At 41.0% G+C, this 978,684-nt stretch overlaps 4 protein-coding genes, 2 long non-coding RNA genes and 1 other non-coding gene across 14 annotated transcripts; 3 read left to right on the top strand and 4 right to left on the bottom strand.

The window, feature by feature from the left end:
• Positions 1-744: 744 nt before the first annotated feature.
• FEZF2 (FEZ family zinc finger 2) lies at positions 745-10,307 on the top strand. 3 transcript variants are annotated; one of them, XM_012462848.3, is made up of 7 exons: positions 745-859; positions 5,482-5,693; positions 6,570-6,703; positions 7,055-7,973; positions 8,324-8,458; positions 8,652-8,784; positions 9,664-10,307. In XM_012462848.3, the coding sequence occupies exons 4-7, from the start codon at positions 7,113-7,115 to the stop codon at positions 9,921-9,923; spliced, it is 1,389 nt and encodes a 462-aa protein (XP_012318271.1). In that variant the 5' UTR covers positions 745-859; positions 5,482-5,693; positions 6,570-6,703; positions 7,055-7,112; the 3' UTR covers positions 9,924-10,307. The 3 variants fall into 3 exon arrangements, with proteins under 3 accessions (XP_012318271.1, XP_012318270.1, XP_012318269.1); XM_012462847.2 differs by lacking the exon at positions 745-859 and adding an exon at positions 4,159-4,274; XM_012462846.2 differs by lacking the exons at positions 745-859; positions 5,482-5,693 and having other exon boundaries at positions 6,432-6,703.
• Positions 10,308-45,082: 34,775 nt separating this feature from the next.
• CEP15 (centrosomal protein 15) lies at positions 45,083-59,758 on the bottom strand. 3 transcript variants are annotated; one of them, XM_012462842.2, is made up of 6 exons: positions 59,680-59,758; positions 58,918-59,023; positions 58,211-58,275; positions 56,671-56,794; positions 47,280-47,354; positions 45,083-45,464 (listed from the first exon to the last, which is right to left on the bottom strand). In XM_012462842.2, the coding sequence occupies exons 3-6, from the start codon at positions 58,261-58,263 to the stop codon at positions 45,336-45,338; spliced, it is 381 nt and encodes a 126-aa protein (XP_012318265.1). In that variant the 5' UTR covers positions 58,264-58,275; positions 58,918-59,023; positions 59,680-59,758; the 3' UTR covers positions 45,083-45,335. The 3 variants fall into 3 exon arrangements, with proteins under 3 accessions (XP_012318265.1, XP_012318267.1, XP_012318266.1); XM_012462844.3 differs by having other exon boundaries at positions 59,659-59,694; XM_012462843.3 differs by lacking the exon at positions 59,680-59,758 and adding an exon at positions 59,314-59,581.
• A 57-nt stretch (positions 59,759-59,815) lies between these two features.
• Positions 59,816-102,886, top strand: LOC135270841 (uncharacterized). 3 transcript variants are annotated; one of them, XR_010339000.1, is made up of 6 exons: positions 59,816-59,882; positions 79,638-79,716; positions 98,829-98,955; positions 99,697-99,818; positions 101,467-101,602; positions 102,292-102,886. It is a non-coding gene; the product is annotated as an uncharacterized LOC135270841 (long non-coding RNA). The 3 variants fall into 3 exon arrangements; XR_010338999.1 differs by having other exon boundaries at positions 101,319-101,602; XR_010339001.1 differs by lacking the exon at positions 99,697-99,818.
• On the bottom strand, positions 76,823-841,962 carry PTPRG (protein tyrosine phosphatase receptor type G). Of its 2 annotated transcripts, XM_064367285.1 has the most exons (30): positions 841,735-841,962; positions 642,847-642,951; positions 393,063-393,242; positions 378,707-378,855; positions 297,745-297,840; positions 245,092-245,158; positions 219,745-219,902; positions 208,670-208,862; positions 185,491-185,675; positions 181,673-181,781; positions 175,186-175,235; positions 172,807-173,584; positions 156,360-156,492; positions 144,460-144,546; positions 131,635-131,726; positions 119,948-120,039; positions 112,129-112,225; positions 107,763-107,845; positions 107,437-107,571; positions 106,111-106,245; positions 103,721-103,893; positions 102,202-102,337; positions 101,449-101,595; positions 99,143-99,236; positions 98,064-98,140; positions 97,431-97,559; positions 93,426-93,572; positions 92,261-92,403; positions 82,116-82,251; positions 76,823-81,574 (listed from the first exon to the last, which is right to left on the bottom strand). In XM_064367285.1, exons 1-30 carry the CDS (start codon positions 841,817-841,819, stop codon positions 81,428-81,430), a joined length of 4,338 nt encoding a protein of 1,445 aa, XP_064223355.1. In that variant the 5' UTR covers positions 841,820-841,962; the 3' UTR covers positions 76,823-81,427. The 2 variants fall into 2 exon arrangements, with proteins under 2 accessions (XP_064223355.1, XP_064223354.1); XM_064367284.1 differs by lacking the exon at positions 144,460-144,546 and having other exon boundaries at positions 841,735-841,908.
• LOC105724329 (uncharacterized) lies at positions 109,513-114,358 on the top strand. The gene is made up of 3 exons (XR_001109009.2): positions 109,513-111,096; positions 111,402-111,477; positions 113,892-114,358. It is a non-coding gene; the product is annotated as an uncharacterized LOC105724329 (long non-coding RNA).
• LOC110568611 (large ribosomal subunit protein eL39-like) lies at positions 241,117-242,336 on the bottom strand. The gene is made up of 2 exons (XM_064367323.1): positions 242,328-242,336; positions 241,117-241,783 (listed from the first exon to the last, which is right to left on the bottom strand). Exons 1-2 carry the CDS (start codon positions 242,334-242,336, stop codon positions 241,574-241,576), a joined length of 219 nt encoding a protein of 72 aa, XP_064223393.1. The 3' UTR covers positions 241,117-241,573.
• On the bottom strand, positions 652,574-652,680 carry LOC135270899 (U6 spliceosomal RNA). The gene has a single exon (XR_010339053.1). It is a non-coding gene; the product is annotated as a U6 spliceosomal RNA (small nuclear RNA).
• Positions 841,963-978,684: the final 136,722 nt, after the last annotated feature.

Below are 978,684 nucleotides of genomic sequence, written 5' to 3'. Positions count from 1 at the left end.
GTTAAGGACTGACTAGGGTGGGTATCAAACTTAGTGCTGTGGCATATAATAGGCCCTCAATAATAAGTAATAGTCTACTAATTGGTACCTAGCTTCATCCCCAAAGAGGGAGAGTCTGTATGTGCCTTGAAGGCAGCGATGGAAGCAGAAAGAAAAGATTGATTCCTTTTTGATTGATGGAGGCACTCTTTGCAGTATTTTTAGAGTTCTCATTTTGTCTTCACCTAGGTCAGACTATAAACGCCCGGGGTGGAGCATCGGGGATCTTTACCCAGGTAAAGAAAAGATGGGATTCTGCTGAGAGCTCCAGAGATGTGGGCAACAGAGAACTTTTCCGTTTGCCGTACACACGGGAAGTTCTTATCAAAGCCAAACAAAACAAACAAACAAAACAGAGCCGAGAAATTCGCTTGCAAAGCGATCACAACGCTTCAGGTTATTCAATGCACCATCCAACTCAGACCTACATTGCCTGGCAAACTTACAGAAGTTTGGGGAAATCTGAAATCGGTTTCCCTCAACCCTGTATCCCTTCCGGTCCCTTTTCCCTGCCGGCTTAACTCCTGCTCTCAGCACTTAACGCTAATACCTTTGGGCAGGCTCCACCGCGGAGTTTAACCAGCTGCCAAGTTAAATAACGCGGCGGATCCTAAGCCGTCTTCCCAGGGAGTCGGAAACCGACATCTCTCAACTACGCAGGGCCAGTCAGTCACCAGAATGCCTTTTAATTTTAAATATACATACACATACACGTATGTGTGTGTTATAGCATATATAAAAATATATCATCATCGTTCTCTATAAACGATTATTTCATTTGGGTTGCACACCAAAATCGCGAGGCAAGTGGAAAACTCAGGTAGGCGAGACGACTTCCTTCCCTCACTGCGCCTTACAAAATGACACGTCTGCTGGCAAATTGCTGCACGCGGGTATTGGATCAGATTCCTAATTAAATAGCATTTCTAGCGATGGGTTGTCGATAGTATACAAGTATATATATACATATAAACAACATGTGTATATATGATATGCATATATATGTTTGTGAATATACATGCATCCAGGGCAGAGAGGAGAGCACCAAGCTTGCACGGATAGAGTGCAGATCTGCTCTTTTAGGAGAGTTCTTCTGGTCTAGAAGGGCGTACGCTGCCCAGATTTCCGAAGACTCAGCGAATGTCCTCTGATGTGATTGCCGCCGAGGGAGTTGGGAGGATCCTGGAAATCATGATAGGTTTGCACCACCGCCCCTCCCCCTCCGCCTCCGCCCAGGGCTGCAAAGCCAGTTGCCCCAGGCTAATAGGCACCTTTCCTGCTCCAGGGTGAAAACTAGTCTGTGGTGCATTGAGATTTGCAAACCAGTCCCTGAATGCCAGGGGCGCTGCAAAACAGCCGCCGGGTGCAGTGGGCCGGGCGCTCGGCCACCCTGGCTGCGATCATCGCAGCCTCCCAGAGGATGCGGGCAGATGCAGACGGCTCTGGCCCATCTGTCCCTAAAGGCCTGGGACTGTGCTCGCGTGCTCCACGAGGGTACCCGAAATCTGGGAGCTCTCCGGCGCGCCCGGCCTCGGGTATCTGGGGCTCTTTGTCTCCCGACAGCACTAATCCTGAGAACAACGGGCACCGAAGGCGGAGGCCCCTGTGCTTTGGACAAGCCCGCCACGGGCAAGCCAGTTCGAATGTTTTCAATAAAATGCTTCCTGGGGAAAAAAGAGAGGATAGCAAAAGAATTTCTCTTCAGAAGTTAATCTATTTTCAGCAGCGGTTAAGCGCGGCACCAAGTAAATCAGATTCTAAATGTTCCTTTGGAAAGAAGGAAGAAAAGCAGAAAGGAAGGGAGGAAGGAAGGCGGGCAGGACGGAAGAATGAGGGAGGCAGGCAATAGGGAAGGACATTCCTTAAACCATAAAGTTTGTTTGTTTTAGCGTTGGTTTTTATTTTCTGAAAAAAAAAAAAAAAAAAAGTCAGGAAGGAGCGGGGTGCCCAGTGCGTGTTTCCCCAAACTCGGGAGCCGTGAGCAAGCCTGTTCCCTCCAAGCTGCTCAGCTCCCTGGGGAGATGGCATACACAGGGCGATGTGTTATGTATTGCAACCAGATGAGAAAATAATCACAGTTTAAAAAATAATAGTGCCCCTTGTCATCCAGAACCAAGATATGCATGCCACCGCGGCTGAAATTAGAAAACCTTTATGGATGCTTGCCTTTTTCTTCTGTGGTGCAAATGCGTGAGCTTTTTGCGCAAGAAAGGGATATTCTTCTGAGGTTGACTACACCGCGAGAAGGCATCTGCTAAGTTATTTGTCCTAAAGTGAGGGCGATTTCTGACATTTTTAAAAAAAATGTTTTTTAAAGCAAAAGTCATCATTACAGTGTTTCGGGCTAATGACCGTAAAATGGCCACAGGGAAGGGGCAGGAGGAGAGGCTCTGCTCTATCCGCGCCAGTCATATTTAATATGCTTCCCATAAGAGAAGCTCCTGTAAAATCAATAGACAACCGCCAGCTGTGCTTAAATCTGCGATTTCAATTAATACACTGCGCTCTAGTCCTTGACGTTGGGCCCGGATTCCCAATCAGTGGTGTGCCGGTCTCTTGGCCAGGGCGCAGCGTCGCACCGCCGCGGATCCCAGAGGTCGCCGCCCGGGTCAGGACCGCAGAGCCGCGGACGCGCCGGGTCTCTGCGCCTTGCTCTTCGGCGTGGGAAGGACACAGGCCGCCGAGGGGCTTCAGGCCTAACTCTGATTCTGTGTTTCCCTGCCGCCGCCGGGAGGTTGAGGCCCGAGCTAGGGCCAGATGGCAAAGAAGCCAAAGTGTCCGGCTCTAGGCTGAGGCGCTCCGAATGAAATAGGCCTGGGGCTGAGGCTTCGGGCTGGGGAAGGTGCGAACGTGGATTCGGGCCCAGGGGGCCGTGCGTGATGAGCTGCAGCCCACCCCGTGGAGCGCAGCGGACGGCCAAGGGCCTAGGCGCCCGGGGATTACCCCAGCGCATCCCAGGACTCCTGCCCTGGAGCAGAGCACGTGCTGCGGCCTAGCAGGCCTTGCTTGGGCCGCCACCGCGGGCCTCCCGGTCAGGCGGCCTGCTGGGTCCTCCTCTTGACCCGAAGGCACCAACAATCCCAACGTGGAGCTTGTGTACCAGTTTGGGTTGGGAAAGAGACTGGGACTTCCAGAATGTCACCATAGCCTCAGCCCACTTCTACTGGAAAATCATGCTTTGAGGGACAGACTTCTTGGGGAGGGAGGGAGGGAGGGATAAGATCACTTTATTTTCCGTAAATGAATCCACAACCCTGAAACATCTGCTTAGCCCTGGAGCCCGTGTTCCTCTTCATGTCGAGTTATTTTGGATTTTCCTTTACTGAAAATGTGTAGATAGAAAAAAGTCACCCCAATCCCACAGAACCCTTCCATCAACTCCCTAAAATTGTGAGATTTTTATTTCTATAGTTGTCCCTCTTTACAAAAAAAAAAAAAAAAAAAAATGGCAGTTCAGCCTCAAAGCAAACAAAAAAAAGATGCTGCATATAAGAATGAATTTGGAGGATTTGGGGACAGCGAATGGAAATCTCAGCACTCCCTCCACCATTCACTGCATTTCCCCAGTCCTCTATTATTCTGCCTGAAATCATCTCGTTTACAGAAAATATTTGTTTGCACTATTAGTTGGTACTGGAGTTAATTACTCAATGTGTTAACGTGAAGTAATATGTATAAAAGTAGGATCAGTGTTTATTGTGTGGGTGAGCTGTTGAGCGGTGCTTGAATAAACTGCAATTAGGGTTAGATAGAGATTAATTAACATGTGAGTGGCAAGGTGTAAAATAGTTTCCAACCCTCCACTTCAATATAATCTGCAGGCGAGGGAAGGAGAAGTTTGTGGAAGCTAATTAAATACTTTCATAAAAGCCAGTGTATTCACCCAACATTTGGAAAGAGAGGCACATTAGGGGCAACTTGTTTTTACCCAAATGTTTTCTTTCTGTGGAGGTAGCACTCCTTTGTAATGGCGGAGAGAGAGAGATGGCTTATGCAGCCACAGAAAAGCGATAGAAATGGCAAGGCAGGTTCATGGGAAGCCCTTGGAAGCCTTTCAGCCTGATGGAGCTTTCAAACCAGCAGATCTTTCGAGCTGCTGCGGAGAGCAACAATTACTCAATTTGGAAAAAGGGCTGGGGTGCAGTACTGGTGGCAAACGGGATCCACAGGAGAGTCGGGATAGAAATTCAGGTTTTGAGATGCTGCAGGTGTATTGATATTGTTTCAATGTTGGGGTGAGTTGGTTTGTTTCATGTTTGGTGGGAGGAGGGAGTAATCTGTGCTCTTGTGTTCACATTGACACAGGGATGGGGGTACCCTGGGTATGCAATTCTGTCTCTCTGTGTGGGGTATATGGAAATGTTCTCCAGAAGAGCAAGCCTCTCGGCTTAGAAATTTGGAAGTTTGGGGAGGCGGTGGGAGGGTGATATTAAGGGAACAGACTTATGATTATGGAATTTGGGGGCAGTTTCAGAGTTTGGCAAGGTGAGAGCATTAGCCTATTGCAGTCCACCCCCAGGCCACTTTCCTTCAGGGACCTCTCTCTGTTCCCGCTCTTTTCTTTCCAAGTACAAGTTTCCTTTTCCTTACCTGCTATGTCCAAATCCTGTCTAAAATTGAACCTCAAAGGAGCTGCAACTGGATGGGTGAGTAGAAGGAAAGAGAAGTTCTGAAGGGAAAAAGGGAGTGATTTGCCTGAAGTTAAAACTAGAGCTTTTCTCTCCCGTCCCTTGACGTTCTGCAGGGATGTTTCCCAGTACCCCGGAGGGGCCTAGGAGGGGATTCTCAGCCCCCTCAAGACTTGTTCCTGGGTGAAGAAACAGGGTTTACCTCTACCACTACTTTCTCTGGCTTCACTTGATCGTGTGTGTCTTTGGAGATGGAATTCACTATCAAACCCTGTTTGCTCATATTATACCCACCGTAATCCTCTTAAACTGTGGTTGCGGCTACAAAGCTCGTGGTCTTGCAAAAGCTGGCTGGCAAGATATAATTGTCCCGCGAACAAAACCGGCCAAAAGTTTTCAAAAAAACCCTGCACCCCTCCTCCCTCTTTCCTAAACCTAATTCTCTCGCTCGCTCGCTCTCTTGCTAGCCATCCTCCACCCCCCCCCCCATAAGAACCCTCAGCCTCGACCACTTTTGTTGTCGCCAAGAGCACCCGGCCTGTTGAAAGTGCTGGAGCGTCTTTGAGCAGTTTGTTGTGATACGCAGGTGGAATGGTCTGCAAACAGATGAATTCAGCCCCTCCAAACCAAGCGCGGAGCGCTTTGCTTTTGTGCGCCAGGCACAAAACGCTGAATTCCTCCGAACTTACTTGGGGCCTGTCTAGAAAAGGGTCTTTTCTTCCCTCTGCTTGTACCTCTGGCCACACTAAGTCTCTGCCCGCCCCCCTTCAGGCCCCCTCCCTCTCCTCTCTGATAATCCTTCTCTTTATTTTAGAAAAACACAAAACCCGGTTCCACGCGGTGCTTTAGTGGCTAAAAGTGAAAGAGCTGCCTTGGCAGAATTCAGCTCTATGAATCACTTCGGAAAATTGGTTCGACTGAATGGCCTTAGGAGGAAAAACGTTTTAATAGGATCCAGGGGAGGTTCTGCTGTTTCAATCTGCTCCTTAAACAGGTGGAGATTGGACCTTCTCAATTATACAAACAGTAAGTACCCATCAGCTGGGAGAGCTGCCCTCCGAATCCTCCCCGCACGCAGCCCTAAACCAGAAGCAGAGCCCGGCTTTGCCTCAGAAACCTGTTCATAAATCAACAATTCTGATCTATTAGGATCTCCAAAAGTCTTCCAGCTCTCAGTTTAGTCTCCCCTAGCCTCAGACCCAGAGCCGGTCAGAAAGCTGGGGGCGCACCCGCGCGGCCCCGAGGCCCCCGAGATCCCGGCGCGCGGCCTGGCTCTACGTGACGCTTCGGGGTCGTCCTTAGGCGGCAGGAGCTCTCTTCCGACCTCCGACGCCAGCCAAGGCGAGCTCATTGCTTTTGCATAAATTAATATTTCCCCATTAACAAGTTCCCCCCTCCAAACGCGGCGCCCGCGTCCATGCGCCACATCCTAATGAGGTAATTATCATTTGCGCGTGTTCGGGGCTGGCGCAGGTTCCGTGGGTAAATGGCAGTTTATTAGCACGATGCCCAGCTCGGCTGCGGAGGGCTAAGGGATACTTCAGCTACTAGACTGACACCCTGGGGCCCTTTGGGCGCCGCGTCCGGGACCCTCCGCCCTCCCCGCGTCCCCCAAACCTGCAGGCCTCCAAAGTTGTGAATCACGCACGGAACTCTGCCTAGGTTTGGGTCCCCCCCCTTTTTCCTTCCACCGGCAAAACCATCACGATTCCTCCCCCTCCCCCTCCTGTCTCTTCCCTCTTTCCCGATTCGCAAACCGCTCGCACTTTCCCGAGGGGAGAGCGGGCGCCAGTTGCCTCCTTTTAAAGTTTGAGGGGCGGTGGTGGCGGCGGCCGGCAGGCGCGGGGGAACACAGGGGCCGCTACGGGAGCCGCGCCGCCGCCCATGTCATTCCACTTCAAGTGACTTCATGTGATGTCAGCTGAATGTAAAAGACAGTGATCTCACGCGGAGGGGAAGATGTTTGCCATCAAAATGTGACAGAAGAGACACTCTGCATGGCTCGGAACGCATCTCCTTGGTGGTGGGGGAAAGAGGTAAATGCGAGGTGGCTCTCCGGTCTTCTTTAACTTTGCCCCTTCACTGTCCAGCTCCCAGCACGCGTGGCAGAGGCCCGGGTCCAGGGAAGGGCTCAGGGGGGTTAATTTGAGACTCTTTTCTCACCCCCTCCTCCTTTTCTTTTGTAAACCCTCCCCCTTCTTCCCCCTTTCAAAGTCCCAGGGCAGAGGCTGGTGGGTTCCTTTGCGCGCCGGGTTAATGGGCGGTAATTTGGTACCCTTGGGTGCACTTTGTTTTGCCCCTGTTCATTTGAATGCAAATGGGTGACCCGGGCCCGAGTAGGTGCTTATTAAATTGCAGTTTTCCCCCCTGCCTTTTCCGGAATGCAGACTTAGAGGAGAGAGGCTGCGCCCTGGCCCAGCCTGGCTCGGCTCGGCTCCGCGCGCCATGGCAAGCTCGGCTTCCCTGGAGACCATGGTGCCCCCGGCCTGCCCGCGCGCCGGAGCGTCGCCGGCCACTTCCAAGACACTGGCCTTCTCCATCGAGCGCATCATGGCCAAGACGTCGGAGCCCCGCGCGCCCTTTGAGCCCCGGCCTGGAGCGCTAGAGGCGGATGGCAGCCAGGGCAAGAAACTGCTCAACCTCTGCTCGCCGCTCCCTTGTATGATCCCCCTCCAGCCCCTAGGCTACGAGGTCCCGTCAAAGACACTGCTCAGTTACTCGGAGCTCTGGAAAAGCAGCCTCCGGGCGGGCGGCGGCGGCGGCGGAGGAGGCGGCGGTGGCGGTGGCGGCGGCGGCGGCGGGGGGGCCCCAGTGTGCGGCGCCAGCGGCTTGTGCAAAACCAACTGTGGCGTGTGCTGCAAGGCCGAGCTGGGCCTGGCGCCGTCTGCGCTGCCCGCGGGCAGGGTCATCAAGCCGCAGGTCATCAACCAGGCCGTGGGGCTGCCGGCCAGCGGCTCGCTCTACTACTTCAACTACCTGGACTCGACCGCGTACCCGCCGTCTGAGCTCCTCAGCGGCCACCTCTTCCCTTCTGGCCTCCTCAATGCGCAGGCCCCCGCCGCCCTGGCTGCTCACCCCAAGCTCTTTCTGCTGGAGAACGCCAAGCTGGCCGGCCTGGCTGCGGACAAGTTCCCCCATCCGGCTCCCTATCCCCATAAAGAGCGCTTGCCGGCGCCGCTGGAGCAGGTACTGAAGGAGAACTCAGCCCTGACTGCCGAACGCGGAGGTGTCAAGGGCCACAGCAAGCTGCCAGGGGGCTCCGCAGATGGCAAGCCCAAAAACTTCACCTGCGAGGTGTGCGGCAAGGTGAGGCCCAGGGTTCGGGGAGCCGGGAGGGGCGACCGGCGGCGGCGGCTTCCCTGGGGCAGCATGGAACCCCCCTTCTTCCAGCTGAGGAGCTTCCCAGCAGTTGACTACCCAAATTGGGAGCCTAGTTGGGCCTCAGTTTCCTATTCTGTAAAATGGGGATGCCCTTGTCAGCGGCCACACAGTATTGGGGTAAGCAGCAGTTTGGGAAGCACTTTACAAACTGGAAAAGGCTCTGGTTTCTGAAGGGGATGTTGACTGGGGAAGGTAGGCTGTGCTCCCCCCTCCCCAGGGCTGATTGAACGCCCTCGGACAGACGCACCACAAGGCGCCCCCATGTCTTTCTATAGGTGTTTAATGCTCACTATAACCTCACCCGCCACATGCCGGTCCACACTGGAGCCAGACCGTTCGTGTGCAAAGTCTGCGGCAAAGGCTTTCGCCAGGCCAGCACGCTCTGCAGGCACAAAATTATTCACACCCAGGTACGTGGCCCCCGGGGTCGGGCCCAGCACGCGCGCAACCCCCAGAATCTTAATAACATTGGGGATAGAATGTCCAAAGATTATCCCTTACCCTCTAGGGTTGAGTTGGGGGGGGCGCCCCTTCCAGGTGTTCCCGAGGTGGCCTCTCCGGGCCAGGGTCTTGGCCTTACTGTGCGCGCCCCCCTCTCCGCAGGAAAAGCCGCATAAATGCAACCAGTGCGGCAAAGCGTTCAACCGCAGCTCCACGCTCAACACGCATATCCGCATCCACGCGGGCTACAAGCCCTTCGTCTGCGAATTTTGCGGCAAAGGCTTTCACCAAAAAGGTAACGTGCCGGGCAAGGCCTTCTCCTCATCTCACGTCGGGACTCGGGTCGCGGCTGGCTGGCGGGAAGGCAAAGAGGGATCTGGAGAGAGGAGGCAAAAGCTGCAGGCGCGGGCGAAGCATTTCTTTAGAATCGGGTTGTGCCTGGTGTAGGGGAAAGCTCTCCTAGCGGGGTTAGTAGACCATGCTGTATGCAAGCTGGGTGCACAGAAAGACTCCGAATTCGGGAGGTGGGAGGGAAGTAAGGAGACAGGGAAAGGATGTAGGAAAAAAAAAAGAGGATATTGCCCTATAGAAAAAGGTTCCTTTTGTATCCGGGACTCCCCTTTCAAATGAAAAATACTGGAGGCAGAATCACTCTCCCGGGAACAATTTAAGACTGGGGGAAACCGGTATGATCCTTGGCCCCCGACTGGGATTTTCCAAGGCACTTTTGGATCTCCAGGTGGTAGTTGGGGCACGAGAAAGAAGTAACTTTAAAAATGAGAAGGCAAAAAAAAAAAAAAAAAGGAGGGACCAAGCCCGGGTTCGTGCGAATTTCTTCTAGCGAGGCATCAGCCGGGAGAAGGACTCGGTGCGTCTCTGGGCTGCGCAAAAGTTTCCCGGCCGGCGGAGCGCGGCGGGAGGGACGCTGCACCGGCCTCTGTGGTGGGCAGGGCAGGAGTGCAGAGCGGCTCCGCGGGACTCAGCCTCGGTCTTGTCGGGAGAGCACCCGGCTTGACACTTACCAAGTTTGACAACTTCTTCACTCGAAGAGGTCGCGCCCGCCTAGCCAAGCGTCGCCTTTTTTGAGCAGGCACCTGGGCTGCCCTGGGATGCCCGCCTCTTCCTCCCCACCATTCTCCATACCTCCACTTTTTTTGTTTTTGATCTGTTGTAGGGAACTACAAGAACCACAAACTGACCCACAGCGGCGAGAAGCAGTACAAATGTACCATCTGCAACAAGGCCTTCCACCAGGTCTACAACCTGACCTTCCATATGCACACCCACAATGACAAGAAGCCTTTCACGTGCGCCACTTGCGGCAAAGGGTTTTGCAGAAACTTTGACTTAAAGAAACATGTGCGCAAACTCCACGACAGCGTGGGCCCTGCTGCCCCCTCTGCAAAGGACCTGACTAGGACAGTGCAGAGCTGAGAGCTACTGCTTTGCCCTTCCTTCCCTCCCTGTACCACCCGAAAACAGATCACACATATAAACTTATTTCTAAAATTAAAAAAAAAAAAAAAACTATAGCAGAGAGGCTAAAATCTATTTATCAAAACCAGCATATTTTTGGAAAGCTAAACGTTTCCTCGATGACTGGCAGCAAACTCGTGGCCCCCACCTTTGTATATTCGGGAAACTTATTTAAATCCAGGCCTCCGCTTATCCTGGGGCAGCCAGTTTTAACCCCATCCTGTCACCGTGAGCGCCCCAGAAGATCGCGGCGCCCCTAGCCATCTTTATACAGCCATGTAAATCCTCCTGTACAAGCGAACACGGAATATATACATATATAACTCAATAAACAGAATTATTAGTGCGCGTTTTTTTCCCCCTCTACCCTCGCGGCGAGGTCAGCTCAGCAACCCCAAAGAACGAGAAGGACTTAGGTGTTTATAGCATTTTCTTCCTAAATGCAGTAACTTTGGGGAGCTGGGGCCAGGGTTGAGGCTAAACCGGTGTTCTTGCTACGCTTGTGTGCTAAGGCCCCCAGGAACGAGGGCGAACAGGCCTACGGCGGCCTACAGGAGGTGCCAAGTTTTTATTTGGTGACTGTTCAGACGCTTGGGATTCTGGGTGTTGCCTTATTTGGGTAAGCAAATTCAAATAAAAGGGTTAAAAGCGACTGGGTGTTGGGGAGCAGCTTTTGGGATTGTCCTTGAGCAAAGCGCCACGCCCTCGAGGGTAAGTGGTCGATTCACTACCCCACCAGAGCCCTTCCGGGCACGTCCCCTTCTCCGGGAGACCTAAGGAGGGCAATCACTGCTCCCAATCTCCCTTGGCGGCGAGAACTGGAGGCTAAGGGTCCCCAGCCCAGCCAGAGCCTCGGGGTCCACTGGCCTGCGCCCTTGGTCTGGGGCTGGCCTCCGGGTGCCGTGAGCCCTGCCGCGGGAGGGCGCGCCCGGGCTCCCCGAGCTCGCTGCCGCCGCCGCCGCCGCCTTCTGGGTCCTGATTACCGCTCCGTTAGTCCATTTCCTGAATAGCTGTCTCTGCCGCCGAGCACGCTGATGAAATGATCTCACGCTTGCTTTCTAAGTAATGACCCAAATTAAGAGAGAAAACAGAGACCCTTCAAACAGCATTACATTAATCATCTAATCATTCCCAGGAGGGGGCCGGCCGCCGCCGCCCCGTTTGATCCGAATCTGGATAATCAAGAGCTCGGATTACTGGCGCGTCGCGCCGGGGCTCCCCCCCCACACACTTTTAATATCTGCGCGGCGATTCAGCCCACGTCTTTTGGAACAATGTTCCCCAGCGCCAGGAGGAAGTGCGGCTCGGGGCCCGGGAGTGCGCTTCCACGCAACCTCCCCATCGAGGGGGCGATTGTGGCTGGGAGCTGACTCCACGCGGATTTCCAGTGCGGGTGGATACTATTTGAAGGGAAAGATGCTTAATGCAAAGGGCACTCCCTCACTCCCGCAAGTAACTCAGGAAGTGACTGGAGTGCCGGTTAGCCCAACACCTGGTATACAGTAGGCGCTTAGTACTGAGAGTGCCAGTGGTTTCCACAAGCGAAAACCCTGTCACTTCCCGAGGGCTTGCTCCATGCTAGGAACTCAACATACATCCTCTCGAACGGTAACTACAGCCCGCAAGCTGGGCATGATTATTCCCACTCTACGGACGGAGAAATAGAGGCAGAGACGAACTATATGACATGCCTGAGGGCACCAGGCTTGGTAGAGCAGGGATCCGAACTCCGGGCTTTTAGGGGACCTACGCTTCAGTGGAGGAAGAATCTCCGGGTTGAAGTCCGGAGAAAGATACACTGGGGCAGGGTGGAGGTTCGGTCACGGTCAGCCAACGGTTCTGTCCCCTCCCGCCGCCCAATTCGCAGACCCATTGCGCGGGGAAGGAGAATTGTCGATTTTGTTTGCACAGAGGACGGCGACAGCTTCCTCAGGCTGTCGCGGGGGTATTTTTAGTACCTCCGATTCAGAAATAGGAACGCGTACATTAGAATTCCATTTCCTGAAAGGAGAGCGTCCTCGTTTTTTTGTATTCCTCCCCTCCTCCCCTCAAGTCTAGGAAGACGCAGCCAGGGGAGGGGGGAAGAGGAAGCGAGGGGGAATTTAAATGTTAGCTCGTTCTGGCTGCAGTTCGCTGAGGGGAGATTGGGACCCAGAGGAATATGCAGATTTAACTCTGAAATCTCGGTGGATGCCACAAACCCCAGGAAACCCCAGGATGGGCGAGGAGGACTTGGCGGCTAAGGAGATGAAAATATCGCCTTGCTTTTCCCAGACATCTATCCCCAGGGAGATTGCAGGCCGGTTTAAGGAGTCAGCATCCTTTCTTTGACCTCAGATAGTATAATAGTGTTTTATTAGTGCCTCCCCCCATTATGTCTGGGAGATGTTGGGTGCTCTATGACAGTGCCCTGTGACAGCTATCTCAACCAAAATCTTTTCCTTCCTCTGGAGAGGAGCCTTTGCAAATGTGGTTCTTGAAGACCAAACAATGACCCGGGCAAGCCCACCTTTTTCTTAAATAGCTCCAAAACTTTGGGTGAGGGACAGATACCACAAAATTTAATGCAAAGTCATCCTCTTTTAGAAGTTATGGGAAAAGTTGGCCTGAAAACAAAGTCAAGTTCTCTTTAAGAGGGAAAGATAAATAAAAGAGGGAATGCCAGACCAGACCACCACCACCACCTCCCAGGGAAGGAACTTCCTAACCATCAAGTGAGAGAACATTCTTTGAGAAAGTCTGTAATAAGTTTTCATGGAGAGAGACTCAAAGGGTCCTCCATCTCATAAAACTGGAGAAATTTGCTTCCAGGCTTACAATTCTGAAGAGGGGTGGGGGCGTGCTTGCTTGCAAACTAGGCAGCAAATAATATAAAACTCATGCGTAGAGGTGGAGGCATTTCTCTCATGGACTGCTCATCTCTGCAGTGGCAGGGAAGGAACATTAGCTGTAGCTCAGGGGTAAAACTTGGTAGTTTCTTGCACACTTCAACATCCTTGAGGTTGTTTCCTCATAATTTGATTGTTACTTAACCTTCTCACCAGCGTCTGTCAATTCGTCTCACCTGAGAAGGTGTTATTTCACATCTGGCTGTAATTGTAGATAAACAGAGTTCTCTGTATCTATGGGGCTTGGTTCTACTTTCCACAAGTTTGAAGTCACTCCCAGGTTTAAGATGTCAGCTTCCTTCAGGTGTGGGATTGAGGAAAGGATTCCTTCACCTGAAAAGTAGTTCGAGAAGAGGAACCTTCTGCCTGAATTACAAAACACCTTTCGCAGCCAGCACATGTTCTAAAGCCAACACTAAGCCCTTTCAGTAACCATCTTAGCTGTTCATCCTTCTTAGTTATTCACCGTGCATCGGAATTGATGGGTGAAAGGCTCTGTTTTCTGATTTTCCCCCTCTTAATATTAAACTGTTTACATGACTTGTAGTTTACAATATTAATAAATGACTTCAACAAGGTAGTCATCAACTGCATATTAATATTCTAACCTTGATTAAATTGAAGAGGCCGCCCTTAAAAAATATTTTTAAAAAATCAAATTGCGGGGGAGGGGAATCCTGTCACAGACACAAAAAAGACTCCAATTATCTTTTCCCCTACAAGATGTTTGTTCTGTCCATGACTGCTCACACTTCAGCAATCTTGCCAGCAAGACTCAAAAAGAAAAAAAAAAAAAAAAAAACCTTCTTCCAAAGCCACAGCCTTGTACATAACAGATTGTACAGTCCTATTGCCTTAGGCGGGTTAGAGGTTCCTCTCTGCAAAGAGTGACACAGAAAAGTTGCCAACATCCCAGACACATTTTGGGGGGCACTGTGCTCGTTCTTGCCTTAGCCGCAGAAGTGATCTAGATGGTCCCCATTTTGGTGTTTGGCTCACAAGCGAGTAGGGGGCTGCTTGAGCCAGGCCCAAGAGTTACAGCAGTAAGGCATCCAGGTGTGCTGGTGGTGAGTGGGCCAGGGTAGGGAAAGAGGTGATAAGAGGGAGGGCGGGGAGGGGGGCTGCCAAAGAGAGGACAGGAGTCTTGAGAAAATGCTGGGAAATAAACAACCTCAAGGCAGCTGCGTTGCCCTTTTCCCTGCACTTCCCTCTCAAACGTCTGAGCAACCAGTTTGCTCCTAGAAACATGTTAATTGCCAACGGAGCTCATTAAGGCATGCACATGCAAAACACAGCAAGAAAGATTAAATGGACAAAAGCGCAATAATGAACTGTCAACAATCGGGCCCATCTACGCGACCAGGATCACTCAAGAATGAGGCATTTAGAGGCAACAAAGGATTGTCTGGGACAGGAAGAAAAGACGACCTAGACTTTTGTTTAGTCAACACAATTGATTACAAATGAGAGATTAACAGGATAGCTTCAGATTTTTTTTAAAAGAGGCAGAAAAGAAAAGTCCAATTAAGTCCACCGAATGTTAACTACATTGCGTTCCATGCCTAGCCCCAAAGAAATTCTCATTAAACCATCCCTGGCGATCCCTTTTGGAAAGTAATTTGTCTCCCTGATGGAGCAGAGAAAGAGAATCGTGTAAAAGAAAGCGTTAGTTCTTGGCACAATGAGCTTAGGAGACACACTAGAAAGAGCCAAAGGGGGAGTTAATGAGCATCTGACAAACTGCTTGGATTCAGGCCTAGAGAACAGCGATGAAAAGATGAAATTGGCCAACAACTATTCTTTATATCAAACATAAAAAGGCCAATCTGAAATGGGGCTGCTCAAAACTGGTTGAAAGTACATAGCCCAAGAAAAGGGAACCACGGCCAGGCCCCTTGGTGGACAGTGGACAGATAGTGTGAAGAACTCAACAGGCCAAGAGTTAGGAAATAAGCAGAAGGGTGGACTGAGTCTCCCAGGCAGAGCAAACTCCAGCCACCGGCCCCAGGCCTTTGGAGGTGCTGATTTGAAGCTCTTGTTGCCCATCCCCCACCCTCTGGATGTTTCTTTCATGAGTGAAAAATGAATGTATCAGGCTAGCATTCGAGGGTTCCCCAAAAGTTCTGATAATTTGGTAATTAGCTGCTGGCAATCAGCAAGCCACCCCCCTCTCTTTTAGACCCGTAGGCCTCCCAAGGGCACCATATGTTACCAGATCACATTCAGTTTTTCTACCCTCCTTTGTCCTAGTGACCATTCAAAACCCTCACCCTTAGGTGATTGCCTTCCTATTTCTGCATGGAGCAGAGATGGCAAGGAAATGAAGACGTGGATCCTGCCTCAGCTTTGTGGAATAGGTCATAAAGCATTTAAATTATTTCTTATAGTTGCTCCTCTGGCTTTAAGAAACTACCTCATTTTAATGTTTCCTTTTTTGAACAAAGTAGGTCAACAGTATATGTCTATATGAGACACATATTACATTTTAATTAAACATAAGCGTCCAGGCATCCCAACAGCAGAAGTGTTAAAGAGGTTCTTTTACACTCAGTGTTCAGCAGAGCCAGGTAAACAGAATCTAGAGGTGTGACAGGGTTTTTAAGTTTAGTCCATCAGTTAAGCAACTCAGAACAAATTCTGTGGTTTCTTACTGCCTTGTTGATTCCATCATTGAGGTGGATGGGTGCCATCTCAGATACTAGAGTGCAGCATTTAAATCTTGATTCTAGGTTTTGTATTCTTACTCTCAAATCCTTGGTAACAGCTATCACATTTCTGAGGGCTTGGCTTGCACTTCCAGGCTTTGCTCATGCTTCATGGTAAAAAATATATTAGTGTCTGGAAGTTAGGAAGGAGGAAGAAGAAGTATACCAAATTCAAAATAAAAACAGTTATCTAAGATTAGAGACTAGCTCTCGTTTTCGAAGCACAGAAGTGTTACAGAATCAAGAAGGTGTGTTTCAGGAAAGGGAGGTGAAAATGAGACTTTTCTACTGCAGAGAGACCAGAATCTGATTCAGTTAATTCTTCACCAAGGCATCCTGTTAAAGCTACATGGCCCAACATGACTGTCATTGTTTCTCTCCTTTCTTCAGTGCTTTTCAGTCCTAGGTCTTATTTGGAGTTATTTTGCCTCAAAAAGTTTCAGTGATGTCTCCAGAGTTTCCAAGTGTCCTCACTTTGCCACAGAAGTGGCTTAATTGCCTAAGGAAGGATGGTATGTTACCTCTAAGAAGAAAGCAGTGAGTAGTTATGAGCCTGGGGTCTGGCATACAAGCAACTGAGTCCAGATCTTTTCTCAGCCACTTCCCAGGAAACAACTTTTATCTCTGTGTCTTCATCTGCAAAATGGAAATATTAAAGGTACCTGTCTCTCAGGGTTGTAGTGAGGCTTAAATGAGTTAACACATACAATTAGAACTGTAGAACAACACCTGGCATGTATAGAGTAAGCATTTCAGAGGCTATTACTAGAAAAACTCAAGTATTACAATTTTTATACAACACTTTATAAAGAAACTACCAGGGTTATCTTGTTGACTCCTCATTCCATTTTTTTTTTTTTTTGGCTGTGGCGGGGGGCGGGGGGAGGGGGGTGGATAGTGTCTTGCTCTGTCATCCAGGCTGGAATGTGGTGCTTGATCACAACTCACTACAGCCAAGGGATCCTCCCACCTCAGCTAAGTAGCTGGTAACACAGGCATGTGCCGGCATGCACCACCATGCACCACCATGCTCAGCTAATTTTTAAAATTTTTGTAGACAGCGTCTTGCTACATTGCCCAGGCTGGCCTCGAACTCCTGGGTTCAAGCAATCCTCCCTCCTCAGCCTCCCAAAGTGTTGAGATTACAGGTGTGAGCCACTGCACCCGTCTTATTATATATTTATGAGGTAGTTTTCTTAGCCCTATTTTAAAAGGGAGCAAACTGAGTTGCTGAAAGGGTATGATTCCCTTTAGTTGACATAACTGACACACAATAAAGCTGGGACTTACACTCAGATGATCGTCTGATAGTGGTCCCACAGTTCCAACAGAAACGTACGTAATAAGAATCACATAAAGATTTTACTAAAAATGGAGTTTTCTGGACCCCAATTTCATGAGATGCCAAGTCAACAGATCTGGTTTATGGCCCAGGAATCTGCATTTGACCTGATGCAGGTGGTTTTCCAAACTATACTTTGAAAAACACTGATCTGACGTCTGTGTTCATTCCACTTCACTGTGGTGCTGCCTTTGAAAGAAAGATGTAAGATGAAATACCATCAGCTCTTCTTAAATTAATGCATTTGACATTCGCTCAACAAATACGGCTCAAACTTCTCTTATGCGTCAGGCACTTTATTGGGTGCTGGAGGCCTCTTCTCTGGAGAGGTTTATAGTTTAGATGGGGAGAAAAACACATACAACAAAAATCCCCATACAGTGAGTGGTTAAGAAGATGAAATTGGGCATTCAATCTAGTCTGGGTTGGTGTGGTAGTGGACATCTGTTATTTTTGCCTGCTAATCATGATTCTCCCGTCTGGTAACAACACCCACTATTTCCTTTGGAAAAATCACCCCTCCCCCACTATCAGTCCATATGGTTAAGGTGAAAGCTATTCCAGCCCTCCACGTGGGCATGTGACCCAGGCCTGGCCAATCAGAGCACAGCACCTTCCTGGTCACGGTGAATGGCTCAGAACTGGGCACCTGATCCAAATGGGGCCAATGAGAGTGCTACACAGGACTTTTGCCAGGGCGGAAGTTTTTCTTCTGGGTTGATACATAGGTTATAGTTAGATGTTAAGTCTGGGGATCTGGTGTGCTACAATGTTAGGAAAGACCTTCCTGTGCTGAGACTGTTAAGAGAGTGAGACGAGTTGAGACTTGGCCCTTGACCTCATTGGATCCTGGTGTTACTGAAGACAAATTACACGTGGACCTAGGTATTTGCTTAAACAGAGTCTCTGCTCTAACTCCAAGATTCCTGACTGATACTGGGCAGAAGACGGGAAGTCTAAAACGCTTCTCTTGAGGAAGTGATGCTTACGTTGAGACTTCAAAGAGCAGCAGGTGTTCGCTATGGAGGGAAGGAGGAAAAGATATCTCTGACAACCTAAGTGAAAGCACAGAGGCAAAAAAAAAAAAAAATGGGAAGTTGATGGCACTAGATGTGGTTTGACATGGCTGGATTTAGTATTAACAGATCTGACTTTGAAATCTTGTATTGCTTCTGAGCCGCTATGGGACACTGGGCTAGAGGTTTGCCTTCTTTAAGCCTCAAGTCCCTCATCTGCAATATGAGGACAATAATCTGCTGCACAGGGCTGTTATGATGACCTAGTGCAACGGGACCAGTCGAACACCTGATGCATTGCTGGCATTTAGGTAAGTGACTACAACTGTTATTTCTGGAAGGTGAGGGACCTTACGAGGGAGTGACTGGTTGGCATTCTAAATTTCCTAAATAATCCAATGGAGTGGACTTCTGGAGCTAGAGATGTGTTAGGGCACAGAGAACAGTTGCCGAGGCCTGCCTTTTTCTGAGTAAAGCAGCAGGATATAGACGAAACGACTTGGGCTTTGGAGTCACATAACCCAGCTGATTTCAACACTTACCAGCTGCGTGACCAAAGGTGATTCCTCTTAACATTCTGAGACCCGACCCAGTTGTCTCATCTTGGAAATCTTTAATATTAATAGGGTAGTTGTTAGAAAAATTTTTTCCAGATATTTCATTTTGTTTTAGATTTGGGTGGTACATGTGCTTGTTACATGGGTATATGGGATACTGGTGGAAACTGGGCTTCTAGTATACACATTACCCAAATAGTGAAGGTTGTACCTGACAGGCAATTTTTTATTCTTACTCCTCTCCCATCCTCCCACATTTTGAAGTCTCCAGTGCCTTGTTAGAAGGATTTAAATGGCATAAAATGTGTAAAATACCTGGTACATAGATGTTGAATAAATTATAGCTATTTACTCTTATGATTAATTACTGCTGCTAATGTTATTACCACTCTAATCTTGGGATACTTGGTTGGCAGAGCAATTAGGACTACAGTGTTCTTTAGCAAATAAAATGCTCTAAGCACTATAAGGTCAGGGACTGTGTCTGCTCTGTTGGCTATGTTCTGTCCAATGCTTGGCATATAGTAGGTACACTAAATTTAAGAGTTGAACATCAGCTTCCACTTCTCCCCGTGAGTGGGAAGGTTACCCAACCCAGTCTTATGAACAGTCATGTTGCACTCCATTCTGTAGCACTTTAGTCATAAAACAAATCTTTATTGAAGGCTTTGTCTGTGCTGGGCATTGTGGTAGAAACATAACTGTGAAGAAGACAGACTTTGACCATGTGAATCTCACATCCTAATGGTGGGAGACACATGATAAACATGCCAAGTAACATGAAGTAATTTCAGATGATGCTAAACGCCAGGAAGGAAATAAAAGAGGGTGGCCAGCTAGGAGATATCTGGGAGATGGCTACTTTAAATAGGTGGCACGTACCAGTTTTGGTGCAATTTAAGTTCCTGATGCACCCAGGAACTAAGAGAAGCATCAATACAACTCCAGTTGGCCCCTCAAATGAATCCACTTGGATTTAATAAAAATGCTTCCCTTCCCCCAGAGCTCCAAATTGCCCATTGATTGATCCAGCTCAAATCTGCTTTAGGACTCAGAAAAGGATTTTTTCAAGATATGCCACAGAAAACAAAGAACATTCCTGGCCAGTGGGTGGAGTAGGCCATTGACCCACATACCGTTTTCCCACTGAATGGAATGGTAATTGATCAAAGTAAAAAAATTTATAGAAAGAGATACTGCTGCCATGTTTTTAAACCGTGCATTTCCCAGCCAAGTCTCCAGATGGAATCACCGAAGCAACACATCCTTGACTTAAATGTGACTGTTTAACAGTTATATTGGGTAGGCCATATTTTTCCACAAGGAGGTGGTTGCTTGTCTTAGGAACTTGAGACTCTTAACAGACTTTTGGGTGAGAGCTTTCCAGGATACCACTCTTTCTCTCACACTTCCTGAAGTCACAGAAGTCGGAGACCTAGCTGTAGTGTCAGAAGGGAACGACAGAGCTAACTGTTACACAAGCTCATAGAATGATGAGGTTTGTAGGGCGTCTTAGTGCCAATGACTGTCACTAATGACCAATTCCTAAACACAAGGATGATTTATTGTTTGTTTTTGCCTGAGCAGCATCCACTTTTCCTTCTTCTGGTTATCAGCAGTCTAAATTGCTTTGGAAAGGTGCCCTTTTCCACTGAACACAGACCACTGGAACTGTGAAGCAATCCTTCTTTCCCTCTATGCCATGTTTACTGGCCAAGGAACAGACTTGGGACCCAAGCTAGGTCATACAGATGCTTTCTCTAGAATTTGACCCTTGAGCAAAGGGATAAGACTGTAAATAACTGATGTTCATTTATTCCAAAAAGACTGTGAATCAATTTATTTTAAGAAGTCTGTGGACCTGTTACTTTCACATCCTGAGTTGTTGTAATTTTTGCTTTTCCAAATCTGTCATTACAACCTTTATTTTGTTCTATTAGCTGCCCAATAGCATTCCAGTGAATTCCTTTTGCGCATAAATTGGACAGTGTTGTCCTCTATGGCTTGCCACTGAAGATGCAAATGAATATAGTCATTTTCCTTCCATGACCCGCCTTCTCTTTCTGGTCCTGGAACCAGGACATCTCACAGTCAAGATTGGATTTCCCTTTCCGTGATTTTTATTGTCTACCTGAATCCCTCCTTATACTCCTGAGGGTCTTTCAAGGAGAATGGCTTACACATTCAGTGCTCTGCTTTGCTTCTTGAAAAAAAAGTTTGGAGGAAGAAAACACTATTCACACCCCATATTTATATTCAGAATAAAAATGTCTTCAGGGTAAGGTGGGCTGAGACTGGGTCAAACAGCTTAGAGAAGAGAGAAGTTAAAAATACAGCACAACAATAATGGGAGTTAGGATTGTTTTGGTTAGAAAGAGCTCTTAGGACATAACCTGGTTATTCCCCCACTACCCCTCCAGCACTCCCACGATATAGAAACAAGTTGCTAAATGTAGTCTACTAAAAAAAGAGTACATCTTAACCCAGACTTTAGAAAGATAGTTGCCTGAGGCCAAGCAGTGAGATGGGAGGAAGGCTAGCTTCTAGAATCTGAGCTTAGAAGTCTGTGCTTTGTTTACTGAACAGAGATCCTAAAACCTTGTACATTTGGGGAAGAAGTTTTCTATATCTATCCTTTGTTCCTTTCTGAAAATGAACACATATTTCAATAGGATTTTCTATATATTCAACAAGATTTCATGTATTCAAATAAGGATCCCATATATTCAATAAAGTTTTTAGTATAAATAGAAAACAAGGTTACAAACAGGAGAAAAATACAGTAGCTACAAAGATTACTGAGAGAGAAGACTATCTCAACAGACACTGAATTTCCTAATGCCTAAGACAGAAAAGGACATGACAATGAATTATATTGTACTGTTAACCTTTAAGAGACATCAGAAAACAAAACAGCTTCTTTGATCAGATTTTCTTTCAAGTTACCTCTTCAACCTTAAATATGGTGAAGTATGTGTTCATAAGCTCTCATATAGGCTTGTAAGTCTTAACCTACACGAGCAAGTTCTTAGAGGTTAGCACCAGTTGTGTTGCCGAATAACACCTAGAAAGTGCCAGCCAACTTCAGTCACGACCTAGAGTTTGTGGAAAAAGAAATGAAGGAAATCAAAGCTCTCTGATTATTGTGACTGATACATAAAAATGCATGACTTTTAGTAAACTTGCCCTCTTGGCCAAAATTTTCTCTCATATAAATTTCTCATATCTTATACATGTATGATCAAATTTGCAAAGCTTCTCTGGGGATGAAGGCAGAGCATAGCTGGATGTTCCGCCTAAGCCAGCGTAAACATGGGATTTAAGCTGTAGGTCTAGGATTCATTTGAAGAAGACACACAAGATCTCTACAGTTTTCTCTCAAATCTATAAAATTGACATAAGACAACTGACTATCTACTGCAAACGAATATTGTGTTGTAAGAGAATGTACTGATGTTTGCAATTGCATCCCTCAAGGGGTGCTTTGTAGAACTCACAAATGGCTGCTCTAAGCTTAAAGTACTCAACACATCACTTCTGGTCAGATCATGGGAAATCAATAGCTTTGGAAGTAAGTGTTATATATTCTGTCCTCTGGGAAAATAAATGCCAAAGTGTGTGCTAGAGAAAAGAGATTTGGGAGTTTTCAGTTTTCCCTAGGAGCTGTTTAATGGGGGCTGATTTCCTCCTTAGTTTGTTTCCCACCTCTAGTGTTTTGAGGTGAGCCCAAGGAGTGAGCATCCTTCTCCCTCTTCTACCTCAGTTTTCCTGTGGCTGGCTCCCTCTCTTCCTCTGAGTGTAGCATTTTCCTGAAAAGGAGGGAGTTAAATAATACCCCTTGTAGTAACACTTGGATTAGTTTATCTTACAGAGAGGATTTACTTTAGAAAGAGCCTTTGTCTCCTCTTACTTCGTATCGTTTTCTTAGATTTCTTTCCTTCTTCTTCCATCCTTCTCTTTACTCATTCCACATTTCTTTCATCCTTTTCCTTCACAGTACTTATCACAAGTCATATATTTCCTTATACCTTTGTTTGCTTCCCAAGTACGTTGGAAGTACCACAGGGCAGGGTCTTGTCGTCAGCCGTGTATGTCCAATGCCAAGCGCATGCCTGGCACCTTGTAGGCACTTAAAAATCTAGGCTGGAGGTACAAATAAAGTGATGTGTTGAAAATGATTTGCAAGGTTCAGATGGTGGCTGTCACTGGCTCTGTGCTTTCACTCAAGCTGGGGAGTAAAAAATCAACAGAACTCATATTCTATCATAACTCATTTATTTGGCACTTACAATACATGAGGAGTTTTATGAACGTTATTTTTAATTCTCCCACACCTGCAAGGCACATATCATTTCACATGGGGGAAAACAGAGGCTCTCAAAGTGTCAGTTTAGCCACAGCTATTACTGGCTGAGTAGGCATTTGAAGGCAAGTCTGATCCTCCCATGATGTCATCTCATAATGTCGTCTTTCCTTCTGGACATGGCCAGATTCTGTACATCCACAACATAGAGTTCAACACTTCCAAACATTGAAAGTTCCCTTCCAAATGCCCCATGCCAGCTGTTTTTCTTCAAAACGTACAGGTTTTTCTTTTCTTTTTTTTAATCTATAGCTCTCTTATGAGGTCTGACATTTTGTCGACTTTGGGTCATCAGTTTCATATTCAGGTCCCTTTCCTGTCCTGGTGGAGCCCCAGCCTCATCCTGTCTTCCTCTCTCCCGCATGTTCTGGACACCAGCTGTATGGGTTTCTTTCTCTCCTTATAACAAGGCACATCCTTTTGTTTCCTGGGGCCTTGAACATGCAGTTCCCTCTCTTTGTTAAACTTCTCTCCAACTTTATATTTAGCTGGAGCTGGCTCCTCTGCATCTCTTAAGACTCACCTCAAATGTCACCTCCTCAGGGAAGTTTTCTTCGATGCCCCTACACAAAGTAAACTTCCCTGTACCTTCCTCTCACCCCATCTCTCACTATTCAAGTGCCTGACTTTTTGTTTTTGTTTTCTGTAGCCTTATCACAAGTAGAAATTCTTTTGTGTGTGTTGTTTTACTTGGTTTTCTTTCTTTTCCCACTAGGATATAAGGTCAATGAGGACTGGGACTGTGTCTGTCATGATCATTAATAGATTCTTAGTACCTAAGTATGTGGCTCAGTACAGCACTTAAGTTGATCTTTGTGAAAAATATTGGATCATGTCACTCTTCCATTCAAAACCCTGCAATGCTTTACCATTTACCACTCAGAGTAAAAGGCTTACTGTGACTTGCAAGGCCCTCACCCCCTTCCCTTCAAATGAATGTCTCGGAGCTCACCTACCTTCTTCCTCTTCTCCCTTCCAGCTACACTGGCTTCCTTATGTTCCTCTCACGTGCCAAGCACATTCCTGCCTCAGGACCTTTGCATTTGCTGTGCCTTCTTTGGAACCCTTTTCCCCATGGGTCATCCTTCTCTTCCTTCATCTCTTTGCTCAGATCTTGCCCTTTGAGATCTTGGCAGGATTTCTTCTACCAATCTACCCCTCTACAGATCTGTTTGAAATATGAAATCTTCCCTGATGGCACCTTCTTTCTCTCTCTCTCCCTTCCCACACACATACTCCCTGTCCCCCTTCCATGCTTTATTGATGATCTTTCTCTAGCTACTAGAGTGTAAGCTTCATGAAGGCAGGGATCTTTATGTATTCTCTTCACTTCTGCATTCCTTAGATCCCAGAATAGTACCCAGCACACAGTTGTGTTCAGTAAATATTGCAAGAATGACGGTCTTGTCCCTTCTGATCTGCCCCATTGCTTTTCATAGCCTCCAAAGTCCCAGCAAGTCTTAATAACATTTCAAAAAAAAAAAAAAGCTTGACAATAGATATTAAATATGGTACTCATTTTGTTTTATTTCATTTTATTTTATTTTGAGATGGAGTCTTGCTCTGTTGCCCAGGCTGGAGTATAATGGTGCAATCTCTGCTCACTGCAGCCTCCACTTCCTGGGTTCAAGTGATTCTCCTCTCTCAGCCTCTCAAGTAACTGGGATTACAGGTGCACACCACCACACCTGGCTAATTTTTTGTATTTTTAGTAGAGATGGAGTTTCACCATGTTGGGAAGGCTGGTCTCCAACTCCTGATCAAGCGATATACTCACCTCAACCTCCCTGAGTGCTGGGATTATAGGTGTGAGCCACTGTGCCTGGCCTAAATACGGTCCTTTCGAAGAGTATACTAGACACACCTCATTAAATTGGTAAACTGAAGAAGATCTTCAGCAAACACCTGTAGGACTTTCAGAAAAATCCAAGCCTGAAATAATCTTGTAAAAGCTTTAGCTTTTTGCTTTCTGTTGTCATTGATGAGTCTAGCCGATCATCAGTTAAACAAAATAATGGCTTCTCTTGCCATCTTTTTTTCTCCCTTCTTGGCTGACATCTCTTATGCTTTCCCCTCTGCAGACCCACAGTTTCTTTTTGTTATAGATCATCCCTAGGCTAAAGAGATGGCTTCTGAAGGCAAGGCAATTCTAGCAATCCTTCAGTTGATATAAACTTTTGGATTCGCTCCACCCTTACAAGGGAAAACAAAAAGCAATCAGAAAGATTTGGAGATATTTTTAAAATCTCCCTTCAAATTCTTCTAAAATTCAAATGTTCTATTAAGAATAGTGATGAGTATAAAATGAATTTAGGAAGGACTTTTCCAATGTTATTCATTCTAATCCAAAAGCTGCATTTCAAGGGTTATTGAAATGGTGTGGCTTTTAATGACTTCTGATCATGAGGAATGGGATGGTGTGAGCTTATGTGCCAGCTGAGCTCTGTGGTTCCACCATATTAGGCAGCATTGTCTGAGTGTTTCATCTTACTTGTTTTAAGAAGAAGCCCTTTTAATGTCTACAACTTTTTCTTTTTGTAGAGCACTCAGGATCCTTTCCTCCACCCGTTGCATTCTTCCTATGTGCTCTGCCAACACCTTCAGCTTCTCTCCACCGGAGCACTTACCAGCCTCTGCTGCACTTGTCTGTTTCCTCTTCACGGCCCACCCTCATCTATGAGCTTCTTGAGCAGGGATAATGGGGGTTCAAAAAAAATTCATGGTAAAACAATGAATGAATATATTTTTTTCCTTCTTTTTCTTTCATGAATGATTTGGGTTGCTAACTTTATTTGACCTAAATGTGTGGCATGCCCTAACTACTCTTCTTAGATAAATGATGACCATAGAATGTCTCATTTCAACTTTTTAGGATATTTTTAGATAAAATACAAACAGAATCTGTACTTATCTAATTGCCCTGATTTTTTTTTCTTTTTTGAAACAATATGTTAGCACAATTTAAATGCTTCTGAAGGAGTTCTGATAAAGAATTTCTTCTTTGTTTTATAAAGTATGAAAAGTTACATTTTTTTAAGGATTAAAGATTTAAAAGGCATGAGTTTCTGTGAAAACCCATCTTTTGTTAGTCACAAATGCCCCAAAAGCCAAATAATTTCTAAATCCTGCTCCAGAATTTGCTTCTGTTCAGTACTTAGACTGATCAATTTTCAGAAATTGTAGGAGAAAAAAATAAATTCTGCCTCCAAATGATGTTTATAATCTCATATCTAAATTAAAACATGTCGATTCCACAGCAATAGTCACTATGGAAATAGAAACATATAGGCCTCGATTCTAAATCAAGAGAGTGTTTAGCTGGGTGGTATATATTTTCCATCATGTTTTTAAAAAATCTGTTACAGTGTATGCATTTTCAAAGGTCTGGATTTGATAAGCTTTTAAGAAAATACATGTATGGGTCAGATTAGAATTAAATGTACTGTGTATGGTTTCAAATGTGGTTTATAATGTCCTGCCACATTAATGAAAATTCTATTGAATTATTAAACTTACTTTGTGGGATTTTTAAAAATAAAGCAAAAGCGTATTTGAAATAAATCCATGGAAGCCTCCATAGCAGGCAGATATGCCTAAACATTATCTCCTTTCAAATTCTTCTAAAATTCAAATGTTCTATTAAGAATACTGACAAGTATAGAATGGATTTTTAAAGAGTTTAAATAGAATTGCCACTCCATCTCAATTTACACCTAATTATCAAGCTTAATTTAGTTTTAGAAACTGTTTAAAAATATATTTGCTAGTTTTAAAAATTGTCAGCTTAAAAAAACCCAAAGGTAATAATAGAAATAATTTATTCTTAAGTTATATTATGCAAAAAAAGACTTTAAACTTATTTAGAAGTTTTAGAAGTTAAAAAAGGCTTTTCCTCCCTATTCAGATGAATAAACAACATATCTTTATCCTTTCAAACTTTTTTTTCCTGGCAATTAGTTAACAAATATTCCTTCAACCAATATCTGTGTGCCTACTATGTACCAGGCAATGTTCTAAAATCGAATGTCACTTCCCAAATCATATAAAACAAACATATGCTGTGATCATTTTGCTTTAAATATCATAAGCCAAGCATATAACTCTTTTACATAAAATATATAATTATTCTCATTTTAAAATTACATAGTTCCTTTCTTTCAAGGAGCTCAAGATGTTTCTAGAGTCAAAACACATTATCTTCACATTACCCCCCTGGAAATGGAAACCAAGCCCTACCTACCTTTTCTTCCACTAGGCATGCTTTTCTGAAAATTAGAAATGGAAAGGAGTAATTATACAGTCCTTAGTGAAGACAGAGTGATACAGCAATTCTGCTAGTTCATTGCCCAGTAATTGCTCTTTAGTTGCAGAATGAGAGTGGCCTAGTCGCTCCTTTACCATAAAAAGATCTGTTGTCAATATTCAATTTTCTTTTTACCCTCTCTCTCCAGGCATTAGAGCAGCCTCTCTCTCTGCTGATACTTATGTTCAGAAATTGCCTGCTTATACATACTGTGCAGTATCATGAAATGAAATATGTAGCTCAACCCATCTTGTGTATGTGTTCAGAACTTGAGCCATTTGGACGTCCTTTTGAGAGTATAGCTTGTCTCATAATTGGCTAAGATCTTTCTCAGTAGGAGCTAACATCTTATAGTCATGCCTTCAAACCCATTGAGGATAATGATGGGTGAAATTCAGATGCATGAGGCTCCCCTCTCCCTTGTTCTAATAGGGTTAACTTAGTCATCATTCTACCTGTCTATCTTTTTTTGCTCTTCCTATTCACTTCATTTGCCAAAGTACCCCTAAACTTTTCAGAGACCTGTACTGTGAGAATCTTTCCTCGACACTTTATCAACTCGTACAGTTATTTGTTTGCTTTTGAGATGAAGTCTCCTTCTGTTGACCAGGAATGCAGTGGTGCAATCTGAACTCATTGCAACCTCTGCCTCTCGGGTTCAAGCTATTTTCCTGCCTCAGCCTCCCAAAAGTTGCTGGGACTACAGGCACGCACCACCACACCCAGCTAATTTTTGTATTTTTAATAGAGACAGGGTTTCACCATGTTGGCCAGGCTGATCTCGAACTCCTGATCTCAAGTGATCTGCCCACCTTGGCCTCCCAAAGTGCTGGGATTACAGGAGGGAGCCACTGTGCCTGGCTATTTTTTTTGTTTGTTTTTGAATTGACGTGACCAGCTGTTTGGGAGTTACACAGATCTACTCTCTGTTTAATATCACAAATTGCTTAACAAATAATGGATTTGAAGTTTTGCCTGAAATCCTACAAATAGAATGTGTCATTTAGAACTCTAAGCTGCAAGTAACATGCAAGTGGCTTAACAATAAGGAAACTGATCATTTCATGTACAAGAAACCCAGAAGTAGGGGCCTCAAGTCTGTTTCTGTGTTAATTAATTCTTTTAGACTGCCCATCTTCTGTGTGAGGTTTTCCTTGAAGCTGATAGAAAGATACTGCAGGAGTTCTGGCCTCATGTGCAGCTTTGAAATGTACAGATGAACAAAGTGTGCTGTCTCTTTGGAGCAAAAGAATCTTGTCCAGAAACCCTCTTTGCCAACTTACTCTCCTGTCTCATTGGCCAGAATTTTATCACATGTTTAGTCCTAAATCAATCAATGGCAAGGAGAAGGAGATTAGCATGACTGGTTTAGATCAGTTGGTGTGTAGCCCCTGGAACCATCAATTGGGATGAAGCAGCTTCCCTGGCACACTAAATGTCTTGGAAAAAGATGTTATGTGAATAAAATTTAATTGTAGTTAAGTAAGAAGAAGGTAAGTAGTATGGATGTTAGATAGCAAGCCAATGGTTTCTGCTACATAGGGTTTTGGGAAAGAGGGCGACAAAGATATTCCCACAATCAAAGTGACATTTTAGAACCAATGGACACTTTTCCCCCATTAGCAAAAGTAAGGTAGAAAGTGATATATTTATTTTTTGAACTAGAGGCTTCTTTTTAAAATCTAAATCTCAGCACAATAAAAACACTGGGTATAGATAGATTGATTTAATGTTGGAAATTCCCACTTAGTGTAAAAATAGAATTTGCCTTTTAAAAAATTTTGGGTTATACAGTTAACTTGCTTTGTAAATTAGCAACTATAAGTAACAACAGAAATAAAGCATGTAACAACCTTTGTGTCCAAAGTTCAAAATATTATCAATGGGAAGAATTAATTAGCTGAAGTCATCTACATACACTTTGTAATTTGTTTTCCTCTAAATTTAATTTGACATTTAGATTAAACTCAGATTTTGAAAAAAATGTCTTTGATGCTGCTTGGCATATCTTTGTACTACATTATGTGTTGCTGCAGAATTTACAAGATCAACATTTAGATGTCACCAGAGAGACATACATCCTTGTACTGTGATAGACATTATCAGGCACTCCCAAAGTAGCAGCAGCTATTTACATTGAACTTAAATAGACAACTATGGAAATGTCAAGAAGCATTACATTTTTGGAAGTTGGAAACAGAATTAGGCTTTCTGTTTTGAATTTGCATTCAAGTGACCAAAAAGTGTCTTTTGTGTTACAGTGATTTTGTATGAGCAGAGCAGAGACAGAGGTAGCTAGCATCTCAAACCGTGCATCACAAGGCTTTAGTGCATCAAGAAATCAACCTGGGCTAATTAGTAGCATTTTTTTCTTTCTATTATTTAGTAAAAAAAGAATCAGAAAATATCAGAGGGCATTGTACATAGAGTAGGTTCATTTCATTTGAAGTTAATTTTATTTATTTTTATTTTTTGAGATGAAATTTTGCTTTTGTCACCCAGACTGGAGTGCAATGGCGTGATCTCAGCTAACTGCAACCTCCACCTCATGGGTTCAAGCAATTCTCCTGCCTTAGCCTCCCAAGTAGCTGGGATTACAGGCATGCGCCACCACCCCTGGCTAATTTTGTGTTTTTTAGCAGAGTCAGGTTTTCACCATGTTGGCCAGGCTGGTCACGAGCTCCTGACCTCAGGTGAGTCACCTGCCTTGGCCTCCCAAAGTGCTGGGATTACAGGCGTGAGACACCATGCCTGGCCATGAACTTAATTTTTTTTTTTTTTTGAGACAGGGTCTCATTCCATCACCCAGGTTGGAGTGAGTGCAGTAGCATGTTCACAGCTCAATTTTAGTAGAGCTCACTGCAAGCTCCACCTCCTGGGTTCAAGCAATTCTCCACCTCAGCCTCCCAAGTAGCTGGGATTACGAGCATGCCCTACCACACCCGGCTAATTTTTTGTATTTTTAGTAGAGTTGGCGTTTCCCTGTGTTGGCCAGGCTGGACTTGTACTCCTGGCTTCAAATGATCTGCCCACCTTAGCCTCCCAAAGTGCTGAGATTACAGGCATGACCACTTCACCCAGCTGGATGTAATTTTATATTATAAAAATTTCAAGCATATATAGAATTAGAGAGAATAGTTTAATGAACTCCCACATAACCCATCACCCAGATCAAATAATTAAGTTTTTTCTGCATTAGCTTCTTCACATTGGCTTGTTTTTCTCTTTTATGAAATATATTTTAAAGGGAACCCCAGGTATTACTTCATTTCTCCCGAGATTTTGTACGTATCTTTTAAAAGTTAAAAAAAAAAAATCACAGTGTAATTATTATGATCATTAGTGAAAATAATAGGCCAGGTGTGGGGTGGCTCACACCTGTAATCCCAGCACTTTGGGAGGTCAAAGTAGGAGGATTACTTGAGGCCAGGAGTCTGAGGCCACCATCTCTACAAAATAGTGAGACCCCATCTCTACAAAATTTTTTTTTTAATTCACCAGGCATGGTGGCACATGCCTGGAGTCCCAGCTCTCAGAAGGCCAAGGCAGGAGGATTGCATGAGCCCAGGAGTTTAAGATTGCAGTGAGCCATGATCCTCCACTGTACTCCGGCCTGGGCAACAGGGCAAGACCCCATTTTAAAAAATTAATAATTATTATTTGATTTAATGGAACATCTAATCTGTAATCCCATTTCCCCAATTGACTCTTCTTAAAAATCTTTTTACAGGTTTTTTTGTTTTTGTTTTTTTGAGAGATGGAGTCTTGCTCTGTCGCCCATGCTGGAGTGCAGTGGGGCACTCTGGGCTCGCTGCAACATCCACCTCCCAGGTTCAAGTGATTCTCCCACCTCAGCCTCCTGAGTAGCTGGGATTACAGGTGCATACCACCACACCTGGTTAATTTTTGTATTTTTAGTAGAGATGGGGTTTCACCATGTTGGCCAGGCTGGTCACAAAATCCTGAGCTCAGGTGATCTGCCTGCCTCGGCCTCCCAAATTGCTGGGATTACAAGGTGCTGGGATTACAGGTGTGAGCTACCACACTCAGTCCAGTTGTTTCATTTGAAAAACAAAACTTGTTTTATTTATGTATCTTTCTATATGTCTGTTTGTGGCAAGTCACAGTTGAAATAGATTTCTTAATGTGGGTTGCAATAAAAAACATTTTAGGAAATCATTGCTGAAGGCACTGACAAATTTTGGTTCAGGAATCAGGAACAAACTTTTCCTCTTGTAGATACACAGCTTCTAATGATGTCAAAAAAGATACAATAAGGTATAAATTTCAGGAATCAACTGCTTGTTTCTTTTATGTGGAGCCAAAGAAAAGCTTTGACTTTCTTTTTTTTAACATCAGAATTTCCTTATGATGTGAATACACAGCTATTCATTCTTGGTGGCTACTAATTTGACTATTTGTGGTACTTTATTAAGTAACTAGAGACTAGGTACTTTACTAGAGAAGGTGAAGTCTCAATTTTAAGAATGTCAACTTCAAACAGATAATGGATTTAGAGCCTTGTCTGCCACTAAAATAGCATTATGTGGGGCAAAATGTCAAGGTCAAGTGCTTAGGTATATGCTTAATTATACTCTTTCCATCTTCCTCCAGGTCAACAAATTAGGGAACGTTAGAGACCAGCAAGAAATTTTAAAACTTTTTTTAGAAACTTTTTTTTTTTTTTGAGATGGAGTCTCAGTCTTTTGCCAGGCTGTAGTGTGGTGGTGCAATCTCGGCTTACTGCAAACTTCGCATCCTGGGTTCAAGTGATTCTTCTGCCTCAGCCTCCCTAGCAGCTGGGACTACAGGCACACACCACCATGCCCAGCTAATTTTGTATTTTTAGTGGAGGTGGGGTTTCACCATGTTGGCCAGGATGGTCTTGGTCTCTTGACCTAGTGATCTGCCCACCTCGGCCTCCCAAAGTGCTGGGATTACAGGTGTGAGCCACCTCACCCAGCCCCATTTCTTGCTTTAAACCTCACTCGCCCCTTCCCCAGCAAAACCTTCCCTGACCTCCCTAAGTCATATTCCCCCATTATGTGCTTCAACCATCATGGGTCACTCCTTTATAAAACTTATTGGTGCTGCATTTTTACATTTCTGTGTTGCAGTAGTTCAACTAATATCCATTTTTCTGCTTAGATTGTAAGCTCCATGAGAGTGGAGATTGTCTTTTCTTATCGTCCAGCCTCAGCACGTAACACAGCTGAAGTCAACAAATATTTAATGAATTAATGAGGTGCTGACTAGTGGACTGAATGCTGTCACTTGTAAACCAGTTAAATATGCAAGCTGACAATATCTTTTTCTTTTTTCTTTTTTTTTAAACAAAGTCTCGCTCTGTCACCCAGGCTGGAGTACAGTGGTGCAGTCTTGGCTCCCTGCAACCTCTGCCTCCTGGGTTCCAGCGATTCTCCTGCCTCAGCCTCCCGAATAGCTGGGACTACAGGCGTATGCCACCACACCCAGCTAATTTCTGTATTTTTTAGTAGAGACAGGGTTTTATCATGTTGAGGCTGGTCTCTAACTCCTGACCTCAAGTGACTTGCCTTTCTCAGCCTCCCAAGGTGCTGGGATTACAGGAGTGAGTGAGCCACCATGCCTAGCCTGACAATATCTTTAATTAATTAATTAATTGATTGATTAATTATTTTGAGATGGAGTCTTGCTCTGTCACCCATGCTGGAATACAGTGGCATAATCTCTGGTCACTGCAACCCCTACCTCTCCGGCTCAAGCAATTTTCCTGCCTCAGCCTCCTGAGTAGCTGGGATTATGGGCTCCCACCACCACGCCCAGCTAATTTTTGTATTTTTAGTAGAGACAGGGTTTCACCATGTTGGCCAGGCTGGTTTTGAGCTTCTGACCTCAAATGATCTGCTCGCCTCAGCCTCCCAAAGTGCTGGGATTATAGACATGAGCCACCGCACCAAGCAACAATATCTTTATAATTAACCATCATTGTCTTTCCATTTAATTTTTTTAATCTCAAGCTTCCAAAGAAGTAGGTCATGGGTGATTTATTTCATACCATAGTCAGTTCGTTGTTTTTTATGATGTTTAAAATAATATGGCTTTAGCGGGCAACTTTTCTAAATTGTGAAAGGGGCTGATAGATAATGATTGTTTTGCAAGGCTACAAGAGAACTCAATGGTTTAAGACGTCTTTTAGGCCAGGTGCAGTGGTTCACACCCATAATCCCAGCACTTTGAGAGGCTTGAGGCAGACAGACCACTTGAGGCACCAGGATTTTGGGACCAACCTGGCCAACATGGTGAGACCTTATCTCTACTAAAAATACCAAAAAGTAGCTAGACATGGTGGCATGTGTCTGTTGTCCTAGCTACTTGGGAGGCTGAGGCACAGAGAATTGCTTGAATGTGGGAGGCAGAGGTTACAGTGAGCTGAGATTGTACCACTGCATTCCAGCCTGGGTGACAGATCGAGACTCTGTCTCAAAAAAAAAAACAAAAGAACATATTTTTAAACATGGGTAAAGTAAACCCTAGTTACTGAGAAATTTCTCATCATTCTCAAGCTATGACTTATACTAGAGACATGGATGAATGTTGTGGAATCATTGGATAAAGTCCATGAGCCTTATCCTGGCATACAAGGCCGTCCACAATCTGGTTCAGACAGCCTCTCAATTTCTGCCACTCCTTACTTCAATTTTTATGCTGCAACAATATGACCTATTTGTTCTTCACATATGCTAAACTATTTCATGGTTTCTTGCTGTTAGCTTTATTCTGAAGACCAACCCTATTCCAATTTTCTGTTAATTTCCTTATACTAAAAAAAAAACACACACACACACATATATTCATGTATTACCTGTGAAAGAGTAAAGTGTTACAGAGAAAGGTGAGGCTCCTATGATAATCCACTTCCTTTTGTACTCTAACATAAGAATAGATTATCTCCTTATAAGACACATGGTCATACTGTGCATATATATTTTTAATAGAAATAATATATTGAATCATTCTGCAAATTGCCTGTTTTACTTAAAAGTGTGTCTTGGAGAGACATATGTCTTGGAAATATGGAGGTTCATATTACCATGTGTAGATGTACTTCGTGCCTTTTAGCTATTACATGGTGTTCCATTGTATGGCTAGATAATGGGTTTTTACATTTTTAAAGTTTATTTTTAGTTCTTTATACATTCAGAGAAACTTCTTTACTAATGAGCTATAGAAATGACCCCTTTGACTCAATAAGGCCAGATTTTTAAAAAGAAAGAAATGATCAGAGAAAGTATATTCTTGACAGTGGGGACTTTATTCACTTCTGTACGGAGGATATTCAAATTGTTTCCAATTTTTTAAATTAGAAATTCAAATTCAAATGCTTACTGAAGCATTCTTGTATATGCATCATTGTCCAACTGTGTTAATGTTTCTCTAGGATATAAATGAAAATATTGGGTCACTGGGGGTGCATTTTCAGGTTTTGTAGATACTGCAAAATTGCCCTTCAAAGTGGCTATACCTATTTAAACTCCTACCAGCATCATATGAAAGGACATTTTCTTCTACCTTTAGCACACTTAATACTATCAAACTTTGTTAATTTTTCCAATGTGATGGGTGAGAAATGGTATCTTGGGCAAATTCGCATTTCTCCATTTGTATTTGAGATTTAGCACATTTTCTTGCCTTTATTGGCTGTTGTCATTCCTTTTCTATGAATTCTCTGCTTCTGGCCACCCTCTCTGACTGCTTCTTGTTTAGGCTATGGCTACTCTGGCTGCTCTGCTCTCACTGTTTCTGGCTCCTTGATGTTTCTCTTCTTGTTTTTAAACAGGATTATATAGGTATTTACTTCTTTTTCTTTTAATTTATTCAAAATGTATTCATTGAGTGCCTTCTAGGTGCCAGACAGTGTGATGGGGCTGATGATATGGCGGTGACAAGACAGTTTCTGTCATCATGGAGCTTACATTTCAGTGGCAGACATACATAACATATTAATAAATGGGTATATGATACAATGTCATTGTATCATTGTTTCATTCTTGCATTGCTATAAAGAATTACCTGAGACTGTGTAATTTATAAAGAAAAGAGGTTTAATTGGCTCAGAGTTTCACAGACTGTACAGGAAGCATGGCTGGGGAGGCCCCAAGACACTTACAATCATGGTGGACGGCAAAGGGGAAGCAGGCAGGTCTTACATGTCCAAAGAAGGAGAAATAAAGTGCAGGGGAAGGTGCTACACACTTCTAAACAACCAGATCTTGTGAGAACTCACTCAGTATCATAAGAACAGCAATAGGGAAGTCTGCCCCCATTATCCAATCACCAGGAGTCTGTCCCCATAATCCAATCACCTCCCACTAGGCCTCTCCTTCAACTTTGGGGATTACAATTTGACATGAGGTTTGGGCAGGGACACAAATCCAAACCATATCCATCATGAAGATAAAGCAGGTCAGATGTTTCACTCCCAGATGATACAAAGTTATGGGACATGTGGAGATGGTATCTTATATTACAGAGGGTGTTCAGGGATGGTCTCTACCAAGAGGTGAGATTTTGAGCAGAGGAGACCTGAAAGAAATGACAGAGAGAAGAACCTTCCAAGCAGATGCATTAGCAAGTGCAGAAGCACGGAGGTAGGGGTGAGGGATGGGCAGAAACTGTGGTTGGAGCTCAGAGGTCAGGGGTAGAATGGTAGGAAAGAATGTTGCAAACATGGTCAGGATCCAGGCCATGTAGGATTTTCTAGGCCATGATAAACACTGTGTTTTATTTCAAGGATAATGGGACGCCTTGGAGGTTTGTGGGCAGGGCATTGTCACTTAGATGACTCTGGGTGAAAAGAAGGACAAGTGTGGAGAAGGTTCCAGTGGATACTGCAGTCATCAGGCAAGGGTGTCCAGGATATTGGGGATCATGGTGGTGAGGACATATTTGGATATAGTCAGATTTGGGACATATTTTGAAGGTGGCACCAGCACGATTTGCTGATGGATCATAAGCATGGTGGGATGGGAAAAAGGATGGGCTGAGGAGGATCCCAAGCTTTTTTTCTGAGCTGCTGGAGGGGTAATGACAGCATCTGCAAAGAGGGAGAAGACTGTGAGAAGAGTAGGTTTGAGGGGAGAAATCTAGAACTGTTTTGGACTTGTTAAATCTAAGATGCTTATTAGATACCCAGATGTCAAGTGTTGATTCAACTCAAAGGAAAAATCAGATCCGAAAATATTTACTTGAGAGTTGTCCCCTTAGCAGGTATATTTAAAACTATGGATGTGTTAATATCATGGAGGGAATTGCTAGAAAGGGAAAGAGGGTCAAAGACTGAGCTGTGAGGTATTCCAAGATTTAGGAGACAGGGAATAGGGAAAGGAGCCAGTAGACTGAGTAGTTGTTGGTGCTGGGGAATACAAATAAAGAAGCATTTCAAGAAGGAGGGAGTGCTGGGTGAGGTGGCTCATACCTGTAATCCCAATACTTTGGGAGGCTAAGGCAGGAGGACTGCTTGAGCCCAGGAGCTCCAGACCAGCCTAGGCAATATAGGGAGACCCCATCTCTACAAAAAATAAAAAATTAGCCAGGTGTGGTGGTGCACAACTGTGGTCCCAGCTACTTGGGAGGCTGAGGCAGTAGGATCACTTGAGCCCACAAATTTGAGACTGCAGTGAGCTATGACTGCACTACTATACTCCAGCCTGGGCAACAGAGAGAGACTGCCTTAAAAAAAAAAAAGTGTGATAAATTGTGTCAAATGCTGCCAAGGGATTGAGAAAGATGCGTGATCTTAGGACAAACATTGGATTTAGTAAGATCGAAAGTACTAAAGACCTCAAACTAGAGTAGTGTCAATGGAGAGAGCTGGGGAGAAAATCAGAAGTGAGAAAGTGGACATGTCCCTCATGTATAAGTGTTGCAGAGGGGGAGATGTTAGTATTGCTTGCCTGCTATGTTGATACTGGAAGTCTCCAGTTAGTATTGCTTACCTGCCATTTTGATACTGGAAGGCTAGTTCGTGTCGCACAGGTTTCTCCTCTTTTCATTTCCAGCTCCCTTACCTCCCCACTGCACTCCTCTCCATTCCCCAGGCTGTGTTAGAAGCCCTTCCTTGGTCTTTCTATAACACTCTACTTTTTCTGTGTATCCAGCTGACTCCCCAGAAACAAAAAGATGTGAGGTACGCATATTGTTTATCTCCATTTATAATTTCTAGTCCACGCTGGATCTAAACAATAAATATTTGTTCAGTTGAACTTCACTTCCTGTTCAATTTGAAAAGGGGGAATGTGGTAAAAGGAAGCTTTTTTCTAGTTACAGGAGTTTCTGAATTTGACAAACATGTAAATCAATAAAGAAAAGGTCTGTTAGATGAGGAAGCAATCGCCTAATTGCAAAAACAGCACCATTTCTCAGGTTATTGGTGTTGCTAATAGCAGCATGTCAGGGCACTTTAAGGACCTGGTGTATCTGTAAGTTAACAAAAAAAAGGTAATTTTAATTGAAGGTTAATGCACACAAAGGTCTTTGCTCAGAGTCTTCAACTAGTTAGTGTCAATGATATTAATTCCATTTTGGACTCTCAGCCTGTTAAGTTTATGAAGTTAAAATACATGCTTTGTGAAACCAGTGTTTTCTTTCAACCTAATTTTAACTGGTAATTGCTTCTCTATGGTTCCTCTGGAGAACCTGTCAGTGTGGTAGTGGGAATAGAGGAGAAGGAAAAACTAAGAATGCTGAGATCCCAGGTATAAGAGGCGAATCCCTAGTGTGACTTTGACAGTCACTTAATGTCATACTGCTTCCATTTCACCATCTATAATTTGATGATTAATAGTATTCAACTATAACGTACTTTTCCTATAAAAGATGCCTTGTTATCACCAAGTATTAACATTACTTCCAGTGTTTATCAAGGTCCTCCAAGGAGAGACAAACCTTTGATTTCAGTATCCAACTTCTTTTTATCTTGTACCATACAAAAACCGAAGCCAAATTATTTTCTCTGGCTTGCAGCCTCATGCTGTTTCATCTTTAATAAATGTTCTCATCAAATGTACTTTAATTAAGAGTCTGGTCAAAATGCAAATCCTGGTTTTAATATTCATCCAAAATAGTTTTTGAGCATCTAATATCTCCTAGGCTTTCCACTTGGACTTGGGATTCTAAAAATGAGCACACATTCAAATATAACTCTGAGAACAAAATGATATTCTGATTTTTAAAACATATTAACAGTATTAGACACAAGATCTTGCCCTGTTGACCATGGTGGTCTTGAACTCCTGGGCTCAAGTGATCCTCCTGCTTTGGCTTCCCAAAGTGCTGGGATTACAAGTATAAGCCACCATGCCCAGGCTACTCTGGCATTATAAACTTTTATTTACTTCATTCTTCTTTTGCATTCTGTTTGAAGCATACAAATATTAATTAAATAACAAGTTTCTCCCCAAATTTTGCAATTATGGGCTTCTAGTCAAATAAAATGTTGCATTTAAAAAAATGCTTATAAAGATACTGACTCAGACTTGGTGCGCACATGCCTGTAATCGCAGCACTTTGGGAGGCTGAGGCAGGTGGATTGCCTGAGGCCAGGAGTTTGAGACCAGACTGGCCAACATGGTGAAACCCCATCTCTACTAAAAATACAAAATTAGCCAGGTGTGGTGGCAGACGCCTGTAGTCCCAGTTACTTGGGAGGCTGTGGCAAGAGAATCGCTTGAACCTGGGAGGTGGAGTTGCACTGAGCTGAGATTGTGCCATTGCATTCCAGCCTGTGCAACAGGGTGAGACTCGATCTCATTCCAGCCTGTGCAACAGGGTGAGACTCCATCTCAAACAAAACAAAACAAAAAACAGAGAAAGAAGCAAAAAAGATATTGACTCAGAGAATTGCAAGGGCTTTTAGGAATTGTCTAGTTTAATGTTGTTCAATAAACTATAAGTTACATACGTAAGACTGAATTTTCTCCTAGCTACTTTATAAGAAGTAAAAAGAAACAGGTAAAATTAATTTTAATAATATATTTGTTTACTTCTGTGTTAGTTCTTATGCTGCTCATAAAAACACCCCCAAGACTGGGTAATTTACAAAGGAAGGAGGTTTAATTGACTCACAGTTGGGAGGCCTAAGGGAACTTAGAATCATGATGAAAGGGAAAGCAAACACATCCTTCTTCCCATGGCGGCAGGGAGAAGAAGAATGAGAAACAAGTGAAGGAGGAAGCCCCTTATAAAACCATCGGATCTTGTGAGAACTTACTATCACCAGAATGGCATGGGGGAAACCATTCCCATGATTCAGTTACCTCCCACTGAGTCCCTCCCACAACACATGGGGATTATGGGAACTACAATTCAAGATAAGATTTGGGTGGGGACACAGCCAAACCATATCACTGTCTTTGAAATCCAGTGTGTATTTTGCACTTATAGCATACCTCCATTTGGGATGCTAAAGTTTCATTGAAAATAGTTGATCTCTTGATATTTTATGCAATTTTAAGTTGAAAAAGTAGATTCATACACCCAAGTTATTCCAAGCATACTTAAAATGTTTCCAATAATTGAAATTAAGTAAAATTTAAGTTTCTCAGTTGCGCTGGCTTCATTTTAAGTGCTTAATAGCCACCTGTGGGTAGTGGCTGCCATACTGGACATTTCCACCATTGCAGAAAATTCTGTTGAACAACTGAGGTCCAATTCAATTCATCAAAGAAACTGAGCAGTAGCTAGTGGCAGAACCAAGACTAGAAGCTTGTTTGCAAGGTGTTTTATAGACAACACACACACACACACACACACACACACACACACCCCAACCCAAAACTCAGAACACCAACCTTTCAAAAGGCAGACATTCAACTGAATTTGAAAACGTGGAGGACAATGTTTATAAAGGTTTTCTAGAAAGAATTAACTTTGCTTATATGTATGCTTATATATGATCACAAATAAGATTTAAATCAAATAGCTTAGAATATGGAAGTGTTCAGGTTATGTTTAGTGAGGGACTTCTTTATCATGGTAAAATACAAATAATATAAAAAATTTTAATCATTTTTAAGCATGTAGTTCAGTGGCATTAAGGATATTTACACTGCTGTACAATCATTACCACCATCCATCTCTGGATATTTTGCATGTTCCCAAACTGAAACTCTATGCCCATTAAATGCTAACTCCCTATTCTTCCTTCCCCCCAGCCTCTGGCAACTACCACTCTATGAATTCGATTAGTCTAGTGAAATTATACATTTGTCCTTTGTCTGGCTTATTTCACTTAGCATATGTCTTCAAAGTTCATCCATGTTGTAGCATGTGTCAGAATTCTCTTCCTCTATAAAGCTGAATAATATCCCACCATATATATAGGTACCACATTTATCCATTCATCCATCAGTGGACATTTGGGTTGTTTTCACATTTTGGCTACTGTGAATAATGCTGCTATGAACATTTATGTATAAATATCTGTTGAAGTAGTGAGAATTTTTTTTTCATCCTTTATCATAAACCTATTCATTAAGCTTGCACAATTTACAAATAAGTAGCAGTGGAAATGCTGCTTCACTGGAAAACCCCAACTCAAGATCCCTGAATAGAAGAGACTCTCAGTTCTATCGTATTACTGTTAAATTACAAAGTCTGCTTTATTTTCTTGTACTAAGACATTTTAGATGTTCATACTGTATTAGCCCTTCTTGCCATCTGATACACCACATATTACATTTCTGTTGTTTACATCTGCCTTTAGCCCCCTCTACCAGAATGTAAATTCTGAGGACATAGATTTTTTTTTGTCTTCATTGCTGTATTCTTGGTGCTTAGAACTGTGCCTGCTACAAAGAAAATAGTCAATAAGATCTGTGAATGAATGAATGAATGAATGAATGAATGGTGTCCAAGTGTTATCTACCTCTGTGTTTATTGGGTATCATTTTAAAGGGCTCTAGATTTGTCTTCTTTTGAACATCTTAGTATTGGTTTTTCTAGGCTATAGCATTCTACTCCAAGAAAATATTTATAAGTTCTATAGACCTTAAAAATGTCTGGAACAAGGTATGAAAAATAATTAAGTGGTATTGGGAGATGAAAGAAGATAGAGATGTTCTAGACAAAATACATGAAAGGAATTTTGTCTCCCTCTGATTTAACTGCATTGGTCCCCAAGTGGTATTGTATAAAACATCAGAAAAATTTCTGCTTTGATAACCTAGATTTAGGGAGAAATGACAAAAAATCCTTTGACTTTTACAGTGGAGGTTGAATGACCAGTTACCATAAAAAAGAAACTAAGTCATCACTTTCTAAAGTAAGAGCATTTCATTGTTTCCTCTCAGTGCGACTATTTACTGGTTTTTACTGTAGTCAATCTAGATATGACTGTGTGGACCATAGTCTCTTTGAGATGTGAATGTGAGTTTTAAAAACAGCAAGAACTTTAAAACCTACTATAACCTAGGAGACCTGGTCCCTTTTCTTTGTAAGCAGGGAAACTTGACTCTGTGAGGTAAAATGATGTCCGGAAGCATTTTGAGCCTCTGGTTTTGTTGCAGTCATTTTCCTTTTCTTGGATTTTGGTAAGGATGTAATCTCAGATCCAGTTAGAAAGGGAGATCACAATACCAGGTGTCAAATCCACAAATCAATCCTCTTCTTAATTGCCAAAGTTTGACACATCTCTGTGTTTGTCCCAGAAAACTCTAAATGCCCTTTTATTAACAACGGGGAATTAAATTTCCCATACAGACAAATTAACTTCTAAATTATAAGAGAAACAAACAAAAACACACACAGGATGGGATGGGAGTGGGAGGGTCTCTTGTTCCAACTTGAAGGTTTCTCACAGTAATCTCTTCTCTTTCTCCTACATATTTTTTTCCAAAGACTTTCCTGCTTGAACCCATCAACTTGTTATTACCTTCTGTGAAGAATAGGTTTTGGTCAGCAACTCTTTAAAAAATATATCTCTTTATACTAATTACAGGGGAAGAGGTTAAAAAAAAATAGGTGACTATTGAAATGTGTAGAGTGTTTTAAACCATGTAGCTATTAACTTTATATTTGGGCAGTGCGTGAAAAGGAGGTGGGGAACTCCTTAGTGGGATTGAAAACTTTATTGTGTTTTAAATAAAAGACTAACTTAAAAGAAAAAGATGTGAATTGGCTTAGAGTAAAAAAGATAATACACTAATGAAAGGAGAGGGAAGACTATATTTTGTAGCTAAGCCAAATTTATGGCCTTGTGCATTAGGTTTTTACACACTAAAAACCTACTTCCCAGTGGGTTTAAAGCTTAATATCTTCCTCTTGAATAGGTGATAGCACCCCTTGGTTTCTGTCTCTGTTTCTCTCTCTTACACACACATGCACACACTGTGTGTCTCCAATTATCTCAGAAGTGACAAAATAATCTCTAAATTTAATTTTGATTCAAAATAAATACGCACATATATTCACTTAATTTTTTTATAGAAAAAGGGGGATGGTGCAAAATAGCAAAAATTGTAAACAAAGTTAATCTTCATCTAAACCTTAAGCTGACAATTTCAAACACCTTGCGCATAATGCAGAAAAAACCTGTCCGTTTGACTTGACTTTCATTCACACTGCTCCCTACGCATGAGAAAGACCAGATGTCTGGTTTCCAGAGTATTAGCCTTTTTCCTTAGTACTTAAATTTTATTTTTTTCAAGTTTAAAGAAAAACTGCAGCTCCTTCTGATCTTTAGCATTTTATAGTTTAATAATTTCATATAAGCAGAAGTGTTTCAGCAGAAAATGAGCTTTAAATACTGATGCATTTTCAACAGTCGACGAACAGCTTTGGAAAAAAATTATTTGACTTTCATTTTGAAAACTCCATTTTTCTAAAAAAAAAAAACAACATAAATTCATAGTTTTCATGGAGAATAGTGGTGTAGTACAATGGGGCATATGGAAAGAACACTGAATTTGGAGGGAAAGGTATGAGTAGATGACATTTCCTTTTCCTTGTCTGATTCCTACTAATTGTAGAAAAAATATACATTATATATGGTGTTCCTCCCTTCTTAACAGAAAACAATATTTGGAAATTCCTGTATAAAGCTAATTTGCCATGAGGAATATAAAACCCATTAATGGGATATCCAGGTCCCTACGGGAATTTTTTTTTTTTTAAACAGACACCATGTGGTGCAATCTGTTATAGTTTACAAGGTGGGGGTGGGGAGGGGAGCTCTGCAGGGGCCAGGAATAAAGTCATCTCTGGGAGTTTTTGAGGTACTAACAAAAATGGGAAAAAGGGTACAGCAGAGGCCTTGGAAATACCTTCCCTTCTGCCCTCAATCGTAACCCAGGGTGTACTGCATTTATGCTTTTCAAAAATTATTTTGCAAGTTACTCAATTTGGGGGAGAAAAAACCTGAACCTTTTCTGAGATGGTTAGATTGCCATTTGTTTTGTATTTTAATCTAACCTACTGGTGATTTAATTTACAGATCTCAAAGGAAGTGTACACTCAAATATTTGAGGATGTTAACGTATCAACCACTGTGTAATTTTGGAATGTGCCTACCGCTTGACACAATATTTTACCATCTAACAAATGTTTAGCCTTTTTTTCACTTGACTAAAGAGAAATAAGTTTCACATTGCTTCATTCACCTTCTTATGTGCATATGCTGGGAAAGATTGGATGTTAAAAAAAAAAAAAAACTTCCTCATGTTCCTTTCTACTACATCTAAATCTGTTTACCAATTCAAAGCTGCTAAAAAAACCTGCATTCTCCTGCTAAATCAACTGGATGGCTAGAAACCAAACTGTAATGTAACAGAAAAAAATTATCAATTTATTTTCATGACAGAACATTCTTGAGAAGGTATAAAATTGTTCTGGTTGCTATGCCAGTTTTCTTTTTTCTTCCTTCCTCTGTCTTCTTTTTTCAAAGGCTTTCAGCTTTTAAGCCGATACTTTTTATAGTTATATAACAGTTCTAATATTTTGTGACATTTTGTATTGTGACACTATAGATGAAATTGTCATCGGACTGACACCCTGTGCTGTTTATTCCTTAATTACAACTGTTAACACTGTAGAGAAGTGTGCTAATCTGCCAGCACATATTATGAAAACAACATTATTGTTACCCACACCAACACCCACTCAACAGGATATTTCCAAGATGGTAAAGGAACTTATCCGCACAATGGACGTTTCAATATAGTTGTTGTTGCTGTGTATTTAGCTTTTCCTATTGTCTTCTTTTAAAAACATACACCAATTTGCAACTGAAAACATTTCACTGTCATATAGCATAGGCTAAGCAGAGGCTGCCTCTATAGTTAGAAAGTTATAATTTTTTTTTGTGTGTGTGTGCTCAAGCAGTGGTGGACTGAGTTATCTCAAAGTTGTTTAGGGTTGTGACCCAAAGCTTTCTGACTGAAGTTTTTTTTTCAGGAATAATGAAACTAGAAGAGAGGGGAAGGGGAAGTTTAAAGATGAAAAGACGAGAGTAGGGTTGTTTGCATTCACAATGTTGGCAGTCCTTACATATCCAAGAAGTCAAAAATCCAGTAAGCATACCTAGCTCTAAAATGTATCCTTTTTCAAAACCATGTCTGAGCCTTTCTCAAACTGGCTACTTACTGACTTGCTTTATAGTTCAGTTCTTTCTGTCTCCAGAACTTTTAGAGGTTTGGTTATCTGTGAGGCACAAAATCCTATGAGTTTATTTTCTCATAAGTTATTTTTCTAAAGCAGTTTAGGTGTCATTGTCTTTTCATTTGTTAAAAGAAACAATAATAGTAAAAAAAAAAAATCGTGTTGATCCTATACCTTGTCCCCAAAATAAAATAACAAAAAAGTAAGGATTCTAAAAAACTTAAAACCAGAACCAAGGTACTTGCTTAGAGGAGAAACATTGGAAATTATTTTTTTAAACCACACACACACAACGCTGACAATAATTAATAAAGAGTCCACTTTTTAATATTAGTGTTTAACACATCTATTGGTTTGGTAGAAAGCAAATTCGGGACCTTGAAAGAGTAATAGGTGATAACATGAGGCTTGCCAGTAAATTCTTGTATCTTCACTGTCACTTAGGAGATAATGGAGAATATGAACATATTTAATTCCTAAAGTTCCTGCAATTACCTACATATTCCATAACACCTAGCTTTATTAAACAGGCTTTTCGAAATACCATGGGAAGAAGTTATCGCTATGCCTCATTTTGAATGGTATTTTCTGCTTCATTTTGATTTTCAACAGCAAAAGGATATGGTGCTTTTCCTAAAAGAAACCGTTCCCATTTGGGAATATATTCTTCTACTGATGCCCAGTAACGAGTCTGGAAAAAAAAATCCAAAAGTAAAAAAGCATATCAAGCAATTGAACTTGGCTCTTCATAATAGTCTAAATGTTTATTCACTTAAATGTGTGTGTGCGTGTATACACACACACACACACATATACGTAGAATGCATTTCCTCTACAGAATATTTTATGTTAATTTTAGAAAAAAATCTGGCTACTTACTAGTGTTAATTTTCAAATTTCTCAGTAAAACCAGAGCCTGGCAGAATTACAGGTTTTAGAATTTTATTGTGATTTTACACGCCCTCTTGTGGCCAACTTCATGATTATTGCCAATAATATCATTTACAGTGATATGATCATTAAATATTTTTGTTTAATATTCCAAATCCCATACCAAATGATTACCCCATACTGAAATTATCACAATGAAATTATTAAACATAAATCATGCTTCAGAATTAACATCAAAAGATTTGACCTGAGATGAGATCAGGAACTGAAATATAACTAGTATGTTATATATAGGAACCTGATACATTGGCCTCTAAATTGTGTAGGAAACATATATACACTATAATTTTTCCCCATTTTTATGATGACAAAATGTCAATATAATTTTACCATTTTTAGTACAAATAGCTTGGAAGTTGAGATGCTATATTATTGGTCTGAGTATAGAAGTCTATAGGCTTTAGAAGCTCATATAACATTGCTGTGTTGTGTCTAGCTTTGGTTTCATGGGTGACTGCCCTAAGGAGGTCAAAGAGAACTAAACAGCCCAAAGCTCTGTGTCATAGGAGGGCAAATGATATTAAATCATCACTATCAATATCATTTTTGGAAATTCAGCCAATGAGTTAGCACTAGAAACACAAAAATATTCACTCCAAGCATTAAATAGAGCAGTTCTGAAAGTCGAAAATGGTGAGGGATTCTCTATGTCTATATATCTACGGGGTCTGAGAAACAGCCTGACATACTTAAAATAAAGGTCATCCTGCTGTGCAAGACTAGTTAAGAAAAATATCCTCTAAGGCCCGTGATGGGGAGTTTCCCTGACATTCGCAGATGGAGTAACTCCTATTGTGTGGGTCCTGTATATGCCAGAGTAAGGTACTGGAGAATCGAACAAAGAAAAAGATATGTCCAAGGCACAACTTTGTACCAGAGTTTTTCATATCCTTGATTGCTGTCTTGTTTTTTCACCCTAGATGACACAGAAAATTGAGGGGAAAATTCTCAGCCTTTAATTTTGAGTCTATTCATCTCCATTGGGCAGAAAGCAAAAGTGTAAAGGTCATTAAAAATACAAAATGAAACTATTCTATATGTAGTAAATTCCCATTCATCACAAACGTATTCATAAACCAAATATAGTTTATTTTTTGCTAACCATCTTCCCAATCTGTTCTTGAACTGAACAAAATAAAACAGACAAAAGCCATACTATAGTGTATGATAATATGCATTTAATTAGCTCTGGTTAAATTCTTACTTCTAACATCAGCAAGCAGCAAAAGCATTTGAGTTAGGCATGTTGTCGTCTTATGATTTAGTGCATATTGTCTGTTAAGGTTTAACGGAATAGTTGTTTCTAAATGACAAGGTGAAAAGATCCCTATCTTTATGAAATTTGCAATTGCTAAACGTTTTTAAATCAAGATACTTTTCAGCTATCTACTATATACAAAGCATAGTACTGTGGATATAAAAAGATTAAACAGGCAATTTTCTTTAATTTATTGAATAAATATATCTGGACAATACATATAACCATTGTTTAACTTATAGTGCACTATTGATAGATAGAGTCTCTCTTTTTACATTTGTTCCTTAAGATGCTCACCTCAAGAGAAACCACCTCAGGTCGCGGAATTGGGTGAATCCTGGTCTGTAGTGACTTTTCTGCTGCTTCTATATCCTGTAACAGACATCAGCATTTTATATTAAAGTGTATTTACATAAAACAAATGGCACCTGTACTAGCAATATCTGTATCCCAAATCTCTCACCTCAACTCTTCTCTGGATATAGTTTAAATGGATGAAGGCATACCATGGCAGGGGAACTGATCATTGTTCAATTCATCCATTTCAGATAAAGAATACAGCGTTTCTTATTTTGAAATAGAGGTGGGGGAGGTAGTACTTCTAGGTTCTGCCTTTTCACTTTTGAATAGCTAGTAAATGTCAGTAATTCATACAAAAAGAGCTTCTTATAATACTGCTCATCAGAGCATTAATTTAGCTCTAACATCACCAAAAAACAGCCAGAAGGATAAAATAATAAAATGTTCAGATACACAGTCAGATACTCAGACCCACCCTATGCTAATCTTAAAAGTGAAGAGTTCTAGTCTCTTCAGATGATGTAAATAGCATATCAATAGCACACATTTCATTTGTTTCAATATTCAATTTTAAAATTTGTATGTATGCAAGTATCCCATATATTTAATGGAAGCTCAATGAGGTACCTCAGTACTTAGTGACAAGAGCCTTTTCATTATACTATCTAGATTTTTTTTAGGACTAGATTTCTAAGCTAATTTCAATGGCAAGTTTTATTGCTAGCTAGTATATCATTCAGCTGATAGCATTCAAGAACCAAACTTTAATGAGTAGTTTAACTTGTAGATATGTATATTTTCTCTTATAGTTGTAAAAACACCAAGGTTGAACTGAGTTCATACCTTGGTAAAGATTCTTATCTCGATACATACATCAAGTGAATGCTCAGAAATGCAGGACTCTGCAAATTTTTAGTGAAACATTTGAGCATTGCTTAATAAACACTCCCAAAATCAGCACCTATGTTGTCTTGTGCCTACTTATGTCTGTCAAGTTCACAGTGGCCTTGGTCAAAGGCCATGTAAATTTTGTCTCTCTTTTGAGCTTAGTGAGTTGATAGAAAAGAGAAAGTTCTCTGATTCCAGTACAAGCATTGGAGCAATCTAAGTAGAGGGCTGTTGGACAGACGGAGAGAGATGGAAAAGGGCGTGGGAGTGGGGTGTGAAGAAGCCAATGCTGAACAGGAGAAAAGAGATAGCAGATGGTAGCGGCGGGAGCAAGGAATGGGTGTGAAATGTAAAAGGGAAAAACAGGAAATTCCCTAAAGGGACTCCCCAAAGTTGCACAACCATTAGTGCACCTGCTGTCTAGAGGAAGGTGATTTGAAGGAAAAAAGCCATCAATTTAGGGATAAAAGCTGATTTTTAGCATGTCTATCCCATACCAGAAGTTTATAGCTAAGAAACATGCTAAAGAGCTTTTGATGCTGATGCTATGACAGATACTGAAGCCTAATAATGTTTCTGTGATTACATTGAGATTTTATAAGGTCCTGGAAAAAATGTTTTTTACCTTTATAAATCAAATACACGCAAATAAAATAATCACAGGTTTAATTACGGTCATTATTCTAAGAAAAGTTATAAGATTATTGTTAGTGGTAGATCTTGGTGCTACCAGCATTATAGACAATATTTTAAACATTTTTCTTGAAGACCAGAAAATAAGGATACTTAATATCTCTCTTATAGGAGAGCAGATTTGTAAAAGGAAAAGCAGATACAAGTAGAAGAGATGTGGCCTGGTAAAGCAGGCCTATTGTTAGACACTTGACTGTTATCTCTGCAGCATTCTAACTACAAATTATCAGCCCTCTAAAACACTTCCTTCTTAGCTTAAGAGAACTTGCTTTCTTAGATAATATGCTTACCTCTGATTCCTACTTTTCTTCCTCTTTAGCTGGCTTATTTTTCTCTCCTTGTTCCTAAGTGTGAGCTTTCTTAAGATCTGTGGCAGCTGTTCTTGTATTTTTACCTTATCTCTCTCAAGACTGTGTCCCATCTAGCTTCAACTAACTTTTACTGTAGAGGCATGGCTAACCTTTCTTCCTAGACCTTATTTCTCAACCAAATGAAACTGAGCTCATCTTATTCTTACTGCATATAATAAACAATAGTGGGAATTCTCTTCACTCAGATACCTGCACTCTATACTCTATCTCTTCTTTTACCTGCCATTTAAATTTTCAAAGGTCTATAAATTGTTCTTTCAGGATATCTCTCCTATCCTTTCCATTTCATTCCCAATGCTATGGGTTATTATTACACTTATTCATTCAACAAATACTTGAGAAGTACTTACTCTATGAGGCATGACTACAGTATGTCTTGTTTTACTTCCATCCATACCTAAGAGGGGATCAATTCATTTTTCTAAAGAACTACTTTGAATATGTCTTTCCCTAGACTTAAAAAATCATCAGTACCCACTATATAGAGGATGAAGTGTGAATTCCTTAGCCTGACTGAAAAAAAAAAAAAATTTGCAATTTGATCCTAGCCTTCTGTAGCAAGTGATACCCTAATACTTCCATATAACAACCTTCCCTTTCATTATATACTACCAGCAGGTAAGGACTGTGTCCCATACAACCTTTATGCATCTGAGTATCTAACAAAGTGCAGGACATGTACTAGGCATTAAATATTCATTAAATGAATAAATCAGATGTCAGAGTTTCCTAATTATAAACCAAAGCTTTTTTTAAAAAAGGTACCCAAAGCAGACAGAGGGAAAAGGAAAAGGGGGGTGAAAAGGGAGGCAAGACTTACTTGACTATACATTGTTTCTTTGTCTTATAGACTTGCCACTAGAACATTTAGAGTTTTATACAGTTATAGGACAAATAAAAAAGCAATTCCCCCCAAATGGGAAACCAAATGTGACAAATCTAATTATTATGTAGTTGGTGGTAAAACCACACAGAAAAGAGCTACATCAAGTATTCTCAGAACACAGTATTGACTGGACACCCCTAGTGGGATATACCCTGGGGACAAAAAGAAATTGTAAAAGTTATCTTACTGAAAACCATTCTCAGTAATCATATTATTGGTGATAGCCATGTCTATACATAGGGTAATTCTTTGGAAACAGATTTTTGGTTTTAGAAAAATAAGGTAGAGGCATAAGATCAGTGATTTTAAGTTAAATCTGCAATTGTGTAATTGAATTGGAGATACTGATATGAGTTCTTGATATATTTTATCTTTAAAAAAACCCAAAGACCAAAAACCAAAAACCAAGCTGCAATAAACATTCCTAGTGCCCAGATTGAGGGCTCTAAATATATTTTCTGCCAAAAGGAACCAGGGCTTCTTGGAGCAATGGCCAATTCCAGGTCTGGGCAGCAAAGGGACACAATGAACCTGAAATAACTCATCACATCATAAAGAAAGGAAATTATCAAAGACTGTTAGGATCATGTCAAAGACATTCAGGAGTTAACTTGCAAAGGCTTCCACATAGTTAAAAATGGGACACATTGGGCATAAATAAGACTAAAAACTGCAAGAGATCGAAACACTTCAAATCCCAGAAAAATTAAAAACAAAATACCATCTCATTCGTCACCATTAGAAGATGCCAGAGAACCAAACTATGATTTTGAAAGCTATAGAGAAAGTGTCCAGCAGTCATCACACCGTTTCCTACATGAACTGTACTTCAGTGTAACCAAATAAGTGATGAGGGGAAGATTCTCTTCATATAAACAATTAGCAATTGAAAGACAGGGAATAAAAGAATTTGAATATTCTTTCTGTAACCTCTAATGAATATATCTAGGCAATGATCATCAATGACTACCAACATTCCAAAATGAGAGACAGCCAGGGATTATGGGAGTGTTCTTCCCCCAAACAATGAACCTGAATCTGATCCAGCCTCTAGAACATCACTGCTCATATGATAGTCATTAGCCTCATGTGGCTACTGAACACTTAAAATGTGGCAAGTCCAAATTAAGATGTGCTGTAAGTGCAAAACATATACTGAATTTGGAAGGCTTAGTAAGAAAAAAGAATATAGGATATTTAATTACAAATTTTTGGTAGAAACATTTGAAATAATATTTTATATATGCCTCATTCCATAAAATGTTATTAAAATTAAGTTCATCTGACTTTGTTAAAAGTGGTTACTAGAAAACTTTAATTACATATGGTGCTCACATTATATTTCTGTTGGACAGCACAGCTCTAGATCAATTTATAGGAATTACAGAGAATACAGGAACATGAAAAATGATACCTCAGAGATGTAATCAGCAATATCCAAACTGGAAAATGCATAGGACAAATGACCTAATTCCTTTAACACATAAATTAAAAGTGGATGAAAAGGTCAGGGGTAGTACTTTTAAAGACTTATCAATCAATTCCAATGTTAGATTTTATTTGGATTTCGATCCAAACAAATGTAAACATGCCTACAGATTTCTCAGAGAAATGTGAACTCTGATTTAATATTTGAGGAATTACTGGTAATTTCTTATTGATAACAGTATTGTGATTTTGCTTAAAACAGTAAAATAATCCTTATCATTTAGTGATATATGCTGATAAAAATACAAATATATACAGATATAGCTATAGGTCAAACAATATAATTTCTGCAGAATACCTTCAAAATAATCTGAATGGTGGAGAAGGGGATAAGGTATACAGATGAAGCAAGATTGACCATGTTTTGATAATTATTGAATCTGGGTAATAAGCACATGTAAGTAAATTCTTCCATTTCTTCTTCTATATAGGCTTGAAACTCTTCATAACAACTAAAAAACAAGTTTCCAGTGTGGATGATGGAATAAATGTTACTCTATGGCAGAAGTGAGAAAGCTATATTTAAATGAGTCAATTCATGATTAGGAAAGGGTAAAACATGAGCACAGAAAGTCAAGTGCTTAGGTCTCTTTCTCTCTCCACCCCTATACACGCCACTTCTCCAAAACTAGAAATCTAATACCTCACTATAAATATACACAGTGAACCCAGCTATGGCCAGGCTGGTTCTAATCTTTTTATCTGCTGGAGGGACAGTTTCTAGGATAGGAAAAGTAAGATACTAAAGCACGAGATACAGGGTCATTGGTACAAGAACATGTAAGCATTTATTAAATGTATTCTTCAAGGAATTAGAGGTGTGAAATGTAAGAAGGAAAGAGGAGAGATGGGGTCCTGTAAGTCACCAGCCATCCTGGGTGGCAGTTTGTTGAAGTCCCTGTTTAACTGCCAAGTGCCCCATGAAGTCTTCCAGAGCGTTCTTCAGTGGAAGCACTCACTGTATCTCTAACTAGCTGTTGCTAGTGTTTGTCCCCCCAGAGTGTTTGTCCAGCTTACTCGAGAGATGATGTTTACTTACAAAATTGCCTTCCTAGATAAAACTAAATTTTATGGTATGTATGTGAAGAGAGATGTCAGCTTACATTGTGGCAGTATTTATAGAAACACAATTCTCTCTTTCTCTTCCAAATCTATACAATTCTGTTTATGTTCTTAAAAGGCAGATAAAGTCCATTTTACTAATATTAATGGAAAAATCACCCATCCCGTGTTTTCAAAGTTCACTATCTTTTATGATAGTTACTGACTGAAGCCTATTCTTCACTACCTACATTCATATCTATTCATTTACTAATATGTTCAAATATTTGATGGAATTGGTCTCTTCCTCACTGCTCCTTTTTAAAATACATTCTTTGATATTTTATATTCCTGCTATTTTTCCAAAGGAATTTACAGAAATTTTATTGAGTTCAAGGCAAATTCTGTTGGAACTTTTTTGAATCTAAAAATAATTTTGTGACAGCTGTTTTTAAATTTTATTCTTAACTTTTACAAAGACTCAATTCAGAGGCTATGTGTAACAGCTAACTTTAAAAAAACAGTAGTCTCCTGGCCAGGCATGGTGGATCATACCTGTAATCCCAGCACTTTGGGACGCTGAGGTGGGTGGATCATGAGGTCAGGAGTTCAAGACCAGCCTGGCCAAGTTGGTGAAACCCTATCTCTACTAAAAATACAAAAATTAGCCAGGTGTGGTGGCAGGTGCCTGTAATTTCAGATACTGGAGAGGCTGAGGCAGATAATGGCTTGAACCTGGGAGGGAGAGGTTGCAGTGAGCAAGATCACGACGGAATGAGACTCTGTCTCAAAAAAACAAACAAACAAAACAAAACCACACAAAAAGAAAACAACAATAGTTTCCCTAGTCAGGATTAAGGCATATGTTTCCTTGGTAAGTTTTCTTTTAAATATTCCATTTTAGTGTAATAACTGTCTTTACACCTATCATGCAAACCCCTTGTTAAGATCATTCCCAAGTATTTTAGAATTTTGTTGCTAATGTGAATGTGATTTCTTATATTTTCCAGTTGTATACATAAATATTCTTGCTTTTTGTACCTTTTATCCATCAATTTTACTTAACTCATAATATATTGTACTACTTTTAGAATAATTTAGAATAAATTTGGTTAAAGTATATAACCGTATCATTTCAAAATGCTAGTGTTACACTTTCCTTTTCAAAAGTAAAAGCTCATTCCTTTTTCAATGTTTATTATATTGGTCAGAAGATCTAAATAAGGTCAAACAATGGATGTTAATAGAGGTCATCCATATTTTGTACTCTCATTATAGAAATGCCTTCACGTTTATTGGAAACATTTTAAAGTGTAGGCTGTACTTCTGAAGTACCTATCCTAGATATAACTTAATTTGTCCTGAACAAGTAGTAACAGGAGTAATTGCCCTATGGCTTCTTCATCTTTAAATCAAGGAATTAGCCCAGATCAGTGGTTTCTACAGTTCCTTAAAGCCACAGCTGGGCAGTCAAGGAAAAACTGAACAGGTGAGGCTTTGGCCCAAAGCAGGTCCATTTCTATCTATTTTAACATCTTTGAAAGAAGTTTTAATGCTAAAAAAAAATTTAGATGAGAATTGAATCTAATATACATACTTTTTAAAAGTGTCTCCCAACTCAAAATTCTGCAATTGAGTCTTATTTATTTATTTATTTATGTTTTCTGCAGATACATTTCCACACTGTCACTCAGGCTGCAAATACATTGACTGCAGTGCATGATCACAGCTCACGGTAACCTTGAACTCTTGGGCTCAAGGGATCCTCCTGCTACAGCCTCCCAAGCAGCTGGGACTACAGGCATGCACCACCATGTCAAGCTAATGTTTAACTTTTTTTCTGAGACAGGGTCTCGCTGTGTTGGTCAGGCTGGTCCTGAACTCCTGGGCTCAAGAGATCCTCCTGCCTTGGCGTCCCCAAGTGTAATCCAAACATTACAAGCATGAGCCACTGTGTCTGGCTAAATCTCATTTATTTTACTTTCACAATGACTTCTATGGTAGAGCCACTAAAATTCTTTCCGAAGTTTAAAAACATATGAGGGAAAGTAAGATTGTAAAAATAATGACTCAAAGAATGCAAAAAAAAGAAAGAAAAGACAGCATCTCTAGCAGCAAGCACTGTGTTTGTGATATAATAGGGGCTCAATATATGTTTATTAAAGTACTGAAAGAAAATATACAAAAATGTATTCAATTTTAGATCAGTGGGATGATATGGAAGGTAGGCTATTTCATCTTCTTTACTCTTTAAATGTTTTTTTACAGTGGGACTATATTACTTTGATAATCAGGGAGAAATACCATACCAAATTGAAGTTTTTCATAACTATGAAGCCAGGTTCATTATCTTCCTTATATATGTATGACTATGATTTCTTAGCTATCCTCCTGAACTCTATTCTCTCCATTTTTTAGGTATTTAAGAAAGATTCACTTGCATCTAAATAGCAAATGACTCTTTCTTAAATACCCACTCATTTATTTCTTATATAAGTCTGTATTTTTCTTTTGCTTAGTCATTTTCAGTGTTGAATTATGTCTATATGTCAAGTCTCAGCTTCTTTGGTCCCATAACACATATCCAACCTTGTTCCCTGTGAATTTCCAAGCTAGTTGTCATACTCCCAGGATCATTAACAGGGTCATTCAGTCTTCTGGTTTTGGCTCTTTTGTAAGAATCCAACAGTATTCCTAGCCTTCTGCCTATTCAAATACAGGCTAAGCTTAGCTTCTTCTCTGAGACCTTTTTGAATATTCTAGCTCTCAAAGATGTTTTTACTGTTATTTCTGTAGTCCTGACTCTATTCCATGTAATTTAATGTTTGATCACACAAAGTCTCTATGTTCTTGATATCAAGAACTCTTGATTTATACTTATTTTGTTGTCCCTACTTTCTGCCCAGAACTAGCTCAACAGTAAGGACCCTCTAAGCATTCATCAAATACTTGCTCATTAAAAGGAAAATGCTTCAAAACCAAGTATCACATCACGTGCTGCAGGTAGGTAGCAATTAAGCCTTCTAATTTAGTTTTTCTAACTTTTCAGAGCAAATTCCAGATTATCCTATATATTTCCATTTAAAAATAAATATTGCTAACACCATTGGGCAAGTAAGACATATGGCAATATAGAATGCTTTGGTAGCACTATGGCTGTGACTTAAATTACTGTGGATCAAACTGCCAGAAGCTGAGAAGATAACTGAATTTTCCTCTTCCTTTATCCTCTAGTGAGGACAGAAGATAACTATATCATGCCTATCGATGAAAATATTTAACAATAAAAAACTGAAAACACTGCTTTATAACTTAAATAATATAGTCTTACTACCAAATGTTTTAGTCATAGGCTCTCTTGGAAGCTTGAATGGAAGCAAACTTTAGGGTTTTAATTATGGATGAAGCCATACAATTCTGGAAGCAAAGTATAGCAAGCAGCCAAAAATGTTACACATATGATTCTACTCCAAATGGGCACATTGGCCAAATGGTGAGGCCCTGCACAATCATACACTTTGACCACTCCTCCATATCCATCAAGAGGGAGGTGGGAAATCTGTTATCATAGATATGAATTTTATGTGTCTGCCTAGTCAGGCAAAATCAAATTGTTCTTGTTTTTATGACGTTTGATAGTTCTGACTTGGCTTTCAATACGTTAGGTATTTTATGGCCTTTCAGGATTTCCTTTCAAATAAAAGAAGATGAAAGATGGAAAGGGTACATCTTCTATTTCTTAGTTTTTGCAAAAGGGAGACCTTACAATTCCTTCTGTAGTCATTGATTTTTCTAGTCGATTGAAAACATTTAGCTAAAGCAAAGTTCAATTTTTTTAATTAAAAAAATGAGGATACATATGCTACTTATCTAACTCACATGGGTTTTTTTAAAAAAGATGCTGCTTTAGTAATTCTACTTATTACTTAGAACCAACAAATTATATAAATATTATAAAATTTACCTAAAAGATTTTTGACAAGGTGGGATAAATCTCTATATTCAAGTCATGGAAACTTACCTTTAAAAGACTAAGATTCCTTTTAAAAGCCGTCTCAACTGTTTGGAGCTGAGATGCCTTTTCTGTGTGTTGATCGCCCAATTTATTCTCCATTTGTTGAAGTAACATTAATCTTTGTGATACTCTAGAAAAAGAAATGAAGATCACATGGAGTTAAAAAATTAAAAGCAAACATTTTACTGCTTGACCAATATAAAAAGTTCATTTCTTAATTGCACCTCACTTCAAATCTAACCCATTTTAAAAGTCAATTAGTATGTCAACTAATAAGACAGTGAAAAATCTGAGGTAGTTCAATAAGTCTTAAGTCGATCTGGTTAAAATCATTTTTATTTTCATTAACATATTCTTTATATATGCCATAAGTACATGCTTCTGTTTTTTTAGCCTCTCTGGTCTTTTGAAATTATTTTAGAATGTTGAAGATATGTTTTAATTTTTGGTGAAAATGCAAACTGTAATACATATCCTTTTGTACACATAGTTATATATACCTCCCGACACACATACATTGATATAACTTGCTATATGAAACCTTCTGCTTAACACTTCAGTACCCCTGAATCTCATGTTACACATTTAGAATTGTGCTAAACTTCCATATGTTTGAAGAAGCAATAAAAATATTTTTTCCCTCTTTTTCCAAGAGAAAGATGATGGTTTGATATATGAGTGAGAGGCTGTGTGTATATATGCATACTCACAACAAGGTAAAACAGTAATTGAAGAAAGATATAAAAAAATTACAAGTAAATATCTTCAAACTACTTTGTTATATATAATATACTTTGAAAGTTTCTTGCTGGTCAAATGTTTATTTTATACATTTTGGTTCTTTTTAAATGATTAATAAGACAATATGTAAGATGATTAAAAAATACATAAGTTGGTATACATAACAGTCAAACTGTTTCCAAAATAGTTGCGGAGGTTCTCAAAAGACACTATGTTTCACCAGGCTATTTTAAAGGTAGTACTAAAATCCCAGGTCTGTGAATAGTCAGTTTTTTGGTAAGGAAAGTATCTTAGGAGACAAGAAAAGAAGGTCTGGTACTTAATTAAAGAAAAGGAAAACCTGAGAGCTCACAGAAACAGGAGGAAAAGAGTGAATAATATCAAATGAAGAGCAGGACTGGCTATACAATTTGCAGGGTCCAGTCTAAAATGATTCAAGACAATGTCATGAGAGCATTAAACCAAATGCAGGACCTGTGACTGTATATAAGTCATAATACCAACGAAGCCAGCCCGGGGTGAGAGGTTTAGAGAAGTCCATTAAATACCAATGTGGAGTCTAGAAAGGGTGGGAGGAGGAGCAAATTTATCTAGATATTAGTTACAAAGAGAAAAATACATAGAACATACCTTTTAATCTTGCTTATTCATAAGAGACAATGAAATTCCCTAACACTAAAACCTCTTAAGTGTCAGAAAATGAAAATGACAAGCTTTAAAACTTTTAAGTCATCTGTGTATACAATATTTCACTAACAAAGCCAGTCCAATTTCTATATCCGAATCATCCTTTTAAAAAACTTACATTTCTTCATGTCTTTTAGAAAGGCGAATTTCTTGAGCAAACAAGGAAGTCATCTTTAATAAAAGCTGTTATAAAGAATAAAAACATTTAAAGTTACTTCTACCACATGTCTTCAGCTTTGCAACATTTGATTATTTTAGTACCTTAATCCATTGGTTCTCTCAGAAGAGAAAGTAAAACTTAAGATGTAATAATGTATAGAATGAAAGAATGGAATTAAACACATTTTTATTCAGCATGCAGTTTTCCATATGCCAGCTACATCTAAGAACACCACGAATTAGGTAAATTCAACATATTTCATATTGTCTCTTCTTTTCTTTCTAGACTCTAACCTTAATCAGAATTAAAAACAAACAAGCAGCTGGTACTAAGACTAGTAAACGTTTTATTGCATCAACAGAAAAAAATCCACTCTGTAAAATTCAACACAGGAACACCATCCCTTATGCATGTGCAAACACACATAGACAGAAAGGCAGGCAAACAAGTATGAGAACCAACTGGAAATTCAAGGTCTTTCCTTTATTGGAAGAGTGCCCAGTTCTACCATCTCTCTTCTAAATGGGAAAGTACTTCTCATTTGTAACTGTGAGGAAAAGCACAACTAGATACCTTCCCCTTACCCTGGCTGCTCAGCACTCTTTACTTGCGGAGTGTAGGAAAGCCCATTTTCATGGTACATTTAACACCACAAGCAAGCTCACCTTGGCTAACTGGACCGATACATACAGAGGTCTAGTGAAATGCGCTGAAGGCCTCCAACCTGCAGGCAAATCATCTGGCTGGGCTTAAAGGCTGAAGGTGCTTGCCCTAAGGGAGAAAAAAGGAATAAAATTCCTTCCTGAAACGAAGCTTTCCTAAATTTTATGAAATTAAACATCTATGCACTCTATAATGATTGTCTAAAGATTGACACACCGCCTAAGTGCCCAACGCTGCTAGAAAGCCCATGCCTATTGAGTGTAGGGCGCTGAGCCCGGCCAGGGAAAACGGAAACACAGCCCTGCCCTCATCAAGTTTTCTCCTCTAGGCGTGGCAGCCTTTCCTTCAGCACTGCGGACAGCAATCGCTCACAGGCCCGCCCTCCAGGGTCTAATTACAGATATTTTCCGCTAACATCACCGCAGGCCAATCCTCGTCGCCTTCCTCTCGGTTTCCTTTTGCAACGAGGCCGCAGCGCCAAGGGAATTCCGGAAAGTCGGTTCATGGTAACTTTTCTGTGAGGCCCGCCATCAGCACTTTAGACAAAACCCAAGTCAAATTCTCCCCTTGGAACCGAAGATCCGCACCTTCTTAGAGTCATCTGCCCTCCAGCCGCCCCAACTCCCGCTTATACCCGAAGGACTGAGGAACCTTCCTCATCAGCCTGGCTCTTTACGTTAACAACATCCTCCCCAGCGGCCCTGCAGGCCCGTGCGCGGCCGTCGGGCAGTCAGGGCACCCACCCGCGGTCCGACTCCACTCACCGAGCCCGCCTCTGAGCCCTTCCGGGAAGGCACCAGCTACTGCGCCGACGCCGGGGCCTCAGCGCAAGCCTGGGCGTGGTCACGCTACCATATTGGCGCACGCGCGGCGCGGTGACGTCACCGTATCTTTATAAAGGGCCGCCGAAAGTTTCCTAACGTGTAAGCGCGAAAGTTTTTTGAAGTGTCGCAGCAGCAACCAGAAGGTGGGCATGTGGTACGTGGCGGGCGGGACGTTGGCTTGAAAAGGCCTTTATGACGCCGAGGGAAAGGCCGTCTGGTAGTAGATCAATTTCAAGACCTTTTAAAGTTTAAACCTTTATAAAGGTTATTCTGCTGGTAAACGTTTCAGAGAGTGAAGCTGGTTTCTTTGAAGCTGGAATGTCCCAGCAGAATGTAGAAGTGCGAAAAACTTGACAGAGTAGGCCAAAGTTAGTGGAATTTGCAGTCAGTCGGTTTATTCAGTGAATGCTATGGAGCAGCTTTGAGATGCTTTGTCCTGGGCGTCTCATACTGAGCAGAGCAGCAAGAAGTCCCTGCCCGCTCATAGTTTGTAGCCTGCGTGGTGACAGTAATATTGCTCAATCACGTCTTGAGGGGTTTCTCAGTGTCAGTCGCCATATTTGTGTGGGTTATCTGATTGAGTCCCCGCAACTCCCTGTAAAATGGGTACCATTAGCTTCATTTGACAGCCAAGGAGACGAGCCTGTCTTTGTAGTATCGGTGCTGTAAAGTGCATTTCTTAAACATTTTTATTCTTTGAAATAACTGAAGTACGCGGTGGTGTCAGTCCTCTAGTTTACAGCGGAAGAAACAGGTTCAAGAGAGGTAAAGCTGTTTTCTTTATGAAGGTTACTCTGCTGGTAAAAGACAAAGAGCTAGGACTCCAACCCAAAGTGTATTTTTAATTTCTTCTCCCAGAATATCTACACAAAACTTAGCTCTTGCTTCAGGACTTCTGCACTTAATGTTTCCTTTGCTTGGAAAGCCCCTTCAGACACTTACATAGACTCAATTCCTTGTATCTTTCAATCTACTTCCTCACAGGAGCATTCCTTCAGTCCCCAACATCAGATCCCCACCTGCTGGCTCCCTATCCTCCTGCTTAATTTTTTTCCACAACACAGTAACATTATTAGGTATTCACTCATTTATTTGTTTACCAGTGCACCCACCACTAGAATTTGAACATTGTAAGAACAGATATTTTTGTCTCTGCTTTGCTGCTGTATCCTCAGCAACTGGAACTGCCTGACATGTAGGTGATCAGTAAATATTTTTGAATGAATGAATAAAATAATTCCTCCCATTCACATTTATCATAATTTCAGAGCACTCTATCTTCACTTTATAAGAACTTTGATTTTGCTCTTCCTTATTCTTACCACTTAGTAAAGATGAAAAGTAGACCCTTGAGTGGTCCTGTGTTCTAGGAATGAAATAGAGCTTTTGCACATTTACAAGAAATGCTTATTTTTTATGTACTTTTAAAATAAGTATTTTTCTTAAGTTGGTAATGGGTTGCATGAAAATAATAACTGCGAGCTCGTTGCAGCATTTGTATGTTGCTTGACAAACTGCTGACCTCCCTGCTTTGTATAAGTTTGCATAGTAACAGTTGGGACAAATCCAGCTCTTTCAACTTTGAGCCCAACGTTTTTAGGTTACCATCCGCCTTAGCTGTGAACAAAGGAATATCTTGGGAGTTTTCTTGCAGTTTTTAGAAAAGTAATCAGGATTATATCACAGACACTTGGAGGTTATCTAGATAGAGTTTGATAATTTATTTTATAGCATCCAATAAAAGTGCTTACGTTCTATTTAAAGATCTGCTGCAATAGCTGCTCTTCTCTTGATATTGCCCACAGCTGATCCTTTCTTTAAGTCACCAAGCTGGTGAGCAAGAATCTCTGGCAACAGTGTTTCTATTAATATATAGCTTCTATACTTATCAGATAAGTTTGGGTACTTTCTGGAGTGAGGTATTAATAGCCTGCCATGAAAATTATTGCAGCCTACTAAGTAACAGCTGACCCATAATGAGACAATCTGCAAAGGTGTTGTGAATTTGTTTCCTATCCCCTGGACTAGTTCTATGCACCAGCATGCTATGATTATCTCCTCAGCCTCATATAATCTTCTATAATTGCCCCCTTAGCGTCATTATTTAGAAAACATTGTATCATTTAGTCATACATTCTATAAAGATGTATGTATTAAACATCTGTAAAATGTAATCTGCCCTTAAGAGCCTAGAATCTGGCTGGGCTTTTAAGGTATACACAAAAAGCTGGAAGATGGTGGCCGAAAACATAAAGTTGGTTTTTATGGAATGCTTATTCCATACCAGGCACTTTCCATGAATTACCTTATTCTCATAAAAACCCTGTGAGCAAGGGTGCTGGAGTCTTATTATCCTCATTTTTATAGCTGAGAAAATTGAGGCTTAGAGAAATGATTTACTTAAGATCACACTGCTAATAAATGAACTCCAAGCCATTTGATGTTAGTATTCTAAGTAATTCTGTACGTTATCTTGAGATTATATCGTTAAAAAGTCTGCCGATTATGAGAATGATAGAGAAAAAAGGAGAGAGCACTATGAACTGGAATAGTGTCGACAGCATTTTGAAAGACTGAGGTGGACCTTGAAAAATGGGCAGATTTGGAAGTCTGTTTTTGTGATTGGGCTTATCAGGTGGCAGGAGAGTGTGGTGTGGAGTGTTCTGAGGGAAGCAGCTTGCATAGAAATGTGTGCATGAGAGTACATCTGGTGTGAGGCCTAGTGGAAAGGAAGCATTGGGAAGTATGTTTTCTCCTCATTTTTCTTAATTTTGAAGATTTCATTTCTGGTGCCAAATAATTTGAAAATGGAGGTTTGATAGTAATAAAGAGACAAAATTATTGGAGGAGGTAAGACTGGTGAGTAGAGAATAGAAATGAAGACAGAAAAGGAAAGCTTGAGGATGGAAAAGGAAGGACGAGCTTTAAAGAGTAAGACATTAAGAATTGCAGAATCCTTGACTATTTCAAATACTCCAAGTTATTAACAGTAAATTTTGTTATAGTTTATATAAAGGCCATCTTTATAGACCCCCTTTGAGTTTACTCTGGGTAGACAAGTACTAAAAAAATAGCTCATGACTGACATAGTTAGTTTTTCTTCCTATTTCAGGAAATCTCGGATGAAATTTGGTAAAGTGGGTCCAATTGTCTGTGTGCTTTTCTTTACTTCGAAATAAAATAATCAGAAATTTGCCTTGTTTTATAATTGTAGTCTGTTGACTTTATTATGGTAAAATAGTCTATACTCAAAATATATCTGAAATGCTTTAAATTGGCCCTTGATGGATATTGAGTAGAAAGAATTTATAAGCAGATTCTTCTTTAGAGCTTTTATTAGTGAACCAGGTATCAATTTAGGTTCAATCAGATAAAATGCTGCAATAGAGAAATCATTCTCACAGTTGATGCTTATGTTTTAGACATTCTTGGCTGAGATAACAAGGTCTTGCTGATAAAACTATGCTCAATCCTAGAGATTGCCAGTGAGACTTTGCATATGCCTTCCTTGGAAAAACAAAAACCTCAGTTGTTGTAAAATGCACTTGAGAAAATATTGGAAATTTTAAACTGAAAGCACACATGATGATTCTTAGGAAATCATTTGTTGTATTATAGTGGTAGAGGGAAAGCTTCCTTTCTCTTTGAAGGTTTGTGGAAATGACTGACAAACATTAATAAGAGAAAAAGGTATATGATATGTTTTGGCCCTGTATCCATACCCAAATCTCACCTTGAATTGTAATAATCCCCTTGTGTCAAGGGTAGGACCAAGTAGAGATATTTGAATCATGGCAGTGGTTTCCCCCATAGTGTCCTCCTGATAGTGAGTTCTCGAGAGATCTGAGGGTTTTATAAGGGGTTTCCCCCTTGGCTTGGGCACTCATTCTCTCTTCTGACACCCTGTGAAGAGATGTCCTTCCATCTTGACTGTAAGTTTCCTGAGGCCTCCCCAGCCATGCAGAACTGTGAGTCGATTAAACCTGTTTTCTTTCTAAATTACCCAGTCTTGGGTATGTCTTTATTAGCAGTGTGAGAATGGACTGATATAGCATACAAATCTACTTAATGTGCATAAACACAGGAACCATATAAAATATGAGACTCAAAGAGGGGCCAGATGGCTGAGGCTTAAATACTGAGGTGGGAGAGGGAAATGGTGTAAGGGGTGCTGTAGGCAGTTTTTAGAGAAATGATAAATGATGAGGGAAGATGAATGGGTTCGGGAGATAGAAATGTTAGCTTGTAAATGATTCTCTTTGTAATTTGAATGAGCCCAAGTAGCAGAACAAAATCCCTTCAGATGTGATTACATGCCTCAGTCTTCTTTCCTGGTAATAAAATTTCATGGAGGAGATGGAAGGCAATTATGTTATCTTTGGTGGGCCAAGTCTTAAGGCCTACCAAAAGGAATATTAGTTAAATTTCACCCTGTAATGTGGATGGGGAGAAGGGAAGACAGGAGAGATGAGAAAGTCCTTGATTCCGGGATTATAGGTGTCCTGTGGTTTACAGCTATAATCCCAGCACTTTGGGAGGCTAAAGTAGGAGGATTGCTTGAGGCCAGGAGTTCAAACCAGCCTGGGTCACAAAGCAAAACCCTGTCTCAAAAGATAAAAAACAAAAAAAGAAGAAAGTTCTTGATTCTGAGGTAACTTCTAAAGCCTATTCTGTTACGGTTCAAAGTGTTCAGCATGCCATAACACCATACATTTTGAAGCGTTGTGTTCTAAGCCCCAACAGTATACAACAGCATACATAGTAAATGTGTATGCACGTGTTCCTTAATGTTTGATTAGATTACATCCTGATAAACCTATTGTAAGTCAAAAATATCCTAAGTCAAAAATGGATTTAATACCCTATAAACCTATTGTAAAGTCAATAAGTTATAAAATTATAACTCGAACTGTTGTAAGTCAGGGACCATCTGTGCTTTTTACTTCACAAATTTCAGTAATTTAGAGCTCAAAACAAACCCTTTGTCTTAAACAGAAACTTTTTCAGCTGTATATAATTTATAGAAGTTTTTTTTTTTGGTCCTACCTTCTTGATTTTCCAGTGACTCTCAGTACATTCACTAGTCTCTCTATGACGGTTTAATCCAGGATTTTCTTGAAGCAGGCATTTTCTCGCTCATGGCCTTCAGGCTTGTTTATTATTTTTTTTCCTCTCTATTCCCCTTTGATTCTTATGATCCTGTAATAAATTTATTAGTACACAATTGAGCAAGCAATTAAGAACCTTCCTAAATGTGTACTTGAGTACTGTACTTGATAAGTATTATATTCTGCCATTCCCACCCACCTTTTTGTAATTCTCTACAATTGTGTTTATTGAAGACATTCAAGGCTCTGCACCAGCCAGTTTTTCATCATCACTGTTTGCTGTGTTCATCCACTTGAAAACTTTTATATAATTTCCTTTGAAAGAACAAGAGTTGCAGTTTTACTGGATTGCAACTTCAGGATCTGATGATGTGTAAAAATATTGTTAGAAAAGGCTGTTGTGGTTTAATGCATTTGGGATAATTTTTAAAAAACCTATACCCTTTATTTCTATGAGAACAGTAATGTTTTACGTAATTTTTGGAACACTTCATGTGAATACATTTCTTCTGTGCTAAGGCGTCAAGTCTTATTTTCGAATCTAATTTTATTTTTCTCTTCAGTATTCCTTTTTAAAATTGATTTTTAATAATGACTTTCTTAAATTGAAAGCTGAGTAATTGTACTGATGGCTTAGTCTTACAAACTCTGTGCTGAAATTGGGATTTGAATGCCACCTTTAACATAAGAATATTAAAAAGTTTAATTAGTTGAACATGCACTTGGGATTTAGCTAATATTCATAATCATATTTTTCGATGTGAAAAAAAGTACTGAATATGTTTTTGAGTCTGCTTTTCTTGGACTCTGGAAAAAAAAAATTGTAGGCCATGAAATTGACTGTAAATTAACATGAAGTTTTCAATGTATTTCCCAAAGTCCAGATGTATATTAGGTTGTTCATTGTCTTGTTTATATAGTCAAAAATAGTGTTTTAATTAGTTTAAATGTAAGTTTCAATTTTTAGTCAATTTGCAGCAGGTGGAATTGTTAACAGTAATTTGAAAAATTGGATAAACTTATCCTTTTACAGTTTTGTTGTCTGTTGAATAATTGTTTGATGTGAAATAGAGGTTAAACATGTTTGCCTGTATGCCTAAAATTTTGAAGAGGAGTATTAGAGGGGAAAAGAAATTGATTCATTTTAACTCTAGATGGCAGTTAAACACAACTAACAAAGACCAACTTTTTTGAAATATAGAGAAAAACACTAAAACATACACATACGTTCTGTTTTAGTAGCCAGTTAATTATATTCTCAAAATGATGCCTCAGATTGATATTACTAAATAAACATGTGTAAGATGTAATTACATACAAGTGAAATAAATAATGAAAGACTGTAATTGCAAGAATTTTTTTCACCTGGTACTATGGCATACACCCATGTAATGGTTTATATTGCTAGTATTTTGTCACTTTTACTAACATTTAGTTCAGTGTAGTTTCATTTTATGTACAATTATTTACCAGTATCAATTCAAACCATATACCATTGGGAAAACTATTGCACATTTAATGTTTTGAAATGTTTAAGTAGAAGCACAGCTTATTTTCATGAAGTGTGTTCCATAAAAGTAGACTCCAAAATCTGCCATAGATATTCATGCATGTACATTTGAGATGATATTTTTATTTCTTTTGCATTAAAAAATATTTTACATCTATTTAAGTCATAAATTTAGCTTATTGCTTTCTGGGATGCTAAATTATGTTTCTGTTAGTATTTATGAGGAAAAAGAAAAGCTTGTCAGATAATACTTTGCTCTCAGCTCATGGTCTTAGCTCGTAGTGTACTATCATTTCTATAGACTTGTAGAGTACAACTATTTCTTGTTTTTGAACACCATACATTGATGTGTTATCTAGCAAATAGTACAAAAGTAACTTAAAGCAGACCTAAGGAGTCTCATCTGACTTGTCAGATGGCTTAGAAAAGGAAAGGATATGATATGTTTTAAAAATGCTTTTATTACAGATTTTATATGAAATAACATAATCCTTTTGAGAGGACTTAGTTGATTTGGTTCTCATTTCCTGTATTTAGCAGTTTATGTTCTGAGTATCTGCTGAATAGTGGATTAGCTCAATAGATGGCAGCTGATGCCCTGGGTAAAGGGACTTGCTCTACACTTTAAGTCCTGTGAAGTTGCAAGAAATACTGCTTTCATGCATAAAGGTATGGAGGTGCAGGTCACCTTGCTGGAAATGAGGAACTTGTTGGACACCTCAGATCTTGGAATCAGCATTTGCCTTTCAGGTTGGTTGCACAAAAAATGTTCACTAGAATCTCCAAGTGTTCCTGTGCCTTTAGAATTGTTAGTACTTTTTGAGACAGAGTCTCGCTCTATTGCCCAGGCTGGAGTGCCATGGCATGATCTTGGCTCACTGCAACCTCCACCTCCTGGGTTCAAGTGATTCTCCTCCCTCAGCCTCCTGAGTAGCTGGGATTACAGGCACATGCCCCCATGCCTGGCTAATTTTTTTGTATTTTTAGTAGAGACAGGGTTTCACTATGTTGGTCAGGCTGGTCTTGAACTGCTGACTTTGTGATCCACCTGCCTCAGCCTCCCAAAGTGCTGGGATTACAGGCGTGAACCATAGTGCCTGGTCTTTGCCTTTAGAATTATTTACCTGGACTCCAAACTCTTCATAGCAGTATTGTTTCATAATGGGTTCTTCATAGATGTAGTGGAATATATTTAAATTGGCAAAAGGATCAATGCTTTCTTTTCTTTTTGAAGCAACATAAAAAGTCCCATGTTACTCAAAAAGTAAAGTAAAAGAATTTTTTTCATTTATTTTTAGAGAAGCTTCTAGTAGAATTTTGTAAGAATAAACAGAGTTGGTCACCTTCAAGATTGTTGCCTTGCAAGAATAAAAGGTGCTAGAGCTGCTGAATTTTGAGGTGAAGACAGAAACCTGGATTTTCATGTCAAATCATCTTACTTCTCAGTGTTAGCAATTAATTCAAATAAAAAAATACAAAGCAAAAAATTTAAAACATACCAACAGACAGTTTGAAATCTTTAATGCATAGCACTCTAATTTTTTAACTCATTTAAAAAATTACATATATTGTAAAACCGATTGCTTAAAATCTTTTAGTTACTAGATACAATCCAGTAATATTTATTTGAGGTTATACTTTATTTTTGGAGTCTTTCTAAAAGACTTCTATTTCATATCCACCATCAGTGTCTTGAATAATATCTATGGATATCTGATCCTATCCTTTACATTTTTCTTCCTAATTTCATTATCAAAGAATAACCTTAAATTAAGTTTTGGGAGTCTGTTGTTATAGGTACTGTATGCTACCTACCTTGTGTCCAAAAATCCAGGAACTAATGAAACATGATACCTTCATCATTAGTTTTCTTTATCCTATGTTTTTCCTTCTACAGTACTCTCTATGGTCTTAGTGATTTTTTAACAATGTAAATCAGAATTTGTACCTCCCCTCCTTAAACTCTATAGGGGCTTTCCATTGCCCTTATAACAAAATACATACTCCTTGGCATGGCCTTTAAGGCCCTGCTTGATCGATCCCTGCTTACCTCTCTCTCAACTCATTTCTTACTAGGTTCCCCTTTCTTCACTCTGATCTTGCTGATGTACACCAAGCTTAGTCCCATTTCAAGGATTTTTTCACCTGATGTTCCCTTTCCCTGGAATGTCTTCCACAGAGCTTTTTATGTTCTTTGCTGGTCACTTCTCAAGAGAGGCTTTCCTGCCTACCCTACCAAAAACAATCCCTTTCGCCATCATTTTCTGTCTTCTTACCTTGCTTGCTTGCTTGCTTGATTTATTTATTTATTTAACTCAGTCTTGCTCTTGTCTGCCAGGCTGGAGTGCAGTGATGCTATCTTGGCTCACTGCAACCTCCGCCTCCTGGGTTCAAGTGATTCTCCTACCTCAGCTTCCCGAGTAGCTGGGATTACAGGCACCTGCTATCACACCCAGCTATTGTTTGTATTTTTAGTAGAGACAGGGTTTCACCATGTTGGCCAGACTGGTCTTGAACTCCTGAACTCTGGTAATCCACCCACCTCGGCCTTCAAAAGTACTGGGATTACAGGTGTGAGCCACCATGTCCGGCCTATTTATTTATTTATTTAAAGTAATACTTTACCTCCGTCTGATGTGTATTTGCCTACTTGTTTGTCTTTCCTCTCACTGACATACATACATTTTGTGAAGACAGGAACCTTGTCTATCTTGCTGACTGCTGTATCCTCAATATGTAGAAGAAAGCCTAGGCCTGTTCAGCTGAACAGAAGTGTAAAATAAATGAATAAATAAAGTCTAGGTAACCACTGTGACACTGAATGGTAGAAGAAAGACCTCAACTTTGGAAAGGGCTGCAGAAGCAAAACTATGAAGATACTGTACGTATGATGCAGGTACCTCAATGCTATACATTTGACATATTTACCCACCATGTAACCCATCACACAATAGCTTTTATTCAGTTTTAGAAATTTGGCTTTCTATATGATATAATTAAAAATTGGTATATTAGCCGAGGCAGGTGAATCACGAAGGTAAGAGATCGAGACCATCCTGGTCAACATAGTGAAACCCCGTCTCTATAAAAATACAAAAATTAGCTGGTGGGGTGGTGTGCACCTGTAGTCCCAGCTACTTAAGAGGCTGAGGCAGGAGAATTGCTTGAACCCAGGAGGCGAATTCAGTTTGATTCAAGCTGAGATCGCGCCACTGCACTTCAACCTGGAGACAGAGCAAGACTTTGTCTCAAAAAAAAAAAAATTGGTATGTTAAACATCGTTTCTAGAACTGCATTCACATAAATGACTTACTAAATTCATGAAATGTGATTTTTATGTTTTTACATGTGGACTACAAGAATATGAAATGTATTAGAAAGTTATCCTTTCTGAATCAACAATATAATATCAATAATCAATAATATAATAATCAATAATCAATAATATAATATCAGGACATAGGCATAAGCAAGGACTTCATGATTAAAACACCAAAAGCATTGGCAACAAAAGCCAAAATAGACAAATGGGATCTAACTAAACTCCAGAGCTTCAGCACAGCAAAAGAAACAATCATTATAGTGAACCGGCAACCAACAGAATGGGAAAAAATTTTTGCAATCTACCCATCTGACAAAGGACTTATATCCAGAATCTACAAATAACTAAAACAGATTTACAAGAAAAAAACAAACCCATTCAAAAGTGAGTGAAGGATATGAGCAGACACTTTTCAAAAGAAGACATATATGAGGCCAATAAACATGAAAAAATGCTCATCATCACTGGTCATTAGAGAAATGCAAATCAAAACTACATTGAGGTACCATCTCACGCCAGTTAGAATGACGATCATTAAGAAATCTAGAGACAACAGATGCTGGAGAGGATGTGGAGAAATAGGAACACTTTTACATTGTTGGTGGGAGTGTAAATTAGTTCAACCATTGTGGAAGACAGTGTGGCGATTCCTCAAGGACCTAGAAATATAAATTCCATTTGACCCAGCAATCCCATTACTGGGTATATATCCAAAGGATTATAAATTCTTCTATTATAAAGACATATGCACACGTATGTTCATTACAGCACTGTTTACGATAGCAAAGACTTGGAACTAACCCAGATGCCTATTGATGATAGACTGGACAGGGAAAATGTGGCACATATACACCATGGAATACTATTCAGCCATTAAAAACGATGAGTTCGTGTCCTTTGTATGGACATGGATGAACCATCATTCTCAGCAAACTGACACAAGAACAGAAAATCAAACACCGCATGTTCTCACTCATAGGCGAGTGTTGAATGGTGAGAACACATGGACACAGGGAGGGGAGCATCACACACTGAGGTCTGTTGGTGGGGACTAGGGGAAGGACAGTGGGGGCGGGTATGGAGTTGGGGAGTGATAACATGAGGAGAAATGCCAGATATAGGTGATGGGGATGGAGGCAGCAAACTGCATTGCCATGTGTGTACCTATGCAACAATCCTGCACGTTCTTCATGTGTACCCCAGAACCTAAAGTGCAGTGTACGTGTGCACACACACACACATAAAGTTACAGGTTAACAAGTCAGAAATAGTTTCAAGGAGAAGGTCATCATCTGAGCATTGAATAGGAGTGAAGGGGAGAGCCTTTCAAGTGAGGGGTATGAGAGGTAAACATCTCAGTGTAGGAATGAAACACTATGTGAATCAATGAATAGATTGGGTTTCTCTAGAAAAGACTGTGAGTTGAAGAGAGGAGGAAATGCAAACCTGGATAAATGGTAGTAGTAAAGAGAGGAACGGTGATATCATTAAAGAACTATTGAATGCTCTAAGCAGGATTGACAAGATTAAATTAGTTGGTTTTTAAGGGAGATTAAGTGACAGAACTTTATATTTGCATTTAAAAAATGTTTTTCAAATACATCCATTAAACACATTGCCTTTTATCCCTTTTGCTATATATCTCATGTGGCTTACACATAGCCTGTATGATGCAAACTTAACAATGTACTTTGATTTCTTCAGACTCTCTGCCAAAGTGTTTTTTTTTTTTTAAGACACACTGGTTATTCTTTAATAGTGGCGTTAGTCTTGGCTTTTTGATTTGTTTTCCTGCTTGCGTAACGTGGATATGAATCTGAGTATAGGTTTCTGTCTTCATTCGAGCTGTATTAAAGCAACATAAGCATTCCTTCTGCTAATTTTAGCTCAGTACATAGGGATTGTGGTGATTGCCTAAGCTTTTCTCTAAATAAATACCTTAATGGCAACTAATTAGGTAGGCTACCATTAAATCGTATTTGTGGAACATCACCTTGAGTGCAAAAACATACCTACTCAAGTATTGACTTTCATTTGGAAAATAAAAACAGCCTATAAGAATATGGCTTTAAATAGAAAATATTTTTACCTGTTCACATAAATTATTTTAGAGGAATAACCTCCTATTCACTGGGTATAGAATTCTGAGTTGACAGAATTCAACACAAATATGCTGCTCTGTTGTCTTTTGACTTGCATGGTTTATGACAAGAAGTCCTCCATAGCTCTTATTTACTTTTGGATAACGTATTTTTTAAACTCTCTCTGGCTGCCTTCAAGGTATTTTTGTTTTTGGTATTTACAATATGAAAATAATACGCTTAGGTCTGATTTTTTTTGACGGGGTGTGGGAGGCCTGGTCGTCCTGCTTGGTGTTCTCTAATCTGCTTGGATCTGTGGTTTGATGCCACAAATACAGGAAAACCTGGGCCATAATTTCCTCAAGTATTTCTTTTGCCTCTTTATCTCTTTCTTCTCCAGTTATGCAATATGTATATCATTTGATATTATTGCACAGTGTTTGGATTCTCTACACTGTTTTCATTGTTTTCATCTCTGTATTTTATTTTGGGTTATACATATTAACCTGTTTCCATTGTAGTTTTATTTTGCATTTACTTAATGACTAAATATATTAAGCATATGTTTATGTTACTTGCCAGCTGTGTATCTTTGATGAACTATCTGTTCAGCTATTTTGCCAGTGTTAAAAAATTGGATTGTTTCTTATTATTAAATGGCAGGAAATAAAGAGAAGTCAAGGAAGACAGCTAGATTTTTAGTTTGATTACCTGAGTAGACGTTACTACTGTTAGATGATAAAAGACTATGGGAAGAACAAGTTAGGGGGAGAATTCCAGTTGTGCTTTTATGTTAAGTTTGTGATGCTGATCAGATATACAAATGGAGATGATAAATATTTAGCTGGATATAAATCTGGAGTACAGGACATAGATCAGGACAAGATAAATACTTTGGGAGTCATTGGCATATAGAAAGTACTTACTTCCATGGATTTGGTTGGAATTACCTGAGGACAGAGGCTGGAAGGAAAAAAGGGCTATTTTAACAGAAGCTTGGGCATGCCAGTGTTTAGATGTAAATCCAATAATGGAGATTTCAAGTAGCAAATATTGAGGTATGGTAAAATCCCATCAAACTCTGAGTAATTTTCACTCTGCAAAGGCAGCTAAGGGAGTTGCATTTTTCAGACCCTCGGGGGTTCTTAGCATGTCCTAACCAGTGAGATAAGAGAAACATTACAAGAAAATCTCAGAAAAGAACTGCTAACCATGTTGGAATGTTCTAACACAAAATTCAGTTCACATATTCTTAAGTAATGTGTCTTAAGCAAGAGGTGTCTTAATAACAAATATGAACGATAAATTCTAAGTTCTCATAATTATTGTCCACCTTTCCATGGAAAATGATGTTTCATATCTAATAATCTATTATAAGAGCCCATCTCATATAGCTATTTTTAAATGGTCATTTTGAAACATTGTCAGGATTCCTGAGTCTGGAAAATGTTAAATATGTTACTGTTTAAACGCCAAATGTTTTAACAAAACTAATTATAACTTATTTAATGTAGTTTTTTCTTCCTTCAGTCAATAGTGTTGACACAGGGAACAGATAACAGATATTTATATAGTGAGATACTTTCACCATATAAATACTAAAATATGAAGTACTAATTTATGGCCACTTCTTCATATTACAGTAACGAATGGTTAATGAGGTCAAGTAAGCATAGGGTAAGGGATGATGATGGTTATGGTAATGACAGTGATCTACTGAAAGTAGCGAGAGATAAAGGAGATAAAAATCGGCTGAGAAGAAAAGAATGATCGTTGTTTGTATTGGCTTATAGAGTTTGGGGGCAGAGATAGAGCACTGCTGCTAGTAAAGGAAAGAACATTCACCTTTTTCATAGTATTGTGCAATATTCTGTGCTTGGCCTTTGACATTAAAAAATATTATGAAGCCTTCTGTTGCACTTTTCTGAAATTATGGAGCTTTTTTTAGGAAAAGAAAACTTTCTTAGAAGACTTGGAGTGGCTTAAATGGTTACAAGAGAAATATTCAAGCTTTGGGGCATCATGCATAATTATCCATTCCCTTCTTCTGCCGCTCTTTTCTGGACAGTAGGATATATGTGTTGCTTTTACTACCTACTTTCATCCCCATTCACCTCTCTTGGATCTTATTTGACTTTGTTTTGATTTTTTGAGACGTAGTCTTGCTCTGTTGCCCACGCTGGAGTGCCGTGGCAGGATCTTGGCTCACTGCAATGTCCTCCTCCCCGGTTCCAAGCGTCTCCTGCCTCAGCCTCCTGAGTAGCTGGTATTACAGGCGTGTACCACCACACCTCACTAATTTTTGTGTTTTTAGTAGAGATGGAGTTTCACCATGTTGGCTAGGCTGGTCTCTAACTCCTTACCTCAAGTGGTTGGCCCACCGTGGCCTCCCAAAGTGTTGGGATTACAGGTGTGAGCCACCACGCCTGGCCTTTATTTGACTTTGTGAGCTTCCTCATTAGTGACAGAAATTTCTCAGTATTTCTGTTTAATTGGGCAAGTTTAGGTAGTTGCCTCATTATTGACAAAAGGTCTGCCAAGCAGTTAGATAAAGCAGAATTATATGATTCTTAAAATGGCTAATATTGAGTACTTACTATATCTACTATCCCAAGATCTTTGCATGCATCATCTTGTTTATTCCTCAGAGCAGTGCCATGAGGTAAACATTAGTTTCTGTATTTTACAGATGAAGAAAATGGAACTTAGGAAGGTGAAGTAACTTGCCTTGTAATACTGTACATGGCTGAACTGACTGGCACCCTTGGCTTTTTGACCCTAGTCTTCCTCCTTGAACATTTTTTACTGTATGGAAAAATGTTTTCTGAGTTCTAGTACCTAATTTAATATAAACAGAATTTTGTCAGCATAGTATGTAATAGAGAGTGTCTGTGATTACAGGTTTTACTTGTTTGCTCACATTGGTGCACAAGTCTTTTTTATTCTCTCCCTAAAAACCATCTCTACTATACTGCCAACTAAATATTTTGGAATAAATTGAAGAACTAATTTTTTTAAGACTAAATTATCATCTTTGTCTCATCTGACTTGAAATGCCTCTGCCAACAACTTTACATTCTATATAGAGTATAACTAACATGTGGTCTGTAGTAGACATGCAGGAAATGCTTATGGAATGGATCCTAACATAGTGCTAAAGATGTCTGTGGTTCAGAATGTTCTCTGAAGCTTTGCAAGGCCCACTGGATATTGCCACACAGCCTGCCTTTACGCCCTGCAAGTGCAGGGTGTGGGAAAGGGAAAGTAATTAGTTTATAGGCCAGTAACTACAAGTCAAATGATTTGAAATTACCACAAATTAGATGAAGTTAATTTCTGCTTTTCAACTTTTGAGCAACATAATTGTTATATTCAGATTAACTGTTGCTGTAATTATCCTTTTCTGCCAAACTTAACTTCATCATCACAAAAGCCGATTTTAACTTGCTAGTAACCAACTTCTGGTTACCATCTTCTAGTGCCTTTATGCGATTTTACTAACATAGGCAGAAATTTAAAGCCATCATCTTTAATCCTGTCTCTGAATCCAGGCATGGTCAGTAGTGATTTGTTTCTAAATCTTAAAGTTCCACAATTAGCTGTTTAAAAATAGAGTTTTGGACCAGTTGCTTTTTGTACTCTGGTTTCTTGTACTCCGAGCATAAATGAAGCATAAATGTACTCTGGTTTCTTGTACTCTGAGCATAAATGAAGCTTCCTCATCTAGGGTTTTGTCCTGGGCAGTAAAAGCCATCAAGTAGAAAATTGATTTTTTAAAATGCTTTTGAATAGTCATAACTGCTGCTTAATGGAATAATCTTGAGTGGACTTAGAGGCAGTGAGTAATGTGGGAACCCACTGTGTTGCATGCTGGTTGTCTAGGATTTTCATGATGCAAGACTTAGAGATACTTCTACTGCCACACTTGGTTGTTGGTTTACTAGACTGAGATGGAAGATGGTGTCAAAATTCTTACTGGATATCTCAGAGGCAACTGCTCACAGGATCCAGGCAAGTTAATTAAATGACTGATAATGGCTAGGCCTAAGGTGATAGGGAGCAATGTAGACTTTGGTGAACTGGAGAGCATATATTCCATCTAAATAGGACAACTACTGTTCATTTCTGCCTTTTTATTGCCATGGGAGAGTGTGAACCTGTTACACCAACACCCAAATTTTTTAAAGGAGCTTGAAACCTGAGTCTAAGTGCGAAAGTTTCATTTGTTAAATATTGGTAACTAATACAAATTTTAAAATTATGAGCCAAATACAATGTATCTGTGGACTGAACACAATCTACCAGCCATCATTGTGAACCTCTGGTAAATCCTATGATATAGGGTAGTAGTTTCCCCATGGGTACAGTTTGAGGAAGACTAGGGTTATATCCTAAGAGATTCATTCTTTTGTGCTAGTGTCATTCTTCCACATACTCTTCACACATTTTTTCTTAAATTCCTCATGTCTTAGTGAGAGTGAAGTATCAGCTCTTATCTCTATGGGAAGAAAAACTGGGGCCTTGGTAGGAAGAGCTGAGCACCTGATGTGGAGTCACTAAAAGTCAAGACAGAGTAGTAGACCAAAGCTGCTAAGTTTGGTACTTGTATACCTGTTTGAAAATGTCAAAATTCCTTGTTAAGTAGAAGCAATTGTACTGATCCTACACACATAGATTCTCCAGAAGTCTTGCCAGGATATATCCTTTATCCTACATAGTAAATATTAAGAGAGTTGTTACAAATCTAGTTAATATACTAGAGAAAATAGTAATTCTGTTTACAACTCAGCAGCAGAGTCATAAAGTGAATAAAGTTTGATTTCTTAGACAAGCAGATAAAACTGTCATTGTTTACTCTTTAAAGGAGAAAGAACATTGATAAATCAACTCAGCAAAGACCCTTCTTTGGTTTGCTGCCTGTTTAAAGATGACTACCAATGTTCATTTTACTAACGTGAAAACTTAGAGGGTTGGTGGGTATTCATGTGATCTGTTAAGGGAGACTGGTAACCTGATTTTATTGGATATAAACATTTTCTTAGAAATGCTCAACACTGCTGAATACATCAAAAACCATACTTTATTTTATGTATAGCAATACAATTTACATATTAAATAACACTATAATAGAATGATTTGATATAGTTTAAACAGAAGGAAAAGGGAAAATTTTCAGGTTACAAAACCCCTCCCCCGGAACAAATGAAAAAAAAAAAAAAGCACACTTTTTCCAAATGGGTCAATGCGACAAATGTATTCGGTGACTATGTCTAATTCCTATTGCACAAATGGTCAATGGAATTAAAAAGAAAACCCAACTTTCACAATCACTGCCTCAAAGAAATAACACATGTTGGATTCTTTTGGAATGCAAAGATGGTTCTTGCTACTTCAATACACAGGAAGTTGAATTCACATATCCACCACAAAAAGGAAAAAAAACTATGACGGAGTTGAAACTAGAAAAAAATTAGCTTTATATGAAAATATAAAATTCTATGATTATATACCATAGATACAAAGTTCCCAGAAGATGCTTACCCAAGCAACAAAATATTTACAGTTTTAATGATTTTTAGCTATTTCAAAATGAAGTGAAAGAAACATGAGTCAACATGAAGGCAGAATTCTTTAGAAACAATGGCTGCTTGCTAGTTTCAAATGTCCTAACAAAAAAGGAGTCACTACCCCAAATGTTGGAGAGTTGCGACATTTTATAAAATCGACTGTCTCCTTTTCTGGAGATGTTTATTTCTTAAAACTCAAGATATTTTTCTTGAAATTAATTATCCTCTGTAGAAAATGCTTCCTTTTGCAAATATTTAACAAAAATACTAAAAACAGTTTAACAGCTAAGACAAAGTAGAGGCCAAATATCATTATTACAATTCTTTCCTATTTGTAGCATGCCTTCTTTCTAGAGATATAAGTAAAGCCAGTATCGTATGTTAAATGGCAACTAAGGGAAAGCACGGAGGGTTAAGTGAAATTACAGCCGTTAAAAATAAAAAAGCAGGCATTTTCCCTTCATATAAAAATTCACTGGCACCATTTGAACATAAACTTTAGAACACAGGAGTTGAAAATGCATTTCCAGTATAACTGCTAAATTCTTAAGACAAACTACATTTTGATTATTCTTAAATTATGATGAGTTTGGGTTTTTAAAAAAATTTTTGCTTAGAATTAGTAATATGTATCTTTGGTAAACTGGTATCTATATTTTAATTTTAAATATAGTATATATGCTTTTAAGAAAAATTCATAACAAGGCAGTTGTGCTGTGTCATTATAAGATAATTAAAATTATTTACTAATTTCAGTATGTCACTCTGGGCTAAAAACTCCAACAGCCAGACGTTGAACATCATAACCTTTCTTTGACCTTGCTGGACTCTTCTACTTGAAATAGACTCTACAGCTCTAAAGGCATAAAAATTAGGAAGACCAATTAGCTAATGTTATGCTTTTTTAAAATCAGAATCTAACTTTTTTCGTATTGAAGATATCTTGGCTATAGGAAGTAAGAAAGAGTTCTCCTGATGGCAACAACGTGTCTTTTCTTTGATGTCCAGCACAGCCACTTGGTCTAATCATTGCAATTCATTTTTATATGATGTGTCCATTTTGTTTACGTAGTGCTAAATTCATATACACAGTTTATTTTGTAAAGTAGCACACATTAAATTGCAATAGCTGTTTCCTTTCCCCTGAGTGCAAGTGTTAATAACCTTGTTATGTACTTAAGCAATGTGCTTATGTCTCAAAGAAAACTCTGTCTTTGAAACTCTGCCTCTGGAAAGATGCAAGCTATGTATTTGCCAATAACATATGAATAATGATAGTGAGGATATGCTCTCTGATGCAGGGGTGAGGACCTGCTAAATATAACTGTCCTCTCTGAAGTGTGTTTGGACCACTTTGGCAAGATGGGCAAGTAGCAATTGCTTAAAATTCAGTGGGTCAGGATATGGAGACTTTGGTTCAAGCTCACTGGAGACACACAGATTGCTCACAGGGAACTTCTAAACTATTATTGTTTCTATTTACTAGCTGCTTTATCATGATTCTGAAACCACTGTAAGAGATAGCCACAGAATTGCATTGGAGGGTACGCCTTTCCATGAATTGAGTCTATAAATAGCACAGGAGGGAATACTTGCTATTTGTTTTTGAACCAATGTTTACTTTTATTAAGAAAAAATTACTGAGAAAGGGACCATGAACCCTAACTCGAAAATTACTTTTGAACGTCAAGCCCACTTTGCCATCTATTAAAAAGAGTTAACTCATATCAATACTCTGTACAACTAAAATAACCCACTAAATTGACTAAAAAAAGTCTAGCTCATTCCTTGTCTGATTCTCCTCAGCATCTGGCAAGTTGTAATGGTCCTGTGTTCAAGCTCTTTACTTGTGTTAGGTAGAGCTTTCTGTGTTACCTCTGGTGGGAGCAGAGGGGCTGTAAAGGTGTCTGTCATTTAGCACATGCAACTGAGCATTCTCTCTTGAACATCTTATCTCAAGACTAGCTTATACAGCTCTTGAAAAGCAGAGTATTCCAAGTTGTTGAATCTATGTATTGAAAAGATGAGATTAACCCTGTTAAGTTACGCAGTTCATGAAAACTCCACTGACCTGGCCTTTGCATTCAAATTCTTTAACTTAGCCCATAGCCTCTTTCTCCTTAGCCATTCTGGTCCTCAAGCACCATTCTGACAAACATTATGAACGATAACTCAAGATAAATAGAACCTCAGTGCTGATCATCATTAATGTTTAATGCCTACCCAGATGGCATGATAGCAGCCAGCGTGGCCTTTGTGTTGAAGTTAATTGACCTAAAAAAATAAACAAAACCCTATTCTTCTTAACAGGCCCAGTTCTGGTGGTGATTTCACTTTTGACAGAAGCTGTCCCTCAAAAGCAAACGTGCAATAGAAGAAACAGATCTCAGTAAGTAGCTTATTTTTCTGACAAACACTACTGAAATTTCTTATTAATGCTCCTAATTTTCTCATTATGTACTGCAGGGTGAATATGGCTCCAGAGGCTGCACCAAATAACTTCCTGGGGCTCTAATGATTATTGGTATCTTTTACTGATGTGTATCTGTTCTTGACACTAACCTACACAAAAGCATACAAAGCCATCTCCCTCTTTTAAAAATTGAAAATATGGGTATCACCTTTAATTAAATATTTTAATTTTCTCTCTCCAAATCAGATTTATCTATATGCGGGATTTAAATAGTCCCAAGACTTTTGCTAATATGGTATTTCCAATTTAATCTTAAGTAGAATAATGTATATAATTAAGAGATTTATTATAAAATATTTGGCAAAGAAGGAAAGAAAAGAATAGTAACTGTGTAGGTAGTTTTTATTAGATTGCTATACGAGTAATAGGGAATTTTTAAAGGACTAGTTTCAAAATTAAACACCTGCAAAACTTTTCATTCTTCTACCTACTGTGATGTGTGGTATTATAAACCAATAAGCATTAATGGAGAATAACTAAAGGGTCTCACAACTGAGTTGTATCTAATATTGCCATCTCACTATTGTCAAAGATAGCCCTGATTTTAGGATGTAGCTATTTTAGAGAGTCAAAATGGGGGCCGGGCGCAGTGGCTCACGCCTGTAATCCCAGCACTTTGGGAGGCCGAGGCGGGTGGATCACGATGTCAAGAGATCGTGACCATCCTGGTCAACATGGTGAAACCCCGTCTCTACTAAAAATACAAAAAATGAGCTGGGCATGGTGGCGCGTGCCTGTAATCCCTGCTACTCAGGAGGCTGAGGCAGGAGAATTGCCTGAACCCAGGAGGCGGAGGTTGTGGTGAGCCGAGATCACTCCATTGCACTCCAACCTGGGTAACAAGGGCAAAACTCCGTCTCAAAAAAAAAAAAAAGAGAGTCAAAATGGAAATAACACATATTGTCCATATAGCTACTGTGAAAGCTGTAATAGAGTTATCCTTTATTTTGACACATTTTTTAAAAAACTGTGAATATAACTTTGTAACTAATAAGGGATGTTCACATGAAGCAGTTCTTAAGCCTTCTAACTTCTTAATGGATCTCTTAACCATCAAAAATGGAACTGTTTCAAGGCCATGACATTAATAGACCTTTTTAGCTCCCAGTAGCCTGCTAGTCTGTAAAAGAAAACAATGCTATCCACTCCATTAAAATACAGAAGGCATACAGTATTGAATAGTGCCTAAAAAAATGGGAGAGGAGGACTGAAGAAGAGTACAGCATTGCCTGCTAGTAGAACGCAACTGCTTTAGCAATAATAATTATAAAATCAATATTCACTGTCATAACAAAGACCTTCACTGTATTGAACTAAAAAAAAGTAGCATGTATGTTGTCATGGAATGTCACATCAGGGTTTGCTGTTGTATAAGATTATAGGCAGTAACACTGATCATATAGTGCAAACTAGGTAAAATTGCATGTCATTGTGTGAAATGAACAGAGGTGCAAATGCTCAGTAGGATACCATTAAGACATAAAATGGCAAAAAATAAATATCAAAACTTTCATCAGTGTAAAAAAGTAACTGGGTTATTGTATAACCTAGAGTCTGGCAAAAAAGGCCTCAAAAAAGTTCTCAGTCTTCAGAAGTTTACAAATTAAGTGCCCTTTCAGGATTCCAGTCACACTAGAGACTCCATGCTCTCAGCAGGGTCTGATTCATCTGCAATTAAAACAGCACCATTTTTGTCCACTGTCATGGGACCATTTCCATTTTCTTTAGTGCTGACCAAGCTGAGCATTGCTTTATAGACGAACTGGTATTGTTCCTGAAAAACAAGAGGAAGACAGTTTGAGCCAAAGAACAGCTTAGTCATTTCATATAAGGTGGAAATACCAACTAAAATGGTAAATGTGAAAAACACACTAGAGAAACAGCAATAGTATAAATGTTAGCTAAGAAACTTAAATCATTTTAATCCATTAGAATCAAGACCTATACCTTCTTCATGTCCTTTTGATCTCTGTTAGCTTGGAACCAATCTCAATGTTGATAGTTCATCAAGATAACCAGAGAATACTGTCCTCTAAAGCAGGGCTTCTCAACCTGAGCTCTACTGACATTTTGGGCTGGATAATTGTATGGTGTTGAGGGCTGTCTTGTGCTCTGTAGTTTGCTTAGCAGCATCTCTAGCCTGTATCCTCTAGATGCCATCCATCTGCAGTTGTGACAAGCAAAAAAGTCTCCAGACATGGCCAAATGTCCCCTGGGGGCCAAAATCACCCCCAGTTGAGAACTACTGCTCTAAACTCTTAGTCTTGAGTTTCAACTGATGTAGTACAGGTTTTATACATAAGCAAACTACTTACAATGTCTGTGAATACTCCAGGCCTCATAAGATTGATCATTTTTGCAACCTGGAAAACATCCACAGCGTTTTCATTCTCCAGTTGCTGGGACAGGGTGGTAAGGGCACATAACATTCCTGCTGAAACTGCTCCATATCTGGGGGAGGGAAAAAAAAAGATGAGATTTCAGATGTACAAAAGGACCGAATATATTGAAATGAAATTACTGTCATGTATTGACAAAAAAGTCTTAGAAAGGTAGTAGACTGTTTCATCAGGCCAGGTTGGCAACTCCACTTTTCACCATAAACTGCGATGGCACATAGTTTCCACATTAGTGATGAGAAAGATGGATTAAATCAATTGTTCAAGATGATGTTGCCAGTTGGTGGCAAAAATGAGACTGGAGTTCAGATGCCCTGTGCCCATTATTTTTTGAAAAACTATTAAGTACATCATTTCTGAATTCATTATTATATAAAATTAAAATGTTACATGTTTTACATCTTTAATACAAATAAGACCAAAGTCCCCCTTGACCACCACTCCAACTTTAAAGGTAACCTCTCCAGAGGTAAAAATTGTTACACATGGTACACTACATTTCTGTTCAGCTCATTATTTCAACTGCTACATGCATACCAGATTTACCTTATTGATGGACATTTAGCTTGTGTGAATTTGTGAACTTTAGCACAGGTACTGAGTAGAAGGGCTAGGGTCACAGGTATGCCCATTTTTAGTTTTAAAGATACTGCTGTATTTCTTTTCCCAAGTAGTTGTTACCTGTTCATACTACTCCCAGAACGAGAATACTTGCCTCTCCTCATCATTTTAGACATTAAACACTTTTGCCAATCTGATGAATGGAAGACTGTATCTTACCAGAGTTTTAATGTACATTTCCTTGATTACCAGGGAGGCTGAATGTCTTTTTATGAATATTGACCATCTATATTTGCTCTTCGAAATTGCCTAATTAACACTTTTTTACTATGTTTGCCTCTTTCGAATTGATTTATATAGGAGTTATTTTTATAGTGCCTGTAGTTCTTGTGAGTTTTTTTTTCCCCCCAATCTATTTCTCTTAACATCGTTTGTGGTCATTTTGTTATACGAAAGTATAGTTTACATGTAATCAAGTTGATAAATATTTGATTTTTGGCTTCTTAAAAATCTTGTTTGAGAATGTTTTCTCTAACCTTGTATTTTAAAGATATTCTCCTACATCTTCTAATTTTACTTTTTAACATTTAATTGTTTAATTCATCTGACTCTTATTCTAGCTTTGGTGTAAGGAAGGGGTCTGATTATAGTTATTTTTCCATTGGTTAAGTAGTTGTCCCAACATTTCTTATTTTACAGTATGATCTTTTCTCATTGACATCAGATTTCTTTTTATCATATACTAAATTCTTACATGTGTGAGCCTATTTCTGAACTTAATTTTGACCCTTTATTCTGTTTGTCTATTTTTTGGTACCTCCCCACATGTATCTCAATTCCTTCAAAGTCTTGATATCTGATAAAGCAAGTTTTCTGTAATAGTCTTGGCTGTCTCTACATTTACTTCATATTGTTTTTAGTGATTCAAACATAAAATTTTCATTTTTTACTTGTATACTCATGTCCAAATAACGCTAACCTTCCACTCCACTCCATCTTGTTTCATAATAATTTTGAAACCAGATTGTTAAGGAACACAGATTATTAAGGAAGACATTTTTGTTGGGATTTTGATTAGGTTGCATTGATGGATCTGAGGAAATTGCCATCTTTTCAGTCTTGAGTTTTTCTGTTCATGAACATGATATCTTTTCTCCATTTATTCTAACCTTTTATAGCTTTTAACTTGGTTTTATAGTTTTCTTCATAGTCTTTGCCAATTTCATTTTTGGTTAATTTTTAGGTACTTTAGAGTTTTTTACTCCTATTAATGGCCTCCTTTTGTGACAAGATTTTCTGTTTAATTTCACTTCATGCATAGGAAAGTTATTGATTTTCACATGGTGAAATCCCCAGTCACACAGAAGAACCCTGCTTACATTTTAATAGTTTGTGGATTCTCCTAGGTAGTTGATCACATCTTTATCTGCCAATAATGTGAATTGTCCCTCTTTTCAACTTTTATGCTTCTTCTATCTTCTGCTTTTTTTTTTTTTAATGGTTTTTTTTTTTTTAAGTTCTGGGGTACATATGTAGATCGTGCAGGATTGTTACATAGGTATACACATGCCATGGTGGTTTGCTGCATCTATCCCCCTGTCATCTACATTAGGTATTTCTCCTAATGATATCCCTTCCCAGCCCCCTCTACTGCCTGGTATCCCTTCCCTAGCTCTCCCACCCCCCAACAGGCCCCAGTGTGTGATGATTCCCTCCCTGTGTCCATGTGTTCTCATTGTTCAATACCCACTTATGAGTGAGAATATGCGGTGTTGCATTTTCTGTTCTTCTGTCAGTTTGCTGAGAATGATGGTTTCCAGCTTCATCCATGTCCCTGCAAAGGACATGAACTCATCCTTTTTTATGGCTGCATAGTATTCCATGGTGTCTATGTGCCACATTGTCTTTATTCAGTCTATCATTCTCCTTTTACTTTGTTGGCTAGCACCTACATAGGCTTATGTACTAGCACTGAGAGCAAGTATCATGTGTCTTAAATGGCCAAGCTTCTCAGTTTTTAATATTAAATTGTTTGCTAATATTCATCTGGTAAATAACGATTATAAAGCTAAAGAGGATGCTTTCCATTTTTACTCTGCTAAGTGTTGTTTTTTTGTGGGGGGGGCAGTCATGAATGGGTGTCATTTTATTGCATGCTTTTCAGTGTCTACTGATTTTTTTTTTTTTTTAATGTCTCTAAATGTCCTGAATTTACTGATAAACTTTTGGTAATATATCAAAAGCTTAACACCAGCTCTACATTACCAGGGTCAATGTTTCAGGATATGTAATTCTTTTAATATAACATACTGGGTTTTATTAGACAGCATTTTATTGACGTTTTTGTATCAGTGTTCAAATAAGTAAGCTTGGCCTATACTTTTCCATTCTGGTGCTAAGCTTTGTTTAAATCAATGTTGCATTAAATCTTCTGTATATTGTTGTTCAAATGCAGCCTTGGTCAGGACCTAACAGATGGAAAACTCATTCTTTTATTCAGTTCTTACTGATCACTAATGTATGTTGTGCTTTATATGCCAGGTTCTCTTCTAGGTACATGTACTGACTTAATCCTCACAGTAACCCTATGGTATGGGTACTGGTATTATCTCCATTTGGGGTTGAATAAATAAGGCACATTCAGGTGAAGTAACTGGACAAGATTGCACAGTGAGACTGGAGCTTAAAATTGAGCTGATACATGTAAATGGCTCAGAACAGAGACTGGCACACGCCACATACCATGTGTTCACTAAATGTTATTTTACTATGCTTATTTCTTTTTTTTTTTTTTTTTTGAGACGGAGTTTCGCTCTTGATACCCAGGCTGGAGCGCAATGGCGCGATCTCGGCTCACCGCAATCTCCGCCTCCTGGGTTCAGGCAATTCTCCTGCCTCAGCCTCCTGAGTAGCTGGGATTACAGGCACGCGCCACCGTGCCCAGCTAATTTTTTGTATTAGTAGAGACGGGGTTTCACCATGTTGACCAAGATGGTCTCGATCTCTTGACCTCGTGATCCACCCGCCTCGGCCTCCCAAAGTGCTGGGATTACAGGCTTGAGCCACCGCGCCCGGCCTTACTATGCTTATTTCTAGGCTTAAACATTTATTAGTATAGAGTTTATAAAGTCTTAAATGCTTATTTTCTTTTAAAATATCTATTATTTTTAGCTTTTTATTATAGAAAATGTTAAACAGACACCAAAGTGTAATAATAGTACAGTAACCTTCACGTAGTCATCATTCAGTTATAATGTTCAACAGTTCATGGCCATTCTTGTTTCATTTCTGTTTTTTCCTCAATATAGTTTTAAGCAAATCTCAGGTATTTTAGTCATAATTTATTATAAAACTCTAAAAGATAAGCACTTAAAAAACATACTATCACACCTAAGCAAATTAACAACTCTTGGATTCTTTTTTTTTTTTGAGACAGTCTCACCCTGTTGCCCAGGTTGGAGTGCAATGGCATGATCTCGGTTCACTGGAACCTTTACCTCCTGGGTTCAAACGACTCTCCTCCTACCTCAGCCTCCCGCGTAGCTGGGATTGCAGGCGCCCACCACCATGCCCAGATAATTGCTGTATTTTTAGTAGTGATGGGGTTTCGCCATGTTGGCCAGGCTGGTCTCGAACTCCTGACCTTGTGATCTGCCCGCCTGGGCCTCCCAAAGTGCTGGGATTACAGGCGTGAGCCACCGTGCCAGGCCAACTGTTAAATGTTTTTAATGTAGCTACAGATAAACGGTAGACTTTTTTCCTTCATCATATTTCCAAAACTGTATCTCTTATTAGACTATTTATTGCTTAAATTTTACTATCACCTTCCAGCCCCCATTTTCATTACTATTTGCTTGTAATTCCTTGCACTTTTTGTTGATTTATCTGGTGCTTTTTCTGGCTTGAGTTGAATGCTTAGTCTGTTTAACTTTTCAAATATGTATCATTTACACAGGCTATATAGTTTTTCCTCTAAGTACAGTTTGGCTCCATTCCACCAGGTTTTGAAATGCAGTGTCTTCATCATCATTTTTAAATATTTTGCAATGTCTATTTTGGTTACATCTTCAATCCATGAATTATTTATAAGCAATCCTAGATGTAAGGATTTCAGTTTCTGGGTATAAGGATTTGGGATCTTTTTTCACTGTTGGTTTCTAATATAAGTGAGTTGTAATCAATGAATGTGGCCTTGTATCTGTTTGTTTTGGGGGAATGTATATAGATAAACCATTTGTGTTTGAAGAGAATCTAGGTCTCTCTATACAGTCTTTCTTGGGTGCAAACTTCTCTATATCACTATTAAATCAGGCTTGTTAATTGTGGCATTCAAATCTTCTCTCTGCTGCTGATCAGATGTATCCTGGTCACTCAGTCTACAAACTTAATACTTGATTCTGTTTTTAGAAAACCTCAGCTGTTATTTCTTCCTCTTTAACCTGTCTTTTATTGTCCCATGGATCACTTCTTATACATATGATAGAACTTCTGTATCTGGCTTCCATATTTTAGTTTTATTTCAGTTCTGTACTCCACTAGTATCCCATCTTTTAAGTTTTTAGTTTCATGAGTTAATATATTTTTTCATTCTTAGGCCTAATTTATTCTTGTTTCATAATAAATGTTCTTGATTCATTTCATGAAATCTTCCTTTAGACCTCTGAGCACATGTTTTAATACCCTACTATGATTGTTCCATTAACTGTGATTTATTGTGGTTTTTGGTTCTTGTTGAGCATGTTGTCTTTCCTCAGATTCTAAATTGTACTGAGCTGACCTCATTTTAGCATAGTATTAAAAAAATAATTTTACTGATTTTGTTCAGGAGGGGAAGAATTTAACATTTTTAAATCTGTTCTAGTGAAATGGTTACTCTTAAGATCTCCCCGTTTTTCTTAGCTTTTTCAAAGCTATCTGTGGCCAGATTGAAAAGTCAGATAACATGTATCTTTGTTACACAGCATGCACTCCATGTGGAATTACTCTCCCCTTTCCTGTATTTAGCCATGCTTAAATAAGCAGTTAAAGTAAAAAGTACCTATACAATATGGCTTCAATATGACAAGAATCTAGTAAGTCAAATCAATCAAATGCACAGATACTTCTTTTAAATATCTTCTGCATACCAAACGTGATGACAGAAGAAAAACAAAAAAATAAAGGCCATTCTCTTTCAGAAGTTTAGGAATTAAGTGGGATTAAAGGATGTTCATTGAGTTTCATCAATCTGCATTTAAAACGACAGGGACTTGGTGCAAAAGTGATACAAGTAATCTATAACCTAGATAAAATGAGAGTAGTATATAAATTCACTGGCTTTGATATTTTGTTTGCCACTTCCCCTAAGAGCTCCATTAAAAGTAATGGTTATTTAAGTAGTGGTGTTAAGAAGAAAAACCTGATTTTTTTCATCTTTCCCTGCCTTTACTTCAAGGACATTACAAAAGAAAGTACTTTAAGTTCCTGATGTACGGTAATGTTAGATGCTCTGTCTATATTCATTTTAAAACACACTGTGGTTGCCTGAATAGTTAGTATAGTACCTGTGGGCATTTAACCATTTTTCTCTATTTCATATATTTACTTATAATTATTGTAGCTTTTAAGACTTTTAAAAAAATCATATCCAAGATTGCAATCTTGAGTTATAACCCTGACACTGTGAAGAAATGTGGCTTCCCTTTGAAATCAGTAGGGCAGAAAGGAAAACAAAAAATTGAAGCTTGAAGAAGGGTCAGTCTTGGGGAAGAATGGCAACACGAAAGCTTTCCATAAGGCTCACAGATAAAGGAAAATACTGGACTTAGTTATGATTTGTGGGTGTCTTTGCAGCCTCTGGTATAGATACAATCTTTGCTATACTTTTTGTGTATATGGACTTTTTGTGTATATATACTCTTACAGAGTATCTCAGCAGTTTTCAGACTCTTTTATCTCAGGGCCAAATTAAAATAAAAAATCACTGAGGACCTCCAAAGAGATTATTTGGGCTGTATATGTCAATATTTACTATCTTAGAAATTAAAACTGAGAAAATATTTAGCCCTGAAAGTGATGTTATCACAAGTCATGTACCTTTGGAAAACTTTCATTTACTGTCCACTCATGACAGAATGGGTGTGAGTAAGGTAGATAGTATTTTTTTATTATTATGCTATCCAAAGGGCGATCGATAGATGTTCCTCCAGAGTGAGTAATTAAATATTTGCACAGAAAAGTCTTCTTCAGTCTATGAGTAAATGGAGTAATTTGGGTGAGGTCTGATCTACAGCTGTCTTATAAGACTTTGTGAGAACCATGCTTCTGTTCTAAACTTCTTCTGTGGGAACACAGGCTATTTTTAAAATTTGACAGTAATGATGCAGATCAGCCTCTGAGCAGAATAATCTTGAACAGATGACTATAGAATGCTGAGAATGAAGCAGTTTGCCTTTAAGCTGTGCCTGTCCTCAAATAGAAGCAGTTTACTTTTTGGTTTAATTTTATTCTTAGCTCACTTATCTAGAAATGTCATCCACTTGGGACATACCTGAGAACTCCCCTCCCCCACCCCCAAAAGTAGGTGTTAAAAAGATCTCTATGAAGATGAATAGATGTCATGGCATTTGCACACTAAAAGTTCAACTCTTTGCCTCACATACCACATGCACGCAGGACTTTTCTCTAAGCATGTTCACTCCTGCTTTTGACAAAGCTTAAAATCACTTCAAAAAGAAATATTTAAGCAGCCAAAACGACTTTGAACAATAAATGAAACAAAAAGTAAGGCTTCCTGAGGACAATTTGTATAGGGGTATGTATGCTTAATAGTTTGCAAGTCATCACAATTTAAAACACATACCCATGCATGCAAATACTTATCCAGCACCCACTCTGTCCCAGGCATCGGGTTTCACTCTATAGGAGACTGGGATGAATAAATTACCATTGCTGGCCTCAGCAAAGTGAAAGTGATAGTCATGTACACAATTATGGTGTGACATTATAAGCAGGAATGACATTTAGCTGGTATGCACTGGTAAGGACGTGATATTAATGATTTTGCTTAGCACCTCTGGGATGAGTTAGAGATTGTCTGAGAGTGACTTTTGACCTGTGTGTTGACTGAAAGGGTATGTAGTGGAGAGCATTTGCAGGGGCAAGGTGGTATGCAGGAAGCAGTACTTCAGTGGCAGATTGGGATGAGGCTGAAAATGTAAATTTACACCAGATTGTAAAATATTTTGAAAAGTCTATTGAAGGAATGGATAGCACCAATCTGACTTGGTGGCCAGTTAGATGTGGAGGTGAGGGAGACTCAAGAAGAACTCTGATATGTTTGAGGTCTGTACACCTAAGTTGATTGATTAGGGGCAGGCAGGGAAGATGAGTTTGGTTGTAGCTGTACTGAATTTGAGATGTTTGTAGGCTCTCAGGAAGTGATGTTTAGAGGTACAAAAAGTAGGTAAGATGGAAAAGGAACTGGTGTTGAGAGTATTACACTAGAGCTAGCAACTTTAACAATTTTAAAGTTGCTCTTCAGTAATGTGGAAAAATAACTTATCTCCGCAGAGAGTAGATAAATGAATTAGTGGGTAAGCTTCTACTGGTGGCTTTTACGGCAGCTCACCTATATGATATTTGCAGATCCACTGGTTTAGGATTAATTTGCTCTTTCTGTATATAAGCCTAAGAATGAGCTACATCTGATTAATTTCTGAGGTATATATTCAGCATGTGGCATAAAAATCACTGAATAAGAAAAATATACTCAAAAGTTGAATATATATAAGTGAATTGAACACTTCTGTTTAGTATTTATTTAACTGATGTTGGTTTTTCTTTTCCTCTTTCCTTACTCTAAAATATAAGATAGGTGCATTACTGATTTCAGGACAAAATATCTCCGAGTACTACCATAACGGCAAAACCAGTCATGTAACTGGGCAGTAACATTAGAATTTAATGAAAAGAGATGATAAGAGCTAGTAAAACCCAGCAGAATTCTAGAAAATGCCCTGACTTCATGTTTTAACTGCATACCACGAAGTTTCATAGTTCAGTAGCAAGTCCCCAGTTATTTTGAGGCTGGCTGTGCTATTTAAACACTGTTGGTGGTTGTCACATTTCCAGTGATCTTACTTAGTGTGCTATTTAATTAATGTTTCAACTGTAATGCTTTTCAAATCTTAATAATTTTTCATCTTACTAATTAAGAATCAGGCCAACATTTTGAAAGACTATAAAATTTTTTGGAAGCAGCTAGTACATATTACTTGAAGTAGGAGAGTACTATGCTTTGAGGTGAAGGTGCTGAGGCCTTGTGTACTTCATGTTATAGCATTAGTGCAAGGGAAAAAAGGCTTCACAATAAGCTTCACTTTCAAATTTATTAATACTTTATGCCACTTGGGTAGTTGGTAATTTAATGAAGATAATGGATACTGCTGACCAAGAGCTACCTTGGAACTAAAATAAAAATGGGCATGTATAATTGATTCCATATTGGCTAAAGGTTGGTGAGATTTGAAACGATTCAGTTATACAACTGACTTACAGGCTGATTCCAGCCATGAAGTTTGGCTCCAAATATCCATATACAATAAGATATATCTATGACCCTTTCCTTCTTATTAAAGTGCAAAGGTGCTGGGTTGGGATACCATTCTGACACTTAGAAGCTCCGAGACCTGGGGCAAGTAATTTTTCTCTTTGAGATTTGTATTCTTTATCTTTAAATCCCAAAGGACAGTACTGTAGACTTTAAAACACATCATGAACTTTAAATATTATCATTAATTCTAGTAGCTTTATCCCTACTAATCAACTAAATCATCTCTTAAAAGGTTATTTCCCTAACAAGTGTTTGAAATTCAGTGTAAGGATTTTTAAAAAGTATTTAATTAATGTAAACAGTTACTACGACATAAAACCTCTAAATGCATGCAGGTCTACTTTTGTTGGCTAAGATACAATACTTTCCCCTTTCTAGAACATATACTCTAGAAGAACCTGGAGTCTTGGAAGAGTTTGACAGATTAAAATGTAAACAGAGGCCGGGCGCGGTGGCTCAAGCCTGTAATCCCAGCACTTTGGGAGGCCGAGGCGGGTGGATCACAAGGTCAAGAGATCGTGACCATCCTGGTCAACATGGTGAAACCCCGTCTCTACTAAAAATACAAAAATTAGCTGGGCATGGTGGCGCGTGCCTGTGATCCCAGCTACTCAGGAGGCTGAGACAGGAGAATTGCCTGAACCCAGGAGGTGGAGGTTGCGGTGAGCTGAGATTGCGCCATTGCACTCCAGCCTGGATAACGGGCGAAACTCCGTCTCAAAAAAAAAAAAAAAAAAAATGTAAACAGAGCAGTAACACTCTGTGCCTATCCACATTAGAAGTAATACAGAGTTGTCACAAGCTGAGGTTGGGGATAGGTTTTAAAATTCTGGCTTCATTTTCAAAAAGACATTCAACAACAACAACAAAACTGTTTACATCTTAAAATTAAGAAACAGATACATACTCATCATGAACAATGGTGGGACCATCCCTTGTTAAGGCCTCTTCCTTGATGACATTGATAAGTTCAAAGGTACTACTTATGGGGGCATCTGGGTTAGGCCATTTGGGACACTGAAAGTGCCGAACTTCTAGAACATAGTCATCCTGTAACCAATACAACATGAGTCAAATCCCTTCCTTTATTTCACATATCTACAATCTAATGACTAAAACTTGCTCCTGAGAAAGCATGTGGTACAGGTAACTCTCAACAATGTCAAGTTAACCAAACCGCAGCTGGTCAGAAGAAAAATACCAGGGAGGGCTGCTTGCCTTAAACAAACAAAAACAAGCATGGCTGGACATAGTGGTTCACGCCTGTAATTCCAGCACTTTGGGGGGCCAAGGCAGGAGGACTGCTTGAGGCCAGGAGTTCAAGACCTGCCTGGGCAACACAGGGACACCTCTGTCTCTAAAAAATTAAAAAAAAAAAAAATTAACTAGGCATGTGGCACGTGCCTGGAGTCTTTGCTACTCAGAAGGCTGTTGTGAAAGGATTACTTGAGCCCAAGAGTTTGGGGTTACACTGAGCTTTGATCATGCCACTGTGGGTAAGACCCTGTCTCAAAACAAACAAAAAACCAAGTAGGGCATGCTAGTAAAAGAACTTCATTTGCCTTAGTCAGAAATTTCAAGTGACAATAAATTACTAAAGACCTTATAGCCTACTCTATTTTCTTATTTATAAAATTAAAGCAAAACAAGGAAGGGGTAAGGAGCTCATTATCTAAATTACTAATAGAAGAGGCCTCACCCCTTACTCATCCCATGAGAAGGCAGCAAAATATTTACTTAAAAAAACTTAGTATTATCATCTCTGCAACACATTGCAAGGCTTACATTTCTGATGGCAAAGAAAATATTGAGCTCTAGTATATTGTTTTTATAATTAGGTCAACAGACCTATTTGTATGCTTGCTGAATCAGAGGAACCGTTACATTTCATCTAGCCAGCTGGAAAAAGCAAATATTTGAAGGAAGTAAAAAGGAAAATGTACATATTTAAAATTAAGTCTTACTTAAATGCCTAAGCCTGGCTTGAGGGTGGTAAATTACTTCATTATTACTTAGAATGATGATCCAGGGCCCAGGTACGGCTATTAGTGAGGAACTGAGGTTTAGGTTACCTGTGTAGCTTCAAGGATAAAGTCATGGATGATAATTTGTTCTTCATTAGAGAGGCACAGTCTGTCTTTGCTGATAAGGGTGACGGTAAAGGCCTCACAGTTCATGGATTCTTCTCGACTTGGCCAGTACACAAACTCATCTTCTGCCTTTGGGAACCAAAAAAAAAAGCCTCTGCAGTTCTGTCATACATTTGTTTTTTATTTCTTGCATACTTATTTTGTCATTCCCCATACCTCTCAAGCCATCTTTTAAACTGAGTTGATAGAATCATGTGTTCCCATCTACTCACACCAACTTCACTGGTTATTGTATTGTACTGTAAAATATACTTTGATAGTTTCCTAGCACCTCTCATCTGTTACTGTAGCAATTATTACCCCAGTTGAGAAGTGTTCTTTAATATAACTGACATAGTAAAAAAGGAAGCAGGATCCAGGCCAATTAATTTTTTAATTTCACAATTGCTTAAGCAATCAAGACATGCTAATTATTTCCTATGGATTATGTTAATAACAAAGGGCTTTCATAAACATTATCTTATTTAATTTTTACAATATTCTAGTAAGACGAGAGACTTTTAAAAGTTTTCTTGTATATTTTTAGTATGATGATGTGGGATACATATAGATAGTAAAAAGGTAACTATAGTTAGGAGCAAAGTAACATACCCATCATCTCACTTTTGCTTTTGTGGCAGGAACAGCTAAAATGTACTCATACTGGTATGAATCCCAAATACACTGCAATTTTATTACCTGTAATCCTCATGTTAGACATGAGATCTGTAAACTTGTTCTTCCACATCTGTTGTTTTGTATCCTCTTGATTTATTTTACATCTACCCATTTCCTCCCCACCCCACAATTTCTTTACCCATTTATACATTGATGGAAACTTAGGTTTTTTTCATATCTTGGCTGTTGCTGATAATGTTGCAATGAATAGGGGAGTACAAATATCTTGATTCCATTTCCTCTGGGTATATGACCACAGGAAGGACTGCTGGGTCTTATGGTAGTTCTATTTTTAATTTATTTAGAAACCTCCAGACAGTTTTCTATCTTGGCTCTACCAATCTACATTCCCACCAAACAGTGTATGAGAGTCTCCTTTTCTTTATTAACCTTGCCAGCATTTGGTATCTTTTGATTTTTCTGAATAGCTTTCCTAATGGATGTGAGGTATTTTGATTTGCATTTCCCTGAAAATTAATGAGGTTGAGCACCTTTTCATATACCTATTGGCCAGCTTTATGTCTTTGGAGAAATATCTATTCAGGTCTTTTGCCCATTTTTAAATCAGGTATTTCATGATTCTACTATTGAGTTGTATGAGTTCTGTACAAATTTTGTATATTAACCCTGAGGAGATTACCATCTGTCTTTACAGATGAGGACATAAAGGTTTTGGGGAGGGGGAGGTTCATAAATTATCTAAAATCACACAGCTAATAAATGATAAGGGATAGAACTTTTTTGGAAGATTATGTGTGAATAAGTAGGTTGGCTGTATATACAAGACAGTCTTTAAAAGAAAAGTAAATCTGTCAATGTTATATTTCAAGAGGGGATAACACAGAAAGTCTTTCAGCCTTGAATCAGGCAAGCTTTAAATGTTCATCCATTTTAAGATTAAAAATAGATATGCAGGCTTGGTACTTGAATTCTATCCCTAAAAACTATGGATGCCTAAGAGAAAGTTAATTGTTGCATAGGTTGGAGACTGTGAGAAATATGATTATGATGTATACCCCTGTTTTCTAATTGGCTTAAATGGCAAACTGTAGTTCTCCTGTAATAGATACGTTTCTATGGGCATTCTCCTGAAGATGCCTCGCTACTATCATTGAAGTCAGAAATAATTCTGAATAATGTTCAAAACAAAGAAGGCTTTGTTTAATCTTACATTGTTGCATTAGAAATGAGCCAACAGTCCAATAAGACTTATCACCCTTTCAAGTTTCGATATAGCTTATTGCCAAGTACATTTTTATTTTTAAAGCTAAGCATAAGGGGAAACAGATTAGCAATTGGGTTTAGTCTATACAAAAGAAGTCTGTAACTGTCATGGGTTTTAATAGGTTTTGTCCAAGGACACAGATACCGGACACAGATACCAAACACGGAAGGTAATGAACAGGGCATCTAAGTGCAACAAATATGCACAGATTAAGCATAGGATTCATGAGTGGATGTGATCCCAGGTAAAGTAACCTGAGTCTTAATTTCCATATCTGAAAACTGAGAATAAAAACTACTTACCTTAAAGAAATACTATCATCATAACATGAATAGTAAATTAATGAGCTTAAAGGCTACCAAAGGGATTTGAATTATGGTAGAAGAAACGTAGAAAAATGGTTCCTCTTGAAAGTCTAAGAAAAATAAATACTACTCTTAATTTAGCAGGCACACTGGTCTCATGACTGTTTGGCTTACAAGTATATTTATAGATCAAAGATATCTGGGCATCTACATCAGTATTTTGTGTGTTAGGAACCAGTGACTTTTGGGCTCCTTACAGAATTATGACCTGGTAAAGGTAGAGCAGTAATAATACAACAAACAAAAAGGACTCAAAGATATCAATGTTTAGGAAACACTGCGCAGTGATGAAACTTTCCATCTCAGAACTGAGAGGTCAGTTGTATATGATTCCAATCTAGCCTTCCAAGGCCTCAGAAAGACACTGAGATGGCATGTTCGTATATCCTCAGTGTCTGCAGAACACGTATCCACTTATTTGGTCCAGCAGCCTCCACATACAAATGAGCTACTGGGTAGACACTTGATGGTGACTGCCCTTTGTTAAGTGACAATAACAAAATACTGATTCATCCAACAAATGAACGTTTTAACAACCCTAATTGCCTCCAATTTCCACATGCCAAACAGAATAGACCCTATTGCCAGCTAATTTGAAAATTTACACTCCAGCTTTTAGTTTAAGATTCTCAACTTTGTTGCCATTCCATCATACAGAAGCAGTCTTGGTATCCTGAAGCTGGAGCAAAATGCGACAAAGTGAAGAAGTTCCTACTGACTGGGCACACAGTCAAATGCATGTCACCAAGACTGGGGGTTCAGTCACATGCTGTTCTTCCTTGATTAAAAAACTCATTAATCTGACTATCATAAAGGCAGATCCTCACTGTTTTTCTTTTTACCTTATGGGCTCACATGTCCACATAGTAACTTTTGTAGACTCAGCTAATTCTGAAACTTAAGTATCCAGGAGATCTAAGAAGAAACATTTAAGTCTGTTTTATAAACTTGCTCACCCTTCTGTATAGAGACTGAAATAGAGGAGGACTAAGGGAGGGGAAAGTAGTAGCAGCTTAGTCTTAAAGACCTTTAAGTTGAAGCAAGATAGCCTATCCCTGCAGGAGATCTGACTTACCTATGTAAGAGGAAAAGATACATTGTCAGTAGTTTTGATACAAATTTTGGGGGTAGGACATACAGTACAATTATTAAAAGCACAGTCTCTGGCGACATATGACTCAGGTTGAAATCCTGGCTCCAGATACTTATGTGTGCTCTTGAGCAAGTTTGTTTCCTCAGTTTTCTTAGCTATTATGTGAGAAAATAATAGCACCTATGTCTTAAAATTGTTGAGGATTAAACAAGTTAATGCATGTAAACATAGTTACATACTCAGTACCTGTAAGCTACATTTATTACTTTTCAAAAGTGACATGCAGCAGGTAAGATGTTGATTTAAAGTCATATATTAATGAGGTTACTAAAAGGACATTTTCAAATCCTTCTACCACACCGCCACAGACAGTACAATTGAAAGGTGATATGAATAGCATCAGAGAATCAAGTGATGGAACTGATAGGGACAGTATTGTGAGACTATGGAAGGAATCTATAGACTTCAAGATGAGAATTTTAAATTCCCTCCCTAGCATATATGGATACTATAGCTCTAAGTATCAAAGTAATTTATGCTTGTAGCCTCATGGGCTCATTAATATATAGCAGATGTGCTTTACTTACCAAGCTCTGGTTGTCTGGCAGCATGACAATGATCTGTGCGTTATGATCCCAAATCATTCGCCAGAAATCCTTCGTAGTATGTGGCAGAGGATGCTGAGTTATAATAAATTCATTGCTCCTATAATAGCCCTTCAGTTGGGAAGACAAAAAAAGTCAGTGAATATATGAGTGTTTTATCCTAACTTTGTGGCAGTAAAATATATTCATGAAATAAGATAGCATTGTTTTGACTACACTAAAATAATTGAGAAAGGCATTCAGTACATTTGGCTAATTTTTAGATGTACTTCTGCTAGCATTGTGCAGACAATTTTCTCTCCATGTGCAGTTCACTTCTAGTTACCCCTGCTGTTTTCACTTAACAGAAATTTCAACATTTATTCAAACACTAGATGTATGAAATTAACAATAAAATTGATTCCTTAAGAAGCATTTTGCTTAATTTAAGCATTTTTGTACCCCTACTGATTAGGTTTCTTTTGCTGGAAGTTTCAAGATACAGAAATCTCTACACTTTCCATATTACACACTGAGAAATTATTTCAAAAATGAAATCAGTCACACAGGTGGTATCTGCTCTTTAACACCTTTCTGTTTAATTGACTTTATTTATAATTAACTGTTGACTCTCACCATGATATAAGAAGCATTAATGTAATCTGTTCCTTTCATTCCAGGCAATGGTGCAAGACCCACTCGAGCACGCTCAGCTATCATATGGAAAAAAACAAAAACACCACATTTGCCTTATTATACACACAGAACCAACAGCTCTTTCTGAGATTTTTGCTTGATGAATAACATATTCTCCTGGCTTCCCTTTCTAAGACTTATCTATATTTTTAAACAAGCTAAAGTGTTATCAGCTGAGGCAGAATGTAAAATGAAATTTTGCTGCATATACACGGAAGGACACAGGCATTGTAGGAATACAGTTTTACTGTGGGAGAGATTTTTTACAGCAGATCAATAACAGAATACTCTGTATGGACACAACAGAGGGTTTCAGATAACTTTTGACTCTAGTTTCTTATTCCTACAATTATACCAACATATACTTTGCCCCCAACCCCTTCTCCATGTCTTTCTGTTCATGATGGGCTTAGAAAAGAGTAGTCTTTTTCATTAGAGATAAATCTCCCAATCATCACCTATATGTGTACATCTACAGCACACAGACAGTATCATCTGCTATGTCCTGAGTTATTTACACAAAGGTCACCACCAATCAACAGCACTTTGATCTCCACAGCCACAGTAACTGAAAAATATAGTTCCAGTTGTAAGATTAATCCAAGATTCTAAGTTTTAAAGGAATGTTAATGCCACAGCTATAACAGCTTTATTATTGTTTTATGTTATAATATGTTAGAAGTAACCCAATTCTTGCATTCCAAGGTGAAATGAAGCTATATTCTACATCAGATAGATGGAGCAACTTGCTGACTCTGACAGCCACCTCTCCCAGTTTCATCAAACTTCCTTAGTTGAATGAGCATAACATTTTCCCTTTCGGCAGTACCAGGTAAGAGGCTGGTGTAAAGTCATGTATTAATGAGGTTACTAAAGGGACATTTTCAAAACCTTCTACCACACAGCCACGTACAGTACAATTGAAGGGTGCTATCAATACCATCATAGTAGTTGCCTCTGTACTTAATACATACAATCCAGTTTAAAACGTCACTAAGTGATTTTAAGGTCTTACTTACATGGCACAACTGAAGAGTTTCTGTTCTTTTCTTTGTTACACTCTTTCTGAGCACTAAAACATTCCACATATTTTGCATTGCATTGTGTGACCAGCTGAAAAAGAAAAAGCATTTTAGTCTTCATTCAGAGATAAAACTAACAGCATCTGCTTGACACTTTGGCAAAAATCCCAATCATCAGATTACTGATAAACGTTTAAGACCATTTTTGTGCCACAAAGAACCTTTGAAGACACAGGGTCTTCCTTGCTTGCCCAGGCTGGAGTGCAGTGGCATGATTATAGCTCACTGTAAGTGTGTTCCTCCCACCTCAGCCTCCTGAGTAGCTAGGACCACAGGCGTGCTGTCACCACAACCAGCTAATTTTTAAAACTGTTTATAGAATTGGGGTCTTCCTATGTTGCCCAGGCTGCTCTGGGATTACAGGGGCTGGGATTACAAGAGCTAGGATTACAGGTGTAATCTACTACACCCAGCCCCAAAAAACACTCGGGCTTCCCTAGGGGTACTTCTCTCAGTAACTTTGATTGTATCTTTTTTATTTCTACTATCAGGCCCTAAACAGGTACCGTGTGTAATAGATGATATTTATAGAACTATGTGGATTTTTCTGTTATGGTGATGTCATTGCTGTTATGAATTTTTTCTGTGATTCCTCATTGCACAAAAGACCCAAGTAAGTCTACATTAAAAAAGATGGTTTAATGTTATTTATTATGAGCTAATCATGTTTCTTGAAGATAAAGGAATACTTAATTAGTTCTCGGTACATTTCTGTTGAACTAAACTAACATTGTTCTGAGGCTGTTATAAGTAACCGGCCTAGTAGTTTGGTTATTATTCCTGTTAATGTATATTGGGTGAACCATTTTGTCAATCCTATTTTGGGGGGGTCTGGCGTCGATATTAATGGAATATATGAGATCAGTGTTCTTCTCCAGATGCTTTAGTAAAACTCATGGTCCCTGGATATAATTTTCATCTTCAAGTTTCTGATTCTTGTTTTTTTCTTCATCTTGAGCTCTAAAATGGTTATACTGCCTGTGTCACATTTCTTCCATTAATTTTTAAAGTATGTATAGACAAATATTACAGAAATGAAAAAGGTAGAATTTAAGAAATGTTGGTACTTAATATTTTGTAAGAACTCATGTTAAACATTTAAAATGATACAATGTGTCCTCATTATTAATTACCTCATAGTTTTTATGGTAGTTAGAATTTTAAATGACCTAAAAATTTAAAATGACTTTTATGATTGAACTCAGTGAAACTAAACTATTTTTCATTTCATATCACTTGGTATAATTTGCTTGGCAGTCTCACTTCTTCAGCTGAGATTCAAATCACAGTTTCAGAGTCAATGGAAAGTTTTACCATGAAAACTAATACTGTAGAGTCATCTCATTCTTTGAATCTTGAAACAAAGGGAGAAACTATTTACATATAGAACAATGTACAAAATAGAATTTAAAAGACAAAGATAAACAGGAAAGCACTTGGTAACTGGAGAGACAGGCAGTATTTGCAAGTTAGAAGCAATTTTGATGTATTACCAGATGACAGACTCTTAATTATTTTAATAGTACTTATAATCTCTCTTTTTCACCTTCACTTTAGTCAAGTCCACATAAACCTTAACTGCTTTTTTTTTTTTTTTTGAGACGGAATCTCAGCTCTGTTGCCCAGGCTGGAGTACGGTGGCGTGATCTCGGCTCACTGCAACCTTCTCCTCCTGGGTTCAAGCAATTCTGCCTCAGCCTCCCAAGTAACTGGGACTACAGTCCTGCCACCACGCCTGGCTAGTTTTTTTTTGTATTTTTAGTAGAGACGGGGTTTCACTGTGATAGCCAGGATGGTCTCCATTTCCTGACCTCATGATCTGCCCACTTCGGCCTCCCAAAGTGCTGGGATTACAGGCATGAGCCACTGCGCCCAGCCAAGTAATCATTCTTAATAATTAAGGTAAGATAGATTAGTTCAGAAAAAATATAGGATATTTTTTGGACTGAACGAGTGACTTTAAAGTACTACGTCATTATGGTGAGGGGCTGATGTTTATATTCAGATAAAGTCATAAATTGCTCAGAAAAAAATACAACACTGTACTATCTACTTGAATACCAACGATTCATGCATAGGTCAAAACCGTATTTTCTTTTTCATTACCTTTCAGGCATACAAGAAGTAGAAATCGATTTCACTGCAGACATGTAGACATTAGTGCAAAGAAGACATAACCTCCAAACTCAAAGCATTTAAACACTTTTGTGCTTTTTGCCAAAAAAACTTATTTAAAGCAGTACCTTGAATTGCTTTTCCAGTCGTGTCTTTCCTCCTACTCCTGGTATAAGGATGCTGTTAACATAGCTGTGCAGCTGATTTGAAGATACTTCAGTCTCCTTTCCAAGAATGGCTTCCAACAAGGCATCATGGATGAAAATGTACTGCTCCTAAGAGGTACAATATATGGTAGTCAGTCACTCAGGGAGTGTTAAGGGTTAGCCACTCTTTCATGAAGTCTACCTTAGTTTAATTCTGCCCCTGAGAGGGACCTCCCAGTGAATTCCTTCAGGCACTTACAGCTAGGTGATTTGTTCCAATACACAACTTGTTTATCAATCCTAACTTATTTTAGGGTAGAGACTGTGTTAAGTTTAGTTCCATATTCTATACTGTGCCTGGATCACAGTATTCCATACTGTGCGATAAGCAATCAAGAAATTGTGTTCAATGATGGGTTTTAGAACCATCCTCTCCTATGTGTTTCTCAAGCCAGACAACATGTTTAACTCCCCCTACCATCTAACACAGCTCTTCAAACAACTGTATCTGCTTCATAAGTGCTGGTGTAGTTATTTGGGAATCCAAATGTTAAGATCCATACAGAAATGTAAAACTGTGATCCACAAAATAGTATCACAGTCAGAATATCTACTACTACAAACTTGTAAATTCCCGCAAGCCCTAAAAGAATGAATCTGTCTCTTCACTATCGTTTACCTTTCAGTTAAAGCGTGTGCCACAATCTCATGAGGACCCTGGCAACTGCTCCTTACCTCAGTCTGGACGAGGTAGTTACGCTGTGTCCTGATATGCTTCAGGAATCCCAGGACATTAACTGTGCTTTTGTCTTTTATCTGTTGCAGCATGCTGTCTATTACAATATAGGTGCCTGTCCTGCCCACACCAGCACTGTAAGAAATGAAGACACTCAACTGATGCTTTTATCATACTGTTAACTTTGATTCAAAAAATTATAATCTAAACCCCATTTATTTTATTATTATTTTTTGAGACAGAGTCTCACTCTGTTGCCCAGGCTGGAGTGCAGTGGCGCAATCTTGTTTCGCTGCAACCTCTGCCTCCCAGTTCAAGCAATTCTCATGCCTCAGTCTCCCGAATAGCTGAAATTACAGGTGTGCAACTTTACACGCAGCTAATTTTTGTATTTTTAGTAAAGACAAGGTTTCACCATGTTGGCCAGGCTGGTCTCGAACTCCTGACCTCAGATGATCTGCCCACTTTGGCCTCCCAAAGTGCTGGGATTACAGGCATGAGCCACTGCGCCCAGCCTAAACCCCAGTTAGATAACCTAGTAAAGTTGACGTAGGTTATTCACTTAGCATTGCAACATAAATCACGGAACAGGCCACATTTATTTGAGTACCAAAGTGGCGAGGTGGGGCGGGGTGGTGGGGAAAAGAGGCAAGAATGCATTTGCAAATCAAACAATAAAAGCATTTTTAAACAACCAACTAAAGTCATTTAGTGTATTTGACAGAAAACAAGCTTTATACAAGCATTTCCCAGTGCTTTTGAAAAGGTATTTTATATGGAACTTATAAACTAAAAATTTTAAAATGAAATCTTTTCATATATATGATAAATATTATTTAGAAGAACCTTTCAGAAAAGCCATTTACAAAAACACAATCTCTAGTGTGGAAAGTTCTTAACTTGTGTTTAATACCAGATTTTTATTTATTAGGATAAGCCTACAATTTTCCTATAAACAATGGGGATTTTTTTCTTTTTGAGTCAGGGTCTTGCTCTATCACTCAGACTAGAGTGCAGTGGTGCAAACACAGCTCACTGCAGCCTTGACCTACTGGGCTCAAGGGATTCTTCTGTCTCAGGCTCCCATGTAGCTGGGACCACAGGCATGTGCCACCATGCCAGCTAATTTTTTTTTTTTTTAATTTTTTTGTATTAAAGAGGTCTCACTTTGTTGCCCAGGCTGGTCTCAAACTCCTGGGCTCAAGCAGTCCTCCCACCTCAGCTTCCCAAAGTGCTGGGATTATAGCTGTTGGCCTCCACGCCTGGCTGATATTATTAATAAGATAATTTTATAAACTAGAGATTGATCTAATTTTTTAAAAACCACAGAAGCAGCAGATGAGTTCTTAATGTTACAGGAATAGAGCCTCTTTAAAACTATTGTAAGTCTTACCCATCCCAGTTTCTAGTGGAAGATTCAGCTTCTAAGTTAAAGCAGTAGTAGTCATTGTGGTCCAAGATCATTGAGTCCTAAGTCCCCTGCCCCACCTACTTCACATACTGAATCCCAGGCCCTACCTGCAGTGCACCAACACAGGGCCCATTTCTGGCATCCGAGCTGCTGAGGATCTCCTCACGAAAGTCAGTACTGGAAGAGCATATTCGGGAACTCCCATGTCAGGCCACTGTGTATAGTGATACTGGATCACTACCCTTTCATTCTGACGACCCTTGGGATTTCCCTTCTGACCCTGTGAGAAAGGTGGAAAAATATGTCTTTAAGGTGAGGGGTGGACATTCTGGAAAAAAGTAATGTAAGGCTGTCAGGACACATGACCACTGATCTCATTCACCCTAATCACTTTTCCCAGGCTAGGTTATTTCCTCTTGTAGCCAACTTTCATGCCATTAAATGGAGACATTACCAGGCTGTATATGAAGTATCACTATCACTTAGAAGAGAAGACTAAGACTGTACTAAGAACGAACATTTAGTATTTAGTATTAGTTTTTTTGGATTTGGAACTATCCAAAGCACTTGTAATTTTCTTGCAAGTCCTCCATTTCCTGATTTTCTGCCCCAAGCCCAGATCTTAGTACTTTTCTTTCATTTCTCTGTGGGCTATGAGTCCCATTCCCTCTCCACTGTCCAGGCTGGACCTCCAGGAGCCAGAGTGCTGGTTGCTGCTATAAACTGTCCAGGAAGTGATGGGAAGATTCTAAGTGTCAAATACTTCTGTCTTTAGAGTCAGAGGCAATGTCTCATTTATCTGTCACTTTCATAAATGACTTTTTCAGAGTAGTTTTCCTTTAAGTGACTGAACTTTTTATATAAATTTTAAGTACTTTAGATGAAAAATTTCCCCCAAATAGATGACATGCTATATGTTTTGTTACTATCAATACCTCAATAATTTCTAAAGTTTTTTGGATGACTCAGGGTCATTAATCAACATTGAAGTTTGAAGGGTGTCTGGTCCTGTGCTATTATACATAGGCCCATGATAGCTTTAATTCTGTTAACTCTCATTTTTCTACTTTTTCCCGTATGTAAAACACCTAAAGTTCCTACTTCTTCCTCTGACTTAAGCTGTTTCTAAAACAAGAGCAGGTGGGCCCTGTTTAAATACCTGAAAGATTCCCATTAGTTGGGATTTTTAAGTTTTATGCTGGTTATTGATTATCTTGAGCCAGCCAGCAGGTCTATTTTATAACTAACAGAGAACACAGATGTTGTGCAACACTACTAATATTCATGCTATTTCTTTCATTTTGGGAAATAAACATACATAGAAGGGACTGTTAACCTGGGATCACAGATGGGCTTTGGAGCCCCTGAATTTTATATAAAAATGTGAGTAAATGTGAATGCAAACGGGGCAAGGAGGGTACAGTTTTATCACATTTTCCAAAATGTCCAAGACACCGAGAAAATAAAATTATCCCATTGCTGCAAACAACTGCCATACCCAAGTTCTGTGAAGAACTACATTTTTTAATAAGCATCTATTTACAGTTCTTAATACAGTAATTCCTCCTTATCTGTAGTTTCACATTCTCGAGGTCAACCACAGTCCAAAAATATTACAGTATTTTAAGAGAAAGAGTATACATTCATTTAACTTATTACAGAATATTATTGTTCTATTTCAGTATTATTAATCTCTTACTGTGCCTAATTTATAAATTTTATCATAGGTATGGATGTACAGGAAAAGACACTGTACAGAAAAGACATTGTATAAACAGGCTTCAGTACTTATCTGAGGTTTCAGGCATCACTGGGGGTCTTGAAACATACCTTACACAATTAAGGGGGGATTGTTGTACTCCTGTGATGATTAATCTAGGATTGTTGTTGTGACAGTGGATTTTGAAAAAGAAACTGAAATAACCTGAAAACAATATTTCCACAAGTGTGATGCTCAGTGTATTTAGTAGTTCTGTAGAAAAGGGTTTTATTTTTAACACCAGTGCTTTGGTCACTTAAGTTCACTGTAAATTTCTAAAATGGCAGGGGGATATACATTATGTAGCATTCATTTTCTATTCTTAGTGAACAGCAGAATCTGACTTTTGCAAGAATCTTACAGCACAAGTATTCCTTGGAACACACTTTGGGAAACAATGCTTTAAAACCGTCAGAAAACTGAAATTAAAAAGCTAAATCAAACAGATGCTGCCATATTTGCTGAGTATTACCAAAATCTAAGAGGATGATTTTTTAAAAAATGAAGCCTGTTCACATAGAGATTAAAGAGCTCAATCAGGCCAGTTAAATTCTATTATATGCTTTGCCAGTACCTTTCACAGCATACACTGATGTCAATCAAAACAGTTGTGAAAAATGTTTTTAAAATACTTTTTAAAAACCAAGTTGGTTATGAGATTTGGCTTTGGTTGTACAGTAAGTTTCATACAAGTATAAAAAGGAGATGCACTGGCAGCCTACCCGATTCCTTCCGTACCTTTTTCATTTTTGTGTTTCTGACTGAGAAACGACGAACAGTATAGCAGGCATGTACTTTTGTGCTCTTCAGTGTGACAATAATGTTTCCATACTCCTCACTATTCTCTGTTGGCCAATACTGATCACATTTTCGCTGCAAAAAGAAAAAAGTTGTAAAGTATAACTGCAATCTATGCCACCATTCTGTTGATAATGTAATTTTAAACGACAATGTTAAAACACAGGTAAGAATGCCATTTGGTTGACCGAAAAAGGAATACATGAGTTTAACTGCTTTAAGGCAGGTATGACCTCTGATGAGGTTGATGGCTTGGGAAAAGTTTGTGTAAGACCATGTGAGAAATGGGCCTAGTAATTATGACCACCTTTCAGTATATATGCATTTTAAAAAGGGACTAAGAAAGAAACCTCTGTGTCTGACCTGTAAGAAATGTGGGTAGCCTTTGTTATAAAGGGAGCTTAAGTATCATTTGAAAGCTGGGCTGAATTTATGGAAGGTCTCTTCTGACTGTGAGAATCTTCTTGTTATAACTTGGATCACCAAAAGTAAAACAGGGACTCCACAACATGAAGCAGTGGTGATTTTGAGCAGGGAACCTGAAGTGTAGTGTCTCTTATTTTTATTTTTTGTGTTTTTAATTTTTAGTTTTAGTTTTGGGGTACATGTGCAAGACGTGCAGGGTTGTTACATAGGTAATGTGTGCCATAGTTGTTTGCTGTACCTATCAACCCAGTGTGGCAATTCCCTGAAGTACAACTTTTATTCCAGCCTACATTAGCATCATCTAGTGTAAACTTATAATCCAACAAATTCTACAGCATTAGTTTCTTTAAAAGGTCCTCTTAATGATGGTCAAACTGTTCAAGCAATTTTTGCTTCCCCCAGTCTTAACTAGTAGTAGCTCCTTGACTACACTATGCTTCTTTCAACTTCCCTGTTTACTATTCTGTCTGTCCCCTGTACTTAGAATGCCCTTTTCTTCTCTTCTTAGCCTGCATAACTCCTCTAATCATTGCTCAAGTCTCATCTCAAGTATTAGCTCCTTTAAAAAAATTTTTGTACAGAGGAATGTACAGAGGATACACTGATTCATTTTGCAGCATTACATTAATACCCTGTTCATCTCTTTCATCACATTTAATCATTCTTATAATGCCTTAGCTCTCTTTCCTACTGGAACATAAGCAAGGTAAGAGCAGAGAGAACACTTTCCATTTCTGTAACTCTTTATACCTTGTCAAGTTACTACCTTACAGCAGGTACTCCATAAATATTTTTTGAATGAAGGTGCTTTATTAAGATAGTGAGTCAAGGAGCTCTTACTCTTCCTTTTTCCACGAGGTTTGTAATCATCACAATGATTCCAGTGTTTTGTTCCCAAATCATTCTCCAGAAATCTTCAAATGTAGACTTCAAAGGTCCTTGGGTGGCAATGTAAGCTTTCGCTTTGTTGTAACCCTTCAAAATGACACAGCACAAATTGAGATGAAAGCACTATCACAGAAGACCAGTAAATAATTCAGATACTTTCCATATTGAATAGGCTTTGTTTTTAGTAAAAGCTCTGTACAGTATTAAAATACATTGAACAGTTTCTTCTGCATTCTTCAATTTCCAGAAACAGGTTTATAGTAACATTTCTAACTTACATCAACATAGTTTGCATTAATGTAGTCGCTGTGCTTGGAGTCTTTTCCTGGTAAAGGTCTTAACTTCACCCTACTGTGATCATCTATAGAAGATAAGAAAAAAAGCAAAAATATAATTCAGAAACTAACAGCATTCTGAAGCACAACATAAGGCAATCAGGTAGCCCAAGAAAACTTTTGGTAGAACAACCAAATAGAGCATTCAAAACCATCCCCCAAATATAGACCCATTTCTACATCTCCTGCTCTCAGGATGCAAATTCATTTAAAACGATTACAAATTGCAGTCCTCCAAAATGTCCTCATTCTATATTTTAAAGCCAAGTTCAAAGGTATTTGCTTGTTGTGTAATTTGAAGTTCAAAGGGCTTTGATTATGCCCTATGCCCCAGTTCCCTCCGCATTAATACAAATATAAAAGGGTGACTGATGATAATATCAAGTCCAAAACATCTATTAATATTTCAGGCAGTTCCATTGCTAATTCACTTGGATTCCCTGCTACCCCAACAGAACCTAAGTAATTGAGGAAACCAGAGCTTTTCTCAAGAGTAATGTCATTATAGGAATGTGAAGTTAATGTTCAGATTTTAGGATCCACTTAACCTCAGTTTATGAACAAAAGTGGGGAAAAGTGATACATGATGTGTATCCAGTTGCCCAAAAGAGTGAGCCTGCTTCTTTAGGATAGCAAAATAAGTAAAAGGAAGCTGAGGTCATAATTTTATTTTCCCTAGGTAGAAACAGAATAGGCAAAACCCAATTTATGTTTCTGTCTATAGTCATTGTCATAAAACGATAGTTCAAAAAGAAGTTCAATGAGTGGATCAGCACAGGCATTTCCTCAGAATATACCAAGCAGTTTTTGAGAGCCCTCTACATTCTTGGAGCTGTGAACTGCTTCTGTTGTTCTGACAAACTTTCAGTTTAGGGTTGACATGAAACAGGTGTTGCTTGATATAAACAGGCCCCAAAGGAAAAATTTATTCTAAGGCATCTGCATCCAAACTGTTATGCCTTAGTATCCATTAGACCGTATAGTGTTAGTTCTTAGACTGACAAATAAGACATTAATAGACCAACATGGGAGGTGATTTGGTGACATCCACATATACCTTGAAAGTTGTGACAAATCTGTGAGAGATTTTTCGTACAACATGTTTCTGGCACATTCACAGTCTCATTTTACTTGTGTCTGTGATATTTCTATGCTATTCTTCGGTATAAAAAGCATTAATATAGGTATATATGAAGGCAGTCAATGTGCTCAGAATCTAAAACAGAACACCAAAACCTAACTCCCTGAATGTTTGAAAATAAAACCACATCTAATTTGAAATTGTGAAAATAAAATCACAAATGAAGTTGTGAAAGTGCAACCCACATTTAACCGGAGAGATGGTTTTCTAGTAAAACACCATGACCTCTGGGCACATCACAAAGAAGTTGCTTTGATTTTTCTCCTCCTTCTCTGCCACAATGCTTTTAGCAAGGCAGTAAGGCCATTAGAAATAAAGGATGCTGTGGTGGAGAGAATGGGGTGTGTGTGTGTGTGTGTGTCAGATGTGTATATATCCTTTCTTGATTTCTCTGGTTAGAAAGGAGGCATATCCAGATAGACAAATCCTCATAGTCACAGCAGTGGTGAACCTTGATTGAGCTGGCCATCAAATACTGCCAAAGTCAATCCAAAGACTGGGGAGAGGTTTGACTTTCCTCGTTGTTCTCCCCCTGCCTTTTTTAACCTCAGAAAAGTAGAACAAACAATCCTATTCAAAAGTAACTTGGAGTTTTTGTAACACTTTATTTAGAAGTAAACTATCTCTGTTTATATTGGACATCTTGAATATAGAAGTTCAAGGAATCCACAAAAAATAACTACTAGCAAAGATGGGTTCAGCAAAGTTTTAGGATTCAACCTACAATTGTATTTATATACACTAGCAATGAGCAATCCAAAACTAAAACTAAGCAAACAATTTCATTTACATTAGCATCAAATAGAATAAAATACTTAGGAATAAATTTAATAAAAGAAGCACAATAGTACAATTCAGACTATAAATAATTGAAAGAATAGCCAAAACAATCTTGAAGAACTCACATTAAGAAAGTGAAAAGACAATGCACACAATGAGCAAATATTTGCAAACTACATGTTCAATAAATTATCTGTATGCAGAATATATAAAGAACTCTTACAACTCAACAAAAGACAAAAGTAATCTAGTTAAAAAATGGTAAAGGATCTGATTAGACACTTCTCCAAACAAGATACACAAATGGCCAATAAGCATGAAAAGATGCTCAACATCACTAATAATTAGGGAGATGCTAAAATCAAAACTATAATTGGATACCACTTCATGCCTGTTAGGATGGCTATTATTTTTTTAAAAAAATAAGAGTTGGTGAGGGTGTGGAAACACGGGACCCTTTATATATTGTTGGTGGGAACGTAAAATGAATAGCCACTTTGGAAAAGATTTTGATAACTCCTCAAAATTTTAAACATAGAATTACCATATAATCTAGCAATTCTACTCCTAGGTATATACCCAAGAGAACTGAAAATATATGTCTACATAAAGACTTGTACATGAATGTTCATAGCAGTATTCATACTAGCAGAAAAATGGGGAAAAAAAACAACTGTCCGTCAACTGGAAACAAAATGCTGTATATCCATATATTAGAGTATTATCCAGCTGTAAAAAGGAATTAAGTACTATATATGGTACAACATGGATGAATCTTGAAATCATTATGCTAAATGAAAGAAGCAGACACAAAAGGTCACACATAGTATGAATCTGTTTATATGCAATGTCCAGAATATGCAAACCCACAGAGACAAAGTAGATACAGGGTTTCTAAGTGCTGGAGAGGAGGAATTGGGAGTGCCTGCTAACGGGTTTCTTGCTGAGGTGCAAAAAATGTTCTAAAATTAGCTGTGGTGATGATTGTACAACTCTGTGAATATACTAAAAGCCACTGAGTTGTATATTTTAAATAGGTACTTTTTTTTTTTTTTTTTGGAGATGTCTTGCTCTGTTGCCTAGGCTGGAGTGGAGTGGCGCAATCTTGGCTCACAGCAACCTCCACCTCCCGGGTTCAAGTGATTCTTATGCCTTAGCCTCCGGAGTAGCTGGGACTACAGGTGCCACCATGCCCCATTCACTTCTGTATTTTTTATAGAGACAGTGTTTCATCATGTCGGCCAGACTGGTCTCGAACTCCTGGCCTCAAGTTATCTGCCTGCCTCGGCCTCCCACAGTGCTGGGATTACAGACATGAGCCACTGTGCCCGGCCTTAGATGGGTAAATTTCATATGGTATGTGAATATTTCACGAAAACTTTAAGAAAACATTATATATTAGTGTTCAAATTTTAAGTGGTCCAATTTAAATGCACTATTAAATGTAATTCTGTGTAATGTAGTCCCTACCATGGTATATGTTAACTATAAATATCTATGCCCCTACCCTTAGTATCAAAGCATATATTAAATGTCAGTGGCCCAAGCCCCACATATCTATGAAATGTGGTCTTCTAGCCATAAAAGTAGCTTGTGCTCCTACAGTATTCCTTGAGGCTCTGTATGAAGAATGTCCATTTGTTTGCGTCCCTAACCTACAGAATATTCCTGACCGTGGTAATGTGATAGATAGGGCTGAGCACATGGACCAGAAGGCCTGGAGACTCATCATTTAAGGTACGGACCAATTATTTAGTCTTTCAAAGAATGCTCGGGAGGCTGAGGCAAGAGAATCGCTCGAACCCAGGAGGTGGAGGTTACTTTGAGCCAAGATCACGCCATTGCACTCCAGCCTGGGCAACAAGAATGAAACTCCGTCTCAAAAAAAATAAATAAATAAATGAAGAAGGAAATAATGCTTTGAAATTCAGCTTGCTTCATTCAATTCCCAATATTTTCATTTGTATTTAAAAGATTTGGCCCCTTACTATCACACTGGTCTTTTAAGTGGAAAAAAAAAAAAAGAAAAGAAAAGAAAAAAGATTTGGGCCTTACAGGTTAAAAACCATTGTCAAGATAGCCAAATGACATTCAAATTTTGGCTCCCGACATTTGATATGACATCACTTCATGTGAAAATAGTGAAGCTCAGAACATTTTCTTTCAGTCACCTTATTAAGCTCTCTGAGCTCTGACAGCCTAATGAAAGACTAAGGGGGAAGAAAATGTCCCTACTTCTACACTGTTGAAGATGGGCTAATGAGAGGTTAGCTTGCAAGTATCATTCTTTCTTGGCATCCTGCTTCTGATTGCTTGGTTTTCAGCTTATACTCAGCATGAAAATTTAATTTCCTCACAGTTGAAGATAGTCTAAAGTTTATTACTCACATGCTAAAATGTTGATGTATCTGTTTTTGTGCTTGTTTTCTGGATGATTGGAATGTTCTGCAGTGATGTTCATATCAGCAGTACAGCGCTGGACTTCCTAGTGAAGAAAACAGCAGGATTTTAGACACAGTTTAGAAACAAAGGAACACCATATACATTCAAAGGCATAAAATATTTACTCACTCCCTAGCCACAGCCACCATTACCTCCCCAATCTCAACTTCAGATATAATTATATATTTATAACAAGTTTATGAAGAATGTGACGGTATAAAGATTTCATTCTTTAATATTTCATCAATCATCTACTGTATTCTAGATTTTGACCTAGTCACTGGGATGTAAAACATTATCTCTTTTTGAATACATCACAGTCTATGGGTGAGAAAAGTATTCAAAAAGATAGTCAAACATGATGAATAGAGAAGAGGCCTGAAAAAGCTGTGATGGGAGCACAGAAGAACAGAGGAAGGCTTTAGACAGGTGAAAAAATGTACCTAGTCTTAAAGGAAGAAAGGGAATTTCTAAGAAGTATAATCTCTACGATGATTTGCAATATGCTTAGAGGCCTGATAGGCTCATTTATAATTGTGAGGCTACAAATTGACTCTGAAGATTCAGTGCTGAAATAACCCTAATAATAGGCCAACTAATGGTCATATCTCATATATACAGTCTTGACAAATTATTTATGAACTCAAATATTTTAAAAGTTATACTTCTTTGGAAAAAATAGCAGTAGCAGAAACAACGCTCTTACACCACCTTGGCAGTGGATATAAACATTATCCATTAACCTAGCACAATGTTGCTAAAAAGCCAAATTTTACTATACTATATGCTTCAAACCCAAGAAAGTACTGGAGCTAACTAATAAGGGAAGTCATTAGTGGTGCACAGCTGCTACAAAAAGCCTGAGCAAAGTAACACAAAATTATCAGGAGAAATGTTTTACACAGAACAAATGTAGCAGAGTTTAGGAGCATGCAGACTTTTTTTTCCACAAAGGAGTTGCATAGCAATTAGGGATGTTTTCCATAGTATTTCTATTAAACATAATGAAAACAATGAACTGCTTGTCTTTTATATTCACAAAGTACTTCCCAGTGAGAAGTACACTTCTTCTAAGGAGGAAGTCACTATACTCAAAGAATTTAAGGTATAAAAGCAAAGAATTTCTGTCTGTTCAAAGAAATAGTATTCTATGACTCTCTAATTGTTGGGCACTGTATATTGAAGTTTCCATAATTATAGTCCTTCCCAGCTGTCCATTAAAAAAAAAGCCCCCACAGGCATTAACTGAATCCACCCTTTTAGGGAAAGTATGTTTCATGATAGTTTTTACCCATTCCTTACGCTTAGTAAATTTAATAAACTCCAATATTTTCTGTTCTAACATAGTTTATAACCGATGCTTTGGAAAACACTGGTTTAAGGAGCATCAAGGCTGCCCTTTGGCTGTTCTCTAAAATGAGATAATAAAGTGTGGTCACAAATCATTCTACATAAGAACATGAGCGATGCTAGCCAAACTTAGCATATTGGGACCTGCCTTTTGAAACTGCCTTAAAAGACCTAAGACATGCTCTTTTGAATAGTTTCAGACAACTTTTGAAAATGGATTTGAAACAAGTTATTCTTTTGTTTTCAGGTTTCAAAGGTCCCGGTTGAGTTGTTCAGATATCTGATGCTGAGAGATTGTAGCTTTTACTACCTTAGTGTGAGATTTACCTTTTTTTTTTTTTTTTTTTCCTGTTGTACAGATTTGACCACCCTAGCTATGGACTGAAGTTGGAGCCTCTTTTCTAATATAATGCAATTGACCAAGACTGCTTGGGAGCAGCTGTCAGCATTGTTTAAAGCTGTCATTCAATATGGCCAATCAAACTCTTTGTTATCTAAAACCCCTTGTCTGATCTGTTGCCTCTATTTCACTTTTCCAATTATATGAATGACAGAAACAAAAAGCAGTAATAAATATTGTCAAATCTGATTTTATTAGAACCCATAGGGTTTGGCCTTCTGATTTTGTTTTGTAGATAGTAATGTCATCTGTAATTCCTTGCAGTACTGCTTGGCTCATTTAGATGCTGATAATATCATCAGATCCTGGAGTGGCTTTCTGTATCAGAACTGCCATTTCAAAGTTAACATGATTTTAACAGGTGTTAAAAGCTCTTTAAAGAGACACCGGCCCATGGACTATGCATTGTAAAGTTACCTATTCAGAACTCTGATAAATTCAGAACTCTGTTTAAGCTTGTTTATCTTCTACTCTCTATATAACAAAGCTAGAATTCTCAAAAAGAACAGTCTGAATCTTAACAGGCACATAAGCAAAGGAGAAGGCCAATAGAAGACAGGTTTAAAATAAAGCAAAAAATCAAAAACTGAACAACCCCTAAAATGTGATACCCCCAGAATTCTAGGTAAGTGACATAGGCTAAATCACTCCCTACCTAGAGTCATTGATGCAAGAGGTTATCTAAAGAGCACTTAAAAACTTGTCCTACTATACTGTGGCTCAATTAAAGAAAAAAATAAATAAATGCAACAGAACATCTAGAAATCTTTCAGATTGCTCAGTTCCACAAAGGAAGCTGAGAATAAATTACCTGGATCTGGTTACCAAGTATTAGACCAAGTAGGGGTAACATTCTCAGTGCCTGAGTTCAGGCAGCCTACAGTTGTGTTAAGGAGACTGTTCTACAGAAGACCGATGGGTTTAGGTCATGGTAGTGACCCAGTGCATGTACAGTGTCAGACACAGAACTGGCCTTTGACGGGTGCTGGTTACACTGCATCTTCTGGCCTCTACTCTCCTCTGCTCAGGGTATAAATTGCTGCCAGACTGATTTTCTTCAAATGTTGTACTGACTGTTACTCCCTTCCTCAGAAACATCTGGAGAGATTCCACATTTCTTTAGCCAGGCTTTCAAGGTCCCATCTTATCTTCCACTCTCTTCCCAATCCCAGACAGTATTAACTCCATACCCTTCAAAAACACCATTGGATTTTCTGCTCTTTGCTTTATTGCCATTTACCTTGGTAAGAATGACTGTTCTCTTCCTCTGTCCAAATCCATGTATCTTTATCTAAAATAACTGTTTGCTCCCCGCCCCCCCAGAAAACTAACCCATATTTGGAAAGTATAAGCATTATTATCCTGCAGCTGGTCTGTAACATAATTATTTTTCATGTTTAATTAGGGAAATCTGGCTACCTCCCTTTTATCTCCTCTTCACAAAAACCTCAAACAACTGTGATTTATCTCATAACCATTTAAAAATGTTTTTCTTAAGATGTTTAAGACCAAAAACTGGCATTTGTGTCCAAAAGGCTCAGGAAACAAACTCTACAGCAAGCTTGTCCAACCCATGGCCCACAGGCCACATGCGGTCTAGGATGGCTTTGAATGTAGCCCAACACAAATTCGTAAACTTTCTTAAAACATTATGAGATTTTTTGGCAACTTTTTTTAAAGATCATCAGCTACTGTTACTGTATTTTATGTGTGGCCCAAGACAATTATTCTCCCAGTGTGGCCCAGGGAGGCCAAAGATTGGACAACCCTGCCTACAGGATCATTTTCTGCCCTCTTGCAGGCAGCAGTCAGTGCAGCATTACATCTCTGACCAGAGACTTCTCTATTATATGTCATTAGCAGCCTTGGATGTCTCCCTTCATTATCTAAAATGACTGTGGCCACTGGTCCCTCAGAGCATGGGCTCAGGTGGACAAAGCTTTGTTCTTTTGATTTAAGATGAACAACTGCCCCAAATTTAGCACAGCTGGTTAACTGCAATAAAGGCATTCCCCCAAAGGATCTTGTCAAGGGGCTGTGGACCTCTGGCCTCATCCTGTACTCTGCTTTTAGACTTCTGATTCTCCCAGTGCCTGCCTGTTAATTCTTCTGACTCATGGAGCTTTGGAGTTCCTTCCTTTTGAAAGAGTATACTAGCACTGCTTCTTTGGAAGGCTTCTGCATTATGATTGCGGGGGCCGAGGAAGAGGCTCTCAATCTTTTAATACTACTCTGGGAAACGACTCCCTGGAAAGACAGTGAGGTTGAAGTTAGCTCAGGTAGCCAAGGGAATGGTGTCATCCAACGCTATCACAAGAAAAGGATTGATGTTATTTCTAGTGACTGCAAATACTGTATGATGTCGCTTTTCAGAGTCTCTAGAATTTATCTGACAAGGACAAAAAGCTGGCTTTCAGCAACACTTCTAGACAAAAACTCAAAATTACCTACCAGGGAATTGTTTTTCTCATTTGCCAAGCAGCAAAGTTCTGAAACTATGAGAGTTATTCAACATTTTGTGCTTCCGAGATGTTTAACCATAATGGGAGAGAATTTTTGCTGAAATCTCCAAAGAAAATACACAGGTGCCTTTGTCCTTTGCACTTCGTCGGAACTTTATGCCTGTACAATAGCACTTATTTTGCCTTGTCCCGTTTCTGTTTTGGTTGTGTACACCCTGGCCTCCCCCAACACGAGATTGAACTCTTTGAGGGCAAGGACTGTAATTCATTTTTGTATCTTATATTATGTCCAGAAAATGGCAGATCCTCAGTAACTGTTAGATGGGTTGTTTTAGTGCCTCTTAATGGCCAGTTGTTAACTTTTAAGTTGTATTTCTCTACAATTTTAAGATCAATACCTTGACTAATGTTAGGTCTACATGTTGGATAAGATGCTGACCTAAAATTAGTCAAAACATTAATATTAGTCTTATAAGTATATTAATCTTTTAAGTCACATTCTCAGCTATCTGAGAAGGCTAGAGACCATAAAGATAATGTAATGGTCACCTATTACTCCTAGTGGCGGGGGCGGGGGGGGGTCCTAATTTGACTGCTCTCTCCACCTTTTTGTATTGTCAAGGCACAGCGGCATGATTATTTCTAGTCACTTGCAAGCTTGCTTATTTCTCCTTCTGACCTTGGCTCATTACAGGACATTACTCTGGCTTTTTGGTGTGTTTTTCCTGAGGCAGGGTCTTGCTGTGTCGCTCAGGCTGGAGTGCAGTGATGCAATCATAGCTCACTGCAGCCTCAATCTCCTGGGCTCAAGGGATCTTCCTGCCTCAGCCTCTGAATAGCTAAGCAGACTACAGCTGTAGTGTCACCACACCTGGGTAATTAATGTATTCTTTTATTTTAGGAGATATTCAAACTTGAGCTAGCTGTGAATGCTGTTTTATCTATCTATCTACTGGGAAGAATTATTCTGAAATTAGAGAATCAGTAAATTTTCAAAAGCACTTCTGAAAGTAGGCTGGTTGGGAACTCCTGGTATCAAGCCATCCTCCCGCCTTGGTCTCCCAAAGTGTTGGGATTACAGGTCTGAGCCACTCTGCCTGGCCCAGGGCACTACTTTAAAGAGTCTGGATGGTGTCAAGGTGAACCATGTGTGTTCAAGTCAGATAGGAACTTAAACCTTAATGCTTAAACCTTACTGCTGCCATTTCAAAATGTAGCCACCCACAGCCTCAGTTTTCTCATGGGTAGTTTCATCATCAGTAAAATGAGGACAATAAGATAGCACCTACCTCAGGAAATAGTGGAATGATCCACGCACAGTGCTAACTAGTAAATGCTGGCCATCATTATTCCATGTAAATAGGTCTGGAAATCTGAGACTGAGATTACCTTAACTCTCTTACCATAATAAAAGTTTGTTTTTAATTACACAAAATCTTTTTCTATCCCTTCTTACAAAGCCTGTTACTATCTGTTCATAAAATAGCTGTAATAGCTTCTTACGTTGCCTATTACCAGTTTTCCCTTTCAGCAGTTACCCAAAAGGAATACTACTCTTTTAAAATACTTCAAATTTTCACTTAATTATAAAGTGACAATAATATTGGTGAGCTTTTCTATTTTCTTATTCTCCCCTTTATGTTGCTGCTTTGCTGTTCTTTTTAGAAGGATATCCTTCCTATTCTGAATAGCTCTGATTTTAAACCTTTCAAACCTGAAAAGATTGTGAAATGACAACAGTCATTTCACCCTCCTGTCTGCCCTCCCCATTCCACTCCCATAAGTATCAGCTAATACTACTTAAGCTATAAAGTTCAACGTAGGTGATTAAAGCTTTTAGCTGCAGTATATTTTTTTAGGATGGAAATAGGGTACAGATGCCCAGGATTTGTTAATGGGCATGATTTTGATGCAGCAAAGCCCATTTTAAGTCAGATCAAGTTTACAGAGGTGTAGTTGATTATTTTGAATAATTAAATGGTGTCAAAACCAGCTGTGAGGAATAGCACTGGGGTCTCAAATCATAAATAATTGAGAAACCGGAGTTGCATTTGATCATCCTGATCAAATTCTGCTCTCTAGAGGATAAATGTTTGTCCTGAATATCATCAACATTGTTAAATGCCTCAATATTCTTGTTCAGTCATCCAGCCAACAGTCAATTGAACTAAATCACTTTAACACCACACACATTAGCTGTCCTCATGAATACAAAATGTTTGACTTAAACCATGTTCTTTGTAGTTGAATAGGCACCTTTTTTAGTAAGCATCTAATAGCAATAAATACTTGACATGCTTTTGTTGGTTCCATAAAACATATGACTTCATAGAATAAATCAGAGGTTCTTTCGACCACCTTTGCTTTCGTTCTGCTCAAAACAACAAAAACTAACAAAAAACTAAGAGAAAGACTTAAAACAAGTCATCGATATAATTGCCTTTATGATAGCCTTTGGGGATTCCAAATGTGCATAGATGGGCTTTTTGTCCTGTTTGTATTTCTCATTGTTCATTGAAGGTAACTGCACCTTACAGCTGTATGACTCCTAGATGATCTTAAAGTGCTTACCTTCCATTACTTCATTTTGCCCCTAACCAATTTTGTTGAAAGAGGTGGGTAGGTTAGCAGCATCGTCATCATCATCATTTCTATTTTAAAGTAGAAATGAGACAGAAAAAGGAACTGACTTACCCATAAAGCTAGAAGACAGCTGAGCTGCCATGAAAACTTGGCCTCCTCGACACAACTCTTGCTGCCAGAGATGTGCCTTAGTTAAGCGCCTCAGTGAAGAAAAGGGCAGTCTGTTTAATAGCTCCTCATTGACACCCTGTCACTGCTGAACTGGCACGGAACCCAGAGTTGGCAGGGTGGTGCATGCCTCTCTCTACCTTGTTTCCTACACACCAGTTCTTAAAATCAGAAGGCTGTCTTAACCCAAGTCTTCTCTCCAAGGATTAATAATCATGAAAACAACAACAGTCAACCTTTGCATGGTTCTTAACAATAAACTTGGCGTGTTTAAAAATGTTAATCATTTATTTTCTCCAACAACTTTACAACATAGGTGACATTGGTGCCATTTTTTAAAATGGGAAAACTGGGGACCCTAAATGAGGTGATTGGCCCGAGGATTATGAGGCTCACTACTGATGAAGCTAGCATCATTTTTCAGACACTAAACCTGCTATCTTCACTACACCATGTGCACTGCAGAAAAGACACAGAATTAGGGAGCTTTGTATTATGATTGCTGTTCCCAGTTAGATGAAACAAGAACCTGAAAAACAATCCCTACCAGTTTGCTTCTTTTCTATCACTAAGTCTGTTCTTTTATAGAACTACAGGTTCAAGACAGGTACAATCAACTCCCCTTTCACCTAAATTTTATTGGGAAAAGAATGCCTATTAAAATTATAGATGAAAAGAAAAACTCCCCTTTCCACAGTTAATTGTTTTGTTATGCTTGGAATGAATTCAGTTCAAGTTTCCAAAAATCTGCATAAAGTACAAGTTAGGTTTCTGGAAGTTAACTTCCAGCTTTGAAACATACCTCAAAATCCTCAGAGAACCCATGCTGGTTATTAGAATAGAGCTCACCGATGTGTTTGACAAACTGTTTGACAGGAATGGCTTCCATGTCATCTGGGGGAATACAATAATATTCAGAGTTATAAAGAATACTTCCATAAAACAAATCACACTGATAAAGCATACGTAAGATAAATACTTGATTTTGGCAAAGAGCAAAATAATATCACCCAAAATAGATGTCCTGAAGAAAAGTTTCAGGATTTATTTTACATTAGGATCTCATTATGACTTTAATGCCTACAAGCTAGGTTAAATACAGTTTTTAAAAAAAGGTACATAGAGAATTCCCTTTACTTTTTATATGCAAGGCAATTTACATAGTTAAATTACCAGAGCATACTCTTAACTAAAAGTGTGAATTTATCCAGGGTACCCATTTGCCAAGAAATTTTATCACACACACCGGGGATTTTGTTTTTGTTTTTGCTTTTAAATTGCTGTTCAATGGAGTCCAGCTTGAATTTCGAGCAATTAAGTTCTATTTCCAATCTTTTAAATCTTAAGCAATCCTTTATACACAATTATAGATAGATGCCATTGTACCAGCTGGCTCTGGGTACAATGCCATCTATCTTTAAGTGTTCAAAATTTTAGCTCAAGACAGCTGTGTCTACATGATGCCAAATAATCAGTTTGACTGAATTAACTGGATTTTTTTGGTGTTGACAGACTAGGTATAGATTCAGGAAGACTCCACATTCCAATTTATTTCTTGTTGTCACTTCAAAAGGCGACTTTCAGTTCATAAGCCCAAAGTATGTTTTAAGCCTATTTATCCTGATACTTGAGTACTGCTGTAAAATAGCCATACCCAACTAACTGGAGCGCCCCAACCTCCTTCTTCCCTTCTCCCTCGACCCTCCCCCACAAATATTTCCTTTTAAAAATACTCTGCTGAATTTGAGATAAACAACAGACATGACATTTACTTTATTCAGAGTGAAAGATCTTTGGCAAACGCACAAACATCTAAACTGCCACAGATGCTTTTCTTAGCAAAGGGTATGAAGATCTGTATGTGTAAATGAGGTCCTACTTTGGCAAGAATTTTATAGATCCAGGCCTGACAATCTGATTTCTCTTCATCTGGTGACAGTTAACATTGACTATGTCATTCCTTCTCTTCTTTCTTTCGAGAGAGCAAAGCTCTAGGGTGGCTTTTTGCATCTATTGACATTTTCAAACTTGAATCATTCTTAAGTGGAAAATAGCATCTCTTATACTTTGTTTTAGGAAGGTGACTTGTATGTTCATAATCCAAGTTGCTTAGCATAGAAATGTTACTTATCAAATAGGTGGTGCTCTGTAAGCACAAATTCTTTCTGTGTGAACAATTAAAGTCCTAATCATTTTAATAGGCAACCTTATGAAAAAAATTGCCAAGTTATTTACAAATATTTCAGAATTGAAGATGTTCATGAATATGCAATCATTCTGCATGCCCAAGAAATCTATAGCTCTCATGATGTAACCAGCATTAACAGAGTAAGCGGAGCCAAAATGTTTCTCCAGAATATTTAGCAGAATGCACAGTTCAAGAAAAATTTCCAAAATTATCTGATCACTTCACTTAAAATGTTTAGAAGTAAGCAAATTCTGCAGTCATGATCAGTGGCAATGAAAATGATCTCAAGTTGAGAAAAGGGTTACTATGTACAAAGCTAGAGAGTCTCTAAAGGATTAGCCCAAGAATAAACTCACATTCAAACAAGGGGTAAAATGGGTGAGATGGGACACAACCTTACCACAGACTCTCTCTAGTATATAGACCACAGCACTTTCATTACTTAGAAATGACACATACAACACTGTTTTCAAGGGTAGTGTGACATATTTAGTAGAGTAATAGGTTGAAGGCAACATTTATACGACAATGATAGTTTAGAATTTCAGATTCCCAAGAACTTAAAGTGTTTAGCATAGTAAGTGATTAAGATTAAGAACATGGAATGTAGATCAAAATAAGAAAAAACACGTCAGCTTTAGAGCTGTTTTACTCTGTAAGGTAAAAACCACAGCATTTTAATGGCCATAGCCCCCCTCAAATCATTGAAAGAAATGCCTTCAGGTTAATGGCTTATTGTTTTTTTCTGCAAAGTGCTCACCTGTAATATCCAAGCTAATGTCACACACACATGCCCAGAAATCAGTATGACTGCTACCACTATGGCTAGAAGCAGCAAAAATCCAGTAGAGCTCAGTATGATAATCATATATGACTCACGAGTCTCTCCAATTTGCATCTTTATCCAAGGAAGCCTAAGCACACCCTCTGGGTTTCCAGGCACCACCAATAACGTCACAAAGTACCAGACAGGCAGATACACATACAGATGCATGCTGTACTGACCACTGTCAGCTATCCAGATAATACAGCATTTGCTCTGGCAGTCAAGATAAATAGCTGAGAAGTCATAAATCTTTTTTCTTTATATTGAGATGAAATATAAGGCTATGACTAATTATTCTAATCATTGTCTTCTCATAATTTTTCTATTACATTCTCTCAACATGAGCCAGATGATTATAAAATCAATTTAGTAAAAGGCCAAGCAATTAGGACAGCATCAGAGGCCTGATCTACTCAGTTTTTATCTGAAAAGGCCCTGTGTGTTTTAAGAAGACATTCATCCAAAACATGTTATCTCCACCTAAATGTCTGAGTTTCCTTAATGATTGCAGAGAATATTAGCAGCACTAACTAGGGCAGGCATTTTCTGGGTAATTTACATGTATTCACATGTACTCCAAGAAATGGGTACTCTTTTCATATCCATCTTACAGCTGAAAAAAGTTTAGAATGGCAGAAAAAGCTGGCTGCAGACCCTAGATAAAAAGTGCTATGACTCAGAATGGGAAACCCCTGGATGAAGCCTTTTCTCACCACCCTAGTTCTCAGCCAGATATTAGGGAGATAGTCTCTGCTCAAGGACATTTGTGTTGGTGAAGAGATGAACACAAGGGAGAACAAGAGCAGTGTAAGCATGTGGTAAAGACTACAAGTGCCATTAAATGGATGGGTTTGATGACTCAGGTAAGAATAAATATCACTGATGTGGTGGTGGTGGTGGTGGGAGAAGCATAAATGAAAAAAGGGGCTGGAATCAAAGTGAAGATGTTTTCACTGACTACAGATTAAATGGGAGATTATTATGGTATAACAAAAGCAAGATAATGATAAAGTTGGTAGAGTGAGAGGAAAACCACCATTTATTAAGCCCTTACTGGTTACCAGGCACTATGCTAAAAGTTTTTCACACATTTATCTCTGTAAAAACCAGATGAAGGGAACATGGCTATTCTCAAAGTACACATAAGGAAACTGAGGCAACTTGTCCAAAAAGACACAGTTAAGTGGCAGAGCTGAGCTTTGAACCCAGGTCGGTTGAACCCAAAGACTATATTCCTGTGTACTTTGATATACTATTTATCTTCATTCTCAAAGCACTGTAATTTCAAGGAATAACAAGAAATTAAACTTTTAAATTCTTAGTATCTTGGTTAATCTGGTAAGTTTCACTTGGTAATTTTGTGCTAATTTTTTTTTCTTTTGAGACATGGTCTCACTCTGTCACCCAGGCTGGTTGGAGTGCAGTGGCTCAATCGTAGCTCACTGCAGCCTCAAATTCCTGAACTCAAGCAATCCTCCCAACCCAGCCTCCTAAGTAGCTAGGTATAGTTCCATGCTACTATGCCTGGCTACTTTAAAGAGATGGGGTCTCTCTATGTTGCCCAGGCTGGTCTTGAACTCCTAGCCTCAAGAAATCCTTCCACCTCAGCCTCCCAAGTAGCTGGGACTACAGGCCCATGACACCACACCTGGCTTATATTTTTTTGTAGAGATGGGGTTTTGTCATGTTGCCCAGGCTAGTCTCAAACTCTTGGGCTTGAGCAATTCTCCTCCTTCTACCTCCTAAAGCACTGAGATTATAGGCATGAGCCACTGTACTCAGCCACTGTTTGTACTTACAAAATTTTCAGATACCAAAGGTTTAAACTAGGCAAAAGTGGGACCACTACCATTATCACTAAATCACCCAATTATAAAATGACTGACAAAGAGAATCAGTACCTGAAGAGGTGGGCTTATTGTTATTATATATTATGTACCCTTAAGTTCCCAGATTTTAGCTTTTTGTGGTTAGAATTAAACTATGTACATAACTGGCCTTTTACTTTGTTTAATCCACAACAAAACCTCCTTATGTACCACTTTTGATGAAGTTTGAAATTAGGTTTGTAGGTACCAAAAGCAGAGCTTCAGAAGAGGGTGAACTGATGACAGCAACTTCTACTAAGAAGAAAACACCAAAGCTGAGATAATACTGATCTCACATGCAACACTGTAGGAAATAAAGAACAAGGCATTTGAACATAAAGCTGTTTCCAGTATCTACAGTTATGTATCTGCTGTACTTGTATCTTCAGAACTGTTAGAGGGAAATCGCCAATACATTAGGCCTCTAACCTACTCATATATGCTAAATTTGCTTTCTCTTAATCTTAAGGAATAACTGACAAATAAAAGGAACTGTTAGCTTTCTTGCCCATAGTTTTTTATTTGATATTAGAAAGGGAAAATAAGCAGCCAAAGCTATCCCTGAACATACACCACAGGGAAGAGCTGCACAGAGGGCCCAGTCTGAATACACTGCTCCTGGTAAGGCCATTAGCTTATAACTCAGTAAAACTGAGTATCTGTGCTTCTTATCAGCCACCAGTGATGAGATGCTTCCTGTGTATCAGGAAACCAGAGGCAGTCGTATGAGTGGAAAAGCCAGAGCCAGACTGCATGACTCCACTCCTCTGATTCCCTTTCCTCATCTGTAAAATGGGAATAACAGTACCTAAGTCATAGAGTGTTATGAAAAGTACACAAGATAACACAAGTACTTATAAGAGTGCCTGGCATTTAGTAAACATTTCATATCTATGATATTGTTAGGTGCTACTTGCTTTACATGCACAACTTTATGTTCTAGGGGCTGTGATTACTCTGATTGTCTAGGTGAGGAAGCTGGCTAAAAGAGACCAAGGAGGTTGCCCAAGGCTACTGTCATTATCAAGTATTAGGCCCAGGCTGACTCCAAAGCCTGGGTTCCTCCTTATTAGATGAACTCCCTAGAGCTTACATTTAAAAGAAACCTTTTTTTTTAATTGTACTTTTAAGTTCTGGGGTACATATGCAGATCTTGCAGGATTTTGTTACATAGGTATACACATGCCATGGTGGTTTGCCATCTCCATCCCCCCCTCACCTACATTAGATATTTCTCCCAATGTTATCCCTCCCCAATCTCCCCACCCCCTGCTATCCCTCTTCTAGTCCCCCATCCCCCAACAGACCCCAGTGTGTGATGTTCCCTTCCCTCTTCCTATGTGTTCTCATTGTTCAACACCCACTTATGAGTGAGAACATGTGGTGTTTGGTTTTCTGTTCTTGTGTCAGTTTGCTGAGAATGATGGTTTCCAGCTTCATCCATGTCCCTGCAAAGGACATGAACGCATCCTTTTTTATGGCTGCATAGTATTCCATGGTGTATCTGTGCCACATTTTCTTTATCCAGTCTATCTTTGATGGGCATTTGGGTTGGTTCCAAGTCTTTGCTATAATAAACAGTGCCGAAATGAACATACATGTGCATGTGTCTCTATAACAGATTGATTTATAATCCTTTGGGTATATACCCAGAAATGGGATTGCTAGGTCAAATGGTATTTCTATTTCTAGATCCTTGAGGAATCACCACACTGTCTTCCAAAATGGTTGAATTGATTTGGTTTTGAGGGTAAGCTTCAGTTACCTGGAAAATTCACACTGGTAGACTGGTCACCTTGATGATGCCAGGTAGATGAAGTGTTATGGTATTTACTTTCCTGCCAAGATGCTTACCTGCTGTGGTTGATTGGTTTAAGGTCTATTTAATAAAATATCCCTTCTTGCTTACTCTGGAAGTGTGTGGGTATGTATATAAATACCATTAAGATTCCAGAGGTCTTTAAGTCACCCACTCTATGAACAATCCCTGTAAAGTTCATTTAACCCTTAGCAGATCTCTCAACCCTGTCCCAAATTCCAACCAAATCTCCATGGGCAGAGAAAACATACAGGGCCCTAGCATAGTACTTGGCTCAAATCAGTGCAGCTCAGACCTTATCCCCAACTCCCCTACTTCCCTCCACCCTGCTCCAACAACTGGCCTGTTACCAGGTACTGTTAACCACACCTCTAGCGGATAGACCACATTTTCAGGAATTCAGTCCCCTGCCCCTCCTGTCTGCCCTCGCAGTCTCTCAGAGGCCAAGTTCAGGTCTCTCACGGTGTTTGGTAATACCTTTGTGTCAACTTGGGAAGATAAAGCAAATATGAAATAAAAGGACATTATCAAGATTTCCTGAGTTAGGACACAACAAATAGATTTTTGTCTAAATCACACTCTTAGGATGCATGGAGTATTGTGGAGGTTGGAACATTTTATTTCCTGCCATAAAAAGAAATCTCTTTTCATTTATGACACAATGAAGTCAATAAAGAAAGGGCTTCATTATAGTCAAAAGACCAATGAATCTCCTTTGGAGATAATCTCTGTATAAATAAAATATGCCAACAAGGTTGGTTTAATCCCAAGGGTTTTAAACTGCATGTTTAAAACCCCTTTATATTCTGGCACCCTGCTGAAGCCAGTGACCTTCAAATTATTAAGATGTATTTTAACTGCTGGAAAGGCATGAATCATTTCTGAATTTCTAAGCTACTGGTTAGCAGCAACATTTTGTTTTGTAACGCTCTTATTAGAAAGTTAGATTTTCTAATTTCCAGAGAAAAGCATTTGTAAGGACATTTGTGTCTGATAGTGCACATATTTAGGAACGCCCTTTCAATACTCTCTATAACAGGTTAATTTCATGAGCTAAGTTCTGATTTTTAGAAGTTTATATATAATGAAAGTCTAAAAGAATTACAACGTAGTGAATGCTTCATTAATAACTGAAATATCATTCAAGTTTGTTTTTTCAAAAGCATATTCTTGAGTCACTAGACTTTTAAAAGTACTTGTCCATGTTAAGAATATTATGGATCTTAAAGAGATTTGTGACCAGTATTTTAGAAGATGGAAAGCATATGAGCGGATTGACAGCTGGGTTACTGCCTTCAATGATGCTTTATCCTCACACTGAAACAATGGGAAACCAGTAACCAGGGAACATTTTCTTTTGAAAAACCCATAGTGAAATATATTGAGTCAAAGCCCCTTTCATTCTCCTGCAGAAGTCACAGTTTAACTTCTCTCTCCTGCTCCTGCTTTTCCCATATGTCATGCATGGAACAGGCACTAACAATTCAAAATTTATCTGATAAAAGAATTGATACTACCTTTATAGTGACTGGAATCCTGGAAGCCAACCTCAAAAGCACTTCTTTCAAGCTGGATAAATACTCTTGCATTATGAGTTTTTTTTCCTAACGTGGCTAACTAGCCTCAGTCACCATATATATTCACAGTCTCTGTCTAGCATTTCTACATTTTGCATAAGTGTTAGGTGAGACCAGGAGAAAAAAGAGTCTTCATTCTTGAAAGCTGTCTTTGCTATACTAAACCAGAAGAACACATTGAAGATCCTAAATTCCTGTTAGAATTAGTAAAACTGATCATTTAAAATTCTTCAAAAACTCCTATAAACTGCTATCTCAAAGGGATGAGTATCACAGGGTTGGCAAAGCTTTCCTTAATCATTTGCCTATTTTATAATAGTTTCTAAAAGTCAGTATAACTTACTGATTCCATGTATGCTTTGGGATTTAAAGATACAAGCTATTTATGAATTTTGACCACAGCAGAATCATCCAAAGTTGCGAAGTCAGTGTCTAAATTTGTTCAACATGGCTGTGACTTGTTTTCTAAATCATTTAAATCACATAGACCTGTTTTTGTGCAGGGAATGGATACCTTCCTGAGTTGAGTCTTTCTCTCAGGAAGGAAGAAAATAAAAATAAGTAGAGAACAGAGATGAGAGGGGAGATTTTTTAATATGGGGAAAATGTCAACCCAAGAATTATGCCCTCCAGGAGGATGAAAGAGAATTTAATGGAAAAGCAAATGGTCAGTGTTAGTGAGAGAAGTTAACGATCAAGAAGTCAGCAAAAACTAAAGAGAATATTCACATGTATTTGAAGATGCCTTGATTTAATGAAGCAATACCCAAATGAAGACTCTAAGTCCTGAGATATCAAAACTGTCACAGTCGTATGCCAAGAGGTGGCAGAGCCATTTCTAAGCATCTGTGCTTTGAAGTCACACAGAGAATTCCAGTGTTAGTGCCACTGTTTAGCTCTGTAACCTTGCGCAAATTAAATACATGTCTCCAAACCTCAGTTTCTTCATCCAGAAAATGGGAGTGTCAACTGTACCTGTCTCTATAGGACTGTAGTGAAAATAAACATAATATACTTTGTTGGTACATGCTCAATAATTACTAGATAATGATTTTTTAAGAGGTTAACTCTAAAATAAGTTCTAGGAACACAGTAGATTGTGTATTCTACAGTGATGACGCTGGAGCTCTGTTTTCACAACAGCTTGGTACTTGAATTCTCAACTTTACCCTGTTGCACATATTTTTAGCCAGTATAATGATTCAGTTTACTGATTATATCCATTGTCTAGAGAGTGAAGAGCCCAAGTGGTAAAATAATTTGATAAATCTGGCACTCAGTACTCTTGTTATTTAGGTTTTGAGCAAGGATAAAATATAACTGATATTGAATGGGTAGAATAAATACTTCATAGGAGCTCTATAAATCTCATATCATTTTTAGAAAGAAGAACAATTAGGTAATTTCTAAGAAAAATCATTTAAAATGATTCCATGGAGGTCTCCATTAAAGAAAAGTTGTGGTAAAAGCTTTAGTAAAGTGAAAATAACTCACAAGTTTGTTAAAAATTGTTTTTCTTATATGAGACACAGGTGTACTCCTGTAACTAGAAGAAATCCTAAATAATAGAACAATGAATTGTTTAACGTGCTTTGTGAATTACAATATTTTCCAAAGGTAACCATTAAATAGTACTGTGGGGTTTTATTTACCAAAAATACAAGACTGTGATCAAGCTGCAAGTTTTTAAGAAAAGGTCATTCAGGGTAACTCAGTTAAGGGTGAAGTAAGTTCGTTTGTTTAGGCATGCTCCTAGGAAGGCTATGTTAGCGATGAAGACCTGAGAAAGCAGATTAGCCTCACCTGTCGTTCCACTAGGTAAGCCCTGTAACATCACACTGCCTTACATTTACAATAATTCATTTTTATAAATGTGTTACAGCTTGTTGAGAATGCCTCGCCTATGCCAAGTGAGGCATACAACTGAATACATGGGCTTCTCAGTCAGTGGAAAATGTGAAGGAATCATCTTTTGATATAGTTATATTGCTAGTGAGTGAGTATGAATTAGAAGAAACTCATATTTAAAAGGAAAAAAGAAACATTTAAAGAAATGCCTCTGGGTTTTGAGTATTTACCTTCTTAATTAAATAGGTAACTGGAAATGAAGCAGAAAACATTCAAAAGCAATTTCTGGTGTAAGACACCTACTCAAAGGTGTGGCAAGACATATTCAGAGGATCCTAGTGAATTAAAAGTTCTAAAACCTACATCAAATAAGAGTGATGCAAGGTAGGGCACACCCAGTGGATGTAGTTCAGTGTTCCGGAAACACAATTTTAACATGAGAGTCATGCAAATGCTCTCTCTCCATGACTTCATGATCTGGGAAGGCAAGTTACAACAGCTTACACTTCTGGCTTAATGTATGGTTTCCAAAGTGCTTTTACACATATCATCTACTGGGGTCTTAACAGTTACCTCAAAAGGCTAGGAGAATAGGCATCCTATTTACTTTACAGATTCTGGAAACTAAGGCTCAGAGAGGTTAAGGCACTGACCAAAGATTTCAGGGTGGACCTAGGTATTCTGATTCCTAATCCAGTGGTAAAAGAAAATAGAAAAGGGAAGGCAGCCCAGTAAGTATTTCACCATTTAACTCTTTAAACATGGATTTCGATTACACAGCTACCAAACAACCGAGTCTGTCAGACAATCAGGTCAGAGGGGAGAAAAGCTGCCAGGAGTTTTCCAGTGGTCAACGCACACTGTAGGTAATGCAAGAGGAAAATGTATATGCACACTACAGTACAAATCCAGTAGATTCAGTGAAACTTCTTATTTCATGGTGACGAAGACTGATGATTCCTGTCTGCTTTCTCTACTCTCAAAGGAAAAGTAGTTTCCTTCAGCAAGGATAAAGGGGTAAGGTTAGTGGAGAACATACAGTGACACAAAATTTACACCATCTGTATGGGAATTAATTTAGCAGCCATAAAATGATCCAACAGGAACTGAATCAGAGACTTTATGTTAATCTTCTTGTTTCTGTGTGACAAGTTTTCGTGAGAAAAGCTGACTGGAATGTACAAAACATGGACAATCCCAGTAATACCTAATGACTTCGCAATATACTAACACATAACGGAGCGGTTAAGTCCACATAACCACACCTAGTGACAATCTGCAAACAACAAAGAATGACTGTACCTCTGAGTGTCACAGCCAAGACCTTTCAGGAACTTTAAAGAAATTTTTATAACATTCATTCATTTAAGTACTTAAAGAATACCTACTATGTGCCAGGAATTATTTTAGCACTGAGCATATAGCCACTTGCCCTTATAAAGCTCTCATTGTAGTGGGAAGAGAGCAAACCAAAAGTAAAATATATAGCACATTAGTTGGTGGAAAGCATTGTGGGAATAGGGCACATCAGCAGGATGAGGGAGCTTCAGGTGTGGGGAGGGGTGGCATTATAATCAAAGTGATGTTTCTGTGGGCAAAATAGTAATATCAAGAGGATAGATGTATCTAAAATATCTGAAGATATGTATTTGGAAGCACATAATGAAATCTGGACATAGAAAGTTAAAATCTGGCAAACAAGAAGGGGTGCCAAATAAAAATGGTGGGTGAGATCGTCAAATCCCACATCCGATTACACCTAACCCGCTGCTGAACTTCTAAGTGTCTATGGCATTTGCTAGGATTCACTACAGTGTACATTCCACCAGTCCCTACCCCAATACTAACCAAGCATTTTATCTTTTTACCAAAGGACAAGTGAAATAATCCACCAGACCAGTAATGTATCCCTAATATTGCCACACAACCATCCTAAGAACCAAACCTTTCAACATTAAGATACATGATTTTCAGAGGAAAGAATCTTAGAAAAATATCACCTTTAAAAAAATGTGTCACAAGTTGTGATTTTAAAATGTAAGCACAAATTGCCCATGCAAATGAAATTTAACCCCAATAGATACTAAGAATGTTTTTTACGGTTTTCCCTTTTTTCTAGTGTACTTCCCTTCCCTCCGTATGACTGCATATTACATTACCTCAGTTATTTGTTCCTCTCAAGAGTTTTATTACTTTGCAGATATGTAAAGGAGAATTCATTAAATTACTCTTAGTTAAGGATATCTTAGACGGGGCAAGCTTTAAAAGGGTATAAAATAATATTTTGTTGTTTTATCACATAAAACTGAGAATAAAAGAGAAAAACAATTAGTTCGTTGGAAATAAGAGAGTGTCTTACTTACCTGGAATAGGAATAATAGGAATACTTTCATTAGGGACCACTCGAGGTGAATTGCTGTCTTCCACATAGAAATGAGCAGTCTGAAAACATTTTCTGTGTAGAAAGGAGAAAAACATGTCAACAATAGAATACACTTTGTCTGAGTTCCTCATCTTTTAATTCTTCTTTTACAGATCTTCCCAGCTTAAAGATCACACAGCACTGAGGGCAAACTCATGTAAAAGTAACAAGATACAAGGACAACATTCAGCCTATTGGAGGGGCCTCAAATTGCTAAAGAATATCCTTTTTTTTTTTTATCATCACCACATCCAATCTGATAGTTGAAAGGGAAAGGCTTAGTATTTAACTACTCAAATATGTGAAACCGTGGTAGAGAGTAAACCTGCCACATAGACTGCTAGGATTCTCACCATAATATTTCTAAATTTGATATGTTGCAGAGAGATAATCTGCTATTCTAAACCCACAGTACCAAGTTCAAAACCACACCTTGTATCCCCTTCCAACACTGACATCAAACAGCCCAAGTACATAATAGCACCACATTGTTCATGGTTAGCAAAGGCCCCCAAAGCCTCAGACAGCTCTTTAAAGAGGTCAGAGAGCTTCAGGAAGGCAAGCACTCAGACTCAGAGGCCCTTGTCAGACAACATCTGAGACAAGGTCTTGAAGCCCTTAAGTGTCATCTGCTTGTTTTTTTACCTGTATTTCACGCAAAGCAGAGAGCATACACTGGTCATGATAGGACAGGCAGTGAAGAGAAAAGCCATCAGCAGCTCACTCAGCCTCTGCCTCCGATGCTGGCTAGCCCTCAGCTTTCCTGCATCCACGTCACTGCTCATTGCGGCCCTAATGAGCTGCCGGAAGCACAGGCTGAATATTTAATGAAGCTGCTCAGCGTGAATGGCTATTGTGACCAGAGAAGGGTCCCTGTTCATTTGGCGGAGGGGCTTTACAATAGCTGGCCCTACTGCTGGGTCTTTTAGCCAAGCAGGCGGCATCCTTCTGGTGCTGTGTCACTGGGATCTGTCCTCCTCCTCTGGCGTCTCACACCAAACAACATTTACACACATTACAGCTTTGCTTTTTCTGGGGGCCATATTCCGACTACCAGAGTAAGTCCACTTTTCTTCACAGTTGTCTTTGCTCATCTAATCAAAAATATCCTGGAATGATTCCATTGGGTGTACCCTGTTTCTATGAGGCCAAAGGAGGGGTTATGGTTGGGAAGGTTAGAGAAAAATCAAGAAACTATAAAAAACATCTCTGTGGGAGTGAAAACACCTCAGAGTTACAGAGATGTTTCCATCTCAGCTTTTATATAGGCTATAACCACATGCAATCAGAAATGATCACGTCATAGTATGAAGTGCTGTTCTTTAAGCAGTGCCTATTTTCAGATGGAAAGTAGCTCTAACTAGTTGTCCACTTGGATAGTGCTCTAGAATCAGTCTAGACTGCTGCTCCATACCATTAGAAGATTTTGAACATCAATTACTGTAGCTCTTGGCACATGCCTTCCAGGACTACTCTTACAGAGGACTGAAGGAAAAAATGAGTGGGTTTTTTTTTTCCTATGAATTGCTAAATTCAGCATTTGTAATATAAATAATAAAACAAGTTTTCATCACTCTTCACTTAGCTGCCTTTACCTAAATTTGTGAAGAACATGAGTTAGACTTAAGCTACAGAGATATGAAATGCACATAATATAGGGCTCTGGTGCTAACCAAATCTTCTGAATCTAAAACAATGGAAATCTATGTGAAAAAACATTTTGATGTTTGAGATAACTTCCTTCTCTCTCCAAATTAGTTATTAAGTTTTCTACTCTTAGATTCCTTCCTCTCCTCACCCACCTTCCCCAATTTGCACAAATTTCCAGAATGTAACATTAAAGTTAAAACATAGGTTATGGACTTCACAAATGAATTAAAGCCTAAACCACCCAGTATCATAGCTAAGGAAAATCTGCTTTTGTTGAGTTAGAGGACAGCTATTCAATTACTTAATAGCCCAAAGAAGTACTCTAAGTCACTGAGATGAATGGGATGCAATTTACTGGGTTAGCCTTTAACAAAATGAAAAAAACAAATGAATGCAAGAAATAACTTCGATTTTAAGACTATAATTATTATGGCTATTAGACTTCTAAAATATAAAGCTATTAAACAGAATTGTTACTGACCAAGTTACTGTTAAAGTGACTTGGAAAGGATATATATACTATATTGCAGATTTTTTTTTTTTTTTCCTACAAGACAGGCAGACAGTTCAGCCGGTCTCTCAGTTACATGTGGAACTACAGGCTCCACATTATCTTTGAAAAAAGCAGTGTGTACTGAAGCAAATCACACTCTAGTGCCCCATGTGCTGCTGTTTATAATGGATTTTCCCTGGAGCAAAATAACTCTGATTGCCAGAGAAAAGCACACGACTGGGGATAAGGATCAGGAACTCTGGAGACAAAGCTCTGCATCTGTACCTTGCTGCGCGTCACGCACTTGCCTCCCACACAAATACATGGGTGGGCAACTAACTACAGAACTTTGCGGGGAGTGTCTTCCTGTACAATAAAGATTTCAATGGATTCAGCAAATGTTTATTCAGCACCCAATGCACAGCATCAAGTATGCAGACAATGCATTCTCTGCTGCTGTCTGCCATCCATACAACTACTTCTGTAAGCCTCGCTAAACACTGGAGTAATCGATAAATTATATAAGCAACAGATGATCTTTGCAGAAAAATTAGGAAATACTAATGAACAAAAAGAAAAAAATTAAAATCACCTAAAATCTTTCTCCCAGTGATGATCACTATTAATATCTTCGGTCTATCCCTTTATACTTTTCCTCATTTATTGACTATTCCTTGATCATCTGCAGTGAGGGGCTGGGAGCACAATGATAGACAAGACACATAAGGCACCTGTCCTCCTAGTACTTATGTCTTCATAGGGAAAATCCACAACAAGCAAACAAATAGCTTCAAATAGTTGAAAGCAATGAAGAAAATAAGACAGTGATGTGGTGATAACTGAAAAGTAGGCTGAAGGAAGAGACTTCACTGAGGAGGTCGCATTTGCGCTGAGGCCTGATTAAGGAGGAGTAACCCTGTGAGGTTCTGGAGGAAGACCATTTTGGGCAGGTCAAGCAGCCAGTCGAAGAACCTTAGAGCATAGGGAGCTTGGCGCATTTTAGGAACTGGAAGGAAGCCAGAGATAAGGGAAAGGCTGTGGAAAGCAAGGTTGGAGAGGTGGGCCAGAGCCAGACCATGCAGGGTCCAGCAGACCACAAAGAACCTTCATCGGTGTCTAAGAGCAGGGGAAAGCCAGTCAAGGGCTTTAATCCATGGAGAGGCACCATCTGATTTGCTTCTTTCAAAAAGCTCATTTTGGCTACTACATGGTGGAAGGATTAGAGGGCAGCAGGAATGGAACAAGATCAATCTGTGGCCTATTATTATAATCTCACCCAAATATAGACAGATGAGCTGTTTTCCTTTTTTTTGTTTTTTTTTATAGGCAGGGGGTGTATTTTATTTTGAGTCTCACTCTGTAGCTCAGGCTGGAGTGCAGTGGCGCGATCTTGGCTCACTGCAGCCTCCGCCTCCCGGGTTTAAGTGATTCTCACAACTCTGGTGCCTCAGCTTCCCGAGTAGCAGGGACTACATGGGGTGGGGGGTTTATTTTTAAAAAATGAAATGAGATCATTCTATATGTATCTCTCCTTGATAACAAATATAGACTGGCATCCTCTTTATTAATGTTTGCTTAATCTTCCATTTCATGGAGGCATTACAATGTTGGTATTTAACTTATTCATTTAATAACTATCTATTGGGGGGTCTACTCTGGGTCAGGGACTGATGAAGGTGGTGAGGCTGTTGTCAAGTTTTCATGATCCTTAACAGTATTAAGATCCCTTTGCATGTACAAATTCTACATTGTGTTTAATACCTAAGAAAAGCAGCTTCATTATCACATGACATTGTATTTTAACTTTCTCATTTCAGGGAACTCCCATGAGAAATTACGCTTCTTGACATTCAGAGATATTCAGGAATAAAAAAGCGAAAGCAAGGACTTTGGAGAAAAGGAAAGGAAAACACAAGTTTTAATACCTCTAAACTTCTGAACTGTGATCTGCTTAAGGAGGCAGTATTGTCTCTAATTTTGAGCTCAGGGGAATGGAGATAGAATTTCTCAAAGTGCTTAAGTGTGTCACTGAGCGTGCTACTTCGATTTTCTACCTAAGTCTAATTCTCTTTCAGCTAACTTACCCTTACAGACCTTGCCTGAATGAATCAGATTTCTAGGATCACGAAGCGCCATTGTCTAAAATTATAATTTCTTTACAGTGAACATTTGTATATGTAAAGAGGGAAACCAATAAAATAGATGTTTGTAATGAAAAAATATATTTACAAATTTAACTACAAAATATAATCCAATGATTCCCTACCATTTATTTCATGTTTCCACCTCTGCCTTTTTTCCTTTTCTTTTTTTTTTTTTGAGATAGAGTCTTCCTCTGTCGCCAAGCTAGAGTGCAGTGGCGTGACCTCAGCTCACTGCAACCTCCACCACCCAGCTTCAAGTGATTCTCCTGCCTCAGCCTCCTGAGTAGCTGGGACTACAGGCATGTGCCACCAAGCCCAGCCAATTTTTGTATTTTCAGTAGAGATAGGGTTTTACCATGCTGGCCAGACTGGTCTCAAACTCCTGACCTCAAGATCTGCCTGCCTTGGCCCCAAAAGTGCTGGGATTACAGGTGTGAGCCACTGCACCTGGCCGCCCTTTCTTTTTACTTCCTATCCCCTTCCCCACCTCTGGGCACTGTCTGTCCCCTTTAAGAAACTCAGGCCGGGTAATATTATTTTCACTGACCCTGACAGGCCTAGTAGTGACCCGAATTAATTGTCTTCTACTTCCCCTTATTGTACATTTGCAGCACATATCTTTCTGACACTTAAGTTCTCTGATTTAGGTATGCCTTAATTTTGGAGGGCCCTGAACAGTCAGTCAGTCTCTCAGTCTCTCTCTTATCAGTAAACTGTCAGTCAAATGGTGGTTATTAACAAGCGCTGCATAGCTCTTTGGCTTAGGGAGCTTTTAGAACACCCAGGCAGGGTAAGCCCCATTCCTGGTGATTCTAACAGAGCAGGTGCAGGGTGGGGCACAGCTCTCTGTATTGTGAAGACTCCCTCTGAGGATTCTGGTATGCACTGTGCCCAATTATGAACCACTGTGAGAAAGGGAAAATGGTTCCTGAGAGTCCACCCTTGTGGACTGCTATACTTGTATGGTAGGAAAATTAATTTCAGTTTCTACGAAGGTATTGAAGTATTTACTTCAATATTATTAATAAAAATGATGTTCTGACATCCTGAATTCCAAATTTCCTGCCACTTGAACGAACTGGAAAATCACTGTCTTAGATGGCTTTCTAAAGCCCACCCATCCACAAGGTACCCAAGATAGAGGGACTTACGTGAAATATTCACTGAATGCTCCCAGAAGAGTCCAAGATAGCTCAGTTTGCACGAGGTATTTCCTCAATTCAAACTCAGTGGGTGTGTAAGACAGAATGAAAGTGAAACAGGATAGGTGAATCTGTTGGTGCCTAACTTGGTCCTATTTCTCATATGCCTCTCACAGAGTAAGCATTTTGCCACACCAAAGGAGAGTCCCTGTTCAAAGAATGCGTTTTTCTTATAGCATAGCCCTAAATGCTACCCAAGTGCTTCTGGTGCTTGACCAAAGATGACTAACATATTAGATCTATGTACATTTCTATAGAAAGTTCTAAGTAGCAGAGTGGAAGCCAGCTTCCTATCATTACTCTCCAATCATTCATCCCTTTTTAGAAAACCAAACATGGGCCCATATATCTTTAAAAGATTTCTAAAAGAGGTCTGATTGCAAGTCCAGAAGGTAATGTGTGATATCCTCCCAGTAGCTGATCAAATCTGTATGAATTCTGGTTAGCAACTTTCTGGGTCTTAAGCCCACAGCCCACACTTGTGGTTCAGATCTGTGGACTGTCTGAAGGCCTGATGGTAGGTGTGTGCAAGTATGCATGGCTTCTTAAAAGCCCACATGGGACACATAAAGCTTATGATTAGGAATATTTTCTCTTGGATTGAAATTTCTAAAAATAACCTGCCGTTCACTCAAATAAGGGAGATATTTTAAGGATAAGGACCTTTTTAAAAATAAAGTCTACTCTTGGGAAAGCAAAGCACACACACGTGCAGAGTACATCTTTTAGTTAGGATGTGGAACACATCGGCCAGTATCAGCTGTCAACGTCAAGTCCCTGAGCTCCCCGCTGAAAAATACACACTGCCAGCACATGACAGGCTCCAGTATGTTTAATTGGCCTTCTTGACTAATGAAACACACACACACCCAGCTGCTCTGACAGTCTTTTATAAGTATTAATAAAATTCCAGTTATAGAGACTTACTATCCAAACAAAAATGTAGCAAAATAACCAAAACAAACAACCCTCTAGACGTCTGACCCCCCATTTCCACCCAGGAATTTGATACATTCTTAAGGAAGAACACCCAGAATGACCAAATTTTTTCTGTGGCTTCTGTTTTTCTGGGTACTCGTTTAGATAACCTCTGATACAAGCTAACAATTTTCTTCTATCTCTTTCTGCCCCTCTGACAAGAACCTGGAAATAATTGAGTGACCAATATCTTTCAGAAGCAAAGTGCTGAACTTGAGTGCAGAAAGACTGAACATTAGCAATGTCTGGCATTCCACTCAATGCTGCTGTATTTAAAACACACACACACACACACACACACACACCCACCCCTTAAAAGGCAGATATCCAAACCTGCTTACAGGAAGGAAGGGTTTCGGGGGTCTAAACCCACTTTTACAGGCTTGGGATCTCACACCGTTCTCATCCAGGGTCCTCGGCTTACTACAACACCGCCCTCAACAACATGATGACTGCTGGGCGTGGGCAGGGTGGAGGACCACAACATGGCCTCCAGACTCGTCTGACAACCCCGAGTCAGGAACTAACCTAATGTTGATATAGAGGAATTAGAAACCAAGTCACTGTCTTCAAATTAAACTCAATGGTTCTATAACCTCATCAGGGTGACAAAGAATTTATTAGCAGTGTGTAGCTCAAAATTCTAATTGCAGACCAGAGCGGGCAGTTAGCTGAGCTGCTGCTGAATATTAATTATGTAATCTTAACTGATTTACACACTGCCCTCATTTAAATTTTCAGTGGCATTCCCACTAATAATCCCATTTATTTTCATGCTGTCAAGAAGAGAAATCACATTAATATTGACTTTTGTAAATGGATCTGTTGTAGTAAACCCTGCATGAATAACCGCCACTTGCAAATAGAAAGCTGAAAATGTTCACATGCCTTCAAGGGAGATGATTGAGAGCTATCTTTAAAAGGCATGGATTAAAAACAAAAGCAAACAACAAAAAAACTAAAAAAATAAAAAATAAAAGGCATGGATTGATTTATTAGGGCAAAATGTTTCAAGAAATTGAAGTGACAAATACAACAATAAAAGAAAAAGGCGGTAGGCGTTGTTGGGCTTTTCCTCAAAGAGGAGTGTCTGAAATAACTCTGGGATTCCACTTGGAAAGGAGCCCAATGTAAGTTCTAAGTTGAGATTTTTCATATACAACAACTCACTTGCTGTTAAGTTTCCTTTACGGCATGTTAAGTGATTCAGTTTATAAAACTCAGTTTACACTTGTAGTAGCTTTTCCGCAAGGGATCTTCTAAAAAGAAAAACTCAAACCAAAATATATTTCTGGTGGCCATATTTTCCAAATCATAAAAGGGGGCGTGAAATTTGACAAATGTCAATGTGCTTTTGGGGATAATCAAATGGCAAGTTTCACATGAGGGCTATGGAAGTCCCAGGCCATATGGTTGTCATACCTTAGATAAGCAGGGCTTATCAGATATGAGGAGAGAGAAGGGGAATAAGGGAAGAGAAAAGAGAACAAAACCTTCCAAGAGACGGATGGGGTGTGAAAGAGGAAACATACTAAAATGAGGAGAGAATGTTTCAAAAATATTTTGGATTTCACATGAATAGGAGAGATGGCCTAGTCAACTTTTGGTACAGTTAGAAGTGACAAAAATCTGATTCTCATAGTGAGAATTTTATTGGATAATTCAAATTGCCTGCAATTAACATCTTTAGGAAAGTGGGAGAAAAATGATCACATTATAGGCACAAAAGTGGTCTCAAAACTATATTCTCTTGCTAGGCATTAGGTCTGCCAAGAAATCCTTGCGATACCTAGGCCTGACTAAAGTACTGGTAATACTTTCCAGGAGATAAGAGAGGAAAGGTCTCTTCATAAACCACATTTTGACAAGACTGTGACAGTTCTTATATTATAGCTGGCTTTCAGAAAGTGAGCCCCAGACAGTACTTCCCGAGGCTTCCAGCTATTACCTAGAAAAGAAGGCTTGAAGTCAGGGGCTTTAAGGCGGCTGTATTACCCTTCAGACCCTAGACTGGAATGTTCTAAACATCTGGACTGAGGCTTGAGGGACTCTCCACATCATTTGCCACAGTTTTAAGGCACTGACACAATCCCCCACCGATATGGGAAGGTTAATGGTGATGTGATAGTCCAGTTCATTTTGGGGAGGAGGTAAGAAATGAAATTCACATTTTATTTACTGCACATATTTTTCAGTATTTATAATCTAAAATGTCTGGGTAAAAGCCTTTTGGCAACTCTTTATTTTGTTAATATACTGATTGACTGTATTTTGCTGTGAGTGATATTTTAAGGATCTAAGAAGGTATTATATGCATCTTCACTAAGCCCCAGATTGCGGAATTTTTTAAAAAATGCTTGAGACCATCTGGGGAAAAAAAGTTGATTCAGACATCACACTATTACCCAGGTTAAATTCCAACTGAATTTACTATTAAAATTTGAAACCATAAAAGTAATTTTAAAAAGAATAATCTCAAAATGGGGAGACTTTTAAAAGAAAACTCAAAATCTAGAAAATGAAGCAGAAAATACAGATTAAATCTGATTATATAAACATCAAAGAAGAACAATAAATACAGTTAAAGAGTAAACTACAAATTGGGAAAAAATATTTGCAACCCATATTGCTACCAAGGGATACCTCTCTCATTAGAAAAACACCAATAACTCAAAGAAAAAATAAGCAAGAGATATAAACAGTTTACAGAAAAACAAATGGTTCAATCCCGCTTATAATAAGAGACAACACATTAAAACCACACCGAGATACCCCTTCTTTTTCACCTATGATGTTAGTAAAAAGGCCAAAGTTCGACAACACACTGTGCTGGGTTGGCTGTAGGGAAATAGGCATGCTCATGTACTTCCAGGAGAAACCCACCTTGGTACCCCATCATGGAGGGCAGTCTGGCACCATACATACACAATACCGTGTACCCTGTGATATAGCTAATAAATTTTCCTCTGAAAACTTTCCTACAGACATGCTTATCCCACTTGCAAAATGACACATAAACTTATTCATCACACAACTGTTTGTCATAACAAAAGATAGAGAACAATCAAAAAGCCACAGGGCACTGGTTAACTAACTAAATCATGAAACTTCTATACAAAGGAATATCATGGTTCCGTGTAAACAAATGAGGAAATTATACAGGCATAGGGAAAACTTGTGTTATGTGAGAATAGCAAGGCACATGATTGCGTATGCAGTATCTCACTGTGTACAAGGGGATAAAAGGATATTCATTATTTGCTTATATATTATATACACCTAACAATTCTGGAAGAATAGACAACAAACTAGCAATAAGGGCTACCTATTTGTGAGGAGGAAGGGAGCAGGGTGGGTGAGTGATGGGATGATAATTTAGGGGTGCATATAATTTTAAACTTTTTGATTTTGAATCATGTCAAGTATTACCTACTCAAAACTTAAATCAGCTTTATTGAAAAATTAAATACTTGGGTCTGATTTTCAATGTTTTTTTTCCTTTCCTTTCTGGGAGGATAGTCACCTCTCACAGGCGTTGTCCTGCTTTTAGCAATTCTCTGTGCAGCGCACCTTACTTAGCGCCTCCCCGTCCTTCCTGCTGTGGGAGACGGAAACACAGGGGCAGAAGAGTAATGCCACGTGAAGTTAATGTGAGGGACTCTCTAACAGCTCTTGTAGCTGTTTGGAGGGTTGCAATTTAGGCATCACTAGGGGCTCTTCTCCTGATTCCTGGCCACATTTTGGGTGGAGATACAGCCAGGAGATAAAAAGAGAGCAGACTGAAAAAGGCAAAGGTGAGAGAAAGAGAGCCTGCCGAGTGCTTGCATTCCAGCCTCCTGCAGACGCCTGGCAGAGGTAGGGGCACCCTATCTTTCAAAGCCTTTTCATAGAGCAGCAGCAGGATGGACCACAGGTCAGGAAAGGAGGCAGCAAAAGTGCCTGGGGAGAGAGCATGGGGAAGGAGAGGGGACAGCGGGCTAGTGGAGAATGAGGAATTTTACAGTGTGACAGGGTGGCCAGCATAAGGAAGAGCACAGACATGGAGCCCCTTGAGGACAGGATCTGTATCTGGCTCATACCGTTTTCATGGAGTAGTTAGCACAGCACATGAAGCCCTGAGAAGGGGCACCGCTCAGGACCCATGCCGCTGCAGTGGAGTCCCAAGGCAGCCACTTAGGCAGAGTGGCCTAGCCAAGTGACAACTTCTCAGAGACTGAATTTCCACATCTTCTCAATGGGTTAATATATTTCACACACTAAGCATTTTACATATATTACCCCCATTTAATCTTCACAACAACCTCATGAAAAGGAGCTATCATTAGACTCACTTTCTAGATAAGGAAACAGAGGTCCTATGGGCCCTTCCTAGTCGTAGGGCCAGAAGTGGCAGAGCTGTGGTTAGAACCCACATCTCCCTAAGCCAAAGTCTGTCTTTTAAGCTACTACACTATTTTAAAAGTAAATGATATGATTTACAATCAGAGGGATTCTATAAATACTTGTAGTTTCACAAGATGGTTCCCAACTCCTAGACCTAGATGAAACTGATTGTGCTTCCCTCACTGAGCAGCAGAGAAGATACCAGAGGGACTGAGGCATCTCTCTTATGATCCAAAATATGTCTACAATGGGACCACTGACATGTGGGGGTCCAGATACATAAAAGAAATAGTCTGGCAGGCTACAGCATCACTTCTGGGGAGAACTTAAAATGGGATGTACGGCCGGGCGCGGTGGCTCACGTCTGTAATCCCAGCACTTTGGGAGGCCGAGGAGGGTGGATCACGAGGTCAAGAGATCGAGACCATCCTGGTCAACATGGTGAAACCCCGTCTCTACTAAAAATACAAAAAATTAGCTGGGCATGGTGGCGCGTGCCTGTAATCCCAGCTACTCAGGAGGCTGAGGCAGGAGAATTGCCTTAACCCAGGAGGCAGAGGTTGTGGTGAGCCGAGATCGCGCCATTGCACTCCAGCCTGGGTAACAAGAGTGAAACTCCGTCTCAAAAAAAAAAAAGGGATGTGCATTTATCTTTATGATATTCATAAGGTGCTGCTGGCTCTTTGAACATGTTATAATAAAAAACACAACATTTATTTATAACGGACTAGGCATGACACTTAGGCATTTAAGTGATGTCCAAAGTCTTCCCCTTGTAAGATTAATCTTTGAATCCAAAACTATACAGAGAAGTTCCTATTTCAGTTTCTAAGAGTTTTGAAAATATATTAGAAAGTGAAGACATTAATAAGCAAAAAGAGATCACAGAATAATTTAGTTACCGGTGTTAGCAGTTACTGCTTTCCCTACAAGGCCAAAATTGCACCATACCGTATAAAAGAAAATAGATCATGTACCTTCTCATTAATCTGTCATAATCCTAAACTATACCTTCTCAGATTTCATAGGTTTATCTGATCATAATAATTGGATATCAAAAATTTTGTCTTAGTACTCTGATTTACCCACAACCAATAGAGATGAATCATTCCATATAAAAATTCTAACATAAATCCTATAAATTGGTTCATTGAAAGTAAAAAGGGACTGCTCGTGACATAATATGGATTAGTGAATGAGTCTAATTGGCATTTTAATATTAAAAGATATTAATATTAAATTGAGTTTGCCTAAGACAGGCCTTACAGAAATATTATCAAGAGATTCAAGTGTGGTGATTAAGACTGTACAGTCATGAGTTTCAAACATTTACTATAAATGTTTCTAGGACAATAATTTTTCCAAGTATTCAAACTATCCAGAATTCATATGTGTATCCTTTTACAAAAAACATTTCACCATTCTTAGGGAAAAACACATAGTACATCCAGGTGTGCTCACTTCTCTCCCCTCTTCCTAGTCTTCATCCCTAACTTATCTACAAATTTAGGTTTCTAAGAGGTATTTTTCACATAAGGCCAAACGCATGCATTATATGTTTATTTCTAAAGCTCAAAAACATGCAAATATCTGAAAGTTTGGAAAGAAAGTGGATGCAATACACATACAGACACACATAGAGCACCCCCAGTACATACAAACCCAGAAACAAATAACACCCCAAAACTGCAAAATAAAGCAAAGCAAGCACACACAGGACATACTTTAACTGGTACCAGCTACGCACAAGCTGAATTGATATTTGCAAGTCTTACTTTTGGGAATTCAGGTAAAACAGGTGAGCTTCAGCACTGTGCCATCTACAAGACTTTCATCCCCATGGCAACAAAACAAAAAGTTGGCAAGCCAGTCCCGGCCATCAAGACGCCCCCCACTTAAGCTTGACCGCCCCTCACCTGCTCCCCTTCTCTCCTCTCTCCCCAGAAGAAGGCACTTCATGGAAACGTCTGGGAAAGCCCTTGGACTTTATTTTGTTACACCCTCTAAATGGACAAAAAACAAAAGAGAACAGGTGTAGAATACAGTATTTTCAATTGGCCACCAAGAGTTCCACACAAATGCCCTCCCCTCCCCTCTAACACAGACAGACCCCGTCATCAGGCCTCATTAATGACATTTTCAAAAGAGGATGCTTATGCACAAAGGTGTCTGGACTTTCTGAAGAGCTTTTATGCTGAGGTAAGAAATACCCAGTGGGAACTTTACTCTTGTAAGTCATCTTTTCATATTCGCAGTCTCTGTTACCCTGGTGTTAATGGAAGGTTGGGATATCACAAACACAGCGATGACCCTTGTCATTCATATACCCACTCTTCCACCTTTGATACACTGCCCTGGCAAATAGAATGGTTTAAAACATCATTGGAGTAAACAGAACTTGGGGATCATTTGGTCCTCCCTTCTGCCACAAATGTCTCTGAATCTGGTGCCATTAGACAAATCTGGGGTTTTGTCTTCTACCCCATGCCTTCCTCTCATCTCAGAACAAACATTTTCCTAATTCACAATACAGATTGGAGAATAAACAGGAGAGGCACCTAAGGGAGATGGGAACAGCAGTTGGCAAGTTATTACTATATATTAAGTCCTATATTTAGTTTCCCGTAAAACTTAAATAACTGTAGCATCTGAGACTTGGCTACAGAATTTGAAAGATGCACTTCTGTCACACAAGAACACTTGAAGTATTTATTTAATTATATTTAGTCTCCTAAACCAGCTGGGCTATAGGATTTCACACTGAAATGATTCCTATTCTTTCCAAGCTCTGTTGATAAAATAGCAATGACAAACTCAGCTATATGGAAGTTCTCTTTTTTGGAAGCTCTGTTGAATCCCACACCGAATTCTGAAGCCAGGTATGTAATTCCAAAGGAGTAAACATTTGGTTAACTATTGAGTCCACTGGTGGTTTTTTACTTCTAGGAATGAACATTCTCTAATTCTTGAGTGTCAGGTTTTCTTCACCCTTAATTCAAGCTTTCAAGTATTGTGTTAATTATTAGACTCCATGTTGGGTAAAAGTGCTTGGCACAGGAACCTAAACTTTGAGAAGTCAAACTTGGAAGGTGATTAAACAGGGGGGCAGGGACTGCTGTAACACAGAAATTCTTGTCTCCCTCTATCGAGTGTGTTCTGGAACTACAACAACTGTCCTACAAACATCATGGATATACTCAGTGTGGCTACGAACATTAATCTGAAGAAACCATGAGTGTGTTGGAATGTTTTTACAAATTCTCATAAAAACTTGAAATTTGCAGCTTCCTAAAATATTTAGACTTTTTCTCAACCCTTAGCCCTACTCTGAATTCTGCCAGATTCACTCTTTCAGGAATTTTGGAGCGGAGCCGGCTATCTCCGCAGCTTTTCCTCACACACAATCACAGGCGCTTAAAACTACCACCCGTAAACTGACAACACTTTTGCTGAGAAGCAAATGCCACACAATCAATACCTAATATCTTGAATAATTGAGATATTTGAGGCTACCTGAGCAAACCAGCAGAACAGACATAATCAACCCTGGGGGGAGAAGACAGTTAATTCTGAGAAATCCAGAGAAAGATGGTTGTTACCTAGAATAGACTGAACATACAAGGAGTTTCCCTTTCCTGAAAAATGAGCTCAGTTTAAAAACTTACCCACCCACCGCTTCCCTAACAGAATCAGTCCAGCTTTTTAAGTATCATGGAGCATGTTTAACTGGCAACCTTTAGCAGTGAATCTCTTTCCGCTTTTGTCTAATGACTATGTGTTAGCTTGTTCCAAGAGCTTCCACTGGCATCTCAGGGCCAACTCGACAGCAGGGGGGCGGTTACTATAACAACTGACAGCTCTCGTGAATTCTGAAAGGCCCCTGAGTAGCCATTTGGGAAACAGTTATTGAGCAAAAAGTTGCCTGGGACCGGCAGCTTTAGCTGCCATGTGAACCAGACCTCCAACCACAATCACATGGAGAAAGAAAAAAAAGAGGTGACCACCTCCAGGAACAGCTGGGGACCTCAAAAGACTCCCTGCCCCCATCCCTTTTAGCATCTCAGAGCAAGATAGTTTAACACCACGGTGTCATCATAAACTCAAACCTTCTGAGGCAAGCCATATTTTGGCATCACAAAATGTGCCTGAGCTCTCCCCAATGGCTTGACACATTGTCAAGCTTTGAAAAGCTGAATTGTAAAAATCATTCCTAATGATTAAAAAAAAGTCTTGAAATATGGCCACAGATATGGGTTCCAAAAAGAAAAGAATGGCAGACTCACCAGTTTTAAAAGAAAAAAATGATGCCAGAATACCTGTGGTCCAGTAAATGGTCTGTTGGTAGAAAAGATAAAGGTGATCACACAAACCCATGAAAAATAATGACTTAGAAGCTCAGAGTTTTCCAGATTAGAGAAAGTTTTAAATACACCTACCTTTTAGATTCTGTCTCCCTCAGCATTAAAAAGACACTCAGCAACTAGGACAGACCCAGTGCCTTTGCACATGTAGAATCTTCCAGAAAAGAATCTGATTGTACTCCTAACAGTGGACTTTTCTTTGCATGAAGGAAGGGCAGTTTGGCAGAGTTTGCCCTAAGAAACAATGAATGCGCCATGATCTAGTGTTTCTGGGTCATCTCCTACACAGCGACCTCTGCTTGGACCACTTCTCCTTTTTCTTTGTTTTGTAAAAAATACAGCCCAAACATTCTCTCCTCCAAGAAATTCTTATTGGCTCCCGTTTCTTCTCACCTAACCCTGGCTGTGGTCAGAGTCCCTCCCAGGACATGCTATTTTCCTTGATCACTGTTGCAACCCAGGGGAATGCAAATTCAACCACCCACAGTGGCCAAACAGGCAAGGAACAGCGGGAGGGGCAGAGACTGGCAAACTGGCAAGGGAGTGCCTCTCAACAATGGGCCACCATGGCTCCATCCAGCCACCAACGACACAAGGGAATCTGACAACAATGTTGCTAAATTTTCCAGTTTATCACAAGAAGCCAGACAACTGAGGTTTTTCCTCAAATCTATTTTCTAAATAATTGAAGATTTAAAAAACATATCAGCTAAATAAAACTGATCTGGAGACCACCAGTTTTCAACCTCTATTTGGGATAACCTTGGTTTACCTGCTCCTTTCTTCCTCTAAGGTCTGAGCCCCTTAAATGCAGGACCTCTGTCCCCTCAACGGCTCTCCAGTGCCTGGAACTAACCAGATAATTAATAAATGTTGAATGAACTAACAGAGGAGTCAAGAGGCCAGCCATAAAGGGTCTTAGGTCAACAAAATACCCAAAACCCTAAATCTGATAAATTCCAAAACTCACAAGCTGTTTGATCCTGGACAAGTCATTCCCCCTTCTGGAAACTCTTTGCTCTCTTGGGACAAGGATGATGCAGGCCCTGATGTGCCTAGCCTACCACGCATGGCTGCTGGAGGATTCAATAACATAAGGTGTTCTCTGTATTAATTCAGCCATTATTGCTGGTTATTAACAGGGGTGTTTTCCCTTTCCTATATCTTCACAGTCACCTGCACGGGAGAAATCATTCTTATGACACCCGTCTCCTTTGTGACTTTGCTGGGGTGAAAAGGGGACAAACACCTATACCAAAATCCAGTCATCGTCAAGTAGACTCGGAAGCGTCGGCCGCTAGAGCAGATGGGTGAAGAGCATGTGCCTGGGCTCACAGCAGCTCTGGTGTCATTGTTGCTACCGCGGCAATACAGGAGGGATCTGCGTTCCAGTGAGGCACATGTGGTCAGTCATCCCTCAAGCAAGAGAGGGGTGTTACCACATGCCACCCTCGACTCTCGCATGCATCTGTTTGTTTGCCTGAGCCTCCATTATGCCAACACGAATCCCCCCACACATTTGCGGTTTGCATCCCTTCATATTTATTACACTCTGTCTCCCACTGAACATCCAGGGAAGAAAAAAAATTGCAATGTCAACAAAACTCACTTGTTTTCATGAACAGCATTCTTAATGAGGTGGCACCAACACATGGCAAAATTTCTGAAACTCTAAAGATGGGACTTCGAATAAAAGAGAGACCTTTTCCTATTTGCATACATGGCTAAATTGGTGTTGACTGATTTACCACAGAATTTACAGATGGCTCGGTCATGTGCTGAAGTGAATCTACCAGATCAGAGTGTGAAATCCTTCTCATACCAAATTTTAACAAACCTGGGTCAGATGTTACAATTCCCACTTAGAGAGTTTCCAGTTTTCTGTTCCAGAATCTGCCGTTAGCTCAGCCCTATCTGAATTTGAGAAGTAAAACTGCTCTATACTTTTGGAAAGCCTTTTTCCAGGCTAGAGTTATGGTCAATAAGATATTACATTTAGTATCAAGAAAACTAGCACTGATCAGCTGGGACTAAGACAGACCAAATAGGTTAAATTATTCAACATCAAAATCCTCTCAAATAATGGAGATGTAACTGAGTGAATGCCACGAGTCAGCTTCCAGAACATCTGAAACTATCACTGGTTTTTTAAGTTTTCTTCCACGTGATTTTGGCAAATCCAAAACAAAGGATGATTTATATCTGGCCTTACTACCGCCACGTCCAGCAGCGGAGACATCCCCTTTTCCTGGAGTTCGTTTTTGACACACACTATAAAAGTAGGCTGCGGAGGGAAGTATATGCCTCCAGGCACACTCCTCCTCTGGACAAGACAACGTACTGGTTAAGACAGTGGACTATGAAATCAAATTGGCTGGGTTCAAATCCACAGTCCACCAAAAATTAACACTGTGACTTGGGCATGTCACATGATCTTACTAAGCTTCAGTTTTCTGATCTGCAAAATGAACATAATATTAATTATTTCCTAGGATTTGCATACTAATTAGGTGGGGGTGTAATCTGCTGAGTACATGTCTAGTATGATATAGTCATAAAAGGTTCTTTGCTTGGCCGGGCGCAGGGGCTCATGCCTGTAATCCCAGCACTTTGGGAGGCCAAGGCAGGTGGATCACCTGAGGTTAGGAGTTTGAGACCAGCCTGGTCAACATGGCGAAACTCTGTTTCTACTAAAAATACAAAAATTAGCCAGGCATGGTGGTGGACGCCTATAATCCCAGTTATGCAGGAGGCTGAGGCAGGAGAATTGCTTGAACCCAGGAGGTGGAGGTTGCAGTGAGTCCAGATCGCACCACGGCACTACAGCCTAGGCAACAAAAGTGAAGCTCCATCTCAAAAAAAAAAGATTCTTTGCTTAAGAACCTTTAGATATACAAAGCCTTTTCAGATGTACAAAGCCATTTCAGGGGTGAGACATTACTCATCAGAGCAATAAGAACTACCTTCTAAGCAACGTCCCTCAGGATTACAGAAAAAAAAAATTTTTTAATATCTTTGTAATACAATTCTAAGCAGACAGAAATGCCTTGCTCATAGTAGCTATGCTATTCTACGGCACAACTAATAAACAAGCTGCACCCCCTAGCACGCTGATTGGACACTGGGCACACAGATTCTCTCCCACCATTAACCTCAAATTATGTAAACCAAAAAGAAACCTTCCAAAAATTTTCCTCTTCTGAGTGGCAGCAGCTGGGCTGCTCCAAGTCTTTTCAGGAACGTCAGCACATTAGTGCCATATAAACAGCTTCTCTTGTCCAAGATGCGGAGCTCCTGGAATGAATTTTTGACTGTTGCAATTCAAAAGGTGTGTTTTACTACCGTCTTAAGTAATAAGGCCAAAACGGCACACTTCGAAAACTTTCGAATTGATTTCTTTTCCCTTATTTCCCGTAGCTCTGAACCACTACATGGTTGATATGGACTGCAATATTTACAAGGCACACAATAGGGTGCCATTAAAGCTGTAACTATTAGTTGATTTTATTTTTAGTATCTGCCTCACAACCCTGCCCCTTGTCCAAAATCACTTTGCATACATTTCTTCCTAGTTCGATAGCAACGTCTGTGTTATTACAGAGTCTAGTTCCTACAGCTCTTCAAGGCAGACCTTTGCAAGGGCCATTCAGCCTACCTGTACATCCTACCTGAAACATCTCAGTTAAAGCATTTTAGAATAAATGTCTAAAGATCCATGTTGCTGCCTATAAAAACACTGCTCAAATAGTCCCCGATGAGACTGATATCTGAGGTCTCTAGACATACAGGTATCCGAAGTTTCTACTCAATAGTTTTTAGTTTTGGCCAAATTTCAAATAGACTAATGATTGGTCTCCAAAGTTCTTCCTTTCAGGAAACATATACATAACTCAATGATGCCAGTGGGTCTAAATGTTTAATAATACTATGGCAGTGCTTAACAAATACCCACGTGCTCCACCTACATCATCTGTGTTCTTGGGGCTGTTTGACCATCTGTAGCCACTGGTGAATGAAGGAGTGAAGGGTTCCACTTCTAGGCCAAGCAGTTGAGAGCTCGGTGCCTTCCTGACTTCTCTTTCCCTGCTACAGCAATTTGGGAGATACGTGCTCCAGAAAGAGAAACCACTAGTGGAAGAGGGCTGCCCAACCCTATCAGACCTCACCTGGGTGAGAAGTAAACCTCTGTGTGCTATGAAGCCACTGGGGTGCTAGGGTATGTCTGCTGCAGCAGCAATGAAGCTTTCTCTAATACAGCCGACTGGGAATTAATAAGGCTGGCCACTGGGTTTCAGAGTTGTTTCCTGGGGTTGGGGAAGGGAATTGGGTCATGTCTTTAACCCAGTTACTTAGGAATGTCCTCCTCTGGAATTGCCTTTAAGGCCTATCAGGAGCATCACCCAAACCAATTTCATTAACTTGATAGTCACCCCTTTCCTTTTTTGTCCCAAAGTGGTTCTGCTCAGTTGGTTAACCTACATTTATGCTATATTTAGCTCCAAACAGATGACTTTTATCTATTTCTAGGATAAATACTTTGCACAACTGAGATTCTTCAAAAGAATGAACTCTATAAAGAAATTCCAAAAGTTCTTTTCAAGCATGTTGTATGCAATGGACATATTGCAAACTGTGTACAGCGATACAATGTGATGACATTTAAAGGACAAAATTCATTTAGATCTGTGCATTTGATTTTATTAAAAAACAACTTCATTTGAGGCGTACCAGGACCCAGAGTTGTATTTTCCATTTTTCCCTAAAGTCAGATCTGGTATAACACAACTAATGCCTGCATATTCACCAGGAGTCAGGCATCAGGACAAGCATTTTCCATCGCTTGCACTGGATCCTCACGTGAACTTGTGGCCCATTTTTTAACTATATTTTGCAGATGAGGAAACTGAAGTTGGTGAAGAAGTCTCTGTCTAAGGCAGCGTTTCTCAACCTGTTTTTCACTCGCAGCTCCTCTAAGGTGGCCCTTTGAGACTTTTTCCCCCTAACTGCCCAGTCCCAATTTTAGTACCATGAATGCACAGTGCTATTAATGCATATGTATATCTGTGCTTTATACACAAAATGTTTATAAAAATCTCCCCAAAACAAATTCACACCTTGAGAGATGACAGCACTGCTGGTGGGAAACATGTCCCACAGCTGCACAGATAGACTGTGCTGCACTGTGGCTCCAAATCCAAGCTGTGTGACTACAGGCCCATGTTACAGTGTCTGGACACAGTAGTGTTTCTTTTTGATCTTGCCCTCCTGCAGTTTGGCTCCTTCAATGCCTTTCCATCATCCTCAGGGTAAGGCACATCTCCCTTCGGTGAGGCCCTCATGATCTGCTCCAACACTGAGCCACATGTATCTGATTGCAGTAGGCCAGGCTTTTTCTCCCAAGCCTCATTCTTCCAAACCCTCTTCACCTGGCTTACAGCTGCTTGGGCTTCAAGGCCCAGCTTGGACATCGGGTCCTCCAGGGAGCTTTCCCTGACCCCCAACCCCTATCCCAGGCTGGGCTGAAGCCCTTCCTATATGCTGTTATAGCAACTTGGATTTACATTTCTCCAAATACTCCCCATACTCTATTATATTTACTCATCTGCCTCTTCCAATGGACTGTGAGGGCCACGAGACCTTGTCTCTAAATCTCTAGGCCCACCAGGATGCATGGCAGGAACTCTGTAAGCATCGTATAAATAATAGGAAGCTGAAAAGGGCTCCAGTGCACATGCAACAGAAAGAGCTTTATAATTTTTTAAGTAACAGTATTTGGCTGAACTTCCTACTCACTTTTTTAGGCCTTGATGGTCCTTTGGGAAACCATCCCTTGTTTGGCTTCAGTCCAAGGTTCTGATGACAATGGCACTGATCCTCCTTCTGGGCTCCAGAGTTAAATAAAAGGCCTAGGCCTGACAAGACTGTTCTATTCTTTTGGCCACCAGATGACTCCAGGGATGGACAAATGACATAAGTCAGTAATAAGAGATACCATGTTGAGACTTAAGTGGAACTATTAGAGGAGAAAGATTCCCTTTCCACTGGGGTGGAGGCCTGTAAGTCTAACATGGCCAGAGGCTGCTCTGTGGAAAGAGGCAGAGGGCCTGCCTGAGCGAGAAGACCACACAGAGAGAAGATCCCAGGGACTGAGGGCAAGACAAACACAGACAGACCAAACCAGCCAAGTCCTGATGCTCCATCCTACAACTCCTGCCAAGCCCAGTGCTCCTGAACTTCTCAATTCCATGAATCAAACTTTTTTTTCCCCCTTAAGCTTAAGGCATTTTGAAATGGATTTTTGTCAACTGCGACAGAAAAGGCTTCTGACCAACACAGTGGGCGATGATATTGCCAACTATTTGGCCCACGGCAGGCATACAACAAATGTGAGTTCTCTTTCTCTTCCTTGGTCAAAGAATGTGGGTCAAAAAGAAAGGACAGTGATAGCACCTACCATACAAATCTGTTGTGTGAGATGGTGCCACCCAAGGTTTGTCACAGTGCCTGGCACTCAAAAAGGACTCAGTGAACATTAGCACTAACACCATTGTACAGCAGGAGACTTGGAAGAGACACACTTCAGAGACCTTGAGTTTAGTTTTCCACTGTCATGAACCTATTAAATTGTAGTTACCAACAACCCAGAGTGAACACTCTCAAATATCAGAACAATAACCGCAAAGGGCCAGTTCTTGGTTGTGGTAGAAAATGCTGCCACAGTGAGCAGGTGTGAACCTCCCGGTGCCAGGCCTGCCACCTGAGGAAATGAGCCAGAAGGTTGTGATCTGCCTGAATGCTCTACTTATGTCAAGTCTGTTTGCCAATCCGTCCAGTCTTACAGAGCCTCAAAGGCAGAAGAGAAGTGCTATTGTTCTAGCTAAGTAGCTGCACTGTCAAAGGGGAACACACGTCTCCTCTGTATTTACCAATTTTCTATGTCAGTTCCCCAATGCTTCCTTCTTTCACATTAATAATAATTTTTAAAAAGTTGGACTGAAAAAAGTTCCTTGTCCCCTCTAGGCTGTATGCTTAGCCAACTCATTCCTCTTACCATAATTTAATTTTACTTTCCTTGCTCTGTAAGAATTTGCTTCACATTCATTTTTTGTGCTACTGGGATTAGGAATTTGGTAGAAGCTCAAGTCCAGCCTCTGTTGGATGAAGTTTAAAGCTCTGGTTACTTTAAACAAAGCTTTTGAAGAAATACACATATATAATAAACATCGTAAAAATATTTCAGACAGGAAATATTAAGATATTGTTCAGTTCCTATTTTCCATTTGGACTGAGTTTTTCAGAAGTATAAACACTTGTCATTTTCTAAAGGGAAAATACATTTGAATGGAAGGATTTTAAAGCTGTTTACTATGTGACGTAGCCCTTCCCCAGAAGGAACGTGCAGTGAATACTCCTGTTTTGGCCGGCCTGGTATTGACGCTTGTTCGGCCCCATGCTCCATGGTCTTTCCTGGTCACAGCGATCCAATTAGGGGTGGGTAGAGGATCCAAGGTGGGCCAGTCACAAACAGTCTGGAGGGTTTTGCTAGAATTGCTGGGTACAAGGTGTTTCCTTATGCTGTGGCAGCTGTGGGACCTCTCTGCTCCCCTGCGGTGACGGTCTGAGACTAAAACCCCACAGCGCTGAGCAGAGCCAAGAGATAGGCATACTGACCTTTGTTAACCTCAGCTGATTAGTTAAACTCACACTAGATGGCCTCCAATTTACCAAGAGGCTTCAAACATATTTGCAAAACACTTTTTCCTGGAGAAGGGAAGACATGGAGGTGAGTCTAACGTTCCTATGCTCATCCCAAAATACAACACACTTCATAATCTAGCTGGTCTGCAGCACTAAAGTACTTATGGGTACCTTCAGATGCCTGGGGAAACCTGAGATGACTTCCTTCCTTATTCTCTTGTTGCAGCCAATTAGGAACAGACCCAAGGACACACAACCAAGCTGCCAGCAGATTCTATTGCTCCCACCTTCAAATAGATCTATACGCAGTGAATGATCACCACCTGCACTGCTACCTGCATCTGAGCCACAATCATGTCCTCCTTGAACTAGTCCAGTGGTCTCCCCAGTGGTCTCCGATTCTGCCACTGCTCCTCTTCAGTCTGTATTTAACACAGCAGCCGAGTAATCTTGAAGTCAAATTACAACATTCTTCTGTACCACATCCTACTCATCTTCGAGTGAAAGGCAATACGTTAACAATGGCCCATAAGGCTGTGCACGACCCGTTTCTGATACCTGCTTCTGTCACCATAACCCTGTACTCACGTCTCAGCCACACTGACCTCTGGCTGTTCCTGGTACACACCAGGCATGTCCCTGCCTCAGGGCCTTTGCACGTGCTATTTCCTCTACTTGGAACTTGCCAGAGATAGAGCCCATTTGGTTCCCTCCTCCTTTAGGTCCTTGCTCAGGTATCATCTTGCTGACCACTCAGAACATTCCCCTAGTACCCCACGGGCCCCTCTCCTTTCCAGATTTAGTTTTCTCCATTATCCACTTACTAACATCTTAGAAATCACATGTTTTAGTTACTTGCTTCGTTTATTGGCTGCCTCCTCCACTAAAATGTAAGCTCCATGAAAGCAAGGACTCTTATCTGTTTTGCTCACTTTTTCAGAAATCACTTGTGTCTAGAAGACTGGCACACGGTATGGGCTCAAATTTAATTGAGTGACTGCAAAGAAGGGAGGGAGGGATGAAGATATGACACCCGTTTCTCACTGGTGAAGCCTGTTGGATAAAAGGCAGAAGCCTCCTACGTTAGTCTGAGAGGTGAAGGCACCCAGGCCAACCAAGTGGGCCTAATGGAGTTGCTCAGCTGAACTCGCTGAGACGCTCCAGCTGAGAAAACACAACTTCTAAACAGCCTGCAACCTGGCCTCCCACGAGAGGAGGTGAGAACCAGGATAGCTTCTGCCATTTTAATCTTCCATGTAGTAAATATCACATAAAGTGCTAAATGTTTTCCTATCATTCAATTTAATTTTCAGCAAAAGACCATGGAAAAAAATTCTAAGGTAAAGAGGAGTTATTATGTGGCTACGACAAAGTAAAGCATCATTTCAGAAAAACTGCAAATGCTACGACTTATTAACTCATTTTCCTGGTTCTGAAATTAACATTCAAAATGGTCATGGGATTTGGATTTAGCAAGTAGCAGAGCTGGGATCTGAACTTGGATCTCCCTGATTCTCAAACAGAAGCCTCTTTGGTACTAAATCCCAGAAGCCTACCATAAGTGCCTTGATCTCAAAAGTGGCTCTGGCCCTGCCATCGTCTAACAGAGATACGAGGGTCTCCCAGGTGGCAAGACAAGAAACACTCAAGCTGTCTCACCTTCCTGAATGCAGAGGCCATGGGATTCCCCACCCACGAGCGAAACCCTGGCCAGCATCTGGCCCCCATATCTACTCTGTAGGTGCTGCCTGGCTTACCTCCAGTAAACGAGCACAGCAATGAGAAGGATGAGGCACACGAAGGTCAAGGCTGATACCACAATCAGAGGGATGATCCACTCCATCCTCCCTGGAGCAGGGCGGCTTATCATTCCAGAGGTGTTTTTTTCCGCTGCCAAGAGAAATCATCCCAGTTAGAGGACAGAAGTTAGTGAAGGTGCGAGCCAGAATATGATGCAGAGTTCTGTTCCAGTTTTGTGTGGTTTCTGGAGAACTGGGGCACTTGCCCTGGGCTGCCCCATAACAGGAGGGGCAATCTGCAGTCCTTACCGTTTCCTGCCCTGACCCAACAGACACACAGGGCCTCTTCTGCGGACTGCATTCTGTAATTGGCAGCGATATGGATTTAAAGATAAGAGTTTGAGGTGTTTTTAAAGACAGCCGTACAGAAGACACAGACATTCCTGCCTTAACTCCAAGAACATGACTGACCCAGAAGGGCCTTTGAATGCGCGGAGGACATGTGCTCAAGTCTCTGAAAGAAACAAGGATGGGATGGCTGTCCAAGAGCCTCTCAGGTTCTCTAGTGCAAGGGCAGGAAGGCTAGCATGGTGGATTTCACTAGGATAACTAGGAGAACTGGCTGTGACTACCACGGCCATCTGTTCTTTGCTGCTCAGCATCCGTTACCCCTTCCTGTAGTAACAACTACATCCCAATTCTGCTTTGGGAAACCACCTTTCCCTAACAGATACAGTCATGGTGGGGCTTCCTGCTGTGGCCAGTGAAGTAGCACTGACGCCAGGAAAATGGCGTCTCGCCCTGGAATCTCAACCACGGACTCAGCAACAGCGTATCCCAGCAGGAGCACCTGGGTGCTTCTGTCTGCGGGCTCCCACCACACAGATCCCCAGAGACCCTGTTTTTCCTAAAATCTGCTTCTCCAGTTTTTTCTTTGATCCTATCACCTACCCCAGAGCCTTCCAAAAGCTCCTATCTTCTTTCCTAAAGACAGGAAGCCATACCTCACCCTCTTCCCAGAGCACATATGTAACTAGCAGCCACAATCTAGAGGTCAGCAGGGAAAGCTTGCCAAATAGTTCAGGATTTTCTCTGGTCAGCCAATACCTGTTAACAAGGCAGCTCCTTCCTCCACCTCTCCAGGCCCCGAATATCTTCAGAAGTCCCCAAGAGCCTCAGCAGAAGATCCTATCTTCCCTTCCACTGTAGGAAGATGCCTGGAACGTGCCAGGTGGCCCAAATGAAGCTCGCGTGGGGTGCTGGGGCTGGGAAGAGCACAGGTGCACAGAGGCAGGCAGCGAAAAAGCAAAGTTTGTCTGCGACCACAGGGAGAAGCCCCTTGAAAAATCGAACACTGGCTGCAGGCTGACTCGAGCCCAGCAAGGATTCCTCCTGCACTGCAAAAATGAGGCCAGTGTTCACCCAGCCCTGAGCGTCCCTCTGCAGGATGGACTAAATGCGGAGCTAATCAGGCTGAGTTTCCAGGTGAGAGAAGGTAGGCTGAGTAGGGAAGAAAGAATTGGCTGTGGGAGCAGATTTTTAAAGAGGCAAGACTCTCGAATTGGGAAGAAGTGTGTTATGATGCGTTTCAGTGAATTTCCTCTAATGCATTTTATGTTGATCACTTCCTTTATTTCAGGCACAGGCTTGTGTCGCAGGTGGGACCTGATGTATCCCCTGATCACAGGTAAGAAGCCAGAGTCAAGTAGGTGAAGCACATTCTGATTAAAAACTACCATCAGGCAGGGCGTGGTGGCTCATGCTTGTAATCCCAGCACTTCGGGAGGTAGAGGAGGGTGGATCACGAGGTCAGGAGTTCAAGACCAGCCTGGCCAAGATGGTGAAACCCTGTCTCTACTAAAAATACAAAAAAATTAGCCAGGTGTGGTGGTGGGCGCCTGTAATCCCAGCTACTTGGGAGGCTGAGGCGGAGACGTGCTTAAACCTGAAAGGCAGAGGTTGCAGAGAGCCGAGATTGCACCACTGCACTCCAGCCTAGGTGACAGAACAGGGCTCTGTCTCAAAAAAGAAAAAAAAACCACCAAAGAGCACTTTGCTGTTTACACAGTGCCTTCCTAGCTATGCCAGGCCATTTTCTTAACCTCCTGCTCCATTTTTTTATTAGGACAGATTCTTACCAAGCCCCCACTGTGCACAGGCCTGGTACAAGAGGATGGGGACACAGCAGTACATCAGACAGGAGCACTGCTGTGCCATGGAGAGGAGTTTTTTAAAGGAGGCGAGGTGGGCGCATGAACAAGTAACTAGAATACAATGAATGTGGCACCAGGGGAAGCACAGGGGGCCATCGGGGAATAGCTCTCCAAGCCCAGGTCTCCATGAGCTCCCCAATGAAGGCAAGTGTTGAAGGATGAAGGGGAGTTAGCCAGGCGGACACTGGGAGAAGAAGGGTGTTTGGGTCGGAGACCATCAAATCAGTGGGAGTACAAGAATGAGAGGGAGGAGAACTAAGATGGAGAATTGGAAGGCAAATGCTGCCAGGGCCTTGTAGGCTGAAATAAGGATACGGATTTTAGTTCTAAGGGCAGAAGAAACTACTGCAGGGTTTTAAGCCAAAGCAGACATGGATCAGACATGCCTTCTCTCCATCAACATAATGCTTTTGTTGCAAAGTTCTGGTGGCTGGCCAGAGGAACCAGAGTTGCAAATAAGAATAATTTCGTGGGGCCCCAGAAGGGGGCAGCCCAGCCAGGGGTGGAGGTGGGGATCTTAAAGACCTGGAAGTCCTGTTAATGGAAAAAATATTTGGAGGGTTGACGCTATAGGCCACATGTTCAATTAAAATCAATATCCACTCTGGGAAGCCCTTGGGTACAGGAGGGACTCTCAGTGTCTTATTTCTCTCCTCGCTCCTTACACATTACATAGAATGCAAACTCCATGTCCTATTCATCCCAAACCACAGAAAACTCTTGGTCAACACAGTCCCTCACACTTACTCCTAAACAATCACCAGCAATACCACCTCTGTGTAATTTCTATCATTCTTTTCTTCTTTTTTGAAACAGAGTCTCACCCTGCCACTGAGGCTGGAGTGCGTGATCTCAGCTCCGCCTTCCAGGCTCAAGCAATCCTCCTACCTTAGCCCTCCAAGTACCTGGGATTACAGGCATGTGCAACCATGCCAGGCTAATTTTCCTATTTTTAGTAGACATGGGATTTTACCATGTTGCCCAGGCTGGTCTCGAACTCCTGACCTCAAGTGATCCTCCTGCCTCGGCCTCCCAAAGTGCTGGGATTACAGGCATAAGCCACCATGCCCAGCATATTTCAGCCATTCTAAAACCAGTAAAAAGTGATCACTCCTGAATTTCTAGGCCTTGGGAAGGGGTTAGGAGTGACCATCTGGTTGTGTGGATCAGTGGCACATTATATCGTCCCTGATGCTACATGGGGCATCTCTGTGTTGATGACAATGTCTGTCCACCTCTCTTCCTCCACGGGGTGAGTGTTCAGTTTTCATCAGATTCTCAGAGAAGTCCAGGCCCCAGAAAAAGTATGAACCACCAGCATGGAGAGAGAATGAAGGTCCAGAGGACAAGGCTCTTGAGGTCACAGCCGACCAAGGTCAGAGCTGCGCTCAAACTTGATTTCCACGATGGAGTGAGTAATCTCTCCCTCTAACATTTCCTGAAAGTGTGTGATTATTGGCGCACGGTGTGGCGGAGGGGTTCCCGTATGGGGCTGGAGGGGTTCCCATATGGGGCTGGAGCCTATCTGAAATCCCACTGTGGATGGTCCCCAAATGGCAGTTTCTGTGGAGTAGCTCTGAGGTTGGCAATAACTTGTAGTGTGACTGAGAGACCTACAGAAGTTTTTCTGGTAAGTTTCACTTTGACCTTGACTAATGGCAGGCACTTTCACTGGCTTCTGTCTTTTACATAAAAGCCAAGCAAAAGTAAGAGTGTGACTGAATTTCCATGTGGGGCGTGATAATGTTGATTTCATTTTCAAATTCACAGAACTGCTTCGTCTTCCTGGTGCCAGGAGCCTGGAACTGGATTCCATCTCCAGGTGACCAAGTGAAATCTGCTCCTGTCACCTTCCTAAGCAGCCCCTCATGATACCCCTGAGTGGGGAAAGCAGGGCCCTTCAGGAGCAGGGCCTTCCACCACCCCCGCCCCAGCATCATCTCCTGCTGTTCCCCTTCACTGTTCCAGCCACACTCACCCAATCAGTGACCATGCTGGGCCACAGTCCCGCCTCTCTGTCTTTGCCCCTCCCATTCCTACTGCAGGGAGTGCCTTTCCTTTCCTGATGCCAGAATTGATTTTACTGATCTTTCAATCCTGGTTCAAATGCTGCCTTCTCTGTGAGGCTTCCCGAAGCCCCCAATTTGTACTATCTCTTAAGGGCAGAGTAAAGATTATAGGTTCAAATCCTGGCTCTGCCATTTTCTGTGTGACCTTTAATCCAGTTTGGGCTTGGAGTTCATCTATAAAATGGGATAAAAAGAGCCTGCTTCATTGAACTGTGGGGGAATTCAATGTAAGAAGGCCTAGAAGGGTGCCTCGTATCAAGCAAATGCGAAGTACCACCACCACCACCATCATCAGCTTGTGTTATCTTATTGCATACATCACACTCAATTATAATTACTCTTTTGTTACTCCAGTCCCCAAAGGCAGGGCTGATTTCTATCTCTCTATGAAAGAACAGTAACAAAGCTCTACCTCCTACTAGCTATGCAACTCTGGGCTACTGACCCTAACCTCTCTGTGCCTCAATCTCCTCCTCTGTAAATGGAAATTATATTGCATACAGCATTGTGGTGGTATGAAGATTAAATGAGCTAATGCAGACAAAACTCTTAGAATGTTGCCTGGCACCTGGTTAATGTTAACTATTGTGATTATTGTCATCATTATACACCCCAACTTCGGCAACACCATTATCCGCCACCATCCTAGCAGGGGCATCATTACTTCTCATTAGCACCACTCTCTTCCTCATCAGCACCCTCACACAGCAGCAGGAGAAGGTGAGTGCTCATTGAGTGTTTGCTGAATCTGACTTCTCTCTGTAACATCTGCGTGTGTAAGTGGCAGTCATACAGAACTTTAGATGCGATGGGCATTAGCACAAGGGGCTGCCTGTGATGTGATTATGGTAAAGAGCTATGTAGGGCTGTTGGGCCCCACAGGGTCGTGGGGGAGTCCCTTATACCGTGCTGAGGTGCAGGATCCGAGAAGTAAAGAGACAGGATGCTGAAGAACTGGTGAAGAGCATGTGGACTCGGGGGGCCACGCCACCTGTGAGTGGAGATCAGTGAGCGCCCCAAATGCCCACAAACATCTGTATTTATTAGGTACGAGCAGGGGACAGGGTCATGAGTGAGGTCATCATCTATAGGCTTAGTAATAGGGCATACATGATCACGTGAGTCACAAGTGAGGGGGCTATCCCATTATGTCACCTGGGCAGAGAGGTGGGCCATGTGCAGTAGGAGGCCGTGACATGCACAGTAGTACAGGGTCACGTACAGAAAAGGGGTCCACCCCCATTAGGTCACCGAGGCAAGGAGGTGGGCTGCGTGCAACAGTTATTGTGCACAACACTTCTTATCTGGGGGCTGAAGACTTCAAAGGATTTCTAATAGAAGGATACTGTAAGCCAATGCAGTGGGAGCTGACAGACTTGTGCTCTTCTATTAAGATATTTATGGGAGGATGATTTGAACTATCACAGAAGCCAGAAAAGACTGACGGGGTGTACAGCCGCTGTGACTGGTCACACCAGAGGGGTTCTTCTCCCTCGGTTATTTCCAGGATCTCAGGCCCGAGGCCTACTTTCCACAGGAACTGGATGCAAGGTACTACAACTGCTTTATCAGGAGGAGATAAAAAGCCTGCCATACAGCGTATGCCCTTTCAGGCAGTGATGCCACCACCTGGGTCTTTGGTTCTTGTCCTGGTCTGGCTGTTTTCTCATGTACTGCTTCTGTTCTGCGACTGCTCTAGGCATTCCTCCTATTACAAACTACTATATGGTTATATAGAAGGATTCTACAAATCAGCACTAAATGTGTCAGTACAGCTCCAACTATAATACTTATATGATTATACAGAAAGATTATATAGAACTAAGTATGCTAGATATAAGTATTAAGTATGATTACATAAGCTGGATATATGTAAGCTGTAAGTTATATTTCAGGTACTAATTCTATAAGCTAATATATGATTATATATAAAGGATTATATAAAGGAAATAGCTGAGTAATTACACTATGAACTAAGATATTCTTCAGGCACTAATTGTGCCTGGGATCTGGACAGTTCTCTTTCCTTGGTGCCCATGGAGGGTGTTACCCACAAGCTAGAATCTCAAAGTTGGCCCTGAGACTAGGCTGTACCATACTTCTTTTTTCCCCATTTTTTTGGTAGAGACACTTTCCTGGTATGTTGCCCAGGCTGGTCTCGAACTTCTGGGCTCAAGGGATCCTCCTGCCTCTGCCTCCGCTCAAAGTGCTGGGATTATAGATGTGAGCCACTGTTTCTGGCCCCCATACTTCTTGCTGTGTCCTGCAGAAGAAATACCCGTCCTGCTGCCTGACTCAATTTGTGGCCCTAATAAAACAGAAAACTGCTAGGACTACTAAGAACACACAAAATGCGACACTGAGTATACACCCATCTCATTATATGCCCTCAGACAGCGGCAATCCACGAGGCCAACCTTCCCCACGCCTAGGCCTCCAGAGACCAGAACATGATGGAGGCAGTTCTACACTCCAGACTAAGGCAGACCTGAGTACAAATTCTGACTTAGTTCCTTCCAGCTGTGTGGCTTTGGGTAAATGACTGCCCATCTCTGAGTGTCTGTTCACTCCTGTATCAAAGGGAGAAAAATGATGATACTCACCTCTCAGGGGAGTGCTGAGGATGAAAGAAGATGGTCTATGTAAAGACAGACTGTGTAAGTTATGGCTACATAACTTAGAGGACCAGATGCAAAATGAAATCCTGGGGCCCATTCAAAAGTTATTCAACAGTTTCAAGAAGGTGACAGTAGCGTATGAGAGAGTATGAAGGCAAGCATAGGCCCTTCCGAGCAGAGGGTCTATGTGAGTGCACAGGCCGCCTGCTCATGAAGCCGCTCCAGATCAGTAAGGCACCAAGCACAGTGCCTGACACAGAGGAGGTGCCCGAGAAATGTTCATTCTTTTCTTTCCTTCAATGGAGCCAAGCAACAATGCTGACAGTGTAATAACACTGACACTCATCTGCCAGGAGCAACACACTGTTACTCAGCGCTTTGCTGGTAACTAGCTGCCCCCTAAAGGGTCCAGTGGAACGGAGCTGCCCAGTGACTAGGGGTTGCTTCCCTTCATGATGCCCAAAGTGTGATACCAAGTTAAGTACAGGACCTCTGGGCTCACAGAACGCCTCCTCACCTCCATCTCGGTTGCATCCACGTGATGGTTTTCCCAGCAGCACTAGTCCTTCGATTCCTGCCTGACGTGGGTTATGAACTGGCAACCCTGGTTTGACACCCCTTCCCAGTAATTATTTTTTAATTGTGAAATAGCTGCCAACATTTAAAAAGCAAAAGAGTTCAGATAAAAATCGGCAATGGAAGCTTCCAGTGGAAAACGTTCAAAGTTGGGAACAAAAGCCTGAATTCCCACATGGCAAACGTCATTTGGAACCAAGAGGCACATTCCCTTCAGACAGGGTGTGTCTCACTGGTTTGCCACAGTCATCACTACTCCCTAATATCACGCACCAGACCAGCTTTCCTCACCCCTCAACTCCCATTGCCAGCTCACTCTGGCCAGCCTAGTTTCAGTCTGCAAGATGGCACTCTGACCCAATGAGTCTGCAGAACAATATTAACTCAGGTCTTTTAAAAAGGCCTCAAGATCAGAAGTAAAAATCATGGTTTAATAAACTCACCACCATCCTGATACCACTAACCTGGCTCAAGAGAAGAGGCTCTTTCTGTACAAAGCAGCTTTCTCCAGTTGCATTTATTTTTGAAGAGATTTTATTTTTAGGCCAATTAGAAACTAACCATGCTGTTGCTCTGCCCATATAACATGGTCCGTTCTCCTCAGTGTATTTGGATCTGTGTGCAGAAGATGACAATGAGGAGAGGAGTATCAACTGATACCCAGTACTTCCCCAGCGGATGTGATGTGCAGGTGAACAGCTCCTCAGAGGGTGATGTGAGGCCAGCTAGTGTCCAGACTCAAAGAATGAGCCTGCTCCCGAAAGGTCTTCCCCATGAAACTTGGAGCAAAATGCTAATAAACCCTCTCTGAGCATATGCAGGAGGAAGGTAAGGTTAACAACCTCCCCACAGCCTTTCTTTCTCTCCGTCTTTATTTCAGCACCCAGCAGAATCTGAGTAAAGTGCCTCCATTCTGCTTTTTAAAAAAATTTAAAAAAAAAGAAAAGAAAAACAGTTTTCAGTGGCATATGTCATCACTGAATTAATGCTGTTTGCCTTTTACTGGCTTGGCTCTCATCCCAGTAGAAGCAAATAAAAACGGAGTACAATGTACTATAAATGCTACCGGCAGCAATACATCAGATGGACCCATCTGAAATGCCTCCTACCCTCCAGTAAGGGCTCAACTTCTGCTACAGGACAAGAACCCCTCTGGTGTCAAGAACAAAACTAGCTTGGATCCAAGAGACCTCTATCAGGAGTAGGGAAGAGCAAGATTCTTTAATTTGCAAGAAAGATAAAGAGAAGGACGATCTGCACACTCATAAATTTAAAGCCTGTTTCCATCGTGGGGAATTTCACCATATTTGTTCTGAGCCATACCACTCATTAAAAACCTCCCACATCTGTGAATTAAGGTGGCTGCTTAAAAAAAAAATGGTGGTAAAAAACACATAACACAAAATTTACCATCTTAACCATTTCTAAGTGTCCCATTCAGTGAGGTTTAGTATATTCACACTGTTGTGCACCTGATGTGCAACTGATCTCCAGAACTTTTTCATCTTGCAAACCAGGAACTCTATATCCATTAAACAACCCCCCACTTCCCCTTTGATCAGCCTCTGGCAACCACTATTCTACTTTGTTTCTTTGAGTTTCATAATACTAGGTATCTTATATAGGTGGAATCATGTATTATTTGTCTTTTTGGGACTGGATCATTGCACTTACCATAATGTCCTCAGGGTTCATCCACGTTGTAGCATGTGACAGGATTTCATTCCTTTTAAAGGCTGAACAGTTATTTCATTGTGTGTACTCTGTGCCACATTTTGTTTAGCCATTCACCCACTGACGAACGCTTGGTTGCTTCCAGCTCGTGGCTACTGTCAATGATGCTGCCATGAACATGGGTCTACAAATATCTCTGAGATCTTGCTTTCAATCCTTTGGCTATACAGTTAACCCATGAACGACACAGGCGTTAGGGGTGCTGATCCCTGAATAATCACAAGTTCATGTATAACTTCTGAGTCTCCAAAAACTTTCCTACTAATAGCCTACTGTTGACCAGAAGCCTCACCAATAACACAGTCAATTAACACATATTTGTATATTATTTGTATTATATGCTGTATTCTTACAATAAAGTAAGCTAGAAAAAAGAAAATGTTATAAAGAAAATCGTAAGGAAGAGAAAAGATTTCTATTTACTATTCATTAAGCAGAAGTAGGTCATCATAAAGGTCTTCATTCTCATCATCTTCCCTTTGAGAAGGCTGATGAGGGGACAATGAGGAGGGGTTGGTCTTTCTCTCTCAGGGGTGGCAGAGATGGAAGAAAACTCACGTATAAGTGGATACACGCAGCTCAAGAGTGTTGTTCAAGGGTCAACTGTATACCCAGAAATAGAACTAAATCATATAATTTTTAATTTTTTGAGAAATTGCCATACTATTTTCCACAGTGGCTGTACCATTTTACGTTTCCACTAGCAGTGCACAACGGGTTCCCATCTTTCCATGTTTCTGCCAACACTTATTTTCTATATTTTTGATAGAAGCCATTCTAAAGGGTGTGAAATGATAAGGTGGCTGCTGTTTTCACAGGGCCACAAAATTGGCCTTTTATTTTTTCTGGAGCTTTGACGTTACCTAAACCACTGCTGCAGAGAAATGATCGTTCATCAGTTACAAATATATATGTTCTCCTGCAACAGGACACTGGCTCTGTGTTAACACGTGTGGGCAGGATTAGAGCATCATTCATTTCCATTTATATCACTGCCAAGAGTTCCTGTGAATAAGTGCTCTCTTATCATTTTGTGCAGAACTTAATTCACCAGACTCAAACAATCAAAATGATGGTCTGTCATCTCTATTTCAATTAGGTGGTGGGAAAGTAGGGGACATTTGATAAATCTTAATTGAATTCCAAGCCCCCAAAAGATGGCAAGGCCTAACCTACCAGACTGCCACCACTGACAGTTGGTTGCAACATTATATGGTTCTGAAATCAGTCAGGGACAGAAGCTGTATACCAATCCCACACCAAATATGCCACCTGCTGCAACCTGAATTCTTGACTCCAGCCTTTCTGGAAGAAAACTAATTGTTCTTGGTGGGGTCTAGTCTTCCATACCATGAGATTTACCATGTGTCTTAATTCAAAGATCATTCACTGGGCAATAGAAATTCCAAGGAGCCACATAGTTTCTGAAAAGAAACTAAACCGGTACTGGCAGCTGAATAACCCCTTTGGCCTACCCTGAGCTTGTTCCCCATGGACAGGCCGAGAAGATGACAGCCCAGGGCAGGGGTGGGCAGAATTATAAAGAAAATATTTCTCTAGAAGGAAACCGGACCAGCAAAACTAGCCCTGGCTGAAAACTACGTCTGATAGTCTGTGCACGTGCCCGATGTAACTAATTTTAAATAAAGCATGCTGCAGTGCTCCCAATCCCTAGACAGCTGGGTATTCATGATTTCTGCCCCATCTGCATGAACCTGCACTGTTACTTATTTTTGTCTTTAAATTACTTACTACTCTATTTGTCCTCAAGTAAACTTCTTCGAAAAGGAAACTTTACATGAATGCTGTAAATCAGGGGTTCTCAGCCTTGGCATTAATGACAATTTTCACCCGATGGTTCCTTGCTGTGGAGCTGTCCTGTGCCCCGTATGACGTTTAGCAACAGCCCTCTACCCATGAGACACCAGTAGCACCCCAGTGCCAGTTATGACAACTAAAAATGTCTCCAGATGCTCCCAAACATTCCTAGGGAGAAGGACAGAATTGCCTCTGGTTGAGAACCGCTGTCACAAATGGAAAGTTGGTCTCTTTTTAAAAGCACACATTAAAATACTCACTTAATCATTAATACTTTATCGGAAATCATCTGGTATTGCGTGTTCTGGGAACCAGCACCAAAGCCAGCACCACGTGGGGAGGATCCCCCTGGACTATAGACTCAGAGCTCACGTTTGGGCTTTGTCTTGCCACGTGCTGTGTGGCTGTGGGCACGTTCCTTCCTCTGAGCCTTGCTTTCCTCACCCGCATGACGGCAACAATGGCAGCATGACATTCACGGGAGTACCACAGGATCAGTGACATACACAGCTGGCCTTCTGCACAGGCAGAGCTAGCACAGAGCACATGTTCGCTGATGATGTTGGTATTATTTCTGTAATTAAAGGTTTTCAAGTTGGGTTTCTTGGTGCTTGAGAGTTCCAAAGAGGCACCCCAGGGGTTGCCCAAAGGAGCAGAGGGGCTGGGGCTTTGTACCCTCCACTTTGGCTCAAAGCGGAACAGCAGCCCAGAGCCTCTATCCAACTCTGTCCATTCTCAGCTCATGGGCCATGCAAATGCAGGCCAGGGGATGGATGTGGCCTGCTGGCTGTGGTATGCTGACCCCTGAAGTGGACTGTCCCCGTAGCACGTGACTCAGGGCTGAACCAGAAGAGGCAGTTAGTAAACCTTCAGCAATGAGTGTTCACGTACTGGAGTTCTGAGCAAGATTCAATCTGAAAAAAAAGAGTCCCTAGTTTAAGGAAACAAAAGTGGAAAATCCCAGCACCAAATGATGGGTTTGTAGATCATGCCCACTCTGAAATGTCTTCCTAGGGTCTGCTGTACTGCACGCTGCCCCAAGAACATTTCCTTGCATCAACTGGCTTCTGGGTTCAGGCCACGGCTCCTGAGGGTGAGACCATATGCTGGATTTCCATGTAGCAGACACCCAGATGAGGGCTTTGCACTAAAGAAACGCTAGAAAAAGCCTGGTGAGCGGAAGTGAGTGCACGTTGGCCTTCAAGCCTCCTGAAAGGCTTCTAGGGCAGTTGCCACTCTAGCAATCAACACTACAGCAGAGGCTGAGCCCCAGCACTTCCTACCTGGCCCAACCATGGGTTTAGTTTGGCATACATTTTTAAAAAGGAAAAATTGTGTTAAAAATTTGAGCTCACTTAAAAGTTGGGGGGGTCCTGCACAAAAACTTGCATTTCTGGCTCACTACGCATTCTCACTGGCAGTAATGTGCTGGAGCTGAGATGGCTCTCTGTAGAAAGGACATGTGCTCTTTCATTTGCTGCAGTCCTTACCACTCCCTAATGTCTAACGCCTGGTCCTTTTGTTTTTTCTCATTAGTGTTAACTGGTTTCTGTAGGTGTCTTAAGTTTGCCACTTCTACAGGAGGATTCCCTTCTCCTTCCCTGGGAGATAATATATTAAAGCCACTACTCACAGTACTTAAAAAGATGTTATGAAACACCAAAGGAATTTCGACAAGCCTTTTGGAGATACTCATAAAAATATAACAGTGTGTAACTTTACACATTATCACTCTTCTCAGAGATCAGATATTGATTAAAGTAATTTTTTGTACTTAATAGGAAGAAAAAATAAATGTGGAACATATTTAAAGCAAAGGTACACACAAAGTCCTTAAAATACATCACCACAAACATTAAAATGATGGTGATTTCATTAAAAAATAAATGCCACCCTGGAGAAGGCAGACAGGGCAAAGGATGGAGTGAATGGAAGTGAAGCAAGACCTTCAGGATCACTCACTGATGCGGGGTTTGCTCGCTTTACCTTCAGGCCGCTCATCCTTTGCTAATCAACAGGCACAGGCATCTTTCTGCGTAAACCGGGGGTTGGCAAATGACAAGACTGTGGACCATATCAGGCCCACTGCCTGTTTCTGCAAACAAAGTTTTAATTGAAATCCTATCACATCCACGCAACTGTGTATTGTCCATGGCGGCTTTTCTGCTACAAGGCAGAACTGAGTAGCTGCAACAGAGAGACCTGTGGCCTGCAGAACTGAAAAATATGTACTATCTGGCCCTTTGCTGAAAAACTTTGCTTATCTCTGGCTTAAACAATCATAACCACCGTTTTTGAATTTGAATTGCCTGAAATTCTGAAGAAAGTGTCTTTTTAGCTTTCAGAAGAAGTGGACCTTCCCACTGAGCTGAAGGTGATAAGGGAAAAGCTAGGATTTACCAGTTGAGTTTCAGGAGGAAGTCTTTTTTTTTTTTTTTTTTTAAATGGAGACAGAGGCTTGTTCCATCATCCAGGCTGGAGTGCAGTGGCATGACCTTGGCTCACTGCAGCCTCTGCCTTCCAGGCTCAAGTGATCCCCACCTCAGCCTCCTGAATGGCTGGGACTACAGGCATGAGCCATTATGCCATGCTAATCGTTACGTTTTTTCTAGAGATGGGGTTTCGCCATGTTGCCCAGGCTGGTCTTGAACTTTTGGATTTCAGTGAGCCACTCTCCTTGGCCTCCCAAAGTGCTGGGATTACAGGAGTGAGCCACTGCACCCGGCCATCTGGAAGGTCATTTTTAATGGCAGCTACTTGGGGACCAGTAGCTTTAATGTCCACAGACAATAGCAAAGGAAAGGGCTGTGAGGGGCCTTCTCACAGTCGCCATCATTGTGTGGCATCTGGGAAGCTGACAGCTCCTATCTGTCAATGACAGTAAGGGGTCTCCACAGCCACGCCACCTTCGGCATTAAGGATGATCATTAGTTCCACTTTACAAATGAGTACTTGGGGCCAAGACTTACCCGAGGACCCCGAGTGAGTAAGGGACAGAGACGACTGGGTTGATGTGACTCCCAAAGCCACTCTGCCAAGATTGTAGATGCTCTCAGATTTCTGTAGGGTGGAAGCTGAAGACCCACACACCTCATACCTGGAGTGGGGAGCCCCCAAGTTTACCATCCATTTCTTATCCCCATTCTCTGGAATCTGGAACCTGATTCCAATGGCAATAACTCATTTCCACTTCCCCAGGGAGTTCCAGTCCCTACCTCTCTCCTATCTCTCAACCTGTGAATACTCCCAGCCTAAGCTCTCTGCAGCCATATTTTTTCAGGAATGTGGTCAAACAAATGTTTAAGAGGAGCAGACTTAGAACGCTACTCTGCCAGAGCCCGCAGTCCAGAGGCTGAACACTCAAGCTTGAAAACCAATTCCAAGTCCACCTCCTGTCTTTGGAGAAAGCACACTGACCCACATCACCAGGACCACTGCCTCCTAACTGGGCTTCTTTCATCCATTCTTGCCTTCCCTATATAATGTCCACGCAGAGGCCTGAGTGCTTTTTCAAAAAATTAATCAAGTAACTCTCCAGCCGAAATCTACCACTGGTTTCTCATTTCTAGTAGAACGAAATCTTCAGTGTGGCCAACCAGCACCTTTCCAGAGCACCTCCATCCATCTCTAAATCCATTCGCTCCTCTGCCCCTCACTCTCTCTGGTTTACCACATTGGCCTTCTGATAGCTCCTCAACTGATTGAAATTAATCCCCACTGTAGGATCTCCGGACCTGCTGTTCCTGCAGCCCAGAATGCCCTTCCCTGGATCTTTCCATGGCTACTTCCTTCTCACCACTTGGATCTCTGCTCAGAGGTCATCCTTGACCACTCAGGGCTATGCTGTCCTTCTGCTCCTCGACTCTAGCAATGAAGGCTACTTAAAGGTTATGTATTTGTTTACTGGCATAGTCTCAAGCTCTCCTTCTAGAACGCAAACCCAAAAGAAGAGAAGTCTGTCTTGACCTATGTTCTACTCCCAAAGCCTAGTCTGGTGCCTCTTCTAGAGTCGGCATTCCATACATGTTTCTTCAGTATCTTCAAATGCAAGAAATTCAACTTTTTCAAAGTAATTCCTAGAGGGAACATCACTGTTCATAAAGAAATAGCTTCCCAAATGGCCCCATATTTCCTTCACTCAATTCCACCAAAGGCTACTCTGCACCTTTCCCCCAAAGCAAAGCAGAACTGAGCAATACCCACAGGAGACCCCCACTTCAAAAAATTAGTTCATACCAGCTTTAAGAGGAAAGTAATTCAAAACATGAAAATTTATTCTAAGTTGTATCTTAACATACGAGATCTCAGCTTTAGATGAATTTTAATGTTTACAAGTGCAAAAGCAAATAAATATTTACCAGTTGCTTTTTTTTTTTGCACTTTTATAACTCCACAACAGCTTAGACGCAAAAAAAATTGTTGCTAAACATCTTGTAGTCTGGCAAAATGAAGACTTTCTTATTAAGAAAAGCCCTCACAACAATAACAACTCTTCATGCTTATGGCTCCCTTGCAGAAACTATCGGGATGGTTCATTAAGATTGGAGCATGTGACAGAGCAACAAAATTGCCACCAGCAGGGGTGAGATGAGGATCTCATGCCCTGGCCTCACTGTCTATACACTGGCTCATTCCCACAGCAATGGGAGCTCTGGGAGAGAGGGCCGTATTTCTTGGGCAAGGACCATGGGCTAATACCAGCTCTCCCCAAGCTGAAGCTTTTCATTCTGCAGCTTTCCACGAACGTGTCACTTCTCCAGAGTGGCCTTTCTTAGTTGAGGTGGGTCCCTATGCTCTCCATAATTCTCTTGGACAATATCCTGTTTATTTCCTCTATTACCATTTCACAATCGGAAACTTCAGCTGGCTAGTTTTCCGGCTTGCCAGTTAACCATCTAGCTTGCTGGCTTTCTAACATTCCTGCTACCTAACTTCCGGGCATACGCTCCAGCTAGCTGCTCTGTCATCTCTCTGCCTTCCCCTTTACACTTTCTAGGCAGGGACCAGGCTCCCCTGGGACAGCACCCTGCCCAGTGCCTGGCACAGCACCCTGCCCAGTGCCTGGCACCAAACTAGCCATTTGTAGATACATGATATAATGAACATGGAATGAAATCTTAATAAATAAATTCTTAAAATCTCTAGCTTTTTAATTCATTTATATCAGTGCCTGGTTGAAGTCTTTGGAGTTATTCTGAGGCAAGAAAACAAATACCAAAGAGACTTAATCCAGCCTAAGACAGTAGGCTTTTGGAGTAAAACAAGGACACACACACACACACACATTGACACACGTGCACCTTCTCCATGATGGACACACATAAGTCTAAGAATATTAAGTACTTTCTGAAGCTTCACCTCCTACTCCCAATTTTTTGAAAAAAGGTATGACTGTTCACAGCAGCGGGTACCCTCAGAGAAGACCAGTGCCACTTACCTGGATTAACAGTGATAAATCTGCTATCTTCAGAAAATCGGTCCCCGCGGGACACAGGCTTTTTAGATGGCATCTCTGGCCTCTTGGGATCACTCCCTGCATACTGCTCCTCTGTGGCGGTGGGGGGCACTTGGGTGGAGGTGACCGCATCAGGGTCCAGGCCTGGGCCAGCATCCCTCCTTCCGCCCGTCTGGTCTGTGGAGACAGCAGTGCGGTCCTGCTCATGCCCAGGTATAGTCTGATGCCCCCGCTCGGCAGTCCTGTTAGGAGACGAGGGTGCGGGGCTGGGCTCCGTCTGGTTCCGCTCCTCGGCAGCGCGGGTCACCCCGCTCTTCTCCTTCTTTTCAGAGTCCTTCTCTCCATCCTCCTCGTGCTCCCGCTCTCCGTCCTCACTCTCGCTTTTCTCATCCTTCTCTCCTTCCTCCGTGCCCTCGCTGTCCTTGGTTGGTGACGAATCACCATCTGGCCCTGGAGAAGCCAAGGCCTCTGTGGCGGCGAGGACTGGCCTAGCTGCCTGCTTGCTGGCCGAGGCGGCTGTCGGGAGGCGCGTGGGCCACACGGTGCTGGGGAAGGAGGAGATGCCACCACCGCCGAACCCCAGGCCGGCAAGGAGTGTGCTGGTGACCACTGAGGCCACTGTGGCCTGGCTGCCACTGGAGGAGGGGCCCATCCCGGTCGCCATGGAAACAAATGAGAAGGGGATGCCAGAGGATGTCCAGGTAGAAGACCCCGAGCTGATGGGGGCCATGTCGGCTGAAGAGGCAGGAGATGCTGTGGGCTGGGAAGGGTCACCCGGCAAGGGTTGAAAAGAGGCAGAAGAAGAAAAAGCAGAGAAGCATCAGTAATTAAGGTTGGGAATGAGGCTCTGCTTGTCACCCTCTGAGGATTTCACTCCTCTAAGCTATGGAGTTTTCCAATATATGGCGTAAAGTTGACATTAGGTGGTCCACGGGTGACCAACTTTTATTTTAATGGTTTTATAATAATTGTGAACATGTTAAAAAGTATAACTAGTGAATCCAACTCAGCTTTACACCGATAATACCCAAGATGAGGCCGAGTGCCAAAAAACGTTAGTAATGTTAAGGCTGACTTAAACAACAAAGAAGTCATGAATTGGAAACATCAGATGATCATCTGTTCTTGATGTGATGAGAGGCAGAAGACCTTTGGTTTTATGTATATCACTGGTACTTGAGGAGATACTCTGCTCTGGGTTTAAAAAGATACTGGGTGATCCAGTCCAACCCCACTGTCTTCCAGTGAGGAAGTGGGTAGACCAGGAGGGAAAGCAGCCTGCCCAGGTGTGCAGTGATGGGGTCAGAGGCCATGCTCTGCACTGCATGCTCTGGGCACTGGTTTACATTTCTGCATCTCCATCACGGGCACTGCAGAGTCAGTGTACCTGTCAGTCTCTAGGTTTAGCCATGGGAAAATCTGAGCCCATACAGATGACAACAACATCAAGAATAACAAGAACCCCGATTATCAAGTGCCAGCTGTCCTAGGGCTCCCCATGCTCGAGGCAGGCATGATCATCACCCCATTTTGCAGGTGAGGAAACTGAGGCACAGAGATGTTAAAGAGCTTACACAAGGTGCATGGCCTAGAAGGGACAAATGCGGGGCTGCCTGGGTCCAAGACTCGGCTCGTTCTTACCACCATACTAAACTGGGGCTCAAATTTGGGGGTTTTACTCATATAAGGTATCTTAGGAAAACAAGAGGTACTGCTCTGAGCTATTAGTCTAATTTTAGCTTGCTCTCTGGGTGATGCTGGACACATGACTTTAACTCACTGAGCCTCGGTTTCCTCATCTTCAAAATGGGAATAATAGTAACACTGACTTTGTGGGCTGCCTGGAGAAGTAAATAAAATAATCTGTGCCTGAAACCCTGGAAAAGCTTAGTGAATTTTAGGCTATTATTATCACCACCACTGTGATTAGTATTTTAATTATTCATTATACCAACCAGGACTAGGGAAAACTAAGGTATTAAATCAGGTTCCAGAAATTTTCAGATCCATATAACTTTAGGCAAGTGACAATCTGAATTTGAGCATATGTCAAATGAACGGGTTGGAACAGATTTAACCCCTTTGTGGTCCTACATTGTACGCTCCCACAAATCATAAATAAGTAAAAATATGAAGAATTTTTACCCTTACAAAATTATACAATATGACCCTCTAACACTGTTGCACAACTTGTGTTCATAAGGTACTGAATTATAAAAAGTGAATAATGTAATTTTCTTCTCTACCGCAACCTCTTTACATTGAGCAGTTTAATAACATTATACTGCCACCTCGTGGTAACAGTTTTAAATGCATGCAAATTAACAGCCACCACAAAGCAATTTATCATTCTCTACTTACCACTCCTGTTTTCACTATTCTGGTCCCTTGGAATATTCGAGTGGTATTAGCTGAGAAACAAAGAGATTACATTTAAGCAATTTTGAAAAAAAATGAGAAAAAAAGAGATTACACAAAGCATTTTTTTGTGGCTCCAACAAGACATTCCTTATGAACACAAATCTGAATTACAGATAATTTTCACGTGTCAAAATATTATTCTGTAGATGTTTTTCCAGCCATTTAAAAATGTAAAACGCCTCTTGGCTTGTGAGTCATATGAAAACATGCAGAGAGCTAGATTTGGTCTGTGGGCAGTAGCATGCTGACCCCTGTCTTAAGCTATTAGTTAAAAAACTGTTTTTCAATTTTTATTGTTTTCTGTTTCATTGAGGTAAAAACTTACAGTAAAACCAGTAAGATTTAGGGGTATAGTTAAATGAATCTTGCATATGTAAACACCTGTGTAACCACTCCCCATGGTAAGATAAAGACATGCCCCAGTGCTTTGCGGGAGAAAAGGTGTGCCTGTCCCCTCATCTATCAATATCCACCTCCACCCCCAAAGCTAACCACTCTTTGGGCCTCTGTCAGTTTTACCTGTATTTGAACTTCATTTAAATGGAATCATATTACACCATTGTTCCTCCTCTATTATCTTTTTGGTCATGATTTCTTATCCTTTCTGTGATTCTAATTACACGTCCTTAACTTTTTGTTTACCTTAAATTGGTACTTTCACCACTTCTTAAAAATGTAGCTGTACAATAATTTAACTCTATTTGCCCACCTTACCTTTTGTGTGCTGTTATAGTATTATTCCTACCTATATTTTAAAATCCTGTGAGATACTGCCAATTGTTCTAAATGGTCCAGTGATTTTATATTAACCATACATTACCCTTTCTGGTGTTCATTTCTTCCTGTAGCTCTGTTTCCTATGTGTTATGATTACACAATATAACTTAGAAAACATTTTTTAAGATTATGGTAAAATACATGACACAATTTATCATCTTAAATATTAAAAAACTTACCATCTTAACCATTTTTTTTTTTGAGACAGAGTTTCGCTCTGTCGCCAGGCTGGAGTGCAGTGGTGCGATCTTGGCTCACTGCAACCTCCGCCTCCTGGGTTCAAGCAATTCTCCTGCCTCTCAGCCTCCCAAGTAGCTGGGACTACAGGCATGTGTCACCATGCCCAGCTAATTTTTATATATTTTTTAGTAGAGATGGGGTTTCACCATGAGACCAGGATAGTCTCCATCTCTTGACCTCATGATCTGCCCACCTCAGCCTCCCAAAGTGCTGGGATTACAGGCATGAGCCACCGCGCCCAGCCCGTCTTAACCATTTTTAAGTGTATGGTTCAGTAGCGTTAAGGTTGTTCACACTGTTGTATTGCTTCTATCCATCTCCAGAACTTTGTCATCCTGCAAAACTGAAACTCTATATGCATTCAAGAACCGATTTCTTCCCTCCCCCAACCCTGGCAACCACCACGGTACTTTCTCTTTGAATTTCACTGCTCTGGATACTTAATATAAGTGGAATCATACCCAGCTGTCCTTTTGCATCTCACTTATTTTGATTAGAGTAATGTCCTCAAGCTTCATCCACCTTGCAGCATGTGTCAGAATTGCCTTCCTTTTTGAGGCTGAATAATATTCCATTGTGAGTATACAGCACACTTTGTTTATTGCTTCATCGGTCAGTGGACACTTGGGTTGCTTTCACCTTTTGGCTATTGCAAATAATGCTAAACAGTATGACTTTTTAAAAACCCCATGAAACTTCCTGGTTCTTTCAAAAAAACAATAGTGCTACAAAAATGAAAAGCTGCCTCCTATATACAATGAGAGAGTAGCAAAAATGCTAATTACCAAAATAATAACACTTGTACCTGCTGTGATTTTTATCAAAACCAGAAATGGCAAGTGACCCACATATATTTCTGTTTGGCTTACAAGCTTTTATTAAAAAAAACAAAAACAAAAACAAAACCAGAATTTGCCACCAATATTGTAAATGGTAGCTTTATCTAAAACTCCCAGTCTCTTGCTTATCTGAAAACACAGTATTGGCAAAACTGGGTTCACCTTCCATGAAAACTCACAATATTGGCAAAACTGGGCTCACCTTCCAGCAGGGCATCATTCAGCTGGGGCTGTCTGTCACCCCCCTTTAGGTGGCCACATGGTCCCCAATTTCCCGCTGACAGCACTCCCCTCATTTGTATATGCCTCCTGCCTGGCCCCATGGGCACTGGAGTTTGCAACCTTGACCTCATGATACATCCATTTTGCACAGCTGGAAAGTCAAATGTGTGTAGAGACAAATGTGAGAAACAGACCCATCTAAATAAAACAACCCTTTAGGTCCTAGATCAAATAAGGCAGCAAAGAAAGCAAGTAACTGGGGTCTCACCCAGCCTAAATATAGTCTCCCATGATCACTGAGCTGCCCGAAGATCAATACTTCACACTTCAGACAGGTGTGCATGCCTCCCCTAGTTAAGACAGAAAAAAAGGTTCCCAGGAGGAACTACTTAACCTGCCCTTTAAAAGGGGCTCTAATTAAGGCCAAAAAACGGAACAGCCACTCCATCAGCATGTGGCTTTCCACTGGTCCTGAACAATCTCCACTGGGGTCAATATCCACGGGGGTCAGTGATAGCCCTGGTGACTAGAAGCTTCTACAGAACCTTTCAGATCAGGAGAGTTTAACCTAGGGTCCTTGCCTAATGGGATTTTTCTAAGCCTTCACTGCAATGGTGTCCTTTTTTCCACTATGCATGTCGGCAACCAATCCCAACTGCATTAGCAGGACCTGCAGCGTTGTCTCTGATTGAAATCTTAGGTATTTTCATACTGCCTTAGAGTTGTTGTAGCTATTCTGGAATATCATTGATGTTCATCACTACTCAGAAATCACGGGAGCTAACACCAGCCACTTGTCATTGAATACCTTAATTTTAAAAAGCACATATATTATTACATCCCAAATGTGTTTAAAATATTTTGACAGCTGTATTAAATGTAATTGGTTCTTTTCCTATGTATTTTACTTATTTATCTGAAGCCATTCTGAGAGAGGATCCATGGGTTTTGCCAGGGACAGGTCTGTGGCTCAAAGAAGGAGCTTAGCAACTCCCATTTTCTATGACTGTTGTGAATTGCAAAAAGGCTTTGAATACCTAATCAGTATTTTCACCCTTTTGTGGAAGACTGTGGGTATTTGATAATTTTTACCCTTTGGGGTGGGCCATTGCTATGTGTTAGTGACTGGGTTTTGCAATAAGAAAACCCAACTCAGCTTATTAGTAGAGGTTTTATGAAGTCACCTGCACCCAAGCCATCATTTCCCCGTCTGTAAAATAACCCCTACTACACCAGTTGCCGTAAAGTGAGATTCAGAAGAAATAACTTACGTAAAAATGCTGTGTCACTGTGAGCCATTCTGCAAATATTGCTTGCTATTAATATTGTTATATTTTCCACAGTAATGTAAACATATTTGTTATAATATTACGTAGAACCTAAATAGTGTTATAAATTTATTATGGAGAAACCGAATTATTCTGAAAAAGGAGCTATCTTTTTTCTTGCCCTTTTAAAACTTTTTTTTTTTTTTTGAGACAGGTTCTTGCTCTGTCACCCAGGCTCATATGCAGTGGTGCAATCATAGCTCACTGCAGCCTTGACCTCCTAGGCTCCACTGATCCTCCTGCCTCAGCCTCTTGAGTGGCTAGGCCTACAGGCATATGCCACTGTACCTGGCCTTTTTTTTTTTTTTTTTTTTTTTTAGTTTTTGTAGAGACTGGGGTCTCCCTCTGTTGCCCAGGCTTGTCTTGTACTGCTGACCACAAACAATCTTCCTGCTTCAGCTTCTCAAAGTGCTGGGATTACAGGTACGAGCCACTGCACCTGGTCTAAAATGTAAGCCTTAACAGTTGATTAATTTTGCACATTGGCCTTTACTGCTTATCAACTCCTCCCTGGCTCATTGGAAAAAGGTCAGCTTTAAGATTTAATGTTTTATATTCCCTGCTTGGATGTTGTAAGGGAAGATGCTCAACCCACTGTGGGGAGGTATAAAGAAAGGATCTTGCCCCCATCAACACAGAGTTTAAACACCAATACAGTAATGAGTAAACTCACGTCCACCTCTGAGCAAAGCAAGTCTGTAGATGGGGAGACACTGGCCGTTTTCAGCAAGTCATCATGATCAGACATTTAAAATATTCCATGCTATGAACTGATTAGCTGACAGAGCCTTTTTGAATTACATTATATTATAAACATTTAATTTTTCAAAGTCCATGCAGAAGCCAGGGAGCTCTGGGGCCTATTAATCAGGTAAGGCAGTTGTGCAGATTCTAGGCTCTTGGACAGAGCACATGGGAGGCCTAATCATGATTTATGTGTCCAAAGTTCCAGGGACCCCGCCTCAGCAAGCTCCCAGTCTGGCTTCCTTCATTCTCCCTCGGCTGGCACAGAACTGGCCTTGGCCTGCAGTCCTTCCTCAACACAGGGAAAGAAACCAATACACTCAGGGTAAAGGTGGACACAGGGAGCGTGATTTATTTATGAAAAAAACACAGCTGTGCTCATTTCCATTAGTTTAAATGGAAGGATGAGATCAACGTGAACATTAGCAAAAAATATTTAAATACTAAATGCAAAATCTGCAAGTCAGGAATTGGAGGAAATCTATGCTGGAAGGCTTCTTATCCTAGGTTTATTATTTATTATTTTCATATGCTAATGCTAAGTGGGGGATTTATACATAGTGCCGGTAACTGGCACTATGTGAATGACTTAACATGTATTATTATTATTTTTTTTGCTTTTTGAGATGAAGTCCCACTCTTGTTCCCCAGGCTGGAGTGCAATGGCGCCATATCAGATCACTACAACCTTTGCCTCCCAGATTCAAGCCATACTCCTGCCTCAGCCTCCCAAGGAGCTGGGATTACAGGCGCGTGCCACCACACCTGCCTAATATTTGTATTTTTAGTAGAGGCCGGGTTTCACCATATTGGCCAGGCTGGTCTCAAACTCCTGACCTCAGGTGATCTGCCCGCCTCAGTCTCCCAAAGTACCAGGATTACAGGTGTCAGCCACCGAGCTCGGCCTACCCATGTCATTCTACAAAGACCCTGTGAGGTAGGTACTATGGATATTGCTACTTTTTGGATTGGGAAACTCCAGGTTCAAGCAGTTAAGAAACATTCTCAGAGTTGCGCAGCTTCTAAGAGGCAGCCAGGACTCAGACCAGAGGTCCTCACTCCAGAATACTTTACGGTGCATGCCAGTTCCCAGGGCCATCTTGTGAAAGCTCAGATTCCTGGATCATGCCCCATGACCCCAGGTGAGATTCGGATGCAGTTGGTCTGAGAGAGGCCCCTGAATGTGTACTTCTCAAATGAGGCTTCTAGGACATCTGCTGCTGCTGCTGGTCCACAACTCACACACCTTACTGGGTCTCTGAAGTCGTACGCAAAATTCTGGCACTTTGTAGGGAAAATGTCCAAACCTTTATCAGATCCATAACTCAAAAAGGGTTAACCTCTGGCCTGGTTACCCCAGTGTGGGTTTCTTATTTTACAGATAAGTTTTCCCTTAGGGAAACCTGAGGACTTGAGAAGTTAAGGACATGATCAAAGAGAACCTCAGGCTGGCAAAGCAGAGTCCAGCACCCTGGTCCCTACTTCCATGCTGGTCTTAGTGCCTATCATAAAACCAAATCAGCAAACTATAGTCCATGGCTACGGCCCATGGCTGCGTAAATAATACTGGAACCAGGACCAGGATTAGGTTAGGGCAAGTAAGACAGAGTGTATCCTGTCTCTACTTAAAATCAGATATTTTATTCATGAGATTTTTTACATTAATTTTACTTTAAAAAAAAATCCCATTAAAATGTTATGTCTCTTGATCACTGAATTTTTTGGTGCTCCTTAAAATTTTGAGCAAAAGCAAATGTCCTGCTTGCTTCACCCTCGTTCTGACCCTAGACCTTTCTGCTAGTCCCTAAGTCATCAGGACCACATATCTAGATCCCAGGAATCTCAAGGACCCTGCATGCAGGGGGTTGTTTGTGTGGTTTGCAAGTCGGAAAGGTGAGGTGTGGCTGTTTTGAGCTGCAGTTTTTGAGAGAACAGTTGACTCAATCACGTTAGAAAGACAGAGAGGATATCTGACCATCCAGCTTGGAGGTGATTTTGTGATCTGACGCGGCGCTAGACAATGACTGACAGAGAGGCCTGAGTACTTGGTTCCCGATAGTTGGAAAATAAAAAGCGATCAAAAAATGCCTTGTTTTTTCTCCCCTCTTCTGACTAATAAAACCTCCAACCTAAAAGACAGATGTAAATTACTAGGGCTTTCTGCATAGGCTTGAAAACCCTACACCGACTCTTTGGCCAGGCTTGTTGTATTCTGCCCAAGCACCGGGAGCGAGTCTCAGCGGCGCTCCAGGCCACAGGATGGGAAGCCAGCCTCACCTTGAAACAGCATCGTCTGGCTGAAGTCGCTGCGCATGTCATCCCGACACACGGCCTGGACTCGGAACAGGTAAAGGCTATCGGGTGAGACGTGGCTAATGGTGGCTTTCTGTAGGAAAAGAAGGAAAAGGCAGTGAGTTAGATTTGAAGGTCAGGGCACACTTTGCATTCTAAAGCCGAACGTGGGTGCCCCAGCAAAGCCTGACAGCCGTGATGCTTCCCTGCTGACCGAAGGTTCACTTTGGAAGGAAGGATTGTTCAAACCTAGCCTGGGAATCTTTTTATGAACTTCCCTGTTTCAGCACTAAAATGTGCAGGACACAGGAAAGAATAACATTATTCTTTTTTTTTTTTCTTTGAGACAGAGTCTTGCTGTCACCAGGCTGAAGTGCAGTGACTCGATCTCAGCTCACTGCAACTTCCGCCTCCCAGGTTCAAGCAATTAGCCTGACTCAACCTCCCAAGTAGGTGGAATTACAGGTGCCCACCACCAAGCCCAGCTTTTTTTTTGTTTTTTCTGATACGGAGACTTGCTCCATCGCTCAGGCTAGAGTGCAGTGGCGTGATTTCAGCTCACTGCAACCTCTGCTCCCAGTTCAAGCAATTCTCCCATCTCAGCCTCCAGAGGAGCTGGGACTATAGGCGCCTGCCACCATGCCTAGCTAATTTTTGTATTTTTAGTAGAGACGGGGTTTCACCTTGTTGGCCAGGCTGGTCTCGAACTCCTGACCTGAGGTGATCCACCCACCCTGGCCTCCCAAAGTGTTGGGATTATAGGCGTGAGCCACCATGCCCGGCCAACGTTATTCTTGATGATGGCTTAGAATGTGTCTTCAGCCCTCTTCATACTCACAAGGCTTGGACTTGTGTTGTAATTCCTGTACCATAAAGTATAAATATTTATCCTAGACAGCCTCTTGAAATATCAGTGTCCTGAATCTCCAGAGCCATGCAGCTTAGAACATCAAGAACACAAAAATCTCGGCAGGTCAGTTTCTTTCTTTCCTTCCCCTCTCTCCCTCCCTCTCTCTCTCTTTCTTTTGAGACAGTCTCACTCTATCCCCCAGGCTGGAGTGCAGTGGCATGATCTCGCTGCAACCTCCCCCTTCAGGTTCAAGTGATTCTCCTGCCTCAGCCTCCTGAGCAGCTGGGATTACAGGCACCTGCCACCATGCCCAGCTAATTTTTGTATTTTTAGTAGAGAGGGATTTCACCATGTTGGCCAGGCTGGTCTCGAACTCCTGACCTCAGGTGATCTGCCCGCCTCAGCCTCCCAAAGTGTTGAGATTACAGGCATGAGTCACCGTGCCCGGCCAGGTCTGTTTCTTTACAGTTTAAAGGCCTCACTGTCTTTTGATTACGCAGAGTATGGGGCATGGTGCAAGGAAGAACACCAGGCTAGAGGGCAGAGGGCATGGCCTCCTCATACCACTCATGAGCTGTGTTCTCAGCCAGTTATTTCAGCCTCTGCTATCTTCTGTAAAATGGGAGAGGAAGAGGTACTTCACAGGTTCTTGTGAGAATTATATAACATAGGCCCGGCAAACCTTGCTCAGAGGTAGACCACACCAAGCAACAGAAAGAATGCCACTTGGCTAACGTAGGGGTGTCGGCAAACTGTGGCCCACTGTCTGCTTTTATAAATAAAGTTTTATTGGCACACAGCCATGGCCATTCGTTTATGTAGGTCTATGGCTCCCTCCACTCTATGATGGCAGGTCGAATAGTTATGCCAGAGACTGCATGACCTGTAAAGCCTAAGATATTTACTATCTGGCCCTGTCCAGAAAACGTTTGCCAACCCCTGGTCAAACATCAGCCAAATTCAGGTCCCTCTTCCTTGCAGTTTCATTCCCACAGCCTTTAAAAATGAGAAAATGGAAACTACCTAAAAAGTAGGCAGCACTTGCTTCCTGAAGAAACAAACAACAAAAGCAACTGATTTTCAAAGACTTCCTAATGGATGAGTTGTCTTATCATCAAAGCATGTATTCTGGGCCAAGTATAGAAGCAGCTCTGTGCGCTTAACCACCGAGTGGGAGTGGGTTTTCCCGACACAGCTATTGAAAACCTCTGAACTGGTATTAAAATGTTATTGTGGCCACACCTGCTGCTGTTGCCTTGAAAGCAGCTTCCTGGTGAGAGGGGTAGGCTAGGGCCGTGTTATTTAACTTTGAGCCTCATTTACCTCGTTTGGAAAAGGTGGGCAGTTACACCTGCCCACAGGTTTGTGCTGAAGATGTGGAAGCGGGGACGCCCACTGAAAGATGCTGCTCAAATGATATATATGACTTTCGGGTTTCTGGGCCACAATAACCATGAGTTAGAGAATAGCTTTGTTGTCACTAAGTCAGCACTCTTCACTGGTTGAGGAATTAGAAAAATTAATTTCGTGTGTCCCGAAAGAAAATAACCACTCCTAGAAATTCATATAAGAAAGAAGTTGCTGTCAATGCATGTTTTTCTCTACATCTCTCTCTTTCTCTGAAACTAATTTATGCTTCATTCTCTAAACCTCTGACCCCATCTTCTGTTCAGAGTCAAATCTTCACTGCATCTATGCAGGGATGTATTAGAATTCACTCCAAGCCGGTATCTATTCATCTTTGCATGTTTAATTATTTTCCACTTAGAACAAGAAACTGCTTAAGCGCCTAGATGGTTTCTGCTGATTAATGCAAGCCATCTACTTCAGAAAGAGAAAAATCCCTTATGGACTTCCAGTTGTGACAAGAGAAAGGTTAAAATACATCATAACCTTGGGTGCCTTTCAATAGATTCCTCTCTGATTTCACGAAGCTCATCATTCCCTAATGTGACCCAGATAACAATGTCTAGTGGGGAAATTGAAAATATAAATGGAAATGAAGTAAAAGAATCTTCATCTAAAGAAATACGAAAAGTATTATTCTATAACTGATGGAATGGGCCCGGAGGACTCCGTACTGGGAGAAAAAAAAGCGATGTCATTAAGAATCGCACGTGGTGCTACTGCATTTTTCATCTGAATATACAATTACAGCTTTCATTATTCCAGAGCCGTCCTTTGATTAACAATAAACGCAAGGCTTTCAAACCCAAATGTGTCACTTTGAGTTTTTCGGCAAAGACTTAAAGACAGTAGTTGCGGAGAGTTTGCTTTTATGGGGAAGTAGACGGCTTCTGCAAACATCTGTTCTGGAGGGCCTTATTGGGTGTTGCACACTGAACATGTACGTCAATTTTAAGAGGAGACATTGAATTAGATATGTGCAGCTCAAAGTGAGGTCAGATAGTACAGTATTTGAGTATCTGAGAAAAGAGATAAAATATTACACAGCCGCAGGGGTTCGGGAGGTATTGGAAATGTGTAAGGCAGAACAAATGTGACAAAGTGGCAGAGACTGTGGACAGTGGTAGTGGTGACATGAGCAGCAGTAGCTTTCGTAGGGGAAGAGGAGGAGAAGGATTATAATAAATAATAGTTAATATTTATATAGTTATATAGGACCTGTTGAATATTTGCACAGCTCATTTAGTATTTATGATAATCCCATCAGATGAAAAGGGCCTAACTGAGGCTTTCTGTTTGTTAATAATGAAAGAAAAAGCAGTCAGTTTTAAAGGACCCAATCTAAAGAAATGAACTGGCTCTCTGAGTTGTGTAGCTGTTACATGGAAGGTCAGGATGGTACCCAGGCAGGCTCTGTCTACTGTCCTCCCTGGCACTCTCGAGCAGCCCGGCAAGGGCAGTGCCCACATTTACCAGACAGGCAGAGAGGGGCAGCAGGCATCCCTCTCTGCAGTATGTACCCTGAATCAGAGCGTGGGGTTCATACCAAGTCTTTGTCGCTGTCCTTTGTAAACGTCTTCTCCTTCTCGTCCTCATTCTTGGTCCAGCTGTAGGAGATCATGTAGTTCATGATGGGTGGGTGGTAGATGGTCTCTGGCTGGCTCCAGGACACCTGCAGTGCCGTCTGGTTCAGAGGCTGCACCTTCATGTGGATGGGTGGAGAGCTGCAAACTGAAGATACACAGGGCTCAGCTCGGGGAGCTGTCAGCACAATGCACCATTCAATCCGTGCCCCCCTAAGGGCTGAACCTCAAAAAGTTGAAAGAGTAATACAGGAGACACCCATACTCCCTTCCCGTGGGTCCTTTAATCATTTACCACATTGTTCTCCACCCCCCCATCTCCACAAACACACACACACACACACACACACACACACACATACACACGGCTGTTTTTCTGCTAGGCCGGTGAAAGCACTTTGCGGAATTCTGACACTTCTCCCGTAGATACTCTGTCCTGCACCTCCCAAGATTGAGGACACACCCTCCTATGGAACCGTAACATCAGCTTCATATCAAAGAAACAAGGCATGAATTCAATACTATTATCTCACATATAGTCCATATTCAAATTTCCCCAGCTGTCTCCAAAAGATCCTCTATCGCCGTGCCCCCCTGACTTCAGCCTCATGGTCCCCCGCCTTTTTTTCATGATGGACATTTTGAAGAAGCCAGGCAGTTGGACTGGTGGATTGCCCTAACTGAAATTGTAGACGGAATCACATTATCAACAGGTCTGAGCATAAATAAATTTAAAATGAGACCTTAAATAATTTTAAAGCAAAGTCACATAACACAAGGATGACTTTCTCTGAACAGCAGAACCCCATGTAATTATCCTGATGTGGGGTGTAAGGAAAAGTCAGGCTAATTCATCTTCTTATTCCTTGGGGCTGAGAGGTTTAAGGGACACGGTGGATCTAAAGCTATTTACAGACAAACCTATGAAAGTGCTGAGACCTTGACAGAACTAAATGAGTTATACAAATGATCAACAGGTCCGATCCTGTCATCTGTAAATGTAAATGTGTGCTTTCTCAGGGGTGGCCAGGCCGCTGTGGCCATGCTCCCTGCCTTCATGGAGCTGATGGTCCAGAGCAGGGGTTCTCACCCTCAGCACCCATGACCTCTTGAGCCAGACACTGCCTCACTCTTGGGGGCTGTCCTGTGCACTGTGTAGCAGCATCCCTGGCTTCCACTCCCTAGATGCCAGTAGAGCCCCCGCCCCGTCCTTGACTTGTGACAACAAAAAAATGTCTCCAGGTATTAGCAAAGGTTGCTTGGAGGGCCAATCACCTTCGGCTGAGAACCCCTACTCTAACAGGGGAGATGTAAACTCACCAAAATCCCCCGCACAGAGCCAAAACTGGAAGGAAGGTTCATGTCACTGAGAGCTGAGAGCTTATGGAGATGAAGCGGGTGGGAGCTGTAAAGGGACCTTCGGGAAGGCCTGAGGAGCTGGAACAAGGCACGGAGAAGACAGGCAGGCAGGGGGCAGGTGTAGCTGCAGTGAGAGGCCTTGGGGCCAGATTCAAACTCTGGCCTTTCTCCATGAGCCCTGGGAGGCCCCTGGAAAGAACTGAGCCCGAGAATGACCAATCAGGTTGGTACTTTACAAAGATCCCCTGAGCTTCGGCTGAGTGTAGAAGGCCCCAGACAAGCCAAGTGTGGAGGAGGGGGCCTGTGAGGAGGGGCTGCGATGGTCAATTGCTGGAAGACCAGGGAGGGAGGGCAGGTTCACAGTTAGGAGGGTAGACACAGAGGCCTGGCGATGTGCCAGGTAAGAAGGGCCGGGGAGAGGGAGAGGCAGTGAGGAGGACCTTCTGGTTTGGGTGCAGGAACCGGGTGAGAAGTAGGTGGGCGTGCTGGCAGAGACAGGCCAGGGGACCGTGGCTCGGTTCTGAGGGGCTGGCATCTTCTAAAGCCCACCCACATGCCCTGCAGCCTGCCAGGAGCCAGACTCCCATATTTCCTACCCAAGAGCCCCAAACCCAAGGCAGCCCTGGGGAACAGGATGGCTTTCCTGCCAGAGAAGCACAGCCCAGCTTTGAGGACCTGGCTGGCAGAGAAGAGTAGGTTGGTTTTGACAGGGAGGCCACCTTTAGCTCTTCAACTGCATTCAGTTGGTGAGGTTCACTTTGTACAACACAGACAGGAAGGAAGGGATAAATTAAAGAGGCATTCCCACCGCCCCGCAGAACCCCTGGGAGGCATCATGCTGCTGGTCACGCAAATGCCACCAGAGCGGGGACATCAAACCAAGAATCTGAAGGGAGGCTTCCAGAGACACAAGGGTGGAATGACAGAGTGCGGGCACTAGGTGGCGCCAACCTACTGTTTTTAAACACCCCGACTTCTAAGTGGCTTCACAGTTTCTCAAGACAGAACATGGAGGAGGCGGGGAGGAAATAGCTACACCCCCAGCTTTCCAAATACTAATAACGAACTGAGGAGATGTACATATTGGGAAGCTTCTATATCTCATAATGATGACCATGTCAGATTTCCTAACTTCTCTATCTTTTCTCACCTCCCACCATGTTCTTATTTATCTTCCTTATTCTGAAACCATTCATTCCCTTGCTCCAAATAGCAATGAATGCTGTATGGGGAAGCATCCCTCTCTAGCAGTTACATCATGCCCCCATAAATAATTCTGTCACCCACATACAGATGCAACCATTCTTCTTATTTTTTGAAATTAAAATAGCTGGGTTTTACTGTGTGCATTAAGATGATGCATGTTAATATTTTTTATAAAGTAACCCAAGTAATACAAAAAAGTAAATTAAAAAAAAAGTTAAAAGAAAAAAAAAATCACCCCAAATCTCAGTGTCCAGAGATAACAACTGTGAACATTCCGGGGTTCCAACATGCAGTTATTTCTTTATATACATGTGAAAGTTCATATACACAATTTGATGGAAATGGAATAGGATGTGGATGGCACTGGAATGTTCTGTTTTGTTTTGAGGTGGGCTCTCACTGTCACCCAGGCTGGAGTACAGTGGCTGGATCACAGCTCGCTGCAGCTTCAACCTCCTGAGCTCAAGTGATCCCCCCACCTCAGCCTCCTAAGCAGCTAGGACTACAGGTGTATACCACCACACTTGGCTAATTTTTAATTTTTTAAAACAGAGACAGGGTCTCACTATGCTACCTATGGGCTCAAGTGATCGTCCCTCTTCAGATGTGAGCCACCGTGCCTGGCCCCAGAATTTTTTGTTGTTGTGTTTTACTCAACACTCATGGATGTATTTCCTCGTCAGTAAGTAGAGCTTATTTTGAATGATGGTACAGAACCCCAGTGTATTAAAAAAATACTGAGTTAAGTTCTCAAAGGAGGTAGATCTGGCCTCACTCTAAGGGAATCACCTGCCAGGAAGGGAATTCTCTAACTTAAGGGACTACAAAGATGTAGGCTTGTCCCTGATTACACATCAGAGGAGGAGCATGAGGCCAGGACTCTGCAGGCTGAGGAGCTACAGGAAGAGCAGTCTGATCAGAAATGTCTCTTCTGCATTCTACCCACCATCCTAGGTAACGGCTTTTTCTAGGTATACTAAGCCAGATTTGGAGGACGCATTTGCAGAGTACTAGGAGGGCCTAGAATAGAGGTTGGCAAACTTTTTCCTGTAAAGGGCCGGATAGTAAATATTGTCGGTTTTGCAGGTCACGTGGTCCCTCATACACTACTGATTCTGCCTTTGAAGCACAAAGCAGCACAGGTAACGTGTAAACATGAATGAGTGTGGCTGTTCCCCAACAAAGCTTGATGGACACAAGTGCAATTTCATAGGATTTTCATGTGTTGAAAAATATTCTTTTGATTTTTTTTCCCAACTGTTTAAAAATACAGAAACTATTCTTAGCTCATGGCTACACAAAAGGTGGTGGGGGGTAAGTTTACGCCCGTGGAACAGTGCTGATCCCATACCGAGACATTAAAGAGAGGCCAAGCCCTTATTTGAAACACAATTATCAACTGCATTGTACTCCTGGCACTGAATTCTGCCCCTCTGCGCAGGCTGACAGGCCTGCTCCTGCTTAGATTCTTCCCAGCACTTACTCATCCACGGAGTTGTATTATTGACTTCATTGACGATCTGTAATTATCTATCTCCCCCACTAGATGGAAGCTCCACGAGGCTGGTGCCTTTTCTGTCTGGTCTGGTTCATTACCCTCGCGTCTAAGACAGTGCCTGGCATGTAGTGGGCTCTCAATCAATATTTGCTGAATGAACAGAAAGTTGGTTGTACATAGAATAAAATCCTTAGTCTTTCCCCTGGTCCACAGGTCCTGTGTAACATGATCCCCTTCCACATGTCAACCTCATGGCTTGCCATCTTCTTCCTCACGGACTCATCTCTGGCCAGCCCCCACCCCAGACCCCTTAAAGATCTGGCTTCAAGGCTGGACGAGGTGGCTCACGCCTGTAATTCTAACATTTTGGGAGGCCATGGTGGGTAGGTGGCTTCAGGCCAGGAGTTTGAGAGCAACCTGGGCAACATGTCAAAATCCCAGTTCTACAAAAAATGCAAAAATTAGCCGGGTGTGGTGGCACACACCTGTAGTCCCAGCTACTCAGGAGGCTGAGGTGGGAGGATCACTTTAAATGATCCTCCCAGGAAGTGGAGGTTACGATGAGCTTTGATCATGCCACTGTGCTCCAGCCTGGGTGACTAAGACCCTATCTCAAAAAGAAAAGAGAAGAAAAAAAATCCAGCTTCAAAACCCTGCTTCCCCTCAGGCCGAAGGGCCACCCGTGTTCTCCTGAACTCTCACTGCTTCCCGCCTCACAGTGCCCATCACACTGTGCCCTCACCAGCTGCCTGCCTCTGTGTCCCTCTGACTGAGCTGCAAGCATCTCCTGGGCAGGGACCAAGCTCCTTATCACTGGTAACCTTGGCAGGGGCTCGCATTTCTCTGACGGAATGGGGGATGCTATTTTGAGTGTCCTCCACTGAGGGGGAGTCCACATACAAAATCAGTGCCACACAATTCATTCCTGGGGTCACTGCTAGGAGCCTGAAATTTGTTGAGACTCTTGTCTCTGGTCTTTACCTCATGCCCTCTGCTAATAAGAAAAGCAGTCAGTCTACAGAGGGAGCAAAAACCCCAGATGCTTGGCGGCTAGGGGAAAGATAGTACCAGACACCCGTCAGAGAACTCACACAAGTGAGCAGGCAGACACCGCTGTGCCTGGTGCTGCCAAAGCTCTGCTTGCTCTTTCAGTGATGGAAACCCTTCTTTCAAACAAAACCTCCCTCAAAAGTCCAGATAGGAAACAGGCAAAAGCAGCAAAATAGAATTTTCTAGATCAGTCTGGAAGAGCTGGTATAACAGAAAGTGTGGGCTTTGGAGCCAGACTCGTACAAACCCTGTGTGCTCATCTGTAAAATGGGTGACTAGTGTCCAGCGATTACCTTCCTGACAAGGTTGCGGTAAGGATTACTAGGGAACGCTGTGGATAAACCCAAAGTTGTGGGCTGCAGGCCCAGTGGCGCATACGTGGACACACTACATGGCCCACACATGTTTAAAAACGATGTATTTTATATATAAATCTGGGTTTTAAAATTACTCCTGCATCCACGTATGGCAGTGGTGAGCTGGAGCAGGAGAGCAATCATTTTCTTTAGACGAGAGTGTGTACTCGGTTTTTTTTTTTTTTTTGAGACGGAGTTTCGCTCTTGTTACCCAGGCTGGAGTGCAATGGCGTGATCTCGGCTCACTGCAACCTCCGCCTCCTGGGTTCAGGCAATTCTCCTGCCTCAACCTCCTGAGTAGCTGGGATTACAGGCACGCGCCATCATGCCCAGCTAATTTTTTGTATTTTTAGTAGAGATGGGGTTTCACCTTGTTGACCAGGATGGTCTCGATCTCTTGACCTCGTGATCCACCCGCCTCGGCCTCCCAAAGTTTTTTTTTTTGCCACAGCCCCCACCACTCCCCATTGCCTCTGCTCAGCCCACTTCCCTGGCAGCTCTCTGACCCCAAGGCCAGGTGAGTTTTCTACTGGTCTAAAATGAACACCAGGAGCACTTTTGAGGGCACACCATAGGCGCCCAATACTTGTACTTTTCTATCTCTTCTCAATGGTCCTTGCAAACTGCACATAACAAAGGGAGTCTGACAGACTTCTTGATATGTCCTTTTGCACAAAAGTGAAGGCTTTTAACCATGTGGGAGGTGCCACACCCTGATCTCTAAACAAATATCCCCTGTGAGGTGTTCCTGACATCATCCTGACCCTTCTCAGGGGCCTGATTATATTCCCACTGGGGTCTGATGGCCTCTCACCGGCATCTAGGTGCTGCTTCTCGCCAGCTCTGAGAATTTCTGCCTTCACTCTGAACCACCTTTAATTATGATCCCAGACTTCGTTAAATAGTGCAGAGGCCTGCAGCAGAACACCCAAGGTCCTCCGATCCTAAATCAACGTCGGGGATATTTTCTCAGTGGTTCCGCAAGTAAATAGTAGGTTCCCTTCCCCCACCCCATCCTCTTCATTTGAGGCTTTAGATAAACTAATGTGGTATGTATGCTCTGTCCGAAAGTCAATGGAATTTCCAAGTGCCTTTAACTATCTGGAGTTAAAGGCTCCTCCAGGGGCCTTCTCCTAGCACCTGCCCCCTCAGAGTTTCACACCCAAGGCAACTGGCCAAATATTGATCAGGAGTCAAAGAGACAGCACTGCTCAAACAAAGCAGTCCGGTGCAGATTCACTATTTCACAGTGCTTGTCAACACAGATGAAACTGCCGCTTCCTGGGTGGGAGGTGTTTGCGACATCATATGCTACACAGGGGTGGTGTCAGAGGGAACAGCTTAAGCCAGCGGAGGACCACGGGGGAGATGCTTCTTCCTCGGGGACTGCCTGGCCCTGGCGGGGAGAAAGAGCAGGAGGCATCGCCTCTTAAAAGCAGGAGGGAAACAGTCAGGTGGAACAGAGCCCAAGCCTTGCCCGAGACTCCTTAAACGCCTGTCATTTCTTTATCATCTTCAAATATGGAATCCTTTAGGGGGAATTTCCAAAGAAATGGCCTCAGGGAGTGATTCTCTTTTTGAAGGGCTGTATCAAAGATGTCTAGGTAAACACAGAATCCTCCTCAGCAGCCCTTGTAGGACTTCAAACCTGGAATCCTGGGGCTTGGGGTGTTGCCTCCCCCATCCCTGCCCAAGTGCTCAAGATGGGCAAACCACACAGAGAAAGGCACTGGGAACGATCGAATCAAAGCAGGACCCCAGCTCCAGTGTAATTTGCATTTCCATCTGAGTCATTCCTAGCTAGAGCTGCAGCTCCCATGCACAGGCTCTGGGCCTGCCTCTGTGCATTCCTCTTGGATCATCCCCGGCACGCAATGCATAACCGAATCCGAGAGCCGGGCTCCATTCTCCCTATGAAACATGAGCACACTGGGCTCCAGAGAGACCAAGTTAATGGGATGGGCCAAGGAAACAGAGCGGGAGGAGGATGGAGAACCGAAACCAAATTGGCCCGAGTCTGAACCCGAGTGGCCGGGTACTCCATGGAGCAGTCATGTGTGTTCTTGCCCCATACGCTTCCCAGAACTGTTTTCCTACCTTCAAGATACTAGCAAAGATGTTAGGAGCATTACTGCAAGAGCTTAAAAGGTGAAAGCCATCCCAGCAGGTAAAAGGCTTCCTTCCTGTTCCCTTCTCCCTCATCCTTCCCCACCCTCACTCCCTTCTCTCTTCTCAATGACAAATGAGAATGTAGGGTTTCTTGACAATTTCCAGAGCTGGACGCAGCGCAATTGCCATTATTCTCCCATCAGAAATGCATAGGAAGCTCACGGTCCTTCAAGTCGTCACAGGATGCTGGAAATATACAGATTGCTGCTAGGGTTTCCACCCACCAAGGCCTTTATTCTGTACCACTCTTCTTTTTTTAAAATTGAGACAGAGTCTCGCTCTGTTGCCCAGGCTGGAGTGCAGGGGCATGATCTTGGCTCACTGTAACCTCTGCCTCCCGGATTCAAGCAATTCTCATGCCTCAGCCTCCCGAGTAGCTGGGATTACAGGCACCCACCACTACACCTGGCTAATTTTAGTATCTTTAGTAGAGTCGGGGTTTTGCCACGTTGGCCAGGCTGGTCTCAAACTCCTGACCTCAAGTGATCCACCCAACTCAGACTCCCAAAGTGCTGGGATTACAGGTGTGAGCCCCGTGCCTGGCCTATTCTGTGCCATTCTGTACTGACATATTAATAGTAACGAGTCCTATCTGATGAGCCCAGATCTGGGCTGTTAGTACATTTCACAGAGCATGTCATCAAATCGTCGCAGTAATTCTGTGGGGCTGCTGGCTCTATCATTACCCTTGTTTTAGAGACCTAGATCTAAGAGGGTCATTGATTCACTTACTTACTCTAGGGTCAGACTGCTTTGGTTATAGACAAACCAGCTGTGTGGTCTTGGATAAAGCCTGGGTAAAAGCTTCTGGGATAAATGCATGAAATGTACAAATGCACACGGACTGAGATATAGCAAATGCACGGTAAGAAACAGTTACGTTACATATTTGTTCAGCACCTGCCATATGTCAGGGCCTTGATCAGGAACTAGGGATAAAGATGAACACACGTTGTCATGGTCCTGACCCCCTGGAGATGACGGTCCAGTGGGAGAACACACATCAACGACGTAATCTCCCTAAAACAGAGGTTTTAACTTGAGGCTCCTTAGGAGATCTGGATAGAATCCACAGAAGTCTGTGAACTTAGATTGCAAAAAAGTCCACTTTTATTTTCACTAATCTCTAACTAAAATGTAACATTTCCTTACATTTCGAATGTTGGCAAGCATTACGGGACTTGTGTGATAGAAATCACAAAGCTATTCCTGTTAGATTACAGTGATTACCAATACAGGTAACTCCTGAACAACACAGGTTCGAACTGCATGAGTCCATTTGCAAGTGGATTTCCACAGCTGAGACAGGGCAACAACTCCTCCTCTGCCTACTCAACACGAAGATGACAAGGATGAAGACCTTCATGATGATCCACTCCCACTTAATGGTAAATACATTTTCTCTTCCTTATAATATTCTTAATAACATTTTTTCTTTTCTCTGGCTTACTTTATTGTGAGAATATAGTACGTCATACATATCACAGACAAAATGTGTGTCACTCGACTGTCTATGTTACTGGTAAGGCTTTAGTATTAACTTTTTGGAGAGTGGAAAGTTGTATCTGGATATTTGATTGTGCAGACACCCTGACCCCCATGTTGTTCAGGGCTCAGTCGTATTTCAAAGTGTCCTTTATGTTCATCATTATTTAAACATTATAATGGTTATTAGATCTGCTGCCAGATCTTGTCATTTAATGCCCTCATCAAGAAGCAGATAAATTAGTACATCACAATTTTAAAGATATTTTGAAAATATCAGAGAATAACTGGCTTCCTCCGTAATCTATTAGATTTTATTTTAAGCATCTAAAACCATCAATATGAGGAGAGACTAAAGGGGTCTTTGGCACCAAAATGGTTAAATCCATCCAGCACTAAGGAATATGTAATTGCATGCTTTTAAGGAAAACGTTATAGTAGTTCTGTAGAAAGGTTTAATAAGGAACCCTGACCTAAACCTGGGAGCTGCTGAGCACAGTCTGAACTGAAATCTGAAGAATGAGTGGGTGTTTATAGAGGAAAGAGGAAAAAAGCAGGTTTGGGTGTGTCAGACAGAAAAAAGACAGTGTGTACAAAGGCCCTGTGATGGGAAAACTGGGAAGGAAACTAGTGTGGCCGGGGAGCAGGGAATGAGGAAGAGAGCGGTCCAAGACCAGGTCTCAAAGCTAGGAAGAGGTAGAACTGGGGTTCATCCCGGGGTGGATCTGGCTGCTGAGGCCAGAATTTGCTGGCTAGCCAGCCACCTTCTTCTGAGGAGGGACCCCGGTGCAGAGTTGTCCTAAGTATGAGGACAACTGCTTTTAAGCTTTAAATCCATGGTGTCTTCACTGATGCCACCTGTTACCCACGAACTTCTCTTTTACACGATACAATGACATCTCCTCCCTTTCCATGAACAAGCCCTGAATTACAATTCAGTTTCTCAGCAAACAAATGAGTATTAGATGCTCTGTTGCAATTACCATGGAAAAAAGCAAATTCAAAAACTGTTTCTTATCCTGTTGGCTGTCCCTGCTGTGCATGTAACAGAGCTACATGCTCAGAAAACAGTAATAGGCAGTATCTGGGAACGCAGAGGCAGAAATTCAATTCTCCAGTTCAAGCACTGGTTTCGACTTTCCCACATTATGCTACCCTTGACCTCTCCTACCTCCTTGGATTCTTTTTTCTACATGATATCCCTCTTCCTGAGAGCTAAAAGCCATGGGAGGTGTCCACGTCCTGCGCCGGAAAGAGCATTGTTCAGCTCAGTGCTAAGGGAGGTGACAAAGTTCAAGATGATGCATATTCCCAGCCTCAGTTGATAACAGCTGCCTGCATCTTGGACGCTGGGTGGAAGGCTGGATTCCACGTACCCTGGGGCCCTTCCCTCCCTTTCAACTTTATGATGCTGTGATTTCCTGCTAAGAGAGCAAAGTAGACCTATCCCACTTTAATTGAGCACACCATCCCTCCCACGTGGTGCTTCTGAACTTCCCCCTTCTCCCATGTCTTGCCCTAGTGAAGGGCTCCAACTGAGAGTCTGAATCAGATACCCAGCTGCAGAGCTCAGGTGGGTAAACGCCCAGTGTCCTTGCTTCATAGCGATGTTTTTCTCCTGTTTCCCACTGTGGAGATAATGTTGTAGTCCCCTTTACTCTGAAGAAACGGCTGGGTCACCTAAAACACAGCTCTAAACCTGCCCTTAGCAATGCAAGACTGGTGTGTAAACACCATCCAAGAGCTAAGATCCCATGAGCTGTCTTTATCAGTGATCCCAACAGTCATGTCAAGAAATCAACCAGTGACCCACACAGATGGCTCTAGCCAGGATTTTATATAAAGAATTGATTCTAGGTTATTATGATGCAATTAGTTAAGGTGCCCTCATTTGTTTTCCATCTGGGCCTTAAAATATTTTTTCTAGGAAACAGGTAATTTGCTCGGCTTGGTACCTACTATGCTTAAAAGTAGTGTCCTGGCTCATGCATGGCATTCACCTGTTAACTCTGAATCTCTGCTACTTCTGTGGCCACTTGCTACTCTTACTTGTTCTCCATTCTGGCTGAGTGTGGGTGAGGTGGTAGGATGAACTCCAATGTTTGGATTCTAGCCTCGTTTACATCCCCAGACGTGGCATCTGAACCAACGGATCATTTGGTAAGGATGGCCCTATCTTGTATGGTTTCAGGGTCTCCCATACCTGGGTACTGCCCTCAGGCCAAGACTTGGTCAAGGGGACTCAAGAGGAAAACAGGGAGCCTGTCAGTTGCATGGAGAGACCAGACCATGAGCAGGCACCGCCCGATAGTGAGCCCAAGTGGAATCATAGATTCAGCACATGGCAGGGACCGAGCCACCGGAGTCTCTTAGCTGCCCCTGGCGAATGGGTCCCTATGCTTTACAGCTGGTGGGTGCCAACAAGTTTTAAACAGTCAGCACACACCTCACCGAGAAGGCCCCTCTCTTCTGAGAAGGCTTTCTTGGTGCCAGCCTGGAAGCAAAGGAATGCATAGCTCTGCGCATTTGATAATACCTGATAACATTTAGTCTCAGACATATAGGCAGCGCCTTCTCAGCACAGGCAGAGATTTGAAATGTGACAGCCAAGATAACTCATTTCGGTCTAAGCCAGTGCTTTGGAATCACAATACCAGTCAAGAGAGCTGGCCAGGAGTGAGGCCGGCAACCATAACAACCACTGGCTGTGCTGAGAAGGAATAAGAAAAGCCTGACTCAAGAGGATGCCACACGGGGCTCCCACTTCTGTGTCTTAACAGCTGATCTTTGATTTTCAGGCTGCAGGGCCAGGGAGGTAGAGACCATTTCTTATGTCCTAAGAAAGTAAAGATTCTGTGCATACTCCTGGACAGGTACCTGAAAAAAAACCGCTTCAACCAACCCATGTTTGTTTGAGGAATAATGAGTGGGGTGAATGGGGAAGATACATGGTTTGTCTCCCAGCTAGATACCTCCTGTGGCTCCAAGTAGAGGCACACCAACGTCATGTTTCATAGGCTGTGAATGCTGGTTAGTGAGAAAGGCGAAGTGTGCTGCTCTGGAAGGAAGGAAGCTGTTGACCTTTATTAATTTTCAGATTGTTGTTCACAAGCACCATGGTGCCGACACAAATAAACTCAACGTCAGAGAAGATTTTTCTAGTGCACAAAGAAAAGCAGAAGCCAGAGGAGGGTTGCTAAGTCAGCCTTGAAGATCCAACTTTGCCTACCTGCCTGGAGATGGAGAGGATTAAGTACTTAGGTAATATTTATAAAGTGTGGAAACGACAGATGGCCCCTGGAGTCTGCTCCCAATATCAGCTCAATCACTCCCAAGCCATAATGGCCAATTCTGCCCGGGAGTATCCTGACACTTTAAGCAGACAGAAAAGCCCTCGCTCCATGTTTTGTTGAAATGTATGCTTTCATCCATTTGGTCAGAGTAAAAGGTGGCTTCCCCAATCCCAGGAGCCTCTCTGATTTCAGGAAGTAGCACTGACATGAAATCCCACTTCAGATGCCTGGAAATGCTCCCCAGTAGGAGTACTCAGCCTGGGCTACATCCTACATGTCCCAACTGTGCCAACTCTTTTGGTAAGAATTTTTTATTCCTGGCCACCTAGTACATATAATCCATCCATGCATTCCCTTCATCCTCCCATCCATCCATGGATCCATGCATTTATCCACGCAGCCATCTATCCTCCCATCCATCCATGGATCCACATGTGCATCCATCCATCCATCCATCCATCTGTCCGTCCATCTGTCTGTCCAACCAACTGACCGACCAACCATCCATCCATCCACCCATCCATCCATTCATCTATTCTTCCTCCCATCCATTTTGGATCCATGCATCCATCCCTCCTCTTATCCACTCATGGATCCACATTTTCATCCATCCATCCATCCAACCATCCATCCATCTGTTTGTCCAACCAACCGACCGACCAACCATCCATCCATCCACCCATCCATCCATCCATCCATTCTTCCTCCCATCCATTTTTGATCCATGCATCTATCCCTCCTCTTATCCATTCATGGATCCACATTTTCATCCATCCATCCATCCATCCATCCATCCACCCACCCACCCACTCAATCTAATATTTACTGAGGAGTCAATAGTGATCATAGCGCCCTCTCTCCAATAAAAATAGAGAAAAGGAAAACAGTCTCACCCCTCATGGAGCTTATGGGGTAGTGGGAGAGGTAGCTACTAGGGGAAAAAATCACATATCACATAATTGGATGTAAAAATCCAACTGTGCTAAGTACTATAAGGGAGAGGTACTGGTACCTTGAAAAACAAGTGTCTGGGTCAAGGCAGTGAGGAAACTTCCTGGGGGAAGGGACTCTTGAGCTGAGTTATGAAGGTTGAGGAGGGGTCAGTTAGGTTCATAGGTGGCACAAAGGCCTTCCAGGTAGAGAGAACAGCCTGCTGGGACTGCAGAATGGCTGATGGACTGAAGTGTAGGATGCCAAGGGAAGGAAAACACAAGATGAGGCTGAGGAGGAGGACAGGACGTGATGTGTGGGTGACCTTAAGGATTATACATTTCATTAGAAAGGTTTCAACAAGTTCAAACATCCCGGCTTCACACTTCTAACAGGAAGAGGGCATGGCACCCTTATGCTGAAATACATTCTCCAATGATCATGTCACATATAACAGGTTATCTTGGGCATACAAAGAAGCTACTGCTGACCGACAGGTAAGAAGACACAGTTATTTGCAGAGTAATTTCCATGTCCAAGATCCCACACTATAAGTCTCATTTAAAAGGCCACTGGCTGAGGAAGAGACTGTGTGATTATTATCTCTATGTTATTATTATTTTTTGATACAGGGTTTTACTGTGTCACCCAGGCTGGAGTGCAGTGGGCATGATCATGGCTAACTGCAGCCTCAACCTCCTGGGCTCAAGTGATCTTCCTGCCTCAGCCTCTTGAGTAGTCTAGGGACTACATGTGTGTGCCTCCCTGCCCAGCTAATGTAAAAATAATTTATTTTTGATAGAGATGGGGTCTCACTGTTGCCCAAGCTGGGCAGGAACTGCTAGTCTCAAGTGATCACCCTGCCTTGGCCTCCCAAAGCGTTGGGATTACAGGCATCAGCCACTGGGCTCTGCCTTATTATCTCTGTTTTAGAGGCAAAGAAATAGAAGCTTAGATAGTAACTTGATCAAGGTCACAAAGGAGTGAATGGTTCCTAGGATTTGAGTCTAGGTTTGCATGAATCCCAAGTCTGTATTCTAACACTGCCTTATCCTGTCTTATTATTTATTCATTCATTCACTTAGCATTGACTGTGCACCTACTATGTACCAGGTACTGTGTTAGGCCCTCCTGATCCAAGGACACACAAGATCTTCTGCCTAAATGGTCCCACGGTGCAGATCAAGTGGGTGCAGGACTCCCAGGACTGACCCTGTGACCAGGGCCTCAGTACCCTATGTCCTGAGCACCCAAGATAACCTGACAAAATAGATAAAAGCCAAGCAGATAAAGACTGAGCCCAGTGATTACTTTTAGGAAGGTAAGAGCACCCGATTCCCACAAGTATGTTTAGTTTTAAAGCTCCTTCATTCAGGGAAGGAGTAATAGACTGTGTTACTCGTCATCTGAGGACATCCAAAACACAGAGGCCACCACTTGTGGATTCTTGTGGAAGATGGTGGTCCCTCGGACGATGGAAACGATACTGCATTTGGACATAAGAGGATCTTGGTTTGCATCTGAGCTCTACCGCTTCCTGGCTGAGGGGCTTTGAATGATTTCCCTACCCTCTCTGAACGTTAGACCCTTCACTTGTTAAAGAGAAACAATAAAAACTCCATTTCTCTCCTTGCCCACCCCATCCATCCCTCCATCCAAACTGTTAGTAAATTCCCAAAGCCCTCCTCCAAAGTCCATCCCTAACTGATCACTTCTATCTTTACTATGATCAACCTCATCGAACCTGTGCCATTTCTATCAGTCTCCTGCAGGTCCTGTAGATGCCAATGCAAGTCCTCTGCAAGCGTTCTCCACACAGCAGCCAGAGTGATGGGTTTATAGACTGTTCTGATTACTCCAGAGTGCTGCTTAAAACCCTCCAGAGGCTTCCCATTGCTGTAAGATCTTAACTCCTAACAAGCTTAACTCTTCCCCAAGAGAAGTCTCTGCCAGAGTTTCTCTTACCTACTTCTGTGGCCACTTTTCTCTGATCTTGCTTCCCCTTTGTTTACCTCACTCTAGGCTGGATCCCATGCCTCAGGGCCCTTGCAAATGACCTTCTTCTCCAGATCTCTGCAGGCTGGCTCCCCATCCTCACCTGCCTTATCCCAAGAAGGGCTCCTCCCCATTACCTCACCTCACTCCGCTGCTCTTAGCACAGGACTTGATTTGATTCCCTTTGGAACAACATTGAAGTATATCATTAGCTGATTTGTGTATTTCTCCTTTCTAGAATGTAAACTCCATGATCAAGGACCATCCTTTGTTCACCTTTATTTCTAGTGCCTAGAACTTGTTTGTAGTAGATGCTCAATAAATATTCAATAAATGAAAAGCGAATCCTGGCAGAGGTTGTTTTGAGGATTAAATAAAACATCCATGAATAGAAAATGCTAGCAGGGCATCTGGCACACAAAAACCTCTTCCTAGACTTTCTCTTTTATTCTTAAGAGATGTAGGTTCACTATGTTGCCCAGGCTGGCCTCAAACTCCAGGGCGCAAGCGATCCTCTTGCCTCTACCTCCCAAGAAGCTGGAACTACTGGTAGGTGCCACAGTACCCGGCTCTCTTGCTAACCTTTCTAACCACAAGTATTACAGGTACAACTCCTAGAGTCAATAAGCTTTTCAAAGCTATACAAAACTGTCTGACACGTGAAAAAAAATTTACTAGCTAAAACAATTGAAACAAAATATTTAATGTTACAATAAAAGTCTATATAATATCAACATTACATCAACCAATCAAATGCAACTTAATCCTCCGCTAGGATTTGCTTTTCATTCATTGACTATTTATATTTACATAAACTTACAGTGATCATGAAATGTCTGAGCATTTAAAAGCAATGTAGCAGGACCTTCAAAAGTTTGAGAGTCTAGAATGTTCCAAGGGTCTTGAAACAGATCTTTTTTTTTTTGTCTTCTTTCTTAAACACAAAAGGCTAAAAAAGAATGACATATCAAAGTTATTTTTGAAAGAAGGGGGTTAAAAACGCATTTCCGGGGGTTGCATGAAAAATGTGTTTTTCTTAGCACTTTCCTATGCTGAAAGTTTCTGCCGGTAACAAGGTAACTTTTTGGAAGTTTCTGGGAGGGCGGCTGCCTAAAAAGGCATTAAGTGTTCATCTCAGAGCTTCTTTAAATAAGATAAGTAATTCAAGCTCATTAATCTGGTGAGTAGAAATGATTAAAATGAAAATAGAACAACATTAATATTTTCTCCCCAAATAGCAGAAAACCATGATTTCAATGTCAAACTCCTTTTTAAAGCAATCATGGATTTACTTCTTTGTTTGCTAATTTGAATAGAAAATGTGACCCTCTTTCTCAATGTACCGATTTTTAAATATGCTAGTTACTCAGTCATTCTTGCACAGTGGCATATGTCCTTTAAAACTGCTTTTAACCAAAACAGGAAGCAATGTTTAGCATTCAAAACATCGCTAAAAAAGAGATCCCTCCATCAGCAGAGGCAAAAAAACATTCACCAAAAAAAAAACCACATGACATTGGCTTAGGAGCCCAGAGGGTACACAGGCAGCCCGGTGTCCTCTCCATTTCCTTGGCTTTTATCACATTATACAGTGTCATTTTAATTAAGCCATCAAATCAAATTATCAGATCAAGTAGTTTTGATTCCACTGTGGTTTGAACAGGTTTGGTTAAATTAATAAACCATATGTTTCATGTTGTTGGAAGGAAAGTTATTTTTCTCTGTTCACTGTTCCAAAAGTCTTCACAATAGAGAGTATTCAGCACTTAATCACCGAATGCTCTTCCCTGTGCCCGGGATGTGTTGCAGAATAACTGAAATGACAGCCCATTAAATCCTAAAGTCTATCCAAGTTATTTACCGACAAAGGGCAGAGTAGCAAATCGGATGTCCCTTGAACAATCCACTAAGCCTAAATATTGTTTCCATTTACTGGAACTAAAGCTTTATATTTTTTATGGATGACATCCATATATAAGTCTTTCTTCGGCAACAATAAAATATTAAGATGACTTTTCCCCTATTCCTTTCTTGTCTTAATGGGGGCCTTGCCTCTTGTGCTTGGCACTGAAAGGCTGGATTCTATATTCTTTATTCCAGGAGGTCCAATCATCCTGACAAAATACAGGTGCATCAACACAGGCCCCCACCACTGGCTGCTCAAGTTCACAATCACAGCCAGGGCAACAGCGGAGGCAGGGAGCTATATTCGGTCAGTTGAGGCTCTGGTTACCCCTCTGATGTGAAAGGTGTCTGGGTGTTAAAATGAATTGGTAAGTGGGTAGTCCCCCTGTTAATAAATCTCTAGTTGGTCCTAGGGTCTTTCAGTGGAATGGAAACACAGATCCAACAAATTCAAAGTCATGGCCACTACCACCTTGAAGACAGAAAATATTTTTCTTACAACAAGCCCATGATTTCCCCGTTTAGGTTTCTCCAACTTAGTTTAAGCTATTCCCTAGAGTACAGTCCCAAGGCCAAATCTAGACTGCCACCTTTTTTTGTAAATGAAGTTTTACTGCAAGACATTTTCTACATTCATTTACATATCATCTGCAGCTGCCTTCCTGCTATACTGGTAGAATTGAGTACAACTGGCACTTGTAACCATGGGTTCTGCATGCATGGATTCAACCAACCACAGATCAAAAATATTTGAAAGGAAAAGAAAAGCCAATAAAAAACAGCAATATAAGAATAAAAAATAGTACAAATAAAAACCAGTAGAGTAAAACCACTATTTACATGGCATTTACATTGTATTAATATTATAAGTACTCTAGAAATGTTTTAAAGTATACTGGCTGATGTGTTTAGGTTATATGCAAATAAAACACCTTTTTATTTAAGGGACTTGAGCATCCAAGGATATTAGTATCCTTAGGGGTCCTGGAACCCATGTCCCACAAATACCCAGGATGCAACAGAGACCATGTGGCCCACAAAGCCAAAAACATTTACTATCTGGTCCTTAACCAATAAAGTTATATGACTCCTGCCTTTTGTAATTAATTTATTTTTCCCTCTTCTCTGACAACAGCCTGATAAATGCATAAAACAAACTCACTTTCCTGGGCATTGAAAGCTTCCAGTAATGATCAGATAGAGCATACCAACCAGGCAGGCTTTGCTCTTTTTGAATTTCCTGAAGATCACAGGATACCACTCCTTCTCTTTTTAAAACTTTTTTTTGCAGAAGAGTAGAGGAAGGAAAAGGACTTGTTCCTTGCTTTGGCTCTTGCCTGCTTACATCTCTAAGGTCAATAATCTAAGCCCTCCAGGCTGTCTGATGATGTGTCAGCATCTTTTGGCCTATAGTGCTGCTGAATTACCTGAGTCTTCTTAGGGAAAAAAAGGAAGAACATTCGGTCATGTGGGCTATGGTTCCATGACATGTACATTTAAAAACAAACAGGGAGATCATCAGTCATTAGGGACATGGAAATCAGAACTATGAAGAGAAACAACCTCATCGTATTCACTAGGTTGGTGAAAATAAAAGAGACGCACAGTAACAGCTGTTGGTGAGGATATGGAGAAACTGAAACCCTTACACACTGTTGATGTGAATGCAAACTGGTGCCACCACTTTGGAAAATAGGTAGTTCCTCAGAACTGTGAACAGAAAGTTACCATATGACGCAGCAATGCTACTCCTAGGTTCACATCTAAAAGACTTGAAAACAAACATTTACACAAAAACTTGGACATGGATATTCATAGAAGCATTATTCATAACAGCCAACAGGTGGAAAAACTCAATGTCCATTAATTGATAAATGGATAAACAAAATATGGCACCTCCACATATTATGTACTATATTACTTGGCCATAAAATAGAATTAAATTTGATGAACTTGAATCAATACAGATGAACCTTGAAAGTATTATGTAAGTGAAAGAAGCCTGAGACAAAAGTCATATATTATATGATCCATTTATATAAAATGTCCAGAATAACAAATCCATAGAGACAAAAAGTACATTAGTGGTGGCCTAGCTCTGGAGGGAGGGAAGGAGGGACCTGGCAGAAGAAGGGAATGATTGGTGATGAAAATGTTCTAGAAATAGATGGTAGTGATGGTTGCATGATTTTGTGACTACAGTAAAAACCACTGATGGGGCCGGGTGCGGCGGCTCAAGCCTGTAGTCCCAGCACTTTGGGAGACCGAATTGGGAGACCGAATTGGGTAGATCATGAGCTCAGAGGTTCGAGACCAGTCTGGCCAACATGGCAAAACCCCGTCTCTACTAAAAATACAAAAATTAGCTGGGCGTGGTGGCGGGTGTCTCCAATCCCAGCTACTCAGGAGGCTGAGGCAAGAGAATCGCTTGAACCCGGGAGGCGGAGACTGCAGTGAGCTGAGATCGTACCACTGCACTGCAGCCTGGGTGACAAGAGCAAGACTTTGTCTCAAAAACAAAACAAAACAAAACAAACAAACCATTGATGTGTACACTTTAAAAGAATGAATTTCACGGTATGTAAATTAAATCTCAATAAAGCTGTTATTCAAAAAAATAGAGACACTATTCAGCAATAAAAAAAATGACCTAGTGACACATGCCAAACATGGATAAATGTTAAAATCATTAACACCAAGTGAAAGACAAAACCAGACCTGAGGTTGCCTGGGGTTGAGGGCAGGAGAAATAATTGACTGCAAATGGGCAGGAAGGAACTTTCTGTGGTGATGAAAATGTTCTAAAACCAGACTGCAGTGATGGCTGCACAAGTATAAATTTACTAAAAATTATCAAATTATACTTTTACCATAGCTGTATATTATGGTCTGTAAATTAAGCCTTTAAAAAATTCTGTAAAAATAGGAAAATTTCCTAAACTGCTGGCAGAAGTAAAAAGTGGTACATACAATCACTGTGGGAAGCCATTTGGCAGTCACTAACCAAACCTGAAAATATGTTTACTCGGATGCAGCCATTTTACTCCTGGGTGTATACCCAATAGAGATATACCCATGTATTCATGGCAGGTTCAAGAATTTTCATAATCTCTAAAACTTGAAAATATTCTACATATTCATGTATACTAAAATGGATAAATATATTCAGGTATAATCACGCCACGGAATTTAGCAACACGAAAGAACCAACTACTACAGGCAGCAGAGAGAGGATGGTTAAAATCTCTGCAGAGCAAAAGAAGCAAGACACTAAACAGGACATACTGAATGATGCTATCTCTATGAAACTTATTAAACAGGCAAAGTGCATTTTTCAAGTGGTTACCCTCGGGAACAAAGAGTGACTAGGAAGGGGGATGAAGAAAACATTTTAATATTCCCATGTCTTAAAGAGTCAGCAATGAGCGCCATGATAATTGAAACAAACCTAGTAGAATGAAGAATGAATTTGCCAGATTTAAGGATGGTTCCGTGGTTGTGGTCAGATTCAGAGAAGGCCTGTTCAGTGGAAGATCTTGCCCACTTTGACAATGTAACACAATGGAGACCATTATCTTCCCTAGCTTTCTTGGATAATAAAGGCCATGCGTTTTCACTGTACAGCTGATATATCATATGCTTGGCCCATTTTTCAGGAAAGAGCTTTGTATCTGTCACCATCTCAGCAATTCTGAGCTACCAGATCTTGCTATCACTTGTGATATGAATTCCTCAACCCCGCAATCCACGTAACTCTACATATAACTCTCACAAAATCCCCAGGAGACCTGCTTTCCTCAGGCGAGTTCTCTTGGGAGAAAGCTTTCGAGTTGGGTTATTTTCTTTACATTTTTTAGGTTAAAAAAAAAAATTAGCTCATGTGACGTTTTCCATGGCAGCCCAACCTAAGATATTTCACAGGTTTGGGAGCTTCTTAATTCTCCCATTGTTCCCAGAGAATGATGCCCTTGACAAACTATTGTCCCCAAATTACTTGAATCTTAAGCATTTCTCAAGGGAACCTGGCCTGACTCTTTTCTCTTCACTAACCTCAAACAAAATCACACAGACAGGAAGGAAATGATCACATTCTTAAACTCCCTCTCCTCTTCTTTTAGCTCCTTTTCAGAAACGTGAGCCTAGAAAATGGGTTCATTCTTGTCATCAATCAAAGTGCATGTCACTGCAGTTACTTGTGGAACAGAATCTCATTCCCCCTGTTCCTACAAAGTCCATATGCCAATAAACTGGTCCCTTTTGTTGGGGGTGAGGACATTCTTGAAAGAAAACCTCCCCATATAAAGTATCTAACAATAGCCCAGCCTACTTCCAGTGTTGATAACTGACACAAGCTCTCCCTTTATTACACAAGCTCATAATTTTGAATAAGGAGAGCACTGGGTTGGGAAACATCCCTTTTCACACCAAAAGAAAATTTCTTCTTTTTCCTTCCTCCCTTCCAAGTAATAGGGCTTTGATAAGCCTTGCTCCCCTCAGCATTTCCGGAGCTCTGCATCACAATTATGACAAATCCCAGAGCCTGAGAGGAGGGTGAGGGTAGAACCAGACATTCTAGTTTCCTGGGAGAGAAATTAGTATTCATTTCACATGAGAAAGTAGAAATGGAAAAGACTGAGATGCCTGAAAATGATAAACTTATGTTTATCAGATACAAGAACCAAACTGTTAAATAATAGGTTTAAAAAAAAAAAGTTATTTTCAGTAGGGGATGAGGCTGGAGTGGGAGTTTTTGCCTGGGGTGGATGGTAGTAAGACTGTAATATACTGCATATTGGGACCAATTCAAAGGTCCTGGTGATATGGACAGAAACAGGGATATACTGGGTAGAAGAGGGTGGTTCCCCGGCAAAGGCCCCACCCTCAAGCCTGGAAACCCTTGGTCCTAAGTGAAAACAGACATTCCTGTTTTCGTGCCCCAAAGTTGCCTTTTGGCCCTCCATGCCCCGCTATCCTGCATCCATATAAACCCCAGACCCCAGGCTCCAGAAGCAGACAAGGGGAATGAACAGAAGAGCAGAAGAACAGCAGAACGGCATAGCAGGGAGAAGAGAAGCAGCATCTGAATATCAAGAGGAGTTTGACTAGGGACAATCAGAGAGGAGATCGGCCACTGAATGGGCAAACTCCATCATCTTCCCACTCTATACCCCTTCCAACTCCCCATACAACCTACTGAGAGCCACCTCCACCACTCAGTAAAACCCCTACATTCATCCTTCAAGTCCATGTGCGACCTGATTCTTCCTGGATGCCAGACAAGGACCTAGATACCAAGAGGTCATTGAGCTAGTTAACACTTAAGCTGTCCACAGACAACAGCAAGGCTGAAAGAGCCCACTGTAACACACGCCCACCTGGGCTTCGGGAGTCACAGACATACAACCCTAGTGCCAGAGCCCCAAGGCACTCGCCCTGGCTCCTGCGCCTGCCCATCTCTGTGCTCCCCCTCCCATAAGGTATTTGAGCAGGGAATGGTGATTGAACAGACCGAGCCACACTCCTGTTGCAGGTCCTTGGAAGGGAGAGTCAGGGAACTCTCCGGTTTCAATGATGTCTGAGCTCAGAGGTAAACTCCTGATCAACAGGGAAACATGTAAAAAGTAAGACACTTTTCAGAAAGCTTTCTCTAGACATTGCTAGTAAGTTTTGAAGTTACAAGGCAGAAGCAGACAAAATGACCTATTATTGGCCAAAAGGACAATTTCTATCATATCTGTTTAACAGAAATTATTCCCACAAATGCTACTATTTTTCAGGCAGACAAGTTCCCTTTAGCAGAGAAGCGTATACATTTAACACCAAGTTCCAATTCCTAGTTGGCTTTGAATTTCTTTTAATTTAAAGTAATTTATGATAAGGAATCTTCCTCATATACCTTTAGAGGCTTCTGTCCCCAGTGGGTTTTCCAAGAAGTCTGTCATGTCGTGGTTCCAGGCATCACGGACGGCGGACTTGGACACCACCCTGTCATGCAGACCCTGCTGAGGTCGAAAGTTATTTCTCAGATACTCCACCGACTTGACATGGTCTTGCTGCTCCGTGGTGAAGATGGAATAAAAAGCCTCAAGCTGAACAGAGAACGAGAGAGGGGAGGGAAAAAAAAAACACATCAATTAGAAAAGCTATTTGGTCCAAAGCGGGTGGGGGTGATAAGAGCAGGACATGGTAGAAATTGCCCGATGCTGGGGCTGCTAAACCCAGCAGGACCCGAGGCTGCCTGCTGGAAACACTGCCAACAGGCTCATCTGGCTATGGTTTCTGTCCTGCCAACTAACCAGGAAAACAGTTCATTTGAGGGCTGCACCGCGCTCTGAGTTTGTGTCTCCCGTGAGAGTCCCAGTCTTTCTTCAGTGCCCTGCTGGAAAGGCCTTTAGCATTCTAGGAAGAAACACGGGGTCAGGGTGATACTGGTACATCCCAGAGCAAGACTACCTGGGTATGAATTCTAGCTCCCTTGCCTACCCACTCTGTGATCTGAACACCCTACTTACCCCTGAGCCACCATTTTTCCTCAATAAAATGGTGATAATCATAACACTATTTACCCAAAAGGATTTGTATCAACATTAAGTGCTGACAAAATATTTAATCCAAGCACAGTGCTTAGAGCAGTTCCTAGCATATCATAAGAGCTTCATAAATATTAGGGATTTAATTCTTGGCATCTTCTGACATATTAGCGATCAAGTTTGGCAAAGTCACCACGTCGCTACATGTGTGTCTCACAAGTCAAACTGCCTAAGTTCAACATTTACCGGACGGGGAATCAGAGACAAACGATTCAAGTTTTCTGTAACTCAAGTTTCCACAACTGCAAAACATGAGTATTAAAATTTATGTCAATTGCTTAGTACACAGTCCTCAATTAAGGTTAGCTACTATCATTACTGTTAATATTATTAAGAAACATCTCATACAAGACTGCTGATCTAACTTTTACGGAAAGTAAAGGAAAAAAATCAGGGTGTCCAAATCATATTTGTATTATCAAAAGGGATTCTTGGGCCAGGTGTGGTGACTCACACATATAATCACAACACTTTGGGAGGCTGAGGCGGAAGATTGCTTGAACCCAGGAGTTCGAGACAAGCCCAGACAACACAGTGAGACCCTGACTCTACAAAAAATATAAAAATTAGCTGGGCGTGATGGTGTATGTCTGTATTCACAGCTTCTTGGGAGGCTGAGATGAGACTGTTGCTTGAGGCTGGGAGTTACAGGCTGCAGTGAGCTATGATTGCACCACTGCACTTCAGCCTGGGTGACAGAGTGAGACCCTGTCTCAAAAACAGAATAAAACAAAAAAGGGATTTTTTTTTTGTGGCCCTCAACATTGTGATCATTAAGAAAGGTAATTCTGGCCAGGACTGGTAGCTCATTCCTGAAATCCCAGCCCTTTGGGCGGCCAAGGTGGGCAGATAACTTGAGGTCAGGAGTTCGACACCAGCCTGGCCAACATGGTAAAACCCTGTCTCTACCAAAAATACAAAAATTATCTAGGCATGATGATGCACACCTGTAATTCCAGCTACTTGGGAGGCTGAGGCATAAGAATTGCTTGAACTTAGGAGGTGGAGGCTGCAGTGAGCAGAGATTGCGCCACTGCACTCCAGCCTAGGAGATAGAATGACACTCTGTCTCATAAAAACAATAATAACATTTTTTTAAAAATAAAAAAGGTAATTCTATTACATATGAGGAGTGGAACAGCAACTGAGTGACAGAGACTTGTTCTCAATGGGCCACAAAGCTATTCTTGTCACCAAAAAAAAAAAAAAAATGAACTGTAATTTGAAATATGCAGCCACCGAAAATACTAATAGGAGAAGAAAATAGAATGAAGAGAAAAGCTGAATGAACTGTTTCTGGCCCATCTGGATCCTCTGGTGCCAAGTAAGAATGCTTTCTGCAGGAGAAATGGTGGAATGGTGCTAGAAAGATGCTTTCTATGCATTGAGTGACTGTCTAAACTTTGGGGAACCAGAAGGCAGTTAACACCTAAATAAAAAAGGAAAATCACTATCTGGGTTTCTGCAAATTCTAGGTGGTCATCCTGAAGCCTGGAACTAACCTCCACTGTTTCCCAAACAGCCTCAGAGAATGACACAGAAAAAGACCTGCTTCTAAACAGCGTGCCCTCTCTCTGCATGAGAAGGCGATGAATCGAGGTGATGTTAGCCATGCAAAATCATTTAAGTATACGGATTCATGTATCATTCCACCTCCCCTCCAATTCCATGGCTTATGTAAAATGATAATAAACCATGGAACTTTTTCTGCCTTTTACACAGAACCAGGATAGATTTGCAAGCAGCCTAAAAGCCAAAGCAGCCTGTTTCTCGTGTTACTTCAACTCTCCGAGTTGCTTTACTTCCCTTAACTCATAGGGTCTTTAGGCTGAATCTGCCTGCCTTTCCGTTCTTTCTGTTGTACCTTCTTTATGTACAGCAAAGAGGGAAAAGCAAGTCATAACAGAAAAAGTAGGAAAATTGGCCGGATTACTTTGTCCAACTGTAAGCCACTCAAATGAAGACAACTACAGATGTTGAAAAATACCTCCACGTGCTGACATGAACTCACTTGATAGAACTACCAAAGTCAGAACTCAGTACATCAAATGGGAGAGCAGATTTCTGATTTTCTCAGAGAAAATAGCTTCTTTTTTTTTTTTTTTTTTGAGACGGAGTCTCGCTCTTGTTACCCAGTCTGGAGTGCAATGGCGCGATCTCGGCTCACCGCAACCTCCGCCTCCTGGGTTCAAGCAATTCTCCTGCCTCAGCCTCCTGAGTAGCAGGGATTACAGGCACGCGCCACCATGCCCAGCTAATTTTTTGTATTTTTAGTAGAGACGGGGTTTCACCATGTTGACCAGGATGGTCTCGATCTCTTGACCTCGTGATCCACCCGCCTCGGCGAAAATAGCTTCTTAAAATTATAAGAGAAGTATTAACAAAGACCCTCTGGAGACAGCCCAGAAAAAGACCAATCAAAATGATTAAAAAGATGGAAAATAAATTCTGTGAGGAAAGGTTAAAGGATGTGGAATTGTTTAGCCTGAAGAAAAGGCAGGTAAGGAGTAATTTGATTAAAGCCCCTCATATGTGGAAGATGCTGACTAGCTCTTCTCCATGTCCAGAGAAGACCAAACAAAGGAATTTGGCTTAAATTAAAGCCGTAGAGATGTGAGTTGAATAGACAGGAAGCATTCCTTAACTTTCAGGATGATTTTTTAAAGAAACGGATTGGGCTGCCATACATTGTGAATTAGACCGGAAATTTTCTGGAAGAGACAGCCATCTGTCCCGAAATAGTTTAAACTCTGAGATGCCAGAAAAGAATGGCCTGGAAAACTGTCTCGGCAGTACGACTCTGAAGTTTGTTTATTCTCTAGAATGCTTGCTTCTTTCACCGCCAGCATTAAATTCTCCTAAAAAGTTTATTTCTGAAGCCTCAGGAAAGAAAAAGTCACATAACTGTAAAAAAGAGGCAGGTTCTGAATTTAACACAAAAATGCTTTCACTTAAATTGCTCTTACAGCTTAATGACATGCTATGGCTTAAAAGCATGGCAGCTTCCTTGTTATTAACTCAACTTGCCCCAAGATTTTGAAGAAAGGATGTGATGGTTCTGAGAGTGAACTGATGACCTGAATGATATTATATTGTCAACCGGATCACGGCTGCGCTTGACAGTCACACAAAACAGGGAAAGGAGGACAAGCTTAGCACACTCATCAAATGTCCTTCTGTGTGTTGGTGGCATTCACTAAAACCCTGTCATCTTTCTAAGTTAAATGAAAATCACCAGTGGCCTGTCTCTATGGTAAGTGGCATGCCTGGCCAGTGAGTTAAAAAACTCCATGAGCCTTGGATTGGTGAGAGGAGTCTACATTTCTCACTTCGGCAGGCCAGCAGTGATGAAATCTACTGATACATCATTATACAGCAACTTCAGTCTGTCCCTAGACCCCAACCCTTGCCTTGGACCTCCACTTCATTTGATTCCAAAAGGTGCTATAAGACCACCATGAGAAAGTGTCCCCTAGAGTTGTGTGACATGGAAGTAATGCTGGAGCCGCAGAACAAACCATGCAGACCAAGTTGTGTCTTTCTGGGCCTTTGATCAGTTCATATGTTTGGTGCTTAATCTGTTCTACTTTTCTAGGTCTGGTTAACAGCTAAACAGTCATTCCTGTTTAGCTGTTAAATATGTATCAGATCATGTCACGCCTCTGTTCAATACTTTTCAACAGCCTCCCAGCCTCAATGATGGGGCCCTTATGATCTGGACTGTGCCTAATTTTACAAATTCAAAACCCTTACCCCTGCTACCTGGGTTCAAAATCCTGTTTTTAAACCCGACTTGCTAAATGTGTGACCCTGGCCAAATTATTTAATCTTTCTGTACCTCAGTGTCTTTACTTGTACAATGGAGGTAACTGCATTACCTACTTCCTGTGTTTTTTGTACTATTCAATGTGTTGTTACATATAGAGTATTTGGAATAATTCCTGGCACACAGCAGCTGCTCGGTAAGTACTATCACTACTGCCATTATTATTTTATGAGGAATGTGGTAACTACAATTGTACTCTAAGCTTACAACAACTGTAAAATGCTGTTAGCAACTTTCCCCTCCTTATCCCCCTTATATTTATCCAACCTATTCTGTGCCAGGTACTTCTTTAAGTACTTTACAGACATTATTTTGGTTTCTAACTTCTTTAGCTTAAAGTAATAACATTTAAGTAGCATTACAAGAACACTCTTATTATATCATGAACACTAGCAGCTAATATTTACCGAGTGCTTATTACATGCAAGCATTGTGCTGAGAGTGGTATGTGCTTTCACTTAATTTGCAGAAATCCCATGAGGCTGGTGGTATTATGATGAATAGCGGTGTTAATCTTAGTGTTATTGACTAGTAAGAAAACTGGGGTTAGACATTGAGTCACGTGCTCAAGATCACTGATATGGTTTGGATCTGCGTCCACCCAAATCTCATGTGGAATTATAATCCTCAATGCTGGAGGAGGGGCCTGGTGGGAGGTGACTGGATCATGGGGGTGGATTTCCCCCTTGCTGTTCCCGTGACAGTGAGTGAGTTCTCATGAGATCTGGCTGTTTAATGTGTAGCACCTCCCCTTTCTCTTTCTTCTTCCTTCTCTAGCCGTGTAAGGCATGCCTGGTTCCCCTTTGCCATGATTGTAAGTTTCCTGAGGCTTTCCTAGTCATGCTTCCTGTACAGCCAATTAAACCTCTTTTCTAATAAATTACCCAGTCTCAGGTAGTTCTTTATAGCAATGTGAACATGAACTAAAGCAGGCACAGGAACCAAGAGGTGAAGTGAGGCTTAGAACAGCAGGTCTGAGCGACTCTTATTTTGTACGCTTTCAGCTACTTCATGCCACAGGCATAAGAGGCCTTAGCATTATTCACTGAAACAGTCACACCGCATGGAGAAATGGATGCGGTGACAGTAGAAGTCTTGAAACAATTCGCTTTAGCTAACCCCAAGGCCATTCCACACAGGGCATCCTGCATCAGCAACATAAATCTATCTATCTGCACTCTTCGGCACTCTAAATAGGAACTGCCAATGGCCAACACAGCAAGAACTGAGAGGCATGAACAAGATAGCAGGCCCAAGGAGAAAATGCTGTCCACCTCCCGAAGCCCTTACTTTTCTTCGCCTGATCCTTTGCCACGGCAGGGTAATAAACACACTTGGATTTATCTTGACTTTAATACAACTAATGAAGTCTTTATCATTTAGTAAAAATAAATGAAAGTTTTTATTTCTATGATATTAAATTGACTCTTAAACTTTTGAAGTGAATGTGTAAAACATTTCTTTCCTTTATCCCTGCTTGGGGATTTGTAATTGCAGTTTAACTGGTGCCGTTTCAAGAACAATTTTAACCTTGAATCGCAAATGTGTTGGCTGGAAGTGTATATAAATCATTTCAACTTAGTTTTTATTATAAAAGTATTATAGAGAATAATTAGTTTTTAATCTGTCAGTTCGAATCAAAGGCAAGTCGAAATCTATTCATGCCATTCATGTATAGCAAGAGCTCCTGTCCACAAGATTTGGGCAGGGCACCATTGTGGATGAAAGGGAGAAATGAGGGAAAACCAAAAGTAATATAAGTATGAGCCATTAAAAGGCTGGTATGCACAATACTGTAAGAGATGGGCATACAATGGCAATTAAACAAAACCAGAGTCCATTATTAGCACTGTAAGAAACCCAAGGATACAAACTAGGAACTGGAAAATCTCACCTAAGATCATGGAGATCATTTTAGCGTCACCATACAAATGAGGGATGACAGGACAGGTCCTGTTTGTTGCCTCATTATTAAGCAAGACAATGATAATGGAATATTAAGTTCCCAGTAGGCTGGAGCATCCAAAATTTTACTTACTGAACCACAGCTGCAAATATAAAATCTAAGGACAGCTAGCTAAATGCAGGGCCATGTCCCTCCTGTGGTTATAGTCCATTCTGCATGAAGGTGATTATAGAAAGGGCTTTATAGAAAGAAAAGGACTTAACCATAATTAACAAAGAAAGCTTTCTCTTTTGGATTAATGATGGCATCTGCACCCCACCATTTAAAAACCTTCTTTATTCACATGCACTGCACGTCATGTGTTGAAAGAGAAACGTTCTGAATTAAGTGACTCACCAGTTGTCATGGCCTTGAGATAAACCTTACAGCTGCGATAGCCAGTAGCCACATATGGCTGTTCCATTAGAAATATAGCTAGCACTACATTTGCAGTGATAATATTTTGGATACGCTGGATTCAATAAACTATAGTATTAAAATGAATTTCACTAGTTTCTCTTCATATTTATTAACGTGATTACTAGAACGTTTTAAATGATGAGGCTTATTTTACTTCAACCAGAGAGTCCTGCTTTAGAGACCTGGTGATCATTTAATACCTGCAACAACAAACAAGAACCACGCCTGGTATCTCCCAAGCACTTCCTGTGACGCCAGGCAGTAGTCTAAGCATTTTACGCATATTCCATCATTTAATCTTTACTGTGACTCCATGAGGTGGGTATTATCATCATCATGTTACAGATGAGAAAACCGAGGCACCAAACAGTACTTGAGTCATTTGACCAAAGAATGAAGCCATAAGTGAAACCCAGGCAGTTTGCCTTCAAAGCACATGGGCTTAACTTCAAAGAGCTGCTCTACTCTTCCTGACAGATACCTTTGGTTAAAAAGAGTCATGCAACTAAACCGTTTCTGTCCACTCCAGCTTACTGTCAGAAAAAAAAAAAAAATCAAACATCTAAAGGTAAACAAAGTAGATGCAGTCAGACTTATTTATTGCCTTTTGATAGCACCCCCTACAAGCACTTAAGTAAAATTCATGCTGGGAAGATCGTAAGTAGTGCCTTATTTTAACCTTCAAGATGCTAACAGTCCTGGAAAGGAAGGGTTAGGTTAGTTGCCTATTGGCAAAGAACATCATCTGAGAAGCACTATTCTAGAATAAAACAAATCCTAGTTCACTGGACTGAAAAATAGTTGTCTTCTATGACTGATCATGAACACGCTGCAGGCAACCATCTCCATGTTTTCTGCTCCTCTGACATCCCACACAAGGGCCGGGAGTGCTGCTATTTTGTTTGGGTGACATGGTCAAGGCAGGATTTTGGCTTGAGATTTTCAGAAGATGTTTAGAGGGGCCATTTAAGCCATGCTGACTACGTGGGGAATCACAAGCCAATGTGGGGTTCCATTAGCAATGCTGTATTTTAATCTAGATTATCACACAAGCTAGAGGTACAAGTGCACTGGCTGGTAGGGCTGATCTGAATGTCCAGCTAAACTCACAAAAGGGAACAAGAGAGGCAAGATTAGTGGTTGTCCATATGTACTCTGAAAGGCTTCAAAGAAATCCACATCAGACAAGTCAACACTTTGTGCTAATCATTACATTTTATGGTGAACATGCTCGAATTTTCATTGAGTGCAGGCACCCATGTTGGATGAGAGGGAAGAAAAGAGAGAATAATACAGAAGTAGAGGAATGAAGGACTAGGAATGTTTTTCTCTGTCAGAGGCAGACATGGAATTCCTGACTACTTGGCTTTTCCGAACTGGCTGTTCGCCTTTCTGAAATGAACATTCTGTGCTAACTTCTGAAAGAATGTTGGCAGAGTCAGGATGGGAAGGTCTGAAGCGATAATACTTGGATGGTGAATGCTTTCCTTTCCAAGGGCTGACACAGCTGTGACCTCCACAAAGTCAGCCAGCAAGGATCCAGTTTGGCCACATGAATATGAGCTGTTTTCCTCCCTTGGGAGACAGAGAGGGACACATGAAGCAGTGTCTGATAAAAGTAAAGTATTATCTTAAAATGGTTTGTAGCAAAGAACCTGGAAAGCAAATATGATTAATTTCTTTTCTATTTCCCCGAAACACAATACCTACAGAGAAGTTATATATTGGAGGGCAAATAAACATCTTCCATTATTTCTTCTCTTTGAGCGTATGGGTGGCAGAGAGGGGAATAGTGAATAGATATTAAAAAAAAACACTTTCTCAGAAACCCAGTTACAAAAATGGTGCTCAAAATGCTTCTAAAAGGCAAACACTTGGCAAAACATCCAAGCCCCAAACTCTGTTTTTTGCTTCAAATCTGGAGCTATAATGAAACCCAGCATATGTTAATGGTCCTTATTTCTCTCCAGCTAATCAACTTCAACTCTCTGCCTCTCCTTACATGGCATTCTACATAAAAAGTAGCCAAATCAGTATTTCTTAACTTCATTATCTCAAACCGTTTTTTTTCTCTTTCTCTTTTTTTTTTTTTTTTTTGAGACAGAGTCTCATTCTGTCATCCACATTGAAATGCAGTGGCGTGATCACAGTTCACTGCAGCTTTGACCTCCTAGACTTAAGTGATCCTTCCCTCTCAGCCTCTCATGTAGCTGAGACCACCAGATACGTGCCACCATGCCTTGATAATTAAAAAAAATTTTTTTTTGTAGAGATGGGGGTCTTGCCATGTTGCCCAAGCTGGTCTCGAACTTCTGGGCTCAACGGTTCTTCCCACTTCATCCTAACAAAGTGCTGGGATTACAGGCCTGAGCCACTGAGCCCAGCCACAAACCTTTCAATCTTTCAAGACAAAAGTATTTATTAATTAACAAAAAAAGATCTTGAAAAAAAATCCCTTTCCCCAACCCTGCATATATAAATATTTGCGTTGTAGTTTTATTTTATTTTTTTTTAAATGAAACAATGTTGGCATCACTGTTAGGAAGAAAACTCATTTCTTATTTCATTATCTCCCTAAGGCTGGCAGATCCTGTTCTGAAACCAAATCACCAGTCCTTTCTTTATTGTCAGGGTCAGATTAAAAGGAAAAAAAAAACCTCAAAGTAAAATGATTGCCAAAACAGCAGTGAGGCCAAATAAAATTGTTCAGCTTGGCCTTACATGACCTAACTTGGTTAGAGGGGTAGTGTCTCTACTGCCGCTACTTCTTCTAGGGAACCTGCCCCATTTACCCACTGAGAGGTAACACTGGATGTTGCAGGATGCTATCCGGCATCTCTGATGACTCACTCAGAGATAGACATGTGACCCAAAGCCAGCAAAGTAGTTGGTTGGCTAACGTCTATTCAGACCTACCTACTGGAATACTTGACATAAGACCCAGAAGCTCAACTGGTACCAGAACAATCAGACTGGGAGAAGTGGTCATTTCTATGAATGACATCGTAAGTACCTTCCAATTTGGACAGTCCTGATTAATGATTCAAATCCACTGTCTTATAAATGCTACCTATTGTTTCTGGCTCTATTTTCTGGAATAATGCAAAAGGAATTTTACTCTTTTTGTAATTCAATCCATGCTGAATTTTGTTCAACTAACACATCCCTTCTAAGAATCATCCCCAAGAATCCATTCAAACCTCACGAGGTGATTTAAAGACCTCGCATTCCCCAGATGGTTCTCCTTTCTGTGACACTGCCTCAATCCCATCTCCAATTCACCAGTTCCTACCCACAGTTAACTGCTCAGCCTAAATCAAGACGTCCCATGAAATGTGCTCAGGCCACACTCACAAGGAAGCAGTACAGTTTAGTGGTCGGGAACATGGGTTTTGGAATCAGGCAAACCCAGGCTTAGTTTTTGGCTGCATCATTCATTAACCATGAATCTTTGGGTATGTTACCCAATCTCTCCATCCCACGATGTTCTATGTGAATACCCATCTCTCAATGTTGCATTGCCACTGATTAAGTTGATATATGGAAAGTGCTGAGTAAAGTGCGTAGCACACAGAAAGGACTCAATCAATAACGTGTATTATTTCCTTCCTCTGTGTCCACAAATCTCTTTCTTTTCTGAACTGTGGGTAGGCTTAGTGGTCAGAGCATGATCTTTGGAATCAGATCATGGCATGGCTATCAGTTTTATGACCATGGGCAAGTTACCTTCTGTGTGGCTTGATCTCCTCTATAAAATAGGGGTATGAACAGCACCTACCTCATAAGACCGTAACATGGGGGTACAAATAGCATCTAACTCATGAGAGTATCATTCATGAAGATGAAATGGGTCAACATCTATAAAGAGCCTAGAAGAGTTTCTGGCACAAAAGGTCATCATCATCAAGGATAGCTATTATCGCCTCCTCAAGATTGAATACTTAAACAACACTCAGATTTCATGCCTGCAATTCTCCTTAGTGACTTAATTTCATTTGCAGCTAAGAAATCATGTTCTATAGTTCACAGTTCTTAGGTTCAAAAACATGTTTGTTGGAAAGACTGCAGGAATCAATGACATGCGTAGGATCTAGAACAAATTCCTTACTGGTATATTCTAGTCATGCTGGATCATTATGTCAAGACAAAACAAGGAAACACAGAGGCCCCACTTGAGGCAAAATAGCTACCTGATGGTAAGAGATGGGGACGGGTCTCCGGAAGACTATCCACTCCACTATTTCGCTACACGGCGGGGTGGTCAAAGAACCTGTGTACCGATAATAGCTGCCCAGGGATGCAGGCAGGAGGTCCCGGAGGACGAAAGGATCCAGAAAGGTCTCCTTCTCTGTTTGGGGAGAAAAGGAAAAGAAAAGCACAATGATAAGTCATGCCATTCCGCGCCGCAGACACAGTCAACACCCTCGGCATGCTGGTGCCACATCACAAGCCTTATGTTTGTTTATATCCTGAGAAGCACTAGCATTTGGTGGTGGGAGAGCCTCAGTAAACAAAGCAGCATTTCCCAGGGTGTGCTCTGAGGACACCAGTACCACAGTATATATCAATAAAAAGCAGGTTCTACCATGAACACGGTTGGGGCACATTACAGTCCCTCCCCCTTCCCCCAGGAAATAGACAAAATACTCTAGGATAGCAAAATCTCTGAGAAGTCTTGCAGAAAAGAAGTGAGCCTGACGTTCTTTAACCCACCCCTTCCCAACCTTGTTTCATCATAGAACCCTTCTCTAAGGTCTATGAACAGATAATCAGTGGAATGAATTTTGGGACACAATGAGAGAATCATTATGAAAAGAAAACTGTAAGTCACCAGTAACATGCAATTCCAAAGCTGGCTAGATTTCATTATGGTTTCACTCAAGTCCTCTCCAAATCAATGTGAAGCCCAACCAAGGGGCAACTATAACCTGAAAAAGCATGGCCCCAGGAACCAGCATTCTTTTTACAAAAATGGAGGTGTCTTCCCTTAAAGAGAAGGAATGACATTTAAGTTCAGACCCAACAATGATAACGTGATTCATCTATAAGGAAATCAAGGCATGGAATGGGTTAGTGTCTACTCAAGGTCACACAGCTCCTAAGAAGCAAAGCCAGGATGTGAATCCACGTGTCTCGACACCAGAGACTACACACAGTTCTGACTCAGCTAAAGACAGCACTGAGGTTAGCCAGGTGAAAATGGAAGGGTGGGGGCAAAAAAGGTGAAGAAAAACATTGTAAGCAGTAGAAACAGCATGAACCAAGACCCTGGAACAGAAAGGAATAGTGCCGCAGAGAAGATGAGGGAACTGTCTGATAATTCTCCCAAGCAGGCCCAGTAGACTATCTAGCTTCTTTCATGAGTCAGAGAAGGTTGTAGTCTCTCCATGTATCTCCAGAGATCTAGACTTGAATGTGTATCTGGGATTCTCTCCTCTTCGCTGTTAGAGATGTAACAAGACTACTGAAGTCCTGCTCATGGGGTGCCTTAGCTCTTCATGGCTTCCACCATGAGCCCCGGGACAGGGTTCCAGGTGACTTCATAGACACACATGTGCCTACAGGAATGCAGTTCCTAAGCCTCCTCCCTCCTCCTTCTTCTTCTCATTTTCACGCAGAACAACTAGTACAGGCATTTGGGCAACTGTGTATTCCCAGACTCAAGAAGTCTGTGTAACTAGGGGATAATGCAAAAACCCCAACAGAAATCAACTATATTATAGTTGAAATTGCAATTTTCTTTTGGAAAAGATTAGTTGAAGAAGACTTAACGTTGATTTAGCTTTACCTATATGCCAGGCACTATTCTGAGTATTTACATGTTGCAAACACTTAAACAGAACTTACTGTATGCGCCAGGCCCTGTTCTAAGAGCTTTAAAAGATTAATTTATTTAATGCTTAAAATAAGTCCATGAAGTTAGTCCTATTATTATCCCCAGTTTACAGAGCTGGGATATAAAAACAGGTAGCTCGGTTTAGAATCCAGGCTTTTATTCTTCGCATCACTATGCTCTCTTAGTTCACAGCTCAGTGAAGTATGTGCTTTCTAATATTCATTTTATAGGCGTGGAAATCAAGGCACAGAGAGGTTAAACAACCAAGCTCAAGGTCACTAGTGAACAGTGAAGTAACAGTTACTCGTGAGGCTCAGAAACCTTGGCTGATTGGCAGAGAGGTGTGCAATTCATCTTTTTCTAAAAGAAAAATTTAGTATTAACCAATAAACGCAAAAGTCTTCAAATCATAGGGTTCCATAATCAAAATTACAAAAACGATTTCTGTTGTACAAAAGGCTAGAAATAACGGAATTGCCCCTCCGCCCACTGGCAAGTCTGGGCTTTCATTTAAACCTGGTTACCAGCAGCCTAATGACAGGGGATATCTCTGCAAGCATGCTTGGCGGGGACTGGTTTGGCTGGGAGAAGAAAATATTTTGGCCTTTGCTTGCTGCCTCTGAGCTTCCTGGGCTGTGCAAATAGTCAACACAAAGCCCCAGGCGATCCGGGGGGGCTTCGCACCACCGACGGCAAAACTGCTACCTTCATGTCTCCCCCATGTTGTAGGTGAACTTGGGGTTACACCACAGCACATCAACCTGCCTTAGGATCAAGGCTTCCAGGCCAAATGGCTTTTGAATCAGAAGAGTTTTCCTCTCGGGGCCCAATCCACTATTAAAGTTGCAGTTAAGCATGCTGTATGCTGACAGGAAGTAACAAGACAACCCCAGCAAAACCCCAGCAAGCAAGCCCTCATCTCCACATACTCTAGGAAGAGGCCGCGGCTTTAAAGAGCATAAAATGATAAAGCAAAAGCACCTGCCCCACCCGCAGGAGATTACATTTCAAAGGGGAACGCTGATTGGGCAGGGTCAGGGATCTCATGTAAGTTCTCAGATGGGCTCACGGATTGAGCAGACATCATGGAAACTGCGTGTGACCCCTGCTGCAAACTCAGAAGGACCTCCCTGTTCTTGACCAACATCAGGGCTTCAGAGGCAAGTTCTGGCTTTCACTGATTAGCATACGCAGTCAGATCTGTGGCAAGGTGGGTAGACCAGGTACAAGGGACGGAGGCAGAGGACCTGGCTTCACTGCTAATTCATTCCACCATGATCGCTGCCACCAAATCTTAGGACTCTGTGATCTGGAAGGGGCTTTGTTCAGTGGCTTATTTCAGTGCCTTTGAGGGCCAAAGAATGGTCTCTTCAAATAAAATCTTACCCAAGAGCCTGGCAACTCAAATAGCTAAGTCAGTCCAGTGGCTGAAGCTAAGCAGGGGACCCAGGGACACTTTGAAAACCATCGATTTAGTCCAATTCTTTAACTTTAGGGCTGGGTAAATAGAAGACCAGGGTGAAGTAACAGACCCAAGGTCAAAAACACTTAAAGAATACAGAGACTCACATGGGATTCTTTCTTCAGGGAATCTGGAATAGTATTCCTGAACAGCAGGGAACACCCTTCAGTGCTGAAAACTGAGACCCACTGCCCTCATCAGCACCCCCAGCACTTCTGCATTCCTTCAAGGTTTGCTGAGGAGAGCAGATTTTCAGCCTGCTCAGGTTCAAATCCCAACTCCGCTATCTGTGAGCTGTGTGAGCTTAGGCAAGTTATGAAACCTTCCCAGGCTATAGTAGTGAAGATTATAAATAAGGCAATGCATGAAAGGGGACCAGAAAGAGCTCAGTACACAGTAAACATCGCATACGTGATAGACATTATTCTTACTCTAATCGTTATTACTATTATTACTCCTCTAAGCTACCAGTGTTTTGTCATGTACTTTCTTTAATGTTTTGTGCATGTCTTTTGTTTTTTTAACTGGATTACTGCTTGTGTCCTTAAAGGCATACCATGTTAGATATATTGTCCATCAGCATGAGCAGTCTAGGTTACAGCTTTCTTTGCCAAAATTCTAGCAAAAACTGAGCTTTAAACTAACTGACATTTGATGGCTGTGTGATCTTAGGCAAAGGCCTTAACCTCTCTGAGCTACTTCCATCATCTGTAAAATGGGAATAATGAGAATATTTGCTCTCAGGGTTGCTGTGACACTTAAGCAAGTTAACAGACATAAGGGGCTTGGTACAGTTCCTGGCCCATTGTAAGCACAGATTTATCAAGGCAAGCATGTGGCTGGGCACAAGCCCAGCTGAGGTACAGCCTGGCTCATTCTGGGTTTTAAGCTAGGAATGAGCAACCGTTTTCCATAAAGTACCAGATAGTACAGATTTTAGGTTTTGCAGGCCAAGAGGTGAATCTGAAGACTTTATGTAGGTACTTAAATAACAAGTACACTTCTACAACCTTATTAACTGAATTTGAAATGCTATTAATAACTGAGAACAATTTTCAAAATATATGCCTACTTAATGAGAATAATGTGATTCTTTTTTGGGGGAATAACATTTCACTTAATTAGGTATTGAATGTAAAAACCATGCTTAGCTCAGGGGCCACACAAAAATAGACAGTGGAATGAATTTGGCCTTTGGTCACATCTTGCCTGCCCCTATTTAATTTAATTTAATTTTTTTTTTTTTTTTAGACAGAGTCTTGCTCTGTTGCCCAGCTGGAGTGTAGTGGCGAAATCTCTGCCCACTGCAACCTCTGCCTCCTGGGCTCCAGCAATTCTCCTGCCTCAGCCTCCCAAGTAGCTGGGATTACAGATGCACGCCACCATGCCCGGCTAATTTTTTGTATTTTTAGTAGAGATGGGGTTCCACCATGCTGGCCAAGCTGGTCTCAAACTCCTGACCTCGTGATCCGCCCGCCTCAGCCTCCCAAAGTGCTGGGATTATAGGCGTGAACCACCACACCCGGCCTGCCTGCTCCTATATTAACACAAGTGTTGGGAGTGGCAGGTGGAAAAGGAATCCCAAGTATTGGGAGGTCACCTTGATTGCCACAGCAAGACTTGCACGGTGGGGGGAATTAAGCTGTATGTTCAGGTGCCCCCATTATTAACTGACAACGCATTACAGAATTCACATGAACAATACATTTTAAAATTAACTCTTGACTTGTTTCTTCCCCCATCTCAGTTCAAACTGAGCATCAGTTTGCAGTGATCTTTCTGAAAACTTCATTGCCTGCTCAGTACCACAGACAGTGCTCTGCTGATAATGGGATGCTCACAATGCTTAATTACAGATTAGAAACAATTTTAGAAATGGTAGCCCTTTATTTCTAGTACTACCCATGAGGCCTGCTTAGGTCAGAGGGGCTCAACTGGCCAGACTCAAGACTGGTCGTTCCTAAGCACAGCCACTGGGAAGAAGAAATAAAGCACTTTTCAGTTGAAAACTTAAACTCTTCCATTTATAAAATCTTTTTGTTTTCTTTTTGTAAATTAGAAATAGAGTCTCACTCTGTTGACCAGGCTGGAGTGCGGTGGCCCTGCAGCCTGGAACTCCTGGGCTCAAGCAATCTTCCCCACTTAGCTTCATGAGTAGCTAGAATCTACAGGCATGTACCACCATGCCTGAGTAATTAAAAAAAAAAATTAGTAGACATAAGGTCTTCCTGTGTTGCCCAAGCGGGTCTCAAACTTCTGGCCTCAAGCGATCCTCCTGCCTCAGCCTCCCAAAGTGCTGAAATGACAGCTGTGAGCCCCGTATGCCTGGCTAATAAAATCTTAATAAATGTAGATACTATAAAATGGGGAGAAGTGCTAGAGCTAGGTCTCCTGGATATGAATCCTAACTAGTCTACTTGAAGGTTTGACCTGGAAAGAGTTATTTCACCTCTGTGTAACTGTTTTCTCATCTGTAAAATGGGATAATAACACTGACATTATGAGAAGGTTCTGAGTATGAATTAAATGAGTTAACATCAGGTAAGGGCTTAAGAGAGTGCTCGCCACAGTAAGCATGCATAAGTGCTTGTTAAATAAATCTTGCTACAAAAGGGCAGTGTGACTCCATGCCCATCCTGATCAGTGCATTCTGCCTTCAACTTTCATCATAATTAGTCATTTGAATTCAAAACATTCCTGTCCCAGCCACTTACTGGTTGAGAAAAATATTCGAAACACTATTTATACCACCATTCATTCCATTATATCATAATAAGCAGGTACTGTGCATTACTAGATAAAAGAATTGAGAAGAAATGAATCTTGTCTTCCACTTTCAAGGATCCCGGGTGCTGTATGCAGACAATATTATATTTTAATAATTAATTGTTCATCAAAGAAAAAGATGACGAACAGGGATGCTAAATTCAAAGTTATTCAAATTGCAAAGATGAATAATGTATGACTTTTATATTAAATACACACTGTATTAAGTAGCCTACATTTCACCCAACTCTTTCTTTCATTTTTAAGCATTTTGAATGACAATATGAATAATCAGTTAGGGGAGGTTTATTTGGAAAAAGAAATACCTTATTTGAATGCAAACGGTTTATATCTGAAGATGATTAAATTTTTCCTATCAATTAGGAAATTTTGTATGAGGGCTTTAAAGTCATGGTCAACCATTAAACCCAGCGCAGCCCAGTTATCCTTGCAGTTTCCTTTCAACATTAAATTATATCTGGCTGGTTCTGTTCAATTTCTTATTTCTGATAGCAGTGCCAGGAGGCAATTTTTAATTAAAGAAAATTTGAAAGATTCAAACATGCATAATTGGATTAAAAATGTGATCATTAAAACATTAGATGATAATCAGCTGACTGATTGCATTTCTCAGTGTGTTAATAACCTAGTATTTTCAATGCTTTGGTTATATAGGAAAAAAAGAAAGCTCTTTATAAAATATGATGAACAATCAATGTATAGAAGAGACCTGTGCAGTGGTCAGGAATTTCGGAAGTACGCTGAACACCCACTCACACACACACACACCAATAGACAATTTTTATATCAGAAGATTGTAAGGTATTGGACAGGATGTGGTAATTTCTAGGGAAGAAAACCTGAAGCATTACCCAAACAAAGGACCAATTAATTTTAGGAAAATGTATGAATGCCCAAGCTTCTGTTTTTAGCCCAATGATTATTTGGTTTCTTTAGGGTTTCCACAACTTTTTTTTTAGAGGAAAAGCAATGAATTTTTCCTTAAATGCCTATGATCAATGGGGCAGGACTAGCCTCTGCTTGGCGTTCTACAAGGAGGAAAGGAAGGAGTGGATAGTGGACAGAATTGGGCATTAAGTCATTATAAATGAAAGATGATTTATGACAGTGCCACTTAAACTTCAATGTGCATGCAAATCATCTGGGAAGCTTGTTAAAATGCAGATTCTGATCCAGTAGGTCTGGGGTGAGAGCTGACATTCTGCATCTTTTTTTGAGACGAAGTCTTGCTCTTATCCGCTAGGCTGGAGTGCAATGGCACGATCTCAGCTCACTGCAACCTCCACCTACTAGGTTCAAGCCATTCTTCTACCTCAGCCTCCCAAGGAGCAAGGATTACAGGTGCCCACTACGCTCGGCTAATTTTTGTATTTTTAGTGGAGATGGGGTTTCACCATGTTGGCCAGGCTGGTCTCAAACTCCTCACCTCAGATGGTCCACCTGCCTTAACCTCCCAAAGTGCTGGGATTACAGGTGTGAGCCACCATGCCCAGCTGAGATTCTGCATTTTTAATAAAACAGATGCTGCTGGTCTCAGGACCACACCTGACTAGTCAGTTTCTACAAGGACTGTATCAAAGGGTTCCTACCTCCTGTGCAGCCTCATTCACTTCTACTTTCTGATTTTTCGGTATAGCCCCACTGGCCTCCTTGCTGTTCCACGAACACACTGCCCCAGGGTCTTTGCACTGGCTCTTCACTCCGTCCAGAACATTTGTTCATTACTCCATTCATGGCTGGTTCCAGACCAAATGTTCTGCAGCTGCTAGTAACTTAGTCATTTGGAATCGCCATTTCTCAACGAGGTCCACCCTGACCACTATTTTGCAAATAGCAATTTCAAGGGCAGGATCACTGAGAAGGAAACATTTGATTAAAAGCCTGAAGGCAGTGAGGAAGTGAACCACGTGGCTACATGGGGAGAAGAACATTCCAGAAGGCAGAAAAGCCAGTGCAAAGGGACTCTGTCTGGTTTACAGGGAAATGGGTGGAGTGAAGTGAGCAGGAGGGAAAACAGAAGGAAAAGATCAACAGTCCAAAACTTCCCAGGTTTGAGGGGGGAAAATCAGCTGTTGGGTAAGTAGAACTGGTAATTCCACTAAGAACTGTGAAGAGGTGACACAACTGAGTAAAACATTAGACATGGAGTCAGGAGCTCTGGGTTAAGCTACTGAACGTAGTGTGTAACCTGGGAGCAATCTTAGGTGTGACAGTGGGTGACAGGAGGGCTTGTCAAACACAGGGGCGAGAAATGGCAAGTTGGAAGGAAAGAAAGAGCCTGAGGGTGAGAATCCAGAAGGCACCAGGGAGGTGAGAAAGTATTAGATCAGAACTAAGATGGACGGGCACAGTGGCTCACGCCTATATTCTCAGCACACTGGGAGGCCAAGGTGGGTGGGTCACCTGAGGTTAGGAGTTTGAGACCAGCCTGACCAACATGGCAAAACCCCATCTAAAGATACAACAATTAGCCAGGCATGGTGGTGCGCACCTGTAGTCCCAGCTAGATGGGAGGCTGAGGCAGGAGAATTGCTTGAAACCGGAAGGCAGAGGTTGCAGTGAGCTGACATAGCACCTGGGCAACAGAGTGAGACCCTGCACCCCCCACCCCCTGCAAAAAAGATCATATCAGAGGCCTCTCCAGGAGCCCAGAAGAAGTTAATTTTATCATCCAAATACAAGCAAAAATACTTGCTCTCTGTAGCAGGGTGCTGATTATCAAAGCATGTCATCTTTCTGTCATCAATAAGGAAGATGAAATGGGAATGACAGGGCGTAGGAATGGGGCTGTCCTGTTTGCAAAGTAGGGCCATCCACAAGGCTTCATAGTAAATGATTTTAAGGAACAGACACAAGACTCAAGTTATGACTGGGTGAAGGGGAAATCACTCGAGAGCCACAGAGAACTGTAGAGTTCAACGAGGTCTCAAAGACATTAGTTTTTCATCTTACACATGAGAGGAAAACAAGGTTTAGAAAGAAAGAGACTGGACCACAGTCACACTGTGACATGGGAAGCGCAGCTGGCTCTCCTCATGCCCATCTTTCTACCACCCTCATTCTGGATCCCTGGGCTCTGGGGTCCTCATCTGCAGGATCAGGTGAGGAAATCACACTGAAGACTAGACAACTCTTTTAGCTTTTTGTTTTTATTTTTTGTGGAGACAAAGTCTCGCTCTGTCCCCAGGCTGGAATGCAGTGGCATGACCTCAGCTCACTGCCACCACCGCCTTCTGGGTTCAAGTGATTCTCCTGCCTCAGCCTCCTGAGTAGTTGGGACTACAGGCATGCCACCATGCCTGACTAATGTTTTGTATTTTTAGTAGAGACAGGGTTTCGCCATGTTGCCCAGGCTGGTCTCAATCTGCCTGTCTCAACCTCCCAAGCTGCTAGGATTATAGGCGTGGGCCCCCAAGCGCAGCCTCTTTTAGCTTTTTAAATGTAAATCAAACCCTGACACTGCCCAGCTTAAAACCTTCCAGTGGCCTCTTGCTTCATTTAGAATAAAATCCAAGCTGTTTACTGTGGCCATGAGGCCCTATGTGACCTGTCCACCTCTGCGGCCTGTCTTTTCCTCTCTCTCCTTCCCTGACCTGCCTTCTGACCTTGCTGTTCCATCTGCCTGGAATGCTTTCTCCACACCACCCTCCATAGAGATGATTCCTTTTCACCCTTCAGGTCTGAGTTCAAATGTCACCGCCTTAGCCCCCCATTCCAGTAGGTTTCCTCTGTCATTAACTATCTGTATCACACCTTCATCTCCTTTCCAGCATTCGTTTACTTACGGTCTCCCCCAACTGCCTGATTATTCCACAAGAGCAAAGACCTTGCCTGCACCTCTATCCAGCAGCTAAAACACTTCCCCAGAACACGGTAGGTTCCTAATAATTCTGTGAAAAGAGAATGAAGAAACAAACAAGCACAGTAGCAGTTGGTATATTTTAAATAACCCGTAAGTCCTAGTAACGTTTTCCTCATCTCTAAGTCATCATCAACCATAAGATGCATCATTATTCCAATACCACTAATAAAGGAAATATGTTGCTAATTAAACAATGATTTGATATGAACTCAAAGACGCATTCCAATTTTAGAGCTGTTAAAATATGAAGACATGAGAGTTGCAGAATTGATTAACTAAGATACTGACATTATTCAGCAGGACTCACAGCAAAGGGCCCCGTCAGCTTTCTGAGTCTAGCAGAAGTCTGGTCCAGGGATTGTTGTTTTACATGACCACAGTAAAGGATGCGCATAGGGCCAGAAAGCGGTGGCATTGACTCTCTTCTGTTTACACTGACTGAGTTCTCTAGCCTCAGTTTACCCTTCATTGACCTGCACCCCAAGACTGCATTCCACACTGTGGGATGTGCTTCCGTTCACCTCCCTTTCCTAGTTCACACTTATGGTTCAGAAATCAGGTGCCAGGCCCTGCTGTGGTCTTTCTCTAAGTGAAGCTTTAAAACCCTGTGAAGTAGCAATCAACAGCCTAGTGAGGGCTGAGAACTTACCCAAGGTCATGGGTTGTACAGACCTGGGTCTCAGTCTATGTACTTGCTTAATATGGTCTCTTTGCCAGGCTGTAGGCTCTGTTACAGCAAGACCATGCCTCCTGACCTTATCCCCAGCACCCAGCACATTACTTTATAAAGTAGGTCCTTTATACATGGCTAAAAGAAATTGACCAAACGAAACTAAGTCACTACATATCTCTAAGTCAAAAGTGGGCAAACTATGGCACATGAGTCAAATCTGGTCTAGTGCCTATTTTTATAAATGAAGTTATGTTGGTACACAGCCTTGCTCATTTGTCTATGCATGGCCTATGGCTGCTTTCAGGCCACCACCGCAGAGCTGAGCAGTTGCAACAGAGAATATATGGCTGGTAAAACTTAAAATATTTGTTATCACTCCCCTTACTGAGAAATTTTGCCAAGCTCTACACTCTTCTATAAGGGCAGGGTATTTTTTAAAAATAGCAATAGGCAATACATGTGAGCACGAATAGGGCCAACTCCATGCAGTGGTGGAGGTGCGGAATTTACTTTTGCCTGTGAAATACCCAACAGCAGGCAGAGGAATAAATGCAGGCCTCATGGCCTTCCCTACAGGCGCAGTCCAGAGAAATTCCCAGAGGCCCACACTATGACATGAATAACTAGTGCTGTGGGGTCTGAACCAGGTGGCCTGGGAGGGAGACAGCCCACCTTATTAATCAGACCCTGTATTCAAGCGCCCGGAGAAGAGCAATCCAAGGTCATGAAACAGCCACCCCACATGGTTCAAAGACATCTAGCATCCTCCAACTTTATTAGTGGTTTCAGTTGACCAAGGGTGGTATTTTGATTTAAGGGTTGGTATTTAAATGAAACATATATTGACATTAATATTTCCAAAGAGAAATCACATAAAGATTGCAGTCTTGTCAACAATTAAGGAAATGAACATGACATTTAAATTATACAGAGTCATACAGTGACAAAAACCCAATATTATCACTGAACAGTTTCATCGATTGCCTTTCTCCCCTACAGGGTTCTGGTGGCCATAACTGACATGATGTGTACATTCGTTTAGTTTCCTTTTGATGCTCAGTCAATGACCTAATTCACAAAGGAAAACCAAGATATACAAGAGTTAAGTGCTTTTGACAATAATCACAAAGTTAGTCAATGCTGGGACTCAGAAGCTGGCCCAGCAGAGCAGTAAGGAAATGTGATTCAGAGCCCAATACAACTGGGTTCGAATCACTGTTCCACTGCATGGCTGGGATACATTGACTAATCTCTCTAAAACCTCACTTTACCTATTTATAAAATGGGATTAAGAATTCTTACCTCACTGTGTTGCTGCTGGGATTCAATAAGATTGTATTTACAGAACATCTAGGTAGGGTTAGGTACACAGACAGAGGTTAACAGTTGCAGAAGCAAAGAGGCTGCTGCCTCTTCCTTTCACCCACTTCCTGGTTTTTTGTCCACTACTCTTTCCTCCGATCTCAAAAGAAACTGGCTACCCAAATCATCTTCGTCACCATCATCATCGTCACCATCTTATTTTACTTTTGTATAGCCCAACTAGGCTGAGCAACATGCGTTCTATTTTACTAGCCGGGTAGTGATGGTGGCAGAACCCAGAACTTTGCAGTCATTTCCTGTCATCACTTGGTTTCCACTTCAAGTCCACAAGTAACAACAATAACAATGACAATGGGCTGGCTGGGGGGTGGTGGCAGTGGTGACAGCTATCAGTGAGTGCTTACCATATACCAGGCACAGTTATGTACAGTGGATTCTCAGACTAAACCTGCAAGATTGGTATTAGTATTACCTCACGATGCAGTTGAGAAAACTTAGCCACAAAGAGGTGAAGCGATTTGCACAGGTTGGAGGACTAGTCAATGGCAGAATTGGATTTCAAACCCACTATGCGATAGTGTCTGTCTCTCCTACACCAAGGTGGCATACATAGAGCACACGAGCAGGGTAAGAAAATCACCCATGGTAGTCCCAAGTGCTTTCGCAGGCACTTTTGCAGTAGGCAAACGGAAGTATCTTTTTAAACGCTCTCTTTGCTCTTCACATCCCACTGAAACAAGCAGGAAAAGAGCATTTCTCTGGATTCCCATAATCATGTTCAAATGATAAAATACTGACAAACAAGGCAGGCTGAATGAGAACGGGCCTCAAATTCAAACCAAACCTAAAACGAATCACTTTTGAAGTCTTTTTACGTCGCAACAGTATTGTTAACAATACTGCTAGTGATAAAATAGAAGTTGCTCAGCATCCCATTTCCTGGCTAAGAAAAGAAGTGGAAATAGCTCACATCTATGGTGGTGGTTTTGATGCAATGAAATCCAGGAAACGGTGGAAATGGCTTAAGTGTGCCTGTTTCTAGAAGATTTTGAGATCAAACGTGTTCAGATAAGCATCAGCCCTTCCTGGATCCTTAATAGACATGAGCCAATTAGCCAAGATCAGGGTGCTGCATATTTATAGCACATTTCAGGAAAGTTCCATGTAATTAAATGCTGGAAACACAAACTTCAAACGGGAAACTTTGTCGCATGTTAAGATGTTCAAAATTATCAGTGAGCTACAGATAATATAGCATTGGTTTTCCTGTTCAAAAGAGAGAAAATAATTTGAAGGATTTCTTACTTTAAGTTAAACATTAAAACAGAACCCTCATTAATTCAGTTGAAACGTGATGATCTAGGCAAAATGAAAACTGGAATCTATCTCTGTAAAGTCTAGCACATGGTAAGTAAGGACCTGAGTGGGTATTTACATTGTCCCAACATAAACAAATTACTGGGTAAAGGCAACACTATTAGTAGAGCGACTACAATAGCTACGGTTTTAGATGAGGTAGGACTGACAAACTTTTTTTTTTGTTTTTTGAGACAGAGCCTCGCCCTGTCACCCAGGATGAAGTGCAGTGGCACGATCTCAGCTCACTGCAACCTCCGCCTCCCGGGTTCAAGCGATTCTCCTGCCTCAGCCTCCTGAGTAGCTGAGATTACAGGTGCCTGCCACCACACCCGGCTAATTTTTGTATTTTTAGTAGATACAGGGTTTCACCATGTTGGTCAAGCTGGTCTCGAACTCCGGAACTATGATCAGCCCACCTCGGCCTCCCAAAGTGCTGGGATTACAGGCCTAGGCCAACAAATCTTTTCTTTAAAGGGCCAGAGGTTAAATACAGAAGGCGGAGCAGGGCAGTGTCTCTGTCCAGACTACTCAAGTCTGCCATTGTTGTGCAAAAGGGGCCATAAATGAGATGTAAACAAATGAGTGCGGCTGTGTTCCAGTGAAACTGTATTTACAAAAATCAAGCAGTGGGCTGGATGTGGTCCATGGATTACAGTTTGCTGACCACTGATTTAGAACACACACCAGGCACGCTTTCTTCTCCGTGTTTTCCCTGTCTTAATGCACTTAGCGATAATACTCAAGAGATAGGCACTTTCGTTATCCTCATTTTACAAGGCAGAAACTCAGGGACACAGAGGTTCAGTAATTTGTACTGGGGTCACACAGCTCCCAAATTGCGGAGCCAGAATTGAAACACAGGCCAGCCTGAACTCTGTGAAGTATTGCTCTAGAAACCTTGTTCAGTTGTGTTTCTAAGAGTTCAACTTCAAGTGAAAAATAACAAAGTTCCATTTCTTTAGAAGTATTCCATAATGCAGACTTTTTATAAAGCTCATTCCAAAGGTCCAACATGAGATTACTCTGCACACAAGTAACATTCGTCTTTTTTCAGCACCAAGAAAGTCAAGGGCAAAAATTTAAAAAATTTAAAAAAAGATTCTTCATGAGACTAAAATTTTTCCAAGGACCAGGGAACTTGTTCATTTTGCCGTCAGCACTGTATGATTCAGGGAGCGTGCAGCTCACATGCACAAAACAGCCAAGAACCCTCACAGCAACTCAGCTCTGCTCCATTTTCTTGCTGCTGGATTATAATGACGTTTCTGCCTCAGGATTCATTTTTCCCAAAATTCCCGTTCTAGAATTTGTACTCTTCTTCCAAAGTCCACGAAAGAAATTTTCAGAAACTTCAGCCATTTGGCCTCAGATGGTTTATTTCAAGATCTTAGACCACAGGGATAGTCACAGTGGTATCAGAGTAACAGTCCTGTTCAATATGTCTTTACTTGGTTTTTCAATAAAACCCGTATGATGAGTTTCAATCAAGATGGAAAAAGGTAGGTGGGTGGGCACCCTGGCAGGGATCTGAGAGGGAGAGGACCTGGGAGTCACGAGAGCCAGTGTGAAGTCAGGAAGACCTTGATTAGACTCTGGGCTGGGTCAGTTCTCATGATGTGACCCCAGGGCAAGTCGCCCAGTCTCTGACTGCTTTGCTCACCTTTCTGTATGATAGGGACCCTGGTGGTTGTATCTCAGAGGGTTTCTGGAGTATGTAGTGATGCCTGCGGGGCTAATTAGACAGAGCAAGCATGCCCGGCACAGCAGCAGTGAGGCGCCCTTTGTGTTTAAACTTGTCACTTGACACCCCATTCCCTTTGTTTCTGATTTCCTTTTTTCTAATCTCCACAAGGAGATATTTGCTTTCCGAGTCACCCCTTAATGATACAATTCCAAGGCAGGCACAGTTCTTTCACTGGCCTGCAATCAATTTGTGAAGAGAACAAGCAGCCTGTCAGAGGTAGTTATGGGAAACAGTTTTTTAAAAAGTGCTGTCACTCCCCTTTGCTTGTTGTGTGGCCACTTGGAACTTGATGTGTCCCAGAGGAAAGCAATGTCTGAATCTCTGACTTTCTGATGTTAATCCTTGTCTTCTTTGATTGTGAAATATAACACCCATGCAGAAAGGTGTGCAGAATCAACGGACTGTTAAAAAATGATTCTGAAGTAAGCTGTGGTGTGTGGGTGTGTGACTAACACTCAGAACAGGAGACGACCTTGCCTCCCCTTATCCGGCCAGCCCCATGTCACTTTCTTATCCACCCCGAAGAAGTCACCACCATCCTCATTTTGAAATAATCACTTTGCTTTAAGTCTTACCACCTACATATGCACTCCTAAGCAATATAGGTTAGGTTTTCTTATTTTTTGAACTTTATCTCTGGGAATGCACAATGTTTTCTTCAGAATCTTGCTTCCCTTGCTTAAACTTTACCAGTCTTGGATGTACTCATATTGTTGAGTGGGTCATTCCTTTCCATCATGGTGAAATGTTCTCTTCTATGACTATATCATGTTTTCTTTATCCAGCCTGCTAATGATGGGCACCTCAGGCATTTCTAGGTTTGCATAATTAGAAAAAAAACCACCACAAACATTCTAGTCCATGTCTTTCTTTCTTTCTCTCTCTCTCCTCTCTCTCTTTCTTTCTTTCTTTTTTTTTGAGACAGAGTCTTGCTCTGTCACCCAGGCTGGAGTGCAGTGATGCAATCTCGACTCACTGCAGCCTTGACTTCCCGGGTTCAAGTGATTCTCATGCCTCAGCCTCCCAAGTAGCTAGGATTATAGGTGCGCACCCCCACAGACAGCTAATTTTTTTTTTTTTTTTTTTTTTTAAACTAGATACAGGGTTTTGCCTTGTTAGCCAGGCTGGTCTCAAACTCCTGACCTGAAACGATCCGCTCACCTCAGCCTCCCACAGTGTTGGGATTATAGGCATGAGCCACTGGGGCCAGTCACATGTATTCTTTTTTTTAAGACAGGGTCTTGCTCTGTCACACAGACTGGAGTGCAGTGGCACAATCTGGGCTCACTGAGCCTCTGCTTCCTAGGCTCAAGCAATCCTCCCACCTCAGCCCCCAGAGTAACTGGGACTACAGGCAGGTGCCACCATGCCTGACTAATTTTATTTACTTTCTGTAGAGACAGGGTTTCGCCATGTTTCCAAGGCTGGTCTCAAATTCCTAGGCTCAAGAGATCTGCCTGCCTTGGCCTCCCAAAGTGCTGGGATCACAGGTGTGAGCCACTGCACCTGGCCTAAACATCGCTTGGTACACATATATGAGATTCTCTAAGGGACATACATAGAAACGGGATAGATTCATTTTACTAGATACTGCCAAACTATTTTCTAAAGAGTGATCATATTAGTTAACCTCTTACCAGCAACATGAGAGTTCCTGTATTCATATCCTTGTCAACACTTGAAACTGTCAGGATCTTTAATATTTGACTATTTGGTATATGCTGTTAATTTTTTTAAGCTTTGTGGATGTAATATCTTTGGGAAATTAAAGTGTAATATATATGGGCTATTCTTTAATCTTCAAGCAGTCGAATGCACAATTCTAAGGAGACAGCATGGCAAATTTTCACATTACACCTGTGCAATCATCCTCTGGATCAAGATATATTAATATTTTTAACAACCAAGAAAATTTCCTCAGGTTCCTTTTCATTTAACATATTCCTCCACCCCACTATTCTTTTTTTTTTTTTTTTTTTTTTTGAGACCGAGTCTCACTCTGTTGCCCAAGCTAGAGTACAGTGATGCAATATTGGCTCATTACAACCTCTGCCTTCTGGGTTCAAGTGATTCTCCTGCCTCAGCCTCCTGAGTAGCTAGGACTACAGGTACATGCCACCATCCCCAGCTAATTTATTTTTAGTAGAGATGGGGTTTCACCATGTTGGTTAGGCTAGTCTTGAACTCCTGACCTCAAATGATCTGTCTGGCTCCCAAAGTGCTGGGATTACAGGCATGAGGCACCACGCCCAGCCCCTCCACCCCACTATTCTGAATTTCATCACCATGGATTCATTGTGTGGATAGACCTGTTCTCACACTTTACATATACGGAATCATGCACCATGCACTATTTTGTTTTTGTGTAAATCCATAGTTCATTATTTTTAAGTGCTGCATAATATTCCATCGTATCAATATTCTACAACTTCTACATATATCTGTGTTCCCACTGATGGACATTGAGGCTCTTTCCAGTTTGTGGCTATTATGAGTAAGGCTCATATGCAAAAGTCTTTTGTCGATATTTCTGGTGGGGATATACCTAAGTGTGGCATTTCTGGCTTAGAGGGTGGGGTGCATGTGTAATGCCAGCAGGAACAGCCACAGTTTTCTGAAGGGGCTGAGCCAAATGCATCCCCAGCAGGGGAAGACTGCAGGCAGCAGCCATACCCTGGGGCTGGTTTACTCTTAAATAGTGAATGTGTGGCTGGTGATGCACCGCAATGGTGTAAGATGAAGCCTGAAAACTATTCTAGAAGGAATTCAGAGGACTGGTCTGGAGATGCTGCTACATTACTCTTTACCGTAGAAACCTCAGTCCCAGCAGGTAGAATATGGAAGGATGAACAGATGCGGAGTTTCTCAGATAGCTTTCGCCGCTCTCTGGAAATGCTTGGCAGGGCAGTCAATGCATATTTGCAAATTCACTGTATTTCTTCCCTTTTTGCTACAGGCTTGTGTGACTATAACTGTTCTAGGACTTTGTCCATACATTTGGTGAGGAGATAACGAGTGTTCCAGGACAGGGACAAAAAGGTCGGGGAGACCACAAAGGTGAGCCCAGGGAACAAACCAGTCACATGGGAAAGCTGTTCTTCAAGGGAAGTTTTCATCTCGTCATAGCCACAACTGCCAGTGCCGTGTTTTGACAAGAAAAGCCTGCAACAGTCTCATTTTGTGACATTAACCGAAGTGAGTGAGTGTCCTTTCACTGATAGCTTCCTTGGAAGAACCAGGGAAGGGAAGACAGAGACAGAGACAGAGACAGAGACAGAGACAGAGAGAGAGAGAGAGAGAGAGAGCAGCCATCTAAGCCATCTAGCTCTGACCAGCAGAAGATTTCATTGTGTCTGTGGCAATTTAGTTTTTTTTTTTTTTTTTTTTTGGTTGGGGGGAAGTCTCCCTCTGTTGCCCAGGCTGGAGTACAGTGGTGCAGCTCACTGCAGCCTTCATCTCCCGGGTTCAAAGGATTCTCCTGCCTCGACCTCCTGAGTAGCTGGGAATACAGGCGCCTACCACCATGCCTGGCTAATTTTTGTAGTTTTAGTAGACACATGGTGTCAACATGTTGGCCAGGCTGGTCTGGAACTCCTGATCTCAGGTGATCCACCCACCTCAGCCTCCCAAAATACTGGGATTACAGGTGTGAGCCACTGTACCCAGCTGTCTGTGGCAATTTCTGACCATCTCCCTCATATTTCCTCTGAAAGAAAAAGAAGCCTCCTGCACCTCACTAAGATGGTACATTCACCAAGAGAGGAAAGTGACAGTGAGGAAGGGGTGGGAAAAGGGGACAAACAAACAAGGCTAAGATACCAAGCAATCACCACAGGCAAGTTTCCTATCAGGACTACAGAAGTGGTCTGTTTTAGACAATTGACACGAGAGGATGGTGTTTGGAGGCCTTTTGACCATATACGCGTGTGCACACAAACAGCCTGCTGGGTTTTCCTGAGGGGAGTATTATAAAAAGGAAGAGAAACTGTGTATTCCAACAACATGAAATAAAAAAACAAATACCTTTTAACTGACAGAGGACTTAACACACATAACACTAGATACCAGCCAAAAGCACGATTTTGAGACAGAGTTTTGCTCTTGTTGCCCAGGCTGGAGTGTAGTGGCGCGATCTCAGCTCACTGCAACCTCCACCTCCTGAGTTCAAGCTATTCTCCTGCCTCAGCCTCCCAAGTAGCTGGTATTACAGGTGTACAACCATGTCTGGCTAATTTTTGTATTTTTAGTAGAGATGGGGTTTCACTATGTTGGCCAGGCTGGTCTTGAACTCCTGACCTCAGTTGATCCACCTGCCTCGGCCTCCTAAAGTGCTGAGATTATAGGCGTGAGCCACCGTGCCTGACCCACACACATCTCTTAACATGGACCAGTCAGGTAAAACTGTTGGGCAAATAGGTTGGTGCAAAACGAACTGCAGTTTTTGCATTGTTGAAATTTGCAACAATGATATTGGAATACATTCTTCAATAAATACGGTTATGTTATACATCATTTTAATGCCCATTTCTCTCTTTGTTTTTTTGCTAATGACCTAGTACTTGCTGTTTATTTTATATTTATTTTAGACTATGGAAATGATATTAGACAAAAAGCAAATTTGAGCAATTTTCTTATTCGAGTTCAAAATGGGTCATAAAGCAGAGTGAGATAATTCACTTAATTAACAATGCATTTGGCCCGGGAACTGCTAATGAATGTACCGTGCAGTAGTGGTTCACGAAGTTTTGCAAAAGAGACGAGAGCCTTGAAAATGAGAAGCATAAAGTTGAAAACAATCAATTGAGAGCAATCATGGAAGCTGGTGCTCTTACAACTATACAATAAGTTGCCAAAGAACTCAACATCAACCATTCTACAGTAGTTCAGCATTTGAAGCAAATTGTAACAGTAAGAAAACTCAGTAAGTGGGTGCCTCATGAGTTGCACAAAATTTTTAAAAAATTGTTGTTTTGGGCCGGGCGCGGTGGCTCACGCCTGTAATCCCAGCACTTTAGGAGGCCGAGGTGGGCGGATCACGAGGTCAAGAAATCAAGACCACCCTGGCCAACATGGTGAAACCCTGTCTCTACTAAAATACAAAAAAAAAAAAAAAAAAAGCTGGGCATGGTGGTGCATGCCTGTAGTCTCAGCTACTTGGGAGACTGAGGCAGGAGAATTGCTTGAACCCAGGAGGCAGAAGTTGCAGTGAGCCGAGATCGCACCACTGCACTCCAGCCTGGTGCCTGGCAACAGAGCAAAACTCTGTCTCAAAAAAAAAAAAAAATTAAAAAAAATTGTTGTTTTGAAGTGTTGTCTTCTCTTATTCCACGCCACATCAATGAATCACTTCTCAATCAGACTGTGACTAAGAGTGGATTTTATATGACAACTGGTGATGACCAGCTCAGCGCTTGGACTGAGAAGCTCCAAAGCACTTCCCAAAGCCAAACTTGCGCCAAAAAAACATCATGGTCACTGTTTGGTGGTCTGCTGCTGGTCTGATCCACTACCGCTCTCTGAATCCCAGTGAAACCATTACGACTGAATAGTATGCTTAGCACATTGATGAGATGCACCAAAAACTGCAACACCTGCAGCCAGCATTGGTCAACAGAAAGGTCCCAAAAGTCTTCTCCACCACCACACCTGACCACACGTTGCACAACGTAAGGCTTCAAAACTTGAACGAATTGGGCTGTAAAGTTTTGCCTCATCCGCTATCTTCACCTGACCTCTTGCCTCTCACTTAGTGAGAATGACCTCTCACTTAGAAGGAAACACTACATTTTTACACCAATTCACAAACAGAATTTTTTTTAAAAATGAATTTTAAACACATCAGAACTAGGCCAACTTCTTAGGAATCAGTATTCTTATTAGAAATGGCCACTTGCAACTGCTGGTTCTTATATACAGAAAGTGCTGCTAATGACTGGGCCAATACAGTGAATGGGATTAACAATTTCCCCCCATCTTTCTTGTCCAGTGGATGTTGATAATTGCGCAAATAAAAAAACATAATTAGATATATTTTAGTGCTTCCATACATCACTCCATGAGTAGATAGATGGGATAGATGGGACTAGAATCAACGGCAAATCACCTCACTCCATTCTATTTATATTTCCTCATTGCTCTTGAGTTTGTAAAAACTGCAATTTGCCTAGAAAAATGAACACATAAGATACAACACTTTATGTGGTCAAGAGGTTTCTAGGGTGTCTCTCCCTAGAAAAGCATTAGAGAAGCAATGTTAGCGTATTAGTCTGTTTTCATGCTGCTGATAAAGACGTATCAGAGACTGGGCAGTTTCTAAAAGAAAAAGGTTTAATGGACTCACGGTTCTATGTGACTGGGGAGGCCTCACAATCATGGTGGAAGGTAAAGGGCATGTTTTACATGGCGGCAGACAAGAGAAGAAAGCTTGTGCAGGGAAACTCCCCCTTTTAAAACTATCAGATCTTGTGAGACATATTTACTATCACAAGAACAGCACATGAAATACCTGCCCCCATAATTCAATTACCTCTCACTGGGTCCGTCCCACAGCACATGGGAATTCAAGATGAGATTTAGGTGAGGACATAGAGAAACCATATCAGTCACCATTCTCCAAGCCTCAAAGATACCACATCCTCTGTTACCAACACACACCTTCACCTATACTGGTCCTGCTTGCATCCCTATTCTGCCTGGACAATCTCTATGCACTCTTTAGGTCTTAATGTTCACTTTGTCTAAGAGATCTCCAATCACCAAAGTTTGAGTTAAGTCTGCTGCTTCCCACGTTTTTTTTAAATGAAAGGTCTCACGTATTTATTACTGAACCAGCCAACAACGCCTTCATAACAGATCCAGAGAGGAAACTCTGTTCAAAATTCTCCAGAGAGCAGTGACATTTTCAGTTTGATTTGGTAACATCATTGTGGACTTCAGACAGCATAAATATGTGTGCCATCTCATGTGTAATTTCTTAAAGACCCAGCTTTGTTCTTCTCCAATGTCTCCTTTTGGAGTTGAATCTGATTTTATAACCAGTTTTCATCTGAATCCACTGGGGAATGGGACGATTTTGCTTTTGTTTCTTGGCCAGGAACTGCTTAATCCTGAAAGTCTTGTAAGAAGACAGGGTGAGAAATGGAGTAAAGCACACACCACGATGGCGAAGAAAGAAGAGAGAGCGCTTCCCACATCATTTTAATGTCATTACTTACTTAATTGTACAACGCTCCCAAGCATATGCAAATGTGGTAAGGGTAGGTCCACGTCTCAATGCCCAGCTTCATGATGTACTGAGATTAGGCATTCAGTAACTATGGAAAGAATGAGCCAGGACTGCTCTTAAGAATCTCTGAGCACTATGGGAGTGTGATTAGAAAGATGCCTCTGGAAGGAATATGTGAAGCTCTGTGGCAGTCTTAAGCATGCTCCCCTGAGATCCCCCTTCCAGAGACAAGCTGCTGTGAGGAGCTTGTTGAGGTGACAGCCTGCAGCAGCTGCAACTCCAGGATCTGCCCAGTGTCTAGAATCAGGCTACGCTTGCTGGTAGGCTCCAGTCAACGACAACACATAGTGGGGAACAAGAGCTGGGCCATTCCTCCCAACATAGGACTCCTTTCAGGGGCAGTCTTTGTTCTGGGGCTCTCTGATAGCTTGGCAGGGACTTCCTTGGAGTTGCCTTCAGCCAATCCTCCTGGCTTACCACTCTCCTTTCAGAGGTGTCAGACCTGCACCATGCGTGGCCCAAACGTTCTCCCCACCAATCCCTGGTCTTTCTCCATTTGATTCTTCCAAGGCAGTCCCTCCCTGCCAAAAATCTCTCTTGCATGTCAAATTCTACCCTGGTGTCTGCTTAACTGAGGACCCTAATGACCAACTGCTAAATACCGTTGGCTGATATGATCAGTTTACTCCTTCACATTTCTGCTGAAGGAACATATAAGATGCTTCTTGTTTAAAAAAAATTAATGAGAAATTAAGATTCTAATATGACTCCCAGAGCTGAAGAAATAAAAGCCATTTCTGAGCTGCAACAGAAATCCATATTGATTTTTCTCTTTACACGTCTCTATCATCGTTCCCAAGCCAGACTGTGAAGGACATGATTATTTATGTTCCTTCAAATTAATAGATCATTCATATCCCTTACAGGACTTTCAACTGAAATGCTTCTAGCGCCAATAAAAGTTTTTTTTTTTTTTTTTTTTGAGATAGGGCCTCACTCTGTCACTCAAGCCAGAGTGCAGTGGCATGATCACAGCTCACTACAGTCTCAACCTCCTGGGCTCAGGTGACCCTCCAACCTCAGTTTCATGAGTAGCTGGGACTACAGGCATGTACCTCATGCCTGGCTCATTTTCATTTTTTTTTTTTTTTTGGTAGAGAGGGTTTTGCCATGTTGCCCAGGCTGGTCTTGAACACCCAAGCTCAAGTGATCCACTCACCTCAGTCTTCCAAAGTGCTGGAATTACAGGCATGAGCCACTGTACTTTGCCTCCAACAAAGGTGGTTTTTTTTTTCTTTTTTTTAAAAACTATTTTCCTTTCTCTTCCCAATCAAAGCAAAACCCACATGGACTTTAGTTCCTCCTTCCCTTCATCTCATTTTATGTTTTGAAATTTGCACTTATTTACTTGTATGCTTACGTGATTCAGTCATTTGGCTGAGATTTACTGAGCACCTACTATTTGCCGGATGTAGTGTGCCACACCAACATGGTTTTCTACCCTCAGGAAGCTGATACCCAAGTAGCTGATAAATGACCAAATACACAAATGCAGTTATTTCAGATACATTCAAGTGCTTTGAAGAAAGAAACCTGGGATGGTGTAACAGAGATTGATGGGAGTGGGGTGGGAGGAATATTTTGATAGGATACTTACAGAACAACTTTCTAAGGACGCAAGATATGAGCTGAGACCTGAAGGCATAAGAGGGAGACACCCTTGGCACAAGCAAAGGAAGAACCCTCCCGACAGAGGAAACAGCAAATGCACAAGCTGGGAGGGACTGCATACCAGCAGGCCGGCGGGAGAGGAAGGCAGCATTTCACTTCCCGTCTCAGTCCATGAGAGCTGGCCTGTGTCTTTCTTAATCAGTGTTCCAAATCTGGGTTTGCACGGTGTGGGCATGCAATATATGTCTGCTGAATAAATAAGTGAACTTCCTTTGTAGGTCAGTGTAGTTTGCAAGTCTCGTCTGACTTCCCGGTTAGAGAGTAGGCTTGAAACCACAGCCTGGGCATCTTTGCAGCCCTCCCAGAGCCAGATACAGTTTTTTCATATGTAACGGCCTCTGCTGTGGTCTGAAGGTTCGTGTCCCCTAACCAAATTCCTATGTTGAAATCCTAATCCCCAAGTTTATGACATGAGGTGGTGTCTTTGGGACATAAGAGCCCTCAAGAATGGAATGAGTGCCCTTCCAGAAACTGAGAATTGGGAAGAAGCAATGGAAATATTTTAAAATGAAAACCTCTATGTGGCATTTTCAGTAACCCTATTTTTCTACTTTCAGTAGGTTTATAATTGTTACCTGCTGCGTGACTGTCCAATTTTGCGAACGGAACAATTAATGCAAAATCCTACTTGCTCTAACTGGCCCCTGACAACTGGTTTTCATTTCACTCAAAGAGAGGTGGAAGGGAAGTGGAAGATGTTTGTTAAACTCTACAGAGTTGGGTGATGTCTAAAGACAATCCTCCCCAAAAGGTGTGAAGATGTTTTATCACAGCTGCGGAGATGAAGGGGAGATTTATTATGGTTACTAATGCTATTTCTGTCAATGTCTCTGGAATTCTAATTAGATTATTAAAACTTTGCAAATCATTACATCTAGACTGCACACATCACTGCGACAAGGGTACTTTTGAAATTAGAGGATCTTGATGTCACAGGTAATGATGCAGTGCTGATAATAAAGTTGCAGGGAAATTCTTTCAATAAAAACCAGTTGGGAAAGACAGAACCCATTTATCTTACTTTCTCTCCTGGTTTTATGCCTGAGGATAAGAGGTCTGCAGCACAGAACAGCAGTCTGGCCTTTTCCATTCTAGTAGCTGCATGACGCTTGCTCACATGCCGCAAAGTTTAATAACTTGTCTGGCTACTTAAAATGCTTCCCCAGATCTGAGACGCAAACCCAACATTTACAGGTGAAAAGACAACTGAAAGGAGAATATTTTTAGGAGAGATATGAAACAAATGGCAAGTTCAACACATACGAATAGTACATCTTAGTGTGTTCTGATTTATAGCACAGGCATTCAAACTGGTACCTGAAGAGAAACAAATTGCTTACTGTTAACCCAGACCCATTTGCAGGTAATAAATGGGCCTGCTCTTTACCCATCAAATAATGGCTCTAATGCCCTTCAACATCAGGGGATGAGGAATGGGTGTCACCCTCTGTCCTCTGCAAGATAACCTGATTTCTTTAGGTAGAGACCTGAGCCCTTCACATCCCAGCAAAAGGAAGTGTATGTGGCATACTTACCGTGATGTACGACGCCCTTCAACCCATGGATAATAGGATCCAGTGCAGAATTGTCCCTCGGACTGACCTACATGTAAAGGAAACATGATTGGTTAAATCTATTCTGACATCAGGCACAACAGTCTCAGTTTAATCTTCTAAAGAGAAGGGGAAGAATAGATGTTATCTAGCAAGCTGCTTAGGTCTCACATACACCGTGGCTCTCACCAAATGCAGGAGATTTATGACATCATAAAATCAAGTGAGGAAGTCTAAATCAAAAGAAAGAAACTTCTCAGAATACATTATAACAGGACAGAAATACTATAGTCCTAGGAAATCTTAAAAAGCAACTGCAAGATTTTCTCCTTGCCTTGTTTTATTAAAAGTAGGCCCAATCGGCTAAAAAGTCATTGAAAGTCCTAAGAGAGCAATCTGTCATTGACTGAATATTTCAATACCTTCTGGTGATTGTGTTTTTCCTTTCTTTATAGAAAATGACTCTGTTTCCCACCAGCCTATTCTCCTCTGTAAGGATCTCAGTCCCCTGCGAAAAATCACATATTCTAGGGGGCATTTCTAACAGCTATGCAAAGCAAAAGAGGAGGGGAGAGAAGCTTGAAGAGACAGTGTTTCCCACCTTCATTTCCTCCTGGGGTTTTTAATCCCCGTAAAAGCGGAGCCTCTTTCAGTCTTCCTCCCACCTCTTCTTTCCCTTAACTTTCTGATACTACTCAGCAGAACTCCTCATGCTTGCCCATTGTAGAAGATTAACATTCCAGCAGCGTATTACAATTCTGGCATTCAAGTACTTTCTTTTACACATATAGAGATACTTACAAATGAAATGAAATGACATCTTGAATTTGTTTCAAAATAATCCAAGAGTGAACAGCAGGGGGAGTGAGTGGGGTACACACTGATTCAAGCCACAGGATCAGCTTGAATCAATCATTTATGACCTTGGGTGATGGGTATAGGATGGGTCATTAAACAATTTTCTTTACTTTTATGTATATTTAAATTTTTCCAAAATAAAGAGTTTTTTCAAAAATCTAATATCTATGGCCAGCACAGCTCCTGCTTCCCCCCACATTCCCCATGGATAGTATTTATATCTAATCCACTCGTCACATAATGAAGTTGAGATATTGATGAACCTTTCGCTGTGTAGCACGATCCAATTTGATGCTTTCAAGTTAATTCAGAAGAATCAAGAGCCACCCCTGACTGAAAATTTTCCACATTCCTTTCTACTCTTACAAATTTTCCCTGTTGGACTGCTGTTCCTAGTGTGTCCTCTCTGAATATAACCCACACTCCATACATTTCCATCTCTCCTAAGCCTCAGCATCTCCAGGTGAGAGCAGTGGTTCTCAAATGGGGGAGATATTGCCCCACTGAGGGGACATGTGACCATGTTTGGAGACATTTTTGGTTGTCACATAGCAGTGGGAGAAGGATGAAAAGAGAAGGGGCTACTGACATCGAGATAGAGGCCAGGGCTGCTGCTAAACGTTCTGTAATGCTCAGAATAGCTCTCTGCAACATCTTATCTGGCCTAAGATGTCCATGGCGCAGAGCTTGAGGGTGAGAAGCCCTCGTTAGATGCTCTATGAGTTAACAGTGATTACGACTTAATGTCTAGAGCCTAAATTCAGAATACAAGTGCTATTAAAAACAGGATTATGTTTATAGACTAATAAAATGATGTGGAATTTGCTACTACATTGCAAACACTAGAGAAACCGAAAAAAAAAAAAAAAAGGAATGAAAAATCAGTGACTAGGAATCCAGTGTATCAGATCATAAAGGTAGAATCCTGGGAGTCGGCATAAGTGTGCCTGCAAATTACCTGAGAAGAAGCTCAAGCCAGGGCCTGAAGCATGAAACATTCTTGAAAGGTAACCATGCACAGAATACACCAAATCAAAACTGCATCTGAAGAAACATCGTATTTGTACCATAGCAAGTAACTGATCAAAATTTTAAAACCCGGTCAAAAATGGAATCATAGCTCAGGAATGCAAGGAAGAGAACCTAACCAGTAAATGGCCAACTTTCAAGAGCCCAGAATAGAAGAATAAAATAAGGATCCCAGAGAATGTTTCCACATCAAATTGAAACTATAGACAAAAAGATGGTCCCAGGCTGGTGGAGATGCCAGCTTACCTACCTGTAGTTACTCTAGTATCCGTGAGGAATGACAAAATGGTCACACATTCCTTCTATCCCTGTTACATGCACCTTTACAACTTGACTTTGCCCTCCTCCATGAAAAGTGTGTATCAATTACTCTATTCTTTGAAACTGGTTTGTCCAAGTGTCTTGCTTTAGCTAATGAAAAATTAGTGAATATGATACAGACACAAGTTCATAAAATATTTGGATTCTTTGGAATCCAAAGATCAAGTGAAGAATCCCAAGTTAGCTTATTAAAGGATGAGAGATTGCAAGGAGTAGACATAGGTAGTCCTAGCTAACATTCTTCTAGAATCACCATCCTGCCAACTACCAGACAGGTGAGTGAGTCCATTTGAGACCATCCAGCCTCAGCGGAACCATCTGCAGTCTAAAGAGATGAGCTGAACTGGCCATACCCAAAAGAACTGATCAACCAACCTACTGACCCATAACATGAATTGTTTTAACTGAGTGGAATCATTTGGTACAGAGCAAAATTTAGTCATTAGAGTTTCTATGACTGTATGCAAATATAAAGAATGGGAAACAGGCTATGATATCAATATTTTTTTAAACCAATATACCTTGCTATGGTTTGTCTTAAAGGTTTTCTAGTAAAATTCCACATTACAAGACACAGCATTTGCTGGCCACCTGATCAACTCATGTGCTCCTCCAAAACAGTGTTATCCCTTCTGTACCATGGCAACATTTCCCAGATACTCTGATTTGGATCCTGAATTAGAGGGAATATTTTGTAGTCAGGGGGACCACTATGGTTTGAATACATTCCCCACATTTCACGTGTTGGGAACCGAATTCCCAATCAACAGTGTGGAGAAGTGGGCCTTTTAAGAGGTGACTAGGTCATGAGGGCTCTGGTTCTGCTCTCATGAATAGATTATCATCATTATTGCCAGGGGAATTTGTTATAAAAGTGAGTTTGGCCCCCCTGCAGCCCCTCTTGCTCTCTCACATTTCCTCTCTTGTTCATGTGATATGCTCTGCCATGGTTATGATGCAGCAAGAAGGCCTTGCCAGATGTCAGGGCCATTCTCTTGGACTTCCCCACCTCCAGAATCATTAGCCAAATAAATTTCTGTCCATTATAAATTAACCAGTGTGGTGGTATTCTGTGACAGCAGCACAAAGACGACGAGGACAGGAACTTTTTAAATGCATTTAGTCTTATCTGATAATATGAAGGCTCAAATAAAGTGTTTCTAACCTTCCATGACTGACACACACTGATAACATTTGTAGGCTATGCAAAAGGAAAACAACCAGTCAGCCTAGTCCAGGTTCAATTTTTGGTCACTTCTGATTACAGCTTCTCTGTGTCTGATACTCAGACCTCACACCTCATCTGAGCTCAAGAACCTGACCCCAGATTCTAAACCACTGCATAAATGAAAAGCCTTCTACAACATCCATTCAGCTCTCATAGCCTTCATCGGTGGTTAATATGGTGGGGGTTGAGAAGATGAATGAGGAGAAAAGGAGAGAAAATGAAGATAATTGGCTGGTCAGAGTAACTTACTAATAATACTGAGCTCATTCTCTGGTCTATGTCTTGGTTTCAAAACTCAGGGTGGGGAATCCAAAGAGCACGCTTTAATAAGTGGATTTGTTCCAGTAAGGCATAACCCTAACTGAAATGATCCGTTTCACTCACTGTTTCAATCAATTTGCCACTTAAAGAAAGTTCACAGGCATAAGCTAAGCAATTCTGGCAGCTTTTAAATATGACAACAGTGAAGAGGGCTGTATTAGCGATCTGTGTTTACATTTTATTCTCCATCTAGGATGGAGGAGGCCAATGGATGGGGAAAATACGCAATTCTGAGTCAGGTATGGATGCTTTGAGCTTCAGTGTCCTTGTCTGTGAAATGGGGATACAGTCTCATAATGTTGTTATGAGGATCAAACGTTTAACGCTTAGAGGATAATGCTGAGTACAAATGCCACATCCAATAAAGGACTAATAACACTGGGCAACAAGTTGACCTAAACACTCAAATTCAAACGAATGACAAACAAATGCAATTTATCCCTGAGTTTATCAACGTGCTTGGTTCTGAAAGTAATACCTCCCTGAGTTCAAATTTTGAAAGATCCAAATTTATGTTTTATTTGACACCCACTCAATTTTATAATATGCTTTCCTTTTAAAGCCACATGAGGAGTGTTCCCAGCTCTTGAAATTTGCTTCCTTCCACTTTAAGATCAAAGGAGTTACGCAGTAATACTGAGAAGGCAGCAATTGCACAAATGAGCTTAAAATGGACTAGAAGAAACAGACACCCCCTTTCCCTGCAGAGTTTGTGCTCTCATTGCAAAACTTAGCTCCTGGCACTTCCACTTCAGAGCAGCTTTCGTGGCATTAGTCATCTTCAAAAGGATGGCACGCAAACTCGACAGAGGGCTCTGAATTAAAGCTTTTCAGTGTCTTTAGATATAACCAAAGTGTATAGAGACACTGACAATACAGAAAACCATGAAATGTAGGTTTGGACTAAAGGCCAGATTCATATAAATGCTCATGAAATCTAAACTTCGTAACATGTTATTTTCAATTAATAGCCCACCATAAAGATCCAGGCAATTATCAAGTTAGTAGCCAAGCTATCAACAATCTCTAGAGATGTATTTATCTGGAGGCTCTACAGGAGGGCCTGCGTTGATTCTTGCTTGAAGTGAAATGAAAAGGCAGCAGAGAGACCCCATCAGACGGCATGCGCCTGCGTTCAGATATGTGCTGCCATTTACTTCTCCTGTCCCCCATGCCATTTGGCCCTTCACGTGGATCCTAATAATTTTCAATCTATCAAGTCCTGGCCATCTGCTAAATAGGATGGCCAAGACAACCTACTTGCCTTGAATCCGAAACCACCAGCTGCTCCTTTAGTCCCATAAACGACACATCCAACCAATAACCTCTTGTAGGAAAAAAGGATTTATGCATGCTGATGTGAATGGTTGCACTGTTCACCATGGCTGCAGAGGAAGTGACAAACAGCAGGACCAGAGACTCCGCAGGGCCTTCCTGAATTGCAGAGATGAGGACTCACCCACCCCAGCAGTTAGCAGGTAACTGTGTATTCAGAAGCTAACTTGCTGTATTAGGACAAGGGCAAGCACTTCTCAGGAGGTCTGATTTCACATCTGAATCTCCTTTCCTTCTGTGGCTCTTCCCTAAAGAGCCATGTGGCAAGGATGCTGTAGCTTCGTTGATTCCGACTTCAACATCCTAGTGACCACTAGCCAGATTTTGGTTCACATGGCTGTCACAAAGCAATTATAACTTGGCTATGTTGCATCCCTGCACTTTAGTTAGCCCTTACCCAGAAAAAGATTGCTGTCCGGCTTCCTTTATTAACAAGTTAAACACTTGGCAATAATTTAGGGAATGTGGCTATGTTCAAGAAGACAATTTCAGCATGAAACCACTAACCACTGAGCTATATTGAAAACACCTTTCTTCTCCTGACTTTTCAGTCTTCACAAATATTACTTTCCTTCTTGTATAGCCAATGGTCTTAGTTTCTGATACAGAAATGTATTTTTTCCCTTTTGACATTCCGACGTCATTTTCTAGTGTCTCCTAACTATCACTGCTGCAATGGGATATTACAAAAAGCAGAATCAGAGGTGTTGGCACACGTGGCATTCCAAACTACCATGAAATAAAGTCGGAGAGGAACACAGAGACACAATTCAGAGTGACGCATGGCAAGGGAAAAAGGCACGCTGCAAACCTCTAGGACTTTTCATGAAATTCGGCTAGAGATGAGGGACCAAGTGTGGATTCCTGGTCTAGAGAATTGCTTTAAATGCAACTATTAAATTCCAGGATCATACATTAAGCCTAATCTAACAGATGTGCAAAATGTCACCGAGGCTTCTCGCGGGAGAAGTGCCCCTGTCCGAGGTGAAAGGTATGGCCCTGTATCATCATCTATTTTCCAGTATTTGACAGGGACAGACTCCTGGGACTGGTTTCCATTGGCAGATGAGAAAACTGCTAATTCCTCAGCCATGGGAAGGGATTAATATGAAAAGGAAACACAATTATAAATGCTAATAGGATTCACCCTCCCCCCTTCAAATGCAGCTTGAGCACTGACACGGCTTACTTACTGTTAATTCATAATATTAATGGAAACCAGTTAATTCACAGGTTATTCATCTCCAGAGAATTGAGATTCGTGGTCAGAGAAGGCAGCTCGAGGAAATGAATTTTGTGCTTTTGATCTACTTAAACTGACCATTCTCTGGCCCCCCTGCCCCTGTCTCCCCAACCCACCAGAGTATTTACCATCTCATTGTCAGACTTAGCTTGGAGGAGTGCTTTACTGGAAAAACCAATTCCTGCAGGGCAACAGCAAGGCTGGTAGAAAATCCGTGTAAAATGGCAGATCTTGCCAGGAGCAGTCTCACAGATTGTCAGTATAGGCGATTTCTCATTTTCATGAGGATCAAACTGTCCTGGGCTGGGCATACAATTCAATTTCCTCTGGCTTTGGATTCACCCAACATGCCATTTCAAAGCCAGAGCAGAAGAGAGGAAGGAAGTGGGATGGCTGGGGCGCCTGGCAAATGGTACTCCCATAGGGGCCACAGGGTGATTTCGGTCCTTCTGTCTTTTTAATGCATTGTGTTTCAGAGCCAAGAAGGTGTTGGGAAAGCCTTTATAGCATTTCAAGCTGGAGTCCCAGAACCTGTCTATCCCACCCCCGCCAATCTTCTGAAAGTGCAGGCTGCTCCTGAACTGGAGAGAAGCAAAAGAGAAATTTCAACCTCGCAAAGCATGACCTAGAGTCTTAAGTTACAATGCAAACTATTTCACACAGACATTGTTATGACCTTTGAATGAAAAAAAAAAAAGTATGAGATCTGGGGAAGCCTGGGGCAAGAGAAGCTTATTTCAGGTTCAGTGACTTTCCTGCAAGTTTCTCCCTATTCTGTGTGGCAGTGCTCGACAACTTTGACTTTCCCTTGTTAATAATCTCGCCATGCACTAAAAAGCTCCACTATCAAAAGCTTACTGGAGAAGGCAGAGCCGACTATTTTCACATGTAGCAAGTGACTTCAATCAAAACACACTAGATGTGAACTTTCACCCTTGTTTTTTTTATTCTCTGGAAGCAAAAAGCTTCTCAGGGCACTCTGTTTACAAAAGACTCGAAATCCAGAAAACAGTGAATGGGGATGGCTTTAAATCCCCATCATGTATGCAGCATGAAAAATATAAAAGACAAGGCACATTGGATCAAAGAGGTTGCCAGGTTGAGCCTTCTGTTGAAAAAACATCCCTCCAAAGGAGTAGCTAAGATTATCATTTTGCATTATGAGGAATGGGGGGAAGACCATGTAAATATCATGTAGGTACCATATGTAAAATGTTAAAATGACCTAAATGACCTTAAATACCCTTTTATAGTTATATAAAAAGGTGATGGGGGAAAATGCTATGGGCCCTCAGCCCAAATGACAAGCACCAGCTCCTTAAGCTCATTGATTCAACCAGTATGTACTGAGTGTCTACTGCAGGCTGTGATGGGCTCACTCTAAGATGATCCTCCAAAGACCCCTGACCCCAGGCATTCAGGTCCTTATGTCATCACCTTCCCTGGCGGGTGGGCTAGATCTAGTGGCTTAGTTTTATTCATTAGAATAAGGCAAAAGCAACATTACAAAAGATTCTGGCCACACACAGTGGCTCATGCCTGTAATCCCAGCACTTTAGGAGGCTGAGGTGGGAGGATCATTTAAGGACAGGAGTTTGAGACCAGCCTGGGCAACATAACATCCCTAGAAAAATATTTTAAAAATTATCCAGTGTTTGGTGGTACACCCACGTAGTCCCAGCTACTCAAGAGGCTGAGGTTGGAGGATAGTTTGAGCCCAGGAGTTAGTGGTTACAGTGAGCTATGATAATGCCACAAGGAACTAACCATGGCCTTTGGCCAACAGCTATGGAGATGCTAAGCTCCTCAGTCAAATAGCCCTTGAGGAACTGGGTTCTGCCAAGAATCTAAGTAAAATTAGAAGTGAATCATTCCCCAGTTGAACTTTCAGATGAGACCATAGTCCCAGTTGACATCTTGATTGTGGCCTTGTGAGAAACCTTGAATCTGAGGATACACAGAAACTGTGAGATGATAAATGTGTATTGTCTTAAGTTGCTGAGTTTGTAGTAATTTGTTGCAAGCAGTAGACAACCATATGCCAAGAACTGGGTAGTGGAATAGAATATGTCATTGAACAAATCACAGGGCTCTGTCCTCATAGAGCTGATCGTCTAGTTCTAGCTCCTAGAGAGGGATTTGGGGTCCCTGGCTTCTGTAAGGAACCCACACATCACCATTTTCCTTATACTGCTCCATCAGCTATCAAAAGGCAGTTCCCTCCTTCTAGATGAGTTATTGCCCCTCATGGACCTCAGCTGCTGTGTCACATCACCGTTTCTGGAGTTTGAAAAGAAGCAATTTGTTTAGAATCCAAGTTCCAACCAAGAAAACTTGGCAAAAAGAATGAGCAAACCCCAAAGGGAGCAAATAAACATCGCTAATCAATTCTGGGATATAGAATTTTCAGTAGCTTTTATGTTTAAACAAACATAAAAAACCAATTAATAGAAGCACTGAACCTAAGTGAAAGGTGCCCCCGAACAAGGTGCAGGGCGTAACGTAGCGGTATGGGCAGCTATTGTTTCACATCCACCGCAATCAAGTTAAGTACAAACTAATTACATACCCCAACACTTTTTTTTAAGGGGGGTATTTTTACTCTGTGCTTCCTTTGCAGCACTGAATGATGACTCCCCTAATGTAGTCTCTGAAGACTGATTAAGTATCAGTTCACTCGCCTAAGCAAGACCTCACAGGCCATCCTCTACTCCAAACCACGGGCTCATGCAAGGAGTTTGCTGCCTGATACTCTAAGAGAATCTTAAGCTCCTTGTCATCCCCTATGAAATAAACCTGCTAACTCATCCAAACATTGTACTTCATTCACAGACAAACCAGTGAAAATTGCTATTAGGGGGCTACTGTTAAAGCTGCCAGAGCATCTGATTTAAAGGCCTCAGTTAAGCTATGTTTTTTCAGGGTGGGGGGTTGCAGATAGCTTATTTAAGTGGACAAACATCTTAAAATCCACAAATTAGGGAAATTCCTTTCTAGTAAGTGGCAGTATAAACAAAATCCAGCCCCATCGCAAGGAGGACATAGATTAATGCTAACTGAAGAGTTCAGCTTTATATTTAAAATGCACCTGAGTTCAACAGAGGATAAAATTAAATTGCAATGAGGAAAGACAAAATCTTTCCCAGCAGGCCTTGATTGATAGAACGTGCCATTTGTAGCAGAACAAAATGGAAAACCAGAAAGTTTGTTCCCTACAATCACTGCCTCACTGGGCCAACTCTCTCTCCTCTGAGAAAATAATATGATTTCTTCATAGAGCATGTAGTCTACTTATTTAAGCAACTGTGCTCAGGATCTTTCAATTCTTCCAGCAGTTCAGTTGGAAAAAAAGGGTCCCAGTAGGGAAGAGGGAGGTGTAGGTAACATTTAGCCAGGAAGAGGCTGATCTTGTGAAAACTGCCGTTGACAGTAACCTGGGAATAAGTAACTCCATAGAAAACGCCCAGATGGATCTCCTGTAGGTGAACACAATGAGCTCATTTTAAACTGCAAGTTGGGTACATAAGACTAGTGCAGTAGTTAAGTGCAGGGCTTCTGAAATCAGGATGCTATACCCTGATTCAAAACCAAGCATTTCTGCTTAGCAGCTGTTTAGTCATTGGGAAGTGAATTACAATCTACTTGTGCCTCGATTTACTCATATGTAATGTTGAGATCACCCCCCCAAAAAAACCTCATAGTGTTGTTAAGAGGATTAAATGAGTATTTAGCACAGTTCCTGATACATCCAAGATCCTTAAAAACTGTAACTATAAGCCATTCTTTTCCCCAAAGAGACAGGCATGCCCTGTTGATACAGAACCAGGAATACACAAAGTTCCAAACATACTCCTACTTCTGGTTACAGACAGACCAGTCATTTTGGGGTCCTGAAATAAATTCAGTCAATCATAATCCTCTACCCCATCCCAATCTTTTATCTTCTAATCTTTCTTTGGGGAGAGAGTCTGGCTCTATCACCCAGGCTGGAGTGCAGTGGTACGATCTCGGCTCACTACAACCTCTGCCTCTGGGTTCAAGCGATTTTCCTGCCTCAGCCTCCCCAGTAGCTGGGATTACAGGCGTGCGCCATCATGCCCAGCTAATTTTTGTATTTTTAGTAGAGACAGGGTTTCACCATGTTGGCCAAGCTGGTCTCAAACACCTAATCTCAAGTGATCCACCTGCCTTGGCCTCTCAAAGCACTGCGATTACAGGCGTCAGCCACTGCACCTGGCCTTGAATCTTTTAATATAATTTTAACATTTTTCCACCCAGCAGGCTAAATCCCCAAACCTAGGAATTATCTTGATTCCACCCCTTTCTTGACCAACTCACTCCCTTTCTTGCTTCCCAGAAAGTCTGAAAGATTCTACCTTCTAAACACATCTTGAATCTGACCACCGCCTCTCTGCAGTTCCTCTGGCCTAACCATATCCTAGATCAACACCATCTTGAACCCAAAACACTCCCAGCAGCCTGATCTAACTGGTTTCCCTGCTTTCTCTGCTGTACCCTCCAATCCTTTCTCTGCCTAATAGACCAGTAGGTATTTTACCCTGGCTGCCCACTGGAATCATCTTTAATCAGCTTTAAATAAACAAACAAACAAAAGAAAACAAAAAAAAACTAGAAACAAAAGTAGACAACAACAAGGACAAAACACTATTCTGATTGACCTGAGGGCATGGCCTGGGCATCTGGATGCTGAAAAGCTCCCTGGATGATTCTGATGTGCAGGCAGGGATGAGAACCACTGAGTCAGAATGAGCTTTTAAAAATAAATCTAATCATAACCCATGCCAGTGTAAAAGCTCTCCCAGATCTGGGCCCAGCCGAGCTCTGGATTCTTCCAGGATTTCCATGGTTCCCTACAGGACCCCTGGGCCTCCCTCCTCTTCTTAAAATACGCTGAGCATTTCACTGTTGCCAGGCCTTTGCCCCCACTGTTCCCACTGACAAGGCTGCTCATCGCTCAGCCCTTTGCAGGGCAGGTACTCAGTCATCCGAGCTCAGCTCAATGTGGCTCCTACAGGAAGCCTTCCCTGGCCCATTCCAGATGTTTGCTAACTTAGTACTCTGGTTAGTTTCTTCCTGGCACTAGTCTCAGTGTGTCAATTCCTGAAGCTCAGGGTGCAGCCTAGCTGGTTGGCTCAGCTGAAGAAATCCAGGCTGGAGAGTCCTCAAAGTGTAAGCAGGTCAGAAATCCTCACGCCCCCTGGGTATCACAGGGATACTACCTGTAACACATCCTCTCTCCCAGCACTTCCTGTGCTCCACTGTAATTACCTGTGTAGACATCTGCTCCCTTGAATGGACTGAAGCTCCCTGAGGGCAGGGCTTGCACTTTATTTAGTTTGTTTGATATTCCCAGCTCCATTTAGTGCCAACACAGAGCTGGTGCTGACAAGATGCCTGCTTCCTAGAGGAATAGCAGGTAGCTATTAAAGAGGTGAAGCAGGAGAAAGACGTCAAGGGGACGAAGCTAAAAGAAGACTTTAATGAGGGTATCTACAGAGTTCAAAGACTTCTGGGATTTATGCCCAAAAAAATGTGATATACGTCTTAGCTGTGTGACCTGAGGTAAGTGACTTTAATCACTCTAGGCCAGTAGACAATGGCACACACCTCCTGGGTGGCTCTGCAGGGGAAAAATGAAAAGATGCATGTGACACAGGCATTATTTTTCACTGTATACAGACCAGGGGATTATCATACTGTGATGGGATGTGTTTTTATTTTCTTTTAATCTGTGACTGAAAAGTGGTATGGAATTAGGAGGGAAAGGCAAAAGCAAAAAAGATAAAACTTTAAAAATAATAGTCATCATTATTAATGAGGACTGCTAAAGCACGTTTCTAGGCTTTTTCCTTTTTCTAGATCAGAATTTGCTCCTATCACTTCTCGGCCTTTTGGCTAAGATCAAGTGCAGGATTTTCTCCTAACTGGTTAAACACAAGGTCTTCCAAATCAGGTTGCCTTGGTTCTAATTACACTTCTATCACGGACGAGGTGTGACAAGGGCCAGCAAACTATGACCACCAAGGCTAATCCCACCCACAGACTGCTTCTGTAAATAAAGTTTTATTGGAACACAGCCAGGTCTACTCATTTACATATTATTGGTGGCTGTTTTTGTGCTACAAAACCAGAATCGAGCAGTTGGAACAGAGATCTCATGGCCTGCAAAGTCAAAAATATTGCAATCTGGCCCTTTATAGAGAAAGTTTGCCAATTCCAGTTTCACACAAACAAATTACTTAACTGTCCTAAGCCTCAGATTCCTCAGTCTGGAAAATGGAGATATTAACAAGACTTCCCTCTTAGGGCTGAGAGAGGCCAATGAGATAATCCACATAAAATACTTCACACAATGCCAGGCACACGGGAAGAATTCAATGATGAAATTACTGAACAGCAAACATTACTGTTAAAATTATCAGTGCTAAACTCCATCCATCCACCTATTAATTCATTCACCCACTAACTCATGCATTCAACAAATATTTACTAAGCACCTAATAAGGGCCAACAATTATACTAGGATGCATTATACTGCAAATATATCTATTAGACAAACAAAAAGCACAGACAAAAGAAAATGAAAATTTCCTGCCAATCAGGTGCTCAAACCCTGTGAATTATGTAACTGTGGTATCAGTAGACACAGTATTAATACTATGTCAACCAGACTATGAGTTTTGTTTTGTTTGAAGATATACTGCAATAAGAAATCCAGTGCCTCTTCCGCAGTAAGCCTTAAAAATATCTTTGTGGAATGACTGAGAGATTGATAGTTGTTACCAATCAGTGAGGCTTCTAATGATTGTGAAGGCACTGTACAAGTTTTATGGTATGGTAAATGAACCATACCTGTGAACATCACATGAAAATCTTCAAAAATCTAGAAACAGCTTTTCACAAGTGTTGTGTTAATCAGATCCTGGTATCCCTGTAAATGTAATCAAAAGACTAAGCATGCTCTGAGAAATGTGAGTTAATTTAGAATGTTAAATATGCAAAGTTCAACACTTATATAGGGCACAGTGTAATAATTCTGTTGGTAGAGCAACACACAGAATTAAAGCAGTTTGTGAGCTAACTGGAAAAAGTCCCCTTTAAATTCTCAAACTTTATTCTTACAATTTCAGATGAAACCTTTTTAAAATGTATTGTATGCTTCATTGACTCCTTAAACATAATTTAAGACTCTGTAAATGACTAAAGATGGTCCTTTTGAATAATAATTGGGTGACCAGGTTCTAATAAAGCGTAAGTCTCAGGGTAATATTCCCATGCAAGTGTCATAGAAAGTAAAGAGACACAGAACCCTGCAGAGCTCTCTAGTGAATGGAGGATGTGTGTTTTAGTACATGGATATGTTGACATATAAATTGGTGCCTGTGAACCTTTAAAATTATATTTAAATTATTGTCTGTGCATTAGCTTCTCAAGACTGTTAGGTAACTGACCCTCTTGTAAGCTGGGTGACTTACAAGAAGTCTCATTAGGAAAGAACTCTACAATGCAGAGGTCCTTCGTTTAAAGTGGTCTTCCCATTAGACATTGAGGTCTCAATGAAATGTGTGTTGTGATTTGCTTGTTATCTTATTTTTTCACTGAGGTATAACATAAACCAGTAAGCTACACAAATGTTAAGTATATAGTTAGATGAATTTTCACATCTGAATACACCCATGCAACCTCAGCCAAATGAAGACAAAAAATTTCCAGAACTCTAGAAGGCTTCCATAAGACCCTGCAGCTGACGGCCCCATATTCCATACGTATGAATGGAAACATACACCAGAATCTTGTCTCACCTTCTTTCACTCATCATTGTATCTGTGAGATTCACCCATGTTTGTCCAAGGAGTAGCAGTCATTTTTATTGCTGTAGAGAATACCATTATGTGAAATTATCACAATTGATTTATCCAATGATTTGCTGTGTTCATGGTAAATTATTTCTCTTTCTGTTGCATAAAGCATCACCAACTTGATGCAGTTTATGGAAAGGAGATTTTTAGCCAATAAAGCACATCAGAGTGGGGTGCAACATTTCAGGAAAAGAGGCAGCACAGCAATCATGCTGAATTTTAACTTTTTCCAAAGTGTACCAAAAGGCCTACCTGCTGATGGATTCTCACTCTGTCCTATGACAACGGGAGTCAGCAGAACCTCATAGGCAAGTGCAAGGAGTTTAAGAGTTGGGCAGACAGTCTCAGGCTAGCTGGCTGACTCTGAGCAAGTAACTGAACCTTCTTGAGACTCAATTCCCCCAACTCTGAAATCAAGACAACACTGACAGTAACCTCTTCCAGCTGTCATGAGAGTTGCTACAATAATCCATGTATCAAATACCCCAAAATACTGGTTATTATTGTAATGGAAAAAGTTGCTTTCAATACACTGAAACTTTGACTGGCAAATTAAAAACATCATAGTAAACTTATTTTTTGAATAACCCTCTGCAATTGTATTCTTTTCCACTATGAGAATGTGCCTTGGGGCCAGGAGTGATGGCTGACACCTGTAATCCTAGCATTTTGGGAGGCCAAGGCAGGTGGATCCCTTGAGCCCAGGAGTTCAAGACCTGCCTGGGCAAAATGGCAAACCTCTGTCTCTGCAAGAAATACAAACGTTAGTGCCACTGTACTCCAGCCTGGGTGACAGGGTGAGACCCTGTCTCAAAAAAAAAAAAAAAAAAAGTGCTTTGTATCAATATGGTGCCTGGTGCAGTTACACTCTAGAATCTAAGTTGAAATTCTGAGATAATAAAAAGAAACTGATGACTTCAAGCAGATATATAAGTGACATATTAATTCTCTTTGGGTTTGGGTTTGGGTTTGGCTGTGAGTAAAGAGCAAACATGAGTTTGTCTTTCCTCCATTATCAATCACTTTTCATAGAGCAGTCACCTACCTGCTTATATTTCCAGCCCCTTGAAAACCTCCTGGTACATGCTACCAAACAAAATTTTAGTTGAGAGTCTGCACCCAAGATTCTTTAAATCACCCAAGGGAAAGGGATTTTTTCATGTGTGATTTCTAGTCATCTGCATTAATGTTGAGCAGATAAACCAATAGGAAGGTTATCTATGAATTTTAGATGCTCTGTACACCACCTTCCATGAAACCTGAGGGAGATTAAAATTCTGTCTGGTTGGTAGTCAGGTCAGTCGGGTATGGATCAAGAGGTAGGAAGGTAAGAGATGAGAAAAATGTGATGATGCCCTGAAAATCTCTATTTCTCTGATGCCCTGAAAATCTATAAGCTTTAACTGTGCCTCTGTACAATTGAAACATTCAGTTGAATCCCAGTTTAGCAAAACTATGTCAATAAATACTAGTCCAAGAATGTAAATTATCATATTTTTTGAGGCTTTAAAAAACAGTTATTAATATTTTTATGGCTGGGCGTGGTGGCTCATGCCTATAATCCCAGCGCATTGTGAGGCTGAGATGGGAGGACTGCTTGAGGCCAAGAGTTCAAGATCAGCCTGGGCAACATAGTGAGACCCTGTCTCTACAAAAAAATTACAAATTCGTAGAGCAAGGTGGCATGTACCTGTGGTTCTAGCTGCTCAGGAAGCTGAGATGGGAGGATTGCCTCAGCTCAGGAGTTTGAGGCTGCAATGACTTATGATTGCACCAATGGACTCCAGCCTCAGAGACAGAGCAAGATCCTGTCTCAAATAAATAAATGAACACATTTAAAAAATTATCTTAGTATGTTTAGAGGTTAACATTCCTCATTCCTCCTCTTACTGATTCTGTTACAGAACTCAAACTACTGAAGTATATGCAGTGCTGTGGCTACTACATGTAGGAAAGAGGGAGAATGAGATGTCACAACAGTACAAGAAACTTGTGAGTTAAAATAATGACTCCCAAACATACAAAAAATGAACTGCGTTAATGAACATATGGTCAGATGATTATTGGTGTACTTGGTTAAGGGGGTTAAATGAACCACAGCCTTTCAAAATTAAAACTGAGTATACCTGTTGACCTAGGAAATCTTCTTTTTTCTTTTTTTGAAACAAAGTCTCACTCTGTCGTCCAGGCTGGAGTGCAGTGGTGGGATCTCCGCTCACCGCAACCTCCTCCTCCCAAGTTCAAGTGATTCTCCTGCCTCAGCCTCCCAGGTAGCTGGGATTACAGGCACACACCACCACGTCCAGCTAATTTTTGTATTTTTAGTAGAGATGGGGTTTTTACCATGTTGGCCAGGCTTGTCTCGAACTCCTGACCTAAGGTAATCTGCTCACCTCTGCCTCCCAAAGTGCTGAGATTATGGGCGTAAGGCACTGCGCCCGGTCGGAAATCCACTTCTAAGACTTAAAAATAATAATGTGGATAAGTGGATATGGGCATAACCATAAGAATATAACGTCAGTGTTGTTCATCAGAGGATGAAAATCTGAAGCTACTCTAATAAGTCCATGAATAGCTACCTAGTTAAATTATGGCATCACCATTTATTGCCACACTGTGAAGTAGTTAAAAAGAATAAGGAAAATCTCTAACTACTAACATCAAGACACGATTATTACATATTACTAGGATCAAAACCACTTTATAGTAGTTTCATTGTGTTTAGGTAACATATTTTTAAGTGTTTTTAAAACTTCTGACAGCAGGAAGGCAAACCTTAGTGGTAAGAGTAGGATCCCCTTTTCCTTAACAGACCCTCGTGTTGCTTGACATTTGTACGAGTGTGATTATTTTTAGAATCAGAAAAAGTGATCTGCATTTTGAAAACACATTGTATTCAAACGTTGATATGCTGCATATGTCAATTTTGATATATTTATATATAATTTTGCATATCTGTATAAATATCAAATTTGGTATGTGTATTTTATGATTTGGATCTGTACATATATCAAATTTGGCATGTTTGTATCAGCTATATAAATGATTAAATGATAAATAAATATTTATATATGTCTGTATCACAGCAAACATTTCAGCAAAGAGCAACCCAGGGTGAGTGGCAGGAACTAGGGTCGTGTTGACCGGTTTTCAGCTGGCTGCTGTGTTTCTGACACAGTGTCAGATGCTGTCAAACCAGAGCTGGACTCCTCTGTGGCGGGTAATAGGGACAGGCCATATTTCCACACAGTTAATCTTTAATCTGCTTTTCCTCCCATGAGGAGCTGGATGAGGTCAGGAGATGCCAATATGGAATTTCTCAGGGAACTTCTGGGAGCCTGGCCTCATCCTGATCTGGGTAAGGAGCACAAGAAGATGTTGCACTAAACATAAGAAGCTGGTTTCCCAAATAGGTCCAAGGTTAAATCAACTCTCAGACACAAATCATTATTTTTTCCCCCAAGAACTGTGATGTATCTGATTCTCTGTAATTAATAGGACCTGAGGTGACATGGTCTGCTCTGAAAGGTGAAAGAGACCTAAAGACATATACCCCAAAGTGACTCCAAAGAAACAGTCACAGAAGAAGAGTCAAGCATGGACATCTGACACCCAATTGAAGAAGTCACCTCAGGTATGAGTTGCTGTTTTTCTTTCCCATTCCATCAGGACCACTACTCACAGACATGAACGCACATACACATCTTAGGGACATGGTCATATCTCCAGGTGTTACCCTAATATCAGTAGTGATCTCTTTCATTTCACCAACAGAACTTCTGAAACCGCAGCACAAATGACTGCAGTCACTGCCTCTAATGCCCAGGTAGGACTCGCAAAGGTCTACCTTCAATGCTAGAAGCAATCTGTTCCTCAAATCATAATAACAGTTAGTATCTACTAGGAGCTTCTAAGGAACCATTCACTATACTGATGCTTTTCATTCATTATTTCTCTTTACCTACAGCAACTCTAAGAGTCAGAGCAAATAATCATTCTCATATAACAGCTCTGCCAATTAAGGCTTTAAGAAAACAAATGTTTGCCTAAATGCATAGCTAGAAAGTGATAGTGACTGGCAGGGTGGGGTGGCTAACGCCTGTAATCCCAGCACTTTGGGACGCTGAGGGCAGTGGATTGCTTGAGGTCAGGAGTTCGAGACCAGCCTAGCCAACATAGTAGAACACTGTCTCTACTTAAAAATACAAAAATTAGCTGGGCGTGGTGGTGTGCACCTGTGATCCCAGGTACTCGGGAGGCTGAGGCAGGAGAATCACTTGAACTCAGGAGGCAGAGGTTGCAGTCAGTGAGCCAAGATCATTACTACTGCACTCTAGCCTGGGCAACAGAGTGAAACTCCATCTTAAAAAAAAGAAAAAAGAAAAAAGAAAAACAAAAGAAAGTGGTAGTGACTGGGCTTAAGCCTGGGGCCGTGGTGTTTCTGGTATAACCCAAGCCACTGCCTACTCATCATAATTCCTATACCTCATATGCACGGTTTCCTTTTAGGCCTCATGATCATTTATCTAATCCTTCAAATCCTTAAGAATGGCAGGAAACACCAAAACACATTTTTTTTTAATTCCTACTCATTCACACAGACACACACGTAGATGAGGGCTCTGAAGACAGACATGAATAAACAACATCCTCAATTTGCGTAGGGAAAACCATGTTTCTGTGGGATAACTGACATTTAAAAGAAAAAGGGATCCTGAGTGAGAATGATATTTCAGGAATAGTGTGTTAGAAAATGGGCCAGGCGTGGTGGCTCATGCCTGCAATTCCAGCACTTTGGGAGGCCAAGGCCAGAGGATCACTGAGGCCAGGAGTTTAAGATCAGCCTGGACAATATAGTGAGACCCTGTCTCTACTAAAAATTAGAAAATGAGTCAAGCATGGTGACCCATGCCTGTAGTCTCAGCTACTTGGAGGCTAAGATGGAAGAATTCCTTGAGCCTGGGAGGTTCCAGGCTGTAGTGAGCTATGATGGTGATACCGCACTCCAGCCTGGGTGACAAAGAAAGACCTTGTCTCTAAAAAGAAAAGAAAAGAAAATGGTAGGTTCCTTTTACTTCAGTACTTATCAGAGAGCCTTTATTTTTATTTTTTTTTTTTTTTTGAGACGGAGTTTCGCTCTTGTTACCCAGGCTGGAGTGCAATGGCGCGATCTTGGCTCACCGCAACCTCCGCCTCCTGGGTTCAAGCAGTTCTCCTGCCTCAGCCTCCTGAGTAGCTGGGATTACAGGCACGCACCACCATGCCCAGCTAATTTTTTGTATTTTTTTTAGTAGAGACGGGGTTTCACTGTCTCTAAGAGGAAGCTATGCTAGACTAGACAGCACTTTCCAGGACTTGAGGGAAGTTGAGCATCTCCAGTGCTCCTCATAGGATGTTCTGGGAAAGGCTGGCCTGGCAGATTCCAGAGTACCACCCTCAGCAGCAGCTTCCGAGCTCCACAGGCACTGCCTCTCGATTTGCCTTAACTTCTCTACAAGAACCGCACAGAGAAGGGGACACAGTTCCACTCTAGGAACTCACTAGAACAATTCTGGAATAATAACATCTGAAATATTATTCCATATAGTGTACATGTAGGAAGAGAAACCACAATCCCTGCATCTGGCCAAGAATCTTGGCTGTGTAAAGGTTCCAAAGCTAGAATCACTTCCCACAGAGCCCTACAATCTCCAAACCAATGACATTCCACAAGCTCTTCTGCTTCATCCCACACAGCTCGCTTCCAGTAATTCATACAGCAAAAGAGATGCCTCCTAAAGCCCCAAAGCATGCATATTCAGACACCATTTCAAAGATCTAGTATCAGAAACTATTTATTTTCACTGATTACAGAGAAGCTACCAACTTACAGCCCTCGCAATTTCTACCAGCAAGTATTGTGTATGCAGAGAAAATGGAAAACAATTGAAAAGACAAATGAACACACATGCTCTTAGAAATGTGAACGGATTGCACAGAACAGAATACTGGTGTTCTGCAACATTACTTAGCCTAGAAATATGAAGCAATACAAATGCTAATGGGACCGTATGCTTCCTGCAAACTCTATTGCATTGCTGCTTAACTTTTCACACACACAGGTCCCATCTCTCTGACAAACTTGCAAGGTAGAGCATGAGTATCATTCCTTTTTTTTTTTTTTTTTTTTAAAGCATCTACTCCAATGCCAAGCCTGCAAACGTTACTGAATAAATCTCTGCTGAGTGGATAAATGCCTTCATATTACAGAAGCATAAGAGGATGCTTACTTATTTTATACTCAATACAGTCATGCTGAAGAAAATATTCAGCACCTGATTACGGAATGTCTGATGTAATCAGACTGAAATCAAATCAGTTATTGAGCATGCTGAACAAAATAGCTGTTGGTCACAAGTTGGTAGTTTGGTGGCAATTCGTTTTTAGGTGGCTTCTCCCTTAGCCCATTTCTTTCAATTAGGGTCCTGTCAGGGAACAGAAAACATGTCAGTAATTTGAGCAGGGAACATTTAATATACAAAGAATTGCTAACAAGTAAAAGGTAGTTACCTGTCAAAAAGGGGGAGGGAGGTCTCTAAGGAGTAAAGGAAAAGCTACTGTAAAAAAGAAAGAAAAAAAAGCTATCATTTCTATAATAGAGAGAGAGAGACAGTGAACAAGAAAGAAACTAAGAACTCAGAAGAGGACCCTACCGACAAGGCTGACACTTAGACCTTGAGAGGACACGAATGTCACAGGAACATGGAACTTGTGGCAAAAACTACTGCCAGAGGGTGTGCTGGTGATGGCTTATAGGAATGGCTCACTAGGTGATGAAGAAACTCTGGAGAGAGAGCTGACCAGAGCATACCCAGAAGAGTGGCTCCTTGGGTGTGGAAAAATTTATCAGAAAGCATAGGTCAGAAGGAGCAGCCCAGAAAGACACCTGCTGGAGGGTGTGGGCCGCAGGTGTTTAAAGAGCTGCTGAGATGAGTGGCACTGGCTGGGCCTCCCGCTTGCTGATCAGCTGCCTATAGAGCCCTTAAGCAGCACAGAGAGCAGGAGGGGAAACCCCACCTCCGACTTTCCCTCTGCAGCGTCCCCGGCATTTCCTATAGACACCGCCCACTGCTGTGCCAGCTATAAAAGGAGGAATGTTTCCAGGGTTCTGGACCAGGATCGCAAAGCTAGGCAAGAAAAGATAAATTTGTAACCAAGAGGTAATAAAGGACAAACTGGCATACATTTCATTAGAGAGTCTGAGTGAGAGGGCAGAGATTTCCATGGATTTATCATCAGCAGATACTAAACGTTCTATAAGGCATTGATTAAAAGCTTTCCTCTCCATAAAAGAAGAATGGGAATTTAGGAAGTAGTTAGTACAATGGCTAGCACAAGTAGGTGCTCAATAAATACGTAATGAATGAATGGATGAATAAAAAAATATGAGTTTTTACTGTTTTATCTTTGACCATGACTCTGGTTAGTTTTCCAGTTTGAGAAAAGAATATCAGCATTCAGACTCCAAAATATGTATTTGGTACATTTTCTCTGTTATAAGATCAATTAAGAAACTTTCACTATAATATGTACCATATATTATTCAAAACTCAATTGACATGGAAACCAAATCTCCAGAAGAGGTCTTAATCCATTCTATACACTGGTATTTATAGCTGAAATAAACAAGTCTTCAAGTTAGCAGGTTATTGCCTGGGACTTAGAAACATTTATTTGAGTTATAAAAAGCTACCTTCTTTGTATTATCTGTTATAGCACTATTTCATGTGCATTTATTATGCTGTAGTCATATCAATGTGTCTTTAACAGCCCAGAAGCTTCCTTTTAATGAAAACTTGGGGACACCCAAATCTCAAATTAGGAGGTGACTAATCATATTACAGAAGTATGCTTCATGGTATGAGTGATTTACCATATAGATCACTGGAACAGTTGGCTCCCATGATGTAACTATGAATCTGATTCTATTGACAAGATTTGGATGGAAACATAATTCTTAGCAGGCATGCCAACTATAAAAAGTGAGATATAACCAACCATATGACTGTCATTTCTATTTCTATAATTGCTTCACAATTCTCTTTAACTGGAACACCTCTAACTTACAGGTGAGAGAGATCCGGGTTCAAAATAGGAAATCAAGTTCTTAATGCTGAGAGTAGCCTGACGCTGATATTGCCAGTGAAGGTAATCCAGAAAAGGCAGTTATCATTTTCCTCTTCAGTAAGGTTCCTGTATTAATACCAATCATTATATTCTTCCTATGGAAACCATATGATTCCTTAGAAAGGAGACTGGATATGTTATATAACCAAAGCTAGTGCTACAGAAACAGATACAATTAAAATACTCTTAGGTATGTGACTTCCGTCAGAGGAAGCCAGGCCAGATGAAACATACCAGTGTCTGTTTCTGTTCCTAGAGAAGTATACAGTTTCATCAAATATACCAAGAGGCCTTGGTGAAACCCCCTCTCTACAAAAAACACAAAAGTTAGCAAGGCGTGGGGGCACACACCTATAGTCTCAGCTACTGGGGAGGCTGGGGTGGGAGGACTGCTAGAGTCTAGGGGAGGTCAAGGCTGCGGTGAACCGTGATTGCACCACTGGACACCAGCCTGGCCAACAGAGTGAGATCCTGCCTCAAAAAAAGAAAAAAAAAGGTCTTTAAAAGTTTGCAGGGGACCAAAAAAATCAGGACTAGGACTCTAAAACAATTATCTATTAATGCATCAGAACAGACAACATTTAGCTGTTGGATATCTGACAGAGATCCCCGACTCTGATCCCACTTTCCTGAATTATGACTTTCAGCAATGCCCTGCTTAGTGTATGGTGTCTGCTGAGATGTTCCACTAATGTGCTACCCAACTGTGATGTTAGAGTCCAGTAACATAAAGAAAAATCACTCACCATGAATTGGTGACGCCCTCCCTGACCTTCTCTAGGTTCTGCCTCTGTTTCCATGATGGCAAAACTATAGATTTAGAAAATCTGCCCATAACCTTCTTTTCAGTTTTGCTATAGATAATATAGTTTTATCTGGGAAGTACACATAAACAGATTAGTAAGGTTACCATGAAAATAAAACTTAGTAACTTCATTTTAGATGGTGACTATAAAGATCAGTTACTGTGATACAGTCTTTATATTTATAAGAAAATTAGAAACAATCCCTAAATGTGTTAATGTTTCTACAAAAATAATTCAACCAGACATCCTTAAAGCATAGATTGCATCTGTCACATTCATGGTTGTTCCCTGGGGACATAGTAAAACGTTCATTAAACATTTATTAAGTGAATGATTTAATGACATTGAGAAAATACCAAGAGATCCAAGTTGATGGATGAATGTGGGCAACAGGTTACTGGATAACTGACTAGCTCCTGATTCCCAAATTACACATCAAAGGCTCCATGTTATCTCTAAAAATGGTAGAATCTGTGATTTGTAGAACCTCCACTGCCCAAACTGAATAATACCAAATTCACCTATATTGTGGCACTACTATATGTTCCCTTAAGCTAATTTCTTACGCACTTGGAGGCAACTCCATCAGCCTCTCCTCCAGAAAGTCTTCAGGAAACCTTCTATTCTTAAACGCCTGTCTAGGCAAGTAAACTAATGCTTATGTGAAGAAAAGTAAAAATGAAAATGAGGTTGCCTATGCTGTGTCTATGCCAGGAGATCTTCACTCTCCTGTTGACACTATGGCTTTCCAGTTGTTGATTTTAGCTGTCTGTATTAGAAATTCATTTGCAGCAACATAATTAATACCAATCTTGAATTTTCTCAAGTTTTATGTGCTAGAAAAGAAATCATGTCGAAGTCTAACAAAACTATGGCAGTAATTAACTCAAATCACACACCAGAACATTAATATAGCTATTTGGCTACTGCTGCTAATACAGACACCCTGGAAATACAATGAATTTTCCCACTGACAATGACTCAAACATGTTATTTGTCTTTGTGTAGCACCATCCATAAATATCTGTGAACGATTGTTTCATTCCCCCAACATCACGCTATAGCAATGAAGTTCCCAGATTCATGAATAACAAATACAGCAATTCGCCATTCCAAAATGACCACATTTCTTTAACTGAGGTGTTTCTCCCCTGAACTATATTGCTTAAGTAATGATGACTTCTTTATTGTATTATTAACTGCAAGAAATGAGGAAAAATAAATAGGCAAACTAAAAATAAAAATGTATCCTATTACCTAGATATAAACAATGTTATTGTTTTGATTACTAGACTTCTAGTCTTTTTTCAATGCAATAGTCCTAGAACAATGCAATAATCCCAGCATAATGCAAGGTTTAAAAAATCTGCAAAGCTCTGAAGTTTTTACATATAACGTATGACCTTGCAGATCATCAATTCCAGCTTTTGTTCCCACTCATAGAAATGTACATGGGAAGACCTTTTCTCAATGAAATGTGTAAGTGAATTCCGTTCCTCATCAAAAGCAGGCCTAATGAAGAAGCAGAGAGTTAAGCTCAAGTCCAGTAATTAAAAATGTTCGTAATTGGCATAAAACACAAATATTAGTCTATATTTCTCCATTGGGCACTGAAATTGCTATGAAATAGCCTATTAGTGCCTATTGCATACAAGGTACTTCATCATGATTTACTGAGTGCATGACTGAATGAACAAATAAATAAAGCTAAGATAATTATCCAGAGAAAGACAATCTCCAGATAACAAGGCAAAGGGCTGAAACCCCTTTACGTCAGACTTCTCAGTATTAGGTAGAATTGTACTGACTTTCAGTGATTAAATAAGTATTCTGGAATTTCTAAAGCTGTAGGATTTCATGCCCAAATCTCCTATTTGGCTGACAAAACAAAGCAAAAGAAGACGATACCCACAAATCATGGAAGGCGTACCGGATGGAAGGCCAGCAGGGCTATATGCAATCATTTCACCATGACCCTGTGCCTGAGTCCATGAGTTGTATAAAACAGTGTCCTTCTGCCATTGGCAATTAAAACAAAACAAAACAAAAAATCTCTACAAGGTTCCAAATCGGTATTGCCATAAAATGCATTTTGTGTTTTGGCAGGAGGTAAAGAAGTAGAGCTCCCTCCCATGTAGCAGCAAGCTTAGGCTCCATAAAGTAACAAAAACATACCTGACACTCTAGACCCTGAGCTAACAACGCTGGTGAATCAGAGAGATGGCACAGTGTTGACTGCGCTTTTATTTCATTTATAATTTTATTGCAACAGGATTCTGCACCTGATGGTGAGAATAGCAAGTGAGAGGTTGAAATGATGAGCAATTCTTGGTAAAATGCAGGTTGCTTTAAGGTTTGGGTCTACCCGCAAAATTATATCAAAACTCTATAAGCTGTTGAGACCACAATACAACTCCTCAGCTGGTGGGGTTTCTAGGCTTCCCACTTCCTCTGCCTCATCTCTGGATGCTGCCTCAGCCTGTGTGCCTAGATTCTCTAGTGACAGGTGTCATCAAAATGCAGACACAGATATTCTGCCACCTGGCCTGGGCTGGCCGCTTTTATTCACCATCTGTCCCAAAATGACATCAGAATGAAAAGAGGATCTATCTGTAAGAGAAGGCATCATCGGCTTGAAATTTCTTCATGGGAATCAAGGAGATGGACCAAGCTAGAAGGTAATTATGTATTCCTTTCTAGGGCTGGCCTCTCTAGGCACACCACAGATTATGGAAACAGGAAAAAGGTTTGAAAACCATGACACCGAAATCCCAGGCACTTGAGATGGATAATTCTTATTTTGCTCTTACTGTATTCTTTTAGAAGAATTCTAGTTAGACATGTAGGAAAAGAAGGCAATATCCTGCTTAACACTGAAACTGATGGGGAACTAGTGAGAGTTGAGAGCATTTCATTAAGACCTTCAGTATTTCATTAAGACCTTCATTTAAGGGACTTGTTCCCAGAACAATGCAAAAGACAGGCTTCCGCAGGCCACCAGTCCAAGCATGCCACAGAAAGATCAGTCTTGAGGTTGAATGATCCAATAGCTGGAAACCCAAAATGAAAGACACTTGATGAGGAACAGCTGAGGGTTAGGAAAAAAATGTCTCTTTAAAAAAAGTGATTTGATAGGTCTAAAAATCTTCCTTTATAGAAAGAAAACAAGAAAAGCAAAGATGCCATCAAAGACGGCCTGGTAGCATACAACAAAAAGACTTGTGATTTAACTCCTGATTTTTAGTACCAAAGGGGGAAAAAATGACACTAAGTAATCTAGAGGAACAAGCTAAGAAATGCCTTTTCAAAACTTCTTAACAATACTATGTCTTCAATTTAGACGACAGCATGAATGCAAGAGAAATTACTGGTAGGTGCCCTGTAATATGAGCAACTTTTATATTTCAGCACAATACACTTCTTTTTCCTAACCAATGCTCCTGATATGGGGAACAAAGCTTACAAGTCAGAAGAACAATTATTCCTGTGTTGCAGCCACTGACCTCTCAGACCTCTACAGGGGTCACCACTAGAGTAGTCATGATTTATTCTGTAGGAAAAACAAAACAAAACAGATTTCCTAGCAACCAGTGTTATAGAAATTCCCACTCAAAATGGACACCATTCTATTCATTTTCATTTTTCAAAGGTGTCCAGGCTGTCACAGCGGCTCACACCTGCAATCCCAGCACTTTGAGGCGGGCACATCACGAGGTCAGGAGTTTGAGGCCAGCCTGGCCAATATGATGAAACCCCGTCTCTACTAAAAATACAAAAATTAGCTGGGCGTGGTGGTGCATGCTTCTAGTCCCAGCTACTCGGGAGGCTGAGGCACAAGAATTGCTTGAACCCAGGAGGCAGAGATTGCAGCAGGCCGAGATCACGCCACTGTACTCCAGCCTGGGTGGCAGAGTGAGACTCGGTTTCAAAAAAAAGAAAAAGAAAAAAAAAGGAACGGTGTCCAAACACTTATTTTAAGTATCCACACTGCACTAAGTTCTAGACCAGGCACTAAGGATGTAAAACACAAGGGGTTTTACAAGGTAAAATACAAGGCCCCCTCAGAAAGCTTACATGTGAGAAAACAGAGTGAGCCTCTATCCTGCTACAAAAGAATTACTAAAGAATATGATGATAATAATAGGGGAAGATATGAGCAAATACATTTTAAATAGGAAAGAAGAAATGCCGATCAAAGTAGGGGAAAAAAGTCCATTCTCACAGATAACTTGAGAAAAGTCCGGGCGCAGTGGCTCACCTCTGTAATCCCAGCACTTTGGGAAGCCAAGGCGGGCGGATTACAAGGTCAAGAGATCAAGACCATCCTGGCCAACACGGTGAAACCCCGTCTCTACTAAATATACAAAAATTAGCTGGGCGTGGTGGCGCGCGCCTGTAGTCCCAGCTACTCGGGAGGCTGAGGCAGGAGAATTGCTTGAACCTGGGAGGCAGAGGTTGAAGTGAGCCAAGATTGTGCCACTACACTCCAGCCTGGCACCTGGTGAAAAAGTGAGACTCTGCCTCAAAAAAAAAAAAGAAGAAGAAGAAGAAAGAAAAAAAAAGAAAAAGAAAAAAGAGATACCATTTTTTTGGCTTGTATCAGGAGAGATTCTGATATAATAATGCCTGCTGTTTATTTGTGTACACCAAAATGGGCAGAGTTACATACTTGATGGAGTGCAAATTGGTACAATGGTTTTGGAAAACTTTGGAAATAAGTATCAAGATTTTTTAAATAGTTCAATATTTTGGGTTTTTGTGGTTCCATTCCCAGGAAGTGGTTCACAGGAGAAGAAATCAATCAGTAGGGTTAGGTTTGAGGCAAACTAAAACATCTGGATTTTTATTCACAGGCCACTGCAGGTCACTGCCAAGTTCTACATGAGGATAACGATGAAAGAAAAGTGCTCGTAGTTAGCATCAAGGGAGCATGCAGGATGGCCTGGAAGGCTGGGAGTCTGCAGTCAAAGTGAACATTTCAGATACTTTTATACTATAAAAGTATAGGGGTAAGAAGTGAAGTGTTGGCCGGGCACGGTGGCTCACGCCTATAATCCCAGTACTTTGGGAGGCCGAGGCGGGTGGATCACGAGGTCAAGAGATCGAGACCATCCTGGTCAACATGGTGAAACCCCGTCTATACTAATACAAAAAAAAATTAGCTGGGCATGGTGGCGCATGCCTGTAATCCCAGCTACTCAGGAGGCTGAGGCAGGAGAATTGCCTGAACCCAGGAGGCGGAGGTTGCGGTGAGCCGAGATCGCGCCATTGCACTCCAGCCTGGGTAACAAGAGCGAAACTCCGTCTCAAAAAAAAAAAAAAAAAAAAAAAGAAGTGAAGTGTTTATGAAGGGCTTAAAGCTCAAAAGCCATAATTACACATATCAAAACTGATTAATAATATTATTGTGGGTCAGGCTCAGTGGCTCACACTTGTAATCCCAGTACTTTGGGAGGCTGAGGCGGGCAAATCACGAGGTCAGAAGTTCGAGACCAATCTGGCCAACATAGTGAAACCGTGTCTCAACTAAAAATAAAAAAAATTAGTTGGGTGTGGTGGTGTGCACCTGTAATCCCAGCTACTCAGGAGGCTGAGACAAGAGAATTACTTGAACCCAGGAAGCGAAGGTTGCAGTAAGCAGAGATGGTACCATGGCACTCCAGCCCGGGAACCAGTGTGAGACTCCATCTCATAAATAAATTAATAAATAAATAATATTATTGTAAAGTTAGTGAAGTTGAAACAGTTATTCTTTGGCATGGTATAGGTCCTGTATGCACATTATGTGATGGTCTGTTGAAGTTTTCCACAGCTCAATTGTTTGTTTTGGTTTTTACAGACTAACGTTCTATGTTACTTTCCTTAAAATTACCCTATCAAACTAAATTTGCTGCAACTCATGATGCAATAGAATTTCTGAGATAGTAAAGTGACTGCTTTATTTTTTTAATGATAACTGTTCAACATAAACAAAAGTAGAAAGAATAAGTCTAATGAACTCCTATGTACCCATCACTCAGTTTCATGACCAGTTGTCTTCAATCTACATCCTCACACTCCTCCAATTATGCTAAAGCAAATCCTCAATCTTCTTTTTTTTTTGGACAGAGTCTTGCTCTGTCACTAGGCTGGAATGCAGTGGTGCGATCTCAGCTCACTGCAACCTCCACCTCCTAGGTTCAGTCGATTCTCCTGCCTCAGCCTCCTGAGTAGCTGGGACTACAGGTGTGCACTTCCATGCCCACCTAATTTTTGTATTTTTAGTAGAGACGGGGTTTCAGCACACTGGCCAGGATAGTCTCGATCTCTTGACCTTGTGACCTGCCTGCCTCGGCCTCCCAAAGTGCTGGGATTAAAGACGTGAGCCGCTGTGCCCGACTAATCATTTTTAAGTAACAAATATTTTCAGACATATTTCTAGAAGAAAGAGATTCTTCAGATGTCTTTTAACACACTCCTTGAGCTTTTGGCCTGAGCATGGATGCTACTTTATCATTGCAAATTATACCTTATAGAATATTAAATATAAAAGAAGATTTATCAGAGAGGTAGAAAAAGAACAAAAGAGCCTGGTTCTGCTTCTCACCAGCTAAAGACTAAAACAAAACAAAACAAGAAGCTGTACATGAAACAGCCCATAAACAACCCATCTGTCCACAGCTCAGCGGACACAGTGCACCATTTAAAAATGCTTCCTGTTATTTACTCCATAAAGTCTTTACTAGTATTTATTCCATGCCTAAAATGCCAAAGCATTTAGCCAAACAACTAAAAAATTATGATAGAAACTGAGAGACCCAGAATTCGAATCATACATTCCTGTGTGCCTCTTTTTTTTTTTTTGGCTTATGATTGGAAAGCAGAAAAACACCCAGGCAAATCTGGCATGTGTCCAGATGCACTCTTTAACTGAAGGTAGGCCAAATCCATGGTGAAGAAAGCCCATTCTCTGTGGTCGGACTGCACAGAAACTGAAAGATGTGGAATGACAGCGTAGGGGTGGGTTTTCACTAGGCAATGAGGAAATTCCAGGAAGTGTAAAGATGGTTCCTGTTTATTTACATAAAATTGCCTTATGATGTAATAACTAAAGTGCCTGATGATCTTTATAAGATACAGAAAAGACTAGAACAGGAATAAGTCACCCAAATGCCCACCACTCAGGTCACCAGTGCTGGGAATTGGGTCACAGACCCTTCCAAATTTTTCATACACACAAACATATTTTGTGTCATGATTTGTGGACCTTATTTGGGCAAAACAGCAGTCGTGGCTGAGTTCAGGTGTTCAAATTCCTGCTCCTCCACTTATTAGGTATGTGACCTACTAGCTAGATTTCAGTTTCCTCACCTAAAAATGACATTATTAAAAGATTTATCACTTAAGTACTATGACTACCTACCTCAAAGAGACTTGACATGTACATTAAATGTTTTGATGAGTGCCTTGTAATAAGAGCCATATACGTGTTTGTTATTCTTAATTGTAGTGTTTGCTTACAGTGTTGACATTTTATCAATAACAGTATTAATTAACAACACGGCTCATGTAATTAAAAGTCTCTATAAAACATAATTTTTCTTTTTTTTATCCATCTACCTTTCTGTGTAAGGACATAAAGCATAATTTTTAATGGGTATATAATTCCAACTTTGGGATGGACCTAATTTATTTAATAATTTCCAAAATGTTGGGCATTTGTGTTTTTTTCCCCAACAATTTTCACTATCGTAATAGTGGAATCAACACTTTCGTGCCCACAACTTTTCTAATATTTGAATTATTTTCTTAGGATTAATTTTCAGGCCTAAAATACCATTTTGAAAGACCAGGAAGTAGTGATGGTTAGTAAGGAATCAAAAAATGAGATAGGGCTTGCTTATAATGAAATTAGCAGTGAAGCAGAAATAAATTGTTATAAGAATCTTCAACCACGGGACCTCCGAATTTTAGTGCTTTTTACTCGGGTTCTCAAATTCAGGCAATTCTTCCTTATACCATCAAATCCCAGACAAACTGGGACAAAAAGCCCAGTTTTAGCATCAATGGTGAAAATTCTTAAACATGGGAATTTCAAGAGCAAATAAGAAATGCAGCTATATGTGTAGGCAGGTGGGCATCAGGGACACGTCCTGTTTCAAACTCTGCATTCTAAATTATAACAAAAATGCATCATCTCACAATGTGCGTGTCTAGTGACACTAAGGTATGCCTTTTGTTTCTAAGACATCGTGCACATCACACTCCTATCTCTGGAGTCAGAACCTATTCTGTGGCCACAACTCTTCAAGTTTATGGATTCCATTCAGTTCTACCATCTGCTAATAAGGAACTAAGAATATGAAAGGTTGGAAGATAGCAGACTCTGCTATCTTTCTGAGAGAAAATATAAACATACTTAGCATGTCTTCTAGAATATTCACAGAACCTGTCCACTCATAAAACTTAAATAAAGGCCAACTACACAGAAAAAACAGGTTTCCTGGAAGGCAGTAAAGAATACAGGAATAAAAGCTACAGTGTCTGGGTGTTACTTCCAGCTACACGACCCTGGGCAAGTTACTTAAGCTCTGATCTTTTCTCCCAAGTTTATTAATTTTTTTTAATGGCCAGAAAAAAATCTGAAGCCAAGGTGGAGCGTGGGATACAATTCACGATGCCTTACTTGCCTACAATTATCCCCCGGTATCCACAGGAGATTGGTTCCAGGAACCCCACAGATACCTAAATCTACAGATGTTCAAGTCCCTTATATAAAATGGTGTAGAATTTCCATATAGCCTATGCTCGTCTTCTTGCTTACTTTAACTCATCTCTAGATGACTTGTAATACCTAATACAATGTAAATGATATGCAAACAGTTGTATTATTTTTTCATTTGTATGATTTCTTACTGTTCTATTTTTTAAAATTTCTTCAAATATTTTCATTTCCTGGGTTGAATTTATAAATCTAGAACCCACGGATATGGAGGGCTTGTACTTGTCTTAAGGATCAAATAATATAATATAGGTAAGGGCACTTGATAAATTGTCAAGCCCTATAGAAGAATAAATTAATATTAAACCATTTTTTTCTAATTCTTTTATCAGTCATGCAATCATTCAAAAGCTTAGTTTAGTATCCATAATGAAGATAACCTCAAATTAGAAACATTAAATCTCGGTGATAGCAGCTATTCAAACATGGGAAAGCATGATGGCAATAGTTATTAGTCTAAGATACTTTTCGCTTTAATAACTGAAGTTAATTTCTTAGCATTATATTGTGCATTTAAAAACATTTCACTAAAAGTGCTTTTGAGAATCTCAGATGCCTCCTCTTCTAAAAAGTGCTTCACGAGACAATACTTGGCCATGCTTGTCATCCCACTAAAATATTCCTAGAAACAAATAATATATTTTGTGTACCTTATAAAATAATAGAAAAGAGAAAGGGGACTGAAGAAGAAAATCAACACCACGTCTCTTTACTAAAAATGCACACTGCTCCATTTTATAGGTATGCTAGATATAGACGGTACAAAAGACTGAGTGAAGTTTATTTCATATACAGGATATCATCTAGAAATTTGGTTTTTGAACAAATTCCTATTATGCTATGGCATTTTCTAACTGGGGGAAGGGTGAATGAGGAGTCCTCTCCTGCCCCCCAAAATATGCCCCCACCACCAATCATATTCATATACCTGTCACATGAGCATGTTGAAAATGCACCATTACTTATGAGTGTTAGTTTATTTTACATGAAAATGTCAGACCACAGTCCTTTAGAGAACACTCAGTGCTGTTGTGGGGGTTATTTAGGTTTTCATTTGCTGGAACGGCCACAGGTCTGGAGTAATATCGCCTTTGGCAGAACATCCTGAACTGCATTTAATAGGAGTTATATTCTCACTTCGCAGCTGGAAGATTACATGAGCAAGATCCGAAGGAACTGAAAAGGCTGTCCTTTACCAAGCCTATCTTATACCGTTAGGTTTTACAGCCAATATCTTCTTTATGATACTAAGTAGAACAAGGTACTCGGTTCCAAAGAGACTGAGTTTGCCCTTTGCTTAAGCTCGTGATAACAGTAATGGCTGGCTGGGGGCGTCTTTGTGTTTCTGACAGCGGGTTACTAATGTTGTCAACTTAAGCCTGATCAGCCCATAATTTCACTTTTAAGATGGGCAGCGTTTTGCTTCGTGTTTCTAAGATGGGCTAGTAAACTGTGTACATTTAAAAATCCTTCTGTACCACAAATGAAATATAAATGGAAGGTCTTTGGAACTGGAAATTGTAATCCAGTATAAAATGTGATTGGCATTAAAGCCCAATGCAGCTAGGGACCATCCACCTAATTTGTTCTTTTATTTGGATAATTATACTCAGGTTTCAGCCTGGTCATCAATCTGTCCTGAAACTCTGAGAGTAGAGAGATAATACCATGCTATATGAATGCCGACTGTCATTTTTATATATTAGACATCTATGGACTATTTGCGGAATTACACTAATGAAATCCCCCAAGAAGTTCAATCTATGGGTTTATAGGTTTTACAATATGGCTTCAAAATGAACATTTACAATGGAAAGCGGTCAGTTGTATTTGCAGAGATAACACATGGCAAAACATACACACGAGCTGATCGTCGTAATCATGCCCTTGTCCAGCTCTCCAGACAGAACCAGAAGAAAGCAGAAAGCCTATTCATTACACTCACATAACACACATAAAACAAGAAATAAAGACAACAGGAGAAAATACCAAATGAGAAAAGCAGCAAAAAGTGAGCTCAGAAAAATTGCCAGTATTCAAACAACAATAAGAATGTTTCTATAAACCTGATTGTGAGCAGCATTTCTAAAGCCCCTTCTGACCTGCTTTCATCCTCCAGAGTGCTATTTTCATTAGTCACCAAGCTGTTTCAAATGCATGCTCCCAGAGCCTGAAACTAATTTCCTTCCTCCTACATAAGAACATAAAATCCTTACAATCTTGGTAATAGAAAGATATCATTTTTCCCGAGCCCCAGCTACCACCATCTCTCCTCTTTTTGACAAAGGGGTGCCCATGCGTCCTCCCCTGCTTCTCTCCAGCTCAGCTCCCTCAGTCGTGCTCCTCATGTGCTCAAAATGCCAACCAAGTTAGTCCCCTTGCTCTGCCAGTTTTTCATTGGCTTCCCAAGAAACATCCAGAGCTGATGGCCTTCAGGGCTCTTTGTGGTCTAATGAAGCCTATGCTCTAGCTCGAGCTCTGGGGAGGCTTTCTCTCTGGTCCTTGAGCATTACTCATGCTATTCCTAGCAGCTGAGAATCTCCTCTGCTCAGCCTATAATTCCCACCCAAGTTAATGTCAGCTGAATCCGGTCTTCTCCCAGAGAGCCCTTCTTGACCCCCAAACCTGGGACTGATCCTCATCACATGCTCTCAAAGAAATCAATGTCCCTTTCTTTCACTAGACGTCACACATGTTGAATCATATATCCACTGGCACATTTACATGATAAACATCTATTCCCGCAACAGACTGTGATGTCCACCAAGACCAAGACTACACAGGCATGTTCTAATCAGGGCAGGCTCGGTGCCTAGCAGAGCGCCTGGCATACAGTTGGCTACAAGAAATATCTGATAAATGAATACTGAAGGAGCCCAGATTATACTACATATGTGTAAGCTAGACGGGCCGAGACAGTAATACTGTACTTTTACTGAGAATGCAGGATGGTGCATGATCTCCTATACTGGCGTAATGTCTAACTGCTGTCATTTGTATCCCAGGGAACCTCCTAAGTCCCCAGCAAGCCTGCATCCACACCAAGTCACAAAACTCTCCTTGTAGACATCCTTCCTTTGCCTCACTGAAAGCCACACAGGGGATATGGCTTTGACATTCTCTGTAAGTGATAGCATCACTACCTAAAAGGGTTCCCTCTGACACCAAGAATGTCTGCTTAACAACTGGTGATGGTACACCGTGCTCTCGCTTCACTTTATGATCCAAGAATTTTTAAATGAAGCTTTTATAACAAGGATGTAATGGAAGGCATGGTACTTTGCTGGGTATATCCGGGCTGATTTTACATGTTTGCCCGACAGAAAACCCCAAGTGACATTTCATCATTTATAAAGCCAGAGAGGAGATTATGATGTTGGTGCTCTGGAAGATAAAGGCACAGAAGGTAGATTACCATTCTGCACAGCACAGTCGGCCTGTGGATACAACTGCTCCTTTGCGGCAGGTCGCAGCCTTCCTGATGTGGGAATGTCTGCAAGTGCCTCTTGGCAGAACACAGCCAGGCATGAGCAGAACTGCTTCTGGGCTTCCAAAAAGTTCCAGCAGCAGCTGAGGGGTCCATCAGCCTCCCGAGCCTCCCCAGTCTCATAAGACAAGCATCTTTCCTGGCCCAGTGCAGAAATAAATTCTCAGCACGGGCCCTGGATAGCCTCAGTGGGGATGCTGGACTGAAAGAGACCTGGCTCTGATACTGAGCAATTCAGCAGGTGCTGCCAGTGCCTGGAACATCCTAGCACAGAATATCCAACATCTTTTACTGAAGCAATGGGACCAGGGGAGCTGCATGGCAGTAACTGTCAAAACCCAATTTGTACGAGCTCAAAGTGAGATTCCATAGGTAGTCAACTAAATGTTTGGAGGCAGATAGTGGGAAACACAAAGCTCTCACAACCACAGCACCGTCCGAATTTCAGGACAGAGCAATCTGCAGGAGAAGTGGTTCCAAAGTATAAGATCCCCACTGAAAAAAGACTTTTCCTCAAAGTCCTAATTGCCTTAGGTCCTAAATACTGTCACCAGCGCACCTGCACCAAGGGATGATCAGAAACATACCGGAGTGGCTGACCCTACACTAGACCCACGCTCCTTGGAACAAAAAGGGGGATAGGGAGTTTATAGGAGGGTAGGAGGCAGCCTAATGTTGAGGTTGAGAAGATACAAAGAGCCTCCAGAGTAAGAAAGACAGGCTTTCAAATCCTATCATTTTCTAGTTGAGTGGCTTTGGGCAAATCATTGAATATCTCTGTTCCTTGGTTTCATCTGTCAATTGGGAATAGATGTTCCTACTTTACAGGTCTGAGGTATCAAAGCAGATAATGGATGTGAGAACTGGCACACAAAAACAAAGTTTTCTTCCTGAGTATTAGCGGTAATAGGAGAAGCAGGAGGAAAAGGAAGAGAGAAGGTAAGGACTTGCCCTTCCTCTCTCACCAGAAGTGGGAATTTGCAGCAAAACTAATTTATTCCAAAGTGCTTGGGAAAAAGCTGTCTCTCTTCCCTCCAACTCTCTACCCCCAGGTACCTCTCTCCAACGTAAGGATAGGTCCCTCTCAGGAAAAGCAAGGCAGGGCCACTCACAGGAAAAGCAAGCTCAGCCCTTTTCTCTGGAGCTATCTTCCCAGGCACCAGCCAGAGGGGATGATCTTACTTCCAGCCTCCAGTATATGGAGGTCCAGGGGCCAATCCTGCTGCTAATCCCTTACACCTAAATTGATGGGCCAGGCAGGCCTTGTTCCATGTGCTCATCTCCAAGGGAGGGAGCGTGAAGACACATACTGTCCTCTGGTGTCAGTCATATCCTCCAGTCCACGTCATCATGAGCAAATCTCATAACCTGGGTTTCTTTTGGCTCCAACGAGGTGGGACAAATGGTCATGCTCCCCTCTACCTGTGAGCTTACTTACTACTTTTTATAATAAACCAAGGTGGGGAAACCAACAGACAAGGGCACTTCTGATCACCTGGCTTCCTGTCGTTCACTATGAAATGAGAAGAGAATTCAAGGTGGTCTGCTGTGACTCTGAGAAGTGGAGGGCAGGAGGATCATGAATTTCAGGAGTTAAGAACATGCTCTTTAAGAAAACTAGAGTCCCCAGAGTACGGCCTAAATGAATCATCAACTGCCTAAGCAGTGGGCTGGCGCGACAGGATCCAGGGTGGAAGGCAATTAAGGGGACCCAAGCAAGCGCTGATGAGCTCTGCTAGTTCTCAACCTGTGTGCACTATTTAGAATCACGCAAGCAGCTATTAAAAATACTGATGCTCGGCCGGGTGCAGTGGCTCACACTTGTAATCCCAGCACTTTGAGAGGCCAAGGCGGGTAGATCACGAGTTCAGGAGTTCGAGATCAGCCTGGCCAACACAGTGAAACCCTGTCTCTACTAAAAATACAAAAATTAGCTGGGCATGGTGCCACGCGCCTGTAGTCACAGCTACTCGGGTGGCTGAAACAGGAGAATCGCTTGAACCCGGGAGGCGGAGGTTGTAGTGAGCTGAGGTCATGCCACTGGGCTCCAGCCTGGGAGACACAGCGAGACTCTGTCTCAAAAAAAAAAAAAAAAAATACTGATGCTCAGGCCATCTCCTGGACCAATTTCATCTAAATCCCAGGGGTGGAACCCGAGCATCGGCATTATTTAAAGCTTGCTCAGTGGTTCCAGTGTGAAGCCATGATTGAGGAAAAGTGTTCTATACTTTCTCAGCCCACTGGGTTTGGAGAGGAAGAAACAAAAAATTACAACACATCACAAACTTGTTAGATGAGAATGCCTTTCCTCTCTCACACATGCAGGTTAACGACTCTTCCCTCTCCACAACTGTTGTACATGGTAACTCGTGTTTATCACTACACACAGGACGGGCAGATGCTGTTGTTTAAATTAGAATGAGAGCTGATATTTACTGGGGACTTACTACGTACCCATCACATGTCAATTTCACCTGTATTAACTAATACAAACCTCACTATGACCTTCCAAGGTAGGTCTCTTATTATTACTGGTCCTATTTTCCAAATGGGGAAACTGAGGCACAGAAAGGTTAAGCGGACTTGACTGAATTTTACTCCTGTTAATGGGCAGAACTGAGATTTAATTGCGCAATCTGCATTTAGAGGCCATTTTCTTCATCAAGCTGACTCTCAAGTAATCTGTCTTATTTTCATTCATTCTCTCTCTGTGATAGGCATTGAGGATATTAACCCCAAACAAGCGAAGGTCCTTGTCTTTTTCTTTTTTTCTTTTTTTTTTTGACGGAGTCTTGCTCTGTTGCTCAGGCTGGAGTGCAGTGGCACAATCTCGGCTCACCGAAACCTCTGCCTCCCAGGTTCAAGCGATTCTCCTGCCTCAGCCTCCTGAGTAGCTGGGATTACAGGCGCCTGCCACCGCACCCAGCTAAATTTTGTATGTTTAGTAGAGATGGGGTTTCACCATGTTGGCCAGGCTGGTCACAAATTCCTGACCTCAGGTGATCTACCTGCCTCAGTCTCCCAAAGTGCTGGGATTACAGGCATGAGCCACTGTGCCCGGCCGGTCCTTGTCTTAAGGAGTCTTAAGGTCCTTGTCTTTACTGGAGGCTGGAAGTTTACTCTCAGAGAGAGAGAGAGAGAGAGAGAGAGAGAGAGAGAGAGAGAGAGAGAGAGAAGAGTGTGGGTGTATGTGTGTGTGTGTGTGTGTGGAGAGAGAGAATGTGTGTGTCTGTGTCTGTGTGTACATGTAGGAGGTGACGTCCCTAATGTTAGGGACCATGTTTTATTCAATTCTCTAACACCAGCTGAACCACCATATATGGGACAGCATAGTGATTCCACAACATTGCAAAGGAAATGAACAAAGAAGGCAAAGAAAGGATACAAGAGAGAAGGTGTGGTGTATGGGGTGATTTCATCCCTTTAGACCAGGGGAACTCAAGAGTCAAAACTGCCCCATACAGAAGAGAATGACATCTCCTACTCAACTCCCACCTCCCCTCTACTGCAAACACCAGGACTAATGAAATAAATTGCCAGAACAGGAAATAATTCACATGCCCTACAATTTTAAATCTCCAACGATCACATCCTTAGTGCTGGCACTGTCTCTAACCAAGTAGATACTAATAAGGAAGTTCATAGGAAAGGATACATCTCCAGCACAGATAGGGCCACATAAAGGATCCCCGTTTTACGACTTTGGCCCTGGAGAGGAACTCACTACTAGGAATTAAGCAGTTCCTTGGGGCCCACAGGAAAATCTTATCAGGCCCTTTCACCTTCTAATGGCCTCACCACCATCTGGAGGCATCTGGGTCCATATCAATGTGTTACTTGTCTCTCTTTCAGCTGACTTGGCTCCTCCAATTAAATATCTATTTATGTCACTCTTTTAAGTAGTAAGAGAGACATGCAGATGCTCCTTGAGGAAATTTGAATTTGGTTACCTCCTCCTGAATTACTGAGTTATAGCACCAATAACAACCACTTAAGACTTTGTCTCACAGCCAACTGCAATCAGATCTGAAGCACCCTCGATCAAAACACAAGCAGGCTAGGAAGATGTGTATATCTGACATATCGAAGCAATATGTTTCAGTGTGTATGCCCTGGGACAGACTTCAGGGTAGGGGGAAGTAATGGTTCAAAGTATTTCCTTTTATTTTGGCATTTCAAACCTTGTCACTGCTAATTATCATCATGAACAAAATTATTACTTAAACTATTTTTATCATCAAAATGTCTTTAGGGTCAAAGACCTCTCCACAGTACTTTCATTGACATTATCTCATTTGAAGTTCACAGCAAATCAATCAGATATTGGTATTTCCATTTTATGGACAAAGGGACTGAAGTGGACAGGGATTAAACAGATTTGTCCAAAGGCACAAGACAGTAAATGACAAGTTTGAATTTATACATAGACGCCACACTCCAAAACCTTAGACATTGACTTCAGAATCAAAGGGACTCTTAGCATCTGGGGAAAGTTCTAGAATCAGAATGTCCTTCTCAGAGGGCTGTTATGAGCATGAAATGGGAAAATGCACATAGAATGCTTGGCAGAATTATCAGAGGAGCTGACACATGAACAGAGTCCATAAATATCACCTATTGTTATTTTTACTACTGTTAATATTCAAAGAGAATCAGACACTGAAAGTCTCTTTTGAGAGGACTTTGGATTTTATCTGTCTGACCTGTTTTAGTGGGATGAGGACATTTTTCACCTATAAAATTCAAAATAGAGAGAAACCACAAAACTTTGGTCTGACAGCCATAAAAAGGCAGCAGGGGAGTAGTCTGAGCTACTAAGTTCAGATATGACGCTAAACATTCATCTCTTTTCCTAAAAGATTTAGAATTGGCTTTGTGTTAGTTAGCTGCTTGCATTGCTAAAGCATCTGGCACTAAACACTATAAGCGGTTCGGTTTTTTAAAAAAAACTAGAGCTGGTGTCTGGCAGCCACCTTTGAAGAGTGCCTAAAAATAGAAGTAATTCACTGAAACCTCATTAGAATGGTGTTCAGGGATGCTGAGCTACCAGGGAATACGTTGCAGTGTTGAGTAAGACCTCAGCAATATGGATGGAGAAGTCCCTGGAAGTGAATGATCAGAGTCAGAAGTGAGTATTGTTTCAGATACAGAACATTTTATTTTATTCTATGTAGGGCAAACCAATTACCGGTAGTGTAATTTTAGAAGTATCTCTCACCAAATCCATTTGCGTGAACACGTAAGGTCCTCTGTTATAACCAAAGGGCTATATTAAATGAATAACACATAAAATGGTTGACAATGCCCAGCTGATATCTGGAGTAAGCAACTCCTCCCATTGCAATTTTATTTATAGTCCTGATATGTCTAATTAACTGCCTTCTTAAAAATGCATAAGTAATTCTTGGCTTACATCAACTTCGGACAAATCCAAATTCTAAATAAGCAAGACCTAAATTAGTTAGCTCTCTTATTTCATTTTTATAAGCTATCTAGGAATTTGCACATACACAAATATCATCTAACTTAATACACACTCAGAGAACAAAATGAGCCTAAGAAAAATAGAATCTGCTGTACCAGTGAGTCCGGGTGAGTCAATGCATAGGTATGCTCAAAGCTCCCAACAGACCCCAAACGGGGATTTGATGCTAAAAATTTTCTCAGCAGACACCTGTACAATCATAATAAAGAGATTATATGAGCACCAACTACTGTGCCTTTTACTCTATCACATTGAGATTCTGACCTATGGCAAGTTAAAAGGCAGGAAGGATAAAATATTTCTATCATGGACATTCTTGCAATAGACTGTTTCCTAATCCTTTGCAAACCACTGGAGCTGCATTTTTGAAAAATATCACAATTTGCAAAACAGTGTTACCGAGATCAAGATGTTAACAGAAAAAGAGGAACATGGGAAAAATCATGAAAAGTCTCACATGGATAAATAAAATTAAGTTTCTTCCAAGTTTGCTATCACATCACGTAAAAATGATTGAATGTATTTCCATAAAATCAGAAAGATCTGTGCAGACTGGTCTGTCTTAAAATATAATCTATGTGATGTACATGACATCTGCTTTGGGAATGTGGGTCACAAGGACACTGAAGAGACAGGCAGGCATTCCCCAGAAAAGACAAAGAACAAAAGTTCTGGGCTTCAGATGGGTTCAGACACATGATACAGGTTAAGATGCTGTAGACAGAGAAAACAAACAGCAGCTTCAGTGTAAACCCTGAACAACAAAATCAAAAGATAATCAAAAGGTTCTTCTCAAACTGGCATAGGTTAGTAGCATCTGGATGCATACAGCTAAAAAAAAACAGGATAATAATTCTAGCCCTCAATGCCTAGATGGCCAGATAGCAAAATGATTTCACAAGAGACAATAATAACCCTCTAAAATAAGCCAGCATTAATCATTTTAAAATCCTGCCCTGGGCTGGACGCGGAGGCTCATGCCTATAATCCCAGCACTCTGGGAGGCCCAGGCGGGTAGATCACCTGAGGTCAGGAGTTTGAGACCAGCCTGGCTAACATGGTGAAACCCCGTTTCTACTAAAAAAAAAAAATACGAAAAAATAGCCGGGTCTGGTGGCACATGCCTGTAATCCCAGCTACTCAGGAGGCTGAGGCAGGAGAATTGCTTGAACCCAGGAGGTGGAGGTTGCAGTGAGCCAAGATCGTGCCATTGCACTCCAGCTCGGGCAACAAGAGCGAAACTCTGTCTAAAAAAAAAAAAAAAAATGCTGCCCTGGGAAAATCCTTCTACAGTGCTAAGGAAACTGTGTAGTACTGTGATTTGCAGAAGCAGGTTCTCCTACAATCTCAGCAAGGGAGTTTCATTGATCTTCTTATGAGTTTTTTAAACTAGCTCTCACTAATTTCAAGTTCAAAAGCATTTGTACATGCTCTTACCTTCTTACCTCTGTTTACCTTTCTACATCTAAGTCAATGTTCTATTAAATTGGTGCTTGTTTTGAAAATTACTGCAGTGTCTGAAAACAAATACCCATGTGGGTGCTTTAATTTAAAGGGGAAGAGGTGAGCCTAGGGTATGTAGGAATAGGGCAGATTTGAATATTTTGGCACGCAAGTTTTGCATCTTATGTTGGAATCCCAGTAGTCCAAGTCTTGGTTAGCCAGGGACTACTGGAGTTCTTAGGGCTGGGATATTAGTTATACTTATGGCTTTCAGCCTGCAGAAAACAACCGAAACAGCCCTAACTGACCCCCTCTACTGAAATGAAGATATTCTGGTGTCTTCAGTCACTTAGTTAGTTGATGACCATAAAGCTGAGTTTCTTGACCTCAGCCAACACCGACATTTTGGGCTGCCAAACGTTGGCTGTGATGGACTCTCCCGTACATTGCAGGATGTTCAGCAGCATCCCTGGGCACTATCCGTGAGATGCCAGTCATGCCTCTGGCCTGACACACCTAAAGTGTTTCCAGACATGGACACATTGCCTGTGGGGCAAAATCCCCCATTCCCTCCCTCCCCGCATCAGAACCACTGCCATTAAAAAATTAATACATTCAATTCAAAGTTCAAATCTTTACCCCAGTCACTCATACTATGCTTACATAACCACACCATTCATTCTATACTCTTTATAGCCTTTTTATAAAAAGGAGGACACTAAAGAAAAAAGCTGTCATCAAATCTATAAAACAATTACAGATACAGAGCCTAAGAGAATTCATGATCAAAGGTTTAAACTATGGACAAAAAGAAGAATAATATAATTTTAAGTTACAAGAAAATACCTCTTCAGTTATCAGCAAAACTGAGAGGCCTGAAAGCAATTACATACATCTGACAATAACTGGGACCAATAATATACACTTCTCCCTCTATCCTGTTCAACAGAAAACCCAACTTCTCCTATTCAGTTCTTCACTGAGAGCCTAGACCCTGGAGACTTATTGGTCTGTGTAATTTTGAGTAATTTATAGTGAAAAAAGCTCCATGTCTCAGCTTCCACATCTATAAAATGGAGGTAATAATACCTTGAGGGGCCCCAGTGAAGATTAAGTAAGATATTGTACAGTAGTTGCCATTAGGGTTTTACATGAGTTAAATTCCCAGCAAATGTTAACTTTTATTAGTAGTGTTTGTATTCGATTTAGAAACATCTTGTCAACTAATTTATCTGGGGAAGGAGAGAGAGGTAAGGAGGCTTGTGAATATAATGTGTGTTAATTCGGGAGCTCTCACATCAAGTCTAATCAGCTAAAGCATCCTACTAGGTCATATTCCAGGAAGACCAAATTCAAGAAAAAACAAAGCTTCCGGATTGGGAGTCACACAGCTCAAATTCTTGACCTGACAGACTGCAAAGAGCTAGGGGACCATGGTCAGTCACTTAACCTTTCAGAGGGCCAGGCCTGTCACCTGTCATTTTAGGGAGGTTACTACAGAGTGCCTAAGATCTCCTCTGAGTTTATGAAAATCAGACTCTGTGACTTTTATCAAAACTAACAGCCAAAACAATTTTAAACTATCATTCGATGATGTACAAAAGCAAAGTACTTGGTAACGTCCTTGAAGTGCAATGATTTAATTAAAATAGATTTTCACATGGTCACATTCAAAGAACTCAAAGTCTCTTAATTATGTAATGCTTCGCCAATAATTAAATAGTCCTCTGTAATGTCCACTAAAAGGAAATTTGAATTAAAGGCCATTTGCAGACAAGAGATGTGCTGAAAACACCTGATAGGCTATAAATTCAATGTTGTACATCCGCGAATCTATTCCAAAATTGCAACTGAACATTAAGAATGACTCTGGCTTTCACTTAATGGTAAGTTCTATGAAATCAATTAGCTGTTAAAATAGTTTAATTGGAACATACGTATTTTAATTTTTGTGTGTATATTTTAAAAAGTCTTCTTAACCCAAAACATTCTGAAATCACATATCTAGGTAATGTAGTGAAAAAATTGAACTTATATCTGGATAAAACCAAGGATGTGGAAAATGTCAAAAGGATGATATTTAAACAGCGGCAACTAGAAAGGAATAAATTAGGAATTATATTAGTTTACTGCAATTATCCTGTAAAGCAGTCTAAGAAGGAAGTTTTAAATAATCCACAACCATTCTCTAACACAAACTCATATTTTCTCAGACCCAAAAATAGTTATTTTTTTTTTTTGGGTCGGAGGTGGGAGTGGGAGTTTGGCAGATGGATAAAATTTACTAATTTATCCCTTCTCTCTCTCTCTCTCTCCCCCCTCCCAGAGTTATAGGCCCTTGTTTTACACTGCCATCAGAACCATGAAAAGAAAAAAAATTAAAACTATCTGTAACATGATAGAAAATTTATTCTTCATCAAAAAAAAACGAAAGACTCTTTGGGGATAGTTAAACAGAATTAAAAGATCAATTTAGGTCACCATGAATAAAAGGAATGAATTATACTTTAATAGTGGTATTCTTCTTAGTACTAGAATAGAAGAAAAATGGAGAAAGAGGAGACCAATTCTAAAATTTACAACTAGGAACTTCATACTCTCAAAATGAAATATTTATCATTTTAAAAATATACACAAGATATAATTCTTTTATTATTCTCTTAAGATTGTATCTGCCTGACTTGACCTGTCCTCCCCTATCTCCCAATGATAAAATGAAGCTACTTTTGAAAAACGAATTGTAAGGCCCTTCTGAAAACTTACTGTCCCTCAATTACTTTGAGGGCAAGATACAATTCTGAGGATATCTCATGATTTCCATAGAGCATGGCACAGAGAAGTTGCTTAATAAATATTGCAGAGTGAACAAATGAGTTAGCGAATAAATGCAAGAATGAATAAATAAGCAAGAAAATCTTACATTCTGTTTGCACAGAAAATCTAAAGGAGAAAGGGGAAAAAGAGGCAGAAAAACATAGATATGTAAAGAATAGCAAGAGCAAGGAAAAGTAAACAGATGCACTGAAACACACAGAAACTAGCTCATCAACTATCACAGACAGAGCCTAGTTTAAAAAAAATGCAAGAGGCAGACACAACCAGAAAGAAAATCAGCAAAATAATCCAAAAAACCCTTGTCACTCATCACCTACTGAGATAAAACCATTTTGGTGGGAAACCTTATAAAAGATACACCCAGATACTCTTTATAGTAAAACACTCCTTTAAGGCCTCTGAATGCACTACAGAATGGAGTGTTAACATGTTAGACCCAATCGAGCTCCAGGTAAGAGAGTTACCATCTGCAATGAATCATCACACAGTCTTCATATTCAATGTTTTTGACCATCTCAAGAATCTTACACTTCTGATATAAACAACATTTTTTGGGGTGAAGCTTACGCAGCCATTAGATATATGCTTTTCAAAACCCAAATAATTAATGATGTGATAAAACACAGAGGTTTCCTTTGGCTCAACCTACTTAGTATATATTTCCTGAACAATAACTGAGGTCAAGGCACTGCTGTGAGGGCTAGGGAAAGGTAGGTGGGTGGGATACAAAAAGAAGAGGAACAAGACACAGACTTCAAAGAGTTTATACTCTAGTAGTCTCAGGTGCTACACCCCCGAGTGCCTATTTTTCATAATTCGTAGTTGATAAGCAATCAGGCTCTACCTTTCCAATCTAGACAATGGAGCCTAAATGTGTTTCCATGAATTCAGTTAAGTATTTACACAATCAAGCCACAGTGTTAGCTGTGTGCAAGAGACATAATGATGAATAAGGACTCTCAGGCCTCAGTGATCTCACAGTATTAAGGCAGAAGAAAGCAAGTAAAATAACAGCTTTAATACAAGACAGAATGCTACGAGTCACAGGGGGTCAAAGGAAGGACAGATCCTATCTGCCTATGGTAGGGAAGGAGGGGGAAGGTGAAATGCAGGGAGGTGGAGAAAAAGGTTTCCTCGCCAGCCCTGGATGGATGAGTCATCAAGAACTCCTCCTGCCTTCTCAATGTCTATAAATAATCCCAGGTGCTGCATTTCATTTAATTACTAAGCCTCTCCAGATGGAGAAAAATAATTAAGCAGTCTGTAACACCGACATGATATAAAGAATGGGTTAGCAACTTGCAAAACATTTGAGTTCTGAAGTTTCTTTTCAACTAAGAAAGAAGGGCAGAAATGAAAAGAGGGCAAATGACTCTACAGACCTGAGGGAAAAACCAAAGGACTGCAGTCATATTCCGGGTAGAATTTAAATAAAAACGAAGAAATACTGGTACAAAGGAAGGCAGCTCAACTGTCCCAGTAGAAGCAGAACATTAAATGAGGAAACCACAATAGAGTTGGTGAAAATAGCTTGTCAATAAGAAACACTTTAAGAATGATGAATAAATCAAATGCAATTCACTTATTTCTCAAATGTATTAAGAAATATACCTATTGACTAGATCTCTGGATACAAGCATGAAAATAATTTTGTATCTTTGTTTCTGATGCAATGATCCAGAACTGACCACACAGCCAAAAAGGAAGCTGGAAACAATGTCACATGAGAAACATTTCTAAACATGGACAATCTTGAAGAATCATGCATTTATAATTCCAAAGTTCAATGGAACTAATGAAATATAAATGAAATTTCAAGCATTTATATGACAATGGCAACTGGGTAATGAAATGAATGAGATGGTCCCCTCAAGATAACAAATTCAATAAAAATGTACTTCATGAAAAAACACAATCCAAGCTAAAGAACAGGGATACCAAACTTCTATGAGCATCTGACTGAAATCCATTATGAAGGTTGCATGGTTAAAAGACACTTTGGTCCTGATGGGAAAGTAGATGAAAGCATTTAATGGTGAAGAAATAGATGGAAGCCAAGGCAGAAACATCAGAACCCAATTCTGAGGGTGATGATAAGAGATTCTTGGACTGAAAAGAATAGCATTAATTAAAGATAAGGTCATTCTGAGTATTGGGCACTCTCCTATCGACTTAAAAAGAAACCAATGAAATTGTTCTGTGAATTATAGTTTTTTAATTTTTGTTTTTTTAAATGATACTTTAAGTTCTGGGGTACATGTGCAGAACACACAGGTTTGTTACATAGGTATACACATGCCATGGTGGTTTGTTTCATCCATCACCCATCATCTACATTAGGTATTTCTCCTAATGCTATCCTTCCTCTGTCCCCCACCTCCCAGACAGGCCCCGGTGTGTGATGCTCCCCTCCCTCTAGCCATGTGTTCTCATTGTTCAACACCCACTTATGAGTGAGAATATGTGGTGTTTGGTTTTCTGTTCTTGTGTCAGTTTGCTGAGAATGATGGTTTCCAGCTTTATCCATGTCCCTACAAAGGACATGAACTCATCTTTTTTATGGCTGCATCGTATTGCATGGTATCTATGTGCCACATTTTCTGTATCCAGTCTATCACTGATGGGCATTTGGGTTGGTTCCAAGTCTTTGCTATTGTGAACAGTGCCACAATAAACACACATGTGCATGTGTCTTTATAACAGAATGATTTATAATCCTTTGGGTATATACCCAGTAATGAGATTGCTGGGTCAAATGGTATTACTATTTCTAGATCCTTAAGGAATCACCACACTGTCTCCCACAATGGTTGAACTAATTTATACTCCCACGAACAGTGTAAAAGCATTCCTATTTCTCCACATCTTCTCCAGCATCTGTTGTCTCCTGATTTTTTAATGATCGCTGTTCTAACTGGTGTGAGACATTTATGCAGCCAACAAACGTGAAAAAAAAAAAGCCATCATCACTGGTTGTTAGAGAATTACAGTTTATTAAAAGCAAGATATTCTTCTACACATTGCCTGATCATTCCACTGATTCCATTTCATGTAAACAAATGGGTTTTAATATTTATTTGTTTCACCAGATAACCCACATAGGGTGTTATCAGAATAATACAATATTCTGAAACAGCATTTTAGGTTGGTCCAAAAGTAATTGTAGTTTTTGCCTTTAAAACTAATGGCAAAAACCGCAATTACTATCACACCAACCAAAAAACTTTTCATATTTTATATTTTTACAGGCATTCAAATTAGGTTAACAAGAGAGAACAGGAGAAGTTATACTTTAACGAATGGAAAGTAATTATTTTAGTTTTTGTACTTACATAAATTAAACAAGTATTTATTCTCTTGAGTGGTTTAACAACAAATTCCTACAACCCCTAACTTCACTCTTACCTATGCCTCTGTACTTTCCATAGGAAAAAAGCCCAAAGGTGATCCTTCCTTCAGACACATTACTACCATGAGTTGGAAAACTGTAATAAATATTCCACTTACCAGTGGCTACAAAGGGAGTGCACCTTCCAGAGCTGTGTGGGCCGAGATGCCGCTGCCCTGATTCACTGTCTTCCACACATGGAGGTGGTGCTTCCTTCACTTGTGCTCAAGGGCGGACCTGGCTCACCATCTTTCAGCACTGAGACTGACCCTCAACTCTGTCTGTTACCAAAACATATCAGCTGCCATTCAGAGTTACTGAGGTCCAGGCCAGGCATCATGATCTGACGATCACATTGACGTGAACACATGAATAAGCTCGCTTGACGATTTTTGTTGCAATGGGAATGCACACTCCCTCCAAAGTAGCCACTAGGCAGATCTCGATTACTGTGACATCATCAAGACATTTTCTTTAAAACCTTTCATATTTAACCAAAGGAAAGAATCATAAACACAGTGTAGGTTCAACAAATCATTCCTCTGAGCCACAAGAGGGCAAAGTACCAGTAACCTCTAGTCTAGGCCAAGGTATGGGTTCATTTCTGCCTATTTTGTGCTTTCTGGGGGGCAACATTACGAACTTCCTCATATCCAAGCACAGAAAAGGCAGAGAGAAAACCAAAATTACCAGGAATAATAGGCACACGTTGAGAACAAAAAATGAAGCAGAGATAGTGAAAAATTGAAGCAGTAAAAAAATTATTCCAGTGTATGCAGTAAATCAGCATCTGGACTACTGGTATTTCTGCAGAACTTGGCCTTGCCTAGGCCTGGGCTTTTGGGTCATTCTCTTTGTGTCACTCTGGATAATGAATATATGTTTTTATAAGCATCGAGTCAGAGTATAGTCTTTTTTACAAGTAGAGGAGTTCAACTCTTCTTAGTCATTATTTGTGGGACCATGACAATGCGGTTGTAGTGCACAGGAAAAGATTGTGTTTATGACGTTTAACATAGCAACTAGTACCATTCCTGGCACAGAACAGATGTCGAATACATAGATGACAAACCCTTCTTCAATACCAAAATGTAAGATGCCAGGTTTGAATTTGGAAATATATACTGAGATTCCTCTATTTTGAGAAGAAATATCAAACTCTCAAATTTATCATTCTTATAGAAAGATTCAAAACGCAAAAATATCAAAAAATGAGAACTAGAATGCCAAATTTGAATAACAAAATTTTTTTCTTTGCAATGGACAACATAGTGAGAATTCAACTGTACAAAAGGCATGTGTGCTTACAAGCAAGACAAAGGCGTGGGCACAGCAGCTGACACCTGTAATCCCAGCACTTCAGAAGGCTGAGGCAAGATCACTTGAGCCCAGGAGTTCTAGAACAGGCTGGGCAACAAAGCAAGACATTGTCTCTACAAAAAAAAAATAAGAAAATTAGCCAGGCGTGGTGGCCTGCACCTGTAGTCCCAGCTACTCGGGAGGCTGTGGCAGGAGGATCTCCTTGAGCCCAGGAGTTGGAGGCCACAGCAAGCCATAATTGCACCACTACACTTCAGCCTGATCAACTGGGAGACTTGTCTCTAAATAAATAAGTAAGACAAAGGAAGCAGCTTAATACAGCTGCTATCTACATAAAATTATGTTCTATTTTTTTTTTTTATCATCTGACCTCTAATTTGTGTCTATAGGATAGCAAGCCAAATTGAGAAAAGGACCTAACAAATGAAATGCACATTAAATGTCTTTGTATGCCAACTAGTAGTCGTGTCCTCGAAATACTTTAAATATTCAAAACCTCGATTTCACAGTGTGGTATTTTGTTGATTTGCACACCCATGTGTCTTGCCTGCCTAAAATTCTAATTGGTCTTATATTTAACAAAGTTTATGGAGCTGAAAAAAACAGAGTGTTTGGGTAGAGCATGCTGTAAACTAGTCCTTCCAGTACTCATGAAAACATTTTTAAAATTTTTTAAGTTTTGTTTTAAGAAAGGGGCCCTATGAAGTAGAATCTTGTAGGACTGGGCATAGGTGGGCGTGAGACAGAAGAAAGTGAGAGTGGATCTAATGGCAGGGCCACAGGAGCGGAGGTCCAGCTGCATGAAAAGCTGCATTCCAAGGGAGCAATGACAGAGAAGCAGGTGTTTGCCAGCACATGGGAATTGTTTAAGAGCAGTTTGTGTGGTCCCAGTGCTGCCAAAGGCAAACCCATCACAGTTCAGGAACAGAACAAAAGGGGTCTAAACAGAACTCAAGTCATCTGCCAATAGGTCAGTGTCCAGAACATACTTCTGTTCATGAAAAGACAGTATGTATGCCACGGGGGTCTCCATCCCACAGAAACAGATGGAGGGCTACAAATGCATATTATTTGGCATTTTCCAAGTGTCCACTACGTTCCAGGAGCCATACTAGGGACTCCTTTAATCACTACAATCTACATGATGTATTAGTTGTTCTCTCTGCTTCACAGATAAGGATACCGGGGTTGAAAAGTTTAAATAACTACGTTACCATTATGCAGTAGAAATCACGGAATTCAAAAGCAAATATCTTGACTCCAGTGAACAAGCTCTTAAAACACTACACTCTATTGTGTTCATGAAAAGTAATCAGGAAAAAGAGATGTGTTGGAGAACAATGCGCAAATTAAGCCAATACACAGCATAAACAGATGACTTCCAAAATATCTGACCGTGGCTCACAGTAAGCAATACACATTATATCATGACCCAGTACACACCCAGTATGCGTTACTGTGCATAAACAAGTTCTACAAATACATTTATCCTTACTATGTGATATTTTCTGACTTCTTTCCTATTCTGTATTATTCTATGTCATTGTTTCTAAAATGCTGATCAGAACTTATTGAAAAATTCCATAGCTCAACAGTAAGACAGAACCCACTGTTAGAAAACCAGTGCCATAAGCAACACTGACAACCACTGTTCTTATTCTAGGTAGAATATCAAGCTTTTCAAATTTTCATATCTAATCTCTCACTTGAGCCTTTATCTCCCTTGAGAAAAGGGAGAAAGGTAGTTAAAAGGGATAGAATTGTCACTCACATGTCACCCATTGAGAAGGGTAGTGAAATTAACATACTCCAAACAAGAATGGCTCCACCTCAATGACAAAGAAACTTGCTCAAAAAGGCAGATGTTAAAGACATGTGTTGGAGACGGCTCTTACATCTAACATTCTTAGTTGTCAAAAAGCCACCATTTTCCACAGAGACTCACTGGTGAAATGAATACCTTTATGTAGTCGCTAGGTCAACTTTAAGATTGAAAGACAAATCACAGATGCCTACTACTCAGACTACCTTTCACACAAAAAAACACCAAGGTCTCCTACAGGCAAGTTGGTCAACACACTTACTGATCAACACTACTTTGATTTGACTTTTTAAAAAACCTGAACAGCATTATTTATCAAAATATGCAACATTTGGATTCTAGGGGCAGAATCAACACTGAGTTATGAGCATTCATCAACATAATCAGATTAAAAGAGAGGAAGGAAGGATAAGAGTTTATAAACGTACTAACGCAGAGATAGTCGCACCAGAAACTTTAGTTACCATGGGGATTTCTGAGAGGCAAAGAAAGGGGGTCTCTTAAGAAAAGTGACTGATGCTATTTATTAACCTACTTGCAAGTAATGTCAAATTTTAAAGTTGCTCAAAAAAAACACCTTTTTTTATATCAGTCTCTTAATATGCTGAAGGAACCTGTTCAAATGCTTTAGCGGCGAAGTAACTTAGATGATAAATGTGTTCTTCAATCTGTGCACCAGTCAAGTAACAATAAAATCAGAATAATTCATGCAAAAATTTTCATTATGTTTCTAAACATACTTATTTACATTTTAAATCACACATTAGACAATATGAAATATCTTTCATTTGGACAGGTGTGAACTAGAAAACAGATGCATTCATTAAACATGGAACAATTTGGCAAATTACAAAAAAAATACTCAAAGAATTCTTTGGTTGAAGTACTTCAGCCACTGTTAACTTACTTGAAAAAATACGGCCATGGCTCCAATTATTCTGTTCTCAGAAATTGCGGTTTGAAAGCTGTCAAAGTCATCTGGATTGTAAAAGAAAATCTGCATCTGTAAGAACAATTAAACAATGTATTAGGAAAATTTTCAAACATAAACAAAAGTTGAGAGAATAGCACAATAAATGTACATTCTCCAGTTACTAAGATTTTGCCAAATTTATTCACCTATCCATATTTTTCCTTTGCTAACTTTCTCTTTTTTTTTTTTTTTAAGACAAAGTCTTGCTCTGTCACCCAGGCTGGAGTGCAGTAGTGCGATCTCAGCTTACTACAACCTCTGCCTCCCAGGTTCAAGCAATTCTCCTGCCTCAGTCACCCGAATAACTGGGATTGCAGGCACACACCATCATGCCTGGCTAATTTTTGTATTTTTGTAGACATGGGGTATCACCATGTTGGCCAGGCTGGTCTTGAACTCCTGACCTAAGATGATCCACCCACCTTGGCCTCCAAAAGTGCTGGGATTATAGGTATGAGCCACTGCACCCAGCCCTTTGCTAACATATTTTAGAACAAACCTAGACATCATGTCATTTTACCCTTAGATACTTGAGAATGTATCCCATCTTTTCACATAACTACAATGCATTCATGTCACCCAAATTAAGTAAAAGTAATGCTTTCTTATTTTCTAATACGCAGGTCATGGTGAAATTTCCCTATTAAGAAGCAAAATTTTAATGGCTCTAACCACCTTTTATAAAAAGCTAACCCACACGTTATTTTGCTTAATTCTCTTATCAACCTATGCAAAAAAATTAAGGCAGAAAATACTATATTCAGTTATAGATGAGGAAATAGTGCTTCAGAAATTTGATGTTAATTTGCCAAATATTACACATCAGAGAGAATCCAAAATCCAGGTGCTTTCATCCCGATCTTAACCTTAAATACTTCCTCTTACATTTGGTTAGCATTATGTTTTCTTTTTTGTTTCTGTTTTTTTTTTTGGAAACAAACAAACAAAAAAACTCACTCTCACTCTGTGGCCCAGGCTGGAATGCAGTGGCTGCCATCACGGCTCACTGCAGCCTCCATCTCCTAGGGTCAATAGATCCTCCCACCTCAGCCTCCTGAGTAGCTGGGACTACAGGTGTATGCCACAACGCCCAGCTAATTTTTGTATTTTCTGTAAGGATGGGGTTTTGCCTTGTTGTCCAGTCTGGTTTCAAACTCTTGGCCTCAAGTGGTCTGTGTCTCTCAGCCTCCCAAAGCGCTGGAATCACATGTGTGAGTCACTGTGCCTAACTAGAATTTCTTATTCAAGAAGCAGAACACAGGAAAGTCAACTCAGAATCATTATACAACTTTAATGCTTACACACACCTTGACATTTAAAAAGATGCAGAGAGTAGCTGGGCACGGTGGCTCATGCCTATAATCCCAGCACTTTGGGAGGCAGGCAGATCACCTGAGGTGAGAGTTTGAGACCAGCCTGACCAACACGGAGAAACCCCATCTCTATTAAAAATACAGAATTAGCCTGGCATGGTGGTGCATGCCTGTAATCCCAGCTACTCAGGAGTCTGAGGCAGGAAAATCACTTGCATCTAGGAGGAAGAGGCTACAGTGAGCAGAGATCATGCCATTGCACTCCAGCCTGGGCAACAAGAATCAAACTCTGTCTCAAAAAAAAAAAAAAAAAAGATGCAGAGAACAAAAATGAACCAAAGGGTATCCCCAAAAGCTTCCATATTGATAAAAAGAATAGACTTGGGTTCCTATTCCAGCCTCCTCATTTACTTAAAAGCATCAGCTTCCTTAGGTGTAAAGTCAAGTATTTCCACTTAGTGGGGTAACTGTGAGGCTCAAATAAGTTAATGTAATATATACCACATAGCACCATGGTCAGACCTCATCAACGCTCAACAAATTGCCATCATCATCATCATATATACACTTTTTTTTCTCTGAGACAGGTTCTCATTTTGTCACCCAAGCTGTAGTGCAGTGGCATGATCATGGCTCACTGCAGCCTTGACCTCCGGGGCTCACACGATCCTCTCACCATGGCCTCCTAAGTAGCTGGATCTACGAGTATACGCTACCACGTCAGGCTCATTTTTGTATTTTTTTAGAAACAGGGTCTCACTATGTTGCCTAGGCTGGTCTGGAACTCGTGAGCTCCAGCAATCCGCCCACCTTGGCCCCCCCAACCTGCTGAGATTCCAGGCATGAGCCACTGTGCCTGGCCATCATCATCATCATATTTTAAGATTAACATTTGGCAAACATCTTAAAATTCCTAGTGTGTAATTTCACTGAATCTTCTAGAATGATGCTACTCCTTACAGAAAATTGTATCTTCTATATAATTAGTTCTTTCATGACCTCTATTTCCCCACTTTTCCAAAAGGCACCATGCTATTTTCTGTAACAAACTGAACAACCACAACCCACATAGATTTGGAGATTTGACATTGAGCAATGAAGTCCCAGCAGGCAAAGCTAAGTCAGAATGACAAACTGAAGTATAGGTCAAAGGAAAACAGAGTTCTGATGACTGAATTAACTCAAATGCTAAGAATACGATGGCATTTCTTTTCTGCAGAGTAAAAACAGATAGCCCAGATCAGGACACTTCCTAGAAAAAATTCAGATACCTAAGTACATGGAGAAGGATGGGTAATTTCTTTTGGAGAATTTTCTTTCTTCAAGATAATTCATTTTCTTAAGACTGTGAATTTGCACCCATTCTGGCAGTTTCTTACAAATATGTTACCTTATGGTTTGGACAGCTTTAGACATCATGAATTTTTAGAGAAAAATCCATTGAATAAGGGGCAGATTAGAATGGTTTAATATTAGGTGAATTGCTTTGGGTACAATACTACTAACCCAAGAAAGAAACTTCACACAGGTGTATTCAGAAAATTACACTTCACTTTCCTTTTAAAACCCAGGTCCTCAAATTAAGTAGGTTCACCGAAGGCTTTCTTATACTTCAACCCAAATGCAGGGACAGCATTGTTTAATGCATCACCCGAATAGTGTGTGATACAAAATACTTTAAGACCTCTTCAAGGGCACTTTCATTTACAAGCGGGGAAAAATGCATTTTTAGAAAATGTGTTTGAGTCATGGCTCCACCCATCTGGATAATAAAATGTCTCATAAAAAGGACAGTAGCACAGGTCTAAAATTATCAAATTTTCTTACTATTTTTCTCACGTTGTAGTCTACTGAATTATGGTAATGTTTGAAGCGCTCTAAAATATAAGAACAAATAAGTAGATGGGGTTTTGCTGAGGGAATTGGACTTGAGTGAACTGAAACGTATTTTGTTGGCGGTGGTGATGTCCAAGTTTGGACAGAGACTGGAAACTATTTTCCAAAAACATCTTTGACGAGTGTTTGGGGTAGCTACCATCAATTTCACCTTCAAAATAAGCCATGCCCAGAGCCCTCCCTTCAACAGTCTGGGCTCTAGATTCCAGAGTCTTCCCTTCAACAGTCTGGGCTCCAGATTCCAGAGTCCTCCCTTCAACATTCCCCAAAGTGTGTTCTTTCAAATGTGAATCTAAGTGATGCTTACTCTAAAGCAATCCTATGAAGAAACATGGCGTACATAAGCTGAAGAAAAGATCTGGGGCCAGGCGCGGTGCCTCATGTGTGTAACCTCAGCACTATGGGAGGTCCAAGAGGGAGGACTGCTTAAGCCCAGGAGTTTGAGGCCAGCCTGGGCAACACAGTGAGACCCCATCTCTACAAAAAATAAAAAAGCAGCCAGGGGTGGTGACTGTAGTCCCAGCTATTCAGGAGGCTGAGGTGAGAGGACTGCTTGAGCCCAAGAGACTGAGGCTGATGGTTCCACTGCGCTCCAGCCTGAGCGACAGAGCAAGACCCTGTTTCAAAAAAAATAAAATAAAATAAAACAGGGATCTATTAACTATTCCCTGTCTCCCTTACCCAGTACCACCAATTATTTATACTATACCTAATTTGCCCTCTCTTTCTGCATAGACGTGCGTGCACACACACAGACACACACACACGCACACACACACACAAATACTTTTTTTCCTCAATCATTTGGGAGCAAATGGGAGATAATAGGCCCCTTTACCACTAAGTACTTAAGTGTGTAATTTCTAAGAATAAGGACATTCTCTTACATAATCACAGAATAATTATTAGAATTAGCAAACTTCACATTAAAACAGTACTATTATCTAATTCACAGACTATTTTCAAGTTTTGGCAAGTGCCCAAATCAAGTCCATTACAGATCATTTTCTGGTTCTCAGTCTAGAATCTAAGCTAGGATCAAACTTTGTATTTGGTTGTCTCTTTACACATGTCTTTTTACACTGACCTCTTCTACCCGCTTCTTCAATTGGAACAGTTATTCAGCCTTTGTCTTTCTTTACTCTGACAATTTGAAGTGTATAGGGCAGAAATTTCATAGAATTGAGGTCTGTCAGCAGGGTGTGGCGGCTCACGCCTGTCATCCCAGCACTCTAGGGGGCCAAAGCAGGTGGATCACTTGATGTCAGGAGTTTGAGACCCACCTGGCCAACACAGTGAAACCCTGTCTCTATTACAAATAGAAAAATTTGCTGGTTGCGGTGGCATGTGTCTGTAATCCCAGCTACTGGAGAGGCTGAGGCAGGAGAATTGCTTGAACCTGGGAGGCAGAGATTGTAGTGAGCCGAGATCGTGCCACTGCACTCTAGCTTGGGCCACAGAGCAAGGCTCCATCTCAAAAAAAAAAAAAAAAAATACTGAGGTCTGTCTCATGTTTTCTCATGACTAGATTCAGGTGATGCATTTTAGGCAGGTTACTACAGCAGTAATATTATATCTTCTCAGTGCGTTATATCAGCAAACACATTATGTGGTTTATCCTGCTATCGGAGGTATTTATCTTGATCATGTGGCTCAGGTGGTAACTATTGGGCTTCTCAACTATAAAGTTATTAATTTTCCTTTCATAATTAAAAAGTACTTTGCAGAGAGATACTTTGAGATGACACAGAAATCCTGCTCCTCATTTAATGTTGACTCACTAGTTTAGTATCCTTGGGTGACTTTGTAACTCCACCATTCCTTCTATATTCATTAATGGCATTCTGGAGTAAGGAATGGCTTTCCCTGGGCTGCAGTTTATTCATTTATTCATTCATTTATTTAAACCCATATGGACTTGTTTATTTATTTTTTTATTTTTTTTGAGACAGAGTTTTGCTCGTTACCCAGGCTGGAGTGCAATGGCGCGATCTCGGCTCACCGCAACCTCCGCCTCCCGGGTTCAGGCAATTCTCCTGCCTCAGCCACCTGTGTAGCTGTGATTACAGGCATGCACCACCATGCCCAGCTAATTTTTTGTATTTTTAGTTGAGACGGGGTTTCACCATGTTGACCAGGATGGTCTCGATCTCTTGACCTCGTGATCCACCCGCCTCGGCCTCCCAAAGTGCTGGGATTACAGGCGTGAGTCACCGTGGACTTGTTTATTTTTGTTTCTGTTTATTCAATCCATTATCAGATTCCATTACTAACATTATGTATTTTGATGCTCAGACTGTCCAAGATTTGCGCAGTAGGAAACCCCTTCAAAAGAATTTCTCTGTCACTCTGCCATATTCCCATCATATTTTATTTTTTAGCACCTCCTATTTTTGGGCTTATCCTGTATTTTCCCTGCCCTGGCCCTAGAATTGGCCACTTGAGTCCTGGTTCAAAGATTATTCAAAGACCTAGAAACTTTAACTCAATATTTTCCAAACATAGTTGAAATAGAATACTTCGGGCTTGATCCTTAAAGAAAACCATATAGCTTAAAGGTCGAAGAGTCTATTCCAAGCAGACCCCTCTTTTGCAAGGGAAGGAAAGCTGAATCAACCCTGTATAAATAGATGTTCCTTCATCATGTTGAGTTCCATAAAATAGAAGATATACCTCCTCAAGTACAGAAAGAAACTCTGTGAAGCTCAACTAAAAAGCCACTGACAGACTGCATGCACCAGGGCACAATCATGGGACCAGTTCTGCCAGAGTTTTCAAAGTCATGAGTGAGAGTCATTGGCCCAAATGGATTATTCAACTCTACCTTGTGGAATGGCTTCACTGCAAAACCCTCCAGGTGTTTTTCTAGCCAGATCAAGGTGATGGATAACCTGGAGTATCATATAGCATAACTTGACGTTTGGAAAATGGAATTTTACAAGGACAAAACAAATCACATTAAAAGAATCATCATCAACCAGGAAGCATGTCCTAAAATACAGATATGGCAAATGCCTGCATAAATCCCAATACTATCAAGTGATGGGAGGGAGGTGAAAAGGACACTGTGAGTACAGGGTTGACAGCAGTCAATGAGCCACTGTTGCAGAGTCCTAGTGTGATACATACAAAGTCACAACAAAATGCCCACTTGGTTTCCTTGTTCTCCTGCCTTGTGCAACTTTCCCTTACATTTAAACTAACTCCAGTTGCAATTTGACTTTACAAATGTGTCTATGTCTGGTTTCCAATATGTATCAGCGTCCATGTTAAGCTGAATGAAGAGAAAGCAACAAATCTGAAAACGTTAGCCTTTGATACTATTATTGTTTTTCAAATATTAATTTTTAATCATAGCAAAACATGTTTTTTAAACCTTTAGCGAGTGCCTACTGTATGCCAGGTACTGTACTATGATTCATTGACATTCAGTGAGGTATGTACCAGTATGATTCTCATTTTATAGGCAAGGAAACCAAGGATTTACAAAACTCATAATTTCAAACTTACAAAGCTCTCAAGGAAGGAAAGTGGGGTTGGGGCAGAAAAACTGTCTTCCTAGTCTCAGAGTTGAAGGTCTTAATCACTGTGCTTCTTTCCAGTTGGCAGGAGTATTGCTTAATGCCTATTCTCCGTAAGTCACCATGAAAGACGAAGATACAGTGTGTACTTAGGAAGACTAAAATATCATTAATGAGACAAGGTTAACTTTATTTTTCAGTACCAAAGTTGAGTGACTGCATCAGAAATGAAAAGCACGAGGCAATGAACGGCTCAAGGTCAAGTGAGGCATCTATTAAACAAATACTACATCTATAAAGGCAATGGGCAGGAGGGGGCATTTTCCAGAAGGTGAACTTTTTATTGTGTAATTTTTATTTTCTCTTATATTTTTATTTATTCATTTATTTTTGAGATGGAATCTCACTCTGTCACCAGGCTGGAGTGCAATGACGCGATCTTGGCTCATTGCAACCTCCGCCTCCCGGGTTCAAGCAATTCTCCTGCTTCACCTTCCAGAGTAGCTGGGACTACAAGTGCACACCACCATGCCTAGCTAATTTTTGTATTTTTAGTAGAGACCGGGTTTCGCTATGTTGGCCAGGCTGGTCTCAAACTCCTGACCTTGTGATCTCCCTGCCTTGGCCTCCCAAAGTGCTGGGATTACAGGTGTGAGCCACTGCATCTGACCCTTTACTGTCTAATTTATAGTTGTGTGCCTAAGTCAGCTCTCACGTTGCTGTGATCATGGAAGCAAAAGGAAATGATCCCAACATGAGAGTAGAAAATCCAACAGTAACTTCTATGCAGATTTAGAAAGCTCTACGTTTTATTTCCTCTCAAAAAGCTATTTCTCCCACAAGCCCCCGACACATGGCCCAAGAAGAAAATCATGATGGAGTAGTAAGTAAGGAAATAGCACGCAGATAGCTCAGGGGGAAGGCAATCTCCTGAAAGACTCAGCAGACATTTTCAGGATACCACTAGGGAGTTTTATTAAAGTGGAAGAACACACAGGCAAAAGCTACAGAAAAGAACAGATGGAGATGAGACGTAAACAGGACGAGATAAAGAGGGTAACCAAAAAGGCAACAGCAGAATTAAAAATCACATAGGAGACAGCAGACAACAGAACTGATGAGGTGGATATGTATTTTTCTAATCAAGCTTGGCATTAACCTGCCAGTCGGGATCCTGGTGGTGGACAAGAAACAGTTGCCTAAGAATAAAGAAGTGACGTGAAGGCAAGGTAAATATCCAAACACAGTGAATCTGCCAGCTCTGCCTTTGTGATGATTGCATAGGATGATGTCAGAGTTAAGGTTTTTGTAAAGTAAGTTCTTAATCTAACTTGATTTTTAAATTATTTTGTAACAGCTAGTATTAAGTAAACCAGACGCACACACTCAACACACTACCCTCTACTTCTGCCATTGCCTGTAGACAGAAAGACATATGCAGGCAGGACCTAAGTCTGCCCAGCGCAAGGCTGTGTCCCTAGCACGGTGCTACTCATTGTAAATACTAGTCATTTATTTGTGGAATGAATAAAATGAGTGGGAGCTCTAGGTGGCATGAGGCAAGGACATCCAAGTGATAAAGCCACAAATACTAACAAAGTCTGTGCCATCTCTTGGAATAAATAACAAAATCAATGGCAAGGAGGGCTCCAGATACTGACAGAATGAAGGAATTTAAAGTGCTGGAGTAAATGCTCAGAAAAGTGCAGATACAAGCCAAAATCCCTGTGAAATGGCCAGGTGACTCCAGGTACGGTTCTGCTAAATGCAGATTATATTACTTTCTCTGTAATCTACAAGAAAGTCAAACCATTGTCTAAGTAATTCTGGCCAATCCAGGGGATGGCCTCATCCCCTAGAGAATGTAGTCCCTGTTACAACTCCAGCGAAATAAGATCTATTCATTTAAATTATGGAGAAAAATGATAAAGAGACATTATATGTATTACATTAAAGTATATAACACAAACACTCTGGGTATTTTGTTTAATCCTAATGAACAAAGTTTTTATTCTTACTTTTTAAAAGGATCATTACTATTTTTTGTGAAAGTATTTTTTATATATGATGAACATTTAAATCAGTAGACCTCAGAAGTAAAGTGGGTGGGTCTCATGCAATCAGCTGAAGACCTGATGTCTTTTTAAGAGGAATTTTGCCTGTAGATGGGAACACAGATTGAGCTCAAGTTTCCAGCCTTTAGACTCAAGACAGCAGTATCAACTCAGCTAGAGTAACTTAGCTAAAATTAATTAATAACAGGCCAGAGTTACTGTGTGTGTGTGTGTCTGTGTGTGTGTGTGTGTGTGCGTGTGAGAGAGAGAGAGAGAGAGAGAGATCCTATGGGTGCTCTTTCTCTAGAGAACCCTGACTAATATACTCCCCAAAATCATTACTGGTTTTAAGCAAACATGTATAGGTATGTGTGTCTGTGTATCACATTACAAAACCATTCTGCAACTCAGTTACTTTTTGGGCTTCTTTGAGCTCTGACCTCTATCATCTTCTCTCACCTCTTGGTAACAGGATTCTCCCCTGGAGAATGTAGCTCGTTACAACCCAGTTCACACTCTTACAGCATACAGAAAAATATCCATAAAGTTGACAGTATTAGCTGAAGATCTAAGAGTATTTGCTATAGAATAAGACCTGATTTGTATATTGAAGAGTCTGGAGATCTCTAAGGCCCAGTGTCCCCTTCTGTGAAATAGAGGTAATACTCACACCTCATGGGGCTGTTGTAATACATTTTCACTAAGCGCTTGCTTCGGAAAAGTAAAAATGAATGAAATCGCTCTCATTTTTCTATTACAATATGTCCTTATTACTTTCTTTATGACAGAAGGGATATGTAAAGTAAGGTTCAAATAAACCATTTCCACAGGCCAGCCACCATCCCGACGAATCATGCCACAGGGTGTGGCAAAGAAACTAGTGTGTGGACTTCATTGGAAGAATATTTTTAGAAGAACCAAGCTCTGAAGAATAGTAAGTACTGGGTATCTTTGCAGGCAAGGTGGCACTTAAATAAACATTCTGAAACATTTCCTTTATACAATATCATTAATCACAGAGTATACTAATCCTTAATTATTTCCTGTTTCATTTGCCCTGTAACATGGAATTATCTTCAACTACTTTACAGCAGGAATCCCCAGATCTGCAGAAGAACTCGGGTGCCAGGATGTTTTTGGGATCTCTTTTAAAAGTCTCTGTGTGTAACTTGTTTATTCCATTATACGTCTATTTATTAGCTGATTTTCAGGATTTCTGGTTCAGTGATGCATCTGATACTAATCAGATGCATCTTATACTAATCAGATAAGTATTAAATGTTTGCACTTTTCCCTTGATAGGGAAGAGTCCAGGCTCTTGGTTGCAGGAGTAAGTTGAGTTTTTCAGGGATTTACTATGCTTGATTTATGAGTTATTTCTTACAGGTCAGCCTAAGTTTGAGCACAAATGAAGTAAGCTGAGTTTGGCTATAGCTTATCCAGAAACTTTCGCCGTGTACTCAGGAAGGAAGGCAGTGATCTCTAGCTCTCTTATTTAATAGTTATGTGACCTGATTGAAGTCAGTTACCCCCTCGCTGAGCCTTAACATCTCCAGGAGTACACTGAATTAAAAATATGTCACTGGGTTACACAGAAGATTAAATAAAATAACTCAAGTAAAGCACCTTCCACCGTGTCTGGCACACTCAGAACCACTGATTTATTTACATGTCTAAAGATTCATTAAACGGGGCAAATAAGAAAGAAAAAACAACAACATATAAATTAGTGAAAGGGGTATTTGCAATATCCCTGAATTGGAACCTACCTCAATAGTAATCAATAATGGAATGGATAGACCAATTGTGACACAATCATACAATGAATTACCTAGAGGAATGCACTACAACCACAGGTAACAATATAGACAAATCTCACAAACAAAGCAGAACCAGGTAAAGCAGATTTAAAACACACACACACACACACACACCCTGCGTGATTCCATTGGAATGAAGTAAGAAAACAGGAACAACTAAAGCAGTTACGAGCCAGCACAGTGGCTACCCCAAGTGGCACCTGGACAAGGACATCAGCAGGTACAGGTACGTTATCTTGTAGATGTGGGCACTGGTTACAAGGGTATGAAAATTCAGCAGCTGTACAGTTATTATTTGTGATTTGTCTCCTTTACATATGGTGCTTCAACAACGAATAAATAGAAATAGTAAAATACCTGTGTTTTTGAAACCAAGAGGAATAAAAGTTATAACCTCACATAGTAACAGGGCTGAGAGGCAGGAAGATTGCTGGAGCCGAGGAGTTTGAGACCCGCCTGGGAAACATAGCGAGACCCCCATCTCAAAAATAACCATTAGCTGGGCATGACGTCAAACACCAGTAGTTACAGCTACTCGCGAGGCTGAGGCAGGAGGATCGCTTGAGCTCAGGAGTTCAAGGCTGCAGTGAGCTATGATTGCATCACTGCACTCCCACCTGGGTGACCCAGTGAGATTCTGCTTTGATTAAAAACAGACAAACAAACCGAAACAGAGCAGGGCCGAGTTTACTGCCCTGCTTTGCACCCACTCCGCTTGATATAAGCTACTTGAAATCTGACAGTAGGATCAGACTGAACTTACCTACTTGACAGAGCAAGTTTCAATGACTGGCCTTGAATATACAGAATCCCTCCAGCCTAGGACCCAATAACTATTACAAGAGCCAAGCACTGCCCCTGCCCACCCTTTCCCCTGAGGCAGCTGCTGCAAGAGAAGTCAAGAGGCAGCCTCAAGCATAAAGCTCTCAGGAGCGTTGCTTAAATGTACCTGATTCTGAACGCTTTACATCAATTAATTCCTTAAATCCTTACTACTACTTTCTAGGGGCAACACTCTTATTTTTCCTGTTTTATACAAAAGAAAATTAAGGCTGAGATAGTAGGTCTTGTGCTAAGAAGTAGTAGCACTGGGACTCAAATCTAGGCATTTACTTGTAGAGCCCACGTAATTAAAACTGTTCTATCATACAACATCCTGATCAGAATTCCCATTAGCAATGAGCACTACCTGTTAGTTCTCTCTAGGGTCCTAGTACAAAGCTTCCAGAGCTGTGTTTTAACCTGGGGTGATTTTGTACCCCAATGGAAATGTGGCCATTTCTAGAGACATTTTTGGTTGTCACTCCTTGAGGGGATGATAGCCATCTAGCGCAAAGGTCCCCACTCCCTCGTCTGTATGTACAGCTGCTCCCCACAGACCACATTACTGCCTGAGCGCCGCCTCCTGTCAGATCAGTGGCGCCATTGGTCGATTCCCATAGGACCGTGAACCCTAATATAAACTGTGCATGCAAGGAATCTAAGGGCGCTCCTTATGAGAACCTAATACCTGACGACCTGTCACTGTCTCCCATCACTCCCAGATGGGACCATCTAGATGCAGGAAAACAAGCTCAGAGCTCCATGATTCTACATTATGGTGAGTAGTATAATTATTTCATCATATATTACAATGCAATAATAATAGAAATAAAGCACACAATAAATATAATGCAACTGAATCATCCTGAAATCATCGCCACCCCCGACATGGTCTGTGGAAAAGCTGTCCCTGGTGCCAAAAAGGTTGGGGACCGCCTACCTAGCAGGTAGAGGCCAGGGGTGCTCCTAAACACCCCAAAATGCACAGAACAGTGCCCCACATCATGGGAGTTTTTCTGCGCCAACTCGGGCTCTGGAGGTTGACAGAAGAAAAAAAGAAAAGAATTATCTGCCCAAAACGTCCATAGTGCTGAGATGCAGAAACCTTGCCCTACACCCACTGACAACATGAAACACGATCAGTGGATATGGTAAAGCGCTTTGTTTATCTTTCCCTTTCCCACTACTACTGAACTTTCAGGGGGAGGATCAAGTCTGCTTGGAGGGGGCTTGAAACTGGGAGAGCACTTTTATTTATTTTTTGAGACGGAGTCTCACTCTGTTGTCAGGGTGGAGTACAGTGGCGTGATCTCAGCTCACTGCAGCCTCCACCTCCCGGGTTCAAGCGATTCTTTTGCCTCAGCCTCCCGAGTAGCTAAGACTACAGGCATGCGCCACCATGCCCAGTTAATGTTTGTATTTTTAGTAGAGACAGGGTTTCACCATGTTGGCCAAGATGGTCTCGATCTCCTAACCTCGTGATCTGCCCACCTCGGCCTCCCACAGTTCTGGGATTACAGGCGTGAGCCACTGCACCCAGCCGGGAGACCATTTTTGTCCCTTCAACTACTCTTGAGGTGACTGTATTTCAAAATGGGAGATAAAATATAGTCACTTCAACTACTCTTGAGGTGACTGTAATGGCTATCTTTTCTAATGAAACAGCGTTTCCTTGCTTGCATGGCTATTTTATACACAAAGCTGGTTCTGAAAAGCACTGGAGCTTACTGCCTTGGACACAGTGGAGGGGGAGGGGGCGCTAGGTGCATCTGGAACTCATTTGTATTTCAAAAACAGGAAAATCACTACCACAGTGTTTGTGCTCTTTGTAATATGAAACTTTTTAGAAATTGCTTTGTACTTGGGAGTAACAGCCACATGATTCACCATGAAATGAAGTCTGGAAAATCATTTTGGATAAATGGACCTATAAATTCAATAGAATTTCCATGACAACATAGACTGCAACACTCAGCCACAAATAAAAGGTTATAAATCATTCAAAACCAAGTAGGAATCAGCAATATATCTCCCATTTTGAAATACAAGAAACCTGAAATCTAGTTTATTTGTTACTTACTCAACTAAAGTTCCCATTAGAGTTCTTTCCTCACTTCTGATATTATTGTATTCTCTACCTCGTCATAGGTTTTGGGCGAAATGATGATGTCATGACTTTGCAATTAAGCCAAACAAAATTAACACAGATATAGAGTTGGTTGTATTCCCTCCCCTTCTCCCAGCCAGAGACCTCCAAGAAAGCTTGTCTCAAAGACAAGTTACGCTCTTTTATCTGGAAAACTGAATTTTGCGCTATACAACTGAATGTTGCCACATCATGGTTCTCCGTGAGAAAAAGGCTGATGCCAAACATTTCTGAGAAGACACATGTAAGGCAACTGGAGGCTTCCAAAGCTTTCTGAGTTCTATAAATCCAAACCACACCCTTTAGTGTCCTTGGGAGAACCTCCACAGTGAAGTATTTTTAAGGTTAGCTGGGTCCACTGGTCTAGAACATCTGTACTTTAAAACAGCTATCTGTTCCTGAGGTCATCTTATCATTTCTGGTGGAGATTCCCATACAAGAGGCTCTTCTGAATATTGTATCATGACCTCTCCCACTGGGAGGGTCCTTACAGAGCTAAGCACATAGTAAGCACTCATTAAATGACTGTGGAATAAATGAATGAGTTACTCCTTACACAGGAGAAAATGTGTTGCATTGCTCCACTGGGAATTTTTTTCTTATTATTCAGTCTCCCTTGAAATAACCAACAGCTTTGGGCAGACGACTGGTTAAGGGGGAAAAACAAATTTATGGAGTTATGAATCTGGCTTCTAGCAGAGCTGCAAGCCCTCAGGAAAGACTGCCGAAGGTGGTACATGTATTCACTGAACAGTGTCCATCACTTTTCAACAGTTCATTGATCAGACAGACTTTTACGGTTCCATCTACAACCATGTGCTGAAAGACCCATTTTCAGCCCTGTTCTCATGTGGTACACAACCATGGTCTTCACTGGAATCTTCGAGGGTTCCACAAGCCAGAAAGGTTAAAAATCACTACCTCTAAAAAATATGTAAACATGCCTCAATGAGCAAAAAATCCCTTCTCTAAGACATATATCTAGAAGCAGATCAAACCAAACCATCCCTGAAAAGACTACACACATTTTTTTACTCTAATCAATAACACAGGAGAATATCAATTTTCCTATACCATTACTAACTGGATTCATGGATCCTTCTTATTTTTTACCATTGGATGGATACTTCTGTTCTCATTTAAAAATTTCCAAACAAATGCAAAAATTAGCTGGGTGTGGTGGCACGCACCTGTAGTCCCAGCTACTCAGGAGGCTGAAGTAGAAGAACTGCTTGAACCTGGGAGGCAGAGGTTGCAGTGAGCCGAGATTATGCCACTATACTCCAGCCTGATGACAGAGTAAGACTCCGTCTCAAAAAAGAAAAATCCAAACAACCAATAAGAACCTTTACTTATTTTTTTCTAATGATTTTCTGTTTTATTATTTAAGGAGCTCTTTATTCAGATTATTAATACTTTGTCACAAGTGCTGCAGATACAAAGACAGATATATAAGTATTTTTGCCCCACCATTGATGGTATCAGGCGAAGAAAAACCTTGATATGCATAATAAATAGGAGAATGGTAAAAGAACCTATGGAGGGAGAAGGAAGACACTAGGCACTAATTTGGGAGACTGAGGCAGGAGGAATGCTTGGGGCCAGGAGTTCAAGACTAGCCTTGGAAGTTCTCAGATACATAGTCAGAGAAGAAAATCAAGTTGCAAAATAAAAACACTGAGATCACATTTGACTTTAAAAACGTCATACAACTCAGTACTGTATGTGTCTTGTGTGTATATGCACAAATATATAGAACTAAGGCAAAGGAAGGCTCACCTCTGGAAAAATAACACAAACTAATAGCTGTTTTCTCTGGGGACAAGACTTGGATTGATTTGGGGTTAAGAAACGTGGTTTATCATAACTGTTTAAAACACTTGCTGGGTCTTAAAATATGGCTCATCTGGAAAAGAGTCTCCCTTGAAATGGGTAGAAAAAGAAAAATCAAAAAAGAAAATAACAAAACCCAAACCCTACCACTGCTCTAAGAAGAAGAGGGTAAATCTAACTAAATCCATTTAGGGACCCAACTCAGAAAACCAGCCTCATAAGCAAAGTACTCTAAAGGAATGCATCCATCAGCCCCTAGCAACAGACAGCTCCACATCAGGCAGGGTCTAATCTTCCTTTATTCCTGATCTCACTGTCACACAATTCACTCTTCATGTATTTTGGACTACAGGGAAATGCACAACTAAGCAAGTTTACTAACACTCCAAAGGAAACAAAGAAATAAAAGATTGAGGCTGGGTGTGGTGGCTCTCACCCAGAATCCCAGCATTTTGGGAGGATGAGGCAGGAGGATTGCTCGAGGTCTGTAGTTTAAGACCAGCCTGGGCAACACAGCGATACTTTTTATAGTTCTCTATAAAAAATATAAATAGATAAAAAAATTAGAGGTATCATTTCAGATTTATGCAGAATTTAATTTACTTAACACAGCTGCTCTACTAATAATAATACATGTATTTATTTAGTCTAATAATTTCCCACCTACCTAGCCACAAAATTAGAGTGCACATTATAATTTTACTTTACTTTATATAAACACAAATTATTAATATTAATTCTCCCAGACCAGATCTTTGGTCAGAAGAACATGAGAGAATCAGAGAGCAAAACAAGGCTGCCCAAAGCTTGGCAAAACACCAGCCTTCGTGATATACTGGTTAAAACCCAACAGAGATGATTTAGAGAGAGGCATTTTAGGAAGTGGTTAAAGGCTTTAGTGGTAAAAATAACGGAGGGCTGCCACCATTGTAGCTGTGATCATAATTTAAAATCTTTGGGTTAATGATCTTTCTCTCCATCAATATCTGGAAAATGTGGGTTTCAGAATCTCATAATCAGAGAAAACATATGATGGAATAGAAAAGATAATAATTAGAAAATAGAAGTTCAAGTTCAAGCTCTGCCTTGTCTGGTGCTAAGTTCAGGGGTAAATCATTTAATTATTCTGGGTTCCCATTTCAAAATACGCAAAATTGAGATGACACTTTTAAACAAAGTTTGATGACTGACTATAACCTTCCATAAGTCTGAGGTTAGTATTTAACACCACAAGGCAAATAAGAATGTCATAAAACTGCTGGGGGTGGCGGCTCATGCCTGTAATCCTAGCACTTTGGAAGGCTGAGGCGGGTGAATGGCTTGAGTTCAGGAGTTCAAGACCAGCCTGAGCAACATGGTGGAAACTTATCTCTACAAAAATTAACTATGCATGGGGGCATATGCCTGTGGTCCATGTTACTTGGGAGGCTGAAGTAGAGGGATCACTTGAGCCCAGCAGGAGGTCAGGCTGCAGTGAACCATGATCCTACACCAGCCTAGGTAACACAATGAGATCCTGCTTTAAAAAAAAAAAAAAAAGAATGCCATAAAATCTATGAGATGAGATCAACATTATCTTCTTCTTCATTATTAGTATAGTTATAATTTCTATAAAAATTATTTTCAAAAAATACATCTCTGTTGAATTGGTTACTTGATACTCAATTCATCTACTTTTGACTCAGATGAAGTCCCTTGTTAATTACATTTTCCCATTTTCTTACACCATTTCATGTGCTTCCCACCCAACATTTTATTATGAAAAATTATTAAACATAAGAGTAAAGTTGAAAGAATTTTGCTGTGAATACCTGTATACAACCCACCTAGATATCTCCCTTAACATTTAAATGTACTTGCTTTATCAAACAACAGTTCATCCCACTATCCATTCATTTAATCTCATACTAAATTTTAAGGGAAAATGCTATCAGCACTCTCCAATAGCCAGCCATTGTAAAAGCAGTAACCCTGGCATCAAGAGAAAGCCAGGAGGTTGGGTGCAGTTGCTCATGCCTATAATCCTAACACTTTGGGAGGCTGAGGTGGGCAGATCACCTGAGGTCATGAGTTCCAGACCAGCTTGGCTAAAAGGGTGAAACCTGGTCTCTATTAAAAATATAAAAATTAACTGGGTGTGGTGGCATGTGCCTGTAATCCCAGCTATCCAGGAGGCTGAGGCAGGAGAACTGCTGGAACTGAGATGGTGCCACTACACTCCAGCCTGGGCAACAGAGTGAGACTCCATCTGAAAAAAAAAACAAAAAGAAGAAAGAAAGAAAGAAAGAGAGAGAGAGAAAGAAAGAGGAAAGCAAGCAAGCCAGCCAGCCAGCCAAGCAATGTTTTTTAGGCTTTGAGTCCAAGCCAGGAGATAGCCTGCTGGTTTGCAAAGGGGTTAATAACTCTATTAATGGCAGCATCTTGAGACTCTGATAGATAAATCTCAGCAGGCAACTGTTAGTAATTTGGAATAAAAATAGATTTTAAAGGAAGGGATAAAAATATCAAAACCATGACTTTATGAAGCCAAAAGTCCACAGGAGATGGTGTCACCCAATAATCATGTTACAGAGTGGCTCCATTCATGACCTATCTTGTTAGTGGATATAGAAAACATCCAGAGAGACTATACATGAAGTACAATCATGCTCAAACACTTGTTTCTCTTATTTGTCTTGAATTTATAATAGGTAACAGTGAACACACTCAGAAGTCTGCCCAGGAAGTCTGGTTTGTAATTCCCAAATTTGAGATTTCAGCCACCAGAGAGAGTTATGTCCATTAAAATCTCCAGGAAAAAAGCTTCATTTCAAAGAACGTATTGTTAAATCAAAGGATGGTAAAACTAGCTACCTTAGTTGGGATTTGAGCAGTGTCACAAATGTTAGTTACAAGGGAGATTCAAGTTCAAGAAGCATTATTTATAAAGGCAGAAGGATGCAGACATGTTCATTGACGATTCAGGAGAATAACAAGATCAATTAGGGAGCATCCATACTAAGAAATATTATGCAGGTACTAAAAAGAACTATGTTGATTCTGTATCTGATATGCAAGGAAGCCAATGATAGGGCGGAGCTCTGTGTACATAATCATCCCATATTTCAGATAAAGGAGAAAGTAGAAAAACACATATAAAGAGGGAAAAACATAAACAATCTATAAGATATTTAACTTTGGTTACCTCTGATAACTGAAAATGCAGGCAAGAATAGAGATAAAACAATGACTTCAATTTCTACTCCCTATCCTCAGTACTGTTTAAACATTTATCAAGAAGAAGAATTTCTTTTGTAAATATTTGAAACAACAAGTACAAGACAACAACAACAAACAAAGACTAAAACAAGAACCAAACAGCACAGGATGACAAGATTTCTTTTCAAACTTTACTAAATACTGACACACAGACAAAACAGTGCATAGCTGTAAGTACAGTTCTGAGTGATCTCAGTGATGTCTCAGGGTAAGCGCACCCATGTAACTGGCATCCCAATGAGTAAGCAGAATGCTTCTTCTCCAGAAGCCCTATGCAACTTCATCTGGTCACCACCATCCAACCAAGAGTAACCATCTACTGACTTTCTATTTACCTATTACTGCTTGCAGGAAGTATAACAGTAGCCATCAAATTATGGTCCCTGATCTGCAGTTTCCTGTTTAGGCTACAGCCACTAAGGGTGCAACTCATTCTCATCAGCAGGAAGGTTTTGTTGTGGTTAAGACAGGGTCTCACTCTGTCACCCAGGCTGGAGTGTGGTGGTGTGACGATGGCTCACTGCAACCTCGACCTCCTGGGCTCAAACGATCCTCCAGCCTGGGGAGTAGCTGGGGCTATAGGCTTGTGCCATCATGCCCAGCTTGTATTTGTTGTAGAGATGGTATGTATTAATCCGTTCTCATGCTGCTAATAAAGATATATCCAAGACTGGTCATTTATAAAGGAAAGAGGTTTAATTGACTCACAGTTCAGCATGACTGGGGAAGCCTCAGGAAACTTACAATTACGGTGGAAGGGGAAGCAAACACGTCCTTCTTCACATGGCAGCAGCAAGGAGAAGTGCCAAGCAAAAGTACAAAAAGCCCCTTATGAAACCAGCAGATACACGTGAGAACTCACTCACTATCATGAGAACAGCAGCATAGGGGTAACTGCCCCCATGATTCAACTACCTCCTACCAGGTCCCTCCTACCACATGTGGGGATTATGACAACTACAATTCAAGATGAGATTTGAGTGGGAATATAGCCAAATCATTATGATGGGGTTTCACCATGTTGCCCAGGCTGGTCTTGAACTCCTGGGCTCCTGCAATCTGCCCACCTCGGCCTCCCAAAGTGCTGGGATTTCAGGCATGAGCCACTGCACCCAGCCAACTCCTGGATTTCAATAGCAGAGATCTGTTCTCTTGACCAGATGGTTTTTAAGCTCATTCTAAACATGAGATTCTATAATGCTTTAAAACAAATATCTTTCATAACAGGCCTCAGTCCACATTTCTTACAAGGTAAGATCAAAAGCTGAGTTCTCATTCCTGACCTGTTTTATGGACAATGGGGGTTTGGGGTAATGAGATCAGAGTTTTCAGAGGGCAAGTTTTAGAGCTCTTTTCAAGTTGACTAATAGTAGGGGAAGGGAATGGAGTTCCAAGGAACCAGAATTTGATAAAGTCCAAGTCTAAGAATCATCTATAATTTTGTGAGTTCCACTTATGAAGGAGTCCCCAGGGACATGGGCTTTATGAAGATTAGGAAATTTTATCTTCATGATAATTCTGCATAGCGGGTATGACTGTCTTCACCATTTTAAAGATTGGGAAAGGGAATTTTAGATAGGTTAAGAAATTGCTTCCACAACAGCTGGTGAGCAGTTAGGGATGCAGTGACTCTGCAATCTGTGGTGCTCCACCAGACCAGACACTGGAAGATCATTTACTTCTGCCTACCAAGAGCAGAGTTCGGTGGTGGAGTCCCCATCTCCTTATGGTGTGACAATCGCTTATAAGCAAAGGGCAAGACACAGCAGATATCGTAATGAAGTTTAGGGAAGAAAAGAGCCCCTCCCTTGGGATTAGAGCTCAACTTCGGTGGGTTCAGATTACTGGGGCTCTGTTTTCTTTCTTGCTGGACCTAGTCTGACTCAACAACTGCCTTGGTCAGAATTTAAGCCTAGTCCTATCTGCCAGATGCTCATATCAACATTGAATTCAATCTTGTCCCTACTGCCTACTTGGGTCATGCTAACAACAGCACCTACACATAGACTACTTCCCGGGACAGACCCATGGCCGACATACTCAGGACATAAACTTCCCAGTCCCATTAATGCAGAGCAAGAACGAAGGAGGGCAGGATCCATAGGCAACATTATGTAGACACCAACAAAAAGGTCTGTATGGCGTGTGAGGGGGATGATAACCTTCAGCATAAAAGACCTGATACACTTAAAAGAACATCCAGCTGGGCCCAGTGGCTCACGCCTGCAATCCCAACACTTTCGGAGGCTGAGGTGGAAAGATTACTTGAGGTTCGGAGTTATCCAGACAAGGCTGGTCAACATAGCAAGACCCAGTCTCTAAAAATAAAAATAAAAAAAAGTTTGGCTGGGCGCAGTGGTTCACACCTGTAATCTCAGCACTTTGGGAGGTTGAGGCAGGCAGATCACAAGGTCAGGAGTTTGAGACCAGCCTGGCCGATATGGTAAAACCCTGTCTCTACTAAAAATATAAAAATTAGCTGGGCGTGGTGGCTCCTGCCTGTAATCCCAGCTACTTGGGAGGCTGAGGCAGGAGAATCGCTTGAACCCAGCAGGCAGAGGTTGCAGTGAGCCGAGATAGTGCCATTGCACTCCAGCCTGGACAACAAGAGCAAAAAAACTGTCTCAAAAAAAAAAAGTTTAATAAAAAATAAATAAATGAACATTCAATTGTCATCACATTGCCAACTTTCCTTCCCACCGTAGGGTAACTTATGCTCCCTTACAAGATTATTAAAGCAAGGTTAGGAATGAGGTTGTATTAGACACCACACAATCAAGATAGCTTATGAGAAGAACTTGGGCTAGGTACACACAATTTTCTATCTGGCTTTCCGAATTGTACAGTGAAACGCAATGAGGCTGGATCCATGGGGAACTGCATGCCATGGGAAACACATCCATACATGCATTGCTGTGTTTTCAAAGAGGTCTCTGGTAGGGGTTATGGTTTTATTCAAAGCATTGTATTCCATCTATAGTGCCAAGTCCTCGTCTAAGGGTTGGAGTGCTGAGCTTTATTATTTCTTGAAATGCCTACACCTCAAGTATTTTTAACATGGTAGCTCAATAATTCTACCTACCAATTCCTCCATACGATCATCTATTTGCACTTCATGGAAATACCCTGCTTTGGTCCCCAGTCTAGGTGCACAGAGTGGTGTAGAACTTAAAGCTCTGAGTTTTCTGAGTCTTAAACAGCACATTAGGACCCATTTGGAGTTCTTGGGCATTACCTTTCTGGAATGTTAACAGCACAGCAGGTGGATTTTTTTTCCTATTTTTTTCTTTCTTTTTAAGCATTCTACTGGACTCCCAGACATCAGTGCTGTAGCTCTCAGAGCTGCAAACCTGTCCAGGGCACAGCTTTGGCAGAGTTATTTTTGTTAGCTGGCATTCTTTGTAGAAAAGCTCAGAGTTCATTTTTCAGTTTTCTGAGCTGTGACCAGTGTACACAACCACATTACTGGTCTGGGGCCAAGAGAAAATGCACCGACTGATGTGTGGATATGATAACACCACTGTCTAACATGCAGATACCTTGACATGTCTCAGGAAATGGCATCCTTTGGGAGTCTCACAACGCAGCCTACAGAAAAGCACTTCTTTTGAGAAAATAAAAAATAAAGAGATAATTCTCCATCTTCATGGACAACAGAAAACAGTGTAAACTGGAGGATGAAGGATGGATGTGGGTAAGCCTTAAGTCAGAATTTCCAGACAATGTTTCAATGGTTGGCTGAGATTGGCTGTGGCTTCTCACCATAAACACCAGGGTTAAAAATCCACAGGTGTAGCCAGAGTTAACAATCCCTGCCTTTCCTTCTCAGGTGAGGCCCATTAAAACTCTTGATCTCAATTGCAAATATCTCCCAAAATAGTAAGTCAAAACACTGACTTTCAGCCTGCCATCAGAGTCATTTGCCTTTCTCTGGAAACACGGATAATCCTTGTTGTTTAGATGAAAGATCTTTACTTTCATCTCATGTCTATTCCAAAGCCACTATCTTGCTTTGTAAAAGTCAGGTTATGCAGACAGCATGCATAATGCGCTTTCGGTCTTCAACTCTCCACTCCATCTGTGGACGCCTTCTCATGTCCATGAATGACACAGTGCCTCAAGGGAAGTTCAACAGGAATGGTTTGTTTTCTTCACATTTTGCCAGCAACCACCTTAAATAGACACAAAGTCTAGGCAAAGCACAGCAAGTGCCAGGCTGGCACAGTTTAGCCACATGCCATTCTTCTCTTTCTAAACCAGATCTTACCCCAGGGGACATTTGGTAATGTCTGGGAATAATTTTAGTTGTCACAACTGTGTCAGGGGTGTGACTGGCATCTACTACATCTTAGATATTTTAGGCTAAGGATACTATTTTACATCCTACAATGCACATGATGACATAACAAAGGCTTACTAAGCCCAAAATGCTGAGGTTCAGATATAATGTTTTGTATTTAGACCAGGGGTGTCCAATCTTGCGGCTTCCCTAGGCCACGATGGAATAAGAATTGTCTTAGGCCACCATAAAATACACTAACACTTATGATGTGCTAAAAAAAAAAAAAATCACAAAAAAATCTCATAATGTATTAAGAAAGTTTACAAATTTGTGTTTGGCCACATTCAAAGCCATCATGGGCTGCATGTGGTCTGTGGGCCGCACGTTGGACAGGCTTGATTTAGACTAAATAGAAGACCACTCTTATGCCCTTTGTATACAGAACAAGGCACAAAACACTATCTCAGTGGATAGCAAACACCTACAATTCCATGACAACTGGACTAAAATTTTCTACCAGGACATATTCGAAGTCAATCCTGTCTGGATGAGATGTTTGTGTCCTGATATTTGCCCACTCACTGCTGCTGAATTTTAAAATGTACAATATTCTTGGATATGAATGCATTTCCCTAATGCATAATGGCACAGTTGTTAGAGTCTTGGGCTACAGAGTCATACGTACTTGGATTTGAATTCTCTCTACTGCTTACTAGCTGAGTGAGCTTGGGCAACGTTATGGTTTGAATTGCATCTTCCCAAAAGATTTTGAAATCCTTATCCTCTGTATACCTATGACTGTCACCTTATTCGGAAAATTTGGAAATAGGGTCTTTGCAGATGATCAAACTAAGATGAGGTCATTAGAATGATACCCAATCCAATATGACTACGTTCTTTAAAAATGAGGAACTGTGGACGCAGAGACAGACAAGGAGACTGCTACAGGAAGATGAAGGCAAGTGATGCACTTACAAGCCAAGGAATGTCAAAGATTGCCTGCAAACCACCAGAAGCTAAGAGCAAAAGCACAAGAGATTCTTTCCCACAGCCCTCAGAAGGAACCATCCCTCCTGACACCTTGATCGCAGACTTGTAGCCTCCAGCACCGTAAGACAACAAATACCTGCCGTTCTAAGCCACCCAGCTTGTGACAGTTTGTCAAGGCAGCCTTAGAAAATGAACACAGGGAACTTCATCTATGTCTAGGTTTTCTATATCTGAAAAACAGGATTAGATATAACAAGCACCTAGTTATTGAGGTTGCTATGGAAAGAAATTGTGATGAAATGAAGTCGAGTGACTAGTACCTGTTAAAAGCTCAACAAACAGTAGCTGTTCTCTCATTAGCATGCTCAGCCTCTACGATTTAAGCCTTATTAGCTATATTTCCATGATGTCTTTACCTTTTTTTCTGACACATTTTGCAATTTTAATCCAAAATGTAGAAAACTAAGTATAGTATCATCTTTAAAATGAGTATAATGGTATAATAATAGTCCTATATTAATTACTGCTTTAAATTTTGCAATGCAGTGAAAGCGTGGACTCAATTCCACTGATACTTGAAACATAATTGGGCCTTAATTACAATATTAACCACAACGGCAATTTATGATGTGAGTGTATCAATTCAGAACAACCAAAAGCAGGAAAGCTTGAGATGTAATTCTACCTGAAAAACTCCTACTCATCATCTTTCAAGGTCCAAATGAAGTGCTACCTGCTACATGAATTATTTCCTGATTCCAATGAGCGATCACTCCCCTGACCCATTTCCCCATGGAACCCCAAAAGCAGTGTCTACTTTTTGCTCCCAATAAAGCCTATGATTCCATCTTTACACCTCATCCATAAACTTATTCAGTAAAACACATGCCTCGCATGTAAGCACCGTATAGTGTGAAACCACCTTTGCCCTGTCACATGCTACCACATGCTTGATACATGAACAATGCAGTTCTTTTAAGACTGCAAAATGTAGCTCAAAAAAGGTACAAAAAACAAAGATTTCCATTTCTGCTTCCATTTCTGAATACCTGGAAGAATTCAAACGTCCCAAAGAGACACATGATTAGGCAGCTGCCTCAACCTCTATTGCTAACTTGCCTCGTGTTCCTTACAGTCCGCTGTGGCAACCAGGTGAAGCCAGGTAACACCCAGAAGAACCACTGAACTTCCTATTTCCCTCTCTATCAAATTACCTGGCCCACATTTCGATCCCTGGAGGCTCCATCCACTGTTAGCTAACAGCAAGCTATTCAAATCAACTGATCCTTCCAAATGGGATTTATAGACACTAAAACAACCAGTTATTCCAAACAGGAGGCATACACATTAAAGACCAACTGGAGAGCAGACCAAATAGAAGGATAAAACCATTATTCAAAATAGTAGCTAACAAATAATGAACACCTTGTATATTACTTAAGGCCTACCAGGAGATTCTGAAGGTAGACGGGCCTTTTCCTCCTGTTGGAGCTACCAGAAATTTAGAATTGTCCTTTAAGAGTCCCAAGAATAACTCTGAGTCTAACAATAAGGACTACAATAGCAGCAGCAATCACTGTTGGTCACAAATAAACAAAAAGGGACAGAAGAAGCCTGAAGTCAGCATAGTCACAGATGTGCAGCGACTGGTTAAGACTGAGAAGATTCACTTGGGAGCCTTTCACAGTGATGGACATGTTCCATATCTTGAACCAGACAGTGGTTACAAGGGTGTATACACAGGTACAATCCATCACGCAGGACCCTTAATATTTGAACATTTCATTGTATATAGGCTATACCTCAAGAGAAAGTTTAAAAAATTTAGCACTGTATGAACAGCTGGGCTTGGCAGAGCTAGCAAGTCAAATTATCCAACCACCAGTTTGAGCCTTGCAACTCTAAAAGCTCTCATGGGGAGGGAAAATCTATATTTTAGTTTACATTTAGATGAGGAAAAAATCCCAGAACAGAGGCCATTCCCTGAAGAACCTGCCAAGGTCCCGCAATACAACTTACTGAATATTTTTTATCCCCAACACCACAGGTGTGAAGCAGATGTCATGCTTATCTTTCTTACAGCAAACAAATTCATGCCTTCAGAAAATTAAGCACCAGCTAGAGAAGTAAGTTTCAAATATATTTAAAGCAAGGCTGGGCACGGTGGCTCATGTCTGTAATCCCAGCACTTTGGGAGGCTGAGGCGGGTGGATTATCTGAGGTCAGGAGTTCAAGACCAGCCTGGCCAACATGATGAAACTCCGTCTCTACTAAAAATACAAAAATTAGCCAGAAGTGATGGCGGATGCCTGTAATCCCAGCTACTTGAGAGGCTGAGGCAAGAGAATCGCCTGAGCCCAGGAGGCAGAGATTGCAGTGAGCTGAGATCATGCCACTGCACTCCAGCCTATAAGACAGAATGAGACTCCATCTCAAAAAAAAAAAAAAAAAAAGCAAGGCAGTGAAGTTCAAAATACAGATAATCGCTTACAAATTACTGATTTCCTTTGGAGAGCAAATTACATTTATAATTATGATTTATAAATTACATTTATAAATATGAATACAGTCTATACTAAACCATGAAAAATGACACTCAAATATCTGTCAAGAGTTTGATGTATCCTTACGAAAAAAAAAAATCAAAGCCAGAGGAATGCACATGAACACATTCCTTTTGTCAAATACTACTGAAACTGGAAAAGCAAATGGATTTAAAAGACACCATGATCTAAGAAATGTTTTAAAAATTAATGTGTGGTGTGGGCTGTGCTTCCTGGCTACTCTGGGTATCTGTCCTTTCTATCAACAAAGTGATATGCAAATACATTTGACAAACAGAAAGAAGGCAATTATCAAAATGTAAATAAATACAGATAAGGTATTTTCCTTATGGTTAAAATCTAACACTACATTTATTTTTTCTTATCTTTTGTCTTTTAAAAGTCAGTTTATTTTCTCTTCTTATGTTTTGTCTTTTTAAAGTCAAGTCACAAGGAAATGAAAGGCTAACCAAATGTACCAGAATGTGAGCAAGAGCTCCAAGGACTGGCCATTTCTTTTCTTTTGTTTTTCTTTCTTTTTAGGGAGAGGATCTCCCTGTCACCCAGGTTAGAGTGCAGTGGTAAAATCACAGCTCACTGTAGTCTGGAACTTCTGGGCTCAGGTGATCTTTCTGCCTTAGCCTCCTGACTAGCTGGGACCACAGGCATGTGCCACCATGCCTGGCTACATTTTAAATTTTTTTGTAGAGATGCGATCTCAGCTATCTTGCCCAGGCTGGTTTCGAGCTCCTGGCCTCTACTGATCCTCCTGCCTTGGCCTCCCAAAGCGTTGGGATTACAGGCATCAGCCACCATGCCTGGTCCCTTTTTTGACAGAGCAGTGATCACTGCATTTTTTAGGTCATGTATTACACAATGGACACAACTTCTGTGTAGGTGCCTAAGTTCCCACTATTTTGTTTACTGATAAATTAATTATACACCTGGATTACTGTACTAACAAAATATATTCATTCTAAAAAAAATCACAAAAGAAGAAATGAAAAATTGATATGATGAAAATGAAAGAAACATTATTTTTAAATATCATGCTAATCTTTAACATTTAGATATAATTCACAAAATATATTGCAGATGAGGCTTATGGTTAATGATAGAAGTCATATATAAAAGCATATATCAAATTGTCTTGATAATTTATAATTTCCATGCCCAGCTCCATGTCAGATCTGATTAGATCCTTTTTTTACTCAGAAGATGGCTGACAGAGAACATGTTGATTAAGCCATTTGTCTATTCTGCGAGAGGTGGTTTAGTTACAAAGGTATATTAACACACAGTTTCACTTACAATAGGCATACATAAAATGCAATTGACTGCAATATGTTGAAAGCAATTGAATTCTCATGTACACTGGTATTCCCATTCTTTCCATTGGATACCTGCCAAATAAGACCTGTAACCACCTGGCACACAGACCACATGAAGGCAACATATATATCAAATATTAATAAAGCTGTCTTTTAATTGACAAAACATAAAACTAGTATTCTAATACCTTCCTCTGAGCCACCATGATTCAATGTTGTATATCCCACTTTGGAGAACAATTTTATCAAGTAGCAGAATTCACCTGGGTAGCTTAAAAAAAATGTAGATTACTAGGAACAAGATTAGAAATTTGAATAGGTCTTGAGGGGGGTCCTGGCACCTGAATTTAACATAATTATTCCAAACAGGTACTTTCTGCCTCCTAAGCTTTGAGAAACTCCAACTACGACAGAAATAAGCTGCAAATGGCTTTTCCAAAGACATTTATACATGTTCAAAGCACTCTTTTATTGCACAGTAGCTCCTCAACCTTGCTGTACAACGGAGTCACACTGGGAGGCTTGTTGAAAGAGCCGATTTCTGGGTTCCCATGCCAGGAATTCTGATCCAGTGGGTCCAGGGTAGCTGCGCCAAATGATGCTCCCAGCAGCTGGCTTTGAAATTAGTACCCAGAGCAATCCAAATTGAAATCAATTTGACAGTGAGACTTTTACTACTTTCTATATTTTGCTCATGGATGACACTCAATAGATATTTGTTGGATTAATGGTCCCAATAGGAAGAATGGCAGCCCGATGAGGTAGAATGGCAAACCTGGAGGTATGCCTAGTTATGCCCCAAAATGTCTTTCTGTACTCTGTAAGAGACACCTGTTGACTTGATCCCCACCTAGTAACCAAGTTCTGATTTTCTTTGGATAACAATTCCTTCCCCTCCCTTAGAAGAAAACTTCCTGTAGAGCCTTGGAGTACATGGATGGAATGAGATCCATTTAGACAAAGTCAGAGTATTAACAGAGAACATTCCTGGAAATATTTAGAGAGGTATTCTCTTTTCCACTGAATTTGAACCTAGGGGGATGTAAGATGAAGCTGTTTTATGTAACCCCAAGAAGACAGCTTGCTTGGGAATGAAGGAAATCCAGGAAAACAGAGGTCCACTAGATAGACTCCTGATACCCTGTCTTTAGGGCCAGAAACCAACGATACTCCTAGACTTCTCAATTATGAAAGTCATTAAATTCTCGCATTTTTCTTCAGCTAGATTGGGATAGATTAGTTTACAACCAGAACAATACAATGAACAAAACTACCAGGACCTTGATATCCCTGTTTCTCAACTTCCTTATTTAAAAAACATGGCCCCTTGGCCATCTCTCAAGCCTCTTTCAAATTGAGACAGTCAAGTGTCACTTAACAACAGGGATATGTTCTGAGAAGTGCACCGTTAGGTGATTTCATTGTTGCTGAATACATCAGAGTGTACTTACATAAACCTGAATGCTATAGCCTGCTATACACCTAGGCTAAGTGCCTACTGCTTCTAGTGAATCTGTAAAACTTTATGACTATATCGAATACTGTAGGCAGCTATAACATGATGGTATTTCTGTATTTAAGCATATCTAAACAGAACAGGTACAGTAAAAATACAGCAATATAATCTGAAATCACTGTCATATATGTGATCCACTGTTGACCAAAACATTGTTATGTGGTACATAATTGTACTTCTATTATCCTTCACACCAGTCAAGAGTCTCTGTATCCTATTTTGTTCCATATAATAGATTTTGAGTCTTCTATTTTACCAATTGCACCTCTTTTAACAATTTCTCTACTTAGAGACACTATCCTTTCTCTGATACTGCTAACAGTACTCAACAAGCTTAATTTTCCAATTCACTGGTAGCTTTCAGAACTTCCTTGGCATCACTTTAATCCCACATTCAATTATTTCTAATATTTCTCCAATTTAACACCACTTTTTGATGTTTTTCAAGGTCTAGCAAAAACAACAAAGTATGAGAAAGTCTATAGAAAGTCACATGGAAGTTACCTTCTAACACCGCTTTATTTCAATCAAGTAGTTTCAGTGTCCTTCAGAATGCAGCGCAACAGCTCCATAAAATCTTCCTTCCCTACTCTCAATTCCCTTTGTCCTACACCATGCAGTCTGAGTACTGCAGAACTCATAAGATATTATACATGTAAGTTTCCCCAGAAATGTTCCCATCAACATATTATGGTATTTGAACCTATGCAAGGTTAATATCCCAGCATCTTTTGCAACTTATCTAGCCATTCCACTCCAGTTGATGATTGTAATAGGTGCAAGACAATGAAAATCCTACCCAGCACTTGGAAAGTTACTGAGTAAAAGATGCATTTGATTACGTGAAACAGCGAGCATCATTCAAGCCAATTTGCATTATAGTCACAATTCAATTTAAATATTTCAAATTGGACAGACATTTTTAACAGAGTGAGATTTTCAAAATTACTTCTGAATAACCCTTCTCTACCCAGTATACCAAATGGCTAAACATTGCATTAATTTATTAGAAAATGGAGATTCCTACAAACTAAAACCCATTTTCACAGTGAAAAGTGGCATGCATAATCGGCGGTACAACGTCAAAACAGAGGACATGCTGCTCACATTACACCGATCTCAAGTGGACAGGAAATAGCTTGAGTACTGAGCCAGCCAAAGGATACAAAAGAGGGATGATGAGAGATGCTTTTCCCTGGCTTCTGTTTTCTCGTTTCTTTTTCTTTTTTTTTTTTTTTAACTTTTTAGGATCTTCACCTTCTTACTCTGTTTCAAGGTTATCAACTTCAAAATTGTGTCAAAGTCATTTCTTCTGTATTATATTTCCTTGTTCAGTTCACAAAATATTCAGTTATATATTGTATCCCTTTTGAAAAGGCCAGACAGAGAAACAGGCAGCAGTCTACTTGTTCAAGCTTATCTCAAACTCCCTTCACTCAGCACCTTTAATTAAATGAAAGTTATGTGCCTTTACTGGACCAATTTTTGAATTATACATATTCTCCAGCTTTGTTCCTCACAGGAGGGGAAAAAGAACACATTCACCTTTACAGAGCAAATAAAATGTGATGACACAGCAATTATGTAATGCAAGAAACCTGTATGATTCTAGATGGAGAATAAAAGACCACAAGCATTTTCTGAAGATAGTAACAGTCTGCTAATAGCACCCTTTACTCCAGTCTCAGTATACAAGTGTTCACGGGCACTCCCAGGCACCGAAAGAAACTGGGTGATATTAAGTTTACATAAAAAAGGTTGCCCTTCCTGTGGATAACGCTACAATGTTTTCCTACATCCTGACTTTACAAGAGGTAAAGGTATTACACATAGAGATTGCAGTTTTCCATTGCACAGACAGAAGGATTTACTTTCTATCCATTTTGTCTACACTTAGAGGTCACAAAATACCTATCTTGGGAGAAATAAGAATATACTCTAAACTGTTTTGTTTTTCTTTCACCCCAAAGACTCAACAGCAAATAGGAGGAAAGCTGTAAACTGCCAAGCAAGCAGGTTACAATACCCATTACCCACATGGACCTGTTTTTAGCTTGTGTAGACACTGCCTCATGTGGATGTATTTTCTCTAATTCTAGGAAAGAGCAACATTCATTGCCTCCTTGTTTTCCTTTTTTTTTTTTTGAAGTGGGCCTTTTATCATCAGCACATAATTCATCCTCTTTTCTCCATAAAACAGCATTATTATGTTAACATGTTATATTAAATATGAAACACTCAGAGGTAGCTTGCAGAGGTAATTGTCTGACTTTCAGCAGGTTTCTAAGAAAAGCAAGTTTAGCTTCCCAATATGAAATATTGTAATTAATGGAGTGCCAGGTTACTAATGCAGATTTAAAAAATATGAGTGAAATTAGCTATGCATCCCACTGTTTTAACTGCAGACCGGAGCTGAACAACTGTGCTGGCTTTTTTGCAATCCTGGAAATATAAACCTGAAATCTATTTTTAAAAGGCTGGGGGAGGGAATGGTAAGGAAAGGAAGAGAAAAGCTTATTGCATTTATGAACTCAAAGGCCCCTGCTGGAATGAAGGGGTCCTACCATCCTGAGGCATGTGCTATCTCTGAGGAACTCAGCATTGACATCCAGCATTAAATGAGAGAGGAAAATGTATATTACATCAGGCGACAGCTGAATGGTTAGAGAACTCTTATATAAAACTTGAACTTCATACAAGGCTGGAACCGTTAGCAAGGCATTCAAGGATACTATTTAAATAACAGGAAGCTAGGTCTGGGTGCAGTGGCTCACGGCTGTAATCCTAGTACTTTGGGAGGCCAAGGCAGTCGGGTCACCTGAGGTTAGGAGTTCAAGACCAGCCTGGCCAATGTGGCAAAACTCCATCTCTACTAAAAATACAAAAAATTAGCCAGGCATGGGAGCTCACGCTTGTAGTCTCAGCTACTCAGGAGGCTGAAGCACGAGAATTGCTTGAACCCAGGCGGCGGAGGTTGCAGCAAACTGAGATCATGCCACTGCACTCCAGCCTGGGCGACAGAACAAGGCTCCATCTCAATAAAATAAAATAAAAGGAAGCTGGGCATGTGAACCAAGGAATCCGAATAATCCCTGCATTCTAGAAGGTACTTTCAAATACAGCACAGGGCAAGAATATAGAAGTAAACGGGGTTACGTCACACATCATGTTTTAACCAGGAAGACTATGATTGAAATCTGAAATGAAGTGTTTGGGGTTCTAATTCTGGGTTCCACTTACTACTCTACACTAATATCCATGGGCAAATTACCCTCTCTAAGCCCCACTTATATCATCCATAATATGGGATGGTAATATTACCTACTTAGCACATTTGAGAGAACGGCATAATGTTCATAATTAGCTCAGCACACAATCTTGCATTCTGTAAGTGCCGCATAAATGGTAGTAGTTGTTACTAGCATACTTTTCTCCATGCATACCGCAGTTCTAAAATATCTTTCCACATACGGAAAAGTCAAAACAATCCAGATAAATACCAAGCATTTACCTTTCAACTTAAGGATCTCTTCCCAAAGGCTTTTTCAATACAAAAATCTTTGTTTGGAACTAGTTCAGATAGTAGGTGATACATGAATTCGGAAAGTTTGATTTAAAAAAAATCAACATCTACTGGTAAGAGACAGAAAGTCCCCCAGACTAAATGCAGGAAAGAAAGACTTTGACTTAAAATGAAGGTAGCGAATAGGTTTGATCTAGAATGCCAATGCTAATCGGTGGTGGCTGCTTGGCTCCCTTCTTTGAGAAGGATTAAGAAGCCCTATCAGACTTGGGAAAACATTCTATGATCAGTCAGTGAGGTCTGGCATAGGCTCAGAAAGTATATAAATAAGGTACTTGTTATTCCTCCATTATATACTGCTGTTATCCCGTCTAAAAAAAGAAAAGGTCAATGAAAGGTGGACAGTCACACAAAAGGGAGAAAAGCAGAAGAAATCCTGGAGGGTCCACCCCCACACACATAACTTCAAAGCATGGATGGACAGAATGGATGAGAGAACACAAGGATACGCTTTGGGGGAGATGAACTGGTATCTTCAATCAAATCATCAGTATCATGCCATTTCAGTGTTAATCCAATTTCCTTCTTGCCTAACAGGTTATGATTGGCCTTCTGTGGAAGACGTAGAGTACGGAGAGGGTAAGGTAACTAGAGCATCCCAAAGTTGGACAGTCACGGTCCTCACATAACAACCAAGAGAAGAATGCTGCTTTATGCGACCACCTTAAGGGGGAAAGAGGGACAGAGCACATCTCGGAGAGGTCAATTACCTCCTATTGATGAATCTAGACCATGGTGCCCCAGCTGGAGCACTGTCCCTGAGACATCCTGGTTGAATGGTCATTGGGTCCTGTCTGGCCCTATTACTTTGCCTCATCTTTGCCCATCCAAAGATAACTAGTCTCATTTCAAATATGGTGTTTATGAATTAATGCAAAACTTGCATTAGAAAAGGTAAAGCTAGAGTGCTGTTTCCCATGGCATCCCATGAGAATTAGTGGGAAGGAGACACTCAGAACCTTGAGTTCAGGTCGTGACCTGTTAGGAGAAGACCTAAAGCGTTTTGTTCAAGGTAATGACTGGCAGCGGTGACTGTTACCGTTCTACGCATATTAAACTATTTTAACAAATTACTAAGGGTGTTTGACGGGTACAGAGAACAGCAGCTTTAAGGGCAACACAATCTACTTCCCTGTACTATTTATAAGCTTCTGATTTGCAGAGATTTAAATCTAAGAGCTGGACAAAATGAGGTTTGACTCTACATAATTCACGTCTGTTAAAGAATTAAAAGGGAAAAAAAATTTAAATCGAGGAGAAGACTGCACTGGTTTCCTTCTCTGTTTCTTGGCTAAGGGCGGTACAGCTTTGTAGCCTCCAAGTGGGTAAATTTAAATTTCCTTCAGATAAATGTTTTCCCAAATGAGAAAATGCTATTTTTAATGAAACCAAATAGCCTTAATTGGTTGTGATGGGAAGTAAACTCAGAGATAAACACTGCATAAATAATTCAAGGCTTTCCATCTGGGGAAACTTCTTCCTGAATTGGAGAGTGAATATTCAACCTAAGATAGTGTTTGCATCATCTGAAAAGCAACAATTGACATCTAAGCTACCTTCCAACTGCAAAGCTGAGACAAGGTAGCATTCTGAGACAACTACTGCGAGTTTTATGAAATGGTTTACCTCACCCCACAGCAACAACCCCTCCCCATTCTTACAATGAATGCAAATTAAAACACTCATCCGGTCACACTCTTCTGTTCTCTCCTCTACCACAATGCTGTTTAATTTAAAATAATAACTATGCTCAGGCTTGATTAAATGGATGGGTAAGGAATGCTCCCAAGTTTCCAGGACATACATAATAAAATCCATCTAGTATTAAGGGCTATAATAAACATACAGGACAAAGTAAATAAGAATACAGAAGGGTAATTAATTCCAATGGGTGAAAAGGGAAGGCTTAATGGAAGAGCTGGCATTTGGGCTGAGCAATGACATATCTGAGATTAGAAGGATATTAATAATAATGACAATATGGCTGCACAATATATGTTATTGATTATTTTTATTTTTATTAATAGCCACACTAAGATTTCAGGAGTAGTTATTGAGTGTATTAAATGCTTTAAATACAATAGCTTATTTAATCTTACAATAATCTCATGAGGTAAGCATTCCTATAAAAGCCATTTATTTTAATTGCAATGAAATCTGGCTCTTTCGCCCAGGCTGGAGTGCAGTGGTGCGATCTGGACTCACTGTAACCTCCGACTCCAAGTGATTCTCCTGCCTCAGCCTCCCAAGTAGCTGGGACTACAGGAGTGCACCAGGACACCCAGCTAATTTTTGTATTTTTAGTAGAGACGGAGTTTCACCATATTGGTCATGTTGGTCTCGAACTTCTGACCTTATGATCCACCCACCTTGGCCTCCAAAGTGCTGGTATTACAGGCGTAAGCCACCGTGCGAAGTCAAAAGCCATTTTCAAGATGGATAAACTGAGAAGACAGAGGTTAAGGGGTTTGCTGAGTACTGCTCAGCTAGTAAAGGGCAAGGCTGAGAAGCTGAACCCTTAATCAGATTCCCGCACTCCTGCCTCTGGCCAATGCCAAGGCTTTGAGATGTAGCAGTACAGAGGAAAGGTTCTGAAGGGAAAGGAAGGAGAAGAGAAGTTAAGAGACAGTGCTCATGGCTCCTAAGAGGGTGCTGACGTCATTATCATTGGGAGCAAAAATTATCCTCCAAATACCTTACTCAGAAAACTGAAAATTTTCACCACAATCTTTCATGTTGCTTCCAGCTCCCTGTACATGCTAACAATTTGTACTAGGCCACTATGATATTGATAAGCTGCCCTGTTTTCTTTTCTTTGTTTTTTTGAGACCGAGTCTCGCTCTGTCACCCAGGCTGGAGTGCAGTGGCATGATCATGGCTCACTGCAACCTCTGCCTCCTGGGTTCAAGCGATTCTCCTACCTTAGCCTCCTGACTAGCTGGGATTGCCGGCGTGCGCCACCACACCCGGCTAATTTTTGTATTTATGGTAGAGACGGGGTTTCACCATGTTGGTGAGGCTGGTCTCAAACTCCTGACCTCGTAATCTGCCTGCCTCGGCCTCCCAAAGTGTTGGGATTATAGGCGTGAGACACTGCACCTGGCCAAGCTGCTCTGTTTTCTAATGGCTTCTGATGAAGATTTCAAAACTTTCTTCCACCGACAACTTTGTTTCTTCATTCATGTATTTTCTTCCTGATTGACTAGATTATATCACCCCTTAGATAAGGGTTGAGTTTTCTACTGTTTGAAAACCCGAGTTTATCCTTTAACAATCATAAACCTGGCAGAACTAAAAATAAACAAACAAAAAACAAAAACTCACGATCAAAGTTTGTTCTTTTATACCTAAAACCAAGATGACCTAACTTTGAAGTAGATGATCTACTTCCCTGAATTGCCAAATATTCAACAGAGAGCCAAAAAGTGCCTTTTGAAACAGAGGATATTTTATCTGCCCTTTTAAAATAAAAACATTTCCGGCCGGGCGCGGTGGCTCAAGTCTGTAATCCCAGCACTTTGGGAGGCCGAGGCAGGTGGATCACAAGGTCAAGAGATTGAGACCATCCTCGTCAACATGGTGAAACCCCGTCTCTACTTAAAAATACAAAAAATTAGCTGGGCATGGTGGCACGTGCCTGTAATCCCAGCTACTCAGGAGGCTGAGGCAGGAGAATTGCCTGAACCCGGGAGGCAGAGGTTGCGGTGAGCCGAGATCGCGCCATTGCACTCCAGCCTGGGTAACAAGAGCGAAACTCCAAGGGTTCTATACCAATGCATAAGGGTAAAAAACATTCTAATTGCATTATCCCAAGGCAGATATAAAAACTCTTTAATAAAATAAACATGACCACATTAAAATCATTCTGAAATAGGCAGAAAAGTCATTTGGTGATAATTGAATGTTGATTTAAAAAGTCTTGATGTGTGCAGCTGGAGAGAGAAAATAGGATATGAAAATAAACAATATTACGTTTTGGAGAACAAAGCACTACAGGTGTATCTACAGAGTTGATTCTACAAGATAAATATAGAAACCTAATGGAAAAACATATTGGGCTTCTTTGTATTTGTTGAGATAATTTTATATGATCAAATTAAACAGCACAGGAAAATGAGTTTTGCCATTCTTATGCCTTCTGTTAAACAAAAATTTCAAACTGATGAACTTACCCTAACCTAGCCCAATAATCTTGACACATGTCAATAATAAAGAAAAATTGTACCCTAAAGGGTATCTTCCAGTTGGAAATTTATTTTTACCATGTGTGCTTAATTGTACGTAAGTAAAAGATTTGACTCTTTTTAATATGTAGGTCAAAGGATAAAGGTCACAACTCTAATTCCTATCCTGTGCTCCTTGATGTGTTTCTGGGACACAAACACCACATGAATTCAATGAATTCATTCAAGCAGGCAATAAATCTTTACTGAACACCTAAATGCTGAGCACACAGGGATTTGTAGGGCCTAAAGAGTTAGCATCTCAAAGTCTCACGAGAAAGACAACCAAGAAAGCAAGCACTCACGGCACAGAATTATAGAAGCTATGAAACGAGAAGCTGCTACAAGATCACCTAGTGGAAGAAGTGGAGTGGAAGTTGGAGGAGACCCTGAAGCCTTCTAGGATGAAGCAGCTAAGCTGAGACCCAAAGGAAAAGAAACAATAACAAATGGTCATGCAGGGTGGGGGCACGGGGCGGCGGGCAGGGGAACAAAGCTTCAGGTAAAAGAACATTCATGCTTAAAAATTAATGATACAGAAAGAAAGGGTGAGACCTGGAATCAGATCTGAGTAATATCTGAAATAAGACTGCGAGAAGATCAGAAAATCTAAATGCAAAAAGGGTTTCGGCATAACAAAGACACGTTGGAGTAATCCCTGGTCTTTAGGCCCAGCACGGTGACTGACGCCTGTAATTGCAGCACTTTGGGAGGCCAAGGCGGACGGGTCACGAGGTCAAGAGATCGAGAGCATCCTGACCAACATGGTGAAACCCCATCTCTACTAAAAATACAAAAAAATTAGCCAGTCATGGTGGCGCATGCCTATAGTCCTGGCTACTCAGGAGGCTGAGGCAGAAGAATTGCCTGATACCAGAAAATGGAAGTTGCAGTGAGCTGGGATCGTGCCACTGCACTCCAGCCTGGCGACAGAGCGAGACTCTGTCTCAAAAAAGAAAAGAAATCCCTAGTCTTTAAAATATGGACAGTGGGACACCCAGGGACTTGCTCCAAAGGCACATACATGGTCACTTTTAGATCCTACCACTGAAGCCCAGGTTTATTCCATACCTGTTCCTGGGTGTGGCTTTATGACAAGCCAGGACAAGGCTGGAAATACTACTGTTCACCTCTCTGACTCCATAACTGGTGTGGAAGCTCCAGGTTATACTTGTGCATCTCTGAGCTTGCCCCAAATCCTAGAGCTCCAGAAGTAACTGGCATGCCAGCAGTGCAAGATTTTCTGTGACCCTTTGAGAGGCAACATGCAGAACAGCTAACAGGTGAGGCAAGTCTGGGTTCTGACCTCATTTCACCATTCCCTGGGTATGATCCTGGGTAAACTAAAGCCTGGGGGTTTAATGGATGCCTAAACATCCATTAAACAGGGATGATTATGATGCAGAATGAAGAGGCAATGAGGGTTAAATGAGATAAAGCAAGCACAGCACTCGGCACTGTGTCAGTCACATGGTCATAGTCAACACAAGGAAGCCACCAGCATTACAGTCACTATCATCACCACAACCACCACCACCATCAAAATCCTTATGAGCACCATCATCACTATCACTGTCAGCTCCATCACCACCATCGCAATGATCATTACCACCGTCATATCTGGGTATATGACATCTAATAGAAGATTCTGCAGGTGAAAATGAGAAGTTCCTTTTAGTCACCACTTCAATCCATATAATCTCCCACAATGTCAGAAGTAGAAGGGGACAGGGGTCGGGGAGAGGCCAAAAGGTGATTTCTAAGCACAGTGGGTGAAATCTAAATATTCAGAGGTAGGAGTGGCAGGTTGTATGTGAAGGTAGAGGTTTTGCAGAATTTCCTCATATTACAAAAAAGGAGAAATTCAAGGACATGCTCAATCCTTTGTTAATTTCAGACTAAATGTCTTGTCCTGTGTGTTTCTAGAATTCCTGGATGGCATCATCTCAACCTTTTGACAACATTCTGCTCACCCATGGAAAAAGAGGCCAGTATTCTTTAAGTACTACGAGGGAAGAAACAACGTTCTGTCTCCTGGATTTATCAAATTTGGCATCTGAAGAGGCTTCTAAGCCTTCAAGTCAATCCTTCTCTGAAGCATGGCTGCAAAGAATTTACTCTGCTAGTCAGTTACACACACACAAAATAGAGTAACTGTAAATGTTCAATAAACACTTAATATATTAAGCGCTAAGAATAGAAAACTTCAGTTATGTATCAACTCCTTTAACTCTCACAATCATCACCAGCATCAGGTGTGACTACCCACCTTTTACAGAGGAAGAGACTGAGACACTGAACGGTGAACTCTTGACTCAGACTCACAAAGAAAAGTGGGCAGAGCCAGGACTAAAAGGTTGGTCTGTTCAACGGCATCCCAGGGGCTGGACCTCTATGTCTGCCTCCCGCATTGCCTCCAGTGCTTAGCCTTAGTCACCCAAACATGGCAAAACTGCTGAAACTCCTCTACACATGCAGAGCCCACACCCAGGCTCAAAACAGAAATCAAAGTGTGTTCCCAGCTAGTGCCGACGTCCCTGATCAGGCTCTGGCAAGCTCCTACACTTCCGTGCTCTACTTTCCACTTAAAACCTGGACTCAGAAGAAGCACGTGTAACTCAGATGGAATTTTCTGTACTGTCTTAGAGAGCTTCAGTGGAACACAACATTACATGTCTTCATCATTATCCTCAGCACATTTCCCATAGGAGCTCAATGCCAGATAAGTACATTTCAAATGTGCCTTTGTTTCTGGCATCTTACAAGACGTTAAAACTGATATTTGGGTGGAAATTGTCTCCAATTTGTGAAACTTGGAATGTACTTTGGTATGTGAAATATAAATATACTTAGAAAATGAAAATGCTTTCTTCTTAGGTTCATTAGGAGGAGTCTTTCAAAATTTAGAGGCAACCCTCATGTTATATTTTATACACAGATGCACCAGACAGCTATAAAAGCAACTTTTTAAATATTAAAGACTTAGAGCTGGTTGTCGGCAGGAAAAGTAACTACCTATAAAAAATACTTAACACTGAAAACCATCAGAAACTAACAATTTCTTATTAAATCTATTTAATGTCAAGAGTCTCTCACTGAGTGGGATAAGTTTTTTAAATATTTAACACATAGAGTCACTTGGAGGCTGAGAAGATATTTTTTATTAAACATACTTAATGATTAGCACTGCTCTAAGGCTGGGGGGCGGAAAAGGCAAGTGCTGTAACTGTTACAAAGCAAAGGCGCCAAGTGTTTACAGCTGTGCTGGCAGCGGACAGGAATCTTTATAAAGCATATTTAAGGCTCACCAGCTGCAGGAGTCGCTACGTTGCTAATCACCCCAAATGCATTCTTAAATCAAATTTAAAACATGGCCACATTTGTTTAAATGATATATCTATGAAATTAACTTCTAGGGATGGCAAACAAGTAGTTCTGTACATAGACTCTCTTCATAGCTACCAAAAATTAAGACCTGAAGTTCAAATTTTTGTACAAGCCCATGATTGGCCTTGAGAGAAGGAAAATGTGGGATAAACACCCATCGCAGTATTTGGAAAACATATTATGCTTTAGTGTAGTAATTACTCATCTTGTTTTCAGTTTTATTAGAAAAAAAAGAATTTTTTTCCCCTTGTTGCATAAAAACACTTAATTCTTTTTTTTTTTTTTTTTTTTTTTTGAGACAGAGTCTTGCTCTGTCACCAGGCTGGAGTGCAGGGGCTCAATTTCGGCTCACTGCAACCTCTGCCTCCTGGGTTCAAGCAATTCTTCTACCTCAGCCTCCCGAGTAGCTGGGACCACAGGCGCATGCCACCACGCCTGGCTAATTTTTTTGTATTTTTAGTAGAGACGGGGTTCACCGTGTTGGCCAGGATGGTCTCAATCTCTTGACCTCGTGATCCACCCGCCTCGGCCTCCCAAATTGCTGGGATTATAGGCATGAGCCACCGCGCCTGGCCTGAAAACACTTAATTCTTACCAGAGACGATAAGGAACTTCCCAGAAATTTCTTAATAGCTTAAAAAAAAATTTTAACTTAAGTTGTATAAACTTACACTCTTTAGTGTTGTTAGAAGAGTAGACATACAACACTTCTTTTAAAAAAAAAATATATATATATATCTTGGCTAGGTGTGGTGGCTCACGCCTGTAATCCTAACACTTTGGGAGGCCAAGGCAGGAGGATCACTTAAGGTCAGGAGTTCAAGAACAGCCTCGCCAACATAGTGAAACCTCATCTCTACTAAAAGTACAAAAACTAGTCAGGCATGGTGGCACGTGCCTATAGTCCTGGCTACTTGGGAAGCTGAAGCAAGATAAGTGCTTGAATCTGGGAGGCAGAGGTTGCAGTGAACCAAGATCACGCCACTGCACTCCAGCCTGGGTGACAGAGCAAGACTCACTTTCAAAAAAAGAAAAAAAAAAAATCTCTCTCCAATCAGGAAAAATAACAAATGAGTACTAGCCTTAACACCTGGGTATGAAATAATCTGTGCAACCAACTACCATGATACAAGTTTAGCTATATAATAAACCTGCACATGTGCCCCTGAAGTTAAAATAAATTTAAAAATAGAAGAAGTTGAAAAAAGAAATCTATCTATATATTTATCTCCATACATGTACATAGGCTCATTTGGGTGGGGTGTAACAACTGTGGTCATTAAGAAACAAAGCATGGCTGGGTATAGTGGCTCACACCTGCAATCCCAGCACTTTGGAAGGCCAAGTCAGGAAGATTGCTTGAGCACAGGAGTTCAAGATCGGCCTGGGCAACATGGCAAAACTCTCTCTCTACAAAAAATACAAAAATTAGCCGAGTGTGGTGGCATGTGCCTGTGGTCCCATCTACTGGAGAGGCTGAGGTAGGAGGATCACTTGAGCCCCAGAGGCTGAAGCTGCAGTGAGCCAAGACTGTGCCACTGCACTCTAGTCTGGGTGACAAAGCAAGATCCTGTCTCAAAAAAAAAAAAAAAAGTGTAACTATTCATTAGATAAACAGCAATAGCGCTTAATAGAATGCTCTGCAAAGACCACACCACGAGCTACAAACTCTCATTTTACTATGATTTTCCAACTTTGAAGGTGGGTACCAACTTAAGGTACATGTGGAGGCACTGTGGGAACAAAAAGAATAAAAATCACTTTCCTGATAAAAATTACACATCTTGGGATCAATCATCCCATTTAATTTCCAAAACAAACCCCAGACCAAACTAGTTTTATCCCACTTATTAGGTCAGGAAATAGGCTAAGAAAGGTTAAGTAACTTATCCAAATAATAGGGCTGGGACATGAACAAGCTCTGGCCTATTTGACTCGACATTCCTTCTGGATCGCCTTCCAACATATCAAGGTTCAGTGTTAAGGACTGAATGTTTGTCCACCCCTACCCTCCTGAAATGCGTATACTGAAGCCCTACTTCTCAGTGTGATGACATTTGAAAATGAGACCTTTGGGAGGTAATTAGGGTGAGATGAGGTCATGACAGTGGGGCCCTCATGACGGAATTAGCATCTTTATAGGAAAAGACAGCAAAGAACTTGCTCTCTCCCCAGGAATGCAAGAAGAGGTAAGGCCTAATGAAACCTTGCCTGCATTTTGACCTTGGCCTTTCCAGCCTTCAGAACTGAGAAATTAATTTGTTATGTAAGCCATCTAGTCTGCAGTATGTTGTCATGGCAGTAGGAGCAGATTAATACACTCAGCCACAGCCAAGCAGTTCCTAGATGGATTCAAAATTTGACTATAGATGAAGACTTTGATTTTGGCACACAAGAACGGGTCTATGTAACCAGAACATTTGAACCAGAGGTTCTCAAATGGAGATGATTTTGCCCCCCAGAGGATATTTGCTAATGCCTGCAGACATTCCAATTGTCCCAATTTATGGGGGTTGCTACCTGCTACTGGTATCTGTTGGGTAGAGGCCATGGATGCTGCTAAACATAGCAAAGAACGTTTCTTACAATGCAAAGAACACATGGGCAGGGAGAGGCAGATTAAAGGTAAGAAATGAGGACTGGAGATATGAATTGAGCCAGTCAGGAAGTATGACATCAAGAGTCAAATTCCACCAACCTGGTGATCTGGAATCATGTCAACAAAAATGACTTGTTTCTATATGAGCAAATGTATCCTTATATGACCTATGGGGCCAGAATGGCTGGACTGCCACTCTAACCCTCGCATTTAACTAGCTGTGTTTGCTGGGCTTCAGTAATTTAACCACTCCTAGCTCCAGGTTCCACATCTGTAAACTAGAGATAAAATAAGTACTCTTCTGATAAGGTCACTGGGAGATTAGACAATGCAGCCAAAGATGATTATCATTAAATAATTACTATTACTGGCTTTGGTACATTAGGGAACAGTGTGTGTGTGTGTGTGGTGGGGAAGTGGTGGCAATGGAGCATTAGCTGAGTGCAGAGCTATGCATAGATGTGTCATCCCACAGCCACAACAAAGAGGAATGGAGTGTGCCCCGGAGGCCCCGATGATTTGCTCATGGCCATTTAATCAGAGGATGGTACAAATTACCTAGCATTTGTCTTGTGGCTTGTTTCGAAGCACATTACCTTAGCTATGGCATTTCTTGCTGTTTATTTACAGTGTTTCCTTTTGGACCAAAATCTCAGTAAAATTGCTCTAGGGACATTTTTATCTTTTTCCTTCCCAAGGAGCTGCATATGTAAGTGTCCCATTAGAACTGATTCAGGTCAGTGAATCACACTGAACACCAATAAAAGTGAGGCAAAAGCATGCCTAAAGCCAGCACCCTTGACTTGTTTAACTCTTGAGTGGATTTCATGACAAACCGTGAACATCACACACACACACGTCACATTCCGCATTCTCTTGATCCAATTCTCATTAGAGTGAGGAGTGGCAGGAGAGTTGACCACTGCTCTCAAATAATGCCAGGGCTTGGACAGAAGGAAAGAGGATTCAGAAGCTGGGAAGAAAAAGAGGAAGGCATTTTCAGTTTGCAATAACCCAGGACTTCTTATTCTCCAATACGGATTTCCTTTTTATCACATCGTCTGGAACTCCTTGCGGAGTTCTGAGATATTCCAAATCAGACTCACCTCCTTCAAGGCTTTCCTTAAAAGTCACCTTCTTAATAAGGCCTATTAAGCTATAACCCGCAACCCCCAACAAATCTCTGGCCCAGCTGGTTTCCCTTAACCTACACTGTATTTTTCCAAAGTACTTCTCACCTTCTAACATGTGCAATTATTTATAATGTTTTTGCATCTGTCTACCCCTTGCTAGAAGAGAAGCTCCACAGTGGCAGAATTTTGGTCACTGACACATTCCAAGTGCATAGAGCACTGTCTGGCACATATAAAGCACTTGGTAATAGGTTGAATACATCCCTGAAGTAATGTGACATCAATTCTTCACCCATAAAACCTACAGTTAAAAGTTAACAGTGCTCCCACCAACTTCTGGTCATAGGCCCACAGCCATGTAAGGCTTAGGTACTATCCAGCACCCGGGAGAACAGCTACTCTCAGCAAGGACTGCATTTAAAACAAGGAAATTGTACAATGGATGCACTCACCAACTTTCCACCTAGAAGCTACGGCTCCTCCATTAGAGAATGATAAATGTCACTGTCATAATCAGAAATTTTCCATGGTTTCCAAGGTGCTCGCTTTTATGCTGAAAGCCAAAGCGTTAATAAAGCAATTGAAGGGGTAGGATTATACGTCTATGAACGTCAGTGGCAAGGTTCCACATATGTCACTTTGCAATAATAAAGGACTTCAGAGACAGTGCTAGGGACTGGGCTGAGCAGGACTACTTGTATTTCTGAAATAGGAGATAGTGAAGACAGGACCAAAAGCAAATAAACGAGAAAAAGGAAGGCAAATTCAATTAATCATGTCGCCTGCTGACACTTTAAAGCATTATTGTTACAACTACTCTGAAATGTCCTGGAAGATTATTCACACCTTCTCACCCCACCCCACCCCATCCATTTTTCAGGGCAAGAAAGTTGAACTGCAACCTTTCTGATTGGTTTTTATGCTTGGCAGTGCTATTCTCATTTACAGGTGATGCTGAGGTTTTTGAAATACCAGCTCTGCCCAATGACCATGAATTCATGTTACTTTCTTCTACCTCTGGCTTTTACTTGGGGAAGACAAAATAGTCTCCAAATTCAGAGTCTGAAAACATACCATTTTCAAGTCCCAAGCAGATCCTTGGTGTTCAGATTTTAACGTTAATTTACCGGAGGGTTTTGCCATTCCCTCGTCTAGCAGAGCTAACTCACTCAGAGGCTTGGGGGCCTGCCTCAGCGAAGCCCCCAGTATAGGACTCCTGTCCCACCTCGGAACGTTTAATATTCTTATCCATCACCTGAATCAATACAGTGCAGTCCTGCTCCCAAAGAAGACGTCATGGACCGGGATGGCCACATAGACTAAGTTAATTTAAAAGTAATAGAGTGAGGTTGCTCCCATTACATTTATCGAACCAGCACCTCCAGCAGCTGGCTGCGGGGGTGGCCAAGTCTACTGTGGAGAAACATACGGGTTATTTATTTGTTCATCATTCATCCTTGTCCATTGCCAGCATGGACATTTTAAAATTTCTTTTGAGTGGGGAGATGCTGACTTCGTACTGTTGTAATGCCTTTTCCCTCAATCACCCGACTATACAAGTCACCTCAGAACAGAGAAATGTATGCCAACTGTTAAGAATTTTAATGGACATCCAGCTCTAAGTGTAACTGACGAACTACGAAGACCACAAGAGAGAAGAGTTTGAACGACATTCTACCAACAGACTCACACATGGCTCTGAGCAGCTAGCTGCCTTTCCTAAAGGCCCCACAATCAGGCCTCACGTAAGATCTGAAGTGTATCAACACCACTCATTGGACTTACTAGCTGAGAAATCCAAGGCTGGTAGCCTCATCCCTTTGTACTGCAGTTTCCTGATATGATGTGTATGAAGATAATACCAACACCACACGTTTCCTGTGATAATTAAAATACAGTTGACCCTTGAATAACATGGGTTTGAACTGCCAGGGTCGAAACTGTGTGTGTGTGTGTGTGTGTGTGTGTGTGTGTGTGTGTGTGGTTTTTTTTTTTTTTTTTCCTAAGAAATGCAGATTGAAGATGGCTAATCACTAGCAGCTCAGGCTTGTAGCTCCCAGTGAAAGCACGGAGAACGAGAGGACGCCACACTTTCAGACGAATATTTGTTGCTCACGGACCAAGAGATTCCCAGAGGAGGAGCCCCACGGGTCGCCAGGGCGACTCTTGTGGCTGGCGTGGCGGTTTTGCTGGCGCCTCAGCACGGCAGTTCTTGGTGCAGAGTCTGGAGATTCCCGGGCAGAAAAGCACCATCAATCTTAGCACCACTGTTTTGGCTGGCGCAGTGGATTGCTCAGATTTCGGCGCTGGGAATCAACAAGTTGGACATCCGCTCAGAGACCTAGTTAGAAAGTCGCAATTACAAAGACGACAGACGGATAAATATATAATGAAGGGAAGAAACCAGCCTAAAAAGGCAGAGAATACTCAAAATCAGAATGCCTCTCCCTCTACAGGGGATCGCAATTCCTCATCAGTAATGGAACAAGGCTTAATGGAGAACAAGTGTGTTCCAATAACAGAAGCAGGTTTCAAAAGGTGGGTGATAAGAAACTTCTGTGAATTAAAAGAACTTGTTCTAACCCAATGCAAAGAAACTAAGAACCTTGAAAAAAGGTTTGACGAAATGTTAACGAGAATAGACAATTTAGAGAGGAATATAAAAGAACTGATGGAGCTGAAAAACACAACACGAGAACTTCGCGAAGTATGCACAAGTTTAAACAGTCGAATTGATCAAGCAGAAGAAAGGATATCAGAAGTCGAGGACCAGCTCAGTGAAATGAAACGAGAAGACAAGATTGGAGAAAAAAGGATAAAAAGGAATGAGCAAAGTCTCCAGGAAATATGGGACTATGTGAAAAGACCTAATTTACATTTGATAGGTGTACCTAAATGTGACGAAGAGAATGAATCCAAGTTGGAAAATACTCTTCAGGATATCATTCAGGAAAACTTTCCCAACCTAGCAAGGCAGGGTAATATTCAACTCCAGGTAATACAGAGAACACCACAAAGATACTCTTCAAGAAGACCAACCCCAAGGCATATAATCGCCATATTTATTAGGGTTGAAATGAAGGAGAAAATACTAAGGGCAGCCAGAGAGAAAGGTCAGGTGACCCATAAAGGGAAACCTATCAGACTTACAGCAGATCTCTCAGCAGAAACCCTACAAGCCAGAAAAGAGTGGGGACCAATATTTAACATCCCTAAAGAAAAGAACTTTCAACCCAGAATTTCCTATCCAGCCAAACTAAGCTTTATAATTGAAGGAAAAATTAAATCTTTTGCGAACAAACAAGTACTTAGAGACTTCACGACTACCAGGCCTGCTTTACAAGAGCTTCTGAAAGAAGCACTATACATATAAAGGAAAACCAATATCAGCTTTTCCAAAAATATATCAAAAAGCAAAGAGCATTAACACAATGAAAAATTTACACCAACTAATGGGCAAAACAGCCAGCTAGCATCAAATGCCAGTATTAAACCTATATATTCTAATTGGATAAAAAGCCAAAACCCATCGGTATGCTGCATCCAGACCTATCTCACATGCAACGATACACAAAGACTCAAAACAAAGAGAAGGAGGAAGATTTACCAACCAAACAGAGAGTAAAAATAAACAAATAAATAAAAAGCAGGAGATGCAATTCTCGCCTCTGATAAAGTAGACTTTAAAGCAACAAAGAGCAAAAGAGGCAAAGAAGGACATTACATAATGGCAAAAGGATCAATGTAACAAGAAGAGCTAACGATTCTATAGATCAACGAGACAGAAAATTAACAAGGACATCCAGGACTTGAACTCAGACCCGGAACAAGTAAACTTAATAAACATTTATAGAACTCTCCACTTCAAATACACAAAACATACATTACCACCTCACACCTATTCCAAAAGTGACTACATAATTGGAAGTAAATCACTCCTCAGTAATCGCATAGCATTTCATAGGTTTGAATGAAATATTGGTTGGCTGCTTGTTTGTTATTTTCTTCCCTTATTCCTTCCTGTCTACATCAAGTATAATTATTGGTATAAAAGAGGTTTTCAATACCCATTACTAAACTGCATTCTAGCCTGGGCAAGAAAGCAATACTCCCATTCTCTCTCTCTCTTTCTCTTCCTTTTTCTTTCTCTTCTTCATTCTTTTTTTTTCTTTCTTTCAAAAAAAAGAAATGCAAATAGAAAATACAGTATATTGGCCGGGCGCGGTGGCTCACACCTGTAATCTCAGCACTTCGTGAGGCCGAGGCGGGTGGATCACGAGGTCAAGAGATCGAGACCATCCCAGTCAACATGGTGAAACCCCGTCTCTACTAAAAATGCAAAAAATTAGCTGGGCATGGTGGTGCATGCCTGTAATCCCAGCTACTCAGGAGGCTGAGGCAGGAGAATTGCCTGAACCCAGGAGGCAGAGGTTGCGGTGAGCCGAGATCGCGCCATTGCACTCCAGCCTGGGTAACAAGAGTGAAACTCCGTCTCAAAAAAAAAAAAAAAAAAAAGAAAATACAGTATATTGAGGATACAAACCCATGTACATGGAGGACTGATTTTTTGTATACTTGGGTTCCACAGGGCTGACTGTGAACTTGAGTATGTGAGCATTTTGGTGTATGTGGGGGTTGCAGAACCAATCCCCTGTATTAGCTTGTATTATCATTTTCTCCATAAGAATCATTAGTCAGCTGGGCACGGTGGCTCGCGCCTGTAATCCCAGCAATTTGGAAGGCTGAGGTGGGAGGATTACCTGAGGTCAGGAGGTCGAGACCAGCCTGGCCAACATGGCGAAACTTTGTCTCTACTAAAAAATACAAAAATTAACTGGCCATGGTGGCGGGTGCCTGTAATCCCAGCTACTGGGGAGGCTGAGGCAGGAGAATCACTTGAACCCTGGAGGCACAGGTTACAGTGAGCTGAGATCACACCACTGCACTCCAGCCCAGGCGACAGAGTGAGACTTTATCTCAAAAAAGAAGAATCATTAGTCAAAAATGAGGGTTGCTAGAAATCTCAAAAGAGTAGTCAAGGTAGATGTTACTAAATTCTCTCCCTCTGGCTGGGCACAGTGGCTCATGCCTGTAATCCCAGCACTTTGGGAGGCTGAGGTGGGCAGATCACAAGGACAAAAGATCAAGACCATCCTGGCCAACATGGTGAAACCCTGTCTCTACTAAAAAATACAAAATACAGGTGGCGTGCACCTGTAGTCCCAGCTACTTGAGAGGCTGAGGCAGGAGAATTGCCTGAACCCAGGACGCGGAGGCTGCAGTGAGCCAAGATCGTGTCACTGCACTCCAGCCTGGCGCCTGGTGACAGAATAAGACTCTGTCTCCAAAAATAAAAATAAAAAATAAAAAATAAATAAATTCTCTCCCTCCTTAATCTGCATCTACTCCAAAAAGTACAGGGAAACCAGGTATGGTGGCTCATGCCTGTCATTACAACACTCTGGGAGGCTGAGGCAGGAGGATTGCTTGAGTCTAAGAATTCATCTCTGAGAAAAAAAAAAAAAGGGTGGCATGGTACATGTGCACCTGTGGTCCTAGCTGCTTGAGAGGTTGAGGTGGAGGATCACTTGAGCCCAGGAAGTTGGGGCTGCAGTGAGCTGTGATGGCACTACTACTGCACTCCAGCCTGGGCAACAAAGTGAAGGAAAAAAAAGAGTACAGAGCAGTTGAGAGTAGATACCAGAGATACCAAATCTCAGCAAGGAAGTAAAAGAAGGCTTCCTCCGAAAGTGACATTTGAACTGAAGCTTTAAATAAGAAGAGTTTGGAAAGACTCTTTGTAGAGGTAGGACAAAGCAGGAAAGTAGATTCATAGGTCCTGAGGTGGGAAGAGGCAAGGCCTTTGGAAAAAGGTCATTAAAGGTGGAGCAGGGTGAAAAAGGGAAAGAGTATTTCCAGATGCAACTGGGCTGGGAGGCAGGAGCCGGGTCACGCACATATAATACTTTTATAGGGCATCTACACCAGCATGTCACAGGCAAATTGAACATCCAATGTGAGATTAAAACAAGATGAACTCATTGTGTCTCTATCTTAGAACTAGGTCGGTCATTCAACCATTTCAATATTATCTTGCGGGCGCGAATTTATAGATAAGCCTGTTCAAATTCTGCCATCTGATTCCCCTTAGCGTTAATAGTTCTGCCTGACAAAACCATCTGCACCGGCCTAACACTCCACTCTTAAAGTCTCTTTCACATGAAGTGGTGTCATGATTTTTCACTGATCTGAAATTAAAATTTCCAGCCATAAAAAATATATTTAGATCCAAGGCTACATGTCACTCCTGAAATCTTGTCATTTAAATCATGTTAGGCGTTGAATGAGATATAGGTGAAATTTAACTTTCACTGCATTTTAGTCTTGATCATGGCAAATTTATAACTCAGGAGTAAATCCTGCTGTCAAGGAAAATGTCTTCACTAAATCAGATTTGTTGCTTCCCTCCTTCCTTCAATACTTTTGTAAAAAAAACGGGAATGCTCTTCAACAAAATCCAGTTGTTTTGTCTCTTCCTAGCCACAAAGACTCCATTGGAGTTGCCAGTTTAGCCACTGGAAACTCCAGAATTTCCTATAATAGTATATTTGGTATTCAATTTGCTCAGCAAATGGTATGTTGGATATTTTTACTCAAATCCATATTGACTAAATCTAAAGCAATTTGCTTGGGGAAAAGGTCACTAAAAAGCTTTCTTGTAGCTGAATTCCATTTCGGTCCCTGTCCCCACATGACTTTCTGGGAATATGTGGCACTACTGACTAATTCTATATTTCTAAAAGCAAATGTGTCCACTGGCTTCTGTGAACATGGGTTTTCTTTGTACTTCTGTGGCTAGTTCAACTCTGTGTTCTCCACAGCCCCACCCACCTTCCCTGAGATGTCTTCTGAAGGCTGGTGTAACTCACAGCTCAGTGGAACCATAACACACCCAATCCATCTGTCCCAGGTGTTCTCATTAGCCCTAAGGCATTAATGACTCTCAAATTTTTATCTCCAATTCTAACTTGTGTTCTGAGTGGCAGACCCATCCAACCAATTGGTTTCTTAGACATTTGCAAATGAATATATCTGCGTATATCTAAAACAGAATTCATCCTCTTCCTCCTATACCTGCCACTTCCACTGTCTCAATGGAGCACCACCTTTGACCTAGGTGCACAAACCAAAACCCTTGAAATAATGTCTCTGTCTTCTCTCCAGAACTAACACCAAGGACTGTCAACCTCATTTGCCAAACATCCCTTAGATCAGTCTAAACCTGGCCCCTGCCTCCAATCATATCTAGATCAGTAACCACCATCACTTAGTTGTATTACTTTAAGAGCCTCCCAAGGTGACTTTACACTGCAGACATCCTCATTCCATCCCACCATCCATTCCCCATTCCCAGTCATCTACCAGGAGCAGGTAGCTCACTATGCTACTTCCTTCTTCAGAATGATTTGAAGAATTCTCCTTTAGCTTAGCGTAAACACCGCATGTTCTCACTCATAGGCCGGTGTTGAACAATGAGAACACATGGACACAGGGAGGGGAGCATCACACACGGGGGGTCTTTTGGGGGGGAACTAGGGGAGGGACAATGGGGGGTGGGGAGTTGGGGAGGGATAACACGGGGAGAAATGCCAGATACAGGTGATGGGGAGGAAGGCAGCAAACCACATTGCCATGTATGTACCTATGCAACAATCCTGCATGTTCTTCACATGTACCCCAGAATCTAAAGTGCAATAAAACATACATTTTTCAAAAAAATCCAAACTCATTACTGTCATATCTCCTGTCTACCTCTCCATATCATGCTAATCTTACTTTTAATCTGTCCATAGCCATCCCAGGCTTCTTCAAATGTGCCATTCTCTTCCTAAACACTAAGCCTTGACTTAGTTTTCCCTGGACACACCTTTCACCAGATTACCCCATCCAACTCTTCTACATTCTTTCTGTTTCAGAGAATATGTCACTCCTCTATGGAAGTAATCCCAACGCTTTTTAGGCTAGGTAAACTACTCATCTCATTTTCCTCCCATGTAGCCTGCAGATCTTCTGTTGTACTACAATTGTAATTAAGGTATTAGTTCTATCTCATTCATCTAGCACATGGGCTGGTATATAGTTAGTGCTAAATACCTATCTGTTGATTAGGATTTGCTCAACCTCCCTTCAATACTTTTATTTAAAAAATTGAAATCCTTTTCAATAAAATCCAGTTGTTTCATCTTTTCCCAGCTATAAACGCTCTATGGGAGTTGCCAGTTTACCCACTGGAAATTTCAGAATTTCTTACAATAGTGCAACTGGTTTACACCAACAAATGGTATCTTGGATATTTTTATTTAAATCCATATTGACCAAACTAAAGCATCTACTTTAGATTTACCCAGGCAGTGGGGGTCAAAGTTCCTGCCCAATTCCAGAGGGAAATGAGCCTTCATCCCAAATGGATTAAATGACAATTTCTTGTCCCGTTCAGTTTTTTGAACAAGTAATTCCATTACAAAGACTCACATCATATCCTCACACTTGTGTGCAACTCAGCTTTCCTCATGGCATACTGTTTGCTGTTCATTAACTGTTCATGAGTGCATCCCGCCTCCCAAACTGGAGTTTGTGATTTATGAATCTCCCACCACTCCAAGATCCATGCCTCCTCCCGTGCTCACTTGCAGGTCAACTGACTGATCAACGATGACATCTCCAGTAAAAGTGTGATTCCCTTTACCCATAATCGTGAAACATACCCAAGCTGACCAATATCCATTTAACCACAACTCTACAATAAATCCTTAGGCTGAAACTTTCCATTTATAGAAATGTTCCATCCATTAAAAAATACTAATTAGTCTTATGTACATATTTTTCTTCCTCCCTACCTCTAAAAGTTCCTTAAAGCAATATTTCAGTTAGACCGTTTATATAAGCAATGAATTCATGAGGAATCTGGCAGGTGGATTTTAGGATGCCTGATAAATATCAGTTTGAAAAACTAATTAAGCTTTGGGTGAGTTGTGGAGTAATGTGTCAACATGGCCTTAGTTCCAAAAATGCAGAAAGTAACTTAAGTTAAAAAAAAAAAAGAGGGAAAATTTTTCCATCATTTTAGAACTGTGTGTACATGTAAAACACCTATCTGCATAAAGTTAAACCTGTATTTGGTTATACATGATTTCACTAAAAGCCTCATGCAATTTAAAACTTGAGTAACTCAGGATATACAAATGATAGAGGCAAATTGTAAACAATATATTTATTCATCAAACCCGTATCCTTTAACAGAATGTAAAGACAATCATGAAAGCAATTTATAAAGTCATTCAACCACAGCCAGAAAATGCAAGTTGGAAAATCAGATTGGACAATGTCTTGTGACAGGTGGAAGGTGGTCAGGCAATATGAAATGCACTATGTTGTTTTAGGAATATTATCCTTGCATGTTATTCATAATGTACATTTTATCATCTCCTATAATATAAAGTTTAAAATAAATGCAAGGTCTTACGAAGGAAGACCTGATTTTACTGAAGGCAGTTGTGTTCATGTGTGTGAATATTTTCCCTTCATCCTCCCTCCCTTCAGCATAATCAGAATGGGAAATGTCTGGCTGAAATAAGAGAGATTTGAAGGTCACCCATGTTGTAGTCAATTTGCCTTGGGTTTTAATTTATGTGTTTTTAAAATGTGGACAGCATCCAGATGGTAAGTTTTCCAATGGAGATGGATAAATTAATAAATAAATAAACCAAGCATCCTTTCAGAGGACATGCTGATATTCTGACTTGTTCATAAATAATATCTACTGTTTTAGCAGATTTTAAGGGCGTGCTAGGAATGTGAATTGTAAGCAGATACCTCTGGTCACCTTTTGATAATGAGCCCATCTTTTAATAACAGACACCTTTCTCTTCTGTTCTGGGAGGGCCATTTACAGCTTGTGAAAGTGAGAAATGTACTTGTGAGAATGAAGTCAGCAGTGTCTCCAAATGAACTCTACCTCAGACCTGTGTTAGTCCTCCTGGGTTCAGATACTAAACCATGTCCAGATGATACACAGAGAATTTTTTCAAGACCTTGAGATTTGAGGCTACCCTAGATGTGTCTGGCCCTTCAGGAGTCAGAATAAACAAGTTCTTAGTGTGTGAAAGGGAAGACCTTCTAGGGAGTCTGCTAACTGTCCCATTCCCTGGAAACAGAGGATCACAGGTATAGGCCCATGTCTTCCATGTGTGTTCTGCATTCCCTGGCCACAGCCAATTGGACCGGACCAGGTACGGACCACCTAACCCAAGATGGACCAATGAGGTTGTCTTTCCTGGGTCTTTGGCATTAGGCCAAAGGACTCTCAGTGGGTACCAACCCATAGTCTGCAAACTCAGAAAAGCGTTAGGAACCAGATTACATGACACTGAGAGAAGCTGTTTATAGCAGAAGAAGGAGGAAATGTCCAAGACACAAACAGAAATTAAAGATGCAATAAAAGACTTGTCTCCTTTCTAACCCCTGTCAAGCCACATTTGTACCACTGAGTTTCATGAGACACTCCTATATTTTAAAAATAAACAATCTTGCTTAGGATTGTCTTGGCTATGTGGGCTAATGGTTGGTTGGAGTGTAAATTGGTTCAACCATTGTGGAAGACAGTGTGGCGATTCCTCAGGGATCTAGAACTAGAAATACCATTTGACCCAGCAATCCTGTTACTGGGTATATATCCAAAGGATTATAAATCATTCTATTATAAAGACACATGCACACGTATGTTTACTGCAACACTGTTCACAATAGCAAAGACTTGGAACCAACCCCAATGCCCCTCAGTGATAGACTGGATACAGAAAATGTGGCACATAGATACCATGTAATACTATGCAGCCATAAAAAAGATGAGTTCCTGTTCTTTGCAGGGACATGGATAAAGCTGAAAACCATCATTCTCAGCAAACTGACACAAGCACAGAAAACCAAATACCGCATGTTCTCACTCATAAGTGGGTATTGAACAATAAGAACACATGGACACAGGGAGGGGAACATCACATACCAGGGCCTGTTGCAGGGGGTTGGGGGCTAAGGGAGACATAGCAGGGAGTCGGGGGATAGGGGAGGGATAGCATCAGGAGAAATACCTAATGTAGATGATGGAGTGATGGATGCAGCAAACCATCATGATACATGTATACCTATGTAACAAACCTGCACGTTCCGCACACTTAAATACCACAGAACTTAAAGTATAATAATAAAAAATAATAAAATAAACAATATTTTCATGTTTAAGCTGACTTGAGTGTGTTTCTGTTATGTGCAACCCAGGAATGCTAACAAAGCCATGGTTATACAACAGTGTTCTTCCAAATTGTGACCCGAATTCCTTGATGGCCAAGATGCAACATAACATAATACGGTGGTGAGGCTTGACTATGAATGAAAAGGTTTGTGCATATTCGGGAATGCAATCATAATACCTCGGCATTCCTGTTCCTCATATGAACTAAACAATTTTCTTCTGACTGAATTAACAACGGAATTTAATGAAACCACGCATTTTATAATGTGTTTGGTCATGCATTTCAGTTTTGTTTGGAATCAGAATCACTCCTCTCCTAGAATATGACAGATTCAACTCTTAAAAATGTATAGGCAGTAATTAGTGTATCATTGCCAGAAACATAAGAATACTTTCCTAAGTAATGTAGATGTCACTACAAAAAGATCATTTTGAAGAACTCTTTATGATTAAAAATGCATACCTTTCAAAAGTATATTAAAAGGGCATCTTTAAAAGTGGCTCTCCTTTTTACCGAAGACTTTTTTCCTCCGCTTTAGAACAAAGAACATGCAGATTCTGACTTCCAGTAAACCACTGTCTTATCCTTTCAGTAATTAATGGATGCTTTGATACCAGGGAATCCTAAAGAACATTTTTCAAGCCTTAAATGCAGGCTGGGCTGATTCACACATAGCACATCTAAAAAGATCTGCGGAATAAATAATCACCAGTTGCAAACACTTGCCCAGAGCAGTTGGGCACCGACCAGATTTCCAACAAGTGATGTGATTTTTTATTATAACAAGGAAAATTACTTACTGAAACACAAGAAACTGCCTGTCTTCCTGACCCCCGGCCTTGTCCTATAGGCGAACGCACACATTTCCTGGGTGATCATTTAGCAAATCCTTTTAAAAAAAAAAATGTGCTCTGGGGCACATTTTTGATGGATTTTAAAATCTGTGCTCACAAAGGAAGTTTATTTCATTGGCTAGGCTTCTGACTAGGTTAAAATTTGATTAAGTTAGCCTACAGGTAAATGTTTGTCAGCTGCTTGGCTTAAAATATGAGTCTGCAACTCAAAAATATTTGGAAAAATTAGATTTTGCAGGGTGGAGAGGCTTTTTCAGGTAAGCAACAAATTACTTTTAAGCAGACACTTGCTTTCAGCCAGGATCTTGAACACTGAAGACGCTGGCGGCTCAATGGGGTACGTGAGGAGCTGATTTATGCTGACGCAGCCTCTACATTTTTCAGGGGATGGTAGGGTGGCAGGAAGAATGTGACAGAAATGAAGCTGCCAGTCACCTTCTATGACCAGGATCAGAATAGAGTAGAGGGACTGGAGGTCAGTTTAAGGAACACAGCTCTGGAGACATGGCACAGGGTGGGCAAAGACTTCCTTGCCCTTGTAATGTTCCTCCGAGCTAGATCAGCCTGGAAGGTAAGTCTTCCCCACACTATCGATTAGTGCTTTTTAAATCATTTGCAGAAAAACCATTTTAGATGAATATTAAGCTTCATCCCCAGTTTGTTCTATTAAATAACCACGGAGAAGGGGGATCTATGGTTAAAAAAAAGGTGGGGGGGATAATTTAAACAGAGAATACCTATACTGACTCTAAATGATTCCTGTAAGTCTTGCTCTGACTCAGTAGTAGTAACAACAGGAAGAACAGACAATAATAATAATTGCTACTACTGATTTGCCCATATGTCTGGCATCTTGCCAAGTACAATCAACACAGTATTTGTTTTGTTTTATACAATAATCTAAGCCGGGTTTTCTATTTGTTGAGACAGAGTCCCCCTCCATCACCAGGTCGTAGTGCAGTGGCGTGATCTCGGCTCACTGCAACCTCCACCTCCCAGGTTTAAGCAATTCTCCTGCCTCAGCCTCCCAAGTAGCTGGGACTACAGGCACGTGCCACCACACCCAGCTAATTTTTGTATTTTTAGTAGAGACAGGGTTTCACCATGTTGGCCAGGATGGTCTTGATCTCTTTACCTCGTGATCCGCCCGCCTCGGCCTCCGAAAGTGCTGGGATTATGGGCGTGAGCCACTGCATCCGGCCTATACCTATTTTTAAGATGAGAAAACTGAGGCTTGCATAAATAAAGTTACATGTGTAGATCATGCAGGCAGCAGTAAAGGGCCAGGCGTTCAAACCCAGAAACGTAGGTCTGGGTTCAAATCTCACGCTCTAACTCACTGTGTTATTCTTTGTGCCTCTCAGGTGATCATAAGGGAGGTGCCCATGGTAGCCATAGTACTTTACTGAGATACAGAACAGTCAAGATACATGGAACATAAAGGCTTGTCTAGGAAGTAAAAAACAAGAACAAGTAGTTAATATAAAACACACTTGGACGTCAAAAACATTGCATTTTCAATCTTTAAGCATGAAGTTTCTAAGACCTCTGTAACCAAGAAAGACTAAGGCTAATCAAAGGCCAACATTTAATACAGTCATCATCAAAGCCTTGTATGTGATAAAAGCTGCTTCAGCCTAAGAAATCAATTCCATTATGGCTATTTATGCAGTGACGCTAGTAAATCTATGAGAAATAAACTGGCCTCACTTACACCATTGATTACCCAGGCTTAAGACAGATGGCATTGCATACTTTAATGCATGGGTTGCAAAATCATTTTTCTCTTTAATAACATACCCTTTATTGAAAAAGAAATCATTTAAGCATCATGACAATAAAGCGTTGCAATTTCCATTAACCTTTTCAAAAACTTGTGATTAGAAATTTATCAGTAAAATACGGGAAAGAATATAAAAATGGTTTTGCCTTCTAAAAGCCAATACTTAAGAAAGCCACTGCTAGAGAATTTCTTTTCTAACTCTAATAAAAATTAGTTAGGTCATCACTGAAGACAATACAGAGCCTACTTCAACAATTTTTTCAAACTAGATAATTTTTTATTCTGCCTTTATGTGAAAACATTTATAATTTTTACATTAGTTCATAAGAGAATTGTTCTGAAATTTGGCAATTTTTAAGGCTAGGTAGATACTTGAGGGAAAAACCACTTGAAAAATCGAGGTCACATGAAAAGACTTAAAAAGGAAAAAGATTACTTCATAATGGTTACATTTTACAGCTGTCAATAAAACAAAACCTTAGAACCCTTTTGAGATCTTAAGCAATTCAAGAAATAATAAATGAAAATTTGGTTACTGTTAAAAGAAGAAAGGTAGTCATCAAAAGAACTGAAAAAAATGGTTTTTCCACTGTATTGAATTGAAAATTCCAAGCAAATAATTGGAGATGAAGGAACACAAACATTAAGGGTTCTCAGAATCCTTCCCAGTCCTTTTGCCAAGGTCGCAAAACTGATTTCTCAAGACATCAAAGCAAAATGTAAAACAAAATTCCCCATAGTAACATTAACACATCTGCATCAAAAATATGTGTTGCTATATATATACACGCATTCAGTTTTTTTTTTTTAACAATTAGTTCATTTCTTAAGCAATGAGGTGGGCAGTGACAGCTAAGACACCACATATTAAAAATTTTTAGTGTTTCATCCTACTCCCTGTTACAGTGTCTAACTCTGACTTCACTGCCCACATATGAAAACTGGTCCAGCTCCCAGCCTATTATATAAAGATCTCCCTTCTAACTGGGGTCACAAGCATGACTTTCATACTCCTGGAACAAAACTTTTATGCTAACAAACAAGAAATTGCTAGGGTTAAGTCAACACAACAGAGGCATCGACCTGCTTTGAAAGACAGATTATTATTGAAAATGTGGTAAACAATTCCTGATTATCTGATACTAATACATTGGAAAATCTCATGTCGAAATTCACAAAACAAAGCCCTATTAATGTCCCTAAACCCAAATGCTATGAAGTCAAGCATAAGCATTTATCAGATCTACTGAGTTCAAGTTAATTCATTAATTAATCAATCCTCATCTATCAGATAACACATTAGGGGCTGGAGAAGGAAAACTTGCATCTGATAATTTTTACTTTCTTTAAAAGCCCACTTGGTAGAAAGGGTAACAAATGAAGAAATGGTCAAAAAGATTCTATGGAGAAGGGAATAAACTGAAAGTTTACCCATAGTCAGTGAAACTCAGATCAACCCTGACTTGACTTCCGTTCCATCTCTGCTTAAATACAGGAAGTATAGGCTACCTAAGCTTGATGGAGTAGGAAATTACAATCACTTAATCACAGGAACAATGCCAAATATTCTTTTGACACTGGCATTAAAAAGCATATGCTCTATTCCTTTTCTAACAAAAATCTCACAAAGTAGTGACCTTTCATAATCACTATTTCCAAAATAATTACATCATGGAAAAGTGGGGAGACAGTGGTTCTGTAACGGTATCTTGATAAAAGGAGAAATTCATTCCTTTCTATTACCAGGTTGGGTTAAATCAAACCACTGAATTAACACAAAAAGGACTTGAAAGTGAGTGTCTAGAAAACAGTTGGCAATGTATATGTTAATTACCTTGATTTAGCCATTCCACAATGTATACATATATACATATGTACATACATATATCAAAACATCATGTACACCATAAACATAGTTGTCAGTTTAAAAAAAAACATTTAAAATTTAAAAAGAAAACAAAGAAAAGTACACTAAACAGACACTCTCAAAACAGGCTTATTTCACTTGTCTTTCCAATAATGACAGACAGCTAGAACGCCTTTCTTGTTTTTGAACCTCTTCTTGTCTAAGAAAACAATTAGGATATGTCCTAAGATAAGCTTTTCATTGAGGATTCAAGTATTCCCCAACAATAACGTGGATAGTGACACCATTATTGAAGGATTACTGCACAATATCTCATATTCTTATGAGTATTTCTGAAAAACTTTACATTCACTCAGGGTTCACTATGTTCCAAAACACTGCCACAACTAGTGTCTTCTTTAACACTGATCACAAAACAGTAGAGTAGGTTTTAATCTCTTCTCATTGAAGATTTGGTTTTGCCAGAGTTAGCCTTGGAATCTCAGAACAGTTTCCCTAAGCTTCCGTATCTGTAATAAAGGCAGATGTTGGATACATCTAAATTTAGCCATTTTTGGTAACTGTGCATTAAAAAGACTTTTGTTTATTTGTTTGTCTAGGAGTAAACAAGGATGATGGCTAGAGGGGAAAGGAATGCATACTCAAAAATATACTTGGAGGAGTGCATAGCAGTAAGAAAGGTTCTAAACCAGATGGAGCACTTGAAACTTCAGAATAAAAATGACTGGAGAAATCCCAGCAAGAAGGTAGAAAGAGAAGTGAAAAAAAACAGGGTCTTCGGCTGAAATCTGCAAACATACACAGTGAGATATACATTCATAGTAATAGTGCTAATGAAGAGTTGAGGTAAATTTCACCTTAAGTCTGTTTTTGATTAATTCCATCGTTGACCAAGGAAAAGTTCTAGTTTCCTGATGTTTTCATTAGTATCATGTGGGAGAGAACCACAATATCTGTCCATTAACATGTTTATATCTGAGGCTGATTCAAGGATGTGTTTAAATATAACACAGAAGTGTAATTTACTCATAATATGCATTGTTAGCATTCTTATTGTTTTTTTCTGTTTCATTACATTATTTAGAACAAGTAACTTAAATCATAACATATACAGCTACAAAGGTAAGCTGCAACCTTTTGAGGTTAAATTTAATTAATTAGTGAAGTATTTTCTTAATTTTGTTTTGAATGTATTAATTATATTGCTTTAATAAACATGCAATAAGACAACTGAAGAACAAATTTTAAAATAAGAACAGATAAGAAAAATAAAAGGCTTCCGATGAACAATATATCACCAAGAAATCAATTACTCATTTTTATCAGTAAAATAATAGCTTTTATTTTTGTAGAAATAATAGTTTTACAGAAAAGCCACTTATAGCTTATATATAAATACCTTTGAAATGCAAGTGCCAGAAGGTTTGTTATCTTAAGCTGTTGCTAGGTAAATTTCAGACCCAAAAGGTATATAATTCCAGTTCTTAACAAATCGATTTGCTAATCCACCTGAGACTCTATCAATCCTGGAGCCAATCTTTCTACCTATCACCAAAAACCAGGGTTCCATCCCCATTCATAAGAACATTAGACATGTCAAATAAATTGAAAGCCCTATTCAAATCCCAGTTCCCTGCCAGTTCTGATCTCTACCTCCATCGTTCACACCATAATCTACTTAAATTGGAAAAAGCCTGTTGGGTAAGACTTGTTGAACTTTCCACCCTCTCCTGAGCCAAGAGAAGGTGACAAGCATTATGTCTGCCAGTCAGTTATGCCAAAACAGAATGCCCATCGATACGGGTATTGTTCTGCCAAGTCCCAGCACCGGAACTAGAGTTAACTAAAAGATCAGACACTTTATGATCTAGTTCTTACAAAGCTCGGCTGGAAGACTCCTCACATGTTGAAATTAGTTAAGACAAAGAATAGTGGATTCATTGTTTTATTCCACAATGTAAATAGGTCACCTATAACATACACAGTACTACACTCAGCACTGAGGTTACAGAAATTAATGAGCCAGCAATGGTACCTGCCCACAGGATGCTGGCAGAATTGTCAGGTACAGCAGCCTTGGCTGTGAGTTTTCAGACCTCCAGAAATTCACGAGGCCAGTAACAAAGTTATGAATAAAATTTAATGTAAATTGTGTGTGTGTGTGTGTGTGTGTGTGTGTGTGTATTCTCACATGGAAAGTAAAAGACAAATCAGTTCTATAGAAAAAAAAACTCTGTTCCTCTCTCTCCAGATACTTTCTTTTTGAGGGAGGAGGGAGAAAGGAAATCAGAAAACAATACAAAGTCTAAACAAAATACTAAATAAAAAAAAAAAATGAAAAGACCTATATGGCCAAAATTTTACACATAAATTCAAGAAGTGTATTAGCCCTATATTAAGAACGCATATATTGCATCCTGGTGAGGGAAAGTAACGATTATTACAGACAGTTACAGAACTGACATATAAAGCTACATCCCACAATATCAAAGGGATTCACTTTTAGCATAGCAACCCAAACATCTCAATTCATGAAGGTAAAGGTGGACACAGCGCACCATAACACAAAGAACTTCCACTTTGAGATGAAACATTCTGGATTCAAAATCCTAACCGATCGCTAATTCTAGCCCATGGGTACATCATGAAGGCTGAGTCAATGTATTATATTTTAACAAAAATGGTGTGGCATGCACATAAACATATAGTTTTGGCTTTTTCAAACAAGTTATTAGCTTCTTTTGAAAATGTCAGATGTTCTGACTAATGTTGGCTTACGTTCTCAAACGTCAACAAGTCAAATAGCATGTTAGATATCTCCTACCTTTCATCTGCATGTCATATACACCTGGCTCCTAAAAAACCTAAAAAACCTAAATTTATCCCAGATATATGATCTATGTAGCTGTGATGTTTATAAGACAGACCAACAGAAAGAGCCAAAAGGTCCAACAATGTATTGCCTCCACACCATGGAGAAAAGCAAAAATTTATCAATCACCTACTATATGACACTAAACTAGATGTTTCTAAGTATTACAATTTAATTACCACAAAAACTCTTACCAGGTAGATATTAGTATTAAATGTCATTTTACTGATGAGAGAATTTAATTCCCACAAGAACTCTTATCAGGTAGATATTAGTATTAAATGTCATTTTACTGATGAGAGAACAAGTTAAACAGATGAGCAGAGTCACACTCACACAGTGGCACTGATGAAATATGAACTCCAGCGATCTGGCTCAAGGACCTCAGCTATGTAGCATTAAAAAACAGAGATGAGGACGAGTTTCATGGCTCACACATATAATCCCAGCACTTTGGGAGGCCAAGGAAGGAGTGCTTGAGCCCAGGAGCTGAAGACCACGGGGCAATATAGGGAGACCCTGTATCTTTAAAAAAAAAAAAACAGCTATGCATGGTAGTCCCAGCTACTTAGGAGGCTGAGGTGGGAGGACTGCTTGAGCCCAGGAGTTCGAGGCTGCAGTGAGCTATGATGTGCCACTGTATTCCAGCCTGGGAGAAAGAACAAGACCCTGTCTCAAAACATACAAAAACAAACAAACAAACAAACAAAAAACAGAGATAAGCCCCTGCTAAGCACTTGCTGCTGGCCTGGGCACTGCCCTCTTAGCCATAGGTATAGCTAGCTACTTACTGACAACGGAAGACTCCCATTATCTACTAAGTGGAATTGAGTTTATAAAACCATACTGGCATTTTTAAAGAGTGCTACTTGTTGCACACATACTTTCATTAACTCAAACATTGTGTGAATTATTTTGTAATGAACATATATTCCTTTGATAATCAAAAGACCATAAATAATTTGAATTTTGAGAAAAAATATTTTTATATCCTGCCTCTATACTTCTTCTAGCTTACAAAAATAAGGTCTTAGAAATGACATTCAATGCAACTCATTGTTCTGGTATTTTTTTTTTCTTGAATTTAAAGTAAAATGTTTTAATTGGGAAAAATCTGTAGAATGCAGCAGAGTACAAGTAAGAAAATTAGATTTAATTTTTGAAGGACTAAGAGATATTACAAAATGTAGAAAATATTCACAACATGCGAAGTGCTGAAGCAGGCTATGAACATACTCACTTTGATACTGACTATGCTTTTATCTCCCCCTACCCTCTGCCAAATACTGGAAGGAAATGAGTCAAAATGACAACAGATCACTCTGTGATCAACAGAAAATGGTACCTGAACTCAGACTACTACACTCCTAAAATTATTTCTATCAAGAGAGTGTCAGAAACTCCACTGAGATTTCTATAAGGATGACCTCTCTTCCCTCAGTTTCATCTGAAAAATAGAGATAGAGGTGATTGCCGGCTGTTTTTGTGAAAAAATGTTTTTAATAAGCGATGATTAAATGTCACGATGCATGCAAGTGCTCTAAGTATACACAAGAAGTACTTTTCAGAAAGTTAACTATCATTATTATCCTAAGAGTTTTTCTTTGTTTTTAATTTTTTTCAGTTGGCAAATAAAAACTGTACACATTCATGGCATACAACATGATGTTTTAAAATACACTGTAGAATGACTGAATCAAGCTAATTAACACATCCATCACCTCCCATACTTACCATCTTTGTGTGTGTGTGGCAGAAATATTTTAAAACCTACTCCCTTAGCAATTTTCAATTATACAATACATTGTCATTCAGGATAATCACCCTGTTATACAATATCTCCTGAACTTATTCCTCCTCCAAGGATTTTTTTAAACATTTTTTTGAATCTTTTTGAGATGGGGTCTCACTCTGTCACCCAGACTGGAGTGCAGTGGCACATTCTCAGCTCACTGCAACCTCCACCCCCTGACCTCAATTGATCTTCCCTTCTCAGCCCTCCAAGTAGCTGAGATCACAGATGTGTGCCACCACACCCAATTAAGTCTTTGCATTTTTGGTAGAGATGGGGTTTCCCCATGTTGCCCAGGCTGGTCTCAAACTCCTGAGCTCAAGCAATCCACCTGCCTTGGCCTCACAAAGTGCTGGGATTACAATTACCCAGACCAAGGAATTGTTTTTGATAGAAGCATGAGGAACATCTCTTATTGCTCAACATTTGATTCAGGAGGTCTGCAGAAAGACTTCAGGAATTTGATTTTGGAAAATATACCCTGAATCATGTGAAACAGATGAGCACCTGGCTAGCACCTGCTATTAGCCTGGGTGCTCTACCCCAAGCTGTAACCAGTTTCTTCAATAAGGTCAGTTTCTATGGGTCCTGGTTCCATTCTGGGACCCCAAAGACCAAGTTGATTTCTTCTTCTAAGAGCAACCCTTCAAAAACGTCAAAACCCACTGTCCATTCCAATCATTTCCTCTAGAACTGGGGCAGGCTCACTTACTGTCTGTGATAAATCCAGTGTGCCTTCTATACCTAATGCCTCCTCTCCCAATCCATACATGAATCCATACCGTATCTGTGGGTGGGCCCTCCTGCTTCCCCGGGATATGGCTCATGTAGGCCCACCCACACATTGTCCTATCAGAGTTGACCTCCTACGAATCTCATTCCAAGGAATGCCTTGAGCTTTGTAATGCTACTCTTGGGGCATTACCTAATGAGTTTTATTAACGTATTGAAGGTAGTTTAAGTGCTTACATTTTGCTCTTTCCTTAGACTACCATTTGAAGAGGAGGTAATACCTTAAATCAAATAATGGAATTTCAGGCATTTTTGAGACTAACTTGGAGACTTTGAATCATTCAAAAGATTGAGATTGGCCAACTGGAAAGAGAGGGGTGTCACCCCTGAAGTTTATAAATCATCTGTTACTTGACTCCAGTTCCTGCTGATACCATGGGATTCTAGTAAATTTTGGAGGGGAAATGGTGAGGCTGAGCGCAATGGAGAGGCATCATATCCACATTAAAGATGCACGACATTTTATGTGAACATGGAAAAGCAAACTGTTGGCTGAGGGTTTTTGTTTTTCTTTTCGTTTACCAGTAATAAGGAATGAACAAAAATGTCTCAAATTTGGCTTCAGAAAATGTAAAAGTGCCCACTCAATTGTGATGTACATTCAGGTTAACATTCACTCTGTTGCTCTCTCAGGTTCTAGGAAGTCAAGGAGCTTGCTTGTCTTGTTCACTATGAAATTCCCAAATGTGCAGCATATTGCCTGGTTCTCAATGAATACAAAGCCAGGCAGTGTTCTGAGATGGTATGAGGATTGGACCAAGGAAAGGAATCTGGCAACTTCATAACCTCTGGTGTGTGGGCACTGGAGAAGCTTCTAGTGAAGGAACTTGCAGAGAAATGCAGCATACAATTTTCATTGCTTCTGTGTTGGCTTATGAATGAAACTGATAATCTCAATCTAAAATTCCCAAAGGCACGCCTTTTAACTCTGCTACAGTAATTGCTCATGTACGTATTAACAGCTCTCAAAAACGTGGACCTCATTGACTAATTGAAACAATCTGTCTTGATATGCAGATGTGATGGTTGTTAATATAAGAGCTATACTCTGGAAGAATAGACCTTAAAAAGATCATTTTCTGAGCTGAACGATTAACCCTTAGCCTCACAACATGAGGCAAGAGGATGAATGTGTTTATTTGGAAGCAACTAATTTACTGGGGTCTTTCACATTCTTAATACAAGACGTAGTTTCGGGGTAGAATTTGCTTTCTTAAAGGTTCTTTTTATGAATGAATTAAAAGTTTTCATTCTCAGGAATTAGATTTTCTTACCCTTTAATCCAGCAGGCCCACGATATAAGGATACAATACAAGAATGTTGGTTTCCTAATGGCTAATACTGCTTACACTGTTAATGGGACTATGTTCATTAGCAGCCAAGATTCAGTAGCAGACAGACAGACAGACAGACAGATCACCTCCTCTGAAAGCTCACATGCAGTGTATGAGGGTGAGGAAGGGAGAGGGAGTTAATAAAAGAATAAATATATCAATAAGTAAATACTTCCAAAAAGTGGTAAGTGCAATGAAGAAAATAAAACTGCGTAATAGAAAAGAAAGTGACTTACTTTGGAAGGGGAGACAGCATGAAATGGTATGACGGCTTAGGAAAGGAGTGAGGGATAATCAGGGAGAAGAACAAAGCCAGTGAAAAGAGGGTGGAGAGAAGTATGGAGGTGGGGGTGGGGGCGAATGAGGGAGAGCAGAAGCCCGATCAACCAGGGCCCTGTAGGCCAAGGTAAGACCTCTGGACTTACTCAGCATGTGACTGGAAACCACTGGAATATACTAAGTGAGGGAAAACGGAATGCAATTCAGGTGTTTAAAAGAAAGCTTTGGTAACTGGATAAAGAATAGATTATGAAGGGCAAGAGAGACCTTTTTAAGAATCTATAACAATGACTGAAGTAAGAAATGGTGTTGACTTGAACCAGGGTAGAGTAGTGAAAAAGAAACAAAACAGATGGATTGAGGATCTGCCGCTTCATGTGACAAGAAGAATACCGGGTTCATATTAATAGTTAACATAAAAAAGCTCTAAGAATGCCAAGTCCTGCTCAAAGCACTCTATGTCTGTTAACTCAGATTCACTCTACGAGGAGGGGTTTGTGTTATTAATAATGTGATTAATGATCACTTCTGTATGTTACATTCTTCTTTACTATATAACATATTATGCAGTGAAAATTGATCTCTAACAGTTATTACACAAAATTTGAATACTGGATAGTCAAAGTTTTAAAAGACTTTTGAAAAACTAAATGAAATGTTTTAAAATATTACAGACTGGTCGGTTATCCATGATTTTCTCTCCTCAAATTATTCTTTTTTAAAGCCAAGAAGTAATGTTAGATGAGATAACATCACCATCATATTCCCTCGACAAACATGTTCTGACTTTAAAACAACTGGAATCAGACGTTTTTCTCAAAACACTCATTTGTGGGCCACCTAACCATTATCTCCCCTGAAATGTTATGATTGTCTTCTAGCCTGGCTCTTACCATCCACGGGTCTTCACCACTCTCAACTGTAGCCAGAGGGATCCTTCTAAAACATAAGCTAGATAGACTGGTGTGGTGGTGTGTGCCTGTAGTTCCAGCTATTGAGGAGGCTGGGGTAGAACAATCGCATTAGCCCAGGAGTTCGAGGCCAGCCTGGGCAACAGAGCAAAACCTTGTGTTGTAAAAAAAAAAAAAAAAAAAAAAATTTAGGGGCCGGGCGCAGTGGCTCAAGCCTGTAATCTAAGCACTTTGGGAGGCTGAAGTGGGCAGATCATAAGGTCCGGACTTCAAGACCAGCCTGGCCAAATCGTGAAACCTCGTCTTTATTACAAATACAAAAAAATCAGCTGAGCATGAGTGCCTGTAATCCCAGCTCTTCAGGAGGCTGAGGCAGGAGAATCGCTTGAACCAGGGAGGCGGAGGTTGCAGTGGGCGGAGATCACACCACTGTACTCCAGCCTGGGCTACAGCGCGAGACTCTGTCTCAAAAAAAAAATTAATGTTTAAAATAAAATGTTAAAAAATGTAAGTTATGAGACTGAGAAGGTTCCCTGCTGACAACATTCTAACAATTTCCCATCTTGCCTGCAGTAAAAGCCACAGAGCTTCCCACGGTCTCCAGGGCCTCACACCATCACACTGCCCATCCGACCGCACCTCCTAAAACTCTGCACCTTTCTCCCACTGCTCCAGCAGCTCTGGGTTCCTGCCTCTGCCTCAAACAGGCCAGGCAGGCTCCTGCCTCGGGGCATCAGTGCCTGCTGAAGAAAAAGCCCCTTGAGGCCAGGACACTCTGTCCTCCACAGTGAAGGCACTATTAATCAACCAAATGAATAAACCCTGTGGATCATCTGGAATTGTCTCTAGAGAAGCCAGTACGGAAGTAATTCAAATACTGTACATACTGTATCATCACGGCTGAGAGTAAAGCTCTCCACTCAACTATTTGGGGTTTCTCTACTGGAATGTGTCTCAGGACTATGTCAGCCCATTATCAAGCTATGAGAGGAAGACATGTTATGCAGCATTTCCTAAGTCACTTTATTTTTATTCTTTGAGATGGAGTCTCACTCTGTTGCCCAGGTTGGAGTGCAGTGGCGTGATCTCGGCTCACTGCAACCTCCACCTCCCGGGTTCAAGCAATTCTCTGCCTCAGCCTCCCGGGTAGCTAGGATTACAGGCTCCCACCACCATGCCCTGCTAATTTTTTTGTATTTTTAGTAGAGATGAGGTTTCATCATCTTGGCCAGGCTGGTCTTGAGCTCCTAACCTCGTGATCCACCTGCCTTGGCCTCCCAAAGTGCTGGAATTACAGGTGTGAGCCACTGTGCCCAGCCTGCTAAATCACTTTTTATGCAGAGCATTTAGATATGAATCCAGAAAATATACTGGGGGCATCGTTTTCGATGGGTGCTGACTACATATGCTTAGGTATTTCAGTACCCAGTCACGCCCTCCCAATAAATGACACAAAGAATGATGATGAAAGACAGATACAGGAAGTCAGAGACAAAGACAAATTCAAATAAGCAAACATAAAGGCAGACTAAGAAATAGCAAAGGACCGTGGGTGAGGTTTCTCTTATTCCAAGTCTTCTCTAATCAGGGAATGGTGAACACAGAGGCATAAACTCAGAAAATTCCCTGAAATACTGAATTTTAGAAACCAACAGAGTGAAGGTTTTAATAGGGAGATTCAGGAGTTGAAGTTCTATCTGTATGATAGTAGCTGGGATTTAGAAGTTATTTTACTGTTAACTCAAATATCTTCCACATATTAACTCGAATTTTAAAGTACCCTGTCTTGTTAAGACATCCTCAAATACTCAAGAGATGAAATTTATATTTTTAAATAAGACAGGGTTTTGGTGAATTTGCCCAGCTGGTCTCTGTCCATCACAGTAAATGTATCCAGAGCAGTACGTGTGTTCAATACAGCGTCAGGCCAAACAATTCGGACTGAGAAGCTTTTGAAACTTTCTTCCCATTCCATTAAAGGGGAGTGCAATGAAATTCTATGCCAGGGATTTAAAGAGAAGAGAAGAAATAGACTTTCTTTCAAACTTGACTCCTTTCTATTCCTTATAAATCTTTCTGACTGTCCCTTCTGAGTGACGGTGGCACTAAAGAAGTTGCTAAAGGCTTTAGATTTAAGATGGCTTGAAACCTTCCCGCTCAAATTTTGACAGGACAAGAAAAAAAGGCAGTTGGTGGTGTTGCTGATACACAGGTCCATAAATCCTCTTGACCTGAACTTACAATACATCTGATCTGGCTGCCTGAAGTCTCTACCTTCAATGCACAAAGGTCTCCCCAGCCAGCTTTATTTGAGTTCCTGAGCTTGGAAGTGGATTCTGAGAAGAATAGTGTTCAAAGCTCCAGGAACAAATGTTGCAAAAAGAATAAGAGGAAAAAACTTAAAGCTTATAAAGAAAAAAGAAAACCTGTACAGCATCTTAAGTGAAGCCTTTTCAACACGGAAGTCAGACCCCAATATAAAACTGAACTGCTATTTGTATATTTTAAAAACAAATTTTATTTTAAGACATACAACATTATGAGATACATCTAGATAGTAAAATAATTACTATAGTGAAACATATTAATATATCCCTCACTTCCCATAGCTACCCATGCCCTACTGCAAGAGCAGAGATAATCTACTAATTTAGCAAAAATCCTGAATATAATACATTCTTATTAACTACAGTCCCGCTGCTGTACATTAGCTCTTCAGACTTGTTCACTGTACATACCTGCTACTTTCTATCCTTTCACCTTTTTTTCTGTCATTGTTGGAAGAGAAGAAGTCAAAATTACCACAAATTCAACACAAAAATTCCTCCTAAAGAATTTGTTAGTCTCTCATAGAGTTTATTACTGAAATTCCATTATTGTGGTCTGGAATCAAAAAGCTTGCAAGTTTTAGTATGATAGTAACTATAAAATACAAACTGGATTTCAAGGACTTAGTATAAAAACAGAATGTACCTGGGAACGGGAGGCAAGCAGATCATGTGGTCAGGAGTTCAAGACCAGCCTGACAAACATAGTGAAACCCCGTCTCTACTAAAAACACAAAAATTAGCTGGGCATAGTGGCATGCACCTGTAATCCCAGCTACTCAGGAGGCTGAGGCAGGATTGATTGAACCTGGGGGACGGCGGTTGCAGTGAGCCAAGATCATGCCACTGCACTCCAGCCTAGACGACAGAGTGAGACTCCATCTCAAAAAAAAAAAAAAAGAGAGAGAATGCACTATGTCTCAGTGATACTTTTTATATCGATTTTATGTTAAAACAATATTTTGGAATGTATTACGGGAAATGTAGATTATTAAAATCAATTAAAATTGAATTCCTTTTATAAGAAATATTATTGTATAATATAAATTGTACTATAATATGAAAATATTTGTTAAAATCAAATAAAATTATCTCTTCCTTTTTACCTCTTTTAATGGTGCTTCTGAAAATTTTAAATGACAATGTATGGTTCACATTATATTTTTATCAGACAGTATTGCTCTCAGTGATTAAAAATACACTGAAGTGGTGAATCCAGATAAAAAGTAGACTATTTTACAAAGCTAGCTCTAGGCATAGAGCTGACTACATCTTCTGTTCCCTTCTTATCTCTGTGTATATTTTACCACAGGTTCAGCCATTCTGAACATTTGAAGGCCTTTCATATTTTTTTCTTCCCTATGATACAGACTGAGCATCCCAAATCTTAAATATCCAAAATCTTAAATGCTCCAAAATCTGGTACTTTTTGAGCTCTGATATGATGCCACAAGTGGAAAAATCCACACCTGACCTTATGTGACGAGTTGCAATGAAAATGTACTCACAACTTTGTTTCATGCACAAAAGTATTTTAAAATTATATAAAATTACCTTCAGGCTATATATTTAAGGGGCATAAGAAACATAAATGAATTTTGTGTTTAGACTTGAATCCTATCCCTAAGAAATCATGTTATATATAAGTAAATATTCCAAAATAAAAAAATTAAACATTTGTGGTCCCAAACATTTCAGATGGGGAACACTCAACCAGTACAATAAGCAACAGTTAAGATTCTAAAACAATTTTTTCTATGTACTGCATCAGTGGTTCTCCAAACAACCTAACGCAATGACAAGAAAAACAGCAAAATTCCTTATCTAATAAAAAGAATTACAGTTAAGGTGTTGGAGACATCGGAGCCGAGATTCTGAGTACTAATAGTAAATCTCGGCCAAGACACTCACCATTGCAGAAGCTCAGTCTGTCCATCTTTAAGATGGGTATGGGAAGAGTCCCTCTCTCATAAGACTGACATGAAGAAACATCTAGAAAGTGCCTGACATTTCTATTAAATTGCACCTACAATATCATCGCCATTAACACTATCAACACCAGTATCAGTGACTTCAACCACAATCACCACTACTCTAAGCCTTCTATCTGGTTGTGAGGGCCACCACGGTCACTAAGTTTCTACACTGAGAATATCTCCAATTTAACAAGGTTTTCTTTTCAGAGCGTGCCATCTTCTTAACTGTAACTCTCAGTATGATTCGATCAGCTATCAGCACACCACATGTTGGTGACACACCATCAAACAGCTCTGAGCCAAGTTCATGTCTAAGGATAACTGTGATGAGGACGGCAAGACATCACGGAGCTTTACCAAGCCAGGGACCAAAGCTGTTTTATCTCACAAAACATGCACGCTTGCTTTGCACAATCAGGCATTAACTTCTCCACTGAGTATTCTCTAAGTACTAGGACCTCCTCAAATGTTCCTCTTAATTAACATAGGACATACACATAAAAGATCAGCCAGATGGAAATTAAACATTTCACTAGCAAAGGATGTAACATTCTGCTCTAAAATTGAATCTTTATTTCAATAAAGTCATTAACTAAATTTCAATCAATTCCTTTCCCATTTGATGGAAGTCACTACAGAGCAAAACATAATTGGCTCCACCACAGAACAGCAAACACCAGATAACCATGGGATGATCTCTCTAACACGTCCATGCTCCATGAAGAGGTAGGACAGAGAAAACAGGCATTGTCTTAAGCTTCATTGACAAAGGACTGTGTGAAAAAATCAACTTTTCAGAGAACCTATGAAAGGAATTAGCCAGCTTACTTTAGGCAGACAGTAAGGGAAGGGTCCCCATAGAACCTCCGATCCGCCCCATGTGTTTACACGAGATGTTTTGTGCAGTTAAGGGAACTTGTACAGGAAGCTTGACTAAATATGCCCGTAGTGGAAAATTCCATTCCTTAACACATGCGCAGTAACGGAAATAAATGAATATGAAGCAGCTCAGTCTAAGGGCCCGCATGTGCACTGGGAGGATGGGGTGAAGCCACCAGGAAATTGAGCCATATACAAATAAGGAACCCAGCCTCATCAGTTTTTTTAGATAGCAGCCCTGGTATTCAACTGGGAAGGGGGTAACTGGAAACTTTTTTTCAGGACCCTTCTCGCTTTCCTTTCACTTAATAAATTCTACTGCACTCACTCTCTGGTGTCCAGGCGCCTAATTTTTCCTGGTCATGAGACAAGAACCTGGACCTCTCTGAGCTAAAGGAGCAAAAAAATCCTGCATCACCTGTAATAATTCAAGGAACTGATATAAAGTACACAACACAGGGGGAAAACTATCATACTGAAAACTTTTTTTTAATAGAAAATATCTCAGACCCTCTCTGATGCCACTTCTCTCTAATGATAAAGCAATATAGTATCAAGTTCATAAAGATGCTAAAAATTGTATGCTGAACAAGCCAAGATGTCTTTATAATTTTCTTTTTAATTTTATTTTATTAGAGATAGAGTCTCATTATGTGGCTCAGGCTGGCCTTGAACTTTTGGGCTCATGAGATGCTGCTGAGTAGCCAGCACTACTAGCGTGGGCAACACAGCAAAACTTCATCTCAAAAACAAAATAGAAAAGAAAAAAGAGACCAAAACAATTTATTGAATAGGACCCCATTTCTTAAAAGGAATATGGACTAAAAGTTGAGGAGGAAATTATAAACCTAAATTTCCAAAACAGTGATATTATGAACTTACACACAAAAAAAGAAGAGAGGGACAGAGGTCACACAAGTTTGGGGAAACATCATGTTAAAGGTAAACAGATTCTTCGGTGAAGGACTCTTCAAAGTCCTTAATATGCCAATGTACAAGTAAATCTTCAAGAAGGTATTTCATCCATCCATCTAAACTTATTTCCAGGCCAGGCATCGTGGCTCATGCCTGAAATCCCAGACTTTGGCAAGCTAAGGAGGGAGGATCGCTTGAGATCAGGAGTTCAAGACCAGCATGGGCAACATAGCAAGACCTTGTCTCTACAAAAAATAAAAACATTACCTGGGCATGGTGGTGTATGCTTGTAGCCCCAGCTACATAGGAAGCTAAGGCAAGAGAATCACTTGCACCCAGGAGACTGAGGCTGCAGTGAGCTGTGATCACACCACTGCCCTCCAGCCTGGGTGACAGAGTAAGACCTTGTCATTCATACACACATGCAAACATATATACATACATTTATTCCAGCAGTGAGGGAGGGATTATTTAAGGGGTGCTACCCAACCTGACATGTAGTCTAGGCTTTAGAATATCATGCTGCTGAAGGTCAGGATCCATGTGGGCCTTAAACCCTAGATGGGCTGGTCCACATCTGAGTAAGGCAGGAACCTGAGTGCCTGCATCAGTGTGGAGAGGGTTATGCTGTGCAAGGCCTTTGTGTGTGTGACATAACTGGATGTGCTTAACAGAGAGAAGGAACACATTATCTCACCTGAGCCAAAACCTAGGGGGCATTACAAGACAACTGTCTAATCAGAATGTGACAGACATATTCCAGGGAAGAGCCCTGATCCACTTCATAAAATGGATGGCAAATCATTAGTTTGGCTCTCGGGAGGAAGGCAGGATTTGAGCAGACAGGAGAGAGTGCAGTAGTAGGTCAAGGTAACACACCTAAAGACATGGATATTGAAGACAATTGCAGGCCCAAACAGAAGGTTCAAATGAGGATCAATCACAGAACAAGGTCAGCCTAAAACTAGCAAGTTCTGCCTGGACAGTCTAGAACTTTGCCTAAGAGTGCTGTACAATATGAAGACAAGGAAGTGGGAAGGGAGGGGAGTACCAGGACACTTCCACCTTACAGGGAGACAAATAATTTTACCTGCTTATGTCTTGGTTGTCACTACCCAGTAGTGCTCTTTAGACATAAGCCATTGAGGTCACTCAACAGACACAAAACCCACACAATGGCTCTGGATACTTTTTCAAGACCAAAAAGTGTTTTGTTGCTGCTATTTAAGAATTTGATACAAAAATTAATTTGGAGGTAACAGCAGGTATGAAGAAATATGAAGCTATGTAGAGTACCGATATTTCCACTTAGCATGACTGTTCACTTGCTTGCTATAGAAATATTAATGAATTTAAGGGTGTAGCTCCAGACCTTATTGGTTGCCTTCTGAAATATACACGGCACATGGGCTATAACAGGGCCAGTACTAGTCCGTGATCTGTTAAAAACGTGGCTGAGCAGCAGTAGGTGAGTGGTGGGCAAGGTTACCACCTAAGCTTCGCCTCCTGTCAGATCAACGACATTAGATTCTCACAGGAGCACAAACCCTATTGTGAACTGCACATGTGAGGGATCTAGGCTGCACGCTCCTTTTGACAATCTAATTAACGCCTGATGATCTGAGGTAGAACAGTTTCATTCCCAACCCCCGCCCACGGAAAAATTGTCTTCCACGAAACCAGTCCCTGGTGTCAAAAAGGTTGGGGACCGCTGGGTTACAATATCTTTCTAAGAAAGATTCTGAATTCTAAAACATCTGGCCTCAGGAGTTTTAGACAAGGGATTGCAGACCTGTACCAATGCGTACATGGTATGTACTAGGAAAATGCCTTTGCTTCTATTCATTCACTAAGATGCTCTAAACAGAGCTGAAATAAACCAGCTGTGAGTTTCACCAGAAGGGGCACATACAATCAATTTGGATCATTTAAGCTTATTGAAGACTTCAACTCATAAAGCACCACTAAGTCTGAATCAACAACTCCCGTGATCTTTTATTGTCATAAATAAGATTTTAATTACCTCAAACAACAAGCATGCAATGAACTCCCACTTTAATGGAGCTCTCAAAGGTTTTATCTGGAGGTTTCGCTTTGTATTAGCTACAACATTGGTTATTAGTGGAAATACAGCACGATTCAATTTCTATTAGTGTTATATGAACCTTTATTTAAGTTACCAACTATGGAACAGGAATGAGTGTGGAATATGAAAAACGTTTAAGATATAATAGAAGGTGTCACAGACCAACTGTGGCTGGACAGACAACAGAACGCTGAGTTGCCAAAGAAGAACCCGAACAGGTCATCCTGTTTCAATGACTGGAATATTCTGAGGTTTTTGACTTTAAGGATACTTAATCACATCTGCAAAGTCTGTTGTGCCACATAAAGTAACATATTTACAGCAGACATTTGGAAAAAGAGACACTATCTGGCCTACCAAAATCTTTACTGGCCTCTTTTAAACTTAACAAATACCTGCTGCCTCAGGGCTTTTGCATATCCTTATTCAACCAGGAAGCTCCAATTCATCTTTTCCATCTAATAAATATTGATGTCTTCATAGAAATCTTCCACCCCCTATCAAAATGTCCCTCCACTTTAGAGACCATACCACAAATGCAATTACACAGATATTTACATGACCAATGTTCAATTTCTGGGTCACCACTAGAGTGTAAATACCTTGAAGGCAGAAACTGTGACTTTCTGACTTACCTTTGTGAACCAGCACACATACCACAGAAGATACTCAAGAAAAATATGCTGCTAGGCAAGGAATAAAGCTGAGTAACAGGAGGTGAGGGCATCTGAGGATCCAAATTGGGTTTGGTCTCAAAGGCACGGCATTGTAATCTGACTTCAACTTTCTTTTCTAACTTTAACTGAGCTGTAAAGAACACTGGCAAGTGAAGAGCTTTCACCTTGTTTTGCTATTTTGTTTGTACAAGGACTTTTTTTTTTGTTAACTATCAGACTGGATTTTTTTTAAATCCAAGACTGAGTCCAGGATTCCAACTAGGAAAATTCAGACAGCTTTAATTTCTGGATGCCTACAAAGTTGTCTTAGATGACCTCAAAGAATTCCTGGGAAGCAACAAAACCTACAAAGTTGAGTTTGCTGCCATTTACCCTCAGGGAGCAGATCCAGCTGCTTGTGGGGCATATGTTTAAAATTCAGCCTGCAGAGCCGCAGCACACGGAGGAGCTGTTAAAATCCCCAAGGTCGTGACTGCATCTCAAGTAGAGACTAAAGAAACCAGGAACAGCAATGCTGCTACACATAAGGTAAGGTACATTTACTCTCTAAAAACCAGAGGATGGAACGACTTCCCAAGAAACAAGGCCTCCTTATTCAAATGTATTTTAAATGATGCTACTTAGATCAAGAAATGTTCCGTTCCACTAAACACACTGTTTTCTCCACTCCAGAATCTCACCACAGTGACACTAGTAACATTTTGGGGATAGATGATTCCTTTTAGTAGGGGCTGGACTTTACATTGGGATGTGTGGCAGTGTTCCTGGCCTCTACCAACTAGAAAGTAGTAGCATACCATTTCCAACAACGGCAACTACCAGAAACGTCTTCAGACATTGCCCCACAGGGTGCAGGGAGAGACACGGTCCCTGGGTGAGAACCACAGCTATATGCTACCAATCTAAGCATAATCTTCAACAACGATCCTTCGGAAGCCCCCACACATACTGCATGCAAGACAAATAATTAATGTCCCCAGTGCTGATAAATTACTCCATGATAAATTAAATTTCCTTACTTTCATTCTAGTTTTTTGGAAAACAATGTAGTTACATGAAAAGAAATAAACCAAGCGTAAGATGCTCAAACAGTATAAAAATTGCAGGGAGAGGTGGGTATTAATGAACAGCTCAAATACAGCAACTTAACATTAAATATCACAAACACACTTTGGGCAAAAGCAAGCAACTTCTCTTGTGCGTATTTTAAAGTTAAATTTAATGCAGTTACTTAATCTCTGAAATTCAAGTTCCTCCAAATATACCGTTAATTTATCACATTTTTAGAAAACAAGCTATGAGTCAGACGGACTTCAATGAGGAACCCAACTGATAGAGGCAGCCTTACCATCTGATATTACTTAAAAGAAAAATATCCAAACAACCTGGTCAAACAAAAAATCTGGGCATGGTGGCTGCCATTTATAATTAGCTTCAGAATTCAGTGGCTCTCTCTGAGAAATGTAAAACTGAAATATTCACCAAAAGTCATAGGTTTCAAAAGAATATTAATCTCTGGCCAGGCACGGTGGCTCACACCTGTAATCCCAGCACTTTGGGAGGCTGAGGAGGGTGGATCACTTGAGGTCAGGAATTCAAGACCAGCCTGGCCAACGTGGTGAAACCCTGTGTCTACTAAAAATACAAAAATTAGCCGGGCGCAGTGGCACGCGCCTATAATCCCAGCTACTCCGGAGGATGAGGCAGGAGATTTGCCTGAACCCAGGAGGCAGAGGTTGCAGTGAGCCAAGATTGTGGACCACTACATTCCAGCCTGGGCAACACAGTGAAGACTCCGTCTCAAAAAGGAAAAAGGATATTAAGTCTTCGATACATGTTTCCCAGAATCAAATTTAAAGAGGAAACTGGCCATTTTTGGCATGAGGAAATATAATTACACAGAGGCAAGTTTCCCAATTTCTATCTAGCTCTAGAGGTCTTCTTTTCCAAGGCAGCCATCTGATTAAGTTTGTAAGCTTTCAGGACAGGTCCTTTGTCCAAAACAACATTAAGTGAACAAACAGGACCCCAATTCTAAGGCAAGGAGGCTTCACAGCAAAGCTGGCTGGACACAAAGCTACCCCTTCAACTCACATTGCCAGTGGGAACCTGTCAGCAAGACCAGAAGGAAAACCCCACACTTAAGGACATGATGCAATTTTGCTTCTAGGAATCAAGTTTTCCAAGTGCAAATAAAGCTAAGACTTCTAAGATACGATTCATTCCATTTAAAAGGTGGAAGAGAAGCCATTAAGTAGAAACCTAACTCACAAAACATATCATTATTGTGACTAGGACAGGAAGTCCCACAGATAGAGGAGTCCTAACGCAGGAAGAATCCTGGTACTGAGAATTTGTCAGCTAAGCAAGAAAAAACATGAAGCATTTTCTCAGAATAGTCATCACTGGTTTCTCCAGGAATACTGGATAAGAAACAAATCTACAAGGCCATATAATCATCTATAGAAAAAGAAACATTACTGATTTTCTTATTGTGTAGGGATTCTTCATCAGAGCTTCAAAGATACTTACAGGGTTCAAAAATGGGCCTGAGGAGCTAGGGAGAATGATGAGACCCTATCAGTTACATGTAAATCTATGTGTAGATATATACATGTGTCTTTTTTGTGAAGGGGATCTCAAGAATTCATCAGATTATCAAAGCAGGACAAGACTTGGTAGAAGTTATGAAATACTAACAGTTGCAAACTTTCCTTGGCCGCGTGGCTCCCTTGATTAACACACGTTACCAGTGCAAAGTCACCCCATGTTTAGGACAGCCACAGGCTGGAACTGTTATTGAAACACCAGGGGTTCAGTCGAGGTCCAGTCTGCTCGCTGCACAGAAAGCCAATCACTGAGGTGACAAGTATTGCCAAGGAAGAAGGCTTCAATTGGGTGCTGCAGCTGAGAGAGGAGATGGGAGCTCAGCCTCAAGTCCATCTCCCTGACTGACTAAACCACAGATTTTTACATAGTAGAGAAGAAATGTAACAATGTATAAGAAAACAAGAACTAAGGAGGGGCAGGGAGGCATCTGGTGCAATGATCTGGTGAGCTTCAGTCATTTGATACTTTTTAAAGAGGCCTGAAAGTCCTCTATGAGGAAGAAACTCAAATAAAACAAATACAAGTTTTAAGCTTTAACAGCAGAAGGGTCAATTTCTATGTTTATCCAAAACAACTGTCTATCAGATTATTGGGCAGGTTTCAGAAGCACATCCAATTTGTTCTTCCACACACTTACCACATGGGGGACCTATCAAGAAACAAACATGTTCATCACAACAAAAGAATATTCACACAACAGTCACGATTAAAGGAAATACATAAGGTTGGCATTGAAAGAGATGTACTGTCCTTAATCAACATTAATAAAAAAGTTGGAGATGTGCTCCTCACTTCACCCTGGCTCTAAGCAGATACACTTCAGCATCTGACCCAGGGCATCCCAGCAGGATGGATGAGTGAAAAGACTGACACAGCAGAAGCAAAATGTCACCATCAATCCTCACAAAATTAACAGTGACTCATACCACCACTGCCTCTTTTCCAACAGCTAGTGAGAGCAAAAAAACCTTACAACTTTGCTACCAAGAGAAGGTTTTGAGACTCCTCTTCATGTCGCCAACTTTTCTATTTTTAAGGGTGAAAATGAAGTCAACCCAGTTTCTTATAAAGTGTCATCTTTCAAAAACAGGAATGGACAGTGAAAAGAAACTGTGTCAAACGAAACACATGATGAACATCATCAACCAGTAGTGAGTCTACTCAAACCATGATGCCTGTGGCTTCTGTGTTTCTCCGGTTAAACAAAGGTGAGTAACGAGGATGGATACCCACCTGCCGTACTATGGATAAAGGGTTTCCAGAGAGACGAAGTTAGGTACTGTACAGGTTTGATTTGCAAAACGACCGAAGGTAAGGACATAGCATCTGATTAACATAAAGACCGAAGCACGGCTACATGTTGGGATCTTGACTTTCTCTCACCTCAACGGGATACCTCCTGCCATTGATGCTGTGTTCAGAGCCCGCTGAGCCATTGCTGTGGCCCCAGTGAAATTCCACCTTCTCGGCTTTGAATCTGCCAGGCAAACCAGCTCCACTGACAAAATAGTCGTCTTTCAGAAGGATGGCGACTGTGTGAAACAGGTGAGAAGAGAGGAAAACAGAGTGAGTTTCAAAACCAAACGGAGTTTTTCTGTTGCTTCTAATGAAGTTCATGATTACCACGATGTGAATTATGTCCTCATGTACCTGTGAAAAAACACGATGAACACACCCACCTAAATAAATTAGTTCATTCTAGCTGCAGAATGCTCTCAGAGCACCAGTTGGCCCTAAATCATGACACTTCCCAGGGAATGATCTCAGAATTACTTATCCATTTAACAGATTTAAAAAAAAATGGAGACAATGACAGAGTAAGTCGCTCTGAATCAGCGTCTCCTAAATCTGCTTGATGGTCAAAATCATCTAGAGAGCAAGATCTTTCTTTTTAAGCAATGATCCATGGGGCTACCCCAAGATTCAAGGTCTGGAACAAGACAGGAAATATATATGATCAGCCAGATGAAATAGGTATGTTTCTTTGGTCAGAAAATGTAGCCAAGATATCAGGAAATAAAAATTTGTAGGTGGGAATATTAAGGCAACAGTAAGTGGGAAGAGAGCTGGAAGTCTGTATTTGATAACAGTACCCAGGAAAGTATAATACAAAATCTACTCTTGAAGTCACTCAAATACTGACAGATAACTAGTTTTCTCTACTGTTTATTTTAGTTCCAAGCACAAAATAATTTCCCTTAACCCATCCAAAAGAACACATAAGAACATCCACAACATAGGGAATCTCAATTAAATTCCAACTCTAAATTTCAAAAATATACTGTTCTTTTTTGAAATACAGGAAGGAAAATTGAGAATAACTTGGATTTACACTGACAAAAAAATATTTCTCCAAAAGGAATATAATGTCTAAATGCATAAAAAACAAATTCAGGGGGCCAGGCGCGGTGGCTCACGCCTGTAATCCCAGCACTTTGGGAGGTCGAGGCGGGTGGATCACAAGGTCAACAGATCGAGACCATCCTGGTTAACATGGTGAAACCCCGTCTCTACTAAAAATACAAAAAATTAGCTGGGCATGGTGGCGCGTGCCTGTAATCCCAGTTACTCAGGAGGCTGAGGCAGGAGAATTGCCTGAACCCAGGAGGTGGAGGTTGCTGTGGGCCAAGATCGCGCCATTGCACTCCAGCCTGGGTAACAAGCGAAACTCCGTCTCAAAAAAAAAAAAAAAAAAAAATTCAGGGCCGAGGCAGGCGGATCACGAGTTCAAGAAATCGAGACCATCCTGGCCAACATGATGAAACCCTGTCTCTACTAAAAAATACAAAAATTAGCTGGGCTTGGTGGCGTATGCCTGTAGTCCCAGCTACTAGGGAGGCTGAAGCAGAAGAATTGTTTGAACCCAGGAGGCGGAGTTTGCAGTGAGCGGAGATTGCGCCACTGTACTCCAGCCGGGCGCTTGGCGACAGAGCAAGACTGTCTCAAAAAAAAAAAAAAAAATTCAAGTGATATATTCCCTTTTTTTTTGGTTCTCTAAAAGTGGATTCATTCATTCATTCATTCATTCATTCAATGAATACTTATTGGCTGCTAAATACATGTAACATGCCAAACAATATACTGAATGGTTTGTGATCAAAAGCCAAGCTTGTGTAAGCCATGGGAAAGTGCTCATCCTCATTGCATCCTCTTCCTAAAGAGATCCTAGTTAGAGCTTTAGAGAGAAATCCTGCATGAAAATTAGGTCTCCATAAAAGATAGGGACTAAGCTAATGACCCATTTCTAGAATATTGCAATTAGTTTCAGTACTTCTCGAAATAAAGGAAGCACTAAAAGCAAGTGAAGGAACCCTCCTCATACAGTTCCCTTTTTGTTGCATTCAAAAGGCAGTTTTTCCCCAAATTCTGAAAAAATATACAAGGAATGCTTAATTCATACAACAGCAAATTAAAGGATAAAATAAGGTAAAAGCAAGTGTTTCTTGTGCCAATTAAACATGCTGCAGCATTGTGCCACCCTTACCCTGTGTTGGGCATGTTTTAGAACAGGGGTCATAAACTTTTTCTAAAGGGCCAGTTGGTAAATATTTCAGGCTTTGCAGGCCAATTGGTCTCTAGTGCAACTACTCAATCTTGTCTTTACAGCACAGAAGCAGCCAAAGATAACACTTAAATGAATGGGTGAGGCTATGTTCCAATAAACCTTTATTTAAACACACTGATACTTAAATTTGACAAAATTTTCAATGTGTCATGAAATATTACCTCCTTTTGATTTTAAAAAATCATTTTAAAATGTAAAAATGAGGGACGTATCATTTTGTGACCCCTAAAATATAATATCTTAGAAGAGAATATCTAAAATCTTATATAAAATACATCTACATATACAGATATTATAAAATATCTTCTAAAATATTATATATACCAACCACACACCTTTAGCTCTGATGTCAAAACATCTAGGCATTAGCTCAGTAGTGTTTCAGACACTGTTAATGATTCTTCTCGACCAGTTACAAGCTCCATACATAACATTTTGAATCCAAAGGATGAAGGCAAAACATCTTTATTGCATCTGTTATAATACACCCAGGGAATCAGCAACATCTTATAAATATTTGATTTTACCTAAATCATTTATATCTCTGTCAGGGGTCATTTTACTTGTTTTATATGAATAATTAAAAGCATAATTAGGGAACTGTACAATCTGAAACATTAATCTCATTTTTCATTTTACAGTATTTCTCACCAGAGCACACAGCATGTTACATGCCCACCCACCCCTTTCAAAAATGTCTTATATTTGTGTTTCCACCTGAAACTGGAATGAGTGAACTTTCCCTGCTAGCATGTCTTCTGATGACCAGTGATAACAATGAACTGTTTTGAAACAGAATGTACTGAAGGTAGTCACTGCAGAGCACAGCGTGTCATGCATATGAGCTCAAGACATGTTGGGATCCCATTCTGTCACTTAACAGTGGTGTGACCTCAGGCAGGTTACCCAACTTCTCTGTGCCTCAGTTTCCACCACTGTTCAAATGGTGATAATTACTGCAGTGCCTATCCGGCTGGGCTATTTTAACACTTGGAGAAAAATCACACTGGGAAAGCAGATGACCCAGGGACAGGAAACCAGCAAGCACATATTTAGTGGCAGTTATTTTCCAACTCATCTCCAGAATCAACGCTGGAGTACCTGGGCAGCACGGAAGCGTGGCCACACAGGTGTAACTCTCCGTTTTCAGAGAAAGTTATATTTTAAAGCAATATCCTCTTTCCCACACAATAACAAATGTCATTAGGCAGGGACAAAAGCAAGAGCAGGGGTGGCCCAAATACTATTTGAGAGGAGATCTTTTATTTATTTAGTTTTGAGATGAGGATTCCCTCTGTTGGTTCTGAAAAGCAGGGAAGTGAGAGGGCTTCTCAAGAAAATGTTCAAAACCTGAAGCAATATGGAAACATTTGCATGCCAAAAGGGATTTGATACTGGTCTCCTTTTTCTCTGGATGCTTCTCTCTCTGGATGTCTTTTCCACACGATTTCTTCTTTTCTGTTACCTAGGTCTGCACCTTGATTTCTACATTCTGAGTTCTCTGTAATCTGGCATGGCACCCAAGTCTGCCCTGGGTAAGAAAACACGGGCAAAAACAGCAATAAGATACCATTTGGAGTCTATCAAATTGGTAAGGGTTGTTTTTTTTTTTTTTTTTTTTTTTTTTTTGGCAGGGGGAGGATAGAGTCTCGCTCTGTTGTCCAGGCTGGAGTGTACTGGTGTGATCGCTGCTCACTGAAACCTCAGCCTCCCCAGTTCAAGTGATTCTCCTGCCTCAGACTCCCAAGTAGCTGGGATTATAGGCATAAGCCACCATGTCTAGCTAATTTTTATATTTTCAGTAGAGACAGCGTTTCACCATGTTGGCCAGGATGGTCTCAAACTCTTGACCTCCAGTGATTCGACCACTTCCACCTCCCCAAGTGCTGGGATCACACAGGGGTGAGTCCCACGCCCAGCGGGGAGATCTTAAGTATTGAGTAGCTGCTTTTAGTTCACTAAAACACAGAATAAAAACGATACTGCCTTTTCTGAATTATTTCTACCTTTTCGATCATATTGAAGGAAAGAAAATCATAGTTGGGTGTTAATATAACCTGCACATTTCCCTGGTACTCATTCATTTCCCCCTTTTACTCAAGAGTAAGCATAACGATAAAATTTAATAACATGGGCAAGGTTGATTTATTTTTGTAGACTATGAACATATTTCTAACAGTAAGTCTCTCCCAGTCAAACAGAACTGGTTTTTCCAATTATAGTTTTGATAAAGAGTTTTCTTTTAAAATCAATTCATTTAATTAAAATGAAAAAAGTAAATTAGAGGAAAAATAGTACTACAAAAATAATAATACAAATAAAGTTGAATTTAAAAATTATAACAGCAGCAGGAAAAGTTGAATCTGGATAAGGTCCAAATTGCAAGGTGCCAAGCTAACAGCTAAAGACTGGAGAACAACGAATGGTGTTACAGACTGGAGGTTTGTGTCTCCGGAAACTCACAAATTGAAACCCCAATCTCCCGTGTAATAGTATGACGAGTCAGGGCCTTTTGGAGGTAGATTAGGTCATGAGGATGGAGCCCTCATGAATGAGATTAGTGCACTTAAAAAAGAGATCTCCAGGCTTGGCGCAGTGACTCACACTTGTAATCCCAAACATGATCCGGAAGGCCAAGGGGGGCAGATCGCCTGGGGTCAGAAGTTTGAGACCAGCCTGGCCAAGATGGTGAAACCCCATCTCTACTAAAAATATAAAAAATTAGCTGGGTATGATGGCGGCCACCTGTAATCCTAGCTACTCGTGAGGCAGAGGCAGGAAAATCACTTGAGCCAGGGAGGCAGAGGTTGCGGTGACCAAGATCATGCCACTGCACCCCAGCCTAAGTGACAGAACAAGATTCTATCTTAAAAAAAAAAAAACAAGGCCGGGCGCGGTGGCTCAAGCCTGTAATCCCAGCACTTTGGGAGGCCGAGGCGGGTGGATCACGAGGTCAAGAGATCGAGACCATCCTGGTCAACATGGTGAAATCCCGTCTCTACTAAAAATACAAAAAATTAGCTGGGCACGGTGGTGCGTGCCTGTAATCCCAGCTACTCGGGAGGCTGAGGCAGGAGACTTGCCTGAGCCCAGGAGGTGGAGGTTGCGGTGAGCCGAGATCGCGCCATTGCACTCCAGCCCGGGTAACAAGAGCGAAACTCCGTCTCCAAAAAAAAAAAAAAACAAAAAAAAACAAACAAAGAGGCCCCAGCCAGCTGCCTCTCCTTCTACCATGGAAATACACAGTAAGAAGGTATCATCTGTGAGTCAGAAAGCAGGTCCTCACCAGACACTGAATCTGCTGATGCCTTAATCTTGGACTTCTAGCCTCCAGAACTCTGAGAGATGTTTATTGTTGAGGCCACCCAGTTTATATTATTTGGTTACAGCAGCCTAAACTAACTAAGACAGCTGGGCTAAGAGAGAAAGACGGGAAAGGTCTATGTGGTTAATGAACTTTCTAAAACTATCCTGATAGTGGCTAATGTAGATTGGGATTAAATCAAAGCAGAATGATGGAGAGTGTAGAAGAAGCTGGAAGCTTCAAATTCAGGGTTTCTTAACCTAGAGTCCAAAAGTCCATAGCCTTGGCTACCTATGAGCTCTGGAGGTCTATGCCTTCCTGATACAAGAAGTAAAATTCTGAGTGCGGTGCACACACGGAGCTTAGGAGTTGGACTCTGCAGCCAGTAAGTCCAAACTTGAATCCTAGCTCTGCCACTGTCCACTGATGAGAAAGTTAATGAGCCTCTTGGTGCCTTCGTTCCTATTCTGTAAAACTGGAATAAGATAGAAGCTACTTCACGGGTTAAGAGGTTCACAAGGGCTGATATACGAAGAATACTCAGAGCAGCAATTCATACACATCATAGACTAGCATTGCTGTTATGCAACCGTTAGAAAGGTTATTAACCTAGAGAAGAATCCACAGCTTTCACCAGATTCTCCCAATGTCTGAGGCTCCGCATGATGTAAAGACATTCCAGGCTGTGCAAAGGGCCAGGGCAAAGTGCGGGTCAGGTAACAGCTTAAATAAGGAATTCGTTTTCTCCTGAACTGGAAGGGTTGACCAACTACCTGGCATTCATAGCATTCTTTGCAGGACATCCACCAACTGTTTATAAATTAAATCTAACATGTGTGTAAAACACAGGCAAAAGCAAATGTTCACACTACAATCTAAGTAAACAGCAGCAGGTGCTAAAAAAGTGAAGAAAAAAAATGGATGAGAGGAAAACTAGCTGCTTACTATCACATCCTCCTACCCTCGTGCACACTGCCAAGACTGTAAGGTAGAAAAAAAAAGCCTACCACCTAATGGTGAGATCCCCAGACCACTTTCCACAATACCTGTGACATCAGAGGGATGCCTTGGGGCTCCGGGTAAAAAGGAAACGCTCTTGTCTGAAAGTCAGAATGCATTGGCTCTAGTTCCAGCCTTCCACGAATTTCCCTGTAGACACTGACATTTATATTTTTCAAATACTCAACAAATATTTACTGAGTAATCACTGGTGGAAAAAGGCGGGTAAATCAGATACAACTGTTGTCCTTATGGAACTTACGGCTGATGGAAAATACAGGTCCCAAGAACTAACAGACAACAGAAGCAAATCTGAAAGTGGGACAAGAAATACCATCTGAGCATCCAACCCCAGAGGAGAGAAGGGGAGAGCGTCAAGGTCTGAGCTGAGAGTCAAAGGAGCTACCCCGGGGGCATGCCGACAAGATGGGAGAACATCAAGAAAGAATTAGCTCAGGCAGTGGCCCCCTGGTAGTGGTAATGAGTAAGAGAAAGCCAAGGTGACAGGTACTTAGAGAGCAGGATGGGATGCTGAGGGCATGAGGCAGGGACAGTGAGCCGTCTGTGTTTGTCCCAAGAGAAATGGGAAGTCTTTGATACTGAGAGAGAGAACAAGAAAGAAAGAGGGAGAGACAGACAGGCAAGATCAGATTCGGGAACTAAGTCGATTACTCTGGCTATGCTGTGGAGAAGGCCTGGGAGGAAAGCAATGCTGGTCAGTACAAATAAGTGAGGAGCTGACAGCAGTAATCCAGTGAAGAGTCACGGGACGCGCTGAGTCGGAGCAACCTCGGATATCCAGGAGATGATAAACCTCAGCATTATCCTGGATCTCGTTAACTCACCACTAAACTGAGTGAGATGAACAAGGTGGATTAGTTAACACTTTAACCATAGAAGATATGAAAGCCAGGCTCGGTGACTCACAACTATAATCCCAGCATTTTGGGAGGCTCAGGTGGATGGATCACAAGGTTAGGAGTTCAAGACCAGCCTGGTCAAGATGGTGAAACCCCGTCTCTACTAAAAATACAAAAATTAGCTGGGCATGGTGGTGGGCACCTGTAATTCCAGCTACTTGGGAGACTGAGGGAGAGATTGCTTGAACTAGCGAGGCAGAGACTGCAGTGAGTCGAGATCATGCCACTGTACTCTAGCCTGGCTGATAGAGACTCCATCTCAAAAAAAAAAAAAAAAAAAGACATGAAAGATGGAGGGGGGGTTTAGCAGAGAACGTTGTACCCTAAAAAAGAAAAGCGTTTTCAGAAATGACCTGTAACATTAAGGGTAATTGGTTAATTAGGCTTCTGTATACACAAAAACTAGTTCCTACCACCTGAACTTGGGGACTGAGGCTGTGGGGTAACAGAAAGAAAACTGAGCTTACCAGACAGGAAACACAGCTTGCAGAGTACCTAGCCAAAGACAGACCCAGTGAAATAGCTCCAAGCTCAATTCCAAGGTTCAGGTAAAGCTGGATACTAATAGAATAAAAGAACCCAAGAAAGTGGACCTTTGAAACACGAAAATTTATGAACTAGAGCAAAAGCACACTTAGCATTCCCCAAAGAAAGAAGAGATTTTTAAAATTAAACTTAAATTTTCTTTTTTTGGGCAATCTTAAACTAACCAGAGATGCCCCAGGGTACTACAAAGACACTGTTTATATTAGGCACACCCAATATAAGCAATGCCCAGGACCCAGATATTTCCAAACATCTGTCTACTTGGCTGATGTTCTGCTCTTAATCAGAAGTGCAGCAGCCTCTTTGTAAGTGAAATGACCAATGCATTAGTGACACAAACAAAACTCAGAGTAAAAAAGCAACTGTTACCAAGGAACGATGACTCCACAATGGTCTACCATCATCGTCCCATATTTACACGTATCAAGGATCATTACATTGAAGAGGCTATGGAAGTGTTATAATAAAAATAAAAGTAATGATTGGTACCAGGTGAGTTTGAGACTCTCTCAAAAATACACTTGGGGAATCATTCACGTACTTCACTTATCCAGACCCTCCTCATCCAACATTATCAGGGATAAGAGAGGTTTTATTGAAAGAAGAACACACTTAGGTTACTGTTGTCAATATCAAGATATACTCCATAGATACGATAAATAAAAACATTTTTTAAACTTCTCTTCTGTGGCTAGCTCTAAAGAAGGAAGAAAGACAGGAAGAAGGAAGAGAAGGGGGCCGATGCTAGGAGCAGGGAGTGAAAACAGGCACAATCAGACAGAGACACAGAGACATGCCCCCAAGGAAGCAAAGGCAAGGGGAAGACACAGAGGAAACGTGGGAGAGAATGAAACCACAGAAAAGGTAAAAGCTCATGGAGAGATCCCTAGAGAAAAACATACCTAGTCCAGCAGAATACAAAGAAGAGAAAAAACAGAAAGTCCAAACTGTCAGAAATATATGAAGATGGCCAGCCGTGGTGGCTCACGCCTGTAATCCAAGCACTTTGGGAGGTTGAGGTGGGTGGATCACAAGATCAGGAGTTTAAGACCAGCCTGGCCAAGATGGTGAAACCCTGTCTCTACTAAAAATACAAAAATTAGCCTGGCGCAGTGGTGGGTGCCTGTAATCCTAGCTACTCAGGAGGCCGAGGCAGAGAATTGCTTGAACCTGGGAGGTGGAGGTTTCAGTGAGCTGAGATTGCGCCACTGCACTCCAGCAACAGAGTGAGACTCTCTCAAAAAAAAAAAAAAGAAAAGAAAGAAATATATGAAGACACACACCACACACACACTCATACCCACACACCCAAATCCTCCCCTCCAACACAAACACACTTTTCCTAGAAACTTCCTAACCAATCTCTCAATTACTAAAGGGATGCATGTTAACTTGAGCAACCATGCCTCTGTGGGATCACATCTTGCATGGGGGCTAGGCACAAAAGTCCATCAGTTTTGAAGGGAAATCAGACATCATGAAGATTGTTACTGAAAACCTTGTAATGGGCTAGGCACAGTGGCTCAAGCCTGTCATCCCAGCACTCTGGGAGGCCAAGGTGGGGGCAGATTGCTTGGGGCTGGGAAATCGAGACCAGCCTGGCCGACATGGAAAAACCCCGTTTCTACTAAAAATATAAAAATTAGCACGGTGTGGTGGCATGCACCTGTAATTCCAACTACTTGGGAGGCTGGGGCATAAGAATCGCTTGACCCTGGGAGACAGAGGTTGCAGTGAACCAAGATGGTGCCACTGCACTCCACCCTGGGCAATATAGCAAGACTCTGTCTCAAAAAAAAAAAAGACCCTGTAAGGTGCCCGTCTAAACTGGTAGCCTGGTACTGATTCTCAGCAAGGCTTACACATCCTTGTCTCCACAGACCTTAGAAGAGAACAGAGACTCTTCAGGGCTGCACAGAGGCAGCGGTTAGCTTGACCGGGGTTCTACAATGAACAATAGGGCAAAGAGTATCTTTCAACACTCACTTCACCTTGGGGAGGAGGTGGTTACCCATGGCCCATGTCTGAGCAGAGCAGCAGAACCACATCCTCCTCCAACACTTAGCTTGGGTCACAAGCTCAGTTAGGGAAATCGCTTGTGGAAATGACCAAGGCTGTTAAGATTTTATTTTTCTCTTTTTACCAGCCTGCAATCTGTTTGTTCATAACTTAACTTGCTGAAAAGTTCTAAAAGCCAGGTAAAATAAAGTCAATACAACAGTGTCCTAATACTTATCTCAGTTTTATGGGCTCAGTAACATACTACAAAATGACTCTTGACCTCCCCGTCTATACATAATTTCCCTGTCATTGATTCTTGTGTCATTAGAATAACCATTTCTGGAATCCATCTGTGTCAGATGGCATATGCAGACAAATAGGAAAGACTGTAGACAAAGAAAAAAATATAATACACCAACAATGTGGGAAGATGAAAGTAACATGCCTTGTGGTAAACACATTTATTATTTGCCCTCAGTGTGGGATGTAAGAAAAAATAGTTTAAAAAAGAAAAAAAAACCCTCCCAACAGTTAAAATTCACAGGAGGCCATGTCTTATTAACATACATCAGAAACACCGTCTAAGTCTTAAATTCTGATCATTTTGCTGGAAGCTAATGCTAGGAACAGTAAGATTGTCTTGAAATGTTCGTGATGAATGCATTATCTTTTCATTCTACAAAAATGAAAGAAAGGGAAATAACTTCAGATGAAATCAAATGGGAACTGGCACCATAGATAGTTACCGCTCCTCAGGAAGAAATAGAGAGATGCTATCTGTCTTGTGAAGATATTTTAGACAGCTTTCGAGAAGTGGGCTAGGTACAACCAGGTTGCTCTATTGATTATTCTGGATTGGATATATAGCACTTTCAGGGGGTTAAGACAGATCTGAACATTTAAGCTGTTTTATGGGAGAGTTACTGTCTGTATGTAATAGGCCACTTTAAATATTAACTTTATTCATATTTTAAGATACAAAAGACAAGAGTCTATTTTACAGAGAAGTAACTTGTAAATTTCCATCAGAAAAAATAAATACTCCCTCTTTAATTTATTTTCTGGAACTTTGTACTTTTATAGAAGAAAAATGTGTTGCTTAAAAATTAATGATTTACGAATGTTTATCTAGGTATGCAAGATAGATACAAAATGAATGACAACAACAAAGACAGACCCTGTGGCTTATGATACATGAATTTTTTAAAAATTAAACTTTTAATTTTTCTCAGAATAGCAGATTCACATGCAGTTATAAGAAATAATGCAGAGATACCATGACCCCTTTAACACATTTCTCTTCATTGTACCATCTTTCAAAACTATGGTACAGTGATAGGTGCTTTTTTTAAAAAAAGAATTATGCAGGTTTCATATCAATATTATTCCATATGTAAATTATCAACGCCACCCTAACTTAGCCTGTACTAATACGTACTGTTCAGTTGCATTTATATGATCTAGACAAATAGAGCAAATGAATACTAATTTCTCCAAAATGCTAAAACATTTATGAACTCATGTGGCATGTTAAGACCTACAGAATAGCTGAGCATAGTGGCTCAAGCCTGTAATCCTAGCTTTTGGGAGGCTGAGGCAGGCGGATCACTTGAAGCCGGGAGTTCGAGACCAGTCTGGCCAAAGTAGCAAGACCCTGTCTCTACTAAAAATACAAAAATTAGCTGGGCATGGAGGTGGGTGTCTGTAAACCCAGTTACTGAGGTGGATGAGGCACAAGAACTACTTGAACCCAGGAGGCGGAGGTTGCAGTGAGCCGAGATCACACCACTGAACTCCAGCCAGGGGAAGAGAATTTGATCCTGTCTCAAAAAAAAAAAAAGACCTATAGAATGAAGGAAATTTCTATTAGTGCTTAAAACAAAACAAAACAGGTAGATTTCTACACCCAAGTTTCTAAACCACCATAAGTTAAAACTCAAAAGATTTTTTTAAAATGGCATGTTCTTTGTTTCAAATTGCGTATAACTGGTTGTCACTTTTTAAAAACCCTTCCTACAGAATCATAGTAGAGTATTTATGAGATATTGGCCTATCTAATATTATGCTGTAAATTTTATAGTAATAAGTATTATGAGAGTAACAAAGATTTATTTCTGCTTCTCAAAACACTGTGCTTCTCAAATCTGAGACCGATGGGTTCGTATTTGGAGAGCTTTGCTCTAAAATCAAGTGCATACACTCAGAGATAGGCAACAAGTCGTAGATAACTCTAGGAAGTCAGCAGAGTGACACAGATTGATAATCAGCTTCTGGAAGACCAAGGTCATGAATCAACTTGCATTGAGTGAACCCTACATACGTCTAAAACCTGTCATTGGTGATACCAAGCTGAAAGCTGTCACTGAAACGTGTTATCTTTGCGGAAGGCTGTCAAGCGATGCAAGTCAAGTAGAAAACCATATCAGAGAGCCCAGTGATTGTCTCTGACAGCCTTCCAGAATGTGGCATTGAGGCACACTCAGTTCCAATCTCTGATTGAACCCAGTGTAGCAAAGCTCTCGTCCACTAGATTTAGATGGTCTGAAGAAAATAATCTCATTGCAGTTATCCTAAAAACACCATATTTAAAGCATAAAGTAGAACAACTGATAGGTGAATTCTGAATTTTAACAATAAGCACACTATCTGTGCTGAGGTCATAGAGAGGTGAGGATGAAAAGGCACGTACAGGTCAGGTATGGTGACTCATGCCTGTAATCCCAATACTTTGGGAGGCCAAGGTGGGCAGATCACCTGAGGTAAGGAGTTTGAGACAAGTCAGTTCAACGTGGCGAAACCCCATCTCTACTAAAAGTACAAAAACTAGCCAGGGGTGGTGGTGTATGCCTGTAATCCCAGCTACTCAGGAGGCTGAGGCAGGAGAATCACTTAAACCCAGGAGGCGGAGGTTGTAGTGAGCTGAGATCGCGCCACTTCATTCCAGCCTGGGCGATAGAGTGAGACTCCATCTCAAAAAATAAATAAATAAATAAATAACATTACTGGATGAACAGTTTTTCCTGAGCAGCTACTCATATAGATGAATCAAGGAACAGGAGAGAATACTATAACACAAGAAGCAGAATTGTTTCTGAGGACATTATAAAAGAGAGCCCAAAGCCAGGAATCACTGCCCTAAGTGAGTGGGAAGCAAGTCTACGGACAGGCCAGGCAAACTCAAAGCAATCGGCCATGAATAATCTCAGACAAACGCTGGTTTGGAGAAAGAAAGAAAAAAAAATGATCCCTAAAGCTGCCCATTTAGCCAGTTAGGTTAAAAAAGAAAAAAAAAAAGGCAATGTTGTTACCTACAACATAAATAGGACCAAAGGGCTGAGAGTGAAGTCATTTTAGCCCAGCATGAGGGCTCTGGCCGCCAAAGATCCTGAAAGGGATTGCTAACAGTGGTTTGCAGTGACATCCTTAGTTATGAAGGGTTCACTTTAAAAAGAGAAACAGAAAAAAAAAACTTGTTTTAATGAGCCAAATTATAAGTAGTTAAGTAATAAGAGTGAAAAATATCTTTAGGCATCAACAGAACCCCAGGTAGCACTAAGCAGAGATTTAATATAACATCCCAGAGCTTATTTTCAGATCGTAGAGTGGGGCACAGCAAGGCATTCTCTGGTACTTACAAGGACAACCTATAAACTGATATTTGCACGACAGTAATTGACAGGGAGGCAGCTCTTCACATTAGCAATGGTAAAAAGATGACGCTGCATATTCACAAATCCCAAAATGACAAGTAGAGGAAATGGAATAATCGAATCGCTGGTCTGATACACAAAGGGATGAGACAGTTCATCTGTACTCGGAAGTAATAAAAAATACTAATAAAGCAAAATCTCAAGGAAGATAAGAATTCTGCCTATTTGCATATTTGGCACAATGTTACCTGGTAGAACCTTCTGCAAATGATAAAACATCCTCTGTCTGGGCTGCCCAATAGGATAGTCATTAGTCAAATGTGGCTGATAAGCACTTGAAATGTACCTCATACAACTGAGGAACCGAATGTTAATATTATTTAATTTTTAATTAAAACTTAAATGGAAATAGCCACATGTGGCGAGTGGCCACCATATTGGGTAGCTTTCTGACAGTACTTCTATGTACCTTACGTCTATTAACTCATTTAATTACTACAACCCTAGGTCTAGATGTATAATATTTTATTATCTACAGTTAGTATTTTTTAAAAAAATGAAGCCACAGAGTGATTAGCCACAGAGTGCTTTACCCAGTCACATAACTTGTTCTCAAACTAAGGACTGATTGATTAAGCTCCCTACACAGCAATGTGCACTATTTAACGAGCAAGTCATGGTTTAAGGTAAACACCAGAGACATCCAAGAATATTTCATGTTGCTCTGAGCACAAGTAAAGAAGCCATTGTCTACCTGTTTTCCCTGTGTTTTTCATCCAGGTTTTGTTAGAAGACTCACTGTCGAAGCCATCAAGTTGTAGTTCCTGGTATTCTTCCCCAACACGTGCATGCTGGTCTAAAATGTCAATAGGAGACTGGTGACGACCCCTACAGCTGACACTAGACGTGACCCAGTGCTCAGGACCATAGGCACCTGTTGAAAGAAAACAACTCTTCAATCCTCATGGTTCAAAGGTCAGGGATGAAATGAATAAATCTTAGGAAGTTGAGCACTACATCTCTCAACATGTCCCCAGTCCAAAGAGCTGAACGTACTGAAAACTACGAATCAAAGCCATTTGCTTGATGTGGCAAGATTTCAGAAAAGATATGTTACTTAAGTTAGTTTTGCTTCTTGATTTACAATCAAACATTTACTAACTTTATCTTCAATCAGATTAAGAGAGTTGTGTAGAAGGACTGTCAGGGTTGTTCATATTTCTGACAAATTTTAAATGTTTCCTAAAATAAGCAGACAATTTATTCACAAAAAGGCACCTTCGTCAAGTTAGCATGTTTTGCTATTGTGAGCAGGATCCTAAATACAACTTTCTTCTTAGCCCATAAAAGTTTGTAAACATGAAAAAGGAAAAAAAAATTAAAAGCAACACAAAACTAGATGAGAAGCATTACACATGACGGAGGCAATAAAGGCAGATTTATCCTTTGGCTAATTGTGAAGGATTTTTCAGTTTGGCCCTCATTTGTACACTGGAGTGTTAAGGCACTCACCTCTCTTTTTCAATCTTTCCCTTTCCTAGGAAACGCAGGTATAAAGTTACCTTCAGATTGGGCTCTGCACTCATATAAATAAAGACTCTGGAGGGACATATGCCTCAGAAATAAAGAAAGCACAACCATAGAGCATAATTCTAATAGGTACCAATCAGACATAAACACAGAAAACACACTGCATTTGCCTCCCTGCCCTATTTGGAAATGAAATATTATGGGAGCAGTTTCTATTATGTTAACTACAAGCTCTTGGACTTTTCTGCAACCTACTTTTAACCTTGTGGACACAACAAAGTGGGAGTAGCCTGCTGAAGCAACTTTTGCTGGAAAGATTAAGATTTAATCCTTTATTGAGAATTAGGTAAGAATAAACTTTACCACAGGGCGCGGGTGGCTCACGCCTGTGATTCCAGCACTTTAGGAGGCCGAGGCAGGCGGATCACAAGGTCAGGAGATCGAGACCGTCCTGGCCAACATGGTGAAACCCCGTCTCTACTAAAAATACAAAAATTAGCTGTGCGGGGTGGCGCACACCCATAGTCCCAGTTACTCCAGAGGCTGAGGCAGGAGAATCGCTTAAACCCGAGAAGCAGAGGTTGCAGAGAGACAAGATGGTGCCAGTGCACTCCAGCCTGGTAACACAGCGAGACTCCGTCTCAAAAAAAAAAATTTTTTTAAATGATGCATATTTTTGCTATCTGGAAAATACCTCAGCCTCACTCCAATGCTTGGGTCATTCTCCCAAATCCTCATCCCAGAGAGTAAGATAAAAACAGACTATCCAAATGAATACATTCATTAACTGGCAAAGGTCTAGCAACCTTGGGGCACTTTTAAGTCATGCTACTATCTGGAAAAAGTTAATATCACCATTTTCTTCACTGCACGATTCCAACTAAATTGTCAAGGCTTTTCACTCATGTATTTTTTTACCTCTTTGTCAAATTCCCTATGACTGTGATGAGTCACAAAGGGACAGTATGCATTTGTCATATATTTAGCCAAATTTTATTTTGGCCAAAATTTATTCTCATCTTGCATCTATATATTTGAAGAAAAAAAAGGAGGGAAAGGAGACATGAGGAATGACTCCAATCATCCTATTGTTTAAATTTTCTTCCAGACGCTAAAAGAATCCATTGAAAAACCAAATAAAGTGATTGCTAGCTGGGCGCAATGGCTCACGCCTGTAATCCCAGCACTTTGGGAGGCTGAGGTGGCCGGATCATGAGGTCAGGGGTTCGAGACCAGCCTGACCAACATGGTGAAACCCAGTCTCTAATTAAAAATACAAAATTTAGCCGGGCGTGGTGGTACACACCTGTAATCTCAGCTACCTGGGAGGCTAAGGCAGGAGAATTGCTTGAACCCAGGAGGCGGAGGTTGCGGTGAGTCCATGACACGTCATTGCACTCCAGCCTGAGTGACAGAGCGAGACCCTGTCTCAAAAAAATAATAAGCAAATAAATAAATAAATAAAGTGATTGTTTATTTATTAAATGGCTGACCAAGATACGAATTTTACTTAGCCACAATTGAGCTTGTAAATCCAAATTATGGGTATCTAATGTTTTAATATCATATGTGTATGTATGCAAAATGCCTTCCAGAAACTTACAGTACAGTAAAATTACACTCAAAAGCGAAAAATGATATGGGACACAGTAAAATAAATCCAAATACATCTGACTCAAATAATAGATGTGAGCCGTCATTTGTAAAAACACAAATACCTGATAATTATCCTTCTACTACTAACAATTTAAAAAATACTCTGCAATGTCAGAAAAGTACATGCCATTGATCTCATTTCTCATAACCTTCTAGACATGGGTGAAATACAATTTATCACTCTATAAAAATATAATCAGGGTTCATACCAGTGGGATTCATTTATTCACTGGTAACACTCTGAAGATTTGAGCCGACTACATGCTTGCTTTCACACTTCCACCCAATATACATTCAAGTGCAATTTTAATTGAAGCTGATCTTCCACTTCAGATTTCAAATTAATTCTTTTTTGGAGTGCTTGATGCTCCAGACACCCTTGCTTTGCAAAAACCCCTATGCCATTAGCAGAGGAAATAGAACACTTTTTCCAAGCTTGCAGGTATTGATTACCTATTCTCACATCGAAGCACCATTGCCATTCCACACTGTATAAATCTCTTTGGTGTTAAGACACTTTATAGAAGACTGAGCATTATACCATTAATCATTTCCAGTTCCATAAGACTCATGGTATTGAATGCTTTGTTTTTCACAACTCTGAATAAATGCTTTTAAGTAAAAAAAAAAAAAAAGATACTAAAGACTTCGGTTAACTTAAACCTAGTTGGGAAGATATGAACACTTAACAAGAACATTCCTCTCTCAGACATGATATTACCCATCTGAAATAAGAATGAGAAGTCACTTGCACTTTAGTTTCCTCTTACTGACTCTTTCTTAGAAGTTACAAGACATCTATATTTTGGCAGTAAGACCATTTTGAATGGCTCACCAACTCCGACACGTCAATCTAGTACACGAGTCTGTGTTCTCGAAAGGGAAGAGGTAAGGGCAGATGTAGAAACCACAGGGCAGTTTGAGCTGCCAAAAGTAATTTCCTGTTCACCTGCTAAAAGCCTTAAAGAAATGAGATTTTGATTGAGACATACTGCCAACCTCTAAGTACCTAGGGAATCTAATAGTGTTTCTCATTCAACATGTGATGACAAATGTATTCTTTTTAATGAATTAAATGAACACATCTGAAATCCATGGCTAAAAGTTTGATCTCGGAGTAAACGTCCCTTTGTGAGGGAAACACAGGGGTTCTTGGTTCTTTGGACCCTATTATCACTATTGTATAATTTACTATTTATACCTAAATGTCTGTCTTCCCCACTAGGGGTAAACTCTGAGAACTGGTTCCTTCTACATCTTGTACAACTTCATTCCAATTCCTATCACCGAGGCCCACATAAAGTAAGCCCTTAAAACATATTTTTAGATACAAATAAATGAATTGAAAGAAAAGATTAAAGAGGGACAGAGTTCCACCTTCTAATGACACCACTGTATGTTCTCTCTGCATTCTTTTAGTTTTAATTTATACATCTATTTACTGACTTCTTACTAAGTTTTTCTCACTCCGTTGGTCTCCAGAGCCAGGATGTCAACTTCAGGAGTAAATACTCCTTTTCTCTCTTCACTAATATATTAAATTGGTTTGAAGTGCGACAAGGTAAAATAAGCTGTAAATATGCAATATACATGAAAGAATCCATATGCAAATTTAAGAAGCCCGGTGAAGGTGACTATGGGCTTTTTAAGAAAGGGTGCAGTAGAACTCTTGCTTTCAACGCCTTCTGTTAAGCAATATTATTTTTAAACCGCTCTTATTTTTTCTATGCTTTAAGAGACCTCTGTAATCAAAGAAGGTCAATCAAACAGGAAATTTAGTCTTAATGATCAATCCATCAGTGTATCAATTTAAATACAGAATCAACACTTGCTCAGTCCTAGACACAGTGCTGAGAAACGGATGTTAAGGAGCAGGGCTGCTCCAGTTCCCTTGGACAATTTAAACTGCCTGTGGCTCACAGGCTCCTCCTCTGTACAATGAGGTGCCCAGATACCAAAAAATGGCTGTAAGGATTATATTAGATAATCAATGTGCTTAGAGCATTATCAAACACTAAAAGTGCAACAAGTGCTGCCCACAATGATTACTGCCTTTGTTACTGGCTTGCAAATGTACAGCAGACTGTCAAAAAACTCACTAGGCAATGGATGGAATTGAAAGAAGACATATAGCCCACCCAATGGCTAAGGCAGGTGGGTGCAGGCATTTAATGGCATGCAAAGGGAGAGGAGGGGCCCCACCTATCCAGGAGAGAACTTACAGGGGAGGTGACACTTAAGTGAAGTCACTTCCTGCAGTGCCGAGAAGTTTACTGGCCTGTGGTCATCTTACTCAGGCATTTCCCACTTGAGCAGAGGCCAAGAGTCAAAATTAGAGTTTGCCCCTCTGAGAAATAGAGCTTAATTCCATCTTTGGCTAGATTTAGTGAGTAACTACCCAATGGACAGGTCTGGCAAACATCACCTTAATCAAGTGACGAAAGTTAACATCCCTAGTTGAGACCACGTGGCTACCTTGGACACCTGACAGGAAGTGTTAAGAAGGGCACATCACCTCTATGGTATTCTTTCCAAAAACTCACAACCCTGATATAAGCATGGGGAATACATCAGACAAACACAAATTGGGAAACATTCTACATAATTAACAAACACTCCTCAAAAGTGTCAAGGTCATGAGAAAGACTAAAACACTGTCAGAAACCAGAGAAGATGAAGGAGACACAGGCAATAAATACAACGTAGTGTTCTGGATTGAATGGTGGAATAAAAAAACAAAAATGAATGGAAAAACTCATGAGCTCTGAGTAAAGTCTGGAGTTCAGTTAATAGTAAATACGCAAATGTTGGGTTCCTAGTAGGTCTTTGTCAAAATGTCATTCTTTTGTGGTTACTCTGCCAACAAAATGAAGAAATTACGGAGGAAACTGCATAGAAGCCAAGTAAAATCTAAGTTGTGTTAAATGGGTTAAATTTTACTATCCAGGTTTTACCAGATTCACTACTATGCACTTAGGCCGTATCTATGGCTTGACAGATGAGGGAGACGGGCATTGATTTATGGGAAATGCTGGGATGATTGTCACATCTTTTTTGGATAAAGGGAGCCTGCACACACATAAGGCAAAGAAAAAGAGAGACTAGGGTAAAGAAAAAAATCAAGTTCATGGGTGATATTATCTAAGCTTATATAAAAACAATATATGAAGTTGGAGACATTGCTTTTAAAGCTATCATTTAAAAAAGCATCATTAGCTTAATGCATAGCTCATTTGTGCATTAAAATCGCCCACTTCTACCTCTTTGGTGTGCTATTCACAAGTCACTGCATTTTTCTTATTTTGAGATGTTACAATTCAGTAGACTCGCATCAGGAAGACATATTTCTACAGTAGAAAGGATAAATCACACAACTGGTGATTAATTCCAACTGGCCTGTTTAAGGCAGACAGAATTCCTCATGTGAAAATAATGGCAAATACTGTAAATCTGGGCTTGAGTCTGAGACCTCACTTCATGCTCAGTTTCTTTAAGGCAGATTTAGCTCGAAAGACTTGGTCAACATGTATAAATTTTAAATCAATACTAGTCAATTCTATTCAAACAAATATCAAATAAAAATCTGAGAGAAGCACCTTAATTTTGCCCTATCACCACCCCCAGTGATCCTACTTGAAAAGTCCAAATAAGGACAAATAAAACTACTCAGCAACAAGAATTTTCTACAATTTAAGCCAACTGTTTCACTTCAGTATAGTTCTCTGTTAATAACTGACCTAAGATAAAAGTTGTATGAGCACAGAAATCATACTTTTGTCTAAAAGCAAGGAATTTCACATACCTGTCTATGATTCATGTTCAAATAGTGGTTTCTTTAAATACATAAGAGGTACTTTGCTGAAAATAAGCATGTACCTTGAATTTATTTTACCACAATAGATCCAAATAATGGTTTCTATTCACTAATGAAAAGCCATTAAAAATAATGAATTCTGTCTAAATCTAATTAAAAACAAAACTAATATACATGTTATATGCTGTTTCTAGTCAAATATGCTTATTAATACCTCCCTCAATAAACTTATATTAAAAATATTACCTGAATCCAGGCTTATTACTCTGCATCTTGTCTACTTTTAACCAACTGCAACAATCCAAAACTATGTGTATTCATTTTTTACCTACTATCATAAATAATGCATTTTATCCCAAATCTAATACACATATTTAAATTATTCCATGTTTTAATTAAAATCTTTATGGGATTCAGCTTACAATTCTTTTGCATTCTCCAGTAGTGGTAGCTTAATTACTTCTTGTGCATTTTTTGTGTGTACACAAAAAAATGGAAAAAGGCATGCATATTGCTGCTTGCCACTATTTTAACTTTATTCATATTCAATTATAAAGCTGTTCAACTCTGTTGATAGAAATATTCTAAATTTTAAGCCAGTTAAGAAAATGTTAAGTTACTTTTCAGATAATCAAATATGCTTACACAATTTTTAGTTTTAAATTTTAGGTGTAAAAACTTCAGTACTCCATTTCATATCAATGGTGTACTTTAAGGAAACTATCAACAACTAACCATAATACAAGACATAATATCAGACAGTAACACCAGAAATAGAAACTACTTCATTTTTTAATACCATTATCTGTCTAAGTTCCCACAGTGTCTATTTCAGGACTGACAATAAAACTATTTTCAGGTAAAATTTCATTCAGTACCAATTCCTAAACTGGAGGTCCCAGATTCTAATCCTGATGGCAAAAGTTTCCCTGGAGCCTATTTAACTGTTCTGGAAAAGAAGTATTAAAAAGAGTAAAGATGGCAATAATGGCTACCGTTTAGTTCTGAGCCACAGACCTCCAGGCTGAGTGAAGGCTCAAAAGGAGTTTACTGATGAGTGATGCCTACATGGGTGTGTAATATGACATTATTACAGTACAAATCATGAACATGCACGCCATCCATACACTGCAGGATTCTGAAGGTCCTTCAAAGACAAAGTCTTTGACCTATGCATGTTTAGGTATATCTGGGATTTAAAAGTTGTATCTTTCAAGTTGAATCTACCCCACATCCAAACATTCAATAAAAATTTCTACCAATAATTAGTATCATTTATTCACTCAAAACCTAACTAATCTGACTTAAAGTTGCACCACTTTATTTCTGCTTCTTGTAGATACAACACGGAATTGGTTTCAACAAGCATCTGAGATACTAACAAAGTTATTGCAATTCTTACTGTCCAATGCCAAACATCCTAAGTGTTTATAAAATGGAGATGAGTTGGTTCCAGATCTGAAGTTTTCAACCTTAAAGTTAGGTACGCCTTCAAATAGTCAACATTTTGACAAAAACTGTTATTTAAGAATCCTGACTTTACATTGAGACATAAGAAAACAATCATCCAAGGACTAAAAAGGTCACACAAACAAAGTGCAAAGAGCACTGGGCAAGGTGACTGGCAACTTGAGTTCTAGTTCAAGGATAACAAGTAAGCTTGACCTTGCATGTTGGCCCCAAATAACTCACAAATTATATGACTAGTTATTCATAAAGACAAGATTAATGAGCAACATCTTTAAAGGAGGACCGTCATGACACATATTTGCTCTTTCCATTCCACTTTCATCTCTGGAGAGTGAACCTGAATGTAGCAATGGTGATGTTTTATAAAAATTCAATGTTGTTACATGTAAATTACAGGGTTACGTTAGATCACCTCTAAAGTTCCTAAGAGTTCTAAATTCAATCAGAGCACTTCCTGTGATACCTGGAAGACTCAAATAGACACAAAATATTTGTTGATAGTCCAGCCAACCTCCAAACCCCACCAAGTACCTTACAAAAAGTAACCATGAGGATGTGATAAGGATTTAATAAATGATTTACACCAACAGCATGCCCAACAGTACTTGGCACACAACAAGTACTCACTAAACACCATTATCTATACTTTCCTTTGGGAACCCACATCCAAATACTAACATCTAAACGACATGACCCTGCCCCAGCTTCAGAAATGGCACCTAACTAGTGCATGGCAATTAGTGGAATCCCATCCTCCTTTAAAAGAGATTAAATCAGGAAAGGGTGTTAACCCAGGTGTAAGCCAATTAGTGCCTGGAAGATTTCTGAGGTCAGAGGGTGTTATGGTTTGGCTGTGTCCCCACCCAAATTTCATCTTGAATTGTAGTTCCCATAATCCCCATGTGTCGCAGAAGCGACCAGGTAGAGAAAAGTGAATCATGGAGGCAGTTTCTCCCACCCTATTCTAATGATAGTGAGTACTCACAAGATCTAATGGTTTTATAAGGGGCTTCCTCCTTCACTGGGCATCCATTCTCTCTTCTGCCGCCCTGTGAAGAGGTGCCTTCTGCCATGATTGTAAGTTTCCTGAGGCCTCCCCAGCCAGGTGGAACTATTAGTCAATTAAACTGCTTTTCTTTATAAAATACCCAGTCGCAGATATTTCTTCATAGCAGCATGAGAACGGACTAATACAGAGGGATTGATTTAGGTTGGTACTATTCACAAGGCAAGGCCCAAAATTTTGTTCAGAGCTTGGAGGGAGAAGGGGCCCTCCTCCCTTGAATGTGAATGAAGAAGGAAGGGAGCAGAATGACCTGCAATCAGGAGGGAAGCAGCTGAAGGCCAAAGCCGAAAAGTAAAAAGACTGTAACAAAAGAAAGGGGGAAAAATAGGGAGAGCTGATCACACCATGTCTGAAATTCAAATTTTACCTCTAGACTTTTCAGTTTTAAAAGCCTTTGTATTTTAACCCCTCCGAGTAGGCTTTCTGCTATTTGGAACTAACAAATATAGGATATAATCAAAATGTTGGTTTAAAAAGACCAAGATTTAAATTACTCAATGTTTTCAACATTCGTCACTAAGACGAAAATGTCAAATTATAAAGATAAAAATCAGGAATGTATGCTGGATAGAATATATAAAAATAACATCCCCCAATTCCCTCCTCCTTCTCTCTCTTTCTTCCTATCTTCTTTCCCTATAACAGAAGGATGAACTTGGGTAAGGTTTTAAAGATCTCATATAGACAAAAGAAGAAGAAACAAGCTCTGAAATGCCGTGCTGTAAATTTTTACTCTGTTAACACAGCGGTCTTGGGATAAGAATCCATGAAGCACTTAACAGGAATAGTTGCCTCTTGCTGAAGTTTTCTGCCTCAGAGACATGCTACCGCTCAAGTTATCCTGTGGGAAAGACTTGCTGAGGTGAGCACGCATTGTTCTGAAAAGTCATAGATGCAACCCAGAGAGCAAAACAAAACTGACATTTTAGGTCTGGTTTAAACATGGCCAGGATTTCCTGTCTAGGTATGGAAGGGGTTTTTCACACAATTACTCTCATATCAGTATCATAATCCACAAGGTTTTGTTTAATATTAATGTAAGATGCTTAAGCTCATGAAAATTTTCAATTCCAAGTAGGAAAAGGGAAAAATTCCCAGAGATGGAATTTGGGGGTTTGATGTTTAAAAGGGCTAAGAGTCTGTATACCAACCCACTGACATAAGGGCTGAGAGGAAAAGAACGAGAAATTAAAAACACTTTTACAAGGCGCTCAGTCAACAGTGCAGGGGCCTGGTGTGGATGGGATGTGGGACTAGGAAACACTTCAGAGGTTGCAGACAGGATGACTAACTCACTTCCTGTGACAACCATAAAAGGAGGAATGTTTGCTCCAAAATATATTAACTATTAAATGCTATCTGGGGAAATGTCTAGACATAAAGCTGACATTTATGAGGTAAAGTCAAAACAACATGATGAATTCTGTGTCCCAGTCACACTGTAAATAGTGGATTTGAACTTGTACTTCTATTTCTATAAATTCATAGTGTAAGTAACTTCCAGTAAATGGGACCTAGGAAAAAAATTAGAGGGATTTTAGCAGAAATAACAGTCATATCACCTAACTGTCTAAAATAGCACCCCCAGCCCCTCTCTATTTTGTTAGCTTTGTTAATTTCTCTTCCTAGCACCTTTGTTAATTTCTCTTCCTAGTACTTTTGTTAATTTCTCTTCCTAGTACAAGGTCCATGAGAAAATAAGCTTCATGACATCAGAGACTTATCTATTTTCAATACATATCTGTTCAATAGGGATAGGACTAGGGTAAGGCAAACAAAGCACTCACAAAAACTCAGTAATCAAAATAAATAATATTTCAATAGTGTTGTAAAATTTTAAATGAGTTCCAAAAAATCTATCATGAGCAGACAAAGAAAGATATTATCATCAGTGCTATACAAAGACTATTGGACTCTGAGCCAAAAGGGAAAATCAATAATCAACCATATTGCATCAAAATCTAATTTATCTTGATAACTGAGTTTTTAAACATCCAAGTCCTATCTCTGCCCTCAAATGACTGAGTAACAACAAAAATGCATCATCCATTTGGAGAATATTCACTATATTCATTGTAATGAAAACTTTCTATATTTTACCTTCTTTGATCCTTTCAATAACCCGCGTCAAATATGCCCTAGCTTCCCCATTTTACAGATAATGAAAGTGAGGCTCAGAAGCTAGTAAATTTGCCCTCATGTAGTATATGGAAGATCAGTCAATTCCAGATCTATGGGATAAAACAGGGGTTTGCAAACTATGGCCTGTGAGTCAAATCCAGCCCACAACCCGTTTTTAGAAACAGTTTTAGTGGAACTTGGCCATGTCCCTTCATTCACATATTGTCTAAAGAGCAGATTTGAGTAGTTTAAAAGAGACAGCAAAGTCTAAAATATTTATCATCTGCCCTTACAGAAACTGTTTGTTGACCTTGGCTCTAAATCACAAAATATTGCTTCTCTGGCAGAAATACAGCATATAGGTAATATGTACATCTGCATACCTTATGTCCCAGAAATTTTAATACATGTTTACAAGAAAGCATATGAAATTTCAGCCATGTTTATAATATGAAAGAATTAGCAATAATGCAAATATCCATTACTAGAAACTTGCTAAGCAAACTTATTTTATTATGTAATACTATGCAATACTCCAAAAGCAGATGACCTTACTCTAGGACAAATCTCAAATGAATCCAAGATTTAAATATTTAAAATAAATACATAAAAGTATAAAAAGCAGTTGTGGCAAAAATTAGTAGAGTAGGGAAAGCATTTCTTCATATGTCAGAAAAGACTGATAAAATCAAATACAAAAAAGAATAGTTAATGTTCTGCATTGGAGAAACCACGGTCAGAAACATGAAAAGACAAATGACCAGCAAAACACATTTGCAATCAGTACTGCAAGAGGAAAAGTTCTCTAGTACGCAAAGAGATTCTAGAAATCAATAAACTCTAAATGTCAGCCGGGCGCGATGGCTCACACTTTTAATTGCAGCACTTTGGGAGGCCAAGGCTGACGGATAACCTGACGTCAGAAGTTTGAGAACAGCCTGGTCAGCACCACACAACCCCATCTCTTCTAAAAATACAAAAATTAGTTGGGTGTGGTGGCAGGTGCCTATAATTCTAGCTACTCAGGAGCATAAGGCATAAGAATCACCAGGAGGCCAAGGCGGCAAGTGAGCCTAGATCCTATCTCTGCACTCCAGCCTGGGTGACAGAGCGAGACTCTTTCTCAAAAGAAAAGAAAAGAAAAGAAAAAAATATATACCCCAAATCTCATATAAAAATGGGTAAAGGATATAAAAAGTTAAAGAGAAAAAAAAAAAAAGGAAATACAAATGGCTCCTGAACATAGGAAAAGTTGCTTCTCCTCAAAAATAATGAGAAACATAAATTAAAACTATATAGGTGAGATTTTCACCTACTAAATTTGCAAACATTCAAGACTTTTGATTACACACAGTTAGCAAGAATGTATTCAAATCAGCACTTTGTTTTATCACTACTGAGAGAGTGACATAATTCTTATGGAAAAAAATTTGGCAATCACTATTAAAATTATAAATGTGCACTGCTTTGAAGCTAGCATTAATCCTATGGATATACTTCGCATTTTTACAAGGTAAAACTTAGTCATAACAGCACTACTGGTAGTATCCGACATTGGAAACAAAATAAACATCCATCACTCAAGGGCTAGTTAACTAAATAATTATGACAAATCAATACAATGAAATAGTCTGGAATTCACGGCGGGGGGGGGGGGGGTGGAGGGGCGGAAGAAACCTCTTTACACTCAAATGAAAAGACCTCCAAGTTACATTTTTGTAATTGAAAAACCCAACATGCATTATGTTATACCATTTGTGTTTCTAATATGAGAAAATAAGTGGCCATAGAGATTCATTTTTACATGCACACAGTAGCTCTGCAAACATATTTAAGACATTATAACACTAACAGAGGAAAAGGAAATAGAGAAGAGCTATTTTTTACTACTTATTATTTTATACTCTTTGAACACTGAATCATATAAATATCTCACAGTTTAAAAGTTAAATTTAAAAAAAACCAGAAATTTCAAATGGAGGTAGAAGTATCTGATGCCATTTTGTGAAAAAAAGCTAGTTGTAGAACTATTATTACAGAAATACATCACATCATGTAAAGAAAAAATAAATACAAATCACAATCAGCAATGGCATATACACAAAGATTACGAGGAAACTTCCTATCCCATTAATGATGATAAACTCTGGAAAGGGAGTCAAAACATACATGCATCATAATCCAGGGAGATATTTATTTGGAAAATACATGTAATACTTCTATAATTAACCAAAAAAGTATTACAAAATGCAGACACACAAACTCATCAGACCTTGCTCAATGAACTCTAAAACCCCTGAGGTCTTATCACATCATAGCATGCATTCTACGGAGGTGGTACTGCCCCCAGTGGGGTGGTCTTGCCCCCAATAGGGTGAAAGTTTGTTCTTGAAGTGGGGTGGGGACAGAAATATCTTACTCTTTTTACCTTTAAGACACCAATATATGTACAGAACATAATCAGATATACAATCTATCTGTGCTATTAAAATTGCATGGACTAGGGAGTGATTAAAGGGAAAATGTCTGAAAAGACTCCTGGGGGATGGGCAACAATAAACAAGGTTAAGAAAGAATGCATTAAGGAATTATGTGGGAGAAAAAGACCCTGCAAGCCAGGCATAGTGGCTCACGCTTGTAATCCCCAGTACTTTGGGAGGCCGAGGCGGGTGTATCACCTGGGGTCAGGATTCAAGAATAGCCTGGCCAGCAGGCTGAAACCCCATATAAACAAAAATACAAAAGTTAGCCAGGCATGATGGTGGGTGCCTGTAATCCCAGTTACTCGGGAGGCTGAGGCAGGGAGAACCATTTGAACCCAGGAGGCAATGAGCTGAGATCAGGCCATTGCACTCCTGCCTGGGTGAGGGAGAGAGACTCCCTCTCAAAAAAATTTTTTTTTTTTAAAAGACCCTATAGTCTTTTTCATGTGAAGTTTTATCAGATCCATATTAAAACAAATACTTTATTTGAAACTAAAAATGAGAAAATGTATTATAAAAAAGGAAATCAATATTGTATTTTATGTTAACCACATATGAGAACCCTGTAAGTTACTAATATACCCATTAGTACCAGTGAACGATTAAGCTCATGCTGTAATTTAGACCCAAGTCTATACAACTGTTCCATTACTCCACACTACCTGTTGCTTCTCTACGGCATTACATTTAAATTTCCCCCATCAGTTTGACCTCCTGGGAACTACGGAGATCCTGACTGCTATCCAGTTTCTGACCTACGCCTTCTGGCAACATTCACAAATTTAATAAATCCATCCCCTTTGTCAAGTTGTTTGATAAAAATGCTCAAAAGGCCAGAGCTAAAGATAGAACTCTCCATCATTACAGTAGTGCATTATCTAGAATTCCCTAGGAAGGGTTTTTCAATCTATTACGAATCCTCATTTCTCCATGTCAACTCTGAGAATATCAAGAGATATTCTGTCAAGGATCTTACTGAAATGCATCCATGTCAGTTGCAATTGAAAATCTTTTCCAGCACACTCCAGGGTTCCCTAACCATGGGCAACAAGGGACCTCCCCTGTGGAAGATTAGAACATAGTTCTTCAAGGGCAGGATATAGAACTTCACCTTTGTAACCCAACACGTGACAGCGGGGACATTTGGTAAATAAAATTGCATGAAACAATGAGGGCATACAAGAATACATTAAAAAGAACAAATCAAGGAAAACATAAAAATGACCAGCTTTCTTGTTTTTCACTGTGTCTAAATTTGTAATCGACATAAAATGTTTGATGAAAATCTTTGCAGACCACAGGAATCATTAATTGTAGGGACAAAACAGATCATTGATGGAGAAGAAACACATGAACTGTGAATGTTACAGACGGGATATATTTATATTGACAGCAAACCAAGTGGCCACCATAAAAAAGGTATCCTTCAGAAAAATATCTAGAATTCTATTAAGTGAAACACAGTTCTGTTTTAGGACTTCTATGGTGAGATGTGGCAGCTCACTGACAATGGTCACGGATGATGAAGACAGCGTTTCCCAAGTGCTAAACCAAAAACTAGTGCTGGGACTTTTGCAGTGAAGAACTTCATTAAAAATAAAACATATTTCTGAGCCCCCATATAGCATCTCCAAGAGTGAGGTCAAGGAAACTGCTTTGAGAATGATGAAAATAGCTAAGAACAGTATTACGGGCTGACAGAGATTACTAGTTGTTACCAGAGATTTGCGCTAAGTGCTTTCCAAGAATCATCTCAAATGTAATTTGAGCTTTCCAAGAGTCATCTCAAACATAATTCTCAAATTGACCACAGGTCATAAACTTCACTATTATCCCCATTTTATAGATGAGGCATGTGAGGGCCAGAGGTTAAGTAAACTGTCCAAGATCACTCCCCTAGTAAACGGCTTTTAACCCTTCACAGCAATTCTTTATTAACAGTTAACATTTATAGCCCACTGACAATGGACCAACGTCCACAGATCACCTTATTTGCTTCTGACAATATCAGCCTCATTTTATGAATGAAGAAACTGCAGCAAAGAAAGTTTATGCTATTGGTATTTAGACCACATCATTAAGCAAGTAGTGAAAGCAAGATTCAAACTCAGACAGATGGCTCCAGAGACTCCCATTAAACTTCTTGCTATAGCAATATTTAAATAGTTGGTACTGCTGGGCGGTTAGGATGTTAGGCAAATCTGAAAAACAATTTCAACTCAGACTTCAGGTCTGTGTCCAAGAGCTGAGTTCAGCTGCTCCACAAAGGACAGGATCTCTCAGCTAAGGACAGGTACTGGTGAGAGCAGACTACCAGTATTGGGATCTCTGACCTTGTCTCTTGATAATCTGCAAAAAAATAGTTATCATTATCAATGTATTAACAAAAATACTAACATTTCCAATAGAACCGTAGGTGGGGCACAAAGCTAGAGGAAATGAAGTAAATAAGCAATTGTTTTTGTTGTCTAAAGACAGTCACTAAAAGATTCCATAAATGACATACTATTTTTTTTTTTTTTTTTTGAGAAAGAACTGTCACCAGACTGGAGTGCAGTGGTGTGACCTTGACTCACTGCAACCTCCACCTCCTGGGTTCAAGCGATTCCCCTGCCTCAGCCTCCCGAATAGCTGGGACTACAGGTGCATGCCACCATGCCTGGCTAATTTTTTTTATTTTAGTAGAGACGGGGTTTCACCATGTTGGCCAGGGTGGTCTCGATCTCCTGACCTCGTGATCCATCCACCTCAGCGTCACAAAGTGTTGGGATTACAGGAGTGAGCCACTGTCCCCAACCAAATAGTAGGTCTTATTATTATTATTTTAAGTCAGAGTCTTGCTTTCTTGCCCAGGCTGGAGTGCAGTGATGTGATCTTGGTTCACTGCAACCTCTGCCTCCCAGGCTTAAGTGATTCTTCTGGCTCCGCCTCCCGAGTAGCTGGGGTTACAGGCGTCTGCCACCACGTCCTGCTGATTTTTGTTATTTTTGGTAGAGATGGGGTTTCACCATGTTGGCCAGTCTCGAACTCCTGACCTCAAGTGATCCACCCACCTCGGCCTCCCAAAGTGCTAGAATTACAGGTGGCAATACATATATATATATATGTACATATTTTAAGACCGAGTCTTGCTCTGTCGCCCAGGCTGGAGTGCAACGGCACCATCTTGGCTCACTGCAATCTCTGCCTCCTGGGTTCAAGCAATTCTCCCACCTCAGCTTCCCAAGTAGCTGGGATTACAGGCACTTGCCATCATGCCCGGCTGATATTTGTGTTTCTGTCGAGACAGGGTTTTACCATGTTGGCCAGACTGATCTTGAACTCCTGACCTCAGGTGATCAACCCACCTCAGCCTCCCAAAGACATGCTAAATTTGAGAAGATTAATGACATAAACATTGCAAGATTAAGGTGGAAATAAAAACTGGTAAAAAGGTTCCATGTACAACTAATTAAAATCACGGGCCTTTGTGTACTAAGAGAGTCTGCCCTATTTAAAGTATCAGAAGATTAAAAAATAGGGCTGGGCACAGTAGCTCATGCCTGTAATCCCAGAACTTTGGGAGTCTGAGGAGGGCAGATCACGAGGTCAGAAATTCAAGACCACCCTGACCAACATGGTGAAACCCTGTCTCTACTAAAAACACAAAAATTAGCTGGGTGTGGTAGCCTATGCCTGTAATCCCAGCTACTGGGGAGGCTGAGGCAGGAGAATCGCTTGAACCTGGAAGGTGGAGGTTGCAGTGAGCCAAAATCGCACCATTGCACTCCAGCCTGAGCAACAAGAGCGAAACTTTGTCTCAAAAAAAAAAAAAAAATAGTTTAAAACAATACCAACCCACTCTAAAGAAGACAGTCATGAGGTATCAGAGTAACTGGGGTAAACACTTGTTTGCTGGAAATGAAGTTATGTGGTGTTGGTTTCTTAGTTCTTCAGCTACATGTTTCATGTGTAAGTATCACTAATATGAAAACAAAAATCCCTAACAGTGTTCTATGTACATTATCAAGAAGGCAAAGCATGATTTGATAGTTTTGTGGGGGGCTCCTATATGTCTAAGAGCTATTTTTGTTTTTGTTTTTAAACGAGAAGAAACAAATCATTTTCTTTTGTTGTTGTGTTTTGTTTTTTGTTTCTGAGATGGAGTCTTGCTCTGTCACCCAGGCTGGAGAGTAGTGGCATGATCTCAGCTCACTGCAACCTTTGCCTCCCGGGTTCAAGCAATCCTCCCTGTCGCAGCCTCCTGAGTAGCTAGGATTATAGGCAGCTGCCACCACGCCTGGCTAATTCTCATATTTTTAGTAGAGATGGGGTTATACCATGTTGGCCAGGCTGTTCTCAAACTCCTGACATCAGGTGATCCACTCACCTTGGCCTCACAAAGTGCCATAATTACAGATGTGAGCCACCGCACCCAGCCCCAAATCATTTTCTTAGACACAATGCAGAGTCCTATTTGGCAAGACACATAAAAAATAGGATTAATAGGAAATTGAAGTTAAGATCTACACCTTGCCAGTAAGCAGGAGACAGCACATACATTTTTCCTTTTAGATTCTAGAACCAAACTCTGAATGATGCAAGCATATGTCAATTCCCATCCACCACTGTGATGAACTTAGCTGCAATATTTTAATTCAGGAGCTCCCATTCCAGAGAAAATGCTTAGTGATTTCCAAAACAGTTGGATCCTGGTTGTGAAAAACAAGTGCTCTAATTAGCAATTTAGAAGTCCTTTCCTTGCAGATAAAACTGCTAATGCAGACAAAGCTTCAATATAAAATAACCATTTTCAGAAGATGCTGGACAAAGAGGATGAAGCACGCTGTAATCAGTTTTCATTCTCTTTGTATCCTCAGTTCTCAACTGCAGGACTACTTTTTAAGGGGACATTTAGACCTTTCGAGTGTCTAGGCAGGGAGGCTTGTTTTCATTTATTAGCATTAAATTTTCTCCCTAACTCCCTCCCAGATAGCACAGCAAATTCTTGGTTGTATATTCACAAAAATCCCAGGCCAGGCACAGAAATTCATGTCTGTAAGTGCAACACTTGGCTGAGGTGGGAGGATCACTTGAGCTCAAAAGTTTGAGACCAGCCTGAGTGATACAACAGGACCCTGTCTCTGAAAAGAAGAAATTAGCTGGGCATGGTGGCACATGCCTGTGGTCCCAGCTACTCAGGAGACTAAGGTGGGAGGATCACCTGAGCCTGGGAGATTAAGGGTGCAGTAAGCCATGATCCTGTGACTGTACCCCAGCCTGGGCAACAGAGTGAAACCCTGTCTCAAAAAAACAAAACAAAAGAACAACCATAAAAAGTAAGAAAGAAAGAAAAAGATCCAGAAGCTACTCCTTCTTGCCCTTTGTAACTACTAACACTGTCTCTGGGGCCCATGCCACCATCACCCCTCTTAGAAATGACTGCAATTGTCTGCCACCCTGACTCCCTGATCCACCCTCCCTTCCCCTTCAGTCTATTATCACCACAGCAGCCAGGGATCCTGTTAAAATCTAAGTCACATCATGTCATTCACCTGTATAAAACCCCCCAACAGCACCCTACATCATTCAGAGTAAAAGCCAAAGACCTAAAAAACTCATCTACAATGCCCTACACATCTGGCCTCTGCCCCCAATTTACTTCCCCGATCACAGCTTCTACTTCTCCCCCCCATGGATCCCTCTACAGAAGCCAAACAGGCCACCTTGCTGTCCCTTGAACATGACCAGCATTTTTCTGCTGTCCTCAGCTCACCTAGAGTAACAGGCAATGCAGTCACCTTCTCGAGGTCCTCACTGTCACTTTTTTTTTTTTTGAGACAGAGTTTCGCTCTTGTTACCCAGGCTGGAGTGCAATGGCGCAAATCTCGGCTCACCGCAACCTCCGCCTCCTGGGTTCAGGCAATTCACTGTCACTTTTTCAATAAGACCTACTCTGCCACACAAATTTAAACCCCCTTCCACTGTGCTCTCTTCCTCTTTTTGATTTTCTCCTTTGTAGCGCTCATCTTCTAATAAACAGTCCACAGTTGTTTTGTATAACGTCTCTTGTTCACTCACTGCCCCAAGGGAAATTCTAAAAGGACAGGGATGGGTGCATTATATTCTGACACCATCTAAAATCCTGAGTAATAAATCCTGAGTAATAAACTCAGGATTTTAGATGGTGTCAGGAATAAATGGCAGGTATAAGTTTCCATGTATAAACTCAATTGGTTCCAATTCCTTTATTGGGTGATTCTTTCCCAGCCTCTAACCTACCATTGCAGATGTACCAAGTTCAAAGACAAGAATTAAATATGACTTTAAGATGCAGATCCAGATCCTAGAATATTTTTGAGCATTTAAATAAATTATTCACTTTAAAAAATCACACTTAAGGCATCACTACTAACCTACCTTTACTATTAATTATTCCAAACAATTCCTTCTAATCCCAAAGGGTTTCTCCCCCTTGCATATTTATGGATAATGTGTTGCACATTAACAACTAAAATTTCAAAGCAAAACACGTATCAAGTATTTGTCCTTTCAAGTATTACTTATAATTTGCAGATGAAGCTATTAAATTAGCTTCTAAAACTAGCAAACATTGACACCAAATTTGAAAATAAGGCAACTGTGTTTTCTTCAGGCTTCATTAGATGTTCCCCTGTTTTCTGCATTTCTTTGACAGGGATTTTTCTAAACAAAGAAGAAAGGAAAATTCCTTAAGTATGGTCTTTATCCTGACACTAAAACACAGACAGAAGTCAGAATATGACCAAAAAAAAAAAAAAAAATTAGAAGCCACCTTTGCTTCTCCTCACAAGTTTCTTAATGCCTCCAAAAACCTACCCAGGTACCCTACTCTGGGTAAATAACATTAACTTGAGTTGACATTGGAAACACAATCAGAAGATATATCTCACATGGTTCAAAAAGTGGCATTTCATTACCTTGCTTAAGAATATTTATGACTGATGTCAGATGAACAATTATTTGTGCTAAAAAGGAGTGATAGGAATCTATCTATGACTGAAGATTGATCTGCCTCACACTTTAACTCAAAATTATCTCAAAATCATTTTGAAATGTAGTATTAATCTAAGAAACAACCTCACTGCTTTCATATTAAATTGCACTTCCATAGAAATTAATCCATTCCAGTGTGACTGGGAAAGGACATGGGTGTGTACCATCTACCCAATGCAGCTTTCCAAGGTGAAAATCATTATCCCTGTATCTCTCCTGTTTTATCCTAGTCTTGAGGAATGCCGCACCAGGTGACTCGCTCCCCAGGTTGGACATATGCAGCTGACGGATGCCAAATGTTTTAGTCCCAATGACCAGATATGCACACCAGGGTCCATGCAAGATGCAGGGAATGAAGGTGACAGAATCTGCAGGTTATTTGTGGAAAAAAACTTTCTAAAAGGTGCCAGTTGCAACTCCCAGACATACCTCACCTCCTCACTTTACTCCTGGATCACCATCTACTAACCATCTCGGCCCTGAAGAAGACTTCATCTTCTCCATCTTCTTTAATACTTTTTGCTGAGAAGGATAATGTGCGCCACACAATTCTGTACTGGACTACTGTGTACCCAAAAGGTTTTATTATTTCATGTCTTTAATTAAAATTCCCCAAGAAGAAAAATTAATTCTTTCACAAATTATTTGTTATACTACTTCTATTATACATTCATTGATGCAAATATTCACTCAGGGGTCCCTCTCCCTCAGACCGTATATTTACTGAGCTCTGCATCCAGGGTACATTGGAACATGGTTGAGGGACAAGGTTCTCTGCCCCAGTGGAGAGCACACTGTCATGTGCACACCTCTTGCCACTCTTGCTGTCACCATTGCTACCTATCATTAATGAACCACTCATTGAGCCATGCAGTTGGCCTGTAGTGTTTCATTTTACTCTTCACCCCACCCTGTGTTAAATATAGTACTACTTTCCCATCATAAGGATGTGTAAACTGATGTATGAAGGAGTTAAATCACATGGAATACAAATTCTGGTGAATCTGAGACTCAAGTCTGTGCTCTTAGTTTTAATCACACATGACATCATCTTTTCAGTAAAATGTACAGAGTACAGACAACACCATGTCTCAAAGAACTTACAGGTTTAAATAAAGGTGAGCTGTGAGAATAATTCCCTACAAACGTTCTTTAAAGTTGACCAATTGCATTAGCATAGATTTTCTTTGCATAATCCCATGAAGTATCACCATCGATACTGGTGGTATCATCATGAGCATCCTCGTACGCCATTCCCTCCCCTCCTCCATCTCCCATTTAACAGATGAAGAAAGTAAAGTTGAGAGGGCTTACATGAATAGCCCAAAGTCAACCCCCAAATGGTAGCATCTTGATTTTACCTGAAATTTTAGTTTGAAATCTATATCAAATAAATCTACAGAAAGCTACCAGGATACAGGCCAGGATACAACAGCAGAAGCACCCTCAGATAATGCCAAAGGCACTAAAATTCACCACAAATATTTTGGGTGAGAATTCTCACAATATATAATAAAGCTTTATCAATTCTCACACTTAAACCCAATGAATCTATATGTGGGAATCTAAGAACCAAAGAAAATCCAACTCAGCAAAGGAACAGTTATGCACAGATGGGCTTCGTATCCATATTCTTTTTTTCTTTTTTTTAAGATAGAGTCTTGCTCTGTCACCAGGCTAGAGTGCAGTGGAGTGATCTCGGCTCATTGCAACCTCTGCCTCCCGGGTTCAAGTGATTCTCCTACCTCAGCCTCCCGAGTAGCTGGGATTACAGGTGTGCGCCACCACATCCAGCTAATTTTTGTATTTTTAGTAGAGATGGGGTTTCACTATGTTGGCCAGGATGATCTCGATCTCCTGACATCGTGATCTGCCCGCCTCGGCCTCCAAATGTGCTGGGCTAACAGGTGTGAGCCACAGTGCCCAGCTCCTACATCCACAGTTTGTTTTTTTTTTAACTTTTTTTTTTTTTTGAGACGGAGTTTCGTTCTTGTTACCCAGGCTGGAGTGCAATGGCACGATCTCGGCTCACCGCAACCTCCGCCTCCTGGGTTCAGGCAATTCTCCTGCCTCAGCCTCCTGAGTAGCTGGGATTACAGGCACGTGCCACCATGCCCAGCTAATTTTTTGTATTTTTAGTAGAGATGGGGTTTCACCATGTTGACCAGGATGGTCTCGCCTACATCCACATTCTTAATGTCAAAAAGAGATGAAGAAACTGCCTGTCCCAACAATGCAAGTCTATACTCACTGATGGACTATGGCATAGCTCTGAAGTAGAAGCCCTTCAGTAAGTGAAAGGATTATGAAAAAAGCAAAAAAAGCAGAATATGAAATCATACATCATGATTGTATAAACCACCACACCACAGACCCTTGACAAAATAAAAATCTTTACATTTAATAGTCCACACCGTTGTATTAGCCAAACTTAGTACTTGTTTATGGCCAAAATGACATCATCCATTTAGCTTAATGTCGGAAGCATTATTTCATGGAAGAGTAACACATCGTTGTAAGGAATTTCTCCTCTTCTTACTCCACTTCCAATAAGACGTGCTTGATAAATTTTAACATCCATATTTCCCTCATTTTTCTCCCCATGGAAGACCAAAATTTTGTATCTAAACTTACTCATATACTATTATTAAAAATACATATTGTACATGTTCACTAGAGAAAATCTAAAAGTCATTTGTGTATACACAAATACATAGGTATTCACAAATACACACACCAACTTTTGTTTTTTTATATATATACATATATATATCTTTAAAAAATCCATTCATTTTGACCCAGAAATTCCATTTAAAATGTTTTACTACGACAATATGAAGACAGACATAGCTATCTTAACCAACGAGGAAAGCCTTTGTTCAAATGAGCCAAATTTATAATCAGTGTTCAGTGGCAGTTACATGCACTAAATTTGGAAGAATGTCACTCATTTCTAATCAGAACACCATGATTATAAATTATTATGCCATTAGCCCTTTTCTGCTTTTAACTATATACCTTTCCTTCTCAGTAAGGGAATGAATTTAGACATCTAAAATGCAGCTAATATAAGTCTTAGGGTTTTGATGCATTACTAACATTTGAAATGAGGCGTGAGACCATTCCTATGGTGGGTTAATATTTCTTACTACTTCTGACAAGTAGAATGGAGATTAGGGAGTTGAAAAAGCTGAGATGAATTGAAGGTCTTGCTGATGAAACGAATAATAATAAAATGTTTCTAATGGAGGTTTTGAACATTCGACTCTGTCTAGTTTGTTAAAAAGCCTTTATAGTTCAACGCAAGAGATCAAATTACAGACAATCATAAGCCCCCACTGACAGAACCATCTCCCCACCAGGAATGTGGAGAAAGGTGAAGGCCTGTGATAACTGCAACAGGCCCCATGTGTGATCTCAGAATGGTCCAGGTCAGGCCTAGACTTTGCATCCCATTTTCAACTTTGAGCAGAAGTGTCACTTATTCAAGGAAGTTTTCCTTGAGACCACCATTCCAGATCAGTTTACTTTGTCACACGCTTCAGAAAACCAGGTGGGACCACCGACCCGAGTTTCACTGACCCACTTGAGAGAAACTGAGTCTACGTTGTTTGTGACAAGTCCTACTTCCCACCAGCCCAACTTTAAGTTTTATGGCAGAAATGGCTAGGAGAGAACTCTGGCCACAGACCTCCCCAAAGTGGCCTTAAGAAACATACAAGCTAAGCAAAAACAAAGTGCTTGCTATGCTAGTGTTGCTTCAAGACAAATCCCACTAAATCCACTTCTACCAACCCTGTAGTGGCAGAATCTTACATAGAAAATTCTAGAGCCACCTGTCCATTTGGCTTCCCATTGTTCCCACAGAGTGTAGCAAAACGTGTTGGCATATATAAACACCCAGTGAATCATTCTTGAATAAGGAAAGTGAGAAAAAAATAACATGAATAAATGAATGAGAACTAAGTCAGTGGGTCCTAGTCATCTTAACACGTTTTGCATGTCATTGATGAGAAATTATAAATGCTGAATCCGTATCATAAAATTCCACCTGGGCCACCAGAAGGCAACCTCACAACAGCACACCCCAGCATAAAACAATGGTTTAGTTTACAGCCCATCAACATTCCATTTGAACCAAAATTCTATCAGGACAGAGCCCACTTGACATATCCCATTCCCCACTCATGTCACTCACAGCAACAGCTCAGGTGTCTCAAGTAATGTCTCACCTCCGTATTGCTAGTGGTCACCTGTTTCAGTGTTGCCTGCTGTGCACAGAAGTAATTAACTTATAACGCTCCACTGGCTCTGACACATTCCATGGCATCAAGAATTTCATCAGCAGGTAGTTAAGCATGCAAGGTGATTCCTTAGTTAAACTCGATAACCAAATATCACATGTAAATGTCAGTCAATATGGAAGACCTTGTTGACATGCAAGTTGCATGTCAGGTACAGATGTATAGTAGCTATGGTTAAAATTTCCTTCCTTTGAAATCCGTTCATTTGATTTCTGTGGAAATACAGATGGAGCTAGACTAGACTTGTTTTTGCCATTAAAGAGAAGTTTGCTTTGAGAGTCCTGAAAACAAAACTGTACGGGTCAGATCTGACCAGATGACAAGTTCAATAAAGAAAGAAGTCATGCATTGCATAGTGATAAAGACCATGAATTCTAGAACCAGACCACAGAATCCCACTTTTGACACCTGGTATGTAAGCAGTCCTGGGCAAGTTACCCAAACTCTCCATCTGTTTCCTTGTTTGCAAAATAAGAATAACTGCAGTGCCTAACTCCCTAACTCTTAGAACTACATGAGAAGAAGTGCTTAAATAGTGTCTTGCAAATTGTGAGTGTGTTACATGTTATGTATTAGCCATTATTATTACCCAATGCTGAACACACAGTTGGATCAGCTGTAGAAGAATGAATGAATGAGGATACCTAAAGCTATTTTTGCAGGTGCTTTAGAAGAACACTCTTGAACAACTCGGCTAATTAAAATAAGTCCACCCTAAAGGCTTTAGTTTAACATTGTAGTTATCCCAGATTCTTTTTTTTTAAGACGGGGTTTCGCTCTTGTTGCCCAAGCTGGAGTGCAATGGCACGATCTTGGCTTATTGCAACCTCCGTTTCCCAGGTTCAAGTAATTCTCCTGCCTCAGCCTCCCAAGTAGCTGGGATTACAGGTAAGCACCACCAAGTCTGGATAATTTTTTGTATTTTTAGTAGAAATGAGGTTTCACCATGTTAGCTAGGCTGGTCTCGAACTCCTGACCTCAGATGATCCTCCCGCCTTGGCCTCCCGAAGTGCTGGGATTACAGGCATGGGCCACTGTGCCCAGCCCAGATTCTTCACTAACTACAAAATTATTTCATTTTGATTGGATTTTTTTTTTTTTTTTTTTAAGGAAAAGGCTGAACAATTCAAAAAAACACGAATCTAGACTGCATTTCCTTCTAAAATTCTAGGTCAATGAGACAGTATGCAATCAAATGACAATAGTGTTGGATGGAACTACCCAGCGACTCATCAAAAAGGCTATAAAAAAGCAGAGAGAACAAAGCCTGAAGCTCAGGCTGAGCCACGCGTGTAAAACCATGACACAAGGATGGACAAAGGAACTATAATAAAGAGAGGAAAAAAGTGGCGAGGGTAATAAAGACAAGAGGAGATTCACATGAACGGAGAATTACTGGCTTTATAGGTGCCTGGAGAAAGGCAGAACAGGTCATATCACTTTCCCTTCTACTGAAGGGCAGTTCAGCGATTTGGAATTCAACTATGTTTGATAGAGAGTTTTGATCTCGAACTAACATTTTGCTCTGGCAGCAGCAATGGAGGTGGGTCATTAACTCATAACCCCATAATAAATCAATGCATGTGACAATGCTGCCCAGGAGTGGACATTGCTGAGGGAACCATCGGAGAAATTCCCCCAATACACAAAAAAAGATCTCCTTTCCCGTGACGGCTCCCACCTCACTCACAATTTATACCTCAGTGAAGATGACTGATTAATTTTATCCTCTCCAAGTCATGGTTTATGTTATAAAGCCATCCTGCCAATATCTTTGGGAAAGTCTCCAAACCACTTTAGTGATTACAGATTCAAATTGTCCCCTCTTTCCCATCAAGGTAGTTCTATGTTTCCGAAAATATAAGATATTAACCATTGTGCTCTATACCTTCTGAAGCAAATTCCACATGATACTATTCTACTTACACTAGTAAGATTTGTTTTCCAGCTACCCATGTGTTCCCTGCATATATTAAATGAGCAGCTGCTGCTGAGATACTGCATAGAATGCTATCTGCAAAAACACTGTTAAATTACACTCACTTAAACATAACACCTGTACACTGAAACCACGTTTAGAATACAGATACCAATTTCTACCAAATTCCAAATATACCCTTGCCTTCTGAGGTCTATTTTCTTTTTATATTGCACATATTGTCACAAGCATTCCCTTAGTATTTCCATTGTTTAGGGTAAGATTGAATTTTCTCCCAAGGGACAAGCTCAGATCAAGCTTTCAACTTGTCACGAAAATGTTTATTTAGGTAAAACAAACAAAAAAACGGTCCTCTACAAAGTATATTCTACAGCTCAAGTTATCCAATTACACAAGTTATAACAACTATTAATAATTTTGTCATTTATATTTGATACAATAGAGGCCTACAAAAATAAAATACTGGCCTAAAATTCTAATGTGGATTAATAAGTATTTCATTTGGTATCTTATAAGTATTTAACTGGGTAGTCTCATAATGAATTAACCATAAATATTTTCTACCATTTCCAATTATAAAAGCATAAAATTACATTGAACTCATTAAATGCATATTACTTCAGATGCATTTTTCTATATATGGCATCTTTTTCTAGCCTTATCTTTTACTACAGTTCATGGTTTGTTACAAATCCAGGTGTTTGACATGTAATCTGTAAACTCTTATGAAATAGTAATTTTTACCCTTTTTAGGGGTCATAGATGACTTTGAAAATCTGATGCATATTATGACAGATACATATAAAATGGTATTTAAAACTTTCAGGGAGTATGTTTAATAACACCTTAAAAGCTTCTGCTGGTTAAGAACTCCTACTTTAAAAGTGCAGAACAGCATATATAGTATACTACCTTTTCTTAAGAAAAGGCAGAAATTATGAACAGATATAATTTAATTATATTTCCATAAAGAAACCTTGGAAGGATAAATGAAAACTAATAAATATGGTTACCTGTGAGGGGACAGGGTGGAGACAGAATATGCAATTCACCAACATGGTGGGAATAAGACTTCTCTGCATATACCTTTCAACATCCTTTTGACTTTCAAACTCTGTATGTGTAATGTCTACTTTAAAACATTAAATTACAAAAACTAAATGATAAATTACAAAAACTAAATGAAAGCATTCAATTACAAAAACTAAATGACTAAACAAACAAAGAAATAAACATAACACTTGTTTATTTTCTTTCCCTCTCCATTTCCAAAGTGGAATATGAGTGCCATAAAAACAGATTTTTTCTAAACAGCTCTCTCTGGCGTCCCAGCTTTTAGAACAGTGCCTGGCACATAATGAGCATTCAAAAGATGCTGACTGTAAATGTGGCTCATGTCTGAGGTATTATAAATAAATGCATATATAATTCATATAGGACAAAATATATAGCTTATTGATTACTCAATAAATACATTCCCATTTTTGACTATACTTCCCAAAGTGTGTGTTTGTTCTTCAGAAAAGCTTCATAAATTTGACTGTGGACACAAAAAACAGAGTCTTCAGACCACAAGGTCAGGAGTTCAAGACCAGCCTGACCATTTTAGTGAAACCCAGTCTCTACTAAAAATACAAAAATTAGCCGGGCGTGGTGGCAAGCACCTGTAATCCCAGCTACTCAGGAGGCTGAGGCAGGAGCATTGCTTGAACCCCAGAGGCGAACGTTGCAGTGAGCTGGGACCGCGCCATTGCACTCCAGCCTGGCAACAGAGATTCCGTCTCAAAAAAATGAAAAAAAAAAATGAGACTTAAAAGCTAAGGAACAGTTTCCTATACATGTCACACTGAACTCTCCCCATTTCACTTTGCCATAGGTTATATAATTCCCATTTCACAGATGAGGAAAGTCGTGCTCAAGAGGTTAAACATGTTCCCTCAAGAACTACAGGAACAAAGGAAAGATTTTGCAACTAGGTGCACCTGACTTATAATACCACCATTTCTGGTGTTAAGAAAAATTGATATCCTTATACCTTAAGCAATAAAATTAACACATTCCTTTTAGACAGTCTATTATCCTGATCTTGTCTTGAGAGTCAACACAGCTGTCAACAGTCTTCCACAAGGTTAAACACACTCTTAGAGACACATCCCTCTCACCATGTATTTCTTAGGCTTAGAGGAGCTTAAGGGACTTAAGTAAGCTTAAGGTGTCAGATACATTGAGGCAGAAGAGAAATCAACACACTTACAACCCGACCCTAAAATCCTTAGCAGTCCCCAGACCAAAGAAAAAAAAGCTTCATGGCATTAGGGAGGCAATTTAACTCAATGTAAGGAGCTGAGTATAAGACAGCAAAGAAGGGCAGAGACTGAGGAGGACAGAAGGCAGAGCTCTGTCTGAAATAATGCTTCTCAAACTCCAGGCACACGGGCATCACCTGGACGGGCTGATGAAGACAGTGGCACCCATCCCAGAGTTTCTCATGTGGAAGCCTTGAGATGGGCTGTAGAAATGTGCTTTCCGTGCAAGTCCCCTGGGTCGATGCTGATACTGTTAGTCCAAGGGACCACACTTTGAGAACAACAGGTCTAAAGAAAGCAGCTTCCTCTCAGCTCTACTCTCTTGTTGAGACTCAGCAACGTAGATCCACCGGGACCTTAAGATTTTTCCAGCATGGCTGGATTTTCCCAGTCTGCTTTTATTTTTTAAACACTCTGAAGATGAAACAAAGAAGACTTCAAGACAAGGAACATCCGATCTTTGAAGAATGACGTTTCTGAACTTTCTTATTTAGGGGACCAAACAGAGCATCAAGCCACGATTGCCCTAAGAAAACAGATACAAATCTGACCTGAGCAGAAAAATGAAGTGAAATGGTTTATTTTTCCTTATTTAATTAAGCCCGAATTTTAAGACGCCATTGTGTCCTGCAAGCAAATGTTTATCCCCACTGCTGAGAAAAACTGCACACACGCCTGTCCCTAATACTTCAACCCTAAAGGTATTATTTAGAAACAATATGAAAAGCTAAATTCAAACCAATGAATAATAAATGAATCCATGTTTCTGGAAACTTACGCTGCCCAAGATAGTGTCTGTGGGTATTGGTCCCACCCTTTCCCCTTCCTGGCCCCTCCTTCCAGGTAACCTCAGTGTCACTTCTAAAGGGCCTCCTGGAGACACGGAGAATGGAGACGATGATGATGGGAATGGCGTTGATGCCAGTTGTTGTTGTTTTTTTAAACATTTTACTGCCTGTTTGGCTTTGTGCAAAGAACTTGTATCATCGTAACGAAGGCTTACTAGATCACTGCTCAGACAACAGATTGTTATCCCTATTTTACAAATGAAGAAACGCAGGCGAATGGATTGACTAGCTGGCCGAAGTTAATACAGCTGATCATTGAAGGGTGAAGATTTGAGCCCAGTCTCTATTATGCAAGCTTTTACACATACCATTCCTTGCCCTGAATTTTAGGAAATTCAGAAGCTGAGCTACCCGAATACAGGGAACAGTGGTCAGAACACAGGGATGCAAGATACCCCCTCAAGACTCATTATAAAGCTGTAAACTTAATAACAAAAGCAACCGGCCTATAACCATCTTGCCTTCTGATCCAGAAGCAAGGGGGACAAAACTGCCTAACTTGCTCATCAAAAAATCCCACCCTTGTCATATCTGGATGATTAGACCTGCACTTAGGAAGGAAAAACAATGACTCTAGTCGGTTGTCAAGCACAGTATATTAAATTTCTTGTTCCCGAGACAGATCCCATTGATCAGTTTTACTTAGACTCAGTCTCCAGAGTAGACTTCATAACTTAGGTTTATGACTTGATCAAATGATGCAGAAAAACAACCCCAAAAGCTAAATGATTATATTATGCACATTGCAGGGCAGCTGACTACACAAACAGGGAATTTATCACCCTGATACAGATGGCCTAACAAAGGGTTCCGTTTCAGTCATTTAAGAAGAAGACGCCTTGTCACCCCTCCGGGAGATGCATGACAGCCAGAGAGTTGCACGTTAAAGAGACATTTACGGGGCTACTACTGGAAACCAAGCGTCAAGATCCAAGGTGAACAAGACAGAACAGCCTTCAGGGGTTTGCATTCCAGTGGGGGAGAAAGGCATGAAGCAAGTAACCCAGCACAAACTTGAGTAAATGCAGCTTGTGAAAAAGAACGTAATTGAATGTGAAATAAAAACATCAAGGAGACCCTACAAAATACAGCAACTCCTGAGAAGCTGACCCATAAGCTAAGCCCTGATGGATATATAAAGAAGAGGGGAGGGGCATTCCAAGCACATGGAACAGCATGAACAAAAGCTGCAGAGAAGAAGACAGTGATAAGAACAGCACAGAACGTGAGGGAGCAGGACGGGAATCTGCCCAAGCAGATGTGAAATGAATGGAATGTACCATCCTCTTAAAGGGCGAAGAAGAACAAAGTGACATCGGGCTTTAGTGGTCCAGGAGGGTTTCTCACACCAGCAGGGACACTGATCAAGCATTAGGGCGTAGGGGGTGTATCTCAGAGGAGAAAACACAAGTTTTGTGAACATAAGAAATTTTGAAAAGAACACCACAACCAATATGGCTACTATTTTCCTCCATCCAAATCAGTCATTGTCCAGCACCTTTGAGTGGCACAATTGCACTGCAGATACCAATCACTTGCTTCCAACAATCTTTTCTGCTCCTCCAAACCCATCCCTTAGTGTTAGGGATCAAGCCACTCAGCAGGATTCAGCATTACTGCTTGAGCTCCGCCTGCTTGTTAAGTCAGCGGTGGCATTAGATTCCCATAGGAGCACGAACCCTATTGTGAACTGTTCATGCAAGGGATCTAGGTGGCGCATTCCTTATGAGGCTCTAGTGCCTGATGACATAAGCTGGAACTGTTTCATCCTGAAACCATCCTCCCAAACCCCAAGGAAAAACTGTCTTCCAAGAAAACCAGTTCCTGATGCCAAAAAAGGTTGGGGACCGCTGCCTTAGGAGCCCGTCTGCTTGAGGACAGGGTAGTCTCCAAATTAGGTGAGGCTTTCTTAGATGTCTTCCTTTCTTCAGGGCCTTGGCTAAGCTAAAACAGGTGGATTCTTGACCCAGAGAAGGCTGCAATATTCTCTCTGCAGGGAATTTAAAATTGGAACACATAACTAGTTATATGGAGGCCTTGGATTTGCAGAGTGGAGGGAGCAGCATTCCTGATAAGTCATTATTTAATGAACGAAAACAAAAAGTAGGCTGGGCACAGTGGCTCACGCTTGTAATCCCAGCACTTTGGGAAGCCAAAGAAGGTGGAGGTCAGGAGTTCCAGACCAGCCTGGCCAACACAGTGAAACCCTGTCTCTACTAAAAATAGAAAAATTAGCTGGCGGGTACCTGTAATCCCAGCTACTCAGGAGGCGGAGGCAGGAGAATTGCTTGAACTCAGGAGGCAGAGGCTGCAGTGAGCTGAGATCGCACCACTGCACTCCAGCCTGGGAGACAGAGCTAGATTCCATGGAGAATGGAAAGGGAGGGAAGGGCAAGGGAGAACAAAAAGCTTGACAATCAGACTGACAGACACTGATACCACGGTATAGCAGTACCATCGATCCAAGAGACAGAAAGATAGTGACTGGGGCAGTGGAGTGGGGCTCCTAGGACTTTCCCAGAAATGGCCCCTTTCCCCACTGAGTCCTGGCTAAATGTACTGGCTAGCCTTGAGAGTGAGAGACATCCTCGTATTCTCCAAAGAACCTCCGCCTTTGCCTAAAGTCAATTGGTGTGGATTTCCATTCTTGCCACTAAAGGATCCTTGAATGACACAATACGAGTGCTTTCAGAGGGCATTAGGCTAGAAAAATGTGACCATCTCCAATTCAACAGGCAATTAATTACAAAGTGTATATGCTGTGTTCAGCAGGAGAAAGCAAAGATGGATAAGATTCAATTCCTACCTTTGAAGACTCTGTCATTCAGCAGGAAATATGATGATAAAGAGAACTTATGCAAGGCAGAGTCATGAAACAGAACAACAAAAGAGAAAACCTGTGACTATGGAAGCATACAAAAGAGGACAATTAATTTAAACTACGAGAATCAGGGATGGCTTCACAGGAGAGGCAGCATCAAAAACCCTTGACCTTCACATGTGTCTTCAAATTATAGGCAGCATTACTAGGTTGCTATGATTTTACCTGACTCAAGAAAATTCCAGCCAGGCATTGTGGCTCAGGCCTACAATCCCAGCACTTTGGGAGGCGGAAGCAGGAGGATAACTTGATGTCAGGAGTTCGAGACCAGCCTGGCCTGGCCAACAAGGCGAAACTTCATCTCTACTAAAAAATACAAAAATATTAGCCCAGCCTGGTGGCATGCAGCTATAGTCCCAGCTACTTAGGAGACTGAGGCAGAAGAATTGCTTGAACTTGGGAGGCAGAGGTTGCACTGAGCTGAGAGGGCACCACTGCACTCTAGCCTGGGCAACAGAGTGAGATTCTGTCTCAAAAAAAAGAAAAGAAAAGAAAATTCCTTGAATATTTGTAACCAACCCCCAAAAAGGCAGAAATTTTAAAAAAATAATAATAAAGTCTAACATGGCTTGCTTGGGAGAATAGAAAGGATAACTAACAGACCAGAAAAATACATAAACCTCATTAAGGCAAATGCTCCAAGCCAGGTAACAAAAGGAAAATTTTACAAGAGTCACAGGTTATTAAGTGGATACAGACATCTGCTTTCAGATTAAGAAAGAGGTGGTTAAACCACCTAAGTGTCATTGTTTCAGACCAAAAGCCCCTCTCTGAGGCTTTCAAGTGGAGGGATTCAATAGTGCAAAACTGGATGCTGCAACGCAATTAAAATGGAATCGCATGAACATAGAGGCTCTTCACAAATTGCCTGTAAGACATAGGATGAAACTCTTTTACCAGTTACTCCAGGACTCTGTGGAATGCATTTCCTCCACTCTCTCCTGCAGAAGCTGCTGAATGACACCAGCACTAAGACAGGAGAGGAAGGCATCCCCTTGGAAGCCATTTAATGGTCACCTAACTGCTACCATGGTTGGGAAAGAGCTGGCAATTACAACAGCAGAAGACTTCTGTTTAGTGATTACATGTTTGCATGCTCTCCATAAAAATGCTGCATCCAAGTCAATAAACTTGTGGAGTACATTATACAGCACAGTGCATCATTCACCTAGAACCGCACAGGCAAAGAAGTGGAGCAGATGGCAAGTGAGAAAGAAATATTGATCACCATGAATAATTTTTACTAAAAAGCATATAAAAACTGGATTTTAAAATCTTTCAAAATAATTTATTCACTGTGGTCTCACTGTTTTACATTTCTGTTTATAAATATTTACAATGCACTACCTTCATCAAATAATTATTATTCAGTGTTCACAGTAAAGAGAAAGGCATCGGAGACTGACTGTTTGTGTGTACGCCTCTCCTAATCTGTGTGACAATATTTTAATTTAGCATTAATTCTAAACTCTTCTCAGTTAAACATACACGGCTTTATTTGCTCTCTGTCTCAGGTGATATTTATAGACAAGCAGCATGCATCACGGTACCAGTTTTTATTTGTAGTGATTTAGTGATACAAGGGGGAGACTTCAAGTTAATATTAATGTGGAATACTAACATGTTTTCAACCTAACTTCCTATGCACCCTAATCAAGTCAATGGAATAAAACAGGCAAAGCACAGAGATGGGCATGATTCAAAGCAATTTCATTAAATAATGTTTTGGCTGGGTATGGTGGCTCACGCCTGTAATCCCAGCACTTTGGGAGGCCAAGGCGGGTGGATCACGAGGTCAGGAGATCAAGACCATCCTGACCAATATGGTGAAACCCCATCTCAAAAAAAAAAATGTTTGTTTTTTTTTTTTGAGACGGAGTTTCACTCTCGTTACCCAGGCTGGAGTGCAATGGCGCGATCTCGGCTCACCGCAACCTCCGCCTCCTGGGTTCAGGCAATTCTCCTGCCTCAGCCTCCTGAGTAGCTGGGATTACAGGCACGCGCCACCATGCCCAGCTAATTTTTTTGTATTAGTAGAGACGGGGTTTCACCATGTTGACCAGGATGGTCTCGATCTCTTGACCTCGTGATCCACCCGCCTCGGCCTCCCAAAGTGCTGGGATTACAGGCTTGAGCCACCGCGCCCGGCCAAAAAAATGTTTTAAAGGAGTAAGAAACACACTGTGTTGCTATTCCAAGATAAAGAGGAAAATAGCTAAAGACCACTCCCTGCATGTCAGATGAATGTCACTACACCCTGCAATGACTCTGAAAATAAAGGCATGTAACTGTACTTGATCATTGTGGGCAGGAAAAATCTCAATATACGCATATGGGAAGTCTTAGCATAATCTTTCATTTTAATGTATCAGTAACAGCCCTACTTGGGCTGCTTCATTTTCCTCATTTCCTTTCAATTTGCCTACAAGTCATCTCTAGATATGGTGACTGGCTTATCTACTGAGTTAAATGTTGAGCTGGTTTTTTAGAATACAGATTAGTAAATGATTGATTAGTGTTCCTGGATCTCTTTAACCAAACTAGAACTTACTAGATCCACACAAAATATTTTTTCAATGAGTAGTGAGGCTGAGGGGCAAGAATAGTAAGTCTGGGAAGAAGGCTGTGAAATGATTCTGCTGCAGACAGCTGGAATATTAGTGTCTCCAACTGTCTCTTCTTCCCTGCAGAATAAATGTATGAATATGTAATGAGTGTGTGTGTGTGTGTGTGTGTGTGTGAGAGAGAGAGAGAGAGACAGAGAGAGAGAGAGAGCGCTGTGTTATGGTGACATACACATGCTACATAAATAATTAATGGAATCAAAGTTAAAAATTTCTCATGGTCCTCTCTGGAGGAGAATCACGTATCTGTTGGAGATAAAGACATACAACTAAAAGACAGAAAAGTCCCCTTTTCTCACATATATATTTCCTTAGTCCGCACGCTCTTTCATTTTCAGGTTAAACTAAGGGGTTAATATTTGTTTCTTTCTCCAGAAATAATGAACTTGGCAATTCTATCTCTGAAATTGAAATTCTGTTCTCTAATGAGCATAACATATCATGTTGTTACGCTCCTATTTTAGAAGTAAAGAAAAAAATAAGAATTCTATTGACACTCCACAGTGACATGAAACAAAGTATTTTTATTTTATTTCAAATAATATTAAAATCACCTGTTGTTAAAGGAAAACTTTCTCAAGTATATTGGTATACACATACAGATGTCTGTGTGCCTACGAAAGCTATTATTTCAGTGGAATTGAAACATAATATAAATCTTTAACTCCCCAGAGTAACACAGTATGATAATCACCAAGAACATTCCCTTGCCAGTAAATTTAAGACAAGGGTATTTTTAATAACGGCTAACTGTGGGGAATTTGACATTCAGTTATATCGGCACAGCCAGCTTTCTAGCCAGATACCTATATTGCTAAGGATCCAAGCTTACATACAAATAGATTTAAGCCATAGTTGCACTTTTATGCAATTTTATTTCTGGAGTCTAATTCACATACATTTATGTAGATGCTCATACATTTTTGCTATGTCCAAAATGAGACAGCATAGCATTGCAGGTTACAAATATTATTTTAAAATTAAAAACAATTTGAATATTACCATTGCCATTAGCTAATGGTTTTTGTTTTCCTGTGGGACAGTAAAGCATTAAAAATCAATTTATATAACATTTACTTCTCATAGGAGAAAAAAAGGGCCATTAACATTTTCCAGTTAAAAACATCTAACATGCTATTGGGTCACAAATAATCAAGACTTGGGCTCGTAGATGAAGGTCTGAAAAAGACTGAAGCAGAACAAAAATAAAGTTCCAGGCTATGACGTACCGTACACAGATCCAAAGCAGTCAGTAATTCTTTTTCATCATGTTTTCAGCCTAAACCATAGTTTATATATTCAAGAACTTAGGTGGGGGTTAATGTTAGATTAATTGCTGTGAGATGCCATTATGTATGGCCATTAAATTGAAATAATACTACGATGATAACAAATTATCACAAGTTGATTCCATCGGATGATTATTAGGAAAGTTTCCTCTCTTCCTCAGGACATGTTGGTGCTGTTCAGTCAAACTCAGATGCATGCAATCACTTTTACCTAAACTGATTTCTCTTCAAGCTTGTCCTTTCCCGTCTGATTTGTTAGGTTCTCCACTCCACATCTCGTTGAGATGTTCTCCTCTGTACATCCTGATCTTTCTACTTCATGCTGCAGAATTCCCATAATATCGCCACAAAACATTTCCAGTGGCCCACTGCTATAACTTAACTCAAGAAAAAATAGTGGATACAGTTTGGGATTTTGTAAGGGATAAAGGGTGGTATCTTACGAGTGTCAGTATCTGAAAAATCTTCATCTTAAATTCTCCCCCAGGCTTTGCTTGAGTCTAGCCTCCCCTCTTCAATCTTGCCTGCTCACACTGTCCCATTTTTCAGGGCTAGAATAAACATCTCTCCACCAATCTCTGCAGGTCTCTATTGCTTATTTCATTAAATAGAAAGGCTCTACAAGCCAGCCCCTATACAGATCATCAAAGTGATGGGAGAAGATGGTATTGATAGCTTTCTCCAGCCCTATGAGTCTTAGATCCTGTGTTTCAACAGCATTGCCTACCCAGCCTTCTCAAATATTACACTCACCTGTAAGCAAACATACACAAGTTTACCACTAATACACTTCCTGGCACATCACCACTAATATCACTAATACATTTCCCAGCACACCACCTCGGGTTACAAAAAATGACCCTCAAACAAGAAGTTTAACAGGGAACCAAGCATATATTCAAACCTGAGTAACGAACCAGTATATTTGGTAGGGGCAGGAAGTTGAGCAGGGAATGGATTTAGGTGCTAAAGTCAGCAAGAAACGTGAAACCAAGCAGGGCATCATCAAAATTACTTTCAAAAAATCCTCTAGGAAAACAAACTGGAAGACCAATGAGTCTGTCCTCTCCCCAGATTTCCAATCCAACACTCTTCATCCGAGGGAGTACTACGTATTAGCAGCTGGTTTGCAACTTAGTCTTATGTAGGCAGGAGATCTATCCTTAAACTCAGAATCATGTGACAAAGTCACTATATGAACAGGTCGCAGCATCTGAGAGAGCAGATTGTATCACTCCCTTGGATTTTCTCTGGGGCTTTTGCGCTTTATAGTAGCAGAACTTCTTACTCTACGTACATGGAAGCGTTTTTGTTTCCTGCCCTTGGCCCTCACTGAGTGTAGTTTACTATGATGAGCTGAAAGAATGTAAGATGCATCTCCATCACCCTTCTATGTTGGAGGAGAAAATGCAGGAGTGAACCTTGGGGCCAGAAATTATGTTAATTAGGCAAGTAGCAGCAAAGGAGCCCAGTCTGTGGGAAGAGGCCTCACTCCCCAAAGAACCACCACAACAGTCACATTTATTACACTGCTTAATTGCCATTGCAATATCCAATCATACTAGGGAGCCCTTAGGTAACCTTTAGAAGTGCTCACATTCCTACCGAGGCCCTTATACCAGGAGGCCTGCCTAGGTTGTTAATTACCAAGGGACAAAGTCAATAACGGCGAAGTTGACCTGCAATTCCTTTTTTCTAACCATTCCTCTTGCCTGCGTGCCTGTGTCGGTATCTAGTTTCTCTCTTTTTGCTCTTTTCAAGCAATCCTTCATTGTCAGTAGCAGAGCAAGGGTGGCTGGGAGAAGAGCAAGGCTCTGACTTAGCTGGGGGCGAGAGAAGCTTCCTGAAGGAAGTTATTAAAGCTAAGCCTCTGAAACAGGAGCTAGAATTTAACCAGGTGAAGCAGATTGGGAGGAGGGAAAGGCTTTGTGAATAGAGACAGCAGTAGGTGTAGGGGAAATGGTGGGCTTGAGTGCAGCAGGGGAAGAAGAAAGGGTGAGAAATTAAGAATAGCCATTGCTAGATCCCAGAATGTATCCTGAGACCTACAGGAAGCCACAGAAATGGTCCCAGAACAGTTACGGACACAAAGGTGATACAGTCATATTCCCAGATTTAAAGGTTCCTCCAGATTTTCTGTGCAGACAACAGTAGGGTCACAGAGAGTAAAGTTGAAGAGATGTTCTACGTCTTCCACAGTCATCTAGGCAAGAGATTATGATTGAGTGTTGGCAGTGAGGAGGGGAGAAAATATAAATTCAGGAGATGCTGACAGGAGCTGGCTAATGATTAATTGCAGATGGAGCAAGGGAAACATCCCATGTTTGAGGCTAGGGCAAATGGACTTATGTTTCTGCCATTCATGGGGACAGAAAGGACTGAATGAAGAACAGGTTTGAAGGTGAGGAAGCAGAAGTGGGGAGAGATACTGAGCTTGGTTTTAAGGTGTCCTGAAAACCCCAGTGTCAAGGAGGAAGTAGGCTATATGGGCTTTAATCTCAAAAGGGAGATTTCAGCCAGAAATATCAATTTGAGCATGCTCTTGGAAGAGATGGTAATTTTAGCCATTATGAGGTTGCCTGGGGAGCCGGTGTACACAGTGAGAAGAGAAGGGGCCTGCAGATCGATCCTTAAAGGAATCCCAACAGTTAATGAATTTAATGAAGGACAGCGGTTCAACTCCTTTATCATTCAAAGCTTTGATGTGCATAAAATAAGGGCTTGTCACTCCCAGATCGCAAACCTGTAAAGAGTTCCCTAACACTGCTTAAAGCAAAATCACCCACAAGAAGTTCAAAATCCTGGCTTACAGGCCAGGCACCAAAGTGGTCCTGAAGGTCAGTGGTGGCTCCCGGCGCCCCAGGCTTGCTAAACATGCCCTGCCTCCACATAGGAGGTCTGAGGAAGACTGGGATTCTGATTCTATCATTTTTAAAATTTGGGTTTGAGTTACTTGTCAATACCAGTCAGAAAAGAGTGCTTCACAGAATCAAATAAACAGCTCCAACAGCAACAAAGCACAGCCTCTCTGTACTTTGTAAAACAGCAGTAGTTAACCATTGCCAAGAAGAAATCCTTGCACATTCCCCAAAAAACACTTTGTGTAGACTGTCTGGAACACACTGAAACAGACACTGGAAATACACAGGAAATTAGCGGAGTCCTCTGCCCTCAGGGAGACTAGAGAGGGCAGATTGGGAGGCATCCTCCCACAAAATAATCCAGAACTAAATGTAAAGAATTCTCACAACCATACAAAGAAGAATGCTTCTTTAAAAGGCTGCCTGAACTATCTGCAATATTGAGTCAAAGAGTATCTTTCTAAACAGAGCACCACAGTATAGTCTACCATAGGTCAAAGAAACACACATTTCAAGCAAATTTTGAAAGGATGAGATTATTACAAAACCAAAAACATTAAAAGCTACAGTTCAAGAAGTTAGCCAGGTCCAATTAGGACGTCACACTTCCTAAATAGTTTCAGCAGAAAACGCTGGACAGGCTGGAATAGAAGTGATTGCCACTTCCAATTCTGTAACTAGGAAAAAGAGTTCAACTTTTTTGAACTCTTTTTTCAAAAGGGGAGGGGAGATTACTTTTCTAGTACAAAAGACCAGAACGGAACCATTCCTAAAATCTATAGAGTTATGCATTATCACTGCTAACAATTTTTTAATGACTTACTATGTGTAAGAGTATGGGGGCAATTTATAGCTTCTTGTACTACTTAGGAAAATGATTTTTTAGCCCGTTCCATGTTCCTGCAATGAAAATTCCACAGAGCCAGTGGGCTGAAAGGGAGAGATGGCATGTCTTGGAGACAGCGGGGTTGAAATACTTGTCCACATGACAGGTAAGATGGAGTCTTGCTCTGTTGCCCAGACTGGGGTGCAGTGGCATGCTCTCGGCTCACTGCAACCTCTGCCTCCCAGGTTCAAGCAACTCTCCTGCCTCAGCATCCCAAATAGCTGGGATGACAGGTGCGCACCACCACACCCAGCCAATTTTTGTATTTTTAGGTAGAAACCAGGTATTACCATGTTGGTCAGGCTGATCTCGAACCCCTGACCTCGTGATCTGCCTGCCTCAGCCTCCCAAAGTGCTGGGATTACAGGCATGAGCCACTGCGCCAGGCTATGAAGCAAGACTTCTTAGGTGAACAAAGAGTTTTTTATCCAGTTATCAGAGGTGCAAGAAAGTAAATGTAATCTGCCTCTAACCCAACTGTACAGGAAGAATCTATAGCCAATGCTTTAAAATATTTATATTAATAAAAACCATTTAAGGTACAGTTGCTGCTCCTAAGTTCTTCTGGGGCTTCTGTCTGTAACAAATACCAAGACCAATTACCCCCTCACACCTACCATTTATAGTTTTCTTTTTTTTTTTTTTTTCAACTCTTGTCACCCAGGCTGAAGTGCAATGGCATGGTCTCAGCTCACTGCAACCTCCACCTTTTGGGTTCAAGTGATTCTCCTGCCTCAGCCTCCTGAGTAGCTGGGATTACAGGCATGTGCCACCATGCCCAGCTAATTTTTGTATTTTTAGTAGAGATGGGGTTTCGCCATGTTAGCCAGGCTGGTCTCAAACTCCTGACCTCGTGATCCGCCTTCCTTGGCCTTCCAAAGTGCCAGAATTGCAGGCATAAGCCACTGCACCCAGCCTACAGTTTTCTTTCAGAATTTACTTCATTGAACACCTACTATGTCTAAAATCATGGGGGCAAAAAATCTAAGATACAACTTCTGCAAGACTGGAACTCCCAGAAGCTCTCAGTCAAGCATTTAGAAAAAGACAGTTTGGAAGCATAGCTGTCATAACAGAGGCATAAGCAAAATTGCACGGACACGAGAGGAAGTAAGTAAAATGGCGGAAAGTCAGATGGGAGAGAGCTGGGGAAAAAGAACATCAGGAAAGACAAAAGAGTTTAGCAGAGGCCTGGAAACTACCTCCAAGAGTAGACTTGGAAAGGACCTTATAATCCACACAAAATATTTTAAGACTTTATGTTACTAGCAACACAAGGCCATTCAGGGATTTTTCTGGAGGAGGGGTCTTGATCACCTTTGCAATGTTTACTAGATGATCTGAAGTACTGAAGGCAGTGATTAAAAACCAAAGGCTTGGCTGGGTGTGGTGGCTCACGCCTGTAATCTCAGCACCTTGGGAGGCTGAGGTGGGCGGATCACAAGGTCAAGAGGCCAACCTGGCCAACATGGTGAAACCCCATCTTTACAAAAAATACAAAAATTAGTTGGGCATGGTGGCGGGTGCCAGTAATTCCAGCTACTCGAAAGGCTGGGGCAGGAGAATCGCTTGAACTAGGAAGCAGAGGTTGCAATGAGCCGAGATTCGGCCACAGCACTCCAGTCTGGCAACAGAGTGAGATTCCTTCTCAAAAAATAAAAAAGAAAAAAAGAAAAGAAAAAAAAAGGCTTTATAAACAAAATAGAAAAACCTAAAGGCATAGGAAGGGAAAAAAATGTCCTAGGTTTCAGCACCTGAGCTAGCATTTGATAGCCATGGAAACTTCATTCCTTAACCCCTCTCTGTTATAAATTCCTCCCATGTGAAATTAGGACAATACCGTTTTTCAGGCAGGGTGAGTTGCATAAAAAGTAAAATATACTAGACCCTCATTGAAGCATGTGGCACAAAGTAAATGCCACTCAAATCCTCGCCACAATTATGGTTTCTCCACCAGCAATCCTCAGCCCCTGATTCTCCTCTACATACTTAATTTGTGTTGCTTCTTTCCTTAATCAGACAGCCTGTATCAGAGCCTCTACTTCATACTGTACCCCTCGAAACATAAATGGCTATATTTTTATTTCATTCTCATTATGCTACCATCAACAAGAAAAACTGCATTATTTTTATTTTTCCATCTGTTCATTTAAATCCATTTTCCTTCAGTTATAAATACCCCATCACACCTGGTTTTTTTTTGTTTGATTGGTTGGTTGGTTGATTTGAGTTTTTTAAGCCGTCAGGTCATACTCTACTAACCCCTTGGGGGAAAAATCAGGCCATTTGAGACCTTTTGAGCATCTCCACTGAAAGTCAATGCCAGACCAGCTGAGCATTCCCACTAAAAGCCATCACAAGCTAAAGTCCCGTGGCTTTTTTTTTTTTATTTGGCTTATCTTTTTTGCTAAGTGTCTTCTCTCTTCCTTAGAGTGTTAGCAGGTTGAGCTCTATTACCGAAAGTGAAGAAGAAATGCCTTTCTCTTTCCCTGACAGCTATATTCCCAATGTGACAAAGATAATCATAGACATTAACAGTGGTAACAAGCTATTAGATCATCAACTCAGTGCTTCTTCCAGGGCAGGCAAAGCATCTAAAATAACACAGTATCATGACTACATTCTCAAAGGTAAATAACTAACTCTCACTCCCAATTAACAAAAAGGCTCTTTACACACCTACGCTAAATCCCTCTGTGCTTGATACAATACTCCAGGTACTCAAAGTTAGACTCCACTTTGCAGCTATTCAAACCTCTCTCCATCCCTCCCCTCCTTTACTCTAATACACCCAATCTGCTGTTCCCTTGATTACTTTTCCTGCTCCAGAATCCGTCAACCCCTCTGCCTTTTATTGTAGTTATAGCAACCAATCACTGCCTCTCTGGAGGACATAACCCACCTTTGACCACCCCCGACAAAACTAGCGTGAAAAATGTTGTAAGCTTCATGCAGAAAGGAATTTAAGGTGTTTTGTGCATGACTGAACTCCCAGCACCTAGAACAATGCCTGGCCATAGTAGGTGCTCAATAATTCTTGGTAGGAAGGATGAGGGAGTGAATGACTGAATGAATGAACAGCCTGCAGTTTCTTTCTTGACTTCCTATGGGACAGGTGTTTTCTTGGCTGGCCAGCATCAGTTCTTCTGAAGACACACTCAGATTTCCTTTTAGGAAACTATTCCCTCGATCCATAATCAGTCTTTCTGAAAGGCAAGCAAGGTCTGGTCAGGACCTCCTCTGAAAAAGGAGGCAGGCAGACATCCAGAGCTGGCAATTAGACAAGTTTATCCCTCTGGATGCAGTGACTGGTCCAAGGATAAGACTTTTGCAGGAAATTTTAGGGAAAGAAGCTTGTTCCATTGACATTGCAACTATAAGATGATTTCAGCCCTGGAATGCCAGGGGCCACCACGAAGAAAGGGACTGCCTAGAAAGGAAGCCAACCCAGGCAGAAGCACACAGAGGCAGGAAGCTGAAGGCCAGAACCAGCCCCAGACTTTTCAGTTACTTCAGTCAATCAATTCCAATTGTTTGCTTCCACCCTGCTTGTCCTGGCTTTTCTGTTACACGTGCCTGAATAAATCCTAAAGGATACAAGTCACCTTCATCTGGGCAACCTCCAAAGCTTCAGATTTCCCATATATCACTGACATTCCTTTACTGAGTACTCTGTGCACTTTATCTCAATTTATCATTCCCATATTGCCCTGGCACCGGTCAGAACCATTGCTGCTAAAATGAATCCTTCCTTGTGTCACGTATTTTTTAAGTATGTAGAATTCCTCAGGTGTAAATCAAGCACCATCCTTTACAATGTAACTGGTTTCATAAATCATTGTGAATTTTTAAACAAGTCTTTTATGTACTTTGAACAGATGCTCATTACACAGGCCAACCACAAAACTGACCTTTACTCCACTTAGTTTATCTTCTTCTGCAGGCCCACAAATTAGCATGGGATCAAAAGCCCAAATGCCCACATGATTAAGCTGGATTAATTATCATTGCTAATAAAAACACTGTCACCCTGGTCGGTCCACTTTGGTGATTGTTAAAGGAATCATGGGCCTTTTTCTACAAAGGAATAAATCTCTGCTGGAAACCTCTGAAACTCTTCCTTACTTAACCCCAAACATACATCCCCCAAGAAGAGATTTTAGCGAACACCCTTCCTTTTAATAAGCGCTGTCATTTCTCATCATACCATGTCTAAATTTGTTGAAATGTTTTCACTCATTTTCAATAAAATTATTTAAACAGTTCTAGAAGAGGGAAGATGCCGCAAGGAGCTCTAACATAAGAACAAGCTTATGTTCTACAAATTTAGTGTGCTTAAAAAGGTCTCCGAGAGTTGAAAGTAAACAGATGTCTTCAAATTTCTGCAACAGAAGAGAGCAGTGCCAAAATAGCACACTGATGCAGTCAGCGACACTAATTACTGAGCACAGGTATTTTTGGCCTCTCATTTACAAAATCAAGACGGAGCTAAACCCACTGGAATGGAATATCATACCTGAACTCGGTTCACCTGTAGATAAGCATCCCATATAAATTAAACCATGCGCAACACAATTTATGTGGTACAGACGGCACTTCTGAAGGTGGGAGAGTTCACTATCAAACAGGCCCACAGAAAAATGCAGCGCTGTGGGGTTTGATGCTCTTCCTTCAATCTTCTTAATTAGAACCTAACTCTTTATGAAGTCATTTCTAAATTAAATCTTTCTCTGCTCCCTAAATTAAATCCTTCTCCGTTCCCAGTTCCAAATCTCACAGGCATGGCAGGAATTAACATTTTTATTTATTACTTTAAAAAATGTATTTTGTTTCTCAGCTCCTGCCAATTGTAGAGCTGCTGTCAGAGCACAGACTTGATCACACATTTGATAGACAGAAAATTTAAAAATTATCCAGTGTGATTTTATTACTAGGGAAGGTGGAGTTGACTTTGGGATTGTATGAGGAAGACACAAAATATTAATCTCCAACTGCATGTTAATAATATTGCTGCCAAGTTTTTAACTATATGCTGTTGAAATAATTAGTAACTGTATCAACAAGTCAAGTATTGTAACAATTTGTAGTCTGATACAAAGAGATAATGCTAAAAAAATGAATGAATCAATGAATGAATGAATCAATCAAGAAAGTTGGCTGAGCAGAGGAAAGCTCATTTCACCAGTGATGTTTAATGAGCATTTAGCTTGAGCAAGCTACTTCACATCTCTGTGCTTCATTTTTCTCACCCATGGGACAGAAATAGCAATCCTATCTGCTGCCATTCCTCCTCTCACGGTCACTGTCAGTATTCATTTTATATTCAGAGTTTTCAGGGCAGTGCCTAGGTATGCAATGTATTCTATAAATGGTAGCCATTGTTGATCTTATGAATTTAGCAAAATTAAATAAGAAGAGATGACACATTTAGGTTTGCAGCCTACCATTATACTCTCCTAGAAAAGTTGGTAGATGCATCCTTTCTGGTTCAGATTTCACTCAATCTTCCAGCTTCATCTCCATTTAAGTATTTCCTTTTTTTTTTTTTTTTTTTTTTTTTGAGACGGAGGTTTGCTTTTGTTGCCCAGGCTGGAGTGCAGTGTTGCAGTCTCGGCTCACTGCAACCTCTGCCTCCCAGGTTCAAGCAATTCTGCTGTTTCAGCCTCTCAAGTAGCTAGGATTACAGATGCCCACCACCATGCCTGGCTAATACTGTATTTTTAGTAGAGATGGGGTTTCACCATGTTGGCCAGGCTGGTCTCGAACTCCTGACCTCAGGTGATCCACCTGCTTCGCCCTCCCAAAGTACTGGGATTACAGGTGTGAGGCACAGCACCCAGCCTCAAGTTTTTCCTTTTAAGGACTTTTATTATCAGTAGGATCAGATGTTTGTCAAAAGCATACAAAATTTCCTACTAGATTAGGAAGTTCCTGGTATTTTGCTTACAATTTGTTGGCCAAGACTCTATACCTTATAACACGTACTGATATTCTGTGCAACGGTCACTAATCACCTCTGCCCCGGTGCTGTCCACTGCTGATACATTTCACAGAAGAGCAGGGTGGAGAAAAGCAGCAGAAACACACCCACTAGGCAGAGGCCTTCATGACACACACAACTTGCACAGAATTCTGTTCTTTCTCAGCAGAGCCACTGTGAGCTGTAGGACGGACAGCAGGGAGGACCTTACAAAACACCTCTCTGCCATGGGGAATTTCAGTCCAGGTGCAGGTGGGAGGAAGCCAGCCGGCCAGTGATCTCATCCTATCAGGTTCCCAAAAGATTTTGATTCAGTAACTAAAATCATACAGATAAATGCTATACCCTAACAGCAATTTCTTTAAAAAGAACAAGAGCCAGTTTATTGCCAGTGATAGTACATTCCAGCGGGAAAGACTACATTAAAACTGAGAAGAAATTTTGTTTTCAAGATTATACTTTGGCAAAGCAGAGGCCGACAACTATCCTAGCCATTCCCTAATGAATCCAACAATCTCGAACTTACAAACAGATCGATTATCATGTAGCACGAGGCTAGGTCTGGCCCTGTGAAAAGGGGAGTTTCAGGCTGTGATAAAGTCACAGAGCTCTTCAAACTGAGAGGGACTTAAATTCACCTTCATCTAATCCCCAGACTTCCACTGCTGCCAGCTGACTGTGAGCTCTGAGAAGGCGCTAGCTCTGAGAAATGAGCAAGATGACTGAAGCATGGTGTCCACCTGCTGTACAACGCAACAGGCCAAGACGAATCCCTCTACCAATCCTAAGAACAAAAGGGCAACTGTTGTAAGATGCACCCCGACCACAGGGACATTGATATGTGAAAACTATACATCCAACAGCTCAGTAGCTCTCAGCCAGGGGTGGTTTTGCACACCAATGAACATTTGGGCAATGTTTAGAAAGGCTTGGTTGCCACAAAGAGGAGGTGTCACAGCAGTATCTACTGGGTAGAGACCCAGGATGCTGTGGAACCCCCTGAAAACGCACAGGACCGCCCCCACAACAACAACAAAATTAGCTCAAAATGTCAACGGTGTTGAGGCTGAGAAACCTTGATGTAACTGATGAAATGTGGTTCTTCGTTTGCTGCTGGAACCAAGGCATATAGCAGCTGCTCAATAAATATTAAATGAGAAAAAAAAATTAAATTACTTGTAGTGTAAGTGAACTAAAGGAAGGATAAGGAGATAACCAAGATTTGAAACTGCAACCTAAGCTATGGGTTCTCTGTTTTCTCTATTCTTCAGAGTAGGGAGGGGGACATCCTCTATCCCATTAGTTAAGCAGCAGTTACCCAATCCTCTGGCGGCATAGGCCCTGCCATTTCATTCATGCTTTGTTCAAAGAGACCGACATTAAGTGACTCATGTAAGAAATTTCGAGGTAACTCATGAAGAGAATGATAATATTTTAGGGCGTGATGATAATGACAGCAAATCAATGACATGATGAAAGCTCCCCTGTATTAAGAACTTTTATATTACCATGTGTTCTTCAGTATTGCACAGGCAATGTAAGCCTGCAAGGTAAAAAATTAATATTATTATTATTATTATTATTTGAGACAGAGTCTCACTCTGTTGCACAGGCTAGAGTGCAGTGGCGCGATCTCGGCTCACTGCAACTTCTGACTCCTGGGTTCAAGTGATTCTCCTGCCTCAGCCTCTCGAGTAGCTGGGATTATAGGTATGTGCCACCATGCCTGGCTACATTTTGTATTTTTAGTAGAGATGAAGTTTTGCCATGTTGGCCAGGCTGGTCTTGAATCCCTGACCTCAGGTGATCTGCCCACTTTAGCCTCACAAAGTGCTAGGACTATAGGCATGAGCCACCATGCCAAGCCTATTACATGTATTTTTGTTAGTATTTTTAGAAAACAGGTTCACAACAACGGATATGGCAAAATTCCCAAGCTAGGATGTGGTTAGACCAAGAACTCCAAAACTCCAACCCCTAATGCAATTCTCTTCCTACTATAAGAATCTGTATCTGTTTTTCACATAAGGATTTTCTGTATCTGGTATCTGAACATCAGGAAAAAAAAGTTGTCATGAAAACACAAAGACTTACACACAATTCACTTGAACTCTAGAATGACCAACAAGCATACCTGGTGTATTCAATGTTGCAAAGCAAAGTCCCCATTCTGCACCTGGCATGTAGATCTGCACCCAGATGTGAGACAAATCTGTATACACTGGCTTCCCTATTCTAGGGAGAATACTACCTTTCTTCCCACTGGCAAACAACACTTAGAAAGCCTGAGACGTCTATTTCAAACAGATTTCACTAGTTGCTTCCTATCATAATATATGTTTGGGAAGGAAGTTTGCTCTGAGTCATATAAAAATTACATTTTCTATTCTCTGGGTCATTAAGAAAAAAACATGTAATAGAGAAGCAGTACTTTTGAGATTTGGAGCAAAATTTCTATGTTACAGTAAATATAAATGTAACAGAATTGTCCAGGTCAGAGTTTAAGACTTCTTAGATCTTCTGGTTAAGAGCTGTGTAATAGCTGTGTTCACAAACCTCTCTGAGTCTCAGTTTCTTCATCTCTTAAAAAAACTGAGTTCAGCCGGGCACGGTGGCTCACGCCTGTAATCCCAGCACTTTGGGAGGCTGAGGAGGGTGGATCACGAGGTCAAGAGATCGAGACCATCCTGGTCAACATGGTGAAACCCCGTCTCTACTAAAAATACATAAAATTAGCTGGGCATGATGGCACGTGCCTGTAGTCCCAGCTACTCGGGAGGCTGAGGCAGGAGAATTGCCTGAACCCAGGAGGCAGAAGTTGCGGTGAGCCAAGATCGCGCCATTGCACTCCAGCCTGGGTAACAAGAGCAAAACTCCATCTCAAAAAAGAAAAAAAAAAGAAAAAAAAAAAACTGAATTCATGGTCATCAACATTATTTATTGCAAATAATGACTGGGATAATTAAATAAGGTATTCAAATGTGCCTAACATAGTCCTCATTACGAAGTGAACAATAAATATTTGTTGAGCCTAAATCTGACTCAATAATACAGACAAAATGACAGAAAGGGCCATGCAGTACACTCACATGAGTGAATGGAGTCAAGGAAAACACTGATTGCTCTTGGTCTAATTTTTGTTTTCTCTTATTTAATAGGTATATGAAGAAAATAGGTATTTCACTTCCTCTTAACTCTGCTGTTTGGAAAATGACAGCACATGCGTGGTGACAAGTGGAAATTGCCTCTGAGTTAGAAGGTAGTAAAGAGGGCTGGGGACCATGGCTACTGGGATAACAACCAGGTAAAGGGAACAGCCCCAACATGGCTATGGCCAATTTCTGTTCATGATACAAAGCATTCTTTTTTTTGAGACAGAATCTTGCTCTGTTGTCGGTGCTGGAGTGCAGTGGCGTGATCTCTGCTCACTGCAACCTCCGCCTCCAGGGTTCAAATGACTCTCCTGCCTCAGCCTCCTGAGTAGCTGGGATTGCAGGCATGCTCCACCATGCCCAGCTAATTTTACATTTTTAGCAGAGACGGGGTTTCTCCATGTTGGTCAGGCTGGTCTCAAACTCCTGACCTCAGGTAATCCGCTGCCTCAGCCTCCCAAAGTGCTGGGATTATAGGCATGAGCCACTGCACCTGGCCCGTCTGAACCATTTTTAAGTGTATGGTTCAGTAGTGTTAAGGTATCTATTTCATCACTGAAATCACATGGTGGCTCATGCCTGTAATCCCAGCACTTTCGGATGCTGAGGCAGGAGGATCGCTTGAGCCGAGGAGTTGAAGACGAGTCTGGACAGCAAAGTGAGACCCTATCCCTACAAAAAATTGAAAGGTTACCTAGGCATGGTGATGTACATTATAGGCACCCGCCACCATGCCTGGCTAATTTTCTGTATTTTTAGTGGAGACGGGGTTTCACCATGTTGACCAGGCTGGTCGCCAACTCCTGATCTCATGATCAGCCCACCTTGGCCTCCCAAAGTGCTGGGATTACAGGCATGAGCCACTGCACCCAGCCAGCATTCTGACTTTCTAAAGAAAAAAAAAAAACTGTTTTTACATGCTGGTTAGCACATCAAATATTTCTTAAGAAACAAAGCATAAGCCAATAGAGTGTGAGTCAAACTTTTTAAGAATGATATACAACCAAGATAGCCAATTTAAAAACTGTTTTTAAAGACAAAAAAAGGGGGATTAGAGGGAGACTACTGGTCAAACGTAAATGGTTAGTTCAGCACAAAGTCGTATTTTATGGCATTTGTAAATCACCGACATCTTAACTGATCATCTGGCTTTCTGAGATTACCCCTGATAGAGAATCATAATGATGAGAGTCATATAATACAGGCACTAGGCGAAGCCCTTTATATGAATGAAGCATGTTGGATCACGAATGGTTCCTGCATTATTATGACAAGTATGCCAATTTTCATACTCATGAATGATTATCAACTTGGATCCATACAAGTTTGTGAGATAGCACTATTCTTTCCATTTAATACAGAAAGAAGAGTGCACAGAACTGTAATTAATTTGCCTACGAAGAGCCAATACGTAATGGCTGCTGTTGAGATCAGAATGTCAATCTGTCTGACCCCAAGTACAGAAGTCCTTGCACCAGACCACATCGGGTTGACCACTATATAAGAAGTGTCTATTGAATCCATAGAAGTCAGTAAAAACCAGAATAAAATCCCCTTTAATTCTACCAGGAGAATAAAACTAGATCATCACGAGACACAGAGAACACATGCCAAATCAGATGCAAAAACAACTAGGGCAGAAAGGAGCAACTGGTGAAGCTGAAAAACAGTCTTGGCACTTCCTTCAGAGTATCCTCACTGCTAGGAGACTAAATGTTCTGAAGACCAGCATTTCTCAAGTTTCATTCATTCGTGCATGGCCTTCGCCATCAGTGCAATATCACCTATCTACTGACGAATTACTTACTCAGTATTTTCCTAGGAAACATTATTTTTCATTTCAAGTTGAAGGTGCAGAAAAATAAGTAATGCAAAGGGACAGCGGGGGGTGAGGAGGGATAATGAGGGGAGAAATACCAGATATAGGTGATGCGGGGGGGATGAAGGCAGCGAACCACGTTGCCATGTATGTACCTATGCAACAATCCTGCATGATCTGCACATGTACCCCAGAACCTAAAGTACAAATAAATAAATAAATAAATAAAAATTTACAGGAAAAAAAAAAGTCAGTGGCTGAGTGCAGTGGCTCATGCCTGTAATCCCAGCACTTTGGGAGGCTGAGGCAGGAGGATCACTTGAGGTCAGGAGTTCGAGACCAGCCTGGCCAACATGGTGAAACCCCATCTCTGCTAAAAATACAAAAAATAGCCAGGTGTGGTGGTGGGTGCCTGCAATCCCAGCTACTCAGCTAAGGCAGCAGAATAGCTTGAATCTGGGAGGCAGAGGTTGCGCCACTGCACTCTAGCCTGGGTGACAGAGCAAGACTCTGTCTCAAAAAAAAAAAAACAAACCAAAAACAAATCAGTGAGGAAGTCAAGACATGGATCCCACCAAGGCTTCTTCCCATTCAATTCAGAAGCTATCTACAATGTTATTCTCTGTCTCCATCAAACACAGCAGACACTGCAAAGGCACTGTGAGCAGGGCACCCCATGGAGCTGCACATGCCGTCCTAGCTGCAGAAACTCCATCTCTTCATGAAAGGGTGAAACAGAGTTTCCTATTTAGCTTTGCAAAATAGTTGATTACTTCTTAAATAATAAAATCAAACATTTTATTGGACCCTTTGGATGAATGCAGGAGAATAAAGTTAACTATAACCCTCAAACCATTTCATATACTATTATTGAAAACTAGAAGCCCATCATTTCAGAAATAGAGTATGGATTATCTTCTCCCAAAATGTGGCACCTTACTTCTTTTACATGGCTAAACCTCAAACAACCTTGTAAAATCTTCAGCAGTTTCTCTGTATTTGCCTGGCATTTTCCTAGGACGATAGATTTAGCAATCTATCTTCACACTGTGATTTTATTAAAAGCATTGGCTTTTTCTTTATTTTCCATCACTTACGACTTTTTATGAGCCCTGTGCATATTTACTCAGTTTTGCTATGTAAGCATCCTCTTTCTAAGCTTATGGGAGGCAAGGAGCTTGTTTGAGGTCTGCTTAGAGGCACTTCATGTCAAATTATTCCACTGAGCTTTGCAATCCTCATGTGGGTAAATATAGAGCTGCTTTCTATCAGAAAACAGTGTTTTATTTTTAAATGCTTCCTTAATTTGTGCAAAAACTGCTCCTAAACACACTGCAAGTGTGACTGCCAGTTTGAACAGGATCCAAACAACTGTCAAAAATGGTGAGTGTGGACATCACGCCTGTACCCAGTTCTGGTTATTCCAGTTGCTGCAGTCATTTAAACCTATTATCATGGAAATGACACATTTATGCTGAACTGCAGGGGGTGATCCCAAGCCAATATGATTGATGTCTGAATCTACTTTTCCATTCATAAAGCTCAGTTTGTACATTAATTATTATGGGAATTAATGGCCACTTACAAAATATTTCACCCCCAAAGCAAAAATCTGGAAACCAATTACACCTGGATATTGAATGGTGAAAATGTTAAGCAATGCTATTACTTCTCATTCCAGAAGATCTACTCGTTAATTTCTCCTAGAAAAAGAGACAAGTATAATTTTCATTTTCCATTTAGACTCAGTTTATAACATAGTATAAGCATTAGACTCTGTTAAAATATAGAGCAACGGCAAATAATTCAATTGACCACACCTTAAATGAGAAAAAAAGAAAAGAAAAGAAAAACAGGTACAGCTTTCATTAGCAGACACTTCTGAAAGGTTATTAGGAGAAATAACTAATATAAGTGCAATACTTAGACATTTCAAACACGGGGATATTCATCATAGAGTGCTGAACACTAAATCAATTTCCCTTCTCAACTGGCATTTACAGATTCCTTAAGAACACCTAAAATTGAATTTGATTCATAATAAATTTCAATTTACATCAAACTTCAGGGAAATATATGAGGCATAACAAAAAGTCTTTACCCAGATCAGAAAGTTTCTAATTTGCAGGATAAGATGGTACAAATGCTTTCTTAAAACCCATTTTCAAATTTTATGATCACACAAAAAAGTTTTGCTTTTTTTTTTTTTTTGAGACGGAGTTTCTCTCTTTTTGCCCAGACTGGAGTACAATGGCATGATCTCAGCTCACCATAACCACCGCCTCCCAGGTGCAAGCAATTCTCCTGCCTCAGCCTCCTGAGTAGCTAGGATTACAGGCATGCACCACCACACGTGGCTAATTTTTTGTTATTTTTAGTAGAGACGGGGTTTCTCCACGTTGGTCAGGCAGGTCTCGAACTCCCAACCTCAGGTGATCTGCCCACCTCGGCCTCCTAAAGTGCTGAGATTACAGGTATGAGCCACCGTGCCCAGCCTATAAAAAAGTTTAGACACCCGTATCATGTGGTTAACTAACCAAATATAAAAAAATGTTTTAAAGTAAAATATAAAACAAAAAGGAAAAAGAGAAAAGGTTGATAAGCTACCCAGGGAAAAAAAAATACATATTGAAGCTTTGATAAAATGACTCATTCAGATTTAGTTAACTACAGAGAAAAGAAATTTAAATGCAAAGGAAGAGCATTTTTTAAACCTTTACTAAGATAAGCTAGATAACGTCAAATGAGGTCTTAGAACAGTGGGAAACCCTAAGTCCAGACAGAAGGAAAAGGCAGTATTATAGTTTTAAATTCCAATAAAAGCACTCATGGTGAAATTCTATTCTAAGACAATTCACTGAAGGAAAAAAAAAAACCCAAGATCAAATGCAGGATTGTTTTTCCTTTTCATTTACAGCTTAAAAGCTTCTTGGCAGCACCAGTGATCTGTCAGAAAGGGTGAAAAATTGTGCTTAATAGATAATTTTAAGACTTTACTCAAAAGATGTTAATAAATATACTGGAGCTGGGAGGTGGAAGTGGCGCAGCAGTTCCATGAGCACAGTGTTCTCCTTTTGCCGTCACCTGTTATAAATCTGAAACTGTGATCACTCTGACTGCATGTTTCTTGCCTCTAAAATAAGCAAGAAGCTGTGAAAATGTTTCCAAGTTTCCAGGCCTCAAAGAACAGGAGAGAGAACTTACAAAGTATGATGGCTTCAGCTGCCTTCATCGGAGGCGAGTTGGTTTTACGTTGTTTTTAAACATTTGTTCTGAATAATGAAAATATGATCAGCCTTAAATTGTCAATGAGGGGTATTTCAAATGGCTTCTAAGACTCGGGATCTGATAATATCTAGAGACAGCCTCGACCAGAAACTGGGTTTAGTTTACGAGAGAACAGCAACTCCATGTCTGGGCTGTGAAATAGCAGGACGAACCTTGCACAAGCTACCACGGGATTCAAAAGGACACTTCTGAATATACCGCAACAGCAGCGAAACCAGGGTCAAAACGAAACATCCAGCAGGTCTCACATTCAAAGGCAGGCCAGGGATGCCAAATCTGGTGGGCACATTCAAGCACTTTACTTGACTAGGCTGATGCTCCAGAAAGCAATCTCTCACACAGGTGAGGTCTCCTTCAAGGCTTGCATCTTTCAAGGAAAGATTTTAGCAACTGAATATCCCCAGTAATTTCCTCTGATGCTACACCTCATCTAATGACACGGCGACAGTGCACTATATTTAGAGAAGACGGTTTCCATTTTAGTTCACAGCATTCCCAAGGGATGTCTCTAAAGAAAACCTCCTCTGCCTGGTCATTTGATTTGCCAGATACCCGTGAGGATTAAAAGCATTTCTTTTGGCCGGGTGCGATGGCTCACGTCTGTAATCCCAGCATTTTGGGAGGCTGAGGTGTGCGGATCACGAGGTCAAGAGATCAAGACCATCCTGGCCAACATGGTGAAACTCCATCTCTACTAAAAAATACAAAAATTAGCTGGGTGTGGTGGCATGCGCCTGTAGTCCCAGCTACTCAGGAGGCTGAGGCAGGAGAATTGCTTGAACCCAGTAGGAGATTGCAGTGATCTGAGGTTGCGCCACTGCGCTCCAGCCTGGGGCCTGGTGACAGAGCAAGACTCTGTCTCAAAAAAAAAAAAAGCATTTATTTTGTGTACATCACTTGTCTGAACTTCTTCAAGGATCAAGTTTTGCTTCTAAGGCAAACATCCTCTCCCCTCATATGGCTTTTATAAGGAGATGTTTTCGCAGTGGTTGTTTTTGATAAAGTAAAATCACAGAAGGTATTCCTCCTCCATTATCACTTCTGGTAATTCTCTTCAGGTGTCAGCTATAAATAACACACCATTTCCACATCCAGAACTTAAGGATCTGAGATGCCATAACCTAAAGCCCTCACGGTGTTAGGAAGAATTCAAACATGATGATCTCCTTTCATAGCAGACATGTTAAGGAAAAGTAAAAAGGCAGAACTGGAGCTACAGAGCTAGAGTGAAAATTAGCCCATCCCAACACACAGCTCTTGTTCCACCAGCAGACTGAGCACAGCTCTGTTTTGACTGGTAGGGGTGAGTGGGAGGTAGAACGTGACTACTTTCTGGCTTTCATTTATTTGATGCACAGTAAATTATGATAACGCTCATGGTCCCACCTGGTCAAAGCCGAGTTTCAAAGTCACAAATAAACATAGTAGAGCTTAATGATCGCTCAAGATTATGAGTTCTGGATTCAAGTCACCTGGTATTGAATCTCACCTCTGAAAAGAATTCACGGGCAAGTTCCTCACTTAAAGAGGAGAGAACTAGTACCTACCTCACAGGGTTACTGTCTCAGTCCATCTGTGCTGCTGTAACAAAATTTTGAAACTGAGTAACTGATAAAGAACAGAAGTCTATTTCTCATGGTTCTGGAAGATAGGAAGTCCAAAGTCAAGGTACCAGGCAGGACCGATGTCTGGTGAGAGCTGTTCTCTGCCAGTACTGCATTCTCCAGAGAAGAGGAACACTGTTTCCTCAGGTGGCAGAGGAAAGAGAAGGGCAAGACAGCACTTCATTCAACTTTAATCCCTTTTATAAGGGTGGTAATACCATTCATGAGGGCAAAGCCCTCATGGCCTAATCGCCACCCACGGCCACATCTCTTAATACTTTTGCATTGGGGATTAAGTTTCAACACACATTTTGAAGGGAACGCCATCATTTAAACCACAGCAGTTATAAAATAAAATTTGCTATATGAAGTGCTCAGAACATCGCCCTGGACAGACAGGATTAGGTGAGGTTGGCAAATATTAATATAATTCTAAGATATACACACTTTATATGTATGGTGACTTCTTGGATTTGGGACATCTTGCAAATATATAGAAATTACAACATAAAAAAAGGTTTCCGAGAATAAGATTAAAAAAAGAGATCAGCAGCAAATTCAGTGGTCAAAATAAAACCCTACATGGGCACTAGTAAACTAAGAGTGGCACAAAAATGTACCAATGACCAGCTGCCCTTATGCCTACACTACTTTGGGTGGCATCTGGAGAAGGATCAGGAAAGTTCATTGCTTTTCCCTGCCATGAAGTTTATTTAATGTGTATTTTTGGTGGGGTAGGGTGTGTGAGTGGGTATGTGTGCACGTGCATATTTTTGCCACGTTCTGGGCCACACAGAAAGAAGCTGTAGCCAAGAGTGTGGAAGACAGGATGTCCATCAAAAGTACACGGAGCAGGATGCATTCTGTCCATCTGTTACTTGCAAAACTGAGAAGCTGTGCTCCATTATGTAGATCACACTTTTAAAGAAGAAATGAGCAAACTGGAATGTGTTTGGAGGTGAGAGACAAGGATGGGGGAAGGACCTCAGCTTATGAAAATGCACAACAGTTAAAGGGAATGTGGGTGCAGGGCCTGGTGTAGGGAGAGGCAGAGAGGGGGCTGCACGTGGCAGCTCTCTTCAGAGCCAGGAAAGGCACATGCGTGGGAAGGAGAGGAGGACGTCTGTAAACCCCTGGAATGGAAAGAAGAGCTGTGAAAAGGAGGTGTAAGGGATTTGTTGGGAACTCCACACTCAGGAAGTTCCAAAGATGAGATGAACTCCATTTCATTCATTCATTTAAGCAATACAATCCATGCATCGTGATGTGCCAGCCACTGATTTAAGCAGCAGGGGCATGATAAACAATAGGACAAACGGGCTCCCAATGGTCAGAAGATTATGTCAACTTTACTTCAACAAAATAAGCAATAGAACCTCCAGGTTTTACCTGGGCTAATGGCCACCCAAGTTTAAGACTACATGTCCCAGCTTCCCTTGCAGCTAGGTATGTACATGTGAATAAATTCTGACCAATAGGACAAGAGTGGGAACAGCATACATTCTTAAAAGGGAATGACACATACTCTATACTTTGTGCCTTCCAGCTGGCTAGAGTGCAGATATGATGGCAGAAACTGGGGTCCCCAACTGTGATCATGAGACAGGTGGTGGACAGCAGAGTAACAAGAGAGGAATACTCAGGATCGGCTCAACATAGTCACCAGATCAGCCCCAAATTGCTGGAGGGCAACCTATTAGATGAGAACAAAATTCAGCATACTGTTTAAGTCACCGTTGGACTTGGACTATTATTACAGCAGAAAAACAGGATTCCAAATGCACATGCCTAGAAAAGCCATTTGGATTTGTGAACAGCAGAGTTAATATTAGCAAATCCAAGTTTTAGAGAAAATGCAAGGAATTAATCCACTCTGCACATTACTTAAGCATCCACCTCCTGGGGCATTCTGACATACATCAGAATATGCAGTGTCAGTGATTCCAATTCATACATTTTAAAATATATACACATATCTCTATATATGCATATATAAAACTTAATGTGATGAGAGTTACACTTAAGACTGGCACCTTTCCTTTGTTCTTGTTAGAATCCACATCCCCACGCCACTGAAAGTCTACATACCCTGTAGAACAAGCTAAATGTCCCCACAGAGCGAGGAAATTGTAACTGCATCTTTAAGCCCATAAAATATTCAGGCATGAAAACACAGGTGCAGGAGTGAAAGCCTGAGCCTGCGTGGCCCACATGTGGCTCACTTGCAGAGAGGAAATTTGCTTTCCCTGGGTTTGATGGCACAGATATCTAATGGGGTGAATTTCTGCAGTGGAGACTATTTTCAAACTAGTTGATCTACTGATTATGTGTTTGATATAAATGCCAAAGAAAGAAAAAAATGGTATCACTGAGGAGAATGCGGAAATCTGTTTGATTATCTCATCTTTCCCTATGGCTACTGGTGAGATACAGTGTCTACAAAACACTCTAGAAAGTGGAGAGAAACCATGGGACTGAAGAGCAGTGGAAGAGGCGTGTCAGCGGCCACGGTCAATGTGAGTTATGCTCTAATGGTCTTAGGTGTATCCTCTACGAAAGGTCACTACTACCAAGGAAAGCATGGAGGAGTGACATGGTAATAATCAATTAATCAATTAGTGAAAATTGTTATTAACAGTCAACATTTCCATTATCACTTATACTTACCAGACACTAAAAGCAAAGTGTGCTTGGTAGGGAATCTTATTTTATCCCCTGAGCTGTGAACTCTCATCATGGCTATTTTATAGATGAGGAAACTGAGGCTTACAGTGATTTGTTCATTCGTTCACAACATATTGAATGACTGCCCATCAGGTACCCAGTAGAGTTAATAGTTGAGAGCAAGAAAGAACAAAAAAGATCTCTGCTGTCACAGATCAGCACTCTCACTGCTGAGGGCACAAAATCATATCTCAGCATCGTTTTGATTCACCACCGGGTTTTTAGGATTTGTTGTTACTACTTTTTAACCTTAAGTTAAAGAGAGAATGTACCTTTCCACGTAGACCCAGGCTCCGCCATTTCCTACTGTCTTTTACCTCTTTGTTTTGCATATTTATAATTTCTGACCAACTCCAGCAAACATTTGCTTTGGGGACCCTAATCATAGGATCACAGCAGAGGCTGTGCTCAGATTTGCTTGTCTGACCACAAATTCTCAGCCATATGGGTTTCCTTATTGGCAGTCCCTCTCCAGACGGCCAATTTAACCATTTTGGATTTTTTAGCTAAAAGTGAAGCAGAAGTGGGGGGTTTCATTCGTTTATTCTAGCCCTAGTCTTGGTCCAGATTAGTCTTCTCAAGGCTCTGCGGCACTGCGCGCCTCCCATGAATTACTGAGACGAGGAGAACACAGAACGCTCCGCCTGAAAAACCCGCAGGGGAAAGCCAATCAAGACCAAAGGAACCGTGAGAGAACCGTGAGAGAAACTGAATTGTTTCTGACCAAGATTTTAGTGGTGGTGGTTACAAGTTTTGAGTTAAAAGACACGGGTTCAAAACCCACCTTTGGCCCTTACTGTGCAATTGTGCCAAGTCTCGTGACTTTTCTGGGCTTCCATTCCCTCAGCTGTAAAGTGAGAATATAACGCACTACAATGCTGGCTTGAAGTCAGGCTGTGATGATATAAATGAAAGCAAAACAGTGCCTTGCACACGTGAGAATTCAGCAAATGACAGTATTAGATGTTTTTATATTTCACCCTTTTAAAGGCTGGTGCCAAAGGTACTTGATCAGCTCATGTGGGGAAGCTTATATTTAAGTATTCATAGTCTCCTACATCTTCCTCCTGGCTAAGACGCCTGAGGCTGCCAGAAATAATCACACTATTTGTGATCCTATGTTTATGCAACAGAAATGAAATGGAATTTTATGGTCTGTTGTGTTCAACACCGATGCCCACATTGGGATAATTCCATGCAGTGCTGCGTTACAAGAATGTATGTAATATCCAATCCAAAGATGCAACTCTCAGGTCACAAAGCTTTATCAAACCATCGGCTTAAGAAAGGACCTAGCTGGCGGTCCCACACGTGCAGACCCGATCTGACACACCCTTAGCAGTAGATATATAATTGACCTGGAGAGTAAATCTAAGGTTATTCATTTTTAAAAAGCAAACAGATTTTGGCAGGGGAAAATATTGTTAGCAAAAGACATACTTTACATAGTAAAAAATAAATAAATAAAAAATGAAAATAATGATGAGTGTTATATTTAGGAATACAATAAATGTTGATGGTTCATGAGAAAGGAAGACAATATAGAAAAGCAATGTTTCAACCAGAAGCTTAAAAAAACTTTAGGACCAAAAGTGTGGCTTTGGAGCTAAGAACAGAAACACCATTTTGTTATTAAATATGAGTTTGTTATAACATCCACCTAACAAATAACATGGATCACACAATGAAAAATGACAATATGGTCACCATCCTTGAACAAATCTGGCATTTTATTTTTTTAGGGGAATGGAGGTGGTTGGATATTCTTTCTTTGAAGTCACCAAAAAGTAAACAACATTGACTCATTTGTTAGTTTGATCATGTTAGAGCATCAACTTATATTAGTAAAGTCAAGGTCAGAGGAGGGTGGGAAGGCAGCTGTAAGAGGACACAGGGCTTGACATGCAAGAGCAATACCCAGTTGGGCCGGGGACACACAGTGCGCCACCAGAAGATCCAGTGAGGTTAGCTTAGCTCTGGAGGCAGCACAGGTAACAAGGCTACGACTTAGTAAGGAAAGAATAAAAAAAGACTGTGGACACACCATCACCACACATGAAATGGAAGAGCAGTGTGTCATTACTCTATTTATCAAATATCATATTTCTATTTATCAAATATCATCAAGCAGGATTCCTGAAAAACAGCAGCAAAGTAACTTGAAGTTAGTGACAACGAGTAATAAACCTTTAAGCAGAAATGTTGAGGGTGAAAATGAGCTCAACATCGCTAAACCCTTCCAGAGCCTTCCAGGCACAGGGAGCACAGAACAAGAATGCAAATCAGAACAGAGCAAAGTGGCCCAGCAGCTGAGTGCTGCAAAAGCATCATGAGCAAAAGCAAGCAGAGAAGATCCAGTTGGGGAGGCTGGAGGAGCCACAACACACAGTCCACGGGCAGGAAAGTGCTTTGGGCCCTTCTAAGCAATGAATAATGGGCTACACCGCCTTCTTTTACTTGTTCTCCTTCATGGTGGTTCAACAGCATTATTACCTATATTATGTCTCTAACTATAATTGTAATTTTGGAACACCCATAGAAAATCCACAATGATGGTTGACTCCAGAAAAGAAGAACTACTGTATATCCAGAGCTTTAAGGTCTTGTGCTTTCATACTCTTTTTCAGTTTTCCATCCTTTCCTCCTTGGAATTTATCTTTCATTGGCAGATGAAGATAACAGTTGTTCACAGTAAGTCAAAAGTAAAGGCAATGCGTAAGATGCATGTCTACATCCCAAAGGGAATGGAAGTGAGCGTCTGTGTGCTGGGAGCCCCTCATCACCCTGCTGAGAAGACAGGGGGAGACAAAACTCTGACCTCCAGGAAATCACTGACATTTTCCACGTGGAATCGTAGGGATAAGCTCTTTGCTGTCCCTGGGTCAAGAGATCTTTTAAAGTCACCCTTGAAAGTATGAAGCCATGCAAAATACAAAAAATAATTTATATAAACACAAATCTTCTATATTCAAATCTTCCTAAAAAGACGCATAGCTGTTACAGGCAAGATGGCTGTCACCATCAAATTTTATATGTACAGCTGTATTTATAGATATAGTGTAGGTAGCTCCATCTTTATCTTTCTCTATAAATACTTATACTGGCAATTGTCAACCAGATCTTAGAAAATTTAAAAGCAATTTATAGGAGTAAAAAAAACAAATACCACATTCTCTGTTATTCTATCATTAAGTATGTCAATATCCAAGTACCCAGGGCAAGAAAGAGCATTACTAAGAACTTTAATTAAAACAAGGTATTTCATTACTGACAATTCAATGTCCTTTATTTAGTCTAAACTGTTATCCACGACTCTGTATGCATACGGTACAAATGAAATAAAGGAAGAAAATAAAAATCTTAATCAACTGCGCATGTGAAAACCTTCACGCAGCCCAAGGTCAAAAGGATGTCATGTTGCAAAGAACCCACTGCTTGCTCTTGCTCCTGAATCAGTGCAGTCCATAGGGCTAGAGCAGCAGATATCTACATTGACTCTGAAGTGTGAGGCTGATACAATGTCTCATAAACAACCTATGCTTCCTTTTTCAAGTGCATTCCATTAATCTCAAGGCAAACCTAAAATGAGTTTAACAACTTAATTCACTTTTTTGGGGAGTAATCCACAACGAAAAACTCACATCCAAAGAACAGTTTGGTGCCAACGCATGGGCTTTTCTCAAAGGAAGCACACAATAAAAAGCATATGGAACCGGAATGGGCTAATCATTTTACAACTAAATGTTGACTTTCAGTCCAGAAAAGGAACTTTAGGGCTAAATATGGGGTCGCTTGAAAATCACTGGATTAAAAGAGAATGCCACTTAAAAAATGCTCGATCTGGTAAAAAGCAATTTTTTTATTTTTTTTTTTCAAATTTAAACATGATTCTTCAGTAGCCAAAAATTGTATAATGTGAAATAGCACCTCGGTATTCATTCCCAGAGAGAGAACAACCTCTAGGAAAAATGTGGCTCAGAAGTCGCACATCTGTTATTTTAAAAAAGAAGGCTTTCTGCATGTGTTAAATGGCTGATACATTTTTGACATGTTTTTGGTGATGTTAAATGTCACTTTAACTACCAAAACCTCAGGGCTGGGTATTTATTAAAGCATTTGGTTTTGGTTATGTCACTCCAGGGTTTCTTATTTGGGGCCGAAGACTTCTTTGCTATGGGGGTTGTCCTTGGGCACTGTAGGATGTTCAGTGGCATCCCTGGCCTCTACCCGTTAGACTGCCAATAGTAACATCCTTCCCGCTGGGAGAGCCACACATATCTCCTTCCACTGCCAAATGTCCCCAGGAGTAGGGAAGAGAAAAATCATCTTTGGCTGAGAACCACTGTATGACTCCAATCCATTGTTTCATAGTGAAATATTTTATTACATCTATAGACTGTCACAATACATCTGATATCTTTCTAAAAATATATATCAAGCCTGAAAAGAGATAAGACATTTTCATCTTCCTTATCTCCAGCACCTCTAGAAAATAGATTTAAACTTTTAAAATAGAAGTAAAAACTAAAATGAAAAAAAAAAAAATCAAACCAGTGTCTTTGTCTTCTTAGCAGCATAGTATCACAGTATAAAAGCTTTTGTTTTAGGGAGAATCCCAAATAGCATCCTATAATTTAAACGCTCATAAATTTCAGCAACATGTTCCAGAAAATACTGGCCCCATCCATGAAAGATGAATACATACCCTCCTCATGCAGTCTGACAATTGCTATGATTTGTTCTTTCAGTAAATTTAAGCAATTGCGTTTTTCAAATAGAAAGTAGGGAATTTAAAAAAATGGAACTCAGGCAAAATAAATTTGGTTTGGAAAATGTGATAGGGTTTCATTCCAATTCACTTAAGGTAGAAAACTGTCAAATTCTAAGGTCTGGGTGGTAAACCAATATGGGGTCGCATTATGCTGCGGGAGAGACTAGGCATGCTGTATTTCACACTTACAAGGTTTCCTGGGCACGTTCCCAACTCATAAGAAGGAGAACGAAACAAGGTATCAGCAACCAGAGGGAGCTCGAAGGCCACTGAACTCTCGGCTTCATCCTCCCTCTGACAGAAGATGTGACTGTGTGTGAGTCTCCTAATCTCTGGCCTCATATCCCTTACAGCAGAAGACAAATAGTTTATCTTCTACCTGGACTTCACAAAAAACTCTCATTCAGATTCAGATAGGTGACCGATGCATGAAAAACACCTGAGTTACAGATGGCTTTCTTGCCTGCCCCATCCCTCTGTGAACACAAGTACACTTCACCTGGAGAGGGGAAAAAGATCCACCTTTACCAATCAAACAATTATGAAATCTTTACAGAGGAAATGTACCTCCAGCTTCTATTAAACATCAAATGACTGTTGCAAGGAGAAGATAATCCGATTTAGAAAGCATAGAAATGACACAACTTTCAAGGAGGCCTGAATTCTATACAGCAGTAAGATCCTATAGTGAGCTTTTAACCCTTGCAGACAAACCACACCAAATATAGCTCCAGGGTTATTCGGTCCTGGTTCTGCTTAAAAGGCATCATTTTGCAGACTCATATGGTTAGCAGCAAACCACAGCCCAAATGAAATCATGCACTTCTCAAACCTCGGCCAGCAAGGCCGCATAAATGAGATAGAAGGCTTCTGGCCCACACTCATGGCCAAGTTCATCCTGTTTCCATAGTACAGGATATAACAATTCTCAAAACAGCCAAGTGGGAGACCTGCCCAACTGGCAGGGACCGTCCCCAATAGGCCTCGCTCCACAGTTAACTCAAAACAGCACACCAGTTAATGAAATTCAAGGGACATTTGAGAGCACCGCCTTTGAATGTCACACAAGACCGCAAGCACAGAGCTGTTGTCCAAAACCTGAAGATACACCATGAGACCAACCACATTTCCAGTTAGCTAGGTATTTACTTCCCAGGGAAGCCCTCAGTGTTTTGGGGAGAATATATAGCCGGGAGAAAAAAAGTTCTTTATGCTTTGTAAGCTAACGTGCCTACCGATGGAAAAGATCAAATGAACAGAACAAAAATAGAAGCGGATTCTGAAATGGAATTTGGTTGCTTAATTCTGGAGTTTCCTGTATTCAGAAATAGAATCCAGACACTTGACAGTCATGTGTACTCAGGCAGTTGCATGCACATCATGAACGACGGCAAATCATTTTCAAACTACAGACAAGAAATACCCTGTCACCTTCATGCACTACGATACATGTGGAAAAGGACAACATGGGCAGATTTTTGTTTTCTGGCCCCTCAACTGTTTTTTGTTGTTGTTGTGTTGTGTTGTGTTTTCACATAGTGCTTCAACCTCCTAACACTATGAATACTGCTAGAACTTGCTGGAGGCAAAACTGAGTAAGGAGCGTCTTCTAAATAATGGTGGTCCACTCTGAAGACTAAACACCATAAACTGTACTAAGATGTGGATTAAATCTGAGATATCATTACAAACTGGAATTATAATGGCATTATGTGAATGGGAGTCAAGGCTGGGCTACTATATTAGTCTGTTCTCACACCAATATAAAAAAAAAAGTACCCTATGATGTTGGGAAGGGGAAGGGGGAGGGGAAAGGGAAGGGGGAGGGGAAGGGGAAAGGGGAGGGGGAGGGGGAGGAGGGGGGGAGGGGGAAGGGGAAGGGGGAAGGGGAAGGGGGAAGGGGGAAGGGGAAGGGAGAAGGGGGAAGGGGGAAGGGGAAGGGGGAAGGGGGAAGGGGAAGGGGGAAGGGGAAGGGGAAGGGGAAGGGGAAGAGGGAAGGGGGAAGGGGAAGGGGAAGGGGAAGAGGAAAGGGAAAGGGAAGGGGAAGGGGAAGGGGAAAGGGAAGGGCGGGAGGGAGACAGACTGCGACTGGGTAATTTATAAAGAAAAGAGGTTTAATTGGCTCATAGTTCTGCAGGCTGTACAGGAAGCATGGTGTTGCCGAAGGCCTCAGGAAACTTACAATCATAGAGGAAGGTGAAGGGGAGACACACACATCACATGGCCAGAGTAGGAGCAAGAGAGAGAAGGGGGAGGCACTATCCATTTTTAGACCACTGGATCTCATTATCATGAGAACAGCACCAAGGGGATGGTGCTAAACCATTCGGGAAAAGCCGCCCCCAGGATCCAATCACCTCTCACCAGGCCCCACCTCCAACACTGGGTACTACAACTGAACATGAGATCTGCGTGGAGACACAGATCCAAACCATATCGGCCACCAATCACTAAAGCTACTCATTCTCCAAGTCGAACCATGGATTTCCTTAAAACAGCCCTCCATTACCTCTCCAAACCAGCATGTCTCAAATGATTTGGACATCCCAGCCTCCAGAACTGTGAGAAATAAATTTGTTGGTTAAGCCACCCAGTTCGTAGCATTCTGTTACAGCAGCTCAAGCTGACTGAACACAGAATCGTAAATAAATAGTCAGTACACAAACGAACATGGCTTCCTTCAGTAAAAGACACTTACTGTGTCTGTTTATGACCTGCGGATATTGTTAAAATGCAGATTCTATTCTGATGTAGTAGTTCTGGGAAGGGTCTGAGGTTCTGCAGTTCTAACAAGCTGGCAGGTGCTGCTGGTGCTGCTGGTCAAAAGTCCAGGCTGGGAGTAGCCAGGAGCTCGAGTTCCTATGGAAACTCTGCTGGTTACCTCACCAACAGGGATTTTGTTGGAACAGTAATATATTCATCTCAAGGGATAAGTCATCATCGGGTCAAGTCAGTTCTACAAATCCTAATCCCCTCTGGTGAACACTGGTGTATGGGTTGGCAGGTGCTGCAACTTTTACATATATATATATATATATATATATTTTTTTTTTTTTTTTTTTTTTTTTTTTTTGAGACAGAGTCTCACTCTACCATCCAGGAGTGCAGTGGCACAATCTCAGCTCACTGCAACCTCCACCTCCCAGGTTCAAGTGATATTCTTCTGCCTCAGCCTCCAGATTATCTGGAATTAGAGGCATGCACTACCATGCCCAGCTAATTTTTGTATTTTTAGTATAGAGATGGGGTTTCACCATGTTGGCCAGGCTGGTCTTGAACTCCTGATCTCAGGTGATCTGCACACCTCGGCCTCCCAAAGTGCTGGGATTACAGGTGTGAGCCACCACGCCCAGCCCTGAACAATGATTTATAAAGAGAAGTTGGCTGAGCTTCCTATGATGAAGAGGATGTTTTCTCTCTTCCTTCAGCTCCTGCATTGGACTCTGCCACGTGAGTCTGGGCTCCATGAGGCTAGCGGAACCATTTTGGATCCACAAGGTGACAAGGATGAGGACAAAGGAACACACACAGAGGACAATAGAGAAAAAGCAACAAGATGATGGGTCAGCAGATTGTAGCCCATGGGCCAAATCCAGACTGCCATCTGTTTTTCTAAGTTTTACTGAAGGAAGCCATGTTCGTTTGTGTACTGACTATTTATTTACGATTCTGTGTTCAGTCAGCTTGAGCTGCTGTAACAGAATGCTACGAACTGGGTGGCTTAACCAACAAATTTATTTCTCGCAGTTCTGGAGGCTGGGATGTCCAAATCAAGGGACCAGTGTGTTCTGTGGGGTTCTGACAAAGATTTCAATATAACCTTCCTGACTTGCAAATATCATCTTTCTTCTGATTCTTCCTACAAGGGCAATAATCCTGTTTATGACAGCTCTATGCTTACTTCCCAAAGGCCCCACCTCCAAATACCATCACACCAGGGATCAAGGCTTCAACAAATGAATTTCAGAGCAGCACACACATTCAGTCCACAACAGTTGCTGTTGTACAATGACAAAGACAAGTAGTCGCAACAGAGACCATATGACCCTCAAAGCCTAAAACATGTGCTATCTGGCCCTTTTCAGAAAAACTCTGCTGACCCCCGGACTAGAGGATTAAATCACCTACCCAAATACTTCATCCTGTCTTCCATTTCACTGTCATAGTATTTTCAGCAGGAGAAATTATTTCTTCCAGAGTTGTCGTGTTCATTACTACACGTGTGTGCCTAGCGCAGTGCCAGGCACATGGGAGATGCTGAATAATTTGTACCAATTATAATTAAGCTCATACTTTTTAATCAAGATGCTTCGAAGTTTCCGTTTCCTTCTCTGGCTCTTCAATACAAGGTATTTATTTAGAACATGCTAAAAATGACAGCGCTTAATATAACCTCCTGTTAATAACAATAGCCTGGATTTCTTCCACCACAAAGTCCATTTCCTTCCTCCTTGGTTGGTGGTAGGCGGGACGGAATCCAGTTTCCAAATGAGGACTTGCCATATCCAGAAGCAGCTGACCCTGTGACCTGCACGTGCAGGTCAGGATCCGCATGGCCACAGGACCATTCTGGCAGGCAGAAGGACAGGCAGGCCGCCTGACTGCCAGCCAACCGGAGCCACGGCATAGAGAGAACACGCTACAGTGGTTCACCTTTGAGGAAAGGAAAGTGAGCCCAAGAGGAAACATAAATTTTGAGTAGCGGAAAAAAAAGAAAATCCAGTAGGAGATCCAATGATGGGAAGAGCCCCAGCTTTCTATAGCATAAGAACTAACAAAGGATATCTTAAACCTCTAAAAATGTCTATAAAATTGTCTTATTGAAAATAGTATAATGGAAGTGGATGTTTCTCTTAGTTATTCTCAAAGATGAATAGTTTCCTTGATAAATTAATAGTTAATACATCCCCTTTAGTATATTTTGTAGCATAACAGCATAGTGATTAAAAAAAAAAAAAAGAAAAAAAACAAGGCTGGCCACAGTGGCTCACGCTTATAGTCCCAGCGTTTCGGGAGGCTGAGGTGGGCCTCCCAAAAGGCTTGAGCCCAACAGTTCGAGACCAGCCTGTGCAACATGGTGAGACTCCGTCTCTAAAAAAAAAAAAAAAAAAAATACAAAAAATTAGCTGGACGTGGTGGTGCATACTTGTAGCAAGATGTTACTGCTATTTCCAAAATGGAAGGGAAACTCTGTTCTCTCTTCCCATACTCTTTCCTTCTTATCTCATGCCCTCCCTCCTGCCCCTCTCCTTCTTTCTCCACCCCGACCTCCTATTATTTATCTGTCCCTGAAAAGATATGACAAGTAACATATAAGCTGGCCAATTAACAATCTATTGCAGGCTGCCTCTGCGTATTTCTCCTCAAGGAATCATGAATAAGAAACAGACACTTTCAACAGGAGTGTCGGCTTTTGGGAAAACCCTGGCGATTTCACTCAGCAAGTAAAGATATGCATAGGAACAGCAAATGTGATGTATGGTTATGTCAATTCTTAGCACTTTTCTAAAGCCATCACTTATGTTCACACAGCACAGGGTCTCCACCTACACACGTACATGCAAAATAATGATTAATTTTGTGAAGTTTGGGGAAGACACAAATAGTTCATGGGCTCAAATTGTAGAAAAGTCAGAGCTGATATATCACAGAATTAATTAACTTAATACATTTTAATCGGTACCTACTAAGATCTAGGCAGTGGGAAAACAACAGGATATAAAGAGTTAAATTCTACTGGGGAGTGTGAGACAACAAAGATACAATAGCTAGTGAGGATAATTTTATGAAGAAAATTCAAGGCATGGGGGGCAGAAGGGAATAGAGCAGCATAAAAATAATATTTTAAAGAGGTTAATTTGGGCGTGGTACAATGGCTCAAGCCTGTAACCCCGACACTTTGGGAGGCCGAGGCAGGCAGATCATCTGAGTCCAGGAGCTTGAGACTAGCCTTGGCAACATGGCAAAACTCTGTCTCTACCAGAAATACAAAAATTAGCCAGGTGTGGTGGCGTATACCTGTAGTCCCAGCTATTCAGGAGGCTGAGGCAGGAGGATCACTTGAGCCCAAAAAGTCGAGGCTGCAGTGAGCCATGATCGCACCAATGTACTCCAGCCTGGGCCACAGAGTGAGACCCTGTCTCAAAAGATAAAAGACCTGAACTGAGGGAAGGAGCAAGTTATACGACAGCTGAGGGTCAGGGAGAGCATGCTCCAGACAAGAAACAGTTAAGTGCAGGCTTCTGAGTCTGTACCAAAGAAGGGTTCCCCTTAGGTCCTGCAGCAGTAACAAACGTGCACATGCACACACACACACAACACATTCCTACACAAGTGTATGCACCTCTATGCTCCTTTGGCTCCCTGAGCATCTCTGCTACTACTGCCAGCTTTCTTGTCCCATCTCCCCATCCAGACTGCACATCTTTTGAAAGCAAGAAGCCTGCATCCCAAGCATTTGGCACAAACATTCATGAAATGTGTATTAAATGACTGAACAATCTTTCTATGTGAACGTGCAGGAAAGAGATCCAGGGGAAGAATGCTTTCCAGAATTATTTGTGAATTGTATTTGACCCACAAATCAAGTCCCTTAAGGTGACTGTAGTACCTTTTGGCTGAGAAATAGCATGCTGCTGGGGAAAAGGAATCCTAAGGGCAGCTCACATTCCCTTAAAAGCATGTGGCTCACAAGCAGGATACCCCTGCAGAAGGAAACTCAACAATCTGCAAAATGTTGGCTAATTGGGTAAAATTTACATTTCTAGAAGAGCTTCCTTTATACTAAATCTAGGGTGATGCTTAATACATTATAGACAGATCTAGATGCTTAATTTATTATGTTAAACAAACAGAGGCTGTAGAATCTCAAGTGACAGGTACCAATGTTAAGATATGGTTTAATTAAGCTCAATATGCGTAAACTCTGCTTTTTACTTAACATGAAGAGGTTACAGAAAAAAACAATTTCCTAACCTGTAAGTACAGAATTCAGTAGAGGCTAAGTAACCTTTTCCAAAATGCAGTGTTTCAGATTTTGGATTTTTAAAATTTTTGGAATATTTTCAAATAATAATGAGATATCTTAGAAATCTTGAGTCTAAATGTTAGACCAAGTCTAAACATAACATTCACTTAAGCTTCATATACCTTATATATGCACATTGTGTCAAGGTAATTTTAAACAATATTTTTGCTAAGTTTGTGCCTGAAACAAAGTCGAAACTGTGTTTAGACTGCGACTCATCACATGAAGTCACATGTGGATTTGCTACTGTAATGTCATGCTGACCCTCAAAAAGCCATGAATTCTGGAGTGTTTTGCTGGAGCTCCAATTCCCAGATGAGGGATGCTCAACCTGTAATATCACTTATCAAGGGCTAAAAATCCATCTCATTACCTACTAGATTTTAGCATGCTACATTCCATCTTAGCTTTCTGTCAGCATCTTACTCTGATATGTTCCTATTCCCTCATCATTTTGTTTTCAACAGTTAGCTCTTCATTAGAATTTACCTTTACCAGTATCTTAAAGATCAAATTAAAATAAAAGAAAATAAGACTTTCCTAAAGCTAAATAGTAATCTGTCCAATCTTTTTCCCTAAGTTATTCGAAGGAAGGAAGGAAGGAAGGAAGGAAGGAAGGAAGGAAGGAAGGAAGGAAGGAAGGAAGGAAGGAAATGGATGGAAGACAGAGAAGACAGGAGAAAAGAAATAAATTGTTAATTTTATTATAACAAGGGCCTCACAGTTTGCTGAGACACAAAGTACCTATTATAAGTCCAAGATTTTTGGTATCCAATGAAAGATAGCTTACTACTGAATAGGAGACACGAAAGAAAAACATCATATTTCACCCAATCAAAGATAATATCAATTCAAAATTCACCTTTATTAAATATCCCATCAAAAATTTTTTAACTATTTCCAATTCTTTAATGAACAGTACATCAATGTTTAAAAATTACATACATTGGCTGGGTGTGGTGTCTCACATCTATAATCCCAGTACTTTGGGAGGCCGAGGAAGTCAGATCACCTGAGGTCGGGAGTTTGAGACCAGCCTGACCAACAGGGAGAAATTCCATCTCTACTAAAAATACAAACGTAGCTGGGCGTGGTGGCACATGCCTGTAGTCCCAGCTACTTGGGAGGCTGAGGCAGGAGAATCGCTTGAACCCAGGAGGCAGAGGTTGCGGTTAGCCGAGATGGCACCATTGCACTCCAGCCTGGGCAACAAGAGCGAAACTCCGTCTCAAAAAAAAAAAAAAAAAAATTACATACATTTAAACAATGCTAAAATATGAAAATATATGCATTTCAGGGGGCATAAATTTTGCTGTGGACCTAAAATTGCTCTAAAAAAAAAAATAAAGTCTTGGCCAGGTGCTGTGGCTCCTATCTGTAATCCCAGCATTTTGGGAGGCCAAGGCGGGCAGACCACAAAGTCAGGAGATTGAGACCATCCTGGCCAACATGGTGAAACCCCATCTCTACTAAAAACACAAAAATGAGCTGGGTGTGGTGGTACATGCCTGCAATCCTAGCTACTCGGGATGCTGAGGCAGGAGAATCATTTGAACCTGAGAGGCAGAGGTTGCAGTGAGTCAAGACTACACCACTGCACTCCAGCCTGGCAACAGAGAAAGAACCTGCCTCAAAAAAAAAAGTCTTTAAAAAAAATCTACTTCTAAATGTCGAATTACAACTATCCTAACACTCAGCAGAAGCTCAACCATGTACAAACTATAACATTTTGAGAGAAGCCTGGGACTAAGGAACATTTCCAGACATGGCCTCCAGGAGGAACAGAGGTGGAAAGACTCTGGACTGTGTTGAGGTTGGAGACAGGGACATGGCTGGTCATGCAGTTAAGCAGGGAAGTGTTTTGGGTCTTTGACAAGTGAGGGAGGGTTTGTTCCGGAACTGAGATGTGGGGACGAGCGCAGGCATGCGTGATCTCCCTATGGAAAAAACGGCTCATCCAGGGATCATCTTCCTCTTCCACAATGGTATCTCACATTTTCCACAAGCACTTCTGTAGCTGGTTATGGGTAAGAATCAAAAAAATTTCCTAACTAGTGCCTGGGATCCTGGGTACCATCATATAATGATTTTCTTCTTCTCCTGGTAATCAATAGGATTGGAAGACAGCAGCTCCTAGTGACCGCTTTTAGGTAAACCCTGCCCACGACTGGACTGTTCGCCTTTCATAAAGACAGGCTTCACAGCTGCAGAGGTAGGGGTGAGAGAAAGCACATGTAACAGCCTTTTAAGCAATTTCTGAAGCTCTTTTATTTAAAAACCCTATGGCTAGGTACAACAGTAGATTAGTAGGTCCACAGATAAATAAATCAAAAGAAAAACTCTTTCCTTAGAAGAGGTACATGAAACAGATAACCTTCCCCATGACTAGATGTAGCCATGATTCCCTAGGGAGCTGAATAGGACAGCTCAGGACCATTCCCATTTGTCCATCTTCACTCCCCAAAGGGAGCAGTTACCCCTACTGGCTTATGACAGTAGGCCAGTTTTGCTGTGAGCAAATCCCTCTTCCAATTCATGCTCGTCATTAAGTAGGAAACTCCATCCTGGAGGGAGGACAAAGCTGTTTAGACCCTGGAATTTCACCTATGGCATAAAGATGCACACATCGCGATGACCACATGGATATTGTCTGCATTTTAATTTGCTTTCTATTTTTGCATAATAAACAGACTCACCATTTGACCATTCTTTAGATATATTGCTATTTCTGCTACATCCTTACTTTGCAGAGACCCAAAACACTCTCCTACTGAACCACGCATGACCAGTCACATCTGAATCTCCAACTTCAACACAGCACCCAAAGTGAAGCAGGAGATGAGCCAGTACCTGATGGCTAGACTCCATGTAAAAAGCAGAGCTCCTTGGCAGTTCAAAACTGATGCTTACAAAGGACTCTAGTTCAGGTCTCTGACTTGAAATGCAGGAATCACAAGAATTACAAGCCTCAGTGCCCTGACCTTTGGGAACATTTCAGGCACAGGAAACCAAGTGCAAAACCACTTCCCCTCCTACAGTGTGGGAAGGGACTACAGAGATTGCCTAGTCCCATTGTCACAACCACGGAATTCTCCTCAAGAAGCCTTTAATAGCATTTACACAAAGATAAGGGAGTATTTACAGAACCACACTTTCCCACCAGGAAATGAGGTAGCCTTTTGACTCACAGTGTAAAATAAATCAATGAAGATAAGTTGGCTGGCAATATAAAGTGCATGTCAGACAGAAGCCAAGGAGAGGTAGAGAGAAATGGATTAAATCCCTGCCACATTCAGTGGGTGGCAAGGGCATGTCCCATTCCCACTCCCCAATCCATCTGTGGTATCTAATTCAAATACAGCCCTTTCAAAACCTTAAAGGGGTAAAGGAAGCTATTCTTGCCACCTTCCTTGTCCATGTGATTTCTGAGCTTAAAGTTACAATAAATATATGACATTTATGGGTTTCACTAAATAAAAGGAGCTTTTTCATACTATTTCCTGTCCTCAGTACTATTCGTACAGGGGAATATTATTCTTATTTTTAGATGTGGCGCCAAAAGAATAATTGGTATCTCAAACACCCAGCAGTATTTTCAGAGTTCCACAGCGCATCATAGGATAATTAAATACACACACACACACACACACACACTCTCAACGTATGCATGTATACTCTGTGTGTGTGTACACACATACATATTTCCCATTCAATAACTGATTTCCTTTCTTATTTATAAGCCGGATGAGTATAAATATATCTGTGTTAGGAACAACTTGTACTTAATTCTCATTTCTTTCTGAGTTAGTCCCCTGAGAATGCCTCACTTTCACATTGACATCCAAATTTCCATCATTCTGTCCTGGTCTCAGTCCACGGATTTTTTTGATTAGTGTTGTTCCTTGGAAATTCTCTCCGCCATCCTGCCTTTGCCCCACATTTTCCTTCTCATCTCATTTATCACTGACCAAGTTATAGGGGGAAAAAATTCAAGAGTTCTTTAAACTGCTTCTTACTTCTAACTTCTGTTTTACTGATCTCTAAGCTACGTGATTCATTAGTTGCAGGATGCTGCCTCGTCCTTTATCAATGCCTGCTTGGATTCTTCTTCTGTTTTTTTTTTTGTTTTTTTGTTTTGTTTTGTTTTTGAGATGGAGTTTCACTCTTGTTGCCCAGGCTAGAGTGCAGTGGCACAATCTCGGCTCACTGCAACCTCTACCTCCTGGGTTCAAGCGATTCTCCTGCCTCAGCCTCCCGAGTAGCTGGGATTACAGGCGTCCGCCACCACACCTGGCTAATGTTTTGTATTTTTAGTAGTGAAGGGGTTTCAACATGTTGGCCAAACGGGTCTCAAACTCCTGACCTCAGGTGATCCACCCGCCTCAGCCTCCCAAAGTGCTGGGATTACAGGCGAGAGCCACTGTGCCCTGCCTTTGCTTGGATTCTTCTGACAAAGAAACTTAATTCAATGTCCCTTGTTAGCAGGACATGTAACCAAGATTTTAAGACGTGTTTGTGCAGCTCTAAGGACCCTCCGAACACTGACAGATTAAAATAAAGCCTGTGTGAGAGCTATGTTACTGAACTTCATACATGCTTCACACTAAGGTAGGGCATGATTTTAGCAACATGCAAAGAACCTACAAGACGAATGTGAGTTAGACGTGGAGGAACTGCCAGGCAACGTGTTATGTTCACCGCTTAAACACTCCATTTCATTCCAAGGTACCAAAACGATAATAGACTTTATTCTAATTGGATTGTCTGCAATGAGCCAATTTAAGTGCTAAATGCTGCGAATTATTCAGCCTGACATAGCAATGCACTGATGTGAGCCACTGCAGGGCAGGAGGTTTGTGGAATATGTGAGTTCCCGAAACATAATGAGGAGTGTCGCGTCTAACTTGGCAGACCTCCACTGCACAGATTCATATTGTCTCAACAGCTGCAGGGGACCCAAAAAGCATTGGCTGCCACCTTGACCCAAAACACATCTGCCATCAGCCAGCAGAGCCGATTCTGTAGTATTCCAGCCCCGGCATTGCTGGGATGAAGACACTTCAGAAGAAAACAGCTCAGAGTGCAAGGAAAAATTATCCACAAGAATGGGCATCATTCAGCATCAATTTCGCCTCATTATTTTGACATTTTCAGAATGTTATAATGTTTAAACTTACAAAGGCACTGGGTAGGATTTTATAAAGAGTGATTAAAAGCTTGAGATCTGTAAAGGAAACGGAGCCACCACATAACAGCTTGCTTGCCCCATGGCAAATTATTTTAAGATTCCTATACCTCAGTGTCTTCATTTTAAAAATGGACATCATAATAGTTCCTGTATGCTACGTAACTGTTATGAGGATAAAATAGATTTTGAGCATGTATGAAGCCTAACACATATTAGCAATTAAAAATATATAGCTGTTAAAAGATAAATATAATAACAATATTCTATACTTAGAAGAATTTTTCTAGAACAGATATAAAGAGCTAACAACTGAATAAGCATCTATGCACCTCCATTTTCAATCTAAAATCTCATGTTAGAGCACACATAGAAAGGTGCCTAATTTTGACATTGAGGTTTTTATTCTCAGCACAGTTTTGTCACAGCTTAACCTCTAGAAATCATTTATTTTAAAACACACAAGGTGGGGAGTAGGAGGTTAAAACAGTATCTTTGGTGCCATCTAACACTAAAATTAGAATTTTCAAAATCAATTTATAACTATGATAATCTCATTACTAAAATAATTTTCACCACCACCCCATGTCTGAATAAAACTATGTTTTCATTAAATAGTATAGCTCTATACACACAGAGCCAAAAATAAGTCTGGAATCCTGTGAAAAACTCAGTTTACAAATGCCAACAAAGAAAAACTGGCAGCCAACTTTTAATGGCTCAAGAGGAGACTGTTTCCTCAGCTTCCTGACTAAAGTTTAAATTAAAATGTCTTACACGGCAAATGTAATTGACTGCATTTGGGCTAAGGGATTTAAGTGCTGTAATATTCATATCTAATTTAACAGCATTCTGTACACTTTAATGCATAAGAATTAACAGCAGTTGAATAGTTTACTTGACTACTTTTCTCTCATCTGTGCTAAGTGACATAGACCCAGGCATATTAATTCAGGAAAGGGGTACAATTATTTGTGCTGTTCAGCTAAGAGTTACAAAATGCAACTTGAGCGGTCTTAAATTCATTGTCACTATTTGGGATTTCCTGTAGTATTCGGCTTCAGGTATTTGACTTTAAATCAAGTGATAAGATGATGCTTTGCAAACACCAATATTACCCTATATGACTTCATGTTCTTGCTGAAATATTAATTTCCACTTATGTAGAGCATAAGAAACATAATCAGACACTTCCTGGACTTCTCAAAAAAAATAAAAATAAAAAGAAAGAAAGAAAGAAAAAATATGTTCTTAAAGGCCTCATTCAGCAAAGGCTCAAACTGTAGCTTCTGAAAAAGGATTTACAAACTTTATTGTGCTGAACTCTAGAAACAGGCCAAGAAATAATAAGATGATAACAAACGAGATGTATTTCATGACTCTAATTACAGAACAATGCCCTCCTCTAACTTGATGCTGTCTCTTGCTAAAAAGAGTAAGGAAACATGAGCCGCTCCACATTAATCAGGATTTCAGCTTAACTCCCCTGCCGCCACTGCCATATTGAAGTCAACAGAAAAGAAGTAAGAGACAGGTCCTGAAATATTCAGAAAACACAGAACAGGAAAATAGGGGGAGAAACACTGCCCTGCTTCCAAACACGCAAAGGAAAGGAAATGGAGAACTGACAGAGCTAATTATCTTAAGGTAATTTTCCAAATCATGCCCACTTAATTTTTTTTTTTTTTTTTTTTTTTTTTTTGAGATGGAGTCTTGCTCTGTCACCCAGGCTGGAATGCAGTGGCGCAATCTCAGCTCACTGCAACCTCTCCCTCCCGGGTTCAAGTGATTCTCCTGCCTCAGCCTCCCAAGTAGCTGGGATTACAGGCGCATACACCACGCCTGGCTAATTTTTTATATTTGTAGTAGAGACAGGGTTTCACCATGTTAGCCAGGATGGTTTTGCTCTCCTGATCTCGTGATCCGCCCACCTCGGCCTCCCAATGTGTTGGGATTACAGGCGTGAGCCACCACAACAGGCCAAGCACTGAGGTTACAGAAATTAACGACACAGCAATGGCCAATTTTATTTTTTGAGACAGAGTCTTGCTTGCTCTGTCACCCAGGCTGGAGTGCAGTGGCACAATCTCGGCTCACTGCAACCTCAGCCTCCCAGGTTCAACCAATTCTTCTGCCTCAGACTTCTGGGTAGCTGGGATTATAGGCGCCTGCCACCACACCAGGCTAATTGTTTTTAGTAGAGGTGGGGTTTCACCATGTTGGTCAGGCTGGTCTGGAACTCCTGACCTCATAATCCGCCCACCTTGGCCTCCCAAAGTGCTGGGATTACAGGCGTGAGCCACCACACCTAGCCCACTTAATTATTATGTATGTAATACATGTGCTTTAAAAAGACTCAAATAATATGGTAACATTTGGAGAAAAATAAAATGCATGCCATATAAACCCCACGTATTCCTCCCTGCCTATGCCCATCCTCCTCATCAAAGGAGAGTTAACAACAATTTATTTGTTTTGTGTATATCTTTCCCAACCTGTTTCTATATGTTAAAATTACTTACATATTGAGGTAATTATACCTCAATAGGTGTCAACATTATAATTCCTTGGTAATAAGCTAGAAAGAAGATCGAATTAATGAAACCAAGAAGGTACTTGACTCCAAAGGGGGAAAACTAGCATCATTTCAGAACAGCATGTTTATTCATAAAGGCCAAGACCATTCTGACTAATTTATGAAGAATATTTTCAGATGCTTAAACTTGGAAAGTGAAAACAAGGAGATGGGCAAGTATCTGCCTCCTACACTGCTGTATTCATAGCAGGAAGAGACGTAGTCAGTGATGACTCCCAGATGGCAAGGAGCTACCAAGTATTGTCGGGAGTCACATTTCTCTAGATATGAGCAGGGAGCAAAAATTCAAAGTCCTAGGGGGAAAACAGATTTGAATTGGGTCTTAAAGTAGAAGACCCAGTTCCACGAATATTAATCAACTTTATACTTTATTCCAGCACCCCACACGGAATCACAAAAAGAAATGGTTAATTACTTAACCCTTTCCAACACAGAAAATGTAGGTCAAATAAGTCAAAAAGCCAGAGATCAGTGGAATCTTTAACGCTAACCTAATCATGATGTCAATTCTAGGACCACTGAACTGTGGATGAGAAGAAAAGTAACTCCATGAACCAAGGTTTCCACTCAGATGGGACATAAACCAGAGCCTTTGGTTTATGAAGGCTCTGTTCATAAACTGTGAAATATACTCAATTATGCTGGAAAAGGGGGTAGGTTTTCCTTTTGTTATAACACAGACACAAAATAGGATTCTTAAGCAAATTTGGACTAATCTTGAGAGCTGAGCTCTTCTCTAAGACCACGCATCTCCACATCTCCGTTTACACAGCTTTAAAAACCCAGACATTCACACTAGTGAGAAGAGAGCAGCATACAGAACTAAAAGCTGGGGAGTTTTCCCTTAGAGATTAGTCACATAATCAAGTATGTTTATTTCAGGTATAACAAACGAGGTAGTGCTCATCCAGCCAAGGGTGCTGACTTAGTAAGGAATATGCTTTCAATGAAATAAAAGGCACAGACTACTGGATATCCCTTTGTGATATAAAGTGACATAAAGACATAAAGAAACTCACATGGAAATATAAGATCTAGAAAACTCTGAGCAACCACTTAAGTCACACACCTTTATGAGGGCTACCAGCTCGTAGAGTGCATTTGTATGAATTAGAAAAAGGTGTCCCTCAAGAGTTGAAAAACTACCTGTTGGGGACAACGTTCACTATTTAGGTGATGGGTTCAATAGAAGCCCAAACTCCAACACTATGCAATATACCCATATAACATACCTGCACGTGTATCCCCGAATCTAAAGTTTAAATAAAAAGAAAAGAAAAAGATGTCCCTTGCTGTGATATGCAGCCACCACTGGTCTGCTTGGCCGGTGCTCTCACACAGTGAGCAGCCTGCCCAGCTGTCCACTGCAGTCCTTCACATGCGTATGTTCATGTTATTTGCAGCCTGAGAAAAACCAGGAAAGTAAAAAGAAATTGAAAAAAAAAAAAAAAACACAAAAAACTAAACAATGGTGCAAAAAATAAATAAAACCTAAACATCAGTGACTTGTTTCCAGAGTCTGTTACCTCCCAGTAAACTAAAATACCCCTATCAAACCACTCTTAAAATGATTCTAGGCTCTGCATAATTCAAATGCCTTAGAAGAAACTCCCAAGTGCATGGAGAACAAAGAAATGCCAACCTCCCCCGAATCTTGGTGATGGACAAGAATAAGGGGAATTAAATATCAAATTATGCAGATTATTCAAGAATATCAAACAAAAAGGCAAAAGATCAAAAAACAGCTATGAAACTTTTAGAAAAGATCGTCGGTCTTCTGAGCACAAAGATCAATCATGATGACCAATTCCAAAGGATTTTTTTTTCTTTACTTTTTCCTCTTTTTAACATTAAAGGGTAATTAAGTCATACATGAGTGAAGCTTTGCAGTTTGACTTCAGTAAGCAAAGCCTAATTCTAAATGATGCTGAGACGCTACAGAATGCAAATCCATAAGTAACTTTAAAATTTAAAAGGGAACCAACAAAACGCATTCTTCTGCGAATTCCTCCTACCTTCTCAGTGGGCTATTTCTCAACCAACTAAAGAGAAGTGTTACTGTTTTGTTTGTTAACTGTTTTGGTCTTTGTAGTGGTAAGGGGCTGTGACTACATTCCCATGGAAATTATATATAAAGAAGGGTATTTCTAAAGCTGACTCTAAACTGTTGTGTATTTTCTAAGAGTACGAAAGAATACTCTTAGAAGTAAATCCTATGAGGCTACAAAAATACTTCAAAAGATAGAAGGCAGCTAGATGAGATCCTGACGACTTGTTCCTTATACCACTCACAAACAGAAAAGATATGATCACATTAGGAGGACCTCAAAGGATGCACACTGACAATTTAAATAGAAGAAATTGGGGGCGTAAATCATCCTGGTGAAAAATACACAGATTTACCAGGAGTAAAAGAAATGCAAATTGAAGCAACTTTAAAGTTACACTTCAGAGCTATTAAACTGCAATGAAATTATAAAACTCAACTTTGGTAGAGCTCTAGCTAAACAGGTACACACTGCTAGCATTGAAACCAACTTCAATCTTTCGAAACGATCTAGCAGCCTTTAATAAGAGCTGTTCAAATGCAGTAATTTCAAAGAAATAACTCAGGGAAGAAAGAAATCAATTTATACCAAGAAATATTACATTTCATTATAAAATAATGAAATTGAAAAACACTTAATGCTTCAAAATGGAGATACAATTATACAAACCATGACACAGCAGCATGTACATGTAATGATATTTAAGGTAATGACATTTAAGGTAATGACATGCACAATACATCCCCTACTAAAAATACCCTTATAGATAATATTAATAGAAAGATATGTATTTAATTATATTTATTCAACAACAAGAAAAATGCAATTAAATATATTTTCATAGCAAATGTGAAAAGCAGAATCACAAGTGGTCCAAAATGGACAAATAGGTTCAAATGTTTAGTAAAAATAAAACAGAAAGCCAAAGTGATGGAATTAGCATGTAATGTACCTACACTTTTATCCCAGTCTCAACAAATATTCATTGTTCTTCTATGTCTCTGGTACTTGGCTAGATACTTAGGATACAGTAAGGAGAAATAAAGGCACAGATACTGACTTCATGATCATGAAGTTCACAAGGGAAATGCCTCTGCCCCCTTCCCCTCTTTGTCTTGAAGCCAAAAATGTATTAAATATCAGTTCATAAGTATGGAAAGAGTTTCAAAGAAGGAAATAGAGATTGTCATGGGAGAGGGGAGCACAGAGAGACCTAACCTAGTATGAAGGTCAAGGGGAGCTTCCTCAAGATGCTATGAGAAATGTTATCCAGGTGACAGAGGATGGAGAGAGGACAGCAAAAGGAGCAGAGGGAACAAGATGTGTTGGGCCCAGAGAAGGTGCTGGAAAAATAAGGTAGAGGTCTTCTTTGGCCAGAACATAAAGAAGGGGGCACAACTGAAGTCATGAATTAAATTATGGGAGATGGGGCTGAGACCCAGCAAAGATTCAGGCCTTCCACTTAAGTGTCATGGGAAGCCCCTGACAGTTTTAATCAAAGCACGGTCCCCCTGGGGCTTGCTCAGGTTTCCTCCTGGCTGCACTGCAGGGAGGCTGTAGGTTCTATGGGGAAAGCAGGTAGGAATCAACAGCACAGGGAAAAGCACAGCTAGCTTTGGGTTGCTAAAAGACAAAAAGTGACTCAGGAGTAACCTCAGGAGGTATCTCACAGACACAAAGCCTGCACCAGGTACAAGGATCTTCACTCTCAATTACAGTTAAGAAAACAGAGTCACTACCAGCATGGATATGAAAGGAACAGGAATAGATTGGAATAGGCAGTATCCAGGAGAGGAAAATCCAGTAGTTAAAGGTATAAAATGATGCTCAACATCACCAAGAATAAGAAAAAGACAAGGTAAAACAGTGAGTCACTATTTCATACCCACTGCGTTGGACCACATTGGCATATGAGGCAATGCAAATCACTGGTAAGCTCATGTGACTCTTTATGTTCCAACTATGGTGGTGCAGAACAAAGTAGAGTCATCCTAGGAAGTGATGGAGCACATTTTGGTGACATTCAGCAAACAAATTCACTAAATTTGCAACATTCATCAGGACGACCAAGGTGTCTCCCTGTGGGTAATGGGTAAGAATGGGAGGGATGAATACATGAAACAAGACACAGCGATCAAAAGCAATGAAGATACATGTAAGGCATGTGAACAGACTTTGAAGATAGCATCGACTTAAAATGCATGATAACATAATGAGATGTATCATACAAAAATAAATAAATTAAAAACACTACTAACCAGAATCTATGGGGAAAAACAAGTGGAATATGAGTGAAGGAGAAAAATGACGAAGTAAAGCAAAACAAACCACAAGGAGCCCTTCCCAAACCGAGGAGGAGGTATGCCATGAAGAGTACGGTAACTGAACTCTCTGAACCTGAAGTCCAAATTTTAAAAAAATGTTTAAATGATTTTGGAACAGACTTTAATATTTATCAGCCATAAAAATCTTACTTGGTATATTATTGTATACAAATACCATGGCAGCAATATTAGCAATTCTATGTCTCTAACAAACCTCATACATCGTAGTTCCTATATTATTACTTTGCTACCCTTCACGTTTAAACACTATAGTCCCAAAGATTTTAAAACCTGAGTTGAGGTCAGATGCCATGGCTCATACTTGTCATCCCGGCATTTTGGGAGGATGAGGCAAGAGAATTGTTTGAGCCCAGGAGTTCAAGTCCAGCCTGGGAAACAGTGAGACTGTATCGCTACTAGAATTTTTTTAAATTAGTTGGGTGTGGTGGTGCCCCTGTGTTCCTGGGTAACTGTGGGGGCTGAGGTGGGACGATTGCTTGGATCCAGGAAGTTGAGACTGCAGTGAGCCATGATGGCTCCATTGTACTCCAACCTGGGCAACAGAGTGAGACCCTATCTCAAAAAACAAATACATAAAAATTAAAAAATTTAACCTATGTTGACACGGACTCACATTAGCTAGCTGGAAAGGGTACATCTATCCTGAGAAAACTGCTCCTTTATCATCCAAGAAACACTTAGGTAACTTGTACCATTTGCCTGACCTCTTACAGCAGAAAATCTAAAATTCTCAGTGGCTGGTCTTTGACTTTTCTGCTGAAGAATCGCCACTGAGCGTGTGGGCTCCAATGTGCTTAAGAAGTTATTTCAAAATTGGCCAAGGAATGAAACCAAGAATAGCCTTGCAATTAAAAGCACCCCATTATCAAAAAGGGTTGAAAACTCCATTTCATTCCTACTCTCCGCAAACACAAAAAATCCTTTTTAGTGTTTCTAAGAAAAGATAGCACTATTTAGATAGTGGAAGGGCAAGTCAGTGAAAGGATCAGTAGGAAATCTCACTTGGAATAGGGGGCGATATTTCAGACCCCTCTGTCATATCTCAGCTTCCACGTTAAGGCCCAACAAAATAACGAACCGGAGACTCTTATGTGTAGGGCTAAGCCCTAAAATGATTTACACCTGCAATCACTGCAACATAATTGATGTTCTTTCTTTTAATGTCAGTATTATTCATTTTTATGTAGATTGGTGGTAACTTCTACCTCACCAACAGATTCTCATTATGTCTCCTTAAGCACATAAAATCAAATTAATTCATGTTTGCTTTCTTTCTATCTGCCCTTAATTCCTGCAGAGGAGAAACACAGAAGCAAAAGGTTCCAGGGTTTATTGCTGCACTGAGTCACTAAATTACACAGGATTGAACCGTTGATCCTAAATTACTCAAACTCTAACTATGTCCTCCAAATCTTATATGTGGAACTATGGTCAAATGCAGCCAATGATCTCCCAACACATATTTCACAACTAGATTTCCATTTCTAAAATACTGATTTTTTTTTAAGAGAGGGGATCTTGTTCTGTCACCCAGGCTGGAGCAGTGGCACAATCATAACTCACTATAACCTTGAACTGTTGGGCTCCAGCCATCCTCTTGCCTCAGCCTCCAGAGTAGCTTGGACTACAGGCACACAACACTACACCTAGCTAAATTTTTTACTTTCTGCAGAGATGGGGGTCGTGCTATGTTGCCCAGGCTGACCTCAAACTCCTGGTGTCAAGTGATTTTCCCATCATGCCCTCCAAAGCACTGGGATTAATAGGCACCAGCCACCACATCCAGCCCTAAAATACTGACTTTAAAAGTTGCTTCAGACCTGTACCTTGGTCTCTGCTCAGCAGTTAGAAAAGAAATTGGCCCTTTAGCTTTACCATAATTGAGAAAGACGTCCCACTGACAGTCCGATTTCAGATAAGATCAAAGCAACCAATAATTCTCCCAGGCCAATCAGGATTATCTGTGTCCCCTTAATTACAGGAACTTTTATCTGCATTTTGCTTATAGTTCTACCCAGTGCTGGAATAATCTTCCTTACTAGACTTATATATTCCCAGAAGAAAGGATATTCTGCACTCCCCTTCAGCACAGGGTTTTGCTCATAAAAGGACCTTCAATAAAAACACACTCTCATTCAAGGATGACAAAGAGATTTCATTGTAAGTACCAATTTGACATGACTGATGGAGGCAGCTTACAGAGCAATGCTGCGAAGAATCATGAGGGCACATCTGGACTCTGCTGGGAAGACTGCCTGATCGATTAGTGATGTCTTCCTTGATCACTGGGGCAAGGGAGAGAGACCATGTGCCTTCGGATCCAGAAAAGAAGCTTCCCAATTGTTGGTTTTACAATTAGCCTGAGATGTGAGAGTCACCCTTGGGCTTTTCTTAGCCAGAGTATAAACCAGGCACATGGTAAGAACCAGGCCAGTAGTTATTATATTCTATAATAAATACTCAATATGAAATACCATTTATGTAAAAAAAAAAAAAAAAAAGAGGGGGGTAGGGGAAAAGAGTGAATAAGTAGCACGCGGTGACAGAATACGTTACCCCAAATAACAACTTCTTGGAAAAATGCTTTATAATTTCAAACACCATGTGTTTGAACTTGTCCAACTCAAAAGTGCAATAACTTCAGTTATTGGTTTAACTAATTCTGTTTTCAATGAAAAAAATAAAAATATCACTCTTTCCCAAAAAGAAAACCGGAACACTTCTTTTTATAAATGTTGTAGCCAGGAGCAACAGTAGTCAGACAGGGTTTTAAAAACTGAATTCAGATATGTTAGATTTCTACAATATGAACACAATTCTATCTATCCATCTACTTACCTACCTACCTACCTACAGGGTCTCACTCTGTCTCCCAGCTAGAACGCAGTGGCGTTGACTGTGACACGCTGCAGTCTTGACCTCCCAGGCCCAAGTGATCCTCCTACCTCAACCTCTAGAGGAGCTGGGACTACAGGCCTGTGCCACCATCCTTGGTTAGGATTTTATTTTTAACTTTTTATCTTGTAGGAATCGGGTCTCCCTATGTTGCCCAGGCTGGTCTTGAACTCCGAGGCTAAAGCAATCCTCCCACCTTGACCTCTAAAAGTGCTGAGATTACAGGTGTGAGCCACCACACCAAGTTCCCATAATTTTTAAATCCCAGGTCTTAAAATGTTTTCTTCAAATATGACCTCACTTTCTCCACAGCAAAAAAAGAGGAAGCACTCAACTTTAATAATGTCACATGTACTTTTAGAGCTAAACGAAGTAAAACTCACTGTATTTATGTCTCTCTGAAATAAAATGCACTAATGAAAAATTAATACTTATATGATTCTTTCATAAGAGAATATTTTCTGCAAAGTACAAGAAATGTTATTCCTGGAGACATAATAACGTGTAAAATTAGTATTAAAATATTGAATGGTCTATTTCATCCAGAGAAGAAGTCTTTGGGAAGTTAAATGGACACAGATAAAGGGTGAAGAAGCTTTGCACCTTGCTTTTATTTTTGATTCAGTTGAAAGTTTTCTAATAACACCTCTCAGCTGTCCCTGTTCACCCTACCATAGAAAGAATGAAAATCAACAAAGTTGGGCAGATATCTAAACCTGCCTGGTTTGATTTCAGAAGTTCTCTCTTGATTTTGTAGATCTTTCACTGAAGTACAGACCAAAACACAGAATGCTCTGGAGATGCTTTTAAGATACTCCTGGGGATTGAATATGCATTACATATCTAACAAAGAAATGGACAAAGGCCAGGTGCAGTGGCTCATGCCTGTGGCTCATGCCTGTAATCCCAGCACTTTGAGAGGCCGAGGCGGGTGGATCACGAGGTCAGGAGTTCAAGACTAGCCTAGCCGAGATAGTGAAACCCCATCTCTACTAAAAAATACAAAAATCAGCTGGGTATGGTGGCACACACCCGTAATCCCAGCTACTCAGGAGGCTGACGTAGAGAATTACTTGAACGGAGCAGGTGGAAGTTGCAGTAAGCTAAGGTAACACCATTGCACCCCAGCCTGGGTGACAGAGAGAGACTCCATATCAAAAAAAAAAAAAAAAAGAAAAAGAAAAGAAAAAAAAAAGAAAGAAATGGATGAACAAGCAAGTATGCTAACTGTTACAAGACCACCTTTATTTTGAGAAAATGAAAAATTCAATACAGCACATGAAGTTTGGAAAGACAAAGAATCCTGAAGACTGGATAAACAGGGTCAAAAGACAGAAGGGGAAGTGATCCATTAAAAAATGGCCCCACCACTAGATATGGTCTCAGACAGCAGATACGAATGTGACTCCTGAATAGGGCATGACAAGACCATTCAGAGGATAAAAGAATCTCGGGGGTCGTGGGTTCACCACGTACTTGGAATCACAGTCAAGCTTCCTATGTCTCTAACCTCAGTTTACCAACTGAAGTATAAAAGTCCTGCCCAGCCCTTATGTGATAACATAACGTGTGAGAGTATTATAAGCTACATCCATCACAGCAGCCAGACTATCAGAATAGCTTTCTGATTACCACATCTGATTTTCAAATATCTATAGTGTGGCAATCTTTTGAGGAGGGAGAATGAAACCTTTTCCTTCAAAAAGCAGCTCCTTTGAGGTCTTCTAGGGGCTGGGGAATAAAGTCCTTCCTTCATCAAAGTGCAGGAAAAGACAGACAGCAGGAACCAAATGGACAATTTTCTACCCATTTACAACATTACTTTTCAGCATCAAAAAAAAAAAAAGTCTTTCTGATTAAAATCAAAGATCACTTTATACTTTGGTAATATTTAACAATTTTCTTTACTAGGATGAAAACCCAGGGTAAGAACGCTGGGCTGATTTTTGTCAACTGGAAAAAAATATATATGTGAAATTTAAATACCAGCTATACACCTATGCAATGCCTTGCATGGCTTTACAGACTGGATTTACACCTTTTTTAAGCCACCTAGGGGACAGAGTTTTAGAAAGACTACATTAAATTCTGAGTAACAACTTATATGTAGTGAAAAACCCAGCTGTATGCTTGGGGATTAGGTAAGAGTTAGAAAGCTGACCACAAAACTAGGCAGATATGAGCCACCGGCCTGTGGGCATCTGCCAGGAAGGTTTTAAATCCTGTAAATCGGCAGTCTATAGGCATGATACAAACAGCGAAATACTGTACCACCGTCACCCTCAAAGAGTCCCGGGAAGCAGACTTGATCAGCACTGCCCACATTTGCTTGGGCCTATGGGGAGATGGTTAGTCAAATGACATAAAAACAGCACTGGAAACCACTGATCCTGCTTTAGAGACAGAAAACAGGATGTTTGCACTTCTTTCTCTTGGCACAAAATTTTTTCAGACTTTCACAGTCTCTTGAGTCCTGAGAAAAAAAAAAACGCAGCTCCTTCTGGATGGAGACTTACAATCACAGCAGGGCCCAGTTTCAAGTGGTGGGTACTGGCAAGTCTGAGGGAGATGAAGGGCCCTGCAGCTGCACTTGGGTGTTAAAAATGAGGAAGGACAGGATGAGGTTATGCCAGAGCGGAGGCACAGAGCAGCACAGGCTGGATCAGTCCCGGGGATGGAAAAAAATACCCAAAGCTCATCAGATTCTCTCAGCCCCAGAAGGAGAAGCTGAACACCCAGATGTGAAAGAGACTATTTACAGAAGCATCTCTTCCTGCCAATACCTGAATGACATCCATCTTTCTGGCTGACAAGTTTAAGTCAGTCCAGAAATGTGAGAAGACAGAACAGACATATACAAAAAGGAAAAGGGGGTGGGAAGAGCCATCCGTGCTTAATTACACATTTCCTGTTAATAAAATATAAAAATAATTGAGTAAGTATAGACCACTATATGACCTGACTGTAAGGTCATGGACTTAATTTGTTTAATATACAGACTATACGTTTATATAATTCAGTGTGATGTGCTGGTTTGCATTAATAAAAATATGTATGTTTGGCCTGCAATAATTGTTTTTTTTTCTTCTTCTTCTTCTTTTTTTTTTTAAAAAAAAGACAGGGTTTCACCATGTTGGTCAGGCTGGTCTTGAACTCCCGATCTCAAGTGATCCACCACCTTGGCCTCCAAAGGGCTTGGATTACAGGAGTGAGCCACCACGCCTGGCCTTGCAATTATTGTTGAGTTTCCTCAAGAAGCCGGTAACAGTCAGGGCCGGGCGGGCACAGTGGCTCACACCTGTAATCCCAGCACTTTGGGAGGCCAAAGCAGGTGGATCACCTGAAGTCAGGAGTTCAAGACTAGCCTGGCCAACAGGGTGAAACCCCATCTCTACTAAAAATATAAAAATTTGACTGGCGTCGTGGTAGGCGCCTGTAATCCCAGCTACTTGGGAGGCTGAGATATAAGAATCGCTTGAACCTGGGAGGTGGAGATTGCAGTGAGCTGAGATTGTGTCACTGCACTCCAGCCTGAGCAATAGAACAAGATGCCATCTCCAAAAAAAAAATTAAAAAAGAAACCAATAGCCACATGACTACAGCATAAGTACTGCATTCAGTGAGTACCATCGGAGGAACAGAGGTAAAGCAGTGCCATGCGTAAAGTCTAAGGTGGTAAAGTACACTCAGATCAAAGGACGAGGAAAGGCATCGCAAAAGAAGTAGCTCATAGGATCTGCTGGGGAATCTGCATGTTCACAGCGGGGGACACAAAATACCAGATGGAGAGAACAGCACGGGCCAGGTAAAGGGAGAAGGCACAGAGCATGGTTTGTTTGAGGCAAGGTATGCCACAGCTTAGGCAGAGTATAAGGTACACAAAAAACTCTGGAAGGCAATGAGACTGGAAGGAGTTTGGCAGGGCTTACATGTGTCTATGCTACTGGCACACACATTCAACCCCGAAGACAAAGCCAAGTAAAGCAGCTCCTGGAAGGAGAGCTGAAAGGAGAGCTGAGTTGGGGGCAAGTCTCCTGGTTACGGACATGGCAGGTCCCTAAGTCCACATTATCTCCATGATATCGAACATAAGCACCAGAGCTAGGATCCATGTCCTACATTTTTCGCTGATATATGCCAGATACACAAAACAATGATGAATACATATTATGTGTTTAAGAAAGATTTACCAGGTAACAAGCAGTTACCAACACTACCAGGAGAGAGGGCTGAGGCAAGATAGTTAATGATTACTGAGTGCTCACTATGTGTTAAGACACTGCTGATATTTTACAGGTACTATCTAATGTGGTCCTTAGAAATTTATGATGTAATAGCTTTTATATTTTATGACTTACATCTTTTATCTCTGTAATCAGGACAGATCCTATTATTGATGGTATCTTAGCGATACAGCACAGTTTAATTGGTAGAGTTTTCTTATTTAGTGGTACATAAAACATAGCAGATCTTACATTCAATGGTGTCTTCATTTTGATGAATCTTAATATATAGGTGATGGAAACTAAGGCTCAATGAATTACATTTGTTCCCTTGGGCCGAGATGCATCTGTCTACCAAGCACCTGCTTCTCCCTCCAATGCTATATCATCAGCCCTGAGGTATTAAGAACCATACAATGGAAAGCAGCTCTCAGCATGTTGTCCCACCTAATTCTTCCCTCACAAGCAGGCAGAAAGACGATCTTGGAACACCCTAAAATTCATGCCCAACCCTTTCAGTTCCAATCAGCCTGGAAACAGAAGAACGTGGCACCTCTCCAGGTCCCCAGAGCAGGCTAACAGTCTGCATATGGTACACCCCATGGTGAGAAGGACCGTTCATCCTGGGTGATAACCAACAATTCAGTGTATACCTAACATTTTATTTCATTTTCTCCACGCCAAGCTGGTAGGACAATAGAGTACCTTCTCATCCAATATGCTCTTTATTACCGTGTTTCATTGCAAGACAAAAACCTTGATCAAGGAAATATGGGGGAAGAGGCATAAAAACAGGCAAGCATAATTATCAGGTAATAGCATTTTAAAACAGCATTTTTATTAAAGAGATTTCTTCTTTTACTGTTTTAAAGGTCCAGATATCTAGCAGTGATATCAATGTTACAAAGTAAAGGAAAAAGAAAAGGCATTCTACAAACCATGGAGCCTGAATTTATCTAAAATCAGATGGTTCAGACCCCAGGAGCAGGTGGTCACCCTAGGAGAGCAGTTGGCAAATTGGCTTATCTCAGAAGCAGTGTGAAAAGGCTCTAAAGCTTGCCGGATTCAAGAATCTGGGATGCTATTAACACTGAGCCCAGTCTTAATAGACAGTGTAAAACCAGAACACTTCTCTGTGGGTTGAGGGAACCGCAGTTGAAATTGGGGAGCATATATATTTTCCACATATCCTATAAATTCACCTTTGGATTTATAGTTTCCCAGGGAGCTGAAACACTACATCCAAGGTTGTTCTTATCTACCTCATCTCAGTGTATACCACCCAGAGGGAACAAGTGGTAACACTTTCTTACTATCAGCAGTCAATAGAAACATTCATTAAGAGTTGAAAGCCATCCATTAACTTTCGTGTATCACAGAACTCAAAAATGGAGGCAGCTCTTTGCTTACCAACCCAGCCTTCACACTCCTTGTTTGTAAGAAGATTCTGAAAGGATGCACAAAGCATTACTACTCTGTATCGTTTTATCTGTATGAAAAACTACAGATATATACCGATATGGCAGCAAAATAGAACTTAAGAGAAAACCCGGCAAAACAGAAGTCACAAGTTTATTGGGAGCTGAGCATAAAAATATTTAAATGCAGACGACTATGACATCTGAAATCCACATTAGTCCATATGGTTCGCCATCTATTCCTACAAGGGCACCACTGCCTTTATCAGCAGATGAAGTGCACTCAGCTATGTTGAACACTTAGTATGTTCCAGGCACTGAACTAAGAAGTTTCTATGCTTGCTTCCACTGACCTTCACAGCATTGTTAAGAAATTATTACTGTTAGCATCCCCAGATTAAAGATGTGGTAATGGAGGCTTGGTGAGGTTAGATCCCTTGCCTAAAGCCACAACAGGACCAGGAATTTTACCTGGCCAGTGCCACTCCAGAACTATTATATACTTACACCTACAATTTTTTTTTAAAACTACAGCACACATATAGAGTGACAAGTGCCTAAAATAATGTGTTCTGAATTCACATGGACTCTTTCCTCTAACTTGTCTGATATTTGTTAACACCTCAACCATCCTGCCACCAAGTTTGGAGGTGGAAAATGACCTTATAATCCATAAAACCCAAATCCAGCTCATGGACCTGGGCATTAATGGGCCTCCAATTATCTTAGCTTTGGAGACAGGGTGATTAGGGGGTTGTATTGCAGCAGATTTGAAGAGGAGGTGTTTTGGGTGCTCCTGCAGGGATGGATGAATGACAGGAGAACACACCTTGCCTCAGAGGACGGGGACTTACAGAGTCTTCGCCAACTCTGCAGGTGTGCCTCCATTTACAGACTTCTAACAGATCCACAGATGTGTCTATGACAGGAGGAGCAGGCCTTTAATTGAGAGATTGGGAGTGGGGGGAGGAATAACAGCACAGCAGCAATGGTAGAAGTCATTTATTTTTCTAATTAAATTCTCAAATTCGTGGGAGTAGCCTATTAAAAACACAAAAGAAAACAAACCGGAAAACGTGGATGTGAGAGGTTAGCGTCAGCATTATTTTTTAACGATGATACAGATAAAAGAAGACATTAACAACCTTGTGTTGTTTCCTTATTGCCTCTAACTTTGGGTATTTAAAAAAAAAAAAAAACCCACTATTTCTAGCCACCATACCATGTCATTTGATACTTGTAATTTGAGCTGATGCACTCAACAAGACTATTTGTGTTTAAAACTGTGTTAGAAAATTACATTTTTTAAAAAACAGACATTTATAGAGCAATTTCTATTTGCAAAGTGCTTTGCAGTCATTTTTTAAAGTAATTCTTAACAACCATGTAAAGTAGGTCAGAGTTATTATCGCTTATGCCTCCTCTTTCAGAAGGCTGAGTCAAGGAAGGTAGAAAAAGGTTAAGTGATTTTGCCGGGGCTACACACAAAGTTGGTAGCAGAAACGAAGATGCCACTAGCTGCTAAATCCCACGACATCCCAATGGATCCCACTGACACATTGGCCCCGTTTCAGAATTTCCTAGGATCTCTGTTTCAAATTATATACGGATGTCTGTCACCCTGCCCCCAAATCTACTGAATTAGAATCCACAAACAGGTTCTGAAAATCCAGTAGCAGGATTCCCCGATGTATCTCTGGGGAAGTGTAGTTTCGGACCTGTTACTGGTTAGTTTTCTGGAAGATACTAGTTCACCGTTTTTTCCATAGGCAGCACTACAACAGACAGCAATGTTCAAGCAAGACTGAAATGACACCAAAGCAGAAACTGACAGCTCTCTCTCTTGAAAGGGCCTTTTAAATGGCCATATGAAACCACTTTCAATTCACAAGTTTTCACCATGTTCACTCTCAAACACAACTGTTTGAGGCATTTTGGCCTTTTTCCTGAAAAGATTTCCCTTAGGTTCCTTTTACCTAAAAATATTAGCAATTCTGTCTCAGCATCCATTCCAAAACCACCTCTTATTTTTGATTCTTCTTCCCTGTCAGAATTATTCACCCAGTCCACATGTAACTAACACACCATTTTCAGAACTAACCACCATTTATGGAGAACACACAAGGAACCTAGGCACTGGGCAGAGTAGCTGACTTGTATTATTTCATTTAATCCACCCAGAGAGATGTGCGTATTTCACAAATTTAAAAAATTTACAGCCTGAGTAACAGTGTGAGACTACGTCTCTACAAAAAATAAAGTAAAAGTTAGCCAGGCATGGTGGAATGTGCCTATAGTCCCAGCGACTTGGGAGGCTCAGCTGGGAGAATCGCTTGAGCCTAAGAAGTCAAGGCTGCAGTGAGCCATGATGGTACCACCACACTCCAGCCTGGGCGACAAAGCAAAACCCTGTCTCCAAACAAACAGACGAATTAATAACAAGGGTTTGAGCAAGTTGTCCAGGGACACAATATTACTTATTCCCAGAACCAAGGTTCAAGTCAGATTAATCTTACCCCAGAGTCAACAGAATCATTTTGTTTCTTTTTGAATTCCTCTTTTGGCTCTTTGTTCTTATTTATTCACTTCAATAGCAAGTAGACTATCAAAAGAAGATTCTTTCCATTTAAAGACCTTTGTCTTAGTCAATAAGAAAAGAGAGGGGCCGGGCGCAGTGGCTCACGCCTGTAATCCCAGCACTTTGGAAGGCCAAGGCGTGCGGATCATGAGGGCAAGAGATCGAGACCATCCTGGCCATCATGGTGAAACCCCGTCTCTACTAAAAAAACACAAAAATTAGCTGGGTGTGGTGGCACATGCCTGTAGTCCCAGCTACTCGGGAGGCTGAGGCAGGAGAATTGCTTGAACCCAGGAGGCGGAGGTTGCAGTGAGCCGAGATCGCGCCACTGTACTCCAGCTAGGCACCTGGAGACAGAGCAAGACTCTGCCTCAAAAAAAAGAAAAGAAACTCCATTCCAAAATCATACAATGAAAAGAGGTAATGCCTGAGGAAAACAATGCAATGTAACCTATCATGCCTATTTCAACCACCAAGCCAGAAAAGCTAGGTTTAAATATGAGCTCAGATGATTCTGATATATCATCTAACAGAACCTGCTTCAACTTTCCTTGCCTGAATTGTCTATAAAGCATAACCTCTAGAGATACAATAAAAGAAACAACGATAAAGGCAGAACAAGAGGAAAGCAAAGAAAAAAGCAGCAGCATAATGGCAAACAGTGAGGCCAGAGCACCTCTGTGCAATGTTTAAAAAGATGCATACAGCCAGGCGTGGTAGCTCACACCTGTAATCCCAGCACTTTGGAAGGCTAAGCAGGAAGGATTTATTGAGCCCCAGAGTTCGAGACCAGCCTGGGCAATATAGTGAGACCTTGCCTCTATTTTAAAACAATGTAGACCATATAATCCTCCATATTAACAAGGGAAATAAAAAATATCATTATGATCATATCAATTGACACAGAAAAAGCATTTGACAAAATCCAACATTCATTCTTTTTTTTTTTTTTTGAGATGGAGTTTCGCTCTCCTTGCCCAGGCTGGAGTGCAATGGCGCGATCTCAGCTTACCACAACCTCCGCCTCCTGGGTTCAAGCAATTCTCCTGCTTCAGCCTCCCGAGTAGCTGGGACTACAGGCTGTGCCACCATGCCCAGTTAATTTTTGTATTTTTAGTAGAGACGGGGTTACACCATGTTGACTAGGATGGTCTTGATCTCTTGCTCGTCATCCACCTGCCTCGGCCTCCCAAGGTGCTGGGATTATAGGCGTGAGCCACCGCGCCTGGCCCCAACATTCATTCTTGACAAAAACTCTCAGCAACTTAGAAACAGAGAGGAATTACCTAAGAATCATAAGGCACACCTACAGAAGGATTTGTAGCATAAGTATAGCTAGCATAATTATCGATGAAAGACCAAATGTGTTCTTTCTAAGACTGGGAACAAGGCAAGAATGTGTGCCATCACCACTCTTATTCAACACAGCACTGAAAGTTCTAGCCACTAAAATAAGGCAGGAAAAGAAGTAAAGGCATACAGAAGGAAAAAAGAAGAAATAAAACTATCTCTGTTTGCAGATGACATGCTTGTCTATATGGAAAATTCCAAGAAATCCATTAAAAAAAACCTCCTAAAACTAGTGAGTTCAGTAGGGTTACAGAATAAAAGATCAACCTCAAAAATCAATCACATTTCTATACACTAAAAAAGGAACAAACGGAATAAAAATATCATTTATAACTGTACTCTAGAGAAAATATGTACGTATAAACAAAACATGTACAGTATCTATGTGCTAAAAATTACAATGTGATGTCAAAAGAAATCAAAGACCTAAATAAATGGAGAGATACACTGTGTTCCCAGACTGTATGACTCAAAGTAATAAAAATGCCAGTTCTCCCCAAACTGTTCTATGCCATTAATGTAATTCCTATTAAAATCCCAGGAAAGTTTTTGTAGACATTAACAAGATTATAAAACATATAGAATAGCACAGGCTCTAGAATGGCTACAAAAATCTTGACAGAAGAATCAAGAGAAAAGAATCTACCCAATACTGACTTACTATATAGCTATCGTAATCAAGACAGTGTGATACTGGTGGAGAGACAGGCATATAAATCAATGGAACAGAAGCAAGAACCTAGAAATAGACTCACACAAATATACCCATTTTTAAAATTTTTAAATAATGGAAGAACACCCTTTTCAACAGATGGTGATGAAGTAACTAGAAAACCTTAGGCAAAATAAGAGAACATCAGCCTAAACCTTACACCTCATATAAAAATTAACTCTAAATGGATTATCTATTTAAATTTCAATTGTAAAACTATAAAACTTTGAGAAAAACATATGAGAGACTCTTTGGGATGTAGGGCTAAGCAAAGAGTCCTTAGATGTGAACTCTCAGAGCATGATCCATAAAAGGAAAATTTCATACATTGAGCCTAATAAAAACTAAAATCTTTTCCCCTGAGAAAGCTCATACAGACAATATCACAGAGGATAAACACAAGTTACAGACTGGGAAAAATACTTGCACACCACAAATCCAACAAAGGACTAGTATTAAGAATATATAAAGCACTCTCAAATTGTAATAGTAAGAAGGAAAAAAATACAATCAGAAAAGAGAATTGGCAGAAGACATGAATAGTTCACCAAAGAGGATATACAGATGGCAAATAAGCACGTGAAAAGTTGTTCAACATAATTACCCATCAGGTAAATGCAGATTCAAACTACAATGGGATGTCACTACATTGATGAGCCAAAAGGCAAAGGTAAAAGAAGCAAAAATTGGTATCAATATCAAATGGTAATATCAAAAATTGGCAATGCTGCAGAGATAGGTTGCTGCAGGAATGTAAAATCGTACAGCCGCTCCAAAAACCATTTGCCAATTTCACACATAACTACCAGACAACCCAGCAACTGCACTCTTGGATATTAATCCCAGAGAAATAGAAATGTAGGTTCATAGAAAAAGGTCCTGTTCCCAGGAGCTTTACCTGTAATAGCCAAAAACTGGAATCAGTCCAGATATCCTTCAACGAGTAAAAAGTTAAACTATGGTACATCTACACCTTGGAATACTACTCATCACACAACATGGATGAATTTCCAGGAATTATTCTGAGTGAAAGAAAACCAATCTCCAAAGATGATATAGTGTATGATTCCATTTACATATAATTTTTGAAGTGACAAAAGCTTTACAAACGGAGACAGATTAAAGGTTTCTAGGAGTTAGAAATGGGAGGAGGAGGAGGTGGGTGTGGTTATAAAAGGGAAACATGAGGGATGCTTATGGTGCTAGAACTGTTCAGTATCTTGACTGGAATAGTGAATACATGAACCTACGCAAGTGATAAAATTATATAGAATTTATACACACGTGCACGCACCTACATAACACACATAATAAGTATAAATTAAAATCGGGAAATCTGAAAAAGATCAGTGGACTGTGTCCATATCAGTATCCTGTGATACACCCTAGTTTCACCTGAATGCTACCGTTGAGAAAACTAGGCAAAGTATATAAGCAATCTCTCTGTATTATTTTTCACAACTGTATGTGAATCTATAATCTCAATAAAAATTTAAATTGAAAAAGTGCAGGTTGATAACCAGAAAACAGAAATTCAATGGTGAGAATCCTGAAATATAAATGGCATCACTTTCAAATTTTTAAAGAAAATCAACTCTTATCTGCAGCAACAGAAGACATCACATCACTAAAAGGAAACTTCATTTTTTAATCATCGTGTCAGCCCCCACTCACAATAAGACTTTGTCTTAAACTGCTACCAAGAAGCCCAACAAACATATTTCGAAACACATAACTTGACTTTCTAAAATAAAATTCCAATGCCATCTTGGCGATATTTTCAAAGTCAAAAGGTGGCCTCCTCTGTCTTAAGACATGTGGATAATTGCTCCTCAGTTTATAAGGTCAAAATCCTGTACATTTATATGCATGGCATGCGATTTTACAAGCTGGGAAACCTGCAGCAAATCATTAGCTAAACTGTAAACTTAATCACTAGCAAGATAGATAGGCCAGCAGATCTAAGAAAAAAGGACGAGGAGAAACGCATTTTAATAACCATGAAGGTACTCTATGCTGTTGCTAAGCAGGAAGCTTATATGAAAGCGTGTGAGGTTCAGCTCCTTGTGGCTACTTCCCCTTAAAGTATGGTTCAAGAACCACCCTGCATCAATCACTTTCCAGATCCCTTGGCTCCTACCCAGACCAACTAAGTCTGAGTAATGCTTGCAAAAAACCACTATGACAAGTTATCAAGTGACTCATACACACGGGTTTCAGTCAATTATAAACTTACCTGTTTATAATTTAGTGCTATCTTCTTCGCTAGAAGAGTGATGCTCATCAGAGGTCCGTTCTGCCCCTAGGGGGCATTTAGCAATGTTCATCTGGAGACATTGTGGTTGTCACAGCTATGCGGGTAGAGGGCCCAGGGATACTGCTAACCATTCCACAATGCACAGGATAGCCCCCTACTACAAAGACTTGTAAGGCTCCAAATGTCAATACTGCTGAGGTTGAAACTCTGGACAGAGAGGGATACTTGCATTGGGTTTAACACGAGGATCACTAACACACAATTAAAATATATATATATGAGATCAAGGTTAATAACTTAAACCTACTAAGTGGATCTGATCTCCAAGGGCAAAGGTAACTGTTACTTCCTTGATCTTCTCAAATCTGATTCATCCCAACGAAAAAGGTTTCCTTTGTGACCATGTTTTCAGAGCCTCAATTCTGGAGTCAGAAAGCCCAAGTTGAAATCCCAGTTTTGACACTTAGTATCTGGGTGACATTAAGTTAGGCAATTACCTTTAGTAAGTCTCTATTATCTCTAAAAGGGGATTGATGACCTTTCCTAACCCTAAAAGCTGTTAGAAAAATGAAAATAAGAGATGACTGTCAAACACCACAGCATGGAGATCCCAAAAATAAATGTTTTGTTATTACTAATGAACTCTTTGCCATTCTTACTCCAGTCTTTTTATTTCTCAGCTGCCAACAAACTATCTTTTTCAGATTAAATTTGGTTACTCTTTTTTTTGAGACAGAGTCTCGCTCTGTCGCCAAGCTGGAGTGCAATGGCGCCATCTTGGCTCACTGCAACCTCCGCCTACTGGGTTCACGTGATTCTCCTGCCTCAGTCTCCCGAGTAGCTGGGACTACAGGTACACACCACCATGCCCAGCTAACTTTTGTATTTTTTAGTAGAGACAGGTTTCACCATGTTGGCCAGGATGGTCTCAATCTCTTGACCTTGTGATCCGCCCGCCTTGGCCTCCCAAAGTTCTGGGATTACAGGCGCAAGCCACTGTGCTCGGCCTGGTTACTCTTTTAAATAGTTTCCACTCCTCCAGTATCAGATAAAAGCTAACCATTTCTTTTTTTTTTTCTTTTTTGAGACGGAGTCTTGCTCTGCCATCCGGGCTGGAGTGTAGTGGCACGATGTTAGCTCACTGCGACCTCCACCTTCCAGGTTCAAGCAATTCTTTTGCCTCAATCTCCCGAGTAGCTAGGATTACAGGTGCACACAACTACGCCCAGCTGAGTTTTTTATTTTTAGCTGGCCAGGCTAGTCTTGAACTCCTGACCTCAACTGATCCGCCCATCTCAGCCTCTCACAGTGCTGGGATTACAGCCGTGGCCATTTCTCATTAGCCTGCAAACTTAGTGCCAGCTGGTTTCTCTGCAAATAACCGCCCCCCCGCCCCCCACCAGCTTCTCTATCAGTCCCAAATACTCTCGTGTAACAGTTAACTTTAACAAAGTTAAACCACCACTTCTATTATCCCAGCAGTAAATGACCTGACCAACACTAAAGAAATGTTTGAAAGACACATCCTTTAAGAGCTGTTTGCATAAACAAAATGTTTTTCTTAAAAGTCCCCTAACCATACCAGCTAGATGCCCCAGCTCAAGAATCTAAATCCAATCAACAAATATTTATTATATACCACTGAAGTCCTGATGATAAAATGGTGAAGACATAGACATAGCTCCTGTCCTTAATAAAGTCATGGTTTAGAAGAAAATGTTTCTACCTAAAGACTCCAAAACGCACCTTGTTAGATGAAGGAAAACCTGTCAGTTCTCAAGCGGATTTTTGAATGAACCATCAAAACTGCAGAGGCAGCTAAGCCATAGTGGTTAAGAATATAGACACTTATGCTAGATTATGGGCTCTTCTACCTACAATCAATAATCACTCACTCCAGTTCTACTTTGCCCAAAATGCTAAAAAGAGATATTAACGTTGACCACTTTATGGGGTTCTTATGAGAATTAAGTTATTTGAACAATACCTGGTGCTCATTTAATAGTGGCTATTCCTATACTTATCAGCAAAGGGATTTCACCAACCTGCATCCTGCAGTTGATAACTCTTCAACAAGTCTACCAGGACACCTTTCAGCAGCTTGCAGACACACTCGCTTTCCCAAAATATGCTACCTCCTAAAACACTGATAAGTTCCTAAATATTCTGTACTCAGAGCACTCCAATTAGAACTTCCTCCACTATCACACATGGCTCCCAGCAGCACTCATCTGCACCTCATCAGCAGTCGACGATAATGACGTGCCACCTATCAAGATAACAGTCTAAATGTAAGAACATCCGTTACATCCCTGCATTAGAAACTGGGAATGAAGGTTTTGAATCAAGTTTGATTCTTATGCTGTATTACATCTACTCTTTAGTTATTAACCAGCCTAAACCCTTAAGATGGTCTTATTAAAAACTGAACAAAGTGAGCCCCAATTTTTATCTCAGTCATTAATACACGTACATATCAATAATCAATTAGAGGGACCCAAGTGCCTTTTTTTTTTTTTGAGATGGAGTTTCGCTCTTGTTGCCAGGCTAGAGTATAGTGGCGCAATCTCGGCTCACTGCAACCTCCACCTCCTGGGTTCAAGTGATTCTCCTGTCTCAGCCTCCCAAGTAGCTGGGATTACAGGTATGAGCCACCATGCCCGGCTGATTTTGTATTTTTAGTAGAGACACGGTTTCTCCATGTTGGTCAGGCTGGTCTCGAACTCCCGACCTCAGGTGATCCGCCCGCCTCGGCCTCCCAAAGTGAGGGGATTACAGGCCTGAGCCACCTCACCTGGCCTAGGTGCCTATTTCAGCACTGAAAACACATGCTGGCTCATGCCTGTAATTCCAGCACTTTGGGAGGCCGAGGCGGGAGGATCACTTGAGCCAAGGAGTTCAAGATGAACCTGGGCAAGAAAGTGAGACCCTAACCCTAAAAAATATCAAAAGGTTAGCTGGGCATGGTGGTATACACCTCTGCTCCCAGCTATACAGGACACTGAAACAGGAAAATCACTTAAGCTCAGGACACTGAGGCTACAGTGAGCCATGATCGCACTACTGTGCTCCAGCCTGGGCAACAGAGCAAGTCTCTGTCTCAAAAGAAAAAAAGAAGAAAAAAAAAAAAATCACATGGTATGGGCTGGAAACCTGGTTTCTACTACTTCAACTAGTTGAATGGATTGGACAGTGTTCTATGACACCTCTCTCTGATACATGCTGTCCCATCTGTAAAATGGAGATAACAATATTAACTGCTTCACAGAGGCATAATGAAGATTGAATGAAAACTTTCTTTAAAATACTCCAGTGCCTCGCACGCTATCAGCAGTTAGTAAATTTGCACTATTTTCAAAAAGGCAGCTATAAAATTATTCTAAAGATTAGCTAAATGTATTTACACTGAAAATGAGTATCAGTTTCTATTAATTTACTGAAGAAAAAAAATGGTGAAATCACATAAAAACTATTCACAAAACACTAATTTCCATAAGGAACAACACATAAGTGGTGAACATCTTATACAGACTATCTTCATTAAAGTTAAGAAACTGAGTCTCCCCATGATAGAGGATCAAAATATTTCAGGAAGTGCTTTGTGTATAATGGCTTACAAAACACTTTGCCTCTCTTTAAATTAAAATGCCTTTTCTAGTCTAGAAGTAGCCTCTGATGATCTCCACTGCCCTTAGTAACCTTATGCGCTTTCCAGAGGGTTACCATCTGCAAGAATATTCTTGATCTTAAAGTTCATTCTTTGAATTCTGTCTTCATTAACCATCATTAGGTGATTGTCAGGTTCATTCACCAAAAAATGGCTATGAATAAAATAAGTCTTTTAAATTATGTTTCCATGAACAGACTAAAATTACATGGTTTGCACATAGCAAATCTCCACATCGTCTTCCAGGGGATTCAGAAAATTGGTCTTTCGAGGGATACAGCAAAGCCAGCTGGGATCAAATGCAGGGTGGGATGGAGCAAGAGAAAGGTCACTGAGAGTAAGTTTAACAATTTTTAAACATAGACCTCTGAAAAAAAAGTTGCTATTCGTAAAAACATAAAATTTTCAAGAATCAAATGTAATATTAAACTCATCAAAGTTGGCAAAAGTACTTACTAATTAAAAAACAAAGCCATCTTTTCATACGGATGTAAAGTAACAATTAAAACACTATTTGTAGAATGCTTCGCATTCTCTCACACTTATATAAGCAATGTCTCCTTTCAAAAACTGAATCGCAGATGGAAAGGACTCGTGCTCTCAAAGGACAAGAAGATGATTTTCAAAACTGAGGGCTGGTGTAGGGCTCAGCTTGGGTTTAGACCTTTTTTAAAAGTCAATTTTTATACTGAAAACTCTTTCTCAAATGCAGCAGTTGGAGGTGGAAATAATTTCAAATCACTTCATGTTTAGAAAAAAAATGGATAGAAGGTAGTAAAATGGCTGTTAAAAATATTAACATCAATATAAAAATAGCTGCTTCAAGGAATGTTTGTTATTTTGTTGTTGGCAAAGCTTCAGGCATGTTTGCTCAAAGACTATAGAGTTATTAAGTTAGGACCTGAAAGGAAAATTGACAAAACCTGACCCTGAAAATCAAAAACCACGCCCCCTCCACCACGCCCCCTCCGCCCCACCCCGAGCCCATAAATACTTCTACTGCCCATTGCTTTGCACAGTAAAATGCTATGCCTGGTTAATCAAACAGACTAAGTCATTCACAGAAAAGGGAGACAAGGAGAATCAAAGAATGAATGACAACATCCTTTGCTAAATTGTTCCCTTAGTTAAATCTGGTCATTCGGTTAACCTAAAATACCAAGCTATGGATGATTTTTTCATCTAATAAATACCTTAAGGATAATAATTGAATTTCAAATCTGACCTTCATACTGCAAAATGAATCACACTCTGTTACTAAAAAGAATGCAACAGCTGTCCCCATATACCCTGCAGAAAAGCTTAAGTGGGAAAAACTTAAAATATCTTCGTACAAAAAGTATGAGAATAGTTATGTGCAAAAATCTCATGATTTGGCGGCCCCTTAACAGAATACTTGCTAAAATAATTCCATGTGTTTCAGAGAGAATCACCCCGCATCATCCGTTTCTCTGACATTCTTGTTTGCAGGTATAGTCTGTATTATAAATCGGTGTTGTTAATTAAATCTAGATTATGAATATTCACCTTCTGCAGAACTGACAAGGGAAATAAGCTAAATATTAAAATAACAAGAAGAAAATACACACTAAATCATATCTGCAGTTTATTACGGAAATAGTTGAAGAAGGCATGATTGATGTCTGGGGTAGAGCGTGATGCCATCCCTCCTTAAAAACCATCTACCTATAGGAAGATTCCATTTTAAGACAATATAAATTAGCTTTAAGTAGACTATAACGTTCAAACCAGCTAACAACTCAAGCATGCAAACCAGAAGTAATAACAGCTTTTCATATGGGTAACATAAAAATACTGACAGAGAGAACATGGCAACACTTTAACGGTTAAGTTTTCACATCACAGAGTATATAAACCTGTCATTATCATGTTAAAATTTAACTTTCCTAATCAAATTAGACATGCACAAGTTAGAGTCATGGATATATAACACAAGGATCAGCCTGAAGAGAGCTCACTCGCCGAATCTGGGACAATCAATTTGAACAGCAAAATAACAATAGTAATAGATTATAACCCACTGAGTAAGGCAAGAATACACGAGCCCTAATGATGAAAGTCAACGAATAAATAAATAAATAATTGGGAGGAAATAAAGTGCTTCCTTCCAGTAGAATGACAACAAAGGTAAAGAAATAAATATATAGAAATCATAGAGTTAGAAAACCACTACTTGGCAACCATCACAGTAATAGCAACAATTATCAAAGGATGTTCAAGTTAATGTTTAAAGGTTTGAGGAAAAATAGGATATTCACATGGATTCAAAATATCATCTTACAAATCATTTTAACTTGGGAAAATACACCTTTACAGTTGAGAAATTTTACAAACTGGCATCCACTGCCTCCTGATATGCACTGAGAGAAACACGACATCACCTATAATGATTTCTGCATGACCCAAATCAAATCACAAAGACGTATCAGGGAAACCTAATTTGAGGGACATTCTGCAAAATAACTGCCATATACTCTTCAAAATGTCAATTTCGTAAGATCCAAAGTCAGACTCAGGAACGGTTCCAGATTAAGCGAGACTAAAAGGATATGACCACAAAATGCAATGTATGATCCTGGCTTGGGGAGAAACCTCCTATAAAGGACATCATGGGAACACAGGGGCAAAGGCTAGGATTGAAACTTAGTATAAGGATTGAAAGAATAAAATCCTACCAACACTGAACTTTCCAATTTAGATAATTACACTTTTGTTATGTAAGAAAATACTCTTTTTCCTAGAATAGAAAGAGAAAAATAAAAGTAAAGGGCCATAATATGTCTAAAACTTCACTAATAAATACACACACACACACACACAGAGAGACACATATACATACACAGAGAGAGAAAAATTGAAAAATTATAGGCGTGGTGGCTCACACCTATAATCCCAGCACTTTGGGAGGCTGGGGCAGGCAGATCACAATTCAGGAATTCGAGACCAGCCTGACCAAAATAGTGAAACCCCATCTTTACTAAAAATACAAAAATTAGGTAGTCGTGGTAGCACACGCCTGAAATCCCGGCTACTCAGGAGGTTGAGGCAGGAGAATTGTTTGAACCTGGGAGGTGGAGATTGCAGTGAGCAGAGATGGTGCCATTGTACTCCAGCCTGGGTGACAGAGCAACACCCTGTCTAAAAAACAAAAAAATTAGTTAATCTAGACCAAAAGTATACAGATGGTTTTTGTGCTATTCTTTCAACTTTTCTCTAAGTCTGAAATTATAAAATGATTCAGAGGTACTCTAAAACCTCTTCACAGTGTAGAGAAAGGCATGAATAATTCACCATCACATAATATCTGTTTTAGTGCCTTCCCTATCTTTGACTTTTTCAGCTGATTTTTTTTGTTGTTTCTTGTTTTTTGTTTTGTTTTGTTTTTTAACTTCATCTTACTTTAATCCATTTGGGTATTCTCCAGAACTCTCTGATTGAATGTATAATGTTGTGCCTATGAAAAATTAGATTTTAAGTAATGTTCCTCTAATATCTTTGCATTTCCAGGAATGTGATCTCAGCAATATAGATGGGTGGTGTATTAATTTTTGTTTAAGAGTAAAGAATATATGCAAAGATTACTCTGAGGTCTTCATTTTTGCCCTAAATAAATATGGATGACTTAACCATCAACCTTTTTTTTTTTAAACTTACTGAAAGCCATCATCCATAATCAAGTCTGGTAATACATGGCATAGAATTTGTAAAACAACAGTAGTCAAACCACATAATGTGATTACTGTCCAAAACTACCACACAGCAATCAGAAGGTTAAACAGCGGCCAGCAGCTCACATAAAAAGTTCCCGGAATTTCATGAATCAGTAAAGGAACTTCCTTTCTGGTGTGTGTGTGTGTGTGTGTGTGTGTATTTGGTTTGTGTGTCTGTATTTGGTTTTTTTGTTTTGTGTGTGTGTATTTGGTTTTGTGTGTGTGTGTGAGTGTGTGTATTTGGTTTGTTTTGTGTGTGTGTGTATTTGGTTTTGTGTGTATGTGTATTTGGTTTGTTTTTTGTTTTGTGTGTGTGTGTATTTGGTTTTGTGTGTGTGAGTGTGTGTGTATTTGGTTTGTTTTTTGTTTTGTGTGTGTGTGTATTTGGTTTGTTTTTTGTTTTGTGTGTGTGTGTGTATTTGGTTTTGTGTGTGTGTGTATTTGGTTTTGTGTGTGTGTGTGTATTTGGTTTCTTTTTTGTTTTGTGTGTGTGTGTATTTGGTTTGTTTTTTGTTTTGTGTGTGTGTATTTGTTTTTTTGGTTTTTTGTGTGTGTGTGTATTTGGTTTTTTGGTTTTTTTTTTGTGTGTGTATTTGGTTTGTTTTTTGTTTTGTGTGTGTGTGTTTATTTGGTTTGTTTTTTGTTTTGTTTCCTAGCCTAAAGAAATCTGAATACACTTCAAGATGAGACATGTTTGTAAACAGTGCACTGGGAAATCTCTAAGTGAGAAAATCTTCAAAGTTCTGCTGGACTCTTTACACTTAGCATGCAAAGTTTTTCACTATGTCTAGAGTTCTGGTTAAAACTGGCTTAATGGCTCTTTGTTAGGGCACAGAAATGATTGCCAGGGGTACAGAAATCACAACAGAGCATTGTCCTGTAAATTTTTTTTTCAACTTTCCTTCTTCTCCTCGCCAAAGGTTGAAATTGTCTTATTAGGCTGAAATGAATGTTCAATGATGGCATTAAAAATAAAACAAGAGGCTATGGTTATTTATACTTTCAAAATAGTTTTCAGAGAAAATGCTTAAGTAGAAAACAATCAGAAAAATAAGAGGTATTTCCTCTTATTAGTGGCACACACAAGATGCTTTGCTGGTTTGCTCGATTGTCCATGAACACTGTGCACTGTTTGACTTTGTCCCTAATCAAAGCTTCACTTAAAAAAAAAAAGCCCAGTCCTCTTCTGATCAATTCTCCAACAGCAGAAAAATTTCAGGATACACAGAGTCTATGAAGCAAGCATGTAATCAATTGTTTACACCCAATTAAGCACAAAATAAAACGCTTCTGTTTGAAAGAAGATTATCTATAAAACATGAATTTGAAAAGAAACAGAAAATGGAAAGGCTAGTTAGGGTAGTTCAAAATAGTTTGGGAGCCATGACAAGCTAGGAAGTATATACCCAGCAACATGCCTCGCGTCAAACAGCCCTACCTGTCAACTCCCCATCTTCCTGATTCAAGCTTTCTACCTTTTCACCTTTGACTTCTGCAGATCCTAACAGCAATGGAGGTGGCAAGGGGAAGGGCAGGGGAGGCATACAGGACAAGTTGCAGACCATCCAACATCAGACATCAATATGCTTGAACATTATCCTACTGACTCCTCGTCACTGATTGCTGCTAACGATTTCCTCATGATCTCAAACCAAAATATTCAATAAAACAGAAATACTCTCTACATAAAAAGGCATATACAAGTATAGATAAGTAAATGACGTACTAGGTAGTCATTGAGACTTGAAAACTCAATGCAAAGATTTCTTTTTTGTGTGTCTCCTCAAGTAGCCATAAAAAGTAATGGTTTTATCCTCCATCTCCTGTAAGAGGAAGGTTATAATTTCTCCATCTGAATCCACTTACCCACTTTTCTTCCTCAGAGGGAAGATGGTTCTTCTGATTTGAAATGGGAAGAAACGATCTAGCAGGAATAGTGAAGTTATCTTCCAAGTTCTCTAAATTGTGGGATAACTTTTCCACGATAGGTTCTCCTCTCTCTTTCTCCAAGTAGTACATGACATGTCACTGTAGGCTGGGGCTCAAGTTGTCCTGGGTCAGTGTTGAAGGTTTCCCTCTCTTCCTGTGTGTGCATGTGTTTTCCATCGACCTGTGGTCCACTCTGAAGGCACCGTAAGTGTGAGAAAATGACTATCAATGTAGTTGGCTCAGTAAGAATCTACCCTACATTCCCCAGCTCTGTATAAATTGACTCAGCAAAAAAAGTGGTGAAAAGATGTGGTGACACAGGCCTATAGTCCCAGCTATTCAGGCTAAAGTGGAACATCAGTTGAGTCCAGGAGTTCAAGGCCCTAGGAAGCTATGAGAGTGCCACTGCACTGCAGTCTGGGTGACAGAGCAACACCCTGTGAAAAGAAAGAAAAGGGGAGGGGAGGGGAAGGGAGGGAGAATGAGAAAAAGAAAGGCAAAAAAGGAAGGAAGGAACGAAGGAAGGAAGAAGGAAAGAGGGGGGAAGGAAGGAGGGAGGGAGGAAGGAAGGAGGGAGGGAGGGAGAAAGGAAGGAAGGAAAGAGAGAGAAAGAAGGGAGGGAGAGAGAAGAAAAAAGGGAAGGGGAGGGGAGGGGAGGGAAGGGAAGGGAAGGGAAGGGAAGGGAAGGGAAGGGAAGGGAAAAAAAGAAAATAAAAAACAAAAGGAAAAGGAAAGGAAAGGAAAGTTAAGTTCTATAAATGCTCCACTGTATTGGTGGATCTAAATTGTGTTGTCCAACATAGCATTACCACTGATAAAATGGATAGTTTGATTTTTAACACCCGGCCTTTACTGCAATTGGTGTAGACATATTGGGGTTACATGTGAGAGGATAACAACGAGCAAGATAGCAAGGCTGCACACACAGGAGTCCTCATGTGAATTAGTGCGCATATTTACATACAGAAAAAGAAATTTAAAAAATCAACACCAACAGTGGCTAGCTCTTGGTGGCAGGAGTATGGATTATCATTTTTGCCTCTTTAATCTTTAGCATATTTTCCAAATATTTTACAGTAGTAAAAAAGAAATCCACACAGGTGGCTTTTTGAAACAAACAGCAGAAAAGAGATCTGCAGCCAGCATTCAGAATACATTTTGCCCAGTATCCGCTGCTGAGCAAACTGTCACAGTTTACCCTGTTATACGATCTATGAAATTTACAAATTGAGTGAAAAGACAGCAAAAACCTCACCTCTACACCTCATCTACTTGTATTTTCATAAGAGAGCATGATTTTCAAATGGGCAGAGTGAAATAAATGACATTTTACTACAGCCGACAATGAAAGCAAACACCGCATGTCAAGATTATTTATCGAAAGCACACGCAGGACAGATCTGTAAGCGGCTCTGGGCAGAAGGACAGGTACTGTGATTAAACCTGAAGCATCCCACTTTCCTTAGCTTTAACCATGTTTTTCCCCAGGGGTTTTCTTTTGCTAGGGGCATTTTAAATCTGTCAGGAATCAAATTCGAAGATGACTCCCCTTAGAGTTTAGTAGTAGTGGCAAGCGGAAAACCTGAACCATGATGTAGCCTTGCGTAGATACCCCTGGTTTTTCAAATCAAAGAGACGAGATGATTGAAAGATAAATAAACTTCATGCTTTTAAAGAGAGTTTCAACTTTTCCAAAGAAAGAAAGGTAAAATACGATTCCAGTTACGTGGACATTCTCCACTTTTCTAGACACATCAAACCTTTGCCAGCCCTGAAGTCTCTGTGTTAACTGTTCCTCCACCGGGGACAAAATCCTACCACAGCAAGCAAAAAACTTGCATCTTTCCACCTTTCTTGATTCACATTAAGTGCAATCTTGAAAAGAACTCCACAGTCTTACTTCCAGGCAGATCAACTCTATCAAAACTTTCCTCCATATGACTTGACACAATTCCCAACCATTTAATGCATTTGTTTGTTTATATAACTTTTGCTATCTTCCCCACCAGACTCAATTCCCTGAGCGTTGACCCATGATATGCTCAGATAACCTTATAACCTTAATATTCATTTCACCTTGCTGGTATACCAATGTGCCTTCATATTCAATGAATGACACTAACTTTAACCCAATTACTAAATCAGTATTCTGCCACCTACAGCATTTGATTGCGGTAACATAATTATCAATTTAGTAACCATACAGATAGGTTTCAAAAGGGGGATAAAGAAACAGCACAGGAGAAAAAATGTAAAACTCCCAAATCAGTTCAGCAGAGTCAAGAAGAAGGCGGTGACTGTAAATGTCCTAAGTACGTTATGGATTTTCCATTATCTTCTGCCATTTTAATCACCAAAAGCTCGTAAGCAAAGACAACAGGCATACATCTAAGAATGCCGTACACCTGTAATCCAACACAGGATTGCTTGAGGCCAGGAGTTCAAGACCAGCATGAGCCACATGATAAGACCCTGTCTCTACAAAAAAACAAAACCAAAAATTAGCCAGGTATGCTGGCACATACCTGTAGTCTCAACTACTTGGGAGGCTGAGGTGGGAGGATTGCTTAAACCTGGGAGGTAGAGGCTACATACACTGAGCTGTGATTGTGCCACGGCCTGGATGACAGAGAAAGATCTGGCCCCACCCTGCCCTGCCTTTCAAAAAAAAAAGAGAGAATATGACAAGGTAACTATTTCAACTCATAAAAGGTATCTCAAACTTTATGACACGTATTTTTATATTAATCTCATTTCTGGCCCTGTTTTATAACCTAACACGCAGGACCTATTTTTTTGTCCCCATGGAATTCTTAATGACTCTTACATATTCCTGTAAGCTATTTTGATTTCTTTTCTGGAATGAGAAGAGTTTTGAATTACTAAATGAGGACTCTTATTTTACAGGTATTTTTAAAGGACATCCTAGCAGGAGAAGTTATTTTGCCTGGAACGATCCAGGAAAGATTTCCAGAGGATGGGACTTTTGCACTGGTAGGCCCCAGGGAGGAGGCTAGAGCTCCCCAGATGGAGAAGCACAGGGAAGGGCACACAGAAACAAGGACCATCAGGAGCCTCACCAGTACACAGGTGACAAAGGGCCTCATTTATTAATAAGACCATAAGTAGAGGAGTGGTTTGGTCAGAAGACAGTGCATGGTGTTCAGCAAATGATTTTTTCATCATTATTTTATGCTTCTCCAAGGTTATATCACCTTTGCAATGATAATCAAAGTTAAAAGAAAAAAGTCCTCAAGGACAGACAACCTGAAGGCCCAGGCTTGAACACCCTGCGTGTGTGAACCGCCACAGTACTGAGCTGTTGGTGACCACCTGTGGGTGTTACCAGCTGTAATGAGAAGTTCCAAACACAGGCATTGAGGGCTGCAAAGTGAGCTCTGTGGGCTAAGGAGAAGAGTGGCACTGGGGTAACCATCAAGCATCCACTAGAATCCCCTATCCAAGATGGAAGAGGCCTGAGATGGCAGCAGAGGAAATGGAAAATGAAGGCTGAATACCGAAGGAGATTTTAGAGGAAGAACAGAAGAGACTGGGACACCCATCTAATCAGCAAACACCTCCTGTAGGTCTAGTCTTTTTAGAAGCACGCATGATACAGAAACAAACAAAAACATGTACTCTGGAGTACTCAATCCAGTGGGAAGGACATACAGGTGAACAAGCAGTGGCAACACAGTCACAGGGCTTCTGGCAGAAGTAAACCCAGAGTGCTTCGATTTCAGAGAGGAATACTCTGATTTAAGAGGCCAACTAGCATGATGTGAAGGTATTTAGATATGTAATTCTAAGACATCGCTTTTGACATTCATGAAAGTATGCAGGACTTTTGTAGAAAAACACAAATAAGTGAGATGGCACACGGCTTAAATAAAAGCCCTTAGTCCCTCATGCTAACTGCCACCAGGACAAGCTTATGACAAATCATCCTCTCCAAGATCAATGACTCATCTATCAGATTTAATTAAGAGCAACTCCACAGTAAATGCTTTCACGTAATTTCAAAATATGTCAGCTCAGAACAGTATAGTTTCCGGGACAATTCTGGCTTCCCAAATACAGAGTACAAATCTATTTAACAAATCTAGCCTTTTAGAAAGCAATTCCAGCCAAGCAAGTCCCTATTCAGAGGAAACAACTTCCCAACTAGTCCCTGGAATTGTGTACACAACACACGCAGATGACCAACCCGCCATTTATAAGTTACCCAAATGCTGTCTAACTATATTTCAAAATGCCCAGTGATTTTTCCATTCAGAAAGTTGTTCCCAGCTTTTGTTCTCAGAAAATGAAGGATCTGACATATGCTTTCTTAAAACTTAAAAAGGGGGTACACTGTCAGTTCTAATGGCATTAACTAGGGGTCCATCAAATGTAGAACTCCCTTCCCACAAACTCTCACCCCCAGCAGGGGACTCCATGAGGAAAAGCAGTAGCTCTGTTATACACGCGTGTAGTTATATACACGACGACTGGAACTGAAAGAGTTGGGCAGGTTGTCAGGGGGACCAGAAAACCAACAGGGCTGAGGTTGAGAAACACTATTATGGAGGAATACAGGTCACCAAAGTATATCAGAGTCTGTGATTTTCCAACTGTGACCCATGGTTCTGAAGAGCTCATCAGGCGCCATCTAAGAAAATGAAAAAAAGCCAAGAGGATAGGTATCTGGGCTAAGATTCTTTCTTCATTTCTATATACAGGAGGGAGAAGAGAGGAAGGATGCTGTGTAAATGTATTTGAGGAAAGTGTTCTGTACCTAAAATAAATCTAGTCAACTCCATAGAAGCTTCTATCACTTTTACAGTATTACTAACTTGCTCTGGACAACCCAAACGGCTAGAAAAACCTCCTTGTAAAATGATGAGGACAGGGCCACAGATGATAAAAGAATTCCAAGAAGGTAACAAATGAGTGGAATGACGATCAACAGGGCCTGTGACAAAAATTAAAATGAAAAACAATAAAAGACAGAATAGCATGGTCTCTCTAAAAGATCAGTAGAAACTCACTCATTGGAAACCTCCTGGGATAAAGAGACCCAAATCTCTATCACTCCAACCCCATTACTGGCCACCACTCTGAATGCTAATCCAGGTTACCATGTCCATAGGACAAATATTTACAACCAAATCAATCAAGTCTCCTCTTCTCCTGTATCCCAAGATTTCTGGCTAAACATCCAATCACCTTCTCATTCTTTTTAGCTCTTCTTTGCATGAAATGGCTTCACACCTCATTACCTAGCCATAGGTCTGTTTCTTTTTTTATTTTCTTTTTTTTAGGCAGGGTCTTGCTCTGTCTCCCAGGCTGAAGTGCAGTGGTACAACACAGCTGACTGCAGCTTCGACTTTATCAAGCAATCCTCCTTCCTCAGCGCCCCCAACAAGAAGCTGGAACCACAGGCGTACACCACCACACCCAATAAATTTTTGTATTTTTTGTAGAGATGGGGCTTCACCATGTTGCCCAGGTTCGTCTGATACTCCAGAGCTCAAGCGATCCACTTGCCTTGGCCTCCCAAAGTGCTGGGATTACTGGCAAGAGCCATTGCGCACAGCTGGTCCATTGCTACAGGTATTTCAAAATCTAGAAAAGGTAGTGGTGAGGAGATAGTCTAAAAATGTTACATTGGTCAATTTCTTAATGTGTCAGCCTCTAGCAATGAGACACTAAGTTTCTTATTAACTGTTATTTCCCCAGAATATAAATGATGCCTGGTATTTGATAAGCACTCAATACATATGTGATGAATAAATGAATTAAAAAAACCCTGCTAGTTTGCCAGTACTGACAACTGTATTAATAGAGCCAAAAACTGGTGGTGCTGTTTCAGGCCACGATGCAGTAAAGCTGCATAGAAAAGGACCTGTCAAAGGAACCGTCACTAGGTCATTTTTGAAGTGAGTATTTCATGTGAAAAACCACAGGCTATAGTGGAGGTAGTCCTTGGTCCAGTTCATCCTCAGTTATAAAATGGATTTTGATTTGTTTCATTATAATGTAAAGGCTTATAAAAAGCACCATATTAAGATTGTATATACAGACTGAGCTGAGTTATGATAAGAAATATCTATACACCCAGATAGTAGAAGAATATATACCCTAAAATACATTAGAAAAGCAATAATGTCCATGCTCACTCTTCTGTGCAACACTGCACTGGAGGTTCTAGTTACAGCAATTAGGCAAGAAAAATAAAAGGCATACAGATTGCAGAGGAAGAATTGAAAAACCACCTCTACTCACAGAAGACAGGCTCTTGTATAAAGAAAATTCTTTAAAATCCACAGAACAACTATTAGACCCAACAAACTGGTTCACCAAAGTTTCAGAACACAGAATCACCACACAGTCACGTGCTGTATAATAATGCTTTGGTCAATAACAAACTGTATAGACAACACTGTAGCATAAGATTATGATTTTTTTTTTAAGTGGAGTTTCACTCTTGTCACCCAGGCTGGAATACGTTTGTGCAATCATGGCTCACTGCAACCTCTGCCTCCCAGGTTCAAGCGATTCTCCTGCCACAGCCTCCCGAGTAGCTGGAATGACAGGCGCCCACTACCATGCCTAGCTAATTTTGTGTTTTTAGTAGAGATGGGTTTTCACCATGTTGGCCAGCCCGGTCTCAAACTCCTGAGCTCAGGTGATTCGCCCACCTTGGCCTCCCAAAGTGCTGGGATTACAGGCATGAGCCACTGCGTGTACCTTTTCTATGTTTAGCTGTGTCTAAATAGACAAATACCAGTGCCTTACAACTGCCTACGGTATTCAGTATAGTAACTTGCTGTAAAAGTTTACAGTTTATAGCCTGGGAGCAACAGGAGATATCATCTAGCCCAGGTATGTAGTAGGCTGTACCATCTGGGTTTGTATAAGTTTACTCTGATATATAAAACGAGGAAATCACCTAACAATGCATTTCTCAGAACATATCTCTGTCATTAAATAACACGATTGAATAAAATTCAGTTGTTTCACTGTGTACTATCAATGAGCGATCCAAAAATAAGATTAAGAAAACAATTTGGCCAGGTGTGGTGGCTCATGCCTGTAATCTCAGCCCTTTGGGAGGCTGAGGCAGGCAGATTACAAGGTCAAGAGATCAAGCCCATCCTGGCCAACAGGGTGAAACCCCATCTCTACTAAAAATACAAAAATTAGCTGGGCATTGTGGTGCATACCTGTAGTGCTATTTGGGAGGCTAAAGCAGGAGAATTGCTTGAACCCATGAGGCGGAGGTTACAGTGAGCTGAGGTCAAGCCACTGCACTCCAGCCTGGTGAAAAAGTGAGACTCCATCTAAAAAAAAAAGAAAAAAGAAAAAAGTAAACAATTCCATTTTTAAAAAATCAAAAAGAATAAAATATTCAGAAATAAATTTAGCCCCCAAAATACAAGAATTATACACTGAAAACTACAGAAAACCATGGAAATAAAAGAAGATCTAAACAAATGGGAAAAGACTCCCATGTTCATATATCAGAAGATATAAAATTGCTCTAATATTGCAGTCTAAGCTCATCATAAGGACGCAGAGAAAAACACAGTCTAGAAGCATAGCAAGAAATCTGTCCCTCTAGGTTTTCGTTGCCTTAGTAATCAACACTCAAGGTGTCTGATCACCATGTAAAGTGAATAGCATTATAGTCCTACAGCTCACACTGCCCAGGGACTTTTGTGAGTTTTTACAACTTTGGTTCATTACTTATCCAAAAAGGAAGTGGGGTTAATGTCACAGGATTTGTTCCTGGTGAATTTATATTGGTTCTTAATAATCACTACTTTTCAGTTTTTTTATAGTCTTCATTAGATTTCCTTCCTGTTAATATATTAAGACCAAGAAATTCTAGTATGCATAGGTTAGTGAAATAAGATGCATTACTAGTTAAACCACAACACTTGATGCATGTAACAAACTATCAAACCATTTTAAAATAGTCTGTACTCTTACTCTGAATATATAGGACGGTCCCATTGTGTTTTATACCCCTGGGGGCCAGGCGCAGTGGCTTATGCCCGTAATCCCAAGCACTTTGGGAGGCTGAGGAGGTAGGACTGCTTGAGCCCAGGAGTTCAAGACCAGCCGAGGCAACATAGGGAGACCTTAGCTCTACTAAAAATAAAAAAATAAAATAAGATTAGCCAGGCATGGTACACACGCCTGTAGTTCAGCTACTTGGGAGACAGAAGCAGGAGGATGGTTTGAGCCTGGGAGGTTGAGGCTACAGTGAGCCCTGATCATGCCACTGTACTCCAGCCTGGGTGACACAGCAATAACCTACCTGTCTTAATGAAAAACAAAAACAAGCCAAAAAAACACCTGGGGAGATGTCAAGTCACAATCAAAACAGAAAGCAAACTAAAAACAACAACGAAAAAAACCCTGCTGTTCGCATTTGTATTGTTTATCCTGACTCGGAAATCAATAATCAAACAGAACCCAAAGCAAGAGATAAAAGAATTAAATCCTCCCAGCTCACATTTCCTATCGTTACTGTGTGGGGAAGGCACTGCAGGGCAAATGGACCTATCACTCAGAAGGCTTGTCAAGTCTTCCGAAATTAATTTCTTTCCATGTGACATAGCCAATTCCCCAATATTCAAAAAAGGCTCCATCAATAAAACAGAAAATGTTAAGTGTTTCAGTGAGTTTGGGTGATAAATGTCAGAATATGAACAATTCTGATACCCCTAACACTTCTAGTGAAAATAATCGCATACAAAAAGCCCCAAATTTAACAACAGAGATCTCAGGAAGTACTTCTCATTAATGAGCCTTGGCAGCATTTCAAATTAAACACTATTGTGCAAGGACCTAATTATGTTAAGATTAAACTCAAAGAATGATAGGGACATTTACTGTACTCTGAGTAATTATGCTGGCCTTCTATATTCTGAAATACAATTGTTCTTCCTAATTCTGAAAGGTCGCTAACCCAATATATTCCACAAAACACACAGCTTGTTCAGAGTTTAAATACTTTGGAAGCAAAGAGAAGACTTTTTTCTTTTACCAACTAGCATTCATTTTATACTTTCTCCTTTTTACCATCACCATTTTCATTCTTGCAGTCTCACTGCATCATAAGTTTCTGTTTGCAAACATGTTAACATCCCATGAGCACGTTTCGGATGTGTAAGTAAGCAGTTTCTACTTTTTCCACCAAGGCATACACAAAAACTATTGAGATTTATTCTGTTTAGTATGTTTGCATTAACCACTCAATTATGATAAATGTCTGTGAATTGGTTGGTCAGTTGTTTCCCCCCTCCTTTCTGGTCTAATGATAAACTACACAACAACCACATGTGGGCACCTTCGTGGCTTCTCTGTGGTTTACTTATTAACCCCCTGCTGGTAACCTAAGCATTTGCACCAGAGTTTAAAAACCCTAAATTAACTTCTGAGGGCCAGGCCAGGCCAACATTCCCAAACATCTCCCCACTGCTGGAGAACATCCACGTTCTTTTTGTTTGTTTGGTTGGTTTTTTTTTTGAGACAGAGTCTTGCTTCGTTGCCAGGTGCCAGGCTGGAGTGCAGTGGTATGATCTCGGCTCACTGCAACCTCTGCCTCCTGGGTTCAAGCGATTCTCCTGCCTCGGCCTCCGGAGTAGCTGGGACTACAGGCTCTTGCCACCACGGCCGGCTAATTTTTTGTATTTTTGGTAGAGACAGGGTTTCACCATGTTAGCCAGGATGGTCTCGATCTCCTGCCCTCATGATCCACCCGCCTCGGCCTCCTAAAGTGCTAGGATTACAGGCGTGAGCCACCACGCCTGGCCTCCGTACTTAATAAATCTCCAAATGCTAAAGCATGCTTCTGTGTTCCCTGCATAACCAAAGGAGTCCAAAATATGTCAATAAAAGCCAGAAACTGCAGAGTTTAAAATATAATTTTTCTTCTCTGCAAATCAAAATGTAAAATATTCTTATACACTTTAGAAACAAAAGAATTAAAAAAGAATGCAAAGACCACACAAGGCAAAGACCTCAAATCCCCCTAACACAAAAATGTAAGCCTGAATTACAAGTGGCATTTCTTAATGTCAAAAAAAAAAGGGCAAAGTACAAGAACGTTCAATGCTTCATGACCTCACTCTTACAGACTACTGATGTTAAGTAAATACATTATAACAAATTCAAAAAATGTGATATTTTAGGCAGCTGAACGATACCAGGTAGAATTATGTATACTGAAAAAAATATGAATTACTATTAAGTGGTAGTAGGGGAAGAGGAGGAAGCCAGTTATATTAGTAGAAGGGCTTATGCCTTATACAACATGATCCCAATGGGTTATATATGTGTTACATATAACAGTCTCCTTTGTGAAATAAAAACCCTGGAAACTTTTACACCCAACTTAACATTGGGAGGTGGTCCAGTGATAATGTGAGGGGGAGTCAAGATAGAAATTGAGCAGGATAATCTCATTTCTACTTTATGTTATTTAAATTTTCACAATGTCTATTACTTGAGTTCTTAAAAATGCCAGGTACTAATAACCTTTAAAAAGCTTACGAAAACCTTTAAAAAGTATCCTCTCAATTTTAAAGATGAATTTATCATTAACTATTTAGAACCAACACGTTTCTGATTTTGTACCTCATAAAACTAACACACTTGTGACTATTTATGTGAGATGCTATTTAAATTGCTATCTGGATGAGGAGGTAAAAGAAATGGTTTAACTTCGTTTTGTTATGCATACTAATTATTACTTTTTTAAAAAATAAGTTTGTATTGAGCAAAGTTTAGATTTATAGAGAAGTTGCTAAAACAGTACAAACAATTTCCACATATCCCTCACCCAGCTTCCCCATATGCTGACTGCGGCCCACACCGCAGTACAATGATCAAAACCAGGAATTAGACATTGGTATGACACCATGAACTGAACAAAACATCTTATTTGAATCGGACTAGCTTTTTCCCTTAATGTCCTTTTTCAGTTCCACCATCTTATCCAGAATCCCACATTACATTTAGCTGTTATTTCTCCTTAGCCCTTCCCAATCTATAAGAAGTTCTTCAGTCTCCTGGAATCGTGACAACAGAGTCCAGATCACTTACTGGAGAATATCCCTCAATCTGGAGGTACATGACGTCATCCCAGGACTGGAGCGCAGGTATGCATTTTTGTTAAGAATACCACGGAAGTCATGTTATGTCCCTTCTAATTAGTATTTTTAATTTTAAACCACTTCTTTCATTGACTGACATGGGGCTATTAAACAAACACTCAAATCTTGAAGGCTTTATTTGTAATGTGTGGTTTTTTTTGGTAAGAAATACTGCCTTTAGTCAATCATAATTAACATTTTCAAAAGTAGAGACTGGATTTCAGTTATAAAGTTTCCCCAATGGGGAAACCAGTGAGGCCCAGTTGGGTCCTTCACCTTGGGTTCTTATCAAAGTGGGTCAAAAATGAAATGGAATTCAGTCTATACCTCATCTTAATTCCGGGCAGAAGGTGCGAGTAAAAAGAATATATATCCAACCGCCTCTGCAAGCTTTGTTCTCCAGTTACATCTCTGTGAGAAATGATGGCACTCTTAAAAGAAAGAACAGAAAGACCTTGGCAAAGGCATGAAGTGGCCTATAAAGTGTGCGTCGTATGTGTGTGTGTGTGTGTGTGTGTGTGTGCATGTGTGTGTAGAGCTGAGGCATGACTCCAAGCAGACAGCCCTCCATCTGATAGATGTCTGAATCGTCAGCAGCCCAAGTCCCAAAATATAAATACAGAGCAAACATCTCTTTCAAGCCACTAGGTACTCTTCATTTTGAAACACTTCCCAGTTTCCCTTATGTATAAAGATGGCACTTAACTGATTAATCGAGTAGCCTGTATAATTAACATTAAAAACATTATGATTCCTTTAAAAGAGGATCCTCTCTCTCTCAAAACGTTTTGCCTTGCAGATGGAATCAAGTGTTTAGAACACCATCCCCAGGCAGCACCAGGGCCCTCCTGAAACAGCTCCTTGAATGGTATCAACAGGAAATACCTCCTCAAGTGTTGGTTGAGGAACCAGAATGTGGTCTAAAAGAAGGCTGCTGCCGCTCTTAACACTCTCGATATTCTAAGCAGGTCTGTGCTTTGACAGACAACTTCTACAAACCGAAAAGAGAAGAAGAAACTGAGAAGAGGGATCAAAAGCTAGAGCAAAAGATTTCCTGAGATCTGTATCCACTCTGAATCTCCTTTCTTTAGATAAGAGCTCCTGGCAGAGGAAAGAGAAGAGGGGGAATTTCTAAAGAAAACAACTTTCTCTGCCTGCTCTTTCCATATAACTGATGGAGTCCTCTAATATGTGCGACTTAACAGGTTTGAGTCTCTTCTTCCCTGCTTTGTCTCCAGCTCTACATGAGACAAATTCTGTGATGTCAGATTTACTCAACACTGGAGCAATGCCACGGTGAAGAAGTCTGGGGACTTCAGCTACGGGTATGGACGTACATCTCTCTGATTACACTTAAGGCATGGCTTCTCAACCTCAGCTCTGTTTTTTGGGGACTGAGTCATTCTTTGTAGAGGACTGTCTTGTGCTTTATGTTTAAAACATCCCTGGACTCCTCCCACTAAATGTTAACAGCGCAGTCCCTCTGTCCCAAAGTCTAACAATCAAAATTGCCTTCAAACATTGCCAAATGTCTCTGGGGAGAAGGAGACCCATTCCTCGTTAGGAATCAACGACTGTCCTAGACCAAGTTCTACAAATTTAAAGTGGTTGATTATCTGTATTTATATGCAGGGAAAAAAAAAAAGAAGAAGAAGGGAGAAAAGAAAACTGAATGGTGGGCATTTCAGTGAAAAGAAAGACATTTACCTTTCTGCTTTAAAATGTACCCCATCCCCATGGAAGTCACAAATTTGAAATTATCCTGGTGCCTTTAAATACCCAATTTACCAGCTCCAGTGAAAAGACATTTGCATTGGCTAGATAAATTGTGGGGAGGAACGTTCTTGGTGAGACATGGTCAAGCTTGAGAGCATGAGCTTCCCAAAGGAGGTTGAAGGAATCCAGCAAATGCTTTTAGGATTTGCTCAAATCCTAAAGTCTCAAGTCTCCCACCCCAAAGTCTCAAGACACAAAAGAGAAAGAAAACAGGGGCAGCATCTGAGAATGATACTGTCTGGGGAGGGCTCAACCTGCAAAGACAAGGTGGGGATCGAGGACATGGTGCAGGCTCACTGGGATGCACTCTGGATTCTTGTGGCCCCGAGAGTCTGATTTGAGCAGCTGTTATCACGGTCCTGTAACGAACTGCATTTTACAGTTCCCTCTTCCATATCGAACTATAACAATACAAAACAGCTAACATTTATTCTGTGTCAAACACTGTCCAGTACTGGAATCAACAGGAATAATCCACTTCAATCCTCACTACTCTACTGAACAATTTTACAGGGGAAGCAACAGGGCAGGAGGAGGTTGAGTCTCTTGTTTCCTATCTCAGAACCAGTAAGAATGACAGCTGGGACATAAACCCAGAAAGGCAGCCTCAGCGCCCTGAAGCATCATTCGATTTTTCTTAGAGAGCTAATGGTAAAAAAATAAATAAATAGATAGATAGATAGACAGATAAAAAGCAAAGAATACAGTGGGAAAAAACTACCCCTTCCCCCAATTACCCAGTTCCATACATTACCAGTTTATTTTCCTAAAAAAGACAACATTGTATAACATAAAAATGAATGAATGCCAAATGCAACCCATAACCCATCCGATAGTATTTTTCTTCTTTTCTACCAGCTATCTAAAAGTAGGATATGCTGCAAATGCCCAGAAACAATAGAACCAATAGCCATATAGTCACTACTAGATTTAAAATAAGATTTTGTATTTTACTATTTCTGTATCAGATATGTTTTAATATTTAAGAATCAAAATCTTGTAAGTAAAGCTAAAAATGTATCCACATTGATCTGCTGGTCCTATTCATTCATTTTAGCAGTTGCAAGGTCTCCCAAGGTATAAATAAACAATATCAAATCCACCTATTGTCTGGTGAATGCCTCTGAGATTGTAGCCCGTTTTCCCCTTACAAACTACTGTTACTAATATTCTTGTACATGTCACCCGGGTTACATGTATCAAAATTTCTCTAAGTCACAAATGAAATTACCTGATTCTAATGCATAGAAATATTCAACTTTACTGAATATATATAGCTCCCCCAAATGGCTGTACCAATTTACTCAAAAGAAAGAAAAAGAAATCACATTTTTTAATATCTCTAATTCATTCTTTCACTCTGATGGGCCTGACCCACAGTCAACTCTTTAGATTTTTTTCTAGATGGATCTCCAAGGTAGAATGTAATTTCAAGGAGAGCATCTTCCTATCCAAATGTAGTGGTTTTACACGGCTGGGTACTTTACTTGTATGTCCATGACTTTGGATTCTTCTGGGAATATATGGACTGAACTTGCAAAAGATTCATATCCAAACTGGCCCAAAGATTGCTCACCTTTCCAGAAGAGCACATTAGCGCAGCTCACTAAGGCAGATGGCTTCAAAAGTGCCCTAAGAAAAACCTCTGGGGAGAGAGAACTGAAACCCTTTCCATGTACATGATAATAGACCGCACAAATTGTCATGAAAATAAAATAATTGTGGTTAAACCTCTGGGGAGAGAGAACTGAAACCTTTTCCATATACATGACAATACACTGCACAAATAGCTTTGAAAAAAATAATAACCGTGGTTAATATTAAGTGAGCACTTACTCAGGGCCAGGAACAAGCACTACTTATATCATTTTACTGCATCAGCAAACCATTCTCAGTCATGATTCCCATTTTACAGATAAGGAAATTGAGGTTCAGACAAAATAAGTAACTTGTCGAAGATCACAAGCTATTGAGCCTAAGAGCCAAACACTAGACCCAATTCATTCTGAATCCGGAACCGTCATTCTTTACCTTTTTCATTTTTGAAGAGGCTGGGTCTCACTATGTTGCCCAGACTGGAGTGAAGTGACCATTCACAGATGTGATCACTGCGCACTACAGTCTCGAACTCGTGTTCAAGCAATCCCCTGCCCCAGCCTCCTGAGTTGTTAGAACTACAGGTGCCCAACGCTGCACCCGGCCAGAACTAACATTTTTATTGTCTTTCAAACACTAGCTGTAGTAGAGAGGCCATCCTTTAGTGCAAGTGCACATTACTTTCAACAAGAAATATATTTACTTGGCCCAATCCTTTCCATAATGAGACATTTTGAAAAGTGTTTCCCTTACTGAGATTTCAACAGTCAGTGGAATATATGAGAAGAGCTCTGTTATCCTAGAAGCAAGCACTGCTGCACTGGTTGAACAGAACAGAGCAAGCAGGTATTTCAGCTGTGGAGAGCTTTGGCTCCGAGCTTGACTTCTGAAACGTTCGAGAACACTCAGCTCTAAAACCCAGATCTCTGGATCCTTAATGCCTATGGCCTTTAAAGTTAAATAGTCTTACTGAGAAATGCCGAGAGAGAGCGAGAGAGAGAGAGAGAGAGAGAGAGAGCAATTTATCTCCTTCAAAGGGGAAGGCAAGTAGGCGATGTTGCTTGGAAGCTGCAGTTCCAAAAGGCCTTGGTGATTTCCAGGCCCTGCTTCCCTGACTACCAAAGCTACAACCCCCAAATCAATGGGAAGTGAAACCCAAGCTGAATTCTAAAATATAAAACTAATGATAAACAAATCTTCACATCGACAAAACTTTCTTCTTTTCTACTACCAATTCTTTTCTTCTTTTTCTACTACCGATTCTGTCAAACTACATCAACCATGATCCTTTAGGGCCCAGAGGATGAATTTTTTTTCTATTAGAATCAAGTACTCAAGGAGAGTCAGTAGGTTTATGCTTTCTAATAGTAGAAGGGGCCAGGTGGCTCATGCCTGTAATCCAAGCATGTTGAGAAGCCAAGGTGGGAGGGCTGCTTGAGCCCAGGAGTTCCAGACCAGCCTGGGCAATGGGACAAGACCCCATCTCTAAAAAAAATATTTTTTTGTAATTAGCCTGGTATGTTGGTGTGTACCTGTGGTCCCATCTGCTTGGGAGGCTGAGGCAGGAGGATGAACTGAGCCCAGGAGGTTGAGGCTGTAGTGAGCTGTGACTGTGGCACTGCACTCCAGCCCTAGGTGACAGAGCAAGACCCTGCCTCAAAAAACTAAATTAAATTAAATTGGAATGTAGGGAAAATGGAATACCAAATGGGACCTTCAAGAGATTTCAGTGATTGTCCCTTCATTCTAGAAACAAGAAACTGAAGCACAGAAAGACTGACAGTCTAAAGAAACAATTCTCATCAGTTTTACCTGAAACCCCCGATTAGAATATTCATCTGTAAGTAACTGACTCTATCCAACTGCTGATTTCTAAGCAGCGATTTTTAAAAATTTCCTAGTCAGTCATTAATAGAGCTTTTAGTAAATGACCTCATTTATTCCATAGAAAGAAACCTAGTATGATGCAGTTATTATTACATTGTTTCTGTCTATTTTATCCAACATTTCAACAGAACTTTACCATTTATACAGACAGCACTTTCACAGATTTTATATTATCATTTGATGCTCAAAACTGGGAGCTAAGAATTACTTTTCCTACTTGAGGCCGGGTGCTGTGGCTCATGCTTGTAATCCTAGCACTTGGGAGGTCGAAATGGATGAAGGCCAGGAGTTTGAGACCAGCCTGGCCATCATGGTGAAAAACCTCGTCTCTACTAAAAATAGGGAAATAAATTAGCTGGATATGGTAGAGGACACCTATAGTCCCAGCTACTCGGGAGGCTGAGGCAAAAGAACCGCTTGAACCCAGGAGGTGGAGGCTGTTGAACCGAGATCGCACCACTGCACTCCAGCCTGGGCAACAGGATGAGACTCCTCCAAAGAAAAAAAAAATATTTTTCCTAGTTGACAATGGAAATATTAGCATCAGCAACTATGTTATATACCAAAACTATGTTTATATACTTCCCAACAGAAAAGCTAGGAAATAGAACATTTTATGCAATAGCATCTATGTATCCTTTTGTCCTAGGATCACAGAAACAATAATATCAGGCATGTCATACTGCTATGCTTGTGTCCCCCCAAAATTCTTAATTTCAAACTTAAGCCCAAGGTGATGGTATTGGGAGGTGAAACCTTTGCCAACTGAAAGCTCAATATGCAGGCGGAGGGGGAGGCGGAGAAGGGTGATGGGGTCATGGTGGCATGACGTATATAGGAGGAGAGTAGAATCATAAGAAGGAGCCTTAAGGTGATGTACTCAAGAATGACACCAGGACCAGGTGCAGGGGCTCATACTTGTGGTCCCAACACTTTGGGAGACTTAGGCGGGTGGATCGCTTAAGCCTAGGAAAAAACACAAAAATTAGCCAGGCATGGTGTCATGCACCTGTGGTCCCAGATACTCGGGAGGCTGAGGTGGAAAGATCAGTTAAGCCCAGGAGGTCAAGGCTGCAGTGAGCCATGAAGACATCACTGCACTCCAGCTTGGGTGACAGAATAAAACTCTGTCAGATAAACAGGGGAGGGGAGGGGAAAAGAGGGGAAAGGAAGACAGGGTGGGTTAAAGAATGACATCCAGGTCTTCCGGGCATAGCACAGACAACTCTGGGGTGTTTACATGGTAAACACATTTAAGAAGCCACTGGAGTCATCTTGAAACATGTTCAACCACCTGCCTGAAAAGCAATATTCATTCTGGGTCATGACATTTTTTTAATCATGTAGCCAAAATAATGAAACGTGACTTTATTTCTCACAAAGATCTGCCCACAGTTTGCAGGCAAGATGGTCTTTCATTTTGTGCTTCTGACAAAAGACAGCCACACCCAAGGATTTGTACCAAGATGCTCTTGAGCCAAAATAGAAATTAAATTCTGAATTACATGGAAATGCTTCAGAGAAGTTGGCAATCTCTATGGAGAGGGAACAGAGTGCTGCTGCCTGTCTGAATCCAGTCCCTTCAGGTCAGCCTCATTGATGGAAACACAACTGACAGTAAAGCTGGGCCAATACCAGATCCCTCAGAGCCAAAATAAAATCAGCAGGAGGTAAGGCTATGGGGCCTGGAGTGAAATGCCATCCTCCTAATGCTCCTCCTAAGGAGGAGGAAGGTATGGAGAAGAACAGACTCACTCACAAAAAAAAAAAAAGTTCTTAGAAGTGACCAGTCCAAAGACCAGAAAATCTCACAACTCTACCAAAATCTTAAGTTTAAAAAAAAAGAAGAAACCTTTCTGAACAAGTTATCAAATCAGATCTTGTTATAACTATGCACATTGAATTAAACATGAGGTTATTCTGGATACAAAGGCCGATGCCCAAAGGAGTTCCAAATAACATGAGAACTAGACAGCCTGGCCTTAGAAACCTTGAGAACTGTAAGAAACAGCATTTGACCGCAACCCTGGACAGTTTGCTTTATTTGAGCTGACTCAAACAAAAAACTGTCCCATTACACAGAATTTTCTGTAACAAATTAGCCTCAGGGTGATTCTGTAAGCCGAGTGTGTTCACTTTGCCCAAAAAAACCTTCAACATCAAATTGACACAAGGAAAATTTAAAAGGAAGAAGAAAAGAGATGAGAAGGGGGAAGGTGAACAAGGAAAGGCAGAGCGTTGAATGCCCAGGCCTAAGGCAGGCTGGACACAGTGCATTAGGCAGCAGAGAGGCCAGGGAGCTGAGGGCAGAGGGTAAGAAAACGAACCCAATGAGATAAACAGGGGCAAGATGATATGACATCTTTCTTCTAGCACTCAGGGATTTCGGAATCAATTCTGAGAGAGGCAAGAAATTGTGAGAAGGTTGTAAGCAGAGATGTGACATAAAAGATACCTGAATCTCTAATCTTGGGGTTTTTCCTCTGTAAGATAACATCTAACAGAGTCCACCGCATAGAGTTGTGAGGATGACAAGAGATCCCTAACACTGTAAATTCTCAATCCAGAGCCTTGCACAAAACTGGATACATGGTTAAGGAAGAAATGCGGGAAGGGGCTTATGTAAAATAGGGGACCACAGGTATCAGACTGAACCAATCCTACTTGTTGAACTGTATCTACTGGATGGCCAAGGTTGCAGGGACCACCACCAGCTTCTCATGCCCTGAGTGCCCTAGAGAAAGGTACGCAGACCAAGGTCTCAGACTCCCTGTGGAAGAGAGACCACTGCACCCAAGCTTTACAAATGCGTCTCGGGGCCCCACGCACCACATGCAACTCTAGGCTGCCTTCACCTTATAAAGGTGAAGGTTGTCTCTGCAAACTCAATTCTGAGTTCCTTAAAGGAAGTCCTATGTCCTCTATCTCTGGAATTGCATTATCAACTGGATGCAAGATAGATACTCAGAGTAAGAGAGGGAGAGAGGGCTGCAGAGATGCAAAAGAGGTACAGGGTGAAGAGCTTGGACTGTCAAGTGACAGGAACCTTGCCCTGAGATTCCATTTTTGCCACTCACTAAAATGTGTGACTTTGGGTACTTCATTTTACCTCTCTGGGCCCCAACTCCCCCATTTTTTTTTTTTTTTTTTTTTTTTTGAGACGGAGTTTCGCTCTTGTTACCCAGGCTGGAGTGCAATGGCGCGATCTCGGCTCACCGCAACCTCTGCCTCCTGGGTTCAGGCAATTCTCCTGCCTCAGCCTCCTGAGTAGCTGGGATTATAGGCACGCGCCACCATGCCCAGCTAATTTTTTGTATTTTTAGTAGAGACGGGGTTTCACCATGTTGACCAGGATGGTCTCGATCTCTTGACCTCGTGATCCACCCGCCTCGGCCTCCCAAAGTGCTGGGATTACAGGCTTGAGCCACCGCGCCCGGCCTAACTCCCCCATTTTTAATATGAGTCATGAAAGGACCTAAGTTAATCAATGTGAAGGGCTTAATGCATGCCTTAAAAAAAGCAATGAATTAATAAAGTTATTATTATTGTTAAATAAAAAGGGGGGAAAGAAGAGAGAGGAAAAGACTCACCTTGGAATGATCAGCTTCAGCTATGCATGCACAGCCTCTTACACTCACCAGTTACCCAGCGGGTACCTCCTTCCCTTGGCTTTTTGCTTCTATCAATTACCCATTTAACCATTCTCTCTTCAGGCAACCAAGTCAGCTCAACAGGGGCTGCTGGTATGGCTCCACATGCAATTGCTCCTTGGCCATGGAGGAGGGCCGCAGGTTCTGGGAGGCAGGGGGTATGAGGCCATGCCAGGCACCCGGTGGGCCCACCATCAATGCCTGCTGTTGCTGAATCATAGCGACAAGAAAACCCTGTTCAGCTCCAGAAGGAACTTCTGGGGCCAGGAGGCCATCTGGTACTGATCCCTTTCCAATCTCAGGCAATCTGACGAAGAGCTACTTCTGGCTAGAAGGCTGATATTCTCCCCAGCCAAAGAGAAGCCTTCAAACTCCTGTCAAACCCTTCCCTGAACCCAGGCTCTAGCACTCCTGTGGTCTCTCTTCCATTGCAAACACAAGACTTTGTTAGGATAAAAGAGCAACCAGTTTCAAAGCCAGGAAAGCTCTGTATAAGTATAATTTTTACCCAAAGGAGCTATTCTGACCTCCCTCCCTCCAAATCCTAGCCAGGTGTTCTAGAATGGGGATTTGTTCTTGCTTTCTCCTTCTGATTCTCAGCCACAGCCTCAACCCCAACCCAGCCTGGGCAGTAGTGTCAGAGCTTTCAGTTCCTGAGGAGCACCATCTCTGGCTCTTCTATAAGGCTGGAGTTAGAGAAAATGATCATGATTACGTGCAAATAGAAGCATGTGTTACTGTGGGTGAAATACAATCATGTGCATCAGGATGGGGAAAAGGGAAGTACAGGTGTTTAATAAGCAGCATAATAAAATACAAATTATATTTGTGCAAGTAGCTGGAGACAGCATCCCTAAAGAGTGAACAGATCAAAGTCAGCCCATTCCTGGATGCAGGAAGACCAGCACGGCATGATTTATCCACACTACATATTAGCAGGCACAGAGGAGTTCCCTGGTTCAATTATAAAACTGTCCCACAGGAGGCAGGGCACGGTGGCTCATGCCTGTAATCCTAGCATGTCGGGAGTCCGAGGCAGGAGGATCACGAGGTCAAGAAATTGAGATCATCCTGGCCAACATGGTGAAACCTCATCTTTATTAAAAAAAATACAAAAATTAGCTGGGCGTGGTGATGCATGCCTGTAGTCCCAGCTACTCGGGATGCTGAGGCAGGAGAATTGCTTGAACTTGGGAGGCGGAGGTTGCAGTGAGCCGAGATCGCACCACTGCACTCCAGCCTGGTGCCTGGCGACAGAGCAAGACTCTGTCTCAAAAAAAAAAAAAAAAAAACTGTCCCACAGGAGCCTTCCCAGTATCCTCATGCTGGCCCTTCAAAGGAGTTAAAGATTCTATCTATGAACAAGCCAGAGCCCCTCTGACAAAGGAAGCCTATCTCAGCACTGACTTACCGATGCAGGCTCGTGGCAACTGCCTATAGGATGATAATTAGATGTCAGTGCCTTTTGAGCAACTGCTGAATCTCAGCATTTTCTAGAAGAGTACAGATGCAGCCAGCAGAAAATAAAGAGCAGCACAACACCGCAGGCCTTCTGGGGCTGCTCTGGCTCTGTGGCCATCAGAGGAAATATGTTTTCTTTATTTATATGTTCTTTTTTTTTTGAGACAGTTTCACTCTTGTTACCCAGGCTGGAGTGCAATGGCATGATCTCAGCTCACCACAACCTCCGCCTCCCAGGTTCAAGTGATTCTCCTGCCTCCCGAGTAGCTGGGATTATAGGCATGTGCCACCACGTCCGGCTAATTTTGTATTTTTAGTAGAGACAAGGTTTCTCCATGTTGGTCAGACTGGTCTCAGACGCCCGACCTCAGGTAACCCGCCCACCTCGGCCTCCCAAAGTGCTGGGATTACAGGCGTAAGCCAACGTGCCCAGCCTGGAAATACGTTTTCTAGAGCAGTGGGCTAGGAAACCTGATGATGTGTATAAGGACAAGAAGGAGAACTTAGCCAATGAGAAGGCAAAGGGGCTCTGTCATGCTCCACCCTGTCAGCGGGTGGGGAGACCAAGGCCAAGAATTATTTTATTATGACCAGGTATGGGACCGTCCATATGAGGGTAGTACCCCTAACTCCACCTATTCCCTAGTTTAGGATGATAGGGAATGATGCACAGTCAGTACAAACTTGGGTACTAGGTCAAGGTTACCAGAATTCAAATCTTAGCTTCACCATTTACAAGACATGCTTTGGACTCAGAACTCTAATATCCAGTTTCCTCAGCTAGAACAAGTAAATAATAATAATACGTTCCTTGAGGGATTTTTGTAGAATTAAATGAGATGCGCAAACAAGGCTTCACGTGTAGCTCTCTAACTGGTAGCTGCTATTATTATTGCTGTTGCTGTCACTATCATCATGGGGGTTTGGCATGCATGGCTATAGTTGAGAGCAAGCAGTGACTGACAGCATTCTAATTTGCCTGGTATGTCCCACAAATATCCAAGGCATTTCTCTCCTGGCTACACATACCTAAAGCGGCTCTCCAGTTTGCCTTTGGCCAAAAACGCCATCCTCCCCATTCATCAGCAAAAATGACTTCCAGTCTCCAGAAACCCAAACACAGCCAAATGCTTGAACACACAGCTTAGGAAGGGGCAAAACATAAAATGGTCTCAGAGCAGGTGGGCAAGGGAGTGAATGACTAAATGTGACCCCATGACAGTAGCATGCTGGCATGGCAAGCCTTTCTAAGACACTGAAATATCATGGCTGAGCTTCCCTGGGACCATTTAAATTAGCAGTGTGGAGAGAAACACTGTAGAGCAATCTGAGAATGAGAGAACTGATCCCACACATTACGAGGAGGTGGAACCCCTGGTCTTCCATGCCCTCTTCTCAGTGTATTCCTACATGGTGGTCTCTTCTCAATTTCCAAAGCACAGATGTTGAAGTGAAAACCTTAAAACACCTGGGTTATTGGAACGCTACGGGTGGTTGGTGAACCGGATTTAAAGACAGCCATAGCAGCCAGAGAATTATAGCTACAAGGTAAAACATTAAGAGCTGAAACAAATTCAGTTCACCTTGCAAAGCTGAACTTGCTCGTTTATTAAAGAGAGATCAAGTGACAAGCAAATGACTCTGGTTTCCTAATCCCCCTGGGATTTGCCGTAATTCGCCAGGAATCCTTGAATACTCAGTTTCGTTACTTTGCTTGCAATTGGAGAGAATCAGAAGCCTGGGAACCTCCACACCCAGCCATCGGGGGACAGAGGAAGCACTTGTCCATCTGTCATACATGGGCATCTTTAGAGATCAATGCCACAAGACAAAGTCTTGACATTTCCGTGAGATATTAGGACAGTTGTGTCTCCTGGGGTACAAACAGAAACCCTGGGTAAAGAAGGGGTAAAATGATAGAAAAGGTTCTACTTACACAGCAGGGAGAATTCTTATTACCCCAGGTGACATTTATTGAGAATTAGCCATGACAGTTTCAAAGAGAGGATTCTGAAGGGATTGTTTGATTGTGTCATCCTAATAACCCAGGAGGTAGGTATTTTTACTTTCCCCATTGTACGAATGTGAAGAACTATGGATTCAGAAGTTAAGTGACTTGCCTAAAATTCCCTAACTTAGGACAAGATAAGACCCAGGGCTGGCACTCAAAGCTACCTGGCTCCAGCACCATTTTCCTCAACCAGCATGAACCTAACCTTAGGTAACTTGTTCAGAATTGATGTTGTTAAAAGAGTTCTATTAAATACATAAGGCAACACTGAGGTTCATACTAGGTCATTCCCTAAACCTGCTGAACTGTCTCTTTTCTACGGAAAGCGGGAGAAGGTTGAACTGTACATTCAAAGGTGGCCTTTCCTTTGACCAGCTTAAATGGTGTGTTCAGAATGCTATGACAACCTGGAAAACACACTGAAGTCGTCCAAGGCTTGCAAAGAGCACCAGGGAGCAGAGCCCTGCCTTAGGAACTCTGAGTCCTACTGCCCAAGGTAACACAGGGGCTCCTGAGGCCCACACTGAAAATCTGGAATAATTGCGTTGCATAGTGAATAAGCAGAAAAGGCAAGGGAAAATGAAGGCATCCTTGATCCATTACAAATTCCTGTCCTGTCGACACTTGACATCTGAGAGAAGGCCAGGAATTAAGTCTAGGCTACCGGGATCTACAGCTAAGCACACATTCTAATTGACTTGCTCCCAAAGTTTAAGCAATTAAATTTCCACCAGGTTTTTCCCCTATCTAATATTATAAAAACGCTCAAACATACAACAAAGTTAAAGTAATTTTAGAGCAAATGCCTATATACCTACCCACCATCTAAATGCTCTCACAAACATCTCCAGGGAAGGCATACGGTAAGGCAGATGACACTGATCCTCCTCAAAGAAGAGGAGTGAAGAAAGGAGATTCCACTGTTCAAGTCCATGACAATTCACTGCAGAAAGAGCAGGAAGCCCAAGCACTGGCAGCCCAGTGAGACACTGAGCTGATTCCTTTCACTGGACAGGCAGTTCCTGGGTCTGCACATCCTTGTGCAGTGCATTCAAAGCAACTACACTATATAATCAATCTCTCTTCAGAAAAAGGTGCCAGGTCTTAAAGTTTGCCCTCATAGATTTTATTGACTGTTAAAACTAGATGAGAGTTTAGGAGTCATCTAGTGAAATCTGATCATTCGCTTTTATACTTGAGGCAACTGAGACCCCACAAAGTTAAACGTCATGCCCAAGGTCACACAGTAGGAGGGACTTGGAACCTTCCAATAATATTGAGTCTTTGCAGTTATACTAAGTGGGCTGAGATCAGACAGACACTAAGAAAACAGGAGGAAACTCCCCGAAATAGATTTTTACAAGCAGGTCTAGAAAACAAAGTCCAGATGAGTGAAAGGTGACTGCATGCAGCAAACACAGCTACTCTTTAAGTCTGAGTAGGCTGGGAGCAGTGACTCACACCTGTAATCCCAGCACTTTGGGAGGCCGAGGGAGCGGATTACCTGAGGTCAGGAGTTTGAGACCAGCCAGACCAACATGGAGAACCCATCTCTACTAAAAATACAAAACGAGCCAGGCATGGTGGCGCATGCCTGCAATCCCAACAATTCGAGAGGCTGAGGCAGGAGAATCACTTGAACCCGGGAGGCGGAGGTTGCAGTGAGCAGAGATCGCGTCATTGCACTCCAGCCTGGGCAACAAGAGAGAAACTCTGTCTCAAATAAATAAGTCTGAGTAAGACAATTAAAAAAGCCAATCCTAAAAGATTACTTACTATATGATTCCATTTATATAACATCTTGAAATGACAGTTTCAGAAATGCAGGATAAATTAGTGGTTGCCCAGGTTGGGGACAGAGATGGGGACGTGGAGGGGGCGCGGCTGTGGCAACACTGCCTGTGGTGCTGAAACTCTTCAGGATCTTGACTGTGGTGATGAATACATGAAACTGCACTAGGGATAAAACTGTGCAGAACTTAATACACACAAATGCACACCCTGGGAAAAGTATCTACATTAGCAATAATCTTTTTTTTTTTTTAATAGAGATGGGGTATCACCATGTCAGCCAGGCTGGTCTCGAACTCCTGACCTCAGGTGATCCACCCATCTTTGCCTCCCAAAGTGCTGAGATTACAGGCGTGAGCCACCGCACCCGGTCAGCAATAATCTTTAATATTAGTTACGGTTCCTTGGCCAAAGGAGGCCACTATACTACGTGACAACTTCAAAAAGTTTCAATACAGGTGATACGAGAGCGATCCCCTACCTTTTTGGCACCAGGACCTGATTTTATGGAAGACACTTTTTTTTAATAGGCATTAGTGTCTCATAAGGAACAAGCAACCCAGATCCCTCACATGAGCAGTTCACAATAGGGTTCACGCTCCTATCAGAATCTACCACCACCACTGATCTGACAGGAGGCCGAGGTCAGGCTGTAATGTGAGTGATGGGGAGCAGTTGTAAATACAGATGAAGCTTCTCTCTCCCCTGCTGCTCACCTCCTGCTGTGCAGCCCAGTTCCTAACAGGCCGGGAACCAGTTACAGTCTGTTGCCCACGAGCTGGGGACCGATGTATTACATGATGATACAACTTTGAAAGCACAGAAATATTTATCCCTTTCACCTCTGCTTGTGTCATATCTTAATTCTACCCCTATAAGGTTCTTTCAATCTAATTTCGCAACTCATAATGCATCTCTAAAACAGCAGCAGTATGTTGTACGTTCCTACCATCGGGATGCATGGCAGAAAATTTAACTAGTGCAATAAAACCCATGGGCACGCATTAAGTGCCCTACTGTAGCAGTGACTGCTGAGGAATGCCCCATGCCACTTGAAGAAACTGCATTGATTGAGTATGCCAACACATGTCCTCCTTCTCCCATCTCTGACTAATTAACACCACTCTAGGCCTTCCTATCGGGGTTGTGAAAACTACTGTGACTGATCTCGGCTCACCTAGAGCTGAAAATTACTTTGCCAATAGCAGAGAACAATACTTTCTGCATAAACAACAACAAAGACAAGCCTCTTAGGTGGCCCCTGCTTCATTTTCTTTTATGTGAAGCGCTTCTCCAGAGCTTTGAAGACAAAGGACAGGACTCTACTAACAGGGAACTATGGCAAGACGGTAAAAGGAAGCCAGCATTTTCTGCCCTCTAGGACTTCGTCCTACAATGCTATCTTTGATCAATGCCTTCATGAGATTTTGTTTTTGGCCCCCAGCTTGACAAAAGCTTTGAGGAGCAGTAACTGTGCCAATTTTTTTTTTTTAAACTAAAAGAAAGCTACTCAGTGGAGACTCTGGAGAACAACAATCATAGCAAACGACCTCCCTTTACATCTGTGTGACTAAAACTATCATAACACAGGCTCAACTTCCTAAAGGATCTTCTTAAAATAACATTCTATATTTTAAAAACTTGGCAATAAAAAGAAACCAATGATTGATATCTTCAACAATTTGGATGATTGTCCAGAAAACCAGACAATTTAAAAAGCCAATCCTAAAAGGTTACTTACTATATGATTCCATTTATATAACATCTTGAAATGACAGTTTTAGAAATGCAGGATAAATCAGTGGTTGCCTGGGTTGGGGACAGAGATGGTGACGTGGAGGGGGCGTGGCTGTGGCAACACTGCCTGTGGTGCTGAAACTATTCAGGATCTTGACTGTGGTGATGAATACATGAATCTACACCAGGGATAAAATTGTGCAGAACTTAACACACAAATGCACACCCTGGGAAAAGTATACACGGGACCTCTCTATTATTTTATACAACTGTCTGTGAAACAATGGTTATCTGAAAAGCTTTAGTTTTTAAAAAATGGGCCAGACATGGTGGCTCACGCCTGTAATCCCAGCACTTTGGGAGGCTGAGGTGGGCGCATCACTTGAGGTCAGGAGTTTGAGATCAGCTGACCAACCTGGTCAACCTGGCGAAACCCTTTCTCTACTAAAAATAAAAAAAAAATTAGCCAGACGTGGTTATGTGTACCTGTAATTCCACCTACTTGGGAGGCTGAGGCAGGAAAATCATTTGAACACAGGAGGTGGAGGTTGTAGTGAGCTGAGATAGAGCCACGGCACTCCAGTCTGGGTGACAAAGCAAGACCTCGTCTAAAAGAAAAAAACCAAAATCGGCTATCCTTCTATGCCTGGGGAGAAAACTCATACATTTTTTTTCATCAAACGATGGCTTTCAAGGGCTGGGAAGGAATCACGTAAGGGTCTGTGATAGGTGAAAGGACAAAATCAACTCTCAATAAGACAGAATATCATGACTAGGAGACATATGAAAATTCAGGACAAGGATACCCTTCTCAGTGCAGCACTCTTACTATCAACTGTTTCAATTTCATATCCTACCCTGAGGAATTACTTTTCACTCTGAAATGTACATAGAGTATTTCCTCTTCCATGTCTCAACATCTTTAGTAATAGGACTAAGTAATCACACGTGATTTTACAGATCGGTGTCCAAATAGGAACCCCCCCCCCAGTGTTTCCTAGAGTTTACCAAATTATAAAGTAAATGTAATTAATAAATGATACAGTCCACTGATCCAAATCGAGGATGTCACAAGAGCAGTTGCTTATGAAAGAATAATAAAACACTGGTTTACTGAGCATCTATGTGCCACAATTATATTAGGTGCTAGAAATACACAATAGGTGGGGGAGTTTATGTTGCAGTGCAGAAGAAAAACAAGAAAGGAGACAATAATTACCACACAGTTTAAATCTTGTAGGCAGCAGTATTTTATTACTTAAAATCAGGCCAACAAAAAGGTAATTTTGGTAGAGTCTCTGCTAAGACTTGGGTTCAGGTCATAAGTTCTCCAGCAGTTCAATATGGGAAACATTGGCTTGGCTTTCCATAATTCAAGTTCCTTGCTCATATAGAACAAACAACGACAACAAAACTATGGACTATCAAACCAAGATCTCAAATAAGAAATTCTCCTTGTGTCAATTGTCCTGGGGCTTTCATAGAGTTTTGCTTAAACAAATTTTTCCAAAGCTAAAGGAAGGAACAAGAGAGGGACAGAGGCATGGGGGAAGAAAGAGGAGTTCATGATGGCTCTGATTTTCCCTTGTGATGATATTCCATGATTTTAGATAAAGGGTAATTCAAAATCAGACCTGGGTTTGAATCTCAGCTCTGTGACTTAGTAACACTGTGACATGAACTATTTAATAATCCTCCTTGGGATATAATGTCCTAATTCCCATAAATCATTGTATGGATTAAGGAAAGAAAATGTCCTAAGGTCTTTGATATCTAGCTATAATAGATTTGTAATAAATGAACAATACTATTCTCATTTAAAGAACTCCAGCATTAATAAAAGCTTTAAAACATTAGTATGTAGTTAAAACATACATATTTTGAAAAGGAGTGACAAATCATTCCTTTTCAGAGTCTCCACTAGATTAACCTTTATTTTCCTTAAAGTCAAAAAAATCAACACCTAAACAAGTCAGAGACACAACCATAAAAATAAAAATATTCACCCAGCAACTTTTTGTCTCTATCTCCTGATTCTTGTATCATGCTCTGCATATTTAAAACATTGGAAGTGATAATTACTGAAACAGGAAGAAAGAGCATTTATTTTTAAATTGATGGGTAGAGAGTTTATTAAAAGGAGTTTGTAATAAACTAGTCTCTGATGCCAGCTCTGAGCACCATGGTTATAATCTTTAAATTTCAATTTATAGTCTTCTCCAAATACACACTAAGGTATCATAATTAAAAGTTTAAGAGATTTTACAAGAAAAGAAGGCATTGAGCTGCCCTATTTTCAGCTCCCCTCAATTGGTATCTCATATCCTGTTTTCAACAGAAGTCATATATTATAATAGTGTGCTTCTTAAGTACAAATTCTAAAGTACTAATAGAGTAAACATTCATTTACTTGTTTTAAAAAATACACACAGAACACCTAACATTCCAGAAAAGCTAGAACACATCTTTTTCTATAATGCACTGAAAAAACAATTGACATCAAAGGTAATCTGGTTTAATCCCACAATTATATGACATCTCTATTATAAACACCATATTGACTACAGGTTTGTTTTGAAAAGCAAATGGCAAATTTGTGCTCATTTTAAAAAACAAAATGGGCTTTAGAAAGACTGTTAAAGCAGAATATGCTTTTTTAAGAGGAATAAGATAAAGCAGCTGGGAACACCGTTAATCAAAAACGACTGAAATGCATTCACTTATAAAACTGTCTCCATCTACTTTCTGAACTAGGCTTCTGGTAGTAGTGTGCCACCTATTGTTCTGAAATGAACTTCTGTATTTTGGTTTTCTATTCGGTACTATAGAGAAGAAAAGCTTCCCACTGTCTTACTAAAGGTTTTGTTTTCCTTCATGCTTTTCTGTCACTATTCCAACACCCACAATACAAATCCGCCATAGAGAAAATTACCTTTTAAAAAACTTATTACAACCCATTGACAACATGTATCAGTTTAACCCAGCAGTTCTCATGGGGTAGGGTGGGAGGATTCTGCCCCGGGGGCAATGTCTGGAGAAATTTCCTATTGTCAAATTAAAGACCTGGTGTGAAGCGGGAGGTGTCAGTGGCTTCCAATGGACACAGGCAGGGGTGTTGCTAAATATCAGAGGAGATCCCCCCACAACAAAGAATTATCTACTCCCAATGTCCGTAATGCTGAGACTGTCATAGCCCAATTTCACCCAACTTACATCATTTCTTCCAAAGGAGAAAAAAAACCATATTTGACTGCAGAAAAGAAATGAACAAGCCAACAACACACACCCAACATTCAACATCAGCATACAAATAAAGCAGGGATAAAACATTAGAAACTATGTTAGTCCCTGCAGGATTAGTAATTAAAGCCATTGTTGGTTAGCTAGTCTCAAAGCTTTGTGATACATAGGCTCTCAAACCTGACTTTGTGATTGATCCCCAGGCTTATCTTTTAAACCCTTGAAATAAAATAATTACCTAGTCACATTCAAGAATCATCACTGTCAACATGCTGTGCTGGGGCAAAGGTAACCCATGGCACATGTACCACCACTTAGTTATCATTCTAGTCTGCTCCCTGGCCCATCCCATTCATAGCAGACATCACTAATCAATCAAAGTCTCAGATTTATTCACACATGGTTCTGTAGAGAGCCACTACCAGCTGTTGAATGTGGCTGTGGGAGCTGCTGTGCATCTGTCATCTATGACGGGCTGTGCACAAGAGCTGGGTTCAAGTCTTGTCTTGGCCACTGGAGGGCTGTATGAACTTGAGCAAGTCACTGAAACTCTCTTGTATTTTCTTCAGTTGTATAAGGATTTTTTAATTCTAATTTTAAACAAGATTTTGCAATATGAGATTTCTGGAGTAATAAGGCCTTGGTACCTCAACTATAAAACTGCCAAATACTAAATGAGGCTATGTGGAGAGAGGAAAAAATACAAAAGACATAAACACACAGAGGAATGTGAGAATAGGATGAGAAATAATCAGAAAAAGAAATGACCAACATAAAGCGTATTTTTTTTCCTTAAAAATAAAGAAAATGTAGAGAAAATGCAGTGGAAGACTTGAAAGACATCAGTTTGAGTGACAGCTGTCAATACATCATATACCAGTACTGTTTCTATGACTTAAATGATTTACCCTCTGAGGTTCAGTGCCCCAACAGACAAAAGGGGCTGTTTCTACCTGTCCAGTCCTCCTCATAGGACTTTCTATGCATTCATTACTAATTCTTCAAAGGGAGTCCAAGAGCAGCATAATGAGTACTTTATGGAATATCCACTTTATGAAATATTTACATAGCTACAGAGTGAATAAGTTTGAGCTGTTTGTAATGACCTGGAGACATGTGAACAAAACCTGTTCAGAAAAAGCTAGTTGCAGAGGTATGGGTATACTAGAGTTCCATATTTAGAAACAATCCAGAAAGTGAATCAAAGATAAGGGAATACATCCGTACCCATGCAATGAGGGAAAAAGGTATGGAAGGATATATTCCAAAATGTTTTGGTACCAAGGCTGGAGTAGTAAATAGGAACTGATAAAAAGAATGAAATCGTGGTGCACACTCTGGGCTTCGATTCCATATAACTGTTTCTTTCGGCTTGTTCTTATGCTATCGCTTAAAAGATAAATTTTATCATTTCTAAACTACCTTGTAAAATTACTGGTGTTAGAAAGTAGATGAGTGGTTGCCAGGGGTGGTGGGGGAATGGGAAGTAGGGAGTGACTGCTGAATGGGTACGAGGCTTCCACTTGGGGTGCCGAAAACGTTCTGGAACTAGATAATGGGGATGCGTGCATCACACCGGGAATGTAGTCAGTGCCACTGAGGTGGACACTTTCGTGAAAATGGTAAATTCTATGTTCTGTGTATTTTACAATTTAAAATACCCTTAGTCTTCATACTCTTCGTAAGTGCAAGCAACTGAGGTCATCATGCTTGACTGTCACCAGCATTTCAACCCATCAATATTGGGATAATAAGGAAAACATGATGAAAGGAAGGGAAAGCTCTCCTGGGAATAGGAAGAAGTAAAATTTAAGTTATGTGATCAGAGGGATGTAGCAATATCTGTTTCTTTCTAACTCAAGGGAAACCCACTCCCCCATTGCTCAACACCTTGGCATCCACCGGCCGTGGCTCCGTACATTTCCGTGGTTTAATAGCCACCTCCAAGATCCCAGAGCCCTGAAGCAAGACAACATTCAAACCACCTGAAGCTTGCACCTCAGCAGGCCTCCTAATGCGAGGGCTGAAGCACCAGTAAGCCAAGAGCATGGAAGTACTGAGAAATAAAAGTAAGAAATTACTATAATTACATCAGTGCTTTGTTTGAAGAAAAAAAAAAAAGGTCTACCCTATCGTATTATTTTATACCCCTAAGCAAAACATCACAGGACTATAAAGTCTAACATGAACTTTTTAAAGCTATTTTAGAAGTCTTTCTTGAAACCGAGTTTTGAAGTTTTACAAGGAAGACCAAAATACAGGAAGTAAAATTCTATAAGACTCCAAGGAACCACAGAATTCCAGAACACACTTTGAAAACCATCAGACCTGGGCAAGAATCCTGCTGTTTCAGAAGGGGTGTGAGAACATCTTTCTCTACACCATGAAAGCGTAGGAAAGATTAATGACAAAACACTGAAGGTACAATGTGTCATGAGATGACTACAAAACCCATGGTTCTCAGAGACCTTCTTAGGGAAAAATTCCTAGAGGAAAAGGAAGGGCAGCTAAACCAGGACAAGAGGCAGTTATGAAAGCTTTCTATACTATTACTTTTACCTTCCAGGTGGCTCACATCTTAAGATCAACAGCTGCAGTCCCAGAGAGCTTAGTGACACTTTAGGGACCTAAGCATAGGGCTGGGCACACAGGCAAGGGAAAGCCTTGTTGTCAAACAAGAGAACCCCACAGTAATTGCATTCACCTTCTGATGCGGTGAAAAGAAGAAGAAATTAAATCACAGCCATCTCCAAAAATACTCCATCCCACTATAAACCAGCAGCATGCCATCTTTACTAGAAAGATGAATGCAAATGTGCGATTCAGGCAGCGAAGAAAAAAATGCTAAAACATATGGAATTTGGAATCTTAAATTCAAAAGTGTAATACGCAGTTTCATTAATAAGCCAGAAATAGAAACGAACCTTCTCTATCATACTGTCAGTGTTATCCTTCTCTCCAACCCTCATATTATAGATTTTTAGGTTATGTGGACCTTCAAACACCTAGTTTCGATCTCAGGTAAGTACTGCCCACTCACACAAGACTGCTCATGTTACAGGAAAAGACCTTTCTGCGTCTCGTCTATGTCCAGTCCACTAGCATAGTGCTTGATAAGCCTGCAGGTTGACAATGCTGCATGTATATGACAGTGCGCCCGTACAGTTTCCCTAATAGGGCACGTTTAAAAAAGCGTGTGTGCATACATCCATGAATAGGTATGTGTACACACTGAATATGTATGTGTACACAGGCACAGACCTTAAGAGAACAAAATATCAATGCTACAAAATGGGGTACATAGTTGCAGGAAGAAGAAATAAACAGAGTAGACAGAGGAATTAACTTCTTGCCAGGTACTTTACCTGTCTTCCCTTATTAATTTCTCACATCCTATAGATGAGAAGAGGCGAAATCAGATCTATTTTATAGATAAGAAACTGAGGCTCAATGTTTTTATAATTATGGTTAAAAAAAAACAAACAAACTCAGGGCACTGGGTTTTAAGTGAAACCATCCCACCTCAAAGTGGCCTAAACAAAACAGAACTAAAGGCCAAGGAGGTTATTTGAAAATTGTCTCACGTAACTATGCAGGGGGTACAGTTTTGTGCATGTGGGGTACTGCTAAATTCTAGCAGCACAGGGCTGCTGTTCTCTCATGAGATCTCATCCTCTCTCCTGCTGTCAACTCAGTCCTGCATTCCAGTGCTGGCTGCACTCTCAAACAGGCCTTCCTCTTTCGAATGGCCACCAGTTCCTCCTAGCTTATGTTCTGATAAGCACAGAAACCTCAGCACAGATAGGTCTTTGATGTGGTCATTTGAAGTAAAGAAAGGAGACTTTGATCAGACGGGCCATGGCCACGTGTTCATCTCTGATCCAATCAAAGCAATCTTAGCAACCTAAGTGACCAGACCTGGGTCACACGTCCATTCCCAGAGCCCGGAGAAGGAACACAGCTCACCCCAGAACACATCGACTTGGAGGAGAAAACGAAGGAGTCACAGTGAATTCCCAAAAAGGAACCCTTTTTTATTTTTATTTTTGAGATGGAGTCTTGCTCTGTCACCCAGGCTGGAGTGCAGTGGTGTAATCTCCGCTCACTGCAACCTCCGCCTCCTGGGTTTAAGTGATTCTCCTGCCTCAGCCTCCTGAGTAGCTGGGATTAGAGGCATGTACCACCATGCCTGGCTAATTTTTGTATTTGTTTTAGTAGAGATGGGGTTTCACCATGTTGGTCAGGCTGGTCTTGAACTCTTGACCTCGTGATCCTCCTGCCTCGGCCTTCCAAAGTGCTGTGTGTAATTACAGGCGTGAGCCACTGAGCCCGGCCTATGTAAAGACTGTCCTGGCATTCAGCATCTTAGTTGTTACATGCTGTGTAAGCAAATCCCCCAAAACTCACTAAGTTAGAACATCAATAAACATTTATTATCTGTCACCATCTTTATAGGTCAGGAATGTAGCAATGCCTTAGCTGTGCAGTTCTGGATCAAGGTTTCTAAATGATATTGCAGTCAAGACGTCAGCTGGGTCAGCAGTTACCTGAGGCTTAACTTAGACTGGAGGATCCATTTCCTAAGTGGATCAATCACATGGCCAGCAAAATGGAGCCCGCTGTTCTTCCCCAGTGTTCTAACGATACTGGAGTGAGCTTGTTCCCAATGAAACAATAGTAGGAGCAAGGCAGAAGCCGCAATTCCTTTACGGCCTGGTTTAAGAAGTCACACACTGTCACCTCTGCCATCATCAACCCATCACACAAACCAGCTCTCTTTGTTTAACAAGACAAGAAAAGGGTGTGAATACCTGGAAGTGGGGATTATGGGGGCCATTCTGAACCTGGCGCACAACTCTTCTAAAATTTCTATTTTCTCAAAGGCCCCTTTCCTGCTTTAATGTTTTCTATTTAAAACTTAACACCACACAACACTTTACTCTGTCTATTTCCCACAACAGAATGTAAGCTCCACAAGGACAAGCATGTTTGTATGTTTTCGTCACTATCCTATTCCCTGCATGTCACACAGCGGCTGTTACAAAGAAATCATTCAATCAATGGAATTTAGATGAACAGATGCAAAGAGGAAGGGAAATGCATGTTGCGTAGGCAGTAGCAATCGATGTCTACTTGACTCATAAAGTTGAGGTCTTTGAGAAGTCCACCTTCTGGGACCTTTGCAAGTCCATGCATGTGTGTCCATATGCTTTACTGAGAGAACATTTCTAAAATAGGCTCCCAGAACCAAGAACTAATCAGGCAATTTTCATAAGGCAAACTGTTGCACCGTGCTTTCACACATGGGCGTCAAAGTTCAGGATCTTCACAGTCAACCTGAACTTGACAAAGACATAGGCACGGTGATACAAAGAGTACAAAGTAACCTGGAAATACAGTCTCCAATTCTGTCTTGATTCTGCCTCTAAACCAAAGACTCATCAATTCACCTCTCTGGGACTCAGCTTCGATGTTCATAAGCAACATAGTATTTATCAGTAAGACCTTGCCAAATTATAACATCAGTGAAGCTGGATGCTAACAGTGTATGTCCATGGTTTTTAAAACACTGTTCAGGTAAGAAACAGAATTACGCAAGTAGGTCTGTCTAAACATATATCTGTGTCTTAATGTAAAATTCCATTTTTGTATTGTGATCCCAAGTACTGGACCCACCTTATAATCACTGTGTAACATGCTTGAAATATAATTGTCATGATAGATTCTCCAGAAAGGTCAAAATAATCCTTATTACAACTTTATAACTGACCATAAAAAGAGACTCAGACCTCATCCTTCTCGGTAAAGCACAGCAAACAAGCAACAAATGCCTTCTTTTCAAAGATCATGTTTAGTGAAGGACAGAGGCAAAGAGAGAGAAAACTAATATCAGCTAGTACTGTATTCAAACACCTTAAAAAGAAATTAACAAAAACAGGTTTGTTAAACTCTCTAAAATCTAGTTCCAACAGAATGCGAAATATTGTACCATCAACCAAAAATACAGCCCCAAATGTGTCAATATTGTATTAGTTATCTATTGCTGCATAAGTTAAAATGACTATTTAACCTGAAAACTACTTTCTGAACCACCCCTTCTGATCTTTCACCTCCAAAATTATGCTACTGAAGGCAAAGAGAAGAAACTGATTGTAGTAGCTGTACTAGAATCTCAGTCAGAATATGTCTCTCTCATCATCAATAAGTAACAACAAACCCATAAAGAATAGTCTAATATTATAATTCCAAGACTCTTAATGACAACTCTCAGCCATTTAAAAATTTAAATGTGCTTTAAATGCTAAGTGTACTTCACCCTAATCTAATTCTATAAAAATAGACACCTAATTCAAACAACCCTTTCCTCCACCATGCAAATAAATATTAGATGTAAAAAGCACATTTGGAAATTGTGATGTACATTTATACAGATAAAGCATGCCATGAGATTTATTGGTCTATTTATTTGATGGCATCAGGTAATCTTCTGGCCATCGAGCATCTGTATTTCTAAAAGCAGCTGGGTTTTCTTTTGTGTTAACAAGTTTTCCCAACTAGATCCTCTCTTGAGGAGGCATTCAAGCCAGGTATTCACCCTCCTATAAAATAGACCCATCTTACAATGAAGAAACTTTAAAACACATCTAGGTAAAAAGTTCCATTTAGATTCTTCTCTGAATCTAATCCTTTCTGAGCTGGGGTTTTCAGCTCTGCTAGAGATTCACCAACACCCCTTTCTCCAGCAAAGTCCATCTTTGCTTAAACTTAGATACAGCAGCCTTCAGTTGTTTGCAGTACTGACACAGCACAGGTCACTTTGTATCATTTGTGGACTCAGTCTTAGTACCATACAGTGGTAGTTCAATTGCCAAGGGCAGTCAGCGATCAGTGAACAGAGGAGTGAAAAGAGGGAGAGTTAGTGTTCACATTCTGAGAATCCTACCTAACCTGACACCTATCGACAGTGCTGGAGCCTCTCAGAAACCTAGTCACAGGTGCCCACGCGAGCTTCCTCTTGCCAGATACATCACAGGAAAGCAAAATTGAGATGTGCCTTTAAATATATCCTATTTCATACAAAGGCATGTTTTGCTTTGCAAAAAGGATCTCTAAGATTTGCTTAAAGATGGTGCTCTCATTTTTGCAATGTCTGTTAAAATTTTAAATAGGTCTACCATAAACTGTAGCATATGTGTACAAGGATGCATGAAGACAGATGTTAGTAAAGTACCATCTTAATATCAATAAAATATAAACAATCTAAACATCTAGTAATGGAGAAGCAAATAAATAACTATAAAATACCCATAATATGAAAATACTGTGCAACAGTTTAAAACAGGAAGTATATACAAATTAAAGTAGATTAACATATACAAGGTACAGATGGGACACAGTCTTATTTTTTTGAGATGGAGTTTCGCTCTTGTTGCCCAGGCTGCAGTGCAATGGCACAATCTTGGCTCACCGCAACCTATGCCTCCCAGTTTCAAGTGATTCTCCTGCCTCAGCCTCCTGAGGAGCTGGGATTATAGGCATGCACTACCATGCCCGGCTCATTCTGTATTTTTAGTAGAGACAGGGTTTTTCCATGTTGGTCAGGCTGGTCTCGAACTCCTGGCCTCAGGTGATCCACCCACCTTGGCCTCCCAAAGTGCTGGGATTACAGGTGTGAGTCACTGCGCCTGGCCAACACAGTCATTTTTTAAAAGTATAAAGTTCATATAGACACACATACATACAAAAACACATATATCATACCTTCTATGTTTAAAAATAAAATACCAAGGGCCTGGGTGTGGTGGCTCATGCCTGTAATTGCAGTATTTTGAGAGGCCAAGGTGGGTGATCATGAGGTCAGAAGTTAATGACTACCCTGGCCAACATGGGAAAATCCCATCTCTACTAAAAAATACAAAAATTAGCCAGGTCTGGTGGCGGGTGCCTGTAATCCCAGCTACTAGGGAGGTTGAGGCAGGAGAATTGCTTGAACCTGGGAGGTGGGGGTTGCAGTGAGCCGAGATCACACCACTGCACTCCAGCCTGGGCGACAGAGTGAGATTCTAACTAAAAAATAAATAGACAAATAAATAACAAGGATACGAAGTATTTCCCAAGAAAATACAAACACACATACACATTAAAAGCAAACTAATAATATATGCACAAAAAATAATAATATATATGTACAAAATATATATGCACAAATAATATATGCACAAAATATATATGCACAAAATATATATGCACAAATAATATATGCACAAAAAATAATAATATATGCACAAAACCAGCGCTAGGTTTTATTTGAGATGAAGGAGAGAAGGGTCTGGGGTTCGAAAACAAGTAAGGAAATGAGGTTTGTATGAAACATTTCAACTTTTTCCCCAGAGAAAATAACTATGTATTGCTTACAATAATTAATAATTAATAATCAATCATAAAAAGAGAGTAGCCTTAAAAAGTTCAACTCTGCTTAAGTCAAGTCAGCTATCAGGACTTTGCAGAAACAGACCTGAAATAAAAGGAATTTCAGCAGTTATGGAACAATGACTCCTGGCAAAGTCTGGGGTTAAGCAGTTAAGCACCCCAGTCCTTGTAGACCTGCTATGGGTATACGCAGGATTTGCTCTATGTGTAGTTGTGGCTACTCCTCTGTAGCAAAGAAAAGAACAAATACAATGTCTCAGTGCATTTCTCTTTTGATTACTGTGTTAGCTTTTCTCACATTGCATCATCACCTTATTTCATTAAGGTCATCACATTCTCTCACTAATTAACCGTTAGCAGCACCTGGGCGTCAGTCAGCCAGAGTAAATCTCATTCTCATAATTTTGGGTGCAAGACTGTTTTATTTCAAATCCATTATTCAGGGAGCTTTCAAATACTCTGAATCCGATAGAACGCTTTTTCATCACCTACACATATCTTTTCACTGCACTTCCAGTTTATAAAAATAAAACCCTGTAAAAATTTTCCATGAAATTTCCCATGCTGCAGGTTCCCATAATCTATTCAGGTAAGAAATGCAAAAAACAAACCATCCACCATCATGTCGATTTGAAAGCATTAATTGTGGCCATGGTTTTATGAAGAGTGTTATCTATTTCCATCCTGTACAAATTTAGGAGAAACTGTGGTTTCCTGTTCCAGGGTGTTGTCCAAAAATGACTCCACAGAAGTCTGCAAAAATAATCCTTGACGTTTTGTTTCAAGAGGAATACTTGGAGAGTTTCCCACTGAGAGAGGAAATGGGCTTGTCCCAACTGCAAAAGGCCCAGTGTACTCCAAAGACTGCAAGAACAAACACAATTTAGATTTAAACAATGCTTAATGAAGTCATTATTTCACAGACACTCTGGGAGCGAACCTTTGCTCTGATATCAAACTGTTCTCCAGCCAGGTGGCCTGACTTTCCCGAACCTCAGTTTCCTCAATTGCAAGGTAGAGATGAACTGAATTACCTGCCTCTTTATCAGATTTATTGTAAGAAATAAAACAAATGCTTTGTGCTTGGCAGAGTGCCTGACACATAGTAGGAGCATAGTACGGTGTATTTACTTGTGTATGCTGTGTCTTCTCCTTTAATAAAGCATTAGATTGAGCATAAAGATGACTCAAGATGTAATATACTGAGCAATTTAAGGAAGAGCAATTCTTAATGTTCCATGTTCATTATAGGAATGACTTGGTTTAACAAAATGCATAATGAATAAAAACAGTCTGAAATAATTCTAATATGAAAAGATAAAATACATTTGCAAGACCTGATGAGTTGCTATAAAAGATATATTGAGATATTCTAAAGTATAACCCCACTTTTAAAAGAACAGCCTTAACTTGGAAAAGATAAAAAATGCAAATGTTCCTTCAGCATTTCCCTTTAATTCTGACTCACTGAATGTGAAGTTTGCCAACAGAGGATTTCAGGGCCAAGATGGGCTGTTCAGAGGTCAGGCACACAAAGTCCTTTCCCTTGACCAAAGACCACACAGAGCTTGCCTAGGGCAAAGGCTGCAGCAGGGCTGTGACTTCAGCTCCACTCAGCAGTCCCGGGAGAGAGTGCAATCATGCAAGGAGGTTTTCGCCTCTACCCCAAGCCTAAGAGGCTTTTCACTGACAGTCCCGTGGCATGAGCCACTCCAGGACACGCACTTCAGCCAAAGCAAAGGATGCAGGAGAATTGCCTACGTCCTCAGCCACAGATCAAAACCAGGAAAGGCTCCAGGATCCCTAGCACTCATCAACTAGAGTAACAAACCCTTCATCTGCATAAGTATTTACAGCTCATGGCAAGGGACGAGGAGTCTCTGCAAACACTTTCATAAAGTCTGAGGAAGAAGACACGAGGAAAAGCAAGCTGGATCCAAAGGGAAGCTCTATAAATAGAATGAAATTATGTAAGAGTTTAACGGTGGAAGCAGATTCAGAAATTCACCCGTGACAGGAGAGAAGGCTGTGTTAAGCCTGTGTCTCCACCTCTTCCAGAACAGGAAGTCCTTGTGAATATCTGGACATGCTGATCAGCCCAATTTTAAGGCAGAGATTTTTTTCAAAGATCATTTATTTGTTTTGCTCTGGATTTCCAGACAAAGAACATGCTTCATACAACACATACAAACCTCTTCTATCTTCTTGGCTTGAGTTTTTGGAGCAATGAGCAACCTGGAATCCCCAAAGGAGTGAGGTCTATTAGAATTTTCTACAGTGATAGCCATGTTCAGTGTCCTCACTGTCCAAGATGGTAGCTACATTCACTCCCGAGCCCTCAAAAGTACAGTCAGAGAGACCGAGTGTAGGAGCGTCCTGGGGTGCCAATAACAACAGGCCACAAACTGGGTGGCTGAAACAACAGACGGTTGTTGTCTCATTGCTCTGGAGGGCAGAAGTCCAAGATCAAGGTGTCAGCAGCAGCAGACCCTTCTGAGAGCCATGAGGGGAAGCTCTACTCCATGCCTCTCTTGATGTTTCCCATGGGTTGATGGTAATCTTTGGGTTTCTTGGCTGGTAGATGCCTTGCCCTGATCCATGCCTTAACATTCATGTGGTGTTCCCATGTGTGCTTGTATCCCCATCCAAATTACCTATTTAAATAAGGATACCAGTTATACTGGATTAGGGGCCCCTCTTACTCCAGTATGGCCTCATCTTAATTCATTATATCTACAGCAACCCTATTTCTAAAAAGGTCACTTCCTAGTAGTACTAGGGGTTAGGACTTCAACATATGATGGGGGCAAGGAGGAACAATTCCGCTCAAAACACCGAAGAACTGAATTTTTAATTTTATTTTTTCATTCTGTTTGAATCTGAACAGCCACATGTGGCTAGTGGTTACCGTACTGGATAGCACAGTCCAAAAATATTGTCCCCCTCTCTCTCCCTTTTCTTTGTTTTTGTTTTGAGATAGGGTCTAACTCTGATACCCAGACTGGAACGCAGTAGCACCATCTCAGCTCACTGCACTCAAGCAATCCGTGGGCCTCCTGGACTCAAGTAATCCTCCGATCTCAGCCTCCTAAGTAGCTGGAACTATAGGCACGTGCCACCATACATGGCTAATTTTTCCATTTTTAGTAGAGATGGGGTTTTGCTATGTTACCCAGGTTGGTCATGAACTCTTAGGTTCAAGTGATTTACCCACCCCAACCTCCCTAAGTGCTGGGATTATAAGCCTGAGCTGCCATGCTCAATCAAAATATTGTCTCCCTTTCACTGTGCTTTCACCAAGAGCTTGCTGTGTTCTAGGCACTGTGGCAAGCTCTACGCATAGAAGGCATTGGTGCCACCAGTTACCCAAGGAGGAAGCACAAGTTCAGAGAGGGTAAATAACTGTACTTTATTCAAGGTCAGTGAGCCTCTAAGCAAGAGCCAGAGTCAGGATGAGAATCCAGATAGGTGTTTTCTTGACACCAAAGCCTGTTCCTTGAGCTGCCCCAGAGGCCGTTTCCTTTACAATTAAACTAAGAAACCACCCTGGGACCTGCAACTGTCACATGGATGACTACATTCCTAGCTGCCTCTTATATGAAGACAATTCATCACTCAGATATTAATTGCTATTGTACGAATTAATTACTTGCTATTGTGACTTTGAGCCTTAACAATGTAACAATAATTATATCTTTTAAATTACAGGTACAAATAATAAAATACAGCAAATCAAATATTTAGAGCTTTTTTTTTTTTTTTTTTTTTTGAGACGGAGTTTCGCTCTTGTTACCCAGGCTGGAGTGCAATGGCGCGATCTCGGCTCACCGCAACCTCCGCCTCCTGGGTTCAGGCAATTCTCCTGCCTCAGCCTCCTGAGTAGCTGGGATTACAGGTATGCACCACCATGCCCAGCTAATTTTTTTGTGTTTTTAGTAGAGACGGGGTTTCACCATGTTGACCAGGATGGTCTCGATCTCTTGACCTTGTGATCCACCCGCCTCGGCCTCCCAAAGTGCTGGGATTATAGGCATGAGCCACCGTGCCCGGCTATTTAGAGCATTTATCAGAGAAGAGACACTGAAGTGAGTGCTTTAATCGTCTTCAATCTTCACAATAATTACTATTATTATCCCTATTTAATGGATGAGCAAGCTGAGGCTTTCAAAGTTTAAGCACTGTGCTCCAGGTCACGAAGCAAATGAATGTTACATCTGGAACCCAAATTCACATCTCGAACTGGGACCCTCCCTCAGTTTTCTGCACCCACTAAAAAACCTTTCGACAGTTCATTCACCAAGCACCTATCAGGTATTTGGCAGGTACCTCTTTAATCACTAATACTTTAAAAACACAAAAGAAGAATATGAAACAACCTCTACTCACAAAATGCTAGGATTTTAAAACTTCATCCCTGAACTTCCCTGACATTTGATTTCATACAACTTATTAATATATATGCTTATGGACCAAAAATAATGGAAAATACATTATATGATATGAAGTACTTCACGGTCTCCGAAGCAGTTCACCTTGCAAAGCAGTCACCCCATGTAACAAAGAACCAAGAAAGCTTTCTTTCCTCATCTTCCACAATACACACCTTTACACAGAGAATGCTCCTTGAAGACATTTGTGGTGAGAGAGGTTTTAGCTCGAGTAATAGCTTTGTATGAGAGTTTAAGGATGAAGTATGCAATTTTAAAAACAGCATCATGGGTTTTCAAGGGGAAAATTGAAATGTTATTTCAAGTCCCGGGATAATAAGATCAATAGATAACTTCCCAGTGGAGACATTTGCCTTTGGCTGCCTGAAGCAACAGTCTCTGCTGTTTGCCTCAAGAGGCCACCCCGTGGTTTAATCGTCCTCACTGTTAGGTTATTTGTCCTCATCTATAACCTAAAATGCTTTCTGTTAAATTTCAACATGGTAACCACAAGCTGCTCTCCCAAATCATCACCTCCCTCAGTTTTCTGTACCCATTAAAAACCTTGACAGTTCATTCACCAAGCATGTACCAGGTACCTGGCAGGTGCCTTTTAAATCACTAATACTTTAAAAACACAGAAGAAGAACATGAAACAACCTGCACTCATAAAATGCTTAAGACAAGTTGCTGGGGAAAGTGTGACAAACCCAAAAGAAAAGGAGTGACAAAATGAATTAATCAACCTTCCCTTCATTGATAAACAACCATGTAAGAAAGAAATGATTAGCACGTATGTGCCAAGCACTGTAATAAGATTAGGAACAACAAATAAGGCAGATATAGCCTTGCCCTAGTTTATATAGTTAAGAAACCTTTCAACTATTGCCAACTATTTGATGTAAACATCCCTATTGCCATCCAACCATTCAACATCCCTTTAAAGTCTGATGAAATTGTTCTAGACACTAGGGTTCCCAGATTTAGCAAATAATATATAGAAGCTGGCCAGGTGTGGTGGTTCCTGACTGTAATCCCAGTACTTTGAAAGACCAAGGTGGGAGGACTACTTGAGGCCAGGAGTTCAAGACCACCCTTTTCCAATATAGCAAGATACCAGCTCCACCAAAAAAAAAAAGCCAGGTGTGGCAGTGTACACCTGTAGTCCCAGCAACTTGGGAGGCTGAATTGGGAGGACTGCTTGAGCCCAGGAGTTCAAGAATGCAGTAAGCTATGACCACAGTACTGCACTCCAGCCTGAGTGACAGAGCGAGACTCTGACTCTTAAAAACAGTAATAACAACAACAACAGAAACAGATGCCCACTTAAATCTGAACTTCTGATATAGGACAAATAACTTTTAGGATAAGTATGTCACAAACACTGAACAGGACATACTTATCCTAAAAAATTATTTGTCATTTATCTCAAATTCAGATCACATTCAAATTTAACTGGCATCCTGTGTTTTATCCAGCAAGTCTAACATGCCATTTGACCAGTAATGTCAACCTGCAAAACAAATATAAAAATAGATCTTTTTTTGGCTGGGCCCGGTGGTTCACAACTGCTATCCTAGCACTTTGGGAGGCCAAGGTGGTGGATCAGCTGAGGTCAGGAGTTTGAGAACAGTTTGGCCAACATGGCAAAATCCCATCTCTACTAAAAAAAAATACAAATATTAGTCAGGTATGGTGGCTCATGCCTATAATCTCAGCTACCTGGGAGGCTGAAGCAGGAGAATTACCTGAACCCAGGTTGCAGTGAGCCGAGATCATGCCACTGCACTCCAGCCTGGGAGACAAAGCAAGACACCATCTCAAAAAATAAAAATAAAAATAAAATTGTGCCAGAGCTCTGAGAGTTAAAAATTTCAGGCAAATTACCCATAAAAATCCTGATGATGGAAGGGTGGAACAAGAGAACCAGGGCACCACACACTTTCATGACAGTCACTGTAGATGGTATGCCCAGGGGTGGTTGTAACACAGCAACCCTGATAAGTCAACAAGAAACGGAAGCCTTAACTAAATTTTTCTTTATGGAACTGCAATTTCTAGTTTTATTTAATAAACACAGTTACAAGAACCAATGCAGCAGTGAAGAGGACAAGAGATAAAAGAGCCTCTGAGTATGTAACACACCCTATACCACATTTAGTTCAAAACAGTCAAGGTTAGCAACCTGCCCCTTCAAACATCTCGCAATTCTACGTGTATCCATCACTCAGCAGCAATAACATTTCTTATTGTTTCTAAAGGGAATGCCATACACATGGAAAAGCTGTAAATTCACTGCAACACATACATGCAAACTACACGCAAACACACTTATATGCTCTCTCGCCAGTCTGTTGAGCAGCAATCCTTGGCTCAAGTCTTCAAACTGCACCTTGGAAAGTACCAGAAATGTCCCCTTAAGAAGACTGTCCAGATTTACCTTCACTACATGTCCCCCCCAACCCCTACCCCTCGCTTGTATTCCAGGGCAAAGAGGAAAGATATTAGACAGAAAAGATATTGAAGGTCCATATTAAATCAACCCAACTTACATTTAGTATGTGCAGGACACATTTAAATTATGCTATAACAGAGATTTCTACTGCTACAACAAAACGTGCTTCCTTTTCTTCTGGAAGACAAAGATAAAGTGAATTTCTCAAACTCTCTTAGGGCAGTCTACGTGTGGGGAAAAAAAAAAAGCCAATGGAATATGGCAGAGTAATATGTACTACTTCTAGGCCTGACCCACAAAGTGTTCCCAAGTTGGATGCAGACAGCAGAGCTGTAAGACGGAAGGAGCCTGGGTCCCTGAATGACAACCTGGAGGGGAGACTAGTGACTCACCATACCTGCATTACTAACTTTGCATAAGTTAAAAGAAAACTTTTATTCTGTTGAACCACTGAGATTTGAGAGCCTATTACAGCCATCATCATTATTAATATATGCCCAAGCCACTGCAAATCAAATGGAAATCCAAATTATATTTCATGAAATGTCTGGTATCTCTCTTACAATTCTGTTGTTCCAGTCTGATTTACACTACTTCCTACTTTATAGAAAAATTTTCTTATCTCCCAGTTTCATATTGATTCATTCTGCAAAGAAAATCCAGTTTTGCTGCATGTCAATTTAAATTTTGATAAGCCACAATCCCACCAATATTTGAAAATAGCCAAGTTAATCTATAGTCCATGTGAAGCAAGAATCATCAGGAAAAACCTGAAAAAACAAAAATAAACATCAAGGGTTTATATTTTAAGAAAAAGCATATGCTAAAGTTAGTATTTAAAACAGTGTAGTACTGCCAATATAAATTATTAAATAATATTATATACACACACACACACACACACTATATCACAGAAACAGACCTATGTACAAATTAAAAAATAAGAGAGATATAAATGAATACAGTATAACATAGTATTTATCTTCAGGGAGTATTCTGAGACAATTCAAGGTGGGCAAAATGAAACATTGATCAAAAAGTTTTGGTGAAGAAGAAGTTAAGGTGATGACTAGGGTTGTATGTCAGATATTTTAATAACATTGGCAGTTCCTAGATTCTATAGTCTTTCTAAAATCTAAGAGGTTTACCCCTGAGGCAATTTTCTTCTCTTTTTTACTACCATGCGAAAAATGTTTATTCTATCGCAGGTTTCCATTGACTAGAAAAATTTCCTTCTTTACAACTCTGAAATCTTAGCACAAATCATTTTCTAACAGAGCTAAAGTAAAACACATTATTAGCTGATGCAAATATCAGCAGAAAATCTCTAAAAAAACAAACATCTCTTAAAAAAAACAAAACAAAAACAAAAAAAAAACTCTCCAAGTTACCAGTTCCATGCACTTAAAATGCTGCAAATTTCAGGCGAAGTAAAATAACATTATAGTTTATGTTCATGTCATCAATAGCTTGAAAAATTCATGTTTTACAACTCTTAAACACCTTTCCAAACTCTTCTTTTAGGTGTAACTTCAAATAGCAAGGTAGGAAGTCTGAGTACTTCTCATTTGCATTTTAAGTCAACTTAATGTATAAATTATGTAAAATAAAATCCATTTATTTTAGGTATACAATTTGGTTGCTTCATAATATAATCATATTAACTAGGATCAAAATCAAGATATAGAACATTTCCATCACCCCCACTGTGTTTCTTCATGTCATGAAACTGTAGTCAATTTCTCCATGTCTAATCCTTGGTGCCTAGAGACAACCCATCAGATTTTCATCATCATAATTTTATCGTCTATTTATCTTGTATCTTGAATTTTGTATGAACAGAATCATATAGTTCATCATCCTTTATGTCTGGCTTGTGTTACTCAACATAACGTCTTTGGGACTCATCCACAACGTTGTGTATATCGGTAGTAGGGTCCTTTCTATTGCTGGGTTGGATTTCCCTGCTGGATGTAGCACAATTTTTTTTTTTTTTAAGGCAGAGTCTTGCTCTGTCACCCAGGCTGGAGTGCAGTGGCGCAACCTCATCTCACTGCAACCTCTGCCTCCCGGGTTCAAGCGAGTCTCTCGCCTCAGCCTCCTGAGGAGCTGGGACTACAGGCGTGCACCACCATGCCCAGCTGATTTTTTGTGTTTTTAGTATAGAGACGGGGTTTCACCATGTTAGCCAGGATTGTCTCCATCTCCTGACCTCGTGATCCGCTCGCCTCTGCTTTTCAAAGTGCTGGGATTACAGGCATGAGCCACCACACCTGGCCCTTACGGATGTACCACAAATTATCTGCTTACAAGTTAATGGATACTTGGGTTATTTCCAGTTTTTGCCAGTTATGAACACTCAACATACAAGTGTTTTGTGGACTTCATGGTTTTGATTACTGCATCACAGTAAGCCTTCATGTGACACAGTTTGAGCCCTCCAACTCTGATCTCTTTCAAATGTGTTTCTGGCTAGCCTAGGCCTTTTGTATTTGCGATACATTTTTTTAACAATGTCGTCAATTTCCATAAGAAGTCTTGATGGTGTTTTGATGAGTTCTCCTAGAATCTAGGTATCACATTCTAGTGCTTCTTTGCCCCCAGCACCTCAAAGTAGCTTCTGAAAGGATGACATTACCTAAGTCAATATCTCACTGAGCTGGTGAGGAGGACGCAGCATACTCATCCCACACTAAGTTCCCTTCACCACGGAGACTAGGTGAGAGGTCCAGACCTGGTCCTTGCACATTCCCTCATCGACCTGTATTTACAAGTCTTTCTGTGCTCAAGCAGATTTACTATTCCACAGTAGTACTCTCTTCTTCTCTTACTTTTAGTTTATTTCACTTAGTAAATGGCCGGTGGACAGAAGCACATGATTGTTCTTTTGTGGTGCCATTTCCTAACCATGAACACATTTCTTAAGGGCAGAAGGGTGAGGTGGAGGTGGGGGGTGGATGAGGACTAAGTTTAATCACATCTTGTTTGACCTGACAGTATAAAGGATTCAATAAAAAGGTTTGAAAAGAGTCCACCTTGTACCTCCAGTTAGTTCAATGCCCCATTAGTCTGGATAATGACTTTATACCTACAGGACAAAGAAATTTTTTTCCCTTTCTTTTAAAAGAAAGAAGAAACCTCACAAAACTAAGATCACTGTAAAAAGAGCAACCTGCTCTTAATTTCTCCACCTAGAGAGTGCACCTGGCCTCCTCGCTTAAACTCAGGGCTTTTCGGCAAACACATGACCTGGGAGAACAAATATTAAATAGAAAGGATCTTCCTTGCTCACTATAATATGATTGTGTCAAGTATCTACAAAACATCTCTTTGACTTTTTTGGCTTAAACATCTGTAACAGTCACAATATGTAAGCTGATGCCTTTTTATTGTTAAGGTTGGTAAGACAACCAGAGGATGGAAAAAGGCATTATTAAGATAGCTACCTATCGGCCAAGTGTGGTGGCTCGCATCTATAATCCCAGCACTTTGGGAGGCGGAGGCCAGTGGATCACTTGAGGTCAGGAGTTCAAGACCAGTCTAGCCAACAGGGTGAAACCCTGTCTCTACTAAAAATACAAGAATTAGCTAGGCGTAGTGGCAAGCACTTACAGTCCCAGGTACTCAGGAGGCTGAGGCAGAAGAATCGCTTGAAACCAGGAGGTGGAGGTTGCAGTGAGCTGAGATCGTGCCACTGCACTCTAGCCAGGGTGACAGAGGGAGACCTCATCTCAAAAACAAAACAAAACAAAAAAACTCTCTCTGAAATTATCTATATCCTGTATATTTGTTTACTTGCATTTTGTTTGTCTCCAAACTCCAAAAGTAAAATACATTCTCTGCCCCATGTACCCACACACGGAGTACCCGGTCAATGATTCTTTGATGAATGAAAGAATATTTAGTCCTAGAGCTTAAATTAGCATGAACAAAGCAAGAAATCATTACACAATTCACACTGACACCATTTGTAATAAAACCCAAATCGTCCTCATTACATACTTACAAAGTGCTTATTAAATCACTTTGTTTAATAGATGAAAGCTTAATTTTTTTGTCCTAAAACAATAAGATGCATTTGCCCAAATCATAATTCAACATATAAAACATTATACTTCTTGAATTATATGGGTTTACAACCCTAATATTTTAAATTAAAGATTTAATAACTAAAGAATACAGATCAAAATGGGCCCGGGATATTCAGACAGAAAACTAGCAAAAAATGTTCTTAAGAATGTTAACGATACTTTTAAAAAACTAAAAGCAACCTAAGTGACTAAAGCAAAATCACATCAATTAAGTCACAATCACATAAAGTAATATGATTTAGACATTATAAGCGCCTGAACCCTAATACTACCAGGAAATGTTTGCGATATAACATCAAGGGGAAAATGCAGGCACACATCTAAATATATATGTGCATATAAACTAGAAGCATATACATAAATATATGTGTGTTGTATTCCCTAAATTCTAAGACTCCATGAATTCTGAACTATGCAGTCATTTTAATAGCAGCTTTTTTGGAGGAAAAAGAAATAGTACCACATAAAATGCACACAACTCTAAAATGCATTGGGATTACAAAATAAATACCAAATGCATTGAGGGGTGTGAGCTTTATAATGACAAAAATGCTGTATAGGTAGGTGGAAGGGGTAAGAGTTGAGGGGTGGGGGAAGCAGGTAGAGTACAGAAAGAAAATTCATGAAATGTCAAAAGCAATTCTTTTTCCCTAATGTAATTAATTGCTATTTTATTTCTCTGTTTATTTTCCAACTTCTCTATATGAAACATGTGTTACCTCTATAACCTTAAAAGAGACTTAATCGAAAATGTATTAAAGGCTTTTTTTTTTTCAAATAAAAAAGTACCGTTGTTGTACAGGTCTACTTTAAAGCAATTCCTGTCTTTTCAGTTCAAGTCCCAACTCTGTCAAGCTCAGTTTAAAATGTTTTAGGCTGTGCTTCTTGGAGCTGGTCCTTCCTAGAAATTCCAACCTCCTAGTAGCTGAAGAATATTTACTATTTTACTTAAGTTTGTTTTTGCATCTATCTTCCTTGTTGATCTGGGGCTTCCAGGAGCAGCTGGACTTTTTTTTTTTTTTTTAGAGACAGAGTCTTGCTCTGTTGCCAGGCGCCAGGTTGGAGTGCAGTGGCGCAATCTCAGCTCACTGCAATCTCCGCCTCCCAGTTTCAAGCAATTCTCCTGCCTCAGCCTCCCGAGTAGTTGGGACCACAGGTGCATACTACCACATCCAGCTAATTTTTGTGTTTTTTAGTAGAGACAGAGTTTCACCATGGTCTCGATCTCTTGACCTCATGATCCGTCCACCTCGCCTCCCAAAGTGCTGGGATTACAGGCGTGAGCCACCATGCCCAGCCCAGCTGGACATATTTTTAAAGACAGAACACTATCATAGAACAGTCTCTTGTGTCTACTACTTTCTATGCATCTAAAGTAAGATTCATTCTACAGAGGCCAAACTCTAATCTACCTAACAGTAAATATTTTTCAGGTGTAATCAACTTAAGAGCTAGTTAAATATATTTAACACATTAAATAAGCTTTTCCAGCCTCCGATAAAAGTAATTTTCTGTGAAATTTCTTTCCTCAGTGATGTTGCTTTCTTTAAAGCCCATAATTGAAAGGTTATCTATTATCTTAAAGGATATAGGCCTTGTTGGTTTTAGACTTGCTTACAATATTAAATTTTTTCTGGTAGGAACACATAAATCAGAAACCTGCAAACTCCTCTCAATCCTTATTGAATTCATAAAGCTTTGGTTTTGCAGACATCTTAATTAATATGTGCTAACTTCACACTATTGTTCACTTAAAGACTAGCCTATTAAGCATGAAAAGCTTGGATTTTATATAGCTCCTTTTAAAATGCAAACTCTCAGAATTCTGGAAACAAAGACACTAATAACATGCTATCAATTTTATTTACAGAAACATAAGACAAGAACTAATTCCAAATGACAGTTTTAGCAGGAGAAAGCGAATGAAGAAGAAAAAGCTCAGGGAGAGTGGTAAGAATACCCAGTTTCTCCCTTTTTGACCAGTCATTTGATATGGAATATTACAGTGTTATTGGAATAAAACTTAGTCAACTATTTTTAAAAAGTTATTCTGGCATTTGGTTCAAAAGGTCCAAATACAAGTAGATTTAAGCCATCACTTGTTTAACAGATCGTTTTTATTTAAGGGATTCCCAGCCATAAACTGTTAAGAGTTTTAAAGGAAAAGCCTGATTTTGACCATAGGGCCAGAATATCTGATTGTAGGCACTCTGTTCACTCACGCACATGAAAAACTCGAAGGTATGATGAAAATTTAAGGAGGTTAAATTTGGCAATCTTATTTTGAAAGTAAATCCAAAAGGTACCTTTCAAAGGGAAAAAAAGTACATATACCTGTCTAGTTTTGGTGGCCTAAGTCTCCAGTCAGCCCCAACTTTTAGGATGAATTATTTGAAACAAAAAACAATGATTCACCTGATTTCAGGTAGATGACCCTACAGCACAACCTTCCCCATTTAACTATTTTTTACATACTGAGTTTAGGACAATAATTCTGAGTGCCTTCATCATTTGTCCTAGAAACCCGCTTTTAGGCCCAGTTCCCTCCCAACCGCCATCAGAAATCTCAGGACAGTCATTTAACCATCCTGGTGTTATGAACTGAATTGTCCTCCGCTGTAACATTCAAGTGTTGAAGTCCTCGTGAGGCTGTATTTGGAGACAGGGTTTTTAAAGGAGTAAATAAGGTTAAATGCGGGCAAAAGTGTGGGGGCCTGATCCATTGAGGCTGATGGCCCTTTAAGAGGAAGAAAAAAGACAAAGAAGGCCTTGTGAAAATACACTGAGGAGGTGGCTATCTCCAAACCAAGGGGAGAGGCCTCAGAAGAAAAACTTGCAATACATTGATCTCGGACTTACAGAGGCTGCACTGTGAGAAAGTAAATTTCTGTTAAGTCACCAGTTTGTGGTGTTATAGCTGCCCTAGTGGACTAACACATCTGGTTTCAATATCTTCACCTATTTTCGATAATCCCTCAAAATTGATCACTGAAAGCACCCACAAGTGAAAAATACAGTACACGTGTACCTATACAGACATTCCTCATCCCCTTCCTTCACAAACACAAAATTCCAGGCTAAATCCTTGCTATTATTCAATCAATGCCACTGATACACGCTTGTCTATGACGTACTATTCAGGCTGCACCTTGTATTCAGCCTTCAACAGTCTAGTACACCCTGCATCCCGAACACTCAGTAAGACAGGGGCAAATAGGAGCCCTGCTTGTGAGTCAACTTCCAGTTACTCTATCACACATTTCAGGAGATATTACTGGGTAACTGTCCAAAGGTCAAGAACTAAAGATAAAAAACCTGGATTCAGCCTGGGTGTGGTGACTCACACCTGTAATCCCAGCACTTTGGGAGGCCAAGGCAGGCAGATCAGGAGGTGAAGAGTTCGAGACCCGCCTGGCCAACATGGTGAAACTCCATCTCTACTAAGAATAGAAAAATTAGCTGGGTGTGGTGATGCATGCCTGTAATCCCAGGTAGAATTGCTTCAGTCTGGGAGGTGGAGGTTGCAGTGAGTCAAGATCATGCCACTGCACTCCAGCCTGGGTGACAGAGGAAGACTCCTTCTCAAAAAAATAAATAAATAAATAAATAAATAAATAAGTAGCAACAACATGATCCCATTGAATAGGAAATTGAAAAGGAAATGAGGAGGAGGCTGGAGCAGGGGAAAGTAACAGTAGAGTCAGGAAGGGCTGACCAGAGGCTGATGGAATAACCTAAGCCCTTTTCTCCCAGAAGAATATTGAGGTAGAGCACAGTAATGACCAAAGGAAGGCAGCCTGCCTCACCTGCAATGAGACACCTGGAAACTACCAAATTTGACAGCATAATTCTGAATACATATATATAAATAATCCTTCAATGAACCTGACACTTAAGATGCTGAATCTTAGGTATATTTGGACTTTATTTCTGTATCTAGCTGAATTTAAGATAACACAGCCAAAAGGATTATAAATACGAAACACAACCAAAGTCATAATTGTAATACACCCACAAAGGTAAGCTTTCATTGGCTTGGGTGGGATATCCAGCTGAAATATAATTCAATTGTCTAATTTCTGAGCCCTGGATTCCCAACATGTTCAACTTAGAAAACTTTCAGGATGAGAAAAAATTAGCAGCCCACATCAGAACCAAAACTGTCATTTTTTAAGAAAAAGAATCCCACTAGGCTGGTCTTGATCTCCTGGGCTCAAGCGATCCTCCCACCTCAGCCTCCTGAGTAGCTGGGACTACAGGTACATGCCACTGTAACTGACTAGAAGCACATTTTTAAATCAATTAAGCTCAATAGCAAAGATCTGCACACAAACTGCCCCCCTTGCCAGGATAGTATCTTTGAGAAAGAAATAATCTTAAGGCCATAAAATAATTTTTATGAAAAAAATTTGACAATATAAATATTTCAGATAATTCTGAGACCAATTTTTAATCAAAGCTCTCCATCTAACAATTGTAACCACAAGAGATTTTTTGCGAAGAAATGACTCAAGGGTGGCAACATGTCAAAAAAACAAAAAGATGCTATAACAATTTCCTTCCAAGGCAAATGTGTTTTTGACAAATAACATAAAAGAAAGAATATATGACGAATCTGTTATGTTTACTTCCAAAGAAAAGTATCTTCTGAAATTCTAAAGCTGACCTCCATTTTATTAATCATTTTAAGCTACTGTGCTGTGACTAATTGAAGCAATAAAGTAGATGAGAAATAAAGAAAACCCATAGCCCTGTGGATAAGAATACCTAACATTTACACAGAGCCTTTCTTTCAAAGATGAGCTTCCACAGAAAATACTTCAACACTGAAGGAATGAGGAAAGCAAGAGAAGGGGCAAGGAATAAAGGATTCACCAGGACACCTGTACAACCACTTACTACATCCTCGCAGGGACTCTCGTTTAGGTCTAGAATCACAAACACCACCCCCAAGCGAAAGATATGAAATAAACTAGATTAAACCAGTAAAAGCCTAAAAGTCCTTGAGATTTCTTCTGCATGTTTTCAAGCAGATTTGCTATATCCAGCACAGGCACACTGAATTCTGATAGATGTAGCAAACTGCCCTGCAAAATTGGGGGCATTATAGTAAAAGTCCTGTAGTATATTTAGGGTCATATGTAAGATTCAATTTAAAACTTTCAATCAAGAGACTCTATCTGCACCTCAGGCTAAGTCTACTCCACCCTTCAAATAAAAAGAAAGAGGAATGCCCAAAGATCAATGAGTGGATAAAGAAATTATGAGAGATTACACACACACACACACACACACACACACACACACACACACACAATGGAATACTACTCAGCCATAAAAAGGAATGAACTAATGGCATTTGCAGCAACCTGGGTGGGAGTGGAGACTATTATTCTGAGTGATGTAACTCAGGTATGGAAAAGCAAACATCATATGTTTTCACTCATAAGTGGGAGCCAAGCTATGAGGATGCAAAGACGTAAGAATGATACAATGGATTTGGGGACTCGGGGAAACCGTGGGAAGGGGATGAGAGATAAAAGACTACAAATTGTGTTCACTGTATACGGCTCAGGTGATGGGTGGACCAAAATCTCACACATCACCATTAAAGAACTTACTCATGTAGCCAAACACTACCTGTTCCCCAAAAACCTACGGAAATACAAACAATTTTTTGTTTGTATTTGTTTGTACTGAAATACAACCTACTGAAATAAACAATTTTTTTAAAAAAGAAGTAAAAAAAAATCAAAGCAGCAAATTCTGCATCTCCGTTTTCTCAGCTATAAAAAGAAGATAACGATACCTATCCTAGAAGACCACTGGGGGAAGAGGGTGAGATAAAGACCTGATACCCTGAAGTCAGTACACACAGCAGTTAACAGAGCTAGTTCCAAAGCCAGAAAGCCTGGGTTCAAGTCCAGGCCAGTTTCTTCCCAGCTGCGTGATCCTGGCCCAAATGCTTACCCCTCTCCATGCTCTAAAATTCTCCTCTGAAGATGACCACAGTACCTATCTCATAGGGTTATAAGAATTAAATGAGTTAGTCCAGGGAAGGGGTTTTGAGCACATAATAATGTTTTTAAAAAGAGGTAGTTATTATTTTAGGCAGCAAATTCAATATTCCAACTCTATTTCCACATCCAGTAATTTTGAAAGTGGAGCTTCTATCCCCATGTCACAACCAAAAGCACAGCTGTGGGGAGAATGTGCCCATTACAGCTAAATGGAAATGTGAATTCATTTGCATGGAATTGTGCATGCAAAGCTCCCCCTTCTTGTTAGGCTGAACAACATGATTGCACTTATTTTGGCAGATATAATTTTTTGATTGACTCTTTCTGGGATATTTATAAGATACAAATGTATAAATCAATGTATAAATGAAATCTGTAATCTAGAAACATTTTTTAAATATTACATTATTTTTAGAAGAACAAGCCATCTAGAATAGTTACAGAAAATTAAGATGTTGTTTATTCTCCTTTAAGTAATTTTTGAAACTTCTCATCTGAAGTGATTAGAAAACTTTCACTATCCCATCAATATCTATCATATGTGTGTGTATATCTGTATACACAGTTTGAACCAGCAATTCTTATGAAAAACTGTCTCCTTTTTTCAATGGAGAAAAAGGCTCAAAAATATCATTCCCCATAAAAGAAAACTCAAAAAGGCCCCCAAATTTGGTATACCTTTGTCTCTATTTCCATGGTCCTTGGCATTTTCCTGACTCATCCTTTCCTGAAATTCCTAAGTCATTATCAACGTGAGAAACAGTTGTAGATAGAGTAAGTGAATTAACAAAATACAAAGATAGCAGATGGACGCTGTCCTCCACAGAATGAATGAATGGTGGCTTGAATCTGCTTTCACTTTAAGCTGGGTTGAACATCAAGCAAGGGAAGCAATATGAGGTTAAAAAAAAAAAAAAAAAAAAAACAGGTGCCACCTGCCATTTTTAAAATGGAAAAAAAAAGGTCCTTTCTGTGTGTGGTATATTTATAATAAGCAAAAATTATCCCAATGATTTTATGCAAGTCAAATGAAAAAATTATTCACTTAACTGCTTCCTTTCTTAACTGCGTATTCCTTCTCTTCACCATAAGTGGGTATTACGCACCCACTAGAGTTGTGGGACAGATGTTAACACACCTATTTCCGTATTTCAGTGAAAAATTCTGCAACAGCAGCTAGGAGTATCCCGGGTTATTCCTGAATAATCCCCCCATGAAAATAGGATAGATACTCATATGGCCTCACATCAGTGAGATTAAACAGATGGATCACTAAAAGAATATATTTTGCTGCTAAATGTCCATCACTGACCCGATATTCCTCAAAAACTTGAGAACATCAGACCATACAAGTTAAGGTTTCAAACGTTGAACCAGGATGTTTGTTATTTAAACATTCTCATTAGGTCTTTAAAAAAAAGGAAGGAATCTACCATGTAAAAACAAAGCACAAATTTCACTTTAGCTCCACAATTTATGATGCATTTACACCTCCTAATAAAGAGAACCATCACCCATTTTAAATAAGTCTATTATGAGAATATTGTGGGCAAATCTGTCAAGAATCATCAAACCTGAAGAAGACCCTAAAGTTTGTTTTCTATTTAAAATATACCTATAGAGAGACAGACAGAAAGATTGATAGACTTCTGGGTTTTATGGCTGAAATACAAACAACTCAACTAAACATTATCAACCTAAAAGATGGTAGTATTCTTCCATGACAACAGAGGAAGACAGTTCACACCGTATGATTCCAAAGCATAGCAGTCTTGAAATTCACACAGTGAAGTTTCCAAAAATATGGCAATTCTGATTTGCTACATAGGTTTTCAGAACTGGCAGTATTCCCAGGGTTATGCCAGATGACATCACAGCATTTCTCAGAGCTGGCTTTTAAATGCATTTTTAAGTGAATAAATTTGACCAGCGTTTGATATAAATCTAACTTTTAAAGACAACTACCATGTGTAACAAAGATGCTGTCTTCACACTGCAGTATTTAAATCACCACATGCAAAGGTTTCTCTTCTTCTTTTCTGGGAGCTATATACCATGCGGAGGATACAAGAACCTCATGGCATTATAAAAACTAAAATGAAGTGGTCTTCTTTAGTTCCACACTAAACCAACAGCCCCAACCAGATCACAAGCAAGACAACCTCTTTCTCCAAAATACACAGGCGCTCTGTCTCTTTTCATTCCAAATTCAGGACCATTTCATACCAGCTAAATTCATCTACAGAGTGATTTTCTGGACTGTATGCCTCTCACTTGAAGGATGATAGAAATTTTCAATGAAAAAAACAAAAAGGAAGCTGGGTCACACAAGAACAAAACAAACAAAAAACCTGCAAGAGTCATCGACGTTGGACATATAATTTTCCTGCGGATTAATACACTCTTCCTGACAACCTGTCATGTGATTTGATCCAAACTGTAGTAGCATCAAAACTGAGAGAGAGAGGCAGCAGGAAGGATCGGACAGTATTTGCTTTTGGAGTAGTTAACCCATGCAGGCTTTCTCAGGGACTGATCCTTTAAGCCCGAGTACGTCCCTGGTGGTGTCGTTTAAGGCAGTGATCGGGCTAAGTGAGGCATGATAAATGGCCCCCAGCCTGCGCCCGCCTCGAAAGAGGCCTGTTTGGCCCTGGCCGTGGAAACAGAAAGGTCATTCATTACCCAATGTGAACAAACAGAGTGCACCTTTGTGATAAATAACGGTCATTATTGAACTACAACACTCTCTGGGAATTCCTCAACACTTCCTTGACATTAATGTACTATTTGTGGAGGGCTCAGCGAGGCTCTCTCAGTATTATTTAGTGTTTTGTGTTTTATGTGGGACACCACAGAGACATTTACTTCGCCTTTGTTGGGATGCATAAGTCGGAACAAATACTAAGTATCTTCCTTCATACCCCACGCCAAGTATGTTCCTTCTCTCTCACTCCTATGCACATACTCGGACACACACAGGAATGCTCACGCGCACACACACACAGCGTGCTGAGGATATCTATCTCTAGAACACAATCAGATGCTGGCAAGACCTACACTTAAAATACTGGAGACACTGTCCAGTCTAGGCTTTGACCTCCTCTGAGTAGAAAGTCACATAGGTAAATATCTTATACCCGTGACCAAGAGAAAAAAAAGGAAATACAGAAGTTATTGGCCCAAATAAACAGATCCCTCAGGGAAATGAAAATCACACCTCACCTCTTTTCAAATAATCCCTGTCACTGTGCCTTCACACAAGCTGCTGTCACTGCAGGAAAGGCTTGTCACCGTGTCCCCTGGAGGTCTTCACCAAGCCAATTCCCATTGGCTCAAGCCAACACCATCCTATGCGAAGCCTTTCCAATGTATCCCTCCCCAACCATGTGTAGTCACCCCTCCTCTGGGTTCACACAGCACTTCCTTGAAAGGCCAGATGAAACACATGTCAGTTAAAAGTCCATGTATTGCATTCACTTTCTTTCTTTTTTTAAGATGGTGTCTCGCTCTGTTGCCCAGGCTGGAGTGCAGTGGTGTGATCTTGGCTCACTGCAACCTCCGTCTCCTGGGTTCAAGTGATTCTCCTGCCTCAGCCTCCCAAGTAGCTAGGACTACAGGTGTGCACCACCAAGGCCAGCTAATTTTTTTTGTATTTTTAGTAGAGATGGAGTTTCACTCCGTTAGCCAGGATGGTCTCAATCTCCTGACCTTGTGATCCACCCGCCTTGGCCTCCCAAAGTGCTGGGATTACAAGCATGAGCCACTGCGTGCATTCACTACCTATGTGGTGTTAAGCATGGGCCAGGCACTGTGCAAATGAAAGGCTGTGTGCAAAACAGACCTTGTCTACTTCATTCTAGGCTAGAGGCATCTTCTCCGTAAAGTAGTTAGAATTTAGATTTTCTCACTTGTATATTCCCAGATGTTACTACTATGCCTGTTATGTTACAGTTGCACAACATGTGTTGCTATGTGAAAGAATACACACATTTATGGACAGATATTAAACATCTTCTATACTGTGTCACCCAGGTTTGACTGCATATGGGAAAATAACTTACTGCTTTGCTAGCCTAGGAATTTAAACCTTTAAAATGTGAGTGACAATTATTGTATCTCATAGAAATGCGTAGAATATAGAAACCATGTAATGTACGTTGATAGACTGATAAAAAAGGGCGTGTAGAAGACTGAAATCACATGCCAGAGAAATATAGCAATGACTCAGTACTACTAGCAAAACAAAAACTAATTACTGTGCATTGAATTGAAGTCAATAATGCAAAACTGACTTGATCTAAGAATCAGCAGTTAAGGAAAAAGATTTTAATATAAGAAATTACCTAAAATTTCCAAATAAATACAGTAAAATTAAGTGTCTCTCTTTAGGTAGTATATATGAGCTAATGCACTATTTTATTATCTCTTGTTATAGACATTTTTAAGGTACTATATAATAAGCAAATATAACACCTTATGTATTTAGATCTCTAAAGTAGCTGTGTCAGGATAGGGTCACTAGTGATGACCTATATCTTAGACTAGAAAAACTTGTATTTTATCTACTTGATATTAAAATATATATCATGCTGTTTCTCATGTAGGTATATATATATACCCTTCCAGCCAGATAAATAAAAAAATATAGATAGCTACATGGGTAGATAAGAGAAATATGACTACAGCCACGGGCATTTCCATGGACTGAAGGACAGATCAGGGATGTCACAGGATATCATGAGGTCACAAGAAGAACTTTCAGTGGTAGAGAGAACTGAGGAAGATTTCTGACCTTGGATCCATGAGTGAGGCTGGGACACCAGATTCTGTTCACCTTCTAACTTTCCTATAGCATGATGGGGTGTGATTAGGAACAAGGTATACAAAGGTGGGAACTGAGATTGAAACCCTTCTCTGAAAGTGCATTCAATTATATGAAAGACTAAAAATAAAAGACTTATATTTACCCCAACTTCTCTGGGTAAACTACATTATGGTGCAAACCAAACAGTCCTCCAAAATAGAATCTCAAAACAACAAGGTATTTTCTTGCTGATGCTGTAAATATACCACTTAGGGGACTAGGCTCAACATCTCCCTTACTGGGGTACCCAGGTTGAGACGGCAGCTCCACCTTCACGCTTCCCTGACTGTAGAGGATAGAAAAACACAGCAAAGCATGGCCTTACTCTGAAAGATTCCACTTAAAGGTAACAAACGTCTATATCCTCATTCACATCTATATTCTCATTCCAGTTGCCTGATCGAGTTTGAGGGTCATGCTCAACTTAGAAGAGGCAGGATATGTAAGGTTACCATATGTCTGGAGATGGAGAGCTAAAAATATTTCTAGAAGCAGAGTAATTACTACTTCAATCACCAAGTGATTTCAAGACAGGTTAGGTTTTGCTACCACATAACCAAAAAAAAAAAAAGCTTTCCAGTTTTAGAACGTTTTATATTTGGCTATCATATCTAATGAACTCTAGACCTATGATACGTCGCAGATGAGAAACAGAAGAGTCAAGCATCTTTGCTTACAAAAGGGCTATAAAGGGAGGTGTAAAAAGCAAGTGGTAGAGGAGGAAGCAAGTATTTTACCTCACTGTAAAAAAAAATCATTCTTAGCTTCAGGCTGCCACTAACACAAATATCAAACATCTGGCCATTCTTACATTTTTAACAAATTGGCAGTCACCAAAAGTAGGGAAGAGGGGAAATAGTACAAACATTAGGTTTATAAGTTCTGGAAGATGTGGAAGAAGGGACTGGGTGACTCCAAGATTAATGTAAACCATTTTTGTGGGGTTGGGGGGTCAGGTGAAAGGACAAATGCATTTCCCAATGATTCTCCAGTAACCTTGATTAATCAACAATAACCTCCATGTCATTATCTTGTCAGTTCCACTTAGCATCACTGCAGGTTGGTCCCCTGATGCCTCCACAGTTTGAAAGTATCTCTATTGATATTCACTATATGCTACCCACCATAGGGGAAAGAGTCCCTTTGACAGAAGAAGGGATAAACAATGTTAGCAAATACAAACTAAATCTCCATGAGAGAAACAAATCAGGAGGCTTCTCCCTATTCTGTCCCATGTAAAACTACACAACCAAATTAAAAAAATTTTTTTTTACTTATTTAATCCTCCTAAAATGATAGAATAGCTGGTAATGATAATGGCAGTTAAGAATATTTAAGTACTGAGGCTGGGCGTGGTGGCTCACGCCCATAATCTCAGCACTTTGGGAGGCCGAGGCGGGCGGATCATGAGGTCAAGAGTTCGAGACCATCCTGGCCAACATGGTGAAACCCCGTTTCTATTAAAAATACAAAAAATTAGCCAGACGTGGTGGCACAAGCCTGTAATCCCAGCTACTTGGGAGGCTGAGACAGGAGAATCGCTTGAACCCAGAAGGCGGAGGTTGCGGTGAGCCGAGAATGCACCATTGCACTCCAGCCTGGGCAACAAGAGCGAAACTCTGTCTCAAAAAAAAAAAAAGAATATTTAAGTACTTTCTATGTGGAATGCAGAGTGCTAAGTAATTCATATGCATAATTTCCATGAATCTTAAAAAATAGTTACTATTATCATCATTTTTTAACAAGATCAGCTGGGCGTGGTGGCTCACGCCTGTAATCTCAGCACTTTGGGAGACTGAGGCAGGAAAATTACTCGAGTCTAAAAGTTCAAAATCAGCCTGGACAACATGGCAAAACCCTACTTCTACTAAAAAAAAAAAAGAAAAAGAAAAAGTAGCTGGATGTGATAGTGCACAGCTAGCTCTAGTCTTAGCTACTGAGGAGACTGAGGAGGGAGAATGGCATGAGCCCAGGAGTTTGAGGCTGTAGTGAGCTGTGATCGTACCATTATACTCCAGCCTGGGTAACACAGCGAGATCCTGTCTCAAACAAAAAAACAAAAAAAAACACCAAGATAATGGAATAAGCAGTGGTAGAACTGAGACCATATCTTGGTCTTATTCTAAATTTGTGAAATATATTTAACTACCATGCAATAATGTCTCCTGTTTCATACCTAGAATCTAGTAACTAACTGTTAGTTCAGCTTTTAAAACCTACAATATGCATTGTAAAATCACCAAAACAATAGGTATAAAACTCTTATACGTCCACTTTTCCCTCTCTGTATTATGTTCTGGTCTTTACAATTTCTATGGATCATAACCACAACCAACTTCAAGTACCTATTTGCATTTTTCTGTAATTTTTCTATTTAATCTGTGTTCAGGATGACCAGTCTTACACTTGAAGTATTTAACTAACTGATTTTTAAAATAAAACATGGGGGAATGGTAAGCCCAGTAGGTTTCCCTTAATTAGTAATCCCTAAAAGTTTTGAGAAACATGAATGCACAGAATTAGACTGAATTCTGACCAGTAACCCGAAAATTTTCTTCAGCCTTTGGGACTCCAGGAGTACATTTACTGATGCATTGCCAATATTCTTACCCTTTTCACAAATCATCCCTAGAGCAGACGGAAGTCAGGGTTAAAAGACAATCCTTTACCTCTACTCTGGAAGGTCGCCTTTTGCTTCCCATTCTGCACTGCCCATATCTGACGGCAGCTTCAAGACCATACCTAGTTAAATTAACTGAATGTCCAGGAACACATCTCCACAAGGGTTCTCTGTCCTAAGTGGGTTGTTAAAATCTAAGGAAGCCAATTGGACTTTGTATGACTTATCAACATGACCAGCAAATAGCTGAAGGATTAGAGTTTATGTCATGCACAATTTTCATGACTGTGGGGAAATCACAATTATTTTTTTAAGATGAGGTCTTGCTATGTTGCCCAGACTGGAGTATAATGGCAAGGTCACAACTCACTGCAGCCTTGACTTCCTGGGCTCAACTGATCCTCCCGCCTCAGCCTTTTGAGTAGCTAGGACCACAGGCATGTGCCACCACACCTAGCTAATTTTTGTTTGCCCAGGCTGGTCTCAAACTCCTGGGCTTGGGCAATCCTGCTTTAGCTTCTGAAAGTGCTGGGATTACAGGCATGAGCCACCACAATTGCTGAGAAATCAAAGTTTTACTTAAGGATTCCATTGACATTGAAAATCCTCAAAGCAGAATTAACTTGTGGCTATGGTTTTCTCTGCTGCAAGGGGAGGCCTCTTAGATGTAAAGTTTCGTTTTCTTCCATCCACCTACCCTACTTCAGCAACCTGGTGGAAGAAGACTGTGTGGGGTTTGTGGGGGAAGGCTGCTTACACTCTTACCAAGCGCCTAAGGAAGTAAACAAATAAAAATTTAACCTGGCTTCTCAGACAAAAATTAACATACTCATCTACAAATATGACAAGTAATTTCTGCAGGAAAGCCTAGAAAATATTTTAAACTAACTCAATAGGAATAATATAGTCTAGTTTGGAAAATGGTTCAAAATCTCTGACTCAAATCTCATAACTGTCAACTCATTTTTCATCATTTTTATAACACTGATATTTATCATCAACGCATTTGCTGGACAGACATATCCAAGAACGAAGGCATTTCTGCATTGTCCTACATTATCAATTTCTACTTGCATTATAAATCCATGTGAACTTAAACTCAATGAAGAACAAGTTTTATTTTCTTTCATCTTAATAGCTAGTCTACAACATAAAAAATATATGAATTATCACAATAATCTTTAAGTTTTTCATCACTTCTGTTACATTAACATCTATTCTAAAAGCATAAATTTCTTATACTAAAAATGCATAACACATTTAAGTTCTACTTGCTCCTCTGTAATGAGCAGTATGATTCTACTAATTAATAACCCCTGTGCAGCCGGGCACGGTGACTCACGCCTATAATCCCAGCACTGAGAGGCCAAGGCAGTGGATCATGAGGTCAGGAGATCGACACCATCCTGGCTAACATGGTGAAACCCTGTCTCTCCTAAAAATACAAAAATTAGCCTGGCGTGGTGGCATGCACCTGTAGTCTCAGTTACTCAGAAAGCTGAAGCAGGAGAATTACTTGAACCCGGAAGGTCGAGGTTGCAGTGAGCCGAGATCATGCCACTGCACTCCAGCCTGGCAACAGAGTGAGACTCCATCTCAAAAAATAAAAGTAAAAAATAACCACTGTGCAACTGGCTCGTCAATTTCAACTCCATCAATCTCCCAATGTAACCAAACTTCTGAGTGCAAAGTACACATGATGGGATGGAGTGGATGGTAAAAATATATTCAGCGCAGGGTAATCAAAGGCCTCAAGAACTCCTAATTAAGAAAGGCAGCACGATGAATAGCAAAGGGATGTTGGCCCCCCAGTCAGAGCAGAGAACGAACACTCACTTGTTCCTCTCTTTCCCTGAAAATACACACAGGGAGGTGTTCTCAAGTCACCATTGGCCATGTAATGGATCAGTCTCAAAACAAATATTGCCTTTCCTGTCTCTCCTTTTTTGGGGAAGATATGAGAACTGTTAGAGAAGAAATTCTCCGACTGTGTGTGGCTGGAAGAATAAAACATTTAACTAAAAGGGTAAAGGTTGGTACACCAAGGACCAGAAACTATTTTTGCACCAAAAATACCCCATTAATGGCCATGTAAAAATAGCTTCGCCATTGGAAAATTCCTCTTTGCTTAAATTGGAAAGAAAATCTCTAGGCTATGAGAATTTTCACAAATATAACACTCTAAAGGATGCAGCTCCTTTCCTTCAATTGCTTGATTTATTTTTCTTGTCCATTTGCTTTTTCCATACAGGAAGGAACCCTCTGAGGACAGAAAGGATTTTTTTTTCTTTCCTTTTCTACAGAAGGTCGCTGTTCTACATTCATTACCAGAGCTGGCTGTGAAAGCTTCCATTAGTGAATTACTGCAAATAAAGTTCAGGGACAACATTAACATGTTAGTCCTCATTAAAGAAAAAGTTAAATCTAAAGTCAGAGACAAGAAAGAAATTCTCAAAACATCAAGCCAACATTCCCAACAGGACAGAATTATTTTCAGGCTGGCTTTTACCTTTTCCAATTGCAGCATGAAACCCAAGGGCTACCTACTATGTATTTGGAGATGTGGGTGGAAAGAGAAATGCTGAACAATAAAAAAACAAACACAGAAGTCCAAGAAACAGAACTGAAGAGGCAAGAATGTCGCCACAGAGGAGCATTACCAAAAACAAACTCACTGAGCAAACTCCTAATACTTCCAGGTCAGAAAAGAGAGATTCTCCACTTGGCTGTGCCAGTGACTGAAACTAATTGCTTAGGCAAGTTACTTAGCCTGTCTGTGGTACAGTTACTTAATCCCTGAAGATGAAGGAGGAAGATAGATTATGATGCATTTGAGAGGCAGTTAAATTACTGGGTCATGCTTCTGCACTGACTTGGCAGAGGCTGCCCAGTGCTCATTACATCATATTCTAACAGCTCTGTTTACTCATCTGTAAAATGGAGAAAATCATTGTGACTACCTTTACAGGCACTTACAATACTGGTAAGGCGCTTAGCATGCTTCTAAGTGAATGTTCTCAATCGTTATCATATTCAGTATTGTCATCACTAATACTGCTATTTGTATACTCACCTCACGACCCCTCAGCCTCTACTGTTTATCTCTCTTTAACCTTCATATTTCCCCTCTTCCTTTGCCTCTATCTTCTATGCTTAGGGTCATCCAAGCCTTCCCTCATTAGCTTTGTAACTCATAGCACATTACTTATCATTTAAGCCTCAGTTCTCTGGCATTCAAAATGAAAGAAATACTATTTCCCATAAAGGATTAAGAAATGTAAAAACTGTAAAACTGATTTTCTGTCAACTTGAGAAGAGCAGACAAATGAGAAATGAATCATAATGATGAATATGATTTTGTGCTGTTGTTTAAATCAATTATTACTGAAAAAGTTAAACTTGCAAAGCTCAAGAACTAGCCATCAACAGGGAAAATCTATGCTGAGGAGAATACGGCAAAATGTAGACAGAGTCCATAAGAAACACAGCATTTAAAAATTCTGGATAAGGAAAGGAATATTTGAAATGCTTCATGTAATGAAAAAAAAAAAATAAGCCCATAAATGTTCACAGTGAATCAAAAAAACACCATGCCCAATAAAGGTGTTAGAGGTAAGAAGTAATCAAGTTCTCCAGCATGACGAAGGAACCCTAGGAAGTCTCACTCACATACAATTTCCCACTGAGGTAACAGAGGAAGTGCAAAACAGGAACCCCTGAAGATGAACGCTATCGCTATCTGTTACTTGAACAATCCTCAGCAGCCAGGAGCCTCTATCTATCGAACAGCAAAACCTGCTTTTTCCATTTTAAAGACCACAGTGATTCAACATCAATAAATTACTGTTTCATCCCTACAGCTGCAAGAAAAAAAAAAAAGGACAGAGGAACAAGAAATTAAAAAGGGGAGTGTTTTCTACATGATGGGTGTTTTTGTGTGTCAACTTGACCGGGCCTTGGGATGCCCAGATATATGATTAAACATTATCTCTCAGTGGGTCTGTGAGGGTGTTTAGCAACTGATTCAACTGACTGTTTAAAGCAGATGGCCTACCTCAAGGTGGGTGGGCACCCATTCAAGGCACCCTGAAAGCCTAAATAGAACAAAAAGGGAGAGGAAGGGAAAACCCCTTTTCTCTGCCTGAGTGTTTAAGCTTAAGCACAGACATCAGTTTCTTTAGGCCTCCGAGACAGATAGGAATTTACACCACTAGCTCTCCAGGGTCTCTAGCTTGCAGATGGCAGACTATGGGACTTCTCAGCCTCCACAGTCACACCAATTCCTTATAATAAATGTCTTTTAAAAATATATGTCCTTTTGGTTCTATTTCTCTGAAGAACCCCAACTTATATATCTACTTAAATTTCAAATGAGTGATTCAGCATCCTATGTTTGCTTACTGATGACTCAAACCCTTTTTATTCAATGTATTCTTTGTTGTTATTAATAAAAACCAAAATAACACCTGCAAAACATGAATGATCAATTCCTAAAGATCCAATATTCACATACATTTTCCCAACTAGTTATAATGTTTTCCATTTTACAATTTGTTTGTTTCAATCAGGATCCAAATAAGGTCCACACACATTAAGATAAATCAAGGTACTCCCCTTTTATCTCCATTTGCCCCTTTTTGTGCTAAATATATTTTGTACCCTCTGTTGTATAAAGATTCCCATGTTATGGATTTTGTCAGTTTTGCTGATTGCATCCCCATGGTGTCAGTTAACATGTTACTCGGTTTAATTTCTATAAATCGATAGATCCAGAAACTTAATCAAACTAAAGTTCTATATTTTGTTGATAGAACTACTCCACAGGTAGGACTGTATAGTTCTTTAGTTTTTTTTTTTTTTTGAGACGGAGTCTTGCTCTATTGCCAGGCTGAAGTGCAGTCGCACAATCTGGGCTCACTACAACCTCCACCTTCCAGGTTCAAGCAATTCCCCTGCCTCAGCCTCCCTAGTAGCTGGAACTACAAACACGGGCCACCACTCCCAGCTAATTTTTGTATTTTTAGTAGAGACGGGGTTTCACCATGTCGGCCAGGATGCTCTCAATCTCCTGACCTTTGGCCTCCCAAAGTGCTGGGATTACAGGCATGAGCCGCCTCGCCCAGCCTACTGTATACTTCTATAGAGAATTATATAAAGTCTAGATGTCTCCCTGTTTGTGATGCTAGAGGCTGATGATAATTATTGCCTAGACACAAATGTATTCAGGGTTGCAAAACTGTGTCACCTCTCGTGCTATCTTCCCTAAATTCACTGGAAACTCCAATTATGATTATCTGAAACACTAAATGGTATCCTTAGTAGATAAGAGAAACAGCCTTTAGCAATCATTTGGTTACCAGCCTCTACTTATATCATCAGTGCTTCCTCAAGCTTTGAGGTTGCGCGAAGCTTGTTCTCCACTAGTTCCTTCAAAAAGAGCTCATGGGAATTATATTGTTTGATTTCTGGCACATTCATAATCATTTAATATTCATAGTTGAAGATCAGTTTGGAGAGTAAAATTCATGGTTCACATTTTCTATCTTTGAGTATCTTAAATATGACACTCCATTGTCTTTTTGGCATATAACACTACTGTCAAAAAAAAGGTTTCACAAGAATCCAATTTTCCTTTCCTTACAGTGACAGAGTCTTTTGGCTGGGATACTCAAAGGATTTTTGTTTTTCCTTTTCATGAATGAATCATACTTTCTCTGTATTATTTCTCTCAGATGATTTGAGAAGATTTTCTAAAGAACATGGTGGCCCTTTAAATGTAGTATTAAGGACCCCTATTTCAATACGTTTTTCTTGTGATTTTTAATATATATAATATATATTTTTCTCTTTACTTTCAATTTCTTCTTACAGCACTCCTATGACACATATTTTAGTTCTCCTTTAGGCAGCCTCTATATAACTTTTTCTTTTCTCCTTTATTCTTTAAGACAGGGTCTTGCTGTATTGCCCAGGCTGGGGTACAGTGCATGAACATGACTCACCTCAAACTCCCAGGTTAAAGTGATCCTCCCACTTCAGCCTCTCAGAGTGCTGGGGTTACAAGCATGAGCCACCACGCCCATCCTATGCAACTTTTTCATTTCATTATACATTTTATATGACTTTTTCGTCATTTTTTTTGATTATTAAAATGTTCCATCTCCTCCTCTACTTTTTGTGAAATATTAGCAATTGTATTTACCTGCTTTTGCATTCTTTCTATTTTCTGAAACATAGTTTTATTTCTACTTCTTTCCCAAATCCCGCCATCTTTTTTTTTTTTTTAAATCTGGCATTTCTGAGTTTCTCTAAAACCAATGTATAAGGCTCTTTTATGCCATCTATCACATTCTTATATTTTAGTCTCATTTAAAAATATCAGGTATATAGTTTTCAACTCTTTTATGAGAGCTACTCCATATTGTCTTTTTTGGAATAACTTTATATGGAGTTCAAGTGTAATCCTTTTCTTTTGCTCATTTTTTAATGTAAAATAAATATTCCCAAACATCATGGGGTTGGGGTGGGGGGTACAGTGGAGCTGTTCTAGTTGTAAACACGTAGATCTTCTACTGTTATTATTTTCACAAAGTGATTCCAAGCACTATGACCTTCTGCTTTTACAGACCTGTCTTCTCAACTTCCACACTGTTATCTGAACCTTGTGTTTACTTGGCCCTGACTGCCCCATCTTGTTCAACATGACTTCTACCTCCAGCAGTTCCTCCTCTTTCAAGTCTTACCTTAGAAGGGAGATTCGGGTTATTGGTTTGGAAGATGATGGAGCTCCGAAATCACCAAATCTTGCTCCACTGTGGTCTCCTTGCCCTCATTCAGAAACTAGGTGTCCTATGGAAGCATGCCTACCCTTCAGTGCACATCCTAAGTCGGCCCACAGCACTTTCCCATGAGCATCTGCAATATGCAGCTGATCTTCAGGTCCTCTGTCGTCTCCTTGTGGGGCCAATGCCATGCAGGTCTCACAGCTGTTGGTGGTTTGTCCCATTCACACATGTTCTGAGACTGATGCAGATACCTACCCTAGTTTCATTACAGATATTGTTTGTGAGTTTATAGTTTAGCTTTCCTAGCTGCTTTAGGTTTTTTATGGAAGAATCTGGGATTTTGAAACTGTCATAATTGGTGTTTTCTTCTCAGAATTCAGTGACAACTCAAACGATAATGATTCTAAAGAAATCTAAAAATAATCAACTATTTTATTTTTTCTTAGAAATATTAAAAGGTACTTTAAATTACCAACTCCCCAAAAATAAAAAAAGCACTCCCCCTACCAGTGTTTTCTATGAAATTGTTCAGGCCAGGCACAGTGGCTCACACCTGTAATCCCAGCACTTTGGAAGGCTGAGGTAGGTGGATCACCTGAGGTTGGGAGTTCAAGACCAGCCTGACCAACATGGAGAAACTCCGTCTCTACTAAAAGTACAAATTAGTGGCTCGTGCCTGTAATACCAGCTACTTGGCATCTGAGGCAAGAGAATCACTTGAACCCGGGCCAAGATCACGCCATTGCACTCCAGCCTGGGCAACGAGAGTGAAACACTGTCTCAAAAAAGAAGAAAAGAAAAGAAAAAGAAATTGTTCAACCATTTTTTCAAAAAAGAAATTCAGTGATTTAAAAGGTTTAGCACTTACTTTTGATGTAGATTACCAATAGCTCTCTATAAATATATCACAAAATATATATACAAAAAAAGAGAAGTGATTACTGAAACTCTCAGGTACTATGAACAAGCTTCATAGCATTACATTTCATTTCATTTTACCAGTAAATTATCTCTACTAAAAAGCTGCATGTCAATACAAATTTCCAGCTGAAACTTTTCTAATCAGCACAGTGAGACATCACTTTTATCTCACCAAGGTCTTCAAATCTGGTCACTTCTCTATTATCTCCCTCATGATCATCCTCAACCAAACTTTCATCATATCTCATCAAGATCACTGCAAAAAACAGCCATCCACGTCCCTCCTCAGTCCATTTTCAAAAACTGCATAAACAGTTTGAATACATGTAAGCCATGGAGATTTTTCTGTGGGAGATGTCCAAGGAATTCTTGGCCCTTGAAACCTTAAGAAACAGTAGAGCTACAACCATTCTGATAGCTGGATGGGATAGAGTTAACATTCCAACATTTTTTCTGTTTTTTTTGTTTGTTTGTTTTTTTCTTTATGAGACAAAGTCACCCAAGCTGGAATGCAGTGGTGTGATTTTGGCTCACTGCAACCTCGGCCTCCAGGGTTCAAGCAAGTCTCCTGCCTCAGCCTCCAGAGTACCTGGGATTACAGGTGCACACCACCACGCCCGACAAATATTTTGTACTTTTAGTAGAGATGGAGTTTTGCTACATTGACCAGGCTGGTCTCAAACTCCTGACCTTAAATGATCTGTCTGCTTCGTCCTCCCAAAGTGCTGGGATTACAGGCATGAGCCTCCACGCCTGACTTTTTTCTGGGTGTTTGAAATTCTGTTCAAGAATGCCAAGACACAAAACAACATGTCACAATTCCTACTTTGAGTGGAGTTGCCATGCTATCTGAATTTCATCCCTTGGATCTCAATTTTCTCACCAGGTAAATGTAGGAGCTTGACTAGATGATAACAGAAGTCATGTTATAGATTTCTTAACAAATTATTCAACAGCAGGCAGGGAACACCTTCACTTGCAGTACTATTTTCAAGGGTTAAAGATGGCTGGTAACCAGTGATTTTAGGAAATAAAATAGCCTAAAATGAAATAAAAATGAAAATAATCAGAAGTCCCTTCTAGAATTTCCAAACACTGGTTATGTTTCTAGGGCAAATCAGGAACCTGCCCTGCTTTATTCATTCCTATATCCCCAGTGCCTGCAACAGTGCGCAGCACGTAACAGGAGCTTTATAAATATTTATTGGATAGATGTGTGGGCTTCCCTTAACCTAATAAACAGCCGCTGTATCTTTCATCTTGTTTGGTAAGAGACCATAGAGCAATGAGGTTCTCAATAAGCACTCGCAATAAAAAAAAAAAATGGATAAACTACTTTCGCACAGTAAAACAATGAAACCCCCTCATCTGGGTCCCTACAATCTTGCCAATACATAACCTCGTATTCTCTGATTAGATCAAATGAGAGATGACACTGAGATTTGGTTATTCCCATTATAATGTATTCCATCTCAAGACTGCATTGGAAATAGAGTTAAAGCCAATCAAGACAGTAAAATGAAACAATGAGATTTCTTTTTTTTTTTTTTTTTTTTTTTTGAGACAGAGTCTCACTCTGCCGCCCAGTCTGGAGTGCAGTGGTATGATCTCGGCTCAATGCAACCTCCACCTCCCAGGTTCAGGCGATTCTCCTGCCTCAGCCTCCCAAGTAGCTGGGATTACAGGCACACACTACCATACCTGGCTAATTTTTTTGTATTTTAGCAGAGACGGGGTTTCGCCATGTTGCCCAGGCTAGTCTCAAACTCCTGGGCTCAAGAGATCCACCCACCTTGCCCTCCCAAAGTGCTGAGATTACAGGCGTGAACCACTGTGCCCAGCCAGATTTCTTTCAATAATAAACAAAACTAAACATGACAAAGCAGCCACCATTAAAGACCCAATTAGCAGGCCGGTCACAAAAAACACCTGAGTCTGAGGCAGCCCTGCAGAGAGAAAGCGTAGTAGATAGGAAGCTTAGGCAGATGTGAATTTAAATCCTGTCTCTACCACTGGCCACTCTAAGCCTCGGCATCTTTATTTATGAAATAGCAATAAAAACTGCTAGCTTCCTGATAGAGTTGCTGCCAGAGGTAAATGAGATCAGGTATGCAAATCACTTAACAATATGCTTGGCACAAAGCAGTCATGCAATGACATTTATTTCCCTGAGCCCCTCCCAGTCATCCTAGATGAATACAAAGAAGAAAAAAGTGAGATGAAGATAGAAAGCAAGAGCAATATCCTATCAGGGCACACAAGTTTTTACATAGATTATTTCTCCTTTTGCTTATGCATGAAATAAAGCAGCAGCACCCCAGGTAGCTACTACTGACTTTTTAGAATTTTAATCAGCTTCCCATGTAACTCACAGTTTCCTGAGGTCTGAGAAAACCTTAAGAGCAGATCTTAAAGAATAAACAAACAAAAAACAAGCAGAACACATATGGGGATACTAGAGAGAAGATGAACTACAGTAAGTCAGATATCAACAAAGCAAGTTATCACTAGACATAAGTCTGCAGGTGGATTTCAGATTTACTCTCTGTTAAAAAACTAGCAAAGTCTGACCTTGCATCTGTTCTTGCATACAAGAAGTGGAATACTCCAGTGGTTACGAATTATGAGCTCTTTAGCAAGATGGTATAAGAGCAAGAGGGTCTGGTTCAAATCCTGCTCACCCGCTTATTAGGGATATGAGTTTAGAAAAGTGCCTTAGCTTTTTCTCCTCCAATATCTTCACTGTAAAAATAGTATCTCACTGGGCGCGGTGCCTCACACCCGTCATCCCAACATTTTGGGAGGCTCAGGCGGGCAGACTGCCTGAGGTCAGGAGTTCGAGACCAGCCTAGTTAACATGGAGAAACCCCATCTCTACTAAAAATACAAAAATTAGTTGGGCCTCGTGGCACACGTCTATAGGCCCAACTACTTGGGAGGCTGAGGCAGGAGAATCGCTTGAACCCGGGAAACGGAGGTTGCAGTGAGTCGAGATTGCACCACTGCACTGCAGCCTGGGTGGCAGAGCGGGATGTCTCAAAAAAAAAAAACAAACTGTATCTCATAAGATGTCTGTAAGAATTAATGTAAAATGTGAAAAGCACATGTTATAACACTACACAAATGTTTGGAACATAAACAAACCACTTTGAGACCTTGCTTCTCTTGTCACATGAGAATATTAACAGCCCCTTCATAGGCTTGTTAGAATAAATCAAACAAGATGTTCCATGGAAGAGCCAAGAATATAGTATGCATTCAATAAATTATTCTGACTACAACTACAACTACTGCTATTAAATGCATCTAGAACTCTTCAAGGCTGAAAAATAAGCCAGTACAAACACCCCCCCGACACACACACAAAGATTTTCTTTTCTTTTCTTTTCTTTTTCGAGAGGGAGTCTCGCTCTGTCACCAGGCTGGAGTGCAATGGCACTATCTCAGCTCACTGCAACCTCTACCTCCCAGGTCCAAGTGATTCTTGGGCCTCAGCCTCCCAACTAGCTGGGATTATAGGCACACACCACCACACCCAACTAATTTTTGTATTTTTTAAGTAGTGATGGGATTTTACCATGTTAGCCAGGATGTTCTCGAACTTCTGACCTCAGGTGATCTACCTACCTCGGCCTCCCAAAGTGCTGGGATTACAAGTGTGAGTCACTGTGCCCAGCCATATACACAGATTTTCATTTTTAAATACCTTACTCTTTCTACAGCCTCAGACCCCATGCTCTACCTTTCAGCTGAGCCCCACATAACCTCATGCTAGAGAGAATCTGTATTATGTTCTTCCTCACTCACCTGTTCCAGTATTTCAATACGCTAGTCTTTTCAAACAAAAATTGGTAGGAAACAGTTTCAGGTGATCTACACAAGTATTCATTTCAGGTAACAAAACTGTTTAGAGGATTTAACATTTTAAATGTCTCCATAAAGCGAGGGGGCATTAAAGACCCTAAAGGCAGTTATGCACATTTAGATGAACCCAGCATCCTAAACCAGTAGGTGTACATTAAATATTCATCAAACCAGCAAAACAGTTGTTCACAGCATTTTTCTCTGCCTCAGTCCCCTCCACCACTTCCCACACTCTTAACTGCATCAGAGAATTATCTCAGAGCTGGACCAACATGGGCAGGGATATGAAGGGTAAACATCTGAGGAGCCCTTGTGGCATACATTCTTCCTACAGAGTCAGAGCCATCTGCTGGTCTTGTGGCCCCTTAAGAGTTTCTACTGTGGAAAGCAGTAATGAGGAGTTATCTGGAAGGCTAGATATGATGAATCTGACTTTAAGTTGGTGAGCAAAGGAGTACATTTCTGTTTCAAATAATCTTCAACCTCTATTACAAAAAGGAACAAATGGAGGGAGTATGTGGGAACTTAGGAAGTTTAATGACAAACCTCAGCTTAAATTGGTGGGTTTCCATTGTACCATGAAAACGTACATATCCGTTTTGAACAATCTTCAAAGTGTGAAAGATTATTATGTGCAAAAGAAAAATTGATCTCACCGTGAAAAGTAGGTAGAAAATAAGTATTTGTTGAATGGCTCACTGATGGATTGACAAAATGAATGAATGAACGAATGAATGAATGTCAGAACCACTGCTAAATTACTCTCAAGATAGCAAATCTAAAAATCATGGTTTTGACACACACACACACACACACACACACACACACACACACACACAAATCAAATGTAGGTACCAGGAAGAAGCTGCCAGAAAACCTGTTATCTGCAGCAAGGATACACTATATTGGGGTACAAGCAGCTCTTCATCCTGTGAAACCACATATTAATTTATATCCCAGCAATTCTACCTCCTGAAAAACTAAGGCTTAACTCCTGGCACTCCCCGCTATGTCCTCAAGCACATTCTGAAATAATGTAGGCCTTTGAAGACAGGCCTACTAATAAATTAAATTATTTCTGTTATGCCACAACTAATGGAGAGAAAGCGCAGAGCTCAAGATGAACAATAATCTAAACCGTTAGATCTGATTTGTAACCTAATGATATTCTGGTACTGGCAGAGGAACAAAACAAAACGAGCTGTAATAACAGGCAAGGTGTGCTGTCAGCACTCTTGAGGGAATTTTTATATTTTAAGCCTGTGGGAATTTGGAAGAGGTCCACGGTACTATTTTTTCCCTTATCTGACTGACATGGCTGATTACACCTTTAATTTAAGTCTAATAATGTATATTGCCTATGTTAATCAGGATATAAAAGCTAAAGTTGTGTTTTATGAAAAAGCAGATCACTTTACAGTACTGAACTCAGGCATGACTGAATGGACACTTCACTGAAATTCAGCTTTGGTCAAATGGAGGGCAAGTTACATGGCCCCAGACGCGACTGATTCATTTCCCCCATCACCGTCCATTCTGGCTCTTCTTGGTTTTCTGGCCAAAGAGCAGATATATTAGTCAAATTGCCTGCTGTATTGATGAGATTTCTACTCCAAAAATACAGTGGGACCAAAAGGAACGGGAAAAAAAGAATTCTGGTAGTGGACAACAATAGGTATTTATTTCTTGCTCACTAGTGTTTGGGTACACTGGGTGACTGGCCACTCAGTGTACAACAAGTTGGGTCCAGAAAGTTCTACCTATGAATCTAGGACATGCCCTTCTCATGGTACCTAGCAGAACAGAGAGGCCAAATAAAGTCATGCAAGCACATTCAAGCACTCTATTCATGGGCCTTCCATGACATTCCACTGATCGAAGAGAATCACAAAACCCAGCCCAAAGTTCAGCTGAAATTGAGCTGTCCACAGTAGGCCCAATGGGGAGGCATAGCACAGCCACAAACTAAAGGGGCTGCTGGGCTATGACAGGCAGAAAGTGCCACATCTGAACAATCATCAGGTCTACCTCACCTGGGCTGCTGCGTTCACCCTAACCTGCCCTCCTGGTGACAGCTTTGCACTCGCCACCCCCGGTAGGAAAAGGAGAACCCTCACTGGCAGGCAAGGTAGCCAATCAAATACTCATTGTGACATCATATGATGTCACCTTGACGGTGGGACACTGAAAGTAAAAGCCCGCAAAAGCAAATTCAGCTAACCTCATGACAACCTTCCTTGAGGACTGGATTCTCCATTTGTCCTGAATTACTTACAATAAATGCCTATTCGTTCTAATTAGTTTCTTTGGATCTCCATTACTTCTCTGTCAAAGGCCATAGTAGGGACAACCAAACAACACAGATAGAGTTGAGAAGAGAAATCTGTTCAAAAGAGGTAGGAGTTAGGTGGCCAGGAGTAGGAGTGGGAGCCAGACCTGGGAACTTGTCTTCCAGCTGGGTTTGCATCATAAACACATTGCTGCCTTCCTGAGGTCATATGCCTATGGAGCAGACAAAGAGGTTTAAATCACGCTAAATAAGGAATCCCTTGGCACTGCCACTGCTGATACAGGGCACCTAAAAGAAATGATCCCTTTAGGCTTGTTATCTGGTTCTTGTCCATTCCTCTCCAATCTTTCCTTACCTCAGATTCTTAGGGCTTTACCGTCATCTTCCAAGTCAATGATTCCCTGATCAATACTCTCAGCCCTGCACTCTAATCTGAATTACTCCTGCCTATGCATCACTTCTTCCTGGATATCCTACCTGTACCCTAAACCCATTTTTGGTCTAGAACTGAATTTGCCAGCTTTCATACAAACCTTTCCCCCTTCCTCTATTCTGTGTACCAGTGATATTGTTATTTTCTTCTGCACTCCCTATAGAGTACACTTTGGCCTCCAACATGCTATTATGCTCCCAGTTGTAGATATCACTGGCTGCCTGGCCACAGGCCAAGAGCCATTTGTGCTGGGCAGGCACAGCCCACTTCCAGCTACAGAGGATCAACAGGCTAAACACTTTCGCAGCCTCCCTTTGCAGCTATAAGGTGGGTATGGCCGCAATTCCAAGCACACACTTGAGGCGAAGTATACAATGGGGCTTCTGGGAAAGCTCCGCCTCCCTCATAGAGAGGTTGGGGGGAAAGTCTTCTTCTGCTGCTGAATTACCTTGAAATCAAGACAACACAGAGCTTCAATAGCTGTGCACCTGCTCAAAAAGCTTCCGTGGCTCTAAACTGTCAAGTAGATAAAATCTAAACTCCTTAGTTCAGGATTCAAATGCTTTCATTATCTGGTTCCACATTTATGTTTCAAGTTTATGTCTTTCTATTTCCCCTCATATGAATACAGAATAACCATATTATTTTCTTTACAAGCTTACAATGTGCCAGATAATGTGCTAGATACGTGACATATAGTATTCACTGTCTGCACTGGCCCCTATGTGGTCAGTGTTATCATACTTATTTTATAGAAATTAACAGGACCAGAACTCAAATGCAAGTTTCTCTCTAAAAAGCTCCATGCTTTTCAACCCTTATTTCTTGGGTATCTTCTGTGTGCCAGACACCAGTACACCCTACCACTTCCTCTTCCAGTTGGATTTTCTATCTGTCCCATTCCTTTAGATCACTCCTTCTGGGATCAGCTCAGAAAACTATTTTATGGGCAATATCTCCCTTCAAAATGTAGCAAAAATCCATCAGTAATCACATTTTTCTCTGAAAAACAATTGCATCTTTTTTTTCTTCTTCTTCTAATTCTTCCTACTTCTAGTATGGTAATATAATTATATCTTACTCCGAATTTGAGGATGCGAGCTCTTGACAGAGGCAAAGTCTGCTGCTTATTCATTTTGTAACTTTCCCCCACTGACCTCCCCCACCATGATAATAATAAGAGACAATAGTTACTGGGCCTTCACTATGTGGAAGGCGGTGAACTGACATTTTACGTATTCTTTTACTTATGGTAACTCTATGGATTCTATTCCCTCATTTTACAGGAAAAGAAAAAAAAATGTAGCAAAGTTAAGTCATCTGTTCAAGGTCACAAGCCTACTAGATAGCAACAACAGATTCAAATCCAACAAGTCCAGTAGAAATAATTTTTTAAAAATTTTAATGGTATATTACACCTCAGTTTTCATCAATGAAGATACGAAAGGTCTAAACTTTAAAGCACTTGGATCAAAAGGCTCCATTAGGAGTGGACCCGTTTTCACTGCCAGGATTTGAACAACGGGGATGGGTTTAAGAATAACCTTCACTGAGCTTCTCTGGCCAAATTCTATGTGGGAGGGCAGGAAAGGGAGGAGTTTAATTCAGTATTATCTAGGCCAGGGGATCGGTGCCCAATCAACGTATGTGCCAAAGATTTTAGACCTAAGTTGAAATCTTTGTGCATTTTTGCGAAAAGAATGGTCTGTCCTACATAATTAAATCTGCCTTTAGATCCAATATATTATGGAATTTGAATGGCTTACACTCAAAGAAACGGATCCTGAACTGGACCAAAAGCCCACCTACATATGATTTATCTGGGGTGGATTAAAAAAATGTATAGATTTCACAGTTATGGAATGGGGTGGGTGTCACTTACAAAGCTCACCAGGGGTTTTGATGAGCTGCGAGATTTGAGAGCCACTGGAGTCCAGTTCACTCCACATCTTAACAGCTAACCCCTTTGTAACTGTAAATTTTGTCTTGTTAAAAATAACTAAACAAAATATCAGAGCGTTTTTTCCTCGTTTCTGACTTTAGTTTCCAATAACTGCAATTTCAAAAAGCTCCACATTATGATTCCTAGGTCTCCTTAATATTTGGTTACATACACAAAAGGCCCGATCCTAAAGAATCCACTCTCTGGATTTCAGCAGTGCCTATTGAGTTTTGTTTGTATAACAGTATCAGGACCCTGCCTGGATAGGATTACACAGAGTCAGGGAGAACAAGAATATTCTGAGGAAAGCAGCTTGCCCTTCAACAATCTGATAAACAGGCGTTAACAGAAGCACCACAAATACTGGATGCCCCAGTCTTCAAGCCTTTGTTGAACCATATGTCAGAGTGCTCCTAGCTCTGCGCAAGATCAAAAATGCGGTCGCCCAGATAAAGTCACTCTGAGCTTCTTTGTAGGAACAAGAGGGAAAGAAAGGACACAGTTCAGCATCTGAAAGGGTAAAAAAATCATCCCAACACAATTCAATAATACATATTTATGCACACACACATACCTATATGTACACATTTATGATCCTGTTATCAAGATGGAATTTACACACACGTACATATGTGTTTGAGGTTTACACATATGTATATAGGTATATATATGTTATTTCCTAGCAGTCTTAGATTATTCCAACAACTTAAATCATTATCGGCTAAAAAATCAAGAAAAACATAAAATTCAGCTAACTTGCACTGATCAAGACCTGTGTCACAGAACTGATCACAATGTTAAAATACACATCAGCTTCTACGTGATGAAAGAAGAATCAAGAGGGAGTAAAAGAACAACGCACAGCTCTCAGGGTCAAATCTAAGTTCTGACAATGTCACTGGCATACCATACGCTCTGGCCCAGAGACAGACTGGATGTAAACTTGAGTAATGACAAGTAACTTTAATTAAACTCTCCAACTGCTTATAAGTCTGACGAACTTCAAAATGTACTTGCTCACCAAGTTAGGGTCTCTCAGAGTGGTAATCCTTTCTTATTAATCTTTGACAAACTATTAAATTTCCCATTTTTCCCCTGACCAATGGTAGCATGCCCTCTCTCCTTGTGATTTACAAGTCGTCTCAGAAATTAGAAAATGATGTACAGCTAGTGCAATTCATTTTAATTGGAATTTGAATGGCTTCTCTTTCCCTTTTTCGAAATACAATATCCTGAATTGTCCTCTCTGTCCATGTGATAAATAACTTGGGTGCAGAAAATGAAGAATATTTAAATGGCAAGATAAAAGACATGATTCTGTATTCTCTGTTTATGAAAGGGCTGCTCTTTGAAGTGATGAAAGCTGTGGTCCTGCTGTGTTTCCACCTGCAAAACTCCTATAAAATCTAATAGAACTTGGAGGGGTACACAAGCCACAGAGTATGAAACCTAATTTCCATCCCAATTCATTTGATTTCCTAAAATTACATCAACAGCAAAATCAGATAGAGGGTAGATACTGGTTTTATGAGGCTTCTAATAGACAAAACTCTATTTCAGTATTTAAAGAATAATTACCACTCCGTAATTCAGCCACGGGCCTATCGGAGCCTATTTCTGTCATCTCCCTTCATTTGCCAACAGGCATAACCAACACAACCTGCTAACTACCCTATCACATTTTTTAGATAATTTAAGAAGAAGAAAATGATATTCATTAAGATGCAACATAAATCCAGAAGTACAAAAATCAAAGAAAATCCACAAATCATAAACCAAAAGGACTTAATCATTAAATTCAATTTTCCACTCACTGCATCTAAAATGAGCCACAGAGCAGACAGGGCATGTGTATTTAGAACCTGGATAAGGATGATGATGAAATGAAGTCTTTATTAACCCATCCATTACAACTCCCCTTTGAATCATTCCAGGGAGGCTTTACCTACATGCATTTGTGCTAACACATCTACAGATTCTGTAACTTTAGAAACTCAACTTTGTTTCTCGCCAACACTATTATTTCCCACAAAGTTCATTCTAAAATCATTCCAGCAAGTAGGCTTGCTATAATTGGATTCTCCCTCTCCCCCTTCCTCCACTCTAAAAGACCAAAATGATAACACTGAGTTCAGGCTAAAAATGATATGCAAGTTCTAGAAGAGAACTAGGCACACAAAACTATATTTAGTATATTCGATGCTTGTTGATTCAACAAAAACTAGCTACAAAGGGCCTGCTCCAGAATGTTAGCAATCATCCCACCAAATTATGTCACCATATACTAAAATCTGAAAAGAGATTTGTGCTGTATTTTTCTTAAATGGCAAAGAGAGAATATGATTGACAGCTTAATAGAAAACACAGCCCACAACATAAAAACAAAAGGTCATGTCATATTTTGCAAACTTCAAGATTTGTAAATCCATCTCCCTACCCCACTTCACTAACATCTACCCTTCTCAAGAAATCACATAAAACTAGAAAGCACGAGTTTTGCTCCAGGTAAGAATAACTCAAGGGATATCCCCCTTCTGTCCTTCCAATCACACAGTAAATACAGCACAAGACTTAATTGCAGTTTATACCATCATACGTCCCAGTGGGGTGGCTCATCTGGGAGCTGAATCGGTGACGCCCTTTAACTTAGACTCCATGACCTTCTGGGTTGTGTTAATTACCCTAACCCAGAAAACAGTCCTCAGAGGGAAATGTCATCAGTGGATAACTTGTGCCACGGGGCCACTTTGATTTTTTTTTTCCTGTCTTTCTCATTTTCGGGAAAAGTAGTCCTGGGATTTCTTTTAAAAGGTAATTTATTATGAATATACTTCATGGCTTTTGCTTTGGCAGCATATTTCTTTTTTTGAAAGAAAAAATAAGGAGAAAAAAACATACAGGCCAGAGTTTGAGCCTAGAAAGCATCCCTTAGAGGAGATTTTCTTAACCTTGGCACTATTAACAATTCAGGACAGATCATTCTTTGTTGTGAGGTCAGTCCAGTGCATTGCAGAATGGTTAGCTGCATCCTTGGCCTCTACCCACTAGATTCTGGTAGCTCTAAGTCCTGTTGTAACAACCAAAAACGTCTCCAGACACTTCCAAATGCCCCTTCTGGAGTAAAATCGCCTCAGTGGAGAACCACCACTTTAGGGAGGGGGAAATAAGAGGAAAAAAAGTTCCCTTAGAACAATGAAGGTCAGCCCTGGCAAGGTCGGAGGAGAAGTGGTACAGATCTGCCCTGCTTCTGTGTTTCAGGCGCCTGTGTCCCCATCACCAGTGAAGCTGGGAGCCGCCATAAACAGGAAGCACATCAACAGATCTTTATCTTAAAGGATCTGTCAAACTCTTTGTAATGTGCTATCATAAAACTAAAACTCAAAAGGGGAAAATGCCTGTGTCTGCAAAGAGGGGAAGAGAGTTGGCATGTATACATCGGAAAGGGGGAAAATCCTATGCTTCAAAACTGCTGCACTGGCAAATGCCTGATGCTGTGAGACCTATTTTTAAAAGGGGACATGGGCACAAAGAAACAGAAAAGTCAAAGTATGTTTAACAACATCTTTTTTATCTTTTTGACATGTCAATGAAGTTTTGTTTCTTTTTTTTTTTTTTGGAGAAAGAGACAGGAAAAGAAAAAGTCAGTAAATCCTGCAGTAAAAATAAAGAATGAGCATAGGAGGGAGTAAAGTTAACCATCAGCACTTTTATGCTATCCTTAAACAAAAAGACACTGATGAGACAGATCTGTTTTAACCCTTTCACAGAAGAGGTTGCCGAATACAGTCTACCACAAGGCACCACTGAAATAAAGAAGGTTCCAGTTCTATTTGGGGATATAAAAGCAAATCAATCCTGACAGCTTGAAAGCTAAGACCTGAGATTACATCCCTTTACCAAGAAATTGGTTACTCAGGTGGCAGAGCTCACATCCCAGTAAGAAGGATACAATCTAGTTCCGACTATTAACCCCAGATTGCCCCTCCAAGTCAACATCTTTCTAGTAAGAGAATAAAGATCCTTCTGGGCAGTCGCATCTTCATCCGTCAATCTTAAACAACAATGGAGACCTGAGATTAGTCCTGACTTGGCTCAGGGTAATTAACACTAAGCTGTTCCCCTGCTTTTGTGTGGAATATGCTAGAAAACCAATAGAGAGGACGGCAGATGTTTACTTAGAGAAAGCCCAAGGCCATTTAAGTGACCAAAAGCTTTTTCCCAGGAGCCCTGGAAATTGTTATTTTTCTTTACTTTGAACCTGCATTCCACTGCTTCTCCATGAATGAATGTGGTCTTGTTTGCTCTAAGCATTTTCCAGAATATCCCTCTGAACCATAAATCAACTCGAAGGGAAAGGTAGTGATTAATACAACAAATGGATCTTGCCATGGTTAATTTTTCATATCTGACAACTATGTCCTAGAGGAAGTATAAAAGACCCTGGCGTTGCAACTTTTAACTATCCAAATGCTTGGTGATTATTCTAACAGACCCAGAAGACCCATGACAAATAGGTATTTTTCAATCTCTTGAGGAAGAAATTACTTTCAAGCACCTGAAAGCTAGTATATGGTGGTGTGTTACCCAGTGAGAGAGCCCAGCCAACCAACAGACGTTCACATCTCAACACTGTTTGATTGTAAAAGAGCAACATTCAGGAAGCAACAACAACAAAAAATCCTTTGGGGGGAAAAATAACTCATCAAGGATGCAACAGAACATGAACATAAGTTGAAACAGTATCGTAGGTTGCAGCGTGCTTAGTGGAATGTTTGAGGCATACCTTCTTCGCACCATGCTGTCCAATACAATGGCTACTAGGCACACGTGGCCAATTAAGCAACTGAAATGTTCCTTGGTAAGAACTGGGATGGGCTTACACAGTGCAATACACATCAGATTTCAAAGACTTCACAGGAAAAAGAGAATGTAAAATATTTAATGAGTAATTTTTTTATTGATTGCAGGTTGAAATGATACTATTGTGGAGATAATGGGTTGAATAAAATAAACTATTAAATTTAATGTCACCTTTCTCTTTTTACTTTTCTAGTATGACCACTAGAAATTTTTAAACTACATGTGTAACTGGCATTGATGGCTCACAGATTTCTATTCACAGCAAATTTTCTGTAAGTGCCTGACAGGAAATATTTTAGGCTCTGGCTCTGTCTATGGTGCTAAAGCAGCCATGGATAATACGTAAACAAATGAATGTGGCTATGTTCCACTATCAGTTCATCAGACAGCTGAATTTGGCCTGTGTGCCCTAGTTTGCCTAACCATGGTAGAGAACATTAACAGTTCCCTGTAAAGAGGAAGATGAACCTACCAGGTGCCTGCGATCCGGATTTGGCCAGCAAATGTGTTTTTGCATCCAGCGTGGGTTTTGCACAAATCTGAACTTGAATTACCTTTAGACTGGGCATGGGTATTGCAGGTCCTCACAGTCCCCATGACTCCCGAAATCTAACTGGGCTTCTTCTCATAATGGCTGTGTGCATGGGCATTTCTGCTGCAGAGCTGGTGTCCTACAGAGAGGCTCTCCAGAGAGACGGTCAGAAAGTCAGAAAATGTGCCTTTCTACCCGGGACTAATAAATGATCCAAACCAAATCAATTTTGAGAATGAAAGAATGGACATGATTAACAATTACACCTGGGTAACAGGCTCCAATGAGAATGCATATAGTTATCCTACTGATAAAGCAAGCTAGGCCTGCAGTAAGAAAACTGGCCAACTTTCTCTAAGAAACCAACACAAACCACTAAGTGTTTCACAACACTTCCCCTGTAACACATCGTATTAATGTTAAACCAGCCTTTCCTCTAACATATCTAAGAGGAATAGACTCCTTTAATATCTATATACTGAACACTGTGCGGCCAGTATTCATTTCATCTTCTCTTTGGTCAGCTTCACAAGCTCTATTTTGCCATCTCTGGAAAATAATGCTGGTTTTCCTCTCGGTGGCCACATCTTCCCTATTCAAATCATGGACTGATGATTTTTAAAAGTTCCACCCAAGCTGGCAATCAGTATTCCAGGGCTAACTCTCCTACTCCTCCTGCTTTTGTATATTACTAATGAGTTCCATTTTTTAAATTGATTTGAGGTCCTACACAGACTGTAGGATAGGATGCAGTACATATCTTGGTCCTAAGATAACCAGCTGCACAAATAATGGAGTTAATTAGGATTTGACAGACATGACCTGAAACACTGAGCCTCTTTTTTTTTTGTTTGACATGGAGTCTTGCTCTGTCACCCAGGCTGGTGTGCAATGATGTAATCTCGGCTCACTGCAACCGCCATATCCTGGGTTCAAGCAATTTTCCTGCCTCAGCCTCCTGAGTAGCTGGGGCTACAGGCACATGCCACCACAGCCAGCTAATTTTGTGTGTTGTATTTTTAGTAGAGCCGGGTTTTCACCATGTTAGCCAGGCTGGTCTCAAACTCCTGGCATCAGGTGATCTGCCCACCTCTGTCTCCCAAAGTTCTGGGATTACGGGAGTGAGCCACTACACCCAGCCCACTGGGCCTTCTGAGAAAATTCTTCTTCCCAAGAATCCCCGCTGTGGACAGTGAAGACCCCACCATAATGCAAAGCCAGAATTAGGATAATGCTAGCAATATGATGGCAAAGCCCAGAGAGAAACAGTCCCTGACAGTCTTGGGAAGCGGAACCCAGCCCTCACTGAGGTCAACACAAACATTACTTTTTCATCATTATACAAGCCGATGTGAGTTTCTGTTGTTGCACTTGACACAGGTTATTGGTGTAGACATCACTCTCATCTCATCCTCCCTTTCTCCCTCTCAAGCCCCCTTCTGTGTATGTATGTGTAAAAAAATTATATAGTCTCACTTACATGGGGGGCTGAAGTGGGAAGATTACTTGAGCCCTAAAGGTCGAGGCTGCAGTGAGCCACGTTCACACCACTGTACTCCAGCCTGGGTGAGAGAGCAAGACTCCATCTCAAAAAAAAGAAAAAATTACGCACACACACAAGCGCAGGCATCTCCCCCACTTCCCACCAGTGATCTGTACCTGGAGAGCACCTGACAGCGTGTGTGTGTGTGTGTGTGTGTGTGTGTGTGTGTGTGTGTAGACCACTGAGGGGTAATCATAAAAATATGTGTGCTTTTGAAGCTAAATTAAGCAGTCAGAAGCCATTTCCCACCTAACAAGCACTCCCCTGAGCTGCCAGTGCATCTGTTTTGCAGAAGCAGCTGGTGACACACTTTTTACCTCACCAGGAAGTCACTTCCCAGAGGGAAGCTAAAGCAGGCGGTGCCTGGGCAGGGGCTTCACCAGGGAGCACTGCAAAGCTTCAGCGGATTTCTGCTTCCTTCTACCTTTCTTCTTCCTTAAAGGTACTGTGCAGAGTTCTGGCCAGGCGTGGTGCTCCTGCCTGTAATCCCAGAAATTTAAGAGGCCAAGGCGGGTGGATCACTTAGGTCAAGAGTTTGATACTAGTCTGGCCAACATGGCAAAACCCTGTCTCTACTAAAAGTATGAAACTTAGCCGGGCATGGTGGTGGGTGCCTGTAATCTCAGCTACTCAAGAGGCTGAGGATGGAAAATCGCTTGAACTCGGGAGGCAGAGGCTGTAGTGAGCCAAGATTGCACCACTGCACTCCAGCCTGAGCGAGACTCCATCTTAAAACAAAAAAGAGAGAGAGAGAAAGAGAAAAAAAAATAGGTACTGTGCAGAGTTCTGTCCCCAACACAGATCACCCTTCTTTCTCCACTCTCATTATCTCAGGAAACATGACTTTCTTCACCCAGCTTGAAAGATTAATCCTGAGAAATCAGACTAGGGATTGAGTCAACCTCATAGGAAAGTCTCTGGCGTGCAGGTACCTCGGACATCAAGAACTAGCACCAACTTCTAACCCAGCCAAGGCACCGAGAAGCATCCCTGGGAAACTCCCCAAGTTCATGTACCTACTAAGCTTCAAGTAAAAACTCCTTATTCTCAACTAGTGCTTAGGGTATTTTTGACCCACAGAATTTTTTTTTTTTTTTTGGTCTTTATTTTTGAAATTGGAGCTGCAGTAACATGTCACTTGTCTTCAACTCTTATGAAAAACCTACCACCTTCTAGAAAACTGGCTCTAGGAAAAAACACACCAAATCAGCTTAAAACCAGTACTACATCTGTCATCATCCTACCCTCCCGCCCCACAAGTTGATGTACATAATCTCAACAATATTTATTTATTTATTTATTTATTTATTTATTTATTTATTTATTTTTTGAGATGGAGTTTCGCTCTTGTTACCCAGGCTGGAGTGCAATGGCATGATCTCGGCTCACCGCAACCTCCGTCTCCTGGGTTCAGGCAATTCTCCTGCCTCAGCCTCCTGAGTAGCTGAGATTACAGGCATGCGCCACCATGCCCAGCTAATTTTTTGTATTAGTAGAGACGGGGTTTCACCATGCTGACCAGGATGGTCTCGATCTCTTGACCTTGTGATCCACCCGCCTCGGCCTCCCAAAGTGCTGGAATTACAGGCTTGAGCCACTGCACCCGGCCAACAATATTTATTAAGCAATTAGAATTTTCCAGGCACTGTCTAAGCATTGTACCACAGAGTCATTCATTCATTCATTCATTCATTCAGAGATGGAGTCTCACTCTGTTGCCCAGGCTGGAGTGCAATGACACAATCTAGGCTCATCGCAACCTCCATCTCCCGGGTTCAAGCGATTCTCTTGCCTCAGCCTCCCAAGTAGCTGGGACTACAGGCCCGTGCCACCATGCCTGGCTAATTTTTGTATTTTTCGTAGAGACAGGGTTTCACTATGTTGGCCAGGCTGGTATCGAACTCCTGATCTTGTGATCTGCCTGCCCCAGCCTCCCTAAGTGCTGTGATTACAAGGGTGAGCCACCATGCCTGGCCAAGTCTTTAATTTATTCTTCACTATACTTCCATTGTTAGACCCATATTATAAATGCAAAAACTGAGGCAAAGAGGGTTTAACTTAATTTCCCAGTACACAGCTAGAAAGTCAGCAGGGTTGGAATTCATACCCGCCTCAGTGGGTATAGTGTCCATACTCTTAACTATGATAGTACAGCATCTCCCAAATTGAGTATTCAACTTCTTAAACAATAAATACACTTACTGTTCTGGGGAAATGTTATGTCCACACTCTCAAGGGGGTAGTGTATAACTCCCAACTCCTGAAGTGTGAGCTGCACATAGTGACTTTCTTATAGAGTACTGTATGGTGGGGGGGCAAATTTACAGTGGAGAAATCTAACACTAACTCAGTCCAGGAGATGAAGGTCATATATTGTATTGAAAGCAAGTACACTTGACAAGATGTGATCAAAATGACACTTTACCTCTGCTAACTTCTACCCCATAAGCCTAGTCTAATTGTAAGGAAAGCAGTAAGTAAACCCAAATTGAAGGACATTCTATGAAATATCTGACCAGTACTCAACTTTGTCAAGGTCATCAAGAACAAGGAAAGTCTGAAAAACTGTCGCAGCCCAGCAGAACCTAAGGAGACATGATGACTAAATGCAATGTGGCATCCTGTATGGGACCCTGGAAAAGAAAGGACATTAGGTAAAACTAAGGCTATTTGAATAAGTAAGAACTTTAGTAAAAGTATATCAGTTTGGTTCTTTACTGGTGATAAATGTACCAAGCTAATGTAAATGGTTAACAATAGAAAAAAACTAGATTTGGGGCATATAGGAACTCTCTATTTTCACAATAGTATTTCATAATACTATTGGAAAGACAGTTTATTCCTCTAAGAGGTAATTCATGCAATTATCATAATAGTGTCTCATAATGCTATTATGAAAATAGTAGAGTTCTGTAAACCAAAAAGTATTTTAAAATAATTTTTTTTTCACTGTTTATGTCCCTAATAGTTGGAGAGAAGGTGAAAAAGACCAAGAAACTCTCAAGGCTTCTGGTTCCAGTAATGATGAGAACTCTGCTCAGTAACAGAAAGCTGGCTCTGTACCACACAGCTCTCTCCGTGAACAGGAGTCCAAAGACTCACCATGCCGGCCGGGCACGGTGGCTCACGCCTAAATCCCACCACTTTGGAAGGCTGAGGCGGTGATCATGAGGTCAAGAGATCGAGACCATCCTGGCCAACATGGTGAAACCTCCTCTATACTAAAAATACAAAAATCAGCTGGGAGGAATGGCATGTGCCTGTAGTTCTAGCTGCTTGGGAGGCTGAGGCAGGAGAATCACTTGAACCCGGAAGGCAGAGGTTGCAGCGAGCCAAGATCGCACCACTGTACTCCAGCATGGCAACAGAGCAAGACTCCATCTAAAAAAAAAAAAAAGAAACTCACCATGGCTCTGGTCTGTTCCACTGACTGCTTCCTTCTTGCTGCTCATCCACAAAAGCAGACCATTTCATTCACTAGTCAAGCCCTTGTCTCCAACTCCTGAATTATCAGATTGGCTGTTTTTGAGTCAACTACTACCAAAACATGCCACAGATGAAAAGACAAGGCCTTCACTAAGGGTCCCTTCCAAAGGTAAAAGTGAAAAGATTCAAAATAATTCAAAGGGTTTAAAAAAAAAAAAAAAAACAGCAGCAGCAACAACAGCAATTTGAATGCCTGTTGAGGGTGGTAAAGAACAGGCTCTTTAAAATGCAAAGTGACTGTGAAAAATGTTTTATTTCTTTCTGGGAAACGTCTTGGATATTAAGTCTCAGAGGAAGTGTAGTGAGTTGGCAAGTGATTTTGATGAGCATTACACTGATAAACTAATTTCATGCCGATACTACTGTCCATACCCTAAAAGCCCTTCTTAACCTAACAAAAGAATTAACGAGGCTGGGTGCAGTGGCCCACACTTGTAATTCCAGCACTTCCAGAGGCCGAGGCAGGTGGATCACCTGAGTTTGGGAGTTCGAGACCAGCCTGATCAACATGAAGAAATCCTGTCCCTACTAAAAATACAAAATTAGCCAGGTGTGGTGGTGCATGCCTGTAATCTCAGCTATTCAGGAGGCTGAGGCAGGAGAATCGCGTGAACCCAGGAGGTAGAGGTTGTGGTGAGCCGAGATCATGCCACTGCACTCCAGCCTGGGCAACAAGAGCAAAACTCCATCTCAAAAAAAAAAAACAAAAATAAAAAAGAATTAACTAGTTGTAATTTACTGTCACATATGGTATTTAGTGAGAACCTATATGGTGGTGAAGCACGTATGGGGGAAGTGATCCTAACATGTCGAGCTGTCATTTTAGCATTTATAGCTACAGTTGTATCTGTTTTCTTTCCACAATTATCTGAAGTATTTCTTTCCTATATCACAGCTAATAAACTCTTTAAAAGCTCCCCATGATACTGGGGAGGGTTAATCTTTGTGGAAAGACAGTTTATTCCCATAAGAAATAATTTATGCAATTGTCTGTATTAAAATGCAGACAAGTATTTTAAGAATGAAGAAAAAATTATTCAACCATAACAGTCTCAACAGTATTACTATATGCTTGGATTCAGCAGATAGACTCAAATATTTTTCTGCCTTCTTTAATCTTATGCTGGGAAGAAAGGTTCATTGACCTGGTTTTTCAAAAATTTCATCCTCCTCCTTCTTTATTTCATTTTTTTCTCTCTCTTCTACTCTTTTCGTCCCTCCTTCGTCTTTCCTTCTTTTTGACATTAAAAATTAGAGTTGAGGATCAGGTAACCCAAGAGAGAAAATGGAGGGCATTGCCAAGCCTCCTCCACACCACACCGCGAGCTGTCAGCACTAAATGACTCTAGCACCAGCATACAGACTCAGGACCTCGCTCTCCAACTCTATTAAACACGGAGCTCTAATGAGCCACTGGTAATCAATGGCTCTAGATGGCAAACCTAGTTCCGTATCTGAAAAACCAAAAACTCTGATTTACAAAGAAAGACAGGGGAAGGGGGCGGGGATGACACCAAGCTAGTGACAACACCAGAACCGAAATAAACCCATCCTCCCTATCCTCAGGTCTGTGTCTTTCCTTCCACAGAAAGGAGGCTTCCTTTCACATAGTGATGTTTATATCAACATTTCTTCTTTGTTATTAAGGAAAAAGATTACTAACATTTAGTATAAACCTAAGACCAAGGTGCCTCCCATAATTACCTTATTTCATGAAGTCAGACACCACTGATTTTAAGACTCAGCCCAATCTCAGTGATGTTCAAATATGGCAGGGGGAGCCCCACAATTTTCAAATATTACTAAATAAAAAGTATATTCTGATTTCAGAGATGTTAAGAAGAAGAAATTTCTGTATCAATGAGATCTGTTAAAAGGTTTAATCCTTAAGGGAAGCTATAACACAGTAAGCACCATCTCTGAAGTTTACAGATGGCGGAAACCTGGTTCAAAGGGCTCATGATGGACATCTCAGATCCTGGGAGGAATCTGAACATTCTTGTGCTCCCTGGCCTCTAACAACCTCACAGAACTGGGAGCTATTCGACCGTTTCCTACAGTCCCTCACTTGATTTCTTATTTCCAAATACATAGAGCTGAATCCAACAACTAACCCTTCACCTGGGAGAAAAGAGATGAACACAATGGTTTCATAAAAACACATGGAGTAAGCTGCTAACTGACATTCAGCCTCTAAAGATTTTGGGGTATTTAGTATGTGCCGCCACCAGGCCTTGGTTAAGCCAGAACAGATAGTGAAGAGCGAAACAAAAAATCCTTGCCTTGTGTCTGGTAAGACAGAAAAACAATAAAGTTAACAGCAACAATATAAACATATAAGGCAATCGACCTCTGGAGAGGCCACGCTTAAGTATCAACACGAAATCTATGACCTGAAAAGACAGAAGGATTCATCCACAAAAAGAAACAGAGAATCCTGCACACAGGGGCAAAGGTAGGGGCAGCAAATGCAAAGGGGAAATCCCCACCCCACCTTGCTATCTTATGACCCTTGCCACAATGGTCAACTTGCACAGAGCGCCATGCAGACTTTTGTCCTTCCTAGGCAGCCGCTGTCTCAAGGAACCAAGTTCTGCCCACTCCGGCTCTGGAGCTGGTAGCTATCAGCTCTCCTGGCTCCTGAGTCCTCTTCAATCACCCCAGGAGTCACCGTCGTTATTTATTACATTCCTCTTGGTTTTGAGTCATGTAAGAGGAAAACATATCAATAATCTTTGCTGCAGGCCAAGTTTCTATAATCTCCTTTTCTATCTCTGCAGCCAAGATTAAGGGGGATGCTCGGAAAACCTAAGGAGTTATCTGAGTGTGGACTATTGGATTAACAACACCTACCATCAGCCTCGAGGGTCATCTGTCTCTTTAATCTTGCTCAATAGATAACATTTGGGAAAAGCTCCCTTGTCTCCTAGAGACATCATTTTCAGTTATAAGCTATGAGGATGTCCCCTCTGGTCATCAAATTTAATAGGATGATTATTAAAGGGAATTTGCTAATATTAATGCCCACTTTCAACTTGAGGGCCTGAGCTACAAATTTCTCCCTGTTTTGGCTGGTGGGGAACTGGCCAAGGACAAAATCTGAATCAAGTTAAGGAGACATCTGCTGCTGTTCAAGTATTGAATACATCGTGTAAGGCAAAGGTAGAGATGCATTATCTACCCAAAGATATGATTACACTCAAAGCCATGTGAACTTTTACTATGCAGAGGCCACTTCGTAATGGGGGTGGGGCAGCACAGTATATACAAGGTTCTACAATACCATAGTAATCAACAGCCTTAAAAATCATAAAAAGCCAGTATATACTAAGCACTTATGCCAATCAGGCATCTGTATTTTGTCATTTAAACTCTCAACACTGTGAAGGTAGATACTATTCCAGCTTATCTTTTTTTTTTTTTTTTTTTGAGACAGAGTCTCACTCTGTCGCCAGGTGCCCGGCTGGAGTGCAGTGGCAAAATCTTGGTTCACTTCAACCTCCACCTCCTGGGTTCAAGCCTCTCCGGTTCAAGCAATTCTCCCGCCTCAGCCTCCCAAGTAGCTGGGATTACAGGCACCCGCCATCATGCCCGGCTAATTTTTGTATTTTCAGTAGAAAGGGGGTTTCGCCGTGTTGGTCAGGCTGGTCTTGAACTCCTGACCTCAGATGATCTGCCTGCCTTGGCCTCCCAAGGTGCTGGGATTACAGGTGTGAGCCATCATGCCCAGCCTATTCCTGCCTACTTGTTACAGATTTAAAAAGTAAGATTTAGTGAGGGGATTACTTAACCTTCACAGTCTGTGCTCTTAAGCCCTATACCACAAGGAAGAAAGGCAACACAGTGGTCAAGTCCATGAGCGAAAGGACTCAGATCACCATGGCTGAAATCCCAGCCCTACTACTTATTAGTTATATGATCCTACAAAAGCTATTTATTCAAAGCCTCAGCTCCCTCATCTGTAAAATGGGATAATAAAAGGGATTAACAGATAAGGCTGGCAGGAGGATTAAACGAGACACCTGGCACCATGTCAGGAATATATCAAGCATGCAATGAATGTTGGTCATTGATACTGCTGCTCCTGCGGCTCCTACTAGTAAGAGTGAGGTTACTTTCCTAGTTGACTTTACACCCCCAACAACTTCCTATTCATTTATTTTAACCATTCATATTACAACCAAGTAAGTCCAAATACCATCATTAATATAATATGAACGAGAAGTTACAGAGTACAGAACACACCCAATTCCTTTCTCACTCTCAGGTAGGAGACTGACTCTACCCACAGGTAAGTTCCCACAGTTGAAAACCAATTCAGGGAATAAAAACACCAGCTTTTAAACAAAAATCTTCATAATAAGCTGATGAATGTACTCAGTGTTCAGAGTACACAACCTGTAGATTATGGTTAAAATGCATAAGGGTATGTTCCATGTTTTAAAGATGTTTGCATATTCAGCTTGTAAGCAGCAATCTGCTCTGGTGTAAGCAAAGCATGCTATCACTGACGTCTTATATTTCAATTTTCTTTACACCAAAACAACAAAATATTTAAACAGTTAACATCTGCTCAAAGACCTAAGAGATGAAAGACTTCGGAAGGCATGGGCGGTATGTTGACTATGGGAAAAGTCAAATTACACAGGGGCCAGATTTTTGAAAGCCTGACCTATTGTGTCAGAAAAGGAGAGTCAAATGCCAGAAAATATATGGAGGGAAGACTGAAACCATAAACAATCTGAGAATATTTAAATGAACAGATGGCAACAGAAAAATAAAGACAAGAAGAATTTGTAAAATAATAGTCATTCTAACACATCCTTCAGAAAGAAAGATACCATCCCCCCCGACACAAGTCCATAATAATTATACAAACTCCATTCTGATTTTTTTCTGTTGAAGTAAAATGGAGATGGGGGTGGGTAACAGGGAAAGTAACGGGAAAGAGAGAATTTAGATAAAAGCATTCGTCCAAAATGGTCTTCTGTGCTCAAGTCAAGGCAATTGGGCAAATGAAACGGAAAAGTGAGCCCTTCTCCAATGCTAAGCAGATACGCCAAAATCTGTGACATTAGTTTCCAGGGATGTCACTTCCTCTACAGCAAAATCACTTTGCTCCAACAAGGTATTTGGGGGAAACAACGGCAACATGCCGTGGAAAAACTTCAGGCTGGTTCTAATCGAATAATGAAAAAGATGTTTATTTCAGTGTGGCAGGGAGCAACAGGGAACAGATGATTCTCACAGTGTCTTTTTCACAATCTAGCCAAACCAGAAATTAATTTTGGTCCTTTTAGTTCAAAGGAAGCTGGCAAGGGGTGGAGGCAGTGGCCAGAAAAAAACAAGCAGACAGCATCCAGCAAGATGTACTGGACTGGACTCTGTCAATGTGCAGGTTAAGGCCTTGGCTGGTAAGAATAGCTTGTTGTTGTTGTTGTTGTTATTATTATTATTATTATTATTATTGTAATCAATAGCTTTTTGTACCCCTTTTCCCAGTTACTGCTTGAGTATTTTTTGATAGAAAAGAATATAAATGTAAGTCAAATAAATAAAATAAGGGAAAAAAGGAATTGACCCAAATACTTAAAAAGTTGAAGGTCCAAGCCTCCAGGTACAGCTGGTTCGGGTATTATCATAGCTCTGGTTCTCTTTCTACTGTCCAGGCCAACAAGTTGCCTTCGCAAAGCCAAAACTGCAGCTTATTCTTCTTTGGATGAGAAACACATCCAAAAGAGAATAAATTCTGTTTGGGAGAGGACTGGTCATTAGCCTTGCTTGAGACACATAACCAGTCTTGAAACCACCACCGTGGCTAGGTACACCACAAGGCTGGGTGACATATCAATTCAAGTGAAAGAGACTGGGCTAGGTAAGTGGTCCATTCCCATTCTGGTCACAGTGACAGACAGCTATACTACAACTGTGAGAAGTAGGGGCCCATAGAGACCCATGGGCTGGGCCATTGAAGAGACAAATCCTGACATGCATCCAATATTCACCATCATCTACTGAACTTTGGAGACTTTTCCTCCACTTGTTTATATTTCCTATCTTATTTTTCTTGTGCCACTCTCAAAGTCTTTCTGTTTAAGAATGATAGCTTTCTACTGATTTAGTTTTCTGAATGCCAAGCTATGGGCTGGAAGAAGAAAAAAATATTTGAGGGCCAGGCGTGGTGGCTCACGTCTGTAATTCCAGCACTTTGGGAGGGTGAGGGATCACGAGGTCAAGAGATCAAGACCATCCTGGCCACCATGGCGAAACCCGTCTCTACTAAAATACAAAAAATTCGCCAGGCATGGTGGCACATGTTTTCAGTCCCAGCTACTGGGGAGGCTGAGGCAGGGGACTCGCTTGAACCCGGGAGGCAGAGGTTTCAGTGAGCCAAGATTACACCGTGCACTCCAGCCTGGCGAGCAAAAAACTCCATCTCAACAAAAAGAATATAAAAATATATTTTTAAAAACCCACAAAAAAAGTTCCCGAATTCATTGGTGGAATGAGCCAAGAACGGAGAAGAACATGGCATGATCCAACGTGAGCCCACTAAGTGTAGGCTCAACGGAGAAGTAAAACCATTTAGGAGGCCAAGGAGGCAGAACTGCTTGAGCCCCTGAGTTTGATACCAGCCTGGACAACACAGTGAGTCCTTATTGCTACAAAAAAAACTTTAAAATATTAGCTGGGTGTGGTGGCACATACCTGTAGTCCCAGCTACTCCTGTTGCAGAGGCGGGTGGTGGATGGGTGCCTGCGGGGCTGAGGTGGGAGGATCACTTAAGCCCAGGAGGTCAAGGCTGCAGTGAGTTGTGATGACACCACTGCCCTCAGCCTGGGTGAATACTAAGACCTGGTCCCTCCCCGGCCTCCAACTCTCCACCTCACAGAAGAAGTAAAGCCATAAAGTCATGTGACTGCCAGAGTCCCCTTTGGTGACACTATACCAACTTTAAGACTACAGATCGGGCCAGGTGCGGTGGCTCACGCCTGTAATCCCAGCACTTCGGGAGGCCGAGGCGGGTGGATCACGAGGTCAAGAGATCGAGACCATCCTGGTCAACATGGTGAAACCCCATCTCTACTAAAAACACACAAAAAATTAGCTGGGCATAGAGGCGTGTGCCTGTAATCCCAGCTACTCAGGAGGCTGAGGCAGGAGAATTGCCTGAACCCAGGAGGCGGAGGTTGCGGTGAGCCGAGATCGCGCCATTGCACTCCAGTCTGGGTAACAAGAGCGAAACTCCTTCTCAAAAAAAAAAAAAAAGACTACAGATCTCTCATCTTCTGTGCTCCCCGCAAAAATTCCGTACTCTGAGTTCACAGCAACCCAAGCAAAATGGGGAGCTCTAACAAGTGAGGCATTCCAGTGTCTAGAACTAAAGATCCTACTTATTATTCAGGAAGACACATTCAGTAGGTACTTTTCTGCCTTCCTTTTCTCTTAAAACTCTGAGAATCATTAACGAAATCGAAAAAGTGAGATAAAAATCAATTCATTAATAAATAATACCTCTGAAAGCAAGAGAGGATCTTACATAACATCCCAGCTAGCACGGCCACTTTTAGTTTATAGAAGTCACTGAATAAATATTATAAATTTATTAGAAACAGGCCACGCATGGTGGCTCATGCCTGTAATCTCAGCACTTTGGGAGGCCAAGGTGGGTGTATCACCTGAGGTCAGGAGTTCAAGACCAGCCTGGCCAACACAGTGAAACCCTTTCTTTACTGAAAATACAAACATTAGCCAGGCATGGTGGCACATGTCTATAATTCCAGCTACTCGGGAGGCTGAGGCAGGAGAATCACTTGAATCCAGGAGGCAGAGGTTGCAGTGAGCTGAGATTGTGCCACTGCACTCTAGCCTGGGCGACACAGCAAGACTCCATCTCAAAAAATAATAATAAGTAAATAAATGTATTAGAAATATAGCAGTCCTACACATCTGAAACAGTTACAGATATGTACCCAACTCTTGCCTCAAACAGGTTATCTACCTAAAAGAATCATTTTGGTTCCTAAAGTCACTTGGTAAGTTTGACTCAAAGGCTGGAACAACACGCATCAAGAACTTATCTTTGCAACAAAAAATAATTTCCCAGACTGTAGGAGCAAGCCTAAATTACAAACTAAGAAACAACACATTGCAAATACCTGAGATAAATGCTGGCTTTGTTTTTCCAGCCCACTGAGAAAAGACAGTTTGTTGCTTCCCAAAACTATTCTTAAAGCTTCAGATCTAATAGTTTAGGATCAATTATATATAAATATATGTGCAGAAGTCAAGTCAAATAATAAAAATTACATCATACTTCTTCCCTGTTTCATGAATAATTTACCAACACAGTAACCATCGATTAGACTATTGTTTTAAACTGTTAACCAACATCTTTATCTTAACCACAGTAAAAGGTAAAAGGAGGTGCTGACTGATAACTCATTTTAACGACGAATATCCTTGCTAACACACAACAGATCAAAAACTCGGATTTTATATATACTTTGTCTTATTGATATTCAAAAACGTATCAACAAATCAATCCTTGCACCTACGTATGTCAGAGATGAATGACTTATACAGACATTTTTTTCCTACATAAAATAATTAAATCACAATGTGAATAATTGAATTTCAGGAAACAAATTACCCAAAAAAAAAAAAAAAACACAGAAGCCAGAGAATTTCGGAGATGAAAGGGATTCTGAGACTGAGAGGTTCTCCTGTAATGCTTTAGTGAAACTGTGAAACCAAAGGCAAAGTAAGTAGCTATAAAGTTTTGCTCTATATCTTCCTTATGTGTATACGTAGGGAAATACACATCTATATCCTTATACACAAACTTAGCCAAGAAGCAAAACACATCAGCAGCAACTCCGTTTTTCACGGATATTGTTCTTTTTTTTTTTGTTTTTGAGATGGAGTTTCGCTCTTGCTGCCAGGCTGAAGTGCAGTGGCGTGATCTCAGCTCACTGCAACCTCCACCTAATGGGTTCAAGCTATTCTCCTGCCTCAGTCTCTTGAGTAGCTGGGATTACAGGTGCCCGCCACCAGGCCCAGGTAATTCTTGTATTTTTAGTAGAGACAGGGTTTCGCCATGTTGGCTAGGCTGGTCTTGAACTCCTGACCTCGTGATCCACCCGCCTCCGCCTCCCAAAGTGCTAGGATTACAGGAATAAGCCACCACACCCGACCTTCCGTGGTTCTTTCTCTAACACCAAAAGCTCTAATAAACTCACTATTGATGTTTTCAGTAAAATAGTACATGGTCTGAGCTTTGTCATGAACTTTGATTTTAATCCAAACCACTGGACTAAAACATTCCTGTTCAATTCCAAGTTTGCAACAAACAGGTGCCCAAGATAGGGATAAAGACAAAATGGCGTTCCCGAAGTACCCTGCGCTTAAGGAAGGGACAGAATGGAGAAGAGAAGGCGACAACCCAAATGGTTTACCAACCCAGCAAGTCCAGCAATATAAGGGGACAAAGATTTTCTAAATTAACAGAAAAACCATCTAGCCTCAGGGTTCCTCCAGTACAAGAGTGAGATGGGGAGAGGGCAGCCACCCTCTGAACTCCACTGCCCACGACAGACACAGCTAAGTGATCACACCAGTTTACCCCACTGCGCTAGGTACAGCCTGTGAACTCCACCACGCAGGGAGAAACCATCCACTGGAATAAGCACATCAGCTGAAGCCCATGGCCATGCTGACCCTGATGGTGCCAGGAAACAGCCACTGAAAAGTAAGCATTAAATCACGTGATGTACAAGATCTCAACCAGGACAGGATATGCCGGTTGTGAATATTCACTCCATGCACAAAATTTACTGTCCCCAGATTAGAGGACTAGGTTTGAAAGCATTATCTTTATCTCACCTCACTTAGAACAGAAGCCTCAAATAACAATCAACTGGTGAAACAAAGTACCTCCAGCTTACTAAGTTATCATTATCTGTGAGTAAACTTCCATTACCATATACAAACACTTAGGGTTTCAGAACTCTTCATCCCTTTCACACAAAATACTTACTTAAATAGAGACACACTGATCTTCAGATATGTCAGGTCATGGAAAGAAAAGACTATCCATATAAAGTACTGAATGCAAAGCACTGAAGGACCCCATGAAGGAGGACTACGTTATTATTTCTGTCCTCCTCATTGTTCCAGTAACACTTTAATGCTGCACTACTGTAGCAATTATAACACTATATTTATAGTCATGCATTTGTGTGTTGGTCTATTCAACTAGTATAAATTTCTGTAAGGGCAAACAGTATGTCTTAATCATCTTTGTATTTTAAGAAACTAGAGGCTGGAAGCAGTAGCTCATACCTGTAATCTTAGCACTTTGAGAGGCTGAGGCTGGAGGATCGCTTGAGACCAGGACCAAAAGTTTGAGACCAGCCTGGGCAACATAGGAAGACCCTGTCTCTAAAAAAAAAATTTTTTTTTAATGAGCTGGGCATTGTGGCACACACCCATGTTCCCGCTACTAAGGAGGCTGAGGTGGGAGGATCACTTGAGTCCGAGAGGTCAAATGTACAGTAAGCTGAGATCCTGCCACTGCACTCCAGTGTGGGTGACAGAGACAGAGAGAGAGAGAGAGAGAGAGAGAGAGAGAGAGAGAGAGAGAGAGAGAGAGAGAGAGAGAGAGGCACGCAACAAACGAGACATACCAGTGCTCAATAAAGTTCATTACCATGCTCAATAATGTTCATTACCAGTGCTCAATAAAGTTCATTAAATGTAAGAAAAAAAAATTAAGACACAGCACCTAAACATGAGAAAAGATATGCAAAATAACAGAGAACAGCAACAATGACTAAGTCCCAAAGTGAGAATTTGTCAGCCAGAGTAGGGAGCAAGTCTTGGCAAGAGGAGCCTTCATCTAGAAAAGGGTTCAGCAAACTAGGGCCAAATCCAGCCCTCTGTCTGTTATTTCTAAATAAAGTTTTATTGGTACTCAAAACTGACAAATTGTTTAGGTATTGTCTATGGCTGCTTTGATGTGGCAGAGCTGAACAGCTACAGCAAAAACTGTATGACTCATGAAGCCAAAAATATTAACCATGTGTCTCTTTATAGAACAAAAATATTTGCAACCTCTGGTCTAGAATAAACTGTAGCTAGAACTCCTGCGATCTGTGAACTTGCACTGAAAAGGAAATAATCTTTATTTTCAACAGTCTCAAACTGGTTACTGAATTCAGCATTTAGTATTTCCTTCAATTTACCAATGTATGAAAACCTACAGTACTATTAGCAGTACTTGAAAATTTGTCATCACGAGAAATAAGTCACATTACAGTTGCTGCAGGTAACTCAAAATGTCACAGGCACTCATGACAACTTTAATATTATGATAATTGTTATACCTGCTACTAGATCTTATAACGTGTTAATAAAATGTTCATGCATTGCCAATCACAAATTTTAATATTTTGATAACTAACTCAATAAAATTAGTTCCCTCTGTAACCCTGTGTACTCTGGTTGAGAAGCGAAACATATTTATTACATATCGAATAGTCCTAGGCACCGGACCGTCTTCCAAATACCCAGGAATGAAAAGCGCATCTCTGCTTTGGTACTTAGAAGATGCCACGCTGCATATATTTGTGCTGAAAACAAGTCTCAACCATGGGAGTAAACTACCATTTAACTGGGAAAAGGAAAGAAGTTGGCCATGTGTCCTTTGAGGACAGGAAGACACAAGCAGCAGGGGGCTGTCAAACTGGGAGCTCCTGTTTGTCAAGCTGGGAGAGCTCTGAATACTGCTACAAAGCCTTTCTTTTCCCCAGAGAAACTCACAAATTTGTCTGGGACAGCGGGAGCCATCTTCTAGAAAAAAGGACACCAGTGGAGACAATATCCTTGAGGGAATAAATGGCCTCATTTCAAGACTTTTAGCAGGACTCCACTGGGTAACGAGGGGTATCACTAAAGCCGTCCTGGTCGCAAATGTCTACCTAAGAAGGTAATTCTTGTAATAAACGGAAACTGCTTTACAGCCCATCAAGTCAATAAATCGGCCTTTTAAGAAGTTTTTAAGAACAAATTGACTTTAACAACTCCATAGGAACCATTGTGATGTAATTGTGTCCATCATACCAAAATTAAAGGCTTCCAATAAGGAATGAACATTAAGGTCTGGGGTCAGTGATCAAGCATTTATGGGCTTCCCAGAAGGACCTAATAAAGCAGACTACCAGGCGATTCAGTAACTGTCTGTACTGTCCCGCGTTACTTAGGGGCTCTTTACTTCACAGATCGCTGAAAAATGAAACTAATGATACCACTCGGAATCTTTACCATTTCAAACGCCAGTGAGATAACCCATTCTCTAAAACTAAACAGTCAAGTTTTTCAAATAGAGGCAATGTGATGCTACCAAAGTCGTCTTAGATTCATTCAGGGAAAAGACAGGAAAGGAAGTCACAGCATACATTAAATAATTCTTGCGATGGAGTTTTTCTTGTTTTTGGATTCCTTCCAGAGTAATTATCCTTAATCATTTATAGGAAATACAAATGAACATTAAAAGGCCACCAGGAATTATTCATCATCACCGTAATTCCTTCTTTATCAGTCACTTATTCTGGGGTTGGGGTGGGGAGAAGAACAGACACATTTTTCAACTCAACAAAGTATTAATATTTGTTTCTTAGGTTAAATAACTCTTTTGTTTTGCATACAAGGACTCGGTTTTGGGGAAAGCGTAAGAGATTTTTTAGCCTATGTTATGAAGAGCTTCTGAAGAAGGATACCGGATCACTAACTAAAAATCAAAACTGTGTTTTGCTTAGAAAAACTGGCATCGAGGCATGGGAGATCATGGTGATAATTCAGAAAGAATTCAGAAGACATCTGTTTTCTCCTTGTCTTTAAGCAGCTATGGTGCATATGGTTTCTAATCCCAGTGGGACATTTCAAAGACACAATCCTAATTTTCCTCGAATGTAGCATAGTCTAAATCTACACAATTTAACCAGACAGAGAATAATCATTTAAAGATATATTAGTTTCAAAACTTGATAGACATATGTCATTTCTGGTGTCTTAAAATATCAGAAGACATTAAGTATAAAAATAGAACCACAGAGGTAAAAGTAGGTCTTTTCTCTAAAAATAATACTCCTGCCTGTTTCTGACACTATCAATGATACATACGCAGTTGGGGGTGGATTTTTTTCCTCTTTTCTAACTCTTCACTATCTTGGTTCTCCAACCACCCCTGAATTCCTACAATAGTTATGATAACCAGCCTGGCTGTTTAAAAATTTTTCTTAAGGCCCTCTAAAGATAAAGAACCCTAACTAGTGACCAACTGCTGAAATAACTCGTGAGGCTCAAGGTAAAAGTCAAACCACGGCCAAGTACTAAGTCAAGTTTATTCGGATCGCGTGCTTCCCATGCCTTGAAGTAAGCCCAAGCCACAATCTGCGTTCTTTTCCCACATTAAAAGCTAGGAACAGTCAAGGAAGAAGAATAAAATGAACTTTTTAGAAGCTAAAATAAAGTGCCCAATGGCCAATGCAGATCACCTCTTTTAATTTTTGAACAACCACCGTAACAAGTACATCTGACACTACCTCCTCTACCTAAGATTATGGGGGAAAATATGTTTGTTTTTATTTCCATAGTAAATAATGAGGAAAAGGCCAGAGGCACATATGACTTGGAAAACCTACATATGATGTTCATTTAAGGTGGCTTTTATTTATAAGTCTAATTAGTAGTTGTCGTTTCCTGTTTAGAGAGGGGACTAAAAGAAAAAGTGTGATTAGGGAGAAGGGGTGGTTATTGACAGGCCTGGGGAAGTACAGGAATCCAAGGAAAGGAACAACAGGTAGGGGAGAAGTGGCCCTACTTCCCTAAGCTGAGTGTGTATGTGTGTGTGTGTCAAAGGCATGTGTGTAAGGCAGGTTGTCCATTAGTGTATTACTATCATGACCCTACCTATACGTTCAACCCTGCTTAGGTAACTTCTTATGAGTTCTCTATTACTGTCAATGTATATCTGTATATAAAGATTTTATACTATATTCTAAGAAGATTTATCAACATGAGTACCCTCATGCTTTCAATTTGACACAGAATTTTTTTTTTTTTGAGATGGCCCAGGTTGGAGTGCAGTGGCACAATCTCGGCTCACTGCAACTTACGCCTCCTGGGTTCAGGCGACTCTCCTGCCTCAGCCTCCTGAGTAGCTTGGGACTACAGGTGTGCGCCACCATGCCCAGCTAATTTTTGTATTTTTTAGTAGGAATGGGGTTTCACCATATCGGACAGGCTGGTCTCAAACTCCTGACATCATGATCAGCCGCCTTGGCCTCCCAAAGTGCTGGGATTACAAGCGTGAGCCACCGCACCCAGCCAACATAGAATATTTTATACTTTCTATTTCATTTTCCCCCTGAATAACATCTGTTTATCAAGTGGGCACTATCATTTGAAGCCAGGTCTACACCACCAAAATAGAGCAAGACTGATGCAAAATATAAAGCGAATTTGACACCCCGAATATCTGCTTTTACCAGAAGCATGCAGCTAATGAAGATCTAAGGATTTGGGAAGGTCTTTAATTAGCCTGAATTATCTAGATAATTACATTGATTTTTGCTAAAGTCAATTCATTCTTAATTGGTGATGCTAATTATATAAATATATCTCTCTCTCCTACCATGTTCTAGATTTTTCAAACCTAACAGTTTTCGGTTTAATTTTTCTAGGTAGGCGCTGAATTGCACATTTCATATAAACAAACCCCTAATGTGGACATGACCTAAAAAAGCATGTATATCTCCTGAACTGTCCTCCCTCTAAGAGCATCATTCTAAAAACCAAACACAGCAGAGGTTAATGTGCAGAACCTATACTTAATTCACAAACGTGGCTTGGAAAAATGGTTAGCAGTTGCCTGTTAGAAGCATAGCCATGAAAATTTCTGTAGCATTTCTGCATGTAATTAGCCTCTTTTTTCCCTTAGCTATTTATAAATGCATAAATATACCTGCACTCTACGTAATGATGACAGACAGTGACAACATATTGATATACAGTGCCACTTCGTACTTGGAAATGAATATTTCATTAGCTGAGTTATCACTGCTGGGTTACGACCTTCAACTCTCTAATTTTAAATTCATCCGTTTTCAGACTATTAAGCTGTTCTTGAGCACACCACAGAAATTACAGATAGAGAGGTAAATTTTCAAGATAATTTTTAATTTCAAGAAAGGTCAAGGATATGCATACTAAATTCCTTAAAAGAATTGTAACTCATAATGAGAGCAAATGGGTCATTTTGGTTGTTAACGATATTTGCTTCTACATGTAAAAATGGAAAGGCTGAAGAAACAGATCATGATCACTGAACGAAATTATCAAGCTCCTAATTTACCAGCACTATGCATGCGACACTTAAAGAACAACTACGCAGATGATCAACTAAGTAGATCTGGCTTAAGTCTTGTGGAAGCTTAGAGTGAAACACAGATGTCAGTTTCTAACTCAGCCTCAACATCTTCAACCACAGTACATACCCCTTCCAGGAATAAACTCTATGTATGATTATTTGACTCACTCACACACACTCTCTCCCCAACCTCCTTAAGTTAAAGCTGTGTCTTTATAAAATCAAAAATATTTACATATTATGGTGTGCATTAAGAAATCAGTATCTGAAAGAAATGAAGGAAGGGAAAATCCTTAGTTGAATGACAGCTGCTTTTCCCTCAATCCAGCATCACCTAACCCCATCCCGCAACGCCACCACCACTCAGCATATAGCCTTGCCCTTCAGATCACCTCCTGGGAAAAGGATGGCAGGCAGCTATGAGTGTAGCCCCATTGACATCACCAATTATTCACCTCCTTACGCTCACCCACTACTCTTAGGTTCACAGTGTACTTTTCATCATTCCTAGCCTTCTCTATGCAGGTTCCTCTTCCTTTTCAGCTTCTTTAATATTGGTATTTCTCAGGGGATATTGCTCTATAAATTTCCTTCAGTCATCTAAGCTAATCCCAAACCTCTGCCCCCATCCCATGCTCAGGTTCAAATGGTCAATGAATGGCAAGATGGACTTTTCCAACAGTACATCCAGCTAGTGCCTCCAATTAATTCAATCATTGCACAGATCCCTGTCACGTCTCCACTTCAGAGTCCAAAACTTGGCATGAAGGATCTCCGCGATGAGGTCCCTGATATGCAACCCAAGTTCATCTGTCTCCAGTACCTGCCTTTACATTCCTTCTAGGGCTCAGGACCTGCCTGTGGCCCTTGGCATGAGCTATGCTAGTCCTGGCCTCCACCCCTTGCTCACACTTTATCTACTGCACCAAACATGCTGCTACCAGCTCCTCACTCCAACCCTAACTCAGTATCAATCTCAACCCTCAGCACACACCATCTCAACCCTCCTCACCCACAGCACATATATCACCCCAGACACACAGAAATCTTCCCTGTCCATGAAGCCATGCCCTAGGATACATTGTAGCTGGTTCTTATAGCAACCAATGCATTTCTGCATTATAGTTATCACATGATGATACTCTATGAACTGTCATCTGTATTTACTCTACCCTAAATATGATAAACACCTTTTAAGTATTTTAGTTCCCAGTAGTGCTTGGCATGAAGCAGATAATCAATAAATATACTTTTATTTTTTCTTGTGACATGGGGTCTTGCTCTGTCACCCAGGCTGGAGTGCAATGGCACAAAGCTCATTGCAGCCTCAACCTCCTGGGCTCAAGCAATCCTCCCACCACAGCCTCCCAAGGAGGAAGCATATAAGCAAATGCTACCACGTCGACCTAATTTTCATTTTTATTGGAGACAAGGTCTTGCCATGTTGAAATATATTTTAAAAAGTGAATTACAAATGGAATAATCAACCAAACTGAGCTGGGGCTGGTGGCTCACACCTGTAATCCCAGTACTTTAGGAAGGTGAGGGAAGAGGATTGCTTGAGGCAAGGAGTTCTAGACCAGCCTGGACAACATGGTGAGTCCCCATCTCTTAAAAAAAAAATTGTTTTTAATTAGCCAGGCATGGTTGTGCACACCTGTAGCCCCAATTACTTAGGAGGCTGAGGCAGGAGGCTCACTTGAGCCCAGGTGTTTGAGGCTTCAGTAAGTTATGACTGCACCACTGCACTCCAGCCTGGGCAAAAGAATAATTAAAAAATAAATCTATCTATTAAAAAAACTATCTCTATTAAAAAATTAAAAAAAAAAACAAAAATGATACTTATTCAGTCTCATGAAATTATTACCATGAAAGAAACAAAATATCCTAACCTTTAGCTTAAAATGAAGGGTTCTACAATGCCCCAGGTCAACTAGGCTAAATAGTCCTCCTCAGTTTTCTCTTTCAGCCCTTGTTTCATTAGAGCACTCTGCCTCAATTAACATCAATTACTCTTGTCCTTAAAACTTCACAGTTTCTGGCTCACCTAGCACTTTTGTTTAGCTATACACCAAAAGTCTTTGCATGCATCACACTTTTAAATCAAAGATTAGTGAAATTATATATCCAATGTCTGTCTTTTTTTTTTTTCTTTTTTTTTTTTTTGAGACAGAGTCTTGCTCTGTTGCCAGGTGCCAGGCTGGAGTGCCATGGTGCAATCTCGGCTCACTGCAACCTCCACCTCCCAGGGTCAAGCAATTCTCCTGCCTCAGTCTCCCGAGTATTTGGGACTACAGGCGCGCACCACCACGCCCAGCTAATTTTTGTATTTTTAGTAGAGACGGGGTTTTACCATGTTGGCCAGGATGGTCTCGATCTCTTGACCTCGTGATCCGCCCGCCTCAGCCTCCCAAAGTGCTGAGATTACAGGCGTGAGCCATTGCGCCCAGCCCAATGTCTGTCTTTCATATCAAGTTTTGTGAAGGCAGGGTTCATCAGCCTGGCTGATGGTTCACATTCAATTTACTGACTGATTTAACACATGACTAAATTGATGAATAAAGCATTGTCTTCATCTATTATTAAATTAGCACTGATTGGTTTGTCAAATTAGCCAAGTGTTACCTTGGAAAATAAACAAACGTCTGATATGGAGGAGATGCACTTGAGTAAGCGCATATTTAAACATGTTTAATGCAGGCCAAAGGAAGATGGAAATATAAAGTACCTTGCCCCTTGGCCTTAGAGGTCTCAAAGTCATAGTGGAGCCCTACAATGGCAGTTCTCAATATTTTAAAGTACCTACACAAAATAACAACACACCAAGTGTCTCTCCTTAGACCTGGGGATTATACCCATTCAATGAGGTTGCAATGGTCATGTCCTGCTGAGCTGAAGCTGTTTAAATCATGTTTATAAAGAAAAATGGGTGGGCATTTGAGGCAAGACAATTGCTTGAGCTCAGGAGTTCAAGGCCAGCCTGGGAAACATAGTAGTACCCTGTCTCTATAATAAATAAATAAATAAATAAAAAAGAGCCAGGCATGGTGGTGCACACCTGTGGTCCCAGCTACTCAGGAGGCTGAGGCAGGAGGATCACTTGTGACTGGAAGGCTGAGGTTACAGTGAGCTAAGGTCTCACCACTACACTCCAGCCTGCATGACAGAGTAAGACCCTATATCCAAAAAAAGGCCAAAATAAATGAGGAAAAAGTAATAAATTCTGTTAATTTAGCAATCAACATCTCATAATAATTCAACTGAAAAATCAATTGTTGGTCTACATTCAGAGCCGAATAGTATTATCATACTGATAAAAACAAAATACTTGTTTACCGAATCAAAGAATCAAGAGACAAACCTGGTTTGCCTGTGATTTTGCCTCATGCAGGAAACTCATGATAGATTCATTAAGCATTCAAATTTTTATTCAGTGGATAGGTCAGGATGTAGGAAGTGATGACACGTATCCCAAATTTACTGAGCCACACAACACAGAGTAGTCTTTATTAGTTTCAAAACATATATTAAATTATAAATAATCATCAAAGGACAGTTGTCAAATGGAAGTTATATCTTTGATCTATCATCTATTTCTAGAAAAACAGATTCTAACTGCTCATATGTCCAGTCATCTCTCGACGTTTTATCTGAAAAGCACACACAACTAAACCTATTTTATGTGAAACGCTCGGCAAATTCTTTTTCATTGGCTTTTCTACTCCTAACTTTTTAAATGCAGGTGGAAGGATGGGAATCAATACTAAATTTCCCGATAGATTCAGCCCCAAGGCATCCTTCCTCCTACAGAGGCCATCACTGAGGCTTTCCTATCCAAATCCTTTTACTATAGCCACGTGTTCACTGAATTTTTGGCAGATACTCTCAAGTCATGTGAAATTAGCTAAAATAACTAAAGAGACCCAAGTCAAACACTCTAAGAGCTACACAATTACAAAAATTCCTCCCCATTCCCTCTAGAGGCCTGTTGGAGGAGATCTCTAAGCTAATTGTGGTTTTGTTAGCAAAATCCCATTAACTTATAATATCATATCATCAAGTACATTACCCTCAAAAACAAAGAATATGGACATAGGCACACATTTTAATTTCATGGACATTTTATCTTCCTATTTAAAGCTCATTGGCAGGAGTGTCTAAGAATGAAGTTTTTCAAATGGTTAATGAACTGAAAGCAAATTCTTAGATCATGGATGCAAATTCAACTGTCTCATGGGGTGAGGCAGATCCTATAAATGACTGAGTTTACAATATTACTCATCAGTAGGGACTGACTAGGAGGAGGCACTGCTGTTATGGAGGAATGCAGGCCCCCTACTGTCCCATTGCTTGATTTTACTGTTTCAATTAAGAATGCGTGCACTGTGATTTAAGGAAGATATTCATATTGACCTTTTAAATTAAAATCCCCAATTTTTAAGTATTGGAAACGAACTCAAGGATGTTAAAAACACTGTATGAACCAATACACTATTTGTAGACTAAACACAGCCCAAATCAGAGACGAATCCAGTTTGCCTGTGATTTAGTCACAAGCAGGAAACTCACAAAGCTTCATTAAGCGTTCTTGTAATTTCTTCCTGGAGGCCTAAGTGGCTGCCTGCCCCCGACTCAAGTTTCTGGTATTTTCCAGCTTCATAAAATAATTCATCCCACAAAACAACAAAGCAAAGTCTGATTGTCATTACCCAGAGCTGCTGATTAAATGACTAATTTCAAGTAACTTGTCATCACTTGATTAAACTTTATATAGTAACGCTGACTTTGTCTTATTCAGAGAAACACATTTGGGTTTCATATGTGACTTCCACGTCCGGCAATGAAACTTTTTGGTGATTAAATTCTTCTATCAACTTTTCTTAGGTAGAGTGTCTTGGTCTGGCTTTCCAAGAAACAGGGCCCGAGACAAAGATTGCAATAGCAGTACTTTCTTTGGGAGGTGACCCAGGAAACAACAGGGGAGTGATGAACAAGAGAAGGTAATATCTAACTCTAATCAATTACAGGCTCAAAGCTGCCAGCTATGAGACATGGACTCCCCCAGACCTTCTGGACGGCCACATGCAGGTACCTGTGGCTCGAGAGCGCTTGGAGAAAGAGTTGCAAAGGCCAGCAGGTGGACATCAAGTCAGCATACAAAAACTAAAAATATAAGTGCTTGGAAAATGAGAAAATGATATAAGAAGCTAATCTTCTTGAAGCTAATCTTTCTACAGCTAAAAGGTTTGGTAGGATATCTGCCCTCTGAGGTGGAGCATGCCTAACTAAAATGCCTAAAGACCATTTACATAACTTACATCCCTGCATCTTCACTGGCTGGAGGGCTGCAAAAAAAGGCTCACCTTAGGGAGAGATTTCAGCCCTATCTGCCTAGAGACAAGTCATCTCTGATATACAGTGCCAGGCACCAAGCCTGCAGCTTCCAACACCGCCATGTGTCATTAGGAAGGCAATTAGGAGCAATCACACTCTTCCAGACAATTACTGCCTCTCACAGGGGGGCTCACTCTTAAAATTAGACCTGGAGTCAAAACCTACTTGTATAGTATTATATCTTCCACTTTTGTCTCCCCAAGGATTCATCAGATGTTTCCCCAGTTTGCTCAGCTTCAAGCACTCTCAGGAGAATGTTCAAGTCTGTGCAGCTTCTTAATGGACTTTAATCTACGGCCAAAATGAGGTATCTCAAAACAGCAACATGACTGACCATGAGAAGTGTTCAGTAACTTTGAAGGTAAAGTAAAACTTTGCAAATGTCCCTCCCTTAGAACGTGTGTGTGAGTGTGTGTGTGTGTGCAAATCCTCCTAAAATGATCATTTATCATCACCGTTAGGATTTTATTGTCTTTAATGCCTCTTACATGACTCTGCAGGATCCAACTCCTTCCTTCCTCCTCACTATTTCCCTCTCTCTCACTTTGCTCCCACCTCCAGGTCTTCAGTCAGATGCTAGAACAAGCCATGTGCTTTTCCCACCACGTGGTCCTGATACTTGCTGGTCCCTCTGCCTGGAATTCTTTCTGGACTCATCACATGACTGGGAGACCTTCCCCCTCAGCATTGTCTAAAATCAATCCTACTGCTGTTATCTGAGATCCATTCATTTCATTCAAGGCACAATAGATCAGTTCTGTCTATTGATGTGTTCACTAGTTTCTCACCTGACAGGCCCACTAAGATGGGTCTCAGGGTAGTAGCAGGGACCAAACTGAGGTAGGAGAATAGGGCCCCGGGGCAGGGTACCTAAAGCCGATGCACACTGACTTCCTAGAATGAAATCAAAAAGAAAAACCCCAATGTTCCACTCCTAAGTGACAAAAGGACCAGAAGCTACTCCCTTTGAAAAACCACTCCCATCCCCAGTTTTCTGCCTGGCAGATGGAAAATTGAAAGTATCTCTGATTCGTTGCTTTCCCCAACCAATCAGACGTTTGCATAGGAGTGCAACTTTGTAACTTCACTGCAGCTTTCTGCAACCAGTCAGGCTGATTGGGGGCCACTACTTCATTTACACGGGGTGTAACCAAGTGGCCAATGGGAAACCTCTAGGGGGCATTTGGACCCCAGAAGATTCTGTAACAGGGCCCTTGAGCCGATACTCAGGCTGCTCCCCACCCTACCACCCATGGAGTATACTTTCATTTTCAATAAATCTCAGCTTTTATTGCTTCATTCTTTCCTTGCTTTGCTGAGAGTTTTGTTCAATTCTTTGTTCAAAACACCAAGAACCTGGACAACTTGCAGTTGAGACCCAACTGCAAGAATGTTACAGAATGGGTTGAGAATGTAACAAAATGGGTTACATTCTCTGGTGGAGCCACACTGTTTGGCATGGAGCAGGATTCCAAGTATCTTGTTGAATAAATGAATGAATGAATGAATGAATGAATGACAGGTGTTCTACTAGGCACTGAAGAACCAACTATAAGCTAAATAGACTTGGTATCTGAAACTCTGGAAATTTAACAATGTCAGGGCTATAGAGTCTAATAAACAGACTTCACTCTATTTTTCATTATGTGAGACCTTCTTCAGAACAGGTGAACAGATCGGGTGATTACCCTCTGCCATGTTTCACGTTATCTAGAAACAGATCAACCACGAATGGCCTCCCCACTTAGGGCCCATAAAATATGTTTATGTCAAGTGATCCTCCTGTGTGATACCCTCGTTGACCTCTTTAAAAGTCCTCTCCCATTTCCATGGTTTTGGCTGCAAATGATCCCTGGCTTTATACCACTCTTTTCTAAAAGTCTCCGATTCCCTGCTAACCCTAACAGCATTGCATTTACTGTCCTGTGTTAACAAGTGATAGGATCCTATTGGTCTCTCTGCAGTAGTGTGACAGTTGTCTCAGCCCTGGAATTAACCAATGCTTCTTGGTATTCCCAGGGCCTAGGAAACATATTGTCACCTAATAGGTACTTAATAAAGACTGCTGAAATCAAAGAGGAAAAGATCAAGTTTGAAAGCTTATTTCTCTGCCTGTGCTGTACAGTATGGTAGCCACCAGCCACATGTGGCTATTTAAATTTGAATTTAATTTAATTCAAAATTCAGTTCCTCAGCCACACTGGCAATATTTCAAGTGCCCCATGGTCCTATGTGGCAAGGAGCTGCTCTGTTAGACAGCACAGAATAGAACATTTCCATTATTATAGAAACTTCTATTGGGCAGCACTTGTATGGATCTTTAAAAAATAAAGCCACCAAGTAAACACTTTATTATGTACTAAGAGAAATGTCATTTCTGATATTCCAGAGTCACAGAATTCAATAAAATGCTTCATATATTTATTTGAGAACTTCATATGCAGTACCAGGTTAGGCCCAGCAAAGATTCAAAGAGGAATAAGACTTGAAACTCGACCCCCACAAATTTCACAAACCAGTATGCAAAGCAAAACATGCCTAGTCAACAGTTAGCTACAATTCAGTCCAAAAACAGTAAATCAAGTTATGCAGGCATGCGATAATTAATTCAAATTAAGGGGTGGAGCAAAATAAAAAATCTGGCAACATTTAGACAAAGAGTGGTTTTTAAGCTACTCTTAAAGATACGGAGGACTTTAACAGACAACAAGCAGCACAATTACACACAATTACAGAATGTGTGCAAATTAGCATTCAGCGGGAGAACGTTCAAGAGTGACAAATGTTCTTGGTGCTGAAGTACAAGAGAGACGATGGCAAAATATAAGGCTACAGATAACTGCAAGCAGAGAGCATTAAGAACCTAGACGCTCCAGTTAAAAGGATAGAATTGCGGTTGGGTGCGGCAGCTCACATCAGTAATCCCAATTCTTTGGGAGGCCAAGGTGGGCAGATCAGGAGGTCAGGAGATCAAGACCATCTTGGCCAACATGGTGAAATCCCAACTCTACTAAAATACAAAAAGTTAGTCGGACATGGTGGCACATGCCTGTAATCCCAGATACTCGGGAGGCTGAGGCAGGAGAATTGCTTGAACCTGGAAGGCAGAGGTTGCAGTGAGCTGAGATCACACTACTGCACTCCAGCCTGGCGACAGAGCAAGACCTCATCTCAAAAAAGAAAAAAAAAAGGATAGAATTTCTTGCGTAGGAAACTGGGTGCTGCCATAGTAAGGTCTAGGATAGAAAGTACTTTCCCAGTTCACTATCGATGCACTTTCTCCTCTGAAATTTTCGGAGGCTGGGGAACTGGTCTGACCAAGGGAAAATAATTAACAACAGACACAAACGGGTTCTTACCATGAGCATATGAGCATAAAGTGACACCTGGGATTTCCAAGACTGTTTGGCACAGAAGGGGGAAAGCACCTGTGTTGATTTTAATCTATGTCATACAACTAATTTTAGTGCAGTAATAACGAGAACTTGGGGTCAAAAAAATCATCTAACCTTTTGGAGGAAGTAAGTCAAGCTCATGGGTCTCATTCTCCCAAAGAAAAAAGCTGACAAAAGAGTTTTTCTTTGGCCAGCAGTTCCATTCCCTTAGCAAATAGTATTCTTTAGGCTCCAAATCACGCTTGATGCTAATATTCTAGATAAAAACCTGGAGATGTGGAGTGGTCAGACCGACCTGACCAATGCACTGACTTATATCAGGACCTTGAATTCGTAGCCAAGACCTTAGGTGTTTGTTTTACATGGAACCGAACTATTTACATGAAGCTATTTCTAGGATCGTTCGGCATTTCCTAAGACTCAGTTTGTCTTTTAATATCAACTAAATTATCAAAAGGAAGATTTCCATCATGAGGTGAGCATTTCTCCCATAACATTATTTTAATACCATTTAAAACATCTGCCCATATTCAGAAAATAAAGCAGGCATGTTGCATTGCAAGCTTTGCTACATACAGTCTTGCAAGCTGAAAATTATTGATAGATTTTCTTTAAGGGGCCTGGCGCAGTGGCTCACGCATGTAATCCCAGCACTTTGGAAGGTCAAGGCAAGTGGATGACTTCAGGTCAGGAGTTTGAGACCAGCCTGGCAAAGATGGTGAAACCCCATCTCTACTAAAAATACAAAAATTATCAGGTGTGTGGCTAACACCTGTAATCCCAGCTACTCAGGAGACTGACGCAGGAGAATCCCTTGAACCCAGGAGGCAGAGGTTACAGTGAGCCAACATTGCGCCTCTGCACTCCATCCTCCGTGACAGAGTGAGACTCTGTCTCAAAAAAAAAAAAGAATTCTCTTTAAGGGATAAAATGTCACACACCATCTCATATGGGTTAAAATTAATTGGGTTTGGGGAGGAGGTCACCTATTGGGAATTTAGAACTATGGAAGGCATAGAAAAAGAGGTGCAACTTGGAAGTGGATAGACTGGGCATTATAAAAGAATACATTCTCCGGGCCAGGCACAGTGGCTCACGCCTGTAATCCCAGCACTTTGGGAGGCCGAGGTGGGTGGATCACGAGGTCAAGAGATCGAGACTATCCTGGTCAACATGGTAAAACCCCGTCTCCACTAAAAATACAAAAAATTAGCTGGACATGGTGGTGCGTGCCTGTAAAACCAGCTATTCAGGAGGCTGAGGCAGGAGAATTGCCTGAACCAAGGAGGCGGAGGTTGCGGTGAGCCAAGATCGCGCCATTGCACTCCAGCCTGGGTAACAAGAGCGAAACTTCGTCTCGAAAAAAAAAAAAGAAAAAAAAATACATTCTCCAATTTGGGGAAAGGTAAAACACAGTGTAATCTCTGGGTCACTCAGTCATCCATTCCCATCTTGTTTTAACTAATAACCTTTTTAGGCTGTGTTTTCTTAACAACCCAAGAAGCTGCTCAATAGACGTGATGTGGATGGGGAATGAAGCATAAACACCGATAGGCAAGCATTCTTCACTCTCCGCTGCCTGCATGCACTAATCCATGCAACATTCCTCTCATGTCGATTATATTGATGCTAATTATAAAACAATGATTTTAACTTTGAAATCTCCCAGGAGACTGTGCTGGACACATCCAGCCTTTTAAACAGAAAACAAACAGGAACAGACTTGAAATCTGCATACAACTGAAGTTGCCAGAGTCTGTGTGGCCTTGCTGTGCTCTGGTGCAACTCTGGTTAGGCCCCAACTGATCTCACTGCATTTGTAAACTCTTTGGACTCTTATGCAACAGCTCCAGTACCAACTCTTACATTTCGTATATATAATACAGCCAGATTTTCAAGTGCCAGCAAGCAAACTCCAAATGGGGTATTTATATTCATGCATTCAACTGCAAAAATGATTAGCTGAATGCATATAAATGAGTAACTTCTCCTCCCGGTCCCAGGCACACGTTCCTGGTGTGCTGGCCAGACTAGCATGAATGTCTCACACTCTGGGAACCCCTCAGTCATCAAACTCATTTGCACTTTGTACTCGAGAATTAACTTGGTTTTTGACAAAATCTTCCTTCAAGGTCATGCTTCACTGTGTTCTCTGCGGTCAACTTTGGGAAAGGATTGCAATCTCTTAGATACTCTCTAAGCCTGGAATGCATGAAGAAGTAAATGGATAGAAGGTTCTAAGTTTTTTGTTTACATGACAATTTGTTTTCTCTAAGCATACACAGCATGCTAGGCTCTTTCTTGGGATCTCAGGATACAGCAGTGAGTTTTGGAAAAGTCCTTTAACTTTATGAACCTCAATTTTCACACCTATATAATAACAGCAGTAATCATACTCTCCTCTTAGGATTGATAGGAGAAATTAAAAGACGTTATTCACCTGAAACACCTTTACACAAAAGAAGTACTCAATACATTATTATTTATCCAATAATCATGTTTAATCCCAAAAGCCTTTTATTTTGGCCACATGTATCAGTCTTCCAAATCCACAGCATCCCTGGCACTTTCTGCCATTTCATTCTATCAAATTGGAATCTTTTACTATTATCACGTTGCTATCAATGTTCTGTAGTTAGGTGTTTATCTTTGCTCTTCCTCTTCAGCTCAAGCTATGGATCACTTTCATTTCTCAAATATTCTATCTGGTAAAATTTCAACTTCTAAGTTTCTAATTAGTACTTAACTATCATTGTATGGTTTTCGTCACTTTTTTTCTGAACAATTTCCACTTGACTATATCAATTAATTCCAAAGAATCTATTGTGTATATTCAATCCCTCTGCAAACCTACCACCACCCTACACTACACACCCGCCCATAACACATATACTTTCTAAGATATGCACCTGCATGTTTTAAGTTTGGCAAACCAACATCTAATGTTTCAAATGTTATCTTGTCTTTCAAATGTTGCCTATACATGCAATTCCTTTATGGTTGATCAATTCACTTATTTTCAGTCTATATTATTATGGAGTTCTTCCATTCATTTCTCCCATTCTTTGTGATGGAGAAATAATAAAATCTGGAAATTCTCGTACTGAAGGACATGGGAAAAAGTAACAGCATATTCTTTGATCTGGCAACCCTATTTTTGACCACCTCTCCCACAAAAATAAAAGTATCAGCACACGAGGATGGATATTGCAGTGCTTTGGTGGTGCGAAAAGGCTGGATACAAAGTGAATGTCCATCATGAAAAAAATGTTTGAATAACATATGGTCTATCTACACTGCAGAACAGATGTAGTTATTTTTAAAAACATGGATTTTTATGTATTGACTCAGATGGAGATCTACTCTACATTGTGAAGAGAATGATGTCACCAAAGGCAAATGCTTAAAAAAGGAAAAGAGTGTATATACAAAGATTACAATCATTATCTCTGGAAAGCAGGCTTGGGGAAAAGGAATAGCAGGTCACATTATTCATTTTTCCATTGATTGATCAGCTCTAATAAGAAAATCAATATAAATATTTTATACTTTATAAAATATAAAAATATTAATGGTACAAAAATTAGACATTACAGAAAAGAATTAATGTGAATGAGCAGGTTGACTTTTAACACGTTTTAATAATCCTATACATCATCATGATTGGCAGCAACAAAGGCCAATTATTCCTAAATTCCTCATTCAACACTAATGTGAACGCAAGTGCTTCACAGATTCTGGTAGACAAAGCAATCTCCAAGAACACACTTTACGCCTCCCTGCTTAACTCCCTCCCTCAACTGTGTAACTTCCCAGGAAATCCGGAGTTTGTCCCTGTCAACCCCAGTGGGAACTGGCAAAGAAGGAACATGAAGATAATTCAGAGGTCATCATAATTTTTTGTTTGAGACGCAGTCTCGCTCTGTCACCCAGGCTGGAGTGCAGTGGCATGATCTCGGCTCACTGTAGCCTCCGCCTCTCGGATTCAAGCAATTCTCCTGCCTCAGCCTCCCAAGTAGCTGGAATTACAGGCACTTGCCACCATGCCTGGCTAATTTTTGTATTTTTAGTAGAGATGGGGTTTCACAGTGTTGGCCAGGCTGGTCTCGAACTCCTGACCTCAGGTGATCTGCCCATCTCGGCCTCCCAGAGTGAGACACCATGCCCGGCCTGATCATCACAATTTTCATATCTGCTCACCCATGCCTACTATGGTTCAGGAAAGAAAAAGGATGAGAGGAGATGTATTTTTAAATCGTTGCAAACAAACACAGTTCACATAGGAACACACTAAGCCAAGGTGGGAAGTAAGAGTTGCATAGTTACAATAATTATTTTTGGTTCAGATTTATATCTCATCTCTAAAATAATTTAACTGCAAAACACAAGTTACAAGGGATGCCAAACAATTCAAACAGAAAGTCTAAGCATTTGATGGTCTTAAATGTGACTGCACACATAGAAGTAACGTGTCATGGTGAGCTTGTATATTCTAAATGAAACTCAAAGAAACATTGAAATGTAAAATTAGTATGCTTTTTAACTTACATAGAAAGTTTCTTTTTCAGATGAAAGTAAAGGACAAGATAAAGCTCTCACTTTTCTGCAACCCCCCATTTCTCTCCTCATTGATGCCAGAGCAAACCTGAGCTGAACATAAGAAACTTGGCAGATTTTCTGACCTACATGCAACTCTATGGGAACTAAAAGCTTCATTATCAAAAAGTGTCAAAGATCCATCATAATGCATCTTATTTCTGTTCTGATTGTTGAAGGCATTCTTCTGTGTAAAAAAGGTAAAATTCTACTTTCTTTTCATTGAGCTCAACTCTCCTCACCTTGCGGACCACTCCAAGTACAAAAGACGAATGGAAGGAGAAATAAAGGAAGTCAAGGCAAATGGTGAGACGTAGCTGTCTTGGATGGAAATAAGAGACAGAAGAAGGGGTAACTCTACCTCTAGTGAAAGATAAAGAAGCAAGGGAGAAAAATCCCACCAGAAAGAATTAAGATGCCCAAGACACAGGGCTAGAACATAAAAAGAAAGAGCACCCTTTGTCCATGTCAAGGAAAAAATCACTCTCTGGCAGGCACAAGAAAAATAAAACGAGCTTGCTTTCTGCCCCCAAATTTAAAGAACCAACTTTTAATTGTATTAAGATATAAATCTGAAAACAACAATAAGAGCTAATAAATTAAAATCCTAGATTAAATTCTAACCCAGACAAATGCAATTCTTTCCATTTTTAAGAGTCAATCTCAAATCACAGATCATTTCAAATTCTTTATGAAGTTGCTGCCACAGAAAGTAGACAAAATCTGAATGTAAACTAGATTAAATGTGGAAACAAAGTACATGCAAGTTGAGAAAAATCATTTAAATAATTAGTCCCACCCCCACACAAATATGTGTGTGTGTGGGTATATATTAAGTTGGTGCAAAAGACTACCAACTTTTGCACCAACCTATGTAAATTCAGCAGTTTCACATATTCAAATAATTAACATTATGACCTTGTCTAATGTTTTGACTTGACCTGTGCAACAACTTTAGTCATTCACATGAGGAAATATACCATGAAGCTCTGTCAACTATCATCCTGGTAAGGTAGCCAATGTCTAAAAACGAACCCAATCATTCATCCCTAAATATTCATTCACCTTAAGCAATAAATTGCACAAATTGAAGACCAACACATACCCCATTAACTAAGCAACTCCTGGCTCTCTGTCATTTTCAATCTGACCTACAATCAACACCACGCATGCTCTCCACGGCTGATATAGCACAAATCAAAGGGAAATAAAATCCATTTCACCACATTTAACAAATGCTAAGGAACACTTAAAATCTGCCCTCTTTGCAATAAGGAAACTTCTGGAATTGCCTAAATGAACCTAGGAGGTCAAAATTCATGGCCACATTTACCATGTAATAATTCTACACTCTTCCACACTATTACTATTTATTACTATTTCTTCCATGTTCTACAGCAGAGGATTCTCAACCAAAAAGGATTCTGCCCCTGCCTCCCTAGGGGACATGTGGGAACATCTGAAAACACTTCTGATTGTGCGCTACTCTTTACAGTCAGAAAGAACAAAAGGACAGTTAAAAATTACATCACCATATTTTATTCTTTCCCCATACTCTCTGTACCCAGTTTTTTCCTCTTCCCTCTTAAAGTTTAATTTCCAAAGGTAATGTTCCTTGGTACTCTCACTGCTGAGGTCCAATCACATGTATTCTGGCTTGACTAAAATCTTCAATTCCTTGTTACTGAAAATTCAGTTCTTAGGGGTTTAGTCCTTTCACCAAACCATTTGTGGGCAGCTAAGTGTGGTGGCGTACATTTATAATCCTACCACTTTGCGAGGCCAAGGTGCAAAGATCGCTTAAGGCCAAGAGTTCAAGGCCAGCCTGGGCAATATAGTGAGACTCCATCTCTACAAAAAAGAAAAAATCAGCCAGGCGTGGTGGCACACGCTTGTAGTCTTAGCTACTCAGGAGGTTGAAGTGGAAGACTCATTTAAGCCCAGGAGTTCAAGGCTTTAGTGGGCTATGACTGGGCCAAAGGATACTGCACTCTAGCCTGAGCAACAGATGTAAATGAAAACAAAAAATAAACATTTGTGGGTGACAATTCTATTATCCCCAAATTCATGGAAAGAAAACCATCCCACACGCGCATATATCATCACCCTCTTAAATATTACACACAATTCATGTCCATAAATGTAAATGCCATTGTTTCTAGTAAACATTTTCATTTATGGTGACTTGAAAACATATTGTTGTCACATTAAACTAAATGGCGTTTTATCCCCCAAGGAATTCTTTCATCCACAAATGCTCCATTTCCAATAAATAAAGAAGCAAGGAAAACAGTTCTCATGTAAATTGACAGAGTTTTTCCTTTTACTACTTCATAGGAGGTGTGTGACTCCTCATTTGGAACTTATCTTTGCGGACTGAAATTTCCCTCCCACCACACCCCCTAACAGCAGCACAGCCCACATCAAGCTGCGGGGAAATCATTATGACAGCCAACTCAGGAGAGTCAACCTTTATCCTCCCTCACATCCCTCTCCCCTGTGCAAACAGACCCTCCGACACACACCCACTTTCCTCTTTCCCTCACTTTCTAATGGGATGTGTAAGTGCACAGTGGAGAAGTTTCCCATTCTGTTCAGAGTGGACTATTAAAGGATCTGAGAAGTCCTGCAGCAAAGCAACCTACATTACTATCTTTACTACAGCCTTTCCCAATCTTCCACGGTCACAGAAGCCTCCTGCCATAAAAAGCCTGTGAACAGCCTCCTCAACGAATGTTCCAGGCACAGATTGTCAGAAAATGCTCTCTGAGCAACCACCTGCATGTAGCTACTTGCCGGGGACTTTCTACACAGACTCAATACCGAGGCTGGCAAAGAGAGACTCCAACAGTTCTGTACTGATGACATTCTTTTTTTTTTTTTTGAGACAGAGTCTCACTTTGTCGCCAGGCGCCAGGCTGGACTGCAGTGGCGCGATCTTGTCTCACTGCAACCTCTGCTTCCCAGGTTCAAGCAATTCTCCTGCCTCAGCCTCCCGAGTAGCTGGGACTACAGGTGCGCACCACTACGCTCAGCTAATTTTTGTATTTTTTAGTAGAGACGGGGTTTCACCATGTTGGCCAGGATGGTCTCGATATCTTGACCCCGTGATCCGCCCGCCTCAGGCTCCCAAAGTGCTGGGATTACAGGCGTGAGCCACCGCGCCCGGCCTGATGACATTCTTTTTTTGCGGAGAAACTCTACTCCCAGAGGCTAACACAGAGAAACCAGTAAAATTATTTAAGTCTCTAGGTAGCTAACAGTTAAATGGCTATAAAAGTCTCTCAATGTCTGAAATTAATGCCTGCAGTAAATGCCCCTACCAAAAAAAGACATAGATCATACCTGTGGGTTACAGAGATATAAATTCACGATTAGTTGTGATAAATGGTGAGTCTAGCGGCTTTTTGATGAATTAACTCTGTCTCGATCAAATTCGAAGACCATAAACATAGATTCTAGTAACTGCATTTATGACTAGTATTTTACAGACAAAAAGCTAAAATCAATTAATATATCTCTAATTATTATATTTCCTGTCTTCCCAGTCCATAAATCTATTCTGTCCTGTAGTGAGAACTCAAAATTAAATAACAACTTTTTTTTTTTTTTGAGACAGGGTCTTGCTTTTGTCACCCAGGCTGGAGTGCACCCATGTGATTACGGTTCACTATAGCCTCAATCTCCCAGGCTGAAGCAATCCTCCTGTGTAAACCTCTAGAGTAGGTGACACTACAAGGGTGTACCACACCCAGCTAATTTTTTTTCCTTTGGTAGAAACGGAAAAAATATATTGCTTAGACTGGTCGTGAACTCCTAGGCTCAAGCAACCCCCCCACCAGGGCTCCTCAAAGTGCTGAGATTACGGGCATGAGCCACTATGCCCAGCCAAATATAAAATATTCATCTTAACTTCATCTAAAGCATTCTATAGTCCACTGAAGTGTCCTAGAACACTAAAAATGTATGTATTTTCTATCTTTTATATTATAGCTTTACCTAATTCATTAAAATAATTTAAAACATCTAAATGCCAACCAATTAATGTGAAAGAATACTTTAAACACATTTAATATCCTGTAAAACATATTCTGCAAAGGGCAGCACTCAGCTGAGGTTACCTCTAGACAAATTATTTAAATGATAATGTATACATTTTCGAGCTGTCTACATGAGGAAAATTAGAAAAACGGTACTTACTAGAAGAAAATCATCATGTATAATAAGCAAAAATAAAATAAGATTAAAAGATTATGATGGCCGGGCGCGGTGGCTCACGCCTATAATCCCAGCACTTTGGGAGGCTGAGGCGGGTGGATCACGAGGTCAAGAGATCGAGACCATACTGGTCAACACGGTGAAACCCCGTCTCTACTAAAGATACAAAAAAAATTAGCTGGGCGTGGTGGCGCACGCCTGTAGTCCCAGCTACTTGGGAGGCTGAGGCAGGAGAATTGCTTGAACCCAGGAGGCAGAGGTTGCGGTGAGCCGAGATCGCGCCATTGCACTCCAGCCTGAGTAACAAGAGCGAAACTCCCTCTCAAAAAAAAAGAAAAAAAAAAAAAAAAATGATACGCTGATCTTACCATAAAAAATTACTTAGTTAAAAAAAATGGAGTTTGGTAATTCTTCTACTTTCTTTTTTTTTTTTTTTTTTTTTTTGAGACGGAGTTTCGCTCTTGTTACCCAGACTGGAGTGCAATGGCGCGATCTCGGCTCACCGCAACCTCCACCTCCTGGGTTCAGGCAATTCTCCTGCCTCAGCCTCCTGAGTAGCTGGGACTACAGGCACGTGCCACCGTGCCCAGCTAATTTTTTGTACTTTTAGTAGAGATGGGGTTTCACCATGTTGACCAGGATGGTCTCGATCTCTTGACCTCATGATCCACCCGCCTCGGCCTCCCAAAGTGCTGGGATTACAGGCACGAGCCACCACGCCCGGCAATTCTTCTACTTTCTAAGTAACACGTTTTAATACTCAATGGCTGGGTTGAATGTGATGGCTCATGCCTGTAACCCCAGCACTTTGGTAGACTGAGGTATGCAAATCATCTGAGGTCAGGAGTTCGAGACCACCAGCCTGGCCAACATGGTAAATAGCCATCTCTACTAAAAACAAAAAAAAATTAGCTGAGTGTGGTGGCAAATGCCTGTAATCCCAGCTACTACTATAGAGGCTGAGACAGGAGAATCACTTAAACCTGAGAGACAGAGGTCGCAGTGACTAGAGATCATGACACCGCACTCTAGCCTGGGTGACAAGGTGAGACTTTGTCTCAAACCAAAAACACAAAACAAAATCAATGACTGTTTTATTAATTTACTCATTAAGAAAACATGTTAACATAATAATGGTGTTAAATAATACATGTGTGATAGCAACAAATTTTCCTTTTTATACTGACAGTTGAAATCCCAAAATCTACTCCTTTAATATATAGATGGAAATCTGGAAAATGTGATTATCAATCAGAGATGTTAGAATCAAAAGCTAAGAAAGAAAACTTAAAAGAAAAAATATCTCCAAAAATAAAGTCTCTTGTCAACAGCACTGACTGAAGAAACTCTTTTGGAATTACTCTGGCATGTGAGAAAGAACCCAGGGTAGAAAAAAAGATGCTAAAATAATGCCAACATTTCTTTGGGGAGGAAAGTGGTTCTCACATGACCTTCTCCAATTTGAGCTCCAAACTGTAGGAATGGAGGAAGCTGGAGTAACATTCACAGCTCACAATTTAAACAGATATGTCAATACTTTTGGTAAGACACTATCATTCCAATTTAAAGAAAAAGTATTTCTGAGCCACCCTGATGTATAAATAATCTTACACGTTTTGAAACTCCTTGCAGACGTACAAGAGGAATATTGAGATAAATATATTAGATGTTGGTATGTTGAACCTACAACGTCAGTGGCCATCGATGATAAAAATTGGCTTTCAATAGAGAAAAGAGAAAAAGAGCCTTTGAGCTCCCTGGGGGCGGTGACCACATGAATCTATCTTTATATTCAAATATCTACAAGAGGGTTTGGGAAGAAGTGAGTACAAACAGCCATCTGCTCTGTGGAAAATTCAGGCCACCATAACACGTGTAGATAAATATACATGCGTTTATACCCCATCACAAGGTACCTTTCGCTTAATTTATACAAAAAAGTGAGAAATCTATTCTGGAAGAAATCTGTGGCCATTATAACAACATTTATGTAACGCTTATCAAATATTAAGGTGCTGACACTGGACAAAAAGCTGGATCATCGGAGCCTGTCAATCACAATTCACAGCTCTGGTTTCCTTACCACTCCTTTTGTGAAAAGGGATCATTTAAGAAACTGCTATTCCCTGCCATCCCTGAAGTGACATGTCAAGGTTCCCAACTGGGTAACTGTCAGTTTTCTCAGGGTGCTGTAGTGGCTTGGCCAGCTGATCCTCTAGGGTCCTTCATGGTTAGCAATACTAAGATGAATATTGTTTCCTAACAGCCTCTTAAATCAAAGAGTTGACATATGGCATAGTCACAAGAGACCTCAAAAATAAAACAATAATAATAAAAGCAATCTCACCACCTCTTTACTGCAGCACAGTCAACATTCATCACCTCCATGTGACATTACGAGGTGGGCTTTTCACCATAACCAAAAGTATGATTCATTCCTTTATGATTTTATGCATAACTTTCTGAAATGGTCAACTCGCCAAGCTTTCCATTTCTACTCTTTAATCTCCAAAGAGGATTGAACACCATGACACTCACTTGATTCTCGAATACCTTAGCTACTGTGCACAACACAGCTTGCTGTGTTTGTGCCAAGGAGTACTCATTCAACTAAGGACTGGCTTAGAACCTCACAGCGGCATGGACACCAACTGGGTAAAAACGATAAATTCTGGTGAGCCTTCAGTTTAAGGTTTGTTAATCTTGGCACTATTGGCATTTTGGGCCAGATAATTCTTTATTGTGGGGGCTGTTCTGTACATTGTAGGATGTTCAAGAGCATATTGGGCTTCTACCCGCTAAATGCCAGTGGGCCACCCAACCGTCCCCAATTATGACAACCAAAAAATGTCTCCAGACTGTGTCAAATACTGCACAAAAAGGAAATAGTCCCCAGTTGAGAACTACTACTCTAGAACAACGGAAAATTTATCCTAAGCAATACAGGGCCAGAAGGTTCTAGAACGAGGCCTAATTAAAATGCGCAGAGTAGTTTTAGGTATAACATTGAACCGTTCCGAGTGCTATTCTCTTCCCTGCTTCCCGCTACCTGTAATGCCTACCTCACATATCCACAAGGTTCAGTCCCTCTATATTCAGATCTCTAATGTCACCTTATCAGAGAGGTCTTCCCAGGCTAAAATAACCCCTCCTTCCCCTACAAACCTCTCTAGGCACCACTTCCCTTCACACTTTATTTCACAGAACGATGTGATGAGATTACATGTTACTTTATATATGCTGCACATGTAATTTTATATGTTTTGTTCTCTGTTGTAGTCCGCTCTAGTGTCAAAATGAGCTTTCCCCCGGGCCTGTGCTTGATAAACACTCTTTGACTGAATGACTCGATGAATGAAGACCGATATGAGGATGCCCTCACACCTCCTCACCCCTACAGTCCACTCACTGTAAGTCCCTAATTTATTTCTCCAAAGATTCAGAACCTTGGTAAAAACAAAGCTCAAAAAATATACCCTAGGTCAACTTCTCAAGACCTCCAAAAGGAAAAGGAGGGAGGTCTACCTGAAGCTTGTAAATTGGGGCATTATGCAAGCTTTTCGGAAAGGTCTTAGACCCACGTCTTCAGTACTCAATAATATGTTATTGAGGAACCATCAGGTTCCTCCATAACGCCTTATCCTCTGCACACCACTTCCTACCAGGATAGAAATGTTCACTATCTATGCAATACAAAAGTGTAGTCATTAGCTATGTGTGGCTCCTGGCAACTTGAAATCTGGCTAGAGTGACTGAGAAACTGAATCTTAAATTTTATTTCATTTTAATTAAATTTAAATAGCAACATGTAACTAGTAGCTACAGAAGTGGACAGGGAGCTAGGAATAGCATAAAGAACTCCAAATTCATGGAGGTTTATTATTTTATTTGCAATGATGTCAGGCTTTTGAAATCAAATTTTCATTTCAAAAGTAAACACATTTCTTTCCTATAACATTTTCCTTTATGAAGTGCCATGGGGTTGCTCAGCCTTTAAAACCTGAAAATGAGCCAGGCCCCGTGGCTCATGCCTGTAATCCCAGAACTTTGAAAGGCTGACTTGGGCAGATCACCTGAGGTCCGGAGTTCAAGAGCAGCCTGGCCAACATGGTGAAATCCCATCTTTACTAAAAAAAAGTACAAAAATAAGTTCAGCATGATGGCAGGTGCCTGTAATCCCAGCTATTTGGAAGGCTGAGGCAAACGAAGCGTGTGAACCTGGGAGGTGTAGGTTGCAGTGAGCCAAGATTGAGCCACTGCACTCCAACCTGGGCAACAGAGCGAGATTCCATCTCAAAAAAAAACTGAAAAAGATGACAAGGGTAGCAGCCACACAGGCTATATTTTCTAAGACCCATTCCCTCTGCTACTTCTAGAGTAGATCCTAATCAGTCTAAGGCAGCGGTGCTGCTATTCCTGTGGCCAGTAATTGGTTTAAGCATGAGCACATGAGCCAAGTCCAACCAACAAAATATGAAGTTGATTCACCAGGGGTGGGATGCTTTGAAGAACATGTTAAATGCTCTGCAACAGAGACATAAGAAAGGGACATTTTCCCTTTCTCTTCTGAACTTTGTACTCAGTATTTGACATCTAGAATTCTGCAAGCCATGACAAGACCACAAGGAAAGTGATTCTAAGGACCAAGCCTACCCGCTAAAGATGGCAACGTCTAAACAACATGGGGTACCCCTTAAAGATGGCAGAGTACAAAGATGCTGCCCAGAGGTGTCCTGTCTCTAGGTGTGCTATGTAAGACAATAAACTCCCCAACACTTAGGCCAAGAGAGTAAGGGAGTCTTTTCTAGAGGCTAAAACAGATCCAAAAACAAATCCTTATACTCAATCATACTCCCGGAAATGCCTTCCATAGGAATTTAAGAGAAAAATCCTAATAATACTGCTAGCTGTGGTGTACTTATATGACAAGGAGAAGCAAATGTTAACTAGTTCTTTCTGGCACAGCACGTATGCAGCCCAATTGGTCTTGAGTGTTGAAACTTCCTTTCCACACCTAGTAGATGGTGAGAGAAAGATAACTCATTAGGAGGTGGTGTAATAATATAAAAGCCACAGGACCATCAAAAAGTGTCAAAATCACTCCCCAAGAGGAGTGTGTGGACCATGTACTTAACAACAGTGAGAAGAAAATACCTCCCATTATCACAGAGAGCCCCAGAAGCAGAAACACACTAAAAATGCCTTTGCCCATCTCTGCAGGTGCTAGTCACACAGCCAAGAAGAGCTTCATATTTCATGTTCCTGCTAAAATCTCTCAATGACCAATCAATACCCAGTGTACTAATGGCATGCACACCCTGCTAAAAGGAAGAACATCATCCTAACACTTGGAACTAGGGGGAAGGGTGGAACAGAGAAACACAGTTTCCAGGAAGAAAAGTGGCCAACAATAATTGGGGCAGAGCTACTAAATGATGCCTCTGAGAGCAGCAAAATTTCATGCAGCTTTAAGAAGAAGCTTGTTTTTCTCCCCCAGAAAAAGGGCTTCAACCTGGGAGAATGTGGATCAACATAAACAGGAAATCTGGATTAAGTGGCTTCTTCCCATGTCCAAGGAAACGCTCAAGATCAACTCAAGAAATAGACTGCAGAAATCAAAACTATAGTGAGACACCATGTCATGCCAGTCAAAATGACTTTTTTTTTTTTTTTTTTTTTTTTTGAGATGGACTCTCGTTCTGTTGCTCGGGCTGGAGTGCAATGGCACGATCTTGGCTCACTGCAACCTCCACCTCCTGGGTTCAAGCGATTATCCTGCCTCAGCTTCCCGAGATTCTAGGATTATAGGAGTCCACCACCACACCTGGCTAATTTTTTTCTTTTTTTTTAAGTAGTGATGGGGTTTCACCATGCTATGCTGGCCAGGCTGGTTTTGAACTCCTGACCTCAAGTGATCTGCCCACCTCAGCCTCCCAGAGACCTGGGATTACACACATGAGCCACCATGCCTGGCTAGAATGACGATTAAAAACTCAAGAAACAATGGATGCTGGAGAGGCTGTGGAGAAATAGAAACAATTTTACACTGCTGGTGGGAGTGTAAATTAGTTCAATCATTGTGGAAGACAGTGTGGGGTGATTCCTCAAAGACCTAGAACCAGAAATACCATTTGACCCAGCAATTTGATTACTAGGCATATACCCAAAGGATTATAAATCATTCTGTTATAAAGATACATGCATGCCTATGTTCACTGCAGCACTATTCACAATAGTAAAGACATAGAATCAACCTAAATGCCCATCAATGAGAGAGTAGATAAAGGAAATGTGTTACATACACACCATGGAATACTATGCAGCCATACAAAGGAATGAGATCCTTCATTCGCATCCTTTGCAGGAACATGAATGAAGCTGGAAGCCATTATCCTCAGCAAACTAATGCAGGAACAAAAAACCAAACACTGCATGTTCTCACTTATAAGTGGGAGCTGAATAAGGAGAACACACAGACACAGGGAAAAGAATAACACACACTGGGGCCTGGGGAGCAGGAAGAGGTGCGGGTGAGCATCAGGAAAACTAGCTAATGGGTGCTGGGCTTAATACCTATGTGATAGGTTGACAGGTGCAGCAAATTACCAGGCACACATTTACCTACGTAACAAACCTGCACATCCTGTACATGTACCCCTGAACTTAAAATAAAATTAAAAAACAAATGAATGGGTTGCAGAGCATAATATAAATCCCAAAAAACCTACCAAGTCAGGCCTATCGCTCTGGAATTCCTTCCATCATGATAAGCAGAAATGATACTTAAATCATTTAACAAATCAGAGATAATAACCAATCACAAGGATGGTTGAGAATGGGTGTAGAGGTCTAAGAAAGGATTTTTACAAGGTCCCAAAACAAGAGGAGTTTCCAGGGCAGCAAGAAATGGGGAACAGAGTGGGACTGGGCAAGTATGTATTTAAGGATTTTAAACAATCTGTATGGCTATACCAGAACCAGCACTTACAATGAGCCATAATTTTTGAACTAACTATTTTCCTTCATTTTAAAACCAATTCTAGGAAATTTTATACCTTTTGTCATTTTTCAAATCACAGATATAGTTTGATTATAAGGCACAAAACAAGAGGCTTTTCAATCCTGTCAAAGTTGTGATATCTCCTACAGAAAAAGACTTATTCTGTCATATTGGAAACCCAGCTGTACTACTGCTTAGAAAAAATTTTTCTTTAAACTGGCCCACTTTTTATAAAATCTCAAATATAATTTAATAGGAAATGTAACACATCAAAATAGAAAACTAGCATGGCCTGCCAGACACGAAGGGTACCAGGATATAATGAAATCCAAGAGATCAAATTCTAAGATACTCTCCCAGCGGACTGAGGCCAGTCCTATCTCTTATTGATAAAAAGAGATATGAGCAAGTGACAGAGAGATGTTAAAGACCTATTAGTACAAAACTCACTTTCTCCTTGATTTAAAAAAAAAAAAAACTTCAAGAAGAAATGACTTTATTATGTTAGAGTCAAATATTTGTATCACAGTAGAGTCATAGAGTCATTTTTCATATGACATAAAATCCTAATTACTAGTACAGTCAAGGAACATATTATTAGTATTCCTATTATGATTATTTTTTGAGACAGGGACTCACTTTGTCTCCCAGGCTGAAGTGCAGTGGCGTGATCAGGGTTCACTGCAGCCTTGACCAGGCTAAAGCGATCCTCCCACCTCAGCCTTCCGAGTAGTTGGGACTTACAGGCATAAGCTACCATGCCCAGCTAATTTTTAAATTTTTTTGTAGAGACAGGGCCTCACTATGTTGTCCAGGCTGGTCTCCACTCCTGGGCTCAAGTGATCCTTCCACCTCAGCCTCTAAAAGTGCTGAGATTACAGGTGTGAGCCACCACACCCAGTGGAAAACATTATTATATACTATAGTGACAGAATGAAAAGTGAGAATTCCTGAAGTTATTAGACAGCATTTCTCAAGAAGGCAAAATTCTATGTTATATACATACCACTAATATGTTTTTAACCTACACAAGTTCTCAGTTACATAACAGAAAATGGGCCTTGGCCAGGCGTGGTGGCTCATAATCCCAGCACTTTGGGAGGCTGAGGCAGGCGGATAACGTGGTCAGGAGTTTCAGACCAGACTGACCAACATGGTAAAACTCCATCTCTATTAAAAATACAAAAATTAGCTGGATGTGGTGGTGGATGCCTGTAATCCCAGCTACTCTGGAGGCTGAGGCAGGAGAATCACTTAAACCCACAAGGTGGAAGTTGCAGTGAGCCGAAATCGTGCCACCGCACTCCAGCCTGGGCAACGAGAGTGAAACTCCATCTCGGAGAAAAAAAAAAAATGGGCCTTAAAGTAAATGAAACATAGGACAGGTAAGTTTTAATAGCAAGAAAGACTACCAAGAAGATGACCACCCTTAATGCACTTGATCTCAAATAGGGTCATAGGCAATTACCCGCTAAGAGATAGAAGTGATGGTCATTTCAAGATTAGCCAGCAAACCACTGAAACTCACAACACCACTTTACACTCAAAGAACATGCCAGGTAGACTGACCACAACAAGATCATGTAAGACATAAGATTTGCATAGCTTCAAGATTATACTTAAGCCTGTGACTGAGTTATTTTCTTCGCTTAAATAAACAGTGGGAAAATTCAGTCTTTAAGTATATATTAGACATGTATTCCACTACATATTGGCAAATCTAAAAGTTCACAATCCAGTGAAACGGGTCCTCCTTATTTTTTTCCTTCTGCTACTGAGACCACCCCACCAAGAGAAGGCGCAACATAAGAAAGCAGAGTTCAGTTCAACTTGATAATTACAACATGAAGCCAAGCATGGTAGCTCACACCTATTATAATCCCAGCAATTTGGGAGGCTGAGATGGGTGGATCAATTGAGGTCAGGAGTTGGAGACCAACCTGGCCAACATACTGAAACCCAATCTCTACTAAAATATACAAAAATTAGCCAGACGTGGTGACACACGCCTGTAGTCCCAGCCACTCGGGAGGCTGAGGCAAGAGAATTGTTTGAACCCAGGAGGCGGAGGTTGCAGTGAACCAAGATTGTGCCACTTCACTCTAAACCTGGGCAACAGATTGACACTCTGTCTCAAATAATAATAATAATAAGATAATTTCAACATGGGAAATTTCAGCCAATAAAGTATTATAAAGCATGATATATACCAACAATATGTTATTCGCCAAACGAAATTCTACATAAGTAGCTTCACAATATCCAGAGGGAAAGATAGAAGGTTCCCCTGTTTTCTATCATCAGAAGGTGGGTTTTAGAGGGGCTTGGTGACTCACGCCTGTAATCCCAGCACTTTGAGAGGCTAAATCCGGAGTGCTGCCTGAGCCCAGGAGTTTGAGATTGGCCTGGCCAACATGGCAAAACCCCATCTCTACAAAAATTAGCCAGGTGTGGTGGCGCATGCATCTGGTCCCAGGCACTTCAGCCTGGGTAAAAGAGTGAGATCCTGTTTCAAAAAAAGAAAAGAAAAGAAAAAGAACAAAAGAAAACAAAGTGGGTGGGCTTTATGAATCAAATCAGATATAATGAAAGAGCATGTTTTGTTAGGTTAGAAAAAAAGACCAGCAGCCCTTAGGCAAATCACTGTGGTCCAATTATAATACATGTATTCCGCTAGGTGTATTTCTCCTTTGAACCTTTAAATTAATCACGTCCTTCCACCCATGCACACATCCCTCTCCCCCAAGAAGCTAGTTTCAAAGGAGAGAATATCATCCTTTCAAATTTATAACCAGGAAAAAAGATGTTTGACTTTAATCCATCACAGATAAGAAAAATATATATTTATATACAACTCTCTGCATGCCTTATGTTGACGCAATAAATGTATAGATTAATGAATATTAGGATTTATGTTATGTCAAAGTAAATATTGACCTTATCTTTGGTTGGGTCAATATTTACTGCTTTGCTCCATAAATCTTGATGTTCATTTTCAAACTAAGTCAATATCAGTTCATTAATTTCTGCATAGTTCATATCAGCATTTTATAAAATTTGAAATGCCGGTGAAAATGTTTCACCTAAAAAATTTAGATATAGCCAATTAAAGAGACAAAAAGGTTTCTGCTTTCCTTCTGGCTTCCCTTTTAGGTTTTCCTTCTCTTTCTCTCCCCCTCAAAATTGTTACAAAGAAAATTGCCTGGATTTGATATCATTTAGCCATCTATTCTAAAATGAAAAAGTCACCTAATATTAAAATATTACAGAAATGTAAGTATTAAAAGACAGTATCTCTCATTTGTCAATGATAACCACAATTAAATGTTGGGTATAGTCTCTGGATTCTTCAGCTTTATTCATTAATGGGACCGTATTACCCATATTATTTTAATAAATCTTGTAGTTCAACTTCCTGCGTTTTGGTGGATGTTCAGGTAAGCATTTCCATGTAAAGATGTATTATAATTAATTACCCAAGTCCCTATTTTAGTCAGTTAGGATGTTAAACACAATGCTACTTTGGAGACATGCACACGTGTTTCAGAAAGACAAATTCAGAGAAGCAGAGGTGCTGGATGAAAGATTAACAATAATTAATATTTTCACAGATATTGCTACAAAACCCTCCAAAAAGCCTCCATCTCCCCACTACCTTCAGAGTCATTTTCAAACCCAAACTCTCAGCATTCCATTTACCCATGTATTAAATGACCCATCATAGCAACGATTGAAATTGTTACCACTGATAATGTATCACTTGATATCAACACAGCACTGAACAATATTTCACCTTACTGCTAGACTTTTCCAAGGGTCACAAGGCCCCTAGGGAACGTATTCATGTCCTCTTATAATATATTAATACATTAGCATCTATTAACTTTACAAACACTTGTGAAACCACCTCCAGAGAGAAAATGCCAAGAAACTTTAGAACTCAGGTGGCAAGAATCAGAGTTTAAAAAAATAAGAAAAGAAAAGAACTCTAAGTAGGGAGAACAATTTCTTTCAAACAGTGGAGAGAAACTCACCAAACTAGGCCAAGTAATGAAAAATTCTCAAGGTACCTTAAGCATATGGCAACACATTTTTCTCTTTTGTACATAAAGTTCTGATTAGTGTGTGACCATATGTGTTTTTTCTTACACCATCTATTCTTGTAACCACACATCAACTATAAAAGAAAAACAGTACCTGTAGGAAGAAACAGTTTATTCTACAATTTGTTCCCTACCTTGAGGCCCTCCTATCCAAGAACATTTAGGTAGAAACAGGGAAATACAATGATTAATTACAGACAAAGGTTCTGTTCAAAGAGCATGAACTCTGAAGGGCATAAGAAATGCAGACAAAATACTATACTACATCTTAATAGGTTCTAGTCCAAATTCTTTATCTTTTTAACCAACTTACCACTGCTCATTTACTCATTTCAAATTAAATGCAACGCCGTCTTCAATCATCTTGAGGGTAGTCCTACAAAATTCATTTTGTCTTCTCCTCCTTGTACAAATGATAATGAACTCCCATGAGCTGTTTTCTCTCTCCAATCCCCAGTCATACAACCTCATCATTTTTCATCCTGCCCTCTTCCTCCCGCTGCCCAGTCCTTAACCCTACAACCAGTGGTCTTAAACATAAAACCAACTGTAGTCCAATTCCAGGTGAAGCTCTTTAATTACTCCCTATCACCCTTAGACAGAAGTTCTGTGTCACTAGTAGAGTATCATAAGGCCCTCCATAGTCTAACTTCAGTTCTCTCCATTATGCCTTTAACTTTCTCCATCCCCCTTCAAGCTCTGGAGCTTCTGAGCTGCTTCTAGTTCTCTAGTCACTGCCAGAGTCCTCCATGCTCAAGGCCTGTGTGTGTCCTGGCAAACACCTGTCCAATTTTGAATGTGGGAATCTGGCAAAAGCAATTCTATAAGCAGCGTCTCTGGCCATTCCCATTTAGAACACCATCTGGCACACAGTAGGCAATTAATAAGTGCAGTAAACAAATAAGTAATTCTACTTTAAAACTGTTAGTAGATTGATAAGGATATATAGAAAAGATACAAATTAACTGTAAAAATAAATAAATAAAGGGAAGACTGAGGAATTTAGGCAGAAATGGATCGGACTAAGCACCAAAGCAGAGAGAGCCGCCGAGCTGAGACAAAGACTCTGGCTGATCCTCCGCAGTGGTTTGGTTCCATACCAGCAGAAGGTCTCTATTAGGGCCGGGTGCAATGGCTCACGCCTGTAACTCCAGCACTTTGGGAGGCTGAGTCAGACAGATCACTTGAGCTCAGGAGTTCAAGACCAGCCTGGCTAATATGGCGAAACCCCATCTCTACTAAAAATACAAAAATTAGCCAGGCATGGTGGCAGATGCCTGTAATCCTGGTTACTTAGGAGGCAGAGGCAGGAGAATGGCTTAAACCCAGGAGAAGGAGGTTGCAGTGAGCTGAGATCTAGGTGACAGGGCAAGACTCTGCCTAAAAAAAAAAAAAAGTGTCTCTATCAGGAAGAGAATGTCTATAAGGAAATGATTCCCTTAAGAGATTTTGGAGGAGGCTTCAGGAGAGAGGCAAATAACACGACAATATTAACATTAAACTTTGAGGCCTACAGTGCCTTCCATTCTTCTAATGACAAAAGCTGACTTCTGCAGGCACATGTATTTTGCTTTATCCGGTATAGACAGTCTTAAAAATAGGCGTGAAAATGTAATTCTAGGAATTTAATTATATCTTAAGTTCACCAGGGGAGCTTGTTATTTAAAGGGATGCAAGAGTGAAACCTTTTGCAAATCACCCACTAATTTATCCGAATTTCACAGCAGGACTCCCATTAGTAAATTCCCAAGGACAGACTCTGGCTTGAGTTAATTTATCCATCTATCCACTTGCCCACCTGAAAAAACATGCACCCAATCTGCACAAAACAAGATACACTGGCACACTGCAGGAGAAACAGGGAATTATAAGCAATAATCCTTGTCCTTAAGGATTCTACATTTAGCTGGGGAAATGAGACACACGCCTACACATACATATGCATGTTATAAAACAAGATGTTTCTATGAATAGTGTAGTGAGGTGCCATATAATTAAGAGCCAAATAGGTAATACTCTACTCCAGGTTGGGGGCCAGAAGGTACATACTACAGGTGCCAATATATATTACCTTTAATCCTCAAAGCCATCCTGCCAGGTACACACACTTTTATCTCCATTTTACAGCTGAGCAAGTCGTCAAATCCCAAGATAGTCAGAAAGGACCATGGATGGCCCCTGGCCATGGCAGGAATGCCTCTTACAACAATCCTGCTTCACCTTCACCCATCCCAACGCCACACATGTCTTTTGGGGAATTTTGGTCACTGCATATTTCAATTTTGGATTCCTCTAACAATGAGAGATGGTCCCCTTGTACTGATTCTTAGAAGCTATTTCTACACAGAGGGAACATGAGATAAGACATTATTAAAAATGTGAAAACCAAACAGAATTAAGTTAAAAAAAAAAAAAAAGGCAGAGGAAGGAAAGAAACGACCACCTGTTTTTCTCCAGTCTTTGAGGTGCAAGAGAGAAAACAGCTTTATAAAAATGCCTCTGGCCAGGTGTGGTGGCTCATGCCTGTAATCCCAGCACTTTGGGAGGCTGAGGCGGGCAGATCACCTAAGTTCAGGAGTTCAAAGACCAGCATGGCCAACATGGTGAAACCCTGTCTGTACTAAAAATACACAAATTAGCTGGGAGTGATGACGCACACCTATAATCCCAGCTGCCTGAGAGGTTGAGGCGTGAGAATTGCTCGAACTCAGGAGGCAGAGAGTTGCAGTGAGCCAAGATGGTGCCACTGCAAGATGGCACCACTGCTCTCCAGCCTGGGCAACAGAGCAAGACGCTATCACCAAAAAAAAAATAAAAAGCCTCAAATTTCAACTCGAGGCCAGGCACAGTGGCTTACGCCTGTAATCCCAGCACTTTCGGAGACCGAGGCGGGAGGATCACAAGGTCAAGAGATCAAGATCATCCTGGTCAACATGATGAAACCCAGTCTCCAGTAAAAAAAAATACAAAAAATTAGCTGGGCATGGTGGCACATGCCTGTACTCCCAGCTACTTGGGAGGCTGAGGCAGGAGAATTGCTTGAACCCAGGAGGCAGAGGTTGCAGTGAGCCGAGATCACGCCATTGCACTCCAGCCTGGGTAACAAGAGTGAAACTCCATCTCAAACAAAAAAAAAAAAAAAAAAAAAAATTTCGACCCGAACTTACTCTAGATTTATTTTCCTTTCTCTTTCCTGCACTGATGACCTAGCTAGCATGTGATACTCTTTGTGCAATAATTTTAGAAGTTCTGGGCAAACTCCAAAATTCATGAGCTACCATCACCTCAAGAAACACGGAAATATACTTTAGTTGAGTAAAATTAATAGAAAAGAAATTGTTTTATTATTTCTATTGAGATACTATTAAACTGTGGCATTTTTTCCTGTATAATTCTACATGAAACATATAACTCATTCCCATTTTTGCCTACTATGTTGGTACAAGGAAAAAAAAATACAAAGATATAAAGCAATCATATTATATTGCTATTATTATGTCAACAATAATATCGTACATTTATGTTCCATTTCATACCTTCTATGAGGTTTTCATGAACTCAGATATTATGACCCTCATTTTTTACTAGCAGATGAAATTAAGACCCAGAGAGACAACCCATCTTCCAATGACCACAAGAGAACTCTAATACACATCTCCAGGTTCCTCAATAAATAGGTCTCCATGCTAAAATTACAGGTATTCATTCACAAAGGCATTGTTTGATAGGCCTATATAGGTAAAGCTTAACATTTCAAACATAAATAAGGTGTCTGTATTTTCCAAAGTGACGCAGTGAAATGGAAATAAAGTAAGCTAGTCTTAAAGAGACAAGTAAAAAATTATAATAAAGAACTACTATCATGACAATATCCTAAAAACAAGCTCATGACATCATTCTAAAAGCAAGCTATCCACAGCTGGAAAGCTCATGCCTCTCCTTAGTGACCAAAAGGGAATGCCATGAGAATAACAGGGTCAGCATTGTTTACCAGACCCACTCACACAATAGGAGCGGACACAGTCACCCCAGAACATCCCACACCCACTCATCTCCCTGATCCACTTCCTGCGGCACTGCCCTCTAAACTCATCTTTGGCCAGTAGCGGTAGCTCACACCTGTAATCCCAGCACTTTGGAAGGCCGAGGTGGACGGATCACTTGAGGTCAGGAGTTCGAGACCAGCCTGGCCAACATGGTAAAACCCCATCTCTACCAAAAATACAAAAATTAGCTGGGCGTGGTGGCACATGCCTGTAGTCCCAGCCACTCGAGAGGCTGAGATGACAGAATCTCTTGAACCCTGGAGGCAGAGGTTGCAGTAAGCTGAGATGGCACCGCTGCACTCCATCCTGCAAGGCAGAGCAAGACCTTGTCTCAAAAACAACTAACAACGACAACAAAATAAACTCATCTTTGGCCCTCCCAAGTCCTTTCCAAAAGCAGGATCACAGAAAAACTAAAATGCTATCTAGAAGACATGCTGAGGATATTTCAGCTTAAGGGAAATGCAAGGCAAAAAAAAAAAAAAGAAAGAAAAAAGCTTCCAAATTTCTGAAACAGTTCTGTATGTAAGTCAGACTAACATCTGCTAAAAACCCAGACTATATTACTGTAAGCAGGAGTTGGCAAACATTTTCTTTTCTTTTTTTTTTTTTTTTTTTGCCTTGAGACGGAGTCTTGCTCTGGTCACCCAGGCTGGAGTGCAGTGGCATAATCTCAGCTCACTGCAACCTCCACCTCCCGGGTTCAACTGATTCTCCTGTCTCAGCCTCCTAAGTAGCTAAGATTACAAGCACCTACCACCATGCCTGGCTAATTTTTGTATTTTTAGTAGAGACGGGGTTTCACCATGTTGGCCAGTCTGGTCTCGAACTCCTGCCCTCATGATCCGCCCACCTTGGCCTCCCAAAGAGCTGGGATTATAGGCATGAGCCACCATGTCTAGCCGGCAAACTTTTTTTATAAGAGGCCAGATGGCTATATTCTAGGCTTTTCACTATTACTAGATACTCAATATTCAATTTTACTATATATTCAATATTACTAGAATAGTAATATTCTAGGTCTCTGTCACAACTACTCAGTTCTGCAACTGTAGCACAAACGCAGGCATAGATGATAAGCAACGTGATGGGTGTGCTTGTGTTCCAATAGAATTTATTTTATAAAACACAGCTGCAGTTTGTAGTTTGCTGACCTCTGACTTGAGGATAGTCTGCTTAACCCTCATTCCCAAATCCCAAATAGCCACCCCTTGTGAATTATGGCTGAGAGAATCTAACTTATTCAGCGCTCAGAATTATCCAGTAATCACCCACTGTCAATTGCAACACTGTGAATTCCAAAAACAACAGTAATTGCAGCAAAAGTAATAATAACCGTCTCGAAAATAAGCAATAAGTAATATCAGCTACTTAGTTTATGCCAGAGACTACGTTAACGTTTTCACAAACATCATCTCAGTGAATTCTCATAACAACCCTACGTGGGAAGTGCTGTTAATCATTCCCATGTCACAGTTTTCCAACATCATCAGGATATTAATGAAACTTCACTTTGAACTATGATTTGTCTACATGACTTCAAAATTCATACCCTCACACACTGCATCCCTAAAGCACCCCTGGCATTATTTTAGGAGGACGTAAGACAAATCAGAGAATTCGAGGCCTGAGATTAAAATCTAGACTATTAAACCAGTTTTTCAGGAACGGCCTCCTTCATTTTGTAAATTTAGAAACATTTCCCTCATAAAAAATGAGGCGTTTTTTTTTGTCAGTCCCACTTTTCAAGCAACAATTATATCTAGAGGACTATCCCTGCAGCTAACAGTCCCACATCTCATTGGCTGTGGTTTTAAGATGCTGGTCTGATGCACCCACAGTAACAGGCCTCAACTCTTACTCTTTCCTGGCTTGTCTTACACGTTGGCCAAATGCTAAGGAATGCCTGTGATGAACTCCAAGACTTCTTGACATGAGAACCAATACTGCACCCCTTCAGTATGAGGCAACCACAGATACTGTCGAACTGTCAGGAAGAACTGTTGCAAGCATAAGAACTGTATACCATCAGTTGATACCTGTCACATCCTACTCTTCTTTTACTCTTACTTTTTCCATTATGCCTAACAAATGACTCCATTCATTCTTCCAAACCAGTCCACACCCTTCCAAGCAATTCCTCAAATGACTCTCCTATCTGATTTCTAGGGAAAAAAAATTAACTAGAACAAGGGTTCACCAACTATACAACCTGTGGACCCTATCCAACCAGCCACCTGGTTTTGCACAGCCTGTAAAGCAAGAATAGTTTATATCTCTTTTAATGAATGAAAAAAAATCAAAAGAAGAATATTTCCTGACACATGAAAATTATAAAATTCAAATTCCAGTACTCATAAATAAATTTTTATCAGAGCACAGCCAGTCTCTCCAGAACTGTCAGTGGGTATGTGTACGCTTCAATGGCAGAGTTGGGTAGCTGCAACAAAGATGATTTGGCTTTTGATGTTTACTACCTGGATCTTTTCAGAAAAAAGTGTGCCAACTCTTGAACTATCAACCCTTCTGTTACTGGAGGCAGTACCCAAATTCAGATACAATGCATTCCAGAAATACAAAATGGAGGCTTCTTAAGTCCACCAGAGTTAAAGACCTCCACAATCACTCCATCACAAAGATGGCACCACTTACGGTCATTCTTAACTATGTCACGGGAAAAGTTTAAGGACTTTCATCTCTTTGCTGCCATTTGCAATTGGACATGCTAATGGGATATAACTTCCAATTTCCTGACTAACAGCATTATTATTCTAAATTGATGAACTGTAAATAGCAGGCCACTTTGTGCCTCCTCCTGACTGATGTCAGAGCCACAGAGTACAAAATGATACATTTTCTTTGGGTTTCTTGGCAAGATGTTACATATACGTCATTCTGGCTTTCATCTCCCAATTTCCTTCATTTATCAGAAATGGTGACAAAAAGCCTCTAATTAGATAATTCTAATCACAAGGTATCTGGTGTGATGGAAGACTTCAGAATCACTATCTGTTCACTGCAAAACAAAACAGATAGGCTATTCTCCCCGCAGGGCAGGAGATTTATCAATAGACAAAAGGATGCAAAAAGCCAATAGATAAGGTGTAATTAAAGATCAGACCTATACATTTTATACTGACATAAATTTAACAGAATTTGCTGGGAGAAATTCAGGATTTAAACCCAAGCATCATTATGAAAAGAATACTTTCAGTTCTAGATGCAAAAACATTGCATAATACATAGATTTATTATTAAGACTAATACTCTGTGCCTCCAAGCTCTTTCATACAAGGAATTTGAATTATTCAGTGCCAAAGTAATTTCCAAAGTGGTCTATCTTACTCAAGCATTCCTCCTTAATTAGCTTTAATACATTTTCCATATATTTTTGAGCATCAAAAAGCTGTTTTAGAAATAACAATCCACCTCTCATATTTTGGAAGTTGTGAGAAGCCTAATCCAGAAAGGTCTGTACCTAGTTTTAGGTCTTCATTTTCATCCCCTTAAAATGTAAGAAAATTATTTCCAAAGTAATATTCAACATAGTTAGAACAATGCTCTCTCCCTTCACTAGCTCAAAGGGTAAAAGTAAAAATAAAAATGAAAAGAACTGCAGATTACCATTGAGTAGACGGCTAAAATACATTTAAATAACAAGACGTGATTTAAAAATAAAGTTGCATTTCTTGGCTTAGAGCCTAATAGAGCATTCTGATATCTGATGTTCCTAATGTTTAGCAGACATTTAGCAGCTCAAGACTAGCCATATATTTTCTGCTCTCTGAAATCACAGCCACTGAAAAGACAGAAAAGACTACGTCTTTCAGAAAATTACAAGTTTGGCACAATAACTCATTAACAGCAGAGTTCAGAAATAAATGCAAATTGAGGGGAAAACAGGTCGAGCAAACAGGTGGTAGAGATAAATTAAGGTACTTACAACCTTGAGGGAAAACAGGCTCCGATATTTCAACTTTTAGTGAACTACGAAAGGTTTGAGCAAACAGAACTCAGGCATAAAAGTGATTGAAAGTGTGCTTTCAAGTGACTTGAATGGGATGTTAACTGGCCTGTGTGATCGCCATCAGAACTGGACTTACCAGAGTAGGCCCAGTACGGGTCGCCTGAAGCCTTGCGCCTGCGGATCTGCACTGCGCTGGCGTGTCTATTCTCGTGCAGGGCTCCAACGTAGCCTTCTGTCAGCGCTGCAAGAGAGGGAGACCCGCAATGAGACAAAGGCAGCACCCCACTGGACACAGAAAGGGTGTGAAAAGAATTGGGCGACTTCATAGAATCGTAGTCCTTGGGGATGACTGACTAGAACCAGCTTACTTTACAAAAATACAAAACTATAGGAAAGTCCAGAGAAATTATTATTAGAAGTAATCATTGACGAGGAACCTTCACTTTGTGCCAAGAAATGTGGCCCACTAAGCACTTTACATACATTATCCTATTTGATCTACAAAACATCACCAAGCTATACAAACAGTGATCCCAATAACGGGGCCCTTTTATGGATAAGCAAACTGAAGCTTCAACAACTGAAAGATCTTTAACTTGATCAAGGTCATACATACAACTAACTCGTAGACTTCGGGTCCAACTGCATGTATAAGATTATGACCTATGTGTAAAGACCCTCTGGCCCCATTTGATCTTTACAGAGCCAGGGTCATTCTATCTCTTTCACAGATGGAGGAACTAAGGATCAGAGACACAAAGTAACTGGTCCCAGGTCACACAGTAGGTATGCAGTAGATGAGAAAACCACACTTAAGCATCCCTGCATCAATGCCAGGGCTTCCACCACCCAAACACAGCACAATCTGAAACCTAGGAGGCTCTTGTGATTAGTACCAGTCTTCCATATCCTTCCCACCACCAACAGTCACCTGTAGTGCCCGAAGATACGAAACAAGAAAGCTTCCAAAGCCCACAATGCCCAGAAAAGAAACTGTGATTCGTGATATTGATTTGAAATCTCAAAATTAGTTCAGCCCACCAAGCGAAAACAAAAACACTCCTCTCACCCATTACGGAGAGCTTCCATTCCCCCGCTACAGCATTCACAGCCCTCTCCTCCCAGCTACCTCATGGATGCGGATTTCTTTTGCTGGGAGCCCACACCTGAAAACACTGACGTGTAAGAAGACAAATATCACAGGTGCCCAAAATCGAAAGTGTAATGGAATTATACGCAAACAATATACCCCAGCTGAATATGACAATGTTTAAATGCATCAAAACAAAAGCAAGCGTGCTTTTAAAGAAAAAAAAAAACTAAGCCATACGTATTGAATATATGGCTTCCCAAAATTTTCAGAAAAACACAACACATTCTGTATTCCAAACTAGCCAGTGGAATAATATCACTAAGACGGCATTAGCCTTTTTAACAATGTGAGAGTCACCAAGAAAAATGAGAAACCTGTAAAGTACTTTATGCTTATACTTCAGTTAAAAGGACTAGCAGCTGGGTGCTGTGGCTCACACCTGTAATCCCAGCACTTTGGGAGGCTGAGGCGGGTGGATTACCTAAGGTCAGGAGTTCAAGGCCAGCCTGGCCAATATGGTGACACTCTATCTCTCCTAAAAATACGAAAATTAGCCGGGCGTGGTGGTGGGCGCCTATAATCCCAGCTACTCGAGAGGCTAAGGTAGGAGAATTGTTTGAACCCAGGAGGCAGAGGTTGCAGTGAGCCGAGATCACTCCATTGCACTCCAGCCCGGGCAACAACAGTGAAACTCCATCTCAAAAAAAAAAAAAGACTAGCATTAAAAGATGTAATGCAAGATAAAAGGTATTCCACAGACGTGAGCCCTTTAGAGGGAAATGAGAATCCTATAAATTCTAAACACACATCTAAAAAGTAAACCTGATGTCATTTATGTCTGCTCATTGGTCCTCAGTGAAAATTCATGTCAAAATTCTCTACTCATTTTTCAAATACAAGGAAGATTTAGGTGCCTTCTATCCAATCCATTTTACAAATAATTATTCTCCATTAATCTTTCCTCTTTCCATTAAAACAGTGAGTAAAACAGTGTCTTGACTATGTTAGTAATAAATGTGGCTTCCATTAGGGTATGTGATTGAGCCTCAATTTCCTTGACTATAAAATGGACTTAAAAATATCAGCCTCCTAGGATTGTTATAAAAACAAAACAAGTTATGGTGAGCAGAGCACCTAATTCAGCATTAGGCGTATACTGCTTCTATTTTTGTTTTTTTGAGACAGGGTCTTGGTCTGTTGCCCCGGCTGGAGAGTGCAGTAGCAAGATCATGGTTCACTGCAGACTTTACTCCCAGGCTCAAACAATCCTCCCAGCTTAGCCTCTTGAGTAGCTAGGACCATAGGCGCACGCCACCATGCTCAGCTGATTTTTTTTATTTTTGTAGAGACAGGGTCTCCCTATGTTGCCCAGGCTGCTCTCAAACTCCTGGGCTCATGCAATCCTCTCACCTGGGGTCCTTCCAAAGTGTTGGGATGGCAGGCATGAGCCACTGCACCCAACCCTAAGCCCTAGTGCTTTTTAAATGCCTGACAACATAGTGGAAATTTGCTGTAGAGGATCTATTTTGTAATAATCATATCCCCACTCCACCTAGCTGTGTGTCACGGATTGGACAGCTAACTCCTGTCACCACCATCACTGTTAGCTCTAGGGGTGGGCCTTGTTTGGTTTAAGCCAGTCAATCACTTTCAACCATTCTCCTGGCCCCAGTGACGTAGTCAGGTATAGGCACACTGGCCAATCAGAGAGATTCTTTTTTCCTGGAGGTAATAGACAAGGTGGAAGCCTCAGAGGGGTGGCTGAGGACCTACTAAGGGATCAACGGAGGACCTTAAAAATAAAACCAAGCCAGGGGGCCCAAAATTGATAAATCGATTCTGTGGACAAAATTTAAACCCTGCCAGCCTGGGAAACATGGCGAAACCCTGTCTGAACAAAAAATACAAAAATGAGGGTGTGTGGTGGCACACATCTACAGTCCTGGCTACTTGGCTGGCTGAGGTGGGACGATAGCGTGAGGCTGGGAGGCTCAAGTAAGCGGTGATTACGCCAAACTGCTCCAGCCTGGGCAACAGAGCGAGACCCTGTCTCAAAAATTAATAAATAAAGTTAAATAAAGTAACTAAAATAAAATATTTAAACCCTGGACAAAGCTGATTTGAAGCTAGCCCTCTCCGAGGGTCTGTAGTTACAGGGAACCAGTTCTACCCGCTAAAGGACATTTTTCTCTCTCTTGTACAAAAGAGATCCTCAAACGACACCCATGGTGTGTTTTAAACCATCACTTGAACTCTTGGTCATCAATTTCTCCATCCAGAAAAGGCCAATGTTATACTAGAGTTCTGACTCTTAACCCTGGGCTACTTTAAAACCAACCAACCCTATGCTTGGACTTCACCCCAGACACACATATACATCACACCGTGGTATAAGGAATTGGAGCTGAGCAGCAGGACTGCTTGTCTAAAGGTAATTCACTTAAGACAGAAGTAAAAGGTATGTCTGCTACATACGACCACTGACAAAAGGAAAGAGGGGACAGGGCCATCCCAAGGAAAGTGGGTTAATCTTGCCTTCCTCACACTACCCAAAGTATTAAGGTACAGTGTTGGTTATCCACAGCAAGGTTAGAATGGGCAGGAAAACTGGCTTCTAAAGGGCATGCTGCACGGCATATGAAGGGCTCTAAACTCCCTGGAAATAGGACACAAGCATATTCCTGAACTACTACTGTCAACCTACCACCCACAATGGAGGTCAGCACATGGTATGTGTTCATAAACAGTGAGGGAATGGCAGCCGGGCACGGTGGCTCACGCCTGTAATCCCAGCACTTTGGGCTAGGCTGAGGCACACAGATCACAAGGTCAGGAAATCAAGACCATCCTGGCCAACATGGTGAAACCTCATCGATACCAAAAATACAAAAATTAACCAGGCATGGTGGTGCATACCTGTATTCTGAGCTACTTGGGAGGCTGAGGCAGGAGAATTGCTTGAACCTGGAGGCGGAGGTTGCAGTGAGCTGAGACCGTGCCACTGCACTCCAGCCTGGCAACAGGGCAAGACTCCACCTCAAAAAAAAAAAAAAAGCAGAGAGGGAATGAACGAATGAACACATGAATGATTAAAAAGCTGATGGTTTCTGCATTCTGGAGGGTAGTGACGGTAAGAGCATGTGTGTATATCTGTGGATGTTATGTGAGTGTTTACATAAGCCATAGGCAAAACCACCACCCAGAACCTCACTGACTCTCTCTAGCCACTCCCACCTATCGGAAACAGCAAGTGCTTAATACATGAAGCAGGAAGGAAGTGGCCCCGAGTGACCAATAAGCAATTATTTAGGGAAGCAACTGTTGAGAAATGCACAGGGCAAGACTTTTAACACTGGCACCAGATTTTATTTTTTTAATAGATAAACTACTCATTAAAGGTGACTATATTTTATTCCATCTATGTCAATCACGTGTGACTTCTCCCTCTTCCCTATCTGTAAGAGCATTATCAAGTAAAGTCATGCACCACGTGATAAAATTTTGGTCAATGAAAAACTGCATCTATGACGCTGGTCCCTTAAGATTTTTTTTTTTTTTTGAGACAGAATCGCGCTCTGTCACCAGGTGCCAGGCTAGAGTGCAGTGGCGTGATCTTGGCTCACTGCAACCTCCGTCTCCCGGGTTCAAGCAATTCTCCTGCCTCAGCCTCCCAAGTAGCTGGGACTACCGGCACGCACCACCTTGTCCAGCTAATTTTTGTATTTTAATACAGACAGGGTTTCACCATATTGGCCAGGATGGTCTCGATCTCTTGACCTAGTGATCCGCCCGCCTTGGCCTCCCAAAGTGCTGGGATTACAGGCATGAGCCACAGTACCCGGCCCCATAAGATTATAATAAGATCTTTTTACTGTACCTTTTATGTGTTCCAATATGTTTAGATACACAGATACTTACCATTGTGCTACAATTACCTACAGTATCCGGGACAGTAACAACTTGTACAGAATTGTAGCCTAGCAGCATTAGGCTACACCATACATACGGCCTAGGTGTGTAGTGGGCTATTCCATCTGGGTTTGCTAAGTACACTCTATGATGTTTGCACAACAAAAGGGTCTAAGACTAATTATCATTATTACTGGCACTCCCATAATTTAAAATATGACATTTTAAGTCCCCTCCTCAAATGCATTTTAATCGATGATGAGGTGATTTTTTTAAAAAACCAACTTTTAAAACTACTATTTGAATAGCAGTCAAAAAAAATTTATATAGAGTATATTAAGCAACTTAATATTTTATTGGCAAGGAGCAGTGATTTGCAAATAGAAACAGTCTGTGGTTCCCAAGTAAAGCTACAGAGTCAGCACACCAAAATTCAATCAATTTTAATACTCTTTCTACTCTTCTAAGCTCAAACAGGCAACCAAAGGCAGCGTGGCAGTGATATGGTATGGCTATGAATCATGCTATTGATTTTCAATATCTTCTGTGCAGAAAATTAAATTATGCAAATGAATGCCTTTACGGATCCTCACCTTAATGTGAAATTACATACTCGCTTACGTCAGCAACTTAATTACACAATTAAAAACAGAGCATGCTTATGAAAATATGTAGTTTCACTCTTCAGAATAGACATTAAGTGTAAATCTGCCTATGGTTATCACGTGAATAACAAGAGGGAGGACATGGTGTTATGTAAACATACAGTCTACCAAGTGCTACAGCACCAAACCGACTACGGTTTATGGAGGGGAAGTCGTTTTTCAGTGAAAAGCTTAGGAGGACTTTTTTTGTGTGTGTGGAACAGAGCCTCGCCCTGTCCCTCAGGCCGGAGTGCAATGGCAAAATCTTGGCTCACTGCAACCTCTGCCTCCCAAATTCAAGTGATTGTCCTGCCTCAGCCTCTGGAGTAGCTAGGATTATAGGCGCCCACCATCACGCCTGGCTAATTTTTTGCATCTTTAGTAGAGACGGGGTTTCACCCTGTTGGCCAGGCTGCTCTCAAACTCCTGACCTTGTGTGATCCGCCTGCCTCAGCCTCCCAAAGTGCTGAGATTACAGGCGTGAGCCACCATGCCCAGGAGGATTTTTGGCTGTATTACAGCCCAGAGAGAAATTGGAATATCACTTACATAAGACAGGGCAGTCCAGCAGTATATGCTGTACATTGCTGCATGCTTCTCCTCAAAGAGGTCATCTCTAGTGCCATTTTAACCAACACACACACAAACACATACACACTCACACCCATGGCCTGACACACCTCGGCATCAGGAATATCAAATGTAAGTAGTCTGGATAGTGTAATAATGAAACGGGTTAAGTAAAGAAGAATACAGTGACTCTCATCATACGGGAAAATTTGAGTCTCCCACTTTTGACAAGATAAAAGTGGAGATTTCAAAACCAGTAGTATTAACTAGCCAATGATGCTTACGTCTCACTCAGCAGGAGGAATCTTAAGTCAAGTTGGTTGCTAGGCAGAGAGCTAAATGAGTGACAGGTATTTTCATCAGGGAGTTTCCACAAACTCCATCCCTTCTCAGAACTTCTACTGAGCCTACCTCATTTCCAGCCTGAAGCAAAAAAAAGATAAAAATGTTTCCAGACCCAAAGGCCTAATTTCTTCCTATAAAAATATCCTAAGAGTCACCTACTACTGAAGATATCAATGCAACTGTTTCCTATGTGCATTATTTAATTTCCCAGAGCCACCGGACATAGTTTATAAAAATAAATGTTTTTATTCTGAGAATAAAAAAGCAGATGTGTATCCCATCTGCCCTAACTGTGTGTCTTCAGGAGGATTCTGTGTAATCCTTACTCTCAGTATTTCACAGAAATATTGACTTGTGGGGAAAAAAAGACGAGCAAGCTGTGTTAACTCTTCTGTGTTAATTTGCAGGCTAAACATTTTTTATACAAAGAGCCCGGCTCCTCTTAATACCACATTAAACAGCATTCTTGACATAGATTTCTTTCTTTCTTTTTGTTTTTTTGAGACAGAGTTTCACTCTTGTTGCCCAGGCTGGAGTGCAATGGCGTGATCTTGGCTCACTGCAATCTCCACCTCCCGGGTTCAAGCCATTCTCCTGCCTCAGCCTCCCAAGTAGCTGGTGCCCACCACCACGCCCGGCTAATTTTTGTAATTTTAGTTGAAATGGAGTTTCACCATGTTGGTCAGGCTGATCTCGAAATTCTGACCTCATGATCCATCTGCCTTGGCCTCCCAAAGTGTTGGGATTACAGGCGTGAGCCAAGGAGCCCAGCCTAGATGTCTCAAGTTTTACTCTCAGATGAAAGGGTCACTGAATCTATATTGCATATGAATAAATGTTGTTACATAATATATCAACAGAGAATATTTTTTGTATAAGATTGCAAATGCATGATTGAAATTAGAGTACAAGGAATGTCTTACGTTTTTAAACAAAGGTGGTCTATTTGCATATGCATTTGTATATATGAATGTGAATCAAAATCGGAGGTGTCCACCAAGAGAGGAAGATACATGGCCACAAAGGATTCCAAAATAACCCTGGCATTCATCCACAACACTGGTTTATCTTTTTCCTTTTCTTTTTTTTTTTTTTTTCTGAGACGGACTCTCGCTCTATTGCCCAGGCTGGAGTGCAGTGGCGTGATCTCAGCTCACTGCAACCTCTGTCTCCCGGGTTCAAGCAATTTCCTGCCTGAGCCTCCCGAGTAGCTGGTACTACAGGTACATGCCACCATACCTAGCTAATTTTTGTATTTATAGTAGATACAGGGTTTCACCATCTTGGCCAGGAAGGTCTTAAACTCCTGATCTCGTGACTCACCCGCCTCAGCTTCCCAAAGTGCTGGGATTGCCTGCCACCATGCCCAGCTAATTTTGTATTTTTAGTAGAAACAGGGTTTCACCATCTTGGCCAGGCTGGTCTTGAACTCCTGACCTTGTGATCCACCCACCTCAGCCTCCTAAAGTGCTGGGATTATAGGTGTGAGCCACTGCGCCTGGTCTGGTTCATCTTACTGTATTGAACCAGCCATGCCCAGCTGACCTCTGCTATGTCATTATCTCCTACAGGGAAAAGTGATTCTGTGACAAAGGTTATGCAAAGTGAAAGCAGAGTAAGTCTGTGATGAGAACATCTCAAAGTCCCATTTACAATATGCTGCACATTCTGTAATCAAAGCAAAACAGTATAGTAACACATAAGGGTATTTCTCCTTAACTGTATGTCCAATTCTAGGTCATTCCAAAGGACTTAGAAGCCTGGGGGAATAGGTCAGTTTCCATCTAAAATTGAAAACATAAGAACAAAGAAATTCTGGTTCTCCAGTGCCAAAATGAAAATTACTTAGGGTGACGGATGGATGGCTCTCATACACGGAGTCCTAGTTCTTCTGCCAGAGTTACTGCCAAAAAATGAGCCCACTTAAAATAAGCAACAGGCACTCACATTTCCAAATCCAGAACACAGATATCCAGAATGGCACACAAGCAGTTAAGCAGGCTCTATCTATTAAAACAGCACATACAACAAACAAATTAAAGATCCCTCCAGGATGGTGAAATCTCCATCGAGCACAATTTTCTCTAAATTTTAAAGAGCTTTAAGAACACTAAATCCCACACAATAGTCTAAAATGAATAAATCCTTATCTTTTTTTGTACCTACAATGGGTGAAAGTATCAAATTACAGTTAAAAGTAATTAAATATTCTGATCAGCCGCTCATTTTCTTTGTGCCTGTATTTCATTCAATTGTAGTAGGATGTGCTCGGTGAGTGTCCCACAAAGTAGAATCAAAAAGTGTGTTCCTTTGTAACTACTGCATTGCAAATGATCCTTCTACTTGTTTGTGATACTAAGCTAACCTCAAACACAATAGATTATATTTCAGTAGATTACCTATTTTATCATATTCAAATATACTTACTGTCTCAAAGAAAAATTTTATTTTCATCATCTTACAGGAATAAAGAGACCTAATATAGAGCCATGATTTTTTTAAGTGAAATAAATTACTAAAACTCAGAGGCAATTCAAGGGAAAGAGGAATCACACAGTAATCTTGTATCCTAGAGGAAAAATGAAACAGAAAACAGTATTGTAAAAATGAGCTAAGCCAGGCAGAGAACAAAATACTGAATTCTCTATTATTTTACTCTAAAATAATGCCAGTTACAAAGGGCAGAATCTATTTAAAAAAAAAAACAACTGAGGGCTAAAAGGGACAAACCATTAGAGTCATTCCTCTGTCATTAACTCTGTCACAGTTTTAAAACTTCAGAAATTAAAAAGTACACACTTTCCAATAGATCTCACACAAGATACACTTGTAAAACTGATTTATAATGGAGTTCATTATATGTTTGTGATGAAAATCTGAAAAATACCAGGTTCACTTTTTCTCAGAGGCATCTTCCTAAAAAAAAAAATTGGGCTCACGGCTTCAAATACCAGACAGAAATAAAACGACCACTCTTTCAGACCATTTTAATACTGTTTGATTATCAGGGAATCAAGTCTCTTGAATCTATAATACCAGGAAAATGAAGATTAGTGATGGACAGTGCTGTGGTAGTATCAAATGCCACAGACCTGTACTTTCCATTTTACAGTTGTGGCATCTATTTAAATCTTTAATGTCCAACAAAAATGGCAAACAGCGGAGAGACTGCATGCTGGTGGCCACCATGATGAAAGCAGTCACCCATCTGAACTTTTGTTTCACTCACTGTAGTTGCCAATGTGGAAAACCCCAGGAGAGAACACCAATATCTGTATTTTCTTTGTCTTTTTTTTTTTTAATTTTTTATGGAACGCTTCACAAATTTGCGTATCATCCTTGCACAGGGGCCATGCTAATCTTCTCTGTATCGTTCCGATTTTAGTATATATGCTGCTGAAGCGAGCACCAATATCTGTATTTTCATACAGATAGTTTGGAATATGAGCTGGGTCATATTCCCAAATGGCAACAATATGCTATATGAATAGAAAGTAGTTCTTTAGAGAAGAGTCATGAATATCTATATATGGTTGTTGTTTTTTTTCTGGACACAGAGTCTTGCTCTGTCACCCAGGCTGGAGTGCAGTGGCATGATCTCAGCTCACTGCAACCTCCACCTCCCAAGTTCAAGCAATTCCCTGCCTCAGCCTCCCAACTACGTGGTACTATAGGTACATGCCACCATATCTGGCTAATTTTTGTATTTTTAGTAGATACAGGGTTTCACCATTTTGGCCAGGAAGGTCTTAAACTCCTGACCTCGTGACTCACCCACCTCAGCTTCCCAAAGTGCTGGGATTACAGGCATGAGCCACTGTGCCCGGCCTTCTATATGTCTTAAAGAGTTCCTAAGGCCATCAGCATTTGCACCCATGGCCTGGCCCAATCGTAAGTTATTTACTAAGTCAAGTCAATTATTGCTTATGAGGAAGGCATTATTAAAATTAATATCAATATACAGGCTCATGTCATTCTTCCAATAGTCCTGTACTTAGGTAAAATTATTCTGAAAAGGTATGTTACTTACACAAGAACACATAGGTCTGAACCAGATATTACTCTCAATCCTGTATAACTGACTCTACACTACAACTATTCTTCACAAAGTTGAATTTTAGGCATCATAAAAATATCCGTGAGTTAATATGAATAGCTACTCCACTTGCTCAAAGGTAAATAAACATCACTAAGTGAAAAATTTCTACCTGAGCCTCATAAAACTAAAAATGTAACGATTCCAAAAGAAAGAAGTTGTCTAGGTTAGTCTTTCCACCACTCCTGGCAATTGTCTAAGATAAAATCTTGTTCTCAATATTATTCACAGGAAAATGTAGAGTGATTTTTCTAAATTCCAATTACAACTATACAACCTTGGTTATTATCTATAAATAAGTTACTTTCATGCCAAGCAGAAATATGTATCAAAGTGAGCACAACCAGTAACAGATTTCTTTGTTCTTTCTCTACTCCCACTGCTTCACTGGATTAGCCTTAAAAACAACTTTTTTTTAAATAGGCGAAGCACCTGTAATCCCATCACTTTGGATGGCCAAGGCGGGAGGATCACTTGAGCCCAGGAATTTGTGATCAGACCAGGCAACAAAACAAGACCCCCATCTCTACCAAAATAATAATAATAATAATAATTAGCCAGGCGAAGTGGTTCCAGCTATTTAGGAGGCTGAGGTGGGAGAATCACTTGTGCCAAGGAGTCTGAGGTTGCCGTGAGCCGTGATGGCACCACTGAACTCCAGCCTGGGCAACAGAGCAAGAGCTTGTCTCAAAAATAAAATAAAAATGAAGAAGCAAACATGAAGTTACAATTTGAGTTAAGGAAGCAAATAAGAAAGTGACACATTGATTAATAAATTATCTTGACTCATATTTTCTTTTGTTTAAAATGTGTAACTGTGACTAACATATTTTTACCCTTGAGAAATAAGCTTCATAACATAGGCCTTGCAATAGTTAAATCATTTATACATACATACTCCATGTGAAATATTGAATGAAATAGGTACTTTTTAAATAGAAATGGACAAAGAAGCCCTATTTAAATGTTGTTGGGTACCCATTTGAAAACTTCAGCATATCCCCCACCTCTTGCAAAATGTGCCAGCAGCAAGCAGGTGATTAATAATTCCAGAACTTGGAGATGAATAAGCTTCACAGTAACAAAAATATCTACCAAGATCATCCCCAAACATGGTAGATGGTAGAAAACACCCTGAATGCACAAGTTCTAGGCCCTGTGTCTGGGGGTCAAATACAGGGGACACTCCAATCATGACACCCCTTTGCTCAAAACACCATATCACAATGGGGGTATACCTGATTCCAAAACTGTCTCCCGAGTAAACCCAGAGACCTCTGACTTGTAGGGTCAGGTTTAAGAAACCATTTGAATCCTGTCTGGTCAGCTACTCAACAGCCCATCACTGTCTGTCTATTCTATTCCCCGAGCTTTGTGCTTCTGGTCAGCAAACTACCCACTCCACCTCCAACACTCACCATCTGCTTATGCAGCTCCTAACTCCTTCTGATCAAAGATAATTTCTAGGGAGTTTGGTAAGATTTAGGCAAGTTTTCATGGTCTCTCCATGGCAGGATGCCACCATGGCATTCAATGGTGTATACTCTACACCGTTTCTGCCCTCTTGGAGCTTCCAGTCCATGAGGAGGGCAATCAATAAATACATAAAGCAAAAGTTGTATACATGGTTGAACAACATGAAAATGAAGTGAAACGAACATGATACAGCCACAGAGAATACAAGTGGGGAAAGGATGTAGTTAGAGATAGGAGGCGGGGAAAGAAACATCATTTGGAGAAAGGAAATTCTTTTTAGTTGAAGGCGTTCACAGGGAGAGATGATAAGGTTCAAAGATAGGGGAACAGCACACAGCACACACACGAGGATGCTGTGGCAGCAAAAAGGGTGGCATGAGGAGGCCTGCCTGGTAAATATTGATGAGCTGGTGTCGGGGAGAAGTGGGAGACTGAGGATTCACGAAGTCAGGATCCTTCAGGACCATAAAGGAACTTGGGAAGGCAATGAAGGACCAACGTGGCAGTCAATATGGTCTGATATATGCTTTCCTTTAAAGCAGCATTATTGAGATATAATGGATTTTAGTATAATTACAGAGTGGATAACCATTACCATAATCTAATTTTAGAACATTTTTACCAATATATGCTTTGTAAAAATGACTCTGCTGGGCAGGGAACAGATTGGAGAGAGGAGGGCAAGAGCAGAAAGCAGTGGCTCCTCTCCGGATCCCCAGGGTGAGTCAAGACGAATCATCGTTAAGTGTGTACTTGCACCTGTGCACAGGGGGCTGGGGTGGGGGTGCTCCTGGAAGCAACAGTTTGGAAAGGAAAACACATATTCAACTCATATATTTATATTCACTTGGCCAAATACCTACTGAACGTGCTTTTAGATTTCTTTTGATATTATTTTTACAAACTTCACCTTTGCCCTTCTTCATCTGACTTAGGATTGGTCACAAAATGAACTGCTTATACAGAATCAATGGGGAAAAAAAGGTATGAGAATCAAGTCAAATGCAAGCATTCACAAAGCAAATGAGGAAAAGAAAGAAGGAAAGAATACACGTTATTACTAAATTTCCCCTTAGCTATATAGTACATAAAACCACACCCTTGATATCATACAAGAAAATAAACGTCCTGCTTGTATGATACTTATAGAGGTACAGAAGCCTCTAATATGGACTTCAGAGGAACCTTATGTTGGTGATGATTAAGAAAAAAATTATCCTTGTTTTAACATGTATGTGATCATGGCCTCAACTTCAATTCTGCCTCCGAAAACAATTCTAAAAAGAACTATTCCATAAGTCGGTGTGAGCAAATCTAAGTAAAGGCTAATTAATAAATTAAATCTATGTTAAGTTGTGTCTGCACAGTGAGAAAGATTTTGTCTTTAGCACCTGTTCAGGATGGCTCTATAACCATGCATGTGTATTCAGGGACAAACAGGCTTTGGGGCTAGTAGGGAGAACAATACCAAATATAGTGCTCTCTTCCTCACTCCAAGTCTGTAGGAGCATTTCTTCCCCGTCAAATACAGCCCTCTCATCGGCTTTGTTTGATTCAATCAATGTAGGCCTGTCCCTAGCATTTCAAAAAAAAAATAATAATAACTAAAGGAATTGGAGTTAGTATCGCCCAGGCAACCACTTTAATGTTGCTAGTCAGAATATCCCAGGGCTACAGGTTCATTTTTGTTATGTCCATTTTTATTAGGTGTTAGATTTGCTTCCTTTCCAGCCAGAGTGAGGCTGGCTTTGTTCTCTTCAATTGCAGAAAGAAATCATCAGAAGAAATACCTTGCATTTTGCTTTGCTTGAAGAGGAGTTATTAACTTGAAATAACACAATACAAGTCTCAAGGAAAATAATTTAAAAGGGCTATTACAATCTTAAATAAAGTGATTTAATTAAAAAAATTCTAACCACCTAAAAATTTTCACTAGAGCACATCAAGATGGCTAACGCACTTATCTCCACGTCTGTTTAAATAGCTCTAAAAGCAATTTCTTAAAATAATTATATGGGGGAAAATGTTTTGCCTTTTTGGGAAGAAGAGCTATTTAACCAAAGTCCTTTCCTGATGAAGAAACTGCAGCTATTAAAAAAAGTGGGGCTTGTTTCCTTTCTCTTTTTTGGCTATGCTTTTTCACAAACCTTCTCTGGCTCTGACCACTTACGCTGTAAGATCCGTCTGAAGACTCAGATGGAAAAGCAGTTTCATGACTTTGGAAAGCTCACATTCAAAATTGAAAGTTTCAGTTCAATATTTTTCCCCCCTCTCAATCTCTATTTGTATACAAGAAGCTGAGTGAAATCAATTTCAAGGAGACTTTTCAACTCTGAATTTAAATCCTTTTATGACTCTGCAATACAGTCAGTCAAACTTGGGCTAGGAAGGAGAATAAAAAGATAGTTTCCTTTATTTTTTAAAATAAATACACTAATGTTGAAGAGTTTTGTGTCTTTGGGGGCTTCCCTATCAGGCAGAATTGAATGAAATAAATTGTTCCTTTGATTTGTAGGCAGCAAACAAGAAAGACGTAGCATTTGCAGTGAAATACTCTGGAACAAATTGGGACAACCAGGTGGCACAGCCAAAGAACCGCAGATCACAGAAATCCTGGGTGAATTCTGAAAAATAAACACTCCTTTAAATATTACTTACAAAGGTTTATTAAACAGATTTGCTCTTAAATATCACCTCTGCATAATCAGTCAGTGGGTATTAAGTGAAAAGGTGAGAGAAATAGATGGTATTAGGAGCGAGTGGAAACCTCGAGTGTTTCTTTCATGCCTGTCCATTCACAGTCTGGTTAATCTATTCTTTGATATTTAACATAATGGAACCAAAAACTAGAGGAGAAAAAAGTCTGCAGATTTTAGGCATTTCAGAAATCATACATGATATCTGAGGTTTATTCACAAACCAGCATTTCAGAAAAAGCAAGAAAGAGAAAAAGCACTTTGTAAAATGCATTTAGGAATTTTCTCTTTAATAGTCATGCTCTAACCGGAGAGTTCTTATTAAAATAATTTACCCAAAGTAAACAGATGTTAGCTGGGTGTGGTGGCTTGTGCCTATAATCTCAGTACTTTCGGAGGCTAAGGCAAGTGGATCGATTGAGCTTAGCCTGGGCAACATGGTAAGACCCATCTCTTCAAAAAATGCAAAAATTAGCCAGGTATGGTGATGTGTGCCTGTAATGCCAGTTACTTGGGAGGCTGAGGTGGCAGGATCACTTGAGCCTGAGACGCGGAGGTTGCAGTGACCTGAGATTAGGCCACTGCACTCCAGCCTGGGTGACAGAGCAAGACTCTGTCTCAAAAAAAAACAAAATAAAATAACAAACAAAGTGAAGAGATGATCAATCCCAGGATGAAATAGTGGAGGGAATAGGAAAATGAGACTAAAGATGTGGCAGAAGCAAAGATTTTTAATTGATGTCTTGGGAAGAAGTCAGGAATTCTTTGTAAAACTCCAACTCAATGTCAAAGAAAAAAATCCATTCCTACCATTTCTCCTGCTCTGCTTTAGTTGCTAAAATTCGCAAAGAAAATGAGTAATGGTGCGGGTGATAGCTAATACTTCCTCAGCACTTACCATGTACCAGGAGGCACGGTGCTGATCCATTCAACTGGAATATCTCATTTAATCCTCACCAGAACTTTCCAGGATACATGCTCTCATCATTCCCATTTCAAAAACCAGGCAACCTAGGCACAGAACCATTTAGGACCTTGCCAAAGTCACATTGCACATGACAGAGAAAGGAATATACACCCAGACATTCAGAGAAAGAGAAAGGAAACTCCACTGGGACCCCCTAATTAAGTGTGAGGGGCTACAACATAGAAATGAATGGGGTGGATTTAGTTTTTCCAAAAAATATGCGAAGTATAAAGACACAAATATGAACTACCAATATAGACATGTTTGAACTGATACAAAGTGACCTTTGAACTGGGTATCACCTGGACAATTCTAATTTCATAGAATCTGTCTCAAGAACACTGCTAGGTACTTAAATGCCCAACACTGTGTCCCACAAGAAACACAATATGTTTTTGACTGTCCTTTTAAGAGATTTCACACTGTAAAGCCTCTCTAGTTACACTAAAAATACTATAATAAAAGTGATCATCCCTGAAAATTATTACAAGGCTTGCAAAGAGAATTCTAACACTACAGCCTACACAGGAAGGCATTATGCTAACACCAGCTAACTGCTGCGAAAACAATTCACTTTCTTTAAAACAGAAAAAGGGAATGTTCCACGCAGGCATATGTTCACATTTTAACTGAGCAGTGGGGATAAGAAGCAGCCTTCTGAATTGCATTGTCCGATACAGTCACCCCTAGCTGATACAGGATTTCAAATGCTTAGTAAGAAACAAGAAAGCAAAATATCTCATTAACATTTTTAAAATCCTGATTACATGTCAAAATGACATTTTAGATATACTGGATTACAAAGATTATTCTAATTAATTTCATCTGTTTCTTTTTACTATTTCTGGTTGCTATTACAAAACTTAAAAATACCATGTGGGCTGGGCGTAGAGGCTCACCATTGTAATGCCAGCACTTTGGGAAGCCAAGGCAGGTGGATCCCTTGAGGTCAGGAGTTCAAGACCAGCCTGACCAACATGGTGAAACCCCCGTCTCTATTGAAAATACAAAAATTAGCCAGGCGTGCTGGTGGGTGCCTGTAATCCCAGCTACTCAGGTGGCTGAAGCAGGAGAATCGCTGAAACCTGGGAGGTGAAGGTTGCAGTGAGCCAAGATCGTACCACTGCACTATCGCCTGGGCAATATAGCCAGGCTGTCTCAAAAAAAAAAGGGGGGGGGCGGGGCTTGTGTGGTTCACGATCCATTCCTACTGGACAGTGGAGAACTAGAAAAAAAGCTGGAAAAATAAGTGGGGAAAAGAAATCTCTATCTAGAACGGCTGACACGTGTGGCTTTAAAGCCCTGCGCAGCACTGTGAAAGTAAGCTTCAGTGTCTCCTTTACGGCATAATTCCACTAACGCTCCCACTCCCAAGCCCAAAACTAGTCAAATCGTCTGTCTTTCAAACCTCTACCTATCCCATTCCCACAATTTAGGGGAACTCTACACTTCTTCTCTATTCCTTTTTTCTATTCAAGAGACTACTAACTCAATGGGGGTAGAAAGTATTTTTATGGAGCCAACTCTCATTCCTTGGTCTACTCATTGCTTTAGCAATGGAAATGTGAGGCTCATAAATCCATCAGGAAGCCTAACACCTTGGCTTGGCACTGAATAATACAGAAACAGTAGCATAGTGTTCAGCAGGTTTTCAGAGGGAACTGAGTTAAGGGGGCCCACAGCAAATACAGAAAATAGGACAATTGCATTACAGTCATTACTATTTCTGAAAAGCACAACCAGATGAATCAATGTTGTACCCTAGAAATCCAGTTCGCAATCTTTCAGTGGCTACAAACACTCTGTATGCAACGTGACTCTGGAACCCTTTTCTAAAGACTACTCTCCCTTTTTCAGTAATCTGATAAGTGAACAAAAGTAAACTTTCTAAGAAGTCTAGGCACTCCTGGGGGGTGCCCAATTCACCATGTGACCATTCATCTTAGTGTCACCTTTCTAACTTCATGCCTAACCCCTTTAAAAGAGAGTGGGCAGGGCACGGTGGCTCATGCCTGTAATCCCAGCACTTTGGGAGGCCGAGGTGGCCGGATCACAAGGGTTAAGAGTTTGAGACCAGCCTGACCAACATGGTGAAACTCTGTCTCTAATAAGAACACAAAAATTAGCCGGGCTTGGTGGTGCATGCCTGTAATCTCAGCTACTCAAGGAGGCTGAGGCAGGAGAATCGCTTGAACCTGGGAGGCACAAGTTGCAGTGAGCCGAGATCCATGCCACTGCACTCAAGCGTGGGCAACAGAGCAAGAATCTGCCTCGGAAAAGAAAAAAAAAAAAGAGAGAGTCCCTTAGGACACACAGCCCTAAATGCCAGCACTTTGGGAGGCCGAGGCAGGTGGATCACGAGGTCAAGAGATCAAGACCATCCTGGTCAACATAGTGAAACCCCATCTCTACTAAAAATACAAAAATTAGCTGGGCGTGGTGGCGCACGCCTGTAGTCCCAGCTACTTGGGAGGCTGAGGCAGGAGAATTGCTTGAACCCAGGAGGCAGAGATTGCGGTGAGCCGAGATTGTGCCATTGCACTCCAGCCTGGGTAACGAGAGTGAAACTCCGTCTCAAAAAAAAAAAGAAAAAAAAAAACGTGGATGGACGAACATACCCCTCAGATCATGATTCCAATGGACTACTGTGAGGCTTGAGAAGAATATTTTTAACAAACTCCTGTGATCAGATGCAAGTGGTCAACAAAACCACTTTCTGAGCCAGGCTAATTTACTCAAATCATTAACCATGCAACTCCACTGCTAATGGAAGACAAGAAAAATGAAAATCTTTTATAAAATAAGTTTAGATAAACATTCTTAAACAAGCTCTCTAAAATGATATATTTGCAGAAATCCTGGAGGCAAAAACGTGTTTTGCATTTCTTTCTGGTGTGGGTTTTGAAGGTCGCAGGACTCACAACAGATGTGGCCTGGTTAGAGCCATAAAGGTCTGCATGGCTAATGACAGTTAGTGCAACAGCACGACAGCTGAGGCACTGTAGCTGCAACAGTTGGTGGGCTCCAGCCCAGCAGGACAAGCCCCTGGTTCTGCCAACACAGACGGTGTATCCCTTACCAGAAAGCTGTCTAGGAGTGGCACCAGCAACTTACGTGCCCCGTGGTGGTCACAAACCCCTTCAGTCAAAGAAATCGCAGCAGACCTAAGGAAGACCTGTCTAAACATATCTCAGGTGCAAAATAAGACGCACTAGCATTTTCACGGAGCAAATGAAATAATGAACCACCACATTAAGGGCAACAATCTTGGGAGCCATGAAACTAATCAATCATTATATTATCACGTATCTAGGCATTTCCATGATAAATTCTTTTTTTAATAGCATTCATTGCTTTTTCTGATAATAAAAGCAATAAATATTCACTATAGAAGCACATTAGGCAAAGTACATTAATGAGCAGAGTACATTATATAGGCAAGAGAGTACATAAAAAGCATAAACAAGAAAATAAAAATAACCATAACCACCATTCAAATTTCAGTGTATTTCCCTCCTTTGTTCTAATAAACACTAGGCTCATGTTTTAAATGCATGGTGAATTGTTAAAAAATGAGTATGTTAAACGATTTAACTCCCCAAATAAAAGAATGTGTAAAAGTAAAGCTCATTTCCATAAAAATTAAAAGTACAGCCACTAACAGGACATGTGACTGCCCAAACCTACTCCCTTGTCTGTGAGAGCAGAGGACTGGGGAAATGATTGCTATGGTCACAGGTCTTACAAGGTCTAAATTAACTATTTACCTTTACTGTCCAGTAATCTAATTCGACCCAAAGCAAAGATGGCAAACTGATAGCCTACACTAAGAAACCCAGAAATATAGGATTTTTTAAATGTCAGTCAGTTGCCAACCTTTACAAAGAAGAAAGAAGACAGGACAATCAGACTTTACTCTTCCCTTTAAAAATGTTAATATCAAGCCATCCTGAAACATACAGCAACTAGCCCGGATGCACAGTTGTGGGCCATCTTCACTTAGTGCAAATGTTCTCCTTTTCACCACTGCCCCTACTGATGACTATTCTCCCCTCAGCTGGGATGCAAGATATCAGATGCCAGATTATCCTTGCTCCTGTATTTAATTTTGTAAGCCCCTTTAGTTACTTATAGCGTGCCTCCTGGTCCTTTTTTTTTTTTTTTGGAAACAGGGTCTCTCTCTGCCACCCAGACTGGAGTGCAATGGTGCAATCTCAGCCCACTGCAGCCTCAACCTCCCAAGCTCAGGAGATCTTCCCACCTCATACTCTCAAGTAGCCAGGAATACAGGTACATGCCACTATTATGCCCAGACTGGTCTCGAACTCCTGGGCTTAAGCAAGCCTTCCATCTTAGCTTCCCAAAGTGTTCAAAGTGTTGGGATTATAGGCATGAGCCACCATGCCTGGTCCCTGGTTCTTTTAAGCATATGGGTTTTCAAATATGTTAGAGCACCTAAGGTATAAAATAAGAAGATACAAAAATTAATATATAACTTTTAGCTAAATCATCTTAATTGAAAACTTACTGTGTGCTAGACACCATTTGTAAATCTTTTGTTTTTAACTATTTTTTTTGAGACAGGGTCTTGCTCTGTCTTCCAGGCTGGAGGGCAGTAGTGCGATCAGAGATCACTGCAGAAAGCTCAAACTCCTAGGCTCAAATGATTCTCTTACCTCAACCTCCCGAGTAGCTGGGACCACAGGCACATGTAAACACACCCAGCTAACTTTTAAAATTTTTTGTAGGGATGGGGTCTTGCTATGTTGGCCAGGCTGGTCTTGAGCTCCTAGCCTCAACTAATTCTCCTACCTTGGGCTCCCAAAATGTTGGGATTTTTTCTTTTTTTTGAGACAGAGTCTCGCTCTGTCACCCAGGCTGGAGTGCAGTGGCAGGATCTCAGCTCACTGCAACCTCCGCCTCCTGGATTCAAACAATTCTCCTGCCTCGACCTAAGGAGTAGCTGGGACTACAGGCACATGCCACCATGCCTGGCTAAGTTTTTGTATTTTTAGTAGAGACGGAGTTTCACTGTTTTAGCCAGGATGGTCTTGATCTCCTGACCTCATGACCCACCTGTCTCAACCTCCCAAAGTGCTGGGATTGCAGACATGAGCCACCACACCCAGCCCCCTCACAGTATCTTTTTAAAGTAAGCACCAGACTTGCTCAAAGTCGTACAGGTGAGTGTCAAGGCATGTCCACCTAACTCCAAGTCCAAGACAGTGAAGACAGTAAATCATTCAGACTCTGTAATTCAGTCATCTGCAATAGCCTGTTCCTGTTTGCCAGCATGCTACGCAAATTTGAGAGGCATAAACACCCTCTAAGAAGGTGAAAGAAAGACATGGAGATGGAAATCGGACTGAAAGTGGCAAATGTCAACAGAGAAGAAGAAAAACAATGAAAATACCACAAATGGTTTAGCTACCAGCTAGTAAAGTGCTTCGCCTCACAAACAGGTAGACCAGCCTTCCACACCAGCCCGAAGCAAAACTGTAAAGTAGATAAAACCCAGGCATTATCAGTAGCCAAGAAACTTCACAAACTGCTCAGAAGAAAAATTATCCAAAATTGGAAATAATGAGAAGACATCATGACCTTTCAATGTCGTGGTAGGTGAAGAATTTAACAAGCTCACCCCAAATTATTTAATTACCTAGAACATACCATTGTTTGTCTTGATATTAATATGATTAAAGGTAAGCCTTGATGACCTTACACATTAACCTGTAGATTTACGTCCAGTTTAAAGAAAAACAGGCAGCAGCTGTATTATCCTGTAGGACATTAACCAGTGCTGGATCTAACCTAGCAATCATATTCTGGCATTCCTTTGTAACTTATGAATACCCAGTGCCTCAAAATGCCCTTTAAACCAACTTGATTATTGTTTGCCTTAATAATGAGCTGCATTCAACGTGTATTCATTTGCTTTGTATAAAAGCCATGTTTTAAACTTTTTGAAAATTACGGGCCGTGCACAGTGGCTCATGTCCGTAATCCCAGCACTTTAGGAGGCTGAGGCAGGCAGATCACCTGAGGTCAGGAGCTCAAGACCAGCCTAGTCAACAGGGCGAAACCGTATTTCTACTAAAAATACCAAAAATTAGCCAGGTGTGGTGGCAGGCATCTGTAATCCTGGCTACTCAGAAGGCTGAGGCAGGAGAATCACTTGACCTACGAGGCAGAGCTTGCAGTGAGATGAGATCGCATCACCGCACTCCAGGCTGGGCAACAGAGTGAAACTCCATCTCAAAAAAAAAGAAAATTATGATTTTATGCAGCAATGACTTAAACCACTTTCCCAAACAACTTGGGTTCCAGGCCTATCCGTCTCCCCTCCTACATTCAAAACTACAGCACTCAGAAAAATGCCACAGAAAATCAAAATTAAATTCAATAGCTCAATCTTAATAAGTTAGAACAGCTTAACAAATCATAAACCCAAGGGAACTGTCAATCTAACAAAGAAGATTTCTGGGGGATGCAAAAATACAATAATAATAATCCTTAATGGCAAAACTTCAGGCATCAAAACAGGCAATTCAGGGGACATGCACTGGAGAAGATATAATTCTATCAGCAGTGTTTTTAATGGATTATAAAATGGCTTTATGGGTATCTTATATGTCCTAGGTAGGAAAGTGCCTATTTACAATTATATTTAACAATTATTTTGTGTGTTACCCATTTAATGGCAGTATATTTCCATTATACAAATTCTCAATACAAGTGGGTTTTATATTTCCCTCAAATTAGCTCAATTTCTCTAGATATACTCTAACAAGCAAATCCTATATATTTTTGACCATTAACCCATACATACATCTATTAATGCTGAAAAGGATCCCACGAAGTCGTAAATCAAAAGACCCTTTCACTTGAAAGAGATGGTAAACAAGCAGACAGCAGGATAAGCGGAAGGCCCAAAGCAAAGCCACTACACATAAACCACAGTAATGAAACTTGACTGAAGTCTGAAGATAAGAACTGCAGCTCTGTGCAGATTTATGTCACAAGGTCATAGAGTATGATGATTCACTGAAAATATTTAAACTAGAGAGGTTAGATTAAATGTATGCGGAAGGCTTGTTCTCTACCACTCATCCCAGCCAGCCATAAACGCCTGGCTCTTCTCCAACCAACACTCAACAGTGCCTATTTGATACCAGTGAGGCAAAAACCCAGCTTTGCTGATACCACATACCTAACCTAAACCCAAGTCAGATAGGACTTAAGGATCAGAGAACTCCTGCTGGGCCAGGCCTTGTTCTCTTGATCTGACTCAAAATTGGATTCCAGAATAAGAATCAAACAGATGATAAGACATTACCAATCCATTAGAACTGGCCCTCAGGATTAAATGTGCCATATGAAAAGGAAGATTTCTCCAGGAGTGCTGTGGTCATTTGCAATGAACACAGTAGCCTTTCTAAGCCAAAAAATAATAATAATAATTATAAAAAAAAAAAGAAGGTGGGGGAAGTGGTGGAGGTAGGAGGCAGGAATCAAGTCTTCAAAAGAGAGGAGGCCGGGCGCGGTGGCTCAAGCCTGTAATCCCAGCACTTTGGGAGGCCGAGGCGGGTGGATCACGAGGGCAAGAGATCGAGACCATCCTGGTCAACATGGTGAAACCCCGTCTCTACTAATACAAAAAATTAGCTGGGCACGGTGGCGCGTGCCTGTAATCCCAGCTACTCAGGAGGCTGAGGCAGGAGAATTGCCTGAACCCAGGAGGCGGAGATTGCGGTGAGCCGAGATCGCGCCATTGCGCTCCAGCCTGGGTATCAAGAGCGAAACTCCGTCTCAAAAAAAAAAAAAAAAAAAAAAAAAAAAGAGAGAGGAACAGAGTGCGTAGAATCACTCTATCCAGATTCAAGACTTGTTCTATATCTAGTGTTATCAAGACCATGTGGTACAGGCAGAGATTCAGGCATAAAGATCAATGGAACAGAACAGAGAACCCAGAAGGAGACCCACAGAGTACAGCCAACTGATTACTGACAAAGGTGCAAAGGCAATTCAATGGAGAAAGGATAGTCTTTTCAATAAATAGTGCTGAAGCAACCGGATATCCATAGGCACCAAAAAAAAAAAAAAAAAAAGTGTATCTCACACTTTGGGAGGCCGAGGTGGGTGGATCACTTGAGGTCAGGAGTTCCAGATCAGCCTGGCTAACATGGTGAAACCCTGTCTCTACTAAAATTATAAAAGTTAGCTAGAAATTGCTTGAACTCGGGAGGTGGAGGTTGTAGTGAGCCCAGATCACGCCACTGCACTCCAGCCTGGGTGATAGAGCAAGACTCTGTCTCAAAAAAAACAAAAAAACAAAGTGTATCTCAACCTAAATCTCACAACTTACACAAAAATTAACTCAAAATGGATTGTACATTTAAAATATAAAACTTATAAGTAGTAAAAAAGGAGAAGAGAAAATCTTCAGTACCTGGTGCTTGGTGAAGTTTTCAGATATGACAACAAAAGCATCGGCCAGAGGGAAGAAATTAATCAACTGGATTTCACACAAGGTAAGAAAGTTTGTGCTGTAAAGGGCCTTGGTGAGAGGATGCAAGAACAGGCTCTAGACGGATAAAAATATTTGCAAACCACATAACTGATAGGGAACTGCTATCTAGAGCGTGTGTAGAACCCTCAAAACTCAACAGTAAAAAGAAATCCAATCAGAAAGTGGGCAAAAGACACAGAGAGAGGACAGTGAAAGAGCTCATGAAAGGATATTCAGTATCATTAGCCATCAGGGAAATGCAAATTGGGCCCACACTGAGATATGATACCTATCAGAATCGCTAAAATAAAAAATAGTGGCAATACCAAAAACTACAAGAGGTGAATGCAAAAAAAAACTGGATCTCTCCTGCATTGCTGTTGGGAGCGTGGAGTGGGAAAGGTACTCGGGAAAAGAGTCTGGCAGTAAAAGAAACTAAATATACATTTACCATACACCCCAGCAGCTGTATTCTGGGGTGTTTATCCCAGGGAAGTAAAAACTTATGACCATCCAAAAACAGGTAAACACTGTTAATATTTGACTTTGTAGCAGCAGGAAATGAAAAAAACCAAAATCTCCCTCAAAAGGTGAAAGGTTAAACCAACTGCAGTGCATCCACGCCATAGACTACAATAAGGCCAAGCAAACTACTCGTGCACACAATGACTTGGATGGAGATCAGGGCACTATGAAGGTCACATACCACATACATATTCTGTAATTCTATGCATCTAGTTTTCTTTGGAAATGGAAGTCTCACTCTGTCACTCGGGCTAGAGTGCAGTGGCACGATCTCAGCTAACTGTAACCTCCACCTCCTAGGTTCAAGCCATTCCCATGCCTCAGACTCCCAAGTAGCTGGGATTACTGACGCCAACCACCACACCCAGTTAATTTTTGTATTTTTAGTAGAGATGGGTTTCACCATATTGGTCAGGCTGGTCTCAAACTCCTGACCTCAAGGAATCTGCCCGCCTCAGCCTCCCAAAGTGCTGGGATTACAGGCATGAGGCACACCGCCCAGCCCAATAGTCTCAAAATGACAAAATGAGAGAGATGTAAGACACATCAGTGGAGGCCACGATTTGGAGATAGCAGAGGGAAGGATGTGTGTGAATCTAAAGGGGCAGAATGAGGGAAATCTTTGTGGCGTGGGAATCATCCAGTATCTTGACTTCAGCAGTGATTACACAACACATGAGATAAAATGACCAAGAACTACATATATTGTGCCAGTATCAGACTCCTGGTTTTGATACTGTACTTTAATTCTGTTAGATAGCACCACTAGAGAAAATAAAAAAGAGGGGTATGTGGGACCACTCTGAACTATCTTGGCACCTTCCTGTGAATCTATAATTATTTCAAAATTAAAAGTTAATGACATTTTTAATATATATCTCTTCTAAAGATAATCTAACAACAGCCATCATTTTTACTTTCCATCCAACCCTTTTTGATAGAAACAAGGACCTCACACCATGAAAAATATATATATTTAAAAACAATGCGACCATAGGGGTTTTCCTTTTCTTGTTTCACCAAAAATGTGCACATGTATCCTATTTAAAATGGTAATACCAAGGGGGAGGGAAGGAGGAAGATGAAGGCAGATAAAACTTAGCAACTTTTCAGAAAGATATCTCCACAGATAATCAGGCCATGAAAATTTAAAGCTGTTGTGACAGTAAAAAAAAGCAAGAAAAAAAAGTTGAAAAGTCACCATGAATTTAAAGCTGTAATTTCCTGTTGATTATCCAGTAAAATACTGGGAAATAAAACAAAAGTTTATTGCCACACATTACTAGGCCTTTGAACAATGTACCAATTAAAGGATGGATTTATAAATTCTACAACAAAGACATTTCCTGAAAAAAAGGAGAGAGGAAATCAGAATAGTCCTAAATATTTGACTTAGGCTGAATACTGCATAGTTCTAATCTAGGGTGGGTCACAAAACCGACTCCTCTAAATTGATCATCGACCTCTGCCCACCCTAATAAACCTGCTCCCGAAATGATTTTTTAAGTTCCTCTTGTTTCTCTCAAATCATTCAAATTAAAACATGACTTGCAGAACTCCAACATGAGTTGGCACCTTTATACTGTTATTAAGAACAGAAAATACATTTCCATGATCAAATAACTGTGAATTAGGCATCTGTGTGCCCGAGTACACTCTATCTTAAGGAAAATTTTAAAAGCAGTTTAAAAATGTAACCAGAATAAACAGACATAACATAAAATTGACCATTACTCATTTCCTAACAAAAATTACAATTTCATTTGGAAGTTATTGTACTGAAATTAAAGGAAAACAAGACTAGAAATTTGATCCTGACTTTCATACTCTATATAGTTGCTTTGAATATAAGCCTTGCAGGGAGACTTATGCATCAACAGAGCTCCAAAAGCTCAATTCTAATTCTAGCAAGTAAGTTGGATGCCCCATCCTGTAACTGATCCCTCCCTGATCCAGACTGCTTCCTCTGCTACATCAAAATCAGTTTAGTGTCCAAATTTCCCTTCAGCTCAATTGTGAGCTTTGCTATGGTTTGACTGTACCCCTGCAAAGTTCAGGTGTTAGAAACTTGATCACCAGTGCAGTGGTATTGAGAGGTAGAGCCTAATGGGCGTATTTGGCCCACAGGGGCACTGCCTTCATGAATGGATTATGAAGGGAGGGGGTTCATTATAAAAAGACTAGTTTGGCCCCGTGTGTGTGTGTGTGTGTGTGTGTGTGTGTGTGTGTGTGTGTGTCTGTGTTGTGTGTCTTGCCTTCTGTCTTTGCCCTTCTACCTCTTGCTATGCAATGACACAGCAAGAAAGCCCTCACCAGATGTCAGCCCCTCGATCTTGGACTTCCCAGCCTCCAAAACCATAAGCCAATAAATTTCTTTGCCTTATAAATTACTCAGTCTGCAGTATTCTGTTACAGCAGCACAGCACAGATTAAAACAAGCTTAAAGGGTCCAAATTGGCCTACTTTTTCTGCTGGTCTCAATGCAACACTTCGTGTTGCTGCATCTTGTCGCATGGAAGAGAACCACTCTAAAGCCAAATCTGATCCAAAGATGACAGAGCAGAAAGTTAGAAACAACCTGAAGTTTCCAATGAAGTTTGTTGGTCACTGATTACCTGGAAATACACTACCTCTAAAGCTCCAGTACGTATACTAACTTATTTATTTTCTCATTGTTCTGAGTTGGGTCTTCCTTTTCTTGAACCAAGAGCATCCCAAGTGACACATGGATTTTGGGGATAACCTCTGTGGATTTTAAGGAAAAAAAAAAAAGTTCTCCACAAATTTCTTGATTTAGGAAAATATGCAGGACATGGTTTTCAATATGAAAAACAGGACACAAAGTTGATCCAAAAATATAATGTTCTTCTTGTTAAATTATTGCATAATACTTCATCTTATAGACAGTCAAATCCCACAGTCAGCTAATGTGACTTTGTGTGAGTTAGGAAATCCTCCTCTAAACACATCTCTGCCATCTTCCAGGATAAAGGCCCAATAACTGTATTGATCAACTGCATAGTGACTCTGTAGTGAATGGTACATCTTTGAGTTTGTAAACATCTCTACAGCTAGAGGCACCTCTAATACTAACTTCTAGGAAGCTACTGTATCCTTGAACTCATCATCAAATTTCAAATGGTTAGCAACACAATCAAAACTGATGACACTCTATTACTTGAAGTGCTAAAACACTTCAGGTTGTAATTCTAATATAGGCACCCATCTGGAACAGTAATCAATTCTCAAGTAGTACCAGAGAATGGCCAGTGACCAGAAACAGAAATGTACAATAATTCCAGCTAGGGAAGAATCAACACTGAAGGGTAAAATTTGCTTCAAATTTATTATGCTTGGTTAAATTTACAATGTAGTCGAAAAGCAAGAAGAAGTTAAATAATCCTGTAAGACAATCACCAGAGAGATGTCTGATTAAGTGCCAGCAAATAGAATAGACAATAAATCAAAATTACAAGCAAGAAGAGTAGACTTAAAGACATCACAGCTAAAATACTTAAATAATCAAGGCCATCGCAGCAGAAACAAGTGACAAAGCTAATCGTCTAAGTTATAATGGCCAGTGTCTTGCCACTGGATAATATTTCTAAAGCTTCTAACTGCATTTTCCATTGATGGGGATTAATCCATCAAGGAAGGTCAGCTTTAGAAATCCAGCTACATCAGAAATACAGGTCTCTCTTCCAGTATTATTTTAATCCACTCAATTAATGTGCACTTTGCGCCTACCATGTCCTGCACACACGGCAGTGAAAGAAACTGACCAAAGTTCTTGCCATCCAAACCTCATCTATGATGTAACAAGTCAGGATGGTAGTAGCCCTTGAAGTAGAAAGAGGGGAGCATGGGGAGGCCTTAGGGGGTATTAGTGATACTGTTTTTAGATCTGGGAGTTGGTTACACGGCTGTGTTCAGATACTGTGATTATTCATTGAGCAGTTCACTATAATGTGTACATTTTCCCACGTGCATGTTACATTTCAATACAAGCTTAAAATTCCCCTGTTGGCCATGTGTAGTGGCTCATGCCTATAATCCCAGCGCACTGGGAGGCCGAAGTGGGCGGATCACTTGAGGTCAGGAGTTTGAGACCAGCCTGGCCAACATGGTGAAACCCCATCTCTCCTAAAAATACAAAAATTAGCTGGGCGTGATGGTGCACACCTGTAATCCCAGCTACTCAGGAGGCTGAGGCGGGAGAATCGTTTGAATCCGGGAGGCAGAGGCTGTGGTGAGTCAAGATCCTGCCACTGCACTCTAGCTCCACCCTGGGGGATAGAGCAAGATTCTGTCTCAAAATAAATAAATAAATAAAAACTCCCCTGTCATCACGGTGTTTACCTCCTACGTGGGACAAAGGAGAGAGAATTAATAAACAAGATAAACTAAAACACACAGAATGACAAATGGTGCCCAGGAGAAAACAAGCAGGGAGAGGAGACAGGACAAGTCAGGACTGCGTTGTAATGTGAGTGAGAGTGGCCTTAGGAAAATGTGACATTTGAGCGAGGACTCGCAGAAGCAGTCAAGAGCAAGCCATCCGGGTCTCAGAAAAGAATGTTCCAGGATAGGGGAGAGCAGTTACAAAAAGGTGAGGCAGAAGGATGTCTGGGAAGTGTGAGGAAGAGCAGGCAGGCCAGGGCGGTTAGAGCAGAGTGAGTGAGGAGTGGAGAGAAGTGGCAGGGGTCAGACAGGTGGTGGGGACCAGATGTCCTCAGAGCTTGCCGCTCCCTGGAAGACCTCTCCCTTGAGAAAGGGGCAGCTATTCATGGAAGTAGCAAGGTGATAATTCACTTTTTCACAGCAATGCTCTGGTGGCTACTGATTCTAGATATGCAGAAATCTTTTCCGAATAATGCAGATCAAATATTGCTAGTACTATATACATGAGCGTGTTTCTGAGAAAGGCAAAGGTTCTCCATTAGAATTATTTAATTCAGTCCATTTACTGATCCAATGATTTGAGAAATGAGAGCAAGAAAATCAACACCAAAACAAGTTTTCTGTCTCCGAGTTTCTATTTTCCCCACCCTAATTCCTTTTGTAATTAAGCAAAGGTGCTGTCTTCCGGTTTTCCTTGATTTCTTCATTCTACAAGTGTTTTAGAGGCCCTGCTAGTGGGGAGGCCCTACAGGAAGCAGGTGCTGGCCCTCTAAGTCACAACAAGCCATAGTGATTGAAGGAGTTCAGAGTTCTGTTACCAGAGGTGCAGGTACATGGGAGGGGCATCTGACTCTGGGTATGGGGCATCAAGGAAGGTCTTGGGAGGAAGCAATGGCCAAGGTAAGGCCCAAAAGACAGCGTTGTGCAGGAGAGACCAGAAAAATAAAATAGCACATGGCTCAGCATGGTCAGCCAAACCAATCACAGATACTATTACCTGGATCACTCCATAATGTCAAAATTCCGACTCTTACTCAAGTCCATAGGATGCTGGTCAACTACATTGTAGATTATTCAAGTATCCTTATCTCAATGATTGATCAATGGAATGACTCCCAAGTCATAAAACCTCCAATTCTCGCGATTTTAGAACTTGAGGTCCATTTGGGCAGCAATTTGATCAGCCATATCTAGAAAGAGAGTTTCCAGTACAAATTAAAAGGAAACTGATTAACTGGTTGAATAAAACCATTTTGTACACTTCAGACAGCTAAATCAGCAAATGAGGCAAGTTCCAGGCAAAACAGGCTCGCATATTGACCTGGGAGATGTTTCGGTAGAGGAGGGTTTCTCAACCCCAGTGTTACCAACATTTGGAGAAGGACAGTTAGTTGTCATAGGGGCATGATGTGGGCAGTACTGGATGTTAAACAGCATCACTGGTCTCTACTCCACGAGATGCCATTAGCAAGCCCCGCTCCCAGAGATGACAACCCCAAATGTTTCCAGGCATTGCCAAATGTCCCCGGGTAGCAAAATCACCCCCAGTTCAGAAACTGCAACAGAGTGAAAACTTCCGAAGTTTTTGTTTTTGAAGGAATTCTGGCAAGAACAGGGAAGACAAGGCAGAATGTGCCACTCCTCCAGGCCCAGGACACTTCTGTGTCATTCAATAAAGCAGCAGAAAAGTGATGAGCAGACTCAACTTAACGGCCCTGTTTTTCCAAACCTCAAACACCCAAGGCCTCAATTCAGAGAGAAGACCTCAGAATTGATTAACGCAACTTTGAGGAGGAACAAAGAGGATGAGGGATTAAGAAAAGGAAAAAGAGAGGGTAAGGAACCGCAATAGGAAAGGCTCAGCCACCACTCAGGTTTCTTCCATCTTCTCTCTGTTCCGTCTCTGCTACTGCCAGGCCTGCTGACAAAGACACCACCAAAGGCAGCATTATAGAGGAAAACTGGCAATGCAGAGACCCAGGAGAGCCAAGAGTCACTACAACGGACACGGAGGAGGAGCACGTCCCCTGAGTATGCACCCCCCAGACACTTCAGCAAGAAAAGGCCTCCACACCAGTCATCCCCACAACTCCCAGTTAGAGGCCCAAGGCTGCAGGGGCTTGAAAAATACTGAGAACACTTGCAGTCTTCTCTTTTGATTAAAGAAATGAAGCCCAGGGCCTTTTCTTGATTACATCTTCATAGAAAACACAAGTCATCGAACAAATTGCTTCCCCCAAATTTCTACAATTCATACCCAATTGCCATTCTTCTGTCTCCATTGTAAGATCATGCAGTTCCATAGCAGGCAAAACATCACAGTGTCTCACGTCTGGAATGCTTGCTGTTTGGGAAAGCTTTTGCAAGAGGAGAAGTGGAAATCCTTCCCTAAAAATGAGGTTTGGGGATGTCTGTTGGCTTTCAGTGAGCCAGACGATAGCTTGTATCTGTACCATTCTTGATGGATTGTTGGGGACAATCCATTAAGTCAACAAAGCCATAACAGGTAAGAATTCAATGTTGATTGTTTATCCCCTTTCAACTTAAGAATCAGACTCCAAATTCACTGTGTGTGTTGCAATTCAATGACTGCTGGGAAGTCAATAGCACTGAATTCCATGCTTCTATTACAAATGGGAAAGGACTAGATGAGGGCAGGGCACCAAGCCAAAAAGGTTATCAAAATCTCACTGCAAAGCCCAATTCTATCCAGCGAAATCATCAGCCCGTCCTATGATTCTCAGGGCCACTTCAATGCGCACTGCCTTCCCAAGTCCCTGGTTTCTAACTGCTTTTAAAAAGTTACTAAGTTACAGCAGCACAGAAGACGGAACACGAGCTGCTGCCAGAGATACCGTTTTCCTGATTTTGTTTCAAAGCAACAGAGACACAGGCAAAAATTCCACCTTCTGTGCTTTCTGCTCACTCCCCTAACTAAAAACAGTGTCAGATTTGTATTAGTTTTATCAATCGTGTACTCTTTTAACCCACTAAGCCAAAAAGTGTGTTAAAGTGGAGCCACACCTTCTCAAGTATACAGTTTGAATCAACCTGGCGTTTTTCGATTTATTTCTATGGACCATTACAGCTTGCTAAAACGAAAAGTAGCTAAGAATACAAAATGAATTTTTTTTTAAAAATGTAAGCAATGTCACTGATCTAACAAATTCTTCCCTGAATCAAGTTTCCAAATCTGTCTTGGTTCTCTGAGTCACAGTTTTGGGTGTCTGTTTGTTTTTGAGACTGGAGTCTCACTCTGTCACCCAGGCTAGAGTGCAGGCATGATCTTGGCTCCCTGCAACCTCTGCCTCCCAGTCAAGCAATTCTGCTTCAGCTTCCCAAGAAGCTAGGACTATAGGTGCCTGCACCACCATGCCTGGCTAATTTTTTTATTTTTAGTACAGATGAGGTCTCACCATGTTGGCCAGGTTGGTCTCAATCTCCCGACCCCAAGTGATTCACCCACCTTGGCCTCCAAAGTGCTGGGATTATAGACGTGAGCCACCATACCCAACTGAGTCCTAGTTTTCAAAAAGCTACATGGTCAAACGGTAGCTTAGTATGTTCTAATATCTACAATAAAACACAAATCATTCTTTTTTCTTTTTTTTCCCCCCACAAATCATTCTTTTCAGTAACACCTATTAGTTCTCCTTCAAGTAAAAAAAAGTGTATGTATATCAATTTACTCATTGTGGGAAAACACAGAGTGATTTTGAGGCAGAGACCTCTCAAGTTCTGGGTTTATTGCCTTTGGCCACGAAAACTTAGGCCTTAGTTTCCTCATCTGTAAAATGGGAATAAAAGCAGTATGTACCTCAAAGGGTTAAGGTCAGGATGATGCATTGCATATCGGAAGCATAAATAAATTGTAACCATTACTATTATTGCTACTATTTTTCTTTCCTGTAGGCATTCAGAGATTAATCACAAAAGGCAGAGAAAAATGGCTTGTATGGACTATTTGACTTTTAAAACACAGCAACCTTTTACAACACGTGAATCCAAGAAACAGTTATACAAAAATTAAACAAGAACATCAATATATCTTTTGCAATAAAGACTACTAGAGTTTAAGACAAAGAAACAAGTCACCATAACTGCTATGGGGCCCATGTCCCTGGGAATTTTATTTTTATTTATTTAATTTATTATTTATATTGAGATGGAGTCTCACTCTGTTGCCCAGGCTGGAGAGCAGTGGCACGATCTCGGCTCATTTCAACCTCTGCTGCCCCCTTTCAAGCAATTATCTTGCCTCAGCCTCCCCAGTAGCTGAAATTACAGGTGCCTGCCACCACGCCCAACTAATTTTTGTAGTTTTTAGTAGAGATGGAGTTTCATCGGGGGCCGGGCGCGGTGGCTCACGCCTATAATCCCAGCACTTTAGGAGGCCGAGACGGGTGGATCACAAGGTCAAGAGATCAAGATCATCCTGGTCAACATGGTGAAACCCCGTCTCTACTAAAAATACAAAAATTAGCTGGGCGTGGTGATGCGTGCCTGTAGTCCCAGCTACTCAGGAGGCTGAGGCAGGAGAATTGCCTGAACCCAGAAGGCGGAGGTTGCGGTGAGCCGAGATCGCGCCATTGCACTCCAGCCTGGGTAACAAGAGCGAAACTCCGTCTCAAAAAAAAAAAAAAAAAAAGAGATGGAGTTTCATCATCTTGGCCAGGCTGGTCTTGAACTCCTGACTTTGTGATCCACCCGCCTCAGCCTCCCAAAATGCTGGGATTACAGGTGTGAGCCACCACACCCGGCCGGGAATTTTTATTTAAAGAGTAAGCAAGTATTTTGACCAGGTAGTTTACATACAGATTGTCTTTTAGCCGTAAAATGCTGTGAATGCAGGACACTTCATAATCCAAAGAAAAGATAATGAGAGAAAAAAGAGTACGCAATGGGGACACATATTAGACAAGTAATAAATATGCCACTTTATGAAAAGGACAATAATTTATCTATCCATGTGTTCTTGACTTAAATAATAATAATCCAAAATGCTCTAAAACAGATTGTTTCCCCATAGGGTAGACGATCTTTTGTTTTGCTTTTGCTTTGTAATAAGAAATTGATTTCTCTCTTCTACTGGAGATACATTTTGTTAAACAACAAAATTCACTGTCTTAACAAGATATTAGGACTCTACGGGTAAATTATTCATGGAAAAAAAACCATTAAATTACCACAAAATGGCACTTCAGAGGCAGAAATGTACTTCTGCAGAGTTTAAGATGAGTTAGAGGAACCTCAGAGTTGAGGCGTGATCCCCAATTCTGGGAAAAAAGCAAACAAACCATTCCCTAAAGAGTTATAAAGGAAAGGGGAGTGGCAGTGGCAGTGAGCTGAGAGTTTGGAGCCATTTCTGCGGCTCCTATGTGATTCTGGATGCCGTCACACTAGATGCATTTCATTGCTCCCAGCACCCTCACCACAGGAGACCCTCTCCATCCAGGATGTCATTATGTCCCTCTTACGTCTAGCAGAGTACCCTACACAAAGCAGTGAGTACTGACTCTGCTGATCTAATCCGGGAACTAATAAATACAGAGTTAGCACTTCGCTTCTTGGATGGTAGGGATTTAAGAACCTAAAAGAAAATAAAGGGCCATTAGTGGGAAACTAGCGTGCACTCTATTCCACATCTAATCTGGAGAGCACAGAGGCATGTGATCATCTGTCATCATCGTTGTCTTCTTTTACTTCTTTCCTGTTTTCTCTATTTTGGTTGCTGAGAATTCATCCCTCATCCTACCAGAAGCTTCATTTCTTTTTCGGAAACCTGCGCTCTCTCCACTGCAGGCAGTTAGACAGTCAACCCAGTGGGGCTCGCTCCTGCTCCAGGAACTGGTGGCTAAGAGCCCAGGGCCGCCTTCCACCCAACCCAGTAGAGTCAGGGGGCAAGACACATGATCTGGGCCTCCCCAGGTGGACAGACACCTTTCTGAGGGCCGGACACAATGGCTCACATCTGTAATCCCAGCATTTTGGGAGGCCAAGGCAGATGGATGTCTTGAGCCCAGGAGTTCGAGACCAGCCTGGGCAACATGGCTAAACCTGGTCTCTACAAAAAGAAATACAAAAATTAGCCAGCTGTGGTGGTGCACACCTGTAGTCCCAGCCACTAGGGTGGCTGAAGTGGGAGGATGGCTTGAGCCTGGGAGGTGGAGACTGCACTGAGCTATGATCATGCCACTACACTCCAGCCTGGAGAAAGACAGGGCAACCTGACTCAAAAGCAAACAAACAAAAAAAAGAATGAGCTCCTTAGGGAAAAAAGAAAAAAAAATCAAGCAGGAGCTGATTCTCTCTGTAGCAGGAGCTGTACCTATGAGCAGACCATCCCAACTTTAAGTATGCTGCCCTCTAGCCCTCGCTTCCCAGCATCTGGAATTCCTTGCCCATGTTTCTTCAGTTCGCCTGTCTATTCTGGGAGTTTCTGTAACCTTCCAAAACACTTCAATTGAGTTACTCAGATTTGATTTCTGTTTGTGAACAAACAAAAAAATCCAAAGTGACCCTTGCGAAGAAAAAGACAGTGATATATTTATCAGGATTAGACTCAGGAACCAGTAATAGAAAATATCAAAACAGGAGTAGCTAAGACAAGATACTTCCTGTAACTTGTAACACTCAGAGGTAGGGAAGTCTGGGATGGTGGCACATTTCACAGTATCAAGGATCACGTGGGGCCTCTGAACAAATGACAGAAAGGTAGCCCTCCTGGTGGAAGGACCCCTTCAGGTATAAGGTTTAGCAAATCCTTTTGTGGAAAGTAAAAGGCCCAACCTTTCTCTAAGAATACTACTTGAGAAACAGAGCCTGGATTGAATCTCAGCCCCTAACACCTTCCCTCAGTCACAGACCTTTCTGCAAATACTCTGCACAACTGAGTATCCACAGCTACCAGACAGGTTCTATCTTGTGGCTCTGCCATCTTCGGTACATAGTACCAATCTCACGGTCCTAGATGGCTGCTTAAGATCCAGTCATTGTATTCACATTCCAGCATCAGGGAGGAAGAAGAGACTAAGGACATGACACTCTACCATTGAGGAAACTTCCTAGAAGTTGCACACTTAAACCATGGCTAACTACAAGGAGGATGGAGGCTGGTCTTGATTCCTTGCAGCTATGGGTCCACCTAGAAAAACAGGGCTTCTGTTATTTAGAAATAAGAGAAGACATTCAACAGCCTCTAGTCCACTATCTAAGGTTCAATTAATATACTGGCATAAGACTAAAGATAGGCTGTGGCCTCACCCTGAGGTTTGCAGAAGTGTGGCACAGTTGACAACTCACAAAATATATTAATAGTCGTAGAGCTCCTATTTTAGAGAAGACATATTAGCCAGGATTTTGGAGATCATTCAATTCGAATCTCTCATTTGGTTATTAATGTTTCATAACATATATCATTTTGCAGATATGTAATGCTGTATTTTTAAAATACGGCATTATCATTCATTCGTAATCTAGCAATCTCTTTGTTAATTATTACAACAAATGCTTTAATGCCTTTTTAACATTTAAATCACCCGTGCAATTAGCACAATGTCTAATAACAAATGGAAATGGGCACGTAACTTTTGCAGGCCATTTAATAAGAGTGTGGATGCCTCATTGCCACATAATAGATAAGGTGACCACCTTCTACAAACCAAAAATTGGGACACGCTGCCTGCCACACACAAGAAGATGGTAACTGCTGAACGCCGAGGCCAGCATGTAAAATCTGGGACTCTATTTAACAACAAGTATTACTTTTAGAAAAATCATATTACATTTGGGGGAGGGGTAATAAAAACTGTAATAACCTGAACTTAAGGTCCATGGGAAGGGGAGGGGTTATTTAGCTGCCTCATTCTCTACTGTAATCCGCTTGCCTAACAAACAAGGTTACGATACATATAGAGGGTTAAAAATACTTGATGTTTCAAATAATCTGACAAAACTCTGATAAGACCCTAAAGCTCTGAACCCAAACACATGCATTTAGTTGAAACTAGAAAAAAAATCAACAACAACAACAACAAAACTTGGCTTATGAAAGGGGGGACTTGGGATGCCAGATAAAAACTCCTAAAGTTGGTATGATGTTACGATGCCTACAACCTACCCCTCCACGAACATCAAGACAGCTCATTCTCTGACCTTGTCGCCTCCCACTGTGTACTGAATCAATAAATGTCAATACACCATCGATTATACTGTTCTATGCAGAAGCTGCTACATATGACCTTTCATGCATGTTTTTGTAGTTTTCCTCTAGATAAAAGTATGCATAAGCAAAAGAAGATATTACTCTGAGATAGGCGTATTAGTCCATTCTCACACTGCTAGAAAGATACCACCTGAGACTGGGTAATTTATAAAGAGAGGAGGTTTAATTCACTCACAGTACCGCACAGCTGGGGAGGCCTCAGGAAACTTACAATCATGGTGGAAGGTGAAGGGAAAGCAGGCACCTTCTTCACAAGGCAGCAGGAGAAAAGACAAACTGTCACTGTTAAACCATCAGATCTCCTGAGAACTCCCTCACTATCATGAGAACAGCATGGGGAAACTACCCCCGGTGATCCAATCACCTCCCACCAGGTCCCTCCCTCCACACCTGGAAATTACATTTCAGATGAGATTTGGGTGGGGTTACGGAGCCAAATATTATCAATAGGGAACAAAGGGATGTTTAGGAACTTGGCAATTCTCTGATGTTTTCTCTTTCAAAAAAAAAAAAGTCTTCAGTCACTGTGACAAGATATTAGCATCTGTTAAATGTCTCATATATTTACAGGAAATTTTTTATAATTCAAATTCTAAAAAATAACTGATGGCAGTTAAACCAAAGGACAATTTTTTTAATAACAAGCCAGATGCAATGGCTCATGCCTTTAATCCAAACACTTTGGAAAACCGAGACAGGCAGATCACCTGAGGTCAGGAGTGCAAGACCAGCCGGGCCAACATGGCAAAACCCCATATCTACTAAAAATACAAAAATTAACTGGACATGGTGGTGGGTGCCTGTAATCCCAGCTACTCAGGAGGCTGAGGCAGGAGAATTGTTTGAACTCAGGAGGCGGAGGTTGCAGTGAGCCGAGATCACGTCATTGAATTCCAGCCTGGGTGACAAGAGCAAAATTCCATCTCAAAAAAAAAAAAAAAAAGAAAATAATAACATCACTAACTTTGTATCTGATCGGCCATATCTTTTCCAGAGTAAAACTTTTCTAATGTTTTAGAGACAGACAAATATAAATTCATGCAACAGCCATGGGGAAAGGTGAAAGCTGAGTGTTAAGAAAGTAAAGAGAAAACTTGTAAATTACTTTAAGTTCCTTACAGATTCTGGATATTAGCCCTTTGGCAAATGAATAGATTACAAAAATTTTCTCCCATTCTATAGGTTGCCTGTTCACTCTGATAGTTTCTTTTGCTGTGCAGAAGCTCTTTAAAAAGTAGGCAAAAGATATGAACAGACAGTTCTCAAAAGAAGCCAACAAACATATGAAAAAAGGCTCATCATCACTGGTCATTAGAGAAATGCAAATCAAAACCACAATGAGATACCACCTCACGCCAGTTAGAATGGCGATCATTAAAAAGTCAGGAGACAACAGATGCTGGAGAGGATGTGGTGAAACCAGAACGCTTTTATACTGTTGGTGGGAGTGTAAATTAGTTCAACCATTGTGGAAGACAGCGTGGTGATTCCTCAAGGATCTAGAACCAGAAATACCATTTGACCCAGCAATCCCATTACTGGGTATATACCCAAAAGATTATAAATCATTCTACTATAAGGACACATGCACACGTATGTTTATTGCAACACTGTTCACAATAGCAAAGACGTGAAACCAACCCAAATGCCCATCAATGATAGACTGAATAAAGAAAATGTGGCACATAAATACCATAGAATACTATGCAGCCATAAAAAAGGATGAATTCATGTCCTTTGCAGGGACATAGATGAAGCTGGAAAGCATCATTTTCAGCAAACACAGGAACAGAAAACCAAACACTGCATATTCTCACTCATAAGTGGGAGTTGAACAACGAGAGCACATGGACACAGGGAGGGGAACATCATACACCAGGGCCTGTCGGAGGGTGGGGTACTAGGGGAGGAATAGCATTAGGAGAAATATCTAATGCAGATGATGGGTTGATGGGTGCAGCAAACCACCATGGCACGTGTGTACCTATGTAACAAACCTGCACGGTCTGCACATGCATCCCAGAACTTAAAGTATAATAATAATAATGAAAGGAAGCAAAGAGAATGCTGTATAAATAAGGGTCTAAATCAGGGTCCAATCTTTTAGCTTCCCTCGGCCACACTGGAAGAAGGATTTTCCTGGGCCACACATAAAATACACTAATACTAACTGTAGCTGATAAGCTTTAAAAAATTGCAAACAAATCTCATAATGTTTTAAGAAAGTTTACGAATTTGTGTTGGGCCTCCTTCAAAGCTGTCCTGGGCTGCCTGCTGCCGCGGGCCATGGGTTGGACAAGCCTAGAATGACCTGGGGCCAACCACCAGTCAAGAGACTAACAGAAGTTTTCTCAGCCTTTGTTTACCTATTTTTAAAATGAAGCTACTATTATCTAACCTCATAGGACTATTGTATGCACTACATGAGATTCGACCTGTAAAGAAATATCAATAATTGATTGATATTTCAATCGGTTTAGGGGGACTTGCCCGGCGCACAGTGAAATATCAATAATTGAGGCTAATTATCATCATTTAAGTAAGGAAGAGGTTTAAATATAGATGTAATCACACTTAAGATTAAAACATTTAGGTAGAAGAAGGCTGAAGTTCTTCCATACTAGCTCTTTCCATTTTCAGACAGCTGTTTCCATCATATTTTAAATTTCTTCATCAACAAAACAAAAGCTTTCTGTGCTTAGTGCATGATTTTGTCATGCAACAAACCTATGGCTCAAACTCGAAGGGGCTGCCACTACTGCCAATAACTGGAGTCAAACACTCTCACAGTTCCTTGGCAAACACCCACAAGTCCTGGCTCATCCTTCTAGCTCAACGTTACTTCCAGTGTGGTCCCAGGAACGGCAGCATCAGCAGCACCTGAGAAATTGTTAGAAATGCCAATTCTTGGGCCCCAACCCAGACCTTGGGAATGAGGCCCAGCAATCTCTGTTGCATCAAGCCCTCCAGGTAATTCAGGGCCCTGCTAAAGTTGGAGAACCACTGGCTTAGCTAACTTGCACAGTGAAAATACTTCTTTTCAGTCTTAGGAGATGAAGGACTAATAGTCAAGAGGAGGAACTGCAAAATTTTTCCATACAGGGCTAGATAGTAAATATCTTAGGCTCTGCGTGCCAAGAAGTCAAGTCAAGATTAGGTAGGTATTTACGGAATCAATGTAACCATTTAAAGCTGGGCGCCGTGGTTCATGCCTGTAATCCTAACACTCTGGGAGGCCAAGGCAGGTGAATCACCTGAAGTCGGGAGTTTGAGACCAGCCTGGCCAATATGGTAAAACGCTGCCTCTACTAAAAATATAAAAATCAGCCGGGCCTGGTGGTACATGCCTGTAATCCCAGCTACACCAGAGGGTGAGGCAGGAGAATCACTTGAACCCAGGAGGTGATCACTGGAGTGAATTGAAATCACACCACTGCATTCCAGCCTGGGTGACAGAGCGAGACCCCAAAAATAAATAAATAAATTCAAAAAAACAAATGAAATAAAAAATAAATGCAACCATTTTAAAATAAGAAAACCATTCAAAGCCAATGAACCATATGGCTGAGAGTTTTGGGTCAGGCTGACATGTTACATGCGCTGACAAGCTTACACTCCTATCAGCTATATCCCCAGCTCGCAAGCTCTACCTCAGTGGCCTCATCTGCAAAACGGAGACAACAATAGCTCTGACTCAGTGGGACTGTGGGAAGGATAAAAACACGAAATGAATTTAAAGCACAAAATCCCCCAGCATAGACATGCATAGTGCAGAAATTAACATATCTGCAGCTGGTTGCATTGTTTTAACTGTAATCTTACTACCAATGTTTGCTTCCTTCTGACAGACTTAAAATCCGAACTGCCCGGATCTTGTGACATTTTAAAAATTAACCTGTTTAATTTTGGTTTAGGGCAAGTCCCCCTGAAAGGCTCTAAACCACCTTCTCAGTCAAATGAAAAGTAAGTTTCCAAAGTATTTTTCAGAAATGCAGACTGATATCTTCCATTCAGAAATAAACTTTTATGCACTGCTCAATTTAAGATTTGCAGAGAGCCCGGTTCATTAGCAAAGATCTAAGAAGTCAAAAGTTTTGGTGAGCTAATGATCCCCTAGTTGGGCTGTGAAAGGTGCCCAGTGTCCTGAGGCTCCTGAGACACTCCTGGAGGCAGGTCACTGCTTCCATCATGACTCTAAAACATCATGCTCTTCACTAGTACAGAAGACTATTCAAAGTTGCCCTGACACAGTGACTCAGTATTTTTTAATGAACTTAGATCACCTACTGGCTGGGATGTGCAGAAAGGAGGACAGTCCTTTCATACTTTGTTAGTAGGAACAGCACAAAGTGACACAACATTCTGGAGAGGCAAAGTTTCCATAAAAAATAAAACAAACCACTGGGCACAGTGGCTCACGCCTGCAATCCCAGCACTTCCCGGAGGGCCAAGGTGGGCGAATCCCTTGAGCTCAAGAGTTCAAGACCAGCCTGAGCAACATGGTGAAACTCCATCTCTACAAAAAATACAAAAATTAGGTGGTCGTGGTGGTACACACCTGTAGTCCCAGCTACTTGAGAGGCGGAGGCAGTAGACTTGCTTGAACTAGGGAGGTCACTGCTGCAGTGAACCATGTTCACACCACTGCACTCCAGCTTGGGCAACAAAGTGACACCCCATCTCAAAAATAATAATAAAATAGGCATTAAAAAATAAAAATATCGGCCGGGCGCGGTGGCTCACGTCTGTAATCCTAGCACTTTGGGAGGCCGAGGCGGGTGGATCACGAGGTCAAGAGATCGAGACCATCCTGGTCAACATGGTGAAACCCCGTCTCTACTAAAAATACAAAAAATTAGCTGGGCATGGTGGCGCATACCTGTAATCCCAGCTACTAGAGAGGCTGAGGCAGGAGAATTGCCTGAACCCAGGAGGCGGAGGTTGCGGTGAGCCGAGATCGCGCCATTGCACTCCAGCCTGGGTAACAAGAGCGAAACTCCATCTCAAATAAATAAATAAATAAATAAATAAAATATCCTTCAATACTATGATGGTAAAGTTTATGTGTCAATTTGACGGGGCCAAGATGCCCAGATATTTGGGTCAATTCATTATTCTGGGTATGTCCTGGAGGGTGTTTTGGATGAGATTAACATCTGAATTGACAGACTGAGTAAAGCACATGACCCTCCCCAATGTGGGTGGGATCACCTAATCAGCTGAAGGCCTGAACAGAACAGAAAGTCTAACTTTCCCCCCTAATAAGAGGTAATTCCTCCTGCCTGACTGCTTGAAAGCTGAAATCGCACTTGTTTCTTGCCTTTGGTCTGCAATAGAAAAAAAAAAAATCAATTCTTCCTGGGTCTTGAGCCTGCTGGCCTTGAACTAGAACTACACCATTGGCTTTCCTGGTTCTCCTGCTGGCCAACAGGCAGATCTTGGAACTTGTCACCCTCCATAATCCCATCAGCCAATTCATTATAATAAATCTTTATATATAGATTCCATTGGTTCTATTTCTCTGGAGAACACTAACTAAACTTCTGTGCATTTAATCGTAGGTAAAAACACACATGTGCATGAAGATGCACAAGCTACTTTTGTTTTTCACTTGGGCATTATTTGTAATAGAACACAACTATGAACAGCTACATACTCCATAAACTATGAAATATCCATACTATGGAAAACTACACAGCAGTTATTATAACAATAAAGACACTATCTATGGAATGACCTGTATAGACTTCTAAGAGATACTAAGTAGAAAAAAAACACAGACTAATAACATGAATATACCATTCATGTAACATGAAAATTAGGTACTTCCCCATAATGTAAATGCACAGTAAATATATAAATTCACAGCAGCTATCTCTGAGAGGAAACTGGAACTAGGAGGGGCAGGTTAAGTATGTTTCATGTATTTTTAAGTTTTTTCAAACTTCAATGTATTCATATGTTGCTTTTTAGTTAAAAATATTAATGTACTTGCACATTCAGATAAAAGTCAAAGAAATTGAGTTAATGTTTTTTCTGCATTCTCCAAAGCAAGAAATTATGACTGTTAGCTTTATACATGCTATTAAAAAAACATAGCTTTACAGATACCATCTCACTATATATGTTTCAATTATTAGTAAGAGAAATAGGTCAGGGTGTTGCTTTAAGTTACAGATGCAGCTCATACTGGGCACTTACTCAATGGGACAGCTTCCGGCTGTATTCTTTTTTTTTTGAAATGGAGTTTCGCTCGTTATCCAGGCTGGAGTGCAATGGCGCGATCTCGGCTCACCGCAACCTCCGCCTCCTGGGTTCAGGCAATTCTCCTGCCTCAGCCTCCTGAGTAGCTGGGATTACAGGCACGCACCACCATGCCCAGCTAATTTTTTGTATTAGTAGAGACGGGGTTTCACCATGTTGACCAGGATGGTCTCGATCTCTTGACCTCGTGATCCACCCGCCTCGGCCTCCCAAAGTGCTGGGATTACAGGCTTGAGCCACCACGCCCGGCCCCGGCTGTATTCTGTACATGTTCCCAGGTTCTTTTTCTTTTTTTTCTAAGGTTTTTCTGGTTTTGGTTTGCCTTTTTTTTTTTTAATGATAGCCCACAATTTTAAAAGCTCTCTTTAAGGCATTGCAAAGTGTCGAAAGATGGCAAGCATTTAGTCTTGCCTGCATCACTGAAATCACATTCCTCGCCATCAGCCATGGGGAGGACACTTGGGGGACTCGCTCTTTTTACAACATAACTGTCCCTTAGGGCACATGCAATCAAAACAATATGAAACAAGAAGCAGATGGGAGGTACAGCATCTTAGGAGGAATAGGAATGTGCTTGTGTACGGCTACAATCTTGCCAGCCACTTCAGAAAGGTCAAAAGCAAAAGATAAAAAGAGCAGAGCAGGAAGAATGGAAGATGAAGGCACTGAAGAGGGCACCTCACAGCCTCTGCCCAACCATCAGTTCTCCCCAAGAATGATGAACCCGGGCTCCCACTGTTCATGAATTCAGTCATCTAATCAGTAATAAGCATTTAATCCCTACTACGTGCAGTGAAACAAATGGAGCAGCCTATGATGACATCTTTCCCCAGTACTAGTAAAATAACCAAGAATAAGGCCCGTAACACCGGATTCATTTAACATAAATAACTCTTCTTTATTCCACGGTTATGCTCCTCCTACTCCTTTGGTGACAAAACATCCTTTCTTTTATGTGGTGATGGCAACAGTAAACAGTATGTTTTATTTTCTTTAAGCATCTCCATTGGACAAACTTAAAAGTTATTCAGCTACTTTACAGCAGGGCTTCAGTTTTATTTTAAACATTAAGATCCATGAAATCTAAAGCCTGAAATCCCTGACAAAATAGTAGCCTTGAGTAAATAATGGAGAATAAAAGCAGCATCAGAATCTACACACTCTCCCACCCTCCAACTCCCTCTCTCAACAAACAAAACCCATCAGATGATACTGCTGTTCTGCTCCCTGCTTTCCGAGTGCCTGTTCAGAACTGTGATTTCCACCTGTTCTTCACATCCAGCACAGACATCTTCACTAACTTAATTTCAAGCCTCAGGTGCCCCAAGCACCCCTCTGCAGTGGATACCTATGGGGATGCGGTCATTAATAGGTGATCAGCAAATACCTGGGGCTCAGCCACCCAAAGCCTTTCCTTCAATGTATGTGCTTTTTATCTCAGTCAGCTAAGCTCACTGTCCAGCACCTGTGCTCACACCTCCAGCAGGCCGGGGTTCTCCCAGGAGCTGCCTGGCTTTAACATGATTTAACAGGTCTGCTCTCAGCAAGGTCCCATTTGCAGGAAGCCAGGGAAGCTGAGCTACAAATGGGCAGGTAGCAGAAACTGTCAAATTGCAGGAACCAGGGGCGGGGGCCAGGCAGAAGCTACTGTTCTTCAGGAAGGTGGTGGCTATTAATCCTACCTGAATATAACTGCAGTTCATCTCAGAAAGCTTATCAATAATTCAGTAAGCAGGAGAATGGGAACAAACAGACTTTTGCTACTGGGGGCTTTGTTAGCTTTCTATTTTTGTTTTCATCAGCGGGGCACTAGGCAGGGAATTACGGCTTTCTCAGAGGAGATTTTCTTTAAGGCAACAGCCACTAGGTGTTTTTACGGTAGCATTCAGAAGAGAATTTAGTGGTTCTCAAAGTCAAGGTGGGAGAGGTGATTTTGCCCCTCCAGGGGACATCTGGCAACACCTGGAGACATTTTTCGTTGCCACATTGGAACTATCTAGTGAACAGAAGCCAAATTGACACATTTTGTATCTGTTTTTCAAAGAAGAGGGTCATCCATTAGATTACCAAGAAAAGGTGAAGAACCCTTGATGTAACCCTATGCCCCCTATTTTTCAAATGCTTAACACCCTGCAATGCACAGGAATTTTCTGGCCCAAAGTGTCCAATAGTGCCTAGCCAAGAAAGTCTACCTGGACTCGTTTAAAGCCCCAGCAATCCTAAATGGTAGGTACAGTTACTATACAGATGGACAAACTGCAGCAGAGTTTTTAGTAACTGGCTCACAAACACCTATGATTCAAACCTGGCCATCTACCTCCAGAACCCGGCCTCCCAGACAACCAATGTGTGCCTCTCGTCTCCAAAGCAATTCACCAAATCAGATCCTAACCCTGCTGTAAATCCCATGAAGGTAGAACTGGAGTATGACTTGTTGACTTCTCCACCCTCACAGCACAAGGCTGCCTCAGAGTGGCAGTCCACAAAGATAAGTTATTTAAAGTGTGATCAACAGTGTATCCAGCTCATTTTGGTTTCAGGTAGACCATGGAGTATCATTTTCATTTTAGCTATGACACTATGTATTGCTGTCCAGAACAATAAAACTGGTATAATAAAAAAACTTCTCCAAAATGCAGAGAGTTGAACTTTCATTAATATTAGAATTAGGAATATTCTTTATAATTAAGAAATCCCGAGCTACTAGGTATCAGCAAGCCCGTATGAAATGGGTTTGAAATTTACACATATTTGCATTTTTCAAAGGAGAGGGTCATCCGACAGATTACCAAGGTGACTATCGCTGATGCAGTCCTATGCCCCCCATTTTACAAATGAGCAAACGAAGGCAGGAAAAACTAAGTGGTCTTCCCAAGGCCATACAAGTCAATTAACACCAAGGGAGCATGGAAAGAGAGCATCAGTCCCCCTAGTCCTGTGGAATGCCTTAGAAATACTATTTTTGGTTTCCAATTCTCGATCACCCCACCATTAATGCCAATACTATAAAACAAACTTAAGCCAAAAGAGAAAAAGTGCCAGCCTAGTCAACACATCGACTCTCTCAACACCAATCTTGTGGAATTTGACATTATTGTAACTAACTTCTTTACAACCCTTTCAGCTCAAGAAATACTGATAAGAAGCATTCTCCTGGTGTCCTTTATCTATTTTCCAGAAAGGCATCAGTCTGAAAATGATGTGGTACCTATATAAGTGGGACAAACACAAGCTGCTAAGAAAAATCTTAAAGTGCCAGTTCACTGAACTTTCATATCGAAAAAAAAAAAAAGTCAATTCACCACCTGGGGAGAAATACAGATTTTTTAATGACAGGCAGCAGCAGAGGGTAGTGGTAAAGAGCCAAGGCTCTGCATAGAAAATCAGAGTTCAAATGCAAGTTCCATACTCACCATATGAATTACATTTAACCTTATCCCTTACGGTAGGCATCCGAGGGAATTGCGTACAAATGTGCACCAACAGGCAATTACAAGATTGCTCTTTACAACTTTATTCCTGAAAGCCTAAAACTTAGAAATCAAAAGGTCTAACAAGAGGAAAATTGGCAAACTGTTGTATGGTCGTATAATAACTAAAGAGTAAGCACCTCACAACATCATGTGTGAATCTCATAGACATTCTGTTGAGCAAAAGCAGACAGACACAAAACGGCCCATACTGTATGGCCCCATAAGTTCTGTGGGCAAATCTGTCTGTACGGTGAGTGGAATCACAATAGTGGTGACCTGGACGGGGGTGGGGGAAAATGACAGATGTCCCTGGAATGCTGGAAAGTATTCCATCTTGATGTGCAAGGCAGTCACTCAGGTGAAAGCAGTAACACACCTATAGAAACACACTGAACCACATAAGGTTTGTGCAATTTACTATGTGTATGTATGTGTGCGTGTCTATGCATGTATGTGTATGTGCATATGAATGTTTTAACTCTAATTTTTTAAATTGTTTAATGCAAAGTTTTGTAAAAATGTAACTCTCCATAAGAGAGACTTAAAGCCAGTTACTTTATTTCCTGGGCCTCAAATTCCTCTTCTCTATAATGAAGTAACAGTTCCTATTCTCAGCATGTTACGGTCAATATTAAAGAAGGTAAGGATGAGTCAAGTCTTAGTGGGATGCATCAAAGCACACAGGCTACATTCATGGCTGAGCGTGGTGGCTCACACCTGTAATCCCAGCACTCTGGGAGGCTGAGGCAGGCAGATCACTTGAGGCCAGGAGTTCAAGACCAGCCTGGCCAACGTGGCAAAACCCTGTCTCTATTAAAAATACAAAAATTAGCCAGGTGTGGTGGCGCTTGCCTGTATTCGTAGCTGCTTGGGAGGCTGAGGCAGGAGAATCACTTGAACCCGGGAGGCAGAGGTTGCAGTGAGCCAAGATCACGCCACTGAACTCCAGTCTAGGGAAGAGAGTGAGACCCTGTCTCAAAAATTAAATAAGTAAATAAAGCACATAGGCTACTTTTCTTTCCTTTCTTCCACCCTCCCCACTTTCCTTCCTTCCTTCCTTCCTTCCTTCCTTCCCTCCCTCCCTCCCTCCCTCCCTCCCTCCCTCCCTCCTTCCTTCCTCTTCCCTTTCTCTCTCTCTCTATTTCTTTTTTAGACAGGGATTGGCTCTGTCACCCAGGGTGGAATGCAGAGGCACTCAGTTCACCTCAAACTCCTGGAGGCTCAATTGATCCTCCCACCTCAGCCTCTTGAGCTCGGATGACAGTCACATGCCACCACACCTGGTTAATTTTTATATTTTTAATAGAAGTGAGGTTTCACCATGTTGCTCAAGCTGGTCTTGAACTCCTGGGCTCAAGGGATCCACCCACCCTGGCCTCCCAAAGTGCTGGGATTACGAGTGTGAGCTACTGCGCCCCGCCTTCAATTCTTTCTATCACCATCATTATCATGAAAACAACTCTTAGAAATGTTTCTGCACTCACTTCTTTTCATTAATACACTGTAGCCACTAAATATGAGATTTTTTCCTCTGTCTTTATGCAAAAAAAGTTTTCAAATATTATTATTATAATCATATGAAAGTAGAGATGCTACATAAATAAGAAAATGTGACCTGGGCCTCCTCAAACTCATTGCTACCAGAGATCTGAAAATTAAACAGCACGAGCCCGGCAGCATCCTGTGCCTTGCATCCGACGTGATATTGAGGAGTTGTCAGATACCTTGTTAGCAGTGGGTGCGAATGTGAGAAGTATCACACTGCTATTCTGCATGTTCTGACAAGACCATGAGGAAACACAGTCCCCGAAGAATCAGAGAGCCCAGCGTGCAACCTGATTAATCACCAGAGGAAAAAGCCCATATGGTGTGATGGTAGACTATTCCGTGAAAATATAAGAAGAAATATGCAGCTAGCCTTAAACAGAACAAAGGGGCAGGGCTGGGAGATTGAGGGCAACTTATTAAAGCTCCCACTACATATGTTTCCAGAAAACCAGGAGTCTTTCCCTCCTAGACTGCCTTCACTTCCTTGCTAATTGCTGGGATTCCTTATATGGCAGAGCATTTTGACCGGACAGGGACAAAGCTTACAGCTGTAGCTTTAATGATAGGGAGGCACATTTGTTTCTATCTGAGTGGTTAGGATGTTTTACATGTATTTCCTGTGGAGTATAAAAGTAACAGATGTAATAAATGGGAAAGGGATGTATACCCAGAATGAAAATGACACAGCTGAACTTGAGTGTGAAAGAAACACGGGGATTTTTCCTTCTACATTCAGAAGAGAAAATCCAAAATGTGAACATTCTGCAACACGGCTAAAATTGTTTCCTTGATGTTGTTGTTTTGAGAAGCCCTGGAGTACAACCTCCCAAGACAGTCAAGTTCACCTCACCACCTTCCAAATACATACTGCAGCCTCACTGAAGTATCACGACTGTAAGAGGTAAATTAAACAGAAATATGTTATAATGGGTAATAAAAGTAGGCAACCAGGGAATTCATTGAGCCCAATTTAGTTATAAATTTCCTTTAAAGTTAAGCTAAATATAAAGAAAAGGCAATTAGGTACAAGCTTTTAGTACTGTGCTGAATTACTTTAATATGCATTTCTATCCAGTCAGGGCTGTGAGAAATCTTACTGTTGAACATTCTCAGCTTATTTGCAGTTTTATCCCCTAATCTATTTACTTGCAAGTATCAAAGAAGAAAACAGATCTGGATGAAATAATTTTGCCTTTGTGAGAAAAATCTCACATATACAGGTTTATATGAAGATCCCATCGCGTTGTTCTAGCAATGCACGAGTTGACTTATTTCTTGGTTGAAAGGCCAAATTTTAGCAGCATATGGAAATCTGGGGGAGGAGGCAAAGAGAAGAATAAGGAGACTCTGGGTATGAAAACTCCAGAGATTTTCAGAGCTACCCATTCACTATATAAGGATCAACTCCAAGAGGGCCACACAGACCCCCTCACCCCTGCCAAGAACCCAGAATCCCATGCATCTTTGACCCAAAGTTCAAGGGCCCTCAAAACTGAAGTATGAAACATTTGTTCTTGAAAACCCTCTAGAAAAGTTATTTCAAAAGCAGCCACTTTAAGGTTGAGTCTCCTTTTGTATTTAACCTTATTTTCCTGGAGCTTTTCAAGTGTTTCGGTTTTATGCAAATCATTCTTTTAGGCTTCTTTGTCATCACAGGCATTTTCCTGTTCTGAAGCTAGCTTCTTTTGTTCCTTTTACTCCAATGAATTCAGACTATCTCCTGGCTTTTGTTTCTCCACAGTAGTAAAACTCTATTGTGATGCAGCAGCAGACAATTTAAGCTAAGGTGACAATCATTTCAGAAAATAAAGCAAACCTGCTTTCATAAACACCTACCACACGACTAAATATGCCTTCTACAGCAGGGGGAAGGGAAAGACACTGAAATGTTCACTTTTAGCTCAGAAAAAAAGATGACAAAGAAACTGAAATAATAGATAAAAGCAGCTGGCATTTACAAGGTAATACCTAACAATTTCCCTTAATGATGTCTATAGGACATAGATTCTCCAACTGTGGTCCAAAGACCCCTGTGGGTTCCCAAGATACTTTCAGGAGATGCAAGGGAGTTTTCAAGAGACAGTATGACTTGTAATATCCTAACAGATTGAATGCAAAAGCAGTTATGAGAACCCAGCTGTCTTCTGCTGAGGCAGACGTTAAAGAGATTTGCAAAAAATGTAAAGCAATGCCACTCCTTCCACTAAAATGTGTTGTTTTGGAAAATAATTTCTTTCTATAAAAATGTGTTATTTATGTTAACATGCTATGGTTTTATTAGTTGTTTTAAATAAACAGTTTTTCCATTTGTCAGTTAAAATTTTTAGAACAATAAATATCCACAGATATGATCCACATACACAAAACCTCTTTCAGGTCATATTCAGTAATTCTTAAGAGCATAAAGAAGATCTGAGATTAAAAGGTTTCAGAACCACTACTACGCTAGGATCAGCCAACTACGTCCCATGGGCCAAATCTATCCTGCCTGATTTTGTAACAGTTACATTTGTTCACATACTGTCTTCGGGCCAAAGCCAGCCTGCCTGTTTATGTAAATAAAGTTTTACTGAACACAGCCACACCCATTCCTTTACATATCGTCTATGTCTGCTTTCCCGCTACAAGGGCAGTGTTGAGTAGTTCTGACAGATAAGGTATGACCTGCAAAGCCTAAAACATTTTCGATCTGGCCTTTTACAGAAAAAGATGATGATGATGATGATGATAAGCAACATTAACTGACCATCTCTTATGAGCCAGGCACTGTGCCATGGAGAACTTAACATGGATCAAATTGTAGGGAAAAAGAAATCTCTTTCCGGCCGGGCACGGTGGCTTACGCCTGTAATCCCAGCACTTTGGGAAGCCGAGGCGGGAGGATCACGAAGTCAAGAGATAGAGACCATCCAGGCCAATACGGTGAAACTCCGTCTCTATTAAAAAATACAAAAATTAGCTGGGTGTGGTGGCACTCACGTATAGTTCCAGCTACTCGGGAGGCTGAAGCAGGAGAATTGCTTGAACCCAGGAGGCAGAGGTTGCAGTGAGCCGAAATTGTGCCACTGCACTACAGCCTGGCACCTGGTGACAGAATGAAACTCTGTCTCAAAAAAAAAAAAAAAAAAAAAAAAAACTCTTTCCTTTTCATCCTAAATTCATAGTTGAGGTCCCTATAACAAAAGGCAGATTAACAAGAGAAAAGCATAGACATTTATTTAATGTAAGTTCTATGTGACAAGGGAACCTTCATAAGGAACTGAAGACTCTAAGAAATAGGTAAACTTATGTGTTTTTATGCCTGAGTTTGATGAAGAGTGAACAGTCATGGAGAAATATGATTGGAGGATAAAAGAGTATGGTCTAATGGGAATAAACGCAAGGGAAATTAGCAAGGCCTGTTTGTTCCAATTCTTCCTGGTGTTGTAGGGGTGAAAGGAATTTTCCCTCTCCCTCTACGGGACAACAGACAGATTAACAGGAAAAAAGGCATTAACATGCATAAGTACAGGAGCCATGCAAAATGTGAGACTCAAAGAAGCGCCACATGGTTGAGGTGTAAATACCCTTTTCATAGGGGAGAGGAAAGTGGGGGGCTGTGCGCCATTTTGAAGGAGCAATAAATGATTCATTCTCATGGGGGATAAATGAGCCCAAAGGACAGAAAATAGCTTGTAAGTGATTCTTGTTTGTTTGTTTTTGAGATGGATTTTCACTCTTGTTACCCAGGCTGGAGTGCAATGGCACGATCTCGGCTCACCGCAACCTCCGCCTCCTGGGTTCAGGCAATTGTCCTGCCTCAGCCTCCCGAGTAGTAGTTGGGACTACAGGCGCGCACCACCGTGCCCAGCTAATTTTTGTATTTTTAGCAGAGACGGGGTTTCACCATGTTGACCAGGATGGTCTCGATCTCTTGACTTCGTGATCCACCTGCCTTGGCCTCCCAAAGTGCTGGGATTATAGGCGTGAGCCACCACGTCCGGCCTGCTTGTGATTCTTTGGAAACTGAATGGGACTGAATACTGGAAGGTGAGGAGGAGAACTGCACTGCTACCAAAGATTATCTTATTATGCAGATAAAGTCTTCCAGGTAATCCCTCAAACTGACTCAGAAGAAGAGCGGGAAAACATGCTGGGCATGGTGACTACTTTTAGTGTTTTCTCTTCTCCGGTGGTTCATCTTGCCTGGTTATTTAATGAGGCTCCTAAGGAGGGGGTTTTAAGACCATTGCATTTCTTTTGGAAGAAACTTTCTAAGTCATATATGGGAATTCCAGAGAGATCATGGGGGAGAAAGGGAGTACAAGAGGAAGTTCCAAAATCCTTGCTTCTGGGGCAATTTTGAAGCCCTTCCAATTTCCCTTAATCCAAAAGTACTCAGCATGCTCAAGCATGAGACTTCAGGGTATTGTTCTCTGAGCCCCAGCAGTAGCTCTGTGTCTTCAGTGATAAGGATGTCCCTTTCCTCTGGGTAGAGGGAGGCGCCTCTGGAATCAGGGTCTTAAGACCTACTTCAGTGAAGAAGAGCAGGAAAAAGCCAGAGAGTGGCCTTCCTAGGTTTTATAGTCTGCCTCAGGGGAGAGGGTGAAGGAAGGTAAAAGTGACCTTTCTGCTTCTGCTGTTTTCTCAAAATTTCAAGGTGCCATATTTTGGGATAGTAAGTCCTGAATCCCATCAAAATCAATCTTGCCAATAACTCCAGGAGAGAGACTCTGTCATCATCCCCAGTGAATAGACGAAAATTTAAAGCTCAGAAAGTTTAAAACACAGTCACAGACCATATCAGTAGAGAAGGTAATATTCAGACCCCAGTCTGACTCCAAGATCAACCATTACCAGATTAAAGCATGAAAAATAAATATGGTAAGTTTTCATAGAGCCTTCTTGCACTCTACCCTGTACCAGTCAAAGCCAGAAAAGGGATTTCTCCATTGAAGAAAGCTAGGGCTCCAGTTGCTTCCCCAGCAAAGACTAATTCTCAGATCCGGTTACCTGCTCCTCCAAGCACCAACCCACCGAAGTACCTGGCCAGTATGGATATAAAATAGTGTATTCATGTAGTCCATCAGTGAGAAAGGCTTATAAAACCAAACATGGGTTCACATTGGAAATAAGCATGTGGCTAGGTTTTTTGTTTTTTTTTTTTAAACAAAGCCTCACTCTTGTTGCCCAGGCTGGAGTGCAAAGATGCAAGCAATTCTCCTGCCTCAGCCTCCCAAGTAGCTGGGATTTTTTTGCGCCACCACGCCTAGCTAATTTTTATATTTTTAGTAGAGACAGGGATTCACCATGTTGGCCAGGCTGGTCTTGAACTCCTGACCTCAAGAGATCTGCCCGCCTTGGCCTCCTAGAGTACTGGGATTACAAGCGTTGAGACACTGTGCCTGGGCTGGCTAGAATTTTTTAATAAATTCATATTCTTCTCAATTTGCAACAACAACAAAATAGCACGATCATGCAAGCATTAGGGGGAATTTTGGGGCACTACTAGTGCATGAAAGAAACCATTTTTTGGTTTGTTCTTATAGCAACACCATCAAAGTCTTCATTTTAAGAACATGTAGTTATATCCCAATCAGCTCAACCCCATGTTGACTGTACCACAGAATGTTCTCAAAACACATCCTTAAGTCTCATCCATCCCTCTTGTCAACACTTATTAACTCATTCTAACACTTTTGAATGAGATGTATTTATTAACATTAATATATATTTAGTATATAATATACAGTAGTGTTTTAATCTCAAAATTGTATATCATATAATTAGTATCTTTGATTACAAAAACAATAAAATTAAAATGAAACAAACATACAAAGAACTTCTGAACTATACCACAACCACCTGGAAGATGTCACACTAGCTGTAGAACTCATCGTATCTTTAATGGAAATGTGGGACATTTTTAAAAACCTTGTGAATATGCAAAAATCATAAAATGACAACAAAACAAAATCAAATCAAGCCAAACTGTAAAATCTCGAATTAATGCCTAAATGCAGAGGTGTAATAAAGTGAGATCCTGCAAGAGACTGGATATCAGAGGAAGAAAGGGGGCAGAGATCCTTTAGTCAAAGAAACTTGTTATCATAGGAAGAACATTGAGATCTAAAAACTACTAAATTAAGCCTTTCATGACCCTACCCATAACCTGAGCAATGGCGGTCCACCCATTCCAATGTTCTTAAGATACCAGGAGTCTTAAGCCAATGCAGGAACTCTTATCTCTAAATTTTGAAACAATGGAGGACCTTGTAACAAAAAGCCAGAGGCCAGCCCGGTGGCTCTCGCCTGTAATCCCAACACTTCAGGAGGCCAAGGTGGGTGGGTCACCTGAGGTTAGGAGTTCAAGACCAGCCTGGCCAACATGGTGAAACCCTGTCTCTACTAAAAATACAAAAATTAGCCGGGCATGGTAGCGGGCGCCTGTAATCCCAGCTACTTGGGAGGCTGAGGCAGGAGAATCCCCTGAACCCAGGCAGTAGAGGTTGCAGCGAGCCAAGATCATGCCATTGCACCCCAGCCTGGGCAACAAGAGCAAAACACTGTCCCAAAAAAAAAAAAAAAAAAAAAAAAAAAAAAGCCAAACAGTTCAAAAGCATACACAGTGAAAAGTAGGTCTCCTCCCCAGAAGCTACTTTGGTAACTGTTCTTCCATATCCTTCCAAAGACAGTATGTGTGAGTGAATGAGAGAGAGAAAGAGAGAACAGCATGTGCCTCATGCTTCTCTCTCCCACAGTCTTAAACAGAATACCATACAAATTCTGCACACAGTCTCTTTTCACTCAGTATATAGATGGAAAATCATTCTAAATCAATACATCCAGAGTCTCCTTTCTTATACATGGCTACACAGTGCCCCACTGCACAAATAAATCACAATTTGAAATTCCCTAATTAGGGATATCTAGGATGTTTTAAGTTTCATGCTATTCCAATAGTTGCTGCAATGACTATCTTAGTACATAAACCTTGGTAGAGACATGCAGTTTTTCCATGGGATAAATTCTCAGACGTGGGATCACTGAGTCAGAAAGGATGCATATTTTTACTTTCTGTGGAAACCGACAGATTCTCAACCAGATGTATGTTCCTACTGACACAGTTGTAGTCTAGGAGTAATGGAGTATTTTTATTCATACCCTTACCAATTGTATTTTATCCAACTTTTGATCTTCACCAATCAACATGAGATAATGTTACCTCACTGTGGTTTTACTATGTAAGGGACTTTTTAAAAACCTGTTACTTAATGTCTTTAAAAGACTCCCAAGACCCTTCATGAACTGGCCTCTTGCCTGTCTATCTTATTCGAGTTTCGTAATTGCCATTTTGGTGCCCACATCTTAGCATACACTTTTCTCTCTATTCAAAATGCTATTCCCTCTCTCTAAAATGGCGTGGTGGATTCTCAAGCGTAGCTGGTTCATCTCCTACTCAACTCATGAACATCACCTACTTTTCTTTTTCTTTTTTTTTTTTTTTTTTGAGATGGAGCCTCACTTTGTCACCCAGGCTGGAATACAGTGGCACGATCTCAGCTCACTGCAATCTCTGCCTCCCAGGTTCAAGCAATTCTCCTGCCTCAGCCTCCTTAGTAGCTGGGACTACAGGTGCCCATCACCACACCGTGCTAATTTTTATATTTTTAGTAGAGACAGGGTTTCACCAAATTGGCCAGACTGGTCTTGAACTCCTGACCTTGTGATCCACCACACCCGGCCTGAATATCACCGACTTTTCAAAGCCTTGCTTCTCTTAATGCCTCTCCACACACAAGCCTGGAGTCAGATTTCATTATGCCCTCACCTTCTTCCTCCCACCCCTGAACACACACACCTTGTGTACCTTTATTCTGTAGCAGATTATACCTGCCTCTTACTGGAGTATCTGAGCACACCTTTCTAGGGCAAGAACTTAACCCTGCCTGGGTACTCCTCAGCACCAGGTCCAGACCCCTAATAGGCAGAAAATGTCTGCTGAATCTACTGGAAACTGGCTGACAGACACTATTGATAAGAACATGTATTCAATTATAACACGTTACCTACGCATTTAACCATGAGAATTCAGAATATATTAGAAAAAGGGAATATCATGCCAAGTTTACGAACACCTCATGGGTAATAAGCAGAAGCATTTGAATTTTCTCTTACATAAAATATATTGTTTCCCATCACAAAACCTAATGGGAACATAAAAATCATTTATTCTAACAAGTTTTGGACGGGTATTAAATTCATAATTTCTCATATATTAATCATTTATACATCTTGCTAAATAGCTAGACCTTAATATGATGCCTACCTTGCCATAAAACCGAGACATCTGATGTAATGAATGGGCAAATTGTACTTTTAATATTCTTCCATTGTTAATCTTTTTTTCATTTTTATTCCAAGGAATAGCAACCAATTAATAATAAAGTTCTTAGTTTCACATCATATCCAATTGCTATAAAAACAACTGTTACTGGGCCGGGTGCGGTGGCTCACGCCTGTCATCCCAGCACTCTGGGAGGCCAAGCGGGGGAGGATCATAAGGTAGGAGATCAAGACTATCCTGGCCAACACAGTGAAACCCCGTCTCTACTAAAAAATAAAAAATTAGCCGGGTGTGGTGGCACGCGCCTGTAGTCCAAAGCTACTCAGGAGGCTGAGGCAGGGGAATCGCTTGAACCTGGGAGAGGCAGAGGTTGCAGTGAGCCGAGATCACGCCACTGCATTCCAGCCTGGTGACAGAGTGAGACTCACTCTCAAAAAAAAAAAAAAAAGGAAAAAGAAAAAAAAATCTGTTACGGGCGGGCGCGGTGGCTCATGCCTGTAATCCCAGCACTTTGGGAGGCCGAGGCGGGTGGATCACGAGGTCAAGAGATGGAGACCATCCTGGTCAACATGGTGAAACCCCGTCTACACTAAAAATACAGAAAATTAGCTGGGCATGGTGGCACGTGCCTGTAATCCCAGATGCTCAGGAGGCTGAGGCAGGAGAATTGCCTGAACCCAGGAGGCGGAGGTTGCGGTGAGCCGAGATCGCGCCATTGCACTCCAGCCTGGGTAACAAGAGCGAAACTCCATCTCAAAAAAAAAAAAAAAAAAAAATCTGTTACTAACAGGGCTGAAAGACATTGAAGAAGAAAATGTACAATATACCAAAAAAAGCTTAATATCTGCTTGCACAGAAGTAGCCAACTTTTGTCATCAATTTTTCAATTCTGCTCATTTCCAAACTGTAAAACGTTGTAATGGCAGCTAATATCTACCAAACAACATGGGCCGCAACCTGTAACTTACATCATTTTTGTACACTATTGCACTTAATACATCAACTCTATGGAGTGAAATAATTTTATTATTCACATTTTATAGCTGAAAAACCCCAGCTGGAAGTTTAATGCATGCAAGGATGTATCACTACTAGGCTGTGCCATGGAGACTTGAATACTGGTTCGTCCAATTCTACTGGGTATCCAAATAACAGGAATTCTATTTATGTGCAACATAAAACTCTTCATCAAACGATTAACTAACACCACACCTATTGAAGGGCAGCTGAATCCTAAAGGAGAAAACTCTGCATAGGAGCAGAAGAAAACTCATTATGTATCATATATTACTCACTGCTTAGCACTGGAATGTACTCAAAAATTAATAAAACTAAAAAAAATATATCATGAAACATTCATTTTTCATTCTACTTACCTTATGGACCTTCTGCAACCTAAAATGCATTTATCTTCGACCTGTGTATGATGTAAACATCCCCTTTTTATCCTCCCAGCACTAAATTTTTAATGAATCGGAGGTTTAAACATAAGTCCTCTTTATTTAACATGACTGTACTGTATCTATCAGACCTCAGGAAAGCTCCATATGCTTTCTACGGTATTAAAATTTTACTGAAATATTTGATGCTACCATCTGTTCTTGGTGAGAACCAAAATGGTGGCCTCAGGGAAAGCACTGTTGCATTACTAACGTTGTTGGGATATTTTCCAGAAATTGTTTATCCATAATGTATAAATACTTCTCATTATATAAGATCAGGACAACACACAGATGTAAACAAAACGCAACGGTCACCCTTTGTCCGCTTCCACCCAGTGCTGCCTAAAGGAACACAGTTTGATTCATACCTTTTTAGTTATTTTTCTAAGCAATTACACAGACACACAAAGAGATATACATACATACTTAGGATGGTCCTGACCCTCATATATATGAAGCACAAATAGGATCACACTCCATTTTGCGTATGTTCTGCAACTTGTTTTTTTTTTTGTTTGAGACAAATGTAGGCAATATAGACAGTGCCTACACTTCAGTCATCCCCCGCTGTCTCCCAGGCTGGAGTGCAGTGGTGCGATCACAACTCACTGCAGCCTCAATCTCTTGGGCTTAGGCGATCCTCTTGTGTCAGCCTCTAGAGTAGCTGGGACTACAGGCGTGTGCCACCACACCCAGCTACTTATTTTTGTAGAGATGGGATCTCTCTATATTGCCCAGGTTGGTCTCATACTCCTGGGTTCAAGCAATCCTCTGACTTCAGCTTCCCAAAGCGCTGGGATTGCAGGCGTGAGCCACTGTGCCCAGACGGCAACTTGTTTTTAAGTCACCCAACCACATCTTAAACATTTTTCCTTATCATATATACATAGACTTACATTTGACGGTGCCTAATAGTCCACATTGATGGCGTGCCATATTTTATTTCCTCTATTGACAGATTCTGTGGTTTTATTTTGTCTATGTAGAAACATAGCAATTCACTCCCAAAATCAATCATTCTCTGAGCAGTTTCATCTGAGAGATGTAAAGAAACAGTAATGTACCTTTCAAGGAAGACAGCTCTGAGATCTAAAACTGTCTACCATTGAGTGTATCATCTATTAATTTCCTTGAAAAAAACCACTCTCTAGCAAAAGCCTGACACAAGTTCAAAAACCAAAAAGCTTTGTTTTTGGCTAAATACTTAGAAGGGCATTTCAAAGAGAAGAGGAGTCATTACCAGAAACCATCTGAGTGAATAGTTTTCTCTGAGATGTGGAATTATAAATGGCACAATGCATGATGATGGGGAAGGAAAATGGACGAATCTACCCCTTCATGGGCCTAGAGGGTAAAAAGACTGAGTGTTTTAGCGACTCAAGCTTTAACCGTTTTGGTGCATGTGTGTTTAATCTATCTTCCAGTCTTTGCAATACTTCCTCCTCTTGCATGTATCAGATGTCCAGGAGATGGAAACAAGGCAGACAGGGTCCTGAGATAGCTGTTGTATTTAACATGTGCCCATCAAGCACTAAGCAATTGCCTTTTGTCCTGGAGAAAAGCAGCAAATGAGCCACCCTGCAACCAACAGGAAGGGATCTGATGCTGTTCCTTAGGGGGTCTTTGCCATCTCACACTCTCTCCCTTCTTGGGTTTAGGGGCCTTGAAGGACCTGGAGGCCCTTGCATTTCCAAGACATGATAGTGAATAACTGCATTCCAGGCCATCAGCTGCACGCAATGAAAGCTGGTGATATTGTCACAAGTAAAGTCCATTGCCCAGTTGGGGATAATGCCAGAAGGAAGTCTGGCATGAAAGAACCCAGGGGAGGGTTGGGACAATGCCCAAAGAAAAGAAAAGAAAAAAGGAACCTGAAAAATAGCATGGGAAAAACAATGACACTTGCTAGAAAGTGCGGCCCTTGTTGATGGTCCTTCCAATGAAGCATGCTTTCATTCAGAAGCAATTGAGAGGACCACTATTTCTAACCCCACTAAAGCTATCTAGCTAGAAAATCTTCTGAATACAAACTGAGATTTCCAAAATGCTTCTATGAGGAAATAAATGGAATCTAGTTAAAACCTCAATTTCTCCGATGAACTAATTTCAATGATGGGATAACAATGCTGGAAAATGAGATAGATTTCTTCTATTTTGTCATCATTTACATACTAGTTTGTGCCCCTCCCTTTTTGGGGGAGAATTACTCACCATCAATAAATATAAAGACTAGAACTCCAAATGTTACTTCACCTGGGCTACAAAGAAATGACCCTGAGAGAAGCAGGTCTGAGGTAAGTCACACTTGCCCTCACCACTTCAGCTTCAGTGCGGACATCTCCAAGGTCCTCAGCATCCTCTAACAGAAATTACGTCTTCCCACATAAGCAGCCCGATAGCCCTCTCACTGTTTGTCAGTTTCAGCCACCCTAGCAGAGACTGATTGCCTATATATTTAGTTGAGGTGCTTGCTCGAGACTCCATTCCCTCCAAAGTGAATTTCATACATGCCACAGCGTCTACATTTTAAGTCAGACCATCATAAATATGCATTCAATTTTATTGAAAATCCTTCTGGACTTTTTGTTAAGACTCAGTAAAGAAATTTTCTTGTGTGTAAATGCGTGAATGTATACGCATAGCTTCAACCATTACAGATGATGATAGGGAAGCAGGTAATAGGAATCGCTCTCCAAAATAGGTAATTACAATAGCCAAATCACTTCTGCCTGGTGTTAGGGATCTTTGTTAAAGCAACCTCAAATATGAATTACAAAATGTTTTTCTTAGGCCAACAGTAAATACAATTTTCATTCCTAGAGCATAAAGTCCAGAGTGATGGATTATTACAGTAAAAACAGTCCTCAAATAGCAGTCAGAATGCCTGGGCTAAGTAAGGCCTGATTCGCCAGCACTGGCTCCTCAACCAGGTGCAGGGGCACTGCCAAACTTCCTCAGCCCCTGCCCTCTCTGTCAAGTTAAAGGGCATGCCAGCATGTTAGGAAATTTTCCCTGATGCATTGAGAAGAGGGGCAGGACAGTTCAAGAATATGGCAAGTCAGCCAAGGTCAAGCCGCCCTATCTAAGCTTCTGCTACTGACAAGGCTCACACAAGACAACCCAGAAAAGGGAAGCTGGGATATGGCAATGTTTACCGTTTACTAGACAATGACCCAGAAACAGGCAAACGACACAGAATTTAAAGTAGCAGCTGACAAGGGCGCCGACAATTGAATTTTGCAAACATAAGCGTTAAGTCCTTCGGTATGGAAAACACAAGCGGGTGGTGGGGATATTGGCTTCTTTCTTTGACTCTGACTTGCCTGCATCCCGCTCAGTGAGGAGCCAGATTAGCCTGCCCCAATCCACCAGAGAGCCCCAGAACACAGGAAAATACGAAGAGCCTTCCCTGCCGTGCAGCTAATCACCGACAAAGCTTGAGACCCGCTGCCACAGCTGGTGGCCTCTGAGTCTCTGGAAAGATAGAGGCGACGGAGAAAAGAGAGCCTCTGATGAGCTCCTGCTTTATCTAGCTCCGATTCCTCAAAAACTTCCAGCTGGGATGACAAATGTCAGGATACAGAGTCTAGGCTGCCCCGTGGGAAGCTGTTTCCTCGGCTAAGTCAGCATGTAGCCCTTTTTTTGACTTGAGGTCCGAAACAATTTTCCAGGGCAACATCCGGCTAAATCCTGGTCCCTGCCTAATACCCTGTAAGTAACATAAATCTGGCTGGAAACATGGATTACTCCAGGAAAGGTCTCTGTCTCTCTCTGCCGAAGAGAGACAGGACGGTTCTGGCAACACACCTTCCCTGACAACTACCTCATTAGACCCAAGGTCATAAAAGTGATGTCAGCCACACTCAGGAAGGACAAATGCCCTTAGACAAAGGGGCTGAATGAGGATGTCTCCAAATCAAGTAATTATCCAATTTTGCTAAGAAGCTTGGAAAACCGCCGGGCGCGGTGGCTCACGCCTATAATCCCAGCACTTTGGGACACCGAGGCGGGTGGATCACGAGGTCAAGAGATCGAGACCATCCTGGTCAACATGGTGAAACCCCGCCTCTACTAAAAATACAAAAAATTAGCTGGGCATGGTGGCGCGTGCCTGTAATCCCAGCTACTCAGGAGGCTGAGGCAGGACAATTGCCTGAACCCAGGAGGCGGAGGTTGCGGTGAGCCGAGATCGCGCCATTGCACTCCAGCCTGGGTAACTAAGAGCAAAACTCCGTCTCAAAAAAAAAAAAAAAAAAAAAGAAGCAGCTTGGAAAACCTGGGTACCCAATATCCCTCTTCTAGAAACACGTCTCAGCTTCCCACACCCCTATGAACATAATGGCATGTGATTAAATTGTCTTATTCTGTTAGCCTTTTTAGCAGACGTGGAAACAAAAAAAAGTCATAATCCTACCATAAAACTGTCATATTCTGAGGACTATTTAACAAATTGATTTCCCGAAAAGGAGCAGGTGAGCAGGTATTGCTGCACATTTTACACTCCACCCCCACAAATATTTCTTTAAGTGAATGCAAATTGGCATGTGAAGAATTTGTCTAATGTGTTAATAAAAAGATTTCCATGATCAACAAAGCCACAAAGTCTTACTTAAAAAATAATTCACGCCTTCCTAACTTCTCATTCTTTTTCATACTTTTGTATAAATTTTAAAACTCCTTTTTCATAATTTTATATACCTATCATAGTTCATAGTTTTGTTTTCTTTTCACTGCAGTGATTTGGTTTGAAAAGAATAAGGAATATCAAGTAGAAACTTCCAAGAAGGTCCCAAAGCCATGTTTGGCCAGATCAAACCAGGCCAGGTCCCTTAATGTACAGCCCCAAAGTCCATTTACAGCATTGACGAAGGTGGACTCCCTAGTAAGACTGCCTAGAAAAATCAATAACCAGTGTTACCTGAATAAATGCCGGCTGTTACTCTCAACAGGCCTAGCATAGCACACGTTTTCCACTGCATATCTGAGTCTGTGGGTATCCACCATGGTGGATGGCTAAGTACCAACTTGAGGTACCACTGAAGGCCCCCTAAATCAAATTCCAAATAAGCCAGATAATATGACGTTTAAGTCAAACCATTCCCAACACTTCCTCCAACACTGATGAAAATTTCCTAGGTGTTCTCCTGTCAACTGGAGACAAAAAGATCCTTCGTTTCATTTCAGGGTAGGTATCGTCTAGCTGGTAAGCTTTATCTGATCTCTTCTTCCTGCTCCCACCGGCCAATGCTTGATGCATTTTTGGTTGGTTGGTTTGGGGATTTCTTTTTTATTTTCTTTTCTTTTGAGACGGAGTCTGGCTCTGTCACCAGGTTGGAGTGCAAGCACAATCTCAGCTCACTGCAACCTCCATCACCAGGGTTCAAGCCATTCCTCTGCCTCAGCCTCCTGAGTAGCTGGGACTACAGGTGCGCGCCACCAAGCCTGGCTAATTTTTTGTGTTTTAGTAGAGACGAGGTTTCACCATGACCAGGATGGTCTCGATCTCCTGATCTCGTGATTGGCCCGCCTCAGCCTCCCAACGTGCTGGGATTACAAGTGTGAGCCACTGTGCCCGGCCCTTAGGGATTTCTTTATTAAATTTAATTTTCTGAACTGAAAATATATGTATACATTCGATAAATCAAAGTCAAATGTACAAAAACATGGACTCCTTATCTTACCTCTTCCTCATACCTCTCAAGGCAACACCAATTATTAATACCGTTATGCTAAAGATAATCCTGTCTGTGCCCCATAAAAAAAAGTAGCTTCATCTAAATATTGTCGTATACGCTGCTTTTCCCCCACTCGATTAACAAGATATCCAGGGAAATAGAGATTTAGATACATAGACAAACATATGTATCTCTTCATAGGGTGATGCTTCTCTGATTATAACAGCTGCACAGATGCCATTATGTAGCATCGCATAATTTATTAAAACAGCCCCTATTAATGAGCTGTCAGGTTATTTCCAATCCCTCCGAAATCCAAATACTGCTGCAAGGAATAACCTTGACACGAGTCATTTTGCACTGCAGCCAAGTACATCTGTAGGGCACACACCTGGGGGCAGAGTTTCCGGATCCAAGGGTATAGGCAAATCTGATTATGATGGACATGGCCCAGTCACCTTCATAGACGCTGTGCTAATTTAAAGTCCCCAGTAGTGATGTCTAAGACCACTCATTTCCCCCACAGTCTCACTAGCTACTCATGGCACAGGCCAGTTCTAACCTGAACCCCGGCATAGAGAACACTAGAAAGTATCAGAGGGCTGGTGCAGACCAAATTCTTCTTGCATTCATTCCCTAGCTCCCAGCTCTATCTGCCACATGACAGCGCAGGCATTAAGTTGACAGGCTTGGAGGGCAGAAAGAACTGAGGTCCCATCGCTGCCACTCCTGAGCTGAGTGGCCCTGGTGAACCTTAACATTTAAGTTCTGTAAAACTCAGTTTCCTTACCCATCAAGTGACCATACATGCATCTTTCTACTAAAACAAACGCAAACAAGTCCCTCTCCACACAGGATCATGGGAATGAGGTAAGAAGCACCCAGAGCTCCCCACAGCGCGCAGTCCCGGTGGATGCTTTGCAAATATTCAGATGACGGCGCTCCAACTCAAAACCCGACAAGTGGTAACTGATCTTTCCAAGCTCAAAAGAGAACACAGCAGTAAGAAATCTGACGCCATTATACACCCGGCAGTGTCCTCTCCTGTGCACCTCAGTGTGCCAGCAGTCACTTACACTGACAAAGGCCACACTCTGGGGGCACAGACTAACAGGTTACATTTTTATTACCTTTTTATTACAGTTGATGAAAAAAATGCTGTGAAGGAAATAAACTTGATGTGACAGAAATAAGGCAGAATAGGGACCTCAACAAAGATAGCAGAGGTATCTCTAGCTAGTCCTACCCGGGGCACAACCTGGAGCTCCCTTCAGCAAAGAACTTGCTACTCAGCTGCAGGGAGCCTTCAGCTTCTGTGTCAAGGCAAAGCTCTTCCCCAGCCAAGAGTTGCAGGGGGTTGGCGTACTGCTGGGTTCTGCCTGTTTCTGCCCACTATGGCAGATCTGCAGCACATTCTCAGTTTCTCCCTGTCCAATCCTGCTTCTTCCCTTTTCTTCTGCACAGACACTAACACCCAATGAATTCCTTGCACTGCTCCGTGTCTGTATCCCTGAGGTAGTCAGATCCCTATTGGGACCATCAACATTCTTTTTTTTGAGACGGAGTCTCACTCTGTCGCCAGGCTGGAGTGCAATGGTGCGATCTTGGCTCACTGCACCCTCCACCTCTTGGGCCCAAGCAATTCTCCTGCCTCAGCCTTCCAAGTAGCTGGGACAACAGGCTCGTGCCATGATGCCTGGCTGAATTTTGTATTTTTAGTAGAGACAGGGTTTCACCATATTGGTCAGGCTGGTCTTGAACTTCTGACCTCGATCCACCCACCTCGGTCTCCCAAAGTTCTGCGATTACAGGAGTGAGCCACCATGCCTAGCCCATCAAGGATACTCTTAATTTTAACCAACCCTCTTCTCCTCCCTGACCAGAACTTCCTTTTTGTATTTTTAGTAGAGACAGGGTTTCACCATATTGGTCAGGCTGGTCTTGAACTCCTGACTCTTGATCCACCCACCTCGGCCTCCCAAAGTTCTGCGATTACAGGAGTGAGCCACCATGCCTAGCCCATCAAGGATACTCTTAATTTTAACCAACCTCTTCTCCTCCCTGACCAGAACTTCCTTTCTAACCAAGCTAACATGCCCTCCACAATAGGGCACTTGGGGTCTTCCTTCTCCATCAGCATGCCTGTTGGCACATGCCAGTTGGCACATGCCAGTTTCTTTGTCTTGCATTCTTCCTGCCTCCACTGATAATTCCAAATTTTCAACATAGCAAGTCCAAACACATTGCCCAATTCTTTAAATGCACTATCTCATTTCATCCTCATAACCACCAGATGAGGGAGGTAGGCAGTCTTTTAAGAAAGAGAGAATGAGAGATGGGTAGAAGGGGGGAAAGAAAGGAGGAGAGAGGGAGGAGGAGAAACAGAGAGAAGGAAGGAGCCAAGGAGACAGAGATAAAGACTCATCTCGAGGAGAGTAGACTTGGGTTAAATAATATGTCCCAAGGTCAGTCAATGGCAGGGAAGGATTTCACACAGAGGTGTCTCTGGTGACAAATATCACAATCATCTTCACCACCCTATACTGGTTCATTTAAAACCTGGTTCCCAAACTCAACTATTCTAGGAAGCCTTTCCTAGTCAACTGTAAAACTCAGATTTCCAAGTCCCTTGGAATCTTACAGGCAAGTTTGAATCTACATTAATCCACATTTGCTAATTCTTGCTTCTGAAATTGTTCTAAGCTGTTTCACATGGTCCAGTTTTGGCTCCCAAACTAAGCTGTAAATGCCCCAGGATCAGAGGCCCCCGGTTTTATGACCTGTGTTTCCCACAACCCTGGGTAATGGACTTCCCACAGCAACAAGCACACTAGGCCTGGACGCTCCTGTCACGTGTTAAGACAGAGCCCCTCTGGGCTTGGATGTGTTCCCTTTGTTTCTCCCAGTATCACTGGAGTGTGGCAAATACTGGCTCAGAGAAAACCCACACGGAAATGACTGCATTTTTAAAAAGGGCTGTAAATGTTCCAAACCAAAAGATGCCAAGAGGAAAAACTAAATGTACGCTCACCTTGAAAGAACAGGCAACCACTCCCTAATGGGCCACATACAGGCACATAGATATGTCCCAACAGCACAGCCTGGAGAAGAGCCCGCAGCAGCATGCTGATGTGGAAAGAAGAGCAGGAATCCCACCAACACCAACACCATACACACTCCCAAACGGGAAACAGGACAAGCAGTGGCCACCTTACAACACAGAAGGCAAAACTTCTGTCTGAGCTACTCTTTTTTTTTCTCTTGAGATGGAGTCTCGCTCTGTCACCCAGGCTGGAGTGCAATGGTATGATCCCAGCTCACTGCAACCTCCACCTCCCAGGTTCAAGCAATTCTCCTGTCTCAGCCTCCCGAGTAGCTGGGACTGCAGGCACATGCCACCACGCCCAAATAGTTTTTGTATTTTTAGTAGAGACAGGGTTTTACCACATTGGTCAGGCTGATCTCAAAAACTCCTGACCTCAAGTGATCCACCCGCCTCGGTCTCCCAAAGTGCTGTGATTACAGGCAAGAGCCACCACACCCGGCCTGTCTGAGCTACTCATAAAAGTCCAGAAAACACCTCTGATCACGTATAGGAGACAACAGTGGCAAATGGAACCATGACTCTCTCATAGCTGTTAAGTCTCTAGGGAATTTCAAACTACCCATACAACTAACCACAAGACCATGTTTATGTCAGGATTGCCGGTAAGGTACCATGGAGCTGGGATGAAGTTACATTTCCAAATGTTACCAATATGTAGCAACACATTCTAATCACAGCCCCAAGATAATAATCACGTAATTTGTACTCTGTGCATAAAGGCTATTATTAAATGCCTAGCCTCGAACGGGAAGTCTCCTTTATAACTCAATTTACCAAGTTTTTAAAATGTGGTTTTATTTGCTCTGTGCCCGATGCCAAACTGTAGCCTCAAGTCTTTCACCAATGTTTTTCAAGGTTTCCAATATTCAAGGGAAGGTTAAGCCATAAGTCGAGAGAGAGCTCAAGCACGACAGAGAACTAAATATATCAGAAGGAAGAAAGGAACACTATGTCCCATGAAGAGGAAAACAATTCAAAGGGATTTCCAGTTTAGTTTGGCTACTGCATCCACGGTTTTAGAAAAGGCCACAAACTCAAAAGTACTCCTGAGACAGCCAAGTAACCCCAAGGATGAGGGAGCTGTTAAGTGCAGAGAAGGATTTGGAGGCTTGGTTAACTGCATAGTATGGGAACCACATATTTCCTAAAAGGGGAAAAAAAAACAAACACATCCTTGACTTAGAATTGAAAATGACGCTCCACAGAGAACTGCCTACTATTTCCAGGGCAATCCACAGCAACAGCTGTTACCACTGCTTCATTTACATGTAACTCATTCAGAAAACTGTCCTGACTGACTGATGCCATTCGGCTCTGCTGGCCTTACCCAGGGTTTCCAGGTTGGGACCGCTGTCAATTATCAGCCCAGCTGTCTTCAGCCATCGTGCTGATCTTTATAGCCTGACTTTCGCAATGCTGACTGCAAAGAGCAATTCAAGTTTATAGAAAATGAAAACACCCTAAAGGTTCCATAATGACTCACTTTCAGCCCAGGTGTGACATCCCTGTAATTAGTCAGCAACACACCTTGAGCTTCGTTAGGCCTGAAAACAAATCCATTTATCTACCATAGAGGAGCTATTCAAACCACGTGGAAAATTAAGTAAGGGCGAGAGAGAGAGAGAGAGAAAAAAAAAGCTTTCCACTTAAAGACAATTTAGCTAATAGATCACATATGTTCAGCTTTGTCTTCCTCTTGCCTTTCTCTGGTTTTAAATTTTATTACCCTGGGGCATTTGCACCAAACACAATCTTCTTCGTTGCTTAGGAATTAATCCACCCCTGCTGTTTATTCCTCATTTGAGTCATAATCCTCCGTTTGTGACATCACAATTAGCCACTTGTGGTGATGATTATAATGTCATGAACAAAGGATTATGACTGGGAGTTGGAAACAAAACAGCAGGGGCACTGAAAGCTGGGCAAGGAAGTTCTTTTCAAATAACCATCCCTAGGAATCAAGAATTGAAGGGTGGGAAAGAAGAACAGGATGGAGAAACTAATTGTTCTCCATCCACCTTTGGACAGAAAATCCAGCTTTGGACAGAAAGCTCTATGAGAAATGAACCAGTAGTTCTGACCTAGTGAAAAAATACAGAATGACGTCACCAGTTACATTTTTCCTTGCCAGCCCACTTTATTAATAACTTTATGTTTAATTTTACAACAAACTCCTATGTCCCTATTACCCATACCCATTACTGTCAATATTCAGCAGCATCTGCTATGTTTCTATGCACATATTTATTCCTCAACCATTTGAAAATAACTTGACAAGATCATGTCCCTTTGACCCCAAATACTGAGTGAATTTCTTAAGACAAAGACACTCTTTTATATAATCACAGTAGAATTATCAAATGTAGAGAATTTAACACTAATATGGCTTAATTTACAGTCCATGTTTTGCATTTCATCATTATTCCCAAAATTCATTTCTCATTACTAGCTCACTTTTTTTTTTTTTTTTTTTGAGTCTTGGTCTGTGGCCCAGGCTGGAGTGCAGTGGCACAATCTTGGCTCACTGCAACCTCCGCCTCCCAGGTTCAAGTGATTCTCCTGCCCCTCAGCCTCCCAGGTAGTTGGGATTACAGGTGTGCACCACCACATCTGGCTAATTTTTGTATATTCAGTAGAAACAGGGTTTCACTATGTTGGCCAGGCTGGTCTCGAACTCCTGACCTTAAGTGATCCACCACCTCTCAAAGTGCTGGGATTACAGGAGTGAGCCACTGCACCCAGCCACTAGTTCACTTTTCAATCATCAAGAAAATGAAGTCAACATCTTTTTTCAATTTTCCTCCATGGTCAACAACATTACTAATCCAAAGTTCAGGATCTTAAAAAATTTAAATCCAGAGCAAGAAAAATTTTAATGGCTACTGTTTCTTTACTGCTTCCTATGTGTCCATATCAAATCCTACACTGTAGGGTATTATCTCATCTAAACCCTACAGAAACTCCATGGGGCATGAGTCGTTATAATCTGCATTCTATAGAAGAGGAATAAAAACCACCCCAGAGAATGAAGCATATATTGGGAAATATATCAAGGTGAAACAAACAGCTGAGTCCTCTCTATATGACAATGCTTCCTCTGAAGAGCTGAATTCATGCTGGTCCTAGCAGGCAGTCTGACATGAAAAGATTACAGAGATCCAGTCAACCTTCAGGACAAACTGAAAGCAGATCAATACCCCACTGTAAATGAAGGCTGCAATTAAGAATGCAGATTGCAGGGTCAAGGCTGATTGTAATGTTTCAGCATTGGATCATTACAGAATATTCCAATACACATCCTGCCCTCTGAGCAAGTTTTATGGTTGAGTGTGCAGTGGGTAGCTTCTGTGGCATTATTAACCGCCTATTTAACAGATCCAGGAATGCCATTTATTCTAAACACAGAGTGAAGGTTTTAAAAGCAAGAAAAGAAGCTTTTCACAAGCTAAAAGCTTTTAGGATGGAATGGACCTTAAATTGCCTATTTCACAGTGACAGAAATGGCTCCAGGGACGCTTGGACATTGTTACTTTTTTTTTTTTTAAAGAACATAAAGATAGAAGATTAACTCAACCTCACTCAAAACCAAAGCTGCTCATCTAAACCAGTTTTGGAAAGGAACAAAAATTCACAAACTGAAAGCCATGACCACATTTGAAAATAATGATTTCTATACAGCTCCTGTCTCCCACATTTTACACACATCCCACAGTGCACATGGCATGTGCCATATACAGATTTCCAGCACCAAGCAAGCTACACAGTAGGCACCCAACACCAACTGGGTGCCAGTAACTATTCCATTCCCTGCTGTGCCCCTAGGCATCCCCATCCTCACCTCCCTACAACCTGCACTACACCTCATAACCAGAAACAGCGTTAGGAAAAGTTTGCTCACCAATGTACCCCCAGAGCCTGTACCAGGGGCTAGTTTTTCCATGCCCTCCTTTTTGTCCTTCTTGATCTCTTTTTTTTTTTTTTTTAAGGGCAGGATGGAGAATTTCATTCAAAAGCAGCCAAGGGTCACCCACATATTTTGCCAGGCTATCCCACCCCACGCTGGGTTTCTTTTAATAAAGCTGAATTGCCAACATGTTAACCTCAAAACATTCACCTTTCTGGATTTGGATTTTTATCCAGATTTCTTGCTTCTTTTGATCCTCAGCCCGGGCAAGGCTAGGAGCACACTCATGCGGGATGATGCTGGTGCAGGTCCAGCCACCCTGAGATGAGACCCTCTCCCATTCACACCTCCACCTACCCTGCCTCCCTCACACCAGTCATGCGATGGCGACTCCACAATTAACTGCCTAGACAGGGACTCTTTGGAGAGTGAAAGGGGGCACTGTTGATAATTACACTTGGACAAGCCAGCATTAACGGGGCAGATGGCCACCCTCTTGGGTAGCCCATTTTTGGTCTGGCTTCAATTCCCTGCATCAGGTATGTCTTTGTTCTGTTCTGGCCCAACTGCTCCGGTTTTCTCTGCTCATCAGTTTTGCTTTGGGATTGAGAGAATAGGAAGTCTTAATGTCTAATTAGTAAACTGCTTAAGGGGACAATCAAAATAGAGAAAGAGAAAATGTTCCAGTAGCAGGGCAGTTGAGGAAAAGTGGGACAAGCTGAAGGGGTAAGGTGTCAAGATTTTTACTTCTCCTTGGGATCACCCTTTACTTTCCACCACATTCCATTAAACCCTGTGAACCTCTGACCAGCTGAGGTCTTATTCACTGGAATCTTTGTTTGTTTGTTTGAGACGGATGTTTGTTTTGAGATGGATGTTTCGCTTTTGTCGTCCAGGCTGGAGTGCAATGGCGTGATCTTAACTCACCGCAACCTCTGCCTCCCAGGTTCAAGCGATTCTTGTGCCTCACCTTCCTGAGGAGCTGGGATTATAAGCGTGCACCACCACACCCAGATAAATGTTTTATATTTTTAGTAGAGACAGGGTTTCACCGTGTGGCCGTTCTCAAACTCCTGGTCTTAAGTCATCCACCCGCCTCGACCTCTCAAAGTGCTGGGATTACAGGCATGAGCCACTGCGCCTGGCCTTGATCTTACGACCATACTGTTAAGGTTCTGGCATGTACTGACCCGGGTCACTCTGTGACTTACAAGCCTGGCTCTTGGTCGGGCTGCTAAATTTCTGGTACTTTTTAATGAAAATCAACACCAGGTCCTCTGCAACTGAGCAAGCACTCAAAACCCCAGCATGCATTCTGTCTTCTTGATGTGCTGTCAAGATCTCCTTTTAGAATGAACCCAACGCAGTTGGGCTCCTTGCCAAATGTGATGGCCATTAGTTTGAAAACGTTCGAAATGCTCAAGCTTTGGAGTCATATAATCAAAATCAATTAATGTACCATTTGGGAGTTTGTATGTACAGTCATCCCTCAGGCAGCAAGCTTTCCAGACTCTCTGATTTGACTGCGGCACAATCTTGCCACGTTTCTATCTGTCTCTCAACTACAAGAGACGGGTGCCCTTTGTGAATATTCTTCCTTCTCCTAGTCAAATAAACTTAACTTAGGATGACTGTCCTTAATTTTAAAAAAAGCCATTATTCCAGAAAAGATTTCAAGGAAAAAAAAAAAAACTGTATCTAATACAGAGATCTTAATCTTAATTGGGAAGCATCCCAAAACTTAGGGATGCAAATTAAAAGAGCCAATTGGGTATTACAACGGGCATTTACTTTTGGAGAATAAAAATAAAGTTTTACGCAAACAACCAATAGAAAGAGTACAAGTGTTTGGGGTTAGAAAGAGTACAAGTGTTTGGGGTTATTTTTAATAAGCATCAAAATGGGACATGGTTATGACAGGTCTGGGAAGTAGCTTGGGTACTTTTTCTAGAAACGTGGGATGCCAAGCAGAGGAACCTGGAAGCCAGGACGGGAAATTCACACTGAGCTCTCAACCAGGGAACTTTTTACCAGGGATGAGCTCATGTCGTTTGGAATGCTCCAAGCTGGAGAAATCAAAGATGGAAAGACAGAAGGTAAAGCTACAATGGACTGCACTTCTTTCCAAATAAGAAAGGAGATACCATCAGGTCGTTCCCATCAATTTCAATCCCACCCGACCCCTCTGAATTCTTGACTCCTCTGCTGTGCAGTCAGACAACTCATAAGACTAGACAACTATGCCAGACATGGTACAACACATGTTGACTGTTTCTTCCCTGGCCAACACATGAATATCTATCCCTCCTTCATTTTTTAAAACCCATCGGTCTACCCCTTCAAGTATATGGAACAGTTTTCCCAGCTGTTGGTTTTCAAGTGTCTTTTAGAAAGATAGTCACTTCCATTCGTCCTCTGTCTTCCTTTGGCTTGAGGGAGGGCAGCCACATGCTTGCCTTTGGTTTACTTATGAGACTGGAAACAGCACGAGCTGAGCTGGATCATCCCAGCCACAGCCCCTCATTGACGGTACTGTTTGTCTAATGATGATAAAGCATCCTAATCTGCCCAACTCTGCTCCGGCACTGCACACAGCATGTTGTGTTACCAAATGTGGTGCCTGTACCTCTGGGTATCGAATTCCCCAAACAGCTTTCATAAATTTTAATTCATGAGGAAGGGCTGTACACAAACACTACCTTTTGAAACTCTAATCAGTCATTTCCCCACCCCTCCCATCCATGGACCAGCATTCATACGGACTCTTTATAACTGACTTATGGTCCCCAGGTGTGCCACATCAAGAGGGGCTGCTGATTTCCAGAAATCACTAGCTTAAGAAAAGTAGCTCCTGCCTGTAATCCCAGCTACTTGAGAGGCTGAGGTAGGAAAATTGCTTGAACTGGGACCCAGGAGGGGGAGGTTGCAGTGAGCCGAGATCACGCCCCTGCACTCCAGCCTGGGCTACATAGTGAGACTCCATCTCAAAAGAAAAGAAAAGAAATATATCAAATAAGCAAGCCACTCTACCACTCTGGAACCCTGTGCGTTTGAAGCTTGGTTTGTTCCAAATCAAAGTAGGAACAGAAAATAGAAAGTGGGCAAAATTTAGCTACTGCAGCATGGACAGGAAGGAAACTTTTAGACACAAAAGCAACCGGCAGATTTTAATCACAGGCCTAGATCTATGGCTTTTAGATGCGTACGTTATAATTAATAAGGAAATACACATCTACCAAAAATTCATCACTGATTTAATAGCGTCTTGATCCAAGCCATTGAAATCGGGGTTAAAGCATCCAAAAAATCTGTATCTGGCTGTGCAACCTTAACTAACAAGTTAGTTTCTCTCTCTAGGCCTCCTTTCCTCACTTGTAAAATGAAAAGAATAAGATAGACTGCCTCTGACGGCCTTCATAAAGATGTAGCTGTTTAAGGTAAGTGCCAGGTATAACACAGCACCAGTCTCACACTAAACACACATAAGAAGAGGTAGTGATTCTTTTTTTTTGTTTTGTTTTGAGACGGAGTCTCACTCTGTCACCCAGGCTGGAGTGCAGTGGTGCAATCTTGGCTCACTGCAACCTCCGCCTCCTGGGTTCAAGCAGTTCTTCTGCCTCAGCCTCGGGGTAGCCATACAGGCACGCACCACCATGCCCAGCTAATTTTTGTATTTTTTTTTTAAGTAGAGATGGGGTGTCACCATACTCACCAGGCTGGGCTCGAACTCCTGACCTCACGATCCGCCCACCTCGGCCTCTCAAAGTGCTGGGATTACAGGCATGAGCCACCGCGCCAGCCAGAGCTAGTGATTCTTAACATATTATTTTTACCCAGGCTAACTGGAGGTTCAGAGGACAGATAATACTCCTCACTCAGGATTCTCAGTCTAACTAGCTGTAGAAGCCAGTAAGAAAGAAATTGCTGGTCCACGTTCCAACAGTTACCCAATCTCTATCCTATCTGGCTCCAACTGTCCCTGATGAGGGGAAGGGCCTATAATAGCTCTCAGCTGAGAAACGGGAATTAGTAACTTATGGTAAATAAGCAATAGAGAGATACAGACCATGCATTAACTATCCATTTCCTGATAGAAGTTTTCAGAAGAGTCACACGCAACCCCAACATGTTAAAATATATCAAGACACCAAGACATCTGGCAGTAAAAATTACTTAATACACTAAATTGTGTGTTTGTCGTGGGTGTGAAAGCAAAATATTCACTTGAATTACAATGAAGCATTCAGAAAACGTACTAATTTCACAGACTTCAGTAACTTTCTAAAGATTTTTTTGTGATTCTTTTGTTAACTAAGGCAAAATACTAGCCAGGTCTCTTCTGTGACCGTAATTCCAGGTTCCTTGTTGGGTAGTGAAAAATAAATCAAAATTTAATCTACAAATGTCTTCTTAATGACTAAACAAATTTTCCTCTATTTGCAAGAATGGTCGAAAAACCTGAGAACAGACATATCTACCAATAGGGTTCTGGTTAAATTATTAATATGATCCATGCTACAATGGAATGACACGGGGCTCTTAAGAATGTTCACTTTGGGAGGCTGAGGCAGGTGGATCGCCTGAGGTCAGAAGTTCGAGACCAGCCTGACCAATATAGTGAAACTCCGTCTCTACTAAAAATACAAAAATTAGCCAGGTGTGGTGGCATACGCCTGTAATCCCAGCTACTCAGGAGGCAGGAGAATCCTTTGAACCTGGGAGGCAGAGGTTGCAGTGGGCTGAGATCGCGCCACTGCACACCAGCCTGGGCAATAGAGCGCAACTGTCTCAAAAAAAAATAAAAAAAAGAATGGCGTTGGTGTTGATGTGAATGTGTAGATCTGGGGAGATGTTTATGACTTACTGAACACTTAAAAAAAATGTATGAAGGAGAATTCAAAATGTATGCAAAAGCAACAGTATAATAATAAACCCTCATTACCCAGCTGCGAAAACTATCCTAAACTTAGGGTTAACCATGCTTCAGCTGAAACATTAGCCATAGACCCCACCTCTCTCTCCCCCTGGTTATTTAGAAGCCAATACCAAATACTGTATCAATCATGATATTCTATTAAATGGCAAAAAAGACATAAACCTGCCTAGGAAGCATAATCCTGTTTTTAAAAGATAGCCAAAAGTAGGCCAGGCACAGTGGCTCACGCCTGTAATCCCAGCACTTTGGGAGGCTGAGGCAGGCAGATCACAAGGTCAGGAGTTCAAGACTAGCCTGATCAACATGGTGAAATCCCATCTCTACTAAAAATACAAAAATTAGCTGAGTGTGGTGACGTGCACCTGTAATCCCAGCTACTCAGGAGGCTGAAGCAGGAGAATCACTTGAACCTGGGAGGTGGAGGTTGCAGTGAGCTGAGATCATGCCACTGCACTCCAGCCTGGGCGACAGACCAAGACTCTGTCTCAAAAAAAAAAAAAGAGAGCCAAAAGTACATACGCTAGGGGAAAAAAAGAGTATTTACCTACAAATGCTAACAGTGATACCTGTGGGTAACAAGAACATAGAACTCAGTTTCTGGATGATACATTTTTAATCAACTTTTCCTATCATGAACCATAGTTTACTTTCATTATAAAGACAAATTAAAGTTAACAGGTCCTAAAGAATAATTTAGTACTAGAAATGAAACAGTCTCAACCATGACTTCCACTAATAATACCCAAATTTACTGCTAAATCTTATTTTTCTACATTTTCCTAAACTTTACCATTCTAGCCTAACCTATCTCACATCCTTCATCCTCCAGAAAAGTTATCCAAGCCACCAATATCAATGTATCATCAAGGGGAAAAATTAGACACAGAGAGATATGTGGAAATATCATTTGTGTAAAAAATATTGCTTGCTATACATCACATGCCAGTTTTTACTAGAAAAGAAATTGTTATTCAAAAAATGTTAAGAGTTGATGCAAATTTATAGGGCAACAGCGCTGAGTGACAGACATCTGTGGTAGGGTAATGCTAGGCTGTTTCTTGCTTTGTTGATTCAACAATCAGCACTGAATGTCTCCTGTTCTAATTTATTTTAACTTCTGCTTAATTAAATGCATAAAAGAACTAATGTGTTGGATTTGGGGATTTAAAATGACTTTCACCCAGCTGTTTTTAAATGCACTAGGAAATTTCTTGAATATAATTGTTCTTTTAGAGGCAAAAAAGCAGACTGTAACCATGACACTCACACGGAGGGGAATTATCACCTAGTGACACTGGCTGACAACTTGTAAACAGTAATTCCCACCCAGAGTTTGAACGGCATTCCCGGACTTTTCCAGCTACCTCACGAGGTGATGTTAAAGTTACAAAGAGAAAAGTCAAGATAAAATTATTTTTAATTCATTTTCAACCAATTCAAACAGCTGCTCAACAAACATTTACTAAACCAAACAGAAGTCAGCAGCACATCGATCGAGTTTTTTTGGATAACTGGGGAATCTTTTCCTACCTCCTGTGTTTTTTTTTTTTTTTGAAACAGAGTCTTGCTGTGTCGCCAGGCACCAGGCTGGAGTGCAATGGCACAATCTCAGCTCACTGCAACCTCCGCCTCCCGGGTTCAAGCAATTCTCCTGCCTCAGCCTCCCTAGTAGCTGGGACTACAGGCACATGCCACCATGCCCAGCTAATTTTTGTATTTTTTAGTAGAGACAGTTAGTAGAGACAGGGTTTCACCATGTTGGCCAGGATGGTCTCGATCTCGTGATCCGTCCACCTCGGCCTCCCAAAGTGCTGGGATTTCAGGCATGAGCCACCGCACCCGGCCCTCCCATCTTTCTTTAATGGAGTATTTATAGAGTACTAATATGGCTTTTTTTTTTTTTTTTTGAGATGGAGTCTCACTCTATCACCCATGCTGGAGTGTAGTGGGGCAATCTCAGCTGACTGCAGCCTCCACCTCCCAGACTCAAGCGATCCTCCCACCTCAGCCTCCCGAGTTGCTGGGATTACAGGTGCCTGCCATCACTCCCAGGTAACCAATATGGTTTTAAACACATTTGGAAACAGTAAAATCCAAAACTGAGAGGGCATGGAGCTGGAGATCAGTATCTAGATCTTTCTACTCAAGCCAACATTAACATGTCCATCTCTGAGACATTCAATAGGCTTTTCTCATGGAAAGCCATGTTTCTTTTTCCTCCCACATCTTAGCATAAGGAATTTACATTCTTCTTACTCCAACCCTCCCAATCCGATCAACTGTTGCTCAGAGTTGGATATTTAGAAAAGGGGCTAGATGGTAAGAAATTACTTAACTGGGTACAAGGTACATGGGTGATGTACATCCTAAAAGCCCCAACTTGACCACTCCATAATCTATGCATGTACTTCATAAATTTATACAAACGGTAACAATAAACTAGCACAAACAATAATAAAAGAATTCCATATTTAAAAAGAAAACCATGTAGAAATACATTTTCTACTCAGTTTGATCCCTAATGCCAGACTGGCTCTCAGTAATAACAGCATTGAAATATACCATCTAGGGTGTGTCATCTTCATTTTGCAGACTGAGAACTACCTCAATGAGAGCCCTACTTTGTAAAGTCTCAGGCTGGTGCTTCATCCCATGGGACCATTTAGGCTCTTTGTTATTTACCAAAAATCTCTTATCTCAGAGTTTTAGAAATAACCTTCGCCAAGTGGCCCATCCGCAGAAATTTCTATTACTTTCCAGAAAGCCCAAAGACAGTGATTCGCATGCAGGGACAATTTTTGTTTTACATGCAGGGACAACTTATAACTTGTTATTTATTTATCTGTTTTATTTTTATTTTTTTAATTTTTATTTTGAGACGAAGTCTTGCTTTGTTGCCTAGGTTGGAGTGCAGGTGCCAGGATCACAGCTTACTACAGCCTCAACTTCCCAGGCTCGAGTGATACCCTGCACCTCAGTCTCCCGAGTAGCTAGGACTACGGGCACGCACCACCACACTCAGCTAATTTTTTTATATTTTGCAGAGACAGAGTTGTGCCTTGTTGCATAAGCTGGTCTCAAACTCCTGGGCCAATCAAGAATCCTCCTGCCTCTGCCTCCGAAAATGCTGGGATTGCAGGTGTGGTGTCCCTACACCTGGCCCCAACTTATAACTTTTTAAACTCCAAAACATGAGGGACCCTTAAGAAAGTTTTCTCTACAATACATTCACACAGCACCAGGAGAACTCCTAAGACCTCAAACAAAATAATTAAGCTATGGAAAAATCTTCCCCAACAGATGCCTAAGATTTTTCATTCCCCATCTCCTGGACTCCGTGACAGCTTAGAAATGGGCTCTACCGTGTTCTCAAATTGAATCATGTTTTGGGCTTAATCCAACTCAAGCATGGCCTTACCTAACCTGATCGCTCCAGTTTTACAGCGTCTCCACCTCCCACTCCCCACCCCAGGTCAGGGCAAGCCTCCGGAGAGCTGGGATTTTAATGCGCACAACACAAACAAAAAAATGCCAACGAAGGCCTCTTTTCTGCGATTCTACTGAAATATATCTCAAAGAATGAAGCAGTAATTTTCAAATGACAGCAGACTCAACCCATGACAAATTCCCCTAGGGTTGTGAAAACTTGAGCCCAGTCTAATGCCTACAGCCAGAGGCTCAGGAAAATGCAGGGGGCTATGAGAGATTTTAAACACTCTGCCGCCTCCCATAGCTGGTCCCCTTCTGGAAGGTCTCTATTTCGTGTCAGTGAGGTTAATGAGTTAGTGGGTCTGCTCTAGGTCTAGCTTTGGAGTATGACCATATGGAAAGCAGAGATAAGCAAATAAAAGATGCGGTGCTGATCAATATGGGGGCAGATATGCCATTTCGAAAACAGATTACAAGTATGCAGTTTGCTGTAACATAATCTAAACAAATATCACAAAATGGATTCTTACAAGGCAAGGTGCTCTTAAGAGTAACTCAGGTATGTCTGGAAGCTACAATGACATTTTTAAGACCCCTGGGATTTAGTTAATTTGTAGACATTCCTAGATGACACCTTGTTGGCCTGAAAGAATTAGCACATTTTCAAAAAGAACCTGATTTTTCAGGATAAGTCAACCCCCACCCGGGTCTTCCCAAGTTTTTGAACATAAGCCAGTGACTACAAACTGAGTCCCAATGCAATTCAATCAGTTCAAATTCGGCTGAAGGAAAGCTAACAGTCAGCATTTATTTGCCCCTAACACACCCCAGAGTTGGGGTTTTTACATCTTCCCACAAGGCTATGTGTGGAGCAGATATGTATCCCCGTCAAAGAGACAAGGAGACTAATGTTCAAAGGGATTGAATCAAGGTGTCCGATGTCAAACAGCCAGTGAGCCAGGACTGGGACAGAAGTCTATCTCTGCCGGACTCCAGTAAGGAAACTCAACCACCCTACCAAGCTACCTCTTTCACAAAGAGTAGTCCTACATGACTGCATGCCCTGATCACCGCCTGCATTCAAAGGCAGCACATGTCTGGTCTGTGAGCCCTTCCCTCCTACTTATCACAACATCAACGCCCAACCCATTGTCCACAGTGCCAAGATAAGCCCCATTCCTCTCTCAATCAGTGCAAAAATGTCTCAAGTACAACTGATTTTTGCAGCAATGAAAGACACATTCTAAAAAAAGTAATGTGTGTCCTACAGAACGTTAAGAAAAACCTGTGCAGCACAGCTCCAAGTAGTAAATTCCTGGCTTCAAAGGAGAAGAAAAAATCAAAACATCCATTCATTCGACAATACACTGTAGGCACTGGGGTCCAATAATACACTTAAATCAATTAACTCTCTATCTGAAATAGAACTGTAATTAACAGAGATGGTAAAGTGTAGGAAGAAATTTAAGAAAGGGTAAGAGGGATGGGAATGGATGCCCCTGCAGACACTGTGAGCCACAGGCCAGCTGTGACTGTTCTGTCATTACTAGGAGCATGTTCAATGTTCCTCTGAGCCTCTTAATACCACTACCAGCATCAAAGCACACTGCAGTATTTGGAGTCAGTCCTCTGACCTGATTCTCGGTGAAAACTCATAATGTCTCAAGCCCTAAGCCACAAAAATCATCCATCAACCCCATCGGATTGGAGGCACTGAAAAAATCTTGCCTGAAACAAACACTTCTGCTAATACTTTTGATTTTGAACTACACTAGCTTAGTCTACTCTCAAGCAGAAGTCAAAGTTTAAAATAACCAATCCTAGAGAGCAGCAGCTCGGCGTCCTTCACTCAAGGGCTTAGAAGGAAATGTCAGTAATACAAATGCAATGCACAGTGTTAGTTTTACCAGGGGACAAAACTGTAATTAGAAAGCATTTCTATATTATCTAAAGTTCAGTGTAATAAATGAGCTTTAAAAAGTAGGCCACCACTGATTTAGCAAATAGTAACTAAGTATTCTGTGAATTTGGCATGAGCAGAAAGCTCTATGTTGGAGCTCATCGTAATTTCAGATAGAGGATCTTCTGTGGTAGAGTAAATCCTCCTAAGAAATGACAGCCTTAGTGTAACATACTTTCAGCCGAAGATAATACCATCTCTTGAAAATATTTGAGAGTCACATTTGTTGTGACTCTACTCCAAGATCTCATTAAACTTCAGGAAGTGTCTACAATGTTCAGCAGAGGGTAATGTTCACAAAGTAACCTTTTAAAAAAAGCGATAAACCTACAAAACCAATTAAAGCCTTACACATTTCCTCTAATACTTTTTGTAAAATTTGCATAATTTCTGATTTAACAAAAGAAACCCAATTCTTGGTCTCCCCCCACCTAACCTTGAGTCACTCTGTTATAAGGCACCACCCACACACTGCCATTTGCTTTCTATAAAAATGGGCCTGTCAGTTTCTATTCTGAAGCTGTTGCAGAAAAGCAGCGAGAACGGAAAGTTTAAGAGTGCTATTTTCAAATTTTGCAGAGTTAAAGCCTGGCTTTCTAGAGTACTAGAGTTCACACCCTCTCCCATTTTTCACATGTTTATCTGTTCCTTTCTCCTCTCCCAAATGCCCTGATGAAGACTGGCATCCTGTAAATGATTTCACATTCATCATAACACTGGAGAATGGCACCAAATACTTGGACCTTCCATGTATAAGATGAGTTTTAACTAAATCTTATTGGAAAGTATATGGAATTAAGATTTTTAAAAATTTGTTCCTACCTTTCTGGACTATACATATGGATGAGAATGGTCTCCTGTGTGGGTGGACAGACTCTTTCTGTAAAGAGCCAGACAGTAAATATTTTATGCTTGGCAAGCCATGTGGTCTCTGTTGCAACCACTCAATTCCACTGTTGTAGCAAGAAAACGGCCATAGACAATAAGTCAACAAATAGTAGGGGCTCTATTCCAAGACGACCCTTTCTTCCTCACCCTTACACCTTGACCAATAAAACTTTATAAAAAATAGGCAGTGGGCCAGATGTTTGCCCATGGGCCGTGTTTTGCCAGTCCCTGATCTTGGATCAAGTCTTAGAATCAGCAGAATAGAGAAAGACTAGTAGCCAGATTGGCTTTTTTTTTTTAATTAAAAAAAATTTTTTTTAAAGAAACAAAATCTCACTATGTTGCCCAGGTTAGATTCAAACTCCTGGGCTCAAGAGATCCTCCCACCTCAGCCTCCTAAGTACCTCGGACTGCAGGTGTGCAGCACCACACCAGGCAAGACTGACATTTATTAACTGGTAATTCTGGGCAATCGACTTTGCTTTGCTTTAGTTTCCTTGTATACAAAAATGTAAATGGCGAGGCAGGCGTAACAGGGCCTCCCTCATAGAACTGTTCTGAGAAGAAAGTGAATTAAAATGGAAAAAGTGCTTAGAGTCGTAGCTGGAACGTATTATGTTGTACATATGCTTGCTATAAGCATCATTTTAAATCTAATTAATGTTATTATCTAGAACCAGTACCAAATACATATCTTTTTTTTCTTTCTGTTATACTACGTCAAAGATGCCAGACTCTCCAGGAAAAGTCAGAAGGAAGTTTTCTCTCCATCTCTATGTCAATACCTTTATATCTTAAAAGCAGAAAAATGTTAGAGATATATAGAGGTTAAAATGTCACATCAAATCCATAAGCTATGCGATCCAAAATTTAAATTGTTGAGGAGGCATTTAAGTTTTGAGCTTCTTCATAAGCCACTTGTGGTTTTTCTTAGGATTTGAGTTCTATTATGATTTGGGGTCATCGGAGACCGTTTCCGCTCTTGTTTCCAAGCCCATCCTAAAGCAATTAATGCTGGTTTAAGGCAACAGGAAGGAACAGATGGCTGGGCCTAAGTTTTAAAAGTACTTTTTAAATTATTAATTCAAATGAATGGGGTGGGGGTAAGAGAGGGAAGACACTACCATTATATAATTTCTTTACTAAATGTAAAAGCAATTATTAAATTGAAGTTGCCCATTCATTCCAAGTACTGTTCTACACCATTTTTGAACAAAGAAAAAAACCTGACATCAGCCATTAGCTTTTCTGAAAGAGACTTCTGTCAGTGATCAGAAACAAGTTAGTCTTGAGACATCTCTGGTATCACAAAGAGGACGAGTGTGCTACCGGCATCTAGGAGAGATGTTACTAAATACCCTACAATGAACAGGATGCTCCTCCCACATCCTGGATAATAACTTATGGATAATAACAAATAATTATCCCGCCCAAAATGTCAATAGTGCTGAGGTTCAGAAACCCTGCCTTAGGTTTTGAGAAAACCAGCACAGTAAAACCACCTGCCGGGTACTTGGTATTTATCATCTCATTTCACCTTTATCACAACCCTACAAAGGCTGGTTTTCCTTTTGTCCATTGCTAGATGCCAGAAAAGATGGCACAGAGAGGCTAGGTTGCCTGCTCCAAGTCCCATAGCCTCAAAGTAACAGCAGAGAACTGAACACAAGCTTGTCAGATTAACCACACACCCTTCCCAGAAGTGGAAATTATTTGGCAAATGAAGACTGGTAAGTTAAAGTTACAGGAATAAGATCTCCAAAGTCTGTGAGCTGCTATCAAATGAGAGTTCCCATCTCTGTCAAGCCCAGAAGTAATTCAGACAGATAGCAGAAGAGAAATCTCATCACCTTCACACCAGTAAGAAGCCTTCAGCAGCTCGGCAGAGGCACCGTTGATCTTCACCAGCCGGCATAAGAGGAACAGAGGTTTTTATTGAGCATCCGGGAGTTTATTACACTCTGCAGCTCTTTCTCCTTTATAGGATTTTCTGCCGAAACTCAATAGTCACCAGCATTCTGGAGAGGTTAACATCATTCTTTATTTACTGAATAAGATACACAGCCACCTGTTTCTAGTTCCCAGTATAATTAGCCATTTTACTTGGCCAAAAGAAAGAAAGTAAAAAGTAAGGCGTTAAGAGCTAAAATTCTAATCCTTTCCAATAGAAGTCTAATTTTATTTCATCTTCTGGACCTCTCAAATTCATATATAAAATTCCAACTAAAAGAGTTTCATATCCGTAATTCATTTTTAGAAAAAACAAGATCTTTTCTTTCTTTTTAAGAGATGGGGCATCATTCTGTTGTCCAGACTGGAGTACAGTGGCATGACCATGGCTCACTGCAACCTCAAACTCCTGGGTTCAAGCAATCCTCCCGCCTCAGCATCCCCTGTAGTTTGGACTACAGGTGCATGCCACCACACCCAGTTAATTTTCATTTCTTTTTTTTTTTTTTTTTAATACAGATAAGGTCTCACTAGGTTGCCTAGGCTGTTCTTGAACTCCAAGAATCTAATGATCTTCTCGCCTCAGCCTCCCAAAGTGCAGGAATGACAAGCATGAACCCTTGTACCTGAACCCAGCCTAGAAAAACAAAGCATTTAATATATTTATGTATGTATATATGTGTGTGTCTATGTGTGTTTATTTATTTAAAATTCACTATCTCAGCTTTGGGTTTTCAAGTCACAACTTGGCCCAGACCTGCAAGATAACTCTGAGCCTCCATAAAACATCGACATATCTCTATAAAAGAATCATTGACTCAAACAAACCTATTTGTCTGACTTTGTGCAATGGATTTAAAACCGTACTTCCAGCAAGAGGACAGTGAAAATACTGACAGGCAAGTACTGCAGAAGGCTAGCAATGTATTTCTTAGCTCCCCGTTTCTTATCTCTTCTAGGTCTCTAATTCTGAATGGTGGAAAGGCAGGGGCTTGTGTGGTTAAGATTAGCCCCTACCTACTACACAGGGTTTCCTTTCCTAAGAATGTTACCTTGGATCACAGCCCCGCAACACAAAACAGGACAGAATAAAATCCGACATAGACGTGGATCCTCTTGTGAGAATTCCTATTCAAACAGAGGTGACACTGATAGAGACACTAAAATTCATCAGAAAACTCCACCTGCTAGTGGTACAAAAAAAAAAAAACCTGAACAAAAACAGGGGATGTCCACTTCCATAAATCTCACATAACCCTTCAGACAAAAACTTCCTACTACTCAGTATCTTCCATCTTCCTACAAGGCTTTTTTTTTTTTTTTTTTTTTGAGACGGAGTTTCGCTCTTGATACCCAGGCTGGAGCGCAATGGCGCGATCTCGGCTCACCGCAATCTCCGCCTCCTGGGTTCAGGCAATTCTCCTGCCTCAGCCTCCTGAGTAGCTGGGATTACAGGCACGCGCCACCGTGCCCAGCTAATTTTTTGTATTAGTAGAGACGGGGTTTCACCATGTTGACCAGGATGGTCTCGATCTCTTGACCTCGTGATCCACCCGCCTCGGCCTCCCAAAGTGCTGGGATTACAGGCTTGAGCCACCGCGCCCGGCCCAATGCTTTTTTTTTATTTGAGACAGAGTCTCACTCTGTCATCAGGCTGGAGTGCAGAGGCGCGATCTCAGCTCACTAAAACCTCCAACTCCCTGGTTCAAGCGATTCTCCTGCCTCAGCCTCCCAGATAGCTGGGATTACAGGCACATGCCACCATGCCCAGCTAATTTTTGTATTTTTAGTAGAGATGGGGTTTCACCACGTTGGCCTCGATCTCCTGACCTCGTGATCTGCCCGACTCAGCCTCACAAAGTGCTGGGATTATAGGCGTGAGCCACCACACCTAGCCTTCTTTTGCTTTGGAGACAGGGTCTAGCTCTGTCACCCAGGCTGGAGTACCGTGGTGCAATCTCGGCTCACTGAAACCTCTGCCTCCTAGGCTCAAGCGATCTGCCCACTCCAGTCTCCCTAGTAGCACGCCACCACACCTAACATTTGTATTTTCTGTAGAGATGAGGTTTTCACCATATTGTATGGGCTGGTCTGGAAGTCCTGAGCTCAACTGACCCAGCAGCCTTGGCCTCCCATAGTGCTGGGATTTTATGTGTGAGCCACCGCACCAGGACTTTATAATGAATTTTTAAAGGCCAAAACTACTGCTCATAATTACTTACAGCACAAAGGTAGAAGTGAATTGTTTTTACAGAATATCCAGATTTATACTAGGTTACTTTACTGCCACAATCTAAGTGAAACAAAAGAATTTTGCCATGCTCTTGGACTGAGGATTTTAAGACAAGGAGTGACAGCCCATCAGACCGAGAGCTCTGGGCTCGGCCACCCCGTCAGTGAGTCCCAGAAATGTGGCTTCCCGCTGGCTAACTGTGACTCACCACTCTCATGCTACCTTCCTAAAAATGCGAGGGGCGTGACACTAGCTTGACTACAAGGAGCATGCAGAGTGGGAACTTGGCAGTAATCCACTTAACACAATCCAGATGTGAAGCCAAATCCAACAGTTCACTTTCGGAATCCATCACTCACTACTTAAGGAACTGAATTACTGAGGCTAATTCTGTCCAAACAGAAAGTACGACACGATCACAGCTTCACATTTGTTCTCTATCACAATAAGAATTAATTCTGAGGATTCTGAGAAATACATGCCCACCTACCGTAGTAAGTACTTTAAATCAGGAGTCCCCGACCCCCCGGACATAGACCACTACCAGTCCTTGGCCTGTCAGGAACCAAGCTGCACACCAGTAGGTGAGTGGTGGACAAGAGAGTATTCCTGGGCAAGAGAGTTTTACCACCTGAGCTCTGCCTCCTGTCGGACCAGTGACAGCACTAGATTCTCATAGGAGCGAAAATTCTATTGTGAACTGTGCATGCGAGGGATCTAGGTTGCCCACTCCTTATGAGACTCTAATGCCTGATGATCTGTCATTGTCTCCCATCACCCTCAGATGGGACCATTTAGCTGCCGGAAAGCAAGCTCAGGGCTCCCACTGATTCTACACTTTGGTGAATTACATAATTATTTCATTATATATTACAATGCTATTATACAATAATAGCAATAAAGTGCACAGTAAATGTAATGCGCTTGACACATCCCAAAACCATCCCCCAACACCCCTGGTCCATGGAAAAACTGTCTTTCACGAAACTGGTCCCTGATGCCAAAAAGGCTGGGGACTGCTGCTTTGAATGTACTATCTCCAAGCCTGACAATAATATTTATCCCCACGGTACAGAGCAGGATATTGAGGCTTCAAAAGATTGTATTATCTGCTCAAAATTATACAATGCTGTTCATTTATTCTTTCAACAAATATCTACTGAGAACCTTCCATGTTCTGTGACATCAGGCATTTGGGAGTAAACAATATAGACATATCCCTCCCTTCATGGAGCTTATAATCTTATAAGTGGCAAAGCCAGATTCCATACCCAAACATGAGTGGGATGCCAACGTCCTTGCTCTTTTTTAATTTTATTTTTTGCTTATTTCGAGACTGGGTTATGAGACTGGCTAATTTTTGTATTTTTGGTAGAGACAGCGTTTCGCCATGTTGCCCAGTCTGGTCTCAAACTCCTGGGCTCAAGTGATCTGCCCACCTCAGCCTTTCAAAGTGCTGGGATCACAGGTGTGAGCCACCACACCTGGCTTGCTCTTTTCAATAGTTGTGAAAATTAAATAAATGAGTCATATGGGAAGCTGCTCGACTTGAACCTTTATCAGAAGCGTATGTGTGTGCTCTGCATCTGTCCTGCACTCCCATGTTCACCTGCATTCCTGAGGACTGGCAGACATATGCACCATCACCATCAGTAAGTCCTAGTTGGGAGGCCTTTTTAAAATGCTACTGGAACAGATCTTCCTTGTTCATGCTAAGTACCAAATGTGACCCCAAAACATTCCCTTTTCCGCCCCTAGAAAGGCCTTACCCAGGTCCCCACCATCATTGGATGCCATTTCAAGGGCATGCCAAGGACAGTAATCTTCTTATGGATTCAGTGATGATTGTATGTTCCCGTGTATCTGACCCCCACCATTATCTTGCATTAGTGATCTATTACTGTGTAACAAATTATCCCACAACATAATGGCTTCTAACAACAAACATTTATCATCTCATAGATTCTGTGGGGCAGGGATGTAAGAGCAGTTTAGCTGGGCTGGTTCTGGCTGAGGTCCTCTCATGAGGTTACCCTCAAGTGTTGGCTGTGCTGCAGTCAGCTGAATATCTAATCTGGGACAGAGGATCCAATTCCAGGTTCACTCCCACGGCTATGGGTAGGAGGCCTCCATTCCTCACAATACAGGCCTCTCCATGGGGGTGCTTGAGTGTCCTCACAACATGGTAGGTGGCTTTCCCCAAAGTGAGTGATCCAAGAGTGCAAGTCTCTCTAGAGATCTCGTCTCTAAAGTCACTATCACTTCCACCTTATTATGTTTGTCAGAAATGAGACACTAAATCTAGCTCACAGTCAATGGGAGGAGAATGAAACTTCGTTTGAAAAAAGATTTTGGGGACATATTTTTAAAGACTGTTACCTTCTAACCTCTTCCAAGATAAGAAGAAATCTGGTCTTTGGGAGAACTTGGGTTAATTAACTATAAACCCAGAACCTAGAGGGTAAGTATAGTCTTGGTTTGTATTTGTTGGTGTGCTAACCAGAGCTAGTCAATAGGCTAGCTACACCGACGTGTATAATAATAAGGAAAGAAAAGAATACTTGATGAGGCATTAAGCCTGGTGCTTATTACAATTTAAATTATTAATATCTGAAAAGAAACAGTAAGGGATTGGCTGGTGGTAGTGTTTCTTGACAGGTGAGTATTTGTAAACCACAATCATTATTCTCTTAGCCACAATCACATATCAACACCAGCTAGTAGGTACTGGCATTTTTTTTTTTTTTTTTTTTTTTTTGAGACAGAGTTTTGCTCTTGTTTCCCAGGCTGGAGTGCAATGGCACAATCTCACCTCACCGCAACCTCTGCCTCCTAGGTTCAAGCGATTCTCCTGGCTCAGTCTCCCAAGTAGCTGGGATTACAAGCGTGCGCCACCACGGCTGGCTAATTTTGTATTTTTAGTAGAGATGAGGTTTCTCCATGTTGGTCAGGCTGGTCCCGAACTCTCGACCTCAGGTGATCCACCTGCCTCAGGTGTAATCCGAAAGTACTGGGATTATAGGCGTGAGCTACTGTCCCCGGCTATTGCTAGCATTTTATGTGTATAGGGCTGAGTTCGTTATGTAAGAATGCTAATATCTACACACAAATCGGTATCTCCTCTTTACTCACAACAAAGAAAAGACAAGTGATTAAGAAACAAACAAAGCTCTTTATCCAAGGTAAAAATAAAAGGAATAGGATTTATAAACAAAAATAAAATAAATTTATTCTTTAATTTCTAGTGTTTTTTGGTATTTGTAACATTGATAAAATGTCTCAACCTAGGTAGAGTCATTTACCAAAGATGCTGTAATTCTAAAAAATATTCAGTTGCATAAATGCTTTACATATTCTAAACTGCCTAGGAAGCCAGATAAATACGATACACACAGCATAAAAAAGGGCATATAGACACTAAAGGAGAAACAAGATATTCACCATAGTCAAGCTTTGCTACTCCTCCACTCGGAAATCACTTCTCGCTTAAAAATTTTAAAAAGGAAACTTTTATAAAAATAATATGATGAGTAATCTCAGCAATCTTTAAGGCCAACCATCCATTTTTTTTTTAAATGAGGGGAGCCTGGCCTAGTGGCATGTACTTCTAGTCCTAGGTACTCAGGAGGCTGAGCTGAGAGGATCGCTTGAGCCCAGGAGTTCGAGGCTGCATTGGGCTAGGATCATGCCACTGCACTCAGCCTGGACAACGGAGCAAGAATATCTCTTAAAGAAAACAAAAAAGATTTTAAAATGAGAGGAAAAAAGTGTCCAAACCTGTTTAATGTATTAAATTGTATAAGGTTTTGTTTGTTTGTTTTTTCAGACAGAGTCTCACTCTATGGCCCAGGCTGGAGAGCAACTGGCGTAATCCAGGCTCACTGCAACCTCTGCCTCCCAGGTTCAAGCGATTCTCATGCCTCAGCCTCCTGAGTAGCTGGGATTACAGGTATGCATCACCATACCCAGCTAATTTTTATATTTTTAGTAGAGACAGTGTTTTACCATGTTGGCCAGGCTGGTCTTGAACTCCTGACCTCAGGTGATCAGCCCACCTCGGCCTCCCAAAGTGCTGAGATTACAGGCATGAGCCATCACACCCAGCCAGTTTTTTTAAATATCCAAATGTCATTATCATTGTCAACATGTGGCCACTGCGTTATACTGAACCAGGTGCTGCTCTAGAAGCTTCCTCTGAAATGGCCCTTTAATCCTGATACCAACACCATGAGATATTGTCCTTGTTTTCACCAATGAGAAACTGAGGCTTAGGGAAGTTAAATGCATTTATCACTTGCTAATTATGTGAACAGAGACAAGGGGACTCAAACCCAGACAGTCCAGCCTCAGCGTCCACACTCTTGACCAGTATTCTATTCTCTTGTTCAGAGAGGGCTTTGGGTGACTTTGGGTTCAAAGTTTACCTCCTGGTTAAAAAAGAAGTTTAACAACAATGTAATACTTCTGTACTGCCTTTAGAAGTCACAACAACAAGCTGCCACCTGCATTGAACCCCCAGAACAATTCTGTCAGGCAAGTAAACATTCATCTTCTTAGCGTCTCCATAATTTCATGCTTTCTCATATAGCATGCTCAAAGTTTCCACTATATCCACATGCTCCCTGAAAAACTCAGTTTTCCTTATTTTAAAAAAATGCATTCATTTCTTCTAATTAAATAAATTTATTTTTAGAGGAAACTGTATATCACATCCAGGAAATTTATTTATTTATTTAATTTATTTATTTATTATTTTTTGAGATGGAGTTTTGCTCTTGTTGCCCAGGCTGGAGTGCAATGGCGTGATCTTAGCTTACCGCAACCTCTGCCTCCCGGGTTAAAGCAATCCTCTTGCCTCAGCCTCCCGAGTAGCTGGGATTACAGGCATGAGCCACCATGCCCGGCTAATTTTTGTATTTTTTTTAGCAGAGACGGAGTTTCTCCACGTTAGTCAGGCTGGTCTCAAACTCCCGACTTCAGGTGATCCACCCCCCTCGGCCTCCCAAAGTGCTGGGATTACAGGCATGAGCCACCACGACTGGCCTCATCCAGGAATTTTAAAACTAGTATGATTTGGTTTAGGTAAATAGGTTACCAAAAGTAATAATCAGTGTATCCTGACACTTTCCCACTGCACCCAGCCATGACTTCAGAATCCTTCTCCATGCAATGTTCTAAGCAGTCTCTACTCATTAATCATCAATGACATTCAAAATGCAATCTACTGGTATGCCACATGGAATGTGATACACTCTTCAGACAAAGAAGGAACATGACACTCAAAGGTTAACAATAAAGCGTTTATCTTCCTAAGCTTTTTTTTTTGGGAAATGAACACTCAAAATCAGGACCCAGACCCCTACCTTCTCTTCTGACTCTCTTTCCTGCTACATCCCACTGTCTGGACAAATCTGCAAAGGCTTTTTCACTTTTAAGAAGCGTACACAGCCTCATCAAACTATCTTCTTCTCCAGTGAAGCAGAATGCAGTCCGTCAAGAGCTCCCGAAAATTGAACAAGAAAATCCTCAACTGAGCAGCACTGTTTGGACTTGCACAATCAGCGCCTTTGTCGATGAAAAGAAAACATACATTGTATATGCCTATATGAAGCCCTGAGAACATCTATTCAGGCTGACAGCTTTGGAGCTACAAGAATAAAACCATCAGCACCCTGTCTGATGTTCATCAGGTCATGGCAAAAGACCCTTAAAAGCAGGGATTAGCAAAGGCTTTTGGGCTGGAGGGTCCCTAAGATGTGTCTGCTAGGTCTTGGGCACTGTCCAAAAAGGGGAACAGGGAATAGGGGCAGAGGCAGAGGAAACACAGCAGAGCTCATGCTCCTAGGTAGAAAGCTATCAGCAAAAATTTCCAAAGACGTCCTTCAAGGCAAGCCATGAGAACCAATGCGACATTCCTGATCTGAACACAGATTCAGAAGTGAGTTTCCAAGGGCATGGTGGCCAGATCTATAATGTATCCAATTTTTGCAGGCATGTACCGTTTCTACTTGAAAACGGTCTTTTTCTGGCTTTGGCCAAAAATTATGGACCTGGGAGCATTAGATCATGGCCCTGAGTGTCCAGCAAATTCATCCTTTCATTCTATAAATACTTCACCTAGTACGTGCTGGGTGCGGAGACAGAGCAGTGAACAAGACTAATCAAATCCCTGACTCACAAAGAACGTGTATCCTAGCTGGGAAAATAAACAACAAAACAAACATATCCTTATCTCAGGAATAAATGACAGAAAGAAAACAAGACTTGAAAATAAAAGTGTGATACGGATGAGGTGGGGAGAATAAAAACCAGGGAACTAAGTTAGACATTAGATTCCTATTTTAAAGATAGAAAAAGAAGCTCAAAGTGTTATCTAACTTTCTCAAGGTCACAAAAAATAGTTGAGGGCAGAGCTCGTATTTGAACCTGTAGCCACCTGGCTGTGGGACCAACCAAGCTCTCCGTCGTGACTGCACGTTGCCTCCTCTAACCTTGTATCTGAGGTCCTGAGACCTCACCTAGCCACTGTCCTAGACATCGTCTCATCAGGGACATCTGAATTCATAATGTCCAGCTGCAGTGAATCCACAGGCACTGGTGCCTGCTTGGATCAGGCCAGGACATTCCCATTCTGGCAGCTTTCGCAACCCCTGATACAAGCTGATCAAATCGCCAAATACGTGTTTGAAGAATGACCTGATTCGAGATGAACAGTGCATGCAGATTCAATCCAAACATGGAAGGTCCTTCCCATCTCATCCCATGGCCTAGAGCTCTCGGATCTCCCAAACATTTTCATGGAGTGTGTCTGTCCACAGGGTAGGCGCCCAGTGTGTAGGGAAGCACCATAACCACTGTCCACATGCACACTTGGCACCCACAGCAGCACAGCCAGGGTCACACTGCCACAGCTGCTTAGCAGCCTTCTGTTTGACAAGCAAAGTACAAAGCATCGTCCCCACTGATGCCCGCTATGGATCAATGTAAGGACAAAGAGAACCAGCTTCGGCAGCACTCAGCAGTCTTGGGAACAACACTTTTTAAGGGTGGGAACTCCAAATGCTCAATTGTAAATAACTGCTTTAAAGCCTCCTGATTCTTTCATTTATAATCAATTGATTTCAGTTTGAGCAAAGAAAGTTGGAGACTTGAGGGACTGCACGTATAGGAGACAGCAGGGCACAATGAATCCCAAGAAGACAAATCAAAGGCATCGACAGGAATTTAGCCACAAGCATGTGCCAGAGTTGAGAACACCTAGTGGGACTACAGGCGCTCACCAGCATGCCCAGCTTTAAAAAATTTAAAAAATAAGCTTATTTTTAAATTTTATTTTGTGTAGAGATGGGGGCTCTTGCTATGTTGCCCAAGCTAGTATCAAACTCCTGGCCTCAAAATGGGGCACCTTGGCATTTGGAAGAACAGCAGAACCAGGAAGGTCTCTCTGGTCGTCTCTCATCCCTTCTTCCCTGAAACTGGTTACAAAACCTAACTGACCTTCCCCGAAAGTTTGTCATAGTCAGACCCTCATTCTAGAGGTGTCCTCTCTATCCCCAGAGCATCCTCATCTCTGAAGATACAGAGACATCAAGAAGAAATTGAACAAAACAGGCCTTGTTGTGTTTCCCGACCCCCACAGTAGACAATAATACCCCTTTGTCCTCCAATCACACTTTGGCACCAATGTCCATAAAAATACAGTTTTCCCCGTTGCTTTGGGTCTTTATTTCTAAAAGCTACTGTGTCACGTAAAATTTATATTCAGGACCAGGTACGCTGGCTCACGCCTATAATCCCAGCACTTTGGGAGGCTGAGGCAGGCAGATTACCTGAGGTCAGGAATTCAAGACCAGGCTGGCCAACATGGTGAAAACCCATCTCTATTAAAAATACAAAAATTAGGGAGTGGTGGTGAGCACCTGTAATCCCAGCTATTCGGGAGACTGAGGCAGAATTGCTTGAACCCAAGAGACAGAGGTTGCAGTGAGCCGACACGGTGCCAATGCTCTCCAGCCTGGGTGATAGAGTAAGACTCCATCTCAAAAGTGAAAACTTATATTCAGTAAATGTGTTTGCTTTTCTCTTGTTAATCTGTTATGGGGGCCTCAGCCATGAACTTTTTGATGAGTAAGGGAATCTTTCCTCCCCTACACAGTTTCTAGAGTATCAGCTCTGTGCAGGCAGGGATTTGTTCACCACTTTATCCTGGGTGCCTGAAACAAGGGGGCCTGGCATATAACTGGAAGTAAATATCTGGGAAATAAGTAAAAACATTTTTTATAGTGGCACCAAATTAAAAACAAATAAAGGATGTGAGTCCAGAAAGCAAAGAACAAGAAACGAAGGAAAGTATCTTGAATCTTTGTACACTGTTGGACATGACCCAGGCAACCTGTCTTCTAAAAAGTAAAATTGACATTCCAGAATCCCAACAGACCCATCAAATGTAATCAGGTAAATACACTGTTAGAAGGCCGAACCAAGAATATACTTGGACAAGAAATTCCTAAAAGTTAGTTTTAAAAATGATGTTGCCAAAGGGGAACGATTGGCAGTGGTGCCCAGTAATTGGCACTGGTAACTCAGACTGTGTCTCTTCTTTACTGTGGAAATCTGCTCATCACAAGAGTATTCCTTTAAAATGCATTCCTAGTTAGGGCTTATTTTATGACACTGTCAGTTTTTAACTATTCACATGTAAATTGGGGGCTATAGAAGCATTTCCCTTCCAACTCTGCTAATCCCTGAAAGGCCACTTCTCTGTCACCTCACCTTCTACATCAAATGAGGGATGCTCACACACTCAGAAGTAAAGAAGCCCTTTCTTGTTTTTCTTATTTTTTTTTTTTAAGAGACTGGGTCTGACTCTGTTGCCCAGGCCGGAGTACAATGGTGCAATCATCGCTCACTTCAGCCTCAAACTTCTGAGCTCAACTGATCCTCCCTCCTCAGCCTCCTGAGAAGTAGGACTACAGGAGCTCACCACTATGCCCAGGTTATTTTTTCATTTTATTTTCTGTAGAGATATGGGGGGAGGGTCTTGCTATATTGCCCAAGTTGGTATCAAACTCCTGGCCTCAAGCAATCTTCCCACCTCAGCTTCCCACGAAGTGCTAGGATTACAGGTATGAACCACTGAGTCTGGTCTCTGACTCTTTTATGAAAGAAATTACATTTACACTTAAGAGTTAAGCATGCCAGGCACAGTTTCACAATTGGTTGGCCAAGTCAGGAGAATGGCTTGAGACCAGGAGTTCAAGACCAGCCTGGGCAACATAGGGAGATCCTGTATCTACAAAAAAAATTTAAAAATTAGCCAGGCATAGTGGTACATGCCTGTTGTCCCAGCTGCAGGGGAGGCTGAGGCAGGAGGATCACTTGAGCCCTGGAGTTTGAGGCTGTGGCGAGCCACGATTGTACCACCACATTCCAGCCTGGGTGACAAAGTCAGATCTTGTTTCTAAAAAAAATAAAAAGTAAAACAGCCAAAATGTGCATCCATCCATTAGCACAAGTAACTTGAAGATACGTATCTTCAAGAAAAACAACTGAGTATAACTGCCACTCCTTCTTGACTGAGATATGTCAATTATAATAATCATTTAGTCCATATTTCTAAATACCTACTATGTGCCAGGCACTGTTCTGGGACCATATGACACAAGAATAAATAAAACTGGTAACATTCCCTGAAGATCTTACCTCAATCTACAGGATAAATGAATATCACGAACAGGTCAACAAATAAGTAAAAAATGTTAACTCACAAATATGGTTAAATGTTGGGAAGACAATAATCAGTGATGAAATAAGGACAAAGAAGAGAGAGGAGATCATATCTATTTCCTGTCATTGAGAGGCAGTGCTGTGCCCTTGTACAACTCTGGACGACCTGGCAGGGGCCTCAGCAACTCGACTGTCTCTAGCCACCAGGATTCCTGCCCCACACCTCAATAAGCTGGTAAGAAAGTGCAGGTAAGCCTTCCTTCGTCAGCAGCATGGAAGATCAACCCATGAAGCCCCGGGCTGCATACAAGAATTCAGCATAGAATGGTACTATAGTCCAAGTGTGGTGGCTCAACTGTAATCCCACCACTTTGGGAGGCCGAGGTGGGAGTATTGCCTGAACTCAGGAGTTTCAGACCAGCGTGGACAACATGGTAAAACCTCGTCTCTACTAAAAATATAAAAAATTAGCTTAGCGTGGTGGCGCACACCTGTAGTCCCAGCTGCTGGAGAGGCTGAGGCATGAGAATTACTTGAGCCTGGGAGGTGGAGGTTGCAGTCAGCTGAGACTGCACCACTGTATCCAGCCTGGGCGATAAGTGAGACCCTGTCACACACACACAAAAGAACTTTATAAATATACATTCACCTAACATTAGAGCCTCAAAGTGGCCGGGTGCGGTGGCTCATCACTGTAATCCCAGCACTCTGGGAGGCTGAGGTGGGCGGATCACGAGGTCAGGAGATCGAGACCATCCTGGCTAACACGGTGAAACCCAGTCTCTACTAAAAATACAAAAACAGTTAATTAGCCAGGTGTGGTGGCACCCGCCTGCAGTCCCAGCTACTTGGGAGGCTGAGGCAGCAGAATCGTTTGAACCCGAGAGTTGGAGGTTGCAGTGAGCAAACATCACACCACTGCACTCCAGCCTGGGTGACAGAGTGAGATTCCGTCTCAAAAAAAAAAAAAAGAGCCTCAAAACTAACAAAATTCCACCTATGTCTCCTAAATATGCTATGAAGACTTGAGAAGGCATGTCAATTATCTAGCATATCGATGCAGGGGGGCGGGTAAGCCCCATTCTCTTGAATGACTCCCACATCCCAGACTCCATGGTAAATGCTATTCGCGTATATGATTCATTTCTCACCACAACACTGTAAGGCACAAGAGTAAACTGAGGTCCGAAGAGATTAGGTAATTTGCCAAGGTCAAAGTGCCCAGAAAGGGCATGTACCTCATGTTCCCTCTATGCCTTCAGTTGTGGCACTGGGCTTCCCCTGGAGCCATCCATGAAAAACAGGACAAGAAAGACACCTAACAGATTACATACCTTAATTAGCCTTACCTGTTCCCTTACAGTTGCCCCCACTCAACAACCCGCACACATGCTGTTTCCTAGTAGATTCTGACTCATGCTGATTTCACTAGGTAACTGGGAACAGTTTGGGCCAAGGTTAATTCTAATCTCACAGGCAAGCAGATTCTAGAGATTCCCTTTCAGAGAGGCTAGCCCCGTATACAGGAAGAGGTTGCCCTGATGAGCAAAAAAAGTTGAAAGGGTAGGGGACAACAGAAACGAGAAAATGGCAGGGCATGACAAATCCCAACGAAACAAAGACACATGCAATGATTTAGCTACACATATGCAGCTGGACTATTTAAGACCCATGAGGGCAGGGATTGACCCTGTTCACTGTTCTGTCCAAGGTACCTGAAACAGGGGTGCCTGGCACATAATCTCATGTATATAAACACGTGAGGAACTAAAAGCATTATTTAGGACAAAAGAAAAAGAAAACAAACAAAATGTCCAACATTAAAATGACAGAGAAGTAGACACCGGTCCATTTGTTGAGGATCACTATAGCAGCGGCTAAAAATGACAAGGAATAGGGGACAAATACACCGCTCATTAGGAACCATGCTGAATAAAAAAAGGGAATTTAAAGAACTGGGGAAATGTTCACAATGTAAGATGAAAAAGTAGACTGCACAACATCGATCACAGACAGGGTGTCTTGACTATCCCTGGATGTACAACACGTCTTTCTTATGCGTAGTATGTATAGGAAAAAAGTATCGGGATGTAGATGTAGTGACATCAAGTCACATTCATCTCTAAATTGTGAGATGATTTTTTTTTTTTTTTTTTTGAGATGGAGTCTCGCTCTGACGCCCAGGCTGAGTGCAACCTCTACCTCCCAGGTTCAAGTGATTCTCCTGCTTCAGTCTCCCAAGTAGCTGGGACAACCAACATGCACCACCACATCCAGCTAATTTTTCTATTTTTAGTAGAGACAAGGTTTCACCATGTTGGCCAGGATGGTCTCGATCTCTTGACCTCGTGACCTGCCCTCCTCGGCCTCCCAAAGTGCTGGGATGACAGGAGTGATCCCAGCTGAGATGGTTTTTTAAACTGTCTTTTTTTTTCTTATAAGTACTTTTACAAAAATTACTTTTCCCTTATCTTACCTGTACTTATAAAATGTTCTGCAATGAATACAAATTTGTGGTTTGGCATACTTTCTACCCCCATGATAGCTGGTGGTTGTAGTGTAAATCTCCACTCCATAGCACTCTGATAGGAAGATTCTGCAGCTGCAAAACAGGCTTCTGACCCTTCATCCAGTGACAAACAGCTGGCAGTTACATTAGAAGAATGCTTCTCTATTAGGGGAGAATCCCCCGCCTAGCGGCATCTAGTGAGCAGAGACCAGGGATATTATTGAGATACCACCACACATCCTACGATGCACAGAAGAGCCCCAGCAATGTGGAATTCTCATGCCCCAAAATACCACTAGCTCTAAGGCTGAGAATCCGTTTAGAAGTATTAGAATGAAAATCATACACTGTTATAAAGTGAGGAGCCTGAGATGTATCAAATATAAATGAGAAGAAACATTAACAATACTTAAAATATTATAACTAGAGGAACAACATTCTAGAAGGGCAGAGAAGGGGAACATTTGTTCCACTGAATATCTTTAACCCCTGCACAGTCCATGGCCCAAAGTAAGAGCTCAGCAAGTGTCCTGTCTCTCAGGGAACACAGACTGCACCATAAAGGACATTCTAATTTCAGACTCAGGCAGAGGTAGACTTGAAGATGAGCCCTGCCAATGGCTAACACACTCCGCATCTGCAGAATGAGGACTAGAGTGCTATTTATTTTATTCTTTTTTTTTTTTTTTAAGTATTTTTTGAGATGGAGTCTCTCTCTGTATAGCCCAGGCTGGAGTGCAGTGGTGCGATCTCTGCTCGCTACAACTTCAGCCTCCCAGTTCAAGTGATTCTCCTGCCTTAGCCTGCGAGTAACTGGGACTACAGGTATGAGTCACTACGCCTGGCTAAGTTTTGTATTTTTAGTAGAGATGGGGTTTCGCCAGGTTGACCAGGCTGATCTCAAACTCCTGACTTCAAGTGATCCACCTGCCTCAGCCTCCCAAAGTGCTTGGATGACAGGTGTGAGCGATCATACCTGGTTATTTATTTGATTCTTATACGACTTACACTGATCACTATATATAAAGCTCCTGACACTCTCCAAGATACATCAGAGGTGCAGTATTCAGTAGTGGCCTACAAAGTAACAGCCAGAAAACCTCCAACATAGTGCATGGAAACTGCTTGGCTTCAAGCTCAATGCCAGTGAATCCAGGTTAATTCCCACATGGACCCATCATCATCACCTAAAGAAATCTGTATCTCACGAACTAAGCCCAGTCCTCTGGCCTCATCAGGCCTGTGCAGGATAAACTACCACTAATCCAATGGCAACTGTGTGAGCATATCAATCAACGGCTGCTATCACCAGTAGTTTCTTGCGAAACTTCTAAAAACAAAAAAAGATTATTAACAATGGGACAAAATGTAAATGACTTTTTTTTAAGTAGAGATCCAAAGGAGGTAAGATTACCTCTGCTGAGACTGAAATCAACACACAAGAACTTAATCAACTAAACCCTACCAAGATACCAGATGGTCTCTTAAGTATTTTGGGATTTTTATCTTACAGCCAACACACCCATCTGGTAGTATATAGAAATTATGTTATTCCTTAAAAAAAAAGAGAGAGAGAAACCAAGTGTCCAAATACACCGTGTAATTGAGGTTGATGAATAGGGTTCTAAAAGTGTAGGCAATGAGCAAAGAAATATAAACATACACACAGATAAATGTGTAATTTATTGGAGCCATTAGAGTCAGCAGAGTCATATAAACTTTTTACTAGACAACTCCATGGAAAAAATATAGGTTCAAATTGCTGAATCATTGTTCAGATGTAAATAGGATTCCTAAAACTTTTATTGGTAGTAAAAATTAGTTTACAACATAAAGTAAACAAGAAAAGCACGCTATAAAGCGAAACAGAGGTAAAAGACCCTCAAATGCACACATTTCACCAAAAACCTCATTTGCAAATCAAGAGTTCAACAATTATAAGGGTTTGAAAATGATTACATTTAAAAATGAAAATGATCACACTAATAAATTTTAGGATAAAACTTCACTGTGTGTTTGATGAGGAAATGTTTACTTGATTAAATTTTCACACTAGTGTCAAGAAACATTTATTCTACGGAAAAAAGCACTGCTGGTTAGAAACACACAGGCTCAAACACAAAACTTCTCTCTTAGTTATCACCCTGAGATCTACGGTCTTCCTTGTGAAAACCGCAGGCACATCCAATGGTTGGATAACTATTGCATCCTAATAAAATCAGGTGCCAAATTTCCCTTCTCCTGGCCAGGGCTCAATCTCTCATGAGCTCTTTTTTGGCTGCTTCTCAACAGTTTTGTGCAGAACTTGCCACTGTGTTCTTTGAACATGAGTCTCATTCCACAAAAATCTTGTATTACACATTCCCACTGGTGTTCCTGGGTGAGTGGCCATGGTTGATTCAGGAATACCTCGCTGACATTCAACATTTTGAGGATTATGGTACATGAAGCCCCCACCCTTGACTTCCTTGATTTGGTTTTGTAACCCTTATGTATTAAAAGATCATTTCTCAGCAGCCATGTACAGCTCTGGTTTTCACAGATTCAATAGGGATCATTGCATTTGTACGGGGAGAGGGGGCGGGGAGGGGAAAGTACCAGGCATTTTAATCCCTGGTGCTTATGGGTTTTATTTTTCCTTCTGGGAAGAAAAGATGGGACAATTAAGGACAAGGAGAAATTGAGAGAAACCAGAGATTCCCCTTGTTAAGTTTAGTAGTAAAAGCCAGTGCCATGTTTATTAGGACCTTCAGGCTACCATCTGTAAAAGGTGTTCTTCACCGTCTGCCTTTGATGAGCAGATCATAGCAAACCTGTTGAAATAATGATGAGTTCAGGGACATAAAAGCAGGGTTCAAACCCCAAACCAAGGTTCTACCAATTTCAAGCCCTGACATCAGCCACATGATCTTCAGCAAACAATTAAAATTTTAAGTGTCAGTCTGTGCATCTGTACAATAGGACAACCTATTTCTAAGAGGAGCCAGTAAATTAATATAAGCGAAGTGCCTTGCACTATACTGAACACGATAAATCCTAGTTGTTATATTACTCTGATTGAGCCCTGATGTGATCTGAACCCTACATGTCTCCTCCAAAATGTAACTGTTGCCAATGTGGTAAAATTAAAAGGTGGGATGTTTATGAGGAAATTAGGCCATGAGGGCTCCTCCCTAGTTAATGAGATTAACACTCTTTTATAAAAGAGTCTTCAGATGGTGTTTGGTTCCCTCATCCTTCCACCTTCTGCATGAGAGGACACAGTATATCTGCCTTACAGAGGATGCACCAATAAGGTGCTGTCTTGGAAGCAGAGAAAAACCCTCACCAGACAGCCAAACCTTCTGACGCCAAAATCTTGGACTTCCCAGCCTCTAGAACTGGGAGAAATAAATTTCTACTGTTTATAAATTACCCAAGCCAGGCACAGTGGCTCATGCCTGTAATCCTGAGTATTTTGGGAGGCTGAAGTGGGAGGATCACTTGAGCCCAGGAGTTCAGGACCAGCCTAAGCAGTATTATGAGACTTCATCTCTTAAAAGTAAACAGAAAAAGGAAGGAGGGAGGGAAAGGAGCGAGGAAGGGAAGTAGGGAAGAAGGGAGGAGGGGGGAATGGAGGAAGGAAGGAAGGGAGGAATAAGGAATGGACATATGGAGGGAAAGAGGGAGGGAAAAATAAATTACCCAGTCTCAAGCATAGTCTTCTAACAATAAAAAACAAACTTAGACAAGCCTAAAGCTAACACTAGGTTTTTTAATCCTGGTAATAAACTCACATATGAGTGTTCTTTGACACTGCTATACTGTATGAAACGTCTGTTTGCTTCTCAACTTTTGGATTTCCTGAGAAGCTCAAGGAAAAGGCATTCTTTATTTTTCAGGTAAATAAATAATTGCTTCAACAAACATCAGAATCTTTAAATTGGAGATTCCCTCACCAGCACCCCCAACCATCATTACTTTTCTTATTTGGAGTTTGAAACATACCAGGAGCACACGAAAACATTCTCTTGGGAAACATTCAAGCAATATGCCATTATTCTTCCAATACAAGGTAATAGAACCTAATAGGAAAATGTCTGCCCCCTCTCTTTGAGTGTATTACAGATGGCAGCCAAATCAGGGTGTGTTCTGCAGCAGAAAACCTGGGAGATGCAGGTATTAGACGTTCCCTTGGTGCACCGGCCTGGGGTCACCCCCCTCAAACACCCTGAATTTAGCTGCTAACAAAAATGAAATGCCTTTGTCTCAGGACAGAGGAACTGAGGTATTTCAAGATGAGTAATTCCAGAAGGAAACCTCTCTTTTGCTGTCCAGTTTTCATTTCCCCTCAGGTGACCATGTGTACTCTGATAGGGGCAGGCTAAGTGTCTTCCACCTGGATCCTTGGTGCCTATGTGTGAAACACAGGCAGGCATTCAAGGAAGGAAAGAACAGGGTCCTGGAGGGATGCCAGGGAATCCGCAGCAGTTAGGTGCTGCTAAGTCCAGCTAAGATGCAGTTATGAGACCTTATGAATGAAACAAGGATTGCCTGGGTAACCAATGTACAACTATGCTAACAAATCTACAAATATGTTATTTTCATCTCAGAGTGTCTTCATCCCCAGGGTGGTCCCCAACACACTGCAGTAGCTTCCTTTTCTAATTTCACTGTTAGGCTTTTCTCCGGTGACAATGCATAGCACCAGTTTAATCAAACATGAACCCCCTCCTTATCATGAAGTTGCAGCATGTCTTGGGCTTCAGACATCTCAAAAGCAAAATAGAGAAATAAAACCCAAGATGGCAGAGGATTCATGGATGGGTACAAGGGAATTTCAATAGGTGGGCAAGCCATCATGAGCCTCACAGTCCACAGTTACAACCAGGATACTTTGTAAGGGGACATCTCAAGGCATCAAGGGCATCAAACATTCAGTGATGTTTCAGAAAAGCAGCACCAGCTCCAAGGTCAGAGTTTGAATTGCTAACTCTTAATGATCTGGATGAACCTGCACAATGACAGGATCATCCAGCTCATTAACTGTACACACTATGTGACTCAGTTTCCTTCTCTAGAGAAACAACAGTATTGACCCTCCTTTGGGGAGTTGTTATGAGGCTTAAATTAGGCAGTATGTGTATGGTGCTTAGTATAATATCTGGCATGTAAGAAAACTGCAATTCCTGTTTTCTTTAAAAATTAATCCAGATAATGGTGTGAAAGAGGGTAAAATGAAAGATAGGAAGAGCGTTCAAACATTGCCAATCCCAGTGGTGACGCGCCTAGTAAAGGAGAATAGTCTGGTAGTTTCCCATAAAATGAAATATGTACTTACTGTATGACCTAGAAATTATACCCTTGAGCATTTATCTCAGAGAAATGAAAACTTAGGTTCACTCAAAAACCATGTACACAAATGTTCATAAGCAGTTGTATTTGCAATAACCCCAAACTAGGAAAAGCCCAGATGTCCTTCAACAGATGAATGTATAAACAAACCGCCACATCCCTACCATGGAATACTGCTGAGCAAAAAAAGGAACAAACAATTTGGATGGATCTGGTGAGTTACACTGAGTGAAGAAAGCCAGCACCAAAAGGTTATATGCTGTATGATTTCCTTTACATAATAACACTCTAGAAATAACCATGGGTTAGTAATTGGTGTTAGGGATGTGGGGGTGGCCATCAAGGGGTAGCATATGAGATCATTGCAGTGACAGAACTGTCCTGTATCTAGATTGTGATGGTGGTCATACAAATCTACACATACAACAAAAATGCATAAAACTATACATACACATACACACCACAAACACCACTGAGTAAGTACAAATGAGTGTATGTAAAACTGTGGAAATCTGAATTAAAGTCTGTGAACTGATAATGTCAATTTATTGGTTTTGATATTACACTATAGTTATATAGAATGTATCATTGGGGGAGGCTGGGTAAAGGGTACAAAGAACTCCTCTAGGGGAAGAAGGTTTTGAATGGAAGCATTTCTGGATGTGAAATTTCAGAAGAGTTTTGGACAAAGGAGGTAGTTCAATTAAGAATTAGATGATCTGCCAGGAGTGGTGGCTCATGTCTACAATCCCAACACTTTGGTAGGTCAAGGCAGGTGTATCACTTGAGCTCAGGAGTTCAAGACCAGCCTGGACAACATGGCAAAACCTCATCTCTACCAAAAACACACAAAATTTGCCAAGCATGGTAGCGTGGTGGGACCCATGGTCCCAGTTACTTGGGAGGCTGAGGTGGGAGGATTTCTTGAGTTCAAGAGGTGGAGGTTGCAGTGAGCCAAGATTGTGCCACTGCACTCCAGCCTGGGTGACAAAGTGAGATCCCATTAAAAAAAAAAAAAAAGGCCGGGCGCGGTGGCTCAAGCCTGTAATCCCAGCACTTTGGGAGGCCGAGGCGGGTGGATCACAAGGTCAAGAGATCGAGACCATCCTGGTCAACATGGTGAAACCCCGTCTCTACTAATACAAAAAATTAGCTGGGCACGGTGGCGCGTGCCTGTAATCCCAGCTACTCAGGAGGCTGAGGCAGGAGAATTGCCTGAACCCAGGAGGCGGAGGTTGCGGTGAGCCGAGATCGCGCCATTGCACTCCAGCCTGGGTATCGAGAGCGAAACTCCGTCTAAAAAAAAAAAAAAGATCTACTGCAGAGAATAAAAATGAGCCATATTTTATCCAAAAGAGCTATTTTTTCTGAATGGAGCAGCTCTTATTTGTGTCTGTATAAAGCAGGTAAGATTTTATGGCCTCTGCCCATAGTAAGTTAGACCATGAAGTCTGGAAGTAGGAATGAATACCCTAGTGGCAAGAAAAATAAACCTGAGCTAAGAAACAGAATTTACTGAAAGTATTGGGTAGCTCAGCTCCCAGGATCACTGGTTAGGTGAGATCAGGTATTGAAAAACTACATTCAAATCAGGCAACTGCCTGTTCTTGTGCATAAAATTTTGCTGGAACATAGCCACGCTCATTTGTTCACATATTGTCTATGGCTGCTTTCACAATACCACAGCAGAGACAAATAATTCCAACAAAGATTGCACGGTCCATAGGGCCTAAAGCATCTACTTTCATGCCCTTTACAGAAAAAATTTGCCAACCACTGGGCTATATAATGGAGCTCAGGAATCAGCCCCGTTAAGGCAATGCAGCTTCTCCACCACCACTGCTATTCTTGTCAACAAGATATTATGGCAACTGCCAAAATGTCTTTTCTTCTGTCTTTGTGTTTGCAAAACTAGCAGCAGATCCAGTCTGGGACAGATGCATGTGATTGGTAGAGCCCGGGTCACATGCCCACACACTAGCTGCAAGGGAGGCTGGAAACCTGAACCTCAGGCAGACTCTGCATCCCACCAGGACTCATATTATCCTGTAAGGATAAGGTAAGGCGAAAACCCAGGAAGGGGTTTCAGACAGCAGGTAGGCAAACACATAGCATAGAAAAGGAATGTGGGATGTGGACAAAGCTATTAACCACAACCCAACTGGGAGAGCTTTTACTCTCTGCGGCGAAAGGCAAACACTGGGTTTTTTGCCAATTTGACCAGTAACAAACAGGTGTTAATCGCTGTCAATATTTGCTAAGCCTGGGCTTCTATTTGTTTACTTTCATCTTCAGTTTTCCCCTGTACCTTTTATACTATATCCTTTTATATTATATTTTTATCCCTGGGTTGGAAATGCTTAGATTTTTTAAATGTTCTTATTATGCGAGGAAAAAAAGCAACATCCAAGATCAGGAGCCTCTTCAATTGTGTGCATTTATGAAGCTAATTTTAAAAGACAAAGCCAACCAGGCAGCTCTAACGTCCTAACAACTTTCCAGCAGCAAATGGGTTATGTCGACCATAAAGCAACGCCTTCTTTCCTTGTTGGATTCGACTTTAAGACAAATGAGTATGTTGCCTGTTCAGAGCAGGAGGCAAAAAGTTCCAACAACCTAAAGTTTATAAGCAACTAGAGATAGAAAGGGGAGGGTGTAGTCTTTCAAAGATTATCTCATTAACACCTTTCTTTTAAATTTAACAGGATTCTATAAATCTTAGATACCAAGGATCACATTCCTGGTATCCTAACCTGGTATCCAGGATTTCTAACTCAATGATTTCTTCCAGTTAACAAAAGCCAAACAAGTCCTATTTGGGATAGAGATGGAACAAAAGAGACGCAGCAGGGGGTGTGTGCAAAAATAGGAGATGCGTATCTTTAGTGATGGAGCTAAGTCTGGTAAGACCCGAGTTCAAAGCCCTTCAAAACCAGGTATCTCCCAAGATATACCAAAAACCCCCTGGCCTTTAGAATCACTTCTGAATTCCCTTGAGCAGCTTTAAATTCTCCCCTGGGATTAATCTTAGTTCACTTAGCTTGCCCATCTTCCCAGAGATGAAACACTAGGATCACATACAGGCCACCCCCTCTTTGGAAAACGGTACATGGAATTTTTACTTATGGGAAGTCACGTCAGTTTCACAGTAAGTTTTCACAAGGCATAAAAAAATGAAATGAAGACTTGTGAGAAGTGATATTCAAAACCTAAAGCTCCAAAGTTAACTTCGGAACATCTGCCAAAAATGATTTTCCAAAGTTGAAAAGACAGAGGCCTGACACAGTAGGTGACACTTCTTTATCAGCTCCAAGAACTCCAGGGCACATAATTAGCACCCAATTAGTTATTAATAACTTAATATTCACACATCTGCTGAAACTCGGTAGGTGCACTGTATAATTCAAATGTGATCGTGATTGTCTCTGTTAGGGTAGGTGCTATGTACATAATGGATTTGGTTTCATAGAGCAGGAAGAAGGAAAAACTTGGAAGCCTCATCTGCTCCTTTCTACAGGGTACAAATGGTCAACTCAGAAAGAAAAGGATATCCTAGTTCATCTATAAGAATCCTATTAAATATTATATATATCATCAAATGGACCACTCAGTAAGCATTTGCTGACTGTCTTCTATATGCATTCACTGTGTTAGAGTGTGACTTTTTTTTTTTTCTTTTGAGACCGAGTCTCACTCTATCACCCAGGCTGGTGTGCAATGGCGAAATTTTGGCTCACTGCCACCTCCGCCTCCTTGGTTCAAGCATTCTCCTGTCTCAGCCTCCTGAATACCTGGAATTACAGGCGTGCGCCACCATGCCCAGGGAATTTTTCTATTTTTACTAGAGATAGGGGTTTCACCATGTTGGCCAGGCTGGTCTCAAACTCCTAACCCCAAATGATTCACCACCTCAGTCTCCCAAAGTGCTGGGATTACAGGCATAAGCCACCTCACCTGGCCTTGAGTGGATGCTTTAACGTACTTCAAATAAAGCCAAGATAGCAATAAAAATGTATAAAACCACTATTACATACCTGATGCTGTTCCAATCGTTTAAAAAATATGTATTAGTTCATTTATTATTTTATTTACTCCTCACAGACACCCTGTGAGGTAGAGCCTAGTATTATCCACAATTTTACAAGTGGGGAAACTGAGGCACCAATTAATATAATTTGCCAAAGACGACAAACCTAGGTGTGACACAGCCAGGACTCAAACCCAGTTCTGGCTATACTACACCTTTGCTTTTAAACACACAGCTAAAGTTAACGTCTTTCCATTCAGGCCTTTTAAAAACTCAGCCAGAGTGGGTTTACACAAGCTAGAAAAAGGTCCTGACTGTGTCAGTCAAGATTTGGTTGCAGTCTTACTCTCACCATGAACACTGTGATTCTAGATGAGCTATTTCATCTCTGTATCATGTTATGATTATTTTGAACTGGAGTCTCGCTCTGTCGCCAGGCTAGAGTGCAGTGGTGCAATCTCAGCTCACTGCAACCTCTGCCTCCGGGGTTGCATCATATTATTTTTTAAATGGAACTACTACTTCTGTTTTCCACAGGTACAAAAACCCCTATCTACCCAACTGGCAAACCAAACATCTCACTCCGTAATTAGTAAATTTCCCTTGTCCACAGAGATAAGAAATGGATGGACTTGGCATGTGGAATTTGGAAACACAAACCACCCAGTCCACATCAATCTTTCAGGGACCATCCAGTCTCACAACGCCAGGAAGAGAGAAAGAGAGTAACACGATACAGATATGGGAGAGTGCAGCCCACCCACTGATCACAAAATACATGTTTCTATGCGGTACCTAAACAGCCCTAGCACCCAGCCACACCCAAGCCACCCAAACCAAAGCATTTAAAACAATGGTGACAGCACTTTATAAAAAAGGTCTTTTTATCATGGAATATAAGCACTGAAAAATCATCTCTTTCCTAGTTTATTTTCAATGTTCTTTTTTTTCTTTTTTTTGGAGACAGGGTCTCCCTCTGTCACCCAGGCTGGAGTACACTGGTAAGATCTCAGCTCACTGCAACCTCTGCCTCCCAGATCCAAGTGATTCTCCTGCCTCAGTCTCCTGAGTAGCTGGGCGTGCACTGCCACACCTATTTTTTTTTTTTTTAATATTTTTAGTAGAGATGGGGTTTTGCCATTTTGGCCAGGCTGGTCTCGAACTCCTAACCTCAAGTGATCCGCCTGCCTCAGCCTCCCAAAGGGCTAGAATTACAGGCGTGAGCCACTGCGCCCAGCTATATTTTCAGTATTCTATACTTACAAGGTAAATGTCACCTTCATACAAAAAAAAAGTCAGAGCATGGGGGTAGGGCTCTTTTTTTCTTAGCTTTAAGAAAATGTTGACTATTCATTTTCATCTACAGATGCTACCCAACCACACCTAAGTCATATGCATAGCATCTTAATGTCAATCTCCAGAAGGAATACTGTTTCTTCTGAAGATGAAGGGAAGAAGAGACAGCTGTATGAACGTCTGTGAACATCTAGACAAGTTCAGGAAGCACAAAGAATACTGAAAATATGTGGCCTGGCTTCAGGAAACTTACAGTTCTGGAAGGAAAAAGCAATTCTCTCAAAAGAAAGTAACATTTCCTAAGCAAAGCACGCAAGCAAAAGCTATCCAAAATGCGGGAAGGTAAATAATGCCTCAGCGCCTCCAAGGAATTTTTTCTTTTTTTTTGTAGAGGCTCCTGCTATGTTGCTGAGGCTTGTCTCCAACTCCTGGCCTTAAACAATCCTCCTGCCTTCGCCTCCCGAAGCACTGGGATTACAAGCGTTAGCCACAGCACCCGGCCAGGAATTTATTTTAAGGAAAGAAGGATATGTGAGAGATTAAGTTAGGAGGATTTTCATCACAGCACTCATTATAATATCCAAAATAGTAAGCACCAGTTATTGTTACAATAAGGAAATAGATAAAATCAGGGTATAGGCATATGCATTAAACATTTCTATACCACTGATTCTAAAGATTTTAGAAGAGTATTTAATGGCTTAGGACAACACTCAAACAGTCCAACGGGAAACGCAGATTATAAGAGTGCACAATAGTATTCATCTTCACTTTTTAAAAATTGATGTGCATACGTACACAAATATATTAAGGTACTCAAAGTAACTCAGGATTTATTTTACTTATATTTATTACGATGAACACATGTGGCTTTTATATTAGGAAAACAATAAAAGCTTTTCTGGCAGTACCTTACCATATCTCCTTTTTCATTTTCAATTATGGAAAATGTCCAAAAACATTAAGATAAACAGAATAAAGAAGTCCTACTCCCGGGGACTGGCCACCCAGCCTCACAGATAATGAGCACACGGCCAACCCTGTTTTATGGCCACCCACATTCTTCCATATTATTTGAAACAAATCTCAAGTATATCTTTCCAACCATAAATACTTAAGATAGGTGCTTTTAAAATAAAAACACAAAGTTATTATTGCACCTACAAAAATGTAAGAACTCCTCTAATTCTGCCCCATTTCCAGTCAAGGTTCAAATCTCTGAATGCCCAGTTTTTACTAGTTAATTCATTTGAATTAGGATCTAAATAAGGTACATATGGAGATCAGTTGGTATGTCTGTCTGTCTGTCTGTCTCTCTCTCTCTCTCTTTAAACGATGGGGTCTTGCTATGTTGCCCAGGCTAGAATTGAACTTCTGTGCTCAAGTAATCTTCCCTTTTCAGCCTCCCAAGTAGCCGAGAGTACAGACTTTGGTGGATATGTCTCAGATTCTTTCATCTAAACTTTTCTATTCCATCACTTTTTCCTTTCTTGGAATTTATTTGTTAAAGAAAGCAGATTTTTGGTCAGTCTGGAACAGGATGATGGTATCCCTAACAACATTGTTTACCATGTTTTCCCGTCCTCTGTAGTTCCTATAAACTGGTACTTGGAACAGATCAGGTCTATGTGTTTTTAATAAGACTACTTCCTTGGAGGTAAAGTATTCTATGGTCAGGGTCAGACAACAGCTTATTGTTTCTGGAGGATATTACCAAATGTTGATGTCTCATGCCCAGATCCGTCAATGCATTAATGAGCTACAAAATGGCAATCCTCTATTTCCATCACTCCTTCAACTTCCTCTCATCTATGATTTGGTTACCCAGTATTAAAAGCTATTCTTAATTTTTAAAATACAGACATAGTATGATCAGAAGCCACAACCAAATGCCTCATTTCCAAGTCAAATCCAGGTTTCAAGGGGTTCCCCAAAGAGTGTAGACGGACAAACCCAAGTCGACGTCCATTCACTACAAAGGGCAGTAAGAAGAACATGTGGAGTCTGCAGAGAACTCTGGCCTCCCTTTTACTCGGCAGTGCCAGAAGCAGACCTTTTCTGGGTATTGTGGGTTCAGTCACCAGCTCATAGAACCAGATCATTCTACATTTGCTTTCCCAAAACCATCTGAGGACGCTAACAAACCCAAAGCAAGTATCTATCACCAGAACAGAAGATATCTCCAGGCTGGCCAAGAAAGGTCCTCGCAATACAGGCAGCAAAGCAGGGCAAAACGACAAACTGTACTTGAGAAACATACAATCAAGTCTGAATTCAACTGAATGACGGCTTTACAAACTGCAAGGCTGACGGCCCCAAGCAGAGAAAGGCACACACCACAGCCCAGGGTCAGTGCCCATGTCTAGTGGGCAGCTCTGTGGCTGAGAAAAATGGCCGGAGGAGCCGATTTAATAACTTGGGGTCAGCACCAGGGCTTCTGCCTTGGTCCTTTGATTTTTATAAACTAACAATCCAGGTGCGTGGGAAACACAAAAACAGCTCTGCAGGTGAGCCCTGCAGTGGCCTTTTGGGCAACTGCACCAGGTTTCTCTCTGGGGCTTCCAGATGAGGAGGCTGGCCGTGCCCTCCATATTATCAACAAGGTCTTCTCAGAAGTCATTCATTAGCTAAATGTGCACCAGCCCACAGGAAAGGCACCCAGGCCATTAAATATAAATGCAAAACAAAATTAGACCCATCCATCCTAAACCTCAGCAAGCAAGGCTTACTTCCCACTTTGTAATTTTTCTGAAAGGCACTGAAATGATAGCCCATGACCGTGCTTCTGGGTCCACTCGTCCCAAATCAACCAAAGAAATTGATTTTTTAAAATCAGATTTCATGAAGACATCTGCTGATACTCCTAAACCTGGATTAAGTTGCTATATATATAATGATGACCCATCTTTTAAACAGAACCACAAGCCCATCTATAGTAGGACAAAACACAAAAGCTGATAAGCCTTAAATGAATTGGAAACATTTACCTAAATGAGAGTTCAGAACTATAACTCCATGATTCTTCCTTAAAAACACATCAGTAGGCTGGGCGCAGTGGCTCACGCCTGTAATCCCAGCACTTTGGGAGGCTGAGGCGGGTGGATCATCTGAGGTCGGAAGTTCAGGACCAGCCTGACCAACATAGAGAAACCCCATCTCTACTAAAAATACAAAATTAGATGGGCATGGTGGCATGTCCCTGTAATCCCAGCTACTTGGGAGTCTGAGGCAGGAGAATCCCTTAAACCCGGGAGGCAGAGATTGCAGTGAGCTGAGATTGCACCACTGCACTCCAACCTGGGTGACAAGAGTGAAACTCAGTCTCAAAAAAAAAAAAAATCAGTAAAATGGGTGGCACAGAAAGAAGGCAAGGAGAAACAAACATGTGAACAAGTTTTCTCCCCCAGATTAATATAAATAATTATTGTTTAACAAACTACCCACTAATACTGCAGTCCACAGGATAACCATGTGCTGGGCTTCTTGCCCTCCTGAGGTTTCCACTTTGTTCGCCATTCGCCAAAAGAAACATCCCATAAGGGGCTTTCATCTGTTTCCATTCACTGCTGTATCCTCATAACCAAGAACAATGATTGATGGTGGGTATTCTACATATATTTCAGGGAGGGAGAGGGAGGAAATTTGGAGAGAAGAGAAGGAAGAAATGGTGGAGGGAGAGGTAGGAATTTTATTCGTTTCATTAGAACTAGGAGTATATCAGAGCTAACAGGCTACTCCAAGGAGATGATGCTCAAAGAGTCGATTCAGAGTCTTCTCTGTAAATATGCCTCTAGTTGCATGTAATCAGAAAATAACCTGCCTGGCCATCCCCTAGCTGAAAATCAAAGAATCTTCCCCTGATCTCCTCCCATCTCCACACCAAGTTCCTCAAAGGCACCTCAGACAGCAACGGGCACCATGCAATCCAACAGTTTCTCTTCTAATGGGCAAACATCTTATCACTTAAAACACTGAGGGAAGAGAAAAGAAACTGTAAAGGCTGCGGCCTTGTTTACTCCTTGTTTACTAACTTCTTTCCTTTAAGACATTTGCCTCATCTGTTAATGGATGATAAGAGTAGCTCCTTTGGAGTCGTATGAGGATTAAATATGGTAATGTGCAAAAGCACCTGGTATAGAGCCAGATCCTTGGTTTATGTTCAACAAGTTGTGTTCATGAGGAGAAAGAAGAGGAGGAGGAGGATGATCAACACATATACAATGGCGAGAAAGCCCATTTTAGTGTTGGAAATAGCCCTGGGTGTATATCCCAGGTCCTACTCTCATCTCTCCAGAGGGCGGCTTTCATTTTGGGAAAAGACTGATTGTCATCTGTTCTTTGCCCATCAACCACAGCTTCTTTTCTCCCTTAAGGATGCTATGAATTTTCATGTTCACATAAAGCACTCAACCAGGAAACCAGGCTGTCAATCATGGACAATGGGCAGGACTCTTAAGAGGATACATCAAGCAAGGAAAACATCTGGCTGGTAAGAGTTCAAAGCAGGAGGCAAAGCAGTGTAGTCTCCAGTGAAATGCAAACCCAGTTAAAGAGAAACATAGTGTCTGTAATGCTTTGAAGGGTATTCACTACTCCCACTCCATGCTTAGTACGTGCTGAGTTTTTACCAAATGAAAAACATAATGGGAAAAAGACAAGGATGCCCACTCTTACCACTCCTATTCAATATAGTACTGAAAATCCTAGCCAGAGCAATCAGGCAAGAGAAAGAAAAGGCATCCAAACAGGAAAAGAAGAAGTCAAACCATCTCTCTTCACTGATGATATGACTCTATACAGAGAAAACCCTAAAGACTCCACCACAACACTCCTGGAACTGATTAACAGTTTCAGTAAAGTTTCAAGATACAAAATTAATGTACAAAAACCAGGAGCATTTCTGTACACCAATAATGTTCAATCTGAGAGCCAAATCAAGAACACAATTCCATTTACGATAGCCACAAGAAAAAGATTAAAATACCTAGGAATACATCCAACCAAGCAGGTGAAAGATCTCTACAAGAACTACAAAACACTTCTGAAAAAATTACAGATGACACAAACAAATGGAAAAACCTCCCATGCTCATGGATTGGAAGAATCAATATCATTAAAAAGCCATACTGCCCAAAGCAATGTACAGATTCTACACTATTTTCAAACTACCAATGTCATGTTTCACAGAGCTAAAAGAAAAAAAACATATATTCTAAAATTCATATGGAACCAAAAAAGAGCCCAAATCCAAAGCAATCTCAAGCCAAAAGAACACAGCTGGATACATCACATTACCTAACTTCAAATTGTACTATAAGGCTACAGTGACCAAAACAGCATGGTATTATTACAAAAAACAACACATACACCAATTGAACAGAATAAAGAACCCAGAAATGAAGCCATACACCTACAGCCATCTGATCTTTGACAAAGTCCACAAAAATGAGCAATGGGGAAAGGATTCCCTATTCAATTAATGATACTGGGATAACTGGCTAGCCATATGCAGAGGAATGAAACTGGACCCCCTACCTTTCACCATATATAAAAATTAAGATGGATTAAAGATTTAAATGTAAGATCACAAACTCTAAGAATCCTAGAAGAAAACCTAGGAAACATCATTCATAGAAAAGAATTTATAACTAAGTCCTCAAAAATAATTGCAATGAAAACAAATATGGACGACTGGACCTAATTAAACTAAATAACTCTGCACAGCAAAAGAAAATATCAACAGAATAAACAGACAACTTTTAGAATGGGAGACAATATCTGCAAATATGCATCTGACCAAGATATAATATCCAGAATCTATGAGGAACTTAAACAACTGAACAAGTAAAAAACAACCTTACTAAAAAGTAGGCAGGGCAAGGCCGGGCACAGTGGCTCATGCCCGTAAGCCCAGCACTTTGGGAGGCCAAGGCAGGCAGATCACTTGAGGATAGGAATTCAAGACCAGCCTGCTCAACATGGTGAAATCCCTCTACCAAAAAAAAATACCAAAAAATTAGCCAAGCATGGTGGCACGTGCCTGTAGTCTCAGCTGCTTGGAAGGCTGAGGTGAGAAGATTGCTTGAACCCAGGAGGCAGAGGCTGCAGTGAGCTGAGATTGTGCCACTGCACTCCAGTTCCAGCCTGGGTGATAGACTGAGACTCTGTCTCAACAACAACAAAAAAGTGGGCAAAACACATGAACAGACACTTCCCAAAGGAAGACATACAAGCAGCCATACACATATGAAAAAATGCTCCAAAACACTAATCAACAGACAAATGCAAATGAAAACCACAAGAAGATATTATCTCACACCAGTCAGAATGGCTATTATTAAAAAGTCAAAAAACACAAAAGATGTTGGTGGAGAAAAGGAAATGCTTATATACTGTTGGTGAGAATGTAAATTACTTCAGCCACTGCAAAAGCAATTTGGAGATGTTACAAAGAACTTAAAACAGAACTACCACTCAATCCAGCAATCCCATTACTAGGTATATATCCAAAGGAAAATACATTGTTCTACCAAAAAGACTCATACACTCACATGTTCATCACAGCACTATTCACAATAGTGAAGACATGGAAACAACCTAGGTGCTCATGAGTGGTGGGTTAAAGGAAATGTGGTGCACATACACCATAGAACATTATGCAGTCATAAAAAAAATAACAAAATCATGTCCGCTGCAGTAACACAGATGCAGCTGGAGGACATTATCCTAAGCAAATTAACACAGGAACAGAATACCACACACTGTGTGTTCTCATTTATAAGTGGGAGCTAAACAATGGGTGCTCATGGACATAAAGACGGCAACATCTGACAATGGGGACTACTAGAGTAGAGAGAGAGGGACAGGGACAAGGGCTGAAAGGCTGTGGGGTACTATGCTCACTACCTAAGTGACGGGATCATTCATATCCCAAACCTCAGCATCATGCAATACATCCAGGCAAAAAATCTGCACATGTACCCCATGAGTCTAAAAGTTGAAAGTATTTCAAAAATTATTTATAATGAGGGTAATCAAAAAAAAAAGGGAGAGTAATGCAAAACAAGCCCAACATATCACCTACTTCTCTAGAAAGAAAAATGGCAATTCTTTATTTTCTAGGGCATATTCTGCTCCAGAAGCATATAGAATTCTACATTTATGCTTTTGCCAAATAGTAGCAATCTAGTGGTTTAGGTTACGGTAATGGGCTAAATAGTAACCCCTTCACTCCCCTGCAAAAAAGATAAATGTCACGCAGAATAAAACACCTAGGAACCTGTGGGTATCAACTTATAAGGTAAAAGAGTAAACACAGTTGTCCTTCTGCCAGAGACGTTTGAACCAGAGCAGTTCTATCTTGAATAGGAGCTGGGTAAAGTAAGGTTGAAACCTACTAGGCTGCATTCATAAAGACCTTGCTGATCAAACAGGCTGCAGTAAAGAAGCCAGCCAAACCCCACCAAAACCCATAGGGCAACCAGAGTATCCTCTGGTCACCCTCACCGCTACATTCCCACCAGCATCATGACAGTTTATAAACGCCATGAGTTTACAAACGCCATGGCCTATATGGTCCAAAAAGGGGAGGCATGAATAATCCACCCTTTGTTTAGCATATCATCAGGAAACAACCATAACAATGGGCAACCAGCAGCCCTCAGGTCTGCTCTATGGAGTAGACATTCTTTTATTCCTTCACTTTCCTAATAAACTTGCTTTCGCTTTACTCTATAGACTCGCCCTGAATTCTTTCTTGCCTGAGATCCAAGAACCCTTTTCTTGGGGTTTGGATCCCGACCCCTTTCCAGTAACACTTCAGTCTGAATTAATTCCAGGAACCCTACAGACACCTAAATCCCCAGATGCTCCAGCCCCTGATACAAAATGGCATAGGATTTGCATAGAAGCTATGCACATCCTCCTGTATACTTTAAATCATCTCTAGATTACTTATAATAACTAATAAAATGTAAATTGTATACTGCTTTTTTCTTTTTTTGTTGTTACACTGTATTTTTTTATTGTTTTTACTCCTGGAATATTTTCAACCCATAGCTGGCAGAATCCGTGAATGTACAACCCACAGACACGAACGGTCAACGCTATTACCTTACACAAGAAAAGACGTGATTAAGTTAAGTTGTGAGAGAAGGAGTTTATCCGAGATTATCCAGGCAAGCCCTAAATCCAATGACAAGTATCCTTATGAGAGAGTTTGGCCAAGGGACATCTGACAGGCAAAAGAGGAGGCGGCCGTGGAACCATGGAAACTGACATGGAGCCACAAGTCAAGGAATGCCAAGAGCCACCAGAAGCCGGAAGAGTCAACGAACAGATTCTGCTGTAGAGCCTTCAGAGGGCAAGGCCCTGCCAACAACATGATTCCTAGCTTCAGGTCTCCACAACTGTGCAAGAATCAATTTCCACAGTCTGAAGCTTGTCTGTTTGTGGTAATGTGTTGTGTACCCCAGAAAACAAATATAGTTACCTCACCTCACATGCAAGTCCATGTGCAGGTAACAGAGTTCAGGGTCACCTCCTCCTCCTTACGTGGTCCACGATTCACAAATTACCAGGCAGGTACCCAGTTTAGTCATAAAGTGACAAGGCAACTGTGTGCAGCTCAAGGCAGACGGGGCAAGAATGCAGGGAAGGCAGAACACAATTATCAGGTATTAAAGGAACCGTGGATTTCAGCTGCAGATATGAACACCTGGTATTTTAGATGATAAATATATATTTGAATTACACACATATATACACACACACGCAATTTTCTTAAAATTACCCTGCAATTTTGCAACCTGCTCTACTTTACAAAATCCAGGAAGGAAAGATCATGATCTGTAGTCTGATCCCAAGTGTCACAAATGTACAACCTCCCACCTCCTGGAAACCATCAGAGCCCTCATTTTCCACCTGGGGACTATCTCTGGGCAAGGGGTTCTTAAAATGGTGTTGGAAGACCACCAGAGTATTCCCAAGAGTCAACAAATCTGAAGTTTTTTTCAATTCTATAATGTAAAAACACAACATTCCTATTTATGAACAAGAAGCCAGGCAAGAACTCTTCTAACTGGCAGTCAAAAGAGACTTTCATGCTAAACCTTAGGTTTACCTTATGTTTTGTTGGGCTTGGAACGATTCACAGAGTTCTTGCAAGATGCCTTCCCCTCAGAAAGGGGGTCTACACATTACTTAAATGGAGAGCTGCTGCTCTACAGCAAAGGGCATGAAATATCTGCTTAACATAACAAAAAAATAACTACATACAAATATTAAATATCCTTCTAGCGTGTGCTCTTAAACACTAAAAAAAATCAGTGTAATTTCTATATCAGCATCTGAAGAGAATTAGCAATAAGTCTTTTTGGTTTTTGCAAGACCACTTGTGAACACTTGCAAATGATAACTTTGTACCACAATTCGGAAAATAGTGGTTGAAGAGTTAACAAATCTAAGGACAACAAACTCCTTTTAAAAAGGTTATCAAGAATTTTTTTGTAATTATGTCCTTAAAATTCCAAGACTGAGTCACAGTTCCAAGTGATAACCGGAATCCGATTATGATGCTAAGATTGCACACCGTTCTCTTAACGTGATTATTCCAGTCTGAATAAATAATAATTCACAAACATGAATGGTAAGATGGCTATCCTCATCTCTCAATGTATCCCTTGGTAGGCGAGGTTCTCAAAGGCCTGGGCTGCGTCTGTGGGCAGGAGTTTCCTCGGCAGCAGAGTTTAAATGTGACTGGTATCTCTGTTTGTGGTGCATGGCCAACAGTGATATACACACACACACACACACACACACACACACAAATCCACAGTTGGCAACACTGGTGAGGACGGACGCGGGAAGCAATGCAAGGCAGCCCGGGTTGACTCCTAAGATAAAGTTCCACAGGTGTGTGCTCCGCCATCACAAACGGCTTCACTTCCTTCTGAAACTGAAACCTGATGGGAACAGGCTCGGAAGGAACAGAAAGTGTGCTGTTGGATCTGCACAGCCAGTTTTGACACTCAGAAAGCCACAGAAAGTTCTCTGGCCTCCGTTTTCATCCTTGAAATCCAGCCCTTACCAAGGTGCCGAGCACATGATGAGTGAATTATGTGAATGGCTTCACTCAGTTCTCTCAAAAACCTTGTGAGTTAAGTCCTACTACTATCCTCATCAAGCAGATGAGAAAATTACCCAAGGTCACCTTCAAGTCACTTGCCCAAGGTCATTCGGGTAATAAGTAGCACCAGAGCCAGAATTCAAATTCCGGTCTGAGCTGTTGGATGAAATCACTAACTAACCTGACCAGAGGTACACGAGTTACATGAATAATCCCATAATGCCAGGACATCTTAGTTCTGGTAGAAACATAAGGATGTTTAGAAATGAAAACATTTCATATTAATATAAAAATGTGTTAGTCCCCCAGCTGCACACAGACCAATGGCTAAGAGAGGACTCTCTTTCCTCCACAGTAATAGCTATGCGGCAGACAGGCCACCCCACTCAGCAATCAGCATATTGATCACTGATATGGATAAGGACAGAGAATGGAGATTTAACCAACTGGCATAGTACCCAAGGTTGAAATGAACAAATCATATGATCAATCAAAGAATCAAAATTTGAAACTTCCAACAAGGTAGAACCTAATACCAACAGTATGAGATTTTACCAAGTAAAATACTACATTTGGACTAACCAAAAAATCATTATAATGCAAGAGCAGAGACAGCAGCATTTCATACAAAAAAAAAAAAAAGCATTTGAAGCAAATGTTTATACCAGCACTATTCATAATAGTCAAAAGTGGAACCTACTCAAATACCCATAAAGAAATGAGTGGATAAACAACATGTGGTATATCCATACAATGGACTTCTATTTGTCCACAAAAGGAAAGAAGCACTGATATAACAAGGCTGGGCGCAATGGCTCATGCCTGTAATCCCAGCACTTTGGGAGGCCAAGGCAGGCAGATCACTTGAGGCCAAGAGTTCAAGACCAGCCTGACCAACATGGTGAAACCTGGTCTCTATTAAAATACTCCAACAAAGAAAGTACTGATACAACAAGATAGATGAACCTTGAAAATATTTTGCCAAGTGAAAGAAAACAGACAAGGCCACCTATTAAATGAAGTGTCCGGAATAGGCAAATTTATAAAATCAGATAGTAATTAGTAGATGCTTGGTGTTAAAAGGAAATAGGTAACTGCTAATGAGTATAAGGTTTCTTTGGGGTTTCACAGAAATGTTCTAAAATAAGACTGTTCTACAACTCTGTGAATATATGCAAAATACTTTAAATGAGTAAGTTGTATACTATAGGAATTCTATCTCAATAAAGCTGTTACCAAAAGAAAAAAAAAAAAGCAACTGGAATGTTTAGTTGTCTGTGTGTTTTCAGACAGCAATATACAGTACTTTAGATGCCAGAAAAGCTAAACTGACATTCAGGATGGCTCAAAGGAAGAATTAACGCAAGAATGAAAAAGATTGTCACCATGAAGTAGTGAGCTCTCCAGTGCTAGAAGCATTCAAGCAGAGGCTATTGGTAAAGAACACTACTATTTCACAGATTCTTGGGATTTGGAAAATAAAATACACTATCAAAAAGATATAATTCTATTTAGGCCTGAGAGTTCTAAGGAACCATCTCTGAGATGCTAAAACTCTAGTATTTGTCATGGATGACATTTAAGTGACTGAGAAATGAGAAAATAAGTTAGAATATATTCAAGAGTACAAAATGTGGAAATAGGCTACTTGAAATCAAATTCATAGGCCGCCGTAGCCTTGAGGAAGCAATCACGCTAAGACTAAAGTTTCCAGTTTTGTAAAATGACATCAACAATAATAATAATAGTAATAATAATATAGGCTGGGTGCAGTGGCTCACATATGTAATTCCAGCACTTTGGGAGGCCAAAGCGGGAGGATTGCTTGAGCTCAAGCGTTTGAAACCAGCTTAGGTAACATGGTGAAACCCCATCTCTAGAAAAAAAACAAAAATTAGCCAGGTGTGGTGGCACACATCCGTAGTCCCAGCTACTCGGGAGGCTGAGATGGGAGAATGGCTTGAACCTAGGAGGTCAAGGTTGCAGTGAGCTGAGATCATGCCTCTGCACTCCAGCCTAGGTGACAGAGTGAGACTCTGCCTCTAAGAATAATAATAACAATTTACATATGTAATATATATATTAATACTTTATAGGGTAATTGGTAAAAACTAAACAACATAATGGTAAGGCCCTTCTCATAGCATTTCATTGGAACAGGATTTTTAGCAACTCCATGACAGCTTGATTTTCACCAACTCATTTTACTGGATTTCATTTTAACATTAAGAATAGAAGTCCCGGCCGGGCGCGGTGGCTCACGCCTGTAATCCCAGCACTTTGGGAGGCCGAGGTGGGTGGATCACGAGGTCAAGAAATCGAGGCCATCCTGGTCAACATGGTGAAACCCCATCTCTACAAAAAAAAAAAATTAGCTGGGCATGGTGGCGCGTGCCTGTAATCCCAGCTACTCAGGAGGCTGAGGCAGGAGAATTGCCTGAACCCAGGAGGCGGAGGTTGCGATGAGCCGAGATCGCGCCATTGCACTCCAGCCTGGGTAACAAGAGCGAAACTCGGTCTCAAAAAAAAAAAAAAAAAAAGAATAGAAGTCCCATGCAATCAAATCAGGCCTGTAATAGGGCTGTTTGACAGGCTCCATCGAGTAGAAGTTAAGTCTTTATTGCACTCAGGAAGTGTGTATGTGCATTTTACAAGGTCTCAGCTCTCCTTCGAACCTTGTCTATTACAAATACAGACTTTAGATGTATTCTCACTTTGAGATCACTTACACTGTCGACTATTTGCAGGGCAAACTAATGCAATCAAACACTAAAGTGTCAAGGAGATGAAAGAACTGCCAAGGTCTGAACTATATCAACAGCTTGAAATCAGCTCACTCAACAGTGTTGTGACAGTATTACACTGGCAAAACAAACACAGCATATCAGATATGGCATCACATTCCAGCAGTTTATTTCTCAGACTTATAGAGAAACATCCCATCATTACAGTTGTTCCCAAAGGATAAGCACAGACATTCTTTTCAGACAGTTAACTCTGCAACAAATGCTTAGTGACCTCACAGGAGAAGAGGGGAAACTTTCAAACCTCTGCTGAGTGGTGATTCAAAAAGTTTTCTCCTGCGATCTGCTTTAAAAAGAACTCTAGCCTAAAAGTTTAGGTTTCCAAAGAAAAAGCATTTGATAAAATCCAACACCACTTCATGGTTTAAAAAGAAAAACGGCAGTGTGTGGTGGCTCACACCTGTAATCCTGGCGCTTTGGGGATTGTAGTTTCAGTAAGAAATTTATGTATATAGATCATATGGTGGGTGGATCTCTTGAGGCCAGGAGTTCAAGACCAGCCTGGCCAACATGGTAAAATCCCTTCTCTACTAAAAAACAAAAATTAGCCGGATGTGGTGGCACATGCCTGTGATCCCAGCTACTTGGGAGGCTGAGGCACGAGAATCGCTTGAACCCAGGAGGCAGAGATTGCAGTGAGCTGAGATCACTGCAGTGAGACCCTGTCTCAAAAACAACAAAACAACAACAACAACAACAACAAAACACTCAACAAACTAGGAATAACAGAGAACTTCCTCAACCCGAAAAAGGGCATCTCTTAAAAACTCACAGCTAACATCATACTCAATAGTAAAAGATTATGTATTTTTCCTCCTAAGATAAGGTACATGATAAGGATGTCTGATCTCACCACGTCTATTCTGGGGGCCACCTCACTTTTACACTGAGGTTCTAGCCAGAGCAATTAGGCAAGAAAAAGAAATAAAAAGCATCCAGATTGGAAAGGAAGAAGTAAAACTATTTCTATCTGCAAATAACGTAATTTTGTATATAGAAAATCTTAAGGAATCCACAAAAAACACTATCAAAGATAATAAAGTTTACCAAGGTTGTAGGATACAAGATAAATATACAAAAATCAATCATATTTTTATACATTAACCATGAACAATCCAAAAATGAAATTAAAAGCTGTGTTTCACATCATTTTATCCCAAATAAATTCTAAATTTAGAATCTATAAGCTGGATCTATAAACTCATCCCAATGACTTTCATTTCTGGCTCTTAGAAAACTACCTGTATTGTACCCTAAGCCACTAGAGATTCACTTAATTGATTAACAAATGCTTACCAAGTGCCTCCTATATTTCAAGTGCTGGGGGAAATAGCAGAGAACAAAGAATCCCTGCCACTTTCATCAAGAAACTCACACTCTAGCTGGGAATACAAGACAACACACAAATGAACAATAAGGACAACTGACAGTGCTAAGTGCCATAACAAAAATAAAACAGAGAAGAGAGATGCAGGCTTATGGGAGGGTAGGATGTGCTATAGATACAAAGATCAGGGAAGCCTCCCTGAGGAGGTGACATTCTAACAACACACCAAATCAAGAAGAGTGGTAGGGATGACTCTTTCTATGTAACTGGAACATCACATGTAAGAACCATGGGGTGAAAATAAGTTTCATAAATTCTGGAAACAGCCAGCATACAAGGGAAGCAAGAGGACTAGTCCTGGAGGAAAGACAGAAGCCGGATCATGTGGAGTCTTGCAGGCTATAGTCCAGAATGAAAGATTTACCATACAGGTAATGGGATGCCATGGGCAGTGGGGAGGGGTAAGAAGGGGATGAAGGAAAGTGATGTAATGACTCTAGTTCTTGTGAAATAATTAGAAACGGCTCAACTTAAACACATGCTTACATTATGACTTGCTGTGTGGACCTTAGTATGTTGCCCTGCCTCTCTGGGTCATTATCTAAATTATCATAACTGCCTCCCACAGTTTCAAAATAACTAGCAGATGATGTCCTTAGAAGCTCTCTGCAAACTGAAAAGGGCTGCTGTGTCTGTGGCCATGCCACCCTGAACACGCCCAATCTTTTTGCCATGCTACTACAGGCACACACCACCATGCCCAGCTAACTTCTTTGGTATTTTTTGTACAGATAAGGTTTTGCCATGCTGCCCAGGCTGGTCTCAAACTCTTGGGCTCAAGCAATCTGCCCACCTCGGCCTCCCAAAGTGTTAGGATTACAGGTGTGAGCCATGACACCCAGCTGACTCTAGATTCTTGACCCAAATCTCACCTTTGCAAAACTGATAACTCCCTATATATGGCTCCCACTGCCTCCAACCCAGACCACAATCACACCATCTGTATCATTTTATTGCAATTCATTATTTATATTTCCCTCTTTGTCACTGGATTACAAATTCTTTGAAGGGAGGTTCCACATCTTGTTTATATCTATACCTCCAATGCCTACATCACAAAAAAAACCAAGGAGAAGCTTTTCAGATACTTGCAATTTCCCTTTTCTCTACTGATCCAGAAACAGTCTCCCAACAACTGAGTAGAATAAGCACTTTCATAGTATTTAAACTACTTTTGAAAATACAGAGCTTAAAAACTTTGGCAATATGGATTTGTACATAGCAAATCCAATTTTTAGAAAATAATATACAGCAGACCCCCTGCTTATCTGAGGGGGATACATTCTGAAACCCCTAGTGGATGCCTGAAACCATGGATGATACTGAACTCTATTTATAGTGTGGTTTTTCCATACAAATATATCCATGATAAAGTTTAACTTATAAATTAGGCACAGTAAGAGACTAACAATGATAAGACAGAATATAGCAACATACAGTAATAAAAGTTATGTGAATATACTCTTGTGCTCTCTCTCTCAAAATGTCCTATCATACTATATTCACCTAATTTTCAGAATGCAGTCAACCGCAGGTAAATGAAACCACAGAAAGCAAAACCACAAATAAGGGCGGACTACTACACTAATTTCACAAATCTGCTAGAAATTTTTACACCTGGCAAAAGGTTGCCACCGATTTTTTTTCCTTACCATACAATTTAAAGGTAGTAGTAAAAAACTAATAATGGTCAGCTCTGATTCCTCACTTCTTGTAACAATTCCCTCCTTCCAATAGTCTGAAGATTAAATTTTCATTTATCTTAAAAAATATGTTTTTTAAGTAGTTGACAATTACTACAGCACTTTGGTGTAAGTACACGAATATTTCTTCCTACCCTTGTTGTCAAAGAGACTTGAGATGATAAATATTCTGAACCATGCTAAACCGCAAACGCGTTGCAATGAATGTCAGCTCAACTGAAAATTGACTCAACTTAGGTTGAGTCAATCTTTAAAAAGATCCCCTAAAGAGCTCTACAAAAAAAAACAGAAACTTTTTTTCCCCCGATCAGAGAGGATGACAGGAGAAAACATCTTTTACTTGAGAAAAAGTCATATTAGTAGGAAAACACAAAATACTAAAGTATTAATCAGGCATGTGATAGTTTAGTGCTTAAAACACTAAGAAAACTTAAACATTTTATTTCTATGTAACTTCCATATTCATACCATAAGGTGGAATGCCAGAAAAGTGGAATTTGTTAACACTATGCAAGTTAGCTCAAGTCAGCTCCTTGAGAAGGAAGTTCATGACATCTCTAACTAAATGAATACATATCTCAAAATCTGCTCTGTCTACAACTCCATAAAAAAGACGCAGAATATGCTCTAGGAAGCAAGTTTCATTTCTCGCCCCATCATTTATTTTGAACCAATAATACAATCTATTTAAAGCACACATCCAGTCAACCGATTTCTAGCACTCTAAGGCTAAGAAACACCACTTAAATGCACATCTCAGTCATAAGGCCATGGCCAGGGTCTTTGGGCACTTTACCAAAATTTGAGTAACTTCTCCAATTCTATGGTTTATTGTCCATTACTTGAAAATGCTGCACTCCATCCACCTTCTGTTGAACAAATAATGTTTTTTTTGTATTTTTAGTAGAGACGGGGTTTCACCATGTTAGCCAGGATTGTCTCGATCTCTTGACCTTCTGATCCACCCACCTCAGCCTCCCAAATGCTGGGAGTATTTTTAGTGGAGACGGGGTTTCTCCATGTTGGTAAGGCTGGTCTTGAACTCCCGACCTCAGGTGATCCTCCCGCCTCAGCCTCCCAAAGTGCTGGGATTATAGGCGTGAGCCACCATGCCCGGCCTCTGCTGAACAAACATTTTAATGCCAGAGTTCATTTCTAGCACGGTGGCTCATCACCTTGACAGAAGGACCTTTGAAAGGCTAAGGAGCCTAAAGCTGAAGACATGTACACTTACAAGCCAGTTAACACAGAGAGCCTCTAGGAGATTCACTGGAATCTATCTTTTTTTTTTTTTTGAGATGGAGTTTTGCTCTTGTTGCCCAGGCTGGAGTGCAATGGTGCAATCTTGGCTCACCACAACCGCCGCCTCCCAGGTTCAAGCGATTCTCCTGCCTCAGCCTCCCGAGTAGCTGGGATTACAGGCATGCACCACCATGCCCGGCTAACTTTGTATTTTAAGTAGAGACGGGGTTTCGCCATGTTGGATAGGCTGGTTTCAAACTCCTGACCTCAAGTGATCCACCCGCCTCGGCCTCCCAAAGTGCTGGGATTACAGGCGTGAGCCACCGCACCCGGCTGGAATCTATCTTTTATTATTACTTCACAAACTCCACATGCCTTCAAAAGAATCTACAGTAAACTTTTACCCCTTTTATCTCCTTCTTACCTGAGACCAGAAATGCAGTATCAGTTACAAGGTTTAGGAAGAGAGTGCTTTCCTGTCAATGCCCACAATTGGCAAGGAGCTTTCTTTACAAAGATCTCTCTACTCCACCATGGAGACTTGGTCAACTTTGATGTTAAAACAAAGAAGCAGTGCAGATGAAGAGCTAACTCATTTCACAAAAATTAAACCTATCAGTGTCTGTCCTTCCTAAGACCCTCTTTTACTGAGAAAATATTTGGGGTATAAATCTAACTTATGGGTGGGGCACGGTGGCTCACGCCTATAATCTCAGCACTTTGGGAGGCTGAGGCGGGCGGATCACAAGGTCATGAGTTCAAGACCAGCCTGGCCAACGTAGTGAAACTCCATCTCCACTAAATTTAGCTGGGCGTCACGATGGGCACCTGTAATCCTAGCTACTCAGGAGGCTGAGGCAGGAGAATTGCTTGAACCCAGGAGGTGGAGGTTGCAATAAGCCGAGACTGTGCCACTGCACTCCAGCCTGGGCGACAGACAGAGACTCCATCTCAAAACATAGAAATAAATAAATCTAACTTAGAGAACCTGGAAGTTCATGCAGGTGCACTGAGAGAACTGCTTGAAGGCACAAATGCCTCTATTTCCCAAGTATCCCTCCTACCTGTCCCTAAACTTCCCAAATGAAATCAATAAAAAGCAACATCATGGTGAAAATGCACAGCAGACGTTTCATTGAAAAACAGCCCACATTACCTACCGTCTTGGAGAACATATGTGGTATGTTTGTTACAAGCTCAGCTTTAAACAGACCTGAGTGTTTACCAACAAAGATGCTTATGAGCCATGAGACCGTGATTAACTTACTCAAACTCAGTTTCCTTTCCTTCCTTGTAAAATAGGGGTGATTCTTCTCTTGCAGGATTTGGGGATGAATAAATGAGCAGTATGGCACAGGGTCAGGGCTGGATAAGTGGTAGCTGTTCACCTCCCCCCACCTTAGCCCACCTCCAAACTGCTTCAACCTAGCCACACCTTTTCCCCAAATCCAAATAAATTACCATCACCTCCGACATTACATCATTAGACGGTGACAGGACCAGGTGCAGTGGCTCATGTCTACTTACACCTGTAAGTAATACCAGCACGCTGGGAGACTGAGGCAGGTGGATTACCTGAGGTCACGAGTTCAAGACCAGCCCAACCAACATGGTGAAACCCCATCTCTACTAAAAATACAAAAAAAAAAAAAATTAGCTTGGTGTGGTGATGCATGCCCGTAGTCTTGGCTACTCTGAGGCAAGAGAAACACTTGAACCGGGAGGCAGAGGCTGCAGTGAGCCAAGACCACGCCACTACACTCCAGCCTGGATGACAAAGTGAGACTCCATCTCAAAAAAAAATTAATTAAAATTAAAAAAAATAAGTTGACAGGGCAATGTTGCTAGAAAAAGAGAAAAATAGCAAGCAAAGAGAAGGGAAAGATAAGAGGGAAAACATTTATGTTCAAGTGAAACAAAAGAGCCTTATATATATCTAATTCTTGCTTATCTTATTCCCCAGTGCCTAGTGCACAGCTAAACCCACAGCTGGAACTCCAAAATATACTTAGAGCATGAAAGAAAATACAATATGGAAATAATGGCTTAATGTTGAGACTAGGGATGTATCTGTCTGTCCTTAAATCCTGGCTTATCTCAATTATCTAAACTTAAGATCTAAGGTATGACCGAGAAACCTTGGCACTGCTCCACGTGAAACGGTGCTCTCTTCACTCAGGAATGTTTGACCAAAGGGCAGAAAGATTTTCCTTTGGCTTGGTTTACGATCAAGCTGCAAAACATTAAACCACACCTCACTTGACCTTAACAAACCCAGGACACGGGAGAATAGATTTATTCATTTCCCCCAAGTTCTCTCACTACTTGATTCTTTCATATTTTAAACTTATTTTAATAACTTTCTACTGGATTCAGCAAATAAAGAATCCTCCCATTGATAATTAAACACCTGCTAATTCCTACAAAAGCAATCTAAAATTTAAAAAAGTGAACAGTCTGATGAATAAAACATTTCCTTTATTCCACGGGGCTGAGTTCAAATGAAGGAAAATGGGTCATTAAATAAAACCTGTCAATTCTGCAAGACTTGGTTGTGCAGATAGTGACCATATTTATACTTAGATTACTTTGAGGTAAAAAGGTTATCTATTTAAATATTCATTACCCCACGAATACTTAAAAAGAAGTAGTCCTGAGAAAGCCAGCAGCCATCATAAAGAATAGAACACAGGTAAAGTCATTATTTTTTAACTTTCAATTATGAATATTTCCAACATTCAGAGATAGAAGAGTCCCCACATAACCATTCCCTTATCTTCAACAATTACAAGGCAAATTTTATTTATTTTAAGTTTTTTTACTCCAAACCACACCCTACTCCAACCGAATTATCCTAAAGCAAGTTCCAGACATCATAATTTCCCTTATAATTCAGCATCTGTCACTAAAAGATAAGGACTCCTTTAAAAAGTATAATTCCAACACTACTATTTTGTCTGTATTTTAAAAGTGACAACAATTCCATAAATCAGATAACATCTAGTACTCAAATTTCCCTACTTAAAAAAAAAATGTGTTTTTAACATTGATTTGTTCAAATTCAAAGTCCACACACTGCATGTGGGTGATAGGTCTCTCAAATCTCTTTTAATCCAAAGGTTTTTCTCTGCCTCCTGAAGCCGTTCGATACATAAATTGGATGTAACAGGATCATCTGTAGTGTAGAATTCCCCTCATTGTGGGTTTTGCTGATTGCATTCAGGTGTCCCATTTTACATCGGGCTGTATCCCCAGCATTTGATCAGAAGCTTGATCTGATTTGAGCTACTATTCCTTTTTCTAAGAATACATCCCAGGAGGCCATGTGGGCCATGGAAATGAAACTGGATGGCAAACGTAAAATACATCTAATAATCTGCCAGCCAGCCTCTCCCCCACCAGCCTTCACCCTGACATTGCTGGGAAGTTGAGCATCCGCCCTACTTTGGCACTCAGCAGCAGAATGTGTGCAGCAACAGTGAAAAGCGAGGCTCTGACTTCCCTGGCTGGGACCATGACGCTGGGAAGGTTCACGATTCTGTGGATATACACAGTGCCAACCGCAATGTCATCTTTCCATCTCATATTCGAATATTCCAATTCCTTGGTGTATGTGGGTTTTGAACGGTAATACTCTAAGTGGAAAAGCAGCATTCAAGTCACCTACCCATTCCACATTCTGCCAGTATGAAAGATGCAACCCCTAACGTTTTACATTAAATAAAAAATGGACTTCAGGCTACCAAATCCCTTTTTTAATGGCACACCAGCAGGCAAATACAGATTCTCCAGTAATAGGCAATTTCTGCTATCACTGCTAAGAGAGGGAAAAGAAACAAAGAGCAGAACACAGCCTTTCTTTTTCGCTGCTGTCAGGATGGACAATTAGAGGCTAGAATGATGCATTTTTAGTTTTAAAAAAGCTTTATGGGGAAAAAGTTGCCATAAAGTCATTCATCTAGGAAGTAATAAGAGATGCCATCAATTTTACCTTACACTGGAATCACACTCATGATTCCTATTCAGCTGTATTTCAATTATGCCTTTCATTTGAAGACAAGCCCCTACAAACACATAATGTCACCTAAAAGTGATCTCCCCGCCCCTAAAAAACACCAACACTGTTGGGACAGGAAAGTTATTTATTTAATGCATTAATGACTCTGCTTTGCTCAGGAGTTAATGGTCTCAATGCTTGAAATATTTGCAGAGAAAAAGAAAGCAACCGTAGGAACACTGGGTTTCAAATCTAAACGGAGTTGAAGAAGTTCTGCAACAGTAAAATCTTCAGCATTTTTTAATTTTTATACACGGAATGTGATTTAAGCAAGTCCCGCCTTAGTGAGCTTATGTTGGAGGCTGAAATATTTACGATTGTTCTTAGACATGTTAAATACCCCAAGGCAGCCTGTCTTGGGCACGCTGTAGTGGACACTCTATGGCCCGGTAAATTCATCAAGAGCACCAAACATCTCATGACGTGTATGACTATGACCACATCAATACACTACTCTCAAGTATGGAATAATAAACAGTAGACCCTTGTATTTCCCAGTCATGGGCTTGAAACACACCCAAGTAAATACTCAAATCCAAGAGTGTCCTAAGAGCCGATAATTACCAACCTAAAACTAACTGGAAATGTGAATGGTCCCTTTACAAGCTCTTACATTCTAGAAGTTGGGTTTAGCTGATGGGTTTAAAATATGAGATGTAAGTTTAAAATCCTTCTACAACAGGACAATTTTGAGGGGGAGGGAAACAATTTTTCATGAAGAAGTATATTTGATTTTTTTTATAGTTTCTGTAATCAGAAAAAGGGTGAGACTAAAGTTTGACTGATAATGTTACGTGTGTACTTTTTTTTTTTTTTTGAGATGGAGTCTCACTCTGTCGCCTAGGTTGGAGTGCAGTGGCGCAATCTCAGCTTACTGCAACCTCTGCCTCCCAGGTTAAAGTGATTCTCCTGCCTTGGCCTCCAAGTAGCTGGGACTATAGGCACACATCATACCATGCCCAGCTAATTTTTTTTGTAACTTCATTAGAGACAGGGTCTCACCACATTGGTCAGTCTGGTCTCAAACTCCTGACCTCAGCCTCCCAAAGTGCTGGGATTACAGGCATGAGTCTCCGCGCCTGTCCTGTATGTACTGTTATGAGTTGAATCATATCCCCCGTAAAAAAGGTATTTTGAAGTCCTGACCGCCCCCGCAAGTACCTCAGAATGTGACCTTACTTAGAGACAGCATCCTTATAGAGGTAATCAAGTTAAAATGAGTTATTAGGTTGCACCCTAATAGAATACGGCTGATGTCCTTGAAAAGAGAAAAAATGTGAACACAGAGACACATGTAGAAGGAAGATGACACAAAGTGACTTAGGGAGAAGACGGCCATCCACAAGCCAAAGAAAAGAAACTCAAGACAGATCCATCCCTTCCAGCTTCAGAAGAAATCAACCCTGCTGACACCTTGACCTCAGACTTCCATACTCCAGAACTGAGACAGTAAATGTCTGTTATCTGAGCCTCCCAGTTTGTGGTACTTTGTTACGACAATCCTAGCAAATTAATACACACCCCTATGTGTGATAGGTGATGATGGTAACAGTCAGTTAAAAAGAAAAGTAGCAGCTGCCAGTCACAGTGGGAAGTACTGTGTATGCACTATCACTGAATCCTTAGCATGACCCTAGAAGGTGCATACTATTATGCTCATTTTGCAGATGGGGAATCTGAGGTTGAGTATCAAGAACTGCATTCTGCTGCTGCTATCAGAGGCTTAAACCTCTAAGGGTTAATCTTCTTTCATATAGCAAGAAGTCTACAGGTATTAATAGAACTCAGCACCCCAAAGATGACTTTTCCCTCAAAGTCCCAAGATGGATGCTGTAGCTCAAACCACCACCTCTGTATTTTGTATCTGAAATGCAACATGTAAAAAATCAAAAAGAGCACACTTCCCACCTTCCAGTGTCCCTGGAAGCCGAAAACAACAACTTCTACTTGGAACTCACTGGCCATCCCTACTGGCATGGGAAGTTGGGAAATGTAGTTTTTTAGTTGGGTTCACTGCCATGCCTAATCATAAGGACTCAGAAGGAAGAATGAGGGGGTAGATTTTGATTCCGCTTATCTACCAGAGGCCCAGGGAAGTTAAAAGCCTGCCCCACTTCATAGCTATTAAGTGGGAGAGTCGGGATTCAAATTCGTGGGATTGTCTTAATCCCCAACCCATATTGGGGCAGGGGACCACCATGGGATACTGCACTCTCAGCAAGCCCAAAACTTTTATCAAGGGTGGATCCAAAGTGTAACGCAATTGGAGAGGGTTTTGATCTGCTCCTAAGTTCAGGGGCTGCTCTTTTGGGGCTTCAAGGTAAGCTGAGCACCTGAATGCACATGAATGCAAGGAAGCAGTGAGGCTACCAGAACTTAAGACACGTCTCCAACAACAGTGTTCCCAAACAAACACCAGAGGCTGTATTTGGTGGTTGGCAATAAAATTTGGGAACAGATTCATCCTGCCTGCCCGTCTCCTCATATGTTTTGTTTCTTCAAGTGATATTTCTAATCCTCAAACCGGTGAGGCCTTTCACAGGTAGTCCTGTATGTAGCATCTACAAACAGCAACTGAAGGTTTTGTGTCTTCTTTAATTGCTCCTTTCCAACTATAGAAGGCCTATTTATAGGCATCCACTCTACAGCATTGTCAATATTTTCTCTCTGCTAACTGAAAGAGATTTTCTTTCCCAATTTTAGATACTAACACTTAACCAAATTCTCTAGCCTGGTGTAAAGGTAAAGAAAACTAGGTGTAGCCCCAAGTTATACCTACCTCCTGAACAAGTCATTCACTCCCCAGGGCTTTGGTGAGAGTTGGGAGCCTCTTCCTGCTCCAGTGTTTGAAATTCCACTCTATGATCAAAGCCCTGCATTGGATAACCTTAAAGAAAGCAAGGCCTACTTGTAATTAACCTCAAGGTCCTTTCCCCACGACCTCTCCATGTTCTAGTCCCCCAGCTTCCGTCTGCCTTATCCATGCAGTCGTCCTCCCCAGCCATCCAGATCAGAACCTCTCCCAAGGAGGGATCTGAGTCTTGGGATCGCCATCCCTAAAAACAAAACATGACCCGTTCAAAACTGGGTGAAGGATATGAACAGATACTTTTCAAAAGAAGACATATATGAGGCCAACAAACATGAAAACATGCTCATCATCACTGGTCATTAGAGAAATGCAAGTCAAAACTACATTGAGATACCATCTCACACCAGCTAGAATGGCGATCATTAAAAAATCTGGAGACAACAGATGCTGGAGAGGATGTGGAGAAACAGGAACGCTTTTACACTGTTGGTGGGAGTGTAAATTAGCGCAACCATTGTGGAAGACAGTGTGGCGATTCCTCAAGGATATAGAAATAGAAATTCCATTTGACCCAGCAATTCCATTACTGGGTATATATCCAAAGGATTATAAATCGTTCAATTATAAGGACACATGCACATGTATGTTCACTTCAGCACTGTTTACAATAGCAAAGACTTGCAACCAATCCAAATGCCCATCGATGATAGACTGGACAGGGAAAATGTGGCACATATATACCATGGAATATTATGCAGCCATAAAAAATGATGAGTTCGTGTCCTTTGTAGGGACATGGATGAATCTGGAAACCATCATTCTCAGCAAACTGACACAAGAACAGGAAATCAAACACCACATGTTCTCACTCATAGGTGGGTGCTGAACAATGAGAACACGTGGACACAGGGAGGGGAACATCACACACTGAGGTCTGTTGGGGGGACTAGGGGAGGGACAGTGGGGGGTATGGAGTTGGGGAGGGATAACATGGGGAGAAATGCCAGATATAGGTGATGGGGGTGGAGGCAGCAAACCACATTGCCATGTATGTACCTATGCAACAATCCTGCATGTTCTTTACATGTACCCCAGAACCTAAAATGCAATAATATATATATATATAATAAAATAAAGAAAAAAATAAAAATAAGAAAACAAAACATGGTAAGACCAATTTATTCCACCACCAATTTGCCAGTAGCTCCCACTGTCCTAGTTCCTGCACCTTCCACGGTTTAGTATCTCATGACTCTTTCACCCTGAGCAAAAAATCTTATCATACCCTTCCAAATCCAAATGTTGGCTCACGTCAGTCATAATCCATTCTATTGCGTACAATCAAGGAAACCCTGTTATATCAGCTTGATGTGCCCATGAGATATTTCCCTGATATTAAGATACACAGTGGAATACCAGTCTCTCCATCAGCTCCAGGAGGTGATGCCTGAAATTCTAGAACAGGCAAAATAGGACATTATTACTTTTACTAAAAGCAGCAAAATAATACAGTCCCTTTTTTGTACTTAGGGTGCAAATGTACCTTCTTAAAGACAATTGGGGAGAAAAGAAGTGACTGTGGTATTTAACGTGATTCATTAAGAAGCAGTTACAAACGAAAAAGCCAGAATATATTTTCCTTTCCTTTTGCTTAGTAATTTACACAATTTATACATCTTTCCTACTAAGGTAAGACTATTACCGAAGGCACAAACCCAGAAAACAGATTCCAAAAGACATGAAAAGTTTTACCTTGTTCAGTTCAGGATTTGCAATTATTTGTATAATAAATCAGAAAAAAAAAATGCTTTTCATGCAAGAGGAAAGTAATTTACAAGATTCATAAGTCCCTGTTATTTAGTAAAATTAGATCTTTACCTGCAGTGTCTAAAATTCCGACAACATAATCTTTCAAATCAAAATGGGTGGCAGGTCCTAAAATACATACTGCAATCTGTCACTTAAAAATAATAGCAAAAAAAAAAATTATCATCCAAAGTGACTGACAACAGAAAACTACAGAAATGTACCAACTTCTGTTAGGCACTAATTACAAATAGCAAACTCTCCTTCCTGAAATCCTTCCAGCTCCCCCTTCTTTACCTTCTGTAATTTCAAAGCAAGTCTTCTGATTCAACCAAAAGCTAAGGTTTGAGGAACTTAAACACAAAACTGTCTTTTTACCTGACAACTAAAAATTAGTTCTTTGATTACCTGTTGAGCAAAGTGTAGGGGAGGGAGGCAAGAAAAGTCAACCACAAAAGAAAACGAAGACTTGGTTTCTACCCTCTAGAAAGTCAACTTACTGGGGAAAAGGAACGTGAACGAACACCTAAGTGAATGATGGATGCCCAGCAAATACTGTACCATCTGTCATTTTGGTATCTAAGATGCTCTCAAGTTGAGTGAAGACTTTCAAGAAATACTTTCAAGACTTCCAAGAAGGACAGGGACTGCAGAGAAAATAAAAAATAATTACCCCAAAATTAAATGGGCATTTACACAATGCCAGACCCTGTGCTGGCTACTTTCCGTGTACTCTGCTTAATTCTGCAGAGAACCAGACACATTAGCAATGATCTCTACCTCACAGATAAGAAAACAAAATCACAGGAACTTACCAGCTTGCCCACCAATCACCTAACCAGCACAGTTTGGATGAAAGGATGTATCTATTGATTCATTCATTCACTCATCCAAATACTAACTTCAAATCTCATACTGTTAACCCACAAATTCCAATTGACCTGAGAGGATAACTATATTTGGAAAATACTGTGTCCTAATCTCCCCTGGCATGAAGAAGGGAAGAAGTCTAACAGTGAAGAAGTTAAGGAAGACAGAGAGAGAAAGAGGGAGGAAGGGGAAAAAAATGAAATTGCCGAGATGCATCAGAAAGTAAACTTCTAAGGCACAGCATCCAGGTAAAACATAAGAGATGAGCTTTAGTTGACTTAATCTATTTCAAGCCTACACCCCACACCTGGGGAGAAGAACCGCTGCTGAAATGTTTAGTATTAATCCAATCTCATCTACAGCTCATACCACATCATCAGTAAAGGTTCAAGGTTAAGTCACTTATTTTAGCAAGATCACTGCAGGATGGAAGGAAGGACAGCCCAACATTCTCCAGTGCCAGCCTCGTCACCTAAGGCAGGATTCATGCCAGTCATTTCCAGCATTGAGTATCCAGGGGTGCAAAAGACAATTCAAAGGGGATGTGGGAAAAATATTTAACCTTCTATATTCAGAATAGTTTGGACCTCATGTCTTACATTTTTAAAGTTTTGTAATTTACATAAAATTTTAGTATAAGAACATAACGGATAAAATATATATATATATATGCTGGGGGCATGGGTCCAAATTTTTTTTACTGATAAGACAATGGGATCAAAAAAGATCATTGATCCACACTATACTTATTAAAAGAGTAACCATAAGGCCGGGCGCAGTGGCTCACACCTGTAATCCCAGCACTTTGGAAGGCTGAGGTGGGTGGATCACCTGAGGTTGGGAGTTCAAGACCTACCTGGCCAACATGGTGAAACCGGGTCTCTAGTAAAAATGCAAAAATTGGCTGGGCGTGGTGGCATGCACCTGTAATCTCAGCTACTCAGGAGGCTGAGGCAGGAGGACTGCTTGCACCCAGGAGGTGGAGGTTGCAGTGAGCTGAGATTGAACCACTGCGCTCCAGCCTGGGTGACAAGAGCGTAACTCCATCTCACACACACATAGACACACAAAATAAGAGTAACTGTTAACTTCAAGCATCTCAATTGACAAACCAAATGACATTACTTTGGAACTACTCCATTCATTGGTTGGAAAAAAAACCCCTCAAGTTTCATTTCAGGCTCTCCTTGAAAGTTATTTGATTCCTCGCGGATTCTGGGTGCAAATAATGGCTGACCATTACAAATCTGTGAGGCCACCTCATTACGAGTTCATATGGCAACCAAATCCCATTTTCCCTCTGCAAATTCAATTCACATCAATAGCCCTATATATCACTGGCTACTGCTGTTGGCTGCCTGATTTTGAAACATAAAATTTTTTTTGAAAGATTACTGCCAACACATAATAGGCAAACCGCAATTTCAATTCCCTACGCCTGTACTTCAAGGAGGGAGATACACAAGCTACAAAATGTAAATGAAGCCTGTTGTTATCAGCTGTTTAGAGGCCCCATGACATCTTCCTCCCTTATTCGTCCAGTCACGTAGGGCAGAAAAAAAAAATCAAAGTGCCACCATTCAAGAAAGTCCTTTTATTATTCTACTCAATACTAGTTCCCTGGTCTCTTAATTTTCTGAACTGTGTATACAAAATGCAACAAAATGAAGCAGTGACGGCTCTACACAGCCAGTCTTCATTAGGCAGAGCTCAGCGTGAAGGAGTAACACAACCGTGTGATGGTTTTTATTAAGATGCTTTCATCACCACCCGTTTCAGAATCCATCACGTACAAGAGCTAACATTTAAGGGGTGACGTTTACCCTAAAAAAAAAGCTAGACTTCTGCAGGCCAGGCGTGGTGGCTCACACCTGTAATCCCAGTTTTGGGAGGCCGAGGCGGGTGGATCACAAGGTCAAGAGATCGAGACCATCCTTAGCCAACATGGTAAAAACCCCGTCTCTACTAAAACACAAAAATTAGCTGGGCGTGGTGATGCACGCCTGTAGTCCCAGCTACTGGGGATGCTGAGGTAGGAGAATCGCTTGAACCCGGGAGGCAGAGGTTGCAGTGAGCCGAGACTGCGCCACTGCACTCCAGCCTGGCACCTGGCGAGAGAGTGAGACTGTCTCAAAAAAAAAAAAAAAAAAAAGCTAGACTTCCTAGGGGGTCAAAGCAGTCCGTTTCCCCAAAGCCCATAAACAAATCCACTGCCAGGCCTGTTGTAAACTTCTGGCTCTGTGCACAATACCATTTACCTGCTCTACCACTAATTCATAGCTCACCTTCCTTGTTGATTTCTTCCAGAAAACACCGTTTCCTATTAATTCATGTTTAATTTAATACACCCACCAGTATTATAATGGGAAGATGAAATACAGGATGTCCATGTTGAACCCAAGCCCATTTTTGCAGTGAGACAAAAGGAGGCACTACAGCTCATTGTTCAGTGCTGGGCTTCTCAAGGGCTGCGCTATTGACATTTTAAACTGGATAATTCTTTCCTGTGGTGGCTGTCCTGTGCACTATCGGACGCTCAGCAGCATCCCTGGCCTCTACCTACCAAATGCCAGTAGCATCGTCCTTCCAGTCTGGACAATCGAAATGTTTCCAGACACTGCCAAATGTCCCCCTGGAAGAGAGCAAAACTGTTAACTCTCCCTCTGTTATAAACCACTGGTCTAGTGGGTGTACATACTCATCAACAGGCAGAAATTGTATGTATATAGAATTTCATGCAGAAATTCATTACAAACCCAGACTATCATGCCCGTCCTTTTTGGAACACAGAACAAAGGTATGCTTGCCTACCAAACAGAATTAGGCTCTGTATGCTAAGGCACCTTTTTTTTTTCTTTTCAAGACAGGGTCTTACTGTTTTGCCCAGGCTTAGAACGCAGTGGCATCATCATGGTTCACTGCAGGCTTGATCTCCCAGGCTCCAGCAATCATCCCACCTCAGCCTCCCAAGTAGCTGGGACCAAAGGTGCATGCCAACGCACCAGGGTAGTTTTCAACATTTTTTTTTCTTTTTTTGTAGAGACAGGGTCTCCCTATGTTGCCCAGGCTGGGCTCAAATGATCCTCCTGCCTTGGCCTCCCAAAGTGCTGGGATTACAGGCATGAGCCACCAAGCCCAGCCTAAGGTACTAATTATGATGACTACAAGTTAAAGTACTCTTTATAATAAAAATGAATACCGTCACTTTTTACTGCATTGACTCTCATCAACAGAAAGCTTCCAGAAAGTTCAGCTTTATGAGCCAAAATTTTTTATCTGATCGACTGTTTAAAAAGCCTAAAGAAAAATTTCTTCAGAGCCAACCCCCTTTAACAGAAGATGGATGTGCTATGACATTTAGTTTCAAGGAAATAAAGAGGTGACCGTTTTTTTCCCTCAACAACCACTGCTGAACTTCTGCAAACCAATACTAAAAAAGACAATTTTTATTTAACAGTTAAAGAAACCAGCTTCCAAAAGCTCAATTGCCATCTGCAATTATAATCAGGCCCAATTTAGAATACCCCACCATGCTTTAGTCTTAATTAAAAATGGCACATCCTTGCAAGGGAATGCAATGTGAATTCACAATTCAAATGTTAGCAGGACACACATACAGGCACACACACCCCCCTCGCATGCTGGAGTCTAGGCTTGTGAGACTTAACTAATTTACCAGTTTCTTAATGGATACAACTTCAATATAAACTTTAACTTTTTATATTTTAAATTAGAAAGGCATGTTAAGACAATTTGCCAGAAATACAAATGGATTTTTTTTAAGCCTGCCATCTTCCACATAGCACATGGCTGATCCTGTATTCCAGCCACTATTATATTTACTCTGCATAAAAAGCACACGGCTGCAGTGTAATATTTTCACTGATGCAAGAACAGTTCTTCTATCACACTAAATAATAAGATTTCCCAAGTACCACTTGGCCTCTTTGTAAACTTAATAATTCCCTGCACATTTATAATTCAGCAAAATTTTTATTTTTCAATTTTTTTAAATGGTCTCCAGAATTATCAGACGTTTTCCTACAGGACATTAATGTAGATATTATCTGAAAAACACAATGCAAGCTCTCACTGGCAGTCAATGTCATTTGCCATTTAAAATATGATACAGCAAAGAAGACATAGAATGCAGGCCCTAAGAACAACACAGGCACACCTTTAAGTCACAGAACTAAAGAGACTTTTCATACCTATCCACTGTGTGGGGACTCCTTGTAAAAATCCAACTTCTTCCAAAATTCTTGAGTGTTAGATTCAGGTTCCCTTGCTAGAGCTGAGCCTCTGGCAAGGAAGACAAGAGGGGGGTTGAAAGCTGTAAACAATAAGCTTGCCTCCCTGGTAAGCCTGTAAAATTAAGTCTCTCTCAGTTGGACAATTAGTTCTATATAGCTAATCAGGAAGAAAGAAATGAAGGCCATCTGGTTCTTGGAAGTTCTGTATCTGATTAACACTAGCTTCTTCAAAGTATATTTCCTACATACAAGGAGACAAGAGAGAGCAAAAAGAAAGGAACACCCTTGTAAATGGCCTGTATACCCTGAGCAACCCACATGCAGAACAAGTGCGGCTATGTTATCCAGAAGTAACAGAAGCGCCATTAAATGCCGACACACCCTGGTTGGACAGACCTCATTTAGATCCTACCACTTATTAACGAGTTACCCTTTGGTAGAAAAGCTGACCTCTATAGTAGACTGGGTAATTGGCCCTGTCTGTAACTGGGTCCTTCCACAGGAAACTTTGCAGTTCCTCCCACACAGTGTAATTCTCTGTCCCTTGACTTGCAGCTTGACCACGTGACCTGTTTCAGTTGGTAGCTTAACTTCAAGAGTGAAATCTTTTATAACACTGCTCCTCGAATACCAAGGGCAGGGATGCAGCCAGCCTCGGACACAAACCAGGATCAGGCACACGATCCTTTTATGAAAACTCTGGCAGTCCTCTTTATCTTGTCTATCTACTTGATTCCCCTCTTACTGAGTTTTCTCTTATCTTCCGGCATCGATGGTGGAAAGTCAACTACCAGCAACAGCCTTTCTTTTCCTAGGTTCAACAGAGCAGCACCCCTGCAGCAGCACTGCCTCAATCCCAAGCTGGGTATGGAGCTGGGGTGAGGCAGAGTCCTCAGGGTTACCATGTAAAGTTGCCTACTAACACAAAGGTGTCTGGTCAATTAAGAGAATGAAATGTAGCCAACACATCCTGCTTGCCAAGCCAAGTTTTTTTTGTTTTGTTTTGTTTTTTTGAGACAGAGTCTCACTCTGTTGCCATACTGGAGGCAATGGCACAATCTCGGCTCACTACAACCTCCGCCTCCCGGGTTCAAGCAATTCTCCTGCCTCAGCCTCCTGAGTAGCTGGGATTACAGGCGCGCACCACCACACCTGGCTAATTTTTGTATTTTTAGTAGAGGTGGGGTTTCACCATGTTGGCCAGGCTGGTCTCAAACTCCTGACCTTGTGATCCACCTGTTTCAGCCTCCCAAAGTGTTGGGATTACAGGCGTGAGCCACCGCACCCGACCGCCAAGTACTTTTCTCTGGGGCTGCCCTCCACCAGGAGGAAGACATGCCTTATTTAGAAGAAGAGTACCATCCGTCCAGAAGGGGTAACCAAGTGGGACAAGGAAGGTGTCTGTACGTGATGGGAGAAACGCTTGGCGTACAAGTTGGTGTCAGAGAGAGTTGAGAAGAGTATCTACGTGGAAGAGTATCACAACACGCAGTGGGACTGACTGAGTAAACATACTCAACACAGTCGGAGCCCAGTTTCACCCTGTCACAGGATTTAAAAATCCACGAAAGAGAAAACTAAAATGAAGCATGTGGTGTCAAACTTGTGAATTTTAACACATGAAAACACAGAAATAAATACAGATGTAAATGTGTGTGTGTGTGGACATGCATATACACATTTAACTCATAGACTTATCCACTAAAAGGGTCTGGGGGCTGCAATACCCCAAGATATGCTCAGACGTTGGTTTCTGAATACCATTCTCAGTCAGGCGTGGTGGCTCGTGCCCATAATCCCAGCACTTTGGGAGGCCAAGGTGGGCTGATCACCTGAGGTCAGGAGTTCGAGACCAACCTGGCCAACATGGTGAAAGCCCATCTCTACTAAAAATAAAAAAATTAGCCGGGCATGTTGGCACATGACTGTAATTCCACCTACTTGGGAGGCTGAGGTGGGAGAGTCACTTGAACCAAAAGGTGGAGGCTGCAGTGAGCCGAGATCACACCCCTGCACTCCAGCCTGGGGAACAGAGCGAGACTCCATCTCAAAAATATAAATAAAAAATATAAATAAATACCATTCTCCTCTAAAAGAAATCAGAGCTCCTTGGCACCTCAGCTGCTTGGCCAAACCCAGAGCCGGGGCCAGCAGAGTACAAGATGAACCTGGAACTTCTTGTTCTAGACAGTGAGGAATTACTCGAATAATGGGGACATGTCAAAAGGACACAGGAACCAGCTGGCAAGGACTCCCATTATCTAAATGTGGAGAGATCTGAGCATCAAAATAATGATGGTAACAGACTATAACCCAAATAAAATAATCCATCATCCAAACTGATGAGGACTTATGGATTATTTCAAATGAAGAGTAAGTTGAAAGTTTAAGGAAAGCGGTCTCAAAGTACCTGTTCAAAACACACTTATTACAAGGGGAAAAAGAAGAATAAGTTTAAATGGGGAAGCCTGACAGATGCTGCCTTTATCAAGTGATCGAAGTTACCACCACCAGCAATGAGACAAATCAAAGTCACCTGATAGGATGCCCCGAAAGGAACAGGGCACCGCTCCAGTGGTGTTTCTGTCCCAGTGCATAACCTGAACGTAATCATGAAGAAACCTTAGACAAACCAAAACTGAGTGACAGTCTAAATAACTGGTGTGTTATCTTCAAAAGTATCGAGGTCATAGAGGCCAAGGAAATTCTGAGAAACTGTTCCAGACCTGAAAGACCCTAACAACTGACACATGATTCTAAATGGTCCCTTCTGTCATTGGCACAATCAGGGCGTATTTGAATGGGGTCTTAGGATTACAAAGTAGCATGGTGTCAAGTTAATTTCCCCACACTGATGGATATATTGTGATACAAGACTGTTCTTGTTTGTAGGAAATACACATTCAAGTGTCCAGAGGGGACTGGGTGCCAGGTTGGCAATGAATCCAAGTAGTTCAACGAGGAAAAGTTGTTTAATGCTGTTGTTACATTTTTTCCATCTTTTTAAAACTATAATGGGTGGAGTGCAAGGTGTGTTTGGAAGCCGTAGGTTCTTCCGGAAGCTAGGTGGGGAAGTGTCACTCTGAAAGAAGCGATAGTTTCTTCCGGAAGCTGGGAAGCTGAGTGTCACTCTGAAAGAAGACACTTCCGGAAGCTGGGAAGCTGAGTGTCACTCTGAAAGAAGACACTTCCGGAAGCTGGGAAGCTGAGTGTCACTCTGAAAGAAGAAATGTACAAGAGAAGGTGCTGCCACATAAAAACCTAAGGGGCTAATTTTTTAACAAAACAGTGCCACCATCTATACAGTGCTACTGAGCTTAAAGCAATGGTCTAAAATTCCTTCCATATTTTGATTTACTTATTCCTGAACACAAACCTAATAAGAATTATTAAGGTAGGCTGGGCATGGTGGCTCATATCTGTAATCCCAGCAATTTGGGAGGCTGAGGTGGGTGGACTGCTTAAATCCAGGAGTTCAAGACCAGCCTGAGCAACACAGTAAAACCCCATCTCTACAAAAAATACCAAAAAAATTAGCTGGGCATGGTGGTGTATACCTGTGGTCCCAGCTACTTGGGAGGCTGAGGTGGGAGGATCACTTGAGCCCAGGAGGTGAGGCTGCAGTGAGCCAAGATCACGCCACTGCACTCCAGCCTGGGCAAGATCCTGTCTCAAAAAAAGGGAGGGGAGGGGCATTATGAAAGTCAAATTATTATTACACTCAAAGATGAGGAAACTGAAACACAGAAAGGTTTAAGAAAGTCATCCAAGGTCATAGTGTTGGTTAGTAGCACAGCCAAGATTGGAATCTGCCAGTTTGACTCTGGAGTCTATGGTAAATTACTCTGCCATTGAGGCAATCCCAGCAACTAACAGAAGGATGGGGTGGGGGTAGGGGGCAAGATAGAGCCAGGCCTGTTGAATCATCCAGCCATGAAGGCTGGAGCTAGTGAGTGAGTGAGGAACAACAGGGGAAGAGGTGAGAGGCGGAGGCAGGCCGATGGGTGAGAGTTTGGATATTTTTCATGTGTACGAGGAAGATATTTCTAAAGGGAGGAAGATCATTTAGAGGACTACCACCATATTTTAATCCAGGGAGAACGGTAGCTCACCAAGTCAGGAGCAGTAAAGTTAGAGAACACTCATCAGGGAGATTCAAGATTTATTTGGGAGGTAAAGCCAACAGGATGTGGGGATCATTCTAGAAAACCATGCCCTAAGATCACTTATTAAGTAAAACTATGTTCACCCTCTAAATTCCTTGGATTAGTCTCCACACACAGAGGTCACAGTATATTGCTCATGGTTTTGCGTTCTGGTCACCTCACAATTCTTTCAACAAAATACAACAGCACAACAGCAATAAACCACCTCTGTACTCTTCTATTAGGAGGGTTTCAATAACCCAATAATGGATCATGGTTTTTGAGACTACACCGTCTTCAATTTCTGTAACCCTTCCCCCCCATAATAAACAATGCCCAGTTCACTCTGATTTCATAGCCATCCTTCATACAAAAAGAATCTCTCTCACACAGATTAACGCATTTGTTTTCCCTGAATCTCATCAAAGATTGTACCTGGCACTGTAATTGGGTGGGTTTTAAATAGATAATTTAACCTTGAGAGAATGTTCATTTGACTCAACACATCCTTCCAATCTAAGAAACACACAAATTCCCTTTCACCCCAGCATGTCTTTCTTTAATTGTGACAGCAGAGCTAAGAAATTCATCTTCAAAGAGCTGATTGAGCCACAAGGGAATATTAATACCTAAATATTGAAGCAATCCTGATGCTTTGCTTAAAGGAAAGCTGGCTTTGCTAGATGAAAAGCTTCCAAAATGTCTCTGGTCTATGCCTTTAAAAAAAAAAAACATGATTTTAGCATATTTTCATCTCTCTGCATTAAGTCAGAAAGTAAAAGGCAGTTTATTCCTCTTAAAAATAGAAAGCCCTTTGCTTTCTATTGCCAGCAAATGCATTTGCTAGGATGCTGCTAGGTTTTTGAGTGTCCTAGTCTAAAGGGTGTGATTTCCCTCGAATATGGAGAAATAAATGTTCTTTTGACTCTTTGACAGCCTAAGTGTAAGCCACTCTGCTGCACTATTGGTGGCTTTATAGAAACCATTTCCCATCGAAGGTGAGCACAGACAGTAAGGAATGGAGGGAGAAATCAGGACAAAGCTGATCTGTCCTTTGTCATCCTCTGGTTCACAGCAAAGCCTTCTCTACCAAATGATTACAAGCACCAAAAAAAAAAAAAAAAAAAAAAAAAAAATTAATTCCAGGAACCACAGAATTCAGGAGTAATAGGATCCCATTCCCCTGAAGCTGATATCATCAAATTCTCTCACATGATTTACAACCTGGCAATCTATCTCTTTCCATTGATTATCCTGCTATTATGGGATGTAACTGCTCTCTGCCCATTCCAAGAACTCTAAAGTGTTGCACTGAGAATACACTAATGCACCTTTAATGTAGGGAAGACAGGGGGGAAAAAAACCAGAGGAACAAAATAGGTTGGAGAATGCATAAAGCTGAAGATCCTTTCAAAAGCAGTGGAGAAGTTAACAGCTTTTCAGGGAGGCAATCAGGCAATTTGTGCCCAGCAGCTACCCGGGCTCACAGCGTTAACATTTCTAGCTGGAAATAGGCCACATGCAGTACCGCCGCGAACCACCCACACCTGAACTGGAGACACGTATGCATCTCACTCTAGGCAAGGGCCATCCAAGGAAAGTTTCTCAACTGGATGGAATTGCAGAGTCACAACAAAGGTTACAGAAAGATGCTTCACATTCCAAGATGCTCACCAGACAAGCTCTTTAAATGAGAGCCTTCTCACCTGCACAGATTGTAACAGAGCTTATCAAAACCCTTAAAGCAGGGGTTAACAAACTCTGAACTGCTGCTTCTTTTTGTATGATCTTCATGTAAAGAATGAATTTTATGCCAAACACGGTGGCTCCTGCCTGTACTCCCAGCACTCTGGGAGGTCGAGGTGGGCGGATCACAAGGTCAGGAGTTCGAGACCAGCCTGACCAACTTAGTAAAATCCCATCTATACTAAAAATAGAAATATTAGCCGGTGTGGTAGCATGTGCCTGTAGTCCCAGCTACTCAGGAGGCTGAGGCAGGAGAATCGCCTGATCTTGGGAGGCGGAGGTTGCAGTAAGCCGAGACCACACCATTGCACTCCAGCCTGGGTGATATAGCAAGACTCTGTCTCAAAAAAAAAAAAAAAAAAAAAAAAAATTATGTTTTTAAAAGGTTTTTTAAAAATCAAAAGAAGAATATTTCCTGACATGTGAAAAGGACATAAAATTCAACTTCAGAGTCTACAAGTAAAGTTTTATTGGAACACTGCCATGCCCATTCATTGATACATTGTCTGTGGCTACTTCTACACTACAACACAGTGAGTATGCCCAACTGAGACATATGACCTGCAAAGCTGAAAATGTCTACTGGGCTTTTCAAAGAAAGTATTCGCCAACCCCTGCTTTAATAGACCCACATATTTGGCGAAAACAGCTCCAAATAAACTAAAGGCCCAGTAGAAAAAATGTACTTAACTAATGAAAGAAAAATCACTCTTTCCCTTCTACATAGGCTCTCTTCTCAGAAAAGGTCTACTAGAAAAATCAGTAAATACCACAGCATACATAAAGTCCCCAAAAAAGCTTTCAAATTTTCTGAATTACCAGTCAAGATGGTAATTAACATTGAGCGGGGGGAAAAATGAAAATTAAAATGATGAGAAAGGCAATGTGCTTGTCACTTTGTACACGTTTCCATTTGATCTGCACAGCAAGGTTCTGAGGGATGGTTATCCACCTTTTTCCAGATAAGGAGACTGAGCCCAAAAAGAAGCTAAATAACAAACATCCTGATAAAGTCACAGCAGAATGGTATCTTCAGAGCTCAAGCCCACGTTTCATTGGCTCTAAGTCCCATACTTTCAGCTATTATTGAAAACTATTATTCTAATCAGGATGATTAGAATCTCTGTTCAAAAACTTGCTTTTGCCATTCAGAAAAAGAACAGACTACGTGTGGTGGCTCACGCCTATAATCCCAGCACTTTGGGAGGCCGAGGTGGGAGGATCACTTGAGGTCAGGAGTTCAGGACCAGCCTAGCCAACATGGTGAAACCCCATCTCTTATAAAAATACAAAAAATTAGCTGGGCATAGTGGCAGGTGCCTGTAATCCCATCTATTCGGGAGGCTGAGGCAGGAGAATCACCTGAACCCAGGAGGCGGAGGTTGCAATGAGCTAAGATTGCACCACTGCACTCCAGTCCTGGCGACAGAGTGAGACTCCGTCTCAAAAAAAAAAGAGCTGGATATGGTGACACACACCTGTAGTCCCAGCTACTTGGGAGGCTGAGGCACAAGAATCACTTGAACCCACGAGGCGGAGGCTGCAGTGAGCTGAGATTGCGCCTTTGTACTCCAGCCTGGGCAACATGAGACTCCATCTCAAAAAGAGGAAAAAAAAAAAGAATGAAGACTGCAATGAAAGAACAAATAATATTCAAGAGAGTGAAATGAAAATACTTACTTGTGAAAGGAATGGTCATTTAACAGAGAAATATTTGTCTTATTAAATGCTACATATGCAATAGTGTTGAGCTCTTAAGTAACATTCAGTTCCTGTTCTTACTATCACCCTGAGAACAGCCAAATCCATGTAGGCAAACATAGGATATAATCTCTTTATCCATCTGCTGTGAAGACTGCTGGCTACAGCCCAGCATCCTTGCCCCATGGAGGCTCCTTTTCCCAAGCTTTCCTCCCTGGGCAATTTTTTATATTCAGTAGTAAATCACTTGTAATCTAAGAGACAGTGACAATACATCTACCAAATGATTTGGGTCTTCCAAAATCTCTTAGCAAAGACTGATGATAGAGCCAGTAGTAGTACTGCAGATTTTATTACTGTTATTGTGACTAGGTATAGAAGTGAACACACAGCACTTATAATGTGCCAGGCACTGTTCCAAGCACATTAAATGCATTAAATTGTTAATCTTCACATCCCTACAAAGTTGTACTATAATTGCTCTCATTTTACAGATTAGGAAACTGAGGCAAAACAAGATTAAGTGATTTGTCGAAGTCTCACAGGCACTAGGTGTGGTATCAGATTTCACACTCCTTACATCACATGCCTCACTGCCTCTCCATACTAGAAATTAAAAAAAAAACATTTTAGGCCGGGAGCAGTGACTCACTGTAATCCCAGCACTTTAGGAGGCCGAGGCAGGCGGATCACAGGTCAGGAGATTGAGACCATCCTGGACAACATGGTGAAACCCCGTCTCTACTAAAGATACAAAAATAGGTCGGGCGAGGTGGCTCACGCCTGTAATGCCAGCACTTTGGGAGGCCAAGGCGAGGGATCACGAGGTCAAGAGATGGAAACCATCCTGGCCAGCATAGTGAAACCCCTTCTCTACTAAAAAATATGAAAATTAGCTGGGCGTGGTGGCGCATGCCTATAGTCCCAACTACTCGGGAGGCTGAGGCAGGAGAATTGCTTGAACCCGGGAGGCGGAGGTTGCAGTGAGCCGAGATCGCGCCACCGCACTCCAGCCTGGCGCCTGGCGACAAAGCAAGACTCTGTCTCAAAAAAAAAAAAAAAAGATACAAAAATTAGCTGGGCTTGGTGGCGCGCGCCTGTAGTCCCAGCTACTCAGAAGGCTGAGGCAGGAGAATTGCTTGAACCCAGGAGGTGAAGGTTGCAGTGAGCCGAGATCATGCCACTGCACTCCAGCCTGGTGACAGAGCAAGACGCCACCTCAAAAAAATAAAAGAATTTTAAAATGTGAAAATAAATTGTGTACAATCAAAACTTATTTGTGTAAATTGATATCAACAAGAAAACAAAATGCAATGCTATTTCTTCTTTCACTTATTTTGAGATAGGGTCTCACGCTGTTGCCCAGGCTACGGTATAGTCACTGCGACCTAGGCTTCCTAGACTCAAGCGATCCTCCCATCTCGGCCTCCGGAGGAGCTAGGTCTACAGGCGCACGCCACCACGCCCAGCTAATTTTTTTGGTATTTTGTGTAGAGAGAGGGTTTTGCCACGTTGCCCGGGCTAGTCTCGTCTCAAACTCCTGGGCTCAAGCAATCCACCCAACTCAGCCTTGCAAAGTGCAAGGACTACAGGCCTGAGCCACCACACCCAGTCTTATTTCTTATTTAAAAAAAAAAAAGAAAGAAACATTTGGAATGCTTAGAGATGGAGGGTGCTTCCAGTTGTTGGTAAACAACCCCTTTCTCTTTTCTACTCCTCTAGGAGCCTGAAACTGTGGATGATACCACGTAGAACTCAGCTTTTCCTTGAAAGGCGAAGCTCCCTTCTCAGGTTAACTCCACCAGAAAAAATCAGCAAACAGCACAACATATATAAAGTCCCCCAAAAAGCTTTCAAGGTTTCTGACTTGGTAGCCAAGATGGTGGTTAGAAATGGAGTGGGAGAAGATGAAAATTAAAATGATAAGACAGGCACTGGGCTCATCACTTCACATACATAACTTCATTCGACACGCACAGCAAGGTACAGAGGAATGGTTAGCCCCGTTTTACAGGTAAGGAGACAGAGCCCAAGGGAAGTCGAGTAACTTCCCATGCCTTGATGAAGGTATATCATCCTGAAGAAGAATCTGCATAAATGGAAAAGGTCACAGTTTAGTATCAATCCGTATCTAACCCTCTCCAGAGGGCAAAGGCTTCCACATCATGTTCAGGCTGACCCAACCTCAAACCATCGATGGCAAACACTGGTACTCCTGCCACTCTTCATGCTGAGCCCCCATGGCAGATGTAAGTGATCATCTTCCCCACTGAGGCCAGATCTCAGATGGAGTATTATCTTGGGTGATCCCCAAAGGGCCAATAGCAAGGGCTCAGCGTAAAGACCATGACATCCTTCCATCGTCTAGCCCTGAATTAGTGGCAGCTCAGTCTGGTATTAGGGAAGGCATCCTTTATTACCAACAGTTCATGAGGTCTAGAAATGGACTGAGGTCTCTCTCCTAGTCTGCTTCCCAGGCCGACTCATGCTGCCTTAAACAATGAAGCATTTATTGTTTCACATAAATGGGAGTCCAGAAGAAAGGCAGGCTTCCAGAGCCAGCTGATTCAGCAGCTCAAAGAAGTTAAACAAGAATCCAGGTGCTTCCCTTCCCTTCCCTTCCAGGTCGGCTCTCCTCAACCTTGTACCCTCAGGTTGGCAGCAGGATGGCTGCCATGTGCAGTTATGGGAGGCACATCCTGGCAGCACCCAGGCAGCAGACAGAGCACAGCTTCCCAGGCTTCAAAGAAAGATACGGCTCTCCATCGAAGGACCCAGCACACACATCCTCCCATTCCATTGGACATGTGGTGAGATTGCAGAGTTGGTCCTGAACCAATCATTAATGATGGCTGTGAACCAAACAGAGCCAACTTGGAGCTAGGGTCTGGCTTCTCCCCAGCTGCTGGGCTTCTCCCTAGTTGCTCAGCTACTCCCTCACTGCTCAGCTTCTCCCTAGCCACTCAGCTTCATGGAGGAGGACAAACCTATACAAAGCTGAGGCTCTGTGAGGAAGAAGGGAGACAGAAGAAGGAAGATAGAAATGGATGCTGACAAGGGGTCGAACAGCATCCCCAATAAGCCTTCTGCTCTGGCAAGATGCAGACCAGGGATCAAAACTGGCCGCCCACAGGACAAACTTAGCCAAGAGACAATTATTTCAGCCCTCATGCAGTAATAAAAACTGAATTCATTAACAAAATTTAAAACTTGGAATTAGGTAAAGTTTAAGATCCCTGGTTTCTCTGGGAACACTAAAATGATCTAACAACACTGGCTGAAATTGCAACAAGGCAATCCTCAGCCCAAGCCCAACGTGGCAGGGCCTGGAGAAGAGGCAAGTCACATCCAGTTCTCCACAGTCCAGCCCCTCGCTGTGGCTCTGCACCTCACTCCTTCACTGTCACTTCCTCAGCCCACATGCCATTTATTTGTTTGCAACCCCAGTTTCAGCCATCAAGAGACCCACTGAAAAAAAGTGGGCCCTCAAACTGACAAAACCCAAATGCTGGAACATCCACCTCCTGGCCTCTCCACAATTTCACTGCTAAAGAGGGGCGGGAGGGAAGAGTCAGGTTAATAATCCAATTTTTAGCCATTCTGTTATCTTTGCTCAGACCCTCCCTCTACCACTACCAAAACAAACAAACAAACATGTGAGGTTTAAAGAGTTCCTGGAACTGCCTTTCTGTGGGAAAGAAATCTCCTGTGAAATAAGAGCAGTAGTGATGAGGCTCAGCGCAGTCTCAGATTGATGTAGTATTTGATGCATCTCATAAACGTCTGGCCCCGGGCATTTCACTTTTAACGAATCCCAAAGAACATAGTTTGATCCGATTTCTGAATTCATGTGGCATTTTCTTGGGACAATATTCTAAGTATTTAAAGGATACCCATGCCAAAGAGACAGAGGATTCACACGAAAATGAAAACCTAACAGGGACTGCCCTGTACCCACAGCCTGTATTTCACAGGTGGCTGTCTGTGCCACTTCTGTATCCCTAGCTGCAGTGTCAACGATCCCCTAGAATGCACAATACCAATTCTAGACCCCTGGAATGTTAACCAAGTTTATCTGTATAGGAGGCGCTGTCACTCTAAGTTCCAAACTGGGCATGTGTTATCCTCACCTGCCCAAAGCTCTTTCTCTCACCTCTTGGCAGACTCCTCTTTCCTAGGACAATGCTTTTTCGTGAGGCTGAGGTGGGGGCTTTTACCCCACTTCAATCACATAGATGGGGACATCATCTGAGCCTGTTCAGTTATTGATCCAGCTGAATGTGGCCCAAATCTTGATCATTAAGGGTAAGGCAGCTGGGTGTGATGGCTCACACCTGTAATCCCAGCACTTTGGGAGGCCAAGACGGGTGGATCACGAGGTCAGGAGTTCAACCCAGCCTGGCCAACACGGTGAAACCCTGTCTCTACTAAAAATACAAAACTAGCCGGGCATGGTGGTACATGCCTGTAATCCCAGCTACTCGGGAGGCTGAGGCAGGAGAATCGCTTGAACCCAGGAGGCGAAGGCTGCAGTCACCTGAGATCGCGCCACTGCACTCCAGCCTAAGTGAAAGAACGAGACTCTGTCTCAAAAAATAAAAATAAAGAATGAGGCACGATATCTGGTGCTATGGCTACAGTGGCTGCCTCCAAAATCCAGGTGCTGCCAATATGATAGTAATAATAAATAGGGCCCTTAAGAGGTGATGAGGTCCTGAGGGCTCCTCCATGGTGAATAAAATTAAAGCCTTTATAAAAGAAGACCCACAGCGCCTCCAGGGAAGCTGCCCTTCTTCCTTCCCCCATGTGAGGACACGGTGTTTCTCCCCTCTGGAGGATATAGCCCTTGCCAGACCAGGGACGTCTCCAGTACCTTGATCCTGGGCCTCCCAGCCTCCAGAAATAAAAGAAGATTCTTCTTCTAAGTTACCCAGTCGCAGATATTCTGTTATAACAATATACATGGACTAACACATTGGGACTCTGGAAGAGCTTCTCTCCTTAGAAATAAGGAGCTCTGTTATAACTCCGCAGGTGCCAGGGGGTGAGGGTGGATGTGTTTTACTGACCTCACAGGAGCTGCCAGAAAAGGATAGTCAAAACCGAAACCAAAACAACCGAACACTGACACATGGTTGCAGGACATGAATCCAGCCATGCTTCAACCCAATCGCCCTTCCACTTCGGCACCAACAGGTTCTTCTATCTGCTTGAGCTTTGTGCGAGTTTCTCATCCTTGCAAGTGAAAATATTTTGATCATAGGAAACGGAGGCATCTCAGAGACTGACCCAGAAAACTGAGATTCTATGCAAAGAAACTGAAGAAGAATCTTTACACAAAGCCCGAGAATTGGTAAAGCAGAGTCCACCCCTAAAAAGCCTGCCAAGGTGTATGCACTCACTGTCCTCAAACCACGACTTGTACATGAACCACGTGGACACACCTGGCCAAGGAAGGGGAGGGAATAAGAAGAAATAACATGAGGCCGGTGCGGTGGCTCATGCCTGTAATCCCAGCACTTTGGGAGGCCAAGGCGGGCAGATCACATGAGGTCAGGAGTTCGAGACTAGCCTGACCAACATGGAGAAAGCCCATCTCTACTAAAAAAAAAAATTAGCCTGGCATGGTGGCACCTGCCTGTAATCCCAGCTACTCAGGAGGCTGAGGCAGGAGAATTGCTTGAACCCAGGAGGCAGAGGTTGCGGTGAGCCGAGATCGTGCCATTGCACTCCAGGCTGGGTGACAGAGTGAGACTCCATCTCAAAAAGAAAAAAAAAAGAAGAAACAACATGAGTCCAAGCCCAAAAGGGTGGAAGAGTGAAAAGGAAATCCCAGATGTGGCAACAGAATTCCAACATAGCCCTGTGATCATCACCTGGTCTTCTTACCAGTTTTATTGACATATAATTGACAAAGTATGTAAATTTAAGATGTACAACATTGTTTGATAAGTATATGTTGCGAGATGATGACCACAATCAAGTTGGTTAACACAGCCATCATCTCAGTTACCATGTGCAGCAAGACCATTTAAGAGCTACTCTTAGCAAATTTCAAATATACAATACAGTGTTGTGAACTAGTCACCAAGCGGTATATCAGCTTCTCAGAACTCACTCATCTTGTAACTGAAGCTTTGTGTCTTTTGACCAGCATCTCCCCAGCTCCCTCAGCCCCTAGCAACCACCCTTTGACTGTCATCTCTGAGTTTGACTTGTTCAGATTCCACATCTAAGTCAGATCCTGCAGCATTCTTTCTCTGACTTATTTCATTTAGCATAATGCCCTCATCACTCCTTGGCTACACCCCATGTAATCTCCTCCCTTTAAGTAGGGGAGGAACCTGTGAGTCACTTAGAACCATTACAAATGGCAAAAGAAGGAATGCAGCAGATGTAAATCAATGACCCCAATCGGCTGACTTTAATTTAATGAAGAGAGAATTTATCCTGAGTGGGCCTTACCTAATCAAGTGAGTCTTTTCAAAGAGACTACAACTAGCAGAGACACTGACACCCTCCTGTTGGCCTTGAAGAAGCGAAGTCCACATTGTGGAGATAGTCACGTGGCAGGCAAAGGCAGGCAGCCTTCAGGAGCAGAGGCCTCAGTCCTACAAACATGAAGCGCTACATTCTGCCAACAACCAGCAAGCCTTGGAGAGACTGAGCCTCCGATGAGCTCACAGCCCTGGCTGATAACTTACTTTCAGCCTGAGCAGAGGACCCAGCTGATTCCCAGACTCATGACCCACAGAAACTGCAAGATAATAAACATGTGTTGTTTAAGGTTGTTGAGTTTGCGGTCATTTGTTATACAGCAATAGAAAATGGACACACCAGATGGAGTGACAGGTGTCACCAACCAGGAAAATGGAAAAGACAGAGGTGGGACCTCATGCCCTTTTAAGGAAGCATGGCAATGGGAGACGCCAAAGCCTTCTAGTTCTGGCAGCTGAGCTGCAAGTCAGGCTGAGTATGGTGACTCACATGTGTAGTCCCAGGGCTTTGAGAGGCGAGGCAGGAGGACTGCTTGAGTCCAGGAGTTCAAGACCAGCCTGGGCAACATAGCAAGACCCTATCTCTACAAATACAAAACTAGAAAACTTAGCCAACCATGATGGCGTGTGCCTGTAGTCCCAGCTACTTGGGAGGCTGAGGTGGGAGGATCCCTTAAGCCCAGGAATTCAAGGCTACAGTAAGCTATGATCATACCACTGCACTCCAGTCTAGGCGACAGAGCAAGACACTGTCTCAAGAAAAAAACTGACCTGGTGCTGTGGCTCATGTGGGTAATCCCAGCACTTTGGGAGGCTGAGGTGGGCAGATCATCTGAGGTCAGGAATTCAAAACCAGCCTGGTCAACATGGCAAAACCTGTCTCTACTAAAAACATAAAAATTAGCCAGGCGTGGTGGCAGGCACCTGTAGTCTCTGCTATTCAGGGGGTTGAGGCAGAGAATTGCTTGAACTTGGGCGGCGAAGGTTGCAGTGAGTCGAGATCGTGCCACTGCACTCCAGCCTGGGTAACAGAGCAAGACTCCATCTCAAAAGAAAAAAAAGAAATAATGAAAATGAATGCTTATTTACAGAGTCACAACCTACCCCTAACACAGTCCTCAGTACATCATTAGAGTTCTCTCAGCACTTACTGAGTGAGAAAATAAACAGAAACGTGATTAAATCCTCCAGCAAAGAGAAGGACAGCGAATGGGAGACGCCAGCTTATCAGATGTTGGATTTGCTGAAGGACAGCGTGTGGCATGATCCACAAGAAAGGCCTTTGGGTCCAGAGAGACCTGGGCTACCTCAACTGTTGTCCCCTTTACCAGCTCTGTGACCCAGGCCAGTGAACAAAGCTCACTTTATTCTCCTCCAGTTCCATTTTCTCATCTACACCGACCGAATGACTTGTCAAGTTGTCATGAAGATCAAATTAGGTCATATATATCAGGGTACCCTGCCTGGTTGCTCAATCTAGGAGTTTTATTGGAAAAAAGGATCCTCCTCTCCTACTTTGCCACAATGAACCCTCCATGTGGCTGTGGCACAGCTAACCGGGTTCTAGGGTAAAAAAACTCATGGCAAGTAAGCTGATGAATGTCAGTGTTACAATACAGCGGTCACAGACTGCATTCAACTACCCAGTATGCCACTTGTTAGCTAGAACAATCATTCCAGCTTACCCTGATTCCAATTCCTAATTTGGTAAATGGAAATAACTGTACTTACGTTACAGGCTGGTTGAGAGGGTTAAAGGAGAACTGATGTGACAAAGTATAATACCCGATGCACAGGAAGCCACCAAAGTTATTAGACATATGAGCTCTTAAGTTTATTTTTATGATTTGAGCTGAGCTCCTACAGGCCAGATGTCCTAATAGGCAACTTAAAACCATGGGCGGAAGTTAAAGTTGAATTGTTACAACCTCCCGCCACCATCAAAGAACAGGTATGTTAAAGTTCTATTTTATATTTTATTTTTTTGAGACAGAGTCTCACTCTGTCACCTAGGCTGGAGTGCAGCTGTGCGATCTCTGCTCACTGCAACCACTGCCTCCCAGGTCCAAGTGATTCTCCTGCTTCAGCCTCCCGAGTAGCTGGGAATACAGGTGCCCACCACCATGCTCAGCTAATTTTTATATTTTTAGTAAAGATAGGGTTTTGCCATGTTGGCCAGGCTGGTCTCATACTCCTGTCCTCAAGCAATCCACTAACTCATCCTCCCAAAGGGCTGGGATTACAGGCATGAGCTGGGGTTATAGGCATATACTGAAAATTATATGTCAATAAAACTGTGCCCAGCCATGTTAAGGTTCTAATCCCCAGCACCTCAGAATGTGACATGATTGGGAAACAGGGTCACTGTGGATATAATTAGTTACGGTGAAGTCATCCTGGAGTAGAATGTGTCCTTAATCCAATATAACTGGTGTCCTTATAGTAAGGGGAGAGAGACTCTGATGGAGGATGACCGTGTGAACGCACAGACACAGGTAGAATGCACGTGAAGACAGAGGCAGAGACTAGAGCCTGCGTCTTCAAGCCAAGGAATGCCAAGGATTGCTAGCAAGGACCAGAAGCTAGGAAGTGGCAAGAGACAGATTCTTGCCAATACCTTGATTTTAGACCACCTGGGTTCCAGAACTGTGAGGCAATAAATTTCCTTTTTTTAACCCACCAGTTTGTAGCATTTAGTAATAGTAGTTATATTCGGCCATTATGGCATTGCTATAAAGAAATACCTGAGACTGGGTAATTTATAGAGAAAGAGGTTTAACTGGCTCACAGTTTTTCAGGCTATACAGGAAGCACGGTGCTGGCATCTGCTTAGCTTCTCGTGAAGCCTCAAGGAGCTTTCAATCATCGCAGATAAGGCAAAGCAGAAGCAAGTGGGGGTAGCTGGGGGATGCCACACAATTTTAAATGACCAGATCTCACAAGAACTCATTATGGCATAGACAGTACCAAGCTATGAGGACTCCGCCCCTATGATCCAAATACCTCCCACCAGGCCCCACCTCCAGCATTTGTGGATTACAATTCAACATGAGTTTTGGGTGGGGGCAAACATCCAAACTTTATCAGTGGCCCTAGGAAACTAAACCAGAGGATGCCCCAAGTCAGTGGTGGTTTGGTAAATACTTACCATCCAGTTCCAGGAGGGCAGAGATTTATAGTGTTTGCTGATTTCCATGGTGTAAATATTCCCACGATGACCAATTTCAAAGCAACAAAGTGAAGTAACATCACTAAATGTTAAGGAGGAAAGATGTGCAGTAGCAAACCAAATACACACACACCTCACAGATATAATCTCCAGAACACAGATAAGAGTAAAATGTAGCGAAATCATTAGGAAGTGATGAGCCTGGGTATTTATCACTTCTTAAATGTAATTGAACTGTAAGTTTACATACATCTGTGTTTTAAAAGACTGTGTATAATAGTCAGCTCTCAAAATTCCTGAAAATGTCACAATCAGTTCTCATGAGCCTGCACAAGCAGTGACCCAGGGAAGGAAGTAGACAGCAGACCAGAAGTCAAAAGCCTCCACCCTCACATCTAAACTGTGCCTGGACCTGCGAGCATGGACTGCGAAACCAAGCCCCTGTGCAGAAAAGGGGTCCTACTGACTGTCAGATGGTAACAGACAATGTCTGGTTAATTAAGCAGGTTTTACTGCAGCTAAAACCTTGAGCCTATCTTCTCCGTGATCCCATAAAGCATTTGTGGCAGTTCAGTTTTTAACCAATACAAGAGTAATTTGAAATCAATTTCCTCTCTCCTTGATGAACAATGGACTATTTAGTGTGACCCACAGAGAAAATGAGAAGCCCGTGTGTGAGGTAGCTACCTGGAGCCCCAGCTGCAACGTACCTGGACGCCTGACTGGTCCCACCATGAGGATGTTGGTCTCATTTCTCTCTGGATTGTGTACACTAAGTTAGATGTTTGAACTTCTCTTTTAATTACAAGGGGGTAGGGGCCATATTTTATCCTTCTTGTTCAATCATCACATGTAAGCTATGAACGAGACACTCTGGAAACCCAAGTGAGCAAGACAGGTACAGTCTCAACCCTACTGCCTCAGACAGCCAGGCAAAAGGCTAGAAAGTACCCACAGAAATTAAAAACAAATTAAAAAACAAAAGGAAAGAAAAAAGGCTAGGAAGGGCTGAAACAGAAACCTAAGAAGGCTTCCATTAACACAGTCACATACAGACATTTGTCCAGTTAGCCAGATGCATCTTGCATAAAAGCCACCTGCAGGCTGGGAATTCTACCACTGTTTCCTAACCACTTCATCCTGGACTTCAGCCTTGGCTGGAGGTGGACGGCAATGCTCTCCCTGGGTTGTTGTAAGGTTCAAATGAGACCATGGGAGTGAGTAGTCTGTTCCCTCTGCTCCTTAAACTTTTAACTTGATGGCTTTCACATATCTGCTCAGATATCAACTTCTTCCAGTAAGATCTATTTAAAATGAGTAGCAATCCACCCAACTCTCACCTCCACCAATTCCTGATTTCCATGATTCTTCTTTCCTTTTTACTGACACTTGTCACCTTCTATCACGTTAGTCTGTTTTCCCCCACTAAAATACAAGCTCCATAAAGGCTGATACTATTTGTTGGTTTTGTCACTTTTCCAAATACCTAAAATAAGGTATGGCACATAGGGGGTACTCAATAACTATCAGAGATGGATGGATGGAGAGAAACGAAGAACTCTTATGGAAGAGACTCATTGATCCACCTCCAACATCGTTTTTGTTTTTGTTGAACAAGTGAACAAAAGAATACATCATCAACACTGATTTGAGCCCATAAATAGCTGGGGATTACCTATAGGATATAATATTGTGATTTTCCTCTAGTTAATGAAACTCACATCAAATAGCAAAGGTCAACATGCCTGCATTCTACAGTGTCTCAATGTCTTCCAGTGTGTTCTGGATGAGTTAGCTCAACTCAGAAAGGTTGGAGGGAGGCACTGAACGGAAGCCGTTACCCTGATTCAGAAAAGTTCTTTTTATTTTGTTTTGCTTTTTGAGACAGAGTCCCCCTCTGTCACCCAGGTTGGAGTGCATTGGTGCAATCTCAGCTCACTGCAACCTCCGCCTCCAGAGTTCAAGTGATTCTCCCACCTCCACCTCCCAAGTAGCTGGGACTACAGGCATGTGCCATCACACCTGGCTAATTCTTTTTTTTTTTTTCGACAGATTCTCACACTGTCACCAGGACTGGAGTGCCGTGGCACAATCTCAGTTCACTGCAACCTCCACCTCCCAGGTTCAAGCGATTCTCCTGCCTCAGCCTCCAAAGTAGCTGTTATCACAGGCACCCGCCATCACACTAGGCTAATTTTTTGTATTTTTAGTAGTTTCATTGGGGTTTACTATGTTGGCTTTAGGGCTTTGGCTATGTTGGCCAGGCTGGTCTCAAACTCCTGACCTCAAGCAATCTGCCTGCCTTGGCCTCCCAAAGTGCTGGGATCACAGGGGTGAGCCACCACATCTGGCCAAAAAAACCTCTTCTTAAAAATCTGTTTTATACATTGAGATTTCAAGGAAGATTTTATTTGCAAAACAGATTCCACTGCTAAAGGCAAGCTTGAAAATACCCAACTTCAAGACATTTAAAAAAACAAAAACAGGCCTGGTCCAGTGGCTCAAGACTGTAATTCCATCACTTTAGGACACCGAGGCAGGAGGCCTGCTTGAGCTCAGGAGTATGAGACCAGCCTTGGCAACATCTCCTGGTTGTAAATAAACCCAACTCCACAAAAAATAAAAAATAAGCCAGGCATAGTGGCACACACCTGTGGTCCCAGCTACGTGGGAGGCTGAGGTGGGAGGATCACTTGAGTCTGAGAGATTAAGGCTGCAGTGAGCTGTCACTGTGCTGCGACACTCCAGCCTGGGTGACAGAACAAGACCCTGTCTCAAAAAAAAAAAAAGAATCAAAATCACATCATCTCAAACTTAGTTCAAAAGGCAAAGTAGAAGGTTTCATCCAGAGTCAAAATTACCCTTGACAAATCCCCTGAATCACTCAGAAAGTACAGTTCACATCTTACGTAATGATACAGTACATGTTTTGTGTAATACCAACATATGCTGCCCACTGAGCTTGACTGACATCAAAGTCTTCACGCAGGTAACTGGGGATTAGAATTATCATGCTTTTCAGTACCCAGAAATGAACAAAAGATGAGTAGGAGTGTGCCTGCTTGTCTATAAAGTTCATTCTATTACACAAACACACACAAACACACACACACACACATATATATTTTCTTCTTCTTTGAGAAAAGGTCTCACTCTGTCACCCAGGCTGGAGTACAGTGGCGCAATCGGAGTACAGTGGCACGATCTCAGCTCACTGCAACCTCTGCTTCCTGGGCTCAAGCGATTCTCCTGTCTCAACCTCTTGAGTAGCTGGAACTACAGGTGCATACCACCATGCCTGGCTAATTTTCGTATTTTTTGGTAGAGATGGGGTTTTGCCAAGTTGGCCACGCTGGTCTCAAAATTCCTGCCCTCAAGTGATCAGCCTGCCTTGGCTTCCTAAATTACTGAGATTACAAGCGTGAACCACCGTGCCCAGCCATTCTATTATATTCTATAATAAAGCCTTTACAACTTTCAGAAACATGAACGCATTTGTTTGCTGTGGTAAAGAATGCAGGATTGGCCAGGCACGGTGGTTCATGCCCATTATCCCAGCACTTTCGGAGGCCAAAGCGGACAGATCACTTGAGTCCAGGAGTTCAAGACCAGCCAGGGTAACATAGCAAAACCCTGTCTCTACACACACACACACACACACACACACACACACACACACACTAGCTGGGCATGGTGGCATGCACTTGTAGTCCCAGCTACTTGGAAGGCTAAGTTGGAAGGACCACTTGAGCCCAGGAAACGGAGATTACAGTGAGCCTAGATCATGACTCTGCACTTCAGCCTGGGAGACAGAGCTAGACCCTTCGTCAAAGAAAAAAAAAAAAAAAGCAAGATGTGTGAAAGCACCTAGAAAATAGTTTCGATGTCCAAGCACGAAGGGTCACATCTGTAATCTCAACACTTCGGGAAGCCAAGGCAGGCAGATCACTTGATGTCGGGAGTTCAAGACCAGCCTAGCCAACATGGTGAAACCCTGTCTCTACTAAAAATACAAAAAGTAGCTGGGTGTGGTAGTCCCGGCTACTTGGGAGGCTGAGGCAGCAGAATCACTTGAACCTGGAAGGTGGAGGTTGCAGTGAGCCGAGATTGCACTACTGCACTGCATCCAGCCTGGGTGACAGCGCAAGACTATCTAAGATAGATAGATAGATAGATAGACAGAGAGAGATAGAGAGATAGATAGATAGATAGATAGAGAGATAGATAGATGGTTTAATGCACAGCAGGTGCTCACTGATTCCAAATCAGTAGGTTGCTTGACTGCCGCCACTATTAACTGAGATTTTAGAGACACAAAACTAGTTATCTTCCTACCATCTGCAGATGTTGAATTGTGTCCCCACAAAGTCCTACATACTCATTCCCAGTGCCTCAGAATGTGATCTTATTTGGAAATCAGGCCACTGCAGATGTCATTAATTAGGATGAGGTCATTAGGGTGGGCCTTATTCCAATACAACTGGTATCCTTACAACAAGAGGAAGCCTGGACACGGACACACACATCCAGGGAGAACACCATGTGAACACGAAGGCCTACATCGGTGTGGCGCTTCTGCGGGCCAAAGAATGTCAAAAGACCACCAGAAGCAAGCCACCAGAAGCAAGCCACCAGAAGCTAGGGGAGAGGCACAGAGCACACTCTCCCTCACGGCCCTCAGAAGGAACCAACTCTGCCTACACTCTCAGATTTCTGCCCTCCAAAACTATGAAACAATACATTGTTGCTGTTAAAGCCACCCAGACTGTTGTATTTCTGTTGCACCTTGTTACAGGGGCCTTAGCAAATGAATATACTATCTAAGCTCACATTTTCTCCCATGGCTCCACTCAACGGCGTCACACCCAAGCTCTTGGGCACTAATGGCTTAGAGTCCTGTGACTCTAAGCGGAGTCACAACTTAACTGATGGCTGAGTTTAACAAGCGTTTCTTTCTTTCTTTCTTTTTTTTTTTGAGACAGTGTTTCGCTCTGTGGCCCAGGCTGGAGTGCAGTGGCGAGATCTCGGCTCACTGCATCCTCCACCTCCCCAGTTCAAGTGATTCGTCTGCCTCTGCTTCCTGAGTAGCTGGAACTACAGGCGCACACCACTACACCCAGCTGATTTTTTGTATTTTTAGTAGAGACAGAGCTTTCACCATGTTGGCCAGGATGGTCTTGATCTCCTGACCTTGTGATCTGCCCACCTCAGCCTCCCAAAGGGTAGGATTACAGGTGTCAGCCACCACGCCCGGCTGATGAGCATGTCTTACAGCTCTTCACTCTATTGAGTTAATAAACCCCCAAAATAAGACACAGGATGGGGACAGCACAAGATGCTCAACCTCACATCCTAGTTCACAGATAAGAAAAGGAATCTCCAGGGTAAAAGCACAGACACTAGCTGCAACTAGCTGTCTCACTGAAGCAAGAAAAGCCGTTCTTCTCAATTCTTCCACTTTGTTGGCCCACTCCTTTTCTTCCCATGGTGAATAAAAACACCCAAGGGGAAATGCGGACCCATTCATCAACATTCCCAGCCAGACAGTGAGCTGCTTAATGGCTTTATCGATTCCTTGTTTTGCTCTACATTATGTGTTACATTGGCTCAAGCAGTCCATACAAGAAGAATCAAGATGGTGTTGGCAAAAAGGCATTATTTCATTTTAAGCTTGTTACCACTGAGACCAGTCAACCCTGAACAGAAGTAGCCGAGTTTCAAAACAAGCAAGTGCAAAATTTCTATTCATTCAGTGCCAGCAGCTCCTTCCCATGGCCAGTGTCCCTCAGTTTCAAAGCCCTATCTTGGCTGGTAAAGAAAAACAAACTGTGGCAACCACCGCACACTTTAAGTGGATTTTTCATGCTAGAAAAATGTTTTGCTTTGTTTTATACTCCATGACAATAGTTCCAAAATGCTTTGAGAGGATAAATTTCTTATTAGTAAAATTACAGCTACCACAAATCACTCTATCCATTTTCACATAAATACCAATGTTTAGCAAAAATAAAGTGATTAAATGGCTCACAGAAATCTGTCAAAGAAATACAGGGTCTTCAACATCCTTGCAGATTTATCCATGTTAATGGATTAAATTAAAGATGACATAAGCCCACAACGCACAGGAAATTCAAACAAATTTATTAAGTTCAAGACAATGACCTAACACCAAATCCTACATGGTAAAAGGATTAAATTAGACCCTTCAACAAATGTACTTAGCTGCCCTAGACAATGTGGGCAGCTGGTGGTATCCTAAGCTAACAGACCGGGGAAAGTAAAACTCAATATTAAATGTTCTATACCATTTATTTCAATCACAGATCCAGTCAGGCCTTCATAACAGTAGGTTCCACATCCTTGAATTCAATCAACAGCAGATCAAAACCCAAGGATCCAGAGGGCCAACGATAAGGGACTTGGGCATCTGCAAATTTTGGCATCCACAGGGAGTCCTAGAATCAATACTCAGCAGATATGCAGGGCTGATAATACAGTATGCTCTGAATCTGTCACCCAAAGTTCACATGCTGGAAACCTGATCCCCAATTCAGCAGTGTTGGGTGGAGCATAATGGGAGGCGTCTGGGTCTCGGGAGCACTGCCCTCATGAATGGATTAATGCCATTAAGGAGGGAGTGGGCTTGTTATTGGGAGAGTAAGTTCCTTATAAAAGGACTTAGTTTGCCCCCTCCCTACCTTTGCCTTTCCACAGTGGAATGACACAACGAGAAGGCTCTCATCACATGCTAGCCCCTTCATCTTGGACTTCCCAGCCTCCAGAAGCCTGAGCTAATAAATATCTCTTCACTATAAATTACCTAGTCTCAGGTATTCTGTTATAACAGCACTATAAATTACCTAGTCTTAGGCATTCTGTTATAATGGACTAAGACATATGTTACTAAAATGTAGGTTAAATTGCATAAAAATATTTAGAAAATTATTCCCTTCTAAAAAGTAATTGTGTCTCACTAAAGAATAAGAGTAAAATAATAATAATAAACTAATAGATTCCAAACTCATATACATACAACTATTATTTTTATTCATCATCTTTTCTACTTGCCAAAGAGGAGACTTGGGTTTAAACTCACTTCTGCCACTAACTCACTGTGACTCTCAATGGGTCTCAGACTTTCTGAATCTCAGTTTCTTCATCAGGAATGAGAGAAGTGTTACACTAGATAAAAAAAACAAAAGCTCGCTTTAAAGCCTCAGATAGCAAGCGTCTTGCCCTATACTGTCTCAATTATTTGTCAAATAAAGAGGTCGTGTTATGTGTTGCATATACTGTGCTTCAACAACAACAACAACAAATCCATCAGAGTTGAAGAACGGATTCTGTGTTTTGAAAACCCACTAGTGAAATCTGTTCTCTCTCTTGCAAAAACATTCCTGTTGTTTGTATAAATGAATATGTATGTTGTCTCACACGCAGGAAAAGTAATGTGAAACTTACAGTAAAATTCTACTTCATTATGGCTAAATGTGCATATGCATTGTCTTCTTACAATGGAAATCAGGTTGAGATTAGGGGGTTCATGAATGAGGGGGTATCCACACATAAATTTCTACATTAACCTAAGCATTTCAAAGATACGCAAATTTCCAAGAATACCTTTTGTCCTAAAATATCCTTTGGCCAAAAAATTACTAAAAACTGATCTAAGAAGAATATATTTTCCATTTCTAAAACCAAATACAAACTCTGAGATTCTGCAAATTTGTTTTCAAATGAATTGTCCTTCTGCCTAAATAGATTTTTGCCTCGAACGTAGGCTGTGAATAAATCACATGAGGTGGGAGAGCTTTCTTTTCAAAAATACCATCAATTTTTCCAAGTCTTGCTAAAAAACACAGTGGTACTAACACTTTAAGTTATAGCTGCTTACTCTTTAAACACTTTGTTTACTGAGAGAAACAGACGTATAAAAAGAAAAACATATAAATTATCTAATCTATTCCCTTGAAGTGAACGTTAGATTTCTTGACTATGATATGAACCAGTTACCTAAAGCTATAAAACCAGTAAGACTCTAAGACCCCAACTCAGTTTTACATGTAAATATTAGATAGTCCCACTGAGCTTGACAGCTGGTGTGTCAAGTATACAAATGATATGCCAGCCTACCAGGAATGAATACAATGTCTTTTCAATTAGGAGAAGGGTCACGGCCTAGGGCCAAACTACTAATGTTACCAGAATGAAATTCTCTACCACATTCTCTCAGGCAGTCACAGGACATGCCTCCTTTGCCCAAGTTCTGACATCTAGTCCCTTTCTTAGAATTGCAACACTGTTGACACCCGTCTTGGAGAATATACAAACTTTGAGGACACATTCTCAGCTATAAGAAGAGACATCTTGGAGTTCCCACAGTCTTACTTCAGTTAATTTCAGTTAATTTTGAGCAGCTAAGTAACACTATATATCAGATTTTTTTCCCCTTGTGCAAAAGAAGTACAACGTTACTAAGTACTAGCACCTAGCATGGAAACAAATGGTTCACAGCAAACAGAGACAATGCAGTTACTACATTCAGAGTACAAAGAAAAAAAAAAACACATCTTGTTAGGTTTTGTCCAGGGAAGTGGGAGATTATTGCTGCTCTCATTATACAGACACATGCAGCATGTTCAGACAGAAACCAAAAAATGTAGACTGTCATCTGTGAGCTTTGACAAAATGACAAACATCTGTAAATAAACAGACTAGTTTTCTCACTTTTCATCCAGATAGGAAAACCTTTCATTTTCCCACAACAGACAAAGCATAGTTAAAAGAAAAAAAAAAATCAGTGCACTAATTGTACCAATTCCCTGTTGATTTCAGACCTTAGCTATGCTTAGACCAGGCCAATTTTATTGTAACATCGTGTTTCTTCCTGTAAACTATTTCCCCAAACACACTGTGCACATTTCTCAGTCACGCCTTATTGATAAGAGTCAGGCTTGAAAGCAGGGCTGCCAGATTATTAGTGTAGTATATAAATTACCAACATGCAAAATGTCGATGGATGTCGGCGCCACCGGTACAACCAACCCAAGATAGCTTTGAGGCTCAAGTCAAGGACATGGCACTAAGTAGGCACCTAATAACTACTTGCCAAACTGAGTAACACTCTACCTAACAAACGAAACAACTTCATTCCTGGGTGTGCTTCAGCAGAAATAACTGATTGGATGGAGGACGTGGTATGCAGAGGTGGTGTTCCTCCAACCCTCTGAAGTTGCTCTTGTCCTCTAAATAGGCAGCATTTGTAATCACTGTCTCTCTTCTGCTTGCACTCCCAATGTCTAACAGCCACAATTAAGGCCTGACCTACTTTCCTCAAGCGTATCTGTACCTCAGGCACCAAGTCAATTCACCCTTGGTCCACTCAACGGAAGAAATGCCCATGTAACTAACAACCCACAGCTGCACCCTACACAGGCAGAGATGCAGGCTCTGCATTGTAATCCACCCAGCGCCCTCCTCCCGGATGACTATTTTCATCCCCTCTTTCTGCTTAAATATATTTTGGCCCATAGCATTCTGATTAGTCTGTGCTGGGCAGAGGACAGGCTTCCAAATACTTATTCACTCAATCCAAACATTCGGGAACAGGTAGGATATTCTGTTAAGAACCGTGCCTAGTATATAGTTTAGATTCTGCTTTCAACATTGTATGTTTTTCAAAAAGTAATTTTAACAATCAATACACATTCATTAGGAGCCACAGTGAACATCCTGAGATGCATTTTACTTTTTAAACACAGCTGTCCGTCTGCTGCCTACATTGCTTTATCAAGCTCTAAGTGATTAAGGAAAAAAAGAGAATTTGTTTGCTGTGATAATACACAGATCTGTGTATCTTTCCAATTGCCTTCAAGGTTGAAAGAAATGAGGTCTTCATGAGTACCAGCTAGCTATTAATTAAATTTAGTAGCAACAAAATATTACTTTTCAAGCACTTTAAAGAACTGAGAACAGCTACAGAGCTCAGCAGAATTTTTCTGGAATTTTTTTTTTTTTTTTTTTTAGTTTTCCTGACCCCCTTTTCTAACTTCTCTCCTCATTAAAAATGCCTCAGTCTGAAAGGAAATGAAGAGAACAGGAACAAGAGCTGATGAGTAAATGCAAGTGATTATTATAAGAACCTCACTCATCTCTAACTTTTGAAACCCAGTTCATTTTGTTTAGCTAAGAAAAGGAGAACTGTATACACAGCTTGTTTTTAAGAATAGATTTTAAGCCTTTAAGCAGCAATTCCCACCCATGTAACCAGTTATTTTGACTGTGAGCAAAATCTGGACCATCTTTTTTGTTTTATCTCATTATTTTTACCTAGCTAACAAAGGAAATGCTGATTCCTGGACTTAAAGCAAACTAAAGGAACACCTAAAAGCAATTCATCATGGTGGGGCCTCTCTTGACACACACTGCTTTAGGGTTTCAATGGTGTGGGCCCTGATGGGGATGGAAGTGCCCAGCGTGTATACAGGGATATGCCATGAAGAAGAGACGGATACGGGCCAGGGTTCCCTGACTTGCTCCAGCCCTGCACCCATCTCAAATTCCAATGCGCACAGGAATTGCTTGGAGAATCTTGTGAAGAACAGTTCCTGATCCATGAGATCCCACAGTGGGGCCTTAGAGTCTGAGAGTCTACATTTCCAGTAAGCTTCCAGGGGATGGTGATGCTGCTGACCAGAGCATTACACTCTGTGTAGTAAGACACATAATATCCCAGAACACCCTAGGTCCACTCAAGACCTATATTGTGTTTACCTGGCCAGTATTCACTCTCTCTAGGGAGCCACCTTCAGGACAATCCCATGGGCCATACTTAAGTCAAAGATGGGGCTATGCCCCATGTGATGTCCAGTAAGGGTCAGCCCCCCCCACCCCCACCGGGGCTTTTGCTGGAACTTGTGGGGTAAAATGAATGCCTATTTCCTATTCAACCTGAGGAACACAAACTTGTGGGACTGCCTTTACCAGAATTCAAGGAGGTGGGCAGGTGATTTTCAGAGACAGGGTAAATATCAAGGGATCACAACCTAGACAGATCACCCCCTTTCTTTTTAAAAAAAAAAAAAAAAGAGAGAGAGAGAAAAAAAAGAAAAAAATTGGTGTTTCCTACAATGACTGCTAAGAAAATCATATGCAACTATTTTGATTAGGCGTAACTTTATATAAAAACAAAAACGGCATGTTGCAATATCCATTTACCCTGGCACAGCGTAAGCTTCAGAGAAAGGGAAAATTCAGTCATCTTTCTTTCCCCAGTGCCTCTTGCTGAGGGAAACTCCAAGCAGTCTGGGCTCATCCAACATTGTTTTCATGCTGACTGACTTACACAGCAGTTTCTAGGCCATCTTGGCTCTGAAGGCGGGAACACGTTTCAGTTATCCTTTCCAGTCTCCACAAAAAACTCAGCAACTGACACACAGCAGAGAATGACCAATCAGCACTCCACTGTGTGGGGGCACTTCACATCTGTTATCTTCTGGAACATCCCCTTCTACCCCTTTAAGGAACAATTCTCAAGGATCTTTGGGAAATCAAGTTCAGCGTAGGTTGACTAACTTAGCTGCTTATGCCTAGAAACAAGACTCGAACCAAATCTGTCTACCAGTTCCAAAGCTCTTGTCACCGTCTATCCAGTTCCAAAACCCATGTCCCCAACCCCATCCACTTTATCATGGTGCTTCAGTGAATATTTCTAAGCCAGAGAATATCATGCTTCCGCCATCAAGTTCAAAGCCTGAGGTCCACAGGATTCTCTCTGGTTTGTCTACACCTCACTGCCCTCTCCTCTTCCTACTCCTTCTCTATCTCCTTTCCATGCCACTGACCTAGGGAAGGGCAAGCCGCCGGTCCCTCTCCCCTCCTGCTGAAAGGCAATTCAGCAGTAAGGCAAGGACGTCTTATCTGTCCCTCAACCATGGAGGGAAGAATACCCACTGCAGGGCCAGTGACACAGCAGATAGGACGTCCTGGATGCATATACACTCGGCCTGCAATTATCACAGCAAGCTCATCCCTGTGCCCTCTCAACCTCCAAAAAAACAAAGAAAAAGAAATAATATCCACAAGAAGGAAAGCTAAGAGGACCAGCTAGTGGAGACTGAATATTGCCCTAGGGTATCCAGTACCACAGGAAGAGGAGGGCTAGCCAACACCCTCGTTTCTATTATCGTGTGATCCAACAGTTCCAGAGCTCTGTACTGACCTGCAACAAATACTGGCAAATGTGCACAAGGAGGTATATATAAAGACTTTTTTCTGTGAAGTGGCCTTAATGGCCATCAGCAGGAAAATGGCTAATTACATTTGCAGCATTTATTTTTTTGGGGACAGGGTCTTGCTCTGTTGCCCAGACCGCAAGGCAGGGGCATAAACATGGCTCAATGAACCCTCCACTTCCCACAAGTTCAAGCGATTCTCTCAACTCAGCCGCTCAAGTAGCTGGGATTACAGGCATGCACAACCACGCCTGGCTAATTTTTGTGTTCTTAGTAGACACGCTGTTTCACCTGGCACCTCTGCAGCATATTTTTAACAATAGAACACTATACTGGACCTAAAAAGACTATGCTAAATGTACTAGGGAGCAATAATAAAGTATTTTTTAAACTATTACCAAATGAAAAAAGCAAGCAATAGAATGATAAACACAGTACATTAGTCAGGCAAAAATAATCGATGTTTTTGTATAAATATACTTTTGTAAACCTATTCAAATCGCTTCATACTCTGGGCGGCAGGACGAGAGGAAGTAGTCAACAGCTGTAAGCCTTAGTTGAAATGCTCTAAGGAAAAAGAAACGTATTTATGTCATATACATATATATATACATACACATAGTGAAAAAATACACATATATATATGTTTTGTTTTGTTTTTTGAGTCTGTCACCCAGGCTAGAGTGCAGTGGCTCGATGATCTTGGCTCACCACAATCTCTGCCTCCTGTGTTCAAGTGATTCTCCTGCCTCAGCCTCCAGAGTAGCTGGGATTACGCACCTGGCTAATTTTTGTATTTTTATTTTTATTCTTTTTCGTGGAGACAGGGTTTCACCATGTTGGCCAGGCTGGTCTTGAACTCCTGATCTCAGGTGATCCGCCTGCCTTGGCCTCCCAAAGTGCTGGGATTACAGGCATGAGCCACTGCACCTGGCCTATTGTTTTTTAATTAAAAAAAAAAATAAGCGCCAACAATGCCTACTCTAGGAGTAGATGCTCCCATGCTCCTGGCCCATCCATCTCAATCAGAAATCGAAGATGATGCTATCCTGAGAAGACATGTGCCCAATGGTACACAGACACAAAGGTCTAGGCATTTCCAAAGAGCTGTGTCATGCTCAGTCACCACTTACCACATGCGTCTAGGAAAGCGTCAGTCTGATACCCTCTGGCTCCTAGCATCATCTCTGGCCTAACTCCTCAACTTCTCACCACCGATTCCCTAAAACTGTGGGTCTCTTGCTCTAACCAACTTGAAATGGCTGTTTTCTATAAATCTAGTCTAGTAACTGACCCTTACTACACACCCATATTCCACTTTCATTTTCCCTGCTGAGTTTAGGCATCATCCATCCATCCACCAGTCCACTGTCCACCTATCCACACATCCACTGTCCACCTATCCGCTCATCCACTGTCCACCTATCCACCTGTCCATCCATCCATCCACCAGTCCGCTGTCCACCTATCCACCCATCTACCCATCTATCCATCCACCCTATACTCTTCAAAAGCAGCTGCCGCGTACCCCATGTGCCAAGCACATAGCAATGGACAAAGCCATCCTGACACTCAGACCAATCTAGTGGCCTGAGCTACGCACACTGATCCCCGCCCTGACCCATCAGCCACCTGAATTCTGAAAGTTCGGAATGACTTTGAGCCACCAACAGCTAAAATGCAAAAGAACTGCTTTCAAATCCTAGCCCTGCTACTGGCCAGTTGTGTAATTGGAGGAAATTTTTTCTGTGAGCCTCAAAGTTTTCTCATTTCTTTGGTAGAGATAGTATCTTAGAAGCAGGTATCCAAGAAGACGCTTATATCTCATGAGTTTGTGGTAAAGATTAAATTAATAAATGCAAGGTGCTAAGTTCAGGACCTGGAACATATCATTCAACAAGTGTTAGTTTCCTTAATGAGAGGGTATTAGAGTAAGAGTTGGCAGGCTTTTTCTGTAACAGGGCATATAATAAATATTTTAGGCATGCAGGCTACATAGCACTCTTCCACTGTGGTGCTGTTTACAAAAAATGGACATGGCTATTTCAGTAAAATATGAGCATGGGTATTTCAAGAAAAGTTTACTTATGGACCTGAAATTTGAATGTCATAAATTATGTATGCTTCAAAATAATATTATTTTAATTATTTTCAACAATTAAAAATGTAGCAAAATATTCTTAGCTTGCTAGCTGTACAAAATAGGAGGTGGGCCAGATTTGGTGGTCCCTGGCTACGGTTTGCTGACCCCTGTTTTACAGGAAATCCTATAAGCTACAGAGAGATCAAGAAACCCCAACTTAGCATGCTATGAATTTTTCTTCCCTGTAGAGAGCTGACTACAACTGCTGTTTGTTGCAGAAGCCTCCAGCACTGGGCTACTTGAAGAAAACAACACATCATCAAAGCATACATATACGTGGATGTATATATGAGTATGTGTGTGTATATATATTTTTTCATGTATATGAATATGTTAATAAATACTTATCCCTCCCTAGGGCCAGGCATGGCAGCTCACACCTGTAATCCTAGCACTTTGGGAGGCCAAGGCAGGCAGACTGAGCTCAGGAGTCCGAGATCAGCCTAGACAACATGGTGAAACCTTGTCTCTACCAAAATACAAAAAAAAAAATTAGCAGGGGGTGGTGGCTCAGGCCTGTACTCACAGCTACTCCAGAGGCTGAGAGATGAGAACTGCTTGAACTCAAGAGGTGGAGGTTGCAGTGAGCCAACATCATACCACTGCACTCCAGCCTGGGCAACAGAGTGAGACTCTGTCTCAATAAATGAATAAATGAATGAATGAATAAATAATCCCTTCTAAATTTTGTATTTCTGGAATGTTTTATGATGGATATAACATCAGCGTAAGAGTACAACTGTAATTTAGGAAAATATGTAGACTAGGGGCATATGTTCAAAACTTTCTCCCTGCAGTAAGAGTACCAGTTCAAAAAGAATTACAACAAGCTCAGATGCCTCCTTTCAGGAACAGGACACGTAACTGTAATAAACAGCAAATAATAATCTGAATCTAACCACAGGAGGCATCACACAAATCCAAAGTGAGGGAGATTCTACAAAATAAGTGGCCTGTACAATTCAAGGGGCAGGGTCGTGAAAGGCAAAGTTCCAGATTTAAGAAGACTTTTTAAAGAGACAAGACAACCCAATGTAATGTGTGATCACGGATTTGGAACCTGGACCAGAAAAAAGCTAAAAAAAAAAAAAAAAAAAAAAAAAAGAAACAAAAAGAAAAAAGAAAAGAAACACTGGCCAGCTGCAGTGGCTCATGCCTGGAATCTCAACACTTTGGGAGGCCAAAGTGGGAGGATCACTTCAGCCCAGGAATTTGAGACCAGCCTGGCAACACAGCAAGACCATTTCTACATATACAAAATTTTAAAAATTTAACTGGGCATGGTGGTGCCCACCTGTAGTCCTAGCTACTCAGGAGGCTAAGGTGGGAAGACTGCTTGAACCCGGGAGGTTGAGGCTGCAGTGAGCTATGATTGTGTCACTGTACTCCAGCCTAGATGACAAAGTAAGACCCTGTCTCAAAAACAAACATAAAATTAAAAATTTAAAACTTTATTGTTTCCTATAAAAGAATAAAAGACATTAGTGGGATAATGAACTAAATTTGAAAAAGGTCTGTAATTAGACAACAGAACTGTATCCAAGTCGGTTTTCTGATGTTGATGACTGTATCATGCTTAAGCAAGAGAATGTCCCTGTTTTGAGGAAACACATCTTGAAGTATTTAAAGGTAAAGAAACATCATGTCTGCAACGTACTCTCAAAGTGCTCAGAAAAATAAAGTGTGTGTTTGAGAGAGAATGAGTCAGAGAGAGAGAGAGAGAGAGAGAGAGAGTGTGTGTGTGTGTGTGTGTGTGTGTGTAGAGAGAGAAAGACAAAACAAATGTGATCAACTTAGTATTTGGAGAACCTGAGCAGAAGGGGACACAGAAATCCTTTGTACAATTTTACAACTTTTCTAGAAATCTGAAATTATTTCAAAATCACAAATTTAAGAATGAGGAATAAATGATAGCTACAAGTTCTCTGTTAAAAGCTCTTTATATAGACAGCATGCCTGTTTGCTTTCTATGCTTCCATTTTACAAAATAATGGAGGGTGATATTTGCTATCAGTGCTACAAATAAGCTAACATCAAGACGGTGTATACTATCACCATAGGCCCTTAATTTCTGCTGTAACATACAAAGGAGTCAAAACACTGCCCCAAACCCCTTAACAGCAGCCCCTGCAATGGGCCATAGCAGACTCCTCTGTTCTTGGCATCCACCAGGTGAGTCACACCTGCCATGTGTCCTACACGTGGGCAGAGAGCTGGAAGCAGACAGATGTATCTGGGCACAGAAATACCTGGGTAACATGTGATCTACAAATGATAAGGAATAAACAGAGTAAGAACACGGCAGCCCAGTCTGTCTGATGATGCTCTATCATTTACTTCCACATCAATGTTAGTCAAAGAAGCCAAGTAGATTCTTTCCAGGAGGCAGCGCCAAGACAAATGGGACATCCAGACCAAAGGAATGTGTCAATGCCCTCCTGGTCCCACTGCCTTTCCAATCCCTCTGTTTCCAGTTTGCAGATTCTCATAACCCTACTGCTCTCATCACTGTGGCCAGTTCCTTCCCAGGAAGCCAGTCTCTCAAAAGTAGCAACTTTTCAGTAATGCTGGCCCTGCAGACAAGATAACTTTAGAGGTGGTGCAAACGCACAGAAGAACATTCAGGCTTTAGTTTCCTATCAGTGACCTGTGGAGATCCAAGGCAACACGTTCTAAAACCACCTCCAATTCCCCTGCACTGGGAAGGTGCTCACTGGTTGCCATATCATCTTCATACACCAGAGTCCAATCCCAAAACCCTTACATGAAAATGACCTGCTAATTGGGTCCCCAGTGCCTCCATCATAAATAGATACTACAACTGGCAGTGTAATTAGCAACCTTCTGCTGCCAAGACAACCACCTTTTTTTTTTTTTTAATTTCCCACGGAAGAACTTGTCCTTCCTGACCTTAAGTTTCAAATCCTAGATATTTTGGAATGGAAAAGGTCTACTCAATCAGAGGAATCTATCACCTAATGAAAGCAATTAAAGTAGCAATTAAATAAAAATCCATACTAGAAAAACAAGGCAAAAAATAAAAAGAGAAATTAAGCAGAAAGCAAACTGCATTCGTAATTTCCTTTGTCTCAACTGTCCAGAGGCTTCACTAAAAATGCACGTTATAATCCAGCAGCCCCATCAGTGTCTTTTCATTTTCCACTGTGATTACCAGCTAGATGGTTCCACAAGGCAGGTAGCAACACCTGGCACACAGTAGGTCCCCAGCAAAGGAAACAGGTTTGAGAGAAGAGAAGACTTCTTCAAGAATTTTCTGCCACTGACCAAAAAAGAACCTGGATCTTCATCATTCATCTCCCAAAAATCAAACTGCATGCTAAATAAAAGACGTTTTAATATTCCCAACATGGTTCTACTAATATGGTTTTCCTTTTTTGAGACAGGGTCTGGCTCTGCTGCCCAGGCTGGAGTGCAGTGTCACAATCCCACATCACTGCAACCTTTGCCTCCTGGGCTCAAGCCATCCTCCCACCTCAGCCTCCCAAGTACCTGGGACTATAGGTACACACAACAGGGTTTTGCCATGTTGCCCAGGCCGGTCTCCAACATCCAAGCTCAAGCAATCTGCCCACCTTGGCCTCCCAAACTGCTGGGATTTAGGTGGGAGCCACCACATCAGCCTCTAATATTGTCTTTAAAAAATCTATCAACAACCCACCCAATGGCTATAGACCAAATGGCAAGTCATAAGTTAAGACTGGGTGTTAAGGTTACAGATGACTTCCATTTTCCTCCTTGTACCTATATGAATTATTTCCCTATTTTCTTTTCTTTTCTTTTCTTTTTTTTGAGACAGGGCCTCCCTCTGTCACCCAAGCTAGAGTGCGGTGGCACAATCTTGGCTAACTGCCACCTCTGCCTCCCAGACTCAAGAGATCCTCCTGCCTCAGCCTCCCAAGTAGCTGGGACTACAGGTGCCAGACATCACACCTGGCTAATTTTTGTATTTTTAGTAGAGATGGGGTTTCACCCTGCTGGCCAGGCTGGTGTGGAACTCCTAAGCCCAAGCAATCTGCCCACCTCACCTCCCAAAGTGCTGGGATTATAGGTGTGCGCCACCACACCCAGCTGAATTCCCCTATTTTCTATAACGAACATTTGTTACACTTCAATAATCAGTGAAAAAATTATGAAAAGCGGAGAGATTAGAATGACATTCCCATTCAAACAAAGAGTAGCCTTCAGACTCCAGCACGTACCAAGTCACCTGGTGATCTTGCTGAAACACAAATTCTGATTCCATTGGTCTGGGGCAGGCCAAGATACTGCCTTTTTAATAAGATCCTGCGAGACGGCTGGACAAACTCAATGGAGCTGTGATTACTAAGGACCTATAAAACACAAAAATGATTCAGATGCCAACAATCCCAGTTTTAAAGAGAGGATGATGGTAACAAGATCTTAGATCAAAGCAGGGTAACATAAGCAAACTTGTACAAGGAAAAATTAATGCATTTTGGGCACCAGCCAGAAAACGTGAAAAAAACAACTGAACTTTACTTGAAAGTACAGTGCTCTGCTGGAAGCACTCGTCTTCATAGTTAAAAACAAATGAAATTGCTTCTTATTGATTTTAAGTTGGAACACTTGCTGTCCAATAATTCCAGAAAAGGAAACCATGAGCGAGGGACAAGATATGATAAGAGAGAAGAACTCTGGAGGTAATCAGACACTGCTGACCCCCACTCTAAGCAGTAGTTAAAACATGACACAAAGGATGAGGTGTGGACAAAATATACGCCCAGACACACAGCTCTGCGTTCATCTCATCCTCCAGGGCCTCTTACCATTATGGATTCTTTTTATTATTATTTTTAATTCTGGCTCTAAATGTTGTTCAATTAAGTTTTACTCATTTCCTTACAGATCCTTAGGATTCTAATTTACAAATAAAATCAAGAGAAGCAGTTAAGGCTAAGTGTTATCAGCATGTCTCCTCCAGAGAGGCTGTCCCTAGTACCAAAATAAAAGTCCTCGGATTCCCGAAGATTAAAAAGCTCAAAATGAATGAACTCGAAAAACCAAGCAGAGAAATGAAATCACTATTATTTTTGGCAGGCAGAGGAGAAGGTTCCCGTCCTTCTCAACACGTCTAGTTAACTATTCTTTTGTGTACTTCCAGCTGATACTGGTGACCTTCGATTGAAAATGACCCAAATCAACCCTTGGTTAACGTAGGCAGAAGAATGTATTGAAAGAATCCTGGATGTCTCAGAGACACCAATCAAGAGCCAAATAATCCAGCCTTAGAAAGGGCAAGGATGGGAGTCGCTCTGAGCTTCAGGGAGCAGAAATTGAGAAAGATGAGGGTGTCTTTTTGTCACGTGGCTCAAGCTGCCCCTAACCTGAGTTTTGTACCACCCTCAAACAAGTGTGGACAGAGCTCCTCAATCAGTAGATGATCCCATCAGGAACACGGAGAAGAGATCAATACCCAAAGAGTGGCAAAGGTGCTATTAGCAAAAAAAGTTAAAGAGATGCTAGGCAGGCAAAAATAACAGCAGTATATAATCAGGACAACAGCAATCATCACGTGCTTGTTAGGGACCAGTGCTGTTCTTACATCCTCATCTAATTCATCCATCAGCTCTATGAGACAGGGACCATTATCCCCTCTGACAGATGTACTGAGGCCTAAGGACACAAGGCTAGTCCATGACAAAGACGGAGACACTACAGTTTACAAGACCACGGTAAGGAAGCCACTGAGCCCTTCCCTGTGCTCGGTCTCCATGGACACCAAAATCAAGTCTGAATGCCTCCGCCTTGCATTCAGGGACCAGTCAATGCATCCAGCACTGGCGTCCATGCCTCTCAACATTGGCTCCCAAGCCCCTCAAATCTCTGCAAGGCCCATCTGCCAGCTGGCAGTCACTAATGGCTTTATACCATGAGGAAGCACCTAAGATTCAAGGCAGATACGGGTCCAAGTCCCAGAAACGCATGATTCAGCTCTAGGAATAAGCCCATTCACCTCTTGGTCACCACCTTACGCTCATTATTGCCTCTGTTCACGTCATTGTGTTCACTTCATTGTGTACATGAAACATCAGCCAGCATGCCTGTAGGAAGGTATCTTATCTCATTACTCTATTGCTCCTCAACACTCAGGGTCTGAATCAGTATTTCAGCATGTTATTAGCTTCAGCCTTACACAGCAACACACACTGCTTTAGGGACTCTTTGCACAGATTTTTTTAACCCCCAAAACCCCAAAGTGCTAACACATGGAGTTTCCACTAACAGTTAACCTGAAGCCATTACCTTCCTTGCAATAATGTGCAAGAGGAAACTCCCTAATAGTTGAAAATCATTAACGTCCCATTGGACATCTCAGGCATTCATTTCTCTAACTACAGTCTGGAAACAGGAAGGTCCAGGAGTCAACAGCTGCACCCAAGAGTGAGCCTGGTTGTCCTTCTCTTCACAGCATCCCACAAACACAGAATACATTGTTAAATTTAACATGAATCCCACGCTTATCAAACAAAGGCAAAGGCTCCTGGGTTCAAGTCAGGCTACTTCCTGGCTGCGCTTGCCACTTTGGATAAACTGTTCCATCTTACGCTGTGCTCATCGCTCCTAGAGAAACAGCATCAATCTCGGGTTGTGCCAGGACCAAAAAGAATGTACTGGACAGCTTTCCACTTTGGCTACACACGATTGCTACTCTTGTGATTTTTAACATTTATATATAATGGCATGTATGAATATATGATATACTTAGCATTCCCAAAACACACAAAAAAATAAAGTAAGGGCCAGGTACAGTGGCTCACCCTGTATAATCCCAGCACTTTGGGAGGCCGAAGCAGGTGGATTACTTGAGCCCAGGAGTTTGAGACCAGCCTGGGCAACATGGCAAAACCCTGTCTCTACAAAAGATACAAAAATCAGCCAAGCATGGGGGTACATGCCTGTAGTCCCAGCTATGCAGGTGGCTGAGGCATGAGAACCGCTTGAACCCGGGAAGCAGAGGTTGCAGGGAGCTGAGATCGTGCAACTGCACTCCAGCCTGGGCAAGAGAGCGAGACTCTTGTCTCACAAAAAAAGAAAAAAAGAAGCAAATGGGTTCTCTCATTTACTCAGCCCCTGCTCCCCCTTCTCACATTCTCGTGGACACATGCTCTAAAACTGATAAGCAGAAACTTAAAATCACAGAAGACAAAGAGCCCCATGGCTACGTGCACCCTGCACTCAGAAACGAATCAAATGCAGAGTCAGGGAACTAAGGTGGGGGAAAGGATGCCAAGAAACCTTTCTACTAAAACCAGGGCCTCTGCTGTGTGTGGAGAAAGACGGCTGATTTGACCTTCCTTCTCACCCCAGAGCTTTTACACTCGAGTCTGATTAGCTAGTGTCTGGAACTAATTAACAGGTGTGGCATGAAAGAAAGACAAAAACAAAGCCTGGCAACTTTCTCTCAGGGAATTAATGACTAGATTTACAACGCCTCCTCTAGGCTAGAACTAACTGGGAGCACAGTGAGCCGGGATTCATTATTTAAAGAGTATCCACCTCCAGAAAAGTTTAAAATTCATCCCTGGCTACAGGGCTGCTTTTTGGCTATAGATGGGTACAAAATATATCATTGACAAAAACACCAGAATGGACCCAGCCCAGGCTTTGAAAAGTCAGAAAGCAAGAACACATGTCTGCTATGCTCTGGAACTAACATGGCAATGAGGGAAACACAAATATTTTCTCTCCGTCAAAAGACATTACTCCCCTGTAACTACTTGGAAACCTCCGGAAACCAGTACAAATCACACAGTGCCTTGCTAACATGTCCTCTGCAGACCAAGGGTATAATTATATCCTGTTACCCAAGGTAACTTAAGAAGATCTACTGAAGGGTTTCTGCAGCCAAAAGAAAATAATAAATGTTAAGTCCTTTTACTTTATTCTTAGCCACAGGAATAAAACACACCTACCCAGTTAGGTTTATCCCCCTTACTTTTATTAACATATGTAACCCTTACTAAGTTGCAAATACATTCTAGTATTTTATCAACCATAAATCAGAACAGAGTTGACCCTTGAACGACTCAAGGGTTAGGGATACCGACTCCCCACGTAGTCAAAAATCTGAGTGTAACTTCTGTTGGTTTTCGTTGTTTTGTTTGTTTGAGATAGGGTCTGTGTTGCCTAGACTGGCTGCAAACTCCAGGGCTCCGGCCATCCTCCTGTTTCAGCCTCCCAAGTAGCCGGGATTACAGGTGCCACCGTGCCTGGCTCAGAGCACAACTTTGGACTCCCTAGAAGCTTTACTAATAGCCTACTGTTGACCAGAAGCCTGGCTGAGGCTGATAACGTAAACCATCAGTTAACACATTAACAGACTAGTATCTACATGTATTTTATGCATTTATGACATTTATTTTTTCAATATTTCTCAGCTACATGGTTCATCTGTGATTTTTTAAAAATTGTCACAAATCTCCAAAAAAATCTTTTAATACATTTATCGAAAAAAAAATACACATATAAGTGGACCCACACAGCTCAAATCAGTGTTGTTCGAGTAGCTGGGATTACAGGTGCCACTGTGCCTGCTCAGAGCACAACTCTGGACTCCCTGGAAGCTTTACTAATAGCCTACTCTACAAACAAAGACTTCGCCCTATTCCATGTATCCTACAGTGGCCAAGTGCCAAAAAATTAAGACATCAGCCTAAGTTTTCGCCTTTTGCCCTCGCTCACCTGGCCTTTTCCCTTTCCAGAACTCAGCTGTTAGTCTTTAAGCACCCAAAATTCAGTCCAATAAGAGCAATTCACAAGCTGCACACCGATGGTTATCCACCTATGAACAGAAGCATCACACTGTTAGAAGGGCCCTGGCTTTGGAGTCAGAAGCCTGGTTCCGCCACTTTCAAAGTTGTATGACACGGTGCAAGTTTCTTAACTTAGCAAAACCTCTCCTTGCACACCTGGGAAATTCAAGGATGAATTACAGATAAAGTGTGTCCAGCCCCTACCATGAGGTTATTTTATTTTACCAGCTCATGCTCACAGTAGGTGCTCAATAAACGGTTTGTGTTAGCCACATGGAAACACGTGTAGAAGTAACAGCAGAATTTCAGGGCACCCTCCCTCACCCCTGGTGAGGGAGATGTTCCTCCCTTGGGGCTTACAGTGGAAAATACTACACAAGAGTAAAACTCCCAGACCCTGTGAAGGGACAGGGAGAGAGGCAGCTGTCACTAGAGGCAGACGCAGGTGATTACAGCACTCCCTAGAAAAGGTTTGCTTTGATAACGTGGCAAATGGAAACTCGGCCAAAGTTCTGTGTGGACAGAAAGGTCTGGAGGACTAGTCTCTTTCAGAGTCACTCTGAAGTCTGGCCCTGCTGGAGAGCTAAATTAGGAAGTCCTCAGGGAACTCCTTTTGTTCCCATTCCCACGTGGGCACTCACAGGCTGCTCTCAGAAGCCCTCTCCTGAGTTTCCAAGGCAGGCTCCAGATGGGGACTGAGGATCTCCAAGGTCCCTTCAACATCCTCACTTGAAGAGTTTAACATTATTGTTTATCCCTCATAAAAGAACTTACCACAGAAACCCAGATTCTTATCACCTGCACCAAACAAAGGGTGTGTGTCCACCCTGCCAAAAATTCCCTGGGAATGAAGCATTTCCATCAGGAACCTAAAAAAGAATTCAACAGGGACGGGGTTTTCCCAGCTGTCCCTTTGCTTCCCTCCCTAGCCATTAGCCACCCCTGCCCACATCCTTGGCCTGTGGAAGCACATGGACACAACAGGACCCAAGCTAGAAGCCCTTCTGGGCAGACCTAACAGTTTTCTCATATGAGTATGTCCTATCTGTCTCTCACATTCTCCACATTTTAATTTCCAAATTAAGTAGCAGGCTGGAGAGTACAGAATATTTACTTTACTTGGAAAAGCCACTCATTTTAACATTCTGTTGGAGAAAGGAACCAAACATCCTCAAGGGGATTTTGGATGTCTCTACACTACTCAGATGCAGAGACCACCACCCAATCCAACTGGCCAAATAAATCCACAGCTATATTAAAGTATGGACCTCTGATAATACCCTGGAGTCCAGAGTCTGGATCCTAGACGAGCCTGACTATTCACAAAATACCCAGGAAAGCAAACTCAGGGTCTGGGATTATAAAGCCTCTTTCATCAGGCATGAGGTGCTGAGTGCTGCAATGGATTATATCAGTCTGTCAAGGAGCTTCTACAAGCCGTGTGCAATCTGTGAAGATCTCCAAGTTGCCTTCTACCCTTCAAATTGCTGAACAGGAGCTCAAGCGAGATGCTGTCCCTGGATTTCATAGGCAGCAGGGACCTGTCTGCAACCCACATAGGTCCCACAATGTAGCACCAACCGGAACCAGGACAGGGAGAAATCAATGCCAGGAACTCTGCTAAATGTCTACTCATGAACTGGTAAAATATGAATAACGGCTTTTATTATTATTATTATTTTGAAACAGTCTCACTCTGTCGCCAGGCTGGAGTGCAATGGCACAATCTTGGCTCACTGCAAGCTCTGCCTCCTGGGTTCAAGGGATTCTCCTGCCTCAGCCGCCCGAGTAGCTGGGACTACAGGCTCACACCACCATGCCCCAGCTTATTTTTTGTATTTTTAGTAGAGATGGGGTTTCACCATGTTGGCCAGGATGGTCTCCATCTCTTGACTTCATCATCTGCCCGCCTCAGCCTCCCAAAGTGCTGGGATTATAGGTGGCGTAAGACACTGTGCCCAGCCACAGCTTTTATTTTTAAGTGTTCCCTAGATGCCAAGGGCCGTGCCAGATGCCTTACATGGTTTACCTCATTTACTCAGGGACCGTTACCCATTTCACAGATGGGTAAACAAACAAGCAAAGCTAAATGACCCTAACTTGCTATGCTCATATCCCCATAATATCCCAGAAGCAGTATCTTCCAGAAGACAACCTTCTCCATCTTTACAAGAGTTTCTCTTAGCCCTACAGTTTGAAGGGGTAGGGAACAGAAAACAGGCAATCAATGTCACACAGGAGATTTAGCTGTAAAATGCTCTTCCGAAAGGTGACAAAAGGTTGGAAAGAGCTCTCTAGACCAGTGCCATCAGATAAAAATAGAATGTGAGCCACAAATGCAAACCACATGTGTAATTTAAAATTTTACGGTAGTCACATGAAACAGTAAAAGGAAACAGGTGACAGTAATCTCAATAGCATTTCCTACTTAACATATCTAAAATATCATTTTAACAGGCAGTCAATGAAAAGTTTTAATCGGATATTTCACATACTTTTTTCGTCTTTGAAATCTGGTGTGTAATTTACACTTAAAGCACATTTTAATTTAGACATGCCATGCTTGAAGTGTTTAATAGCCACATGTGGCTGGTGGCTACCATATTGAACAGAGCAGCTCTACAGACATTTCATAGTAACTAAGGAAAAGGCTTAACATCAAAAGGGATCGTGAAGTGAAAAAATATCCAGGACTACCTGAAGTCATCCAAGTACTTGATATGTTACCAAGCACCCAAAATTTACCTGATGTCAGCTTCACACATGAATTCCTTTCATCTTATATCCCTACTCTTCAAATTTCTCATCAAAAATAACACTGATCAGAGAACCCCTCAAATTTTGAAAAACAAGCTATCCTAAAGGTAACAATAAATTTATTCAGAGATAACACAAGATACTTTGTCAGGTATAAACAACAGAGGGGAAAGGATCCATTAAGTAACTCACTGTTTTAAAAACTGCTGTCACCAAGCCCATTCTTAACACTTACTTAAATAGCTAAAAATTCAGAAAGGTGTCACTTTGGAATACAAACAGTCCTACAAGTGCCATAATCTGATGCGAAACCTCTGGGCTTTGAAGAAAAGAAAAATAAGCAAGTAAATTTAGATCTCTAAACCTCCATTAGAGGATCTCACCAATTAGAATATGATGAAACTACCATCAAGTAACTGAATTTTCTTTTCTGAATAAACAAATGTGAGTCAAATATAAGTTCAAATCAATTTCATGGACCACGAAACCTTAAAAACTGCCCATGTAGCAGCACACCTATTTGCAACAATACAGTATCCACTTGGATACACCTCTCCTTCTTATGCTATTTTTGAAGGTTGGCTAATCGGCCTTATTATAGCACAGAGATGACACAAAAGTCCTCTCCCAGACCAACTTTTGCAAATAATCCTAAGATCTAGTTCAGGCTTCAGCAGCAAAGAGCTCTCTGATCAATAAGCAATATCTGCCACAGCTATGGAAATGGGGACCATCAGCTCAAATGCCAATCTCCAATTCCTCTGTAGAAAAACTGCAAAGTAACAAACAGGACAGGGACGGGAAGAAAACAAACCTATTCACTTTCATTGAATGTCCTAGTGGGTACAAACCTATTCACTTTCATTGAATGTACCTAGTGGGTGTCACTGGCCCCATATTAACACAAAGATACACAGCAAGGCATGTGTACCCTACTCATGCTGATAATTTCAGTAATGAGAATATCAACAGTAGCTATAAACACCTTATCCTTCAAGGTGGGGGATATAGGACAAATTAAACCTAAATAGCGATCGTTGCTAAAACCTCTGTCAATAAAAAAACAACTCTTCCTGGTAGCCATGTGAACCTTAAATTCATCTAACTCCTGCTCCGCATCCTGAAAGCCAGTTCAGATTCTGGTTCTGCCACTTTATTAGCTGTGGGATCTCTGCCGGCCCAGCTCAAGCAATCCCATGTCTTCACAGATTGCACGGCATTCGTTGAAAGCATGTTTATGCACACTTTTGTTTCATGCATCTTAAGCAGTGGCTATGAAAACTAGGTACCATTTATAAAATTCTGTGGGCACAGTCTCTCATGTCTGTAATACCAGCTCCAGCACTTTGGGAGGCTGAGGCGGGCAGATCACCCGAGCTGAGGAGTTCAAGACCAGCCTGGCCAACATAGCAAAACTTTGTCTCTACCAAAAAAACAAAAACTAGCCAGGCATGGTGGTGGGCGCCTGTAATCTCAGCTACTCGGGAAGCTGAGGCAGAAAGAATTGCTTGAACCCAGGAGGCAGAGGTTGCAGTGAGCCGAGATCATGCCACTGTATTCCAGCCTGGGTGACAAAGCAAGACCTCATCTTAAAAAAAAAAAAAAAAAAAAAAGGTTCTGTCTGCCTAATGCTTTTCTGATGCTTTGCACACACATTTCATTTAATATTCATAAGGACTCGAAAGGTTGCAATTCTCATTATCCCCATTATAAAGATAAGAAAACCAATAAAGTTAAGTAACAGGCCAAAGTCAGCAAAGGACAAAGCTGGGATTCACCCTGGTACCTGCGAAATTCTTTAAAATGCATATTTTTTAATATGCATTTCCCACTGGCCTCTTTCATCAGAATCCACCTGTCTTCAAGTCTCATTCCCTCAACCCCATTTAAAGGTTCCAAGGCATGTAAGATTTATTTTCACAAAATCCTTTGTTTATGTGGTCAGAGTGCTTACATTTCCCCTAGACTCCCCAGAAATCAGTTTTACCTCCACTCACATCATAAGGAACAGCAGAAATTTCAAGAACGAGCAACTCCCTCATTTCAGTTAAGAAACTTCACTAGCAACTGAGATTTTCTTCTAAAAACCACATCCTAAAATATGTTCAGAAAGAACGCACTGCTAGAGTTACCCACTGCTATGGTTTGAGTTTGTCTTCACCAAAACTTGTTGAAATTTGGTCCTCGACATGGTGGTGCTAGGAAGTGGAGCCTAGTGGCTGTCGTCTGAGTCGCAAGGGTGGATCCTTCATGAATGGCTTGGTGCCATTCTCCAGGTAGGGACTGAGAATTCTCATTCTGGCAAGCCCGAGTCATTTCTCCCGTAAATGGATTAGCTCCCTTGAGCATGGGTTGTTACAAAGCCAGGGCGTCACGTGGGTTTTGCCTCTTGTTTGCACGTGTCCACTTCCCTTTTCACCTTCTCGCCATGTTATGATACAGCACAAAAGCCCTCACCAGACACCTGGGCCATGCCCTTGAACGTCCCAGCCTGCAGAACTGTAAGCTAAATAAACCTCTTTTCTTTACAAACCACCCAGTCTCAGGCAACATTACAGCAACACCAAATGGACTAAGACCTCTGGCATACAAACCTCTATCCCATTAAATAATTTCCCAGCAGCTTCTGCCCGAATTGACTGAGAAAATGCGGAGCGAGTGCCTAAAACTGTCAAGAGATTTTCTGTACCCTCCACTCATAGCCTTTACGCACGTGCAAATAAGAGAAAACGACTAGTTTTAAAAGAGAAAACAACCGGTGGGAATCGGGATAAAATAGGGCAGGCACTGACAAGCAATGTGTTGGAGAAAACTTAGCTTCTGCCTACGCACACCTGGAATCACCATGATGCACCAGCCAACATCTGTCTCATCAAGGGCAGTAGATCTGATGATCAAGTAGTATTTGTCAACCAGGCATGATCAGCTCAGGCAAGGCCCTCTCCTAGACCAACCTGCACAAAGCCATTACTGGGCAACAGATCAGTATTTATTTTCCTGCTCTACTGTCAGCCGAGGCAAGCTCTGCTCTCTCTACATACCTCATTCACCGTTTCTGGAACAACCAAGCAGAAATAAGTGGGCTGCCTCGTCCTGAATCAACGCTAAGAGTCAAGGCCACTTCTGATACAACGACCACTAGATTCACAGAATTTAGCTTAAATTATTCCACAAGAAAGAAAAAAAAAAAAGGCTTACTACCACTACAACCATCAAAACATAATCCTGCTGTCCCATAGACTTTGTTCCTTAATTAGAATAGAATCTTGTTTTCAGCAACAGACACCTTCACGGCCACCAGAAGAGCTTCTCTCTTTTTAAAGATAAACTTCAGCCCTCATGACAATATATATACTTAGAATTCTCTTAAGGAAGAAATTAACCTTGGATAGCTTATCTTTTAAGAAGATGCAATATATGAATGTGAGGTATCTGGAAACTACATCAATGACATCAATGTCTTGTCAAACATCCTTTAATCATTTGAAGAGCATTATCTTCCTATTCTGTCAGCCCTCAAATATGACTATCGCTACCTAGGTATCAAAGATACAGCACAAGCAGGAATGTGGTCCTGACCCCAAAGAACACAGTCTAAAGCCAGGCACAGTGGCTCACACCTGTAATCTCAGCACTTTGGGAGGCTGAGGCAGGCAAATCACGAGGTCAAGAGATCGAGACCATCCCGGCCAACATGGTAAAACCCCATCTCTACTAAAAAATGCAAAAATTAGCTCGGCTTGGTGACATGCGCCTGTAGTCCCAGGTACTTGGGAGGCTGAGGCAGACTTGAACCCGGAAGGCAGAGGTTGAATGAGCCGAGATCGTGCCACTGCACTCCAGCCTGGCAACAGAGCAAGACTCCATCTCAAAAAAAAAGAACATAGTCTAATTTGGCTCTGAATCACATGTAGGGAAATCATACAAATGTACTACATATGACAGTGACCACTTAATGAACATGTACTGAAACAAGGGTGAAGGAAGCAATCAGCCCCTCAAACCTTCCATCTGCAATAGTCAAAAGCTAGCCACTCTATTATGTACAAAGTTCAGGCCTTCATATGTTGTTTTTGGAAAAATTAAAATGTGCATTATTTCTACCATTTATTGAAAATCCATGTGCAAAAATTAGGAAGGCAGACATACTGTTAAAAATAATTAAACAGCAAGAGATCCACTAATATGGCATCTCCAACATTAATGTACTCAGATCCTACTATGTTAGTTACTGGCTTTTCCCCTTTGTATCCCCACATCATACCCTTCATGGGCCATTTGATAACAACAAAGTGACCAAGAGAACCAGCTCTTAAATGAGTGATTTTTCAAAACACACTTTTGTTTTAGTTGAGGGAGCTAACAGAAATTCAGATCAACAAGAGAAGTCAACGCATGACTGTAAAATACCCAAGCAACAGGCAATTTGTAGAGCCAGAAAAGGACACAACCAGGAGAGCTGAGCCTCAGCTTCATAGGCGAGACTGGCGGGAAAGAAGGCATGTCATCAGCCAGCAATGCACCTGTGTGCACCAGCGCATGTGCGCATGCACACAGTGACACATGAAATAATTTCAGGCAATACAAAACCCCAAACAAGCCCAAAGAAAAAAAAAATCTGTCCCTCAGGAAAAACACCTATGCTTGGGTGACAAACACCTCCAGGGGCCAGCTGTGTATTGTAAATAACCACTATGGGCCAGGTGTGTGCCCCATCCCAAGGGGTAGCACTATTTAATTTCAGGTTAATGCTGTTGCCAAGCAAGACATAGGCCCTAGGCTGCTAGATCTTCCTAGTTTTCAAGAGTAGCCCAGATTTTCATGGGAAGCTCTCAAGAGGACCAGGACTTCCATCTGTTCCAGTCACCATTGTCTCCCAGTGCCTACGACAGTGCCTGGCATGCTCTAGGCACTCAGAATCTTGTTGACGGCATGAATGCGAAATGACTGATTTTTAATCCATTCTTAATTTTTAATTCATTTTTTTTCTTTTAAATACAGTATACCCAAACAGAACATCTGTAGAATTCCAGAAAACCCAAATGCCTGTCCTTTCTCCGTTTCTCCTTTCCAGACACAAGATCCAGAACTAGCTTCTTGTCTCATTTCAGACAAAGACAACTGTCCCCATTACTCCAATCATAAATCACATTAGTTTTAAAGGCTACGCATAACTTTGTTGGCATGAGCAAATCTTTGTATTTAAGTTCTGTCTCCAGAAAATGTAAGATTTCATGTTTAAAAAACAAACAAAAAAAATAGCTTATAGGCATTCCACTAACCAAGTTCCACTCATCACCTTGTCTGCTACTCCCTCAGGATAATCTGCAACAAGGTTAGCAAGATAATGGAAGGGTTCTCAATGCCTTAGGAAGCAAACCCTCATAGGAAAAAGTCAACAGGCGCACCTCACAAATCACACTGTGTCCCTGGTATCTGATTTGCATATTGCAAAAAGACCATAACCCTTCCAAACTGCCTAGCCTGTAAGCAACAATCTCTAAAATTTCAGAAAAAATTTTTAGAAGCCATTTAGTAAAGGGTGAGGAAAACAACCCCAAAGAAAATCAAGGGTCTTGTCCAAGATCCCACAGCTGGTTTGGCTGGCTCCCACAGCTAGTTCTAAACTCCAGAGGAAAAATGCAGAACCCGGCCATCTCTTGCCAAACACAACTCCCTCAGACCTTTTCCTGAAGTTATGATTCAGAGCCTGCAGCCCACACTTAGATGATATACATGGGATATTAAAAATACGGCATTATTACAAAGTAACCATATTCAAAGCCCCAAACAAAAGTTCTCAAATTACAAAGCAAATCAGTTTAGGTAATCTGGAAGAGGAGTAGTGTCAACAAAACTCACCACCAACAAATTCAGACTCTAACCACAGTTATTATCAGCTTATTCAGAAGCTAAAGTAATTTGCTGAAAGGTCATCTCTTCAACGTAACCAAATAAAATCCTATACTAATTGCATTACTTCCTTATTTAATTGTAGCAAGTACAGGAAGACACCTTTATTTCACCCAGTGTTTATGGCACTTGCTTGTATGGGAAAAGTAATAGGGTGAAATACATAAAGCTCAATCTTTTAATTGGCCCTTCTGTGCAATTAGGCAAAACAGTTTCCATACTGTCTTCAAAAAACAAATGGTCTGAAATTTAAAAAAAAACAAAAATCCTGAGCCATGATTAGAGGAACATTACTCACACCCCCTTACTGCCCTGGTGACCTTGGACCTACCTCTTTCAACTTTAGTTTCCTCATCCTACAGTGGGAGTAATCACAGTTTCTACTTCCATGGATGATTAAAAGCATATAAAAATGCTCAAGCTCGGGGCACAGATCACAAGTGCTTGGTAAGCGTAGGCTAATTTAACTATTGTTCCCATTTTATAGATTAAAAGGCTGGGGCCCATTTGCCCAAGATAAATGCTGTAATGAACTGAGTATTTCAGCCCGGGCCTCTGGGGTTTTGGTATGGATTCCGAATAAGAGATAAGTATATCTGGAACTCCCAGATCCCCAGCGCCACCCAACCCTACTCCTACAAGATGCTGGGTAACCACCCAAGGGTAACCACCCTTAGCTACTCACAGACAGAGCTAAGCCTCCACACTTAACTGAAGAGAAATGCTTCTGGAAAAGTGTCATTTTAAAAAATGGGTAGAACTCATTTATAAATAGTCACTGCTTTGTAAATAAATCCTTTTTGACAATTCTTAAAAAGTTCTTGAGACAACCTTAAAAAGTGAGTAATATTTCCTCACTAATCTGGACTATGCTTTTATGCTTGGTCCATTGCTTATGGCTATGTCCCCTTTCCAAATCATTCCCAATTAATGAGAAGATCTGATTTAAGGGCACTGCAGAATTCATGAGGCAGCAGTGGTATGAGAACTCAGATATCTCTTAGATGTATATTGTAAGTAGTATGAATTCCTCAAAAGTATATCCACTGCATTATACAACACCCTGCTTCACTCACTTAGAAAGATAGTATCACAGACCCAAAAATAAGAACCAGTTGTCCTATTTTCTTACATGGAAGTGTTACATATTCCATGAACTATGCTTTCATTTTTTTCTTTTATAGTTGCTAGAATTCAGCAGCCAACTGTGTCACTTTGCTACTCCCCAAAAATAGCTAAACTGAGTAGTTTAAAATCACATTTTGTTGTTTGGCCAGAAAAATATCATGCCGATTTCAGTCTGGAAAAAAAAAAAAAAGATTAGAGGGCACGAGGTGTGCATGAGTGTGTGGTTCTCTCTCATATGCTCTGTAGCTCTGAATCCATGAAAATATGGAGACAGGATATGAATGTATTCAAGCGTTAAACAAGTGCAAAATACAAGCAAACACCCAACTACCGTTTGCCTCCCATCAGTGGAGCCAAATTGAAATCCAGTAATGAGAGTAACCTATTTCCCTCCATTACCACACCGTCCATAAGGCCTGAGAATAGAAATTAACATCTCAGGGTTCAGGACCAAGCGACTCTTTCTACACAGGGATTTGGAAGATTCATGAGGTATATTTCAAGCCTGGAGAAAGCATTTTTCCCACTTTAAACTGAGAAAGCAGAGACCTCCTTTGCAACGCGGGCAAGGCGGTATCTCAGATTTCGTCAGGGCTTTCTCATTTCTTTAAACCTCAAAATGTAACCTGTTAGTAATCTTACGTAGGATGTCCTCATGCTCATCCCTACTCCTCCTCACCTTAAACAGCAAAGACAGGTACAAAAACCCATCATACATGTTTACAGAATTTTTAAAAAATCTGTCTATACATACAGTTGTCCTTTTCAGTTCCACTTTCCTCCCTCTTTCCATACACTCCCATCCAAACCTCTTAAATGCACATAAAATAAAAACAGTGGGGGCCGGGCACGGTGGCTCATGCCTGTAATCCCAGCACTCTGGGAGGCCGAGGTGGGTGGATCACAAGGTCAAGAGATCGAGACCATCCCTAGCCAACATGGTGAAACTCCGTCTATACTAAAAATATAAAAATTAGGTGGGCATGCTGGTGCATGCCTGTAGTCCTGACTACTCGGGAGGCTGAGGCAGGAGAATTGCTTGAACCTGGGAGGTGGAGGCTGCAGTGAGTCGAGATTGAGCCACTGCACCCTAGCCTGGTGACAGAGTGAGACTCCATCTCAAAAAAAAAAAAAGAAAAAGAAAATAAATAAATAAATAAATAAAAATATGGGCCACGAGCAATGGCTCAGGCCTGTAATCCTAGCACTTTGGGAAGCTGAGGTAGGAGGATCACCTGAGGTAAGGAGTTTAAGACCAGCCTGGGCAACATAGGGAGAGACCCTGTCTCTATAAACATAAAAAATTTTTGATTAAAACAAATGGTTATTGAGCATGTACTACTTACCATGCACAGTACTAAGTCCTTATACGCATTCTCATTCAAGCCTCACGAAGACCTTAGGCTTCTATCACCACCCCATTTCAGAGGAAAAAAAAGATAATGAGGCACAGAGAGGGTAAGTTTTCTAAGGTAGCACAGCTATCAATGGCAAAGATAGGAAAGAGGCCATATTCTTACCTACTTTGCTATATTCTGTATAACTCTCAATAGCTACCTAGTTTAGAAAACAAATGAAAGTATTAACAAGTTCCAGACTCCTAAAGGATTTCTTCCTGCCACCTGCTGACAAAACAGTATGGCGACTCTCATCAACTAGCTGACAGACATCAAAGTTCTCATTCAATGTGTAAGTTACCTCCCGCCCCACCCATGCCAAGTACAAGTGAAACACTACCCAATCCAGTTTGGGAGGCTTCCAAAAGAGACACCAGGCACATATAAAACTTCATCAGCTGTCATTCCTCTTCCTAGCCCTAGAAGGTCTTAAAAAAAAAAAAATTTTTTTTTAAGTGGTCCTGAGTACCTGGGACTACGAGCGCCTGCCACCACGCCCAGCTAATTTTTGTATTTTTAGTAGAGATAGGGTTTCAGCTTGTTGGCCAGGATGGTCTCGATCTCTTGACCTCGTGATCCACCTGCCTCGGCTTCCCAAAGTGATGGGAAACTGTAAGCCATTACAGATGTAAGCCACCATGCCCAGCCAAAAAATAAATAAATAAATAAATAGTTGTATTAAGGGCTGCAATCATAAAAACCTTGGGCCTGCACAGACCCAGTAAGCCATCTCACACAGAATATATTTTTCTGTCAAAACACCAAATATCTTGCTACAAATGATACCAGGTGAAATGGTCCCTCCAATTATAGCTGTCCCCATAGGAGGGGACAATCACTCAAGAAGCCCTCTAGCTACTTAAAGAAATCTTGCACCGCTATTACCTAACAATCCTTTTCTTACTGAGTAACCATGAATTTATTTGTTATACATCTCAATCATCACAGACTTTACTGAAAGTGAAATTTACCTGTATTACCTTAAGACATTTTTTAAAGAGACATTAACAATCCTGTGTTCTTGGAAATTTGCAACAGGCAAATTGTAGGGAAAAATAAGGGAAAGTAAATACAGGTTTCTGGAATATACTTATCCGTTTTAATGATTTTTATTGCTTACAACTCCACATAAACACAATACCAGAAATACGTTAAAGCAAAGTCCGTAACAAATAACTCTTTTTACACAAGTACAGTTGACTTTTTAAGTGCGCAGAACATTGCCATAGACCTGGATATAGTTCATTTCCAAGCAACAGGGTTGCTCCAATTTCTCAGACTGGCAAATGGAGGTAATTTTTTTTTTAAGAACAGGGTCTCACTCTGACACCCAGGCTGGAGTGCAGTGGCATCATCACAGCTCACTGCAGCCCCAAACTCCTGTCCTCCACTTCTGGAGTAGCTGGAACTGCAGGCGCACACCACCATGTGCAGCTAATTTTTTTAATTTTTGTAGAGATGGGGGTCTCACCAGGTTGCCGATGGCTGCTCTCAAACTACTAGGCTTAAGCAATCTGCCCACCTTGGTTACCTTAAGTGCTGAGATGATAGGCATGAGCCACCATGCCCAGCCCACATTTGATCTTTTAATCTTTTTTTTTTTGAGACAGGGTCTCCTCACTGTGTCACCCAGGCTGGAGCGCAGTGGCATGAGCACAGCTCACCACAGCCTCAATCTTGTGGGCTCAAGCAATCCTCCCATCTTAGCCACCCGAGTAGTGGGGCCTAAGGAGTGCACCCAGCTAATTTTTGTTCTATTTATAGAGGCAGGGTCTCCCTATGTTGCCCTGGCTGGTCTCGAACTCCTGGGCTCAAGCGACCCTCCCGCCTCCCAAAGCACTGGGATTACAGGAGCCACAGTGCCCAGTCTTATCTTTTAATCATTTGCACAGGCAACCTCATTCTGGGACAAAGTCAGTGACTATTGCCAAATTCCACAGGAAGCCCTCACAGCTGGCCAGGAGCAGGCTCTTCTCAGCCCCTCCTAAGCCACACCCTCTGCCTCATCAGTGGCTACTTTACCTAGATCAAGCTTAGGTGGAGTTAAAGGTGGGGAGCAGGGTACTCCCTGGCTTCCATCATATTGTTGGACACAGCCCTTTTATTCTCTAAACAGGATACAGTCAAAAACAGTTTCAATGACCGCCACCCAATATCTAACAGAGGTCAATTTCAAACCAAAGCAAACCAAGGCCTTATTTCAGGGCATCAAGTGGGAACTTCGGATGCCCTAAATTTTTCCCCTAAGCTCTGGGTTATGGAATGTGACCACATGAAATGTAACCCAGGATGACTGTTAATTACAAATGTTTAAATCTCTTAATTGAGAATGTACACACACTGTCATCTTTATCCTGCCTAGAAATGGCATTTCACTGTCCCACATGCTGAATGGAAATCCAGATTTTAAAAGAACAAACAGCGTTTCCCTGTAAAAAGTGAAGCGCTAAAGCAACAGCCCAGTAGCAATGCTTCATTTGCCTTCTTCACCCACGTAAGGCTAATTTAAGTACCCAGACTGTCTCTTTGGTTAAGAAGTTTCCAGGGGCTGGACACAGTGGCTCACGCCTGCAATCCCAGCACTTTGGGAGGCTGAGACAGGTGGATCACCTGAGGTCATGAGTTTAAGACCAGCCTGGCCAACATGGCAAAACCCCATCTCTACAAAAATACCAAAATTAGCCAGGCATGGTGACACGTGCCTGTAGACCCAGCTACTCAGGATGCTCTGAGGCAGGAGACTCCGTCTCAAAAAAAAGAAAAGAATTATCCAGGAAAAGGTAGGGAGGCAAGGGGGTAGAAGAGGCTCCTGAATTACTCTAGGCCATTTTAAATGATCTATTGTGAATGCAAAGAAAGTTACTTGCAATTGGCATTCAGGTATACAACTGATTTCTACTCTGTTAACTGAGAGCTTTTTAGAATAGAAAGGCAAATCTGAAAGGGCTTGTTTGCTTTGCTGCATTGAATCATCAGCATTCCCTGGATTGTTTCATGTAAACAACAACATAATCTTTTATTCGGTGAAAACAGGTCCATAATTAAGGGGAGAAGCTCACAGCTTTACTATGGGATACTCACTTTTCCCACAGAAGCCAACCTTTCCTATGACCTCTCTTCTTCCAGTAACAGCAACAACTTCCTCTATTTCCAAAAGGCCCTGTTTATGCCTATCTTTATTAGTGTTCTAAGTCCATCAACCCTCGAATGTGAACACTGTGTTAGAAGGAAACATCAAAGATTTTTATTCGATAACTGTGTCAAAGGGACCCAGTTTAGAGACTGAATAAAGATTCTTCATTTTCAAACATGATACATGAGAGAGAGGGGGGAAAAGCCTGTACGATCTTGCATCCTGTAAAGAGAAAGATTGCTGACTTCCAAATACTACTTCTGCCTTTTCCAAAAAAGGCCGTAAGGGATGCCCATCAGGACTAAAGCCCGCACATGCAAATAAAAGAAAAGACCGCTTAGAGGGAGATTCATGATTCTCCCGACATCAATCATGGAGCCTCCAATGCTGACACATCCAAGGCACACAGCTGAGCTTATCCATCTCAAGTGTTTCCAATGGCATCATTCTGGATGTAAGGTAATTACAATACAAAACATATCAAAACCAAAGAGTTTCACTCTGAGGGCCAGAAGACAAAAATCAATTAAAAAAAAAAAAATCTGCTGAATAGCCTGAGAATGTAAAACAGATAAAAGGTTAACCCTCTCAAGTAACATAATTTATATTGCATCAGAGGCAATTAAATTCCCAGTGATTAGATATATACATATCAGAGTCTGAATGAACTATGTATAAGATTTGCTTTACAATAAGGTGTTGGGAAGGAAGAGATGAGGGAAGATTCAGTTGCGAGTTTTGAAGTTGGGTGGGGGATCCATTATATTTTGCTATTTTTGTAAATGTTTCTATAGTACGTTTTAAACATGTCTAAGAACTTAATATGCCTAGTAACATGTTGGGTAACATTCTTGGCTTTGCACTTGGAAAGCATCACTTGAGACATTATTAACCCTGAATGGATCCCAAACCTGCCACACTGCTGTTGAAAAACTAAAAGCCACTGTTTGCGATCCACTGGGGAAAAGCCCATGCCAGGGCTGTGATTCCAACGCCCTGCCCCAACTCAAGCTACCCCGTATCCGGAACAGGAGCTGAGAACTCAATGCAACTGAAAATGCAACTGAAGAGTTAGGCTATTCTGAGAGGAAACAAAAATACTAAGTAACAAGGGATTTTGGCTAAGACCTCACAAAGAGGACCCTACTCCAAAACAGAAGCATTTTTATCCCTCGTGTCAAACAGGTAAGAGCTTCTGAGGTTATGGCAGGCAAGAAGTGGGCGTCCCAAGGCGAACTCCAGCCCCTACCGGGTTTCGGGAAGGCCAGGAGCAGCATCCTCAGGCCTAGGCCACCTCCTCGCGCCAAGGCGCGTCTGCAGCCCCCAGTCTCGGAACCTGGGCACACGCGCCCCATTCCCGCGGCGTGGAGGTGGCCAAGGCCGACCAGTGTGGAGGTGGCAGGAGCCCCACCAGTGGCTCGGGGGCGCCCCCTGAGGTCCAGCAGCGTCGCGGCAACCTCAGAAAACGGAAAGCCAGCGTCTCCCAGAGCTCTGATATTTTAACTTTGCCTTGCTCCAAAGGCTGCTGCACCCTCTCCGGCTGCAGTTTTCCAAACCAAACCGCCTTCTTCCCTGCGCCTCCCACCACTGCCCTTTCCCTTTCCGACACCCCTCGGCTCCCGGACCAGAAAAGGGGCTATTTACCTCGCAGCGTGGGCGCGAAAAGAAAATGAGAAGACGAAAATGGTCCAAGCCCCACGAAGGCAGGCTCCCTGGCAAGTCCAATTTTGGATCTCAAGCTTCCTCAAACACCAGGGAAAAGAAAATCACGGTCAGCCCACTGACTGCATCCCCGAGCACAAAAAGGACATAAGTGGAACTGGAAATTCCTCTAATTTAAAAGGCTGCCCTCCACGGCCTCCCACTGCACCCATCAAAGCATGGCCCTCACAAAGCTCGACCCCTGTGTGCACCTGAGCCTGCTCAGCTGGCAAGTCCGTGGCATAGCAGAGAAGACTAGAAGGGGGAAATGATTAACCCAAATACTGAGCCGTGGTCTTTAACTGAATGAAGGCAGCTGTTTCTAAGGGGAGATGTCCCCATGGCCCGCACAACCGTAGAGGCAGGATCCAGTGGGCAAACCCCAGGCCCCAGGGTGAGTGTAGACGCACGTCCTCGCTCGGGCTCTCAGCTGGGCTTCTGGGCTGTGACAGGAGCTCCGTGCCGCTCCGCTGGCAGGAGGATGCGCAGAGAGAAAATGGGGTGCAGAAGACAAGACGTTGCTTTCTTTGCCTTTCTGCCCCTCGAGGCCACCCCGAATGTACAAAGCGGGCATTCGCTGCTAGTCCCCCAAGAGGGATCCTCGAGGGCGGCAAGGGTGCCCGCGCCCTGATCCGGGGCGCACGATGGGACTGGGGGACCCGCTGCACCAAAAAAGGGCGCTCCAACCGCCCGGAGACTGGCGGCTGTAACCCAGACAGAGCGGAAACCTCGGGGCACTTTCCTCTCTTTCTTGATTCAGATAACCTCTACCTCCGGGTATCCAGGAGCTGGTGGATAAGAGGGCAGAAAAACCGGGAATTCTCCGTCCTTGGGGGAGCAAGGGATGAAAAGCGAATCGCCCCCTTTCTTCCAGCCCTTCCCCGGGCTAGAGCAGGACTTGGCCTCCACCCCCAAGGAAGGAGCAGGACAGCTACGAGGGAGCTCCAGGCTGCAGCCCGGGGGTCCTGCAAGAGAGGAGAAGGAGGCAGCTGGCCTCTGCCCTCCCCAGGGGAGAGAGGAGGGGGGCCTGCCAGCTGAGGGCTGGAAGTGGAGGGTCGCCGAGCCATACACCGTTACGGCGGTGATTTATTCTAGTTTTCAATGGCCAATATTGTTCCCGTCTTAACCTGGCCAGAAAGGAGAGGATCTGGGTCTGCTAGCCGCCAACAGCCTGCAAAAGGGCAAAGATGAAGGTAGGCAGGGCGCGCGAGACAGGAAAAAATCCGCCCCGGCGCGAACAGCACCCCGGCCACCGACCCGCCCGCCTCCACGCGCGCCAGCGCCCGGACCCCGGCAATCCATTCGAGCAGAGCAGCGGAGGGAAGGGACCAAGGGCCGGGGCTGGAGATGACACGGGATCTCTCCCAAACCGCCTGTGCCCTGCCCTCTCACTGCGCCCAAAGAGGATGCCTCAAGCCGGCACAGAAGGGCTGCCCGCGCCCCAGCCCCAATCGCCCCAATAAAGAGGGAGGGCACCCCCGACCCCAGAACGCAGGCTGCTCCCCACATTCTCAGTCCTCCGCAGCCAGCCTCCGACTTCCATTCCCAGAAACCTAGCCCTCCCAAAGGGCTGGAGAACAGCACCCCCCCAAGCTCTTTCAATACCCGCCGGAGCGAGGGGGTCACCCGGGCCCCCCAAACCCACAGAAGCATCCTTTCCATGGCCTCAGTCTCGCTAACCGCCCCACAACTCGAGTTCTCCCGATCGGCGGCGAATCAGCAAAGCGAGTCCCCCTTTCTCCCGATTCCAGTTCCCCAGGCCCCCCAAACCGAAGCAGAAGCAGACCCCCGCGTCCTTCAGTCCCTCCCTGGCCGGCCCCTGCCTCCACCTTCCTCGACCACCAGCCTCCCCAAACATCGCCCAAGCCCGCAGAGCACATCCTCCCCTCCTCCCCAGGCACCGGGCCCCCCTCCACCCCCTCCAGGGTCTCCCGGACGGGCGCCGGAGCTCCGCGCCCAGTCGACAACTCCGCATCCCCAACGCGCGCCGGTCGGGGCCGCGTCCCCTCGGCGGCCGGCACTCACCGGGGAAGCACACGACATAATGGAGCACGGAACTGGTGATTTTCAGGAACAAAATCCACCAACACGGTTCCAGTAACCTCCGCATGTCCGAAAACGCACATCGAAAAGAGGAAACCAGGGGGATAAACTTGTTGAATAAGTTCTTGCCTCCGTGAGAGCCTCCGCTAAGCCGGGGCGCTTCCCCGGCTAGCCAGCTCCACGGGCGACCCGCGCGCAGCGGCCCGAGTCCCCTTGGAATCCGGGAAGCCGCCGAGCGCCCCCCGGAAAATCTCAAAAAGTGACCGGGAACGCGGAGCCACGCTGGGGACGATCCTCTCGGCGGAGAAGGGCCGCTTTCCGTTCAAAAGGAGCAAGCCGAGCGGGCAGGGCGCGGAGTCGGCGGCTGGCGGCGATGCCCCGGGCCCAGGGCAGGAAGGGACCGCGGGCGGCGGCGGCGGTGAGCAGCCGAGGATCCCCAACTTGAGTCGGCAGCGCAGCACAGCCCGAGAGCCGGCGGGCGGCGGCGGGGCTGAGCACGGCGCGGCGTCTCCGGGCTTCAGGCAGGCAGCTCTTTCCAGGGCCCCGGGAAGGAAGGAGGCATGTTTGCGAGAGGGGAAGGGGAGGGGAGAGGCGGGGGGAGCGGAGAGCCCCCCAAAATAGAAACGGCCGGAGGAAACGGAGGAAAACACAAAGGATCTCAGAGGGGTGCTGGGGCGAGGGCGCCTTCAGTCCATGCTCCTGAAAGTTGTGGCTCCGGCGCAGGCTGGGGAGGAACGAGGAGCGCGGGGCTGGAAACTGGCCATGCCTCCATACAGGAAGTAACATGTGAGCATGGATCCTGGCAGAGACTTTAAAGCCGGCGAGCGAACGAGCGAGCAAGCAGGGGGCGCGCGGTGGCGGCGGGGGCGCGCAGCCCGGGCCAGCTGGCGGCGGGCGCGCGCGCGCTCCGCGGTCTTAAAGCAGCCGCGCTCGGCTCCCGCCTTCCACCGGTTTCTCGGCTCAGCTCTCTCCGCGCGGAACCAGGGGCTCTACTGGGACACTTTGGGGGCTGCGGGCGACTGTAGCCCGTGCTCGAAGAGAGGAGGGAGGCTGCCTTCTGGGGCTGGCGTATCTTTTGCCAGATTCCCGTTGTTCGAGCTCTTAAAGACGCCGCACGGTGCTCGATTTGGCGAGATCCCCCGTCCGCGTAGTTCGCGGATCCTGAACTTGAGGGGCCCCTGGCCCGGGCGCGGGGAAAGCGGGAGGGCGGCTAGCTGCCTTTTTAAAGCGATGAGGTTGCCTGTTCGGCTTCACCGCCCTGGCAGTGCTGCGGTGGAGCTCACCGTCCGCGGCCCCTGTTCGCGCCCCCAACCCCGCGCATTCCCTCGCCGGGAAACAAAGCCGAGCGGCCTTTGCACTCCTGCTACGTTGAGATTTAATTTTTTTTTCCTTTTCGGGCTTTCATTGGCCCAGTCCACAGCTGGGGAGAGGGGGGAAGGGGAGAAATACTGATCCCAGGCTTGCGAAATCCAGCCCTTCCGAGCCCCACATCCCCTTTCCCGGCGCCACGATGGATCAGTAGCGGAGTTTCCCCAACTCGCAGCTTCTCTGGAGAAGGTTCCCGCACCCCGGCTTGGCGGCGGGGAGGACGCAGGAAGTGCGCCTCTTACCCCCTGCAGGGTGAAAGCAGCGCCGCGGGGCAGGACTGATTTCCTGGCAGCTACCCGGGGAGCGGCTGCTTCTTTACCAGTCGGGGAGAGGCGTCCGGGGGAAATGGGAGGACTGGGCTTATCTGTAATGAGTTTTGTCCCTTGGCTCTCGGTAAGAAGATCGTTATCGGTTAGACTTCTAAGCGCCCTATTTTCCCTTCTTAAATGCTGGAGCTAAAAGTGGGGGAGGCGGGCTTTTGATTAAATGTGTAACTGAGCCAAGGTAATTAGCCGTTTGAAATTTTTTGCCTAATTTTTCTGCCTGAGTTTAAAAGCGATCTTGACGTGTTTTTTGTTTGTTTTTGAGTCGGAGTCTCGCTCTATCGCCCAGGCTGGAGTGCAGTGGCGCGATCTCAGCTCAATGCAACCTCCGCCTCTCAGGTTCCCCTGATTCTCCTGCCTCAGCCTCCCAGGTAGCTGGGACTACAGGAGCCCGCCACCACGCCCGATAATTTTTTTTTTTTTAAAGTAGAGACAGAGGTTTCACCATATTGGCCAGGCTGGTCTCGAACTCCTGCTTGTAATCCACCCGCTTTGACCTCCCAAAGTGCTGAGATTACAGGCTTCAGCCACTGCGCCCGGCTCTTCACGTGTTTTAAACGTGTCCCTGCTGTTTCATCCCAACACGGCAGGGTCCTCCACCCACTCAAACATCACAACCGGATGATAGGTTTTCAAATAATATACAGATGGTCGGAGATCCTCCCGCAAGATGTGATTAGGGAAGCAGTTTCACACCCACACCGCCAAAAGAAAAACCTTTGAAAAGTTACGTTTGGGATTACAAACTAATAAAAGCCAGGAAGTTCCCGGGGAGGGCCCAAGGTCTATATTTAGCAGAACGGGGGTGAACACCCTCCCCCAGGGTGGGGAATGAGACGAGTTTGTTTGCTTTGGAATTTGGCCCTTCCTGGTTTTGTTGGAATCCTGATTTCTTTATAAAAGATTGCGAGGGCCATTTTTCTTGTAAGTGTTGTATTGAGGGATATTCGCTCCTCAGGGGGAGACAGGTTAGAATTCAGCATGCCTAACTACCTTCTTAATGTCAGTGATAAAATGGGAAAAACTCATGGAACACTTATGTCAACATCCTCAGGTGAGTTTCCTCCTCTGTGAAATGGACAGTAAAAGCTGTCCTTTGTGGAATGCTTAACTGTCTACCAGGCACTGTGCTGAATTCATGCCACAAACCGTTTGCTCATTCAAAAAATGTATTGAGCACCTACTGTTTGAGGGACACACTGGGAACAAAAAGGGCAAGCCCTCAGTCATTATGGGAGCATACCTTCCTGAATCCATGCTCTGCTCTCTCATGGAGTCCTTACAATACTGCCAGCTGTGAGAATTATTTACCCCATTTAATAGACAAGGAAACATGCTCACCAGAGTACAATGATGGATCCTCAGCTAGTGGGCAGCAGAGCTGAGATTCTGAACCCAGGCTGGTTTGCTTTCACAGCTGTGAAAAGGCAACAGATTAATGGCTTGAGAAGGCACCAAAATGTGGAATGTAAAGAAACAGCTTCAGGGTCCGGGAAAATCTCACATGGGTTTGAACAGTGAATTACCACTATCCTAGGAGGCCTCATGCTGAAATTTAACATCAAATTCGGTATTGACTGGTGACTGTCCTAGGACCCCAGGCTGAAGTTTAGCCCCAGACTATTCCTGGAAGCACAACCCAGGCCCCACCAGTTCCTATGAAAGATAAAATTTTGCAAACATACCTCACAGATGCCTCTTCATATATTCTGCAACCAATTACAGAGCAACTCATACACAATAGACACTGTTTCAAGTGGTAGCCACACAATCATGACCTAGCCCTGCCATGCTCCTACCTGGCAATTACAATTCTAACCCAGGTGATATGGGGGATTGGGGACTGTATGATACAGTGAGCAAGTTGGTGTGAAAAGCCCTGAGAATGCCAAAGGAGGGACAGCCTCACTACCCTGATGGAAGATAAAAAGGCTACAAAGAGAAGATGCTGACATTAGTAACAAATGACCCTCAAATTTAGCAGCTTAAAATAATACACACAGCCAGGCGTGGTGGTACACACGTGTAATCCCAGCACTTTGGGAGGCTGAGGCAGGCAGATCACCTGAGGTCAGAAGTTTGAGACCAGCCTGGGCAACATGGTGAAACCCTGTCTCTACTAAAAATACAAAACTTAGCCAGGTGTGGTGGTGCGTGCCTGTAATCCCAGTTACTAGGGAGGCTGAGACAGGAGAATCATTTGAACCCAGGAGGTGGAGGTTGTAGTGAGCCAAGATTGCGCCACTGCACTCCAGCCTGGGCAACAAAGAGCAAAACTCCATCTCAAAAAAATAAATAATAAAATAATACATACTTATTTCCTGTCACTTTTAATGATGAGAAGCTGGGGCACAGCATGGCAGGGTCCTCTGCTTAAGGTCACATCAGGCTGGAATCAAGGAGTGGGTCATCAGGAGCCTTTCTCATCAGGAGCTGGGGCTCCTCCGCCAAGCACATTCAGGTTATTGACAGTATTCAGATCCTTATGGTTGTAGGACTGAGATTACTATTTTCTTGCTGGCTGTTGGCCAAGGGCTGTTTTCAACTAGTGGTCTAAGCCACATGGCCCCTCACAACAACATGGCAGCTTACTTCTTCAAAGTCAGCAGGAGAATCCTCCTACAAGAGTCTAGAGAGTGCCTATTTCATCACTTTTGCCACATAATGTAACCTAGTCAAGGGAGTGCCTATCCTGTCATTTTCACAGGTCCTACCCACTTTCAAGAGGAAGGAATAATATGACAAGGATTGGGGATCTTTGGGACCATGTTAGAATCCTGCCTACCATAGTGCCGGTAACCTATTTTGAATATAGGCTAGAGGTTAAAGGCAGTAGCTTTCAAGCCAGTCTAGTTAGATTATGATGCTACTCATATATGCATTACCATAGGCAACTTAATCACTTTATGCCTTGGCTTCCTCATTTGTAAACTAGGAATACTATAATAACTGTACCTCTTCCTAAATAGATATTAATAAAAGGAATTAATATACATAAACTATTCAGAGTAGTGCTTGGGACCTAATAAGCATTTAATAAATAAAAGCTATTACTGTTATCTGTTCACCTAGCCTATCTAATCAGAAGTGAACATCTGTTTTTTTCTACCTGCTCAGCATCCATTTCTTTTCTTCTAGTAATCATGTCCCACTTTTCCTTTGTGCCAATCTTCCCAGATGGTCTTGGTGACCCCTTCTTTCTCTCACCCTACTTTCGCCTCTCCACCTCACTGGCTCAGATGGACATGTGCCCTAATCCTGACAAAATGGAGTATCTCATCCCTCAGGCCTGACTGGTCTAGGGATGGGCACACATGTCCAGTAGGTCCCATGAAAGTCAAACTTCCTTTTAGGTTTGCCGGGCCAGATGAACTTAAACCTCAAGCTTCAAGGAGGGCCCTCACTTGGGGCGAACCCACCTGAGGCTGAAGCTGACACACAGAAGAAAACAGAATAGAGAGGTGGGGGCCAACAAACCCCAATATCTTCATTTGAGTCCTTCAATCAAATCATATGTGAAGCCAAACCAACTCCTTGACTTGTCAGTTACTTGTGCTAATAAGTTCCTCTTATTCCTGTCCCTTGCATTTTTAGTCATTAAAAATGAAAACCTGAAACCTGGAAACAATGGTGACAGATACGTAAAATATCTACATTTTACAAAGAAGGAAGCCAGGGCTGTTAGAATTAAGTGATTTACTTGAGGCAATTGAGATTGTAAACAATAGAAGACTCAAGCTTCTGACATTGTGCAACAAATCACTTCAAAACCTAGTAGTTTAAAATAGTAGGACAGAAGTCTGGGGTGGGCTCAGCTGGGTGTTTCTTCTGCTGGTTCTGTGTGAGATCACTCATGCAGCCATAGCACCAGAATCCAGAGGCTCAAATGGGGCTGCATAGTCTAAGATGCCCTGACTCAAATGCCTGACAATTTGGTGCTGACTGTTGGTTGGAGCACCTCAGACCTCACCCATTAATCTCTACAGCAGCCTGTCTTAAGACTTATTTACAAAAGATCTCAGGTAGGAGAGTGAGAGTGAAAACTGCAAGGCACCTGGAGACCTAGACTTAATAGTTGTATGAAATTACTTCTATTTCATTTGACTGGTCAAAGCAAGACAAGGCCAGGCAGATTCAAGAGGAGGTGGAAATGGACTCCAGTTCTTGATGAGAGAAACAGAAAAGTTAGGAAGCAAAAGGACATGAAGATAAAGGTAGGAGGAATTTTGTAGCCTTCTTTACAAACAATCTACTTCATCTACTGTTAACAGTGAGTAGTTCCTGTTATGGGTTGAATTGTTGTGAAGTTATGTTGAAAGAAGATAACTAACCCTTACAAGCTCAGGACATGACCTTATTTGGAAATACGGTCTTTCCAGAGGTGATCTAGTTAAAATGAGGTCCTTAGTTTGGGTCCTAATTGAATATGACTGGTGTCTTTATAGAAAAGAGAAATTTGGACACAGACACAGACAAGCACACAGGAAAGATGATGTAAAGACATAGGAAGAAGACAGCCATGTGATTGGAGTGATACATCTACAAGCCAAGGAACACCAAATATTACCAGCAAACACCAAAAGCTAGGAAGAGGCAAAGACTTCCCATACAGGTTTCAGAGGGAGCATAACCCTGATGACACTTGATTTTAGACTCCTAGCATCCAGAATTGTGAGACGTTGAATTCCTGTTGTTTTAAGTCATTTAATTGTATGTACTTTGTTACATCAGCCCTAGGAAATAAATACAAGACCCATTTACCTTTTACCCTTAGTTTGTTTTCATGTATAGACAAACCATATTTATGACTGGGCTTTCAACTTCTCAAGTCAATGTTTGTAAAACAACAACAATAAAACCCATCCTAACTTTAAATTTGGGGGCAATGTGTATTTTAGAGTAAAATAACTTAAGACTTAGCAAAGCCTATTTATTCTGAAAATATATATAATCATAGAAAATCTCTAAGTCCCCTAATAATAACTTTTGTCATTACAGAAAGCACTATATTCAGTGGCTGAAAGAAAATGAACATGTAGTGGTACTCTTTTTTTTTTTTTTTTTTGAGACGGAGTTTCGCTCTTGATACCCAGGCTGGAGTGCAATGGCGCGATCTCGGCTCACCGCAATCTCCGCCTCCTGGGTTCAGGCAATTCTCCTGCCTCAGCCTCCTGAGTAGCTGGGATTACAGACACGCACCACCGTGCCCAGCTAATTTTTTGTATTAGTAGAGACGGGGTTTCACCATGTTGACCAGGATGGTCTCGATCTCTTGACCTCGTGATCCACCCGCCTCGGCCTCCCAAAGTGCTGGGATTACAGGCTTGAGCCACCGCGCCCGGCCTTTTTTTTTTTTTTTAATGGAGTCTTGCTCGGTTGCCCAGGCTGGCTGGAGTGCAGTGGCATGATCTCAGTTCAATGCAACCTCCGCCTCCTGGGTTCAAGTGATTCTCCTGCCTCAGCTTCCTGAGTAGCTGGGACTACAGGCATGCACCACCACGCCCAGTTAATTTTTTGTATTTTTAGTACAGATAGGGTTTTGCCACATTGGCCAGGCTGGCCTCGAACTCCTGGCCTCAAATGATCCACTCGCCTCAGCCTCCCAAAGTGCTGGGATTACAGGCGTGAACCACCATGCCTGGCCATGTAGTGATGCTTTAATACACTATTTAAAAAGTAAGATTAAGGTTGGGTTTGGTAGCTTATGCCTGTAATCCCAGCACTTTGGGAGGCCAAGACAGGGGGATCACTTGAGCCCAGGAGTTCAAGACTAGCCTGGGCAACATAGTGAGACCCCAGTCTCTTAAAAAAAAAAATTAGTCAAGCTTAGTGGTGTGTGGCTGTACTCCCAGCAACTCAGGAGTCTGAGGTGAGAGGATCTCTGGAGCCTGGGAAGTTGAGGCTACAGTAAGTTGTAATTGCAACACTGCACTCCAGGCTGAATGACAAAGCTAGACTCTGTTTGTTTGGTTTTTTAAAGTAGGATTAAATAGTCATAGCAAATATGACTGATAAGGCTCTTTTGGTTATAAGTAACAAAAGCCCAGAATGAACCAACTGGAACAAAGAAAAGAAGTAACCGATTCATGTTACTTCTAGGAAGTTCAATGCTTCAGGTAAAACTGGATACAGGGACTCCAGTGATGGCTCCAAATTCTCTCTTGTACTTCCATGGCTCTGCTTTACTTTGTCTTTGGTTTCCTTCTCTGGTTCCTGGTGACTCTTTTTCTCAAAGGGAGATCTTTCCCAGTGTCCATATTGATTCTCTAAAATGTACTGTCTTCTGACTGTTCTTGCTTGGGTCCTGTATCCCCCTGCCTGGACCAAGAACCTGGTCTTGGCCATGATTGTCAGCACTTTAGAAGGACAAGGAATAGGAGAAGGGTAGGCAGGAAAAAAGTAGCTACAATCTCATTTAATCCTTGACAACAGTCCTCTGAAGTAAGAATTATTGTTACTCCTATTTTTAAAATTGAAAACTGAGGCTTCAAGACGTTAGGTAATTTGAAGTGAAGCCACCAAGGACTAGGGAATAAGATAGGAGCTCAGGGCAGGTGTAGTGGCTCACGCCTGTAATCCCAACACTCTGGGAGGCCAATGTGGGCAGATCACTTGGGGTCAGGAGTTCGAGACCAGCCTGATAACATGGTGAAACCCCAGTTCTACTAAAAATACAAAAAAAATTAGCCAGGCGTGGTGGTGAGTGCCTGTAATCCCAGCTACTTAGGAGGCTGAGGCAAGAGAATCGCTTGAACCTGACAGGCGGAGGTTGCAGTGCCAAGATCAAGCCATTACACTCCAGCCTGGGTGATAGAGTGAGATTCTGTCTTAAAAAAGAAAAAGAAAAGTACAAGTCAGGTTGGGCAAGGTGGCTCATGCCTGTAATCCCAGACTTTGGCAGGCCAAGATAAGTGGATCACTTGAGCCCAAGAGTTTGAGATCAGTCTGGGCAAAATGGCAAAATTTTGTCTCTACAAAAACAAACAAACAAAAATAAAAATTAGCCAGGCTTGGTGGTGCACACCTATAGTCCCAACTACTAGGAAGGTTGAAGTAGGAGGATCAATTCAGCCCAAGAGGTCGAGCCTCCAGTGAGCTGTGATTGTGCCAGTGTACACCAGCATAGCCAACAGAGTGAGACCCTGTCCCCCCCCCAAAAAAAAGTACAACTCAGTGGCCTTTAGTATATTCACGAAATTTTGCAACCCTCAGTGGTATTCAATTTCAGAGGATTTTCATCACCATCAGAAAAAAACTCTATACCCATTAGGCATTCACTTCTCTTTGTCCCCTTCCCTAACCCCAGGCAACCCTCATTCTGCTTTCTATCCTATGGATTTGCCAGTTCTGGATATCGTCTATAAATGGAATTATATGATATATGATATTTATGTATTTGTAAGTTACACATACTACATATGCAATCTCAAAAAAAAAGCGATTTCAATTTGACAAAATAATTTACTGTTTTAAGTCTAGGAATATGTACTGGAACAATTACGAGAACCTCTGTGATAATATAATTATAAAATTTCTATTTTTACTACTTGTGAAATAAGAGAGATCTTACATACTTCTGTGCCATCTTCCCTCATTATAACATTGACAAATTATTGTACTTTCTTCTAAACTGTCACACTACTTGCCTGGACCTATAAATACTAGTTAGGATTCTTATAATCTTAAGTGACAGAAATACAACTCAAATTGGCTTAAACAAGAAATGGGACTTTAAAATCCTCAACAAAGCATGGGCACATTGAGTCCAGTGATATATAACAAGAATAGTACACCATGATAAAGTGTGGTTGACTCCAGAAATATAAAACTGGTTCAATATTTGAAAATCAGTCAATATATTCCATCATAATTATAGACTAAAGAAAACTGCATGATCAGGCTAAGCATGGTGGCTCACTCCTGTAATCCCAGCACTTTGGGAGGCCAAGGCAGGCAGATCACAAGGTCAGGAGTTCAAGACCAGCCTGGCAAACATGGTGAAACCTCATCTCAAAAAACAAAACACCAAAAAAACCACATGATCATATTAAAGCACAAAAGGTATTCGACAACATTCAACATTAATTCATAATAAAAACTCTCAGTTAACTAGGAAGATAGAAAGTTCCTTAACATAATTAAGGACATCTATAACAACAACAACAACAAAAACCCATAGATAACTTATGCAAGTGTGAATTTTTTGCTTTCAAAACTGGCAACAAGGCAAAGATATTCATTTTCACCACTCTTTTTATTTTTCTCACTCAAGGCAAATAATATATTCTCAGCACTGTTATTCAACATTATTCTGGAAATCCTAGCCAGTACAATAAGACAAACAACAAAACAAACAAAAAGCCATATATAATAGAAAGCAAGAAATAAAATTGCCCCTATACAGATGACATGATTGTCTACATAGTTCCCAGTGAGTTTAGCAAGGTTGTAGGATGCAAGGTCAACCTACAAAAATTACTTTTATGTCCATATATGAGCAGCAAAATATTGAAAACTGAAATTCAAATAAACTCATATACAATAAACTCCCAAAAATGAAATACTTTAGTATAAATCTACCGACATATGTATAGGGTTACTATATAGAAAACTACAAGATGCTGATGACATAAATCAAATAAACACTAATTAAATGAGCGATATACCATGTTTATGGATTGGATGACATTATAGCCAAATAAAAATTTTCAATGAATCTATACATCTGTGCATTTCCAAACAAAAGTTTTTCAGAACGTTTTGTAGATATAGACAAGCTGATACTAAATTTACATGGAAAAGCAAAGGAACTAGAATAGCCAAGCAATTACGGAAAAGAAGAAAGTTAAAAGTCTCACATTACTTGATTGTAAGACTTACTATAAAGCTTCATTAATCAAGCCAATATGGTATTGGTAGAGTTATAGAAACATGAAATAATGAAATAAAATAGAGAAGCCACAATAGGCCCACATTATATTGCCAACTGATTTTTACAAAGATTCAAAGGCAATTTAATACAGTAAGGATAGTTTTTTCAACAAAACATATTAGAACAATTGGACATCCATATGCAAAAAAAAAAAAAAAAAAAAAAAAATCCTCAGCCTATACCTCACATCTTATGGCAAAATTTACTAAAATAGAATATAACTTTAAATGTAAAACATAAAACTACAAAATATTTAGAAGTCATAGGAGGAAATCTTTATGCCCTTGAACTAGTAAAGAGATCTCCAATAAGACAACAAAAGCACAATCCATAAAAGAAAAAAAAGATAAATATTACTTCATCAAAATAGGCTGGGTATGGGGGCTCACACCTGAAATCCTAGCACTTTGGGAGGCCGAGGCAGGTGGATCACTTGAGGTCAGAAGTTCAAGACCAGCCTGGTCAACATAGTGAAACCAAGTCTCTACTAAAAATACAAAATTTAGCTGGGAATAGTGGTATGCACCTGTAATCTCAGCTACTTGGGAGGCTGAGGCACAAGAATCGCTTCAATCTGGGAGGCAGAGGTTGCAGTGAGCTGAGATGGTGCCACTGCACTTCAGCCTGGGTAACAGAGTAAGACTCTTTCTCAAAAAGAAAAAAAACAAAATCTAAAAGAGCACAAATTGACAAACATCACAACTCAAGGAACTAGAGAAACAAGAACAAACCAAACCTAAAACCAGCAGAAAAGAAATAACAAAGATCAGAGCAGAATATATGAAATTGAAACAAACAAACAAAGATACAAAAGATAAATAAAACAAAAAGCTGGTTCTTTGAAAAGATAAACAAAATTGATAGAGCGTTAGCAACATTAAAAAACAAGAGAGAGGATCCAAACAAGCTCAATTAGAAATGAAACTGGAGGCTGGGCGCAGTGGCTCACACCTGTAATCCCAGCACTTTGGGAGGCTAAGACAAGCAAATCACCTGAGGTCAGAAGTTCAAGACCAGCCTGGTCCACATGGTGAAACCCTGTCTCTACTGAAAATATAAAAATTAGCCTGGCGTGGTAGCTCATGGCTGTAATCCCAACTACTTCGGAGGCTGAGGAAGGAGAATCACTTGAACCTGGGAGGCAGAGGTGGCAGTGAGCCAAGATGGTGCCATTCCATCCTGGGAGACAAGAACGAAACTTCATCTCAAATAAATAAATAAGTGGAACTGGAGATATTGCAGACAATACCACAGAAACACAAAAGATCATTCAAAGCTATTATGAACACCTTTACATGCACAAACTAGAAAATCTAGAGAAGACAAATGAATTCCTGGAGACATACAACCCTCCTAGATTAAATAGGAAGAAATAGAAACCTCGAACAGACCAGTAACAAGCAATGAAATTGAATCATAATAAACAAATTGCCAACAAAAAAATCCAGGAACAGATGGATTCACAGCTGAATTCCATCCAATATTCAAAGAAGAATTGGTACCAATCCTAATGAAACTATTTCAAAAGGTAGAGAAAGGGGGATTTCTCCCTAAATTATTCTATGAAGCAAATTATCACCCTAATACCAAGATGGGAAAAAGACATAACAAAAAAAAAAAAAGGAAGAAAGAAAACTGCCGACCCATATCCCTGATGAACATAGATGCAAAAATCCTCAACAAAATTCTAGCTAATTGAATCCAACAGTACATCAGAAAAATAATATATTATAATTGATCAAGTTTCATCCCAGAGATGCAGGGGTTGTTTAATATATGCAAATCGACAAATGTGATATAGTACATAAACAGAATAAAAAGCAAAAACCATATGATCATCTCAATAGACAACAGAAAAAGCATTTGATAAAATCCAGCATCCCTTTATGATAAAAACTCTCAACAAAATAGGCATAGAAGGGACTTGCCTCAAAGTAGTAAAAGCCATATTTGACAAACCCATAGCCAACATCATACCGAATGGAGAAAAGTTGAAAGTATTCCTCCTGAGAACTGGAACAAGACAAGGGTGACCACTTTCACCACTTCTTTTCAACATAGTACTGGAAGTCCTAGCCAGAGCAATCAGGCAAAAGAAAGAAATAAAGGGAACCCAATTTGGAAAAGAGGAAGTCAGACTGTCACTGTTCACTGATGATATGATCATATACCTAGAAAACTCTTTTAAAAAAGACTCATCCAAAGGTTCCTAAAGCCAAGTCTCAGGTTACAAAATCAGTGTACACAAATCAGTGGCACTGTCGTATACCAACAATGGCCAAGTTGAGGATCAAATTAAGAACTCAATCCTTTTACAACTGCTGCAAAAATGTAAAAATAAAATATCCAGGAATATATTTAACCAAGGAGGTGAAAGTTCTCTACTCTACAAGGGAAACTACAAAACACTGCTGAAGGAAATCATAGATGACACAAACAAATGGAAATACATTCCATGGTCATGGATGGGAAGAATCAGTATTGTGAAAATGACCATATTGCTCAAAGCAGTCTAAAGATTTAATGCAATGCCCATCAAAAAACCATCAGCATTTTTCACAGAACTAGAAGAAAAATCCTAAAATTAATATGAAACCAAAAAAGAGCCCACATAGGCAAAGCAATACTATGCAAAAGGAACAAATGTGGAGGTATTACATTACTGGACTTTAAATTATACTGCAAGGCTATAGTTCCTAAAAGAGCATGGCACTGGTATAAAAATAGGCACTTAGACCAAGGAACAGAATAGGGAACACAGAAATAAAGCCAAATACTTACAGCCAACTGATCTTCCACAAAGCATACAAAAACATAAATTGGAGAAATGACACCCTATTCAATAAATGGTACTAGGAAAACTGGCAAGCCACATGTAGAAGAATGAAACTGGATCCCCATCTCTCACCTTATACAAAAATCAACTTAAGATGGATTAAAGACTTAAATCTAAGACCTGAAACCATAAAAATTCTAGAATATAACACTGGAAAAATTCTTCTGGACACTGACTTAGGCAAAGATGTTATGACTAAGTACCCAAAAACAAATGCAACACAAAAAATAAATGAATGGGACCCAATTAAACTAAAAAGCTTCTGTACAGCAAAAGAAAGAATCAGCAGAGTAAACAGACAACCCATAGAGTGGAAGAAAATATTTGCAAACTATGCATCTGACAAAGGACTAGTATCCAGAATCTACAAGGAACCCAAACAAATCAGCAAGTAAAAAACAAATAACCCTATCAAAAAGTGGGCAAAAGACATTTCTCAAAAGATATACAAACAGCCAACAAATGTAAAAAAAAATCCTTAACACCACTAATCATCAGGGTAAAACCACAATGAGATACTACCTTAATTTGTCAAGAATGGCCATAATTATTATTTTTTAAAAAACTATTATTTTTTTTTTTTTGGTGACAGAGTCTCACTCTGTTGCCAAGGCTAGAGTGCAGTGCAGTGGCATGATCTTGGCTCACTGCAATCTCTGCCTCTCAGGTTCAAGCAATTCTCCTGCCTCAGACTCCCGAGTAGCTGGGACTGCAGGCGCACACCCGCAAGCCTGGCTAATTTTTTGTACTTTTAGTAGTGATAGGGTTTCGCCGTGTTAGCCAGGATGGTCTCAATCTCCTGACCTCATGATCCACCGGCCTTGGCCTCCCAAAGTGCTAGGATTACAGGCATGAGCCACAGCACCCGGAATTATAGCAGGGAATGGCCATAATTAAAATGTCGAAAAACGGGCCGGGCACGGTGGCTCATGCCTGTAATCCCAGCACTTTGGGAGGCCAAGGCGGGTGGATCATGAGGTCAGGAGATTGAGACCATCCTGCCTAACACAGTGAAATACCATCTCTAATAAAAATACAAAAAATTAGCTGGGTATGGTGGCACATGCCAGTATTCCCAGCTACTCGGGAGGCTGAGGCAGGAGAATCACTTGAACCTGGGAGGCGGAGGTTGCAGTGAGCCGAGATCGTGCCACCACATTCCAATCTGGGCAACAGAGTGAGACTGTCTCAAAAAAAAGCCGAAAAACTATAAATGGATCTACCCAAAGGAAAAGAAGTCAGTATATGAAAAAGACACATGCACACACATGTTTATAGCAGCACAATTCACAATTGCAAGGACATGGAGCCAACCTAAGTGCCCACTGACCAACAAGTGGATAAAGAACATGTGGTTTGGGAGGCCGAGGCAGGTGGATCATGAGTTCAAGAGTTCGAGACCATCCTGGCCAACACAGTGAAACCCCGTGTCTACTAAAAATACAAAAAAATTAGCCAGGCGTGGTGGCACGCACCTGTGGTCCCAGCTACTTGGGAGGCTGAGGCAGAAGAATCGCTTGAACCCAGGAGTCGGAGGTTGCAGTGAGCTGAGATTGCGCCACTGCACTCCAGCCTGGTGACAGAGTAAGACTCCATCTCAAAAAAAAAAAAAAAAAAAAAAGAACATGTGGTACATATACACCATGGAATACTACCCAGCCATAAGAATAAATGAAATAATGTCTTTTGCCGCAACTTAGAAGGAACTGGAGGCCATTATTCTAAGTGAAGTAACTTAGAAATGGAAAACCAAATACCGTATGTTCTCACTTATAAGTGGGAGTTAAGCTATGAGGACACAAAAATATATGAAGCCATATAATGGACTGTGGGAACTCAGAGGGAGGTTAGGAGATGGGTGAGGGATAAAACACAACATACGGGATGCAGTGTACACTGCTCGGTGATAGGTGCTCTAAAATCTCAGAATTCACCACCAAAGAACTCATCCTTGTACCAAAAAACACCTGTACCTCAAAAACTACTGAAATTAAAAATAATTGGCCAGAAATTAAAAAAAGAAAAGGAAAAAGAAAGAAAAATCAGCCATGTACAGTGGCTGTCATTTGTAATTGCACCATTTTGTGATGCCAAGGCAGGAGGATCGCTTGAAGCCAGGAGTTTAGAACCAGCCTAGTCAACATAGCAAGACCCTGTCTTTACATAAAATTAAAAAAAAAAAAATATTAACCAGGCCTGGTGGCACGTGGCTATAGTCCTAGCTACTCAGGAGGCAGGGGTGAGAGGATCACTTGAGCTCGGTAGTTCGAGGCTGTGGTGAGCTGTGATCACACACTGCACTCCAGCCTGGGTGACAGAGTGACACCCCATCCCTAAAAATAATAATAAAGAACTCTCAAAAATAAACAGTAAGAAAACAAGCAAAAAAGGGCAAAATATAGGAACAGATACTTTACCAAAGAGAATATATGGATGACAAATATGCACATAAAAAGTTGCTCAACATCATAATCCATTATGGAAATGCAAGTTAAAATCACACTAAGATATCAGTACGTATTCATTAAAATAGATTAAGAAAAGAATGACAATACCAAGTGTTGGCTGGAATACACAGCAAATGGAAATCTTACTAATTGTTGGTGGGAATATAATATGGTATAGCCATTCTAGAAAACATTTTGGCAGGTTCCTATAACATCAAACATATATTTACCACATGAGTCAGCAATCCCATTTTTAGGTATATACCCTATCCAGATATTTGTAGCAGCTCTCTTCATGATCACCCCAAACTGGAAACAACCCAAATGTCTTTCAAAAGGTGAATGGATAAACAGTGGTACATTTAAACAATGGACTATTACTCAACAATACGAAGGTATAAATGGGCCAGGTGCGGTGGCTCACGCCTGTAATCCTAGCACTTTGGGAGGCCAAGGCAAGTGGATTGCTTGAGCCCAGAAGTCTGAGACCAGCCTGAGAAACATGGCGAAACCCTGACTCTACAAAAAATACAAAAATTAGCCAAGCATGGTGGTGGGCACCTGTAGTCCCAGCTACTCAGGATGCTGAAGTAGGAGGATCACCTGAGCCAGGGAGGTTGAGGTTGCAGTGAGCCATGACTTCCCAGGCTCAGGAGGTCTCATTTTGTCACTCCAGCCTGGTGACAGAGTAAAACCTTGTCTCAATAAAAAGGTACAAAAAGGCCAGGCGCTGTGGCTCAAGCCTGTAATCCCAGCCCTGTGGGAGTCCGAGGCGGGCAGATTACAAGGTCAAGAGATTGAGACCATCCTGGCCAACATGGTGAAACCCCATCTCTACTAAAAATACAAAAATTAGCTGGGCATGGTGGCATGTGCCTGTAGTCCCAGCTACTCGGGAGGCTGAGGCAGGAGAATTGCTTGAACCCGGGAGGCGGAGGTTGCAGTGAGCCGAGATTTTGCCACTGCACTCCAGCCGGGCACCTGGTGACAGAGTAAGACTCTGTCTCAAAAAAAAAAAAAAAGTACAAAATAAAAAGATATAAATGATTCATACATGCAACAACTTGGATGAATTTCAAAGGTATTATCCCAAGTAAAAGAAGCCAGTCTCAAAAACTTACATTCATATATTCATATCATTTGTATAACACATGCTTGCATTTGTATAACATTCTGGAAAAGATAACGCTATAGAGATAGAGAACAGATTAGTAGTTGCTAGTGGTTAGGGGTATAGAAAGGGTTTGACTATAAAGAGGCATCATGAAGAAGGGTGTTTTGTTTTTGTTTTTTAAGAGACAGAATCTTGCTCTGTCACCCAGGCTGGAGTCCAGAGGCACCATCAAAACTCACTGCAACCTCAAGTTCAGGGGTTCAAGCACTGGGATTACAGTAGTGAGCAACTGCCCCTGATAGGAGGGAGATTTTTGAGGTGATAGAACTGCTTTTTATCTTGATTATAGCAGTAGGTACACCACTATAATCAAATCCATGTATGTATTATAACGCATGGAACGGTGCACTAAGAAATGTCAGTTTTACTGTATATAAACTTAAAAAAAAGTTTTTTCAATAGGACACTGCCTTCAGGAATGGCTAAATCCAGGGGCTTGAACATTGTCAGCAAGAGTTATCCTCTCTGCAATTCTTATCTCTCTTACTCTAGGCTGGATTTATTCTCAGGCCTTCTCTTTGATGGGGCCAATTCTTGTTGGATCAACATGAGTCATGTATCCGTCCTGGAATACTGGAATATACCAGTCTGGGGTTGGAGGATTGGAATAAGTTGGTTGGCTGGGCCTGGATATGTGCCCAGACCTGGTGGCATGAGGATAAGTGAGGGTCAAATTGGTCCACTGGTCAAACTCAATCCACCTGGACTGAGAATGACGGAGAAGCAGTTCCCCAAAGAAAAATCAAGTTGCTCTTACTGCAATAAAGAGAAGATCTACTAGACAGGTAGAAACTATAGGTGTCTCTGGCTTCCACTTGGTATTTCTTTAATTCTGGATTATATTATACTCTGTTGACTATGTGATTTCTTCTCTATAAACTACAAAGTCTTTGAAACTGAGGATTCTGCCTTCTTTTTCTTTTTAGCTTCCAATACCATACACATTTCCTTCCACATAGTAGGTGCACAGGAGTACCATGCATGATAGATAACTAAATATTTATTGGTATGTTTATAAAACTATACATTTGTATATACATCAAAAGCCTCTGAAGCTAGATCATTTCATGTTTCTGCACAATCACATTAGTAGCCACATTTCTGTTCAATCTTGCTTCTCTCTACTGAGGTTTCTGGTTTGTTTGTTTGTTTGTTTGTTTGTTTGTTTTTTGAGATGGAGTTTTGCTCTTGTTGCCCAGGCTGGAATGCATTGGCATGATGTCAGCTCACCACAACCTCTGCCTACCGGGTTCAAGCGATTCTCCTGCCTTAGCCTCCCGAGTAGCTAGGATTACAGGCATGTGCCACCACACCTGACTACTTTTGTATTTTTTGTAGAAACGGGATTTCTCCATGTTGGTTAGGCTGGTCTCGAACTCCCAACCTCAGGTGATCCACCTGCCTCGGCCTCCCAGAGTTTTGGGATTACAGGTGTAGGCCACTGCACCGGGCCTCTACTGAGGTTTTAACATGTATAGCTCCATTTTCCAACAACAGCAAATCAATCATTACATCATCATCCATCATGTCTGAGTTCTCAATAATGAAGGTGTCTTTCTTTCCACATTAGCAATTTGGGTGGGCGAAAGAGCCATAAAGATGTATGACAGAAGGTTGTAGAATTGGATTAAACAAGGTTAACAAGATTCCATTTTCTGGGTCCCTCTTGGCTATGGGAATTTTTGTTGATTCACAGGATGAAGGGGGAAATTGCTTATAAGTTCTTTTCTTCAAGCTCTCAGAAGAAAATTGTACTGAGATCATTTTTTGCTCTGCTATTGGAGTAGCAGAGAGAGCTGGGAATAGCGACCATAAACTGATTTGTTTATTTGAAAGTTTTTAAAGGAATTACCTTATCCATCTAAAATTATAAATTGTAGCAGCTATGGGAGCTGGGTTAATTGTTCTAAAGTAACACAATTAGGTGGGTTCATTGCCCAGCCAACATGGCCCCCAAGTGATTTGATGGGTACCTCTAATGACCTCATCACCTTTTACTCCTCCCAGGCCTCAGAATGCTCCCTCCACATCAGCCTCCCTCCTGTTTTTCAGACTTGACAGCTATCATAACTCCCATTTCAGGGTCTCTGCCGTTGCCCATTCCCCGCGCTCAGGGTTTCTTACCCTTGGCACTACTGACATTTGGGACCAGCTAATTCTCTGTTGTGGAGGGGCTGGCCTGCACACTGTAATATGTTGAGCAGCATCGATGGCCTCCACCCTCTAGATGTCAGTAGCAAGCCCTCCCCTGAGACGTGACAACCCAACATACCTTCTACACATGCCAAATACCCCCACCCCTGCCAGCCGAGACTGCTATTTTAGCTGGAGTTCTTTTCTTCCACGTCTGGCTGTGCCATTTTCCTCATTTCTCAGCTTGGCTTCACAGAGGCTACCCCTGACCACCCTATCCAACTGGTCATTTTAAAAAATTAATTAATTTATTGGTTGAGACGGAGTCTCATTCTGTCACCCAGGCTGGAGTACAGTGGCGCAATCTCAGGTCAGGGCACCCTCCACTTCCCTGGTTCAAGCGATTCTCCTGCCTCAGCCTCTTGGGTAACTGGGATTACTGGTGCAAGGTACCATGCCTGGCTAATTTTTGTATTTTTAGTACAGACGGGGTATTCTCATGTTGGCAAGGCAGATCTCAAACTTCTGACTTCAGGTGATCTGCCCGCCTCCCAAAGTGCTGGGATTACAGAGGGCATGGTGCCCAGCCTTTTTTTTTTTTTTTTTTGAAATGGAGTCTCACTCTGTCACCCAGACTGGAGTGCATTGGCACAATCTCAGCTCATTGAAACCTCCACCTCCTGGGTTCAAGCGGTTCTCCTACCTCAGCCTCCCGAGTAGCTGGGATTACAGGCACCCGCCGCCACGCCCAGCTAATTTTTTGTATTTTTAGTAGAGATGAGGGTTTCACCCTGTTGGTCAAGCTGATCTCGAACTCCTGACCTCAAGTGATTCACCCACCTTGGTTTCCCAAAGTGCTGGGATCACTACCGTGAGCCACCACACCTGGCCCCCACCTGGTCACTTTTTTTTTTTTGAGACTGAGTCTCACTCTGTTGCCCAGGCTGGAGTACAGTGGCACAATTTCGGCTCATTGCAAACTCTGCCTCTCAGGTTCAAGTGATTTGTCTGCCTCAGCCTCGTGAGTGGCTGGGATCACAGGCACATGCCACCACGCCTGGCTAATTTTTGTACTTTTAGTAGAGATGGGGTTTTACCATGTTGGCCAGTCTGGTCTCAAACTCCTGACCTCAAGTGATCCGTCTACCTTGGCCTCCCAAAGTGCTGGGATCACAGGCATAAGCCACAGCGCCTGGCCCAACTGCTCACTTTCTATCACAGCACCTTGTTCCCTTCCCAGTCAATTATCATACCATGTGTGTGTATGATCTTCCTGGCTTACTTGATTATTGCCCTTCCCCAATGGGAGTAGGAGCCTCATACAGGGAGAAAGCTCATATATCCTCATTCATCTGGTCCTCAGAACCTGGAACAGAGCCTGCAGAGAATTAGGGCTCAGTACATACAATTAAATATGTTGGGTTAGTGAACAAGAGAAGATGGCTTTGCCACCAGAATATTTACCAGCTTAGTCACTGGTATTTCTGCTGCAGAGTGTTTCTGCTTCTTAAGTTCCCCTCAAAATTTCTCACTGTTTCTATCCTGGACTTGGCAGGAGCTCCAAATACACAAATTACTTCTCAGATTAGTCCTGCCATACCTGCCTCCACTCTGCTCCTCGCAGCATCTCTTGAGCCTGAATGTCTTCTACTTCATTTTTACTCAATAGAAGTCTTACCAGGTTTGGAGACTTAAATTTCACCTCCCTCAACACAGGCACCTTTTTATTTTTTCTTTTTCTTCTTCTTTCCTCCTCCTCCTCTACTTCTTCTTCTCCTTCTTCCTTCTCTTTTCTCCTTCCTTCTTCCTCCTCCTTCTTCTTCTCCTTCTCCCTCTCCCTCTTCTCCTTCTCCTTCTTCCCTCTCCTTCCTTCTTGTTCTTTCTTCTTTTTCCTTACTTGTTGTAGAGACAGGGGTCTTGCTTTGTGCCCAGGCTAGTCTCAAGCTCCTGGCCTCAAGCAATCTTCCTGCCTTGGCCTCCCGAAGTGCCAAGATTGTATGTGTGAGCCACCAGGCTCCGCCTATCTCATAGACCTGAGGTCAACTCACTCCCAAGTTAGCTTCTCTTTCTCTCTTTCTCTTCCCTCCCTTACCTTTCTCTGTCTTTCTCCTCCCTCCCTTCGTATACAGGCTCTGCTTAGACCATAGAGATACGAGAAAAGGTTTCTGACCTCGGAGTTCTTACAGCCCTCCCAAGGAGACAGACAGTAGGCAACTAATGATAACACAATGGATAGTGTTTGCATGGTGAACAGAGTGTACAAGTGCAACTGGACCTGGGAAGGCTTTAGGAAACTTTTTTTTTTTTTGAGATGGGGTCCCGCTCTGCTGCCCAGGCTGGAGTGCAGTGGTGCAACCATGGTTCACTGCAGTCTCAACCTCCCAGGCTCAAGCGATCCTCCCCTCAGCCTCTCGAGTAGCTGGGATCACAGTTTCATGCCACCACATCCGGCTAATTTTTGCACTTTTTGTAGAGATGGGGTCTCACTGTGTTGCCAGGGCTGGTTACAAACTCCTGGGCTTGAGTGATCCGTCAGTGCTGGTATTACAGGCGTGAGCCACAGCGCCCACCTAGACATTTTCACATGTGCTCACATTATAGGTGCTCATGTATGTAGATTTGTCTCTCTTTCTAGGTTTTCAGGTCTTTGGAGACAAAGATTTTATATTCTCATTATTTTCATCTCCGTTGGTTCCTTCCCTAGCACTCAGCATGGCATTTTTAACACACCAAACACCCAATAATTGCTTATTGAATCCATTAATACATAGCTCACTTTTAAAATACTGATATGGAGAGGCTGCATCTTTTTTCCTTCTCTAATTTGAATAGAAAACACACTTTCAGTCACTTTACTTAGCATAAAGGCCTCTCTACAGGGAAACAAATAAAAAGTCTTTTAATTTATTTGATCCCTCAAAAGACACAATGGGAACTTGAAATTGAGAGGGAGTCAGGTGCCTGAATGAGGAGCACATGGAAGAAACAAATATTAAAAGTAATTCAGAAAGGAGAGGGCTGTTGAACTGGAAAACTAGTAAGGGTGTTAATCAGTTTCCACTGTGAACTGTTAACACTCAGAACAATGCTGTAAGCACCCGGAAGGCACATCTGTGAAGTCAAGAAGCTACAGCAAACTTTTTTGTCTGTTACCTTTAGAAAACAGAATAAATCTAAAGTTCTTCTTAATGTGAAAAGGAGGTAGTTTTGGTTTACTTTACACGGTCATGTGATTTATAGACTTCCAAATTGTTCCATATGGCTAAAAATAGAGGATCTGAACTTGTAGTTCATAAGTTATGTTAACAGGAGAGTTTCTTTTCTCAACCTCAAGATAGATGAACTCCTCCTGGTGTTTGTTCTGAGCGCTGAAAGTCAGGGCATCGAGAACCTGCTGAGATTCAGACATGGGGGCAAGCCAGGCAGATGGTGAGAAAAGAGGGGTTTTACTTCGACATAGTCATGGAAACACGTGGTGCTGGCTATGATTTACGATATAAGACAATTAATCCAGAGCACCAGGAGAAGCAAAGTGGGTGGGAAAGGGATCAGAGGTAATGAAGATGAGAGGCGAGGAGACGGCACGTCATGAATCATCTCAAATTCTGCTTTGCCAACCAAAAAGTCTGGCAGCAAGCAGAGGAGTATGGATGCTGGCCTCAGAAAACTTATTTAAATGCCTTGATCTGGCTGGGCGCAGTGGCTCATGCCTGTAATCCCAACACTTTGAGAAGCTGAAGCAGGCATTTCACTTGAGGTCAGAAGTTCAAGACCAGCCTGGCCAGTGTGGTGAAACCCTATCTCTACAAAAATACAAAAATAAGCCGGGTATGGTGGCGTGGGCCTGTAATCTCAGTTACTAGGGAGGCTGAGGCAGGACAGACAATTGCTTGAACCAGGGAGGCACAGGTTGCAGTGAGCCAAGATCACGCCACTGCACTCCAGCCTAGGCAACAAGAGCAAGACTCTGTCTCAAAAACCAACCAATCAACCAATCCTTGATCTGTTGGTTTCAACAAAGGATCTCCTAGAAAGACAAACAAACTTCTTGGAAATGATCTAATATAAATGGGTGAAGATCTTAGAGAGACTTCACATGCAACTAGCCCCACTGTGCTATTTGCATCAGCCAATGATAGGGTGATGTTTCCTGAACACCTGGCGTGGGATGGGGTAAAGGTAGGTATTCTTATTGTCACTATATTGTGGGTGTGGAAAAGGCTCAGAGGAGTGAAGTGACTTGCTGAAAGCCATACAAGCTAGTAAATTGCAAAAGCAAAAATCAAAGGCGGTTCTTTTCAGTGTGGTAGTGCGGACACCCTTGATACCCAAACTGTTGTCCCAGCAACACCAGTATTACCTGGGAGTTCAACAGAATGATGAACCTGGGACTTCAGCCAGACCTGCAGAATCAGAATCCGCATTTCAACAAAACGCCCAGATGATTTATTTAAATTCGAGAAGCACTGTCCTAGATGTCAATCCCTGCTATACCTTAAAATCACCAGGGAGCCTTTCAAACCAAACATACCAGGGCCCACTCCAGAACAATTTTATCAGATTCTCTGGAGGAAAAGAGACCTCCTTTTCCTCCAGAGAATCTGTGGGTGTTGGTATTTTTGTAAGTTTCCCAGGTGACTCTAATTTTTAGCGTGACACTCTCTCTGAGGCTCCTTTGCAAGGTTAATTCTAAAATGAAAAATAATTCTTTTTTTTCCTGCAAGTAAGACTTGCAAATGTGTTGTAGGCTTTGGTCTAGGAAGGTTTCAGTGATTTGTCTTCCTGTTGGAATAAGGGGAGGAGGAGGTGGAATAGGCAGAGTGATAAGAAAATAGGGAAGACCAGTTTTAAGACCTTTAGGGAAAACGTACCTTGTTTCAAGCCTCAGTTGTCTAATTCAGTGGTTCTCCACCCTTGCTGCACACCACAACCACCCAGAAGCTTTTAAAAATCCCATTGTGCACATGACCTCAGAAGCTCTGGGGGAGGAACCCAGGCATCCATAATTTCTATTTTTTCTTTAAACACGAAGTCTCGCTCTGTTGCCCAAGCTTGGTGCAGTAGCACCATCATGGCTCACCATGGCCTCAACCTCCCGGGTCAAGCAGTTCTCCCATTTCAGCCTCCCGAGAAGCTGGGACTCAGGTATGTGCCACCATGCTTGGCTATTTTTGTTTATCTGTAGAGCTAGAGGGCTCCTTATGTTTTCCAGACTGCTCTCAAACTCCTGGCCTTATGCCATCCTCCTGCCTTGGCCTCCCAAAGGGCCAGGATTATAGGAATGAGCCACAGTGCCCGGCCCATCAATAATTTTTAAAGCTCTAAGTGTTTCCCATGGGGATTGGAAACCTCTACTCTAATTAAGATCTCTGTGACTCTGAATCTCATCAATTCTCCAGCAATAAATGCCAGTTTGTAGGAAATATGGGGAATATAAGAACAAGGGAAACAACACTATAGGAAAGCAATCAGCCAAACCAAGAAGGTCAGACAATTCACTCAAAATAATTGTTTCTCTAACAAGCATGTCAACGGCATAAAAGAAAGGGAAGAGGTCTGATATCCTATTTTCTCTACTCTGTGTCAGATATTCACTTTTTTTTTTTTTTGAGACGGAGTTTCGCTCTTGTTACCCAGGCTGGAGTGCAGTGGCGCGATCTCGGCTCACCGCAACCTCCGCCTCCTGGGTTCAGGTAATTCTCCTGCCTCAGCCTCTTGAGTAGCTGGGATTACAGGCACGTGCCACTATGCCCAGCTAATTTTTTGTATTTTTAGTAGAGACGGGGTTTCACCATGTTGACCAGGATGGTCTCGATCTCTTGACCTCGTGATCCACCCGCCTCGGCCTCCCAAAGTGCTGGGATTACAGGCGTGAGTCACCGCACCCGGCCTCACATTTTTTTGATAATAAAAAGTTTTGGGCCGGGCACAGTGGCTCACGCCTGTAATCCCCACACTTTGGGAGGCCGAGGCAGGCAGATCACTTGAGGCCAGGAGTTTGAGACCAGCCTTGCCAACATGGCAAAACCCCGTCTCTACTAAAAATACAAAAAAATTACCTGGGGATTGTGGCGGGTGACTATAATCCCAGCTGCTTGGGAGGCTGAATCGCTTGAATCCAGGAGGTTAAGTTTGCAGCCAGCTGAGGTTGCGCCACTGCACTTCAGCCTGGGCGAGGCTCTGTCTCAAAAAAAAGAAAGAAAGAAAAAGAAAAAGTTTGGGATTAAAAAATGTATATCTAGGGGCCAAGCCCAGCAATCCACAATTTAACCCTGTTCTCAGGGAATCCTGGTAAATAATTAAACTTGAGAACTCTGGCTCAGTAGGACAGAATTCATTATGGCCCTGAGTTTTCTTGGATCTCACCCAGGTGTGTTTCAGTACTAAAAGCACAGTTATTCTTAGCTTGCCAATGGCATTTGGACTATGCTAAATTGTTGTAAAGGTTGTCTAGACCTGCACATCCAATGCAGAAGCCAGGAGCAACATGTGACTATTGAAATGTGGCTAGTTCAAATTGAGATCTTTTGTAAGTATAAAACACAAACACACTGGATTTCGACTTACTATGGAAAAAAGACTTAGCATGGAAAATAATTTTGTATTGATTACATGGTAAATGTATAACATTTTGGATTTTAATATATTTTAGATATAGAGTATTACATAAAATATATTTACTTTTCCTGGTTTCTTTTTTGTGAGGTAGTTGATAGAAAAGTTTTCATGACCCATGTGGCTCACATAATACTTCTATTTAACAGCATAGTTCTGAGGCTTGCTACTCAAAATGTGCTTCACTGACCAGCACCAACAGCATCCTGTAGGACCTTGTTAGAAATGCAGATTCCTAGCTGGGCACGGTGGCTCACACCTGTAATCCCAGCATTTTGGGAGGCTGCGGCGGGTGGATCACCTGAGGTCGGGAGTTCAAGACCAGCCTGACCAACATGGAGAAACCCTGTCTCTACTAAAAATACAAAATTAGCTGGGTGTGGTGGCTCATGCCTGTAATCCCAGCTACTTGGGAGGCTGAGGCAGGAGAATTGCTTGAACCTAGGAGGTGGAGGCTGTGGTGAGCCGAGATCGCACCATTGCACTCCAGCCTGGGCAACAAGAGTGAAACTCTGTCTCAAAAAAAAAAAAAAAAAAAGAAAGAAAAGAAAAGGAAGGAAGGAAAAGAAAGAAAGAAAGAAAGAGAAGCCCTCCTGTTAGAACTGGAATCTGTTTTTTACCAAAATCTCTGTGCTTCTGCCCACCTCCCAGGCTCTCAGTCTAAAATCCAGAGACTCACAAGGCCCAACAGACTCATTTAGTCCCTTTTCCTGCCCCAGGCAGCACTGCATTCAAACCTTCTAAGCACAGCAGCAGCATCGTCAGCATCAAGTTATCTAGCTTTCTGCTCAGAGCCAGGAAATGGAAAAGTGTCTCCTCTTTTAAACTCTACTCTACAATGTAAATCGCTGGTTTCCAGCTCTGTTCTCACTATGCCAGCACCAATGACTATTTTTCTTTTCCTTAATATTTCCTCTTCCAGGCCATCTTTAGATTTTGGTTTTCCTTTTCTCAGTTAATTCCATCCTCGCTGCATAGGTCTCACTTCCCATCCCATCTCATCATTGTTTATCCCTTTTCAAAGGTATGCTGTCCCCCTCAAAGAAATTCACTAAATGCTGGGTGTCACCAGCTTGTTCTTTAGGAAAAATCTGAAAGTGGCTGGTGCTTGGGCAGGGCACTGAGAGAGAGGACTTTGACAAATAGTCCTGTCTTTGGAAGGTCAGACCAAAGAAAACGGAATAGGGAGGGGTGTATTCTCCCTCGGAGACCAAACAGGAAATGGTAAAGTGAAGGGCTTCTGCTTGGAATGAACTGGGTTCGGCGGAGCAAGGAGAGTGGGAGGAACTTAGGGATTCTAATTTTGGCTCGTTCATTAGCTTCCGTTACAACTCAGGAAAAGTCAGTCACCAAGCCCAATTGTCCTGATTTCCTTCAGTGAATGGAGATAACGTTACTTTTCTATCCCATGGGGGATTTTAAAAAGTTGTGATAAAGAAATAAAAAATTAACACTTAAAAAAATAAAGACAAGCAAGTATTCTTGTTCATTAGCAACATTTACTTCAGCGTGCGCCATGACAGTTTATATACGCTGTTGGGGCTTTTTTTTTTTTTTTTTGAGACAGGGTCTTGCCCTGTCGCCGAGACTGGAGTGTAGTGGAGAGATCACAGCTCACTGCAGCCTTGACCTCCTGAGCTTAAGTGATCCTCCCACCTCCTGAGTAGCTGGGACTACAGGCACACCACCATGCACAGCTAATTTTTGTAATTTTTTTGTAGAGATGGGGTTTTGTCACGTTGCCCAAGCTAGTCTTGAACTCCTGGGCTCGAGTGATCCTCCCTCCTTGGCCTCCCAGAGTGTGGGGATGACAGGTGTCAGCCACCATGCCTGACCACCGTTGGGGATTTCTATGTGAACTTTCCTGGTTAAATGGATAATACTTCAATTTTGAAAAGTCAAATAGTTCTTTAAGTAAGTCGTTATTCTAGAACACCTCACTGATATAAACCAGCTCATAAAATTTATTACATTGATTTGGTGACTTAGGGACCCTCACTTCCACAAGTGAAATGAGCAATTTAACACCCAACAGAGAGCCCCTTAGTAACAAAGAGAATGGCTGAGTGCTATTATGCCCATATTAAAGCTGGAGATATTCAATAGTGGAAATTCGGGGGAACTGGAAACGAATCCATTTTACTAAGGAGATTTCAGAGAGAAGCAGTCCTGTAAAAGTCCTGCGTGTGTGTGTGTGTGTATTTAACTCTAATTTTTAAAAACTTGCCTCATCTCCCAAGGCTCTTCTTAGCTCTGCTCAAAATGAACCCAGGTCTCTGGAAGGTAATCATCACCACTACCGTCTAATGTTTTCCTGCACAAAAGGATTAAAACAGTTACATTCTCTCTACAGTGTGATAAAATTCCAATGAACTTAACATTTATGTTCTACCCTTTAAAAAGTAACCATATTCTGCGTTTCCAAAACATTTTACCTCTACTAATTAATATCACAGTTGGGAAAGTGACTTTTTATTCTTTTCTCTAGGCAAACAAGCTGAGAGTTTAAGTGATTTACCCTTTCTGAAAGAGGAATTCCTGGAACGGAATTCCAGGATTTGGACCTGTACAAAGACCATTAAGGCCACTTTTGCGAGGCGCAGTGGCTCATGCCTGTAATCCCAACACTTTGGGAGGCCGAGGCGGGTGGATCACGAGGTCAAGAGATCGAGACCATCCTAGTCAAACTGGTGAAACCCTGTCTCTACTAAAAATACAAAAAATTAGCTGGGCATGGTGGCGCGTGCCTGTAATCCCAGCTACTCAGGAGGCTGAGGCAGGAGAATTGCCTGAACCCAGGAGGCGGAGGTTGCAGTGAGCTGAGATCGCGCCATTGCACTCCAGCCTGGGTAACAAGAGCGAAACTCTGTCTCAAAAAAAAAAAAAAAAAAAGATCCAAGATGGCTGATCACTAGCAGCTTGGGCTCGTAGTTCCCAGTGAAAGCGCAGAGAACGAGAGGACGCCACACTTTCAGACGAATATTTGTTGCTCACGGACCAGGAGATTCCCAGCGGAGGAGCCCCATGGGTCGCCAGGGCAACTCTTGTGGCCGGCGCGGTGGTTTTGCTGGCGCCTTAGCGTGGCAGTTCTTGGTGCAGAGTCCGGAGATTCCCAGGCAGAAAAGCACCATCAATCTTAACACCGCTGTTTTGGCCAGCGCAGTGGATTGCTCAGATTTCGGCACTGGAAATCAACAAGTTTGACGTCCGCTCAGAGACCTAGTTAGAAAGTCGGTAATTACAAAGACGACAGAGGGATAAATATATAATGAAGGGAAGAAACCAGCCTAAAAAGGCAGAGAATACTCAAAATCATAATGCCTCTCCCTCTACAGGGGATCACAATTCCTCATCAGTAATGGAACAAGGCTTAATGGAGAATGAGTGTGTTCCAATAACAGAAGCAGGTTTCAAAAGGTGGGTGATAACAAACTTCTGTGAATTAAAAGAACTTGTTCTAACCCAATGCAAAGAAACTAAGAACCTTGAAAAAAGGTTTGACAAAATGTTAACAAGAATGGACAATTTAGAGAGGAATATAAGTGAATTGATGGAGCTGAAAAACACAACACGAGAACTTCGCGAAGTATGCACAAGTTTAAACAGTCGAATTGATCAAGCAGAAGAAAGGATATCAGAAGTCGAGGACCAGCTCAGTGAAATGAAATGAGAAGACAAGATTGGAGAAAAAAGGATAAAAAGGAATGAGCAAAGTCTCCAGGAAATATGGGACTATGTGAAAAGACCTAATTTACGTTTGATAGGTGTACCTGAATGTGACGAAGAGAATGAATCCAAGTTGGAAAATACTCTTCAGGATATCATTCAGGAAAACTTTCCCAACCTGGCAAGGCAGTGTAATATTCAACTCCAGGTAATACAGAGAACACCACAAAGATGTTCTTCAAGAAGACCAACCCCAAGGCACATAATTGCCAGATTTATTAGGGTTGAAATGAAGGAGAAAATACTAAGGGCAGCCAGAGAGAAAGGTCAGGTCACCCATAAAGGGAAACCTATCAGACTTACAGCAGATCTCTCAGCAGAAACCCTACAAGCCAGAAAAGAGTGGGGACCAATATTTAACATCCTTAAAGAAAAGAACTTTCAACCCAGAATTTCATATCCAGCCAAACTAAGCTTTATAACTGAAGGAAAAATTAAATCTTTTGCGAACAAACAAGTAGAGACTTCACCACCACCAGGCCTGCTTTACAAGAGCTTCTGAAAGAAGCACTATACATATAAAGGAACAACCAATATCAGCCTTTCCAAAAATATATCAAAAAGCAAAGAGCATTAACGCAATGAAAAATTTACACTAACTAATGGGCAAAACAGCCAGCTAGCATCAAATGCCAGTATTAAACTTATATGTATTCTAATTGGATAAAAAGCCAAAACCCATCGGTATGCTGCATCCAGACCCATCTCACATGCAATGACACACAAAGACTCAAAACAAAGAGGAGGAAGATTTATCAACCAACCAGAGAGTAAAAATAAACAAATAAACAAAAAGCAGGAGATGCAATTCTCCCCTCTGATAAAGTAGACTTTAAAGCAACAAAGAGCAAAAGAGGCAAAGAAGGACATTACATAATGGCCAAAGGATCAATGTAACAAGAAGAGCTAATGATTTTATAGATCAACGAGACAGAAAATTAACAAGGACATCCAGGACTTGAACTCAGACCTGGAACAAGTAAACTTAATAAACATCTATAGAACTCTCCACTTCAAATACACAAAACATACATTACCACCTCACACCTATTCCAAAAGTGACTACATAATTGGAAATAAATCACTCCTCAGTAATCGCATAGCATTTCATAGGTTTAAATGAAATATTGGTTGGCTGCTTGTTTGTTATTTTCTTGCCTTATTCCTTCCTGTCTACATCAAGTATAATTATTGGTACAAAAGAGGTTTTCAATACCCATTACTAAACTGCATTCTAGCCTGGGCAAGAAAGCAATACTCCCATTTTCTCTCTCTTTCTCTTCCTTTTTCTTCCTCTTCTTCATTCTTTTTTTTCTTTCTTTCCAAAAAAAAAAAAAAAAAAAAAAAAGGCCACTTTTCAGGGACTTAACAAATACCCACCTGGTGATGTTAAACTACCTTTGAAGAAAGCAGCTGTTGGCCCAAATCATGACCTACAAGAACCCCTGGGATTTTAAGGGTAAGAAAGATCTGTATGAGGTGGACTGACTTCTCTCCCAGGAGGCAGCCATATGGAAGGCGTGTGGCCCAGTGACAACAATGACTCTCATTTATTAAGCGTTGACAATGAATGCACACAAGACTTACATAATCTCACTGTCTCTCCAATACTTAGGTGCATGTCTAATTATCACCATATTGCAAATTAAGAAAGAAAAAGCCCAGAGAGATGTAATAACTTGTCTAAGGTCAAAGGCTAAAATTTGAACCAAGAATCTGAAGCTAAAAACCACGTTCTAACCAATACCCATACCCTCTTGATGTAAATCCTATGTTTATAACTGCAGAAGTCATTTACCTTCTTAAACCAAATTGCCACACCACTCACTCTGCCTCATTTTCAGAGTGTTAGTCCAATGGTTTATTTATTTTTTTAGAGACAGGGTCTCACTCTGTCACCTAGGCTGGAGTGCAGTGCCACACTCATATCTCACTGCAGCCACAAACTTCTGTGCTCAAGCCTCCCAAGCAGCTGGGACTACAGGCATATGTCACTACACCTAATTGTTAAAAATTGGTTTTGCTATGTTTTCTTTTCTTTTTTTTGAGATAGAGTCTCACTCTATTGCACAGGTTGGAGTGCAATGGTGCGATCTTGGCTTACAGAACCTCTGCCTCCCGGGTTTAAGCAATTTTCTGCCTTAGCCTCCCAAGTAGCTGGGGCTACAGGTGTGCGCCACCACACCTTGCTAATTTTTATATTTTTTAGTAGAGACGGGGTTTCACCATGTTGGCCAGGCTGGTCTTGAACTCCTGACCTCGTGATCTGCCTGCCTCGCCTCCCAAAGCGCTGGGATTACAGATCTGAGCCACTTCACCCAGCCCAACATATGATTTCATATTTAAATTTGAAAGCCTGGTAGATTAAATCTTACTTCAACAGTTACTTTTTTTTTTTTTTGAGATAGAATCTCACTCTCTCACCCCGGCCAGATTGTGCAGTGGTACGATCTTGGCTCACTGCAACCTTTTTCCAGGGTTCAAGTGATTCTCATGCCTCAGCCTCCCGAGTAGCTGGGACTACAGATGCAAGCCACCATGCCTGGCTAATTTTTTTTGTATTTTTAATAGAGACAGGGTTTCACCACGTTGGCCAGGCTGGTCTCAAACTCCTGACCTCAGGTGATCTGCCCGCTTCGGCCTCTCAAAGTACAGGGATTTCAGGCATGAGCCACCATGCCTGGCCCAACATTTACATTTTAAAAGAAAGAGATGAGGCATCATCATTTCTAGTTCTTCATTGTAAACTGCAGACTTATAACACAATAAATAATTTGGGAGAAAAACAAATGATCAATTAAGAATATTATTAGTGGCCAGGCATGGTGGCTCGTGCCTGTAATCCCAGTACTTTGGGAGGCTGAGGTGGGCGGATCACCTGAGATCAGGAGTTCGAGACCAGCCTGGCCAACATGGTGAAATCTCATCTCTTTTAAAAATAGCTGGGCATATTGGTGTGCACCTGTAATGCCCAAAAATTAGCTGGGCATATTGGTGTGCACCTGTAATCCCAGCTATTCAGGAGGCGGAGGCAGGAGAATCACTTGAACCTGGGAGACGGAGGTTGTGGTGAGCCAAGATTGCACCACTGCACTCCAGGCTGGGCAACAGAGTGAGATTGTGTCTTAAGAAAAAGAAAAAAAAAGAGTATTACCACCAGGGCACACACTTATATCTTAGCACTTGGGAAGCTGAGGCAGGTAGATTGCCTGAGCTCTGGAGTTCAAGAACAGCCCGGGAAACATGGTGAAACCCTGTCTCTACTAAATTAAAAAAATTAGCTGGGTGTGGTGGTGCCCACTTGTAGGCCCAGCTATCTGGGCGGCTGAGGGACAAGAGGTGGAGGTTGCAGTAAGCAGAGATTGTGCCACTGCACTCCAGCCTGGGTGACAGAGTGAGACTATCTCAAAAAAAAAAAAAAAAAAAAATCATTAGTTCTTATTTTTAAGTCACCAAATGCAACAAGCAGGGTCTGTCTATGTATTTTTTACATACCATAAATGTTTTATTTTCTGTAAGGGGAAAGGGCAGAAAATTATCTAGGGTACTGCATACTTGATTGTAAGTTTATTTTATTTAAGTGCTGGCTGTCCCGTTTCTTCCACAACATCATTTTTTCCTACTCTTATTTCCCTGAGATTTTTGTTTTTAAGCTTTAAAAAAATTATCAACATCATTTTAAAAGAGAAGAATTAATCGATATCACTAAGATATCAGCAGAGCTTTTTTCTAAACTTTTATTTAAGCTTTTATTATTTTATGTGAATATTTTTGTCTATTGTTTGATTTAGGCCCACTGACTTTCTTTCCTCATGGTGTTTTATAAACATTTGAAGTAGTTGCTAACATTAAAATCCTGGAAATTTTACACACGTGCATATATTTCCACCTTCTCTTGAAAAATCAGAGAGTCTAGAAATACTGAGCAGCCCATATTCCCCACTGAAATTGTTAGTGAATGCCTTTCTTAGACAGGAAGGTATTCGCCTTTTCACCATGATCCCCACTATTCCATATCCTGACACTTGGCAAGTCCCTTCAGTTGCACTTGAATTTGTTGTTAAGTAGCTATCTCCTCCATCCCGTTCGACCCTAACTTCCCCTGCTGTGTTCAGAGCTGTATTCCTAACACCTACAGCAAGGCCTGGCACGTAGTAAGTGCTTGACAAATATTTGTTGTAAAAATACGGAGAGGAGAGGATAAATTCTATTTGATTTGCTAAAATGAGATCAAGTAAGTGCCTTGTGGAGCTCTTAAAATATGTCCACAAATTACTTGGCATTTCACTAATTCCCCTCCCCTTGGATGTGCGACAAACTTAACCACTCACTATAAATGAATGTGGCACTGATGGTATGTGTGATTCTTGAGATTGTATTCTAAGACTTTTTTTTTTTTTTTTGAGATGGAGTCTTGCTGTGTCACCCAGGCTGGAGTGCAGTGGCATGATCTCCGCTCACTGTAACCTCCACCTCCTTGGCTCAAGCAATTCTCCTGCCTGAGGCTTCCAAGCAGGTAGGATTATAGGTGTGCACCACCATGCCTGGCTAATTTTTGTATGTTTAGTAGAGATGAGGTTTCACCACGTTGGCCAGGCTGGTCTTGAGCTTCTGACCTCAAGTGATCTGCCTGCCTCGGCCTCCCAAAGTGCTAGGAGTACAGGCATGAGCTACTGCGCCCAGCTGTATTGCAAGACATACTAACACCTTCACTTAACTGTGTTTGGATCAGTCACTCTGGGAGAAAGCCAGTCTTAACATTCTGAAGAGATTCAAGCAGTCCTCTGGAGAGATTCATGGCAAGGAACTGAAGCTCCTGTCACCAGCCAGCACCATCTCTCAGAGCATGTAAATGATGCACCTTGGGAGCTGATTCACCAGCCCCAGTCAAGCCTTCAGATGACTGCAGCCCTGACTGACATCTTGCCTACAGCCTCATAAAAGACTCTGAGCCAGAACAGCAAGCTAAGCCATGTATGAATTCCTGATCCATGGAAACTGAAATAATAAATACTTATTGCTTCAAGCCATTAAGCTTTGGGGTTATTACAAAGCAATAAATAACTAATACATGCCTCAAATTCACCTTAGTAAATTTGTTTGTAATTCATGTATTCTTTTTGATGGATATTAGTACCCTCTAAGGATTAGAGTAGGTGTGGCTCTAGTTCTTCTTCCTGACAATATCACTGAATGAAAACAATGAGGCAAGTTTCAGATTTAATTCTGGTAAGCAAACAAGCAGACACAAAACAATCAGATATCCCATCTTGTAAACTCCCAAAAGTCGCTATTCTCTGTCATTTTAGGCACTTTGATGACATTTTACATGAGCGATTCATTCTGAGACAAATGCGATCATGTTATGATGGCAGGATCCCCCACTCTCTAGTCGTCTTGCTGACACCTTCAGGTGAAGGATTCTTCAGTAAGTAAGTAAGTGGAGATGACACAGGAGTGAACTGAGTTGTAAACTTTAGGCACCACTCAGGAGGCATTAGACTTCTGGGCTTACCGGGTAATTAGACCTTATCCATGTCAGAGTGAAGATGCCTGTACAAATTTTCCTGCCAACTTCACATTTCATGCATGAAAACTTATTTTTAACATCTCTTACGCTAATTATTAAAACTTCTGGTGCTGATTCAATAGGGATATTTGAAGCTGTTGGGGGAGGGGACTTCTCTAGTGTGTGGAATCCTGATTAGGATCCTTTAGATGCTGACCGAGTGTGGATTCTTGATCAGGGCACTTTGAAAGTTAATTCACCACACTTAGGGTGCTAGAGTAATGTTAGCTTGCACATCTATTACACAACTCTACTGATGTATTTTAGAGCATTTTATAGACAAGAATAAAAGATGCTGTGTAGGAAATTTCCCTGGTGGAATGATAGCTCCAAACATAATACCAGGCAAGCTAACTAAGAGGTCAGTTAACTGAAAGACTCACAAACCAAATTAAGATGTTCAAATTGTATGGTTCATTGAAGCAATTTAAAGTACCCAGTGTGAAGCAACGGGGGAGAGATGGGATAGGTTAACACACTGAATATAGGATTTCAATGGGGTGAAAAGTTCACACTGAGTTCTGGGGATGTTTACATTCCCTCTCTCCCTCCTCCTGTCTCTTCCCCTTTTCTTCTCCTCCCCTTCCCCTCCCTCCTCAGTATCTCTCTTCTGGCATCAGTCTTCACAGTGATGGTATCTTTAGGAGGACCAGAGGTGAGGTTTGAGCAAGGGACACAACAAACAAAAGGTATCTGAGAACATACATATACTTGCTCTATCAGAAACACACTTGCAAGTATTCCTGGCTGACATCCATAGCCTGCCCAAAACATGCTAAGAAGCCATAGGTGTTTCTTGGGCAGATACTCTGGGAATCAGAAAGGATGTCATCGATAGGAGACAATTTAAGACCTCATAGATTAAATATTAAATGCCTCACGTACTTGAAGGCAACCATTGCCTTACTGTGATTTTCAGCACAACCTGCCTTTAAAAAAGTCTTGTCTCTTAACTTATGCAGCATGGCTGTTTGGAGTTTCTTGGTCCTTCCATCTCTTTCTATGCTGAGCATATGCCTTGCTCTACTTACCTTATCTACGTCTAAGGTGTCTCATAAGCTACTTACTTCTATGTTTAGTTTCATCTCTTCTTATTTGCTTCTCTTCTTTTCCATTACAGAATTGAATAATCTTAAATAATACAGCAAACACATATTACAAGAGATGATCATAGAATTAAGAGATTTAAAAAAAATTTTTTAGAAATGATGATGGAATCTTTTATACAAAATTCATTTAGCTTATCTATCTTTGGATAGCTAAAGGAAAAGTCCTTTTGTTGGTGGTTTGTTTATCTAGGGATTTTACCCGTAAAAAGAGAGGTCTGTGAGGAAAGCAGACATTGCAGAATTAAATTCTAAGTTGGTTTGTGCAACTGAAAATTGGAGACAGGCTAATTCAATTAATTTCTATTCATGCCATTAGTGAGACAGGAATTCAGAACATCAGATCAGATGCAGGAAATAGAGTGAAGTAAGATGCACGAAACCAAATGACTTTCCCAGAGTTTCAGCTCCAGCAACCACAAGAATACTCCTGGTTGACTGTGTTGATCAGCTCAGTACCAAGACCTGTGTGGTTCATTTCAGAGGCCCATACCTGCCACAGAAGACATTCCACAAGGGGGAGCCGATTTGCCTAAATGAATGAGTTATTTCACTTCATATATCACTTTGCTGGAAATTCACTTGTTTTTCTGGAAAGTCAGAGCTCTTCCAGCTTTTTCTGACAATTCTGCAATGAATACAAAACCAGGCTCTCTTGGTTTAGAAGAGAACGGTGAGAGGAGGAAGCAGTTACATGTAAGTTTTATTAGTGCAGAGTCTCATAAATGAGTCCCCTTTAGGAGACTGTGCTGCTCATAATTAGGTTGGTGCAAAAGTAATTGCAGATTTGTCCCTAAAACTAATGGCAAAAACTGCCATTACTTTTGCATCGACCTAATAAAATGCACATTTCTGGGCCTCACCTCAGACCTAATCTCATGTCTAGGAATCTGCATTTTAAACCAGCTGTGAAGAGAGTTCTTCTGCACACAGAAGTTTAATCAACAGATCTAAGGAATTATTTTATTAACATAAGGATGGAGTAATTTTGTTTGGATATGTGTAGAAGGTAAAGCCCTTTTTCGTACAGTTGACCCTTTACACCTGGCATCACAAATGGGTGCAGCTAAACCACAATTAATATTTTCCCATCTTTATTAATAAGACATTGGATCAAATAAAAAAACTCATCAGACAATAGCTGTGATATGTTTGGGTTTTGATAACTCCTTTTGGTTAAGTTTAAATGACAGAAGAAAGGCCAGGCGCGGTGGCTCACGCCTGTAATCCCAGCAGTTTGGGAGGCCAAGGTGGGCAGATCACTTGAGGTCAGGAGTTTGAGACCAGCCTGGCCAACATGGTGAAACCTAGTCTCTACCAAAAATACAAAAATTAGAGGGCATATTGGTGTGCACCTGTAATCCCAGCCACTTAGGAGGCTGAGGCAGGAGAATTGCTTGAACCTGGGAGGCAGAGGTTGCGGTGAGCTGAGATCACACCACTGTACTCCAGCCTGGGTGACAGAGCGAGACTCTGTCTCAGAAATAAATGAATGAATGAATGAATGGCAAAAGTAGTTGGAACCTAATTTCCTTTAGACTAGGGCTTAATCCTCTTACCTCCAAGCTTAATGACTTTTAAAAGGGCTAAAATAACATTTCCAGATTGAGATTGGATTTATTTAAATGGAAATTTCAAGTTGAGATTTTTTTTTTTTTTTTTTTTTTTGAGATGGAGTCTTGCTATGTTGCCAGACTGGATCTTGGCTTACTGCAACCTCTGCCTCCCAGGTTCAAGTGATTCTCCTGACTCAGCCTCCCGGGTAGCTGGGATTACAGGTGCGCACCAGCATGCCCAGCTAATTTTTAGTAAAGACGGGGTTTCACCATGTTGGCCAGGATGGTCTCAATCTCTTGACCTCGTGATCCGCCCACCTCGGCCTCCCAAAGTGCTGGGATTACAGGCGTGAGCCACCGCGCCTGGCCCACATTTGACTCTTTAGCAAGTTCCTAGCCTCTTTGGGCTTTGTTGTCCTCATCTGTGAAACGGTAATAATAACAGCGCATATCTACTATTGCTTGCAGGAAGCTTAACAGTAGCTACCAAATTTTGGTTCCTGATCTGCAGTTCTTCAGTCTCCTTCTTAGGCTACAGACATTAAGGGTGCAACTCATTCTCATCAAGATCCAGGAAATCAGCTGGAAGTTGTTTGTGGAACGATCACGGCTCACTGCAGCCTCGACTTCCTGGGCTCAGGGGATCCTCCCACCTCAGTCTCCCTAATAGCTGGGACTTCAGATACGCACCACCATGCTTGGCTAATTTATTTAGTTTTGTAGAGAGGGGGTGTCGCTATGCTACCCAGGCTGGTGTTGGATTCCTGAGCTCAAGCAATTCTCCTGCTTTGGCTTCCGTAAGTGCTGAGATTACAGGTGTGAGCCACCGCTGGGCCAGAGTTGTTTTTTTCAAGATAAAATAATACATAAGAACCAGGACCCTTTCAATTATTCTTTTGTCTCAAGAAGTTAATTTGTATTCCAGCAATTTGCCCATCCAGATTATAACTATTTCAGTGGCTCTCCAGCCATTAAAACAAGAACTGCAGCCAGGCACAGTGGCTCATGCCTATAATCCCAGCAGTTTAGGAGGCTGAGGCAGGCGGATCACAAGGTCAAGAGATCAAGACCATCCTGGCCGACATGGTGAAACCCCGTCTCTACTAAAAATACAAAAATTAGCTGGGCGTAGTGGCACACACCTGTAGTCCCAGCTACTCAGGAGGCTGAGGCAGGAGAATTGCTTGAACCTGGGAGCCAGAGATTGCAGCAGGGTAGAGTTTTCCAAACTTTGAGGATTAGAAGAATCGCCTAACGCACTTAAAAAATAATAAAAATGCTAGATGTGTCCTTGGATAATCTGATTTCGGTATGGGAGAAAAGGGTGCATGTATCCATATTTTTAATGCAATTCCTTAGGTGAGCGCTAAGACATGTCCACTGAGAGTGCTGCCAGAGGACGTTGCTGCCTCTTACTAATCACAAAACTATTTTCCCTTGGAAAAACATCCCGCTATTTTCTTCTAAGACAAACTGGTTTAGATGGAATGGGACAGCTAGGGGACTGACTTTTTATTTGCCTCTGATCTTTCTTGTTATGACTCCCTGCTGGGGTCCATTTCCTGGGAGCAGGCATTCAATGATAGAAGTGCATATGACTGTAACAAGTGTTTTTTGAGCATTCATTGGAGGTTTCTCAGAGAAGGCGCTCAAAAGGTGCTCTTCTGGTTCTGATTTGGCCCAACAGCCTTGGTCTGTGGATTCTCCTAGATTCCAGAATGAAGTCACATTCTGTGAAGTTGGGGTTGGCTGAAGGAGTCCTGTCCACCCACCGTGCTTGCTGTCAACTTCATCATCTCAGCTCACTGCTTGAGGTAAATAACGGCCTGTTGGTGAGCCACGTGCCAGAACTCGTCTGGAACTTTTCTCACGTTCTTTGATGTTACATGACCTTGGTGAAACTATTCATGGAGCCAGAATGTGGAATGTGGCACAGAACAAAAATGTGTTCTGTGCCACATTCCACATTTGTTTGGCAGGTGGGAGCTCTGGGCATCCTTCCCACCAATGCTCCTTCTCCGACTCAGCCTCAGTGACTCCACATTGCCCACTGGGCATTCCAAAGAACACACTGAGCTTTCCCAAACCCATGTGGAGAGGCGACAGAGAGAACACTTGGATGTGGATGGACAGATCTGGATTCTAGGAATACTTCTGTGATCTTGCGTGTCTGGTGCAGGTGTTTCTAGGCGCCTGTGTCCTCATTTGTGAAAGAGAGAGAGTCATGCCTCCCTCATAGGTTCTTAAGATTGAACCAGATAAGGTATACAGCTGGGTGTGGTGGCTCACACCTGTAATCCCAGCACTTTGGGAGGTTGAGGCGGGCGCATCACGAGGTCAGGAGATCGAGACCATTCTGGCCACCATGGTGAAATCCCATCTCTACTAAAAATACAAAAAATTAGCCTGGTGTGGTGGTGGGCACCTGTAGTCCCAGCTGCTCGGGAGGCTGAGGCAGGGGAATCGCTTGAACCTGGGAGGCGGACGTCACAGTGAGCCAAGATCGCACCACTGCACTCAAGACTGGTGACAGAGCAAGACCCGTCTCAAAAAAAAAAAAAAAAAAGATAAGGTGTACAAAGCACCTGGAAGACTGTCCAGCAGGTAGCAGACAATAACATCTTAGTTGTCTTTACTATTACCAATTTTGTCAATTTTGACACACCTATTTTTTCACGTGTTAGTCTCTTCCAAAATGAGGGTGCATCTTACAAATGGTGGCATGGCACAGTTTAATTGGCAGCATTTTTTCTTAGTGGTACATTAAAATGTGACATGTTTCACAATTGATGTTGTCTTACATTGGGTGAGAAATGGCAGCAGCCGTAATTGTCCTAATAGAATGTAGATTTGTGTCCTGTGGGTTCATGTGTATTTTCTGATACAACCATTGAGCTCTGAGTAGGTAATTTTTTCATGTTCTGGAATGCTGATTTACCAAGGAACTTGGTGTCTTTTTGACTTACCTGATCAATCTGCAGACTGACTCGGAATTCCGAATTCTGGGTGCCCTTTTCCAGAGAATGTGATCCACATAATGGAGTGCTTCTGTTCCTCTCCAAAGAAAGGAGACTTCTCTCTCTGGCCGCAGGGACCTTTCTTCTGGCTCAGAACTGAAGTATGACACCTGATTCCTTGTTGTTCCCTCCAGCAAGAGGCCATAAAATCAGTGAATAAAACAGGAGTGGTTACGGACCCCTGTGGCAGAAGGAAGAAACAGGTAATTGGTTGTGGCGTAGACTAATCATCATGCACTGCCCGCTGTTGTGCTCACCTGGAAAACCAAGTGCCCCTGAGGCCTATGAGCTGCTCATTCAATCCTGCCAAGAGTCTGCTTGTAGCTGAGTTACGCATCTTGACATTCTTGGTCCTGGAGTTAATAAGAGTCTACCTTTATTAAGTACCCACTTACCTACATCTACACGCTCCTATTAAGCATCTACATTGTCTCACTTATTTGTTCAAAAGGTTCTGATTTGGACAGCCAGCCTTGTCTCCCTACAGTCATGTAAGGCAGCTGGCTGTAACATGTCATGAGCATTATATAGAGCAGTCATAAAGACTTGGGTTCAAATCCCAGCTTCCACCCTTACTAGATGTGTAACTTTGGATAAATTACTTCGCCTCTCTAGGCCTCAGATTGTTATCTTTAAAACAGAGGTAGACTGGGCTCAGCGGCTCACACCTGTAATCTCAGTGCTTTGAAAGGGTGAAGTGGGAGGACCTCTTGAGTCCAGGATTTGAGACCAGCCTGACAACATAGTGAGACCTGATCTCTACAAAAAATTTAAAAATTAGCCAGGCATGTTGACACAGCCTATAGTCCTAGGTACTCAAGAAGCTAAGGCGGCAGGATTGCTTGAGCCCAGGAGTTGGAGGCTGCAGTGAGCTATAATTGTACCACTGCACTTCAGCCTGGGTGACAGAGTAAGACCCTGTTGTTGAAACAAAACAAACAAAAAAACAGATGTAAAAGATAATACTGTCCTCTGAGACTTGATATGAGGGTTGAACATTATTATCTCTGTGGGCTGCTAGACACAGCGTGGGTGCATTGTCAACACTCAATAGTGGTTTCCCAAAAGTCATTACTGCTTTTTCCACCCCTCATGCTGCTTGGCACACAGTAGGTACTCAATAAACATCTCTTCAGAGGCTGGGCGTGGTGGCTCATGCCTGTAATCCCAGCACTTTGGGAGGCCGAGGTGGGCGGATCACAAGGTCAAGAGATCAAGACCATCCTGGCCAACATGGTGAAACCCTGTCTCTACTAAAAATACAAAAATTAGCTGGGTGTGGTGGCATGCACCTGTAATCCTAGCTACTCAGGAGGCTGAGGCAGGAGAATGGCTTGAACTCGGGAGGTGGAGATTGCAGTGAGTCAAGATCGATCCACTGCACTCCAGCCTGGTGACAGAGCAAGACTCCGTCTCAAAAAAAAACAGAAAAAAATATCTTCAGAGAGAGACAGAGAATGAAAAGAGGCAGCTCAGTAGTTGATCAATAAGTATGAAATACCTTCTCTAATCTTAACCCTGTCCTGGGAACTGCAGGGGTCCAGATGAACAATAATAACAAGTTGTATTTATGTAGATTTTATCGTTTACAAAGCACTTTAATATTTTTCACTGAAAACTCCAAAAATAGGAGACAGAAGGGGTATTCTTCTCAGCATCTCTTGATGTATCTGAGGCCCAGAGAGGTTAGGGAGCGGTAGGGCTCTGTATATGCCTCTGAAATGGAGGAGATTGAGGACAGAGCAGAGGTCAAGGGGTTTAGCAATAAAGAGGCCCTTGGTGACCTTCCAGAACACATGTTTGTTCGAGTGCTGGGGACGGACGCCAGAACTCAGGGAAATGAGGAAGGTGTGGGCGGGGAGGAAATACGAATCAACCTCTTGGCAGCAAAGCAAAGAATAGAAATGGGACTGGAGCAGAACCAAATGATGGCTTTTTCAAAATCAGGGTGACCTGTACATGGTTATCCACTGGAAATGACATTTTGGCTGATTCGTGACAACCCAAACTTACAAAGGGATAAATCATGGCAGCTGAAGGATCACGTTGAAAAATGATTTTCTGCTTTGCAAAAGAATTCTCAATAGAATCCAAGTGGCCAGTAAACACAGGAAAATATACCCAGCCTCCACAAAAAAATAAATGCCAGTTAAAATAAGAATGAGATGCATTTTCTTTTTTTTTTTTTTTTGAGACAGGATCTCGCTCTGTGACCCAGGCTGGAGTGCAGTGGTGTAAGGAATCACAGTCCACTGCAGCCTCAACTCTTGGGCTCAAGCAATCCTCCCACTTCAGCCTCTCAAGTGGCTGGGACCACAGGCATGCACCGCCACACCTGACTAGGATTTTTGAAATTTTTGCAGAAACAGGGGTCTCCCTATGTTGCCAAGGCTGGTCTCAAACTCCTGGCCTTAAGTGATCCTATCACTTTGGCCTCCCAAAGTACTGGGATTGCAGGTGTGAGTTACCAGGCTCAGCTGAGATACCATTTTCATTGCTAAGACTGACCAAGATGAAGCATGTGATGACATAGAGAGGGGATGAGGAAGCGGGAATGTAGGGAATGTCATACCCTGTTGTTGGGATTGGAAGTTGGTATGCTTTTTTTGGGAATATACTCTGAGAATGCCAGCCAAATTTGACACGCACATACTCTTACCCAGAAATTTTACTCCTGGGAAATTATTCTATAGGTATTCTATAAATTATCCTATAGATATGTGTATATTTTCCTATATATAAATATATATTTCTAAGGATATATTTACCACAATGCTCTGTGTGTGTGCATGTGTGTGTGTGTGAAAGAGAGAGAGAGAGAAAGAGAGAGAGAGAGAAGAAATCACCTAAATTTCTGTAAGCAGAGGAATAGTTACATAGACCATAGATATTACATGTTATAGTACATCCATTCTGCCATTGCAAGAATGAGAAGATGCTCTGTTCCCTAATGGGTGCTGTCTATAATGCTTTGATGGATTAAAAAAATAGATTTTATAAAATCATCAAGGAATATGCAATGAAAATGGCTAGGAAACAAGAAAGGGTTACGTGTATTATGTGGGAGGAGCTGGAAGGAGAAGAGATTATTACTTCTCACATTTTTCTCTACTATGTGTGAATTATTTTTTTAAACTTCAAGCATGTATTACATTTAAAATAAAACACTGGTTTGAAAAATGCCCCTCAAGAACCCTTTAAATCTCTAAGGCTCTTTGTATACTTAAAAAAATCCATTTATAAAAATTTGATTTATTCATTCTTTTTTCTGGAACACGTCTACTGCATTAAGGTACACCAATATGGTTAAATGACCCATCACCAATGGGTTTCTATAAGGACTTTCTTCTCCACTGGCCATTTCCTCTGTTATGGAGACTAGCAAATTGCCAGGGAGTTAAAGAGTCTTATAACCTGTCATTAGAAACCTTTCAACAGCCCCAATGCAGTCAGGCTCATTTGAAATGAGTTTTATGATTACAAAAGATTGTTTGAGGACTCTGCCCCATTCTGGATTAGCAGATGAAATCTCCCAAATCTGGTTGATCAGTATAAATTAAATAATCCCAGAGGTACTTTAAAAAAAAAAAAAAAGATGACTCCTTTGTCACCAATCCCTCTTTTTGACTTGGTAAGTTCCTCTTTTAAGTTCTCAAGATGATTCTAATACAGAGCCAGGTAAGGGAACTCCTTCCTGTCTTGCACTGATTAGAATTTCTCTCTTTTATTTCTTAGAAATTACTATGCAATGGTGCAAGTCATTCTCTCTAGAAAAGGAGTCCCTATTTATTGGCTCAGCAACAGGGACATGTTTACAGTTGCCAGAAGTGCATTGACATGCAGAGGGAATGCACTAGTGAGGACAGTGTTTCTTAAGCTTCTCCCATAGTGTTTCTGCCATAGAGAAAGCCTTCTGAAACCTTACAGCTTTGACATCAGCTGCACTATGATTGCAGGAGGCAGGGCTGATGAGTGTTTTAAAAAGCAGCACTTTCCAGTGATCTAATGACGTTCAGAGCTTGTCAAGGCAGTTTAGGGGGAAGTAGGCATTCTTGCTAAAATAATTTCCCCTAATATCTACCTTTGTCAAAGCCTTGCTTATGATTACTTAATAGAGATGGACATCAGTCTTGGAGAATACTCAGTTCGGTCTCCGACGTGGATACCTTCCCCCTCCTCCACAGTGTGTCATTAACACATTATCCAAGAAAACTGCTTTTTCTTTTTTTGCTCCTGGTAGAGACTTAATCTGGTTTTCTTTGGCTCACACTAATTTAGACAAAACTTGTGGTTTCTTACTGAAAGAAAGCATATCTGCTGGCCCTGTCTCTCCACGTTAATCTCCCATTGTCCCCACTGTTTTTGTCTCCTTAGCTTTGACCCTTCTGAACTGCTTACAGTTCCCGGAATGCTCCAAGCTGCCTCTACCCTGTGGCTTTGTTCTTCCTGGTCTTTCCAGCTTGGCTAACACCTACCCTTCAACTCTACAGTCAGGCCACAGGGGAGGCCTTTTCCCAAGGTCACACCAAGTTAGGTCTCCTCCGCTGACTTCATCTTAGTAATTATCATTTTACTCTGTAAAAATTCCATTTATTTACTTGTATTTGCGTAGAATATTTCTGGACAGAAATATTAGAAATAAATAACAATTGTTTGAGTGGTTGAATGGCTAGAAAATATATTGGGAGACATATCATACATACACTTTTTGTTTCTTTTGAACTTTTGTATTTCATATACTTATTCCAATAAATACAATTCGAATATAAAAACAATAACAAATCTCAGCTGTAGAAGAAATTCTATACTAGTCTCAGATTAACGTCTTTTAGGCAGATTTCCATATGTACTTAAAAAAAGGTTTACTTCTAATTTCACAAGTAATATGTAAATTTTCTCTATTATAAATGCCAATGCAAATTAGTCTTTCTGCTAGCAGACTTTTCTGACATAATATTCATGTAATTTCCATTCTAGTCTTCAATGTGTTTTAAATTGAGTATATTAAAAAATTGTTTTTTCTGGAGCGTATTACAAATCTCAAGAGAGACAACTATTTACAAAATGTGGACTTGGGGTATTTTAAAATTAGTAACATTGAGTTTTGTTGAAAGAGGTAACTGTCTCACTTTTCCTGGAACTAAATAGGCAGGCTAGACTTTCAGTGCTAAAACTAGGGAAGTCCCATGCAAACAGGGATACGTTTGTCACCCCAGACATTCAACCAATCAGAATATGGGGCCTGACCAGTCAGAATGAACCCTGTGCCAAAAAGAAGAGATGTTTGATGTGAAAACCCACACTGGGTACTGCTGCATAGCAACTGATTACAAGTGCTGGTTTCACAGCTCTTTCCTCATCTTTCTAGAGTTGATTGTTCGTCAACTCTATGACATTTAAAAAAAAAACCTTAAATTCTACGTTAAACTTCATTATAAAATATGTGGCATAAAGAAGGAATTTCCCTGACATTTGATGCTGTTATGCTCTTAACTGAAGCTTGAAGATTTATCACCTTTAATGGTGCATGCAAAGTAAATCTTATTTTTAACTTTAGACTCCCTTAAAAAAAATACCATTCTGACAGTTTTTTTTTCTTTCTGAAATAGTCCAAGGTTTACTAAGAACCACTGAATACTATTGAGACGGTATGGCAGAAATAAATAATTAAAAAGTAAGTTAGCAGATGAACATAATGAGTTTGTGAGTGGGAGGAGCAGAAAGGCCCATAAAAAGTATTCAAGCTGAGAAGAAATGAAGATGATTAATTTCAGTTAGAAGTTGCTATAGAAAGTTTATTGCATTTTCAGCCTAATACTAAAATGCACACTGAATATGGCTGTTCCAGACTTCATTAACCAGTAATCCATGTACATAAGAGTGACACTAAGCAAATAAATGTGGCAGAACAAAATAAATAAGTTTTCCAAAATCAATGTCTTTTCACAGTGGTTGGCTAATTAGTTAAAACAACGGAAGTCCAAAAAGCAGGTCTATGAAGAAGTTTTCTTCTTTGTTGTTTTCTTCTCTATTCACCATTTGATTTCCTCATTTCAGGAACCTACCAAGAAGGGAGCAATTTTATATATTCTGTGGTTCTTTTCAAAAAGATGAAAGCTATAGACTGGAGACTCTGTCTACACATGGGTTAGTCGGATCACATGGCAGATTTTAAAATGGTTTACTCTGGCCATTTCTGATGGTTTTGGGGGACCCAGAATAGGAATTCTTTACCTGGAAACCTTTCGGGCAGGGGGGTCAAAACCATTTGAAATTATCTGCAAAGTCATCTAGCATAATGTTTACAAGGTTCATCTGTGTTAGCTGTAGTATGTATCAGTACTTCATTCATTTTTGTGGCTGAATAATATTCCACTGCGTGTGTATACTGCATTGCATTTATGCATTCATCCGTTTTGGACATTTAGGTTATTTCTACCTTTTGGCTATTGTTAACAGTGATACTATGAACATTCAAGTATATGTTTTAATACTTTTTTCAATTCTTTTGGGTATATACCTAGGAGTGGACTTGCTGAGTCATATAGTCAAGGCTTATCTTTTTGAGGATGCACTAAACTGTTTTCCACAGCAACTATACCATTGTACATTCCCACCAGCAATGTATTATGGGAGATTTCAATTTCTTTTCATCTTTGCCAATACTAATTCTCCCACCCCCTTATTTTTTTGGTTATGACCAACTTTGTGGCTGTGCTGTATTATCTCATTGTGGTTGCAATTTGCTTTTCTCTAATGACTAATGACATTGAGCATCTTTTTATATGCTTGTTGGCCATTTGTATGTCTTTGTTGGAGAAATGTTTATTTAAGTCCTTGGCCATTTTAAAATTGGGTTGTTTGCCTTTTTGTTGTTAAATTGTAGGAATTCTTTGTATATTCCGGATACTAAACCATTATGAGACATATGATCCACAAATATTTTCTCCCATTCTGTTGGTTGTCTTCTCATTCTTAAGTCCAATTTATCTATTTTTTTCTTTTGTTGCTTCTGCTTTTGGTGTTATATCTAAGAAACCACTGCCAAATCCAAAGTCATGAAGATTTACTCCCATGATTTCTTCTAAGTTTCATAGTTTTAGCTTTTACATTTAGATCTTTGATCCATTTTGAGGTGTTTGTATATGGTATGGGGTAAGAAGGGTTCAACTTCATTCTTTTGCCTGTGGATAACCAATTGTCCCAGCACCATCTGTTGGAAAGACTGTTTTTGCCTCATTAAATGGTCTTGGCATACTTGTAAAAAAAAATCAATTTTTTGGCCGGGCATGGTGGCTCACGCCTGTAATCCCAGCACTTTGGGAGACTGAGTTGGGCAGATCACAAACTCAGAGGTTCGAGATCAGCCTGGCCAACGTGGCAAAACCCTGTCTCTACTAAAAATACAAAAATTAGCCAGGCACGGTGGCAGGCGCCTGCAATCTCAGCTGCTCTGGAGGCTGAGGCAGGAGAATCTCTTGAACCTGGGAGGCAGAAGTTGCAGTGAGCTGAGATGGCGCCATTGCACTCCAGCCTGGGCAACAAGAGCAAGACTCTGTCTCAAAAAAAGAAAAATCAATTTTTTGGGTTTATTTATGACTCTCTATTCAATTCTCTTGATATATATGTCTATACCTATGCCAGACCTATACTGTTTTGATTACTATAGCTTCATAGTAAGATTTTGAATCAGCAAGTTTGAGTCCTGTAACTTTGTTCTGCTTTTTGAAGATTGTTTTACCTATTTGGAGCCGCTTTTAATTCCATATGAATCACAATTCAGGGTCCACTGCAATTCCATTAATCTTTTTCATTTCTTCAAAAAATACAATTGGGATTTTGATAGTAATTGTACTGAATCTGTGGCTTGCTTTGGAAAGTGACATTAACTAGTTAAGTATGTAAAACAACCACCTTAAGTTAACATTGTTTACCAACATTTAGCCCCTGAAATGCTCTTCGAGCAGATTTTGACATATTACTGGCTCACTATTGATAAGCTGAATAAATCTGGCATATAGATTTTATATTTGCATAAGAGTCATGATTTTACTTTTTGAAAGTGTTAGTTTAACAATGAGGTTACACATTATTTAGGAAAGTGGTTCTCAACCGCATTGGAATCACTAGGACAGCTTTAAACCATACTATTGCTTAGGTCACACCTCTAGAAATTCTGCTGTAATTGGTCAGGGGCAAAAATGTGGGCTTTGGGTTTTTTCTTAAAGCACTCCAGCTGATTTTAATTGCACACAAGGGTGAGAATTACTGTCTTAAAGGAAGTTCTAAAGAAGCTGCTTCTGATCCAGTCTCATAGATGCTATGGGATCCTCACTGGGAAAAGTGGCTGTGAGTAGGTGTCACTGAAGAGATGTAATGTTGGCAGTCCAGTCTGCTGTTGGCTGTAAGCATGCCTAGGTGAAAGGAACGCTAGGAAAAGGGGATATTTTTTCTTGTTAATCTTGCCAACCCTGTGGCTCCTTTCTGTTTAAGAAAACTGAAACTGAGTCCTTGTCATATGCCATCAAAAGGGTAACAGTCTTTTGTCTTCAGGACATTGATAAGAAAAACAGTAACCTAAAGCTCAAGCCTCCAGGGGGGCGAATACATTATTAAACAAGCCAAAAGTAATGACGGAATGGATAGAGTAAAAGTAGATGCCTTGGGAGCAGAGGTTAGTAACGGTATTATTTGTCTGTTCTCATACTACTATGAAGAAATACCTGGGACTGGGTAATTTATAAAGAAAAGAGGTTTAATTGGCTCACGGTTCTATAGGGTATATGGGAAGCATAGCAGCCTCTGCTTCTGGGGAGGCCTCAGGAAACTTACAGTTATGGCTGAAGGTAAAGAAGGGAAGCAGGCATGTCACATGACAGGAGCAGGAGCAAGAGGGTGGTCGGGGGGAGGGTTACACAGTTTTAAACAACCAGATCTCATGAGACCCTCTATCACAAGACAGCACCAAGGGGAGTGTTAAAAATCATCCATGAAGGATCCACCCCCATGATCCACCTCCTGCCAGGTCCCACTTCCAACACAGAAGGTTATAATTGAACAAGAGATTTGGGTGAAGACATAGATCCAAACCTTACAGTAACCTTGACAAGTTGGTGAGGGAGACAGCTTGACTACAGTGATGCTTTCTCTGCTTTTGCAGAAAGAAGAACGAAATACAGGGGATTAGACTTGGAATGACTTGGTGACAAAGGGAGTCACTCAGTCACATTGGAATCATTTGTCCACTTGTAGTCTCTCTCTTTCCCTATATCGTCCCTCTACAAATCTATTCTTCAGATTAATTCCTTTCTTCTGGCTCTCCCCTTAGATTCTCTCTTTTTTTTTTTTTTTTTTTTTTTGAGACGGAGTTTCGCTCTTGTTAGCCAGGCTGGAGTGCAATGGTACAATCTCGGCTCACCACAACCTCCGCCTCCTGGGTTCAGGCAATTCTCCTGCCTCAGCCTCCTGAATAGCTGGGATTACAGGCACGCACCACCACGACCAGCTAATTTTTTGTATTTTTAGTAGAGATGGGGTTTCATCACGTTGACCAGGATGGTCTCAATCTCTTGACCTCGTGATCCACCTGCCTCGGCCTCCCAAAGTATCCCCTTAGATTCTAATGGAAGCTTATTTCTAAGAAGTTTTGTGTAGAAGCTGGGCACACAGTCTTTGGAACCAAACTGCTAGGGATTGTAGCCCAGCTCTGCTACCTACTAGATGTGAGATGCTGGGTAAATTACTTTATGTCTTAGTGTTCTCATCTGTAAAATGGGAGAGATTGATAATGTCTTCTTTATAGAATTATTGTGAATTAGTACATGAAAACACTTAAGCTAGTATGTACCAAAGAATGAGAGGTGAATACATGTTAGCTATTTCATAATTATTGTTATTATTGCCCAGGAGTTACATCCCTCAGCTGGAGTATTACTTAGGTACAGAAGTCTTCAGGGGCTCTGAAGGCGAAGTTTCTGAAGAGGGGTTATCCATAGAGAACATGTGGCCTTGATGCTAGCAATGAGCAATTCTGCATAAAAAATGACTTGTACAAGAAGTAGATTGGATGGATTAGGTAACTGCTTTGAAAAGTCTGGTAGTTTCTGTCACTGCTGATTGGCCTGGAAGTTGCAGGTTCTTTGTGGGAAATGAAGCTCTGTCTGGGAGAAGGGCAACAGGCCTCCCAAAGCGTATTTCCTGCTGCCATCACTCTAGAACCTTCCCAGACCACAGAGGGTGACTCAATACCTTTCATTTTTTTTTTTCAGATGGATTCTCATTCTATCACCCAGGCTGGATTGCAGTGGCACAATCTTGGCTCACTGTAACCTCCATCTTCAAAATTCAAGCAATTCTGATGCCTTAGCCTCCTGAGTAGCTGGGACTACAGGCACGTGCCACCACACCTGGCTAATTTTTGTATTTTTAGTAGAGATAGGGTTTTGCCATGTTGGCCAGGCTGGTCTCCAATTCCTGACTTTAAGTGATCTGCCCACCTCAGCCTCTCAAAGCGCTGGGATTACAGGCATGAGCCACTGTGCCCAGCCAAAACCTTTCATTGTTCACATCTAATTCTGCTGTAAAACTGTAGTTGTCCTCTTAACTATGACAAAAATATGGATAACATTTGAATCTTCCTCTTTGCTCACAATTTCTGCTCAACTCCTGAGCAGACTAAAGACCCCTCCTCATCCCAGTACAGAGCGAATAGAAGTATAGTAGTAGGTGAATCCAAAGTAGGGTTCCCAGCTGACTGACGAGTCCAGATTCTTTCTTGCTCCTCTGTCATCTTCAGTGTATCAGTGACATGTGTTTCTTCATAGCTGCAAGGTCCGGCTGCAAGAAAAAAGAAAAAAATCCCTCTCCAGTCATGTCCAAAAGTAGGAAGGATATGAGAGAGTATTTCTGTTGTCTATTTCTTGTTTTATTCCACGAAATGTTATCTTGCAGTCCCATTGGACAGGACTTCATCACACATCTAAGCACTGACTCAAAGAGGTGCAGAAATTGAGTATCTGGATTTTTAGCTTCTTGGAATATGAGGAGGGCTTTGCTGGCAAAAACGCAGGGTATGGAAATGGCTGCTAGAAGCTAGGTGCATGGCCTGTGTTTGTAGTCCTGGCTACTTGGGAGGCTGAGGCAGGAGGATCACTTGCATCCAGGAGTTCCAGTCTAGACTGGGCAACATAGTGAGAACCCTGTCTCTTAAAAAAAAGAAAGACAAATGGCAGTATTAAACTCACATATATTATTATTAATCCCAAATTTAAATCGACTACATCCCCCAATCAAAAGATATAGACAGGAAAAAGCCAAAACCCATCGGTATGCTGCATCCAGACCCATCTCACATGCAACAATACACAAAGACTCAAAACAAAGGGATGGAGGAAGATTTACCAACCAAACGGCGAGTAAAAATAAATTATTTATTTTTACTAATAAAAAGCAGGCGTTACAATTCTCACCTCTGATAAGATAGACTTTAGAGCAACAAAGATCAAAAGAGGCAAAGAAGGACATTACATTATGGTAAAAGGATCAATGCAACAAGAAGAGCTAATGATCCTAAATATATACACACCCAATACAGGAGTACCCAGATACATAAGACAAGTTCTTAATGACTTATAAAGAGACTTAGACTCCCACACAATAATCGTGGGAGACTGTAAATATCCAGGACTTAAACTCAGACCCGGAACAAGTAAACTTAATCAACATTTATAGAACTCTCCACTTCAAATACATAAAACATACATTCTTATCAGTACCATATCACACCTATTCCAAAAGTGACTACATAATTGGAAGTAAATCACTCCTCAGTAATTGCATAGCATTTCATAGGTTTAAATGAAATATTCGTTGGCTGCTTGTTTGCTATTTTCTTCCCTTATTCCTTCCTGTCTCCATTGTTAAGCACAATTATTGGCATAAAAGAGGTTTTCAATTCCCATTTTTAGACTGCGTTCTAGGCTGGGCAATAAAGCAATACTCTCATTCTCTCTCCCTCTTTCTTTTCCTTTTTCTTCCTCTCCTTCATTCTTTTTTTTTCTTTCTCTCTTTCTTTCTTCCTTTTTTTTAAAAAGAAAAAAGAAGGAGCTCCGTCCAATGATTTTATTGATTAAAAAAAAAGGAAAAAAAGAAAGATAAGAAAATGACTATTATATTGGCAATTAAAAGTGTCTGCCGCACAGTGGTAATACCACTTTCTGTTATATGATCACTTTCCATTCTAAACGACCACACTTCAGCAGGCTAACATAGCTTGTTGGGTCTAAATAGATCTGCTTAAAGATGTTACTGTCTGCAAGCAAATCCTTCTGTCTTCCTGTGGACCATCCCATCAGACTGAATCCTGATTCAATATTGTGGTGGCCAGGGAACCCTATGTGTCTTTTTCCTTTAGGCTTCTGTAGAATTTGTGGTCCCCTAAGAACCAATTGAATTTAATTAATCTAATAAAGGACAGCAAAGGAGAAGGCTGCTATTGTGCTGCAATGCTCAGGAGGTAGCTTTGTGTTTGCTTATTTTTTTTAAAGTTTGATTAAAAATCCAATAGAACAAACAGGTTACAATGTATAATTATCATTAATCACAGCACAGATTATCTTCATGAATTTATGAAAAAAAATATTCCAATAATCTTATCTAGTCTTATACTGTAGAGGTAAATTTGCTGGGGAGTTCTTTTTTATCTTTCTCCCAGATTCTGTTCTGTCCCAATATTAGAAACTTTAATTATTTTGCAGGGCATATTTTCTATTTTATTATTATTATTATTTTAAAAACTATCATTTGTCAAATCCAATCAGATTTAGCAGTGGGGACTTATTTCCCACCATTTTGATCAGTTGTTTTTTGCTTAAACCAAAAAAAAAATAAAGGTTCTTGTTAACAATGCATGTTGGTTATACAAGAAAATACAAATAATATAAAATAATAGTAAAAAAGTAAAAATTCCCCCCACTCTCCATCCATGGCTCCCTCTCCATCTCAACTCCCCAAGGCCTCTGCCAGTCAATTCCCTATCCTGAAGTCCCCCTCCCAGAGCTGTCCACAGTTAACGATTTCACTCTTGATCTAGGTCTATACAAATATACATATATACATATGCACCTAGAGAGTTGTATGCTTTTTTTTAAAAAAACACATTATATATTATCCTAAAATTTTCTTTTTCATTTAATAATGTATCTTGGTGAACTTTTCATATTCTTATGGTATATTAAATATGTCTATTAAGCATAGAAATATTTAATCCTTCTCATATTATATTTCATATAATGTATCCTTTGCACTTTTCAAAATATTTTTGTCTCCTCCCCACCTCCTTTTTTCATAGAAAACAGTTCCCCTTTAATAATGACTTTAAAGAGTTTTAAAAACAGCTCTAATGAACTTTATTAGTACTAAAATCTTGATAGAACACAACCTTCTCTAGCTTGGAACTGGTGAGAGAAGATTCTATCTCTGATTTTATAGTGATGATGATTATGATACCTCCTACTTGTGTTTATGCATTTTAAGACAATTTTCTATAAAGGATTTCATTTAAACTCCATCTAATAATATTTTGTTCTGTAAGTGCCTGCAGATTATCCTGATACCTGTTTTTCTTGTAATAAAGTCTTCCCATATGATCCTTGAACAGCAAGATAATATTATTATTACTCACACAATCATTATTTAATAAAGATGAAAATTAGTAGCTCTAACATTACTCCATGCTCAGCCTTATCCAATTTGAATGTAGGTTTCCTGACTATATATTCTTTTCTCCTACTTCTAAGCTTCAAATTACAAGAAAAACAAAATCAACAAATTAAAGGGAAAAAGACAATTCCACAACTGTAGTACTGAATTTTAATACTCTATCACATCAATTAATAGAAAAACTAGACCAAAAAATCAGTAATGACTTGGAAAATTTGAATAACACTAACAACCATCTTGATGTGATTGATGTTTATACACCAGGAGCTGCTGAAAACACCTTTTCTTTTTGTTAAAGACGGAGTTTCACTCTTGTTGCCCAGGCTGGAGTACGATGGCACGATCTCAGCTCACCGCAACCTCCGCCTCCCGGGTTCAAGCGATTCTCCTGCCTGAGTCTCCTGAGTAGCTAGGATTACAGGCATGAGCCAACACGCCTGGCTAATTTTGTATTTTTAGTAGAGAGAGGGTTTCTCTATGTTGGTCAGGCTGATCTTGAACTCCCGACCTCAGGTGATCTGCCCGCTTCGGCCTCCCAAAGTGAGGGGATTACAGGCGTGAGCCACTGTGCCTTGCCTGAATATTCCTTTTCAAGGGCTTATAATATACTGGTAAAAATAGACCATAGGTAGGTCATTAAAAAAGTCTCAATAAATTTAAAGAAATTAAATTACATAAGGTATTTTTCTGACTGCAGAGGAATTAAATTAGAAATTAATAGCAATACAATATTGAGGAAACTCTTAAATATTTTGAAATAAAACATATTTCTGAATAACACATGGGTCAAAGAAGAAATCAGAAGATATTTTGAACTATATGATAAAGAACATATAACTTGTTGAAATTTGTGGGATAAAGCTAAAACAGTATTTAGAATGAAAGATAAAACTTAAAAGTTTTATATCAATGACTAAAGGTTGTACATTTATAAGAAGATAGAATAAAAGGAACAGAGTAAACCCAAATAAATAGAAGGAAGAGAATAACAAAGAGCAGATTAATGGAAAAAATCTCAGATGAACAACAAGGAAAATTAACCAAAAAGTTGATTCTTTGACACAATCAAGAAAATTGATAAACCCCTAGTTAGAATGATCAAGGGAAAGATTGAATACAAACCATCAATATCAAGAATTAGAGGTTCTTGTTACAGATCCTATAGGCATTAAAGAATAATATTCTACTACGAACAATTTTATGCCAATAGATTCAACAAGCTGGATGAAACCAACAAATTTCCTGAAAAATACAACTTATTTAAACTGATGCAGGATGAAACAGAAAACCTCAATATCAATACAGCTATTAGAGAAATTAAATACATTATCGAAAACCTTCCTACAAATAAAACATCCTCCAGGTCACAAGGATTTTACTGGTGAATTCTATCAAATATCCAAGGAAGATGAAAAACCTCTATTACACAATCTTTAACAGGAAAGAGAGGAGAGAATACTTCCCCCACTCATTTTATGAGGCAAACATAACCTTCATCCTCAAACCTGAGAAAGACGTTACAAAAGAGAAAGTTACAGATCAGTATCACTCAGGAACATTGATGCCAAATCCTTAACATGAAATCAAAAAAAAAAATTGAAGCAAGCTTCTATAAATACAAGATTGATTTAAGATTCAAAACAATCTGTGAGGTGGACAGATCACCTGAAGTCAGGAGTTCAAGACCAGCCTGGCCAACATGGTAAAAACCCATCTATACTAAAAATACAAAAATTAGCTGGGTGTGGTGGCGGGAGCCTGTAGTTGCAGCTACTTGGGAGGCTGAGGCAGGAGAACCACTTGAATCCAGGAGGAGGAAGTTGCAGTGAGCTGAGATCACTCCACTGCACTCCAGCCTGGGTAACAAGAGCAAAACTTCATCTAAAAAAACAAAACAAAACCACCACAAACTCAATCTAGATGTCTCTTTTTTTCTGACAGGCCTACAACTATTTATTTCTGCTAAGAGATACCAAGGTAGGCATATGGAACTTGCAGGAAAACCCTAACTACATCTCACTGCCTAGTCTAGGAAGCATCTTCATTTTGATGGGCTCAAAACTCTCCTCCTTCATCCAGAGACACCAAGTCAGCTGGGGACAACAGTAGGTAAATCACACCTCATCCCTGTGTCACTAAGAGACATCTGGTGGCCTGGTCTGAATAAAACTCATCTGTCCCTTCAGCAGCACCAAAAGCATCAGATAAACCAAATAGATCAAGATAACATCCCAAGCTCTCTGAAAATTAAACTTCCATTGAAAGAACACTTCACAAAAGTAGGGGAAGATTTACATGCTAAACCTAAAAACGGTGACTGCCAAAATAAAAGATTGACATAGGACCCGGAGTGTCCTAATCAAACAGAAAAATGTACAGAATGAAACCAAGAAAATTACAATTTAATATGAAACAATCAACTGACACCAACACTGAGATAAATCAGATTTTAAAGCATCCATCTAAAAGTTTTTCAACAATCTATTACAATTCTCTTGAAACAAATGAAAGTGAAAAAATAGAAAATGTCAAAAAGAAGTAGATGTAAAAAAAGAAGAAAATGGGAATCATAGAACTGAAAAATATAATAATAAAAATTTTAAAAACTTGCTTGATGGGTTCTATAGTACTGTGGAGATGAGAGAAGACAGAATCAGTGAACTTGAGGCCAGGTGTGGTGGCTCACACCTGCTATCCCAGTGCTTTGGGAGGCTTAGATAGGAGGATCAGTTGAGGCCAGGAGTTCAAGAGGCTGGGAGTACAAGACCAGCCTGGGCAACATAGTGAGACCTTATGACTATGAAAAAATGAAAAAAAAAAAAGAATCAGTGAACTTGAGAACAGAACGATGGAATTCACTCAATCTGAACAACACAGAACACATAGAAGAAAAAAGCACTTCAGGGGCCTATAGAAAATAATGTGACAATCCAGTATTTGTACTACCAGAGTCCCAGAAGGATAGAAGAGAGTGAGGCTGAAAGAATATTTGAAGAGATTTGATTGCAAACTCCCAAGTTTGGCAAAAGACACAATCTTACACATCCAAGAAGCTGAGCAAATCCCACAATAAGAAACCCAGGGAAATCCATTCCAAGACACATGATAATTAAACTTGCAAACTAAAGATAATGAAGAAAAATCTTGAAAGCAGCCAGAAAGACACAATACATTATGTATGGGGGACACCAGTTCAAACGACAGTGGATTTTTTATCTGAAACCAAGGGGGCCAAAGGAAGTATCACATTATTTCTAAGGTGTTGAAAGAAAACAACTGTCAGCCATAAATTCTATATCTGGTGGAACTATTGTTCAGCGATAAAGAGAATAGAAAAAGACTGGGAGACAAGAAAAACTAAAAACTTTGTGGCTGGTAGAGCTACCATTAAAGATTGGCTGAAGGAATTTCTTAAAACAGGAAGAAACTAATAAAAAAGAAACCCTGAAGCATCAGGAATGAAAACGGAAAAACAGAAAAAGCAGAAACATAAATATATACCACAGGCTATCCTTTTCCTCAGGAGTTTAATAAATCATATTCAATGATTGAAATAAAAATTATAACACTATTTGATGCTAGAGGCAATGATATTTAAAAGTGGGAAAAGTAAAGAAACATAAATAGAATTCAGATTCTATACTTAAAAAGGTAAAATGATACTGGTAGGTGCTTAACACATATGTATATTAAAATACCCAGAGTAACACTGTATAAAGATATGTAAACAACATGGGGGTTAGAGGCACCAATTCCCTGGGCAGTCAAAAATCCATGTAAAACTTCTGACTTTCCCAAAGCTTAACTACTAATAGCCTCCTGTTGACTGGAAGCATTACTGATAACATAAACAGATGATTAACATATATTTGCATATTATATGTATTATATATAGTATTCTTTTAAACAAGCTGGAAAAATAAAAATGTTATTAAAAATCATAAGGATGATAAAATATATTTACTATTTATTAAGTGAAAGTGGATCATCATAAAGGTCTTCATCCTTACCATCTTCACATTGAGCAGGTTGAAGATGAAGAAGAGTTGATCTTGCTGTCTCAGGGATGGCGGAGGCAGAAGAAAATCTACTGTCTTGGTTTCTTCATTGTGCTGTAAAGGAATACCTGAGGCTAGGTAATTTATATAGAAAAAAAGGTTTATTGGGCTCACGATTCTGATGGCTGGAATGTTTATGGTTGTTCATCTGATGGCTGGAATGTTTAAGATTGTTCATCTGCACCAGGAAGTAGCCTGGTGAGGGCTTCAGGCTACTTCCACTCATGATGGAAGGTGAAAGGGAGTTGGCTGTACAGAGATCACACAGTGAGGCGGGAAGCAAGAAAGAGTGGAGACGTGCCAGACTCTTTTAAACAACCAGCTCTCAGAGGAACTAACAGAGTGAGAACTCATTTGCCCCATGGGAAGGCATTTATCTATTCATGAGGCATCTGTCCACATGACCCGAACAGCTTCCATTAGTCCCACCTCTGACATTAGAAATCAATTTCAACATGTGGTTTAGAATAGACAAAGGTCCCAACCATAGCATCTGCAGATAAGTAGACCCACATGGTTTAAACCTGTGTTTAATATAGTTGTCAGCTATATTTTTAAAAAACTTGCTATAAACGAGTCAGGAGGGAATTCTAAAAAAATGTTCAAGTAATACACAGGAAGTCAAAACAGAGAAATAGTGAAGTGAGATGTAGAGGAAACAAAAACAAATGGACTCAGGCCAAGATGGCCAACTAGAAGCAGTTACGGTGTGTGGCTCGTAAGGAGAGGAACAAAAGGGGTGAGCAAATACAGCATCTTCAACTGAAACATCCAGGTACTCACACCGGGACTAACGAAGGAAACAACTCAACCCAAGCAAGGAAAGCAATGAAGAAAAGCAAGACAGGACAATGGCTTACCAAGGAGCAGGAACATGGAACCAGGGGAACCTCCCCCACCCAGGAAAGCAGTGAGTGAATGTGTGACCCTGGGAAATCACACTTTTCCCATGGATCTTTGCAACCCTCATCAGGAGATCCCCTCATGAACCCACTCTACTAGGGCCTTCAGTCTGACATGGAAGCTGCATGGAGTTTCAGTAGAGCAGCCGCTCAGGCACATGTGGAGGCTCAGGAGCTTTATGTACTCTGGCTCCGGGCATTTCAGCAAACGTGACTGGTTGGACCTCTGTACGTACTCCTAGGAAGGGGGCTGAATCCAGGGGGCCAAGCAGCAACAGTCTGTGGGCCCCACTTCCCTGGTGCCTCACAGGATAAGACCCACTAGCTTGGAATTCCAGTCAACCACCAGGAACAGTGTTGTCCCTACCCGGAATGGAGTTCCTGCAGGGAAGGGTGGGCTGCCATCTTTGCTGTTTGGATGACTCAGTTGTTCCAGCCTAAGGGCTTTGGAGAGTCCAAACTGACTGAGGGCATACAGGATGCCCCAGCACAGCACAGCTGCTCTACCAAAACATAGCCAGACTCCTTCATTAAGCTAGTTCCTGATCCATTCCTCCTCACTAGGAGGGACCTCCCAGCTGGGCCTCTGGCTACCCCTGCTAGTGTTCTCCAGCAGATAGAGATTTGAATTCTCCCTGGGACATAATTCCTGGTGGGAGGGGTGGGCTGCCATTTTGCTGTTTGGGTGACTTAGGTGTTCCAGCCTCTTTAGATTTTCTTCTGCCTCTGCCATCCCTGAGACAGCAAGATCAATTCTTTCTTCTTTCTCCTCAATCTACTCAATGTGAAGATGATAAAGATGAAGACCTTTAGGATGATCCAGTTTCACTTAATAAACAGTAAATATATTTTATCTTCCTTATGATTTTAAATAATGCATTTCCATTTTTGTAGCTTGATTATAAGAATACAGTATACAATACATATAATATACAAAATATATGTTATATTTGCTTTTTTGGAGAGTCTAAGCTAACCAGGGGCAGAAGTGGTACCCCAGCACAGCACAGCTGCTCTACAAAAGCATGGCCAGACTGCTTCTTTAAGCAGGTCTCCTATTCCATTCCCCCTGACTGGTTAAGACCTCCCAACTGGGGTCCTTCACCGCCTCCTACAGGTACGTGTTTGTGCTGGCAGCAGGTCCATACCTCCCTTGGACGGAGCTCCCAGAGGAAGGGGGCAAGTTGCCACCTTTGCTGTATTGTAGTCTTTACTGGTAATACCATCTGATACTGGAAAATCTGATGTAACTAGGAACTGGAACAGAATCCCAACAAACCACAGCAGCCCTACAGAAAAGTGGCCAGACTATTAAAAAAAAAAAAAAAATCCAAAGGTCAGCAACCTCCAAGATTGAAGGTAGGTAAGTCCACAAAGATGAGAAAGAATCAGAGTAAGAATGCTGAAAACTAAAAAAGCTAGAGTGCCCTCTTTCCTCCAAATGACTGCATCACCTCTTCAGCAAGGGTTCAGAATTGAGCTGAGGCTGAGATGACTGAAATGACAGAAATGAAATTCAGAATACGGACAAAAACAAACTTCATTGAGATAGAAGAGCATGTTGTAACCAATGCAAGGAAGCTAAAAACCATGATAAAGCATTGCAGGAGCTGACAGACAAAATAGCCGGTATAGAGAAGAACATAATGAACCTGATAGAGCTGAAAAACACAATATAAGAATTTCATAATGCAATCACAAATATCAATAGGAAAATAAACCAAGCAGAAGAAAGAATCTCAGAGCTTAAAGACTGTTTTCCTTGACTAGGCATGGTGGCTCACACCTGTAATCCCAGCACTGTGAGAGGTTAAAGCATGCTGATCACCTGAGGTCAGGAGTTTGAGACCAGCCTGGCCAAAATGGCAAAAGCCTATCTCTATGAAAAATACAAAAAATTAGCTGGATGTGGTGGCACAAGCCTGTAGTCCCAGCTATTCAGGAGGCTGAGGCAAGAGAATTGCTTAAACCTAGGAGATGGAGGTTATGGTGAGCCAAGATCACACCACTGCATTCCTGTCTGGGCAACAGAGTGAGACTCCATCTCAAAAACAAACAAACCAACCAACCCAAGATCCATTGGTATGCTGTTTTCAAGATACCCATCTCTCATGCAATGACACACATAGGCTCAAAATAAAGGGATGGAGGAAAATTCACCAAGCAAATGGAAAACAGAAAAAAGCAGAGATTGCAATCCTAGTTTCTGTTGGACCACTGTGTAATCAAATTAGGAATCAAGACTAAGGAATTCATCCTAAGCCATACAACTACATGGAAATTGCATACCTACTCCTGAATGACGTTTGGACAAATAAGAAAATTAAGACAGAAACTGAAAAGCTCTTTGAAACTAATGAGAACAAAGATACAACACACCAGAACCTCTGGGACACAGCTAAAGCAGTGTTAAGAGGAACATTTATAGCACTCAATGTCCACATCAAAAAGTTAGAAAGATCTCAAGTTAATAATCTAATACGACAACTAAAAGAACTAGAGAACCAAGAGCAAAGAAATCCCAAAGCTAGCAGAAGACAAGAAATAACCAAAATCAGAGCTAAACTGAAGTGGATTGAGACACACACACACAAAAAGCCACTCAAAAGATCAATGAATCCAGGAGATAATATTTTTGAAAAAATTAATAAAATAGATAGACCACCAGCTAATCCAACAAAGAAGAAAAGGAAGATTCAAATAAACACAATCAGAAATAATAAGGGGGATATTACCACTGACCCCACAGAAATATAAACAACTGTCAGAGAATATCATAAACACCTCTATGCACATGAACTAGAAAATCTAGAAGAAATGGATAAATTGTGGACACATACACCCTCCCAAGAATGAACCAGGAAGAAATTAAATCTCTGAACAGACCAATAATGAGTTCTGAAATTGAGGCAGTAATAAATAGCCTACCAACCAAAAAAAGCCCAAGACTATGTGGATTCACAGCTGAATTCTACTAGATGTACAAAAAGGAGCTGGTACCGTTTCTACTGAAACTATTCCAAAAAATTGAAAAGGTGGAACTTCTCCCTAACTCATTCTATAATGCCACCCTTATCCTGATACCAAAAACTGCCAGAGCTACAACAACAAAACAAAGAAAACTTCAGGCCAATATCGTTGATGAAAATCGATGTAAAAATCCTCAACGAAATACTTCCAAACCAAATCCAACAGCACATCAAAAAGCTTATCTACTATGATCAAGTAGGCTTTTCATCCCTGGGATGAAAGATTGGTTCAACATATGCGAATCAATAAATGTGATTCATCACATAGACAGAACTAAAGACAAAAACCACGTGATTATCTCAATAGATGCAGAAAAGGATTTCAATAAATTCAACATCCTTTCATGTTAACAACTATCAATCAACTAGGTACTGAAGGACCATACCTCAAAATAATAACAGCCATCTATGTCAAATCCACAGCCAACATCATATTGAATGGGCAAAACCTGGAAGCATTCCCCCTTGAAAAGCAGCATAAGACAAGGATGCCCTCTTTCACCACTCCTATTCAACATAGTATTGTCTCCTATTCAACATAGTATTGTAAGTTCTGGCCAAAGCAATCAAACAAGAGAAAGAAAGAAGGGGTATTCAAATAGGAAGAGAGGAAGTCAAACTATCTCTGTTTGCAGATGACATAATCTTATATCTAGAAAACCCCATTGTCTCAACTCAAAAGCCTCTTAAGCTGACTAGCAACTTCAGCAAAGTATTAGGATACAAAATAAACGTGCAAAAATCATTGGTATTCCTATACACCAACAACAGTTAAGCTGAGAGCCAAATCATGAATGAACTCCCATTCACAATTGACACAAAACAAATAAAATAACTAGGAATACACCAAACCAGGGAGGTGAAAGATTTCTACAAGGGGAACTACAAATCACTGCTCAAAGAAATCAGAGATGATACCAACAAAGGGAAAAACATTCCATGTTCATGGATAGGAAAAATCAATATTGTTAAAATGGCCATACTGCCCAAAGCAATTTATAAGTCCCATTAATTGTATTCCCATTAAACTACCCTTGACATTCTTCACAGAACTTAGAAATAAGCTATTTTAAAATTCATATGGAACCAAGAAAGAGCCTAAATAGCCAAGGCCATCTTAAGTAAAAAAGAACAAAGCTGGAGGCATCAGACTATCCAACTTCAAACTATACTACAGGGCTACAGTAACCAAAACAACATGGTAGTGGTACAAGAACAGATACATAGACCAATGGAACAAAATAGAGAACCCAGATATAAGATTGCACACCTACAACTATCTGATTTTCAACAATCCTGAGAAAAACAAGCAATGGGGAAAGGATTCCCTTTTCAATAAATGGTACTGGGATAACTGACTAGCCATGTGCGGGAGATTGAAACTGGATTCCTTCCTTACACCATATTCAAAAATCTACTTGAGATGGATTAAAGATATAGATGTAAGACCCTGAACTATAAAAACCTGGAAGACAACTTGGCAATACCATTCAGGACATAGACATAGGCAAAGGTTTCAAGATGAAGATGCCAAAAGCAATTGCAACAAAAGCAAAAATTGACAAATGGGATCTAATTAAACTAAAGAGCTTCTATACAGCAAAATAAACTACCAACGGACTAAACAGACAATCTACAGAATGGGAGAAAATTTTTGCAATCTATGCATCTTACAAAGGTCTAATCTCCACCAACTATAAGAAACTTAAACAAATTTACAAGAAACAAATGACTCTATTAAAAAGTAGGCAAAGGACATGAAGAGACACTTCTCAAAAGAAGACATACATGCAGTCAACAAGCATATGAAAAAAAGTTCAACATCATTGATCATTAGAGAAATGCAAATCAAAACCATGGTGAGATATCATCTAATATCAGTCAGAATGGGTGGTATTAAAAAGTCAAAACATAACAGATGCTGGCAAGGTTGTGGAGTAAAAGAAACACTTATACACTGTTGGTGGGAATGTAAATTACTTAAGCCATTGTGGAAGACAGTGTGGTGATTCCTTAAAGACCTAAAGACAGCAATGCCATTCAACCCAGCAATCCTGTTACTGGGTAGATACTCAAAGGAACATAAATCATTTTATTATAAAGACACATGCATATGCATGTTCATTGCAGCAGTATTTACAATAGCAAACACATGGAATCAACCTAAGTGCCCATCAATAATAGACTGGATATGGAAAATGTGGTACATGCACCATGGGAATACTATGTAGTCTTAAAAAAGAATGAGATAATGTCTTTACAGGGACATGTTGCAGCTGTAGGCCACTATCCTTAGCAAGCTAACACAGGAACAGAAAACCAAATACTACATGTTCTCACTTATAAGATGATAACACATGGATACATAGAGGGGAACAACACATCTTGGGGCCTTTAGAGGGTGGAGGGTGGAAGGACAGAGAGGGTCAGAAAAAGTAACTAATGGATACTAGGCTTAACTCCTGGGTATGAAATAATTTGTACAACACTCCTCCATGACGTATGTTTACTTATGTAACAAACCTGCACATGTATCCTTGAACTCAAAATTAATGTTAAAAAATAAAAAAAAACAAAATGACAGATTTATGTGAGAACATAACAATTACCTTAAATGTAAATGGTCTAAATATACTAATAAGAAGACAGACTGGTAGTGTATATAAGAAAATGTTACCCAACTGTATGCTGCATATAAGAAACTCAGTTCAGTCTGGGTGTGGTGGCTTGAGCCTGTAATCCCAGCACTTTGGGAGGCCAAGGTCAGAGGATTGCTTGAACCCAAGAGCTCAAGACCAGCCTGGGCAACATAACAAGACCCAGCCTCAAAAAATGTTAATTAAATTAAAACAAAGAAACTCAGTTCAAATCAACAACATAGGTAGATTGAAAGTAAAAGGATGGGAAAAGCTATACCATGTAAACAATCAGTAATAGTAGAAGTGTCTATGTGAATATCTGATAAAATAGGTTTCAGAAAAAGAAAATTACTAGAGCCAAATAGAGACAGTAGAGCATAATAACAGAATGAATTCATCAGGAAGATATAATAGTCCTAAATGTGTATGAATCAAACAACAGAGCCTCAAAACACATGAAATAAAAATTGATGGAGCTGAAAGAAGAAATAGACAAATTCATGATTATGTCCCCTCCTGGCACATGATATACATGCTATTTAACACAATCACCAACAAGGTCTAATTGACATACATAGAAAACAGCAATCAAAGCATCCATAAGACATTGATCAAGATAGGCCATGTCCTGGCTATAAAGCAAACCTCAACAAATACAAAAGAACTGAAATTATACAGAATGTATTCTCTGATCTTAATGGAATCAAACTAGAAATCAATTATAGAAAAACAATAAAGGAAAAGCTCTAAAATGTGGAAATTAACAGACTTTGAAATATTCCATTGCTCAAAAAGAGAGTCTCAAAGGAAATTTTAAAATTCTTTAAATACAATGAAAATGAAATTACACCTTATCAATATTTGTGGAATGCAACTTAAAGCAGGGCTGACAGGGAAATTTATAGCACTATGCTTATATTAGAAATGAGGAAAGGTCAAAACAGAGAAAAAGTAAAGTGAGATCTAGAGGAAACACATTTTAAAAACCCAATAAAATGGCAGATTTATTTGACAACATAATTATCATAAATGTTAGTGGTCTAAATACACTAATCAAAAGACAGACTGGTAGACTGTGTAAGAAAATGTGACTGAATTGTATACTGCATATAAGAAACTCAGTCCAAGATGGGTGTGTTTAAAACCAATGCAGTGGCTCACGCCTGTAATCCCAACACTTTGGGAGACTGAGTAGGGCAGATCACTTGAGGTTAGAAGTTTGAGACCAGCCTGGCCAACCTGGTGAAACCCTGCCTCTATTAAAAATGCAAAAATTAGCCAGGCATGGTGGTGGGCACCTGTAATCTTAGCTACTTAGGAGGCTGAGGCAGGAGAACTTCTTTAACCTGAGAGGTACAAATTGCAGTGAGCTGAAATTGCACCACTGCACTCTAGCCTGGGCAACAGAGTAAGACTCTATCTCAAATTAAAAAAAAAAAAAAGAAGAAGAAGTAAAGAAAAAATAAAATTAATACAGTACTACTTTAAGAAATTAGAAAAAAGGAGCAAAATAAACTCAAAGCAAGCAGAAGAAATAAAATAAGAAAGAAAAGAGCAGACATCAATGAAACAGGAAATAACAGAGAAAATCAGTGAAAAGAAAACCTAATCCTTAAGAAAAAAATCAACAAAATGGACAAACCTCTGGTAAAATTTACCAAAATAAAAACAGATGAGAAAGAAATACCCTATGTCAGGAATGAAAAAGCTATTACTATGGATCTCGCAACCATTAAAAACACAGTAAGATAATACTATTAACAACTTTATCATCATACATTCAACAACTCAGAAGAAATGAACCAAATCCTCAAAAACCACAAACTACCAAAACTCAACCAATATGAAACAGATGATCTGAATAACCCTATAAGTATTAAAGAAATTGAGTTTATAATTGAAAAGCTCTTGTAAAATAAATCTTCAGGCCAAGATGGCTTCATTGGAAAACTCTATGAAACACTTGAAGAAAAATTAACCTCAATTTTATATAATGTATCCCAGAAAACAGAAGAGGAAAAACTTCTCAACTTATTTTCTGAGGTTAATATTACCCTAATGCCAAACTAGATAAAGACAATACAAAAAGAGACAACTGCACATCAGTATCTCTCATAAACTTAGATGCAAACATCTTCAACAAAATATTAAGAAACCAAATACAACAATCTGCTAAAAAATTATATACCATGTTCATTGAGATTTATTACAGCTGTGCAAGGCTCATTCAACATTTGAAAATAATATAATGCACCATATCAACAAACTATAAGAGAGAACTCATATATATTTATAATACATTATATATATATAATGTATTACACACACACACACACACACACACACAAACCTACCAAAGATTTTCAAGACCTTTTTTTTTTTTTTGAGATAGAGTCTTGCTCTGTTGCCAGACTGGAGTACAGTCTGGCTCACTACAACCTCCACCTCCTGGGTTCAAGTGATTCTTCTGCCTCAGCCTCCAGAGTAGCTGGGACTACAGGTGCACACCACCACACCCAGCTAATTTTTCTGTGGTTAGTATAGATGAGGTTTCACCATGTTGCCAGGATGGTCTCAATTTCTCGACTTTGTGATCCATCTGCCTTGGCCTCCCAAAGTGCTGAGATTACAGGCATTGAGCCACCATGCCTGGCCAAGAATTACACTGAAAATGTTGCTGAGATTTTAAAGAAGATCCAAATAAATGGAGATATATACCATGTTCATGGGATGTTAAACTAAATATTGTGAAGACTTCACTCCAAGTTCATCTACATATTATACTAAATCCCAATCTAAAGTCTACTCATCTTTTTAAATGAAAATTGAGTTTTTATTGACAAAACAGTTTCTTTTAACTTTTAAGTTCAGGGGTGCATGTGCTGGTTTGTTACATAGGTAAACTTGTGTCATGGGGTTTGTCGTACAGATTATTTCATCATCCAGAAATTAAGCCTAGTATCCATTAGTTATTTTTCCTGATCCTCTCCCTCTTCCCACTCTCCAATCTCTGAAAGGCCCCCAATTTGTGTTGTTCTTTCTCTGTGTCCCTGTGTTCTCATTATTTAGCTCTCATTTATAAGTGAGAACATGCAGTGTTTGGTTTTCTGTTCCTGTGTTAGTTTGCTAAGGATAGTGGCCTCTAGCTGCATCCATGTTCCTGCAAAGGAGATGATCTCATTCTTTTTTATGGCTGCATAGTATTCTACAGTGCATATGTACCACATTTCTTTATCCATTCTATCACTGATGGGCACGTAGGTTGATTCCATGTCTTTGCTATTGTGAATGGTGCTGCAATGAACATATGCATCCATGTGTCTTTATAACAAAATGATTTATGTTCTTTTGTTTGTGTTTCCCAGTAATGGGATTGCTGGGTTGAATGGCATTGCCATCTTGAGGTCTTTGAGGAATCACCACACTGTCTTTCACAATGGCTGAGGTAATTTACATTCCCACCAACGATGTATAAGCATTTATTTTTCTCCATAAACTTGCCAGCATCTGTTATGTTTTACTTTTCAATAGTAGCCATTCTGACTGGGTTAGATGATATCTCACTGTGGTTTTGATTTGCATTTCTCTAATGATCAGTGATGTTGAGCTTTTTTGTTTTTTTCATATGCTTGTTGGCTGCATGTAGTTCTTCATTTGAAATGTGTCAACAAAACAGACTTTAAAATTACATGTAGATGCAAATAAATTAGAATTGCCAAAACAAAGAAGAATGAAGTTGGAGGCCTCAGTGTACATTTGATTGGAGCATATCTCTTCTCTATTATTGTATTCATCATGTTTTACTGTAATTGCCACTAATGTAAGGGACCTGTCTTAATCATCTCTGTGACCCTTCACACAATCACAAATGTTTTCAGTAAAATGTGTTGCATTGGTTTAAAAGTAAAAACAATTTTGTATTCGTATGATTTTTATTTGAGAAGAAAGGAAAGACTGGGCATCTCAACCGCTGAATAAGTGGGCAGAACTCTATGTAATAACATCAGAAATAGGGCCAACTTTTTCTTTTTCCAAGAGCAAGGTCCAGAATCTTGGAACTCTGGTTTCCATTTAACACATGGGGAACATCCCTTGAGGTTATTCAGTGAGTTTGGTTTTACATCAGGGAATTACTTGGAGTCTAGCTTCAGTCAATCTTGGATTGAATTATTCATGGCAGTTACTGCTTGCCTATTAACATCTTTCTTACATTGACTCTGATGATTCTAGTCTTTGATTGCATGTGGCTTCTCTACCTTTAACATCATACATCACTCAGTTCTCTAAGGTGAGCCAAGGGCTTTCTTCTTTCAATATTTAAGGTAAACTCCTTAGTTCTGGACACCAGCCCATGGATTTTACATTTTGCCAATTCTCTAATACTTTATTCTTAATCCACAACCTTGTGGACTTTAAAAAATAGCTCTGATAATTCCAAAAGGCCATATACTTTATCGTAACAGAAGTTGCAAATTGGTATTGGTCCATGTTTGTGTATTTCTAACCATTATTCCTACCCAAAGTTGTTTATTTGTGACGAGATTTGACCCAGTTTAGTGCCCATGGAGATTATCCATCATGGCTTTGGAAATAATCTGTTTTTTGATTGTTTATCTCCTGGAAACTTCACAGCACACTACTGAAGTCATTTCAGCTGAAGCTGGTTTTCCCTTTCATTAGGTCATTAAGGACAGCATCAAATCAAGTATACAAAGAAGCTTTTTCCATCCAGAAAAATTTAAAGTGCTCCAATTCCGTTTTCTGGGTTTCTCATTCTCACATTTCCTAACCAAGAAGATTTAGATAGTGTCAAGGTGAGGCAAAACAAATAGTCTGTTTAGATAAATATATTCAACACTGTCTTCTCTGAGGGTAGGTGTAGGTGACACAAACAAGGCATATGCATTGAATTATCAGACTTAATCTCACAGGTGTCATCTACATGTTGATGCTGGAGTCTATATCCAACCAATCACTGTTTGTTGGACATCTATAGCATGCCACATGAACACTCTGAGGATTCCAAACATAAAAAAGAAAGGTTTCTAGACATAAGTATGCAAATCAGACAAAGAAGTATGTAATAAAGATCAATGAAGAAGTATAAAATAATGCTATTGGAACTGAAGAGGGAAAAACCTTCCATTTGGCCAGACCTTAGGAGATTTCATGGCAGAACATGGTATTTGAACTGGGCCTTGAAGTATGGATAACAGTTCCAACAGGAAGGGAGGACATGCCATATGGATAAAACAGCACATGCAAAAATCTAGAGATTGGAAAGTAATAGGCTATGTGCATAATCTTTTGGTCAGCAAAACTTCAATATGCCAGCTGCTTGCTTTCTAAGGGTGAAGATATAGAAAGCAGTTTATAAGTTTGATCAAGAGCTAACTCTGAGCTGAGTGCAGTGGTTCACACCTATAATCCCAACAATTTGGGAGGCTGAGACAGGCAGATCACTTTAGGGTCAGGAGTGCAAGGCCAGCCTGGTCAACATGGTGAAACTCTATCTCTACTAAAAACAGAAAAATTAGCCAGCCATGGTGGCACATGCCTGTAATCTCAGCTACTGAGGCTGAGGCACAAGAATAGCTTGAACCTGACAGGTGGAGGTTGCGGTGAGCCAAGATCCTGCCACCACACTCCAGCCTGGGTGAGTGAGACTCCGTCTGGGGAGTGGCGAGATTAAAAAAAAAAGAGTTAACCCTGGACAGAAGCATTGTAGAAATTGCTCATTTGCAGGAGTAGATACGTTTTCTCAAATAGTAGCTTACTCACTCAGTAGACTCCAATCCATATTTAAAGATATGAGTCCTATGCCTGTGCTCTGTTAAGGAGAAAAATGAGCCTCAGAATAGTGATGTGACTTGTCCAAGCCAATCTGCTACGTTGATGAAGACCTTGACCTCAAATTGAAGTCCCTCAAATTTCAGTTCAGTCATTATCCATGCTAGGAAAAAGAACTGGAGGGTAACATCCCAAACTTGGAATGTAATTTTTATGTAGCCATTATACTATTTTCATATAATTCAGAAAGTTAAGGTGACTTAGTAAATTTTGTTTGGTTTAAGCTAACATAACATTAGTTTTCAAATTCTGAGCTTACTCTTCAGGTATGACCATTAGGGATGGGGAAGAAATGAAATGCATCAGGATTGTACTGAGTGAAAAGTAGATGCAAACATTAATATGCAATATTTATGAATACTAACTACATGTAGGGTCCCAAGAGTTCACATACATCATCTCACTTAATGCTTGTAACAGCTCTCAGAAGCTGGTACTATCATTTCTATTTTACACTTGAGGAAATTAATGCACAGTTAATTAACTTGACTTAGGTCCCATAGCTAGTAAGTGGAAGAGCTAGGCAATCTGGCTCAACTACTTACCCTCAACTGCTAGGCTAAGCACAACGGGGATGAAAATGATATGTCTCTCATATAGTTGCTAGGAGCATTTCATGAGTTAATACATATGAAGTGCCTACTTCCACATCTGGTGCATGGTAGGTACTCATAAATAATAAAAACTATGATTGGAAGATGAAGTTCCTTGCCTAGAGCTGTATGTTGTTAGGCTGACTAAACAGCATCATGATGTTAACCCATACAGTAATTATAATAATAATGTCATTTGTTGTTGTTTAATTTTGTTTCAGAAATCTTAACTTGTATATTTTCACAGGCCAGTAAGAGTAAAATTCGAGTTCCCTGTTACGCTTATACAAAATGAAAGTAAATATGTGTGAGTTCATATTTCGACATCATGACTTGAGCATTTAAAAATGATATACGCTCTACTCATGTACATAGCAGCATTATTCACAATAGCCAAAAGGTGGAAGCAACCTAAATGTCCATTGACAAGGGAAAAGCAAAATGCGCTCAATCCACACAATAGAATATTATTCAGTGTTAAAAAGGAAATAAATCCTGACACATGCTACAAATGAGTGAACCCTGAAGACATCATAAGTGAAACCTGCCAGTCACAAAAGGACAAATACTTTATAATTCACTTTATATTAGATACCTAGACTAGTCAAATTCAGAGAAACAGAAAGTAGAATGGTGGTTACCAGGGACTGTGAAAAGGAAGAAATTGGGAATCATTGTGTTTGATGGGTACAGAGTTTCAGATTTGCAAGATGAAAAAAGGTCTGGAGATTGATGACAGTTGTACAACAACATGAATGTATTTAACGCCAACAAATTGTACACCTAAAAATGGTCAAAATGATAAATGCTGTTATTTATATTACACTACAGTTTAAAAGACATATGTGCTGAGAAATTGAAATTTTATATATTCGACCAAAATGCAAAGGGCTTCACAATCATCACAGTAAAAATGAGGCATTTTTGAAAACAGGGAGAAGTCATTTCCTTGCTTACTCATTGTGAATGCTACCCAACAAAAGTTTTGTTTGAGTATCGAAACATATTAATTGAGACCTTTGGTATTCAGCAATCAAATGCTGGGTTTCGATAATCCACTTTGTTCTTTCTCTGATGTTCTTATTTCCAGAATCTAATTCTCCTGGGGAATGTACTACTCCCTTATGGCAGGTGATCAGTTTTTATAATTATCCAAAACTTTGAGGCAGTTATGGGTGGGAGGCCACAGGAGGGAGAGATGCTATTATCTTAGGGACACTGTATTAAGATTAAATTGGATTCTTCAGTTCCTTCTAGAAAAAGGAATGAGAGCTAGTATTTTTTGAGCATCCTTTAGCACCCGTGGTTTGAGCAACCACACTGGGCACTTTGTATATGTTATTGTATTTAATTCTGATGGCATAGGAATAAAAGAAAATTTGTCAAATCATAAGAGATTGCAAGTGTTTTCCCTCCTCTCATTTCTAAGGGCGGAGTCCTGTTGACTTATTACTCAGGGAACTACCTTTGTTGTAAACAAAATCAAGAGATGTAGTACTTCAGTTGATCCACAGTTCAACGCTTGGACATTTTGCACAAACAGTACTTTGGCTCGGGGCTGGCCTGTGTATTGTTGTATGTTTAGTGGCATCCCTGGCCTCCACTTGGGAATCGTGGATATATGTTAAAAGGCTGAGGCTTGGAGCGGACAGGGAAGTGAGATTAGAGAGGTGATAGAGCTGGATGTTTAGGACCATTTTTGGGAGAGAAAAAAAGGGGAATTTCTGCAACAATTCAGAAAGAGTCCCAAAATAATTTTCAAGAAGTTATCTATTAAGAGTGAATATTCCCTCTTACAATTTTCTTGAACATTTACATCAAGATTTGAGTTGTTCTGAACTGTGCTTTTCTATTGGTTTGTTTTTCTTTCTTTTTTTTGGTAGGGGATGGAGTCTCATTCTGTAGTCCAGGCTGGAGTGCAGTGGCATGATCTCGGCTCACTGCAACCTCCGCCTCCTGGGTCCCGGTTCAAGCAATTCTCCTACTTCAGCCGCCCAAGTAGCTGGGATTACAGACATGAGCCAGTATGCCCAGCTAATTTTTGTATTTTTTAGTAGAGATGGGGTTTCACTATGTTGGCCAGTCTAGTCTTGAACTCCTGACCTCGTGATCCGCCTGCCTCGGCCTCCCAAAGTGCTGAGATTGCAGGCGTGAGCCACTGTGTCTGGTCAGTTTGCTGTTTTTATGATGTGATTTTGTGTCCAAAGTGGGCCACATGGTAGGGTTGTGTGTAGATTTTTTTGTGGGTTATACTTACAACAGTTCTTTGTAAAATCCTTAGGCTTAAATGACGTTTAATTTTTCCATTAGAAAAGTGGTAAGAATTAACTAAATGATAATCACTGATGGAGTAGTGATAGAGTTTTCAATGAAAGATCAAGTTCTTCTTTAACCTCATTCCTTAGTATTTTCCACATTTTCTAGAAGTTGCCCTTACCTCTTAGAAAAGTCAAACTGCATATTGTACCATTCTTTTTTATTTTTATTTTTCGAGACAGAGTCTTGCTCTGTCACCAGGCTGGGGTGCAGTGGCACAATCTTGGCTCACTGCAACCTCTGACTCCCTGGTTCAAGCAATTCTCCTGCCTCAGCCTCTCGAGTAGCTGGGATTACAGGCACACACCACCGTGCCCAGCTAATTTTTTTTTGTATTTTTAGTAGAGACCACCATGTTGGCCAGGATGGTCTCAATCTCCTGACCTCAGGTGATCCGCCTGCCTCCGCCTCCCTAAGTGCTGGGATTACAGTTGTGAGCCACCACGCCCAGTCATATTGTACCATTCTGTCATTTTTTTAATATACTTTCACAAGAGCCAAACTATGTTTAGCTTTCTTTCTTTTTTTTTTTTTTTCTTTTTGATACAGGGTCTCACTCCATTGCCCAGGCTGATGTAGAGTGGTGCAGTCACAGATCACTGCAGCCTCAGCCTCCTGGGCTCAAGAATTCTCTCACCTCAGCCCCTTGAGTAGCTGGCTCTAGGAGCATGAGCCACCATAGCTGACTAATTTTTTATTTTTGTGCAGAGACAGGGTCCCTGTATGTTGCCCAGGCTGGTCTCAAGCTCTTGGACTCAAGTGATCCTCTTGCTTTGCCTTCCCAAAGTGTTGGGATTACAGGCGTGAGCCACGGCGCCAGGCCGGTTTAGCTTTCTAGAGCTTGTAAAAAGACTAGTAAGAAAAGACACCCCTGCCCCTGCCTCTGTCCCCCATTTTTTTAAATAATTACATTCAGAGGAAATTTAACATCTGACCATCAGGTCTGTCTGTACATTTCTTACTGCTGCTGTAATAAGTTATAACAAATTTAATGGCTTAAAAATATAAGCAGTAACTCACAGTTCTGGAGGTCCAAAACCAGTCTTAGTGAGCTGGAGTCTAAGTGTGGTAGGGATGCACTCCTTCCGGAGGCTTTAGAGAAGAGATTGTATTTCCTTGCTTTTTCTAGCGTCTAGAGGCTGCTGGCATTCCTTAGCTTTCGGCCTTGCATTACTTCAACGTCTGTTTCTCTTATCACATCTCCCTCTCTCTTTCACCTGCTTGCCTCTTTCTTAATGAGGACGCTTGTGATTATATTGGGCCTACCTGGAAAATCCAGGATCATCTCCCTTCTCAAGATCCTTAATCACATCTGCAAAGTACCTTCACATGTTCCAGGGATTAGAATGTCGACATCTTTGGGGGCCATTATTCTAACTACCACAGTAAGGGTAGAAGAATGTGCAGTGTGACTGGGCGCCGTAGCTCACACCTGTAATCCCAGTGCTTTGGGAGGCTGAGGCGAGTAGATCATTTGAGGTCAGGAGTTTGAGACCAGCCTGGCCACCATGGTGAAACTCTGTCTCTAATTAAAAAATGTAAAAATTAGCTGTGTGTGGTGACAGGTGCCTGTAATCCCAGCTACCCAGGAGGCTGAGGCAGGAGAATCAATTTAGCCTGGGAGGCGGAGGTTGTAGTGAGTCAAGACTGCGCCATTGTGCTTCAGCCTGGAATAGAGCAAGGCTCCATCTCAAAAAAAGAAAAAAAAAAAGAATGTTCAATGTGAGTGGTCTCATTCTGATAATATGCTTGAGTTGTTCCATGGACTTGATTTTTTTAAAAAATATGTAAAATCATTAGGCTTAAATAACATTTAATTTTTACATTAGAAAAGTGATAAGAATTTATCAAATGATAATGATCTTGATGGAGTACTGACACAGTTTTTAATAAAAACTCAAGCTGCTCTTTAACCTCATTCCCAGTATCTAATTAATAGGTCTATCCAGAAGAACAGAGCGATGTCTACAGCAAGTTCAATGGTTCTCCTGAAACATACGACACATCTGATAGTTATATCCATGGAATAAAATCTCTCCCAACAGATTCAAAAGGATCACACCCCAAGCACGGTGCACAGCACACAGTAGTGGCCCACGAATATTGGCTAAATGACCAAAAGCCTGTACAAAAGTCACACCAGGTTTTATTAATGTTGAAACACGTTGGCAGGAGATGGACCCAAAAGCTGTTAAGTCATTTGTTATATATTTAGGGATAATGTGATCTGATTGGTGCCACGTAACTTCTGGTGACGCTCATGATTTGAGTGTATTAGAATTTATGGCGTTTCATTTCACCTATTCCTTATGAAGCTTATGCTGAAGCCATTTTCTCTGAAGCTTATCCTCTTTACTCAGTTTGATCATACTTGATGGGGCAAAAATACTGTATGCTTCAAAACAGCTCCTTCTGGAAGTTCAGTTGAGGGCTGAAGAGAGTATAGTGTAGGAGTTAAGAGCATGGGCTCAGCAGCCAGGCAGACGTTGGGCTCAGATTCTGTCTCGGCCTCTTGCTAGAAGCCATAGGACCAATGCTCACCCTCAGTTTTCTCACTGGAAAAGGAGAATAGTGCATCCCGATTCAAGGTTGTGGCAAGGATCCAAGGGGAACCATGTGAAATGCAGTCAGTGCCTGCCATTCAGTGCCCATTTAGTACATGGGAACTAATATTTGTCCAGTTGAATTATTACCTATCAACACATTGGGTTGTAAAACAGACCTTCTAGCATTTTTTCTGTGTCCATGACTATTTTGAGGAGGCTTTTTGGGGAAAAACCTATCTAGACAAGAGGATATTTATGTCTCATCAACTTTTTGGAAAGTGGTGGGTGTAAATAGATAAGAAAATGAATATATCGTAAGCACAAAATACTAACAAATACAACAGAAAAAAAGGCTCTGGCTGGCTCTCATCCTTCTCACCCTTTGCCCAAGGCTTATGGGTAAGTGTGGGATGAGCACAACAATCTGCTGATATTGTCTGAGCTCCTGTGATGTGCAGTGCTTGCCAGTGATGCATGAGAGATAGAAAAGATGTGAAAATGAGGCTGTGTTGCTCTGCATCTTTGCAATTAGCCAGTGACCTCCTACGAGCTTTATAGGAATCACCTCTCATGATCATAACCTGCAATGCCAGAATTTTCCCCATGTTATAGAAGAGGAAATGGAGACATCCCTGGGAGGTAAGGCAGCTGGCCTGTCCCATGGCTAAATGGAGTGTGAACTCAGGCCTGCATCTGACTTGTACAGCCCAGTTCCTGCTCACTCTGCTTCCTGCCTCCCACTCACTATACTCAAGGAGAATATTGAGTTGTGGAGAGAATATCTACATGCATGAACAAAATCTATAACACTGAGAGATACAAAATGGGCAGAAACTAAAGGGTAGAGACAATAGGGTGGCTCTGGGAGTGCCTAGTGAGAGGCCTGGAGTACCCATGAAAATGGTGAAGTCTGACCTGGGTCTTAGAAACAACAGCCATCAGAAACTCCAAGGAAATGGATAGGGTTGTCCAAGTAAGCAGGATGGCCTGAACAAAATGGGGATGAGAGGAGGCACAGCAAGGAGGACAAAAGTTTCGATTAAAAAATTTTTTTTTTTGAGATGGACTTTCGCTCTTGTGGCCCAGGCTGGAGTGCAGTGGCGTGATCTCTGCTCACTGCAACCTCTGCCTCCTGGGTTCAAGCCATCCTCCTGCTTCAGCCTCCCGAGTATCTCAGATTACAGGAGCCCACCACCACACCTGGACAATTTTTTTTTTTTTTGCATTTTTAGTAGAGGTGGGTTTTCGCCATGTTGGCCAGGCTGATCTTGAACTCCTGACCTCAGGCGATTGGCCCACCTCGGCCTCCCAAAGTGCTGGGATTACAGGCGTGAGCTACCACACCCAGCCAAAAGGTTCAATTTTTATGTTTGCTCTTGGACTGATTGGTAGTGTACTAAGTTGAAATTGTGAAGCCATTTCCAGGTTAGAGAGAAGGCTGATCAATTGGCAATGTGTGCCTCGGGTAGGCTATTAAGTAGAGAAAGAGTCACGCATTTGATTAAGAATTGCCTACATGACTATGACTGCATCCATTCAATAAAATACAAAGCAATGGGGCAGACTATGGTTATAAGGGTAATGGAATTGACTTAGGATTTTTAACCTCTTTCAAAAGAAGGCCCTTGATGGTATAAATGAGTAATGAAATTCAAAACATGAGGTATAAAATGGTGTTGCTGCTATAGAAAACAAGTTAAACACAGAATTACCATAAGACCTAACAATTCCACTCTGAGGTACATACATGCATACCTTGGGGTTTTTCTTTTTTTCCCTTCCCTTTATCATGCCTCACAGACACTGCATTTTTTAAGATTGAACGTTTGAGGCAACCCTGTGTTGACTGAGTTCGTTAGCACCATTTTTTTCAACAGCCTGTGCTCACTTTGTGTCTCTGCGTCATATTTTGGTAATTCTGGCAATATTTCAAACGTTTTTATTATGACCATATCTGTTATGGTGCTCTGTGACAATTCATCTTTGATGTTAGTATTGGAATTGTTCTGAGGTTCCACAAACTGCGCCCATATTAGGCGACAAACTTAATCCATAAACGTGGTGTTCTGACTACTCCACTGACAGGCCATTCTTCTGTCTCTCTCTTCCTCTCTCTCTGTGTCTCTCTCTCTTTGAACCTCCCTGTTCCCTGAGACACAACAACATTGAAATTAGACCACTCAATAACCTGATAATGGCCTCTAAGTGTTGAAGTGAAAGGGACAGTTGTGTGTCTCTTACTTTAATTAAAACTAGAAATGATTAAGGTGAGTGAAGAAGGCATGTCAAGAGCTGAGACAGGCCAAGCACAGTGGCTCATGCCTGTAATCCTAGTGCTTTGGAAAGCTGAGGTGGGAGGATCACTTGAGGCCAGGAGTTTGAGACCAGGCTGGGCAACATAGCAAGATCCCAACTCCACAAAAAAGTTAAAAATTAACTGGATATGGTGGCTCGTGCTTGTGGTCCTGGCTACTAGAGTCCAAGGAAGGAGGGTCACTTGAGCCCATGAGTTCAGGAGGGCAGTGAACTGTGATCGTACCTCTGCACTCTAAGCTGGGTGACAGAGTGAGACCCTGTCTCAAGAAAAAAAAAAAGAAAAAGAAAAAGCTGAGATAGGCTAAAATCTAGGCCTCTTGTGCCAAACAGTTAGTCAAGTTGAGAATGCAAAGGAAAAGTTATTTTTTTTTTTTGAATAAAGAAAGAGAGAAAGAAAAAAAAAAGAATAAAGGAGAGGAAGAAAAAGGAAGAGAAAGAGGGAGAGAGAACAGGAGTATTGCTTTATTGCCCAGGCTAGAACGCAGTCTAAAAATGGGAATTGAAAACCTCTTTTATGCCAATAATTGTGCTTAACAATGGAGACAGGAAGGAATAAGGGAAGAAAATAACAAACAAGCAGCCAACGAATATTTCATTTAAACCTATGAAATGCTATGCAATTACTGAGGAGTGATTTACTTCCAATTATGTAGTCACTTTTGGAATAGGTGTGAGGTGGTACTGATAAGAATGTATGTTTTATGTATTTGAAGTGGAGAGTTCTATAAATGTTGATTAAGTTTACTTGTTCCGGGTCTGAGTTCAAGTCCTGAATATCCTTGTTAATTTTCTGTCTCGTTGATCTGTCTAGTATTGACAATGTGATGTTAGTCTCCCACTATTATTGTGTGGGAAAAGTTCTTGAAGGAAATTAAAAGTGCTACTGCAGTGAACAGTGCTGATAGGGAGAAAGTTTGAGTGGTCTAGATGGAAGATCAAAAAGTCACGATGTTTCCTTAAGCTAAAGCCTAATCCAGAGCAAGGTCCCAATTCGCTTCTTCGTTTTTCTTTGGTGGGGGAGGGGCAGAGTCCTGTTCTGTTGGCCTAGGCTGGAGTGTAGTGGCACAATCTTGGCTCACTGCAACCTCTGCCTCCTGGGTTGAAGCACTTCTTGTGCCTCAGCCTCCTGCGTGGCTGGGATTACAGGCATGTGCCACTGTGCCCGGTTAATTTTTTGTATTTTTTAGTAGAGACAGGGTTTTGCCATGTTGGCCAGGCTGGTCTCGAATTCCTGGCCTCAAGTGATCTGCCCGCCTCGACCTCCCAAACTGTTGGGATTATAGGCGTGAGCCACTGTGCCCAGTCCAATTATCTTCAATTGTATGAAGGCCAAGATAGGTGAGGAAGGTGCAGAAGAAAAGTGTGAAGCAAGCAGGGGTTGATTCGTAAGGTTTAAGGACTGACGCTGTCTCCATAACATAAAAGTGCAAGGTGAAGCAGAAAGTGCTGATAGAGAAGCTGCAGCAAGTTATTCTGAAGATCTAGCTAAGATCATCGATGAAGGTGGCTACACTAAACCTGTTTTCAATGTAGATAAAAGCAGTCTTCTATTGGAAGAAGATGCTATCTAGGACTTTTCTGCCTAGCGAGAGGAAGTCAAAGCCTGGTTTCAAAGCATCAAAGGACAGGCTGTCTCTCTTGTTAGGAACTAATGCAGCTGATGACTTTAAGTGGAAGCCAGTGCTCATTGGCCATTCCCAAAACCCTAGGTCCTTGAGAATGCTGTGCAATCAATTGCCTGGGCTCTAGAAATGGAACATCAAAGCCTGGATGACACATATCTGTTTACAGCATGATTTACTGAACATTTTAAGCCCACTATTGAGACCTAAGAAAAAAATATATTGTTCAAAATATTATTGCCATTGACAATGAACCTGGAGCTCTGATGGAGATATACAAGGAGACGAATGTTGTTCTCGCGTCTGCTAACACAGCATTCATTCTGCAGCGCATGAATCAAGAAATAATTTCAACTTTCAAGTCTTATTATTTAAGAAATATGTTTTGTGAGACTATAGCTGCCATGGATACTGATTCCTTTGATGCATCTAGACAGAGTCAATTGAAACCCTTCTGGAAAAGATTAACCATACTAGATGCCATTAAGAACATTTGTGATTCAAGAGAGGAGGTCAAAATATCAACATGAATGGAAGTTTGAAAGAAGTTGATTCCAACACTCATTAATGATTTGGAGAGGATAAAGACTTCGGTGGAGGAAGTAACTGCAGTTGTGGTGGAAATAGCAAGAGAATTAGAATTAGAAGTGGAGCCTGAGGATGGGACTGAACTGCTGTCAGCTCATGACAAAATTTGAACGGACAAGGAGTTACTTCTTGGGTGAGCAAAGAAAGTGGTTTCTTAAGATGGAATCAACTCCTGGTAAAGAACACCATTGAAATGACAACAAAGGATTTTGAATATTACATAAACATAATTGATGTAAGTGGCAGGATTCGAGAGGATTTCCTCCAAATTTGAAAGAAGTTTTGCTGTGGGTAAAATGCTATCCAAACGGCATTGCATGCTACAGAGAAATCCTTTGTCAGGAGTCCACTTCACTGTTGTTTTAAGATGTTGCCACAACCATGACAACCTTCAGCAACCACCAGCCTTATCAGTCAGCACCCATCAGCACCGAGGCAAGACCCTTCACCAGTAAAAAGATTACAACTTCCTGAGGGCTCAGAATTTTTGTTAGCATTTTTTTAGAAATAAAGCTTTTAAAATTTTTTTAAAATTTTTTTGAGATGGAGTTTTGTTCTTGTCGCCTAGGCTGAAGTGCAATGGCGTGATCTTAGTTCACTGCAACTACCGCCTCCCAGGTTCAAGTGATCCTTCTGCCTCATCCTCTCGAGTAGCTGGGATTACACGTCCGTGCCACCACACCCGGCTAATTTTTGTATTTTTAGTAGAGACAGGGTTTTACCATTTTGGCCGGGCTAGTCTCGAACTCCTGACCTCAGGTGATCTGCCTGCCTCGGCCTCCCAAAGTGTTGGGATTACAGGCACAAGCCACTGCGTCCAGCCATTTTGTTTAAAGACAGTGTCTCACTTTGTCACCCAGGCTGGAATATGTGATCTCAGCTCACTGCAGCCTCAACTTCCTAGGCTAAAGCAATACTTCCACTTCAGCCTCCTTACTCCTCAGTAGCTGGGACCACAGGTGTGTGCCACCATGCCTAGCTAATTTTTGTGGAGACGGGGTTTCATCATGTTGCCCAGGCTGGTCTTGAACCCTTGAGCTCAAGCAATCTGCCCACCTTGGCCTTCCAAAGTGCTGGGATTACAGGCATGAGCCACCGGGCCCTGCCAAAGTATATTTTAATTAAGGTGTATGTATTGTTATTTTAGACACAATGCTATTGCACACTTACTAGACAACAAGATAGTGTAAATATAACTTTCATATGTATTGGGTAACAAAAAATATGTGTGTGACTCACTTTATTACTATATTCTCTTTACTGTGGTGGTCTGGAATCAAATCTACGATATCTCTGAGATATGCCTGTTCCAAAAGAATTGAAAACAGGTCTTTCAACAAAATTTTATATGTAAACATTCATAGCAGCGTTATTCACAATAGCTAAAAGGTGGAAACAATGCAAATGTCCATCAACTGATGAGTGGATCAACAAAACGTGGCGTATCCATGCAATGGAATACTATCTAGCCAAAAAAGGAATGAAGTACTGATACAGGCTACCACATGGCTAAACTTTAGAAGCATGCTAAGCAAAAGAAGCTAGACAAAAAAGGTTACGTATTGTAGAATTTCATTGATATGAAATGCCCATTATAGGCAAATCCATAGACATTGGAAGCAGATGAGTGTTTGCCAGGGACTGGAGGGAGGAACAAGGGGGGATGCGTGCTTAATGGGTGTAGGATTTTCCTTGGAGGCCATGAAATGTTTTGGACCTAGATTGAGGTGGTTGTGGCACAACATTGTAAGTGTATTAAATGCCACTGAATTGTAAACTTTAAAATGTTTAAAATGATGAATTTTATGTTATGTGTATTTTACCACCACCACCAACACCACAACAAAATATGGGATAATCTGAAGGGTCTCCCTTCTTCTGAAGTATAGGAGACACCGATGTTGGGATGAGTATATGGGAATATTTGCATAAGTATCAGCTAGAACTTAAGCATAGAAAATTAGAAGTTAAAAATTTCAGAAATAATGCCCTTAGTGTCTCTTCAGCTTATTTTGTAAAAATTAAAGTCAAGTAGAAGTAAATTTGTTATTTTTAAAAACCATCTTAAATAAATCTGATTTTGGTGAAGTATTTCTATTCATCTAATTTATTTACCAAACAATTTGTCTATGTAACCAACTATCTGTATATATATAGAAACTTTCTGTATTAATGTTTGTCTAATACAAATAATAGTAATTTCTGGGTGGTGGAATTTGGGTCATTAAAATAAGCTTTCCTCTTGCCTTTCTGCATTGGTTGGATTTTAAAAAAAATAATAAATTTATATCACTTTTATGAACATCAGTGTGTGATTTTAAGAAATATGAACCGACTAGCCTAACAAGCAAACAAGCCAAGATGGCATGATAATTAATTGTTTGCAAAACATAGTTAATTGATATTCCCTTCTTTGTACTTTCTTTCTGTTTTGTTTTGTGTTTTTCCTAGTCAAGATCTCGCTCTGTCCACCTAGGCTGGAGTGCAGAGGCACGATCATAGCCTTGAACTTCTGGGCTCATTCAGTCCTCCTGCCTCAGCCTCTGGGATTAGCTGGCACTACAAGTGTGGACCGCTACGCCCAACTAATTAAACCAATTTCTTTAGAGAAGAGGGTTTCACTATGTTGCTCAGGCTGGCATTGAACTCCTGGCCTCAAGTGATCCTTTCCTGAGGCCTCACAAAGTGTTGGGATTACAAGTTTGAGCTTCTGCACCCAACCCTTCTTTGTACTTTCTTGAGGTACTTAAAAAATTCCCAAAGTAGTATTTTATTTTGTTTATTTATTTTTTGAGACAGAGTCTCACTCTGTTGCTGGGGCCGGAGTGCAGTGGTGCGATCTTGGCTCACTGCAGCCTCTGCCTCCTGGGTTCAAGAGATTCTCCTGCCTCAGTCTCCCAAGTAGGTGGGATTACAGGTGCGTGCCACCACTCCCAGCTAATTTTTGTATTTTTAGTAGAGATGGGGTTCCACCATGTTGGCCAGGATGGTCTCGATCTCCTGACCTCATGACCTGCCTGCCTTGGCCTCCCAAAGTGCTGGGATTAGAGGCGTGAGCCACTGTACCCAGCCTTTATTTTTATTTTATTATTTCAATTTTTAATTTTTATGGATACATAATAGTTTTACACATTTATGGGTCTATGTGATATTTTGATACAAGCATACAATATGTAATAATCAAATCTGGGTAATTAGGATATACATCACCTCAAATATTTATCATTTATTTCTTTGTGTTGAGAACACTACAAATCTACACTTATTTCAAAATATACAATTGTTAGCTATAGTCTACCTATTGTGCTCCTGAAAATTATATCTTATTCCTTCTATTTCCCTCTATTTTTGTACCCAATTACCAACTCCTCTTTATCATTCCTTCTTCATTACCCTTCCCAACCTCTGGTAACCACCATTCTATTCACTACTTCCACCAAAGTCATATTTTAAAGATTCATAAAACTTAGAAAGGGAAACATTAAGAAACTTGCCCAGTGTCACAAACTGCTAAGGGTGCAGGTGGCCGGGATTCAAATTCAGATTTGGTTGGCTTTGAAATGGCGATTCTTAGCCTTGAGTTATTCTTGCCATAAGTAATATAGCTTTGTTTTTCAAAAATTCAATCTCAATGCAATTTTCCCCTGGATTCTAATTACTCACTGAGTCATACATCTGTCCTTCAAAATGCCAAGATTGCAGAGGAGGGCATTATTTGCTCTTCGTCTCAAGAACATGTTCCAGTTCCAGAAAATTATCCACCTACTACAAAAATGCCCAGGAACGGAACATCTGCTGCGTACAGGGCACAAATAAGATGCATTGCTCAGCGACTCTGAGTCTGAGCTTGTTGTGAATTAAGATGCCCAGTAGCCCATTGTAGAGGGGGCTTAGTGGTGTTCATTTATCCATTTACTCACTGCTTATAGAGTTCCTGGGAACTATAAATGTTGATCCCCAGTTGTCAGTAATGTGCTCCTTAAGACATTTTTGCTAGCAAGAAACAGAAACCAACTTATATAAAGCTAAAAGGGAAATTTTATTATAGAAATACTGGATCGTTTCATACGATTCAAAGAGAAAGAGACATCTGAATTTTGGGCACAGAATGTTAACAGGGATGAGGCTTGGTGGTTTAGAGCAAGTGGGCTGAAGTCAGATAGTCTGGATTTGAATCTTTGCTCTCACGCTTACTAGTCCTTTGACCTTGGATAATTTGCTTAACCACTCAGTATAACTAAAACAGTTATAATAGCAGTGCTTCCTCATAGGTGGTTCTGCGCATTAAGCAGTTAATGCACATAAAGGACTTATCCCAGCCTGCTATTCAGTAAGCACTCAATAACTGTTAGTCCTTTGAATTCTTCTTCTATCACTGAAGAATTTATTTTTTAAATTTCTAGTCTACATAGTTAAGAATGACCACTAAATCCTACTGCTTTTATATATCCCTGGTCCAGCCACAGGGGACTAATTAACTTAACACTCTCTTGGTTCTAAATCCAGATTTCTAGAAAAGAGATTGTTTGTCTTAATGGAAGGAGCATTCATTCTTGGTCCAATAAACTGAAGCCAGTAAACAGGGGCCTGTTAACTAATATTGGCTGCCAGGAACCCAATGTTGTAATAACGTGGATGGAGAAAAGGAGGACAGGTAGTAGACCCACTGGCTAGACACACCAAGAGCTGAACAATACACCAAAAATCCTCTTCTTTTTCTTTTCTTTTTTTTTTTTTTTAAAGACAGGGTCTTGCTCTGTAGCACAGGCTGGAGTGCAGTGGTGCAATCATGACTTACCTTGAACTCCTGGTCTCAAGTGATCCTCTCACCTCACCATTCTGAGTAGCTGGGATTACAAGTGTGTGCCACCATGCCCAGCTGATTTTAAAAATATTTTTGTAGAGTTAGGGTCTCGCTATGTTATCCAGGCTGCTCTTGAACTCCTGGCCTCAAGCCGTCCCCCAACCTTTGCCTCCCAATGCACTGGGGTTACAGGTGAGCCACCACACCTGGCCACAAAGCCTCTAAATGTATTACTTTTTTGGTGGCATTCAGTAGGAAAATGGATAACTGAAAAAAAGTTATTTATTTTATCTTGGATGTCCAAAGACTGTCTCTGTGATTTCCCATCTGTCTCCTTAAAACAAACAAGCAAACAAACAAGGTTCTTGGATTAAACATTTCATGACGGAGGCTGAAAATTGCCATGGAGATGATGGAGGAAATTATACACTTGTTCTTTTTTGCTTTTTCTTCACAGCCTATGCATAAGAATGAACTGAGGTATTAGCCTTAGCTCTCTTTTCATGGTAAAGTGTTTTAAAATTTGCCACTGTGCTAGTAACAATAGATTTTTCTACATGTTAGTGTTAAAAATCTTTTTATTGTAATAGATTCAACTTTACTAAATAATCAGGCCAGAGTTTCTTGTTGAGTAAGATACCTTACACTGTCTAAGCTGAGAATCTCTGACATATCTGGATACTTTATTCAAATCTGGTTTTTTAAAATCATCCTTTTAAAAAAGATATGCCTATCTTTTTATATTGTTCCAGCCTTCATTATTAATTAACTAGTAGCAGGAAAATCAACTTAGACTTACTTAAACAATAAGAGGAACTTACCGGCTTACTTAACTGAAAAATTCAGTGATTGGTTAGGCTTCAAGTATAAATTGATCTAGTGGATCAACCATATCACTAGAGGCCCAGTTTCTTTTTGTCGCTCCACATTGTTTTTCCCAGGATCAGTTTCATTTAAAGATTGACATCCATCATGGTCACACAAAGCTGGTGGCAGTAACAGGGGCCCCACTTTTGTTTTAGTAGAGAGGAGAAAGTATTCTCTTGATAGCTTCCATGGACCAAAGAGAACACTCCTTTACCAGAATTCCTCTAAAAAACCATTCACTCTGTCTGGGAGAAAGATATACCAGTTGACATTAGCCAGTTAGGGCCTACCCTTAAATTCTCTGGAGGGTTCAACTTCAGCCAAACCTCATGACTACAAAATTTGATGTCCTGTTACGAAGGCAGAAGGCTAGAAGGCCAGAAGTCAGACAACGAATGTTCTCTCTAAAATGCTTTTCTATTCCAAGGAACACTCTTTTCATGTTCTTCCCTGAATTTCAATGAAGTATAATCTTTTTGCCAATTTTTGGTAAGTGTGGCTAGGTGTCTGATTTTAGTTAGAGAACAATCATCCTCCTGCTTTTTATAGACTGCCTTAGAAATAAATTAAGACAGTGGGCTCTAGCTTTTCCTATTGAAGACATTCATCAGGAAAATGAGATTAGTTTTGGTTTATCAAATAAGAGCCTTTTATGTATAATGAAATACTACACAGACCTGTTAAAGTTTGAAGGGAATCATGCTGAGACATCTTGATTTTAGATTTATCATAGTTCTGGCCTGACTGCCAAGCCTCGTTCCCATGATAGAGTCACCAGTTATTTAGGCTTTGACGAGCATTGCCCTCATCTCTGTCAATAGGTTCATTTATGGTGATGCATGAATTACTTGAAATTATGTATAGGAGGAGTGTCTGCAGAAAAGGAATGTTGAAAGGCAGGCAAATAGTGGGATAGAGGGAAAAAAATCAATTTGGATGAAATTTGGAGCCCAGCTATTTAAATGATGTGCTGTATGGCTTTCAATTGGTTTCAACAAATAAAGCAAATTTGAACATCTGGAAGACTGAGGTTGATTGCCAGAGGGAAACATGGATATGTCAAGATAATTGTTCCCTTTATACTACTTATTTTCCTTGGTGACCTAAATGCTTACCAGGATCTAACTTCTTTTCCTCTTGCCTATTGCCTATTTATCTTTTTTTTTTTTTTTTTTTTTTTTGGTAACAGAGTCTCACTCTGTCACCCAGGCTGGAGTGCAGTGGTGTGATCGTGGTTCACTGCAGCCTCAACCTCCCAGGCTCAAGTGATCCTTCGACCCCAGCCTCCTGAGTAGCTGAGACCACAGGTGTGTGCACACCACTACTCATGGTTAATTAAAAAAAATTTTTTTTTTAAATAGAGACAGGGTCTCTCTATATTGCCTAGGCTGGTTTCAAACTCCTGGGCTGAAGCAATCTCCCACCTTGGCCTCTCAAAGTGCTGGGATTACCGGTGTTAACCACTGCACCTGGCCTTGCCTATTTATCTTGTAAAGGCTTTTGAGATGTTCCCAGTGTTAAATATTTGACTTAGGCCCATGGTATCCAGGGGAAGTCTAATATCATTCCTGATCAGTTTCAATATTAATATTATTATAGAAAGTCATTGATTGCAACTAATTTAGCAAACTAACAAGGAACATCATATTACCTTGTTCCAACATAGCCCTAAAAGCTTTATCTCATTTTTCTCATGTGAAAGCCAGAGTAAGAGAAAGAGTTAAGCTAATAATTAAAACGAGCCATTCTTCACATTGTGCTGCCTTTAAGCATTTTGCTGTCATAGCTATCCTTGGTTGGCTGTCCTTAAAACTGTGTATGATTCCTTATTAATTCAGATGGATATGTAGAATTTGTTGATAATTGTTCACATATCTTTTATATATATATATTTCATATATGATAGTTAAGTGTACCTGTGTAATAAAGAAATAATGGTTTTTAAAAATTGTTGTAGTACCATGTATGAAAAAACATAACTTTAAATTATCCTGATCTACTTTATAGTAAATTTTATTCTGGCAGTATTTCGGAATCATACAAGTAGAATTCAGACTGCAAACCCAGGCAGGTGAAGTCTAGTTTGTGTTACAAATTCTTCAGGGAGTTTTTTTTTTTTCTCTGCCTTTGCCCAGAGCTGTTTTCTTCTGGTTCCTCTCGGTACATTAGATTTATTTCTCCTTGCTCCTTGCATGGAGGGTATAGTCTGTTTGGGTTTCAGTGTTATATGGGAATATGAAATTAGCACCTCTCTGCGCCCCCAACCTTCTGGCCTGCACTCTGAGCAGCTGTATGTGCCAAAGTTCAAGGTCTCTAATATCAGAAAAATGTTTCCCCTGGAACCACGATTTTCTGTTCTTGGCCTCTGGAGAATCCTTCTTTCGACTGTAACCCAGCAAAGCACTTAAACAGACATTTTTATGTTTCTAATCCAGCTTTTTACTTGTTTCATTCAGCAGTGTTGTTTATCTAGTGTCTGCTCTGCTGACATGAAAGTTCTGAATTGCTTTCTAAGATGATCCTTCAAAGCTGTGTTTACAAATAATCTGACTCTTCGATTCACGAGGTTATACACCCAGTAATAGTTTCTAAATCTGTTTTAAATCTCTTTCACTTTTCATTTTACAAAAACTAGGTGACCTCCATAATTATCCTAAACCAGCATTGTTGAGGTTAATCTGATTCAGCAATTCACTCTTCAAATTAAACAATTTGAGTGCACATCCTGTGATGAGAGACTTGGTAAGAACTAAAATATAAGGCAAATCCCTTCTTTCTGTATAATTTTTTGAGAAAATACATACTTACCCTATATTCATCATTTATAGTGTTCTTACACAATCACTCTTAGAATACTCTTTTTATTATTATTATCATATTTTTTATAGACAGAGTCTCACTCTGTTGCCCAGGCTGGAGTGAAGTGGTGTGATCATGGCTCATTGTAGCCTTGATCTCCTGGGTTCAAGGGACCCTCTTGCCTCAGCCTCCCAAGTAGTTGGGAGGTGTATGCCATCATGTCTGGCTAATTTTTGCATATTTTTCATAGAGATGAAGTTTCACTATGTTGCCTGGGCTCAAGCAATCATCCCCCCTTGGTCTCCCGAAGTACTGGGATTATAGGTGTGAGCCACAACGCCCAGCCGGAATACTCTACGTTCTATATTGCCAGTCTGCATAGGTCTTAGTCTTTACTCACAGATCTTTAGTTCTTGAGGCTAAGGACTGCTTTAATTATTTCTGTGTCTCTTACCTCCAGCATCACAGCTGGGCTTTGCATCCAGGAAATGATTGAATAAAATAACTGGTTGCTTTAAAGTGTTTCTCTCCATTATGTTTTGTGTATTCTTGACTACTTCCATGTTACTGTTCATTGGTTTTGGTCATATTTGGAGCCAGAATTTCCATCCACTCAGTGAGCTATGCATTTCCATCATCATAAGCATGAGAGAAAACTGATAGAAATAGTAAAAGATGCACCTATCTGGGCTGACTGTAACTTTTCCCTTTCTGCCAATAAAAGAATAAAATACTCTGTCTCATCCGTTCTCTTCCTTACCAGGACCCCTGTTTCAGGGATAAACAGTTACATATTGACAATATCACTTGGTGGGCGGGCAGTAAATGTCCCCTTCACTTTTGTGTTTAGTTGACAGCAATTAAAATGCTCTTGCAAGGCTGGATGCATTCTCATTCCTAGCATTTAGCTCAGAGCCTGGCTCATAGTAGTCGCTCACAATGTAAAATGAAAGAATCTGCATTCACCCTTAGAGAAAACAAGAGAGAAGATTAGATTTAAAAGTCCTGGAAACTCCACTGAAAAATAATAATCTCAACACAATTGCAGAAAACCATATTGAAAACAGGCATGCACTTTTGCTCTTCTCATCAGTAGGGCCATTATTAATAATAGTAGCAGTAATACTGACTAATTTTTTTCAATGCTTAAGATCCATGTGCTGTTCGGAGCAGTTGGCATATGTTCCAGGTTGGTTTCTTCAGAACAGATGGTGAAATGGAGTTTGGGGTGTGAGATGTTTATTAGGGAATAACAAAGTGAAAGGAAGGAGGAGGAAGCAGGAATGGGCAGAGGAAGAAAAACTGTGATTCAGGCTCGAAAAATTCTCAGCCAACTTGCTGGGGAGTTGTGAACGGCGTATTGACTACCAGGAGGTACTGTGTGAAACTGGAATGCCACACCCTCGTGCACTCTGTCTCACTCAGCTATTGGGTAGGCTGCCCCAGGAAGGGCCTGACCTTAAGGGAGGGGCTCTCTGCAGCTGAGGCTAACTCAGAGATAATTACCAGCTATAGCAGCTGCTGTCTGCCCTCCTGCAGCTGGTCAGCAAGTGCTTCCTTGAAGGGCGTGTGGTCTATTCATATTTGCCATAGTGTAGACCTAATTGGCATAACAGCTCTATGAGATGGACATTGTTAATCTCTCCATTTTTCAAATGAAGAAATTGTGGCTTAGAAAGATTAGGTAAATTGTCCACGTAATGGAAATAGAATATATATATATATTTTTTTTTCACACACACAGCCATTGATTGTCATATATATGTCATATATATATATAAAATTGTCTGACTCCCAAGACTTGGGGACTCATTACACAAGATTAAGCCAAAAGACTGAATATCTGTCAGATTCTTAAAACCTCATATTGGAAGGGTATCGTGCTTCTCCTTACTGAAGCCAAATTCCAAGACAAACTTCTCGGTGAAGACCTCTTCTTATCCTAATACCATCTATCTTTTATAGCCTTTGCCCATAGAGGCACAAGATAGATAATTAAAGTCAGGGCCTGAAGGTGAGAAAAAGATGTTAAAAATAAATATGTCAAAATGAACTTTTAAGAGAGGGAATATGTGTCAAAAATTCCAACCAGAATGGCACATTTCCTAAAAGACTTATTTCTGCTTGTTCTCCATCATTCTCAAAACACTGAGCAGCAATCCTGTGCCATTTGCTATTCTGGGTGTTGACAATACCATGGAGAACAAAAGGAACAAAGCCCGTGCAAAACCCACAAGTGCTTTTGCACCAACCTAATATTATTAGGAGGCCAGATAAATACTGGACATGTCATATGTACATGACCTTTTGCTTCAAGTAGAATATACACTGAAGGAGAGAAGGCTTACTTTACATTTCTCTAAATCCTCTTCTGCCGAAGAGTACTCACTAAACAAAAGCAACTCAGCATTCAGAATCTGGAACATAGGCTCTGTAACTTGTGAGTTCTTCTGTGGTTGAGCTTAGCACACTTTATTTCCATTTTTAGTTGCATATCTATGCCCACCTTTTGTCAGTGAACTTTTCAGAATTTTACTCTGCTATGCATCCCAGAGCCTAGCATAGTGAATGAAGAAACGAATGCTTCCTACTACATTTTCCCAGCTTCTTTGCCAAGAAGGTCAGTCATGATTGTACCAACTACATAGCGTGTAGCTTCTAGCAGATACTTAATAAATAGTTATTGAAAGAATGAACCCTGCAGCCTGGTGCAGCCCGGAGAACAACTGTGATGCATCTACCATGCATGGCTCACACCACTGTGAGGAATCCTGGGATTTGGCTTGCTTCTGTTCCCAAGTTTTTGGGTGACTGTGCATACCCTCTTAACTGTCTGCATCTCTGTTTCCTCATCTGTAAAATTATGTTCAGAAACTGAGGGCTGATATGTCAGGGCATCTGGAATCTGACCTTATTCTACCATTACTGGCACCTATAAACCTTGGGCAAATGCAACTATTCTGACCCTCTGTTTCTTTATCTCTAAAGGGAGAAAAATAATAGTCCCAGCCTCCTGAGGCTGTTACTGGAAATAGGGCAAAACATTAAGGGAATTTAGATAAATAATATTTTAATACCACATTTTAAAAATAAAATTAATGCAAAAAAATTCATGATGAAAATACTATCAACATTTTCATTAAGACAGGATCAATAACAGTGCTGTGCCAAGCTCTATTGGAAGCTGAGGCAAAAAGAATAAAGGATTAAATGAGATCATGCTTGTAAAGCACTTAGCACAAAGCCTTGCACATACTAAGTATATGAAAATTTTAACCATATTGTTAAACAATCTCTGAGGTTTCTTATAGTTATCAAATTGCTTAGCTGCCAATTGTCCTCATAATTGAGAGTCTTTTAAAAAAAATGGCAACTACTTACTTAATTTCATGCAAAAATTCTGTAGGGTTGGTGCTATGCCCACCATCCTTCTGTAAAAAAGTAGAATTAGTACTAGAGAAACATAAAATGAGCCACACTGTAAACTTTTATGCGCATTCAGGACACAATAAACAGAGGCATACCTCATTGTATCGCACTTCACAGATTTTTTTTTTACAAATTGGAGATTCGCAACAATCATGAGTTGAGCAAGTCTATTGACACCATTTTTTCCCAACAATTCATTTCATTTCTCTATGTTACATTTTGGTAATTCTTGCAATATTTTAAACTTTTTCATTATTATGTCTATGATGATAATCTATAATCAGTGATCTTTGATATTACTATTGTAAGTGTTTTGCAGTGGCACAAATCATGCCCATATAAGGCAGCAAACTTAATTAGTAAATGGTGTATGTGTTTTGAAATCTCCACTGACTGGCCATTCTCATCTTTCTCCTTCTCCTCAGCCCTATCTATTCCCTGAGACACAACTATATTGAAATCAGGCCAATTAATAACCCTACCATAGCCTCAAATTGTTTAAGTAATATGAAAAGTGGCTTGTGTCTCACTTTAAATCAAAAGCTAGAAATTGTTAAGTTTAGTGAGGAAGGCATATTAAAAGCCAAGACAGGCCAAAAGCTAGATCTCTTCTGCAAAACCGTTTCCAAGTAGGGAATGCAAAGAAAAAGTTCTTGAAGGAAATTAAAAGTGCTACTGCAGTGAATACACAAAGGATAAGAAAGTGAAACGGCCTTATTGCTGATAAGAAGATTTAAGTGGCCTGGATAGAAGATAAAATCAGCCACAACATTCCCTTAAGCCAAAGCCTAATTCAGAGCAAGGCTCCAACTCTCTTTAATGCTATGAAGCCTGAGAGAGTTAAGAAAGCTGCAGAAGAAAAGTTAGAAGCTAGCAGAGGCTGGTTCATGAGGTTTAAGGACAGAAGCTGTTTCCATAGCATAAAAGTGCAAGGTGAAGTAGCAAGTGCTGACGGAGAAGATGCAGCAAGTTATCTAGAAGATTTGGCTAAGATCATTGATGAAGGTGGCTACACTAAACACCAGATTTTCAGTATAGATGAAATAGCCTTCCATTGGAAGAAGATGTCATCTAGGACTTTTCAAGCTAGAGAGGAGAAGTCCAGGCCAGGTTTCAAAACTTCAAAGGACAGACTAACTCTCTTATGAGGGGCTAATGCAGTTGGTGACTTTTAAGTTGACACCAATGGTCATCGATCATTCCAATAACCCTAGGCCCTTAAAAATTATGCTTAATTGAACTGTGCTTTTATCCTAGAAATGGAACAACAAAACCTGCATGACAGCACATTTGTAAATCAGCATGACTTACTGAACATTTTAAGCCCACTGTCGAGATCTACTGCTCAGAAAGAAAGATTTTTTTTCAGAATATTACTGCTCATTGACCATGCACCGGGTCGCCCAAGAGCTCTGACAAAGATGTACATAGAGATAAATGTTGTTTTCATACCTGCTAACACAACATCCATTCTGCAGCCCACAGATCTAGGAGTAATTTCAACTTCCTTTTTTTGGGGTGGGGGACAGGTTCTCACTCTATCACCCAGGCTAGAGTGCAGTGGCACAATCTCAGCTCATTGTATCCTCCACCTCCCCAGTTCAAGCAATTCTCCCACCTCTGCCTCTGGAGTAGCTGGGACTACAGGAGTGTGCCACCACACCCACCCAGATAATTTTTGTATTTTTAGTAGAAACGGGGTTTCACCATGTTGGCCAAGCTGGTACTGAACTCCTGACCTCAAGTGATCCACCTGCCTTGGCCTCCTAAAGTGCCAGGATTATAGGTGTGAGCCACTGCACCCGGCCATAATTTCAGCTTTCAAGCCTCATTACTTAAGAAATACACTTCAGGCCGGGGGCAATGGCTCATGCCTGTAATCCCAGGACTTTGGGAGGCCAAGGTGGTGGATCACCTGAGGTCAGGAGTTCGAGATCAGCCTGGCCAACATGGTGAAACCCTGTCTCTACTAAAAATACAAAAATTAGCCAGGCGTGGTGGCACATGCCTGTAGTCCCAGCTTCTCAGGAGGCTCAGTCAGGAGAATCTCTTGAACCTGGGAAGCAGAAGTTGCAGTGAGCCAGGATCACGTCACTGCACTCCAGCCTGGGTGACAGAGCAAGATACTGTCTCAAAAAAAAAAAAAGAAGAAAAAAATACATTTCGTAAGGGTATAGCAGCCATAGGTAGTGATGGATCTGGGCAAAGTAAACTGAAAATCTTCTGGAAACAATTAACCATACTAGAGGCCATTAAGAATGTTTGTGATTCATAGGACAGGGTCAAAATATCAACATGAACAACAGTTTGAAAGAAGTTGATTCCTAATCTCACGGATGACTTTAAGGGGTTCAATACTTCAGTGAAGTAGGTAACTGTAGATGTGATTGAAATAACGAGAGAATTTGAAGTGGAGCCTAAAGATGTGATAAAACTTTATATTTGAGGAGTTGCTTCTTATGAATGAGCAAAGAAAGTAGTTCCCCTTTCTAAAAATCTTTTTGTAATACAGGAGATGACTCACTATGTTGCCCAAATTGGTCTCAAACTTCTGGGCTCAAGCAATCCTCCTGCCTCAGCCTCCAGAGTTGCTGGGATTACAGGTACGAGCCATCACACCCACCTAAATATACCTTTTATATGCACAGGGAAACAAAAAATTTTGTGTGACTCACTTTATTGCAGTAGTCTAGAACAGAACCCACAATATCTCCAAGTTATTTCCTGTACACTGAAATGTTAACATAATTTCATAAGAAAGACAAATCTAAATGTGGCAAGAATCCCAGCCAATTGAAGCACAAATAGCTGTCAGTTACCTGTGACATCTGCTCAATAAATACATTTTCAACTCCTGTTATGTTTCATTGCACTGAGCTAGATGGTGGACTTGCAGGCATTGAAGAGGCACAGACCTGTGTTTGGAGTCTCCAGATACGCTTGCAAATATATCTTACACAGGGTCCGTATCGCCATGTCAAGGCTGTATATCAGGAAAAATGCAACTTACAGTGCAAAGACTTATAATGGGAAATTCTTTCTGTTAAGAATTATTTTTTAAAATATAGCCACATACTCAGAGCCATACCATTCAACACTTTTTATCCATTAACACTGACCCAAAACACATTTCAAAAACACTTAAATGCATTATGTAAATACCAAAGAAATAATAAAGGCCATGTGCAATCATTTTTACTTTCAAATGTTGACCCTTGGCTTCATAGAGGAATTACAGGGACATAGTAAGATGTTCCACAAAATACCACGGCCATAAAAAGTCTATTCTTCAGTAAGAGGAGTGATGAGGAGGAGGTGGGGACAGTAAGGATTGACCAGAGCCACCTCTTTGAACTCTGCATCTATATCAACTCCATGTAGGTATTGAGGGGGTGAGATGCAGATTGGGGGTGAGAAGGAGAAATTTAATGAGGGTCTATGAAAAGTTTTTCTTTCTTTAGGTCCACCTTGAGACAAAAGAAGGAACACAGTATGCCAGCCTGAAATGGCAACATACTGTGTGATTCCAACTACATGATATCCTTGAAAAGGTGACTATGGAGACGATAACAAGGTCAGTGGTTGCTAGGGGATGGGGGAAGGGAGAGATAAACAGGCAGAACACAGAGGATTTCTAGGGCAGTGAAACTACTCTGTGTGATGCTATAATGATGGACACATGCCATTATAAATTTGTCTAAATCCATAGAATGTACAACACCGAGAAAAAACCCTAATGTAAACTATGGGCTTTGGAGGATAACGATGTGTCCGTGTAGGTTCATCAGTTGCAACAGATGTACCACTCTGGTGCGGGATGTTGATAACAGAAGAGGCATACAACACCAAGAGTAAACCCTAATGTAAACTATGGGCTTTGGAGAATAATGATGTGTCCATGTACGTTCATCCATTGCAACAGGTGTACCACTGTAGTGCAGGATGTTGATAATGGGGGAGGCTGTGCCTGTGTCAGTGGAGGGGATATTGGGACATCTCAGTACCTTCTACTCAATTTTTCTCTGAACCTAAACTGCTCTAAAAAATAAACTCTTAAAAAAAAGTAATAAATCATCTATTGTTTCTTATCTCCAGTCTTAGAATTGTGTGTTAGATGTCTTTCAAAGCTTGTGCTGAGGCATTGGGTAGGGGTGGCGGGTAAGGTGTGTGAGGTAGTCTCCCTGACAAATTTGAAGAGTGAGGTTCACCTGGCAACTGCTCCCACTGAACACAGGCAGTATACCAGGAGAAATGTCCCTTTGGTGTATAAAATTCTCCTTTTTACTCCACGGTCACAAAAGTTAATGTGGCTGGAGATACGCAGAGAGGTGCCTGGTGTGCCTACTGTTCGTTGCCACCCCAGGTCTCCAGAGCGGGGTTAAACACCCTAATTTTTGTTCTTTAGAATCTTACACGAGTGACCCCTTGTGTTTTGATGTCTGTAATTGATTTTAAATTATGCCAGCAGAGAAAGTGTGAGCTAAATAAGTGGATGATTAGTTTTAAGTTACACCCTAGGAGCCGACAGTCTCTGATTGGAAATCTCCTCCGGAGATGGCCAGTTTGCATTTATTCATAAGACCAAACTCCAGATGAATTTAACCACTAGTGTTTCAACTACTTCATATTTATCCTTGACTAGTACCGAAAGTTTAGTTAGTTAGCATGATAAATATTAAAAGTGAGGTTTCCTGCTAAAATGCCTAGTGTTCAAGATATGTAGATTGGCTAAAATATTTTACAGATACTTCCCAATATTGCATGAATAGCCCATAAAATTCTAATGAACTTTTTATCTTTCCACTTTCAGACTGGTGCCTAAGGCTTGATTCCAATATGGTCATACCTCCATCTACTAACTTAGGTGGTTCTGGTTGCCTGATGCTGGCTGAGAGGTTAACTGAATTCTGCTTCAAGAATGTTGTTGTGTCTGTCTCAAGAGAATGTTTCATGCAAGGAATGGTTGGAGCACATTGAAAGACAGAGTGCTAGGGTTTCATTGAGCTTGGCAGTTCTATGTCTGTTTCTGTGCCTGCTTGCTAATAAATGCTTATTTAATAAATGTTTGTGTGACAGAATTTGGTGCTAGACTCACTTTTATTACAGCGAGTTTAGGGGAGGTAGTTTACAGTGACCTACCTCTATGTATTAAACAATTATTTAACAACTACTTTGTGCCCTCTTGCAATTTATATTCTACAAGAGAAGCAACCTAGTAGTTGTACTTAACCAAACTAACCTGAGTTAGTCAGTTCACATTGTCTCGCTATGACTTCTCAAGCTGGAGACAAATAAATCCATCCCAGTAGAGAGTTTGTGCATATATCGGTGATTACCATCAAATATGTCCTGTTTCCCTTCTTCCTGGATTTTATCAGTAGAGGAATCATTTAGCCAACAAACACATGAAAAAATGCTCATCATCACTGGTCATTAGAGAAATGCAAATCAAAACTACATTGAGATACCATCTCACGCCAGTTAGAATGGCGATCATTAAAAAATCTGGAGACAACAGATGCTGGAGAGGATGTGGAGAAATAGGAACACTTTTACACTGTTGGTGGGAGTGCAAATTAGTTCAACCATCATGGAAGACAGTGTGGTGATTCCTCAAGGACCTAGAAATAGAAATTTCATTTGACCCAGCAATCCCATTACTGGGTATATATCCAAAGGATTATAAACCGTTCCACTATAAGGACACATGCACGCGAATGTTCACTGCAGCACAGTTTACAATAGCAAAGTCCTGGAACCAATCCAAATGCCCATTGATGATAGACTGGACAGGGAAAATGTGGCACATACACACATGGAATATTATTCAGCCATCAAAAACGATGAGTTCACATCCTTTGTAGGGACATGGATGAACCTGGAAACCATCATTCTCAGCAAACTGACACAAGAACACAAAATCAAACACCGCATGTTCTCACTCATAGACGGGTGTTGAACAATGAGAACACATGGACACAGGGAGGGGAGCACTACACACTGGGGTCTGTTGGGGGGAAACAGGGGAGGGACAGTCGGGGGTGGGGAGTTGGGGAGAGATAGCATGGGGAGAAATGCCAGATATAGGTGAAGGGGAAGAAGGCAGCAAATCACACTGCCACGTATGCACCTATGCAACAATCTTGCATGTTCTTCACATGTACCCCAAAACCTAAAATGCAATAAAAAAAAATAGAAGAATCATTTAGCTTGTAGGAAAAAAGTACAGGAATGCACTTGGGGTTTGAAGTTTGAACATTCATATTTTAAGGGTTTTAGGTTTTTCCCAAATCTTCATGGGAAGGTCTTGTTTTCACACTGGTGCTCCGATCACATGCTTTCCCTAGCTCTCAGTGACAGCTACTACCTCATGATATAATTTCATAATGCAGTGATAGCAAAATATGCTCCACATAAATGAACAATGTTGATTGCAAAAGGAACACAGGAAGTGTGAGTTCACAAAGTAAGCCCCTTGAACTGCAATTCAACAAACTGTTGTGAAAAAGATAGAAAAGCACATGGGAATTTAGAAAAGAGAACAATTACCTTAAGCTCAGGGTGACGAGGTGACATCTGAGCTGCTCCTTAAAGAGTGGCTAGAGTTTGGATGCACATGTACACTTATTTCTCCTTGTACTTACAAATAAAGGTAAGAGCTATGCAGAAGTATTAATGTGAGTTTTTTAAAAGGACCATTCAATATAGTAACATATAAACTGCAATGACTGCTCATTTCTCTATCATGGGGAAGATCTTTTGTGAATATCAAGATGGTGGGGAGAGACATGGATGGGATTATAGTATACTTGTTATGTCTCTTGGACACAAAATAAGGGAGCAAAAAGGGAATTAGGTAATGCTAAGGAAAAAGCGATTAAAGGGCACGATAAGGGCTTTTACTTGCATATTAGCACAGTGAGGCATATTTGAGAAAATGGTATTTGCAAATAAATAAGAAGATGTGTGAAATTAATAAAGCCTTGCTAAGCGGCTGAGGCATTACACACCTTTTTTTTCTGATCATGTCTAATAAGACTAATGGAAAGGAGACATCTATAAAATGAGGAAACATGGCAAAAGGGCTGTAGTAAAACAGGCTCTTTCACTTGCTTTTGGCAGGATCGTGAATTGATAGAAACTTTTTGGAGAGCAGTTTCACAGTGTAGCAATCAGGTTATGCCATAGTAACCAGCAACCCCCCAATGACAGCGACTTAAGACAACAAATGTTTATCGTTCATTCATGCTATGTGGTTGTGGCAGGTCCACTGAGGCTCTGTTTCACATGAAACTGACTACGGAACTCAGGCTGGTGGAGCAGCCACTGTCTGTCTGAAATATAGTTGATTACCATGGCAGAAGATAAAGAAGCCCCTGGAAGGTTTCAAATTGGCAATAAAAGGGTGATGACGTATGTCCCTTGCACTCAACAACTTATTGGCCAGGTCTCATGACCTTTCTTCTGGTAAGAGAACGAGGGGGTTGCAGCCCTGTGAGGCTCTGGAAGGCAGAGAGCTGGAAGTATTCTGGGAGCTCAACCTTGGGCTATACCTATTAAAATAAAAAAAGGCTATACCCATTGTTACAGCAATTCCATTCTGGAGAACTTGTCCTAAGAAAATACTGCCATAAATACTCCAATATGTATGTTCAAGGATCTTCCCTCCAGCATTGAAAATCAGAATTGAGGCTGGGCATAGTGGCTCACATCTGTATTTCCAGCACTTCGGAAGGCTGAGGTGGAAGGATCTTGTGAAGCCAGATGTTTGAGACCAGCCTGGGAAACATAATAAGACCCCATCTCTACAAAAAACTTAAAAAAAAAAAAAATAGCTGGGCATGGTGGTGCATGCCTGTAGTCCTAGCTACTTTAGGGGCTGGGGTGGGAAGATTGCTTGAGCCCAGAAGGTTGAGGCTGCAGTGAGCTATGAATGAACCATTAAACTCCAGTATGGGCAACAGAGTGAGACACTGTTTCTAAAAAAAAAAAAAAAGCAAAGAAAAGAAGAGAAAAGGAGAGGAGAGGAGAGGAAAGGAAGGAAGGAAGGAAGGAAGTGAAGGAAGGAAGAGAGAGGAAGAAAGAAAGGAAGAAAGAAAGAAAGTCTGAATTGAAAACTTAAATAACCATCAACAGTGGAATGATTAAACAAATAATGGGACACCAATGCATTGAGATTCTGTAAAGTCATTAAAAGGAATAAGATAGTTATTCCAGATAAACAGACTGAAAAAAATTACCAAAGCTTAGGCACAAAATGAAACCATTTGTTAAAAATTATACATTATGTTACGAAATTATGACTACACTTGCACGGAGGAAGGATAATACAAATCTTTTTTTTTTTTTTTTTGAGACAGAGTCTCACTCTGTTGCCCAGGCTGGAGTGCAGTGGTGCGATCTCAGCTCACTGCAACCTCTGCCTTCTGGGTTCAAGCGATTCTCCTGCCTCAGCCTCCCGTGTAGCTGGGACTACAGGCACGTGCCATCACGCCCAGCTAATTTTTTGTATTTTCAGTAGAGATGGGGTTTCACCATGTTGGCCAGGATAGTCTCTATCTCCTGACCTCATGATCTGCCCACCTAGGCCTCCCAAAGTGCTGGGATTATAGGCGTGAGCCACCATGCCCAGCCCAAATCTCTTAATAATATTTCTAACACAGCTGTTGTTTATTGAGCAGTTAATATGGTCAGGCACTGTAGTAAGTGTTAAATGCTTCATAAGCATAATTTCCATCTGAAAGTAATATGATCTCCTTTTACAGATGAAGAACCTAAGGCTCCAGTTTAGTGACTTGTCCAATGTCACACAGATCTGCAGTTCTGCATCTGAAATCCCAGTCTGCCTGAGAATAGTGGCTACCTCTGGGGGTTGGGTAGGGTTACTGGTGGGGCAGAGAAGGGAGGACTAACATGGTCTATTTTATAGTGTTTAATGAGCTTGCATTTGTTTTTCTTGCCATAAGTATTCCTTTTGCAAAAATAATTTAAAAATAAACCTATTCTTTCAAATTTTGAAGTGATGCAAACAAAGGGAAAAAATAGCAAATGTGTAGACAGGATGGAGATAGCTGTGTATAAATAGAAGCTGAAGATCCTTGGGAAAAATTCTACAAATGTACAAAACACCCATCCAAATATGCGAGTTACAGTGGCGGTAGGAAGGAAATCTTATATCAAACTGACTGAATATCTAAAATAAAGATAGGGCAGGGAGCCTGGTGAGAAACGCTGAGAGGGCGGCCTGGCAAATGGCTGTAGAGTGTTTGTAACAGCCTCCTGGTGAAAACTGTGAAGGCCATCTTGAGAACCTTTCAGTAAACATGGGGGGCGATGAATCATTGAAAACAAGCAGCAGGGTTCATAAGGAATAACTCATGTCAGGCAAGTTGACAGCCTTTTAAAAATAGAACTATTATGTTGGTGAATAAAAGAGCCATTATGACCCTCTGCATTGACAGTTCAGTAGGACTGTCTCAAGAACCCCTCCCATATCATTTTTTCAAATGAGCTGGTGCTGGTGACATCAGTGTGGATTCAGAGACAGGTAGAAGGCACTCATTTACATACTCAGGATGCAAAGATGCACACGCAGGGATGCTCGTCACAGCATTGTGTGGAATAGGAAGAAGCTGGAAACAATCTAAATATCACCAACAGGGGATCCTTTAAAAGTATTCTGTAATATCCACAAAATGGGCTATTATGTAGCTGTTTAAATCAGGGGTTGGCAATCTATGATTCGTGGGCCAAATCCACCCCAACAGTTAAGAATGATTTTTATAGTTTTAAATGGTTTAAAAAATTCAAAGAGGAATATTTTACAACATATGAAAATTATAGGGAAATTCAAAATCTTGCCTTTATAAATACAGGGATTTTTTGTTATTTTGTTTGTTTTTTTTGTAACACAGCCTGCCTATTCATCAGTATCTTATCTCAGGCTGCTTTCATGCTGCAATGGCAGAGTTGAATAGCTGTGGTGAAGACCCAATGGCTTGCAAAGCCTAACATATTTACTATTGGGCTTTCTTCAGAAAAAGTTTGCTGACCTCTGTTCTATAATAGATAATTAAATGAGATTTTTTTTTTTTTGAGGCAGGATCTCACTCTATTGCCCATGCTGGAGTAAAGTGGCACCATCATGGCTCACTGTAGCTTCAACGTCCCTGGGCTCAGGTGGTCCTCCCTCCTCAGCCTCCCAAGTAGCTGGGACCATGGGCACATGGCACCACACTCGGCTAATATTTTTGTATTTTTTACAGAGAGAGAGTTTTGCCATGTTGCCCAGGCTGGTCTTGAACTGCTGGGCTCGAGATATCTGCCTCTCTTGGCCTCCCAAAGTGTTAGGATTACAGGTATGAGGCACTGCACCAGGCCATAAATGAGATTCTTCTTAAGAAGAGCAGATTCATTTTAATCTCCTGCCCTTCCCGAAGTGTCCGCGCTTTCCTTTTCATCATGGCTCTTTCTTAGCTTTCTTTGACCTGGTTTATTTTTTATCGAGTTAGTTTTATATTTTTATTTGTTTGCATGCCTCTGTCTTATAGCTGCTGCAGATCATTCATTATTCTAAAAACAAAAATTATTTTTTCTTAGACCAGTAATATCTAATCATTATTAAAAAATTAAACAATATATCAGTATAGAGGATATGTTAGTCTCTGCCACTAGAATGGAAACTTGCTGAGGATGGGGACCATATTTTCATTATATCTCCTGGCACTTAGCATAGGATCTGGCGTATAGTAGGCCCTCAATAAATACTTCTATATTAAATATTGTATGAGTGTATGAACTGTAGTTTATATGTATATGTGTATACATACATATAATATATATGTTATATATATATTGTACTTTTGGTAACACACTGTTCTGCAGTGTGCCTTTTTCCAAGGGTGATATATAGAGTATATCACTACATGTAGACTATATAGGATGTGTGATGAGAGAGTGTTTTCCTTCTTTCTTGGCAACTGAAAACACACCCCTTTGCATATTAGCCAAGGCCCTTTTAGTAACTTGCCTTCTGTACGGCTCAGATGTGGCCTTAGGCCAGCAGAGTGGATCACAGTGAGGAAACATTTGTTAATCCTTTCTAGGGGCAACACATAGGCAGGGACACTGGAAAACTGGCATGGAGCATTTCCTGGCATGGAGCATTTCCTTCTTACTTAAGAGGGTAATTGTGTTTTTGTGCCAAGAGCACAAACCTTCTCTTTCTTCTCCCTGCCACCCTCCTTTCTTGTCTCTATTATTTTTGCTGCTCTGCCCTCCCTTTCTATCCTATGCTTTTCCGAAAGATGCTGTGCATAGAGGTGTGTCAATAACACTACGTTCCTGTGTATTGTGTCTTTAATTTTCTTTGTGTCTGTAGAGATGGGGTCTCACTATGTTGTCCACAGTGGTCTTGAATTCCTGGCCTTCGGCGATCCTGCTGTCTTGGCCTCCCAAAATGCTGGGATTATACATGTTAGTTATGATTCCTGGCCCATGGTATCTTTTGAACTACTGATTTATGGATTATGCTGATTAAGTTTGATGACACTTATTTTACAAGTAAGGAAACTGGGGCCCAGAGAAGTTAAATAATTTGCCCCAGGTGGAGGTGTGGCTCTGGAAGCAGTGCTCTAAAGCACTTTACTAGGTTGCCCACTAGCACACACACCTCCTGCTTCCTACTCCAGTGCTATTCTTCTCTTCTAGATCAACACGGCCTTAGTGGCCTCTGTATCCTCAGTACCAAGCACAAAGCCTGCATCCGGAAGGAGACACTCTGCCCACCTGTTGAAAGGGTATATTAGAAACATAATTCATGATGCTTCCCCAGTGTGTCACGTGTAGCTATTTTTTAAGTCGTTTCATACAATGGCTGGTGGGGTGGATAAGGTGTACTTGGTTAGAATTTTCCTGGAGGGCAATTTTGTAATGTGCGGCACAATATCCTTAGCATTGGGGAATAGCAATTTTACTTTTAGGAATTTGTATTTAAGAAATAATCACAGATATGTGTGCAAAAATATGTAATGATGCCATCACACTGTTATTTATAACAATGAAACATTTGAAACAGTCCAAATGCCCAAGGAATTGGTTAAATAGATTATGTTACATTTCTATAATGGAACATTATGCAACTAGGAAAAATCATTTTTATTGGGAAATGGTTACTGCTGGGGAAAAGAGAAATGACACTTCAGAGGGCTAGACCTAAAGCTTCAACTGTATTTGTAATGATTTCTTTTTTCAAACTGGGCACTTATTATATTATTCTTTATACCTCTATGTATGTCTGAAATATTGACCAATGAACTGAAAAAATAAATTTGAAAAAGTCTTTTTGAATTTTTAGTAATGTGGAAGAATGATCATAAAATATTCCACTTAAACAAAAAGGTTAAACTTAATTGTACTTATACTTGGGCAGCGTGATTTTGGGTAATTTCTATCTTTACAATGAATCAGTATTATCTGGTTTTTTTTTTTTTTTTTTTTGAGACGGAGTTTCGCTCTTGTTACCCAGGCTGGAGTCCAATGGCGCGATCTCGGCTCACCGCAACGTCCGCCTCCTGGGTTCAGGTAATTCTCCTGCCTCAGCCTCCTGAGTAGCTGGGATTACAGGCACGCGCCACCATGCCCAGCTAATTTTTTGTATTTTTAATAGAGACGGGGTTTCACCTTGTTGACCAGGATGGTCTCGATCTCTTGACCTCGTGATCCACCCGCCTCGGCCTCCCAAACTGCTGGGATTACAGGCGTGAGCCACTGCGCCCGGCCAGTATTATTTGTTTTAAAATAAGCAACACTTTTAAATTTACCAGCATTCATCCACGGCTATTGTATTTTCTACTTTATGTCTAACTTCCTGAGCCAGAAACTCCAGCACAATTTCCCACTTGCCTTTTCCTTTGTGTTCACACGACCAGCGATTTTACAATTTTTTCCTTTACATTTTCTCAATCTTCTCTGTCTACAGCCATTCTCCTCAAGATTTTGGACTTTATTTTTCTGTTATGTATCTAAAGCAGGTGATCTTGGCCCACACCTGGGGCCAGTGGTGTTGAAAGCCCCTGTGTGCTTCCTTTTAACCAGTCTGAGTTTTGTTTTTAAGCTCCTTGAAGACAGAGATCACAGGTTTTGGCAATACATTGCTCATGAGTAGTCAAGGATAGTGATAAGCTGCAAGTTGACTTTATAATATCATACTAGTGGGGCTCATTGAGATCCTCATACCTCTATCCCGTCACCTGCCAAGGGCTATTAAATACTAAGGCTAGAGTCCCTAACAGACTAGGGAGTGAATGCACTAAGGAGCGGAGCGGGAACACCAGGATGAGTTTGAGGAGGCAACACTGACCTGCCTTCCCTCTGATCCATTCTGATGGAGAACTTGCTTAAGATATTAATTACATGGTGGTGCTACAGCTAATGACCTTGGCATGATAGAATTTCTTGAAGAAATCACAACTGGAAGAAAGGCATCAAGATGAGAGGGGAGGCCAGCCAGTCCACAAAAAATGAGGTGGTTTCTCAAAGAAAGAGAAGCAGCAGAATCAAGTTCATTTGGAGTGTTTCAGCATATGTTCTGAATTTGAAAACATTGTGCAGAAGGAAGGCAAGAAAACAAGATTTTACCACATAGCTTGGGAAATGTGTGGGAAAGTGTTTGCAGCAGGAGGAATCAATTATAAAAGTTTCCTGTCCTTTTCTTATGCCTGTATCACTTTTCCCTCACAGACCAGAAAGAGTAGTTCAGGAAGTTCCAAATTAATGGGTTAACTATGTCATCAGATAACCTTTGTGGAAGTCAGTCTATTGCTTCCTATGTGTATTAGTCAAAATTTTTGTGGTCGCAAGTGACAGAAACCCAATTCAAAAATAATGAAAGCAAAACCAGAAAGGACTTAATTGGCTGATGTAACTGAAAAGCCAACTGGGTAGCGCTACTTCAATCATGGCTAGATTCAAGGGTTTGCATAGTAACAACAGGAGTCTGTCTTCCTCAGTCTCTTGGCTTGACTTTCCTCTGAGGTGACTTGATCAGTAAATGGAATCTCATTTAATGGTGGTAAACATGACCTGGCTCAAACTAACTCAACAAACTCAGCAGAAAGCAGCTTCTTCTCAATGTAGCAAAAGACCAGCTGAGTCTCACTGGTGTGGCTTGTGTCATATGTTTGTCTTGACTCCATCAGTCTGGCCAGGGAAATTAAATGCCCTAACTAACTAGGCCTAGATTCCGTGCCCACCCCTCGGCTAAGGAGGTGGTATCAACCCCAGCTAAATTACATAGACTACAGTGGGGGAATGGACGTCTCCCAGAAGCATATTGAGATGCCATCCTCTGAGAGGGAAATAATGAATGCTGGCCTCTGAAGTCCACTGACCACTGGAAGTTCATTCACCCCAAGATCAACAAAACTGCTGCATCTAGTAACTAGTTGTTAACAACGCTATATAATACCAAAGTACAGAAGATTGCCTTATCTTGGAAAAGAGGGTTACAGCCTTTATTCTGTTCTGCTATAATTTGTTCTGCAGTGACTAACTCTTTAGCCAGAAATCTGTGACCAAGGGCTTATTACCATAGAAACTTCCTTTGAAGGTACAATTAGCATCTATTGTTATCATTGGAATGTCATCATTTCATCAGGAGTTGCTAAAAATGGCTGCTTTTTTGGTTTTCTACGCTTTCCTAGGAATGTTCACATTGTACTCAGTTCCCTGAGGTCATGGCCCACATCAACACGCTACTAGGCAGCTAATTAGTGGTTTGTCAGATGTCCACTTGGTTCTACCAACTCTTCCTCTACTTTTAGACTAACAGAGGATCCTGAGGTGCACAATAAAGAAAAGCTAGTGAGGGTAATTCTGAATTTGCCAGCCCAAGAACAGCTCTCACTTAATAGTGAACTGTTAAGTTCTCACTTAATAGTTAAGTTTCTCACTTAATAGTTAAGTTCTCACTTAATAGTGAAGAAAAAAAAATCCATATTATATGCAGAGATTGTAAACATAATATGCAAAGTAGGAAGAATTAAATATTATAAAAACAGGATTTCCCTATGCTTTTGAAAATACTTAACAAGTTCACTCCTGTGAAAATGATGGCGGGAGATAGCTAGTCAAGAGGTAACATGCTTTTTCTCCAAATGATCAAGTAGGAAAGCACTGAAAATTAGGGCAATGTTTCTTAAAAGCTGCCTATGCATCACTCGCATCTGAATCATCTGAGGTACCCTGGAGTATTGCTTTGCTTGCAAGCATCAAAAACCAACCAGGCTAACATGAGCAAAAGTCACTTATTGAAAAGATATTTGGACAAGTAGGATGGAGGTTCATAAAACTGAGGGGAGTCTGAGGTACCAGGTAGGTGCTAAGGAAACTCAAGAAACACCGAATTGTCTCATGATTGGAACAGGACACCACTGCTGAGTTGCTGCATCATCTCTGCTTGTTCCTCTATTCAAAATTCAAAGTCTTGAGAAAGGGCATATGATTGGCTAGTGTATGGCCAAATCCTTGGTTAAAACAATGCATGGAAAAGGGGGTTTGGCTTCTATGGAGGTGAGTGTCTGGAATTGCCTTCCCACCAGGACCAAGCCAAGCCAGGGAGATGCAATTCCTCCAAATAAAACAGAGTTGATTTTAGATCAGGGAATTAATGATGGGCAACTATATAACAATTGTGTGCTTTATCTACCATGCATGTTGAAAATACAGGTGCCAGGCTGAAAACCAATGTTACCGGATCAGAATATCAGAATGTGGGGCTTTGGCATTTTTGCTTTCATTTAATTTAATTAACTTATTTATTTGAAATGGAGTCTCACTCTGTCACCCAGGCTGGAGTGTAGTGGCACAATCTCAGCTCACTGCAACCTCTGCCTCCTGGGTTCAAGCAATTCTCCCTGCCTCAGCCTCTTGAGTAGCTGGGATTACAGGCGCCTGGCCTCACCCCCGGCTAATTTTTGCACTTTTAGTAGAGACAGGGTTTTACCATGTTGGCCAGACTGGTTTTGAACTCCTGGCCTCAGGTGATTTGTCCACCTCGGCCTCCCAAAGTGCTGGGATTACAGGTGTGAGCCAATGCGCCCAGTCGCATTTCTGCTTTTAATAAGCTCTCCAAGTAAGACCTATGCACACCAAAGGTGGGGAAGCACTGGACATTGTGGGAGGGTACATGCATGTACATACATCTGAACAATTGTAGTACAGTCAGCCCTTCTGTATCTGTGGGTTCTGCATCTGTGGATTCAACCAACTGTGAATCAAAAATATCTGGAAAAAAATGTGGATGGTTGCATCTGTATTGAACATATATAGACTTTTTTCTTTTTCTTTTCTAACAATGTGGTAAAACAACAATTTACCTAGCATTTGCATTGTATTTATTATAAGTATCTAGAGATGATTTAAAGTATACAGGAGGATGTGTTGTAGTTTATGTGAAAAACCATACCCTATTTTATATAAGGGATTTGAACATACATTGGTTTTGTTATTTGTGGGAGGTCCTGCAAATCAATACCCAGCAAATACAGAGGAGCAATTGTAATTGCTGAAACATGAGCTTGAACAGGCTGGCAAAAAATAAAAGACTGGTGCAATTAGTAACCAAAGTTCTAAATATGGATTCTCTCTTCCCTCCAGAATTTGCTGGGGAGCATGGAGGACCTACTCTTGGCAAACATTTAAAGACTGCAGGAATTCCTTGGATAATTGGCATACAATGCCTGTAATCAATCCATGATATTACAAAATAGACTTATTGAAGGCTTAGATTTGGAAGGGGTTTCATACTAATTTACTATTCACTCACATTCACTGCATTCATATTCAGTCATTTAAAAGGTAGTGGAGTTCAGTGGCTAATTCCTTGGGTTTTAAAATAAGACTGAACTGGGTTCAAATTGGGCTCTACTAGCTAGTTTGCTGACCATGAACAAGTTACTTAATATCTCTGTGTCTTACTTTCCTCATGTGTAAAATGGAACTAGTCATTCCAACATCACATGGTTGTCCTGAGAATTAAAATAAAATAGTAGATGTAAAATCCTTAGCACAATTCCTGACACATGGTTTGTGCTAATTGAATAGTATCCATTATGATAATATAATAGCAGATATATATGAATTGCCCTACAGTCAGACTAAGACCAAGAGGAGATGTCCAGTCTCCGACTCTGGGAAAGAAAGAGAAAGTCACCTTGTATCCCTTAAAAAGTCCCCAGCATAGATGACTGGAGAGCTTTCTCATTGGTCTCCTTCCTTTTTCTTTCTTTTCATTGGTATCCCCAGGGTTCTGGTATCAGGTCCTTCAGCTTCTGAGTGCTGCTTCCAACTCTGGCTTGGTGGTAATAGCACAGTCTTCCTGTGCTTTGAGTGAGGGAGCTTTCTGTTCCTTCCTATTCACCAAAGGGGAGCACCGCCAAGTACGTCAGCCCTTTCTGTCATTCACGTTGACTTCTCTTCTTAAAATGCCTCCTCTCTTTACTGTTTTCCCATAGGTGATATTGCATGAAAACTATTGAGTGGAGCAATTAAAAGGGTGAAGAGTAAGAAAGTCATGTTAGGCCTCAGACACTTACAGACATTCTCCTACCAGTGCAGCATTAAAGAATTTACTAGATGCAATGGGAATTGTTACTAGCTAGTAAAAATCGTAGTGAAACAAAAGTTGGTATTAAATATTGAAGAGGATGTGGAGCAACTAGAACACACATGCACAGTTGATGAGGATATAAAATGGTACAACAACTTTGGAAAACAGTTTGGCAGTTTCTTCTAAAGATAAACATATATCTACCACATACCCATACCCAGCTAGTCTATTTCTAAATATTTACTCAAGAGAAATGAAAGCATACATCTACGCAAACACTTGAACAGGAATGTTTATCATGGGTTTGTTTATAATAGCTCAAATCTGGGAACAACTCAAGTGTCCACTAATGGATGAATGACAAAACAAATTGTGTTATACCCGTACAATGGACTACTAGTCAGCAATAAAAAGGAATGAACTATGGATACACACACTACAAACGGATCTCAAAATAATTTATGCGAATGAAAGAAGCTAGCCGTGAAGAGTACCTACCATATTATTCCATTTATAGAAAATTGTCAAAAATGCAAATTTAGTTAGAGTGATCTAAGCAAATCACTGGTTGCCCAGAAACAGAGGCAGAAGGAGGAATAAAAAGGCATAAAGAAATTTTTGGAGGCTATGGAAATACCTATCTTTATTGTGATAGTTTCACAGGTATTGAATACGTATGTCAAAATGGATCAAACTGTACACTTCAAACATATGCGATTTAGTGTATTTTAATTTTACCTCAATAAAGTTGTTTTCTTTTACTATTCTTTTCTTTCTTTCTTTTTTTTTTTGAGCCAGGGTTTATTCTGTCACTCAGGCTGGAGTGCAGTGGCATGATCATAGCTCACTGCAGCTTTAAACTCCTGGGCTCAAGAGATCGTCCTGCCTCAGCTTCCTGAGCAACTGGGACTATAGGCATGAGCTACCACACCTGGTTAATTTTCTTACTATTTGTAGAGACAGGGTCTCACTGTGTTACCCTGATTGGTCTCAAATTCCTGGGTTTAAGCCATCCTCTAACCTTAGACTCCCAAAGTGCCGTAATTACAAGCAAGTTTTTTTAAAAAAAACATATTAATAAAAAGAACATTGGATTAGGAATCAGAAGAGAAGGGTGCCAAGATAAGGTTGTACCCCTGGACAAGTCTTTTTACCTCTAGGTGCCTTCATTCTTTCATTTGTAATTTGAAAGTGATAGATCAGTTTATGTCTAAGGTCTCACCTATTTGAAAAATTCTAATTGTATAAGGGCCTTTGGGCAAAAAGGTAAATTCGTCAAGGTATGTTTTCCTTCAACTGATCTTTCAATTCTGGCAATTCTTTCCCTGGGTTTAATTGATTTACTGGATTTCAGATCTCAAACACAACAGACCAATAGAATAAACTTCATCAAGCTTTGAAGAGAGATAAATAGAAGTCTAAGGTCTTCATGTTAAGTCTGTTATGAGTGCCTGCAGATGCATAAGCAACTTTCAGATGAGTGATGTAGGTTAACAATGATTTGTAAGGGTGAGACTCACAAAAGTAGTATGCTCACATTTCCTTAACACCAGCTGAGTAGACTGTACAAAAATTGGATGAGCTCACACACTGTTTCCACCCCAAAACCCTCCTGGAATCCCTCTGTGGGACTAACATCTTTCTCCTGGCATCCAGAAACACTTTGCCTCCATTCTTACTGTACTACTATGATCTTGGGAATATATAACTTCTTCATGCTCCTTATCTGTAAAATAGGTATAATAACACAGCTCCTGCAAGGCTTAGATAGAACAGATATTCCACAAAAAGTATTGAGAACAGTCCCTGGCACAATATCAATCCTCAGATACATGTTAATTACAATTGTCCCAATTAATAATATCACTGGGTCATATAGTTATTTAGATACATGTATTGTCTCTTTGAGGGAGCAGTGACTGCTTTGGATTCATCTTTGTGTCTGCTGGGGCTGAACACACAGTAGGTGTTCAGTGAATAATTTTTGGATAAAGGCATAAATGATGACTAATAGGAAATAAAGGGACTCAGGATGTTAATTTCTTCATTGTACACACAGCCTCTGTATGAATCTTGCTGACTGCAAAGGAAATGTCACCAACTGTCAGAGATACAGCAACACATTTCTCAAACATATGTGCCAGGAAAGCCAGAAACTTGTTATTGTATGTGTGAGAAATCTGTAACCAACACAGTCAAAGAAACTCTCTTGGATTCTTCACTGGACGGCAGCAATGTATTATGCCCATTTGATTCTCTTGTGGGTTTATGAGGAAAATTTATCGCTGTGCTTCTTTGTGGGAAGGTCATGGGGCACAATGAGAACTCCAGCTGGGTGGTATCCCTCCCGCTGTGCTTTTGTATTTGTTCTCTGAAGGCCTTTTTCTTCCCCCAGGATTGAGTCATTCACTTTGGAAGAGACAACAGAGACTTTAAGACTGAGAGAAAGAGGCTTCTGGACCAATGATTTTAGTTGCATGTTTGGAGGTCAGTGATTCTACTCTCCAGAACTGGATAAGCCTCCGGCTAGAGAAGAGGTGAGAGGAGATGGGGGAACTTTTCAGACTGGAAGTTGACTCAGTTCCAAGGTCATTTGGGGGCACTACCCTGGGAAAACCATTAATTGCCAGTGGCTAGCTCATCTGCCACTGTGTGTCTGGCTTGAACTGATAGTTGTAGGTGCCCTAGAGACTGGCTGGTTCTATGCACAAACCTCTACCAACCCCTGTAGCCAACTCTTATGTTTCTGCTGGGGAAATCCTTTAAATAATGAGTGGGAAGCATGGACACGTTTTGGGCTGACAGTGACATATTAGTAAAGCCTTGATCAAAGTGGGATAGCAAAGGAACTGCTGGAATTCACCCTATGAACCATGGCACTCACGGGCATGTCACAGTCTCTTTCAGCAGTGAGAGGAGCTCTAAAGTCAGACTGCATGGGTTCTAATCCTACTATCATTTTCTAGCTGTTCATGACCCTGTTTCTCAACCTGTCTTGCAATCTTTTCAATGACTTAGTTTTGGGTTGTAAGCAACAGAAATTGCCTTAGTAGCAAAAACGGCTTATTGGAAGGATATCCAGGACTCATAGATTTGAAGGCAACTTGGGATGTTATGAAGAAGGAAGCCTCAAATGGTCTCCTAGCCAGAGGACTACAGGTTGAATGCAATCCCAAAGATGGAATGGAGCATCAACCATTTTCAGTCTCATTGTCCCTCTGCCCAATAATATTTAATTGCTGAACCTATACTCTTAAGGGAAATTATTTGTATCAATCATTGATTCATTCATTTATCCAAAAGATATTTATTGAGTGTCCACTTTGTGCCAGGGACAGTGCTAGGGCCCAGGGAGTCACATGATGAATAAAAGTAAACATGTCTCAGGTCCACATAAAATTAAGCATTCGGAGGTACAGACAGACATGTATCAAATACTCACAAATCCATGTAAAACCATCTATGATGAGTATTAGGAAGAGGTACATGCCTTGTTTATAAAAGGAGGATCTGGCCTTGTCATCCCCCTTCAAGTGATGCCTGAACTGAGAGCTGAAGGATGAGTTGCCATGAACTATGCAAAGAAAGAGAAAAAGAGTAAGAGTTCCAGGGAGCATGAGCTGAAAGTGCATGTTCTCTGGGGCCAGAAGGAACTTTGTGGAGACCATGAGGACAGGAGGAAAGGCCAGTGTGGCAGGAGCAGGGAGTGTAGTCTGAGATGGGGCTGGAGAGTTGGGTTGCATTTCAGATCATTCAGGGTCCTGCAGGCCATATTAAGGAGTTGGGTCAGCAATGGATTTCAGTCATGAACATGACCCAACATCACTGGCATTTGAAAAGAAAATGAAGCAGTAATTTGGAAAGGTGTTGGAGGAGGTTAGAGTGACAGCAACACCCAGTGTAATAATTGTGACTAGGAGTCTGCAGAAACATGTCTGGGGTTGGTGCATGTAGCAGATGACACGGAGAACTATTCCACCAGGCATGTTGTCTCCTATCAATTAGCAACAGTTGCTAACTGACAACTCAAATACTGTCTTTAATGCTGCCCTCTATGGAGGCGCATTAGCAATTAGAATTCTATAACATCTCTCAAATAGATCACAGTGATTACCATAAAAAGAAATGTGAAAGAAAAAGATGATACGTTTATCTATGCCCCAGCTAGATTTTACCCTTCTCATGCCAATCTAATAAAAATAGTTGTAACCTTTCTAGCAGTCCTCTATTGTTATTTTTCATTCACTTATTTATCCAACAATTGGATAACTGCTATGTCCAGTTTTGCTCTAGGTGTTGGTGAATCAAAGATGAGTGAAAGAGTCCCTTCTCTCCTTGAGAGAGAGCAAATTCTAACAGGAGGGGAGATCAATGTGTAAATAATGAACTAACATGCTTCGAAGTGTTCTATGAGCAATATAGAAAGAAAATATGAGTCTTAGAAAAGAAATGATGCACCAGCCACTGTGGCTCACACCTGTAATCCCAGCACTTTGGGAGGCTGAGATGGGTCAATCACTTGAGGTCAGGAGTTCGAGACCAGCCTGGGCAACATAGTGAAACCCTGTTTCTTCTAAAAATGCAAAAAATTACCTTGGTATGGTGGCGGGTGCCTTAAATCCCAGCTACTCAAGAGGCTGAGGCAGGAGAATCACTTGACTCCAGGAAGCAGAGATTGCGGTGAGATGAGATTGCACCACTGCACTACAGCCTGGGTGAGAAAGTAAGACTATGTCTAAAAAAAAAAATAATAGAAAAGAAAAGAAATGATGATTGCTTCTATAGAGATGATGAGGAAAGCTTTGCTGAGGGAGTAATTTTTGTCTTGGTTATAATAGCTAAGGCTATAGTTTAACAAGAGGGAAATCTATTGCACTGGAGGAAGGAAAATATTTTAGGTTAAGTATTAAGTATATAAGATGAATTTGGTTAGCTGGTATACAAATATATCATGTATGCTTGAAAAGTATGTCTGGAAATAATTTGTATGTTACACTGATTTAAATACAATGTTCTAATACTGTCATTATTTAGCATATATTCACCAGCCCCATCAGGCAATATACAGTCACATTTAAATTAAATAAAATTTTGCTTCCTTGGTAACACTAGCCACATTTTAAGGACTCAATAGCCACATGTGGCTAATGGGTACCATATTGGACAGGCAGATATACAACATTTCATTACTGCAAAAAGTTCTATTTGGAAGTACTGTCCTAACCTAACTGGCTTTAGGAGAACATGAATTGATCTGTAGATACAGAAAGACTTTGGTAAGGGTCAGAAAGGGAAGAGACTGCAGGCTGTTTAGATTCTTGGGACCACAAGAATGAGATGAGCCAGTTGGAAATAAACTAAGTGAAGCAGAGCATTGGCTGAGGTACTTCTGATTGTTTTGGTTAGAGGGATTTTCAACTTATATTAATAACATGATAATGAGAAAAGCCATGTACAAATAAGAGAAACAAAAATTGTGAGTGGCCTGGTGAGTTTCATCGTGCAGGAAAGTTGGGGAGAAATTAAGGCAGTTTGTGTGGCAGAGGGACAATAATGGAATGCAAAGTCACTGGTGTGCTGTCAACAGAATGGTTGAACCAAGCCTCTGAGCTGGAGAACTTACGGGTGTGACCGTGCCAGTGAAAATCAAGTACACGATTGTAAAAGCATGCTCTCAGGGGTGTTGAACGGGCAGCCTCTCTGTCCAGAGGAAAACCAGACTGGGAGAGACAACAGTACTCTTTCTCTGGCAATTAGCTTGGGTAACTAAGTTTTGCCACCTTGCTCCTCAATATTTCCCACCTTTTGCTACCAAAAAAAGAGAGCTCCAGTCTACTCAAGGGTGTTAAGTTGGGTGGAAGATAAAATCAACTTGGGGAGAGAAAAGGTGGCTCAGAAGTTCATTGGAGCAGCAGAAGAAACGTGTTCAAAACCATGAAGGAGGAAAAAGCATGGAATATTTGGGAACTAATCCTGTGATCGAAACAAAAAGAGTATGGGGTAATGGAAAATGAGGCTGGTAAGTTAGGGTGGGGCCGGATCATTAAAAGTGTGCTGGAATGCTGCGGTAAGGAGAAGCAGAGTGGAAAGATGGTCCTTGAAGCGAGAGCTCCCCCACTTACTGTCTCTGTGACCTTGGGTGAGATAAGGTACTTTTTTGTGCTTCAGTTGTCTCATAATTACACTTTGTAAGTAGGAGTTTCCTACTGAAATGAGCACCAACACTTTAAACACTATGATTTAGATGTGCAAAAAAGTATAGCTCAGTTTCCCATAACTTACTTCAACTTCAAGAGCGTCCATTCCCTTAACTTTGCTCACACATTTGAATAGATCTTCAGTTCTGCTTCTCTCAGAGGGTGCCCTTCCTCCTTTTCCTCCTAAGCTTGTGCCTGTGTACATGTATTATTAACACATGTGTTGTCATGGACTGGGGCCTGGCCCACTGGGCCACAAGGCTCGTCTCTCCAATCTTTGCTGACCTCATGAAGATGTGCTTGGTCCCACTTGGCAACTGCCGCTGAATTTTAGAGATGGTAAAACTCTGATTTTGTTGGAAATGTTTTCCTCTCTTCCTGTGTTGACGTGGGCCCTGTGGCTGCAGATCCCCTCAACCTCAGCTACATCTTCCCTCTGAGCTCAAGTTGTGGTTAACCACCCCAACCTCTCAGTGGTCTCCAGATCCTCAACCTAATCTTTTGTGTTTTTTGCTGGGTATATGTAGAACCATCTGGACTCTTCCAGGCCATCTCCTTTCTAAAAATATTCCTTGTTTCCCTTTCCTTTGCTGATGTACATTTGTTGCAGGCAGTGTGAAAAGTGTCCTCCCTCTAGGAGTACAAATGGAAAGTGGGTCTGAAGTTCCCGAGGCTTCCAGGAGCCCTGTCAAGCTCTCCGGCATTTTTACTGCCTCTCATGTAGCCCCACCCAGGCTCCTGTGCCTATAGAAGTCAGTATCTTTGTGTCTGACCTCCTTTCCTTTTCTTCCACATTCGCCTCCGATTCTCCACCATGCAAACACACCCCATTTCCTGTCTTGGCAGTTGGGAAATTTCCTTAGGTCTATCCTGCTTTCCAGGTTATGAAAATCCAGGTTATCCTCTGGCTTTTGGTTAAAAAAAAAATACATTCGGATCTTAAAGCTTTACTTTTGATGTGTTAAAGACAGATTTTAGAATTCCTTCTTCTTGCTCAACTCACTCTGGCTCCCAAGATCATTGTTTCACTGGTGTTCCTTTGTCCTAAAGGGGAGATGATTAATGGAAACATCAATGGAGGAGGTTGGAGGATACAGGAATCTTGTATGGCTAAGGATATAGAAGCAGACTGTCAGCTCAAGCAGAATTTGTCATTGACTGCTCTTAGAAGGATGGCTTCTCAGGTCCCTCAAGTCTTTCATAGGAACTTACAGCAATGAATGATATTACCAGGGCTGACTGAGGAGTCTGTTAGGCATGACAAGCTCCTCTACCATTCTAATTTTTATTAACACCTCCTGACCCCTTTCTCTGCCTGACACATCTGAAGACTCTGGCCTACCAGGTGTGCCATATATATATATATAGGCACAATATAGTTCCACCTCCTTTTTTAGCGTTCACCGTAATCTTAAACAAACCGAAGGTCAGTTCTCACAACCACCCATCTATCAGCCTCTGAGGGCCACTCATGTAGTATAAGACTCTACACCCCAATTTCACGGTTATAGCTGGGCAATATTTTTTATTGTTTTATTGCTGGGTTTCTCAGCCTCCCACTATTCACATTTTGGGCTTTGTTGTGATATTTCCTTGTTGTGACGGAGTGTCCTGTGCCACTGTAGGATGTTTAGCAGCCTCCCTGGCCTCCACCCACTAGATGCCAGTCATCTCTTCCCAGTGTGACCATCAGGAATATCTTTAGACGTTGCCAAATATCTCCTAGAGGACAAATTGTCCCTGGTTGAAAACCACTGCTCTAATGTGTATCTGCTCTAATCGGGAAAAATGGAAACTGTTTACTTGATAGAAGAAAAGCCACAAGGTACATGATTTAAGGGAAATTGTAAAAACAACATTGTTTAATAATTTAAAAATATTATAATTGTTATATTATTAAATGAAAGATTAACAAAATGCCCAGCATGTAAGTTTTTTTTTTTAAATATGGTTATTATAGGGATTTTGGACTTAAACCAGGAGGAAAGAGGTTTGCCACTATTGATTTTTAAAACAGTATACTGACAGTATCAGATTTATGTTTTAGAAAGGTATCTCTGATGACACTGTGAAGGATTGATTGAAGGAGGTGAGGGTGATGACAGCAAGATCAGTCTGTGTTTAGCAAGAGAATTCCAGCACTGATGAAAGAGTTTGGGCTAGATATGTATAAATATACTAGTTGGAGTGGAGATAATTACCTGCAATCAAGTCATCATTCAGACATTCTCTCTAGAATGACTGGAAGGCCAATGGTAGGATCTCCTGGCAAACAGGTTGTTTGTAGGACATTGTAGCATAAAAGATTGTAATATACAGAAGCTGTCTATTTTTAACCCTGCAGGTGGACTAGACTTCAATCATACACATTCAATGTGTGTTAATATTATAACAACCCATTTCTTGAAAATGACTTTCTGCATATACGGCCACATCATTTACAATGCCCAGAGGTCTCCTCTTTGTTAGCTTGGAGTAATTCATCGGCAAAATCATTTTGAAAGTTTCCAGAGAGAAATGATGTCCTGTTTGTGTTCAGTTTTAGCACTGGTATCCTCTTCTATTTCATAATTTACCTGCTTTAACAGAAGACTTGGTCCCCAAACATCCTGTGACATAGCTCCATATTGCCACTTTGTACATTTTGTGTAGGTTGCATTCTAGTGGATGAGAAACGGCTATTGTTGTTGCTAAAATGAACATAGGACTTGGACAGTATGAGGATTAGTAATCTGTCTAAGAGAGAGAGCAGCAAGCAGCTGAGTTCTGGAAGCAGCATGCAGTCTTTCTGATCCATTACAGATGAAAACTTGTGCATGCTTTTGTTTCCATTTTGAACTGGCATGTTTATAAGACTAGCTGCTTATCAACCAACAGTGGTTGACAGACACAGTGAGGCCGTGCTCTCATTAGCTTTCGTAGGTGTGGTTTTCAACAAAGGACAGTTTTTGCATTTCCCTTTTCCTTTTGTATTAGGAAATTGGAGAGACTTTTTTTTTCTGGGCTCTGCCATGTCTCTTTCCAATTTGCAATTTTTAATTCTTTCCTCAATAATTAGAAAAATGAGCATTTATGATGAATTTGCTCTTAAATTATCTCAGAGAATATTCCCATCCAGAATGCTAAATATCTTCCTAAAAATCAAGTCCATGAAAAGCTTTGGTGCACTAAGAGAAATGGTATTAAAAAAAGCCCCCAGCATTTTTCTACAGAGTTTGATGTTTACAGAACCCACTCTTCCTTTACACTTTACAAAGCAAATCTCTTAGGTTTTGCTTATTCTGTACTGATTTGCCACTTTGATTTTTTATTTAAGCTCAAACTAGCTACTGACGTCCTGCTGCTCAAACCATATAGTTCCTCTGATTCAATGCCAGACAGTCCCTCTCACTATAAAAGTCATGTCTATAATCCACTGGCAGACCACCCAAAGTGATCTTTTGATATTTCAAAGTTGTTTTATTGTACACTGCCAGTCTCTGGCTTCATAAAACACAAGTTTCATAACAACAGTAATTGCTAAGTCCATTTTTCTCATACACTAGGCCAAGGTTTTCTGGAACATCTTGCTTTTTCCAAATTAACAGGTTTCCTCTCTCCCTCAGCTCTCACTCCCTGATCCCCTTCCACACGGTACCCTCGGGTGGGGAATATATTGGAAACTCAACTACAGTAAAATAATTTTCTTCTCAAGGAGAAAATAAGGCTCATGCTTGCTTAAAAAGAGAACAAGGCAGATGGTATTTGCATTCAAGGATGATGATGATGATGATAATGATGATAATGCTGATGGTGATGTTGATGATGATGCTGATGATGATGAGGAGGATCATGATGATTATACTACTGTTAATGGTAATTGCTGATATTTGTTCAGGGGTTATCAAATGCCATGCTTGGTGTTAGGTACTTTCTATATACTACATTACTGAATCCGCACAATGATTCAGTAATGAGGCACTGAATCATGAGGCACTATTACAGATAAGGGAACTAAGAGAAGTTATGAATCAATGGGGATTATAAAGAGAAGTAAAACTTGTCCTGGATGTTAACAGTAAGGGCAATACGTGGTGGCATTGATTCATTCATTTATTTATTAATAAAATTTTTATTGTAACCCATATACTAGGCCCTTAGCTGAGTGCTAAGTTGTAACACTCTCCAAGGTAATACTTAATGTGCCTAAAATGATGATTATTTTCGATATTCATAGAAAATATCTACAAGGAAAATGTGATGATTCTTTTAGGTATTCGCAAAAAATATCTCTGCTGACAGCTACATGAATGAAAATTTGCCACATTGGAAACTTGGTTACTGAAAAGTCTGAAAGACACAAGTCCCTTGTAGATATTGTAGAACCAAGCAGGGAAGAAATTTAGCCCTGTTATTATTACTAGTATTTAATCTATTTTTTAAAATTAAAATTACCTGGCAGTTATAATAAGTACTTTGGATATATTTAACATAAAGATGAAAAAGCCTTAGTCTCATTTATTAATTTTTATTGAGTTTGGATGGGATCTTTGTTTCTAAAGGTATTAATTTTTTTAAAAAGTATAGTAGCAAACTCTGTTTTGCATACAAATATATTCCTATTAGTTTATAAATATGTCTACTTTGAGTTAAGATGAATTTATCCTGAAATATTGATATGAGGGGACAGTCAGATATAAGTGGAATAAAGAAATATTCCATTTTTTTCATATGGGTACTAGGCTAATGGAATAGTGTACCATCCCATATTCTGAAAGATGGTACAACAGAAATATTTACATCTCTTTAAAAAGGCTATGTTGAGGTTTATAAATGACAACCAAGAAAAATTGCCATTTGAATCTGATATCAGGGAGGCTACGCTTTCTTGGAGCTGTTAATAGCCATCATTTGTTGAGAATATTCTATGTCAGCACTATGTTATGCAACTGTTTGAAGTTATATATATACTTTTATCCAAGCTCCTTTGTCAATAGTGTTATGGAAATAAAAAGTTGTGTAATCATGAGACTAAATATAGTTTCTCTTAGCCTTTAATGTAAAATGAAAGAAAGAAATACAGAGGTACATATCAATATAGCTATAAGAATGTTCATTTTAGTGTTGATTTGAATGACAGGAAATTAGAAACAACTCAAATGTCCAACAATAGGGAATTAAAAAAATAAATTATATAGCATGTAGTCATTAAAATGACAATGCAGAAAACTAATGAAGATATGGGGAAATGCTCACAAGAAAATTCCTCACAGTATTCAACAAGATTCCATATTTTAAAATTTTATGTGTGCACAGAAAGTTGATTAGAAAAGATATATTCTAAATGTTAGCAATGACGAAACTTAATGTTAACCACCCTTATCACTATGCGGTGAAACAATGGGTAATTTTATGTTCTTATTTTTCCCTACCTTTACCTAAAAAATATCCTGCACTAAAGATGGGTTACTTTGGTAACTTAGAAAAATAGCAAAAGTTACAAAAAAAGAGAGGGAAAGAAAGGAGAGAAGGAAGGAAAGAAAGCAGGGTGGAGGGAGGCAGGGAAAGAAGAAAAGAAGGGAGAAGAAAAAGCCAGTTAAAGGGCTTTAAGACAAACGAAGAGCCCAGGAAACATAAAAACCTGACATAACTTGTATAGGTTAATGTTTCAAAACATGGAGAACAATATTATCCCCTGTGATTTAGCTTTTCCTTCTTCTTGCATTTCTTATGTTCATTTTTTGCAGACTGAATTGTTTTGGACAGAGAGATTTAGATTTGATTAAGGAACTAGACCTTGTGGTTTGCCCTGTGTTATAAATTACTTGACCCAAACATTGCTGTGCTATGGGGATATCTAATGAGCACTTTATAAATGTTTTCATTTCAATTATCACCATAGCCAGATGCTTGAATAACAGGAACCATTTTGGAAATCCTGTTCACAATTTATGAATGTGTAGAATTACTGAATCCATTCCCTGTGCTGTACCACTCCCAGAGTACAAGTGAAATACAAAATAAATACAGAACAATTATGGTGATGAGGATGATTAAACACATAAAAAATGAAATCATAGCTATTTTACTTGAACTTTGGAGAAATTTAGTTCTGTTGTGAAGTGGGGAAAGTGTACACTTTATATACTGGAATTAAAACATAGAAGCTGCTATAATATCAATTTCTCTAATATTAATGTGCTAGGGTGGTTGGAAATTATAATGCTAAAGTGGAATGTGATTAGAAAAGGGTAAAGTTTGCAGGATTGCAGAGGCTAAGTAGGTGGTACCAAGACCAGCTACCTAACTGCAGAGTCCAGTGCAGAATGAAAATTAAGGCTCCCTTGTGCAAAACTTATTAAAAATCTCAAGATTGTGATAACCAGGCACTAAGCTGAGTACAGAGCCCTTCTAAGCATGGGGCCCTGTGTGGGTGCTCAACAGAGCCATGAAGCCAGGCTGTCTGGTGATGCCAGGGTTCTGGTCCCCACGGTGTCACCAACTATGTGACCAAGCCAGTTGTGTATGTTCCCTAAACTTTATGTTCCTCATCCTTAAAGCCAAGAGGATATTTTTCAGGAAATACTTTGTTGTAAGTGACAGAGGCCCAACTCCCACTAGTGCAAGCCATTAAAAGGGAGATTTCTGGGCTCATGTAACAGTTCAGGCATGGTATTGGCTTTACTTTAGAACAGAGATTGGTGAATATTTTTTTGTCCATAGCCAGACAGTAAATATTTTCAACTTTGTGGGCCTTATGGTCTCTGTTGCAACCATTCAGCTCTGTTGTTGTAGCACAAAAACAGTCACAAATAAGATGTCAATGAATGAATATGATTATGTTCCAGTAAAACTTTCTTTATGGACACTATAGAGGAATTTCATAATACTTTCATGTGTCATGAAATGTTATTCTTTTGATTTTTTTTAACGACCATATAAAAATGTAAAAACCTATGTAGCTGTCTGGTGATACAAAAACTGTCAAAGGGCTGGATTGGACCTGCGGATGTTGGTTTGATGACTCATGCTCTAGAGAAAGAAGTCATCTGTATCAGTCTGTTTATATACTGCTGATAAAGACATACCCAAGACTGGGAAGAAAAAGAGGTTTAATTGAACTTACAGTTACACATGGCTGGGGAGGCCTCAGAATCATGGTGGGAGGTGAAAGGCACTTCTTACATGGTGGCAGCAAAAGAAAATGAGGAAGAAGCAAAAGCAGAACCCTTGATAAACCCATCAGATCTCATGAGACTTATTCACTATCACAAGAATAGCATGGGAAAGACCAGTCCCCCATGATTCAATTACCTCCCCCTGGGTCCCTCCTACAACATATGGAATTCTGGGAGGTACAATTCAAGTTAAGATTTGGGTGGGGACACAGCCAAACCATATCAGCATCATTAGATATTGTTGTCTCTGTATGTGTTTCTTTCTCACATGGCTCTGTCCTCTTTTGTTGTTGATCTGATTCTTTTCCATTACACATGGACTTCCTCCACATGACCAGGTGAGTGGAGGTAAGATGGGAAGTGAGATTGCCAGGGAGAACTCCTGCTTTGCCATTCCAGCCCAGTTACTTGGAGGAAAGTGTGCCTCTCCTGCCTTCCAGTGTCTGCAAATAAAATCCTCTATGACTGGATTGATTTGGCTTATGTGGTTATGGCTTATGTGATGTCAACCACTGTGGGTAAAGGAATAGGACATTCTGATTGACCAGCCCAAACTCTTGAGGCCACCCACACCTGTGGCATTAGTGGAGAACAGATTTCATACATTTTCCAGCCCCGTCAGAACCATGTGACTTAGAGAGGGGATCACTCTTCAAAGGTATGAGGCAAAGGACATAGAGAAAAACAGTAGAAGGTTGCTACAAGGAGGATGGTAAAAATATTCTTTAAGACTCCTTTAGGATCATACTCAGAAAAGATTATTTTTCTGGTATGTGAATTGTATCTCAATAAAGCTGTTCTTTAAAAAGAGATCTTATGGAGATAACTTTATATCACTCCAAGTATGGAATGATTTGCAATGATCCATCCATTACTGGGGGGAAAATCAACTTTCCCTTAACCATCTTTCCCTCCCAAATTACCACGTCCAAATACCTTGAAAATATTCTTTAGTTTTGTTGACTTGACTCCTTCCTCTCCCAGTCACTCTTCAACCAATGGCAATCTGGTCTCCATTTTTCCCCTGCCACAAAAGAGGTTTGCTGAGGTACCAAGGACCTCCAGATCATCACAGATCTGTCTTAACTTACATACTGTGCCAAATTTTAAAAAGCTGAACATGCTCTTCCACTTGATGTCTCTTTTATTGGCTTTCATAATTCTATAAGGATGGTGCATTGCAGTTTATGACAGTGACACAATCTCACCGAATTCTTATAGCAAACGTGAATGTAGAAAGAACAGGTCCTGTTGCCCTGTTTTAGAGATGAGAAGGCTGACATTGAGAAACATTAAATGACTTGCTCCAGATGCCACTCTTGGTACTTGAATGATAGTCTTTTGACATGAAGTCAAGACTTTTTTTTTCCCAGTGTACTTGCCAACATCTTACAGAAATCAATGGATTTTTCTTCCTTCCCTATAACCCTGCTGGGTCCTGTTATTTCTCTCTTAGGGAATTTATAGGTGGTCATCAAGGGTCTTTGTCTTCTCCAGACTCTCTTATTTGGCAATAATTCCATGTGAGATGACTCTTGGAAGGCTTTCTAGAGTCATCTGTTTTCTCTATGTCCTTTGCCTCAATATCTCTATTGCTGATATGAACCATCACTTCCCCTCTGTCTCCTGCCTCAAGCACTTTTTTTTTTTTTTTTTTTTTTTGAGACGGAGTTTCGCTCTTGATACCCAGGCTGGAGTGCAATGGCGCGATCTCGGCTCACCGCAACCTCCGCCTCCTGGGTTCAGGCAATTCTCCTGCCTCAGCCTCCAGAGTAGCTGGGATTACAGACACGCGCCACTGTGCCCAGCTAATTTTTTGTATTAGTAGAGACGGGGTTTCACCATGTTGACCAGGATGGTCTCGATCTCTTGACCTCGTGATCCACCCGCCTCGGCCTCCCAAAGTGCTGGGATTACAGGCTTGAGCCACCGCGCCCGGCCTCAAGCACTTTTTTATGTCCACCCCCACCCCATGGCTTTAATCATATGATGCCTTCTTTGTGCTTTACTCTCTAATGATGAGGATCTTTGTTACCATCTTAACATTTCTTTGTGACCAAAGTGCTATGTACACAGATGATAAACGTTTTTCAATAAAATGCAATTGAACTTAAAAACTCTTATGCATGAAAAGATAACAATAGATTGAAAGGCAACTCACACAATGGCAGAAAATATTGGCAAATCATATTTCTAATAAGGGATTAATACCTAGGATATATAAAGTACTCCTACAACTCAACAAAAACCAAACAGCCCAATTCAAAAGTGGTCAAACAACTCAAAATGACTTTCCTCCAAAGAAGATATGTAGATGGCAAACAAGCACATGAGAAGACACTCAATATCATTAATAATCAGGGAAGCGCAAATCAAAACCACAATGAGATACCACTTCACTCTCATTAGGATGAATATTATTAAAAAACAAAAAATAAACAAGCAATAAAAACCCAAGACAGAAGATAGTAAGTGTTGGTGAGGATGTGGAATAAATTGAGCATTGTGGATGGGAATGCAAAATGCTGCAGCCACTGTGGAGAATAGTATGGTGGTCCTCAAAAAACTGAACATAGAATTACCAGATGATCTAGCAATTCTACTTCTGGGGACATGCCCAAAAGAATTGAAAGCATTCATCCGATAGATCAATGGATAAGAAAATATAGTATATGCATATAATGGAATATTATTCTGCCTTAAAAAGGAATTCTGATACATGCTACAACACAGATAAACTTTGAAGGCATTATTTTAGGTGAAATAAGCCAGACATAAAAGGACAAATATTAGATGTTTCTACTTACATGATGAATCTACAGTATTCAAATTCATAGGGACAGAAAGTAGAACAGTGACTACCAGCAGCTGGGGAAAGGAAAGAATGGGGACTTATTTTAAAATTTAATTTGATTTTTATTTTTTGTTGAGATGAGTTCTTGCGATGTTGTCCAGGCTGGTCTGGAACTCCTGGGCTCAAGCAATCTGCCTACCTCAGCCTCCCAAAGTGTTGGGATTATAGGCGTGAGCTACCTTCCCAGGCAGAATGGGAGAGTGATTGTTAAGGGTGTATAGAATTTCAGTTTGGAGGGATGAAAAAGTTCTGGAATTGAGGGTGGTAATTGTTGCACAACAAAGTGAATGTACCTAATGTCATAGAGCTATAACTTAAAAATGATATAATAGTAAATTTTATGTTATGCATATTTTACTACAACACAAAAATGAAAAGAAATACAATTGAATCTAACTGCTTTCTAGAAGATCTCTTTAGAGCTCTGAGCAGTCTCTACTGTGGTGGTGTAACATAATGGGTTAAGTAGCCTCATTTCAAAGACAATTAGCCATAAAATTGAATCCAGGCTTGTCACTTACAGGTTGTGTTACCTTAGGCAGGTAACTGACCTCACTGAGCCTCACTCTGCCTACTTCTGGAGTTAGAATAATAACAAGTGTAACAACACCGTGGGGTTGGTTATGAGGATAAAGGATTGCAAAAACCTTAACAGAGTGCCTGGACTACAGCAAGCCTTTGGTGAGTTAAAGCTGTTATTATTAATATGATTCCATGTATTTTACATATGCTAAATAATAAGGACAATTTACGGAGTTTCTCAATGAGTTCTTTGCCTCCTGGGCTATCATATCATATCATTCCTCCTGGGCTGGAATCTCTGTGCAATCATCCATTTTCATAGATGTATAGAGTCTGAATATCTTCACTTCGCTTTAGCCTCACTCCCCCGTCGTCTGCCTAATGGACTCAGACCTGCAAAGGATGAGTGAACCAGACAGGTGAGGCTTGTCAGCCATCCTTGGCAGATATCCATGACATGGATATGATTTAGCAGCCAATTTTATACTGTACGTTCTCACCAGCATGCGCACACTGCAGCCTTGGCCCTCATGTGTCTTTGTGTACACTGGGGTTCATGATATTTGGGGGTGCTTTGTAATATGATTAAGCCAGAGGCTACACGGGGTATTATTTAATTAGGACAGATGTGTCTGCATTCCATTTAAGAGGCTGTTTCTGGTCTTGCTACACAATTCCACAGAGCACATCTGAGGGTAGAGTTCCTTTTGAACTCTGCAGGAGGTTTGTTCTTAGACAAGCATCCCAGCTCTTGGAACATGAACAGAAACTGAGCCATTTTGGGATCATAAACTAGAGTAGGTAAAAAAAAATTAGTGTCATGATATAGTAGCAAAGTGGAAAACCTTGTCTTAAATATGGAGAAGAATATATTGATCAGCCTTTACTTGTTAGGAATCTGGGCAAATTTAATCATTCTGAAGTTTACCTTTGTGATGAAGTATGGGTTACCTTTTTAAGTAAATGGATCAGATATATAAGGTAGTCTAGGTAAATGTGTAACCCATGTTTGAGAATTAGCTATATTTTAAAAGATTTGACTGGGCCAGTATCCAGGAATTCTTCAAAATCCTTTATTCTGGCCAAATTTGTCTTACCCTTCTTCTCTACCTCCTATAATCCCCCACTACTCAATTTATTTTCTTCCATGCTATTTTATTACATGCCTTTGTTCATTAGAGAGGAAAGCCATTTTCTCTCTCTTCTAATGCGGACTAAGTCATAAAACATTGACAGAGTATCTTGTATGTGTCAGAGATGGTAAAACACTTGGGTCCCAGGGAGAATGAGGCATGGGGAAAGATCATGGCAGGGGTTAGCATCGTGGGTTTTGGTGTTAGATCAACGTGGGTTTGAATCTTGGATCTAACACATAAGGCTGTGTCACTGGGAAACATTCTTAATCTCTTTGAGCCTCAGATTTTCAATGCATAAAAAGTAGAGAATTCCAGTGTCTTATCCAGAGGATTGCAATAGAAATCAAATGGAGTGGAATGTATTTGTTAAGCAGGTATTTCTAGTTGCAAGGGTCAGATGCAGAACTCAAAATGGCATAATTTAAAAAAGGCTATACTGGCTAATATAACTTATAGATCTAGGAGTAGATTTCAGGTATAGCTGAGTCCAAGGGACTTAAGATTATCAAGATTCTGCCCCTTTTTCCATCTCAAAATTTGCTTTCTTTATTGGCTTCATTCTCAAGAGGTTTCTCCAGGTTTACATGATTTTCTTTATAGCTAGTAACCACAGCAGAAAGCAATCTTCTCCTTCCCAATACTTGCAGAAAAACTAGAACTCATTCTTATTGGATAAGTGTGTGTCATCCCTGGCCAATGAGTATAGTCAGGGAGACATATTATTTCAAGAAGTCCAGCCTGGGTCACATGCCAAGTGACCTAATCCATATGGACTATAAGTGTGTGTGTTTTGAGGTAGGGGCCTGTGGTAGTGGGAGTAACAGAAGTTCCTCAAAATAAAATTTGGATTCTATTTCCAAAAGAAGGGGAAATGGATGCCAGCAGATAAAAATCTGGTGTCCATCAGAGCAGGTTATCATAAAAGCTGTCACGTAAGAATGTTTGTTCAACCCCAATAAAAAGTGGGCAAAGGACATGAACAGACACTTTTCAAAAGAAGACATACATGCAGTCAACATGCACATGAAAAAATGATCAATATCATTGATCATTACAGAAATGCAACTCAAAACCACAATGAGCTCCCATTTAACACCCGTTAGAAGGGCTGTTATTAAAAAGTCAAAAAGATAACAGATGTTGGTGGGGTTGTGGAGGGAATGCTGTTGGTGGAGGTGTAAATTAGTTCAACCATTGTGGAAAGCAGTTTGGTAATTCCTCAGAGAGCTAAAAACAGAACTATCATTCAATACAGCAATCCCCTTACTGGCTATATACCCAAAGGAATATAAATTGTTCTACCATAAAGACACATAAATGTATATGTTCATTGCAGCACTAGTCACAGTAGCAAAGTCATGGAATTAATCTGAATGCCCATCAATGGCAGATTGGATAAAGAAAATCAATATGATACATATACAAAACTAACACAGAAACAGAAAATCAAATACTGCATGTTCTCATTGTAAGTGGGAGCTGAATAATGAGAACACATGGACACAGAGAGGGGAAACAACAGACACTGAGGCCTACTTGAGGATGGAGGGTAGATCAGAAAAAAATACTATCAGGTACTAGGCTTAGTACCTGGGTGGTGAAATAATCTTTACAACAAACTCCCATGACACAAATTTACCTATATAACAAACCTGCACATGTACCCCTGAAACAAAAATCAAAGTTAAAAAAAGAATGTTTGTTATTATTATAATTATTACTTCAAAAGGATTAAAATGAAAATAATGGTCAGGTATCCTATTACAAAGGAGAGAATTAGAAGAAATTGGGGTTGTTACTGATGGCATACCAACAGCAGTTGGATTAGATGCTGAGTGAAAGTGACTAAAAATACTTCAAGGACTGTTTGCTCCAGAACAGTTCCTGAAGGTTATCATTGGATGATAGTACAGGGCAACAACAAATGCCTATAACAATGACTCATCATGAAATATGTTCTTTTGTAATGATGGAGGAGTCTTTGACCACTTCAGAAATATATGACACTCTCCTAGGATAGACTACTTAATAAATTCATTGATTCCTTAAGAAAGCCAGATTTATGAAGTCCTCTTCTGTTTCTCTGGTGTCCTTCCTGGTATTTTGCACATAGGTAAGCATGAAATAAGGAGCTCAGTGAATGTACACATTTGTCGATTAGATGCAAAAAGCCCCAATTAATAAACATTTACAAACGGATCTCATTTATCAGTTAACACCAGCTCAAACACCAGGTCCCGCACTTTGTTAGCCATTTTTTTTTCATTTCATGCACATATACTAGAAAAATAGCACTTGTTTTCTTTTGAAGTATTTTCCTGTTCATATTTTACTAAGTTAGACTGGCCTTATCCCTATCAATCAAAATTAGTGCGATATTACAGCATACACACTCTTGAATACTTATTCCTGTGTCCTCACACTATTCAAAAGCTATTTTCTTAGTTTAGTTTTCCAAAATGTGATTATTTCCAGCTCTTCCGTTTTAAGCTCAAGTATCTTTTAAATATACCAGGATAAAGATAAATATCTTGCATTATCAACTCATAAAAGACAAACACCTCAATTTTAGACTTTATTTTGTTTATAGCCAAAAAAATTTTGTATATAATATTCTTATTATTGATAATCTCAATATGTCCCCAAGACATTGAGTCATGTAATGCTTAGGGCTGTTTTTTTTTTTTTTCTCTCTTTTCCAGTATAATCAGTATCTCGACCTTTGAAAAATGTGTTTCAAGATCTATTTCATTTAAGAAGGTCATATGGTAAACAGAAAATATAAACAATTTTTTAAATCAAAATCTTTTTATGTTTGCAGTGAACTTTTAATAAGTTCAGCCATTGTTTTCCATCCATCATGCCTTAAGGAATATGTTCTGCTTGATTTATGATGCACAAGTTTATTATTTTCCTAAGTTATAATCAGTTTCTACAAGGTGCTCTGGTTAATTAGGAAACATTTTATCATTTGATTTTCTATTTAGGAATCCTTAATTCATTGCTGTGCATTTCCAGAGACCATGGCTAGTACTTGGCAGGTTTCTCACCCTCTTTTGGTGCTTATTCTTTTGTCCTCTACCTGATGGTAAGCCTTGCTCTGTCACCTTAAAAACATCTCCTTAACTAGCTTCCTATCACTATCACCATCCTTCCTGCCTATGACTACACTTTATAATGCTAGGGGTTCTCCACAAGGACTAATCAAACATTTATTGGCTCAGTTTGATCTAAGAAAAAAATCTTTAGAGAATATTGCAATACCTAAAACAGTTGTGTAAAGAAAGATTTACACCCACACACACATACTGTGTTTATTTATTTTTTAGCTAACCATTCACTTGTTTAGAAAATCCATAGTATTTTTTTAAATAAAGACATTAATTTTTTTTTTTAATCATACGTGGAATGATTTATGATCCACCCAGGAGATTGGGCAAAAACTTTAAAAAATTTTTTAAGAGTAGAAGTCTCTTTGGAAAAGGATAGAAAGGGAGAGTAGTGGGTGATTCCTTACTTCAAGACATGTTTTCAAGCCCCATGGGAGTGGCAAGGATGGAGTTAGGGCCACCTGAATGTATAAGAGTAACTGTTTATTGAGTTAGAAAAATGTCTATAAAATATAAAGAGCTGATCATGATAATGGTTATTTTTAAAAAATATTTCTTCAGTATCATCCTCTCTTTACCACTCAGGAAAAAGGATATTGGTAGCTGAGAAATACTTTGACCATTTCTACAACTGTTTTGTATCTTTGTATCATCTTTAGTTTTAACTACATGGAAATATTATTTATGCTGAAAAGATTACAGAAGCATCACAATATGTATTGGTGAAGAATGTCACATTAAGCACTTGCATACATTAATAATACATTTTGTATTAGACAATGACATTATGGTTTTTATGGATGCCTAAAGTGACCAGCAGTCTCTATTTTCTTGGGCAAGCAAATGGCCCATACAATAACAGTATGTAATACCTCCCCAGACAAATAAGTTGTCTTTATTGCGGGGATACATTTTACTGGTCATCTAGCCAATGAAGATGAAGAAGAGGCTAACACAATCAATACTATCTTAGCTACAGCTGGTGAAAACTGGACACAATTTACTTGCTTTTTTATCAGCCAAAATGAATAGGTTGACCACTCTGGTTTTGCTAGGGTCATTTTGGCACAAACTAGATTGAATGGAGAGTGTGAAACTAACAGTGGATTTTGGGTATACTTAGAAAACAGAGGAAAAATAAACTTAAGGATTGGCTAAGTGTTTTTTTGTTTGTTTGTTTGTTTTGAGACAGAGTCTTATTCTGTCTCACAGGCTGGAGTGCAGTGGTGTGATCTCAGCTCACTGCAACCTCTGTCCCCCAGGTTCAAGTGACTCTCCTGCCTCAGCTTCCTGAGTATCTGGGATTACAGGTGTGTGCCACCATGCCCAGCTCATTTTTTTTTGTATTTTTAGTAGAGACAGAGTTTCACTATGTTGCCCAGGCCAGTCTCGAACTCCTGGGTTCTAAAGATCCACTTGCCTCAGCCTCTCAAAGTTCTGGGATTACCAAGTGTGAGCCACTGCACCCCGCCAGTCCAATAGATTTTTAAAAAAAGCTTTATCGAGGTATACTTTGCAAATCATAAAATTCACGTATTTTAAGTGTATAATTTAATGATTTTTAGTAAATTTACAGTCATGTGAACATTACAACAATCTAAGTTTTGAATATTTTTATTACCCCCAAAGGAGATGCCAATTTGCAATCACTCCTTGTTTCCACTCTCATCCTCAGGCAGCCATTTGTCTACTTTCCGATTCCGTAGATTTGCCCTTTAGGAACATTTTATAAAAATTGAATCACAAAATCTGTTGTCTTTGTATGTGTTTTCTTTCACTTAGCATAATATTTTTGGAGTCCATGCACATTTTAGCATTTGTCAATACTTAGTTCCTTTTTATAGTATTCCATTGTATGATTATATCGCATTTTGTTTATCCATTCACCAACTGATTGATGTTTGAGTTGCTTCCACTTTTCAACTGTCATGAATAATGCCTACATGAACGTTTGTGTGCAAGTCATTATGTATGCATGTTTTCAGTTCTCTTGGTTAGATAACCTAGTAGTGGTTTTTGCTATTATATGGTAAATTTATGTTTAACATTTAAAAAATCTTCCACATTGTTTTTCAAAGAGGCTGCACTGTTTTATCTACTTGCCAGCAATGTATGAGGGTTCTAGTTTCTCCACATCCTTATCATCACTTGTTATTTATGTCTTTTCGTTTATAGCTATTCTTACATGGTATGTCATAGGAGTTTGGTGGGCATTCATTCTCAGCCATGCATCATTCTAGTGTTCTTCAGATAACTGCTGAATATCTATTACATAGCAACCCCTATACTAGACATCACATATAACAAAGAAGAATGAAACAACATCCTTAACAACAAGGAGTTCACAGACTACCAGGAGTACAAAAGTACTAGATGTATTTCATTGTTGGCCTTACCCTTGAAGCTTTCTAGATAATATGTCCACCTCCTTCCATGACCACAGCCACTGGAGGTTGGTCTGGAGATCAACACCTGACTCAAAGGTGACCACTGCATTGGTTGGACACCTACCTATGAGTACTAAGGTGCTTCCCAAAGTCAGATGAGTTTACTTAGATACTCATGCAGAAAGGTTATCATCGAAGATGGGCACTAGAGTAGACAAGTCATGTAATCTAGGATCCAAAGATATCATTGCTGCACTATGTTGTATAAGATGAGTAGGCAGAGGAAGCCAGGTCAGAGGAAGATGACGGAGCTGACTCTGAGATGCATAAATGAGAAAAGCCACATAGAGATATCTTAATTATTCTGCTCAGAGAAATCTTGGTTATTTTGTTCACCATCCTCTGGTTTGCATAATATCCAACTAAACTTCATTTCTTCTTTTTGGAGTCTGTGAGGTTGCTGTAGCATTACAACTAACACCCACCTTTCATTTTCACTTGAGCTACTTTGAGTAGGGAGTGCTGCTGATAATCGAAAAAGCCTTCAGCGTGAGCCAAGAGCCCATGCCTGTAATCCCAGCACTTTGCGAGGTGTAGGTGGGTGGATCACTTGAGGCCGGGAGTTTGCCACCAGCCCAGCCAACATGGCAAAACCCCGTCTCTACTGAAAGTACAAAAATTAGCTGGTCGTGGTGTCATGTGCCTGTAGTTCCAGCTACTCAGGAGGGTGAAGCATGAGAATCGCTTGAACTGGGAGGCTCAGGTTTGAGTAAGCTGAGATAGTGCCACTACACTCCAGCATGGGCAACAGAGTAAAACTGTGTTTTTGTTGTTCTTGTTGTTTTTGTTCGTTTGTTTTAAAGAGCTTTGAGAGAACCTTTATAATGCTAGTTTATAAGTCTTTCCAACTGGCCCTTATTTATCCCTTTTTTTCTTTCTGACAGTAGACCTACAGATAGCATTTAATTTTCTGTCTTAGTAAAGGTAAGTGGTGAAATGTGTAAGCCAAATCACCAGACCACCTACTCCTTCTCTTCTCAAATTTCATACTCGTATGATTTAAAAATAATTAGTAATGTAACCTGAAACTTGGGTATTATCAATTCGACAAACTTGTAAACTGCCCACACATTCCAGACACTGTACATACTATTGGAAAAAAATGGCAAATAAGAGGAGGTCCCCAGTGACCTTTCATTCCCATAGGTGGTAGCTTGAGTCACACTGTTACATAAAAGGATTAAAAATGTTGTGGATCGTTCACAAAATGGATACAAGAGATGATATTATTGTACTTTATCAGGCACATGATGATGTTATTTCTCTTGTGAATGATGCTGTGATGAAAATGGCTGCCTGGAGCCGATCCTTTCCCCAGGGCCTGAGGAGTAAATTATGGTAAAAATGAGCAAAAGTAATTCACCTACAACAAGCAGAGAGACTTAATTGAAGGCAATAAACTCCCAGAATGGTGGCCCCAGGAGGAAAAAAAAAAACAGAAGCAAAAAAATCTCTCTAAGTTTCTAGATTAATTACAAAGATCCAGTGCAAGGGTTACCCCTAACCCTGGCTCCACAGAAACTGGAGAGTCCACAGAACCCCGAGATTTCTCACAGGCACCCCAGCCTGGAGACGAAGGCATACTAAGAGGTCTCCTTGTCTTTGTCATTCTCCTTATCGAAGCGCAATTGAAATGGTGCTGGGAAGGCAGTGAACTGGAAGTGACTGATCCAGCTGCCTCTCTGAGGAAGAGAAAAATCCCACGACCGGATTTGAGAAAACAACCGGAAGTCTAAGTGCACCCACTTCCGGAGTGGGCACTGCTCCTGAGGTGATTTAACCACAGCTCAGGGAGTCTAGTGGCAGCCTCTGCTAGCCTCTGTGGGAAAATGGAGGCCTGGACAATCTACTCCTGGCACACTTGGGCCCTACATAACCTTGAAGGGAAAGCCTTGAAAGCTATAAGGTAAGAGAAAAAAATAAAAATGAAAACAAACCTCCCACCAACTCTAGGACTATGGAAAGATGATAGAGTTTCCACCAAGAGAAAGATGAATACCAAGTGAGAAGGTGAGCAGTAGCTTACCTGTCAAGGCAGACTATGTCCATCCCTCCTGGGCCATCTCACTACGGATCAGGTCATGCCATGCCTCAGTCTTGGGAGAAAATGGTAAGAGCAGTAGGATAGCAGTCAGCCGAACTAACTGTCCTCCCAGTTAGCTGACCTCGTTTGTGAAATAGGGCACACGAATGCAATCATGATCCCTAAGCTCCCTTAAGCTCTAAAAAAAAAAAATAATATAGTGCAGTGATTCTGTCGACAACGCTAACAAAGAATGCATCTACTTCCTAGTAAATTCTGCAGCTGGAAGGAAGGTTCTAGAGGCACCTCGGCACTGACATCACTCCACAACTCAAGGATGGAAACCTTGAACTTCTGAATTTGCTGACCTGTTTGAGATGAGGTGGGGGAAAAGGGCTTTTAATAAATGATGCTCTTTAATCTTTGGTATGTTACTCAAATAACCATCAGTGAATGGAATTACAATCTTTGGGCAGTTTAGCAAGATTCTTTATAGCAAGCTTGGCTCCTACCAGGGACTATTACTCTAAAAACACTCTGGGAGCAATTACACACTCAGTAACCCCTTATTAAGTAGCAATTTTATCTAACCTTACCCATTTCCTTCTGAGTGTGAGAGTGAAGGGAGAAATGAATTAAAGCACATTAAGAAGCTCCATATGCTCTTGGCTTGGACAGTATGGCAAGCAGCAGGGGGCATAATATATGCATTAGCGCCATGGAGAAGTTAGGGGAGGAGAGATTTTGGTTAACACTTCCGACTCTCTCACCACCCACACTTCAAATCAGTCCGAATTCCTGTGCTGTCAGAGAAAAGGGGAGGTGGGGGACAGAAATAAGGACTTGCTGGCACCGGTCCCATTTCATGTGGTAAATGCATGTAGCATTAATCCTGTTTCAGAGTCGGGGGTCTTACCTCGAGGCTAGAAACAACTGAGAAACAGCATGAGACAAAATCCCTTGAGAAGGAGGTGATCAGCTATTTCTTTCTTCTCATTT

The sequence above is a fragment of the Aotus nancymaae genome, unplaced genomic scaffold (assembly GCF_030222135.1).
Source record: "Aotus nancymaae isolate 86718 unplaced genomic scaffold, 86718_ANA_hifiasm-v0.15.2.pri h1tg000067l, whole genome shotgun sequence".
Classification (NCBI taxonomy): Eukaryota; Metazoa; Chordata; class Mammalia; order Primates; family Aotidae; genus Aotus; species Aotus nancymaae.
This window is presented reverse-complemented; position numbering and strand designations above follow the sequence as displayed.

What these genes read in the sequence shown, in the direction of transcription:
- FEZF2 (XM_012462848.3), top strand. Translation starts at nt 7,113, where the DNA reads ATGGCAAGCTCGGCTTCCCTGGAGACCATGGTGCCCCCGGCCTGCCCG. An exon ending in CCTGCGAGGTGTGCGGCAAG is followed by an intron (nt 7,974 to 8,323) that starts GTGAGGCCCAGG and finishes GTCTTTCTATAG; the next exon opens with GTGTTTAATGCTCACTATAA. An exon ending in ACAAAATTATTCACACCCAG is followed by an intron (nt 8,459 to 8,651) that starts GTACGTGGCCCC and finishes CCCTCTCCGCAG; the next exon opens with GAAAAGCCGCATAAATGCAA.
- CEP15 (XM_012462842.2), bottom strand. Translation starts at nt 58,263, where the DNA reads ATGACTTCCTTGTTTGCTCAAGAAATTCGCCTTTCTAAAAGACATGAA. An exon ending in TCTAAAAGACATGAAGAAAT is followed by an intron (nt 56,795 to 58,210) that starts GTAAGTTTTTTA and finishes TTCTTTTTCTAG; the next exon opens with AGTATCACAAAGATTAATGT. An exon ending in CTGAGGTGGTTTCTCTTGAG is followed by an intron (nt 45,465 to 47,279) that starts GTGAGCATCTTA and finishes TTTTTTTTCCAG; the next exon opens with ACTCGTTACTGGGCATCAGT.
- PTPRG (XM_064367285.1), bottom strand. Translation starts at nt 841,819, where the DNA reads ATGCGGAGGTTACTGGAACCGTGTTGGTGGATTTTGTTCCTGAAAATC. An exon ending in ATTTATCACTGTTAATCCAG is followed by an intron (nt 156,493 to 172,806) that starts GTAAGTGGCACT and finishes TTCTCTTGGCAG; the next exon opens with CGGAAAAAAACACCTCTGGA. An exon ending in CTGGAGTATTCACAGACATT is followed by an intron (nt 81,575 to 82,115) that starts GTAAGTAGTTTG and finishes CTTGTTTTTCAG; the next exon opens with GAACAATACCAGTTCGTCTA.